This window comes from Sphaerodactylus townsendi, linkage group LG09, assembly GCF_021028975.2.
Source record: "Sphaerodactylus townsendi isolate TG3544 linkage group LG09, MPM_Stown_v2.3, whole genome shotgun sequence".
Classification (NCBI taxonomy): domain Eukaryota; kingdom Metazoa; phylum Chordata; class Lepidosauria; order Squamata; family Sphaerodactylidae; genus Sphaerodactylus; species Sphaerodactylus townsendi.
The window spans coordinates 1,467,398-2,620,830 of NC_059433.1; the positions used below are offsets into that span (position 1 = coordinate 1,467,398).

General features: G+C 46.2%; 1 protein-coding gene and 1 long non-coding RNA gene across 8 annotated transcripts; both read right to left on the reverse strand.

The window, feature by feature from the left end:
- Positions 1-173,405: 173,405 nt before the first annotated feature.
- Positions 173,406-828,598, reverse strand: CTNND2 (catenin delta 2). 7 transcript variants are annotated; one of them, XM_048507354.1, is made up of 23 exons: positions 828,291-828,598; positions 753,153-753,286; positions 673,754-673,866; positions 574,381-574,415; positions 572,689-572,805; positions 547,384-547,556; positions 499,654-500,255; positions 473,879-474,078; positions 431,123-431,441; positions 326,343-326,475; positions 308,929-309,142; positions 297,779-297,962; positions 273,388-273,505; positions 270,094-270,177; positions 267,648-267,833; positions 258,407-258,580; positions 228,923-229,073; positions 222,240-222,450; positions 220,570-220,654; positions 203,698-203,823; positions 184,555-184,681; positions 182,321-182,452; positions 173,406-174,081 (listed from the first exon to the last, which is right to left on the reverse strand). In XM_048507354.1, exons 1-23 carry the CDS (start codon positions 828,340-828,342, stop codon positions 173,966-173,968), a joined length of 3,786 nt encoding a protein of 1,261 aa, XP_048363311.1. In that variant the 5' UTR covers positions 828,343-828,598; the 3' UTR covers positions 173,406-173,965. The 7 variants fall into 7 exon arrangements, with proteins under 7 accessions (XP_048363311.1, XP_048363312.1, XP_048363313.1 ...); XM_048507355.1 differs by lacking the exon at positions 203,698-203,823 and adding an exon at positions 388,984-389,052 and having other exon boundaries at positions 173,709-174,081; positions 828,291-828,597; XM_048507356.1 differs by lacking the exon at positions 270,094-270,177 and having other exon boundaries at positions 173,713-174,081; positions 828,291-828,592.
- LOC125438800 lies at positions 357,380-359,222 on the reverse strand. The gene is made up of 3 exons (XR_007245412.1): positions 358,847-359,222; positions 357,539-358,202; positions 357,380-357,482 (listed from the first exon to the last, which is right to left on the reverse strand). It is a non-coding gene; the product is annotated as an uncharacterized LOC125438800 (long non-coding RNA).
- Positions 828,599-1,153,433: the final 324,835 nt, after the last annotated feature.

The following is a 1,153,433-nucleotide window of genomic DNA, read 5'->3' on the forward strand; positions in this document are numbered from 1 at the left end:
TTATTGTATCATTTGGATATTCCATTTTATATTAATACTCTTCTTCATTCGTTTTCAAACAATACATTTTCCCCTTTCCCTCCCCCCTGTATTTTCTTCATAGTTTTATCAAACAAATAGCAGTAAGTTCATTCTTTGTAATCTCTTCTCCCATATCTCCTCATTGACTCCAGCTTCTTTCATCCAGTCCACCTATATTGTCCATATCTTCAAAATTTCACTCTGTTTATCTTGCCACAGTTTATTTTTTGTTATTATTTTGAAAATGTCCAGTGTTCCCAGATATATTCCAACCATTTCTGGATTGTCCATTTTTTCTTTTCTTTCCAGCCTAAAGCTATTGTTGCATGTGCTATTTGATCATTATTTTATACATGTAGCTATATTTTTTATCTACCCTTCTATCCTCCATTACACCCATGAACATTGAATCATTATTTATCCCAATATTAATCTTCACCAGTTTCTCGATATGTAACATTACAGTTGTCCAAAAAAAATTCACTTCTATACATTCTGTCCACATATGGCTATAATATGCCTCCTGATCTCCACAGTGCCAGCATTTAGGACTAAGTCCTTTAATCATATATGCTAGTTGTTTTGGTGTTCTATACCATTTCAATATCACTTTTCTTTCCAACTCCATATATTTCTCAATCTTCATATTTTTCCAACTGTCTATTAAATTTTCAGTTTTCCCAGTGTCTAGAAAACCTTCCTTCTCCCATTTTTGATTCAATGTTCTTATCATAAAGTCTTTGTCATCAACCATATACTTATATATATGTCCCAAAATTTTCCCTTTACATTTTTCATATACTTCAAAACATTTTGCCATTATACATTCTCCTCTTATTCATGAAACCTTTATCCTTTCCCAAATGCCCCTCAAGACCAACCAGTTCTCATTACCTCCTAACTCTATAAAATTTTGTAATGTCATAATTTTTCCTCCTTCTCTTATCAGATTTGCAACAGTTTGAATTCCTTGTCTTTTCAATATTTTTATCACTTTTTTACATTTTTTCCAGCCACACTTGCCACATCCAGAGTGCCGGGCATCCATTTACCTCTCCATTTTTCCCATATATCTAGTAACACCTTTCTTGGTCCTATTGCAGTTTGGTTCCCTCTCTTCAACTCATTATTAAATATTCCATAGACACCAATCCCTTCATTTATTTCATTTTCAAATTTAACCCATCCTTCGACATTTTCCTCATTTATGTTCATCAGATTTTTAATCTGGAATGCTTCATAGTACTCTTGCATTTTAGGTATCCCCCAGCCTAAATAATTTTTCATCATGTATATTATCTTATTCATAATTCTTGGATTTTTTTGATTGAACACCCAAACTTTCAACTTTGTGTCCCATTCCTCAAATTGCTTCTTCTTAATTTCTAAAGGAAGATTTTGAAATTGATAAAACATTTTCGGCATTATACACATTTTTAGTGTTTTTATTTTTCCTGTAATCGATAAAGTCTTCTTATCCCATTCTTTTAATTGTTGTAATATTTTTTTCCATCTTGCCTCATAATTATATTTAAACATCTTCTCCTTTCTATGTGTTATTATAATACCTAGATATTTAATCTTTTTTTTACTAGTCTTCTATCTAATTGTCTTTTTTCCACATTAACCCCCATTATTTCTGTTTTTTCCATATTGACTTTTAATCCAGAATATTTCTGAAAATCTTCTAGGATAATTTTTAATTTTTTTCATTGTATCAACCGGGTTCACTGTTGTTATTAAAATATCATCTGCAAATAAGTTCAATCTTATTTCTTCATGATTCACTTTATAACCTTTTATCCTTCCATTATTATTAAGCCTTTCTGCCAGAAATTCCATTGCCATTATAAACAGATGTGGCGATAGTGGGCATCCTTGCTTTACTTCTCTTTCAATATTTATTATTCCTGTCCATCCATCATTTATTCTTATCTTTGCCTTTCCTCTTTGATATATCTCTCGTAGAGTATTTATAAATTGTTTTCCAAAACCAAAATTTTCCAAAGTATGAAATAAATAATTGTGACTAACTGTATCAAACGTTTTATCATTGCATATTTTTATTCTATTATGTTTAATACGTTCCTTAGTGGGTTGCTAATATCTCTGCCTCTTATAAACCCATGTTGCTCTTGTCCTATTAATTTCGGAAGAACTTTTTAAATCTATTTGCAAATACTTTCTCAAAGATCTTGTAATCTTGATTTAATAAATTTATTGGTCTATATGACTCCACTTGCTCTGGATTCCATCCTGGTTTCACAATTGTTATTATTTCCATCTCTCTCCATGTCTCTGGCACCTTCTGTCCTTTTAGAATTTGATTAAACAATATTTGCATCTCAGGAATTAATACTTCTGACATTTCCTTGTAGTATTCTGCTGTAAACCCATCTAGACCTGGGGATTTATTATTTTTCAACTCTTTAATTACATTAGCTATTTCTACTTATGAAATAGGCTCTTCCATTTGATCTCTCTGGCTCATTCCGCACATGCAAAATAATGCACTTTCAAACTGCTTTCAGTGCTCTTTGAAGCTGTGCAGAATGGCAAAATCCACTTGCAAACAGTTGTGAAAGTGGTTTGAAAACACATTATTTTGCGTGTGCAGAAGGGGCCTCTGTTCCTGTGTTTTTGGTTGGTCCTTTTTTGGTTTTTCATCAAATTTTTCATTATGGACATGACTGAATAATTCCTTATAAAATTCTTCAAATTTCTTCCTTATTTCTTTATTTTCTATTATAAATTGATTATTTTTATCTTTTATCCCTCTTATTCTCTGTTTCTCCTTTCTCTTTTTCAAATAGTTTGCTAATCTTTTCATTGAGTTCATGTTTGTTCTTTGAAATTCATTTTTAATCCATATTTCCTTTTTTCACATCTCAGCTTTATCTAACTGATCTAACTGTGCTTGTAAAGTAAAAAGTTATTAGTAATAGAGTGAAAAGTTATGACAGACAAAAAACAGCTTTTATTCTAATGAAGAAGTCTTTACTTTCTGGATCCAGATTCTTCTGCTTCTCATCATTATGTTACCACTTCTGCTTCCATGACAATGTATTTTTCTAGAATCACTTTCTTCAGAGGCTGATTTTCTTTCTTTTGTAGAAATGTTGTCACCAGATCAGGCATTGTTGTTTCTTTCGATTGCTTTGTCTCCTTCTTATCTCTTTTATTTTTATATTTTCTTCTGACTGACCTTTCTGTCAACTTGAATTTTAATAATAATAAGCCTTTATTTGGCATAACAATAATCATAACACAATAAAAAACCTGAGATTCAAAGTACACAAATACAAAGGTTTAAGATAGAATATAAATTATTAATTGTGCATCACCTCCAGTAAAAATCGTGCTACCAATTCACAAGTTTCATTGTCAGAATTGTCCAGAAGGAAAGGAAGTCTACCTGATTCTCCCATTTCACTAGGTATCCTAGAAAGAATATTGGAATATTTTGATCTGATATTAGCAAATTTAGGGCAGCAAAGCAGTTGATGTGCCAATGTTTCAATTTGTTATTCACCACAAGAGCATACCCTTCAGCTCATTTCCAAAGTTGTTAAATCTACCATGCAATGAAAGCCCGAGGAGGAGGAAAACATTGCCAGAGCCAGAGCAAGAGTGTACAGGGGCTCTTCTCTCCATTGGATTAGTCAAAAAATACAAATAGGGAGCCATCCTGTTTTGATATAGGGGTATTGAAAGATGTAAGGGTGAACAAGTTTTCATAGCAGCCCTAATTAAATTAATCCATTCGCTTTCCAACAATTTTTGTTTCAACAAGTTGTAGGATTCTGAACTAGATAGTGGGAAAAGCAAGTCAAGAGATATACCAAGTGATTCAATCTTTTTTTCTATCAGGCTCATTCCGCACATGCAGAATAATGCACTTTCAAACTTCTTTCAGCTGACTCTTGCTGAAGCACAATGCGGAATTGTAAAATCCACTTCACAAACCAGTTGTGAAAGTGGTTTGAAAATACATTGTGGCCTATGTGCGGAAGGAATCTCAGAGAGAGGCTCATGGATTAATAAGTAGACAAAAGCAGGTGAATCAGCGAGTGCTCATCATCACGAGAAATGCAAGTGAAGACAAAAGATTTAAAGGCCTCTCAACCAAACCCTATAAACTAATGGAATTTTTGGCCCCAGTTCTAAACAGAGAGGAGGCCACATACGATTACCCACAATTTGGCGAATTATTATAATTTTCTGGAAAAAATTTGGATTGGACAGTATTCAAAGGGAGTAGATCAACTGCTTGGAACCAGATAGGTACTCCATAAAGTAACTGCGCTTCTATCTTAGAGTTAAAGATTTTTAGTGCTGCTGGGACAAGGGAGTGGCCCTTTCCATAAAAGAAGCGTGCAATGGCAGAATAACTGATGGTAGCAGCTGCAATAGCAGCTTTTTTGTGGGGTAACCAGCAGAGGTTATAAGAAAATGTAATTCCAAGATATTTATATTGGTTAACCTGCTCCACTGGCACTTTATTAATCGCCCAGTTATGTTTTTTGTATTGTTTGGCAAAGATCAAAATCTTGGTCTTTTGATAATTGATGACTAGTCCGTTATCTGTACAGTACTGCCCACATCTATTCAGCAGTCGACTAAGTCCAACTTTGAGCGAGATAGAAGGACGGTATCATCATCTTTTGATTGCTTTGTCTCCTTATCTCTTTTATTTTTATATTTTCTTCTGACTGACCTTTCTGTCAGCTTGAATTTTGTTTGGGAGATTTCGAAGGAAACCCAGCTTTTTTTTCTCTACCATGCCTGCAACTTTTCCAGGGGTCTGTGCAAATTTATTCTCTATCTTTTCAAGAACTCCCCAGACCCCTTTCAAGCTCTCCATGATTGCCTTTTCAAAAGCCACAAATGCCTGCTTCAACTTCATAGTGAAATCAGTGACCATTATTGCTTTGTAAATAGCAATGTTTTCTGCGTCACAATCTTCCAGCTTGTTTATATAGCTTTTAATGAGTTATAATTCCAGCTTGTTTATATAGCTTTTAATGAGTTATAATTCACTCACCAACTCTGCTGAGGCTTTGCACTGCTGCCCGGAGTTGACTTTTAATTAGGTTGTAGAGATTTTTCTTTGATCCGGCTATATTTTCATTCTTTTGCTGGTATTTTATTTTCTTTTGCCGGAGGTATCTCGATTTGCGACTAGCCTGTGTCGCACATGCGCAAGAAGCCCAGCTTCAATATTCTTTCTCATAGAATGTCACCAAAACTGTCTCCTCACAAGGTGGAGCATTCTCTCAAAACCAAAGTGACCAGCCAATTTCAAATTGTGTCCCTGCTGGATGATCTGCTTAGGAGCTGGTTTAGCAGGGAAGGTGGCCATTAGATACCCACTATCCCCACAATACAAACATAGCCCCAGCTGTCATTGATGGGCATAAGTTGTTTCTTCTTCAGCAGCCGGTGAGCGACTTGGCGGCTTGTGAGATCCAGAGGGAGCCGGGGGTGCGCGGTGAGGTCCAGTTGGCTTTACTTCAAACGATTTGACTACCATCATCTGGGCATTGGTTTGACCAGCCAGCATGATCCAATCCATCAGGGTGGTCAGGTTTCCACTCATCAGCACCGATTGATGCAATTCCAGGTTCAAGGGCTTTGTGAATACATGCACCAGAACTTGGTCAGGCCAATCTGGAATTCTGCTAGCCAGCACACGGAACTGTTCTGAACATTCCACAAATGGCTTATTTCCCTGATGCACCTTTATGATCTCCCACTCAGCCTGCTCCCCCATAAACAAGCTGGATTTTGCAGTGGACAGTCCTGCAGTGAACAAATATTCACCCTCCGAAATGTCATAAAGCAATGCATTGAATATCGACATCCACTGGCCATCAACTTCACTGACTTCAAGGAAGTTTTTGACAGCATTCACCGAGAGTCCCTCTTGCAGATCCTGTGTTTGTACAGAGTACCAACAGCTATCATCACTATCTTCAAAGACTTGTACCTCTGATCCAGCTGTTGCATCAAGACAGATAATGACTGAACAGACTTCCTTGAAATCACCACTGGAGTCATTCTGTCTCCACTTCACTCCCTTGTTGCCCTTTACCACATCTTGTGGAGAACTGGAACATGCTCTGGCAATGGCATACACTGGCCTGACCAAGACCACCTTGGCTACTTGGATTTTGCTGATGACATCACTCTGCTCGAGGAAGATGAGCCAAAGCTTTACTGTGAAACGACTGACCTGGATAGAGAAGTGGGGAAAATTGGCCTCAGGATAAGCACTGATAAATTGAAGATCATATATGTTAGCTCCACAGCTCAAACACAGGGAACCATCATTGGATCACAGCAGCTAGAGAAAGTGGAAAAGTTCACCTACTTGGGCATTGTGATCTCCCAGAATGGAGATGCAGAGACAGATGTCAGGTGCTGCACTGGGAAAACTGCAACCATTTTTTGGAGAGTGAACAAGATCTGGTGCTCACCAACCATTGCCCTAAAGACCAAGTTCTGCCTATTCACCTCCATTGTGATCCTGACAGCCATTTATGCTAGCGAGACCTGGAAGGCATCAACAAGTATCAACAGCAGGCTCGATGTCTTCCATCAAAAGTATCTTCACAAAATCCTGAAGCTCTGATATTATGACCATGTCACTAATGAAGAGGTGCTCCAAAGGAGTGGCATGTGCAAACTCCATACCATCGTTGCACACAGAAGACTTTGACTGTCTGGCCACATCCTTCACATGGAGAATGGCCAGATCCCAACACCAGCAATGAGGTGGATACCTCCTGATGCCAAACAACAGCAAGGATGCCCCCAAAACACCTGGAGGAGAACATTCGAGCAAGAACTGAAGGTGTTGAATACTTCTTCAGCTGAAACGAGGCTGAAACACTTGCCCAAGACCAGAAATGCCAGAGAGGACTTGTTGCCTAATATGCTACTTAGCATGATGGATTTGATTATGATTATGATTATGATTATGATTATGATTATGATTATGGTCATGGTCATGGTCATGGTCATGGTCATGGTCATGGTCATGGTCATGGTCATGGTCATGGTTACGGTTACGGTTGCGATTATGATTACGATTACGATTGCGATTGTGATTGTGATTGTGATTATGATTATTATTAACGCATATATTAGTATGCATATAAGTATGCATATATATAATATTTGGTAAGTATTAAATAAGTTTAGGAAGAAAACTTGTTAGCTAGAATCAGAGGCGTAGCTAGGCCAGAGTGCGCCCGGTGCGCACTCTGGCTCCCCCCGCAGCGGTGCTCCCCCACTCCCACTCCCACTCCCATTCCCACTTACTTTAGAAAACCGAGCAGGCTGGAGAACAGGCCTTCCTGTTCTGGTGGGAACTCCTGGGAAATGTAGTTCCCACCAGAACAGGAAGGCCTGTTCTGCAGCCTGCTTGGTTTCCTAAAGTAAGTGTGGGGGTGCAGCAGGGGGGCCCACAGCAGGGGGCCGCTGTGGGGGATCATGCCGGGCCCCCCGCAGTGCCCCCCACACACACTTACTTTAGAAAACTGAACAGGCTGGAGAACAGGCCCTGGGAAATGTAGTTCCCACCAGAACAGGAAAGCCTGCTTGGTTTTCTAAAGTAAGTGTGGGGGCACCATGGGGGGAAGGGGGAGGGTTTTTGCACCCCCCATGTGACCCAAATTCGTGCGCCCAGTGCATTGTGCACCCCCTGTCCCCTGGGAGCTCCGCCGCTGGCTAGAATACTAGCTCACATGAAAAAAGTTTCAAGCTCTGTTTCAATCAGATGAAGATTGAAGGTGCTGGGAGTCAGTGGTGGAAGAAGTGATTATGCCAAATCCTCACCTCCTGTCTTGTCCCTGGGCTGTCCAACAATAAGACTTATATATTGATGGTTTCAGGAGAGAACATGTACATGTTCAACAAAGTCCCTTGACACAATTCAGCATATTATTTTGGATTGCCTGTTGCATGCAATACCATAGAATAATTTTATCCTTCTGCTCTAAAAATTTCATGAATAAGGATGGCATTGTCCAAATTTTACTGAATGATCATATCCCAGAAACTATATCACAGTGGCTAAATTTCTTGCAGAAATTGTGGAAATCAGAAAGTAGATTGCGAACTATTATGAAATGATTTTGTTCTTTGCTCTTTGTGTACAATTCTAATGTAACTTGATTTTATTCAGACTTTTGTATATTGTGTACAATCTAAATGTATATTGTGTACAGTCTAATCTATTATTCAATTATCTTGTTCTTTGCTCTTTGTATACAACTCTAATGTAACTTGGTTTTATTCAGACCTTTGTATATTGTGTACAATCTAAATGCCAATAAAGGAAAGTAAGTAAATTGATGAAATATTTTATTAATTGGCAGCAAATCAGGAGTGAAGCACAATCAAAGGGTTTTGGGCAAGACTGTTTTTTGGCACACAAATCCTCAGAAAATGCAGCCCTCAGTTCCCCTCTCCATTGTATCAGGATTGTCCACCCCCCTCCCCTACATTCCATAAGCATGGCAAGGCTCCCAGAGTTCATGTGCTTCAGGTTATCTCTTCTCTAGGTACCTGTTCCTTTGAAGCTTGCAAGCAAATAAAAGCAAAAGAACAGCCAAAGAGAAAGGAAGGGTTGAGAACAAGCGAGAGACAGTGGCACATCATATGGCTACTGGGTCTCAGATCTAGGCCAGGAGACAAGAACTAATCAGGCACTTGACACCTCCCTTGTCTTATCCCCTGATGACCCAATTGTTCTGGTAACAGTAGGGGGAGAAACAGTTCAAATGCTGATAAATACAGGAGCAACCTATTCTGATATTAATAAAAATATAACACAATTAGATACAGGAGAAAGGTCAGGCCAGGTGAAAGGTCCTTTATCTGTTGTAAGGTCAGGTGGAAGACCTTTATATTGGAAATACAGAGACGTGCCATTTTGACATAGAAGGAGAACACTGGGAGCTCTAAGCTGCAGACAGAGAAGGGGGGGAGAGAGAGAGAGAGAGCTCAGCATTTAAGAGCCCCTGAGGGAATATGCTGCCTTTTGCTACTCTTCAATACATTTTCTACTTCTTTGAAACTCACACCTGAATCACAAGTGAAATATAACACTTTTGTAAATGTACAAAAACCAAGATTTGACTTGTGTTCGATCTTTGAAGCCCAAGTTTGCCTGAAAAAATGAATGCTGTTTTTATTACAATCCCCCCACCACACACCCCCCAAATCCATCTAGTACCTTGGCCTGCAACGCAGCTAAGACAGTACCAGGAGACAAGCTCAGAATACGCTAAATATGTAATATTGTCTTAAACCAAGATTTCAGATCCCAGTTTGATGTGCCATAATTATTGGTGTGGAGTTCTGCCCTTGACTCATTCCAATATGAGACGGAAACCGCATTAATTATATTCGACGATGATCTCATAATGGGGATTTGAACAGTTGCATCTTCCAAGTCCATTTCACTAGATTTATCAGCATTTTTTGATACAATTGATCACTCCATTCTGTTACACTGTAAAAGGAAAGGAAGGACTATGAGTTAATGGTGGTTTTTCAGGGACCTATTTTATGACCTGTGCTGTTTAATATCTAAACTGTCCATTAAATGAGATTACCTGGTAGCTTGGGGTTGACTATCAGTGTTACTGTGCTGCCTGGGTAACTTTTATTCTCCCAGATCCGCCAGCTCTCAGCAGCACAGAGGAACAGAGACAGGACCCAACACAGTGAGAACAGTGAAAATAAAAATGAGTTTATTGAGATGCTGACCTATGTGTCAGCACCTCCACACCACGGCAACTGCAACTGCCTAGCAGCTTTACAACAACTTTTATATAGTCTCCCACCCAGGAGTCCGGGGGAGTACAGGACAATCTACAATAATTCATTCACAAATACATAGGAACCAATTAGAATCCAGAGGGCAGTCCCTTCTTGAATTTCGCGGCAGAAGCAGGGCGAGGCAATGACGTAGGCACAGGCGGGAAAAACACAAAAGAGTCCTTTGGGTGCTTGGGGCCAGGAAATGAAACCTAATGACGACGGCACCCTTATCTGCCTGCTGGTGGGATTAAGGCAGATGGAGGTGCTTCTTCCGGGGTCCCTTTTGTCAAATGTCCATTCATGGTTTTTGCAAATGAAAGGGACATGCCCAGGTGGAGCAGGGGTGGATTCCTGCCTTGAGCAAAGGAGGTTCCATACAGATACAAATACAAAATTAAACTGTAATTCCTACATTCTACCTAACACAACTTGTTCCTATCTAACTTATAAAGAAATAAAACATAATTTCACCTTTATTAAACAGCAAGATCAGAAGTGGAATAATTCATTTCTGACTCCGCTATCATCAGTGATAACACTGACTTCCATCTAAAATTTCATTAACTAAGCTCCTCAATGTAGCTTCTCTAAACCAGTGCCTGCATCCTGCAATCAAGTGAACGGGGAGGAAAACCAAAACTGGATCTACATAAGATGCAAAGGATGTTTGTTGCTAGAACTGTAGATAGTCTGCAAGGGACGGATCTATTTTTTTTTTAAGGGAGCGAAAGTACAAAATGCTGTCCCTCATTTATTATTTACATGTTTTTCTTTATATATGTATATATAATGAACTTATTGTTAAATCCCCAGATCTTTGCCCAAAAATTAGACTCTGTTATATTGCTCTGAAGCCTTTATGTGGACCAGGTTCACAGTTTCAAAGCCAGTTCTAACTAACATGGCTTCTTGATACACATTTATCCCCACAGAATCCCCCTTCCCACTTTCTCAGAGCAGAGCATCTGGTAACCTGTACTTTCGGTTGCACCCGGCACCAAGGTCAATGCAGATGACATTGGAGCCATCTGGCTGCTAGCACAAGACAAGATAACAACAATAATTCTTTCCCTTGAGCCCGGCATGTCAGGGGAGGCCTAGTCTACAAAGCCATGCAGAAGCCATAAACTCAGGTCAAGGCGAGAATGCATAGACAGCAATGGTTACATATATATATCAGGTACTGATTGCATATATAGGAACGATCCTGACACTTATATAATAAACAACTGTTTTGAATTATATAATTTATTATGTTGACTTCTGTGAAGAATTCTGTGAAGAACCTCAGGATAAATCACTGATTCAACATTAGCATTAGCAGTGATGTTTTCTAATGGGATTCTGGTGGTGGTAACAGCAAAGTTGCCTCCTTTTGATAAGATGGATATTTCGTCATCAGAAAGTTGCCTCTCAGTCAGATTGATGATGGTCAGTGATGTGTCCAATTCACGTTCCAACTGATGCTTTTGGCATTTGTAGAATTGTTGTTTCTCTCTTGTGGTGTGGTAAGCCATGTCCTCCTCCATTTTTCTGTAGGTGAAGTTGAAATTTTATCCCAGTCTTGGGTGCTCATCTTTTGGCTAGCGTTGATATGGAGGAATAACAACTCTTTGTCTATGTTTGCAAGTTCTTTGTAGGTAGTGTGGATTCTCTCACGTAACAGTGCGTGTTCTAGGTGGTCATAGATATGGTGAGCCGGTGGTGATTTGAAGGTCCTCTTGACTGTGAATAATGATGGAATTTTCTTTTTAATAAATACTTTTTGGATGCTGGAAGCAGTTCTCTGTGCCACATAGGCCACCACCATCTTGGACATGCTGTTTTTTAAAAGGGAGCAGCAGGAGGGGTGAAGGCTGGCTGTTGTCAAGTGGCTATTCTTCCAGGGGCACATTAGGCAGTAAACTGTCCCCATGATGGCCAGAAGTGGGAAAGCAGGAGAGCTCAAGGCATGACCTCTGAATTTGGAAGGGAAGCGGGGGGGGGTCCTGTCCCTCCACGTGGGCAATTCCTACAATGGTGGTGTAGTGGCAGCAGTTTAGAAGAGAGAGAAAAGCCCCTCAAGGAGGAATTGGGATCCCCTGAGAGAGGGTAGGGTGGACTAGGACCTAAAGGCCAGAGCAACCTCTATTAATTACACTTTTGCATTATCATGTTTGGTGTTTGAAAATTTCAGATTTGGGCACATGGTATCACAAGGATAAGCAGAGACCAAACAAAAAACTATTTACAACTCCTTCTGAGCCCTCTGGCAATGCTCTGTAGTACTACAGGAAAACCACAGGGAAAAAATATGGAAGAGAGGGAGTGGTGTCACTGGCCACACTGGATGAGTCCACTAATTTCCTGAAAAATGCATTTCACCTGCCCCTTCCTGTGATATAGTGTTCACATGTTTAACAAGCATATATGTACATAAACCTACATATTAAATGAATATAATCATTTTATAATATCTGATTCATATTTGGGCCTGAATCTGTTCTCCAAAGCCTGAAAAATATTTCAAGGGTTCTTCCAAGGTCAAAAGGTTGTGAAAAGGCTCCTTGAGGTCGATCCTGTATTTAGCTGGGGTTTGGATTAGATGGCCTGTATTGCCCTTTCCAACTCTTTGATTCTGTGAAATCTGGGATTTTATATAGTGCAATACACTACATAGGCATGGAACTCTAATCTGCACCAGCTCCACAACCTGATGGAAAGCTAAGGATTGCCAGAGGTTCAATAGCAGTACAGATTCCTTGTTAAGCTTCCCTCAGGGTATCCTTTCCAGATTTCTGCTTTTTGTAGAACAGTGTTTAATCTCTTCCTGTTTCTCTAATTTGTTATCACAACTCAAAGTCCAGATCATTAAGTACTTAATTGGGCTAGATTCCGTATCAGTCAGTTGTTTGTGGTAGGTATTGGGGGTGTGGGCAGCACCATCTGTTGGGCTGTGCTGTAGTTGCATGGAGGAAACATCAGTATTGAAAACAAACAGTACTGCTCTGCCTCTCCATAATTGGCAGTGAAGGTTATGTCAGGATTTTTTATTGTGGGGACATACAGTAGTGGGAGAATTTTTCCAGATGGCTGCAGCATATTCAGTGCCCAAGATTGCTGCCAAAAAGCCTTTGCTTATGGGGATGATCCATATGTGGGAACAGCACTTGCATTCCTGTGTCTGGTGCGCTGGGCAGAGCATTTTCTTGCCAGTTATCAGCTGCATTCAGAAGGAAGATGGCCATGGTGTTAATGCTGTCCTCAGGTGGGCTGGAGAAGAGGAAAGTTATCTTTGTGTGTGGATTTCCATTACTTGCAAGACCATTCAGCAACAACTGCAAATAAGATCTGCACATTTGAACAGGGCAAAGCAGAGAGCATTTCTGCTGGGTTTTAAATACACACTTGGCTTCTAGTAAACTTGGCTTCTAGTGAATCAAGCTGGAAATAAACTGTGATACTTGAGGGGGGATGAGTTTTATAAGGACTCCTTGTAATTAAGATGTTGCTGCAATCTGGTGCCATTGTGATATAGCTCATGGAGGGCCATATTGAAAAGATTCAAATCCCTGGAACATCTTGCCCTAGGCCAATGGTTCTCAACCTGTGGGTCGGGACCCCTTTGGGGGTCGAACAACCCTTTCACAGGGGTCACCTAAGACTCTCTGCATCAGTGTTCTCCATCTGTAAAATGGATGAATGTTAGGGTTGGGGGTCACCACAACATGAGGAACTGTATTAAAGGGTCACAGCATTAGGAAGGTTGAAAACCACTGCCCTAGGCCTAGTCAAACACTCTCAGTTTAACTTACCTTTTCTAGGTTTATTTAAACTTCTCTTGACTATGCATCATGCACATACAGGTAGTGCACAAACATAACCATGGTTATGAGTCACTAAACCAGCACCAGAAAAGATAATTTACTCTCAAATTTTTGTTTTCAAGGTTTTTGCATTGCATTAGTGTTTTCTCATTTCAAGGAAAAGTCAATATTTTCACAGTAAATAGTCAACAGTGCTATTTTTAGTGACTGCCTTTCCCAACACTATGTTTTCAATGTCAGCACTATCAGTCTATAAGAATAGGAATAATTGCACTTGTACTACTTAATATAGTGCCCTTCTCACCTTATTCCTGCCGCCCCCCCCCCCCCCCCGTGGTGTTCTGCTAATTGTTTGGTTTTCCCTTTTGGAAAACAGATGAGTACAATGTTTCATCTGTAAAGGATCCAAATGGCAAGTGCGTTGTTCTGCATTGCCATTTTTTTGCAACTGTACAGATGCCGTAAATGTGGAAAGGATTTTTCTTCCTGGCCCCTACTGTTGATCCCATGATTATCTGCAGGATTTAGTGCTGATCAGCCTTCAGGCTATTTTCTTAAAGTGCCTGGCAAGTCAGGCTGTTTCTTCTGGGTTTGCACGTTTCCAATGGAACAAGTAAACCTCATTTTGAAGGCTATTGCTCTTGAGGTGGTGTTGAATGGTTTGGTGACACTCAGAGCTGGAAGGTGTGCAAGGAATGTCACTTTTTCCTGTCAGAAGAATTCAGATACAGCTTGTAAAAGTTCCTCTGCCTCTTTTTGCCAGTCATATTGTAGTTGTCTGGAAAAGCTAAAGGTGTTTCTAACTGTAAGTTTGTGATTCAGACTCAGCATTGTGCTGGGTCCTGAATTTAGATCTACACATATATGCAAATTAAGTCTGGTTTTTATGTGTCACAGAATCCTGACCTAGTAAAGTGGACAGCATTAGCACATCTAGGGTAGAGCAAGCCAGGGTGTGTGCCCCTATGCCACTTTCTTGAAGGTGCCCTGGCTGTCCTTTTGCAAAGCAGGAAGCTGCTGTGCCTCCCTCTCAAAGCTGCACCCCACCAGCCTCCGCCTCCTGCTGCCACTTAGAGAGCTGGTCTACCCACCATTATGAAGAACTGGTGATCTGTCCTCCGGTGCCCAGGTCTACCCAATGCTTTCAACTATGGGTGAAGAAGCTCTCCGTGGTTGAAAGCAATGGGTAAAGCTGGCTGCTGGAGAGATTGTCTACCAAGATAGAGAAGACCTGTTGGGTTGGGGGGGTTTTTGGAGGGGTGCAATTTCAGGGCTTGCCCCTCATGGACAATGCCACTTCAGAATGTAGCTAAGTGATGCTAAGTTTTTAAAATATTACTCCATGTTAAAAGGTCCCCAGCAGTAAAGAGGTAGAAAATCAAAGAGAAAAATTCTAGCTCAGCAAACTCTTTATTGTGCTAATTTTTGACACTCGGAAAGATTTTTAGACAGGAGAATATTCAAAATGGGATCCCACCTGCAGTCTGGATTAGTAGTCTGCTCTAGAAACATTGACCTCATTTCCATATATCTGTTGCATGTGTAGATTAGGAGTCAGATTAATAAACTGTGAACTCACAAGGACTTGTTAGAGGCATCTCATTTCCCCCCATATCATCCTCTCCACAATATTTCCTTCCCCTTTCTCTGCTTCTTTCTCTCCCTTAACTTTTATCTCACTTTTATCTTTTATCTTCACCAACTTTTATCTTTTATCTTCACCATTCCTTGCTCCTGATAACCTATCCTCTTTTCTTCTCAGCCTCAAACTTAACTTCCTTTCTCTGCCCCCCCCCCCCCATGTATCCTTCCTTCCCATTTCTCTGCCTTTCATACTTTCCTTTGTTCAGTCCCTTTCTCCCTGTCTTTAACTGTCAGAAACGAAGGCTTGGAAGATTCAACAATATGGTAGTTACTTAGGACTCCTCCAAATGTTCCCTGAGATCTGAGAATGTAGTCACATAAGATTTCAGTGGGCTTTCATCTCCTAATAGTGCAATCTAGACTGTTGGGCAGGCAGGGATGGAGCCCCTCCACCTGCTCCAAAGAGCTTTCCCACATCACAGGAACCCTAAAAAAAAATTTTTTTTTAAAGACTGACCTAAAACTCCCCCATGGGGGAGAATAGATATATGCCACAAAAATCGTGGCATATCTCTGCCGACAATGCTGCTGGTGGCCAGGGGCTGACTGGGCTCTGGAGGCCGACTAACTGTCACCAGATGAGAGCATTCTGCCAGGTAGGCACTTCCCCACCCCTCCCCAACAGGCCCCCACTGGGAACATGAGCCCAGAGCTGCAGGACTGAGCTCTCCGGGCTGTGGCTCAGCTGGTGAGTGGCGCTTGGTGAGTGAGTGAGTGAGTGAGTGAGTGAGTGAGTGAGTGAGTGAGTGAGTGAGTGAGTGAGTGAGTGAGTGAGTGAGTGAGTGAGTGAGTGAGTGAGTGAGGGAGGGAGGGAGGGAGGGAGGGAGGGAGGGAGGGAGGGAGGGAGGGAGGGAGGGAGGGAACAGGGTGAGCGCTCCTGCTCCCCCACATGGCCTCACTTGCCTGGCTCCCAGAAGAGCTTCCTGACCCCTCCCAGGATCCCATTGGGAACGTAAATCTGGAGTGGGACTGTTTCAGAAAAAGTGGGCTGCAACTCAGCAGAAATGAAACTGACATGATGTGAGGTGGGGAGATGAGGCAGGGTGGGAAAAATAATTTGGTTTTGCTCCTGTGCTGTTCCCATGGAAGCGGATTCAATGCTGGATTTTGGAAAAAGATCACAATTTTACCTTTTTTTGGAAAACCCAGGATGAGGGAAATGTAGTGGGAAAAACCCGCTTTAGGACAGGGAACTGTGCGAACATCTTGGCCAAACCAGGATATTTTCCTTGCTCAACCTAGGATATTTGGACTGTGCAGAATCGACCTTAGAGTGTGCGAATGGCCTGAGGTCACCCAGTAGGGTTGCCAGCTCTGGATTGGGAAATACCTGGAGATTAGGGGGCTGGAACCTAGGGAAGGCAGGCTTTGGGATTTCAATAGGATATATCACCATGTGACCCATTCTTCAAAGCAACCATTTTCTTCAGGGGAACTGATCTCGGTCATCTGGAGATCAATCATAATAGCAGAAGATGTCAGGGGCTACCTGGAGATTGGCAACCTTCTCACCCAACCAGTTTCTATGGCGGAATAAGGATCTAAATCTGCTTCTGTGGCAGAGTGAGGATCCAAATCTGTCTCCCACATTTTAATCTGACTTCCTAATTCCTGTACCACACTGACTTAAGGGGCTATGTAGGAAACCAAGAATTTTTATTTGAAGTGCTAAAGTTTCGTCATATTGTCTTCTAGTGGAACTGCCCCAAAATTGAAGAGCAAATGTTATCTAATTTCAGCAGACACTTATATAGCAGTGGATATGTATGATCATGGCAAGGGCAACAAATACTTTAGTCTGTTTCTAGTTTGCTGACATTGAATGGGAAGGATATGGGAATTTCCCCAACCTTTTTTTGTTGGTTGGTAGGTTTTGACCACTGTACTGACATATGGAATGCATAATTACAGATCCCAAGATGACAAACAGTCTAAGATAGCACAAAACTTTATATTTCTGTGTAATTCTCTTGCATGAAGATGTGAAGATGCATCATGTTTGTGATTCTGAGAATCCCGTTCTTTACGTTGAGGTGATTAATCTTGAACTCTGTTGTTTAATTGAGCTGTCCCTGTGAAATGAGAAAATTTCTACTGTAATATCCTGTTCACCTGACAACCTTCTCCTCCTGGACTGTTTTACTGGTGTGAGGAGGAGAAGGAGCATAAAGAAAGCAATTCATTGTGCTTAGAGATTCTGCAAACATTCTTCCAGAAGACAGACTTCCAAATGTCTCTTCCGCCTTATGAATTGCACAAAGGATTGTCATTGCTTGAAGGGGCCATAAATGCCTCTGTGCCCTCTGTGGCTGTCATACTAACCTTCACCCCAGACCTATTTGGATTCTTAGCAAGCGAAGTACAAAAACGGTTACACTTGAGGATCCTGAAAGCAAAGGGTTAAGCATCAATGTGAGCAGACAGTGGTGGGTAAGAATCAACCATTGGCCGCCTGTTCAGATAGAGGCCTTCTGTATAGTAGGATTCCTACCATTTTGAGAGTTTTTCAATAATGCCATTATTTCTTACTGCTTCAAACATAGCTTGCTGTCATAATTCAAAGAGATGTCTGTTGTATTATTCAACAATTTTGTCATAATCTTGATAGACTCCAATCTAAAGATTTTTACCACTTATTTTTCAGCTCACAGTACAACTTGAAAATTAGGATTGAATTACCCATTTATTTTTATGTAAGAAACATTTTCACACTTAACATATCTTTGAGAATGGTCACAAAGATTCATGGTGCATTTAGGGTATACAGCTGGTTTCACTCCATGCTTTTTCCCAGAAATGTCTTAATAGTAAGGTATGTTTTGATATATATGTGGAAAGAAATAGTATTCCCTAATTAGGATAGCCCAGGTTAGCCCAATCTAGTTAGATCTCAGAAGAGTAAGCAGGGTCAGCCCTGGTTAGTGGTTAGATGGGAGGCCACTGAGACTATTGAGTAATATCAGGGTGGCTATGCAGAGGCAGACAATGACAAACTACTTTTGGCTGTCTCTTGCCTTGAAAACTCTAAGGGGTCACCCTAAGTCAACTGTGACTTCATGACAAAAAATTGGTAATACATTCCCAGATAGAGTGTTATCTGCATTTTTAACAGTTTAACAGGTGGAAAAGCAAGAATGACCCTTGTCTAATCATATTGTAAGGCTGCAGTGCTTGTTTCCTGCAATTTCAATATTCATATACTATTTATTGATTTATTTACAGAATTTGTATCTTGCCTTTCTGCCATGAGTGTCAGAATCCCAAAAACACACGCAAACTCTTGTTGAAGAACAGTAGTTTTTATTCGTGTTGGATCTTCCCTGGCTAAAGCCAGTACTGAGATTTGCCCGTGCAAAGCCCAGTAATTAAAACAACTTGCACTCCCCAGCCTGGGAAAGCGCGCCTAAAAGTTACCATCAAAAAGATAACATGAGATGGTCAGGCAGTGACCTTGGGCACCACCTGGTACTACATAACATTCTACAGAAACAGTGAAGAAACAGTTAGAAATGCATTTAACCCATTCCACCACCCCCCTGTGCATTGAGAGAGCCGCATAAGCAAAACCCCTAAATACAGGCCTCCTGACATTCTGCTCCCTCTAAGGCCCTCCCCCCCGGCTTGCTTGGACAGCGTTGATGAAACAATTTGACAAGGCGAGGGGCTTTTACATTTTCAGCAAAAATCCATTGATTCTGTCCAGGTAAACATCCTTTCCAAGAGACCAAATACTGCAAGCAGTTCCAATAGATGCGAGAATCAAGAATGTCAGAAAGTTCATAATGTCTGGTGCCATCAATCAGAACTGGAGGAGGCACCTTCATCTCTGGATGCCAAACATCCAGAGAACATGTCTTCTTCAATAAGCTGTAATGAAAAACAGGGTGAATTTTACTCAAAGCTTTAGGTAAGTCCAGTTCAGCAGTCACCTTATTGATCACCCGAACAATTCTAAAGGGCCCCACATATTTCGCACTCAGTTTCGATGGGCGATGAATATCACGAAGGTTTTTTGTGGAGAGATACACCATGTCCCCCACCACTAAAGGAAAATCACGGCTATGCTTATTGGCCTGGCGCCTGTAAGAGTCCCTTGCCTCCGTGAGAGTTTTCAGAATAGCCAGCCATTGCTTTGCAACAGACTGCACCCAGTCCTGGATCTCCGGTGCAGGATTGTTTTCGAACTGGAGCATAGGCAGAGGGGGGGCTGAACGACTGTGAACCACTTCAAAGGGTGTCTTGCCCATGCTGCTATGGACAGAGTTATTGTAAGCATACTCAGCATAAGGTAACAAATCAGCCCAGTTATCCTGCTGATAATTTGCATAACACCTCAGGTACTGTTCCAACGTCTGATTGGATCGTTCACTCTCGGCATCGGATTGGGGGTGGTACGCTGAGGACACCCCCTGTTCCACCCCCAGCAACTTCATAAAAGCCCTCCAGAAGCGGGAGATAAACTGGGGGCCCCTATCCAATCTTACTTTCCGGGGGGCAGAATGCAACCTATAGATATGCAGCATAAACAGTTCCGCCAGCTTCTGTGCTGTGGGGATGGAGGTACAAGGAATAAAATGATTTGCTTAGAAAACAGATCAACAACAGTCCATATCACTGTTTTGCCATGACTCAAAGGCAGGTCCATAATAAAGTCCATCGAGATCACCTGCCAAGGCTCACTAGGCAATGCAATGTCCTGCAACAATCCTTGGGGCTTGGCTGGAATTGTCTTAGCCATGGCACAAACAGGGCAGCCTTTGATATAAGCCTCAATATCCTTCCGCATAGTTTTCCACCAAAACTGCCTGCGCAGCAAATGCAAGGTTTTTACAAAACCAAAATGACCAGCAACGTTATGTACCACCCCATCTGTGTTCTCAAATTCTCCACGAGGGGCATGATTCCAAGTCTGCTGGTCATTTTGGTTTTGTACGCGGCTGGACCATCGGAGTTCTTCCAACCGATATACCCAGGGTGGCCACTTCACGCATCCGCGCATCGGCAGTACCTGCAAGTACAATCCACTCCATCAGGGTCTGTGGGTTGTCACGGATCAGCGACCAGTTTAACAGGTCAGGGTGCAAGGCTTTTTTAAACGCAAAGACCTTCACGGGGTCATCCCAATCTGGAATCTTGCTGGCCACTGTGTGGAAGTTCTCCACAAACTCGACAAACGGAGCCTTGCCTTGGCGCATGTCCATGAGCTCCTGTTTGGCTTGCTCACCAACAAACGGGCTTTCAAAGTGGCAGCGTAAGGCCATCATGAAGTCCTGGAAGTTACGCAACTCCGCAGCTTGGCGCTGAAACAGTCCCACATACCAATTCGCTGCAGGGCCATCCAGTATCGAGCCCACCTCGCACACACATTCAAAATCATTCAGGTATTGTCGCCCATATTGTAACATGTGGGCATTTACCTGAACCAGGAAAGCCGGAAGCAAGTCCTGAGTCCCATTGAAACAAGAAGTCAGCCAGATCCTAGGCATAAACGGAGGGGGAGACACTCCATAAGGTGCCAAGGGTGGAAGGGCACCTCCTGGCACTCCCCAAACTGGTGGCGCAAACGGCGGCATCATGGGAAAGGCCGGAGCAGGTGCTGCCGGTGGCGGCAGCAGTAGGGCTGTTGCCCGTGCACTGGGGCGGCAGGAGCTTGGAGAGCAGCTGGAGCAGGTAGTTGGACAGGCGCAGGCTGGACCGCCGGCGGCAGGGACGGTTGCCCCTGCACCGGGGCGATGGCAGGAACTTGGACAGCCGCTGGGGCGGGCAGTTGGACTGGAACAGGCTGGGCTGGCTGGGCTGGCGCTGCCACAATGGCGGCAGCCCCCTGAGCAGGCACGGGAACTGTTGCAGGTTGTACCGGTGCTGAACCCGTCCCAGAAGCAGGAGCGGCTTGCTGTGCCTGGACGAGGGCTGCCCGCAGGTGCCCCATGCTTTGCTCGATTTGATGCAACACCCGACAGTACTCCTCTCTCTGAGAATCCCACGCCTCTTCCGAAGCCTGAAGCATCCACCAAGCCTCGGCTTCTGAGGAATCAGCTACTTCAGACGGGCAGCCGGCCACTGATACATTCCCGGCCAGAGGTGCCATCGCCCAACTCGCGCTACCACAACCCAAGGTCTGAGAGTCTCTATAATAATCCGGGCCCCGATGGCGGCGCACAGTAACTCCCTGCAAGCCATTTAACGGAGCAGTCAGGAACAGATTGGTGGAGTCGGAAAGGCCAGTTGGAGTAGGGTCTCCTCCCAAAGCGGTTGCTTCTCCTGATAACATCCGAGGCCCCTCGGCTGGGTCAGAGGCAGAATCCGAAGTCCCAGTTAAGTCTGCAGAAATGGGACGCCCAGCCTCTGCTCTTGCAGGCACTTCGCCCTGCTGGGTTTCAAGTGAAGTCATGCTGATAAAATTAGTTCACTCACACGAGGTAAAAATAAAAAGGTGAAATTTCAGCAAAGCACAGCAGCAGCATGGAATTCAACCTATGGGGAGTACTGGCTTAATGTCAGAATCCCAAAAACACACGCAAACTCTTGTTGAAGAACAGTAGTTTTTATTTGTGTTGGATCTTCCCTGGCTAAAGCCAGTACTGAGATTTGCCCGTGCAAAGCCCAGTAATTAAAACAACTTGCACTCCCCAGCCTGGGAAAGCACGTCTAAAAGTTACCATAAGAAAGATAACATGAGATGGTCAGGCAGTGACCTTGAGCACCACCTGGTACCGCATAACATTCTACAGAAACAGTGAAGAAACAGTTAGAAATGCATTTAACCCATTCCACCTCCCCCCTGTGCATTGAGAGAGCAGCAACAGCAAAACCCCTAAATACAGGTCTCCTGACATTAAGCTTATCTGAAACACAGTGTGCAAAAGAAGAGATCTTTGCTGCCTCTCTCTTCCTTTTGAAATTTTCAGTATGCATACATGCACACAGTTGCACAGTCTTGCTAATTCCCCCAATTAAAGTTGAGACTGCCCACCCTATCTAATGTAACAGATGAGCCTAAGAGATGGGAAAAGGTCTAGAAAGCTAAGGCTCATTCCACAAATGCAGAATAATGCACTTTCAAACTGCTTTCAGTGCTCTTTGAAGCTGTGTGGAATAGCAAAATCCACTTGCAAACAGTTGTGAAAGTGGTTTGAAAACACATTATTTTGCGTGTGCGGAAGGGGCCTTAATTTCTAATAGGCCCTGACCTTTGAAAATTCCTTTTTGGTGTTTGTATTGATAGAAAGGAATGAAGAAAATTACACATGTAATAAACCAAAAATAAATGTTTTCTTTGGGCTTCCATTTAAGTTTTACAACTTTGGAATTGTTCAGTAGTGTAACTTGCTGGATGCCAGGAAATATGGTATATAATGCTATTGCATTATCCTGTTATATATTCTTACAGCATCTAATGAATAAAAAAATAAAACTGAATCCAAAATAGGATTCTGCAGCAAGCGGACCATGGTTTATACTCAACATTGGTTGAATCCCCACTTGAAATTTTCACGCAGATCCAAACCTGTTCATTGTGAAACTGTGTCCTCTTCATCGGAGTTTCTCCCTCCCCACTGCAGCGAGCACACAGCAGACACACCCGGTTGCAGAACTCTTAGCAATCCCCACTACCAGGTGAGCTCACTTCGCTGGTCTCCCTTGATTGGCTGTCGTGCCTTGATGGGGCGGGACCTTTTCCCACTGCAGAAATGTACATTGTAGGGCCATGATAAAAAAACCAGCGTGTAAAAGTTTAACGTTTAACTGTGCAATTAACTGTGCAAACAGTTAATTGTTACCTGTGTAAACCATTAACGATTCAAAGTTACACGTTTGACTGTTTAACATTTGCATCACCTTCTGCTGGCTGATCGCAAAAGCGGAAACAAAGTCAAGGAAAGGCTGCATGCGCATCGCAGTTCTGATTGGTTGCCCGAATTCCACGTCACACTCCAGGGCAGGAAACAAGTCAGGGTTTCAACCCTCATCCCTCCCCTCGGATCAGCTCTGAACCGTGTTAATGGGGTCTATGCCACTTGCAACCAGGTCCTGCTGGAACGCGGATTAACGGGGAGAACAAGCGCCAGAAACGGAATCTACCACACAAGCCATGGGGAGGTCGTCCCTCAAACCTGGTTAGCTTGTGTTCTGAATCCTGGGTAAGAAGGTAGTGGGGATTCGACCATAGCTGGTTTACTTTCTAAAGTGCATGACAGAAAAAGGATATCTAGATTTTTGAAAATAAAATAAAATTAAAATAAGACTGAAGGAAAAATTATAGTGCGATTTTCAAAGGCAGATTTTTTTTCACCTCAGAATTGTGCAGTAATGAGGACCAACTTCTTATGAATCTATTCAGTGCTACTTCTTCAGCAGTGCCAGTTCCTTTAAAGTAGGGATTTACCAATATGTTTTGAGGTTTTTTGGTTACCATCACTTTGGATTTTTGTGCATGATCAGGAAGATTGCTTTCTTCCTTCTCATTTGCCTTGGCAAGTTCCCCATTTTTATGTGTTTCTTTTATTCCATTTTTATACAGTAGATACCAAAGGGCATCATCATCATCATCATCATCATCATCATCATCATCACTTACATAACTGCAAGTGTGTTTGCCCTTTTAGATTTATAGTTGAGATTTTAATCATTTTAAATAATCATGTTCTGCTGGATTTTTAGTGGTTTATAAAAAGTTTTTAGTTTTTATTTGATATAAATTTAATTGGATGTTTATTATGTTAGTCATTTCTTATTTCTGTCTTGACTTTGTCCAGCCAGATGGGGCCCAGGATGCTACTAGCAAGGCCCCTGGGAAAGGGGCCAGACCTAAGAAGGTGGAGAGAACTTTTGACAATTGGCTTTCAGCATTTGGGGAATATTCCATGCTTCGAGCATGGCAACTGCGGGTTCATTATTGTAATGTACTCAGAGCTTGCTCCATAGCTGGAAAGGCTGCTGCTCTTATCTATGATGAGGAGCTTCGGAAAAGCGCATCCCACACTGCTAAAGTTCACTGGGATCTCATTCACAATTGGGCATGGGCCACATTGGTACAACCCTATGCTAAACCACACCAGCTGGGGTTTAGGAAGCGCACTAACTACAGAAGCGAAGGCTGCCTCGTTTGGCAGAATGGCAGAAGGCCATTGCTTTCACATCTTGCATGGGCAAGATGGACTCTGGTCTGATCCAGCAGGCTCGTTCTTATGTTCTTATGTTGGGAATTTAATCTGGGCAAAAGTCAGAGGGGTAGATGCAAATTTGTTCTGATCCTCATGCCCGTTCCGCTTGCCCAAAAGGGAAAGGCTTGCAGCCCTTTCAGGGTGCCTGACCCCCAAGCAACCCTAATAACAGAAAGGATGGGGAGTCGAGGAGCCAAAATACCACAAACTCAGTGTGACATGCTACATACTAGGGACCTCACTACTTTAGCCGCCTCCACCATATGGGTCCCCACCCTCACCTTTCTTTTACGAACATGCCCTGATAAAAGGGCAGCAAACTTTTTAATAGATGGTTTTAGAAAGGGCTTTAGGATTCCTCACACCAGCCCTGGGATTCCCACTGATTGCAACAACTTGAAGTTCACCAGGGACATGCCTCAGATTGTGGCTGCCAAAATCAGCAAGGGGCAGGCAGGATAGCATGCCCTTTCTCGTCTCCCCGCCTCACAAACCTCAGGGTGTCCCCATTCCCCTAAGAAGGCACCCAGGGAGTTTCATTTGATCCATCATTTCTCCTATACAAAAGGTATATCAGTCAATGATTTTATTGATCCTGACATATTAAATATTCTTCTCTCAATCATGCCATCGTGTTAATTCGATCTTGTGACCCGGGTGCTTTGTTTGCTTTTCGCTTATTGCCAGTTCACTCAGCTGACTTCTGCCTGCTGGATTTTAAGTTTAATGGCCAGTGGTTTGTTGACAAGGCTATGCCAATGGGTTGTGCCTTGGCATGTGCAGCATTTGAGACATTCAGCACTTTTTTGGAATGGCTGGCAAAAAGTAGAGCCTCTTCTTCCCATGCCACACATTATTTAGATGATTTTTTGTTCATGAGCATGGCGGGCACCAGCAAATGCGGCGACAGGCTGTAGGCATTTAAAAGACTTGCTGAGGACCTAGGTGTCACTTTAGCAGAGGAACAAACGAAGTGCCCTGCCTCATCCCTGTTTTTTCTGGGTATCACTTTGGATACTATAAAGGGTACTTCCAACCTACCTCCAGAAAAATTATCTAAATTATTGACTTTGATACAGGGGCTGTTGTTTTGCAACAAATGTACTCTGAAAGAGATGCAAGTTGTTTTAGGTCACCTGAATTTTGCCTGCAGGGTAGTTTCTCCCAGCCGCCCCTTTTGTGTGCGCATGGCTCAATCCACCAGGGGCATCTCTGCCCTGCATCATTTCATCAGGTTGTCCAAGGGTATCAAAGCTGAATTAGTTGTTTGGGTGGAATTCTTGATGCATTTTAATGGCACCTCCTTTTGGCAGTGTCAGCTGTCCCCCAATGCTGGCCTCCTGCAGGTCCACTCTGGTGCGTCTGGGAGTTTGGATTTTGGTGTTTATTTCAAGGGGCGTTGGTGTTCTCAGCGCTGGCCTCCTGCTTGGGCAACCACAGGAATTTTGAGGGATTTGACTTTTTTAGAATTTTTTCCCATCTTGGCAGCAGTGTACATATGGAGGCATCATTCCCAGAACCATAGAGGTCTCTTCTGGTGTGACAATGCGGCTGTTGTGCAAGTCCTTAATGATCTTCTCGCTCTGAGCGGGTCATGCATTTGGTTAGGAGGTTTGTCTCATTTTGTCTGCATTTTAACATTTCTTTTTCTGCTAAGGATGTTCCAGGTGCTGATAACAGCATAGTGGACATGCTAACTCGCTTCCAGCTTGAAAGATTCTGGGCTTTAGCCCCCTTGGCAGCTGTTGACCCAGAACCTTTTCCACAGGAGCTGTGGAGCCTTGGGAGAAAGTAGTAGCACAAGGGGTCATGGAGTCACTAGCACCATCAATGTGTCGGGCCTACCAAGGAGCCCTGCAGGCCTTCTTAGAGTTTCACGATACATTTTTGGCAGGGAGACGTTCCCTTCTCCGCTACCTGGCCCATCTGCACCAAGTGGGACACTCAGCTAAAACATTACATTTATTTTTGGCAGCGGTATCATTCCATTGCAAAGCCTCTTACCTTCTCGACCCCTCAAGTGAGGGACTTTCAGACAGCTGGTCCTTCAAATAGAAACAGAACTGTCTGCAGAATAAATTTGGATTCCTTCTCCTTATTTTGGTTTGTGATTAATTAAGGATGGTTAAGTGGATTGGAAAGGGATAAGATTAATTTCTGTAAGGTTGCTTCGGTTTCTTGACGAACCCAAAGTTAACCTTGAGTCTGCATTCCTTCCTCCGGGCATTGTGCCCAGGTCAGTCTTTATCTCTGACTCAACATAGCTGCGTGCTTGCCATCTTTGGCTTCTGTTCTGTGTGAATCCCTATCTTGGTGGGAACGGTGGGATGGGAAAGCTGGATTGTTTTAAATTTGGATTTTCACGGGAAAGGGTTCACCCGTAAAAGCGGCGGCTGGGGGGGAGTATGGTCAGATTTCGCATTGTCTGTAGAAGATCATGATTGCCTACCAATAAATGAACTGTTACGGTTACTATTGGTCTGGACTGTACTGATTCCTTACATTATGTGAAATCTCATCTTCTTCTATTGAATTCCTCCTGATGGAACTCTGGTGTCCTCCAACATGCAGAAGTTGGGATTCAAGGGTCCGATGAATTCGGAATACGAAGAAGAGCCGGTAGCCCCCAAAGAGGGTTCTGGTTCGCTTCGCCCTGAGTCCACTGCCCCTAGGGATTCCTCGGAGTCTATCTCCCTGGTCTCCCTTTCCAGACCTCAGCTTAGTCGCAGCCTGGCTTTCCTGCAACTGCAGGAACAAGTGGACCAAGCTACCCTGGTGGCCCGTCGCACCGTATCATCCGAATGCCTCGAGGCGCGGCGGGAGATAGTGGAACCTGGTGGTGGGATGTGTATGGATCGTGCCCCACCTGAGAGATACATTACCACTCGCCAACATGTGGATTACAAACCGGTAATGCGCAAGGTTACTGAGGAAATTGGATTATCAACGATTCACGGGACGGCTGGTGAATCGTTGGAACATTTCCTGGATTGTTATCTGGAAGACCACCCTCCTGTGGAGTATTGGCAGAGCACCGGAGCGAGACCTAAGACCTATGCCGATCTGTGAATCCTTGGAGTTCGCTGGTTCTCAACCAGGTGACAGAGCTGAGTCGATGGCTACAATGCGAGAGCGTGAGTTGGGAGATCTCGACTCAAACTGACGTTTCCCGATGACCTGGGAACGGAGGAACCTGAGGATCCCTCTGACTCATCCGGAGATGTGGAAGAAGAAGAGCCGCTTGGCCGTGAGGTTCTCGGAGTCCAAAGTGGAAATCAAGCCAAGGATCTTGAAAATATTAGATGGCAGCGGGTCCAGGAGTGGCAGCGAACCCACGACTCTTCCTCGGATGTTCATCTTCAACAGGAGGCTCATCTCCCTGGTGAGTTAGAGAGGGAAAAGGAAACTTTCTACCGTCAACTCCAACAAGATCGAGACAAACAGGAGAAAGAGTTACATCTTCTTGCCGAGCAGTCCAGACTTGAGCTGTCCCAGGAAAAACTGACTCTCCGGGCTCTTTGTGATCAAGGGGAAGTGGACGCTGCGCTGCAAAGGGCTGAACAGCAACGGCTTCTTCGTGATTGCCAAGAAATCGAACAACAACGGGCAGCGTTGGCTGACAGGGAGAGAGAACTCCTGGACTTGGAACCTCATTTCAGACAAAACACAGAACCCCTTCGGGTAATGCAGACCGGAGGTCCTGCTCCGCTACGCAGCCAACCAGCTGCGGCTGCATGGCGGTCGGAACAACGTGCTCAACCGGCTCCGATCCCAGCACCCACAGTGAGGCCGGCGCCTCCTCCAGCTCCAGTACCAGGCCGTGCCTATCCAAGACCATGCATACCAGCTCATTTTGATGGTTCAGCATCCAAGTTGGCCTACTTCATCCTCCAACTGGACACTCACATGCAAGAATTCGATGATCTCTACCGTTCCGAGCGTGAGAAAGTTAGAGACATTGGGTCCGTGTTGGATGGTGATGCTGCCGAATGGTTTGTCGAATTGTTCGAGCAGGACGCTGAAGAACTAAATTCTGTGGCAGCGCTACTTCAAGGACTTCAGTTGTGCTTTGAGGATAGAGATGCAGCTACCAAAGCCAAGAAACTCCTTAAAACCATCAGACAGGGTAACCGTCCCTTCACAGAATATGCCCATCAGTTCCGTGCGGCTGCCAGCAAGATTACAGATTGGCCTGATCGTATGAAATGCGAGTATTTCTTCAAAGGCATTGATCCCAAAATCCTAAATGGGCTGTTTTGCATCAAGAACTCGTATGCGACGGTGGCTGGATGGATTTCGAAGTGGGAGGCCAGGATTGCAACGCCGCCTTCTACTCTACCCGGTAGTGCATCAGCCAAAACTCCAGCCACCAAAGCCAACACTCCAGTGCCCTGCAGCCAAGAAGGTGGTGGCCAGCCAGGAACATCCGCCCTCGGAAACGCGTCTCTGAGCCGGGCCGACGACTTCTGGGTCTCTGTCTCTACTAAGGGGAAGCCCGCCACATGGCTGCCAATTGCCCAAAAGAAATAACCAAGAGCCTCAAGGAGCGGGTTCAACACGCTAGCGCCAGCTGCCAAACTCCTCCATGCAAATCGGGAGATAAAGCCCCCCCCCCAGGAGCATCCTTCTTCAAGCCTTGGGTGGAGGAAGACCCAGATGTGTTGGATGTGGAAGATGAAGCTACAGATGTGGTTGGGTTTTCTTCACCTAAACCTTCCGATGCGAAATCCAACCTGGCTCCAGATGTGGTGGAGGTGAAGGGGGTGCTCCCATTACTGTAATGACTACCCTGGCCAACCCAGTTAAGAACACCCGCATTTTAGCCCATGCCCTTGTGGACTCGGCTGTTGCTCTCATTGTCTCATGCGCCCCAAGTATAGCTGAACAATTGGGTTTTGAACCGGGTGCCTCTAGCTGCAAACCTCATTCCGCTTCACTCAAATGGATGGGAAGCCCCTGAAGTGAGAAGGCTCCAGCCCAGCTTCAGGACTGAACCTGTACTCCTTCGTTGTGCCGAACATTGGGAGAGAGACGTTGCGTTCATTCTAGCTCTGAGAAGGTGGCTCAGCACCGTATTAGTTTTAGGAATGTCATGGCTAGGAGGGGTCCCACGAACTCCACCATCAACCAAGTGGAGCGAACGCATAATCCGTTTCACGGATCCACCCTGTGGAGATCATATGCATGAGGGAGAACCTCCCATTGAACCACTTGCCTCGGGGGTGATGGAGGTGGCACCCCCTCCCGAATTACCTGGGGTTCCGAAAGACTATTGGGATTTGGCCAAGGTTTTTGAGGAAGGGGAGTTAATGATCAATTGCCGTTTCCCCATAGCAGACACTCGATTGTAAGATCACCCCCCTTTGTTCCGGGGGCTGCTTCCCAGCAGGGCAGAATTTATACCGATGATGAGTCCCTCCGAAGAGATAGCTGAACTGGGCGCAGCCTTCTTAGACAAAAACTTGGCTCGAGGCTTCATACGGAGGGCCACCAAAAGTATTTATGCAGCACCAGTGTTGTTTGTGAAGAAAAAAGACGGTTCTCTTCATTTGTGTACAGACTATAGAGGTTTAAACGCCGTTTCAGTTTCCAACAAATATCCTTTGCCCCTCATCAAGGATCTTTTGGATGCACTCGGATCCGGGCGTATCTTCACAAAACTGGACTTGAGAGAAGCTTATTATCGGGTACGCATAGCTGACGGCTATGAACATCTCACTGCTTTCAATACTAAGTTTGGCCAATATGAATACCTTGTAATGCCCTTCGGGTTTAACGGAGCTCCAGGGGCTTTCATGTCACTTATCATTGAGGTGCTGCAAGATCTATTATTTAAAGGAGTCGTAGTATATTTAGATGATGTTCTGATATACTCGCAAACGGAGGAGGACCACGTCAAGGTGGTTAGAACCGTATTGCAACATCTCCTCAACAATTCCTTATTTGCTAAACTTTCCAAATGCACTTTCCATCAGCTAAAAATGGATTATTTAGGATATCGGATCTCTGCTGAGGGTTTGGAAATGGATCCGAATAAAGTGTCGGGTGTTGTCAATTGGCAGGTGCCCACTACATGCCGGGAATTGCAATCCTTTTTAGGCTTTGCCAATTTCTACCGTGACTTTACTCCCCAATTTGCAGAGCTGGCTTTGCCTCTCACTGATCGCCTGCGCACCAAGGGTCGCGGGCTGTTAGCGACGAAACCAGGGGCCCCCTTGCATTGGTCTCCCTCCTGCCAGCTCTCATTTCAACAACTGAAAACGGCTTCACCACTGAGCCTGTCCTGAAGCACCCTGACCCAGCTCTTCCCTTTGTGGTTCATGTGGATGCTTCGGACAAAGCTTTAGGAGCCGCCCTGTTGCAGAAAAATAAAGATAATAAACTCACACCATGTGCTTATTTGTCTAAAAAACTGTCAGGTCCGGAATTGAATTGGACTGTGGGCGATAAAGAAACTGCTGCTATTAAAGAAGCCCTTAGCACTTGGAGACATTGGCTAGAAGGGGCGCTTCACCCTTTCCAAGTTTGGTCGGATCACAAGAACCTCTCAGCATTGTCAACCCCAACCAAAATGTCCGCCAAACAATTACACTGGGCGGATTTGTTCTCCAGGTTCAATTTCACCGTCCATTTTTTCCCAGGGAACAGTAACAAGTTAGCGGACACCCTGTCCCGCCTTCCCAAGGGGGCGGAGCCATCTCTGCGATCTGTGCCCCGAACCGTCTTGTCTCCGTCACAGTTGGGGTTGGCAGTGACTAGATCCCAAGCAAAAGCTGATCCGCCCACTGTGATACCTTCAACCCCCCATTCCGGCCCTGATATCGTCACACCCTTTTTCCTACGCTTGCAAGAGGCGGGACGGCAACCCATCCCCCGGAGGATGCCGACGCATTGCTTTGTCTCAAGGAGGGGGTTTGGCGCAGGGGAGAACGTAAGGAAGTTCTGCTGGCTGGTCATGATGCCAAGCAGGCGGGACATTTCGGTTTCTTAAAAACTCTCCATCTCCTGCGCCGGCAATTTTGGTGGCGCACCATGCGCAAAGACATTGAGGCATATGTTAAAGGCTGTCCCATCTGTGCTGAAGCAAACCCATCGTTGGCAAGCCTCATGGGTTATTGCAACCAATTCAGTTGGCATCTCGACCTTGGCAGGTTATCTCCATGGACTTTATTACAGTCTCTAAGTTTTGGAAACCTTTCTGAACCTGTTAGGGACCACTCCGGCAATCGCCGCCCCTTACCACATTCAAAGTGACGGTCAGTCGGAACGGACCAACAGAATGTTGGAGCAGTACCTACGTTGCTACACCAACTATCATCAGGATAATTGGGTAGATTTGTTGCCCTTTGCCAAATATGCTTATAATAATGCCTTGCACAGTAGTATCAGCAAGTCTCCTTTTGAAGTGGTTACGGGGCAAGTGTTTCCCCCATTCCCCCTTCTCACCGAACAGCCGCTCCACCCTCCGGAGTTCAGTTCCTGGATTCAAACATTGGCGGAGGGCTGGAAATCGGTTACAACTGCTCTCACTCAAGCACAAGAATCTCAGAAACAGCATGCCGATCGGCATCGATCTGACTTCCCCTTATGGGTGGGCAAGTGGGTCTATCTGTCCACAAAGAACCTTAGAGATGTCCATCGCTACTCGAAGCTTGGCAAGAAGTTCATAGGGCCATTTCAGATTACACAAGTAATCAATAACGTTACTGCCCGCCTTGAACTGCCTAATTTGTTAAGCAACATTCATCCTGTTTTTCATTCCAGCTTGCTCCAAGCGGGCTCCAGATTCGATGCTTGGCACGACCCTCTGGAAGAAGCCCCCGCTGGTCACGCATTGATGGACACAAAACACCACTGCAGATTGATGCTGTTTGGATTCTCGCTAAGCTTCAAGAACTTAAGATTGCAGTATTTAGTGTCTTGGGTGGGGTACCCCTCCGGCCACAACCAGTGGGTGTATTCAGAAAATGTGTTGTCCCCCCAACTTGTTGCTGCTTTTCATAAGGCTTTCCCTCACAAACCGGGAGGAGAAGGGGTTTCCATTGGGGAGGCAGAGTGTAAGGTTGCTTCGATTTCTTGATGAGCCCAAAGTTAACCTTGAGTCTGCATTCCTTCCTCCGGGCATTGTGCCCAGGTCAGTTTTTATCTCTGTCTCAACATAGCTGCTTGCTTGCCATCTTCGGCTTCTGTTCTGTGTGAATCCCTATCTTGGTGGGAACGGTGGGATGGGAAAGCTGGATTGTTTTGGACTTGGATTTTCGTGGGAAAGGGTTTGCCCATAAAAGCGGCGACTGGGGGGGAGTCTGGTCAGATTTTGCATTGTCTGTAGAAGATCATGATTGCCTACCAATAAATGAACTGTTACGGTTACTATTGTTCTGGACTGTACTGATTCCTTACATTTTCTCTCATCAGCCTTCTGGATACTATAGCTCATGCCTTAGATAAGATGGGTCTCTTCCAGGCCTACAGTTATATGATTATGCAGATTATTATTACTACTGTTGTTGTTGTTGTTGTTGTTGTTGTTGTTGTTGTTGTTGTTGTTGTTGTTGTTGTTGTTGTTGTTGTTGTTGTTTTATTTGGCTTTATAGACCATGCAACCCCCGAAGGTGGCAGAGGTGGGATCCAAAAATTTTAACAACAGGTTCCGATGGTGGTGGGATTCAAACAGTGGCGCTGCCACACACACGCACCTCCAGTCCCTATTGGGCAGGGAGGTTGCTTTAGTAACCCTTTCTCGGCACTCAGAAAAAATTAGTAACCACTTCTAGAGAAGTGATGAGAACTGCTTAATGGTGATTTACATGCTAGATGGATGTACAGTTTGCTTGCATGGCAATGGAAAAATCAATTGGAATGCAGGGAGTTGCTAGGCACAGCTTGATTGATTGGTATGAAAACAATCTCTCTATAATATTATTAAGAGGCATACGGGCAATTCACAAGTTATATTGAAATACCACCTAGTAGCAAGTCTCAGTCAGTGGATATTTAGCGCAAATAAGAACTTGTAAGTTGTTTTGGTGCTGCTCTTTCCTCATCGATTACAGCTGTGGGCAAATACTGAGGCAAAAAACATGAGGTGAGTTTGAAGCCTTCTTTTCAGGAGGAAGGCAATTCAAGGGAAAACTAAATCTAAAAAACTCTGCTGCAGTGCATGGACCATACATTTTAATGCTCCTATGCCCAAATGTTCACATTTCAGCTTTAAGTTTTCCCTACATTTCATAGAACCACCTGTGGTGAAATACTATTAGGTCAGATTCTGATGTAAAGTGTGCCTAAAGTTTAGTTGCCATCCAGCTGTGGGTAATGCCTGGAAGGAATGCTTTGTGGAGGTTGTTTATATGTCTTATAAGCCAATGTCTTGATCAAAATACATCAATAAATCATAGGAGAAATCCACTAGGAAGGTCTGCTTTCTCCATCACAGAAGGCGTCGAGCTGTAAATAATCTGCTTATATGGTGGTTTCTCCTGAAAGTTCCACTGTGGCATGCTAAATATTTCCTTGGTGTCATTAAGGTGCAATTAGCATCTGTGTTAATGTCTACTGCTGGCTGATGTTGCACAACAGAGTCATGAATATGCAAATATGCATATTCTGTGAAGGTGACTGTGTGATAAAAGCCAATTATTTTTTCGGGTTGGTACCCATGGGCAGGTACCCAGAATAGTATCATTTTGTCATACAGCAAACTCTTGTCTTTCTTTGGTGTTGTTGTGGTTCAGGGTTGAATAGTGTGCTTATATCAGTGATTCCCAACCAGAGTTCTGTGGTACCCTGGGGTGCCGTGAGCATGTCCCAGGGGTACCACGGCAATGCTACCAGCCCCCCTCACTTTTGCGGTGTCTTCTGCCGGTGCCAGCAAGGACATGGAGCTGGACAAGGGGCAGGACCTGCCACAAGGTCAGCAGCCACTTCCTGCCCCACAGTGCTTCCCTTCACCCTAGGAGGAGAAGGTGGTGGGGAGTAGGGGTGGCAAGCAGGGGCACTGGGAGGGGAAGGTGTGGGGGTGGCAGGGGTACCATGAAATAGGAAGAGTGAGGTCAAGGGTACTGTGACATTGAAAATGTTAGGAAACACTGGCTTAGAGTGTCAGATTAATACAGGGGTCCCCTTTTCTGGTACATGTCAAATACTTTTAGAATGTGGGAGGGGCTACGTGGGTGTTTGCCCAGCAAGGAATCTGATTGGCTGTGCAGCTTAAAAGGCATCCTGTTGAACAGAGCTTCTACCTGAAATGGTGATGAGTTACTATTACGGTTTATTTATTTATTGTTTAAATTGCTAACCTATTCTCCTCTGCCACAGCAGACTCAGAGCAGCTAACAATATTCAATTCCAATAAAAACAATAGAATCAGCATACAAGAAAAAGCAGAAATCTACAATAAAATGTGGTACCTTAAATATATTAATCCATAAAAGGGGAATAATTTAATTTCAGTATTCCCACACAGTACCCCTCCCCTCTCTACCCTTCCCCCCAGGGTCAGTGAGCCATGACCAGATGATGATCCCCTTCCCCTTCCTTCCCCTTCTCCTTCCCTCTGCCCTCAGGGTGGGTGGGCCATGATCAGATGATCGCCCTTTCTCCCCTCCTTCCCCTTCCCCCAGGGTTGGTGGGCCTCAACCAGATGATGGGCCCCAAAAGCCAGGAAAACCCAAAACAACCATTTGATTCCAGCTATAAAAACATTCAACAATACAGAAAAACAGGAATCCAAGAAAAGATTACACCACTGCCTCAAACCACCCTATTAGATGATATCAAAAATAATACAGAAAAAAGAGAGGCAAGGCGGAGAAGAGAGGCAAGGTATGGATGAAATCATTCCCACCCTCACCCGTGGGTCTGACAGAACGTCTCCACCTTCTGGGCCTTGTGAAACTGCAATAGGTCTTGCAGGGCCCTGGTTTCATTTGACAGTGTGTTCCATTGACAAGGCTCTGGCTCTGATCAAATACATCTGGATGCTTTTCAGGTTAGGGATCTCCAGCAAGTTGTTATTTGTTATTATTTACAGAGCAGAATGCTTTTGGAGGAATGGACATGGAGAGGTGGTTTTGCAGACATGAAGATTCAGACCATTTAGGGCTAAGAATGTTAATACTGGAACCTTGAATCTCAATTCAGGGGAGGGCGGTTTATAAATACAACAATCAATCAATCAATCAATCAATCAATCAATCAATAAAAATGGTATTTTACATGGAGCAAATGCAACTGAAACAGCACTGGCTGGGTGTGAATTTTCTACAGTGTCCAATAAAGACCCATGCAGTGCATTCTGCCCCAGCTGAAGTTTCCGGGTCAGTCTCAAGAGAAACCCTGCATAGAGTGAGTTACAGTAGTCCAGTCTAGAGGTGACTGTTGCATGGATCACTGTGGCTAGATTGGGGTGAGACAGGTAGGGCACCAGTTACCTAGCCTGGCATAGAGTCTATCTCTTAAATTAATCTGTGTGGAAGTAATTGGCCCAAGGAGCAAGTGAAAAAATAAGTCTGTGTTGATGTTATTGGCCTAAAAGGCAAGTGAAGAAAATAAATCTGTATGGAAGTTGTTGGCCAAAGGGACAAATGAAGAAAATAAGTCTGTATGAACATAGAACTATAGAATCTTAGGCCCTTTCCGCACAGCCAGTGAGTGGGAGTGCATCGGCATAAACCATGCTGATGCACACACCCCAGGATCATTCACATAGACGATCCCAATAGGGGCGCAGCCAATGGCACAGCCTTCGCACAGGCTGCGTTGTCCCCAACTGGCTTACCTGCTCCTGCTGGCTCCCATCACGTTGGGGAGGCCAGGGGACATGTCCCCCTGGCCAAAGTGACGGCTCTAGAGATGGAGGCCAGGAAGCGTGTCCCCTGGCCTCCCCAATGCGACAGGAGCCAGCAGGAGCAGGTAAGCCAGGCAGGGAAGGCAGGAGGGAAACGCTGCTTTACACCCGCTGCCGTTCACATGGCAGCAGCTGGAAGGCGCCCCTTTTGAAAAACCTTCTTTCCAATCTCCTGGCAGGCACGAGCACAGCGCTGCTGTGTTGCAAACCTGATCAGGAGGGCTTTGAACTGAGTTATGTTGGGGAGGGAGACAGTATTCAAGAGGACAGGAGTTCACTCAGTGCTAGAGACAATAGTCTGAAGGTTAAAGAGAGAATTGAGTGAATAGTTTAAAAGCCAGCAGTGAGGGGGATAAAACCTTCAATAAGCACCCATGGGACATGAACCAAAGTCTTAGATGTCTGCACACTAATGCACAAAGCATGAGTACTAAACAGACACTGCCCTTTGGGTGCTGATGTGATGTGATGGGGAGTCAGTGTAGAATATTAAATTGTTTGAAACTTTTTTCTCCCATTAGGATACTTAGTCTTTAAGCTGTATTTTTAGTTAGTGCTAATATCTTAAGTACTAGAAACTGTTGTATTGTTAGCAGTCTGTAGGTAGAGTAGGTAGAGTTAGGTGCGGGGGTAGGGGGAGATGCTGTCTCAGACTAGTTAGCCTTAGGTTATTATTGGCACTGAACTGAGTATGTTTAGTCTTAGGTCTTGCTGAAATGGAATGATAAGTCGCCATCTTTGGTTGTGTTCTTATGTTGTTATTATGTAATGAGGATATTGCACCTATTGGTTTTTTCCTTTTTAGATATAATAATGAGACATATTATGTTGTGGTGTTGTGTCTTGCTGTTATCTCATGCCTGTTGCTATATGATTGCTGATATTTTGTTGTTCTGATGTCAAATTGTTATTATATTATTATGTGTATGATGCAGTCATATTTTATGCTATGTGCTAATACATTTTTGCTATTTGTTATTTCATTAAAATGTTAATATTGTTGATATGCTATGTTTGGTGATGTTTGATAATTGATAAGTGGGACGATGGTTTTGGGGTTGTTGTTGCTGTTCATATTTATTTATTGTTCATATTTGCTGTTTGCTGTTCATATTAATTGGTCTGTTATTCTGTTTTGTTGGTTGTTAGCCGCTTTGAGCCCTACAGGGGAGAGTGCGGTACAAGTCCAATAAATGAAATTAAAAGTCCCATTCTACACTTAACCACCAAAAAACAAGTTAGCCTTGCTTCTTTATAGCCCAGCCCTGTTCACTGAGCTCCAGACAGTGATTGAAGACATTTGCCCCTAGTCACTACCTTATGTTTAGCTATCTCTCCAAAGATGGGTCCTTATTGGTAAGAACTGTGCATGCATTATTGGCCCAAGTTTCAAGTGAAGAAAATAAGTCTGCCTTCACAAGGGTCCTTCTACACATGCAGAATAATGCACTTTCAATGCACTTTGCAGCTGCGTGAAATAGCAAAATCTACTTGCAAACAATTGCAGTAAGCAAAGCCCAATAAGTCTTTATAGAAAACTGCTTTACTATGAATGAGGGAAAAAAGTGGAACAAGTTACAGGGGAAAAACACACTCATAAAAGAACACAGGGCATATAATTTCAAAATAAGAAGCAATATAGTTAACCTAACTCAGCTAAGTGCACTTCCCCTAGACTGAAAGGGCATCTACTGAAAGAGCATCTACTGAGTTCCTTGCAGCAACCAGTTGCTGGATGAGGCCTTAACCCCTACACAAACTCCTGTGGCCCCCAGTTTCTGCTGAAGACTGAAGACAAGGGCAAGTTCCCAACATCCATTTATACTCAGTTTTATTGGACCTAAACCTGTAAGAGTGATGAACAGATTTTGTCAATCTGGAGCAATGTCCTATCTCTGATGTCAGAGGCTACTGTTATCAATCAGAAATACAGTCCCACCCCCATCAAGCATCTGGTAGTGGCTCTGACCTCCATGCAAAATAGGTGGTCTGGTCCAAACCCAACAGTCCTATAAACAGAAAGGATGAAGTCTGGCAGGATGGTTCAGTGTGGAATGGAAATGGTTATTCTGATGTAAACCCCTGTAAGATTTTAGGGATTCTCTTACACATATATACATATTTTTCCACATAAGAAATTGTTGAGAAGTATTTCTTAATATTTTGACAATAAACTTTCCTTTTAATTGATTACAGGCTGCTCAGAAGAATCCACTTTCCAAATGTTATTCTTTCTAGAATTGTCACTGAAAGAATCTGACTTGGAAGCATATGAATATTTATGGTTTTCTGCTCTTTTTTTCCGTAATAATTTCATAAGGTACAATTCCCCCAATTACTTATTTAGCTGTTGTGCTTGATGGACTCCCATGGGAGCGAAACTTTTTACATTGGTGAAATTTTCCTGTATTCGCTATCATCCAGTAACAAAAAGGAACTAAGGACCAAAGTTTAGATTTCATATGTCAGTGTGATCATGAGAACTGAACAGTTGATGAATCATTTCATAAGTGTGTTAGAAAACTGAAGCCAGTCTGCCTTCAATTTCAATTTTCTTTTGGGACAGAGAGCCAGTATGATTCCGGTGGTGGAACAGAAATGGGAAGAGCCGGGTTCAAATGCTGCTTTTACTGGATGATCTTGGGCCAGTCACTTGCTGTCAGTCTCACCTACCTTAGAGGCTTGTTGTGAGGATAAAATGAGAAAAGGGGAGCCATGTGTGCTATCCTGAATACCCTGGAGCAGAGGCGTTCCTCCCATTGGGCAAAGTGGGCGAGATGTGCCACAAGGCGCAGGCCCACTGTGGGGGGCACAAGGATTTGTTTGTGGGATTTTTTGTATTTTCAGTGTATTTTCATTTTTGGCCTGCAGAGGGCGCAGTTTTTAGGCTAGCAGCACCAAAATTTCAGGGATGTTTTAGGAGACTCTCCTGAGGCTATCACCCAGGTTTGGTGAGGTTTGGTTCAGGGAGTCCAAAGTTATGGACTCCCAAAGGGGGTGCCCCATCCCCCATTGTTTCCAATGAGAGCTAACAGGAGATGAGGCTACACCTTTGAGGGTCGATAACTTTGGACCCTGGATCCAAACTTCACTAAACCTGGGAAGAGTATCATCAGGAGAATCTTTTTTACTGATACTCTCACCCAAGGTTTTGTGGGAGAAGTTTGGTCCAGGGGGTCCTGCAAAAGGCTATGGACTCCTCAAAGGGGGTGCACTCCATCATCCATTGTTTCCAATGGGAGCTAACTTTGAAGATGGGGGGCTACACCTTTGAGGGTCCATAACTTTGGACCCCCTGAGACCAAACTTCACCAAACCTGGGTGAGAATATCATTAGAAGTCTCCTAAAGATAACCTGAAAAGAGATTTGGTGCTGATAGCTTAACTAATTGCACCCCTGCCAGCAGAGCACCCCCAAATTTCCCCAAGATTTTCCTTTTTAAATCCCTAGCACTTTGACATGGGATTTAAAGGGAGAATCTGGAGGTCCCCAGTTTAAACATTGAAAGTGATGCTGTTTCAGGGTGGGGGAGAATCAACCCCAGAGGGAAATAGCATCACTTCCAATGTTGTTTAAACTGGGAACCCCAGATTCTCCCCCTTTAGCAGGTAGATTTAAAAGGAGAATCTGGGCTCCCTAGTTTAAAACACCATTATGAAAAATGATGCTGTTTGGGGGTGGATTCCAGCATCACTTGTTTCAAACGAGGGAGCCCAGATTCTCCTTTGAAAGCATTGAAAGTGATTCTGTTTCCCCAATTGGGGGGGACTGGATACAACATGCCATGTAAAATGTTTTCATAGCAGTAATAAAACGGTATTTTGAAAGCATTTTGAAAAATGTTTTCAAAAAAATTATTTCTGCTGTGTGGCATGGCTTATTGCTGTGCTCAGAGTTGTGAGTTGGGGCATGTTCTATAATGTGATGGTGACTTTGAAACAACCTGGCTTAAAAAATCATTTCTTGGTCACAGTGGGGGAGGGTGGCTGCCCATGGGGGGCGCCAAACTCCAGTTTGCCTAGATACGCCACTGGGCATAGCTACAAGGGGGGTGCGCATTGCATTGGGCACGTGCCTGGGGGGGCATCAAACTCAGGTTTTGCCCAGGGCTCCAGTTTGCCTAGCTACGCCACTGAGATAGTGCCTTGCCCGTACTCCCACACCCTCCTGCGAATCCTGCTGCCGGTCTGGAGTGCACATTGAATTGGTACTGTTGGCAACATTGTTGTGGTATTGCACGTATGGTCAGTTGTGATGTTAGTAGTATCAGTGTCTTGGTGCAATGTTTGCTATGCAACTGAATGTCAGTGTGACCTTCTCAAGTAGTTACTTCATTTGGGAAAGGGAATAGACATAGGCTGGCTCGTGCATGTTCATATTTCTTGATGCCCTGAACACACGGCATACTGGTATTCAAGGCCCACGTATATATGTGGGGAGTGGCCCAAGCATGTTGTCCCATCTTCCCTATTATGTACATTCATTGTTCATAGGCACATAGTTTGCACAGATGCTGGGGAGAGCCAGTGTGGTGTAGTAGCTAAGAGTAGTGGACTCTATTCTGTAAAACTGGGTTTGATTCCCCACTCCTCCATATGAAGCCTGCTGGGTGACCTTGAGCTAGTCACAGTCCTCTGAGAACTCTCAGTCCCACTGACCTCACAAAGGTGGGTTCCACGTGGGCCAAAAACTGTTGTGGAAATGGTGTGGAAATGGTGTAAAAGGGTGTAAAAGGGTTTACACTATTTTCACACCATGTTCACACCGCTGTTTTTGGCCCATGCGGAATCCACCAAAGTGTGGGGTGGAGAAGGGACAGTGATTGTTAAGCCACTCTGACATTCCTTATGGCTGTTGAAGGGTGGAGGGGGAATATAAATCCAAACGCTTCTTCTTCCATTTGTGCAACATATGGTTGGGGGAGGGAAATGGGCTGGTGTGCTCCATCAGGATAGTGTGTGTAAAGTATGTCTACATATAGCTTTGGCTATTACAATGTAATTGGTGTGTGGGAGTTGAATGTGCCTACTCTGCTGCTTCTGATATGATGTTGAATTAGCAGGAATGTTCTGGGATATTTAGATTAGAGATGACCCATTCTCATAGGCACACTATGTATCCACTTGTCATAATAAGAATAAAATTTTATAATTAAATAGTGGGAAGGTGAGGGGTTTTGTTTTACAGTTTGCTGGCTGCATGCATGCTAAGTGCTGAAAAATCATTTCCAATTCATAGCTAAATCATAACAAAAAAGGTAATTTACATTTACTATAAAGCAAAGTTGTGTGCAGATTAAATGTATAGTATGTTCATAATATTTCTCTGAGATAGCTTCAGTGGCACAGTCTCACTAAAACAGATTAAATGGCAAGTGAAAAGTGAAAACCTTTTTATTTTTTTCTGAATTATTTCTACTTTTCTTAACTCCTGTTCTTATCAGTCTGTTCTTATCAGCCTGGAGTGATGAGGCATTCAGATAACATGAGTATTGCATAATCTGTAATGAGGGCCCAAAGGCTATGCACGCACCATCATCCCTGTGCATCATCCCTCAAAAGCAAATTCATAGCGGTCCAGAGGGAACAGAACAATAATAAATAAGCTTCTGCTCCAGGCTTTCTACAGAAGCATGACTGACTCTAAATAGCTCTGCACCTTTTGTGTCTATAATATACTCTCCAAAAGGTATGCTGGCATAATTTGAAGTTGCACCTTTCTCTCTCTCCAAAGTTCAAGGATGGTGGAGGTATATAATGGTTAAGAGAAGGTGGACTCTAATCTGGGGGAAAGGGTTTGATTCCCCACTCCTCTACGGTCGTTTCCCCACTTACCTGCTGCTGCGCGCTACTCTCCCCAAGTAGTGCGGGGTCCCCCGGCACTCCCCACTACAGGGGCGGCGATACAGCCGCCCCGACGCTGCCGCTGTCGTGTCCCCTCAGCGCGCGTCATTCCTGGTGCTCCTCGAAATGGCGCCTTTTGATGACCCCGCGCAGAGCGTGGGGTCATGGGGAAGCCCGGGAGCGCACCAGAAATGACGCGCGCTGGGAGTAGCGCACAGCAACTTTCGGTCGAGGTAAGTGAGGAAACATGAACAACAGATTCTAATCTGGTGAGTCGGATTTGATTCCCCACTCCTCCACATGAAGCCTGCTGAGTGACCTTGGGCTAGTCACAATTCTCTCAAACCTCTCTCAGTGTCTGTTGTGGGAAGAGGAAGGGAAGTAGTCCAAACTCTTCTTCTTTCCAATCTCCTGGCAGGCTTTTAGTCTGCTGTGCTGTTTTGCCTGTCCCTCTGTAGTTTCATACATTTATATATTCAGTTGCTGTTGCTGCCTTGGCCACATTCACAGGATCTTCTGCTAAGGTAGGGAGAAATTGGGCCACCCATTATTGCTGATCCACCTGGCAGTCCTCTGCCGAAGCTCCCTCCCCTGCTGTCAGCCAGCAAACCCACAGGGCCGGTGCTGAACTTCACATGCATTTGAACAAGCCATTTGATTGTCACTTCCCTGCAGCTTTGGATGTCCTCTTGTCACCTCTCCTGGCCTAAGCATTGCTGTGTAGCTACGTGGGTCCTGTCAGTTTCGATGATTCCAACTTGACCTTAGCAATGAAAATGAGGGTGAAGAAAATCTCTTCTGGAAGCAGACGGGCTGCCTCAGGAAAGGATATGCTGGGGTTTCAGTGTGCACCAGTGTGGCTGGTGTTAGATTTCGGGGATTTGGGGGGTGGGGTTGGTAGAAAACTGCAGGGGGATCAAAATCTGATTCAAATCTTGTCAATTATTTAACATACTTAATTGAACTAATCTTTAAGATGTTGAATGCACCTAGTCCAACTGAAATAAGGGGGTAATTTTATTTGCCTATAAAATAGGGACTCCTGCTTATCTTGTCTGCATGTACCAAGGAAGAGCTAATGGGTATCATCCCAGAGAATTTCATTTCAGTGGATTGGATGAATGGCAATTCTAGGAAATGTCTTTCTCATTACAGTCAATATTTGTGAGTGAGGGTATGTGTATGGGGGAGGGGAGGGGAGGGGACTGTCTCAATTGCAATTGACATAGGTGAGGACTAAACCCACTGTTCCAGTGTGCCATGACACAAGCCTTTACTTTTTCTTTAAAAGCCACTGAAAAGATCCATTTATGGATCTCCCACAGTCATGTTTAGTTTGGCAGGTATATTTTATTTATTTTTATTTATTTATTATTCGATTTATAAGCCGCCTCATCCCCGAAGGGCTCGAGGCGGCTAACAACATGGCAGTTATTTGAACAGCAATTACATAAAACTTAACCGGTGTAAGGAATTCCATAGAAGCAGAAATAAAAGGCTTTTGGGAGTAAAAGTCCATTTATTAAGACATCTTAGAAAGCTCAAGTACACGCAGTGGCAGGAATGGCACTTCCCGCCAGAAGCACAGGTTATAACACCATTCACCCCATCCCCCCTTCCTGCTTCCCATGGGAACGGAGTCTTCATCTCCCGGCGCAAAGATAAGATAGGTCTCGCCCGATGCATCTGTGCTCCATCAGCCCGCTGGCTGTGGAGATGCACTCAAGGTTACTTCACCATCAACAATTCATTGAATAATCTCTTTACACTCTGCCTCTCCCTAAAGAAGACCCCTTCCCCAGCAGTGTTTATGCGGAAAGGCGCCGTGGAAAGTTAAGAAATAAGGGTGGGGGGCTTCAATATTTTCGGAATAAACCCATTGATTATACCCAGAGGAATATCCCACCCAAGAGACCTTCATATTGCAAAAGCGTTCAGCGATTACAAAGCGAGAGTCCAGGATAAAGCGTCAATTTAAGTAGTGCTTGTGGCCATCCGTAATCAATAGTCGATTAGGGGGCCTCTCCGGCTGGTCGTGCCAAAAGAACATCGGAATGAGGAGCCTCCTCTTGGAGCAAGCTGGAATGGAAGACAGGATATAGGATGTTACTAAGAGAGTTAGGCAAATCTAAGCGGGCAGTGACATCATTAATCACTTCTTGTTTAGTAATCCTGAAAAGGTCCCACAAATCCTCTTGCCAAGTTTGGAGATGATTTATGCACGTCTCTGAGATTTTGTAGATAACATTACACCCAGGAGCCCACACGCCAGAGGAAAATCTGAGCGGTGTTTATCCTCGCTTGCAGTTTTTGGGAGTCCTTTGCTTGTTGTAAAGGCCCGGTCTGGACCGACTTCCATCCCTCTGACTAGGGATGAAATCCATTGTTGAAATTCTGGGGTCCAAAGCTGCTGCGGGTGAGTTGTGGCAACGCGGCGGGAAGGAGCGACCAGCACACAATTTCAAAGGGGGTTTTCTTTGTACTACTATGAACCGCATTGTTTGTAGGCGTACTCTCGCGAACGGAATAAGCCTCTTTCGCACTCAATTCGTCTTGGTGGTAGTTGGTTGTATTTCAAGCGTAAATACTGCTCCTAAAGGGTTCTGTGATGCGTTCTCTCCGTCTGCCGCTTCGTCACTTTTGAACGTGGTAGGGGCGGCGACGGCCGGGGCGGCCCTCAACAACCCCTTAAAAGCGGCTTTCCAGAACTTTGAGATGAATTGGGGGGCACGCGGTGCGGGAGACCACCTTTAACGGGGGCGGAATGGAGGCCGAGGTAAACATGTTGAATAAACAGCCGTTACTAACTTAGGAGCGGAGGGGATGGAAGCACATGGAATAAAATGGGCTTGCTTTAGAGAATAAAGTCTACCACCACCCATAAAACCGTGGTTGCCATGACTTTTTTAGGGCAAATCTGTAATAAAAAATCCATGGAGATGACTTCCCAAGGGCGGGAGGCTACCGGGAGAGGTTTCAATAGTCCATAGAGGGCTTTCCGGGATGGTTTCGGCTTCTGCACAAAACCGAGCAGCCTTTAATGTATGCCTCAGTAATGTCTTTCGCGACATGCCAGCCACCAGAACTGCCCGGCGGGCTAGATGCAGAGAGTTTTCAAAAGCCAAAATGTCCAGCCGAATCGGGCATTGTGGCAAACTTCAAAGAACCTGCTTTGGCGGAGGGGAGGTATCGCATACCAACATTCCCCCCTCCGCCAAACTCCATTCCTCCAAGCGCTGGTGGGGAGTCTCCTTCGGACGCTGGAGGCCGTGCAGCCCCGCCCTCCCTCCAGTTCCGCTTGGGAGAAAGGAGAGACGAGACTGGGAATGGGGGGTGGAGGGAGAAGTGGACGATTTGAGATCGGGTGACAGCCAACCCCCAACTGGGAGGGGGAAAGGACGAAGTCGCGTGGAATGTCTGCCGTAAGGCAGCTCCACCCCCCTCCCGTGGTGAGAAGAAGCGCTGAGAGCTGCCAGCGTCAGCCAGTTGTGTTGGTTTTCCCAGGGAAAAAATGGACTGTAAAAGAGAAACGAGAAAAGAAATCATTGCCCAACGAAGTTGTTTTCGCGGAACATCTTGAGGGGGGGTGGAAAGAGCTGCCAGGTTTTTATGATCCGACCAAACTTGAAAGGGGTGCTTAGCCCCACCTCCAGCCAGTGAAAGCGCCAGAAGTGGAGAGTGCTACTTTGATGGCCGCCCAGTCTCTTTGTCTCCCACAGTCCAGTTGAGGTTCGGCACCAGAGAAATTTTCCTAGAACAAATAAGCCCACGGAACCCGCCTACCATCTTTATTTTGCTGCAACAGGGCTGCCCCAAAATTGGTGCTTTTGTCCGGAGGGCATCCACGTGAACCACAAAGCGGGAGGAGATCTGGGTCCAGGGGTGCTTTATGGATAGGTTGATTGAAGTAAACGCCAGATTTTAATAGTTGAAAGGCTGTTTGACATTCCTCCAGACCAGGAAAGGGGGGCCCCGGGGTTGGCCGGACAGTGGATCTTTACCCTTTAGTTGCGTATTAAGAGGTCTGTGACGAGAGGAGAGTCAGTTCTGGCGAATTGGGGTATAAAGTCCACGCGATAGAAATTAGCAAAACCAAGAAAGCGACTGGAGTTCTGTACTGCGGTTGGTGGGGGCAGGCCATTGGAGGGACTGGGCGTCAATTTTAGCAGGATCCATTTTGGCCCTCGAAGGCGAGATCCGGTAACCCAAGATAGTCAATGGAAGGTCCTGATGAAGAACAGCATTTTGGAGAAAGTTTGGCAAAGAGAGTTGTCAAGAAGCAAAGGCCGTTTCAATACCTCTCGAACCAATATTTCATGCCTCTTCTATGGTTTGTGAGAGGTAAAATTAAAGCGTCATCTAAGTATGCTACAGTAGCTAACTCCCTTCGGTACAGTAAAATCATGGAGAACTTCGTTGATAAAAGGGCCATACAAAGCTCCGGGGGCCCCTAACTTAACCCGAATGGCATTATTAAATATTCAAACTGTCCAAACTTTGTGTTAAAGCGCAGTCAGGTGTTCATAGCCTTCCAGCAATTCTGACTCTGCCTTAGTAAGCTTCTCCTCAAGTCCAATTTAGTAAAAATCGTCCCTTTGCCGGAAAGGTGCATCTAAAAGGTCCTTGATCAAAGGCAAAGGATATTATTTATTGGACAGGGAGACCGCATTAGAGACTCCTCGATAATCTGTACTGCAAAGCCGTAGATAGAACCCATCTTTCTTTTTGACAAACAAAGCGGGGGGCAGCGTGTGTGTGTTTTGGTAGCCCTCCGTGATGTGAACCGAGCTGAAAGGGTTCTTGTCCAAGAAGGCACGAAGTTCCTTCTCCCTCATTGGGACTCATCGCGGTAGATTCTACTGGCCTTTGGGTAGTTGTTGCCCCTGGTTGTATGACAATTTTACAGTCGAGTGTCTCTCTGTGGGGTGGCAACTGATCGCGATTCTCCTGCTCCTGAAAAACTCTGAAGCTAAGATCATGATGATATGCAGGTGGGATGCCAATACAATAGAATCGGGAGCAATCACTGAGGGAAGCCAGGGAGGGGGTGTGTCAGGAAGGCGTTGGGTTTTCTCCCCAATTCATGTGTTCACCGCAGGGAGGGTCCAGTGAAGATCTCCTAGGATCCGTTCTTTCCAAAATAGAACTTTGGTTCATGTAACACCGATAACCAAGGCATGCCCAAAACTGTGGAGTGTTTGGCCACTGGCGCCAAAATAAAACTAATTTTCTCCCAATGGTCGGCGCAACGGAGGAGAACCGGCTGTATTTTGTTACTCGGGCCGGTCCTTGCCGTTCCCGAGGGGACTGCCGCCGTCCATTTGGAAGGTGAATGGTATGGAAGCTTAGCCAAAGGGAATTTGTGGTCCAGACCACAAGCTCCTCTGCCACCTGGGGCCGCAAGATTAAGCGAGTGGGAGCAGCCGGAATCCCACACAAAGGGCCGAGGCTATAATGCGAGTGTTGTTTAAGCGGGGTTGGCCAGAAATGCTTGAACAGTAATGGGAGCGCTGCCTTCACTCACCGCTGGGTCAGAGTCGGGCCCATGGTCCATGTAGGGGCTGAAAGAAAGGCAAACAGCTGCTTCCCCTCCTCTGGAGTAAAAGCCTTCGGTGACCCGCTTTAGGAAACAGAGCCTGTGGGAGGCTGACTGACTGACCCTGCGTGGTGAAGTTTGTAGCAGGATGGAGTCGCTTGGGCGGAGCTGGAAGCCGGTTGGTTTTTGTTTCTTGGGACAGTTGGCGGCTAGATGACCTGGCCCTCCGCATTAAAGACACAATCCCAGTCGGGCGACGGCGTTCCAGAGAGGTTGAGTTTCGGTAGGGGGCGGCTGGAAGCTTGACTTGAAATTGGACACAGTAGTGGTTTTTGGGCGTGGGCGGCCTCGCTTTGACGAAGCGTATTCCAAACGAGGAAAATCATGCCACTCTGGGGACCCCAACTGGATCCAATCTACACAGCCAGTACGAGGAGACCCTAATTAAGAAACACCGTTTCCACGTAGCTTGCCGTCCACAGCATCCGAGAAGTATTAGCGATTTTCATGCGTTCCAAGGCCGCACCTCAGGAGGGAAGTCGAGCAACGCCGGGCCAAGCACGAAATTCCACAGGCAGAATTTCTGCAACTGCGCCAGGCGGTTTGCCTTGCTGGAATGGTTTTGATGGTGCGGATAGCTTCATTCTCGGCGCCTGGATCTTGGAAAGCGCGCTCTTAAAGGCTTGGAGGAATGCGGGCACTGTGCGAGAGTCCTCATCCTGCAAAATCCAAAAGAGTCCGCATGAACCAGTTCGGCTTGCTGCCCCATCCAGGACTGAGCCGATGTCCCACATTATTTTTACAGCGCTCAGACTGGGTATGAAATCATCCATAGTCTTCCAAGTGGCAGCATTTGAAGGTTGCAGGAGATGAAGTAGGGGAAGTTTGGAAGCCGGTCCCATCAAAAGCAGGGCTGGTATCGGGGGCCGATAGTAGCTCCCCGCTCGACAGCTCTTGGCGCCTGCTGGGAGGTGGCTATGCGCGGGTTACCCGAGCAAAACGAGTTGGGCAGGCAGCTGTTGTAACGGGGGGGGCCGGAATCGGGGGCGCTGAAGCGGGTGCCGCTGGCGTTTGGGTGGCTTAGGACCCAGGTCACGCGGCCCCCCTGGCACCCGTACGATGATCAGTAACAGCTTATAGACTCCTGCAGCAGCAGGGCTTCCTGAAAGTCTGCTGCCTCCTCATAGTTCCCTCTCCAATGCAGCGCCAGATCCCTCTCCACCTTGCTTGAGAGTCAATGCATCCTGAGTGCGCATCACCAAAAGCAGCTTTTTCTGCGTCTCCAAATTTAGCCAGTTCGGTCCACCGCTTTTAAGGGCTTCGAAGTGAGCTCACTTTGGCGTGCATGAAAGAGCCTTGGGAACGCTTTCGCTAAGTTGCCGTTCATGCTAAATCCAGTCTGGAATGTTCCAGGAACTTTTATCATGGACTGACAGATTCTGGAGCATATTGTCGAATTCGGAAGCCGCCAGTCTCCTTGGCACGGTCCAACTCGAGCTGGACTTTCTTGGCGTTGCTGTTCCCGGGTCCACCTCACCGCAGGTTTTCGCGCTCTTGCTGCAACTGTATTCGCCGTTCCTCCTCCCATAGCTGGCGTTCACTGGGTTCCATGCCGCTTGGGCATCTCGCATAGTCGCCCCACTTCCCTCATCCCAGATCCTCTCTCGATGGGAGAGGAAACTGATCCGGCTGGGAATGCAGGCTTTCTTCGGACTCTTCGTGCGTCTGGAAGCGAGACATCGGAGACACCCATTAGCCGCTGTAGCCACCGGTGGCTCCCCGAGGCACCTCAGAGTGCGCGTCGCTGGCCGGGATTAGGGGGGTCCGATTGGGAAGCTGATACGGATACCCTCAATTCCAGGTTTAGTCCGGTGTCCTTTGGGCCGGGCCCCAGTGCTGTGCCACGGTGGTTCCTTGGGAGCATCACCAAAATCACGAGGAGTCCAGGAAGCGTTCAATGGATTCCTGGGTTGCCGCATGAAAGGTGGTCAAGCCCGTCTCCTCCATGACAGGTTGCATCTGAGGTTTGTAATCCACACGGCAACGGGTAGAGCTCCGATCCACAGGCGCTCGATCCATAGACAGCGCCCCAAACGACTCATGGAAGTCCCCATGGTCGTCGTCACGTCCCTCGTTCCAACGGAGTAAAGGAAGACTCGTGCTGATACGAGGACGGGAAAGAGCCACCAGCGAGGCCCGTTCTCCTGCCGGTTCCTCCAGATCCAGAAGGGAAAGGTCGGAGCCCTCTTTGGGGGCTACCGCACCTTCCGCAGTAACATTCAACCTCTCCATCGCAAGACAAGAGGTCCACTGCACAGGAATATAGATGAATTAGGATTCCTGCCACAATTTCCTCCCTTCCTGCTTCCCATGGGAACGGAGTCTTCATCTCCCGCGCAAAGATAAAGTCTCCGCCGATGCATCTGGCCCATCGCCCGGGCTGTGGAATGCACTCAAGGTTACTTCACCATCAACACCATTGAATCCTTTACAACCGGTTAACCGATTAAAATTTAAGCAGCAATTACATACCATAGATAAAAATTGAACATCAGAAGTTGTTGAACCGTTAATGAAGATCCTTAATTAAAATTAAAATTAAAATTGGCACCCGATCTATAGACCAAAAAGAAAGGGAGGGAACGGGAGGGCCTGTGATGGTATCAGAGGATCCGGCCCAACCGAGACGGAAAGAAGGTGGACACAGGCAGCCTCAGCTGCAATTGCAGCTTCAGTGGGGGGCAGTAAAACCGTGGCCAGCCCCCCCAAAAGCCCGGTGGAATAGCTCTGTCTTGCAGGCCCTGCGGAACTCAGCAAGGTCCCACAGGGCCCAGGTGGTTGGAGGCAGAGCATTCCACCAGACAGGGGCCAGAGCTGTAAAGGTCCTGGCCCGGGTCAAGGCCAGCTGCATTGTCGCGGGGCCAGGGGTCACCAGCAGTTCTGCCACTGCCGAGCGCAGTGATCTATGGGGGACATAGGGGGGTGATGCGGTCCCGTAGGTATGCGGGCCCCATGCCGCGTAAGGCCTTGAAGACGATCTGGAATTCCACTGGGAGCCGGTGCAGACGGCGTAGCACAGGGGTGATGTGATCTGAATAATCACCACCTGTCAGCAGCCTAGCCGCTGCATTCTGGACCAGCTTCAACTTCCAGATCAGTCGCAAGGGAAGGCCTGTGTAGAGCGAGTTGCAGTAGTCCAACTTCGAGGTGACCATCGCATGGATCACAGTGGCCAGGTCGGGCTAGGAGAGATAGGGAGCTAGCCGCCGTGCCTGGCGAAGATGAAAGAACGCAACCTGGGTAACATGGGCCACCTGGCCCTCCATCGGTAGTGCAGAGTCCAGGCGGACCCCCAGGCTGCGAGCCAGGGAGGTTGGGGCCAACTCGACCCCTTCCAAAGTAGGCGGCTTCCCTCCGTCTCTCCCCCCGGCCCAGCCAAAGGACCTCCATCTTCATTGGATTAAGTTTTAACCTATTCTGCCTCAACCAACCAGCGACCGAGTCCAAACAGTGCTGTAGAGCTGCAGGGGCAGAGGCCACCCCCCTCTCCATCAACAGAATGAGCTGGGTGTCATCCGCATATTGGTGACAGACCAGCCCAAAACTCCGTACCAGCTGAGCAAGGGGTCGCATGTAGATGTTAAATAAAAGAGGGGAAAGCAAGGCCCCCTGGGGGACCCCACAACTTAGTGGGGCCCTATGGGAGGCCTCGTCCCCGCACCATACCTGCTGACCCCGACCCTGGAGAAACGAGGCAATCCATTGAAGGACAGTGCCCTGCATTCCAGAGGCAGCCAGGCGGTGGATCCAGTAATACCAGCAGCACCGATCCGCCTTGATCTAGCTGCATGCGGAGCGTATCTGTGATGGCGATGAGGACGGTCTCCGTCACATGCCCAGCACGGAAGCCGGACTGGAAGGGATCGAGCACCGATGTGTCCTCCAGGAAACCCTGAAGCTGCTCCAACACCACTCTCTCAATTACCTTCCCCAGAAACGGCAAATGCGAAACGGGGCAGTAATTGGCCAGATCACTATGATCTAAAGATGGTCTTTTCAAGAGTGGGCGGACCACTGCCTCCTTCAACCCATCCAGAAACACTCCTTGCTCAAGGGAGCAGTTGACTATGTTCAACAGATGGGGTCATAACTCCTCCCAGCAAGCTTTTATCAGCCAGGAGGGGCACAGATCCAGAGGACAGGTAGTAGGTTTAACAGCATCTAGGACCCTGTCAACATCGGACTCGCAGAGTAGGGAAAACCGGTCCAAGTTTGGACCTGAAGATGGTGAAAGTGCCTCAAGTTCCTTTATTTATTTATTTATTTATTTTATTATTTGGGTTTATAAACCGCCCTCCCCCAAAGGGCTCAGGGCGGTGAACAACATAGATAGAGCACAGCATCGAATTAAATATAATAAATATGGATTAAAACAGCTCTAATAAAAATAAACCCTACCCCATTTAAAATGCAGCATTAATTAACTCAGGATGGTGCCTGCTATCAATTCCCATAAAACCCCAAAAGGGAAGGGGTGGCAGGATCTCCATGATGTCATAAAGGAGGGAGAGGAAAAGGAGGGCCCCTTATCAACGGCTGGTCTCCCCAAAGGCCCGGTGCAACAGCTCAGTCTTGCAGGCCCTGCCGAACTCAGCAAGATCCCTCAGGGCCCGGACAGCTGATGGAAGAGCGTTCCACCAGGCAGGGGCCAGAGCTGTGAAGGCTCTGGCCCAGGTGGAGGCCAGCCGTATCATCGAGGGGCTAGGGATCACCAGTAAATTGGCCTCTGCCGAACGCAGAGACCTATTTGGGACATATGGGGTAAGACGGTCCTGCAGGTACGGAGGTCCCAGGCCGCGCAAGGCCTTAAAGGTTAACACCAACACCTTGAAAATGATTTGGAATTTGATTGGTAACCAGTGCAAGCAGCGGAGCACAGGGGTGATATGTTCTCTTATGGCACCCCCTGTGAGCATACCACACCATTTTCAATCTCCGAATCAGATGCAAGGGAAGGCCCGCGTAGAGCGAGTTGCAATAGTCTAACCTGGAGGTAACCGTTGCATGGACCACAGTGGCCAGGTCAGCTTGGGAAAGGAAGGGGGCCAGCCGTCGGGCCTGACGTAGATGGTAAAACGCGACCCTGGTTATATGGGCCACCTGGGTCTCGATGGAAAGAGACGAATCCAGGTGGACCCCCAGGTCGCGGACAGAGGGGGCTGGTGCCAATAGAGCCCCCTCCCACACAGGCGGCTGGAAATCCCCAATCTCCCCCTCCCGACCCAGCCAGAGGATCTCCGTCTTTGCTGGATTCAGTTTCAGCCTGCTCTGTTTCAACCAACCAGCCACGGCCACCAAACAATGCTGGAGAGCTGCAGGGGCGGCGGCTGCTCCCCCCTCCATTGACAGAATGAGCTGAGTGTCATCAGCATATTGGTGTCACGTCGGCCCAAAGCTCCGCACCAACTGAGCAAGGGGTTGCATATAGATGTTAAATAATAGCGGGGACAACAGCGCTCCCTGAGGCACCCTGCAATGAAGCGAGCACCTCCGGGACGCTTGGTCCCCACACCACACTTGCTGCATCCGGTCCCGGAGAAACAAGGCAATCCATTTAAGGACAGTGCCTCACAACCCGGAAGCGGCCAGGCGGTGGGTCAAAAGGTCATGATCGACCACATCAAACGCTGCGGTTAGATCTAACAAAACCAGCAGCGCCGATCCGCCTTGGTCTAGTTGTAAGCGGAGCAGATCTGTGACGGCGACGAGAACAGTCTCCATCCCATGCCCAGCACGGAAACCGGACTGGAAGGGATCAAAAGCTGATGTGTCCTCCAGGAAACCCCGAAGCTGCTCCAACACCACTCTCTCAATTACCTTCCCCAGAAACAAAAGATTCGAAACGGGGCAGTAATTGGCCAGATCACCAGGATCTAACGATGGTCTTTTCAAGAGTGGGCGGACCACTGCCTCCTTCAACCCACCAGGAAAAACTCCTTGCTCAAGGGAGCTATTGATGATACTCCAGGTGGGGTCGTAACTCCGCCTGGCACGCTTTAACAAGCCAGGAGGGGCACGGATCCAGAGGACAGGTAGTAGGTCTAACAGCAACCAGGGCCCTGTCAACAGCGGCTTCTGAGAGCAGGGAGAACTGGGCCAAACAAGGGCCAGAAGACAGCAAGGAAGCCTCCAGTTCGCTTATTGTCTCTAAGGTGGCAGGTAGATCTTGGCGGAGCGACATGACTTTGAGAAAAAGCTCATAAATGCCTCACAGCTAATAGCCAATTGACAATTTGTAGACCCCTCGGACAATGAGGTCAAGGACCGAATAATACGAAACAATTGTGCCGGGAGGAGAAGAAATCCCTCTTCGCTTCCTTCGTCGCCATCTCATAGGCCTTCATAAACGTCGTATAAGATGTTCGTGCCACCTCGTCACGAGCTTTCCTCCACACTCGCTCTAGTTGTCTAAGTTCCCGCTTCATATGGGCGTAGCTCCCTCCGGTATACCAAAGAGGGGCCAGCCGCGAGCGAAGGCGTAGAAAGGACACCGAGGGGAGCAATCGCCTGCGATGGCATCGGAGACACAGGAGTTCCAGTCCTCCACTAGCTCATCGAGGGGTGCCAGTGGGTTCCAGAGAGTCCTGCAGAGCATTCCAGGGGAAACCAATGGAGGATCTACATAAGAAGTCTCCGCGGGCGGACAAAAAAATACTGCCCGTCGCCCTAGACAGAGGAGGTGTTAGCGGCACGTCCATCCGAATCCCTTCAGAGGGCATAATGAAATTCAGAACATGGCACTCTATCAATAGAGGGATATGACCATATTAACCCCCGACCGAAGACCAAAGTCCAATGTGTGTCCAGCCTTCGCATGAGTGGGGCCAGAATTTACCAAGGAGAGGCCCGAGTGCCGCCATGGATGACACCACCAGGGTCCGCGAGCCACTGTACAGCTGAGGGCAGTGTCGAGCATGGACATTGAAGTCCCCAAGACAATAAGCCTGCAGGGAACCATGGCAACGCCCCAGTCTGCCGTCACCTCCAGCAGCCGTGGTAGAGCTATCTCCGATGCGCTAGGCCGGTACACCACAGGAGAACAGCCAACCTCTCCTGGGCCAGGCCCATGCTCCCAGGCCGACACACACTCTAGAGCCATCGATCTCCGGGACAGGGGCTGCCCTGGGTAAAGGGATGGCATCATAGATGAACATTGCCATGCCACCCCCCTGGCCCCATGTTCGTGACTGGTGCAGATGACACAGCTTGAAAGCCTGGGAGCGAGACCTGCGCATAAAGCTTCTGAGTCTCTCCTTACCGGCGCGCTCCAAGGTCTCGGTGATACCAGCCAGAGTCCATCTGCAGGTCCCCGAGAAAATCCCGGGAGAACTTGTGGTCTTATTATTTATGGACCTGGCATTGATCAGCACCAATGACGGGCGGAGTCTCTCTGGAACTCACCTACCACCGCCCTACGGTCCTCGGGATAGGTCGGAGGTCAGAAGGTGAGCAAGCATATCTACCTCTCCCCCACCTTCTCTCATATGGCCACCCCCTATCATCATATCTACCCCGTCCCATTAATACCGGGATCCCCGGACCCTTAAGTGGGGCCCCCATTACCTACTATCCCCTTCATGCCTATTCCCCAGCGAAAACTCTCCACCAAAGTGGACTCGAATTCACCACTGTCTCCAATAATAACAATGTTTGTATTGGCTAAACAATTTCAGCTAACACCTATCAATCAATCTAGTGCATCAAATGTGGCTGGAAGGTCCCGGCAGAGTGACACGACTTTATCTACAAAAAAAGCTCTGAAATGCCTCACAGCCAATTGGGAATTTGTAGATCTCTCCACCAAAGAGGTGAGGGATCGAACAATCCGAAATAGTTGTGCCGGGTGGGAGCTAGCAGATGCGAGGGAGGACAAGAAATGGGCATTCTTCGCCCTCCATATCGCCAACTCATAGGCCTTCATAAACGTCCTATACGTTGTTCGCACCACTTCATCACGAGACTTCCTCCACACTCGCTCTAGCCGTCTGAGTTCCCGTTTCATTTGGCGTAGCTCCCCGGTATACCAAGGGGCCCACCGTGAATGGGAGCGCAGAGGGCGCTTGGGACCAATCTCCTCGATGGCGTCGAAAAGTCTGGAATTCCAGTCTATCACCTGCTCATCGAGGGTGCCAGGAGGCTCAGGATCCCACAGAGCATTCAGGAATCCCACTGGTTCCATAAGTTTCCGTGGGCGGACATAAATAGGTCCATCGCCTAGACAGGGTTGGCGCGGCGAATCCACCCGGACCTTCAGGGCAAAATGGTCGGACCATGGCACTCTGCTGACAGAGGATACAACCATATTCACTCCTGCCCCAAAAACCAGGTCCAAAGTGTGGCCAGCCTCGTGAGTGGCGCCAGTACTTAAGAGGGAGAGTCCCAGAGTCGCCATGGATGACACCAGGTCCACTGCCACTGAGCATGAGGCAGCATCCACATGGACTTTGAAGTCCCCCAACACAATAAGCCAAGGGAATCGCAACATCCACCCGGCCACCGCCTCCAGCAGCCATGGCAGGCCATCTCCAGGTGTGCTAGGCGACCGGTACACCAGGAGAACGGCCAACCTCTCCCCAGACAGCCACTCCAGTCCGACACATTCGAACCCAGAGATTTGAGGGGCTGGGACTGCCCTGAAGGCGATGGAGTCCCGGATGAACATCGCCACACCTCCCCCCCCCGGCCCTGTGTTCGAGGCTGGTGGACACAAGCGAAACCTGGGGCACCACCTCATTCAAGGCAACCGTCTCGCCTTCTCGCACCCAGGTCTCGGTAATGCAAGCCAGGTCCATCGATTGCACCTCAAGAAAATCTCGGAGCGTCATGGTCTTATTGTTGATGGATCTGGCATTAATCAACACCAGGCTCGAAGCAGGGTATACCTGAGCCCCTCTGCCCGCATCCCTTGGGATAGGATGGAGGCCAGAAAGGGGACGAGCATAAATGTATCTCCTCCCCTTTCTCTCATATGGCCCCCTCCTACCTGCATATCTACCCCGTCCCCATACTACTGGGATTCCCTGGCCCTCCCACACTGCCCCCCCACTGCCATCTGCTCCCATAGTTAAGGCCTAGTATCAACTAACAGTAGCCTCATACAACCCTATTTCACTGACTTAACCTATGCACCTATGTATATACAAATATGTATATGTATATTGTATGTTGGTTGCCTAGAATCATTCAACGCCTCTGCTATCTGACTCTAGGCAACCACTAATTCTAAACAAAAACAACACTACCAGTAGTACCAGTAGTGTTGATGGTACTAAGAATACTAATAAAGTGCTAGTGCTTCAGATGACAACAATAATGATGGAATGGGAGTGGGTTAAGACCAGATCATACACAACCCAACATACGTCGGTCAGGAAGCACTGCCACTCCTTCCTGCCGTTAATGTTCGCGTCTAGGTCCAATGCTGCCAGTCACTTGATTGTTTATAAGCGTTCAGGCCTTGGAATCATCAATGGGGGGAAAATCCAGGTCCATTTCCAAGTCTGTAAAAGTTCCAGTAGATATAACTCCTGCTGCCTGACATCAGCCCCAGATGGCCGGGTGACGTCAGATAGCCAAGAATGGGCAACGAACGTCCGATGGAAAGCCAATAATCCGCCCAATCCGGCGGTCAGTACAGCCAGGGTCCAGATCTACCTAGGCCAGGCAGACAGACACCGGACACACAGACAAGCAGGCCGTAAACTAAAGAAGAACAGAAAGGGGGGGCGCCAATTAAATGACCAATCAAAATATTCCCTAGTGCAGGGATCACCAATGTTGTCTCCATGGTCACCATGGCACCTGCTGACACCTTTTCTGGCACCCCCAAGTGTTTTTAGAAAGTGGGTGGGGGCAAGCAGGGGTTTTACCTAGCAAAGCATCTGATTGACTGTTCCCCTCTATACTTTGGGATCACACCCCAGAAATCTAGCCCTGCTGTATATTTAGAACAGCTTGTTAACTATAAGTGCAGATGGGTCATGACAAGAGCAAGGTGCAACTCATTCCCCTCTGTCTATCTTCAAGGTCGTTTCCTTAATATCCCACGAAGTGAGCGGTACTGTCCCAACACTATGGACTCAATTCCTCATATCCTGCTTTACTGTTCAAGGTATAATGATATTAGAACCGATCTGGAAGCTTTACTACCCGTAGAATTTATGTTTTTCTCAAACTAAAAATGTCTAAGCTAGAACAGCCCTAATGTAGAAATTTCTGAAGCAGTTGCTACATTTTTAATTCGGGTTCTACATGTTGTATAACAATGATCCTGTTATTTTACTTGGAATGTATGGTACTTCTGGTTTTATGCCTAATAAAGGTTTTTGGATTGGATTAGATTGGACTGCTAGAGATTTGATTGGCTGTGCAGATCTTTCTAAACATTGCTTTGGCAGTAGCTGCCACCACAACACAACCATCTGTACCATGTCACTGAAGTTAAGCTGTGGCAAACATTTTATGGCTGGCTCCACTTCCTGCAGCAACCCATTTGCGGCTGCCCCCACCATGCAGTGTCAGAATTCCCTCAGGCTCAAAAAGATTGGGGGTCACTGCCCTAATGCTTCTTCCCTTTTTTTGTTTGCGTCTACTCCTCCCTTGTATTTTCCAGTCCATTATAAAGTCTGATATGGCCATTAGTTTGGATAGTCCAGAAAACTGATTGTGGTGGGTTTTCTGGGCTGTGTGGCCGTGGTCTGGTGGATCTTGTTCCTAACGTTTCGCCTGCATCTGTGGCTGGCATCTTCAGAGGTGTATCACAGAGGGAAGTCTGGTATATACTGTGTCCTGTGAGAAGGGGCTGTTTAGTGGGGTATATATTGTCCATGTTCCAGGATGGGGAACCAATCAGTAAGTGTTTGGGTGGAACTTGTTATGCAAAGATGTGGTTGATAGTATTGTATTGTGGGTGGGATTTATCAGTCCAGTGAGTGATTCACCTTTTCATGCCCTGCAGCAGCAGCAGCAGTATTGGTGAATGCAAATCCTGTGTTTGGGTGGAGTCCATTGTTCATGAATTTAGCATGCTCTTGGGGTTTGCTTTTGGTGTTTTTAAGTACTGGTAGCCAAGCTTTGTTAATTCTCAGAGTCTCTTCTTTCCTGTTGAAGTTGTCTTGGTGTTTGTGAATTTCAATGGCCTCCCTGTGCAGTTTGACATAGTAACCTTCTGAACAGGGACGTAAGTATAGATTTTTTATGAGGGGGTTCGGGGCTGGGGCCACACCCCCACCCGCCACTAGGGCATGGCCACACCTCCCCAAGCCCCACCCCCAGCCTAGCACTTATAAAAGCAGCTCTCCAAGGCTGGGGATGGCAGACTTCCCCACCTTGCCCTCCCCTGCTCCCCACCAGCTGGGCTCCCAGTCGGCAGCTGGCAGTACCTTCTGCCCTGCCCTCAGGGCAGAGGCATAGAGGTAAAATGGAGCCTGGTGCAAAATATGAGTTTTGCGCCCCCACCCCCACCCCCACCCCCACCCCACCGGGCAGCCACTGTGATGCTGGAATCCACCCCCAAACAGCATCACTTTCAATGGTGTTTAGAGAGCCCAAATTCTCCTTTTAAATCCACCTTAAAGGGAGAATCTGGGGTCCCTAGTTAAACAATATTGAAAGTGATGCTGTTTTGGGGTGGATTATCCCCCACCCTGAAGCAGCATCACTTTCAATGTGGCATAGTGGTTAAGAGCAGGTGCATTCTAATCTGGAGGAACCAGGTTTGATTCCCTTGCTCTACCACTTTGAGAGCTGTGGAGGGATAATCTGGGGAATCTCAAGGATTAGCCTGTGCACTCCCACACACATGCCAGCTGTGTGAGCCTTTGAGCTAGTCACAGCTTTTTGGAGCTCTCTTAGCCCCACCCACCTCACAGGGTGTTTGTTGTGAGGGAGGAAGGTCAAGGAGATTGTAAGCTCCTTTGAGTCTCCTACAGGAGAGAAAGGGAGGATATAAATCCCAACTCTTCTTCTTCTAAATTGAGGACCTCAGATTCTCCCTTTAAATCCATGCTGAAGGGGGTGGATTTAAAAGGAGAATCTGGGGAAATTTGGGGAGTTCCTGCTGTCAGGGGTGTAATTGTTAAGCTAGCAGCACCAAACTTTTAGGGTATCTTTAGGAGATTCCCAGGGGGTTGGTTCAGGGGGTCCATAACTCAAACGTGTAGCCCCATCTCCTATTATTTCCCATTGGAAGCCCATAGCTTTTGACCCCCTGCACCAAACTTCACAAAACCTGGGTGGTATCAATAAGAAACTCTCCTGATGGTACCTCCCAGATTTGGTGAAATTTAGTTCAGGGTGTCCAAAGTTATGGACCCTCAAAGGTGTAGCCCCATCTACTATTAGCTCTCATTGGAAACAATGGAGGATGGGGTCACCCCCTTTGGGAGTCCATAGCTTTAGACCCCCTGAACCAAAACTCACCAAACCTGGGTAATATCATCAGAAGATTCCCCCAAACAATCCCTGAAAGTTTGGTGCTGCTAAGCTAAACAATGCTCCCCCTGCAGGCCAAAAACCGAAAAACACTAAAAATGTTTTAAAAACCCACAAACGGGTGGGCGGAGCTTCGGACATGAATGGGAGGAGTTGAACCCAAGAAAAAAACCCCTTGCTTCTGAATTGTCCAGAATTTCAGTTTTTTCAAATAAAATGTTATGTCCAGTTTTGTTTAAGACATTTTCTGCAACTGCAGATTTTTCAGGATGGTTAAGCTGACAGTGTCTTTTGTGCTCCTTAATACGAGTCTGAATGCTGTGTTTTGTGGTTCCTAGGTAGACCTTTCCACGGCTGCAGGATATGCAATAGACTCCTGCAGAAGTGAGGGGGTCTCTCTTGTCCTTTGCTGAACATAGCATCAGCTGTATTTTCCTGGTAGGTTTGAAGATGGTTTGTAGGTTATGTTCCTTCATCAGTTTCCCTATTTGATCAGTGATTCCCTTGATGTACGATAGAAATATTTTTCCTGTGGTGGGCTGTTTCTTCTCAGTCCTCTGGGTTTCTCTTGGTCTTAAAGCTCTTCTGATTTCTGTTGTGGAGTAGCCATTAGCCTGCAGAGCCCAGTCTAGATGATAGATTTCATTAGGGAGGAGGTTCACAAATTCATTTTGCACAATCTGTCAGAATTTTGACTTAGTAACTTCCTCATTCACTAAGGTACAGAAGTGGAATATGTGAGGCCAGTCCTCACTGCTGGGCAACTGGTGTTCAGAGAGATCCAGCTTGTGAAAGTAAACATTCCATTCAACCCCTGATGAGATCTTACATGAATTTGTCCGATACTTTTTTTAACGCCATCAACACCATATGTAGTTCTTACAACAGCCTGTTCTGTAAAGTGCTCTCTTTTGTCCATCTTTAAAGAAGGGAAGGACCTGATGAGAAGTTTCAGCAGCTCTCAATTCCTGGTAGAAATAAATATATGTGACACTTTTCATGAAAGCCCTATGTTTTTTTGGGGGGGGGGGTGGTGGCGGCGGCGGCGGTGGTGGTGGTAGAACTAGCAGAAAATAGGCAAGTGGGTTTCTTTAGACTGTAAAACATGTTAACACAGTTCTAAAATGGTTTTTGTCCTTTGATATATTTGTTTACCCAGCTGGTATTACTCCATGGCACTGTGGTTTTATTGAGATGTAGAATCTGTCAAACTGGTCCATAATCCAAAATGACAGCATTCTGGAGAGTTTTTTTTTTAAAGAGAGATGTTGTGCAGTATCAGAGATCTCCAGAGCAAGGTGATTGACTCTAGCTGACAGGGCAGTTATTTTTAAAACAGCTTTTGATGAGATTTCAAAAAAAGTAGCTTTTGAAATGCAAGATATGCTCCTGGTACCAAGCAGCAAGTTCTTAAAGCAATTATTTCCAAGGCTTGTAGCCAAGAAGCTGCACATTGGACTTACATAAACTAAAATTAAAGATACACAAGGATTGATTACTTAACTGTTGATCAATAATTTCTGAGGTTGCCCCTCTTAACCCTTTCCAGTACCTGACCTGTTTGAGAGAAAAGAAGGGTTGCAGAGAACCCTTTCTTTGTTGATTTGTTTGCTGAAGAGCATTTGTATTCTTCATGGAGCATTGGGTCATATTCTTTGGCACACATTTAAACACAACTCATGCAAGACACTGGTCAGGCTTACTGAACTGGAGTACACACTGCATGAACAGAGAGGGTACATGGAACATGTGGGTTTCAGCGGACGTTGGCATGGAGATCTGGAATGGCCTTTATGGAAAGTCTAGTTGCCATTATCAGTCTTTGTTCTGAACAAAGTTGGGTGGCCTTTGGAAGACTGTCAGAGTTCCCCAGAACAGAGCTTGGAAACCACTGTTCTACATCCATGCCAATCCTTTTCAGAATGCTTCAGCTGCAATGGTTGTCATCCTTAATACTTGGCCAAAAGTGGAAAACCAGAGATGGATCTGTCTGCTCATCTGCCTTTTATGTTCAGTTTGCTGTAAAGATGATTCAATGATTCTGCCACGTTACTCCTGCCCTCTGCTCTCCCCTTTTTCCTTAACCCCCTTCCCCTTTTTTGTGCTGTACACTTTCCTGTACAAAGGATAACACTGCTATCTATGATATTCCCATGGAAACAGCATTTGAGGAGCTAAAGCAACAGAAGAACAATTTTAAAACAATCTGGATCTTATTCAGGATTTTTTTTTTTACCAATGTACGGTTCTTTCTCCTTCATCTTTAAATATTTAGTTTTCGTATACTTACCACACAGTTTATGTTTCCTACATGTTGGGTCAATTAAATATATTGGATAAAAATTAAGAGAGGATGGAAAATGATGGCTTGGAACTTCCTAGAACATTGAAGGGTGCCAGGGAGAGGTTTTTGCTGATTTCCCCCTCCTGCAAGAGACCTCCAATCCTTTCTGCTTTCTCAGGAGTCTCCTGTACCCTCAGCAGCATCATTTCAAAGGGCAATTTGGACTATTGTGGGAGAAGAGAAGTTATGAAAATGACCATGGAAGTTCTAAGCAGGAATAAAGTTGATATGCTTCTGTTAGCATGTCTGTAAGGATCTCTTTCCATTAAATAATTTTTCTATCACTCAGCATGCAAAATTCATTCTCTGGCCTGGTTGGTGGGGAAAAAATATCAGAGGACATGAAGTTTGGGCCTGGATGGAGGGAAGTGCTGTAGTTGGGGCTGCTTCCCTGTCCAGTTATGGCTCAAGCATGACTTTCTGTTTCTGCTTTATTTTCTTATTTCTATTGCATATTTTTATTGGATATTTATAGTTCAGTTTTAATTCCAGTGGGGATCCAAAGTGGTGTTATAGCATTATTCTTCCCCTCCCCATTTTAACCCCACAATAACCTGTAAGGTAAACTAGACATTTATTAGGCATCACAAGAAAATCTATATATATAAAAAGCTATATATATAAAAAGTCTTTAGTTCAGTCTCTGGAACCAGCAGAAAGGAGCAGCAGTGGACAAGGCATCTGGGCCAGGAAGAACAGAGTGACTCTGGTGTTCATTTTGGAGGACTTTTCTCAAAGCCACATCTTTTAAAACAGTGTATTTTTAACAGGGGTTTGCAGGGGTTATCTCTTTTTCTCCTTAAGGCTACTAGGAGCTGAGACTGCTGGAGGTGGGGCTTAACAGGGGTTAAACAGAGGTTACTCTTTTGTCCCTGGGCGGCTAAGCTAAAGGTGCTGGGGCTCCTGAGGTGAGTCCCATTCAGTCTTTTAGTTCAGTCTCTTTCTGGAACCATGCTGAGTACGCCTAGCGGCCTTGGCGCATTGAAATTTTCTTTTCTTTTTTCTTTTTTTAAAATAAATTAATTAATTAATTAATAAGGACTATTTCTTGAGGGATAGTAGGTACAGATAGCTCCAAGGGGCACTTGACTAAAAAGTTTAATATCTAAATAATATCTAAACAAAAGCAGATATATGAAGGCAAGGAAGCCAGCAGGGGATGGGGGGGGCTTGCCAGTGTTTTGCACTGGAAGTGTCACATGTATGACTATCTGCCACTAGGCCCAGAGAGTCGGTGGGTATTGGTGTGCCCTCACTGCAATGAGCTCTCCCTGGCACTCCAAGGAGCGTGTCATGCGTTCTCTTGAAGCCAAGGTGGCAGACCTGGAGGAAGCTGAGAGGAGGCAGCAGAGAGGGCAACAAACAAGGCTTTCAGGGGACCTAGCAGCCGGGTCCCACCTCCCAAGGTGACATCTCTTCCAGATGTGTCATGGAGAATGAGAGTCCTGGGTGACAGAGGAGGTGCCAGTCTGAGGTGGGGGAAGATGCTCCCTTAGATGGGATCCCTTCCTTAACTGGTGATCAGCTATCCTCTCTGCACTGAGGGGACTGATACCCCTCGGGGAGGTGGGGGGAGGCTCACTTGTAGTGGGTGAATTCGATCATCAGGAATACAGAGAGTTGGGTTTGTGACAGTATGCGTGATGACCGCATGGTGACAGTTGCCTGCCTGGTGCGAAAGAGTTTTCATGAGGATGTCACACACTACATCTAGATAGGCTGTTAGATTGCAGTGCTGGGAGTGGAGTCAGCAGTTGTGTGGGGTCCACATTGGTACCAATGACATTGGGAAATGTAGCCGGGAGGTTCTAGGAAGCTAAATTTAGGCTGCTAGGAAAAAGGTTAAAATCCAGGACCCCCAAAAGGTGGCATTCTCTACAGAAATGCTACCTGTTCCACAGCCGCGAGGGCCGAGGAAGACTAGGCAGTGAGGAGATACAGGGTCCTTTCAATGCGTGGATGAGAGGTGAGGTGGTGCAAGGCAAGAGTGGGGTTTCAGATTTGTCAGGAACTGGGGAACCTTTTGGGATAAGGCAGGCCCACTGGTAGCCACAAAAAAGGACCCGGGCTTCATCTTAACCAAAGAGGGAACCAGGCTGCTGGCGCTACTAACATTAAAAAAGGTGGCAGAACAGCTTTTAAAGCTGATTCCATAGGGGAGAAAGCCGACAGGGAGCTGAGGTGACTTCGGTTCGAATACAGGAGAGTCCATGGGGATGCAGACAGAGGAGGGAGGTTTTTTTAAATCCAACCACATACAAGTGAGGGAACATAGCAATGTGATAAGTGATAGTAAGTACTACAAAAAGGCTAGGAGGGCAAAAAAACACATGTAAATCCCAGGTTAGGAGGACAGAGACAGAGTATACAAAAAGTGTCTCTATGCTAATAAGTAGGAAGCATTAGGCCACCTAAAATGGGGGAGCTGAGTACAGAGTTTTGGAAGGAGGGGACATTGATATAGTGGGCAATCACAGGGGAGCATGGTGGAATGAGGAGAACCAGTGGGATGCTGTTATCCCAGGTTACAGGTGCTCTACAGGAAGGATACAGGACAGGGCGTATTGGGGGTGGGGTGGCCCTCTACATCAAAGAGAGCATAGTGTCACACATAAAATAGACAATGCAGGGGAAGCTGAGTTCCTCTACAGAAGCACTGTGGATATATCAAATACCACAGGGGTGAAGCATAGTTTAAAAATTAGGAATATATTATACGTCCCCCTGACCAAAGCACCAAGAGGGATTCTGAGTATGGAAAAAGAAATTAGAGAGGGAGCCATACAAAAGCAAAAAATGTATATGCCATTGAGTATTAGGCGATTTTAACTATCCCCATATGGAAACTGGAAAAGGAAATGCATGTTCAGGTCATGAGTAAGGAGAGAACATTCCCTGGATATGCTAAATGACTGTGGCTTAAGAGCAGATGGTTGTAGGAACCAACCAGGGGAGATGTGATCCTAGATCCTAATTCTATGTGGGGACCCAGGGCCTGAGTGCGGGAGGAGATCCAGTGTTGGTTGTTGAGCCGATAGGGAACAGCGACTCACAATGCTGTCAATAGATTCAAGTATCTCTTGCATGCTTGAACAAAAAAAGAGCTGACAACTACTAATGCTTACGAAAGTTACATTCGCCTTCAGAAAGGGAAATTTCTCTCAAAGTTGAGGGGGGGATAGTGCGCATGGGAAGCTGAAAGGGAAAGAAATCAAAGAGGAGTCAAAAATGTCCAAAGATGCTTGGAGGTTATTTTAAAAAGAAACACACAGTCTTAAAAGCTCCCAACTGGAATGTGTTCCACAGGTTAGAGAAAGGCAAGGCAGCCCAGAAATCCAAAAGAAAGCCAAATTCTCATGGTTAACAAAGGGGCGTTGAGGAAATTATTAGGGGAAAAAAAAGATGTCTTTTAGCAAAAGATGGAATTCCAACTTAACTGGATTAAAAGAATACTCAGAGAGAACACAAAATGGTGGCAAAAAAAAGAGAAGCAAGAGTTGTAGCTGTAAGGGAGGCAAAAAAGGATTATGAGGAACGCATTGCTGTGAAACATCGTAAAATAACCAGCAACAAAACAGTTCTTCAAATTTTGTACATCAAGAGACACGGAAAGCCAGCAAAGGGAAGCGGTAGGGCCCGTTAAGATGACAAAGGAACAAAGGGTGTGCTAAAAGGAAAGTGACAGAGGAGATTGCAGAAAAAAGCTGAATGAATTCTTTGCATCTGTCTTCACTCCAAGGAGGAGGTGAGAAAAATTCCTGCACCTGAACCAGAAGAAGCTTCTTAGGAGGCTAATCCGAGGAACTAACGCAGTTAAGACATAGTGGGAGTGAAGACAAGGAAGAAGTTCTGGCAGCCATTGATAAACTAAATGCTACCAAATCCCCTGGCCCAGATTGCATTCACCCAAGAGTTCTTAAAGAGCCTCAGAAGCATGAAATTGCTGATGTTCTCTACCTTTTAATATGCAACTTATCCCTTGAAATCAGGCTCCATCCCTGAGAGACTGGAAGATGGGCTACAATGTCACACCAATCTTTAAGAAAAGGATCTAGGGGGGGACCAGGGAAATTACAAAGACCAGATCAGTTTTGACATCTGTTCCTGAGTAAATTAGTAGAATCTGTCATTAAAGAGTAAAAATTATAAAATATATATGTACAAAAAAGCAAGACCTGCTGAGAAAAGAGTCAGCATGGCTTTTTTGCAGGAAGGCAAAATCCTGTCTTTACTAAAAACTTACTAGAAGTTCTTTTGAGGGATGTAAATAGGCATGTATGTGGATAAGGGGGGAACCAGTGGACATTGTCTACTTATGGATTTCCAAAAGGCTTTTTGACAAAGAGTCTCCCTCACCAGAGACTATTGAGAAAACTCAGCAATGGAAGAAGGGAATAAGAGGGGAAGTCCCTCCTATGGATTAAAAACTGGTTTGAGAAACAGGAAGCAAAGAGTGGGTGTGTAAATGGGAAATTCTCACAATGGAGAGATGTGGGGGAGTGGTGTCCCCAAAGGATCCCAGTATTATTAGGGACCAGTGCTCTTTAACCTATTCATAAATGACCTGGAAGTAGGGGTGGAGTAAGAAGCGTGGTGTAAGCCAAGTTTTGCAGATGATACCAGAATTATGTAGGAGTGGTGAGGAACCACAAAGGATTAAGCGAGGAGCTCCAAGCGGACCTTGATAAATTAGGTGTTGAGTGGGCACAAAAAAAAAGAAATGGCTTAAAATGCAGAAGTTCAATGTAGCAAAGAATGCAAAGTGATGCACATAGGGGCAAAAAAATCCAAAATTTCACATACACGCTTACAGGGGGGGTCAGTGTGCTATCAGTCATAGACCAGGGAAAGGGATTTGGGCGTCTTAATTCGATAGTTCCATGGGAATGTCAACTCTATGTATGGCAGCTGTGAAAAGGCTAAAACTCTATGCTGGGAGATAACTTCAGGAAGAGGAATTGATAATAAAACTGCACAAGATTGTCGTATGCCTCTTTATATAAAGTTTGAGTAGTGCGACTCACACTTGGAGTACTTGTGTTCAGTTCTGGTCACCACATCCTTCAAAAAAAGCGATAATATTGAAAGAGATAAGAAAAAGTGCAGAGAAGGGCAACGAGGATGATTGAGGGACTGGAGCACCCTTCCTTATGAGGGAAAGGCTGCAGCGTTTGGGACTCTTTAGTTTGGACAGGAGGCGTCTGAGGGGGGATATGATTGAAGTCTATAAAAAATTATGCATGGGAGTATGAAAATGTTGACAGAGAAAAATTTTTTCTCTCTTTCTCCTAATACTTTCAGGAAATCCAGGGGGGCATCCAAATTTAAGAAAATGCTGGGGAAGAATTAGAACTAATAAAAGGAAACACTTCTTCACGCAACGTGTGATTGGTGTTTGGAATATGCTGCCACAGAGGAGGTGGTGATGGGCCACTAACCTGGATAGCTTTAAAAAGGGGCTTGGACAGATTTATGGAGGAGAAGTCAATTTATGGCTACCAATCTTGATCCTCTTTGATCTACAAGGATTGCAAATGCCTTTAACAGTCCAGGTGCTTTCCGGAAGCTTAACACGCCATGAGAAGGCCATTGCTTTCACATCCGCTACATGTATGAACTCCCAAAGGCACCTGGTGGGCCACTGCGACGGTAGCAGAGAGCTGAGGACTGGAGAAAAGGACTCTGAATTAGATCCAGCTGGCTTGTTCTTATGTTCTTATGTTCTTAACAGTGTTTTTGTTGATGATATGGTATAACTCCCAGTAACTGCTAGGCCAATTCCCTCTAGAAAATTCCCAGCGCCACACTAAAGTCCAGCCAGGTGGGAGTGTTTTAGATGTTCACATACCTGGGGAGATTCCGACACCTGGCCCAGGTGAAAATGCCTTTCTGGCGCTCCCACAGTGAAAGGACACTACGGCTGCCAGTGAATTGTAGTAACTGTCACCCTTAGAATATTCCGATTGCTGCTTAAGAATGTTCACTCCAGATGGCCAAAGATGGAATGCAGGTGAAAACAGTAAAACAGGCAGGCTAACTCAGGTGGAAGTGAAACACATACACACACATACACCACAGGGAGGAGGAGGGGAAAGGAGGAGGGTGGCATGCAAAGGGAAAGAGGGAGGGATGAGGAAAGGGATGGAGGGAGGGAGCCATGCAAGGGAAAAGAAGTGAGAGAGGGGGGGGAGAGTGAGGATCACATGCAAGGGAGGGCAAGGGGACCCAACATCTTCGATATGACCCCACCCACCCAGGAGGGAAAAAGCCGGAAGGGAGGGAGGGGGGGGAGGGAGGGGGAGGGAGGGAGGGAGGGAGGGAGGGAGGGAGGGAGGAGGGAGGGAGGGGGAGGGAGGGGAGGGGGAGGGGGGTGGCAGCTAGCATGCAAAGGGAAGAAGAGGTAGAAGAGAGGGGAAAGAGAGTGAGGGAGAGCAACTTAGCCAAAAGGGATGGGAGAGGGAGGGGCCAAGGTACCCTAGAATTCCCTGGAATACTGCAGATTACAATTAAGAAAACCAGGCACTTGCATTACTCAGGAGTAAAGCTTCCAGGGTACAGCAACCGTGACATACTTTGAATTTAGGCTGCATGCCACTGCGCCCCTCAAGAAGAGAGTTTCCCCTCAGAAGCGACACCCATTGCCACCAACCAAACTTACTCCCAGGTAAAGGATCATGACCAGCCAGCCTAGATGTGTGGGAAGGGTGCCTTTCCATTCCCCCCAAGGAATGTGGGCACACACATCAATGACTTCGCACAGTTTCAGGCTGCGTGTTTGCATGAGCACGTACTGCTGGCCTCTGCAATTAATTTGCTGCTACTGTTCCTTTCCCATTTCACCACAATAAGCCACAGCACAATAAGCCACAGGTGGTTCCTGGGAAGAGGTCATGCAAACTCATGTGAGGTTGTCACTCGGGTGCATCAGCCTGAGCAGTTGCATAGCGATTGGGAAGATGAAAGTCTTGATGCCTAGCAACAGCTGCATCTAGGACACCCTGAAGCAAAGGAGTCAGTGCCGACAAGGAGAAATATGCAAACGGGTTCCCGGAGAAATGTTACGGCACCCAATGAATTAAAAAAGGTTGTGAACATTTGTGCTTGTGTTGAACTCTTGGCACCCCATATATTTCCTGGGAGGGGGGCCGAGGCTGTCTTCGTAAAGAGGAGGGATTGGAGTTGGCATGGGCCCCCAGGCCCAGGAGCAATCTTCGGTTACATGAGAGGTTTCCTCAGACTATGTGGAGAAAGCTGAACACCTGGCAGCGTTGAGTCAGAACGAGCTTCAGTGAGCAGGCACTGAAGAAGGTGTTTTGAATGCGAAAAAGAATATTGCTCCATAGCCATTGAGACTGTATGTTTTTTTCTTTCAGTGTCACAGGATGGAGCAGAGATGCAAAGGCACAGGTGCTTCACTTAAATACTACCCTTTGGTCAACATCGGCACAGTGACCTGATGTCACCTGCAAGGGTGGTGGTTCCTAATCATTTGCCTGTATTCCATTATCAAGAAAAGATAAAGCAAAGATCCCCACTACTGAGAGACCCAGGGCTAACACATCTTTTCTGCTCATGATGGATCCAACCTGCATCATCACATTTTTGCTAGAGTTGTTTTAGATTACAGTATCATGCTATGCCATTTCTTTCCACAAAAGATCACAACCTCTCTTGTGCCTCTTCCTTTGTTTAATGTCTGTGAACCTCTATATGAATAAATGTTCTCTTATATGAGAGGGTTCGTGAGTATTCTGTAGCATCACAACATGTCAGCCGTGGCTTTTGGTGGATGGTAGTTGATAGGTGAGTGCTGAATATAGTACTGCCAGCTATGAGTTAAGAAATTCCTGAAGATTTTGGAGGTGGAGCTTGGGGAGGATGGGGGCTGGGAGGGGCATAATGTCACAGATTCCATCCTCCCAAGCAGCCATTTTCTTTAGGGGATCAGATCTCTATGTAATTCCAGTTGTAATTCCAGGAGATCTGATGTTTTGTTTTATTTTTATTTATTTATTTTTGAGGCTTTTAGACCGCCCCATCCCCGGAGGGCTCTGGGCGGTGTACAACAGATAAAAACAACAATACAGAGTTATTAAAACATTAAAAGCAGCAACAGTTAAATAATAGTTATCAAAAAAAATAAGGATATGAGTGGGTCCAGCATCCTAATTTTAAAATTCCCTCCCCTCCCCCCCAGAGGGAGGCATGGTGGCCTCGTTAGCTGACAGATGCCCCAGATGTCGGGGTCAGACGAGGACCAAACCGGGAGGGGGCATCACATCAGCGGCCGGTACCTCCAAAGGCCCGGTGGAATAGCTCCGTCTTACAGGCCCTGCAGAACTCACCAAGGTCCCGCAGGGCCCGGACAGCTGGAGGAAGGGTGTTCCACCAGGCCGGAGCCAGAGCCGTAAAGGCCCTGGCCCATGTGGAGGCCAGCCGCATCATTGAGGGGCTAGCAACCACCAGTAAATTGGCCTCAACTGAACAAAGAGGCCGTGTAGGGACATATGGGGTGATGCGGTCTCGAAGATACAATGGTCCCAGGCCGCGTAAGGCCTTAAAGGTCAACACCAACACCTTGAAAATGATCCGGAACTCTACCGGAAGCCAGTGCAGCTGGCGCAACACAGGCTGGATATGTTCCCAGGTGGCGCTACCCGTCAGCAAGTGCGCCGCTGCATGCTGTACCAGTTTCAATCTCCAGATCAGTCGCAAGGGAAGGCCCGCGTAGAGCGAGTTACAATAGTCTAATCTGGAGATGATCGTTGCGTGGATCACAGTGGCGATGTCCGCTTGGGAGACGAAGGGAGCCAGCCGCCGGGCCTGACGAAGATGGAAAAAGGCAGCCCGGGTTGTATGGGCCACCTGGGTCTCCATTGAGAGAGACAAATCCAGGTGGACCCCCAGGCTGAGAACGGAGGGGGTCGGTGCCAATGTGACCCCCTCCCACACCAGCGGCTGGAAAGTCCCACCCTCCCCCTTGCAGCCAAGCCAGAGGATCTCTGTCTTCAATGGGTTCCAGTTGTAACCTGCTCTGTCGCCAGCCAACCAGCGACCGCCTCCAAACACTGGTGCTGTAGAGCAGCAGGGGTGGCGGCTGCTCCCCCCTCCATCAACAGAATGAGCTGAGTGTCATCTGCGTACTGATGGCAAATCAGCCCAAAACTCCGCACCAGCTGAGCAAGGGGTTGCATATAGATATTAAACAACAGCGGGGATAATAGCGCCCCCTGGGGCACACCGCATTGAAGCGGGCACGTCCAGGAGGCCTGATCCCCTCTCCTCACTTGCTGATTCCGGCCCTGGAGAAACGAGACTATCCACTGAAGGACAGAGCCCCGCACTCCGGAGGCGGCCAGGCGGTGGGTCACAAGGTCATGGTCGACCATATCAAACACTGCGGTAAGGTCTAATAACACCAACAGTGCTGATCCGCCTCGGTCAAGCTGGATTCGGAGTGTATCTGTGATGGCGATGAGAATAGTCTCCGTCCCATGCCCAGCACGGAAGCTGGACTGGAAGGGGTCGAAAGCCGATGCGTCATCCAGAAAACCTTGAAGCTGCTCCAACACACTCTCTCAATTACCTTCCCCAGAAACAAAAGGTTCGAGACAGGGCTGTAATTGGCTGGATCTCTCGGATCTAACGATGGTCTTTTTAAGAGCGGGTGGACCACTGCCTCCTTCAACCCATCCGGGAAAGCTCCTTGCTCAAGGGAGCTATTGATTATACTCAACAGATGGGGTCGTAACTCCGCCCAGCAAGCTTTAACAAGCTTTAACAAGCCAGGACAGGCACGGATCCAGAGGGGAGGTAGTAGGTCTAACAGCAGCTAAGGCTCTGTCGACAGCGGCTTCAGAGAGCAGGGAGAACCGGGCCAAACAAGGGAGTCTCCGGTTCACTAATTGTAGCCAACGTGGGTGGAAGGTCATGGCGGAGCGACGCGACCTTATCCGCAAAGAAGCTCATAAATGCCTCACAGCTAATGTCCAATTGAGAATTTGATGATCCTCTCCAACAGGGGAGGTCAATGACCGAGATTATCACTGAGGAACAATTGAGCTGGAAGCGAGAGCTAAGCTGGACAAAGGAGGAAGAGAAGGAAACCCTCTTCGCTTCTTTCGCCATCATGCATCTCATGGAAGGCTTTCATAAAACGTCCTATAAGATGTTCCACGCCCAGCCATTCGTCGCGAGATTTCCCTCCACACTTGCTCTAGAGCGTCTAAAGACCCCTACGTTTCATCTAGACGCTTAACTCCTCTGTGTACCATGGGTAGCGTCCGGAAACAGGGCAGATAAGAGGAGACGCCGGGGGGGCAACAACATCCCGGATGGCATCGGAGAACTGGGAGCATTTGGAATGTCACTCCACCTGCTCATGCGCAGTGTGCGGCGAGCAGGTTCAGGGTCCCGAAGAGCATTCAGGAAACCAAGTGGATCCATAAGTCTCCGCGGGCGGGCATAAATCAGCCCGTCGCCTAGACGGGGGTGTTGCGGCAAGTCCACCCAGACCTTCAGGGCATAGTGGTCAGACCAAGGCACTCTCTCAATAGAGGATACGACCAAGTTTATCCCCGACCCGAAGACCAAATCCAGCGTGTGCCCGGCCTCATGGGTGGGGCCAGAGTTTATTAAGGAGAGGCCTAGCATCGCCATGGATGACACTAGGTCTGCGGCCGCTGTACATGAGGCGGCGTCGACATGGACGTTGAAGTCACCCAAGACAATAAGTCTGGGGAACCGCAACGCCCAGTCTGACACCACCTCCAGCAGCCGCGACAAGCTGTCTCCCGGTGCGCTAGGCGACCGGTACACCAGGAGAACAGCCAACCTCTCCTGGGCCAGCCACTCCAGGCCGACACACTCCATGCCAGTGACCTCCAGGACGGGGACTGCCCTAAAGGGAATAGACTCACGGATGAACAATGCCACTCCACCACCACCCCCCCAGCCCTGTGTTTGCGATCGGTGGAGGCATGCAAAACCCATTGAAACCAGTGACTTAAGCCAAAGGCTGACAGTCTCCTGCCAGCACACCGGGTTTCGGTGACACCTGCCAGGTCCACCTGCTGGGCAGCGAGAAAGTCTCGGAGTACCGTTTTGATTCATATGAGGCACCTTCACCCGGAGGTAGGCATTGCTAGCTGGACAGCTCTGACAAAGTTGGCAGTACAGTGGGGGAAGGTGCTTTGTTCCCATTCTGGTGTGCTCAGAACGGGCAGGGGTAGAGGAACTGGTTTCACATCACTGCATCTCAATGAGATTGGACAGGACAAATTCCTAGTTGGTTGCTCACATAGCCTTTTGTGGAACTGACGCTACCAATAACTGAACTTGCAGGAATTAAATCATATTGATTTCAGTTATATACACTTCCAAGGAAGCATGATGAACTTTGCAGCCCTTAAGACTCACATTAGGAATTACGGGGAAGGCATATGCAATTGACTGTGTCTCTGCATGTGTGTGTGTGTTGGGGGGAGGGGAATTAACAGTACTGCCTTTGAAAAAATACAACTTAATAATAATGGCTGTGTCAGGACTCCCCTGCATTAGACAATCAACCAGTCAAACTTCAAAAGTTTCTGTGGTTTGCCTGGAATCCCTTTAGCCATAGCACAGACAGGGCACCCCTGAATATACTCTTCAATGTCTTTGCACATGAAACGCCACCAAAACTGCCTTCTGACAAGATGCAGAGTTTTTACAAAACCAAAGTGTCCAGCTGACTTGGAATGATGCCCTTGCTGGATGATCTGCTTGCGGAGGGAAGGCAGTACCTAGAGACAGTCACCCCGCCTCCACAGCCCATCACATAGCAACAGGGAATCACCACCCTCCTCAGCAGCAACAGGGTGCTTCCCCCACCTCCAAAAATTTGGACAGAAGCTGGCAAGGCAGAGCAACCAGAGACTGAGTGGACTTTGAAGGGCGTGACTGTGAGAAAGTGACCACCAATCCCAGTTGGGCAGGCATGAGAACCGTTTGAGAGTCCCACAACTCCGCCTCCCCTCCCAGCTCATCCGGAGGCAGGAAAGAGCATCTGCCAAATGGTTAGATTTGCCCAGGAAAAAATGTACTGTGAACTTGAAACGGGAAAAGAAATCGGCCCAGCGGAGCTGCTTGGCGGACAAGCAGCCAGGAGGACTGAGAGCAGCCAAATTCTTATGGTCAGTCCAGACTTCAAAAGGGTGCTCCACTCCTTCTAACCAGTGCCTCCAGGTAGCAAGAGCCTGTTTGATGGCCCCAGTCTCTTTATCCCCTACAGTCCAATTCAATTCAACACCAGAAAACTTTTTGGACAAGTAGGCACAAGGGAATAATTGACCCTCCTGGTCACGTTGGAGCAGAGCTGCACCGAGAGCTTTATCAGAAGCATCAACATGAACAACAAAAGGCAGGGATGGGTCAGCATGTTTTAGAATTGGCTCAGTAGTAAACACCTGTTTCAAAGAGTCAAATGCCTGTTGACAGGACTCAGACCAAGGTAGTAAAGCCCCGGGGCGGACAGCTGCAGGACCCTTCCCTTTAGTGCGTAACAAATCGGTAAGGGGAAGAGCAATTTTCGCAAAGTCAGGAATAAAGTCTCAGTAGAAATTAGCAAATCCCAGGAAGGATTGCAATTGCTTCCTTGTAGAGGGGGCTGGCCGTTTGCGAACATCCTCAGCTTTAGCTGGGTCCATCTCTATTCCAGCAGTTGATACTCTATAGCAGGGGTCCCCAAACTACGGCCCGGGGGCCAAATGTGGCCCCCTGAAGGCATTTATCTGGCCCACCAGGCATGGTGGCAGTGGCTCCATTCATGTGCAGTGGGGGCTCGAGGGGGAGGAGGAACCGGCCCCAACGGCCGTTGATGTGGGGCGCGGGTCTAGCAGTGCGGGAGGGTTTCCCACTGGGTTGTTGTGCTTGCAGTCGCTTTTCTGCCTTCAGGCCCCCCACAACCCGAGAATGGGGCTACCCAACTCTGCCCCTGCCAACAAGGCCAGCTGAAAGCAAACAGGGCGATCCCCACCCCCCACCCTGCGGGACCGGCTGGTAGGCGGCGAACGGTTCTCCGTGGCTTTGACTGCTGGGTCTGCTGGAGGGAAAACAGAGCTCTGGATATACCTGCGGCCTTCGGGGTCTGCCAGATCGGCTCCCTTGGGCTCCTGGGCTCCTTTCTCCCCAACCAGCCTATGCAACAAGGCAATGTCCACAGGTCTGCTCTTTTTCTGTGACTGGAGTTGCTGCTTTCTAAACATTGCTGATCACAGGCAGGAGATATATTTGTGGATACTACCTCTATGTAAGAGTAGCCAACCTCTAGGGGAGGCCTGGAGATGTCCCAGAATTACAGCGGACCTCCAGGTGACAGAGATAAATTCCTAGAGAAAATGACTACTTTGGATGGTGGGCTCCCCACACCAAACCCTGCCTTTCTCAGATTGCACCCCCAAATCTCCATGAATTTTCTGACCCAGAGTTGGAAACCTTACATGTGGCAACGCCTGCTCCATGTCCTTTTGGCTACTCCGTATGTGTTGCTCCTCAGGCTTTCTGATCCGCCTCACTCCCTGTGGCATCAACCAGCAGGCTGGCCGAATATTTCATTCAGCTGCTAGGAAAGAACCCAGGAAGATACCTGATCCTGGGTTAGATGGAATGCTTCATTGAGAAAGTTCTGCTTTTTTTTACAGGGGAAGGTATTCCACAGCCTCCCCAACAATATTTGGAGCCCACCCTGTACTTGACATATTTTGGTCACTGTTCTAAAAATAGACCATGACAGAAAGGCTGAAAGGTGAAATCAAACATTTTACAATCATTTGTGCATGGGAATTTGTTCATTGTTTTTTTTAGTCCAGCCCTCCAACAGTCTGAGGGACAGTGAACTGGCCCCCTGTTTAAAAAGTTTGGGGACCCCTGCTCTATAGCCTAAGAAATCCTACTTGCTTAGGTGGAATGCACACTTAGACAACTTAACGAATAAAGAATTGTCCAACATCTTTGTAGCATCTTCAGATCCTCTGAAGATGCCAGCCACAGATGCAGGCGAAACGTCAGGAGAGAATGCTGCTAGAACACGGCCATACAGCCCGGAAACCACACAGCACCCAAATCTTTGTAGTACTTTGCGTACTAGTTGTATATGGGATTGTTCATCTTCTGAATAGATAAGGACATCATTCAAGTACACCACAACTCCTTTGAACAATAAATCATGTAAAACATCATTAACGAGTCTCATGAACACACCGGGAGCCCCACTTAACCTGAAAAGCATCACTTGATATTTATATTGGACATAACAGGTATTACAAGCGGTAAGGTGCTCAAAGCCTTCAGCAATGCGAACACAGTAATAAGCCTCCCTGAGATTGCAAGTGACAAGAAAGCAACAGAAGACTGTTCTGAAGCTCTCAGACTATTATACATTGTATGTTTCATTCCCCCCACATGTGAAACACACAAGAGAACAGTTCCCCAGTGACATCTTCAGACATCCAAGGTTACTTGATAAGCCAGCTGCAGAAAAAAGGCAGAGTAGCAAAAGCAGAGCAGAGTTGAAAGGCCCCGTTCCCCTGGCAGCCCCGCCCCCATAGCTGCCAACCTGACAGGCTGGAAGTGTGGAATGGTTACTGATTTTGAAATACATAAAACTTCAAGCTATTCTGAGATCTACATCATGAATGCTTTACCAGGGCAGAGACTAAACAGAGTGCAAGACATGTCTTGCACATTACAGTAGGTCAGTGCTTGAAGCTTCATGATGATTTGTTTATATGGTGCTGAAGGTGTCATTCTGTGCACCTCAAAACACTCAATTAATGACTTGGCTATTCTTTCAACTAAATTTGTTAAAACATTGTCTACATGCCTGGAGCTTTCTTTTTTTACTACCAGTACCATTTTAAGCAGAGTTACACCATTCTAAGCCAATTTGCTTTGAAGAATGTAAAAGGGAGTAATTCTGCTAAGAATTACACTGTTAATTTCCCATAGTGCTCCAGGTCTCATGATCTCATTAGTGTGTTGATAAGAGAGCCTTATGCTGAAAAGTGTGCAAAACTGTCCTTTCTCCTTTTTACCCCAGTGTGTTGTAAGATGCATATGCCACGTTAGAAATGAATATTATTTGCATGATCCCAAACCTGCCTTGTTTTCTCCCAGTCTAGCTTCACAGGTGTCAGGCCCGCGCCATTTTGGGCCTGGCAGTTTGCACATTCACACCCCAGCTGCAGATGGCCCAGCTATTATAATCAGTAAAGGCTACAGAGGCCTTCCCCCTGGTTGCAAAGTAACTAGTTCAATAGAGCTAGCCACTCACCCTTATCTGCCTTCCTGAACTACTGAGCTGTCTGTTCCGAACAATACCACTGTTCCCACTGTCCTTTCACATGCTGATATTATGGGAATGTGAGGGTGGGGGGAATTCATGGGTTGAATTAAACTGTAAGGTATATACCAGGGGTCAGAGAGTGAAACCCATCAGTTTCGGCTATCTGAGCCTGGGATGACACAGTTCCAATAAAGCTCTTGAAACCTTCCTGAGTCTTGTTGATGTCTGGAGTAACAGACCCTTACAACAGGATCACTGAAGTCGCTTGACACATTTAAATTTAGATGCTTACCTGAATTACCTTTTTTTGTCTGAATGTTCCCTTTTCCCCTTACGTGCACTCATGGTGTGTAGGACTATCAAGCAAACCAATATTTTTAATGAACTTTCAGAGGAAGGATTAAAAGAATTTTCAAAAAAGCAAGATGGGATTGGAGGAGTATGGAAAAACTACAAGGTGGTGCCAAGTTCTTCCTCAGCCACACATGGCAGTGTATAGATTTCATTAAAAGGCCAACTGTTTAAAACAAGCAAATGTGCCTGGATTATCAGTTCAGTACAAAGTTAGCACATTAGATGGTCACAAGGCAAGTAGGAATGGGGTCTACCATAAATAGACATCCCAATGAGTGACTGGTCAACTTCTGTTAAGCTCATATAACTTTGGCAGTAGATTTCCAAGACTGTTTCTGATATGAGCCTATTTACGTTGAATTGAATACTGCATGTGGTATTTGTAGTCACCTAACTATCAGGACAAAATCTAAACAGGCTTGCCCAAGATGCATTTTGTTATCAATTAAGCATATCAGTAAACATATACATGGAAAGCAATGCACTGGAATTGTAATCCAACTGCCAAACCAAATTTGTTTCTGTAAACTGCAGCTAAAAAGCTCTATCGGTATTGTTTTGCTCTCAGCCTCTGTTTAGCTCCCATGCACAAATTGTGACCTTTTGTTTCACTCGGTGGGTTTGATACTCAGTGGCGTACCTGCCTAGGGACAGGGGGTACCCTATGTCCCCGGGTGCCCCCCATTAGGTCACGTGGGAGGTGCCACCATTTCAGGCTCGTTTGTGTGTTTTTAATTTTTTAGTGTTTTTTACGTTTCAGCCTGCAGGGGACGCATTTTTAAGGCTAGCAAAACCAAAATTTCAGGGTACCATCCAGAGACTGTCCTGATGATACCACCCAAGTTTGGTGATGTTTGGTTCAGGGGGAGCAAAGTTGGAGCCACCCTGAAAGGCTGGTGCCTCTATCTTCAAAAATGTGCAGCCTGCCTCAGAAATTCCTCATTGGCTACAATGGAGCAAAGTCACTGCAAAACAAAGAATCTTGGGCAAATTTCTTGGGGTGCCTGTAAGGGGTGTATTTTTAAAGCTAGTGACACCAAAATTTCAGGGTATCATCTGGTAACTATTCTTATGATGCCACCCAAGTTTGGTGAAGTTAGGTTCAGGAGGACCAAAATTATGGTCCCTCAAATGGACAGCCCCCATTTCCTGATAGCTCCCATTGAAAACAATGGGGATGGGGGCATTCCATTTGGGTGTTCATAACTTTGCTTCCCCTGAACCAAACATCACCAAACTTGGGTGGTATCATCAGGGTAGTCTCTTGATGATGCCCTGAAATCATGGTGCCGCTAGCTTTAAAAATGCCCTCCCTGCAGGCCTAAAAAACACCAACAATACCCCCCCCCCAAAAAAAAGCCCAAATATCTTGCATTCGCATTTATTCATATTTGGGCAGGACATAATCGGATACTTTTTGTCCAAATTTGTCCAAATTTGCCCAGATTTCGGCTGAATCTGGTATTTGTTTCATCTGAATCTCCAGCTCACAAAAGTGATGCTGTTTCAGGGTGGGGTAGAATCCACCCCCAAACAGCATCACTTTCAATTTTGTTTTAACCAGGGACCTCAGATTCTCCCTTTAAGGTGGATTTAAAAGAAGAATCTGAGCTCCCTAGTTTAAACACCATTGAAAGTGACAGTGTTTGGGGGTGGATTCCAGTGGAGGTGTTTTGTGAGAGATGATGCTGACATTTGTTTGGTAAATGTTTTGCTGGGGTGATTTGTGAGAGATTTACATGCTTAATACCCACTTGCACTGGCTTGGCACTGTTTTTCAGGCTTACAACCTACCTCATAGGGTTGTTGTGATTAGGAAATTAGGAAAAGAGTTGGTGGGGGGAGAGCCGTGTATATTTTGCTGGGAGTGGGAGGTGTTTTGTGAGCTGGTGCAAAAAATCATTGTTTGTTCATGGTGGGGGAGGGTGGCTGCCCATTCACGGGGGGGGGGGGGGCAAACTCAGGTTTTGTCCCCGGGCGCCAGTTTGCCTAGGTACGCCCCTGTTGATATTCTCAGGCTTGTGTATCTGCCTACATTTTAATGAATCCTGTGCCTGCCAGCATTAATCATATTGGCAGATCTGTATATATTTGTCCTCTAGTTGCTGGCTACATGGGAATAAAGACACCCACATTTCATGTCTTCTAAAATACAAATATACTGTATGCTTCCGCAATCTTATTTTAATTCTGCCTGATGGCAAAATCCACATGGCTTGCCTCCCTAATTTTTTTTTCAGTGAGAAACAAAATTTAAGGTGTTTTTCTAATATCTTATGCTTAGAGAACATTCTGCTAGTTTATCATTTTGATATAAAACTGCCACCGAAGAATCTAGACGAGTTTGTGCCCAGATGTGCAGATGCTTTCTGGTGAATAACCATAGGACACGTTCTTGGAATAAATTGGGCCACAGCCCTATTATTATTATTAAATCTTTAAAGCGGAAGCTGGGCGTGCAAGAGGAGCACATCCGTTCACCAACCGGTCAGTGCCCCTGGCTGACCCCAGGACCAACCCCAATCCCTATTGGGGAGGACAGAAAGGTCAGGGCCACCAGGGTGCCCGCCCTTTGTGGCCCCCTAACTGCTGGGGTGTCAGGCTCAAATCTGCAGAGGCCTCCATGGCATGACCATGAGCCTGCCCCACCCCAAGCCTCCTAAGGAGGCCCCCCAATGCAAGGATGTGCTCCTCTGCCCAAACCACCACAGAGCTGAGTATTCAGCTCCTGCCACAGCTTTGAAAGCCTTCCAGCCATTCCAAGAGGGCCCACCGAATGACACATAGCCTAATCTCCAGTCCTTGTTTGGAAAGGTGTACACTGTCCAAATGAAAGAGTGCTCACTCCCAGATGGCTATTGCAGGGTGCAGGATGATTCTTCCGCAGAGTTCCCAGACCACCCGTGCTGCCGCTTTGCATATTTGTGGCGTGCTTCGTTCACTTTTTCCGGAGACCAGGCATTTCTCCACAGCCGCCATGATAGCAGCCGGGACCAAAATATGGTAATGTCCAGCATCATCTTCTGGACATCCCGAAGGTCAGCCGCCATCCGCAAGGATAGTTCGAGGCCTTTCAACCCTGGGAGGTCATTCTTGCCCAAGTGAATGACAAGCCCCTGAGGTGTTCCATGCCTCTGAAGCACCTCCCTGATGGCCGGCAGTAAGGCTTCCCACTGCATGCCCTGTAGGCCGAGCCATACGATGTCCACTCCTGCGCCAAGGTTCAAGTCAACACCCCAAGGAGTCCAGTGTGTGTAAATGCTGGCCCAGTGGATGTTACTATGCCGAATGATCCATATCTGAGTCCTGTTCCTCTGTAGCTCTGTGACTAGTAAAGCAAAGGTGGGGCCCCTTATCCATCGTATAGCCAATCACATGCCACCCATCGGCATCCATGGCAATGCCCAGTTGTGGTTATGACTGGTGAACCCCCAGACCCCTGCCAGAGGCGCGACCACTGCACTGCATCCATGGAGCCCCGGGGTCTGCTGCTCCTACAGGATCTCTGGCCAATCAAACCAGCATTGTGTGGTTGTCACCAGATACCATAAGGGGAAATGAAAACCGCTTTCACAGGAAACTACCAAGGCGGGGAGGGGGCTAGCCACCCCACCCCACTCAAAGCCCCAAACAGGGAAGACCGTGCTGCCCCTCTGGGACTCCACCCCACGTCGCCCAATGCCGAGAAGACTGCCATTTCTAAATGGCAACAGTAATGACCACGCCCCTTTGAGCACGTACCACGTCCCCATCAAGGGGGTGTGGAATGAGGCGTCCGACCCCTTGGCTGGAACCACCTCCTAGGAAAATGCCCATAAATTGAAAATGAGGAAAATGTGTGGGGGCAGCCTATTAAGTAGAATTAACAGTGGCCAAAGGAGCCAGGGACGTAGGTATAGATTTTTATGGGGGGGTTCGAGGGTGGGGCCACACCCCCACCCACCCCTAGGGCATGGCCATGCCTTCCCAAGCCCCTGGCCTAGCACTTATAAAAGCAGCTCTCCAAGGTCGGGGATGGCAGACTCCCCTGCCCTGCCCTCCCCTGCCCCTCCCCTCTGGGAGGGGAGCCTGGTGCAAAATCTGGTGCAAAATGGAGCCTGGTGCAAAATATGAGTTTTGCGTCCCGTCCCGTTCCCCACCCCCCCCACCCCACCCCCACCCCGGGCAGCTGCTGTGATGCTGGAATCCACCCCCAAACAGCATCACTTTCAATGGTGTTTAGAGAGCCCAAAATCTCCTTTTAAATCCACCTTAAAGGGAGAATCTGGGGTCCCTAGTTAAACAACATTGAAAGTGATGCTGTTTTGGGGTGGATTATACCCCACCCTGAAACAGCATCACTTTCAATGTGGCATAGTGGCTAAGAGCAGGTGCATTCTAATCTGGAGGAACCAGGTTTGATTCCCTGCTCCCACTTGAGCTGTGGAGGCTTATCTGGGGAATTCAGATTTCAGCCTGTGCACTCCCACACACGCCAGCTGGGTGACCTTGCAGGATTAGTCACAGCTTTCCGGAGCTCTCTCAGCCCCACCACCCACCTCACAGGGGTTGTTTGTTGTGAGGGAGCAAGGGCAAGGACTTACTGTAAAGCTCCTTTGGAAGGAGTCTCCTACAGGAGAAGTGCAAGGGGGGATATAAATCCAAACTCTTCTTCTTCTTCTTCTAGAAGCTGAGGACCTCAGATTACTCACTTTAAATCCATGCCAAAGGGGGTGGATTTAAAGAAAAAGGGAGGAGTCTGGGGAAGAATTTGGGGGGTGCCTGCTGTCAGGGGTGCAGTTGTTGAGCTATCAGCAGCAAACTTTCAGGGGATCTTTAGGGGGGCCTCCTAATGATACCACCCAGGTTTGGTGAAGTTTGGTTCAGGGGGTCCAAAGTTATGGACCCTCAAAGGTGTAGCCCCCATCTCCTATTAGCTCTCATTGAAAACAATGGGGGATGGGGCACCTCCTTTGGGAGTCCATAGCTTTGGACTCCCTGGACCAAACATCACAAAACCTGGGTGGTATCAATAATAGACTCTCCTGATAGTACATCCCAGGTTTGGTGAAGTTTGGTTCAGGATGTCCAAAGTTATGGACCCTCAAAGATGTAGCCTTCATCTGTTAGCTCCCATTGAAAACAATGGAGGATGGGGCACTCTCTTTGGGAGTCCATAACTTTGGACCCCCTGAACCAAACCTCACCAAACCTGGGTAGTATCATCAGGAGAGTCCCCCAAACAATCCCCGAAAGTTTGGTGCTGCTAGCCCAAACAATGCACCCCCTGCAGGCCAAAAACCAAAAAAGCACTAAAATGTTTTTAAAACCCACAAACGGAGGGGCGGAGCTTCAGACATGAATGGGGGGTTCAAAACCGAGAACCCCCCCTTACCTACATCTATGAAAGGAGCCTGTCTTGCATCGGCCACATCACTCCATTCTCCCACATGAGCTAATGAACCGCTTGTAAGGAGGGGAAAGGGGAGGGGTGAATCCCCTTTTGCCCCCAACCCCTCCAGAAACGGGGTGAACTCCCACTGCAAAGCCCCCCCCCGGACCCACCGGACCCTTCAATTGCCATGGCCTGTCCCCCAGCAACCTCCACAAATGGACCGGGTCTACTGCCCGATGACAATCCCTTGGTATTATGGCCAAACAGCACCCCACCCTGGGTAATGCTCGTAACGATGAGAAGCTTTCCCACAATAGAAACACAGAAGACCTCCGGTATGTGTTCCTGGGGTAGGGACTGCCCGAATGCCAGTGCCCCTTTCGGAAGAGGCCGCCCCTGCATATGGTATGCAGGCCTCTAATCCCAGGGACTGCCAAAATTCCATGACTACTGGTTGCACACAACAGTTTGTCGCTGCCCCAGGAGGGTCCTCAGGCGTCTGCCTGCTGGAGCCCGATCATGGAAGCAATCCACCTGAGCAGATAAAACAGCAACATTAATAGCCATGCTCCCTTAGTCCCGTTGCAAGGGGAAGTGATGTCGACCCCTTTATTTTATTTTTTTATTTATTTATTTATTTATTAGGCTTTTATACCGCCCCATCCCCGAAGGGCTCTGGGCGGTGTTTACAAAGTGATACCCCACTGATGGCCCCATTGACGCCGGGAGACCAAGTAATAATATCACAGCCATGATGAGTAGAAGGTAGAGTCTTGAGCAGATCCCATTGACCTATGATAAGTTAACAGCATCTGCTCAGGAATGCAAAACACCAATTTGGCTGAAATAGTAAGTGCCAGTAAAACCCCAAATGTGTTGATTTTATTTTGTTATATGCCACAGGTTGATTTTGCAGGAGGGTAGAAGATTGTGGGAAGGCATTGCCTGGCTCTGAGTATCTGCATAGCAAAGGTCTGAACCTATGTAGAACCTCTTTCCCTACCCCTCTGCTCTCTGAATTTCTCTGTTGATGAAACACAGAATTTGTTTGAAACAAACTCCAAATGTCTAAAAAGAGGAAAAGATTGTTGGACTTCAGGGAAAAATTAGATAAAGAGGAAATTAAGAGAATTCCTCTTAAAAACACAAAATTTGTTTGAGATTTTGCAGATACAACTGTCTCTGAGTGTCTTTGTCATCTAAGCTGATTTTGATCATGGAAACAGCATGGGAGGAACCGTTAAGTATCTCTTCCCAGAACTGTGGATCCAATACACGTGCTCCTTCTCTGCAGCTTTTTTCTCCTTCTAAATTACGTGTCAGTGGGATCCACTGATGGATCTCTAATGTCATGTGTAGTGCAGTTCCTTGAAACCATAATGGCTGAAAATTGCCAATAAGATTTGAAATGTGTCAGTGAACATTCAACTCTATACTGGCAGTTAATAAATATGTTATAATATTGAATGTTTTGTATTACAATTAGTAATGGTTGCACTTTGATGATTGCTCTTTTTTCATTCAATGTTATTTTACCTGTAACTCTGATGGTTGCATGGGGAAATCCTGAAGGAAAGCACACATTCATCTCTTTCTATAGTGCTGTTCCATATTTAATTTAATTTTACACATGATGAATAAGTCTACAGCCCACACAGTGAGCGAATTTGTTACCAGTGTATATACATCCCCTCTATATGCATGATCTTGTCATACAAGTCTTTTAAAAAATCGTATTATGCCAGTTTCCATAGTAATTCATTATGCCTGTGAAGAATTAAAAGCCTCAGTGACATCCAAGAGGCAGAAATATTATATTGTAAAGAAAAACAATAAGCCAAAATTGCCACTGAATAAACATGGAAATAAACACTGAACATGAAATAGTATTGTATTTTTTTAAAAAAAGATGACTTAATATCTGTACAGCTATTTATGTGGGTTTAATATTTGTACAGTTACCCTGCACACAGCAGATGTATCCTGTGGAGATATTTTGCATTAACAATAGGTGTGTTTTAAATCCTGCTAATTTAGTTGAAAAGAAAGAAAAGAAATGGGAATCACTGTACTTCTAACATCTGAAGGCTGAACACTTCATTAGGCATTTCAAAGCCAGATGTCTGTAGCCTTTTTTTAGTGACACTCTGCAGCAATCCCTCCCCTCTTGGTTCAAAGAGTGCAGATGGATCAGTCCACTTTTATAAACTCACCTGTTGGTGCAAATACCATTACAACAGGAGTGTCAAATACATGGTCCCCGGGGTGGGGCAGATCTGGCCCCTTGAGGGAGTTGAGGCAACTCCCCCTTGGGAGCCCTCTCAAAGCAGCCACCCCCACCCAATGCCCAGTGCTGTTCTGGGGCCAGCTGAGGCCGTCACTCCTCCCACCCAGGACTCAGCCTGACCAAGATATATTTATGTCATATCTGGCCTTAGTAAAGATTTCAACACAGTCTGCATACAAATAATTATTTCTGTATATATATAGAAGTTACTTTTCTCATAATGCTTCTATAGCATTAGCCTTGATTCAGCATCTATGGTCGGGTAATTGGGGCAGTGACCCTAATTTTCTTGCTTACCCAGTCCCATACAAATTATTACAGTGGTGAAAATGATTAAGTAGGACTGCAAGCAATTATCTTCTAGTCAATTTCATTTCTAAAGGTAATCTCAGGGGAAGCTCCCCCAGTATTTCAGGTCATTTGGTGAGGCAGTGCTCTAAGTGCTAGGCTTGTTACTATAAGAGTAGACCTTTTTTATGGGCTGCCCCTATTATATGGAATATTAGATTAGCAGGATGCCCAAGGCACATGGCACTGCAAAATTACCCGGTGTTTGTGTGTGCTGCTATAGAGAATAGTTATGCACAAAGTCTTTTTTATTTTAGCAAGTTACTATGTCCTTTATTGTAAGGAACTCCATTTTGGACAGGATAGAGGAAAGACAGGATTTCAGTCTACTCTAATGGTGGGGGGGGGGGATGGAGATGCAGATAAGCATGTCCTGATCTCATGTCAGCAAGATGGAGACAGCATGACTAGTAGTGTCAATATCAAAGGGATAGAAGAAGAAGAGTTTGGGTTTATATCCCCCTTTCTCTCCTGCAGGAGACTCAAAGGGGCTTACAATCTCCTTGCCCTTCCCCCCTCACAACAAACACCCTGTGAGGTGGGTGGGGCTGAGAGCGCTCCGAAAAGCTGTGACTAGCCCAAGGTCACCCAGCTGGCGTGTGTGGGAGTGCACAGGCTAATCTGAAGTCCCCAGATAAGCCTCCACAGCTCAAGCAGCAGAGCGGGGAATCAAACCCGGTTCCTCCAGATTAGAATGCACCTGCTCTTAACCACTATGCCACTGCTACTCCATAGCACCACTGTATGGAGTGGGAAGGGATGTGTAAGTATGTACCTATCAATCACTTGCTCTCTGCAGTACCCCTCTTCAGCTCCATGCTTATAAAAGCAAAGGAGATGAGGATGGTGCCTCAGTTGCTTCTGCTCTGCCCAGAGGGGAGGGTAGAAGGGACTGCTGGCTGCCAGCTGGGAGCTGGGAGCTGGGAGGGGTGGGGTGGGGTGGGGTGGGGTGAGTTGGGGCAGGGCGGGGCAGGGGGATGGGCAGGGAGGCTGGGGGGCTCAGGAGGCCCACCCCTCCTGAGCATAGTGGGGGCACCTGGAGAACAGCTGTCTCCTGGCACCATTTTCCCACCATACACCTCTGATGTAACAGCTTGCATGTCAGCCCTTTGGTAAGATAAGGGTTTGGGCTGAATACAGCTTCATGTGGGATTCTGGGATCATACTGGTCAAAAATCAAAGAGAAATGATCATGCCGTTAGGGGAATGGCAGGCCAGTGTGTCTGCAGCACTACATCTGAGCACTCCACTGTTTGGATGGTGTTAGGAATTGCAAGCGTCTGTCACAATCCTGACAAGAAAGAGTTAACTGTGTGCATGTTAATTAGCTAGTGAGGTCAATGTCTTGCGACCAGTTCATTGATTAGACCATTGGGCAGTTAATCTGACATCACCTGTGTGAGACAAAGCATGTGGGTCAGAGGTTATAAAGTTAATTGATCTTCTTTGTCTCACTCAGACAGAACACACAGCCAGAGAGCACGTTAGGTTTTTCTTTTGTACCTGTAACATGGATTCACCTTAAAGGTGAATGGCTAGGCCACATGTGAGCTCACATGGGCCTAAGTCCTGTAACTAAGTTTGTGCTAGAAAAGTAATTATTTATTGTTTTAAACTCCATGTATCCCTACCCTGATTTAGTTAAATAAGATTTTATCTTTTTTTTAAATCAAGGCAAAAGTCTCTTGGTCTCTTATTTCATTCTGCTAATTTTTTTTCAAGCAGGGAAGCAATTTCCCCAACAATAGGTTATCGGGCACAGCAGGCTTGCCAAGCTGTGAAGAGACCTTGTTTAAGTGCAAAGAGATTGCTGTGCAGATTTTTATAAGGAGATTTTTTTCTCTTGCTGCCTCAGTCGGAGGTACTTTGGATTTACAGTCGGTGATTTTGGATGGGGAAAAAAACCAAGAAGAAGGAAGAAAAATGTCCACAGCAGACAGCACATCCTCTTCTTCACGCAATGAAAATATAGGTCACGTAAGTCAAGCCCCCAGTTTGCCACCACTACGTAAACTAGAGAAAAATAATTTTCTTATTTGGAGAACCTGCAAGCTTCAAAATTTAAAGGTCCAGCAGATCGCATATGTCTTAACTGACAATCTTCCTGGGTCTGATGCCAGCAAGCAAGCCAAGACCCGTTTTGAATGAGATGATGAAAGAGCCTTGCTTTTCATATCTTCATCATTGGATGAGACTGAAGCTGCCCTTGCAATAAATTCCCACTCTGCTCATGCTCTACAGAAATCTTTAAATGATAGATATGCATTTGAGTTTCCTCAGTTTGTGAGATCACTCAGAAAGCAGCTGTATACATGCAGAATGGCCCCAAGTGGAAATTTAAATGACCATTTGAAAATTATGGAGAATCTGAGACATCAGATACAAGCAACAGGAACTTTGTTGTTAGATGAGGAATTTCTAACTGCTTTGTCAGTTTGCCAGAGCGCTATGATTCTCGCACTGCTGTTTTGGAAGCCCGGATGGGTTAACAGTAGCTTTGAATTATTTGAAAAATGCCACATTTGGTTTTAAAGAAAAATCAGCTTCTCAAGAGAATGGGAATTCCACCTTAAAAGTGCATGGTCGTTTCCAAAAGCTGCCCCAAACCTGTTTTTCGTGTGGAAAAGCGGATCACGTGGCTTCTTCTTGCTGGGCAAAGCAATCTACCCTTGCAGATGCAAATGAGCCTAAACAAAGGGTTCCTCCAAGGAAGGGAGAAAGGAATGCCAGGAATGCTGAGCGGAGAGGAAAGAGAAATGAAAAATCTTCTTCAGATTCTAGAATCTTCTTCAGATTCTAAAAATCTTCTTCAGATTCTAGAAAGCTTTTGCTAGTCAGTGACTCTGAATTTAAAAAGAAAAATGATTGGTTTCTTTTAGACTCTGGTGCAGGAAAGCATATCTTACATGATAAAAAGTATTTTACTGATTTAAAGCCATGTGATGAAATTCTGACGCAAGCAGATGGGACTGGTTTTTGCCTTCAGGCATATGGGACTGCTGAGCTTCATTTTTATGACCAGTAGGGGGAACTTGTGCCTTTTACTTTGAGGAAAGCATATTACATGCCTTCCGCAGAAGACAATCTCCTGGCCGTAATAAATTTTATAAATCCAGATTGTGAAATAATTTTGAAGAAAGATTATTGTGAGATTGTTGATAATGAATTGAATAAGACATTCTGTACCCAGCGCCATGGAAAGTATTACTATCTGAAAAATGTTGACCCATTCTCTGCTACCAATGAGAAATCTCTAAAGGTTTCTAAGGACATTTGCAAACACGTGTTTATTTTCTTGGCACCAGAAATTAGGACATCAGTCCTTTGAGTCGATAAAACAGCTTATTGAGGATTGTAATCTGAAAGTTTTTGATTGTGGTTTGGCTTGGGAAAAATGTGTAATTTGTTTGAAGGCAAAAGCCACAGTGCCTCGAATCAAAAGAAAGCAAAGCCATGATGCTGAGAATGTTACCTTCTTGGAGAGGATCAATTGTGACTTGATAGGCCCTTTGGCGCCATCCTGTGGCGGAGCCAGGTATATGCTTACCATTTGTGAAGCCAAAAGTAAATATGCAAGCATTTTCTTCCTGAAGTCAAAAGACCAGACCTTTGATAAGCTGAAAGGCTATCTTGCATCACTCAAAAATAAGTTTGGCAAATACCCAGAGGTGCTATTTTCTGATAACGGCTTAGAGTTTGTTAATAGCAATCTCCAAGAATATTTAGCCAGCCAAGGAATTGTGCATGCCAGATCAGTTAAATATAGCCAGTTTCAGAATGGTGGAATAGAATGAGTCAACAGGTCTATTCTGGAGGCTACTCGCTGTTTGTTGATGCAAGCAAACCTGCCTGACCCCTACTGGGCAGAGGCAGCAAATACTGCCACCTACTTGTACAATAGAAGCATTAATTCAGCAACAGGAAAGACTCCCTATGAGCTATGCAATGGCAAGTTGCCAGGACTGAAGCATTTAAGGTCTTTCGGATCAAAAGTTTTTAGCTTTGTCCCCAAGGAAAAGAGGGCGAAGTTGGATTCAAAAGTGGAACTTGGTGTTTTGATTGGATATAACCCATTTTCATGGGGTTATAGGATCCTGAATCCTGCAACTAGTGAAGTTGAAGTTTCCAATGCAGTTTATATTGATGAAGGGGATTTCCCAGAGGCTCCTATCCAGGGCAGTGCAGTGCAAAGGCCTACTCCAGAGGCTGGAACCTCACCTTCATGGAGTTGGTCAGTGAAGCAGCTATTGTCCTCAGTGAGAGTTCGGAAACTACCCATTTAGAAGGGGCAACTGGGCAGTCTGACCCACAGGAGAGTGTCACAGAGGAAGAGGAAACTTCACTCACAGAGCAAAGGAAGTCACAGAGACCAAACAAAGGAGTTATGCCAAATAAATATGATGATTATGTGTGTCATGTAAATGTTCAGTCTGAAAGTGAACCCACTAGCTGGAATGAGATGATGCAACTGCCCATCTCTGAGAAGGACAAGTGGATGCAAGCAGTGCAAGATGAATTGGACTCATTGGAACAGAATCAAACCTGGACATTAACTAAGTTGCCCCCTGACAGGAAAGCAGTGGGGTGCAAATGGGTTTTCAAAATAAAGCACAACCCTGATGGAAGTGTTGACAAATACAAAGCCCGCCTGGTCGCAAAAGGCTTTACTCAGAAACCTGGGTTTGATTACTCTGAAACATTTGCACCTGTAGTCTCCCACACACAACTATAAGAACATTGCAGCGAGAAGGAAGATGCACGTAGAACATCTGGACATTAAGACTGCCTTTTGGGGAGGTATCACAGGAAATCTACATGGAATTACCAGAGGGAATTCCAAGGCCCAAAAATGAATGTCTAGTGTGCCGACTCCACAAAAGTTTGTGTGGATTGAAACAGGCGGCTAGGGCTTGGAATGAGAAACTAACAGCTTTGCTGAAAAAATAAGGCTTCAAGCAAGGAGAAGCTGAACCATGTTTGTTTTCAAGGATGAAAAATGGACAGTACCAGTACATCCTAACATTTGTTGATGATCTTTTGCTGCCAAACATGTGAGGATGCAGCAAAAATTGCCAATACAATGAATCACTCTGTTGGAGTAAAGCAACAAGGAGAAGCAAAACAATACTTGGGAATACAAGTGGAAAGAACCCAAGAGCCCCTAGAGGATGGGGCGGTATAAAAGTTTAATAAATAAATAAATAAAGATGGAGAATTTCTTCTCAACCAGAAAGCAAAGATTATGGACTTTATTGAGTCAGTGAACATGAAAGGGGCAAAAGGTGTCAGGACACCAATGCAACCTGAATTCCTTAAGCTTAATGATGATTACTCTTTTCCTGTATATTTATTTTTGTTTCCCTCAATGATGATTACTCTTTTCCTGTATATTTATTTTTGTTTCCCTCTATTTGGTTAAGTGGACTTGTGTATATAATGCTTTGCCAATAAAGGTTCTTTGTTTGTGATTGGAAGACTATAAAGAGAGTGGCTCAATATCTGATCAAGACAATGGATTTAAAATTGAGGATTTCACCCTGCAAGGATCCAAAACTAGTAGGTTACATGGATGCAAACTGGGGTGAAGACAACACTGATTTTGCTTTGACAAGTGGATACAGTTTCTACTATGGAGAGAACTTGATAAGTTGGACTAGTAGAAAACAGACTATTATTGCCCAATCTACTACAGAATCTGAATGCATTGCAGCCAATAGTGCATGCCGAGAAATGGAATGGAGCATTGCTCTACTAAAGGACTTTGCCAATGACCCTGTCTGAAGACAATCAAGCCTGCATCACCCTGATGAAAACTGAAGGGATCAACAATAAAAGTATACACATCGCAATCAAGATTGCGGGAATGAGACGGATGATAAAGGAGGCACTGACCGATAGCCAGTACACACCCTCAGAAGAGATGGCCATTAGGAAGACTGAAGTTTGAGAATCTTTGAGAAAGTTTATGCAAACAATTTTACAGTGATTGAGCTTTCATGTTTGCATTGTTTTAATGAAGTTAAATGTTATGCATTTTTATTATGATTAAGCTTTTATGTTTCATGATTGCAAATGTATTGTGACAATGACACTTCAGAAGGGGTTTGTTAGGAATTGAAACTGTCTGTCACAATCCTGACAAGAAAGGGTTAACCGTGTGCATATTAATTAGCTAGTGAGGTCAATGTCTTGTGATCAGTTCATTGATTAGGCCATTGAGCAGTTAATCAGACATAACCTGTGTCAGACAAAGCATCTAACACATTTGGGTTTTCACAGGTACTTACTATATCAGCCAAATTTGAATTTTGCGTTCAAGCGTTAGAGCAGTTTGACCCATGAGGAAACTTGCTTTTAAATCATTTGGGGTTTTACAGGTACATACTATTTCAACCAAAATCATGTTTTGCAATCCTCAGCAAATATTGTTAACATACCATAGGTCAAAAGGATTTGCTCAAGTACCCACCTAGTGTTTGTCCATGATGCGTAGGAGCAGTTTGAACCATGAGGACGCTTGCATTCAACACATTTAGGGTTTTACAGGTACTTACTATTTCAACCAAATTCCTGCTTTACAATCCTGAGCAAATACTGTTAACATACCATACGTCAATGGGATCTGCTCAAAACTCCACCTAGTGTTTGTCTATGATGCATAGGAGCAGTTTGACCTGTGGGGAAACTTGCATTCAACACATTTGGGGTTTTACAGGTACTTACTATTACAACCAAACTCGTGCTTTGCTATCCTGGGCAAATACTGTTAAAATACCGTAGGACAAAAGGATCTGCTCAAGATTCCACCTAGTGTTTGTCCATGATGCATAGGAGCAGTTTGACCCGTGAGAAAAGCTGCATTCAACACATTTGGGTATTTACACGTATTTACTATTTCAACCAAATTCGTGTTTCGCAATCCTCAGCAAATACTGTTAACATACCATAGGTCAAAAGTATCTGCTCAAGACGACACCTAGTATTTGTCCATGATGCGTAGGATCAGTTTGACCCATGAGGAAACTTGCATTCAAAACATTTGGTGTTTTACACATACTTACAATTTCAACCAAATTGGTGTTACACAATCCGGAGCAAATGCTGTACACTTATCATGGATTAATGGGATCTGCTCAAGCCTCTACCTAGTGTTTGTCCAAGATGAGTAGGAAAAGTTTGACCCGTGAGAAAATTTGCATTCAACACATTTGGGGTTTTACACGTACTTACTATTTCAGCCAAATTGGTGTTTTGCAATCCTGAGCAAATGCTGTTAACTTATCATAAGTTAATAGGATCTGCTCAAGACTCTACCTAGTGTTGGTCCATGATGAGTAGAACAAGTTTGACCTGTGAGGAAACTTGCTTTCAACACATTTGAAGTTTTACTGGCACTTACTATTTCTGCGAAATTGGTGATTTGCAATCCTGAGCAAATGCTGTTAACTTATCATAGATTAATGGGATCTGCACAAGACTCTACCTAGTGTTTGTCCATGATGAGAAGGACAAGTTTGACCCATGGGGAAACTTGCATTCAACACATTTGGGGTTTGACATGTACTTACCATTGCAGCCAAGTTCATGTTTTCAAATCCTAAGCAAATGTTGTTAACTTATAATAGGTCAATGGTATTTGCTCAAGAGGCCACCTAGTGTTTCTCCAAGATGAGTAGAAAAGGTTTAACCTGTGAGGAAACTTGCATTAAACACATTTGGGCATTTACTGGCACTTACTATTTCAGCCAAATTGGTGTTTTGCAATCCTGAGCAAATGCTCTTAACTTATCATAGATTAATGGGATCTGCACAAGACTCTACCTAGTGTTTGTGCATGATGAGTAGAACAAGTTTGACCCGGGAGGAAACTTGCATTCAACAAATTTGAGGTTTTACTAGCACTTACTCATTCCGCAAAATTGGTGTTTTGCAATCCCGAGCAAATGCTGTTAACTTATCACAGGTTATTGGGATCTGCTCAAGACTCTACCTAGTGTTTGTCCATGATGAGTAGAAAAAGTTTGACCCGGGAGGAAACTTGGATTCTAAGCATTTGGGGTTTGACACGTACTTACCATTGCAGCCATGTTCATGTTTTGCAATCCTAAGCAAATGCTGTTAACTTATAATAGGTCAATGGTATCTGCTCAAGACGCCACCTAGTGTTTGTCCATGATGAGTAGAACAAGTTTGACCCGTGAGGAAACTTGCATTGAACACATTTGAGGGTAATACACGTACTTACCATTTCTGCCATGTTTTGCAATCCTAAGCAAATGTTGTTAACGTATAAGAGGTCAACGGTATCTGCTCAAGACACCACCTAGTGTTTGTCCACGATGAGTAGAACAAGTTTGACCCATGAGGAAACTTGCATTCAACACATTTGGGGTTTGACACATACTTACCATAGCAGCCAATTTTATGTTTTGCAATCCTGAGCAAATGCTTTTAACTTATCACAGGTCAATGGTATCTGCTCAAGATGCCACCTAGTATTTGTCCATGATTTGTCCATTTAACATTTCATGTTTTGCAATCCTAAGCAAATGCTGTTAACTTATAATAGGTCAATGATATTTGCTCAAGACACCACCTAGTGTTTGTCCATGACGAGTAGAACAGGTTTAACCTGTGAAGGAACTTGCATTCAACACATTTGGGGTTTTACTGGCACTTACTATTTCAGCCAAATTGGTGTTTTGCAATTCTGAGCAAATGCTTTTAATTTATCATAGATTAATGGAATTTGCACAAGACTCTACCTAGTGTTTGTCCATGATGAGTAGAACAAGTTTGACCCGGGAGGAAACTTGCATTCAACAAATATGGGGTTTTACTAGCACTTACTCTTTCCACCAAATTGGTGTTTTGCAATCCTGAGCAAATTCTGTTAACTTATCACAGGTTATTGGGATCTGCTCAAGACTCTACCTAGTGTTTGTCCATGATGAGTAGAACAAGTTTGACCCGTGAGGAAACTTGCATTCAACACATTTGGGGTTTATACACGAACTTACCATTTCATGTTTTGCAAGCCTAAGCAAATGTTGTTAACTTATATTAGCTCATTGGTATCTGCTCAAGATGCCACGTATTTTTTGTCCATGAGGATTAGAACAAGTTGGACCCGGGAGGAAACTTGCATTCAACACATTTGGGGTTTGACACGAACTTACCATAGCAGCCAATTTCATGTTTTGCAATCCCGAGCAAATGCTTTTAACTTATCATAGGTAAATGGTATCTGCTCAAGATGCCACCTACTGTTTGTCCATGAGTAGAACAAGTTGGACCCGTGAGGAAACTTGAATTCAACACATTTGGGGTTTTCCACGTACTTACTATTTCAGCCAAATTGGTGTTTTGCAATCCTGAGCAAATGCTGTTAACTTATCATAGGTTAATGGGATCTGCTCAAGACGCTACCTATTGTTTGTGCATGATGGGTAGAACAAGTTTGACCTACGAGGAACCTTGCATTCAACACATTTGGGGTTTTACACATACTTACTATTTCAGCCAAATTGGTGTTTTGCAATCCTGAGCAAATTCTGTGAACTTATCATAGGTCAATGGTATCTGCTCAATGCGCTACCTAGTGTTTGTCCATGATGAGTAGGACAAGTTTGACCCGTGAGGAAACTTGCATTCAACACATTTGGGGTTTTACACGTACTTACTATTTCAGCCAAATTCGTGTTTTGCAATCCTGAGCAAATGCTGTTAACTTATCATAGATTAATGGGATCTGCACAAGACACTACCTAGTGTTTGTCCATGATGAGCAGGACAAGTTTGACCCATGGGGGAACTTGCATTCAACACATTTGGGGTTTGACACGTACTTACCATTGCAGCCAAGTTCATGTTTTGCAATCCTAAGCAAATGTTGTTAACTTATAATAGGTCAATGGTATTTGCTCAAGAGGCCACCTAGTGTTTGTCCATGATGAGTAGAACAGGTTTAACCTGTGAGGAAACTTGCATTCAACACATTTGGGGTTTTACTGGAACTTACTATTTCAGCCAAATTGGTGTTTTGCAATCCTGAGCAAATGCTGTTAACTTATAATAGGTTAATGGGATCTGCTCAAGACTCTACCTAGTGTTTGTCCATGATGAGTAGAACAAGTTGGACCCGTGAGGAAACTTGCATTCAACACATTTGGGGTTTTACTGGCACTTACTATTTCAGCCAAATTGGTGTTTTGCAATACTGAGCAAATGCTGTTAACTTATCATAGATTAATTGGATCTGCACACTTCTCTACCTAGTGTTTGTCCATGATGAGTAGAACAAGTTTGACCCATGAGGAAACTTGCATTCAACACATTTGGGGTTTTAAACATACATACTATTTCAGCCAAATTGGTGTTTTGCAATCCTGAGCAAATGCTGTTAACTTATAATAGGTTAATGGGATCTGCTCAAGACTCTACCTAGTGTTTGTCCATGATGAGTAGAACAAGTTGGACCCGTGAGGAAACTTGCATTCAACACATTTGGGGTTTTACACGTACTTACTATTTCAGCCAAATTGGTGTTTTGCAAGTTTCCTCACGGTGGTGGGGGGGGGGGGGGGTGGGGGGGGGGGGGCGAGGGGGGGGGGGGGGAGGGGGTGGCTGGAAGGGGAGGGGGGGGAGGGGGTGGGGGGGGGGGGGGGTAAGTCTCTACCTAGTGTTTGTCCATGATGAGTAGAACAAGTTTCCCCATGGGTGAAACTTGTTCTACTCATCATGGACAAACACTAGGTAGAGACTTGTTCAGATCCAATTAATCTATGATAAGTTAACAGCATTTGCTCAGTATTGCAAAACACCAATTTGGCTGAAATAGTAAGTGCCAGTAAAACCCCAAATGTGTTGAATGCAAGTTTCCTCACGGGTCCAACTTGTTCTACTCATCATGGACAAACACTAGGTAGAGTCTTGAGCAGATCCCATTAACCTATTATAAGTTAACAGCATTTGCTCAGGATTGCAAAACACCAATTTGGCTGAAATAGTATGTATGTTTAAAACCCCAAATGTGTTGAATGCAAGTTTCCTCACGGGTCAGACATGTTCTACTCATCATGGACAAACCCTAGGTAGAGTCTTGAGCAGATCCCATTAACCTATGATAACCAAACACGAATTTGGCTGAAATAGGAAGTGCGTGTAAAACCCCAAATGTGTTGAATGCAAGTTCCCTCATGGGTCAAACTTGTTGTACTCATCATGGACAAACACTAGGTAGAGACTTGTGCAGATCCAATTAATCTATGATAAGTTAACAGCATTTGCTCAGTATTGCAAAACACCAATTTGGCTGAAATGGTAAGTGCCAGTAAAACCCCAAATGTGTTGAATGCAAGTTTCCTCATGGTCAGACATGTTCTAATCATCATGGCCAAACCCTAGGTAGAGTCTTGAGCAGATCCCATTAACCTATTATAAGTTAACAGCATTTGCTCAGGATTGCAAAACACCATTTTGGCTGAAATAGTATGTATGTTTAAAACCCCAAATGTGTTGAATGCAAGTTTCCCCATGGGTGAAACTTGTTCTACTCATCATGGACAAACACTAGGTAGAGACTTGTTCAGATCCAATTAATCTATGATAAGTTAACAGCATTTGCTCAGTATTGCAAAACACCAATTTGGCTGAAATAGTAAGTGCCAGTAAAACCCCAAATGTGTTGAATGCAAGTTTCCTCACGGGTCCAACTTGTTCTACTCATCATGGACAAACACTAGGTAGAGTCTTGAGCAGATCCCATTAACCTATGATAAGTTAACAGCATTTGCTCAGGATTGCAAAACACCAATTTGGCTGAAATAGTATGTATGTTTAAAACCCCAAATGTTTTGAATGCAAGTTTCCTCACGGGTCAGACATGTTCAACTCATCATGGACAAACCCTAGGTAGAGTCTTGAGCAGATCCCATTAACCTATGATAACCAAACACGAATTTGGCTGAAATAGGAAGTGCGTGTAAAACCCCAAATGTGTTGAATGCAAGTTCCCTCATGGGTCAAACTTGTTGTACTCATCATGGACAAACACTAGGTAGAGACTTGTGCAGATCCAATTAATCTATGATAAGTTAACAGCATTTGCTCAGTATTGCAAAACACCAATTTGGCTGAAATAGTAAGTGCCAGTAAAACCCCAAATGTGTTGAATGCAAGTTTCCTCATTGTCGGACATGTTCTAATCATCATGGACAAACCCTAGGTAGAGTCTTGAGCAGATCCCATTAACCTATGATAACCAAACACGAATGTGGCTGAAATAGGAAGTGCATGTAAAACCCCAAATGTGTTGAATGCAAGTTCCCTCATGGGTCAAACTTGTTGGGGGGGGGGAGGGTGACACAAGAGGGACATCTAACACCATCTATACCAGTACAGAAGGGGGGGTAAGGCAAAGATTGCCTTCTAGCACCACATCTATTCAACTTTTATGTCAACTCCTTCATAATAGATTTGCAGGATAAGGGCGGTTCTTGCTCCTACACTTTCTCAGGGGAAAAAACGAGCCAGTCTAAGGTATGCGGAGGATATGGTCGCCCTCTCACGAACCAAAGTAGGGATTAAAAGGGCCCTAAAGGCAAGAGCCCAAAAATGTGCTGAGGAACATCTAATAATGGAGTGATTCTAAAACCAAAATAGTACATTTTAATGCCAGGTTCAAGAAGGAAAGATGGACAATCGAAGGGCATCCAATCGATCCAGGTCAAATGCTTCAGATACTTGGGGGTAATTTTCCAGTATAATGGCATGACCTGCAGCTCATATCCAATCCCTTGTCCAATCTGCTCAAAAGAGCGCCCAAGCAATACTGAGATTCTGGTACCCAGGGGGGAGGATACATTCCAACTGCTGTTAAATTGTTTTACAACAAAATCCATTCCACAGGTAACATATGGAATTTAACTAGGCAACATATCCAACTTTACACCTCTGGAAAAAGTTACAACAACATTCATTAGATCTCTATTCAATACACCCAAAATGCACGTCCAACACTGTATTGAAGGACATGAAGCAGGAATAGCTAAGGTGGAAACTATGAACAGAGAGCCATCAAATATTGGATTAAAGTCCACCACCACCCCGAAAAGGACCTATTACCAACATTTCTGTCAACATCACCATACCCAATCTGGTCGGAGAAGATTATCCTGAAGCTTAAACAGATTGGGCTAGACCCTATGCTGATGCTTGAATGGGACTTGCCCTTAGCTCTTAAGATGGTATATCAGCGACTGAATGACATTGACTACCAAAATGATAATGCCTCATTTCCTGCTCTATATAGACCATTGAAATCTGGTAGTGGTGGTACAGTAATGGCCCCCTACATTCAACATATTACCATAGCCAAATACCGATGGGCCTTTTCTACAGAACGGTTTGACGCATTTCCATCATCTATGCTTATAGGCAGATTTGGGAAAACCCCTTGGCATTTGAAGGGAAATGTGTTTGTAACTCTGGGAACGTTGATTCTATGATACATATCTTGTTACACTGCATATACATAAGACTGAAAGAGAGCTCTTTATTTTACCTCTGCTTGTGCAACACAGCTTGATAATTGCAAAGGATCCTGACCAAGAGATCAGGAAAATGCTGTTGGAAGACAAGGATGCAACCATCTCCCAGCAGGTAGCAAATTTCTGTGCATTGGCGTATAAAAAACGCAAGGGCCTACTTAATCAGGGATGAGCTGAAAGCCAAACATTCATGTAAATGGTTAGCTGTAATAATTGTTGTAATTTGCTGTTGTGAATGTGTGCTGTTGTTTTGTTTTGTCTTTGCTGGCCTTTGGCCGTATTAAACTATCTATCTATCTATCTATCTTGTACCTACTATTTCAGCCAAATTGGTGTTTTGCAATCCTAAACAAATGCTGTTAACTTATTATAGGTTATTGGGATCTGCTCAAGACGCCACCTAGTGTTTGTCCATGATGAGTAGGAGAATTTGACCCGTGAGGAAACTTGAATTCAACACATTTGGGGTTTTACACGTACTTACCATTTCAGCCAAATTCGTGTTTTGCAATCCTGAGCAAATGCTGCTAACTTATCATAGGTCAATATGATCTGCTGAAGACGCCAGCTAGTGTTTGTCCATGATGAGTAGGACACGTTTGACCCATGAGGAAACTTGTATTCAACACATTTTGGGTTTTACAAGTACTTACTATTTCATCCAAATTGGTGTTTTGCAATACTGAGCAAATGGTGTTAACTTATCATAGATTAATTGGATCTGCACAAAACTCCACCTAGTGTTTGTCCATGATGAGTAGGACAAGTTTGACCCGTGAGGAAACTTGCATTCAAGACATTTGGAGTTTTACACGTAGTTAGCATTTCCGCCAAATTCGTGTTTTGCAATCCTGAGCAAATGCTGTTAACTTATCATAGGTTAATGGGATCTGCTCAAGACACCACCTAGTGTTTGTCCATGAAGAGTAGAACATGTTTGACCCATGAGGAAACTTGCATTCAACACATTTGGGGTTTTACACGTACTTACTATTTCAGCCAAATTCGTGTATTGCAATCCTGAGCAAATGCTGTTAACTTATAATAGGTCAAGGATATTTGCTCAAGCCCCCACCTAATGTTTGTCCATGATGAGTAGGGCAAGTTTGACCTGTGAGGAAACTTGCATTCAACACATTTGGGGTTTTACACGTACTTAGCATTTCAGCCTAGTTCATGTTTTGCAATCCGAAGCAAATGCTGTTAACTTATAATCGGTCAATGGTATCTGGTAAAGATGCCACCTAGTGTTTGTCCATGATGAGTAGGAGAATTTGACCCGTGAGGAAACTTGAATTCAACACATTTGGGGTTTTACACGTACTTACCATTTCAGCCAAATTCGTGTTTTGCAATCCTAAGCAAATGCTGTTAACTTATGAAAGGTCAAGGGTGTTTGCTCAAGACCCCACCTAGTGTTTGTCCATGATGAGTACAACAAATTTGAACCATGAGAAAACTTGCATTGAACACATTTTGGGTTTTACACGTACTTACTATTTCAGCTGAATTCGTGTTTTGCAATCCTGAGCAAATGCTGTTAACTTATCACAGGTAAATGGGATGTGCTCAAGATGCCACCTAGTGTTTGTCCATGATGAGTAGAACAAGTTTGACCCGTGAGGAAACTTGCATTCAACACATTTGGGGTTTTACTGGCACTTAGTATTTCAGCCAAATTGGTGTTTTGCGATTCTGAGCAAATGCTGTTACCTTATAATAGGTCAATGGGATCTGCTCAATACGCCACCTACTGTTTGTCCATGATGAGTAGAACAAGTTTGACCCATGAGGAAACTTGGATTCAACACATTTTGGGTTTTACACGTACTTACTATTTCAGCCAATTTGTGTTTTGCAATACTGAGCAAATGGTGTTAACTTATCATAGGTTAATGGGATCTGCTCAAGACACCCCCTAGTGTTTGTCCATGAATAGTAGAACATGTTTGACCCATGAGGAAACTTGCATTCAACACATTTGGGGTTTTACACGTACTTAGCATTTTAGCCCAATTCATGTTTTGCAATCCTGAGCAAATGCTGTTAACTTATAATAGGTCAAAGGTATTTGCTCAAGACCCCACCTAGTGTTTGTCCAAGATGAGTAGAACAAGTTTGAACCATGAGGAAATTTGAATTCAACAGATTTGGGGTTGTACACGTACTTACTCTTTCAGCCAAATTGGTGTTTTGCAATCCTGAGCAAATTCTGTTAACTTAATGTAAGGAATTCCATAGAAGCAGAAATAAAAGGCTTTTTGGTGTAAAAGACCGTTTATTCAGACATCCTAGAAAGCTCACGTACACGACGTGGCAGGAATAAAGTCTCCCGCCAGAAGCACAGGTTATAACTCTGTCCATCCCATCCCCTCAGTTCCCCATGGGAGCGGAGTTCTCATCTCTCTACGCCCAGAGATAAGGTCTCGCCAGGAGTCTCCGCCCGCCATGAATGCTGGCCCATGCAGCCTGGAGTTGTAAAGATTCCAGTCCAAGGCCAGTGACTGTCCCTGAATTTATCCAACACCATTGAATCCTTTACACTTACAATAGGTCAATGGTATCTTCTCAATACTCTACCTAGTGTTTGACAATGATGAGTAGAACAAGTTTGACCCATGGGGAAACTATGCATTAATCACATTTGGGATTTTACTGGCACTTTCAATTTCAGCCAAATTCATGTTTTGCAATCCTAAACAAATGCTGTTAACTTATTATAGGTTATTGGGATCTGCTCAAGACGCCACCTAGTGTTTGTCCATGATGAGTAGAACAAGTTTGACCCGTGAGGAAACTTGCATTCACCTCATTTAAGGTTTTACTGGCACTTAGTATTTCTGCCAAATTGGTGTTTTGCAATCCGAAGCAAATGCTTTTAACTTATAATAGGTCAATGGTATCTGGTAAAGATGCCACCTAGTGTTTGTCCATGATCAGTAGGAGAATTTGACCCGTGAGGAAACATGCATTCAACACATTTGGAGTTTTACACGTACTTACCATTTCAGCCAAATTGGTGTTTTGCAATCCTGAGCAAATGCTGCTAACTTATCATAGGTTAATAGGATCTGCTCAAGGCGCCAGCTAGTGTTTGTCCATGATGAGTAGGACAAGTTTGACCCATGAGGAAAGTTGCATTCAACACATTTTGGGTTTTACTGGCACTTAGTATTTCAGCCAAATTAGTGTTTTGCAATCCTGAGAAAATGATGTTAACTTATCATAGATTAATTGGATCTGCAGAAGACTCTATCTAGTGTTTGTCCATGATGAGTAGGAGAAGTTTGACCTGTGAGGAAACTTGCATTCAGCACATTTGGAGTCTTACACGTACTTACTATTTCAGCCAAATTCGTGTTTTGCAATCCTGAGCAAGTGCTGTTAACTTATCATAGGTTAATGGGATCTGCTCAAGACACCACCTAGTGTTTGTCCATGAAGAGTAGAACATGTTTGATCCATGAGGAAACTTGCATTCAACACATTTGGGGTTTTACACGTACTTACTATTTCAGCCAAATTCGTGTTTTGCAATCCTGAGCAGATGCTGTTAAGTTATAATAGGTCAAGGATATTTGCTCAAGCCCCCACCTAATGTTTGTGCATGATGAGTAGAACAAGTTTGATCCATGAGGAAACTTGCATTCAACACATTTGAGGTTTTACACGTACTTGCCATTTCAGCCAAATTCATGTTTTGCAATCCTAAGCAAATGCTTTTAACTTATAATAGGTCAAAGGTATTTGCTCAAGACCCCACCTAGTGTTTGTCCAAGATGAGTAGAACAAGTTTGAACCATGAGGAAACTTGAATTCAACACATTTGCCGTTTTACACGTACTTACTCTTTCAGCCAAATCGGTGTTTTGCAATCCTGAGCAAATTTTGTTAACTTATCATAGGTCAATGGTATCTGCTCAAGATTCTACCTAGTGCTTGTCCATGATGAGTAGAACAAGTTTGACCTGTGAGGAAACTTGCATTCAACATATTTTGGGTTTTACACATACTTAGCATTTCAGTCAAGTTCATGTTTTGCAATCCGAAGCAAATGCTGTTAACTTAAAATAGGTCAATGGTATCTGGTCTAGAGTCCACCTAGTGTTTGTCCATGATGAGTAGAACAAGTTTGAACCATGAGGAAACTTGCATTCAACACATTTTGGGTTTTACTGGCACTTAGTATTTCAGCCAAATTAGTGTTTTGCAATCCTGAGCAAATTTTGTTAACTTATCATAGGTCAATGGTATCTGCTCAAGATTCTACCTAGTGCTTGTCCATGATGAGTAGAAGAAGTTTGACCCATGAGGAAACTTGCATTCAACACATTTGAGGTTTTACACGTACTTACCATTTCAGCCAAATTCATGTTTTGCAATCATAAGCAAATGCTGTTCACTTGAAATAGGTCAATGGTATCTGGTCAAGACTCCACCTAGTGTTTGTCCATGATGAGTAGAACAAGTTTGACCCGTGAGGAAACTTGCATTCAACACATTTGGGGTTTTACACATACTTACTATTTCAGCCAAATTGGTGTTTTGCACTCCTGAGCAAATGCTGTTAACTTATCATAGGTTAATGGGATCTGCTCAAGACTCTACCTAGTGTTTGTCCAGGATGAGGAAGAGCAGTTTGACACATGAGAAACTTGCATTCAACACATTTGGGGTTTTTCATGTACTTACTATTTCAGCCTAATTTGTATTTTGCAATCCTGAGCAAATGCTGTTAACTTATCTTACGTTGTTAACTTATCATCACCAAGTGTTTGTCCATGATGCCTAGGAGCAGTTTGACCTGTGAGGATCCTTGCATTGCCTCCGGCCCCCGGTGGGGTAATAATCCAACGTTGGCGCGGATTCCTCGGCTGCATCCCGAAGCCCCCTCTCGTCAATGAGCCAGGCGTTGAGTCCTCACTCCTCTCTGTTTAAGCGCTCCGGGTCCGCTGGCTGCAATTCCCCCCTCCGTCCGTCCGTCCCCTCTCCAGACGACCTGCGGACTGTCACACACCGATACTCCGGCCTGACTCTGTTGTTAAAGTTGCCCAGGACCACGTACGTCAGACCCTGCGCTGCCGTTAAATCCTTCAGCGTCGCCCACAGCGCATGCCTGTGGTCGCGGTCCTGAGGGCCGTAGACCGCGCACACCCGCACTGCCAAATTATCTTGTGGCATGTCCCCTTTGATGTTGAGGTTGACGACCCACAGCTGGCCCGGCTCCGCGTCGATCTTCCTACTCACTGTCCAGCAGGACGAATGGTGCAGCAGGACGACCACGCCACCCTGCCTTTCCATTCGGTAGGACAACAGGGATGGCCCCCACGTCCAGAGGCGCTGGCCGGCTGCCCTGTGCTGCTCGGACTGGAAATGAGTCTCTTGGAGCACCACCAGATCCAGATCTCACTTGGCAATGTGCCGGAGGATCTCTGCCCTCCTGACCGGTTGGCGCAGGCCTCCTATGTTCCACGTCGCCAGGCTCAGGTCGAGCCACGCTGGCGCTGTCCTGGCTGGGCTGGCTGCCACTGCCGCTTGGGCCATACTGTGACGGTCGGTTGGTTGGGGTGGAAAAGTCCGTTGTGAGGTGAGCGACAGGCAGATGGCAAAAGTCGACAGGTCAAGAGTTGCATGAGTCCAGTCGGAGCCATTAGGAGCACGTAGGTAGTTCGTCCTTTACAGGGATTCGCTGGAACCGGAGAGGGAGGCGTCGCGACGTGGCCCCTTGTGGGCAGGGAGAGCGTCGTCACTGTCCGCTCTCCTCATCCGCTCTCCCCGCCGCTGCCTTTCTGGACCTCGGCCACCCCAATGGGCAGAGACCATTCTGTACCGCCCCCCACCTGCATCGACGGGGGTGCGGCTACTTCAGAGGGAGGGTGGGCCAGGTGGGGGTCGGTGGCCCCGGAGGGCCCCGGCGACTGCGGCGGTCCACCCCCCTTGTCTGGCAGAGCGGGCTGAGGCCGAGGTTTGGACCCCGCACCTCTCTTGTCGTCCCCCACCGGACCAGTCCCCCTCCCCCGGAGTCCTCCGTTTGGTCTCACGGGTCGTTTGGTCTCGCGGCTACCCGCGCTTTCCTCCGATGTGGCCGGTGTTGTGTGTGGGGTCTGCGAGGGACGTATAGGGGTTCCGCTGCTGGTGTCGGGATCTTCTCCGATAGCTCCCGCTCCGCTCGCCCCATGCTCGCTGGCGGCAGCGCAATGCGGCACATCGGGTTGGGGTGCTTTGGCCGGCCGTGCTACCTGCTCTGCAACCTGCTCTCCCTTCTCGCTGATGCTCGCCTGAGCTGGTGTGGTGTCCATGGCTGCGTCGAAGCCCTCTGGGATGGCCTGGGCTGTGCTCGTGGCTCCGTCCCCTCTCTTATCGGTAGGTTGGTCTCTGCCCTTGCAGTCCTTGCCTTCCGCTCTCCTTGATTTGTACGGATTGCTCGCACGCTTCTCCAGCGGCTGGTAAGTCTGCATCACCGCTGCAGCCCAATCGCCGCTGTGCCCCTCCTGGTCACTTGCGGGCACTTCCTCTACCGATCGGTCTCTGTGGCCTGTTGCGGATGACCGCTGCTTCCTTTTACTGCCTCTGGGATCGCGCTGATCGGCCCGTTTTGCCCCCGAGAGCCACTCCATCTCTTGAACTTCGATCTCTCAGTCACCGTCCCTGCACGCGTTCTGCTCCCCACCTTGCTGCATCTCCTCCTCCTCCGAGCCACTCAGCAACAGCGCGTATCGGTTGGCGCTTGTTTGAAGTGCTGGTGTGGGCCATGCGGCCCGTGCCGCCCGATCCCTCTTTGTGTCCTGCTTGCATCTGCTCACGGTCTCCCATCCCTGCTGGGACTACTGGGACTCTTTCGCTGCCTGGTGTCGGTCCCTGCTTGCTACAACCGCAAGAACCTCTGCTCGGCTCGGAGGTGCCTGGTCCCTCGCTAGGGCTCCTTCAAGTGCCCTCTGCCTCCTGTGCTCTCTTGCTTGCTCCCTTTCCCTTTCGAGCTGCCGGAACTCAGATCGCCGCTCGTCTGCCGCTACCTGGCGGATGGCGTCCTCCTCTCTCTGCTGCCTCCTCTCGGACTCTGCCTCCAAGTCCTGTTGGTATCTGTCAGGATCCCTGGTGTTGCGCCAGCTCTCCTGGCACCACCGATACAGGTGCCCGTCCTCTCCGCACAAGCTGCAGCACACCTCCCGCGTGCAGGTCTCCATGCTGTGGCCCTTCCCTCCGCATCTGGGGCATAAGCGTGATGTGTAGTCCCTCTGCAGGTGGTCGTAGACACCGCAAACAAAGCATGCGGGGGGTTGGCCATTGTATCTAACTGTCGCACGCTCTCCCCCCATGAAGAAGTACCTTGGAAGGTGATGGAGGCGACCCTCGGGGGTCCTGTCGAGCCCCATCACCAACTTGTACTCGCAGGTCCAGACCCCGAATTCGTCACATTTTTCACGCGGCTCCATCAAAACTTGGCCTTTCCTGGCCAGCCGCCGTGAGATGTCTTCCTTGGGGACATCCCCGGACCTCAGGTAGACTGTCACGACCCTGGTTTCTCCCTGAAAGAGAGGCTGCAGCTCCAAAAAATCAAAATCCGAGTCCCTTGTGCGTTGAGCTGCTCGGCAGCTGTCCCAGAACTGCTGATACGCCGCCTCGGAGTGGAACATGACGTCTGCCTCTGGGATTCCCGGGGGAATGCTGACCGCCCTCAGGTCCACGGAGGGAAGCTCCATCTTCCTGATCAGGAAATGTCCCACAAGATATTCCCTGGACATGGAAATGCTGTCTGCCTCCCCCTTGTACCGCAACCGCACCACGAACTTCCTGTCCTTGCAGGCCTCCTCCTCTTGCACTTGCATGGCATTGTAATACGCGGCCAGCATCTGTTCGTCCTCCATGTAATCGTGGGACAGGGGAGCCCGGTAAGTACGTTGAAACCAAGGGCTGCTCCCGCCCGTCGCCTGCGCGTAGGTCCACGAGCCCCTGAGGCATGCCTTGCTGCCTCAGGGGTCTCCGGGGTTCTGAGCCCCCGTCGCTGCCCCATCCGCCACACCTGTGAGCCCTTGGGGCGCCGGCAGAGGTCGGTCCCGCCCACCTAGTTGCGCCAGGGTCTTCCTGAGTTCGAGCACTGGGGCGGGGCCCCCCGACAAAACCGACAGGGCCGTCCCCATAGAAGTGGTCGCCAGCTGCTGTTCCACGTTGCCTTGTGGCCACGCGCCCTAAGGCGACTCGCCCGCCGGCGGTCCCTGGGGCAACCACGGTCCCCGGTCTCCGTCCTTTTCTTGAGAAGCAAGCCTTTATTGGCATAGAGAGCAGTGCAACAATAATAAAAAACAGATTAAAAAGCATATACAATACAGGATATACATGTTAGGACGAAGGAAATCTACTGGCATTTAGTAATTTCCAGGAGAAAGTCTGCCACTATCATACAGAGAGAAGGATCAGGGTTGTCACAAGTAGTGTAATCTAAATAAATTGGGGAGATCTGGTAAATGTAAAGGAGTGAGATTCACATACATGGATCTGATTTCCTTGAATCCGAGACAGTGAAGTAATTGGTGGGCCAGAGATTCAACTGAGCCATCGTTACATGGGCACAATCTTTTAGCCTTTTCTTGCTTATTAAATCTGCCATGTAACAGGGCAGAAGGCATAACATTAAACCTGGTGAGCATTATGGCTCTCCTTTGAACAGGGTTTATTAAGCAATACAGGTAGTGTGCCAAGTGGCCCTGTTCAAATGGAAGAGAAAAATACAGGGGGGAACACGTTTTCTTGGCTGCGGTGATTAGGGTAGAGAACTCTCTATCCAATAGTTGACCTTTTAATTTCCTATAAGCTTCTGAATAGGACAAAGAGCAAAGTGAATCCACTGACAGTCCGATAGAGGCAATTTTTTCTTCAATTATGGAAAACCAGGGGTTGGAATGGGTGTCAGAGAGCAGACGGTAGACCAGGGAATTACAGTCCGAGAGAAAATGAATTTGCACCAGAATCTAAAAGTCCTCAGCCAAGCGGCTGATTCCAAGGAGTTTTGACCTAACTCCAGACAAAGGGTTGCATAGGGCATGCAATTTGGGAGTCCAGTTATCTTGTGAAAAAATTTGGATTGAAGAGAATATTCCTTTTCCTTTTCCCCGCTGCCTAGGTCGCCCTTTGCACTTGAAGGGCTGGCTGCCGCCGCGCCAGTGCCCACGTCCGGCTGCGGGGTCCCTCGTGTTGGCAGCGCCGGGAAGTCCTCGTCTGCCCGCAGGTCGTAACGCCCCGGCGGGCTGCTCCTGATCTCCCTTGAGGCCCTTCTGCCAACTCCCTGGCCCGCGCGACCACCTCGGGTGCCGCGTGGCCCACCGCCTGCTCTTTTTCCTTCTGCCGCCGTGCTTTCTCCCTCCTCTCCTTTTCTCTGTCCCCTTTGCTGGCTCCGAACTGCCCAACGGGGTCTGGGCTTGCTTCGTATCCTTGAGTGCCGCTGCTTCCCCTTGCCCTTGGGTCCCGTCGCCCGTGGCCGTCTGGGGTTCGCTTGCCGCCACCGCTGTCGGTGCCGGCTCCGGGTCCCCCGCGCTCCCTCCTTTTAGTGGCAGAGAAGGTGGCCGTGGTGGTGGCGGCATCGACGACGAAGATGAAGATGTCGATGGCGACGACGATGCAAGTGGGTCACGGATGGCTGGAGATGAAGACACGCCCTCCAATCCTGTCTGCAGCTGCTGCTGTTGCCCGGCGGTCGTCTCAAGTTGCTCGGTCGGGCGTCTGTCCTGTCCTCCCTCAGCTTGAGTGTTGTGTGCTGCTGTGCGTGTTGGCGGTGAGTGTTGTGTATCCTATTGGGGAGCCTCCGAGCAATCAGTAGGTTGGCCCTTCACTCTATGTGTGCCTGCTTGTCCCCCCTCAGACGGCTGTAAACGTCGTCCCGCCCTGGAGGTGCCCGGAGGCGACCCCGGGGGCAGCACGCTCATGGGTGGATGCTCCCCTGGCGATCAATCGCGCCTGGGCCCGAGGGTCCCGGCGGGAGCGTTGCTAGATGTTCTACTTTTCACCATACTAACCCCGCCCTCTTGCGTTGCTCGATCCGGATGTGGACGGTCCCGTCGGCTCCGTGTGGCTTTACCAGAGAAGGCCTCCTCGCTCTCTTTGCTGCCCCGGTGGCCGTGCGCCGACTCCAGGATGCCTGCGCGGCGCTCCATCTGCCTGGAAAAGTCCTTGCGATAAAAAGCTGCAGTGCCGTCCTCCGCCTACGCTCAGCCCCTTCCCACGGTGGTACCTCCCAACAGGCCACTCGCTTCCCCTGGGGAAACCCCGCCTCCCCGCTGACCAGCCCCAGAGTTGTTCCCTGGTTCTCCTCCCTCTCCACCCGTTCTCCCCAAGTGAGACCTTCCTCCGACACCGAGCAGACATCAGCTCCCTCTGGCTCTGAATCCGAACTAAGGCCATGGATGCAACCCGCCTCCCCCCTACCCGTTCCGTGACCCCTGTGGCTCACCCAAAACCTGCCTCCCATTCCCTGCCCACCACCCCCTCCCTTGCCGTGGCCAGACCCCTGGCTGTGTTGAGCGATCTGTTTGCCTGGGTGCATGGACTGGCTGCGGTGCCGCTGACTGGAGACACGGTCCGGCCTCGGCGCTTCCTGCCACAGCCCCGCCGCCTGGAGAGCTTGCCGCCGCCGGCTCGTTCATGCCCTCTGTCCTTCATCTTGCCGCATCTGAGCCACAGCAATGACACCGAGTTGGTCATCCACTCATCCCACTCGTCATGCTCTAGCTCGCTCTCTGGCTCCTCTTTGTACCTGTGGGTGAAACAAACACACGGCTCCCTCCCCTCCTCCTTCGCCCTCTGCATCCCCTGCAAGTCCCGAATCAGCTGCCCCTTCTCCAGCCACCCGGGAACAGGCACTGAGCCCGACCGAGCCTTCCTGGAAACCAGCAACCATTCCACAGCCGCCATGGTCACCGCCTTGGCCGCCCTCGCCTTGGCTCGCTCCTCCTCCCCGGGTCCCAGCTCCCTGCTGCATGCCACCAGGACCACTGGCCTTGCGTCCGTGAGCAATTGCCAAAGCTTCATTTGCCTGTGTGGCCATAGCTTCCTTGTAGGGACCGCCGCCAATCTGAGCCATGACACCAGGAACCCCCAAAACTGGAGCAGGTCCTTCTGCTGGGGCTGGTTGGGCAAGAGAATGGACTCCACCTCCTGGAAATCCCCGTCCAACTGGGCCTGCCACCTGTCCCTGATGAGCGCCTCCCTGGACTGCGGTTCCCCATTCCTTCCATCCGGAGCTTTCTCTGCTCCTCACCCTTTTAACCTTGCGATCTCTGGAGCGATCTCTGGAGCGATCTCTGGAGCGATCTCTGGAGCGGCCCCGATGAACCCCCCAGTCGCCCATCCCATCCTGGTCCGAGTCCTGTCCTGTGCCAGTAGTAGGCGTGGCGCTCCTCACCTACTCCTCCTCCTCCTCCACCCCCAGGTCCTCCATGTCTTGCAGGTTCCCATCTCCTTCCCCGTCCTCCCCCCACTGACACTGCAAGAGCAGGGCAGCCTGCTTCTGGTGCCCCTCCGCCTCACCGATATCGCTCACCTCCTCCTCTTCTGCCGATGCCAGCGCCTGTCCACCATCCGGGCAACCTTCCGCTGCCGCTGCCTGCCATTCCATACCTGCGGGGGACGAGTCTCCGCCTGTTCCCACCTGTTCCCACCCTGTAACGGGGGATTTTCCTCCCTCCCGTGGCCCCTCTCTGGCCTCCTCGCTGGGGTCCTGCCCGGCACCCTCTTCCCTTGACACTCCCTCCCCTCCTCCACCTTGTCCCCCGGTTTGGGCCTCCCGCGAGGTTCCCGGTGCGACGTGCTGCAAAAAGCCCCCCCGAGGCTTGTGTCACCTGTGCCCCCTGGAGCCACTCTCCCCTGGTGGGAGGGTCTGGGCTGAGTCTCCCCTCTCCCCTGCTTCCTCTGTCACTGCCGAAACGGGCCCCGGGGCCCCCTGGGGACCACCCTGCGGTGCCCCCCATTTCCTGCAGGACCTGGGGTTTCCATTGGGCATCCGCTGCTGCAGCCAGTTTCCACCATTGTTCCTCCTCCCCCTGAGGCACCTCCTTCGGTTTAGGCCCCCTGCACCCTCCCTTGTTTAACCAGAGAGCAAAAGGGGCCCCCGAGGCTTTTGCGGCCTGCGCCTCCCTTGAGCCTCCTTCCTCCGGGGAGGGGTTTTGGATGGTGTCTCCTCGCTCTCCCGCAACCTCTGCCACCCTCAGGCTGGACCCTGGGGACTCCCCCTGACCATCCCAGGCCGCCCCCCCTTTCCCCAGAATTTTCAGTTGTCCTACCGGATCCAGGGGTTCCCCATGTGATCCAGTGCTGATGTCAGGTTCTGCCATTGCCCCCTCCCTTCCTCTCCCCCCTGCATCGTTTTGGGGCACCTGCGCGCTTCCTTGCCGGAGCGGGGACTCAACTGGGCCCCCCAAGGCTTGTGTTGCCTGAGCCCCCGGGCCCCCCAGGGGTTGGCCTGAACAACATCTCCCCTTCCCCCCACTTCCCTGCCACCCTTGGGCGTGGTCCTGGGGGTCCCCGCTGCTCGCATGCAAGGGAACCCAATTCTTCCTTTCCCACGGCCAGACCACGGGGTTCCCCTTGAAAACCCCCACTGGGAACATTCTCCCCTTTGAGTCCCTCTCCCCCCCCCAGAATTTCAGCCCCCTGCGCAGTTGCCTGGCCGAGAAAATCTGCAAAAGGGCCCCCAGAGGTTTGCCTTTGCTCCTGTACCATCCCTTCCCTTTGTAGTGTGTGCATTGTGGAGATGGATCAGAATGTCTATAAATTGTATTTGATCAAGGAATATGGAAATTCATATGAACCAAAGATCTGAAGAATCAAAATGGTGCTTCTGTATAAGTGACCAGAAGCCTGCATGTTTGCAGCAGGTCAAAAGGCATGTTAGAAGCTTGCTAGTGATTATGCAGGCAAGCAAAGATAACATCTTTAAGATCTTGGCCAACGTGACAGCAGAAATATGCAATTTATAACTTTGGTTTTTGGGTTAGAAATGAATGTGATTAGTTAAATTAAAAAGTGTTTTTCTATATAGTTAAATGAACACAGAAATGATAATGAGAGGTTCATATGTATTAGTATTTCACTATAATTCTATTGTTTTAGAATCAGTGTATGTATAATCTTTTAAATGTTTTAACATTTCAAACTGGAGAATTGAAGGGAAGTTTTATGATCCTAAGGAATGCTGCATACCCTGAGGGATACATCTCTCTGAGAGCAAACTTAGCAAACTTACAAAAACAGGTTTTTCTTGGAAACAAGAAAGACAGCAAGCTAGTTTTATTGCTGCCCTTTGCATATGGGTAGAGGGGCATGAGCTAAGGAAACTGACACGTAGAATAAAAGGCTGTCTTACTGTGACCAGGAGACAGATTTATCCAATGGGATTTTAAGGTACATGCTCGTAGCACGTGAAAGAGGTGTGGATTATGTATGTGAAACTTAAGGGGATGAACTGCGTGACGTCTGTACTCTTTGCATCTATAAAGACTGGGGTCTTTTGTATGTAGGGTGTGCCTCTCGGTCGAGAGCACCCCGAAGGGGGCGTGTCTCTCACTTGAGAGCACCAAGGCGTGAGGTCACCTTCTGTAACTTATCTAAATTCTGCTGAGTAAAAACTGTCTGTTTCTGATGTCAGATTGTTACCGATGGGAAAATAAACAAAATATTTTCCTGAAGTCAGGTTGCCTGGCTACACTGGCTCCTTGCCTGGACACGGAGACTTGTGTGGTTCAGAAGCCTCCATAAGGTTCACAGAGAACGCATATGTATGTTTGTGCCAATGCTATATGATTTCCCTTGTGTTTGTGTCATTCTAGGATGTTGTAAATGCTCCTCTTAGTTAAGTTTATGCCTGTAGTTCAGGATTTTAGTTTAATAAGGTTCTTCTTTTAGGTTAAGGTTCTATTAGTTTTAAGCGAGCCCTGCCAGTAGGTAGATGTACAGTCCTGCCTATAAGTATAAGTATGTGTGTTTATCCTTTAAGGTTTTCCTAATGTTTAAGTTAGAAATGTTATTTTTGAAATTTGTGTCTGAGAATAGAAGCAATAGCCAGTTAAGGTCTGATATTAAGTAACAAGGAAGTTGACTCTGGAATGCTGCTTAGACCAATGCCCAGCCGACCTTTTGACAAGAACAACGACCCTCTTTGGACTTGCTAATTGAATCTGTTGCCAGCATCCAAGGGAAGATGTCTTGGAAGATGCCTTGGAAGATGTCACCCTGTTTTGCTATTGGACTGTTTGAAGTTTTACTCTCGGGATCCAGAAGCTCACTGGACTGTTCACATCCTTACTTTCAGGATCCAAGAATTCATTGGATCATTTGAACTTGTCTCTGTCTAACACTCCCAAGGAACCACCTCAGGCAAGAAGGTGCTAGCTTTTCTTCTGGGATTTGATTTCATCAGCATGTGCAAAGGGACTGTTTTCTCCCTTTTGTGTTCTAGGATATTAGATGGAAGGAGACCGCCCCCTTCCTGGGTTTTGCACTGTGGGGGCGGGACTGCCCTACACCCCTTTTCTGGGTTACTGGGAAAATGTATAAAGGACTGATGCACAGCCATGTGGGGTTCCTTTCTGCTGAGCTGTGCCAAGAGATCACTTGCAATAAAATCCTTCCTGCTTTGAAGAAACGCTGGCTTCCTGCGCCTCATTAAGTTGCTGAGCTGAAATCACTTATTGTTACCTGGCAATTCGCGGTAACAAGATGTCTTTTGCTTTTATTTGGGAATTTATTTCTAACATATCTTCTGTTTCAAAACTGTTTCTTGGGTGTTTTCTAACTTTAAGTTTTTCTTAAACTAATTCAGCTGTGTAGGACCAGAGACACGGTCCTGGCCCCACAGCATTGTGTGTTCTGGTGTTAAACCCAGCGCAACAGCGCCCTTACCTGGCTGTGCAGCTGGACCCTGCAGCCAGAAGGCTGCTGACTGCCGTTTGGGGGTCCCTCCTGGCTCTCCTGGTCCCTCTGCGGGCTTTCCAATGGCTTCTGTATCTTTTCACTGGGCAGCTCATTAACTTTGGGATTTATGCGTTCCTCGGGTGTCAACCCTCCATGGAGATGTCCCCCCTCCCCTCCTTCCACTCTTCCTTCCCTGGCAACAGCCCCCTCCCTGCTCCAAGGCTTGCTGATTGGCCAGTTTCTCCTCTATTCTCCCCAGCAACATCCCCCCTCCCTGGCTCCCCAGGGTCTAGCTTGTGACTCTGACTCATCTCCTTGTGACTCTGACTCATCCCCCCTCCCTGCTGCACTGCGAGTGCTTGCCATCCCCCTATAAGATCTCCAGGCTTGCCCTGGAGACTTGCAGGAAAGCCTTTTGGATGGGGGAAAATGGTGTTTTCTTGTGGGGGCTCCCCTGAACGCTTTGGAGAGGGGTCTCCTTCACTTTCTTCCGAGCCCATGATGCCACTTTCAACCCCCCCTGGTTTGGGGACCCCAGGAGATATGGAAAAATATGAAGTTCTTGCACCCACAGAGTTTGCTCTCAGGCTGCTTCTGCTGCGCACCCTAAATTTTACGTTGGCTTTTTCTGTGCTGCGTGCTCTGTGGCCATGCACCCCTTTGCCTGATGCCCCCCTTCTTTCAGTGGTCTCCCAGACTCTCCTCTTTCTTCATCGCTGGAGTCTGTATCTGCGCCAGGGGCACCCCGCACCCCCATGTCTTTGTGCCTGTGAGAGCTGTGTCCCCTCTTTTTGGGTGGGAGCAGTTTCTTCTGTTTGGGCTTTTGTCCCCCTTTATCCCCCGCACCCTGAGTCCACCCTCTGCTGGGTGCTCGCCTCCTTTCCTGAGGACCCTCCTGGGGGCCATGGGCACCCCAAACCCCTCTCCTGAAGCCTGACCCCCCTCATTCCTGGCTTTTTCCCTTGCAGCCTCTTTCAAAAATTCTTCTCCAATGGCTTCCTTGGCTACCTGCCTCTCTTCAGGGTTTTCATGGCTCTGATCCAACTGGGGGCCCCCTCCTCCTTCCTTGGGGTGCTGCTGCCCCCCAAATCCAGGGGACCCTCTTCCCCTTCTCCCTTCTCCTCTGTCTCCCCAAAAGCCTCCCCCTGCCCCTGTACCCCACTCACAGTATCTGCTGGGCATTGCTGCAGTCCTGGGGTCTGGTCTACCACCATGGCCGCTCCTCTGGAGGTTTCTTTTCCCTTCTGGGTCACCTTTTTTCCTGGGGCATTTTTGGGGAGCCCCCTTGCTTTTTCCTCTTCTTGGAGCCACCCATGGGTGCCCCACGCCTTCCCCCAAGTGGGGGTGAAGTCAAAACTGCTGTACCCTGGCTGGATACCACCTTCCTGGAGGAAATTCCTGGAGCCCAGGCAGGAGCCTACGTGAAGTGTGACTTTGCTGGTTGTGGGTTAGGGTTAGGGTTAGGGTGGGGTTTAGGGTTAGGGTTAGGGTTAGGGAAAATAATTTTTTAGGGAAAATAAATTTTTATTTGTGTAATTCCATCCTACAAAAGTCTCAATACAATAAGAACAAACATCACAACTGTCAACCAATTTCAAACCCAAAAATTGAACACCAATTCAAATAACTAATTCTTACTCAGAACCACACTTTTACGGTGGCCTGTTGACTAAAACTATTTTTACCCCATTCTAAAACCCAAGTGGGGTAAAACTATCTTACTAAACTGTGAATGTGTATGTAAATGTGTGTAATGTACTACTCTCTATTAATTATACTTAATTATTATTATACTATTATACTTAAACCCTTGTTATCTAACTAACAAGAACCCAAAATTATAATATACATTAAGATATACATTAAAATCCCAAAACCCACCAAGGCCATAGAGGCATGAATTGTCTCAGCTAGAGTTCAAAATTAGTCCAAATGACAATTTGAATGAAGATCCATACGAAAATTCAAACAAAAATTCTGAAATGTATCAATTGTCCTTTAAATCCTTTATAGTCTTGCATTGCACGTAGTCTATTGTTCCAAACATATTCAGTAATGTAAGAATCCACTCAGGAGTCCAAAAGTCCCAAATTGTCCGATACTAAATTCAAATCCAACATTCGAAATTCAAAATTCTAAACATTCAAACATTCTTCAAAAAGTTCTTCTATCCCCTCCAAACCCCCCATAATCCCAAAAACTACAGAATCCCATTTATTCAAAATGTTCATTAGTCAAGTTACTGTCCGAAATCTTCAAATCTTCAAAGTCATTTAAAGTTCTATAATTTAACAAAATGATGAATGTATCTTGTAATCTTCATTTCTTCCCTTCTACCAGCCATTCTTCTTCTATCTCCAAAAGTGGCAAAAATTAAAATTTTGTAATCCTAATTAGATAACAATAACAAACAGTCAAATCTATGAAAGAACCAAAGTTTACTTGTTGCCAGCAACTTTATCTGTATCCGTCCCTCCTGTTTGAAGTGGCAGGAGCACGGCTGTTTCTACATGTAAGGAATCAGGAAACTTGAGGAGTCGGGAGGACCAGGAAGGGGGGTTGTGGAGTAGGGATCTGTTCGGGTAATTGTGCAGCACCAGGAGTTACTTCAGGAACAATAGGCTTCTTCGGTTGCAAAAGGCCTTCTCCTCTGTCTTCTGATTGTGAAGCGACAGTTAAATCCTTTGTACTGTGTCTACTGCCTTTATCTGCACCCTTTTCAACAACAACCTTTTTTGCAGGATTTCCATTCTTTTCCAAACTCCTGTTCTCTATTTCCATCTCCTTGCCTTCAGCACGTGTTTTCCATTTTTGAACAGTAGTATTTCTTTGTTTACCCCTTGTACCTTTTTGTCCCTTCCATTCCATTTCCTCCTCGCTCTCTCTGAACTCACACCCTAATTCCATAGCTTCTCTCTCCTCAACGGTTTCCCTCGAGTCAGCCAAGGTCAACGAGGTTGCCGCCTCCTCGCTTTCATGCTGAAGTACCTGTTGCGTATATGTTGCTGCTTCGGTCTAGCTCCCAAAGCTGCTGTTTTTTTCTTATGACTGACTTTTGTCCAACCAATATTGTCCGTTATTTCCATACCACTACGATCAGCGGAGTTGCGTTCTTCTTCAGCAAGCTCTTGTTCCCACCTCCTGTGCCCCCTATCCAGTCTAGTTGCTATTCTCTGGTGTCTCGCTTCTGTTTCTCTTTGAACCTCTGCTGCCCTTTTGGACCATCTCTCTTGCTCTTTTTCCCATTGAGCTAGAAAACGTTCTGGGTCAAACAAATTTTTCCAGCTTTATCACATAAACTGCAACGGATCAACTTATTGCATTCTACGGCCTTGTGTCCTCTACCTCCACATTTGGAGCACATCTGCGACGTACAGTCCCATCTCAAGTGATTGTACGCACCACAAAGGAAACAGGCTGGAGGCTGTCCATTATACCTGAGGGTCGCCCTCTCTCCTCCCATAAAAAAAATATCTAGGGTGATGTCTCAATTTGCCTTCCATAGTCTGTTCCAATGCCATTACCAACTTAAATTCGCAAGTCCAGATTCCAAAGCCATCTCTTTTTTCAAAGGGACCCGCAAGAATTTTCCCTTCTCTAGACAAACAAAGAGCGATGTCCTCTTTGGGCACTTTTCCCGATCTTAAATAAACCGTCACAACTTTTGTTTCCCCTGTAAAGAGAGGCTGTATGTCCAAGTTTTGGAAAAGCTTGTCTCCCGCTCTCTGAGCTGCTTTACACTTTTCCCAAAATGCATAATATATCGCCTCCGATTTGAAGATCACGTCTGCCTCAGCCATACCAGGTGGCATGCTGACCACCTTTACAGCTCCAGGAGGGACATCCATTTTTTGGATGAGAAAATCTCCGACAAAATAGTCTCTAGACATAAACGGGTCTTCAGGCGAACCTCCATACTTAATACGGATGACTAACTGTTTGTCCTCGTCCGATTGGTCAGAAGCAGATGCTGAGGTAAAGTAATTTCTTAACAGCTCCCCATCCTCAATTTGATCACGTGAACTTGATTTATTTGGAAAAAACAAGAAGGGTTTCTTTGGACCACTCGGTTGTACTCCTCTAGCTGCTTGAGCGTAAGACAACGGTCTCACATCGGCTGCCACTTTGTCTGTAGCATGGGTTGGAATATGTTTCGAAGAGTTGTCACTCCGGCTGGCTGGTAGAAGTTGCGGCAGGCTGTGTTGATCAACTGCAGTTGCCCCTATTGTCCCTCCCTGCTCTAAAAGTACAGTCATGTCAGAAAAACCACGTGTAGGTGTGCATTGAAGAGCTTCCTGTGTGATCAAAACCTGCTCTTTAGATGTGCCTTGGCAACCCTGAGACGTAAGATGTCCCATTCCAGAAGCATCCAAAGATGTCGCCGGGGATGGTTCGAATGTGTTCAGAAGCTCATCGAGCAGCCAGTCCGGCCCAGGTACAGAGACCCCGGTGGGAGTGTCGCCCATAACGTGTCCTGTGTGCATACTATTTACCCCGTCCGTTGTCGAATCCTGAAGTTGGTTTGACTCAACAACACCGATCTCATGGTCCCTTCTAGGCGAAGCAGATACAGCTGTGCCATGAGCAGAATGCTCCATATCTGGTCCACGTCACTGATTGGCCGAAAGAAGCTGAGATTTTCCTTTCCCTTTAGTTACACCCTGACACCTTTGTTCTTTCAACTTTCGTCTTCGTAACTTCAACAACGATATCAGGTTTGTGAGCCATTGATCCCATTCTTCTTTGGAAAGGATTCCTTGATCATCCTGGCTATCTGAAAAAGAGAAGCACACACGAGGCTCCCCCCACCTTCACCTGCCCTTTGCATCTCCTGCAAATCCTTTATCAGTTGAGTTTCCTCTAACCATGCAGGTATCTGAACCGGACCTGATCTAGGTTTCCTAGAAACCAAAAGTCTTTCTATGACTGCCAAAGTAATTCCCTTAGCCTCTTCCACCCTGTGGTCTTTTGGGTTATCTGCAATTATCCTTTGAAATATTTTCAAAATAATATATCTCACCTTATTCAAAAGTTCCCAATATTTTTCTTGTCTGGACCTGATTGTACTTTCCCTACTGTCTGGACCTGATTGTACTTTCAATTTGGAGACCAAAAATCCCCATAACTTCAGCAAGTCCTTCTGCTCAAAATGAGTGGAATTGTAGACTGCACTGCAATTGTAGACTGCACTTCATGCAATCCTCCTGCTAATAGCATTGCCCATTGTTTTAAAATCCCTATTTCTCTTGACTGATACGCCACAGTAACAGCACTCTGCTGCTTTCTCTGTTCTTTACTTCCACCTCCCAAAAGTCCTTGAGAGTCCCATAAAGCATCTTCATCTGATCCTGAACTAAAAAATCCCACTATTTCTGTGCTGTACTGCTTTTCTACATCACTACCCTCTTCATCTGCCCACTACCACATCCAATCTTTTGTTTTGGAATCTTCCAATTTCTCAAAATCAATTCCCAAAGGTTGCACAACTTTACTGACACCTTCACATGAAATTTCAGTATTTTCCACCATTTGATCTCCACCCTTACTGTCCAATTTCTTGTCCACAGTAATATCAGTAGAAAAATTCCATTTTTCCAGCTGTGGGGCAACTCCACCCTCCACTTGTACTGTAGAATCCCTGTCAGTACCAAGCAAAAGAGAATTTCCCCCTGTATTCTTTTTATTTTTATTTTTAGCCTCACACAGTAAAATAATTTCAGAAAAGGGTACAACTGACTTTTGCTGCACACTATCATGCAAAGCTAACAGAAATTTTGCAAGCATTGCCTTTCATGGGCATAACTGGCTGTTGGGAACTCCCCTGCCGGGGCTACTCTGGCTTCAGACTCTCTGGAGCCGGGTCTGAAAGGGTGGGCACTCATTTCCTTTTATGGGCATAGCTGCTTGCTGCTGCAAACTCTCTGTGGAAAGCAACTCAGAAGTTTTGCAATTATTTCCTTTTATGGGCAAAGAGGATTGTGGCTGGCTAGCTATCTGAAACCCTTCAGAAAATGTTCTTTCTATGAGGTGTGGAGATGGATCAGAATGTGTATAAATTTGTGTATTTAATCAAGGAGGATTAATTCAAATGAAACAAGGATTTAAGAATCAAAATGGAGTGTCTCTGTATAGTGACCAGCTGAAGCCTGCATGTTTGCAAAGGTCAAAAGCCATGTTACCTATGCAGGCAGGCTACAGATAACATCTTTGGGATCTTGTCTACGTGACAGCAGAAAGGTGCATTTTATGACATTGTGTTAGAACTAGCTAAATCAATGTGATTAATTAAATAAGAGTTCTTCTATATAGTTAAATGAACATAGAAATAATAAGAGTGATTCATATTCACATGTATTAGTATTTCACTATAATTCTATTGTTGTTAGAATCATTGTATTAGAATTATGTTTTAACATTTCAAACTGGAGGGAGTGTTAGGAATCATTTCAAACTGTTGGGAGAGAAGAGAATTTTTATGACCCTATAAGAATGCTGCGCTAGCCTAACAAAATGGCCTGAGGACGTGAAACTTTCTCTGAAAGCCAACCAAGAATAACAGGTTTTTCTAGGAAGAGCAAGCTTTTATGGTAGTCCTTTGCATATGGGCAAGGATGGCCGCCACAAGCTCTGGCGATGCAGTTTGAATGCAAGAAAGCGTGTGACGTAGGGTAAGGGGTTTGTCATTATTGTGACCAGAGACAGATCTGACCAATTAGATTCTTAGAGGGAATGAACCATATCATACGTAGAGTGAAGGGATGGACTGTGTGTGGCGTGCTTTGCATCTACAAAAACTCAAGATGCTTCCTATGCTGAGCGTGACTCTCACTTGGGAAGCCACCCGAAAGAAGGCGGGGAGCTCTCCGCTTAGAGAGCACCAAGATGCCTCTCCTTAGGGAGAAGGTCACCTCCTGGTTCTAAAGTTTGTGCCTTTTCCTCGGGGTTGGGGAAGGTCACCTTTTGTAACTTATTTGTATTCTGTAACGTTCTGAATTCTGGGTCTATCACTCGAGGGCACTGGGGAGTGTTCACATTCTGTAACTGAGCTAAATTCTGCTAAGTAAACTGTCTGTTTGTTTTCTAATTTCAGATGCCTTTTTGCTTTTATTTCTAACTTAGTTTTTCTTAAAACTAATCTTGCTGTGTAGGACCAGAGAAGCGGCTCTGGCCCCACAGAGGGTTTTCTCTTCAAAACTGGTATTTACCTCATCTTGCCCCTTTCTATCTTCCCCTCCAACCTTTTTATCTCTATTTCCTCCTTCTTTAAAAAGGTTTTCCTCTTGTTTCTGCTCTGGCTGTTCTCCCCCACTGGAAGTAGTACTTACATTTCCTTTCTCAACGCATGTAGAAAATCCTCCTTCTCCATTTCCCTCTGTACTTTCTTCATCAGAACTTAGACAAATGGAAGATTGTTGATCATCTTCATCCTCTTCATCTATATCTGAATGATCCATATCTGTCCCCACACTCTTTTCTTCTGCTTCCTCAACATCAGGTTCCAGCCGGTCATCATGGCTGCCAGAAGAAAATTTTTCTTCCTCTTCAAAGTAGATTTTGCTTTCTTTTTTCCTTTTCCTTGGATCTTTTTTTGGGGGAAAGTCACCCCCCCTCTTCACCCCTGCAGGGGCTACTGAACCTTACACTTTGGAGGAATAGTTGTCCCTTTTTTCTTCCAAAATTAAAGAAAAATGCAGGAGCTCCACCAAAACACGTCTTCCCTCTCCCAAGTCAAGGTTAGGGTTAGAGTTAGGGTTAGGAAAATAATTTTTTTTAGGAAAATAATTTTTTATTTATATAAAACTGATAGGATACATAATGCAAAGAAACTTGCAGAATGTGGTAACGCAGTATCCTCAGTACATCACAACCCTCAGGCCAAAATTAATTGTACAAGCCCTGAGGCCAAAGCAGAACTACCGAACCAAAACTCCCACCACGCTTTTACGGTGGTAGTCATGCACTAAACAATCTTACGCTAACTTACTACAATACTATTTTACAATACTACAATATTACTATATGATCCCCATGTAAAATGAACTCTACACTACACTGAAACCCCTCTCTGTTCATAATTTCTACACTAACAGCAGTCGTCATCTTGCGATGTCTGTGCAATGTTCGTGTGCTGTTCAACAGAGTCTCAGATTCCAAAGTCAAAAGGTTCAATAGTTCAATGTCCCGAATATTCCAAAGGTGGAAACTCGAAAGTTGGAAAGTTGGAAAGTTGGAAAGTTCTCATGTCCCAAAAGTTGAACTTGTTACCAGGATATTCAAATCGCAAAGTTCAAAGTTCAGAGTCTATGTCCCAATGTACAATGCCAAAGTCTAAAGTCTAGTCCAAGTCCAGGGCTCATAAGCTACTTGTCCTCTACGGCACTGGAAAAGAACCACCTTGCCACCAAGCCCACCACGCTGCTTTCATGCGTACCGTACTTGGCTGGTCTTCATTTTGAATTAATCAGTAGCTCGCCAGATTTGGGAGCTGTCACGATGGCATCAGCGTAAGTCCTGACCTGTGCTCTTTTTTCTTTTTTCAGCTGCTGCTTACGAAGACGCTGGATGTTGGAAAGCATGAACATATTCAGGATGCGTTTTGTGGACCATGGGATTTGCGGCTTCCCTCTAGCCCAGGGGTAGGGAACCTGCGGCTCTCCAGATGTTCAGGAACTACAATTCCCATCAGCCTCTGTCAGCATGGCCAATTGGCCATGCTGGTGAGGTAATTCTGAACATCTGACTTCCTGGGATCTATATGGCAGTGAGACGGCACCATCCTTTCCTGACACAATCTGTGAAAAGGTTTGCATAGCCACTGTAGGATCTCCGAGTTGCCTTGCCACTACTCGCCAAAGTTGTTTAGACGTGGGGCAGCCGAGCACCATATGTTCTACTGTTTCCGTGGGCACTGGACCTAAGGTTCTGTCAGCGCATCCCGGTCTCGAACATAGTCTCTCTCCATCCGGGCGCCACTTCTCAGTACCAGCTACCTGCATCACACGATGATACGCCCGCCACCTGACTTCATGGAGGCTTTTTGGGAGCCTCGTGTCAGTAAACCATCTGCTGCGATATTTTGGCTCATCAGGATCCACAAGGTAAGTAGGGGTATCTGGTTTTGCTTGAAGGGCCTGCCGGTATGGCTGCAAGTAATGGTCTTCGAGAATAGCCTTGTACAGACAGCCCGCTGGGGTACCCTTCGTCGGTTGCTGTGCCCCCAGGATGGTCACCGGGGTGATCGCGTAAGTATTGAGCTGACACGTCAGCTCCCTGAGATAATCAGGCAATCCTTGTAATGCCTCCTGAGTCCTTCGTGGCTTGACGCTGGAGCATTCCGACCAGGCCCGCATCCATCGATTTTCCTGCCATGTCGATGAGAAAAGGGCCCATTTCAGTTGATCCCCCGAGGACCGCATCAGGTTACTCGCTACGAAGCGTGACGTGAAAAGCAGAGCGGGATCTGGAACCGACAAGCCGCCTTCTTTCAGGTTCATGTGGAAAACAGCCCTCTTTAGGGGGAAGTTGTTGGTCCCTACCAGAAATTTCATCCATTTAGGCATAACTGACTTGTTGAGGTTGGAAGGCGGTGGGAACACTTGGGCGATGTAGTTCCCAAGCCCCACCAGGTATGAACAGAGATACGCCGCACGCTGTTCTAATCGCAAATGGAAAGTTCTCCAGAGCGCCAAACGATCATCTGTCTTTTCCATCCACCGCTGCCAATTTGCCCTCCAGCTCACATCACTTAGTCCAAAGCAAATCCCAAAGATTTTCACGGATTGGATGAAATCCTCCTCCAGCACCTCGTGCGTTCGCAGGCCCTCTTCCAATGAGGTCTCGATCGCTCCTCGTGAGCCGTGCCGGAGGTCATAAATACGTGACTTGTCGATGTTAATCCGAGCTCCGCTTGCCTGCTCATACACACGAAGGTGGCCTTTCAGGACTTCCAGCTCACCTACGGTTCGCCCGATAAAGTTGAGGTCATCGGCATGAATCACCGACTTCAGCCGTCGTCCTGGGGCCAGGGACATCCCCGTTACCTGACCGTCTAGCTCTACCGCTCTCAACAGGGGATCAATGGCGATCACATATAGAAGCGGGCTCAGTGGACAGCCCTGTCGCAAACCCCCTTGTAATGTGAGGGTTGGACCCCTCCATCCATCCACGTAGGGGGTGGTCGTGGCCCCTCTATACAGGACCCGCAGCCACTCGACAAACTGGTCTGGGATGCCTCTCCCTGCCAACAGCTGCCACAGATATTGGTGGTTGACACGGTCGAATGCCTTGGACTGATCACAACTGACCAGATAACATGGACTCTGCTTCGTTCCTGCCAGATAGAAGACGTCCCGAAGCACGGCGAGGGAATCTGCCAGCCGGCGGCCTGGAACTGCACTGGTTTGCGTGGGATGAATCGTCTGACCGACCACCTTCGCCAGCCTGGCATTCAAAATCTGGGCTAAGATCCGATAGTCAACGTTTGTGACTGTGATAGGTCTCCAATTCGTCGGATTGGTCAAGTCTCCCTTCTTTGGTAAGAAGGTTGTTCGTGCATCGTACTGCGAAGGGGTGAGTCGACCTTCGTGCAACTCCTCATTGTACACCTTGACGAGGATCGGTGCCAGCGTCTCCTTAAAAGTTTTATAAAAAAGGTAGCCAAGGCCGTCAGGGCCAGGACTCGAACCAGTTCTACCCTTCTGGATTGCCCACCGCACCTCTGCCTCCTCTATTGGCCGGATCACCTCTTGCCTCTGGCTTTCCGATGGGGTTCCCTCTTGCATCGAAGACTGTTGTTCCACTCGCTGAAACAGCTGGTCTCTAATGGCTGGGGCCATTTCTCCACCTTTCATCACCGCCGCATAAAACTGACCCATCTCTTCCGCCATGGCTTCTGGGTGGGTAAGTATCGTCCCCGTACTTTGCTGTTTCAGGGCAGTCATCCGCTGACTACTGCAGCCGACTTTATCTCGCTGCCATTCTCCTTTCCGGAGTACCGGTCCCCCTGCCCGATACCTTTCGTCACATATTCGGTGATCTCTCTGTTTCTTCAAATATTCCTGGACGGTCGCTTTATCCCTCCTCAAGCCTTCCATGTTCCACGACCCGCCGTTTGCCAAAACCGGCTCTGCCGCTAATGTCCGGTACAGAGAACGGTGGTATTGATACAGTTCCCAGTATCGTTTTTTCCTCAGAGAAGCTTTACACGTTCGACGAACCACAGCCTTCGTCCTCTCCCACAGGGCAGACCACCCGTCGTTCGCTCTGCTCGCTCCAAAGCACAGGTGGTCACGCAGCAACCGCCCCACCATTCCACTCATCTCTTCATCCTGAAGGAGCTCCGGGGCCATACGCCACATGCTCCGCTTTGGGGGTATGGGCTCAGCATTCTTAAAACGGACTTCCACCAGGCCGTGAGTGGACCATGGGGTTTTGAGGATACGACTATCCACCCTGACCAGTGACGGGCTCGCCCATATTCGATCCAGTCGTGAACGACAGTGAGGATGAAAGTACGTGTAGGGAGTCCGACCAGCCTCGCCCCCGTAATCCTCCATGAACTGGCGCCGACCGATCGTAGGGAAAAAGTCCAAGTGGGGTCGCTCGTTCTCTGTGGTGTCTTGTAACCCCATCTTATCGACTAACCAAGTGTTCAGATCCTTTTCCTCCTTTGTAAGAGGCGGAGATGCCGTGTGCTGTTGCAGGGCTCCGACGTTTGCGGTGCCCCCCACTCGAATGATGGATGTTCGATCCTGAGGTGTCGCTCGCACGTTGAAATCCCCCAGAACTAGGTAATAAAACCCCGGTAGTGCTGTAAAGTCCTTTAATTTTGTCCATAACAGCGCTCGCCGATGAGTGTCCTGTGGCGCATAAAGAGCACAGACTCTGATAGCCACATTGTCTGGCGGCGTCTCTCCGTACACGGTGAGATCCATGATCAAGAAATACCCCGGCATCACATCTATCTTCCGCTCTACCTTCCAACGGGTGGAATAACGCAGCAAGATCCCCACCCCACCCTCTCCTGAGGGTAAAGTGGACCAAAAAGAAGGGCCTGAAGTCCAGATCTGCTGGGCCTCCTTCATCTCTTTGCCATCTTGGAGGTGGGTCTCCTGAATGGCTAGCAAATCCAGCGGCAGTTTCTTCAGCAGCCTTAAAATTTCTTGCCTTCTGGAACGTTGGCGAAATCCCCCTACGTTCCACGTCCCGACTCGGATGTCCAGCCAGGCTGGGGGCGGTGGGGGCTGGAGAGATGTTGTAATGTTTATATCCATATTTATGCGGAGGAAACTTCAACGCCGTCCCGAGTACTGCCCTCACACCTTTCCAGAACTGGCAAAGTAACGACACGATCAGTACTTTCGAGACCGCTTTGCACTGCATTGGTTGTCCCTGTTGTGTCTGCCCCACTTGCTTGGTGAGACAGGGTCACCGGAGCTTCACCCGACTCTCGAGAGAGTGGGTCATCTGGATCCGCCCCCCCTGTCGAGATTGGCAGGGGTGCGGCTGTTTCAATGTTGGGGAGGTGAGGAGTGGAGGATTCAACGGGCACCACTCCTGGGGGGTTTCCCATCCCCCCTGGATCTGTCAACTGATCAGTGCTCGGTGGTGGCATGCCAGCTGACAGGGAAGTATCTGTCGCAGACACTGCCATCCTTTCCACTGGGATGGGCGTTGTGGGAAGGGCCTGCTGGGGTAAAACGACAGGCTCCACCTCGGCACTATTCTTCCTAGGTGGTACGACTGAGGAACCAGGCGCAATTTGTGAAGAAGCCGCTACTGGTTGGTTAGACACATCTGCTGAACTATTCACCCTGCGCTCTGGGTGGACGGGATCTTCTGAAGGATCCTGCAGTGCCTCCTGCGCCTGGGTAGGATTGAATAAACAACTCAGAGACAGATCAGTTAGGGGACCGTCTTCATTTGCACGCTGACGTCGCTCTTTTGGCTGATCAACTCGACGTCGGTGGCTCTCCGGCGATTGTACCATCTGTTTACGCTTGCGATTTCTTGGGTCACGCTGCGGTTGTGGTTTCGGAGTGCCAACTGTTGGACCCTTTTGCTGTTCTGGCTTTGCACCCTGGATCAGCTCTGTCCCCACTACCACTGTATCTGCCTCCTTTCCCGCTGCAAGGAGCTCCATCTGTTCTTCTTCCGAACTGGAGTCTGCATCTTGTCGAAGAATGGCATACCGATTGGTCAGCGTGGAAACCTTGGGTCGTGCTCCCATCTCCACCAGGGTTCTCTTGCGGTGCACCGTCTGCCAAGGAGGACCCTCCAGTTCTGCAGGAAGGGGTTGCAACTCTCCATGTGGTCGTGACTCCCGCCTGGACACCCCAGGTTGGCGGGATCCGGGACCAGATTGGTCTTCAGCTGGCCTCACTGCTGCAGCTCCATTGAGGGCCTCTTGCCTGGAACTCTGCTCTCTCTCTCGCTGCTGCCCGGTATCTCTTTCAGACGCCTTATCCAGCAGCCGATTTTCCCGGCATCTCCCCCTCTCCGCTTTCTGGCGCCTACTCTCCTCTTTCTGGCGCCGAAATTCTTCTTCCCTGCGGATACGACGAGCGCTCTCCGCCTCCCACTCAGCAGCATAGCGGTCTGGATCGCTGGCGTTGCGCTTGCTCTCTGGGCACCATCTATAGGGGTGGCCTTCCTTCCCACAAAGGCTGCAGCACACCGGGAGTGAACAAAATTCCGTATTGTGACCCTTGCCGCCACATCGTGAACACATGCGAGATGTACAATCCCTCCGTAAGTGGCCGTAGTCACCACAGATATAACAGGCGGGAGGCTGGCCGCTATAGCGGACAGTAGCCCTTTCGCCCCCCATGAAAAAATAACGAGGCAGGTGGCGGAGACGGCCTTCAGGTGTCCTATCCAACCCCATTACGAGCCGGAATTCACAAGTCCACACGCCAAACTCATCGCGTTTCTCACAGGGTTCGAGCAGCACACGACCTTCACGCGCTAACCGGCGAGAGATGTCTTCTTTGGGAATGTTGCCGGATCGAAGGTAGACAGTCACCACCCTCGTTTCCCCACGAAACAAGGGCTGCAGTTCGAAGTCCTTAAAGATAGGGTCAGATTGACTCTGGGCCTGTCTACATCTTTCCCAAAACTTATGATATGCCGCTTCTGCATTGAAGATGATGTCTGCTTCCAGCATCCCCGGAGGAATGCTGACCGCTTTCAACTCTGCGGACGAGACGCCCATGTGTTGGATTAGAAATTCCCCCACAAAATAGTCACGTGACAGAAAGAACTCTGGCTGCTTACCCCGATACCGGACCCGGATCACATAGTGCCTTTCCGCCTCCGCCTGTTCCGCCGCCGTCGCTCTTAGGGCATCGTAGTATGCCATTAGCATTTCTTCATCCCCCACTGCATCTTTGGAAGGTTGATAACTTCTAACCGAGCTGCCGTGTCTTGCTCCCCCTGCTGTTCCAGTTTGTGCAACTCGTGCGTATGAACGGGGGACGGTTATTGTACCTGTTGTACCTGTTGTGGATGGTGCAGGTGCTGGACCAGCTGCTGGGTCATCGTGCTGAGGAGAGGAACCCTGTTCTCCACACACCAACTCCCGGGGCACCCGAGGTGGCAACTTGCCAGTTTCTGAGTGCGCTGCAAAAACCGCACGCTGTCCCTGGAGAAACGTTTCTAATGGATCCGCACCCAAAGATCGAAGCCTTTCACTTGCTCTCTGCCCAACTGAAGCTTCTACCAAGGGAGCGGATGACTGTCTACCCGTGATACTACTGGCGGTCACCGCACTGGAGTTCAACAGCTCCCCAGAGGAAGTAGTCGCACCATCCGAACTGGAATTGGGCAAGCCAGGGAAATCCTCCTCATTCCCCAAATTGTAAGTTCCATCAACGTTGGAGATGGCTGTCGTGCCAGAAACAAGACCTGCAGGTGTTTTAGGATGTGCAAAACCAGGCTTCACACGCACTGCACCGGTGGTAGGACTGGCGGCGGTGGTTCTGATGGTATTCTGTCCGATGGTCGTAGGTGCGACGGCACTACTCAGTTCCGTCGACTTGTCCATCTTCGCACAGTTTGTCTGGTCCACGGAGGCTTCAATCGGGCCCTCCCTGCTCCCCGCTACCTGACCTCCCTGCTCTGCTTTCCCCTGCATGGGTGGTGCTGGGAGCGATGAACCTATGACAGTGGTAGAGGTAACCAAGGGAGGAACCTCCAGGTGCTGCCTATATGAACCCTGCTGAGATAATGGTGTCATCTGATATGGTGCCAGCGAGAGCAGGTGATGTCCTGCCCCAGGGGCATCCACCGAACCCACTGGGGGCGGTCTGCCCGGTGATGAAGACTTCCCTGGTCCCCTGGTGTGCCCAGGCCCCAAGAACCTGGTGGGAGCGTTGCCATGTGCGGGCAAGGCAATTACTGGAGCAACCCCACCCAAAGATACCAAGGCCCCCTGCTCAGCACAACCTGTCACCGAGGGCGGTGTCACAACACCCCGCTGGGGCAAGGGACCCTGCCTGCTGCCGCCCAAGGATTCAACCGGTGATGGCGGTTGGGACCTGAGAGATGAGCCGGATATATCAGCTCCCTGCAGTGAAGAGCTTCCCCCCTCCAGCATCCCTGTAGACCTCCCCCGTCCCCCCGGATCCCCCAAGCACGGTGGTGCTAGTACCCCTGTTATCTGTGGCCCCGCCAACTTTTCCTTTAGGATACCCCCCGGTCCAACCAGACTGTCCCCTTCCTCTGCCTGCTCCACCTGATCACCCCACGATAACTGGTCCTCCTCCGAGCCCTCTGAAGGACTCGTGGAACCTCCCTGAGCCCGCCTCAACCTCGGCTCCCTATATGTCCTCCAGTGACACCCTCCCGCGTTTCCCTCTCCCCGGGCTGCCTGGTCACCCCCTGCAACCCGCCAAACTTCCCTTGGGAACTCCTGCTGCACCACTGTTCCCAGGCCCCCTTGTGTAGCACTGCCCCCCTCCCCCATCATATACTCTGGGCTGTCCTCAACATCCCCCTGTCTGGAAGCTGGAGTTGACATGCATTGGTGAGCATGTTGCAGCTGAAACTGAAGAGGGTGCTTCCGTGACCCCTGCCTTGAAGCCAATGATACAGGGCATGACTGACCCCTGTCCGCTTCTGCCACCTGTGGTGCCGTGGCCTTGGCATTTTCCCGAAGTTGTCCTCTCCGTAAACGCAATGACGACACAATGTCTGTCAGCCACTGGTCCCACTCGTCCCGCGATATGCCATCCTGCAGTTCCTCTCCGGCCCTGTAAGAAAACAACAAACGGGGCTCCCTCCCCTCGCCACCTGCTCGCTGTATCTCTTGGATATCCCGGATCAATTGACCCTCATTCAGCCACCCCGGAATGGGGACAGGGCCTGACCGTGGCTTCCGAGAAACCACCAGGCGCTCTATGACAGCCAGCGTCATGGATTTTGCCTCCCGCACTTTTTGAACCTCCGCCTTGGGGACCAGTTCCCCGCGACAAGCCTTTAAAAGCAATGGACGTGCTGTATTGAGAAACTGCCAGTGGGTTGCTTGCCCATATGCTCGCAACTGCCCCACTGGCACAGGAGAGAGTTGGAGCCTGGAGATGAAAAAACCCCAAAACCGGAGCAGGTCCTTTGCACCCCCACTGGATGACCGCAAAATACGGGCGCCTTCCTGCAGGCCACCACATAGAGTAGCATGCCACCTGGCCAAGAGAGCCGCCTCCCGAGAGGTACTATCAGTCCCTCCGTGCGACCCGTGGCCTGCACTTTGGTGGACCTGCCCCTCCCGGGGACTTCCTGAGGTAAGAACACCTAAGGAAGAAACACTCGCATCATTCCCCAGCTCCCCTGGGGCAGCCGTCATCATAAGCGCATCCCTGTGGGCATCGCTCTGCCCATCCTGCCTCCCTACCCCCGACTCAGCCCCCTCCAAAAACCAAGCGGGGACACCTACATTCCCTGGGCTGAGAGCCTGCTGAGAGTCAGGCTGATCTGCACTCTGTGAAGAGGCCAGGTCTACCTCTGGAGCATTGGCATCTGCCCCGGTTGTCAGCTGACATTCCCCACCCGGAACATCAGCCAACTGAAAAGGTTGAGGTGTAGAGGCAAGAGGCCTGTCAGAACACACCACTGGAACATCCGTGGACGTCTCTGATAGAGAGGGCTGGTCTACCTGGCTGGGAAAGTTAGAAGAGGCGAGATCCACCACAGTGGCAGCAGGGGCCAGATCTACTGGTGCCAAAACAGAGGGAGTGGCCAGGTCTACCACCATGGAAGCAGAGGGCAGGTCTACTGGCGCGGAAAGAGAAGAAGAGAGCAAGTCATCCAACGTGGATGCAGAGGGCAGGTCTACCACTGGAATTGCAGCAGAATGGCTTCCTGGACTAGAAACAGAGGACAGATCTACTGCTGCAGTAAAAGCAGGGGAATTTTCTCCTAAGAGGGAAGCAGAGGACAGGTCTACCATGTCACAAACTACAGAGGACTGGTCTACCACCATCAAGGTAGAGGGCAGGGATACCTCAGTCAAAGCAGATGATGACAGCCCAAGGGAAAGTGGAGTAGAGGACAGGTCTACTAAATGAACCTCAGGGGAGGACAGGTCAACCCCACTTACAATAGAAGTGCCACTAACCTGACCAACAGAGGGCAGGGCATCCATCTGTTCCTCTGAAGCCTCGTCCTGCAGCTCAATAACTTCCATAGCCTCCTCTGGGGCTTGGTCCCCCATAGTTAGACTGGAAAAACGTTCTGAGGGTCCCAAAACCCCTCAAAGTCCACCCCCACAGCAAGGAAGGAGTCTGTGGGTGCCCCCAAGGGGCCCCAGCAGCAGCCCACAAGATAAACCGGAAAAAGTCAAGTTTTGCCAAAGTTATGAACAAAAATCCAAAAAACAGTTGGAGAGCAACTGCCAAACACCTCCACCCTGTTTGAAAATTAGGGTTAGGGTTAGGGTTAGGGTTAGGGTTAGGGTTAGGGTTAGGGTTAGGGTTAGGGTTAGGGTTAGGGTTAGGGTTAGGGTTAGGGTTAGGGTTAGGGCTAGGAAAATAAATTTTTTTTAGGAAAATAAATTTTATTTATAATATTCCATCCTACAGAACTGAAAACATTGGAACATTATACAGATGTCATACAAATGTCATACAAAATTATACGACCCATAATCCAGAATCACAACTGGAGCCCCTCGGGGATAGGGCGGTATAAAAATCTAATAAATAAATAAATAAATAAATAAACTACTGTTGGACTGTTAAACTTCCACCACGCTTTTACGGTGGCCTGTATCCTTTTGTAAATTAAATAAAGAGATATACCCTGGTAAGAAACCAGGTAAGTAACCAGGTAAATAACATGTAAATAAGGAAGCAGGTAATAAACCAGGTAATTAACCAGGTAAGTAACCAGGTAGGTAACAGGTAAGTAGCATTAAGCTCGGGCGAGGCTGGTACTTTTAACCATCCCTAACCATGAGAAATACTGTGAAATACTGTAATGTGGTGCCCCTTATCTAAAATTTATATTAATAACAAATTTAACAAATATAACAGATTTAAACCCTGTATATCTAACCATATCCTTTATAAACTCTAACTATATCCAGCATTAAATGCTCCAAATAGAAAAGAGTCCATTAAAAGTCCAATTCCACCTGTAAACTTAATGTCTTTAGCAATGCACATAGTTCACTTGCAGCTATTCTGATCTTCGAAATCCAAATAGTTAGTCCGATTCCAGAATTCTCATAGTCCCAAAATCCCAACATGGGTTATGTAGTTCAACTGTTCAAGAGTTCAAAAGTTCAAAATTGTTTCATAACCTCCCCAATAATAAGGATAATAACTCTAAACCCCCAACCAAACCTAACCCAACCCCCCAAAATTTCAAGAGTTTACATTTTATTTGTCCAACAATTCAAAAGAGTTCCAAAGTTCTCTTGTTGCTCAAAGCTGGTGTTTATGTGACGCCTTCTCCTCTTCCCTTCCACCAGCCCCACCATTTCTTCCACACCTTTGTCCCTGACTTCTGGCGTTTGCACAGTGCGATGTTCTGAAGTGTGGTAATAACGTTATCAGCGTAATGTAGCACTCCCAAACGTTTGTCTCTTCTGATTTGTTGCCATCTCATTTGTTGAATATGAGACACCATCACTACATTAATCAGTCTTTTAGTACTCCATGGAGCAATCAGATTTACCAGTATCGCTCGAACCCACTGTGGGAGCATTCCTTCTTGCCGGACTCCTGAGCAAATCTGTGTGTCATTTTGCATGAGCAATGTTGGGTCCCCAAGTCTTCCGGCAACCAGCTTCCAAAGCTGTCTAGAGGTGGGACACTCTAACAGCATGTGTCTGTGAGTTTTGGTCGGCATGGGTCCTAGGGTGCTATTTTTACACACAGGACGTTGGCACAACCGCTGTAGCGTGGGACGCCATTTCTCAGTTTCAGCCGTTTGTAGCACTCGGTGATAAGCCCGCCACCTGGTTTCATAAAGACTAGAAGGTATCCTCTGATCTCTGAACCAAAATTGCCTTTGTTTGTCTGGTACTCCGTAGCCTCTAAATAGCTGTCCAGTATACTTCTTTTCCTTCTCAATTGACGATAATAAGGTTCCAAATGATGTTCTTGTCTAACTGTGTTGTACAAAGCCAATGCTTGCCCCTTACCCGTCTCAATGGCTGTACGCAGCTTTTCGGCCTTCAATCTGTAATGGGTCACATGTGCTGTTAAATCTTTAATGTGGTCCAGGAGGCCTTGCAATGCTCCCTGAATTCTGCAGGGCAACTTATCTTTGCTTCCTCGGCCCCACTTTGTCATCCAAACATTGCCGTCACATGTCTTGTGGAACAGGCTCCACTTGATACCACCCCCCATATGCCTAATGAGGTTTGAGACGATAAACCTTATTGTGAATTGCAAAGCAGGGTCCGGCACTCCCAAGCCTCCATCGATCATCTCCACATGCACTATAGCTCTTTTAAGCGGGAAGTGATTAGTCCCCAGTAAAAAGCGCATCCACTGAGGCATGGTCTTCCTATACAGATCCTCAGGCGGGGGAAAAACCTGGGCTATATAATTCCCGGCTCCTATCAAATAAGCCTTGATATATGCCGCTCATTGCGGAAGCATCAAATGAAACCCTTTCCACTTCTGAATTCTTTGGTCGGCCTGTTCTGTCCATTTAGTCCAGTTTTCACGCCATTGGCGTGCTCCTGTGCCAAAATAGATTCCAAGGATTTTCACAGACTGCTCAAGCTTTGCAGGTTGACTGTCAAAAGACGACAGGCCAGCATCCAAGCGGTTACGGCTACGCCCTCATCTGCATCACTCCAACCAGGCAAATTTTGGATTTTTCTGTAAGTTGGATTCTTGGCTCCACTGGGCCCTTTCAGATTCGCTGCTTAATGTGTTCCTTTTAAAAGGTCCAGATCTTAAGGCCAAGTTGTCATACAAGGTTGACATCATCTGCATGTGCTACCGCTTTAATAATTTGCACCCCATTCTCAACCGGTACCGTCACTCCTTGTATTCTTTCGTCGTGCTGAAGAAAGAACAATAGTGGGTCTATGGAGAGAGCATAGAGCAGGGGGCTCAGAGGACAACCTTGCCTGAGACCTCCCAGTTGGCTTACTGTTGTTCCGGCCCACCCAGCTACAGTCGGGGTGGCCTTAGCCTTTTTGTAAAGAACACGTAACCAGTCAATAAACTCTTTAGGAATGTCTTTAATTGCTAAGAGGCTCCATAAATAATCGTGATTGACTCTATCAAAAGCTTTTGATTGATCACAACTAATTAAGAAACAAGAGGTCTTTTCCTTCCCAGCTTCCACAAAGAGGTCTCTCAGGACGGCCAGAGAGTCTGCTATTCTTCTCCCCGGTACTCCGCAAGTTTGCGCCGGATGAACCAGGCTGTTGGCCACCTTCGCCAATCTGGTGTTTAGTACCCTTGCCAACAGCATCTAATCAATTACTCGGTGATTGCGGGATGGGTCTCCAACACCCTTCGGGATCTGTCGTGATCACCTTGCCTTTGCAGAAAGGTGGACTTTTACTTGCAGTTGAGCGTATGTGGCGATTCCTCCTTTCCTCCGAGGACTCCCATTATATAATCTCTCTTTTAAGCCAGGGTGGAATCCGGGCTTTCTCGAAAGCTTTATAAAAAGCATAATTCAGTCCGTCCAGCCCTGGAGCAGAACCCGGTTTACCTTTCTTTATGGCTGCTCTTATTTCTTCCTCTGTAATTGGATCTATCAAAGTTTCGTATGCCAAAATACCCTCCTGCCTCCGATGGTCTTTGTTACTGATCTTTTGCCTTAATTTTTCCAAATACTCTTTCGTCTCTTTTTGGTTGACCTGCCCTCCAGTCAGTATAGCTGCATAAAATTTTGACATTTCATTTGCCATGTCTTGAGGTTCAGTAAGCATCTGTCCTGTACTCTGTTCCCTCAAGGCAGTCATAGGTTGACTCATACGTCCTAATTTTTGTTTCTCCCAATCTCCCTTCTGGAGGGCTGGGCCTCTGGACCTACATCTTTCTGCCGCAACCCTTCGTTTACGTTGATCTTGCAGATAGGCGTTTATCATCGCCTTGTCTCGTTGCAGACAGTTGTAGTTCCAATCTCTCCCTGCCGCCAATGCCGTCTCAGCTTTGAGGGTTCTGTACACAGCTCTATGATAGTCCAACAGTTCCTTGTTCTTAACACGTCTAAAACGCTGCTTGCACCATTTCTGAATTTCTTTTTTAATAACTTCCCATCTCCTGACCAAGTCATTGTCCTCCCTATTGATACCGTGGATGAGCCTCTGTTGAAGAAAGAGGTCCAACTCTGTGGCCGGTTGCTCTAGCTGCATATATTCCATATATTCTCACGTCCAGTTTGGTAAACACCTTACCTGTCGAGAGGTGGCCCAACAGATCTTTGATCAGGGGAAGAGGGTATTTGTTGCTCAGGGACACAGGATGTGGCATCCTGGGCAGGAAGCAACAAGGTGTCCTCCCTCTCCGCAGTGGAGGCACAGCCCTAGGCGGTGGCAGTGGGCCCGGTCCTCGGTTTGTCACTGCTCACAGCCTCTGCCGGCCGAAGCAGTTGGCGAAGGGACTGGTACCACCGTTGCTCCGATTGTTCTACTTGTCATATCCGTATTTCGGCGTCACCCATGCGCCTAATCCAGTCCATCAATGTCTCAGAGTCGCCGGGAATCAGGGCCCACTGTAGGATCTTGGGGTGGAATGCATTCCTGAATAGCTGGACGAGGACCATCTCGAGCCACCCGCGCAGGTGGCTCGCCAGTCTCCGAAACTCCACAATGAAACTCCACAGTGAAGATTCCCTTGGCGGAGGTGTTGCAGTTCACCCTGGCCTTCTCCTCTGCCAAAGGGGTCCTCGAATCTCTGACGAAGAGCCAGCAGGAAGCATTCCAGGTTATAGATCTCGGGCCAGTCTTCCTCCATCAACCTCACCAGCCAGTTAGCCACCTCTCCCCAGAGTTGAGTGCCTATCTCAAAGACACATTCTCGGTCCGAGCTGAAAGTGTTGCCCTGGACCTCCATGTACAAGCCCACCTGTATTAGGAAAAGGCGAGCTCATCGGGGCCCCCGTTAAAGTCCACTTTAAAGCTCTTCTGGGGCCTCCACAGGAGTGCTGGGTAGTGCCAGTGGGTCAGAGTGTTCCTCGTGGCAGTATTTGGTCTGTCATCTCGTCAGCGAGGAGTAGTCAGGTTGTCTAGCTGTCTCCATGGGGGGGGGTGTAGGTGAGCTCCCACCGCTCCACTCATGCCGCTCTCTACTTCCACCTCCCCGCTCAAGGAGGTCTCGCGGCTCATTCTGTCCCTCTCCCATTCAGCCATCAGGAGGGCCACTTGCTGTTGCAGATCCATAAGGTTGGTTCTCAGTTGGTCTCGCTCCTGGGTGACCTCTGCTGTCCGAAGTTGCAGCATCTTGTACGCTCATCGCTGCTTGTCTGCTTCGCGGCTTGGCCCCCTTCGCATTGTTTGGGACTCCGTCAGGAAAGTTGCCAGCCAGGCACGTTCCTCGTCCACATATGTTCGAAGGATGCAAAACCCCATCCAGGATGCATGCCAGGGGGGTCTCGCCCACTCGATCGGGTGTGTGTTGTCTCGCTGGGGTTCCCCTCCCCATCGGGAAGACCCCCGCATGGTAGATGCGTTCTCCTGACCCAACCATACTCGAAGAAGATCTGGTAGAACACTAGATGTGAGTTCCAGCACAATGGAAGGCTGAAACCACTCAGACAAAGTCTACTTGAAAGAAAAACTTTATTGAATTGGCTCGCCCTAGCTACAGAGTGTTGGAACTGAGGATTCCTTCCTCTGTTCCAGCATTTATTGTAGGCTTGTAGTGGAGGTGGTCCAATCACATCTCCCTCTTTCTCCCACCCTTGGCTCCCATTGGCGGATGTGTTCCCGCTTTGGGGGCAGTGCGGTGGGAAATGGTGTATGCTGGGAGTTGTAGTCCTGACACCAGCAGGGATTGTGATTGGCCAATGGAGAGACTAAAAAGCATCCTGTTAAATAAAGTTTATGCTTGAAACATGGGCATTGTTATTATAGCTATAGATAATCTTCCTCCCTGACATTTTGTGGTTGAATCAAACCTCTTTCAACCACTTTTGTTACTGCACCTGCTAACTTGTGTCAGAATTCCAAAGGTGTGTCAGAAAGATTGGTGACACCCCCCGCCCCGCTCTAATAGGCGTGCTGCTCTGCCTGGATTAGATAACATAAACTAACAGCAAGGGGAACATGTGTAGACTAAGCAACAACAGGAACACACGAGGCAGTGGCTATTTGATTTCAAACCAATGCAATATAATTCAAGCAAAATTGTTATATCTTAATTTCTGTAACACCTTTTGTGATTTTATCGGCATGATCCGAGCACATATATCCAAAAATATACACAAAATACTTTCTTTCTACAATCTTCTAACTGTGGCTTTCCAATCATAATCCAATAACTAAATACAGTACATTCATGAATTAGTGTCATTCACAAACAACGTAGTCTTACATAACAATATTGTTGTCAAAGTACTCTGTGATATAAGCAAGTTCTTTCAAAAAAAATTTTCAGTAAATATTTCAGAAGAGCAGATAAGCTGAATGTGGTGTCTGTAATATGTACTGGGCGAGAGAAAGAAGGTTGTCCCCTGTTGATGCTAACCAAACAGGAGGTAGCCGTGAAGATGGGGGGAGAAAGTTGAACACAAGTTAGCAAGTATTGACTCCCCAGACTACAGAATAATTGCTAAATATACTGTGAACTGTGATGAGAAATGGAATAGTTGTTTGTGACAGGCACTGTGGAAATAAAGCATGATTTCTGATACGGCTTAATAGAACTTGATTTGGAAACAATGAGCTCAGCCCATGGATCAGATATTTGGCAAGCCTGACACTCTGTGTTGGTGCAGCTTGTGCTGCTGCCCCTGTGTGGATAATGACCTGACCAAGAAAATGAGGGGTCCCCCCCACAAAAAACCTCATTGTGGATCATGAAAAGGAGATTTTATGGGCTACAGGTTAGTGCTATTTCTAAAATGTACCTCCCTCACCCCCAAATATCTCATAGAACATGACACAATTTTGAGTGAACAAATCCTTGAAATATCACCAAAGGGATGACTGGAACTCAACCCCCTAAGTCAGCAGAGTGAGCTCTCACTGAACAATTATGAAGCTCTGTATAGAAAAGTTTTTTAGTGCCTGCAGATTCTGTTTACAAGGTAGACTTTCAGTCTGCTGTCATTCCAAGGTCAATTCAGGCCTTATTATCAACAGTCGTTTCCAAAAGGTCTAAAACAGCAGCCACCCCTTTTTTTCACTTAATCACTTAATTAAAAATTGCCTCCGTTCATTTAAAAAGGAGGCTAAAAAATAAAACATAGGTAAAATAAGGAAACTTATCTAAAAATGAAGGAGCTTAACTGCGGGCGTCTGCTGTACTCGGCAACCGGAACAGGAACCTAACAGAGTGAGCTCAGAAAATTAAATCCAGGCAGAGGGAAAAACTAGGTGAGAGCAGCCACAACCAGGATGCTGCAGGGGACCAGGCTGGCTACAGATATGCATATCTATCTAGTCCCCTGGAGAGAAGTTGGACCAAAATCAAAATCCAAAGACAGAGTAGCCGGGGGGCTCTTGGGAAAGTGTTTTGCCAGAATCAGAATGGGAGCAGTTAGGGGAACTTTGATAAGGGGGATTTAACTCAACGTTTTCCCCCACTGATGTATAATCAGGCTGTTCTCCACCCCAAATCCAGTTCACCCCCTTTCCTACCTGGGTAAAAGAATAACTCAGGAATTGACCTGGGCCTGCATTCGCCATTCAATATTTTTTCCCAGGATGATGACATGTTTTACCACCTGCTTCTCTTCTATCAAGCCAACAGTGATTTCTTGAGGAACGTATGAGTAGTTTCATGTACTATTGAACGATGCTGGGGGCATCACTGTTTGACCATTCTCTGGGCATCCAGATGTCTTGGCCAAGCCGTTCCTGCATGGATACTGTTTTAACCAGTTGTTCCTTTTCAGTTAGCCAAGATAACCTGATTAAGGTTAAACTAAATCCAGATTCAGTGACTTTTACTAACAAGGCCAATGACATGCAAAATGGAGCAGTTACTTTACATAGAGGCTGGGGCAGTAGCAGAGTCTGTCCCAGCCCTGCTTTCTGAAACCCTTTGACCACAGAGACTAGGCATGGGGCAAGAGTTGGAGTGATGTATTGTAACTTGCTCTATGTGGGCCTGCGTTTGAGACTGATCCAGAAGTTAAAATAGGTCCAGAATGCCTCAGTGAGGTTCCTCCCAGGGACAATTGTGAGAGTCCACGTAACACCAGTGCTATGCCAGCTGCAAGGGTTGCCAGTCAAATTCTGAATCCTGTTCAAGGTGCTGGTTTTGACCTTTAAAGCCTTGCGCAGCCTGGGCTCCTCATCTCTTCAGAACTGCATCTCCCCGTGTCACTCGCAGAGGATACTTTGGTCCTCCAGTAGTAACTTCCTGGTGGTCCATGCCAGCAGGGGTGTCAGCAGACAGTGTTCCACCAGGTTGGAGTCAGGGCTGATTTCCAGACTATAGAATCCTTCACTTGGGGAAAATGGCTAAAGGGTGGACTCTATGACATTATACCCTACTGTTCTTGGGCCCCATCCTCAAATCTCCAGGAATTGGTCAGCCTAACACTGGCAACATTATCTACACATCTGCTGAAACCCTGTGGTTTCATAGGAACATCTCTTGCAGAAATTACTGTATGGACCAGTGATGGCGAACCTATGACATGTGTGTCAATAAAGACACGCGTAGCCATTTTTACTGACATGCGGCCGCATGCAGCTGCATACAGAGAAGTATGGGGCCGCATGCTGTCCAGGCTCGGCCCAGCCTGGACTTCTGCCGGCAACTGGACTGCTGCTGGCGGCCCCAGGGGTTCGCTGCTGGAGGGAGTCCCTGCGAACCCAGAAGGCGCGAGGAAAGCCTCAGACAGGCCAAGGAGCTCTCCGGCAGCCCTGCTGATTAGCGCGGCACCGCTCAGCTGGGGCTGCGAAGGCTGGGCGCGCCAGCTGCACTGGGGCTGGGGGAGGATGCAGGGGGAGGGAATAAAAGGGTGGAAGGGGGCAGAGGGCGGGGAGGCTGCAAGAGGGACAAGGCAGGGGGAGTGAGAGGCTGTGGTGTGCGGATGTGTGGGAAGGGGAAAGGCGGGCGGGAGGAGAGTAAGAGGTGGCGGAGCCGGCTGCTAGCCCCGGGCCTGGACAGGTGCAGTGGGGAACAGCCTGGGGGCACCTCAAGGGATGTTTTTTGGTCCCCCCGCAGGTGGCGCCCGGCGAGGCATTGGGAGGGTGGGCAGAGGGGGGAGAGAAGTGAGCTCCCCCAGTAGCACAAGGACGCAGGACCGAGGCAGGATCTTTGACCTCACTTCTGGCCAGCAGAGCAGGGAGCAGCGGAATGCTGCAGGGGACTCATCTCTGTGGGCCCTGTGATCGCCATTACCAGCAACCACATAACCACAGCAACCATCGTCCAAGTTTCTGGCCCCACTTTCCTGAGGGCAATCACTTGCCCTGCGCAGGAAACATTGCCCCAAAGCAAATCACCAAGGCATTGGATGGCTAAGACATTGTTAATGCTGGAGCCAGAAACTTGGAAACCAATAAAATCTCACAGTTGGGTAAATGCACCTCTTTGCCTGGCACTTAAAGGGCCAGCGACTTCAAGTGCCAGGAGATCCTCTGTGGAGAAGGAGTTCCCAAACCTCAGCATCCCTTTCCAAGCCTGGCCCGTCTAGCCTTGGATGATGATGATGAGTGACAGGCAGATTGATACACAAGAAGGAGACCCGTCATGCTCCTTGGCTGCAAGGGGTGTCAGGCTTTGTCGAGAATCTCTCACCTGGCACATCAGCAGCCAGAGGAAATCTTTTGGAACTGTTAAATCATGTCAAGACCAACAAAAGAAACCAACTGACAGATGGTTTGAAGAAGTAACTAAGAAGTAACTAAGCAGGTAAGTTAAATAATTAGTTGGTTTTTTAAATACAGTTATATGTTACAATCATTTGAACTATAAATATCGCAAAATTATGGTTTTTTTCTTGAAGTGACACACCACCTGAGTTATGCCTGGTTTTTTGGCGAATTTTGACACACCAAGGTCAAAAGGTTGCCCATCACTGGTATGGACAATTCTGGGCACATCTGGTAAGCTAGGCTCTGAAAGGCTTCTGTCTAAACCCCATATAGTCCTTCTTAAGCAGCATGAAGCATCATTTCTGGTTGTCTGCACACCCCAAGAAGAGCTATTATGAGTATCTGATTCCTCCACCTTGGAGCTACTCCACACAATCCAGTCATCCATTAAGAGAATTGATTTGGTGATGATGCTGGTTCTTGTGACTTTGCAGTGTGTGTTTACAGATGTATTTTGCAGTGTATGTAAGATTCGGTTGAGGTAATTATGATTTTAAGCCACAGTTACAGAAATGCATTTAACATTATTTCATTTATTATATTTGTCTGGTTGTTGTGGGTTTTCTGGGCTGAGCGGCCATGGTCTGGTAGGCTGTGTTTCTAACGTTTCGCCTGCATCTGTGGCTGGCATCTTCAAAGGTGTATCAGAGAGATACAGTCCGGAAAACCCACAACAATCAGTTGAATCTGGCCATAAAATCTTTCAACAATACATATTATATTTGTATTTTATCTATTGTGTGTATGTGTAGTATTTATAATTATTTATATTATATTTTATTGTGATTAATTGCATTTTAATTTGTAGGTTTCCTTCTGTATTTTGTCTCATGTCCAAAATGCTGCTGATGTTTAATGTTAAATAACATCTGGCAACTTCTGAATGCATGAGGGCTGAGTATTGCATCACCAGGCAAATGATAATGAAAACAATAAATAAATAAATAAATAAATAAATAAATAAATAAATAAATAAATATTAATCCATCATTTCATACTCACCAATGATCTACTAGGAAAGTTTGTGGAGCAGATCATTAAATAGTCTGTTAGCACTTAGATGGGGATATTGTGACCACTAAAACTCAACATGGATTTCTCAAAACAAGTCATGCCAGATTATCTCTTTTTTTGATAGAGTGACAAGGTTGGTAAATGAAGGGAATGCTGTCAACGTAGCATAGCATAAAATACTTGATTTTAGTAAGGCCTTTGACAAGGCACCCTGTGGAGAAATGGCTCCTCCCTTAGAGCCTTTTTTGGAGATAAGCAAATTGAGAGGGATGGATCCTCACAGGTTATCTTTAAGGGCTCTTCCAAATCACCATTTCTCCCACCCATTCAAGACGCTTCTATACAGACCTTTGAACGCATGTTATTGAAGGAAATTGGTAAATATGAAAAATCCTCTAGAACATTTAGATCTTTCAGAAATTTCTCACAGCATGATTGGACTAAATAATTTGGCACAGGATTCATCTATTACTATTAAGGAAGCTGACAAGGGAGGGGCCATTGTAGTCCAAAACACTTCTGACTACATGGCTGAAGCTTTGCGACAACTAAGTGACCCTATTGCATATAAAAAAATAAACCAGGACCTGACTACTCGTGTTCAAAATATTATAAAAATTACCGTCCAGGAAGCCACACAATTGGGATGGATCAATGAAAATATTGGATCCTTTCTTATGAATTTACATCCTCGGGTACCTCTTTTTTATTTGTTGCCTAAGATACATAAACCTATCCGTCCACCTCCAGGGAGACCGATTGTTTCTAGCATCAGCTTCATTATTCTTGAACTCGCTGGCTAAGTATGTGGATTTTTTCTACAACCATTCAAGTTAAGGAGATGCAGTCATTTTGTAAAAGATTCTTCTGACTTCATTCATCTAGATTTGAGAATGTCCTCTTTACCCCCGGGATGCAGTTTAGTCACAGTTGATGTAAACTCGTTATATACTAGTATTCCTCATGAGGAAGTAAGATATATCCTGTTGAACACTCTTGAAAAAAGATCGGAGAAGAAACCACCAACACATTTTCTCATTTCTATTACTGAAATTATTTTGGATTATAGTTATTTTAGATTTGGAAATGATTATTTTTTACAAACCCAAAGCCTTTCCATGGGGTCCAGTTTTTCACCTAGTGCTGCAAATATTTATATGTGGGACTTTGAAATTAAATATATATATAATCAAGTTATTAATCCATTTTTTCATAATTTATTGTATTATAAGAGAAATATAGATGATTTATTTTTTATTTTTAAACCAGATTTTGTGTTACAGGATTTTTTTACTGTGGATCAACTCTCTGCATCCCTCTATACAATTCACGGGGGAAGAGAAAAAGGACCATATTAACTTTCTTGATATGACAATCATTATTAATGAACATCATAAACTGGAGTTCAAACGATTCCACAAGCCTACTGAAAAAAATCGGGCACTTCATTTCTCATCTTTTCACCCACACCGTTTAAGACAGAATCTCCCGTTCAGCCAGCTGATCACAGCAAAAAGAAATTCCACAAGGGAGGAGGATTTCTTAAAGGAATCACAACACATTATGAACAATTACTCAGTGAGAGGATACCCTAAAAAAGTGCTTGAAGTTGCCTGGCAAAAAGTTGCACAACTTAAACGTCAGGATTTGTTGCATCCCAAAATTACAGCACAGAAAAATGAACTTGTGTGGGCACTGGACTTCACTGCAGGATCGTCATTCATTAAAACAGCCATTTATAAATTTTGGCCATTGGTGTCCCACATTCCAGGATGTGAAAGACCTCCTAAAATTGGATACAGACACACCAAATCACTAAAACAAGTCCTGGTCAAGGCTGATATACTTAAAAAACAGGAATTGAAACCAATTCTGATTGGCCACTATAGCTGTGGAAAATGCAAAAATTGTGGACTTGCATTACAATCTAAAGTTATTAACTTACCTTCAATTGGACAGAGGTGGACCTTGAGACAATTTTCAAATTGCAACACAACTCATTGCATATATATCATCATATGCCCATGTGATATGATTTATATTGGAAAAACTTTGCATTGTCTTAAACTGAGAATTGCAGAACATCGCAGCAACATCCGCAATATGAATATGGAAGCACCACTGGTAGCCCATGGCTCTGTACAAAATGGGCTCAATATAGGGACCCTTGGATTTTAAATTCTGGCGGTTTTGCAAAGATTACTATAAGCATAAAAGCTAAAGATGTGATATTGACATTGATAAATTTATTCTAAGAGTTGAAAATAGATTTATTCATAGGTTTAAAAGCAATATTGTTGGTTTAAATCGTGAGATTGATTTTTCTTGTCATTTGTAAAGGAATCACAGCTGTAGCTCAGTTAAGAAATTCACAGCTGATTGTAATCAGGGACAATCCATATACTTTCGCTACCTTCCTTGTTTTCCATTACACATAATAGCCATTGTTGGAGTGCATGACAGCTCTGTGGAGAGATAAGTAAGATAGCTAAAATGGTTATTCATCATCATAATAAAAATGTAATGTGTAGTACTAAAGTTATATAATTTGTTAAAATGATGCAAAATTATTAAAAATGTTTAAAAATGTTAAAAACATTTTAAAATGTTTTAAAATGTTCAAAATTGTTTAAAATTGTTTAAAATTTTTAATAAGTTTATGTTGATAAGAAAGTGTGTATAACAAAAAACTATGATTATTATTATCATTATTTTTTGTAGAAAATCCATATGGCAATTAAGAAATATGAAAAAGAGAATTTATGAATTTCTTCTCCTGAGGAAGATATCCACGAAAACGCTTTTTTTGAATGGCAACATGGGAGGCGTTTTGAGAGAGAGACTCTAAAGGATTTGTAAAGACTGGAGATATTTAGTTTGACACTTTTTGAACCATTATTTTGGGCTTTTGCATATAATATCATACTATATAAATTGTTATAAGATTCTGAATGAGAGACTCTGGATACTTACAGACTTTAGATAATTATTTTGATGAATTTGAATCATGACTCTGGTCAATTTTTTTGTATGTTATACAACACTTTATGAATTATAGTAATAACTTCAGAGATTTATTGGTATTGCATTCATTTAGTTTCCGCCTCAGTGTGTGACGCGATTCTTACACACCTTGCTGTTTTGTTCTCATGAAATCTTTCAACAATACATATTATATTTGTATTTTATCTATTGTGTGTATGTGTAGTATTTATAATTATTTATATTATATTTTATTGTGATTAATCGCATTTTAATTTGTCGGTTTCCTTCTGTATTTTGTCTCATGTCCAAAATGCTGCTGATGTTTAATGTTAAATAACATCTGGCAACTTCTGAATGCATGAGGGCTGAGTATTGCATCACCAGGCAAATGATAATGAAAACAATAAATAAATAACTAAATAACTAAATAAATATTAATCCATCATTTTATACTCACCAATGATCTACTAGGAAAGTTTGTGGAGCAGACTTAGCAGGTCTGTTAGCACTTAGATGGGGATATTGTGACCACTAAAACTCAACATGGATTTCTCAAAACAAGTCATGCCAGATTATCTCTTTTTTTGATAGAGTGACAAGGTTGGTAAATGAAGGGAATGCTGTCAACGTAGCATAGCATAAAATACTTGATTTTAGTAAGGCCTTTGACAAGGCACCCTGTGGAGAAATGGCTCCTCCCTCCCTTTTTTCTTTTGCCTCCTCCCCTTCTCCAACCAGGTACCAGAGATTTGGAGGACTTAGAAATCCCAGAGAAACATCAGGAAATGCTACCTTACGTAGGGGGAAATGATATCTTGACCCAGCCTGACCTGGTCCAAGAGGGTGGGGTCTGGGATCTGATAAATTGGTGGAGTGCAGGGGTGAGGCTCTCTTTTCTCTTTTCTTCTGCTGGAGCACAGACCTCATGCCTGAGCTGTGGAAGGCAGCAGCCATTTTCTGGACCATGTGTTCAGCCAGGTATATGTGAGCTCTTTGCAAACTGCAACATATTAAGCTTTAAGGACCTACCCTGCTTTCTAACATCTACTAGCCAGGATATGTATTAGTGATAGGGGAAGGGGGTTTGCGTTTTATCTCCTTTGTTTTGTAAACCCTTGCTTCATCTGGTGCGGTGCTAAAAGATGCTTTCTGTGACTCATTAATTTTACTTTTAATAAATACTTTTTAAAACCTTAGATGTGGAGGACAGTTCTCTGTACCACGTATGCCCCACTGTCTTGGGCATGCTATTTAAACAGGAGGTAAAGGAAGGCTGAGCAGCTTTTCCTCCAGGACCTCCAATCTACCCTTTGGAACCCAGGAGAGGGGAACCAAGGGGGAAACTGAGGCAGGGGCCTCGCAGTTGGAAAGGAAGCTGGGAAATCCTGATCTTCCCCAGCGGGCAGTCCTCCTGATCAGGTGGTGGCAGCGGAATACCCAGAGAGAAAGCTACCCCTCCCCAGGGAAAGTTGGCAACCCCTGGGAGAGTGCAGAGTGTGAAATAGGGCCTGCCAGCCAAAAGTAAGCCCGTTTCACCACAATTTGGTGGCAGAGGTGGGATGAGAACAAACAGATAACTTTTATTTTGGGAATTGGGCACACGCATGAACAGAGAGAGCAATGGAAGTTTTGTTTTTTTCCAGGTCAACTGGAGTAGGGTTAGAACAGGTTAGCTAGGATAGATCTAGAAGAGCCTGTGAGAATTCTAAAAATGACCAAGCAACAGCTACTGGGGGAATGCCAGAAGCAGAATATACCCTGCGAGAACAAGTCTCTAGATGAGATGAAGGCTCTCCTGCTAAGAAATGGGATGGCAGCAGGTACAGCTTCAGCTCTCATCACCCAAGCGAGCCCCAGCCCAAGGGACGAGGTCCGAATCCAGGAGTTAGAACTGGAAAAGTTGAGGCTGCAGGCAGAGAAGAGCTCCAGAGGCTGAGAATGCAGTAGGAGCAATGTAAAGAGGTGCAAAGACAGGAAGACAGAGAAGCCCGCAGGAGAGAGCTCGAGTGGGAGCAGAGGCTCCAGGAGGAGAAACTAAAGCTGCTGGAGAGAAAGGAGAAGATGCAGCAGGAACAGAGGAAGCCTGATTTCGAGATGTTGCGTCTGCAGGCAGAAAACAGCAGGAAAATAAATGTTACCCCAAAGACTTTGTGCAATACAGGGGGGGAGGACCCCCCATATATCTTGCAAATTTTGAAAAGGTAGCTATGCAGTGGGGAATTGCAGAGGCCCAGTATATGTCCTACTCTCCGTGAGAGCATTCCTAATCTTTAGGAACTAGCAAGCCATCTATCAAGTTAGCAGCACACGCCTAGAGCGGAGAGGGAAGCAACTCTTTAAAAGCATTCTCAAAGCCACTCGTGGCTTAAAAGCAGCTGTCTCAAACTGGGGCTGGACCTACTTTTTGAGAAAGCAATTTCGGGTCTTATCCCCCCAGCAATGCAAAACATATTCAGAATATGTGGTGAAAATGAATGAGATGGGGAAGAGATGGGTGGAAGAAGCCAGAGCAGATGACTTTGAATCATTATTCCAGTTACTGGTGCTAGACCAATTCTATTCCAAACTCCCCAAGGAGCTGAAGACAAGAAGCCCAAAAATGCTACTGAGGCTTCAGAGATTGCGGATGAGTTGGTGCTGAACAGGGAGGGGTTGGACTGGAGGACTTCCCAGTTGGGAAGGGAAGGGAAAGGGTTCCAGAGGGGTATGAAGGCAGATTCTCAACCAAAGCGGGTAGGGGCTGCTGCTCTGGCAGAGGTTAAGAAATCCTCTGATTTGGCTAATTGGAACTGGCCTCAAGTTAGGAACAAGCGACCGTGGGGGCACTGGACTCATTTGTGGGCGATTTCCGTCCACAGCCATGTAAGCAGAGACTTCCAAAACCGGGCTTTCCCAAAGTACAAAACCAACCCAAAGGTAAAGGAGGAGCGGGTGGCTGTGGTGAACCATAAGAGCCTCTTTGCCACCTTGGAGCCTGCAGAGGCCTGGGGTGAGGATGTGGAGCCAGTGCGGCTGAGGGACCGGTTGGTTCTGGGAGATGCTGACACAGGTCCCTCTGTTACTCTGGTGCGAGCTGATCTGGTGTCAGAGTCTGACATTCTGCCCAACACATCATTTAAAATCCAGGGGATTGCTGGGAGGCCCCTGACTGTTCCTGTGGCACGGACGCCTGTGGAATGGAGAGGGTTGGTGGGCCTCACAGAAATGGGGGTTATGAAGGACCAGCCCTACCCTGTGTTGATTGGCCGGGACCTTCTGGGAGGCCAGTATTCACTGAACGAGGTAACCCACAGCCAAACCCTGAGAGGGGGGTGGGAGGAAAAAGGGGTCTCTGAGGAGAACAATACTCCACCTGCCAGGGGGGAGGTTGGGGGCCCAGGTACTACAGGGGAAGGGGGAGCCCAGGTAACCTAGGAAGGGGAGGGCCAACTCATCCCAGAACCTGAGGGAAGGGTATCCCAAACAGTGAGACGGGGCAGTTCCCCCCAAACACAGCAGGATGCTGTGGGTCTTCCTGGCAAGGAAGAGTATCTGTCTCACTCTGGTAAGGTGCAGACTGGGGAGACAGAGGTAGAGGGGGCAGTTCCCCCAGGTGCAGAAGGAAGCTGAGGGTTTTGAGGAGAATCTGTTGTGCCTCAGGGAAGGAAAGACAGAGGTAGAAGACAGTGAGGCTAGTGTTGTCTCAGAAGGGCTGATAGCAGAAGGCTTGGGTAAACCAGAGGGGTTTCTGAGGGAGGTTCAGTGTGACCCTAGCCTGGAACCACTTCACCAAGCAGCTCTGGATCAAAAAGTGGGTTTTTCTAAGACCTGTCTGAGCAAGTGGTCTGGGTGTACAGACTGTGGTTGCCACAGGGTAGATAGGTAACCAAGGATGCCGGCAGGCAGCTGGTAGTGCCAGGGAGGAGACTTATGGAGTTAGCCCAGGACGTAAGGACATATGTTGAGTCTCACCTGCAGGACTGGGAGGAGAAGTTGTCACAGTTGTTTGCCTACAGGGAAGTTCCAGAAGAGTCTAAAGGTTTCTCGCCTACTGTCCTCATGTTTAGGAGGACAGTAAGAGGGCTGCTAGATCTGGTAAAGGAAGGTGGAAGGAGAAGATTCCTAAGGCAGGGAAGTCAGTGGTTGATCATGTCCTGTCATTTAGAGAATGGCTGAAGGATAGGATGAGTGCTGTTCAGGAGAATTTAGCCGAGGCCCAAGCCACACAGAGCAGTTGGAATGATAAGACAGCAAGGTCTCGTACTTTTGAGTTGGGAGACAAGGGGATGGTTTTTCTGCTTCTTCACTCAGACAAGCTGAAGGCGGCATGGGAAGGACTGCATGTGATTGCGGATGGATTAGATGATGTTACTTATGCAGTGGCATTGGAAAGGTCTGGGGGAAAGACCAAGGTTGTACATGTTAATATGCTGAACCCAGACTTTGAGAGAAGGATGATGTTGACTGTGACTAGGAAATCGGAGGGAGAATTAGAAGATGCCTCAGTGGATGTTTTGGCCCACCCCTCTGAACCTGCTCAGTGGGAGGAGCTGGTGTGGCCTGTGAGTGTATCAGTAGTGGACAAGGAAAGCATCCTGTCAGTTTGCACAAATTTGAGGATGTTTTTAGGAAAGAGCCAGGGAGGACAACCTTGGCTCAGCATGGAATAGATGCAGGGACCCATGAGCCTAGCCAGTGCCCCACTTACCAAGTAAATGGGGGGGGGGTGGTGGTGCTGGCAGATGTCCAGTGGGAGGTGGAAGAGCTGTTGAGGCTGGGAGGGATCCAGCCCTCACTTGCCTTCATGTTCTTTGTTGTCTTGGTGGCCAGACCAAGTGGATCAATGAGGTTTTGCAGGGACTGGGTCAGGGCACTCATCCCTTGGGAGAAAAACCTGTCTCCAATGCAAAAGGAAACGTTTGATTACTGCAATGGCCAGTTCTGATGTTACAAGCATGGATAAGATTCCTTGGCTGTTTGACCTTACATGTGGAGGCAAGAATTTACCCGCTTGTCAGACCACTCACCCCACCAATGGCTGCAGACCATGAAGAACTTGAACTTCAAGCTGCAGAGGTGGTCATGGATGACTCAGGAATATACCATGAAGATTGAACATATTGCTGGACGCAACAATGTGGTTGCTGATTTCCTTTCTGGGGAGGACATGAACTCTCGAATCAAACTTCTGTATGTATCCTGATTTGTATCTGACTTCAAATGACTGGTAGGAGTCGCTGCAGAGCACTCGTCTGTAAAAGGGTGCTCCTCCGCTTGGATCTTAGGAGGGGGAGATGTGGAGAAATGGCTCCTCCCTCCCTTTTTTCTTTTGCCTCCTCCCCTTCTCCAACCAGGTACCAGAGATTTGGAGGACTTAGAAATCCCAGAGAAACATCAGGAAATGCTACCTTACGTAGGGGGAAATGATATCTTGACCCAGCCTGACCTGGTCCAAGAGGGTGGGGTCTGGGATCTGATAAATTGCTGGAGTGAAGGGGCAAGGCTCTCTCTTTTCTCTTTCCTTCTGCTAGAGCACAGGCTGAGCTGTGGAAGGCAGCAGCCATTTTCTGGGCCATGTGTTCAGCCAGGTTCAGCCAGGTATATGTGAGCTCTTTGCAAATTGCAACATTTTAAGCTTTCTACCATCTACTAGCCAGGGTATGTATTAGTGATAGGGGAAGGGGATTTGCGTTTATATCGCCTTTGTTTTGTAAACCATTGCTTCATCTGGTGCGGTGCTAAAAGATGCTTGTGACTATTTTACTTTTAATAAATACTTTTTAATATCTTAGAGTCAAATTCTCCAGGGTATTTAGAGGACCTCCCAGTGCAGTCTTGCTCCACTTGCGGCCCCCATGAAGAGATTTCCAGACGCCGGAGATTCTTACTCCGCGGAGAGAGTTTCAGTATATGGAAGCGTGCCGGATCCCCTGATCCTGGCAACTCTGCCGCAGGCTCGCCCCTCGCATCTTTTATTACTAAACTGGGGGCATGTAAAGGGGTCGGGCAGGCGGGAGAGCGGGAGGTCGGGAGAGCGGGAGAACGGGAGATCATCATGTGATGCATGATCCTTACCAGGCTGCCACGCGCGGGAGGGAAGCCATCCGCGTCTGGGCCTAATCTTAACTCACCTGAGGGCAAGAGCCCTTTTGTCCCTTTGTGTGGGATACCACCTGGGTGACTCACGAGTCAGGCGGCAGTTCATGACCTGCGACTCCACGGAGCCAGAGCGCTTGGGGGAGCGTTTGCGCCCAGAAGGCCGTAGCCGGCACCGGCATTCCAAGCGCTCTTTCTATGGTTCTGCTGGGTTCGTGTACCTACCCCTTGGCTACACTCCAGAATGGCAACTTAATTCTCCACTGTAAAGATACAGATTTCACTCCCAAAGAAAAATGGCTGTTCTCGGGGATGAGAACTCAATGGCAATATACCTGGCTTGACAACAGTACACCTGAAAGGGATCTGGGAGTCTTAGTCGACCACAAGCTGAACATGAGTCAGCAGTGTGATGCAGCAGCCAAGAAAGTCAATGCAATTCTGGGCTGCATCAATAAGAGTATGGTGCCTAGATCAAGGGATGTAATAGTATCTCTCTATTCCCATATTGATTTTGATCTCACTCTTGAAGCAACTACAAGCAATATAGACTTGGATTTCCTTTCTAATCTTGGAAATGGTGTTTCTACTTTTGGGTGATTCTGATGGGTGCATTTACTCCCTTTACACTCTCCTGGGAGCTAGCACCATTGATTATTATACTGTTTCTAGGGATGACCATCAACCTTTTGTACGTTTCAGCAATTACCTAAGGTGCCTAACCCTACTTAATCCACCTAATATTCTGGCTAACTCTCAGAGGGTGAGAATTAAATGGTCTTCAGAGTTAAGTAACAAATAGTAAGTAAGTAGACTAAAAACCAAACAAGTCACTACTTCAAGGTCTGAAACTGTGGTGAAGCATTCCTTTTCAGGAATGAAAAGAGCTTATTTATCTTTTACAGATATACTTAACTTTTGAATCTAAGCCCAATTATTCAAAGTTTTCCACCGGCTTAGCTGGCCCACAGTAGTTTATCAATGCCTGCTTAGGAGGATTTGAGAAACTTCTGTTGAACTTACAGAAATCTTGTAGGTGCTCGCCAACTCCCACTCCATCTGTATTGCTGGAAGGCTTTTATGGCTTGATTCCTAACTGGTTCCTGTATTTTCCGGGCTGTGTACGTGGGTTCAGGTGACCTTGGTTCCTACTATTTTGGCCTAAGCGCTCACTCAATTCCTGGGACATGGGATAATATATAATTCCTAAACTTTTCCTTCTCCTCTCTGACACAAGATTCTAACATACTACCGCCACGCACAACCTGGCATTCATGTCTCCCATTATAATTCGTAAACTTTCATCTAAGGGAAAAATAACATTCTAATTTCCGTGTCTGGCACCAAGTATTTTCTGCTCAGAGTCTTCAATGAGAAAGCACCTGGTGCCAGAGTGTCAGGCCTGCGCCATTCTCGGCCTGGCAGCTTGCATTTCTGCACCAAGGCTATATCTACCTCCTGGTTTCAATGAATGAGTCCACCACTCTCATGTGTGTGCCCCTTGTTTAATAAAGGCATTTCACAAAGCTCCCAGGGGGGAGGGGGCCTTAAGGGGAGCAGAATTGTATGCAAAGTTGTCTAAATGCGAATTTCACAAGTTCAAGCTCGACTTCTTAAGAACATAAGAACAAGCCAGCTGGATCAGACCAGAGTCCATCTAGTCCAGCTCTCTGCTACTCGCAGTGGCCCACCAGGTGCCTTTGGGAGCTCACATGCTGGATGTGAAAGCAATGGCCTTCTGCGGCTGTTGGTCCCAAGCACCTGGACTGTTAAGGCATTTGCAATCTCAGATCAAGGAGGATCACGATTGGTAGCCATAAATCAACTTCTCCTCCATAACTTCTCCACTGGTCCAAGCCCCCTTTGGGCTTTTCATCCAGGTTAGTGGCCACTACCACCTCTCCTGTGGTAGCATATTCTAGCCACTCCAACCGCCACGCTATGAAGAAGTGTTTCCTTTTATTAGTCCTAATTCTTCCCCCCCCAGCATTTTCTGCAATGTATGCCCTCAGTGGTTCTAGTGTATTCTCGTGAGAGAGAGAGAAAAATTTCTCTCTGTCAACATTTTCTACTCCTATGCATAATTTTATATAGGACTTAAATCATATCTCTTGTCAGACGTCTGCCTCTCCAAAATCCAGAGAGTCCTAAAATGCTGCAGCCTTTCCTCATATAGAAGGTGCCTCCAGTCCCTTAAATCATCCCCTCGTATCCTCTCTCTCTGCACTTTTTCTATCTCTTCTAATATCCTTTTTTTTTGAGATGTGGCTACCAGAACTGAAACATAGTACTCTTAAGTGCGGTCATACTACCTCCTGCTTTGTAAGGCAAGGGCATGATAATCTTTGCAGTTTCCTTTTATGATCAACTCCTCTCCTAATTATCCTCAGGCATAGAGTTTGCTCTTTTTCACAGCTGTTATGCATTGAGTTGGACATTCCCATGGAACTATCAACTGGAAGATTTAAATCCTCTTCCTGGTCTGTGACTGATAGCACTGACTCCTGTAGCGCATGTGAAGCTCTTGGATTTTTGGTCTCTATGTGCATCAATTTTTACATCTTTGCTACATTTGAAACTGCATTTGCCATTTCTTTAGCCTACTCACTCTAATTCTATTTATTGTCCGCTTTTGGAGCCTCTTCGCACCCCTTTGGGCGTGGTTCTTTGCACCACCTCATATAATTTTGCATCATCTTGCAACCTTAATACTCACGCCACCTACCCCTACTTCCCAGGCTTCATTTATGAATAGGTTAAAGAGCACTGGGTCCTAAAACGGATCCTTGTAGGGGACACTTAAATTCCCTTGCTACATCTCTCCACTGTGAGAATTTCCCATTTACACCTACTCTGCATTCTCCTTCTACCGTGAATTTCCTAATGGCACCCCATTTTACAATTCCCACTCTTTCAAATCCAGTTTTTTAATCTATATAGGAGGACTTCCCCTCTTATTCCTTTTTTTTGATTGCTGAGCTCTCTTTAATAGGCCCTGGTGAGGAACTTTGGTCAAAAGCTTCTTGGAAATCCAAGTAGATAATAGTCCACTGGTTCCCTCTTTATCTGATACATGCCTGCTTACACTTCAAAGAATCCTAGTAAGTTTGTAAGATAGGATTTGCCTCTCTGCAAAAGCTTCAGTGCTGACTCTTTCTCAGCAGGTTTTGCTTTTCTATATAAGCTTTTATAATTTTATCTTTAATGATAGATTCTACTATAATTTACTTTCAGGAAATAGATTTCAAACTGATTGGCCTGTAATTTCAAGGGTCCTCTTAGATCCTTTCTTTCTAAAGATTGGTGTGACATTGGCCATCTTCCAGTCTTCAGGGATGGAGCCCGCATTTCCCAGGGATAAGTTGCATATTAAAGTGAGTAGGTTGATCAAAGCAATTTCATGCTTCTGAGCCCTTTAAGAACTCCTAAAGTGAAATGCAATCTGGGCCAGTGGGATTTGAAAATAATTTAGTTTATTAATGGCCGCCAGAACTTCTTCCCTTTGTCTACCACACTTCATCTTTGCTAGTTCCTCTGATCTGCCTCCTACAGTTTGGTTCAGGTGCAGGAATGTTCCTCACGTCCTCTTGGGTGAAGACAGATGCAAAGAATTCATTCAGCTTCTCTGCAATCTCCCTGTCATCTTTTAGCACATCTTTTGTTCCTTTGTCATCTAGCCGCTTCCCTAGCTGGCTTCCTACTTTTGATGTACTTGAAGAACTGTTTGTTGCTGGTCTTGATGTTCGCAGAAATATGTAGCCTCATAATCCTTTTGGCCTCTTTACATCTTAACTTGTCTCTCTCTTGTTTCCATTTTGTGTTCCTCTCCTCATATTCTTCATCAGTCAAACTGGACTTCCATTTTCTAAAAGACATTTTCTTTTTTAAAAATAATTTCCTCAACCTCTCTTGTTAACCATGGTGGCTTTCTTTTGGACTGGGTCTTTCCTAACCTGCGGAACACATTCCAGCTGAGCTTTTATTCTCTTATTCTAGTCTCTATTTATCCTCTTGTGCACTTTGGTCAGGGGGACGATAATATATTCCTAATATTAAACTGTCCTTCACACCTGGTATTGATATTCACAGTGATTTTGTAGGGGAACCAGCTCCCCTTGCATTGTCTATTTAATGTGACACTATGCTCTCTTTTATGTAAAGGGCAACTACACCCCCAATCCTATCCTTCCTATAGAGCCTGTAGCCTGGTATAACAGCATCCCACTGGTTCTCCTCATTCCACCATGTCTCTGTAATGCCCACTATATCAAAGTCCTCCTTCAAAACTCTGTACTCCAGCTCCCCCATTTTAGGTCACATACTTCTACCATTAAAGTATAGAGACAATTCCAGCATACCTCTTGCCCCCGTCCTTAACCTGGGATTTATGTGCTTTACCCTCATGTCTTTTGTAGGATATTCATCCCTTGTCATACGAATACATTGCTATGTTCCTTGCTTGTATGTGGTTGGATTTAGAAATGGGGGGGGGGGGGGGTGGGGGGGGGGGGGGGCTGGGGGGGGGGGGGGTGGGGGGGGGGGGGGGTGGGGGGGGGGGGGGGTGGGGGGGGGGGGGGGTGGGGGGGGGGGGGGGTGGGGGGGGGGGGGGGTGGGGGGGGGGGGGGGTGGGGGGGGGGGGGGGTGGGGGGGGGGGGGGGTGGGGGGGGGGGGGGGTGGGGGGGGGGGGGGGTGGGGGGGGGGGGGGGTGGGGGGGGGGGGGGGTGGGGGGGGGGGGGGGTGGGGGGGGGGGGGGGTGGGGGGGGGGGGGGGTGGGGGGGGGGGGGGGTGGGGGGGGGGGGGGGTGGGGGGGGGGGGGGGTGGGGGGGGGGGGGGGTGGGGGGGGGGGGGGGTGGGGGGGGGGGGGGGTGGGGGGGGGGGGGGGTGGGGGGGGGGGGGGGTGGGGGGGGGGGGGGGTGGGGGGGGGGGGGGGTGGGGGGGGGGGGGGGTGGGGGGGGGGGGGGGTGGGGGGGGGGGGGGGTGGGGGGGGGGGGGGGTGGGGGGGGGGGGGGGTGGGGGGGGGGGGGGGTGGGGGGGGGGGGGGGTGGGGGGGGGGGGGGGTGGGGGGGGGGGGGGGTGGGGGGGGGGGGGGGTGGGGGGGGGGGGGGGTGGGGGGGGGGGGGGGTGGGGGGGGGGGGGGGTGGGGGGGGGGGGGGGTGGGGGGGGGGGGGGGTGGGGGGGGGGGGGGGTGGGGGGGGGGGGGGGTGGGGGGGGGGGGGGGTGGGGGGGGGGGGGGGTGGGGGGGGGGGGGGGTGGGGGGGGGGGGGGGTGGGGGGGGGGGGGGGTGGGGGGGGGGGGGGGTGGGGGGGGGGGGGGGTGGGGGGGGGGGGGGGTGGGGGGGGGGGGGGGTGGGGGGGGGGGGGGGTGGGGGGGGGGGGGGGTGGGGGGGGGGGGGGGTGGGGGGGGGGGGGGGTGGGGGGGGGGGGGGGTGGGGGGGGGGGGGGGTGGGGGGGGGGGGGGGTGGGGGGGGGGGGGGGTGGGGGGGGGGGGGGGTGGGGGGGGGGGGGGGTGGGGGGGGGGGGGGGTGGGGGGGGGGGGGGGTGGGGGGGGGGGGGGGTGGGGGGGGGGGGGGGTGGGGGGGGGGGGGGGTGGGGGGGGGGGGGGGTGGGGGGGGGGGGGGGTGGGGGGGGGGGGGGGTGGGGGGGGGGGGGGGTGGGGGGGGGGGGGGGTGGGGGGGGGGGGGGGTGGGGGGGGGGGGGGGTGGGGGGGGGGGGGGGTGGGGGGGGGGGGGGGTGGGGGGGGGGGGGGGTGGGGGGGGGGGGGGGTGGGGGGGGGGGGGGGTGGGGGGGGGGGGGGGTGGGGGGGGGGGGGGGTGGGGGGGGGGGGGGGTGGGGGGGGGGGGGGGTGGGGGGGGGGGGGGGTGGGGGGGGGGGGGGGTGGGGGGGGGGGGGGGTGGGGGGGGGGGGGGGTGGGGGGGGGGGGGGGTGGGGGGGGGGGGGGGTGGGGGGGGGGGGGGGTGGGGGGGGGGGGGGGTGGGGGGGGGGGGGGGTGGGGGGGGGGGGGGGTGGGGGGGGGGGGGGGTGGGGGGGGGGGGGGGTGGGGGGGGGGGGGGGTGGGGGGGGGGGGGGGTGGGGGGGGGGGGGGGTGGGGGGGGGGGGGGGTGGGGGGGGGGGGGGGTGGGGGGGGGGGGGGGTGGGGGGGGGGGGGGGTGGGGGGGGGGGGGGGTGGGGGGGGGGGGGGGTGGGGGGGGGGGGGGGTGGGGGGGGGGGGGGGTGGGGGGGGGGGGGGGTGGGGGGGGGGGGGGGTGGGGGGGGGGGGGGGTGGGGGGGGGGGGGGGTGGGGGGGGGGGGGGGTGGGGGGGGGGGGGGGTGGGGGGGGGGGGGGGTGGGGGGGGGGGGGGGTGGGGGGGGGGGGGGGTGGGGGGGGGGGGGGGTGGGGGGGGGGGGGGGTGGGGGGGGGGGGGGGTGGGGGGGGGGGGGGGTGGGGGGGGGGGGGGGTGGGGGGGGGGGGGGGTGGGGGGGGGGGGGGGTGGGGGGGGGGGGGGGTGGGGGGGGGGGGGGGTGGGGGGGGGGGGGGGTGGGGGGGGGGGGGGGTGGGGGGGGGGGGGGGTGGGGGGGGGGGGGGGTGGGGGGGGGGGGGGGTGGGGGGGGGGGGGGGTGGGGGGGGGGGGGGGTGGGGGGGGGGGGGGGTGGGGGGGGGGGGGGGTGGGGGGGGGGGGGGGTGGGGGGGGGGGGGGGTGGGGGGGGGGGGGGGTGGGGGGGGGGGGGGGTGGGGGGGGGGGGGGGTGGGGGGGGGGGGGGGTGGGGGGGGGGGGGGGTGGGGGGGGGGGGGGGTGGGGGGGGGGGGGGGTGGGGGGGGGGGGGGGTGGGGGGGGGGGGGGGTGGGGGGGGGGGGGGGTGGGGGGGGGGGGGGGTGGGGGGGGGGGGGGGTGGGGGGGGGGGGGGGTGGGGGGGGGGGGGGGTGGGGGGGGGGGGGGGTGGGGGGGGGGGGGGGTGGGGGGGGGGGGGGGTGGGGGGGGGGGGGGGTGGGGGGGGGGGGGGGTGGGGGGGGGGGGGGGTGGGGGGGGGGGGGGGTGGGGGGGGGGGGGGGTGGGGGGGGGGGGGGGTGGGGGGGGGGGGGGGTGGGGGGGGGGGGGGGTGGGGGGGGGGGGGGGTGGGGGGGGGGGGGGGTGGGGGGGGGGGGGGGTGGGGGGGGGGGGGGGTGGGGGGGGGGGGGGGTGGGGGGGGGGGGGGGTGGGGGGGGGGGGGGGTGGGGGGGGGGGGGGGTGGGGGGGGGGGGGGGTGGGGGGGGGGGGGGGTGGGGGGGGGGGGGGGTGGGGGGGGGGGGGGGTGGGGGGGGGGGGGGGTGGGGGGGGGGGGGGGTGGGGGGGGGGGGGGGTGGGGGGGGGGGGGGGTGGGGGGGGGGGGGGGTGGGGGGGGGGGGGGGTGGGGGGGGGGGGGGGTGGGGGGGGGGGGGGGTGGGGGGGGGGGGGGGTGGGGGGGGGGGGGGGTGGGGGGGGGGGGGGGTGGGGGGGGGGGGGGGTGGGGGGGGGGGGGGGTGGGGGGGGGGGGGGGTGGGGGGGGGGGGGGGTGGGGGGGGGGGGGGGTGGGGGGGGGGGGGGGTGGGGGGGGGGGGGGGTGGGGGGGGGGGGGGGTGGGGGGGGGGGGGGGTGGGGGGGGGGGGGGGTGGGGGGGGGGGGGGGTGGGGGGGGGGGGGGGTGGGGGGGGGGGGGGGTGGGGGGGGGGGGGGGTGGGGGGGGGGGGGGGTGGGGGGGGGGGGGGGTGGGGGGGGGGGGGGGTGGGGGGGGGGGGGGGTGGGGGGGGGGGGGGGTGGGGGGGGGGGGGGGTGGGGGGGGGGGGGGGTGGGGGGGGGGGGGGGTGGGGGGGGGGGGGGGTGGGGGGGGGGGGGGGTGGGGGGGGGGGGGGGTGGGGGGGGGGGGGGGTGGGGGGGGGGGGGGGTGGGGGGGGGGGGGGGTGGGGGGGGGGGGGGGTGGGGGGGGGGGGGGGTGGGGGGGGGGGGGGGTGGGGGGGGGGGGGGGTGGGGGGGGGGGGGGGTGGGGGGGGGGGGGGGTGGGGGGGGGGGGGGGTGGGGGGGGGGGGGGGTGGGGGGGGGGGGGGGTGGGGGGGGGGGGGGGTGGGGGGGGGGGGGGGTGGGGGGGGGGGGGGGTGGGGGGGGGGGGGGGTGGGGGGGGGGGGGGGTGGGGGGGGGGGGGGGTGGGGGGGGGGGGGGGTGGGGGGGGGGGGGGGTGGGGGGGGGGGGGGGTGGGGGGGGGGGGGGGTGGGGGGGGGGGGGGGTGGGGGGGGGGGGGGGTGGGGGGGGGGGGGGGTGGGGGGGGGGGGGGGTGGGGGGGGGGGGGGGTGGGGGGGGGGGGGGGTGGGGGGGGGGGGGGGTGGGGGGGGGGGGGGGTGGGGGGGGGGGGGGGTGGGGGGGGGGGGGGGTGGGGGGGGGGGGGGGTGGGGGGGGGGGGGGGTGGGGGGGGGGGGGGGTGGGGGGGGGGGGGGGTGGGGGGGGGGGGGGGTGGGGGGGGGGGGGGGTGGGGGGGGGGGGGGGTGGGGGGGGGGGGGGGTGGGGGGGGGGGGGGGTGGGGGGGGGGGGGGGTGGGGGGGGGGGGGGGTGGGGGGGGGGGGGGGTGGGGGGGGGGGGGGGTGGGGGGGGGGGGGGGTGGGGGGGGGGGGGGGTGGGGGGGGGGGGGGGTGGGGGGGGGGGGGGGTGGGGGGGGGGGGGGGTGGGGGGGGGGGGGGGTGGGGGGGGGGGGGGGTGGGGGGGGGGGGGGGTGGGGGGGGGGGGGGGTGGGGGGGGGGGGGGGTGGGGGGGGGGGGGGGTGGGGGGGGGGGGGGGTGGGGGGGGGGGGGGGTGGGGGGGGGGGGGGGTGGGGGGGGGGGGGGGTGGGGGGGGGGGGGGGTGGGGGGGGGGGGGGGTGGGGGGGGGGGGGGGTGGGGGGGGGGGGGGGTGGGGGGGGGGGGGGGTGGGGGGGGGGGGGGGTGGGGGGGGGGGGGGGTGGGGGGGGGGGGGGGTGGGGGGGGGGGGGGGTGGGGGGGGGGGGGGGTGGGGGGGGGGGGGGGTGGGGGGGGGGGGGGGTGGGGGGGGGGGGGGGTGGGGGGGGGGGGGGGTGGGGGGGGGGGGGGGTGGGGGGGGGGGGGGGTGGGGGGGGGGGGGGGTGGGGGGGGGGGGGGGTGGGGGGGGGGGGGGGTGGGGGGGGGGGGGGGTGGGGGGGGGGGGGGGTGGGGGGGGGGGGGGGTGGGGGGGGGGGGGGGTGGGGGGGGGGGGGGGTGGGGGGGGGGGGGGGTGGGGGGGGGGGGGGGTGGGGGGGGGGGGGGGTGGGGGGGGGGGGGGGTGGGGGGGGGGGGGGGTGGGGGGGGGGGGGGGTGGGGGGGGGGGGGGGTGGGGGGGGGGGGGGGTGGGGGGGGGGGGGGGTGGGGGGGGGGGGGGGTGGGGGGGGGGGGGGGTGGGGGGGGGGGGGGGTGGGGGGGGGGGGGGGTGGGGGGGGGGGGGGGTGGGGGGGGGGGGGGGTGGGGGGGGGGGGGGGTGGGGGGGGGGGGGGGTGGGGGGGGGGGGGGGTGGGGGGGGGGGGGGGTGGGGGGGGGGGGGGGTGGGGGGGGGGGGGGGTGGGGGGGGGGGGGGGTGGGGGGGGGGGGGGGTGGGGGGGGGGGGGGGTGGGGGGGGGGGGGGGTGGGGGGGGGGGGGGGTGGGGGGGGGGGGGGGTGGGGGGGGGGGGGGGTGGGGGGGGGGGGGGGTGGGGGGGGGGGGGGGTGGGGGGGGGGGGGGGTGGGGGGGGGGGGGGGTGGGGGGGGGGGGGGGTGGGGGGGGGGGGGGGTGGGGGGGGGGGGGGGTGGGGGGGGGGGGGGGTGGGGGGGGGGGGGGGTGGGGGGGGGGGGGGGTGGGGGGGGGGGGGGGTGGGGGGGGGGGGGGGTGGGGGGGGGGGGGGGTGGGGGGGGGGGGGGGTGGGGGGGGGGGGGGGTGGGGGGGGGGGGGGGTGGGGGGGGGGGGGGGTGGGGGGGGGGGGGGGTGGGGGGGGGGGGGGGTGGGGGGGGGGGGGGGTGGGGGGGGGGGGGGGTGGGGGGGGGGGGGGGTGGGGGGGGGGGGGGGTGGGGGGGGGGGGGGGTGGGGGGGGGGGGGGGTGGGGGGGGGGGGGGGTGGGGGGGGGGGGGGGTGGGGGGGGGGGGGGGTGGGGGGGGGGGGGGGTGGGGGGGGGGGGGGGTGGGGGGGGGGGGGGGTGGGGGGGGGGGGGGGTGGGGGGGGGGGGGGGTGGGGGGGGGGGGGGGTGGGGGGGGGGGGGGGTGGGGGGGGGGGGGGGTGGGGGGGGGGGGGGGTGGGGGGGGGGGGGGGTGGGGGGGGGGGGGGGTGGGGGGGGGGGGGGGTGGGGGGGGGGGGGGGTGGGGGGGGGGGGGGGTGGGGGGGGGGGGGGGTGGGGGGGGGGGGGGGTGGGGGGGGGGGGGGGTGGGGGGGGGGGGGGGTGGGGGGGGGGGGGGGTGGGGGGGGGGGGGGGTGGGGGGGGGGGGGGGTGGGGGGGGGGGGGGGTGGGGGGGGGGGGGGGTGGGGGGGGGGGGGGGTGGGGGGGGGGGGGGGTGGGGGGGGGGGGGGGTGGGGGGGGGGGGGGGTGGGGGGGGGGGGGGGTGGGGGGGGGGGGGGGTGGGGGGGGGGGGGGGTGGGGGGGGGGGGGGGTGGGGGGGGGGGGGGGTGGGGGGGGGGGGGGGTGGGGGGGGGGGGGGGTGGGGGGGGGGGGGGGTGGGGGGGGGGGGGGGTGGGGGGGGGGGGGGGTGGGGGGGGGGGGGGGTGGGGGGGGGGGGGGGTGGGGGGGGGGGGGGGTGGGGGGGGGGGGGGGTGGGGGGGGGGGGGGGTGGGGGGGGGGGGGGGTGGGGGGGGGGGGGGGTGGGGGGGGGGGGGGGTGGGGGGGGGGGGGGGTGGGGGGGGGGGGGGGTGGGGGGGGGGGGGGGTGGGGGGGGGGGGGGGTGGGGGGGGGGGGGGGTGGGGGGGGGGGGGGGTGGGGGGGGGGGGGGGTGGGGGGGGGGGGGGGTGGGGGGGGGGGGGGGTGGGGGGGGGGGGGGGTGGGGGGGGGGGGGGGTGGGGGGGGGGGGGGGTGGGGGGGGGGGGGGGTGGGGGGGGGGGGGGGTGGGGGGGGGGGGGGGTGGGGGGGGGGGGGGGTGGGGGGGGGGGGGGGTGGGGGGGGGGGGGGGTGGGGGGGGGGGGGGGTGGGGGGGGGGGGGGGTGGGGGGGGGGGGGGGTGGGGGGGGGGGGGGGTGGGGGGGGGGGGGGGTGGGGGGGGGGGGGGGTGGGGGGGGGGGGGGGTGGGGGGGGGGGGGGGTGGGGGGGGGGGGGGGTGGGGGGGGGGGGGGGTGGGGGGGGGGGGGGGTGGGGGGGGGGGGGGGTGGGGGGGGGGGGGGGTGGGGGGGGGGGGGGGTGGGGGGGGGGGGGGGTGGGGGGGGGGGGGGGTGGGGGGGGGGGGGGGTGGGGGGGGGGGGGGGTGGGGGGGGGGGGGGGTGGGGGGGGGGGGGGGTGGGGGGGGGGGGGGGTGGGGGGGGGGGGGGGTGGGGGGGGGGGGGGGTGGGGGGGGGGGGGGGTGGGGGGGGGGGGGGGTGGGGGGGGGGGGGGGTGGGGGGGGGGGGGGGTGGGGGGGGGGGGGGGTGGGGGGGGGGGGGGGTGGGGGGGGGGGGGGGTGGGGGGGGGGGGGGGTGGGGGGGGGGGGGGGTGGGGGGGGGGGGGGGTGGGGGGGGGGGGGGGTGGGGGGGGGGGGGGGTGGGGGGGGGGGGGGGTGGGGGGGGGGGGGGGTGGGGGGGGGGGGGGGTGGGGGGGGGGGGGGGTGGGGGGGGGGGGGGGTGGGGGGGGGGGGGGGTGGGGGGGGGGGGGGGTGGGGGGGGGGGGGGGTGGGGGGGGGGGGGGGTGGGGGGGGGGGGGGGTGGGGGGGGGGGGGGGTGGGGGGGGGGGGGGGTGGGGGGGGGGGGGGGTGGGGGGGGGGGGGGGTGGGGGGGGGGGGGGGTGGGGGGGGGGGGGGGTGGGGGGGGGGGGGGGTGGGGGGGGGGGGGGGTGGGGGGGGGGGGGGGTGGGGGGGGGGGGGGGTGGGGGGGGGGGGGGGTGGGGGGGGGGGGGGGTGGGGGGGGGGGGGGGTGGGGGGGGGGGGGGGTGGGGGGGGGGGGGGGTGGGGGGGGGGGGGGGTGGGGGGGGGGGGGGGTGGGGGGGGGGGGGGGTGGGGGGGGGGGGGGGTGGGGGGGGGGGGGGGTGGGGGGGGGGGGGGGTGGGGGGGGGGGGGGGTGGGGGGGGGGGGGGGTGGGGGGGGGGGGGGGTGGGGGGGGGGGGGGGTGGGGGGGGGGGGGGGTGGGGGGGGGGGGGGGTGGGGGGGGGGGGGGGTGGGGGGGGGGGGGGGTGGGGGGGGGGGGGGGTGGGGGGGGGGGGGGGTGGGGGGGGGGGGGGGTGGGGGGGGGGGGGGGTGGGGGGGGGGGGGGGTGGGGGGGGGGGGGGGTGGGGGGGGGGGGGGGTGGGGGGGGGGGGGGGTGGGGGGGGGGGGGGGTGGGGGGGGGGGGGGGTGGGGGGGGGGGGGGGTGGGGGGGGGGGGGGGTGGGGGGGGGGGGGGGTGGGGGGGGGGGGGGGTGGGGGGGGGGGGGGGTGGGGGGGGGGGGGGGTGGGGGGGGGGGGGGGTGGGGGGGGGGGGGGGTGGGGGGGGGGGGGGGTGGGGGGGGGGGGGGGTGGGGGGGGGGGGGGGTGGGGGGGGGGGGGGGTGGGGGGGGGGGGGGGTGGGGGGGGGGGGGGGTGGGGGGGGGGGGGGGTGGGGGGGGGGGGGGGTGGGGGGGGGGGGGGGTGGGGGGGGGGGGGGGTGGGGGGGGGGGGGGGTGGGGGGGGGGGGGGGTGGGGGGGGGGGGGGGTGGGGGGGGGGGGGGGTGGGGGGGGGGGGGGGTGGGGGGGGGGGGGGGTGGGGGGGGGGGGGGGTGGGGGGGGGGGGGGGTGGGGGGGGGGGGGGGTGGGGGGGGGGGGGGGTGGGGGGGGGGGGGGGTGGGGGGGGGGGGGGGTGGGGGGGGGGGGGGGTGGGGGGGGGGGGGGGTGGGGGGGGGGGGGGGTGGGGGGGGGGGGGGGTGGGGGGGGGGGGGGGTGGGGGGGGGGGGGGGTGGGGGGGGGGGGGGGTGGGGGGGGGGGGGGGTGGGGGGGGGGGGGGGTGGGGGGGGGGGGGGGTGGGGGGGGGGGGGGGTGGGGGGGGGGGGGGGTGGGGGGGGGGGGGGGTGGGGGGGGGGGGGGGTGGGGGGGGGGGGGGGTGGGGGGGGGGGGGGGTGGGGGGGGGGGGGGGTGGGGGGGGGGGGGGGTGGGGGGGGGGGGGGGTGGGGGGGGGGGGGGGTGGGGGGGGGGGGGGGTGGGGGGGGGGGGGGGTGGGGGGGGGGGGGGGTGGGGGGGGGGGGGGGTGGGGGGGGGGGGGGGTGGGGGGGGGGGGGGGTGGGGGGGGGGGGGGGTGGGGGGGGGGGGGGGTGGGGGGGGGGGGGGGTGGGGGGGGGGGGGGGTGGGGGGGGGGGGGGGTGGGGGGGGGGGGGGGTGGGGGGGGGGGGGGGTGGGGGGGGGGGGGGGTGGGGGGGGGGGGGGGTGGGGGGGGGGGGGGGTGGGGGGGGGGGGGGGTGGGGGGGGGGGGGGGTGGGGGGGGGGGGGGGTGGGGGGGGGGGGGGGTGGGGGGGGGGGGGGGTGGGGGGGGGGGGGGGTGGGGGGGGGGGGGGGTGGGGGGGGGGGGGGGTGGGGGGGGGGGGGGGTGGGGGGGGGGGGGGGTGGGGGGGGGGGGGGGTGGGGGGGGGGGGGGGTGGGGGGGGGGGGGGGTGGGGGGGGGGGGGGGTGGGGGGGGGGGGGGGTGGGGGGGGGGGGGGGTGGGGGGGGGGGGGGGTGGGGGGGGGGGGGGGTGGGGGGGGGGGGGGGTGGGGGGGGGGGGGGGTGGGGGGGGGGGGGGGTGGGGGGGGGGGGGGGTGGGGGGGGGGGGGGGTGGGGGGGGGGGGGGGTGGGGGGGGGGGGGGGTGGGGGGGGGGGGGGGTGGGGGGGGGGGGGGGTGGGGGGGGGGGGGGGTGGGGGGGGGGGGGGGTGGGGGGGGGGGGGGGTGGGGGGGGGGGGGGGTGGGGGGGGGGGGGGGTGGGGGGGGGGGGGGGTGGGGGGGGGGGGGGGTGGGGGGGGGGGGGGGTGGGGGGGGGGGGGGGTGGGGGGGGGGGGGGGTGGGGGGGGGGGGGGGTGGGGGGGGGGGGGGGTGGGGGGGGGGGGGGGTGGGGGGGGGGGGGGGTGGGGGGGGGGGGGGGTGGGGGGGGGGGGGGGTGGGGGGGGGGGGGGGTGGGGGGGGGGGGGGGTGGGGGGGGGGGGGGGTGGGGGGGGGGGGGGGTGGGGGGGGGGGGGGGTGGGGGGGGGGGGGGGTGGGGGGGGGGGGGGGTGGGGGGGGGGGGGGGTGGGGGGGGGGGGGGGTGGGGGGGGGGGGGGGTGGGGGGGGGGGGGGGTGGGGGGGGGGGGGGGTGGGGGGGGGGGGGGGTGGGGGGGGGGGGGGGTGGGGGGGGGGGGGGGTGGGGGGGGGGGGGGGTGGGGGGGGGGGGGGGTGGGGGGGGGGGGGGGTGGGGGGGGGGGGGGGTGGGGGGGGGGGGGGGTGGGGGGGGGGGGGGGTGGGGGGGGGGGGGGGTGGGGGGGGGGGGGGGTGGGGGGGGGGGGGGGTGGGGGGGGGGGGGGGTGGGGGGGGGGGGGGGTGGGGGGGGGGGGGGGTGGGGGGGGGGGGGGGTGGGGGGGGGGGGGGGTGGGGGGGGGGGGGGGTGGGGGGGGGGGGGGGTGGGGGGGGGGGGGGGTGGGGGGGGGGGGGGGTGGGGGGGGGGGGGGGTGGGGGGGGGGGGGGGTGGGGGGGGGGGGGGGTGGGGGGGGGGGGGGGTGGGGGGGGGGGGGGGTGGGGGGGGGGGGGGGTGGGGGGGGGGGGGGGTGGGGGGGGGGGGGGGTGGGGGGGGGGGGGGGTGGGGGGGGGGGGGGGTGGGGGGGGGGGGGGGTGGGGGGGGGGGGGGGTGGGGGGGGGGGGGGGTGGGGGGGGGGGGGGGTGGGGGGGGGGGGGGGTGGGGGGGGGGGGGGGTGGGGGGGGGGGGGGGTGGGGGGGGGGGGGGGTGGGGGGGGGGGGGGGTGGGGGGGGGGGGGGGTGGGGGGGGGGGGGGGTGGGGGGGGGGGGGGGTGGGGGGGGGGGGGGGTGGGGGGGGGGGGGGGTGGGGGGGGGGGGGGGTGGGGGGGGGGGGGGGTGGGGGGGGGGGGGGGTGGGGGGGGGGGGGGGTGGGGGGGGGGGGGGGTGGGGGGGGGGGGGGGTGGGGGGGGGGGGGGGTGGGGGGGGGGGGGGGTGGGGGGGGGGGGGGGTGGGGGGGGGGGGGGGTGGGGGGGGGGGGGGGTGGGGGGGGGGGGGGGTGGGGGGGGGGGGGGGTGGGGGGGGGGGGGGGTGGGGGGGGGGGGGGGTGGGGGGGGGGGGGGGTGGGGGGGGGGGGGGGTGGGGGGGGGGGGGGGTGGGGGGGGGGGGGGGTGGGGGGGGGGGGGGGTGGGGGGGGGGGGGGGTGGGGGGGGGGGGGGGTGGGGGGGGGGGGGGGTGGGGGGGGGGGGGGGTGGGGGGGGGGGGGGGTGGGGGGGGGGGGGGGTGGGGGGGGGGGGGGGTGGGGGGGGGGGGGGGTGGGGGGGGGGGGGGGTGGGGGGGGGGGGGGGTGGGGGGGGGGGGGGGTGGGGGGGGGGGGGGGTGGGGGGGGGGGGGGGTGGGGGGGGGGGGGGGTGGGGGGGGGGGGGGGTGGGGGGGGGGGGGGGTGGGGGGGGGGGGGGGTGGGGGGGGGGGGGGGTGGGGGGGGGGGGGGGTGGGGGGGGGGGGGGGTGGGGGGGGGGGGGGGTGGGGGGGGGGGGGGGTGGGGGGGGGGGGGGGTGGGGGGGGGGGGGGGTGGGGGGGGGGGGGGGTGGGGGGGGGGGGGGGTGGGGGGGGGGGGGGGTGGGGGGGGGGGGGGGTGGGGGGGGGGGGGGGTGGGGGGGGGGGGGGGTGGGGGGGGGGGGGGGTGGGGGGGGGGGGGGGTGGGGGGGGGGGGGGGTGGGGGGGGGGGGGGGTGGGGGGGGGGGGGGGTGGGGGGGGGGGGGGGTGGGGGGGGGGGGGGGTGGGGGGGGGGGGGGGTGGGGGGGGGGGGGGGTGGGGGGGGGGGGGGGTGGGGGGGGGGGGGGGTGGGGGGGGGGGGGGGTGGGGGGGGGGGGGGGTGGGGGGGGGGGGGGGTGGGGGGGGGGGGGGGTGGGGGGGGGGGGGGGTGGGGGGGGGGGGGGGTGGGGGGGGGGGGGGGTGGGGGGGGGGGGGGGTGGGGGGGGGGGGGGGTGGGGGGGGGGGGGGGTGGGGGGGGGGGGGGGTGGGGGGGGGGGGGGGTGGGGGGGGGGGGGGGTGGGGGGGGGGGGGGGTGGGGGGGGGGGGGGGTGGGGGGGGGGGGGGGTGGGGGGGGGGGGGGGTGGGGGGGGGGGGGGGTGGGGGGGGGGGGGGGTGGGGGGGGGGGGGGGTGGGGGGGGGGGGGGGTGGGGGGGGGGGGGGGTGGGGGGGGGGGGGGGTGGGGGGGGGGGGGGGTGGGGGGGGGGGGGGGTGGGGGGGGGGGGGGGTGGGGGGGGGGGGGGGTGGGGGGGGGGGGGGGTGGGGGGGGGGGGGGGTGGGGGGGGGGGGGGGTGGGGGGGGGGGGGGGTGGGGGGGGGGGGGGGTGGGGGGGGGGGGGGGTGGGGGGGGGGGGGGGTGGGGGGGGGGGGGGGTGGGGGGGGGGGGGGGTGGGGGGGGGGGGGGGTGGGGGGGGGGGGGGGTGGGGGGGGGGGGGGGTGGGGGGGGGGGGGGGTGGGGGGGGGGGGGGGTGGGGGGGGGGGGGGGTGGGGGGGGGGGGGGGTGGGGGGGGGGGGGGGTGGGGGGGGGGGGGGGTGGGGGGGGGGGGGGGTGGGGGGGGGGGGGGGTGGGGGGGGGGGGGGGTGGGGGGGGGGGGGGGTGGGGGGGGGGGGGGGTGGGGGGGGGGGGGGGTGGGGGGGGGGGGGGGTGGGGGGGGGGGGGGGTGGGGGGGGGGGGGGGTGGGGGGGGGGGGGGGTGGGGGGGGGGGGGGGTGGGGGGGGGGGGGGGTGGGGGGGGGGGGGGGTGGGGGGGGGGGGGGGTGGGGGGGGGGGGGGGTGGGGGGGGGGGGGGGTGGGGGGGGGGGGGGGTGGGGGGGGGGGGGGGTGGGGGGGGGGGGGGGTGGGGGGGGGGGGGGGTGGGGGGGGGGGGGGGTGGGGGGGGGGGGGGGTGGGGGGGGGGGGGGGTGGGGGGGGGGGGGGGTGGGGGGGGGGGGGGGTGGGGGGGGGGGGGGGTGGGGGGGGGGGGGGGTGGGGGGGGGGGGGGGTGGGGGGGGGGGGGGGTGGGGGGGGGGGGGGGTGGGGGGGGGGGGGGGTGGGGGGGGGGGGGGGTGGGGGGGGGGGGGGGTGGGGGGGGGGGGGGGTGGGGGGGGGGGGGGGTGGGGGGGGGGGGGGGTGGGGGGGGGGGGGGGTGGGGGGGGGGGGGGGTGGGGGGGGGGGGGGGTGGGGGGGGGGGGGGGTGGGGGGGGGGGGGGGTGGGGGGGGGGGGGGGTGGGGGGGGGGGGGGGTGGGGGGGGGGGGGGGTGGGGGGGGGGGGGGGTGGGGGGGGGGGGGGGTGGGGGGGGGGGGGGGTGGGGGGGGGGGGGGGTGGGGGGGGGGGGGGGTGGGGGGGGGGGGGGGTGGGGGGGGGGGGGGGTGGGGGGGGGGGGGGGTGGGGGGGGGGGGGGGTGGGGGGGGGGGGGGGTGGGGGGGGGGGGGGGTGGGGGGGGGGGGGGGTGGGGGGGGGGGGGGGTGGGGGGGGGGGGGGGTGGGGGGGGGGGGGGGTGGGGGGGGGGGGGGGTGGGGGGGGGGGGGGGTGGGGGGGGGGGGGGGTGGGGGGGGGGGGGGGTGGGGGGGGGGGGGGGTGGGGGGGGGGGGGGGTGGGGGGGGGGGGGGGTGGGGGGGGGGGGGGGTGGGGGGGGGGGGGGGTGGGGGGGGGGGGGGGTGGGGGGGGGGGGGGGTGGGGGGGGGGGGGGGTGGGGGGGGGGGGGGGTGGGGGGGGGGGGGGGTGGGGGGGGGGGGGGGTGGGGGGGGGGGGGGGTGGGGGGGGGGGGGGGTGGGGGGGGGGGGGGGTGGGGGGGGGGGGGGGTGGGGGGGGGGGGGGGTGGGGGGGGGGGGGGGTGGGGGGGGGGGGGGGTGGGGGGGGGGGGGGGTGGGGGGGGGGGGGGGTGGGGGGGGGGGGGGGTGGGGGGGGGGGGGGGTGGGGGGGGGGGGGGGTGGGGGGGGGGGGGGGTGGGGGGGGGGGGGGGTGGGGGGGGGGGGGGGTGGGGGGGGGGGGGGGTGGGGGGGGGGGGGGGTGGGGGGGGGGGGGGGTGGGGGGGGGGGGGGGTGGGGGGGGGGGGGGGTGGGGGGGGGGGGGGGTGGGGGGGGGGGGGGGTGGGGGGGGGGGGGGGTGGGGGGGGGGGGGGGTGGGGGGGGGGGGGGGTGGGGGGGGGGGGGGGTGGGGGGGGGGGGGGGTGGGGGGGGGGGGGGGTGGGGGGGGGGGGGGGTGGGGGGGGGGGGGGGTGGGGGGGGGGGGGGGTGGGGGGGGGGGGGGGTGGGGGGGGGGGGGGGTGGGGGGGGGGGGGGGTGGGGGGGGGGGGGGGTGGGGGGGGGGGGGGGTGGGGGGGGGGGGGGGTGGGGGGGGGGGGGGGTGGGGGGGGGGGGGGGTGGGGGGGGGGGGGGGTGGGGGGGGGGGGGGGTGGGGGGGGGGGGGGGTGGGGGGGGGGGGGGGTGGGGGGGGGGGGGGGTGGGGGGGGGGGGGGGTGGGGGGGGGGGGGGGTGGGGGGGGGGGGGGGTGGGGGGGGGGGGGGGTGGGGGGGGGGGGGGGTGGGGGGGGGGGGGGGTGGGGGGGGGGGGGGGTGGGGGGGGGGGGGGGTGGGGGGGGGGGGGGGTGGGGGGGGGGGGGGGTGGGGGGGGGGGGGGGTGGGGGGGGGGGGGGGTGGGGGGGGGGGGGGGTGGGGGGGGGGGGGGGTGGGGGGGGGGGGGGGTGGGGGGGGGGGGGGGTGGGGGGGGGGGGGGGTGGGGGGGGGGGGGGGTGGGGGGGGGGGGGGGTGGGGGGGGGGGGGGGTGGGGGGGGGGGGGGGTGGGGGGGGGGGGGGGTGGGGGGGGGGGGGGGTGGGGGGGGGGGGGGGTGGGGGGGGGGGGGGGTGGGGGGGGGGGGGGGTGGGGGGGGGGGGGGGTGGGGGGGGGGGGGGGTGGGGGGGGGGGGGGGTGGGGGGGGGGGGGGGTGGGGGGGGGGGGGGGTGGGGGGGGGGGGGGGTGGGGGGGGGGGGGGGTGGGGGGGGGGGGGGGTGGGGGGGGGGGGGGGTGGGGGGGGGGGGGGGTGGGGGGGGGGGGGGGTGGGGGGGGGGGGGGGGGGGGGGGGGGGGGGGTGGGGGGGGGGGGGGGTGGGGGGGGGGGGGGGAGGGGGGGGGGGGGGGGGGGCGCGGGGGGGGAGGGGGGGGGGGGGGGTGGGGGGGGGGGGGGGAGGGGGAGGGGGGGGGGGGGGGGGGGGGGGGGGGGGGGGGGGGGGGGGGGGGGGGGGGGGGGGGGGGGGGGGGGGGGGGGGAGGGGGGGAGGAAGGAAGGAAGGAAGGAAGGAAGGAAGGAAGGAAGGAAGGAAGGAAGGAAGGAAGGAAGGAAGGAAGGAAGGAAGGAAGGAAGGAAGGAAGGAAGGAAGGAAGGAAGAAGCTGGGGATGATGAGAGCTTTCCCCTTCCCTTCCTCCTCAGCAGGGATTTCCTCCCACGCCCCGCATCTTGAAGGAAGAAACTGGGAATGACAAGGGCTTTCCCCTTCCTCTTCCTCCTCTGCTGCCACCACAGGAATGTCCTCCCCCCCCCACAACTTGAAGGAAGGAAGGAAGGAAGGAAGGAAGGAAGGAAGGAAGGAAGGAAGGAAGGAAGGAAGGAAGGAAGGAAGGAAGGAAGGAAGGAAGGAAGGAAGGAGCTGGGGATGATGAGAGCTTTCCTGTTCCTCTTCCTCCTCCGCAGGGATTCTCTCCCCCGCATCTTGAAGGAGGGAAGCAGCTGGGAATGACAAGGGCTTTCCCCTTCCTCTTCCTCCTCTGCCACCACCACAGGGATTTCCTCCCACCTACCCTGCATCTTGAAGGAAGGAAGGAGCTGGGGACGATGAGAGCTTTCCCCTTCCTCTTCCTCCTCCGCAGGGATTTCTTCCCATCCCCCCACATCTTGAAGGAAGGAAGCAGCTAGGAATTACAAGGGCTTTCCCCTTCCTCTTCCTCCTCCGCAGGGATTTCTTCCCATCCCCCCACATCTTGAAGTAGGGAAGCAGCTGGGAATTACAAGGGCTTTCCCCTTCCCTTCCTCCTCCACAGGGATTTCCTCCCACCCCTCCACCCCTGCATCTTGAAGGAAGGAAGCAGCTGGGGATGACAAGGGCTTTCCCCTTCCTCTTCCTCCTCTGCTGCCACCACAGGGAATTCCTCCCCCCCCACAACTTGAAGGAAGGAAGGAAGGAAGGAAGGAAGGAAGGAAGGAAGGAAGGAAGGAAGGAAGGAAGGAAGGAAGGAGCTGGGAATGATGAGAGCTTTTACCTTCCTCTTCCTCCTCCCACGCCACATCTTGAAGGAAGGAAGGAGCTGGGGACGACAAGGGCTTTTCCCTTCCCCCTCCGCTGCACCGCCCCCCCATGGCTGGCTGCCCTGCCTGTTTACCTGAGTTGCCTCTGTTCATCCCTGCAGGCTTTGGGCTCTGGCTGCTGGCCAGGGCCTTGCTGACTGCTCTGCGCAGGTGCAGGCCAGGCTCCCACCAATGAGCCAGCCGGTCTCCTCTTGCTCGGGTGTGCAAGAGTAGGCCAGCAGGGGGGAAGTGCGGGGAGTGTTGTGTCCCGTGTGTGTGTGTGTGTGGGGGGGTGATTTTCTGCCCCCCACGTGACTCACTGCGGGGCGCCTGGGGCAGATGTCCCCCGATGTCCCAATTGTCCCTACGCCACTGTGCTGCAGACTCATTTTGTCTCCCAGCTTTCCTGTCTAACATGCAGTTCCCTAATTAACATTTACTCTTTTAAGCAGTGAGTCTGCTGCTTTTCTGTTCAGTTGCTACCGTTGGTCACAGCATATTCATTCTGACGGCCCCTTCCCCATCCATCAAATAACAACTTTGAAGCCTCACTGAGGAAAATAGCGTGTGTGTGGTGGGAATCCTCCCTGATCTGCAGCTCTGATCATGATGCTAGTTTCTCTGCTTGCCAGTTTCTATCATGAAAAACTTGATTTATTTCCCAACATCTCCATATTATGAGAATTTACGGTACTTCCATCCTCGTCAAAATATGTCACACAGGCTTATGATACTGGCTCATTCTGAATCTGCCCATTGACTGGCAGCGACTCTCTGAGATATCAAGTAGATGTCTTTCATATTTATTTGTTGTTGTTGTTGTTGTTGTTGTTATTATTATTATTATTATTTAGATTTATTCTCTGCCATTCACGATAGTCTCCTGTCACCTTTCCATATCAACTGATCTTTTTTTAGCCTTTTTAGTTAGGAATGGAGCCCGGGGCTTCCTGTCTGCCAAGCAGATTCTCTCCCATGGAGCCACTCCCACATGAAGTCACAAGGATAAGTCACAGAAAACAACTATCTGTCCCTCTTTTCATTCAGAAATGTTAAAACATCAGCCAGTATTTTTGTGGGATGCTAGTAAATATGAGGAAATAGTAACATGAACTGACACCTTGAGAACCACACAGTCCCTCGTACCATTCTTGGCGACGTGCCCACTCTCCCACTCTCCCAGGACCAGCGTTTGAGGGTTGTTATTTTTTTGCTGTAGCAGGGTGGGGGTGGAGGCGAAAATCCCATTTTGTGCAGAAGAAATCGCCTTCATCAGCAGAGATTGACTTCAGGATCTGAATTCTGATGGCTTACCTGGTTGTGTTTAATATCTTCAGCAGGTGCACCATAAGAATTTCTATACAAAGTAGAGATTGCTGCATTTTGAGCTAAAGAATGGAGAAAAGAAAAACCAGGTTAGTCAACATAATAGGTTGGCTTTGTGCACTGTAGAGGGGAGAAAGTACCGTATTACCAGGGAAGAGTTCACCTAAGTAAAATCTGAGCCAATGCCACTTAGATATAAATGTATATAACCTTGGTGACAACTTTGGAGAGGATTTCTCATTCTAGTTGTACTTTTTTCCAGTAGAATGCATTGAGAAGTAATTCAACAACTTTTTCTCATAGGGCATCATCAGTATGTTTTGGATCCTTCCAGCTTTTCCAAGGGTGAAAAGAGAGGAGGGGGTCCTCAGGGACTATCCAAAAGTGCTATGCTGGGGATCCTGCCATCTGCCCAGACTGAAGGACTGAGGCTGCAGTCAGGAGGGGAATCCAACCTCAGGTCCCCATTTGCTTTCTATAAATACAAAAAGCACTCAGGGTGCAAAACAACTCTGGAAATTAATTGGTTTCATCATGGGGGGGGGGGGGCTTTTTCACCACAGTTCATGTAACATATTAGTTCAGGTTTTTGTTTGGTTACGGAAAGTAGTGATCTGGGAAAACATTTTTAAATGCCCTGGAGAGACACCCCCCTTCGTGCTAACCAGACGGCCCCTCCTGAAAAACTGTTAGGACACCATGGAGAAATATGGAGTAGAAATAATGCCAGAACTTATTAATTACAAATTCCTCGTTAACCCTCTAAAGTTCACAGCAGGGTTTTTGTTATTTCAAATGGCAAAAAAACACAAGGGCTTCCGCCACCACAAAAAGGGGGCACATCTAAAAAACAGTAGAAAACAGTAGGTGAAACATTAGGAGCAAAAACTACTAGACCATGGCCACACAGCCCAGAAAACCCACAATTCTGTTTCTGGCCATGAAAGCTTTTGACAATGCAATTTCTGTTTTCCCCCTCCCCCACAGGTTTAAGTAATTATTTTTCACAGATTTTATCCATTGAATGCCTCTGGAAACTGGAAAATTGAGCTGCAATGTGGCCCATGGCACTGTATAATCAGATTTTGCAAGATTTCTTGGGAACTGCACAGTGAGAAGCAGCTGCTTGAAGTCTGCTCTGCATTAACAATCAGTTGGCTATCTAATACTTTCTAGGAGAAATGGAGGTGCAAATGAGGTAAGGAAATGCTTTGTGTAGCAGGAATGATTCTGCCTAATAATATGCGATAGCCTAGATAAATGAAATAATTGGTGGCATCACTATGAAAGTGTTGTTGCAAGGAGATTGCTGCCTTTAGTGAAGCACAGACTGTTGCCTTTCTATGGCACATTCAGGAATTACTTCAACCAGTATGGGTGTCCCTTAGAAACTCCAGGAGACTTCTGGATTCTAGAACTGACCTGCCGACACTGATGGCTGCCTATCTGAAGGCAGCAGTCAATGCATCTAAGGCAGGGGTAGGGAACCTGCGGCTCTCCAGATGTTCAGGAACTACAATTCCCATCAGCCCCTTTCAGCATGGCCAGTATTTCTGTTGGGATAGTCTATTTCACCAGCATTCAAACCATATCTATGAACTATAGAATGGAATGCATACAAAGACTGCATTGTCTATGCTGACCAGCAGCAATTCTCCAGAGTCTCAGACTGATCTTTCACATGGTATGCTATCTGCATGGGAGGCATCAGGAACTATACCTAGAATCTTCTTCAAATGAGACAGATGCTCTTCCTGGGACCCACTTCAAATGAGACAGCAGCTCTTCCAACCTAAGCTACCATCTACCCATGTTATGCACTTTTATGTCTTCTTCTTCACAGTGGAATTCGAAAGGACATTTCATAAATGACCAGGAAGTAGGGGTGGGTAGCGTGGTGGCCAAGTTTGTGGATGATAGCAAATTATGTAGGGTGGTGAGAGCCGCAAAGGATTGCGAAGAGCTCCAAGTGGACCTTGATAAATTAGGTGAGTGGGCTAAGAAATGGCAAATGCAGTTCAATGTAGCAAAATGTAAAGTGATGCACATAGGGGCAAAAAATCCAAACTTCACATACATGCTACAGGGGTCAGTGCTATCAGTTACAGACCAGGAAAGGGATTTGGGCGTCTTAGTTGATAGTTCCATGGGAATGTCATGGCAGCTGTGAAAAAGGCAAACTCTATGCTGGGAATAATTAGGAAAAGAGTTGATAATAAAACTGCAAAGATTGTCAAGCCCTTATATAAAGCAGTGGTGCGACCGCACTTGGAGTACAGTGTTCAGTTCTGGCCACCACATCTTTCAATATTTGTATAAAAGATATGGATGAGGAAATTTCAGATAACAATAAATTGAGAGGAGTAGTGAACACCCCAGAAGACAAAGACGGAATTCAGTGAAATCTGAACGTACTGGAAAAGTGGGCAGATGCACAAAGATGCAATTCAGCAGAACAACTGCAGAGTTCTACTTCTGGGGAACATAAACGAGAAGAATTTATACTGGGAGCGGGGGGGGGGGACAGAGTTCTACTTCTGGTTAACACAGTGTGTGAACAAGATCTGGAGCTATGGGTGAACTAAATACTGTGTGATGTATTGTAGTGGGAAAAAAAGGCTAATGTGATTTTAGGATGTACCAGAGAGATCAGGAGCCAAGCGACTAAGCCCTACAAGGAAAGGTTGAGAGATTTAGAAATGTTTAGGCTCGAAAAGAAGAGATCGAGGGGTTACATGATTGATCCCTTTAAGTATTTGAAGGGCTGCCACTTAGAGGAGGGCATGGAACTGTTTCTGTTGGCACCAGGGGGCAGGACCCACAACAGTGGGTTTAAATTATTGGGGGAAAATACTGACTGGACATTAGAAAAACTTTTTTTACAGTGAGAGTAGTTCAGCAGTGGAATCACCTGCCTAGGGAGGTTGAGAGTAGGGTTGATAAATACCCTAGAAATTCAATAAAATTCAGATTTATTTGGGCATAAAATTATCTGTATGCCTGAATAAGATAAATCGTGCCCCACCCGGCCCGGTGGTGCCATTGCAGCAAGGGAGGAACGAGGTGAAGCCTCCTCCTTGCCGGCCAGCCAGAGATTGTCACGTGGCCGGGTACCAGCACATGACAGGGGCCTGAGCAGCCTATAAAAGGCTGCGTCGGCAGGGTCCGGCCTCTTGTTTGTGGCTACAGCAGGCACTGATAACTGTGCAGCAATGTTGTTGGCATTTCAGGACTTGGCCGCTGAGCTGGGGGTTCCCTTGGCAGCCGACAAGACAGAGGGGCCCGTGTCTTGCTTAACCTATTTAGGAATTCAATTGGACACAGTAGCGGGAACATCTTCCCTGCCACTGGACAAGCTGGCAACTTTACGCAAACGTATTGAAGCCACCTGCGCAAAAAAGAAGTGCAGGTTGCGGGAAATGCAGTCCCTGCTCGGGCACCTTAGCTTTGCCTGCAGGGTGGTCTCCCCAGGAAGGGCTTTCTGTTCCCGTCCTGCCAGGGCCACAGCGGGCTTTTCAGTTCCCCATCGTCACATCAGGGGCACTGCGGGTCTTTGTCAGGACTTGGTTGTTTGGTCACGTTTCCTGGAGCATTACAACGGGGTTTCCTTTTGGCACGTCCCTTGGGAGCTTCAAGATAGTTTCCAGGTACACACTGATGCGGCGGGTTCTCTAGGTCTCAGTATTTATACCAGTGGTGTGCAGGGGAGTGGCCACCAGCATGGTCACAGACCGGAATTTTGCGGGACATGACTTTCCTGGAGTTATTCCTGTTGGTGGCCGCGGTACACATCTGGAAGGATGTGTTTCGGGACCACGCGGTTAAGTTCTGGTGTGACAACCAGGCTGTGGTTAGGGTGGTCAACCGGCAATCTAGCCGGTCCGAGCAAGTGATGCGGTTAGTGAGAGAATTTGTACTGGTATGTCTGATTAACAACATCTCTTTTAAGGCAGTTTTTCTGCCAGGTATTACTAGCAACATAGCTGATGCTTTGTCTCGTCATCAGGTCAACCGCTTTCGATCTCTAGCTCCCGAGGCCAGCCAGTTTCCAGAGAAGTTTCCAGACCATCTGTGGCATCTTGGCGACAGTCAATAGCTGAAGGTGTCTTGCAGTCCCTGGCTCCAGCTACACGTCGCACATATGAAGGGGCTTTGGGCACCTTCTTTGCCTTTGCGGCATCCATCGACAAGCCTATCCAGCAGGGGATCTCCAAGGGCCTGGTGTTCCAGTACCTAGTTGATTTAAGGGACCGCCGAATTGCCGCCCGAACTATGAAGGTCCTCTGAAGATGCCAGCCGCAGATGCAGGCGAAACGTCAGGAGAGAATGCTGCTAGAACACGGCCATACAGCCCGGAAACCACACAGCACCCAAGTGATTCCGGCCGTGAAAGCCTTCGACAATACATTGAACATCTCTACGGGGAGAAATTGTTCCAAGACACGGAAATTGGAAAAACTACGGCTCAGGAAAGCACACTTATTGTGTTCTCTAACCTTTCTTCCAGATCCTCTGAAGATGCCAGCCACAGATGCAGGCGAAACGTCAGGAGAGAATGCTGCTAGAACACGGCCATACAGCCGGAAACCACACAGCACCCATATGAAGGTCCATTTGGCGGTCATATCCTTTTTCAGTCAGGCCCTGGGAATGGCTGACCATTCCCACTCTTTTAAAGGCCGAAGAGCCGTGGCTGGTTGGCAGCGCTCTTCTCCCAGGCCACAAGACAGTAGGCGGCCCATTACAAAGGAGCTCCTGGGAACGCTACTTAACACCACGGAATCAGTTTGTGACTCTCCTTATGAGGCTATGCTATTCCAAGCTTTATTTACTTTGGCCTTTTATGGCGCCTTTCGGTGTAGCGAGCTAGTTGCCCCATCCACCACATCATCGGCTCCTTTGGCTTTACATGGTTGATGGGGAGTTGCTTATATGGTTGGCGGGGTCAAAAACTGACCAGCGATGTCAGGGAACGAGAGTAACATTGTCCCCCGCCTCACCAGGGGCACCTTGTCCAGTGGCTCACATGGCTGCATTTTTGGCTGTCCGCCCTAATGGGCAGGGGCCGCTGTTCATCCATAGCGATGGATTAGCAGTGTCCAGATACCAATTTACAGCTGTTCTGTGGCATTGCTGACAATTTTGGGGCCTCCCCGCTGAACAGTTTAGTTCCCACTCTTTCCGGATCGGGGCGGCAACCACGGCCTCTCAAGAGGGACACTCTGCAGCTGAGATTCAGTCTATAGGCTGCTGGAAGTCTTTAGCATATTGTGCACATGTCCGGCCTCACCTTTTGCTATAACTCTGTTCTCTTTGTAGATCCGGTGGCACGTTGTTACCAAGTTTGGCTGGTTGGCCACAGTGTTGTTTACTGGGCTGGGCGTTACGCGGTGAAATCCGGATGGGGAGATCACCTTGGACTGGACGCTCCCATGGACATTTGTTGGCTGGCAAGGCGAGGCATGAGGTGGCGTTCTCTACTCTCTGGCTGTGGGACTCCATTCTTCAGTTCGGCTTCCCAGATACAGTTGTAATACAACTGGGTAAAAATGATATTCCTGCTTCCAAGGGTGTAGCCTTGCAGAACTCAATGAAGGATGACTTGAACTTGCTCCGTTGTAAGATGCCAAAGACCAAGCTGTTTGGGTCGTGCCTATTACAACAGAGGACTTGGAAGAACGCTATGGTTCCAGCCAGGGTAAATAAAGCCAGGACTAAGGCTTGTCGGTCCGCAGCCCGGGTGGTACAGGACATGGGTGGGGATGTTATTTCCCATAGTGATATATCTCATGCACTGCCAGAATTGTTTTTGCCCGATGGAGTCCACTTATCGGATTGGGGCCAGGACATATGGCTACATGATGTCCGTCATGCTCTGTTGCAGTGGCTTCGCGGCACGCACTGAGCTACGCAAAATCCAATATGCTCAGATGCAGTGACTTTGGGCTGCTGAAGCTGGGGCGGGAGCTGTTGGTTTAACAGCTTGGTGGCGGTTTGGGCATAAGAGCACATCCTATTTTGGGAAGGCAGTAGCTTGCATGCCGGACCTTCCCACCTCGGGGGCCTCCATATGAGGTCCGTGGTGTCGATAGAGCTCTTGAAGGCAAGCCTTGGGGCCGCGTTGGGAGCTCGTTGCCCGGCAGGGAGGGGTGTCACAAATTGGGTTTGCGTCTATGTGGCACCTAGTAACTTCCTGTTCCAGTTCCCTTGGGGGATGTGCCGGACAGGGGTTCTGTCCGAAGGGCCTAAGGGGTCAGCTAGGGCTGCCCTATAACCAGGTTCAGTGGTTTGCTGCCTGGGAGCCAGGATGTGCTCTGTTATGCTTGCCCAGCTTCAAGGTTTCGTTATATTTTAAATAAATGGGCTGCGGCTGATTTCTTTTCCAACAAGTTTGTGTCAATGTCTTTAATTGGACGAGTCTCCACACATCCGCATGCAAATAACATATTCGGATAAACCCGAATATTCGGGTATATCTGAAAAGTTCGAGTCCATTTGAATTTTTTGTATTTTTTGATGTTTTGGTGATGCTAGGTTTAAAAATGCGCCCCCTGCTGGTCAAAATGCGAAAAAACACCAAAAATACCCCCATCCCAAGCCTGAATACCTTGCAGGGCATATTTGGCTGATTTTTGCCAGAGTATGCCTGAATTCACCCAGATTCGGACAGAATCTGGTATTTGTTGCATCCGAATCTCCAAGCCTAGTTGAGAGTTTCCCCCCTCTGTCAGTTTTCAAGCAGAGGATGGACAAACACTTGCCAGGGATGCTTTTGGCTAATTGGCTGTTGGCAGATCCTGCATTGAGTATGGAGTTAGACTAGATGGCCTGTATGGTCTCTCACAACTCTGTGACTGTGACTCTAATCTGGTGTCAGTTCATGAGCTAACACAGTTCTTGTTAGAAAACAATCTAAATTTTCTGTCCTTAAATATCCAGTCCCTGATATTGCTGTGCCCTGACCTGGGTAGTGCAGGCTAGCCTGAACTTGTCAGATGTCAAAAGTTAAAGCAAGGTCAGCCTCAGTTAGCATTTGGATGGGAAACCCCGAGGGAACACCAGGGGTATGATATAGAGGTAGCCAATGGAAAACCACCTCTGAATGTCTCTTGCCTTGAGAATCCCTACAGAGTTGCCATAAGTCAGCTGTGACTTGACAACAAAACAAACAAACAAAACAAAGTTGTGCTAACAAGGGGGGGACACAAAATTCAAGTGGCTGAAGTACTGCTCGGATGTGTTATGATTTAATAGGATGATTATTCCTATTCATGCCAATAGGGATAGGTTAAATTGCTAAGAACAACCCTAAAGATTACTGGACAAGCAAGTCCAGGGAAGGAATATCAAAACTGAAGTTTAGAAAAAATAAGTATTTTTTTCCTTATTTATGGAAATAAACCTATTAGAATTAAAGCATCATTCCTATAGGAAACTTTATCACTGATTTAAACATTGGCACTTTTTACACAAATCACTGAAAATGTTTGCAAAATGTTTTCTCTTCCCTGTTTGACTGCACTCACCCTCTCGAAATGATTCCTGGCTGCCATTTTGTGATCATTCCGGGTTTGTTTGATTCTCTGTGGATTCAATGCTACGTTACTTCAAAGCCTCATGCTATGATTCTCACAGCTTGTGTGCATGAGGCTTCAAAGATTCGATCGCCCCAAATTTAAAAAAAGACAAAAATAAACAGGTGAGCCGATGGAGCAAGATCAGAAAATGCACCGAGGAAGGAGTCCAGGGACTCCAGAGCAGCATGGAGAACATTTTAAAGAGATCTGCACAGCAAGTAAAAATGCTGTGAAAACGTTTCTACAAAAGAACTGCTAAAAAGAGGATTAATTTAAAACATGTTCAGGCTGATAATAAATTTTTTTGGGGGGAAAACCATGCGGAACTCCATGGAGGAAATGTTTTATTATCTCTCTCAAAACATTTTATTTTGGTTGAGAAGAAAGGACCATTGTGCTCCAGGAACTGATATTGTAATTTTCTGCCTATTTCAGCAATGTTTTTTATAGCTCGCAACCCCAACACAGACCAGTTTTAATTATATAGACAAAAAAGCATGGATGACAAGTTGTACAAATGGCACATAGAAGGAATTTCTGTGGCCATGTCAAGGTCAGATCAAATGGCACTGTAACTAATAAACAATACAAATACATGTACATTGGTGAGGAAGATCTTTTATAATTGTCAGAGTCTGTAATATGTATTTTCAGTAGACACTTTGCCACATGTTATTTTGTGTTCTGTCAATCATGTTTTGTGTGAGATATGCACTTGTCTCACCTGCCATTGTGTCTTTCCTAGAAGTGTGTTCTCCTTTATTTCCATTGTAAGTAGCATTGGTTCCAGTTGATTCGTAGTCTGTTTTTCTTTCTTTTAAGCTAATCATTTCTCGAGGTGAGGCTGGGGCACTTGCTACAAAAGAGGAACATGTTCAAGGTTTTTAACTTCCTATCAAATTTGTGTATATAAAATCTGCTTCCAGTGAACACACACATGGAAGGAAATGCTGTTGTTACCAGCTATTTCAAGAATCACATACTAAATAGCACTGTCTTCACAGAAGGACTGTACACATATTAGAGTGGGAGCAACAACAAGTCACTTAGTGGGTGTGGGACTACATCTGCAGGTTAGGTTCAAAAGTCCTGCTCACTGGGAGACTCACCACGGGTGACGTTGGGCATGCCATTCTCTCCCTGCCTAACCTATCACAAAATGCTGTTGATCAGAAGCACTTATGGCACCTGAACTCCCTGGAGGAATGGGAGGATAAAGATTTAGATAAATAAATACACATGCCTGTATCCAATCACTCTTTCCAAAGTCTTTTTGAAGAGAAAGTATTTTCTGCTGATTCTTCCCACTTTGTCCCCATGTTAATATACACATATGAAGCTGCTTCATACATTGACTCAGACCAATAGCACCTCTCCGGGGTCTCAGGTAGAGGTCTCAAGGGGCTGCTCAAGGTTCTTGAAGGTCTGTTGGGTCCCTCCTCTCCTGAACAAATTTCAGGAGGTAATGAGCTGCGATGGAAGAAGTAACTGGCACCTCTGAAAAAACTTTATGGCCTTAAGTCTTTGTAATGTGTGGTTGGATACAGGCCATGAATTTCAATATCCAATTATAAGGGGGTTATTTTAATCGAATCTTGCACATGGTCCTTAGAATTCAAGTTCTTCTAAGTCTTCTGTAGCCCATTGTGAACTTGCCCCTGGCTATCCAGTTTAAGCAGCTCAATTCAAAGGAGGGCGTATCTGCTTGTAAAGACCTAGTTTACATCACAGAAGATCAGCAATGGCATTAAAAATGGCAGGGAAGCAGAAAGGTCAGTCAGACATATAACTGGATGAAACTGCACGAGTGTAGAGGCTGTATATCAATGAGTGGAGTGTTGAATCATCAGAAGGGATTCCAAAGATGCTCAAACAGATGCTCTGTGCAATTTGTCACTGTGTCAGACCTGAGCCTGATGGTTGGGGGGTGGCGGGCACTTGCAAGGGAACTGTACGGCTTTCTTCTCTGCAGGTGTCCAGCTATCGCTCTCCCACTGTCTGCAGCCTTGGAGCCAGAAACAGCAACCCCTTATCAAGTGTGAATGTCCCCAGCTCTTTTATGCTTTGTTCTAAATTTGGTTGCAGAGGGGCAGGGAGCCTTGGGGAATATAGGCAGGTGATCTGCGCAGGTTCTTCAGAATGTTTACCTATTGCTTCAAAAGAAAGACTTTAGAGCAAATCTACAGTTTCTATTATTTTCGGACCCAGGGTCTGACACACTGTGAGTTGGGGCATGATCATCCCAGTCTACTCAGCGAAATTTGGCAACTTTCAACATAAGCAGTTCTTTTGTTGGAAGTTGGAAAAAGGTGCCTTATGCTGGATCAAAAATTCAGACTTTGTTCAACAAGATGCACTTGAGTTATTTCTGTTGGTTGGTTTGGAACAGAATTAAACGAGTCTTATGGGCCATGGCCTGCCACAATTTTTGAAAGTGTAACATAATCCCTTTAAAGGATATAATGTAGTTTAATTCTCGAGGGGCTCATAGTTGCAAAATTAGATGATAACATTTTATGGAATCAGGACTTAAATGATGCACCCAGGACCATCGGCATATACAGGTAGATAGAGGGTTTATAGCAGTTTTCTTCAAAAGAGCAGCCCTTTTTGATCATCATATTTGAACATGTGTGCATAATGAATTCCCAACACATGATGCTCCAGGAATCTGAGACTGAAAATCCCTTTTGAAAAATATAACAATAATGTGTAATGGGATTGCCATGTGTAATGTGTTTGTCTGCTACATGTGCTCACAGCACCATGAATACAATGGCTGAAGGGCTACTGAGAATAGCTTACATGCCCAATAGAGGACCATGCTGCCTTTAATCAATACGCTGTATATGGGGATACACATAGTAGCTATTGAAGGAGTGGGGCTCCAGGTTTAGACCTGGAGCTTTTTCAACACATGCTAGTCTGTGTGGATCAAAACAACTGGATGGGTTTTACCTGAACGATTATTGGGAGACATGCGAACTGGAGATATGGAGGGCGTGCGTGACGAAGAGTATGGTCTTTGCCGATCCCTCTCTATTGTTGAAGATGAGGCTATGAAGTGATATTGTGACCATCCATCCTGCAAGAGACCAACAGAGTGAAAAATGGATGAAAATCAGTGAACAGTGAACAACCTAAGGTGTACTATTCTTCAAGAACATTACTACTTCAAGAATATCCTTATGTATTCCGAATTCATTGTTTTGGATAATACATTTTGGATAATACATTTTGGATAATACATTTAAAATGTTGTCTCTTACAGAGCTGTCTGGTTTTCATTAATAAAAAGGCCACTTTCTTCAGCACTCCCTTGCTGGTGAGATTTTTTATTCTTATGTTTTTAAGAAAACTTCAGCTTTATTATAGGTTGAACAGCTTGCTTAGATGAGCAAAGGTTGATATTGCACATTCTAAACCACCTCACATACAACTGTGTGTTCAAAGGCCTGACACTCACACTAAGAATCCTGGAAAAAGACCATTTCCAGATGTCTAAAAGTATGAGTTACCATCGGAAAGTACTTTATTATTTGTACATAATTAAATTATATTCCTGACTAATTATTCCCCCCTTTGTAGTTTTCTATATGTAATGATTTGTTTATTTACAAATTTACAAATAAGTAACTCTTGCTAAATTAAAATCTGTGCATTCAGTTAAGGCTGAAAAGTTGGGGTGAGTGATTTAAACAAATTTTTTGTCACACCAATTTCAATGGAAGAGATTACTTGTTTACATATCCCCAGCTAAAAATAATGGCACTTAATATTGCTTAAATTGTGCCTTCATTGATCTGTCTTTTGATCTCTTGGTGCACCCCAGCTGGCTGTTGCTGGGAGGGGATGTGTGAGCATCAGTGATATCTTCCTCCTCTCCCTGTTTTTATTGAGCAGGAAATCATATGAGAATTTACTCCCGCAGTCACCCTTCCTAGGACTGCTTGTTTACCAGCGGGATTTCTATGCAGAGGAAAATGGTTTGAAAATCAGCGGTTGAAAATTCAAGAGTAAGTCTCTTTGGGCCATCAATCCTGGGCATGCTGACACAGGAGTAATTGGCATTTCTGCACAATAAACTATGAGCTCAAGATAGTGTGGACAGGATTATATTATTATTATTATTATTATTATTATTATTATTATTATTATTATTATTATTATTATTATTATTATTATTATATTATTATTATATTATATTATATTATTATATTATATTATAATATATTATAATTATATTATAATTATATTATTATTATTATTAATCTGTGGGCGTCTCTCTCACACACATTTTTCTCCAAATTTATTTCCTGTTTTTGTATTTGATCCTCCTGTTCCATTTTGGTCCAATCTCTTTCCCCTTTCAACAGGCAACAACTCCCATTTTAAAAACTAGGACTCTCCTTCTCAGCTGGCAAAGGAAGGGAGCCAGCAATGGTTGTCTCTTTACAAGGTTGATGTAGGATAAAAATAACCTTGATTCTTTTGCACAGTTCCCTGGATCATTTCTACCACTTCCTCCTTCACCTGCAAATGTATGATGACCTTTTGTCAAAGACTCAGGAATGTTTCAAGAGCTTTATTGGAACTGTGTCAGCCCGAGGTTGAGATAGCAGAAACTAAAATTTGGCTCTCTCATCCCTGGTATATACATGTAAGTTACTGAAGTACTAAAACCCGAGACTCTGACACTCTTTGAATATATTCTTTACTGACAGCCTTCTTGATTTGTTTATACTTGACGTTATCTGACTGTAAAATGCCCATATATTTATAGGCTTTATCCTGATGATTCTTGATGGTCTGGCCATTTGGCATTTCATTATGTTACTGTTCTTAATTTTGCCTTGTTTTATTGGCACTGTAGCACAGTTCTCTAAGATAATGATGATGATAATATTGCTGTTTTAATTTTATTATTCAATGCCTGTTTGCAGTCATTTTTGATATATTATACATTCAACTTTTAAATTATTGTTGGAAATATCATGAAATAAGTAAAGTTAACACCTGCTTTCTTGAATTGCCAAAAAAGTCACCATGTCCACTCTGCAAATGACTATAGCTGACTATATAATCAGGATGCTATCTCCTATTTGCTTGAAATATGGCAGGATGATTTCTTAGGTGAGGGGGGAAAATCCCTGTAAATTTTATCCCAGTAGGATGGGAGCAGGGGAAAGCATCTAGGAATGTAATTTCCACTGAAACCAATGAAAATAAAAAGAATAATGAAGAACACAGAGATAATAAAAATAAATCAACAATATGAAAATATTTATAACTAGAAATGAATCAGAATTGGTCTTCTGGGTACATTCATATTAGCAATACAGTGAATGAAGTCTAACAAATAAGGAGTAAATCTAAGGACCTGAGAGCCAGCATGACACAGCTGGTTTGAATCATTTGAACTCATTTCGTGAAAGCTTGCTGGGTGACTTTGTGGCAGTCACAGACTCTCAGCCCTGATTCTGGTTAGTTTTTGGATGGGAGATCTCTAAGGAATATTAGGGATGTGACAACAAGGCAGGCAATGGCTGACCACCTCCAAATGTCTATTGCCTTGAAAAGCCTAAAGCTCAGCTGTGACTTGAAGGCAAAAAGGCAGCCTGCAGGCAGAGGCTGGACAAACACTTGTCACAGATGCTCTAAGCTCATCCTGCACTAAAAAGGGGGTTGGGCTAGATGACCTGCAGGGATCCTTCCAACTGTAAGATTCCATGAAAAAAAATGATTACCTTGGTTTCCAACTGGCAAAGGTGACAGGAATATATTTTGTCTCCCTATCAATTAGACGAAGGCAGAATGAAAATTGGTGGAAGGAATCTTAATATTTTGAGATATGCAGAGGACTCCACATTGCTAGCAGGACTTGAAATTACTTCTGATGAAGGTTAAAGCAGAAAGTGTCAACACTGAACATAAAGAAGACCAAAATATTGACCACTGAGGAATTTTACAACTTAATAATGAAGAAATTGAAATTGGTTCCAAAATCAAGACTGCAACAAAGAAATCATAAGGAGATTGAGGCTGAAGAAGGCAGCCACGAGGGAAACAGAAAAGATAGTTAAGTGGAAGGATTTAAGATCTATGGAATTCTCCATTACCATGTATGCCTGTGAAATGGAAGGACAATGAAGGAAGTGGACTCATTTAAAGGGAAGAGAGCAGAGTGTTGGAGGAGCATCCCTGCAAAGTGCTGTTGCTTGAAGACTGCCAGAGAGCAGGAGCTCGCCATTTTGCTAGGCAACTGATTCCACTACTGAACTACTCTTACCATAAGTTATTTCCTTATTTTTCAGCCAGGTATCTTTCTGCCCATAACTGAAACCCATTATTGTGAGTCCTATCCTCTGCTACAAACAGAAACAGCTCCCTATTCTCCTCTAAGCAACAGCACTTCAAATACTTAAAGAGAGCAATCAAGTCCCTCTTCTGCATTGGTCAGACCTCACCTGGAATGTTGTGCACAGTTCTGGGCACCACAATTTAAGAAGGATATTGACAAGCTGGAATGGATCCAGAGGAGGGCAACCAAAATGGTAAAAGGTCTGGAGTTCATGCCTGATGAGGAGAGACTTAGGGAGCTGAAGATGTTTAGTCTGGAGAAGCGAAGGTTAAGGGGGGATATGATAGATATGTTTAAATATTTGAAGGGATGTCATCTCAAAGAGGGAGCAAGCTTGTTTTCTGCTGCCTCAGAGACTAGGACATGGAGTAATGGATTCAAGATGCAGGAAAAGAGATTCCACCTAAATATCAAGCAAAACTTCCTGACAGTAAGGGCTGTTCGACAGTGGGATTCACTACCTCAAGATTGTGGTGGAGTCTCCTTCTTTGGAGGTTTTTAAAGAGAGGCTGGATGGCCATCTGTCAGAAGTACTTTGATTATTTGTTCCTGCATTGCAGGGGGTTGGACTTGATGGTCCTTGTGGTCTTTTCCAACTCTATGATTCTGTGATTTGCATGGGGAGAACAATAAATTAACCTGAGCAACTCTTCTTTCCCATTAATTTTATATAGTACTAGCGGGCCTGGCCACGCGTTGCTGTGGCAATTGTCCTTCTCATCACAGTCCACAACCCACACAGATGTCCATGCAGGTCCAATGATCCCCAGTATAGCCTTTTGGGAGCAGCAATGGCATAGTGGCTAAGAGCAGGTGCACTCTGATTTGGAGGAACCGGGTTTGATTCCCAGCTCTTGAGTTGTGGAGGCTTATCTGGGGAATTCAGGTTAGCCTGTGCACTCCCACACACACCAGCTGTGTGACCTTGGGATGGTCACAGATTTTCAGAGCTCTCTCAGCCCCACCCACATCACAGGGTGTTTGTTGTGAGGGGTGAAGGGCCAGGAGGTTGCAAGCCCCTTTGAGTCTCCTATAGGAGAGAAAGGGGTGATATAAATCCAAACTCCTCCTCCTCCTCCTCCTCCTCCTCCTCCTTCTTTTGGGGTGGTCAAATGGAATTCCTCTTTCCCTTTTCAATTCACATTATTATATGGTGCTGTCTCGGTTTTTAGTATAAGGTAACCCTTTCCATTCCACAACAGAACTGTCCAGAGTGCGAATCCCGCTGTCCATGAGGCTGGTTGACACGCACAGTCCTGGCTTGGGTAAGGCAGAACTGGGGCAAGGAGGCTACCCCATTCAGGCAGAAGGCAGGGTGGTGAGGTGCTCAGATCGAGGCCAGCTCCCTAGGTTCGTAAAGGGCCACGTGCAAAAGAAGCAGAGCCAGTAGTGTTGGTTCGCCCCCAAGAGACTCTCCTGATGATACCACCCACATTTGATAAAGTTTGGTTCAGGGGGTCCAAAGTTATGGACCCCCAAAGTTATGGACCCCCATTGTTTCCAATGGCAGCTAATAGTAGATGGGGCTACATTTTGAGGGTCCATAACTTTGGATCCCTTGAACCAAACTTCACCAAACCTGGGTGGTATCATCAGGATAATCACTTGCTGATACCAGCCAGGTTTGGTGATGTTTGCTTTAGGAGGTCCAAAGTTATGGATCCCCAAAGTGGGTGCTCCCATCCCCCATTGTTTCCAATGTAAGCGAATAGTAGATGGGGCTACCCTTTTGAGGGTCCATAACTTTGGACCCCCTGAACCAAACTTCACCAAACCTGGCTGGTATCATCAGGAGGGTCTCCTAAAGATACTCTGAAATGTTGGTACAGCTAACATAATTTACTATAATTTCCATTTACTATTGAAAAAGAAAATGAAGGAAAACTGCCATTTCTAGATGTCCTAGTCAGCCGCAAACCAAACCAACAATTGGGCCACACAGTATACAGAAAACCAACGCACACAGATAGATATCTACACAAAAACTCCAATCATCATTCAGGACAAAAAAGGAGCACCATAAAAACTTTGGTAAATAGCGCAAACAGAATCTGTGAACCCCACCTCCTTCAAGATGAACTGAACCATCTAAACTGGGCTCTACAGGCTAATGGTTACTCTTCTACAGACATCAGAAGAGATGCAAGACCAAGAACAAGCCACATGAACAAAGATAAAGAGCCATCTAGAGGGAAAGTGTTCTTACCGTACATCAAGAGAACCACTGACCGCATAGGAAAACTGATGAAGAAAACTGATGATGAAAACTGACCTACAAACAATCTACAGACCCACTAAGAAAATTCAACAAATGCTACGTTCAGCAAAGGATAAGAGGGATCCTCTAGCTACTGCATGAGTCTACCGCATACCATGTAGCTGTGGACAAGTCTACATAGGAACCACCAAACGCAGCGCTCAAACACGAATCAAAGAACACGAAAGGCACTGCAGACTATTTCAGCCAGAAAAAACAGCAATAGCAGAACACATAATAAACAAACTTGGACACAGAGTATTATTTGAAAACACAGAAATTCTGGACCACTGACAACCACTACGTCAGACTACACAGAGAAGCCATTCTCTACAAGCCAAATCTACAAGCACATGGACAATTTCAACAGAAGGGAAGAAACCATGAAAATGAACAGAATTTGGCTGCCAGTTTTGAAAAATATCTAGAAATAGCAGTTTTCCTTCATTTCCTTTTCCATTGTAAATTGGATGTTTGGGTGGATCTTGTTGATATGGTCCAGGAATTTGTTTAGTTCTTCTTCCCTGTGGCTCCAAATGGTGAATGTGTCATCCACATAACGGAACCATAGGGTGGGCTTTTTTGGTGCCGTTTCCAGGGCTTGTTCCTCACTTGGCCATCAAGCACAACAAACTTTGGCTTAACGGCTTAAAGTGCTACACCCACGCTCAAGATTATACCTTTGTTTCTTCTCATGGCTGCAGTGTCATTAACTATCTCCTCATTTCCCCAGAGTTGAGATCATCTGTTTTATCCTTCCAGATTGGAGATCTTCTGCTGGATGATGACCTCCCCCTTAGACTTGTTTTATCACATTAAGAGGCCAGACATGCAGCTTCCTCACCACCAACCGTCCCCCAGACTAGTTTGGACACCCAAACTGGCCTTAGCCACTCAAAACTTACTCATTTCCCCTAGCTTAACCAGCCTTAAATCCTCTGTCCTCACTGCAGATTCCCCCCAGGAGACTATTACCAGCTTAAACAAATTGTGGTTGGTCTTTTGACGTCCAACATGGGGAATCCCAGCAAAAACAGAAAGAGAACACCTTGGTTTGATAGAGAGTGCATGGAGCACAATAGTCAAATTCGCTCCTTATATCGGAACTTTAGGGCTTCAGGAGACCAGGACCTCCTCGTCCTACTAATAAATTGTAGAAACAACTTGCGCCAGCTAATTAGGAAGAACCATATGGAACATGTCAACACTCAATGGGAACATCTCCACTCTGCAGTAACTTCTAACAATTTCAAGATACTCTGGGCTGTCCTGAATAATTTTAACTGAAGCAAGCCTCCTACCCCTACCTGTATTACCCCTGATATTTGGCATGACTATTTTAGCAAACTTTTTAATAATGATATTTTAAGCAATGGATCTCCTTCACCTATCCCTTTAGATTTGCCAAGTTGGCCTCCTGTCTCATCTCAAGAAGTAGTTGAGCTGTTAGAGGACCTCAAAGGAAGGAAAGCCCCTGGCCCTGATTCTATCATTCCAGAGATTCTGAAATTTCATACTGATTGGTGGGCCCCTATCCTGGCCACTCTTTTTACCCAAGTAAACAGCTCAGGTATCCTACCCAAGACTTGGCTGTCTGCGACTGTGTTTCCCATCCATAAAAAAGGAAGACAGAGCCTGCCGACTTCCGCCCCATCAGCCTCCTCTCAGTGATAGGGAAGATTTATGCTAAATTGCTTCTGAAGAACTTCAGCTGTGGCTTTCCCACTCTGGTGCAGTGGGGGCTGAACAAATAGGCTTTCGCAAGGGGAAATCTCCTCTGGACCACACCTTGGTGCTATTACACCTAGCCAGTAAATACTGAATCAATGCAGATAACAAACTCTACGCTGCCTTTATTGATTTAAAGGCTGCCTTTGACTCTGTGCTGAGAGAACTTCTCTGGGCAAAACTGGCTGCCCTCAACATTGATGCCAGACTCTTGTTCTTAATTAGGCAACTGCACACAAATAAAGGTAACAAAGATGTAGGTAACGTCTAAATAAGCATTAACATACAAACCACGTAACCCACTGGCAGTAGAAACTACGTTGCCATTCTGCCATAATAATAAAGGTAACAAAGATGTAGGTAACGTCTAAATAAGCATTAACATACAAACCACGTAACCCACTGGCAGTAGAAACTACGTTGCCATTCTGCCATAATAATAAAGGTAACAAAGATGTAGGTAACGTCTAAATAAGCATTAACATACAAACCACGTGCAACCCACACTGGCAGTAGAGCTTCACGTTGCCATTCTGCCCATAATAATAAAGGTAACAAGATGTAGGTAGCGTCTAAATAAGCATTAACATACAAACCATTTACGTAGCCACTGGCGAGTAGAGGCTACGTTGCCATTCTGCCATAATAATAAAGGTAACAAAGATGTAGGTAACGTCTAAATAAGCATTATAGAAACTACGTTGCCATTCTGCCATAATAATAAAGGTAACAAAGATGTAGGTAACGTCTAAATAAGCATTATAGAAACTACGTTGCCATTCTGCCATAATAATAAAGGTAACAAAGATGTAGGTAACGTCTAAATAAGCATTATATTTAGACGTTACCTACATCTTTGTTACCTTTATTATTATGGCAGAATGGCAACGTAGTTTCTCACTGCCAGTGGGTTACGTGGTTTGTATGTTAACTGCACACAAATGCCAGTTGCCGGATCAAGTGTTCCCACGAAGGCCTTTTGACAGACAGTATTCCAATTTCCAAAGGGGTCAAACAGGGCTGCGTCCTGGCCCCCACTCTTTCAATCTTTTCTTAAGTGACCTCCCCTCTGCTCTCTCAACAGTGAACAGCCATGCCCCAAAACTGGGTACATCCCATGTATCAATTCTGCTCTATGCAGATGACGCTGTCCTTCTCTCTCGATCCAGAGTTGGCCTCAGACACTTAATGAAGCACTGTGTGGATTACTGTAAATCCAACAGACTGACAATTAATTATGAAAAAACCAAGGTTTTGGTCTTCTCTAGGCGCTTTAAGAAGCTCACATGGGCAATGAAAAGCACCCAAATTGAACAGGTTAAGTGCTATAAATACCTTGGCCTCTCATTCTCCTTTAACCTTTCATGGGCAACCCAGAGGAAGGCCGCTCTCCTAGCTACATCTAATGTATGTCAGCATTACTATGTTTCTTTTACAGCAGTGGCCACTCCTTTATCCCTCCTGCCCTCAAATTTTTCAATGCCAAAGTCGCCTCGAGATTGCTCTACGGAGTCCCAATTTGGATTCAAGCTATTAACCACTCCTTGAATTCTCTTCAATCCAATTTTTTTCACAAGATAACTGGACTCCCAAATTGCATGCCCTATGCAGCCCTTTGTCTGGAGTTAGGTCAAAACTCCTTGGAATCAGCCGCTTGGCTGAGGACTTTTAGATTCTGGCTCTTGAATTCATTTTCTCCTCGGACTGTAATTCCCTGGTCCAATCCGTCTCGCTCTCATTGACACCCATTCCAACCCTGGTTTTCCATAATTTGAAGAAAAAAAAATGGCCTCTATTGGACTGTCAGTGGATTCACTTTGCCCTTTGTCCTATTCAGAAGCTTAGTAGGAAATTAAAAGGTCAACTATTGGATAGAGAGTCTCTCTTACCCTAATCACCGCAGCAGAGCCAAGAAAACTATAGTTCCCCTCTGTATTTTTTTCTCTCCCATTTGAACGGGGCCACTTGGCAGCACTATCTGAATTGGCTTTTAATAAACCCTGTTCAAAGGAGAGCCATGATGCTCACCAGGTGTAATGTTATGCCTTCTGCCTTGTTGCATAGCGGGTTGTATGAGCAAGAAAAAGGCTACCAAAGATTGTGACCATGTGAATGGCGGCTCAGTTGAGTCTCTGGCCCACCAATTACTACACTGTGTCAGATTCAAGGAAATCAGATCCAAGTATGTGAATCTTACTCCTTTACATTTACCCCCCATCTCCTGATTTGAATTATTAGGGATTACACTACTTGTTGGACAATCCTGATCCTTCTCTCTGTATGATAGTGGCAGACTTTCTCCTGGAAATTACCGAACGCCAGTAGATTTCCTTCGACCTAACATTTATTTCCTGTATTGTATATGCTTTTTAATCCATTTTTTATTATTGTTGTACTGTTGTCTATGCCAATAAAGGCTTGCTTCTAATGTTTCCCTTTCACATTCTTCTTCTTAATAATTACTAATCTTGCATGAGAACAAATACAAACCAGATTCATTGGCTAAACTTTGTAAATGGTGCACATCTACCACTAAATACATTTACATTTATATGAAGCATTTGATCCCTTTTCTTACTGGCTAGCTTTAATGACACAAAAATGCTTCTTTATGCCTCATCTTTCAAGCTGCCTGAACAAAGCCTTTTTCTTTCACTCAAAACCTGGCTATTTCACCAAGGACACACACCATAAGAAAGAGGCTGTCATTTCCATTTACACATCAACCTCTTGATTTTAATTTTAATTCAAGGCCAGCAGAGCGGGCGGGGGGATAGAAATTTAATAAAATTAATAAATAAAATAAAATAATCAAGGAAGTTTATTCCATACTCGTCACTTGCAAATGCACTCTTAGCCCTGTGGGACTCTGGAAATGTGGTTCAAGTAGTTTTGCAAACTGCATGAAAAGAAATGTGGATGCAAAGGAAGAGGAGGCTTTGCTGTAGCTAATGAGCTGGAAGGTACCAGGAGGAATAAGGATGGGGATTCTTCAGGAAAGCAGAAGAGAGCTCAAGACAGACAGCAGCAATCAAAGCCTCCTTCAGATACATGCAAAATTAAACTGCCTAAAACAAACACTCTGAACATTTTATGAACATTTTTTGTGGCCACTCTTTATACCAACTAATCAGAGACATGGGTACTTCTGGGCAATGATCACATATGGTCTGAAGCACAAGGAGAAATTGACAGTCTCCCATTTCCCTCAATGGTAGCTCCATAAAGGGTTTAACACAACTTGTCTAATTAGACATAAAAGGTATCCACAGTCTTCCTATTAAAAAGTCTTCCTGTAAAAAAAGTCTTCCTGTAAAAAAGGTCTTCCTGTAAAAAAGGCAAACTCTATGCTGGGGATCATTAGAAAAGGAATTGATAATAAAACTGCAAAGATTGTCATGCCCTTATATAAAGCAGTGGTGCAACCGCACTTGGAGTACTGTGTCCAGTTCTGGTTGCTGCATCTCAAAAAGGATATTGAGGAGATAGAAAAAGTGCAGAGAAGGGCAACAAGGATGATTGAGGGACTGGAGCACCTTCCCTATGAGGAGAGGCTGCAGCGTTTGGGACTCTTTAGTTTGGAGAGGAGAGGTCGGGGGGGCGGGTGGGATATGATTGAAGTCTATAAAATTATGCATGGGGTAGAAAATGTTGACAGAGAGAAATTTTTCTCTCTTTCTCACAATACTAGAACCAGGGGGCATACATTGAAAATGCTGGGGGGAAGAATTACGACTAATAAAAGGAAACACTTCTTCACGCAACGTGTGATTGGTGTTTGGAATATGCTGCCACAGGAGGTGGTGATGGCCACTAACCTGGATAGCTTTAAAAGGGGCTTGGACAGATTTGTGGAGGAGAAGTCGATCTATGGCTACCAATCTTTATCCTCTTTGATCTGAGATTGCAAATGCCTTAACAGACCAGGTGCTCGGGAGCAACAGCCGCAGAAGGCCATTGCTTTCACATCCTGCATGTGAGCTCCCAAAGGCACCTGGTGGGCGACTGCGAGTAGCAGAGAGCTGGACTAGATGGACTTTGGTCAGATCCAGCAGGCTAGTTATTATGTTCTTATGTTCTTATGTTCTTATGTTCCTCTCTGCAAGGGCAGAACATCCACACGACACATCCACCCACACAACTCAACCCAGAATTAGCAAGTATAACAGTGCGGCACTGAAGTTAGAGTGTCAGACCAGGATCTGGGAGGTTCAAATCCCCACTCTGGCCTGGAAGCTGGCTGGGTGACCTTGGACCAATCACACTCTCCCAGCTTAAATTACTTCACAGGGTTGTTGTTAGCATAAAATGTAACCTGAGAAAATGACATAAACTGCTTTGATTTCCCAATGGATATAAAGGAAGTGTATAAATGAAGTAACAAAGTAAATAAATCCATCAATTAGAACATTCTAATGGTGTGTTAGCTTTTTACAGTAATAAAGGTTAGGTATTTTTGGACATTCTCAAAGGCAATGGGCCTAGAAAAGGTTGTAAATAAGCTTCATGTAGATCTGAAGGAACAAGAATGAGAAAAGGGAGGATTATCTGTTTCACCAGGATAACATCAATCAACTCAAGGGTTGACAATGACAACCCTCAGTTCACAAAACAACTCACTTGATGGGTTCAAGGATTTTATTCATGACATTAGAGTAACAGCAGAAGACAGTTCTGGCGAGATGGTGCCAAAACTGTTGATAATATAAAGTAGCAATCCCCATTCCCTATGTGAACCAAAGTTCCAGCCTGAGAGTCAGATTCAGCCACAGAACTTCAAGGGCAGGATTCAGATAAGCACCTGCAAAGCAGAGGCAAAGCAAAGACAAAGCACATCCCCAAAGCTCCCCTCCCCCCGTAGGAATGGTATCCTGACATTTCTGCCTCCCCTAGGGCCCTCCCCCCAGTTTGTTTGGACAGGCACGATAGAAAGCTTTAATGAGTCGAGGGGCTCTGATGTCATCTAAGGTAAATAACCCTTCCAGGACACCAGATATTGCAAGCGGTTACGATAGATGCGAGAGTCCAGCACATCCTGCAGTTCAAAATGCTTAGCCCCATCAACCAGAACTGGAAGTGGAGGAGATGGAGTTGGGTGCCAAGCGTTGGGAGAAGCAGCTTTCTTGAGCAGGCTACAATGCAAAACAGGATGAATTTTACGGAAAGCCTTTGGTAATTCAAGCTCAGGAGTTACCTCATTGATCATACAAGTCACTCTGAAGGGCCCAATGTATTTATCTCCCAATTTGGTGTATTTGTGAATATCTCTGAGGTTTGTGGTGGACAGGTAGACCATATCCCCTACCACCAGAGGGGATGATGATGCTTGTCAGCCTGTTTCTTTTGTGAATCCTTAGCTTTCTGAAGCACACGAAGGATAGGATTCTAGCCATCCACTATGTGCTGGATCCACTCCTGCAGTTTTGGAGGTCTGACAGCCAACTGACCCACAAAGGGGAGGGTCTTGGCTGATCTCCCAGAGACCACTTCAAGGAATCTTGCCTGTGCTGCTATGAATAGCATTATTGTAAGCATATACCGCATAGGGCAACAAGTATACCCAGTTGTCCTGATGGTAGTTGCTCTGGCATCTAAGGTATTGTTCTAATGTTTGGTTCGTGCGCTCTGACTGGCCGTCAGATTGGGCATGATAAGTGGAAAATAACACTTGCTCCACTCCCAGGAGCCGTAGGAACACCTTCCAGAACTTTGAGACAAATTAGCTACCTTTATCCAAAATGATCTTATCAGGGGTGGAATGCAAACGGTAAATATGCTGAATAAACATTTTCGCCAACTTAGGAGCACTAGGAATCGATGAACAGGGAATAAAATATGCCTGTTTAGAAAACAAATCAACCACCATCCAAATCACAGTCTTGCCATGGCTAACAGGCAGATCAGTTATAAAATCAATTGAAATAATCTTCCACGGTTCATCTGGGGCAGGGATCAGATGCAGCAGCCCCAAGGTTTGCCAGGGTTGGACTTTACCATAGCACACATCAGACAACCCCTGACATAAGAATCAATATCCTTCTTCATAGAACGCAACCAAAACTGCCTCCAAAGGAGGTGGAGCGTTTTCACAAATCCGAAATGTCCCGCAGTTTTGGAATGATGCCCCTGCTGGATAAGAGCAGGCAGCACAAACAGCAGATCACCCCCGCCTCTACAATCCGTCACAAAGTATCAGTGACTGGCCACCCTCCTCTGGAGGAATGGGTTGCTTCCTGGTTCCAAAAAGGCGGAGAGCAACTTGATGGGAGGAGACACGAGTGGCAATGGTCATACCCAGTTGAGAGGGGGAAAGAATGGCCTCCACCCCCTCTGCCGCCCCTTTGGGAAGGTGGGAAGGTGTGTCTGGCAAACAGTTACATTTGCCTGGGAAGAAGTGAATGGTGAAATTGAAATGGGAGAAAAAATCAGCCCAATGGAACTGTTTAGTGGACAAGTGGCCGGGGGTGTTTAAAGCAGTTTTTTTGATCAGTCCACACTTGGAATGGAGTTTCCATCCCCTCCAACCAGTGTCTCCAAGTGGAAAGAGCTTGCTTGATAGCTCCTGTTTCCTTATCTCCCACAGTCCAATTAACCTCCAAGCTTGTAAATTTCTTAGAGAGGTAGACACAGGGATGCAAAATGCCATCTAAACCCCTTTGGAAAAGACCCGCCCCCAGGTCTTTGAACAATAAAAGGAAGGGCAGGGTCCACATGTTTCAGGATTGGCTCAGAAGTAAACACTAATTTAAGATCATCAAAATCAGATTGACATGCTTTCGTCCACCAACGTAGTTGACGGATCTCAGCCTGATATACCCAACGCTCCCGATCCCATTGATCAAACGGTTTCTTTGAAACAACCGACTCCTCAGTTTCTGAGTCAGAGTCTGTTAGTGAGTAGACCTGCGGCACAGCGGAATGCTGGTGACCGAGAGTAGGAGAAGCAGCCTTGGAACTCAGCTGCAACACTACGATAGTAGACACAACACAAGAAGCAGTTATTCTTCAGTGAAGTGCAGTTTATCAACAGTGGAGTTATATACAAGAAGTATTTACAGAATCACAGCACAAACTGACAGCATGCTTTGCCAACATAGAAATACCCTAGCCAGTGCATACAGTCACATCTGTTCAGAATATTTAGAAGTACTGACCAATCAGCATAAAGGTCACATAGTCCAGGAGAAGATGGTTAGAACTGGTTAGAACCAGCTCACTGCCTCAAGCAGCAGTCAGGTGAACTGTCAGTTAGATCATAGTGATCTGCCTTAACACACAGTATGTATCAGTGAGGTAAAGCTAAACTCTGACAGAGTCCTCAACCATGGCTACATTCCGGGGTGAGCCACACTGCACTTTTATGCCTATCCACCCTCGTCTCAATCCAAGGCCGAGGTCGTGTTCCTCCACCCGTATCACTCCACTGTACCGATTTGTAATCCCATGGGTTTTGACCTGGTGCCATGCAATCCTCTTGCAAAGCTTCCAGAGAGCACCTCTGGCTAGACCAAACGTACTCTTCCTAGGCTCAAGGGCGTGGAAGGTAGTGGGAGTTGCCCAGGCAATATCAGCCTTCAAAGTGTCAGAGTCCAAGTCTTCCTCCACATACTTTGCAACAATTTCCTCAAGAGCAGGGCTCAAATCCCTCGTCTGAGGGGCACCAGCCAACCCTTGAATAAAAGCCATAATTGCTGAAAGAACGTGCACAACTTCAGCTGGTGATGGCAGCATGAAGTGGACCAGGAAACAATACAGAACTATCTTAATGTCAAACTCTCAATTCACAAAACAACTCACTTGATGGGTTCAAGGATTTTATTCATGACAGCAGAGTAACAGCAGAAGACGGTTCCGGTGAGATGGTGCCAAAACTGCTGAGAATATAATGTAGCATTCCCTATGCCCGCGTGAACCAAAAGTAACAGTAAGAGTCCAGCCTGAGAGTCAGATTCAACCACAGAACTTCAAGGGTAGGATTCAGATAAGCACCTGCAAAGCAGAGGCAAAGCAAAAGCAAAACACATCCCCACAGCTCCCCTCCCCCCGTAGGAATGGCGTCCTGACACTATCGTGGACACAGAAAAAGCCTCCAGTTTCCTAACAGCAAAACAGCAACATTAAAACATTGCCTGTTGCATTCAGTGTTGCAATGGAAAATTATGACCTATCATACAACACTGTCCAAGACCTTTACTAAACAGTTCTATACTAATTCCAAAAAGGAAAAAATATATGAACTAACCATCAGAGGCAGCATTTTGAAATGAAGTAAACCATGGGATGCTGAGAAAACAATTGCACTCCAATCCTTTATGGTCAGTTTCATAAGGCATCTTTTTATAGCTATGTAATGGATGAAATTTAACCAGAAAATTATTGTTCTTAATTTGTTGGTGATGCCAGGCAAGCTAGTAGCCCCTCACCTATAGGAATTAAAGGGAACTCTGTTATTCAATAACAAAATTGAGCTTCCACGTGCTGTGTTAGTCTGTAGTAGTAGAAGAAAATTTGAGTCCAGAAAAAAGAAACCAACAAATATTTCCAAGGTATAAGCTTTCATGAGTTAAAGTTCACTTCATCAGATATGAATAGAATGAAGTTTCATCATACTTTATATCCAGTCCAGAAAGTAGGAACAGTGTACTAGTAAGAATCTTTGTTTTCAAGAAAAGTTTCAGGCCCAATTTCAAAGTACAATTCTGGTAATAGTTCTTAAATGTATATTGTTTGCTTGCAGTCTGTGCAACTCCGCCATTGCTGGTCCCAAGCTTGGATGTGAAAGGAGGAGGGTTGAGTGTCAGGTTAACAACTCGTCCCTGTAAAACCCCAATCACTATGGAAACAACAAAAAAACCTTCAAGCATTTTTGGTAAACCAGGTGGGAGTTTGGCCTCACATAATATGACATCTAGTACCTGATGTTAGAAACAATCTTCTCTGCCAAAAACATTACAGGAGTTGGAACATGGAATGTGAGAACTCTATACCAAAGTGGACAACTTGCCCAACTACTACAGGTATTTGATGGCTACTGGCTGGACATTCTAGGTGTCAGTGAGGTCAGCTGGACAACAAGCGGCCAGATCAACTGCAATGGCAAGACCACCTTTTAGGTGGGTCACAAAGATCAGCATGAATGTGGGGTCGGCCTTATCCTGAGCAAATGAACTGAAAAAGCACTCATTGGTTGGCCAGATCATCGAAACCTGTTTTGCTCATGGACATTTGCCAAAGCAGCTGCTCTACAAGTCTATGCACCAACTGACAACGCAAATGATGCAATTAAGAATGAACAGCTCCAAGATTTCTTTGCTAACATCCCAAATCATGACCTAAAGCTCCTGATTGGTGATTTCAATGCCCAATTAGGTGGCAGCTGACAAGGATTTGAGAATGCAATTGGAGCCCACACATCCTCTGCTCAGCTCAGTGACAATGGCAAGTGATTGCTGTTGTTCTGTGAACACAATGGGTTGTGTGTTGGGAACACATATTTCCAGCATCAGAGGATCCACAAGAAGACTTGATGGTCTCCAGATGGGCAAACCTTCAATGAAATCGACTTCATCTTATCAGCCAGAAGTGGAGGTCAGCAATGCATGATGCAAGGGTCTACAGAAAGGCAGATATTGGATCACACCATTATCTAGTCAGAGCAGAAATCAAACTCAAGATACAAAACGTAAGAAAGACCATACCAGAAAAACCATTTGCAATAAACTCAAGGACCCTGCCGCTGCTGCCACATTCACCTTGGAACTGCAAGGTGATGCCTGAATGTGGTTCACAAAGGATATAACGTATGCAATTGGTAACATGTGTTATAAATCCAAAAACACACCACTAATCACCTCTGGAGATGCCAGCCACAGATGCAGGTGAAACGTCAGGAGAAAACGCTACTAGAACACAGCCATACAGTCCAGAAACCACACAACACCCCAGTGATTTAGGCCATGAAAGCCTTCGACAATACATCACTAATTAGTAGGTCTCATTGGAAGAAAGATAATTATTCAATATTTTTAGTTTCCTTTGCATTAGCATTAGATTTAAAAACTGATTGAACTGCAATGTCTCTTGTGAATGGAATACATAACAGGAAAAGTTTTCATGGATTCCTGCTGCTACGTCCCTCTAAAAGCTGACTCACTAATACAACCCAGAGATACACACACATAAATAGTACACTGTCTGCACACATTGTGTCTGAATACAGTTGGATGTTTCTGGTCAACCAATAGGTGGTGGCTACTGCCAACTTTGGTATCACCGAAGACATTTTTGCTGAATCCACCTTAAAACATTAGAGATGACATTTTGAGGCGGGCAGGGGTGGGCTTGTAAAGTTGGAACTATCACTACATACCATTACCTAGCCTGTGGCAGGACTGGTCAAATATGTATATTGAACACAGTTCCCATCAAATGTTCATTTTTATTTCTCAAGCCAATTGTACAGGATGATAGGACTAAAACAGAAAATGCAGGAGTTTCTGCATAGGGCCTTTTGCACTGTGCAGCACTTGAAAAGGAAAGTGGTATGAATCCAAGAAAATGGTAGCTGATATCAAAGTGGTATCGATGGAAGGGAACTGAGGTATGCTGTTTGGACAGACAGTCTCAAGTCTAATACTTAATACCTTCAACCTTCAATACTCAATACCTTCAAGTCTAATAAAAGGTGAATACTTATATTGTACCAAGCATTTATATGGTGCAGTTTCCATGCTCGATGTCCATTTGTTCACATTATTTCAGGTCTGTAAAGTGAGCTGCCATTATTATCCCCATACAGAAGTGGCTGTGGGGAAGAGACTGCAGCTTTTCTAAGATCCCTTAATGAGTTGCAGTTTTAACCTGTTGCTGTCCATCTCACGGATCAAATAGTTTGCAAGTTTATTTTCAGCATTTTTGCTAAAAAGGATATGAAACTATTTCATTTTTTTAATGTTTCACGATACACTGGTTGTGGAAAGTGCCATCAAGCTGAAGACAACGTACAGTGGTTCAGTAGGGTTTTCAAGGAAAAAGTCTGATAGAGATGGTTCACCATTCCCTGTCCTGCAGAGAGCCCCTGCACTTTCTTGGGAGTCTCCCATCCAAATTCATTAACCAGAGCTGTCCCTGCTTAGTTTCTGAGATCTGACAAGAGCAGGCTAGCTTGGGCCATCCTGCCAGGCCTCTTGATGCATTATCTTAAAAACTGGTCTACTCAACTATTTCTCAAAAGAGAAAACTGTCAACGTACCAGCTAGCAAAAGTAAGCAGATGATTAAAGAGTCTGCTTGGTTAGCTAAAATGAAGGTTTTCGTAAATGACTAAATTTCTGATGATAGCACTGAAATAATAAATTGAAATTTGTTTTTAAAATGAGCTGAATAAACTAAGCATAATCAAGTCCCCTTTGTGTTTTATTTCTTCAATGTTAAAATTCTCAGTAAACAGTAGCACAATAGTGGCAAATTCCACCAACACAGATTTGACTGATGTTAAATGAATTACACATGGCTTTTGGCAACTGTCCCTTTGTAATATAAATATTTAAAGAAACTCTTAAATGCTCCTTGCAGATGCAAATTTAACAATGCATTAAATATTAATTCACATTTCAATGTGTTAATACTTAGTTAGCCACTATGAAAGCTATTGCTGGTTAGAAGGTGGCATATGAATTTTAGATATTTTAAATAAGTACGTAAAAGAGAGAAAGAAAAATCACAAAGCAAGATTGGTTATCCGACAGCCAGAATACCTGGGTTGGGGAATAGATTCTGGTTTCTTGGTTCTGGGAGAGGGTTTGCTGAGTGTGCCATGACTCAGAATGATGGGTAGGTGAAAATCCTCTGTCCTCAGCCACTCTGAAGTCTGGGGCTGCCCGCTGCCATAAATCAATCAGTCAGTCAATAAATCATATATTTCAAAGAGGTTTTATTTTTTATTGTACATTGTAGAACTACAACAGTTTTAAAGTACAAGCAGAAATAGATCACATAGATTCATTCCTGTTCCAAAGCAGAGAAAATGTATTACTGTGTTTTGACAACTCTATGACCCCTTCCACACATGCAGAATAATGCATTTTCAATTCACTTCCAATGCACTTTGCAGCTGTGAGGAACAGCAAAATCCACTTGCAAACAATTGTGAAAGTGGATTGAAAGTTCATTATTCTGCATGTGAGGAAGGAGCCTATGAGTTTCCAGAATTATCTGGGATTACATATGTCTTCAGCAATTCTTACTTAGCAAGAGCAGAGCTTTGGGAATAAAATTATTTTACATGTATTTCTAGCCCCACAGTTGCTGGCAGCTCTGGGGCTGCCCTCTGGCCAAATCTTCTCCCCTCATAGTTGCTCATTGGGAATCATTCCCATGGCAGACAAGGTCATATAACAACAGCCAGGTATCTCTGATACAGCACAGTAGTTCTACACATCACTAACAGTGTGGTTGCAACTGTACCACTAGAAGTAAATCTAAAGTAAGGTCGCAGCTAGCCCTCCTTGGTTAGGTTGCTTTTCTTGAAAAACATTTCTATGAGGAGCTTCAAAAGTATCAAAGGCAAATAATTGATCTCTGAATAGCCAATAACTTCTAAACCCTGGCACCAAGCATTTTAGTATCTGTAAACAACATCAAAAGTATGTAAGATGACTCAGAACAGCTGTTTTACACTTATGAAGCTTTTACACATTTGTAATGAACACCTGTCTTACAGAAATTACACCATTCTTGTCCTCTCCCTCGGTTAATAAATAAAAGGATATGTTCAGGATAGTGATCTTGAAAAATCTACCATTATTTTTTCCAGGGACCAAACAACACTGATTTTTTAAAAGCAAATCAGATAATTTCCTATTCTAAAAGCAAAATCATTTTAATATCACAAACTAAAAACTTTTTTTTAAAAAAACAACTGTTTGGTAGTGTGAGGGAGGGCTGGAGCCCCTCCTCTGATATATTGCTGTTCCTAGCCCAACTGGACCTTGCACTCTTGGGAATGGATTTGTGTTTGATGATATCACCGTTGGGAGAACAACTCTCAAAAAACCATCTCATATAGTTTGGCCCTCAGGCTTATATGATTTCTCCCTGTTTCAGTAGATCCTAATTCCCTATTGTATGACTTATGATGTTGCATTGGGGACAATTTTCCTTACAAAGGAAAAATGAGTCTTAAGAATCCAAGACTGACTGCGGCCTTGCTGGAAAAAAAGAATTCACTTCTTCCAGAAGAGGTTATTGAGGATTTGCACGATGTGCTGCCAATAGAAGGCTGCCCCTCAGTTTTATTTCTGCCTGTTAACAGAGATAGGGAAGGTACAGACAATTCTGAGCAAATGCCTGGACCTGGAGGTGCCCGCGGGAAAAGCACATAAACTTGCAGCCAAACCAGAGAAGAATATTTTAATGGAGGGCAGCACAACTGGCCTAGCAGTCAAGAGTCACTCTATTCTGACAGCAGGGCATGGGCGGGAAGCCAGTTAGTTTATGTAGTTTATAGTGTTTATGTAGTTTATAGTGTTTATGTCGTTCAGGCCTTTGTTGCATAAGTAGAATAGGGTGGCTGGATCACCTCCGCCTTTCCCCTCTTAGTCTTCTTGTAGTTATTAAAAAACAGCCGGGGGAGGTCTCTTTCCTCAGAAGGCTGCAATGGAATATGGGATGTATACTGCATAAATTCTTGGGCAACTCTAATTCACAAGTGACATGATTGATGACCTTTGTGACTTTGAAAGGCCCAATATATTTGCTTCCCAGTTTCTTACACCCCTGCAGACCCCTGAGATTTTGCGTAGATAAGTAAGCCCAATCCTGCACCACATAGTCCACTGCTCTCCTTTTTCTGTTTGCTTGCTTTTTGTAAGCCCCCTTTGCCTTTTTCAGCATCTCTTTGATTAACCCCCCCCCCCCCCGGAATCTTGAATAGTGGAAATCCACTCTTTCAAGTCCCATGGGTCGAAGACCTGCTGTCCAAGGGGGGGGGGGAGGGTTTGGCATTCTGCCCATAGACCACTCAAAAGGGGTTCTCTTTGGTGCTGCTGTGTACCACATTGTTTTCCTTTTGCTGGAGGGGATGTCAGTGAAAAAGTCCATGGTTATGACCTTCCAGGGTCCGGCTGGGATTGGCAATGGTTGCAAAAGGCCAGGAGACTTAGCCGGGATCGTTTTAGCCATAGCACAAGTGGGGCATCCTTTTATGTAAGCAATGTGCGCCACCAAAAATGCCTCCATACCAGGTGTACAACTTTTACAAAGCCGAAGTGCCCTGCTGATTTCACATCAATAGATCCTGATAGTTCAGGAGGTACTTGTCTCCCTTCCACCACAGCCCCCCCTTCCAACAAATCATCCCCCTTCTCCTGCGGAAGGGAGGGGCGTGAACTGTATTGCTGAAACTCCTCCTCAGTGACTGTAGAAGGGGCGGTGGTAGGGGCTGCTTTGGGCTGCCTTGGAGTGTTGTTTGGCTCCTGGTGGTGACATCCACCCCAATTGGGAGGGTGAAAAAAATGTTTGGATTGGGTTGTCCCCCCCCCCCCCAATCTGTGGCAGGCATCAAAGAACATCAGCTAAGCAGTTTCATTTCCCTTTGAAGAAATGGAAGGCAGAATTGAATCTAGCAAAGAAATCAGTCCAGCAGAGATGTTTAGCATTGATTCTGCTGGGCATTTTGAGGGCAGCCAAGTTTTTGTGGTCCGTTCACAGCTTGAATGGGTGGCTCGCCTCCTCCAACCAGTGACTCCAAGCTGTTAGAGCCCTTTTGATAGCTCCCATTTCTTTGTCTCCCACCATTCAATTAATTTCAGGGCCTACGAATTTCTTTGACAGATGGGCACAGGCATCACGTTTACTGTTCTCCCCGCCTTGCAGGAGGGCTGCACCCATAGCCACATCAGAGGCATCTACATGTATTATGCTGTTTGTTCAGGTTGGCAGGCCTGAGGACCGGCTCTGAGGTGAATGCTTGCTCGAGCCGATTGAATGCCCACTGACAGCTTTCACTCCATTCCAGTGGCTCCCACCCCCTGGACCCTTTCCTCTGGTGCACAGGAGATCTGTCAACTGAGCAAAATTATCAATGAAGTCTCTGTAAAAGTTGGGAAACCCCAAGAAAGATTGTGGTTGTCTGCGGGTGAGGGGAGGTTCCCATGCCAGTACGTCATGTATTTTGGTCAGATCCATCTCCACCCCCTCCCCTGAGATGCAGTAACTCAGAAAATCCAATTTTCTTTGGTGGAACTCACATTTGGAGAGCTTAACATACAGTTCATTGGCTCTCATTGGCTCTCCGTTTCAACACCTCCTGCAGCAAGGTAACACGTTCATCCATAGTTTCAGTGCAAATTAACACAACATCAAAATATACCACCACCCCTTTGAACGGTCATGCACGATGTTACTGACATCCAGTTCATTGGCTCTCAACAGTTTCAATACCTCCTGCACCAAGATAACACATTCATCCATAGTTTTAGTGTAAATCAACACATCGTCCAAATATACTCTTTGTACAATAGGTCATGCACGATGTCATTGATCAAGTTCATGAACACTCCTGGTGCCCCACTTAGTTCAAAGGGTATCACTAAATACTCAAACTGACCACAAAGCTGTGAACCATTCCTGAAATTTGAACTCTATAGTAAGCCTCCAGCAGGTTCAGTTTGGCGAACACTTTTCCCTGGGCGAGACTGTTAAGCAGGTCTTTGATGAGGGGTAAGGGATATTTATTGCACATTGAGATGGCATTCAGCCCTCGATAATCTGTACACAACCTGGGAGTTTCATCCTTCTTACGAAAGAGGACAGGGGCTGCCAAGGGGGAGGAGGCCGGTCGATTAAATCCCTGGGCCAGGTTTTTATCTAGGAACTTTTTTAGTGCTGTAGCTCCATGGGGACTTGTGGCATACAGTGTGTCCTTGGATAGTTTGGCCCCCAGGACCAAGTCAATTTTGCAGTCTGTTTTCCTGTTGGGTGGCAGCTTGTCGCACCCACTCTCCTTGAAAACCTGTTTCAAGTCCCGATACTGTGTGGGAATAAGCAAAGCCTCTTGCAGGTGGGCACTCAGGACTTGGTCTGCCCATGCAGCTTTTGGCTCCACCTTACTTTTAGGTCATGATTGGATATGCGGGCCGCATGGGGGTCCTTGGAATGGACCACTCAATCCAGCCAATGTCTGGGTTGTGTTTTACAAGCCACAGCATGCCCAGGACTAGGGGGTATTTGCCCACTTTTGCAATTATGAAGCTCAGTCTTTCCCAATGGGATCCACAGCCAACCAGCACCTTTTCTGTTTGTCACATGGCTTATGGGCCCCCCATCACTCTTGCGTCCATCTGCTCAAACTGGACCGGTCATTTTAACTGTTTGAGCCATAGTCCTAGCCCTTTTGCTACTGCAGGGTGCATTAAGCATTGAGAGCACCCTGAGTCAGTTAGCCCCGAGGGTCATCTTTCTCTTTTCTGCTGGGTTTACCAAAGTGAGGGGAAGGACCAGGGGAGTAGAATCATCACTCACCCGATCATTGGTGCCTTGTTGGTTGACCTGGCTGCACCGAGGGTGCTTACATTGGAAAGGCCGGGTTACGCCCGGTGTTTTTCTGCCAGCTTCGTTGCTGCACTTTCGCTGCGGCGGCGTCACCGAGAGGCAGAGTTGTCTACAATTTCAAGGGCTTCCAGAGTGAGGCCACCAGTGTGGTGTAGTGGTTAAGAGCAGGTGCACTCTAATCTGGAGAACTGGGTTTGATTCCCCGCTCTGCCACAAACTATGGAGGCTTATCTGGGGAATTCAGATTAGCCTGTGCACTCCAACACTTGACAGCTGGGTGACCTTGGACTAGTCACAGTTCTTCGAACTCTCTCACCCTCACCTACCTCACAGGATGTTTGTTGTGGAGACAGGTAGCCCCTTTGAGTCTCCTTAAAGGAGAGAAAGGGGGGATATAAATCCAAATTCTTCTTCTTTGGCGGTTTCTTCAAGGTCACCTTGCGAGTAGGAATCCGGCTTGCCAGGGTCGGTGCAGTTTTTTTGTCAGGCTGGGTAGTTTGCAATGAGGTGCCCCCCTTCTCCTCAATTTAAACACAATCCAAGCCTGTTGTCGAAGACTTTCATGGCTGGATTCAACTGGTTGTGGTGGATTTTCCAGACTGTGTGGCTGTTGTCTCATAGATCTGGTTTCTAACATTTCGCCTGCATCTGTGGCTGGCATCTTCAGAGGTGTATCACAGAGAGAAGTCTGCGCTCCGATCGATGGCTGGGGCCTTAGTTTGCTGTTGTTGAGTGGGGGAGCAGCCAACCGATCCGCTCTTCTGCTTCGATCATTGCATGGCCTTCAGGCAGGTTTCCATATCCCCCACTAGGTAGATCCATCCGATCAGGGTATTGGGATCTCCTGACACTGGGGACCACTGTCACACCTCGGGATTAAGTCCCTCTTTAAACATGTGAATCAAAATAGGCTTAGGCCAGTTGCACAGCTCACTGTCGGAACTCAACACCATAATAATCTACCACTGAGCGGCTGCCTTGCTTCAACCCTTGCAATCAGGTCCTGGCCTTCTGCTCCAGGAAGGGGTCCTCGAACCAGCAGCAGAATCGATCAAAGTTGTCCAGCTCCAGCCCGTTTTCCCTGAAGAGCCCTCTGCACCAGGGTGCTGCTTCCTGTTCAAGTAGGGCCACGATCTCGAACGTCTGTGTCTCACTCAATTTCATTGCCCATCATCCTCATGAATGACCCGACTTGAACCATAAAATACAGGAAGTTGTCTGGTTTCCCATCAAAGGTGGTCCTCAATTTCCTCCACCTACCAGGAGGACCTACCAGGAGGACCAGGAGGACCTACCAGGGCCCCTGGTCCTGGGGTCGGCAGGTCTCCAGGACCTACCAGGGCCCCTGGTCCTGGGGTCGGCAGGTCTGCTGGGGCTGGTGGCACCGGTGGCCCCACTTCTACTGCATCTGCCCTTGGTCTCAGCGCCAGCCTTCATCCACCTACCATGGCATTTGCTTGGTCCATCTGCGGGGCAGCCGTTCATAGTCATCTTTGAGGTCCTTGTATTTTCCTCAGACTGTTGGTTGCCAAGCTGTTTGCTTGTAGTCCGACTTGCCCTCCTCATACACTCCCCGGCCAGGAGGTTATGTGAACCATGTTGATACCTGCCGTGGTGTCCAATGTGATGTCGGCCAGGCAGGCGACCAGCTTTGTAATAGGGGGCTCAGGGACCTTGTCTTTCCTGCCACCCCTGACATCATCCCCCAGCAGGTCCAGTGGGCTTTTCGCCGTTCCCCAGTGGGGCAGTAGGGCTCTCACTGCCATTGCCCCTGTCCTCCTTGGATGTTCTGGTTGCCCTGCCTGTTGCTCCATCCACTGACATCGGTATGGAGTTGGTTGCAGGGTTTGGAGGAGAACTGGCTTAATGTCAGGTTCCATGGCTGAAGTCAATAAGAGACTCTTGATCAGAAGTCTTTACTGATAACAACAGCATGTACCTGGCTTTGTGAAAGCCAGTTCTGACCACACTTGTAATGACAACTGCTTTTATCCCGATGCAGCAACCATAAAATTCCCTCTCCCTTTCCCATTGGAATGTGCGAAAGACACAGCGGAAAGAAAGAGCCGTTGGAGATGTGAGCATCCCATGGCCAGTGCAGCGATAGACCAGCCATCTGTTGCCATCACCTTCAGAGTCAGTGCCAGGGTCGTTCCTAGCTATCTATAGTGCAAGCATCAAAGGAAGAAAGGAAGAAAAAGGTCAATTGAAATAGGAGGGGGGAGCGAACGCTACCCCTTCTCTGAAATAGATGTGAATGCGTTTACCTAAAGGCATTCCTTTGATGGACGGAGAAAGCACATCCTGACACTCTTAAAGCAAAGTAATTGACTCCAGATTACTAACTAACTTTAAATCAGACATTGGTTTACAAGTATCACATCATCAAATCAAGGAAAGTAGTTACTGAACAGTAAAGTAGTTACTAAATGTGGTAAATGCTAAACGAGTCTTGCTAAATGACTATCATACTTTGAAAAGTTGGTATCACTGGATCAAGTTCATCAATTCAGCCCTGGCTCCAACATAGTGGCAGTCTCTGTTGAATGAGACCCTAGCATTATGGGTTCTTGCAAAATTCTGCAAGACCTGCAAGGCAGAGATCTTCTACTAGGTGTATAGTTGAGGATAGCAATGGTTCAATATTCCCTGGACTCTCCCTTCCCTTTACCCTCCCCCATTTTTTCTTCTCTGATCTTTGATGGCGCATCCCCCTCACATACTATGTGGTGTTAGGCTAGAGTATCCTCCTCTGGGATTACTTTTGGGATTACCACATCATAGGACATAATTCAATATTAATTAGTAATTTTAAAGTTGAGGTCAAGACTTTTTGTAATATGATGCTTAAGGAAATGAAAAAGTTTTTAAAAATAACAATTTTGAAAAAAAAATTGAGGCCTTTTTGTTGGGAATTATGGAAGAGGAATTTCCTAAGCAATTTAGAACTCTGTTTATGTATAGGATGACTGCGGCAAAGACTCTTTATGCATAAAAATTGAGAGACAAGAAGACACCAAACAAAAGAGGACAACAAAAGAGGACTGAATTCTGAAAACTACAGAATATGCAGAAATGGCAAAATTGATGATATTATTAAGAGGTAACGGCTGTGGGATTTTGTTTTTTTGCTGGAGGATGTGCGTAGCTACACCTCCAGCAAGTGTAAGTTGGTCGCTCTCTTAGAAGAGAAGGTCCAGCAGCTTGAGGCACAAGTATCTACACTTCAAGACATTAGGAAAAAGGAAGATTTCATTGACAGATGGTACTGGGTGAGGAGCACATCAGGGATCTCTCTGAAGAAGATAGCAGCTCTCAAGCACTTGGAAAAATGTGACACAAATAAGTAGAGGGACTAGGGAGTATTCTTTGAGCTTAAACCTACAAAATTGATTTGAAGTTCTTTCCCTTCTCAGCGAGGACAAGGAAGATGCACAGGAGCAACTGAGTCAGATCTCAGTAATAGCAATAGAAGGTTCAGTTCATAGAATGGCCCCTACAAACATCAAAGGAGATGCTGTTCCCCTGTTGAGGGGAACAGATGCAGCGATTTGCAGGCCTGATAAGATGTCACGAGAGGTGTGCTGTCTCCCTGGGGCAAAAATCTGCGATGTCACTGAGAGGCTGACAAGACTTGTTAAGCCCACTGACCCCTTCCTTTTGATCCATGTGGGGACAAATGACACTGCAAGACGTAGCTTTCGGGACATCAGAAGGGATTTTGAGGCTCTGGGAAAGAAGCTGAAGGATCTGGATGTACAAGTTGTCTTCTCATCTCTACTCCTGGTTGAAAGACATGGCCCATGGAGAGAAAGAAGATAGTGGAGGTGAACAATTGGATTCGCCAGTGGTGCCACCAGAAGCTATTTGGGTCCATGAAGAGGGACTGCTGGCAAGGGATAGGTTGCCTATAGGAAGACACATCTTTGCCAGGAGGCTCACATACCTGAGTAGAAGGGCTTTAAACTGAGTTTTGTGGGGGAGGGAGACAGTATTTAAACAGATAGGAGTTCAAAAAATGATAGTGATGGTAGTCCAAAGGTTATAGAGAGAACTGAGTGAATAAGTCAAGAAGGCAACAGCAGGAGGGGAAAAACCTTAAAGAAGCAGCCAGAGGAAGTACACCATGGCCTTCAATGTCTCTACATCAGTGAACAGAGTATGGGAAATAAAAAGATGAACTCGAACTCTTAATACAGCAAAACAAATATGATATTATAGGCATCACTGAAACCTGAGTCTCATGACTGGAACATAAGAATTGAAGGCTATAAGCTATGTCAGAAAAACAGATCAAATAGGAAAGGAGGAGGAGTAGCATTATATGTAAAAGATTATTACAGCTGTGAACAGGTCCATGACTTAAATCCTCCAAGCCAGGTTGAGAGCATTTGGGAAAAAATTAAGGGATAGAGAAACAACATTGATGTAATTGCATGGGTCTATTATAGACCCTCATGCCAGTCTGAAGAGATGGATGAGGCATTCTTGGAACAGATGACCAAACGTGCACAGAGAAGAGAAGTAGTAGCAATGGGAGATTTCAATTATCTGGATATTTGCTGGGAGTCAAGCTCTTCCATAATAATCAGGTCCAAAATTTTTCTCACTTGCCTTGCAGACAGTTTCATGGTCCAGGAGGTGGAAGAAGCAACAAGGGGAACAGCTATTTTAGATCTGCTCCTAACCAATAATGATGACCTGATTAGTGGAGTGAAAGTGGGAGTGGATCCTTAGGTGGGAGTGATCATGTTCTCCTGGAGTTTGTTATACAGTGGAAAGGGGATGCCAAGCATAGTCATACATGCATTCTAGATTTTAAGAAAGCAGATTTCAGTAAGCTTGGGAATCTACTGGGTGCAATCCTGTAGTCAAAAATACTAAAAGAGAAAGGAGTGCATGATGGCTGGGAGTTTCTTAAAAGTTAGATCTTGAGTGCACAATTTAAAACAATTTCTATGAGGAGGAAAAATGGGAGGTGTCTAAGGAAACCAGGATGGCTATCTAAAGAACTTTCAATTGAGCTAAGATTTAAAAAGGACATGTACAAGAAATGGAAAAGGGGGGAAATCGCCGAAGAGGAATTCAAACAAATAAGCAGGATGTGTAGGGAGAAAGTCAGAAAAGCTAAACCTCACAATGAACTGCGGTTTGCCAAAGAGGTTTAAAACAACAAAAAAGTTTTTTTTGTTATGTCCATAGCAAAAGGAACACAAATGATAGACTAGAGTCACTACATGGAGGAGATGGCAAAATACTAACAGGGGGTGGAGAAAAGACACCTTCTTTGCCTCAGTCTTCTCCCAAAAAGGAAACACTGCTCATCCACGAGAAAATGACTCAACACCTTCTTTGCCTCAGTCTTTTCCCAAAAAGGAAACACTGCTCATCCACAAGAAAATGAAACAGAAGATACAGGAGGAGAAATTCAGCACAAAATAAATAAAGAGCTAGTGCAAGAACACCTGGCTACTTTAAATGAATTCAAATCTCTAGGGCCTGATGAACTGCATCTCAGGGTATTAAAAGAACTGGTAGAAGTAATCTCAGAATCACTTGCTATAATCTTTGAGAACTCCTGGAGAACAGGAGAAGTCCCAGTGGACTGGAGGAGGGCTAATGTTATCCCCATCTTCAAAAAGGGGAAAAAGGAGGACCCTAATAATTACTGTCCAGTCAGCCTGAAAACAATACCAGGGAAGATTCTGGAGCAGATCATTAGACAGACGGTCTGCCAGCACTTAGAAGGGAATACTGTGATCACAAAAAGTCAGCATGGGTTTCTGAAAAACAAATCATGCCAGACCAATCATATCTCTTTTTTTTGATAGAGTGACAAGCTTGGTAGACATAGCTTGGTAGACGTAGCTTACTTGGATTTTAGTAAAGTTTTTGACAAGGTGACAAGGTGCATAATATTCTCACAAGTAAGCTAGTGAAATGTGGACTAGATAATGCTAATTTTAGATGGATTTGTAATAGGTTGTCTGATCAAACTCAAATGGTGCTCATTAATGGCTCATCTGCATCCTGGAAAGAAGTGACTAGTGGGGTGCCACAGGGTTCTGTCCTGGGCCCAACGCTATTCAATATTTTTTTATTAACAACTTGGGTAATGGAATAGAGGGCATGCTAATCAAATATGCAGATGACACCAAATTAGGAGGGGTAGCTAATACCCCAGAGGACAGAGACAGAATTCAAAATGATCTAGATAGATTAGAGAGCTGGGCCAAAATAAACAAAATGAATTTCAACAGAGATACTTAGGCAGAAAAAATGTAATGCGCAGATGTAGGATAGGTGACACCTGGCTTGACAACACTACATGCGAAAGGGATCTGGGAGTCTTAGTAGATCATAAACTAAATATGAGTCAGCAGTGTGTTGTGGCAGCCAAGAAAGCCAATGCGATTTTGGATGTAATTGTACCTCTCTAGTCTGCATTGGTTAGACCTCACCTGGAATATTGTGTACAGTTCTGTTTACCACAATTCAAGAAGGATATCGACAAGCTGGAACGGGTCCAGAGGAGGGCAACCAAAATAGTAAAAGATCTGGAGAGAATTAGGGAGCTAGGGATGTTTAGTCTGGAAAAGTGTAGGTTAAAGGCCATGTTTAAATATTTGAAGGGATGTCATGTTGAATGGGGAGAAAGCTTGTTTTCTGCTGCCTCAAAGACTAGGACAAAGAGTAGTGGATTCAAGGTGCAGGAAAAGAGATTCCACCTAAACATTAAAAAGAAGTTCCTGACTGTCAGGGCTGTGTGACAGTGGAATTTACTGCCTTGGAGAGTTGTGGAGTCTCCTTCTTTGGAGGTTTTTAAACAGAGGCTGGATGGCCATCTGTCAGGACTGCTTTGATTGTGTACTCCTGCATTGCAGGGGGTTGAACTTGATGACCCTTGTGGTCTCTTCCAACTCGATGATTTTATGATTCTACGACATAACTGTATTGACAATTTTTAAGAAAACTGGGAATCCTTTACAGAATACCTTTTGAAAAACTATTCAAATAAGCAGAGTCAGGGATTGAAACCTAAATAAAACAGCAGAGTGCAATTACTAGAAGGCATTTTAATTATTATTATTATTTCTCTTCTCTTTCTTCTTCTTTGTCTGGCCTGAATGAACCTATTGTTTATGGAAATGTATTGTTATGCCAATAAAGGTTGTTGATGTTGATGTTGTAGAAGGCATTTAAGAAAAAAAATCAATTGAATTAGTTAATCTAGAGTTAACTATTAATCAAACATGAGATAGCAGGAAGTCACTATTTGCTGTGTACTGAAATGTTTGCTTTTTGCTTCTTTTGTATCTTAGTGTGTTTTGTTGGTTTGTCTTTTTGTGTGAGATGATAAAAATGATTTTTTAAAAAATTAGTAATTTTAATGCTAATTGAAATTTAATTTTGATGAAGCATTGTATTTCCCTATGTTGTACATTACCATGAGCCTGGCTTTTCCAGGGAGGACAGGAAACAAATGAAAGTTGATTTATTATTATTGTTTTTTAATGTCACAGCTGCCAGTTCTTTAGCTGGATGTTGACTTTTCATTACAATTTGAGCCTCACTGAGAGGCCTAGGAAGTTGTAATTCTAAAGTGATGTATCTCTCTCTCTCTCTCTCTGCTTTCTACATTGATCTTTGTGTCGAGGCTTTGATAGAAATGTCTTTGGTCAGATTGAAATTGCTGATTTTGTCTGTACTGGATGTTTCTTGCTTCATATCATTCAATTTTTCTTGCTGTAGTTGTTTCAATTGTCATCAGTGCCTTGTTCACATCCCTCATTATGGGGGTAAGATCTTTTTTGGCCACCATTTTCAATGCTGGCAGCCGCTGTCATTCCTCATTTGATTGCATATACTTTTGCCCTAGTTCTTTTTGTCTTTCAGTCAGTCCATCAGTTGTTTCCATGGGAACATTCTCTGGTGGTTGCACTATTATTCCTCTCCTGTACTGGCGCTTTCACCCGGCAGCTCTACTATTATACCTCCTGATGTTTCTGGAGTAAGTACTGTTCTTTCTTCTGGTGTTGCTTAAGTTGATTTCTTTTCACAATTTTTCTGGATTTCTTCCAGTTATATCTCTGTAAACACTTTATTTCGTATAATGAATCACCTTTGATCTGCCAGTCTTTGCTCAGTGATATTTCACAGTTTGTACATTCACTTCAAGTATGTATTTTTTTTAAAAAAACTGTACTACCAGATTGCTCTGTAATTTAATTGTGCATGTATCAATACAGAAAACACAGTTCAATTTTAGATCTGTTCAGTATCATCAAGTAGGGATTTGAATCTGGTCTATGTCAGAACATGTGTTTAGATGGACAAACTCTAGATGACAGGTGGACCCTCCTTCCAGCAGGTGCCGTGCGCATCATTAGGGCTGTGTGCACAACTGTGTACCGTGTGCAAAGACAGATAAGACATGGGCACCTGATTGGCACCTCAATTGTATATAGTAAGCACAGACAACAGGGTGATGTGTGCCTGGAAACACCTGTGGTCTGGCGGAGCACTTTGACAGTAGTTAGCAATAAACAGAACTGCACTGGTGACTGTGTGTCTTTCGGTTCTTGTTTGCATTGCATCCTGCAAGGTGGTCTACTCACGAGTAAGCCGCAGCTTCAACAGGTTATGGGCCCAGATTCTGCCTTTACTCGTGAGTAACTGTTTGTGTTGCTGTGTGCTAAACAGTTTACGGCTGCACCATGGCTGCGTCTTTTGCTGGTTTGCCTTTCGAGCGGCTAACAGAGCATAACTATGTGACCTGGTGTTTGCGTGAGGATTTGTGGACATTTGTAGCCCTTCCCTCCGCAGCCCACAGCTATACAGATAAGGGCTGAGGAGTGGGCGAGAGCATCCATCATCTTGGCAATGGAGAGCTCCCAACTGCTGTATATCAAGGACGCAGCGTCTGCTTCGGAATGCTGGAACTTACTCAGAGACGTCTACCAGCGTGAGTCTGTTGGCATTAAAGTCTTATTGCATCACCTCAGGCTACGTAAAGGTGACTCTGTCTCTGACCATTTACAGAAAATGAGGACTATTTTCTGAACTAGCTGACCGTGGTCTGCTTTATGAGGATTCGCATAAAGCCTATCTACTGATTTCGTCCCTTGACGAATCATGGGAGTCGTTGGTCAGCAGCCTCCAGATGGTAGCAGATGCCGCCTTAACCCTGGACTATGTCACCTCAAAGCTGCTGGACTGCGAGCGACAGAGGGAATTCCAGAGGAGTGTTGCTGTGCCACAGAAGGAACCGACTCCTGAAAGTTCTTCCATCTTGCCAGCTGCTTGTGCGACCAGGCGTTTCTACAGATGTGGAGCTCCTGGCCACCTGGCAAGAGCATGCGTGAAAGTGTTGGACCGGCGTAAGCCCAAACAGGTACAGAAGAAGGGTCCTGGGAGAAGGGACTCTGCCTCTTCATCGTCTGCCTTTTTGGTCACGTGCAGCGATAGGGACAGAGATGGAACTTGGCTCATTGACTCTGCCTGTTCAATGCATATTGTGAACCGTGAGCATTTGCTAACAGAGGATCTACGTACCCCAGAGATCAAGCACGTGTGTTTGGCAAACGGGACTCCAGCCTCTGTGGAGAAGCAAGGAACTGCTTACGTGCCAGCTTTAAATGGACACATTAAAAACGTTCTCTATGTGCCATTATTTGACTTTGTTTACTTAGCGTTGCAAAAATGACAACGAACGAGTATGTTGTTCAATTTGAAGGTCAAACATGTACCATTTCTAAGCATGGTTGTCATGTGTGCGCAAGGTAAGCTCCTGAACGGATTGTATTATTTAGAAAACTGTGATAAGAGTATTGTCTGTATGTCTGAGAAGGTAGCAAATGTATCTGTGTCAAATGTTCCTCCTCATGATCAATGCATACATTACTATCATCGTGTTTTTGGCCATATGAACTTCAGATCACTAGCCAACCTAGTAAAGGTGTGCAATCTGAAGGTGAAACCCTGCAAGAAGTTTCTGGAGTGCTCTGTGTGTGGCAGAACGAAAGTGAAGGCTTATCCTTCAACTGCCAGAAGCACCAGAGAGTCTGTCTGTCTGAACGTGTACGGGAACTAGTACAAAGCTGGTTCATTAAGCTGCAATATGTGGATTCTAAGGTGAATGTAGCTGACGCCTTAACCAAGCCTACTGCAAAAGAAAAATATAAGCTTTTGTGTAAGCAGCTGAATGTGATGTCTGTATCAAATGTAAATATGTAAAGTCTGTCATACCGATTTTGGAAGGGGTGTCAGAACATGTGTTTAGATGGACAAAATCTAGATGACAGGTGGACCCTCCTTCCAGCAGGTGCCGTGCGCATCATTAGGGCTGTGTGCACAACTGTGTACCGTGTGCAAAGACAGATAAGACATGGGCACCTGATTGGCACCTCAATTGTATATAGTAAGCACAGACAACAGGGTGATGTGTGCCTGGAAACACCTGTGGTCTGGCGGAGCACTTTGACAGTAGTTAGCAATAAACAGAACTGCACTGGGGACTGTGTGTCTTTCGGTTCTTGTTTGCATTGCATCCTGCAAGGTGGTCTACTCACGAGTAAGCCGCTGCTTCAACAAGGACAACATTTTAACTATGGTTAAGTTATGAAACTGACATTCAGTTCACAGACAATTGAGTTTGCTTCAATAGATGAAGGTTTCACTGCCTTCCCTTTAAAGCTAAAGGTTAAACAAGCCAGGATTAAATCAGAATGCTTGAATTGGTCTATCACATGAATCTACTGTTATGTAAGGTCTTAAACCTAGGAGGTAGGTGATTGTGAGAGCCAGTGCGAGCAGGAATGATGCTACTTAAATTCCACCTCTGACTTGGCACCTCTGACCCATGAATTTGCTCTGCTCTGCCTGCTTTTTGGATTGGTTCTTCTATGGACTTCCAGCTTGCCTAGAACTGAGCCTCAGAAGCCATTGTTGTTGTGTTGGACTTGACCTCTGCCCATGCTGCTTGCCTCCGGCATTGCTGTATCAGCTTCTTGCTGAGAGAGGCTGATTTAGTTTGATCCACAATTGGGTAAGATAAACCAACATAATGTTCTGGTTTCATACACAGTAACAAACCAGGACAAGCACACTAAACAGGCCTAGAATTGTTTTAATGTTTCAGAGGGTAGCTTTGTTGGTCAGCAGTAGGACAGTTATATTTGACTTCTGTAGTGCCTTAGAGACCAACATGGTTTCACATGATGTCTGAACTCAGACATTAGATAAAATTTAAGAGTAGAACTGGGCTAAACTGACTAACAATCACAACTAAATCTAAACCATGTTTCTAATCCCAAGAACACAAGCTCTACATGGATGCAAACCACATCTTATTGCCTGTATTTTAAAGAATCCTCAACGTGTACACAAGATAAAGATCTAAGGAGCTTTTATTTCAGAGTGGTCACTTCCAGTGAATTTGCTGTCTACGGTGGGCTGGGGTGGAAAACTCTGGTGTTACACATTATTGAAAACAAATCCTAAATCTGAGACAACCTTCCGATCACATTGATATATTCCTCAGGAGCACCTATCTCCTTGCCGCTACACCCTAGATAATGCTGGTTCCTTCAACAGGCTTTATTTTTAAGATATGCCTGTCAAAGATGCTGAAATCTTTGCTCTTTTTGTTTTAAAGAAAAATTATTCTTTTGTCTTATTAACTCAGCTGAGGGAGTCTAATGAGGCATAAAAAAGTCAATCACAACAAATATATATTTAAAATACACATTTCTGTTGTAATTTATCTCTGAGTGAATTTAAGAGCAAGACTTTGTCATATGTCAATTCTTTTATCCCTCAGTCCTAATGAAATCTGAACAGAAATGTCTGATCTCACAACCCTAATATATGCTGTCCCTGACCTGAATATTTACAAACATTGGGCAAGAGAGTTTCTATTCTATTCTATTCTATTCTATTCTATTCTATTCTATTCTATTCTATTCTATTCTATTTGAAATAGAACATCCATTAGTAATTTTTGCTCTACAGTGCCTCTTTTCTGCTTTGTGAGAAGCTAAATCAACACATTGCAAACACAACTAAACAACTCTTACCTTCTTGTAGAGACTTCTCAGGTCCCTGTACTGCCACATGCTATTTAAGACCTGAGATGCTGCCTTCACTACTTTTGGTGAGTGCCTATTTGAGAAAAGAAAAAGGTGACAGTTATGAGCAACAGAAAACCTCAAGGGAGCAAACTTGAGATTCATCAGATCAGTCAGTATCTTGTGATAGTTGAGCACTGGAATTTTCTTGGCTTACAATCATCTCAATATTTACTACAAGCTGGATCAACAATTTCACAAGGTTCAGATAGGTAAACAAGTGGGAGGACAAGAAGAGTGCTTATTTATAAACAAAGTAGTTAGAAAGTTTGTCCTGTTTTGTATGCCAATAAAGGCTTGTGTTACCCTTTAAAAAAAGTAGTTAGAAAGTTGTTGACAAAGTAGTTAGAAGAAAGTGCAGCATTACTCCTTAAAAGGCTTGATGCTAAACAAAAAGTTTATGCTGCAATAGAATATAATTCACAAAGGATGACTTTCGGGGGTTGGTATAACTTATATATTTCTTAAAATTAAATATTTTACTTCTTTCTTGTCCACTGCCATATAACTCAAGGCAGCTTAGAGCAGTTTAAAAGAGCACAGTAATTTAAAATGCATCCAAAAACTTAATCAAGTTTCTAACACTTTAAAATTCTTCACATGAAAAAAGTCCTTTATATGAAAAAATAGCACCAGACCTAGCATCTCTTTCATTAAAAATGAATTTCTAGCATTTCTTCTCATTAAAAATGCACCATCTTTTGACTAATAAAACAACAGACAGAAATATCTCATAGTCAGAAAAAAACCTTAAGCTTGGCTCTGGGGCAGTGGTGGGATTCAGCAGGTTCACACCGGCAGAACTGGTTGTTAAAATGGTGCTTGTAAGCAACCAGTTGTTAAATTATTTGAATCCCACCACTGCTCTGGGGGTCCTTGCTTGGGAGAGAGCTTCATAATCAGAGCTGGGGAACATCTCACTGTCTTCTTCTTGTAAACAAGTCCAGCATACAAAATGGTTGGATGACTTATATAACATACCTTGTACAAAATTCTTTTCTCACTTGTGCAAAACACATGCTATTGAATTATGTTCAGAAATGAGGCAGTGCAGGGTACTACAGTGGTCCTGTCTGTTAGGTTTAGCCCACCCCAGAAGAAAGAAGAAAGCTGACTCATAGCTGAAGTTCCCAAACACTCTTCTCACGTGCAGCACATGACAACAGTCAACCCTTGAGGCTATGAAGTCATGACTGGCAAGTGCTAGAATTTTTCAAGGCAGAATAGGCTGGCATATTGTCATGGGTGGGAGACCCTCAGCAGCGTCACTCAACAGCATCCCTTGAAAATACCTGAGAAAGCTTTTTAAAATCATACTCCTGGAGAAACATGCCCCTCTATTACCAAGTATAGTTCCTGCAGTGCTGGGCACTGTGAGTGGATGTAGGTTAACCCAAAATACTGTCTTGAAAAATAAATATAAGATTGATGTCATTAGGGACTGGAAGTGTCAGATATGTTGATATGCAAATGTTCAGTTACACCTTCCCCAACCGCTTTTTCATCATCCATCACGCTTACTAATAAATGATAAACTACAATTCTCCAGGAAATAATTAGTGCAGACAAGCACTAATTAAACTATGTCTAACAAGCAAGAGACAGATTGTGACACTTACTTGTCTCCTTTACTCTTGGAAATGCCAACAAGCTTCTCAATTCCTCCTGCATCCCGTAAGGCCTTGGCATTCTCCATGTTTTTTGTGATGACTTCATGCAAGGTGCAACAAACAGCAGTAACAGTGTCATCGGACATGGTCTTGCTTGTTGAACTGTTACTGTTGTTACCTCCGGGAAGTCGGTGAACCAGGTCCCGCATGGCATATTTGCCTTTTGAGAAGAAAAAGAACAAGCAGGGAACAGTCACGAGCACAAGCAAAAAGCAAAATGGAAGGAAGATGCAGGTGAACAACAGCCACTACATAGTCCACCTGTAAAATGAGTATAATAACAGTGATTGGCCTTGAGGAGCTGTTGTAAGATCTACAATAGTATTATGAGTCAGAACCAGCAGTAAATTTCAGCTAACAGAAGTGTCAATTCTCTTCTCCCATTTGAGACCCTGACTGTCTCTTCATGATGTTCCATATGTTTCTGGGTATGGTTGTAATATAAAAAAATTCTAGCCAGTGCAACACCATTATGATTGTCCCCAGTTGAAGCTTGTTCTAGGAAAAAAGTGAATATGAGAGACAAAATGACAAATGGGAACGTAAACTCATGGTGGAGATAACAGATAGTGTAAAAAACTGGTTTCACTATTACCAGTTACTGGAGATGTTTAGAACTGACCAAAAGAATATGGGTTTTGATACACAAATGACAGAATCTGAAAGTAAGGTTTGTACAAAATATGAGAAATTGATTACTAAAATATATAACATGTTGTTGAAATGGTATACAGAGGATGAGGTTGTAAAGCCAGTAATGACTGAGTGATTTGAAGTTTACATCATGTTATAATCTGAAAAAGAATCATTGTATAGATGGTATCTGATACCAAAAAAACCTGGCAAAAATGTATAAAAGTGGGACATGCTAGAAATGCCTATAACATGAGGGATCTCTTTTCATATGTGGTGGCTAAATCGTTTAGGGACATGATACACAAAGAAATTTTTTAAAAATGAAAATGACAATGAAGTTTTTCTACTGGAGTGTCCGGGGGTCGCCGCATCAGCTCGCCTGGGACTCGGCAGGCCTGGGGGCGGAGCCAGTGGCAGGACGCCCACGGGACCCGGCGACAGCCGGCCCCGCCGAGGGATCGCCGACGGGGGCCAGGAGCGGCCAGACGACGGGCGCAAGGAGGCGGAGCGGCCAGGAGGTGGCCGCGAAGAGGCGGAGCGGCCGGGAGACGGCATGAAGCGACTTTGCTGCTGCCGGATCCGCAGCTACAGCCGCTCAAGGGATCAACTGGGCACCGACGAGGCGAGAGCGCGGCACGGCAGACCCATTGAGCCCGGCGAAGGCTTCAAAAGCCCGAGGGAGGCCCGGACGAGTGAGGCTAAGTCAGCGGCGAGGCGTGGAAGGAGGAGTTCACGGGGGGCCAAGGACAGACGGAGAAGGAGTGGTGGGAGAAGAACGGAGGAGCCTGGGCAGGGAGGCGCGGAGCCTAGCGAGGGGGTGGTTGGAAGGAGAACTGGAAGGAAGTGACAGTGAGGTCAGGGAGGAGAGAGGAGAGAGAGAGATGGAGGAGAGAGAGAAAAGAGCAAGAGACGAAGGAGAGAGAGAAAGGAGTGAGGGGAGAAGGAGAGGAGGGAGGCTGACCCAGGAAGGGGCGGCAGACCCCTGTGAGGGGGGGCTGTCAACCCCATTCACGAGTAGGGCAAGCCTGGCTGGGAGGGAGGGGCGCCTTCCCCTCCATCCCCAGGTGGCACCCTGTGGTTCAGGCAGCTGACTGCAGTAAGAGCCCCAAAGACCGGGGCTCCTGACGAGGGGACCAACACCTCGGAAAGGGACGGTGGGACGGATTGTCAGCCCCAACTGCAGAAGGGGGAGGGAGAGCGCCACATGGAACTAATGGAAGATGATATTCCAAATCAATATAGACTGCTTTTCATGTATCTGTCTACTGCTGCAAGGACATCATATGCACAGAAATGGAGCGAGGAAAAAATACCAACAAAGGAAGATTGGATACAGAAGGTCATGGAATATTTAGAAATAGCAAAATTAACAACTTTAGTAAAGGATTTGTAGAAAATTGGAAACCTTTTACGGACTACCTTGTCAGTCAGTCAGTGCCTTTTATTAGCATAAAACAACAGCATAATGTAAAATAATTAAATATATAAAGCAACAGCAATAGTCAAGTAAAACAGTAACTATCGTTTTAAGATGATAGCCAAAAAAGAAGCAACTGTACAAGTAACGTCAAAAGCATGATCCTGTAAAAGAAAACGTACAGCATATGAAGAATTTTGTATTTTCTGGTGAATTAAGGGTGAATTAAGCGTGATCGTACATCAGCATTTAAACCACATTCAAGAAGAATATAGGGCAGGGAATCAAGAGAGCCACAATGACAATACCTTTGATGTTTTGGAATTTTTTGGTATCTATCTGATGTCATAGCTGAAGGAATACTATTAAATTGGGCCAGCATAAAGGCCTGACGCTGTTCAACAGATAGAGTAGAAACAAGATAATTGGCTGGAACTCTATACTTACAGGAAATTCCCAAGGCTCGTGGTGATCAGGCTGCGATCTTGGCTGAATAAAAGAAATGTCTTTCATGATCTCTCAGCCTATCACTAATTTGGGTCAAAATAAACTTTTCATTACTGTTTGGTAATGCAATTAAGTCAATTCCAATATTCCTAATTTTTTGAATAATCACTTAGACCATTGTGAGATATGGGCATCTTTAAGAAGATAAGATAAAATATCGTCTTGTTTTGTTTTAAAATGAATCTTAAGCCAGGACTTTATTGTAGTAATCCAGGCCTTGGTCTAAATTAGGGATAAGCCAGATTCAAGGCATAATGTAGTGAGAGTTACACTATTGGGAACACCCATAACTCTTATCAGAAAACACGCTTGAGCTTGTTCAATTTCTGGAGTAAAGCCTTCAACCCATATGGGAATTCCATAAAGGAGCTTCGGTATTACCTTGGTTTGAAAGATCTTTAGAGCAGCCTCCAGTGATTGACGGCCCTTCCCATAATAGAATTGCACAATACCCGAAGTTAGGCATTTCAAAGTTGTTATAGAGCAGGTTCTTTGTAAAGACCAGCTGGAATTGTAATAGAAATTTAAGCCAAGATATTTAAATGACTTAACCTGCTCTAAATAAATATTATCAATTTTCCATGTCAATTGTTGCCATTGTTTCGAAAATACTACAATTTTTTATTTTGCGTAGTTGACTTTCAATTCATTCAATTTAGAATAACCAAAAAAAGGCTTTTAAGCATCTTTTGAGGCCAATTCTAGTTTGGGATAAAATGGCCGTATTGTCAGCATACAACAAAAGTGGGGTAAAATTATAACCTAATTTATGAGGATGACCTTCAACTGCACTAAGATGATCATATAGGTCATTTATATATGAATTGAATAGGTGTGGGGCCAATACACAGCCCTGCTTGACTCCCCTAGTAGTTGTTATTTTATTAGATAATGAGCTTGAGTGAATCAATTTAATTTGGCAAGAGGTGGCATTATACATTTTCTGAATTAACATAAGCGAGGTTCCATAACCAGGTTATTTATTTTATTTATTTATAATCAAATTTATATACCGCCCCTCCCCCGAAGGGCTCTGGGCGGTAAACAACACAATCATCACAACAATAACATTAAAATCCCAATTAAAACAGCGAATTAAATAAGTTACAGCGGCATCCAACAAAACTTCATAAAACGTAATACACCCACCCTGGAAACAGACCCAAAAAGCTGAGGGCCCAATTAAGGGCCCAGAGCATAAAAAGGAGGGGAGGGGGGGGAGGGCGCACTTCAGCGGTCAGCCCCTCCAAACGCCCGGTGGAACAATTCGGTCTTACAGGCCCTGCGGAACTCTCCAAGATCCCGCAGGGCCCGAATAGCTGGTGGTAAAGTGTTCCACCAGGCAGGGGCCAGGGCTGTAAAGGCCCTGGCCCGGGTAGAGGCCAACCGCATCATCGAGGGGCCAGGGACAGCCAGCAAGTTGGCCTCTGCCGAACGCAGAGGCCGCAAAGGGACATATGGGGTAAGACGGTCCCGAAGGTACGAAGGTCCCAGACCGCGTAAGGCCTTAAAGGTGAGTACCCACACCTTATGAATGATTCGGAACTCAACCGGAAGCCAATGCAAGCGGCGCAACACAGGTTGAATGTGTTCTCTAAAGGCACCACCTGTGAGCACACGTGCCGCTGCATGTTGTACCAGTTTCAACTTCCGGATCAGACGTAAGGGAAGGCCCGCGTAGAGCGAGTTACAATAGTCTAACCTAGAGGTTTGTTAGTTTAATCCAAAGAAGGTTCCTAGAGACTACCTAGTAAAAATATGGTAGAAGAGAAATAATTGCAGGATTTGAGATCTAAAAGAAATTAACAGATTGAAACAGAATATTAGCAATGATAATGTGTAACTGATAAATTGTTCCATTTAAATAGCTGAATGAACCGAGAATGGATTAGACAATGAGATAGCAGGAACTCTCTTTTTTGGTTATTTTTCTTTTTCTTTTTGTATTTGATGGTCTTGTGTGGTGGTGGTGTGGAAGTATGGGCCTCTAAGGGGCTACTGGACTTGAATCCAATTCTTCTACCTGCAGACCAACATTGCAGCCCCTTTAAAACTATCAGTATCTGAAGAGGAGCTCAGTTGACACCAAGTTAATGAAGATCCCAGGTATTAAAGATAGCTGCCAGTGATCCTTTTCAGAAGACCCCTCTACGGATAATGAGGGAAGGGACCCCCTCTGGCACCACACTCCCATGGCACCTGATCTAGAAAGTATCATCAGAGGTAGATGGCTCTTCCCCTCAAATCACTTTCACCACCACATCAGTTCTAGGAGCAGAGATTTCATAAGGCCCTCTGTCAGGATGGGTGCCATGGGGGTTGGGAGGCTGCTGGGGTATTGCTGTGTTCTGCTGTGCTTTGCTGTTCTGTACTGTTGCTTCCCACAGGTGTCTTATCTTGCTCGGTCTGCCTATGTAACCTTGGTAGCAAGTTACAGAAAACGTGCTTTAGAACTTCTCTCATGGGGGGGGGGGGACGGGGGACACTGAAGTATAATAATCTGCTGTTCTAAGAGTGTTCCTCAGAACAGACTTTTGCTTTCTTTCTGCTTGTAGCCGAACACAGCTATTGCACCCATCTTTACACCCTCCAAGGTTGCCGGAAGTCATGCCTCAGAGTATTATCCTTCCAGGGAAGACAGCTGTCACAGCTGCCCAAAAACAGTTCCTGGCAATGAAATGCATAACTCAGATATAATGGCAGATGAATAAAAGCAGCCTTTAGAATTATTTGGTGAAAATTCACAGCCTTCTGTTGACAGACCACTACTGATCAGATGGGGAGAGAATCAAAAGACACTTCCTAAATCAAAATGTCCTCTGGTTCTGCCCCCCACCCCCCCCAGCACAAACTTCTAACAGACTTGAAGGGAAGGGAGAGAATCTACTATTCACAACTGAATTTTGTAAGACAGCACACAACTTTAGATGTCCAGTTCTTACTATAAAATCAGAGCGCTACTAATGCAGGTGGTATTAACATCCAGTCTGCATGCCATTTTTTTCTTGATCTACTTGGTTTCCTCTAAAATGCTTTCATTTGGTAAAATGTCTATATCATTTAGCAGTGCTGACTTGTGCTAATACAATTGTTTTACCCCATCCCAAATAATTTCCCTTATCCTCTGAAGATGCCAGCCACAGATGCAGGCAAAATGTCAGGAGAAAATGCTATTGGAACACGGCCATACAGCCCGGAAACCACACAACACCCAATTTCCCTTATACTTTCCTCAGACTCTTCTTAACTGCTGTGACCAATGGAAGGCGTCAAAGCCAAAGATGTGAGGTCTTTGCATGCCCCAGGTAAAAAAACCCATTCCAAAACTTATAAATATATTGGATCACAGTCAGAGGTAAAATACTGAGGATTATCCTACACTTCCCCTACTACTCCACTGAGCAAAGGGTGAAGCCTTCCTCCAGCCTAAAGACCCTTCTTCCAACTAACATGCCTCTTCAGCCAACCAAAGATCAACTTAAGTTGAAGGCAGGCTCCGAAGAAGATAGTTGGATCCATCCCAGTATCTATATATTTGAAAACAAAGAACAGAAATATAAACACAACTGAAATCAAACTTTTGTGCTCAAAAGATAAATTCATACCATGTACAATCACCAGAACTCAGTGGGAGGTTAGTAAACATGACCATTCTGAGCAAATGGTCAAATGGTCTTATGACCATTCTGAGTAAAATCACGCCAGCCAGGGCTTCTGAAGGGCAGGGACCTCAGCAGGGTAGAACGCCATAAAATCCGAAGCAGCCATTTTCTCTAGAGGATCTTTGTAATCTGACGATCTGCTGTAATTGCAGGAGATCTCCAGGCACCACCTGGAGACTGGAAACCCTAGATCCAATCTTGGGGTATCTTGCTGGGACAATCAACATAACTTTAAAAAAAAATACTGGGATCAGACCATTGATGTTTAGTCTGAACACACACACAAAAAGCATGGAATTCTTCCCAAGATGATTCACTAACTGAAAAACCATGATGGGTGGAAAAGAAGTGAGTTCAGAGCAGCCACAGTTTTGCAAATGCTCATGCAGACTTGTTAGGGAAGCACTTACCTATTAGCTCTTTATTTCGAATATCTAAGGCCATATTCCGTAAAGCTGTTGCAACCGCGCAGACTACCCGGTCATTGTCTATTCGAAGCAGCTCCACCAGGATTGGCAGGCCTTTTTCTTTCCGGACGGCAGCACGAATATATATGGACCACTGTAAAGACACAAGACACGAGGACGAATTAAAAACAAACGTACTGACGTCATTGGCACACTGCCTTTCGACCCAGTGGGGACCCAAGGCAGCATAATCATTCTCCTCTCCTCCATTTTATCCTTACCATAGTTCTGTGAGGTAGATTAGGCTGAAAGCCTATGATTGGCTCAAGGTCACCCTGCGAGCTTCCATGGTAGAGTGGGGATTCAAACCTGGGTCTCCCATGTCTTATTCTGGCACTCTAACCATTATACCAGGCTAGTTCTACTAAAAGAAAAATCAAAGACCTATAGCCCAAAATGAATAGGGTGTTGCTACAAAGAATTCAGGAATATAACTATATTTGCTTGATTGCAGCAGCTAAAAATGGGAAATTCATAGAAATGTTTCTGTCTTCAAGCTCATCTTAATTGGCACATTCCTACGAAACACACACATTTCATAGGCATGCTGCAGTAGGGCAACCCGATCCAAGAGCCAGGTGCTCGCTGCGAAGCTGTAGCCACACAAGCCTCTGCCCCCAAAGAGGTTTCCCAGCGGCATGGGGAGGCTCAAAAAGTGAAAAAGCCTCTGAGCTGCTCAGAAGTTTCTATGGGGTTCAATAGATTGACACCACTCAAAGGGGTGGCATAAGTCTGGATCCTTGCTGAGCTCTCTCCCATTCTCAAACTCCACCCCAGATCTCTCCTACAAATGTTCACTGTGAATCTGAGTCTTAGCACTTATCAAATGCCAAAAACTAACTAGCCTCTAAAGCTTTGAGTTAGACATGTATATATTTTTTAAAAACATCTATAATCACCCTTCTCTCTGCAAACTCAAGGCAGTTAACAAGACAGCAAAAGCTGGAGGATGCAAATACTTTTGGTGTTCAACTACTTAAAACTAATACAAAATTAACACAGAGAGTATAAAGCCAGTTCACAGCATCAATTTCACTAGCAGGGTTTGCACTTACCTGTCATCATTGTTCATCGAGTGCTCTTCTGTGCAAGCACAATTTGGGACTGTGTGTCTGCAGACCAGCTGCACAAAATACTTCCAAAGCTTTCTAGTACACTGGGAGTGCCACTCCTCCTTGTGGTGCTTTCTTGCCAAAGCTGGGACATTGCTACTCCCACAGTTCTCTCCATGCCACTACCAGAGACTCCAAGAAACAAAGGTCCCAAAGTGTTCACAGGGGCAGCAGGGAGGCCTGGTGCCTGCACAGAAGACCACTCAAGGACAATCCCTGTTTCTATCCCTGTGTCTTCTGTGCAGTCCTGCACAGAAGACACAGGAGATTAACACACTCAGGGCATGAAGGAGGTGGGTGCAAAGCTCCCAGTGGAAGAGACTATGGAGGTCATGCCTTTCCAGGAGTTGTTTACGGGAGCATTGTCATTCACCCAGGGCTGCTTCATAAAGGAGCAGGGAGCTCTCCACAAGAGACCCAACTGAAATGTGGTAAAAAACCAAAAAAATCCAGCACTGGAGGCAGCCATCATATGGACAGTGGCATTGAACAGCCATGCACTTGAGGCAGTGTGATAGCTTCCAACAACCCACAAGGACATGTTGTGTGAGTATGTCCTTTTTAGAGCCTGAGAGACCAATACAAAGCAATATTAGGGGCCCAGCAGACCAAAACCTAAATCCTGATCAGGGCATCAGACACCTTAACATTGTGAAACTTCGTGACTGGAGGGGCACAGGCTGGAACACAAGATGTCCTCATTCCACTTAGAGGTGCAAGATACAGCAGCAGGGTGGAGCTTGCCAGAAACATCTGAGGCTACGGCTACAATACAGGAAAGGAACTAAAAGCACCATAATACTGAAAGCACTGAAGCCGGCCTGATGTGGCCAAAGGAAGGATGGGCAGCATAAGCATCATGAGCATCATGCAGAAAAATCTGCACAGCAAAACAGCTAGAAAAGAAAACATTGAAAAAAAACAGATTATCCTTCCAAGGGATTAGAATTCCCTGTCAGGAATGGAACAAAAAAGGAGAGGGTATGAAATGTCCCACTGTGCAGCAAGCCCAAATAGGCCAGGTATCCAATCAGAGTATCTGGAAGGTGGCTCTCATTAATTGAGGAATTGAAATATATTCCATGTCTGTGTGGAGTGCTTGCACTAAAATAATGTGCAGTGCTTGCACTAATTTTTTTAAAAAAGCTTTAGACTATTTTCCAGAAGACCAGAGCCCACAGCAGGGTGCCCACACTGACTGACTGACTGACTGACTGTCTGCCTGTCTGTCTGAAATGGCACTAACTTTCCAGAGGTGCATGGTCCAAATGAGTGCCCTGAGAAAAATGCAGTGTGAGGCCACCAGAGTGATGTGTATCTGTCTCAGAAAGGAAGAAAAACAAACCTGGGCATCCCCTGAAGGGTGGAATATACACCAAGACCAAATTCTGTGAGGATGTCACATGCAGATATGCAAAAATGAAGCAAGTTGCAGCTAACAATCATAGTAAACTAAGGATCATCATCATCATTATTTATTATTTATTGAGCTTAATAGGCCGCCTTTCTCAGCAAGCAGCATCACGGTAGCTTACAATAGTCCCAGCATAATATTAGAACAACAATATACCGACATGATAATCACTAATAATAAATAATCTGAGGGAAATTAATTTCAAAGTATCTGTCAAAGTGAAGTGGACTTCTGAGTTCCAAACAGCTTTTCAATTTGATCAAAAAGAAGCTTGTGCAAACTCCTGTCTCAATTGCTCCAGATTGTTAGCAACCATTTACCTTCCAAATCAATGTGTGGCCTGTGAGCAATGCTCAGAGAATGACTCGCAGTAAGACTGACTAGCTTAACACTTTACTAAATTAATAGTGTGAACAAAGTCTACAAACGGGGCTGTGAAATGGCTAGTGCCCCAGTCTCCACAAACACACGTCAAAGCATACAATCATTCATATTTTCAAATCCATGTAAGCTTCTGTAAGCTAATTAGAAAACCCTCAATAAGCTGCCAGTATCCAGTAATTATCTGGCTTCAGTTAATCTCCAAGGCTCATGGACGTGTAGTATTTTCAACGTACACATGATTTGTCCTGTCGTGATCCTCACTGTTAGCTCAGTTCCTGCCATTTTGTTTGTTAATGAAGCCCTTCTCATGCTTTCGCCCTGAGAAAGAGAGTTATCAAGTCACAAATGTTATCTGCCTTTTGGAATGTGCATGTCTGGGTAAAACTGCCTCTGCCTTCTTTCCTCCCCTTCTCTCTCCCCCCACCCCCCACCCCCAAGCTTTTGCTTCTCTGGGAACTGGGTAGCTTGGATGGAGGGATCTGACGTATCTCTGCTGAGAACATATAATCTGTGACTTGTAAAGATCCGACCAGTTCAGACAATAAAGTTATTAGCTTTCCTATGTTTGCCATCAATAAAACAAGAATTCTACTTCTAAAGTACTGATTCCTGTCTTTGAGTAAGACTGGGGCTGTGACGCCCCTAGAAAGACATTTTTACCATTCAGTGTGGTCTGTGCTATTCTCTGTGCTACTATCTCTTGCTGCAAAATGTAAAAAAAGGTCTACTTCATGTAACGTCCTGCCTGCCAAGAGTAAATGTTTTGCTTGTACTCTCTAATGACAGGTGGTGCTGACAGGAGAGGAAATAGATGTTGTGTCTATGGCCATTTATTTAGTTGATGGCTGCAGTGTTTACCCTGAGGCTGTGTGCTTCGCAGTGGGTTTTTCCTGTGGTTATCTGTTTCAATGGGTTTCTCCTGCTACTAAGTACACACAGCTGCATTGAGTGACCCTGTGCCTGCCCTCCACTTACTTGTTCTATCAGTGTTGTGTGAATGGGGAAAGCCAGGACGCTAATTAAGATCAACATGCTTGGAAGAACCATGGCCACTGCAAGATTCCTAGTCTTATTGTGGCAAGGCAATCCAGAAGAATATCAAGGCGGATGATGCCAAAAACTGTGTCCAGTTCTGGGCACCACAGTTCAAGAAGGATATTGACAGTTGGAATGGGTCCAGAGGAGGGTGACCAAAATGGTAAAAGTTCTGGATTCCATGCCACATGAGGAGTGGCTTAGGGAGCCAGATATATTTCGTCTGGGGAAGAGAAGGTTAAGGGGTGGGACATGATAGTCATGTTTCAATATCTGAATGGATGTCATGTCGAAGGGGGAGCAAGTTTGTTTTCTGCTGCCTCAGTCACTAGGACAGCAAGTAATGGCCAATTGAAAGGGCAGAACACTCAGCATGGCATAGTGGTTAAGAGCAGATGGACTCTAATTTGGAGAACCGGCTTTGATTCCCCACTCCTCCACATGAGCGGTGGACTCTTATCTGATGAACCAGATTTGCTTATGCACTCCTGCATTCCATCTGGGTGACCTAGGGCTAGTCACAGTTCAGCCCCACCTACCTCACAAAATGTCTGTTGTGGGGAGAGGAAGGGAAAGGAGCTTGAGTCTCCTTGCAGGAGAGAAAGGGGGGCTGTAAAAACAAACTCTTCTTCAGAAAGATGATTTTTATGCATGTTTTCTAAGTAAGCAGATTGTTTCCATCTGCAGCTCAGTTGGATCTCTGACCTCCCATCTGAATAAGTGATTGTTTGGTCAAACATGCTGATTTTGGACAAGACAAACAATGTGTGTTTTTAATATATGGATGATTATATGCAAGCACCAGCAGGATATTTTTTGGGTGCTGTGTGGTTTCCGGGCTGTATGGCCGTGTTCTAGCAGCATTCTCTCCTGACGTTTAGCCTGCATCTGTGGCTGGCATCTTCAGAGGAGATGTCAGGAGAGAATGCTGCTAGAACACGGCCATACAGCCCGGAAACCACACAGCACCCAAGTGATTCCGGCCGTGAAAGCCTTCGACAATACCAGCAGGATAGTTTTCCACGCTGTGTGGCCATGGTTTAGTGGATTTTGTTCCTAACGTTTCGCCTGCATCTGTGGCTGGCATCTTCAGAGGTGTATCACAGAGAAAAGTCTGTTTCTCACTGTGTCTAAGTCTTCGACAATTCCAGCAGGATAAATTATATTTCTACTACCTGGTGTGTACTACACTGAATTAGTAACTTCTTTGCTTGAATAAAACATGCTGGCATAATACAGGAAACAAATGCATTAAACCATGTCAGCTTTACACAGCCTTAGCCTGTGTGTCTTGGTTGGGGACTCATGAAGGTCTAGGAAAGGATTTTCAGCAGAATCAATCCTTGGCTGATTCCGCATGGGCCAAAAACAGTGGTGTGAAAACAGTGTGAAAACCATATAAACCCTTTTACACCGTTTTAAACCCTTTTACACCATTTTCACACCGTTTTCACACTGGTGTTTTTGGCCCATGTGGAATCAGCCCTTGTCTCACAGTTAGTCAGTGGATCTGCTCAGGCTGTTCCCTGTCCTGGGCCCCAGCTGAAGGAGTCAATTTTCTTATTTATCCATGGGTCTTCTACTGAATCTGTCAGCAAGGATGTTAATTAGTGCCAACAAGTATACTTGGATGTTCCTCTGTTTAAATCAAACGAGAACTACAAATTTTGATCACTTAAAAAATTAATATAACAGCATGCTTCTATGATCCATTTTAGATCAAGACGTGCTTTCTAATTTTATTTATTTATTGATTTATATGCTTCCCTTCCCCTTATAGACTCAGGGCCGCTTACAGTAGTAGATAATATTAAAGTACAAACACTTTCAATTCCTGGTGTTATAACCCATGACGGCAAAGTCAGACTGACTAAGGGGAAAGGAAAAAGAACAAAGGAATAAGGGAAAACAAGGGATAGTCCTGGTGGAATTCAGATTTTTTTTTCAGAAGAACAGAGATAATTTTTTTTTCAAATAATGGACAGTAAAGTCACAACAAGGTGATTTATGCAGTAATGAATTACACATATCCATATTTAGAAGAGTGCAAGTAGCACAGAGAGCACTAGAACCACAATAATATAAAAAGAATTAACTTTACTTAGGTATATACATTTTGTTATTGGAGAAGAACAGTAGTAGAAAGGGGCAAAGTAGTCTAGGGATGTTCAAACACCCATTGGTATGGTTGTCATCATGTTGTGAGTGGGGAAGGGCAAGGAGATTGTAAGCCCCTTTGAGTCTCTTACAGGAGAGAAAGGGGGGATATAAATCCAAACTCCTCCTCCTCCTCCTCCTCCTCCTCCTATGTAGCTGAATTTTGATGGCTTGTTCCTCAGATCATTCACCTATTTGTGACTGTTCAGCAAGTGGTCTCAGTGTGTTCCTTCCTAATGACAGGACAGTGTAATCAGCTTTTCACACATGTGCATTCTCACACAGCCCAACAGATTCCCACCTTGCACATACTGCATCTGTGTTGTGCTCAGCAGGCAATTCTTTACATAAACAGTTGAAGTAAAAAATCACGACTCAGTCATAAATAAATGCCACGTTGTTTTTTCAAATCATACTACTGCATGTTCATCTAAGTAGTCCTTAGCAATGTTAATGGATGCCAATCTGTTTGGATAAGCAGCATGCTGAATATGAGCAATTAGCGCAGCATCATGAAGTTGAGGTCGCTGAACTTCAGCAAGCACTTCAATGAGAGCGCCAAGAACTCCAATGGGCCGTAGCTGCTCAGGAGGCTGACCGTGATCAGGAATGCAACCGTCAATGGGCTGCCCAGGACGCCCAGCGCACTCAAGTAGCTTGAGACTTCCCGTGCTCTCAAGGAGCTCAGAATTTTCAACGCACTCAAGCAGCCCAGGATGCCCAGCATACTCAAGCAGCTCACCATGCTCAAGGGATAAAAGCATCCCTACCACCAGGATCCACTGCGGAACCGCGATTTCTTGATCAGCGAAGGTGTGAGGCTCCCCCTCAAATCACTTTCCAGTGATTACCAGGCCTAAAATCCCTGCTTGTTTCAATGGAGCACCGCACAAATTGCCTTATTTTCTTATCCAACTGGATATGCGAGACTTTGATGCCTTATATCGTACCGAACAGGAAAAAATTAGAGATGTGGGTTCGGCTCTGGATGGTGCGGCTGCTGAATGGTATGTGGAATTGTACAATCGTGATTCCAGTGAACTGGACTCCCTTCCGAATTTACTTCAGGCACTGAGAACCCACTTTGAAGATCTGCATGTTGGATCTCAAGCAAAAAAGGAAATCAAAATGTTCCAACAGGGAACCAAACTATTTGTAGTATTTGCCAATCATAAGAACATAAGAACAAGCCAGCTGGATCAGACCAAAGTCCATCTAGTCCAGCTCTCTGCTACTCGCAGTGGCCCACCAGGTGCCTTTGGGAGCTCACATGCAGGATGTGAACGCAATGGCCTTCTGCGGCTGTTGCTCCCGATCACCTGGTCTGTTAAGGCATTTGCAATCTCAGATCAAGGAGGCTCAAGATTGGTAGCCATAAATTGACTTCTCCATAAATCTGTCCAAGCCCCTTTTAAAGCTATCCAGGTTAGTGGCCATCACCACCTCCTGTGGCAGCATATTCCAAACACCAATCACACGTTGCGTGAAGAAGTGTTTCCTTTTATTAGTTCTAATTCTTCCCCCCAGCATTTTCAATGTATGCCCCCTGGTTCTAGTATTGTGAGAAAGAGAGAAAAATTTCTCTCTGTCAACATTTTCTACCCCATGCATAATTTTATAGACTTCAATCATATCCCCCCTCAGCCGCCTCCTCTCCAAACTAAAGAGTCCCAAACGCTGCAGCCTCTCCTCATAGGGAAGGTGCTCCAGTCCCTCAATCATCCTTGTTGCCCTTCTCTGCACTTTTTCTATCTCCTCAATATCCTTTTTGAGATGCGGCGACCAGAACTGGACACAGTACTCCAAGTGCGGTCGCACCACTGCTTTATATAAGGGCATGACAATCTTTGCAGTTTTATTCTCGATTCCTTTCCTAATTATCCCCAGCATAGAGTTTGCCTTTTTCACAGCTGCCATGCATTGAGTTGACATTCCCATGGAACTATCAACTAAGACGCCTAAATCCCTTTCCCGGTCTGTGACTGATAGCACTGACCCCTGTAGCGTGTATGTGAAGTTTGGATTTTTTGCCCCTATGTGTATCACTTTGCATTTTGCTACATTGAACTGCATTGGCCATTTCTGAGCCCACTCACCTAATTTATCAAGGTCCACTTGGAGCTCTTCGCAATCCTTTGCGGTTCTCACCACCCTACAAAATTTGCTATCATCTGCAAACTTGGCCACCACGCTACCCACCCCTACTTCCAGGTTAATGAGTAGGTTAATGAATAGGTTAAAGAGCACTGGTCCCAAAACGGATCCTTGGGGGACACCACTCCCGACATCTCTCCATTGTGAGAACTTCCCATTTACACCCATTCTTTATTTCCTGTTTCTCAACCACTTTTTAATCCATAGGAGGACTTCCCCTCTTATTCCTTCATTGCTGAGTTTTCTCAACAGTCTCTGGTGAGGAACTTTGTCAAAAGCCTTTTGGAAATCCAAGTAGACAATGTCCACCAGTTCACCCCTGTCCACATGCCTGTTTACACCCTCAAAGAACTCTAGTAAGTTTATAAGACAGGATTTGCCTCTGCAAAAGCCATGCTGACTTTTTCTCAGCAGGTTCCTTTGTCATCTAACGGCCTACTGCTTCCCTTGCTGGCTTCCTGCTTTTGATGTACTTGAAGAACTGTTTGTTGCTGGTCTTGATGTTCGCAGCCATGCGTTCCTCATAATCCTTTTTTGCCTCCCTTACAGCTAACTTGCTTCTCTTTTGCCACCATTTGTGTTCCCTCTCATATTCTTCATCAGTCAAACTGGACTTCCATTTTCTAAAAGACATTTTCTTTTTTCTGATAATTTCCTCAACCTCTCTTGTTAACCATGGTGGCTTTCTTTTGGACTGGGTGCTGCCTTTTCTAACCTGTGGAACACATTCCAGCTGAGCTTTTATTACTGTGTTTTTAAATAACCTCCAAGCATCCTGGACAGTTTTGACTCTCTTGATTTTCCCTTTCAGCTTCCTGTGCACTATCCCCCTCATCTTTGAGAAATTTCCCTTTCTGAAGGCGAATGTAACTACATTAGTAGTTGCCACTTGTTCGCATGCTGAGATACTGAATCTGACAGCATTGTGGTCGCTGTTCCCTATCAGCTCAACAACACTGACTTCCCGCACCAGGTCCTGGGTCCCACATAGAATTAGATCTAGGATCACCTCTCCCCTGGTTGGTTCCACAACCATCTGCTCTAAGCCACAGTCATTTAGCATATCCAGGAATGCTCTCTCCTTACTATGACCTGAACATGCATTTTTCCAGTTTATATGGGGATAGTTAAAATCACCCATTACCACTACATTTTTGTTTTTGTTGGCCTCTCTAATTTCTTTTTCCATCTCAGAATCCTCTTGTGCACTTTGGTCAGGGGGACGATAATATATTCCTAATATTAAACTGTCCTTCACACCTGGTATTGATATCCACAGTGATTCTGTAGGGGAACCAGCTCCCCTTGCATTGTCTATTTTATGTGATACTATGCTCTCTTTGATGTAAAGGGCAACTCCACCCCCAATGCGCCCTGTCCTATCCTTCCTATAGAGCCTGTAGCCTGGTAGAACAGCATCCCACTGGTTCTCCTCATTCCACCATGTCTCTGTAATGGCCTATCTAGACGAAGCCTATCTAGACGAAGCCTATCTAGACGAAGCGTGACATCTGCAACCTTCGCATCAGGCAGGCAAGTCACCATGCAGTCATCATGCTCTCACAAACCCAACCATGGTCTCACAAACCCAACTCTCTACATTTCTAATGATCGAATCACCCACTACGAGGAGCCCCCCACCTCCCCGAGGGGTATCCTCAGTGCGAGAGGATAGCTGATCACCAGTTAAGGAAGGGGTCCCATCTAAGGGAGCATCTTCCCCCACCTCAGACTGGCACCCTCCGTCCCCAAGACCTTCGTTCTCCATGACATCTGAAGAGATGTCACCTTGGGAGTGGGACCCGGCTGTTAGGTCCCTGAAAGCCTCGTCTGTCACCCTCTCTGCCTCTTTCAGCTTCTCCAGGTCTGCCACCTTGGCTTCAAGAGAACGCACACATTCCTTGAGTGCCAGGAGCTCATTGCAGCAAGGGCATACCCACGACTTCTGTCCTAGTGGCAGATAGTCATACATGTGACACTCAGTGCAAAACACTGGAAAGCCCCCATCCCCCTGCTGGCTTTCTGCCTTCATATCTGATTGGTTTAGATATTTAAATATTAAGCTTTTAGTCAGTGCCCCCCTGGAGCTATCTGCACATACTATCTGTCAAATATATCCTTATTAATTTAAAAAGCAAAATAATTAAATTAAAATTGTGCGCGCCGTTCCAAGTGTTAGCCAGTAAAATAGGTGACTGGCCCAATCAAATGTTCGCTGAATTATTCCATGATGCCGTGCATCCAGAGATCCGTCACTGGGCTGTTATGCATCATGAGCCCCAATCCTTGGCTGAATGGATTGCTGTGGGTAGTGACATAGCAGCTCTCCTCGGTCGGCTAAAGACCACGGAACCAAAACCAGTGCCACCATGTCATCAGTTCCCACTCGTAAACCTCCAATGCAACCTCCCAGCGAATCAGTATCAGATCACAGATGCCATTTAGGTCTTTGCCTGTATTGCGGTGGACCCGGTCATGTGGCCACCAACTGTCCGGTTAAACTCAAGGCAATCTTTACACCAGCGCTAAAACCAGCTTCCAAGCCAGCTGCAGCAAAAACCCCTAAGCCGAAATGGGGTAGTACCAAAACAGTGCTCGTGGACGAGCCCGAATTGGTGGATGCTGAAGATGATGACATTGGAGCAGGACTTACAGTCACTTCACTCCCAGATGCTCCCAAACCTCCCCCAGACAGGGTGAGTGAAGGCAGCCGCCCCATTACCCTTTTTACAACTCTAGCCAACCCTACTCGAAACACCCATATTTTTGCCAGAGTGCTCGTGGATTCAGGTTGTTCCCACTGTTTAATGAGGCCAGCTGTAGCTGAGAAACTGGGTCTCCAGACCATTCCCTTGGTAAAAAGCATTCCATTTACCCAAATGGATGGCAGCCCGTTGGGGGGGGGGGGAACCTGCCCAATACAAAACGGAAAAAGCCCTTCGCTGTGCAGAGCATTGGAAGCACCGTAGCTTTATTTTAGCTCCTACTGCTAAACATCCTATTGTGTTAGGAATGTCCTGTCAGGAGGCCTATGTTTAGGGGTGCTTGTGCCGCTTTACTGTTCACTGGAGGGAGGGGGGGGGGGGGGCGCGGGGGGGGGGGGGGGGGGGGTGGGGGTGGGGGTGGGGGGGGGGGGGGGGGGGGGGGGGGGGGGGGGGGGGGGAGGGGTGGGGTTTAGGGTGGGGGTGGGGGGGGGGAGGGAAGGGTTAGGGTTCCGGCGGGGGGTGGGGCGGGGGGGGGGGGTGGGGGGGGGGGGGGGTGGAGGGGGGGGGGGGTGGCGGGGGGGGGGGGTGGGGGGGGGGGGGGGGGGGGGGGGGGGGGGTTGGGGGGGCGGGGGCGTGGGGGGGGCGGGGGAGGGGGGCGGGGGGGGGAGGGGGGGGGGGGGGGCGGGGGGGGGGGGGCGGGGTGGGGGGGTGGGGGGGTGGGGGGGGGGGGGGGTGGGGGGGGGGGGGGGTGGGGGGGGGGGGGGGTGGGGGGGGGGGGGGGTGGGGGGGGGGGGGGGTGGGGGGGGGGGGGGGTGGGGGGGGGGGGGGGTGGGGGGGGGGGGGGGTGGGGGGGGGGGGGGGTGGGGGGGGGGGGGGGTGGGGGGGGGGGGGGGTGGGGGGGGGGGGGGGTGGGGGGGGGGGGGGGTGGGGGGGGGGGGGGGTGGGGGGGGGGGGGGGTGGGGGGGGGGGGGGGTGGGGGGGGGGGGGGGTGGGGGGGGGGGGGGGTGGGGGGGGGGGGGGGTGGGGGGGGGGGGGGGTGGGGGGGGGGGGGGGTGGGGGGGGGGGGGGGTGGGGGGGGGGGGGGGTGGGGGGGGGGGGGGGTGGGGGGGGGGGGGGGTGGGGGGGGGGGGGGGTGGGGGGGGGGGGGGGTGGGGGGGGGGGGGGGTGGGGGGGGGGGGGGGTGGGGGGGGGGGGGGGTGGGGGGGGGGGGGGGTGGGGGGGGGGGGGGGTGGGGGGGGGGGGGGGTGGGGGGGGGGGGGGGTGGGGGGGGGGGGGGGTGGGGGGGGGGGGGGGTGGGGGGGGGGGGGGGTGGGGGGGGGGGGGGGTGGGGGGGGGGGGGGGTGGGGGGGGGGGGGGGTGGGGGGGGGGGGGGGTGGGGGGGGGGGGGGGTGGGGGGGGGGGGGGGTGGGGGGGGGGGGGGGTGGGGGGGGGGGGGGGTGGGGGGGGGGGGGGGTGGGGGGGGGGGGGGGTGGGGGGGGGGGGGGGTGGGGGGGGGGGGGGGTGGGGGGGGGGGGGGGTGGGGGGGGGGGGGGGTGGGGGGGGGGGGGGGTGGGGGGGGGGGGGGGTGGGGGGGGGGGGGGGTGGGGGGGGGGGGGGGTGGGGGGGGGGGGGGGTGGGGGGGGGGGGGGGTGGGGGGGGGGGGGGGTGGGGGGGGGGGGGGGTGGGGGGGGGGGGGGGTGGGGGGGGGGGGGGGTGGGGGGGGGGGGGGGTGGGGGGGGGGGGGGGTGGGGGGGGGGGGGGGTGGGGGGGGGGGGGGGTGGGGGGGGGGGGGGGTGGGGGGGGGGGGGGGTGGGGGGGGGGGGGGGTGGGGGGGGGGGGGGGTGGGGGGGGGGGGGGGTGGGGGGGGGGGGGGGTGGGGGGGGGGGGGGGTGGGGGGGGGGGGGGGTGGGGGGGGGGGGGGGTGGGGGGGGGGGGGGGTGGGGGGGGGGGGGGGTGGGGGGGGGGGGGGGTGGGGGGGGGGGGGGGTGGGGGGGGGGGGGGGTGGGGGGGGGGGGGGGTGGGGGGGGGGGGGGGTGGGGGGGGGGGGGGGTGGGGGGGGGGGGGGGTGGGGGGGGGGGGGGGTGGGGGGGGGGGGGGGTGGGGGGGGGGGGGGGTGGGGGGGGGGGGGGGTGGGGGGGGGGGGGGGTGGGGGGGGGGGGGGGTGGGGGGGGGGGGGGGTGGGGGGGGGGGGGGGTGGGGGGGGGGGGGGGTGGGGGGGGGGGGGGGTGGGGGGGGGGGGGGGTGGGGGGGGGGGGGGGTGGGGGGGGGGGGGGGTGGGGGGGGGGGGGGGTGGGGGGGGGGGGGGGTGGGGGGGGGGGGGGGTGGGGGGGGGGGGGGGTGGGGGGGGGGGGGGGTGGGGGGGGGGGGGGGTGGGGGGGGGGGGGGGTGGGGGGGGGGGGGGGTGGGGGGGGGGGGGGGTGGGGGGGGGGGGGGGTGGGGGGGGGGGGGGGTGGGGGGGGGGGGGGGTGGGGGGGGGGGGGGGTGGGGGGGGGGGGGGGTGGGGGGGGGGGGGGGTGGGGGGGGGGGGGGGTGGGGGGGGGGGGGGGTGGGGGGGGGGGGGGGTGGGGGGGGGGGGGGGTGGGGGGGGGGGGGGGTGGGGGGGGGGGGGGGTGGGGGGGGGGGGGGGTGGGGGGGGGGGGGGGTGGGGGGGGGGGGGGGTGGGGGGGGGGGGGGGTGGGGGGGGGGGGGGGTGGGGGGGGGGGGGGGTGGGGGGGGGGGGGGGTGGGGGGGGGGGGGGGTGGGGGGGGGGGGGGGTGGGGGGGGGGGGGGGTGGGGGGGGGGGGGGGTGGGGGGGGGGGGGGGTGGGGGGGGGGGGGGGTGGGGGGGGGGGGGGGTGGGGGGGGGGGGGGGTGGGGGGGGGGGGGGGTGGGGGGGGGGGGGGGTGGGGGGGGGGGGGGGTGGGGGGGGGGGGGGGTGGGGGGGGGGGGGGGTGGGGGGGGGGGGGGGTGGGGGGGGGGGGGGGTGGGGGGGGGGGGGGGTGGGGGGGGGGGGGGGTGGGGGGGGGGGGGGGTGGGGGGGGGGGGGGGTGGGGGGGGGGGGGGGTGGGGGGGGGGGGGGGTGGGGGGGGGGGGGGGTGGGGGGGGGGGGGGGTGGGGGGGGGGGGGGGTGGGGGGGGGGGGGGGTGGGGGGGGGGGGGGGTGGGGGGGGGGGGGGGTGGGGGGGGGGGGGGGTGGGGGGGGGGGGGGGTGGGGGGGGGGGGGGGTGGGGGGGGGGGGGGGTGGGGGGGGGGGGGGGTGGGGGGGGGGGGGGGTGGGGGGGGGGGGGGGTGGGGGGGGGGGGGGGTGGGGGGGGGGGGGGGTGGGGGGGGGGGGGGGTGGGGGGGGGGGGGGGTGGGGGGGGGGGGGGGTGGGGGGGGGGGGGGGTGGGGGGGGGGGGGGGTGGGGGGGGGGGGGGGTGGGGGGGGGGGGGGGTGGGGGGGGGGGGGGGTGGGGGGGGGGGGGGGTGGGGGGGGGGGGGGGTGGGGGGGGGGGGGGGTGGGGGGGGGGGGGGGTGGGGGGGGGGGGGGGTGGGGGGGGGGGGGGGTGGGGGGGGGGGGGGGTGGGGGGGGGGGGGGGTGGGGGGGGGGGGGGGTGGGGGGGGGGGGGGGTGGGGGGGGGGGGGGGTGGGGGGGGGGGGGGGTGGGGGGGGGGGGGGGTGGGGGGGGGGGGGGGTGGGGGGGGGGGGGGGTGGGGGGGGGGGGGGGTGGGGGGGGGGGGGGGTGGGGGGGGGGGGGGGTGGGGGGGGGGGGGGGTGGGGGGGGGGGGGGGTGGGGGGGGGGGGGGGTGGGGGGGGGGGGGGGTGGGGGGGGGGGGGGGTGGGGGGGGGGGGGGGTGGGGGGGGGGGGGGGTGGGGGGGGGGGGGGGTGGGGGGGGGGGGGGGTGGGGGGGGGGGGGGGTGGGGGGGGGGGGGGGTGGGGGGGGGGGGGGGTGGGGGGGGGGGGGGGTGGGGGGGGGGGGGGGTGGGGGGGGGGGGGGGTGGGGGGGGGGGGGGGTGGGGGGGGGGGGGGGTGGGGGGGGGGGGGGGTGGGGGGGGGGGGGGGTGGGGGGGGGGGGGGGTGGGGGGGGGGGGGGGTGGGGGGGGGGGGGGGTGGGGGGGGGGGGGGGTGGGGGGGGGGGGGGGTGGGGGGGGGGGGGGGTGGGGGGGGGGGGGGGTGGGGGGGGGGGGGGGTGGGGGGGGGGGGGGGTGGGGGGGGGGGGGGGTGGGGGGGGGGGGGGGTGGGGGGGGGGGGGGGTGGGGGGGGGGGGGGGTGGGGGGGGGGGGGGGTGGGGGGGGGGGGGGGTGGGGGGGGGGGGGGGTGGGGGGGGGGGGGGGTGGGGGGGGGGGGGGGTGGGGGGGGGGGGGGGTGGGGGGGGGGGGGGGTGGGGGGGGGGGGGGGTGGGGGGGGGGGGGGGTGGGGGGGGGGGGGGGTGGGGGGGGGGGGGGGTGGGGGGGGGGGGGGGTGGGGGGGGGGGGGGGTGGGGGGGGGGGGGGGTGGGGGGGGGGGGGGGTGGGGGGGGGGGGGGGTGGGGGGGGGGGGGGGTGGGGGGGGGGGGGGGTGGGGGGGGGGGGGGGTGGGGGGGGGGGGGGGTGGGGGGGGGGGGGGGTGGGGGGGGGGGGGGGTGGGGGGGGGGGGGGGTGGGGGGGGGGGGGGGTGGGGGGGGGGGGGGGTGGGGGGGGGGGGGGGTGGGGGGGGGGGGGGGTGGGGGGGGGGGGGGGTGGGGGGGGGGGGGGGTGGGGGGGGGGGGGGGTGGGGGGGGGGGGGGGTGGGGGGGGGGGGGGGTGGGGGGGGGGGGGGGTGGGGGGGGGGGGGGGTGGGGGGGGGGGGGGGTGGGGGGGGGGGGGGGTGGGGGGGGGGGGGGGTGGGGGGGGGGGGGGGTGGGGGGGGGGGGGGGTGGGGGGGGGGGGGGGTGGGGGGGGGGGGGGGTGGGGGGGGGGGGGGGTGGGGGGGGGGGGGGGTGGGGGGGGGGGGGGGTGGGGGGGGGGGGGGGTGGGGGGGGGGGGGGGTGGGGGGGGGGGGGGGTGGGGGGGGGGGGGGGTGGGGGGGGGGGGGGGTGGGGGGGGGGGGGGGTGGGGGGGGGGGGGGGTGGGGGGGGGGGGGGGTGGGGGGGGGGGGGGGTGGGGGGGGGGGGGGGTGGGGGGGGGGGGGGGTGGGGGGGGGGGGGGGTGGGGGGGGGGGGGGGTGGGGGGGGGGGGGGGTGGGGGGGGGGGGGGGTGGGGGGGGGGGGGGGTGGGGGGGGGGGGGGGTGGGGGGGGGGGGGGGTGGGGGGGGGGGGGGGTGGGGGGGGGGGGGGGTGGGGGGGGGGGGGGGTGGGGGGGGGGGGGGGTGGGGGGGGGGGGGGGTGGGGGGGGGGGGGGGTGGGGGGGGGGGGGGGTGGGGGGGGGGGGGGGTGGGGGGGGGGGGGGGTGGGGGGGGGGGGGGGTGGGGGGGGGGGGGGGTGGGGGGGGGGGGGGGTGGGGGGGGGGGGGGGTGGGGGGGGGGGGGGGTGGGGGGGGGGGGGGGTGGGGGGGGGGGGGGGTGGGGGGGGGGGGGGGTGGGGGGGGGGGGGGGTGGGGGGGGGGGGGGGTGGGGGGGGGGGGGGGTGGGGGGGGGGGGGGGTGGGGGGGGGGGGGGGTGGGGGGGGGGGGGGGTGGGGGGGGGGGGGGGTGGGGGGGGGGGGGGGTGGGGGGGGGGGGGGGTGGGGGGGGGGGGGGGTGGGGGGGGGGGGGGGTGGGGGGGGGGGGGGGTGGGGGGGGGGGGGGGTGGGGGGGGGGGGGGGTGGGGGGGGGGGGGGGTGGGGGGGGGGGGGGGTGGGGGGGGGGGGGGGTGGGGGGGGGGGGGGGTGGGGGGGGGGGGGGGTGGGGGGGGGGGGGGGTGGGGGGGGGGGGGGGTGGGGGGGGGGGGGGGTGGGGGGGGGGGGGGGTGGGGGGGGGGGGGGGTGGGGGGGGGGGGGGGTGGGGGGGGGGGGGGGTGGGGGGGGGGGGGGGTGGGGGGGGGGGGGGGTGGGGGGGGGGGGGGGTGGGGGGGGGGGGGGGTGGGGGGGGGGGGGGGTGGGGGGGGGGGGGGGTGGGGGGGGGGGGGGGTGGGGGGGGGGGGGGGTGGGGGGGGGGGGGGGTGGGGGGGGGGGGGGGTGGGGGGGGGGGGGGGTGGGGGGGGGGGGGGGTGGGGGGGGGGGGGGGTGGGGGGGGGGGGGGGTGGGGGGGGGGGGGGGTGGGGGGGGGGGGGGGTGGGGGGGGGGGGGGGTGGGGGGGGGGGGGGGTGGGGGGGGGGGGGGGTGGGGGGGGGGGGGGGTGGGGGGGGGGGGGGGTGGGGGGGGGGGGGGGTGGGGGGGGGGGGGGGTGGGGGGGGGGGGGGGTGGGGGGGGGGGGGGGTGGGGGGGGGGGGGGGTGGGGGGGGGGGGGGGTGGGGGGGGGGGGGGGTGGGGGGGGGGGGGGGTGGGGGGGGGGGGGGGTGGGGGGGGGGGGGGGTGGGGGGGGGGGGGGGTGGGGGGGGGGGGGGGTGGGGGGGGGGGGGGGTGGGGGGGGGGGGGGGTGGGGGGGGGGGGGGGTGGGGGGGGGGGGGGGTGGGGGGGGGGGGGGGTGGGGGGGGGGGGGGGTGGGGGGGGGGGGGGGTGGGGGGGGGGGGGGGTGGGGGGGGGGGGGGGTGGGGGGGGGGGGGGGTGGGGGGGGGGGGGGGTGGGGGGGGGGGGGGGTGGGGGGGGGGGGGGGTGGGGGGGGGGGGGGGTGGGGGGGGGGGGGGGTGGGGGGGGGGGGGGGTGGGGGGGGGGGGGGGTGGGGGGGGGGGGGGGTGGGGGGGGGGGGGGGTGGGGGGGGGGGGGGGTGGGGGGGGGGGGGGGTGGGGGGGGGGGGGGGTGGGGGGGGGGGGGGGTGGGGGGGGGGGGGGGTGGGGGGGGGGGGGGGTGGGGGGGGGGGGGGGTGGGGGGGGGGGGGGGTGGGGGGGGGGGGGGGTGGGGGGGGGGGGGGGTGGGGGGGGGGGGGGGTGGGGGGGGGGGGGGGTGGGGGGGGGGGGGGGTGGGGGGGGGGGGGGGTGGGGGGGGGGGGGGGTGGGGGGGGGGGGGGGTGGGGGGGGGGGGGGGTGGGGGGGGGGGGGGGTGGGGGGGGGGGGGGGTGGGGGGGGGGGGGGGTGGGGGGGGGGGGGGGTGGGGGGGGGGGGGGGTGGGGGGGGGGGGGGGTGGGGGGGGGGGGGGGTGGGGGGGGGGGGGGGTGGGGGGGGGGGGGGGTGGGGGGGGGGGGGGGTGGGGGGGGGGGGGGGTGGGGGGGGGGGGGGGTGGGGGGGGGGGGGGGTGGGGGGGGGGGGGGGTGGGGGGGGGGGGGGGTGGGGGGGGGGGGGGGTGGGGGGGGGGGGGGGTGGGGGGGGGGGGGGGTGGGGGGGGGGGGGGGTGGGGGGGGGGGGGGGTGGGGGGGGGGGGGGGTGGGGGGGGGGGGGGGTGGGGGGGGGGGGGGGTGGGGGGGGGGGGGGGTGGGGGGGGGGGGGGGTGGGGGGGGGGGGGGGTGGGGGGGGGGGGGGGTGGGGGGGGGGGGGGGTGGGGGGGGGGGGGGGTGGGGGGGGGGGGGGGTGGGGGGGGGGGGGGGTGGGGGGGGGGGGGGGTGGGGGGGGGGGGGGGTGGGGGGGGGGGGGGGTGGGGGGGGGGGGGGGTGGGGGGGGGGGGGGGTGGGGGGGGGGGGGGGTGGGGGGGGGGGGGGGTGGGGGGGGGGGGGGGTGGGGGGGGGGGGGGGTGGGGGGGGGGGGGGGTGGGGGGGGGGGGGGGTGGGGGGGGGGGGGGGTGGGGGGGGGGGGGGGTGGGGGGGGGGGGGGGTGGGGGGGGGGGGGGGTGGGGGGGGGGGGGGGTGGGGGGGGGGGGGGGTGGGGGGGGGGGGGGGTGGGGGGGGGGGGGGGTGGGGGGGGGGGGGGGTGGGGGGGGGGGGGGGTGGGGGGGGGGGGGGGTGGGGGGGGGGGGGGGTGGGGGGGGGGGGGGGTGGGGGGGGGGGGGGGTGGGGGGGGGGGGGGGTGGGGGGGGGGGGGGGTGGGGGGGGGGGGGGGTGGGGGGGGGGGGGGGTGGGGGGGGGGGGGGGTGGGGGGGGGGGGGGGTGGGGGGGGGGGGGGGTGGGGGGGGGGGGGGGTGGGGGGGGGGGGGGGTGGGGGGGGGGGGGGGTGGGGGGGGGGGGGGGTGGGGGGGGGGGGGGGTGGGGGGGGGGGGGGGTGGGGGGGGGGGGGGGTGGGGGGGGGGGGGGGTGGGGGGGGGGGGGGGTGGGGGGGGGGGGGGGTGGGGGGGGGGGGGGGTGGGGGGGGGGGGGGGTGGGGGGGGGGGGGGGTGGGGGGGGGGGGGGGTGGGGGGGGGGGGGGGTGGGGGGGGGGGGGGGTGGGGGGGGGGGGGGGTGGGGGGGGGGGGGGGTGGGGGGGGGGGGGGGTGGGGGGGGGGGGGGGTGGGGGGGGGGGGGGGTGGGGGGGGGGGGGGGTGGGGGGGGGGGGGGGTGGGGGGGGGGGGGGGTGGGGGGGGGGGGGGGTGGGGGGGGGGGGGGGTGGGGGGGGGGGGGGGTGGGGGGGGGGGGGGGTGGGGGGGGGGGGGGGTGGGGGGGGGGGGGGGTGGGGGGGGGGGGGGGTGGGGGGGGGGGGGGGTGGGGGGGGGGGGGGGTGGGGGGGGGGGGGGGTGGGGGGGGGGGGGGGTGGGGGGGGGGGGGGGTGGGGGGGGGGGGGGGTGGGGGGGGGGGGGGGTGGGGGGGGGGGGGGGTGGGGGGGGGGGGGGGTGGGGGGGGGGGGGGGTGGGGGGGGGGGGGGGTGGGGGGGGGGGGGGGTGGGGGGGGGGGGGGGTGGGGGGGGGGGGGGGTGGGGGGGGGGGGGGGTGGGGGGGGGGGGGGGTGGGGGGGGGGGGGGGTGGGGGGGGGGGGGGGTGGGGGGGGGGGGGGGTGGGGGGGGGGGGGGGTGGGGGGGGGGGGGGGTGGGGGGGGGGGGGGGTGGGGGGGGGGGGGGGTGGGGGGGGGGGGGGGTGGGGGGGGGGGGGGGTGGGGGGGGGGGGGGGTGGGGGGGGGGGGGGGTGGGGGGGGGGGGGGGTGGGGGGGGGGGGGGGTGGGGGGGGGGGGGGGTGGGGGGGGGGGGGGGTGGGGGGGGGGGGGGGTGGGGGGGGGGGGGGGTGGGGGGGGGGGGGGGTGGGGGGGGGGGGGGGTGGGGGGGGGGGGGGGTGGGGGGGGGGGGGGGTGGGGGGGGGGGGGGGTGGGGGGGGGGGGGGGTGGGGGGGGGGGGGGGTGGGGGGGGGGGGGGGTGGGGGGGGGGGGGGGTGGGGGGGGGGGGGGGTGGGGGGGGGGGGGGGTGGGGGGGGGGGGGGGTGGGGGGGGGGGGGGGTGGGGGGGGGGGGGGGTGGGGGGGGGGGGGGGTGGGGGGGGGGGGGGGTGGGGGGGGGGGGGGGTGGGGGGGGGGGGGGGTGGGGGGGGGGGGGGGTGGGGGGGGGGGGGGGTGGGGGGGGGGGGGGGTGGGGGGGGGGGGGGGTGGGGGGGGGGGGGGGTGGGGGGGGGGGGGGGTGGGGGGGGGGGGGGGTGGGGGGGGGGGGGGGTGGGGGGGGGGGGGGGTGGGGGGGGGGGGGGGTGGGGGGGGGGGGGGGTGGGGGGGGGGGGGGGTGGGGGGGGGGGGGGGTGGGGGGGGGGGGGGGTGGGGGGGGGGGGGGGTGGGGGGGGGGGGGGGTGGGGGGGGGGGGGGGTGGGGGGGGGGGGGGGTGGGGGGGGGGGGGGGTGGGGGGGGGGGGGGGTGGGGGGGGGGGGGGGTGGGGGGGGGGGGGGGTGGGGGGGGGGGGGGGTGGGGGGGGGGGGGGGTGGGGGGGGGGGGGGGTGGGGGGGGGGGGGGGTGGGGGGGGGGGGGGGTGGGGGGGGGGGGGGGTGGGGGGGGGGGGGGGTGGGGGGGGGGGGGGGTGGGGGGGGGGGGGGGTGGGGGGGGGGGGGGGTGGGGGGGGGGGGGGGTGGGGGGGGGGGGGGGTGGGGGGGGGGGGGGGTGGGGGGGGGGGGGGGTGGGGGGGGGGGGGGGTGGGGGGGGGGGGGGGTGGGGGGGGGGGGGGGTGGGGGGGGGGGGGGGTGGGGGGGGGGGGGGGTGGGGGGGGGGGGGGGTGGGGGGGGGGGGGGGTGGGGGGGGGGGGGGGTGGGGGGGGGGGGGGGTGGGGGGGGGGGGGGGTGGGGGGGGGGGGGGGTGGGGGGGGGGGGGGGTGGGGGGGGGGGGGGGTGGGGGGGGGGGGGGGTGGGGGGGGGGGGGGGTGGGGGGGGGGGGGGGTGGGGGGGGGGGGGGGTGGGGGGGGGGGGGGGTGGGGGGGGGGGGGGGTGGGGGGGGGGGGGGGTGGGGGGGGGGGGGGGTGGGGGGGGGGGGGGGTGGGGGGGGGGGGGGGTGGGGGGGGGGGGGGGTGGGGGGGGGGGGGGGTGGGGGGGGGGGGGGGTGGGGGGGGGGGGGGGTGGGGGGGGGGGGGGGTGGGGGGGGGGGGGGGTGGGGGGGGGGGGGGGTGGGGGGGGGGGGGGGTGGGGGGGGGGGGGGATCTACTAATAGCTCCCATTGAAAACAATGGGGAATGGGGGCACCTCTTTGGGGGTCCATAACTTTGGACCCCCTGAACAAAACTTTACCAAACTTGGCTGGTATCATCAGGAGAGTCTTCTGAAGGTAACCTGCAATTTTGGTGCCGCTAGCATAAAAACTGTGCCCCCTGCTGGCCGGCAAAGTAAAAAAACCCAAAAATTTTTAATGACCAGCATATAAGTCGAGGGGAGCTTTTTCAGCATTTAAAATGTGATGAAAAATTCGACTTATACATGAGTATATATGGTAATTTCAATTGATTTTATTACTGATCTACCTGAAAGTCATGGAAAGACTGTTATTTGGATGGTGGTTGATTTATTCTCCAAACAAGCTCATTTTATACCCTGTCCCACCATTCCATCTGCCCCTAAATTGGCTAAAATGTTTATTTTATTTAGATCATGAACAATGGACTCCACCCAAACACAGGTTTTGCATTCACCAATACTGCTGCTGCTGCAGGGCATGAAAAAGTGAATCACTCACTGGACTGATAACCCCACCCACAAAACAATGCACTCAACCACACTTTTCATAGCATGTTCCACCCAAACACTTACTGATTGGTTCCCCACCCTGGGACATAGACAATAAATACCCCAAACATTCCCTTCTCTCTGGACACAGTGTGTAACAGACTTCCCTCTGAAGATGCCAGCCACAGATGCAGGTGAAACATTAGGAACAAGATCCACCAGACCACAGCCACATAGCCCGGAAAACCCACCACAACCAGTTGAATCTGGTCATGAAAGCTTTATATATATATAGTTTGGGTAGAACATATATATAAACTCTAACACACTGGATCTTAAAATTACAACAGTAATATGATTCAGAGAGAACATTACATAGTTTTAAAATTGAGTATGGCCAGACCTTCTAACATTTAATTCCAAAACAGCAGTCAGTATCTAGTAAGCAGTAACTTATATCTTAGTCAATAACAAATTAATATTCTTACTATTGGTATTATTTTTATTGTTATTATTCTGAAATAAGAAATACAGTTCCCATTTCTCATCAAACTCTTGTCTGGACCATCTGTTCACAATATTTGTTAATTTGGCATTATAGCATATTCTCTATCTTTCTAGACTTCTCTGTTAAGCTCTCTTTCAGTTTTCCAACAAGATGCCACTATTACCCTTGCAGCTGGTTCATTAAGCTTCTTTGGAAGATTTATAGGCAAAATGCCTAATAACATAGTTTTTGCAGTAAAAGGAAATTTCAAGTTGGTTTTTTGCATTTTCATATGTACTTCTATCCAATACTTCTTGATTTTTTTTTACCACATATGAAAGAAAGATCCAACCTCTTCAGGACACATCCAACAAAGACCATCACTATGTTTACTCATTTTCTTAGTAACTTCGGGAGTTACATACTATCTATAAAATGATTTATTCCAATTCTCTTATAACATTTGGCATGCAGCAAGTTTAATCTTTTTGTACCACAATGTTTCCTATTGTTGAAAAATTATCTCTTCTTTGAAGGTTTGCATTCATTTCACCATGCAGACCTTTACCCTGTTATTTCTGCGAAGTAATCCATTTTTCAAAGTTTTACATTTTACGTAATATTCCTCTTGGTAGTTTTAGTTCTCTTCTGAGACTAGATGCCAATTCTCTAGCCCTCCTCCTTTATCTCTTACCATGATTGGATTTTCCCTTGCTTGTTGATCATTTTCTTACAGAGTATATCATCATCTTCTGTTTTTATCATAATAAGATTCTATGGGAGATTTTAAAGGTAGAGTTGGAGGACTGAGTTGTAAGTAACTTTTTTTCCAGATTTCAAAGAGTCTTTTCTAATCAACTCTGACTTTTGATCAGCTTTTCCTCTCCATAAATAACTCCATAAATAAGTATCCCCATTGTTAAATCTGATGTTTCTAATTTTGTCTCTGAAATGGGTTTTGTATCCAATCAGAAATCCATTCAAGTCCTGCTGCTTGATGATATCATTTGATATTGAGTATGGCCAGACCTCATTTTTTTTCATCTTGTAAAACTTGGAATCTTATTCTTGGTCTTTTGCTGCTCCAAATAAATGTATTGATATGCATTTGCCTTGCATTTTCTTTCTTTAATATGTTCAGGCAACATTTGAAACAAAAAAAAAAACCCAATTTGGGCAAGAATTCATTTTAATACTGGCAATTTTTCCTAACTAGGATAATTTGACTTTGGACCATCTTTGTAGTCTTTCCTGTATTTTTTCCAGGTTGTTCCATAATTATCTTTAAACAAATGATTGTTTAGTCCATTCATATTGATCCCTAAATGTTTAATTTTATGGGCAAGAACATCCCAGCCATTTATCATTCCAACATCCATTATTTCTTGTTTTGTTAGGACTCTTGTAAAAAAATTGTTTTTGTTTTCTGATGGTTAACCTTACATCCTGCAAAATATCCAAATTCTATTTGATCTATCAGGTATTTCATTGAAAATTGAGGATTACTGATTGTCAATACTTAATCTGCGTAACTCATCTTGTATTCTTCTATTTTTAAACCTGTAATTCTTTGATCTTATCTGATCTTTGTTGCCAAAAGTCCCAAACCAAGATAAATAAAAATGGCGATAATGGCCTCGTTCCCATTTCATCATTTATATTTTTGCTCTTTTGTATATTCTCTATATCCAGTCTAAAAATCTAGGCCCGCATTTCAAATATCAATGCCAGAATCTATATACCTCCTTCAATAACCAGACTCTTGGGTACAGAAATAGGTTCATTGAAAAGATACTGTGAAGAGGATACAAGCATATTCCTGCTGGAACTGAGTTATAGTATGCACCAACAATTTCATTTGTTCCAGACTAACGGAATTTCCTATGACTGAGGCACTACAGGATTTTGCCATAGCAGAATTGGGCATGGTTGGAACATTCCATCATACTCTTTAAGAGGACATGACTTGGGTGTCAATTTTTAAAAACTCTCTAACCATTGCTCTCAGTCATAAAAAATGTTGTAACTGTAATTTCTAGTCTGGAAGCTAAACATTGTATTATTGTATTGTTTTTGACCACTGAGGAAGGCCAGTTGGCCAAAACACATCTGCTTTTAAGAGTCAAAAAGAGTTCTTTAGGACCCCTCTGTGAATTGTTATTGTGATATTGGGTGACTAAGGCAGGCTATTATGGGTCTTTTATAAATATAGATTATTTTAATTTGTAATAAATACATATGTGTTTTTGAGACTTAGCAGTTTTATATTTAGTGGTCCCTTTACCCATTTCTTTACCTTTTATATACTTAACTGAGTTCCACTACATAGCTTTAATTAATGTCCCTTTCCTATATACCTCTTCAGCACCCTCCCTTGATACCCCAGTGAGGTGAAATCAGTGGAGGCATTCTTAGGCTATGCAGAGCTTCCAAAGCAAAGATAAAAACCAGGCGCAGTCTGCCTTCAAGAGTTGCTGAATGCCTAAAAAGGAAAATACACAGGCACAGGCTGGACTTTCATGGTACCACCTTCTCCCAGCCCATCCCAGTTTCATGGCAAGAGCCAATTGGCCGTGATGGCAGGGGCTGATGGGAATTGTAGTCCATGAACATCTGGAGAGCTGCAGGTTGAAGACCTTTGATCTAGACACTATACTCCTATTGATACAGTCCAAAATCACATTGGCTTTCTTGGCCACCACATCACACTGCTGACTCATGTTTAGTTTGTGGTCTACTAAGACTCCCATATCCCTTTCACATGTAGTGTTGTCAAGTCAGGTGTTCCCCATACTATATCTGTGCATTTCTTACTTTGATCTCTGTTGAAATTCATTTTGTTTGTTTTGGCCCAGGACAGAACCCTGTGGCACCCCACTAGTTTCTTCTTTCCAGGATGAAGATGAGCTATTGATGAGCACTCTTTAAGTTCAATCAGTTAACCAATTAGAAATCCATCTAATAGTGGAATTTTCTAGTCCACAATTCACTAGTTTACTTGCAAGAATTTCATTTCTTCAATGAAATGTTTATTGTTTTTCCAGAAAAAAAATTACACAAAAAGAAAGAAAAAGAAGAAGAAACAATATTTGGATCTACATTCATGACTTGTTATACTAAAAAAAATTCATAACACATTGCAATTCAAAGTATGATAATAAAAGAAAAAGAAGTCGTAATAACTTTGACAGCTTCTTCATATTATCATGCTCATATAATTGATTCATGCAGAAAAAGGTAATTTGAGCCTGTGTTTTTACTCCAGTTTTCTTGATATCTTCTACATGATAGATCTTTAAAGTTTTACTAGTTATACTCGAAAAGTACCAATCATAGCTCATATATAAAAAAAGAAAGAACTTAGTAGATAGGTTTGATGGCACTTTTACATTATCAAACTCATATATTTGATTGGCTTAAAATTTATCATTATCTATATATGTTAGAAAAATACACATTAATTGGTGCCCTTATACTGGAAATCATATTAAAAGCAAACTTAACAGTGCTATTACATGTGAACATGAAAATGACTCTTATTATTTTGAGAGATTTTTCCCTTAAAAGAAAAAGAAAGGCCCTTTTTGCACGGGCGGAATATGGCGGCCTGGGGACGGCAAAAACGCACAGGGGCCGCCCCAGGCCGCCATTCGCACAGGGGGCGCAGCTGCAGCGCAGCCGTGCCGCCCTCGCACCGCCTGACCAGCGCCAAGCCGGCGTTTCCAGAGTGCGCTGGGAAGCGCACTTTCTTGAAAACGCCGGCTGGAAGCCGCTGCCGTGCGAACGGCAGCGGCTTCCAGGCGCTTCCCCCCACTCCCTCCCTCCACTCACCTGCTCTCCGGCCCTCCGGTGCATTGCCGAGGCCTGGGGACACGCCCCCCTGCTCTGCGATGCTGAAGCAGGCGCGCAGGGCAGGGGAGGCGTGTCCCCAGGCCACGGCGACGCGCCGGAGGGCCTGGGAGCAGGTGAGTCCACCGGGCGACGGCGCCCAGCGGCGCCATCTTCCCGGTTCTTTCTGGGACCGTCCATGCGGATGGTCCCGGCGTCATTGGGTCGGCGTCAGTAAAGCCGACCCAAGGCCTTCCGCCTCCGTGCGGAAAGGGCCAAAGAAAAAGGAAAACAACCCCTGACAGTGTGATTTTACCATGGCAATAATTTTTAAACCCAATTAGAGTTACTCTGAGTTTTTTTTAACATTTCAGTGTGAGTTAATATCCAGAATTGTCATACCCTTTTACAAATCCAATACATATAAAAAAATAAACCAGGTCTTTCTGAACCTTTCCAGCATATATTCCAATATTTTTAACAATTTTCTTGATGTGTTCTGAGTGATTGATCTTTATGATTTACTGGTGAATTTTCTCTGGAATCTGGTTTTAAATCTTCAAAGGAGTCTTCGCTTGTTAGATGCATTGTCAATTGTTTATCTTGGTTTGCTTTTTTTATAATTATTTTCCCTGAAGATAGAAGCACTTCTAATGCAAAAGGAATACTTCAATGGCTTTTTATTTCATTTTTCAGAAGAATTTGTCTTAGAAAATTGAGTTCATCCCCCCCTTTTAAATAAGTGTTCAGCAAATCTTGGAAGATTGCTATCTCAGACTTTTCTACAACTAGTGGTTCAGACCATTGCTTTCTGATGATAGAATCCCTGGTTTTCTTGTGAGTGAATTTCATGATTGTATCTCTTAGTTATTTCTGGTGAGAAATCTTGAATAAATTCTGTAAATTTGTTAAACATCAAAAACATTCTTACCATCTAGAATATATTTTTGTAGAATCTCACCAATTTTTTTGCTAGATCTTTTTTGCATATTATCTCTGGAATGTCTTTAAAGTGTAGATTTTTCATTCTTTCTTGTACTTCTAAGTACTGTCTCCTCAGCAATTAGAATTCTTTTCTCCTGGCTGTCTATTTGGTAAATAGGTTCTCATTGAGTTTGTATTACTATTACTATACCTTGTGCATTCTTCTGAACTTGCTTTTTAATTATAGTCAAACTCGTTGCTACATCCTGTTGGAAGTTCTGTCTTTAACTGTTTTCTTATATTTAGTTCTGTTTGTTTGAGCTCCCATTTGAGACTTTTAAGATCTTTCATATTGTCTGTTTGACTGATTTGCACAGAAATGTACTGGAGCTATTTGATCATCTCTGGTTATACTAAAGTTCATAGACATTGTTCAGTGTTGTGAGGTCTAATTATTTCACTTTTAATTAAAAAATTCTCAAAAAGTAAGATCACAAAGAAAAATAGTAGTACATTAATCCCAATAGTGAAGGCAGAACATTTAATAATTCTCAAATCTTTGAAGTTTCAGTTTGTGTTCAGATACCCTTTCTAGTGCTCTAGATTTCCACAAGGTGGCAGCAGCACATCAGAGTATGTCAGAATGTATGGAGGATTTCATTCCCACAGTCCATAGAAGATGTATTTTTTTAAAAAAATAGCTGACTCTGGCTAAATACTTAGATTCTCAGTGCTTCACCCACAGATATTCCTGCAGTCAAATACTTTTACAAAGGGGTCCTGCAGTTGCCCATAAATCATACTACAATCCTCTTAACACCACAGCTCAAAGTCAGAAAGAGTTCCACATACCTTACTCTGCCATATGAATAAATCAACTTGTTTATTGTTGACCTTCTAATTAAATTCTTGTCTGTCCTAAGTATTTATAAATTCAAGAAAAAAGTGTTGTAATCCGTTTACCAAACCGAGTCTCATAATTAACTTCACATTGTGCAAATCCAATTAAAAACAGAGTTCATATAAAAAGCTGTTTTAATAATCCTTCAGTATTTTAGAAATCTTATTGGTTCCATTAAGACATACAAACCCCCCTGAAAGTAATTTTCTAAAGGAAGAGGGGAGTAAGAGAAGTGGAAAGGCTGCTTCTTTTGCCAAATGCAAGCTTTAACTTTCTGATCCTCGATGTTACTGATTAAAAATAAATCCAAACTAGTCCACCTGTTGAATTTAAGGTTTCCAGAACTTCTGAAGAGACAAGTGCTAGACTCTGCACTAAAGCCAGCTGACCACACCTTTCACTAAAGTGCAGTTGGGAACTACTGGAAACTCAAACTGGTTGAACTGCCCTATTTTCCGAAAGTCACCCAATGCTCTTGATCCTCTCTGCCTCAGATTGGGCTTCTCCATGTCAAAGTCATAGGAATCTCAGGACCTTGCATACCGTCAGCATCTTGTCTCCCACTGGGATAGTATCTCATTGGGTCCTGGCTCCAACCGCTCCGCTGCTCTCAAGTGTTCCGATGGCCCATTCACTGATTACACCTCTGATCAGGGTGGTGCTTCTCCCTATGCCTCACCCGAGCAGTTTGCCCCACCTGCTTCTGGCCTACTCCATAATGGCTCCCCCATCAGACATGGTTGAAACTGAATAGTAGGCGCCCTATATTTGTGCAGTTCTAACAAGGATCTGTTGACATCCCCCAATAACCAAACTCTTGGGTGCAGAAATCAATCCTTGACCACCTCCAATTACCAGACTTTTGGGTGCTGAAACTGGTTTATTGAAAGGACACTGTGAAGAGGATTCCAACAAGTTCCTTCTGGAACTGAGTTCCGCTACACAGTTACTCATTAATATCCCTGTCACAAACACCTCTCCAGTCTCCTCCCTCGGCATCCCAGAGGGGTGAAGTCACTATAAGCATTCTCAGGCTGTGCAAAGCCTCCGAGGCCAAAGCAAAGATAAAGACCAGGTACAGCCTGCCTTGAAGAATGTGAAGAGTTGGTATGGACCTAAAAGCACTGGGATAACAGCATAACAAGCTAGATTCTCATGATGCCTCCTTCTCCTTGCCCACCCCACATTTTATGACAAGAGCCAGGAAACAGAGAAAATCTTGACAGGGTCTTAATAAACCATTATGTTCCTGCTTAAATATTGGATTGTCCCACACTGAACAGTGAGAAACATTTTTAAGATCAGGTGTTATTGAAAGAGAATTATTCCTATTGGACTTTGGGTCCCACCCCCATAATCTAGTGACAGGCTGCTTAGAGTTGCCTTAAGTGCGGAGACAGACAGCATACCTTCCAGCTACCTGCAGCTAGATTCTGCAGAGCACCTGCTGCCCCTTCCAAGGTATCAGGATTTGAGCACTCGGAAAGAAGTGTGAGGTAGGGTTTGACAATGGATGGGTGCCACAGCATCTGGATTCCTTTGGGTGGTTCTGCACAGTCCGGGAGAGGCCCTGCTCCATCCCACTAGAAAGAGGCAGAAAAGGAGAGGGTTACAAACTGAGGCAGCATGAAAACATTAGAAGAAATATTATGACTTGAAACAACCATCACCACTGACACACATTCCACAGTTGCATTTAGGCAGCACTTCATAATCTCCAATTTTTTCCCATGAGTATACAAACGGCTAAAGTAGGGCAGCTCAAAGGAACCCTGAGTGCCCTTCTGTAAAGGCAAAGTACAGCAGGTTGCAGTTGGGAGAAGCAACCCGTGTTGCCATTGGGGCATTCACATGCCTCCATGCAGGCAGCGGACGGAGCCGTCGCGCCTTTGCATTGAGACGCAGCTTTTTTTTTTACCTCCCTCCTTCCTCACAACCATGCTGATGTTCCTGTGACCCTGTGTGGCTGCACAGCTGCGAGGTGGGGACTGCACAAAACTGGAAAGTGTGGCCGAGTAAAACACTCTACTGAGGAAACAAAAAAATCCCATGCCCCAGACTGATACACTGGAATTCTTCCCTCACTTGAAGAAATTCCTCACTGGTTTATATCTATGGCTTTCAGCTTGACCTCTCAATAAACACTCCACCAGTTCTCTCAATCTGTGTATAACTGCTTTCACCACATCTCACAAGCTGTCACTAGTAGAGCAAGCCAGATTTCAACACACTGATTGCCACTACTCTCCTCAGAGATGTTATGTTTTTAAAACTCAGTTCAGACGTGGTATCTCTTAACACCAGGAACTCTAAACACCAAAAACATTTTCAAATGTTTAGCCAGGGAATCAACCTCCTTCCTCTCTGCTTCATCTAGCAATTAGGCCAATCAGACTGCAGGGTCCCAATCAGAAGGCTTAACTTGTTTATGCCTCACTGTAAGGTAAACAATGCTTTGATGCTTTCAAAATTCACTTTTCTCTGGATCACAATTGTGTAGGCCTGGGAATGGGGGCAGTAGGGAAGCCCCAAACATGGACATGGGAGTGGGGTAGAGAAGATCCCCTGCTGGGTGACCTTGGGCCAGTCACACACTATTAACCTAACCCCTTGCCGTCCCCCCACCTGCCCACTTACCTTAGTTCAGCCAGCTGCAAAGAGCAGTCAGCTGAAAAGCTTCTGCCAGGCCTGGTGGGGCAGGGCAAGGGTGAAAGTGTGTGTGGGGGTATTTTCTGCCCTCCACAAGGCTCATTGCGGGTGCATGCCGGGGCGTTTGTCCCCAGATGTCCCCATTATATCTCTAAGAACATAAGAACAAGCCAGCTGGATCAGACCAAAGTCCATCTAGTCCAGCTCTCTGCTACTCGCAGTGGCCCACCATCTCTGCCACTGGTTACAATGTTTCTCTCTCCTTTTTTGTTCCTTTTTGTAGAGTAGGGAGTCAGACCACTCTGGACGCCTTTGGCTCCAACCCTCAGCCTTTTAGTTACAGAATAAATAATTAGGAATATTTCTTAATTGTATGGATTCCCCCTTTTCACATAATTTTTGGTACCTTTGAAGATCCCTTCTAGTTTCAGGTTTAACAAATAAAATGTTGAAGAAATGATTATTTGGACTTCTTTAGTTAGGATACCTTTATGGCTGAGCACTGCACTTTTGCTTTACTCTGATGTCACTTTTCCTAGTTCAAACTGGAGGGTGGAGATGTCTGCAGAGCTATTATCTATCAAACTGAAAAGTTTAATATCCTTTCCTTAATATGTGTGCATAGAACTGTGCTTGTAATTTCAAATGCATGCCCATTGGACTGTTGTACAGCATGAAGAAAAATGGCACCATCTGCAGACCTTAGATTAGAGTTGTTATAGAAATTCAAATTCCTTAGAGTGATATTTAATATTTGTAATAATTCAACTTGAGTTTTCTCAGCATTTTTAAATTGTGGTAATATTTTTCAATTTTGTATTCATTCTTGTACTCAACATTTCTTGTATAACTATAATTCACAAGGAAGCCTGGGATTAGGGAGCATTAGGGGGCAGAAGCTGTGACCACGGTGCCTATAACTGTCTTGATTCCAGTTGATTGTATCTGTCTTTACTGTGTTATTGGTTTCATTATGCTGTTTTCATTAATAATATATATTAAGGGACTTTTTGAAGCACAGTTGTTGTCTAACTATGCTGAATGAATAGATGCTGAAAAAAACTTAATACAGATTCAAAAGTGTGCACATAAAATTCCACACACATTATTTGGGAATCGTTTCCTCAACAGGAATCAACACAGCATCCCATAAAGTTCCTCCAGGTACTACTGCAGACAGATGTGTCAGTGACTCATGAATCACAAGTCAAGCAGAAAATTTCTGAACGATTTATTTCAATGTGGGTCATGCTAGGCGCTCCCTGAAGCCTTTTCCCAGGATTCCCCAAGAACATCGTGTGTTTTCCAAGCCTGGGACAAGAAGAAGGCCAGAGCCCTGCAGCAGCAGGCAGGGAGAGATGGGAAAGGAATACGCTGTTCCTTAAAGCAACAACAAAGCTCACCAAAACTAAAATGTGATAAAAGGACAATTTATGTCACTATAAATCAACAGTCTTATTAGCCTAAAAATGAAACAGTGTATTGCAGAACTCCCATACTCCATTCATAAAGGTCTCATGGAAATGAATGGCGCAAGCTCCACGTATACAATTGGTTTCCCTGAGAATAAATGGATTCTCTGAACTTCAGCTTCATACCATAGGAAATAAGAAGTCAGACTTGGAAAAATCAGCTATCTTTGACTTTATTATTATGGGAAGTAATCATGGAAACAATAGCAAGGTTCAGACCCATATTAGCTTCAGAGGCTTTCTGCTATGCAGCAAACTGCTTTCTCAAATAGCCTGTAATTCTACCACACCAATTCTGCAGCTGCACCTGAAAGGTCTTACTCTTCTAGCTGACAATTTGTTGGGTTCTGTCCTGGTTCCTGGGGGTGGAGCTGTCATGTTGGGGTTGCTTTGAGCTGTTATGCTTTCTTTTTCCAAACCATTGCCAATTTCATGCTCCCATCGCCAGCTAAAGTTGCACATGTTTTATCAGCGATTTTAGCATTTCTTCAAGGACTGACAGGATGCCTTTCACCGGAGGGTTCTAACCCTGTCATGGACCAAATGCTTTCTACATTCCTCAAAGTGGAGGAGGATGAAGCTCTGAAGAGTGATGCTTCTTCAGCAGCTCCCCTGGTGCAGTGTGTGGTGGTGCCTCGACGGAGCACCTTTGGCTTGGCTAGAGGGGCTAGCTTAGGTTTACTACCCTCCAGCAATTGTCCTCCCGGTTGGGAGCTTTTGGATTACAAATCATCTCCTTGGACTGGCTCAAGAGTGGGTATGCAATCCTTTTGGCTTTTGGATTATGAGTGCCATCCTGTGGATTACAAAGCATCACAAACTGCGGACCCTGGTGGGGGTACCCATCCTTGACGTAATAGGGACACATTGGTCCACAGCACCAGGGCCTGGCCTCGGACAGTGGAATCCAGAGCAGAGCAGCACCAAAGCCATGCGTGGACTGGCCCACCTGTGAGCGGTGTAGAGGAGGTAGGTATAGCCTTGGACACTGGCAGTGAGGCTGACCCCTGGGCCCAGGAACGAAGTGAGTATGAGGCTAGGTTCTGCGAGATGCAACGGGAGTTTTATTGTGGCCATTACCTCCAAATATCCTGTGGTGCTGGAGATGCCTTGGTTGGTAAAACATAATCCAACTATTCAGGAAGCTGAATGCATTATTCATTTCACTGATCCCCCCTGCGGCAGACATGTTCAGGAGATTCCTCCGGTTCCCACCGAGCCTGGCGTTGCGCACTGCTTGCGTAATACGAACCTCTTGGGGATCCCAGAACCCTATCGGGACTTAAGCAGTGTGTTTGAAGAAAAGGAATGTGACTCCTTACCCCTACATTGGTCCATGGACTGTAAAGTTAAATTAATTCCGGGGGCCAAAATACCAAAGGGTCGCCTATATCCAATGAGCCCAGTGGAGGATGCTGCCCTGTGTGAGTTTTTGGAAAAGAACCTGGCTAGACAATTTATTCGAAAAGTCACCAGCAGCTTTGCAGCCCTGGTGCTCTTCGTTAAGAAAAAAGGTGGTTCACTTAGTTTATGTATGGATTATTGAAGTCTCAATGCAATCTCCAATTCCAACAAATATCCCCTGCCTTTGATCAAGGATTTGTTGGCGAGCTTGGGAACGGGGTGTATATTCACCAAACTGGATTTACGTGAAGCTTATTATTGAGTTCGCATTGCTGAAGGCTTTGAACGTTTGACAGCTTTTAATACCAGGTATGGACAGTTTGAATACCAGGTAATGCCCTTCAGGTTAAGTGGAGCCCTGGGGTCTTCGTGAGCTTAATTAATAATGTTTTACAGGATTTACTGTTCAAAGGAGTGGTTGTATATTTGGATGATGCGTTGATATACTCAGACAATGAGCAATCCCACATCCAACTGGTGAGGGAAGTGCTCCAGAAACTGTTGGACAATTCCTTATTTGTGAAACTGTCCAAATGTGCTTTCCATCAAGACAAGTTGGACTTTTTGGGCTATAGGGTGTCTGCAGCTGGGCTGGAAATGGATCTAAGGTGGAGGATGTAATGCGCTGGCCACCCCCCACTACCCATAAAGAACTGCAGTCTTTCCTGGGGTTTGATAACTTTTACTGTGATGTTATTCCCAATTTTGCTGAACTGGCATTACCCCTGATGGACCTATTGTGGATTAAGGGCAAGGGCCCTGCAGCTGCTCGCCCTGGTGCATCCTTACCATGGTTGGCTGCTTGTCAGCAAGTGTTTAACTCTTTGAAACAAGTATTCACCACTGAGACCATTCTTTGGCATGCGGATCCCTCTCTCCTATTTGTTGTGCATGTGAATGCCTCTGATAAAGCCCTGGGGGCGGCCTTGCTTCAGAGAGGAACAGATGGCAGGCTGGACCTCTGTGCATATTTGTCGAAGAAGTTTTTGGACTCTGAGTTGAATTGGACTGCACGTGATAAAGAAACGGGGGCCATTAAGCAAGCCTTAGCAACATGGAGGCATTGGTTGGAGGGGGCGGAACATCCGTTTGAGGTCTGGACAGACCAAAAGAACTTGGCTGCGCTTAGCACGCCTGGGCAATTGTCTGCAAAACAATAGCGCTGGGACAATTTTTTTTCCCGTTTTAAGTTCACAGTTCACTTTTTCCCAGGCAAATCTAACTGCCTTGCTGACACACTTTCCCGTCTTCTGGTCGGTTCGGTGGGGGAAGTGAAGTTACGGGCATCATGAACAGCTCTTACTCCCTCCCAACTGGGTTTGGCTGTGACCCGTTCTCAGACCCTCCTTCAGTGTGGTGTGGTTGTGCCTATTTTCCATCCTGTTCCTGGTGTGTCTTCTCCCAGTCAGTTACTGGTGGAATTTTTTGAGGAGGGCAAGCACCCGGTTTCCCAGGATAAGGGTGGCCCCTCCCTTGTTCTCCGTGATGGTTTGTGGAGGCGGGGTAGCTTGTTGTTTGTCCTGCCTGCGCTTCGTAAATGGATTATCCAGCAGATGCACGATTCCAAGTTGGCTGGTCATTTTGGTTTTGTGAAAATGCTCCACCTCCTGATACGGCAGTTTTGGTTGCACTCTATGAGAAAGGACATTGAAGCCTATATAAAGGGTTGCCCTACCTGTGCAGTGGCAAAGAATAATCTGGGTAAACCGCTGGGTCTGCTGCAATCCATGGCAGCCCCGGATGGTCCCTGGAAAGTCGTTTCAAGAAGACGCTGCTTCCCCTGTCGCCTTCACTCACCGTCATGTCCAGCGTCACGCCGGAGGGCTGACCGAGAGGCGGCTCCATGCGGAGTGAGGGGAGTGGGAGGAGTGGGGGCTGCTCACACGCTAGCTTGCGAACGCCCCCCGAGCCTCTACCGGCATAAATTATGCCGGTGGAGGCTCGTTTCCGCCCATGTGTGGAAAGGGCGTCAGAGGCAGTAAACCTCTGAATATCAGTGCCAAGAGGCAACATCGGACTTTGGCCTTGATGCCTTTTTGTTTGCCCTCTAGAGTAACTAGCTGGCCACTGCATGTAACAAGATGCTAGACTAGATGGACTATTGGTTTAATCCTGCAAGGCTTTCTTATGTTTTTCACTCATTTCTCTTTTTAAATAAAAAAGTCGGCTGAAATATTTTGTAAAAGTGACTCACTGTCACTTTCTTTTCCATGAGGGATCCATTATCTTCCCCCAACCCTATACTACTGTTCCTAAGAGGCAATTCAAAAATGCGTGTGCACACATAGAAAAGAGCCAGTTTAGAATTCATGATGAAATGCAATTGCGTGCAGACATGAAGAGTTAATTTGCTGGCAATAACAACACAACACCATAAATTAGGCCGCAGCCCTTTATTGTTAATAAGAAGCTGGGCGAGCAAGAGGAACACATCCTGAATCGGGGCAGCACCCTTGCTGAGCCCGGAACAGTCCCCAATCCGTATTGGGGAACGGGACAGGAAGTTACTGGATGCCACCTGGGTGCAAACCATTTGTGACAACCCTTCCTGCTGGGGTAGCGGGCTCGTTTGCAAGGCACCGCAGCCTGCGCCATGAGCCCGCACCACCCCAAGCCTCTTAAAGAGGCCCCCAACCGTGGAAAAGTCCGACTCGCAGGCTCCGCTTTTCCATAAAGGATGTGATCCTCTGCCCAAACCTGCCACTGAGCTGAATCCTCAGCTCCCGCCCCAGCTTCTCAAGCCTGAAGCCAGCCCAAAATTGCATGCCTTATGGCATGTAGCCATAAGTCCAACCCCCAATTGGACAAATGAACACCATCCAAATGAAACAGGGTTAGTTGCTGGTGTGTTATGTCTGGGTGCGAAATGATCTCCCCACACAGCTGCCACACCATCCGAGCTGCGAATTTGTCAACCTTCTTCCTTGCTTGATCAACCTTGCCCGGTTGATCTGCATCCTTCCAAAGTAACCTCTGAAGGACCAAAATAGCTTTGTCCTTGGCAAATGGCGCTGCAGCTCATGCAAGTCAGCGGCCATCCGCAAGGACCACTCCACTCCTTTGATCGCAGGGAGATCATTTTTGCCCAATTGCAAAACAATGCCAAGAGGATAACTGAAGAACAGTGAATTGAACTGCGGGTAGTAACGCTTCCCACTTCATGCCATGACAGCCGAACCAACGAACTTGTACAGCATCTTCTAAACCAAGGTCCAGACCCCAACCTGAGCTTGCTGCATACTAGCCAGCCCAGTGGACAATGCTGTGGCCAACAATCCATACAGATGTCCGGCACGATGGTGAAATTGAGAAAATCAAACAAGAAGGTGAGGTCGAACATAAGACCTGAATGCCAATGACCCATTGCATGGATCTGGCTTGGGGAGAGGCCATTCCAGGCTGCTGACATGGCTGCCCCAATGCAGAATGAATGCAGGCCAAATTCTCTGGCAGGCAGGCCCAGGGAACACAAGCAGAGGCAGAGCACTGCTGCAAGCTGGAAACGGACCAGAGGGCTCCCATCCTGGTGGACCAAAAACAGACCATGTACCACTGGCTGCTCAGCCATGTAAGCCAAGGCATTGACTAATGGGCAAATCGGGTCATCAGGTGTGGCTTGCAGAAAAACCTGGGACCCCCGGCCAAGTTGATCTGTCTTGGAAAATGCCAACCAGACATGCAGGCCCCCATTCCCCACAGTGACATGATGAAACTGAATAGCCCTGGAACCACTGGAAAATTTGGAAGAGGCGATCAGCTCGCTGGAATGAAATGCCCCCCAAAAGGCCAATGTAAAAACGGTGCGAAATAGCAACCCCTCATAGGGGGATGAGCAAACGGAAGCTGACACTCCCAGCAGGGAACACAGCAACTCCCTGGTGATGGGTAGCCTCGGTTTTGCCAGCTGTGGATCTTCTCGACACCATCCATCAATAGCCCTGCATGCCAGGAAAAACGTGGTAGGGTCAAGAATCCCCACAGCTCTACAAAAGAAGGCAATGGCCGCCAAATGCACCCGGGTGGTTTGTGAGGGGAAGCAGGATGTCAGGATGCCCATGGGATGCTGGGGCCGCTTGCATCTTTGGGGCTTGGGGGGAAGAGATTTCAGTTGGATATTATGTAGTGTGTTTCTGCTCTTTTCCTCCAGCAGGTCAAGGCCAACTCTAACGAACTTGCATTTTATCTTTCACTGTCTGCATATTTGTGCTTTTGGTTTCCATGGGGGCGGGGGGTGCACCCTCAATGACATTACTGACAGTTTGCACAAGGAAAAGTCAGTTCTGGCTTTTTCATGCTGTTCGCAAGATGCTGAATAAAGGACTGTTTTAAAAGACTTTGTTTCCATCATTGGGAATCTGACAGATTCTCCTCCAGCCCATAGGAATTAGGGCAGGGACTACTGAGTCAATACAAGTTATGGCTGCCTGTCTGGAGGATTTAGCAAGCTGATGAGACGTCAGGAGCTGGGAGAGTGATTCCAAAAGGTTGTCAAGTTTGGTACTCATTGTATCTAGCTTTCTCATTACAAACTGACCTTGTATTGAAATGCCCCACCTCCCAGCTGCATCCTGTTTGCCGTGGTTTTATTCTGTGCCACAGACCTTACAAGGAGCCACTGAGAAAGAAGCTGGCTGTTTTAGCTCCTGTTTTTTGTTTCATTTGGGCTCCTTCAGCAATCCCACCTTCTTGCCTGACCTTTTAATTGTTTTTATATTTTGATACATGTGTTTTAGCTGCCGTGGTGACCCTGGTGAGGGCAAAAAGGCAGGATACAAACTGGGTAAATGAACAAACCAACTCTTTCTGGCCAGGTAACTGAAAGTGCCTGCAAAATCCAACTTCCTTCTATGTACAGTCAATGAGTACACAGCCCTTTAATTATTCTAGAAATTCTTACAAAAATGTCTGAGCAGTGATGCCCAATCCTGTCATTTAATTTCCAGTAAGGGAATTTTGAATTATATATTCACAAAACATATGAAAGAACAAAGTTGTAGTAATGTTTAAAAATGATCAAATGTTTGATCAAAACATCCCCTCTTGCGCAGCACAATTTCTTTCTCCATAGGTTGTGTGCATCGGTACCAACACTAACCATTGGCCACTCCAAGTCAAACCTGCGTACCTGATCTTGAGATTTCTTCTTCTTTTTCTTCTTGCCCCAGCATCCAGAACTTTCCATGTCTTTTCCATTGGCATCACCACAAAGTAAACCATCAAGCTCATCAGTCCCCGTTTGCTGTCCCTGAGATGTTTCTGCAGCGAGTCGGTATGAGAGATTCCTTAAAATGCACACACAGTTTTCAACGGTCTAAATGGGAAGACAACAATCAAATGGACAGAATAAGTTAAAGGAGTTAATAAGTTACATACAAGAAAAGTTGCATGCTTGATAAATAGAAGGACATACTTTTGAAACTGTTTTCAGACCTACCAGCTACATTTATAGAAATCAAAACAATCTGCCAGCTAAACATCAATTACATCCTTTCTGTTGATGGTATAGTCCTTTCATGAAAGCAAATTCAAAAGCTCACCTGCTTTCAACATGGTAGGTTTTTTAGGTGCAAAGTGTGTTCAAGTAACTGGCTTCACATGCCAAAACTAAAGCACCTTGTTGAACCTGAATGTGAGAATGAGTGAAGTCATGTTTTATTGAGAGAACTAAGTCTTACATTCAGCTTGATTCCATTTGGAAGAAAGCTGCACTCAATTCAAAGGGAAGTACTCCCAATTAAGAGCACATAGGACTGCAGTTTTAGAGTTTATATTTTAATGGGACACTTTAGATTTTCAGATATTGTGGAAAATCCAAAGTGAAAGCATATAGAAAAGTGAACCTACTGTGAACAGGAGAAAATTTAGCAAACTCTGGATCTTGCCAATTACAAACTCAGATAACAATTAATACTTATAATATGGTCTTTTGCTTCTTGCTTACTTGCATGAACTCCACAGATACTAGATAGACACCAGAATTGTCCCAGGACAGATTCTGCTCTATTGCCTGGAATCTGGGCAAATCTAATAAAATGACGACGAGGAACTTTGGGTTGAGGCTCTTTTGACTAGTGGTGACTAGCCTTCCCCCACCAAGAAACCTCTTCCACTGATGAAATGCACCCTTGGCACCCAAGGACAGCTCTGCAACTAGCAGAATGTCAGGATCTTCTTTGGAATGGTGCTAAAAGCAACTCCTGACTATGAAACGGTAGGTTCCTGAAACAAATGTCACCAATTTTGGGCCTGTGGCTGGTGCTTTCTAGGCCTTGTGGTAATGTGCTTCCTCACTCACTCCCTTTACTAAAAGGGAAATTAACCAATGTTCATCTGCCAATTGCATATTGGTTTGGATCCAGCCAGGAATTTAATTCTATCTCACTTATTTACCCTGTTTACTTTTTTCCATGCAGGTCTCATGAGCCATAGAACAGCTTTTTTGGCCTCCTCCCTTTTTTAACAGGGGAAGAGCTGATTTGATCCAATGCATCCATTCTGTGTCCTAGCATTACACACCAGCAGCAAACTCAGGTCATCACTCTGTCACTTGACATTGGAAGGCAAGACCAGAGTCAGTAAAAGGGCAGGAGCCCCCATTATGATGACCCACTCATGCATTTTCTGGTGCCTGTCAAGTGCGTTCAGAAAGGGGGGGGAGGCAGGTGGGGCTCCCACCCAACAGGGCTTCTGACTGGTTGTGCAGATTGAAATAACAGTGTTTTGGTGGTAGCTGCCCTCTCTCATTCTCATTCCCTCTCTCACTTCCCTCTCATGTATGTATAATTGTATTGATTTATCATACTGATTTTACCATATTTATTTAATCAAATTATACTTCACACACTCTACCTGAGAGGTTAAGCAAAATAGGTTCTGAACTAACTGTACTGATTCCATTTGCTTCTTTGTAAGAAGAGAAGCCGAATTATCCCCCTCTTTGATCCTCTTTGGTGCCACGTAATAATACAAAGGTCATCAGGCAAAACAGTGGTCCAGCTGCCCAGCATCCCAGCGTCTGATCCTGACAAACTGGTTCAAAAAATCTTCAAAAACAACCACTAATTCAGCTTTTCTTCCATGAATGAAGACATGCCGGTTTCTTTATGACTGGAGACAGCAGGAAGGTTCTTTGGCGTACACAGAAACAACTCAGATTTGTATGAAGTTTATGACTGCCTACAATGATGACTTGGCAAATCAGATTGCTTTACTACCTTGCTAATTGATTCTAGGCTATTACATGACATATTGTAAACTGCAAACATCAATTATGGATCCATGTGCATTAAATTACACAGGACAAAGATTACTGTACACAGAATGTGCTACTTTTCTCCATCAAGTATATACAAAAAAAAAGACAATTCCATTTTCCCCAGCAGTCTGAAAAGTTCAAAAGGCACAGAGAAGCAGCTTTATACACAGGTATGAACTGTAAAAATGTTGAAAAAGAATGCAAGACACAACTGGCATTTTGTTTGTAGCCAGGACATCTCAAATGTGCTGCTTTGGTTTGAAAAAGAAAAGCATAACAGACTTTTAAGTCACAACCAGACTTTTAAGTCACTTACAGCACAATCCTGTGCAGAATTACCGCCTTCTAGGTCCACTGACTTCAACAGGCTTAGAAAGGTGTAGCTCAGCTTAGGATGGGACTGTCAATAAAGACAGAATAAGATCTTCATATCTGCAAAATAAAGTCCTGCCCTTCTCTTCATTCAACAATGATCCAACCCGCACAAAACTATTAATATAGAAGTCTTTGCAAGTCATACTTGTAAGATCTGCAGGATTTTGCTCATGCCTTCTGGACATCAGCATGCAGAAGGTAAGGTGGGCCTTGTGATGTAGTCATAAACTGAGTGATACTCTTCTAAATCTATTGACTCCCATGCTTGCAATTGCCTTATTTGTGTTGCAATTCCCCCTCTGCCCCCATCCTCACACGTTTGACATAATGTCCGAAGGAATGACTGACATCCAGAGCAACTTGTGTCTGTCTGATAGTATACAATCTGTGGGGTGGAGCTGAGGATTCTGATTCTAGAATGAACACGTGAAGCTGCCTTATACTGAAACAGTCCTTTGCCCATCAAAGTCAGTCTTGTCTCCTCAGAATGGCAGCCATTCCCCATGGCCTCAGGCTGAGAGCTTTCATATCACTTACTGCCAGTTCTTTTAATCAGAGATGGCAGGGATTGAACCTGGAAACTTCTGTGTGCCAAGCAAATGCTCTGCCACTGAGAAACAACCTCTCCCCCAGAAATGAATATCATAGACTCATAGAGTTGGAAGGGGCCATACAGGCCTCTAGTCCAACTCCCTGCTCAATGCAAAATCAGCAGCTGCTTCTCAAAGACTGTCAGAGAGGGGGAGCTCTTGACCCCCCCCCCCAGGCAGCCTTTGTTGATACACCCCAAGGTCACAATAGCCTTTTTTTTGATGCTGCCTCACACTGACTGCTCATATTTAACTTACTGTCCACTTGTGCCCCAAGATCTTATTCACACACATTGCTACTCAATAGTAAAAGTCTCTGTAGTAATATCCCAGCAGCATGTTTTTGTGCCAAGTGGTGCAACGGCAGGGAATACCCAGCAGTAGGTAATCAGTCATCATCTTCTTTAAAGAGTACCTTTACTTTTTTGTTATTCTCTCCCCCAAACCCACCTTAGAAGACACATGATCTTATTTAGGATAGTGCTAAGAGAGTTTTTAGCCTAACAGATCCACAGAGTAAATAATAACAGCTTTGATTTCACCTAGATTTCCATTGGCACAAGAGCAGCAAATGATTCCCGATTCCTCCCGTCCCTGCCTTGCAGCAGCCCAAAACACACCCCGTATAATCCTGGAAGACCCAGGAGACCCAGGAACAGTTGAGAGTCTCTAGTTTTTGTGTTGGGGGAGGGGGAGGGGGGCAGAATCAGCAAAAAGGATCCTCTCTTCTCATGTCTAGGTGGGATTCAAGGTGACAAAGCCACCAATTTGAATCAATAAAATTCAAACAAAAAATCAAGTCGCAATGCAAATGAAACCAGAAGGTCTAAGCAAAACTGAATAAAAGTGTGTGTGTGTGTGTGTAACCACAATCCTTCAACAGCACTAGTTATATATATATATATATATATATATATATATATATATATATATATATATATATATATATATATATATATATATATATATATATATATATATATATATATATATATATATATATATATATATATATATATATATATATGATTAAAATTAATAAAGGCATTTGTTATATTCTGATGGTTTTTAATATATATATTTAATTTATTAATTAATTTTAATCATAATTCTTTTAACAGCCACTGAGTCTGTTGGGGTGGGCAACCCAGTCGGTTGGGGTGGGCACACGTCAAGGTGGGCTGGCCAAGAAGGGCAGGTTCTGGTGCTGTTCCCAGAGGGTGCTCAGTGAGCACAGAGAGCATCCTCACCTCCCTCGTGCTTTGGAAGGCAACAGCACCAGCAAGACCCCCCCCCTCCCCTTGTGCCTTCTGATGCATTTTGCACGCAGCCTTCATTTCCCCATCTCTTATGCCAGTGGCTGTTTTATATGGGCTTTAATTTTTTATTCTAGGGTACAGTGAAGTGTAACGGTCCTCCGGGCAAAGATCGCTATGTGTATTTTTTTCCTCCATTGTATGTAAATTATCCTATACTTAGGCCTTAAGCCTTTATTTAAGGAAACCCCTATTCCCACTGGATAATCTGTTCCTTAAAAATTATAAATAATATCTATAGTGCTATCTATAGAAAAGATTCTCCAAACAATGCATGCTATGGGCTAAGTATAATCTGGCACTGCAGCACGCGCCAAGTGAGGTAGTTCTTCTTTGAGACTCATGGAGTTTTATCTCTTGACCACTAAGAAGCTGACAGATGCCAATTACATGTCTGGATTAAAATCACTCCTCTGCCGCTCTGGAATGTAACAGTTGCTGTCATTTTGTGCACAACAGACCTGTATTTCTATCCCACAACCCCACAGGCCGTATACACAAACAACTGCATCAGATATCTTGCCTGGATCTATACAGTAAATATATAACGTGAAGCTAAAACTTTTTTAAAAAAAAAAGCTCGAAACATATGCTTTGAAAAAAGGGAGATAAGATTATAATCTTTGTACAAATGAACTACTAGTGGAAGTATTTTCCTCTGGTAAAAGGAGCCTTTTGCAAGAGTCAAGGGGAGGCTCCATCTGCTCCAGAAAAACATCTCTGCCAGCAGGTCTGTGGGATCCAATCCACTCTGCTTAACTTAGAATTGAGGCCAGGCACTGCCTAAAGGAAAGCTAGTTCTGAAGCCTCTTCCTCAGTCCACAGTACAGAGAGCCAGCATGGTGTGTAAGCTAAGAGCTGCGGACTTTAATCTGGAGAACCGGGTTTGTTTCCCCACGCCTCCGCATGAGCAGTGGACTCTTATCCTGTAAACTGGATGTGTTTCTCTGCTACTCCACATGGCGCCTGCTGGATGACCTTGGCCCAGCAATAGTTCCCTCTGAACTCTCTCAACCCCACCTACCTCACAAGGAGTCTATTGTGGGGAAAGGAGTTTGTAAGCCACCTTGAGATTCTTTACAGAAAAGAAAAGTGGGGTATAAATCCAAACTCTTCTTCTTCTGTTCTGGTTGAAAGTTTTGTGTTGGGAATTCATTACAGTCTCCATGACTGAACAGATTTCTGCCCACAGACAATGAATTTTAGGGGATACCAGACACAGACAGCAAAACAAACACACGGCGCAGGCTTCCAATCAAGGCCAAATATCCTGATCTGTTTCCCCACAGGGCCTGGCCATTCCGTCCTTCCAAGGCCAAGATAACCAACCTTGCTGTCAATTTCACTGCTTCCTAGAGCAGACTGGATCACGTAGAGCAAAGCATCAGTGAGCCCATCACACTCTCGCATTCTTCTGCGGGCTTCTTCTCCAGCAGAGCTAACATTTCTGTAAGAGAACAAGAGCAGCTGTCACCATCTGCCCAGCACAGTTCTCCAGTTTGGATGACAGGGAGCTGTTTTTGCCTGTAAAGGTATTTACCACCCTTCATAATTCATTTAATTTTATCAGGACAATGCTAAGCAGAGTTACTCCATTTTAAATCTATTAGAAGGATGCAACTCTGTTTCGGGTTGTACTGTGCATTGCGTAACCTTCTGGAATAGAAAATGGCCACAACTCCCAGTTCACATCAGATGATCTTGATCTCAGAAAAAAAAATAGGCTAACCTGTGAGGAAGCTGTAGGAAGGAAAAACGTTTCTGCCACTCCCAGGTCACAATCTCCCTCCAACCTGAAGTGCAGCACAACATACGTGGCCTGAGCACCTAAACAGTTAATAGTGATGATGCAGCTTTTTGCCTTGTTCCTTTCCTTAAAAGGAAATCCCAGGCAAAGGAAAGTCAGCATCACATAATTTTACTCCAAAGCAAACTTTAATCGGGTATCAATCAGACGTTATGTTCAAATATCACAATTAATGAAATATCACAATGACTCATGAAAATTTAGTCGATACTACCATGTTTCCCCGAATATAAGACAGTGTCTTATATTAATTTTTGCTCCCAAAGATGCGCTATGTCTTATTTTCCGGGGATGTCTTATTTTTCTGTGTTCTGTTCGTCAGGCATACTTCCAAACAAAAACTTTGCTATGTCTTACTTTCGGGGGATGCCTTATGTTTTGCACTTCAGCAAAACCTCTACTATGCCTTATTTTTTGGGGATGTCTTATATTCGGGGAAACAGGGTATTTCGAAATTGGTAAGCAGAACTCCGATGTTCTCAAACTTTCCCTACATGACAACAGAGGAATGAATTTTCAATACTGACAGCAACACATTGCTTCAAGCTCCTCGCATCTATTGCTGAAGGAAAAGCAAGATTAAGTGGATCTTGTAGAACTGCTGCAGTTTTCAGTGGCACTAAACAGTGGGCTATTTCAGTTAAAAGTTGAGTTGTATAAATTTTAATAAATATAGACCACAGAAATCAAAACTATCTTTATCACAAAAGTGCTTATGATGAATACCAAAGGCAAGGCACAAGTAACTTCTCTGCTCTGCAAAACATATGCGCGTGACTAATTATCACCAGTTGTAAAGATCTCAACATAAAGTACAATTTGTTACTACTTAAAGGTGCACGTCTAAAGCATTCAGTAAGGTCCCTTCCACATAGCAATGTATAACAGATTGCTGTCAGGATAAAGGAACCTGTTTTCATGTTTTCGCGTTCACATGTTCTGTGCCGGCAGCAAGTGGAGGCATGGAAACTATCTGGGCTGCTGTCTCACCTTTGCATGGAGAAGCGTCTTTTAAAAAACTACTTCCCACCCATGCGTAGCTATGCAGGCATGCACGAATGAACCCCCACAGCCATGCCAATGCCCCACAATATGACTATCTGCACCTGCACAGATACGCAGAAGCTGCCAAATTAAAACAACCAGGAAAACAGAGGCGAATAAAGCGCTTCCTGCCCAGCCGTTCGCTTGCAAGCGGCTGCAACCCGGGATTTTTTAAAGGATTGCTTGTTTACTAAATTTTCAAAAAACCTGTTTTGGGGAAAATAACATGAGGCAGACTCATTTTTGGGGCGGGATCTGTGTGAAGCTCCCCTGCCATGCCTGAGTCCCGCTCACGAGCCACGCTTTTGAGCGCGGGGGGGGGGGGTGGTGGCCTGGAGAAGGAGTTGTCTCCAGGCGCCATTTTCCCCCCATACACCTCTGGTCTAGACAGATGTTGGAATAGCAGAACAAAACCCTGGACTTACCATTAAAGTTTCTTGCATCCTCAGCAGTGAAGAGAAGAGGCAGCAAAATACATGACAACAAAACAACAACTTTCTGGAAATGAAAATGGCCGCAACTCTATTAGTACAGCAACTTTATTGGCACAGCATGGGGAAACAGTTCTCTGCATTGGCTGACCTATCTGCTGGCCAATGTCCTCCACCCTTTCCCAGCCCACATGCTGGGTAGGGGAAAATCCTGTGTGATTGCAGATTGCAGTATTCCCCAAGGGCCATTTGCCACAGTGTGGTTTCCACTGCCCTTGAAGCATGAGCACCTTGGATGCCCGAAAGGTGGGCCTTCACCAAAAATCCCTTATGGGGATCCCCCAAAAGGAAGGACATGAGCATGCAAGTTGCTTTCTCCCCAACTGAATCCAGCCCCATGCTGTTACTGCCACAAAAGGGAACCCGCCTGGCTCCCTTCAAGGCTTCTACAGCTGCAGTCTTACTGTCAGGTCATGCTGAATAAATATGCAACCAGATATCTTGACCCTACACCTCCCTTGACTCTATAACACGCCTCAAAATCAAATGCCCCAGAGGAGGTGACACAGATTCCTGAAAAGTCACATGTTCTACATGTGGTGCAGAGCCTTAGTAAATTTCAAATCAGATTAGAAGAAGTGAGTAAAAGAAAAGAGGCGAATTCAATAATATTACGAGGTGGATGTAAGGAATTCCATAGAAGCAGAAATAAAAGGCTTTTTGGGATTAAAAGTCCATTTATTAAGACATCTTAGAAAGCTCTCAAGTACACGCAGTGGCAGGAATGACACTTCCCGCCAGAAGCACAGGTTATAACACCATTCACCCCATCCCCCCTTCCTGCTTCCCATGGGAACGGAGTCCTCATCTCCCGCGCAGAGATAAGGTCTCCGCCGAAGAAGCTGGCCCATCGCCCGGGCTGTGGAATGCACTCAAGGTTACTTCACCATCAACACCATTGAATCCTTTACACTCTGCCTCCATCTTTAAAGAAGACCCCCTCCCCCAGGTTTATCTTGGAAAAGTAGCGCCAGTGGAAAGCTTAGAAAATAAGGGTGGGGGCTTCAATATTTCTGGAATAAAAACCCATTGATTATACCTTAGAGGAATATCCCAACGCAAGCAGACTGGGCCATTGCAAGCCGCTTATGCGATTAAAAGCGAGAGTCCAGTGAATAAGCGTCACTCTCAGTGAGTGCTTGTGCGACCATCAATAATAGTCGATTGGGGCCCCTACCAGCTGGTCGTAGTGCCAGGCATCGGAAGCGGGAGCCTCCTTGGAGCAAGCTGGAAATGGAAGACAGGATGAATGTTACTAAGAGAGTTAGGTGCAAATCTAAGCGAGCAGTGACATCATTTAATCACTTTAGTAATCACTGAAATGGTCCCACAAATCTTTGCCAAGTTTGGAGTATTTATGCACGCCTCTGAGATTTTTTTTGTAGATAACATACACCTAGGAGCCTACACACGCGAGAGGAAAAACTGAAGGTGTTTATCCGGGCTTGCAGTTTTAGAGGAGTCCTTGTGCTTGTTGTAAAAGCCGTGTTTGGACTGCTTTTCCATCCCTCGGCTAGGGATGAAATCCACTGTTAGAGAACTCTGGGGGGGTCCAAAGCTGCTGCTGGTAGTTGTGGCAACGGATTGGAAAGCGGAGCGACCAGACAATAATTTCAAAGGGGTTTCTTTGTACTACTATGAACTGCAATTAAGTTGTAGGCGCGATTCTGCAAACGGAATAAGCCTTTCGCACCAATTGTCTTGGTGGTAGTTGGTGTAACAACGTAAATACTCGCCCTGCAGGGTTCTGTTCGCTGTTCTCTCCGCCTCACCGCCACTTTGAACGGGTAATGGCGGTAAGGATAGCCGGGCGGCCCCCAACAACCCTAAAAAACGCTTCCAGAACTTTGAGATGAATTGTGGGCCGCGGGTCGGAGACCACCTGTTAATGGGGCGGAAATGGAGACGCGTAAATATGTTGGAATGAACAGTCAGTTAGCCAACTTAGGGAGCGAGGGGATGGACGCACTTTTATGGAATAAAATGGGCTTGTTTAGAAAATAAGTCTACCACCACCCATAAACCGCGTGTTGCCAAAGGACTTTCTGGGCAAATCTGTAATAAAATCCATGGGAGATGACTTCCAAGGAGGGCGGGAGGCCACCGGGAGAGGTTGCAACAGCCCATGGGGCTTTCCAGCGGGATGGTTTTGGCTTCTGCACAAACTGAGCAAGCCCTTAATGTGGCTGCCTCATCGTCTTTGGCGCATTGGCGCTACCACCAGAAACTGCCGGGCGGGCTAAAATGCAGAGTTTTTAAAAAAGCCAAAATGTCCAGTCAATCGGGCATCGCGGGCAAGCTTCAAGAACCTGCTTGGCGGAGGGGAGAGGCATCGCACTAACAGTCCCCCCTCCGCCAAACCTAATTCTCCAAACCGCAATTGGGAGTCACTTTCTTCCGCTGAAGGTTTCGGTTGGCAGCCCCGCTTCTTCGAAAGGTTCCCGCAGGAAAGGAGAGACGAAGGCTAGGAATGGGGGGTGGAGGAGGCCCGAGCGTTTGAACCAGCTTGAGATCGGGTGACAGCCAACCCCAACTGGGAGGGGAAAGAACAGTGCTTGTGGAATGTCTCGTAGTATGGGCAGCTCCACCCCCCCCCCCCCCCGGTGTTAGGTGCGCGGTAGAGCCGCTGCCAGCTAGCGTTTCTATTGGTTTTTCCAGGGAAAAAATGGACTGTAAAGAAGCGAGAAACGAGAAAGAAATCGCGCCCAAACGTGGGTTGTTTTGCAGACATCTTGAGGGGTGGAAAAAGAGCTGCCAAAGTTTTTATGATCCGTCGACCAAACCTGAAAGGGGTGTTTGGCTCCCTCTCCAGCCAGTGGCTGCCAAGTGGAGTGCCACTTTGATGGCACGCGAGTCTCGCATCTCCCACACAGTCCAGTTGAGTTTCAGCACCAGAGAATTCTTAGACAAATAAGCACACGGAACCGAGCCTACCATCTTCATTTTATTTTTTCTGCAACAGGGCTGCCCCCCCAAGTGCTTTGGTCCCAGGCATCCAATGGAACCACAAAAGCGGGAGATCTAACAGGTGCTTTAGGATAGGTTCGGGTGGTGTAAAGCAGACTTTAAGAGCTGAAAGGCTGTTTGACACTCTTCAGACCAGGAAAGGGGGGGCCCCGGCTTAGTGGACAGTGGATCTTTTTTACCCTTAGTGCGTGAAGAGGTCTGTGAGAGGGGAGAGTCAGTTCAGCGAATTGGGGTATGCTCCAGGGAAGTCACTTTATAGAAATTAGCAAAACCAAGCAGAAAGGGGTTGAGTTCTTTGCGGTTTGGTGGGGGGCATGGCCATTTGGAGGACTGGCGGCCAATTTTAGTAACGGGATCCATTTTCAAGCTTTCCTCGGCTTGCTGAGATCCGTAACCCAAAGAAGTCCAATGGAAGTCTGGTGAAAACTGCATTTGGAGAAGTTTGGCAAGAGAGAGTTAATGCCGAGCAAGTTGTTTCAATACCTCCCGAACCAATGTCTCATGCTCTTTCCATGGTTTGTGAGTAAATTAAAACGCCAATCTAAGTATGCTACCTACAACTCCCTTTGTACAATAAATCATAGAAGAACTTCGTTGATATAGGGCTATAAAGCCCCGGGGGACCCTAAATTTACTCATACCCGAATGGTACGTTATTAAGTATCCGCTAAACTGTCCAAACTTCTGTGTTAAACGCATGATCAAGTGTCATAAGTAGCCTTTCAGCAATTCTTCTGACTCTGTAGTAAGCTTCTCTTCAAGTCCAATTTAGGTAAAAAATCGCCCTCTTTGCCGAAAGTGCATCTAAAAGGTCCTTGATCAAAGGCAAAGGATATTTATTGGACAGGGGAGACCGCGTTGAAGACCTTCGACGATAATCTATTGCAAAGCCCGTGAAGGGACCTGAATCTTTCTTTTTGCCAAACAAAGCGAAGGCAAGCGTGCGGTGTGTGTTTGGAAATTAGCTCACTGCATGAACCCGCTGAAAGCAAGGTTCTTGTCCAAGAAGGCATCGGAGTTCCTTCTCCTCATTGGGACTCCATGCGATAGATTCTACCTTTGGGTAGGTTAAGCGCCTGGTTGTATATAACAATTTTGCAGTCAGTGTCTCTGTAAGGTGGCAATCTGGATCGCATTCTTGCTCCTGAAAAACTCTTGGCTAGACTCATGATATGCAGGTGGGATGCCAAGCCAAGATCGAGCAATCGCTGAAGAAGCCAGGGAGGGGTGTGTCAGGAGAAGTTGGCTTTTCCCACCCCAGTTCATGTGTTCACCGCAGGGAGGGCTGGGGTAAATTCTGGGTAAGACTCCGTTCTTTCCAAATGAACTTTGGTTCATGTAATAGTAAATCCAAGGCATGCCCAAAACTATGTGGAGTAGTTTGGGCCACTGGTGCCAAGATAAAATCCAATTCTCTCCCCCAATGGTCGGCGCAACGGAGGAGAACCGCTGTGTTTTGTACTGGCCGGTCCTTCGCTCCTAAGGGGCTGCCGCCCATTTGGGTGAATGGTATTAAGGCTTGGCTAGGAATTTGGTCCAGACTCTTAGCTCCTCTGCCACCTGGGGCCGCATTAAGCAGTGGGAGCATGCCAGAATCCACAAGGGGCCGAGGCTAAGATGCGCGAGAGTGTGTTTAGCGGGTTGGCCAGGAAATGCTTGGACAGTAATGGGATGCGCTGCCTTCACTCGCACCGCTGGCCAGAGAGTCGGGCCCGCGTCCATTGGGGGGGCGGAAGAAAGTTGGCAAACAGTCTGCTTCCCCTCCTCTGGGTCGCACTTCGATGACCCAGCTTTAGATCTAACCCGCATGGGCGCGGCCCTGAAACCTCGCGTGGTGGTTTGGCAGACGGGGTGCTGTGAGGAACTGAGCGGATGCTGGTTTTTCCTGTTTCTTGGGGCAGTTGGCGGCTAGATGACCTGGCCCTCCGCAGCAGTAAAGACCACAATCCCAGTCGGCGCTTAACGGCGTTCGGAGGTGGTTTCGGTAGGGGCAGCTTCGGGCTTTGACTTGAGAGTGGACACAGTAGTGGGTTTTGGGCGGGCATGACCCACCCGACACGAAGCGTATTCCAAACGAGATGCCACCTGGGGATCCCAACTGGATCCAATCTGGTAATAAACTGAGGGACCCGAATTAAAGAAACACAGTTTCACGCGAGCTTGCCGCCCACAGCATCCGGAGAAGTATTCGTGATTTCATCGCGCTCAGGCCACCTCAGGGAGGAAGTCGAAAGCAGCCGCCGCGACCAAATTCACGGGCAAAGTTCTTGCAAACGGGCGGTTGCCTTGCTGGATAGTTTTGATGGTGCGGATAGCTTCATTCTCACCGTTTTGATCTTTGGAAGCTAGCCTTAAGGTTTGGAGGAATCGCGGTCAGTGTCGCTGCGTCACGAGCGAGAGTCTTCATCCTGCAAATCTAGAAAGAGTCACGAACCAGTCGGCTGCTGCTCCCCATCCAGGACGGGAGCCGATGTCCCGTGATTTTTTTCGAAAAACAGACCGGCATATAAATCATCCCATAGTCTCTCCAAAGTGGGCATTGAGTTGCCACCAAAATGAAGTAGGGAAGTTCTGGAAGCGGTCCCATCAAAAAAAAAAGCGGGCTGGTATCAAGAGGGCGATAGTAGTCTCCGCTCAACGGCTCTCTTGGTGCCTGCTGAAGGGTGGTGGCTGCGCCAAGGCAGGTGGTGGCAGGTTGGGCGGAAGGCAGCTGTTATGCACGAAATGCCGGAATCGAGGGGTGCTGGCGATGCCGCCATGGCGTTTGGTGGCAAGGACCCATTACGGTGGCCCCCTGGCAATCCGGCGTGATCAGTAACACAGCATAGACTCCAACTTGGGGTTCCTGGTAACTGCTGCCCTCCTTAGCTCCCTCTCCCAACGCCCAGCCAGCTCCCTCTCCTTGCGTGGGTCAATGCATCCTGAAGCGCGCGATGCAAAAGCAGCTTTCTCTCGCTCCAATTTAGCCGAAGTTACGGGTCCTGGGCTTTTAAGGGCTTCAGTGAGCCTCACTTTATCGCATGCAGGGCCTGAACGCTGCTTTGGCTGTCAAGCAGTTATGAAATCCAGTCTGGAGTGTTCCAGGACCTTTATCATGGACTGACAGATTCTGGGCATATTGTCGTTGAGCGCGATCTTTGGCACGGTCCAACCTCGAGTTGGACTTCTTTGCGCTAAGCTGCCGTTCGGTCGTCCTCTGCAGGTTTCAGCAAGCGCTTTTGTTGCAACTGTGCCTCGCTCCCTCCCTCCCATAGCTGACGCTCACTGGGTCCATGCTTCTTGGGTATCTCAAAAGAGTCAGCCTACTTCCTCATCCCAGGTCTCCTTCGAAGGAGAGGGAACAGATCCGCCGGGAGTGCAGAGCTTTCTTCTCTGGACTCCTTCTCTCTTTCATCTGGAAGCTATGACATCTTCGGAGACACCAGTAGTCAGCCAGAGAGCCACCGTGGCTCCCCTCGAAAGGCACTCCTCAGGTCGCGGTGCAGCTGTCCCGGGACTGTGGATCAGGGGGTCCGGTTTGGGACAGCGTAATGCAGGGGATACCCCTCCCAATTCCAGGTTTAGTCCCGGTAAGTCCTTGGATGGGCCGGGCCCAGTGCTGTGCCACGTGGTTCTTTTTGGGAGCATCACCAAAATGCGAGTCCAGGAACCGCTCAATGGATTCCTGGGTTGCCGCATGAAAGGCGGTGGTCAGGTCTGCCTCTTCCATGACAGGTTGCATCTGAGGGTTTGTAATCCACATCAGAGCTGGTAGAGATCCGATCCACAGGCTGTATGGCTGAATTCATAGATACACAGCCCCAAAGCGTTTCCATGGAAGTCCCTAGGAGTCGTTAAGCCACGGGCCCCTCGCTCTAACGGGAGTAAAGAAGACTTCGTGCAAAGCTGATAACCCCGAGGGGGCGCAGAAAGAGCCACCTGCGAAAGCGAGTAGCCTGCTCCTCCTGCCGGGTGCCTCCAGATCCAGAAGAAGGGAAAGGTCGGAGCTCCTCTTTTGGGGGCTACGCTCGCACTCCTTCCGGTGAGAACATTCAACCTCTCCATGTCAAGACACCAGAGGTCCACTGCACTAGGAATATAGATGTATTAGGATTCCTGCCACAATGTAAGGAATTCCATAGAAGCAGAAATAAAAGGCTTTTTGGGATTAAAAGTCCATTTATTAAGACATCTTAGAAAGCTCAAGTACACGCAGTGGCAGGAATGACACTTCCCGCCAGAAGCACAGGTTATAACACCATTCACCCCATCCCCCCTTCCTGCTTCCCATGGGAACGGAGTCCTCATCTCCCGCGCAGAGATAAGGTCTCCGCCGAAGAAGCTGGCCCATCGCCCGGGCTGTGGAATGCACTCAAGGTTACTTCACCATCAACACCATTGAATCCTTTACAGTGAATAAGGATACAAACAAAATTGAAGCTATTGATTTAGTAAGTAAGTAATAAGTAATTAGAGGAGGAATTTAAGGGTAAGAAGAACAAGTGAAATTGTTGACCAAAAGGGTACGGAGAAAAATTGTGTTGACCAAAAGGTAGTACACCTTGAGGAAGAAAATGAGAAACTTTAATATCAGCTTGCTATGTTGGAGTATCAACAAAGAGAGGATTCCTTGCATTTTAGAGTAATTCCTTTTTTTTAATAGAAATTTTATTAAGTTTGTTAAAAACAAAACAAAGACAAGATTAACAACTTATCATAGATATCTAACATTGATATCTTATGTCCATTACATACATCACGTTGGCATATACATCAATCTTAAATCTAACTTATAAAATACTACATCGATGATTCTGCCATAGTTTCTGGCCTTAAGGACCCCTTAAGGTCTCTATTAGGCTCTACCTATTTCTAAGGTGGGCTCTTCTACCTCATCAATTAGCTCCGTGTATGTAGTACTCTAGTTCCAGGTCTACTTCCTTTTCTATATTTATTACCCTGCCATGTACATATTTGCTGGAAAATAATAATACTTCTGATACTGAACTTATCTCTATATTTACATTTTCTTTAATAGTTTCCTCTTTCCAACATTCCATCTTATATATCCATTATTTATTACTAAACATCATTGTCATCTATCAAATTATAGTATTCAGTAAGCCATTTAAACATGATAATAGCATATTAATCAATGTTGTTCGTCATTATCTTCTTCTTGATCTTAAGTTCAGATCTCCTTTTTTTTTTTAAAATGTTCTTCCTGCGGTCTATCTTCTTCCATGTCTGTCTTCCTTGAAAATCAAAATGTAAGTTTATGAAAAGAGAGATTCGTTGAATGAAAGAGAACAGATCTGTTATTCACTTACATTACCACTCTCTCTCTATATATAATTTTTTTCCTATTGTTTTCTATATTATACTGTTTTATCTAGGTATTCAATGTATGGTTTCCAGGTTCTTTTAAATTTATCGGATTCGTCTTTTATCATACAAGTTAATTTGTCCGCTTCCATTACTTGGTATTTTCCATTCTTCTATATTTGGGGCTATAGGTTCTCTCCAGTATTTAGCAATTTCTATTCTTGCTGTCATAATTAGGTAAAAAAACAATTTATTATTATTTTTTATATCTTTATTATTGTCATTGTATAGACCGAGAAGGAAAATCTCAGCTCTTCTTTGAATTTTGAATTTTAGGATTTCTTCCATGGTTTTGATTATCTCTTCCCAGTATTTCTTTATTACACTGCACTCCCACCACATGTGTTTAAACGTCCCAGGCCTTTTTTTGCACTTCCAACATTTATCATTATTCACGCTTTTCATTTTATATAACTTCGTTGGGGTATAATACCATCGATGATACATTTTAAAATTTTTTTCTTTTAGATCCATTGCCAAAGTAAATTTTAAGTTATTCCTCCATAGCTTCTCCCATTCTTTTATTAATATATTCCTCCCGATATCTTGAGCCCATTTAATCATGTTCTCGCTTACGTTCTCTGGCTCTGTCTTGTAACTCAACAGCAGATTATAAACTTTTTGAATTGTTTTTTTGGTGTCTTCCAACACTGCCTTTTCGAATTCATTCTTTTTTGTTTGGAAACCCCCTTTTTCTTTGTCTTTATTAAATGTTTCTCATAATTGTATATAATGGAACCATTGGCACATTTTGCCCTGAATTTTAATATCTTCTCTTTCTTTCAATTTTACTTCTCTGTCTTCTATCTTTAACAATTCTTTGTAATCTTCCCATCTTTCGTTTTCTCTGAATTCTTTTAATTTTAAAGACTCTACTCTAGAGATCCATAGGGGGATCTTATCATAGAACCAATTTTTATATTTTAGCCATACTCTGGCTAATGATTTTCTAATTAATTGTGAGTTAAAATTACTATAATTTTTTCTTTTCTTTCTATATAGTGTGAAGAGGGAAATCATGCCATCCCCTGTACAGGTTATAGCCCTCTAAGGTAAGTATATTAATATTTGACAGTTCTATCCATTCTTTTATCCACGCTATCGCACATGCTTCGTAATACAGTTTTAAATCTGGTAGTGCAAAGCCCCCATCTAATTTTTTTCTTAATCATTTGTAAATATTTAATTCTATTTCGTTTGCCATATTCCATATGAACTTGTTGATAATCAACTTCCATTTTGTGGTAAATATTTTGTCTGATAATACATTACTGGCAGGTTTTGGTAATAATACATTAATTTCAGTAAAACATTGTTCTTAATCACCGCTTATTCTCCCAGATAATGATAGAAACAATCCTCCACTGCTCTAAATCTTGTTTAATTTTTTATGCCAGATTTTCCCATAATTATCTTCAAACAGATTATTATTTCTCGCTCCTTAACTCTATATACCCTAAATATTTCACTTTTGTTCAAGCTATTTCAAATTCACATGTTTTTTAAGTTAAAAATCTCTTTCCATCTCTTTCTGTTTTAGGTTAAAGCAACAAGCGCTCTTCGCTTTTTTTTATCGGTTGTTAATTTTTAATCCTGCTAGTTTCCCAAATTTTTTTCTAAAATATTGTTTTACTCTGGGAACGTTCTCTATAGGGTCTCTTCTATAATCAATACTAAACTCATCTCGCATGTATGCTTCTCTTTATACTTCTATATCGCTTGATTCTTTTTTTTACTTTTAGTCCCTTTCCATATTTTTTTTTTTTCCTTTCTCGGAATTTCCTCTTTTTTGGTCGAATATATCTATATATAATATAAATAAAGAAGTGGGGAAAGTGGACAACCTTGTCTAGTTCCTTTAGTTATATTAATTTTTTTGGATAGTTGGTTATTTATTCTAATTTTTGCTGTTTGTGTATGGTAAATGGCTTTAATTGCATTTTTAAGGAATGGACTCTATTATTCCTCTTTTTTTCTAATCCCTTTTTAGCATAAAACTCCAATTTACACTCTGTCAAATGCTTCTTAAAATGTCATCTAGGAATACTCAGAGCTAGCTCTTTGTCAAGTTGAGTTTTTTTCTCTGCATATTCAATGATGTCTAGTTACTGTTCTTTGATAATTGTTTTTTTGCTTGTCTTCCCGGGATAAATCCTCTAATTCTTGGTTCTCTTTGCATTTTTTACATATTTCCCCCTAATGATATTTTTTTTTTAATCTTTCAAATTAAAATTTTTTTGTAAATAATTTTATAATCCTGGAATTGAGCAAAGAACTGCGGCCTAAACTTACTTGGTTCTAATATTCTCAGTTTTTTTCTTTGGAATCAAAGTTATCTCCGCTTTCCAGCCATGATTTGGGCGAGTTTTTTTCCGCTTCCATTATATTGTTAGAAAACCTTTTCTTGCATTTAGAGTAATAACAGGACTGTTTGCTTAATTGTTTATAATATTTTTTCTGTAAAGTCCATCTGGCCCTGCAGTGACTTATCTTTCTTTAGTTGTTTTATATTATCTTGTATTTCTAAGCTACTGTTATTGGTTTGTTTTAATTCATTTATTACTTCTCTCTCAGCTATTGGAATACTTCAATATCTTCTAAAAAATGTTCTCTATTTCCTCTCTTTTTTCATCACGGTCTTTTATTTGCCTCCTGTATATAATTTTTATATAAACTTAGTGTTAAGCACCTTTCTATATCTTCTCCTTTCATCTTTTCTAACATATTTTATCCTTTTCTCAATTAAGCTGCGATTATCCCTCCTGTCTCTCTCCCTCTCTTTCTCAATTTATACGTTAGCCATTTTCCGGTTTATTTAAGCCTCCATTCAAATTCTCTCTTTGTCTGAGGTATCTCATTTTTTTAATATCATGTCTCTTTCTACCAACAATCCTTTAATTTTCGCTTTTTGTTCTTTCTATCTCACTTCATCGATTTTTTTTTATTTCCTGGTCTTCTTTTAAATTCCTTTCTCCAAGTTCCCTAATTCCTCATTTAGACATATTTAATTTTTTTGTATCTCTTTTGTTGTTTTGTTTGAGCGATTATCCTGTTGTCTTATTGTGACCCTCTCTTGCATATGCCTTACTTGTGTCCTATATTACAGCATCTTCTATATCTGGGGTATCATTTATAATGAAGAACTCTTTTCTATATCTTTTTTGCATTTTAAGTGTAGAAATCCTTATTGTTCAATACATTATTATTAATCCAATATCTAATATTTTTTTTTTTTTTTTAAAGCAATATCGCCATAATATTAAGTTGTGGGATCTCCTAGGACCTTTGGTAAGTATTTTTATATTTTTTTATGTTTCTATGATTAGTTCCTCTTTTGTAAAAGCCCAGATCAAGTGTCGAATTCTTGTGAAGGAGTTATGTCTCTCTTTGAATAAAAATGAATAATCTTTCTGCCTGTCCCTGTGTCTCTCTCCATACATCTTTTTTTAATTTTTCAGATTCCTTACTTAATTGGAAAAAAAGATCTTGGTAATTTGTTAAAATTCTTTCCTTCCTCCCTCCTTTTGTCTAGTTTGGGATCTCAGTTAGTCCATTAAAATCTCCTAATAGTTATTACATCTCGTGATACATATATTGTGCTAGTTCATTTTGCTAAGTTCTTTATAGAAATTTGATTTCTTTCTGCTTAAAAGTGCGTAGGATCCTGACTACTAAAAACTCTTTCTTTCTGTTAATTGTCACTTCAATACCCAATAACTCTTCCTCTCCCATCATTTTAGTATTATCTCTCTTTAGGGTTGAGGAATCTTTTTATAAAAAATGCTACCTCTTTTTCTTTTTGTGCTGTAATGAGTTACAGAACAGAACCCCAATATTGTCTTGCTGCAGGTACTTTTTATCCTTCTCTTTTAAATGAGTCTCTTGAATACATATTATACCCGCTTTTTGTTTTTTTAAGTAACAGAAGCATTGTTTCCTTTTACCTGGATTGTTTAACCCATTAATATTTAACGATATTATATCCAGTATCGACATTTTTTTTAAAGAGAGGAAAAAGAGTAAAAAAAAAACAACCAAAAATCTATAGTCTAATACCTAATGTTATGGGGTTTTTTGTACATGAAGGATACAGCCTAGAAGAGGTAATTTTGGAAAACAAAGGAGAAAAAGGGAAACCATTGATTAATTCTTCCCTTCTCTCTATATGTATATTTATACCCTCCCCCCTTTCCATTTACTTAACTTAAATCCATTCCCCTTAATAATCTATAGTTTGTTTCTTATCCCCTTTTTTTCTCTCTTTTTTCTTCCCTCTTTCTCTATTTCATATGGCCATCATATTCATTTCTCTGATTACATAGTCTTAATATCATTTTACTATTTCATTCATAGCAAAACCCTAGTATTTAATAACTTCTATATTCCTTTAGCCAACCCATTAATTACAAATCAATTCTTATACATTAATAAATTATTCAAAGAAAGCAAAAAAATTTTTTTTAAGGATATTTAAAAGTATACTTCTCCTCCTTCCTTCCTTCCTCCTTTTATTTACTCCTTCGTTATCTTCTTCTTATATTGTTCCAGAAAAATTGTCCATTCCCTTTCCAAAAGCCCGAATCCACTGTAATTAGGAGTTTAAAGTTCTATGGAGTAAAGGTAAGAATCCTTCCAGTTGTAACCATCTGAAGGTAATCTTGTTCTCATTCAGCCAGGACACTATTGGTTGAGTAGCCCTTCCTTTTTCTACGTATATGTGCTGGTATCTCTCTTTGAGGACGATCACTCGTTTTTGTCCTACTGTAAGCTTCTTTTTCTCGCATGGGCTTGAAGGATCTCATCTCTGTAGAATTTTCTTTGTAAATGTTACATTTATGTCTCTGGGTAATTTTCTAGTTCTTGCAACTCTAGAGTTTATTCTATAGATCTTATCAATGGCATCCCAAATTTCTTCTTTTCCTACTGATAACAGTTCTGCAATTGCTTCCACAATTATAACCTTCAAGTCCTCGTCCTCTGTCTCTTCACAGCCTCTCAGCCGTAGTACATTTTCTTTCATCTTTAATTCTAATAGGGCATCTGGTTTTTGACTTCTTCTATTCCATTCTTTACTATTCCTGTTCTGACATCCAAGGTAGCAATATTGTTGTTTGCTATCTTAATTTCATGTTTCATCTCTATAATACTCTCTTCCATTTTCTTCAGTTGGTTAAGTTCTTTTTTTACTCCAGTCAGCTCTGATTCCATCTTATCCAGCCGATTTTCTAGTTTGGTAAATCCATCTTTAATTTCATCCCGGAATGTAACAATTGTCTCTTTCGTGTCTTCATGCATTAGAGCCATCATCTCAGTCATTTTTTCCAGTTTGCTATTCATATCATCACCGTTTTTATCCGGAGTTTTCAAGTCTTTTAAGTCTTGAACCCCCTTCTTGGCATTATTCCTTGTTGCCATTGTGCCTTTCTATTTTTTTTCTGCCAAAGGGAGCTCTTTCTTAAAGAAGGAATGAAAAGAAGGGGGGGAGGTTTTGCCTCTTCTAAACTGCCTCCGTTTTTTACTTAGCCTTCCATCCTTTCCCCGCAGTTCATTGCTTATTCGTCTTCCTCTTTCTGCGCAAGCTCTGTGCTCTTCCTTTCTCTATTGTTTCTCTATGGTTTTTAAACATCCTCTTTTCTCTTCCGGGATCAACCGTGTTCTCCGCACTTCCCTGCTTCCGCTTGTTTATTCTGGCAAACTGCCAAGTGCCTCTTATAAACAATTCTTTTTAAGCTACACAGGGAATGAGCTGGCCGAACACTCCTCTCCCGTTTCGCTCTTCTCCCGTTCCACCCTCCTCTTTAGCCACCGTAAGTTCGCTGTTTACTCACTCTGGGTGGTCAGTACGGGATTTCCCCAGCGTCTTCTCTTTTGTTGTTTCTACAGAGCTCTTTTCTTTCTCCTGGTTTTTTTCTCACCGGTGCCAATAATGAGGTTCCTCTGGCAGTCAATTTATCAGCCAAACCTTTTCTCTGTTTTCTGTTCTGCCAGAGGCAATTAGGTCGCTCTGCTAATGGCTTTATTGCCCTCCTCCGTCCTGCCCGTTCGTTGGTGTGCTTCTTCCCTTCCTTCACGGCGTCTCAGTTTCTTTAACCTGAGACCCTTAGGATTTTTGGAAGCTTGAACTTGCGCCAAGTCTCCCCCTTTTTTCCAGGGGAGCTGAAAACCACTTTCAGGGTGTTTTTTTTAAAAAAGAAAACAGGCTCGGAGTGCACACTCCCCCGGGAGCGGCTAGTTTCGTCGCGACCCAACCGGAAGCCCGACCCATTTTAGAGTAATTCCTGAGTGTGAAGGTCAAGATATTAAACAGTGCTTATAACAGAGTTAGCCCAATCAACAGGAATAAAGGAAGAAATAATGGAGGAATAGACAAGACTTTCCATATAAATTCTACGTGACAAACAGAAAAAACTACTCAAACTGGCCATAGCGAATATTAAAAGCTGTCAAATGTTCAAAGCCTTCTGCTATTCTAACCTAGTAATAGTAATAGGCTTCCCATAAGTCCAGTTTAGTAAACAAGCACCCCTTTCCCAAACTGGCCAACAAGTCTTTGATTAGTGGATGGCGTTGAGACCTCGATAATCCAAACTTAACCGAAGAGATCCGTCCTTCTTAACAAATAGCACCAGAGTGTCATAGCTGCTAGTGGCCTTCCGAATAAAATTCCGAGCTAAGTTTTTATTCAAAAATTCCCGAAGTGCAGCATCCTCCACCGGACTCATGGGATAGAGGAGCCCCTTGGGCATATTTGCACCAGGAACCAATTCTATTTTACAGTCAGCTTTATGGTGTGGGGCCAACGAATCACATTCCTTTTCTTTGAACACCCAACTCAAATCCCAGTAAGGTGGCGGGATACTGGTAGCTGTTCCGGACAGACCCTCCAAAGAAGCGGCCACCCCCTCTTTCTCACTTAAGCTTATGGGGGGGCTAGAACATACATGACTGCTGCAAGGAGGATTAGTGAACCTCGCTATGCGATCCGCCCATTTAATGCGATCCACCCATGTTCCTCCACCCAGGGCATCCCCAGGATCACATGGTATTTAGCTACGTTGCCAATGATAAAACCGGAATGTTCCCAATGTTGGGCGCACTTTTTGGTTTTGAAAGTCACCGCCAGCCCTTCCATTGGGCGGTTGTCCATCTGGGTAAATTGGATGGGTCTGCGAAGGAGGGTTGGGGTAAGACCTAACCCCTCAACTATACTGGGATGCATGAGACAATGTGAACATCCCAAGTCCACCAGTGCCTGAACCATCATCCTGGTTCCTTTTGGGGAGCTGGTGAAAATCATGGACAGTATCGGGGTCCCCTGTCGGCACTCACCCCCCTCCCCGGTAGCGTCAGGAGGTGGATCCAGGTTGACCACTTCAGCAACAAATCCAACTCCCATCACCTTGTCATTGGAATCGGGGGTGGGGGGGTGGGAGATGGATATGACCTTTGAAATCCCATTCTTAGGTTGGCTTGGTTTAGAAGTTGTAGGCTTGGATGATCGCATTTGGGGCGGGCCTTTAGCTGCTGGTTTGGCCAGACAAGTGGAGGCTAAATGACCACTTTATCCACAGGAAAGGCAGAAATCCAGCTGGCGACTAAGGGCATATGGGGTCTCTTCAGGCTAGGAAGGTTGGTGACTGACAACTCTACAAGGTCCCGCTGGGACCACCTGCCCTGGATGGTGGCCAAGAGAGGACTTGGTATCCTAACTCTGAGCATCCGTCATTCTCATCTCTGCTTCACCGGCCATCACTATCCACTCCATAAGGGTATCTGGGTTACTTCTCATCAATGACCAGCAATGAAGTTCAGGATGTAAAGCCTCCTTGAAGGCATGCACCAATACCTGTTCCAGCCAATTGGGTATTTTGCTAGCTAAAGCCCGAAAGCTCTTGGAAAATTCCACAAACATTTTTTCCCCTGGCACATACATAAAAATGTCTCGCTCAGCTTGCTCTCCCAAGAAAGGGCTTTCAAAGCACTGACGTGAGGCCATCACAAACTGCTGGAGTGAGCAGAGGTCAGGAGCCTGTCAATGAAACAATCCCACATACCAGTCCGCTGCAGTCTCCTTCAGTAAAGCTCCCACATCATGAACCCGTTCAACCTCACTGGCATATTGCCTACCATTGTCTTGCATATGGGCATCCACTTGCACCAGGAAGTAAGGCAGATGGTTAGGGGTGCCATCGAATTGCACATTCAGTTGTCTACTAAGCACATGGGCCTGTGCTGGCAGTACAGGGGTGGATGGTGCGGCTGTCCTGGTTGGAATAAGGGGTGCTGCCCCAAGGGTGGAGGAGGCACTATCCCTCCTGTCTGGGTACCGGCCTGACCTTCTGTCTGGGTGCTGGCATGGGTACCAGTGGTGACGGTAGCGGGTCCAACCTGAATACCACCTGTGTTCGGAGCGCAAGCTGCTTCTGCCAGCTGCGCTGGGATCTGGAGCAGCTCTATTTCATGGCCCAATTTGCGAATCTTGGCCTCGTACTCTCTTCTCTCTTGGTTCCACCACCCAGATTGTCTCATGGTGTCACTTGAGGGTTTGGAGTCTGAACCAGAGTCATAAGCAGTTTCTACCGGTTGGGTAAGCCACGACACGCTTTTCTGGTGCTCAGAGCATGTCTCTACGAACTGTAGGGCTGCGTTCCCCTGCCAGGATCAGTCCACTTCATGGCGGTATCATCTAATCCTCCCCGATCAGGAGTGCAAGATTCATTCAGCCGTGAGGTCAGAGTCACCCCCCTTCCAATGCTGGGTGTTTTCCATCGCACATTGAGAGATCGTCGTTCAGTGGGGGCTGCTGTAGCAATTTCAGACTTCAAGGCCTCTAAGTCCAGGTCTTCCTCTACAAATTTTTCAACATAGTCCTCAAAAGTAGGGCTGTCAGTCCTCTGTTGAGGAATGCCTGAGATTCCCTAGAAAAAAGCCATAATCGCCGATAAAATGTGCGCAACTTCAGCCGGTGATGGGTGCATGAAGTTGGCAACATTAACAATGCAGAACTGTCTTAATGTCAATCCTCTGCTCAGGCAATAAAATGCTTGTGAGGCTCAAAGGATTTTATTGAAGGCAGGTCAGGAACAGAAGAAAGACAGTTCTGGCGAAAGCGTGCCAGAACAGTTGATAATATGGATAGCATGTTCCTCACCTCCACATAGGAACAACAGAGTTCGTAGTGTCCAGCCTGGAGGCTCTTCCCAGCTGCAAATCTCAAGGACAGCACCAGATGACAATCAGGCTCCTGCAGAAGCAAAAGTGCTCCCAGAGAATTCCCCCCTCCCAAATGTGACAGCTTGAGAAGTGACAAGCTTGGTAGATGAAGGGAATGCTGTGGACGTAGCGTAACTTGATTTTAGTAAAGCTTTTGACAAGGTACCCCATAATATTCTCACAAGTAAGTTCCGTCCCTCCTTCCCTGCCCTGGGTGTCTTCTAACTCAGACCCTGGCATTTCCACTTGGCCCAGAGGGCCAAAAAGTAGTTGTGCCCACAGGACGGCTGAGCAAGGCATCCGCCCTCAGCCTCCCCCTTTTCTGGCCTCCCTGAGCCTCCTACCCCCGTGGTAGCAACCTAAACGAATAACCCCCCCAAAAAAACAAAGGGGGGATTCCCTCATCCGTTCCCCGCCCCTTTCTACCCCCTCAGGGTCCTAATGTGGGTTTGGGGGGTGGCTGGTTCCCTGCCCGCAGCCCCTCCATCGGCGTAGCTCCAGTCCCGAACTCCCTCCTCCCACCTTTCTCTCCCTCCCCCTTTTCCCCATCCCAAACAACAAGACCCCCCCCCCCCCCGGCTTCCTCTGTCTCCTCCTTAAATGCCCTCCTCCTGCTTGCCTCTTCATCCCTCCCACCTGTCTTCCCAGCCCTGCTGGCTCCTTTCTCTCTGCCCCCACTCTCGCCTGGCTGGGTGCCGCCTCCTGGCTGTAAGGTTGGGGGTTAGTTTCTGCTCCGCTTTTCTGACCTTGGCGAATTCCACGTTCTGGGCTGCGTGCCCGGGATGGTTGCTGTCTTTAACCTTGCTGCACTTATCTTATGCGTTTGAAGCTTGTTTTTCGCTCTGCCGTGGGAACTGCGCTTGGGAGTTCGGGGAGGGGCTGGATTGTCCGTATAAGCAACACCTCAAGCCCGGGAAAGTCAGAATCCGCATTGCGTGTATTGTGATCGTTGAAGTTTATGAAATAAAAGAACTGAAACCAGTTGCTATATTTCGAGTCCTTTGAGGTTCCTTACATTGAGGTTCCTTACACTGGCCTTCCAGAGGCTGTGTTAAAGGGGCCGTCTGTGGGGTGCACTGCGGCCCCGCTCTGCCCCCATCGTGCGTGGCCCAGGTGCCGTCTCTCGGTCTTCCTGAGGCCGCTGCAGCGGGGTGGTCCCTGGTGCCTGTGCCGTGCCACCCCAGGCCGCCTCGGGCCCCATTTGGGGCATTGGAACTGCGTCGGCCGCCCCCCCAGTCTGCCTCAGGACGTCCGGGTGGGAGGGCCGAGTCCCTGGAGCCTGCACATATAGTGTAGCTCTATTGTTAGTGTACTGTTATAGTCTTAGTATCAAGTGCTATGTGTATCTGACCTTGGTTCCCAACCGATCACACGCCTAATCTTCTTTTGGTGATTGCACGGAGTTCGAGCCGGGCCGAGATATGCCTGTATATGTGCTATATTCAAGCATGATTCATTCTGTGTGAACTCTATTTGTTTACGGTATCTCTGCACAGGTGGGGTAATGGTCTGGTTTTTTACTACTGATTGAACTCTGGGAGCCCAGAGTTCTCCTGTCTTGCCTATGGATCTGTCTAAGCCAGTGAATAAAGAACTGTTTGTAGTTACTTTGCCCTGGACTCAGTCTGTTTGTTACACTTAATGTATTGGTACATAATGCTAATATGATGTTACCTCTCTATTCAGCATTGGTTAGACCTCACCTGGAATATTGTGTACAGTTCTGGGCTGCAATTTAAGAAGGATATTGACAAGCTGGAATGGGTCCAGAGGAGGGCAACCAAAATGGTAAAAGGTCTGGAGTCCACGCCCTACGAAGAGAGGCTTAGGGAGCTGGGGATGTTTAGTCTGGAGAAGCGTAGGTTAAGGGGGGACATGATAGCCATTTTTAAATATTTGAAGGGATGTCATGTCGAAGAGGGAGCAAGCTTGTTTTCTGCTGCCTCAGAGACTAGGACACGGAGTAATGGATTCAAGGTGCAAGAAAACAGATTCAACCTAAACATTAGGAAGAACTTCCAGACTGTCAGGGCTGTTTGACAGTGGAATTCACTGCCTTGGAGAGTTGTGGAGTCTCCTCCTTTGGAGGTTTTTAAACAGAGGCTGAATGAACATGTCAGAAGTGCTCTGTGTTCCTGCACTGCAGGGGGTTGGACTTGATTACCCTTGTGGTCTCTTCCAACTCTATGATTCTATGATTATTAATTATGTTCTGCAGATGTCACTTCCTGGTTTGTCTGTGCCATCGTTGCTGGGTGGGATGTGACATCCAGCCCCTCTTTCTGTACTGGATTGTTTATCTAACAGTTTCTTCCTTCTTTGCCCAGCACTGCTCTGTAATTGCTTTGGTTGCTGTGAAGGCCAGTTTAGCCTTGCCCGTGTGCTCCAAATGAACTCAGGGACTCAGCCTGGGAGACAACCATGCTTGGTAACCAATGCAGTGCTTGCAAACTGTGAGAGACCAATGGGGGTAGGGAGCTGATTGCATTGCAGCAGGTGGGGTTGAGAGGGATAAGTGTACCTGGTTTAGTGCTGATTGCTAATTCTGCCAACGAATCTCGGTTTCCATTCTGATACTTGTCATTCAATAAAGATTTATTTCAAACCAAGACTCTTTACTGGGCAAGATAAGGACCATGACAGTTTTACAGAACTCTCTTTCTTCCCTACCTGGTGGTCATGCATGATGAATCATGGCTGACAACGATACACAGTGGGGATATGCCACTACCATGCAGCCTCCCCCTGCGCACCATAGACACAGCTCCAAGTGACTCCGCTCTCCATTTTGGCCTCAAGTTTTCACCTTTGGACTCTGGTATACTGTCTTGGCCATTCGCCACCACCTGACTGCTAGCACCTTGCCACTCCTTGGGTCTCATCCCTGCCTACAGTCAGCCCTCCCCCACTCCTTTCAGTCATATCCAACTCGTGATTGTGTCCAGGTTGCAACACTTTGGTCTCCAGTCCATCTTTGAGGAAGTTCACCATGGTGGCCTTGGGCCAGACCTGCACTCACCTAGCTAGGTGCCAGAACTCCGTGGCAGATGCAGGTATGGAGCAGGACCCCTGCCATAAGCTTTGGAGCTGTGTCTTTCTCTTTTCTTCCTGGAAGAGATTTTTGAAGTGCCCCCGCAGGGCCAGAACGAATTGGTCTCTGTTGCTTTGATTCAGATATGCCTTTTGTGGTCCTAGTAGGTGGCAGTGATGTGGCAACGGGGAGGGACTCCCCCAGAAAGGGGAGGAGGGACCTCTGTGCTTACCTTTCCTGGATGTTTTCAGAGACTGAATGGAAATGGGCAGCGTGGGAGAAGGAAGCAGGAGCCACATGGCTGGCGCTGGTTACTTGCAGACATTGACTGGAGAGTGCCCCTGGCTCTTTTGAAGTCTGGACAGATCACAGAAACCTGGAAGCCTGGCAAACCCTTCATAAAATGACTGTCGAACAATTGCAATGGGCAGAGTTCCAGATTAAATATCTCCTGGGGAAAAAGAACTTTTTCATAGATGCCTTGTTCCACCTCCTAAAGCATGACAGCAAATGTGTGAAGGTAGCGGACATGGTGTTTACTCTGATACAGTTGACTCTCGAGGTGGCCACCTGCAGACAAGCCACCCAGAGACACTCATTCCCTGTAGAGGGCAAATGATCACACTCAATCCCTGAGAGCTAAGCCATGTGTGTGTGTGTGTGTGTGTGTGTGTGTGTGTGTGTGTGTGTGTGTGTGTGTGTGTGTGTGTGTGTGTGTGTGTGTGTGTGTGTGTGTGTGTGTGTGTGTGTGTGTAATTCCTCGCACCAATGAATATTGGAAGCATCGCAAGGGGACAAGGAAGCAGAACTTTTGAGAGACACACTGCTGGGAAAAGACTGGGTTCTGTGGAATGGGCCAAAAGTATTTTTGCCAGAGAAATGAAGACTCGGGGTCTGATGACGTGAGCTAAAGGTGACTGGGCACTTTGGCTTTGTGAAAACTTTGAATCTGACACGCAGATCTGGAGCTGCCCGGTGTGTCCCATGGCAAAGTGGGTGCTGGGGAAGGCTCAAGGCTTGCTCAAAACCCTGGAGATCCCCCCCCTTGCCGCATGCACCTGGGGCAGTGAGTGCAATAGACTTTACTACTGATCTTCCTCCCAGACATGGAAATGCTGCCATCTGAGTAGTAGTAGATATGTTTTCAAATCAAACACAAACAACTGCCCACAGCCCAGAAGTTGCCAACCATGTTTACCTATTGCATTCGATCCCAGGCAAGATAATTTCAGACAGGGGAGCCCAGTTCATATTTAAGTTTTGGAAGTGTTTCCTGGACCTATTGGGGATAGAACAGGGGTTGAGCTGCTCCCAGCATCTGCGACCATAGCAGCCTGACCTGGCCCAGTGGCCAAAACAGCTAGGCCCAGCTCTCTGCAGTGGTGGCCACAGTCATTTTAAGAGTAAAGAGTATTGTCTGAGCAACTGTAGAAAACATTTCTATAAAAAAATTGGAGAAATTGCCCCCCTATTTAAAAAATCAGATTTTTCTGTGACCTTGAGGTCCCCTAAGTCTACATACACATCTGCTGGGGGTCACCATGCTCCCTGTCTGAAGATTTAGGTATCCACAGATAGGAGGTACAGGTGGGAATTAGATATATAGATGATGATATAAACATTTGTTGAGTACTTTTAAAAGTTTGAGAAACTCAGGTTCCAACATATAGAAACTTTTCACACATCTGTGGTGTTTAAGATGCTCTGCAAAGAACTGTTCATTTCAACATCTTGGAAACTTAGACACAGAAAGCAAAGTTGAACAAGAGTTGAACCCCTTGAGCAGTGGATGTATGACCTCACCTTAGGCACCCAGTGGCGTTGCGCAGCACCTGTGACGAATGAAGCTGAATTTTGTGGTCATCCTGGAGAGGGGAGTTCTCCCATCCTGAATGAGGAATGATCACTGCATTGGTCAACACTGCAAGAGCATCTTGGATAATTGGCATCTTTAATGCATCGCAAGAGGACAGATTCCAGAGAACACCTGAAAAGAAGTTAACAAAGAATCAACGGATGAGTGCAGGGATTTATTTATTTGTTATAAGGGCTGGATATGACCTGAATGTGAGCTGGTCATGACAGACTGGGGGGAGGCTGCTTCAACTGGCAATCCCCCAGCAGGCTTGCCAGCCCAGAAAGCCGGTGGGGGAGGTTGTCAACACTGGTGGTAGGAGGGAACGATGGCAGCCACAGCTGGCAAACCTGCAGCAAGCTTGCCAGCCCAGATTGGCATGGATGTGTGTTTGTGTGTGTGTGTGTGTGTGGACAGACTAGTAGTGGGGTGTGTGTGTGGGGGGGTGTGTGTGCCTGGACTAGTGAGCCAGCAGCAGACTTACCAAGTCAACTTGGAAGTGGGGAGGGATTGCCTCAACTTGGCAGCAGGACTGGCAAGACCTCTCAAGGGGTTGGATCAGGCCTCTATGCTGCATTTTGACATCCGTCAAAGAATGGATGGGGCACAGCTGCAAAGTTATCATAGTCCAGAAGGGGGCGGGGGGAAGCCCTGCTAAAGCAGATCAAACATTGATGCCTTTTTGTGTTTCTGGAGGTGGCTGCCCAGACACTTCTTGTTATCCAAACAGGGTCAGTCCTGTTTTAGGTGGAGGAATCAGTGAGAGACAGACTTTGCACTGTGAGAGGACAGGCTACATGATCTTCTTCTGATTCATATCAGGATTTTTCTCTTTAGAAACCCACAGGGAAACAGAGTTTGGGGAAGATCTGACAATGTTATTGAAGAACAAAATTACACACGTAGTCTGGTAAAAACACACATGCATACAGAGATTCAAGAAGCCTAGAATTTAGATAGAGGTGAATGATGGGTTTGGAATAGGAGAGGTCATTATGGGAAGGATGATAATTACCTGATCTAGAAGAGGAAGGTCCAAGGATGCAGAATCCAGCACCTGCGCTGGATGCAGAGAAAGAGGCACACAGTGCAACTGAACTGAAGGCAGTCCAGAAAACACTGGGCAGGGGGCCTTTGTTTGGGCAGCTAGGGAATTTCAGCAAAACTGAACCCTCTAGCAATGCGATGTTCCTGAACAAGGTGGAGCTTCTGTTTTGGGGAGAGAACAATACAGGGGACAATGGCTCAGATGAGTCAGAGCTGAAGATAGTCCAGATTTTGATTGGATTTTAGGTAGAGCTTATGAATTTACAACTCAGGGTATTCCAATTCAGAGTAAGGTTTGATGTGCCCTGGACAGGAAGGGAGTGCCCGGATCAGCTAGAGAACAAAGGATTCAGGAGAGCTGACCAAGTTAAGGTTGGGTGGCATTTCCATAATCTTTGTAGACAGAAAACAGGAGTGGCTTTTCCAAGGCTGAGCTTTTGTTATCCGGCTGGCAACGGTCAAAACTCATTTTATTCATTTATTTGTTCTACTTAATATACCATCCAACCCCCGGAGGGCCCTGGGCAGTGTACAACAGCACCATAAATCCAAAAAATACAATAAAACTATCAGTTACTCAGATGATAAAAAAATACACAGATGGCAGACAACATGTTGTTCCATGAGGTGGTCCAGATGGTATAACCACAGAATAAAATATAGGGTGAGATGGAACAGATTTTGGGGATGGCACACTGCATGAACTTCAGGAAAGCTGCAGGAAAGGTGTTGCTAGCTGATACATATTGATTGGAAGTGGGAAAAGCATGTTCAGGTGAAGCCCCTCTCTTGGTATCAAAGACCAGAATTAAGATTCAACATCCAACTTAGTATGAACTGTCTATGACACCAGCAGCGGTGATTGGTTGGGCGCTGTCCAGAAGCAGTTCCCCCTGTCTTGCTATGGGCTTGCCTGGGACAACAACCCTTCCTTGCAAGGGCCCCCGGGCCTATTAAGAGTGGCCCAGCCTCTCAGTACAGAGCAGTGTACTTATGCTGCAAGTTATGGAGAACACTTTCAAATCTACTTATGACCATGCAGTAATCTGGGCTCAAAACAATGTTCAGGCAACATTGCATGTCACTTTTTTAGATTTTAAAAAAGCGTTTGATTCACTTTCAAGAGATTTACTATGGAAGAAGATGAATAAAAAATTATGCTATTTGCCAAAACATGGAAGAAACAATCCTGGAAAGTAGCGGCAAAAGAAACCGAACAAGTGAAAAAAATATAAATATGTAGGGATCTCGTTTACTCACAATCTTTCATGGTCAGCACATTTTAAATCATCATCAGTAAAAGCTACATCAACTGCAAATGCTTTAGTAAAATTCTTTTATGCTAGAGGGCTGCAGTAATTACGGCATTCAATGCAAAAGTAGTTCCTCGGCGACTCTATGGTTCCCCAGTCCTCTTCTTAGCTCAGAACACCAGTCTAAATACTGTACATTCCAAATTCTTACACAAGATTATGGGTTTTCCAAACTGTGTGTCCTACGGAGCCTTAAGCATTGAATTTGGCCTATGTGCTCTATCTACTTTGGTCTGGATTACTGGCTAAAAATCTACCATTATTCCATGCCAGGGAGCTTTACATGTTTGTTGTTGTCTTAACTTAACTGTTGATAAAATCACAGAAATTGGCATATCTATGGATGAAATATTAATGCTATCTTACCTAGAGGCTAAAAAACTGACAGCAAATTCTTAGAATGGGATTATCAAAGATCTTTAATAGCAGCAAACTCAACTTGCTTACCTGAAAATCAATTTCCAGTTGGAGAAAAGGGTTGTATGTTTCATTATTTGTTTTATATGACTAATCCTAAACTAAGGTGTGCTCCAGAAAGCCCTGGCTACACAGAGTCATACTGGCTCCATGTATTAATATAGCTGGGTTGCTATCAGACAGGTCCTGCCTTTGGGCTATCTTTAAAGTTATGGTGAGTATTTTTAAAATTATAATTTTTACCTGTAATGTAGGTTTAACATGTTGTTGTTGCCCTGAGCCCTTTTGGGATGGACAAGGTATAAAACTAAAATTAAAAATGAATTTTACCCATGAGCCTTTGCTGAATATGCAAATTATTAATCCTCTGTGGGATTATCCTGTCCCCCTAGCCCTGCCTCCTTTTGCAAATCCTAGGCACTCCTGCCCAAGGTGACAGTCGGAGCCTCTCCGTGGGCACGCGAGTTGTCATCTCCCCCTCCCCTGAAAGAGAGAGAGTGATGGAACTTTAGTGTGTGGGAGCCCAGGGCGTGAGGAGAGATGTTGCAAGGTCCCTAGGCTTGATGCGCTCAGCAAAATCCGCAAATTCAGTTTTGCAGGGAGACCTCCTGCCCTGAAAAAAATCCAGATCTTGCCCGGAGGAGCCCTCCCTGCAAAAGCAAGTCGTCTGTTGGGTTTGCTCCACTGGCTTCCTCTGATCCTTGCTGGTGGAAAGGTGAGGAGGCAGCCATCCAAGCTGGCAGAGGGAAAGGGATGCCCTGGGAAAAGTGCATCCCCCCTGCGTGAACGCGCGCGCACACACACACACACACACCTCTCGCACTTCTGGGCTGAGGTGATGCTGTTAGGAAATGGGAAGCGTGGGGCACCCATGCCTGGAGCTCCAGAGGCAGCCTCTTCCCTTGCTCCTTCCCTTTCCTGCAAGTAGGCAGACAGTCTCCTTGAAGGGAAGGTGTAGTGAGTTTGCATAATGAGACAGAGTCAGTTGCTTACTGTAAATGCTGACAGAAGGGAAGCGGGGTACCGCACACCTCTCCCCGCACCAGGCCCCCAGTATGATAATAATGTCATTGTTTCAGGGAGATTATTAGCATTAAACCTAAAGCCTAGTTTAGGGGAAGCAGTGTAGGTAGCCCTGTTAAGAGCTTGTTAAATCCCACTGATTTTCATGGGAAGAACTAAAAGGCTATTCTTTACTTGGTAGTAAGCTCAATTGCTGGCAATGGGGCTTGCTTCTGAGTAAACCCTCCTAGGGTCAAGATTCACCAGTTTGACACGTTGCGTGGTTGCTTCAAAGCAAAGTCACCAACTACCATTAAGCTTACTCCTGAGTAATGTGCACCTTGGAGCCAGCGGTTTTTTCCAAATTAAAACCTTAGCATTCAGGTTAAATTGCCGTGTTGGTGTAGTCCCTATGTTCAGAATGGGTTGACCCAGAAAGGGGTATAGACTCAAAGCAGCAGGAGGAAGTTGGCTTCCTCCAACTTCATGGAGGAAGCAAGGCTACCAGGTGGGACCTTGATTTATTTCTTTATAAGCTCTTAACACCTTGTTTAAGGTAACTGCAAAGTTGTTGGGAACTAGTGGGAAGGGAGTTGTTTATTTTTGCTGTATTGTAAATGTTAGAATGTATTGTTTCAGGGCTTTCTGTGTATGTAGTTGATGGGAGTTCTTTTGGGGACCTTCATCCCGATCTAGTCAGATGATAACAGCCTCCCGTGGCAATCACAACGCACCCAATCCACCCCTCTGTCCGGTCAGCCCACCCCTCCTTCCCACCCAGTTCAATGCGGACTGCAGCTGCTAGAAAGAGCAAAGAAGAGACGTGCCTTTCATTCAAGAATAGGAAGCAGCCAGCTATCTGCTTTTTGTACCGCCCTCACTTCGCAGAACTATTATCCAGCAGGGGCATGATTCCAAAGCTTCAGGACACTTTGGTTTTGTTAAAACTTTACATCTCCTCAGATACCAAAGTTGGTGGCACACCATGTGCAAGGATATACACACTTATGTTAGGGGCTGTCCTTTTCGTGCCATGGCAAAAGGCAATCCTGGGAAGCCCCAAAGGCTTCTGCAACCTATACCAGCCCCCCACTGACCTTGGAAAGTTATATTGATGGATTTTATCACTGACTTGCCTGCCAGTCATGGTAAAACTGTAATTAGGATGGTAGTTGATTTATTCTCTAAACAAGCCCCTTTATTCCTTGTGCTTCCATCCCCAATGCTCCGAACTGGGCCAAGATGTTTATCCAACATATCTATCATTTGCATTCAGCCCCAGACAAAATTATTTCTGATTGGGGTAACCAATTGGTTTCGAAATTCTGGAAGGAATTCTTACAACTCCTGAGGGTGGAGCAAGTTTTATCTTCAGCTTACCATGCAGAGATAGATGGCCAGTCTGAACGGACCAATCAGACACTAGAACAATATCTCAAATGCTACAATAACTATCATCAGGATAATTGGGTAGAGCTTTTGCCATATGCTGAATATGCTTACAATAATGCAGTTCACAGCAGCACTGGGGAAACCCCCCTTGAAGCAGTCTTGGGACAGTTGGGGAAGGCCCTACCTTTTCTGGGTCAATCTACTGATGATCCTCCAGAATTACAGGAATGGATCCGGCAGATTGTAGATGGCTGGGATTCCATTCTCAGCGCAATGCAGAAAGCTAAGGATGCTCACAAGAAACAGGCTGACAAGCACTGCTGTCCCCTCTCCTTGGATGTGGGAGATATGGTTTTCCTCTTTACTAAGAATCTTAGTAACATTCATAAGTACCAGAAACTCAGACACAAATACATTGGTCCTTTTCCTGTTTTTCGCAAAATCAATGCGGTGACTGTACAACTGAGACTGCCCAAAGCTCTACATAAAATACACCCTGTTTTCATTGCAGCCTCCTGAAAAGCGCCCAAGCGCCCAAGGAGTTGGACACAATCATGGGTAGGACTATAGGTCCTTTATCTTCACTCACCCATTCTGTAGCTTTCGCTCATGGGTCTGGACCTCAAACCACAGCAAGATACCCAGATCCCTGTGCTTCTCCATCAGAATCAGAGGAGGATGGGATTGGTCTCAAAACTGCTTTTGAAGATCCCTTCTTAGGCTTGGGGACACTAGGTTTACTCATGATGTAGTTGGTCCTTTGACTGGGAGTTCTGCAGGGCAGGTAACAGCCATGTGTCCACTCTCCCTGCAGTAAAGACAGAGACCCAAGTGGCGCTGGCGAGCATAAAGGGTCTCCTCAGGTGCACTAGTTGTTTTCCCAGCCGGTTTACAGGGTCCCCTCGGGGTCACATTCCCCTGACGGCAGCCGTAGCTCATCTTGTTCTCAAAGTTACGGGACTCCATCATCCAAATTTCAGCTTCTTCAGCTAGAATAATCCAATCCATTAGGGTGTCTGGATTGCAGTACATCAAAACCCACTGGTGTAATTCGGGGTTAAACACATCCTTGTATGCATGGACGAATATCTGTTCTGGACAATCAGAAATTTTACTTGCCACTGCTTGAAACTCCTCCAAAAACTCAGCCAAGGATTTGCCTTGGCGCAATTGCCTTGGCGCATTTGCAAAATGTCTCTTTTTGCTTTCTCCCCCAGAAATGGGTTTTTGAAACATCCCCGCAAAGCCATCAGTAAGTGAGGGAGTGATTGGAGTTCAGGAGGATGCTGGTGAAACAACAGTACATACCAGTTGGCCACCAGCCCGTCTAACAGAGCACCCAGTTTGTGAACCCTCTCTGCTTCACTAGCATAGTTACTCCCAAGGTCCTGCATATAAGCGTCAATTTGGACCAGGAAATAGGGCAAATGGTCAGGGGTGCCATCAAATTGAACCTTCAGGTGCTGCCGAGGCATTGGAGCCAGAACCACTACTGGATGTGCCAGAATAGGCAGGTTCGATGAGGTAGATGGCACCCCACCAGGGGCACCCCTAAGCCTGGAACCCACTGTCTGGGATGGGGGAGCTTGCATTACAGGTGGAGGAGCCGTTGTTCTTCTAGTCTGAGTTCCAAGCTGGAACCAAGTAGGGGCAAATGGGGTTGCTCTCTGCAACCCTACTTCTAACCAATTCAGTGGCTCCAGTCCGGGCCTGCAGTTACTCCACTTCTTGATGGAGCTGATGAATCACAGCCTGGTATTCACTCTTCTCCTAGTTCCACCGGTCAGCCTCCTGCCTCAAGATACCCGTGGCTCTTGAGGGGTTCAAATCGGAGTCTGAGCAGTAATCGTCAGTCAGTTCCAATTTTTCTCTCCCCCCCCCCCATGCTTTTCCCACACTCAGAGTGTGGTTCCAAAGGCTCCCTCTCAGGGTAATACAATTCCTCAGAAGTTAGTCCCAAAGAGAATCCACGGATCTGGGTCACCTCCATGCTCTGCTTAAACTCCACTAGTGGCGGATCAGACTTGGAGATGAACCCCAGCTCAGACCCTCAATAAATCCAGTTGTCAGCCAGACCCTGAATGCTGCTGATATGCAAATGTCCAAATCCAATCACTGCCTCTTCCACATCAGGGGGCTGGTACGAAGAACTTGTTACTAGCTCTGCAAGAGGATTAGTTTGCCCCAGCCCTAGCAACGAGAAGGTGCGGTGCCCCTTGTCCATGAAACATAATCAGTGGCATACCTAGGCAAACTGGAGCCCTGGGCAAAACCTGAGTTTGATGCCCCCCATGGGTGGCCACCCTCCCCCACCACGACCAAACAATGATTTTTTGCACCAGGTCATTTCTAAATCATCATCACGTTATAGAAAATGCCCCAACTCACAAATCAGAAAACAGCAATAGTACATGCCACTCAGCAGAAATCAAAAATTTTGACCAACATTCTCAAAATGCTTTTAAAACGTTTTTTACTGCTGTGAAAACGTTTATGGTGTTATATCCAGCACCCCCAATTGCCCCCCAGCATCTTATCATACTCCACTAAACATAGATTAATTGACTGCTGTCAGTAATGCCTGTAAGGATTTATCAAGGTGGTCAGACTTCTGGTATTCCACAAACACCTTATCTAAGTGCTCAGTCCATTTAACTCGGCATATATTCCCCTCTCCTTTGAGGATATAATGATGTATCCTTTCAGTGTGTGGGGATAGGGCTGAAAACTCAGTCTTCAATGTAAGTGGAAGATGGTTACTATCAGTTTATATTGAGATCTCAAATAATTGAATAAATTGGAAAAGATTCCCGGAGGGGTAGCTAGGGAAAATGGAGCCGGGGGCAAAATCTGAGTTTTGCACCCTCCCCTCCCAGTATGGTGATATAGATCAACATTCCCATATGTAACAGGAACAAAATTACATTGGTGACATATCATTGCACTGTGCATCCTATAATTCTATCCTATTTCAACTGCTGCTGGCACTGCTAATTGCCAAGATACTTCCTGTGCTAAGCTGTGTTCTTTTTAAATTTTCCCCAGTTGTGTTAAGGTGGCTGTACACTGCACAGCACTCAGGAAATGTGATTGCTGCATGCATACTGACAACTATGGTGATCCGCTTTTCTGCAGCAAACCAACATATCTTTATAGTAGATTGGGTCAGATTTCCTAGATGTACACATGTGTTTAGAATAGGTTGAGATAGGTTATTGGGGCTGCCAATGAGATCCACAGTGTTGTAGTGGTAAAGAGTGGTGGACTTTGGTGAACTGGATTTGTTTCCCCACTCCTGCATATGAAGCCTGCTGGGTGACCTTGGGCTAGTCACAGTTCTTTGGAACTCTCTCAGTCCCACTAACCTTAGGTATCTCTGTTGTGCAGAGAGAAAGGAAAAGCAATTATAAACTGCTTTGAGACTTTGTATAGAGAAAACTGGGGTATAAAACCCAACTATTCTATCTATATCTTCTGTATTTCCTTTATTGTGCAAAGCTGTGCAACTAAATAAGAGTCAGTCTTGTTAGGAAGACATGTACATTGCAGCCTTTTACTTATTATTGAGTTCTCTTGCCATAACGTTGTAACATTTTTCCTTCCTGATTTCTAAATACATTTTATCTTGCTAAAGATCATTTTATGGCTTGTGCCCACTGAAAAGTCTTGAGTGGTGGTTGCAGCATCTGCAGGCCTGGAATGATCAGACTCATTTTGTGGCAAGGGCTGATTTAGCTCTTGCTGGGCCTGGTGGGTGAGGGTGTGTGTGTGTTATTTTTAAACATTCTTGAGAGACAGAAATGCACACAACCCAGACTTTCTAGTGGATTCTACACCTCATATTATAAATGAACTCGTTTTCCCTAAAGGGAAATTCTCCCAGGTTAATTTGGGGAACCAAACAGCAAGCCCAGCTTTGCATCTCTCTCTCGCTCTCTCCCTTTCCCTTTCCTCCAGAGAGCACTAAAAGCAAACCAGTTATAATAACTATCATTGTGTGCTGTCATTTTGTGCTTCTCCTCCTCCTCCTCCTCCTCTTCTTCTTGGGCAAGTGGGGATCAAAGGGAAACATCTGCTTTTTGCTGCCTCCCTAGCTGCCTCAGCCCTATAGATTGGACTGTCCTGCTTCACACTAGCTGCTGTATATTCTGCCTTGTAAATAGAAGTCAATGGGAGTACCACTGCAATGTAAAGATAACCTAGTTAAAGCCACATTGGAATACTGGCAGGCAAGAGTACAACATATAGTGGGGAAAAGCAGGGGATAATATGCAACTGTTTCTGAAATACAAAAAGCCAGAGAGTCTTCATTTGTCTTACATCTTTCTCTCTCCCTTGAATAATCCATACCAACAGATGATGTGGATGTCTTTCACTGTAAACACTGACTGTAATTGATTATGGGGATTAGTAGCTTGCTCTTAATTTGTTCAACAGAAGCTTGCTGGCTGGCTCCCTGGAACCAGAACACACATGCTGCAGCCAAGCACCAGAACTATGTGTGGAAATGAAAATTGCACCAGGAGGAAACTCCTGAGCATGGCATAGCACAGCATCCTTGTGACAAGAAAAATCCAATCTAACAGGTAAGAGCTGACAAGCAGGATGATGAAGACACAGAATTAAACACACACATATAAAACTCTACATTTGGAAGTCACCCCTGAAGCAAAGTCACATAGCCTGAGTGAGAAAAACATGAAGCCACACATGATTATCTTCTTGGAAAGTGAGTCTTAAATAAGAGAATGATCCACCGTTTAGTTTGTTTTAAGTGAGTGCTCCAGTGGCATAGCTGCTACAGGAACATGTGCTCTGGGCACACGCCAATTACACACTTGGGGGGTTGTAAAATGGCCCCACACACAAGCAGCCTGGGAGTAGGAACCAATGTGGCCACGCCACGGCCGCCTCTGAGCAGGCTCGGGCTCCAGGAAGCTCAGCTGCGGCTGCACCACTTCCCTCTCCGAGCAGGCTGCTCATTCTCCAGCTGGCGCCTTCTCAGAGCACGGTGCTTGGAGTAGGTGCCAGCCGGAGGCCAAGCACAGCAGCAGGTAAGAGGGATGCTGCTGGCCTGGGACTTTGGCAGGGGGCCTGGAAAATAGGGTGGGGGGAGAGAAGAAGGTGGGAGCCCTTCTGGCTTGGGCCACTCTTTAAAGGGGCCTGGGACAGGGAAGAAGAACAAGAAGAGTTTGGATTTATATCCCCCCTTTCTCTCCTGTAGGAGACTCAAAGGGGCTGACAATCTCCTTTCTCCCCCCCCCAACAAACAACCCGTGAGGTGGGTGGGGCTGAGAGAGTTCCAGAGAACTGTGACTAGCCCAAGGTCACCCAGCTGGCGTGTGTTGGAGTGCACCGGCTAATCTAGTTCCCCAGATAAGCCTCCACAGCTCAAGTGGCAGAGCGGGGAATTAAACCCAGTTTTCCAGATTAGAGTGCACCTGCTCTTAACCACTACACCACAAGGAGGGAGGGGGCAGGAGGGAGAGGGACTGATTTGACGTTGTGTGGCTGCAGAGGATTGTGCTCTTAGGCTGGGAGTGGAGTCTTCTGCCGCCGCCCTCCCCTCCCCTTGTTTTTGTGACACCCCCACCCTCCAATAGAGGGGGGACGACAAAAACAAGGCCTTGTCCCTGGGTGCATTTTTATGTCGCTTTGCCTCTGGAGAGCTCTGAAAATTATTATTTCTTTTTTCTTTTAAAAATCATTTTTGCATATTTTGGGGAATTATTTCAAAGAAAGTGCCTCAGTTCTAAAATAAATTGGGAATAAAAGCAGTACTTGAATCCACAAGACATCACAGCCAAATCAACTACCTAGGGAGAACCTGTGGCATTTTCAACTCTACTACCCAAGCACTGAATGATATTAAATTCTGAACATTTTCCAAACTACACTTGGGCATAGAAGAACAAATATCTTCAAACCTGTGACTAGTTCTCTGATTTCCAAATCTGTAGTCTTGCGGAGTAACCGTACTAGTGCTGGAATCCCCCCACAGTTTTTCAAAGCAATTTTGTTGTCATCATTTGCTTTCCCATAGACCAAGTTTCTCAAAGCTCCACAGGCACTACGGTGGACTTCTGTCATTCGATGGTCCAAGAGGTCCACCAATAATTGTATTCCTCCTTGTCTTCTTATCTGCAACAGCAAAACATTGAAAAAAGGAAGAAGCATCAGTGACTGATGAGTTATTCTCAGCTCTATACCAACAGTTTTTACATAGTAATTACAGGAAGGAAAGACCATGAGTATCCACTAACAAGACAAAGGGCAGGGACAACTTTAATTGGGTTAGATTCTACACATCCATTCCATTCGTGGTGCCTTCCTGATGAAAGGAAATTTCACCAGGGGAAGGTGCTGCCATTCGTGGAATGGATTTGTGGGGTCCATCACATTTCTTTCAAGGGTGCTGTGGAAGTGACAGCTCTGCTGAACTATCATTACAGCTGGACAAGTGATGACAGAGTTGATCAGAGAGATTATCTTCCTTCGTGAAGGACTAAAACAAATAACAGAGAGAGAAGATGGCCCATGGTCTCAGCACTGGATTGGTAAAAGCTGCTATCAGATTTATTTTCAGTAAAAGTGAATGGGATATACATTCCGGTTTACAATAATGACATATCAGCACAGCATTTTCTGCTACATTATTGATGACTATGCAAAAGAAGAAAGCGCAACTTTTATTTGATGTATATGTATTTTATTAGAATCAAACAACTAATTAAAAAAAATAATTCAACTCAGTGATAGAGATTTTCTTTTTGATCAGCTTCTAGATTTTCTGGCCAGAAATGTACCAAATGGTGCAGCACAGACATTACACAGAGGTTGAAAGACTATAACTAGTATATGATGTTGTATCAGAGATCTCTACATATATGAAACACAGAAGTCAGAAATGAACATCATACAGCAGTAGCTCAGCGAAGGCATCATGCCAGGCCACAGTGGAAAAGCAGAAGGGCACATATATCACAGCGGACCAACTGAGACCTGTTACTGGGTGGTAGACCAGAATTCAAAAACACAGCATTGGATCACAGAATACAACATGTAGTTGGAAGGAAGGCTGTGAACTATACTTCATCTGATCTATGATGTGATGTGACATTTGAGTTGACAAGCCACAAGTGCAAACAATGCTCACCCTCTGGAGGCCACGGTAGCTGAATTCAGGACAGCTAAACAAAAGGCCCTGAAAAAGCTCTGAACTATTATCAGCCATAGTTTGGTATGCATGAACTGAGCCACCAAATAATATTTGAATTGTAATATATAGACAATCATGAAACTAAGCTTTTTAAGCCTTCTGTCAAAGTAAACCACAGGAATTAGTAAAAATGGAGATACAGAATCCATTTTGAACTTAAGTATAAGAACATAAGAACAAGCCAGCTGGATCAGACCAGAGTCCATCTAGTCCAGCTCTCTGCTACTCGCAGTGGCCCACCAGGTGCCTTTGGGAGCTCACGTGCAGGATGTGAAAGCAATGGCCTTCTGCGGCTGTTGCTCCCGAGCACCTGGACTGTTAAGGCATTTGAAATCTCAGATCAAAGAGGATCAAGATTGGTAGCCATAAATCGACTTCTCCTCCATAAATCTGTCCAAGCCCTTTTTAAAAGAAACATATATATCCAGGTTAGTGGCCCATCACTGCACCTCCTGAGGCAGTTATATATTCCAAACACCAATCACACATTCGCGTGAAGAAGTGTTCCACTTTTATTAGTCCTAATTCTTCCCCCCAGCATTTTCAAATGTATGCCCCCCCTGGTTCTAGTATTGTGAGAAACAGAGAAAAATGTCTCTCTGTCGACATTTTCTACCCCAGGCACAATTTTATAGACTTCAATCATATCCCCCCTCAGACGTCTCCTCTCCAAACTAAAGAGTCCCAAATGCTGCAGCCTCTCCTCATAAGGAAGGTGCTCCAGTCCCTCAATCATCCCTCGTATCCCTTCTCTGCACTTTTTTCTATCCTGCTTCAATATCCTTTTTTTGAGATGTGGCGACCAGAACTGAACACAGCTTTACTCTCAAGTGTGGTCGCACCACTGCTTTATATAAGGGCATGACAATCCTTGCAGTTTTATTATTAATTCCTTTCCTAACGATCCCCAGCATAGAGTTTGCCTTTTTCACAGCTGCCATGCATTGAGTTGACATTCCCATGGAACTATCAACTAAGACGCCCAAATCCCTTTCCTGGTCTGTGACTGATAGCACTTCGGAGCCCTTCGCTGTAGCGTGCAGTGATGTATGAAGTTTGGAGTTTTTTTTGCCCCATGTTGCATCACTTTGCATTTTGCTACATTGAACTGCATTTGCCATTTCTTAGCCCACTCACCTAATTTATCAAGGTCCGCTTGGAGCTCTTCGCAATCCTTTGCGGTTCTCACCACCCTACATAATTTGGTATCATCTGCAAACTTGGCCACCACGCTACCCACCCCTACTTCCACTTCTTCATATTGAGGGGCAGTGTTAGATAAGAAAGAGAGACACCTTGTCTAAAAACACTTGCCCAAATGGATTTTTGCAACAGAACACTTCTCTGACCAGAGGACCTCAACTATGTGATATGATGGGATGAAAAGAGGCATGGATTGCTGGACATCTGGTCCCCTTTTGTGGAATAGTGCCAGTGGCCTTGGGAAAATCTCTGGATTCAATCCAAGGAGCTGAGATAAGGAAAGCAGCTGCTGAGAAGCCACGAGAAACAGAAAGCCCAGGACCGTTTGCCTGCACAATCATGTTATTCAAAAGTGCTTTTCCTTGAAACCCAACCTGAAACTCGTCCCTAAAAAGCCTCAGGAGTGGTGGTGGGATTCAGCCGGTTCACACCACTTCGGCAGAACCGGTAGTCAAAATGGTGCTTGTAAAAAACCAGTTGTTAAATTATTTGAATCCCACCACTGCTAATGACAGAAGATCAAGCATGGACAGACACACACTTGATGAACCCCCACAGACCAGTTTCATGACCAATAAGAAGAGCTTGGACTAAAACGTTGTTTTGTGATGCTGGGAAGATATTAGGGATATGGGGTTTTGCAATCTTCTGGGAGCCAAAGTAAACAACGAATCAGGGAGCAATTAGGCCTCCACATTTTAGAAGTGATGTGTCACCACGGAGCCACCCCACACGAGGGAAACGTCAAAAGGTCCAGGAAGAAGACAGGTTTGGGAAAAATTTCACTTTTGGAACATCTTTTCTTTCCCGGCCAGGAACAGCCTTTCTGTGGAAGGCCCTCTTGCTCTGGGGATGTTTTGAGGCCTTCACCCTGCCCTGCCCTCCTCCCCTGTCCAAGGACTCTGAAGGTTGAAAGGCCCACAAGTCCTGTCTCTCCAACCTTCCTGGATCCTTGGATAGAAAACTACGAAACTGGATCAGCTTGCTTGCTAGGAAACAGAGCAAAAAACAGAAAGATAGCAAAGTAGCAATTAATGGGTGAATAGTTACTTTTAGATTGGCTAATACAAACTAAATTTGCTCTCATACTTGCAGCTTTTTGTTCCAAGTTCATTTGCAAAGTTTAGTGGTTTATCATAGAATCATCGAGTTGGTAGAGACTCCAAGGGCCATCAAGTCCAACCCCCTGCAATGTAGGAACACACAATCAAAGCACTCTTGACAGATGGCCATCCAGCCTCTGTTAAAAACGGCCAAAGGAGGAGACTCCACCACACTCCAAGGAGGTGTACTCCACACTCAAATAGCCCTTACTGTCAGGAAGTTTTTCCTGATGTTTAGGTGGAATAACTTTTCCTTCAACCTGAACTCATTACTCCTGGTCCTAGTCTCTGGAGCAACAGAAAACAAGCTTGCTCGCTCACTAACATGACATCCCTTCAAATATGTAAACATGGCTATCATGTCACCTCTTAACCTTCTCTTCACCAAACTAAGCATACCCTAAACATACTAAACAAACTGAACATAACCTAAATCTCTCCTCATAGGGCATGGATTCAAGACCTTTTACCATTTTGGACCTGTTCTGGATTCAAGACCTTTTACCATTCTGGACCTGTTCCAGCTTGTCAATATCCTTCTTGAATTGCAGTGCCCAGAACTGTACAAAATATTCCAGGTGAGGTCTAACCAATGCAGAATAGAGAGGTACAATTACATCACTCGATCTTGACAGTATACTCCTATTGATACAGCCCAAATTTGCATTGGCTTTCTTGGTTGCCGCATTACACTGCTGACTCATGTTTAGTGTATGGTCTACACTAGCAGCAGTGGCGTAGTTGGTTAAGAGCAGGTACATTCTAATCTGGAAGAACTGGGTTTGATTCCCCGCTCTGCTGCCTGAGCTGTGGAGGCTTATCTGAGGAATTCAGATTATCCTGTGCACTCATACACATGCCAGCTGAATGACCTTGGGTTAGTCACAGCTTTTCGGAGCTCTCTCAGCCCCACCTACCTCACAGGGTGTTTGTTGTGAGGGGGGAAGGGCAAGGAGATTGTAAGCCCCTTTGAGTCTCCTACAGGAGAGAAAGGGGGGGATATAAATCCAAACTCCTCTTCCTCCTCCTCTTCCTCTTCCTCTACTACTACTACTACTACTACTACTACTACTAAGACTCCCAGATCCCTTTCGCATGTAGTGTTGACAAGCCAGGTGTCACTCATCCTATATCTGTGCATTTCAGTTTTTCTGCCTATGCATAGTATCCTACATTTATCTCTTTTGAAATTCATTTTGTTTGCCCAGCTCTCTAATCTGTCCAGCTCATTCTGAATCCTGACTCTGTCCTCTGGAGTATTAGCTACCCCTCCTAATTTGGTGTCATCTGCAAATTTTATTTGCATGCCCTCTATTCCATTATCCAAATTGTTGATAAAAAATATTGAATAGCGTTGGGCCCAGGACAGAACCCTGTGGCACCCCACTAGTCACTTCTTTCCAGGATGAAGATGAGCCATTAATGAGCACCATTTGTGTTTCATCCGTCAACCAATTACAAATCCATCTAATATTAGCATTATCTAGTCCACATTTCACTAGCTTACTTGCAAGAATATTATGGGGCACCTTGTCAAAAGCTTTACTAAAATCAAGATATGTTACGTACACAGCATTCCCTTCATCACAAAAAAAAAGAGATAAGATTGGTCTGGCATGATTTGTTTTTCAGAAACCCATGCTGACTTTTTGTGAACACAGTATTCTAAGTGCGGGCAGATCATATGTCTAATGATCTGCTCCAGAATCTTCCCTGGTGTTGATGACAGGTTGACTGGATGGTAATTATTAGGGTCCTCCTTTTTCCCCTTTTTGAAGATGGGGATAACATGAAGAAGAAGAAGAAGAAGAAGAAGAAGAAGAAGAAGAAGAAGAAGAAGAAGAAGAAGAAGAAGAAGAAGAAGAAGAAGAAGAAGAAGAAGAAGAAGAAGAAGAAGAAGGAGGAGTTTGGATTTATATCCCCCCTTTCTCTCCTGCAGGAGACTCAAAGGGGCTTACAATCTCCTTGCCCTTCCCCCCTCACAACAAACACCCTGTGAGGTAAGTGGGGCTCAGAGAGCTCTGAGAAGCTGTGACTAGCCCAAGGTCACCCAGCTGGCGTGTGTGGGAGTGCACAGGCTAATCTGAATTCCCCAGATAAGCCTCCACAGCTCAGGCGGCAGAGCTGGGAATCAAACCCTGTTCCTCCAGATTAGATACACGAGCTCTTAACCTCCTACGCCACTGCTGCTCCAACCCTCCTCCAGTCCACTGGGACTTCTCCTGTTCTCCAGTTCTCAAAGATTACAGCAAGTGATTCTGAGATTACTTCTACCAGTTCTTTTAATACCCTGAGATGCAGTTCATCAGGCCCTGGAGATTTGAATTCATTTAAAGTAGCCAGGTGTTCCTGCACTACCTCTTTATTTATTTTGGGCTGAATTTCTCCTCCTGTATCTTCTGTTTTATTTTCTCCTGGATGAGAAAAAGACTGAGGCAAAGAAGGTGTTGAGTACCGGTAGTTCTGTCTTTCTCCATCCCGTTAGTATTTTGCCATCTTCTCCATGCAGTGACTCTATCCTGTCTTTTTTCTTCCTTTTTCTATGGACATAAAAAAAACCCTTTTTTGTTGTTTTTAACCTCTCTGGCAAGCCTCAGCTCTTTGTGAGCTTTAGCTTTTCTGACTTTCTCCCTACACATCCTGCTTATTTGTTTGAATTCCTCTTTGGTGATTTCCCCCCTTTTCCATTTCTTGTACATGTCCTTTTTAAATCTTAGCTCAGTTGAAAGTTCTTTAGACAGCCATCCTGGTTTCCTTAGACACCTCCCATTTTACCTCCTCATTGGAACTGTTTGAAATTGTGCACTCAAGATCTCACTTCTAAGAAATTCCCAGCTCCCATGCATTCCCTTCCCTTTTAGTATTTTTGGATAACCTCTCCACTATCTGGTGTGTCCTATCCTGGTTTAGAACTGTATTTTATTTATTTGTGCTTTAGTTTCTGTTATTTTCTGTAATCATCTACATCTTACTAATGCCTTTCTATCCATGCTTTCTCATATGTATTCCTGTATAATGCATCTGCTTCAGTTTGCAATTCTCCTTTAAAATACTGTATTGTGTAGTAATGCCCTCCGATAACCATTTAATTTGCATCTGCAACACTTTGAAGTCTGCCTCTTCCTACAGTTAATTGCATACTCATTGGGGTGAAAACCTACAGGAAAAAAAGGGACAACGTAAACATGCTTGTACACATTTCTGCTGCAGTATGTCATGACAGTGAAAAGGACACTTGCGTATCTGTTTCATCATTCATCCTCGCTGGTCCCAAAAGCCCTTGAAGAGCACTGGGGGCACAGGAGAACAAGCCACTCTCAGCTACTGGATGCACCAAATCAGGTTCATCCTCCCAGTTTGATGATGAATCCACCTTGGAGAGCAAAAATTATGCATGAATCTGCATCTGCAGCTGAGCACATGAATTCACTCATGGCCACCCTGCACTGGATATTGGCCATCTTCAACATGCAGCTAAAAACCCATTTAAGAAGACAACCTGGAATCCTCATCTCAGGCTGGGATCCTGAGTGAGCCAGGTCTGAACACGCACTTCTACGACAGAGGCTCTCTGGGTGACCTTTGGGCACTCAGTCACTCTGGCCCACCTCATAGGGTGGTGGTTGTGAGAAAATGCTGTTCTAATCCACTTTTAGTCCAAATTTGGGAGGAAAGTTGGATTAAAATAGATATACATGTAGTGCAGGAGGAACAATACTTCCAGTGTAAGTTCATTCCCTTTTTAATTATCATCACTGTTCTAAAAGAATGACTAAAGATGCAGAGAGTTGATTGAGGAAAAGAGAACTCCAACCAGGAGAATTTTTTTGTTAAGGCAGGCAGAGAACTAGGCTGGAGAGTCCACTATGCCCCTGTCCCTTCTCCCACACAATCTAATGCCATGAAAAAGTACTGCAGCTTTTGTAGACGAAATTAGTTTCCTGACACATAGGAAAAAGCCACCAGTGCCAGAACCTTGTGTGACCTGTTGTGTCACTGCAGTTGAGGGCCAGCTGTCATTTTCTATCAGAACAAAATGATGCTGGCAAGCAATACTGAACAATTCAATTCCTTTAGCATAGCGACCTTGAACAAAGCAGTCTTTACAAGCACAGGGGATTGCTGTGAGAAGAAGGACCTTTTTATTTAACAAGAGTCACTTTTCCTCAAAATTCTCTGTTAAATTCTCCAAAATGCTTAGCTTCCCCCTTACCTTTGATGTGTTTTCTTTGATTGTAGGGTAGGACAAGCTCAAGCAATCTCAACCTTGTTAGTTTCAGAGGCTTTCTGCTATGCAGCAAACAGCCTTCTCAAAGAGCCTGTGATTCTACTACACCAATTCTGCCAGCTGCAGCTGAAAGGTCTCACTCTTCTTGCTCACAATTTATCTCTTCTCTTTTCAGAGTCAGTGTCATCAACAGACTTAGCAGGCATTAGCATGAGCTGCCTAGCCCTGAGGACTGAAAGGATCTTAACCGTTTCCATTTCAGACTTCTCTGATACCACAACTAGTATCCTCAAAAAGAGCGGTGTGTGTGTGAGGAAATACATGATACCAGGGAAAGAAGAGGAGGAATTTAGATTTATACCCCTACTTTTCTCAACTGTAAGAAGTCTCAAAGTGGCTTACAAACTCCTTCTCTTCCTCTCCCCACAACAGATGCCTTGTGAGATAGGTGGGGTTAAGAGAGTTCTGAGAGAACTGTGACTGGCCCAAGGTCACCAAGCTGGTATGGAGAAGCTGGCTTGACAGGTCAAAATAAATGCAGGGAAAAGGCTTCTAATTCCTCTCTCTGTGTGAGAGAAATTTAAAATATTGCATTTTATTTTTTTAAAAACCCACCTTATATCTTTTACTAACACCAACCAAAGTAACTTGCCACAGTAAGCAAACTGCCAAGTTCTTCAGAATTCTTCAGCAGGCTGGATGTGAAAAGACAAACAGAGAAGGGGGGGGCGGGGGCAAGGGCAGAGGGGCGAGCAGCGCAGCCTGAAGAATGTTGCTGATTCTCAGCAGGGCTTACACGCCAGTCAGCGTGCTCACAATGGCATACTGGCAGCATCACATCTGGAGGAACAATAATTATATAGTGGGGGACATAGAACCATAGACTTGGAAGGGGTCACACAAGCCATCTAGTCCACTCCCTGCTTAGATCATCCCTGACAAGCTGCTGCTTGAAAACTGCTGGGGGGGGGGGGGGCACGAGGTGGACCAGATGGACACCAGGAAAAATCTTTTCGTAGTAAGAGTTGTGCAACAGTGGAATCGGCTGCCTGGGGAGGCGGGGAGGTCCCCCTCTCTGGCAGCCTTTAAGCAGCAGCTTGACCAACATTTGCCTGGGATGGACCGCCCCTGGGTGGCCCCTTTCAACTCTGTGAATCTGTGCTTGGGGACTGGGATGATCAGGATTGCTTGGTCGAGACAGTCTCTCTCACTCTCAGTCTCATCCATCTCACATGGTTGGTGGATCAACAAAATGGTATCAAAGTAGATCAAGTAAATAAAATATATTCTTTCTAAACTCAATTCTTAAACATGTCCAGGTGACCTAAAGATCAGGTGGCCTTGTTTCTCAAAATATATTTTTTCAAGCTGGGGAAAGGCATAACACTTCCTTCAGTCCAGAGTCAAGATGGGGTTTCAACAGCTAGGGTCACAAAGGACAAAAAAAGAGACACATCTGCTCCCTGTTCTTCTTCTTCTTCTTAGCTGGAGATGCAGCGGGATTAAATCTGGGGCCTTTTGAATGCCAAGCAGATGCTCTCAGTGCCAGTGGCAAATCTCTCCCTATCAGATCACTAAAACACAATGGAGGCTTCCTTTGGGATCTTTGTTGGGGCTTTTTAAATCCCTCCAACAACCATGCCAGTAAATGGGCCCAGGCTTCCTCGGGTCAGCAGAAATGCTGTTGTCATTATGTTGTTTTATTGTTGTTTGTATGTTGTATTCCTTTTATGGACGTGTATGACATTGATGCTGGTAGCTCTGAGTCTGTCATGACGGGGAAGAGTGGCATGGAAGTCTAATGAACACAAACAAAAGCAGCAAGAAAACACACAATCCAGTCTGTAGAGCCCAACTGATTCTCTAAAAATGTACTTAACACTTAAAGAAAGCCAAGGGGAAAACCACACAATTGGGATTCTCCCTATTCAACCTATGCTGACTGTAATCGTTTAGTTTGCTTGATTTATTCCGACGTCACTAGAAAAGCTGGAGAGATCAACTCAACACGAGGGGTGTTTTGCGAACATGCACGCGGTTTCCTGGACGCCTCAGCAACCAGCTTCAGGCTCCTGCCCCGAAAACAATAATTCTCTCTGCCAAATGTTCTTTTAGTGTGTTGGCATCCTGGAACAGAAGCTGACAAAAAAGAAGCACCAAAAACAGGAATGACTTCAAAACTACAGACTTCTCCCTCGTTTGGGGGGGAGGGGGAGGAACACATTCTACTGAAGAGACCAACTGAGTCCAAAGGACAATGACTGTAACAGCATTTTGCGGAGCTCATGGGAAAGATATTAGTTAGTTAGGAATTGAAATGCCTTTAAATATTTCCAGGGAACACCTCCAAGCCTTTTTTTCCTCCCAAGTCACAATTTTGGAAGGAAATGAGACAAATGCAAAGGTGCTTTAGTGCTGCCTCAATCATATTCTTCACTGAATGATCCAACTTCTCAGGTGCTTCTTTGTAAAACACAAATGATAAAGATTAAAGTGAAGTAGTAATAACTTTGGCCGTTTCCGCACGGCCTCCCTGTCGCCTCCACGCCGGCGAGAATTCCGCCGGCGTGGAGGCAAAGGCCGTTCGCATGCACGCATGCGGACGGCCTCAGCAGAGGCCGGCAAACGGCAGGCGGCTCCGCATGGAGCCGCCTCTTCCCCCTGCCCCGTCCCACTCACCTTGTCCCCGTCGTCGCCTGCTGGCCGTCGAAGCCCCGCCCACGCTGCCCTCCGACCTCCAGGGGTCGGAGGACAGCATGGGCTTCGAAGCGGCCAGCAGCAACGGGACAAGGTGAATGAAGACGGGGCTGTTCTCGGTGGCCCGGTTCGCTGGCGCCGCCAGGAAGGCGCTTTCCCCAACAACAACCCTCTCAGGGTTGTTGTTTAGAAGCGACCTGGCAGCCCTGGGGAGGAGCAGTCGAATTGAGCGCTGCTGCGTTGCAGCAGCACCGCCTGTGCAAATGGCGGCCTGGGGGCAGCGTTTTTACCCCCCCCCCAGGCCGTCGTTTTTGGCCCTTGCGGAAAGGGCCTTTGACTTTTAAAAATCTTATACAGTTACTGTTTGAGTCAGTGATATAGTTTATAGCAAAATTTTAGGAAAGCCTTTCCGGTAACTGGTGATAGAAAAAGGTTCACACCCAGGAGTTATGCTAATCTGTGACAAATCAAGGGAATTCTCCTGCAGAAAGACCATGCCCAGGTGTCAGGCCTGGCTCTGCAGGGGGAGGTGGTTGGAGTTGCTTTCGCTCTTGAACGTGCACAGCTATCTAACTGTCAGTCTGGCCTGGAGAGTCTACTGCTGGGATGGGCCTTGTGTCTGGATTTCTCTGTGCTGTTCTGTTCTCAAGTGGGGCTGGGGGAGTGTGGGTCATGTTATCAATCGCTTGGTTCCTTTTCGCCAGAATTGTCTTTTCCTTGTTCTCTGAATTCTGCCAATAAAATCATTGAACGAAACGAGTGTTCATTGGGTCCTGATCCAGGGGACTGACACCAGGCTTGTCTTGAGGAAAAAGAATGTACAAGTCAGAAGAATTTCTTGTCCCATTCAAGTTTTCACTCTGAAACAGAATGCAATCATACATCCAAATGTATTATAATTCTCTCTTTTAAGATATGGTTGACAGTTAATGCTTCTGAAAATTTGAAATGTGGAGTCAGAAGAAAGCATTATACTGTGGGTGGTCCCCAAGGACGTAGGTAAGGGGGGGTTCTCGGGTTCAACCCCCCATTACATGTTTGGGGTGTAAGGCGTCCTTGAAGAGCTGGACTAGGACCATCTCTGGCCACCTGCGCAAGTGGCTGGCTAGCCTGCGGAAATCAGCGGCAAATTTGCTGACCTTGTTGAAGGTGTTATAGTTCGCCCTGAGCCTTCTCTTCTGCCAGGGGGTCCTCAAATTGCTTTTGTAGGGTTAGCAGGAACCTCTCCAGGTTGTAGATCTCTGGTACATCTTCCTCTACCAGACCCACCAACCAATTGGCATCCTCCCCCCAGAACAGGGTCCCGATCTCGAACACTCTCTCCCAGTCCAAGTAGAAGCCGTTGCCATGGACCTCCATGTACGAGCCCACTTGTATAAAAAAAGGCCAGCTCGTCAGGGTTCCCGTTAAAGTCCACCTTGAAACTTTTCTGAGGCCCTCCCTGGGATGCAGGGCCTTGTTGGAAGGTTGAATCGCCCCTTTCTGAGGTGACCAGCCTGCTGGTCTGGTGGGGGGGGGCTGCGGTCCAGTGTGTGGTCGCCCAGTCGTCGCCACGAAGAGCACGGCTCAGATCTCAGTCCACCCCCTCACTTGCAGAGGCCTTGAGCGTCGCGTTCTCCCTCTGTTGTTCGCCCAGTAGGAGTGCCTCTTGCTGCTGAAGGTCTGAAATTTCAGATCGCAGCTGGACTCTCTACTGAATGACCTCTGCTGTTTGGAGTTGTAGTGCTTCGTAAGCACACCGCTGCTCATCCAGGAGTTTTTAGGCTAGCAGCACCAAAATTTCAGATATTTGTTGAGGGACTCTCCTGATGATACCACCCAAGTTTGGTGAGGTTTGGTTCGGGGAGTCCAAAGTTGTGGACTCTCAAAGGGGGTGCCCCCATTGTTTCCAATGGGAGCTAATAGAAGATGGGGGCTACACCTTTGAGGCTCCATAACTTTGGACCCCCGAACCAAACTTCACTAAACCTGAGTGGTATCATCAGGAGAGTCTCCTAAAGATACCCTGAAAGTTTGGTGCTGCTAGCTTAACAATTGCAGGCACCCCCCCTGACAGTAGGCACCCTCCACATTTCCCCAGATTCTCCTTTTAAATCCATCCCCTTCGGCATGGATTTAAAGGGAGAAGGAATCTGAAGATCCCCGGACTAAACGACATTGAAAGTGATGCTGTTTCGGGATGGGGACGCTGTGATGCCTGGAATCCACAAATTTTATGAATGGATGAACGCAAGGCAAAATGTCAAAGAAGCGTGTCGGAAAAACGACTGGGGCGGAAAAAATTAGCGTACAAGACACACGTTATGCTGCTAAAAGTGGTATTCAATGTATTACTCCTCTTATATTTCTAATCATACATAAAACGCCAAGTGTACAAATGCTTATTTGTATTTCTATTCCAAGTGGACTTCCCTTGAAGGAGCTACAGGGAATTTTCTCACGCAGCGATGCTTCTGAAACAGTTCACTCTCAGTTTAGTGCACACTCAAAAGAACAGTCCAACGACATTAATCCTGCTCTTCATATATTTGTATCCAAAACCACAGTCATAGGACATTATCCCTGACATTTTACAAAGTTCTTATTACTTCAAAGAGTATGTTGTTTATTCTGGATACGTGGTAACAAGAAATCTACTTGTTGAGCTCCCTGCTGGAGGTCCATTTAAAGGAGCCTTTGTTGTCACGCGGAGAAAAATTCAACCAAACCAGTAAGCAAAAGTTCTAAGCAAAGCAGAAGCATGTCCAGCGTAATGTCAGCGTAGCTTCAGCTTTTCGATGCACCTTCTTCAGTTGCTCTGCCTTCAATGTGAATGGCAATACAATAGATTAAAAAATTCTATAAATATATATACATTCTCGCCTTAAATCTATATGTGTCTATTTTAAACCGATTTTAATAAATACTTGTTAAATAAATATTTACCCAAACGGTGAGTATGTTAAAATACTTAATATAATAATGTGTACGTATCTATTCTATATTCTATTCTATAATAAATAATTAAATACTAATAAATACCATGCACTTTTACATTTGCCATTATCCTTGTCATTCCAAATCTTGTTTACTCTCTTCCTAATGTGATGCTGGGTCTAATGTTCATTGCATGTGAGGGGTTCTATATATCTTATTTCCTATGTGATTCTCAAGGTGCATTGCAGCTTGCTTTTTCTATCTTAGATGTTTTAAAGAGACCACATCCAGCTAGCATGTCATCAAAGTCCATTATAGGTAAATAAGAAAAATCTTAATTATTCTCTATTTAGGAGCCCTGTTATTTTGATTATGATTTTTAGAGATATAAGACCATTTTTTGTTTCTTGTTGGAGGAGCACTCTCCTTTTGTATCTATACTGCTCTCAGATCGCTTGATGATGGGTTACAAAACTACAAATTGGAAATCCTGAACTATGTATGTTAAAGTAAAAGAATGCTCCACTAGTGGCTCATGTGCTTCTTTTTGTTGTTCTTATATTACTTGCGTGTTCTTAATTCCTAACTCTCAAGACACGCGGTTGTCATTCCGACGACACTAAGTCACAAGGGCAAATAATCATATAGACACATTCTTTTGTTCCACATGTTGAGAAATGATTTATTTGCCATGTTCTGTTTGTCGCGAGGATCCTTAATTTCTTTCGTGTTTAGTGATTGTGGACACATGACACAGTGTCCGCAGCGATGGTGTCCTTTAATTCTAGGTCTGGTGTACTGTCTATTTTAATATCTGCTCTTATTAGTTGTTTGTCTTTAAGCTAGTTGCATGTCTAAACCCAATTAAGGGAGGCAGTGAGCATCCTGGAATTTCGCCAGTATGTGCCAATGCTTCTTCCACTATGCTTTTTTATACTGGTGGCTTTAAAGTCATAATTTAATGCCCATGTTATTCCTAGACTGTGTATTCTTACTTTTATATTGGAGCAATTGTTGGCGTGGGACTCCTTTGATCCTATTAAGGGCTCTACTTAGAACAGATTTTGGATAACCCCTCGAAGAGTATTTTTTGCATTATTCTTTTTGTTTCTTCCCTAAATGTTATTTCACTGGTTGAGTTCCGTTTTGCCCTAACTAATTGGCTGTATGGCAAGTTATTTTTGAGGTGTATTGGATGGCAAGAAGAGTATTTTGATATCTTATTTCTTTCAATGGACTTATGAAATGGAGCAAAGGTGATTTTTTGACTGTCATCTATAGTTATCCAGGTGTCCAAAAAACTAATAGTCCGAGAATTTTGTTCTCCTGTAAACTTAATTGAAGGATGTAGGTCATTGAGCCAGTGCAATAATTCCCTCACATCACAATTGGGCTGCATGATAAATAGCAAGTCATCTATATATCTGCAGTAATATAGAATTTTAGAAAAAAATGGATTAGATTCTTGCATAATATATTGGTTCTCAAAATTTAGTTACGCGACTAGCTTCTGCTTGCTGAACTTTTTGCTTGCTGAATTTTTCTCCGCATTGCAACAAGGCTCCTTTAAATGGACTCCAGCAGGAGCTCACGTAAGATTTCAGCCACGTATCCAGAATAACAACATACTCTTGAAGAATAAGAACTTTGTAAATGTCAGGATAATATCCTATGACTATGGTTTTGGATACAAATATATGAAGAGCAGGATTAATACGTTGGACTGTTTTGAGTGTGCACTAAACTGAGAGTGAACTGTTTCAGCACGCGTGAGAAAATCCCTGCGCTCCTTCCAAGGAAGTCCACTTGGAATAGAAATACAAATAAGCATTGTTGCACTTGTATTTTATGTATGATTAGAAATATAAGAGGGTAATACATTGAATGCCACTTTAGCAGCATACGTGTGTCTTGTATAATTTTTCCGGTCCGTTTTTTGACATGCTGGAATCCACCCCAAAACAGCATCACTTTCAATGTTGTTTTAACTGGGGACCCCAGATTGTCAAAGGAGCCCATATTCTCCTTTTAAATCCACCTTAGATTTAAAAGGGGAATCTGGGCTCCTTAGTTTAAACACCATTGAAAGTGATGCTGTTTGGGGGTGGATTCCAGCATCACAGCGTCCGCCCATGGACTCCATTTTCCCTAGCTATGCCTCTGTCCGGAGGGGAAGGCAGAAGGGACTGCCGGCTGTCAGCCCAGCCAGTGGGGGGTGGGGGGTAGGGCAGGGGAGTCTGCCATCCCTGGCCTTGGAGAACTGCTTTTATAAGCACTGACGCTGGCGGCGGGGCCGAGGGAGGTGTGGCCATGCTCCCAGGGCCGTGGGGGGGTGTGGTCCTGCCAAAAATCTATACCTATGTCACTGGTGGTCCCTCCCCCCAAAAAGATTCTAGAGCAAATTAATCCTGAACTGTCCCTAGAAGGCTGTCATACTTTGGTCACATAATGAGAAGAAAGTCACTGGAAAAGATAATGGTGGTCAGAAAACTTGAAGGCAGCAGGAAAAGAGGAAGAGCCAATCTGAGATAGAATCATAGAGTTGGAAGAGACCACAAGGACCATCAAATCCACGTGGCGTAGGAGTTTAAGAGCTCATGTATCTAATCTTGAGGAACCGGGTTTGATTCTCCGCTCTGCCGCCTGAGCTATGGAGGCTTATCTAGGGAATTCAGATTAGCCTGTACACTCCCACACACGCCAGCTGGGTGACCTTGGGCTAGTCACAGCTTCTCGGAGCTCTCTCAACCCCACCTACCTCACAGGGTGTTTGTTGTGAGGGGGGAAGGGCAAGGAGATTGTCAGCCCCTTTGAGTCTCCTACAGGAGAGAAAGGGGGATATAAATTCAAACTCTTCTTCTTCTTCTTCTTCTTCTTCTTCTTCTTCTTCTTCTTCTTCTTCTTCTTCTTCTTCTTCTTCTTCTTCTTCTTCTTCTTCTTCTTCTTGTCATGCAAGAACACACAATCAAGGCACTCCTGACAGATGGTCGTCCAGCCTTTATTTAAAAACCTCCGAAGAAGGAGACTCCACCACACTCCAAGGCAGCATATTCCACTGTCTGACAGCCCTTACTGGTTCCTCTTTTTTTTTCTTTTTGAAGATGGGGACAACATTAGCAGCCCTCCTCCAGGCTGCTGAGACTTCTCAGGTTCTCCAGGAATTCTCAAAGATTATAGCAAGTGCTTCTGAGTTTGCTTCTGCCAGTTCTTTTAATACCCTGGCATGTAGTTCATCAGGCCCCGAAAATTCAAATTTTATTGTTTCTAACCTTTCTAGCAAGCCTGATCTCATTCTACAGTTTAGCTTTTTTGAACATGGGTTGACTATATAAAGGAAGCCACAGTCCTCAGTTTACAAGATATGAGCAAGGCTGGTAAGGATAGGATGTTTTGGAGGGCATCAGTTCATGGTGAATCAGAAGTGACTTGATGGCACTTCACGCCCATATCTACACCTGCTTATTGGTAGCTTTATCAAGAAGTCTGAGCATGGGAGGTGAAATCAAAAGGGCTAAGAAAGCTGAAATATGGGACTCCATCGTAACTGTGAAAAAGAATGAAACTATCACGAGCCCCCTTAACTCCTCTAGCTCCCATCCTGAGGAAAGAAGGCCAGGCTTCTTGGGCCCACGCATCTTTTCCACTCTCACTCCGCTTTCCATCTTATTACAGACCTTGTTCCATTCTGCATAACTTTTGTTCCTGCAGGTCCCCCATTTGGCATGCTGGTAGTCAACAGGGATTCCCTCTTCCTTTGTTCACCAATGCAAAAATCGGATCTAGTTGTTTGCTGAAATATTAGACTTAGTGCCTTTGAAACAACCTTAACCTAGACAGCATGAGAATTCCAAGAAGGAAGTTGGCACAACTATGGGAAGCTATGAACAACACACACACACACACACACACACACACACACACACACACACACACAAGCAACAGCTATTGTTAATGTTGTGGTTATGGTTATCTTACCTCAGCTTTTATTTTATTGTCTCCAAAACAAAGATGCTGTAAGTAGGCAGCAGCATTGGACTGCACTGAGGGGAACTGATGCTGTAACATCTGTATGACCTCTGGAAGTTCTGGATCTCTCCATCCAAACTCTCTGTACATAAACAAAAAAGAGGTTCAGTAATTATTCTGAAAAAATGACAGTTGCACCTAGTACTGTTCAAGTGCCATTGAACACTGTTCAAGTGCCATTATCTACTAAGACAACAGGAAATATCTGCGGGGGACGGGGGGGGGGGGACTTTTTACTACTGTCAGTACTAAAATCAACATATACAAACAACACCAACCAGAATGTTAAATATGTTTACTCACTACAGATTTTGTCTGAATTTGTTTTTTGTGTGTGTTTTCCTTCAAAAATAATAGAAATCAAATGCACTATAGGAAGCCCTGATCATGATTAAAAAGAAAGAAATACATGAATACAGCCAAGATGCACAGGCATGCCTTCTCACAGAGTCTGAATAGATCCCCTTTCAACTAGTGAGCCAGTTTGGGGGCAGGGGGTGGGATTGTATTTTGACCTAAGCAGCCTCAGAAGAAATGAAGCAAAACTGGACATTCTCCCAGACTGCTGCAATGCAAAGACATAACTGGGGGATGCCAGAGTCCAAAGTCTGCTACTAGGTCTATTAGTGTGCAGAACACTTTAGTTTAATATGAAAGCAATTATAGTACAGCAGCCTCTACTGGGTCATTTAAAAAAGAGTATACTTTTGAACTACCTATTTCCCAAATTATAGATACCTGAATGGGCCATGAACATGACTTCTCCTGTTTTCAGTTCTGAGCTCCACTTCAGGGTTTTCCTGTGGGAGTGTCAGGACTGTGCCTGTCAGTGGATGGGTGGTGGGCATGGCAAAGGGAGAATGGTTTATTACTGCTTGTTACTTTGCGGATGTCTGGTGCTCTCTCCCCACTTCCCAGGACAGCCTTGCCACAGATCTTATCCGGAGGGGAGTGTGAACTGTTCTCAGGCTTGTAGTGCTTTGAAGTGGGGAATGTAGTGGCCGTTTGGCTCTGGGGGAGGGGGGAGGGGGCAGTAGAGAATATAGGCAGTGGGTTTGAGTGGGAATCTTCAGATTCCTCTTCGCTGATGTTTGCCCTTCGCTGTGAAATAAAGACTTTAGAACAAATCTACAGTTTCTATTATTTTCAGACTCAAGGTCTGACAAAGAGATAGTAGTACCACATTAAAACATTAAAATGTTTCAACTTCATGCTCCATTTCTTCCCTGGGAAGTCCAATTGTTTGGCTGACACCCTGTCTCACTTGCCCCACCCCTCCCAGGCGGCCTCAGTGACTTTCGGGACTGTGTACTCCCCATCCCAACTAGGATTGGGCGTAAATACCCACAGTCACACGCAGCTACGCACCACTCACCCCACCTTGCCCGCTTCTTTGGAGGCCACCTTAAGGGAGGCAGGAGCCCTCTTGGTGCCTCCCAGGGAGGACAGTGATCAGCTAGAAAAATTGGGTGAGTTATGGTGGAAGGATGATAAACTTTACATGCTCCCACAAGCACGCCTACTCGCATTATGGGGGGCCCATGATGTTAAATCTGCGGGGCACTTTGGTTTTGTGAAAATGTTGCATTTGGCTCGCAGGCAGTTTTGGTGGTGAACCTAGCAGGGGAATGTGGAGGCATATGTAAAAGAGTGCCCCACATGTGCGACTGCCAAGCGGGCACAAGGGAAGGTGCAAGGACTCCTCCAACCCCTTCTGGTATCTGTAGCCCCCTAGAAAGTGATTTCCATGGATTTTATCACCAACCCCTTGTCCAGCAAAAAGAAATCTGTGATTTGGATGGTTGTTGATTTACTTTCAAAGCAGGCTCATTTCATTCTGTGCTCCTCGCTGCCATCCGTGAGCAAATTGGCTCAAGTGTTCACGATTCACATTTATAAGCTCCATGCTGCCCCCGACAAAATAATATCAGCTAGTTCGTATCGCGGTTTTGGCACCATTTTCTCAAGCTGTTAGGCATGGAACAAGCCCTTTCTTCCACCTATCATGTGGCAATGGACGGCCAGAGCAAGCACACCAACACTACTCTGGAACAATATCTGCGTTGTTACATCAGTTATTACCAGGAAAATTGGGTGGACTTGCTCCCTTTCGCAGAATTCGCTTACAACAATGCAGTGCATAGTACCACTGGTAAAACCCCATTTGAGGTTGTTTCTGGACAGTTGGCTAAGCCTTTTCTGTTTTTGGGGATGTGCAGCAAGGACCAGTAGAGCTTCAGGAGTGGGTGCAGTCTATCCAGCAAGTGTGGGGACCCATGCAAAAAGTGCTGGAGAAGGCTAAGCAAGGATATAAACAACAAGCTGATAAGAAACAGCACCCTCTCACCCTCGCAGTGGGGGATTGGATGTATTTGTCTACCAGAAACTTGAAATGCTTGCAGGGGTGTAGGAAGCTGGGACAGAAATATATTGGGCCATTTCCAGTGGTCAAGTTGATTAACAATGTAACTGCCGAATTACAACTGCCAAAAAATTTGAGGTCTATACACCCTGTCTTTCATTGCAGCCTTCTCAAGAAAGTCCCCCCCCCCTCCCGGATGCCTGGCATCCCCGGGCGGAGGTGCCCACTCCGGTCCATGTGCACGGCGAGTCTCATCATCAAGTGGATGCTGTCCTGGACTCTAGAGTGCATCGCAACCGTCTGCAGTATCTAGTCGCTTGACCCCATTTCCTGGTTGGGCACAATGAATGGGTGGACTCAAAACATGTGCAAGCCCCTTGCCTAGTGAAAGCTTTGCATCATGCTTACCCTGACCGGTCTCAATGAGAGGGGGGGAAGTCTTAAAGGAGGCGGAATGTCAGGACTGTGCCCGTCAGTGGATGGGTGGTGGGCATGGCAAGGGGAGAATGGTTTATTACTGCTTGTTACTTTGCAGATGTCCAGTGCTCTCTCCCCACTTCCCAGGACAGCCTTGCCACAGATCTTATCCGGAGGGGAGTGTGAACTGTTCTCAGGCTTGTAGTGCTTTGAAGTGGGGAATGTAGTGGCCGTTTGGCTCTGGGGGAGGGGGGAGGGGGCAGTAGAGAATATAGGCAGTGGGTTTGAGTGGGAATCTTCAGATTCCTCTTTGCTGATGTTTGCATTTCGCTGTGAAATAAAGACTTTAGAACAAATCTACAATATCTATTATTTTCAGACTCAAGGTCTGACAAAGAGCTAGTAGTACCACATTAAAATAGCCTTTACTCTTAAGTTTATGCTTCTTTAGGTAGACATTTTGCAATGTCTCTTCATTGTCATTAAGGAATGGATGCACATGACCACCAGATATCTGATTTCTTTTTGCTTGCTGGTTTTTACATTATATTATCCCAGTTATTTCCAAATACAGAGGTCCCTCCCCCCAAGTTTTTGTGAAGTTAAAGTGTATTGCTTCATGTAAAATAACCATCTATCTTCGGGCATATTCAATGCCATTTAAAGGGGAAAGAACTGAGGCAAGAAACAGCTCACAAGGAAATACATATGGCCATCTCAGAAGGATAGAGAATTGGGCAATCAAGACTCAATCAGGACTGAACCAACACCAAAAAACAACATTAAACCAAAGAAAACGATCAACTGCAGAAAGATGGCCACAGGGATAAAGTCATCTCTGAATATGGGACTTCTTGTGCAGTGTATGTCAAGCAGTTCCCACAAATAAAGTCATACATGTTTACTACCAAAATGCAACTGAATGCAAAATGATTTAAGAAAAGATAAATGGGTAAAGCTGTAGGTTGATACATGTATTTTTACAGCTTCCCAGAGATGAAATTTAAGGCAGGTTTATATGTTCCAAATAATCAGCTTTGTTTCAGCTGCCAACTGAAGTTTCATGTCTCTCTACTAAACTGCAATGCCAACAGCTGACAGCTTTTGAGTTTCAATTAGTTTAGCCTAAATTACCAGACAACTTGCACTTCCCACTGCATGAGAAACATCTACATCTTTCAGATAGAATAAATTCAGTATCATCATGTTAACAGAGAGTTTCTGCTATGAACATGAGCTAGATTACACTACGCCACACTCAGACAGCTAGCTTTGCTTGCCCTTCCATTCTTAAAGCTTCACCTATATTTTATATTTTATCTTGCCTTGCCTTGCAGTCTTAAAATAACTCAAAAGGCAGATTAGTTATGGAGACTTCACATTCAAAAGCTGAAGAGGAGATGTGATATTACCACAAGTTGATGATGAAAGGTTTACCCACAATCCCCTCCACATTCAACCCTAACCTCTTCTCTGCTGTTGCTCTACCGAAAATAGGTATGTTGCTATGAATTACCCAGGAAATACAAATGTGGGACCAGGTTGCAATCAAAGCAAAATTTGATCAGCTCAAAGTGACTTTTCTATGATGAAGTGGAACGAAGGATGCAATTTTGGGCAAAGAAGCGGGGGTGGGGGGGAATGCAAATGAATGAAATGAACAAATGGTTAAATCAGCATACTTTAGGAGGTTTAAACATGCAAGGATTCTTATTTTAGTTGGAAAAAAATACACATGAATGCATTTCTAACCTGATTCTATGGGGAGATGAATTTACTAACCAGTGATAGTTTTATATTAATCTTCATATGCAATGGCTTTTTCAAAAACAGAAGTTCTATAATAACTATTTTTTGTGAGTTCTAAATTCATTATTAAATAGCTTTTTAAATTTGTTGAACATATTAGCCCTGCTGATTGCCCCATTCCCTCAGAAGGGAAAATTCTTACTAACAGCTTTAAATATCAAGGATGGTGATGTGTGTTAAAGATTTAAATTTAAGGACGTTTTTCTAAGGAGAAAGAGGCATCAATTACTATTTCAACAACTGAGATATTGTTTGCAGTCAGTTTATTTCTTTAATATTGCCCTTCTTCAGAACTCACCTATTTTTCTCACTAAAGATTTCTTGAAACTCAGATCTTATTCTTCGCTCTGTCAACAAAGCACAGACAAGCTCCTTTCAGATGTCACACTGGATCTGAGATCAGTAAAAATGTATGTGAACTTGAGTGTGGCTGGATTTGCATGCATACTTTGCTTCTGCCATATCCCTTATAACATGGAGAATCACAGCTAAAAATAAACTCTGACTACCTGTGATGTATGAATGCAGGCATGTTAGTTAATCACAGTTTGCTTTCTTCCCACCAATGAGGATGCAAACTGGAGTTTTCACCAGACACTGAATTCTGACTAGTGGAGGAAGAACAACTGATTAGCCCTTGTGCCGACATTCATAGAACTCAGTTGACCAGAATAAGTTTTCAGGAAAGTGGAGGAGGAGGAGCCAGGAGTGCACGAGTCACACAACAAACCAGATTTGCATACATTTTTACTTTTTGGCAGTCCAGAATGGTTTCTGAATGCAGCCTTCATGTCACATTTCTTGTGTAAATCCAGGTTTTCAGTGAATAAAGAACATGTGCCGTCTCAACAAAAGACAGTTGCAGAAACAACTACTAATGTTCCCACAGCATAATTTCAGGAGAGATTTCTTTGTGTGACCCCATTAAGCTAATCCTGCAATGGATATTCATGGGGCAGTTTCTGTTCATTTTTTGTTTGTTTTTCATTAGCAGCATTAGCATTTTCCAAACAATGGCCAAGTAGGATGAACCTAGACTCGTCAACCTCCAGGTGAGGCCTGGAGATCTTCTAGATTACACAGATCTGTTTCCCTGGAGGGTGGACTCCATGGCATGGAGGGGATGAAACCTCACTGGGGTGCAGCGCAACAGAGTCCGTTCTCTAAAGCAGCTGTTTTCTCCAGGGAAACTGATCTCCTAGGCCTCACCTGGCTCCCCAGGTTCCACCCCAAATTTCCAGGCTTTTCACAGCCCAGAGCCAGCAACCCTACAGAGGCCAAGATTTTTTTTTGGAAGCCAGTGTCCCCTCCCCACACTGGCAATTTGCTGCTCAGAATCTTCTGTCTGGACTTGCCTCACTGCTGCACATCACTGGAGCGCAGCAGCAGCAGCAGCAGCAGCAGCAGCAGCAGCAGCAGCAGCACTCAGTTTTGTACAGCTATATCTAATTCACAACTATCCTCCCTGGCTGTTGATACTTAAATCAAAGAAACACCCCAACAAGAAACACCCCAAACTGGTGTTTCTTTAAACATGGGCCACCACCCCCAAGGTTGTAGAAAAATGTAAAACGTTTTTAAAATTATTTTTTAAAAAAACAGTGTTGTCTGCACACGCACAGTAACTATTGTGATGAAGAGGACAGCAGCAGCCACTCCTGGTCCAGGCATTCCAGAAGAGGATGCTGGCAGCTGCTCCAGGCCCTGACTGTAAAGGTCTGTTACTCCAGTCATTAATGAAGGTATCAAGAGCTTTATTGAACTGTGTCAGGACCCCAGTGATGAGTAGCCAAAGCTGGGGGCTCTGGCTCCTGTCCCTGGCATATATCAGAGAACATTTTCCCCATAACATTCTCCACTCCCACCTTTCTCAAAACAATTTGCAACAGATAAGGAAGAGCAGGAGAGAGTATTGTTATGGTAACAGAGCCTGCAAAAGACTCCCCTTTGGTCCCAGGAAATGGGAGATAAGGGGAATGTATGCCTGAATCTAATTTTTTCTGAGTGCCAAGAAGGGGTTACTAAAGCAACCTCCCTGCCCAATAGGGACTGGAGGTGCGTGTGTGTGATGGCACCACTGTTTGAATCCCACCACCATCGGAACCTGTTATTAAAATTTTTGGATCCCACCACTGGTCCTGAGCCAAAAACCTTTGAGGCTTGGTTCGACTTGCAGCTAGTCATCAGAGCTCCCCCAGTAGATTTCTTAGTCTGTCCCCCTGACTTTATTTTATTTTTGTAGAGAGATATTTATTCCCACCACAAAAGCCCTGTGAGTCTTCTGTGGTTCTTAAGAATGTGGATAATGCTATATCACAGCTGAAAATAGAAAGTGCCCCCCCCCCCCCGATCTTCCTAGGCTCTTTGATCTGGGATCAGAACTCTGCTCCAGGTACCAAGGCCAAAAGGGATTTAAATTCCATGTTCCGGGGACTCCGTATTTTTGGACCTCCTTCCAGGACAGGTCCATCAAGCTTTCATCTCTTTTGTATTTTCACCAAAGGGCTTTGAAAACAAAAAAAGCAAACATAGCCTAACGTCATTATTTTAAAGCTGACATTATTTTAAAAGTTTTACTGCTGCTGCAATTACGGTCCTTTGTGTTCTTTCCAATTAATGTTCTGGTTAAATTTTAAAAATAGCTGATTTTTATGACTGACTGTCATTTTTTGCTTTTTAGTAAATGTGACATGTGTCATGAATAAACAAAATAAGCAGTCGATTGACATCCTGCTGGTCCTACAATAAATTAAATGCTGAATAAATTAGGGAACTACTACAGAATTAAACTATCTGTTGGTAATAGAACATACTGGGATAAAATATGTCACTTCTGTATCTCTTTTTGTAATGGTCTGTGGAATGCACTGAAAAAATATACTATGAGGGAACGTTTTTCCTGAACAATGTGAACCATTTGAAACTGCATAAGCATCACATTCAGAATGGTCTCCTTCAAACGTATATGTTTATGAAGGTTAAAAAAAGATTAGTCTTAATTGCCTCCTGTTATCTTGTTTTTTGGTGCTCAGAGCTGCAGTGACTTTATTAGCACATAAGTCATTTTTACATGGAACACTTTGAGAAACAAGCCCTGGAAACAGCACCAAAAAAACCCACTGTATGGTTTCATTATGTGGATGACATGTTCACCATTTGGAGCCATGGAGAAGAAGAACTCAACAAGTTTCTGGACCATATTAACAATATCACCCGAACATCCAATTTACTATGGAAAAAGAAAACAAGGAAAAACTACCATTTCTAGATGTCTTAGTCATCCACAAACCAAACCAACAATTAGGCCACACAGTATACAGAAAACCTACACACACTGATAGATATCTACATAAAAACTCCAATCATCACCCAGGCAGAAAAGGAGCACAATAAAAACTTTGGTAGATCGTGCAAATAGAATCTGTGAACCCCACCTCTTTCAAGACGAACCGAATCACCTAAACTGGGCTCTACAGGCTAATGGTTACTCTACTACACAAATCAAAAGAACTGCAAGACCAAGAACAAACTACAGGAAAGAAGATCAACAGCCACCCAGAGGGAAAGTGTTCTTACCATACATCAAGGGAACCACTGATCGTATAGGGAAACTGATGAAGAAACATAACCTCCAAACAATCTACAGACCCCCTAAGAAAATTCAACAAATGCTAAGAAAATTCAGCAAAGGATAAAAGGGATCCTCTAACTTCTGCAGGAGTCTACTGTGTACCATGCAGCTGTGGACAAGTCTACGTAGGGACCACCAAACGCAGCACTCAGACACAAATCAAAGAACATGGAAGGCACTGCAGACTAATTGTAAAGGATTCAATGGTGTTGATGGTGAAGTAACCTTGAGTGCATTCCACAGCCCGGGCGATGGGCCAGATGCATCGGCGGAGACTTTATCTTTGCGCGGGAGATGAAGTCTCCGTTCCCATGGGAATCAGGAAGGGGGGATGGGGTGAATGGTATTATAACCTGTGCTTCTGGCCGGAAGTGTCATTCCTGCCACTTTCAAGTGTACTTGAGCTTTCTAAGATGTCTTAATAAATGGACTTTCATTACCAAAGCCTTTTTTATTTCTGCGTCTATGGAATTCCTTACATTGTGTAGCAGGAATCTTAATTACATCTATATTTCTTGTGCAGTGGACCTCTTGTCTTGCGATGGAGAGGTTGAATGTTACCCTGCGGAAGGTGCGGTAGCCCCAAAGAAGGGGCTCCGACCTTTCCCTTCTCTGGATCCTAGAACTGCCCGGCGGAGAAGCGGCAGCTGCCAGCTGGTGGCTCTTTCCCGTCCTCGTATCAACACGAGTCTTCCTTTACTCCCGTTGGAGCGAGGGGCGTGGCGGCGAGCTTGATAGGGGACTTCCATGTGGAGATGCGTTTGGAAACCTTCCATGGATGGCGCGCCTGTGGACCGGGATCTTTACCCGTTCTCGGTGTGGATTACAAACCTCCAGATGCAACCTGTCATGGAGGAGGCGGGCTTGAAGCCACCTTTCATGCGGCAACCCAGGAATCCATTGAGCGATTCCCTGGACTTTCGTTATTTTGGTGATGCTCCCCAAGGGAACCACCGTGGCACAGCACTGGGGGCCGATCCAAGGACACCCGGGACTCAACCTGGAATTGGGAGGGAGTATCCGTTGCAGCTTCCCCAATCGGACCCCCCATCCCGGTCCGGCTGACCGCACCTGAGGAGTGCCTCGAGGAGCCACCCGGTAGCTAACTGGCCAGCGGCTACGGTGTCTCCGAGGGCTCAAGCTTCCCTGATGACGAAGAAGTCTGAAGAAAGCCTGCATTCCCAGCGGACCGGTTTCCTCTCCCATCGAGAGAAGACTGGGATGAGGAAGTAGAGGCGACCCGAGATGCCCAAAGCGCGCATGGAACCGTGAAACGCGCCAGCTATAGGAGGGAGGAGCGGGCACAGTTTTTGCAGCAAGAGCCTTGAGAAACCGCTGCAGAGGGACCGGGAACAGCAAGCGCAAAGGGTCCAGCTTCGAGTGCCGGACCCGTGCCAAAGGCGCAGCTCCAAGCGGCAATGCGCCCAGAATCTGTCAGTCACTTGCCCAGTAAAGAGTCCTGGAACAGTCCAGACTGGATTTACAACGGCAGCAGCAGCGTTCAGGCTCCTGCGCACGCAAAGTGAACTCACTGAAGCCCTTAAGCGGCAGGACGAACTGCTTAAATTAGGTTTGAGAAAAGCTGCTTTGCATGTCTTTCGGGTGCATTGGCCATGGGAGAGAGGCTGGCTGCTTTGGAGGAACTAAGGAGGCAGCAGACCAGAGGGGCCATAAGTTGGAACCTATGCTGTTACTGATCATGCCGCGGTGCCAGGGGGGCCGCGTGCCTGGGTCCTGCCACCCAAATCTCAGCGGCACCGCCAGCCGCCGATTCCAGCCCCTGTACAACAGCCGCCTGCCCAACCTGCTCAGCCAGCGAAACCACCTCCCCAGCAGGAAGCCAAGAGCGATCGAGCGGGGGGCTGCGCCGACCCCGATACCAGCCGATTTTGATGGGACCCGCTTCCAAACTTCCCTGCGCCATCGCACAGCTCAATGCCCACTTGGAAGACTATGATGATCTCTACCCGGTCTGAACGCGAAAAAATACGGGACGCCGACTCAGTCCTAGATGGGGCGGCAACCGACTGGTTCGTGACTGTTTTGGATTTGCGGGATGAGGACTCTCGCGCTGGTGCCAGCATTCCTCCAAGCTTTGAGGCGCTTTCAAGATCAAGCCGAGAATGAAATGTCATACCATCAAAAACCATCCAGCAAGGCAACCGCCCGTTTGCAGAATTTGTCCAGTGAATTTCGTTCTGCGGCGGCTGCTGGAACTTCCTCCTGAGTGGCCTGAACGCATGAGATCACGAATGCTTCACCGGATGCTGTGGATAGCAAGCTACGTGAAAACTGTGTTTTTAATCCGGGTTCCTCGTTACCATTGCGGGTTGGATCCAGTTGGGGTCTCAAGTGGCGTCCTCGTTTGGAATAAGCTTCGTCAAGGAGGCCGCCCACGCCCGAAAACCACTACCGTGCCCGCCAAGTCAAACCCGGCAGCTGCGAAACCAACCACTCTGAGCGCCGTGCGCCCGAGCAGGTTGTGTCTTTACCTGCAAGTGGAGGGCCAGGTCATCTAGCCAGCCAACTGTCCTAAGCAGAAGCAAAAAACTAAATCAGCCTCCAGCTCCGCGTACTCCGTCTGCCAAACCACCACGCAGGTCAGGGCCAGCCTCCCACTGGCTCGTCTAAAGCGGTGACGAAGAAGGCGCACTCCAGAGGAGGGGAAGCAGCGGTCTGTCTTTCTTCAGCCCCCATGGACATGTGGGCCCGACTCCTGACCAGCGCTGTGTGGGAGTGAAGGCAGCGCTCCCCATTACTGTTCAAGCATTTCATTTGGCCAACCCTGGCATTAAACACACTCGCGATTATAGCCTCGGCCCTTGTGGGATTCCGGCTGCTCCCACTGCTTAATGCGGCCCCAGGTGGCAGAGGAGCTAAGGTCTGGACCGAATTCCCCCTGGCTAAGCTTCCATACCATTCACCCAAATGGGCCCGGCAGCCCCTCGGAAACGAAGGGACTGCCCAGCCCAATTCAAAAACACAGCCGGTTCTCCTCCGTTGCGCCCGACCATTGGGGAGAAAAATTGGTTTCATTTTAGCGCCAGTGGCTAAACACTCCATAGTTTTTTGGGTGCATGCCTTGTTGTTGTTGTTACATGAACCAAAAAAATTCATTTGGAAAGAAAGGGATCCTAGAATTCACTGGACCCTCCCTGCGTGTGAACACATGAATTGGGAAGAAAATCCAACGTCTCCTGACACTCCCCCCACTCTGGCACTTCCCTCAGTGATTACTTCCCCGATTCTCTATTGACATCCCACCTGCATATCAGGATCTAGCCAGAGTTTTTCAGGGAGCAGGAATGCGATCAATTGCCACCCCACAGAGACACTGACTGTAAAATTGTCCGCTTACCAAACCAGGGGCGCAACTGCCCAAGGGGTTTAGAATTCTACCGCATGAGTCCCAAATGAGGAGAAGGCTGGAACTTACGTGGCTTTCTTAGATGCAAGAACCCTTTGCTCGCATGCGGTTTCATACGGGCCGGGGCTACTCAAACATACACACGTATTGCTCCCGGCTTTTGTTTTGTCAAAAAGAAAGATGGGTCTTTACGGCTTTGCACACCCCATCGCGGTCTCAACGCGGCCTCCCTGCCCAATAAATATCCTTTGCCTTTGCTCAAGGCCCTTTTAGATGCACTCCGCAACGGACGCCTCTTTCCTAAATTAGCCTTGACAGAAGCGTACTACAGAGTCAGAATTGCTGATAAGGATATGAACACCTGACTCGCGTTTAATACAAAGTTTGGACAGTTTGAATATTTAATAATGCCATTCGGGTTAAGTGGGGGCCCCTGGAGCTTTCATGGCCCCTTATATCAACGAGGTTCTCCATGATTTACTGTACAAGGGAGTTGTTGTATATTTAGATGACGCTTTTAATTTTACTCAAGAAACTATAGAAGAGCATGAAATGTTGGTCCCGAGAGGTATTAGAAACGCTTTGCTTGACAACTCTCTCTTTGCCAAACTCTCCAAATGCTGTTTTTCATCAGACCTCCATTGACTATTTGGGTTACTGGATCTAGCACGAGGGCTTAAAATGGATCCTACTTTAGAAATTGATGCAGTCCCTCCAATGGTCTGCCCGCTTACCAACCGCAAAGAACTCCCGGAAGTCGTTTCTTGGTTTTGCACTAATTTCTCATCGTGGATTTTATACCCCAATTTGCTGAACTGACTCTCCCTCTCTTACAGACCTCTTACTGCACTAAAGGGGTAAGATTCTACCACTGTCCGCCAAGCCTGGGGCCCCTTCTCTGGTCTGGAGGAATGTCAAACAGCCTTTCAACTATTAAAATCATGCATTTACCACCGAGACTCTATCCTAAAGCACCCCCGACCCAGATCTCCCGTTTGTGGTTCACGTGGACGCTTCTCGGACAAAGCACTCAGGGGGCAGCCCTGTTGCAGAAAAAAAATAAAGATGGTAGACTGGTTCCGATGTGCTTATTTGTCTAAAAAAAATTCCTCTGGTGCCGAACTCAACTGGACTGTGGGAGACAAGGAGACTGCGGCCATCAAAGCAGCACTCTCCACTTGGCGCCACTGGCTGGAGGGGGCTAAGCATCCTTTTCTAAGTAAGTTTGGTCGGGATCATAAAAAACCTGGCGGCTCTTTTCCACCCCCACTCAAGATGTCCGCAAAACAACTTCGTTGGGCCGATTTCTTTTCTCGTTTCTCATTTTACAGTCCATTTTTTTCCTGGGAAAACCAACCAAAACATGGCTGTGCTCACCGGCGCCTACCTGGGGAGGGGGGTGGAGCTGCCTTGCGAGACATTCCACGCACCGTTCTTTTCACCCTCCCAGTTGGGGTTGGCTGTCACCCGATCTCTTCAAACGTCCGCCTCCCCTCCACCCCCCCCGTTCCCAGTCTCGTCTCTCCTTTCCTGCGTGGAATTGGTGGAGGCGGGGCTGCATGAGCCCTAGCGGCTGAAGGGACTCCCCAATTGGCAGTTTGGAGAATGGAGTTCTTGGGCCGGAGGGGGGAATGTTGAGTACGTGGCCTGCCCCCCTCCGCAAGCAAGTTCTTGAAGCTTGCCACGATGCCCGTTCGGCTGGACATTTTGGCTTTTTGAAAACTCTGCACTTAGCCCGCCGGCAGTTCTGGTGGCGCGCAATGCAAAGACATTGAGGCTTACATTAAAGGCTGCTCGGTTTGTGCAGAAGCCAAGACCATCCCGGGAAAGCCCCATGGACTGTTGAAACCTCTCCCGGTAGCTTCCCCGCCCTTGGGAAGTCATCTCCATGGATTTCATTACAGATTTGCCCGAAGGTCATGGCAACACGGTTTTATGGGTGGTGGTAGACTTATTCTCTAAGCAAGCCCATTTTTTTCCATGTGCTTCCATCCCCTCTGCTCCTAAGTTGGCACGGCTGTTTATTCAACATGTTTACCGCCTCCATTCCGCCCCGTTAAGGTGGAGTTACTCCGACAATCGCGGCCCCCCAATTCATCTCAAAGTTCTGGAAAGCGTTTTTGGGATTGTTGGGAGCCGCTCGCCGTCGCCCAGCCCCCCTACCACGCCTTCAAAGTGACGGCGTAGACGGAGAGAACGAACAGAACCCTAGAGCAGTATTTACGTTGTTACACCAACTACCACCAAGACAATTGGTGCGAGCTTATTCCGCATGTAGAGTACGCCTACAAAAATGCAGCTCATAGTAGTACAAAGAAAACCCCCTTTGAAATTGTGTCTGGTCGCTCCTTCCCCCCGCTACCACAACTACCCGCAGCAGCGTTGGACCCCCAGAATTCCAACAATGGATTTCATCCCTAGCCGAGGGATGGAAGTCGGTCCAGACCGCCTTACAGCAAGCAAAGGACTCCCAAAAACTGCAAGCGGATAAACGCCGCTCAGATTTCCCTCTGCGTGTGGGCTCCTGGGTGTATTTATCTACAAAAAATCTCAGAGACGTGCATAAATTTTCCAAACTTGGCAAGAGATTTGTGGGACCTTTTCAAATTACTAAAGTGATTAATGATGTCACTGCCCGCTTAGGATTTGCCTAACTCTCTTAGTAACATCCATCCTGTCTTCCATTCCAGCTTGCTCAAGGAGGCTCCTGCTTCCGATGCCTGGCACCGACTCAATGGAGAGGCCCCTCCGACTATTATTGATGGCCACAAGCACTACGAAATTGACGCTATCCTGGACTCTACCGCTTTAATCGCAACCGCTTGCAATATTTAGTTTCTTGGGTGGGATATTCCTCTGGGTATAATCAATGGGTTTATTCCGAAAACATTGAAGCCCCCACCCTTATTTCTGCTTTCCACCGCGCCTTTCCGCATAAACCTGGGGAAGGGGTCTTCTTTAGGGGAGGCAGAGTGTAAAGGATTCAATGGTGTTGATGGTGAAGTAACCTTGAGTGCATTCCACAGCCCGGGCGATCGGCGGAGACTTTATCTTTGCGCGGGAGATGAAGTCTCCGTTCCCATGGGAATCAGGAAGGGGGGGATGGGGTGAATTGTATTGTAACCTGTGCTTCTGGCGGGAAGTGTCATTCCTGCCACTGCGTGTACTTGAGCTTTCTAAGATGTCTTAATAAATGGACTTTCATTACCAAAGCCTTTTTATTTCTGCGTCTATGGAATTCCTTACACTAATTCAGCCAGAAAAATCATCAATAGCAGAACATGTGATAAACCAATTTGGGCACAGAATATTGAAAAACACTAGAATTAAGACAGTGACTAATGAACACCACCCAGACAAAGGATGTCTCCAGGCAGTAAGCAAAGTGATCAAAAGGCCTGGCTACTACAATGCAGATGCCCTCGCTAATTGAGTATGCTATCTTCATGGTTACTCACATGCTAAATGGGTGGACCCTACCCAACACATGCAAATCAAGCTTGCTAATTGCATCCTTTACACTTGTTAACAGGCAAATTGTTCTTTCTCCCACCCTGGACATTCCACGGGTATATATATATATTACCATCATCAGATCCTCTGAAGATGCCAGCCACAGACGCAGGTCAAACGTCAGGAGAAAATGCTACTAGAACACAGCCATTCAACCCAGAAACCACACAACACCCCATGTAAGTCATCCTTCTCTGCAAACAGAATAAAACAGAAGAAAGAACAAGAAACAAAAATGGGAAAAACAAAATTTTGACAGAATAGGTTATAATGATCAATGAAGGACTGGTTACTGTTTAAAGCAATCTCTCTCAGTAAAAAAAAAATCAATAAAGCAACCTCTATCAATCTCAATCTATTAAAAACATAATGTAAGTATACTTCAGTTGCTTACTTTCTTCCGAATAGTTCTATACAAGGGAGAATCCCCACCCTACTGGAAATTAGGATGTGCTCCACTCCAACAACCTGAATCACCAGATGGTGAGGATATGGCAACTGAGGTGGCAGCATTTGCAGGAGCAGAAGCCATCTTGCACGGATCCTTTCCACACCCGAAAGGCTTTGACTGCCATGAGAATGATGCACAAACATCATCAGCAATTTGCAACAGAGAGGTGTCTTACTGAGGCAATGTATTGAAAATGTTCCTATACAGGCCTTCCCTCCTTCGCTCAGACAGCTCAGGCTGTTCAAATTCACTGGGAGAATCTCTCTCTAGTCCTTGTTAATGTTTATGTTCCTCCTGGCCTTCAGAAAGCTACCTTGTGTGAAATTTGGGTTAACCTATCCATTTATATTGAGGAGCTTGAATGTAGTCATCCCTTCTCTGAGATTTAGCTTCCCTTCTTGAGCAGGAAGGTTTTGATGATGAACCCGATCACTCACTCTTACTTCCTGTCCTCCGTGACTCCAAGGATACTCACTCCAACGCTGCTGGTAGGAAACTCATTCACTTGGCCATCAAGCACAACAAACTTTGGCTTAACGGCTTAAGGTGCTATGCCCACGCTCAAGATTATACCTTTGTTTCTCCTCATGGCTGCAGTGTCATTGACTATCTCCTCACTTCCCCAAAGTTGAGATCATCTGTTTCATCCTTCCAGATTGGAGATCTTCTGCTGGGTCTTAGACTTGTTTTATCACATTAAGAGGCCGGACATGCAGCTTCCTCACCACCTAATGAACTGCCCCCCAGACTAGTTTGGACACCCAAACTGGCCTTAGCCACTCAAAACTTACTCGTTTCCCCTAGCTTTGGCTCATTCCGCACATGCAGAATAATGCACTTTCAAACTGCTTTCAGTGCTCTTTGAAGCTGTGCGAAATGGCAAAATCCACTTGCAAACAGTTGTGAAAGTGGTTTGAAAACGCATTATTTTGCACGTGTGGAAGGAGCCTTAGCCAGCCTTAAATCTTTTACTCTGTCCTCACTGCAGATTCCCCCTCAGGAGACTATTACCAGGTTCAAAGATCTTCTTAAACAAATTGTGGCTGGCCTTTCTACTGTGGGGAAACCCAGCAAAAACAGAAAGAGAACACCTTGATTTAATAGAGAGGGCATGGAGCACAATAGTCAAATTCGCTCCTTATATTGGAACTTTAGGGCTTCAGGAGACCAGGATCTCCTCGTCCTACTAATAAATTGTAGGAACAACTTTCGCCAGTTAATTAGGAAGAACCAAATGGAACATGTCATCACTCAGTGGGAACATCTCCACTCTGCAGTAACTTCTAACAATTCCAAGCTACTCTGGGCTGTCCTGAATAATTATAACCAAAGCACGCCTCCTACCCCTACCTGTATTACCCCTGATATTTGGCATAACTATTTTAGCAAACTTTTTAATGATGATATTTTAAGCAATGGATCTCCTTCACCTATCCCTTTAGATTTGCCTAGTTGGCTTCCTGTCTCATCTCAAGAAGTAGTTGAGCTGTTAGAGGACCTCAAAGGAAGGAAAGCCCCTGGCCCTGATTCTATAATCCCAGAGATTCTGAAATTTCATACTGATTGGTGGGCCCCTATCCTGGCCACTTTTTTTACCTGAGTAAACAGCTCAGGCATGCTCCCCAAGACTTGGCTGTCTGTGACTGTGTTTCCCATTCATAAAAAAGCAAGTCATTCAAAGCCTGCCAACTTCTGCCCCATCAGCCTTCTCTCAGTGATAGGGAAGATTTATGTTAAATTGTTACTGAAGGAATTTCTGGTGCAGTGGGGGCTGAACAAATAGGCTTTCATAAGGGGAAATCTCCTATGGACCACACCTAGCCAGCAAATACTCAATCAATGCAGATAACAAACTCTATGCCGACTTTATTGATTTCAAGGCTGCCTTTGACTCTATGCCGAGACTACTTCTCTGGGCAAAACTGGCTGCCCTCAACATTGATGCCAGACTCCTGTTTTTAATTAGGCAACTGCACACAAATACCAGTTGCTGGATCAAGTGATTCCACGAAGGCCTTTTGACAGACAGTATTCCAATTACCAAAGGGGTCAAACAGGGCTGTGTCTGGCCCCCACTCTTTTCAATCTTTTTAAAAGTGGCCTCCCATCTGCTCTCTCAGCAGTGAACAGCCATGCCCCAAAACTGGGTACATCCCATGTATCAATTCTGCTCTGTGCAGATGACGCTGTCCTTCTCTCTCGATCCAAAGTTGGCCTCAGACACTTAATGAAGCACTGTGTGGATTACTGTAAATCCAACAGACTGACAATTAATTATGAAAAAACCAAGGTTTTGGTCTTCTCTAGGCGCTTTAAGAAGCTCACATGGGCAATGAAAAGCACCCAAATTGAACAGGTTAAGTGCTATAAATACCTTGGCCTTTGAACAGGTTAAGTGCTATAAATACCTTGGCCATTCTCCTATAACCTTTCATGGGCAACCCATAGGAAGGTCGCTCTCCTAGCTACATCTAACAGTATGTCAGCATTACTATGTTTCTTCTACAACTGTGGCCATTCCTTTATCCCTCCTGCCCTCAAATTTTTCAATGTCAAAGTCGTCTCGAGATTGCTTCACAGAGTCCCAATTTGGATTCAAGCTATTAACCACTCCTTGAATTCCCTTCAATCCAAATTTTTTCATAAGATAACTGGACTCCCAAATCACGTGCCCTATGCAGCCCTTTGTCTGGAGTTAGGTCAAAACTCCTTGGACTCAGCCGCTTGGCTGAGGGCTTTTAGATTCTGGCTGCAAATTCATTTTCTCTCAGGCTGTAATTTTCTGGTCCACCGTCTGCTCTCTGACACCCATTCCAACCCCTGGTTTTCCATAATTGAAGAAAAAATGGATTCACTTTGCCCTTTGTCCTATTCAGAAGCTTATAGAAAATTAAAAGGTTAACTATTGGATAGAGAGTTCTCTACCCTAATCACTGCAGCCAAAAAAAGTGCTCCCCCTGTATTTTTCTCTCCCATTTGAACAGGGCCACTTGGCACACTACCTGTATTGCTTAATAAACCCTGTTCAAAGGAGAGCCATAATGCTCACCAGGTTTAATGTTATGCCTTCTGCCTTGTTACATGGCAGATTTGACAAGCAAGAAAAGGCTAAAAGATTGTGTCCGTGTAACGATGGCTCAGTTGAATCTCTGGCCCACCAATTACTACACTGTTTCAGATTCAAGGAAATCAGATCCAAGTATGTGAATCTTACTCCTTTACATTTACCCGATCTCCCTGATTTATTTAGATTACACTACTCGTTGGACAATCCTCATCCTTCTCTTTGTATGATAGTGGCAGACTTTCTCCTGGAAATTACTAAATGCCAGTAGTTTTCCTTCCACTTAACATTTATTTCCTGTATTGTATATGTTTTAAATCAGTTTTTTACTATTGTTGTACTGTTGTCTATGCCAGTAAAGGTTTGCTGCTGCTGCTGCTGCTGCTGCTATTCCTTTGGCCTAATTGAGGTCTCTGCCATAATTCAGTGAAGCAGAAGATCTGTGCACCAAATAGAATGTCTCCCTAGCTGGCCTCACTGGATTGCCCAGGAAATTTTAATGCCTACTATGGTCTGACTGAACCAAATCAGTGACTCAGAGTGTCACACCACGAACATACACTTATATACACAAATACACAAAATACCCCAATTTCTCTACACAGGGCATTACATAGCAATACAGGGCAGAGTCAAAGCAAATCTTTCTTCTCAATGACTATGTGACATCAGTAATGTACAGTGATGAAACACTTGGGATCCATTTAAGTGACACACTAGCACATTTTATTTCATTGTCTGATATACAAACCCGTGGCTGAGAACCTGCATTGATTATACTGATTTATCAATTAGGATAACTCTATTAGACAATGAATCTGCAGAAGTACTGGAAGCACTGGCTAACTTTTTGTGCTCTGTTATTAGCAAATGGTCTTAACTGCATTGGTAATTGTATTTATAACACTTTATTTTTCTTAATTATGCCATTTAAGGTCATTATTATTATTATTATTATTATTGTTGTTGTTGTTGTTGTTGTTGTTGTTGTTGTTGTTGTTGTTGTTGTAGATTTCACAGCTGCCAGATCTTTAGCAGGTTGTTGGCCTTCATTACAATTCGAGCCTCACGCAGAGGCCTAGGAAGTTGTAATGTATCGGCATAGTATTTGTGCGGATCCCAGCAGGGCTGCCTTCTGAATGTGACAGATGTTAATTTTGTCAATTCGAAGATGTTTAAAGCGCTGCCCTAGTGTTTTCGGGATGGCGCCCAGAGTGCCAATTACCACTGGGACGACCTCAGCGGGTTTGTGCCATAGATGCTGAAGCTCGAATTTCAAATCGCGGTATCTAGTGACCTTCTTGTGTTCTTTTTCAATGACCCTGCTGTCACCGGGGACTGCTATGTCGATGATGCTCACTTTCTTGTCCTCGATCACGGTGATGTCTGGTGTATTGTGTTTCAACACTTTGTCCATTTGGATTCGAAAGTCCCACAGGATCTTGACCTTCTCATTTTCCATTACTTTCTTTGGACAATGTTCCCACCAGTTCTTAGCTGTTCTTATGTTGTAGTTCTTGTATAAATTCTAGTGGATCATCTTGGCCACTGAGTTGTGTCTCTGTATATTCCAGTCTGGGCGAAATATCTTTTTTGCAGCGAAGCTGAGGGATCATGATCTACAGTTTCATCAGCTTCTTTGCACAGTCCTGCATTTTGCATCATCTGAGGATTTTTTTCTATTTTGGCCTTAATCGAATTTGTTCTGATGGCTTGCTCTTGGGTGGCTAAAATCAGGGATTCAGTTTCCTTTTTCAGAGTTCCAGTTGTTAACCACAGCCAGGTCTTTTCGTTATCCACCTTGTCTTTGATTTTCTCCAGAAATTGGCCGTGCAGTGCTTTGTTGTGCCAGCTTTCAGTCCTCATTTTAATCACATTTTTTTTGCATTCTTGTTTGGTTTTCTGGGTTTACAGCAAATGTCTGTTCTTCACTTCAATCAATGCCTGTTCTTGACTTTCCTTCACACAATCGGCCAGTGAATGCTTCTCTTCTTCCACTGTTTGCTGTACTTGAAGTAAGCTCCTGCCTCCAGATCTCCGGGGAAGATATAATCTATCAGTATCACTGTGTGGGTGTAAGGCATGGTGCATTGTCATAAGCAGCTTCCCAGTTTTTCTATCCAATGCTTCCATCTTTTTATTATTATTATTATTATTATTATTATTATTATTATTATTATTATTATTATTATTATTATTATTATTATTATTATTATTATTATTATTATACACATCATAACAACACCAGCACGCAAGTGTCTGGAATTCATCTCTCTCTGAATATCGAAGTCCTTCCCTAAAGGACCTAGGATGATTAGAGAGGTATTTAGTAAGAATGTGTGCAGTTCCTAGAAGTGCTGCTTTCTGCAGCATGTGGACTGATGTTCTGTCCAAGTTTAGGCTTTATTATTATTATTATTATTATTATTATTATTATTATTATTATTATTATTATTATTATTATTATTATTATTATTATATTGATACAAAAACAGTTATACACAGCAAACAAGATCAATATGCTGGATTTTGTATTACATCACACGTCGGACACTTCCCAAGCATCTAGGACTGTGTGATGTATCGACAAATAATGTGCAGAGCCGAGTAGGGTGGCTTTTTGCAGCTGACATATGGTGATTTTGTCAGCGCCAATTGTTTTTAAGTGCCGTCCAAGGTCTTTAGGCACTGCACCCAGTGTGCCGATCACCACTGGGACCACCTTTACTGGTTTGTGCCAGAGTCTTTGTAGTTCAATCCTTAAATCCTCATATCGTGTAAGTTGTTGTTGTTGTTGTTGTTGTTAAATTTCAGAACAAACTTTTCTTCGGCTCCATTTGTTCAGGTGCAATGCATTAAAGGCTAAATTCTTCTTATCTACATCAACAGTAATTGTAAAAATTATATCCAAGACACAGCTATTCACATGTTACCAGAAAGCAAAACTACACAGGTTGCATGGCTGGCCAATGTTGATTGATTACTTTCCCTTTTCAGGCTCCTCCCTTTCCCTTGTTTCATGACACTCTTTTCCCCTTCCAGACAGCAGGTGTAGCAGTCTTGCACTCAGCAACAATATACAGTGGAACCTCGGTTTTCATTGGTAATCTGTCCAAAAAGAATCAATGAAAACTCAAACCGATGAAAACCGAGGCAAACTTTTCCATAGGAATCAATGTAAATCCAATTAATCCATTCTAGGCACTCCAAAAAAACATACTGTCTGGGCGCGAGCCCCAGCGTGGCGCGCAGACTTGCAACGGAACCGTGGGAGGTCGCAGCAACGCCCGCTCTCATAGAAGAGATAGTGCTGCGCCGGCTGGCCAAGGCGGGCGGCCTCGTCGATCTGCCGCCTCTCCATCCCAGCGAGACGCCACATCCCTACCACAACGACTCACCGACCCGAGAACTGGACAAGATGTCGATCCATTGGCCTGTCGATCCTTTGACCTGTCAATCGACCGGCTCACCGGCGTGGACGCGCCATGCCGGGGGAGTGAAGGGGCAGGGCTCTGAGCCCAGCCGGGCTCACCCAGCCCCAGCTGAGAGTGATAGAGGAGATCTGAAGGGACGACAGCTGGGACGTGGCAGGGAAGTGAGAGGAGAAAAGGGATATAAGGCGGTGGGAAAGGAAGCTCAGGGGTGTTGGCTGAGGGAAGAGGGTGGAAGGGAGAGCTGTTAGGAGGCACGGAAAGAAGACTGCTTAGCCCAGGAGGACAGGGAGGGGAGAGTCCTGCAGACCAGCTGTGCAGGAGAACAAGCTGGGGGACCTGTGTTGAGCCCCATCCCTGTGAGGGTACAACAGGGAAGGGGGAGTGGTGGGAAACCTAGTAGGCGGACCAATCCTCGCTCAGTGAAGTAACAGAGAGAGGGGAAGGGTGCAGGAAGGGTGTCAGGGTACGCCCAAAGCTGAGGCACCCTGTGGGTGAGACTATTTAAGTCATCGGCTGGGGAGGACAACCCCCAGGTAAAGGGAGGTGGGACGGCACACTTGCCCCAGGGGGACGGGCGGTCAGGGGAGGCGCCACACATACCAAAAACACATTTTTGGTGAATAAACATAGTGTTTAATGCTGAAAACACTAACAAACAATAACACTAGGACCAGCTTCAGAGCCAGTGGACCAATGTTGCACCAGAAAGCTGTCCAAAGAGGTCTTTTTCTGACGCCACTTAAAGATTTGCCTGAAATGGGGCAAGTCATTGTCATTAAACAAGTTGCAGACATGGCCTGCAACAGCTTTGTCCTGGTGATTTTTCTCCACAAACCCCTGCACCTTACTGCAAATCGATGAAAACCGAGGCAAGTCGATGGAAACCGAGACAAATTTTTCACAGAAAAAAACGATGAAAACCGAAACCGATGAAAACCGAAGGCAATGAAAACCGAGGTTCCACTGTAGTGTTTTCCTGATCATCTGTCTTCCCAAAGGGAAATGAAATAGCTATGAAATGTTGCCTACCTGTAATTGCTAGCCCATTACTTTGAACTGAGCAAAGCACCATAACCTCACATCTCTTGCCTATTGATTTTATGACTAGATGAGAAAAGAAACCATGCCTAAGTTCAAAGAGGAGACAGACAAAGTCATCCAATGTGGGGAGAAGGGTGGAAAGCTGATGAAGTAGTGACATTCAGAGAAGGTTAACACCAAGTTGAGAGTCATGGTACAAATTCTTACATTTCCACTTCAGCTTACCCTTCTTCCCGAGACCTTGATTGAAACTGTTTTGTAAATCCACGTATCTGTGAACAAATGACACTGCAAGACTTGGCTTTCCGGACATCACAAGGGATTTTGAGGATCTGGGAAGGAAGCTGAAGGATCTGGATGCACAGGTTGTCATTTCATCTCTACTCCTGGGTGAAGGACACAGCTCAGGGAGGGATAGTGGAGGTGAACAACTGGCTTAGCAGGGGTGCTGCCAGGAATGTTTTGGCTTCCTGGACCATGGTCTGCAGTTGCATGAAAATGGACTGTGGCCATGGGATTGGTTGCACCTCATGTTTGAAGATAGGAACATTTTTGATAAAAGGCTCACAAACCTGATCAGGAAAGCTTTAAACTGAGTTATGTGGGGGAGTATTCAAGCAGGCAGGAGTTCATCAAATAGTCTGAAGGTTATGGAGAGAACTGAGCAAATAGGTCACGAGCCCGAAGTGGGAAAGAAAAAACCTTAAATAAGCAGCCATTAGGAATGAACTACGGCCTTAGATGTCTCTACACTAATGCACAGAACATGGGAAATAAACAAGACAAACTCGAACTCTTCACACAGGAAAGCCAGGGTGCGCTTGCTCCCACCTCAGGCAACCCAGGGGACCAATAAATAGAAGACAACCCCTGTAAAAGGACCCAGAGTCTGAGGTCAAGGAGGAAGTTGCTGGACTTTTCCTTTATGACCAGGGAATGTTCCAGGCAGGCAGAAAGATCTGCTTCTACCACTTCTTTTTTTTCTTGATTTCAATTTTATTGATGTACAATTTAAAAGAAATACAATGTCAAAATTTTAAGTTTTTACTCTAACAAATATCTCATCCAAAATGCAAAGACTTCCCACTTCTTCACAAAGACAAGTCTAATCTCTTTTTCTATGACAAAAACTTGCCGTTATTGTACTTATATGCTTATAATAATGTCTTACTCCTACTACAATTGAATCTACTCACTACTTTCTAATGTACAAAGCCTATGGTTAATGTCTTTTTTATATTTCACCAGGTTTCCAGGTGTGAAGGTGCCCATCTGGGTCCTGTCCTCTTATTCTGTTAATTTGTCCATTTCTGCTAAATCTAATAATTTCTTAACCTATTATTTTTTCGCTAGTAACTTTGATACCTTCTTTTTTTTAACAACAACCTTTATTTGGCATTTAAAAATAGGTTCTAGAGCATTGCCAGACATTTTTGAAATACAAATCAAGAGTACATTCAAAGCGGAGACAGGAAGACTGTAAATAGCAGTATACATTACTTAGAAAGTTCTGTCACTTGTAAAAGACATTTTGCTACTTTTTCCAAGAGCATGACATCTGTGTTGTTTAACAGAAGCTCCACAACAGAACAGTCAGAGTCACTTTCAAATTTGTCTAGGGCCAGCCTGGGAGAGAAATTCCTAATGCCCACATATCTTGGACAGTCAAGAATAATGTGAGCAAGAGTCTCCACTTGATTTTTACAGTGTGGACAATCCCGATCCTGGAGAGGTATGGATAAGTAACGACCCTTTGTAATGGCCGATGGGAAGGTATTGCATCTGGCCCCTTTGTGATGAAAAATCCATCTCTGTTGGGGTTCAGTTAATAATTCAAGATATTCGGCTATGTGCCCCTGTTCCGGTATTATTCCGACAGAGAGGGGTGAGCATGATTTATCTGCTTGCCCCAACAAGATATGATATTCCTGTTCTAGAAGTCTACTTTTCAAGGTTTGGAAAATCTCTCTGGGTGTCAGCATACAAAGATCTTCCAGTAATAAACCTATTGAGTAAATTTTTGATTTGAGAAGTTGATACCATTCGGAGGCAAATAGGTCTGGGAGCGCACTGTATATTAAACTGCGCACATCAGAGTTAAAACATAATTTGATCCAATACTTGAATGCATTCAGCCATGCTCTTGTTTCAAGTAGGTTCTGACCAGTTTCTAAGCATAGTACAGCATATGGTACAGAGTGTGGTAATCCAAGTATTTTATAGAGGAAGCCAATTTTATAGAGGATCCCTTACATTTCTGAGCAATAACCAGGTTTGCTGCTATAACCATGTACATCATAAATACTTCATTTTTCACACTTATTCACTGTCATGTTCAGCAGAAATAATTCTGTTTTAATGCTGTTAAGTTTAAATATCTTCTTTATTTCTTCTCCAATCTCTACCCAAAATTTATGCATCTTTTTACACACCACCATAAATGATAAAATGAACCAACTGACTGGAAACATTTCTAACATTTAGCAGAGATTGCTTTACAAATTTTGCTGATTTGTGTGGTGTAATATGTCTATAAAATATTTTATAAAAATTTCTCTTAGATTTTATTAGTTTTAAAGCCTGACACTTTCCCATATTCTATAATATTGTCCCAGATAGTTTCTAATGCATTTTGTGGTTGGAGTGTTGTGTGGTTTCCGGCCTGTATGGCAGTGTTCCAGTAGCATTTTCTCCTGACTTTTCACCTTCATCTATGGCTGGCATGTTCAGAGAATCTGGTGGTAGTAAAGCAAGTGGAGTATATGTACTTGTGGGATGTCCAGGGTGGGAGAAAGAACCATTTGCATTGGTTAAAGGGTGCAAACTACTGTTTTATATTTTATTGTATGTTTTAATTATGATGTACACCGCCCTGAGCTTACTGGGGATGGCGGTCTAAAAATATAATAAATAAACAAACAAACAAACAAACAAATAAATAAATAAGCAAGTGTGATTTGCATGTGTTGAATGGAATCCACCCATTTTAGCATATCTAAGTAACAGTGAAGTTGCACAATCAGCTAGTGAGGGCATCTGCACAGCAGCTGCTCGGCATTTTAATCCTGTTGATTGCTTCCTGCCTAGAGACACTCTGGGTGGGGTTCACTAACCATTGTCTTAATTCTAGTGTTTTTCAGTACCGGTAGCTAAATTTTGTTCATTTTAATAGTTTCTTCCTTTCTATTGAAATTGTCCATGTGCTTTGTGGATGTGTTTCTACACTCCTACATTCCTGCTGGGTGACCTTGGGCTAGTCACAGTTCTTTGGACCTCCCTGCACTATGGGAACACCCTTTGGAGAGGATGGGGCAGCACTGGAATGGCACCATCCTTACCCATCAGCCCATTCTGGATTGGGCTGTTAAATGTGATTCACTTTGATTCACAGAAAGATTATAGTTCAGTCAGTTGAGGTGCTGCAGTTGAGAAAGTTGTAAACTTCCACATTGGAATATAGTCCCAAACAAATATGAGAATTATCATTCATTTTTACACACTGTCTTTGTCAAAATCATTATTTTGTACATCACTGAACATGGTACTTTGATACAAGAGGATTTATGCTAAAATGTAGGCACTAGTGCCTGGCAGGGCTGGGAAGGCACTAGAACCCAGGCAAAGCATGCTACAAAAAAGAAAGTCTGGTATGCTTTGTTCTGTGGCAAAGGAATATACAATCTACTATCATCTTTCTGTGGAACAGAGTATAGAGCATTTAATTTGTTTAACTTTAACTATTTGGATTTATCCAAAAAGTCCTTTACATACAACCTTCTTATTTTTGAACAACTTTCAATAAAATTCCAAAAATTCATTCACAATAGTTTTTCATCTATGATTTTGTCATTAATTTTAATTTGATTAATGTATTTATTCTCTTTTTCTTGTCTAATCTTATTTATTGTCTAATCTGATTTATTCACAAATTTGAAATGTTTTTGTGTAGCAAATTTCATTTCTAATTCATCTATATCAAATTCTAATTCATCTATATCAAATTTTAATTCATCCATATACAACATAGATAGTTGCTTCTATAAATTTTTTATTTCTGATTGTAGTATCCTATCATTCATATTAATTTTCAATTCTCTATCTTTTTTCCTAAGTGCTTCCAACATTTTCTTCTGCTTTTCTCCTATCTTTTTTCAGAACATTATTTTCTTTTAGGAAAAAGCCCCTCATAAATGCTTTAGATGCATCTAATACTATTGTAGCATCCAACTCATTATTTAAATTCATTTCAAAGAAAAAATCATTTTTTTTCTTTTTTTCATAGAAAAGCATTTAATTTCCAATTTGGAACTTTATCTATTTTTTTAAAATATTCATTGCAACTGGAAGGGTTTGAGGTTCAGTTATAGCATTATATACATCGGTACACCATATCAAATCAATTCTTGATCATGAGTTATGTCTAATGGGGAGAAATTGTTTTTTTGGATTTTTAATTCTCTATACATCATGTAATCTTAAATCCTCAACTAAATCAAAGATTGTTTGAGGTAGTCTCCCATAGTGTGTGTGTGTGTGTGTGTGTGTGTGCATGTGTGTATCAACAGATTTCTAATCAATTGCTGTTATCAGGACTCTGTTAAAGTTTCCTAAGAATACAAAACTTTGTCTATTCCACTTCCAAAATTTTCCTTTTAGCTCACTAAATTTTTTCTGTTTATTTTCATTTGGTATGTATTTACCTACAACCAAAGTTTTTCCTTGATAACCTAGTCCGTTTTTCTTTGTCTGGTTAGGCATAAAAATATTCTTTTCCTAGATGCTGATCAGTCAATCATTTTAGTCTTTTGTACATATATGTGTCTCTTGAAGACAAATTATATCCTTTTTAAACTAAGTGGAATATTTTTCTTCTTTTCATGGGGAGCTTGATTACATTAATATTCCAAGACCCCAGAGAATAAAAATAAACTTGTGCTAAAATAAAACTTACTTTTACTTGTTCCTCCCTTCTTTTCTTCAGTTAAATACTTTTTATTTCTCTTTAAAATTCTTTGACTGATGTTAATCAATTTTCTTTGCTATCCATATCAACAAAATTCCTTCTAAATCCTCCCATTTAAATGAAATATCTTTTTTCTTTAAACATCCAACCAAAAATTATAATCCCTTCTTTTCCTAAGTAGTCTGAGTGGTATTTCTTTCAAAATTGGTAACCCTCCCTTCTACTTTCAATCTTTCTGCTGAATTTTTAAAAAAGATGATATCATGCAATTTAATCCTGGCCAAAAAAACAAGTATATCTTGGGGAAGTCTTTTCTCTCTATTTAAGTTCAGACAGAATGGTCCATTGGTACTTACCGTGAAGGGCCTTTCTCCTGGCAGGCGTAGGGCATCTCTATGGGTTGTTCCTTTCCCTGCTTAGGAGGCAGGGCTTTACTGGTTTTTTCTTCCACTTCCTTTTCACTCGCTCACTCCCCCCCTTCAACTGCCAGTAATGGATTGACCGCGCAAAACATGAGCACGCATTCAGAAAACAAACTAGGAACTTGGATACAAACACATCCACCTAAACCTCTCTCTCTCTTTTTTTAACCTCAACGGTATAACCAACTCTGACTCATCCTTCCAGTAGACAATCTCAGGGAGGGCCGAGATGCCCTACGCCTGCCAGGAGAAGGGCCCTACATGGCAAGTACCAATGGGCCGCTATCCTGGAGGCGTAGGGCATCTCTATGGGACATACCAAAGCAGTGTCCCGCTCCCCGGGTGGGAAATTAGTCTCCGGAAACATGACTCAACACCCTGGTGCCGAAGGCAGTACATTGCTCAGCCCAGGATTGAATCTTATAGTGCCGTACAAAAGAGAACTTAGCACGTAGCAGGTCCGATCTGCATGGGAGATGCAGTGGTTCCTGCTGAGACATCTGAGCGATCGTGGAAAACCACGGTCTCCTGGGCCAATAGGGTGCTACCAAAATCAGATCGTTCCGCTCCAACCTCAGCCTGCGTAACAATTTTGGAATGGGTGGGAACGCAAAGAGAACTCCTTCCGGCCACGGAGCCACTAGGGCATCTGTTGCTATCGCTGATTGATGGTAATACCGGGTGAAGAATCTCAGCAACTGGGCATTCTCGGGTGAGGCGAACAAGTCCACCTGTGGCCTGGGAAACCATGTGGCTATGCTTTTGAATACTGCCGGATGAAGTTGCCAACTCGGCATTCGAGATCGTCTTTCGACTTAACCAGTCTGCCTTGGTATTCAGGATGCCACTGATGTGCTCTGCCCGAATGGACGCTAAATGATTCTCCGACCACGTCAACAGTTTGGCCGCTTCTACTTGGAGAACTGATGATCTGCTTCCTCCTTGATTGTTTAAGTACGCCTTTGCAGCTACATTGTCCATCCTTATTAGTACGTGACAACCCCGGATGCTCGGACTGAAATGACGCAGAGACAGGTGGATTGCACGCAGCTCCAACAGGTTGATGGGTAGTTTTGAGTCCGGCCTGAACCACTGACCCTGGACGAACCGGTGACCCATGGTCGCCCCCTATCCGGAGAGACTTGCATCTGTGAAAACTTGAACTGTAGACCTTACTAAGTATTGTTTCCCTTTAGACAGGTTGCTGCTGTCTGTCCACCAGACAAGGCTCCTTTTGACTGATGAAGGCACCACTAACCAACTGTCCTTCTGCATTATATCTAGTTGGTACTGGCGAATGTGTTTAATCCAAACCAACAACGCCCTGGAAACAGTGGCTGTAGGTATTAGAACCTTAATTAACACGGCCAACCAGTCATGAGCCTTCTTCATCGCTACCTCAGACTTCCTGTCTAGGAGATCTCTAATATATCTCCCCATCCTTAGAAACTAAATTGCCTGATTGCAAATTTGCCACTGGTGCATCAACAATCGGAGTCTGTAACAGGTCATGAACATAAGCGGACATGAGAAAAATCGCTTGCTAGACGGAGGAACTGTCTTCCTAGAAGTGGGATTAATACACTCCTTTTTAATCCGCTTCTCAAAGGATTCAGCAGCGGAAATTTTTTAAATGGATTTTCCTCCTCTGGGAAATAGCTCTGGTTTCCCTTCGGGCATCCCTTAATTGGCTTCCCCTGAGCCTGTCCTGTAGGGTCCTCAGCATCAGCCGGATCAGTAAGATCCAAAGCAGAAATGATTTTTGTAATAAGTGACAAATCCTCTGCTTTGAAAAAAAATCCTGAGGCCCTTGCTCTGGCTCCCTCTGGACTCCATCGTCCTCTGCAGGTCAGGAGAGAACTTGTGCCTCATCCTCCAGGCACTCTCCTTTCATCTTAAATATTCCTCTTGAAAAGGAGCAGAATTTGTTAGGTGGTCTCCATCCCTAGTCATGTGCCTAACGCCCCTGCAATCTGCCTGGCAGAGACTGCCTTGGGCTTGTTGCCTAACCTGTCCTCCCTCTGGGACAGCAAAGAGCCTAGTTTGAGGAGGTCTTGAAAATTCCTGCCTAAAGGACTGGGTCAGAAATTGCGCGAACTGAAAAGGGGAGATGCTGCTCCAAGCAGAAGTATCCTCAGAAAGCAGAAAGGGGTTGAGTGCAGAGGGCTGGTAAACCCGCTCACTCCCTCCCCTCAGCACTAGAGCTCCCTCGGTGGTTCGTGGAGCTGTTGCCTGTGAGCTGTGACCCTGATTTAAAGCCGCTTGTTGACTAATGCCCCCTATTTGTAGCGCACTTTCCTCTTTATGAGGCTCTTTCCGCACTTGAGAAGGAGGGGGGACTTCTTGTGCTTAGCGCCTGACTGTCTTTTTCTGCTTTTGCGCGGCAACGCTCTCTGAACCTGTGCGGGTCTGGCTGTTGCTTCCTCCTTCTCCCGGTCTTCCAAGGAAACCCCTGATTGGGGAGTGGAAGCCCTGGCCGTGTTTGCCCTAGTCGCCTCTCCCTTTGGGGAGAAAACTCTCTGGTGGCCATTCCGCGGATCGCGCCAAACGCCCCTTTCTCCTGGCAGCACCTTAACGTTAAAATGGCGCCCACAACTCTTTCTCCTCACAATCGCCTCAGCAACTCTTTCTCCTCACAATCGCCTCAGCAACTCTTTCTCCTCACAATCACCTCAGCGCGCTGCCCAGCGAGAAGCAACGCCCCTTTCTACATCGACACACACACGGGGGAAGCAAAACCACACGAGGAGTGGGCAACACACAAACAACCAGTCACTCACACACCATTCACACAGGGAGCAAAGAAGAAGTTGTGCTCTCCTATCAAGAGGCAGGAACGTTACTGGCAGTTGAAGGGGGGGAGTGAGCGAGTGAAGAGGAAGTGGAAGAAAAAACCAGTAAAGCCCTGCCTCCTAAGCAAGGGAAAGGAACAACCCATAGAGATGCCTTACGCCTCCAGGAGAATGCTCTGTCCACCTCTAAATTCAATATATCTTCATCCAATTCCATGTACTCTGCTAGAATTGCCACCATCTTTTCTCTGGTGTTATTGCCTTCCCCTTTACTCCACAAAAATAAAATATATGTTCTTTCTGACACAATTCTAAAATTGCCAGTTGATCTGCCATCTTCTCAGTGTCCTTTTCTAGCATTTCTAGTTTGTTTATCACCTCTGCTTTATTATTTGTAATTTTCTTTATGTCTGATGCCATTTCTGCTATATTTCTTACATCTTCTTCATTTGTATTATTTCTTTTTTCATACCTGAAATAACATTTTCCATTTTATTCAACCAGTCATCCAATTTAGTTAACTTGCCATCTAGATTTTTAAAGCTTAGGCCATTTCCGCACGGCCAGGATGCGCCCCCACGCCGCCAAGAGTTCTGGCGGTGTGGGGAAATTTTAGCTTCAATGTCGCATGAACGGCGGCGAAGCGGAGGCCGGCAGTGAGGCCGCCCTCTTCCCGATCCGCCCACTCACGGTGTTCGCTGCGTGCGCCATGCGCCTGCTGGGCGTCGCGGCCCCGGCCACGCTGCCCTCCACGGCCCCTGGAGGTCAGAGGACGAGTGATGTGGGCAGAACTACGACGCCCAACGAGTGACGACGGGACACCCGTGAGTGTGGGCAGTAAAGAACTCTGGCAGCCAACGGCGGCAGCGAGGACACCGTTAATTAGGCGAGGGGCGGGGCCTGCGGCATCCAACGAAGCGACGGCAGGGACACCGTGAGTGGGGCGGACGAGGAGGAACAGCGTCTTCCGGCGGCGATTCTGCGCAGCCACCAGGAAAGAGCGCTTCCTCCCCAACAACAACCCTTTAAAGGGTTGTTGTTTAGGAGTAACCCTTGGCGCCGCCCTGGGGGGAGGAAGCGCCAGTCAGGTAAGCGCACATACCAATGTGACTTGAAGCATTTGTGGCGGCCCGAAGTGATGTTTTTACCGCCCCCAGGCCGTTGTTAATGGGCCGTGCGGAAACGACCTTAGAGTCTTTCTGAAGTCATTGTCAACTGTTATTGTCTCTTGTTGCTTTGCCCATCCTATTTATCAATGTAATTGTGTAACTTCTCAATTCTACACACTATATAATCAATCTGTGTTGCTACAACCTTTAATTACAAGTTTCTGGTTTCTCTGTCCCCCTCCCCTGTTAATTTGGTTATATAATTTAAAGTAGTCACTAATTCTTTAATTTATAAACATTTTAGGGAAAATTATCTCCAGCCATTGCAGTATTTATGAATTTCATTAATTATCTCTGTCAAACCAAGGTCTGTCCTTGAAGCTGCTAGAACAAAGTATTTGTTTTATCAGCTCAAAGCACTTCCACCTCCCACTCAACTCTCCATGCTTCAGCTTTCTCGTTTATTTATTTATTATTTCGGCTTTTATACCACCCGATCCCCAGAGGATCCCCGATTTGCACTCAACAAACCACAACAGCCTATTTTCTAAGTGTTACAGTTTTCCTGCTTTTGTTAGAAGTCTTAGAAAATGCTTTGCTTAAATTTTAGTGTACCTAGTTCTCCTCGGATGCAAATAAAGCTGCCCAATCGTGCACAAAGGCTGCCATTTGGATCATAAAATATGGCCATTTCTTGGTGGTTCCACCAAAGGATGCCTTCAACTCTCTGTCCACTGCTCTGTGAATGGTGAAGGGACAGGCAACACAGGAGCAACGACTCCCGGAAGAGTGCCAGGAGGTTTCTGCAAGGTCAGTCTCATTCCAGTTCACCCCTGCTTGACAGCAGTGTCTCAATGGAGGCTACAACCATGAAGGTTGCTGATGGTCCAATGGTAATGTCAGGGTCTTGAGCAATGGAAAACGGTCCAGGTCAACCATGTCCATTCATGCAGGGGTTGGATTTGGTACAGCTCCATTCCCATCCTCCAGCTTGGAAGGTTTGTTCCCCCATCCAAGTCCTGGGGGCTTCTTGTCTCCCACATCAGTAGGTTGCAGGGTGGTCCCCCCATCTGCACTGGGGTCACTGGCCATGGCTGCAATGCAGACCATATATCCCCCACAGGATGGATGCATAGTTAGTTCTGTCAAACTGTCGTGCCCCTGGCCCGTTCAATAATAAGACTTCAGGTTCAAATGAGTTATTTTATTGAAAACAGCATCAGAATTAAGAATTCAGACTTCTATTGACAGAACTAAAAGTGCCAAAGAAGCTCCCATTATATTCCTTCCACTCTATTCCCCACCTCCTCCAACAGCCTTTCAATGCCAGTTCCCAAGAGGGGAAAATGACACCTCTTGATTCCCATTAGAAGGTTAATACACAGCCTTCACTGAAGCAAAACAACCAATACTTCCCAGGACTTTGAAGTGTAGCAACTACCAGGTGTCTAATGAGCAGATTAGGCCATGTCTGAAAGTAAAACTGAGACGTAAACAATAGAAAGCACTCCTAGAGAGAGAATCCCACATCCCGACTGGGAGATATTTCAGGATTGGGCTGAACAGGGCCAGACCATGACAATTGCTCTCATAGGTTTTAATGAATACGTTTCAAGCTGATCATGTATTGAAGTAAACTGAACTGGCTAGCTAATGAATGATTTGTGATCACACAGAAAACTAGGGCTTGTTGTTACCTTCAAACTATGGTTTGCACTTCTTAAGCAAATCAGAAATTCAAACCAATATCAAACCAATGTTTGGAATCTTGATTTACAGGAAAAGCAGAAACAGTTTGAATATACAAACAGCAGAAATATACAAACAGCAAAAACCATAGATTCCTCTCAACCACAGGTGTGCCACCAAGGTGATCAGCACCATCATGAAGACCCTGGGAACTAAGGAGATGTATTGGAAATATTGTCCTTAGATGTAGAAGTGCAGGAAACATCAGTGTGATGGATAAATAAGGATAGGTAAATATGCCAAAGTAAAAAAAAAAACTGAGCCACTGCAATGCTATTTTTCCAAGTGATTTTGTTGCTTCAGATTGAAAATGTCTCTCCACATTTTGGACTTTTCTGGGGATTTTGGATCTGGAGATCTTTGGTTCTCTGATCCTTTTGTTTGAATGAAGGGCGAAAGGAGCGAAAGGACCCATAGCTTTTTCCTTTGTGATCCTTGTCCTTTGAAGTCAGGTGTGAAGAAGGCATCACCTTTCCCGCCTTTTTTCCTACTAGTATTTCTTCCAGAGTTGATTCTCTGAACAGCAGTCTGCCTACAATTTGTTCTGTTGAAAGGCTGACCTTATTTAAACTATCTATTTTCAGTTTTCCAGCCATGAAAAGTTTCTTTTTCCTAGTAGTTTCTCTTTCAATTTTTCTCTTGCAGCAGAGCTCAAAAGAAGCAAGCTGTCTGAACTGCAGGGCTATCAGAACTGGAATGGCCAGCCCCCTATAGTCAAAGAGAGTAGCAAAAAAACTGCATAGCCCTGCATGAACAACTGGAGGAGTGACCTAACTAGCCTAGATGATGGAATCCCACTGAACAACAAAAGAGAGAGACATCTGGCGACACTGTAAATTTCAGCTATTTGCCTGAAATAATACCTTTATTTATATCAAATTGGGAATATAATTGCAAACATATCCTGTTTCTGGAGCACATTTAACTCACTTGTACAAGAAATGTCATAAATGGAAATAAAGTAAAATGGGTTAATTAGTCACCATTGATCATTGTAATTACAGGATAGGAAAAAAGTGGAGACAGATGTCAGAAAAAGACTCAGTACTATGACACTGGTAGAATACACTTTCAATCAGAGCAAATAGAAAACCTAGCTATCTGCACACTATTAAGTATTAGTACACGTATCCACAACAATTAAAATCTGACTGCAAAATTATCTTTCTAGTCCAGGGGTCTGCAACCTGCGGCTCTCCAGATGTCCATGGACTACAATTCCCATCAGCCCCTGCCAGCATGGCCAATTGGGAATTGTGGTCCATGAACATCTGGAGACCCGCAGGTTGCAGACCCCTGTTCTAGTCTATAATGACACTCAGTTTATCGAGTGAAAATTTACTTGTGGTCTCTGACCCAGGGAAGTCTGGTTTTCTCAGTCCTGGTCTCAGCCTGTGTTTGCATTGCAGGCAGTGTGCTGCTTCTGTATTTCTGCAGAGGAAGGATGTATGTCACCATAAGCTAGCAAGATTGGTTTTCATCCAGCTTCATCCAACTGATGTATAATGGTTGGTGCATACTGCTGCCAACTTTGAGGACAGCAGCCAACACAGCAGGGCAAATGGAAGAAAATCTTTGTTTCCTGTGTTCTCAGTGCCTGCGACACTCAGTGCCCTCAGTTTCTTTTTGGTACGCTATCTTTTAGAATAAGCCCTGAAGGATTAAGATACTAAATTCTCAAAATCAGTAGCTCTGTACTATTTAATGCAAGAAGAGTTCTGCTATGAAGGACACATGATCTTCCTTCCCTTCAGCACAACAAGGTAAACAGAAGAGATGGCAGGTGATTTATTCTACACCTGATAAAAAACCTGATGTGTCTGAATTTAAATTCCATGTACTTTTGTATTACTTTACTCTTGGTAACAGAATTACATTACTGCTTGTTACAGATACCAGACCTTAGAGAAGCATATTTTCTCTCCTGGAACGCAACTGAGCAGACAGGTGAATGACTATTTTTAGGGTTAGCTGAAACTGCTGAAATTTCATAGGATTAAAAAGTTGGAAGGGACCTGAAGACTATCCAGTTCAATTCCCTGCATCTGCAAAATGACCTAAACATCCCTGACAAATAATCATCCAATCTCCACTTAAACACACGTAAGGAGGGAGAACCCACAACATCCCCGGACCACAGATAGCCTCCACTGAGCTAACTTTATTGTTAAAAAGCATCCCCCCCCCAATATCCTGCCAACATCTTCCCACTGACTTGTCTCCTAGACACTATGAACCTTAAGATCAAATCTGGCTTCTTTGCTGCTGAATCACACTGTCTACTCATACTCAATTACAGTCCACAAAAACCCCAAGAACCTGTTTACTCAGAGGACCATTGTCCATCCTGTACGTGTGCATAATATTGTTACTAAATGTGAAATCCTACTTTTATCTCTATTAAATCACATCTCAAGGGTGTGATTAATTAAACGCAGATTGATAGACAATGAATGTCAAGAACTTAGCTGTCAAGCCAGGAATAGTTTCTGTGTGAGCCTGGAGCTAGACCAATGTGGACAATCACTGGAGACTTATCTCTCTCCCCTGACTAACCCACAACAATGCAGGGTGTTCATGTTAGTGAGACTCAATGTGCTACCCTTGGCAATACTACATGGGAGATTCCAGAACATACCTCATGCAGCTAGATTTTACCTCTGTGGCGAGAGCTACGTAGAATCAGTCATATGTGTCCTTCTCCACTGCCCTTTTTATCAGATAATTTAAGTTTATTAATCTGCTGTAAGTAGGGAGTGGCAATCAGATAAGAGAAAGGTGATGACTGCTCAGGAAAGGGGTATAATAGATCTAGTTACTAAGTTTCTATAGCAAGCAATGAGGATTAATGAAGGTAAAATAACACCAATTTAACTATTAAATATGGGTGAGAAAGTGAGATTTTATATCTATGTATTCTTTTGGAAACCTTTTTATATGCCAATAAAAAGTTTTTGAATTTGAAATCACACCATGTTCACATCTGCCCATTTCTTCAATGTATCCAAGTCTAACTGTATTTTATTTTTATCTTTTGGAGCGTTTGTTACCCCACCCATCTGCAAATTTAATGAGTAATTCCTTCACACCCTCATCTAGATCATTGATACACATATTAAAAAATACTGGGCCCGAAACTGAGCCATGCAGCACCCCACTAGACAGTACTCTCCAATCAGACAAGGAACCATTACGTACTACTCTTTGAGCGCAATTATCCAACCAATTCCTTATCAAGTTACCCATCCTAAAATCAAATCCATAGTCTTTCAATTTGCCAATCAAAAACATCATGGGGAATCTTATCAGATGCCTTACTAAAGTCCAAATGTACAATATCCACAGCATCACCAGCGTGGTATAGTGGTTAAGAGGTGTGGGGTCTAATCTGGGAAACTGGGTTTGATTGTCCACTTCACGTGAGCAGCAGTTTCTGGTGAACTGGATTTATTTTCCTGCTCCTACACATAAAATCTGCTGGGTGACCTTGGGCTAGTCACAGTTCTCTCAGAACTCTCTCAGCCCAACCTCACCAAGTGTCTATTCTGGGGAGAGGAAGGGAATGAGTTTGTAAGCTGCTTTGAGACTCTTACAGCAGAGAAAAGCAAGGTATAAATTGAAATTCTTCTTCTAAACCTGTCACCCAAACAAAAAAGTAAATGATTAGAGACAAACCCATGCCACTTCTAATGAGCAAATTATCCTATAGATGTTTGCATATCAGCCCTTTTAAAATATGCTCCAAGATTTTTCCTGAAACAGAAATTAAATTAACCAGCTCATAGTACCCTATCTTATTCTTCTTCCTCTTTCTCCACATTAGGACACTTGCCTTTCTCCAGTCATCCGACACATCATCTGTCCCCAAGAGTATTTCAAGATAACGGATAATGGCTCCACCAACTCTCCAGCTAGCTCATTAAGTACTCTCAGATGGGCACCATCCAACCCAGGGGACTTATATCCATCAAAACCATTCAGATATGTCTGAACAACCACTGTACTTATTCCCACATGCAAAACCTAAGTACTGCATATCACCATATTTAAAGGGGCCTCTGTTCTCTTTCAGAGAGAAGACTGAGGCAAAATAGGCATTTCGACTCTGTGCCTTTGTTTTATCCAGTAAGCTTCTTCATTTTCACTAGGCTTGTATTTGGTCCATTTGGCTTGTATTTGAGCATAATCCAAGCCACCCAAATGCAAGCCAAAAACGAATCTATTTGAATACCTGAATCCGAATCACAATTTGGGCATTCAAATGGATCTGGGGGAATTTAAAGGGAGCCTCAAGGGAGCTCACATTTAAAAGGAACCCACCCTTTCTGCGATGTCTTTCCCTTCCAACACTCTTCCCCATAGAAGTCTTCCCATCATCTCTTCAAATTTGCTAAAAATGGCCCTACAGGACTTCAAGTGGATGGAGCTCAGCTGCTGCAGCCTCTGAGTCTGCAGGGAGAACTAGGTGAATTGAATGTATGACTGGTGGTTATAAATCACCAGTCGAACTCTTTCCCTTGCCAGTGTCAGGACCAAGCCTCTCAGTGCCCAGATGTCTTGCTGTGTAAGAATTGCAAATGTTTTCCTGTAGCTGCTTTTCTGTTTCCCTCTTCCCTTCCTGGAAACTCCCTGGTGCCAGCTCTCCTGCAAGAAGGTGCGAACGGTTCCCAAGTTCTTTGAAGCTCTGTAGTGCAAATGTTGTAGAATTTGTAAGGCACCACATTTGGTGTGGGACAAATGGGGGGAGGGGTTTGAAGGATATAATTTCTGGATCTAAGCTGGAAAGCTTAGATTCAGCTTTCTATTGTTACTCTACACGTTGTTAGAAATAAACTGCTTTAGGACTTTCCTACAGTCTCTGTTATTTCCACTTTTGAGAGCCTGACATTAAGCTGAATCTCACAGTTTGACCCGTACTCGGATCCATGGCCGGAAAGGATGGAACGACAAGCGGGTCCCTTACGGGCGAACCTGATGGAGGGAAGGGACTGGTCCTGGACAAGGACGAGGAGCCCTGCGACCTGGACTCAGGAGATGGGGAGACTGACATGATCCTTCCTTGGGTGCCGCGCACAGCACCAGTGGTGGGGAGAGCGTGGGATTGCCCTACGCGTGGGTTCCCTCTCGGCAGTCAGGCCAGGGGGCCAAGGCGACTGGGCGGCATGCGTCCACTTGGCTCACGCAACCCATAGATCAGGACATTTATTCAGAGTGGGACCCAGCGGCGCAAAGTGAGTGGTCGTGGGCCCAGGTCCGAGCAGGGGCATGGGCCCTTGAGCGAGGTGTGGTTGCTTGGCGGCAGGAGCGAGATGAAATGTGGCAGGAGATAGACTTCCTACGGCGCAACATGGAACTCCTCTTGGCCTGCGCAGAGGCGGCAGAGCGTGATCGTCAGGATCCACCGCAGTTGCAGCTGCTGCAGCCTCCGAAGGAGGAGCGGCTGGTGCCCGCGCTCCCCAACGACGAGCTGCCCGGGCAGCCGGGGCCACTGGGCCCATCCAGATCGCAACAACCGCAGACACCAAAGCGGCTGTGGCGTGTGAAGGCCCGTTTTGATGGGACGATGGAGAAGCTGGCCTACTTCCTCGTACAGGTTGAGGTGCACATGGAGAAGCACAGCGGTGACTATGAGGATGAGGTTGAGCAGGTACATGAGGTGGGGGCTCTCCTGGAGGGAGCAGCGGCTAGTTGGTACGTGGGACTTTACAAGAGCCGGGCGCCCGAACTGCGTTCCTTCCCCCACTTCATGTTGGCCCTGCGGCGGCAGTTCAAGGATCCGTTTGAGGAGGAGAAGGCCCAGGTCAGGCTACAGCAGATCCGGCAAGGGTCCCAATCCGTGAGTGAGTACGTCTCAGAGTTCCGCCAGCTGGCTGGGGTGGTCCAGGACTGGCCGGAGCAGGTGAAGATCTACTTCTTCTGAGAGGGACTTCACCCAGAGGTGGCACAATGGGCCATGGTGACGGCGGAGCGGGCGAAGCGGAGATTCACCTACAGAGGGTGCAGCTACTGAAACAATGGGACAAACTCCCACCGGCATCTTCCCGTCCCTCGTTGGAGGATACCTCCACAGCTCGCGGTGGCAAGGAGGCAAGGGAGTCGCTTTATGCTTGACGGCGACGGCTGGGACTGTGCCTGAGTTGCGGCGGTGAGGGACACAAGGTGGCGGTGTGTCCGAGTAAGAAATCCGACTCCCTGATGGTTCCCGCCAGCATCGCGGTGACGACCAGGATGATTCCAGGTCCAGGAAAGAAATCCCCGTTCAAGAAAGGAGCAGGACTACAAGTGGCATCGCACGAGGCGAGCTCGGCCTCCGAGGAGGCAGGTGGCCCCGAGTCCAGTGAGGAGTCAGCGGGAAACGACAGCGACCTGGCCTGATGCGCGCCCGACACCAGGTCCCTTCAAAGGGTGCGAAATTGACAGTGAGTGGAACCAATGGCCCATTCCTTCTCCCAGTGACTGTGTCGAATCAAGTTGAAATAATTAATTTATTATTACAGTCAAAGGCCAGCAAATTACAGTCAGGGACCGACAAATTCTATACAGCAAATTACGGTCAAGGATCAACAAATTCTATACACACTCTCAACCTTGTAATTCCCCGTGTAATTGTAATATATGAAATACCCTAAAATCAACACTGAGGCCTAATTTGTTTCACTTGTCCCATACATACGGTAACTTAGCGTTAAAATACATCCAGTCCATAACTTAGCATTAAAAAATCCAATCCATAACTTAGCGTTAAAAAATCCAATCCATAACTTAGCGTTAAAATAAATCTGATCTATAACTTAGCGTTAAAATGATTCCAATCCATAACTTAGAGTTAAAATGAGTCACTCAAGTTAAAATTATTCATATATGCGTGTGTTCGCCTACTTATTATCTTTCGGCCTGTCTGCACTCCCATTTGTTCAATCCTAGATTAAAATAATAATAGTAATAATATTAATAATTAATAATGATTGTGAGCCATATATTCATATATCTGTATCTCTAATACAATATCAGTTGCCTGCTCACTGGTCTGCGTTTCTTTATAACAAATGTACAAAATTTGGCAACCAGTCTAAACCAGTTTGGATTTTTGTTTTCCAGGAGCTTCCTTATACATACATTTTCTGGATAGCCCCTGAAGTTATTTAATATTGGGTCTAGTATTTTGGCTCTTATTTCTCTGAAGTGAGGGCAGCAGAGGAGGATGTGGCCTGTAGTGTCCATTTCTTCTAAATTACAGGAGCAGATCCTCTTTTCTTTGGGTATCTTCTTATATCTCCCTTCTAGGATCTCAGAAGGGAGTGATGCACATCTCACCAGGGTAAACGCCCTTCTAAGTGTATGTATTTCAATGTTAGATATATATGGGGCTGGTGACTGTATGTATCTACAGGATGCTTCTAGCGTAAAATCTGGATACTTGTGCAAATCTTGTTGTCTGGCAATATCTTGTACCCTTTGCTTGAGAGTGCTTTTTGCTGTAAATATGGGTTGAGATTTTAAGTCAAGAAGTGATAAACCCATCCTTGTGGCCTTCTCATTGATTTCCCAGAGCCATCTGGGTTGAAAAGAGTCACTGACAATAAGTGGCCATAATCCTTTTTGGTTACTATGTGCCTTCAACCATAGATAGGCTGTTTGCAAGAAGATTCTGTCTTCTATCCTCATTAATCCAGCTTCTAGCCTTAAAAAGGCGTTGGCCACTCCTGGAGGTACTTGCAGGATAGCTCTTAAGAATTTCGTTTGAGTTCTCTCCAAGATCTTTATATTTGTCATGTACTGATTTGAGTATACTCCATATATGAGTTGTGGAATAATTTTAGCCTCATACAGTTTTAGCGCTGCAGGGACATAAAAAGCCCCCTTTGAGCAAAAGAATTTTCGCACAGCATGCATGGTTCTTTCAGCCCTTTCTGTTACTAATTTTAAATGCTCAACTGTGTCGAATCAGACTTCTGGGACTAGTGTGAAGACGCAGGCCCTTGTTGACTCAGGTTGCACCTGCTGCCTAATGCAGCCGGCCCTTGTAACTCACATCTACCGGCTCCACGCTGCTCCTGATAAGATAGCATCAGACCGTGGAGGGCAGTTCATTTCGCAGTTCTGGCGGCACTTTCTGAAGCTGCTGGGCATGGAACTTGCTCTTTCCTCGACGTCTCACGCGGCTACAGACGGTCAGAGTGAACGCACGAACGTGACTCCTGCGGTGTTACATTAATTTCCAGCAAGACAATTGGGTTGACCTGCTGCATTTTGCTGAATTCGCCTATAATAACGCGGTGCATAGCAGTACGGGGAAAACCCTCTTTGAGGTTGTCTCAGGGCAATCGGCAAAGCTGTTTCCATTCCTGGAGGAGGTTCAGCAGGGGTCCGTAGAGCTTCAGGAATGGGTGCAGTCCATCCAGCAAGCGCGGGGGCCGATGCAGCAGGCCCTGGAGAAGGCAAAGCAGGGGTATAAGCGGCAGGCCAACAAGAAGCGGCAGCCGGTGACTCTTACGGTGGGGGATTGGATGTACTTATTCACCAAGAACTTGTGGGGGCTGCAAGGGTGTAGGAAACTGGGGGGAAAGTACATAGGCCCTTTCCAGATACTCAGAGTGATAAATGATGTGACAGCTGAATTACAGTTGCCAAAAAACTTGAAGTCTGTGCATCCTGTTTTTCATTGCAGCCTCCTCAAGAAGGCACCCCCTCCGGATGACTGGTACCCTCGGCCTGCCCGCCCGGCCCCAATAACAGTGTGGGGAGAGCCGCACCATGAGGTGGAGGAAGTTTTGGACTCTCGGGTGCACCGTGGCCAGCTACAGTACTTGATCGCATGGACTCATTTCCCGGTTGGGGACAACGAATGGGTCGACTCTGAACAGGTTCAGGCCCCTTGCTTGGTGAAGGCATTTCACCGGGCCTACCCCGATCGCCCAGGAGGGGGGGAGGTCTTAAGGGGGGCAGAATGTCAGGACCAGGCCTGTCAGTGCCCAGATGTCTTGCTGTGTAAGAATTGCAAATGTTTTCCTGTAACTGCTTTTCTGTTTCCCTCTTCCCTTCCTGGAAACTCCCTGACGCCAGCTCTCCTGCAAGAAGGTGCGAATGGTTCCCAGGTTCTTTGAAGCTCTGTAGTGCAAATGTTGTAGAATTTGTAAGGCACATTTGGTGCGGGACAAATGGGGGGCGGGTTGAAGGATATAATCTCTGGATCTAAACTGGAGAACTTAGATTCAGCTTTCTATTGTTACTCTATGCGTTGTTGGAAATAAACTGCTTTAGGACTTTCCTACGGTCTCTGTTATTTCCACATTCGATAGCCTGACAGCCAGGAGTAGAGCAAGAGATAATTCTTAGGTCAGAGATGGCTCTCCTTGTGAATAAAGACACAGACAACGGTTTATGTGCCTTGCCAGGGAGTTGAAAGTTCCTGGCTGGCTGGAGATTTTTGCTCACAATCACGTAGAAATAACTGGATTCAAGAATGTTCACTCCACCATGCTTTTATCAAGACAAAACCATCAGTCATGCTGATTAAGAGCAGTTTTTTCCTGCAACTGAAGAGACAACGCTTGGCCTATAGCAGTGATGGCGAACCTTTTCAAGACCAAGTGCCCAAACTGCAACCCAAAACCCACATTTATCACAAAATGCCAACACGGCAATTAAACCTGAATACTGAGGTTTTAGTTTAGAAAAAACGGTTGGCTCCAAGGCACGCATTACTCGGGAGTAAGATTGGTGGTAGTTGGTGGCTTTGCTTTGAAGCAACCGTGCAACTCTTCCAACGGATGACTTACGACTCTAGGAGGGTTTACTCAGAAGCAAGCCCCATTGCCAGCAACTGAGCTTACTCCCAGGTAAAAGATAGTGCTTTAGTTCTTCGCATGAAAATCAGTGGGGTTTAACAGCGCCTGACAGTGTTACCTACACTGCTTCCCCAAAACTAGGTCTTAGGTTTAATGCTAATAATTGAGCCCAGTGGCCCAGGCCAGCCTAGATGTGTGTGTGGGGGGGGGGAGGTGGGGGCGACTCTGTTTGCGCATGCCCACAGAGAGGACTCTGAGTGCCACCTCTGGCACCCATGCCATAGGTTCGCCACCACTGGCCTATAGTTTAAAACAAAGGAAAGGCTCTTTACTTAATTAACTGTGGATAGTATTGCATGCTTAAGGGTTTTTGTGGACAATCTAGTGATCTTTAATTTTTACTTGGCACATGGGAAATGGATTTCTACTGAGGAAGGCTCAACTGGATATAAGGTAACTGTGGCTTTGGATTTTTTGCTTGGCACAATGACAATGGGCGATCATGGACTTTGAATTTTGTTATGGAAATTTTTCAGCTTTGTACTGTGACTGCAAGTTGAACTGCAAAACCAAAAATTATTTGCTGACACTGTTATCAATACAGATATTAAATAGTGACATCTAGTGGTTTAATTAAAATTATAGAACATATTTTTTGTTTTAAAGTAATTTTTTTAAAAAATTGCCTCTGAAAGTTCTCTCGCATAACTTGCTATACATTAGAGAAATACATATGAGAAATATGTCTACAAGAAAAAACTCAGCCTAAGATGATGCTACTGAAAAAATGGCTGTACCATCTGACAGAGAAACAGGAAAGAAGTGAACGTAAGATTCAACAAAAACTAAATATTCTCAATCAAGAAATGGTTAAGATAAAAACAGAGTTAACGGATCAAACCAATACTTGGAAACCTTCCTAGACCAAGGAGTGGGTGGCATCACATTGACTACTGACAGGGTTGATCAGACTGAGGAGAAAAATTACACTCTGAAACAGGATGTGGAAAAATATTTGAACAATATTGCTTCATTGGAATTAAAGGGAAAAAAGTTCTTTCTTAGACACAGAGTTGTCCTTGATATCCCTGAGGAACATATTAACCATAGCATTATACTGCCTCTTGCAGATTTTCGAAGAGTGGCAGAAAAGGATATGAAAACAGATAGGATTTATAAACACCAGATACATGGAAAAGAAAAAAAAATCCAAGTGATTGGTTTGGTTTATGAGAAGAAGATGGAGGGACTATGTATTGCAACAGCATTTTGATACAAAGCTGAAAATAGATGGAGTTGACATAATTTTTGAAAGAAATACAAGGATATTGCACAAGAGAAAGGATTATGCATTTTTAATACAGAACTTGAAGCAGAGGAAGATCAGATCCTGATAGAAAAGCTTATTAATTCAACTTCAAACAACAAAAAGTAATACTGAACATGGTTCAAAAGGCAAAGGAATTCCTAGAGAGACATGGACAGAAGTTAGAGGTAGAAGATTTTGTAGGCACAGAACAGGGAAATTATTTTATATTAAGCCAGTCAATGCCTTTTACATCTCTGTGCTGACAACCATAAGCTGCGAAGCAGGAGATCATGTAGGCCTTTTGCACTTTGTTCTCCTTGACAATTTTGTTAGCACAGCTCTAAGGATTTATAATAAGCAATAAAATTGTTTAAGGTTTTCTGAGGCAAAATCATGTAGCCTTAATCAAGCTCTCAGAAAACCATTCTGGTAAAAATACAGCTTAAAGTCATTGCACAGAATCATAAAAAGTGTCTTTGTTAAGAGAAAGCATTCAGTGTTCCTGCATTCCAGAAAAAGATACTTGTTGCACTAGCTGAAATACTCAGCTAACTTATGCTTGTATGCAAGTCAAATCTCATGAAAATAATATCTTCAACTAAAGCATATCTAAAAGCACAGACCTAGAAATTAGAAAATAGAAATAAAGCATTTAAACATTTCAACTAAAGTATACTTATATGTAACTTAAGCAAGTCTTTTTGAAAACATTTTAGTATTAAAAATTCTTGTTTAAAAATATAGCAAAGGCACTTTGCTTTCTAAACAGCCCTTATTGTTTTTTCCCACATTCCAAAGAAGAGATACTTTCACTTAGCAACTAGCAAAAAAAGTGTGTGTAAGAAAAAGAACGGTTCAGCAGAATTAAAGCAAAGTGTGAGTCAAGCCATGTGAGAAGCCATGTTCTTAAGAATGCTATTTAACAATGTATCGCCATGATTAACAATGATGAGAATATTGAAACGTCATGAATTGACAGGATTTGGCTTTGTAACATTTATGATGCATCAGCTGTTTTTATCCTATAAGGACTGTGACATTTGTATAATCAGTGCGACTCCTCTGATTCTAAACAGACCCTCTGTTGGTTTGGAATAAAAATTATTTCTTTAATTGTTCCTTGTCGGCTCAAGCTTATTAGCTAACTCTTATTAAACACGTTACCTCGTGGTAACAATTCAGACAACTTAGATCAAAGAGAATGGAAACACAATATCCTGGAGAAATAGAGCATTATGAGCCAGCCCCTGGGCAGTGACATGGGCTCTAAGGCACTGGGCACTGGGTACTGACTAAGGCACTGGGCGCTGACATGGGCTCTGATGTAGCGCCTGAAGAAACCATGCATTCAGATCTGACTCCTCATGAGGAAATGCAGGTGGCAGAGCCAGCACCAATCCCTTCCTTGCAAGTTAAGGCAGAGCCTGATTCTAATAAAAAAAGTAAATTCTGGGGTGCTGTGTGGTTTCCAGATGTATGGCCGTGTTCTAGCAGCATTCTCTCCTGACGTTTCGCCTGCATCTGTGGCTGGCATCTTCAGAGGATCTGATTTCAGAGGATTTCCAGACAGGAGTTTTTACAAGAAAAACCTCTTCCCTCGAGAGAAGAGACTAGTTTATGCTCTAGATTATACACCAAACTCTCAGGCTATCCGTGGGATTATTAACCAACATTGGCATATTGTCAAATCGCTCCCAGGATGTGGCCTACCTCCTAGGGTGGGTTTTAGGAGAACCAAAAATCTGAAGCAGTTTAGTTAGAACCGACATTGAGCCCTTTGAGAGAAAGGCTTCTGTTATGAAAGGTCATTTCGCATGTGGCAAATGCAGGGCATGTGATTTAGCCATTCCTACCAAAGAGTTTATTCACCCATTTATTAAGTTTAGATATACTTTCAATCACTACACTAATTGTAACACCAAGGATTGTGTCTATCTGATTTCTTGTTCCTGTCCAGCCCTTTATGTAGGTTGCACACTTAGACCCGTTAAACAAAGAATTTTGGAGCACTCTTCAAATATCAGACTGAAAAAAATTGAGAAACCAATTGTCCAACATTATTTACAAAAAACTCATACAGATAGAGATCTAAGATTCTTGGTTTTATATAAGCATCAATCCAAATATCCTTTTACAAATGTACAACAGATTCTCCTTAGAGAAGAGGCTACATGGATATTCAGACTCCAAACTTTTCATACCAATTGGGGCTTGAATCAAAATTTAGATTTGAGGTTTTTCTTTGTGAAATATTCCCTTTCAAATTACATCCTGTCTCTTTAAATTTCACTCAGTACTATCTATGCTGCATTGGCCTCACACCCTGTCACAGATACGAACCTTCTAAGCTTATTTTCAAACATGTAACTAACTTTCAGTGACTGTCTTTCTGACATGCATTAGGTGATGTCTGGCCTTGCAGCTAGATAATTTTTTTGTATGTGTGAGCCAGATTATTCTCATTCCTCAGTGTACAAATATATTTGTATATTTAACATCTGTAAGTATACTCAGTCTCTATATATGTATCAGCGTATTATAATTATTGTGTCTATGTGGTGGGATTATTTCTTTGTTCATCTTTTCTACCATTATTATTATGATAGAACAATTGTGCCTGAAGTAGCTGAAGAAGACATATTTGTCGAAAGTATTGTTGTTTCCCCAGGTCAATACTCCCACTTTTCATTGACCATCAGCCAAGGATTTTATCAACATCCTGTTCATCTTTATATACTTGAAAGCTAACAACGGAAGACATCAGACATTGGTATCCTTCTGTGTCATTAGTGGATCTCTTACTCCATTACAGAGACTTAATATTATATTATTATATTTGGGATCCTCTATGTGTATATTGTTCATTGTTTTGCTGCTGTTGTTGTTGTGTATAATATGTTGTTGATTAAGGGTTGTTCTGGTATGTAGATGTTTGAATTATTTTCATTAAAATAGATTTGTACAGGTTGCACTAGACAGGTTCTTTTCCTTTCTTTTAAAAGGCCATCAGGAGCCTCAGAGGAGCCAAGTAATGAGCCAGTTACTCCAAGGTGGCAAAGGCAGAGGCGACAGCTGCAGAGTCAAAGGAGAAGTCCTCGCATGGCTGCTTGGCGTGACAGAAGGCTCTGCCAGACGGTGGCATCTGCACCTGAGGAGGACTGAGCTCTTGCAGGATCCCAGCCTCAGTAGCCAGGATTCCTATACAAACCCTGCCTTGGGGTTGGCTTTGCTTAGGTGCAATGAGCGTACTTCCTGGTCTGCCTCTGAACTCTGGCTCCCAGCCTGCCTGCCTGATCGCCTACCCGTGCCTTCATTTGGACTGCCTTGACCACGCCTTTGCCTGCTGCCTGCCCTGACTCCAGATTGGTTGACTATGCTTTATGTCCTTCCTGCCTTGATTCAAGCTTGCCTGGCCACACCCTAGATCCTGCCTGCCTGCAGTACACTCTGAGCCCCATTCAAAAGGGGGGAATCCACTAGTTTGAATGGCGGGGCAGTCACACCAATGGATTCACCCTTTCTGGGGCCCTTACCCTGGTGGAGGGGCGAAACTGCTGTCATGCCTGTTATTACTGCTTGGTAGGTAACATCTTTTCAGCAAGTTACATTCCAGGTACCAGAACTGGCATTATGGATGCAGTATCTCACTTCCAGGAGGAGAGATTCTGGCCCCTGGCCCCCAACATGAACTTACAAAAGGCCTTCTGGAATCTTGGCAGCAGCTAATCATACAGGGGGCCGGGGTCCTGGCATCCTCTGCTCCTCAGGCGGTTTCTGCCTTTCTCTACTTCATGGTGTCTGTGTTACTAACCCTCTTTTGATTCCTGAGGCTTTGTTCCTTCAGCAACTGGCATTCATGAGGAAGCATGGGCTCACTCCCAAAACCATGGGCATGCACTTGTCAGTTATTTCCTTCTATTGCCAGGGTTTACTAACCTCTATTCACTCCTTTTGGGAATGGTGGGCTTTGAAGGGCTGGAAACCTCTTTCCCTGAGTATGCCAGATGGGCACAGATCAGTTGCCTTGCAGATGCTAAAGGAATTCATGTGCAACTTCTTAAGGTTGTGTTTTTCGTCCTCTGAGTATGCCCTCTTCAGGGCTACTTTTTTCTTGGTGTTCCTGGGCATCTTCCATAGCAGTGAGCTGCTGGCTGCATCGTGCAACAACACCAGTGGCCTCATTCTGGTCCTCCAAGATGTCTTCATCAATGGATTGGAGCTGTGCATTCAGTTGCACAGAACCAAGGCAGACCAGCTTCCCCAAGAGGCTTGGATTTTGCTTCAGCCTGCCTGCAAGGGGCAGCTTTGTCTGGTGCACTTCACAGCTGAGTACTTATCGATTTGCTTCACAGTGTCTGGCACCTTGCTCATACTGCCAGTGGGACCTGCCTTTCTCACTTTCAGTTTGTGAGTATCTTGTGGGCTTGCATTTCTAAATTGGTGCTTTCCCATGAGGAGTTCGGTGTTCATTCCTTTAGGATCCGAGCCATCACACTAGCCCCCAAGCAGGGCTGCTCCTCTGGCCAGATAATGGCTGATGCTGCTCACCTGTCTATAAGTTGTACATTCATCCTGACCTATCACACCAACAGGCCCATTTTTAAAAACTCTCCTAGGTTCTCAGAGGACAGTCCTGATAATTGGGCACAGCATAATTTTCTGGGCAAGCAAGTTCACAGCTTCTTCTGGATGGGACCACAAACTGGGTCTAGGAGGCGGGGCATGAATTTCATGGTCAGGTCCCTCACAGATGAAGAGGGTTATCCAGGTGGAGGAGAACGATCTATCAGTACAAAAAGACATTCTGCTGGCTTGTTGTATAGTCAATGATCTTCAGATTTTATATGAGAGGCTCCCAGGTACTGTGCTATTTTGATCCTCCTTATTGGAATGTTGAAAATGTAAGGGGGGCCCTTGCCCCAGGAAAGGTGGACTTGACCAGATGGAAAGTATCCAAGACTGTCTCACAGTTTGTGAGTTGATACCACACACTAACATTTCATTTAGGAAACCAAACCTCTTGTGGAAAAATGGCAAGCATCTCTCTGAGTGGGGCACTGACATCTGGTTGCATCGCATTTGGCACACCCTGATTGGTTGATTGTAGGCTTAGAAACTTTGGTGGGAGCAATGATTGGTGGTTGCTGCTCTTGGTAGTTTGGCCATTGTGATGGATCATTTTGGGGAGAGGCTGTGACTGTGACATCTGGCAGTTAGAAGACTTAGCTCCAAGTTACTTGCCATTCTTCATATTTATTTATTTATTTATTTATTTATTTATTTATTTATTTATTTATTCATTCATTCATTTATTCATTCATTCATTCATTCATTCATTCATTCATTCATTCATTCATTCATTGGATTTAATACACCGCCTCATCCCCAAAGGGCTCTGGGCAGTGTACAACCAACAAAACCATCAACCTCCATCTTAAAATCAGATGATAACATAAACAATGACAAACTCATTGGGCAGTCATAATATGTCCATAATATGGACAAGCCCCCAAGGTGGAATAGGGAGCGCAGGGGACGGCACTATAAACAACCAACCTCCCCAAAGGTCCAGCAGAACAACTCCGTCTTGCAGGCCCTGCGGAACTGTTCTAGGTCCCACAGGACCCAGATGGATAGGGGGAGATTGTTCCACCAGGTTGGGGCCAGGGCACTAAAGGCCCTGGCCCAGGTAGAGGCCAGCCGTATCATGGAGAGGCCCGGGACCACCAGCAAATTGGCCTCCGCCGAACACAGAGGTCGAACAGAGACATATGGGGACAGACGGTCCTTAAGATATGAAGGCCCCAGGCTGCAGAGTGCCTTAAAGGTTAAAACCAACACCTTGTACATGATTCAGAATTCTAGCAGAAGCCAGTGCAGGTGGCACAGCATGGGCAAGATGTGATCTCGAGATTAACTACCCGTAAGAAGTTGTGCTGCTGCATTCTGGACCAACTTCAACTTCCGGATCAACCTCAAGGGAAGGCCCGCATAGAGCGAGTTGCAATAGTCTAACCTGGAGGTGACTGTTGCATGGATCACTGTGGCCAAGTCAGCTCGGGAGAGATAAGAGGCCAGCTGACGTGCTTTGATGCAGATGGAAAAATGCCACCTGAGCCATCTGGGCAACCTGGGTCTCCATGGAGAGAACCGAATCCAGGTAAACCCCAGGCTCCAGACTGAGGGAGCTAATGATAGAGAAGCCCCCTCCAACAATGGCAGCTGAAACCCCCCTTCCCCCATTTTGTGACCCACTCACAGGACCTCTGTCTTCGATGGATTGAGTTTTATTCTGCTTTGCCTCAACCAACCAGCGACCGCCTCGAAGCAATGCTGGAGAGCTGCAGGGGCGGAAGTTGGTTTCCCCTCCATCAACAGAATGAGCTGAGTATCATCAGCATACTGATGACAGATCAGCCCAAAACTCCACACCAGCTGAGCAAGGGGGGCATGTAGATGTTAAATAACAGAGGGGATAACAGGGCCCACTGTGGTACCCCACAATGAAGTGGGCACCATTGAGAAGCCCCATTCCCTAACCTCACTTGCTGGGTCCAATTCTGGAGGAATGAGATGAGTCATTGCAGGACAATGCCCCGGACCCCAGAAGCGGCCAGGCAGTGGTTGAAAAGGTCGTGGCTGACCATATCGAACGCTGTGGTCAGATCCAGTAAAATCAGCAGTGCCGATCCACCTTGATCAAGCTGTATGTGGAGTGTATCTGTGACGGTGGTGAGAACCGCCTCTGTCCCATGCCCAGCACAGAAACCGGATTAAAAGGGATCGAGTGCTGCCGTATCCTCCAGAAAGCCCTGAAGCTGCTCCCCTGCAGGTGGACTGGAGGAAGATGCCTGGGTTTGTCCCCATGCTGCACCTCTGCTCCTTTGCCTGGATTTAATAAACATGCTGTTGCTGGCAAATTTTACCAAGGGAAGGTGTTTGTGCTCCATGCCTCCCCTCCCTCCCCCACCTTAAACGGGCAACACTTTTTAAGAACCATTTTTGGAGAAAGTGTCCAGTCTCTCATATGAAAGCTGGTGTGTCATGGGGGATTGGGATGGGGTGGAGAGATCCTCAGGAAAAAAAGTATGAAAAATACCTATTTGCCCTATAGGGTAAACAAAGTAGAGATTTTACCAAAGACTTTTTCAGATCACAATCCAGTAAGTCTGGAGTGTAATGTTTTATTTAATCGCTATATGTTTAGATGGAGATTAAAGGAGACATTCTTACAAACAGACATGGTGGTTCAGGACTGTAAGAAAATATTTAAAAATTTTTTTTGAACTTAATATGAATAAGGGGGCTGATATTAGGATGTGGAGTACACATGAAGACTTTATGATGGGCTACTTGATTCAATATAATTTGGTACTCAAAAAAGAAAGGCAAGAGAAAATGTAAATAGTACTAGAGATTTTTTTTAAACATTTTTTAAAAGTTAAAATCAAATCTAAAATAGCTCCCCACCAGTCTTCTTTTCTATCTTTTGAAAGAAGAAAGTATCTTGCAAACAAATGAAGGAATTGTTTAACCCTGGACTCTTGGCAGAAGGACATCCGCTCACAAGGTGGATGCTCAGCTGTGGTGCCATGGCCGCACCTGGCCGCCACCCCCAAAGAGCCTTCCCAGCAGTGTGGGGAGGTCTGATTCTATGGGTCTTTTCAGAGTTAAGCTAGTGTTTTCGCTGGCTCAACTCTGAATTGATTGCCACTGGGGTAAGTGGCAAATGGCCAGGAGAGATAGAATTCCAATGGGATAATGAATTCTAAGAACAGAGAGATGGGCAGTGGCATATTTGTCTAGGAAACAATGGGCACCCCATGTCCCTGGGCACCCCCTTGCGGGGAGTGCTAAAATTTCAGGTTCGTTTGTGTGCTTTCTGTATTTTTTAGTGTTTTTTGGTTTTTGGCCTGCAGGGAGCGCTGTGTTTAGGCTAGGAGCACCAACATTTCAGGGTTTTGTTAGGAGACTCTCCTGATGATACCACCAAGGTTTCGTGAAGGGGGACCAAAGTTATGGGCTCCCGAAGGGGCACCCCATCCCCCATTGTTTCCAATGGGAGCTAATAGGAGACGGGGGCTACACATTTGAGGGTCCATAACTTTGGACCCTGTGAATCTAACTTCACCAAACCTGGGTGGTATCATCAGGAGAGTCTCCTAAAAATACACTGAAATTTTGGTGCTGCTAGCTTTACACTTTCACCCCTGACAGCAGGCACCCTCCAAATTTCCCCAGATTCTCCTTTTAAATCCACCCCCTTCAGAATGGACTTAAAGGGAGTATCTGAGGTCCTGAGTTTAAACATTAAAAGTGATGCTGTTTCAGGGTGGGGGAGAATCCACCCCAAAACAGCATCACTTTCAATGTTGTTTTAACTGGGGACCCCAGATTCTCCCTTTAAGGTGGATTTAAAAGAAGAATCTGGGCTCCCTAGTTTAAACACAATTGAAAGTGATGCTGTTTGGGGGTAGATTCCACAGGGAAAAAAGTTGGTGGGGAGAGAGCCATGTATGTTTTTCTGGGGGTGGGAGGTGTTTTGTGAGCTGGTGCAAAAAAATTGTTTGGTCGTGGTGGGGGAGGGCGGCTGCCCATACCAAGGGGGGCACCAAACCTAGGTTTTGTCCCCAGGCTCCAGTTTGTCTAGATACGCCTCTGGAGATGGGGTAGCCATGGGTGGCCCTCTTAGCCCTGTAATAGCACATTTTTACATGGAACACTTTGAGAAACAAGCCCTGGAAACAGCACCAAAAAAAAAGCTCACTGTATGGTTCCATTATATGGATGACACGTTCACAATTTGAAGCCACAGAGAAGAAGAACTCAGCAAGTTTCTGGACCATATTAACAATATCCACCGGACCATCCAATTTACTATGGAAAAAGAAAACGAGGAAAAACTACAATTTCTAGATGACTTAGTCATCCACAAACCAAACCAACAATTGGGTCACACAGCATACAGAAAACATACACACGCTGATAGATATCTACATAAAAACTCCAATCATCATCCAGGAAAGAAAAGGAGCACTTTGATAAATAAATCATCACCCAGGAAAGAAAAGGAGCACTTTGGTAAATAAAAACTTTGGTAGATCGTGCAAAAAGAATCTGTGAACCCCACTTCTTTCAAGACGAACCGAATCACCTAAACTGGCCTCTACAGGCTAATGGTTACTCTACTACAGACATCAGAAGAGCTGCAAGACCAAGAACAAACCACAGGAAAGAAGATAAACAGCCACCCAGAGGGAAAGTGTTCTCACCATACATTAAGGGAACCACTGATCGTATAGGGAAACTGATGAAGAAACATAACCTCCAACAATCTACAGACCCCCTGAGAAAATTCAACAAATGCTACGTTCAGCAAAGGATAAGAAGGATCCTCTAACTTCTGCAGGAGTCTACTGCGTACCGTGCAGCTGTGGACAAGTCTACGTAGGGACCACCAAATGCAGCGCCCAGATATGACTCAAAGAACATGAAAGGCAGACTAATTCAGCCGGAAAAATCAGCAATAGCAGAACACGTGATAAACCAAGATGGGCACAGAATATTATCTGGAAACCAGAAATTCTGCACCACTCTGACAATCACTATGTCAGACTACACAGAGAAGCCATTGAAATCCACAAGCATATAGACAATTTCAACAGAAAGGAAGAAACCTTGAAAATGAACAAAATTTGGCTACCAGTACTGAAAAACACTAGAATTAAGACAGTGACTAATGAACACCACCCAGACAAAGTATGTCTCCAGGCAGTAAGAAGTCAAAGGGCTAGTGAACACCACCCACCACTCTAGGCAGTAAGTAATCAGATCAAAATGCCAGGCTACTACAATGCAGATGCCCTCACTAATTGATTATGCTGTCTTCATGGTTACTCACATGCTGAATGAGTGGATCCCACCCAACACATGCAAATCAAGCTTGCTAACTGCACCCTTTACACTTTAAATAGGCAAATGGTTCTTTCTCCCACCCTGGAAAATATATACTCTGCTTGCTTTACTACCATCAGATCATCTGAAGATGCCAGCCACAGATGCAGGAGAAACATCACGATAAAATGTTACTAGAATACGGCCATACAGCCTGAAAACCAAACAACACCCCAATGATTCCAGCCATGAAAGCCTTCGACAATACATTGGCCAGGAGATAGTTTATTACAGTCAGCCCCCCCCCCCCCACATCTTCGGACTGCCCCCACTGTGCTGACGGAGGCGGTGGTGGTCCAGGGATGCTACTATGGTATCCCATGTCACATTCCTGTACTGGGAGAGGTGGTGGCGAGATGTTGGTGGGAGCACCCCTTTAGCAGGATGAATGCTCTGGAGAGGGTGAATCCACCAGTGTAGCCACTCCCAAAGCGGATTTGCCCCCACCTCTGGATTGTAAGTCTGGCTGTAAGTCTCCCAACACACATCAGTGAAATTAAAAACACTCATAGCAACTAGACCATATTGTTTGAACATACTGGCCAGTAGTCCCAAGAGGAGAGCATCCTCATCTTCTCCCTGATCAGACATTCTGTAACAAACTGCAACCACAGTAACTTTGGTATATTTGTTCCTTACTCTCTCCCAGATACTTTCCACAGGACCATCATGATCAATATCCAGTAGTTTCTGACACTCATATCCTTTCCTACTGTACAAAGCTACATCTCTTTCTCTTTGATCCTTGCACTTCATTTTAAATAATTCATATCTCACCACTGACACACTCCAATTATGAGAATCATCCTACCAGGCCTCTGTCATACCTATTAATCATCCAGCCTCCTCCCACTTTCCCCCCATACTTTGGGTATCAATGTACAAATGTCACACACCATGTGTCCCTAAGCCTTACATCCTCTGTATCTCAACTGTCTGGGCTTTCCATCCATTTCCCAAATGCCTCCCTATTATAAAATCCAAATCTAAGCGCCTCCTGGTGTGAACCACAGTCCATGACAGAGGCCCCTTCCGCACACGCAAAATAATGCGTTTTCAAACCACTTTCACAACTGTTTGCAAGTGGATTTTGCCATTCCACACAGCTTCAAAGAGCACTGAAAGCAGTTTGAAAGTGCATTATTCTGCATGTGCGGAATGAGCCAGAGGCTCCCCTTGAGAGGTCTCCAATTAATTATCCTTCTGATCAGTCTCTTCATCTCTTTGTAGAGCCTCCTGGGTCTTATGAAGAAAATCTTCCCCATTCCTAATGTTGGAGGATGGCAATATGCTCCTTCCAGTCTACCTATCTTCTCCTCCAACACATCAACCTTAAATTTCTGGGAAATTTAATTTCTGTTATCCTCTGGGAGGAAAACAAAGTGTAAAGTTGCCGCTTACCCTGTTTCCCCGAATATAAGACATCCCCGAAAAATAAGACATAGTCGAGGTTTTGCTGAAGGGCGAAATATAAGGCATCCCCCGAGAGTAAGACGTAGCAAAGTTTTTGTTTGGAAGCATGCCCGACGAACAGAACACAGGAAAAAGAAGACATCCCCTGAAAATAAGACATAGCGCATCTTTGGGAGCAAAAATTAATATAAGACACTGTCTTATTTTCGGGGAAACACGGTAGCCTTGGAAGGTTTTCGTCTGACAAGGTTGGCGGGACGCCCAGATTGGGGAGTGTTTCTAGTATCTGTAGTTTCTAGTATCTGTATCTCCTGTTTCTTTTGCCTGTCTGTGTGAAACTGTTTCAAAGTGGTTTTCGGATGGGAACTACAGGTGTTTATCTAACTTTGGCAGGAACTGGTGGGGAGCCCGTAAAAGAGGCTGTTCGAATGTTGGGAGGTCAGTTCCCGCATTGCTTGTGATCGACTTAGAATGCCAGCTCAATAAAGAACTTGAAAAGTTACTTTTGGCCTGGACTTTACTGGTTCCTTACACAAGCACAGAGCATACCTTAAAGGTACTTGGAACTGATCCTCTCTATCCATCAACAATATTAAATGTTAACAGAATAGCCTAGGCTAGTCTGATCTTGTCAGATCTCAGAAGCTATGCAAGGACAACACTGGCGAGAATTTGGATGGGAGACCTCCAAGGAATACCAAGATCATGATGCAGAACCATGCAATGGCAATTCACCTCTGAACATCTCTTGCCTTGAAAACCCTGTGGGGTTGCCATAAGTCAGATGTGACTTGAAAGCAAAACAAACAAACAACTATCTCACCCACTCATTTTCACTATCCAACTGGGGGGGGGGGAGGGGGGAGAGAACAGCATTCAAAAGAACTTCTATAATGCAAATGCGACTACAAATGTAAATGGACTGATAACCCCACCCGCAATACAATGCACCCAATCACATCTTTGCAAAGCAAGTTCCACCCAAACACTTACTGACTGGTTCCCCACCCTGGGTCTTGGACAAAATATACCCCACTAAACATTCCCTTTTCACTAGACACAGTGTGTAACAGACTTCTCTCTGTGATACATCTCTAAAGATGCCAGCCACAGATGCAGACAAAACATGAGGGACAAGAGCTACTAGACCACGGCCACACAGCCCGGAAAACCCACCACAACCAGTCTTCTGATTCTGTTACACAGCATGAGCACATGAAGTCCTTAATAAATCTCCTTTAAGACAACTAATGGAAACTTAGTTTCTAACACTTTCTTTGACAATAACACTCTCAGCAATTCTAACAGAGATTCAAAAATAGTATTTTTAATTGATTTCAGACAACTTTAGATCAAACCAATACTGCCCTTTCTTGTGGACTACAGAGTATTTAACTAAACCTCTACTCAAAGCTGAATACTATTTGAAACAGTTCAAAAATTGTTTTCTTTTTAAAATATCAAAAGCAATGACCCACAAGAGTTAAAAGGATATAAACTTCCCCATCAGACGAATCTCCACATTCCCAGAATGCCATAATGAAGATAAAGGTAGAACATCTCATTGTTTTTTGCTCATCTGATGTTATTTTCCCAGGAAAATAATTCGGCTAATAAAAAATGATACAGACTACTGCTGTGTGTCATGCCAAATACCACAGTCTGATGAATTATTTTATGGAAAAGCTATGGGAAAGATCAGTCTCATTTAAAAAGTGTGCTTTGGGATTTAGTGTATGTCTTGAAGAATGAAATTTCAGAAAAATAATTCTTGGCACTCAGTTACAATTATTAAGGATTATTTAGGAAATCAAATGTGCAGAAACAAATCACCTGTGCCATGAAGGCAATGGGAAGATCTATAGAAACTGGATTGCCAATAATACCTGTGAAAATAATTCCAAAATTGCATACTTGCTCCCAAAAGTAAACCTCACAAAATGACAGAATGCAAATGTCCCAGTAAGCAATGGATAAACCAAATGAAGGGACATCAGAGAGGCGGTATATCATTGGAGTAATTATTTGAAGCAGCTTGGACTGCAGGAGATTTCTAAATTTAAGTCAGCATTTGGAGCAGTTGCTTGAAGTAGAGGATTGGGAGACTCCTACACTCTGCTTATGGCAGCGCAAACCTGCTGAAGACAGCATTGTGGGAATCTTGACCACAGACTTGCAGCTCACCATGTGAATACTTGGATCATGGGGAATACTTGTACTTTTGCAAAGGTGTGGACTACAAACTTATAATTAAATTGATACACGGTTGCCATCTAAACCAGATGTGGGGACAGGAAACCTGCCTACTCAAAATAATTGGCATTACAAAGCCCCAAAATGTTCGTAAAATGTTAACCATGGCCAAGCTTCCGCGACGGGCTAAAGTGAAGTACACTGCATGACGCCGCAAAATTGGCGACGCATCCCAAAAAAAAGCTGCTCACACAGACAGGCGGAGCGCGGGCGCCCCAAGAGCTCCGGGCAGAAATGCGTGACGGTTCGCACGGAAGCGCCATGAAGCGGGCGCTCCTCGCGATAAGCCGTTTCAAGCACTTGCGAAGCCGTGCAGGCCCGACGCCATTTTGGACGACAGCTCCGCATGCTGCTCGCGACGAGCGCCGATGCCGCTACGGGAAAAAGAGGGTTTTACGCTGCTTTTCTGAATACACCGCCTTCGCTACCGGGTTTAGCTGCCACGCGCCATCAAGCGCGACTGCCGCGCTGCGGCGTAACGCCTCGCCTGACGCTTTTCCGCGTATCTATCGCCATATTTCCACCCGTATGAAACGCCCGTGAAGCTATCTAGCTCTATAAACATTATACTATCAGACTGCACTATTCAAGTAGAATAATTTAACTTGCCCCTTGATGTTAGAGAAAGACAACTGACAAAGCCATTCTGCTGGAATCAGTCTGTATTTCTTGGAGGACTGTAACGAACTGTAATTTATTTAGGACTATTGAGAACTGTAAACTTTTCAACCTTGTGGTGAATACAACTCAGAAGAATTCCTTGTCTTGGACAAAAACAAAGATGCTGAGACAGTTTTTCAGGAGTTTAAAATGCCCTGGAAAACAGATACTGGCAAAATAACTACTGTAGCTCCCCCGCTAGTGGAGGCTTTCCTCAGACCTCCTGTTTTGGGACTGGTTTCAGTTTCTCTCTAGCTGAATGGACCTCAGAAGTGGAGGAAGAGAAGGAACAGCTCCAGGAACATCTGCCTTGTTTCCTCCTTGGCTGTCTCAGGCTTGCTCATTTTATGGGGAACCACCCCACTCTCTTCCTCCCCATGCCCATCCAGGGTCCCGGGATGCCCTTGTGCTTGAATTGCACAAACCTATTTGGCTGCCTGGCCTGTCAGTCCGTTCTTCTCCCGCCCTCGTCCCTACCTCCCCTATTCCCCACCCCCTCTGCTGCTTACCTCCTCCTGCTCTCAGCTCCAACCAATGTAGCTGATCTTCCCTGGGTGCCTGCCTCTCCAGGCCTCACACTCCACTGGTGTCATGCCGGGCATTTGCCCCTTGGCCTGGGGCCCTCTGCTGTAGCTGCCAGCTCTTCCTGGTTGCCTCCTCCCTCCTTTCACTGTGCTCAGGCCTTCCTCCCTCATAAGAAGGGAAAAACTATTTGGGACTGGTCTCATGAATGGAAGGTGAAGCACTGACCCATAAATTAAGCAAGTTTTAGGATGTAAGACTGGGCTGTGGGATGAAGCACACATTTCCCTTGAGCCCAGAATGCAGGGCATTTGGTGAATGGACCTGCTAAGTTTCTTTTAAAAAAACCACTACACAAAGGCCCTACTTGGATGAAGGCCACAGATATATATAGACGCTGTTTCTCTTTTCCAATTCACGGTGCTTCACTGTGATCCTACTGACTATAAATGGAAGATCTCTCTTTCTCCCTTTCCAACACTATAGTGTGGGAATACCTGGAATTAGCTGTGACTGGCAAAACTCTGCAGGAAGGAGAATCCCTTTCGTACCTGCTCTGAAACATTAATTTTCTACAGTGATATATTTTTAAAATTGCTGGTTTGACCTTAAAGTGGTGAACCTGGGTATTAATTCTATGCTATTAGTTTGCAGGATGGACCCTCCTTATTTAACAAGAAAATCATCATACACAGGAAGCCAACTCATGAAGAACTCCTCTGCTTAGCATCTGTTTTCTAATGGTGGAATCCTATGCAGAGTTACTTCAGCCCAAACCCATTGGATTGCACAGTGAATACAGGGTTTATTGCATGGAGTCATGCTCCGCAAACTGAAGTGATACAGCCCAGATACAACTTCATGATCTCACTGAAAATAATGCCTTTTCTGGGTTCAAAATTAAATGCAACACATAAATTAAGGACCTGGCTTTACTGAGTATGATTAAAAGTATGTTAGGAGCATTTCTAGGGTGCATTTTAATTGGGATTGGTGACATTTGCACATGACACCAGACCTCATCAGTGGGCCAAAAGAGTCTGCAGGAGAGTGGGGAGGCACATGCAAGACCATAACCTGCTTGCACTCCCATACTACATGTATGTATCAAGCCAAACTTTGGGCTCTAGAAACAAAGATGGAACTTATACTGTTGGTAAGCTGGTGTCCTGGAAGCGCATCTCCGGGTTTGTCGTAGCCAAATGTCAAACTCAGTATTGAATTTCTGCAGAATGAGCTTCCTGCTCCACCAATTCTCTGCAGTTGCAGGCAATCATACGTTTTTCAATCTGATAGGCCTCAGCAATCAGTGACTTGTTCTCTTTGAATGAAAGAGAATGTTTCTATCACTGTCTTAGGAAACTTTTGGAAAACTTACAAAAATTAACATTTTAATATCTCTTAAAGGGCAAATTACAAGCAAGATGACAGCTTTCGAAGGGAAACATGATAGGAAAAACCTCAGATGGTTCTTTAAATTTTTTTTAAAACTCTTGATTTAAAATCTTAAGCAACTGCATTTGTGAATGAAGTTGAGGGTTTGTTTCCTAATCAGAAATACTTTTCTGGATTTGGGATTACTTTAGAATATCCATCAAGCAACATTCCAATGTACAAATAACAGAAACACATATTAGAAAGGTATATGCTGAAATGCATGACTCAATTTTCTTCCCACCCTAACCTCAGATGTTCTTCTGCCATGTCCAAGTTCATGCTCACTGAAAGTGCTGCATTAACAAATTATGCAGTTAAGAAGTATTTTTCCCTGCCGACCTTTTCATATTACATATATTTAAATTTCATAATGGATGATATTGATCTCTGAAGTACAAGATACACAGATATGAAAAACACAAAGGGAATTATAATAGTTCACAAGCATAGACATAAATAATTTCTGTTTAAAAAAATCAGTGCTCCATATAGTGCCAAATTTTATTCCCCCGATCTTATTCCTCAAGAATTTATAAATCATAATTTAAAATAAAACCATAATTTTTGTTAACATTCTGCCAGTCATACAAAAAAGAAAGGGAACTGATCTTCATTAAGCTCCCGTATGCAAGGAAACACACTAGTCCTTATGAGAGCATCTCCTCTGAGACGGCCACGGCTGGGTGAAATAACGGAGGTTTCTCTTTTCTTTTTTGTTTTTCACTGGCTTCATCAGTTTTATTGGCTGGTTTACAGAGAATGGTATATGCATGTGGAGGCATGACCTTGAGAGTCCTTTGGATTACAGGACAGCTGGGGGCGGGGGGGCAGGGAGGCATAAATACAGGGGATCCCAAAAGCTCTAATGCATATTAGCCTTCCAAATTTTACTCAAATTGAGTGGGTCTTGGGGGAGGGGGTGAGAAATCCTTATGGCACAATATTTTGAACTTTTTTGGGAAAGGGAAATCAACATCAACATGATAAACCAATTATTACATAGCAAGAAAATGTGCCTAAATGCATATGCCAGCTAAAATACTTAATGCATCGCAGAGGTTGGAGTGCATTCCCAACTTTGCCCTCTTTTAAATATGTGCTAGAAATGAGTCAGTCATTTAAGTACATACACATTTGAATGCGTATTTGAAATCTTATTGGAGGCAACCATCATCCAGGAAAAAGGGTTCATGAAAGATCTGGAGAGGAACAGAATTGTGGAAGTTAGCAGAAAAACAGACACACAAGGTTCAGTCAGTTATTAGGAGAAGACTGCGTACTTTCTATCACAAGAGTTTCAATCAAAATTAGATAAAGCAAGTTTAAAATACAACAAACAAAGTAGTACCCTTATTACCTATAACCTGATTCTTTTAAAAATTAAACTGAATATAGTATTCCTAAAAAATATTATTTAAATCAAATTAATTATTGCAAAATTAGATATGTAATTGGTTTTTAGTGATTCCCGTGAATCAGTTGAGAACCAAATTAACTTTGTTCCCCATGGTGGTTATATTAACTGTACAGGCAAAAAGTGTGTTTCAGTCATCAATGGAGATAAGTTTTGTTGGGTGGAGCCATTCACAGGCAAATGGTGCCGGGGGCTGGGAGAGCCTTGGGTGCAAAAATCCAGCTGTCCCAAGGGCGGGAAACTGGGCAAAATTGCCTCCCTACTTTTTCCCAGAGCTGCTTGGACAGTCTGGACAACACCTTTGGGGGAGTTATTGGAAGCTGCGGAGGGAAAGTGGGAGAATGCTCTTCTTCATTCAGAGGCTCCCTGGTGGTTTTATGGAGGCTATTTGTTCAGTATCAGAGCACAATCTTAACCATACTGTTGTCAGAAGGAAGCCTTTCAAAGTACAGCCTGCCTTCCCATGAAGTCTTTGCTTCCCACCAATTCTTACATAACTGCAACAGAATCAGAAGCTGTTCCTGCTTGGTGAAGTGACTGTAATCAAATAGATTAGTCTTTCAGTGATGGTGGCAGGACTTGTTTTAGTCAAGCTTCTTAAATGAGTGGAAAGGAACAGAATGAGCTCAGAAGTCTGAACGCTACTTCTTAGAAGGAGTGTTGCAAGGTGCATCCAGCAAGCAAATGCTGATCCATTCTGTGTAACGCTGTGGGCAAACCTCCCGCCCAACCCCAACATGGACATTGCAGCTCAGGCAATTTCGGAGGGGATTATAGATCACTCTGCTGGGTTCTCTGGGATTATTTATTTTTATTTTACTTTCTATCCCGCCCTCTCTGGTCTAAGCCACCAGGCTCATTGACCAATTCTCTTAGGTGGAGTCTGCACAGGGCAAATATAGTGGGTGTAAGGCACAATGCAAACCCTTTGGGGGGCAGGCTTTGCATACTGACAAGCTGGCACGGGTCCAGAGGAGGGCAGCCAAAATGGTGAAGGGTCTGGAGTCCATGAGCTACGATGAGAGGCTTAGGAAGCTGGGGATGTTTAGTCTGGAGAAGCAAAGGTTAAGGGGGGACCTGGTAGCTATGTTTAAATATTTGAAGGGATGCCAGGTCGAAGAGGGAGCAAACTTGTTTTCTGCTGCCTCATAGACTAGGACACGGAGTCGTGGGTTCAAGGTGAAGGAAAAGAGATTCCACCTAAACATCAGGAAGAACTTCCTGACCGTCAGGGCTGTTCGACAGGGGAATGCACTGCCTGGGAGAGTGGTGGAGTCTCCTTCTTTGGAGGTTTTTAAACAGAGGCTGGATGAACATATGTGGGGAGTGCTTTGACTGTGTGTTCCTGCATGGCAGGGGGGCTGGACTTGATGGCCCTTGGGGGTCTCTTCCAACTCTTTGATCCTAGGTCCCATGCCCAAAACAAGGTTGCTCCGCTTTATTCCCCTCAACCCAGGATTTTCGAAAATCGCTAAACCAGCAATCCTTTTGCAAAATTCCAGGCGGGAGCTGCTCCCACACAAATGGCCAATCAGGAGACCTTTCATTTCCCTCCCTCCCAGCCGTTCACCATCCAGGAGAATCCACCCACCTGCCATTCTGTGAGGGTCCCCCAGCAGGCTAAGGGCAGATCCTCCGAGGGTGCAAAGTATGACCAATCTACAGCAACATGTTCATTATTGCTCTCCCATTGCAGGGAGGTCCCTTTTTCTTCTTTTGTGTGTTGCACCTGCACGTGCAGCAGATCATATTGTGGGACAATCGGCATGGCTGTGGCGGTTCATTTCTGTGTGTCTGCGCAGCTACACATGGGTTGCAAGAAATTAGAAAAGAAAAAAAGAGAAGCCTCTCCATGTGAAGGTACAAAAGCAACATGGATTGTTTCCATGGGCTCCAACCTCTGCGTGAACAGCATGAATGTGAACGGGAAAAAGGAAAACAACTGCAACCTTTTATACATTTGCTGTACAGAATCCACCACAGTGACACAAAAACATAACCATTCAATCTCAAACAAGAGGTAACATGAGAAAAAAACTCTATTAATAGATAAATAAGGATAGATAAAATCTAAACTAAGGCCCCTTCCACGCATGCAGAATAATGCACTTTCAATTCACTTTGAAGCTGGATTTTACTGTGCGGAATAGCAAAATCCACTTTCAAACAATTGTGAATGTGCATTATTCTGCATGTGCAGAAGGGGCCTAAGTCAACAATAAAATCCCACATAACATACCCTGTTTCCCCGAAAATAAGACATCCCCAGAGAATAAGACATAGTAGAGGTTTTGCTGACGTGCTAAATATAAAGTAAGACGTAGCAAAGTTTTTGTTTGGAAGCATGCCCGTTGAACAGAACACCAGAGCATGCAGCTGTGGAGCGGAAAAATAAGACATCCCCTGAAAATAAGACATAGCGCATCTTTGGGAGCAAAAATTAATATAAGACACTGTCTTATTTTCGGGTAGCGGGTAACATACAATTGCAAAATGCCTGAAGCCATTAGCCTACTGCATGCCAGAATCGAGACATTTGATATCTAGCATAACAAACCCAATTATGGTGGAGACTTTTTTTTCAGTCCACAGTCAAGTGGCTAATTTGACCTGGAAAGCATTTTTATAAATTAGATAGTTATGGATAGTTCTTTCATGTTTGTCATTTAACCTCATCCCCTGCCTTTGTCAGTGGGGGTGAAGGGAAGCTTGATTCAGGATAATCTTCTCTTGTCCTGAAACTGGGCAAACGGGCCTGTAAATACGACGTGTCTGGCGTAAAACGCCGCCCCAGGTCAGCTGTTTCTGAGGCCGCTTTTGCTGCAACGCGAGCAGCGCGCATCTGAATGCGCTTTTCCTCGGGCAGGGCTGCCTCAGGTTTCTAAACAACAACCCTTTAAAGGGTTGTTGTTGGGGAGGTGATGTTTCCCGCGGCTGCGCAACCGCCAAGCAGGAAGATCGTTGTTCTCTTCCTCTTCGACTATCGCACGCTGCCGTTCGCTGGCGCAGAGTCAGCTTCACACCGTCCTCCCACTCCAGGGGTCGGAGGGCAGCCGGGCGGGCTGCACACCCCGCAGGCACAGAAGACACGGCGGGAGGGGAACAGGCGGCCCGCGAGTCAGCTTGCCTTCTGCCGCTCTTCCTTTCGCCTGCTCCTCGGGTGACGCCTGCGGCGAAGAGCCTGCTCTACGCCGGGCTAAACTCTCGCCGGGGGCGACTGGAGGCCGTGCATAAACGGCCCAAGATATTCAGCCACACTAAGCAGTAACCTGTCAGGTGGGAGCCTGGCATCAGGGAGGCCTCTTTGCAACTGGGAGGGGGAGCGAGGCATTTGAATGGAAAGTCACTTTCTTTTCTGCCTAGCTGAAACAAATAGGGGTGCCCAGGCCAGACGGCTGCTTATCTCATCCTCTGGCCTCGGAGTTCTTTCTCACCATCTCACAGCTTTGCTTTGTAGTTGAGCAGTGCGGGAAAAGGTGGGAGGAGGGATGAGCACTGGGGGTTGGGAAAAGACCATTCAGAATTGGCTTTTCTTCTGCTGGCTACTGTTGCTTTCCAAATAAAGATTTTTGAACCATTGATTTCGAAGTCTTGTTTGGTCTCAGATCCAGGGCTTGACATGACCCAAGATGATAAGGCAGGAAAATATAACCACACTGGGAGTGTGGGGGGGGGGGGGTTCTCTCCTAAAGATGATTGCATTAACTAGCTTGGAATGCAAAACAAAATACTGCTGCAAAAAACCCTAAAGGCCATGTCAACTTGACTTATTATGAATATGTCTACGAATATTGCATTGGGGGGATTTTGTGATGGGACTATGGGCAAAGATCACTGGGATGGATCCTGCCAAACCCTGCAGGATTCCATCTGCATGGGATGAACTATTAAGTACCATGGGACAAGTTCTCCACAGGAGAAATCTGCATGGGCAACCAATTATTTAAACAAGAGAAAATATAAATGGGACCACCACTGCAGTGATGACAAAATCTCTTTCCAGCTACTGGTTTCTCAGGCTGCATTCTCCCTCCACAATGCAGCTGTGAATGCAGGGAACTTTCAGAGGGAACAAATCATATGCACAACCTGCTGAGAAGTGACTGCTTGCCCTGCTCCGTCTTGCCACTTCCCTTCCCCATTTCTTTCTAGACAATTTAGACACAGTGCGTACCCAGGAGCATAGCTGAGTAAAACAGAAACCAGGGCTCACTGCCCCAGCCCACAGCTGCGCCCTGTTACCTTGTAACTGAACTGCACCCCCAAGTGGAGTTCAGGGCACCCTATGGAGTTTGGGGCAGGGCTACAGTTGAACACCAGCCATGGGGCTGGTCCAACCTCCAAATTCCATTTGGAGCTCCAGTTATATCTGTTGGATGGCCAGATGGATGCTGCCCAGCTATATCTGTTGGGTGGCCAGTTGTTTAGAGACTATGGTGAAATGGTTGAAGCAGAGCTGACTGAAATTAAATCCAGATGGAGATCTTGTGGTTGGGCCAAGAAAACTCAGGAAGATCCCAGTTCCCAAATGTCAGGCCTGCGCCATACTTGGCCTGGCATCTCACACATTGGCAGCAAGGCCCCGAGGCTGGGAAGGTTTTCTTTTGCTTGCTATATTTCTATTCTATTCTATTCAATATTTAATTTATATACCGCCCTCCCCCGGAAGGCTCAGGGCAGTGCACAACATAGTAGACAATCAATAACATGACAATACAAGGCAATAAAACTAAGCAAATCATGGTACAGTACAATATATAATTAGTGAATACAGCTTGCCACTTCTCCTTATCTGCAGTTTCCCAAAGGAGGGAAGCGCCTGTCTCACAACAGTGTCTCTGTTCTCACCATCTTTATTATGCTGATGTTTTGGGAATGTGAGGGAGGGGGGATCATGGAATGAGCATTGTTGCAACTTACAGGTATATACTGCGGTTCAGGGGGCAAAGCGCCAGCTTTAGCTTTCTGAACCTTGGGCTGACACGGTTCCAATAAAGGTCTTGAAACTTTCCTGAGTCTTGTTTGTTGACTGGAGTAACAGGCCCTTACATTAAGCCAAAGCTTCTGGATCCCCTATTCTATGCTCTCAGTATGGCTGGGTTGAAGGGGAACCACACTACCTCTGACAGTGGGTGGGATATCAACGATGGGGCTGGGCAAGGTACCGGTAGCCGTCCGCCCCCTTTACCAGGGGACATATTCACCCCAGCCCCAGATCATGGCCTAGGAACCCTGGCTGGGGCCCTGGCCTGGGGGTGACTCGCCCAGTGCCTGGGAGCCCGGGATTCATGGTTGGGAGCAGCGGCCCCTTCCAGGCGATGGGATTGAGAGCGCGAGGGAACCCTCGCTGCCTGCGACCAGTGGGAGCCCCACCAGTTCATGTGTGGCCTGGAATGAGAGGCTGGATGATGGCACCGTGAAGCCAAGGCCTTTCAGAGGGAAAAGGAGGACTTCCAGTGGGAGTGCAGTCAAATGCGGTTTGAGAGGTGGGCCATGAAACGCCAAATGACCAACCTGATAGAACCTCTTCCAGGCCAGGCATGTGAGTGCAGACTCCACCCAGCCAAGCTCTTGCCCAAGCAGGCACTGCCATCGGCAGGTGTGGTGCCCAGTGGAGGGGGAGTGGCCCCTGTGGAACCAGTACCTCCAGCCCCGAGACTGAGGAGAAGGGAGCTGAAAGCCACATTCGACGGGGACCCCAAGAACCTGCCCTACTTCCTTGTGCAAGTCGGGGCCAACATGAGCATGATGGATGATGAGTACACCAACAATGCCGAGCGGGTTAACAATATTGGAGCCCTCCTTGAGGGAAAGGCAATGGCCTGGTTGGTGGGCCTCTTTGAGGAGGATGCCCCCAAGCGCCACGATTTTGACTGCTTCATGATTTCACTTTGCTGCTGCTTTGAAGACCCCTTCCTGAAAGAGAAGGCGAGGGCTAAGTTGCAGCGCCTCCATCAGGGATCCCGAATGGTGGCCAACTGTTGGGCCGAATCTACGCCCGCAGACACCACCTCAGGCTCTTTTTGCATTGAGGAGAAGCGGGGCACCTGATCGCCAACTGCCCCGAGAAGCACACCCCAACAGCCACCATGCCATCAACGGTGGCCCCCAAACTTTCCTGAGTCTTGTTTGCTGACTGGAGTAACAGACCTTACACCAACTGTTGACAATGTACAATTATCACTGATGTCAACCATCAAGAGTCAGGTCATGAATGTAGCCAGGTTGATCTTCTTTCACCTTCACCAGGGCAGGCAGCTGGCTTGTCCTAACTGGTCATGGTGATCCATGCAATGGTCACCTCCAGACTACTTTAATTCGTTCTATGCAGACTGCTCTGGAAGCTCCAGCTGGTTCAAAATGCATCCACTGTCAGACTCTCAAACGTGGAAATAACAGAAACCATAGGAAAGTCCAAAAGCAGTTTATTCCAGGTAATACGAAGAGTAACAATGTAAAGCAGGATCTGAGCTAGAGAGCTCAGATCCAGGACCTATATCCTTTAACCCCCCGTTTCGCCCCACACCAAGTGTCTACTACAGTTTCTACTACAATTACACTACAGAACTTCAAAGGACCTGGGAACCTTTCATACCTCTTTGAGGTGGGCTGGCGCCAGGAGATTGCCAGGAAGGGAAGAGGGAAACAAGGAAACATTTACAATTCACACACAGCAAGACATCAAGGCACTGACAGGCATGGTCCTGAAATCCACATGGGTTCTTATGGAGATGTTACCAGACTGACCCATGGCGGGTTGGGGGAACCCTACTTTCAAGACAGCAGTGTCTCTATTCATCCTGCCAACCCTTGGGGTGCCTAGCAGTGCCAAAATGGGGATGCCATTTTCTGCATCGCTAGTGAACCCACAAGGACACAGTCCAATCCTGTCTGGTCTTGACCTCCCCACATCTGCCTTGCAAATAGATGCCACACCCTTCCTAGAGGGATTAAGAAAACACAATGACTCTGCCTTGGAAGCTGCCGCTTCCCATCTCCAGCCACAGACTATCCACTCCACAAAGGACTTGCTAATGTATTTTCCCCAAGCGTTTCTGCCAGTGTTGTATTAACCCAATACTACTTCCACTGACTAATCCCTCTCTGACAACTACCTCATTTACATTGTCATTATTATAGAAACTGAAATTTCATCAGTTTCCTCCCACCTTCAGGCATTCCCAAGCTTGGCCCATCAAGCTAATGTGTCAACTTTTAGATTAATGGCACTGCCCATTACGGTTGATGTCTGTCTCTTTGTCTTTCCCCAGAAAGGCAGGACTCCTCTTTGTCCTGGGAGATTAAGGGTTAACGCTGAGGGCCTCTTTTTCCCTATAAGAAGCCTCCTCTCCCAGTAGCCATTGTTCAATATCACAATATACCAGGACATCTCTTTGTCTGTTGATACTGTCCCCAACACATTGTGCTTTCTTCTACCAGAGCTAAGCGCAGGCTGCTCAGCTGTTCATCAGGCCATTCTGCTCCAAAATCAGGTGAACATCATCCTCACAACCCAATTCCTTCATCTACTCCAAACTATCCACTCAACACTGATTATATCTTAGGACTGTGTGTGTTCTGCTGCTTTGATCATTGAGTGCTTACGTACCCAATCATCTCTAAATAAGTGTGTTAAACTTCATTTGCTCTGCTGTAGATTTTCTTGCAAAAGCTGACTTCCGCATACATAGACAACAAAGACCTTGAGCTTGCCTGACTTTTTGCTAAGCCAAGAGTCTGGTCTCGCTAATTTTTCACCCTAAAAGGGACAGACTCTCACCATTTTGGATAACAGAGGCACACATCGGACCATTGCTGCACCAGCTGCATTATCTCCAGCTGGAATATCAGCTCAGGTTAAGGTTCTCAGAGTAAACTTCAAAGTCTGGGACTTACTGGTTGTTCCTTACCCGAAGACTATGTGACTGTCCTCAATCAGGGTCAGAGCTTTCTCGGTCTTGGCCCCCACCTGGTGGGATGTTCTCTCAAGTGAGACCCTGGCCCTGTGGAATGTAATACAGTTTCACAGAGCATGCAAGATGGAGCTGTTTCTCCAGGTCTATGGTTGAGAACTGCAACGGTATTCCAGCTGGCTGGCTTTTCTTCCCCTGTCCCCTTTTGTTTTTTGATTTTGTATTGTGTGATCTGCAATTACAGCTAATTTATTCCCCCTCTAACTGTGTAGAAATTAAGGCACCAGGATTCTAATGGGAAATTGGATTTTAAGATGTGTTTTAAGTTGACATAACCTGCCCTGAGTCTGTCCAATAGGGAAAGAAAGCTTATAGACCAAAAAAGCCTTTAAAAATAGTGCGCAGAATCATAAGCAGAGTTTCATCAATCTAAATCCACTAAGGTCAACGAGTTTAGCAGGGTATAGTTCTGTATAGGATTGAACTGCTAGTCTACTAATCTCAGTGTCCTTAGCATGGAGTTACTGCTTAGAACTGGAGGACTTGTTACTTGAGGTTAAATGAGAAATGATGCTGGGGTGCAGATTTATAAACCTACAAAATCAGCTATGGGTGCTCGTGGTGATGTGGTCTGGGGCCACAGCACTACAGAGGAGCAATCTCCTCACCAGTCAGAACTGCCCTCAGCTGGGCTCCATTTAATCCCAGTGGAGAAAAAGATACAATGGTGTGAAACTTGTGTATCTCCTCTGTCCTCTGGTAGCAAGGGTAAACTTGGCAGTTGAAATGACCCATGAGAAATCCAAGCCAAATGGCCTCTGTGGCACTACACACCAGTACTGTGAGCCAGCTGGCTAAGCCCTGACCAACACCACCAACAATGGGTATCAACTCATCCAGGGCCTCCTTCCACAAACTGGTTGCTGTGTGGGAGGAGGCAATTATTTAGATGACCCCAATGACTGTTCCTGCTGCAGAGCCCAAGCCACATAGCTCCCAAGGTGCTGGTGGTAGACAGAAAATTTCCCTGTAAACCAAAAGGCCATTTCATCTCTGTCTGGTGGAAGGAGCTTTCCCGGAGACAAGTCCTGCTGGAAGGAAGCCCCTCCTTTCACAAAAAGTCCCTCCACTCCTAAAATCTAACACAATAAAGTGTGCGGCAAGATTACCTCCCTTTCCTGATGCTTGTCAAGCACCCAACTCCATTATGGAGGCTAAACTATAGGACAAGAGACCTTGACATAATGTGCTGTTGGTCCCTCCCAAGATAAACTCCTAAATATATTTCCTGCATTTCCAGGAATATGACATACATTTTTTTTAAAAAAAAATCCTTCCACTCAACTGCATTCTGCTAGCTGTTGTTTGCTCCCTGTTGTCTCATTGTAGCCTGAGCCTGACTGCCAAATAGGGATGGCCACAATTCTACAAGAAGGAAGCTGTGAGTAAGCAAATGGAAATTTTACTCTTGTATCCATTGTGCGTAGGCAGCTGGAAATGTCAGCTTTCATTCATCACCCCACATGTTAAATTCTGGTGAAAATGTTGAGGCAGGGGGCTGAACAACTTAAGAGAGGCATGGATTTTAAAACTGACTTGCCTCCCAGTGTGGGAAAAATTTGTCTGGGTAGTTACTGATGTCTTTTCTAAACAGTCCCACTTTTTGCCCTGTAAAGAGTTGCCTATTGCACAAAAACTGACCAAACTATTTATACAATAGGTGTCAAGTCCTACAATAGGTTCCATCCCCACCAAGATAATTTCGGATCAGGGCCCACAGCTTGTGTTCAAGTTTTGGAAAGAATTTTTTTCAAATATTGGGAATTGAACAAACCATCCAGATGGAGAGGATGAACCATGTTTTAGAGCAAAATTTGAAGTAAAATATAAGCTATCAACAAGATGACTGGTAGATTTATTGCTGTTTGTGGAATTTGCTTACAAAAATGCTGTACATGAAAGTACGGGGCTGCCCCCCCTCCTCAAGTTGGTTTATGAGCAAAAGTGGAAGCCAATGGTAACCACGAACCCACTGGGGACAACCCCACCAGACTTACAAAACTGGATACAAAATATTAAAGAGGTATAGCCTGAGTTGATTAAGACCCTCAATACTTACAAAAATATGCTGATCACAAAAGGGGGCCCAACCAGAATGTACAAGTGGGGAACCTGGTGCTCATCTCTACTAAACACCTGTGGTGCCTGCAGCCAAGCCAGAAGCTGGGGCACAAATAGGTGGGGTTCTTTAAAATAAAGAGACTAACAATAGAGACAGAGCTTCCAAGCGCTTACACATTTGTACTTTCCACTTTTCTCATTGCAGCTTGCTGAAAAAAAGTGCCTCCCCCAGACAGGTGGCACCCCCCCCCTCTGGCAAGACCCCCACCCCGAACATCATGATTGACTAGAATGCTCACTATGTGGTGTTCCGGTTCCTGGATTCAAGACATTACTGAGGGAGGATGCAGTATTTTATGAGATAGAAGCACTTTCCTCTTGGAGAGAAAAAGTGAATTCACAGCTGTCATGTGTCCGCCCCATCTCTGGTTCAGGAGTTCCACTGGCGTTACCCCACTGAACCTGGACTTGAGGGGAGGGGACAAACATCTTAGGGGGGCAGAATGTGAAGATCTCATGAAAATCTTTTGGGATGTCAGTTTTTACCCTTGCTCTTGCCATGGATCTTTGAGGAGGGTCAGGAGAATGTGGTTTGTCTTGTTTCCCTTTCTGCTCTGGCCATGAAAATGCTTTTTCACTCTCTAGCTGGACATCACCTGTCTTATCTATAGGTTGACCTGAAGATCCTGGTTTGCTAAAACCATAGTTAGTTACTTCACTCCACTGGGATTCCAAGGGAGGAGGTTTGAGGGAAAGATATTTTAATCCCTGAATTGCTGTTCTGAACTTTAATTCCAACAATGAATTGCTGGTGGCTATACATTCTTGATTCTGGACAATAAACTGATTTCTGCATTTAAGAGTCTGGTTATTGCAGGGGGGAGGACAGAGCCTGATACCACCAAAAGTTTTCATTTTTGCAAGGGGGTGGGGGTGTGTGTGTGTGAAAAGCATTTGGCTCTGAGACAACTGAGAGGCTTCAGTCACTGGAATGCTCAGCCAGCTCACTGGTGTGTTGCATCTAGCTTGTGTTGCTCAAGTGGTGACATGACCTTTCTCATAAAATAATATTTTAATGCTGACATTTATGTTTGACAAGCGGAAGATCCGATTCAGTTTATGTTTAGAAAGCCTTGCAGATTTCTCATAAATCCCTTCTCCCCAACATAAAGTGCTCGCAGAAGGAGAAGAGATCAGTTCTTCTTTTTTCAAAGAAAAGCAGCTAAGAGAAAACAGTCCAGCTTCTTTTGTTTCCCAAGGAGCTACGGGAATGAATACAGTGATCCAGAAGTTCTCCATTAGCTTTATTTCTATCTGGTGATAGGAGTGTGCAAACAAAAATATATTTTTTTCCAAGTGGAGGTATAGTAGATCAGTATTACCAATATTCTTGAATTCCAATACTGATATAGTATTCGGATTCAGGTTTTTTTGTGAGGAAGCCACATTTTTAGGGTCTATTATTTCCTCTGGGAAAACTCTGGTGGTGGGAGTGTGTGTAGTTTTTGAAGGTACCCAAAATGCAGTGAAACTGCTGCTGCCTGTCCTTTGAATAACCCACAATTTTCAAGTACATTGGATCAAGGGATCAAATTCTATGGGCCCCTGAACAGGGTGTCCCAGTGATCTTCAATTATTTCCTATGAAGGAAAAAGAAAAAAAGAAAGAAACCATCTACGAACATAAAGCAACTCTTGCAAAGGGGGAAAATATCTCTTTAAACTGAAATGAAATGGAAGCAACTAGCAAGCCCACAAAACTCCTCTGGGACACATAAACAAATGGAAGAAAAGGGGGGAAGTCCTTGGGAGACTACAAATGCTGTATCCTGATCTTCCTGATATATCCTGAATATTTCTGGATTTTTTTTGTTACTTGTTTTTCAGTCTCCTCAAAAATCCCAGAAATATTTGAGAGACCTGAATGCACACTCATATCCTGTACATGTACACTGGAACTGTACAGCTGAAATGTGGAGTTACTTTTCCCCTTTGGACAGCGGATTTAATTGCACTTAATCTTGACTCGTGGACTAGGAAAAAAAGAACTGGGTGATCACTTCATCTTCCAGATCTATTTCTTGACCCTGTACAATGATCTATCTTCTTTACAATTCTGTGACAGTCGGAAAGGAGATTGTCCCACCCACATTCTTCTTGTTCAGTACTGTCCAATGGAATGAAATCCTTTACTTTGTGTGCACTGCCGGCGACTGCAGTACTGATCTCATTCTTGGGCAATGTCAGGCCTGTGCCTGACATCTGAGGGGTGGTGGGCCTTTGCAACGGGAACCGTGTGTCTTACCCTCGACAGCCCGGAAAGGCCGATCTTATCATGCGGGAAGTGTGAATTGTTCCCAGGCTGGTAGTACTTTGCAGTGGAGATCGAGAGAGCCGTGGGGAGGGTGGGGTTCGAATGGAAATAAAGACTTTAGAGCAAATCTATAGTTTCTATTATTTCTGGATCCGAGGTCTCTCTCTGTCCAGTAAATCTGATGGTTTTTCAACTTGTCCTTTCTCCAGAGTGCAGTCGGGCCAGGATTCTGGCTCCCGGCCTTTACTCTGATAGGCAGAATCATGGAATTAACGGAGCTGATGATTTGCTTAACTGAAACAAGCAAATCAGAAAGAAAGGCCTGGAGGGGACCTTCTAGAGCAGCTCTCCATTAGTAGTGGGTTGGCACCCGCCCAAGGAAGCAGAACTTCTCTTGCAAGGATTCCTTTCTTTTCCTGCAAATGCAAACTTTTGAATTAAAAAAAAATCAGTTTTCATTAGTAGAAATTATCAAATTTTCTTCTATGGCGCTCCTCTGCAATAACTGATCAAAGGATTTCAGACAAACGATGTGCTCTGCAGACAACTGCCCAGGAAACCCCAGACATAGAGAAGAGCCACCTAGCCTGGGGGTCAGGTCTGCCATGGCAAGAAGCAGCCTAGGAGGCAACCCCCTCCGACCTGCCCCAGAGAGTGGCTGGGGAGAGCCTGCTGTTTTCCTCCCTGCAGTCACTAAGGGGTACGTGAGCTGGTCCACGAGGGTCTCCTCCCTGCAGACCCTAAGGGCAAGGGGCTGGGGGTATGTGAGCCAGGCACCGGAGAAGGGCAGGCAAGCAGAAGCTTGGCATTTGAGGAACAGGCTGTGGGTTCAGACTGAGAACAACCAATGCTGCTAAGCAATGCAGAATGTGGTAACACCTGAAGGGAAGGTCAGTGTTAAACCAATTTTGTTATATATTATCTATCTGAAGCAAAATAATACCCAGTAGCCTTGTATGCTTCTTGGGGTGAAATCAACACAAATCTGCAGTGAGTAACAGCTGCTCTTGAGATCACAGGTACAGAGCTAACCATAGAGAATACCAGGATGAATGTGTGTGGTTCCAGCTGCAAAGCACCTTGCAAAAGAGCCACATATCTGGTAGGGAACCTAATACCCAATAAAGAAAACAGAATCTGTGTGGACCTTGTGCTGAGACTGTACTGAACTGACATCAGCTAAACAACCAGTAGGCCTGCCACAACTTCCTGTCAGATCTCTGACACACAGCAGATCATCCCTTTCATTCAGGATTAAATTTAGGGCTGAATTCAGTTTTATTTGGAACTAAACTGGGAGCGTTATGACTACAGGTAAGCTTGTGAGCTGGCATTAACAAGGAATGGGCATAAAAATACTACAGGATGCAGACTGATATGGGTTGTAAGCACTCAGTCCTGGCTGCAGCAATGAGGGGAAACGTTGTGAAGAAATCATGAATTAAAGCACCAAAGGCTGTTTCACAAATTCTGATTTCAAGTGTTTTGCCAATCATGCAACACCTATTGGTGTTTCCCCCTAGAAATGAAAAATACTACGGCCAGACAATCTTTTCTGCAAAACAACATTAGCCATTAGGGAATAGTCGAGGCTTATTAAACACTAGCAGAGCACCCGTGCTTCGCAACGCATACTTCATCACAGGCTCTCTATGAATTTCGGGTGACATTCAACATACTTTCTTACAGCCTGTTTGTGCACTTTGGGGTGACATGCAGCATATTTCCTCACAGCCTGTCTGTGGACTGATGGGTTTCACATATTTTGCAGCAGCTTCCTGTAGTTGTCTTTTTATAATGCAATGTGTTATTGCTCTCTTTCACCTGGTGGGCTCCAAAAGACGTCATGTGGAAGCAGCCGTTGTATTTTTGGGATGCAGAAAGGATGCTGCAATTGGATGCTGATAAGTGAGAAGGCTGTGAAGAAGTTCAGGGTAGGGTTGAAGGGCAGGGAGTTGGACTGTACCACCACTGCAGCACATTCCTGGGGACTCATCCCGCCACTTCAGAGCACGACACCAAGCACAGGGTGATCGGAGGCCGAGAGCAATAAACTTGTCTCCACAGTAATAAATCTGATGTCCGTATGCAAAACCCGACAAATGTTTAGTAGTCCAAGGTGATAGTGTGGTTTGTAATCTATTTTGATAGTATTTGGCAGTAGCGGTGTTCTTAATGTCAGGGTGGGTGGAGGAGTGCTTTTTCACAGCCTGTCTGTTAACTTCGGGGTGACATTCAGCATACTTTTTTGCAGCCTGTTTGTGAACTTTGGGGTGACATGCAGCATATTTCCTCACAGCCTGTCTGTGGACTGATGAGTTTGTATTCAAATAGGTTCACGTGCTTTGTGGAGGGCGGTGGTAGAGTGCAGTTGGTGAAGGACATGAAGCTGGTGGTGTTGAACTGTCACCCTTAGAATGTTCATGCAGCATGTCTGTGGACTGAGCGGTTGGTTTGCCCTTAGAATGTTCGAGCAGATGGCCAGATATGAGCAGTGAAAACAGTAAATAGGTAATAAATTGAGTGAAAGTGAATATTTTGGGAAATCCTTTCTTTGTGAGCACCTGGAGTACGTAAGGAACAGGTGTGCCAAATTTCATGTGTGTTGCTTCGGTGGCTTTTGAGTTCTGTTGATGAGTCAGTCAGTGAGTCAGAGAGTGGTATTTCGTATTTATATATATAGATTTATTATTTGATCGTACAAGGGAATTCATACCAGTTCAATGCACATGTTTTTCTAGTAAAAATTAACTGAACATTTCACTTTATTTCTAATGACAAACTGCTAGATGAGCAAGTATACCTGCTTCAGTTGGACTGACTATTCCTTGTGAAAAAGTAGATTTGTTCAGGGGTATGTTACAAGTGTTATTGTTATTCCCTCTCCAAAACAGCTTTTCTTCAAAAAATAATAATGGAAGGGCATATTAAATTACATGGATTTTCACAAAACAAATAGTGGAATTGTAATCTTGTATATCTAAGCTAAAAGTTATATACACACATGTGAAACATTACCCCGTGATCTTGGCTAAACCAGGATAAAAAAGCTGATTCCAAAAAGGGGTTTGGCTCAGAGATGTAGCAGGAAGATGGAGTGCTTGACTTTTCTCCTCCCGAGTTTCTTTTTAATGCTTTGTTTTTTCAAATGCAAACATGCATGCTGTCTGAGATACACATTCAGAAAACTGAGGGGTAAAACACAGATACCCACTCACAGCCTTTCACTTTCCAAAACCTGATCCCCCCTGCAACATGGCTTCTACAGTTGTTTTTTTTAATTAATGGGTATCTATTGTCTGCTTTGAGTGTCAGAAAGAAAGGTGATCTACAAAGGAGATTTTACCCAGCAAACAATAGTGCATGTAACACATAATCTGCTTGCAGATTTTTACTGTGTTTCAGTGCCCAGCTAGTTCACTCTCATAGGAGACAAGATTGAGTTGCATGGAAGGAAAGCATTTCTGAAAAGACAATTTTGTCCCCCATGGCAGCAGCAGGGGGTGGTCTACAGGATATGTTCTAAATGAAACATCAGAAAATCGGGAATAATAAGCAGAAAAAAAGAGGAATAATCCAGCCACATTGACCCTCACTGATTTCTCTGGGAAAGTCAAGCCTATGCCTATTGTTAGGCTATTATTTTTTAACAAAAAGCAGCTAATACCACTGAGACAGAAGTCAGAGATTTCAGAGTGATTAAAATGTGGAATTTGCTGCCAAAGAATGTAGCAATGCCCACAGGCAGCTTTCAAGAGGATGCGGACTCATGGAGGAGAAGTCCATCCATGGCTACTAGCCATGGTGTTCAGAGGTAGGAAACCTCAGGGGAAGGCTTCAGCCTCTATGCCCTGTTGTTAGCCTTCCTTAGCAAATGGTTGGCTACTGTGTGAGTCAGGATGTTGAACTAGATGAACCCTCATTGGTTTAGTGCATCAGGGATGTTCTGATGTTATGTCCTTAAGATCTAACCCCTGGAACCACATTTCTACCCAGTATTTCCAGAAGAAAGCAAATGTGGCATTGGAGATGTACCGGCAGAAAATAGCACCCAGGGCAAGACCAGAGTTTTCCGCCCACCACCCAATGGCACCTAGGGCAAGACCTGATTTTTCCATCCCCGCTGCCCCCTGCCCCTCCCATGTCCCCCGCTGCCCAGCCCTACTTACGGCCTACTCTGGGGAGCCTACACCACTGCTGCCATCCACCTGCTCGCTTGGCCTCCTGCTGGGGTGGGGGGCTGACTGGCGGAAGGCCCTTGGGCCAGCCTTGCCAGCCAGCCCACCAGGTGTTGCCGGGTGCCAGCCGGGTTCTTGTGCCCAGCCTGTCCTGTGGTGTGGCATTGGGCAGCTCCCTCCGTGCCTGGGCTGCGCTTGCCGGCTTCAGGCCCACCAGATACTGGACCTGCAGTAGAGTGACTAGATGGTGTGTGCCCGGGGACATGTGACACTACATGTTCCTCTGCCAGGTATGCATCTGTGTGGCACCCCACCTTTAGGAACAACATTACATTAAGTGATACAATTTACACATCAAAAGAACATTAGCTCAGTTAAGTGGGGAAATCATTGAAAGGTTCCCCACAATATTGCTTCCCAGCTGTTGCATGTTTTCATCTACAATATTAATTAGTTATGATTTCATTACTGCATCTGGAGAATGGTGAGACTCACTAACCAAGAATTAATGGATATGTTACGGGAAAATGACAACATCTTGGTTGGCCACAGCTGGTAAAGAGTATGCAGCAATCATGGTTTTGGGAATTGCTTAACCTGTTATATGAAAGACTAGCCGTGGAGGTGATGATTCACGTCTAGCCAGTCGCCATGTACAACTCTCTTCCAGCCAATCACCATGGATACATGGGTTGGGGGGGGGAGGGAACTTACACAGAAAAACAAAACAAAACAAGCAAAACAGCAGAATGCAGCAGTTACTCGTACTCATGCGTGCCCACCTGTACACTGCTGAATCCTTACAGTCACTGCACCGACTGCAACTGTTTGAAGAGGAGCAGGTGCAGGCACTGACTGCTCCTCATGGGAACGTCCTGAGTGCTGGTGGTCACAACTGCACCATCAACTGTTTCATGGTGATACAGGCATCTGGGAACAGGGGCAGGTGCGCGGGAAGGGGAAGAGGAGGAGGAGGGAGTTTGGTGATACAGGGCTGAGGGGCGAGGAAAAGCTGGAAGGGTTGCCCCCCTTGGTAGCTGCCATCAACTCGGTATGCAGGTATCCAAGAAGAGGATGAGGAGGGAGTTGGTGATGCGGGCCTAGGGGAGAGGAAAAGCAGGAAGGGTTGTGAGTGCCCCCCCCCCACCAGTGTGTGCCATTAACCCATCAACAGATGGGTTTTCTACAGCCTGTTGTATTTGTTTCCACAAAGTACTTCACTGCTAGTTTTATGTAAGAGAAGCCATGTTTAGAAACCTGTATATGTACAAGTTGCAATTCTGCAAATGATGTATGATAGGATGCATATCTTAGAGCTTCACCATTACCACCACCACCCTTCTTGTAGCAGGAAGCACCAAAAAGTGGTTAGGGTTACCAGCTCTGGTTTGGGAAATTCCTGGAGAAATGGGGATGGTGTCTGAGGAGAGTGCTCAGTGTAGCCTCCTTTTCCTCCAGAGCAGGGGTCTGCAACCCATGGCTCCGGAGCCGCATGTGGCTCTTTAATCCTTGCACTGTGGCTCCACATGGCTTGGGTCCTCTCAGCCTCCTTTAGAGAGTCACCCTAAGGGTTAATGGGAAAGAGTCCCCATTCCTAGAGAGGCACAGCCCGAGATGGCTATCCCAAGCCACTTCCGGCCTCCCTGTCCCAGCTGCCTGGTTGGCTGATGCCGGTGATGATGGCACGGGGCAGGGGCACAGCACCGCTGGTGGATCTTCTTGAACAGGTGAGCAGTGAAGGGCGGGAAATAGGAGGGAGTTGCAGGAGCACAGATTTTCAGTGCAATCCTAACCTCAGTCTGCCCCCCTTGAATGGGGGGGGTCAGGGGTCGACCCTGCTTTGGGTGGCCTCATTTCCCCCTCCCCCGGGTTCTTCTTGGGGGGTGGGACCACATGGGGGACCCCAGCAGTGCCACCTTGGGTTGAAGACCCCCCAGCAGCCCCACTGAGCTCCAGGGGCTTTTCTGGCAGATGGCAGCCTGGCTGAGTCCAGGTAAGAAATACAATGTCAGGTTTTTAAGGAGTTATTACCTGCAGCCCTGCACAGTTGTACTCGTCGGGGCTGTTTGATGGGGAGGCCGGGGTCGGTGGGATTTGTTTGCTTCTTCACTGCCAAGGAGGGCAGAAGGGCATGGGGAAAGCCTTGCATGTGGATCTTGGAAGCTTTACTTCAAAGAAAGCCAGTGGAGGGTAAGATTGTAGATCATGGAAGGGAGGAATGCCGGGATCATCCTCAGCCATGGTTGTCAGAGGTTGCCAACTCCCGGCGGGCAAATCCCAGGACATTTGGGGGTAGATTCTCAGAAGCTGTGGCTTTTGGGATCAGTGAGGAATATGGCTGTTGAGTCCACCCGCCCTGGCAGACATTTTCTCGGGGGGAGGAGGGGAGAAGTTCAGCCTCCCTGGAAGTTGACAACCCCATTAAAGGCACCAATTTTGACCCTCCATCCAAGTGGAATTTGAGGGGATTCTTTTGGGGGGGGGGGCATAATCAGTGTCTTTCAACACAAGAAAAGAGAAATGTGTGAAACGGGGGTTCTATTGCTGGTCATTTGAATCATATACAAAACAACCCCCCTTTTTGTTTTGATGGGTTTTACCCCCCTTTTTTTGCTTTGATGGGTAAAAATGGGCCCTAAAGAAGAGAACTTCTCCCTGCATGAGAATATATACAGTGTTATCTTCATTTTAGATGTCAAAAAATATTTGCGGCTCCTAGTGTTTTCTTTTCCGTGGAAAATGGGTCCAAATGGCTCTTTGGGTGTTAAAGGTTGCAGACCCCTGCTCCAGAGGAATGGATTCTAGAGTTCTAGAGACCTCCACACCCTACCTGGGCGCTGCTAAGCCTAGAACTGGTAGACTAAAAGAGTGATTTCTGTTTATGCCCGTTTACATCAAAAGTAGCCTGGAGCAAGACTGCACTGTAAGAAACCTAATCTTCCAAACAAGGTTTCAAAATCATTGTGATGAAAGGAAACAGAGAAACACAGCCATGTTGGCCAAAGTTTAAATGGCAGAAAAACTGTTTTTTCCTTTAAAACAAATATTGTGCCATATGTATTATTACATTTATTCATCTTTCATCACCCCACACTCAAACTTTTAGATCACTGATATGCCTTACTGCCGATGTTGTTTCTACTGTTGCTACTACAGGAATCACCAATCAGCTGAGGATCTAATGCAACTGTTGCATGAAAAGAAGTTGAGTCTGGTGGTCTGGGCACATCTGAATGAAAATCAAGGTGCAGGAAAAAAACAGGAGTGGGATCACTATTCTTCTCCTTGGGTCACCTCTCTACCCACCAACCCATATCCCAAGGAAACAGCTCTACTCAAAACACAGAAAAGCAGACTTTACTAAACAGAAGGCTTTGTTTAGTGTCCAGATGGATGGCATTGAGAAGTCAAGCAACGTGGCTGGATGGTATAAGCAACACAGAGTGAATTCCAAGTTCACACGCACAGCTATATTAGAAGACTATATTAGAAGTTCCTGCAGCTATATTAGAAGTTCCTGCAGGATGTATATACAAGAACACTTAATGCAGAGTGGGAGGGTCAATTCCCCACCCAAGGGGCCCAAGACAGTCGTGCGGGGTTGGGGGGAGAGGTCAACTTGGTGAGCGGGTGAAGGGTCCCATGAGGGAAGAGGTTCAGATCTTTCAAATGAGAAGAATCTGAAACCCCCTAATGTGAAAGTTTTAAAAAGTGTCTTGCGCCCTTATTTTCTCAACCTTGAATTAAGTTTTACTACATTTGTTTTAAAGATGTCTGCATGTGTGTATGTGTGTGGGGGGAGTGGTAAAAATTAGCAGGAAACGTACTTCTTTTTTTGATCCTATGTACATCTGACAACCTAAGTTATGAAGCTTCAAAGAGATATATATGGAAAAATACTGTCCAGTTTTTAGACGACCAAAAATGAAGATCAAAAATGCATTCTTGGTCAGTATGCTCAAATTAAGCTTATTTGGTTAAGAGATAAAGGTAGAAACAGCTCTTTCTTTTATATGGTGATTTTTAAAGAAAAATATCCTGTGCCACATTTTATCACACTCATCTTAACACTGTTCTTCACAATGCTGATAACAGTAAACCAGGAAGGCGCTACTATAGTGCTGTTTGTAAAGAATGTTCAACTAGTCAAAAATAATTGGTCTTCAATGTCAAGCTCTGTGCTCTGTGATTACAATGAGAAGTCTTTTATTGTCAGACAGTGGGGTAGCCCTATCAAAGCAGCTTTCACAACAGAATTAAAATAACTGTGCCATTCCACCTAATTCATCTAGCCAGCAATCCCAAAGGTCAGATGAAGAAGGAAGATTCAAAAGTGAAAGAAAAGAGAAACGTTCTCTCAGTTCCTCTAATAGCCTCATGGCCATCTGTGTAAAGATCCAGGTTCTAGGGACAGACTGAGTATTGTGTTGGTGACTGACCTCATCAAGTGTCTAAAAGAGGTTCACAATGGAATGTAATAAAAAGAATAACATCATGTAAAGATATCATCACACAGAACTATTAAGTGAAAAATCCCAAATCACAGACATCTTCATGATAAAATATATTATGAACTAGAATAAATCTCGAAAGCCTCTGCTGCAGAAGGGCTTGCATCATCAGACACTACAGACTGGGTCTAAAATGAGTATCCTTGCATGCTAGTTACACTACATGCCAGCGACTGTAGTTGCCGTCTCTTCTTAGACAACTCCACTCCCCACCATTCCCATCTCTATTGGGTCTGCCATGCAAAAAACAGGGATAAATCTTGCTGTCCATTATAGATGCTAAGGCAGCCAGCTCTGGCACAAGGAGTCTTACAAGATCTTCTAACCTCACGAGTTTGGTTGCTAGTCTGCTGATCAAAGCAAGTGTGCTGGAAAGTGACGAGTCCACACTGACCCTCACTGGGTCACAGGGCTAGGCTGGGAAGGGAGGGGCAGGTTGCCCAAAGACTATGGACAATTTGCATGGACAAATTGCTGTTTCCTGCATTCCTAGGGGTTGATCAGTAGAATCCTGTGCAACCTTCAGGCCTGGCGCTGCTGCACAGCTTCTGCTATCTGTCCAGGGACCAGAATTTTGCTGTTCAATAGATAATTGAGGATGTTTCTCAAGGATGTTGGAGACATTAAACATTTTTATATCAATCAAGAGCTGCACTTATTTATTTATTGCATTTTTACTCCACCAATCTCCCAAAGACAAGCTGCCTCCCCACCGGAAAACTGACTATAAGATCAAGCATTTGCCTGGGGCTAGACTTCTCAAGAGTCGTTTATACCTCATGAGTCCATCGGAAGCCAAGGCGCTTCAGGAATTTTTAGACAAAAACTTGAAGCGGGGTTTCATAAAACAGGTGACCAGTGACTTTGCCGCCTCAATGCTTTTTGTGAGAAAGAAGGATGGCACACTGAGGCTGTGCACTGATTTCTGGGGGCTGAACACAGTCTCCACGAGTAACAAATACCCCCTCCCGTTGATCAAGGATTTGTTGAGTTGTCTGGGGCAGGCCAGGGCAGGATATTCACCAAATTGGACTTGAGGGAAGCTTACTATCGGGTCCGGATTGCCAAGGGCTATAAACATCTGATGGCTTTTAACACAAGGATGGGCCAGTTTGCTTACCGTGTGCTCCCGTTTGGGTTAAGCGGCGCACCTGGGACTTTCATGTGCTTAATTAACTAGGTGATTCAGGAGTTCCTCTTCAAAGGGGTGCTCGTATACTTGGACGATGTGCTGATTTACTCTCAAACGGAGGAGCATGGTAAAACTGTTTGGGCTGTCCTGCAGCGGCTGCTGGACAATGACTTGTTTGTGAAGCTGTCCAAGTGCGATTTTCACAAAGAAAAGCTTGACTTTTTGGGGTACCACATCTCCAGCCAGGGTTGGAGATGGACCCGAGCAAAATACAGGATGTGTTGCAGTGGCAGGAACCCCACACAAGAAGGCAATTGCAGTCGTTCCTTGGCTTTGCCAACTTCTATCGTGATTTTATCCCTGACTTTGCCCACTTGGCCCTCCCTCTCACCAACCTGTTATGCACCAAAGACAAAGGGAAGGTGGCAGCAAAGCCAGCGGCCCCACTCCTGTGGACTCCTGAGTGCGGGAGGCCTCTCAGGCACTCAAACTTGCCTTTACCTCTGAACCCATTCTGCACCACAGCGACCCCTCCAAGCCCATTCTGCACATTGGTGCCTCAGACAAGGGTATGGGCGCAGCTCTGCTGCAACGGGGGGAGGATGGGAAGTTGCATCCCTGCGCCTACTTCTGCAAATTCTTGGGGGCGGAGCGGCATTGGACTGTTGGGGACAAGGAAACTGGGGCTATTAAACATGCTTTAACAGACTGGCGCCACTGGTTGGAGGGCGCTGCCCTTCCCTTTGAGGTGTGGACTGATCATAGGAATCTGGCAGGGCTCAGGACGCCGGGGAAGCTCTCCTCCAAGCAGCTCCGGTGGGCTGATTTCTTTTCTCATTTCAACTTCTTGCAGCATTTCTTCCCGAGGAATCCAACAGTTTGGCTGACGCTCTGTCTCGCTTGCCTGACCCCTCCCCGGCAGCTCCTGCTCTGTTCGGGACTGTGTTCTCCCCTTCCCAACTGGGCCTGGCGGTTACCACCCACAGCGGGGCGGCTCTATGCACCGTCCCCCCTGCTTTGCCTGCTTCCCTGGAAGGGGCCTTAAGGGAGGTGGGAGCCCTCCAGGTGCCCCCCAGGGAGGGCAGCGACCAGCTGGAAGGGGGATTAGCTCTATGTGCCCCTGCATGAATGCATCCTTGCATTGCAGGGGTCCTATGATGTTAAACCATTGGGGCACTTTGGGTTTGTGAAAACGTTGCACCTGGCCCACAGGCAATTCTGGTGGCGAACTTTGAGGGGGGACGTGGAGGCGTATGTCATGGGGTGCCCCACGTGTGCGGCTGCCAAGCGGGCACTGGGGAAGGTGCCTGGGCTCCTCCAGCCCCTCCCGGTGCCTTCCGCCCCCTGGAAAGTGATCTCCATGGATTCATCACTGACCTCCCATCCAGCAAAGGGAAGTCTGTGATTTGGATAGTTGTGGACTTGTTTTCGAAACAGGCTCATTTCATCCCGTGCACTTCGCTGCCGACAGCAAGCAAACTGGCCCAAATGTTTGTGACACACATTTATAGGCTCCACGTTGCCCCCGAAAAAATAATTTCAGACCTAGGTAGTCAGTTCATCTCGCAGTTCTGGTGCCATTTCCTCAAGCTGCTAGGCACAGAGCAAGCCCTTTCCTCAGCGTACCACGTGGCAACAGATGGAGAAAGTGAAGGCATGAGCGCTACCCTGGAACAATATCTGCGGTGTTACATTAACTACCACCAAGACAATTGGGCGGACTTGCTCCCCTTCGCTGAGTTTGCATACAACAATGCAGTGCATAGTAGCACAGGAAAAACCCCCTTCGAGGTCGTTTCGGGCCAGCCGGCTAAGCCCTTTCCATTTCTGGGGGAGGTGCAACAGGGGCCGGTGGAGCTCCAGGAATGGGTGCAGTCTATCTGGCAAGCATGGCGTCCCATACAAAGGGTGCTGGAGAAGGCTAAACAGGGGTACAAGCAGCAAGCTGATAAGAAACGGTGCCCCATCACATTCGCAGTGGGGGATTAGATGTATTTGTCCACCAGGAACTTGAGGGGGTTGCAGGGGTGTAGGAAGCTGGGGCAGAAATATATTGGCCCTTTTCCTGTCCTTAGAGTGATTAACCATGTGATTGATGAGCTCCAGTTGCCTAAGAAACTGAGATCCATACACTCTGTTTTTCATTGCAGCCTCCTTAAGAAGGCCCTCCCCCCGGACAACTGGCATCCTCGGGCGGAGGCGCCTGCATCCAGGGGGAGCTTCACCATGAAGTCGAGGCGATCCTGGACTCTAGAGTGCATCGCAACCGCCTGCAGTACCTGTTTGCCTGGACCCATTTCCCTGCTGGACACAACGAATGGGTGGACTCTGAACATGTGCAAGCCCCCTGTTTAGTGAAAGCTTTCCACCGGTCTTACCCTGACTGACCAGGTGGGGGGGAGGTCTTAAAGGAGGCGGAATGTCAGAACTGAGTCTGTCAGGATCAAATGGCCGGCAGGCAGGGGGAGGTGGATTACCATCCTTTGATGTGGGGCAAAAGTCCAGCACCTTCCCCTTCCTCCCTGGAGCATCCGATGCATGGATCCTATCAAAGGAAGGTGCGAACTGTTCCCAGACTTTCAACGCTTTTGTAGTAATTGCTTTGTAGTTTGTAGAACAGAGTAGAGGGTTTGACTCTGTGGGAGGGGCTACAGAATATAGGGAAGGGGTGTGCGCGTGAATCGTCAGATTCCTCTTTCTAAGGTGCTACCTACTTGCTGCTGAAATAAAGGACTTTAGAACCAAATCTACAGTTCCATTGTTTCCAGGTCTGAGGTTTGACACCCTACAGAGAACATGCAAATTCTGGCACAAAAATGGAAGCATTTCATAGAATCATAGATTAATAAGTGTAAAGGATTCAATGGTGTTGATGTTCAGGACAGCCGCCTGGCCTTGACTGAATTCCATAACCCGGGCGATGGGCCAGCATCTGCGGCGGAGACTCTGGCGGAGACCTTATCTCTGCGAGAGAGATGAGACCTCCGTTCCCATGGGAATCCGGGAGGGGGGATGGGATGGACAGAGTTATAACCTGTGCTTCTGGCGGGAGACTTTATTCCTGCCATCGCCGTGGTATCGTGAGCAGCGATGTTCGAATAAACGGCCTTTACACCAAAAAGCCTTTCTTTTTTTTTTTTTTTTTTTTTATTTCTGCTTCTATGGAATTCCTACATTGTGGCAGGAAACCTAGTTCATCTATCTTCCCAGTGCAGCGGACCTCTGGTGTCTCGGCATGGAGAGGTTGAATATTCCTGAATCTGTGGAATTGCGCGGCGCCCCAAAGAGGGTTTCGAAGCTTTCCCCTTTTATGGATTTGGAGGAACCGGGCGGGAGAACGGGTCTCGCTGGTAACTCTTTTCCCCGCCCTCAGATCAACACGAAGTCTTCCCTTTACCCTCGCTGGGACGAGGGATCGCAGGAGACGCATCATGTGGACTTTGTGCATGAGTCGTTTGGGGCGCTGTCTATGGATCGAAGCCTGTGGATCGGATATCTGCCCGCCTGCAGTGGATTACAAAACCTCAGATGCAACCTTGTCACGGAGGAGACGGGCTCTGACCACCTTTCATGCGGCAACACAGGGAGTCCATTGAACGACTTCTTTGACCTCTCGATTTTGGTGATGCTCCCAAGAATCCACCGCAGGGGCATAAAGCACTCGGGGGTTCGCCCCGCCCTAAGACCACAATCGTTGAAACCGACTATATCGGGGATTGGGAGGGGTATCCGTATCAAGCCCGATCGGACCCCCCAGATCCCGGATCAGCAGTTGCACCTGAGGCGCCTGCGGTGGAGCCGCCGGGTGGACACGAGGTGCTGCATTTCTCCTGATGTAGAAGAGGTGAATCTCGAAGAAAGCCTGCTCTTCCCATTCCTGATCACCTATTCTCCGCCGGCCAAAAGAGAGCTGGGATGAGGAAGTGGGTCGATCATGCGAGATGCCCAGGGAAGCATGGGCCCGTGGAACGCCAGCTATGGAAGAGAGGAACGGGAGCAGCTGCAGCAAGATGCTGCGAAAACTCGCAAAAGACCGGAACAGCAGCGCAAAGAAACTGAACCCGGAATCCTCAATTGGACCGCGGCTAAAGACGCGCTGCAACGGTAATATATGCAGAATCTATCAGTCCATGATAAGGTCCTGGAACACTCCAAACTGGATTCTTAGAGCTGCCAACGCCAAAGCGCGCATGGGCCATGCGCATCGCGAAAGTGAATCTAACTGCAGCTATTCAACGAGACGAACTGGCCAAACTGGAACGAGAGAAAGCAGCTTTGCATGCGCGACCAGGATGCCTTGACTCGCGAAGGAAAGAGACTCTTTTAGCCGCCTTTGAAAAGGAGCTGGAAGAAGCAGCAGGACAAGATGCCCCAGGTTGGAGTCTACGCTTCGTCACTGGTACAGCCAACGCCAGAGGGGCGACGCTTTGCTTTCGGGACCTGCTACCGCCAAGTATTCGCCACCTTCCAAAGACCTGTTCCCACCAGAACACCAGCGGGCGCCGGGCGCTGGTGCCCCCACCTTCCACCGGAAATTCGCCCTCCCGCGCCAGCTGGCGTCAACTCATGCTAACCGCCGCCTTCAGCGGGCGCCAAGGGTCGTCGGAGAGAGGATATTACAGACCTCCAATACTCTGCTCGCTTTCTGATGTAGGGACCGGCTTCCAAACTCCTCTACTTCATCCTACAACTCGATGCGCTCCACATGGAGGACTATGACGCATTTAGTAAATCGGTCTTGAACGCCGAAAAAATACGGGACACATCGGTTCCGCCTTTGATGAGAGCCGCAGCCGACTGGTTTGTGACTCTTTTTGATCTGCAAGGGGAGGATACTCGCGACGGGTGCCTGGCGTTCCTCCAAGCCTTTGGCGGTCAGCTTCCAAGATCCGGGTGTTGAAAATGAAGCCATCCGCATCTTCATCAAATCTATTCAGCAAGGCAACCGCTCCTTTGCCGAATTTGCCTGTTCGAATTGCGTGCGGGCGTTGCTCGACTCCCTCCTGAGTGGCCTGAGCGCATGAAATGTGAATACTTCTCGGATGCCGCCGACGGTAAACTGCGCGATAAACGGTGTTCCTTATTCGGATCCCCCGCACTATTGCTGATTGGATCGAATTAGGATCTCAAGTGGCGTCTCGCTTGGATTACGCTTCGCGTCAGTCGCCCACGCCCAAAACCCGCCAAGCATTTACCACCGCTAAGTACTCGCAAGTTGCCCAGCAGCCTTCTACCGAAACCACCTCCGAGCCACGCTGCCGTATAGGATTGTGTTCCTTACTCAGCGGAGGACCGGGTCAATATCTGGTCGCCAACTGCCCTCGAAAACAGAAGCTAACCGCTCCGGCCGCGCGCCATTCCATCTGCCAAGCCACCACGCAAATCAACGTTTCCTTCGGGTTCGTCCATAAGGCGGTTACCGGTTGCCACCCAGAAGAGGTAGCCAGCCAGTTTGCCTCTCTTCGTTCTTCATGGATATGGGTTCGACTCCAGATGCGGTGAGTGAAGGCAGCGCTCTCACCACGATTCAAGCGACTTTACCAACCCTGCTAAGCATACTCGTATTATAGCCTCAGCCCTTGTAGACTCTGCGTTCTTAATTGTTTAATGCAACCCCAGGTGCATGGAGGAACTTGGACTAGACCGAAGTCCCCCTGGCTTCCATACCATTCACTAAATGGACGGCAGCCCTCTCAGTCCGAAGGACCGGCCCAGTACAAAACGCAACCGGTTCTCCTCCGCTCCGCTGACCATTGGGAGAAAATTAGTTTTATTCCATACTGTGGCCAAACACTCCATAGTCCTGGGCATACCTTATTAAGTTGTTGCATGAACCAAAATTCATTTGGAAAGAACGGATCTTAGAATTCACTGACCCTCCCCTGTATAGAACACATGAATTGGGGGGAAAACTCACCTCCTAATGACATACCCCCCCTGGTTTCCTCACAGCTGCGTAATAATCTAATTGTTCCCGAATCTTTCACCAAAAGTATCCCAAATCGGCTTACTGTAAGGATTTAGCCAGGGTATTTTGTGAGCAAGAATGCCATCAATTGCCAATTTCATAGAGACAATTGACTGTGGAAAATCGTATTACAGCCAGGGGCTCAACTGCCCAAGGGTAGAATCTACCACATGAGTCCCTAATGAGGAGAAGGAACTTCCCTCGTGCCTTCCTAGACAAGCAACCTTGCTCGCGGTTCATACGACGAAGCTACCAAACACAATAATATGCTGCTCCTGTATTATTTGTTAAAAAAAAGGACGGGTCTTTAAGGCTCTGCACGGATAATGTAGGACTCACGCGGTTTCCCTGTCCTCAATAAATACCCTTTGCCATTAATCAAGGACCTTGTGGATGCATTGGGCAAGGGACGCATTCTTACTTCAAGTTGGACTCTAAGAGAAGCTTGCAATACAGGGTCAGGATCAGTGAAGGCCATGAACATTTGACTGCATTTACCACCTAAATTTGGACAGTATGAATACTTAATAATGCCATTCGGGTTAAGTGGGGCACTCGGAGCTTTTATGGCCCTTATCAACCTTAAGCCCTACATGAATTATTATACAAGGGAGTAGTGGTATACTTTTAGATGATGCTCTTTAATTCTATTCACAAACCATGGAGGAGCATGAAGCTCCTTGGTTCGGGAAGTACAAAACGCTTGCTCAACAACTCCCTCTTTGCCAAACTTTCTAAATGTTGTTTCCACCAAACCTCTATCGACTATTATTTGGGTTACCGGATCTCTTCCGAGGGGCTAAAAATGGATCCTGCTAAGAATTGAAACAGTCCTCCAATGGCCTGCCCCCTACCTCAACCGGAAGGAACTCCAATCTTTCCTAGGGTTTGCTAATTTCTATCGTGACTTTATACCCCAATTCGCTGAACTGACTTCTCCCCACTCACAGACCTTCTTCTACAGCACTAAGGGTAAAAGACTCACAGGCTTCTACCAAGCCCGGGGCCCCCCTTTCCTGGTCTAAAGAATGTCAGACAGCCTTTCAACATTTAAAATCGTAGCTTTTACTACCCGAACCTATCCTAAAACACCCTGACCCAGATCTTCCCTTTTGTGGTTCACGATGGATGCCTCGGACAAGCTTGGTGCAGCCACTGTTGCAAGAGAAATAAAGATGATAGGCTGGTTCCGTGTGCTTATTTATCAAAGAAATTCTCCGGTGCTGAGGACTCAACTTCCCCTGACTGTAGGGGATAAAGAGACTCGCGACCATCAAAGTAGCACTTTCCACTCTTGGCGCCACTGGCTGGAGGGGCTAAACACCTCTTTCAAGTTTGGTCGGATCACAAGAACTTGGCCGCCCTTTCCACCCCCCCTCAAGATGTCCAAGAAAAAACAACTCCGTTGGGCCGATTTCTTTTTTTCTCGTTTCTCTCTTTCACTGTCCATTTTTTCCCTCGGAAGGAAACCAATAAACTGGCTGATCGCGCTTTCGCGCCTCGCCCGGGGAGGGGTGGAGCTACCTCACGGATACAATATCCCGCGACTGTTCTCTCCCCTCCCAATTGGGGCTGGCTGTCACTCGCATTCTCAGACGATCCACTCCTCCTTCTCCACCCACTCCCAGCAGCCTGGTCTCTCCTTTCCTAATGCAGAACTCGAGGAGGGCGGGCCTTGCGCCGCAGCCACCCTGTGCGGAGGAAGGTGACTCCCAATTGCGCTCTGGAGAATGAATTGTTTGGCGGCGGGGGGATTGTTGGTAACGTGCCTCTCCTCCTCCGTAAGCAGGTTCTTTCCGAGGCCTGTCATGATGCCCGCTCGGCTGGACATTTTGGCTTTCTAAAAACTCTGCATTTGGCCCGCCGTCAATTTTGGTGGCGCGCGATGCGCAAAGACATTGAGACATATATCAAAGGTTGCTCTGTTTGTGCAGAAGCCAAGAACGTTCCGGGAAAACCCCATGGTCTGTTGAAACCTCTCCCGGTTGCCTCCTGCCCCTGGGAAGTCATCTCCATGGATTTTATTACGGATTTGCCAGAAAGTCAAGGCAACACAGTCTTGTGGGTGGTGGTGGACTTATTTTCTAAACAAGCCCATTTCATCCCATGTGCTTCCATCCCCTCCACTCCTAAGTTAGCGCGTCTGTTCATTCAGCATATTTATCGTCTACACTCCGCCCCTGTTAAGGTGGTCTCCGACCGCGGGCCCCAATTCATTTCAAAGTTCTGGAAAGCTTTCCCGGGCTTGTTGGGGGCCAGCCTCGGCAATTGCCGCGCCCTACCACGTTCAAAGTGAGCCCGGTGAGTCAGAGAGAACGAACAGAACCCTGGAGCAGTATTTACGCTTGTTACACCAACTATCACACCAAGACAATTGAGTGCGGAAGTTAATTCCGCTTTGCAGAATATCACGCCTATAATAATGCGGTTCATGGCAGTACAAAAAAAACCCCCTTCGAAATTGTAAGCGTCTGCAGTGCGATCCTTCCCTCCTCGTTGTCGCAAGCTACCTGGCGCGAAGCGTTGAATCCTCCGGAGTTCCAACAGTGGATTTCATCTCTGGCCGAGGGTGGAAAAAAACGGTCCAGACTTGCGCTTCTTTACAGCAGGCTAAAGACTCCCAAAAAAAACTTCAAAGCGGATAAGCACCGCTCGGATTTCCCTTTACGTGTGGGCGCCTGGGTGTATTTGTCTACCAAAAATCTCAGAAGGCGTTACATACAATTTTTTCAACCAACTGGGCAAAAGATTCGTGGGACCTTTTAAGATTACTAAAGTGATTAATGATGTCACTGCCCGATTGGACTTGCCTAATTCGCTAAGTAATATCCATCCTGTCTTTTCATTCCAGTTTGCTCAAAGGAGGCTCCCGTTTCAAGCTCGATGCCTGGCACGACCCGCCGGAGAGACCCTACCGCTCGACTATAATTGATGGCCCACAAGCATTACTGTGAAATTGACGCCTTTACTCCTGGACTCTCGCTTTTAATTCCAAAGCGCTTTGCAATATTTAGTCTCTTAGGAACGCGGATATTCCTCTGGGTATAATCCAATGGGTCTATTCCGAAATATTGATCGCCCTGCCCTCATTTCTGCTTTCCATCGCGACCTTCTTCCGCGCACAAACCTGGGGAGAAGTTTTTCTTAAAGGGAGGCAGAGTGTAAAGCGATTCTAATGGTGTTGATGTTCAGGACAGCCGCCTGGCCTTGACTGAATTCCATAACCCGGGCGATGGGCCAGCATCTGCGGCGGAGACTCTGGCGGAGACCTTATCTCTGCGAGAGAGATGAGAACTCCGTTCCCATGGGAATCCGGGAGGGGGGATGGGATGGACAGAGTTATAACCTGTGCTTCTGGCGGGAGACTTTATTCCTGCCACGTCGTGTACGTGAGCTTTCTAGGATGTCTGAATAAACGGTCTTTTACACCAAAAAGCCTTTTATTTCTGCTTCTATGGAATTCCTTACAATAAGAGTTGGAAAAGACCCCAAGGACCATCAGGTCCAACCCCCTGTAATGCAGGAATTTGACTCAGTTCAACTCAAAAACCAATACAACAATTTTCTACCCCCTTCTCCCACATATTGTAAGGTTGCAGTTCAACCTTGGAAAAGTTCCCGCTGGAGGTTCTGGTGGAACGCCCGGGAAGGGGAATTTCACTGTCTTGGTTATCTTGCTTTGGCTCGTTTGCCTGTGTGAAACTGTCTGTGTGAGATTCTGTGAGAGAATCTGACTTGTTTATCTTCTTTCGGTGGGAGCCTGTCTGATGCCCTGTATAAGCGGCTGTTTGAGATTTGGGTCAGTTCTCGCATTGCCTGTGTCTGACTAAGAATGCCAGCTCAATAAAGAACTTAACACAGTTGCTTTTGACTGGACTTTACTGGTTCGTTACATTATGCAAGAACTCTCTTTTCAGTGTAACTTTTGAATGCTACAAAAAGTTACCTGATGTCTCGCCGTGGGTTATTACCTACGGATCCGGATAAGTTGGAGTTCAGGGGTCCATTCAATTCTGAATATGAGATCAGGACAGAGGCCCCCAAAGAGGGCCCTGTCACGTCTCCCCCTGACTCCACCACCCCAGAGGATTCTGACGTGGGAACAGAACCTCTGTCCTTGGTGGCCCTCTCTCGACCTCGCCTCAGCCAGAGCATGGCGTTTCTCCAATTGCAGGAGCAGGTCGAACAGGCTACCTTGAGGGCTACTCGTCGAACCATGTCGACGGGTTGTCTCGCCTTGCATCGGGAACACGTTGACGCCAGTGGCGGCGCAGCCATGGATCGTGCCCCTGTGGAGACGCATATTACAACGCGTCACCGCGTGGATTACAAACTGGTCATGAAAGTCGTGACTGAAGAGATCGGATTGTCTACCATCCACGGCACTACACGGGAATTGATGGAAAGATTCCTGGATCGCTATTTTGACGATCCAGCTACTACTGGTTATTGGCAAAGTAGAGGGGCCCGACCTAAAACCACTCAGCGGGAGCTCCCTCGCAGGGGCTCCTCAGACTCGGATTCCTCCTCCCGAGGTGCCCAAACCTGCCTGCCTGCAGCAGAAGAAGATAAATAGGTTCTCACACAGAATCTCACACAGACAGTTTCACACAGGCAAGCGAGCCAAAGCAAGATAACCAAGACAGTGAAATTTCCCTTCCCAGGCGTTCCACCAGAACCTCCAGCGGGAACTTTTCCACTGTTGAACTGCAACCTTACACATATGGGTTAACTTTGCAACTACAGTTTGAGAGATGTACATTGCAGGGGTGATCTCTGTTGACATACTTGTCACTGGGACTATCTGAACTCCTCAGCAATACTTCATGCATCAATTCTTAAATGCCTGTTTTATCAAGTTATTTTCCAGACATACCTATTGTATTGAAACATAGTGGGGATATGTCTTCATGTTTAGATAATGCATATATCACACTGCCTTTACTGCATTGCCTTCTAATTTTTTACTGCATTGTTTATTACATGGAATACAAAGTTTTAGTAGACTGTTCTACAGTCTTGTAATTCCTGATTTATCATTTGTATTATGCCATTATTAGTGCAATATTCTTTAATTTTGTGGATCATATATATTATATTTCATATATTATTACTGCATTGGGATTTTTTTTGGTTGTAATGCATCTTGGGACTCAGTGAGAAAGAAGGACTATAAAACGTAGAAAGTAAGCAAATATATATGCCAGTTTCAACACATGCTAAGTTTTCATTATTAAATTCAGCAGAACAAAGACAGGTTGCCAAGAAAGACCGAAGTTACAAAATGCAAGCTGGAAAAAACACCTTACAATTGTCTGATTTCAAACAAGGCATATACGTTTTAGATCAGCTATTTCTGATCTCTTGGAATCTCCTTGCTTTTGGATCCCAAGAAAAAATTTAAAAGCACATTTTCTACTTTCAAGTATCATTTCCAAAAAGACATTACAGCTGCTCTAAATAAAGCAAGTTGCTACCCACCCGTCCGCCCCCTGCAAGAAGAAATAAAATCTAAGTACTGTGGAAAGGAACTAATGTAGGTAGTCCAGTCAATCCAAAGGTTGGGAGTAGATCCATGGCAGTCAGGAACTGCACTTCTGCAGCACAGCTGTGGCACCTTGTAGGGCAGTGATGGCGAACCTTTTCGAGACCGAGTGCCCAAATTGCAACCCAAAACCCACTTATTTATTGCAAAGTGCCAACACGGCAATTTAACCTGAATACTGAGGTTTTTGTTTAGAAAAAATGGTTGGCTCTGAGGCGCATATTACTCGAGAGTAAGCTTGGTGAAGCAACCATGCAAAGCTTCAAACGGGTGAATCGTGACCCTAGGAAGGTTTACTCAGAAGCAAGCCCTATTGCCAGCAACCAAGCTTACTCCCAGATAAAAGATCACACTTTCGTTCTTTCAATGAAAATCAGTGGTGTTTAACAGCACTTAACAGGGTTGCCTTCACTGCTTCCCCAAAACTAGGTCTTAGGTTTAATGTGAATAATCCCCCTGAAGTAATTACACTATTCTCACACTGGTGCCTGGTGGGAAAAGGGGAAGGTGTGTGGGGGGAGAGGAAAGTGAAACTTTCGCTTTCTGAAACCCTAACGCGCTCCTGCACATGAAGCCTGCTGGAGTGAGTGAAACACGCAAACCAGCATTCTTAAAGCTAGTGACACCAACATTTCAGGGTATCATCAGGAGACTGTCTTGATGATACTCCCAAAGTTTGGTGCAGTTTGGTTCAGGGGAGCCAAAATTATGGACTCTCAAAAGTGTAGCCCCCATCCCCTATCAGCTCCCATTGGAAACAATGGGGGATAGTTGCACCCCTTTTGAGGGTCCATACCTGAACCAAACTGCACCAAACTTGGTGGGTATCATCAGGACAGTCACCTGATGATACCCTGATAATTTGGTACCAATACATCTAAAAACGCATTCCCTGCAGGCACTCCCAGAAATTTGCCCAAGATTTTTTGTTCTGCTGTATTGCTGTAAATAAAAACGCAATTCGGCTGGTGATCCGAATCCCATGGATTCGGATTTGATGGGATTCGGACAGCTCAGATTCGGACCCTGCTTGTCCGAATCTGTCTGAATCAGTGCAGATTCGGTCAAAATCCAGATTCGGACTGTCTGAATCTCCAACCCTAGTCTTAGGTTTAATGCTAATAATCTCCCTGAAATAATTACACTATTCTCACACTGGGGGCCTTGTGGGAAAAGGGGGAGGTGTGTGTGGGGAGAGGGAAGTAAAACATTCGCTTTCTGAAATCCTAATCCCTCACCACAACCCTAACCCCCACCACAAAATAGAAGTAAAAAGGCAGTCAAGGAAGGCAATCCTAAGCAAGAATGCTGTGTGAGGGGTGGGATAACTTCAGGAAAGCTAAATTGGAGGAGCAGCCATCTGATCTGCGGTTTTTCCTTCATATGTCATCTTTCCTTCACAGCACTTGACTTCTCACAAAAATGCAACAGGAACAGAAAAATAAAAGCAATTCTAGCAAAGACCTTGGTGTGCTTTTTAAAAAATCCTAAATGCATCTTGGTTCCTCCTCCCTAGGTTGATCTGCCCAGGCGATTGGCAAAAAACTTGGGTCTCAGCGTTTCCTTGGTGGCCGCATGGGGCCGGATAGAACGGATCTGCCTTTTACCTTTAGAGCAGCTTGTAACAGTAGCCTGCTCCAGGTTCCAACAGGTCCTGTGTGCACCCGCTGCTCTGCCCTGCACTCCGCCAGCTGAGTCCTCCCTGTTCGTCGTGGTGTGCTCACATCAGGCCCAGCAGCCCAGGCCAGCCTAGGAAGTGATCCCCCCACATGACCAACTCGGTGTGCGCGTGCCCACAGAGAGGGCTCTGAGTGCCACCACTGGCACCCGTGCCATAGGTTTGCCTTCACTGTTGTAAGGGGTTTCAGGTAGCATGGGAATCTTGAAAAACTAAAACTCCCTGACTGACCGACTTCCTAGTATAGAAGGACCTAAAGTCTTGTGAAGGACATCTTATGGCTATATGTCCAGAATAAATTCCAAAACAAATGGAAGAAAGTTTGTAACAATTATTCTTTGTAATGCTTAGACAATAGAAATTAGCTGATTTAATACAGTAATGTAAGACTCACGTCATTATACATATAACAACCACACCTAAAATCCCCAAATATCAAATCTGGGCTGAAATGATACTATTACTATCATTTCTGAAAAGGCTTCACAAGAATTTTAGAAGCCACTTTTTGTCTTTAAATACAACTAAGTATGAGAAGGAATAACATTTTTTTAAAAAAAATATAATCTCATTTATCTATGCTTAATGTTTTCTGCATAACTGTGATTCTGGTTTATTCAAGAGGAATTTTAAATAATGTTAATAAAAATACCACTGAGCGATCCAGAGGGCCTGAAATAAACCTCTGACCTCTTCCATTGAAGAGACAGACAATTCTTCACACAGCCTCATGGCTGTGTTCCATACTCCTGCTTTCAGTAGTGCCCCCCACCACAGTACTGGTCCAGATCCTAAAATACCGATGAGTTGGTGAAGATTGCAAATTGACTTTCCTGCCTCTCCTTTCTGCTACAGACCACAGTCCTGGATGTCAGGAGACCACAGTGAATGAAGAGGGTATCTGCAGTCCAAAGAAAATCTGCCTTCAATGACAAGAAGACCCGTTTGTTAGTAGAAATGCACCACAAAGGTCACTTGGGGTTAATTCACACATATTTGCCTACCTGAACAACAACAACATTTTGCAATGTGTGAAGCAGCAGATAATAGAAAGAATTCCTTGGGATCACTGTAAAGGGCTGGCCTCTATCCAACCGTGTTCCAAAGACTTTAAGCCTTTTTTCTAAAGATGATGGGACAATTTCTAATGACTCCCCCTCCTACTGCAGTTCCCTTTATGTTGTACCTCAGGAACAAAATCTGGTAGGGATGCAAACTGGCAGAATTGCAAACCCCCTCTTAAGAAAACACGGACTGCGTTTTGCTCGGACCCAGAAATACAACATGGCTGAAGCCATGAAAACAACTTGATAACAGACTATTCATGACTCATGTAGTGAGCCAATTAAGTGCTGCAACTTTTGTGCACACTAAAAGACGATTATTATCTGTACACTGCTTATACTCCTTTTTAGGAATCACCATCTCTAAAAGTTGGGAGACGTCCCGTTTGTTGACTAAATTATATCTCTTTCTGGTAGGCACAAGGCCACCATGCTCTTGTAATGTTTGTGTAATATTTTTGATATGTAACACATTTTTATATCAGAGCAACTGTCTCTATTAAAATTGCACTGCACTTTATCTACTTTGTAATACCATTGTTGCCAGTGGGAATAGTGTCCCAAACATAATATGACTAACAGCCAGTGGCGTACCACTAATGGGAACATGGGATTTTCCATGTCCCCAGGCACACGCTGATATGTGAGGGGGCGCCAGGCGCCAGCCAGGTCCCCGCACCCAGCCTCTCCTGTGGCATGGCAACCCAGTCAGTGCCTGGCAGCACCCCCGTGTCAAGGCACTGCTTAATGGCTGAGCGGCTCGCCGCGGCCACAGGTCGGCTCTTGCTGCCCCTGGCCTCCCTGCAGGCCAGCTCCTGCTGTCCCCAGGGCCTGGGGAGGGGCAAAAGCCAGCCTGCAGTGAGGTCAGGGGGTCAGGGCTTGGCAGCAGGCAGCCCAGGAGCCAGCCTGCCAGCCCGGCACCCATCCAAGCCACACACACCCAATCCCCCCTCCTCCGGCCTCCCTACTGACTCCCTGGGTCCCGTCAGTGGGGTGCAGGGGGCAGGTGCAGGGAGCCGGGCAGGGATGGCACGGTGAGGCAGTCATGCCCCCAGGTGCAATTTAGCCCCGGTATGCCACTGCTATCAACTGCTGCACCAATAACAATGTGCTGAGTCAATGCAGTGGCACAAAATAGAATGCAGAGATGTTGCCTTGGCCAAAGATCACAGTGCCAAAGTCTTTAAGCATTCAGTGACTGGATGCCTGTGAGCCTTTGCAGCCTCTCCAGCCTACTTTTTCCACATCAACCAATCTCTCAAGGATACAGTGGGCACAAGAGCACAGAAGTGGCAAAAGAAAGATGAGGGAAGCCACTGAGGATGACGATCTTACACAATGCCTTCTCTTGGTTTCATTTCTGTTCAATGCAACAGAACTTTAAAAAATTAACAAGAAAAGGGTGTTTACGTGCATTAAGGCTTACACTTAGAATGGCCTCAATGTTTTCTAATACTGTTTCGCAACAAATCTCAGTAAACACAAAACAGGTATCTTACAAGGTCTTCTCAGAAACCTTCAGATTTATCTTTTAAAAAGATCCATGCTGTGCACTTTGTACTTTAATCTCAGAGTGCTTTCATGTAACCAGTGGGAACCATCAAGGACTTGGCAGGGAGCATCTCATTTCCCGCCTTTCAACTATTTCCATCCACCAGTCAGCCTACCTTCGATTTCCTCCGCATTTTTCAGTTTTTCGCCCTTCTGCCCCAGCACCCTCTGTCCTCCCCCCTCCCAAAAGGCCAAGATCGACCTGAAGGGGGTAAGTTGGCAGGGCAGGGCCAGTGGCGCACTGGGGACTATTTTCCTATCTCTCCTTCCTCATGCTATTTCCTCTCTCTGTTCACCTGGCATCTCCCATATCCTCACCTGACTTGGCATCCTTCTCTCCTTCTCATGCACCCACCAACCTAACTTTTACTCCCCCCCATCCCAGCTATGACCCATTTTGCACGGGCCAAGAAACATGGGTGTAGGACGTTATATAAACCGTTTTTTGGGGGGGACTTTGCACAGGTCCTGCCCCCAAAACAAGTCTGCCCCATTTTATTTCCCCCAACCTGAAGTTTTTGAAAATCGCTAAAACAAGCGATCCTTTTGAAAAAATCCTGGGTTGGAGCTGCACTTGAGTGAACGGCCAGGCAGGAGGTGCTTTATTTCTCTCCCTTACCTCCCATCCTCCATGGTCAGGGAGAAGCCACCTGACATTGCACAGCCGTTTCAGGAAGGCCCCTTGTCATTTAAAAAAATGGTGCGGGTTGCATCTGTGTAGCTACGCAGGTGCAGCCAGTCAAATCGTGGGATGATTAGCATGGCTGTGGGGGTTCATTGCAGCATGCCTGCATAGTTACACATGTGTTGCGGGACAATTTTTAAAAAGAGACGCGTCTCTGTGTGAAGGCACAACAGCAACCCAGATTGTTTCTGCGGCCGCAAACTGCTGCCTGCATGGGATGACCGTGAACAGGAAAACCAGTTCCTTTATTACGACTGCAACCTGGTATACATCTGCTGTGCAGAAGGGGCCTGTTTTTTTAATTTCTTTCTAGCCAACCTTCCTCTACAGTAGGGACCCAGAGCAGTTTAGTTCATTCTTTTCTCCTTCACTTTATCTTCAGTACAACCCTGCAAGCAGGGGTAGAGTAGGAGTGAAAAACCCTGGGAAAAACCCATCCTGCCCCTGCCCCCCAAAGGAGGGAAATGATAAACCAACTGGCCAGGTGCCCCTTTCCTTGCCTTGGTCAGGCCCTGGCTCCCTATTCTCATTGCACACCTTGTCCAGGCCACCTGGGCACCTCCCTCAAGGCTGGGCTGGGCACCTCCTTTACCTTCTGTGGGACTTAGCAGAACCAGTTGCTGCCATCTGCCTCACCTTGCATGATGCTCAATTGGGTTGAGCCGGGGCTGCCATCCGTCACGCTTTGTGCAGGGCTCAGCTGGGCAAAACCAAGCACCATCCACCTCATCTTGCATAGAGCTCAGCCAGGCCAGGAGCGGCCACCAGGTTTGCCTTGCATGGGGCCAGGCTGAGTGCCACCACTTGGCACATGGTCTTGCAAGTAAGGCCAGACACTGCCATTTCCTTATTCCATAACCCTTGCCCAGTCCAAGCACCACTGGTTGACTACCCCCCTCCCCTCTGTTTACAGAAATCCCCTGTGGGATCCAATTAAACATTGCCAGTTACATGGATCTGTAATCCATCTGGGCATGGAGGAAATTTAAAGACTGGGTAGAAACCCAACAAATATCTTACATATGCGGTGATCCCCCCCCCCCCCCCATCTTTAAATTTCCTCCAGTTGGCTGGTGGTGGTTACCCAAAGAACAATTGAAGCAGCCTTGAGCCACAAGGGAAAGATGGTGTGTGTGTATATATATATATATTCTCTCTCTCTCTCTCTCTCTCCCTCCCCCCCCTTTCTTATAGTAAAAACCAAGGCATGCATCTCAGCCTCCTTTCCACATGTGCTTGAAGAAGACAAGGAAGGTAATTGTGGCTGATTCTCCCCCTATAGCTCCCTGCTTTGACCCCACACAGTATTCCCAGGGATTCCCATGAGAGCGCAACTCTAGGGATAATAGAAGACTTGAGGAGAATTGTTGTTTATGAAGAAAACTCTGGAAACTAAATTTTAGCTCATTTGGTTAATCAGTTAGATAAAAATCTTTACTTCCTAGGATTAATTCAACCATGCTCAGGAAGACTTTGAACATGCCCCAAAGATGGTGTAGCCCAGTGTTAGGAAACTACAAGATCCTGAAGCTTCAGGCAGGCCTCCCTCCGTGAGCCCTCCTCTGAGAGGATTTCTTAACTGGAAGGGCTTACTTTTGAATACGCCCCCCCCAACTGTGTTCTGAACATTTTTCTCCATTCTTGTATTTAACTAATCAGCCATTAATGCTTTGAGCTGGGAGGCCCAGGGCTGTGCAGAGAAGGGAAGACACTTCAAGATGGGCTGGAAAGCAGGTGGGAAGAGGCACATGGTGCAGACACTCTGGAGCCCCACACAATTCTCATAAATTTGATCCTGCAACTTTTTACTGAAATTGCTATACAAGGAAATTATTATCCACACAACCGACTCAGGGAAACTTACCTAAGGAAATATGAAAAGACCAAGGGAAAATTCCAAAATAAGCTTCTTAAATATATTGTCAAGAAATCTGCATCTGGAACTCACTAAATGGACACCTGTGTATTCTTTTGCAGGACAACATTTCACCTTTACAAACACAGAAGGAGCAGGGAGCCACACAGCCTCTCATTATTTCCCACATTAAACATGAAAGACAGTGAAAGCACGAACCCTCAAAGAACAAGTCTCTTGCTTACTGAATTTGCTATGTGTGTTTAAGCTCTTAAGCACATAATAGAGAATTAACTTTATTTCCATTAACCAAATAATAATGAAAATCTTGAATGAAAAGCTTTTTGAATCAGTCTTACTGCATCTTTTTTAGTAAATCCAGTTTCAGAAGTAGGGGCCAACCACAAGAGACACTGTGAGGTCCATGAATGAATCTCTGGCTCTTTAAATATACATCACAGCCATGGTGTGTGTGTGTGTGTGTGTGCGTGCGTGCGTGCGTGCGTGCGTGCGTGCGTGTGTGGGGCACAGTGGTGGGATTCAGCAGGTTCACACCACTTCGGCAGAACCGGTGTGGTGATTGTAGACAACCAGTTATTAAATTATTTGAATCCCACCACTGGGGGGGTGGTCTGAGTTGGCTCAGGGTCATAACTAAGTGGATGTGTGGTTAATCCTTCCCTCACTCATCAACTCTTTCCAGTGCTGCTATTTGCCTGGCAGGCGAAATATGCAAAAACACATGTGGCATTTGAACAGCTCCCCTACATAGGGGAAGGAGCCAGATGCAAAGAGATACACAAAGTTAAGACCATGCCGTGGAAAGATATGGTTAAACATCTTACCCTGCAACTCCTGATAGAGTTCAGGAGCTCCCATGGCTCTCAAAAACGCATAGGAAATGTCCTAAGGTTACAACTAGTTTGCCCTTTACATACTAAATTAACTCAATGCTTTAGTAAAGCCCATTACGATGAGAGACCCGGTCACATTTCTCTCTCTTGATCTGCAGCTCTGAGCTATCAGAATCAGTGACAGTTTACAAACAGTTACTCATCTTCCCAGACACACAATTATTTTTGTCCCTTGTTGGCGGGAAACTTGTCCCAAACAATTCAAACACTCTAGCAGAGGCTTCATATGTTTTTATGGTACTTTCTCATTTTAAAAAGACAATCGTATGGGTAAAATAGTAAAGAAAGAACACTCAAATTAAACCTGCCTGTCCAACTGGTTTGGCTTATTAAACAACATACCATAGCTGTAAAATATGAAGCTGGCTTCAACTGTAAATCTCTCTTATGAGCTTGTAACCATAGATAGAAGTAACGTTTCACCCACCTTGGATCTTTCTGAATGCTATCAATGGAAGGTGACCTAGCCAAGGTTCCCTCAGGTGGGATGGCTGGCCCAGATTTGCTGTATGGTGATTCAACAGAAGGACAATACTGCAGCTGTCGGTAGGGGTCTGCGTAATTGGAGGCTGGGCCTGCTGCATAGCTGGCCCTCTGGAAGGTCGCAGTTGCGTTCTGTGTGCCGTGCTGACTGCCTGTGCGCTGTAAGGGTACGGAGTCGACACCAGGGGAAGATGGGGCTACGACAGGAAAGTAGGGACAAAGTAAAAAATTGAGGACCTGTTCACAGAAATGGTTCACCAGGTCTAGGCAGAGGAAAAAAAATACAACACATATAAACAGGGGTTTGAAAAGAATGAGGGGGGAAAAAGAACATTGTCATACCTGAAACCACAATGAAATACACAGATGAAAATTTAAAATATATTATCATATTTTCTTCTGGAGTACTCTTCTAATTGATTATACTATATTCAAAATATTTGCCACAGATAAATGTGATATAAGCAACACTCAAACAAAATCCCCCATAACTGCGGCACTATTTTTGAAGGGCACCATAAGAGAAAAAACTTTTTTTTGGATGAAATTATGTGTATATATATGCTGCAGTAGCTCCTTTCTAGAGCATCCTAAAGAAAAAATTATTTCAACAGATACACATTGCATAAAATTCCCTTTTGTCCATGTATCAAGTCTTCAAATGCTCATTATCACACTTAGAATGATGTATGCAGAAGAAATAAAAAGCCATCCAAGCTGGGGTATTAACAACAGCAATATCATTCGGTCCGCAGCCTGGGGGTCCACCTGGATTTGTCTCTTTCAATGGAGACCCAGGTGGCCCATATAACCCGGGTTGCATTTTTCCATCTTCGACAGGCCCGGCGGCTGGTTCCCTTCCTCTCCCACACGGACCTGGCCACGGTGATCCATGCAACGGTCACCTCCAGGTTGGACTATTGTAACTCGCTCTACGCGGGCCTACCCTTGCGGCTGATCCAGAGATTACAACTGGTCCAAAATGCGGCGGCCCGCTTGCTCACGGGGGGCGCCTCCGGTACCATATTCAACCAATATTGCGTCGCCTGCATTGGCTCCCGGTTGAATTCCGGATCATCTTCAAGGTATGGGTACTTACCTTTAAGGCCTTACGCGGCCTGGGACCCTCATACCTTCGGGACCGCATTACCCCATATGTCCCTACTAGGCCTCTGCGTTCAGCAGAGGCCAATCTGCTGGTAGTCCCTGGCCCCTCAATGACGCGGCTGGCCTCCACACGGGCCAGGACTTTTACAGCCCTGGCCCCTGCCTGGTGGAACACTCTTCCTCCAGCTGTCCGGGCCCTGCGGGATCTTGGTGAGTTCCGCAGGGCCTGCAAGACGGAGTTGTTCCGCCGGGCTTTTGGAGTGTCCAGCCGCTGATGAGTGCCCCCTCCACCCTCCTGCTTTTCGGGCCATTACCACCTATGGGCCCCACTTTTTTCCTCCCCTTCTGGGAGCATTTAATTGGTACTATTGCGGGCATTGTTGTTATTATCTGCTGCTTTTAACTGCTGCTTTTTAAAACCTATATGTAATTTACTGTTGTTCACCGCCCAGAGCCCTTCGGGGGTTGGGCGGTATATAAGATTAATAAATAAATAAATAAATAAATAAATCATTCCAGATTTCTAAAGCCTTCTTTTGTAAATTATGGGTAAGGTTCTTCATAATGCTCAGGCTTTTAAATTAACTTCCAAGCAAAACTGCTTGAGGAGATCAATATCAAGTTAACCCCCTCTTCCCCCCCCCCCAAAAAAAGCAGGGACAAATCCACACAATGATTTGTGGTTCATAAGGTGATCAGACTACCTCAATATGGATGTCACCCCTGGGATAGCATTTGGCTTGAAGCATCTGTGGTGGCATTTGGAATATTTGATCATGGAGACTGTCCATAATGCAGTAGGGGGAAAAGCCAGCATAAACTGGAAAAGCTCAAAAAGTGAACTGATCCTCAATGAGTTTTAAAATATAATCTCAGGAAACAACATATAAGCATTCAACTGTGCTTTGGTGTAGTTTTATTTAAATCATTTTTGAAATAGTAACTGAAAGAGATGATAATCATGCAATTGCATACGCGTGTGTGTGTGTGGGTGTACACAGTGCCATCAAATCACAGCTGACTTTGGCAACCCCAGCAAGAGGTTTTCAAAACAAATGATTAAGCAGAGGTGGTTTGCCATCCCCTTCCTTGGCAGAGTCTTCCTTGGTAGACTCCCATTCAATACAGCTTAGATCCTGAGGAAGAACTTTAACATGCTGCCATCCATTCCACAGGAATACTCACTTGGGAGTAAATCCTGTTGAACTAAATGGCACTTACTTTTATTTATTTATTATTGCATTTATACCCTACCAATTCTCCCAGAGGACTCAGGGCAGCTGACACTAAAAGCAATAAAACAATTCAATACAATAAATAAGTAGAAAAATATAGCATTATAAACTTTAAAAACAGATTACAAACATTGTCGAAGGCTTTCACGGCCGGAATCACTTGGGCGCTGTATGGCCGTGTTCCAGCAGCATTCTCTCCTGATGTTTCACCTGCATCTGTGGCTGGCATCTTCTATCAGATCCTCTGAAGATGCCAGCCACAGATGCAGGCGAAACGTCAGGAGAGAATGCTGCTAGAACACGCCCATACAGCACAGAAACCACACAGCACCCAAGATTACAAACAGATGGCATAAAATCTATCTGGGGACATAAAAACAGATGTGTAGCCAGATGGAACCGGACATGATTTAGAAGAAGAGACTCCCAGCTGGCCCGGCAGAAAAGACCTGGCTGAACAACTGTTTTGCAGGCCCTGCGGAACTGAGACAGACTCCACAGGGCCTGGATATCACCAGGGAGTGTGTTCCACCAAGCCAAGGCCAGGGCCGTAAAAGCCCGAGCCCGTGTTGTTGCCAGCTGAACATCTCTGGGGCCTGGGACCACCAACAGATTCCCCTCCGCTTGAGGGCAATAGGGAGAGAGGCGGTCCCACAGATATGCAGGTCCAAGACCGCTAATGGCCTTAAAGGTTAATACCAAGACTTTGAAGATGATCTGGGAGTTGACAGGCAGCCAATGCAGGTCTTTCAGGACAGGAGTTATATGGTCCCGGCTAGAAGCCTAGCGGCTGCAAGCTATACAAGCATCAACTTCCGGAACAACTTCAAAGGTAGGCCAGCAGACAGCGAATTGCAATAGTCTAGCCTAGTTCTGAGTAAAAATGAATGAAATCTAGCCAAAAAAGTAGACTGGCTACTCTTCCTTCCTTTGTTATCCATCCCATTTATGTATTATCCCATTCTTTTCTGATTGGGTCAACTACATGAAAAACCAAAAAAGGAAAGGGACAGATCTCGCTTAAGCTTTCATGTGAATAGTCAGATAAATAGTTCTTGATTTCTTTTTTCTTTTCTGAACTCACTGGAATTCATTTTTTTCAGCATTAAATGAGACCGTTGGCAACACAGGACTGGAACTGGGTCATTGTTAATTGTCTAAAATGCAGTGGAAAGGTAGCAAAATGATTGGAGGGGAGACAAGGTGGCTTGGGACGAGGCCCATCTTCTTTGCACCCTCCTTCCTCTGCTGCTTTTCACTAGCAGAGGATCCCCACATTTGTGTTTCCCGCGGTTGGGAGAAAAATGATGGGAGATCTGAATGTGAGAAGGAGCAGATGTGGGAAGCTGCAAGAATTCCTTCCCCAAGCCAGCAATTTCCTTTCTCCAGATAGTGCCCTCCCCACACCGCTTTTTCAGTTTTGGAAAGAGACCAAAGTTCTCTTCAACTTCCTTTTTTCCTCTTACTAAATTTATTTCACTTTATGCCATGCAATATGGATAATGGGACTCTTTTTTAAAGTTACAGGGAGAATCCCTCTACAACTTGATGACTATGAGTGTGGCACACATTGCGGAACTATTTCCCTTTACATTGCACAAGTGAATAATTAAGCAATAATGAAACATGTGCCCTAACTGTACAATCTGTACAACTGAAGCTGCATTGGAAGCAATTGAACGGTTGAGCCAACATCTATACCATCAGCACCATGCAAACTGGCACAGATGCCAGCACCAAGGGCAGCTGGCCACTGCAGGACACAAATCTGGAAGCTGGCCCCTGCAGCATTTGCACACTGCAACAAATGCCTGCATCCATAAGGAGAAGGGCATTCCCAGGGGCAGAGTCAACTTCAGTTGGCTCACAGAGGACCTTTGACCCTAGAACGCCCCCCACTCCAGTGGCACAGACCTATGCCAACAAAAAAGGTGGTGTAAATCATTCTTCACTATGGGCTTTCCCCGGGGAGGAGGGGGTCCATGTCGCTAGTTGCCTCTTTGGAGGCAGTGTAGTGGCTCTGTCCCTGGCCACCACGCTACTGCTTGCCCTCTTTGGATTGGGCTGTAAGGAACTTAGTTCACATCGCTAAGAACACTTTCTTGGGAACAAGTCCTGTTAAATAAATTGAAGTGATTTCTGAGTAGACCTGTTCTGAGTTACTGCTTATATTCAATGCTCAGCATCTGTGTACTCATCAAGGCATTTTATAATGGTGCATAGATTCCTCTCTGAAACATAAAATTGAGAGATTTACCCATTCATCCATCTGGACTGGATTACTGTTATACTGTTGTAATTATTTGAAGTGCTTGGTGAAAACCAATTAGTCAAATGAATCACGTGTTCTCTAAATATCCCCTGTGACCTTTAAAACAACATGCCAATTTGAATATAAGCACATGTGCAGTATTCTTCACAATGCAAGGTAAGAAAATTATTTTACTCTTTCCAGGTTGGGTTCAATGTTCATTTTCTTCATGCAATTGCCATTTTCATGTATATGGAACAGCAGAACTGAACTACAGAATGTACTTGTTATTTATGGCAATGGACATGACGGTGCAGTACTGAAATCCTATTGGTCAGTAGACATTCAAAATAGAATGCAATGATATCAAGTTAGTAGCCGCATGCATGAAAGTACAAAGCAGGTATGCAGTCTTCGTTCACAGTGTATATTTCATAATAACCAGTCTCTCCATCTAAAAGATTAAATAATACATACACTAAGATGTATACTTTATAAATTAACTTAACTTATATAACTTTATAAATTCAATATATTCAAAAAATGACCAACATTTCTGGAAGAAAAGGGCTATAAAAAAAAAAAAAGTCACAAACATCCTGGAGTCCACAGTATGTTTTTGCTATTAATGTATGTGAAAAGTGGAGATCCTAAAAATAAACAAAGTTGCTGCAGCATCACATGTTGAACAGTTAACCAGATTGACTTGAATGAGATTTATGGATTGCATAAACATGAATAACCAGGAAATACAGTTGGGCACCATGAAAGAAAAATTACCCCCAACATCAGCAAATTTCACAAACATTAATGAAAAAGAGATATCAAGATCTCCACTGAGACATTTTGAGACACTTTGGGGATGAGGGGAAGTTCCCCCCGCCTGTCCTCAGATCTTCCAAAATCAGCAGTGTGATGTGGCAGCCAAGAAAGCCAACGCAATGCAAGACAGCCAGTTCTGGGCTGCATCAATAGGAGTATACTGTCTAGATCGAGGGAGGTCATAGTACCACTCTGTTCTGCATTGGTTAGACCTCACCTGCAATACTGTGACCAGTTCTGGGTACCACAATTCAAGAAGGATATTGACAAGCTGGAATGGGTCCGGAGGAGGGAAATCAAAATGATAAAAGGTCTGGAATCCATGCCCTACAAGACATAGGGAGCTAGGTACGTTTAGTCTGGAGAAGAAAAGGTTAAGACATGACAACATAGTCATGTTTCAATATTTGAAGGGATGTCATGTTGGTGAGGGAGCAAGCTTGTTTTCTGCTGCTCCAGAGATTGGGACAAGGAGTCAGGGATTCAAGGTGAAGGAAAAGAGATTCCACCTAAATTTCAGAAAAAACTTTCTAACAGTAAGCTTTCAAATAGTAGAATTCACTGCCTTGGAGAGTGGTGGAGTCTGCTTCTTTGGAGGTTTTTAAACAGAGGCTGGATGGCCATCGGTCAGGAGTGCTTTGATTGTGTATTCCTGCATGGCAGGGGGTTGGACTTGATGGGCCTTGTGGTCTCTTCCAACTCTAAGATTCTAGGATTCTATGAACATTTGCAACAAACCTGAAAGTATGGAAAAAACATATAAAAATGGAAATCCGTGTATTTTCAAAGACATGCAGGAAAATCCTCAGAATAGGCCCACCTGGATTCATTCCTTCTTTGAAACACCCTCGCTGTGACTTGCCCACACAAGAACTATACGAAACTGTAGCATGGGCATCAGCTTAGAACTCCATCGTGTCCATGGGTCTGGTGAGTGGGAAGTTGCTTTTCAACAACAACAACCTTTATCAGGCATTTAAAATAGGCTCTAGAGCGTTACCAGACATTTATAAGTTGCTTTTCTTTCAGAGGCACATGAAAAATATTCTCTGCTGGTTATCAGCCACCTGAGAAAAGGGTGATTCCTCCAGGGGCACCATGCATCTGCCACACATTTAGTTCTGCCTACTTTCCTGCCACAATTCTTCATCACTGCCCATAAAGAAAAAAATCCTTAATGATTTAGCCTAAAATTTAAGTACACTTTTTATTCATATGTGCGGAAGATTTTCCTTTAGTTAGAGTAGGGCATTTGAATGGAATATGATTTGATATCTTCCAGTTGTGTGATTTTCATTATTTAAGGCTTTTGAATGAATATTGTTTACCAGTTCTTCCCTCACTGAGTCCAATTAAATGAGGCATGCTTAGTTCCATTACCAAGTTTTTAATCAAATCTGCCTCAGTGTTTCCTACAGCAGTCTTTTCTCCCCTTTACATCCAACTTATCTAAGTTAGTATATGCAGCTCTCTTACAGCTTAGTTCTTGAATGTTTTGTTCCTTAAAGTGCTACTAACTCCATTGGTGCTGTAGCTGTTGAGAGAAGAGGGAGACTGAGACAACCATCAGTTTGGACAAGGGATTATGTTATGGGTTAAGGAAGGCGGAAATTGGTATAATGTGACTATTCCCTTAAGAGAACTGTATATAAGGATATGTGCTTACTGTATGAGCAGAAACAACTGTGGCAGAGATGTAGGTATAGATTTTTTATGGGGTGGGTTCGGTGACTGAGGGCTTTCCGGCTATTCCATTCCATGCATTGTTTCAAGCAAGCCGGACATGTAATGGGAGGGGTTTGAACCCGAGGACCCCCCCCCATTACCTACGTCCCTGGTGTGGGACAAACAGGCTTTTCCATGGGACTTTGGAGGTGTTTTGGATTTGGTCTGTGAACAATTCAGGCACGTAGTTGGCAAAGCATTGGCAGGAAGCAAAAAACTTCTGGGGGAAGACCAGTGAGACGTTAGTGTCATGATAAAAAAAGAGTAACGTTCACAAAAGGGTCGTCTTCAAGTTAGCAGAAGTTTACAGAAAAGGCCAGAGACAGTCAGTGTAGGGTGAAGCGACAATTGACCTTTAACATGATTGGTGAATTCAACTGTGACTCTAGACCAATGAGAGGCTGTTGCCTGGGCGGGGAAAAGTATCCTGTTGGATGTATGTATTGTATATGCTATGCTAAGTTGAGATAGTGATAGACTCTGAGTTAAGTTCAGTGTGTGTTCAACTTTGTTCTTGCTGAAGAGTTCTGTATAGTCTTATAGTCTTGTATAGCATAGACTTGTGTAACTTTGCAACTGCTAAAGTAAAAACCTTCCTATGGAAAGAACATCTTGTGTGGAGAGTATTCTTTTCCAGAATGGTAGGAGGCTGTAGTGAGTGGAAGGAGACTAGACCTTTTCATCTTACCAGAGTAGATCCACTTTAAACTCTGCTGATAATTAGGTGTTGAGAGGAGGGAATATAGTATCTGCGATAAGTGTCATGCACAGCATGGAAAAGAAACTCAGCAGGTAGGAGGCTGAATTTGGTTGCATTTCTGGGTGGGTGGAACACTGACATTAACAGAGCTTGTTGTAGAGACTGCCTTGCCCTTCTGTCTCCATCCACAAACAGAAAGCGTGCTGAGGATGCAACCAGGCATGGTCATCAACTGGGCACTGCAAGGCTGCCTCGGGTAGCAACTGGGTCTAGGGCAGGGAGGAAGGCAAGAATTGGCCAAGCTGAGCCAGGATTCAGTACTGGGTTTACCAACTAATCACAGCTACAATAAGCCAGGCTTCATATTATGTTTGGAATAAATATGTAAAATTTCTGGACATTATGAAGCCACAGGGAGGGAAAAAAAGTTTGTGTCTCCCTCACAATTTTTTTCCAGTATCCTGACCCTTCTATCATAAGGCAACACCGAACATCAGGCAACACCGAACAAATTTGTCTTTGCCCTAGGCAAATATGTCTAGAAGTGCCAGCTATAGTTAAGTTCATTTTATAAAACTAACATACTCCAGTTCAATGCAGTGAAAAGATCAGCAATTTCATGCTTGAGCTCTTTAAGAACTCTTGGATGAATGCAATCTGGGCCAGGGGATTTGGCAGCATTTAGTTTATCAATGGCTGCCAGAGCTTCTTCCTTGTCTACCACTATCTTCACTAGTTCCTTGGATTCGCCTCCTAAGAAGCTTGGTTCAGGTGCAGGAATTTTCCTCACATCCTCTTGAATTCATTCAGCGTCTCTGCAATCTCCCTGTCATCCTTTAGCACACCTTTTGTTCCTTCGTCATCTATCCGGCCTACCACTTCCCTAGCTGGCTTCCTACTTTTGATGTACTTTGATGTACTTCTCTGCAATCTCCCTGTCATCCTTTAGCACACCTTTTGTTTCTCTGTCATCTAACAGGCCTACCGCTTCCCTAGCTGACTTCCTACTTTTGATGTACTTGAAGAACTGTTTGTTGCTGGTCTTGATGTTTGCAGACATGTGTTACTCATAATCCTTTTTTGCCTGCCTTATAGCTAACTTGTTTCTCTTTTGCCACCATTTGTGTTTCTTCTCGTATTCTTCATCAGTTGAGCTGGACTTCCATTTTCTAAAAGACATCTTTTTTCTGATAATTTCCTCAACCTCCCTTGTTAACTGTAACGGACTTGCCCCACACTAAAGGGCTGGCGTGTGTAAAAGGCCTAATAAAAAGCCCTTAGTAACAGCCAGAGTTAAGGCAGCAGGCTCCACTATATTAAGGACACCATTTGATTGGTCGAGCAAAGGCACAGTTGCCTATAGCCAAGGATAGGGGGAGCCAAAGTGCGAGAAGTATATATAGATAGTGCAGTGCCTGTCAGGGTTTAGTCAAGATACACTCTTTCTGAAGAGATTCTGATACAGAGATCAGAAGAAGTCAAGATTGGGAGAGAGATTCAGGAAGAGCCAGAGTTTGGCAGAGAGCGGTCTGTCAGGTCTGAAGCTGAAGGATTCTGTCTCAGCCGAGTTAGCTGACAGAAGTCCAGTCACTCTACAAGCTGAGGAGGCTTGTCAGACAAAGGAGGCCCTGAGTTTGGTGCAAAGTGATGTGTCAGTCAGTGGCTTGACGGTGAATACTGTCCAGACCTAGCATCTGCCTTACCCCCATGTAACACCAGTCTTGGGAAAGCCCGTTCCAGGGGCAGTGAGGCCAGTTTGGGATTAGTGTGAGAGAGGGAGGTTTGTATGCCAGAATCTCACTGGGCATAGACTGTGTGGGTGTGTGTATTCAGTGGGTTGTGGATCAGAAAGGACTAGTGTCTGTCTGTGAAGAAAGTTAGTAGATCTAAAGCAAAATCATTCCTGAAGAGACACCTGCGTGTGTTCCTCTGTGTGTGAAATCTAAGTAACATCTGAAGCTCTGCAATTTTAAGTGAAAAGAAACTCTCTGAAACCATCAAGCGTTACTACCTCTCTGAGCCAGTTCAAGAAGCTTTTCTTTTGTTTTTAAAATAAATTTAATTTGTTGTGTTCAAGTTACCCTCGTGCCAGTCTGCGTTTGTGTGTGAGCGCTTGAAGAGTGCCTGTTTGTGTGGCTAGAATCCCAACCATTTTGAGTTCCCTCCATTTTTGGTATATGGGACTCTGAAGGACATTCCCCTCAGACCAAGAACAAATGTGAGGTGGGATCCTTTATTATATTTGGCAGCTAGCAGCAGTTCTGGGATTCCTAGTTCCTTCTCTTTAATCGTGTCAGCAGAGTAAAAAGAAGATCCCTGAACACTAGCCTGGAATATTTTGGGAGGCAAAGGAGACCCCACTGGTCAGTTTAGTGGGAACCTTGATTGTAGGCCACCCGTCCCATTACAATTGGTGGCTGGTGGTGGGATAATATCTCTCCCTCGCCAGGAACATAAGCACCTCTGTTACATTAACCATGGCGTATTTCTTTTGGACTGGATGCTGCCTTTCCTAACCCACAGAACACATTCCAGCTGAGCTTTTATTACTGTGTTTTTAAATAACCTCCAAGCATCTTGGACAGTTTTGACTCTCTTGATTTTCCCTTTCAGTTTCCTGCACACTATCCCCCCCCCCATCTTTGAGAAATGTCCCCTTCTGAAGGCAAATGTAACTACATTAGTAGTTGTCACTTGCTCGCATGCAGAGATACTGAATCTGACAGCACTGTGGTCACTGTTCCCTATCGGCTCAACAACACTAACTTCCTGTACCAGATCCTGGGTCCCACATAGAATTAGATCTAGGATCGCCTCTCCCCTGGTTGGTTCCACAACCGCCTGCTCTAAGCCACAGTCATTTAGCATATTCAGGAATGCTCTCCGCTCACTATGAACATGAATTTTTCCAGTTTATGTGGGGATAGTTGAAATCTCCCATTACCACTACGTTTTTGTTTTTGTTGGCCTCTCTAATTTCTTTTTCCATCTCAGAATCCTCTTGTGCACTTTGGTCAGGGGGACGATAATATATTCCTAATATTAGACTATCCTTCACACCTGGTATTGATATCCACAGTGCTTCTGTGGGGAAATCAGCTCCCCTTTCATTGTCTATTTAATGTGACACTATGCTCTCTTTGACGTAGAGGGCAACATCACCCCCAATACACCCTGTCCTATCCTTCATATAGAGCTTGTAGCCTGGATAACAGCATCCCACTGGTTCTCCTCATTCCACCATGTCTCTGTGATGCCCACTATATCAATGTCTTCCTCAAAAGTCTGTACTCCAGCTCCCCCAATTTTGGTCGAAGGCTTCTACTATTAGCATACAGACATCTGTATACCATGTCTCTGTTCCTAACCTGGGATTTATGTGCTTTGCCCTCTAGCTCTTTGTAGACACTATCACTTATCACATGCACATTGCTATGTTTCATTCAGGGCCTTGAAGTGCAGGTGGGCTAGTTAGAGACCAAGCAGCAAGCAGATTCCCCTCCCCCAGGGCAATATTAGTGTTGGGAAAAAACTGGCTTATAAAGCTTCGTTGAGCATGCTGAAATATCAGCCAGTGTGTTGTAGTGGTTAGGGAGCCAGCATAGTGTAGTGGTTAAGAACAGGTGCACTCTAATCTGATTCTCCACTCTGCAACTTGAGCTGTGGAGGCTTATCTGGGGAACTAGATTAGCTTGTGCACTCCAACTCAGCTGGGTGACCTTGGACTAGTCACAGTTCTTCAGAGCTCTCTCAGACCCACCTACCTCACATGGTGTTTGTTGTGAGGGGGGAAGGGAAAGGAGATTGTAAGCCCCTTTGAGTCTCCTTGCAGGCAAGAAAGAGGGATATAAATCCAAACTCTTCTTCATCAGTTGAAGGATAAAAGACCTGAGACCTGAAAGTTGGTGCCTTCATGATGGGATAGATACCCTTTGAAGGGTTTCACTCTCTTTGATCGAAAGACATCACAGCTAGGGAGAAATGACATGGCACAGCTGCTCAACCACCACAAGATGCTTGACAAGGAGGAGTGTTGGAGTATTCAGCTTGCCAGCTCAGGGTGTGGAGACAAAGTGGCCTCACCTGGAATACAAGGATACACGGAGAGGGGAGGCTTGGCTCTTCTGCATTCCATCTGTGGCACATACTGTGATGACCTACTGAGGGAATTTTGCCCTTTGACACTGCAGATCCTTATTTTGGCCCTTGATTATCCCAGCCACTGGTGCTGGCTCTCCTCATTCCACAAACAGCGGGTGGAATCATGGACTGTGAATTCATTCCACACAAAAACAGAGAATCCAGACATGTATACTGTTCTGTTCACCAAATTCAAGCAGGCTTATGTCTGCAGGAACGTACATGGATTCAAAACCACACCTGTGTTTTAAGTCACATTTTAATAAAAGGACAACATTACATTTTAATTAAATGGACTAAAAAGAACAGCTGCAGCAGAGATCACACCTGTGAAATTTCCACTGCCCTTTGTGGGAATTAGAGAATTGTATTTAAAATTTGGGGGGGGGGGAATTATGGTAGTAACTTGTTTGTATAATCATCTTCCATGTCAGCCTAATGTACATATTCATAAACATCTTTAATAAAAACAACAGCCTATCATAAATGCTGAATGAATACCTGAATGAACTGTCCTTAATACTTCATTCTGATATACTTTATCCCTGCACACTTTATAGTGTACGTACACTATATGCTGTCCATGTGCATGCAATCAGGTATATATACACTGTTTTTGTATGTGCAGTGAGTAATTCTTACCTTACACTCAACAGCGGTACATGAAATTTAAAGCCCACATATATCCAGGAAACTGGTTCTCATTTCAATTTTTCAAGTGAATGTGTGTTGACTCTTTCTTATAAACAAACACATGCATATGCATGCAAAATATATGTTCACTGTAACACGTGTATAGATGTTTCATACTGAACTATCGCAATTTTTGTCTCAAAAAGGACCATAAGCGCCAATCTTAACCTTTTTTAGAGTTTGCCTTATCCATTTCACTCCTCTTTTTGACGCATTGTTTTGACTTTGCCCTCAATGAGCTGAATGTTCCTCAATATTTTTCAAGTTGTGGAATTTTCCATTTTGGGAAACCTAAAACAAACAAAAACTAGACAGAGGTGTTCTGTCTATAACTGTTTCTCCTGTAAGGTTTCAGTTACAAAACATCACCTTATATCCAGTGGTGGGATTCCCCGGGCGCATGCCATCTGGTCATGTGGGGGCGCAAAATCAGCACCCCACGTGACCAGGGCTGCCACCGCCTCCCGGCTCCCAGGCAGCGGAGAGGGGCCACTGCCGACTCCCTACCTAGCAGCCGGTGGGTGAGGGAAACTCGTGTGTTCTTCATAAGCCCCCGCACGATTTGAAAATCACGTATTCTTCCTAAGCCCATGCATGCGCACGACCACTTCATCACAAAACATACCTCCCTTCCCCTGTTTGTGCACGCACAGACCCACTCGCCCTGCTCCTGTTCTGCTGTCTGCCCCTCCCCCATTTCCAAAGACACTCTGTTGCAAAGTAGCCTAAAGCCACAAACAGCCAACGATTCAAAGAAGAAAATGTGCCAATCTTGTTTAAGTTGAGTGCAAGAGGTGGGATTAACAAAGGGTTCCCCAAACTAAGGACAGAACCCTCTAGAACCTCCTGAATCCCATCTCTGCTTTATATCTCTCTCCCTTGATGAGATTTTTGCTTGGCCTTTAAAGCTATTTGTGTAATTTCAGTCTACCTCTTAAATTATCTCAGACCCACAGCTGAGGAGAACAAGATGGCTAAGAAGATGGGGTGATGCTCATATTGTCTATACCCGTCAAAGGAGTATGAGAGAGATTTATTAGCTTTAATTAACTTAATGGACATTTAATATTTTTAAGCAGATATATTTCTGCTACATGATGACTTAAGGGTTGTGCCCTTGAACTGTTTAATAATGCAACTTTGTTTTGAAACAATTTCCTTTATTGAAAACGGCATCAAGATTAAGCATTTAGGCTTCTATTGAAGAACTAAAGAGTAAACATCAAAACAGCTTCCAATATACCCTCACTCCATCTCCCCGCTCCTTCTACAGCGCTTGACATCATCTTTTAGCACCAGTTCCCAAGGGGTATAGCACCCCTCCATTCTCATGGAAAGATGAAGGCACAGCCTTCACTAAAGAGTAATAACACCTACTCCCCAACGCTTTTGGAAGCATAAAGCCAGCAGGTTCTCAAAATCCTGCAGACACTCGGGTGTCCAATCCAGTTGCCCCCCCCCCCCCGTGCTTTGGCACTTTCCCTTTGGTTTTGAGTAAATCAGTCACAAGGAGACCAATCTGTACACACGGGGAAATGAAATCTTGATAAAAATTGCTAACTCCTAAGAAAGCCAGGGGCTGTCTCCATCTGCTCTTCAGGAGCCTCCAAGCCTAGCACGCCTCATGCCTTGCCTTGGCTCATTTCAATAACAGCTGCCAATATTTGGTAGCCCAAGAAGTCCAGCTTGTCCTTGTGGAACTCTCACTTGATGAGCTTCACATACAGGGAGTTGTCTCTCAACTTGATTAATACCGACTGCACCAACTGCATGGGCTCTTCTAGGTCTCCATGCAAATCAACTCATTATTTAAGTAAACCACAACTCCTTTATACAAATGCTTGTTCCACACCTCTTTGATCAGATTCATAAATACTCCTGGAGCACCACTCAGCCTGAAGTGCATAACAAGATATTCATACTGTCCTAATTGAGAATTAAAACCTGTTCATGCATTCGTCTGCCCAAGGATCTAAACCCTGCAATAAGCCTTACTCAAATCCAATTTGAGTAAGTTTTCCTTTTGCCAAGGTGCTGAAAAGGCGTACTCAATGACAGATCAGGTCCATTGCTTTAGGCGCTTGCAGTTGTGTGAGGACTTTCTCTTCTTGTATTGGATCTTCAAATCCATGGTGCAAGGCAAGCATAAACTGGTCAAAGTTCCCCAGTTCGAGTGCACCCACTTTGAACAGACCCAGAAGCCAAGCAGCTGCCTCCCCTTCCAGCAGTGCACCCATATAGTGCACAACAGGTCTCCTCAGATACAAACGAAGTTGGCCAACTGCACATGTAAGCCCCACTTGGATCATAAAGAATGATCCTCAGTGGATCCATTGAAGGATGCCTTCAACTCTGCCCACCACCAAGGGGCCTGTCTTTGGGTGTGGAACCCCCAGTGGCTTCACTGGCCCCATGGAGGGTGCAGGGTCAGGCAACACAGGAGCACTCCCAGGAGAGATCCAGGAACCTGCAGTACTGGCAGTTGCCCTCCCACTCTGTCGGGGCCTGGTACTGAAGGGGGGGTTTGAAGAGCCTCTTAGTTGCCTTGTCGTCTCTCTAAGGCCTCCCTGCATCTTGCCCATTTCCCTCCTTGGGGCCTCACTTTTGGCCTCCAATACCAGACCCCGGTTCTGCCAAACGGTTGTGCCCCTGGACTGTTTAGTAATGGGACCATGTTCAAATGAGTTCTTTTATTGAAAACAGAATCAGAAGTAAGCATTCAAATTTCCAATGACAGAATTAAACATTAAGCACCAAAACAGCCTCCTTTATATCCCCACTTCATCCTCCCCGCGCCAATTCAATGTCACTTAACATCACCATTTGGCACCAGGTCCCAAGGGGGAAACAGCACCCCTCCAATCTCATTGGAAGGTAAATGAACAACCTTCAGCAAAGCAAAAGAACCCAGACTTCCCAATGCTTTGAAGCACAAAAGCCAGCAGGTGCCTAGCGGACTGATTACCCAGTGCCTAAAAATGAAACTAAAAAGCAAGCAAGAGACAGTGGCCCCAGTCAGAGGAGCCTCCCTTCTACACCCACATCCTGGCAGGGCTGGAACAGGGCCAGATCGTTATAATAAGCATAACAAAGTATATTTTCTTCTTATTTGATGACAATGACAACAGTATTTTAAAAAAGACACTTGACTGAAACTAAGGTTACATTTTCAGTCAATTTAGTTAGGTTGATTGAAAATTCTTTTCGCTGACTAAAAAGGAAGGTCCCAGCTAATCAGGCAACAAAGTTGTTGTTGGGGTTTTTTTTTTAAATTTAATCAAGATTTTCCAAAATCCCTGGACGGCAGGTGTCACCTTTGGAAGAGGCATTCCATCTTCTCCCACACAGGGCGAAACCAAGGTTTAAAATAAAACAGGACCTTTTCATCATAATAATTATATATGAATAATCAAAAATGGGTACAATTCTATGCTTATTTGACAGTAAGCCCCAATGAATTCTGCACAAGGTACTTCTCACGAAGTATTCTTAGGACCACTCAGCTGGTATTTGTATATATTACGGTTTTAGTATTCAGATAAATGAGATTTGAAACTGAAGTTTTTCTGCTAATGACTTATCACCATATATTGGAGTCTTAATAGTTAAATATTCTGGCTCAGACTGTGTGTAAAGTCCCTGGAATTCTTGATGATTATTTTTAATGATTTGTTTCTCAGTTTCCTTGTCCTAATGTGCAACTATTCTAGGTTGCAAAACACAGTCCTTTCAAAGCTGAAATTTTATGTGTATTTACAGTTTAACAGTTGGTTTTACTTGTGCTTTTTCAAACCAAGAAAATATACTTTTCAAATCATCAGACATAACAAAGAATTTCAAATATAAAGTGGCAAGCAGCAAACAAAAATGTACAGTTGAAAATGAAGAAACCTTACTTGACTCCCTATAAGATGCATAAACCGATCCAAAAACTGAACTCTCATGTTCCTAAATGCTAATTACAATCCAATAGTGAATAGAGTGGGAAAGGTGCCCATACACTACAGAATACCCAGGTTGGGTATCGGCTCTCAACCCACATGTATATTTGTGGATGTCTCCACTGGGCCAATGGTACCACCTGGAGACCATTTGAGACAAGAGAAACCCTTCCCCACACACTGCCATCAACCTCCGAACTACCCACAGTGCATGCAGGAATTGAGAACGAACAATAAGACGCATGATGGACTCAACCTGTGACTTCCTGAACAATTTGACTTCTTTTTTTTTTTTTACCAATCTTTTTTTTTTTTTTTATTGTACAAGAGTTAGAGGATAACAAAAATCAAAGCATGAATATTGAAAGAATTAACTCAAATGTTCCATAAATTCCATATAATCCATGCAAAATTATCCTAATATTTCGTCTATTTAATAATATCCTCCTCTAATACATTGCATTGCTATTCTTGTCCTATGTAGACCCTCCACCCACCCCTCTGTATCCCCACCCCACCCCCACCCCGGACTTCCACTCTACATTCCTTATATATAACATTTCTATAGTTAAAACAAAAAGTTAACTTTTTATTAAATCTCCTATCTTAAATCATTAATATCAAGCTGGATATATTGTCATATCGTAAGTTTCTAAAATATAGTCTGACCATGGTTGCCATATCAGTTTATACTGTTCTAAATTACCATTTTTTTAATTGAAATGATATTTGGTCCATATAATGTACAATTGTTTGCATCTTATGTATCCATTGGTCCATTTAATGAGTTTTTTAGGTTCTCCACATCTGTGCCATTGCAGTCAGGCTGCAGAGATCATGTGAAACCAATAGGTGTTTACAGTGATTTGGAAGTTTTATTTCCAACATGTCGAGACCTAATAGGTAAGTAATATCAATTTTTTTATATTTTATTTTTTATTATTTTAATTATTAAGTTATGTATCTCCTCCCAGTATTTTTTTTTGACTTTGAACACGTCCACCATAAATGATAGAGCGTCACCCTGTTTTGTTCCCCACATTTCCAGCATTTTGGTGGAATGCTTTGGTTTATTTTATTATTCAATATTGGGGTGAGATCGTCCTATCAACTCTTTATCTTGATACTATTTTAAAGTGCGAGCTAGGTGTGAATTTGTATATATATTTGTAGTGTCCGTGTCCATTGTTCAAGAGAGATTACTTTCCATTTTCCCTTACTGTACCATGTTATGTTTTATCTCTTCCTGTTTCTGTATTCTGTGGTAGAAATTATTTTGTATATGGTACTCACATTTTTTTTATTTCCGTTCTTGTTAATCGTTATCAATTCTATTTTCCGTGAGTCTTTAATTAGATTTATCTGTCTTAAAGTTGCACTTTCTATTTGGCGATGCATTATTACCAGTGGCATGTTTGTCCATTCCATATTATTTGTTCTCTATTTTTTAATATAGGTACTTCCTGGTTCCATAAAAGTACATCTAAATATCGAGACCATTGATGTACTGCTGATCTTTTCGCCATGCTTAGCAGGGCTTCCAGTCTTGAGATCCACAAGAGTTCCGTTATAAAATATATTTCTATACTTATTCCATATTTTTAATAGTGCCTGCGTAATAAAATGATTTTAAAAATCTTGCCTGGTGTTTGTTGTTTGTCTTTATTTGGCCATAGGTATAGGTGCCATCCTTTAGGAAGATTATATCCTTCAAGATCTAATGGCTATAATTTTTAACAATACCATTCTTTGTAACCCAGCCTAATGCTGCAGAATCATGGTAAAGGCGATAGGTCTGGTACCCCCAGACCCTCCTTGTTTTGGGTTGGATAGATATTTTTTATATCGAACTTCGTGGCTTTTTTTGCCTTCCATATAAATTTACTTAATTCTCCGCCAGCTTTCAAAATTGTTTTTTTCGATGTTATTAGGGGTATATTCATGAAAAGGAATATGAATTTAGGGAGAATACACATTTTAACAATACTTATTCGTCCTAATAATGATGTTTGTTTCCCTGTCCATTCCGTTAGTTTATTTTTAATTTTTAGCCAATTTTGGTCATAATTATTTTTAATTAAGTTTTTATTATTTTCTTCTAGTGTGATGCCTAAATAATTGATTTTTTTCGATTTTAATATTTATCGTTTCCTGGATCTTCTGTTTTTCGGTCTTTGTTAAATTAAATGCCAGCATTTTGGTTTTTTGTAAATTTAATTTAAACCCTGACCGAATTTTCCAAAATCTTTTATTATATCAAATACTTTTTTGAGCTTTGTATATCGGGTCATCTATAAATAATACAATATCATCTCTTTGAGGCTAATTATTTTATATGAATGATTTTGATTTTTTATTCCTTCGTAGAATTGTTGATGTAATACGTTCTTTATAGAAATTTCAAGTGTATTTATAAATAATACAAAAGATATGGGACAATTGTCTCGTTCCCTTCTCAATTTGGATTTTATTTGAGTATTCTCCATTAAGATTGATAACTGCTTCTTGTTCGCTGTAAATTGTTTTAATCGCATTATAAAACTCATTTTTAATTCCCATTTGTAACATCACTTTGAACATAAACTCCCAGTTAATCCGGTCAAAGGCCTTTTCAGCGTCTAAAAAGATCATTACTGTAGGCAAATCCGGTCTGTCATTCAAGTATTCTATTATATTTATTACTTTCCTTACATTATGACTGATCTGACGTCCCGGTAGGAAACCAGTTTGTTCCTCTTGTATATATGTGTTTAAGGTCTTTTTTAGTCTTTTAGCCAATATACTCGTGAAGATCTTGTAGTCTACATTTAACAAGGAGATTGGGCGGTAATCTTTTACATCCAAAGTGGTTTGTTCTTTTTTCGGGATTAATGTTATGAGAGCTTGTTTCCACGAGGGGGGTATTCCCTCCCCTTTCAATATGCCATTGTATATTCTCTCTAGATGTTGTATTAATTCTTGCTTAAAGGTCTTATAGTAGCAAACTGTCATTCCATCTATCCCTGGGGATTTATTTTTCAGATTTGTAATAGTTATCTCTATCTCCTCTTTGGTTATTGGTCTGTTTAGCTCTGATAGTTGTTCTTGTTTTAGAGCTTGTATGTTTTGTTTTTCTATATAGTCGGTTATCCTTATTTTATCTATTTCATCACATTTATATAGCCTTGAGTAATAGTTTTCAAAGGCTGTCCTAATTTCATTTTGATCTGTAAGTAATTTATTGCCTTCCTGGATTTGGTGTATCATACGTTTTGCTCTTTGTTTTCTCAGTTTATTTGCCAACCAACTACCGACTTTATTATCTAGAGCGTAATATTTTTGTTTCAGATACACCATATTTTTGACTATTTGGTGGGTTGCTAAGGCTTCTATTTGATCTTTTATTATTTTGATTTGTTGCAGGATTTTTTTATTGCCATTTCGTTTAAGTAATTCGAGTTCTAATGCTTTTAATTTTTGTTCTAAACTTTGTTGTTTTTCCCTTCTAAGTTTTTTAAGTCTAATTTCTTGACTCCTAATATGGCCCCTCATTACCGCCTTGTGTGCGTCCCAAAGTATTTTTTCTTCTCTAATTGTGCCCGAATTAATTTCCCAATAGTCCATGAGATTTTTTTTTAAAATGGGTATACTTTGTGTATGTCTCAAAACCCAGTCTTTCATCTTCCAGTGATAGTTTGTTTCCCCTATTGTTAATATCCAGAAAATAGGGTTGTGATCTGAAACCACTCTGGGTTTGATTATTATTTTGTTTGTGTAGGCACCTAAATTTTTTGAAGCCCACACCATATCTATTCTGGTGTGGGAATGAAATCTGTTTGAGTAGAAGGTAAATTCTTTTGCTCTTCCTTCTTTCAATCTCCAAATGTCATGTATTCTTAAATCATTCATCAATGCGAAGAAGGATTTCGGTAGCCTCCCATTTTTAATTCCCTTTTTCTGTAGTTTCTGTTTGCTTTTGTTTAAATTATGCTTATCTAAATCAGTGTCGACTACCCCATTAAAATCACCCATTACTATCCAATTTGTGGCCTGGAATGCTGTTAAGTTCTTTCTCACTTCTTGATAGAAATTTGCTTTATCTTTATTGGGCGCATATATTCCTACCACCATGGTACGTACTTTCCCTATATTTATTTCCACTCCCAAGAATCTTCCTGCTTTATCTTTTATTTTTTCTATGGGGTTCCATTTTGAATGGATATAAAGGGCCACCCCCCTCTTTTTTTATGGTAGTTAGTATGGAAACATTCCCCCAATTTTTTATTTTCTAGCAGGCGTTCGTCTCCTGATCTTATATGTGTTTCCTGCAAGCAAAGAATATGTGGGGCTTCCTTCATAAAGTGGGCGAAAACCTTTTTCCTCTTGCCCGGATGGTTAAGGCCATTAACATTACACATTAATGGCACGCGACGGCATTTCCCTTCTCCTCCCTACCCACCTGTTTCCCCTTCTTAACCCTTCCCTCTTCTTGCACTGCTTTCAATGGCGAGGCTTCCTTCCTTGGTTAGAAATTCTTGGGCTTGTTGTGCATCGAATATTGGCCCTCTTGTCCTTCCAAAGGAAGGATAGTCCTTCAGGGATTATCCACATCTGTATTTTATCTTCATTTCCTGCAGAAAGATAGTTAGTTTACGATAGTCCTTGCGTCGTTGTTGTATTGAGACCGGTAGTTCCTTCATTATAATAATTTTGTTGCCGTCCAGATGGTAATTTTTCTTTGAATTTGCCCGCAACAGTTCTTCTCTCAGGTCTCTCCTTACACAACTGAACACAATATCCCTGGGGTGGCTTTTGTTTCTTGAGGATCTGGTGTTTACTCTGTAGATTTGATCTACTTCTTTCAGTATTTCCTCTCTGTCCAACCCCCAGACTTCTTGCAGTAGTGGCATTATTCTGCTTAATGTGACTTCCTTATCTATTTCTGGCACTCCTCTTATTCTTAGCATTTTCTCTTTCAGTGTGTATTCTAAGACTGCAAGTACATCGTCTTGTCTTAAGTTGTGTTCTCTAAGGTTCTCTATAGCATCTTCTGCCTCAGTCAATCTGGTTTCTTTCCCTTTAAGGTCTTCCTTAATTAATTCCAGGGAGTCTTCAATTTTTTTAATCCGTGTCAGTTCTTTTTTCATACTCTGGATTTCACCCTCCATCCTCATTAATCTCCCAGTTGTTTCTTGCTGAAAAATTGCAGATTCTTTTTGAGAGTTGGAAGTTATCTCTAACAGCTTTTCTAGCTTGGCATTTAAGTCTGACATTTTTTCTGGGGTTTTAGGGTCAGTTAAGCCGTTTTTAAGTCCTTTCAATTCACCTAATTGGGTTTGCCGCGTTTTCACTTGTGTTGTCATTACCTCTGCTGTTATATCCAAAGGATGTTTCACCTGAGTGATCCTTTTTCCGTTCCGTTCCTGCCAACTTCTTCCCTTTCTTATGTAATTGTTGTCAGACTATTGTCGCTTTCAGCACAATCCACATTCTGGGGGAAGAAGGATCTAATCAGTCCCTTGCGTTTGTTATTGTTTCCCCCCCCCCCTTTCCGTTTATAAAGTGTCTGTAATCTCACGGTACTCAGAGTCTCATTGACCTCTGCACCGGACTTTCTCTTCCACTGTTCTCAGGCTTCTTAAAGGGGAAGTTTCACCTTTCCAACCTTTATTATTTGTAAGTATTAAATGCTGTATGCTATTCTCCCACTGTCAATATTGGCTCCAACTCGCCCGTCTGCCACCAAGCCTCCTCCAAATGATCTTACTCACGGGATTCAAGTCGGGGCGAACTGCGCGCCTCCTTCTCTCCTTCTCCGGTAACTCCTCACCCGGAGTTCTTCTTTTGCTTACTTCCCAGCTTTCCTGTTTTTCAGTTTCTTACAAAAAGGTTAATTGTTGATTACTTCTTAGTATTGTAGAGTGCTTTACTTTCTTAGAGTTCTCAAATCAATAGTTTTGCTGCTGGGTATGGCTCCTTCTAATAGGAAAACCTTCAGTGTAATTCCGTCGTTGTTAGAACGATGGGCTTCTCAGTCAACCCTTCACGGTCAGCCAAGAAATTCACCTCCGTTTTTTCTCTCGACTCTTCCCTTCCTTGCAAGGGAGGATATTCACCCCCTGCTAAGGGGGGAATGCTGGAATTCACAGATGCTTCACGGACCGAAGCTAGAAGCGTCCGAAGGTAGCCATATCCCAACCGGAAGTGAACAATTTGACTTCTTGAACAATTTGATTTTTTAAAGATCTCTCAGTTTTTGGAATAGTGTAGCCAGGCAACACATTTCAAATAAAAATCTTGCATTGCAATCTATATGAACATAAACATGGATGTGACCCATAAGCCACATTCACATTCTGAAACCTTCAAACTTTGAAGAAACTCCACAGTACACCAATGATTACACTGCAAAACCATGTATGAAAAATTATCCTCAACACTTAATACATTTACCTGTTCTATTCGTTTCTTTATTATGAATAAACTACGTGCAGCAAAAATCGAAGCATCATGGGGATTCTTAAAGGAGGTTCTGCAGGCTCAAGTAGTCAGCTTGACGTCCTCTGCATAGGAGTAAATCTCTGTTTATGCATGAATTGGTAAAATATGAGAAATGTAACATTTGAAAATATGTTCTAAATTGTTTTACATTGACTCATGACCAGTAAAAAATCAGAGCTGACCATTATTTCCCTGTAGACCACAGCTCCCAATAGCTAAGGCATGTTCAATCATGCTATAATTTCAGCTACAGAATCAGCGTGGCCAACAACAGACTAAACTGAAGAGATTAAACAGCTATAGATTCTATGGATTTAATGAAGGACCAAAGGGTCATCTAGACCTAATAGACCTACTAACTCTCACACAGAAAAAAAATGTTCTGGAAGACCAATTCTAAAACAAAATCTAAGCATGCTGTAAGAGAGAGAGAGAGAGAGAGAGAGAGAGAGAGTGCATGCGGTTCCTCTGACACTCCCACTGTCACTCACTCTTCCTGAGGGCAACCTCTGCCCAGCACAGTGCATATCTTGAGTGAGGGTGCGGAAGTCTACTTCATGACGGGCTGGGACCTGTTTTCTGCCTCAGGCTTTAATCCTTGTCTGGGTTCATGACTCCAATTTACTGCCTTAATCCTATTCCCTTGGCCCATGGTTCCCTTAGTCCATGGTTCTCACCAACATGTTCAATTTGAATGTCCTGGGAAAATTTTTTAGAAAGCGGGCAGGGTCAGGTGGGACTTCTGCCCAGTACAGCTTCTGATTGGATCTTTAAGAAGTTGCTGCCACCACAGCATAATAATTCTCATTACTGCATGCTGTCATATTAAAAAGTCAGATTGATAAACAGAGATTCTACCTGAAATTTTGAAGAGTTACTATTAAAGTTATGCACAACCTTACTCCCTGATCTATAGTTGGTTCAGTTTCCTTTGGTTGTCAGCTTCAAGTCCTAAAATGGACTTGAAAAGATTGGGGACCGCTGAATTAGACTAACAATTCAGATTCTTTCCTTTCTGCTTAGGTCACATAAAACACTATCCTATGGATCACATTAACCCAGTAAGTAGCTCTTTCTCCTGAAATCTACCTTTTGTATCAGTATCCCTAATGAGTGGTGGGACACATGAGATTGAGAGGGTTTTTTTTTTTACTGTTCTAGCAGAAACAACAATGAACTACCTTCTACAAGCTTCCTTCCTTCCTTCCTTCCTTCCTTCCTTCCTTCCTTCCTTCCTTCCTTCCTTCCTTCCTTCCTTCCTTCCTTCCTTCCTTCCTTCCTTCCTTCCTTCCTTCCTATCCTCTGCCTGCTTTCTTTCTTTCTTTCTTTCTTTCTTTCTTTCTTTCTTTCTTTCTTTCTTTCTTTCTTTCTTTCTTTCTTTCTTTCTTTCTTTCTTTCTTTCTTCCTTCTATTGCTAACACCTTCCTTCCTTCCTTCCTTCCTTCCTTCCTTCCTTCCTTCCTTCCTTCCTTCCTTCTTTCCTTCCTTCCTTCCTTCCTTCCTTCCTTCCTTCCTTCCTTCCTTCCTTCCTTCCTTCCTTCCTTCCTTCCTTCCTTCCTTCCTTCCTTCCTTCCTTCCTTCCTTCCTTCCTTCCTTCCTTCCTTCCTTCCTTCCTTCCTTCCTTCCTTCCTTCGGACTTGAGTAGTCTCAGTCAATCCCAACTAAGAATAAAAGGAAGAAAGGAAGAAATCAAGCCAGAGAAGATAGGCTGTACCATATTAGAGAAGATATCTTGTCACAAGTTGCCCAAACTCTCATGGCCTGAACAAGGAATTTAGCTGAGAAAATAATATTTTCTGGCCTAGAATCGATTAAAATGTTCGTAATTAAAATATCTAGGAGAAGCTGGTTTCACGGGTACATCAGTGGTCTGATCCATTTATCTCTAGCCTCCTTATACCATGGACATTCAAATTGAACATGCTTTACAATTAACTGCCCACCTATATCTTGAAACTGAAAGGTTAAACAAGCATTTTGGGATTGCAAAGAGTGGTGGGATTCCCATATGAAGAGTAGAACAAACATGCCGAGCCTAGCAGATCATAATATTGATATCAATTCATAATCAATTGCTTGAAACTCTCAAAGGCTAGGGGCCACCCTAATGCAGAAACTACTTTCTTTAGGCATTGTACAATAGTCATTTTTTCTGTTTATAGCCTGATTCTATCAACTGTATAAATTATCTTGTTTCATATAGTATAATAAAATATAATCCTCAGTCAACATTACTCTAAGTTTCAGATTCAATGCCAGTATCCCAGCCCTAGATTGGACAGAATGCTGGCCAAGTTCCAGTTTAAGGGCAGAGTCAGCTACATATTTAGGAATCTCTCGGATTTGATGCAATAGTTGTATTAGCAGCCAATCTATATTATGTATCCAGATTTCTGCTAATATAGTAGTTGAAGCAATACCTTAGTGCTGAAAGACGTAATCGCTGCCAGACGTTACTGTCTATCTTATCGTACAAAAAAGCTGATGTCATCACAGTCTTACACTGAGGTGTCCAAGTTAAATTTGCTCCCAAAAATTATTCCCAGATATTTAAAAGACCTAACCTGCTCTAGTTCATTATCCTTTAAAATTCATTTATATTTTAGATTGTCTCACTTTTTGTAAAAAAAACAACCCAGTATCTTTGACTTTACAGAGTTAATTATCAGACCTTGATCCCAACAGTACTTGGAGAAGGATCATACTGTTACAGCAACCTTTAAGGCAAGAAGATACTGACTAATTACTATACAGCAAGCAAATGACTTTTGAGGAAGATCAAGAAAGACTTACTGGAAGAAGGAGAATTTATGTAAGGATCAGGTTATGTTATAAATTAGGAAAAATTATATATTGTGAAAAATGGAGTTGAAAGTGTTAATGTGGAATATTAATGGTTCAAAAAAGAAAAAAAACTTTTCAATATCTTAAGAAAAATAATTACAATTTGATTTGTCTTCCAAAAACATATTAGGAAAAGAAGATGAAGATTACTTAATTAATAAGAAACTAGGTCAGCAATTTGTTTCTGTATATGAAAAAAGAAAAAGTATAAGAGGCAATACAATCCCAAAATGGTTATTCAAGATATACAAGAGAGAGATATAGAAGAGGAAGGGCCTTTCCCCACTTACCTTAAGCCCCGTGCTACTTGAGGAGAGTAGCGCGGGGTCCCCTGGCATTTCCCACGAGAGGGGTGGTGACAGTGCAGCCGCCCCGACGCTGCCGCTGTTGCGCCCCCTCAGCGCGCGGCATCCCTGGCGTTCTTGCAAATGGCGCCTTTTGCAACAGTGACCCGCGCACAGGCGGCGGGGTCGTGGGTAAGAAACGCTTCCGAGCATGAGCTGTGCCAGGGATGCTGCAAGCACTGAGGAGCTTGGCAGCCTTGGCGACAGCATAGGGGGGGGGGATCGGCGAGGAAAGTGGGGAAACTCCCGAAGTAAACTGGTTATTCTAAGCTGGAATAAAGTGAGCTTGCTTAGAAAACAAATCCACTACCATCCAAAGCACAGTTTCTCCATGGCTTTTAGGCAAATTGGTAATAAAGTCCATGGAAATAACACGCCATAGGTGCAGGGATGGGTTACAACAGTCCATGTGGTTTACCAGGAGCTGATTTCATGGCAGCACCAACTGGGCAGCCCCGAACGTAAGCTTCAATATCATTACGCATGGTCCGCCACCAGAACTGCAGGCGAAATAGATAAAGGGTTTTCAAAAAGCCGAAATGACCAGCAGATTTAGAATCATGACCCTGCTGCATTATTGTTTTGTGTAAAGGGGGGCACAAACAAACAATCGCCTTTATGCTACAAGCCATCTTTCAACTGCAGAGAAGCCCTACTCTCTTCCGGTGCAACAGTAAATTTGCCAGCGTCAAGAAAGGAAGAGAGGAGGGGGGTGCGGGTAGTGATGAACTGGAGGGGCCGTGCTGGAGGCATGTCTGTGAGGAAGTTACAGCCACACCCAGTTGGGACAGCCTAAGTACCGTCCAAGTCTCCTCCCGTAAATCCACACCTCCATCAACTGCAGGAAGGCAAGATAATGCATCAGCAAGCTTGTTGGACGCTCCTGGGAAAAAGTGAACAGTGAGAAAAATCCACCCACCGCAGCTGTTTGGCTCGGTGTACAGAGGGCCGCTAGATTTTTAGTCCAGACCTCAAAGGGATAGGCAGCCCCTTCAAGCCAATGCTCCCAGGTAGCTAAAGCCAATTTAATCACCCCAGTTTCTTTATCACCAACAGTCCAGTTGAGTTCTGCACCCGATAATTTTTTAGACAAATAGGCGCATGGGTGTACACAGCCCTGGTCATCCCTTTGGAGCAATGCAGCGCCAAGAGCAGAATTGGAGGCATCGACATGTACAATAAAAGGTCGGGAGGGGTCAGCATGCTGCAAGACAGGTTCAGTGGTAAATGCTCATTTGAGTGCATCAAATGCCTTTTGGCAGGTGGGGAACCATTGTAAGTAAGCATTTGGTAGAGTTGCATCAGGATCCTTCCCCTTCATTTTTAAGAGTTCAGTAAGGGGTAGGGCTAACAATGCAAAGTCAGAAATAAAGTCCTGGTAAAAGTTGGCAAAAGACAAGAAAGGATTGAAGTTGCTTATGGGTGGTTGGGGGCGGCCAATCAACTACAGTCGCCACCTTGGTAGAATCCATTTCTAAGCCCCCTGCCGAAATGCGGTAGCCCAAAAAGTCTAATTTTTCTTTGTGGAAGTCACATTTAGATAGCTTCACATAGAGAGAATTGTCCAGCAATTTCTGTAAGACATTGCAGACAAGTGCAATATGATCTTGCTCATTGGCAAAATAAATGAGGACATTATCCAAATACACCACGGCACCTTTGAGCAAAAACTCCTGCAAGACCTCATTTAGGAGGCTCATGTACACTCTGGGGACTCCGGATAAACCGATGGGCATTACTTGGTACTCAAAGTAGCCAAAAAGGGTGTTAAAAGCAGTCAAATATTCAAAGCCTTCAGCAATATGAACTCTATAATAGGCTTCTCTTAAACCCAACTTCGTAAAAATCTTGCCCTCCCCCAGAGAAGCCAGGAGATCCTTGATGAGTGGTAGAGGGTATTTGTTGGAGGCAGAACCAGTATTTAAACCCCAATAATCCGTGCATAAATGAAGGGAGCCATCCTGTTTCTTGACAAATAAAACCGGAGCCGCAAAAGTACTTTTGGTTGCTTTCCGGATGAATTGGCCGCCAAATTCTTATCTAAGAACTTCCGCAAGGCAACATCCTCCAAACAACTAATTGGATACAATCTGCCTTTGGGGAGTTTGGTCCCAGGCATCAGTTCAATTTTACAGTCAGTTGATCTATACGGGGGCAACAAGTTACATTCGGTCTCCTCAAATATACCACGCAAGTCTTGGTACAGCTCAGGAATGCCAGATCCAACAATCCCCTGGGCATTGGAGACAGGTGAAGGGAGCACAGGCTCTGCAGGTTTAGACAGTATATGGTCACTGCAGGGGGGTACTGTAAACCACATGATGCGATCCACCCATTTGATGGTGGGATTGTGGTCTTGCAGCCAGGACATGCCCAACACTACAGGGTGTTTAGCTATGGGAACCACGATAAAACTGCGTTGCTCCCAGTGTTGAGGACTTTGGAGTAAAACTTTTTCCATCTTGAACATGGCCACTGCCCTCCCCCGCCCCCAAAAACGGGCTCCCATCCATTTGGGAGAAGTGAATGGGTTGTTGGAGGGGAATAATATTTAAAACTAAACCTTCCATGAAATCTAATCCCAAAACATTCTTCTTTAAAACAAAAAGAGACCATATCCCAGTTCAATATTTTAATGTTGCAATATGGGCGGAAGTACCTGAACGATTTTGAGCGTGTGTGAGAAGTAGGATCTAAGCTAGATGGTCCTGCAGCCAATTGGTACATGAACCTGTTTCAACGTCAAGCGGCTGAGCTATGCAACTTCCAAGACTTCACGATGGCCCTTTGATGCCGCTTCGAGAGTCCATTTGTGGGCGAGCAAGCTAAACAGGAACTCATGGCGATGCGACAGGGCAAAACCCCTTTCGCTGAGTTTGTGGAAAACTTTCGTACCGTGGCCAGTAAGATCCAGGATTGGGATGACCCTGTGAAAGTGTTTGCCTTCAAGAAAGCCCTACACCCGGACTTGTTAAACTGGTCTCTTGTTTGTGAGAGCCCGCAGACCCTGATGGAGTGGTTCGTGCTCGCAGGTACTGCGGCGGCCAGAATGCATGAAGTGGCCACGTTGGGAGTTCCAGCCGGACGATCCCCACTTGCCCAGCCGCGTTGGGGGGGGGGGGTGCCCCGAGTTCCAAGCCTACACGTCCTGCTTCTTCTAAACGCCAGATCTCACTGGAAGAAAATGCCCGCCGCTGCCTGAATCTTTGCCTGTATTGCGGCGGGGAGGGCCATATTGCTGCGTATTGTCCTGCTAAGCACACCCCTGCTCCAGCCACTTCCACCCCAGTAGCCAAGTCGGCCCAGCCGACCAAAACAACGCCGAAAGGAGGTGCCCGTGCAGCAGCTCCCCATGCCGATGGAGAACAGCTGATTCCTTGGGAGCCTCCCAAGCCGGAATGGGTGAGTGAAGCTATCATTCTACCCCTTGTTCTGACCAACGGGCCTGGATGCTAGTTAGTGGTCCAAGCCCTAGTAGATACTGGCTGCTCTCACTATTTAATACATCCCTGTTTGATGGAAGTACCCCATGATATTGGGACTGTCTTGGCTTGTGGATCATGACCCGTCAGTGAAATGGTCTCAACGTGTTTTGACTTTTACCAATCCTCCTTGTGGAGACCACATGAGCCCTGATCCCCCCAAACACTTGCTGCATCCGCCTGAGGGACTCACTCACGCTCTGTCCCAACCTTCTGTTAACCCTGACATTCCCTCACTGTACCGGGACTTATGGGAAGTGTTCGAAGAGACTGATTCCTTGCCACCCCATCGTGATACTGACTGTAAAATTAAACTGGTCCCAGGAGCTAAACTGCCCAAGGGGCAGCTTTATCCCATGAGTCCTGCTGAGGATACCGAGTTGTGGGCGTTCCTGGATAAGAATTTGGCGTGCGGGTTCATTTGGAGGGCGCGCAGCGGTTTTGAAGCCCCAGTTCTGTTTGTAAAAAAGGAGGACGGTTCCTTGCGGCTTTGTACTGACTACAGGGGTTTGAACGCTGTTTTGGCCTCTAACAAATACCCGTTGCCCCTGATCAAGGATTTATTGGCGAATCTTGGCTCGAGACGTATTTTTATCAAGTTGGACTTACGTGAAGCCTATTACCAGGTGCGTATGGCTGAGGGCCATGAACATTTAACTGCCTTTAATTCTCGCTATGGACAATATGAATACTTAATTATGCCTTTTGGGCTCTCCAGAGCCCCCACCGTGTTTCAGAGTCTGATCAATGGGATTTGGGATGACTTGTTATTTAAGGGAGTTGTTGTGTATTTGGATTATGTTCTAATTTACTCCCGTGACGAAGAATCGCATATTGCTTTGGTCCACAAAGTGTTATCCCAGTTACTGGCGAATTCCCTGTTTGTCAAACTCTCTAAGTGTGAATTTCACAAGCCTCAGTTGGATTTTTTGGGCTACCGTATTTCTGCCACTGGTTTGGAAATGGACCCTGCTAAGATGGCTGATGTACAGGCATGGCCCCCACCTCGTACCCATAAGCAGCTCCAATCTTTCCTGGGCTTTGCTAATTTTTACCGTGACTGTATCTCTCACTTTTCCTCCTTGGCTCTCCCATTGACTGATCTTTTATGTACCAAGGAGAAAGGCCCTGCAGCTTCTCGTCCTGGTGCTCCATTGATTTGGAGCTCTGCTTGCCAGTCTGCTTTTGATTCTCTGAAAGCTGCCCTCACTTCTGAACCTGTTCTTGCCTACCCTGACCCTTTCTTGCCATTTGTGGTTCATGTTGATGCTTCGGACAAGGCTTTGGGAGCTGCCCTGCTTCAGCGTGGTTCGGATGGTCGCCTCCACCCCTGTGCACATCTTTCGTGCAAGTTTTCGGGTGCTGAACTTAATTGGACTGTTGGTGATAAGGAAACCAGACGATGAGACCTTTGGGTCATCCATTCAGAAACATGTAGCCCCCCTCTCCATAGGATGACACTTGTCTTGAAAACTTCCATCTTTTTATGACTGCCCTGCCTCATAGCAGCTATTTAGTAACTATTCAGTCCCACCATTTTGTGGTGATACTCACTAGAAGAAGCAGCTGGTTTTTATACCCCACTTTTTCTTTAAAAAGTATCGAAGTTACAGTTACCTTCTCTTCTCCAAAACAGACACCTTGTGAGGTCAGTAAGAAAGTCCTGAAAGAGCTGAGAATTTCTCAGCTGTCTTTGGTAGACGGGCTGGTTTATAAAGCATTGTTTGGGATATTTTAAAAACTAAGTATGTTGTGTATATAGTGTAGCCAACTAAGGCCTGTAGCAGTGCGGAAGGTGAGAGGATGGTCTTTCTCCCGGAATGCTGCCCTGTAAGACCTGGCATAGCAGTGCCCTGAAACGCAAGAGTCTGTTTCAGAAACTTCATATTGGGACTGCGTCTAGCAAGAATGACTCAAGGAATCCCCCCCCCCCCACACCCAAAATTTTATGCCTGGCCCATACTCAGGAAATAACATTTGAATATGGAAAATACCACACCTGGGCAAGACCAGTTCTTTTTGTCTACCTTCCTTAATCTACTCAAGAGTCTCCATCTGACTCATCCCCTTGTGATTACATATGTTGCAAGACCCATTAAGGGTTGTTACCTTATTGTCCCACAGCCGGAGAAACCCATCAAGATAATGGGTCGGCAATCAGCTGAATGGTCTGATACTCAAGACCATCAACTCACCTGGAACAGTAGGAAGAATCCTTTGTTCAAGGATTTCCTTGGCCCCAAGATATGCTTCTCCCTATGAAAAGCATGTCTCAGACCGCAGTCAGTTGTTCAATATTATCATGCCACCATGGTGGTCTGTAATTTTTGTTCCATCTGTGCAGATCATCCAGAGCCTAGCCATTAGGTCAGTGATGGCGAACCTTTGGCACTCCAGATGTTATGGACTACAATTCCCATCAGCCCCCTCCAGCATGGCCAATTGAACATGCTGGCAGGGGTTGATGGGAATTGTAGTCCATAACATCTGGAGTGCCAAAGGTTCGCCACCACTGCATTAGGTCTCTGTTTCCTGGACATCACCTACAAGACTGGTAATATAATCTTATTTATTTATTTGTTCAATTTATGTACCACCCTCCCCCAAGGGGCTCAGGGCGGTTTTTGATATCTCATCCCTTCACTCTCTATATCCAAAACCTACCGTATTTGCCGGCATACAAGATGACTGGGAGTATGAGACGACTCCCAACTTTTCCAGTTAAAATATAGAGTTTGGGATATACTCGCTGTATAAAACTACCCCTCTTCCAATGCACACCAAATAAAAATTAAAATATTATTTCCTATAAATAATTAGGAGATACATTTTAAAATCCTTTCACTACATGTATTTCACTCTGGATACTGGAAAGTTTTTCTCCTAATCCTTTTAATATTGATATAAACTGCTGACGTCCCCTCCCTTTAGTGCAGCTGTCAGAAATATTTGAATAAAAATTAAATACCACATTTTCAGCTAAAAGAATATACATATTGTTTTTTTCTGGCATAAAAATGATAGAATAACATAATAAATTATACAATTTATTTAAAGACATTTTTAGAAGAGGGAGGAGTTTTGGTCAATAATGCATTAACCATTACACTAACAAGTGTGAATGTAGATCCCACCTTCTCTATCTAAAAAGCTATAAAACGCCGATTGTTGCGGGGGTGGGACAGAGCAGCGGCCGCGGCACCCCGGGTGGCCTTGGCCCAGAGGCGTACCTAGGCAAACCTGAGCCCTGGGCAAAAGCTGAGTTTGGTGCCCTCCCATGGGCGGCCACCCTCCCCCACCATGACCAAGACATTAAACTACTTCAGAGGGTTGGGAGTAATAGAACCAGAGAACGCCAACAAAACACCCTCTTGAAGACAGTTTTAAGGCATGGAATAAAAACCACCTATACTGCAGGGCAGCTAGCAACAAGTCAAGCTTGCTTATCACTGTAACAGCTGCAGAGGTTGCAAATGTCTGTTGAAAGACACTTTGGGGAACTTTTGCGACCGGAGGCTGAAAAAGATCAAACCCTGTCCTTTCAATGAAACTGTCGCAAATTGCAACACTGTGCGAATGCAGACTACCCAGCGTGCATTGCCATCGCGCCGCTGCACGAAACAAAACTTTCCAAAGCCCTTCCTTGTACTTCATTGGGGGCTTACTCCCGAGTAAGCCCGCTCCGGGGAGAGCCTTAGCGCGGAGTTCCTTTCTGCGCCCGGTGAAGACAGAGCCCCACCCCCGGGAGCCGAGCTGCCCGGTGGCCGCTCTCCTCCAGCTGGGACTCCGTCCAGAGTTGGAGGTGCAAAATGCAAGCAGGGTGGAGGGAGAAGCATGGGAGGCGGGCCCGGAGTGGCCATTTGAAGTTCAGGTTATGTCTGAATGGAACGTGACTGGAATGCCAGCACCCCGCTCCCATGCTTCTCCCCCCACCTCCACCCCGCTTGCATTATGCACCTCTGGACGGAGTCCCTGCTGGAGGAGAGAAGCCACCGGGCGGCGGTCCGTCTGCAGTGAACGCAGAAAGGAACTCTGTGCCGGGGCTCTCCCACAAGTTGCAGCCCCGCGGCCATGGGGACTGCACCAGCGGCACGTGCAGCCTGGGCTCCAGGGCCGCCGCTCCTCTGTCCGGCCGATGTGCCATAGGGTGGCCATTGCCGTTGGCCTTGCTCGCTCGCTCACCGCACGCTTGGGGGAGAGGGAGAGTGGTAGTCCATTCTGTTCCTTGCGCTTGCACGTGGCAGGCGGGGAAGAGTGACTCTGACCTGCAAGCTGCTCAGCTTGTGCCGGTCACCGGCCAGAGTGGGCGGGATGACACAGGGAGGGAGGAGGCTGCAAACGGTCGCCGTATATGGCGGGGATGCGGCCACGACCGTTTTTGAGCTCCCCCCACCATATGCGGCTCGGTTTCACAGCAACGCATTTCAGCACCCGGCTTATAAGACGACCGCTGACTTTCGATAAGATTTTCCTGGGTTAAAAAGTTGTCTTATACACCAGAAAATACAGTATCTTTCACCTCTAAATTATATCCTAGGAACCCTTGTATGTGTGTTTTTTTACCCCAGTAACTGAGTGATTGAGAAAGAGATTTTGTTTTATTCCATTTGTTATTTTCCCAATAAAAACCATGGAAGGAAGGAAGGAAGGAAGGAAGGAAGGAAGGAAGGAAGGAAGGAAGGAAGGAAGGAAGGAAGGAAGGAAGGAAGGAAGGAAGGAAGGAAGGAAGGAAGGAAGGAAGGAAGGAAGGAAGGAAGGAAGGGAGGGAGGGAGGGAGGGAGGGAGGGAGGGAGGGAGGGAGGGAGAAAGGAAATCTTATTTTCTCTGCTGGTTTCTTACGGTGAGTTGAAGCCTGTATACATAGTCTGTCTGTCTGTCTGTCTGTCTGTCTGTCTGTCTGTCTGTCTGTCTGTCACGATCAAGTTACCCAACGCTCCTCAAGCAACCTTGTGCTCTGTGTAAGGAATTCCATAGAAGCAGAAATAAAAGGCTTTTTGGGTGTAAAAGACTGTTTATTCAGACATCCTAGAAAGCTCACGTACACGCAGTGGCAGGAATAAGATCTCCCGCCAGAAGCACAGGTTATAACTCTGTCCATCCCATCCCCCCTCCCGGATTCCCATGGGAACGGAGGTCTCATCTCCCTCCATAAGCGAGATAGGGTCTCACGCCGGGCTTGACTATTGCTCGCCAGGGCTGTGGAATGTAGTCAAAGGCCAGGCCCGGCTGACCCAGCTCATCAACACCATTGAATCCTTTACACTCTGCCTCCCGCCGGGGCCTCCTCCCCAGGTTTTGTCGCGGAAAGGCGGCGATTGGAAGCGGAAATGAGGTAGGCGTCAATATTTTACCGGAATAAACCCATTGATTATGCCCAGAGAATACCCCCACCCAAGAGACTAAATATTGTTAAAGCGTTTGCGATTAAAAGCGAGAGTCCAGGATGAAAGCGTCAATTTCCATTAATGCTTGTGGCCCATCAATAATAGTCGGTGGGGTCTCTCAATGAGTGGAGTACCGAAACATCCCGAGAGCAGGGAGCCTCCTTAGGTAAACTGGAATGGAAGACAGGATGGATATTACCTAAAAAAAAAAAAAAAAAAAAAAAAAAAAAAAAAAAATTAGAGCAAATCAATCGGGCAATTGACATCATTAATCACTTTAGTAATCACAAGAAAAAAAAGGTCCCACGAATCTTTTGCCTAGTTTTGAAAATTTATGCGATCTCTGAGATTTTTGGTGAACAAATACCCCGAAGCCCACTGCAGCGGAAATCGGCCGGTGCTTATCCATACCACAGCTTTTGAAGGTCTTTAGCTTGTTGTAAGGCAGTCCTGGACCATTTCCACCCCTCGGCCAGAGATCCGAAGAATCCCACTGCTGGAAACTCCGGGGGGATCCAATGCTTCCTTGAATTGGATTTAGCATTTGCTTGTGGAAGGAAGGCGACCCGGACGCTTACAATTTGAAGGGTCTTTTGTACTACTATGAACCGCATTATTATAGAAGTATTCTGCAAGCGGAGTTAGCTTCGCACCAATTGTGCTGGTGGTAGTTGGTGTAACAAGCGTAAATACTGCTCTAGGGTTCTGTTACGTTCTCTCTGACTCACCGTCACTTTGAAGGCGTGGTGAAGTGGCAACCCATGGCTGACCCCTAACAACCCTAGAAAAACTTTCCAGAACTTTGAAAATGAATTGCGGGCATGGATGAGGAGACCATATATGGTAGTGTAGAGCGGTAAACATACTGAATGAACAGGCCCAGCTAATTTAGGAGGCCCGGAGGGATGATGGAAGCACATGGGATGAAATGGGCTTGTTTAGAAAATAAGTCCACCACCACCCACAAGACCCGTGTTGCCATGACTTTCACAACGGCAAATCTGTAATAAAATCCATGGGGAGATGACTTCCAGAGCGTAGGAGGCCACGGGAGAAGGTTTCAACAGACCATGGGGTTTTTTTCCTGGAGCAGCGTTCTTAGCTTCTGCACAAATGGAGCAACCTTTTAATATCGCATCAATGTCGCTGGCATGTGCGCCACAGAACGGTGGACGGGCCAAGATGCAGAGTTTTAGAAAGCCAAAGATGTCCAGCCCGATGGGCATCACTATGACGAGGCCTGGGAGAGCCTGCTTCTGCGAGGACGGTGGCAGCGGTACCAGCTTACTCCCCAGCGTAAGCAGCCATTCTCCAAAGCATGGTGGGAGTCACGCTTCCTCCCGGGCTTCGCGCAGCCCGCCTCCTCGAGTTCCACATTAGGAAAGGAGAGGAACCAGCGAGCTGAAGATAGGCGGAGGAGAGTGGATGTCTGAGATCGGGTGACAGCCAGCCCCAATTGGGAGGAAGACAGTCATGGAATGTCCCGGTAAGGCAGCTCCACCCCTCCGAGGAGTGAGAGCGCATCAGCCAGTTTATTGGTTTTTTCGGGGAAAAAATGGACCCGTGAAGAAGCGAGAAAATGCGATTGCCGAAGTTGCCCGGACATCTTGAAGTGGAGAGAGTGAAAGTTCTTGTGATCCGACCAAACTTGAAGGGGTGTTTAGCCCCCTCTCAGCCGAAGATGGCGTAAAGTGGAAGTGCTACTTTGATGGCCGCCCAGTCTCTTTATCCCCTACTGAGTCCAGTTGAGCTCAGCACGGAGAATTTTCTTTGATAAATAAGCACAGCGGAACCAGCCTATCATCTTTATTTCTCTGCAACAGGGCTGCACCCCAAAGCACTTTGTCGAGGCATCCATTAGACCACAAGCGGGGAGATCTGGGTCAGGGTGTTCAGGATAGGTCCATTGGTAGTAAAAGCAGATTTTAAAAGCTGAAAGGCTGTCTGACATTCTTCCAGACCAGGAAAGGGGCCGGGCAGCAGTCCAGTGGATCTTTACCCATAGTGCGTAGAGGTCTGTGAGTGGGAGGAGTCCCAGTTCAGCGAATTGGGGTATATAAAGTCACGATAGAAATTAGCAAAACCTAAGAAAGATTGGAGTTCTTTTTTAGGCTGGTAGGGAGCAGGCCATTGGAGGACTGCATCAATCTTAACAGGATCCATTTTTGAGCCCTGAGTGAGATCGGTAGCTTAAATAGTCAATAGAGGTTTGGTGGAAACAGCATTTGGAAAGTTTGGCAGAGAGGAGTTGGTGAGCAAACGTTTTAGTACTTCCACGAACCAAGGGCTTCATGCTCCTCCATGGTTTGTGAATAAAATTCGTCATCCTAAGTACTGCCGCCTCCCTTGTACAATCAAAATCATGAAGTAATTTCGTTGATAAAATACGCAATATCAACATGTAATATCGAATGGCGTTATTAAGAATCAAACTGTCAAAACTTTGTATTAAAATGCAGTCAAGTGTTCATAGCCTTCAGCAGATTCCTGACTCTGTAGTAGCTTCTCTCCAAGTCCAACCCAGTAAAGATCGTCCCTTGCCCAATCGTCCTAAAGATCACTGATTAATGGCAAAGGGGTATTTATTGGACAAGGGGAGACTGCGTTGAGTCCTCAGTAATCTGTGCAGAGCCGTAGAGACCCATCTTTTCTTTTTTACAAAACAATACAGGAGCAGCATGTGTGTGTTTGGTAGCCCGCGCCCATGATATGAACCAGCGGCGAGGTTCTTGTCTAAGACACGAAGTTCCCTTCTCCCTCATTAGGACTCATGCGGTGAATTCTACCTTTAGGCAGTTAGCCCTAACAATATTCACGATTTTGCAGTCGGTGTAATGTCTCTATGGGGTGTGCAACTGATCGCATTCTTGCTCTGAAATGTCTCTGGCTAAATCTTGGTAAGCCGATTGGAATGCCCGGTAGAATCGGAGCATTGTCGCTGATGAAAGCCAGGGGGGGGTGTGTCAGGAGGAAGCGAGTTTTCCCCAATTCATGTGTTCACGCAGGGAGGGTCAGTGAATTCTAAGATCCTTTCTTTCAAATGAATTTTTGGTTCAATGCAACAACAACCATGGCATGCCCAGAACTATGGAGTGTTTGGCCACTGGCGCCAGAATAAAACTAATTTTTCTCCCAATGGTGCGGTAGTGAGAACCGGTTGCGTTTTGAACTGGGCGGTCCTTGGCTCGAGGGACTACCCGTCCATTTGGGTGAATGGTATGGAAGGCTTAGCCAGGGGACTTGGTCTAGACCTAGCTCCTCCGCCACCTGAAGTCGCATTAAGCAATGGGAGCAGCCAGAATCCCACAAGGGCTAAGGCTATAATACAGGTATGTATGAGGGTTGGCCAAGCGGCTTGGATTGTAATGGGGCTGCCTTCACTCACCCGGCGTCTGGAGTGAACCCATGTCCATGGGGGGGGGCTGAAGAAAGGCAAACAGCTGCTTCCCCTCCTCTGGGTGTAGCCATTAACTGCCTTAGGCGAGCCTGTTGAGGCCGGTTCGCGTGGTGGCAGCAGATGGGGTGCGGCGGGTGGTTGGCTTCTGCTTTTCGGGCAGTTGGCGTAGATGATGACCTGGTCCTCCGCGGTAAAGACACAATCCCAGTCGGCGGCCTTTCGGAGAGTGGTCTGGTAGAAGGCTGGAGAAGCAGCAGTGGTCACTTGATGCGGGTTTGGTGGGCTGACCTCCGGCGCAGCGTACTCAAGCGAGGAGGCGCCACCTGGGATCTAATTCGATCCAATCAGCAATAGTCGCGGGGGATCGAATTAAAAACACCGTTCCGCGCAGCTTGCGTCAACAGCATCCGAAGTATTCACATTTCATGCGCTCAGGCCACTCAGGAGAGTTGGGCAGCCGCCCGCTGAAGTCCGCGGGCAAATTCTGCAAGCGGCGGTTGCCTTGCTGGAATAGATTTGATAGTGCGGATAGCTTCATTTTCAGCACCGGATCTTGGAAAGCGAGCCCTTAAGGCTTGGAGGAGCGGGCACCGTCGCGAGTATCTTCATCTTACCCGGAGTTCAAAGAGTCACAAACCAGTTCGGCTGCTGCCTTGCATCCAGGACTGAGCGATGTCCCGGTATTTTACCCCGGCTCAGACCCGGTACTCGTCGTCATAGTCCTCCATGTGGGCATCGAGGTTGCAAGATGAAGTAGAGGAAGTTTAGGCGGTCCCATCGAAGCAGGCAGGTATTGGAGGTCTGTAATATCCCCTCTCCTGACGGCCCTTGAAAGCCGCTTGGCCCGGTTCTGCGCCAGGATTGAGCAGGTTGAGGCAGCGGTGATCGCGCCCAGGGGCCGGGAATGCGGTGGAAATGTTGGAGGTACCAAGCGCCCGGTGCGGCTGGCGTTCTGGTGGGAACCCGGTCCTTGGAAAGGTGGCAGGACCAACAGCAGTAAGCCCCTCTGGCGCCCGGCTGTACCCGTGAGCAAGCGTGAACTCCAACTTGGGTTGTCCTGTTCTGCTGCTTTCTTCAGTTTCCCTCTCCAAGGCAGCCAGCTCTCTCCTTAGCGAGTCCAATGCGTCCTGAATGCTTATGCCAAAAGCTGCTTTCTCGTTCCAATTTAGCCAGTTCGTCTCGTTGAACAGCTGCAATGCAGAAGTTCACTTTAGCGATACGCGCCAAGGCCTGAAGCAGGCTTTCGGCGTTGGCAGCTGTAAGTCCAGTTTGGAGTGGTCCAGGACTTTATCATGGACCGGATAGATTCTCGCATATTGCCGTTGCGAAGCGCATCTTTGGCGGTCCAATTGAGTTGGACTTCTTTGCGCTGCTTGTTCCCGGTCTCTTTGCAGGTTTTCAAGCTCTTGCTGCAGCTGTTCTCGTTCCTCTTCCCATAGCTGGCGTTCCGCACGGGCCCACATGCTTCTTGGAAGGCATCTGCGCAGTCAGCCCACTTCCTCATCCCAGCTCTCTTTTCGATGGGAGAGGGAATAGATCGAGCTGAGGAGTGCCAGAGAACTTTCTCCGGACTCCTCTCTTCATCTGAGCATGGGGCCGTCGTGGTGCCCACCCGGTGGCTCAGCGGGGCATCTCAGGTGCAGCAGCTGGTCGGGATCTGGGGAGTCGATCCGGAAGGCCGAGTACGGATACCCCTCCCAATCCCTGAGCCATAGTCCCAGTTTCACTTTCTGGTGGTCTTGAGGGCGGGCCCCAGTGCTATGCCGCGATGGATCTTTGGGAGCATCACCAAAATGCGAGTCCAGGAATGCGTTCAATGGACTCCTGTGTTACGCTATGAAAGAGTGGTCAAATTTACGGCCCGTCCTCCGTTGACAGAGTTGCATCTGAGGTTTGCTTAATCCATGCAGCGGGTAGAAACCTACCCGATCCACAGGCGCTTCGATCCATAGACCCAAGCGCCCCCAAAGCGACCTCATGTAAAGAGTCCCCATGCTAGTGCGTCTTCACCGTCCCTCGTTCCAGCGGGTAAGGAAGACTTCGTGCTGATGCGAGGGCGAGGAAAAGAGTCCTGTGAGACCCAGCTCTCGCGGTTCCTCTAAATCCCAGAGGGAGGCACAAGACCCTCTTTGGGGGGGCTACGAGACCTTCCCACAGGAACATTCAACCTCTCCATGCCGAGACACCAGAGGTCCACTGCACTAGGAAGATAGATGAACGATAGATTCCTGCCACAATGTAGGAATTCCATAGAAGCAGAAATAAAAGGCTTTTTGGGTGTAAAGGGCCGTTTTGTTATTCCAGACATCCTAGAAAGCTCCGCATTTTGCGCAGTGGCAGGGATAAGATCTCCTGCCAGAAGCACAGGTTGCCTCCTGTCCATCCCATCCCCCCTCAGTTCCCCATGGGAGCAGGAGTCTCATCTCCCTCGCCCAGAGAATACAGGTCTCCATGGGCCCCGGCCCATCGCCCGGGCTGTGGAATGTAGTCAAGGCCAGGCGGCTGACCCGCTCATCAACACCATTGAATCCTTTACACTCTGTAGCTAATTTCCCCGACCAAAAAGGGTCCTTGCGTCCCACCATTTTGGGTAACAATAGTGATAATTATTGAATGACTGTTGCATTTCTTCATTCCTTCCTCTACAAAATTCTGCATATTTGCAGTGAGGTTAGGGCTGCTGCTTAAATTGCTGTTCCTAAGGCATACATTGCAGTTCATTTGCACAGAATCAGCCAATGGGGTTGAGAAGAACACCTATTGATTGGGGTGATTCACTGGATCGTCAGAACAACGTTATGAGGCAGTTTCGGTCTAGAGAGAATGACAGGCTCAAGCTCATTCTGTGAGGTTCATGTTCTCAGGAGGGACACAAACCCAAGTCTCCACAAGGAAAGTTCAACTCTCTGAACCTTACACCACACTAGTAGTAAACGGAACATACTCATTTTGGGTTTCCCAGACTTGGTGTCTCCCCACCTTTTGTGTATCCTGACACATTATATAAATTTGGTCTCAGTCAATCAAGTTTGCTGCTGAAAACACAAAATCATCCTCATTCCTCTTGCTATGTCCTCATCCATTTTACAGTGTTAATTACTATTGTTACATTTGTTTGCCATGGATATAAGCACGACTCCTTTCCAACCAGCCTGCTGCCTTTTATGTCTGACAGAGACAGGCTCCTCAGTGATTTTTTGTTGACTGTCAATGAAGGATTTGGTATTTTTGAGTCAAATTAAATGGTAAGATTCTTCTTTGGATGGCTCTGACTTCTGAATCCACAGAAAACAATTATTCATCAAAATGTTAAAAACAAGAAATCTTATGACTAAAACTGCATGTACAATTTTTTTATTCTGGAGCAGAACAAAACCAATTTTCAGGAAATACAAATGATCACTTTTGCATTTGATAAAAATCCACAATGCTCTCTATACAAGATCAACACTGCAAGGGAAAACATTTCATAGGCACGAATGATACACAATAAATGTAATAATGCCTAGTTTTCATATTCTATGTCTATTCAGAATCTATTTGGGCTTTGAGCTTAGTGAATGCAGACTCCTTCATGTATAAGTGCCACAACTGATTTCATTGCTGTATGCAGGGTAACAAATACAGAGCGCCACAACTAAGACTTGCACAACAACACAGCTGATGGGTGAAGTCATGCATTGTTATATTATGGATGGATCAATGGTACAGACAGCTTGGCTGAAATGCTACCATTTAACAATATTGTTTTACATGGAGTGACAAAAGAGAATTCATGAATGAATGAACATGTGTATACATATATGAGGGACAGAAAGAGCTCATGTTGGATATCCTTTTGGCTCAGCATAAACCATCCTATGGTAAATGACAGTGAAACCCATCAGAAAATATCGCCCTTTAGTAAAAATACCTCTTCAGAGAACCATTGTACATTTTGTTCAAGCAAAAAAAAATTAAAAGTAAAATTAACTGAAGTAAAATAAATGAAAATGCACAAACTCTTTTGGAACATTTGCTGCACACAGTAGTTTGCACAATCAACTAACTATGAATTCAATGAAGTAACAGATCCAACAAAATACAGAAATGCGGGACTTAAAACAAAGTACCTGCCCTGGCAATGAAAAGAACTTGGAGGTTATTTCCACCAACCTGTGCTAGTACGGTAGGTGCCTGTATGTGCTGGTTGAAGAGGATCCCCCTGACTCTGGCTGAGACTCCTCATAGGGGGCTTCTGATAGACTCTGTCTTCATAAATAGGATCGATGTGGTGCTCAGGGGACTGCAGCGCCCTCAGCTCAGAGCCCAGGTGGCTGTGCTGGCTGGTGTAAGAAGCCCGGGATCCAGCTGCAACACAAGGGCAGACATTTTAGGTGGGGTGGGGGGCGGGGGGCGGGACATTGACACAACAAAAACAGCAAAGTTGTCCTTAGAAAACCAGGTCCCCAAAAGGCATCTGGGAAGAGTTACAAGCAAAGGGTAGATAAAATATAAGTAGAAATGCTCCACAAGAAGGCAGCCATGGCTTAAAGATACACATGCTGTGGACATTACCCCAGGGATAGAGGGAGAGCGAACTGTGCCAGGGGCACAACCTGCCTGTGTGTCAGGCCTAGCTCCCACTGGGCCTGGCATACCAGAGACCGGCCTGGCTCTACTGGGTCTGGCATTTTCTGCTCTCTGCCCAAGGCCACACCTCGCTCATTATCAACACTTGGGGTTTGGATGGCTCTTCTATTGTGTCGCTTTGTAACTAGTAATTGAGGCACACATTCCCCTTATCTCCCATTTCCTGGGACCAAGGGGGAGTCTTTCGCGGGCTCTGATTCCATAACAATGCTCTCTCTGACTCTACCTTGTGTGTTGCAAATTGTTTTGGGAAAGGGGGGAGGGGAGGTGCTGAACGATCAAACGTTTTCTGATATATACCAGGGACAGGAGACAGAGCCCCCAGATCTGGCTTCTTAGACCTGAGGTACTGACACGATTCAATAAAAGCTCTTGATACCTCCATGAGTCTCAATCATTGACTGGAGTAACAGACCCTTACACCGCGCATGCCCGCCACCCAGATTCGCCTGTCCCCCACCCCGCCCCTGGGAGGCGATTTTCCACCCCCATGTGATGCCAATGGTGCACGCTCGAAGTGCGGTGCCCCCACCCTGTTGCAGCTTTGCCACTGCATTACCCTGATATGCACAATCTGATAAATTCAGATCTAAGAATAATATTTCAGTGAAGCCAGATTTTTAACACAAACACCCACACCTCCCTCTTTCTGAGAAATGACTAGAAGGACCTTGGAGGTTGGTCTGTGCAGTAAAGCAGGCTTAATGATTTGATAGCTGTAACCTTCAATTTACCAATTTTATTGTTCCCCTGTGCCTATTCCCCTTTTATAGTTCTTTTATGATGTGGAGAAATGGCTCCTCCCCCTTTTCTTTTTCCTCCTCCCCTTCTCCAACCAGGTATCATAGACTTGGAGGACTTAGAAATTCCAGATAGACATCAGGAAGTGCTACCTGACCTAGGGGGGAAGATATCTTGCAAGCAACCAGGACATGGGCCTGCAGGGCAACTGGAAGCAAAACAACCACAAATGCAGCATACATTTTCAATGTCAGAGAATCGAACTGTCATGAACTGCTACCATAAATAGGAACACCAAAAATATGGCTTCTAAAAACAGATGTATCAGCTGTGGAAACTCGAATATCCTGATTCAACTGTAACTGTAACTGAACTGAGACTTGCTGACCAGAGGCGATTCATAACCAGGAATATAATGTTCAGTGAAGTCAAACTTGAAGAAATAAGGAAAAATAATGAAACAGAAAAACAGGCAACTGTGGAGATAGTTGTAGAAGCTCTAACAACATCTGAGTCCGCTGAACATTTTGAGCCAGAGGAAAATGCAGGAATTCTGCATGAAGAACCTGTGGCTATTGTTCATACACCTGGCACATTGACCACAAGGCAACAAGAACTTAAAGAGAAAATTTTGACCTATGCTGTATCAAAGGAAGAAAGACAAAGATTGCCAACATTGAAAACAGTGCCAAGAAAACATCTGGCACCCCAATGGAAGATGTGAATGCTGCACTTGCAACTGACCAGATATCAATGGAAGAAACTAATCAGCTTGCCTACAGTACAGCAGTGATTGTAACACAAGAATTGGGGATAAAACAACTGAAGCCCGCAAGAAAAATGACTGGAAAACGAAAATGGAAAATCAGGTTGGAGTTAAAAATCAAGAGCCTACGATCAGATGCAAGCTATCTGAAGAACATCAAGGAACAAAAACTGAAGAATGTCAAAATAAGAATAACCTGATTAAAAAATACTAGCTAAACACAAGAAAAATTGAAGAAGCACTTGAAATTGTGAAACAACAAATCACAGCCACATCCAGGAAAACTGAGTGATATGAAGCTAGAGTCATACAGCACAAACAAAATCAACTTTTCAAATCTCATCAAAGGCGGTTCTACCAGAGTCTGAATCAGAAGGTGGCTGTGAAGAATGAAAAACCAGGAAAAACAGCTACAAATACATTCTGGAAAGATTTGTGGGAAACAGAAAAAGACTACAACAAAAATGCTGGGTGGATAAAAGACTTCAAAAAGAAATTTTCAAACAACACGAGAAACTTGGAAATAACAACAGAAATCATCAGTAAAAGAGTGAAGAAAGTCAAGAACTGGACATCAGCTGGCAATGATCAGTTGCATGGATTTTGGCTCAAATATCTGACCAGCCTGAACTCAAAAATGGCCGAACAATTCAATGAAATGCTGCAAACTGGAAACATCAGTGAATGTATAGTAACTGGGAAAACATATTTGATACAGAAAGATTCAGCAAAAGGGACAATACCAGGAAACTAGAGGCCAATAACGTGTTTGCCTACTTCTGACAGGCATAATAGCTGATCAAATTTAAGATTGCTTGGAGTCAAATAATATCTTGCCAGTAGAACAAAAAGGCAATAAAAGAAGAAGTAGGGGCACCAAAGATCAGCTTCTGATTGACAAAATGATACTGGAGAACTGCAAAAGCCACAAAACAAACCTATATACAACTTGGATTGATTACAAAAAAGCATTCGATTCACTGCCATCCAGTTGGATCATCAAATGTCTGGATGTCATCGGGGTTTGTGAAAATATTAGCAAGTTTACGGAAAATGCAATGAAACACTGGAAAACTGAGTTGTTTGTGGGCAAACAAAGCTACAGAACTGTCAACATCAAGAGAGGAATTTTCCCGGGTTACTCACTGTCACCACTGTTGTTCATCATTGCAATGATCCCACTGTCAGCAATACCACAAAAAACAAACCTGGGCTATCAAACTGCAAGAAATTCACCAAAAATTTCCCACTTGCTGTACATGGATGATCTAAAGCTTTATGGAAAATCAGAAACTGAAATCCAGTCACTGACCAACACAGTCAAAATCTTCAGCAATGACATCAGTATGGAGTTCGGCTTGGACAAATGTGCCACAGTGGCATTGAAGAAACGGAAAATTACTGACAATAAGGGTATAGAGATGCTGAATGGGCAAACCATAAAGTGAAATCAACCTGAAGCCTATAAATACCTGGGCATACTGCAGCTGGAAAATATCAAGAATGACATGTGAAAAATGTGGTCAGCAGAAAATATGCCCAAAGAGTCAGGAAAATTTTGAAGAGCAAATTAAATGGCAAGAATACGATCAAGGCTATCAACACCTGGGCCATATCTATCATCAGATACACTGCTGGAATTGTGAACTGGACGCAAGCAGAGCTGGACGATCTGGACAGAAAAACAAGAAAACTGATGAAGAAAACCCGCGTAGTGATGTTGACAGACTTTACCTACCCAGAAAATCAGGCGGTAGAGGGCTTCTGCAAGTGAAGCAAATGGTGGAAGAAGAGAAACATGCACTGGCAGATCATGTGAAAGACAGTAAAGAACCAACATTGATGGAAGTCAACAGCAGGAAACTGTTCAAAGTGCAAACGACAAAGAGTGAGTACCGTAAAAATACAGTGCAAAGCAGAAGAAAAAACTGGCAAAAGAAGGCACTGCATGGAAAAAATTGAGGGCAAAATTGACAAGGAAAAAATCTGGTTCTGGCTCACAAATGGAACTTTGAAAAAGGAGACTGAGAGCTTGATTCTTGCAGCCCAAGAACAAGCAATTTGAACAAATGCCATCAAAGCCAGAATTGAAAAGTCGACTACAGATCCCAAGTGCAGACTCTGCAAGGAAGCAAATGAAACAATAGATCACATACTTAGCTGCTGCAAGAAGATCGTGCAGACAGACTTTTAAAAGCAGAGGCATAATACTGTTGCTCAGATGACTCACTGGAATTTGTGCCACAACTACCATCTGTCTTTGACAAAGAACTGGTAGAATTACAAACCTGAAAAGGTCACTGAAAATGAACTCGTAAAACTACTCTGGAACTTCCAAATTCAGACTGACAGTTTTGGAACACAATTCTCCTGACCTCATGGTTGTGAGAAAAAAAAGGAAGTGTGGACAGTCGATGTTCCAATACGTGGTGACAGTAGAATTGATGAGAAGCAACTGGAAAAACTTACACGATACGAGGACTTGAGGATTGAACAACAAAGACTCCGGCACAAACCAGTAAAGGTGGTTCCAGTGGTGATTGGGACACTGGGTGAAGTGCCTAAAGACCTTGTTCTGCACTTAAAAACAATCAGCGCTGACAAAATCACTATATGTCAGTTGCAAAAGGTCACCCTACTCGGGTCTGTATGCATTATTCATCGATTCATCACACAATCCTAGATCCTTGGGAAGTGTCCGACGTGTGATTTAACACAAAATCCAGCATAGTGATCTTGTTTGCTGTGTATTACTGTTTTTGTATTATTATTATTATTATTATTATTATTATTGTTGTTGTTGTTGTTGTTGTTGTTGTTGTTGTTGTTGTTGTTATTATTATTATTATTATTATTAATCCCCCAAAGGGTTGGATGTAGTGGTGGGGCTTGTGGGCTCCGATGAGTCAGAGGGCTGAGCTGGAGGGCCACTCAAACCAGAGAGGCCTCTGATGAGGAGCCAGACTAAATGTGCCCAAAACCCAAAACCATGGTGAAGATGAGAAAAAGAAACTTTATACCGGATCAGTCGTCGCCCGGGTCAACAAGGACCGCGTCTAGTGCTGGAGTACCTGGGCACTTGGCGGACAATGGGCTACAGGACTCAGGATCTTCAGATGAGCAACCAGGGCTGGAGACTGCAGGGCTACTGGAAGTACTGAACAAACGTCGAAAATACTCATGTGCAGAGAACAGAGAAATTACGGCTTCCTACTACAAATCAAGCCCATCAAAAAAGGATACCTCAAACGAATGTACCAAGTTTGGAAAGAAATTCACCCAAACACAGAAATTACTGAGCAAAGACTTGCTGATCAAAGAAGATATATTGAAAGTAACAAGGTTTTTAGTGCACTAGAACTAGCAAAAATCCAGCAGAAAGCACAAGACAATGGTATTAAAAACATACCAAGCAACACTCAAAGAAATTCAACAAAATTGGCAACAATTCAAGGACTGCAAGAGACAGAAGATGTACAAATGTAATGGAAAATGTAGAGGAAAAACAACAACAATAATCACGCCTCCAAAGGAGCCCACCCAAATAACTCAAAAGTTCCCAACTGACAGAAAAGCAAGAAGAACTGTTGCAGAAGATCCTGGAGCACATGAACAATGCAAATGAACGTGCAAGATTGCCGCCATTGAAGATTGTTCCAAGGAAGGATCTGCTCCATTCACTGAAGGATGTGAACAAGGTCTTTTCTGGAATCCAGGCAACATCACTGAATGAAACAAACCAGCTTATGTACAGAACAGCAGTAGTGATTACTAAAGAGCTAAGGGTAAAGATTCATCACCCAGAAAGAAGGCCGAAAATGGGTACTCCAAAGTAGAAAATCAGACTGGAAAGAAAATCAGCAAACAATGATCGGATGCCAGCAAACTGAAAAGCATGAAGAACAAGCTGAAAAATGACAAAATCAAGGCAGACCTACCGGTAGTTAAGAGGTACCACCTGAACAAATGAGGCAATGGAGGTAGTCAAACAACGACTAGTGGCAGTTTCAAAGAAGATTGCAAGATTCGAAGCAAGGGTTGCTCAATTCAAGCAGAATCAACTTTTCTACTCCAACCAGAAACTATTCTACCAGAGTGTAAGTGGAGATGTGATACAAAACACAGAAGAGCCAGACAGAGAACAAATGATCTGGAGAAACATTTGGGACACTCAAAGAACTACAACCAAAATGCAAATTGGGCCAAAGATGTGGAGGCTGAACTGAGCAGCAACAACATGGACAACCTGGTAATAACAACTAAAATGGTTGGAAAACAAGCAAAAAAGATGAAGAACTGGACTGCCCCAGGCAGTGATGAACTACATGGATTTTGGCTGAAGAAACTGACCAACTTGCATGAAAAAAACCACCCAACAGTTGAATCAAGTGCTACAAACAGGCCAAAAGAATGGATGACAAGAGGGAAAACATTTCTGATAATGAAAGACCAAGAAAAGGAAGCAATCCCTAGCAATTACAGGCCACTCACTTGCCTACCAACAACTTTTAAGCTGCTTACTGGCATATTAGCTGATGCAATACAAGACCACCTGGAAGGAAAGAACTTGCATGTAGCTTTGACTGATTACAAAAAAATTCGACTCACTGCCACACAGCTGGATTCTACATTGCCTGGAGATGATTGGAGTCAGTGAAAACATCAAGAAATGGGTCAAGAATGCAATGCACACTAGGAAAACAGAATTAATAGTCAATGGAGCAGGAATAGGGGAAGTCAACATCCAAAGAGGAATATTCCAAGGAGACTCCCTGTCCCCACTACTCTTCATCATTGCAATGATTCCGCTCTCTGTAATTCTGAAGAAAACAGGTCAAGGATATCAGATAGGAAGGAACTCACCAAAAATTCCACACCTTCTATACATGGATGACCTAAAGCTTTATGGAAAATCTAAAGCAGAGATTGAGTTACTACTGAACACAGTGAGAGTCTTTAGCACTGACATTGCAATGGATTTTGGACTCGACAAGTGTGCAACTTTGGAACTCAATTAAGGTAAACTCGCAATATGCAAAGGCGTGAATATGCCAAATGCCATAGGGAAAAAAAGAGCTTACCAGTGAATGAAAGCTACAAATACTTGGGGATACTGCAAGCAGAGAACATCAAGCATGCAGAAGTCAAAGGCACAATTAGGAAGGACTATCTTAGAAGGGTAAGAAAAAAAATTGAAATCAAAGCTAAATGGAGGAAATACAATAAAGGCAATTAATACTTGGACGGTGCCTGTAGTACGCTACACTGCTGGCATAATTAACTGGACACAAGCCGAATTGGACACCCTGGACAGAAAAACAAGGAAAATTATGACAATAAATCGAGCACTGCACCAAAGAAGTGATGTAGACAGATTCTACCTAGCAAGGTCAGAAGGAGGAAGAGGGCTGCTTCAAGTCAAGCATTCAGTAGAGGAAGAAAGGTCTGAAAGAATACATCCAAGAAAGTCAAAAGCCAGCATTGAAAGAAGTCCACAAGGCTGAGATGCTGAAAGCCAAATAATCAAAAGAAGAGTATAGAGTCTAACTCTGTAAACTCTAACAGTTTACAACACGAAAGGAGCAGTGGCTAAACAAGCCACTCCATGGGCAGTACTTTAAGAACATTGAAGGGAAGGTCGACAGAAAGAAAACATGGGAGTGGCTCAGAAGGGAAACTCTACAGAAGTAAACTGAAGGCCTGATTTTTGCTGCCCAGGAGCAAGCATTATTTATTATAATTTTATTTATTTTTATTATTTATTATGTATTTATTGATCTTGTAGACTACCCTCCCCCAGAGGGCTAAGTCAAACAATTGATTACAAACAAACGCAATAAAGACACATGAATTGAAAAGTCCTACAATGACCCAAAGTGCTGTCTCTGCAAAGAGAGTGATGAAACTGTGGAGCACATAATCTGCTGTTACAAGAAAATAGCCCAAACTGACTATCTCGAATGTCACAATGGGCTAGCAGCAATGGTGCACTGGAACCTTTGCAAAAAGTACGGCCTGCCCTGTAGCAAGACCTGGTACGAGCACAAGCCAGAGAAGACCACAGAAAATGAAGAAGCAAAAATACTCTGGGACATTAGAATACAGATAAACACCTGGCACATAACACCCCAGACATAACAGTGGTAGAGAAAAAACATGTTTGGATCATAGATGTTGCAGTGCCGGTTGACAGCAGTGTAGAGGACAAAGAGCTGGAAAAGATCACGAAACACATAGACCTACAAATTGAAGTTGAATGATTGTGGCAAAAAAGAACAACAGTAATCCCAATAGTAGTTGGTGCTCTAGGAGGAATCCCAAGAAACCTTGAAAAGCACCTGAAAAGCTTGAACTTGGACAGAACATCAGTCCACATGCTGCAGAAAGCAGCACTTTTAGGAACTGCACACATTCTACGCAAATACCTTTAATACCCTAGGTCCTAGGGTGCAGCGCCTGATGCAACAGCAGTTGTCTTTTCAATAGTGTTGCTAGCAGATTATTACCAAAAAAACTACAAAGGAAATGGCCCAATCAATGTTCTCATATCCACTATCTGATGTGCCCATCAATCTCCTTCCAATAACCAGACTCACAGGATCAAAGAATCATAGAGTTGGAAAAGACCCAAGGGCCATCAAGGAACACAATCAAGACACCCCTGACAGTTGGCCATCCAGCCTCTGCTTACAAACCTCCAAAGGAGGAGACTCCACCACACTCCAAGGCAGTATATTATGCTGCCCAACAGCCCTGACCATCAGAAAGTTCTTCCTAATGTTTAGGTGGAATTTCTTTTCCTGCACCTTGAATCCATTACTCCTTGTCCCAGTTTCTGGAGAAGCAGAATACAAGCTTGCTCCCTCTTCAACATGATATATATGTATATTGATAATATTGTATATAGAGCAGGGGTCGGGAACCTTTTCCCCTCCAAGAGCCATTTGGCTCACCCTCCCCCGCTCCCCCGCCCACTTGCTCGCTCGCGCCCCCACCGCCCGCTCACCCCCCCCCACCTGCAGGGCGGGCGAAGAGGGTCCCAGCGGCTCGGCCTGGCCAGCCTCCGGGCGGGCGAAGAGGGTCCTGGCGGCTCGGCCTGGCGAGTGAAGCAGTTGCCTCCATCTGCTGACACTTATTCTTGTGTCCCTCTGTGGTTTCTCTGACCTTGGCAGACAGCCTCCACAGGTTACAAAATGTGAAACATTATCTTATCTCCTAGGTCCTGGGAGTAGTTAGCCTGGAGCCTTATCTATTATGATTTTATACATAAACATTCTCTATTGTCAAAAATATTGCCACGTAGGACAACTTGTTTATAATATAAGCAAAGAAGTTCATTTTCCCCTGAGGGGCGAATTTCCCTAAGGTCACTCTCTCAACTTCTAGGAGGAATTTTATGATTGAGTTGAAGCTGATATTTATGCAGTTCTCCCAAAAATTTGTTTGTAGTTCATACTGCAACCCCCCCCCCCCCCCTTGATACAGTAGTCTGTCAGCACTCGATGCCTTCTTCCTTTGCTTGGTATAAATTCTGATAATGGAGGAGACGGGGGAATCCTCCTCTTATTCATTTTTAAAAAATTTATAAAGCACCCTCCCCCGCAGGGCTCAGGGCAGTGAACAACAATAATAAAATAATACAACAACAATAATAAAAACATAACATAAAATCGCACAAAACTTTAAAAATGCAAATGTTGACAATAGATGGCGACACCCAACTCCATTATAAGTCCCAGGGAGGCCACAATTAATTATTCAATTATTTGCTAGTGAAAAAAAACGCCTTCTGCACCTGCTCCGCGACTAGGGCGCGCCAGTGAAATGAACAAAAAGGCGGGTCAAGGAAATGTTAGCACTCAGCGCAGCGGGCAACGCAGCCAATGAGAGCCCTCCACTGGCATCTTCAAGTGGCTGAAGGGCCCTCCACTTCAACCTCGTGGACAGGATTCCTTCTCCAGAGGCGACGAGAAGAAAGAGCAGAGCGCAATCTGTGCGGGTGGGGAAGTAAATGTAATGTACTTCCGGGTAGCATTCATCGGGGCTGCAGAGACATTTTTAGGTTTGTTTCCGTAGTTGTTCACACCGCCAAAGAATTTCGACCTAGTGCATTCGTCCTCCTCCTCTGCACTGTGTGCTGAAAGCGACGGTTTCTAATCCTAAATCAGCCCAGTGGCTTTAGCCCAGGGGTCGGGAACCTTTTCCCCTCAAAGAGCCATTTGGCTCACCCTCCCCCGCTCCCCCGCCCACTTGCTCGCTCGCGCCCCCACCGCCCGCTCACCCCCCCCCGCCTGCAGGGCAGGCGTAGATGGGCCCGGCGGCTCGGCCTGGTCGGCCGCCGGGCAAGTTAAGCGCCTGCCCTGCTCCTTGCAGGGCGGGCGAAGAGGGTCCCGGCGTTCTGGAAGCGCTGGCCGGCCGCCCGGGTGAGTGAAGCTGCCCGCCCTGCTCCTTGCAGGGGCGGGCGAATCCCGGCGGCTCCGGGCTTCTGGCCGGCCGCCGGGCGAGGAAGCGCCCGGCCATGCAAGGAGCAGGGCGAGGCGAAGAGGGTCCCGGCGGCTCGGCCTGGCCGGCCGTCACCGGGCAAGTCGCGCTCAGCCCTGCGCTTCTTGCAGGGCGGGCAAAGAGGGTCCGGCTGCTCGGCCTGGCTCGCCTGCCGAGGCGTAAGTGAAGCGCCCGCCCTGCTCTTCTTGCAGAGTGCGCGAAGGCCCGAAGAGGGTCCCGGCGGCTCGCCTGGCTGGCCGCCGGGCGAGTGAAGCGCCACGCCTGCAAGGAGCAGGGCGGGCGAAGAGGGTTGGCGGGCGGCTCGGGCTCCTGGCCCTCCCGCCCGAGGCCCGAGTAGGAAGCGCCCGCCCTGCTCCTTGCAGGGCGGGTGAAGAGGGGTCCCGCGGCTCGGCTCATGGAGCCTAGCAGGAACAGCTGGCCGGAAGATTTGCCAGCATGCGGCTCGCGAGCCGCGGGTTCCCGACCCCTGATATAGAGAATCTTAGCATTGCGAAATATCGTATTGTAGAACTTAGCAGTCAAATAAGTCTAATCTCACAGAATAACAAATACTTAGTCACACTACGTGATAATTGGTCTTTATTGGGTGCGCAACAGGTTTTCCCCTCATTTTAACCTTCTCTTCTCCAGACTAAAACCTAGGTCTCTTCTCATAGGGCATGGTTTATAGAACTCAGGTTTACAGAAATCATTTCATTGCTCGTACCATATCAATTCATTAATCAAGTTCATAAAGACCCCCAGGGCCCCACTGAGCCCAAAGGGCATTACAAGGTAATCAAATTGCCATAAGACAGTGTTGGCGAACCTATGGCACGGGTGCCAGAGGTGGCACTCGGAGCCCTCTCTGTGGGCACGCGCACACAGAGTTCATCATGTGGGGGGCAGAAAATCACATACACACACACACCCATCTAGGCTGGCCTGGGCCACTGAGCATGACGTGCAATGCACCGCGGAGTGAGCAGGGGAGGGACTTCGGGCTGGAGTAAGACCTGGTGCCTGTGAGCTCCAGGTGGCTGCCTCCCTGAGGGGGGGGGCAACAGAGGGAGGCAGAGATGCTAGAGGAGGGCACAGAGTGGTGCACGTGGAAGGACTTGCTGGGAAGGCTAGGAGCAGGCTGGCCCTGCTCGAGCCGGGTGGGGCGGAGGAAGGAGGGAGCCAACCTGGTTTTTTCTCAAACTAAAACCTCACCATTCAGGTTAAATTTGCCGGGTTGGCCCTTTGCGATAAATAAGTGGGGTTTGGGCTGCAATTTGGGCACTCGGTCTCGAAAAGGTTCGCCATCACTGCCATAAGACCATGTTAAAAGCGGTGAGGTGTTCCTGGCCATCTGCAATTCGTACTCAGAAGTGGTGCACTGATAATGCAAAGATTGTTATGCCAGGTGCTCGGGAACAGCAGCAGCAGAAGGCCATTGCTTTCACATCCTGCATATGAACTCCCAAAGGCACCTAGTGGGCCACTGCGAGTTGCAGAGTGCTGGACTAGATGGACTCTGGTTTGATCCATCAGGCTTGTTCTTATGTTTTTATGTTCTTAATGAAACAGTCAAAATCACGAAGATCAGGGGAGTCTTCCTCAAAGAGGCCCACCAGCCAGGCGGCTGCTTTTCCCTCAAGGATAGCTCTGATTTCATACACACGTTCAGCACAATTGGCATATTCATCGTTCATCAAGCACATGTAGGCTCCCACTTACATGAGGAAGTAGGGCAGGTTCTTGGGGTGCCTGTCGAACGTAGCTTTCAGTTCCCTTCTCCTCCTCAGTCTCTTGGGGCTGGAAGTGCTGGTCCCACCGGGGCCGTTCCCCCTCCAGAGGGCACTGCACCTGCAGTGCCTGTACCTACGGCACCTGCTTGAGCAAGGACTTGGCCAGGCAGTGATGCTTGGCCTGGCAGAGGAGCCATTAGGTCAGTCACCTGGCATTGCATAGCCTGCATCTCCAGCCACATCTGGTCACACTTCTGCTGGAGGTCTTCCTTTTCCTTTTAAAGAGCCTCAGCTTCACGGCACCATCGTCCATCCTCTAGTTCTGGGCCACGCTCGAATGGACGGGCCTCTCAATGGTCACAGGCAGCAAGGGTCCCCTTGCACTCTTGGTCCCACTGTCAAGGGGCTGCTGCTCCCAGCCACAAATCCCAAGCCCCCAGAGATCGGGCAAGCCGGCCCCAGCCAAGGCCCCCAGCTGGGGTTCCTAGACCACAATCCGGGGCCAGGGTGAATATGTCCCCTAGCAAAGGGGGTAGATGGCCACCTGTACCTTGATCGCCCCCATCGTTGGAGGTAGTGCAGTTCCCCTTCAACCCAGCCATCCTATGAGTAGGTCTGGGCATAGAATTGGGGATCCAGAAGCTTTGGCTTAATGTAAGGGTCTGCTACTCCAGTCAGCAAACAAGACTCAGGAAAGTTTCAAGAGCTTTATTGGAACAGTCAGCCTGAAGTTCAGAAAGCCACAGCTGGCACTTTGCCCCCTGTATATACCTGTAAGTTGCAACAATGCTCATTCCATGATCCCCCCTCCCTCACATTCCCAAAACATCAGAATAATAAAGATGGTGAGAACAGAGACACTGTTGTGAGACAGGCGCTTCCCTCCTTTGGGAAACTGCAGATAAGGAGGAGCGCTATTCACTAGTTACATTGCAGGCAAAAGAAAATCTTCCCAGGCTTGGGCAATGATAATGGCAAGCCCACCTGTGGCCTTGATGTGGATTTGCGAGATGCCTGACCAAGTATGGCGCAAGCCTGACAACAACTACAATGCGAGCAGCCCATCCAAACATCTGATAGAAATCATATACTAAATGGACTACCATCACAGAGCATGAGTACTCCTACATAGAGACTAATTTCCCCAAATGTGAGAACATATAATTGGAAACTAGAATTGCTTCAAGACCAGATTGTTTTAAATCAGCGGTGGAAACCCTTTTCGAGACCGAGTGCCCAAATTGCAACCCAAACCCCACTTATTTATCACAAAGTGCCAACCCGGCAATTTAACCTGAATGCTGAGGTTTTAGTTTATCAAAAACCAGTTGGCTCCCTCTTCCTCCGCCCCACCCGCTCGAGCAGGGACCAGCCTGCTCTAGCCTCCAGCAAGTCCCGCATGCACTGCTCTGTGCCTCTCTAGCATCTCTGCCTCCTCTGCCCCCCCCCCCACCTCGGGCAGCAGCCACCCGGAGCACAGACACCAGTCCCGCCAGCCAAGTGCTTCCTGCTCACTGCGGTGCACGCACATCATGCTCAGTGGCCCAGGCAAGCCTAGATGTGTGTGTGTGTGATTTTCTGCCCCCACATGACGAACGCTGTGTGCGTGTGCCCACAGAAAGGGCTCCGAGTGCCACTTCTGGCACCTGTGCCATAGGTTCGCCATCACTGCTTTATATATATCACCTTTTCATGGGAGAATATTTCATTGGTATTCTAGATATAGAACAAAATTATATTTAAAGCAGAACCTTAAAAATAATGTAAAATTTTCTCTGTTGAACAGCTCCATAAATCCCACTGTTCCTCTAGAACAGGGGTAGGGAACCTGCGGCTCTCCAGATGTTCAGGAACTACAATTCCCATCAGCCCCTACCAGGATGGCCAATTGGCCATGCTGGTAGGGGCTGATGGGAATTGTAGTTCCTGAACATCTGGAGAGCCGCAGGTTCCCTACCCCTGCTCTAGAATCAGGTTGAGATTTACAAATACCTTTATACTGGAACACAAGGCATACCTCATAGACAATGGTGTATATCCACGTAGATGTTTTAAGAACTCTTGTAAACACTCTTATTAAACTCAATGTCAGAAAGACCTCATCTAGGGAGAACTCCCGTGTAATGCTACCAGTCTCCAAATCTACTTCTTCAACTCAGCTAGCCCAGTGGATATTCAGGAGTGCAAAGAAGTTGACTACTGTTATAAACATGCAACTATAAGGGTGCAGAGGTATCTGAGAAAGAACCTCTCCTATTTAGTAACAGGATATCACAGAATATCTATGCACCAATTACATAGAAGGCTGCTCGACTGTATGACAAGTTGCACGACGATGCAGGTTTAACCCATCTGCAAAAAGCTGTTGAAGCAGCGGCTTACTCGTGAGTAGACCACCTTGCAGGATGCAATGCAAACAAGAACCGAAAGACACACAGTCACCAGTGCAGTTCTGTTTATTGCTAACTACTGTCAAAGTGCTCCGCCAGACCACAGGTGTTTCCAGGCACACATCACTCTGTTGTCTGTGCTTACTATATACAATTGAGGTGCCAATCAGGTGCCCATGTCTTATCTGTCTTTGCACACGGTACACAGTTGTGCACACAGCCCTAATTATGCACACGGCACCTGCTGGAAGGAGGGTCCACCTGTCATCTAGATTTTGTCCATCTAAACACATGTTCTGACAAAAGCTTCAATATGAACTGAGGACATGTCTGCTGAGGAACCTCAAATTATGAACTTGCTTGAAGACTTAACAGAAACTAATTTATTACAGAGCCCTTTAACTAATTCACATGTGTGGAACAATGAAAAATCTCAGGAACAAGAATTAAGTGAATATTCCCAAATTTACCATCCTCATCCAGCTTCACAATGTATTTTATGTTATCCTAATCAGCAATCACAAACGGCTCCTGATGGTAATCCCAGACAAACTCCAAACTCTCAGATACCTATAGTTACTGTAGGAAACCCATTTTAACAGCTAATCCAACCTCAAAATAAATGGAAGTATTTTTAATGACAGCCTGGGAACTCTCGATCAGATTAATAGTATAGATTGAATAGCTTTTGATAATTTTAAAATCCAACTAATTTGGATGGTATAATAAATCAGGAGACCTAGATTTTATGAAATTCTTGACTAAATTTGACTGCATAGCCATTCAAGAAACGTAGACTCCACTTAATATTACCGTGCCAGGATATATTTCCTTTTGTGAACTAGCAACTAGATCAGTGATGGAGAACCTTTTCGAGACCGAATGCCCAAACTGCAACCCAAAACCCACTTATTTATCGCAAAGTGCCAACACGGCAATTTAACCTGAATACTGAGGTTATTGTTTAGAAAAAATGGTTGGCTCTGAGGCGCACGTTACTCGGGAGTAAGCTTGGTGAAGCAACCATACAAAGCTTTGAACGGGTGAATCATGACCCTAGGAGGGTTTACTCAGAAGCAAGCCCTATTGCCAGCAACCAAGCTTACTCCCAGATAAAGGATCACACTTTCGTTCTTTCCATGAAAATCAGTGGTGTTTAACAGCACTTAACAGGGTTTCCTACACTGCTTCCCCAAAACTAGGTCTTAGGTTTAATGCTAATAATCTCCCTGAAATAATCACACTATTCTCACACTGGGGGCCTGGTGGGAAAAGGGGGAGGCGTGTGGGGGGAGAGGGAAGTAAAACATTCGCTTTCTGAAACCCTAACCCCCCACCACAACCCTAACCCCCCCCCCCAAAACAAAATAGAAGTAAAAAGGCAGTCAAGGAAAGCAATCGTAAGCAAGAATGCTGTGTGAGGGGTGGGATAACTTCAGGAAAGCTAAATTGGAGGAGCAGCCATCTGATCTGTGGTTTTTCCTTCACATGTCATCTTTCCTTCACAGCACTTGACTTCCCACAAAAATGCAACAGGAACAAAAAAAAGCAATTCTAGCAAAGACCTTGGTGTGCTTTTTAAAAAAATCCTAAATGCATCTTGGCTCCTCCTCCCTAGGTTGATCTGCCCAGGCGATTGGCAAAAAACTTGGGTCTCAGCGTTTCCCCAGTGTACATGGGATGGATCCATTCGGATCTGCCTTTTACCTTTTTCGAGTAGCAGCAGCAGCAGCCAGCCTGCTCCAGCTTCCAACAGGTCCTGTGTGCACCCGCTGCTCTGCCCTGCACTCCGCCAGCCGAGTACTCCCTGTTGCCGTGGTGCGCTCACATCAGGCCCAGCAGCCCAGGCCAGCCTAGATGTGTGTGTGTGGGGGGGTGTAAGGAATTCCATAGACGCAGAAATAAAAGGCTTTGGTAATGAAAGTCCATTTATTAAGACATCTTAGAAAGCTCAAGTACACGCAGTGGCAGGAATGACACTTCCCGCCAGAAGCACAGGTTATAATACCATTCACCCTGTCCCCACCAGATTCCTCTTATGGGAGCCGGAGACTTCATCTCCAGCGCAAGATAAAGTCCTCCGCCCGATGCACATCCTAATACATCGCCGAGACGCTGTGGAATGCACTCAAGGTTACTTCACCATCAACACCATTGGATCCTTTACACTCCTGCCTCCCCTTAAAGAAGACCCTTCCCCCCCCAGGTTTTATGCGAGGAAGCGATTGGAAAGCAGAAATAAGAATTAGGGGCTTCAATGTTTCGGAATAAGCCCATTGATTATACCCAGAGGAATATCCCACCCAAGAAACTAACATATTGCAGTTCGCGATTAAAGCGAGAGTCCAGGATAAGCGTCAATTTAAGAGTAGTGCTTGTGGCCATCAACCAATAGCGTCGGAGGGAGCCTCTCCGGTAGTCGTTACCAGGCATCGGAAGCGGGGAGCCTCCTTGAAACGAAACTGGAATGGAAGACAGGATGGATGTTACTAAGAGAGTTAGGCAAATCTGGCGGGCAGTGACATCGGTAATCACTGATATTAATTTGAAAAGGTCCCTGAAATCTTCTTGCCAAGTTTGGAAAAATTTATAACGCGTCTCTGAGATTTTTTGTAGATAAATACACCCAGGAGCCTGCACGCGAGAGGGAAGTCCTGGCGGTGTTTATCCGCTTGCAGTTTTAAGGAGTCCTTTGCTTGCTGTAAGTACGGTCTGGACCCGACTTCCATCCCTAAACTAGGGATAATCCATTGTTAAATTCTGGGGTCCAATTGCTTGCTACTTGAATAGTTGTAGTACTTGTGGCGGGAAGGGGCTGACCAGACACAATTTCAAGGGGTTTTCTTTGTACTACTATGAACCCGCATTATTGTAGAAATTACTCATAAGCGGAATCTTCGCACCAATAGTGTCTTGAGTGGTAGTTGGTGTAACAAGTAAATGCTCTAGGGTTCTGATACGTTCTCCGATCTACGCCGTCACTTTGAAGAGCGTGGTAGAGGCGGCGATGTAGTGCGTCTCAACAATCCCAAAAGCGCTTTCCAGAACTTTGAGATGAATTGGGGTCAGCGGGTCGAACTCCTGCTTAACGGGGCGGAATGGAGGCCGGTAAACATGTTGAATAAACAGCGTGCCAACTTAGGAGCAGAGGGGATGGAAGCACATGGAATCAAAATGGGCTTGCTTTAGAGAATAAGTCTACCACCACTTATAAAACCGTGTTACCATGACTTTTCGGGCAAATCTGTAATGTAAAATCCATGGAGATGACTTCCCAAGAGCGAGAGCTACCGGAGAGGTTTCAACAGTCCATGCAGGGCTTTCCAGGATGGTCTTGACTTCTGCACAAACCGAGCAGCCTTTAATGTAAAGCCTCGGATAATGCTGCGTGCAGATGCCACCAGAACTGCCGGCGGGCTAAGTGCAGAGTTTTCAAAAAGCCAAAGATGTCCAGCCGAGCGGGCATCGCATTGGCAAACTTCAAGAACTTGCTACTGCGGAGGGGGGGGAGACGCGTGACCAACATTCCCCCCTCCGCCAAACTCCATTCTCAAAGCGCCAATTGGGAGTCCCCTTCGGCGTACGGGGGCTTCATGCAGCCCTCTCGGCCTCCTCCAATTCCATCGCGAGGAAGGCGAGAGACGAGACTGAGCACGGGGTGAGGGAGGCGGACGCTTGAGATCGGTGACAGCCAGCCCCAACTGGGAGGGGAAAGAGCGGTAGCGTGGAATGCACCTCGCAAGGCAGCTCCACCCCCCCCCCTCCCGGTGTAGGCTGGTGAGGCCCAGCGTCCAGCCAGTTTGTTGGTTTTCCCAGGAAAAATGGATAACAAATGAGAAAGTTCGCGAAAGAAATGCGGCCCAACGAAGTTGTTTTACTTGAGACATCTTGGGGGGGGGGGGTGGAAAGAGCAGCCAGGCTTTTATGATCGACCAAACTTGAAAGGATGCTTAGCCCCTCAGCCAGTGGCCAAGTGGGAGAGTGCTGCTTTGATAGTCAGCCTTGTCTCCTTGTCTCCCACAGTCCAGTTGAGTTGGCACCAGAGAATTTTTAGACATCAAATAAGCACCGCGGAACCAGTCTACCATCTTTATTTTTTTCTGCAACAGGGCTCCCCTCGAGTGCTTTTGTCCGAGGCGTCCACGTGGAACTACACAAGCGGGAGATCTGGGTTTGAGGGTGCTTTAGAGATAGGAAGTTCCGGTGGTAGCAGCTGGGCTCAAAGTCGGCCGACGGCGTTCAGAGGGTGGTTTCGGTGAAGCGCTGGAGCTTGACTTGGTGAAAGCGCGGTGAGTGGTTTTCGAGGCGTCGTGACCTTCCTTGTGAAGCGTATTCCAGCGAGGCGCCCGCGGGACCCCAACTGGATCCAATCTGCAATGAATGCGAGGGAACCGGATTAAAAGCACAGTTTCCGCGTGGCTTGCTATCCACAGCATCCGAGGAAGTGTTCTCGCGATCTCATGCGTTCAGGCCACTCAGGAGGAAAGTTTCGAGCAACCGCCGCCGCGAAATTCCGCGGACAAATTCTGCAAAGCAGGCGGTTGCTCCTTGCTGGATGGTTTTGATGGATGCCGGATAGCTTCATTCTCGGCGCCTGGATCTTGAAGCGCTCTCAAAGCTTGGAGGAATCACGGGCACTGTCACGAGAGTCCTCATCCTGCAAAATCCAAAACGATCCTGTGAACCAGTCGGCTGCACGCTTCCATCTAGGACTGAGCCGATGTCCCATTATTTTTAGCGTTCAGACCGGGTAGAGATCATCACTTAGTCTTCCAAGTGGGCATTGAGTTGCAAGAGATGAAGTAGGGAAGTTTGGAAGCGGTCCCATCAAAACGGGCTGGTATCGAGAGGGCAGTACCCGTTCGGCGGCTCTTGGCGCCTGCTGGGAAGTGGTTTAAGCTAGCTGAGCAGGTTGGGCAGGCGGCTGTTAATACAGGCCAGGCTGCAGGTCGGGCGCTGGCCGGTGCAGCTATTTTGGTGGCAGGACCAGGTGCATTGGCCCCCCCTGGCACCGCAGCATGATCAGTAACAGCATGGGGTTCCAACTTGCGGCCCCTTCTGGTCTGCTGCCTCCTTAGTTCCTCTCCAAAGCAGCCAGCTCCTCTCTCCTTGCGTTACCAATGCATCTTGGTGCGCGATACCAAGCAGCTTTTCTAAGCCCTAATTTAAGCGGATTCGTCCCGTTTAAGGGCTTCAGTGAGTTCACTTTGGCGTCGCGAGAGCCACAGGCAGCTTCAAGCGTTACCGTTGTAAAATCCAGTCCTGGACTGTTCCAGGACTTTATCATGGACTGACAGATTCTGGAAGTATTACCCGTTGGAAGTAGCGTCTTTGCTTATGATCCCAGCTTTCGAAGCTGAACTTCTTTGGCGTTGCTGTTCCCGGTCCCTCTGCGGGGTTTGGCGCTCTTGCTGCAACTGTGCCGTTCCTCCTCTCCCATAGCTGGCGTTCGGTTCCATGCAGCAGGCATCTCGAAGTAAACCCTACTTCCCTCATCCCAGTCTTCTCGATGGGAGAGAAGCCGGTCCGGCTGGGAATGCAGGCTTTCTTCAGACTCTTCGTCATCAGAGCGAGCCCTCCCGGAGACACCGGCCAACGCCCGTAGCCACCGGTGGCTCCCGAGGCACCTCAGGTGCGGTCGCCCGGACCCCGGGATGAGGGGAGTCCGATTGGGGGAAGCGATGCGGATACCTCCCAATTCCAGGTTGAGTCCGGTGTCCTTTGGGCCGGGCCCCAGTGCTGTACCACGGTGGTTCCTTGGGAGCATCGCAAAATACCGAGGTCAGGAATGTCGTTCAATGGATTCCTGGGTTGCCGCTATGAAAGGTGGTCAGCCCGTCTCCTCCATGACAGGTTGCATCTGAGGTTTGTAATCCACCGCGAGAACGGGTGAGATCCGTTCCACAGGCGCTCGATCCATGGACAGCCCCAAGCGACTCATGGAAGTCCCATGGAATTAGGTGATCCGTCCCTCGTTCCAACGGAGTAAAGGGAAGACTGGGTGCTGTCACGAGGGGCGGGGAAAGAACCACCAGCGAGGCCCGTTCTCCTGCCGGTTTCTCTAGATCCAGAAGGGAAGGTCGGGCCCTCTTTGCAGGAGCTACGCGCAGCCTCCTTATTAACATTCAACCTCTCCATGCAGAATAAGAGGTCCACTGCACAGAATATAGATGAATTATGATTCCTGCCACAATGTAAGAATTCCATAGGCATGAAATAAAAGGCTTTGGTAATGAAAGTCCATTTATTAAGACATCTTAGAAAGCTCAAGTACACGCAGTGGCAGGAATGACACTTCCCGCCAGAAGCACAGGTTATAATACCATTCACCCCATCCCCCCTTCCTGATTCCCATGGGAACGGAGACTTCATCTCCCGCGCAAAGATAAAGTCTCCGCCGATGCATCTGGCCCATCGCCCGGGCTGTGGAATGCACTCAAGGTTACTTCACCATCAACACCATTGAATCCTTTACACGGGGGAAGTGAGTCCCCCCACATGACCAACTCGGTGTGCGCGTGCCCACAGAGAGGGCTCTGAGTGCCACCTCTGGCACCCGTGCCATAGGTTCGCCATCAATGAACTAGATCTAGAAAATATGGCAGACATCAAGATGGTCTATGCTTTTTAATAAAATCAGATCTAGCTAAATTTATCTCTCAACTGGAGTCTTGTCCACCTTTAGTCCAAACATTCTTATTTCACACTACATCCTGTGAATTACTCTTATTGAATAATTACCTCCCCCATAAATCAAATTCAGATTTAATGCAACATTGGTTCTGTCTCACCCAACATCTATTATACCTGGCAGAGGAGTACCCAAATGCTATTCTAATTATATTAGGAGATTTTAATGCAAGAATTGGAGAAAACGATCAGAGATTGGTAACAGAACTGGGATTTGACAATGATATTTCGTTACCATTTCTCTTATCTGACACAAGGATTTTATTAGATAATTTCATCAATAAAACTGTAATAGCTTTAACTGAACTTTGTGTTTCATTTAATCTAAGAATCCTTAATTGACCTATATACCTATAGAAATTCCCTAATAATTACACTTTTCATTTGCATTGTAGAAGTAGTGTGATTGATTATGAATTTGTTCAACTTCTTTCATTAATCATATTATCTCCTTCCGAATCAGGGACCAAACCGAAAGTGACCATCTACCTGTCAATTTATCTATAGACAACTTCCCAAACAGCCATGTTAACCAACATGCCAGTGCTAATACCCTATTAAAAAGAATTTTCTGATCTGATCATACAGCACATGATTTGAAATATCTTCTAGCAACAGAAGAAATTATTCTTCTAAATACCATGATTTCTAAAGCTGATTCCATATGTAATGCACTTCAAATATATTTAAGTAAATCTGACCACACGATGAAGCCTTCCACACACAAACCCTTTGGGCATAAAACATAGTTTGACAAAGAGTGTAATTCTGCTAAAAATAATTTAAGGAAATTATTTCATCATATGCTCATTAACCCAGAACATTCCACCAAGACTGCCTATTACAATGCAAAAAAAAGATTACACAGAATTAACTGTATCTAAAAGAAAGTACTGTGACAAAAGATGGAATATTCTATACAAGGTCTCCCAAAACAAGAACTCTAAACAATTATGGACAATTGTTTCCAACTACTCCAAACAAGAAAATTATAACAATTCTTTCATTATTCCAGAAACGGTATGGATCAACTACTATCAGACATTATTCAACAACCCAATATTTAAATAATTGGATACTCTGCAGACTGCTGAGGAATCTTACTAACTGGCCAGATATTGAAATACAAGAAATTTCTAAATTAATAAATTGATTAAAACCCGGCAAAGCTTCAGGACTTGATAATATACCAGGTGAGTTCTTAAGAAATCATCCTGAATGGTGGGAACATCCTCTGGCTACACTTTTCACTCTAATTGACTGCTTTGGTGTTCTCCCCGATTCTTGGATCACCTCAATAATTATACCAGTATTCAAGAAAGGAGATCCCACTTTACCTGAGAATTACCAACCAATTAGTCTCCTGTCAATTATTGGTAAACTATATGCTCACCATTTGGAGGCCAAACTATTAGATTGGATTTCTACATATTCTTGGCCCTGAACAGGCTGGCTTCAGAAAAGGTCAATCTACAATTGAGCGCTGCACAATATTGGAGTTTTTAGCCAAAAAATGCACACCGGGTGGTAGGAGATAACTCTTTATGGCCATCCTGGATCTCAAAGGCACCTTTGATGGCATATCAAGATTCTTGCTAAGGGGGAAATTGAACCATCTGGAAATTGATCCCAAAAATTGTATTCTAAAACGTCTTACCAGATAAAACTCAATACATATGGTAATCTATCAGCAAAAATCCCCACCACAAAAGGTGTCAAACAAGGCTGTGTACTGGCACCTCATCTATTTAATTTGTTTCTAAGTGATCCAACCAATACAATTGCCACAGTCAATGGCCATCCACCAATTCTTGGGAATCACCCAACTTCTCCTATACGCTGATGATACTGCCATCCTCTCTTGCGCAAGGATTGTTGTTATCTGATATCTACAATTTTTTCATCATTATTGTCAGCAAAATACTCTTTCAATCCATTTTTTAAAAAATCCAAAATCATGAGATGCTCCAAAAATAGATTATCTTATACATGAAAACTCAGCATAACTTACTTAGAACAGGTGAGATCCTTTAAATATTTAGGACCCAACTTTCAATCTAACCTCAAATGGACATCTCACCAGAAAAAAGATATTATACAAGAAAATTGTACAGCCGCTAAGGTTGTTTCACAATTACTTTATGGCATCCCAATTTGGGTAAACGCCTTTCATAAGGATGTTGAACGGTTGTAAGCCAATTTTCTAAGACAAATTTTAGGCACCCCTAAATGTGTAAGCTATATGACCCTTTGTGATGAAATAGGCCAACAATTACTAGAGTCCAAAGGATGGCTATCCGCGATCCAATACTGGTTGAAAATATACCGTAATTCAAATGAAGATAATCTTATTTCATTCCTTCTTAAGGATGCAAAATTTACAAATCAAGTGGAATAGAATTTGACCCAAGCCTCCTACCCCCTCTATCAGAAGGGAAAGAGTGTAAAGATTGTCATGCCCTTATATAAAGCAGTGGTGCGACCACACTTGGAGTACTGTGTCCAGTTCTGGTCGCCGCATCTCAAAAAGGATATTGAGGAGATAGAAAAAGTGCAGAGAAGGGCAACGAGGATGATTGAGGGACTGGAGCACCTTCCCTATGAGGAGAGGCTGCAGCGTTTGGGACTCTTTAGTTTGGAGAGGAGGCGGCTGAGGGGGGATATGATTGAAGTCTACAAAATTATGCATGGGGTAGAAAATGTTGACAGAGAGAAATTTTTCTCTCTTTCTCACAATACTGGAACCAGGGGGCATACATTGAAAATGCTGGGGGGAAGAATTAGGACTAATAAAAGGAAACACTTCTTCACGCAACGTGTGATTGGTGTTTGGAATATGCTGCCACAGGAGGTGGTGATGGCCACTAACCTGGATAGCTTTAAAAGGGGCTTGGACAGATTTATGGAGGAGAAGTCGATTTATGGCTACCAATCTTGATCCTCTTTGATCTGAGATTGCAAATGCCTTAACAGTCCAGGTGCTCGGGAGCAACAGCCGCAGAAGGCCATTGCGTTCACATCCTACATGTGAGCTCCCAAAGGCACCTGGTGGGCCACTGCGAGTAGGAGAGAGCTGGACTAGATGGACTTTGGTCTGATCCAGCTGGCTTGTTCTTATGTTCTTAGTGTAGTCTGTACAATAATGCAAGGGCAGCGCCTCAATGATAAAAGAATTTGCAGCAGGGTGATGATATAGGAATTCAGTAGAAGCATTGGGGTCTGAATGACCCATATCAAAATACAGCACAATCCATTTGCAAACATTTACTGGTTCATGTAATTTGAACAAAATGGGAAGGAGGATTTTCCAGCCACTGAAAGTGCTAAATGAAACTTATGTGGCTACTTTTATGCAATATGGTTCTATCACAGCACCTTATTGGAGAAAACATCACATCTGTGAGGTTATGCACTGAGGGAACTTCTCTCACCAGTGATGCTTCTGGAATCAAATGGTTGAAAAGGAATGATACCACAGATGTAAAATGTCAGGCCTGTGAAGTTTAAATGGTTCACAGTAACATGTGATCATCACAAGCTGGCAGACAACATCCTCCCAGTGGTTCTCAACCTGGGGGCCGGGACCCCTTCGGGGGTCGAATGACCCTTTCACGGGGGTCGCCTAAGACTCTCTGCATCAGTGTTCTCCATCTGTAAAATGGATAAATGTTAGGGCTGGGGGTCACCACAACATGAGGAACTGTATTAAAGGGTCGCGGCATTAGGAAGGTTGAGAACCGCTGCTCAGAGCAAATTAATCACTGAGAAACTCTTCAGGAGACCAAAGACAAAACAGAACACTCCAAGTGTTTAAAAGCAACCATTGCATGTGATTATTTTTTCCCTGAAAAGATCCACTTTTTGAAGGAAGAACAGATATTTCTGATGAAGCTGAATTGCAGGTGGCTGTCAAGGTCCACATGCCACACTGCTCCAAGGCACCCGGCTGCTGTGGGGCCTGTGCCCTGCTGCCTGCTCCCCCCTACAAAACAAAGAAGCGGTGGGGAACCAACTGGCCGTCCTTGGCGGCCTCCGACCCCCAAGGCCCGAGCAGGCCGCAGCCACCCCTTTTCTTCTGGCCACAGCAACAGGCGTGCAGCCACCGCCAAGCCCCAGCCCAGCCTCGCCTGCTCTGGACTTCTTGTCCCCACACAGGCCCGAAGAGGACCGGCCACCAGGCGGAGACCCCAGAGCCGCTTCTCCCCCCCCGCCCCCCCCCCCCCGCGGGACTCCCCGGCCCCTCCCGCGCCGCCTCAGCAAGGCTGCTGCCTTCAGCCGGCCCACCAGGAGACCCCAACTGGCCACCAGCAGCCGCCGCGCGCGGGCTCCTCTCCTGACAGCGACTCCCTCCCTCCCTCCCTCCCTCCCTCGCGGCCACAAAAGGTCCTGGGCGGCGGGGGGGGGGGGATCCCGCCCGCCCGCCTCCCTCCCCCCGCCCCCCGCCCCCCGGCAGCCCCGCTTCCCCGCCGGCCGGGAGGGGCCCGGGCGCTCTCACCTGCGGCGAGGCTGGCGGGGCGCTGCAGGGTGGCGCTGGCGTAGAGCTCGTGGGCGGCGTGGTGGGGGTGCTTGGCCAGGCGCTTGGCGGGCGAGAGGGTGGCGTAGGCGGCGGCGGCGGCGCTGAGCTGCTGGTGGAGGGGCGAGGCGGCGGCGGGCGGCGGCGGCGAGGCCAGGCGGAGGGGCGAGGAGGCGGCGGCGGGCGCCAGGCCGGCGGAAGAGGCCGACACCACGATGTTGATGGGCGAGCTGGTGCTGTAGGACTTGGCCAGGCGCGCCCCCGACGGCGACTGCGGCTGCTGTTTGGGCGACGACGAGGACCCGCGCGCGGCCCCGTAGGCGGCCTCGCAGGCGGCGCGCTGGAGCTGGGTGGGCGAGCCGGTCTGCGGCGGCGGCGGCGGCGGCGGCTGCACGGAGAGGGGCGAGCCCCCCCGGGGCGCCGGCAGCGTGGCGCTCGCGTAGTAGACGGCCTGCGAGGGCGGCGAGGCGTCCGGCAGGTGGAAGGCGCTGCCATGGCTGGGCGCGAACGGCTCCCGCCCCGCGGCCGCGGCAGCCTCCGACGACGACGACGACGAGGACACGGCGGCCCCCCGAGCGGCGCTGCCCTGCGCGGGAGAAGAGAGAGAGGCGAGGGTCAGAGGGTCGCCCGAGCTTCCCCGGCCGGCCGGCCTGCCGGCGCCCCGCCCCCCGCCCCCCGCCCCCCGCAGGCATCTCAGGTGACCGCGCCCACCGCCGCCGCCCCCTCCCGCTTCGCTTCCCACCCCTGCAGCCCTGCTCGACTCCGCTGAGGCCGCCGCATCACCTGCCCTGCAGGGAGGACCGACCAGCCCCGACCCCCGAAACTCCCCCTCCCAGAACACTGCCCGGGGCTCTTTTGGGGGGGGCGGGCGCGGGGGAGGGCTAAACTGGCCCGAACAGAGGTGCCCGGTTGGGGGGGGGGGCTTCTTCCGCCTCTGGCGTGGCGCTCGCCGGCCCCGGTGTGCGCAATCCCCCCCCCCCCCGAAATGGTGGAGAATGGAACTTTTAGGCTTTTTTGGGAGAGCGTTTATCCTGTCTTAAATGAAGGGATGAATCTTCGTTGCTGTGCAGCTGAAGTAGATCCTTGGAATAGTTACATGACTGCCTCTGGTTTTGCATTTTTTACACTAAGGATAAAACAGTTCCTTGTAATTCAGACTTAGCCCAGTGGGAGCTGCCAGGTTCTTCGTTTTTAAGGATGAGATCTAAAGTAATTCATACCACTGTACAAAAGATTTAGCTTCTGCTTGAAAGAAACAGTCCCGAGAAACTGGAAGATATAAAGGGGGGAGATAGACTCTTCTGAAAAGGGTCACTTTTCCTCCTGCCTGATCACCCAGTCCTTCTTCTCTTGTTCTTATGACCATCCACAGGCCACACACAGGCCCTTATTCTCACAGGCAGTTGTGGCTCCCTTATTTGCAAAACATACAAGGCTGCAGTGGGACTCCTTTTCTGGATCCACTCCAGACTGAAATTTGCACTTGTGTGAAAAGGGTGCATTGCCAGGCACTTCTGCCCAGGAGAGCTGAGGTTTCCCTGAGTGTGACATGACCCTGTGCAAAGTTTCCCCTAAATCTTGACATTAAAAAATACAAAGAGAGCAAGAGAGAAAGGAGGAGGAAAGGGGGGGGGGAACCCTCAGCAGATGGTCCCTATTAAAAATTACAATTAAGTGCGTGAGTCCCTCTTGGAACAGCAACAAATAGAATGTCTCCCAGCATAGACTGCATTCCCGTTTTTATCAGGAATCTCAGGCTCAATAGATCATTTGTGGCTGTCAATCTGGTAACATTTTTTAAAGTCTCTAATAACAGCACAGGGACACAGTGAGGGGCCCCCTCTGCAGATCCTTTTCTCCTCCCTCCATCTCTTGCCACTCTGTCTTGACCAGGGGATATTTTTCAAACATTAAAAGAATGCCCCTAAATGCTTAAAGACTTTAGGAATATTTTGTACTGTTAATTGTCCAAACCAATTACTTCTTTTTAAAAGGTTGTTTGTTGCGCTTCTGCCATATAACGCAAGGAAAAGAGAAATGACCTAGAGCAGAAAGAAGGTTTTATGGAGAACAGCAAAGATCTGGATGTCCCAAAATCAGCAGTCCTTCATCAGATGAGCATTCATTCAAAGAGGCTCTATTACTTTCTGCTGCTGCTAAGGTCAAAAGCCTGCTACTCAAGGACGTAGGTAAGGGGGGATTCTCGGGTTCAATCCCCCTATTACATGTCTAAAGCTCCGCCCCCCATTTGTGGGTTATGGGGTATTTGTTAGTGTTTTTCGGTTTTTGACCTGCAGGGGGAGCAGTTTTTAGGCTAGAAACACCAAAACTGTAGGGTATCTTCAGAAGACGCTCCTGATGATATCACCCAGGTTTTGTGAAATTTGGTCCAGGGGGTCCAAAGTTATGGACTTGCAAGGGGGGGGCATCCCCCATTGTTTCTAAAGGGAGCTAATAGGAGAGGGGGGCTACACTTTTGAGGGTCCCTAACTTTGGACTCCCTGAACCAAACTTCTCCAAACCTGGGTGGTATCATTAGGAGACTCTCCTAAAGATACCCTGAAAGTTTGGTGCTGCTAGCTTAACAATTGCATCCCTGACAGCAGGCACCCCCCAAATTTCCCCAGATTCTCCTTTCCACCCCCTTCGGCATGGATTTAAAAAGAGAATCTGAGGTCCCCAGTTTAAACATTGAAAGTGATGCTGTTTCAGGGTGGGGGATAATCCACCCCAAAACAGCATCACTTTCAATGTTGTTTTAACTGGAGACCCTAGATTCTCCCTTTAAGGTGGATTGAAAAGGAGAATTTGGGCTCCCTAGTTTAAACACTATTGAAAGTGATGCTGTTTGGGGGTGGATTTCAGCATCACCGCAGTCGCCCATGTGGGGGGAGCAAAACTACGATTTTGCACCGGGCTCCATTTTCCCTAGCTATGCCTCTGCCTAGAGGGGAGGGCAGAAGGGGCTGCCGGCTGCCAGCTGGGAGCCCAGTTGGTGGGGGGCAGGGGAGGGCAGGGCAGAGGATTCTGCCGTCCCCAGCCTTGGAGAGCTGCTTTTATAAGCACTGAGGCCAGGGGCGGGGCTTGGGGAGGCCTTGCCATGCCCCCCCTCGAACCCCCCATTAAAAATCTATACCTACGTACCTGCTGCTTCCTACAATGGGTTTCAGCCATCTTAAATGATTGGGATGTCTTATTACTTGTTCAGCCAACAGATCTACATGTCTGGGAGAATTTAAAATCAGCTCAAACGTTAAATAGCAAGGATATGCTTTCTGTGTCCCAACAGATGGCTCTATGGGCCTCACAGTGAGGCAGTGATGTTCTAGGGCAGGCTGGGGTGGGGGCTCCTTTTATGCAACTTAACTACAATTCCCTGCAGACTTCCAGCATGTTCCCTTAGACTGGAAAATTACTAGTTAAATGCCTATCACAAAGTCAAAAAACAGCTGGCCACTGACAAGGACAGGATTTCGGCATACCTGGGAGAGACATTCTAGATATGCCAAAAATAGTTTATAATTTTTAAAGCCCCCCCAGTGTTCTGGTTGCAGAGGCTGCCTGATTAATTGATTGATGGATGGATGGATGGCTGGATGGATGGGTGGGTGGGTGGGTGGATGGGATTTCTATCCTGCCCAATCCCCAAAGGGCTCTGGGCGGTGTACAACATGGATAGACAGATTTTCCTTTTTCACACAATATAACCCAAGGTATGTGACGGAAGTTAATTTGTAGACTAACCACAGATAAAAGTTCTTCACTCAGCAATCATTAACTTGCAAGTTTATTATCACAAGAAGTATTGATGGCTATTATTATTGCAATTAGAGAGATTTTTAAAATATTGACTCTAGTCCAAAAAGCTCAGAGAGGTGTACATTTATTTTATTTAGAACATTTTGATGCAGCTGCTCCACCCAATCAGGCTACACAAGGGGAGAACATAAAAAAACATTAGAACACAAAGGCCTTGATACTCGTGGGGGGAGGGAAATCCCGCTCGTCTTAATTAGGAGAAACTCACCCTCAGAGGCACCACAGCTCCCCCCCCCCCCCCCCGCTAACAGCTCCAGCAGGCCCCCACCTCTGCTTCTCCCGCCATTGCCTCTCCAAGCTACAAACCTTTTCCTTTAGGGAGAGAGCAACCTCCTCCAGAATACAGGACAACCTGTCACCTTGTTTAGACTTCCCCTCTGCCAGCAGTACCTCAGTTTTGTCAGGATTTATTTTCCTTTTGTTGGCCTTCATCCATTCATTTCATAATTGACTCCAGGCACCACCTATTCATGCTTTCCGCAGCTTCTCTTGGATCTGCTGCTAGTGTGAGAGTATTTGTTTGTATATACTTGGCTTACACACCGGCCTCCCCACAAATGGGCTCAGAGTAGTGAACAACCATAAATATACAATTAAAACTATTGTCTAAAACTATTTCTAAAATGGCAGCCTTCTAAATACATTTCAACAAGGGTTGGGAGAACAGCACTGCTTCCAAAACCACCAAGAATCAACAACCAAACAAAACAGTGCAAAACAACAACCACCACCAAACAAGAAGCAACACAGGCAAAGCAAGCTTAAATTCTTTAAATTCTCTGTGAAGTGACTGAAGGGGAACTTGAACCTTGATTGCCCCAGTTCTAATCTGATGCCACACTGATTCAAATAGGATTTAAAACCAACTAAGCAAACACATATAGAACATGTCTATCAGTCTGTATCTTCTATACTCTGTCTCACCAAAAGGAAGAACAAAAACAAAACTAATTTAATTCAACAAATGCTGGACTGTCTTTGTTTTAGAATGTTCCATTGGGTCCTAGTGCGTACCCAACAGAACTAAGAGAGTCCAGCATGCAGCGAATAAAGTTACAATTTTGGCTTTTTGGGGGGAAATAAGGAGCAAGTGTGGTGTGGTTAGAGAATGTTGGATTAGGATCTGAGAGACCCAGGTTTGAATCCTCACTGCCACAGAAACACACTAGGTGACAACTCACAGGGTTGTTGTGAAGGTAAAATGGAGGAGAGCACAATGTATGTGTCATGGTCTGGTGCTGTTCTGGCCTGATTCTGACATGTCTCCTGGCTGGGATGTTTGATGTGGGATCCTCTGTCTGGGACTATCTCTTGCTTGCTTCTTAGTCTCGCTTCCAGGCATGGGCTGATCTGCTTGTTAGCACCTGTTGGCTTCTACACTTCAAAGTGTTGTCTGGCTTTCCCATGAGAATGGAGGAGTGCTGTTCCCCACTTGGGAACAGGTGATGCCAAAAGGTGATGTCAAGAGACATTGGGGGGGGGGGAAGAGGAATGGAGTAAATGTACAGTGGAAGCTGTTTGGGTTCTTAATCTTTAGTTCTATCAACTCTGAATGGAAATAATTTGAACACAAAATCTACTTATCAAACAGTCCAGAGGCATGACAGAATGGTGCTTCGGTTCCCCACTGAGGAGAAAGGTGGGATAGAAATGAAATAAAATAAATAAAATAAAGTTCTCCTTTAAACACACAAAGGCCCATTCTGCACGGGCCAAGAAACACAGGTGTAGGATGCTATGTGACCTGTTTTTTGGGGGGAGACTTTGCTTTGTATCTGTCCTGTTTTACTTCCCCCAACCCAGGGTTTTTGAAAATCACTTAACCAACAATTCTTTTGAAAAATCCCAGGTTGGATCCACTCCTGAGCGAATGGCCAGGCAGAAGGAATCTTATTTCCCTCTCTCCTGCCATTGCCCGGCTGTTGCAGGGAGGCCCCTTTTCCTTTTTTAAAAAAAATTTGCAGCTTCCAGCTGCATAACTACACAGGTACAGCTGGTCATATCATGGGGCATTGGTATGGCTGTAGGGATGCATGTGAACAAGAAAACAGGAATGGGGTCATTTATCATGAATGCAACCCTTTATATGTTTGCTGTGCAGATGGGGATAAAGCTTGGGACGAGCAATGGGATGAGCCTCCCCATCACATTTCTAGAGCTGGCTGTTGTGCTAAACAACTGCTGGACTTGATGGTTTTTCAGTTTGGCTGAGTGCGGAGGATTGTGCTCACATTTCCCCAGGTTTTACGTATGTATGAAGAATATGGTTCAGGTGGGTCTGAGAAATGGAAAATGAATTTCCAAAAACTGTTTTTTAAAAAAACAAAAACAAACCAAAAATAATTTGGTAAAATGGAAAGTATTCAGTTAAATATTAACTGGAGATGTTGGCCAACTGCTAGGCTGCTAATACAATCTCCAGGCAGTACAGTGTTCATATCTTTTCTACATGGCCTCATGTAGAAAATGAGATAAGTCTACCAGTGATAAAATGTGCCAGTCAGGAGCAAAATGAATATGTGATTTCAGATGCATGCTGTGGATGTACAATTACTTTTCCTGTTACCAGTGTATCTACAATAAACTGCATTATGCCGTAAGAATTAATGTGACCCTGCATAGTACCTGCTAACAGTATGAAGTAGATAAGCTGAAAGCATGTTTAAAATATATCTATTGTACTTTTCTCATGGCATTACACTATGAAGAAAGATTCACTCTATAAATCATGTTATATACGTATGTGCACACATTCTATGAAAAGACCAGTCTTGTTTCAGTTTGGGTTAGAAGCAGAAAATTATAATGATCTTTAGCAGAAACAGGAAAGGACACTGACAACAAACACTGTTCTCTGTTTGAAGTCTTCCTTGATGTGCAGGAGGGGTGTGGCCATAAGAATGTTTCTTACCAGTGACATAGGTATAGATTTTTTATGGGGGGCACTTGGGGGTGGGGCCATGCCTCCCTAGTCCCGCCCCCAGCCTCAGTGTTTATAAACGCATCTTTCCAAGGCCAGGGATGGCAGACTCCCCTGCCCTGCCTGCCCCGTTCCCCCACTGGCTGGGCTACCAGCCGGTAGCTAACAGTCCCTTCTGCCCTCCCCTCTAGGCAGAGGCATAGCTAGGGAAAATGGAGCCTGGTGCAAAATCTGAGTTTTGCGTGCCCCCACCCCCATGGGCGGCTGCTGTGATGCTGGAATCCATTCCCAAACAGCATCACTTTCAATGGTGATTAAACTAGGAAGCCCAGATGCTCCTTTTCAATCCACCTTAAAGGGAGAATCTGGGGTCCCCAGTTAAAACAACATTGAAAGTGATGCTGTTTTGGGGTGGATTATCCCCCACCCTGAAACAGCATCACTTTCAATCTTTAAACTGGGGACCTCAGATTCTCTCTTTAAATCCATGCCGAAGGGGGTGGATTTAAAAGGAGAATCTGGGGAAATTTGGGGGGTGCCTGCTGTCAGGGATGCAATTGTTAAGCTAGCAGCACCAAACTTTCAGGGTATCTTTAGGAGAGTCTCCTAATGATACCACCCAGGTTTGGTGAAGTTTGGTTCAGGGGGTCCAAAGTTATGGACCCTCAAAAGTGTAGCCCCCCTCTCCTATTAGCTCCCTTTGGAAACAATGGGGGATGCCCCCCCTTGCGAGTCCATAACTTTGGACCCCCTGGACCAAATTTCACAAAACCTGGGTGGTATCAGTAAGAGACTCTCCTGATGATATCTCCCAGGTTAGGTGAAGTTTGGTTCAGGGGGTCCAAAGTTATGGACCCTCAAATGTGTAGCCCCCATCTTCTATTATCTCCCATTGGAAACAATGGGGGTTGGGGGCACCACTTTTGGGAGTCCATAACATTGGACCCCCTGAACCAAACCTCACTAAACCTGGGTGATATCATCAGGAGCGTCTTCTGAAGATACCCTAATGTTTTGGTGTTTCTAGCCTAAAAACTGCTCCCCCTGCAGGTCAAAAACCAAAAAACCCATTAAAAAATACCCCAAAACCCACAAACGGGGGGCAGAGCTTCAGACATGTATTGGGGGGGGGGTTGAACCCGAGAATCCCCCCTTACCTACGTCCTTGAGTAGCAGCGTGTTGCCCTTAGGAGCAGAAAGTAATAGAGCCTCTTTGAATGAATGCTTATCTAATGAAGGACTGCTGATTTTGGGAAAGTCCAGATCTTTGCTGTTCTCCATAAAACCTTCTTTCTGCTTTAGGTCATTTCTCTTGAGTATATATGGGCCCATCAAGCCCAACCCCCTGCAATGCAGGAACACATAATCAAAGCACTCCTGACAGATGGCCATCCAGCCTCTCTTTAAAAACCTTCAAAGAAGGAGACTGTACCACACTCTGAGGTAGTACATTCCACTGTCGAACAGCCCTTACTGTCAGGAAGCATTTCCTGGTGTTTAGGTGGAATCTCTTTTATTTCATCTTGAACCCATTACTCCTGGTCCTAGTCTCTGGAGCCGCAGAAAACAAGCTTGCTCTATCATCAATATGATATCCCTTCAAATATCTAAACATGGCTGTCATGTCCCCTCTTAACCTTCTATTCACCAAACTAAACATACACAGCTCCCTAAGTCTCTCCTCGTAGGGCATGGATTCCAGACCTTTGGCCATTTTGGTTGCCCTCCTCTGGACCCATTCCAGCTTGTCAATGTCCTTCTTGAATTGTGGTGCCCAGAACTTCACACAATATTCCAGATGAGGTAAGAGTTGAATAAAGTTATATATATGACAAAGAAACTTCTAGGCTGGAGCATTCCGAAGATGCAAGAAAACTATGAAGCATTTCAGATTAAGAGTCTGATGGAAATTAAGGAAAATAAAATAGATAAATGGATTAAATTTGAAAATGAAATAAATGAAGGGATGGAATATTCACAAATGAGATATGTATAAAGAAAAACAAAGAGTAATTGGGCCAAGAAAGGTGATGTTGGAAATATGGGAGAAATGGAGGAAAAAATGGATGCCTGGCATCCTGGATTCGACACCACTGGCAAGCATGGGAGGAAAAGAAGATGTAAAGGTGATAAGGAAATTGACAGAACAGGGAATACGCACAGTAGCAAATTTAATAGGGGAAGGAGGTGAATTGATGACGTTACAGAATTTCATAGAAACAGGAGGCGCAGAGAATTGGTTAGTGCTAAGAGGGATTTGGGAAAGAATAAAGGTTTCAAGAATAAAAGGAGAATGTATAATGGCACAATGCCTGAAAAGCTATGAGAAAGATAAAACAAAGATCCCAGGTTTCATATACAATTGTATGATAGAGGATAAAGAATTCATGAATGGGTGAGGCTGGCCGCAGATTGGCTGCCCCCTTGTGAGGCCCTGCCATGGTTTTGTCATCTCTGGCAGTGCCCCCGCTGGTTTCATCTTGGGCGCTGCCAGACCCTCCCAGCCTTAAGGCCAGCCTTAAGACCAGGTGCCACCGATACAATGCTGCATACTGAACTTCAAATGTTTTTAGATGTTTTAATTAATGTACTGGGTTGTATTGCATTGTGAACCGCCTAGAGCCCTTTGTGGATCAGGCGGTCTATAAAATCTAAATAATAATAATAATGATGATGAAAAGAGTTTTAAAACAAAAATGGGAGAAGGAAGAAGTGTTAGACGATGAAAAAATAGAATGCATATTGGAAGGTATAAATAATATAAAAATAGAAAAGTTTGCAGAGATGGAAAGAAAAATAATACTTAAATGGTGCAGAATTCAATACAACTAGCTCATATGATTAGAGGACTTAATCCAAAATGTTGGCACTGTGGAGATCTGGGGGCATATTACACTCATATGTGGATTGAATGTAAAGAGGTAAAAAAATTGGGAAAAATATTATTGTATATAGAGGAACTTGTGAAGATTAAAATAGCTTTAAACAAAGGTTTGCTGTTTACGGGAATAATTGAGGAGAATAAAATAGATTAAAATATGGTTTAATGTATAAAAGGATGATAAGAGCTGCACATGCAGTAATAGCATTGGGATGGAAAGATAAGAAATGGACTATTTTGAAATGGCTTGAGTATATATGGGAACAAATACAACTGGACATTTTTGAAATAACGGCAAGAAATAATTTTTGGCAAGAGAAACAGAGAGACATTTTGAAGATCTGGACACAATTTATGGACTGGATGAAAGACATTGGAGTCAAAGAAGAAATATGGGAGAAGAGAGTACAAAGAATAAACTTATTGCTGCTTATTTAAATAAATGAGAAAGAAACTGAGCGGGGAGGGGGAAAAGGGGGAAAAGTATGGTTTGGAATATGTCAACAAGAATGCATATATTGTATAAATGTACTGAAATTTCAAACTATACAATAAAAATTAAAAAAAAAACAATATTCCAGATGAGGTCTAACCACTGCAGGGGTTACAATTACAACCCTCCATCTTGACACAATACTCCTATTGATACAGCCCAGAATACAGCCTGTCTTGGATACAGGCTTTCTTGGCTCCCACATCACACCGCTGACTCATCACTAGACAGTTTTTCAAAGATATGAACAGTTTGTATTTTGAAAATACTTGGCAATGGATATGGTAAGTAAGCTAAATCCCCCACCTTTTGCAATGCTCACTAGCTCAGCTTTGTTATAGTTGATGTCTGTGGCTGAGATAAAAAAGTGATTGAGCAGGAATTTGAGGTCACTTTTCACAGTGAAGCAAGAGATTAAAAATGAAATGATAAATAAGAATGCAGTTTATTTATTTAGAAAAAAAATATGTTACCATTCCCGGAAACCTGCCTGAAGTTACTGTATTTTGGGTACTGAGCAAATATGATCTGACCAGAGAAAACAACTGTTTAATACTAACATCACTAGCCGAAACATATACAAAAATTGAAAGAAAAAAACTGTACGAGGCATTTCTAGATTTTAAAGCGCCATTTGATTCTGAAAGACGCCCTATAGAATAAACACACTTGGAATAGATCCTTGTCTTCTTATGCTATACTCTATCATGACTTGTCAAATTAAGTATATCATCAATGGTGACCTAACGTTAAAGATTCAAATAAAAAAGGCATGAGACAAGTCTGCGTCCTTACCCCACCCCCTTATTTAACTTGTATGTCAACAATCTTGCTCCCTATATTGAAATTATTGATGACCATCCACCTAAATTGAGATGCCACCCAATTCCTCTACTCATATATCTTGACGACACTGTGATTTTAGCCCAGACACCATTTGGCCAAAAAAATATCTACAAGCCCTGATTGGTTCCACCCTAGAGCCTTATGGTTTAAATTAAAATGTGGACTTTGCCTGTTTTTGCAACTCTTTGTCATAACAGGTTGTGTAGTGTTTACCATATTTTTTTCCAACTCTTTCTCACCTCTATAATTGTTTACAATTAATTCTTATATATAGCAGCTTGTCCTTTCAATTGAGCTGTACTGAACTGAACTGAAACCTTTAATGGCATTCAGATAACAACAATAATACTTTAAAAATACCAATTTATAAAAGAGCATATAACAAAATAGGGATCTATATTTTAAAAAATCATTTGAAATTATCCTTGAGACAGCAATCAACAGAGGTGCCAGGAACTTCCCCCTGGCTGCATTATATGAAGGACAATGGTGTAGGACCGTGGTGGCGAACCTTTGGCACTCCAGATGTTATGGACTAAAATTCTCATCAGCCCCTGCCAGCATGGGAACTGTAGTCCATAACATCTGGAGGGCCACAAGTTTGACACCTGTGCCTTAAATCCATTAACAAACAAGATCAGCTGAAATGTATAAGGCTACATAGCACATTAACATGGTAAAACTTGTTCCTGTATTACAGCTCATCTTTGTATCTTGGCAATATATTTACTTCCTGAACACAAACTCTGATGTGCAATCTCCTTGGTGAGATGTAACATCATGCCATCTTCCCTGAGATCTGGTAGGGAGATGAAAATACTATGCCCGTGGTGGCGAACCTTTGGCACTCCAGATGTTATGGACTACAATTCCCATCAGCCCCTGCTAGCATGGCCAATTGGCCATTCTGGCAGGGGCTGATGGGAATTGTAGTCCATAACAGCTGGAGTGCCAAAGGTTCACCACCACTGGTGTAGGATATGATGAACTGACTCTTCAAAATTCATGTTACAAATGCAAAGCCTTTAATGGCATAGCACAGTGGTGACGAACCTTTGGCACTCCAGCTGTTATGGACTACAATTCCCATCATCCCCTGCCAGAATGGCCAATTGGCCATGCTAGCAGGGGCTGATGGGAATTGTAGTCCATAACAGCTGGAGTGCCAAAGGTTCGCCACCACGGGCATAGTATTTTCATAGTATGGGGGGGGAGCGCAAAACTCAGATTTTGCACCAGGCTCCATTTTCCCTCTAAGCCTCTGCCCAGAGGGGAGGGTAGAAGGAACTGTCGGTTGGGAGCCCAGCTGGTGGGGGGGCAGGGGAGGGCAGGGCAGGGGAGTCTGCCATCCCGGTCTCGGAGAGCTGCTTTTATAAGCCCTAGGCTGGGGGCAGGGCTTGGAGAGGCATGGCCATGCCCTAAGGGTGGGTGGGGGTGTGGGCCTGCCCCCGAACCTCCCCCCATAAAAAAATGATACCTACGTCCCTGGTATGATAGATTTATTTTGCACTTGTTACAAAATGAGCCAGTGTAAGCTTTTTCATGGAAATGATGTTTGATTCCTAATATACATAATCATTTAGAGGTCAACAAATTTCTATTCCATACCAAGTAATTATGGCCCTTGCATTTTATTTTATTCATGGCCCCTTTTATGTGTTTCAAGATGGAGATATATGTCAGGATGTAGTGAGTGTGTGTTCTGTCCTTGAGAGGTAGCTGCCGGCTGCTTCTGGCTTTCTGCCTCGGATGGGGATTTTTGCTTGTAGATTATCTGTGTGAAACTATGCTTTGTTTATTCTGTATTGCTTTGAGTATTGGATTTGTTTATTCTGGTTTGGCGGGAATGTGATGTGCCACTGTGTAAAATCTAAAATCAAAGGTCTGAGGCTCTCAGACCTCGCATTGCGTGTATTCGACTATGATTGCCAGCACAATAAAGAACTGAGAACAGTTACTTTGGCCTGGACTTTGCCGGTTCGTTACATTATGCGAGGTCTCACTTTTTCAGTGTAACTTTTGACTGCTGTACAAGGTTACCTGATGTCTCGCCGTGGACTCCCCTCCACGGATCCTGAGAAGCTGGGGTTCAGGGGTCCATTCAACTCTGAATATGAGATTAGGACGGAGGCGCCCAAAGAGGGTCCCGTCTATTCTCCCACCGACCCAGCTGTTCCAGAGGAGTCTGAATGGGACTTGGACCCATTGGTTGCCTTATCCCGACCTTGTCTCAGCCAGAGTGTTGCTTTCCTCGGGTTGCAGGAGCAGGTCGAACAGGCTACCTTGAGGGCGACCCACTGAACCGTATCAACAGGTTGCATTCCATTGCAACGTGAATCCTATGATGTTGGTGGTGGGGCTGCCATGGATCGTGTTCCGGTGGAAATGCATTTCACCACCCGCCGCCACCACATGGATTACAAACCGGTCATGAGAGTGGTGACCGAGGAAATTGGCTTATCTACCATTCACGGGACGACTTGTGGCTCGATGGAGAGGTTCTTGGATCGTTATTTTGAAGACCCCGTGGCGACCAGCCAGTGGCAGAGCACAGGGCCCTGACCCAAAACCACCCGGATGATGTTTCCCCAATGAGAATCCTCTGACTCCGAATCTCCCAAAAGGGGCGCGCAAGCCCGTTGGGCGGATGAGGATGCTGAAAGGGAACCATTGGTGAACTTGGATGTTTCACACCCAGACTCACTTCCTCCAGGTACCTATGGTGAGGATGAGCCGGTGGAGCCTCTGAACCCTCCAGCAGCCGGTTCGTCGCACCATGGAGATGCAGTTGACCCAGGATGGCCGGGACCCCGTGATGATCCAGATCCGTTCATCCTTCATGCGCAACACACAGCACTGGAGCGGGCCAAGTGTGAATGGCAGGAAGCCCATGAAGCCTTGATTGATGATTGTGTTCATCAGTGGTTTCACCTGAGAGAAGAATTTGACAGAGAAAGGGAAGTCCTGTACCGTCAACTTCAAATGGATCGGGAGCAACAGGAACGTGAACTTTTGCAGGCAGCAGAGCAGTCCAAACAAGACCTGCTCCGGGAAGTGCAACAATTACGGGCCTTGAAGCCGCTCAAAACGCTGAACACGTCCAAATCCAACGTGAACGTGAGGCCCTAGAGAAGCAATGGGCTGAACTAATCCAGAAGGAGAGAGACCTGATCAACATGGAAGCACGGGAACGAGTAGCTGCTGCTGACCTCCAATAGGAACTCACCATTCAGGCTACCATGAGGTTGGACCGCCGGCGCGACGCGGCGAGTCAGGTTCGTCCATGAACCAAGGACGACCAACCCACCAGACCACAGCCTCGGAGCTACGCTCAACCCGTACCATTGCAGCAAGCTACCTCAATTCCCCCGGTACCCCCAGGTCACAGCTTTCCCCAGCCTTGCATTCCAGCTTGTTTCAATGGGACGGTGTCCAAACTACCCTATTTTATCCTTCAACTAGATGCCCACATGCAAGAATATGATGATATGTATCGCTCCGAACGAGAAAAGGTTCGAGACATTGGTTCAGTATTGGATGGAGAAGCGGCTGAGTGGAATGTGGAATTGTTTGAACTAGACGCAGAGGAGCTGAACTCAGTGGCTGAATTACTGTAAGGACTGCGTCTCCGTTTCAAGGATAGATACGTTGTTGACAAGGCTAAGAAAACCTTAAAGACGATCCGGCTGGGCAACAGACCATTTGCCGACTTCGCCCGACAATTTTGAGCTGCGGCCAGTAAAATACCTGACTGTCCAGATTGCATGAAATGTGAATACTTCTATGAAACTGTTGACCCCGAGATTTGTCGTTGGGCTGTCATGAACAATGAACCCCGCACCATAGCCGAAAGAATCGAAGTCGGAAGCATCATCGCCGGCCAGCTCAATCGCTCTAAAGGGACAGTGACCAAACCCCAACCAACTAAGCAAACATCGGTATCAGCCAAAAAAGCACCTAACTCCACGGCTCCATCTACTACTGCTTCAGAAACCACCTCTAGGAGATGCTGCCGATTGGGTCTGTGCCTGTACTGTGGCAAACCTGGACACATGGCTGCCAACTGCCCAAAGAAAGCCAAACCTGGGGCCCCACCTAAAAAAGAAACTGCCAAACCACCATGTCGTTCAACTACTCCGAAGGCATCCCAAGGCACGTCCAAAGCGCTAACTGCAAAGGAATTAGATTTCCCTGAGGAGGGGGAAGACCCAGTCGAAGTTGGACTCTCTACGGCAGTTCCTGAAACCTCTGAGCCTCCAAAAGATGCGGTGAGTGATGGTGGTGCCCCCATTACTTTAATGAATACCTTGTCCAATCCAGCAAAAAACACCCGTACTCTAGCATGAGCCCTCAAGGTGGGCTTCGGAGTTTGTTTCCCACTCGCCTATATCGCCCGCAAATCAGCAGAGAGGAACTTGGACTGGGACTGGTCCCTTTAGCTAAACCCATTCCGTTCACTCAAATGGATGGTAGTCCATTGGGGGGAGGGCCAGCTCGTTTTCACAACTGAACCATTGCTTCTTCACGGTTAGTGCAGAGCATTAGGAACGCTGCAGCTTTATCTTGGCCCCAGTGGCAAGGTACCCAATAGTCCTTGGTATGTCTTGGTTGGAAACGCATGACCCTACCATCCGCTGGGTACCCCGAATTGTCCGTTTTACTGATCCGCCTTGCAGGGACTACATGCATGAGGGGAACCACCTGAAATGTCGGGAGGCCTGTTTATTATGGGGCTTGCTTTTGCTGCTTTCTGGCTGTTGAGGGTGGTGGAATGGGTTAATTGCATTTCTAACTGACTTTTCTCTGTCTTCTGTGTGATGTTATACGGTACCAGGTGCTGTCCAAGGTCAGTGCCTGGCTGTCTTCACTGTTATCTCAATCGCAGTTCTTTTGGCGGGCATTCCCACCATGGGGTGGGGGGTGCACCCTGCTTTAACTATAGCGGTTTGCGTGGGCAAATCCCAGTTCTGGCTTTAGCCAAGGAGATCCTCATTACCAATAAACTACTGTTCTTCTACATGAGTTTGTTGCAGTTTTTTGGGATTATGACATTAAGCCAGAACTCCTCTTAGGTTGAATCCCTGGGATTACATCTTTTATTTTACAATTTTTTTCAGAAACTGTTTTGTTTTGCCCGTCGGAAGGGGCTGACTCTTCGGAAGCAGATGCCTGGAGGCTTTTACAAGTGTCCGAAGAAGCATGGGACTCGGAGCGAGAGGAATACCGCCGAGCCTTGCGCCAGAGGAGCGCAAGATATCGAAAGCGATTTACTAAGAGCTGCCCTCCCTCCAAAGCTCTCAATCAGAGTGGCTGCCGCCGCACCGGCACCAGCACCTGTTCCGCCAGCTCTGCCGGCCCCAGTTCTCGTTCCGCCACCGGCACCCACCCAGCCTGCACCCGCTCAACTGGCACCCACTCCACCAGCGCAACTGGCCCCGATTCCCACACCCGCCTAGCTGCCACTAGCTCAGCCGAGGCTTCCCCCGGTGCCGGGTCAGCCGCCTTTCCAGCCGGGTCCCGAAGGGGTCCCGCCGATGTTGCTGCCATTCATGCCGCCCAGGTGGGGAGTCCTGGGTGGAGGGCACCGAACTTTCCTCTCTATGGAGTGGCTCCCCCTCCATTCATGCCCAGGATCCAGCTGTCCACTCGTTTTGATGGAACTCAGGACTTGGTCCCGGCTTTCCTGGTTCAGGTCAATACCCATATGTATTGGGCGATAGTACCTGAACGATTTCGAGGTTGTGTGTGAGGTGGGGTCAAAACTGGATGGCCCCGTTGCCAATTGGTACGTGAAGCTGTTCCAACGCCAAGGACCTGAACTGCGCAATTTCCAGGAATTCATGATGGCCCTTCGTTGCCGCTTCAAGAGCCCATTTGTGGGTGAGCAAGCCAAACAGGAACTTATGGAGATGTGCCAAGGAAGACCCCTTTTGCAGAGTTCGTGAAAAACTTTCGCACCGTAGCCAGCAAGATCCCGGATTGGGATGACCCGGTGAAAGTGTTTGCCTTTAAGAAAGCTCTACATCCGGATTTGTTAAATTGGGCTCTCGTTCGGGAAAGTCCACAGACCCTGATGGAGAGGTTCGTACTCGTGGGCACTGCAGAAGCCAGGATGCGCGAAGCGGCCACATTGGGAGCTTCAGTCGGCCGGTCCCCTCTGGCTCAGCCACATCGGGGAAGGCCCCCGAGTTCCAAGCCTGCATGCCCTGCTTCTTTCAAGCGCCGGATCTCGCCAGAGGAAAACGTCTGCCGCCGCCATCTGAATCTTTGCCTGTATTGCAGCGGGGAGGGCCACATTGCTGTGTCCTGCCCAGTCAAAAGCACTGCAGCTCCAACTACTTCCACCCCAGTGGCTAAACAAGCCAAGCTGTCAAAGCCACAACCAAAAGGGGGTGCCCGTACAGCGCTTCCCACGCTGTTGGAAGGGAGCAGCCTATCCCTTGGGAGCCTCTTCAACCAGAACAGGTGAGTGATGCCATCATTCTGCCCCTTGTTCCTACTAATGGACCTGGATGCCCAAAATTGATGGCTCAAGCCCTAGTCGATACCGATTGCTCTCATTGTTTAATACATCCCCGTTTGGTGGAAGCACTTGGTTTGCAGCCGGTTTTATTAACGGAAACTGTTCGGTTTGACCAAATGGATGGCAGTCCCCTAGGCAGCGCACCCATTACTTACCGCACCCCAAAGATCCTGGCCAGCTGTGAGGGGCATTGAGAACACCGCAGTTTTATAACTGCCCCCATTTCTCAGTACCCCATGATATTAGGACTGTCTTGGCTCATAGATCATGACCCATCCGTGAAATGGTCTCAACATGTTTTGACTTTTACCGATCCTCCTTGTGGAGATGATATGAGCCTTAATCCACCTGAGCACTTGCTCCATCCATCAGACGGGATTGCTTATGCCGTGTCTCAACCTTCTATTGATCCTGACATTCCCTTGCTGTATCGAGATTTGTGGCAGGTTTTTGAGGAGACTGAGTGTAATACCTTGCCACCCCATCATGAAACTGACTGTAAAATTGAACTAGTTCCTGGGGCTAAGCTGCCAAAGGGACGCCTTTATCCCATGAGTCCTGCTGAGGATGCTGAACTCCGGGTGTTTTTGGATAAGAATTTGGCACGTGGGTTCATCTGGAGAGCGCAGAGCAGTTTTGCTGCTCTGGTGCTGTTTGTAAAGAAGACGGTTCTTTACGACTTTGCACCAATTACTGAGGTCTCAACGGAGTTTCTGCCTCAAACAAGTACCCCCTCCCCCTTTTAAAGGATTTACTTGCCAATCTTGGTTCCGGTCGCATTTTTACTAAATTGAACTTACGCGAGGCTTACTACCGGGTGCGGATGGCTGAGGGCCATGAACATTTGACTTCCTTTAATACCTGTTATGGACAGTATGAATATTTGATCATGCCGTTTGGATTAGCTGGGGCTCCATCTGTGTTTCAAAGCCTAATCAATGGAATTTTGGATGATTTGTTGTTTAATGACATTGTTGTTTATTTGGACGACGTTCTGATTTATTCCAAAGATGAACAGTCTCACATTGCCCTTGTGCATGAGGTCTTGTCCCGACTATTGGCGAATTCCCTGTATGTAAAACTCTCTAAATGTGCCTTTCATAAGCCTCAGTTAGATTTTCTGGGCTACCGCATTTCCGCCACTGGGTTGGAAATGGACCCTGCCAAGGTCGCTGATGTTGTGGCTTGGGCTCCCCCCGGACTCGCAAACAACTCCAGTCTTTTCTTGGTTTTGCTAATTTCTACAGGGATTTCATTCCTCACTAAAGGAGGGGGGAGCGGCTGCTTCTTGCCCGGGAGCTCCTTTTGCCTGGAGTCCCGCTTGTCAAGCCGCTTTTGTCTCCCTGAAAGCCGCTTTCACTTCTGAACCCGTCATTGCTCACCCCAACCCCTCTCTGCCTTTTGTTGTTCATGTTGATGCTTCTGACAAAGCTCTTGGGCCTGCCTTACTTCAGCGGGGGTCCAACGGGCGCCTTCACCCCTGCGCTTACCTCTCCCGCAAGTTCTTGGGTGCGGAACTAAATTGGACTGTTGTTGATAAAGAAACCTGTGCTATCAAAATGAAATGAAACCTTTAATGGCATATCTGTTATACACTGGGAATTAAAACCTGTGCTATCAAAGTCGCTCTTACTGTGTGGAGGCACTTCTTAGAGGGAGTGGAGCATCCCTTTGAGGTTTGGACTGATCATAAAAATCTAGCTGCTCTCTGCTCCTCTGGCAGGCTTTCTGCCAAACAACTACGTTGGGCTGACTTTTTTGCACGCTTCCGTTTTACAGTGCATTTTTCCCAGGCACAACCAACTGTCTGGCTGATGCCCTTCCCCTCTTGCCAGAGGGGGAGGAGTGCAAGATGGATCCTTCGTTCTCCCACGCTATCCTCTCCCCCTCCCACTTGGGCTTGGCTGTTACTCGATCGCAGGCGAAGGCGGACTCCCCGCCATTTGTTGCTCCTCCCGGCCACCTCCTCTCTGCTTTCTTGGAGGCTGGAAAGTCCCCGGTTCCAAAAGAGAAGGGCGGTGAGGGGTTGGACTTGCGTGATGGGATTTGGTGCCGTGGTTCCTTGTTGTATGTGCTGCCCCAGTTGCGTTCTCAAAACCTCCACTAGGGGCATGATTCCAAGTCAACCGGTCATTTTGGGTTTGTGAAAACGCTGCATTTGCTTCGCAGTCAGTTTGGGTGGAAGACTATGCGTAAGGACATTGAGGCTTATATAAAAGGATGCTCGGTCTGTGCTATATGGCGAAAACAATTCCAGGCAAGCCTCATGGACTGTTGCAGGAAGTTGCTCTTGCCTACTGAGCCCCCGGCAGGTGATTTCTTTGCGGATTTTATCAGCGACTCGCCCCGGAGCCATGGCAAAACAGCAATATGTGGATCGTGGTTGACCTGTTCTCTCGAGGCGAGCCTAGCCTTTATTCCGCAGCTTCTATTCCCACTGTGCAGAAGCTGGCTGAACTCTTTGTGCTGCATATTTACAGGTTGCATTCTTCTCCCAGGAAGATAATTATGGACAGGAGGTCACAATTTGTCTCCCACTTTTGGAGGGCATTCATGAAATTGTTGGGCATTGAACATGGGGTCTCCTCTGCATTTCACCCCCAAACCAATGGCGAGAGTGAGAGATCCCAACAGACTTTGGAACAGTATCTAAGGTGTTATGTGAACTATCAACAGGATAACTTGGTTGACCTTTTGCCCTATGCAGAATATGCCTACAATAACTCTGTTCATAGTAGCATGGGCAAGACTCCTTTTGAGGTGGTTCATGGTCGTTCAGTACCCCCTTTGCCTATGCTTCAGTTGGGGGATGCTCCTGGACCTGAAATTACTGATTGGATGCAGTCTGTTGCCGATCAATGGCCCCAGATTGTGCGGACACTTCAGGATGCTAGAGACTCTTACAAACGACAGGCTGATAAACACAGACGTGACTTTCCTCTAGTGGTGGGAGATATGGTGTATCTGTCCACAAAAAACCTTTGGGGCATACATAGACCCTCAACATTAAATGCCAAGTATATAGGGTCCTTTAAGATCATCAGGGTGATCAACAAGGTGACTGCTGAACTGGAACTGCCGAATGCTTTTCATAAAATACACCCTGTGTTTCATTGCAGCTTATTGAAGAAGACGTGATCCCCGGACGTTTGGCATCCCGAGAAGACGGTTCCTCCTCCGGTTCTGATTAATGGGCTAAACATTATGAACTTTCTGACATTCTTGATTCTCGCATCTATTGGAACTGCTTACAGTATTTGGTCTCCTGGAAAGGTTGTTTACCTGGGCAGAATCAATGGATCTTTGCTGAAAATGTTAAGGCCCCCCACCTTGTTAGAGCCTTTCATCAATGCTGCCCAAGCAAGCTGGGGGGAGGGTCTTAGAGGGAGCAGAATGTCGGGAGACCTGTTTATTATGGGGTTTGCTTTTGCTGCTTTCTGGCTGCTGAGGGTGGTGGAATGAGTTAGTTGCATTTCTAACTGACTTTTCTCTGTCTTCTGTGTGATGCTGTACAGTACCAGGTGCTGTCCAAGGTTAGTGCCTGGCTGTCTTCACTGTTATCCCATTTGCAGTTCTTTTGGCAGGCATTCCCACGATAGGGGTGGTGCACCCTGCTTTAACTATAGAAGTTTGCACGGGCAAATCCCTGTTCTGGCTCTAGCCAGGGAGATCCTCATTACCAATAAACTACTGTTCTTCTACATGAGTTTGTTGCAGTTTTTTGGGATTCTGACACGAAATGACTATCTCTGCCGTAGCTTCTGAAGTTGCCTCCCATCCGGAGTTGCCCGGGGTGCCAAAGCATTATTGGGATCTTTCCAAGGTATTTGAAGAACAGGAGTGCGATCAGTTGCCGCCCCACCGGGATACTGACTGTAAAATTGAATTAATTCCAGGAGTCAAACTTCCAAAAGGGCGGATTTATCGCATGAGTCCTACTGAAGAGGCTGAATTGCGGGCGTCTTTGGATAAAAACTTGGCACGAGGTTTTATCCGGAAAGCAACCAGAAGTATTTAACGCGGCACCGGTGTTATTTGTCAAGAAAAACGATGGCTCCCTAAGACTTTGCACTGATTATAGGGGTTTAAATGCTGTATCAATCTCCAATAAATACCCCTTGCCATTGATTAAGGACTTATTAGATGCCTTAGGTACTGGTCAGATTTTTACCAAGTTGGACTTGTGAGAAGCTTATTATAGGATCTGGATTGCTGAATATCTTACTGCCTTTAATACTAAGTTTGGACAGTTTGAATATCTCGTAATGCCATTTGGATTAAATGGGGCACCCGGGGTTTTCATGTCTCTGATCAATGGGGTGTGGCAGGATTTGTTGTTTAAAGGTGTGGTGGTGTACTTGGACGATGTGTTGATTTAATCTGAAAATGAGGAGAAGCACATTAAATTAGTCCGAACTGTACTGCGAAGGCTCCTCGATAACTCCTTATTGGTAAAATTATCCAAATGTGCCTTCCACCAGGAGAAATTGGACTTTCTTGGATACAGAGTCTTGGCTATGGGGTTGGAGATGGACCCCACCAAGGTAGAAGTGGTAGTCAATTGGGCCACTCCATCATCCCGCTGGGAACTGCAGTTGTTCCTGGGATTTGCAAATTTCTATCATGATTTTATCCCACAATTTACTCAAATTGCACTGCCTTTGACTGATTTGTTATGCACAAAGGGTAAGGGGCCACAAGCTGCAAAACCGTGTACCCCCCATGCATGGTCTGACAAGTGCCAGGATGCATTCCAGCAACTCAAAATCACATTTATGTAAGGTTGTGGTTTGATGTGTGTTTCTGTTCAGCCAGCCTGACCTTGGAACATTCCACGGTCTGGGCTGTATGCCCAGGGTGGCTGCTGGAGTTAACCTTGCTGTCTGCGCTTATCAAATATGTTTGAAGCTTGTCTTTTTCTATTGTGGGAATTGTAGTGGGGAGTTCGGGGAGGAGCCGTTTTGCCCATAAAAGAGGCGACCTGATTTGGGGAAGGTCAGAATCTGCATTCCGTGTATTGTGACTCCTGAAGTTTATGAAATAAAGAACTATTCAAAGTTACTTAATTTCGGGTCCTTCGAGGTTCCTTACATTATGCAGATTCTCCCAACTTTCTTTTCGGATTGAACGTGGCTAAGCGCCACCTCCATCCGTTCCTGTGAATCTCTGATGTCGTCCAACATGCAGAGATTGGCTTTCAAGGGTGCACTGGACGCAGAATATGAGGAGGTTGTAGTAACCCCCAAAGAGGGTTCCCTCTCTTCCCTCCAGGCAACCATTTCTGTGGAGGAGCCAGCGGAATCAATCTCCCTGGTGACCCTCTCCAAGCCTCGGCTCAGCCGGAGCTTAGCCTTCCTCCAACTGCACGAGCAAGTGGAAGAAGCCCCCCTGATGGCTTGGCGCACGGTCTCGGCCGAAAGCCTAGAGGTGCGTCAGGAGTTCTACGACCCAGGTGGCGGGGTGTCGATGGATCGTGCCCCCTAAGAGCGGCACTTCACCACCCGCCAACATGTGGATTACAAACCGATGATGCGAACGGTCACGGAGGAAGTCGGAGTATTGACCATCCATGGAGACACCCAGGAATCTCTGGGGAAATTTCTGGATCAATACCTCGAGGAGCCTCCTTGATAGCAGCCGTTTCTTTGTCACCCACCGTCCAGTTGAGTTCAGGACCGGAGAATTTTTTCGATAAGTAAGCACACGGAACAAGTTTATTATCTTTATTTCTCTGCAAAAGGGCTGCTCCTAATGCCTTGTCCAAAGCGTCTACATGCACGACGAAGGGCAAGGAGGGGTCCGGGTGTTTCAATACTGGTTCTGTAGTGAAAGCTGATTTAAGCAATTGGAAAGAATCCTGGCACTCTGGGGACCAGGGGAGGGAAGCCCCAGGTTTGGATGCTTGGGGACCCTTCCCTTTTGTGCGAAGCAAGTCAGTGAGGGGCAGGGCAATTTTGGCGAATTGAGGGAAAAAGTCCCGGTAGAAATTGGCGAAACCTAAAAAGGATTGAAGCTCCTTGCGGGTTGTTGGAACAGGCCAACTAACTACAGCGGCTACTTTGGCTGGATCCATTTCCAGGCCCTCTGGTGAGATCCGATAACCCAAATAATCCATGGAAGTCTGATGAAAGGCACATTTAGACAATTTCATGAATAGAGAGTGATCAAGGAGACGTTGTAACTCAGCTCTGACCAGACGAACATGCTCCTCTTCCGATTGGGAATATATAAGGACATCGTCTAAATACACAACCACTCCTTTAAACAAAAATTCTTGCAGTACATCATTGATAAGTGACATGAAAGCCCCTGGGGCCCCAGATAATCCGAAAGGCATTACTGTAAAGATCTCAGCGGTGCTGATTCTCTTCACAGTCGTTTGGCCTTGACTGAATTCCTTGGCACGGGCGGCGGGCCAGAATCCGCTGCAACCACACTGTTAGAGGGCTTATCTTATGGTGCAAGATGAGCATTCCATTCCGTTCCCATGAGACTGGGACTGGAGACACCCGGGAGGGGGATGGGACAGAGGATGTTATAACCTGTAGTTTAGGCGGGGAGGTCCCATTTCCTGTCATGTCGTGCGTGTGTGCTTTCCGGGATGTCAGACCAAAGCGGTCTTATAATCAAAAGCCTTTTTATTTCTGATAGTTGGAATTCCTTACATTATGACAGGAATCAATCTTTATTACTCTTTTTAAAACCAGTGGATCTCAGGTGTTTTAACATGCAGAGATTGAACCGCGGTGATCAACTGGCGCCGAGATGGTCAGACCCCATAGAGGGTTCCGAGCCTTCCCTTCCAGAATCTGAGGAACCAGTGGGGGAACGGGTCTCACTGGTAACTCTCTACCGTCCTCGGCCCAGCACGAGTCTTCCCCTACTTCGTTGGGATGAGCGATGCGGATGCGATCATGTGGAGTTGCATGAATCGTTTGGGGCGCTGGCTATGGATCGAGCGCCTGTTGATCGGATCTCTGCCCGTTTCCGTGTGGATTATAAACCCCAAATGCAACCAGTCTCTGAGGAAATGGGTCTGACTACGCTTCATGCTGATACCCGGGAGTCAATGAACGATTCCTTGACTCGTACTTCGATGATGCTCCCAAGGATCAACAGTGGCATAGCACTGGGGCCCGTCCCAAATCCACAGCTGAAACCAGGACTATGACGAGATTGGGATCGATTATCGGAAGGGGTTTCCGTGCCAGTTCCCGATCCGGATTCCTAGCCCCCGGACAGGGAGCGGATGAAAGGCAGGAGACGCTCCGTGGAGCCAAAGCCGAGGGACAGGAGGAGTTGCCATCCGGAGAGGAGGAATCCGAGGAAGATCTGACTCCCCATCCGGGTGATTTCCCCTCCCGTCCAAAGAAGTTTGGGGCGACAAAGTGGCGAGACTGTGCGATGCCAAAGAAGCATGGGACCCGTTGGCGCAGGAAACACTGGGAAGAGGAGCGCGAGGGTCTGCAAAAGGACCGTGAACAACAGCGCAAGGACGTGCTCCTCGAGATGAGCCGGGCAAAGGAAGCGTTGCAGCGGCGGTATCAGCAGGAATTTAGCGATCCGCTGACGAAGTGCTGGATCGCTCACAAGATGGATTTGGAACGCGGCGCGAAAGCATCAGGGCCATACAAACGCAGAGAGTGAGCTGACTGCTGACCATACAGCGGGATGAAGCGAGCTAAATTTGGATCATGAAAGAACTTTGCCCTACATGCGCATCAGGATGCATTAACACGCAAAGGGAGCGAAACTGCCTTGGAGCAGAAGGTTGAAAAGAGGCAGCGGGATACAATGTAAGCGCGAGCCCAGGTCCGGTGCCCACACCTTTGTATGCGCACCTACTGCCGCTCCCCCTGCCGCGGGGCCAGCACTGCAAGGTCCTACTTCAATCCCTCCTCGCGCACCTGCTGCTTGCCTCCTTTCTCGCTGGAGGAGACTGACGGTGCGAGGCCCCACTCCACCGCCTCAACCTGGGGCACTGCCTCAGCCGGTCCCTGCTCCCCCAGCCCCGCTTAGCCCTACCCGTTGCAACCTCAGCCTTAGCGGGTTCAAAGCCCGGTTGAGAGAGGATATTACAGACCCCCCATTTCAGCTCGTTTTGTGGGACCGCCTCTGCAAGCTCCCCTACCGCTACATCCTGCAACTTGATATTGCATATGCCAGAGTTCGATGATTTATATATGTTCTGAGCGTGAAAAAATATGGGACATAGGGTCAGTCTTGGATGGGAGTGGCTGCTGAATGGTTTGCTTAACTCTCTACGAATTACAAGCTGGCGACACTTTCGCCTGGTGGCAGGATTTCGCCAAGCTTTGCGTGTCCGCTTCCAGGATCCGGATGCTGGCGAGGCCATTAATTACAATAAAGGCTCATTCAGCAGGGCAACCGCTCTTTTGCCGAATTTGCCCGTGAATTTCGTGCGGCGGCTAGTAAACTCCCTCCCGACTGGCCTGAACGCATGAAATGTGAATACTTCTTCGAGGCTATGGATGTCAAACTTCGTGAAACAGTGATCCTCATCCGCATCCCGCGCACCGTCGCTGAATGGATCGAACTCGGATCGCATGAAGTGGCGACAGCCTTGACTAAGCTCATGCCGGGGGACGTCCACGTCCAAAACCCACTACTGCGGCCACTGGCTACTGCCAAATCAAGCCCGGCCGTCTCCACCGAAACCACATCCCGAGATGCAGCGCCCGTTTAGGATTATGCCTTTATTGCTGCGGTCCTGGCGTGGCTGCCAATTGCCCGAAAAAACAGAAGCCCACTGCTCCGGCCAGCGCACCCCCTCTGCCAAGCCTCCACGCGAGAATCCGGTCCTCCTCCATCAGGTTTGTCCAAAGCTGCTGTCGAAGGGGACTTCGAGGAGGGAGAAGTGGCAGTTTGTCTCTCTTCAGCGCCCATGGACGTAGGTCCTGCTCCAGATTGGGTGAGTGAAGACGGCGCGCCCATTACTATTCAAGCCTCTTTAGTAGCCCTGCTAAGCATACGCGTATCCACAACCTCCGCCCTCGTTGACTCCGGCTGCTCCCACTGTTTAATGCGCGCCGCAGGTGGCTGAGGCGCCGGCTTAGGCCGAGTCCCCCTAGTGAAGCCCATCCCGTTCACTCAAATGGATGGCAGCCCACTCACCAGACTGAAGGCCCGGCCCGATTTAAAACGTAACCCGTGCTTCTCCGTTAAGCTGATCATTGGGAGAAGCTTAGTTTTATACTCGCTCCAGTAGCCAAACACTCCATTGTCTTGGGCATGCCATGGTTGTTATTACATGAGCCAAACATCATTTGGAAAGGCCGAATTCTAGAATTCACTGACCCCCCCTGCGGAATTTTATGAAGTGGGGGGAAAACCCACCTCCAAATGACATTGAACCACTAGTTTCCACAGCGCTGCACACCTCGAGTGAATTCCAATTCCACAAATATTCCCACAAGCTTATCAAGACTTGGCCAGGGTGTTTCACGAACAGGAGTCGCGATCAATTACCCCCCCATAGGGATAACGATTGCAAAATCCTACTACCGCCCGCAGCTAAGATGCCCAAGAGTAGAATCTATCGCATGAGCCCAACCGAAGAGAAGGAGCTCCGGTGCCTTCTTAGATAAGAACCTGGCTCAGCAGATTCATACGACGAGCCATAAGCACACCTGCGCCAGCCCCTGTTCTGTTTGTAAAAAAGAAAGGCGGCTCCTTGAGACTATGTACTGATTACACGTGGATTAAATGCTGTTTCCATGTCCAATAAATACCCTTTGCCCTTAATCAAAGATCTTTTACGGATGCACTAGGCAAGGGGCCAGTTTTTTTACCAAGTTAGATTTGAGAGGAAACTTATTACAGGGTCCGGATTGCGGAGGGCTACGAACATTTAACAGCATTTAATACTAAATTCGGACAATATGAATGCCAATAATGCCATTCCGGATTAGCTGGAGCACCCGGAGCTTTCATGGCCCTTATCAACGAAGTTTTGCAAGATTTATTGTATGGGGGGTGGTGGTATACTTGGATGATGTGTTGATTTATTTGCAGCGATGGAGGAGCATGGAAACCCTGGTTAGGGAGGTATTGCAACGCTTGCTTGACAACTCCCTCTTTGCAAAATTATCAAAATGCTGTTTTCATCAGTCCTCCATAGACTATCTAGGCCTTCTCGGATCTCACCCGATGGCTTGGAGATGGATCCAGCAAAAATAGACGCAGTCCTTCAATAGCCTGCCCCCACCAATAGAAAAAGAATTACAATCCTTCCTTGGTTTTGCTAATTTCTATCGTGATTTTATACCCCAATTTGCTGAACTGGCCCGCTTCCACTCACAGACCTCTGCAGCACCAAAGGCAAGGATTTACAGAAGCTACCAAACCCGGAGCTCCCCTCCCTTGGTCTCAGGAATGCTATTCCAGTTCCAGCGTTTGAAATCAGCTTTCACTACTGAACCCATTCTGAAACACCCAGACCCCGACCTCCCTTTAGTTGTTCCCGCGTGGATGCGTCGGACAAAGGCGCTTCCGCGTAGCCCTCTTACAGAGAAAAATAAAGAGATGGTCGACTTGTTCCGTATTAACTTACTTATCCAAAGTTTTTTCTGGCCCTGAGCTCAACTGGACCCGTGGGGGATAAAGGGACTACTGCTATCAAGGTGGCTCTATGCACCTGGCGCCACTGGCTTGAGGGGGCCAAACACCCCTTCCAGGTTTGGTGCCGGATCCCTACAGGGCTTGGCAGCCCTCTCCACCCCCCTCAAAGTAATCCGCCGACAACTGCTACGTTGGGCTGATTTTTTCTCCTGCTTCTCCTTCACAGTTCATTTTTTCCCTGGTAAAACCAATAAACTGGCTGATGCGGCTGTCACCGCCTTCCCGGGGAGGGGGATGTTTCTTCGTTCACGGGATATCAGCGCACCGTGCTCTCTCCCCCCCTCACAGCTGGGTCTGGCTGTCACTTTCGGTCTCAGACCTCCGCATCTCCTCCCCTTTCGCCCGTTCCGAGTATCGTCTCCCCCTTCTTACGGGGAACTCGGGGAAGACTTATGAACTACCAGCGGAGGAAGGAGATCTAAGCTACGCTTGGAGGGTGGCGTTTGGAAACATGGGGGGTGTTGGTACGTGCCTTACCCCCTTCGCAGGCAGGTTGTCGAAGCTTGCCATGATGCCCGGTGCGGCGGAGCCGCTTTGACTTCTCCTCAAGAAGCTGCATCTGGCCCGTCATGCCAGATTCTGGGTGGCGCATCCATGTAAAGATATTGAGGCTTATATCAAGGGAGTGTTCCGTCTGCGCAGAGGCTGAAGCCCATTCAGGAAAACCCATGGACTTTTTAAAGAGCCTCTACCAGTTCGTCCCGGCCCTGAGGAGGTTATTTCGATGGATTTTATTACAGACTTGCGGGAAAGTCAGGGGAACACACCAGTTTTATGGGTGGTGGTGGACCCTGTTCTCCAAACAAGCACATCTTTTTATTCCCTGCACCACCATTTCCATCGGCTCCTGGGAATTAGTACGAATGTTTATCCAACATATCTATCACCTACACTCCTCCCCGACAAGATGTGGTGACATCCGACCGCTTGGGCCCCAATTCATCTCAAAGGAATTTTTGGAAGGCTTTCCTGGACTTGTTGGGAACCACCCACGGCCCGGTTGCATCCCCTACCACGTTCAAAGTGATGAGTGAATCAGAGGACCCGAACAAGAACTACTAGAGCAGTACCTACGTTGTTACACTAATTACCATCAAGACAATTGAGTGCGAATTAATCCCATTTGCGAATGCAGCTTACAACAATGCCGTTCATAGTAGCACACAGAAGAGCCCCTTTGAAATTGTTTCTGGCCGTTCCTTCCCACCACTGCCCCAACTGCCCACAGAGGCGCTACATCCTCCAGAATTCAAGCAGTGGATTTCATCCCTGGCTGAGAGGGGTGGAAGGCGGTCCAGACTGCCTTAAAAAACAAGCCAAAGGACTCACAAAGGTTTCAGGGGCCCGGATAAACATCGTTCTGATTTCCCTTTCACGTGTGGGAGGCAGGTTTATTTATTTCTACTAAAAACCTTAGAGGCCGATACACAAATATTCAAGGACTATGGGCAAGAAATTGCGTGGGTCCTTTTAGGATTACAAAAGTGATCAATGATGTTACGCCCGTTTAGAACTCACCCTAACTCCTTAAGTAATATTCATCCCGTCTTTCATTTCCAGTTTGCTCAAAGAGGCTCCCGTTTCCGATGCCCTGGCCACGACCCTCGGAGATACCCCCACCGACTATAATTGATATGGCCACAAAGCGCTATAGAATAAGGCAGGCTATTCTGGACTCTCGCTTTAATGTAATCGTTTGCCAATATTTGGTTTCTTGGGTGGGATATTTCCTCCGGTATATTAATCAATGGAGTGTATTCAGAAAACATCAGATGCCCCCTCCCTTATTTCCTGCGTTTCGCGGTAAAATTGCCTTTCCACTGAAACCAGGGAAAGGATTTTTCTGTTAGGAGAAGCAGAATGTAAAGATCTCAGCGGTGCTGATTCTCTTCACCAGTCGTTTGGCCTTGACTGAATTCCTTGGCACGAGCGGCGAACCCAGAATCCGCTGCAACCACACTGTTAGAGGGCTTATCTTATGGTGCAAGATGAGCATTCCATTCCGTTCCCATGAAGAATGAGACTGGGACTGGGAGACACCGGGAGGGGGATGGGACAGGGGATGTTATAACCTGTATGGATTTTAGGCGGGAGGTCCCATTCCTGTCATGTCGATGTGTGTGTGCTTTCCAGGATGTCTGAATAAAGCGGACTTATAATCAAAAGCCTTTTTTATTTCTTGCTCTTTGGAATTCCTTTACAATTCACGTAGGGTATTCATATTGACCAAATTTAGTATTAAAGGCTGTTGGGGAAATGTTCAAAACCTTCAGCGATCCGCGCACTTTCGATAGTAGGCTCCGCGCCAAATCAAGTTTCGTAAAAATCGCCCTTCCCTTAACGCAGACTCGGTAGGGAGATCCTTGATCAGTGGCAAGGGGTACTTATTTGAGATAGAGACGGCATTTAATCCCTGGTAGTCGGTGCAGAGCCGTAAAGTTCCATCTTTCTTTTTTACAAAAAGAACCGGGGCTGTGTAAGGCGTGCTCTTTTGGTGGCCCGACAGGTCCGAATACAATCTGAGCTAGGTTCTTGTCCAGGGAGAGCTGCACGAAGCTCCCCTCTCTTCGGTGGGGCTCACTTCATTCGATATATTCTACCCTTGGGAGAGTTAGCGTTCCTGGGGAGCAATAGGGATTTTACAATCTGTGTCCCGATGGGGTAACTGAATCACACCATGCTGTTCTTCAAAACTTTGGATAAGTCCCAGTAGACTTTGGGGATCTCAGCTTTAAGTCCGAACTATGAGTGACATTGGAAGAGCCAGGGGTTGGGGGCCATCGGGGAGTTCAGTAGAGTCTTCCAATGGTTCCCCCTCATGCATGTGATCCCCTTAGAAGGCTCTGGTGAAAGCGAGGACGATGCGCTGCCCCAGAAGATGGTGCAGGTTGCGTGGGAGATAAACCAGGGGCATGCCCAACCACGATGGGATGTTTGGCGACTGGGGCCAGGATGAAGCGCTCACGTCTCTCCCAGTGCTCTAGCATAGCGGTCTAGGAGCCACTGGCTGGAGAATTCCTGAAACGGGCTGGACCCTCGGTGCCTAACGGACTGCCATCCATCTGAGTGAATGGGATGGGTTTGGCCAATGCAATACGCTTGAGCCCCAGTTGATCAGCAACCTGGGGCCTTATGAGGCAGTGGGAGCAACCAGAATCAACTAGAGTAGCGTTGCGGGTTACAGGATGCTGGCGTGTGTTTAGAGACTTGATATTGGCTAAAGCAAGGAGTGCCTGCATAATAGTTATGGGGTCACCCCGTCACTCACCGCATCTGGAGCTGGGTTCTCCTCCGCAGGAGCCGATGAAAGGCTCACCCCTTCTGGCTCGGTGTCATTACCTGGAGGACCCAAGATCCAGTGGAGGGAGTGTGGTGAGTGCTGGTGGAGGCATGTTAGGTGTGGCAGGGGGTGTGACAGGAAGGGTCAGGCATTGTAAGGTTGTGGTTTGATGTGTGTTTCTGTTCAGCCAGCCTGGCCTTGGAACATTCCACGGTCTGGGCTGTATGCCCAGGGTGGCTGCTGGAGTTAACCTTGCTGTCTGCACTTATCATATATGTTTGAAGCTTGTCTGTTTCTATCGTGGGAATTGTATAGGGGAGTTCGGGGAGGAGCCGTTTTGCCCGTAAAAGAGGCGACCTGATTTGGGGAAGGTCAGAATCTGCAGTCCGTGTATTGTGACTCCTGAAGTTTATGAAATAAAGAACTATTCAAAATTACTTAATTTCGGGTCCTTCGAGGTTCCTTACATTATGCAGATTCTCCCAACTTTCTTTTCAGATTGAACATGGCTAAGCGCCATCTCCATCCGTTCCTGTGGATCTCTGATGTCGTCCAACATGCAGAGATTGGCTTTCAAGGGTCCACTGGACGTGGAATATGAAGAGGTTGCGGTAACCCCCAAAGACCCAGGTGGCGGGGTGGCGGTGGATCGTGCCCCCCAAGAGCGGCACTTCACCACCCGCCAACATGTGGATTACAAACCGATGATGCAAACGGTCACGGAGGAAGTCGGAGTATCGACCATCCATGGAGACACCCAGGAATCTCTGGGGAAATTTCTGGATCAATACCTCGAGGAGCCTCCTCCTGAACACCACTGGCAAAGCATGGGAGCCCACCCAAAAGGGTCGCGTCCATCAGCACCCCGAGATTCCATGGAAGGTGTTATGGAATTACAAAAAGGGTCCGGAGTTGACTTCGCCGCCGCCAGAGTGATGTACCCAGCAGCCCGAGATCCCTCAGGACTTTACAGGAGACTTCTGAGGGGGCGACTGCCATGCCTGCAGTGGACCTGGATCGCCCTCCAGACTCAGAACCGGTCCATTGGGCTGAGCAGCTTGAGGCTCTCAAAGTGGCCAAACGTGATTGGGAACAAGAGCGTGAGGCCCTTGAGAGGGAGCGCGAAGCCCTCCCGAGACTGGAACGATAATCACCAAGAATTCGAATGGTGGAGCTGAGTACGGGAGGAAAGATATCCTCAGACAACAATACCTTCAAGATGTACAGTCTGCATGATCGTGCTTGTGATGGAGACAATCCAGGCTTGAACTCCAAGCGATCCAGAGGGAGTGCTTTTAAAAAAGCTCTTTGAGGAAACCAAGGGGAGGCCGAATCCACTTAATCCGTCAAAAAAAAGGCTGAGCGAAAGAAAGACTCCGCAGCCCAGCGAGCAAGGATGCCTTGGATTTCAGACGGGAAGCCCTCACATGCAGAGAGAGAGAACTGGCCGCTAGAGAAGCATTGCTCCAGAGAGACGGTAGAGTGCCCCAGGCCGCCCCAACCTGAGCCGACGGCGCGACAAGACTGTGCTCTCCCGCCGCCCCAGTCCATGCAGCAGAAGCCCCCCGGATAGCAGCCCCTCGGTTGCACAGGGTGATCCCCCCAGCACAACCGCCGCCGCCGCCAGTTCGTGCTCCTGTCCCCATTCCTGCACCCCATGTGGCACCGGCGGCTGGTAGAGGCTACCCGCGACCCCACATTCCGGCACGTTTTGACGGAACCGCTTCCAAGTTACCGTATTTCATCCTACAGTTGGATGCCCACATGCTAGAATTCGATGATCTATATTGCTCGGAAGCGGAGAAAGTTCAGGGTATCGGATCTGTGCTGGATGGGGAAGCGGCGGAATGGTTTTTAGAATTGCATGAAATGGGGGGGGGCCCGAGCTCCAAACCGTGGCAGCTTTGCTTCAGGGACTTAGACTCCGATTCCAGGATCCAGACGAGGTGAACAAGGCTATTAAGACTATCTAAAACCATTAAGCAGGAGTAATGCAAGATCCTTTGCAGATTTTTGCTCGAGAATTCCACGTTGTGGCAGGAAGTAAACTACCCTGACCTGGCCTGAGCGCATGAGAATCGCGAGGAATATTTCCACGATGCTTTTGAGTACACACTCCCTGACATTTTGCACCTGGGCAGTGCGGTGCATCGTGAACCACGCATTACCATTGGCGCGGAGTGGATCCGAGGGTGCAGGCAACACCATCACGACCCGCCTCACCCGTTCCAAAGCGGGAAAACCCGCAGCGACCAAGACCACTGCCGGTTAAAACTGCATAGCCGCCGCACCCGGAGAAAGCGGGGGGGGGCCGCCGGCTGCCAAGTCCACACCGGGTCGTCGCCGTAGCCTAGGCTTATGCCTGTATTGCGGAGGTCCGCGCCATATGGCAGCGTTCAATTGCCCAAAAGAAACAGAAAGCCCCCACTCCAGCTCCTTTACCACAAAGTCAACAGCCACGAACCGCATGCTAAAGCCAGGACCACAAAGGGCCCCAGGGCTTCTTCATATGTCATTTTGTTTAAAAGGAGGTGGTTGTGTATTTAGACCCAATGTCCTTATATATTCTGGCAATCGGAAGAGGAGAATGTTCGTCTGGTCAGAGCTTTCGAAAGAGTTACAGCGTCTCCTCGATCACTCTCTATTTGTGAAATTGTCTAAATGTGCCTTTCATCAGAACTTCCATGGATTACTTGCAGGTTATCGGATCTCACCAGAGGGCCTGGAAATGGATCCAGCCAAAGTAGCCGCTGTAGTTAATTGGCCACGTTCCAACAACCCGCATAAGGGAGCTTCTCTAATCCTTTCTAGAGTTTAGCCAATTTCTACCGGGACTTTTCCCTCAATCTAGCCAAAAAATTGCCCTGCTCCCTCTACTGACTCTGCTTCGCTAACAAAAGGGAAGGGTCCCAAGCTATCCAAACCTGGGGCTTCCCTCCCCTGGTCCCCAGAGTGCCAGGATTCTTTCGGCAATTGCTATAAATCAGCTTTCACTACAGAACCAGTATTATTGAAACACTCGGACCCTCCTGCGCCTTACGCCCGTGGTGCAATGTAGACATCACTTGCGCCGGGACAAAAGGCGTTAGGAGCAGCCCTTTTGCGACAGAGAAATAAAGATAATGGGAACTTGTTCCGCGGTGTGCTTACTAATATCGAAAAAATTCTCGGGTCTACTGGAACTCCAACTGGACCGATGTGTAAGGTGACAAAGAAACGGCTTATTGCTATCAAGGAGGCTCTTAGTTACTTGGCGGCATTGGTTGGAAGGAGCTTCCCGCCCCTTCCAAGTCTGGTCAGATCATAAAAACCTGGCGGCCCTGTCTACACCACTCAAGAAAATGTCAGCGCTACAACAGTTCAAGATGGGCTGGATTTCTTCCCCAGATTTGCTTTCCACAGTCCATTTCTTCCCAGGCAGGAAGCAACAAATTAAGCGGACGACATTGTCCACGCTTCTACCTGCTAAGGAGGCGGACACGTCCTTCACGATGCTATTCCACGTACCATTCATTCTCGCCCTCACAATTGGGATTGGTGGTCACCTGATCCCAAACATCCGCGCCCACACCTCCACCCCCACCGAGCATTCCAGAAGTCGTCGTCTCGCCTTTCCTACGCCAGTTGGAGGAGGCGGGGCAGCAAGACGTTCCAACGGGGGAATCCGACCCCCTCCTGCAACTTTAAGGGGGAGTTTGGAGGAGAGGAGACTGTTGGTACGTCCCGCCGATGCTACGTAAGCAGGTCCTGATGGCGGGCCACGATGCCAGGCAAGCGGGACATTTCAGATTTTAAAAAACGCTCCACTTGCTCCGGTGTCAATTTTGGTGGTGCACCATGTGCAAAGACATTGAAGTGTATATTAGAGGTTGCCCAACGTGTGCTGAAGCCAAGTCTATCCCGGGCAAACTCCATGGGTTATTGCATCCCATCCCTTCAGCTTCCAAGCTCTGGCAAGTGATCTCCAGGGATTTTATCACGGATCTCCCTGAAAGCCATGGAAATACCGTTCTGTGGGTGGTGGTGTATCTCTTTTCGAAACAGGCACATTTTATTCCATGCTCCACCATTCCTTCGGCCCCCAAGTTAGCGAAATTGTTCATTCAACATATCTACTGTTTGCACTCCTCTCCTGAGAAGGTGATCTCCGACCGCGGCCCCCAGTTCATATCCAAGTTTTAGGAGGCATTCCTGGAGATTCTGGGAACCACTTCAGCTGTCGCTGCCCCGTACCACGTGCAAAGTGACGGCCAGATGGAACGGACCAACAGAACCCTGGAACAGTACCTACGTTGCTACACCAATTATCATCAAGATAAGTGGTCCGAGTTACTGCCCTTTGCCGAATACGCCTACAATAATGCGGTTCATAGTAGTACCAACAAAACCCCCTTTGAAGTGGTATCAGGTCATTCTTACCCTCCCCTGCCTCAACTCCCAGACCAGGCGTTGCAGCCCCTGGAGTTTGGCGACTGGATCCTGTCTTTAGCTGAGGGCTGGAAGACCATGTCCTCTTCACTCGCACAAGTGCAGGAGGCGCAAAAAACTCAAGCAGACAAACATCGCTCCGACTTTCCTTTGCAGATTGGGACATGGGTTTATTTATCCACAAAAAACCTTAGGGACGTGCACAAATATTCCAAGCTGGGCAAGAAATTCATAGGTCCCTTCCGGATCACCCAAGTGATCAATGATGTGACTGCTCGGTTAGAATTGCCAAATTCGTTGAGTAACATTCACCCTGTTTTTCATTCTAGCTTACTCAAGCGGGCTCCAGATTCCGATGCCTGGCACAACCAAACGGAGGCACCCCCACCAGTGATTATTGACGGCCACAAGCACTATGAGATTGATGCTGTTCTGGACTCCCGTTATTCCCGCAAGCGCTTGCAATACTTAGTTTCATGGGTGGGATATCCTTCAGGCCATAACCAGTGGATTTATGTTGAAAATATTGATGCCCCCTCACTGATTTCTGCTTTTCATAAATCTTTTCCCCACAAGCCAGGTGGGGAGGGAGCTTTCGTAAGGGAGGTGGAGTGTAAGGTTGTGGTTTGATGTGTGTTTCTGTTCAGCCAGCCTGGCCTTGGAACATTCCACGTTCTGGGCTGTATGCCCAGGGTGGCTGCTGGAGTTAACCTTGCTGTCTGCGCTTATCAAATATGTTTGAAGCTTGTCTTTTTCTATCGTGGGAATTGTATTGGGGAGTTCGGGGAGGAGCCGTTTTGCCCGTAAAAGAGGCGACCTGATTTGGGGAAGGTCAGAATCTGCATTCCGTGTATTGTGACTCCTGAAGTTTATGAAATAAAGAACTATTCAAAGTTACTTAATTTCGGGTCCTTCGAGGTTCCTTACATTTTACCATGGAACCTATCCTCACACATCCTGACCCTTCCATTCCCTTTGTGGTTCATGTGGATGCTTCTGATAAAGCACTAGGTGCAGCCCTTTTGCAAAGAAATAAGGACAGTAAGCTCACCCCTTGTGCTTATTTGTCCAAGAAATTTTCTGGACCTGAACTGAACTGGACAGTAGGGGATAAGGAGACCTTCATACTTGGCGCCATTGGTTGGAGGGGACTACACACCCTTTCCAGGTTTGGTCTGATCACAAGAACCTGGCGGCTCTTTCGACTCCTAGCAAGATGTCCGCTAAACAACTACAATGGGCGGATTTATTTTCCAGTTTACGGTGCATTTTCCCCCAGGAAAACCAACCGTTTGGCGGACGCTTTTTCCCGCCTTCCAAAGGAGGCGGAAACTTCCTCATGTGCCATTCCATGGACTGTGTTATCTCTGACACAATTGGACCTGGCTGTTACCAGAGCCCAAACTCGCGCGCATCCCAGTCCGGCTCCACCTTCGGTCCCACAGCTCATCACGCCTCCCTTACACAATGACATTGTTACACCTTTCTTACGAGACCTCCTTCTAGCAGGGAGGAGCCCCATCCCGGAAAATGAAAACGATCCTTCGCTGGTTTTAAAGGATGGGGTATGGCGAAGGGGGGACTGTTGATATGTTCCGCCTTCTCTACGTAAGCAGGTACTCCTTGACAGGCATGATGCTAAACAGGCAGGGCTTTTGGGATTTTTGAAAATGCTTCATTTACTGTGCTGGCAATTTTGGTGGCGTTCTTTGCGCAAGGATATTGAAACGTACGTTAAAGGGTGTCCCGCATGTGCAGAGGCCAAGTCCATTCCTGGCAAATCCCATGGTTTATTACAACCCATTCCTCCTGCCTCCTATCCGTGGCAAGTTATTTTCATGGATTTTATAACGGATCTACCCGAGAGTCATGGCAATACTGTTTTATGAGTTGTGGTGGATTTGTTTTCCAAACAAGCTCATTTTATATCTTGTTCCACCATCCCGTCAGCCCCCAACTTGGCAAGTATGTTCATTCAACATATCTACCGTTTGCACTCTGCCCCCGCTAAGATAATTTTGGACAGAGGTCCTCAGTTTATCTCCAAATTTTGGAAAGCTTTCTTAATGTTTTTGGGGGTTGAACCCGCATTGTCTTCTCCGTATCACGTGCAATCTGATGGCCAGTCGGAACAGACCAATCAGACATTGGAACAATACCTGCGTTGCTACACCAACTACCATCAGGATAATTGGGCTGACTTACTGCCTTTTGCGGAATATGTGTACAATAATGCGGTGCACAGTAGCACCAAGAAAACTCCCTTTGAAGTTGTTTCTGGACACTCTGCCCCACCATTTCCTCTGTTGGGCTTCGATCCCTTGCAACCCCCTGAACTAAATGACTGGATTGAAACCATAGTCAGAGGGGAAGTCCTCCTATGGATTAAAAACTGGTTGAGAAACAGGAAACAAAGAGTGGGTGTAAATGGGAAGTTCTCACGATGGAGAGATGTCGGGAGTGGTGTCCCCCAAGGATCCGTTTTGGGACCAGTGCTCTTTAACGTATTCATAAATGACCTGGAAGTAGGGGTGGGTAGCGTGGTGGCCAAGTTTGCAGATGATACCAAATTATGTAGGGTGGTGAGAACCACAAAGGATTGCGAAGAGCTCCAAGCGGGCCTTGATAAATTAGGTGAGTGGGCTCAGAAATGGCAAATGCAGTTCAATGTAGCAAAATGTAAAGTGATGCACATAGGGGCAAAAAATCCAAACTTCACATACACGCTACAGGGGTCAGTGCTATCAGTCACAGACCAGGAAAGGGATTTAGGAGTCTTAGTTGATAGTTCCATGGGAATGTCAACTCAATGCATGGCAGCTGTGAAAAAGGCAAACTCTATGCTGGGGATCATTAGGAAAGGAATTGATAATAAAACTGCAAAGATTGTCATGCCCTTATATAAAGCAGTGGTGCGACCGCACTTGGAGTACTGTGTCCAGTTCTGGTCGCCGCATCTCAAAAAAGGATATTGAGGAGATAGAAAAGTGCAGAGAAGGGCAACAAGGATGATTGAGGGACTGGAGCACCTTCCCTATGAGGAGAGGCTGCAGCGTTTGGGACTCTTTAGTTTGGAGAGGAGGCGGCTGAGGGGGGATATGATTGAAGTCTATAAAATTATGCATGGGGTAGAAAATGTCGACAGAGAGACATTTTTCTCTCTTTCTCACAATACTAGAACCAGGGGGCATTCATTGAAAATGCTGGGAGGAAGAATTAGGACTAATAAAAGGAAACACTTCTTCACGCAACGTGTGATTGGTGTTTGGAATATGCTGCCACAGGAGGTGGTGATGGCCTCTAACCTGGATAGCTTTAAAAAGGGCTTGGACAGATTTATGGAGGAGAAGTCGATTTATGGCTACCAATCTTGATCCTCTTTGGTCTGAGATTGCAAATGCCTTAACAGACTCTATAGGTGCTTTCGGGGAGCAACAGCAGCCATGAAGGCCATTGGCGTTCCACATCCTTACATGCTTGAGAGGCTCCCTAAAAGGCAGCACCTGGTGTTAGAGCCCACTGCGAGTAGCAGAGAGCTGGACTAGATGGACTTTGGTCTGATCCAGCTGGCTTGTTCTTATGTTCTTATGAGGGTGGGACTCGATTGGTATAGCTCTCCACCAGGCTCAGGAAGCCCAAAAGACTCAGGCAGACAAACACCAGAGTGATTTCCCTTTGCATGTTGATGACTGGGTGTATTTGTCTACAAAAAAATCTCCGTGATGTACAAAATATTCCAAACTGGGGGAAAAGTGTATTGGTCTTTCTAGAATTGTACAAGTTATTAATAATGTAACTGCTAAACTTGAGTTACCTAAGTCTCTTAGCAATATTCACCCTGTTTTCCATTCCAGTTTGCTCAAGTGGGCTCCAGATTTCAATGCCTGGCACAGCCCTCCGGAATGCCCTCCGCCAGTTTTGATCGATGGCCACAAGCATTACAAAATCGACACTATCCTGAATTCCCACATGCGCCGCCAGCGCGTACAATATCTTGTTTCATGGGTGATATTTCCCACAGGTCATAATCAATGGGTCAGTGCTTCGGATGTTCACGCCCCAACCTTAGTTATTGCATTTCATAAAGCTTTCCCTCACAAGCCGGGGGGAGGGGGATCTTAAGAGGGGCGGAATGTCAGGATGTGGAGAGTGTGTGGTCTGTCCTTGGGAGGTGGCTGCCAGCTGCTTCTGGCTTTCTGCCTGGGATGGGGATTTTTGCTTGTAGGTTATCTCTACTTGCCTGTGGGAAACTATGCTTTGTTTATTCTGTATTGCTTTGAGTATTGGCTTTGCTTATTCTGGATTGGCGGGAATGTGATGTGCCACTGTGTAAAATAAAAATCAAAGGTCTGAGGGTCTCAGACCTCAAATGCGTGTATTCAACTATGATTGCCAGCACAATAAAGAACTGAGAACGGTTACTTTGGCCTGGACTTTGCTAGTTTGTTATATTATGTCTACTAAAATTGTCATTGTGTTCAAAATATGAGAAGAAGCTCACCATCCTTGAGAAATATTCCTTCATTAGCATGAACATAATCCTGATAATATATTTACATATTTGGTATATGTTTATGATTGGAGAAATCTGTAATTAAATATATACATAAATGTAGCATTTGTTTATTTTAACTACTTCTTTGCTATTATTACCAAGTAAACCATGTGAGGGAAATGTACATATTACACAAATGTATCTTCTGCTCTTGGAAAATACAGTCTCCACAATGGAGTTCAGAGCCTTTCACAACTCCCAAATGGCAAAAGTTTTGATGCTTCATCTTAATCATCCTCCAAAGCAATAATAGGCACAGCACCCATTTTCTTATTGGAATTCAATTAAACAATGGAAAGAAAAAGAGGCTACACAAATGGTCATAGGACATTTATACCTACACTACTTATCCTGCGACTGTTTGTCCTGCAGTGGGTTTTTCCTCCACAGTTTTTTGTATACACAGGAATTCTCCTCCTGTGAAGTACCCCTAACCAAACCAATCTACTATTTTGCCAGCCCACTGCTTCCTTGTTCTTTCCATGCAGCCTCCATTTGGAGAAGTTGCCCGACACCTTTGGGTGTGTGGGTGTGAGCGTGCGTGTGTGTGCGGCACTACTTTGGTGTAGTGTTACTTTGCTAGACCTGGTCAATTTCATGGCAATTTAACTTTGTGTTAAAAAAGCCTTGATCATTTTGAAATGGTGGCCCAAACAGTGGGTGGGGTAAGGGATGGAGGAGTGAGGAAATCTGAGGAAAACACATTGATCTCCTTTGCTCTCCCTGTGAAGGGAGAGAAAAAAAATCTCACTTGAACAGGTTTTGGAAAACACAGGAATTCTCTGATCTGAGGGGGAGGGTGACTGGTGAAGAGAAGAAATGTCTGCATAACTGAGAATCAAACCCAAAGGGAATGTATGCTCAATGTGAAGGAGACCAAATGTGCATAAAAGCCCATAGTGGTCAGCTATCTGTAAATTAAATGCACAACAAAGATTCATACCTACATCATTCTATCATCCATGTTATATACAATGTAGAATATTATTATTTTTATTTGATTTGATGCCCTGCCCACCCTAGTCATAGCTGGGCTCAGGGCAACTCACACACATAATTTCAATCATAAAACTGTTTGACAATTAAATAATGTAAACATTAAAAACAATGCAACACTTAAAACTGCAGAATTAAGACAACTGTAGATCAGTATACCCGTGATAGAGAGCACTATGAAAGGAACCTATCTGCTTTTACAGGTAAGCAATGGTCAGTGGATATATACACAGTAAGAAATGGAGAGATTATCCCCACTTTTAAAAAATCCTGCACTGATTTTATTAGTTAAATTGTGCTCCGTCATAAGTGCAGCTATTTCAATGACCATCAGGAAAATGAAGTGTTTCTTAGTGGTCATTAGAACTGTACTTCATGGCTTTTCTGTGCATGTCCGACAAGGATTAGACGCTTTTCGACACCCTCCCGGCAAGCAACAAAGATTTAATGGCATAAAAGAGAAGATAAAGACTAATAATCAACTTAAAACAGAGAACTCAAAAGAGAGAACACCGGACAGCTTTGAAGAGACGAAAAACAAACCAGTGAGTCCAATTAAAATACTAAAAAGATAAAGGGCGAAGCAAAAACATGGCGCCCAAGGAAAATTATGTAACCAAAACAGATTTGTTAGAGCTAACAAATCAGATAAAGGCTTCCTTTGATGACTTTACTAAGACAACACAGACTAACCTGATTGCAATTGATAAAGACATACAAGACATGTCAAAGAAACTTTCTAATACTGCGGAGAGAGTGATTCAAAAAGAGGAAACAAATAAAGAAAAACACTGATGATATTGACTTCCTCTCTGAAATCGTAAAAAATAGCCTCTCTCTCAAAAGATAGGACCAAAAGGCAGCTGCAAACCTTTGTTTTAGGCTTGGAGTCCACGCCGAATGGAGAGGATGAAACAGATGCATAAAACCAATTAATAGCCACAGTGGCTCAATTCCTATAAACATTCCAAACTTTGAATAATGGAATCGATAGATGAGAGCCCACAGAAGGGGATTTTTCTCAGGGAAACAGAGACTCAGACATTATTTTCAAATCGCACTACAGAAGAGATCAAAGCAAACACTATACAAGAAGCTGAGAAATGCACTCAGCCTCTGATGTATATAAAGGCAAAGAAAAATTTTTGTGAGGGGCATAGAGTCTTTCACCAGAAAGCAGCTGCAACATCAAAGAAAGTGCCACTAATGCCTTATGCAAAACCTTACTCTATATAAGAGCAAATAAAAAATTCTCATGGATTTTAAATTTCAATGGTAGCAGATCCCTACACTTTGAAAGCAATCAGAAATATACTTGCAAGAACCCCAAAGGGAGGCACAACAACTTCTGGATAAACTGGGTCTTTTCCTTGGGAAGCTGCAGAACCTCGTAGACAGACAGTGATTCTAGAAGAAGAGCTGACATGCAGGACCAGGCTGCAACTTCTACAAGATACCAGGCGTTCAAAGCGCCAAAGAAGAGATAACATAAGTCAGAGACTTCCTTCAAAAAATTAACTTTTAAATGGCTATATAACATTTCACTCTAAGTACTAATTAGGAATTGCTAACTGAATAACAATAACTAACTAAAATAACTCTTGTATGCATAGTTTTTAGAAGATATTAAAACAGTGAAATCATCATCTAACATTGTTTACTTTAACAACCTGGGAAAATTTCCCAGAAATTTGTTTTGAATAGTATTATCTAGCTTCAACACTGTTTCCAAGTAAACATCAAAATGGCTGGGAATGCCCGGGTTTCAGAAAACTCTCTTCTGATTACAGGAAAAATAGGTTGTAAGATGCAATCTAGTTGATATATGTATGTATTTAGAAGTATCTTTTTATTTGAATGTTGTAAGAATTTTTAAAACTGATTGATTGCCATTAACAGAGAATTGACTAAGAATGCATATGCTGGGAGGGAGGAGAGACCGCATGAGGCCGAAAATCCAAGATGTGTGGGAGAGAGGAATCTACTCCTCAGAATTTTATCTGGAAAGGGGGAGAAAGGGGGGAAAACGAGGGAAAAAAAAGAATGAATATGAAACTTAGCAGCAGGCCGAAAATAGCAGACAAAAATTATTACTTATGGCAGGAGATTTAAAACTTGTATCATGTAGAAATGTTAATGGATTAAATTCCAATTTCAAAAAAGATTTAAAGCTAATGCCAAACTAGTTAAGAAAAGAAAACTGGGATTTGGTTTGCATCAGAAAAGCCTTTATAAAAAGAAAGAGAGATATTGCTCCTTTAATAAAATGCTACCGGGCTGGAGAACCTTATGTGAATCAAGAGCAGAGGGAAAGAGAGAATGGTGTTGCTATTCTTTGTGAAAAATAATATAAACATACAAGTGCAAAAAATATTGAAGAGATCAAAATGGGAGATGGATTTTTTGTTACAAGGTTTTCCTCAATGAGATACAAATAACACTAATGAACTTATATGCACCTAACAAAAGAAAAAGCAAAAGAGTTTCCTACAAAAACAATTTAACAGAGTACAAAGGGAATATAAAGGAGGAAACATTAATGAGTGGGGAGACTGTAATATGGATTTGAGAACTTATAAGGGCTTTGAAACAATGGAATATAACTAATATGTATGAGGAGGCGGGAGAAATCACAACAGCCAACTTTCTATTCTAACAGACATAAAAAAATTTACATACATAGACTATATTCTGACAAAGAACATGGAGTCTATACAATGCTGTAGAGATCCAGACCCCACATAAAGAGTGGATTTCAGACCATTGCTCCAGTGGTAGCTACATTCAGACTGGCAAAAGAGGGATAAACAAAGTATAGGTGGAGATATGATAATATGTATAATGAAAGGAATGAAAAGAAATAAGAAGATTTTACAGGAAGGAATGAAAAGATTATTTTCTAGAAAATAGAAACACCGTCTCTGGCGGGATGTTGTGGGATGCCTCAGAGAAAGGCAGTAATGAGATAGTTATTGTATAGGAAATACAAAAGAGACAGAAAAAGGTATTAAAATAAGGAAAGACATCAATTGGGTGGAAAAAGGTAAAGACTGCAGAGGACAGAACTACAGAACAGAAATAATATAACAGACTATAATGAATTAAAACTACTAAAATAAAACAACTGGAGGGTGGATCTGAGTCAAAAGAGTTATGGAAAAAAAAAGACACATGGGTCAAAAAGTCAATTTCCAAAAGAACCAATATAAAGGTCAATGAAACAACTAGCCAATTATTTAAAGAAAAAGAGAAGAAAAACAAAGAGTTAAATCAATAATAAGAGTGAAAAGCCAATGGAAAAGAATAACAGGAAACATAGAAAGGAAATTAGACAAAGGAGTTTGCACAGTTTGTAGTCAAAAATTATTTAAAAAGGATGAGACACAGAAAAGGATAGAAGAGAGCCCACATAAAAAGATCTAACACACAGGGAGAAAGAAACAAAGTTTGGAGAAAAGATATAACACAAGAAGAAATAGGAAGCTTGGTAATGGCAAAAGAATTCTAAAAAAAAAAAGAACAAAAGCAAGTCTCCTGGTTTTAGATGGATTTACATGCAAGAAGTATTACAAAGAAATGGCACAAAATATTGACACATGAATTACAAAGGTTATATAATAAGATATTAAAGGGACAGAAAATACCAGAAACATGGAGAGAAACAGAAATAATCACTATATTAAAACCAGGACACTTGATCCAGGAGACAGGTTGAGATCATATAGACCTATAAGTTTATTAAACCAGGATTATAAAATATTTACTAAAATATTGTCGAGACAGAATAAAAGGCAATATTACCAAAAATAATTGAGGTCCAAGATCAATATGGAGTTTGTGAAGGATAGAGAGATATTAGCTATCCCATAAGAAATGTATTGAATGTGATGGAACATGGAAAGGATAAAAAATATGCCATGATAAAAATTAGATGTCTATAAAAGCATTTTGACACAGTTAGCCATGCATATTTATTCCAAATAATGGAACAGAGCAGAGTTGGAAAGGGATTAATAACGATATTAAAAAAGAATTATATAAAAACAACAAAGCAAAGATTACTGATAAATAATGGGTAGGTCGGAGAGAAATTAGGATAGAAAGGAGGTGCAGGAAACAAGGATGTCCACTTTCTCCATCATTATTAAGTAGTAGCAATGGAATATCTAGCCGGATAGAATTAGAAATAGCAGTGAGGATCAAAGAGGCTATAAAAATCAATAAAAAGAAAAGAAATAAGATTAAATTTATTTGCAAGATGATTTATTACTAGTAACAAACTAACCCTGTAGAAACTTTTTAAAAGGAATTAAAAATAATATGCTAGAGACTTTCAAAAGCATTCTGGTTTGGTGGATTTAATATAGGGAGAAAACTGAAATCACTGGGAATAAATATAGAAAAAAAACTACTAGGGAAGGAAATGAATTGAAGAGAAGAAGATTAAATATTTAGGTATAACAGTAACAAATAAGAAGGAAAAGAAGATGTTTTAAAATATATAATTACTGAGAAGTAATATGGAAAAAAAAAATAGCGAAGCAATTCTAAAGGTGTGGCAAGGGAAGAGATCTATCTATTTCTAAGAGAATGAAGTAGCATTAAAAATGCCAAAACTCTTCTATCTATTTCAGAGTACTTTGCGTTAGAGATTAAGAAGAAACAATTTTGAGAAAGAGATGGGACAAAGAAGGAGAATTTAAACTATGGGCATTTAAATCAAAAGAAACCAAGAGTGATGAATAAAATAGTCTATATGTCTAAAAAAACCTAATGGGCTTAGGGGGCTCCCAAAATTCTACAAAGGGAATCATTACAGAGGCATTTCAGAATAAAGAAGTTTGATGGGAATTCAAATAGATAAAAAAGAGAGACAGATGGATGAAGTTAGAAAATGAAATAAATTTGAACCACCGGGTAGCTTTGGAATATATTCAAGTTGTTCAAAAATAGAAAGACAAAAATTAAAAGGCTACCTAGAAAGGTGTCAATGGAAATCTGGGAGAAATGGAAGGGAGAAAATGGATGCAGAGGTTACTGGATGCAGAGAAAGCACCACTCATCCTTGCAGCATGGTTGAGACAGGAGAGGAGCACAAGCAATAAGATCTCTACCATAGACAAAAGGAATATACAAAGGTAGCACAACTGTACAATGAGAAGAGGGAGAATTAATACCGTTTCCAAATTTTATAGAAAGGAGGTAAAGAAAACTGGATTTACTATTAAAGAGGAATCTGGGGAAAAGATAAAAGCCTCCAGGAGGGAGGAAGAGTGTATAATGAAAAGTTGTATACAAAAATATATGAGGAAAAGAAAAGGACAAAAGGTTAGAGGAGTTTTATATACAAAAACATGATAGAAGATCAGGAATTTATGATAAGAATCATAATGGAAAAAATGGCAACAGTAGATGGAGTGAAAGACAACATAGATCTTATTAAAAGGACTATAGACAATATAAAATAAAATAATAAAAAGAAATAGAATAAATATGCAGAACTAGAAGAAATTAATATTAAAATGGTACATAGAACACCGAAACAGATTTGGCATATATGATAAGTGGACTCAGTCCGAAATGTTGGCATTGTGTGGAGATAAAAATGCAATATATACCCATATGTGGCTAGAATGTATAGAAGTAAAAGTATGTGGGAAAATGTGATAAAATATATAGAAAAAAAAAATGCTAAAGAATTAAAAATAAAGATAAAGTATAGATTTACTATTATATAGGTATATTGGATTATACTATAAATAGAGACAAAGAAAAAGAAAACTTTTCAAATTCATGAGTCAAGGAAGTGACCCTAATGCAGTAATAGCATTGGGGAAAGGAAGGACAAAAAAAAATCTGGACAATGCAGAAATGGTTTGGAATATATATGGCAGCAAATACAATTAGAAATTTTTCGACACAATGTCAAAGAAATCCAAATATGTGCAAAGGAAAGAAACAAAGAAGGATATGAAGAGGGATTTGGATGGAATTCAAAGAGACTGAAGCTAAGCATGAGAGTGGAATTACACAGAAGAAAAAAATAAGGTGCAAGAAGATTGAAAAAAGAATGGACTACTGCTGCTAGCATCTAAAGAGAAGAGAGAGAAGAGAAAGGAAAGGAGGGGAAAAAAGGGGGGAAAAGATATGGAGGATGTATATAAAGTATACAATATAAATCTGTAATAACTCCGAAATATCAATAAAAATATATATAAAAAAATAGAACTGTACTTCATCAGCAAAGCCCCATGTGTTCACATATTCTCATTTTCCCATTAGAACACTCCTCAAAATAGCAATTTTTATCAAGGTTCCTTCCCAGCACATACCTGACTATAGTTCTGTATAGCTGATCTGGATTGATTGCTTCGGGATGGGAGCTGTGATGTTGATGTTTCACCAAGAGCAAGAGTCTGGTTGCTATGGTAGCTAGATGAGTACTGGAAAGACCCTTCTGGTTTGGAATTGAGCTGAAGAGCACTCTGAGAGAGAAGGCTAGGCCCTGTGTGGAAAGTAATTGACAGCAGTCAGTGAGTGCCACAATTAAGGAGGAAAAACATGCATTATTTATTGTAAACAACCAGGAAAGGATGACTTTCTGCTTTGGGTGACTTAGCATTTTGGCACCAAAAATCAGGTCACATAATTTGAGGCAGCACTTCGTTACTGGAAACACCACTATTTTGTAGTTCTCAAGAAGGAAACAGAATATTTCATAACTGAAAATGCTGCTCTACTGAACTTAACAAACAATAAATCAAACCCAAACTAGCAAATGAAAGGCTGCAGGAAAGAGGTAAATATTAGATCTAGGGGTGCATATGCCATGGGGACATGGGGAGTCAAATGTCTCAGGCACCCCCATTTGGTCACGGGGTGCAAAAAATTCAGCCTCTTTTGTGTGTTTTTTGTTTCTTTTTGTGTTTTTTCAGTTTTGGGTCTGCAAGGGGCGCAGTTTTTAGGCTAGCAGCAACAAAATTTCAGGGATTTTTCAGGAGACTCTTCTAATGATACCAGGGTTTGGTGAGGTTTGGTTCAGGGGATCCAAAGTTATGGACTCCCATTCCCCATTGTTTCCAAAGGGAGCTAATAAGAGATGGGGGCTACACATTTGAGCATCCATAACTTTGGACCCCCTGAACCAAACTTCACCAAACCTGGGTGGTATCATCAGGAGAGTTTCCTAAAGATACCCTGAAAGTTTGGTGCTGCTAGCTTAACAATTGCACCCACTAACAGCAGGCACTGCCCAAATTTCCCCAGATTCTCCTTTTAAATCCATCCCCTATGGCATGGATTTAAAGGGAGAATCTGAGGTCCCCAGTTTAAACACTGAAAATGATGCTGTTTCAGGGTGGGGGAGAATCCACCCCAAAACAGCATCACTTTCAATGTTGTTTTAACTGGGGACCCCAGATTCTCCCTTTAAGGTGGATTTAAAAGAAGAATCTGGGCTCCCTAGTTTAAACACCATTGAAAGTGATGTTGTTTGGGGGTGGATTGTACTGGAGGTGTTTTGTGAGAGATGATGCTGACATTTGTTTGGTAAATGTTTTGCTGGGGTGATGTGTGAGAGAGTTACATGCTTAATACCCACTTGCACTGGCTTGGAGCTGTTTCTCAGGCTATCTCATAGGGACAAAATTAGAAAAGGACAAAAGAGAGTTGTTGGGGAAAGAGCCATGTATGTTTTGCTGGGGGTGGAGGGTGATTTGTGAGAGATGAAGCCGACATTTGTTTGGTAAATGTTTTGTTGGGATTCTTTCAACATTGTGTACTGCCCTGCACAGGTGAACAAGAAAAAGAGGGTTTTAAAAAAATCGATATAAGCTACCTTAAGACAAAATACTCCAGTGTCATTTTCACTGATATTTTATTTTGTAAATCCAGTAGCTGAGCAGAGAAATGTTGAAAGTGCTTTCCACAAACCCATTCCAGTATATGTCGGCTAGAATCCCCTCTCAAGTCCTTCTATACATTTATTGGGCCTTCTGAAATTTCTTCTTCCCATTGCAGCTATTTGATGCAGATCTAGAGTTCATCTAGTGACTGAAACAGAAAGAGAACCTCAGAAGGTAGCAATCAGTGAGAGAGTACTGAATTGCCCCTCAAGGGGCAATTATTTCACTGATATAATTCAGCATCTATATGTACCCTATTGCAGGGTTGATCTGGATGTTTGGATGCTGATGACACCCAGTTGTATCTGCTGATGGATGGTCATTTGGATGCTCCGCCAGTGGCTTGGAGGCTGCAGTGGAGTGGTTAGAAGAGAACTGGTTGAAGCTAAATCCAGCTAAGATGGAGGTCCCGTGGCTGGGTTGAAGAGGGACAAGGGAGTGGCAATTGCTGACTCTTGACAGAATACAACAGTCTTGCACCAACCATCAAGAGTCTGTGTGTTCTCCTGGATACCTTCTTGACAATGGAGGCTCAGGGCACACACATCCTTGCCTGACTTTTTACCATCTCTGTTAGGTGAAACAATTGGCTCCCTACCAGTCCCAGGCTGACCTAACCACAGTGATCCATGTAACGATCACCTCTACATTGGATTACTGCAACTCATGCTATGCAGGGCTTCCTAGGGTCTGCTCCAGAAACTCAAGCTGGGACATTTCTTGGCATAAGCCATAATGTGATTGCATATTCACTTACTGGGACCTCGTGCTGGACACAAATTCAACCAGTGCTCTGCCACCTAGGTTGGCTCCGAATGAAGTACTGGACGTCAAGGTTTTGGTACTCATGTTCAAAGCCCTAAATGGTCTAGGACCAGTGTACCTATGATTCTCTCTCTTCCAGTATGTCCCCTGAAGATCACTGCACTCAGTGAATGACAACTGTCCCCCCTGGGAACTGTTATGCCGTTATGTGACGTGAGGGGCATGGAGAGAGGAGTATAATTGTGGGTGATTTGGTGCTTAATCTTTAGTTCTGGCAATAGAAGTCTAAATTCCTTTTTCTGATGCTGTTTTCAATAAAAGAAATTGTATGAATACAAAATATTGTTATTGAACAGTCCAGGGGCAAGACAACAGGGCAATGGATAAACTCAGGGCTGTCCAGCAACCACAGACTCCTTTAAAAGGCAGGTACCAAGGCAGCCAAGGGGGACAGGGCAGACCTGTACCTTTTTGGAGGGGGAAGAGATGTGGGGGAGAGATGGGCCTCCTTCCCCAGCAACTGAGACATCTTCTGTGGTCCACCTTGAAAGATCTCTGGACAGTGGGGCAGCCCCATATCCTGACCCTGCAGTGCTGAAACCTGACATCTTTGTGGACTGTCAAATACAATCTTAAGGCCCTGCCTGATGGCCTGGGCACTCACCTCTCCCTGGTAGTCTTTTTGCCTGCAGAACCTTCAGATCAAGAATGGTGGCTGAAAGAGGATTAAGGCATCCCCTGTCCCAACAGAGGAGAAAGTCTGCGGAGGAAGATGCAACTACATTTCTTGGCATAAGCCATAATGTGATTGCATATTCACTTTGAACAGAAATCCCTCAGCACCACCAGACAAGACTTGAGCTACCACAGAATAGTGCTTCCTAATCCCACTCCAAATAGGCAGTCCAGAGGGATGCTATGATTGATGGTATCGAAAGCCACTGAGAGGCCCTGAAGAATCAACAGAATTGCACTGCCTCTTTCCATGTCAAAGTGCCAGCCAGCCACCAGACAGACCAAGGCTATTTCAATCCTTTAACCAGGCCAAAGACTGGAAGGGATCTAAACAATTGTCCAGCCCTGTTCAGTCACCTTGCTCAGGAATGGAACATGGGAGATTTTTTTATGATGATTAAGATCTCCTGGGACATGGACAGGCTTCTTTAGAAGTGGGTGCAGCACCACCTGTGCCACTCCCCCCACCTTCTTTAAGAGGAAGCCACCTCTTAAACCCAGTCAGCCAGCCCTCCCCCCCGCCAAGATTAAAGTGGTAGCTCTCAAACATTAAGGATCACATCCACATCCTCTGACTGAATAAACTGAAAAATATCCCAAACTGGACAAGTTGGCACCTTGGCACCATCTGACCCTGTTTCTACTAATACACAGTCCAAATTGTAACAGATGCAAGAGATTTTATCTTCAAAGTGCTGAGCAAAATGGTCACCATGGGTCGCTGAGCCAGCCTGATTCCCACAAGCTTCTGACCACCCAGAGAAGCTCTGCTGGCCTACCCTGTCCAGTCGGATCCAGTGTGAGTCTCTCTCCGTTGTGGCTCTGGCAGCCTGTCTTGTCCTTTCATTGCCCACAGCCCCTCAGTACACCAAGGGGCAACCTGGGCGGTAAACCTTGAGCACCTGGGAGGGCACCTGGGAGCAATTATGTCAATGGCCAGGGTCATGAATATATTTTATTTCTTCATAAACACAGATATTGGTTTACTACCAATAGAATGTGGTGCTGGAATTAATATCACCTGATGAATATATGTCTGATTAGGTCAGTTAAAAACAATACCTTCCGTATCAACGGACACCCTATTTGCTTCAATTGTATTTATGGATTGAGTCATGCAGTTTCTCATGAGATCAGGGTGTCAGGGGAAAGCCTAGTTATCTACAAAGCATGTGAAGTCATAAAGATCAAGGAAAGAATGCCCCAGATGGCACTGGTAACATATAGCAGGCTGGTTTCATATATCTTTTGGCAGCATTTGATTTGTAGCTTTAAGCAGCTACAATGAGGTAAGAATGCCTCTCAATCACCTAGATACAATCCCCCCTGACACAAGGCCTATATTTCAAGAAAAGGAATGATTTGGCATACCAGGAAGTGATGTAGAGGAGCGGGAGGGAGCCATGGTGCAATTGTGAGTCCTTTCTGCATACAGGTTTCAGCTGCTGTTTTTGGTGCATGATCTTCCCCTGGCAGGGCACCCAGCCACAGAGAAAATATGAAAACATGAGTCTGGTGAACACAGCAGTTCTATTGGCCAGGGACCCAAGGCCAAGAATCCAGCCTGGTGAGGAAAGTGTATAAATAGTTGTGTAAAATGCAGATGATATAAGATGGAGGGAGTGCATAGTCTGGTGGTGGAACATTCCTATTTGAAGGAGACCCTCAGGGAAAGGTGAGTTCCCTTTGGCTGGTGAGAACAGGGTGGTGAACCATGGTCCCCTGCTCCAGAAAGGGGCTATCAGGATACAGCCCACTTTGTCTCCCTTATCTTTGTGATAATCCTGTCCAGTAGTGGGAATGGAGGGAACAGACAGAAGCAGCCTTGGTTCCAACTGAACTGGAAGGCATCACCTCTGTGGAACCGTGGCTAACCCCTGCTCTACAATAATAGGCAAGCAATTTTGCATTGTACTAGGAGTGATATGAATAAAATGATATTAGTTGTGAGAGGTTCATAAATGATAGCAAAAGGGGGGGATTTTATAGTGCTAAGCATAAAAGAGAAATTTGCAATAGCTGTGCTGCTTGGAACAGTTGTTTAGACCGGATGTTAAGCGCTTAACCGCAGAAAAGCAGAAGTAACAGGCTTCAGGGAAATGAAGGGAACTATTACTGTAAAGGAATATGTTTGCTTCAAACTGTGCTCATATAATTATGATAACCAAAATTCAGAAGCTGTTTGCAGTAAATGACTGCAAAAACAAGCAAGGGGATTTTCAGAGTGAGATCAGAACCCATACGTATTATGCATGATGTGCTCGTGATATGTGCGTGATATGTGCGTAGGAAGAATGTGAGCCTCTGAGCCAATCTCCTGATTGGACAGAGAGACAGAGAGGATGCTTTAAAAGTGAGCTGAGCTGCGACTCAGTCTTTAGAATGACTTCACCCAAGGGTGTGGTTATTCTCCACCTCTATAGAAGTGAATAAAGAAAGCTGTTTTATTGCCAACTGTCTGTTTCGTGAGTATTGATTGGGGATATTTGAAATTATTTCCATAACAGGAGGGAAGGTGGTCTATCTCTGGCCAACCCCACTGAGCAGATTCCCTTCCCCAGTGAGGGTAAGGAGCATAAGAAGATCTAAAGGGGGTCTGCTGGTCATACCTAGGAGGGGGTGTATGATCTGAATTGACTCTGAGCCTGTCGCCCATGTCTGGGAACGTACCTTTGTTTGAATGCTGGGGCTGGTTGATGTGTAATACCAATATCTGCTGTATATATCTGCATCTGCATACAGCATCAATCTCTTCACTAAATAAGTAGTTCCCTGCAAAGGGCAAGTCTTCTATCCTTGAACAAGTGTCTGGCAGTGGCAATGCCAGTGCTCTCGACCACAAGTGCCAATGAAGCACTACTGAGGAGGCGATAGATTTTATACATGTGTCAACCACATGTTGTACCACATTAAGTTGCTGCCTGTCTAGTTTCATCCCTTCAGCATGTATGTTTTTAGCTAGGCTTTATATTCCTCTGGTGACATATCAATATATTGGGCCATTCTATTCCAAAGGAATACTTGGTATCTGCACATCACTGCTAGTGCATTTGAAATCCTAAAGCCAAACCACTAGAGGAATACAACTTCCTCACCAGCATGTCAAGCTTACGTCCCATGGGGCAGTAATGTACCATGAGAAAATGGCACCTAAGGCAAACCCTGAAAATGCATCCCCAAAAAATGTGCCTTTCCCTCAAAACAGCACCCCTGGGCAAGGCAGCAGGCCATGTGAGGCATTGAGGGGCAGGCCATGTGAGGTGGCAGGCTGTGTGAGGTGAATCGTGTGAGGCAGCGGCACATGTGAGGTGGTAAACCAAACAAGGTGGAGGGCTGGGTGAGGCAGTGGGCAGGGCAAGGTGGTGGGTGGCTGTGGCAGCGATGCTGTGGGCTGGGTGAGGCGGCAAGGCAGCAGACCAGGTTAGGTGACGAGGGAGTAGGGTGGGTGAGGTGGCAAGCTCGGCAAGGCAGCACTAGGTGAGGTGGTCAGCATCGGGCTGGGTGAGGTGACAGGCCATATGAGGTGGCAGGTGGGGAGCTGTGCAGTGCTGCGAGGTGGCAGGCCAGACGAGGCCACGAGGCAGTGGGTGAGTGGAGTCTGATGGGTGGGGGGGGGTATGAACCCAGGCACCCTATTCTGGTGTTCCTGCAATCTTGCAAGCCAGACGACATGCGGCTCACGAGCTTCTCCAGAAGGTTCTTCTCTCACCTCCCCCAAAGCAACCTTCTCCGTGAAATGCTTTCAGTTTTGAGAATGTGGAGTTAAGTAAGCAAGGCTGACTGCCGACAACACCAAAGTCCAAAACCTTTTATTTACAGCAGTTAAAAAACAGAAAAGAAAACAATCTTTCAAATGGCTCCGCAACTGATTAGAAAAACCCTTTTCTGTATACTGCAGAACAAGGGCTGTCTGCCCCACCTTAGTTACTAAGCGACCAAAAAAGAGCTACCCTTCCTTCTTCCCTTTCTGCTCATCCAACCTTCATTATATCAGCACCAGGTGTTTTCACTCTAAGGAGATGGTAATTATCTCCTGCAGGCAGCATTCCGACTGGTGATGCCACTTTGAGCTACAATGCAACCCTTGCATACAGGGGGAAGGGGGAAGAATGCTTCCCCATGTGACTGAGATGAGTGGCACCTGAGTTGCAAGACCCTTCCCCCCAAGATATGCCTCTGCCAGAGGGGAAGAGTGTGAGCTAGTTCTGTGTTTTCATGGTGAGGTCTCAGTTATCATGGAACTGGCTGCAGGGAGGTGAAAAAGGCACTCACACACCCCAAGCCTCATTTTGTATAGACTATCCACTTTTTTAGTGCAAGAATAGCCAGAGACAAGATGAGTTCAGTCAGCAGGAATGTTAACAGATAACTTGACAACAGGTAGTGTCACTGACCCACTGTCAGGTGCATAAAGGATGCCCATGAGTGGGTCACTTGAAGATGAGCCTTTGCCATCTGGATGACCTGTTCCCCATAGAGGCTAATGTCATCTGAAGGAGAAATAGGTGATGGATCCCCTAAAATGTCACCTGGTGACAGCATAAAGGTTGTATCTGATTCTACCTCAGAATCACGCTATTCAGACTGTGCTGGTCCTGGAGACAGATAAAAGAGTTAAGGAGCTGTCAACATTGATCATCCATGTCCAACCTCCTTTCGTGAACTTGATAGAGCAGTAGCTTGCAGATTCTTCTCAGGATGTGATCCCTGGCTCCAAGTAGATAAGTAATGGTGATGACACAAGCATTGTCCCTACCCTCACCAGGGCACATCTTACCAAGGTTCAGTCAGTAGTAGCTATTACAGAACTGCCAAAGTTGAAGGATGAACTTCAACTACATCATCATCCAAGAAGAATGAAACACCTTCCCCTAATGAAAGTATAGGGGTATGAGGCCTATCAGTCAGTGTTGGAGATTTGGAGTGATATTGATGTGCAGGACAGGATGGTTTAACTAGGTTTGGTCTGCATTGAAGTGGCAAGTGCCGTTGGTGCTGAGAAGAGGATGAACTTTGTGGTGGTGAAGGAGAGTTTCGCTGATCTGTAGATCGAGCTTGGCATTGAGGCTGAGGTGGACTCCACTCCTTTGATGATTCTTCTAATTGTGCAGCAGGTGTTTGGTGTCAAGGCAATCTAGACTTCAAATGCATCTGGAATTGAATGACCTTGATCCTATAGCAGCAGGGAGCATTGAAGAAGAGCAGATTTATGGCCCTGAGGGGGCTTTTTTGGCCTCTGATTCCTTTTGTTTCAGCTTCCTTTTTGCCTTTTTGGCTGGAGGCTATGAAGTGCATTGTTCCAATTCTAAGGAATGAATGGTTACTAATGACAAAGCAGTTGGAACCAAGGCTATGGAAGGCTTATAGGCTATATTGCCCATTCCCTCAGATCCTTTGGTAGCCACCAAAGATTTCTCCCACAAGGCAGCTTTCAGTCTCAAAGCTCTTTCTTGCCTCACGTTTGGGGTTAAGAGGGAACTTGATTGACAGGGTGATGGAATATGTCCCTCTCCCAAACATATCAAACATTCAGTATGGTTGTCCTTTTTGGCCATCTTGGTTCCACACTTTTGGCACTTTTTGAAGAGCACCAATTTTTAGCCCTCCATAATGGCTCAGAGGTGAAGCCCTCAAAGGATGAAGAAATCTATACTGACAGGACTTCACATGAGTGAACAGATCCCTTTGCCTGTGTGACTTCTGTCCTTCTTGTGAAGGAAGGACAGAAGTCACACAGAAAAAGCAAAAATCCTGTCAGAAAATGTTGAAGCTCAGAAAACATGCTCTTTTTCCATGGTGGAAGAAAGAGAACTGAAGGAAGAATTGCTCCCTTTCCCCCATCACGTGGCTGTTTGAGAAGGAAAATACTCTGGCTCTCTTCTGGAGGGGAGGGTGAACACTCCAGTTTGTAAATAATTCTAGAAGCCTGGAATCAAACCTCCATGGTGGCCTGCATCTATACAGTCTATGTGGGACTGTACAGAGACCAAGATGAAGATGAACAGTGGCTACATAAGGCACGATGAATGTGAGGCATTTCAGTGGACAGAATACAAGAAGTTGTAGATACATTTTCTTTACAGTGGACCAGCAATGTGGTTTTACTAATTATCCATTTTGCATTCTGATCTCTATGGTCTGCATTAACTAGATGGTGAATTTTGCCACTGTGCTGCCTCCAGAGGACCTCCAGATGGCGCCAGAAGCTCCTGGGCTGCCTGGAAGTCATGGGTGGGCATGTGTCAGGGACATTCCTGGCTCCAAACCCTGGGAATGCCTCTGGCTCCCCCCCTAGCCCCACAACCCTGTCTGTGTATAGTTTTAGGCCAGCACCTCTCTGTGGGGCACAGGCTCTGCTGTGCCACTTATGCTGGTGGGGTGGGTGAAGTTGAACACACTGGCATGTCCCCCACACCAGCTCCAAGAGCCAATTTACCTCCCCCCCCCTCAGATTCGACCGTTAATGTTATACTGTCCCAGCATCCTAAAAGTGGTTATTTAAAAGGGGGAGGGGGACTATATGGACGGAACTGACTTTTTAACATATCTGATAATGCAGATGATGACCTGTTACTATAAATATAAATTTACAAGCAGATTTGAGTGTAGTCATATCACAGCCAACTTACAGTGACCCCAGCAAGGGGCTTTCAAGGCAAGTGAGAAGCAGATGCCTTTTCCCATTTCTTTCCTCTGCCCCAGTCGTGTAGCTACCATGGGGAAGGGGGCATCATGCGCACAATTGGCATCATGCCTCCATACCCCTCCCCCTTCCCCCCAGGCCAGACAGAAGCCATTTGCCCCCTCTACGCCACTGCTCTGCACATCCTGCCTTAGTTTCCGAGATCTGACAAGATCAGGCTATACCATGCTACCTCCTCCCAAATACAGATGTAACATTTTCCCCTGGTTCCAACATTTATTTAAGCCACAGTTTGAAGGTGTTGGACCCCAGAGCTACTGGGGTCCAACTATTATACTTTTATTATACTTTTATTCCCCACTATTATACTTTTATTGGAACAGTTCTTCACACCTGCACTACTTTCAAGGGAAGCCAAGTTCCATTTCCACAAGTCTCCCCAGACTTTCTGTGGGATTCACTACAGGAAAATAAACATATTTAAATGGCCACTTCACATATATGTATATGCCCTCAGACACCTGCATTAAAAATGTAATGAACACAATCCGTAATACATCAAGAAGTTGGGAGCAATAATGATTCCCCAAATGTGGCTTCGTCTCCATGTAATATATGGTTTTACTACAATAGTTTTACTATGACAGCATGTTACAAAAGAATTGTACTGAAAAAAATGAACCTCAAACATATGAATTACTTTTGGGGGAAATGAAAAAACACACTCACCCACTTATTGAAATAAGGTAAATTACAATATAAACATAACTGAATCACATCACACTAGTTCCAAGTTTATTAGACCTTAATATCACTGAAATACAATAAAATAAAATGCAGTTGCAATTAAAAAGAAAAAAAAACAGATGAATGACAACATCTTAAAGCAAATAAAACTGACACACCTAATCAGGGATGTTGGAAAACCTGTACCTCCTCCCTCATTCAATCAATAAAAGTGACAGTGCAACAGAGGGGGTGTTCTTCAACAGATCTAAAAGTCCATGGGCTAACCTGGTCCAGCCAAGAGTGGACATGGACAATGTTCTAAATTGGACGGTGAAATAGATAATGGGTTAATCTTGGATGGGCCCTCATAACAATAGAGGCCAGGCCCACCACCATTCTTAAGTGTGCTGCTGGTATACCCAGGTGAAGCCCTAAGATCTTTCTGATGAAGATACCTGAATAGTATCTAATTCAGGGGTCTGCAAGCTGCGGCTCTCCAGATGTTCCTGAACTACAATTCCCATCAGCCCCTGCCAATTGGCCATGCTGGCAGGGCTGATGGGAATTGTAGTCCGTGAACATCTGGAGAGCCGCAGCTTGCAGACCCCTGATCTAATTGATTCAAGATCTTCTGGTTCCATATTCAGAATTCAGCTTCTTACAGTAACTGTGGTACTACCTTACCTTAGAAAAGCCTTTAGTGCCCAGGCAACAAGATGCCCTCCCACCTTGGAGTGAAAAATGTTTTTAAAATAATGCCTGATGAGTTGCCAAAAAGATAACATTTAGGTATATTTGCCTTGATAGGGAAGCCTGAAAAATAATACCGAAATGTTTTTAAAAGGCACACTGGTGAATTTTATAATCACCTATGGTCCAACCAAACTTAGTTTTAGCATGGAAAACACAAGTCAGAACACCTCAACCTGTTTCTGATAACAGTGAACATAAAATGATTGTAGACATGAAATGCCATATTCAATTATGCAAGTGGTATACAATTTATCTAAATCATAAACATTAGGCCCAAGAAGATGAGTTAAAAGAATTTTGCAATGATGTGGAAAATAAGAGGGATGGAAATTTTTAGGAAAACCAGGATAGTCCACTGGTTTATGTGGAGATTTGGATTTGCATCTAAATAATCTGGGCTCACTGCCCACCTGTGACTTGTAGTCACTGTGTAGCCAAGCCAAGGCACTGCCACTTAGCCTCAGTTTTCCACCTGGCTTCATTGTGAAGGCAACCATTGTGAAGCAACCATTGTGAAGACTATGGCTCATTCCGCACACGCAAAATAATGCACTTTCAAGCTGCTTTCACAACTGTTTTCGCCATTCCGCACAGCTTCAAAGAGCCCTGAAAGCAGCTTGAAAGTGCATTATTTTGCGTGTGCGGAATGAGCCTATGTGAATTAGGAGGCAACAAGTGGGGACAGCAAGAAAATTGCAGGAGCAGCTACCTCATCCCCCCTTGCTTCCTCTTCACTTTCTCTCATTTTTTCTTCCTCCTGCTTGCCCTTTTTCTTACTCTCTCCTTCATGCCTATCGCTTTCTCTCTTTCTGCCCCCACCCCCACGCTATCATTCTTTCACTTCCTGCCCCCATGGCCCTCCTGGCCACCCACCTGCTTTCTCCCCACCTCCACACACAGCAGCAGTGATGGAATCACAATAGATCTTCCAGCTACAGAGATCAGTCCCTTCGGGTTGCCAGCTCCAAGCTGGGTAATTCCTGGAGACCTGGGTGTGGAGCCTTGGGAGGGTCAGATTCAGGGAAGGAGGCTGCCTCAGCTAGTCTTTATTGGTGTCTCAGGACAGGAGAAAAATGCACAAGCATCCACATATTTTGAAAAGCTCCAAATATTTGATGTTGATCCCTGAATTTTTTCCCTTCGCCACATTCCTTATGATGGCTACAAACTCATAGAATTAGCTCATATTGCATTTTTGACTTATTGTGGAAAGGCTCTAAAACTGCTTGAGAGTTATCTTTGTATGTGCAGAGGCAACAACTCTATTATTATTATTATTATTATTATTATTATTATTATTATTATTATTATTATTATTATTATTATTGACAAAAACAACAAACACATTGTAACACAACCGCCAGATCACTGGTTGGTGTTGGCTTTCTATTCACTTCGAGTTCCGCCCTGGAACTTAGGAGAATGTGATGTATCAGTGTAAAATGTTTGCAGAGCCGAGTAGAGCAGCTTTCTGCATTTGGCAAACAGTGGTTTTATTGATGTTAAGTTGTTGCCAAGTACTGTCCCAGGGATTTTTGTATGCTGATCACCACTGGGATCACTGCTGCTGGTTTGTGCCATAGATGCTGCAGTTCAATTTTTAAATCTTCATATTTTGTAATTTTTTCTAGTTGTTTTTCTTCGACCCAGATGTCATTGGGTATTGCAACATCAATAATCCACACTTTATTGTTCTCGACGATGGTACTGTCTGGTGAGTCACTTTATTAGAAAAAAGAGATAAGATTGGTCTGGCATGACTTGTTTTTCAGAAACCCATGCTGACTTTTTGTGATCACAGTATTCCCTTCTAAGTGCTGGCAGACCCCCTCACAACAAACACCCTGTGAGGTGGGTGGGGCTGAGAGAGCTCCAAGAAGCTGTGACTAGCCCAAGGTCACCCAGCTGGCATGTGTGGGAGTGTACAGGCTAATCTGAATTCCCCAGATAAGCCTCCACAGCTCAGGCAGCAGAGCTGGGAATCAAACCCGGTTCCTCCAGATTAGATACACGAGCTCTTAACCTCCTACGCCACTGCTGCTTTCTGCATTGGGCAGACAGTGATTTTATTGATGTTAAGTTGTTGCAAGTACTGATTTTGGGACAGCACCCAGTGCGCCGATCACCACTGGGATCACTGCTGCTGGTTTGTGCCATAGATGCTGCAGTTCAATTTTTAAATCTTGATATTTTGTAATTTTTTCTAGTTGTTTTTCTTTGACCCGGATGTCATTGGGTACTGCAATGTCAATAGCCCACACTTTATTGTTCTCGGCGATGGTAATGTCTGGTGTGTTGTGCGCCAGTACTTTATCTGTTTGAATTCTTAAGTCCCATATTTTGGCTTGCTGATTTTCGATCACTTTTTCAGTGTTATGTTCCCACCAGTTCTTGGGTGTGGGAAAACCATAATTTTTACATAAATTCCAATGAATCATTTTGGCAACTGAATTATGCCGCAATTTATAATCAGTCTGCGTGATCTTCTTGCATGAGCTGAGTATTTGATCCACAGTTTCATCCAATTCAGTACACAATCTGCATTGGGCATTGTTAGATGTTTTATTGATTTTTGTTTTTTATTGCATTTGTTCTAATCGCTTGTTCTTGAGCAGCGAGAATTAATCCTTCTGTTTCTTTTTTTAGTGTTCCAGATGTTAACCGTTGCCATGTTTTGGCAACATCCACTTTCCCACTGATTTTAGCTACATATTGACCATGTAATGCTTTATTATGCCAGTTTTCTGTTCTTTCTTTTAAAATTCTACTTCGGTATTCTTTTTTTGTAGCTGATACCTTTAAAGAGTTCAGATTTTTGACTTCTTTCCGGTTCCGGCTGCCGTTCCGTGCGGTCGCTCCCTGACGAGCTCCTCTGCATTTTTAAGATAAGTTTTTTAAAAGTTATTTTACCTCACTCACTTTTTATCTACTAGCTCTCCTTTTAATCTAAAATTGTTTTATCATTCAAGCTTAATGCGGGCAACGTGCCAGTTGAACTCATTTGACTGGGCCCCGTGTTATTTGAGTTTGTTTTTAAACTTTTAAACCTATTATCTTCCAGCCATTGTTGGCTTTTAATTTAGTTTAGCTTTAGTATTTTTTAACTTTTAACAATTTTATTGCTGGACTTGAAACCAGTCTCCCTTATTAGGGTAATTAGAGTCCATTTAACTTTTTTTTTTAAGGTTTAAAAAAAATTTTTTTTTTAGTAACTGCTAGTTCCTATTTAATTGTTTTACTGTTTTATTGTTTTATTGGGGTTCCTTGTCGTTTTGGTTTTAGAATCTTTAGCCTTAAGGTTTTAGAATCCCCAAAACTTTAAGGGGAAGTTTTAACTAATCAATTAGAGAGGAAGATGGTGTCCGCCTGGAGGGGGCTGTAGGAGCCGCTGCCAGTAAACATTTTCTTGTAATTACTATTATCTCCTTCCGAAGGCCCAAGTTATTCTAAGTCACCCCCCTAAAGCCTAGAAGAAGCTGGTGCAAAAGCTGTGTGGAAGAATCTGACTCTAGTAGGTAGAGGTTGGAAAACAATTCATAAATTACCTCAACCTCTCACTATCAGCAGAGCTGCCTACGCTTTGCTGTGGAGAGATAATTTACTCAAGGCAAACTACAGCCACGGTCTCTGGGTTAGTTAAAACATCATAAATTATCAAACTATCAAACTATCAAAGCTAGCAGGAGCTGACAAGCTGCTACTATACAAACCTTTAGTAGCACAGCAAGTTAAACCTATTGTGAGATGGGTAAGAAACGTTGTCGTGATAGGGAAGATAGTAGCCCCAATCCATGCTCCAAACAATTAAAAATTGGCAACTTCTTTTGCTCACAAGTGCCAGTGGAGCAAAGCCAGGCTCTCCAGGAATCCTGCCTTAGTTTCTGAGCTCTGACAAGATCAGGCTATACCATGCTACCTCCTCCCAAATACAGATGTAACATTTTCCCCTGGTTCCAACATTTATTTAAGCCACAGTTTGAAGGTGTTGGACCCCAGAGCTACTGGGGTCCAACTATTATACTTTTATTATACTTTTATTCCCCACTATTATACTTTTATTGGAACAGTTCTTCACACCTGCACTACTTCCAAGGGAAGCCAAGTTCCATTTCCACAAGTCTCCCCAGACTTTCTGTGGGATTCACTACAGGAAAATAAACATATTTAAATGGCCACTTCACATATATGTATATGCCCTCAGACACCTGCATTAAAAATGTAATGAACACAATCCGTAATACATCAAGAAGTTGGGAGCAATAATGATTCCCCAAATGTGGCTTCGTCTCCATGTAATATATGGTTTACTACAATAGTTTTACTATGACAGCATGTTACAAAAGAATTGTACTGAAAAAAATGAACCTCAAACATATGAATTACTTTTGGGGGAAATGAAAAAACACACTCACCCACTTATTGAAATAAGGTAAATTACAATATAAACATAACTGAATCACATCATCACTAGTTCCAAAGTTTATTAGGACCTTAATATCACTGAAATACAATAAACAAAATGCAGTTGTACTAAAGAAAAAAAACAGGATGAACATGTAACATCTTGAAGGCAAATAAAACTGACACACCTAATCAGGGATGTTGGAAAACCTGTACCTCCTCCCTCATTCAATCAATAAAAGTGACAGTGCAACAGAGGGGGGTACGTCTTTCAATATTCTAAAAGTCCATATTAACCTGGTCCACAGCCAAGAGGACATGTGGACAATGTTCTAAAATTGACGGCAGAAATAGATAATGGGTTAATCTTGGATGGGCCCTCATAACAATAGAGGCCAGGCCAACCACCATTCTTAAGTGTGCTGCTGGTATACCCAGGTGAAGCCCTAAGATCTTTCTGATGAAGATACCTGAATAGTATTCTGATGAATAAAGGTGTTTCTCTCAGATGGGCCTTGATTCATATTCCCATCAGCTCCCTGCCAATTGGCCAAGTGCTGGCAGGGGCTGATGTGGAATTGTAGTCCGCGGAACATCTGAGAGCCGCAGAGCTTGCAGACCCCTGGATCTAATTGATTCAAGATCTTCTCTGCACCTATTATTCAGAATTCAGCTTTACAGTAACTGTGGCAACACCTTACCTTAGAAAAGCCTTTTAGTGCCCAGGCAACAAGATGCTCTCCCACCTTGGAGTGAAAAAATGTTTTTAAAATAATGCCTGATGAGTTGCCATTAAAAAGATAACATTTAGGGCATATATTTGCCCTTGATAGGGAAGCCTGAAAAAATAATACCGGGAATAAGCTCTTTTAAGTATATAAGGCACATTGGTGAATTTTATAATCACCCATGGTCCAACCAAACTCTAGTTTTAGCATTGAAAACACAAGTCAGAACACTTCAACCTGTTTCTGATAACAGTGAAATTATAAAATGATTGTAGACATGAAATGCCATATTCAATGTATGCAAGTGGTATACAATTCTATCTAAATCATAAACATTAGGCCCAAGAAGATGAGTTAAAAAGAATTTTGCAATGAATGTGGAAAATAAGAGGGATGGAAAATTTTTAGGAAAACCAGGATAGTCCACTGGGTTTATGTGGGAGATTTGGATTTGCATCTAAAATAATCTGGGCTCACTGCCCACCTGTGACTTGTAGTCACTGTGTGCTACCGCAGCCAAGCCAAGGCACTGCTACTCTTAGCCTCAGTTTTCCACCTGGCTTCATTAGTATGCAAAACTATTGTGAAGCAACCATTGTGAAGCCCGCGACATTCCGCTAAAATAATGCATCCTTTCAAGCTGCTATTCGCCAACTGTTTCACGATTCAAGACATTGTGCTTCAAAGAGCCCTGAAAGCAGCTTTGAAAGTGCATTATTTTTTCATGGGTGCGGAATGAGCCTATGTGGGAATTAGGAGGCAACAAGTGGGGGACAGCAAGAAAATTCGCAGGAGCAGCCACCTCATCCCCCCCCCTTGCTTCCTCTCTTCACTTTCTCTCTTTATTTTTTTCTTCCTCCCGCTTGCCCTTTTTTCTTACTCTCTCCTTCATGCCTATCGCTTCTTTCTGCCCCCACACCCCACGCTATCATCTCCTTCTCTACTCCTGCCCCTCATGGCCCTCCTGGCCACTATTCCGCTTTTGCTTTCTCTCCCCACCTCCACACACAGCAGCAGTGATGGAATCATTACCATGACCTTCCTCCCAGCTACAGAGATCAGTCCTTTCGGGCTGCCAGCTCCAAGCTGGGTAATTCCTGGAGACCTGGGTGTGGAGCCCTGGGAGGGTCAGATCCAGGGAAGGAGGCTGCCCCTCAGCTAGGTCTCTTATTGGTGTCTCAGGACAGGAGAAAATGCACAAGCATCCACATATTTTGAAAAGCTCCAAATATTTGATGTTGATCCCTGAATTTTTTTCCCTTCGCCACACTCCTTATGATGGCTACAGCAACTCATAGAATTAGCTCATATTGCATTTTTTTGACTTATTGTGGAAAGGCTCTAAAACTGCTTTGAGAGTTATCTTTGTATGTGTGCAGAGTGCAACAACTCTATTATTATTATTATTATTATTATTATTATTATTATTATTATTTATTATTGGCTATTACATATTATTATTATTATTATTATTGACAAAAAACAACAAACACATTTTCGTAACACAACCGCCAAGATCACTGGTTGGTGTTGGCTTTCTTATTCACTTCGAAGTCCGCCTCTGGAACTTAGGAGAATGTGATGTATCAGGTGTAAAAATGTTTGCAAGAGCCGAGTAGAGCCAGTCTTTCTGCATTTGGCAAACAGTGGTTTTATTGATGTTAAGTTGTTGCCAAGTACTGTCCCAGGTGACTCTCTTTTGCATGCTGATCACTTCACTGGGATCACTGCTGCTGGTTTGTGGTATAGATGTTGCCGTTCAACTTTTAAATCTTGATCTTTTGTCATTTCTTTTAGTTGTTTTTCTTCGACCCAGATATCACTGGGTATTGCAACATCAATAATCCACTTTTATTGTTGCCTCGTACGATGGTACTGTCTGGTGAGTCACTTTATTAAAGAAAAAAAGAGAGTAAGATTGGTCTGGCATGGACTCTGTTTCGTGAGGAAGAGCCCATGCTGACTTTTTTTTGTGATCACAGTATTCCCTTCTTTGCGTTGGCAGACCCCCTCACAACAAACACCCTGTGAGGTGTGGGTGGGGCTGAGAGAGCTCCAAGAAGCTGTGACTAGCCCAAGGTCACCCAGAAGCTGGCATGTGTGGGAGTGTACAGGCTAATCTGAATTCTGTGATAAGCTCTCCACAGCTCAGGCAGCAGGAGCTGGGAATCAAACCCGGTTCCTCCAGATTAGATAATACTGATGCAGCTCTTAACCTCCTAATGCCACTGCTAAGCTTTCTGCATTGGGCAGACAGTGATTTTATTGATGTTAAGTTGTTGCAAGTACTGATTTTTGGGACAGCACCCAGTCGCTACCGGACAATCACCACTTCTGGGATCACTACTAAGCGTTGGTTTCCAGCCATAGATGCTGCAGTTCAATTTTTAAAATCTTGATATTCTTTTGTAATTTTTTTTCTAGTTGTTTTTCTTTTGACCCGGATGTCATTGGGTACTGCAAATGTCAATAGCTCCACACTTCTATTGTTCTCGGGCGCATGGTAATGTCTGGTGTGTTGTAGCGCCAGTACTTTTATCTGTTTGAATTCTTAAGTCCCATATTTTGGCTTGTTAGATTTTTTTGAATCCACTTTTTCGGAGTGTTATGTTCCCACCCAGTTCTTGGTGTGTGGAAAACCATACCTTTTACATAAATTCCAATGAATCATTTTGGCAACTGAATTATGCCGCTAATTTATAATCATCAGTTCATGCGTGATCTTCTCTTGCATGAGCTGAGTATTTGATCCACAGTTTCATCCATAATTCAGTACACAATCTGCATTGGGCATTGTTAAGATGTTTTATTGATTTTGCTGTTTTATTGCATTTTGTTCTCGAATGGCGCTTTGTTCTTATACAGCTTAGAATTAATCTCTTCTGTTTCTTCTTTTTAAAGTGTTCCAGATGTTAACCGTTGCCATGTTTTGGCAACATCCACTTTCCCACTGATTTTAGCTACATATTGACCAAGTGCGTAATGCTTTATTATGCCAGTTTTCTGTTCTTTCTTTTAAAAATTCTACTTCGCCATTGCTTTTTTTTTTGTAGCTGATACCTTTAAAGAGTTCAGATTTTTGACTTCTTCTTCTCGTTCCTGCTGTCGTTCGATGTATGATTTCGCCTCCCTTGACGAAGCTCTCCTCCCAAGATTTTAAAGATGCTAAGTTTTTTAAAAGTTATTTTACCTCACTCCACTTTTATCTCTACTAGCTCTCCTTTTAATCTAAAAATTGTTTTATCATTCAAGCTTAATGCGGGCAACGTGCCAGTTGAACTCATTTGACTGGGCCCTCGTGTTATTTGGAGTTTGTTTTTTAAACTTTTAAACCTATTATCTTCCAGCCATTGTTGGCTTTTAATTTAGGCTTTAGCTTTAGTATTTTAATCCTTAACTTTTAACAATTTTATTGCTGGACTTGAAAACCAGCTTTCTCCCTTTTATTAGGGTAATTAGAGTCCATTTAACTTTTTTTTTTTTTAAGGTTTAAAAAAAAAATTTTTTTTTTTTTAGTAACTGCTAGTTCCTATTTAATTGTTTTACTGTTTTATTGTTTTTATTGGGGTTCCTTTGTCGCTCTTTGGTTTTAGAATCTTTAGCCTATAAGGTTTTTAGGAATCCCCAAAACTTTAAGGGAAGTTTTAACTTAATCAATTAGAGAGGAAGATGAATTGTCCGCTTCTGGAGGGGCTGTGGTGGACGCTGCCAGTAAACATTTTCTTGTAATTACTACGATCTCTCCCGAAGAGCCCAGAAGTTATTCTCCTAAGTCACCCCCCCCCTAAAGCCTAGAAGAAGCTAAAAAAAAGCTGTGTGGAAGAATTCTGACTCCTAGTAGGTAGAGGTTGGAAAACAATTCATAAATTACCTCCAACTCTCATCACTATCAGCAGAGCTGCCTACGCTTTGCTGTGGAGAGATAATTTACTCAAGGCAAACTACAGCCACGGTCTCTGGGTTAGTTAAAACATCATAAATTATCAAACTATCAAACTATCAAAGCTAGCAGGAGCTGACAAGCTGCTACTATACAAACCTTTAGTAGCACAGCAAGTTAAACCTATTGTGAGATGGGTAAGAAACGTTGTCGTGATAGGGAAGATAGTAGCCCCAATCCATGCTCCAAACAATTAAAAATTGGCAACTTCTTTTGCTCACAAGTGCCAGTGGAGCAAAGCCAGGCTCTCCAGGAGGAGTTCACAATCCCCACAGAAAATCGGTTCCAGCCCCTGGGATGTGGAGAGGCTCCAAGCTGTATGCTGAAGAGCTCAATCTCGGATAGCAGTTCCCTGACTATTGGAGAGGGCCTTAATGCAGAGAGTTCAAAAGGAGCCGCCGAAGCGGTGACAGCCCATAGAGAGTATGGCAATGATACTACACCTCCACCGTCTCCCTCCATGCCTAATGGCCTGACTCATTATGATGCGGCCACCCTACCAATGGAACTGGGGATTCTCTCTGACTTCTGTACCTTTATGGCAGATACTGTGGCAGCTATATTCAAGGAGCTAAGGACAATTAATGCTGGGCTGAACTCTACCAAAACATTACAATGTAGGGAAATCCATGGCTCCAGTAGCTTTAATTCAAACCTGGAAGTGCCTTCCCTTGGGAATAACATATGTGACCAACGGCTAGTACTAGAGACCAAGAAGGTTTGTCTGAGAGTGTTTGCATATCAGGGGTTCCTCCCTAGTTGGCACTCCACAGAACTCGCCAGGCATCATCTAAGCATCTTACTGAGGAAGAAGCCAAAGTTTATTGACCTAGTGTCAGTATTCGAATCTCCACAGAACTTTGGGGACTACCGGAGCCATTAAGAATTATTTTAACCTTCAACTTTCGCGTGAAATACCTAACAGGCTGCTGCGCCAACATCGGAACTTTGCAGCCAAGGGGGTAATGCCAACCCGGTATTTACAATCTTAAATATAGCCCCCTTACTCCGAAAACCCCACTCTGCAACATAAAATGCAAGGAGTTAAAGCGAACTTGGAACTGACACAGTGTATTACACAGATCACCCCTGCTTACAGTGGCGTAAAGGCCCCTCGTGGAAAAGTACAGCTGGCCAAGTTCTACCAAGTGCAGCACCATGGAGGACAAGATAACATCGGATAGCTTGCAGGAGCCCAACAGTATACCACCTGATCGACTGGTCCTACTTAAAGAGCTGCCTGGCTAAATGTAAAGCTACATCCCAAGGGGAAAGGACCCAATGGGGAAGCAGACTGAGACGTTATCAATAAAGGAAAAAAGGATTCCTGCAAGTGCAGGCAAAACAGACAATACACCAAGTAGATCTGGAGAAGCATGGGAAGTTGCCAATGCAACGGTGACCAAAGTGCAAGTAGCCCCAGGAGAGGAGCTGCAGATGAGACCGGAGCAGCCCTTGACCCGTTTTTTTTCCTCAAAACAAACCCTAGCCAGTTGGAACCATGTAACTTAATTGACCTGGACCTTGAGGAGATTCAAAGCAAGACACAAAGTTGTAAACGGTCCCTGGCAAAAACATGCATCAATAATTATACAGCTTCCAATTCTAACGCGTCAAGTACAACCATTCAAATAGAAGATTATGAGATTGACTTCTTTCAGGGCTGGTTGTTGACTGCCCTTGATGCAATCTGCCAAAGCATGCTTTTCTTCTTCTACAGTTTGTTTTACTTGCAGTAATCCTCTGCCGCCAATTTTGCGGGGCAGATATAATCAATCAGTGTCACTACGAGGAAGTAAAGCGTAGTGGATTGTCATCAATTTTCTGATTTTTCTGTCCAAAATGTCTAAATCAGCTTGAGTCCAGTAAATGATGCCAGCAGTGTAACAAATTACAGGTATAGCCCATTATTGTTGTTGTTGTTGTTGTTGTTGGGATTTTTTGTTTTTGGGATGCGAAGAACCAACATTGATGGAAGTCAATAGCAGAAAACTGCCCAGCGTGCCGATTACCACTGGGACGACCTCAGCTGGTTTGTGCCACAGACGCTGAAGCTCGATTTTCAAATCGCGGTATCTAGTGACCTTCTCGTGTTCTTTTTCAATGACCCTGCTTTCACTGGGGACTGCTATGTCGATGATGCTCACTTTCTTGTCCTCGATTATGGTGATGTCTGGTGTATTGTGTTTCAACACTTTGTCCGTTGGGATTCGAAAGTCCCACAGGATGTTGACCTTCTCATTTTCCATTACTTTCTCTGGACAATGTTCCCACCAGTTCTTAGCTGTTCTTATGTTGTAGTTCTTGCATAAATTCCAGTGGATCATCTTGGCCACTGAGTTGTGTCTCTGTTTGTACTCAGTCTGGGAAATCTTTTTGCAGCAGCTGAGGACATGATCTACAGTTTCATCAGCTTCTTTATTATTATACACATAACAACACAGCACAAGTGTCTGGAATTCATCTCTGAATATCGAGTCCAAGGACCTAGGATATTAGAGGTATTTGCATAGAATATGTGCAGTTCCTAGAAGTGCTGCTTTCTGCAGCATGTGGACTGATGTTCTATCCAAATTTAGGCTTTCCAGATGTTTTTCAAGATTTCTTGGGATTCCTCCTACAGCACCGACTACTAGTGGGATTACTGTTGTTCTTTTTTGCCACAATCGTTCAACTTCAATTTGTAGGTCCTTGTATTTTGTGATCTTTTCCAGCTCTTTGTCAACTATTATTATTATTATTATTATTATATTATTATTATTATTATTATTATTATTATTATTATTATTATTATTATTATTATTGTAGATTTCACAGCTGGCAGATCTTTAGCTGGTTGTTGGCCTTCATTACAATTCAAGCCTCACCCAGAGGCCTAGGAAGTTGTAATGTATCAGCGTAGTATTCGTGTGGATCCCAGCAGGGCTGCCTTCTGAATTTGACAGATGTTAATTTGGTCAATTTGAAGATATTTTGAGTGCTGCCCTAGTGTTTTCGGGATGACACCCAGCGTGCCGATTACCACTGGGATGACCTCAGCTGGTTTGTGCCATAGACGCTGAAGCTCAATTTTCAAACTGCGGTATCTAGTTCTTTTTTGCCACAATAGTTTGAGTTCAATTTGTAGGTCCTTGTATTTCGTGATCTTTTCCAGCTCTTTGTCCTCTACCCTGCTGTCAACTGGCACAGCAACATCTATGATCCTAACATGTTTTTTCTCTACCATCGTTATATCTGGGGTGTTATATGCCAGGTGTTTATCTGTCTGTATTCTAAAGTCCCAGAATATTTTTGCTTCTTCATTTTCTGTGGTCTTCTCTGGCTTGTGCTCGTACCAAGTCTTGCTACAGGGCAGGCCGTACTTTTTGCAAAGGTTCCAGTGCACCATTGCTGCTAGCCCATTGTGACATTCGAGATAGTCAGTTTGGGCTATTTTCTTGTAACAGCAGATTATGGACTCCACAGTTTCACCACTCTCTTTGCAGAGACAGCACTTTGGGTCATTGTAGGACTTTTCAATTCATGTTTTTATTGCGTTCATTCGTAATACTTGCTCCTGGGCAGCAAAAATCAGGCCTTCAGTTTCCTTCTTTAGAGTTTCCCTTCTGAGCCACTCCCATGTTTTCTTTCTACCTTCCCTTCAATGTTCTACCTTCCCTTCAATGTTCTTAAAGTACTGCCCATGGAGTGGCTTGTTTAGCCACTGCTCCTTTCGTGTTGTAAACTGTTAGACTCTATACTCTTCTTTTGATTATTTGGCTTTCAGCATCTCAGCGTTCTTTCAATGCTGGCTCTTGACTTTCTTGGATGTATTCTTTCAGGCCTCTTTTCTTTTCCTCAACTGATTGCTTGACTTGGAGCCGCCCTCTTCCTCCTTCTGACCTTGCTAGGTAGAGTCTGTCTACATCACTTCTTGGGTGCAGTGCTCGATTTATTGTCATAATTTTCCTTGTTTTTCTGTCCAGGGTGTCCTATTCGGCTTGTGTCCAGTTAATTATGCCAGCAGTGTAGCGTACTACAGGCACCGTCCAAGTATTAATTGCCTTTATTGTATTTCCTCCATTTAGCTTTGATTTCAATTTTTTTTCTTACCCTTCTAAGATAGTCCTTCCTAATTGCGCCTTTGACTTCTGCATGCTTGATGTTCTCTGCTTGCAGTATCCCCAAGTATTTGTAGCTTTCATTCACTGGTAAGCTCTTTATTTATATGGCATTTTGCAAATTCACGCCTTTGCATATTGCGAGTTTACCTTAATTGAGTTCCAAAGTTGCACACTTGTCGAGTCCAAAATCCATTGCAATGTCAGTGCTAAAGACTCTCACTATGTTCAGTAGTGACTCAATCTCTGCTTTTAATTATCCATAGAGCTTTAGGTCATCCATGTATAGAAGGTGTGAAATTTTTGGTGAATTTCTTGCTGTCCGATATCTTTGACCTGTTTTCTTCAGAATTACAGAGAGCGGAATCATTGCAATGATGAAGAGTAGTGGGGACAGGGAGTCTCCTTGGAATATTCCTGATCCATTGACTATTAATTCTGTTTTCCAAGTGTGCATTGCATTCTTGACCCATTTCTTGATGTTTTCACTGACTCAAATCATCTCCAGGCAATGTAGTATATCCAGCTGCGTGGCAGTGAGTCGAATGCTTTTTTGTAATCAATCCAAGCTACATCCAAGTTGGTTTTTCTTCTTTTGCAATTCTCAAGGATCATTTTATCTATGAGCAATTGGTCTTTTGTTCCCCTACTGTTTTGTTTGTTTCCTTTTTGTTCAGGGGGCAGCAAATTCTTTCCTTCCAGGTGGACTTGTATTGCATCAGCTAATATGCCAGTCAAAACATTAGGAGAAAAAGCTACTGGAACACTGTCATACAGCTCAGAAACCCCACAACACCCCATTAATTAACACTTCCAGTCATTAAAGTTGAAAGATGAAAGGCAATCATGAATTCCAGATAATGCTTCACATTAAATATATGAAGTATTCTCAATAGGCTGGGCAGGACAGAAAGAAAGATAAAAAGTTCAGAAACTTACTTTCGCTAGTTGAATAGTCCTGTGGATCAAGTATGCCTGACTCTTGCAGGGATCTAATACAAGAATCCACCAGTTCAAGACCCGTCGTAAGCTCATCTTCTATGTCCTTCTGGCCATCTGTAAACACAGATAATGAAATGCTTTTAGCAATCTAAAACAAATTCCGGAAGATAAGAGAACTAAGGCAAGATCTTTTTTTAAAAAAAAACTTTCTTTAAAACAGAATTAGCTAAATTGTTGAGACAAGAAGAATGAGAAGAAGAGTTTGGATTTATACCACCCCTTTGTCTCCTGTAAGTGGACTCAAAGGGGCTTACAAACCCTCCCTCACCACAACAAACACCCTGTGAGGTGGGTGGGGCTGAGAGAGCTCCAAAGGACTGTGACTCACTAAAGGTCACCCAGCTGATATGTGCTGGAGTGCACAGGCTAATCTAGTTCCCCAGACAAGCCTCCACAGCTCAAGTGGCAGAGTGGGGAATCAAATCTGGTTCTCCAGATTAGAGTGCACCTGCTCTTTACCACTATGCCACAAGCTTATATACTCAGTGCTTTACACACCGTTGGTCACATGCCAACAGATAAACTTGCTTAAAATCATTAATCTCAGTTATGCCCAGGATGTCTTTTGCTCTTAATTAGATTTCACTTGCAATAAATAAAATAAAATAACCACTTTTTTGTGTGTGAATTAAATGAAAAAAGGTGAATTAAATGGGAAAAAAGCATGTTTGTTTATTTTACCCAAACTGCTCTTCTGCGATGGGAGATAATGCATATTCTGAGCTGTGCAAATACATGCTATCTAGGGAAGTGTTGCACCAACCTCCCATTTTCCCTTTAATCGTAATATTGCATGCAAAGTGCAGGCTACTTTAGTGGTTGTGCAACTACTTTAGAAACATGACAGGTATGCATGCTATAACTGGTTGGTATAGAGCTGGGGTAGGGAACCTGCGGCTCTCCAGATGTTCAGGAACTACAATTCCCATCAGCCCCTTTCAGCATGGCCAATTGGCCATGCTGAAAGGGGCTGATGGGAATTGTAGTTCCTGAACATCTGGAGAGCCGCAGGTTCCCTACCCCTGGTATAGAGGATGCTGCGGGTCTAGGTTTAGAACATCCTCCTTTAACCCAGAATAGCAGTTGCTCCTGTCCTGGCAGATCAATACATCCTCTCCCTTTTCCTGCTTATTCGTTCTCTAGTGGCTCAAACATTTATTTTGTTTTATTTATTTTATTGGACTTAATATCCCACCACATCATTTTGCAAATGTATTAGCAAGTGCGTATTAGCAAGTATTAGCAAGAGCCCTTTGGGGGTGAGCGGTATAAAAGTCTAAATAATAATAATAATAATAATAATAATAATAATAATAATAATAATAATAATAATAATAATAATAATAATAATAATAATAATAATTTGTAAATATTCTTTCATTTTAAGATTTATTTATGTGTTTGCAGGTTGATTTTGCTGCTCATTGCATAGCTCTGATTTTGTGGAACCTGTTTGTTTCACTATGGTATGTGAAAGAGATACCAGGCAAAAGTGTACTCAGACCATTTTGAAGCAATCCTGAATATTTTAATGGATGGTACTGCATCCATCATGATAACCCATTACTGAAAACTGAGCAGATTATAGTCCTTACTAAGAAAAAACTTTCAACACAGAATTCTCCATACCTTGTGTTTGCCAGTGAAACTGCTCTTCAGTTGAACTACAAAAACAAACATATAAAATATATATTAATATAAAGAGCTGAACCTTGGATGAACAATTAAAGTTTTATTCATATTCCAGCTTCCACATCTGATACTATAGTCAGTGATGAAAACCATTCAACACACTACATAATAGAGACCACATTAAGGTAATGGGAAATTTGTCCATCATAAAAATTAGGAAAAATAGCATCCTCCCTCTTTTTCTTACTGTCTCAGAACACACACTTGAATACCATGTTTGTCTTCATTTTATAACTGAACACAATGAAGGAATAGTTTTTAAAACTCCTGAAACATTGTTTTAAAAGCTGAAACATTCTACAATGTTGTTCATGTTCTCAATCAAGCTTAATTGAGGATGTCCTACTTCCAGCATGAGCCTTTTGATATCTGCAGGGGAGACACAGCCTTTGTGTAATCTAGACTACAACCACATTTGGAATCATGTGTACAGTTCTGGTCACCCTGACTGGGTGGGTATGATAGAGATTTATAAACATATGCAAAGCCAAGTACAAGTTGTATTCCCCTCCCTCATAACCTCTAGGAATATAAGTTTGCAAATGAATTTAATCAACAATAAATCCAGAATGGACAAAAGAAAACATTTCTTCATTTAATACATCATTCACTGATGTAGTGATGGCTTCCAGTTTTCAATAGCTTTAAGATAGAGTAGATAAGGTTGCCAGGTCCCTCTTGTCAACTGGTGGGGGATGGGAAACTTACCAGTTGTGGAGGAAGGCCTGTGCTGACACAACAAAAGTGATATCATCACACTGGTGATATCGAGGTAGATACTTTGGTGTTTGGGTAAAAACTCTCTGGTAGAAGCTGATTTTTTATCATAGAGTTTTGCCCAAATAGCATAGCATCTCCCTCCATGTTGCCTACCTGATGGCATCACTTCCAGAAGTGACATCATTGCTCTGCCAACACTGGCCAGCGAGACAATGACAGGGGAGTGGATGATCCTCCATCCCTGGCAGGGGTCTGGCAACCCAAGGAGTAGAATAGTTCTACCAGCAGCTGTTAGTTATCACATTATTTATTTGTTTACTGTATTTATAGTCCACCCTTTTCACTAAGGCTGTTTCTGCACGGCCACGCTCAGGGGGTGCGTCGGCATATACGACGCTGCCGCACCCCCCTGGGATTGTTCGTATGATTGTTCGCATGATTGTTCGCAGTAGGGGCGGGGAAGACGGTGCAGCGCTGTGCTGTCACCCGAACGCCTTATCTTCCCTCTGACCTTCCGGCACGTTGTCCAGGCCAGGGGACATGCCCCTCTGCCCTGTGCGACGGCTCTGGAGTTGCAGGGCAGGGGAGCATGTCCCCAGGCCTGGACGACAAGCCAGAAGATTGGAAAAAAGGTACGGTGTTTGGGAAAGGGGGGATGGCACCTTCCAGTTGCTGTTTCCAAAAAACCTGGAGCGAGGTTGGGAAACAGCGGCTTCGCACAGCTGCGGGAGAGCGAGGGTGGTGCTACTGCAATGCAGCAGTGCCTCCCATGTGAACAGCTCCCTAGGGATGGTGTTTTTGCTGTCCCTAGGGGGCTGTTTTTGGCCCATGCGGAAAGGGCCTAAGACTCAAGGTGAATTACAGAGTATAAATAGTGCAATCAAACAGCATAAAACAATCAATGATCAATGCAATAGGAGTAGGCTTACAGAATTAGGGAACCTTGTGAAAAAACAAATTAAGGCAGTTTCAAACAAGTTTACACAGAATCCAGTCCAAGTCTATTGAGTGAGGCCAGTTCCCAGCAGAGTGCTCTTAGGATCGAATCACCACAGTTTAAGGCACCAGAAAATCATGTGCTCAACTATTTGTAATAATAAAGGGAATAGCTAAGGTAGACAAGAAGCACCCATACACACAAAATAGTCTGTCAGAGCTCAGGTCCGAAAATAACAGAAACAGTGGATTTGCTTTAAAGTCTTTATTTCGAGTCAAAAGGCAAACATTAGCAAAGGCGAATCTGAAGATTCCGCAAAAAACTACTTGCCTATTTTTCCCAAGGATCCCCGCCCCCCTCAGTCAAATGGTGCACTCCACTCCCATTTCAAAGCACTTCAAGACTGGGAACATTCCACACAGGATAAGATCAGCTCTTCGGGGCTTGCCAAGGCCGCTGGCAGAGGAGAGTTTGCGAGCTGGACATCTGCGGGGAAGAAAGCAACACAGTTCCCTCTGCAAATAACCGCCACCTCCCGGCCTGACGTTCTGCCTCCTCTGAAGCCTTCCCCCCAGGTGAGGCCGATCAGGGAAGGCACGATGGAAATCTCTCACCAGCTGTGGAGTCCACCGACTCATTGTGCCCAGCAGGGAAATGGGTCCAAGCAACTAAATACTGCAGACAGTTGCAATCCACATGAAAATCAAGAATGGCTTCCACTTCATGGTGCAGTTCTCCTCGTACCCCTCACACCCCACCTGACCAAAAGGCGTGCGCCCCAGCCCCATGCCACTGAGCTCTGCCCCATCTCCCTGCAGGCCAGCTCAGGAGCCAGCCTGCAGGGAGCCAGGGGGTGGGGCTTGGCAGTGGGTGGCCGTGGCACCTGCCTGGGCCACCTGCCACTGCTGAGCCCTGCCCCCAGCCTCCGTGCAGGCCGGTTTTTGCCCTCCCCAGGGCCTGCTGGCCTGCACAGAGGCTGGGATGGGGCTCCGTGCAGCCTGGCGGGGTGGGGCTCGGTGCCACCAAGCCATGCCCCCCAAGTGCAGGGGGCATGGAGGGACACCCAGAGAAGGGGTTGTCTCTGGGCGCCATTTCCCCTCGATACACCTCTGCCCATTGCCTATTGCACTGTCCAAAATTGTTGGTTTCTCCCTTTTTTGGTTTCTCCCTTTTTGAAACTGGTTAGCTTTCCAGGGCATTGTAAATTCCAGACTACTTTGGCTGGAAACCACTCTGGCAGTTAACCTGTTTCTTTCCCCCTTATGTAATCAAATTTAATAGTTAGTTTGATCAGGCCAACCTGATGCCTAGCTGTTATAGGTGTAATTGTTTTTATTATTAAGCTCTTTTTAATTGTTGTTTTGTTGTTAGAATTGTTAGTGCTCAAGAGCAGACAATGAATGAAAGAAAAGGAACTATTGAGGTTCACTCTAAATTAAGTTTATTACTTCTAAAGCTTGGCATGTAGGGTCAAATGTTGAGATAAGTCATAGTGACCTACTGCAATGGAAAAGGACAGAGGAGAGTAAGTAGGATGGGGACATGACCTTGTTTTAGGACAGGGGTCCCCAACCTTTTTAAGCCCATAGGAACCTTTGGAATTTTGACACACAGTGAAGGGCACAACCACAAAATGGTTGCCAAGTTGAAGATTGAGCAAGCTTGTTTTCTGGTGCTCCAGGGACCAGGACCAGGAGTAATGGATTCAAGGTACATTAAATGTCAGGCCTGGCTGGCATCGGCTGTCTGGAACCAAGGACACACCTGCACTTGCTGTTATCTATGTTAATGAGTCTTTCTGTTTTAATTGCTGCGCTTTGCAACATAGTGAAGTCGGCTTCCTCACCCCAGCCTCCCTTCTGGGACTGGAGCGAAGTCTGTCCTTGAGATACTTGGGACACATAACAAAGCTTTTCTCATTTTGTTATTCTGTTCTATTAAACTGTGGGAAGATGAGCGGGAGGAGGATGAGCGGGAGAATGTTTGGGGATAAATGTGTCTGCAGAAACCACGATCTCAGCAAGGGCTTTCTGCAGCAAGGGCTACTGAATCCTTCTAGAGTCTGAATTATTGACTATTGCACCAGAACCTTACAGGAAAAGAGATTCCACCTAAACATTAGGAAGAACTTCCTGACAGTAGGCTGTTCAACAGTGAAATACACTGCCTTGGAGAGTGGTGGAGTTTCCTTTGGAGGTTTTAAGCAGAGTCTGAATGGCTCTCTGTTAATGATGCTTTGATTGTGTGTTCCTGCATGGCAGGGGGTTGGACTAGATGGCCCTTGTGGTTTCTTCCAACTCTATGATGAGAGGTACAGCCATACACACACCCAAAGAAAGTCCAAGTGCAGGGAAGAAGAGGGGTAAATTGTGTTGGAATGAGTGACTTCTGCATGCCTGGACACTGCTGTGTGTCTCTCTCTAAGTATGTTGTTGCCTCTCTCTTTCCTGCCTGCCTTGTCTGGGCCAGGAGACCACCCACTAGCTTCCTTTCTTCTCTGTGCTGCAGTCACATTTCTCCTGTCTTTTGTCCTGAGCGCATGGACAGTGGCTCTCTGCCTCTGTGGCCCTTTTCCACAGAAGCAACTCTTACTTCCACATACGTGATGGCACATTAGTGTGCCCACTTGTCCTAGGGAAAGTAATTCCTCAGATTAGCGTTTCTTTCTATCTACTTCTTACCTGAAACAAAGCTGTGAACTAAAGATACTTGAATAAATGTAAGTTTTTTCCTTTTACATTTATTTCTTGGGAAGTTTCTATAATTGCACTCACGCACAGGGCTGGGCTGAACCATAATTAACTAAATCCAACAAGTTGAACAATACACTGGAAAGAGGAGAGAGAGACAGAAAGAAATCAGCACCAAGCAGGCGGCTGCCACGGATGCAGTGTTGTTTTAATGTGTACAAGCTAATCAGCTCTTCAAAGGCCAATCAAAAGTTGTTCTGGCTCCACGCTCTTTTGGAAAACACTTGGTGGACACCCACAGGCCTCTGTTGTGGGCGGGCTCTGATTTAGACATTCTCAGTGCACACCCAAGTGGAATCAGTATGAATGAAGAAATTTTCAGTTGAGTGGGAAAAAGGACAAGGCAGAACGGACTCAAAATGTTCATAAACTTTAGGTAGCAAAAAGTATTCTGAAAATGTCTCTTGCATTTTTAAAAATTGAAGGCTAATTAAAAACAATTATGCTGGATCCCTTGAGTATAATAACTTCCTGTGTGAACATTAACACTACAATAATATATGGATAAAGATGTAATAAAATTTTCCAGATACCAACCATTTCAGCAACAACAGGAAATGCTCTTGAAATGTAACATTCCTATTTCTAAATCATTGGATCAAGTGTTGGATAAAAAAATTAATGAAGTTTTTGGAAACTGTTACCGCTGACTGGGCTAGGCTAAACAAGAGCCATAGCAGAATATGATAAAAAGGAAATCTTTATTTTGAAAGACAGAGATTCGTTCAGCCAAGAGGGGAAGGCACTCCAAATAAAATAAAACCAGCCCTGTTATAGGGTTTCAAAAAACATATCAAAGGCAAAAATATATGTAATAAAAACATATTCATTTCCATCAAAGTTCTTCTCTGGAGACATTCTGGCTCCTCATTTACTTTCCCGTTCTAGAGACAGTTCCTCATCTTCCATTCCGGAATGTAACTCTATGGCAGCCACTCAACAATAACAATAAATGAACATAGGAACATAAGAACTAGCCTGCTGGATCAGACCAGAGTCCATCTAGTCCAGCTCTCTGCTACTCGCAGTGGCCCACCAGGTGCCTTTGGAAGCTCACATGCAGGATGTGAAAGCAATGGCCTTCTGCTTCTGCTGCTCCTGAGCACCTGGTCTGCTCAGGCATTTGCAATCTCAGATCAAGGAGGATCAAGATTGGTAGCCATAGATCGACTTCTCCTCCATCAATCTGTCCAATCCCTTTTTAAAGCTATCCAGGTTAGAGGCCATCACCACCTCCTGAGGCAGCATATTCCAAACACCAATCACACGTTGCATGAAGAAGTGTTTCCTTTTATTAATCCTTATTCTTCCTCCCAGCATTTTCAATGGATGCCCCCTGGTTCTAGTATTGTGAGAGATAAAATTTTCTCTCTCAACATTTTCTACCCCATGCATAATTTTATAGACTTCAATCATATCCCCCCTCAGACGTCTCCTCTCCAAACTAAAGTCCCAAATGTTGCAGCCTCTCCTCTTAAGGAAGGTCCTCCAATCCCTCAATCATCCTTGTTTCCCTTCTCTGCACTTTTTCTATTTCTTCAATATCCTTTTTGAGATGTGGCAACCAGAACTGAACACAGTACTCCAAGTGCGGTCATACCACTGCTTTATATAAGGGCATGACAATCTTTGCAGTTTCATTATCAATTCCTTATTTAATTATCCCCAGCATCGAGTTTGCCTTTTTCACAGCTGCCATGCATTGAGTTGACATTCCCATGGAACTATCAACTAAGATGCCCAAATCCCTTTCCTGGTCTGTGACTGATAGCACTGACCCATGTAGTGTGTATGTGAAGTTTGGATTTTTTTGCCCCTATGTCAGTGGTGGCGAACCTATGGCATGGGTGCCAGAGGTGGCACTCAGAGCCCTCTCTGTGGGCACGTGTGCACAGAGTTCGTCATGTGATAATAGTGTAATTATGTCAGGGAGATTATTAGAATCAAACCTAAGACCTAGTTTTGGGGAAGCAGTGTAGGTAGCCCTGTTAAGCACTGTTAAACCCTACTGATTTTTATGGGAAGAACGAAAGTGTGATCCTTTACCTGGGAGTAAGCTCGGTTGCTGGCAATGGGGTTTGCTTCTGAGTAAACCCTCCTAAGGTCGTGATTCACCCATTCGAAGCATTGCACAGTTGATTCAAAGCAAAGCCACCGACTACCACCAAGCTTACTCCCAAGTAACCTGTGCCTTGGAGCCAACCGTTTTTTCTATACTAAAACCTCAGTATTCAGGTTAAATTGCCATGTTGGCACTTTGCGATAAATAAGTGGGTTTTGGGTTGCAGTTTGGGCACTCGGCCTCGAAAAGGTTCGCCATCACTGCCCTATGTGCATCACTTTACGTTTTGCTACACTGAACTGCATTTGCCATTTCTTAGCCCAATCACCTAATTTATCAAGGTCCGCTTGGAGCTCTTCGCAATCCTTTGCGGTTCTCACCATCCTACATAATTTGGTATCAACAGCAAACATTTGCCACCACGCTACCCACCCCTACTTCCAAGTCATTTATGAATAAGTTAAAGAGCACTGGTCCCAAAACGGATCCTTGGGGGACACCACTCCTTACATCTCTCCATTGTGAGAACTTCCCATTTACACCCACTCTTTGCTTCCTGTTCCTCAACCAGTTTTTAATCCATAGGAGGACTTCCCCTCTTATTCCTTCATTGCTGAGTTTTCTCAATAGTCTCTGGTGAGGAACTTTGTCAAAAGCCTTTTGGAAATCCAAGTAGACAATGTCCACTGGCTCCCCCTTATCCACATGCCTGTTTACACCCTCAAAGAACTCTAGTAAGTTTGTAGGACAGGACTCACCTCTGCAAAAGCCATGCTGACTCTTCCTCAGCAGGTCTTGCTTTTCTACATGTTTTATAATGATAGATTCTACTAATTTATAATTATAATTTATAATTTATAATGATAGATTCTACTTTAATGATAGATTCTACTAATTTACCAGGAACAGATGTCAAACTGACTGGCCTGTAATTTCTCGGGTCCCCCCTAGATTCTTTCTTAAGGAATGGGCATCTTCCAGTCTTTAGGGATGGAGGCTGGTTTCAGGGATAAGTTGCATATTAAAGTGAGAAGATCAGCAATTTAATGCTTGAGCTCTCTAAGAACTCTTGGGTGAATGCAATCTGGGCCAGGGGATTTGGTAGCATTTAGTTTATCAATGGCTGCCAGAACTTCTTCCTTGTCTACCACTATCTTCGCTAGTTCCTCAGATTCGCCTCCTAAGAAGCTTGGTTCAGGTGCAGGAATTTTCCTCGCCTCCTCTTGGGTGAAGACAGATGCAAAGAATTCATTCAGCTTCAATCTCCCTGTCATCTTTTAGCACACCTTTTGTTCCTTTGTCATCTAACGGGCCTACCGCTTCCCTTGCTGGCTTCCTACTTTTGATGTTCTTGAAGAACTGCTTGTTGCTGGTCTTGATGTTCGCAGCCATGCGTTCCTCATAATCCTTTTTTGCCCCCCTTACAGCTAACTTGCTTCTCTTTTGCCACCATTTGTGTTCCCTCTCATATTCTTCATCAGTCAAACTGGACTTCCAAAAGACATTTTCTTTTTTCTGATAATTTCCTCAACCTCTCTTGTTAACCATGGTGGCTTTCTTTTGGTCTGGGTGCTGCCTTTCCTAACCTGCGGAACACATTCCAGCTGAGCTTTTATTACTGTGTTTTTAAACGGCTGTCTTACAGAGCATACAATACCCATCTGGTCATCCTGACCTCATAGCAGTCTGGTAAAGGGGAACTTGAAACTGCTACTGGACATTTTAAAACTGCTCTCTCTCTCCTATTTTCCAGTATTGATAAGCTTTTCAGCACATGTCTCACTTTCAGGTCCTTGGCCTTCCGTAGTGTTTGATTAGCATTGTTCATGCTGGGGAACAGAGAAGCCAGGCTCACTGGCCAAATACCTTTATTCTGTTATTTTTCATGCCCCTTTCACCCATAAACCTGTCTTGCTAATTTATCAAAAAAATTCTTGAAACCCACGTATTCCTTATTTATTACTTAATAAAATATACTTTTCTCATGCCCTGGCTACAAAAGCAACATCTGATTGACTCAGAAAGTCAACCAAGTTTGAAGCTTTCTGAATCCACCTGTGAACTTTCAGGTGAGTATCCTCAGACATCCAAATAACTTCACTGTAGGGGTTTAAACTGCTGTAGCAGAATTTTTATTCTGAAGTCCAATACCCCATTCTAATCCACTCCTGACATTTTGTTCTTGAGAGATCACCTACTCATGGTGGAAATGATGACTACTGAAGTCACCATTAGCCAATAGAACTCTATTTGCTTATGCATCACTGAATACATAACCTTTTTACCACCACGGTATAGAGGTTAAAAGTGTTGCACAAGGATCTGGGAGACTCCAGGTTTGAGTTCCCATTCTGCCATGGAAATTTGCTGGGTGACCTTGGGCCAGCCACATACTCTCAGGCTAACCTGCCTCACAGGATTGTTGTGAGATAAAATGGAGGAGAGGAGAATGGAGGAGAGGAGAACGATGCAAGTTGTTTTAGATTCCCACTGGAGAGAAGGCAGGATATAAATAAAGTAAATAAAATTTAACAATATTTTTAATGTTATTCATCTATTAAAACGTTTATATCCAGTCTTTCCCTCACAAGTCCAGTTACACCACAACAGCTGTTCATTTCCATTACAACTTTTATGTAGATCCCCTCTTTCTCTCTCCCTTTCTGTGTATGCATGCATATGCATATATATTTAATAATCACCCAGAATAGGTTTTCTGGCAGATCTACCAAAGGGTTCATGCAGCTTTATTTTTGTTCTGATATAAAACAAAACAACATACGAGATGCGCCCTATATGCAATATTTCAGTAGGGATGAAATATATATTGTAGCAAGAATTAGGGTTTTTTTAAAAAAAAAATGCTTCACAGATCAATTCAAGCCAAAAAATCAATTCCAATCACCAATATGCAAAGTTCCTTCAGGATTCAAATAAGTCTGAAAGGAATCCCCAAAATTTTCCACTTTTTTTTGCATGCAAAATACAAGAAGGTTCTGAACTGTTGGACATTAGGAAGAACTGCTCCCCCCACCCCACTAAGAGTAGTTCAACAGTGGAATTGATTGCATAGGGATGTGGTATGGTCCTCCTGTCTTCAAGCAGTGACTGGATGGTTGAATGAACATTTTGTGTGGGATGCTCTAGGCTGATCCTGCATTGCGCAGGGGGCTGAACTAGGGGGCCTGTAGGGCAGCCACTACCTCTATGATTCTATGAGATCACCTACAGCAGGTTGATCACAGCTGGGCCCAGAGGCGTAGCTGGGCCAAACTGCGCCTGGTGTGCAGTCTATATTTTCTGCCCCCCATGGCCCCCCACAGCACCCCCCACAGCGCCCCCCACGTGCCCCCCTTCCCACACTTCCCTTAGTTCCTTTCCTTTTCCTATAACTTTTTCAGGCTGAAAAAAAGGTCTATTCAAAGTTCAGGCTTAAAAATGGCCTGATGGGAACTATACTTCCCAGAAGACCTTGTGAGCCCCAAGGGCTCCTGGGAACTGTAGTTCCTCAGGCTGTTTTCAGCCTGTACTGTGAACAGGCCTTTTTTTTCAGCCTGAAAAAGTTATAGGAAAAAGAAAGGAACTAAGGGAAGTGTGGGAAGGGGGTGGGGGTGATGCGGAGGGGTGGGGGAAGGGGGAGGGGGGATTTTGCATCCCCCACATGACCCAAAACTATGCGCCCAGTGCATGGCTCGCCCACGCCCCCTGGTAGCTCTGCCTTTGCTGTGGCCTCTGATGAGGAGGCTCTGATGAAAGATGATGGAAGTGGATCTATTTATTTGCTATAGGCTGTTGTGAGCTCACATTGTCCCCAGAAACCATTAGCAACAGAAAAGTGAGGACTATCACAAAGGATAAAACTGCAGATAATCTCCAAGGGTGTGCTTAAACAACAATAATTCTCTTTGCTTCTGAGCACAGTTCTTCAACATGCCAACACCAGACGTATCTTCTTGGTTAGGATGTACAACTCAAAGACCACCTTTCAGGGAGTGTCCCAGATGTGCTTCTGAATTCAGACATATACATTTGGATGCACATCTACATAAACATCAACATTCTGGTATGGAGGTAGGGAGCATCAGCCCAGTTGTTGATAAAGTGGAAACATTCCCAACCTCTGACAAAATCTTTGAGCCCTCTTGCTCGAAACATCAGTAAAAAAGATACTGTTCAGTGTTCAACAATGGCTTTTGAAAACTCATCTTTCCCTCTTTCAGCTCAGGGCATTTACAACCAGACATTGATCTTTATGTTCCTCCAGCTGTGATTCTGGTACAAGAAACATCATCTGTGAAACACTATTTGTAAATAGGGCTCCAGAAAGTCTCTACAAGTCCCAGGATGCAGATGCCACTGGGGTCCTGCCCCATATGATTATGATCCAATCCAATGTTGTAACAAACAGTTCGCTTGGCTGGCTGTTAACATGCATCTATAGTAATAAAAGAATCACCTATCTGTCCACCTCGCAGCTGTAACTCCTGCGAGAATAAAGTCAGGAGACTCAAAACTCAGGATGTGTGAGAGAATTCCAGGGCGAATATTGAAAGACACGATAATCCACTGGGTGAGGTGAAAGGCCCCCTATGCTATTGGCAGTGGAAGCAAAGAGACTCTGCCTGTGGCAGGTGCCATTTGTCTGAAAATAATGCTACACGTCTGGAAACTGGTCACAAACCCTGAATGATGATAGAAGTTGCAGGGCCACATGGAGACTAATGATTCACTGCCACACTTCTGAAAGGAAGAGGAGTTGTTGGATCGTGGGGAAATATTAGCCCCCTCCTGCATTCTGTTTATAATGAAGATTTGCTTCTGTGCTACTATTAAATATATTCTGTTGCCAAGCAGGATAGTGATGAGTAATTGAGTCCAAGACATAAAAATAAATGGGAGGAACACAGAGAAATTGGGTGGAGAGAGAGACAATTGAATGAGAAAATAGTGGGAAAGAGGGAAATAAATGAAGGAAAAGGGAGGGAAAACTTGTTTATCTTGCTGTTACACATCAAGTACTGTTTTGCTTCAGTTTTGCAGAAAGGCAGGTGTAGCCAATAGTCAGAGGGCCTTTCACCCTGCTCATACTTCCCTGCTGCAGTATGAAAAGGCGTCAAAAGGAAAAATCACAGGGCAGGCATTCCACAGCATTCAACTTGAAGGACATTTTGCAGCAGCCACAGCTTTCAGAGCCGACTGTAGCCCCTGATGGTTTCCAATTATTGCCGTTCAAGCAAACTCTGGTACATTTTGGAACCACAGACATATGGAATTCATGTTCCATATGAAGCCTGGATGAGACCGGTACACATCTGGGTCCCAGTTAGCTTAGTGGACTTCTATTGTATCACACAGGGTCTTTGCTTTGTATGACACATGATTTTTATCACTGTTTTTGTGGTACTGTTGTATTGTTTGTAGTCTTAGACATGTATTATAAATAGTATTTGGTTCTCTCTTGCTTCCCCCACTCAGTGTGTCTTGAAATGTCACTTAAGGGTTCAGAGTCTGAACCAGGGTCATAAGCCATCAGCCTTAAGCCAGAGTCATAATTGCCCACCGGTTGGGCAAGCCATGCCACACTTTTCTGGTGCTCAGAGAATGTCTCCACGAACCGTCAGAGTTGCGTTCCCCGCCAGGGTCAGTCAAATTCATGGCTGCATAATCCAAAACTTCACAACCAGGATTGTGAGATTCATCCAAGTGTGAGATCAAAGTTACCCCCTTCCAGTGCCAACTGTCCTCCGTCGCACATCGAGTGATCGTTGTTCAGCGGGGGCTGCCTTAGCAATTTCAGACTTCTGGACCTCTATGTCCAAGTCTTCCAGTACAAAGTTTGCAACATAGTCTGCAATAGTAGGAATCTCAGCACCCAGCGAAGGAGTGCCTAAGATTCCCTGGAAAAAAGTCATAATCGCCAATAAAATGTGCGCAACTTCAGCTGGTGATGGGAACATGGTTGGCAACATTAACATACAGAACTGTCTTAATGTAAATTCCCCGCTCAGGCAATAAAACACTTGTAAGGATCAATGGATTTTATTGAAGGCAGGTCAGGAACAGTTGAAAGACAGTTCTGGTGAAAGCATGCCAGAACAGTTGATAATATGGATAGCACGATCCCCACCCCCACATGGGAACAACAGAGTTAGCAGTGTCCAGCCTGGAGGCTCTTCCCAGCCACAAACCTTAAGGACAGAACTAGGAAATAATTAGGCACCTGCATAAGCGAAAGCGCTCCCAGAGAATTCCCCCCTCCCAAACATGGCAACTTGACACCTACCCAGAGGCGTACCAGGGGTAAATGGTGCCCAGAGACAAATTGTCTCCAAGATGCCCCCCAAACTCTGCCTCCCCACCCCAGCTCCACCCCTGATGCCCCCAGGCTTCACCCCCACTGCCCTCGACCCTGCCCATGTCACCATGGACATGGGCAAGGTCTAGGCTGCCCACCTCCCCCCCGACTCCCCCTGCCAGCTGGGCTCCCAGCCAGGAGCCTGCAGTCTCTTCTAATCTCCCCTCTGGGCAGGCCAGAAGAGACTGCAGTCTCAGCCTCGGAGACCTGCTTTTATAAGCACTGAGGCCAGGGGTAGGGCTTGGGGAGTAGGAAGGGACCTGTGGAATGTTATCTCTACCCCTCCAGCAGCCCCTACTGTTGCCAAGTGACATGCAGATGAAAAAGCACATGTATCTATTGTGCTAGCAGTGGGAAACTCATAGTTGGTTTATCTGCAAGAAGCTGAGACTGCAGCCAAGGCGTGGGCAACTTTGAAAGGTATCTATCAATGTGAGTCGGCAGGGGCAAAGGTCCTCCTCACAAGACAACTGTACAATCTCAAAATGAGGCTAGGAGGATCTGTGTTTGAGCATCTGAAGCAGATGCGTGAACTGTTTGCACAGCTCGCTGATCGAGGTTTACAGTTTGAAGACTCCCACAAAGTTTATCTGTTGCTGTCGTCATTGGATAGCAGCTGGGACCAGTTGGTATGCAGTTTCCAGAGACAAGGACCAGGTGGAAGTTGACTAGTGTTGGCTCCTGCCCTGGCCATGCCTCCAGACTGCCCTTGCAATGCCAGCAGCAGTGGCACAGCAATTCTGGTGCAGTGGTTTGCGCTGCATTTGTCCGCTGTGGAAGGCTGCAGTGGCTGCCTACCAGCAGATCTGCCTCTCTACTGGGGGCCAGGGTCCCGGGGGGGGGGGGAGAATATCTGCTGGTACAATCCTTTGCCACCTCCAGTAGCAGATTCGCTCCCCCCCACCTTTGGATGGGGTTGTAAGTCTTTTAAACAGAAAATAAAAAACAGGATCCTTTTGGGCAACAGTTCAATTTTTTAAAGCAAACAAAAACAGATAAATGATGACACTTTCTTCACTTGTTTCTCCTTTGTCATTAACTTATCAACAATATTTGTAAAAATTCCAAAGATATTTATAAAGCCCAATAATGAGTGAATTTTAAACATATCAACAGTATATATGAATAGAAAAGAGTCCAAAGTCAATTTTTATTTGCTTATTCTATTTTGAAAAGTCTGTGATTCTTAGTAATGGAACTAGGGAAGCAAAAGATCCCAACAAGATAGCTCTGTTGTTGTTTTTAACTGCAATGGTAAACAGCTATTTTAGAGTTTCCATTTTTAAATATTAAAAATATAGTTCTTTGGAAGTAATTTCATCTTATCCATTTTTTATACTCTATGTTTTAGTATTAAAAGAAGAAAACCAAACTACTGTTTCTTATAAATAAAAGCTATATTCACGAATGCCAGATGGCTCTTCTCCAGAATTAATAATTCAGTGTTGTGAAAAATACTGATTATCATAATTGCTCATTGTGGAGAATTCATGGAACTGTATTATTTTATTTTTAAAGCAGTGTTTATATTGGAATAAATACAACATTTGCCAGGTTACACATTGTATGCTTAGGAATGTCTAGAAATAATTAATGGCAAACTAGACTCTCTTTTTTTAATGAAGAAAGGCAGGCCTCATCCCCGTTTACTGAAGCATTCCTCAGATGCATGACGGCAAACTTTAAAGTGTGGCATAATCCAGTATAGCATATACTCCAGTTCATAACAAATCTGCACATGAGTGTGAGCCCCTCCCTCCACAACTGACTCCCTCACAAGATAAGCTCATCACGCCTCTAACCTTCTCTTCACACTTGTATAACAAATTATTTATTGTACCACTTCTGCAAAAGATGTTTCATCATTTCCCCCCCCCACCATATATTAGTTACAATTCATTCAGCTCCAATGCATCTATATTCTAGAGATGAGGATGAAAATGAAAGAGATACTGAATAGAGATACTCTTGACCTACTTACTGAAAACATCTGCAACCCAATAATATAATTCTTGTCATAAAAATAAACACATCTCGCTGTGACATACCTCTAAAGACACCAGCCATAGATGCAGGCGAAACATTAGGAGCAAAGACTACCGGACCGCGGCCATGCAGCCCAGAAACCCACCACAGCCAGTCTTCTCGGTATCATGATGTAAAAGGGAGGACATATATCAGGGGTGTCAGCCTCCTGGTGGAGCCTGGAGATCTCCCAGAATCATAACTGATCCCTAGACTACAGAGATCAATTCCCCTGGAAAGCATAACTGTTTTGGAATGCTATATGGATGCATTAAATTTTGCAGAAGTTCCTGCCTCCCCAAAGCCTGAACTTTCCAGAATCCATCATCAAATCTCCATGAATTTCTCAACATGCAATTGGCAGTCCCAGCATATATTGTGTTGTGAGAACAGCAAACCATCTGCAATATCACTGCAGTGTAAAGTAGCTATTTATTTTTAAAAACTTTCTGGAAAATGCAATAAGACACAGCAGAATATATTCAAGAGAAACCAGTATATCCTGGCTGCTTTGAAAGTTTTTAATGTCAAAATTGAATCTCAACTGCTATATGGGGCCCCTATTTGGATTAAATTATTCTTTAAATTCATTCCAAACGTCTCCATAAAATCATGGGGTTGCCAAATTGTGTGCCCTGTGCGACGCTGTGTTTAGAAACCGGACAATCAACTTTAGGAACAAAAGCTTAGCTGAGAACGTTTAAGTTCTGGTTGCACATCCATTTTCAACGGGATCTTTCAAGCTTTTTATATCTAAAGATAACCGAATCCAAATTTTCCAACTGGCTCCCATTAATTACAAACAAAATTGAGGAAATTGGCATTTCTATTGAATCTCCGAGTATGTTATCCCATGCTGAAGCCCACAATAGTCTGAAAAAACAAGTCACTAGAAACAGAATCTCAAAACCTAATTACAGTGGCATCCAAAGCATGTCCATACCTTAGCTTTTCGATACGATTCAAACAGGGGTGCATAGCAGATTGTATTTGTATAATGCTGAACCCTAGTTTTAGGAGAAGCATATCAATGGCTAGGTTTAATGTTCTGCCTTCAGCGCTGCTGTATGGTAGATTTTTAAAAATAGAGGGTGCGAAGACATTCTGCTCCTGTAACTCAAATCAACTGGAAACTTTAGCACATCCCCTCTTCTATTGTACTGAATACAAGGGAATCAGGGGGAAAGAGGGAAATATACAAATGCTCCTCTTTTGAACTGTGATAGGATATCAGATACCCAAAAGATCTTATACTTGTTAAATAATTCTGATCTTATAGTTTGTGAATTGGTGGCCAAGGTTTTACTAGTAGTCATACACTTTAAAGCAGGGGTCTTCAAACTACAGCCCTCCAGATGTTCATAGACTACAATTCCCATGAGCCCTACCACTTGGCCATGCTGGCAGGGGCTGATGGGAATTGTAGTCCATGAATATCTGGAGGGCCATAGTTTGAAGACCCCTGCTTTAAAGGATAGCTCTGTTGTTTCTAATTTTGTTGTGTTGCTCTGTTATTAAGAGATTAGTTTTTATTGTTTTCTTTTGGGAGGATGCATTATAACAATGCCAATCAAGGCTCTTGTACTGTTGTATTGTACATTCACAAAAGACATGGAATCTTAGGAAAACTGACAGATTTTGAACACTCTGTAGCAGTGAAAACCCAGGCTGTTGTCAATAGAACTTCTGATTGGTGAGAAAATGACAGAAGAAAAAGAATCCTTTTCTGAATCAACCTTGGTCAAAATGTGCTGGATGTCAACTAGAAAGCACATGGAATCTCAGGAAAACTGACAGGTTTTTCACATTCTGTAGTGTAAAAAAAACCCCTGCTGCTGCCAATAACGTTACCAAGCAGTAAACTCACACCATGTCAGGATGCCATTCCTAAGGGGGGAGGGAAGTTTGGGGGATGTGCTTTGCTTATGCTTTGCCTTTGCCTTACAGGTGTTTATATCATTGCGTGAGCTTGAGCTTCTGTGGTTGATTGTGTGTCTCAGTACTGTATATGAAACTTCTATACGAAACCAAGCTTTGGGGATGGAATAATAACCTGACTCAAAACTTAGTATAGAATCAATTTTTCCATAGAATTCTGGCTTTACCTAATGAGGGCAGAAGTTATGCCATCTATTAGAGCATGCATACACCTTGCCCTATTGAGATACTGGCATAAACAAAACTCTGCCTCCAAAAACCTGCTCAGTAAATAAAGCTTCAAGGAGTAGAGTGTAGGACAGCAGATTAGGCCTGAAAATTGTATTTGATATTAAAGGATATAAGGGGTCTATATAACCAATATGACCAAAAATTCAAAATGGTTCTCTCTCTCTCTTGGCCAACTGGTCAGCAGTTAGATGCAGGCAAAAAACCCCCAGATGTGATACAGCATTGTACAGGGTCAAGGTGGTGACAAATATTTCTTAGGAGCAAGGAGGGAGCCAGGATTAAGAAATGGATCTTGTACCTTCTAAGAAATTAAAACTTTTAGCTAAAGATGCATTATTAATCAACTAGAGTATATCTAAAAGGCTTTTAAAGGCATAGCCAGTTAGATAAGATGGGCTACGTGAATAAACACAGAAATGGAAGAGGTCAGAAATCAAAGGAAACATGAAATTTGTAATAATAGTGAAATCATGTTTTTGACAATACAGTGGAATCATGTTTTTCAATATTTTAATGATCACTGAAATGATAGTGAGATATATGAAAAGTATGTGTGAAATGTAGTCTAGTATAATCACTTATCAGATGTAGTCTAGTATAATAACTTATCAATTATTATAATCATTTTTAACTTTTAAGTGAATAAGTATGTATGTGAAATCTTTTTTTACACTGGAGATGTCCCTCTCTTGGTACACCCCTCCCTCAGGAATTCAGGTGACTGCCTATCTTGACATAAGCCAGATACCTGTTTGGCTCACTTTGAAGAGAGGGGCACTATACTGTCTTTGTTCAGAGAGGCAGAAGGGTCATTTTGATTTTAGCTTACATCATGAGGGTTGGCTCTTGGAGAAATATGATCATAAGGGGTATGTATGCTTGTAAGGGGATGCGTTTGAATTGTGACATATGTACTTCTTCCAAGAGGGGCTTCACCCTGAGGTGGCACAGTGGGCCATGGTGACTGCAGAGCCGACCACCCTGGCAGGATGGTACATGCGGGCGGGCAAGGCAGAGGTCCGTCTGTGTAGAGTGCAGCTACTGAAACAGCAGGGCAACCCCCGCCAGTTTCTCCGTGTCTCCCGTTGGGGGGCACTTCTCTGGCTCATGGTGGCAAGGAGGCAGGGAGATCTCTTTATGCCCAGCAGTGATGGCTGGGACTTTGCCTGAGTTGCAGCAGAGAGGGGCACAAGGCGGCCGTGTGTCCTAGCAAGAAACCCAACCCTCCGGTAGTCCCTGCCAGCAGCACAGCGAAGGCTGGGATGGCTAAGGGTCCAGAGAAAAAGTCCCCATTCAAGAAGGGTTCGGGACTTCATGTAGAGCCGCACGAGGCAAGTTTGGCCTCCAAGGAGGCGGGTGGCCCCGAGTCCAGCGAGGAGTCGGCGAGAAACGACAGCGGCCTGGCCTGAAGCGTGCCAGATGCCAGGTCCCTTCTAAGGGCATGGAACTGAGGGTGAGTGGAACCAACGGCCCGTTCCTTCTTTCTGTGACTGTGTCAAATCAGATTTGTGGGGCTAGTGTGCAGACGCAGGCACATGTTGACTCGGGGTGCACCCGCTGCCTAATGCAGCCGTCCCTAGTGGCCCAGTTGGGGCTGCAGGGGGTCCCCCTGCGCTGCCCCATCCTGTTCGAGCCAATGGATGGGGGCACATTGGGGTGCACCAGCCAAGCATCGGAGGGAACCTGTCCTTATCCAATGCGGGGGGCACTAGGAAGAGCAGCGGTTCATCATTGCTGAGGTGGCCAAATATTCCCTGGTGCTAGGAGCGCCTTAGCTACGGGACCACGACCCCGATATCTCTGGGTCCTCCAACTCTATACAATTTTTGTCCCCTGCTTGCGGCATCCATCTGTCCGGTCCTCTGCCGCTGCGGGTGGGGAATCCCACAAGGTGGTTGGGAGCGCGCTGGACATCTCAGCCATCCCTCAACCAGAGGACCAGGACCTCTGGAGGGTGTTCAAGGAAACAGAGTGTGACAATCTGCCGCCCCACCGTAAGACTGACTGCAATATTGAATTACTGCCCGGTCCTAAGTTCCTGAAAAGCCGTCTTTACCCCTTGAATCCATTGGAAGCTCAGGCGCTTCAGGAGTTTTTGGACAAAAACTTGAAACGGGGCTTCATAAAAGGGGTAACCAGTGATTTTGCCACACCTGTACTGTTTGTGTGGAAGAAGGACGGCTCCCTTCAACTGTGTACTGACTATCAGGGACTGAACGCAGTCTCCGCGTGTAACAAATATCCGCTGCCCCTGATCAAAGACTTACTGAGTTGTTTGGGGAAGGGCAACATTTTCACTAAGTTGGATTTGCGGGAAGCCTACTATCGAGTGCAGATCGCCAAGGGCTAAGAGTACCTGATAGCTTTCAACACGAGGATGGGCCAGTTTGCCTACCACATCCTCCCATTCGGGTTATCTGGGGCTCCCAGGACTTTCATGTGTTTGATAAATGAGGTTCTCCAAGATTTTCTGTTCAAGGGGGGGGGGTGTATTTGGATGATCTCCTCATTTACTCCAGACAGATGAGGAGCACGTTAAGAATGTGCAGGCTGTGCTACAGCGGCTCCTCGACAATGACTTGTTGGTTACACTTTCCAAATGTGACTTTCATAAGGAGCGGCTGGACTTTCTGGGTTACCGGATCTCCAGCCAGGGGTTAGAGATGGAACCGGGTAAGGTGCAGGATGTGTTGCAGTGGCAGGAGCCTTGCACCAGTCGTCACTTGCAGTCATTCTTGGGGTTTGCCAATTTCTATTGTGACTTTATTCCTAGCTTTGCCCGGCTGGTTCTCTCCCTCACTGATTTGCTGCGCATGAAGGAGAAGGGGCCAGTGGCAACCAAGCCTTCGGCTCTGCTGCCATGGTCCCCGGAGTGTGGGGCGGCCTTCTAGGCGCTTAAGCGTGCCTTCAGGTTGGAACCTATCCTACGCCATGGCAACCCTTCCAAGCCCTTTATTGTACATGCTGATGCTTCGGACAAGGCTATGGGTGCTGCCCTACTACAGAAGGGGGGATGGGAGATTGTATCCCTGTGCCTATCTCTCCCACAAGTTTTTGGGGGCAGAGCATCACTGGACGGTTGGGGACAAGGAGACAGGGCGATCAAGTGCGCTTTGACTGCCTGGCACCACTGACTGGAGGGCACAGCCCTCCCTTTCGAGGTGTGGAGTGACCATAGGAACTTGGAAGTGCTTCGTACTCTGGGGAAATTGTCCACCAAGCATCTTCGTTGGGCTGACTTTTTCTCCTGTTTCAACTTCACGCTGCATTTTTTCCCTGGAAAGTCGAATTGATTGGCTGACACCCTGTCTCGGTTGCCTGATCCTTCCCTGGGGGACCCCGGGACAGTGTTCTCCCCATCTCAACTGGGCTTGGCGGTCGTCACCCGCAGTCAGGCGGCATTTCACCCTAGTCCCCCTGCTGTGCCCGCATCGCTGGAGAGGGCCCTCAGGGGGGCGGGGGCCCTTGAAGTGCTGCAGGTGGTGACCAACTGGAGAAACAGGGGGAGTTCTGGTGGAAGGGGGATTGACTCTATGTGCCCCTGGCGATGCGATTCTGTCAGGAGGCCTGTCATTTAAGGGATTTGCTTTTGCTGCTTTCTGGGTGCTGAGGGTGGAGGAATGGGTTAATTGCATTTCTAACTGACTTCTCTGTTTTCTGTGTGATGCTATACGTACCAGGTGCTGGCCAAGGTCAGTGCCTGGCTGTCTTACTGTTATCTCATATGCAGCTCTTTTGGGCACACATTCCCACAATGGGGGGTGCACTCTGCTTTAACTATAGGGGTTTGTGCGGGCAAATCTCAGTTCTGCCATTTAGCAGAGAAGATCTCAATACTCAATAAACTGCTGTTCTTTAACATGAGTTTGTTTCAGTTTTTGGGATTTTGACAGCCTCCTAGCTTTGCAGGGATCTCATGATGTAAAATTGGCAGGTCACTTTGGGTTTATGAAAACATTGCATTTGGCCCATCAACAGTTTGGGTGGAGGACGTTGAGGGGGGATGTGGAGGCTTATGTTAAAGGTTGCCCATGTGTGTGATGGCCAAGAGGGTGTAAGGGAAGGTGCCTGGCCTCCTCCACCCCCTACCAGCACCCTCTGCACCCTGGAAAGTGATCTCCATGGATTTCATTACAGACCTCCCATCCAGCAAATGGAAGTCGGTGATCTGGATTGTCATGGACTTGTTTTCAAAGCAGGCGCACTTCGTCCCTTGTGCATCGCTGCCGACAGCAAGCAAGTTGGCCCGCATGTTTGTAACCCACGTCTACCAGCTCCATGCTGCCCCTGATAAGATCATATTGGACTGCGGCGGACAGTTTATTTCGCAGTTCTGGTGGCATTTTCTGAAGCTGCTGGGCATGGAACAGGCTCTTTCGTCAGCGTTTCACGTGGCGACCGATGGTTAGAGCGAACGTACAAATGCAACTCTTGAACAATATCTACGGTGCTACATTAATTTCCATCAGGATGATTGGGTTGACCTGCTGCCTACAGCAACGCAGTGCATAGCAGTACAGGAAAAAACCCTTTGAGGTTGTTTCGGGACAGTAGGCTAAGCCATTTCCTTTCCTGGGGGAGGTCCAGCAGGGGCCTGTGGAACTGGAGGAATGGGTGCAGACCATCCGGCAAGTGTGGGGACCGATGCAGCAAGCCCTGGAGAAGGCTAAGCAGGGGGTACAAGCAGCAGGCTGATAAGAAACAGCAGCCGTTCACCCTTGCGGTAGGGGATTGGATGCATTTGTCCACCAAGAACTTGCGGGGACTACAAGGGTGTAGAAAACTGGGGGGAAAGTATATTGGACCTTTACCAGTGCTCAGAGTGATTAATAATGTGATGGCCAAATTACAGTTGCCTAAAAACTGGAAGTCTGTACATCCTGTTTTTCATTGCAGCCTCCTCAATAAGGCCCCTGTAAGGAATCAGTCCAGTCCAGACCAATAGTAACCGTAACAGTTCATTTATTGGTAGGCAATCATGATCTTCTACAGACAATGCAAAATCTGACCAAACTCCCCTCCAGTCGCAGCTTTTATGGGCGAAACCTTTCCCGCGAAAATCCCAATCCAAAACAACCCAGTTTTCCCATCCCACCGTTACCGCCAAGATAGAGATTCACACAGAATAGAAGCCAAAGATGGCAAGCACGCAGCAATGTTGAGACTGAGATAAAGACTGCAATAAAGACAATGCCCGGAAGAAGGAATGTAAACTCAAGGTTAACTTCAGGCTTGTCAAGAAATCGAAGCAACCTTACACTCTGCCTCCCCAATGGAAACCCCTTCTCCTCCCGGTTTGTGAGGGAAAGCCTTATGAAAAGCAGCAACAAGTTGGGGGGACAACACGTTTTCTGAATACACCCACTGGTTATGGCCGGAGGGGTACCCAACCCAAGACACTAAATATTGCAATCTTTTGCGAAGCAAGCGAGAATCCAAAACAGCATCAATCTCGTAATGCTTGTGTCCATCAATCGTGACCAGTGGGGGCTTCTCCGGAGGGCCGTGCCAAGCATCGGAATCTGGAGCCCGCTTGAGCAAGCTGGAATGAAAAACAGGATGAATGTTGCTTAACGAATTAGGCAGTTCAAGGCGGGCAGTAACGTTATTGATTACTTGTGTAATCTGAAACGGCCCTATGAATTTCTTGCCAAGCTTTGAGTAGCGATGGACATACCTAAGGTTCTTTGTGGACAGATAGACCCACTCGCCCACCCGTAAGGGGAAGTCAGATCGATGCTGATTGGCATGCTGTTTCTGAGATTCTTATGCTTGAGTGAGAGCAGTTGTAACCGATTTCCAGCCCTCCGCCAATGTTTGAATCCAGGAACTGAACTCCGGAGGGTGGAGCGGCTGTTCGATGAGAAGGGGGAATGGGGGAAACACTTGCCCCATAACCACTTCAAAAGGAGACTTGCCGGTACTACTGTGCAAGGCGTTATTATAAGCATATTCGGCAAAGGGCAACAAATCTACCCAATTATCCTGATGATAGCTGGTGTAGCAACGTAGATACTGCTCCAACATTCTGTTGGTCTGTTCCGACTGACCGTCACTTTGAACGTGGTAAGGGGCGGCGATTGCCGGAGTGGTCCCTAACAAGTTCAAAAAGGCCTTCCAGAACTGGGGCCCGCGGTCTGAAATTACTTTAAGCGGAGTGGAGTGCAAACGGTAGATGTGCTGCAGGAACAGTTTGGCTAGCTTCGGAGCAGACGGAATAGTGGAGCAAGGAATAAAATGCGCCTGTTTAGAAAACAAGTCCACCACTACCCAAAGTACAGTGCTGCCATGGCTTTCAGGGAGATCTGTAATAAAGTCCATGGAAATAACCTTCCAAGGTTGAGATGCCAACTGAATTGGTTGCAATAACCCATGAGGCTTGCCCACGATGGGTTTTGCTTCAGCACAGACAGGACAGCCTTTAACATACGCCTCAATGTCTTTGCGCATGGTGCGCCACCAAAATTGCCGGCGCAGGAGATGGAGCGTTTTTAAGAAACCGAAATGTCCCGCCTGCTTGGCATCATGACCAGCCAGCAGAACTTCCTTACGGAGCGAGGGAGGGATGAACCAACATTCTCCCCTGCGCCAAACCCCCTCCTTGAGATGAAGCAATGCGTCAGCATCCTCCAGAGGAACGGGTTGCCGTCCCACCTCTTGCAAGCGTAGCAAAAAGGGTGTGACGATATCGGGGCCAGAAAGGGGGGTGGAAGGTATCACAGTGGGCGGATCAGCTTTTGCTTGAGATCTAGTCACGGCCAACCCAAACTGTGACGGAGACAAGACGGTACGTGGCACAGATCGCAGAGACGGCTCCGCCCCCTTGGGGAGGCGGGATAGGGCATCCGCTAACTTGTTACTGTTCCCTGGGAAAAAATGGACGGTGAAATTGAACCTAGAGAAGAAGTCTGCCCAGCACAATTGTTTGGCGGACATTTTGGTCCGAGTCGACAACGCTGAGAGGTTCTTATGATCCGACCAAACTTGGAAAGGGTGAAGCACCCCTTCTAGCCAATGTCTCCAAGTGCTAAGGGCTTTTTAAATAGCAGCAGTTTCTTTATCGCCCACCGTCCAATTCAATTCCGGACCTGACAGTTTTTTAGACAAATAAGCACACGGTGTGAGTTTATTATCTTTATTTTTCTGCAACAGGGCTGCTCCTAAAACCTTGTCTGAAGCATCCACATGAACCACAAAGGGAAGAGCTGGGTCAGGGTGCTTCAGGACAGGCTCGGTGGTGAAAGCCATTTTCAGTTGTTGAAACGAGAGCTGGCAGGAGGGAGACCAATGCAAGGGGGCCCCCGGTTTTGTAGCTAATGGCCCGCAACCCTTGGTGCGCAGGAGATCAGTGAGAGGCAAAGCTAGCTCTGAAATTGGGGAATAAAGTCACGGTAGAAATTGGCAAATCCTAAAAATGATTGCAGTTCCCGGTGTGTAGTGGGCACCTGCCAATTGACAACAGCTGAAACTTTATTCGGGTCCATTTCCAAACCCTCAGCAGAGGTCCGATATCCTAAATAATCCATTTTTAGCTGATGGAAAGCGCATTTGGAAAGTTTAACAAATAAGGAATTGTCGAGGAGACGTTGTAACACGGTTCTAAATCCATCTTGACGCAGTTCCTCCTCCATTTGCGAGTATATGAGAACATCATCTAAATATACTACGACTCCTTTAAATAATAGATCTTGCAGCACCTCATTGATAAGTGACATGAAAGCCCCTGGAGCTCCGTTTAACCCGAAGGGCATTACAAGATATTCATATTGGCCAAACTTAGTGTTGAAAGCAGTGAGATGTTCATAGCCATCAGCTATGCGTACCCGATAATAGGCTTCCCTCAAATCCAGTTTTGTAAAGATATGCCCAGATCCGAGCGCATCCAAAAGATCCTTGATGAGGGGCAAGGGATATTTGTTGGAAACTGAAACGGCGTTTAAACCTCTATAGTCCGTACACAAACGAAGAGAACCGTCCTTTTTCTTCACAAACAATACCGGTGCTGCATAAGTACTTTTGGTGGCCCTCCGAATGAAGCCTCAAGCCAGGTTTTTGTCTAAGAAGGATCGTAGTTCTTCTCTTCGGAGGGACTCATTCGGTAAATTCTGCCCTTGGGCAGCTTGGCCCCCGGAACAAGGGTGATCTTACAATCAGTGTCTCTATGGGGCGGTAATTGATCACACTCCCCTTCCTCAAAAACCTTGGCCAAATCCCAATAGTCTTTCGGAACCCCAGGTAATTCGGGAGGGGGTGCCACCTCCATCACCGCAGAGGTGAGTGGTTCAATGGGAGGTTCACAGGGTGGATCGGTGAAATGGATTATGCGTTTGCTCCACTTGATGGTGGGTTTGTGGGTCTCTAGCCATGACATTCCTAAAACTATGGGGTGCCGAGCCACCGGCGCTAGAATGAAGCAACGTCTCTCCCAATGTTCAGCACAACGAAGGAGTACAGGTTCAGTCCTAAAGCGGGCTGGGCCTTCCCCCCCCCAAGGGGGCTCCCGTCCATTTGAGTGAATGGGATAGGCTTGGCTAGAGGCACCCGATTCAAACCCAATTGTTCAGCTACTTGGGGACGCATGAGACAATGAAAGCAACCCGAGTCCACAAGGGCATGGGCTAAAATGCGGGTGTTCTTAACTGGGTGGGCCAGGGTAGTCATTACAGTAATGGGAGCACCCCCTTCACTCACCACATCTGGAGCCGGGTTGAGTTCGTCGGAAGGCGCAGAAGAAAACCCAACAGCGTCTGTAGCCTCATCTTCCACATCCAACACATCTGGGTCTTCCTCCATCAAGGCTTGAGATGCTCCCTGGGGGGCTTTACCTCCCGATTTGCATGGAGGTTTGGCAGCTGGCTTGCGTGTCGAACCCGCTCCTGGTGGCTTGGTTTTCTTCGGGCAATTGGCAGCCATGTGGCCGGCTTCCCCGCAGTAGAGACAGAGACCCAGGCATCGACGACGCTCAGAGACGGTTTCAGGGATGGATGTTCCACTGGCCAACTTCTTGGCTGGGGCACTGGGTGGCTTTGGTGGCTGGGTTTTGGCTGATGCACTGCGGGAGCGTAGAAGGCGCGTTGTGATCTGGCCTCCCACTTCAATCCATCCAGCCACCGTTCGCGGTTCTTGATGCAAAACAGCCCATTCACGGATTTTGGGATCTACGCCTTTGAAGAAATATTCGCATTTCATACGATCAGGCCAATCCGTAATCTTGCTGGCAGCAGCACGGAACTGACGAGCATATTCTGCGAAAGGACGGTTACCCTGTCTGATGGTTTTAAGGAGTTTCTTGGCTTTGGTAGCTGCATCTCTATCCTCGAAGCGCAGCCAAAGTCCTTGAAGTAGCGCCGCCACAGAATTTAGTTCTTCAGCATCCTGCTCGAACAATTCGACAAACCATTCGGCAGCATCACCATTCAACATGGACCCAATGTCTCTAACTTTCTCACGCTCGGAATGGTAGAGATCATCGAATTGTTGCAGAGCAGGACCTCTGGTCTGCATTACCCGACGGGGTTCTGCGTTCTGTCTGACACGAGCTTCCAAGTCCAGGAGTTCTCTCTCCCTGCGAGCCAACGCTGCTCGTTGTTGTTTGATTTCTTGGCGATCACGAAGAAGCCGTTGCTGTTCGGCCCTTTGCAGCGCAGCATCCACTTCCCCTTGATCAGGAAGAGCCCGGAGAGTCAGTTTTTCTCGGGACAGCTCAAGTCTGGACTGCTCGGCCAGAAGACGTAACTCTCTCTCCTGTTTGTCTCGATCTTGTTGGAGTTGACGGTAGAAAGTTTCCTTTTCCCTCTCTAACTCACCAGGGAGACGAGCCTCCTGTGGAAGACGAACATCGGGGGAGAGTCATGGGTTTGCTGCCACTCCTGGACCCGCTGCCATCTAATATTTTCCAGATCCTCGGCTTGATTTGCACTTCTCTCGACCTCCGGAGAACCTCACGCTAAGCTGCTCTCTCCCTCTGCAACCTCTCCGGATGAGCTTGTGGATGGGATCCTTCAGGTTCCTCCGCTTCCCAGGTCGTCGGAAACATCAGTTTGAGTCGAGATCCACTGCCAAGAGCTCTCCCAACTCACGCTCTTGCATTGTAGCCATTGACTCAGCTCTGTCACCTGGTTGGGGACCAGCAAACTCCAAGGATTCACGGATAGGCATAGCGCGATCAGCAATTTTAGGCCTCGCTCCAGTGCTCTGCCAATACTCCACAGGAGGGTGGTCTTCCAGATAACGATCCAGGAAATGTTCCAACGATTCACCAGCCGTCCCCCGAATCGTTGATAATCCAATTTCCTCAGTAACCTTGTGCATTACCTGTTTGTAATCCACATGTGGGCGGGTGGTGATATATCTCTCAGGTGGGGCACGATCCATACACATCCCACCACCAGGATCCACTATCTCCTGCCACGCCCCGAGGCATTTGGATGATACGGTGCGACGGGCCACCAGGGTAGCTTGGTCCTGCAGTTGCAGGAAAGCCATGCTGCGACTAAGCTGAGGTCTGGAAAGGGAGACCAAGGAGATAGACTCCAAGGAATCCCTAGGGGCAGTGGACTCAGGGCAAAGCGAACCAGAACCCTCTTTGGGGGCTACCGGCTCATCCTCGTATTCCGAATTCATTGGACCCTTGAATCCCAACTTCTGCATGTCGGAGGACACCAGAGTTCAATCAGGAGAAAATTAATAGAAGAAGATGAGATTTCGCATAATGTAAGGAATCAGTCCAGTCCAGACCAATAGTAACCGTAACAGTTCATTTATTGGTAGGCAATCATGATCTTCTACAGACAATGCGAAATCTGACCAAACTCCCCTCCAGCCGCCGCTTTTACAGGCGAAACCTTTCCTGCGAAAATCCCAATCCAAAACAACCCAGTTTTCCCATCCCACCGTTCCCGTCAAGATAGAGATTCACACAGAATAGAAGCCAAAGATGGCAAGCACACAGCAATGTTGAGACTGAGATAAAGACTGACCTGGGCACAACGCCCAGAAGAAGGAATGTAGACTCAAGGTTAACTTCAGGCTTGTCAAGAAACCGAAGCAACCTTACAGCCCCTCCCCCAGATGACTGGCACCGTTGGTCAGCGGCGCCAGCCCCTGTTACGGTGAGGGGTGAGTCTCACCATGAAGTTGAAGAAGTCTTAGACTCTCAGGTGCATCGTGGCCGGCTACAGTATTTGATCGCATGGACCCCTTTCCCGATTGGGAACAACGAATGGGTCGATTCCGAACATGTCCGAGCCCCTCGCTTAGTGAAGGTGTTTCATCGGGCTTACCCCGATCAGCCGAAATGGGGGGAGGTCTTAAGGGGGGCGGAATGTCAGGACTATGCCTGTCAGTATCTTGATGTCTTGCTGTGTGTGATTTGCAATTGTTTCCCTGTTTCCCTCATTCCTTTCCTAGCAATCTCCTGGCACCAGCCCATCTTCAAAGTGGTGTGAAAGGTTCCCAGGTTCTTTGTAGTGTTGTAGTAGAAACTGTGTAGTAGAGATAACCCCTGGGAGGGGGTTTTATTGATAGTTTTAATACTGGACGCCAAGTGGAACGCTGTAATTTTATGTTTTAATGATGCTATATATTTATATTGATTATTTATTGTCATTATTGTTTATGTAACATTATTTTGTTGTTCACCGCTCAGAGCCCTCAGGGGATGGGGTGGTATATAAATGTGATAATAAATAAATAAAATAAATAAATAAACTGTAGTGGACATTTGGTGTGGGGCGAAACGGAGGGGGGGGGAATTAAAGGATATAAGTCCTGGATCTGAGCTCTCTAGCTCAGAGCCTGCTTTACATTGTTACTCTTCGTATCACCTGGAATAAACTGCTTTTGGACTTTCCTACGGTCTCTGTTATTTCCACGTTCTCAAAACATTTGCAACCCACAAGGAAAAGTCAGAGAGAGAGAGAGAGAGAGAGAGAGAGAGAGAGAGAGAGAGAGAGAGAGAGAGAGAGAGAGAGAGAGCATATTGTTATGGAATCTTGAGCCTGCAAAAGATTCTCCCTTAGTCCCAGGAAATGGGTGATAATGGGTGGATTTATGCCTGAATCACTAGTTACAAAGCAAAGCAATAGAAAAACCATTCACACCCCAAGCAATGATAACAAGCCAGCTGTGGCCTTGGGCAACAGCAGGTCCCACCAGACTCCATGGAGCCAGGCTGGTCCCTGGGATGCCAGACCCAGCGGGAGCTGGGCCTCACATTAATGAACCATTGTTACATGAACATTGGCATTCAAAATACGGAGTGGCTTTATATTTCCCCTGGACAATTGCTGTAGGAAATGAGTCATACCTTGATAAGGTAAAAGCTATTCTGTAATCTGATATATTTAGAGAGAGAAAACTGATTGAATCGAAGGAACCACTAGGCTAAGCTGACCCTGATATATCTAGATCCGTGGTGTAGTCCATAACATCTGGAGTGCCAAAGGTTCGCCACCACGGATCATCATATTACATATGATGCCAAGGGCCAGGATCAAATAAAAATCTCTTAATTGTACTCCTATCATTTTGACTTTTGACATCAAAGATTGTCTGCTTGATTATATCTCGTACATGTGTGTATTCTGTTAATACTAGAATCTCATTAGAAAACCCATAATAATTCAATTTAACCTCTACAAGCTTTTGCCATGGGGAAATATATGAATCAGATAAAATAAGATGTGCAAATCCCTTGGTATTCTTAAATTTTCTCAATCAAAATAATATCACCAACCAGATTCTTGCCTTTATTGATGTCATGGCATGAACATGATAGACTTTCATCAGCTACATTTCTGCAAGCCAGGCAACTATTAACTGGCAAGGTTTCCCTCTCCCACCACCACAGGAAAAAAAACCACCTTGATCTTCTATGAGAGGTTTTGGAGGATACTGCTGACAGAGATAGCCAAGTTTCTAACCGTGAATTTTATTTCTACTTCCTCAAAATCGAAAGACATCTGAAATAATTGTTTTGATGCATGATCTCATTCTGCATTAAAAGTATTTTTCTCAGCCAACATCTGCACTTAAGAAAAACTTCCCTGCATCTATGATTATTTTTGCATCAAAAAGCCCTCACAGTCATAATGAAAATTAATTTCCTGTAATTATTTGCACATATTCAAATTAACTTTCTCATATGCCTATGATGAAAAATTATGAGTAAAGATGTCATGGCTCTATGAATTTGTATGGCAAATATTAATGATTGGTAGGCAATATTAGCAATTTTGCTGATGTTGCCTTCTAGCGACATGTGGAGGAGGAGGACTGCAGAACTTAGGGAATGAATTAAAATATGTTTACTGCAGAAAGACTTCAGTACAATAGTGAGCACTTTCCTGGTATCAGAAAGAAACAGTATCTTATTCTTATAGCACTTCCTAATAAATAAGCAATTGGAGAATAGGGGAGGCTGGTTTCTGGGGAAATAGTATTAAAAAGTAAAAAAACAGAGTGAGCAATAAATACTGGAATCGTTCAGTCATACTGATCAAAACTAAATGTTGTGCCTTTTCAGTATGAAGAAACCTGTTTATATATAGGATGTATTCATCCTGGTGAAGAAATGTCTCATTATGCAGATTTATGACAGTGAAAGATAACCTTTATTAGCAGCAGCTATAACAGCATGTTATTAATACCCTCTCCTTGTAAACAGGATATAGCATCTAAAACATTTGAGGGGGAGGTGGAAATCATAAACTGTTGCTGACAAAGGGAAGTGCAAAAGATTACACAACTGTAATATAAGTCTGGGTTGAAGCAGTGTTGCTGTCAGGATGGCTTTGTTGGGAGGGGGAGCTTTCTGGAGTGGCTTTCGCTTTTGCAAATGCAACACTGTCTACCTGGGTCTGGCCTTGGAGTTCTGCTGCTGGGATGGGCCTCCAGGCTGGGCTTCTCTTTGACTCTCTGTTCCCATGTGGGGGTGGGGAACAGTCCTTGATTAAGGGCAACGGGTACTTATTCGAAGCGGAAACAGCATTGAGACCCCTGTAATCCGTACACAGTCTCACAGAGAGGGGATTACTAATTGGTGATTTTGCCATGTGATTTTTGCCTTAGTTATGCCCCTCCTCTCAGCAGTAGCGTGCAGAACTTGAAGCAGTCTAGCAGGAGGTGCACCTGCGTGCGTGGCAGCCTGCACCTGCATGCATTCGTTTCCCGCCCAAGGACTGGCGCAGCGGCTGTGTCCTTGCCACAGCCCCGCCTAGGGAAATGCCTCTGCCCCCCCTGAATGCCCGGGTCATGTTTCCGTCATGGCCCATCCAGCCCCATTGGCGCTATGCCACAGTTTGAATCCCACCACCATGGGAACCTGTTACTAAAATTTTTGGATCCCACCACTGGTCTAAGTGTCAGACTCTCGAACATGGAAATAACAGAGATCGTAGGAAAGTCCAAAAACAGTTTATTCCAGGTGATGCAAAGAGTAACAATGTATAGCTAGAAAGCTCAGATCCAGGACTTATATTTTTAAACCCCCCTGGTTCGCCCCACACCAAATGTCTATTACAGTTTCTACTACAAAGCTACAAAGGACTGGGAACCTCTCACACCTCTTTGAGGATGGGCTGGCGCCAGGAGATCGCTAACAGGAGATTGCTAGGAAGGGAAGAGGGAAACAGGAAAACAATAGCAAATCACACACAGCAAGACATCAAGATACTGACAAACATGGTCCTGACATTCCGCCCCCCTTAAGACCTCCCCCCCGTTTCGGCTGATCGGGGTAAGCCCGATGAAATGCCTACACTACGTTTGGCTACTGGGGGCCGGGGAGCTTTGAGGGATATAGGCAAGTGATTTGTGCGGGATCTTCAGAATCATCTTTGCTGATGTTTACCCTTCGCTTCAAAATAAAGACTTTAGAGCAAATCTACAGTTTCTATTATTTTTGGACCCAGGGTCTGATACATGGAAATGCTAAAAAGCCCATTCGTGGCTGATCCAAATCTTTAGGAAGATCATACCTGACAGTGTTATGCTCCTATACCAGTCCTAACTATGGTATTCATAAAGCTTGCTTAGAATAATTTTGATACTCTCCATTTTCATTACTAGGTCTTGCTAGCAGAATGCCTGAATTCATGAAAAGAACAGTGATAACAGAGTGAAAACATTGCAGGTAACTGAACTAACTATATGATGTGTAAGGAGAATATACCTATACGTATAGTTATTATTTATAATTATTGTTTCATGTTCCACATATTTCCCTCTTCTCTTGTTCCAATATTAATTGTATTCTGATTTTATTCATTACTTGGTACTAAAGGACATCCATTACATTTTTGCAGAAAAATCTGAGGGCATGTGAGAGTATAAGTGCTCTCTCTGTGTTATATAGTTTTCCTATTTGTCTCCCAACAGCCAGAAATGCCTTTGGCTTGGAACGTAGGATAGAAATTGTTTAAATAAATAATCTAAACAACTTTTACCCTGTATTGTCCAAGGCTTTCACGGCCGGAATCACTTGGGTGCTGTGTGGTTTCCGGGCTGTATGGACGTTTTCTAGCAGCATTCTCTCCTGACGTTTCGCCTGCATCTGTGGCTGGCATCTTCAGAGGATCTGATGTTGGGAAAGCAAGTGGAGTATATATATCTGTTGGAGTGTCCAGGGTGGGTGAAGAAGGAAGAAACTATGAAAATGAACAAAACTTGGCTGCCAGTGTTAAAAAATACTAGAGTCAAGACACTGGTGGAACCGCACCCAACGCCAGCCACTTTGGACACCAGAGAAGGCCGTGGACAATCTCAGTCAAAGTCACAAGCCTTTATTGGCATAAAATAAACATACAAAATCAGCATACAAAATTTGCCCATTATTGCTCACAATTATAGACACTGGTACTAAAATACTAAATACTAAAATATATACATGGTCCTTCTGTAACTATAGGACATTCCTTCAGCTAAGTTAACTCACTTAAACGTCATCGGATACTGACAGAAGCTAGAAAAATTACTGCTGGCTATATGTGGTCATAATACATAGACATTGGTTGGTACATTTCCATCTTAGACTTACGTCTCATTATTGTTTAGCAGAAATTTTATTACATTCTCACACACACTGTGGGATCCATGTTGTTCAAAAAAGCATAGGTATCTTAAGAGCATCAGTTAGGGATTGTTATACAGAAATGTGGGATAAGTGCAGATTGGTGACATCTCTTGATTTTTGCAAACCTTACACAAATGAAAGAGGGTATGATCGGGGAAAGTGTCTCCAACTCCTTGGACCCATATTGCAATTTGGACATAGCCTCCTGTTTATCATCAATTTGGTTGATATCTGCCATAGAGCAGCATAGAAGGCAGTTGATTGAATCTGGCCAGTGTTAAAGCTCTTCTTAAATTAGGGGTTGTATGTGATCCACTGTAAATAATTGGCCATGTGTCCTTGTTCAATTGGAATAAGCAGGGTCAGGGGGAACACGCCTCTTAGCTGTTATCATGATCCCGATACTCTTGTTCTAATAGCTTAGCTTTTCAAAGCAGCTATATGCTTCTGATAGGGAAAGAGGGACTAACGCCTCTAATGAAAAGCCAAGAGTGTTGATTTTTCCCTCAACTAGTTTCAGCCACCTAGAATCTTGCATAGTCGGAAAGCATGAGGTGTAACAAACTGGAGTGATCCTGCAAATAGTGGATACGTAGCCAGTATCTGACAGTTCTCAGCCAGGCCATCGTGGCATATGATATTTGGCCCGAAGTTCTAAAACATAGGGCTGCATATGAAGCACAATTTGGTAAGCCCATAATTTTGGTGGAAGAAACGTGGACTGGGCTGTGTTTATATTTTTGTTTATAGTCTCCGATCCAAATAGGTGCTCCATAGAGGAGCTTGAGAGTCGATTTAGCAAGCATTGAACACCTTCAATGCGGATGGTATATACTGGTGGCCCACAGTGAAAAGAAGAAACGCTTGAATTGCTAGGGCACTGTTGTTAGCTGCAGCGAGTGCTAATTTCCTATGGTACCCTGCCCACCAATTAAGGTTGCTAGTAAGAGTTATGCCCAAATATTTGAACTGGTTAACTTGTTCTATGTGGGTCTGTTATTGATGGTCCATGTATGACTAGGGTCTTCTAGCCAAGACCAATATTTTGGTTTTTTTCTATAAGGTTAATTACCAGGGTTCGTTCCTCTTACAATATTCAGCACAGCAATTCTAAGAGACGAAAGGAGACCAACTTTAGTGTGGGGAAAGAAGAACAGTGTCACAAAGCATACAGTGCAACGCCGGGCACGGTTTAGGGGTGCTTAGTTTGGGAACATGCCCATTGGCCTTCTGGAGGGTTGGCACTAGATCACCAAGGAATATATTGAACAAAGTGGGGGCCAATGTACAGCCTTGTTTGGACCCCTCTATTGTGATGATATTTTCTGTGAGCTGGGTCCTTTTGTTAAGGCTCTTCCATTCTGCAGCTAGTGCAAGTGTGTAGCTGTTTTATAAGAAACAGTAGTCTGGGGTCCATGTGTAACGGCCACTAATTTTCCACAGTAGGGCTCTAGATATGGAGTCAAATGCCCCTTTTAAATCCAGGAAGGCTGCAAACAGCTTTTACATGGTTATTATGAGTTATAATTTCTTTGTTAGCTAAGTGTGCTAAAACTGTTACATGATCCAGTGTTGATTTATTTTTAGTGAATCCAATTTGCTCCGGGTCCCATTACTTCTGCTTCTGTTTGACCCAATCTTCCACTCTCCTAAGGAGTAGTTTTGCATATAGTTTGCCAATTACAGATAATAGGCTTTATAGGGCTGCATAGTTTGAAGGATTAGTAAAATCACCCTTTGTGTAGATTGGGACAACTATAGACGCCAGCCACATCTTTGGATAAAAAAAATGCGTAAGCCCAAGCTATTTAAGCATGGGTAAATAAGGAAGCCAGGAGTTGTAGCCCACCACACTGGGTGTGAGGGGATTTAAGTATTTCTTGGTATTATTGCATCAGGACCTGGGGCCTTTACCAAGCTTTCAAACCACTAATTTCGATTAGTTTACTTCCACTTCTTGGAGGATTAACCTCAGGCCAATCTGGTAGCTCCTCTGGTATTGAAGTGGAATCAGGGTATTCAGTTAGCTAGCATTGAACAGATTAGAAAAATAACTGAAACCATCGGTCTAGTGAAATATAAGCAAACTGGATACCTCGCACGCTTGGGCCCTTCTATTTATGATCTGCCAGAATTGCTTAATGTTATTTTGTTAAAGTGGCTTTGATATAGTTGTTCCCACTTGCTGTTCGAATTGATTTTTTCTGTTTCCATTGTACCATAATTTGAAAATCCTTTTTCAGTTGGTTATATTGCTGAGTAGCTTTTCCCTCACCTGTGCTGCGGTAACTTCTATATAGTGATCGTGAGTTGTTGTTAAATTCAATACAGTAGCTTATCAAACCATTCTCTATGACCGTTTACAGCCTTTAGATTTTGGTCGAGGAGACGGCTTGAAGTTCCCTGCTAGAATTTGGAAACTAGTTGTTCAAAGTGATGTATTCCACGTTCTGGTGTGTCAGCCTGTAATATATTCTCTTTAATTTATTAAATGTAAAAGAGCTTTAAGTAGTGTTTCTGTAGCAGCCAAGCCACCTGAGGTGACCAAGTATTTCTTTCTTGATGCCTAAAGTTGGTGGGGTCCTCTGTATTAGTCTTTACCCTCAAAATGAAAAGCTACATTGAGTGGAAGATGATCACTTTCAGCTAATAAGTCCCCTAACGCTTAAAAAAGATGTGACACACTGGTGTAGATAGGGATATTAAGATGTAATTCGATCGACGCTTAGCACTAACGGAAGCGAAGTTCTACCAAGGTAAAGCTATCTCGTGATTCCTATAGCATCTTGGAGGCCGCTTTAACCATAATTCTGTTAAATTTGATGGCAAATTTGGATTAACTGAATTCCTGCCGCGATTCACGTATGAGAGTCCCTTTGAGGGAGCCAAGAGCTGGGGTTAGAAGAAGCTGTACGAGATCGTCCTCCTGATTCAAATGGGCCAAAGTGGTAGAAAGGTCCGGTGACTCCTACTTCCATGCATAGTAAAATCAGCTTCACTCAGGATCACCTCCGTAGATGGTTGTTTCTTATTTTCTAAATTTTCTACAAAATGATGATATCCTACTCCATGTGTTGATTAAGGAGTCTCAGTGTCAATCCAGCAGGTATATACAAGTTCACTATAATCATGTGAAGAGCTTCCCCCTCTACCAAAAAAAAAACAGCCTGTGCAAGAGGGGACATTGAGTCGCGAAAGAGGAGTTGCTTTGATGCTGTTGGCTACAAATAGTAGAAAGTCCCTCCATGGTGAATAACGAATTTCAAACTTGGATACTCTTTGTAGCAGGAAGAGAGTATTGTTGGTAGCCATTTACAAGGCAAGCTCTGAATTGGACTCAAGTTTCTTTGTAAGGCTATAAACGTAAATTTTTGTAGATAAGTGAGGAAATCGAATGATTATCGTGATTTCTTGATCCATCCGGCTATATTCCACGAGATGAGGGAAATCACATCTCTTGGACTTGGATTTGGAGATACTTCCCCCCATGCTGTGTTGGTCCCAGATTGGCTAAGAGATTTTGATATAGGGTTACACACTGAGATTGGTCTATGGTTGTAATTTCGTTGGTCATTTTGGACCACACAACCATTACCTTGTAGCCTAATCGGGTCTGGCATGGAGGTATGTGTGCATTCAGTCGTGGAAGAATAGTCAATTATAATCTCTTTGGTGGGGCTTGGTTGAGTTGTATTATCCAAGAAGCTCTTTAAATGCATGTATTTCAATCGGTAATTTGAAATGGAAATCCCAGATGATCTGTTATTATCTATAACCTGATCTGTCTTCTGAGATCTAGTAACCTCCTTTGACAGAGTGGGATGCTGATGTTTGGGTGGGCTTCTGTTGGATTGAAGTGGGCTCATCCTCAGCCTTTTCAGTTCCTCGAACCAAGATTTCTTTGGAGTTTTTAGGAGAGTATCTTTATCCAGTACATTTGTGGACCTGAGGTCAACCTCCCAAATGTAAGGGGGAGGTTTGATGACATACATTCTCAAGTGCTGGGGAGAGGTAGCCGCCTGGATAGGTGTTGGAGTAAGACTGGGGCATTTGTTGGGGAACAGTGTGTTTCACCGTGAGCTGCTGTGGGTGGCTTTGACACAGGCTCTGGCATTGTAATAGGGTGGTTTGTGATCTTGGCGAGGTGCAGCCTCAAGGCCTTTGTAGTAGGGCTGGTTGAATAAGGGTTGCCTTTAGCCTGACTGGCAGTCCCCCCTTTACTTATGGGCACACAATTTGCTTCATTAGGAGAGTTATCTGGAGAACAGTATCTTTGAATTGCAGGATTATAGGCAAGTAAGGTTGGGCAAGAAGGGGAATTTCCAGAGCATAATACATCCCCCAAGGCCTCTGGAACAGAATTGGGAGCAGAATTGAGGCGCAAAACATCCTCCACTTCCTCAAGGATATGTTGGTGGGAAGAGTGGATTTCATTCAGGGAAGGCCGTGGACAATGAGTAAGAGACAAGAGGGGCCCTCTGTATCCGCTCGGGGCCCGCCATTGCCGCTTGGGCCTATGCCTGCACTGTGGAGAAGGCAGCCACCTCATCGTGTCTTTCCCTGGTCGTCATACCCCAGCAGCTGCTTCCGGACCCAAGGGTCCGCAGCGCCCAGGAACCCCCACAAAAGGTTCCCAATGTCCCGCCCCATCACAGCCGGAGCCACCCTTACTCTGGCTGCCCAAGCTGGGGACTGGAGTGAGTCTGAGGCGTCGGGTGCCCGAGACTACAGTGTACCAGTGGGAAACGATGACAACCTGGCTTAAGGAGCACCAGTGGCCAGGTTGTCCATGCAGGCGCCAAGGAGTGAGTGAGTGCTTTCTCCACCGAGCCCATAGTCATATTGACACTCTCTCCCTCCCAGGGCCTCAGACCCAGACCCGTGCTGAGGGCCTCATTGACTCGGGTTGCTTGAGGTGCCTGATCCACCCTGATTTGGTGGCGGCATTAGGACTGGGACTTGTTAAACTCAAACAGCCGATCTGGTTCGAGCAGATGGACGGTACTGGACTGGGGGGACCTTTCCACTCACAAGTCGGAGCCTGTGGTCATATCATTTGCGGGGCACAGTGAGCAATGGCAGTTCATAGTGGCCAAGTTTGGCAGCTATCCCCTAGTGCTAGGCATGCCCTGGTTAGCTCACCATGACCCAGACATCAGGTGGTCAGAATATGTCTTTCGCCTCCCTGCCCCTCCCAGTGGGGCCCTGCCAGAGCCCATGGCTCCTCCCCCTGCCCATTCCAGTGACAGAGGTCAGCTGTTGGTGGGTTTCTTGATGGTGCCACAGTCTCGCAGCTCCGCCCTCCCGGAGCCCTACTGTGATCTCGCTAAGGCCTTTGATGAGGTAGAGTGTGATCCCCTGCCACCCCACTGCAGCAACGACTGCTCAATCGAACTGGTCCCAGGGGCCCAACTTCCCAAGGGGAAACTGTATCAGATGAGCCCTCTGTATCACTCTGTATCACTCTCTCCCTCCCAGGGTCTCAGACCCAGACCCGTGCTGAGGGCCTCATTGACTCGGGTTGCTTGAGGTGCCTGATCCACCCTGATTTGGTGGCGGCATTAGGACTGGGACTTGTTAAACTCAAACAGCCGATCTGGTTCGAGCAGATGGACAGTACTGTACTGGGGGGACTTGGGTCTGCATGCACCAACACTGTGAGCTGGCGGCGCTGCAGGAGTTTGTCGACAAGAACTTGGCAAGAGGTTTCATTAGAACTTCCAAGTCTCACTTGGGGCCCACGTCCTTTTCTGCAAGAAGAAGGATGGCTCCCTCTGCCTCTGTACGGACTACAGAGGCCTGAATGCAGTGTCCTTGATTAAAGACTTGTTGGGACACCTCTCCAATGGCTAGGTGTTCACCAAATTGGATTTGTGGGAGGCGTATTTTCGGGTCCACATTGCTGAGGGACAGGAACACCTCACTGCTTTCAATACCCCCCTAGGCCAGTTTGAGTACCTTGTGATGCCACTTGGCCTCAGCCGGGCCCCTGGGGGTATTCATGAACATCATCAACGAGGTCCTCCATGACCTGCTCTTTAAGGGAGTTGTTGTTTATTTAGACAATGTGTTGATCTATTCTGAGAACGTCCAGGCGCACATCAAGCTGGTTCGGGAAGCTGTGCTGCTTCATACGACATGAACTCTATGCCAAGCTTTCTAAATTTGAGTTCCACCAGGTGGACTTTTTGGGCTACTGCATCTCAGGGCGGGGGGTTGAGATGCGCCCAAGCAAAGTTCAGGCTGTTGTAGACTGGCCACCCCCCCCCCACCCCACACAAGCAACTACAGTCCTTTTTGGGGTTTGCAAACTTCTACAGGGACTTCATTCCTGACTTTGTCAGGGAAGTCCTTCCCTTCACTGACCTCCGCACCAAAGGTACCGGGCCTGGTGGGGCCAGGCCGGGATCGCTTCTTGCCTGGTGCATTCCAGGCACTCAACTGGATCTTCACCTTGGAACCGGTGTTGGTGCATGCAGACCCAAGCAAACCGTTTATTCTACATTCTACTCTTCAGACGTTGCTTTGGGGGCTGCTTTGCTTCAACGGGGGGAGGACAGGAAGCTGTATGCTTGTGCGTACTTGTCCCATAAGTATTCTGGCCCAGAACTAAATTGGACAGTGGGTGACAAGGAAACCTGCGCCATCCGCAGGGCATTGGCAACCTGGAGACATTGGTTGGAGGGGGCCCAGCGCCCCTTCGAGGTGTGGAATGACCATAAGAAACTTGGCCTACCTCAAAACTCCCAGCAAGCTCACTGCCAAACAACTCCAGTGGGATGACTTTTTTGCTAGGTTTAATTTCACCCTTAATTTCTTCCTGGGGAGGAGCAACTGTCTGGTGGATGCCCTATCCCGTCTCCCCGACTTCACTCTGGCCAAGCCATTTCCCGTCAGCATGGTCTTCTCACCTGCTCAACTCTGCCTCCAGGCTGTTTCTCGTAGCCAAATGCAGAAGCCAGGCACTGCCTCCAATCCCCCACCCGCTCTACTACTTCTGGAAGCAGAACTTCGCAGCCTCGAGTCTTTGGTACCTGAAGGGGAATGGGTAGCGGTTGACCTCTTGGAGTGGGGTACCTCTGGTGTCTATGGTCTATGGTCTACGTTCCAGCTGGCCTGTGTGAAAAGCTGCTGGTGGGTTGCCACGATGCCAAGTCGGCAGGCCACTGCAGCTTCATCAAGACCTTACACTTGGTCAGGTGGCAGTTTTGGTGACCCTCCCTTCACAAGGATGTGGCGAGTTATGTCGCTGGCTGCCCTGTGTGTGCCTCACCCAAGCATGTCTCGGGTCACCAGCCTGGGCTGTTACAACCTCTACCTAGCCCCGAGGCCCCTTGGCAGACCATCTCAATTGACTTTCTTACAAACTTGCCCACAAGTAATGGGGAAACAGTTGTTTGGGTGTTAGTGGACTTGTTCTTCAAGCAGGCCCACTTTGTTCCCTGTGGGGGGGTCCCCACTGCTCAGAAATTGGCCCGGCTCTTCCTCACGCATGTGTATAGACTCAATGGGGTGCCCCGGAAGGTCATCTCAGATTGGGCCTCCCAATTTATCTCCAGGTTCTGGCGGGAGTTTATTAAGCTACTGGGGGGTTTAGCTGGGGTTGTCTTCCACCTACCATGCGGCCACAGACGGGCAAACGGAGAGGGTAAGTGGGATTCTGGTACAGTACCTGTGGTGCTATGTTAACCAGCACAATGATAATTGGGCTGACCTACTCCTCTTTGCTGAATTTGCATACAACAATGCTGTTCATACTAGTACCGGGCAGAGTCGCTTCAGGGTGGTGTATTGCTAGGACAATAACCCGTTTCCCCTAGAGGGCGCTATTCTGGATGTGCCAGCTGACCTACAGGAGTGGATTGCATCTCTACGCGCCACCTGGCGGATTGTACAGAACTCATTGGCTAAAGCCAAGGAAGATTACAAACGTTTTGCAGACCGCAAACGCTGACCAATCGTTTATGTGGTGGGCAATCGGTTGTATCTTTCCACCAAAAACTTATGGGGGCTCCCGGGGACCAGGAAACTGAGTGCCAAGTTTATCAGGCCCTTTTGTGTCTCCTGTGTGGCCAATCCGGTAGCTGTAGAGCTTGACCTTCCAAAGAACTTTAAGTTTATTCACCCTGTCTTTCACATTAGCCTGTTAAAGAAAGCTGCCTCTCCAGGCACTTGACACCCTGACCTCCCACCAGCTGAGCTGTACAAGGTGAATGGCGAATTGCACCGGGAAATTAGCGGCATTGTTGATTCCCGGTTGCACAGGGGTCAGTTACAGTATTTGGTCCAGTGGAAGGACCTTCCCTCTAGGTTTCATTGAGTGGGTGGCCAGCCTTTATGTGTCAGCTCCACGCCTTGTTCGGGCATTTCACCATGCCCATCTGGACAAGTCAGGTGGAGGGGGCCTTAGAAGGAGCAGGATGTCAGGACTGCAACTCCCAACATGCACTGGTTCCCGCCTTTTCCCAAAGATTGCTGGAAAACAAACATACATACATTCCACCAGAGCTTCAGAGCCAATGGGAGACCAGGAGCTGGGAGGAGGGGAAGAGTTGATTGGTTGCTGTCTGTTTAAATACTGGAACTGAGGACAAGAATCCTCAGTTCCAGCACCATGTAGTTAGGGCACATATATCAATAAAGTTCCTTTTCTAAAGTTAGCTTTGTCTGAGTGTGTTCAGCCTTACACCATCCAGGTTTCTTTAGACACCTCCCAATGCAGGGAGACATAATCAAAGCACTCCTGACAGCTTCTCTTTAAAAACCTCCAAAGAAGGAGACTCCACCACAATCCAAAAGGTGCCCCCCCTGAGCAGACGAGCCGCCGCCAGCTGTAACTTCTGGATCAAGTGCAAGGGTAGGCCCGTGTAGAGTGAGTTACAATAGTCCAACCTGGAGGTGACCGTTGCATGGATCACTGTGTCTAGGTCTGTGTGGGAGAGGAAGGGAGCCAGCCGCCGAGCCTGACGAAGGTGGAACAATGCAGCCTGGGTTGTATGAGCCACCTGGGTCTCCATTGAAAGGGACGAATCCAGGTGGACCCCCAGGCTGCAAACGGAGGAGGTCAGCGCCAATGATACCCCCTCCCACAATGGCAGCTGGAAATTCCCAACCTCAAGCCAAGCCAAAGGATCGCCATCTTCCATGGATTGAGTTTTAACCTGCTCTGCTGCAACCAACCAGCGACCGCCTCCAAACAATGCTGTAGAGCTGCAGGGGCAGCGACCGTTCCCCCCTCCATCAACAGAATGAGCTGAGTGTCATCAGCATATTGATGGCAGATCAGCCCAAAGCTCCATACCAGCTGAGCAAGGGGTCGCATATAGATGTTGAATAATAGTGGGGACAGTAGCGCCCCCTGAGGCACACCGCAACAAAGCAGGTACTTCCAGGAGGCCTGAGCCCCGTACCACACTTGCTGACTCTGGTCCCAGAGAAACGAGACAATCCATTGAAGGACAGTGCCCCGCACCCCGGAAACGGCCAGGTGGTGGGTCAAAAGATTGTGGTCGACCACATCAAACGCTGCAGTCAGATCTAACAATACCAACAGCACTGATCCCCCTCTGTCAAGCTGCATACGGAGAGTATCTGTGATGGCGACGAGAACAGTATCCGTCCCATGCCCAGCATGGAAGCCGGACTGGAAGGGATCAAAGGATTATGTGTCATCCAGGAACCCCTGAAGCTGCTCCAACACCACTCTCTCAATTACCTTCCCCAGGAACGAAAGTGTCAAAACAGGGTGGTAATTGGCCAGATCTCCAGGATCTAACAATGGTCTTTTCAAGAGTGGGCGGACCACTGCCTCCTTCAACCCACCCGGAAAGACTCCTTGCTCAAGAGAGCCATTGATGATGTTCAACAGGTGGGGTTGTAACTCCTCCCGGAAAGTTTTAATGAGCCAGGAGAGCAACGGATCCAGAGGACAAGTAGTAGGTCTAACAGCAGCCAAGGCCCTGTCAACAGCGGCTTCAGAGAGCAGGGAAAACCGGGCCAAACAAGGGCCTGAAGACGGCAAGGGAGCCTCCAGTTCACTGATTGTACACAAAGTGGAGGGAAGGTCCTGGCGGAGCGACGTGATTTTGTCTGCAAAAAAGCTCATGAATGCCTCACAGCTAATAACCAATTGAGAATTTACTGAACCCTCCGATAAGGAGGTTAAGGATCGAATCACTCGGAACAATTGTCCTGGGCGAGAGCTAGCAGACACGAGAGAAGAGGAGAAGAAAGCCCTCTTCACCTCCTTCGTCGCCATCTCATAGGCTTTCATAAACGTCCTATAAGATGTTCGCACAGCTTCGTCACGAGATTTCCTCCACACTCGCTCTAGACGTCTGAGTCCCCATTTCATATGGCGGAGCTCCACAGTATACTACGGGGCCCGCCGGGAGCGGGGATGCAGAGGACGCAGGGGGGCAACAACCTCAATGGTATCAGAGAGCTGGGAATTCCAATCCTCCACCTGCTCATCGAGTGTGCCGGCAGGTTCAGGATCCCGCAGAGCATTCAGGAAACCAATTGGATCCATGAGTCTCCGCGGGCGGGCATAAATCAGCCCGTCGCCTAAACTGGGTTGGTGTGGCAAGTCCATCCGAACCTTCAGGGCATAATGGTTGGACCATGGCACTCTGTCAACAGAGGATATGACCAAATCAACCCCCGACCCAAAGACCAAATCCAGCATGTGGCTGGCCTCATGAGTGGGGCCAGAATTTACTAAGGAGAGGCCTCGCGTTGCCATGGATGACACTAGGTCCACAGTCACTGTACAAGAGGCGGTATCGACATGGACGTTGAAGTCACCCAAGACTATAAGTCTGGGGAACCGCAACGCCCAGTCAGCCACCACCTCCAGCAGCCGTGGCAGGCTGTCCCCAGGTGTGCTAGGCGACCGGTACACTAACAGGACCGCCAACCTCTCCAAGGCCAACCACTCTAGGCCGACACATTCTATGCCAGTGACGGGTCATGATCCACAAGCCAAGATAGTCCTAATATCACAGAGTATTGAGAGATGGGGCAATAATGAAGCTATGACGTTCCCAATGACCCTCACAATTGGCCAGAATCTTTGGGGTGCGAGAGGTAATGGGACCGTCACCCGTTGGACTGCCATCCATTTGGTCAAACCGGATAGTCTCTTTCAACAGAACAGGCTGCAACCCAAGCGCTTCTACCAAGCGGGGATGTATCAAACAGTGAGAGCAACCGGTATCTACAAGGGACTGGACCACTAGCTTCGGGCAGCCGGGCCCATTAGTGAGAACAAGGGGTAGAAATATTGCTTCACTCACCTGCTGTGGCTTGAGAGGTTCCCAAGGAATTGGCTGTTCCCCCCCCCCATCAGTGTGGGGAGCCGCTGCACGGGCGCCCCTTTTGGCGGCGGTTTGGACATCTCGGTCGGCTTGGCAACTGGAGTAGAAGTGACTGGAGTGGAGGTGTGCTTGGCAGGACAAATCGCAGCAATATGGCCCTCCCCACCGCAATACGGCCCTCCCCACCGAGATTCAGGCAGCGGCGGTGGGCATTTTCTTCCGCTGAGATCCGGTGCTTCGGAGGAGCAGGGCAGGTTGGTTTAGGACTTGAGGAACCCCCCAGTGTGGCTGGGCAATTGGGGACTGCCCAACTTGAACTCCCAATGTGGCTGCTTCACACATCCGGGCGTCCGCAGTACCCGCGAGTACAACCCACTCCATCAGGGTCTGAGGGCTGTCCCGAACAAGAGCCCAGTTTAACAAGTCCGGGTGTAGGGCTTTCTTGAAAGTGAAGACCTTCATGGGGTCATCCCAATCTGGAATTTTACTGGCCATGGTGTGGAAGTTTTCCACAAACTCTGCAAATGGTGTCTTGCCTTGCATTTCCATGAGCTCCTGTTAAGCCTGCTCACCCACAAACAGGCTCTCGAAGTGGCAACATAGGGCCATCATAAAATCCTGGAAGTTGTGCAGCTCTGCAGCTTGACGTTGAAACAGTCTCACGTACCAATTGGCTGCAGAGCCATCTAGCATTGACCCTATCTCACAAACACGTTCCGGTTCTTCAGGAGTGGCCGCTCGAAAATCTTCTCCGATAAGTCTTGCTTATTTTCTTCTAATTACTTCTTTATAGCCTTAAATAACTTCTCCTTTCTTTTAAGAAGAAGAATACAACTTGGTATGGGAGTAACTCTCTGGCTTTAAATTTAACATGGGGAGTAAAAAATGGACTAGAGAGCTGGAAGAAAACTCTCCTCCCCCCACGGCTAAACAACCAAAAATCCGGGACTTCTTCCAAATTCCAGTAACAAACCGGTACACAGTCTTAGCTGATAATGAACCAGTGCCGAGAGATGAAAATCCCATTAGAAGCTTGTCAGAAAAAATAGAAATAGGAATCTCTTCTAGCAAAACAGTAAACAAGCCGAACGAACTGATTAGCACAACTGAGAGTGCTGACAGTAACCATAAGCATAAGCATAAGCATAAGCATAAGCATTTTATTGTCATTGTGCACGCACAACGAAATTTACAGCAGCATTCCTCGATGCACACAATTTCAGACTCATACATCATCATCCTCCACCCATCCCTACACAGCCCCAAATACATCAATATGAAGCATACTGAACCATACTGAACCATACTGAAACAGAAGAGCAGCATGAGCTATTTAGTTTATTGTCTCTCTTAGTGGGGACAGTAGTATATATATACAATGAGCTCAAGTTGCTAAACGGTAAAATGAACGAAGTAATGGACCTTTAAAAAGCAGGAATGTACCAAACCACAATTAACTGCACAAAGAGAGATACAGCAAAGTGCTATAAAGTCCACTCCTGTTAAAGGCACAAGTACCAAATTTCCACAAAAAAGCAGAACAATTAAGAACCCATGCAGCTTAATACTCTCATCTAACAAAATCTGCTTATCCATCGGCAAATACAGAGGTGTAGTCCCTGACTGGAGTAAACCTTCTCTGGCCAAGCACCATCTCGGTATATTATTAAAGGAAGATTACCACCGAGTCAATTTATGCTCAGTTGAAATGATGAACTTTAAAAACCACCAATTAAGAGCTTTGTTAACTTTTAACTCATCCAGAATTCCTACACAACTGTTGCGCAGAAGAGCCTGGCTGGCATCTAAAGGCTTGACTTTATCACGGGTTTTTCAAGACATCACCGTACACCCATTAATCTACAAGTGTCCACTCACCCAAATAAGATCTGAAAATGACATCAATAAGGAACAAAATATGGCCCAAGCTACACACAAAGATCTATATGAAGCCCCTTAGCTTCGGGAAAGCAAAGGAAAAGCAAGCCAATGTGATTTGCACACAAAACTCTCATGAGATTGGGCAGGAGTCGGGACAGGAGCAAAATGGCATTGTAAATAGATGTGTTTTGACATGCCTGAGCCCATCAAGAAATAGATTGATTGCATCAAAGAATTACCATCTCCAAAGGGACCCAGTCAATGGATCAGACCACTGCCTTTTACTAGACGAATTATTGCCTGCAGATAAAAACAACAAACCTTCAAGCCCAAACTTGGATAGTCAAAACACACGCCCAACACACCTTATTGAGCTGGAACTTGACAGATGGACAAGTCGAGTCTTAAACAATGCCCAGGCTGATGAGAAAGCAGGGAAATCGTGGGCTCAAGAACTTGCCGAGCTCCAACAAAGTACTTCAAGTGAAGAATTGCATGGGGCAAAGCCCAAAAGACAATAAAATCCACAAATTAGACCCTCTTCTCCTCAAATCAATACAGTATTTACATTAGATCAGATCCCTAACCAAATAAACATTCCAACAGGAACAACTCAAACCCTGCAAACTACAGCGTGCATTGAAATTAATCCTCCTACAAATGTCCAAAATGATCTGGAAATCTTTTCTACAACAAATAACAACATCTTACATTTATCCGAAAGTCACAGGATTTCCAGCAAAAAAAGAACAAACGGATGTATATTCCAGGATAGGGGTGATAGCTTGAATAGACTGGAACAGTTAGACTGACTAGGCTCCCAATCTACATCCTCGAATTTAAGTATCGAAATATTGGCATGGAATATTGCTGGATGGAATTCAAAAAAAGGAGACAATGACCTAATAGACTAGCTAAATTCGACTGCATTCTACTTCAAGAAACATGGGCAGCTGAAGCCCCAAAACTAAAAGGCTATCTCTGTTTCCATTTACCAGGCTTTAAAAACAAGAGAAAAGGCAGATATCCGGCGGGCCTTTGTTTCCTGATCAAGGAAACATTAAATGCCTCTTTGCAATATCTAGAACCCTGCAACCCAATTGCACAGGCTATCCTGATGACCCTGAACAGTAAATCACTATTACTAATAAACACCTATCTACCTCCAACAGAATCGGACATTGACCTTAATATGCAATGGAATCAGCTCACAGACTACATCAACACTATGGAGCTGAAAATTCCAAATAATCTTTTCCTTATAATGGGCGATCTAAATGCTAGAATAGGCCTTGATGCTGCCTCACATTCAGCTCATGAAGAGGAAAGTAATAACTCAATGTTGTACAACCAAGGAAACATCAGAGACATCAAGACTAATAAAGAAGAAGAAGAAGAAGAAGAAGAAGAAGAAGAAGAAGAAGAAGAAGAAGAAGAAGAAGAAGAAAAAGAGGAGGAGGAGGAGGAGGAGGAGTTTGGTTTTATATCCCCCCTTTCTCTCCTGCAGGAGACTCAAAGGGGCTTACAATCTCCTTGCCCTTCCCCCTCACAACAAACACCCTGTGAGGTAGGTGGGGCTGAGAGAGCTCCGAGAAGCTGTGACTAGCCCAAGGTCACCCAGCTGGCATGTGTGGGAGTGTACAGGCTAATCTGAATTCCCCAGCTCAGGCGGCAGAGCTGGGAATCAAACCCAGTTCCTCCAGATTAGATACATGAGCTCTTAACCTCCTACCCCACTGCTACTAATTGACTTTTGCCAATCTCAAAATAAAATAATTCTTAATGGTTCAAATAAATTCCCCAATTCAGGAGGCTATACGTACATCTCCACCAGGGGATGCAGCACCATCGATTTTGGCCTTTGCTCCTCTGAAACCATGGATTATATTCATACCTTTGACACAGATAACCGAACAGAGAGTGATCACCTGCCACTAGTTATAGAATTCCAGAAGTTGAGACCAAATATTTTTTCCAACACTGAAACAACCAACAAAACAGAGGATCTACTGGACTACCAATACAGCTAATTCCCTGGCAATGCTTTTAAAATCAACGGCCTTCTCAGATATGAAAGAAGCAATAGTTAATAATGACAATTCCCTTGTGATGGATTATTTTACCAAAATTTCTACCGAATTATTCACCTTGGCCCGACCCGCTCTTGTAAAGACGGGAGCTGGTTGGTTCGACGATGAATGTATTCAATCCAAAAGGTGTCTTCAAAAAGACTTTAAGAATTTTCTTAACCCTAATCATCATTTTACCCTGGCTTCTTATAAGGAATTAAAACAACTTCACCAACAAATCATTAAGGAAAAGAAAAAACTTTATCAAACCAAACAATGGCATATACTCCATGAAGCCCTGAATTCCAACAATAGTAAGAAATTCTGGTCAATTGTAAATGGCACTAGTAATCAAAATCACACAACAACTATCACTGAACAGCAATGGATATAGCGTTACTCAACCCTTTTAACCGAACCCAGTAATTTTATTGAAGTGCAAAGTGAACCACAATTAACGGATCTCCCAATGTGGACCCCTCCAGAGGCAAATGTACTATCGACCATTGTAAGAAGTCTTAAGAAAAATAAGACGCCTGGACTGGATGGGATCCCCAGTGAAGTCCTGTCTGAACACACTGAATTGTGAATCCCAATTCTGGTTAAATTGTTCACTTACATCGACCAATATGGTTCAATTCCGGAGACGTGGTTATCATCAATAATAATAATACCAATCCACAAAAAAGGACCCACCAACGATCCTGGAAACTTTCGACCAATCAGCCTCCTGTCCATAATTGGGAAGGTTTATACTAAATACCTTGAAAGTTAAAAACATGGATGTCTGAAAATAACATCACAGGCTCTGAACAAGCTGGGTTTAAACCTGGAAAATCTACCATGGATCATTGCCTAACCCTCTACACTCTGGCAAACAAATATCAATCCAAGGGTCAAGGGAAATTATATGCAGCCTTTTTAGATTTGAGTAGCACATTTGATACAATTTCCAGAAGTATCCTATGGTCAAAATTAACTCATCTCCAAATGGAGCCACGACTACTTATGCTTATTCATAAATTATATAGCAATGCCACTTGTCAAGTCAAATTAGATCAAACTGGTACATTATCCGAAAAAATTCCAATCACCAGAGGGGTCAGACAGGGATGCGTATTGGCAGCTCATCTTTTTAACATCTACATAAACGATCTTCAAAATCACCTTAGTAAAGTTAATGGCCATCCTCCTCAAATTGGAGAATGTTCCGTTCCACACCTTCTCTACGCTGACGACGCTGTTATTTTATCCCGAACATCCATTGGACTCAAAAGACATCTAAGAGCTTTTTTTTTTTACTACTGTGATCTCAACAAATTAAAACTAAACAGTGAGAAGTCAAAAATAATCGTATTTTCCAAAAACTAGCATCTTCTTTCCTGGAAAATCAACAATATTGAGATCAAGCAGGTACAATCCTTTAAATATTTAGGGATCATTTTTCAATACGATCTAAAATGGTCCCTTCATAGATCCTGCTTAATCTCATCAACCAGACGTACCATGTCTGGTATAATCCAATTTTACTACGGAAAAGGAAACAAATCAGTAAAAGCTGTATTAAAAATTTTTCAAGCAAAGTTGTTGCCTAAAATCCTCTACGGCATCCCAATTTGGATAAGCGACTTCCAACTTTATGTTGAACAAATCCAAGCATATTTTCTGAGAAGGATTTTGGAAGTCCCGATCAGTGTCACCTATCCAACTTTATGTCTCTAAGTTGGTCTCTCATATGTGGAAACAGAAGCTTGGATTGCCACCATAAAGTATTGGCTCAAAATACATTTTAGATCACTTGCAGGTGATATAAACTTAAACCTTTTTAAAGATAACTTTCAATTCTATTGGTTTAAAGTCATCGAGGACAAAATCAGAACCATAGGATTTGATTTCGACAATGTTGGGACTGATAGTGAACTGCATATTTTCAATCAGATCTGTGAAAGACTGAGGGATCTGGAACATCATCGTTTCTATCCAACAAAGGCGGCTGTATGCTCTCCTCGCTCCCTCAGAATACAACCAAGCTACAGAGCTAGAGCCAAATATCTCTCATCTCTGCTATCCATTAACCAACGTCGTGCATTCATGCTAGCACACCTCAATATTTTCCCATCAGCGGAAACCTCAGGGAGATACCTCCAGATCCCTAAACACCAGAGACTATGCCGTTGCGGATGTGGATCTATAGAGACCATAACTCATATTCTTCTGGAATGCTGTCTTCACAGTAACCTGCACATGATTTTAATTTACCCTTTGTTGCTTCCAAGACTTGAGTACTCCAAGTTCCAGACCACTTGCTTTTTGCTAAGTGACTGTAATCCATTGATCACCTTGGCAATGGCTAAATTCCTGGAAAGCATTTTAAACACCCGTATTTAAATGTTTTAAATGTTTTCTTCTTTTTAAATGGAAACATACTAATAATTTATATGCCATTAAAGGTTAAAACTGAAATTGAAATTAAACAAACACGTTCGAAGTTGTTCAGGTACTGCCGTCCATACTGCAACATGTGGGCATTGACCGGAACCAGGAAAGCTGTGAGCAAGTCCTGAGTCCCATCAAAACGAGTAGCCAGCCAGACCCTAGGCATGAATGGAGGGGGAGCTACACCATAAGGTGCAAAGTTCGGCAAAATACTGGAGCTGCCCATCCTAGTGGCATGAATGGCAGAAATTAGGGGTGGGACTGGTAATGGAGCAGGGGCAGCTGGCAGCAGGGGGACCCCTCTGGGGGCCGGCTGGAGAGGCGGCTGGCCTGGTACTGGAATTGGGGCCAGAGTGGGGCCGGGGTGAACAGGCTGAGCTGGTGCTGGAGCAGGAACTGGAGCTGGGGCCGGGACTGGTGCCGGTTGAGCAGGTTGAGCTGGTACTGGCACTGGGGCAGGTCCCGGTTGGATAGGCTGGGCTGGCACCGGCGCTGGAGCAGGAACTGGAGCTGGTGCTGGCACTGGAGCAGGTCCCGGAGCAGGCGCCAGGGCCGGTGCAGGCTGAATTGGTGCTGGGGTAGCTGGCGCCATGGCTACTCCAGCTTTGGGAGAAAGGGCTACTTGGCGTGCCTGGACAAGGGTCACTCGCAGGTGTTCCATTTCTCGTTCCATATGGCGCACAGCCCGGCGGTACTCCTCACGTTCTGAATCCCAGGCCTCCTCCAACACGTGGAGCATCCGCCAAGCATCAGTTTCCGATAAATCAGCCCCTTCTGATGGGCGGCCGGGCAACGACACATTTCCAGCCAAAGGTGCAGTAGCCCAAGTTGCACTGCCAAAACCCAAAGGTTGTGACTCTCGATAGTCCAGACCTGACGACGACGCACCGTAACTCCCTGTGAGTCATCTAACGGAACAGTCAGAAATGGGTTGACAGAGTCCAAAAATCCACCTGGGGTAGGCACTCCTCCGCCTGTTGCACCTTCAAGTGGCATCCGGGGCCCCTCTGCTGGTTCAGAGGCTGAATCCAAAGTTCCTGTTAAGTCCTCAGGAATGGGGCGACCATTGTCTGCAGCCACAGATGCACCCCCCAGCTGGGTCTCCAAAGAGATCATACTGGCAAGAAAAGTCCTTGATAAAAGTTGCAAAAGTAGAAGGTGAAATTCCAGCAATGCACAGCAGCATGGAATTCAACCTAAGAGCAGTTCTGGCATAATGTCAGAATCCCCAAAACAGAAACAAACTCATGTATAAGAACAGTAATTTAATAAGTATTGAGGATCTTCTCTGGTCATGCCAGAACTGAGATTTGCCCGCACAAAACCCAGTAGTTAAAACAGACTGCACCCCGCATCCTGGGAAAGTGTGCCCAAAAGGAACTGTGAAAGAGATAACGGTAAAGACGGTCAGGCACTGACCTTGAGCAGCACCTGGTACAGTATAACATCACACAGAAGACAGTTGAAAGTCAGTTAGAAATGCAATTAACCCATTCTACCTCCCACAGCATACAGACAACAGCAATAGCAAAATCCCCATAATAACAGGCCTCCTGACATGATGATACCACTGGGCCTCCTGACCACTGCTTCAATGGAGGTTCCCAAGGCTGCCCTTCTCCTAATGCTGATCCACCCATCATCTTCCTGCTCTCCTCAGATACTGGCTTCAGCATGTGAGTCACTACTGATACACATCCCATCTGGGGAGGGGGTGGTTAGAAGCCTCCTGACTCCTGGCTGGGCAGTCTGGGTGTGGGTTTGGCACCAGCTCCAGAGAGCTCATAAGGGCGCAGGTGTCAGTCATTAAGGTATGCTGTTTGCAAGCCATGCAGGACTTTAAAAGTCAATGCCAGCACCTTGAATTGGACCTGGATCAAGCAGGAAGCCAATGCAGATGAAGTAAAAATTGGAATTATTTCCATGACCAACTCTGGACAGCATTTACACTGCAGCACTCTGTAACCACTGTAGTTTATGGACACACTTCAAGGTCAGCCAAACATACAATGCATTACAGTAATGTAATCTTTATGGCATGTACCACAGTGGCAGGAGTTTTTGTACACAGGGATGGCTGTGTGAAACTTCACCAGCTGCAATTTGAAGCCTTCCTCTAGCCTAAAGAGACTTCTTTCAACTTAAATGGCTCCTCTGATAGATGAAAAGCCACAAGTTAGAGGATGGCTCCTTGGAGGATGTTTGGATCCACCCCACTGAGATTCCTTGGGTAAGTCTGTCTCTTTATTGCAAAACTACCTATTTCATGGGGTTGATAGAAGGATAAAATGGGGTAAACTTTATGCGTACTGCCCTGAGCTCCCTGCTGAAACCTCATAATATCAACATGTCAAAAATTGCTTGGAAATCAAATACATACTGTAGTGAATTTAGGCTTTACATCTGCAAGGAATACCCAAAATACTTTTAGTTTTAATGTCATGGCTGAAAATGAAACTCTAAAATGATACTCCATAGAGAAAGGATTGATTTTGACTGAGATGGAAGCCTTTGGGAAGAAGCTTGTCTAATCCACAGAAGATGCAATGAATGACGATGCTTTGAGGTGAGGAACATTCCCTAACCATTGTGATATCTCTGAGAGACTTGGGTATCTAAGTTCCCAACTGCATGTGGAACTTGGGGAAGACGGGATATTCTTCTTTAAAATAAGGAAGTTCCCTATTGGCTGGGATACAAATAATAGAGCCACTAAAGCATCATTTCACTATGCTCCCTATGATCATCTCAGCAGAAGTGATCTAAGACTCTTCCATGGATCATTAGACACCACTATCAAGCAAACTATATGGGAGCAGGAGAACCCTTGAAGTATTTTAGCTAGCCTGATAAGACTCTTCCATGGATCATTAGACACCACTGTCAAGCAAACTATATGGGAGCAGGAGAACCCTTGAAGTATTTTAGCTAGCCTGATAACCAGATCCACAATATTCATTACTTCTGAAAGGCCATAACACCATTCAACTTCATGATACAACTGAATCAGATGACTGTGATAATCCAAGAGCACCAAATAAAGATTAGGACAAGGAACATTCAATAAATCATACCCAGATAAACCAGAACAGCAAGTTGTGCCACAGGCATCTTCATCCTGGAAAGAAGAGACTAGTGGGGTGGCACAGGGTTCTTTCCTGGACCCAGTGCTATTCAATATTTTTATCAATGACTTGGATGATGGAATAGAGGGTATACTAATCAGATTTGCAGATGACACCAGATTAGTGTGAGACCTCAGTCCCAGAACAAAGCGACCTGTAGTTTTCTTTAAAAACGATAGACTTTATTGAGGAATGAAGCATGCTAGAGATAGACGAATTCTGAGAGAATATAGCAAGGACCAGAACTTAAATCCCTGCTGCCCTTGGCCCACCCCTTGCCGGGCCCAAGGAGCCACAGTTACAGTAATATAACAAAGGGAAGAATACCACCATTCAAATACAAAGTTACCATTACAAAAGACAGGGACCTGCCACACCTCGGAGAGCTGTGGTGGCATTTTAACTTTTGTTTCCTGGAAGGAAGGAAGGAAGGAAGGAAGGAAGGAAGGAAGGAAGGAAGGAAGGAAGGAAGGAAGGAAGGAAGGAAGGAAGGAAGGAAGGAAGGAAGGAAGGAAGGAAGGAAGGAAGGAAGGAAGGAAGGAAGGAAGGAAGGAAGGAAGGAAGGAAGGAAGGAAGGAAGGAAGGGGGGAGATAACGAGCTGCTGCCCAGCCAAGGCTGCTGGCCTTCTGGGCGGGGAGGGGGAAGTGAGCCCTGCCAGGAAGCCATCCTGACAATTAGGAGGGGTAGTTAATACCCCAGAAACAGAGTCAGAATTCAAAATGACCTGGACAGATTAGAGAGCTGGGCCAAAACAAACAAAATGAATTTCAACAGAAACAAATGTAAGATACTACACTTAGAAAAAAATGAAATGCACAGAGATAGGATGGGTGACACCTGGCTTGACAACACTACATGCGAAAGGGATCTGGGAGTCTTAGTAGACCACAAACTGAACATGAGTCAGCAATGTGATGCAGCAGCCAAGAAAACCAATGCAATTCTGGGCTATATCAATAGAAGTATAGTGTCAAGATCGATGGATGCAATTGTACCACTCCATTCTGCATTGGTTAGACTTCACCTTGAATATTGTGTACAGTTCTGGGCACCGCAATTCAAGAAGGATATTGACAAGCTGGAACGGGTCCAAAGGAGGGCATCCAAAATGGTAAAAGGTCTGGAATCCATGTCCTATGAGGAGAGACTTAGGGAGCTGGGTATATTTAGTTTGGTGAAGAGAAGGTTAAGAGGTGACATGATAGCCATGTTTAGATATTTGAAGGGATGTCATGTTGGTGAGGGGGCAAGCTTGTTTTCTGCTGCTCCAGAGACTAGGACCAGGAGTTATGGGTTCAAGGTGCAGGAAAAGAGATTCCACCTAAACATTAGGAAGAACTTTCTGACTGTCAGGGCTGTGTAACAGTGGAATTCACTGCCCCAGATTGTGGTGGAGTCTCCTTCTTTGGAGATTTTTAAAGAGAGACTGTCAGGAGTGCTTTGATTATGTCTTCCTGCATTGCAAGGGGTTGGACTTGATGGCCCTTAGGGTCATTTCCAACTCTATGATTCTATGCAACCACGTCTAGCCAAATCCTTCATCCACTCTTCTTACACACTCCAGGATATGATTATTTTACTTCAAAGTTCCAGAGCCTTTGACTGATGGTAGCATCTCAGAAATTGCCCAATAGAGCACAAGAGAAGCTCTGTTGCCACCAATGTTAACGGCTGTCTTCTGTAGATCTACGGAGGAAGCTTCACCAAGTGTTACTTGCACGAGGTTTGAATCTTCTCCTAAGTATAAAGGTGAGCATAGCCCTCTTTGTGGTTCTGATAAAGTCACAGCAGAGCAGACTGCTGATTTTCCCAATATCTCCAAATGACTGCTACTAAAACCCAGCAGTTGAAGTCTTGTCTCCATTAATTTCCTCCATAGGAGTGAGATTTTGACAGATAAAATCATAGAGTTATAAGGAGCCATACAGGCCATCTACTCCAGCTCTCTGCTCAACACAGGATCAGCTTAGATAAAGGTACCAATTTGTTTCTGTGGCAAATAAAACTTTCAACCAAAGTTCAAAGTCCCTGACCATGCTTCCAGAGACAGCAACCTTAAAGAAACATTAGCCACACAACTTGGCACCTATGAGATCTTCCAACAAATTAGTGCCAAAAGGAAATCTAGTATTTCTCCAAAGGTCTCAATGCAGCCTGGAGAACTGTAGAGAAGCTGACTTTTGCATTAAAAACTGAAATAGCAGCAGGAACCAATTGGCCACCTTTTCTGTAACCCCACCTCCCCATACTATGGGCTCTGTTGTGACTAAGGCCCTGTTATGAACATTCTTGAGGTGGACCTTCCAGGTCAAATTAGCTTGGAAAAGAATTCCCAAATAACAAAATTTGGTTTCCTGCTCTACAGGCTCCCCATTGATTTACCCATTATACTTCCTTGGGTGATCATATTTAGAAAACACAACCACCTTAGATTTCCCTTTGTTAATTGTCAGACTTCTGCACGACAATTTTTCAAGAAGACTTTCAGCAGGCCTTGGAACCCCCCAGGAGCTCTAGCTAACAAAAGTGCACCATCTGCATACAATAACACTGAAAAACAACAACCCAAAAAGTAGGGAACTGAATGAAGTGAGGGTGAATGTTCAGAAGGAAAGAAAAAGCAGAGCAAAAAAGGGGCTTTAAAAAGCATGTCGAATGGCAACTTCCCACATCAAAAATTACCACTATCTCCAGCCAAAAGCTATTTTTCTTCCCATGGGGAAAACATGCAATCTGTATCTTTCCAGATATAAGTGAGAAAATAGCCAACCGGGATTTAGACCAGAAAACTCTTAAAAGGGAATCAGATTCTCCATCACACTGCTCAAAAAAAGTTTAAGGGAGGATACAGGTGACTGCTTGGGCATCTCTAATTTGGACCAGTGTACAAGTTGCATTGCATAGGAAATGTTGCTATTTTATATCATCTCAAGTGTGAAGGATGGCCTTTTTGCCATCCCAAGAAATCTTGGTGCTGGACTTCCAGTTGCACAGCGAAGAGGATGGAGACAAGTTTCTTTGCTCCGTTTAACCCCACCCGTTAGCTGGATAGCGTGACCCCCAAGAAAAAGGGGGTCTCACTGGAATCACCAGCACTCTCTTCTAGATTAAAAGGAGAGACAAAGAAATACAGCCTGCCAGCAACAATAACAACAAGCCCCAGAAGCAACCCCGTGGCACCAGAACGCTGAGCCAGCTTTAAACTGAGGACGAGATAAGCAGCAGCTTCGTTGTAAGCAACCTTCCATTTAACAACTGGAGCATTAAAAACTTCTAAAAGGGGTAAAAGGTGTGTAAGAGTTTGTTACAAGCGGGCGCAGACTGCAATTGCTGGAGGGGCGGAAGAAAAACAAAGCAGGGGTGGCAGATTAAAAACCCTGCTTTGTATTGAATGGAACTTAAATTACTTTTCAGAGTGAAAGGGGAAGATTATAAGACTGTGTTGACAGTAGACCTAACAAGACGACATAGAATTAATAGTTAGCAAAGAAATGAATAAAACCAGGAAAGCAAGTATTATTGAGAAATCAGAAAAGACGGAAATGGAAGTGAAACTTGATTATGTGATTGAAATGATGAGTGGAATGCAGAAGGACAATACAATGAGGTTTAATGAACTAGAGGACAAACTAAGTGCAATGGACAAGAAATTTAGTACGGTTTGCACAGAAATTAATGATATGAAATCAGAGATTAAAATAATTAAAGGTATGAGTAAAAATGATGGATTTGGAACAAAAGTGTAATCAACTACAGGATCAACAAAATGAGAATGACAAGAAAATGCCTGACTGGGAAATGGAGTTTAAAAAATTGGAGAACCAGGTACTATTAACAGAACTACATCAAAAACAAAATATACTGAGACTGAGAGGAGTACCTGAGAATGAAGGAGAAAAGACAAGAAAATTAATTATAACAAATCTAGCTAAATAGTTAGATACTGAGGATGATGTGTTAGATGAAGATATTGAAAGAGTTTGTAGATTGAATCAGAAACCATCTGGAGATGGTAGAGAGAGAGACATTTTGGTCTTCTTTGCTAGACTAAAAACAAAAGAAGAAATTTTGGGGAAAAACTCCAAATCCAAGTTGAAAGTAAATTCTAAAGAAGTGTTGATTTTGAAAGAGACACCTTATAAAATTCTGAAGAAAAGACGTGAATATGAGTTCCTCACAAGTGCATTGAGAAAGATAAACATAAGATATAAATGGGAAGATATCGACGGACTCTCTTCAACTTACAAAGAAAGAAGAATGAAGATCACCTCAATACAACAAGCTAAAGAATTCTTGGGAAAAATAGAAAGTGAACTTAAAGAGTTAAGTAAAAAGAATATATTATAATTATTAATTTTGTGTTATAAGAAATTAATCATGAAAATGAATTTAATTGTAAAATATTTATTGTGGGTTTTGTTAATAGTGATTCAGTTTGGAGTTAAAATTGATATCTTGGAATATTAATGGCTTAAATGTGCCACAAAAAAGGAGAAAAATCTTTCATATATTGGAAAATATAAGTATGACTTAATCTGTCTACAAGAAACACATATGCTTAAAAAAGATGAGAGACTATTGGTTAACAAAAGACTAGGGTTGAATTTTCATTCGTCAAGGGAAGAAAAAAAAGGCAGGGGTGGCAATTTATGCAAAGGAAGAACTTAGCCCAAAAGAGATTGTTAAAGATGCTGAAGGAAGATTTATAGGTATAGAGGTAAATTGGGATAATAGAAGAACCCTGATCATGGGGGTTTAAGATATAACTTAAAGATATAACTTAAAGATAAAACTTAAAGATATAATAGCGGAACTAGATTATATGCATGTGATTTTAATGGGAGATTGGAATGGGGTAATTTCAACGCTCCATGATAAAAAAATCTGAATTAAATAGAGGTAGACAAAATGGCAAACTCCCTAGTACTTTTTTCTCAATGATGGATGAGATGAAATTGGTGGACATATGGAGAATACATAATGGCTTTATAAAAGAATATACATACAGATCGGACTATTACAAGACAAATACAAGAATTGACATGATATTCTGCACACAAGATCTGAGTGTAAAAACAAGGGAGGTTATGATATTACCAAAAATGATAACGGATCATAGAGTAGTATTGTGGAAAGTGGCATCTGACAAGAAAAGAAGGAGCTGGAGATTAAATGAATATCTATTAAAAAAGGAAATAATAGTTGAAAGGAATAGGAAAGAATTTATAGATTTTCTCAAGATCAATTGGACTACAGAAATTAATGTTAATACAGTGTGGGGTACATTCAAAGCTTATGTCAGAGGCTTATTCATTAAGGAAAATAGTTTGTGGAGAAAACAAAGAGCAAAATATGAAAAGGAGCTATAAGGTAAGATTCAAGAAGTTGAAAACAAACTGGTGAAAGAACCACAGAATGAAAAACTAAAGACTGAGATGAAAAACTTGCAGAATCAATTTGATTTGTTATTGACTAATGAAATGGATAAGAAAATTAAATACTCAAGAATGTATTACTTCGAAAATGCTAATAAACAGGGAAAGTGGCTTTCGTATAGATTTAAAAAAATTATCAGAAAAGTAGAATTGTTGAAATGAAAGGAGATAAGAAAAGTTATACTAAGCAGGAGGACATACTAAGGAAATTTATAGAATATTATTCAGAATTGTATAAAGGTTTGGAAAGTAAGGATGAAGGATTACAAGAATATATTCAGAATAATATGCTAGCCCAATTCACTGATGAGAATAAAAATCAATTGAATGCAGAAATAACAAAGAATGAAATTGGAGAAACTATTCATAAACTAAAATTGAACAAATCCCCAGGAATGGACAGCTTGCTGAATATTTTCTATAAAAAATTTCAGGATCAAGTAATTGAAATATTATATACAATTATGAATAATATTAAGGAAACTAAACAGATCCCTGATTCATGGAAAGAATCAATAATTACCCTAATACCAAAAGAAAGACAAGACAATACATCGGTGAAAAATTATCGCCCCATATCCCTGTTAAACTCGGATTATAAAATATCTGCGGCAATACTTGCTAATAGAATAAAAGAACCTTTAAGTTGTACAATTGGTAAAGAACAAAATGGGTTTCTTCCGAAAAGATATCTAAGGAATAATGTGAGAACAGTAGTAGTGTAAAGGATTCAATGGTGTTGATGGTGAAGTAACCTTGAGTGCATGGGGTGGGGGTTCACTACCAAAGCCTTTTATTTCTGCGTCTATGGAATTCCTTACAAGTAGATATGATTGAATATCTTAACAAGAAAATAGATAAACAAGCGATTCTCATATTTATAGACTTAGAGAAAGCCTTTGACAATCTTGATTGGGGTTTCCTAAGAAAAATTATAGAAAGGGTAAATAGTGGAGGAAACTTCATAAACTAGATTGAAGCAATTTATGAGGAACAAAGAGCGAAAATAAAAATTAACAATGAGTGGGGCTTCCTAAGAAAAATTATAGAAAGGGTAAATAGTGGAGGAAACTTCATAAACTGGATTGAAGCAATTTATGAGGAACAAAGAGCGAAAATAAAAATTAACAATGAGTTAACAGAGTGGATAAATATCAGTAAGGGTACTAGACAGAGATGTCACCTATCACCCCTTCTATTTATATTAGCATTGGAAGTATTGGCAAAAAGGTTGATTAATGACAAACAATTGAAAGGGATTAAAGTAAATAATTACAAATATAAAATCAGATCATTTGCCGATGATATTGTTATAATGCTAGAGGAACCAAAAAATTCAGTAAAAGCACTAAAAATTTTTTAGATGAATTTAGTGAATGGTCAAAGTTGAAGGTGAATAGAAATAAAACAAAAGTTATGATGTTTAATATGATGAAAGACCAACAGATATTGCATATAACTGAATATAGAACAGAAAAGATTATAAAATATTTGGGAATAAATTTGACGAACCACAATTCACTATTGTTTCAAAACAATTATGAAAAGTGTTGGAATAAAATCAGGAAAGATCTGAATAATTGGAAGAAATTAGAGCTGACAATGTTGGGCAGGATAGCCACAGTAAAAATGAATATTCTCCCCAGAATGATTTTTTTGTTCCAAACGATACCAATCGTTATAACAAACAAATGGTTTGAAACATGGAAAAAAGATATTGTAAAATTTGTTTGGGCAGGGAAGAAGCCAAGTATCAGCTATGTAAACATGTGTGATAAGAGTGAGAGAGGGGGGCTTGGACTGCCTGATTTACAAATCTACTTTGAAGTGGCCAGTTTGATGTGGTTTAAAGATTGGATGACATTAAAGGACACTGAATTGTTAAATTTGGAAGGCCACGATTTAATCTATGGCTGGCATGCCTACATTTGGTATAACAAACGTATAGTTAATAAACAATTTGATACCCACTTTGTAAGAAAAGCTATTAGAAAATCATGGGAAAAGTATAAATTGACAACTCTGATAAAGATTCCAGGTTGGATATCTCCTCAAGAAGCAAGCATTCTGAGACGTAATGTAAGCAATATGAAATATAAATGATATTCAGAGATCTTGAAGAAAGATCAAGAGGGGATAAAATTGAAAGAAAGATCTGAAATAATGGTAAAAGATGTACAATGTCATTGGTACCTTTACTATCAACTGAAAGAGAAATTTAAAAGGACCATGGGATTGGCTTTAACCTGTAACAAGGCGAATTGTGGGACAATTTATGTAAAAATGAAAAAGGGATGGTTAGGAGAGTATATGATTTATTATTGACCCAAAAAACTGAAGAGGAAAGTGTTAAAAAATATGATCATCTGGGCTGAAGTGGTGGGGAGAAATATATATTTGGAAGAATGGGACCAAATTTGGAAGAAAAACATAAAATTTACAAAAAATATAAACTTGAGAGAGAGTATAATTAAAATGTTCTATAGATGGCATTTATGCCCAACAAAGCAAAAATGTATTCAAATGTATCTGATTTATGCTGGCGCTGTCATAAGGACAAAGGAAATTATGACCACATTTGGTGGGAATGTGGTAAAATAATAGAATTTTGGGAAAACTTACATAAAAAAATTCAAGAAATCTTAGGATATACCTTTAAGAGGAAAAAAGAGATGTATGTATTAAACCTGATAGGTATGGAAATTAAAATAGAACATAGAAAAATTGTTCTTTATATGATTTCTGCAGCTAGAATATTGGTTGTGAGAAATTGGAAAAGTGAAGAACTTCCAAGAATAACAGATTGGACTAACAAGATGATAGAATAGATGGGATACGATAAGCTGTCAATGATAGTTAAAAATGGAATGATAGACAATTTTGTCAAAGATTGGAAACCGTTATTGGAATATATGGATAAGATGGAAAGACAATCCGAAATTCTAAGTTTATGCAAACGTTAAAGGGAAAATAGAAGATGAATGATATACCCCCCAGTTTATGTTATAAGAAAGTAATGTATATACATGGTTTAAAAGTTTGGTATTGAAAGATGAGTAGTGAGTATAGTTAAACATGGGAAGTGATTATATTTTTGTTATGAAATGTAGTTGTAAGAGAAGTAATATAATATTAAATGTACGAAAGTAGAAAATTTTATTTAGAACATAGAAACTTTTTAGGCTTAGAGATTTGTGATAATGTGTTTAATTGATGGATTTTTGTATGTGATGTCATAAATGTTTTGTTAAGTGTCAAACAATTTTTAAGAAACCTAATAAAGATTAATTAATAAAAAAACAAGTGTGAAGAGTTTCGGGACATAGCAGACACATGAGGGACTGTACCATCAGGACAATTGGGTAGAGCTATTGCCATATGCAGAGTATGCTTGCAATAATGCCATGCATAGTAGTACAGGAAAAACCCCTTTAGACATCAGGGGGAGTCACTGCCCAAATAAGGAGCCCCTCTGCCTCCCGGCTTCCCACCCTCGGCTTATATGCGCGTCAATAAGTTTTCCCAGGTTTTGGTAGTAAAATTAGGTGCCTCGGCTTATGCACAGGTTGCCTTATACACGAGTAATCAGGCACCTGCAAAAGTGAAAGTGCTCCCAGAGAATTCCCCCCTCCCAAACATGGCAACTTGACAGGTTGCCAGCTCCAGGTCAGGCAAACCCTGGAGATCTGGGGTAGGATTAGCGTTCACCTTCTGCAGGAGTTGTTTTCTCCAGGGAAACGGGTGTCTGTAGCCAGCAGATCATTTGTAATTCCAGGAGAGCTCCAGGATCATCACATGGAGGATGGCAACCCTAAGTGTGGGGCAAAACCAGCAACTAGAAAGCTATTACGTTTCCCTTTTTTCTCCATTACCAATTCCATGATGAAACAGGTAATAAGATACTTTGTTTACATTACGACAATTTAAGTTCAATTTCTACAATTTTAGTTTTAGGAGGTTTTTTTCTTTACGATTTCAGTACAAAAAGAACCTGCAAGCAAGCAACATAGAAGCAAAACAAAAAATAATAGAACCACACCTTCTGAACTAACCTTCTGAACCACCTTCTGAACTAGCCTGAAGCAGCACATTTTAACTTTGAAGGTGTTTCTAGTGGTGATTTTGTTTCCAAATTGCACTACATTGCCATCTGTGTATTTACTGCATACTAGTGGGCCCGGCCACGCTTTGCTGTGGCTTTGTGTGGTGAGCTCGGAGGGGAAGGGAGGAGGAAGGGGATAGGCATTACGGCTGTTTCTCACTGGGTGCCTGGGAACACTCCTTCCTCTTCCTGTGCGGGCAAGTCCGGCAGCCTTCAGTTTAGGCTGGCGTGCACGCGCACTCCGCAGCTAAGGCAGGCAAGCCACGCCCCTGGCATGGCAGCCCCTGATTGGTCCGCCATGGGTTTTGCAGAAACATGCAGTTTACCAGGTTCAGGTATAGATTTTCGGCGATTTGAAGGTCCGATAACCTGCCCGCAACGGGGAGGGACGTCGTGGGAAAATTTGGTAGCATTCGCTCCAGGTGTTTCCGTGTTAGGGCATGAGGAACAAATGCACAGTTAGCTTTAGATAGATAGATAGATAGATAGATAGATAGATAGATAGATAGATAGATAGATAGATAGATAGATAGATAGATAGATAGATAGATAGATAGATAGATAGATAGATTGATTGATTGATTGATTGATTGATTGATTGATTGATTGATTGATTGATTGATTGATTGATTGGAGGGGTTTAACCTATTAGTTGATTAATACATAATGCTATTTGGTTTTTAATATGCATGTTAGCATCCCTGAGCCTGGCCTTGGCAGGGAGGGCGGAATATCCAGTCAATTAAAGAATAATGAAAAATAAGTACATGAAGCTGCTTAGAACCTCTGAGTAGTGGTCTCATAGAATCATACAATCATGAATTTTAAAGAGAAATCACACAACTGTTGCCATGGGCACAGGTATTTCCATCAATGGAGTGCACTTTTCCTGTCTTTCCATTCTTGCAGCCTTCTGACTGCCCCCATTTCATTCTTGGAGGACAGCAGACACCCAGAAACAGAATTCTGAGACATTTTTGCCTGCCATGGGAGGGGAGGAATTACACTCGCTGGGCAGAAATCCTTGCATCTGTGAAAATGGCTGGCCAGGGGCCAAGATTACAGGACCAAAACCTAGTTTGGATCCAAATCTGGATCTAAGCCCTTCCATTAAATTTAATAGAAAATTACAGGGCCTAAAGCCCTACAAGTAAAGAAGCAATGAAATTCCACTGAGCGCGGGGAATCCAGTCAGCCTTAGTGTCAACGTATTATATGTATGAAGAAGCAAATGTTTCAGAGTAAAGTTCTGCAGCTTAAAATATGCAACCCCAAGAGCATTTTTATTACCTTCACAATATTATGGGATTGCCACTTCCCTCGTGGAGCTTCCTATGCCGCTCGAACCAGGTAGGGGATGGGGAGAGGGGCAAATGATCTGACAGTGCCGAGAGGGGTGATGCTGCCTTGGCGGAGAAATCTGCCTTCTACCCCTTTCGTATAGATGAAATGCATTGTAGAGACAACACGGTATTGCTGTTGAAGTATTGGGCTAGGATCTGGAAGACCCAGGTCCAAATTCCCACTTTACCATGGAAGTGTGCTGAGTGATCTTGGGCCAGCTACATATTTGCAACCCCACCTCACAGGATTGTTGTGAGGATAAAATGCAGAAGTTGTAAGTCACTTTATGTCCTCATTGGGAAGAAGAGTGGGGCACAAATGAAGTAACTTAATAAATGACAGGAGAGAGCTGCACAAGATAAGTAATGTGAAAGCAAGTTCTCTTTCTTAATGCCTAATAAAGGTGTATGTATGCGTGCATGTATGTTCTTTTTCTCTTCTTTTCCTAGGAAGAACTGATATCTCATTGAGTTTGGTTCCTTTGTAGCTTAAAAGAATCAACAGCAATGGTTGTACTTTGCATCCCATGATTTGTTGATTGCACATCAAGTTGAAAGGTCACTAGCAAGAAAGCTAAACGTTGCATGAAGCTTGCAGAGTGGTGGTTCCCAGACTTCCATAAACTCACCTCCAGTGCCCCCTGTCCTATCCAATAAAAGGCATTCAGAAGAGCGATTTGCAGGTTCCACTAGGAAAGATAACAGAATTCAAAACCGGCACAATCAGTTGCACATTTATTCGAAATCCAATTGAATGGTTAGAAAGTGCACATAAGTGAGAAGCAGATTCATTGTCTGGCAAAGTTGACTCATACAGCTGTAATGCATATTGTGTTGTCCTTAGTATGCTGCACAATGTAATCTTCCACATTTTCAATCATTTCATCTATATATCTTTGCACTATTGCTGAGAAGAATTGTCTTAATTATATTGTGTAGTGACATACACAAAATATTTCTCAGAACTTCACTGCTGGTAGGATGAGTTTTTCAGCCATCGTATGAGGCTTTTCCAGACTTCACAATTAATAATGAAATGTTCTTATGATGCACAAACCATTGCAAAACATGCTGAACAGTGTTGGCTGCTTTATAAATTTGCAGGCTGTGACAAAAATAACATAACTAAAAACTGTTCTTCATGATCAACAGGTTTAGTAACTGAGAACACAGGAAAATAAATGCCACACTCAGTTCTATTATGCTTAGGGTGTTCCACCCAAAAATGACCAAGAGACAAAAACATGCGCATGGTCATCACAGTTTCTTGAAAAATGGTATGTTGATCTGAGGAGAGCTCTGATGGCGTACTAACAATTCCAATAGTTTCCACCAGATTTTAGCACTGGGCAGAGGCACAAATGTGGAGTGCCTTTTGCCAGCATCAAGGCTTTAATGTGGTCAAAGGTAAATAAGGGAGGGATGTTGTTGAAAAAGGCTGCCTCCAGCGCCCCCTGCTGCCCCCTTGCCTCTTAGCAGAGTGCCCCACTGATTAACAGCAGTTTTGCAGCGTGTGTAAAGAATCCAAGCTCCACTTTAGCTGACTGCTGACAAATGTTTAGTGGCATGAATGTGCCCCGTTGGCAGCTGAAAAAGTGTCATCACAGGTGACCTAAATTGCTTTCCAAGAGGTAATGAAACGGAAATGACATTAGAAGTCATTAACATCCTCCTCTTGAACACAACCTTGCTGCCTCAGCTACACATTTGTGAAACAAGGCAAAACTAAAAAGCAGCTTTTCAACTACTGTCACCTTTAACAACCACACTTCAAGCCCTGTCATCCTATGCAGGAGTCACAGTGAATGAATACACCATTGCTCTGGCTCCAGCAATAGTCACTAAGTAACACCATCATTCATCATGGAGGCAAGGGAAGCTTCATTCCGGTAAAACCTTCAAAGAACCCTTTTAAAGGATTCTTAATTGATTTTCAAAAGACCAAAGTCTTGGTTGCATGTGCTATTGGCCCGATTTGTTTGACATCACTCTTGCACTGCAAACTTGTTCTTCACAGCCCGACCATTTATATGTAGTGGTTGCTGTTAAAACATTATAATTGACAGGCAACAATCATTTCCACCACAACCACAAACCCATTACCTCTCCCCACTTGCAAGATTGTCACACAGCTCTAAGTAAGCCTCTCCTTCCATGGGAGATATTTATGAGGTTGTCATTGGAAAAAACCCCATGATATTGGGGTCACTGATCTCTGAGGGACTGGAAGGTTCAACCTTCACCTCAATGATGTTCTTAATTGTAACTCTGCTGTTTTCTCCTACAGAAGGTTAATGGAAGCCATGGAAAAAGTGCCCACAACAAATCATGCTGGCAAACACTTTGGTAGTCTAATACTAATGATTCAGAGCATTGTCAACCCCTCTATGCTCCCCCTTCCCTTGAGGACACAGAATGCGATGATAGGCTGGCAAGAAGAAATAAAGCCTGATTTTTTGTGTGAAGTTTAGGAGATGGAAGTGGAGGCTCCAGTATTATGATGCAAGGACCTGGTGACAGAAGAAATAAGAAGGTAAATGAAACTGTCTGAAGCTGTGGTCATCCTTAGACACTGGAGACACAAGTGGAATTTCCTTTCCACTTGCTTTAGCTTCTAAAAATGGGGTGGGGGGCTCGTTCAAGACAAGAAAAGCACAACTTAAATTTTTGAAAGAGTCTGAAAGATTTGCTGTTGAAGAAAGGATGGCAAAAATGCATGTTTCTTTGAAGCATTTCAAGGAAAAAAGAAATGTAATACAGAGTAAGAAAAAATACACGCAAGAAATTGGTGGATAGGGTAAAACCATGTGATCCTCTTATCTTCCATATTTCATTGCAGGTTTCCAGCACAAAGGGACAATTCCACCCCACTGTACAGTCCTGCTCCTGACCTGGATAACCCCCTCGTAAGCCTGATCTTGCTGGATTCCAGAAGCTAAGCAGGGCCAGCCCTGATTAGAAGTTAGATGGGAGAGATCCAAGGAACAGGAGGGTCATAATATGGAGGCAGTCACTGGCAAACCACCTTGATGGCAAAACAAACAAGCAAAGTCCTCATCTGTACAGCCCAAGCTAGCCTGATTTCATCAGCTCTGTAAAGATAAGCAGGTACATCCCTGTGGATGGGAGACCATCAAGGAAGTCTGGGATTGCTCTGCGAGGCAGGCAATGGCAAACCATCTCAGGCTCTGAACGTGACTGAAGTTCCTGTGACATGAGCAACTTATGCTGCCTGGGACCCTCGTACCTTCGGGACCGCATTACCCCATATGTCCCTACTAGGCCTCTGCGTTCAGCAGAGGCCAATTTGCTGGTGGTTCCTGGCCCCTCAATGATGCAGCTGGCCTCCACTCAGGCCAGGACCTTCACGGCCCAGCCTGATGGAACACTCTTCCTCCAGCTGTCCAGGCCCTACGGGATCTTGGCAAGTTCCGCAGGGCTATAAGATGGAGCTGTTCCACCAGGCTTTTGGAGTGTCCAGTCGCTGATAAGTGCCCCCATTGTACTCTCCTGTGTTTGGGGTCCCTCTCTGGGAGGGTTTTTTAATAAGGGTTTTATTGCTGACGCCGTTTTAATATATTGATTGCTGTGTTTATTTTAAATGGGTTTTTAATTGTATATGTTATATATTTATGTTGTTCATCGCCCAGAGACCTTCGGGGGTAGGGCGGTATATAAAACTCAATAATAAATAAAATAAATAAATAAACTGTTTGCTGCCCTGCCTAGAACCAATATGTATGCAAAGGTTCCCGTTTGTGATCCCAACTGCTCTTGCAAGACGTGGCAATAGCTGGATTTTTAATTAACTGTTGGAACAAATATGAAAAAGCAAAAGACAAAAGGGTGAGAAGAGGCAGAGGAATAAGGATCATGCCTGTCTGCATAAACGACATGCCAGGCTGCTCAGCAATTTGTTGGGAACAGGAGGTGTCCAGGCAGACATCTGCAGGGCCAGGAGTGGCAGCCGGCATTGGCGTACTTGAGCAGTCAGAGGTTCATAGCCTGAGCTGGGGCAAATTTATATCACAGATCCAAGCAGAAACTGGGAACATTGCTAAAATTGAGACTGAGAAACTTTGCTCAGCTTGTGGGTGGCGGAGTAACCAACTAGGTAATCTTTAATCCTATATCTGTGAAGGTATGGGGTAAATCCCCAGGTAGCAGAGTTGCACGACACACTGGAACACAGCAGGAACTCAGACGCACACAGCAGCTCAGCTTCACAGAAGCGGTCCTACTTTTATTCATTCACAAAATGTTGTTCTCACAAAGTGCTCCGCCAGGCAGTGCGAAGACCAGTGTCTCATAAAGCTCTGTACAGTTCAGACTTATATATGGTTTACTGTCCAATCAGTTCTGTACCAATTAAGCCCAAAATGAGGCTGTGTCATGTGACAACTGTCAACTAGATTTTGATGATCAGACACCAATATGACAGTGCTCTGACACCCCTTCCAAAATCTATTACAGATGTCTCCCTTTACAGCAGTTTACATCTACATTGCATACATTAAGCATTTGCATTAAATTCAGGAACTTTTTTCCCCCAAAGTCATTTATTTTATTGATTAAAATACAAAAAACACATGTCAAACAACACACGTACAAATTATCAAAAGGAAAAGACTTACGATATAGGCACTCCTAGCCAAATATATGCCCTGAACACATTGGTACAGTAATTTCAGTAATTCTTATAATCCATAGAATGACTTCTATTCACAAATTGTTGTTATCTTAGAAAGTAATATTTTATCAATATCAATCTTTTCAATTAATAATCAATTGGAGAGAAATCTGCATCCATATTTCCTTTTAAGTAAGTAATCCATGGCTGCCAGTTTTCTATATACACTTCTGTCGGTAGTAATCTTGTTTGGTGTACTCCTTTATCTAGAAAGAAAAACTGCTGGACTTTAGCTTTCCAGCCTTCAAGGGAAGGCGTTATATCTGTCCTCCACAGCTTTGCCAGGTTCAGCCGTGCTGCTATGATTAAGTGAAACAATAAGTGCGCGTGTGGGTTTTTTGAGACTCTTCTTTGCCATGCATGGACCTAGAAGGTAAGAAGAGTGATTTACTGAATTTTAAATTCATTATTTTCTCTATTTCTTGATGTATTAAGGACCAGTATTTTTGTATTTTTGGACAAGTCCACCACAGGTGGATAAAAGATCCCATTTCAAGACCACATTTCCAACACCACGGTAAGTATGATTTATTGATTTTTGATAAGGTTAATGGTGTGAAGTAGTTCCTATAGAAGAGTTTCAGGCAGTGTTCCCAATGATCTGTATTCGGGGAATATTTATAGATTTCAGCCCAGTAGTGTTGCCATTGGCTTAGTAATATGGGTTTGTTGATATTCTCAGCCCATTTAATCATGTTTGGTTTAATTATTTCCATATCCAACTTCTGTTGGAGTAGGTTGGTATAATTTGCTGATCATTTTACGGTTTTCTCCCATAAGTATTTTGTCTAATTCATTATAATTCGAATCAATGCCCCAATTTCCCTCATCATAGGTCCAGCTGTTTTGTAATTGCAGATAAGTGAACCACTGACACTTATGTCCTTGAATAAAACTTCTGGGTTTTATTGCTAATCTATCTCCTGTTTTGTATGTCAATTTCTCTTATAATTCCTATCTCTGATCTGGAGGCCCTCCATCCTCGACAACCAATTTGGGATTTTTGTGTAGAAAATTTTTCTATATCTAGTCCAGAACTTAAGGAGAGCATTCTTCACTGTGTGCACTTGAAGGGTCTATCCCCTGGTTCTTCCTCTTTGTGTATCGGCCATAGATAATTATGCCAGCCCATTCTATTATTGAAACTTTCAATATTTAATAGATTATAATCCTGTAAACTAATCCAGCATCTTACCCAGGATAGCGCAGCTGCGTTGTGATAAAGAGAGAGGTCTGGCAGACCGTATCCCCCTCTATTTTTATGCTCTATCACAGTGGTGGCACTCCAGATGTTCATGGACTACAATTCCCATCAGCCCCTGCCAGCATGGCCAATTGTAGTCCATGAACACCTGGATTGCCATAGGTTCGCCACCTATCAGGTAGTCCATGAACATCTGGATTGCCATAGGTTCGCCACTTATCAGGTATTTGAATTTTACTCTGGGTTTCTTCCCTCCCCCTCCCCCTCCCCCCAGACATTTCCTGATTTCTTTCTCCCTTTCTTGGAACACTGCTTTTTTTTTAATCAAAGGAAGATTTTGAAACAAGAAAATCAATTTTGGAAGGATAGACATTTTGATAATATATGTTTTATCATAGTTTTTATTAATTATTACTGTTCTCAAGCTCTATACCTAAATACTTTAGTTTTTTTACTACCTTAAATTTAGTACTAGTTCTTCTAGTTGTTTTTATCTTCTCTTTGTTCATATTACTCGTTACTATTTTAGTTTTTGCGTTATTTATTTTTAAACCGGCTTTCTGTCCGTAGTCAGTAATTAGTTCCATTAAATGATTTATTTTTTGTATTGGGTCTTCCAGAAAGCAGGCAATATCAAGTACAAATACCTTTATTAGGCATATTTATGCTACATAAAATTACAACAAGAAAAGGTATAACATTTGCTATTAATTTCCCCTTAGCGACATGACCTGCAACAAGTAGTGAGCTGTTTTCCCTAAAATCAGAGGATCATTACTAATAAATAGTTTTACCATGCAAACTTTGGGAGACACTTAACCCATGATTGCTGATAATAGAGCTTTCCTCTGTGAATTATATTTTGGACAATAACATACAATATGCTCCAGTGTTTCCACTGCAGCAGGACAATGTGGGCATACTCTGTCCATTAGGGAGAGCTTCTCAATCTGACCTTGTAAAAAGGCAGGGGAGAAGACATCGCATCTGGCTCTAGTCAGAACCCAGCGTTGTTTGGGATAGATTTGTGATAGATAATTGGCCATCTTGCCATGTCGGGATTGATACCTAGATGTAATGGGGAGCATAATGTTGTTGCATGGCTGATTAAATATTGTTGCTCCTGATCAATTAGTCTAGTTTTAATTAGACTGTATATTTCTTGGGGGTCCCTCATTGCTAACTCCTCCAGGGAAAAACCTAATAAGGCGAGTTTACCATAATTGTGTTCCACCATTCTGAATCTTGGAGGTCAGCTAAGGTACTGTGTAACATGCTGCCAGAATCTAAATGAAAGCATAGCCTTATTCAAAATTTAAAAGTAAGTAGCCATGCTCTAGTGATCAGCTGGTGCATGCCTGCTTCTAAACGTAGCACCACATATGGAACACAATGCAGGACTCCAAAATATTCTATAAAGAAACACTGATTGTACCTTTTCTACCGGGCAGCAATCCATATTGGGGCCCCATAGAGGAGTTGCTGCAGGACTTCGGCTCAGAAGACTTTTAAGGCAGAAGGAATATGTCTCTGGCCTTTGGAATAGAAAAAGTTAATGACTGCATTTATAGCAGCAGTGCAGCCCTTCACCGCCGCATATCTATGGTGAACCCACTTAGTGTTTGATTGAACATGGATCCCTAGGTATTTAAAGAATTTGATCTGTTCAATGTCTACTCTGTCTACAGACATCTATGTAATTTGAATTTGTTAGAAAAAAACATAATTTTGGTTTTTGTGGTGTTTATAGTTAAACTGTTATTTGTGCAATAGTCCGCACACTTTAATATAAAGCGATTTAGACCTGCTCTTGTTCTTGAGAGCAGAATCGCATCATCAGCGTACAACAAGATGGGAATTGAGGTGTTACCTACTGTGGGACAACATGAATTTATTGCATTTAGGGATGGAGCCAAATCATTTAGAAACAGATTAATAATGTAGGGGCCAGGATACAACCTTGTTTTACACCATTTGTGATTGTAATTTTGGGTGTAAGCTTTCCCTCCTGTGTGTATCTCACTTGACAATGAGTTTTATGATACAATAATCTGATCAGGGTGAGTAATCTTTTTTCAACACCCAGGGTTTCCAGTTTTTGCCAGAGCCTATTCCTGTTGACTGAGTCAAATGCCCCTTCAGATCAAGAAAAGCAATATACAGTTTTGAATTACCTTTCCTTATATATTTATGAAAAATTAGATCAAGGAATAAACAATGATGTAATGTAGCATATCCTTTTCTGAAACCAATTTGCTCCTTCCCAACTTCCGGGAGAACTTCCGCCCAGGGTCTGCTTTGGTCGGAGCATCTGGCTGCTGGAGAAACGGAGGATTTAGAAGTTTTTCTAATCCCGCTCCATTCAAGGTTTTTCTGCCTTCTGTAGTGGGAGGGCAGTCGGGGAACTTTGGCATCGTGAGGAACACGGAGGACATAGTGGGCATTTGGGGAGAGTGTCGGGAGCTGCGGTGGCAAGGCAGCAGCGGCGTAAGGCGGAAGTGAGAAGTTGGTGAGAGCCATCTGTTCTGCCGTTTGTTTACTTGTGGCACGAGCCTTCGGTGTCCCTTCTCTGCACTGGGCGAGGCCACCTGCTACCCCCTGTAACTCTTCAGTTCAAAGCCTAAATAGCCCCTCTAGCAGTTCAAAACCGCAGGGCAATTCAGTGGAATTTTCCTCCTCCCCCTTGGCTGTATAAGAACATTTGAACAACATATGCTGACTGGGGGCAATACCTCTATTAGCAAGGCACAAGTTTCCTTCTTTTGGTGCTTGTATATAAAGTAACTACTCTGCGTCTTTACATTCTCTCTATCGTAAGTCCTGCATCATTGCATTATCATTAGCAGCATTAGCATTAGCTCCAGCCACTGCGTTTTTCTTTCTTGGCGTCATGATGCAAAAGCCCACCCAATTGGAACGGGGGCGAGAGAATGTAAAGATGCAGAGTAGTTACTTTATATACAAGCACCAAAAGAAGGAAACTGGATGCAATGACTTTGACTATGTTGGATACGAATACTAAAGTATTGGATACTAACTCTAAAACTCCTTTTAAAAGGAGTTTTAAATAGCTGGATGCCATCTATTTTAAATATTTAAACCTACTTGGATTTGGAAATTGTATGCTGCATTTTAAATTTTTTAAACTTCTTGTTTTATTTGTCTGTTGATGTTGTGCACTGCCCTGAGCCCTCTGGGGGAGGGCGGTATAAAAATGAAATAATAAATAAATAAATAAATAAATAAATAAATAAATAAATAAATAAAGTGGGTAAGATAGATCAAGAACTTACAGACATTAAAAAGAAGATGGAAGTGATACCAGCTTTGGAAGATGGAATGAATGCCATTCTGGAGGAATTGAATTCAACTACTAAAAGGCTGGATGTATTGGAAGATAAAATGGCTGTGGTAGGAAGAGAACAAGAGACCTATAAACAAGACATTATAGGTTACCAAATGAAAATGCTAGAAAAGACCCTGAGATTCAGGGAAATTAAGGAGAAGTAAAATGAAAAAAATATGACAGAATGTTGGAAATTCTTGTTGACTTTTTGGGGAAGCCTATTGAGATAATAAAAAATGAAATTGATGAAATATATAGAGCTAATTCTAAGGTAGCCAGAGAGCGAAATCTTCCTAGGGATGTGGTAGTGACTTTTTAAAGGAAATCCACCAGAAATGAAATTTTGCATGTTCATTATGGTAATGCTATGAACATTGATGGTAAGGACATTCTGATATTGAAAGAGGTATCAAATAGAATCTTGCAGGTTAGGAAAGAATACAAAGAATTAGTACAACTTTTGAGGGAAAATGAAATATATTATAGATGGGAGATTCCAGAGGGGATCTCATTTTCATTTAATGGTGTTAGAAGAGTGATCCTAACAATTGGGGAACTTAAAGAATTTATGGGATTAAGGGATTTAAATAAACTTATCTTATGGATCATGCTGATTTTTTCGGGTTTCCCCCCTCTTCTTTGTATCTTTGTATTTTTTATAATTAATAATGGTTAATGAGTTAAAATGCATTTCATGGAATGTGAACAGGATGAATTTTCCGATTAAAAGAAAAAGGTTTTTTCTTATCTATTACAGAAAAAAGCTCAGATTCATTGTATACAGGAAACACATATTATTTATAAGGATATTAAATTACTAAAGAACATAAAATTAGGAGAGGAATTTGTTGCTGCAAGGCAAATGAAGAAGAAAGCTGGAATTGCATTCTATATTAAAGAGTGGCTACAACCAAAATTTATTTGGACAGATGATGAGGGAAGAACTTTATTTGTTGAAATAAGTAGGGAATCGGAGAAAATTCTTTTGGTGGGAGTATACGCATCCAATGATGCAAAAACTGTTGTTTTAATTCGTTATTTAATAAACTTATTGAAATGAATTACATTAAAATCATGATTATGGGTGACTTTAATGGGGTAATAGAATTGGAATTAGATAGGTTAAAAGAATCAAATATTAATATAATTTCAGATGGTAGAAAATTACCTACATTGTTTGTGGATTATCTGGCTAAGTTTGGGTTGGTTGACTTATGGAGACATCTAAATGTAAACCAAAAAGACTTTACTTTCTACTCGGCCAGTCACAGAACTATATCAAGAATAGACATGGTATGGGCCTCATCTATAATGCTGAAAGAGCTGGTTAAAATGGAATTGCCATCTGATTCAATAACAGATCATAAACCAGTAATTGTTTACTTTAGGAGGACAAAAACTAAAACAGAATTTAGATGGTCCCTTACAAATTATTTATTACAAGACCAAAATATTATACACCAATGTAAAAAAGAGATAGATGAAGTCAATATGAATAAAGATCAGAAATTTGCCATTATATGGGATACATTTAAAGCATACATAAAGGGGATTCTTTATATTACAAAATTCTATTAAGAAAAATTAAAACAAGCTAATAAGACTAAATTAATTGAGCAAATACAATATGTTGAGCAAGAATTGATTAAAACCAAAAAATAAGAAAAAAGTACAATTAAAATTTTTGAAATCCCAATTAGATTTAATAGTGACAGATGAAATTAGTCAACAGATTTTAAGATCAAAGCAACTAAATTTTCAAGAAGGAAATAAGATTTCTAAATGGTTGGCTTGGAAGTTGAGACAAAAGAATCATAACAAATACATCACTCAAATTAAAAGAGGTACCAAAATGGTTTATGAACAGAATGAAATAAAACAGTCCGTAGAATTTTTTCAAGAATTATATAAGAAAGATGATATAAATGAAGAATTTAGAAGTACATATATTAATGAGTGTAATCTCAAAGTTATAGATATAGAAGATAAGGAAAATTTGAATCATGGTATCACAAAGGAAGAAATTTTAGATGCAATTCAGAATATAAAATATTTGTTTCTATTCTGGCAGAAAGATTAAAAAAGGTCCTCTCAAAAATTATTCATAGTGACCAATCGGGATTTTTACAGGGTAGACTCTTAAAAGATAATGTCAGAGTATTAATTAATATTATAGAAGTCTTTGAACAGAAACCGGATAGACATTTGCTATCCGGTTTCTGATATACATATATATAGTATAAGATACTAATAGAACTTAAGGGAAAGGGTGGATTAGCTCTCCCACATCTTAAATTATATTTTGAGGCGGTGTGTCTGTCCTGGTTAAAAGATTGGTTTTTTTTTCAAACAAGAGGATATTAAATTTAGAAGCAGATGGCTTAAAATTTGGATATCATGCTTATTTACATTACAACAAAATTATAACCAACAAACAATTTTTAAATCATATTATTAGATCATCTTTATTTAGAGTGTGGAATAAGTATAAGTACAGGTTGTATTCATATCTTCCATTATGGACCTCCCCCCAGGAAGCTTTTTTCAATAGATTTTATAAAGTGGAAAAATGGATAATATATGCAGACATTATCAATGTTACAGATTTAGAAGGTAGGCTTAGCTACCAAATGAAACCCTTACAGCAACTTCTTGAAAGTAATTATAAACCTGATTGGTGGCTATATTTACAGCTGCAAAGCTGTTTTTGTAAAGATAAATTAAGATTCAGATTGACATCATATCCAGATAAATTAATGCAAATCCTTCAGAACTCCCCCCAAAATTTAACTGGAATTAGACTTCGAAACTGAATACATTAAAGAATACATGATAAAATGGGCCAAGGATTGTGGACATAATATATTACTAGATGCCTGGGAGAAACTATGGAAAAAATCTTTGAGCTTTACAAAAAGCAACTATATGAAAGAAAATTTTTATAAAATGTGGATGCGTTGGTATATTACCCCAGAGAGGTTAGCGAAAATTCACCAGGGCTCAGAGAAATGTTGGAAATGTCTAAAATATATAGGTACATTTATCCATCAATGGTGGTTGTGTGTTGAAGCAAAAAAAATTCTGGAAAATGATAGGTTTTGAGATTATTAACAGTTTGAAAACCAAAATAGCATTAAAACTGGAAAGATTTGTATTGGGTATGATCGATTTCAAGTTATCCAAATTTCAAATAATGTTATTCCAATATATGGTGGTTGATGCGAGAATTATCTGGGCCAAATATTGGAAATCCAAACAGAACCCATCTAAATTTGAATGGTATATGAAAGTTTTAGAATTGGCTAAATATGCAAAAATTTCAAATGATGTCAAATTTAAATTGGATCAAGATTATCAACAACAATGGGAAAAGTGGTTTCAGTTTGTTCCGGATAAATTTCTGTAATATTGGTGAACATTAATTCATAATAATAGAGGTTTTGGGAAGTCTCATTTATGCACTTGTTATGTTTGTATACGTTTTCTTTTAATGTGTGTTTTTCGCGTTTGTTTACGTGTTATTGATGGAGAATAAGTAACAAATGTTAAAATGTATAAAGACTATGGCTGTTTCTGCACGGCCGTTGAGGCGCCTTTACGCCGGCAAGAATTCCGCCGGCGTGGAGGCGGAGGCCGTTCGCATGCAAGTATGCGGGCGGCCTCCAGAGAGGCCGGCAGATGGCAGGCGGCTCCGCATGGAGTTTTTTTTTTTTTTTTTTTTTTCCTTTCACCGTTTCACGGTCGTCGGCCTGCTGGAGTCGCAGCTCCGCCGACGCTGCCCCTCCCACCTCCAGGGGTCGGAGGACAGTGGGCGTATTTGACGCACAGCAGCCGTAATTTTAATGGGACACGGTGAGTGGAACGGAAAACAGCGTGTGAGCCCCGGCGGGTGCTGTTCGCGACCGCGCCAGCTGGAGTATCGCCAGTCGGGGGAAAAACAACCCTTTAAAGGGTTGTTTTTCAGGGCGGCCTGACGCCGCCCTGGGGGAGGGGGAGCAACGCCAGGTCAGCGCTGCTGCTTAGCAGCAGCACCGCCTGTGCGAATGGCTCCCTGGGAACGGCGTTTTTACCGTTCCCAGGGTGCCATTAATAGGCCGTGCGGAAACGGCCCATCTGTTTTTTAATTACAAATATAATAAAAAAATTATGTTATAAAAACAATTTGCTCTTTCTCTAGTATCTTATTCTGATCTGACCATTTATGTAATCGATTAAGGAGCAATTTTGCTTACAATTTTCCTGCTACCGATATCAGGGGAACTTAGGGTTGATGCTGATAGTGAGTAGCATGCTTCACTGAAGCTCCTGATTCTTTCCTTTTTAAAAAAAATAAGAAAAGCCTCTAGCCAAGAACAATTACCTCAATTTTAATTCAACTTGATTACAGCTATGAGCTGATATATTAAACATTTTTAAAATGATCTAAAACTTTTAAACACCAAAGCAATATCCTTATTCATTTTAAAGGAGGACTCCTCCTAGCAACAACAAGCTGAAGATATTGCTTTTAATGCTGCTAGGCTTCTGAATAACCTTGAAGAAACAAAACAAAATAAACAAGAATGGGAGCTAAGAAGCGTAGACACTCCTCTAACTACCTTCTTCTGCCAAACCAGAAAGCAAGCAAACAAAGATAGATAAATACTGGTTTGACAAATCTCCCAAGGAGAGACTCCTTGAAAATATTCCATTAAATAATAGGTACGAATCTCTGGAATTATCAAGGCAGACTAGAGATGAAAATGTGCCAGAGGTGAATGCAATCAGCAATGACAACAATCCAAACTCAGCCACATGCAGCTATTCCAAAGTACCCTCAGCACAGGAAAGTAATCAGGCAAATAGAGAAACATTCCTAACTCAAATGACCCAGGACAGAGAAGAACACAATTGTAATATGTTATCTTCCTTGTTGAAACTCACGGCAGAAGAGACATTGCTCTTTTCAAAATCAACGAATTTTATTTTTAAAAAGGTAACAAATTTATCTCAAGTGATGACTGATCTGAAACACAATCTGATTAATTAAGCATTCCTTAAAGGAGAACTATGTCCAGGAAAACAAAACTTCTTTAATTTTGCAGAAAACTCAAGTGGCACTTCTGATAGGAAGAAATAGATATAATTATAACAAATGGACTAATTTATCTTCAATTAAGAAGTCAATCAGCAGACTTCTAAACATTACAAGCTGGGAGACCCAAATACAGGATTGTGAATTTCTTCCAGTTCACAACCACTATCAGAGTGAAACTGGAATTTAAAACCCCCAAAATTCCTGCACTATTGCAAAAGAAAAAAAATATTTATTCAGAAATATGATCTGATATTCACCCAAGTTTTCAATGATAAAAACAGACATAGAATCACGATAAACAGCGTCAATAGACAGTTAAATCCATCCTTGCCAAAAAAATTAGACCTTTGTGCTAAAGAAACAGAAAAAATAACATCGGGAACAACTTGAAGCAGAGGTACATCAATTCATAGCCTCAATGGAAGAGCCTTTTAGGAGAGACACAGGAAAAGACCCATTTAACGACATGGTCTGCCCATCGGATACAAACAATGCTCAGTCAAGATACAAGAGCCAGGGAGAGACATCAAACAAAGACACAGACACATCACAGAGGGTTGAGATGCAGGCAATATAATCAGCATAAGCCTTTAATTTGTACTTGACTCCTTTATATTTTATTCCTTCTATTGATGTATCTTTTAATATATTCTGTAATAGGGATTCCAGTGATATGATGAATAGTAGAGGGGAGATGGGAAAGAGGGATCTGCCTGGTCCCTCTTTCAATGGTGAAGCTCTCCATTGAGTTCGCTGTTTATTTTTAACTGGGCCTCCTGGTGGGAGTATACATTTATGATTCCATTAAGGAAGTTTCCTGAGATCCCAGATTTTTCCATACCGGTAATTAGGAAGCTCCAGTCCATCCTATCGAATGCTTTTTTGGCGTCGAGACAAATAATTGCCGCTGGGGGATGAGGTTTTAAATTTATCATTTCGATAATGTTTAGGACTATCCTGACATTGTTAATTATTGATCTTCCTGGGAGGAATCCAGACTGATCTTCAGTAATGTATGTATTCAAGATTGTTTTCAATCTGTTAGCCATTATTGTGGCATAGATTTTATAGTCTACATTGAGCAATTAAATTGGGCAGTAATCTTTAGCCTCAGGGATCCCCTCTTTTATTTTGGGAATTAGAGAAATCATAGCTCTAATCCATGATTCAGGGATTAATTTATCATTTATCAAGTTTGTAAGTGGTTCCAACAGGTTTTTAATAAATGTCTTATAATATAGGGCTGTTATCCCATCTGGGCCTGGTGCCTTATGCTTCAGCCCCCTAATGGCTGTGTCTACCTCTTCTTTAATTATTTTCCTATTTAAACTGTCTAAATCTTCCCAGGTGATAGTAAAGGGAGGTTGATTAGTATATACTTTCTGAAGTATATAATGTCCTATAATATGTTCTTATAATTTCTTTAATTTGACGTGAATCAGTTATAATTTGAGAATTACTTGAGATTTGGGATATATTATGTTCTTGCCTGTTTTTTAATTTTGCGGCTAGCCATTTTCCAGGTTTATTTCCCTTGAGGTGGTATTTCTGTCTCATATATATCTCAATTTTAGTTCTTTCATTTGTGATTAATGAAGTAATTTGATCTTGGCACAATTGGACCTTCTTTTGTAATTTTTTACTATCTCATTTACTCTCTAATTCCTTTTCTAATTTGTACAGTTCTCTTTTTAAAGTTATCTTCCTCTCTTTCTGCTACTTTTTCAGCTTAATTCCTTCATTGAGAATATACCCCCTCATCACAGCCTTATAGGCATCCCAAATTATTCCATTATTTTAAATATAATTTAAATTTATTTCCCAATAATGCTTTAACTCTTTTTCTATATTTACTGCAGCTTTCGTATTCCTCAGGACCCAGTCTTCAACATTCCAATTAGTTTTCCGTCTTTGATGGCCCAATTCCCAATAGATTGAGTTATGGTAGGACATGGTTTTGCTCTGTATTACAATTCTAGTAGTTTGAAAGCTCAAAGATTTAGGTGTGGTTTGGTTAGCATATCTGCAACATTACTTTCAGTTGGCACATACAACAATTTGATATTGTCATTTTGCACAGGTTGCCGTATATTGTCATATTTGACTCCAATATATTTACTTCTCACCTTTAAATTTTCAGTTTCTACCAGCTGTATGGCAGTTTGAGAATCTGTAAATACATTTATAGGTACTTGTACTGATTCACCCAGTCCAGTTAGCAATGACTGCAACCATATTAATTCATTTGCTATTTCTGACATAGCAGTTATTTCTGCTTCACTTGTTGACAGACATACATTGTTTTGTTTTGGCAAATTTGCATACTTTACAATGAACCCAGTGCATGACTTTCGGTCTTCACTATCTGCAAACAAACTATCAACAATAGTGAGCAGTTGATTGCTGTTTTTATCTGGTAATATACACAGACCATCGTTTACTGTAGTTTTCAAATACTTAATGACTCTCATTAATGCATTCGAATCATTTATGGTTGGATTATGGACTTGACGACTGAGAGCACTGGTGGCAAAAGCCAGGTCAGGTCATATTCAATTAGCAATATAGAGTACAGATCCTACAAGATTTCTATATAGCTCAGGATTTTCACACAGGTCTGAGTAGTAATTTCAGAAAATCTGGTACCATTTGTATTTGTGTGGGTTTTGCATTTTGCATTTTTGCACTTTTCACTAAATTTGCAATTCTCTTTTTCTGGGTCAGGATGAAACCTTTCTCAGCAATGCTTTGTATTTCAATACCCAGACCCTTAATCACCTAGACCCTTAATCACAAACATAGTACCCAGTTGTTCTTTGATAACATTGATTTGTTTTTTTGTGTTAGCACAAATACAGACATCATCAACATAAATCAAAATGATCTCAGACTTATTGCTTATTGTATAGAAACAAGCATCAGCAATTGTTCTTTTGAAATTCATGGCCTTGAGTTTCGCATCTAGACATGTATACTAATTTTTACCCGATTGTTTAAGGCCATATAAAGAACACTTTAAGTGATATACCTGAACAGGTGCATTGGCATCTTCAAAACATGGTGCTACTCTCATGTACACATATTGTTTTAATGGGGCATTAAGATAAGCACACTCAAAATGGGGCATTATATTTCTCTTACTGGCAATTGTTAAGACAGTCCTTGATGATTCAGAATGGGCAGTTGGCGAATATGTTTGATCATTTGACAGATCCTTCTGATTATAGCCTTGTGCCACAATCCTTGCCTTATATAGAAGAGATCCATTAGGCATGATTTTCTGTCTATATACCCATTTAGACCCAACAACAGATTGGTCTTTTGGCAGTGACACTTTTTCAAAAACATTGTTTCACAAGTACATCATGCTCTTTTTTCATAACATCTTGCCATTTTATGACCTCTGACTCAGGCAATTGTAACATCTGATTATATGAAGAAGGTTCTGGCGCAGCTACATTACATGCATGCACATTGTTATCAAACCCATATCTTTCAGGAGGAATGCCTTTTGTGGCTCTATGAGGAACACGTCTAGTTTCTGTCTGTCCCTGCTCCTCCCCTTCTAAGTTTTCATCTAAGGATGACTCAGCTTTTAGCTGTTTATCTGCTCTGAGCAGCTCACTCTGTCCTTGACTAGAACTGGGTAATGCAGACTGCACATTAACCCCTTGATGCTCGGTTAAGGGCAGAAACACATCTGAATTAGCATGTATCTTTTCCCAATGCAGATTGTTTTCAAAGTTTGCTGAACGGGAAATCATAACCCTGCCAAAGGTTGGAGCAAAACAATACAATTTGGAAGAAGCATCGTAGTCTACAAATCTCAATCTTCTCAATTTCTGCTCTCCAGCAGTTCTTTGAGAAGGAGGTATCAACACATTTGAATATGATTCAAAGATTCTCATATGAGACAGTTTGGGGTTTTTGCCATATAACAGGAAATATGGGGACTGCTTTAAACTTTCTGACCACGACCTGTTTAACACATAGGTGGCAGTTTGTACAGCCTCCCCCAAAAATGCTCTGGCATCTCAGCATCAGTAAGTATGTTTGTTTTTAACTGTTTTATCAAACCTATTTGTCTCTCCATGACATAATTCTCCCAAGGAGAAAATGGGGTGGTAAATCTGTGCTGAATACCTTTGTTCTCAAACCAAAGATGGAACTGATTACTGGACCATTCTCCACCCCTGTCAGATTGAAAGGATGCAACTTTATAATCAAATTCTCTTTTGATTTGCTCAACCCATGCTTTAATTTTGGGGAATGCCTCTCCTTTGGCCTTTAGCAGAAATGTATATGTATAATGGGAATAGTCATCACACAGAACTAACATATACTTGGCTCCTGACTGACTCTGAGGGAACAGTCCTGCAATATCCATATGCACAATTTTGAAAGGTTTTTCTGATACTCTTTCACTTTTAGTTGTGGAAGGGAATGCTTTTACTTTTGCTTTAGCACACACAACGCAGTCTAAATAGCATCCACAACTTTTCACATCCAAATTACACATTTTTCTCATGTTAGCAAGAACATGGAAATTTGCATGGGAAAACACATGGTGTTGGAAATGAATGCAGTTTTTGTGTAATGGTTTGTTAGTTACAGTAGCCACACTTTTCTGCAATCTCTCCCCCTTCTCACTGTGCTGCAAATTTCCCCTTTTCTCACTGTGCACAGCATTACATACAACATTTTCAAGGTAATACAGGTCATTAAACAATTTACTTCTAGCACATACAGAGCCATCTTTCTTTATTATACAGCCCTGTCCATCAAATAGGACTTTATAGCCATCTTCTTTATAGCCATCTTTGGGATGCTCATTAGGCAGAATTCAAATGCAGGGACATACAACACATTTTTGAGTGTCCCATTCAAGGCTCGAACAAATACAGTACCTTGAACCTTTACTGTGGCTGGAGTTCCATTTGCCATAGTAACATGATCAAGTGCTGGGGTATGAAGATCCTCTGTAATGAGACTTTCAGCATTTACTACAGGTACAGCACAAGCTGAATCAATAAGCCAAATGGATGCTGAATTATTATCTCTGCAAGTAACTAAGAAAGCAGATGCATCAGAATTATTCTTTGTTTTCTCCGTGCTGACTCTGGTTTCCGGAGTTGCAGGTTACTCCTACAGTTTTTGGCAAAATGCCCGGAAATTCGACATTTGTAACATTTCCTTGTTGAACAGATAGCAGGAAAAACTGGTTCTGCAGCAGCCACTGTAGAATCCTTTTGCAGCTTTGATGAACTTGCCAGAAAATCCCTCTGTCTTTCTGTGTCGAGCAGCTTGGAAATAACAAAATCCAGAGTGAATGTAGCATCTGGTAGAGTCTATAGACTGATCACAAAGTTCTCCCATGACTCACCCAAAGAGGAAAGAAGAATGAATGCTTTATGGGTATCCTCAAAAGTCAGTCCATGGTCTTCTAGCTCAGCAAAAATCACACACAGAGACTGGATATGTGCTGATAAGGACTCACCCAGTTTCAGAATAGTTCTGTAGAGTCTGCTTGTCAGCATAATTTTCACTCCCATGGTCTCACACTGATATAGAGCCTTCAGAGCTTGCCAGCAACATTCAGCAAATGGCAAATCTTTTAGGTGCAGGAGTTGAGACATCTCCACAGCCAGCAGAATGGACCCACGAGTCTTTTCCTCTGCCCAGACTTCCTCAATAGGAGGGTTGTTTACAGGTGTCCATAAATCTTCATTCAAAAGATAAGCTTGCATCTGCACACTCCAGGTAGCATAATTCCTCTCATTCAGCCTTGTCACAAGCATGTAGGCTGAGGTGAAGCCATCTGGAACACCAGCTTGCCTTCAGGACATTCATACACAGAACCACACATTACTTACTCACAAGTAAGCATACGTTCTGGCCCCATAACTTGTGAAGGTATGGGGTAAATCCCCAGGTAGCAGAGTTGCACGACACACTGGAACACAGTAGGAACTCAGATGCACACAGCAGATCAGCTTCACAGAAGCAGTCCTACTTTTATTCATTCACAAAAATGTTGTTCTCACAGACAAAGTGCTCCGCCAGGCAGTGCGAAGACCAGTGTCTCATAAAGCTATGTACAGTTCAGACTTATATATGGTTTACTGTCCAATCAGTTCTGTACCAATTAAGCCCAGAATGAGGCTGTGCCATGTGACAACTGTCATCTAGATTTTGATGATCAGACACAAATATGACAGTGCTCCCAAAGGGGTTCCCCCATCCTTCATTGTTTCCAATGGGAGCTAATAGGAGATGGGGCTACACATTTGAGGGTCCATAACTTTGGATCCCCTAAACCAAACTTCACCAAACCTGGGTGGTATCATCAGGAGAGTGCTGCTAGCCTAAAACTGTGCCCCCTTCAGGCCCCAAACTGAAAAAACACTAAAAAATACAAAAAACACAAACGAAAATGGGGGGCGCAAAACTCAGATTTTGCAGTGGCTCCATTTTCCCTAGCAATGCCTCTGGTGAAGGAAAATATCCTTGTTCAAGCAAGAACCTTGCATGGGTCCCTTCCTCAAAGTGGGATTGACTTGCAATATTTCCCTCAACCCAAATGCCAAAAATGCAATCTTTAAAAAAATTCCTGGGTTGAACGCGCTTCCGTTGTAACTGCACAGGTGCCCTACCACTTTATTTTTCCCACCCTGCCACCCGTTCTCCTGCCTTACGTCATGTCAGTTTCATTTCTGCTGAGCTGCTGACAAGTGAGATAGACTGCCATTTCAGAAATGTCCCCCAAGCACGTTTTCTCCCCTTGGCATGTGAGCGCCATTTCACCCAAATGTGGACAGCAATGGATTCACAACAAATTCTCTTTTTATCTTTTGAGTGCTCAGAGAACGTAGCTAGGCAGATGCACACTTTGGATACGGTGGGACATATTGCTTTGCTCCCTTTTTGGATAGATTTTATTATTTTGCATATCACAATGTTAAAGGGTGTGTGTGTTGCATGCTTCATGTTTTCATGTGGTTTCAGAGCCCTAAACTTTTTTTCCAAACTGGAGAAATGGGAGGGGGAGATCCTGCTTGGGTCCCAGGGTTGCTGTAGATTCTCCACCAATCAAAAGTGTTCCCTTAACACAGGGCAGGAGTGGGTAGAAGGGAGACTGTGATGGTGGAACAGCCAATCAGAATGCACGAAAAACAGGATGTTTGTGCCTGCGCGTTTGCATTGAAAAAAATAGCGGGTTTGTGTGAAGGGGCAGAAAGAGAATGGATTATCTCCTTCATGGAAAATGGGCAACCATGCAAAGGACAAAAATGGAATAAAATAAACTTGGATTTAAAAAATAATGGTTGTAACCTGTTATTATTATGCTGTGTGGAAACAACCATTGATTACTACAACATTTCTTTAGTATCTGGACACCATAGCTTACTGTCCATACTGGCATGTGTGGTTTATATACCTTTTAAAACACACTCACTTCACTTCAGTTATCGCTCAAAACCATGTTTAATTAATCTAACAAAGCACAGCTTGTCTGAATGTGAACCACAACTAGGACTGCCAATCTCCAGGGGATGACTAGAGGTCTTTTGCAATATTTATCTAAAATTTCACTTGCTAGGGCCCGAGTGAAAGAATTGAGCACCCACAAGAGAATCACATAAAGACAAGTACACTTTCATTGTGGTAAAAACCATATTGGCCATAGCCTTTCATTGAAGCACATTGACTCAAGGAAAGCAGAAGCATAAGGCGCAGCATGGGGGTCTGATCTGTGTGCTGGGCGGCATATTTGCTGTCCCCCCCCAGCCCACAAAATTTCCCTCAAGCCCGCCTGCTGAGGAAAATGCACCACACGCTGGAGCAGCGATGGGAGGACCAGCTGGGTGGTTGCCACTGCCTGGAGATTCCCTTTTTGCTGCTGGGGTGCAAGCCATAGTAGCTCACATCTGGACACCACCACAATTGGCTTGCTCCACCCCAAACCTCTTATGGAGGTTCCGCCAAAAGTGGGTATATAACCCGCTCACCACACTTACAGATCAGTCCCCCATAAGCAACCTGCCAAAAGAGCAGGGTGAAACCCAGCTCCCGCCAAACGATTCTAAAACCCTGAGCCAAGCACACAGATCAATACACAGGCTATGTGGCCATAAGTTTATGCCAGAAAGACAGATGCACCCCATCTGCCCTGTAAAAAGGGGGGAGGTTCCAACCTGTGAGAAATGCCCCGATGTGTGATGCACCTCCCCCCGTGCTCCAACACAAACGTAATATGGCCCTGCAAGTTCTGCTTCTTGCCTAGTCCACCTTCTGAGGGGCCAATGCCCCCCATCAAGTGCACCGTTCTGATAACTGAGACCAAAATACGGCAGTCCCCGGAAACAAGTGGAAAATGGCTTCCAGATCTGACCATGTGTCCTGGCTAAAACAATCCTCTTGCAGGCTGGCAGGTCATTCCCCACAAGGGCGTGAGGATGTCCAAACCTTTGCATCCTGCTCTTCACCAAAGGCAGAAAAGTGCCCCACCACATTCCCCTGGTGCCAGAACACGAGATGTGAACTCCTGCTGGCAAGCCCAGATTCCAGACCCAACCACGTGAAGCGGCGTCACATGAGACCCACTGGATAGTGCTGTGTCCCATGATCCATGTATGGCGCCTGGGGGCTGTAAAAATTGAGACAACAAGACAAAACGAGGTTAGAGGCTAGCTGCTTGCCAGCGATCCGATGTAGGTTTCATAAGCCCCACATTGCATGTCCGAAGCCCCGACCGCCATTTGTGGGTTTTTGGGAATTTTGGTTTTTGGCCTGCAGGGGGCAGTTTTTAAGTTAGCAGCACCAAAATGTCATGAATTTTTCAAAAGACTCTCCTGCTGATTCCACCCAGGTTTGGTGAGGTTTGGTTCATAGGGTCCAAAGTTATGGACTCCAAAAGGGGATGCCCCCTTCCCCCATAGTTTCCAATAGGAGCTAATAGAAGATGGGGGCTACCATTTTGAGGGTCCATAACTTTGGACCCCCTTAACTAAACTTCACCAAACCTGGGTGGTATCATCAAGAGAGTCTCTTACTGATACCACCCAGGTTTTGTGAAGTTTGGTCCCGGGGGGTTCAAAGCTATGGACTCCCAAATGGGGTGCCCCATCCCCCATTGTTTCCAATGGGAGCTAATAGAAGATGGGGCTGCACCTTTGAGGGTCCATAACTTTGGACCCCCTGAACCAAACTTCACCAAACCTGGGAGGTATCATAAGGAGAGTCTCTTACTGATATCACCCAGGTTTTGTGAAGTTTGGTTCAGGGTGCCCCATCCCCATTGTTTCCAATGGGAGCAAGTAGAAGATGGGGGCTACACCTTTGAGGGTCCATAACTTTGGCCCCCTTAACCAAACTTCACCAAACCCGGATGGTATCATTAGGAGAGTCTCCTAAAGATACCCTGAAAGTTTGGTGCCACTAGCTTAATAATTTCACCCCTGACTGCAGGCACCCCCCCCCAAATTCCCCCAGATTTCCCTTTTAAATCTCCCTCCTCTTTGGCATGGATTTAAAGGGAGAATCTGAGGTCCCCAGTTTAAACATTGAAAGTGATTCTGTTTCAGGGTGGGGGCGAATCCACCCCAAAACAGCATCACTTTCAATGTTGTTTTAACTGGGGACCCCAGATTCTCCCTTTAAGGTGGATTTAAAAGGAGAATTTGGGCTCCCTAGTTTAAACATAATTGAAAGTGATGCTGTTTGTGGTGGATTCCAGCATCACAGCGTCTGCCCATGGAAGGGTGTGTGTGTGCAAAACTCAGATTTTGCACCAGGCTCCATTATCCCTAGCTACACCTCTGCCCAGGGGGGAGGGCAGAAGAGGCTGCCGGCTACTGGCTGGGAGCCCAGTTGGTGGGGGCGGGGGAGGGCGTGGCAGGGGAGTCTACCATCCCTGGCCTTGGAGAGCTGCTTTTATAAGCACTGAGGCCAGGGTGGGGCTTTGGGAGGCATGGCCACACCCCCAGGGGCGGGTGAGGGTGTGACTCTGCTCCCCAAACCTCTCCATAACAAATCTATACCTACGTCCCTGAAAGCAGCATTTGGCAGCCAGAGCCTGGGAAATATTTCACACAACAAGAGGACAGGCTGTGTTGTAGAACTGGTTCTTGGCAGCCCAAAAGACAGAGAAACTCTCTTAACTGTAACTCAACTCCCATTTCAGTAGTAATTGTAATAGCAAAGCAAGTTATGGAAGAACTGGAAAGTACCCAAGTTGTTAAAGTACCCAACAGTAGGAGATCTCATATTTATAGAAGAACTAGAAACAAAGGCCTGCCAGAAACCTATCACTGCAGCGATGCCTTTTCTGGGTACATGCTTGGCTGGCTGGCCAATTTGCCTGTTTGTCATTGACATTCTGTGCTATTTCCCTCACGTTTCCACTGCCAATATTGAACTGAAACAAAAACAGTCAGAATTCAAAGAAGTTAATTAATGGCAGCCACTTGGATGCAGCTACAGAAAATATCAGACAAATGGTCTTCAGAAAGTAATATGAATTCCACTTTTTACAAAGAAGAGATGAAATCAGAAAATGAAGTTTTGCAATCATTAATTTTCAGTTCTATATCACTTCTTATGCAACAGATCATATTTCCCTGCAACAGATTCTATGGGAAGCATCTGAAGTATTTGCAAAATTTTAAAGAAAATTGCACTAAATAAACTATGCATGATAAATTACCAAAAATAACAGACAACAATAATGAACTACTACTACAACAACAAAGGTGGTTAATTATATTTTTCACTTCGAATTGAATGGCTGAAGTGATCCATTGTGAGTGAAGCTAGATGGCTCCCTCTAAGCTCAGGAGAGTAGCCCATTAGCCAAGATGTCTAAGAGCATGAATCACAATTCCCTAATTCTCCAGTTCACACTTCACGGTGGCCTTAGATGTCACCACTCTTTAAAATCTTACAAGAAATATGGGGACACATCACAAGTCCAGTGTTAGCCATGTTGTTCTACTGTAGCAAATAAAATAGAATCCCAGAGGCTCCTGGAAAACTAACAACAATTATTCCAGCAGGAACTTTCATCTTTTTGTCTGTCTTATGAAAGCTCATACTGAAATAAACATTCTTAGTCTTTAAGGCTCCACATGACATCTGCATCACAAGACTATGGGGAAAGTTACATGGACTGTAACTGCAATATGTAAATATTAAGAATTACTGTTAGCCAGAAACTGCAACCCCAAATTTATTGATGTAACCAAGTTTACAGCAATGAATGAGAATATTAAAAAAGACACCTTAGCCTTTGGTGACCCGACGCAACCTGCCTAAATTTCTATCACATTTCTTTCACCCTTTTTATCATTCTAGCAACAAAATACACAAATAAGTAGTGATGTCACAGATTTTAAGAAGCTATCAGGTCTGAAATTACTTGCCTGTGTCCCACTGCATTGTAAGTCAAGCTCCCTTGAGCTGAGATTCTAACTTGGTTCATAATTATAACTGAGATATGTTGTTAGCCTATTTGCAGTTTGCCATGTTGTTCAGATTCAGAACCCTGAGGTGGAAGCCACTATATGGACATCTGGACAGAAGACTGTTTTTAAAGACTGCATTGGTCGATTCCCCACTTCAAAAATGGAGGTCGATACGCACCAGTTTGGTTTGCTTCGGGACCGTTGGAGCACAGTTTCATGGTCCCCACCACAGCTTCTGCTCCCTTGGTCCAATGGCAGCCACGCAGCAGCCATGCAGGACTCCCCACTGATCCGCTCAGGGGTTGTCCTGATTGGCTGCTGTGTTGTGCTGGGGCTTTTTTTATTTTTAAAAGGACGAATCAACGGCACCATGAGCATGCACAGATTCGCCATTGTAATGTATAGCTTTGTCCGATGAATCCATGTCTATTTGAGCAGATGCTGATTTTTGGTGTTAAAAATGGGGAAAAAAGGCTGCGCGCGCATTGCGCACACCCCGCCGTGGCCTGATTGGACGGAAGGCTCCATGTCACTATCAGTGGTGGGAAGCCAAACCCGAACTCACCCCCCGGACTTCCCCACTGCCCCACACTCAGTGCGTGGTTTTGAAAAAGGTGCACTTCCGACCAGGATTCGAAATGATGTGCACTGAGGGGTGGGAGGAGCAGCAGAATTGGGATGGCTGCATTGTCGCTGCTGGTGTAGTGGGGAGTGTTGAAGGCCCTGGGATATTTTCCACAAGGGGTGCGCATCTAATGGTGAGTGGGGAATTGACCATTGTTATTGCAACACGTAGGAACAAGGAGTAAAGTTGACATCTATAGATAAAACTTATTATCTCAACAAACTAAAACTAAACAGTGAGAAGTCAAAAATAATCGTATTTTCCAAAAACTGGCGTCCTCTTTCCTGGAAAATCAACAATATTGAGATCAAGCAGGTACAATCCTTTAAATATTTAGGGATCACTTTTCAATACAATCTAAAATGGTCCCTTCATAGATCCTGCTTAATCTCATCAACCAGACGTACCATGTCTGGCATAATCCAATTTTACTACGGAAAAGGAAACCAATCAGTAAAAGCCGTATTAAAAATTTTCCAAGCCAAAGTTGTTTGCCTAAAAATCCTCTAATGCATCCCAGATGTTGGATAAGCGATTTCCAACGTGATGTTGAACAAATCCAAGCATATTTTCTGAGAAGGGGATTTTGGGAGGTCCCGAATAGTGTCACCTATCCAACTCTTTATGTCCTCGAAGTTGGCCTCTCATATCAATGGAAACAGAAGCTTGGATTAAGCCAAATTCATAAAGTATTGGCACAAAATACATTTTAGATCACTTGCAGGTGATATAAACTCAAACCTTTTTAAAGACAACTTTCAATTCTACTGGTTCAAAGTCATTGAGAACAAAATCAGAACCATAGGATTTGATTTCGACAATGTTGGGACTGATAGTGAACCGCATATTTTCAATCAGATCCGCGAAAGACTGAGGGATATGGAACATCATTGTTTCTATCCAACAAAGGCATGCTTGTATGCTCTCCCCGCTCCCTCGAGGAATACAACCAAGTTACAGGAGCAAAGAGCTAAATATCTCTCATCTCTGTTATCCATCAACCAACGTGGAGTGGCATTCATGCTATGCACGCCTCAATATTTATTTTCCCATCAGCGGAAACCTCAGGGAGATACCTCCAGATCCCTAAACATCAGAGACTATGCCGTTGCGGATGTGGATCTATAGAAACCATAACTCATATTCTTCTGGAATGCTGTCTTCACAGTAACCTGCGCATGATTTTAATTCACCCTCTGCTGCTTCCAAGACTTGAGCACTCCAAGTTCCAGGCCACTCGCTTTCTGCTAAGTGACTGTAATCCATCAATCACCTTGGCAGTGGCTAAATTCTTGGAAAGCATTTTAAACACCCGTATTTAAATGTTTTAAAAGTTTTCTCTTTTAAATGGAAATAATTTATATGCCATTAAAGGTTAAAATGAAATGAAAATGATAAAACTTATTACATAAACTTATAGAGATTTGTTTCTATACTAGGTCCACTTCCAGCTGAGGCATGGTTGGGTGCTTTGTTCTGGGGTTTGCCCTGCAGCTCCCCATTCTTAAAGAAGTCTCCAACAGTGAAGCTCCCCCCCCCCCCACACACACACTTTTTACCCCTGGTCACTTCCATCTTGCATCTAAGTGTGACCTCCTTTGGGGAAGGTCACCTGAAGCTTTTTTTGAGAGCGGGGGTTTGGTCCATCAAAAATACAATAGAGCAGCAGCACGAGAAACTAAAGGTCAGTGTGGTCAGCAGAGCTCTCAGGTGACCACGAGAAGGTAGAGGAGAAGCAACGTAACCTAGAGAAAGTTTCTGTTTAGCAGTTTAGTTTCCAGAGAAAAGTGAAGCAGTCAGGAGTGTACTGTCAAGCCCTCCTCCTCCACACAGCAGGCAGCCACCATCAGCAGCAGAAAAAGGGGCAAGGGGAAGGATGCTGCTGTGGGTACCCAGGAGCCAGATGCAACGTGCCTTGCTTTGCCACTGCTGCAAGTGCCCAAGTGGCAGCTCAGTGTCAGGACTGAGCCTGTCAGTGCCAAATGGCAGGTAGGGCTGGGGGAGGCGGTGTGTCATTCTCTGATGTGGGGTGAAAGCCTGGTGTCTTTCCTTCGGCGCCCCAGGGCATCCTGGACATAGATCTTATCAAAGGAAGGTGTGAACTGTTCCCAGGTCTGTAATGCTTTGTAGTGAATGCTTTGTAGTTTGTAGAGGGGAGTAGGAGACATTTGGCTCAGTGGGAGGGGGAAACAGGATATAGGTAAGGGGCTTGCGTGGGAATCACCAGATTCCTCTTTTACGATGTTACCTATGCTCTGAATTAAAGGCTTTAGAACAAATCTACAGTTTCCATGATTTCTAGATCCAAGGTCTGACACTCAGGGAGTTGGCTCAGAGCCCCCTGGCCAGCAGACTTTGACCTGGCTCTCCTTCTTGCTGGCGGCTGGCTCGCCCACCCACCTGCCCTCCACCTGCAGGCTTGCGCCTTTAAAAGGAGTGCAGCCACTCTCGCACTTGACCACAGAAGGCAGGAAGACAGCCTAGGGCAGGGAAGGAAGGAGTTGCCAACCCTGGCCTGGCTTTCAGTGAGGCAGGTTTGGGGGTTCCTTCTGGGGCTACCTCCCACTGCCTTTGGAAGACTCTGCAGCCAGCCAGGGGAGGTGAGGGTGGCTCTGCAGCCTCAGAGCACTTGGAGGCCCTACCAGTATGTGGCCAGGGCGAGGGGCAAGTGGTGGTTGGTGGGAAGGACAGGAGAGTGCAGTGCCAAAGCGATGCTGGTCATGGATCTTCTCCTGCTCAGCTCTGGTGCCGCTGGTCAGGTGAGGCAGGAAGACTGACTGCACTTGGCTTGGCTTGGCTTCACCCCAGCAAAAGAGGGCAGGGGGCTGTCTTGGAAGTGCCACCAAGCCTGCTTTGCCTTGTCTTGCGCAGCTGGGGCTAGGGGCAAAAGTGGCAGGCAAGGCAGCAGCTGGTGGGTGGGGGTGCATGAGCCTCTTGGGGAAGGTGGGAGGGACTGACCAATGTGTCCCCCACATGACCAAAGCAAGTCACAGACCTCGACACACTCACACACTCACACCAGATAAACCTATGGAAGCAGCAGGAAACACTGCATTTTGCCAGCATTCAGATATCACATTGCTACTCAGATCTAAGCTGTGGTGGCTTTGGGAAGAGCAAAAACCATGCACAAATGAAAGTCTACAGCAAAGGGAAGGCACAATTGCTGCAAGGCAAAATGTAGCAGCACAAAAAGCCTAGATTTCATAACCACCACATGTGATAGAAAGATGCATCCATATTTTGGCATTTCCAACAATTCCCACTGTATTTACTATTGGTCTGCGCTGTATAATTGGGCAAAACAGACAATTTATAAAACATTTTATGCCAATTCTCTATTTTGACATTCTGTAAACTTGATTTCTTTAGTCCATAAATTCTCACATTGCTTCATATACATGTTTTCTCCAAAGTTTTGCTTTTATTTCAACAATCTTTCAGTATCACATTGCAATAAAATTTTATAATATTTTTCCAAACAAATGTCCTGTATTTTTCTCTATTAAATCAAATCCAATTTTCCTTCTTAATTGGCTTCCCTCTGCAGCTATATGTTCTTTTAAACTTGTCACCATTTGACCAATATAAGAGCCATTAGATATTATTTCCTTCTTTAATTTTTTGCCAAGTTTATTTTTTTTCTTTGATAATGATCATATTCTCATAGGTTATGAGGTCAGCTATACTTACGTTTCTTTCACAGTAAGCATCAAAACTGAAAATATCAATGCCGATATCAGAGGATTTATTTCATTTCTGCACTGACACCATATTCTTAGTAATCCATCTCTCATAACATGTTTCCCATCTTGGATTTGAATTATCCATGATTTGTTAATTCATAATTAATTGTGCATACCTTTACAGGACATTTACAGGACATTGACTGGAGATATATGATAAGTGTAGACAGCAAGGTTAACTCCAGCAGCCATCCTGGGCATACAGCCCAGAACGTGGAATGTTCCAAGGCCAGGCTGGCTGAACAGAAACACACATCACCCCACAACCTTACAGTTTCCGGGGAGGCTAATCAAATGCCTGGGTGAAGAGGGAGGTCTTTGCCATGTGCCTAAATCCATAAAAGGAGAGAATCCTTCCCTAGAACTTCTAATACTGGAAGGCAATTGCATGATATGCTCAATTATAATTGCCAAGAATTTCCTAGTTAGGAAAAGCACTCTTACTATTTAGATGCATGAGACAGATACAAGAATGTTTCGAATGCAGTTCTGCACAGCAGCTAATATGGAGCGCAGGTGAAGCAGAGCACAGTAAACAGCAATATCTGCTCAAAGTGTCTTTCTGAAGTATATCCTACTAGGAGGCGAACTCATGCATGTTCTGCTAACCAAGCCCATGCTCAAGCAAGGGACAACCAGCCAGCACAGCTCCGGGCTGGTAGGATCATGACCAGGTTGCAGCCTCCTCACAAGGTTGCTGCTTCCAGCTGTCAAGACCTTGATCTTGCCATGTCTCCAGGAAAGGACTGGACATCCTGGCTGTTGCTGCTTGTAGAGTTATGCTATGTAAGAAAGCCCAGGCTTCATTGAAACGGCTGTCCAAGGGAGGGAGTGCACGTGGGTTGTTATGAGCTTGGAACTGGTGTGGGAAGATGAAAGAAGGGGGCTGCTTAGCAACAGTACAAAGTGTCATGACCTTAAGGCCCTTTACGGCCTGGGGCCTTCATACCTTCGAGACTGCCTTACCCCATATGTCCTGACTCGACCTCTCTGGCAGAGGTGAATTTGCTGGTGGTTCCCCGCCCATCTATGATGCGGCTGACCTCTACCCAGGCCAGGGCATTTATGACCCTGGCCCCGGCCTGGTGGAACGCTCTTCCTCCAGCAGTTAGAGCCCTGCGGGACCTTGGTGAGTTCCGCAGGGCCTGCAAAACTGAGCTGTTCCACTGGGTTTTTGGGGAGCCTGGCCACTGAGTTCCGTCCCTCTCTGATGCCCATGTACCACCTGTTTATCTTTGGCAATTTGCCAGCCCCCTCCTGGGGTTGGGACCAGATGCCATCTAACAATTTGAGGATAGGATGTATTGTTGCTACTGTTTTTAACTGGATTTTAATGATGTTATTTGGGGATAGAGCGGTATAATAATAATAATAATAATAATAATAATAATAATAATAATAATAATAATAATAATACTAATAATAATAATAATACGAACAACTCAAAATGCAATGAAACACTGGAAAACTGAGTTGTTCATGGGCAACCAAAGCTACGGAACTGTCAACATCAAGAGAGGAATTTTCCAGGGTGACTCACTGTCACCATTGTTTTTCATCATTGCAATGATCCCACTGTCAACAATTCTACAAAAAACAAACCTGGGCTATCAAACTGCAAGAAATTCACCAAAAATTTCCCACTTGCTGTACATGGATGATCTAAAGCTTTATGGAAAATCAGAAACTGAAATTCAGTCACTGACCAACACAGTCAGAATCTTCAGCAATGACATTAGTATGGAGTTCGGCTTGGACAAATGCGCCACAGTGGCATTGAAGAAAGGGAAAATTACTGACAGTAAGGGCATAGAGATGCCTAATGGAAAAATCATAAAGTGCAATCAACCTGAATCCTATAAATACCTGGGAATACTACAGCTGGACAACATCAAGCATGGACATGTGAAAAATGTGGTCAGCAGAGAATATGTCCAAAGGGTCAGAAAAATTTTGAAGAGCAAATTAAACGGCAGGAATAGGATCAAGGCTATCAACACCTGGGCCATACCCGTCATCAGATACACTGCTGGAATTGTGAACTGGACACAAGCAGAGCTGGATGATCTGGACAGAAAAACAAGAAAACTGATGACAATCCACTACTCATTACACCTGCGTAGTGATGTTGACAGACTTTACCTACCCAGAAAATCAGGAGGTAGAGGGCTTCTGCAAGTGAAACAAACGGTGGAAGAAGAGAAACATGCACTGGCAGATTATGTGAAAAACAGTGAAGAACCAACATTGATGGAAGTCAACAGCAGAAAACTGCTCAAAGTGCAAAAGACAAAGAGTGAATACCGTAAAAATACACTGCAAAGCAGAAGCGAAAACTGGCAAAAGAAGGCTCTCCATGGACAGTTCCTAGAAAAAATTGAGGACAAAATTGACAAGGAAAAAACCTGGTTGTGGCTCACAAATGGAACTTTAAAAAAAGAGACTGAGAGCTTGATTCTTGCAGCCCAAGAACAAGCAATTCGAACAAATGCCATCAAAGCCAGAATTGAAAAGTCAACTACAGATCCCAAGTGCAGACTCTGCAAGGAAGCAGACGAAACAATAGATCACATACTTAGCTGCTGCAAGAAGATCACAAGAGACGGACTACAAGCAGAGGCATAATACTGTTGCTCAGATGATTCACTGGAACTTGTGCCACAACTACCATCTGCCTGTGACAAAGAACTGGTGGAATCACAAACCTGAAAAGGTCACTGAAAATGAACTCGTAAAACTACTCTGGGACTTCCGAATTCAGACTGACAAAGTTTTGGAACACAATACTCCTGACCTCACGATTGTGGAAAAAAAGAAAGTGTGGATAGTTGATGTTGCAATTCCTGGTGATAGCAGGATTGATGAGAAGCAACTGGAAAAACTTACACTCCATTAATGAGGGATTTAAGGATTGAACTACAAAGACTCTGGCACAAACCAGTAAAGGTGGTCCCAGTGGTGATCGGCACACTGGGTGCAGTGCCTAAAGATCTTGAAAGGCACTTAAAAACAATTGGCGCTGACAAAATCACCATATGTCAGCTGCAAAAAGCCACCCTACTTGGCTCTGCACGCATTATTCGTCGATACATCACACAGTCCTAGATGCTTGGGAAGTGTCCGACGTGTGATGTAATACAAAATCCAGCATATTGATCTTGTTTGCTGTGTATAACTGTTTTATTATAATAATAATAATAATAATAATAATAATAATAATAATAATAATAATAATAATAATAATAATAATAATAGTAATAGTAATAGTAATAGTAATAGTAATAGTAATAGTAATAATAATAATCAGTCAGAACTGAATGCTTGGGAAAATATGTATTCATACATTTTGCCAGTAAATTAACAACCACAACATTTCAAGATAAAGAATAAAATCTGCAGTACTTTCAAAGCACCTTCTGGAATGTTTTTCCAGCATTTATACCCCAGGTTCTGAGGAATATTGCTTTTTAAACACTTGACAATTAATATTTTACTGTATCATTTTGCATTTTCCAGGTTTCTCAGATTTCCAGCACTTTAACCCAGTTTAACTTGCATAGTTGATTGGCTTTCAGAATGATTGACAAGTTAACTCTACAGAGCACCTGTCTCACCAGCCAATACATTGGTCAACTGCTACTTACACTGCATTATTTTAGTACTGAAAAAAGATCACCTGCAGCAGCTGTTTATCTTATTACCAGAGTGCCCATCTACTTCAAATTCTGTTTACAAGCCAGATCAACTTCAGCCAAACAACCTAAGAAACCAACCTGAATTTAGTATTCTATACATGCTGTCAATTAGTCTGAACTTTCTAAAAGGGGAACCTAATAGCAACATGTTATCTTTGGAAACACAGTACTTCTTTTACAAACCTGTAAGTACAGCAACTGGCAAACACAGACTTCAGAATATTTCTATTAAAACCACCACATTTTAAAGGAAATAAATTCTCTAATAAAATGATCCAACTGGAATAAAGGTTCAAAGATTACCCAGTAATCTGTTTTCACATGTTTATGTTTGTGTGATAATAAAGACCTCAACTGCTCTGCTCTTCTGTAGTCTACAGAACAGCATTTATTTTACTCTGCTTTCTTACCCCAGTCCTTCAGAAAAAGGACCCAATGCTAATCAGAGTCATAAGAGATGCCATTTCATCTCCATCAGAGTTTCCACAATGCCTATTTTGTCAACAATTCATTATCAGATAACGCATGTGAAACAATGCTAGGTTATTTAAAAATATAAGACCTTCTCTGCTGTTCATCAAAGGAAGATAATCAGTACAACATGGACCATAATAAACATCAAACAATCATAACAGCAGAGAAACAAAACAACTCTCATATAGTACCTAATGCTGTTCATGCTTCCAGTCTCTGATCCAAGTTTACATCTCTCCAGCTGGCTGGCTACGATTTGGCGTTCAGCCTCAAGTTCTCGGGTAAGCCTTTCAAACTGTAACTCCTGAAATACAAAACATAGGCAATCATGCTATAAATAATATTATCCCATGATTTCTGGCATATGGTCTGCATAGAACTAGGCATATCATTTACAGTGCAATCCCAATCAGTAAACTGCGGGGGATAGCAACCAAGTCCCATACCCTCATAATTTGGAGATATGTCTTTGGACTGATGACACTTCATTGCCGTCAGCTTCACTGGCAAGGCTTTGCTGGTGTAGGAGCCAGAAGTAGATGGTACTAGGGGTGTTCTAAGAAATGTTTGGGGCTGCTGAGCTGAGTGGAGGCCAACTCTCTTGCTCTAGGCTGGTTCTTGCAGCTTTATAACAGTTGGTTGACTACCACAGTTGTACCTATTGTAGGCCTGAAATGATAGGATGGCTCTATGGGTGATTCTGCACCTGTCAATGTGTCTCTCAAAAGCACAGAGACCTGTGTTGGCCCAATAGAAGGCAATCCCATCTACGAGTCAGGCAATCCCACCTGGTCTTGCCTGCTTTGTAAAACCACTTGGTAGGTGGGGACCCCTGGACATTACCTACCAAAGGCATTCTGCGTGAGATATCAAAAAGGGTGTTCATCACAGCACTAAATAATCTCAGTCAAATTTGCAATTTTGCAGATCTATTAGATTCCTTTATTAAAGATAAAAGTTTAACTAGGAAATTGGAAACGGAAAAACAAGAAAAAAGCTTTCTTACGAATACAAGGTTTCTGCAATGTCAGAAATCATGAAAATATAGCAAAGCATGCACTGCGCTGGGCCAGTGTAGAACAAATAAGAAAACAGAACAAAAGGGCACACATGGACAGCAATGTGACATGCAAAAAGATGGGAGAAACTCATATGCCTAGCATGTGGAAAGACCTGCCACCAGTGCAACAGATGCAATAATTTTGTCTCAGCAACTATTAATGCCCCAAATAAAAAGAAACAAAAAAGCAGCAAAAATGCTACAGTAACACTGGACCACCAGACAATGAGCAATAAAAAGTCAAAGTAATACACTGACTAACATATAAATAATGATTAGAAACATAACAAAGAGAAACTCAACAGACTGGAGTGCATAATTGTTACTGAAATTATTTTTTATAAGTTAAAATTCATGCTTTCTTCTCCTCTCTCTAGAAAATTAAAATGTAAAGTTTATTTCTTTATTTTTTTATTTAGTTTTTGTCAAATCGTTTCAGCACAGGGCTCAGGGCAGGTCACAATATAAAACTAACTTTCAATAAAACTGTATAAATACAACATTCCCATAAAACAGTTAAAACCAATCTAATGCAATACTAAGTTCCCACATTTATGAGTTAAAAACTGATGGTATAAATAAACCTTTCCACCTCCCCCATCTCCCCTGGAGGCCGAAAGAGATATTATATAATATTCAATCCGGCTGGCTAGTTGGAAAAGGCCTGGTGGAACAGCCACGTATTGCCGGCCCAGCAGAATTGCAACTCCCACAGGGCCCTAACATCTCTTGGGCACTTGTTCCTCCAGGCTGGAGCTAGGGCCGTAAATTCTCTGGCTCTTGTCAAAGCCAGCTGGATGTCTCTTGGGACAGGGATAGACAGGAGGTTTTCCCCAAAAACCTTAGGGCAATATGGGGAAATGAGGTCCCAAAGATATGCATTAAACAGATGCGAGAGCAGTTAGAATGGACAGAGATGTAGACATACAAGTCTCTCGTATAGATGCATATTACATTGTGTTTACATCAATGTATATGTGTGCACAAAAAAAGTTTTGATAAATAGCCTGTCTTGAAGATAACACAGCAGCTCCACATCTCGCTTCTGACCAGCCACAGTTGTCTCCAGAAAGAGACTCCCTCTAGGAGGCACAGAAAAGATGCCCCGGTGTCTGCAAGGGAAAGAGGCAGAGTCCTCCAGATTCACATTGTGTGGTAATCCACACAGCCAGCCCAGTCAGGGAGCCTCAAAGTTCAGCCTGCAAACTATAAAATCTATAACAAAATCATTACATTTATTATATGATATACAAATAAGTTTGTTAAAGATATAGGGCCTGAAATACCTCTTTTAAAATTACCAATGTTTCTGCATATGTGCAACATCAACCAGTGACAAAATATATTGGCACTGACACCTAACTACATCAGGTATTATATGAAACAAAAGGACGATGCAATACCCTCCATGCGCAAGCACGTAGGTAAAGGGGGGTTTCTCGGGTTCAACCCCCCCATTACATGTCCGAAGCTCCGCCCCCCATCCCACCCCCGGCTGAAAGCACGAGGAGAGCCAGGGAGCACCTGTGGGTAAGGGGGGGTTTCTTGGGTTCAACCCCCCCATTACATGTCCGAAGCTCCTCCCCCACCCCACCCCACCCATGTCTGAAAGCGTGAGGAGAGCCAGGTCTCTTGTTTTGAAATATTCTCATTAATGATATATTTCTGGTAGTTAGCTGCTGTATTTGCTGTTAATTCAAGTGTCGTTTAATATTTTTCGCTGGTATTTTGTCTTTTTTATATAAGTTTTTATAGTAGAGCTGCATTGTTTCCTTTATTAGTTTACTGTCAGTTATCATTGTGGATTCCTTTCTGAGTTTATTAATCAGCCTCAGTTCGTGCTGCCTCCTTACTTTATTGGCTAGCCACCTACTAGGTTTGTTGTTATGAGCGAAGTTTTTTTGCCTTAAGTATGTAAGGTTTCTTGTGATTTCTTCCATCATGAGTGTTCCCAGTTGTGATTTAATAATCCTTATTTTAGATAGTATTTCTGCACTGCCCTGGTTGATTATCAATTCCATTTCTAATTGTTTCAATTCCTTTTCTAGATCTTTTTGTGCTTTCCTTTTCTTCTTTTTCAGTGTGGCTTCTTCTTTTATCAAATATCCTCTAATTACCACTTTGTGTGCATCCCATATAATACCTTTATCCTGTATGCTATTTAGGTTAATATCCCAGAATTCTTTTAGTTCGCTCCTGTTGTTTTCTATACATTCTTTATTCCACAATACCCAACCTTTCATTCTCCAATACAATTTACTTCTCATCTTTCCATAGTCCCAGGTGATTGCGTTACGATCCAAGAGTGTTCTAGGCTTGATATTTATGTTATTCATGTAAGTTAAAAGGATTTTTGAAGCTCAGATTATAACAAGTCTCGAACTAGATCATTATGTTGCTGAATAGTATGTGTATTTTCTTGCATTGCTCCCCTCAATTTCTCTTCATATGTCTCTTATTTCCAATCCTTCAGTTATGGTGAAAAAGGATAAGGGCAATTTGTTTGTTTGAATTTTTTTGAGTTGTCACTTTTGTCTATCCTAGTGTCGACTACACCATTGAGGTCTCCCATTAGTATCCAGTTTTCCGCCATGTGAAAAAGTAACTTCTTATATAATTTCTCATAAAATCATTTTTTATATTCATTTGGTGCATAGAATTCAACTAATAATATATTAAGTTCTTTCCAGCTTATCTCTACCATTAAAAATCGTCCTTTAGGATCATTATAAATTTCCTTGGGATTTAAACTTTGCTTAACATATAACACCAAACCTCTTTTTTTCTTTGGTTTTTAAAAATTATTTTTAATTGTATTGTGTAATTTTATCATTAATGGGCCTTTTGTTCTAAATCGGTGTGCTTAACAATGTAACTAAATATGCAGCCTCTGTCTGGAATCTCTGGAAGGAGGGAGGGGGACGAGGAGGCGATAGCTTGGCCTTGAGACATTCAGTACTCCATAACAAAACATTTCACACCCTGTTGCTCTGTTAATCTGTGGGAAGATGGGAGGGGGCGTTTGAATGGGAAAAAAGGGATAAATGTGTTGCAGAAGCCATGATCCCCAGATCTGGCTTTCTGTAAATTGAGTCCTTGTTGCCAACTCAATAAAGTCTTCTCATTCAAATCCAGAGTCAATTTATTGATTGTTGTGCCAAGACCTAACACTAGTCTGTGGTTCTTCAGCTTACCTATCAGAACATCATGGAGGATGCTTTCAACAGCTTTACTGAATTCAAGGTAAACAATATCTACTGATGTATTGTCACAGCTGGATTCAACTGGTTGTGGTGGGGTTTCCGGGCTGTGTGACCGTGGTCTGGTGGATCTTGTTCCTAATGTTTCGCCTGCATCTGTGGCTGGCATCTTCAGAGGTGCATCACAGAGGGAAGAGGTGCATCAAAGAGGGAAGTTACACACTGTGTCCAGTGAGAAGGGGATGTTTTAGTGGGATATAAATTGTCATGTCCCCAGATAGGGAACCAATCAGTAAGTGTTTGTGTGGAACTTGCTGTGCAAAGGTGTGGTTGATAGTACAGTATTGCAGGTGGGGGTTTTCAGTCCAGGGAGTGATTCACATTTGCATTCCTTGCAGGAAGTGATTCACATTTGGGGCGTGATTCACATTTGCATTCTCTGCAGATGCTTCAATCCCACACGGGAAGCCTCTGTCTGAGCCAATTCTTGAGTAAGTCAGCAGGGAGCCTAGTGTCAGCAGCTAGGACTGAACCGGCTATTCCACTCCAGGGTGTTTGGGGAGAGGGGGAAGGCCTTGCCACACTTAGAATGACCCTGGCTGAGGTGGTGAGAGAAGGGCTGTGGGGGCAGAGGTTTCACCATGACTACCCAGAACATTGCAGGAAAGATACCAAGAATTTGGCTGGGTGGCAGGGAGAGAAAGAGAGAGTTGAAGTAGGGACAGAAAGCTGGGAGAGGAAGAAAGAGGTGGCCAGAAAGAGAGAACAAAAGCTGAGGTAAGGTAGCAGAAACATAGGCCCTTTCCGCACATGCAAAATAATTCATTTTCAAACCACTTTCACAACTGTTTGCAAGTGGATTTTGCCATTCCGCACAGCTTCAAAGGGCACTGAAAGCAGTTTGAAAATGCATTATTCTGCATGTGTGGAATGAGCCATAGTGAATAGAGAGTTGGGGTAGGAAGGGAGAAAGAGAAAGCTGGAATAAGTGGGCAGAGAGAACTGGGGTCGGGCATGCAGGAAGAGAGTTGGAGTAGCAAGGTAGACAGAGAAAGAGAGCTGGAGTAGCCATGAAGAAAGTTAAAAGCTGAGCTGGGGGAGTGGGGTAGAAAAAGAGAGCTGGGTAGGTTAGAAAGACAGTTGGGGTAGCAGGACAAAAATAGAGAAGATTAAGAGAAGGGGTGGCAGGATAGAGAGTGAGAGGTAGAAAAGAAGGGGGAGAACAGAAGAAAAAAGGTGGGCAAACTGTCCGCTTGAGTCCCTGCCTGCAGATCGATCATCCTTCTGTTTTGGCTGGTGACATGAGAAAACACTTTCTCTCTATACAGCAAAACATACAAATAGTTTCTCATCTGAAAGCGCTCCACTCACGATATATTTGCTTGCTCAGAAGCCAAAGGAGAAAATGCCTGCAGCCTTCCCTTGTTCAAATGCTGGCAGCTCATCAACAACTCTTTTACACACACACACACACACACACACACAAACACAATGAAGATTCAGTATCATAGAATCAAATTTTATTTCTGTTGTAGCTTATTTTTTGCATCTACAGATGTGTGTCATCTTATATATAAAATATAAGAGAACCATATCTGTAGAGTACTTTAATTGATCATCAAAGCAACCACCTAGGAAGCTCAACTTAAAAAGTACTCAAACAAAATGGCAGTTTTTGTCAGTTTTAAAGAATAATCTCAGATGAACACCTGGACACCTTCCTCAATAATGCCTCCAAATCAAGCAAAGATAAATCCCAAGTTGTACAACCATCACTACTTAGTCTCTGTCGTGTCTTTTTCAAAGCAAATAGCAGAACCAAAATTTCATGAAATGCTGTTGGGACTGAATAGCCAAGAACACTGACTTATATTTTCAAACAGGTCAGACTTTTGGACAGTCACCTCATGATAGAAATACGTGTGGGCCCCAATCTACTAATTAGTCCCACCAAAAGACAAGCTGCTCTGCTCTTCTATAGCTGTCAGAGCTTAAAAGTCCTGTCGTTAAGGGAGAATGTATGCAACAAAAGCCCTGCTGAAATGCAACGCAGTAAAATTAGGCATCAGCCTTTTTAAAAAATCACAAGATAAAAGAAGTTCATCTTCAAAGAATATAGAAATTCTTTGTTCATATGTTTGTTGCAGGGGATAAATTTCCAGCCTAAACGTGTAAATATTCAGTTTGTAGCTGTTAGCTACTGACATGCTCCCAACTTTGTCTTTTACTTTAAGTAACTCTACTCCTTCTGTTATGTTATCTTGTCAGACAGGTGTATCCTATTCTTTTCTACTTAGCTGAACCAGCCAAGCTTCCATACTCTCTGTTCATCCTCCATTCCTGGAAAGAATGGAAATCTAGCAAACTTAGAAATATTGTCTTGGAAAAAATAAATCCAAGTTTGTTTGAAAATGTTAGTAGGGTTGCTAATCTCCAGAAGGTGGTTTGAGATCTCCGGGGGTCTCAACTGATTTCCAGGCAATGAAAATCATTTTCTGTGGAGAAAATGGCTTCTTTCGAAAGTGAACTCTATGATAATATATCCAGCTGAAGTCATTCTCTTACCCAAACACCGTCCTTCCCAGACTCCATTCCCAAATTCTTCAGGAATTTCCCCACCTGAATCTGGCAACTCAATTAGAAGGCTGCATCACAGAATGTATAGAATTAACCATATAAAATGAAGTAAATAATGCCTCTTATAATAAAACACCAATTACTATAAATGTATTTAAATAAAATATTAAGAGTTAACCTCCAAAACAGAAAGATGGGTCCTTAATTGCTTACCTTTGTGACACTGTGGTTTCAGTTCACTCTTTTTGAACAATTTTGGATGATCAGAACTGCACATTGGTCAATTATGCACAATGTGCATGCTGCATGATGGAGGAGAATGTCTGTCGCAGCAAGATTTCTTGTACGGGCCTATTACCTGGAGCTCCACTTTCACTTTCCATTCTCTCCATGGCAAGTGAGACCACTTTAGCATGTCTTTTAATTTGCTTCACCACCAGAGCAGGGAGGTCAGGCCATTGGATACTCACTGTGAATGGTCAGGAGGACATCTTGACTTGGTGATTGCCATCCTTCTTTCAGGAGGCAGGAAATAGATTCTTGAACTGTCAAGGGAGGAGGAGATTAGTTTTTCCCACTGTCCTGAAAGAAGTGCTTGTAAAAGAAGGTCAGGAGTGCATTTCCTTGATAGCAAGCCTTTCAGTCCACTAGAGGTACCCACAAACAATTAAAATTGATTAGACTATAAACTCCAGTTCCCCCATGAGGCTCCAGATTTCTTAGCCCTGCAAACTAAGTCAGCCTGAACAGGTGTGCAGGAAGTGGTGGATTGAATGCACAGAAAGATACAAGAAGAACACACGTCTCCCTGAAAATTCCTTCCATGTATGTCACACTGCTGGTAAAAAGAAAAACAATTTTTACCACTGAACATTATCTTAATTGAGAGAAGTAAAATTCAGCCATAAATACATAATAATGCTGTCCCTGAAAGCAGTGTGTTAAGTAGAACAGCTCAATCAGAAGTAAAGATAGCCCCGGCTCTGAAGGGGTGTGTACTATCAGGGACATCTCTCTGTCTGTCTCTTGATCATCGCCTTCTGTGAGGGCATTTAGACTTACCTATTTTGCTTGACACTCCTCCACTGACCCCCTTCCCCTTTTTCCTTTTTTTGTTTATAAACTATGTTTAATTGATGCTTCTAATTGGTTTCATAATATGTATAATTTATTTATATTTATTTGCTTTATTTATAGCCCACCTTTCTCACTGGGAGACTCTAGATGGATTACAGAATATAAGCAGCGTAACCAGACACCATAAAATAACCAGTGAACAAAGATATAGGACTAGGATTACAGAATTAGGGAATCTTCTGAAAAACTAGGCTTGGTGATTCAGCAAATCCAAATCACAGGAAAGAAATTGGCTTTTTTCAGGTTTTTCTCTACCCATAAAAACCAGCAGGTGTGTTCAAAAAGCCAAACATACCTCGGGCTGAAAAAGCCAAATAACATTCTGCCTTTTCAGATTTTTAAATCTTCCTCCCCTCCACCACCATTTCCCAAGCCCAAGTTGGCTTGGAAGACAGCGGGGTGAGAGAGCACCATCTTGCATGCAGGAACATTTTCCCGCCCTTTCTAGCCAAGTGTGGGGTGAGGAAGAGGGCTTGATCCTGCATGTGGAGCTGAGCTAGCTCACTTCTGCACACAAAATCCCTTCCCTCCCTTGCTTGCAAAGCTCAGGAAGACTTGACAAGCAAGAGGAAAGGAAGAGGGCCCAATCTTGTGTGCACACAGGATCACTTCCTCTTCCTTGCTTGCCAAGTTTTCCTGGGCTTGGCAAGCAATGGGGAGGAGGGAGAGAACTCTATCCTAGCTCAGCTCTGCACGCAGGATCACTCCCCCCGGCTTTTCGAGCCTTCCTGGCCTTGGAAATCACCCGGGGGGGGGAGCTCTCTCTCTCTCCTGCCATTTTCCACGCTTTGTAGGGGAGAGGACTGAAAAATTTGGCGTTCAGGTATTTTTAATCTGAATATTTTTGGTAATAGCTGATAAAGCTGGTTCTTCTTTTTACATTGACTTTGGGTGATTCCGCACAGCACATTACCAGCAGAGCTCGACTTGTGTTCGGGTAGTCCACACAGCCATCGATCTCGACGAAAGTCCGACTCTCCTTCGACCCGCCTCAGCCTGATTTTCTCGATCCTGCTCCCGAGCTAGTACTTTCTGGTGAAGTTGCGTTGAGCTCATGCTTGTGCGGACCATCTGTTGAGCTCGACTCACCCCGCCAGCCAATCACGTCGCTCCTGTCTCTTCCCAATCAGGGCTTCATTTCCCTTTAACCAATCACAGTGCGTTTTCGGCCAGCCAATCATAATCGACCATTCAGAGCATGTGTAGAGCTGGAGTTTGTAAGCCACTTTGAGTCTCCTTACAGGAGAGAAAGGGTGTGTGTGTATAAATCCAAACTCTTCTTCTTCCTTTCATCCAAATGTTCTGCAGCAGCCCACCTTGATGGAGACTTTGTGCTTGGTGAAAGATCGGCTCCTGAGAAGCTGGTAGATGCAGTGGATGGGCAGGAATCCCCTCCCTCCTTTCCTTGGTCCCTTTCCAGCTGCATTTCTGTCCTTTATGTGTTGCCTTGCCGGAAAAGATATGCCAGGGCTCTGTCATGTCTTTCCTGTTTGTGACCGCACCACATATGCTATTTTTGCATCTTCAGCCCACCCCACAGAGCCACTATGCATGAAAAAAAAAGGAATTTCACGTTTCCAGACATGGAAAAGGGAACCAATCGGGGCAGAGAGATGGATGACGCACAGAGTCGACCCCACCCACTGAGCTCGGGTAAGGAGAGCTGAGCTCGGCAATGTGCAGATTAACGTCGAATCGAGCTCAGGTGCCAACTTTTCGTGGCAGCCAATAGAATGTGAAACAGGAAGAGGCGTGCACAGCTCATCCTGCCCTCTGAGCTCGGCTAAGGAAGAACAAGCTCGGCCACTGTGCAGAACGACAGTGAGTCGACCTCATGAAGAAAAATTCCGGCTGACCCGAGTCGAGCTCTACTGAATGTTCTGTGGGGAATCACCCTTTAAGTGGTGTTTAGCCTGACACCGTAGCCTCCTTCTCCATCAGCCCCACAGCTTCTCTCAAGACTCTCTTTAGGGGTGTGTGTGTGTGTGTGTGTGCGTGTGTGTGCATTTTAAATAGCATTCCAGTGTGATCGGGTGATGGCTGCCCTTCCTTCAGAACTGCTGCTTCACTTTTGGCCTTCCTAAGACTTGGGGTGAGCCTGCTGAGGAGCTGCCACCCGGTTGTTCCCTGATATGTTTTAAAGAAAAAAAAATACTCCCAGGACAAAGAATGTTATAATGGAACTGTTTTATAGGAGATACTACTGTACAATTATAGGATATATTACTGTTCATTGCTTACAAAGGTGAATGAAAAATGGTACACAGGGGAAAGAGGAAAGAAAATTCTGCAGCCCATTGAGCTCTGAAAGATAAAGGTTGCTATCAGGTTAATTAGATGGCACTGTAAAAACACAGGGGACTATTGGTAAGAAATCATTTCCATATTTTACTTTTTCAACCTATCTCCTTCAAAAGGCCCAGGAAATATTAGATTGTTCAGATTGTTTCACTAACTACAACAGATGTGAAGGACTGAGAAAAACAAATCAATGGAATGAGGAGCGGGTAATCTTTTCCCCCCCTCTGAAGAATAAAACAAAAAGCTTGGAGTATTTGGAGGAAACTGAACCACCTTATGTAAAGTATTTCACTGACCTGTGGTGAAATGCTTCTTTTAAATGCAAGAGCTCCAGATCTGCCTGGGCCACTGTTTTGATGGGAAGGAAGGTGAGGTGGCCGTGGTCTGGCTGCCTGGGGCTGGGGCTGAAGAACACCCGTGGAGGCCTCTGGGGCCACATAGCCATCCTATGGCCCCTTCTCCCAGCCGGGCCAATGAGGTGTGATCTGACATGTCCGGGGCTCAGGCTGGGCAGTTTTCCCTCTGGGTGAAAACAGTGTTGGTACCTGGGAGGGGCTGAATCCAACTTGTAGCCTGTGTGGTCCTAGCTCCTCTGCATACAGCTCTTCTGATCTGACAGTGCCAACTGACCAGACAAGGCAGCTGTGGCCAGGAGGAAGGTCTCTCTCACAGCAGGCAAGAAGACAAAAGGGCTGATCTGTTCTCTGGACATCTCTTTCAGACAAAGAGGGGGGTTTCATCCACACAGTGTTCACCTCTAAGAATAGGGACTGGACATCTGGGTGTGCAGGATTTGTCATAGAGCTTTGGCAGGAGCTTGGCAGGTTCCTCGCTCACCTCTTGTTTCAGCAGAGGGTCTAATCTTTTCTTGGGGGATGTGACAAGAGTTTGAGTTAAGTCCCAGGACAAGAGTATTAAATGTATTATTTATTTTGATAATATCATACCTATCCTTTGATAATATCATACCTACCCACCGCCCAGAGCCCTTTGGGGATGGGGTGGTATAAAAGTCCAAATAATAAATAAATAAATAAATAATAAATCCTTGTGGACTTCAATTCATTTTATCAGCATTGTCAGTGCTCCCTAAAATCTCTCTGTGTTTGCCCTTGCTCATGCCTTCGATTTATGTTTGCCACACGAGAAAATCCAAAGATTCCCAAACAACATAAACATGTATAACCATCTCTGTATGAAAACCCATCACTTCTCTTTCCTATCCAGTTTGTTAGTTCCATAAACAAAGCCTTTAAAACTCTTAACCAGTAATAGGCCTGGGCACTCTGTTTACAAAAACACATGAAAGGCTCTAAGCATACCATTAGCACTGAGGAGATGGTAATGTCAGGCCTGGCTTTGCAGGGGGAAGGAAAGATGTATGGAGTTGCTTTCTCTTTCGCAGGTGCAGAGCTATCTAATGGTCTGGCCTGGAGAGTCTACTGCTGGGATGGGCCTCGTGTCTGGATTTCTCTGTGCTGTTCTGCTCTCATGTGGGGGTGGGGGAGTGGGGGTCATATTATCAATTGCTTGGTGCCTTTTCACCAGGATCATCTTTTCCCTGAAGTCTGCCAATAAAATCCTTGAACAAACCGAGTGTTTATTGGATCCTGATCCAGGGGATTAACAGGTACATACATATTTGCTGTTCTGACTTTTTATTACAGTTTTCTCTTCTTTTATGGGAGGTCTTCTCCATTTGGAAGGGGTAAATGTGATAATATTAAACTATGAACAGGCAAGTGTTTCTGTATGGCTTGTAGTTATAAAATCACTATGTTATCCCAAAGGTTGCATCTATACATTAGTTTAGTAAGTTACATTTCAATTGCCCTTTTCTTTCATGCAAGAAGTCTGCAAGGCCACAAACCTTGTGGCCACTGCCCTCAGTCATTTATCCGGGTAACTTTGAGAAAGCCTTAGCCATCTTTGGATCCTATATTGCTCTGCTTCAGCCAGCTCTCCCCAGATGATGTTGACAGAGTCCTGAGAGCTGTAAACCCCACCACATGTCTCTTGGATCAATGCCCACCCCAGCTGGTGAAAGCTTGGAGGGGTTGTGGTATGGACTCCCTTGGGAAACACCGTCAACCTGTCTCTAAGTTCAGGGAATTTTCCTGAGGGACTGAAAGAGACTGTGGTGAAACCACTCTTAAAGAAACCATCTTTGAATCCCTCTAATTCTGCCAACTACTGCCCAGTGTCCCGTCTTCATTTTTTGGGCAAGACATTGGTAAGACAGCCCCAGGCCATTCTAGAACAGGGGTAGGGAACCTGCGGCTCTCCAGATGTTCAGGAACTACAATTCCCATCAGCCCCTACCAGCATGGCCAATTGGCCATGCTGATAGAGGCTGATGGGAATTGTAGTTCCTGAACATCTGGAGAGCCGCAGGTTCCCTACCCCTGTTCTAGAACAACCACTTATTAACTAGTGTAACTAGTCATTAGACATTTAAAAGAGTCCAGAAGTGATAATGGCAGTCTTTATTGAAGCTTTATGCAAGGCAAGTAACCATAGTTCTCCATAACCAGATCTGGAGAGGGTGGGTGAAAGTGGAGGAGAAGCCTTACGTTGTTTATGATAGTTAGCTCTGCCATTCACACAGGAAAGCATTGTTATCTCTAACTATCCAGTGCTGCCAGTCTGGAATGTAGGGACTTGGGTGGTGGGGGTGGAAAAGGGGGGTGGAAATTGAGAACCAGGCAAGTCTGATAGCAGGCCAGGCAATGGCCTGAGGACAGTATCACATCACCACACCATCGAGTGCCAGGCTCCCAGCAGGAGGGCAGCAGCAGGGGGGAAGAATCCATCAGGAGTGGCGTAGAAGCCTCAAGGACATGACAAGTGGCTTGTAGTGTAAAACTACAATGACCAAACTCCACTCAATGCCAACTGCTTAACTTCCAATGATGAATCCTTGCTGCGCAAACCCTGCTTAACCTGCAATGGAAACTCAGTGTATTATTTCAAAATCAGCTTATGGATTGACTACATTGCAAGCTCTGCTCTAGCTGTACTGCCACATCTGCCTGACAAAATTTCCCAGTCAACAAAAGGGCAGCATCAACAACTTAGATTAATCAGCAGCCGTCTCTTTAACTCATACAGTTCTAATAGGACAATCAGTTACAATATAGACCTTTCACTGCAACCTGTTATTAAAAATGAAGTTTCTAAAGACAGAACATTTCAATGTCAAATCCAAACGAAAGGGAGCCTCCTCTAGCAGGAAAAGAATGCTGAAGAAAATTGTAGGGAACTGGGGAGGGGGTAAAAAATGGGGGGGAATTCCTCACACACCAATGCACAGCAAAATCCATTTCAATGAAGTCACTACAACTTTCAACTTGAACGTACACAAAGATATCCTAATCCCAAAGTGCACCCAAAAATGCCCTTCAGGTACAAAACACTTCACAATCCTACTTATCACACCACCAGTTTTGAAAACGGTATGAGGCAAAGCAAGAACTCTCCTCAGTTAGGGGTGCCAGATGGTTTCAACAAAAATGCCAGACAATCACTCCCCCCACCCCTCAGTCACACACACACACACACACGCACGCACGCACACACACACGATACGGGAAGTTCAATGATGACCTTCTACATTACATCTTATTTTTTCTTCACTAATGAATTAAAGATCACAACCAACCATTTAAATATAAATACATAAAACAACTCCATTAAGTCATTACAAATAAACAAATACAAACATATTTAGAACTGTTACTTACTTTTACAAATAGAACTGTTCCTAAATTTTACCATACTTGGATTGTTTTTACTAGACCAGAATATAACACATTAGTTCAGCAAGATGTTGAATGCCACCAAGTCACAGCTGGTTTTTCAAGGCAAGAGATGTTGGGAGGTGGTTTGCCATGACCTGCCTCTGCATCATGACCCTTGTATTCCTTGGAGGAGAAAAGCTTCCGTGGCAACTGGATTTTCCAAGGTCTTAGTCTGACACCATAACCTCCGTGCCCCACCAGCTCTCTCTTATGCACAGGCACATATCCTTCAAGAGTTGGTGAAACAAGCAGACTAAGAATCTGCTTAGCACCCACCCAGATTTTTATCTGTTTGCCATGCCTCTAACCATGTCTTTTTACTAGATTTTTGGTCGAGATTGGGTCACCATTTGGGAGAAAGGTGGGGTATAAATAAAAGTAGATTAACTTGCTGTGTGGCCTCTCCTACTCAATGGGAAGTGGGGCTTTGCTTTCACATCTGTAGCATGGAAGCTGCACCATAAAGGTGCCAGGCCACTTGGCAAATGGGGAAAAAAACCCTGCTATAGGTGAGATAACAAACATGAGACAGGCAGAAAGGGGAGTGGAAAGAATGAGGAAATGTGTTGGGTTGGCCTGGATGTTGGGGGAAGGGAGATCTGGTCTGTGTGAATTTGCTATGTGAAAGTACTATTCTGCTGCTTCCTTAGAATTCTTTATCTTCTCTGCTAGCTGGTGAAGGCCACATACCTCAGTCTGCAGCACAGCTGTGAATTTGTACGGTGGGAAGGGGGAAGGGTTTGCTGGTTGCTTTATAGTATCAAAGTCTGTGCTGGACTGGCAGAGACTTCTTTGAACTGTATGGGACTTATCTTGCTTGTCTAGAGTGTCGTGCACATTGCAGCTCTGGGACAGCAGCGCCTGCTTGCCTCCCTCCCTCCCATCTCCTCCTCCTCCTGACCCTGGTGGCTGAGCACCTGGGCGCAGGTGCATCTCCATGGGCAGCGGTTGAGTGCGCCCCCACCCCTGCAGCCACTCCTCAGGAGTAAGCCCTGGCACTTGCTCCCCAGTGCACCCCCCTGTGTGGCTGCAAAGTCCTGGAGCCTGATTCTTAATAGCTTTCCTTAGGAGCAAGCCCCGTCAAGTGCAAAAGGTGTGCACAGGATTGCAGCCACGAGGGGAGTTGTACCTTATAGCCCTTAGGCATGCTTACTCAGAAGAAAGCCGCTCTGCATCCAGCAGGGCTTCGGTGTCTCCTCTCCCACAGTGAATTGCACCAGCTGCACTGGAAGGATGTTCCAGGAACAGATGCAGCCTCGGGTGGGGTTTCTTTGGCAGTAAACGGCCATTGGGACGTCCGTCCCAGTACAGGACTCGGGGGATTGTTTAAAAAAGAGGAATCCTATTATGAAAAAGGTTGAAAAGGAGGCATGGCTTGCAGTTTTTTGTTTTTGAATTAACAGGTCTGTTTGTACTGAGGATCAAGTGGTGAAGAAGGCAAGATGACTTTGGAGGCGGTCAAAGTGGAAAATCACCCCCCCCCCCTTGTCCCACTGAACTAAGCATTGACACATCTGACTGGCAGCAACTCTCCAGGATATCAGACGGAGGTCTTTCACATCGCATATGTCTTTATCCTTTTTTAAACTAGAGATACGAAAACTGAACCTGAGGCCAGAGCCCCGGATCTGGTGCAAAAAAAGTTGTTTGGTTGTGGTGGGGGAAGGCAGCCGCCCATACAGGGGGCAGGGCGGAAAACTCAGATTTTGCACCGGGTTACATTTTCCCTAGATTCACCTCTGCATGGTGGTGGCACAGCTAAAATGCTGATGCCACCTGCCTACAGCATCTTCAACCAAAAAGACTTGTTTGTAAAGGCACAGACCATGCTCTTCTGTTTGGGGGGATTTATACCCCCTCCATTTCCCCCAGGGTTATTCTTCCTGCAGGCCTATGGGGCAGGGGTTCCTCAAGTTTGGAGAAAAATCTCACTTCTGTCAATGTGACCACACTTGACTATCAGAAATAAGGTTCCAGAATCCACACCTACCGATCATCATTTTAAAATCATTTCTATCGTAATGACATGATGATGCTCATGTTAGGAATGAAGTTGTTTTTGCCATTCTAAGAAACTGATTCAGAAGTATAAATTTAGTCACACGCGCACAGCAAACACATCAATATATGTCAAACACGTGTTAAATAGTAAGAGCAGATTTTAACAAAGCTGGGACTGACTGAAAGAAAAAAAAACACTTGTAAAACAGCACTTAATTTAAATTACATTCTCCACAGATAAGATGTTCTAATCACAACTTGGTTGATGCTGCATTATTGTATTTTTAAGAACTAGGGAAAAAATCTAAGGTTACTTTCATGTAGACTGTTCACATGCAAATAAAACATTTAGTATAGAATTAAGTAGCTAAGCTTTATTGATATAGGTGCAGAAACTTATTTCTGAGTTTAGGCAAATATCACACAGAAACATATCAAATATATTATTTCCTTTAATTTCAATTAGTACCATCTTATTCACAGTTATTTTCTGGCATTGATTTTTGTTTAAAATTAGTATTATCCACACAGTTCTTTGTGTGGGATTAAACCATATGATATAATGAGCACAGAAATTTCAAAGTAGCAATCTATTATTAAGTTAATTAAACATTATTTTCTTATAAGTGCAATATGTCTCTAATATTTTATAATAATGCCAATATACCTGAATGCTTGATAAGAACAAATTGGACAGAAGATATGGGCAAACTCGATTGTACTCTCTGCTACATGACCAAAAACATCAAGTAATTAGATAAGAATTTTGTATTGAAATCCAGGCACTGATAAGAGGTACCAGTAAATTAAACCCTTTGTTTAAAAAGGGTATTGGTTAAAATTTAAAGAAAAAGTTTATAAAAATACAGATCACACTAATTTATTTTATTAAATTTGCTAAGCAGCCACACAAGGCATTCTTTGGTTTTAGCACTGCATAACAATTCATCTTTGAGGCTATAAACACCTGTCACTGTCAAGAACCTTCCATAACATACTTTATAATTACTACATTATCTGAATGCAAACTGCCCAAGATACTAGTAGTTTAGGGACTTTCTGAAAAATGCATTACTACTGGACATTAATTGAAAATGAGTGTCATGCTAAGTGTGGAAACACTAAACAGCAGATATGCATCTCAAAACAGAAATAGGATGAGCTACTAACATACAGATTGAAATGTATTTTGAACATGATTAGGCAGACTATCAAGGCATATATGATTTACTTATTTATTTGTAGATATCAAGTCTATTATTATTATTATGTTTGAGATCACAGTTGCCAGTTCTTTAGCTGGTTGTTGGCCTTTCATTACAATTTGACCCTCACCCATAGGAAATTGTAATGTATCGGTGTAGTAGCTGCGTGAATCCCAGCAGGGCTGCCTTCTAAATCTGCCTGCTGCCTGCCTTGGGTAATTGAACTGTCTTCAATGTTGCCTGCCAGATATGGCCCTGCAAGGCTGGACCTGATCACGCCCTGCTTACATAATGTATGATAGAGGTGTCCAGTTTACCTCTTGTTTCTGGTGAAGTTTACATACATCCTTGGGAACTGACGTATACCTGTCCTCTGCACATCATCCGCAGATGGATGGTCGAACTGAGTGGGTTAATGGGATCCTGAAACAATATTTGTGTTGCTACATATCCTACCAATAGGAACAAGTTCCTCCCAATAGCAGAATTCACCTATAACAGCACATACACAACTCCACCTGTCAGACTCCATTCCAGGTAACCTATGGGTACCATCCACGGGTCTTCCCAGATGTTGTTCCAACCAGCCCAGTTCCAGATGCAGATGCCTTCATTCAGGAATTGAAGGCACAACATACCCAACTTCAGGAGATGTTGCAATGAGCCAAATAACGTTACAAACTGCACACCGATGCCAAACACCAGGAATTCAGGTGGGTGATAAGGTCTGGTTATCCACCCGACACCTCCGATTGGCATGTCGTTCCAGGAATCTGGACTACCACTTCATTGGCCCGCTTCATCCAGGTATTGCAACAGATTAACTGTAACGAACCAGTAAAGTCCAGTCAAAAGCAACTGTGGTAAGTTCTTTATTGAGCTGGCATTCTTAGTCAGGAACAGGAAATGCGAGAACTAACCCCCAGATCTCAAGCAGCCGCTTATACAGGGCTTCAGACAGGCTCCCACCAAAAGAATATAAACAAGGACGATTTTCACACAGTGTTTCACACAGGCAAGCAAGCAAGTAAAAGATAACCAAAACAGTAAAATTCCCCTTTCTGGGCGTTCAGCCAAAACCTCCGGCGAGAACCTCTACAAGGTCGAACTGCAACCTTGCATTTTTTACTTGACTCACTCAACACCCTGAAGATACATCCTGTTTTCCACCAATCTTTGCTGGTCCTGGCACCCCTGACTTACTCAACACCCTGAAGATACATCCTGTTTTCCACCAATCTTTGCTGGTCCTGGCACCCCTGACAGATCCCAATCGTCCACAAGGACCACCACTACCTCCAATCCAGGTAGGTGATTCTGATGAATTCTAAGTAGCCCGCATCCTGGAATGGTATTGGGGATGACTGCAGTACCTCATTGACTGGCTTGGGTTCGGCCCTGAAGACTGGTCCTGGGAGCCCGCCTTGCATGTATATGCCCTGCAGCTGGTTCAGGCCTTTCACTGGCTTACCCCCACAAGCCAGGCCCCACCCTGGGGGAGGGGATTGGGAGGGGGAATGGTGTCATGAACCAGCCCCTGGGTACTTACCTGGTCATAGAGGACTCTAATGCAGAACCGGACAATATGGCTGCTCCTGAGGAAGACCAGGCAGCAGAGCCAACTCCCAGCCTTTCCCTGCCTGCCATGGAAGTGGAGGAGCCTGCAGATCTCCCTAGGGAACCCAGTGATGAGTCAACTGTGCTCAAATTGCAGCAAGATATGGGAAGACAGAAGTGTTTGCATCTGATGAAGATTATGAACACACTTATGTTCTTTTTCAATGACCCTGCTGTCACCACGAACCCAATGATGATCACTGGAACCAGCAGAGAGAGTCTCTGGAACCAGCAGAGAAGAGTAGCTGTGGAGAAGAGGAGTGGGTCAGAAAGGGCTGAGTGAGCTCTGCTTTTTCTTTTCAGAGGGCTTTTCTCAAAGCCACATCTTTTAAACAGTGTATTTTTAACAGGGGTTTTCTCTTTTTTTCTCCTTCTCCTGGGGCTGCTGATTGGTGGGGGCTGCTGAGGCTGCTGATTGGTGGGGGCTGCTGAGGCTGCTGATTGGTGGGGCTGCTGAGAGGTGGGGATTTTCAAATTTTTAAATCTTTTCAGTTAGTCTCTGGAACCAGCGATGCACACCTAATGGCCCGCACAGGTGTTTTTCTAAATAAGAACGTATTTTAAGGGATAGTAGAAGGTATAGAAACCTTAAGAGGGAGGCACTAATTAAAATCAGTATTTGAATATCTAAACAAAATTAGATATGAAGGCAGGAAGCCAGCAGGGGGAGGGGACTTTCCAGTGTTTTGCACTGAGTGTCACATGTATGACTATCTGCCACTAGGACAGAAGTCGTGGGTGTGCCCTCGCTGCAATGAGGTCCTGGCACTCAGGAAATGTGTCTATTCTCTTGAAGCCAAGGTGGCAGACCTGGAGAAGCTGAGAGAGGCAGAGAGAGCGACAGACGAGGCTTTCAGGGACCTAACAGCCAGGTCCCACTCCCAAGGTGACATTTCTTCAGATGTCATGGAGAATGAGAGTCTGGGGGACAGAGAGTGCCAGTCTGAGGTTGTGGAAGATGCTCCCTTAGATGGGACCCCTTCCTTAGCTGGTGATCAGATATCCTCTCGCACTGAGGATACCCCTCGGGGAGGTGGGGGGCTCCTTGTAGTGGGTGATTCGATCATTAGGAATATAGAGAGTTGGGTTTGTGAGAGGTGTGATGACCACATGGTGAATTGCCTGCCTGGTCCGAAGGCTGGGGATGTCACGCTTCGTCTAGATAGGCTGTTAGACAATGCTGGGGTGGAATCAGCAGTTGTGGTCCATATTGGTACCAATGACATTGGGAAATGTAGCCGGGAGGTTCTGGAAGCTAAATTTAGGCTGCTAGGTAACAGGTTAAAGTCCAGGAACCCCAAGGTGGCATTCTCTGAAATGCTACCTGTTCCACGCGCAGGGCGAGCTAGGCAAGCGGAGATACAGGGTCTCAATGCATGGATGAGAAAGTGGTTTCAGATTTGTCAGGAACTGGGGAACCTTTTGGGTCAAGGCAGGCCTGTACAAAAGGGACGGGCTTCATCTTAACCAAAGAGGAACCAGGCTGCTGGCGCTAAACATTAAAAAGGTGGCAGAACAGCTTTTAAACTGATCCTTGGGGGAAAGCCGACAGGAGCTGAGGTGACTTTGGTTCGGAATACAGAGTCCATGGGGATGCTGACAGGGGGAGGTGTTTCTGAATCAACCACATACAAGTGAGGAGCATAGCAATGTGATAAGTGATAGTGTCTACAAAAGGCTAGAGGGCAAAACACATAAATCCCAGGTTAGGGACAGAGACTGAGTACACAAGTGTCTCTATGCTAATAGTAGAAGCATTCGACCTAAAATGGGGGAGCTGGAGTACAGAGTTTTGAAGGAGGACTTTGATATAGTGGGCATCACAGAGACATGGTGGAATGAAAAGAACCAGTGGGATGCTGTTATCCCAGGTTACAGGCTCTACAGGAAGGATAGGACAGGGCATATTGGGAGTGGGGTGGCCCTCTACATCAAAGAGAGCATAGTGTCACATAAAATAGACAATGCAGGGGGAGCTGATTCCTCTACAGAACCACTGTGGATATCAATACCAGGGGTGAAGCATACTTTAACATTAGGCATATATTATCATCCCACTGACCAAAGCACAAAAGAGGATTCTGAGATGGAAAAAGGAATTAGAGAGGCCAACAAAAGCAAAAATGTAGTGGTAATGGGCGATTTTAACTATCCCCATATAAACTGGAAAAATGCATGTTCAGGTCATAGTGAGGAGAGAACATTCCTGGATATACTAAATGACTGTGGCTTAGAGCAGATGGTTGTAGAACCAACCAGGGGAGAGGTGATCCTAGATCTAATTCTATTTGGGACCCAGGACCTGGTGTGGGAAGTCAGTGTTGTTGAGCCGATAGGGAACAGCGACCACAATGCTGTCAGATCTCTGCATGCGAACAATCTCTGCATGCGAACAAGTGACAACTACTAATGTAGTTACATTTGCCTTCAGAAAGGGAAATTTCTCAAAGATGAGGGGGATAGTGTGCAGGAAGCTGAAAGGGAAAATCAAGAGAGTCAAAACTGTCCAAGATGCTTGTAGATTATTTAAAAACACAGTCTTAAAAGCTCAGCTGGAATGTGTTCTGCAGGTTAGGAAAGGCAGCGCCCAATCCAAAAGAAAGCCACCATGGTTAACAAGGGAGGTTGAGGAAATTATTAGGAAAAAAATATGTCTTTTATAAAATGGAAGTCCAACTTAACTGATGAAGAATACCAGAGAGAACACAAATGGTGGCAAAAGAGAAGCAAGTTAGCTGTAAGGGAGACAAAAAAGGATTATGAGGAATGCATGTGTAAGGAATTCCATAGAAGCAGAAATAAAAGGCTTTTTTGGTGTAAAAGACCGTTTATTCAGACATCCTAGAAAGCTCACGTACACGACGTGGCAGGAATAAAGTCTCCCGCCAGAAGCACAGGTTATAACTCTGTCCATCCCATCCCCCCTCCCGGATTCCCATGGGAACGGAGGTCTCATCTCCCTCGCAGAGATAAGGTCTCCGCTGCAGAAGCTGGCCCATCGCCCGGGTTGTGGAATGTAGTCAAGGCCAGGCGGCTGACCCGCTCATCAACACCATTGAATCCTTTACACTCTGCCTCCCTTAAAAAAGACTTCTCCCCCCAGGTTTGTGCGGAAAGGTGCGATGGAAAGCAGAAATGAGGGCGGGGGCGTCAATATTTTCGGAATAAACCCATTGATTATACCCAGAGGAATACCCCACCCAAGAGACTAAATATTGCAAGCGTTTGCTGTAAGGCAGTCTGGACCGTTTTCCACCCCTCGGCCAGAGATGAAATCCACTGCTGAAACTCCGGAGGATTCAACGCTTCCGCAGGTAGTTGCGGCAACGGAGGGAAGGACCGACCAGACACAATTTCGAAGGGGTTTTTTGTACTGCTATGAACCGCTTTATTATAGGCGTATTCTGCAAACGGTATTAGCCCGCACCAATTGTCTTGGTGGTAGTTGGTGTAACAACGTAAATACTGCTCCAGGGTTCTGTTATGTTCTCTCTGACTCACCGTCACTTTGAACGTGGTAGGGGGCGGCAACCGCCGGGGCGGCCCCCAACAAACCCAGAAAAGCCTTCCAGAACTTTGAAATGAATTGGGGCCCGCGGTCGGAGACCACCTTAACGGGGGCGGAGTGTAGACGATAAATATGCTGAATGAACAGACGCGCTAACTTAGGAGCAGAGGGGATGGAAGCACATGGGATGAAATGGGCTTGTTTAGAAAATAAGTCCACCACCACCCACAAGACCGTGTTGCCCTGCCTTTCTGGCAAATCCATAATAAAATCCATGGAGATGACTTCCCAGGGGCGGGAGGCCACCGGGAGAGGTTTCAACAGACCATGGGGTTTTCCCGGAACGTTCTTGGCTTCCGCACAAACAGAGCAACCTTTGATATATGTCTCAATGTCCTTGCGCATCGCGCGCCACCAAAATTGACGGCGGGCCAAATGCAGAGTTTTTAGGAAGCCAAAATGTCCAGCCGAGCGGGCATCATGACAGGCCTCGAGAACCTGCTTACGGAGGGGGGGAGGAACGTACCAACAATCCCCCCGCCACCAAACACCATTCTCCAGGCGCCGCTGGGAGCCTCCTTCCGCCGCTGGTGGCTCGCGCCAGCCCCGCCTTCTTCGAGTTCCCGTGAGGAAAGGAGAGACCAGGCTGGGAATGGGTAGAGAAGGAGGAGTGGACGTCTGAGATCGGGTGACCGCCAGCCCCAATTGGGAGGAGGGAGAGAACAGTGCGGCGGAATATCCCGTGAAGGCAGCTCCACCCCTCCTCGGTAGGCCAGCGAGAGCGCATCAGCCAGTTTATTGGTTTTTCTGGGGAAAAAATGGACAGTGAAAGAGAAACGAGAAAAGAAATCGGCCCAACGGAGTTGCTTCATGCGGACATCTTGAGGGGTGGAGAGGGCGGCCAAGTTCTTGTGATCCGACCAAACTTGAAAGGGGTGTTTAGCCCCCTCCAGCCAGTGGCGCCAAGTGGAAAGTGCTACTTTGATGGCCGCAGTCTCTTTATCCCCTACAGTCCAGTTGAGTTCAGCACCGGAGAATTTCTTTGATAAATAAGCACACGGAACCAGCCTATCATCTTTATTTCTCTGCAACAGGGCTGCCCCAAGCGCTTTGTCCGAGGCATCCACGTGAACCACAAACGGGAGATCTGGGTCAGGGTGTTTCAGGATAGGTTCGGTAGTAAAAGCTGATTTTAAAAGCTGAAAGGCTGTCTGACATTCTTTAGACCAGGAAAGGGGGGTCCCGGGCTTGGCAGCCTGTGGATCTTTACCCTTAGTGCGTAAGAGGTCTGTGAGCGGGAGAGTCAGTTCAGCGAATTGGGGTATAAAGTCACGATAGAAATTAGCAAACCCTAGGAAAGATTGGAGTTCCTTTCGATTGGTAGGGGCAGGCCATTGGAGGACTGCATCAACCTTAGCAGGATCCATTTTTAGCCCCTCGGGAGAGATCCGGTAACCCAAATAGTCGATAGAGGTTTGGTGGAAACAGCATTTAGAAAGTTTGGCAAAGAGGGAGTTGTTGAGCAAGCGTTTCAATACTTCCCGAACCAATGCTTCATGCTCTCCCATGGTTTGTGAATAAATTAAAACGTCATCTAAGTACACCACTACTCCCTTGTATAATAAATCATGGAGAACTTAGTTGATAAGGGCCATAAAAGCTCCGGGGGCCCCACTTAACCCGAATGGCATTATTAAGTATTCAAACTGTCCAAATTTCGTGTTAAATGCAGTCAAATGTTCATAGCCTTCCGCAATTCTGACTCTGTAGTAAGCTTCTCTCAAGTCCAACTTAGTAAAAATGCGTCCCTTGCCCAATGCATCTAAAAGGTCCTTGATTAATGGCAAAGGGTATTTATTGGACAGGGAGACCGCATTGAGTCCTCGGTAATCTGTGCAGAGCCGTAAAGACCCATCCTTTTTTTTTTACAAACAATACAGGAGCAGCATGTGTGTGTTTGGTAGCCATACGTATGAACTCAGCGAAAGCGAGGTTCTTGTCTAAGAAGGCACGAAGTTCCTTCTCCTCATTGGGACTCATGCGGTAGATTCTACCTTTGGGCAGTTGTTCTGGCTGTATCACGATTTTGCAGTCAGTGTCTCTATGGGGTGGCAATTGATCGCATTCTTGCTCCTGAAATACTCTGGCTAAATCCTGGTAAGCCGGTGGAATGCCGGTAGAATCGGGAGCAATTAGAGCGTGCATCGCTGATGAAGCGGGGGGGGGGGGTATGTCAGGAGAAGCCGAGTTTTCCCCCCAATTCATGTGTTCTCCGCAGGGAGGGTCAGTGAATTCTAAGATCCTTTCTTTCCAAATGAATTTTGGTTCATGCAACAACAACCATGGCATGCCCAGAACTATGGAGTGTTTGGCCACTGGCTTTCCAGAATAAAACTAATTTTCTCCCAATGGTCAGCGCAGCCGAGGAGAACCGCTATGCGTTTTGAACTGGGCCGGTCCTTCGATCCCGAGAGGACTGCCGTCCATTTGGGTGAATGGTATGGGCTTAGCCAGGGGGACTCGGTCTAGACCTAGTTCCTCCGCCACCTGGGGCCGCATTAAACAATGGGAGCACCCAGAATCTACAAGGGCTGAGGCTATAATGCGAGTATGTTTAGCGGGGTTGGCCAGAAACGCTTGAATCGTGAATGGGGGCGCTGCCTTCACTCACCGCGATCTGGAGTCGAACCCATATCCATGGGGGCTGAAGAGAGGCAACAGCTGCTTCCCCCTCCTCTGGGTCGCCCGGTAACTCCCTTAGACGAGCCCGTTAGGGGCGGCCCGGATTTGCGTGGTGGCTTGGCAGATGGGGTGCGCGCGTGGAGCGGTTGGCTTCTGTTTTTTCGGGCAGTTGGCGGCTAGATGACCCGGTCCTCCGCAGTAAAGACACAATCCCAGACGGCGACGGCAGCTCGGAGGTGGTCTCGGTAGAGGCTGCTGGGCTTGGCTTGGGAGTCGCAGCGGTGGTCGTAGCGGCGGGTTTTGGGCGTGGGCGGCCGGCACGAGCGTACTCCAAACGAGACGCCACCTGGGACCCCAACTCGATCCAATCAGCAATAGTCGCGGGGAATCCAATTAGAAACACCGTTTCACGCCAGTTTGCCGTCGACAGCATCCGGAAGTATTCACATTTCATGCGCTCAGGCCACTCAGGAGGGAGTCGAGCAGCCGCCGCACGAAATTCACGGGCAAATTCTGCAAACGAGCGGTTGCCTTGCTGGAATGGATTTGATGGTGCGGATGGCTTCATTTTCAGCACCGGATCTTGGAAGCCGAGCCCTTAAGGCTTGGAGGAACGCCCGGCACCGCATCGCGAGTATCCTCACCTTGCAGATTCAAAAGAGTCACAAACCAGTCGGCTGCCGCCCCATCCAAGACGGAACCGATGTCCCGTATTTTTTCGCGTTCAGACCGGGTACAAATCGTCATAGTCCTCCATGTGGGGGTGGAGGTGTAGGATGAAGTAGGGAAGTTTGGAAGCGGTCCCATCGATACGGGCAGGTATTGGAGGTCTGTAATATCCTCTCTCCACGGCCCTTATGGCGCCCGCTGGGGCGTGATATGCGCAGGTTGAGGCAGCGGCGCAGGGGGGGCCGGAATCGGTGGAGGTGGGGGTACCAACGCTGGCGCCGCTGGTGTTCCGGTGGGGAGCCGGTCCTTTGGAAAGGTGGTAGCAGGACCCAGCAGGCAGCCGCCCCTCACCGGCGTTGGCTGTACCAGTGACAGCGTAGAGCTCGAGGCATCCTTGTTCTGCTGCTTCTTCAGTTCCCTCTCCAAGGCTGCTAGCTCTCTCTCCTTGCGCAGATCAATGCATCCTGGTGCGACATGCAAAGCTGCTTTCTCTCGTTCCAGGTTTGTGGCCAGTTCGTCTCGCTGGAACAGCTGCAGTTAGATTCACTTTCGGCGACGCGAAGCGGCCTGGAACAGCTTTCAGGCGTTGGACGCTGTTAAAGTCCAGATTTGGGAGTGTTCCAGGACTTTATCATGGACTGATAGGTTCTGCACATATTGTCGCTGCAGCTGCGTCTTTGGCAGCGGGTCCACCCGAAGGTTGGGATTTCTTTTGGCGCCTTGCTGTCTCCCGGTCCCTTTGCAGGTTTTTCACGCTTCTTAAGCGTGCAGCTGCTCTCGCTCTTCCTCCTCACCCATAGTTGGCGCTCACGGGCCCATGCTTCTTGGGCATCTCGCAGTCGGCCCACTTTCCTCATCCCGAGCTCTCTCTTTGACGTGGGAGGGGGAATAGATCCGGATGGGAATGCCAGGCTTTCCTCGGATTCCTCTCTTCATCTGAACGTCAGGACATCGCTCCACCAGTGGCTTCCACAGGGTGCACCTCCGGTGCAGCTTCTGCTGATCCGGATCTGGGGGGTCCGATCGGAAGCTGGTGAATGCCGGATAATTCCCTCCCAATCCCCGATATAGTCCCGGGTTTCAACGGTGGTGCTTCGGATCGAGGCCCCAGTGCTATGCCACGGTGGGATTCTTGGGAGCATCACCAAAATACGAGTACAGGAATCGTTCAATGGACTCCTGTGTTGCCGCAGATGAAAGGTGGTCAGGCCCGCCTCCTCCGTTGACAGGTTGCACTCCTGAGGTTTGGTAATCCATACGGAAACGGGCAGATATCTCGAATCCACAGGCGCCGACATCCATAGACAGCAGCCCCAAATCGACTCATGTAAGTCCCCATGGTCGTCTCCTCGTCCCTCGTCCCCAACGAAGTAAGGGAAGACTCGTGTTGATACGAGGACGGGAAAGAGTTACCAGCGAGACCCGTTCTCCCGCCGGTTCCTCCAAATCCAGAAGGGAAAGCTCGAGCCCTCTTTGGGGGCTACCGCACCTTCCGGAGAAATATTCAACCTCTCCATGCCGAGACACCAGAGGTCCACTGCACTAGGAAGATAGATGAACTAAGATTCCTGCCACAATGTAAGGAATTCCATAGAAGCAGAAATAAAAGGCTTTTTTGGTGTAAAAGACCGTTTATTCAGACATCCTAGAAAGCTCACGTACACGACGTGGCAGGAATAAAGTCTCCCGCCAGAAGCACAGGTTATAACTCTGTCCATCCCATCCCCCCTCCCGGATTCCCATGGGAACGGAGGTCTCATCTCCCTCGCAGAGATAAGGTCTCCGCTGCAGAAGCTGGCCCATCGCCCGGGTTGTGGAATGTAGTCAAGGCCAGGCGGCTGACCCGCTCATCAACACCATTGAATCCTTTACAGCATGGCTGCGAACATCAAGACCAGCAACAAACAGTTCTTCAAGTACATCAAAAGCAGGAAGCCAACAAGAGCTCAAGCATGAAATTGCTGATGTTCTCACTTTAATATGTAACTTATCCCTGAAATCTGCCTCCATCCCTGAAGACTGGAAGATGGCCAATGTCACACCAATCTTTAAGAAAGGGTCTAGGGGGGATCCAGGAAATTACAGGCCAGTCAGTTTGACATCTGTTCCTGGTAAATTAGTAGAATCTATCATTAAAGATAAAATTATTAAACATGTAGAAAAACAAGACCTGCTGAGGAAGAGTCAGCATGGCTTTTGCAGAGGCAAGTCCTGTCTTACAAACTTACTAGAGGTCTTTGAGGGTGTTAAACAGGCATGTGGATAAGGGGGAACCAGTGTACATTGCCTACTTGGATTTCCAAAAGGCTTTTGACAAAGTTCCTCATCAGAGACTGTTGAGAAAACTCAGCAATGAAGGAATAAGAGGGGAAGTCCTCCTATGGATTAAAAACTGGTTGAGGAACAGGAAACAAAGGGTGGGTATAAATGGGAAGTTCTTACAATGGAGAGACGTAGGGAGTGCTGTCCCCCAAGGATCCGTTTTGGGACCAGTGCTCTTTAACTAATTCATAAATGACCTGGAAGTAGGGGTGGGTAGCGTGGTGGCCAAGTTTGCAGATGATATCAAATTATGTAGGGTGGTGAGAACCACAAAGGATTGCGAAGAGCTCCAAGCGGACCTTAATAAATTAGGTGAGTGGGCTAAGAAATGGCAAATGCAGTTCAATGTAGCAAAATGCAAAGTGATGCACATAGGAGCAAAAAATCCAAACTTCACATACACACTACAAGGGTCAGTGCTATCAGTCACAGACCAGGAAAGAGATTTGGGCGTCTTAGTTGATAGTTCCATGGGAATGTCAACTCAATGCATGGCAGCTATGAAAAAGGCAAACTCTATGCGGGGGATAATTAGGAAAGGAGTTGAAAATAAAACTGCAAGGATTGTCATGCCCTTATATAAAGCCGTGGTGTGACCACACTTGGAGTACTGTGTTCAGTTCTGGTCGCCACATCTCAAAAAGGATATAGATGAGAGAGAAAAAGTGCAGAGAAGGGCAACGAGGATGATTGAAGGATTGGAGCACCTTCCTTATGAGGAGAGGCTGCAGCATTTGGGACTCTTTAGTTTGGAGAGGAGACATCTGAGGGGGGATATGATTGAAGTCTATAAAATTATGCATGGGGTAGAAAATGTTGACTGAGAGAAATTTTTCTCTCTTTCTCACAATACTAGAGCCAGGGGGCATTCATTGAAAATGCTGGGGGGAAGAATTAGGACTAATAAAAGGAAACACTTCTTCACGCAACGTGTGATTGGTGTTTGGAATATGCTGCCACAGGAGGTGGTGATGGCCACTAACCTGGATAGCTTTAAAAAGGGCTTGGACAGATTTATGGAGGAGAAGTCGATCTCTGGCTCCCAATCTTGATCCTCCTTGATCTGAGATTGCAAATGCCTTAGCAGACCAGGTGCTCAGGAGCAGCAGAAGCAGAAGGCCATTGCTTTCACATCCCGCATGTGAGCTCCCAAAGGCACCTGGTGGGCCACTGTGAGTAGCAGAGTGCTTGACTAGATGGACTCTGGTCTGATCCAGCAGGCTAGTTCTTATGTTCTTATGTCACTTTGTCGTCCTCAATCACTGTGATTACTAATTGAATTTATAAGATGCCCTTCCCCATATGGGCTTGGGGCGTTGTGCAACATAAAAACATAATAAATACATTAAAATCATAAAAATTCATACATATATGTTACAAAATTCTAAGGGGAGTGATGATGAAACCAGACCCCAAACTCTGTTCATACTGGCTGGGGGGAGAGCGGGGGGCGGGGGGGGGGGGCGGGGAAGGAAACAAGATAGGAAGAAAAGGGGAAAGGGAGGGGAAAATAAGAGTAGAGGGAGTATAAAGGGGAGACCAAACAGATGTAATGCCATTGCTGTCCTCAACCATAGGCCTGGTGGAATAGCTCTTTCTGACAGACCTTGTGGAACTGTGACAAGTCCTGCAGGGCCCTGCTCTCATTCAACAGAGTTTTTGAGCCAGAAAACTCCAGTAGGTTGTCATTTACTGAACGATTGGCTCTTGGGGGGGCATATCTGGAGAGGTGATCCCACAGGTATGAAGAGTCTGAAGGCTTTAAAGGTGAGAACCAAAACCTTGAATTTGATTCAGCACTCCACCTGGAACCAGTGAGGCTGGTGGAGCATTGGTTGGATATGCCTCAGCCAGGGTGTCCCAGTCAGCACCATGCTGCCAGATACTGCACATCTAGAGCTTTTGAAGCAGCCTCAGGCATAGCCCTGTATGGAGCAAATTGTAGTAGTCTAGCTTGGAGGTGACCATTGAGTGGATCACAGTGGCTGGTACAGAAAGGGGGCCAGAAGCCTTACCTGCCACAGGTGGTAAAATGCCAGGAGGGCTACATTTGTAATCTTGGCCTCCATCTGACTCATGGTGATGTCAGTGATGTTTTCAAGTCAAGAGGAATTCAGAGGTGGTTTGCCAATGCCTGCCTCTACATCACGGTCCTTGCACTCCTGGAACGTTTCCTATCCAAATTATTTGCCAGGACTGACCTTGCTTTGCTTCTAAGATCTGAGAAGATCAGGCTAGCCTTAGTTTTCTTTAAATGCTTGAAACAAACAAAAAGTAAAACTCCTCAAGCATAACTGGTGATCAGGGACTAGAACAGATATGTGCAGCCTCTCTTATGTCAATCGTCTGTAATAAAAATGTTCTTACACATAAAAAAGGAAAGCCACTTAAAAGTATTAAATGTTGGTGAGTTTAATTGGACAAATATGCAGTCCTTGTTTAACAAATACTCTTTATTTACTCAGTATTACTATTGTTACCTTCTAAAACCTCACCTTAACAAAAAGATAATTTACCACCTATCAATAAGCAAAGAAAGTTGATTCACTGGTAGTATATAATAGAGTATAAGTTTCAGAATGCTGATTTGTTAAACTTAAAATTAAATTTTATAAGCTATTAAATGCTAGACTTTATAAGCTTGTTATTATATAGAAGAAATACATGCATCCATTTAACTTCAGACATTTATTTAATCTTTGCTACACACTTTGTAAATTTATTGCTTCTTTAAATGAACGTATCCCGATCAGTTCCAAAAAATCCACAGCAGTCGAGGCAAATAAATCCTGTCAACAAAGCTATAGGGTGAGTTTTGCCTCTTTCCAAAGCAGCAAGTCAAAAGGTACAGTCATTTCCTACCTTTCATCATATAGAAAAAGAAAAACATACCAATTTAGATTCCAAGGATCAGCAACCACCCTGACCATCCAAATAACACAGGTCAGAAATCGTCTTCAGTTTTAAAGTATGCAAAAGCATTTGCAGAGAATTAAAAAAAAACCCCACTGAGCTACTCCAAGATCCAGGGGCTTCAGGCATGAAGTAGAAAAGAACAGAATTCAGTCAGCCGCAAATGTCTCCATGGCAACAGTGAACGTGCCCCCCCCTCTGCTATTACTTACGCAACATTTCATCACAAAAGGACTCTCCTACCAGCCTAGCCAGAACCTTCCAGCTCCTTCCCGCTGCAGTTGTGGTCTTTCTGTTTATTTTAGATACACCCAAACAAAAAACAAGATATTTGGGTTAAAGCAAAATACATTCTGACTGCCACGCACCACGCTACCTCCCGGGCAAAAAGGGGCACTTTGGACCTTCCACAACGTTTCTGCTTAATACCAGTTCTGCTTTGAAATCCATGTCATGCCTTCCTTAATGCAATTCTTTCTGCTGCAAGTCATGTGGCTAGAAAATGTGTTGATAGTTTTGATGAAGAAAGAGGGGAAAACCTAAAATAGGTACAGATATTTTATGTATGTATACTGACAGTAAACTTCATGTTCATTTATTTTTACCTGATATTTGGCATATAAAACAAAGGCATTGTTTGGAGGGCAATCTGTTTGTAACTTCATTTACTGAAAAAATCTCTATCTGCAATTAAAACTATGTACACAATCACAAATAATGGTGTGGCAAATCAGCTGCAGTTGTTTACCATAGCTAGGTATCAAAGTGAGGTGTTTGGAAGTCCAAAGGGGCAGTCGGGCGGGAGGGGGGGGGGGCGGTCAGCCACTTTGAACTCTTTTGTGGAATTTGCTGACTATTCTACTTCTATTATACTTAAAATAGATCATTTTCACAAGCAGGCCAGTCTCCCCACTTCATCCAGATATGGGGAGGATCCGCCACTGAAGTGTGTATGTGCAACTTGATTACATTTTTCCTACACTGTCTATACAGTGGGAAAGATGTATGAAATCCTTATCTGTTAACTATAATTGTACATGCCTCAGTAAATATTTTAAGGCAAGAACAACTCCTAGGAGGAAAACTAGCCAAGCAATGTGTATGCATTCACTGACAGTACAAATGCCCAATATATTCAGACACATCATGACTGCAAAATCTGAAAGAACAAAACTCAGGGTAAAACTCAGGAGGGCAACCAAAATAATAAAAGGTCTGGAATACAATGCAAGCCCATGTTACAAAACATTGGCAAGCTATCATACAAAGGAAGCAAAGAAAGAAGTCAAAATTGTACTAAAGTCCTTTGAAATAAACTTATCTTATGTGGTTTCTTGTCAGGGGGATGCAATCTAAGTGATTGAAATACATTCCAAGAACCATGCAACTGCTTGAAATAACAAATAGCTGCTCCTAGAAAGATGTATGTAACCAGCCTGATATATGTATCCACTGCCATCTGTGCACACTTTCCTTGATCTTTATGGCTTCATACGCTTTGTAGACAGCTAGGCTTCCCCTGGTACTCCTGTCCCATGGGAACTGTGTTACATCTGTTATTTCATAGGGCACAAAGCCAGATGGCTCTCTCTCTTGTTATCTGCCACCAACCTTGGGGTGCCTTAGTTCCAAAGACCGTTTTTCACACATTCTTGGGGAAATGGGAGGGGGGTTCCGTAAAGGGGACTTTGAATGCTGGCTTCATCAGAACTGGCTTTGCCAAGTGTGGTGCTCTGATGCCTATTCAATAAATGCTACTCTCTACTCTGCATTGGTCAGACCTCACCTGGAATTCTGTGTTCAGTTCTAGGTACCGCAATTTAGGAAGGATATTGACAAGCTGGAATGTATCCAAAGGAGGGCAACCAAAATGGTAAAAGGTCTGGAATCCATGACCTACGAAGAGAGACTTAGGGAGCTGTGGATGTTTAGTCTGGAGAAGTGAAGGATAAGGGGGGACATGATAGCTGTCGGTTCAGCCTGGTTGTTGGGGGAAGGGAGCTCTGGTCCGTGTGAATCTGTTTTGTGAAAGTATTATTCTGCTGCTTCTTGGCTTCTTATCTCCTCTGAGCTAGTGAAGGCCACAAACCTCGGCCTGTAGTTGCAGCTGTGGAATGAATGGTGGGTGGGGGAAGGGTTTTGCTGGTTACTTTTTATTATCAGAGTCTCCGCTGGAGCAACAGAGATTTCTTGGCACTGTACAGGACTTATCTTGCCTGCAGTAAAGAAATCTTTGCTCATCAACAAGTGTTTCAATTGTCTGGTCAAAGGAGGTTCTGACAATAGCTATGTTTAAATATCTGAAGGCATGCCATGTCGAAGAGGGAGCAAGCTTGTTTTCTGCTGCCTCAGAGCCTAGGACACGGAGTAATGCATTCAAGGTGAAGGAAAAGAGATTCCACCTAAACATCAGGAAGAACTTTCTGACTATCAGGTCTGTTCAACAGTGGAATTCACTGCCTCAGAGAGTGGTGGAGTCTCCTTCTTTGGAACTTTTTAAACAGAGGCTGGATGAACATATGTTGAAAGTTCTTTGATTGTGTGTTCCTGCATTGCAGGGGGTTGCACTTGACAGCCTCTGTGGTCTCTTCCAACTCTATGATTCTATGATTGATACTTGAGTCTATTGGCTTCAAGTTACAAGACCTAACATTAAGCCAGTTCTCCCAGACTACTATGGATGGAGCTACAGGCAGGAACACTATTGACAATGCAGCCAATGGCAACCATGGAGCCTGAGGTGCAAACTGCAGGTGCCAAGCTGTCAAGAATGTCCTGAAAGACCTTGGAGAGGGGCCCCTACAGCTCTGACCAGAGTGGAAGAGACACCTCTGAGATCTTTCTGCTGGGAGCAGATTGGACACATTCCTTCCCACTGGGCCTTGTGGCTAAGGGTTATACCAAACCTCTGTGTGAAGATCAAGGAGGGTGGGAAGAGATGCTGGAAATTGAATGGTGAGAACCCCTTATGTGGGAAGGGACAGGTGAGAGAGACAGCTTTCCTATGATGGAGTCATGAAGAACTGAGATGGGATCTCCATCTTTTGCAACAGCAAAAGCCTAGCTTCTGCCAACAGCCTAGCTTCTGGCCAACCATCTGTGATGGATGTCCAACAACCTGTGATGTCGAGGGCCAGGCCAGGGCTGAAGCCCAGGCACCGGAAGCACCCCAAGCTCCCTCGGTCCAGGTGGGACGACAACAGAAGGAGCTGAAAGCAACTTTCAATGGGGACCCCGAGAAACTACCCTATTTTCTCATGCAGGTGGGCTCCTACATGAGAATGATGAGAGATGAATTTGTGACTGATATAGAGTGGATGTGTAAGGTCAGGGAACTGCTGGAAGGTGGAGGGCTGTTTGAGGACAACGCCCTAGAGTTACAATTCTTTGACTGATTCATGCTGTCCCCGAGGCAGCAGTTCGAGGACCCATTCCTGGAAGATGAGGCCCAGGCGCAACTCCAACACCTTCGCCAGGACTCATGATCTGTGGCTGACTATGCAGGAGAATTCCTGCATAGGGATGGCCTAGACCCATCATGCTACAGTGGGCACCCCCTTCGGGGGAGGGCGGTATAAAAGTGGAATAAATAAATAAATAAATAAATAAATAAATAAATAAATAAATAAATAAATAAATAAATAAATAAAATATACTGATGGATGGATCTGCCTGGCCAGGGATGCGGAAGGATGACTGAAAGAGGTGCAGTGCTCCCAACAATGAGCGACGGGACCCCCACAAGGTGCAGCTCTGAAGCCCAGGGAGTAAAAATGAAGATAGCAAGGTCAATAGGTGGGAGCATCTGAATAGAAGTATCCTGGCCTTTGTTTCCTTTGTCTATAGTCCATAGACTTCATTGTTACTCATACTTCTATTCAGATGCCCACACCTATTGACCTGGTTGTCTTCTTTGTTACTCACAGACAATGTTTCTTCACCCACCCTGGACACTCCAACAGGTATATATACTCCACTTGCTTTCCCAACATCAGATCCTCTGAAGATGCCAGCCACAGATGCAGGCGAAACGTCAGGAGAGAATGCTGCTAGAACATGGCCATACAGCCCGGAAACCACACAGCACCCAAGTGATTCCGGCTGTGAAAGCCTTCGACAATACACTGTTTATAATTGTTTCCTCTGGAACTTGTTTGTGGGAAGTGTTAAGTCAGCCACAGGTAAATACAAGAATCAGAAAAAAGTTACGTTTCTGGAAGGGGCATGGAATAATGTACAAACTACATGGTACTCACACAGCCTCATAAATGACATGACTTGAAGTACAAAAACAATTTGAAGAAACCCATTATAAAAAAAACCCATAAAAGCCACAATTTAAAAACTCCAATTAAGACTGCCAATATATTAAAAACTAATTTAAATGTAGTCCTACATATCAACTGCCTTCAAGCCCTTCCTGAGAATTGACTTTAAGTGGGCCAGGCATACCTCTCTGGGGAGCTTGTTTCATAAGGAGGTATATAATATGTATATACACATTTCATACATTAAAATATGTTTATTTTATTTTATTTTAAAAAATAATGATTTAACATATTTGTATGCCCTCGTCTCTCTGGCCATGAGTTTGCAGGCTGTAGTGGAGTGGTTAAAGCACAATTGCCTAAAATGAAACCCATCAAAGATGAAGGTCCAGTGCTTTCTGAGTCACTGAGGCCCAGGAATGCCCCCATCTGCTGGTGCATGAAGCACTTCCACAGGGGTCAGGGGAGCAACTCTGTGTGCTTGCTGGCAACAGAACAGCAAGACTCTTTGCAGGTGGAGTGGGTGTGCCAGCCCTGGGGCACAGCTACTCCCTTAGGACAGTACTGCCCAGCTTCCTTCCTAATGAAGATGAATAATTATGATTTAACAAATCAAATGCTTGGAAAAGAGTCCAGGCAAGCATCTGTGGAGAAATGGCTCTTCCTCTTTTTTCTGTTATTCCTCCCCTCCTCCCATCCGGTATCACAGATTTGGAGGACTTAGAAATTCCAAAGAAATATCAGGTAGTGCTACCTGACCTAGGGGGAAAAGATATCTTGATCCAGTCTGACAAGGTCAAAGGAGGGTGGGGTCTGGGATCTGACACATTGCTGGGTGGGAGAGGGGAGAGGGCTCTTTTGCAGGTTTTTCTGCTGGGACACAGAAGGAAGAAGACCTCTTGCCAGGGGTGTAAAGGGAGCAGCCATTTTTGAGCCATGTGCTCTTCCAGGGAGCACACCCAGCCTGCCAGGTAATGAGAACGCTTTGAGAATTGCAATCTTCTAAGCTTTAAGGACCTATCCTATTTTCAACAACTGCTAGCTAGGGTATGTAAAGAGACGGGGCAGGGAATTTGCGTTTCTATCTTTGGAAACCCTTTGCTTTGGAAACCCTTGCTCAATCTGGTGCTGTGGTAAAAGATACTTGTGACTTTTATTTTTAATAAATCCTTTCAAAACCTTAGATGTGTTTTCTGTGCCATGAATGCCCCACTGTCTTGGCGTTATCTAAGTAGGAGGAGAGAGGAAGGCTGAGCAGCTTTTCCTCCAGGATCTCCAATCTACCCTGTGGAACCCAGGAGAGGGGAACCAAGGGGAAACTGAGGCAGAGCCTGGAAAGGAAGCTGGGGAATCCTGATCTTCCACAGCGAGCAGTCCTCAAATGATCAGGTGGTGGCAGCGGTTTACCCAGAGAGAAAGCTAGCCCTCCCCAGGAAAAGTTGGCAACCCCTGGGAGAGTGCAGAGAGTGGCATAGGGCCTGCCAGGCAAAGGAAGCCCATTCCACTACAGCAGTGGTGGCAAACCTTTGGCACTCCAGATGCTCATGGACTACAATTCCCATCAGCCCCTGCCAGCATGGCCAATTGGCCATACTGGCAGGGGCTGATGGGAATTGTAGTCCATAACATCTGGAGTGCCAAAGGTTCGCCACCATGGCACTACAGTATCTATGTGGAATCTAGTTTGTAATGTGGGAGCAGATTAGCAATGCAACATAATAATACAGGACAATATTTCCCTTTTGAAGGCACCCATTCTCAAGAGGAAAACAAATGGCTTAATGCAATTAAATTTAGTTCTGACTAATCCTGTCAATGGTTACTTACATGTAAATCCTACTGAATTTAATGGTATTTAGTCCCTGGTGATTGGACACAGGATTGTAATACTGAATGAAATGGAATGGGCTTCAGACTTGAATATCTCTTGTTAGATTGTGTGCAAAGTCTCCAATCCTCACACAAAAACATTTTTTGAACTGTGTTTGCTGTGTTTACTAAAGTATCATAATTTCACGTGCACACACAATCCCCTGCCTCTCCCACACTGGCATTATTTCTTGTCAATGTTCAAAATGCTGCTTAATCTCAAACAGCTTCTTGGGGCAGTGCAAAAAGAGCCAGGAACAAACAGGAGATTTGAGATGCAGATTAAATACCTGTAATGCATACACCTACTAGCAAAAGTAATATTATCCCTGGGCCCCAACAGCCTTAACACTGGTTTACTGAGATGTGGAAATCAACCTCTAATTTCATTCAAGCAGAAATTATCTTTGATATCTTTAAAACAAATTTTAAGAGATATTGAAATTTTTACTTCTTTCTGTTTCTCAACAACCCTCTAAACATGTTGCAATAAAGATGGAAATTGCCCCTCCATGAGTCAATCAGCATAGGAAAGCACTGAATATATGCAGTGCATAAAAGCATGACAAAAAGTCTTCAAGACATTATTTAAGGGAAGAAATGACAGTTCCTTGCAAAAAAAATTTAAAAGAAGGGATGCAACACGTAAGAAAACCTGCACGTGACACATTATTGCTCATAACAGGTAAATCTGAATGGGGACGGCCTAGAAAAGTTGAAGATGATTTGGTGAAGGACAAGATGTCATTCTTTAGGCTGCCAAAGCCAGTGCTAAGACTGAATAAAAAATGCAGAAGGCAATAGTAATAAGGTGAAATTAATGAATTAATGAATTAATTGATTTGATTTGTATGCCATCCTCCCCACAAGGGCTCAGAGTGGCTTGTAGCAGTAAGCGGGTAACCCATATCCATGAGCACCACCTATCTGGTCACATGGGGGGGTGCAAAATGGCCCCCCACAGACCAAAGTCTTCTGCGGGCCTGCTGGGTGTCCCTAGCCCGGCCCTGAAAGAGGCTGAAGATGAGGCAGCAGGGCCGGCACTAATGGAGGTTGAGCAGGGAGGGGCGGTAGCAGCCAGCGGGTTGCAGCAAGCCATGGGCCCACTGGCTGCCGCCACACACCTCCAGGTCAACCTCCACCGGCACCAGCCCTGTTGCCTCCAAAGATGAGGCAACCGCCAATGGAGGTTGAGTGGGGACGGGTGGCAGCAGCCAGCTACTCATGGCAACCTGTGGGCCCGCCAGCTGCTGCCATCCTTCCTGGCTCAAGTGGTGCAGGGGGAACTCCCGGAGGTGTTGCCCCCGGGTGCCGTTTCCCCCCGATATGCATCTGGCATTAAGTAATATATAAAATTGATAAACAAACAGTCAACAATTAAAACAGTTAAAACAATTAAAACAGTTATAATAATTAAAATCCAACCTAGTCTAATTAAAATATGTTTGAATTAAAATCGACTAAAAGCTTACTTTCAAATCAGAGTTAAAATAACACTGGCAACAGATGCCAGTTAAAGCAGATAGGGAATTAGGATTCGGGCAGGCAACAAGTTTAATTGAAAGTAGATTATTATATTTTCAATTTCAGTTTGCAGTTTTTGGGGCCTCAACCAAAAGCCTAGCGGAACAGTGCTGCTGTCAGGTTCTGTTTCATGGGAGTTGCGTTGTTGCTGGGCTTTCTGCTGTTGTGTTTTGTTCCTGCAGGTGCCTTATCTCGGTAGGGCCTGGCCTTGAGGGCCGAGAGAAATAGTCAAGTGAATACTTTCCAAATCCAAATCCAAAACCTTTATTAGGCATAAAACCAGTGCCAAGGTGAATACTTTACTGTCTTGGTTCACATGGGGGTGGGGTGGGGGGGGGTAAAATTTTGCAACATATTATCCAGACTTCTGCTTTCTACCTGTCTTAAGCAATAAAACCTTAGAACTTTCAAGTGTTTCATTGTCTATCAGGGGAGTTCTGACATTAAGTCTGATCTCCAAAAAGTTGCCAACTTCATGCTTCCATCGCCAGCTGAAGTTGTGCATGTTTTATCGGTGATTTTAGTGCTTCTTCAAGGACTGGTGGGGGCCCCTCCACCGGAGGTTCCTACCCCGCCATGCATCAAATGATTTCTACGTTCCTCGAAGTGGAGGAGGATGAAGCTCTGAAGTCTGATACCACTTCAGCAGATCACTGGTACAGCATGTGGTGGGGTCTCAATGAAGAACATTTGACTTGGCTAGGGGTACTAGTTTAAGTGTGCTGCCCTCCAGTAGTTGCCCTCTCGGCTGGGAGCCTTTGGATTACAAATTGTTACATTGGGCTGACCCAGGAGTGGGTTTGCAGCCCTCTTGTCATTTGGATTGTGAATGCCTTCCTGTGGATTACAAAGCAGCGCAGACTGCGGACTCCGTTGGGGGTGCCCATTCACGACGTACGTGAGAGGCATTGGTCCCAAGTGCTAGGGCTCGATCCCAGCTAGTGGAATCCAGAGTTGAGCGGTCAAAGCCACGCATGGTTCATCCCACCTGTAAGAGCAGTGGCAAAAGAGGGCTCAGCCTCAGACACTGGCAGTGAGGCCGATCCCTGAGCTCAATAACGAAGCGAATATGAGGCAAGATTCTGGGAGATACAACGTGCAGTGGAGCTTTTGCACGCCAGGGCACAGAATGCTGAAGTGCAGCTGACCACAATGATGTGGGGGCGCTCCGGGAGGGGGTTGTGGCTGACTGGAATGTGGACCTGTTTCATCGTCAGGCAGCTGAATTGCATACCCTTCCTATGGCTTGAAAATCCATTTCTCGAAGAGCAGGCGAAAAGGGACATTATGAAAATGCATCAGGGGAGTAATTTGTGGAAATTTCTGAGCTATTTCATGCTATAGCTAGCAAAATCCCTGACTGGCCTGACCAAGTCTTAGTGCATGCTTTCACAGAAGCCTTGAACCCAGAGCTGCATAAATAGGTGTTGATTGGTGAAAACCCTACGACAGTGGTAGCGAACCTATGGCAAGGGTGCCAGAAGTGGCACTCAGAACCCTCTCTGTGGGCACGCGCAAACAGAGTTCATCATGTGGGGGGAAATCGCCCCCTTCACATCTAGGCTGGCTTGGGTTGCTGGGCTCGATTATTAGCATTAAACCTAAGACCTAGTTTTGGGGAAGCAGTGTAGGTAACCCTGTTAAGTGCTGTTAAACCCCACTGATTTTCATGCGAAGAACTACAGTGCATTCCTTTACCTGGGAGTAAGCTCAGTTGCTGGCAATGGGGCTTGCTTCTGAGTAAAACCTCCTAGGGTCGTGATTCACCCGTTCGAAGAGTTGCATGGTTGCTTCAAAGCAAAGCCACCAACTACCACCCAGCTTACTCCCGAGTAACACAGCCCACCCTCAGGAGTTTTTTTTCAAATCCATTTTTCTAAACTAAAACCTCAGTATTCAAGTTAAATTGCCATGTTGGCACTTTGTGATAAATAAGTGGGTTTTGGGTTGCAATTTGAGCACTCGGTCCCGAAAAGGTTCACCATCACTGCTCTATGACTCTCATGGAGTGGATTACAATGGCGGGTGAAGCTGACAGTGGTCAAGTCCTTTGAAGCTTGACAGTGGTCAAGTCCTTTGAAATGAAATCAACTGGGGCTCACCGAACTGTGCAACCTGCCCCCTCAGGACCGCGCAAGACGCCAAGCTGTCTACCAGCTAAAGAAGAGGAAATGACCTACACTTGTTGGCGAAGATTGGAACTTTGTATTGTGGAGAGAGTGGGCACCTAGCAGCTACCTGCAAGGCTGAACACCACTCAGACAAAGTCAACTTAAAAGAAGAACTTGATTGATTTGGGTCGCCCTAGCTACAGGGTGCTGGAACTGAGGATTCTTGTCCTCAGATTTATTTATTCTATTTACAAAACCAGAAAGCAACCAATCAGCTTTCCTCTTCCCCCACAGTTCCTGGTCTCTCATTGGTGCTGACGGAGCTACATAGTTTCGCTTGGCTGTAGCTCCCCAGCCCTGTTTCCCGCTCCAATGCAAGAAGGCAGGAACTGGTGGTTGCTGGGAATTGTAGTCCTGACATCCTGCTCCCTCTAAGGCCCCTTCACCTGGCCTGTCTGAGTTGGCACATTGAAATGCCCACACCAGCCGTGGGGCCAATACATGGACTGGACACCCACTTGTTAAACTCGGAGGGGAGGTCCTTTCATGCAACCAGGTACTGCAGTCATCCTCTGTGGAGGTGGGAGTCAATGATAGTGCTTATCTCTTGGTGAAGCTCACAATTAACCTTGTACAAAGGAGCTGGAGGGAGAGCTGGGTGCCAGGTGTCCAAAGGAGCAGCCTTTTTCAGTGAACTATAATGGAGAACCAGATGGACATGTTTAAAGGTTTTTGGGAGTTCGAGTTCAACAGCTACTGGATTAATCATCCAGGAGACTCGCAAGGGACCAATAAATTTGGTGCCCAGTTTCCTAGTCCCCGGAAGTCCCTGTAAGTTTTTGGTAGAAAGGTACGCCCAATCCCCCACAGTATAAACAACTTGTTGCCTTTTTCGGTCTGTGAACCTTTTGGAATCCGCTTTAGCCTTGGCCAAAGAGTCCTGTACCACATGCCAAGTGGTGCGCAGAGATGTAGATCCGCTGGACCATCCGAGACAGTACCCTCCAGTGGAAATGGATTACTGTCCTGCCCATATGCCACTTGGAAAGTGCTAGTATGCACAGCATTATTATATACGAACTCGGCGAAGGGGCCCAAAGAGGCTCATATGTACTGCCACCATGGCCAGGCCTGGAGATGCTCCCACACACTAACAGTGATGCTGTGTTTTGGCCCAGAGAGACTCCCAAATGCTGATGCCACAACTAAGCTCAGAGAGCACTGTACTGTTGATTGTACATGGGAATACATCTCACTCAATTGTACATGGGAATACATCTCACTGAATTAAACTGATTTCAGTGCACAATTATTGAACAACGAGCAATAAAGCCCATTGTGCAAAAAAAAAGGAATGGGCTCTAGAAAACTGTTGATTTGGTCAATTCCCATGAACCCGGTAGTAAGCCTCTCTGAGGTCCAGTTTAGTGAAAATGCACCTTTTCCCTAAGCTGGCCAACAAATCCTTGATTAGTGGAAGGGGACATTTGTTGGAATTTGATACAGCATTCAACTCCCTATAGTCAGTGCAAAGGCGCAGGGAACCATCTTTCCTTTTGACAAAAAGAACCGGAGCTGCAAAGCTACTGGTAGTTTTTATAATAAGTTTCTAGCCAAATTTTTCACCAGAAATTAACATAGTGCAGCGTCCTCATTGGGGCTCACCGGGTACAACCTTCCCCTAGGTAACTTTGCCCCAGGAATAATTACAATTTTACAGTCCAAGATACGATGTAGAGGTAGCGCATCATATTCCCTTTCTTCAAAAACAGTTGTCAAGTCCTGATACGGATTTTGAATGTCGGGGTGATTCGTTTCCTGAAGACCATTAGCCTGCCCTGACACTGGAGTCTCAGGGGGACATTCCTGGACATGGTCCTCGCAGGGAGCATCAGTGAAATGAAATTAGGGGTTAGCCTATAAATTCATTGGGTTATGATCCACCAACCATTGCATGCCCAACACCAAAGGATATTTGGAAGGTGTTCCCAAAGTTGGGCATACTGTATCAGGTCTTTAGCCATTTTAAAGTGAAAGGGTATCCCAACCATGGGACTACCGTCCATCTGGGTGAACTGGATGGGGTGCCATAACGGAATTAAATCTCATCCAAGTCCTTCGATTACACTAGGATGTACAAAATAGTGGGTGCAACCAGAATGCACTAGGGCTTGAACTAACATCCTGGTATTCTTTGGCTGATTGGTAAGAGTTAGTGAAAGTACAATGGGTTTACCCCCAGCACTCACCCCATCCCCTTTGGCTGTCGCCTTCATTGCTGACCAAGAAGTTGACAGGCAGCCACCTTCTCCCTCCGAATCCGCAAAGGAGGGGTCAACCTCCATGGTGTATCTCCCAGTCTTTGGTTTACTTGATTTGGCACTGGGGCACTTGGCTGATGAGAGGGCCACCAATATAGGAACTGGCTTGGCTGGGCAGGTAGCTGCAAGATGCCCACTGTCGCCACAATACAAACATAACCCCAACCTTCTCCTACGGGCATTGGGGTTACTGTACAAGTCAGTGGTTTGCGGGCACCAGAAGCCCCTGCAGTTGAGCGTCGAGGCAGCATGGCCTTGGTTTCAAACAATTTCACCACAGTCATTCGGGCATAGTATCTCCAGCCAACAAGATCCACTTTTCAAGATTGTTTGGCTTGCCCCCATTAGGGCCCATTTGTGGCGCTCCGGGTTCAGTGCCTCGGTAAATGCATAGACCAACATCTGGTTGGACCAGTCCGAGATTCTACTGGCCACCGCTTGGAACTGGTCTGAAAACTCTACAAATAACTGGTTGCCTTGGCACATCTTCATCAGCTCCTGTTTAGCTTGTGTGCCTATAAATGGGTTTTCAACATGGCTGCGCAGGGCTCTCAGAAATCGGGGCAAAGTGCATAGTTAATCCGCTTGCCGATTGAAGAGCTCAACGTACCAATGGGCTGCCGGTCCCTCCAGGAGGGCCCCAACATCATGAACTCATTCTCTCTCGCTCTGGTACTGCTGTCCGTAATCTTGCATATGGAAATCTTGCACCAGGAAATATGGTCGCCGTTTGGGTGATCCATCAAAGCGTACTGACATCCATCTTCTTGCTGGGGTAGGCGCGGACATGGACAGGATCCTGATTTCTGGAACCACCACCTGTGGCACACTTTGCATTCCTGTTCCCCCAGCAGCCCCAGTGGTTGTCAGCACTGAGGTGGCCCCACTTCCCTGGCTCCCCTCCCAATGGGTTGTTGATGAGCTGGGTTAGTTGGCCTTTGGCCATCAGGGCTCTTGTTCGAAGATGTTCTGACATTGTTGTGACATTGATGAGAAAAGCATTTAGAAATGAAATTTTGCACAGGCATTATGATGGGAGATTGAAAGTGGATGGTAAAGAAATCATTATTCTGAAGGGAATACCCAGTAAAATCCTGAATGCTAGAAAAGATTATGCGGAGTTAACAGCCACTCTGCAGAAAAAGAGTATTTATTACAAGTGGGAATTTCCAGAAGGATTGTCATTTCAGTTTAAGGGGGGTAGAAAAGTTGTGGCTAGTAAAGTAGAAGCAGTTGATTTTTTGAAGAAATTTTAAAAAGAACTAAAGTAGATAAGATCTTATTCTATTTTTATACTTGAGATAATTCCTGTTAAGGAACTAGCGCTTTCTTTATCCTATCTCCCCTTTACAGATATTTAGGAGTAGAGCTCCAGAAAGGCTTGTGTTTGTGTTGATTTTTAAATTATACTTAGGTTGTATTTCATTTATATAATAAAGTATGAACATTGTTGTGTGGTATGTTAATGGACTAAATAGTCCAATGAAAAGGAAAAAAGTATTTAACTATTTGTTAAAACAGGATGCGCAAATTGTATGCATTCAAGAGACACATATACTGGGTAAGGATATTCGGTTTATTAAAAATCCAAAACTAGGAATTGATTTTGTTGCGGCAAGAAATAAGGGGAAGAGGGCAGGAGTAGTGATGTATATTAAGGAAAAGTACAAGCCCAATTTAGTTTATAAAGATTTAGAAGGATGCTTTTTGTTAGTGAGTACTGCTATTAATGGTTTAAATATATTGACTGTAGGAATATATGCTCCCAACACAGGGAAAAATGAATTTTTTGGTGAAATATTTTTTAAAATTTCAGAATATCTGTTACAATATGATGGATTTTTGTTAATGGGTGATATGAATGGAGTGATGAATGTGGATGCAGATAAATATTATGGGGGTACACCTGCAGCTTCCAATGAGCAGGGGAAATTGCCCAAAAAAAATTTTTAGGGAGTAGAAATGTTGGAGCTTATTGATGTATGGCATTATAAACATCCCAAAGAGAAAGACTTCACCTTTTTTTTCATCTAGGTTTAATATGGGTTCTAGAATTGATATGATTTTGACATCACCTGTAATGATGAAGTGGATATATAAAGCAGAAATTCATGCAAGTATTATTTCTGATCATAAACCAATTTCGATAAAGATGAATCAAAACAATAGGAAACAAGAATTTAGGTGGTCATTAGATAGTAATTTACTTTTGGATGAGTGTACATTAGTTGATTGTAAAGACAAGATTGGAGAATTTTTTGTACTTAACTCTGATAAGGAATACACGAGAAATTTGATTTGGGATTCCTTTAAGGCATACATAAGAGGGATCCTAGTTAGTCACAGATTTAGGATAAGAAAAGAAAAAAATGCTGACCTATTAAACATAGAAAGGCAAATAAAAAAAGAACAAGAATTGATCAAAACTCAAAACAAAAATAAAGTACAAGAGACTATCACTTTATTGAAACATCAATTTGAAATTCTACTTACTACTGATGTATATAGAAAAGAATACTCTAGAAAAAGACAAATCTTTGAACAAGCAGATAAGTCTAATAGATGGTTTGCATGGAGATTAAGAGAGAAAAGAGCGGAAAAGTGGATTCCGAAAATTAAAGTAAAGGATCAGATTGTTACAGATAATGAATTGATTAAAGATGAATTTCTAAAATATTATTCTTTACTATATCAAAAGAAGGATCAGTCTGTAAATAATGAAGAATATAATAAGATATTAGATCTATTTGCCATGGACCCAATAGATGAAAAATTTAGGGAATTATTGAATAAGAAAATTAGTAAAGAGGAGATATATGGAGTAATTAAAAAATTAAAGCTAAATACAACCCGGGTCCTGATGGTATATCTAACCTGTTCTATAAGAAGTTCTGTGATGAATTAATAGAATTTTTGGTTAAAATGTTTAATGATATACATATTCAGGGAATCCCAGATATGTGGAAGGGGGCTAATATTTCGCTTATTCCAAAAGAGGACAAAGATAGAACCGATGTTGCTAATTATAGACCTATATCTCTTACCAACTCAGACTATAAAATTTTTGTTACAATAATAGCAAATAGATTAAAAGAAGTTCTTTCGGAGGTCATACCACAAGATCAATCTGGTTTTCTTCCTAAGCGCCACATGAAAGAAAATACCAGAGTTATTATTAGCATACTTGAATATTTTGAAAATCATCCAGACAAGCAACTAGTGCTTTTATTTTTGGATATGCAAAAAGCATTTGATAGTTTAGATTGGCAGCTAATTAAGATAGTTTTACAGAAAAGACAATTTGGTCTGAAATTTATAAATTGCATAGAAAAAATTTACTTGGAACAACACGCAAGGATAATTGTGAATGGGGAGAGGACAAGTGAGTGCCAGATACAGTGTGGCACACATCAAGGATGTCCTCTTTCCCTATTATTGTTTATTTTAGTTTTTGAATTACTCATTGATAGAATCAGAAAGACCCCAAATAAAAGGGGTTAAAATTAAAAAAGAATGTTACAAAATTAGGGCCTTTGCGGATGATCTTGTTTTGATTTTGGAAGATCCACTTAAAAGCTTGGGTTATGTAAAATTAACTTTGGATCAATTTAATATAATATCTGGTTTGAAAGTTAACAAACAGAAGACCCAGATATTGGTTAAAAATATGGATGCTCGAGATAAGAAAAGTTTAGAAGAAAAATGGGGAGGAAAAATCTCTTTTAAAATAAAATATTTGGGAATAAATTTAACATCGACGAATCTAAATCTTTTTGAAAACAATTATGAAGTAGTATGGAAGAAGATTAAGAAAGACTTAGATAGGTGGTCCAAGCTCCAATTAACTCTATTAGGGAAAATAACAGCACTTAAAATGAATGTAGTTCCAAGGCTATTATGTCTTTTTCAGCATCTACCCATAATAAAAACGGATAAACCATTCAAGATCTGGCAAAAGGATCTGCTTAAATTTTTGTGGGGTGGAAAAAAACCGAGGGTCCGCTACAAAACACTCTCTGATTCCAAGAGTCGAGGGGGCATTGCAGCCCCAAATGTAAAAATATATTACGATGCAAGTTGCATTGTCTGGTTAAAGGAATGGTTCACATTGAACAATAATAACTTATTAACGGTAGAGGGAGCAGATCTGAGATTTGGTATACATGCTTACCTATGGTATCAAAAAGAAAAAGTTAACAAGCAATTTTTACATCATCCATTTAGATATGCTACTTATAGAATTTGGCAGAAGTATAGGAAACTTCTATTTAGATATACACCAATGTGGCTCTCCCCTCATGAAGCCTTATTAAATAAAAATATACTAGATAAAGGATGGATTAAATATTCTGATTTATTGAAAAAAGATCAGAGGAATAATGAAATTAAATATAAATTTAAAACTATTGAAGAACTGAAAGAGGAGGGTTGGAATCTAGGTTGGTGGTTATACCATCAACTTTATGATATCTTCTCAAAAGAACTTAAGCCGTTCTGGACACATGGAGAGGTAGATAAATTAGAAATGAATTTAATTAAAAAAGATGAGCAGTTAATTAAAAAATGTATAGTATGTGTTTAGAGTTAGAGCTGGAAGAGGAGGTTGTAAAATACTATATGGTCAAATGGGCTCAGGATTTGGGCCACCCAATATTACTAGAAGATTGGGAGAGAACCTGGAACACAGGTTTAAAATTTAAGCATATTAATTATATAAAAGAGAATTTCTATAAAATTAGATTTAGAAGGTACATTACGCCGACCCAAATAGCTAAAATTATGAAGGAACCCGCGCTTTGTTGGAAATGTAACCTAGAAAATGGCTCATTCTTTCATCAATGGTGGGCCTGCAAAAAAAATTAAGAAGTTTTGGACGCAAATTCATGTAGAGGTACAGAATATGCTTAAAATAAAAATAAAATGCTCCCCGGAATTATACCTGCTGGGGATGTGTAATAGCATTACGGATATGAGTAAAAGAAAAATATTTCAGTACTTAGCAACAGCAGCTAGAATAGTTCTGGCGAAAAACTGGAAAAGTCCAATTATCCCATCTATATTTGACTAGAACAGGGGTAGGGAACCTGCGGCTCTCCAGATGTTCAGGAACTACAATTCCCATCAGCCCCTACCAGCATGGCCAATTGGCCATGCTGGTAGGGGCTGATGGGAATTGTAGTTCCTGAACATCTGGAGAGCCGCAGGTTCCCTACCCCTGGACTAGAACATGAAGATGTTAGAAGTGATTAAGATATCGCAATTGACTGGACTGGAGGTATTAGAAGAGAATTATAATACTAAAAGTCAATGGGAACAATGGAAAATGTATTTAAATAAGAAATACCATATCCAAAGCAAAGTATTTAGTTAAAGTTATTAAATTAAAAGTAGAGTACGCACAGAAGGAAGTACAATTAAAGAATAATGGATAGAATTGTTGAATTATTGTTAAAATATTTTTTTTCTTTTCTTGGACATTTGACTAATTGTTATTATTTACCAACTTGTCTGATATGAAGATGTATTCGTTTTGTATATATAACTATAATTTTGTGGGGGGTTTTTGTTTGAATTATTCTTAATTTCTCCTTCTATACTAAAGCATTTTTAACAAAAGATGTTCTATCTCTTGCTGCATCTTGTCAAACCGTTGTTTGTATTCCCGAAGCTCCTCTTCCCAGGCTTCAGCTGCCGCTGTTTTCTCATCAGACCCTTGATCTCCGCTGTCACCTCTGGTTGCCCCAGTTGCTGCAGTGCCAGACTCCTTATCTTCCATTGCTGTACACACTGCTGTGGTAGGCCACTGCGCCCGCCGGCATTCACAGTGGGCTCGATCCTCACCCAGATGAATCCAATCAGCCCAATGATACTGGAAAAGTTTTCCCAGCCTTTCAGGATTTCATGGACAAGGAGGCCATCCACCCCCATCAGGGTCCGATGGATACTGCAATTTGTAATCCACAATTTTTTTGTAATCCACAGGTTGGTTTCTTGGATAGGAGTACCAGTTGGCTGGGATGTCCCTGTCCCCAACTGCCCACTGTATTGGTTTGTAATCCTCCAGCTGGCACCTGAGACTGGTATTCTCCCAATGCCCAAAAGGAGGCAAATGGGCAGAGGGCAAATGGGCAGAGGGCCGAATCCAAAAGCACTACGGTGAGGTGCAGTCTGCTCTATCAGAGGAGCTGCCGAAGCTGTATTTGACTTCAAAGCTTCATCCTCCTCCACATCCAACAGCACAGACAGTCTTTATTCCATTACAGAGTTAAGAACCACTGGCAAGGGTCCCCCCGTTAGTCCTTGGATAGAGGCTAAAATCGCTGATAAAACATGCACAACTTCAGCCGGTGATGGGAGCATGAAGTTGGACACTGATGGAGAACAGGCTTAATGTCAAAACTCCCCTGCATTGACAATGAAACAGACAAACCTAAAAAGTTCAAAGCTTTATTGCAACTGATAGGAAAGAAACAAAAGCCTGTTCTGAGGCCCAGGCTCTCAGAACAGAGGTAATATAGAACAGTGTGCCCCCCCCCACATGTGAAACAAAACATTGAAACTTTCTCTGAAGTAGTTCTCCAGACAACCAAGGTTACAGTTGGCTGATAAGACAGCTGTTAACAGACTAGATAAGCAAAAGCAGCACAGAGCCAAAAGTTACAGTCCCCATAGCAACCCAGCCCCCATAATCACCATCCTGACACCTAGAATGCCACGGAGGGTTCAGATTTGTTAACGCTTTAGGGACTCTTTTTTTCATTTTGGATTTTTGACCCAAATGCATGGGTCTTGTTGTTTTAGTTTCAGATTTTTCTGCAAAATTGGGGCATTTGCTTTGGGAGATAATTTGGGGGTTTGTAGAAACCTCTGTCTTGTCCATTCATGGCTCCAATAATCAGATTTAAATATTCTCAAATGTACCTGATTTGTCTATTAGACCCACAAAAATCTTATGGGGAAGAGTCTTCCCCTTCTTGTTTCCTTGCTTCTCCTGCCTTCTCTAACACTCTTTCCTCCGATTCCCTTCTGCCAATATTCTCCATGTCTTTCTTCCACTCACTTTCTCTATCTTCTCTTCTCTATTTCTTCCCCTTCTCTATTTCTTCAGTCCCTTCCCCTTTTGAAAACATTCTGCCCTTTTCTAATTCTCTTCCACATCTCACCTTACCTTTCTGACCACAGAGGATGTGATGGCTGAAAGCTGCTCCAGAACTGGAGCAGCTCTCCTGTCTCCAAACCTGGCATGGTCTCAGGCCTCTAGGTCCATGACAACTGTGTCTGAGAGCTGATCTGGGCCTGGAGAGCTTTCCTGATAATGCTGCCACCATGGCCAGAGAGGTTCACATAGGCCAACATCAATACTGCGCCTGAGAGGCTCCTGGATGCTGTGGCTGGGTCCAGAGAGGCTCCCAGATGCTACCAACATGGCCAGGCCTGGACAGGTTTCCAGAGCTCAATGCCAATGCTGCACTTAAGCCTGGAGAGACTCCCAAATTCTGTGGCTGGGCCCAGAGAGGCTCACAGATACTGCCACAATGGCCAGGCCTGGAGATGCTCCCACACACTAACAGCGATGCTGTGTTTTGGCCCAGAGAGACTCCCAAATGCTGATGCCACAACTAAGCTCAGAGAGGCTAGAGCACGGTACTGCTGATTGTACATGGGAATACATTTCACTGAACTCAATTAAACTGATTTCTGTGTATACATGCTTAGGATTGGACTGTGTCTCTGACTGCCAGGAACAAAGAAATCAGTGCTGTCTGAAAATTCAGTGCGCAATTATTGAACAACTAGCAATAAAGCCCATTGTGCAAAAAAAAATGCAATGGGCTCTAGAAAACTGTTGATTCGGTTAATTCCCATGTCAACACAAAAATAAAAATAAATGTCCTGCTGGAAAGGGCAACATTCCAGTTTTTCAAGGCATGAGAAAGAAAGATTCAGGGCTATGCAAACGGGGATGATCTTAAGATCATTTTTCTCCTCTTCATAGATACCTGACCATAGACACTGGAGGAGGCAGGGGTGCATCGCATTCCCCTGCTATTATCAGGAAGGATGGCATAGGACGAGCTCCAGCTGGGGTACAGGAATGAGTAAAAAGGGAGCATCTTGGCTTGGAAAGCAGGTCCAAATATTTGGTGCACCCTGAAGCTAACTTTGGGTGCAAGAATTGTTTTAATTTACCTAATGTATTTTATGGTGTGTAATATAATGTCCTACTGTATGTAATATTGTTTTGGCCTTCTGTACACCGCCCAGAGCCTTTCGGGGGTGGGTGGTTTAAAGTCCAATAAATAAATAAATAAATAAATAGATAGATGGATAGATGGATAGATGGATAGATGGATAGATGGATAGATGGATAGATGGATAGATGGATAGATGGATAGATGGATAGATGGATAGATAGATAGATAGATAGATAGATAGATAGATAGATAGATAGATAGATAGATAGATAGATAGATAGATAGATAGATAGATAGATAGATAGATAGATAGATAGATAGGTGGGTGGGTGGGTGGGTGGGTGGGTGGGTGGGTAGGTAGGTAAATGAATGAATGAATGAATGAATGAATGAATGAATAAATAAATAAATAAATAAATAAATAAGGACACAGCAGTGGTGAATGGCTCTGCAGGGGACAATGTCCTCTCCTACAATCGAGAGGGAAGGAAGGGATCCCCGCTCGGTTTGCCTCTTTCCCCTGTGAACCCATGATTATGCCGCCCAACTGGCTCTGACAGCTTCTCCAGGGCACGTCTCCAGTTGCCACCAGGGTGGGAGCACCCCTGATCAGCTTGTGGAAAAGGATAGTGCTTCAAATTCTCCCTGCATACAAGCATGGGAGTGGCTGCCACCCCCATTGTGGCAGATGCTGCCAAAGCCTAGCTGGTATTGCTGTCTTTCGGCCATATTACACTTCCTCTCATTTTTGCCTGGCCATGCATTTCTTAGCAAGCCCTCTCTCTTCTGTTCGTGTATGTGCAGTCATTTAAAAAGTTTGTCATTGCCAATATATGGTACCTTATATATGTATCGTTCTGTTCCTACAGGACCAAGCAAATATGTTTATTTTTATCTTCCAGGTTATTTGCCCTGACCTAAATAGTCTCAGCTAACCCAATCTCATTGATCTTAAAAGCTATGCAGGGTCGTCCTTGGTTACTATTTGGATGGGAGACCACCAAGCAATGGCAAACCACCTCTGCCAAACTGTCTCTTGCCTTGCAAACCCACAGAGTTGACTTAAGTCAACTGTGACTTAAGGTCAAAAAAGAAAGAAAAAGTTATTTGCTTCCCAGTAAATTAATGAACTCACTGTCTGAAGGACTTTTTGTTCATTTTGGATGTTCTGTTCCAGAGTAGGAAAGTTTCATTAATAGCTGGATCAACACAGAGATCGATTATTTAAAATGTGAAAACAACCTAGCTAATGGGATTCAAAAAGGTGTCAAGCTAGATGGAATAGGGCATGAATATAAAAATACCACCACTGGAATTCACTATTTTTCAGATTTACATAGTCCATTTAAGCCAAATCCATAAATGGCACTAGCAGAATTTTGTTCAGTGTGGTTAGGTGATCTGAACACTACAGAAGAGCATCCACCAATCCCAGCTGATGTCATGACATTTTAATTGCAAAAGTAATTGAAAATGCACATCCAATTTGAAGAGGTGACAGTACTGATACCATCATGTATAAAATGTAAAAAGTTAATTGAGAGTTGGCATAATACCTATTTGTTACTTGTATATTAAATTTGGAACACAGAAATAAAGGTTGCAAAAATAATTACATGTAATCAGATATAATTATGGAATAGAGATTTCATTTCCTTTGTTTACAATAAGTTCCTTCAACTGGAGGTCTTGTTGAGCCATACATTAAAATCACAGTACAAAAATAGTCTTTTATTAGTATAAGCTGTAACAGAGTATGGGCTGGAAAAGCTACCTATTCACATTGTTCTCAGATAGCATGATGGTTTATATACATGGATTTTGCTATCTGCGCACACTACTATTTCCATGCAGTGTCTGGAAACAAGACAATTTCAATAAGTAGGAAGAGACTCTGAGAATTAACAAAACTTGGGTACCAGTACTTAAAAACACCAGAATCAAAGGCTAAGGGAATGCTCGGTTCATGGACAATGGACTCCACCCAAACACAGGGTTTACATTCACTAGTACTGTTGCTGCTGAAGGGAATGCAAATGTGAATCACTCCCTGGACTGAAAAACCCCACTCGCAATACAATGCAGTCAACCACACCTTTGCATAGCAAGTTCTACCCAAACCCTTACTGATTGGTTCCCCACCCTGGGACATGAACAATATATACCCCAATAAACATTTCCTTCTCACTGGACACAGTGTGTAACAGACTTCTCTCTGTGATACACCTCTGAGGATGCCAGCCACAGATGCAGGAGAAACATTAGGAACAAGATCCACCAGTGTCAAGGTGGCTTGAGTCCTGGGGTCTTTTGGTCTGTGTGAATATGCTGTGTGAAACTATTCTTCTGCTGTTTCCTGACTGCTTATCTCTCCTCTGCTCAGCTAGTGAAGGTCAAATAGTTTGGTCTGTAGTGCAGCTGTGTGATTGTGTGGTGGGCAGGGGAATTGGGCTTGTTAGTTACTTTAAAATAGATATGTTCTGGCTGGGGCAGCCAGAAAGATCTTTGTACAGTTCTGGACTATTCTGACCTGCAATAAAGGAACCATTGTTCACCAACAACTGTTTCAATTGACTGGTTTATGGATGTTCTGACATTAAGACGTCTCTGGTTGCCCCAGCCAGAACATATCTATTTTAAAGTAACTAACAAGCCTAATTCCCCTGCCCACCACACAATCACACAGCTGCACTACAGACCAAACTATCTGGCCTTCACTAGCTGAGCAGAGGAGAGATAAGCAGTCAGGAAACAGCATAGACTAAAGTTCCCATCCCCCAGTACTCAAGCCACCTCGATAACCAGACCACGGCCACACAGCCCGGAAAATTCACAACAACCAGTTAACATTTTGTATTTACTGTTTTAAATTTGTTTTTACATAGGTTGTTAGCCACTCTGAGCCCACCTGGTGGGAAGAGCGGGATATTGGGATATCATATTGAATAAATAATAATAATAGTAATAGTTATTATTTACAAATGTAAAGCAACCATAATTTGCATTCATTTACTTGTACCTTTACACTGAAAGTCACATCCTAGCAGATGTGTCTTTCAATGTATCACTTCTCCACATAATGACTAATGGAATTCACCACCACAAGTGATAGCTGCTAGGTTTGACAAGGGGGTCTTTAGATGAAGGGTGCCTCTGTTCCAGCTGGGGAAGGGGGCTTTTGTTTTTGCATCCTTACAGCATATTTTCTGAGGACATCTGGAGGCCATTGTCTGAAAAGGAAAGTTGAATTTGATGGACTTTTGCTTTGATCTTTGAGTTCTTATGTCCATCTCTGGAGGAAACAACTACTACAGTGGAGATGCTGCTCTGCATACAGTGGGGATGCTGCTCTGCTCTCCTTCCTCCTTCTCTGTGGTTTTCATAAATTAAAACACATAACAGGAAAACATCTTCTGGTCTCCTGTGTTCTGATGCTGGAAAAAGTTTTTTTGCCTCATGGAAGGGGAATGAGGTATGATGATGGGTGATCATATTTATTATTAAAAAGGCATGAGGCCTTTTAAAACATGTTATGATGGAAGGGCTGCCTTAATATGCCTTAATGGAAGAGCTGCCTTAATATGTTGCAGTATTCTCAATAGACCTTGTAAAGGAAACATAACATCAATGTTTTCTTAGAGCTGGCTAGTCCAGTTAATGTTTTATTGCCTTTTCCTCTAACAAAGCAATTTTATTTTGGTTAAAATTACACTTCTTTATTACACATTATTACACATTAAAATAATCTGGGGTTAAGAAAATATTATTAACAATACAATGACTTTTTAAGATTAGACTTTAATTTATGACTCAGCTAATGCACTTTGAAAAATTCAAATCATTAAACCCTAACAAGATAGCTTTAATTTTTTTGCTAGAATCAAAACAGCCAGAACTTCCACCCACTATTTAGCTACTGTTTTCATTTGTGCACAATATTATGCTAGAAAACCTTTTCCTGCCTTCCTGCGTGTTCACAGCTATAGATGATTGAGCTAAATAAAACTCAAGAGTTTTATAGCTCTAGCAAATTCGGAATCCCATGAAATGCTTTAGTACTAAAGCAAAAATGTCTTAACAGGCATTCACAGCAGTCAGGCTGCAGATCAGTTTGCCCCGCCCCTATGCAAATGAAGGGAAAAACTGGATAGCTGGAAGGAATCAGCCAGGGGAAAGCACAAGTCAAGGAACATTTTACGAAGCTCCTTTTCAGCAGCTTTTCCCCCTTTGTCGTTGAACAGGATTGCCAGTGGCATATTTACCTAGGGGACATAAGGGACATGTCCTCAGGCGCCCGCCAGTGGAGGGCACCAAAATTTCAGGTTCGTTTTTGTGTTTTTGTATTTTTAGTGTTTTTTCAGTTTGTGGCCTGTAGGGGGTGCAGTTTTTTAGGCTAGCAGCACCAAAATTTCAGAGATCTTTTAGGAGACACTCCTGATTATACTACCCAGGTTTGGTGAGGTGTTCCGGGGGTCCAAAGTTATGGACTCCCAAAAGGGGTATCCCATCCCGCATTGTTTCCAATGGGAGCTAATAGGAGATGGGGGCTACACCTTTGAGGGTCCATAACTTTGGACCCCCTGAACTCCCACGCATATACGAATAATTTTAACTTGAGTGACTCATTTTAATGCTAAGTTATGGATTGGATTTTTTTAACACAAAGTTATGGATTGGATTTTTTAATGCTAAGTTATGGACTGGATGTATTTTAATGCTAAGTTACCGTATGTATGGGATAAGTGAAACAAATTAGGCCTCAGTGTTGATTTTAGGGTATTTTATATATTACAATTACACTGGGAATTACAAGGTTGAGAGTGTGTATAGAATTTGTCAGTCCCTGACTGTAATTTGCTGGTCTTTGACTGTAATAAATTGAATTGAAATTGAATTGACCCCCTGAACCAAACTTCACCAAACCTGGGTGGTATCATCAGGAGAGTCTCCTAAAGATACACTGAGATTTTGGTGCTGCTAGCTTAACCATTGCACCCCTGACAGCAGGCACCCCCCAAATTTCCCCAGATTCTCCTTTTAAATCCACCCCCTTCAGAATGAACTGAAAGGGAGAATGTGAGGTCTCCAGTTTAAACATTGAAAGTGATACTGTTTCAGGATGGGGGAGAATCCACCCCAAAACAGCATCACTTTCAATATTGTTTTAACTGGGGACCCCAGATTCTCCCTTTAAGATGGATTTAAAAGAAGAATCTGGGCTCCCTAGTACAAACACCATTGAAAGTAATGGTGTTTGGGGGTGGATTCCACTGGAGGTGTTTTTTGGGAGATGATGCTGACATTTGTTTGGTAAATGTTTTGCTGGGGGTGATTTGTGAAAGATTTACATGCTTAATACCCACTTGCACTGGCTTGGAGATGTTTCTCAGGCTAACAACCTACCTCATAGGGTTGGTGTGAAGACAAAATTAGGAAAGAGAGTTGGTGGGGAGAGAGCCATGTATGTTTTGCTGGGGGTGGGAGGTGTTTTGTGAGCTGGTGCAAAAATAATTGTTTGGGAGTGGTGGGGGAGGGTTTGTGTGTTTGGCCCATGGGTGGGGGGCGCCAAACTCAGGTTTTGTACCCGGGCTCCAGTTTGCCTAGATACGCCGCTTTTGATGGGGAAAGGGTGCATGCCTGGAAGATGGAGTGCCTTCCCTTCTTTTCACTTCCTTCTTTTTGCTGATTTACCTGGTTTGGTTGGAGTTGTCCTGGTCAGCTGGGGTGGTAGATTCCTGTTTATACCTCCTTTACCTGTCTGCCATGCTTTCAACATGTTCACAGGATAGCCCCAACAGTGGTTGCAAACTCCTGGATTGTGCTCTGGTGAGTTGGGGTGGAGTGATGGTTAAGAGTGGTGGACTCTAATATGAAGTACTTGGTTTGATTTCTCACTCCTCCACACTTGCCTACTATCAGCTCTAGATGAGCCAGTACTCTTTTTCAGCGGAAAAAAACCTGGGGCAAAGTAGGTCTTTTTTGCTTTCTCCCTGTCCTCTGTCAGAATTTCTCCATTTTTCACCCAACAGTGGGTCCATTGCCTCCTTTCTCTTGCATTTGCTCCTTACAAATTTAGAGAAGCTTTTCTTGTTGCAGTGAGCCTTCCTGGCCAGCATCAGCTCACTCTGAGCTTTGGCCTCTCTGATGGCTGACCTACAGCACCCAGCAATCCAGGGATACTCTTCTTTAGAGGTATGTCCTTGCCTTCATTTCTTGAACATTCTTGAAAGCTGGCTTTTTTTTACCATTTACCTAACCCCTAACCTAACCCCTACCAACAGCATTTATAATGGTCCATTGACCTGACTTATTAAAATACACAAGAATACACGGGAAACTATAAGTTACAAGTTATGTGTTAAAATAATAAATAGTAAGTAATAACAATAAAAGCAGATTAATTGATATAACAGATAGCTATAAAGTTGGTATATAGTGATCAGCCTAATCTTAAAACTGTCTGATGGTGCTTATGTCTTATAACTACTGTGAGAAATTCGGCCACTGACAGAGTGACCTTGGTGGTTTTGTCCTCTGAGAGAGTCCTGGCCATGTGGCTGGGGAACTGAAGGTTTGAAGTGTTTAGAAATGGCCCAATTCAGATTTCTCATTCCCTCTTACACAGTCTGCTTGAAAGGATATATTTGATTGTCTGTCGGTTTTGTTACAGGAGCAGAGCCTTAAATGATAAGGAGCACCTGAAAGCTTCCTTTTAGGGATTTGGAGGGAAAAGAATTTAATCTGGCTCTTGTAAATGCTCAGCAATACTGATGGTTTGTTAAGTTATTTAAGTAATTCTCTGGGCAAAAGGGAATAGAATTTCTGATGCCAAACACGGCTGGGGAGCATGAAGAAGAGTTTGAGACAGACCATCGGTTTGCCAGAGAGAAATCCTTAAGACTTCGGAACACAGAATAGGATGTCATATCTGGATCCATTTGGTAGACCTTATCTCTGGGGGGTCCCGTAGGGGCTACTTTATGGGCTAGCATTTTAACCCAACTTGGAACATGGCTGCCTTGTACCAGATACAGAATCAGGCCCAGCATCTTTCAAAAGACATAGATTTTAAGCCATAGTTTTATTGCTGCTTTCCAGGCTCTTAATGCTAGAGGGATTTCACCAGTCTCCATTTGGAACACAAGAAAAAACTTGTAATAAGGATCTCAGATATTTTGCCTGGCAGTTATCTATTTCTTAGGTGGATCTGGGGTACCAATACCAGCAGCATATAATAATTTGTGTAGCAATTTTTGCAATGTAAACTTTCAATGCAGAAGAGCTATGATGACTACTTTCATTAAAGAAAAAAATTAATAATAGAAAAACAGATAATTTAAACTTTTTCTTTGGCCATTTTCCAGTGATGGGACCATGTTAGGGAGTAGTTAAATGTAAACCCAAATATGATAAACTTTCCATCTGCTCTATTATTTGTCCCCCACCCCATCTTCCAATTGCGAGCTATGTATCATTTCTCAAAAACCATTATTTGAATTTTTTATAGTTGGTCGTCAGCCAATTCTGGTGGAAATATTCAGAGATTAGTTTTAAATGATAGTCCAGCCATTAGTGAGTGGGGAACAAAATTGCTGGATTGTCCGCATATAAGAGACTAGTTATCCTTCTCATTCCTAACTTGGGTGAGTGGCCATTTGGGACTGACAGGGTTTTCTCCAAATAATTTATATAGATATTAAACAGGTTTGGAGCTAATATACAGCCCTGTCTTATGCCTTTAGTCACCAGAATTGGCTTAGAGAGTGACTATTTGTTGTCTGTTCTTACTTGCAGTTGTCTCCTACCACATTCCCATCGTGGAAGCTTGGAGCTTCCAAGAGCTCTTCTATTAGAAGAGCCCATCCTTTACTTGCTCTTTTCCCTTCCCACAGTCTTGCCCATGAAATAACTCTCATCATGCCTTTGATTTTATTAACATCTGCCCTACTAAAATCTAACAGGCAAGTGTGGCTTTGAACTGCCTTGGTTCTCCACAGCAAAAGGAATTCTAAGAAGACATGGTCAATTCCCCTAAGGTCTCCATCACTATGGGCCTCATTTTTTAGCCTCTGATATAATTCTTAAAGGCTACACCCCATCTACAGTCTCTTGCCCAAGTTGGTCCAGTATGAGAAGTCAAGTATGGCATATTGAGCTCTTGCAGAATCCTTCATCCACTTGGCTATTTGATGGAATGCAGGTGTCACTCTAAGCAGGCTTCAGGAAGCACTGCATGACTGCAGACACTTTTCAATGTTTATCTCGCAATACACATCAGGGAAGCTGAAGTCACCCATAACTACCGGATTATGCTGTTTGCCTACCCTGTCAAGGGGTCCAAGGAGAGCAACGTTCACCTCCAAACCCTGGTCAGGAGGTTCTAAGAGAGCTTGTGCCTCCAAGGGTTTCCACTCCTCCACTAGTCCTGGACAAAGGTCAGGGGGTGCTCATCAGGAATCTTTTTCCTTCAGGACAACCCCCACCCCAAGATACTCAGTACTAACAATGTTGCCCTTGTGTGGGATGCTGGGGACAGCGTGGGTATCTTGCACCTGTTGCCCTGAGAGCCTGGTAGAGGTGGTGTCAAATTGGGTACTGAAGTTCCCTCAGCTTCTATCTATCTATCTATCTATCTATCTATCTATCTATCTATCTATCTATCTATCTATCTATCTATCTATCTATCTATCTATCTATCTATCTATCTATCTATCTATCTATCTATCTATCTATCTATCTATCTATCTATCTATCTATCTATCTATCTATCTATCTATCTATCTATCTACCTATCTACCTATCTACCTATCTACCTATCTATCTAATTTTAAACCGCCCACCCCCGAAGGGTTTTGGGCAGTGTACAGAAGGCCAAAACAATATTACATACAGTAGGCCATTATATTACACACCATAAAATACATTAGGTAAATTAAAACAATTTACAAATTTCTTAAAACATAGCAGCATCATACAACATTATAAAAGTTCATTATAAAAATGTTGCGCCCGATCCTAAGGCCAGGCGGGCCAGCAGTGCAATTTAGAAGTTATATTGGGCATGCCAAGTGTGGAACAGCACGCAACACAGGGGCATCCTGGAGGGGGAATCCGTGGCCGGCCTCACCAAAAGCCCGGTGGAACAAAACCGTTTTACAGGCCCTGCAGAATTCACCAAGGGCCCGCAGGGCCCGTACATCTGATGGACGGGCGTTCCACCAGGCAGGGGCCAGTACCGTAAATGCCCTAGCCCGGGTAGAAGCCAGTCGCATCATGGAGGGGCCAGGGACCACCTTCATTTTCAATTTTAAGTCTGTATTAACCGCTGTTTTTAAAAGGGGGGATTTATTATCTTATTTGTGCTGGAATTTAATTGCTTAGTCTTGACTGTGTTTAGCTGTACCATGATTTAATTTTGCTGTACACCGCCCAGAGCCCTGCGGGGATAGGGCGGTATATAAAACTAAACAATAAAATAAATAAATAAATAAATAAATTGGCCTCAGCTGATCAGAGAGGCCTACCTGGGACATATGGGGTGAGACGGTCGAGAAGATATGAGGGTCCCAAGCCACGAAGAGCCTTAAAGGTTAACACCAACACCTTGAAAGTGATCCAGAATTCCACTGGAAGCCAGTGTAGGCGACACAACACGGGGGTGATATGCTCTCGAGAGGAGCCACTCACAAAGAGCTGTGCCGCTGCATTCTGGACCAGTTTCAGTTTCCAGATCAGCCTTAAGGGAAGGTCCACGTAGAGCGAGTTACAATAGTCCAGCCTGGAGGTGACCGTTGCATGGATCACAGTGGCTGGTCGGCCTGGGAGAAATAGAGGGCCAGCCGTCGGGCCTGGCGGAGATGGTAAAAGGCAACCTGGGTAACATGGGCCACCTGGCTCTCCATAGAGAGGGAAGAGCCCAGGTGGACCCCCAGGCTGCAGGCCAGGAAAGTAGGGGTGAGAGAGACACCTTCCAATACCGGCGGCTGAAAACCCCCATGTCCCCCACCACGGCCCAGCCAGAGGACTTCCTTCTTCGATGGATTTAATTTTAACCTGCTCTGCTTCAACCATCCAGCAACCGCCTCCAAGCAATGCTGTAGAGCCGCAGGGGCCGAGGCCGCCCCCCCTCCATCATCAGAACGAGCTGGGTGTCATCAGCACATTGATGGCAGACCAGCCCAAAGCTCTGCACCAACTGAGCAAGGGGTCGCATGTAGATGTTAAATAAAAGTGGGGACAACAAGGCCCTCTGGGGCACACCGCAATCCAGTGGGCACCTTCAGGAAGCCTGGTCCCCAAGCCACACTTGCTGACCCCTATCCCGGAGGAACGAGGCAATCCATTGAAGGACAGTGCCCCGGACCCCGGAAATGGCCAGGCGGTGGACCAAAAGGTCATGATCAACCACATCAAATGCTGCAAGATCTGATAATACCAACAGCGCCAATCCGCCATGGTCAAATTGCATGCGGAGCATATCTGTGACGGTGACGAGGACGGTCTCCATCCCATGCCCAGCAGTCCTTGAATGTAAGATAATTTTTAATGATTTTATTGTAGAACCAAACACACACACACACACACAGTTTCAAGGAGCCAAAGCTTTAGAGAGAAGTGAAAGATAGATGGGAATAGAAGAGGGCAGGGTAATATTTATTGATTAAGGAGGAGGAGGAGGAGGTGGTGGTTCAGGGAAGCAAAAACCAGTGCTGTTTTCCAAGGGAACAATAACGTCGGGCACAGTGGAACTAGAAAAAAGATGGCACCAGATTCAAGGGTGAAGGGCCTTGTTTGCAAGGTCTAGTTATAGGACAAGTTAGCCCTCTGGCGATTGATGAAATTAGCGCCAGGGGCATTCCAAGCCAGGGTGATGTGCACTGACATACCAAAGGGACTCTGGAAGGTTGGATTGTTCTCTGATAGTTGGATACAAGGTTTAAGATTAGTGTTAGAAAGAGAATTGGGTGAGCTGATTGAGTCAAGGTATGGAGCGTTTGCATGTCCTTTGTGGAATTGAGGACAGGTGTGACTGCTCAAGGCTGCATTGTTGTTATCCAGATATGGGCTGCTGAGCCTTCAGGGAAGGCACTGTTCACTGCTATGCATACTTGATTGGGAGATGAAATGCATGTTCAGGCAAAACCCTTCCTTAGTACCAAAGTCCAAGATTTAAGATGGTATCCATCTTAGTCTGAACTGTCTATGATACCAAGATATGACTGGCAGGGCATTTAAAAGTAACCCCCTCCCCCCAGCTAGTCAGGCTATGGGTTTTCATGCCAACAGAGCAGACATTTCAGCAGAATGTCCTTCAATGGAGGCCTCTGAATCCAGGGGTTCTGGCTCTGGAGTTGTCTGGTAGCGTCAGGTGTTCCCAAAGCCTGCTGATCTTCCTCCAGGATGGTTCCTAGCTTGTTCTGGCCACCCTCAGATGAGGAGTCCATTCCTGGGTCCAAGTCTGGCCCAAGGGGGAGTAGAGGTTCTAACAAAGAGCGGACTGGTTCAACCTCAGCTTTAGAATGATAAGGAAGCAGCGACAGAACTCCAGGAATATGGTTTTCATCATCTCTTCCTTTGCGAGGGAAAGGAACATACAAAAACACACTGTTATGCATGCAGATCTTTTAGATAGGATCCAACTCTAGAAGAGGTATATTAGTGAATGAGGTGTTCATTATTTGCTGAAATGAAAACCCAAAGCTACATAATTGATGTTAATATTGAAAATGTGTTGATATTTGTTTTATGAGGTATATCCTACAGGTGAAGCACAAGTAAGACCTGCATCTAACATGCTTCACCCCAAGGTCAGAGCCATTCAAATAATTGGTGTAGCCCCCAATTCTGTAGGGGACACTCAACGGCACACACTGTCACTCAGAAAGCCCCTCCTTTCTTGGTCACAAATTACTTCATGTGTTCTACAAATTCAAATTTTGTGTGTGAACATATATCACAGCTTTCAAATGTTTATCTTCCATCCAAGAAATTCACAGCTTTCTTATATTCATTTAGTAATAGCCCAAACTATCAAAGAAAGCATTTAATTGCTGAAGGTAAAATGATCTCTGAACATCATCTTGTAGAAACTAATATTACTTAATATATTGTGTTCATCCTATAAGCAAATTGCATGCCTTCACTCACTTCAATGGAACTAACTTCTGGCTAGGATAATTTAAAAAAGCATTTGATGCCTTTCTTAATTCCATTTTCTATCTTATTCTAATATCCCCCAAGCTATCTCAAAAAAGACGTCTAGGCTGCTTGAAATATACAGAGAATATGCTTACTTAGAAAAGCTTGTTCTTCCTTAGCTTTTATTTGGAAGAGATGCACTAATTTTTCTTATATTTTATTGATTTTTATTCACACTATTTTTATTAGATATAGTACCAAGGTCTAACTGATCTGCTTTAATAACCAGAGGTAGCTTGAGTTTGCGTGCGTTATTTTCCTTTTTCATGTCTACGGTAAATCTCTCCAAACAAAATGTAACTGTTTTGATTATATGAGGCAATATCCCTGGCACATTTGTTAGAATCTTAAGGCAGTGGTTGTCTGTGTCTCACGGGGAGATGGAGTGCCTAGGAAAGAGGAGAGAAAAGCCAGGAGAGCAGGCTCTGAGCCTGCCTCCTCTCAATGGCAAGAAAGGGGAGGGGGAGGGCCAGCCCGTTTCCTTCCCTCTCCCCTCCTCAGCCCTATAACTCGGTTCCAGCCCACAGGGAGGGAGATGCAGGCCCTACATGCCAGCGCCCAATGAACCAGACCAAGTTCTGTGACCATATTGTACCTTGGAGGCATGGGCAGCAACAGCAATTGCCTGTGCCTGTGACTTGCTAAACCCATCCCCCGGGAGACATAGTCCAAGATAAGGCCAGTGGTGCTGTTGTCAGTGTTGCCATAGGTTCAGTCCACTCCTAACTTTGGCAGGTGTCGTGGAGAGGGCAAAGGGAAGGGAGAACTATGTGTGCTGTGAAATGTGGTTTGCATCCACACCTTTGTAACTGCAAGCACCTGGCAACATCTTATTGTTACCGCCAGGAAAATAGCCAAAATATTTTCCTGAATCGAGTTACCTGACTACACTGGCTCCAGGTAAGGACGAAGAGACCAGTGTGGTCCAGAAGCCTCCATAAGGCTTGAAAAGGACATATATATGTGATTGTGCCAATATTTTACATGGTTTCCTTCTTGACTTTATCCCTTTTAAGGTCTAATGTAAGCCCCCTCAATGTTGAATTATTTAGCTGCCCAATGTTTAGGATTATATTTTAATTAAATTAAGGTTTTGTTATTGTTTATTTAGGGCACTCTTGCCTATAGGTATATATGCTTGTACTATATTGAAGGTTCTTGAAGGTTTCAGAAATGTTATTTTAAATATTTGTATCTATGGGTAAAAGCAATAGCTTGTAATAGCTGATATTAAGAGTCAAGGAAGCTAGCCTTGGAATTTAGTTTGGGCCAACACCCAGCCGACTCCTCAGCAAAGACAAAGACCCCTTTGGTTTTGCAAATCGAATCTGATGACAGCACCCCAGATGTCTCAGTCGTTGGAAAACGTGTTGGAACCACCATTGGACAGTCTGAACTTTCTTTTGTTGTGGGACTGAGGCGCGGGAGCCTCAGGATATAACTCAAGGAAACAGCCCGTCTGATAACAGAGATAACTGGGTGCGGTAGCAGGCCCACCAATTCTATGAATGGACCTTCTCCGCTCTCCATTTCAGCACCATCGTAAAATCTCGCAGGAAGACGCTTGACAGCGAGATTTCATGATCCCATTCACAAAGTTGTAATTGTATCTTTCTTTTGTATTGATGTTTCTGTATTGGTGTAAGGTAAGGGACCTGTCCCCTTACCTGCCCCCTTACCCCTTTTGATGTGTGTGTATAAAAGTTCTAGCGCTTGGTTACGAAGGCGCAATTCCCCTGCCTGAGCTGCAGCAACCACTTCCGAATAAAATACTTTGCTTTTGAAGAACACCGGCTTTCTGCACCTCACTACGTTGCCTGAGCTGAAATCACTTAATTTTACCCAAGCAGCAGCGGTAACATTATCAGGAAGGTGTGACTGGTTGAAGCACATGTTGAGGATATATTCAACACCAAACTGGGAAGGGGGCTTGTTTATACACAGTGAGTGAAATGGTGATCTTGATACAGGCTATTATTGCTCAATATCACTCACATATTTCTACAACTCACCATGAGGGTTTTTTAAATCAGGGCTATGGTAAAACTTACTGCAAACCCTGGGGAACTCCCAGGTGGTCAGAATGAAAACCTTAACATTTAAAGGTGTATTAAATAAAATACTTCATAATTTAGACACGTAAGTAAAATATTGATTTAAAATCAGCAAGATCTCTCAAGACAATGTTAAGAAATCTCTGCCTCCATTTTGAGTTGCCTTGGCAACTGCCCATCAACACCAATATTTTAAGAGTGAGTCCCATGAGATATTGGAATGTTTTTTAAAAAAATTTTTTGTTTTATCTAAGCTCTTTTGAAAGTGAGGGGAAGATGAAAGTAAAAATCAGGGGATTTGAGAGGTGAAAAAGATGTTATGGCCACTGCAAGATAGGAAGGCAAAGTAGCAAAGTAGCATACAGGAAGAATGGCGGGAAATATAATATAAACTTGTTCAGAATTGTCTGATGTGAGACTCATGTATTTTATGTTCAGTAGGGAAAAATTGAATGAATACATGAATGAAAATGAATGAATTAAAGCTGAATGATTCTGAAGTGCTTTCAACAGTAAGTTTATAAGTGGATCTTACTTCAAAAACGTAAGTTTCTATGTCTCATGGTAGCTGGGGCAACTCTGAGGGTCCAGCATGTTTGCGGAACAGTGTTTCCTAAATTCAGAAACCGTGGGAATTCCATCAATAAATGCTGACAACTCCTCCCTCAGAGAGGCCTTTCCCTTAAACCATCATTTATGATTTCAGGAGGGAAACACCCTCTCACTGGAGATGGATGACCTCCCTAAATCTCTCATAATTAGCTTGATTTTTCCAAGTTTTGTCAAATATTTCTCAGGAAAAAATGATGTTTTTTTCCCCATCCTGAGAATGTTTTGAGGCAGCTCAAAAAAGCTGAAACCTGTCAGTACTTTGGCTCCCACCTCCCTTACTTTGATGATCCTCAAGTGATGCCTCCATGTTAGCTATTTCTGCCACGCGCACCTCCTCCAACAGCAAAAACATTAGGAAATGGTGGGGGGGGGGATCATATTTAGGGAGAGTTTGTAGCCGTGGAGACTTAGAGGTGGAATGAGTTGCTTTAAGTTTTAAGCTTACAATGGCTGGTTGTCCTCTACAGTGGAAAGTTTGTCCAAATGTACAGAGCAGAGGTACAGATACTTCAGAAGTCTGACCATACATTATCTGAAATGCTGACAGGAAGCCAATAGCAACCAAAATTAATGTGTCTCTAAATCTCATTTTAAAAATATTCTAGAATTTGAGAGACTAATCCAATAGGCAACCTCGCTATTTTCCTTATTTAAGCCTCAGTTGTTCCCTTAATTAGAATGGGTTTAGTTGCCTTTTGTACAGTTTTCTATGGGAGGGAACCTGAGTTAGACCCTTTCCCTTTAAGAAGCCCTCTAGAGGCAAAGCACTACAGCTTACTTAGTGGTTGACAATTCCTGCTTTACAGTCAGTTTGTTTAGTTCAGGTGTCTGGGTAAAGCTGGAGACAGCAATACCGCAGAGGTTTAAGATGTATAAGATCCAAGACGTATAAAGTGTTACGTTTAAGGTGTTAGAGATCCACAGAACTCCGTTCCAACGGATTTGCAAGGAAACAGAGTCCAAATGGAGGACACCGGGAGAACTCAGAAGAAGAAGCCAGCAGCACAGACTTCCTTAGAAGCAGTTTGGGAGATATTTGATGACTGCAAATTCTTCAAACCATCTCCAGAGTTTCCAGCATTGCAAGTATTCTTTACTTAGTCTCCATGGGAGGAGTCAGAGCCCTAAACTTTCAATATTATTAAATCTTTTTGAACGGTTACTTATTAGTCTGTGGGTCTTACACTCTGTTCTGGCCAACTGCAAGATGCCTGAATTTTAGTTAGCTTGGGGAACAGAACAGTAACCGAGGGTAGTTCAATTTGCTGGGAAAGAGTGGGTGAAAGCTAGTTTTCCCCATTTTTTTCCATCAGCAGTTCTGCAATAATACACATAGTACAATTGTGAAAATTTTATTTTTGATTTTTTCCCCACAAATATACGTTTACCTTAAGTCCTGAAATCTACTTGCTCAAGACTTTCTACTGAAGTCATTTTATGCAATTCTGTCTTTCAGAAGGGTAGTGAAGCCTGAAGAGTTGAACAGCTTTTCTATGTCTGGCAGGTACACATTTAGCCACTGAACATCCACTGCATACCTCTCTGACTTAGCAAGCATTTCTGCAGCTTGTGTACATTGGCCACTAAGACAGTGGCATTCCAGCTGAAGATGTGGGTTGCAACTCTCTTGTAAGTGGGTCAAGAGGGAGGAGGAAAACAGGGTAACCTGGTAGACATAATTCTGGGAAGTTCAATGGCAAATAAGGCTTGTCTTTGATGACTGCGCAAAATGGCCATGCAGTACAGTTAGTCAGTCAGTGATAACGTTAAACTTGAAGACAGAATATAAATGTGATGCGAGATCCTTGCATTATATGCTGAGGGAAGGGGGAACAGAGTTGGTCCCAACAGAAAGTGGGTCTCAAGAAGAACAATAAATTCAGTAGTGACTCTCTTTTCAGAAAATTAAAGAGCTATCATATTAAGTCATCACACAGGAAAGAATTCCTTCACAAAGCACTAATATACATAGTGTCCTCTAACTTGAATACACAAATTGTATGTTAATTCTTTCACTCTATGGCCTCACTTTATATAGCATCATGAAGAAGTGCTTGAGGGTACTGAATCTTGAGATACATGATTCATAACCATTTCATAGCTTCCAAAATTTCTGCCTATATGATGCAGTGTTTGTTCCATATACCATCTTTCTACCCAGCCCTTTCATTTCCCTCTAATACTAGAGGTTCTTTACCTAAGGCATTTGTCTTTGATGTGGAACCTTGTCAAATTCTTTTTGAAAATATAACAATACTACACCCACTAAATTTTCCTTATCTTTTCTTGCAGCAATATCTTGAAAGAACTCCAGCAGATTAGTTCAGCACGACCTTCTCCACCTGAATCCATGCTGCCTATCCATCATCAAAAACTCTGTTCTTCCAGGTGTTATTACCGGGGGTGGGGGTGAGGGGTGGGACACATACTTTAAGTTAGCCTTTGCTACACTCTTTTCTAACCAATGCTAAACACAATTTCCCTGTGGACAGCCCCGCTGCTCATGGGACCGCCAGCAGGTGCTTCTGCCGCTTACGTGACGCTCCCTTGCAAAATGCAAATCCCCTCCTGCCCCCTTCCAGATGGGAAAAGGTCACCTGGGTGGCCACTTTGACATCACCCCACGAGGACAAGTGCAGAGTGGATAGCTGAAATGAGAAGCCCACATGCAGGATAGAGAATCCACTTTAAACAGGGTGTGGACACAACGGAGCGGCTGCATCCTGGTTGCACCTGTCCCCTCTGGGGTTGAACCTCTAGCCAGGTGATTATTTTGGAATACTGCCCAAGTTGCTTCCAGCTGCTCCTTTGTTGTGTTTGAATCTTGGTAGTGTGTTTTGGGAATGAAAGAAAATGTTCCCTAGAAAGCCAGGACAGTGTAATGGTTAACAGCAGGTAGATTCTAATATGAAGAACCAGGTTTGATTCCCCACTCCTCTAGCTGAGTGGCAGGGGCTTTATCTGGTGAACCAGATGAGTTTCTGCACCCCTACATTCCTGGGTGACCTTGAGCTAGCCACAGTTCTTCGGACTTTTCTAAGCCCCACCCTCCTCACAAGGTTCTGTTGTGGGGAGAGGAAGGAAAGGAGCTTGCAAGCCACCTTGAGTCTCCTTGCAGGAGAGAAAAGTGGGATATAAATCCAAACTCTCCTTCTTCTTCTGTCTGATCACCTCACATTTTTGGGAATGGCCTTGGACTTGTCACTTGACTCTACTAAAATCCTGTTGACAGTTTTGCAAAACCTTTTATCTCCCTGAAAGAGGTCTGCTGACAGGATTGTCTGGGTGTGGCAGTCAGCTTGCCAAGCCCTGAGCCAAAGCATATGTCAAATTCAGGACTTTGCTGTGTATAATTTTACTCATCTGAAGATTTATCATTCTTTTCAAATTACAAGAGTTCTCAAACCAGAGAACAAAATCAAAACTAAAAATGCATTATGAACTGTGCAAATAAATAATCTAAACTAAGATGGCGCCCAGAGTGGATCTGCTAGTTAGGAGCTCTGGTAATTAGTTAGGTTTAGGACCTAGGAGGAGTTAGAACCATTTTTTTCCTGCTATCTGGGAACTTTATTAGCACTTTTGTAAGTACTGTTAGCCAGTTGGTTAGAATGGTGGAAGAAAGGGAGGTGGGGAGAAGAGGACTAGAACAATGTGCCTCCCCACTCACTCCTTGTACTGTTTGTACGTTCCGCCCCCTTTGCGTAGTGAGGTCATTCGAATGACCTCACTACGCAAAAGGGGCGGAATGTGCAAACAGTCTCCGTTTTTCCAAAGTCCGTCCAACTTGGAGAGGGGCAGCCTGCCCTCCTCCAAAGGCACCTCCTCAACACCAGCCTTATGAAAGTTATCGAGAAGGGAAACAGGCAGCCCCAGGTGGGGAATGGCAGGCGGGGCTGAGGACACCGGAAGGATGGTTGAGTAACATCGGGCGGAGAGGCTGGCAGAAGGCGAGTCTGCACACGAGTCACCACCAGCCGGGGCACCCAGAGGACCTTCTCCGCAGTGGCCTCTACATGGTGGAATGACTTTCCTTCAGAGGTTTTCTAGGCATCTACTCTCGTGGAGTCCCAGCACCTGCCAAAGGCTGTCCTCTTCACCCAGGCATTTGTCTGAACCCCACCACCACCACTGGGAGGACCCCCTGGGATGTCCAAACACCCCTCCTTTTTGTGGGTGGGTGGAGAGGGTGGGTATGGGAGATTGTAGAGGGTGTTGTGGTTTTTAGAATGGGATTTTATTGTGTTTATAGAAGGGGTTTTTATTGTGTGTTTTAATGGGTTTTATTGTGTTTTTATGGGGTTTTTAGAATAGGTTTCGTTGAGTTTTTACTGTCATGATTTTAATGATGTATGTTTTATTATAACCCACACTGAGACTGGGGTAGATAGTGGGTAATAAATATAAACAAATCGGATAGGATGGATAGATGTTCAACCTAGCACAAACAGTGTTAGAAAAAATATAGATTTGATACTCACGGGCATATATTTCATGTTACATTCCAAATATGCAATCAATCCCTTCAACAGGCACTTACATTGCATGTTAGCATGCTTTAAATAAATGTTGCTTTAAATAAAAGGGTCCATTGAATACTTACTGTGAAGGGCCTTTCTACTGGACGGCTAGGGGGATATCTTGATTGGGTGTCTTCTTCACCACTTGCAAGGAGGCAGGAACCACTTAATTGATTAACGATCCCTTCCTGTCACGTGTCCTAGGCTTTCCTCCTCAGTATTCACTCTGACACAGCAGTCATCACACACATACCGGACACAGAAGGGATATCCTGAACCAGGAACTATAACATGTAACTACAACTTGAACTACTGCTCCCCGGAATTCTAACTTAACTATACACACTGTGGAGCTCTAGCATTGGGGGTTAATATCAACTAGGGAGGGCCAAGATATCCCCCTAGCCGTCCAGTAGAAAGGCCCTTCACAGTAAGTATTCAATGGAACCTTCTACTGGAGGTGGGGGATATCTGTAAGGAACCTGAAAGGACTAGAAACAAAGTAACTTCAAGAGTTCTTTATTCTTAAACTTCCATGATGCACAATACACGGAATGCAGACTCTGACCTTTCCCCAGCAGACCGCTGCTTTTACAAGCGATTCTACTCCCGCCCATAGCCCCCAAGCAGGTTCTCACGCAACAGAAAGTAAAGCTTCACACACATATGATAAACAGCAAGGTTAACGATAACAGCCATCCCGGGCATACAGCCCAGTTTGTGGAATGTTACCAAGGCCAGGCCGGCCGAACAGAAAACAGAAATTAAACCACAACCTTACAATATCTTGATTGGGGCCTCCCCGAGCGGTGTCCCCTCTATGGGGTGGGTTGAATTAGTCCCCAATGATGTTCTCCAACACCCTCCTTCTGAAGGCTGCCTCGGAAGTGGCAATGGAGTTCAGTCTGTAGTGCCTAACGAACGATGATGCGGATGCCCACATAGCCGCTTTACAGATATCTTCCACTGATACACAGTTTCAGAAGGCTGCGTTAGCTGCTGCGCTTCTTATGGAGTGGGCTGTCACTCCGGATGGTATCGTCAGGGATTGAGCCTTGTAGGCTTCGATGATGGTCGCCTTTAGTGTTGTGCTGATCGCCGCTCTGGACATGGGTAGTCCCAGATTGGGCGGGCAGATGTTCACGAAAATCTATTCTGATTTTCTGATAGATTCTGTTCTGATTAAGAATGCCTTGAGTGCACGTCGCACATCAAGGTTGTGCCAGAGCCTCTCTTTAGGGTGAGTAGGGTTTGGCATGAAGTTAGGGACCACTATTTCTTGTTTCAGATGGAATACGGAATGGATTTTGGGGCTGAATGTTGGATCCAGACGAAGGATTACCCTATCTGGTAGAAAGCTGCAGAATTTTTTGTCCGCTGACAGTGCCTGCAGCTCCGATACTCTTCGCGCTGAAGTAATGGCAACAAGGAATAAAGTCTTCATGCGTAGCCACCTTAATGGTATCGACTGAATGGGTTCAAACGGCGGTTGTGTCATGGCCGTCAACACAGCGTGGAGTCGCCATGACGGGAACCTATGCACGCGTAAGGGCTGAGACAGTCTGACCCCTCGGAGAAATCCCATCACGTCAGGGTGTTTCGTGAGCGATATGCCCTTGATGGCAGGGCATACAGTGGCTTGATAGCAGAATTCGAGCAGTGCTACTCAGAGTAGAACTAGTGGTCTTGTACAGCACACTGCTACCTTCATGAAGTAAACTCCACACAGCTTTGTCATTCATAAGAAGGCATTTATCATTCAGTTGCTCTATGTACAAGTAGCTATATACAACGTAGAATATTCAGCAGACAATCAAAGTGCTTCGCCTAACACCTGTTTCCCAAAGGAACACTGATCCAGTATAATACAAGTGCTTTTATACATTGCTCAACCAATCATGGTAAAGGTCACTTGGAACAGGTTAGAACCGGTTTGTCAGCCCAGTCTCATGCTGACTCATGCTGGATAGGATATGGACACTTTAACTATCATGACATGGCTAGTGCTGAGAGTTGTCTTCTCAGCGTTGAACAGCGCAAGCCGAGTTCAAAACCCCTTTGAAGGAATTCCAGACTGTCTCTGATTTGGGGGTTTTCTGGGTCAATACCTTTGGCTTGAGCCCAGTGCACAAACGTTCTCCAGGATGCATTGTAGATGTTAACTGTAGATTTCTTTCGTGCCGCCAAGATGGTGCTGGTCACCTTGTCTGAATAGCCCTTGGCCGCTAGTCTCCTCCTTTCACAAGCCACGCGGTCAAGTTTAGCCGGGTGGCATAAGGGGCCCTGTATTAGTAAGTCTGGGGCCACTGTCAGGAGTAGGGGCTGCCGCGTGGACATCTCTTGGATGGTTGAAAACCACGGCCTCCTTGGCCATCTGGGGGCCACCGGGATGACCTCCACTCTCTCCGCTTGGATCTTCCTCAGGAGTCGTGGAATCAGTGGAAACGGCAGGAACGCGTAGAGAAGTACTTGTGGCCATTTGACTGCAAGTGCATCCGTCTCCAACGTCCTCTGATGGAAGTGTCTTGTCATGAACGTAGGCAATTGCGCGTTGTTTGGTGCTGCAAAGAGGTCTATCTGGGGCATGCCAAATACTCTGCAGATCCTCCAGAACTCCCGAGGGTTGAGCTGCCATTCGCTTTCCAACACCTGCTTTCTGCTTAGCCAGTCATGGCAGCGGTTCAGTTTTACCCTTGATGTGTTGAGCCCGGCGAGACCAGTAGGTGTTTTTCCGCCCAGTTTAGAACTTTTGTCACCTCTCGATGCAGTGCTGGGGACCTGGATCCCCCTTGGTTGTTGATATATATTTTTGTTGCCACGTTGTCTGTTCTTACCATAATGTGTTGGTGTTCCAGTTGTGGGCGGAAATGTTTTAGGGCCAGGAGGACTGCTCTGGTCTCTAGCAGATTGATTGGGAGTTTGGACTCCTCCTCTGACCATGTTCCTTGAGTGAACTGTTGGTTGAGGGTCGCTCCCCAACCCATGAGGCTTGAATTCGTAAAGAGTTGCGGACGGGCTATGTGGAGGTACCGTTTGCCCTGAATGAGATTGCGCTTGTTCAGCCACCATCTCAGGCTGATGCGGACCTCTGTCGGGATGGTAATTTTTCTGTCTCTCTTCTGGATGATGTCCCACTGGAACCTTCGAAGTATCTGCTGCAGTGGTCTTGCGTGGAAGCGTGCCCACTGATTTAAGTCCATGATGGAGATGAAGAGGCCCAGGAGGCTGGCCGCCTTGAGCAGAGAGGGACATGGTGACGCGAGCAGCGCTGCCGTTGTTACCTGAATTTTGTGGATTTTTTCTGGAGGGATGAAGAACGCGTCCCTGGTCGTATCCAAGATTGCTCCCAGGTGTTCCAGTCTTTGGCTGGGAGTCAGCAAGCTTTTTTCTTCGTTGATTAGGAATCTGTGAGATTGTAGCACTTCCTGAACTTTGGCCACGTCTTCCCGTGCTTGCTGCTTGGACTTTGATCTGATCAGCAGGTCATCCAAGTATGGATGTATATGTATCCCCTGTTCTCTCAGCTGGATGATGGGACATAGGAGAATTTTCGAGAATGTTCTCGGGGCCGTGGCCAGTCCAAATGGTAACGCCCTGTATTGGAAGTGCTGCGCTCCCACTGAAAACCTTAGGAATTTTCTGTGGGCTGGGTGGATCAGGATGTGCAGGTAGGCTTCTTTCAAGTCTAAGGAGGTGAGGAATTCGTTGTGTTTTAGGGCTAGAGATATCGTTCGCAGAGTTTCCATACGGAATTTCAGCAGCCTGAGCGATTTGTTGACCATTCTGAGGTTCAGGACAGCTCTGCAATTCCCATTCCGCTTGGGCACCGTAAAAAAGTGAGAATATGTGCCGGAGAACCTCTCCTGCATAGGGATCTGTTCTATTGCTTGAATTGCCAGGAGGTGAGACACTGCCTGAAGTGTCCTTTCGGTTTTGGGGGAATTTCCCGAGGTTGGAGAAGGGATGAATTGCTGCTTTGGGAACTGTAGGAACTCTATCGTGTAGCCCTCTGAAATCACCTCCCTGCACCATCTGTTCACGTGGGAGCCCAGCCAGGCCGTCGTGAAGCTGGTTAATCTTCCTCCCACCGGAACCTCCATGTAGTCATTGTTTCTTGAACTCGGGTTTGAAGGGCTTGCCCTGTCTGTTGTTTGTTCTAGGGAAGGGTTTGTTCTGAAAGGAACTCTGCTGTTGCCATCCCTGCTTGTTCCCTTCCCTGGGGAACCCAGGTAGGACCCTGTTCGATCTAAAGGTGGTGCGGTTGGTGGGGGAACTGCTTTTTTCTTGTCTGACTGCCTTGGGCATAGCTTTCTTTTTATCCTTGGTTTCAATAAGGACCCTGTCTAATTCGCTGCCGAATAAGGCTGTTCCGCGGTAAGAGTACGCCGCTACCACGTTCTTGGAGCGTGCGCCTCGTAAAAGCTATAGGCTGCTATAGCCAGGCATTAGATGCCTGGCTTAATCATGTTAATTGCCAGGGCTCTGGCCACTAGGGCGATGGCATCTAGGGTGGCCGCCTTCTGCAATGAAGGCTTTGCCAGCGGAGAACGCTGTCCACCCCCTCTCTGGTGGCGGTGTCTAGTTCTGGAATCCTTTCCAGGACCCTCTTGAGCCAAACCATGCTGGCCCTGGCAACGGTTGATGGGTCTTAGTTGCTGCTGCCAGCCATTCGTGCGTCTTTCTTAGTGCCGCCTCTGACCTTCTATCCAGGGGATCTCTGATGTTCCCCTCCCCCTCCTTGACTACTAAGTCTGCTGAGTCAAGCGCTGCCACCGGGGCTTGCAGTATCGTGTGGAATTGTGGGGGCATCAAGTAGGTCTTCTTGAAGGAGGGGGGAAGAGTTTTGTGAGCTGCCGATTTCAGCCACTCTTTCCTGATTCTGCTTACAAAATAATCGGAGACTGGGAAGAATTTTTCCCCCTCCTGGTCCTGGGGGAAGTAGTCTACATTGCCTTTAGGGAACCCTTTGAGAGGCTTGGCTGATGTGGAGGGAAGGTCTGGGTCAGGGGGAGGGTCTTCTGCCCCATCCTGGTCCTGTAGGTCCAGGGCTGAGATGGCTTTGGTGATAAGTAGCTGTAGGTTTTCCAGCTTAAAGAACTTAGGGGCCTGTTCAGTTGTCTCTATTGGACTTTCCTCTGTATCTGAAAATCTATTCTCCTGCATTCTCTCTTCCTTCGCTATGAGCGGAGTTCTCCTCCTCATCTGGAAACTCAAAGGGGTTTCTTTGTAGGCTGGTCTACCCTCTCCCCGGATGGTTCTTCAGTGGAAGCCGCGCATTTGGCCTGGACTGCCGATTTGGCGTTCCCTGGCATTGAAAGCTTTCTCTATCTGTTCGCTCAGAAAGCGCGCGAAAGCTGCTGGCGGGGCGGATTGCCAGGCCGCGACAGCTGCCGCCGCGGGGTTTGGAGCTGCTGACTGGCGCCGGGCAGCACCTCTTGCCCTACCCCCTGGGTCACCGATAATGGCCTTAGCTCTACGCCGGCCTTTGAGACTTACTCTGTTTGGGGCGAAACCGGAGACTTCGAATCCTGCATGAGGTAGGAGGAACCGGGAATGGAGCCACCTGGATCGCTATTGCTGCGCCCTCGGAAGGCGAGAGATAGCTCCTGCAGCAAAGCTTCGGTTTCGCTTCGCGCAAGAAGCGGGCGCTCTGTCCTTCTTGCTACCCGCGTAATTGGCCGTTTTCTTCTTTGGCGGGTGGCTGCTGCGCTTCTGCAAGTGCGCCGCTTTGTTTCTCGTATTCGGGTCCTCCTCACGCCTTTGCTCTTGCGGTAATCATCCCGGCATGAGCCGGTCACCATGTTAAGGCGGGAACCGCTGGGAATGGCGTGGGTTTCGCTTTCCCCAGCACACGGCTACACCTTGCTTTTAGCCACTTCTGCTTCTAACCTCAATCCTTCCCTCCCAGTTTACTCACGTTTGGTGGAGTGGGAAACAGGAGGGAGACAGAATTGCACACGCACACACTATACTGGATGGAAGAGCTAGAGCCCTGGGGAGCTAGTGAAAAAACCATGCACTCCCTGCAGGCAGGAAAAAATACTGAGGAGGAAAGCCTAGGACACGTGACAGGAAGGGATCGTTAATCAATTAAGTGGTTCCTGCCTCCTTGCAAGTGGTGAAGAAGACACCCAATCAAGATATCCCCCGCCTCCAGTAGAATGACATGTCACTTGAGTTAACATTTACACTACACAATCTGACATCCTAAATTTAATTATTAGTAATTGCTGCAACTTCCTCCCATGCAGAGATGTGAAGGTGCAGGAAACACGGGAAGGTGGGTTTCTTTCAAAACATTTTCCCCACTTTTTGGGAAAAAGATAGAAAAAAGTTAGGAATATTGGAAAGCTCTCCAATTAAATATTTTCTCTTTTTGACAGGACAAGGTATTAAAATGTGCAGTATGAACATGTTTACATACAACAATCTATGCCATAAGACAAGTCATATGTATATTCTTGAATCCAAGATCCCTTTCCACACCTAAAGGGTGATGCTGTCTTCATACCAGGAGTGTATGAACTTGTCAACAGCTGCTTGCATTCCTCTGGTGACTATTAAAATTAAGATATGAGCCCTTAGGTAGTGCTGAATTTAGGACTATGCCATTTACTCTAGACCTCTAGAGTTAGTTTTTCAGGACACTCTGTCTTGCACATCTTCTCCACATTTATACAATGACAAGAATTCAAATATTTTTAGGGCAGATAATCAATACTCACAGCAATATTTGCTGCATAATGCAGATTGCATCTATGGTTGTAACCTGAATAATTACAAATTAATCTAATTGGCAGCATGGCACATAATGCTCCTGCAAGGTACTGTAACTAGATGCCTTTCAGTGTGAGCAATTCATCATAAATGGGACACTCTATGGCCTCAGAAGATGTGACGCAACCATGGATAACACAAATTTACTAGATTCTGCATTAAATTTTACAACACAGAGATAATATTGAGTGATGGATTAATTTACTTTTAATAAAATATTTAAAAATAAACTGTAGATGATGACAAAAGGAACATGTTTCAAGCTCAATAGAGGGAATATGTAGAAATTTGCATTTTAGAAGTTGCAATATCAATAACTGGTATTACATTCAATAAGGGACAGGAAACATGTATTTTTGCTACCTATTTCTTGCTCAACTCCACAGAGTGCAACCGGATGAGTAGTTACTTGTTTATTTTGAATAATGAGTCAGGGGAGAGGCGGAAGTGCACACACACTTCAAATTATCTATTTCATGCTATGCAAAAATATGCATTTTGGTATTTTTACAACAACAAAAAACCTGAAATGTAATGTGGCAAGACCTGGTAGGCTCAACGAGGAAAGACACTAGTGGTATACAGATGTTCATGTGGATTGAGGGCCTAGAATGGTATTTACTGAATTTTTAAAGGAAAATCCAAGAGATTGATGCTGAGAAGATGACATGAGCTTGCTGTGTTGGAACTTGGCTCATATAAGCATTGGTTTTTCTGGCTCAAAAATGCAGGCTTTAAATTCTTGGCTCCTGTAGAAAGGCTCTCACATACTATTGTAAAAGATGCCAGCTATCTGGAGTGACAGATAAAGTACTTTGCAGAAGGATTCTTGAACTTGAAAGACAGGGAAACAAAGAGAGGGGAACAGCCTTTTCGGAAGCAGCAGTGCAAGATAGCAACAAACGTACAACACACACAAAATGTGCATTTGCCGCATGGTTGTGACATATGTGCAAGTAACAAGTTCTGAACACATGTCCACTTTAGTTACTGGCAATGTATTCCCAAAGCTGTTTCTCTAAATCTTGGTCTGACTAATTGCTCTAAGTCTAAGTTCTTCAATTTGATTTTTGGAGGAAGTGAGTCAAGCATGGAATGTCCAAAGCAGGAAGGTGGAAACATGTGATCAACATTCTCAATTTGACCATGATATAAGCTGCTTTTTGGCAAAAAGCTCATTGGATCACCTGAAGATTTTGCTTAAACTTCTAACTGGATGCTTTGTTGTGCAACTGTCAAGTAGCTGCTTCCACAGTTTAGTGTATTTGTTTTGTATGCTACATAATCACAGTGAGGACATTCCTTGCCAACTTAAGCTACATTTGTATTTCTCCAGATCCATGCAATCTGACTGCCTTTGGCAGGAAGCTGAAATGGCCAAAGGAGACACTTCAGATTTGTAAATCACAAACAGAGAAATGTAAATGAGCAGGTCCTGAAGAGTTTGATGAAAAGCTGATGATGAGGGAAAGTGAGTATAAATGTACGTGTGCAAATGGGATTTTTTGCATAAACATATGCAAACTCTTTGAGGATACACAATGAATTTGTCAAATGTTCACCTGTGCTGACTTGCAAAGGCAATATGAACTGAATTGGTGAGCAATCAAACATCCCTGAAAGCCATAGTAAAAAATCTAGTACACAACACCTCCTCAAACAAAACACGATGTCCTCAAACAAAACACTAATCCTGACCACAATCATCAAGACAAACAAGTACATTAATTATCAATCCAGCAAAAAAACCCAACAAATCCTTTCTCATTTTAAAAAAAGTCCTGACTCAAGACTTCAGAAAAGTTAAATGTGTTTCCTATCTCTCCCTCTCTCACACACATAAAGCTCCTGTTCCTAAAATCTGCAGAAGGAGGGAAATTACCAATGGACAATGCTGTTCTGTTCACAAACTTGATTTAAATCATTATAAAGTAAAGAAGGAAAGTGAATTATTTAAACCAATGTTTCACTCACAAAAAAGTATTTGCAAATTACGAGGAATGTAAAAGAGAAATATTTCCAAAATTTCATCTTTAGCTCTTTAATGGAATCTAGCAAGTAATAGGATGAGCTCACATGGACACTGTAAAATACAACTGAAATCACTATGTTACTGTAATTTATTTATTTATTTATTTATTGCAGTTACCTGTTCTTTGACTGATGCCAGAATGGCAGATGTGGTCTCTGTTTCAGATCCATCTCCACTGGATGTGTTCAACATGGGGCTAAGAGAACTTGTCTTGTCCAAAGACGATGGCTGGTCTGGAACAGGCATAACTCCTGGACCAAGAAAACAATGAACAATTATGCACATGGTTTTTATCAAGAATTCAAAGTACATAAAAATAGCTTACCTAGTTTTTTTCTTTTCAAATCCAAAACCTCCAAGAATAAATTGTAACTTCAGTCATACCAAATTGGGGGGTGGATGGAAGAGGACATTGGAAGTAGCAGAAGGGTCACACTGGTGTCATTGTCCATAACATCAGTACAAAGGGGCAGAGCAGGCACCAGCAACTTTATGAAGGTTGTGAGAGGAGTTGGTGGTGGGGATGGGACTCAAGGGAGGTGGGTGGGAAGGAGCAGAGGGGAGTGGCCAGGGAGGTGTGGTGGGACATAGCAGCATGCAGGATCCTGAGACCTCCAGGGCTGTTGGGAAGGGTCAGGGCCCAGGGAGTAGGCTGGGAGGGAGCTGCCACTAGGGATCACCTTATGCTCTATGGCCAAACCTGGGCTCATGAGCAACTGTCCAGCAACAACCCACCTAATTTTCACAGTGACTGACCCATGATGGGAGGTCCAAGGGTATGCATGGTGATGTCCTCCACATGTTCACACCCCAGAATTGCCAACCGTACATCAATTCCTTTAGCACTGGCCCAACATCTCCCATGAATAGAGGGTAGCTGGCGGTCGGCATTCCCACAGTCTACAACCACGCTTTCCAGCAACACCTTCTCTGCCATAGCAGAAGCTTAGTATGTGGTGGGGGTGGGGGTGGGGGTAGCAGGCTGGGTCCCCAAGGACTCTAAGCAGGCATCTTTGTTCCTCTGAAGTAGCACAGAATCTCTGAAGTTAGCCGTCTACGCTCAGGTCGCCCACTGAGGGGCCCCACTGTCAGGTCCTGGACTGAAGTCAATAAATTGGCTCTGGATATTTGATCAGAAGTCTTTATTGAACACAGCTTGGTACCTGGCTTGACAAAACCAGTTCTGGCAGGCTGTGGTAAAATGGTTACATTTATCCCCATGGGTTTCCCACCAGAATCCCCCCACCTTGGTTCTCATGGAATGTGGGAACGTTACAGCGGAAAAGGAGATGTCAAGCATCTCAAGGTCAGTGCAGTGATAGTGTCCAGCCACCTGCCACTTCCCCTACTGGGTCAGCGCCAGGGTTGCATCTACTTTGGCTCAAGTTGCAAGCATCAAAGAAAAAGAAAGAGCAGGAAAGGTCCCACAGGCAGGTGTGAATTCTTGCACTTCAGTCCCCTGTATTGATGTCAGGCCCATCCTGACACCCACCCAATACAGGAACAAAAGAGAGCACAAACATGGGTGGGAGGGGAATGTCACTGCCCAGCATGGGGGCATGATGGTCAAGCCTGGCCATGCTGTCAATCAATCAGCTGCACCAAGCCCATATCAGAGAGCTCCCTGAATCCCATAAACCCCAGTAGAATTTGCACAGTGTAACTGCATTGCCACGAAAGGGTGAGGTGGCACAGCGAGGCCTGCACAGACAGGAGAAATGGACGACCATCATGGCGCCATGAGGTGGGAGTGATGCTTCTCCCTGGGGGTTGGAACCCAGCGGCCATTGGAACAGCAGCACGATCAGACACGTGGTTTAGTTTTAACGCCCAGTCCCTGCAGCTAATCCTTTGAAATGGGCAGACCCCTTGCAATACCCACATGGGCCAAGAGAGCCCATTCCCTTCCCCCTCGGGCAGCAGTGTTACTTCCAAGCCTGGAAGATGGTGACGCCCCTCCCCCCTCTTATTCGGGTGGGATCCTTCTATGGTCAAAAGCAGAGATGCTCATAGGGAAAGGGATGGATTAGTCCGGGGCATGGGGTCATCCTTTTGCTCTGCCTGTCCCCTACTCTACTTGTCCATGCCCCACTGCTCTGGGCAGGAGACGACTTGCCCCCTCCCTTTGTGCAGATGCTCCTGTGCTGGCGAACCTTCCAATCCAGCTCTGCCTTTTGCCTCCACTTCCAAATGCGCCGTACAGCACCCTGTTCTCCTCTGGAGGTGGCGCCACCATGTCACAGAGGCACTATGCCCAGGCACCACACAACTATCCCCTTCTGGATTGGGCTGATAGTAACCTCCAAGTTGTACTACTGAGGCTAACACACTCTAAATGGGACCGCCTCTGAAAAGTGTCTGGCATCTAAAACAGTGCAAGTCCTAAAAGGGAGCCACGGAGAGAAATATGCAACCACGTACTGCATCAGTCCATTTGTTCCCAAGGAAAGTACTAGTGAAGAGCTCTGGTTTACTGAGGTTCCCTAGTACCGAGATGTTCTTCAGCACTCCGACCAGTCGCCTGGGTCTCTAGCCTACATTCTGGGAGGAGAACCTCCTGGGGCAGCAGTCGCCCTCAGTAGCTCCTGAGTCGTGCCTGAGTGCACCCTAGAACACGAGGGCTGAGAGAAGAGACCAATAGTACAGGCAACAATACTAGAGTTCTGAGCATAGAGTTAGCTAGGTATGGGATGAGGCAGGTGGATTAATCTAGTTCCACGTCAGCACAGATGTCCACACTGGAGAAAGACATTCAGTGTAAGAGTTAAAGTCTGCTGAGGGAGTAATTGTTCCTGAATAAAACTCCAGTCCTGTATTGACCCAAGAACACATTTGGATGTCTTCCTTTAAGTCTGGGCATAATGAGTTTTAAGTACAGTCTTCCAAATAATTATTTGCTTTCTGGTGGGGTTTTTTTTTTTTTGGTGACCTTCTAAAAATGCAGCTGCTCCTCTATTCTCTTCCAACACATCTCCATTTTGACATAAGCTGAATAGCCATTATCTCTCTCTCCGCTCTCTCCACATATGCCTAAAAGCCTTTAAGGCCATGATGAATTAAGAATCAACTCACTGCATTGTCACAGGTTTTCACAGTCAAAATGTACAGGCTGTTGCGGGTTTTCTGGCCTGTGTGGCTGTGGTCTGGTAATTTTGGCTCCTCACATTTCACCCACATCTATGGCTGGCATCTTCAAAAGTATGTCATGGTAAGATGTGCTTCTCTCTGTGACTCCATGCTGTGCACAGAGAGAAACACATCTTACCTTGAAATGCCTCTGAAGATGTCAGCCATAGATGCGGGTGAAATGTTAGGAGCCAAAATTACCAGACCATGGCCATGCAGCCCAGAAAACTCAACCAAAGTCAATTCAAGTCACATTTTCAACAATCTAAACACAGTATTCTGTATAAAATCTTAATAATCATCAGCAAGTGAAAGTACAACTCAGACTATTCCTTTTTAAAAATCCAGTAAGCCATAGGTAACTAGGAGAAGAGATGCTCTTCTTTCACACATTCACACATACTATAATTATGTGCAGCACACAGTTACAAACAGCAGGAAGCAGTAATCACAACAACAATCAGTAGCCTCCAGATATTCATTTAAAATATAGAATGCATGTACTTAAGGTTAGGAAAACTCACTTCTTTTGGTTTAAAAATCTTCGATTGAATGGAAGTACTACTGGTTAATTTTATTAAATAGCCCGGCAAATTAGTATCAAGTAATACTCTCTCGATCCAGAGTTGACCTCAGACGCTTAATGAAGCACTGTGTGGACTACTGTGAATCCAATAGATTGACAATTAATTATGAAAAAACAAGGTTTGGGTCTTCTCTAGGTGCTTTAAGAAGCTCACATGGGCAATGAATAGCATCCAAATTGAACAGGTTAAGTCCTATAAGTACCTCAGCCTTTCATTCTCCTATAACCTTTCATGGGCAGCCCATAGGAAGGCCGCCCTTCTAGCCACATCCAACTGTATTTCAGCATTACTACACTTCTTCTACAGCTAAGCCATTCCTTTGTTCCTCCTGCCCTCAAATTTTTCAATGCCAAAGTCACCTCAAGATTGCGTTACGAAGTCCCAATTTGGATACAAGCTGCTTATCACCCTTTGAATTCCCTTCAATCCAAATTTTTTCATAAGATAACTGGACTCCCGAAATGGTGTGCCCTATGCAGTCCTTTGTCTGGAGTTAGGTCAAAACTCCTTGGAATCAGCCGCTTGATTGAGGGCTATTAGATTCTGGCTGCGAATTCATTTTCTCCTCGACTGAAATTCCCTGGTCCACCATCTGCTCTCTGACACCCATTCCAACCCCTGGTTTTCCATAATCAAAGAAAAAATGGACTGTCAGTGGATTTACTCTGCCTTTTGTCCTATTCAGAAACTTATACAAAATTAAAAGGCCAACTATTGGATAGAGAGTTTTCTACCCTAATCACTGCAGCCAAGAAAACTTGCTCCTGCCTGTAATTTTCTATCCCATTTGAGCAGGGCCCCTTGGCACACTACCTGTACTGCTTAATAAACCCCATTCAAAGAGGAGCCATAATCCTCATCAGGTTTAATGTCATGCCTTCCGCCTTGTTATATGGCAGATTTAACAAGCAAGAAAAGTCTAAAAGATTGTGCCTGTGTAATGCTAGCTCAGTTGAATCTCTGGGCCACCAATTATTACACTGTTTCAGATTTAAGGAAATCAGATCCAAGTATGTGAATCTTACTCCTTTACACTTACCCAATCTCCCCAATTTATCTAGATTACACTACTTGCTGGACAATCCTGAGCCTTCTTTCTGTATGATAGTGGCAGACTTTCTCCTGGAAATTACTAAATGCCAGTAGATTTCTTTTCATTTAACATTTATTTCCTGTTTTGTATATTTATGTTTTGCTTAAATCAGTTCTTTACTATTGTTGTCTATGCCAATAAAGGCTTGCTGAAGAAAAAAAATGTCAAGTAATATCACCACTTTATGTGCTAAGAAAGTTAGAAGTCCATTGCTCTGTCCATCCAATGAATTAAGCGTTATATTCTCACCATCACCTGACAGAGGTTATGACTAGAATGGACCATTGGATACTTACTGGGAAGGGTCCTTCTCCTGGGGGATAGAAGGACATCTTGGTGGTGATTTTATACCCCATTCTCCAGGAGGCAGGAACTTCAATTTTTTCAACTTCCTGTCTTTGCCATGGACTCCATTTTGAGCCAGTATTTGACTGACATAGCTGCTAAGAAAGGAACCATTAACATACAATATCAAAACGCAACCAGACAACAGTCTTAACTTATGAATTGTGTAATGAAAACTATTTGGTTTGGACATAAAGATACTTGGTTTGGTCATGAAGAAAGTTGTTGCACTACTGGACAACATGTCAACCAGGGAGGGCCAAGATGTCCTCCTATCCCCCAGGAGAAGGACCCTTCCCAGTAAGAATCCAATGGTCTGTTCTCCTGGAGGTGGAGGGCATCTTGGTGGGACTTCCTAGAGCAGTGTCCCCCAACAAGGGGGGTCCTCCAGTATGTGCTCCAGTACTCTCCTATCAAAAGCAGTCTGGGCAGCAGCCCATGACTGCAGTTAGTAATGTCTTACGAATGAAGACGGGGAAGACCATATTGCAGCTTTACAAATGTCTTCCACTGAAGCTCAGTTCCAGAGGTCTATGTTATAGAGGCGCACCTGACTGAGTGTGCCATGATCCCTGCCAGGATTGGTAATCTGATGGCTTTATGGGCCTCGATTATACATGCCTTGAGAGTGGAGCTAATTGCTGCCACTGACATTTGGTGACCAATATTTGGAGGCAAGACATTTATGAAGCTGTCTGATTGGCAAATCTCTTCTGCCAAATGATGAATATCTTAAGGTCCCTGCGGACATCGAGGTTGTGCCAAAGACATTCTTTAGGATGGTTAGGCTGGGGGCAGAAGTTGGGTAGAACAATTTATTGACTCAGATAAAAATCAGAGCTGGCTTTAGGTTTAAATGTGGGATCGGTTCTTAATACCACCCTGTCCTTGTGAAAGGTGCAAAAATTGGAATTTGCTGACAGTGGTTAAAGCTCAGAAGCCTGGCTGAAATAATGGCACTTTCATTATCAGCCATTTCAAATGGATTGATTATACAGGCACCAAAGGAGATCTTGTAAGAGCCGACAAAATGGAACGTAGCCTCCAAGGCGGGAATCTATGCACTGGAGGTGGTTGTGTCTGCTGCACCCCCTTAAGGAATCAAACCATATCAGCATGTCTCGAAGCTGGTACCCCTTGAAAATCTGGCCATACCATAGAAATGGCTGCTGTTCACCTTCACAAGGTTGAGCTGTGAAGGGTTGATTCAAATCTATCTTGGAGGAATTCCAACACCAAGGACAGCTTCGGTGAAGTAGGGTCTACCTGTTTTTTCTTGCTCCCCTTTTCAAAGGTCCTCCATGACGAGTTGTAAATTCTCAATGTGGTCTATCATCTAGAGGCAACAATGTTGTGGTCACCTTATCAGAGTAGCCCTTCTTCCTTATGTTCTCCCTCTCAATAACCACGTGGTCAGTTGAAACCAGTCGGGGTTAGGATGAACTACTGGTCCCTGTAGGAATCTGTGGTAGATGGAGAGGGGGCAGGGCGGCCAATTCCTGTATTATCGAGAACCACGGGCGTCTCGGCCAGAAGGAGGCTATTAGGATTACCTGTGCTTGTTCTGCGATGATCCTCCATAGAAGTTTGGAAAGCACTGGAACTGGTGGAAAAGCATATAGCAGCCACTGTGGCCAGAGGACCAGCAGTGCATCCATGTTGTAAGCCCTTGGGTCGTATAATCTGGTCATGAACGACAGGACCTGGTTGTTCTCTGAGGTCACAAAGAGATCCAGGTATTCCGTGAGTCTGACTGGAATACTTGATGATTGATCATCCATTCTGCATCCGCAATCACTTTCCAGCTCAGTCAGTCTGCTTCAACATTCAGTTTTCCTTGAATGTGCTCTGTGTGGAGAGAAAGGAGAAGTTCCGGCCAAGGTAAGATTTTGCAAACTTCACAATGTAGTTGGGAAGACTGCGACCCTCCTTGGTGACTGATATAGGTCTTGGCAGCCACATTGTCGGTCTGGACTAGGACATGTTGCTGCCTGATGAAGCTCTGAAATTTTTGGAGGGCTAGGAAAATGGTCCAAACCTACAGAATATTGATGGGAAGCTGAGATTCTGCAGTTGACCAACATCCCTGCACTAAGTTGTCATCTAGGGTGGCTCCCCACCCTTTTAAACTCTTGTCAGTGAAAACTTGAGGCCGGTTTGAGAACAAATGCACCTTTGCTTGACTCAGGTTTCGGTTGAACATCCACCACCGAAGATGGTCCTTCAGAGAGGTGGAAATAGGCTATGTGTGATCCCTTTTGTGGCATAGGAGGCTAAGAACTCATGTATCTAATCTGGAGGAACCGGGTTTGATTCCCAGCTCTGCCGCCTGAGCAGTGGAGGCTTATCTGGGGAACTCAGATTAGCCTGTACACTCCCACACACACCAGCTGGGTGACCTTGGGCTAGTCACAGCTTCTCAGAGCTCTCTCAGCCCCACCAACCTCACGGGGTGTTTGTTGTGAGGGGGGAAGGGCAAGGAGATTGTAAGCCCCTTTGAGTCTCCTGCAGGAGAGAAAAGGGGGATATAAATCCAAACTTTTCTTCTCTATGTCAAACTGGTAGGGTTTGAGAAATTGCTAAAGGGGTCTAGCATGTAGCCTCCCCGATTGAATCAGGTTGATGGTTGAGATGAATAGACCTAGTAGACTGGTCGGTTGCAGAAGGGATTGTTGTTTGCTGCATAGCCACCACCATGCGTTATATCCTGGTCACTTATTTATTTATTTATTTATTTATTTATTTATTTATTTATTTATTTATTTATTTATTTATTCTTCCACTTATATACCGCCCTCCCCTGGAGGGCTCAGGGCAGTTCACAACAACAGACAAGTGGATTTGATAGAATACATTACAGAGTATATGATTATATCGATTTAGAAATAAGGCACTCGATTTCCATCAACTATTTTTAAATACCGGAGTAGTCCGAGGCTGCTAAAACTCCTCTAAGAAGGGATGAGTGGGCCTGGGTTGTGTAATGGGCACGTATATCATAAGCTCGGTACTTCCCCAAAGGCCCGGCGGAATAAAACAGTCTTGCCGCGAATTTCGGGCTTGTTAAAAGGTCCCGCAAGTCCCGGACAACTTGGAGGGAGAACATTCCACACCAGGCAGGAGCCAGGGCCATTAAAAGCCCTGGCCCTAGTCGGAAAACCAACCGCATCCATGGAGAGGGCAAGGATCCACCAACAGATTAGCCTCCTACTTCAAGCGCCAAGAGACCGGCCGATAGGACATATAGGGCCAGATAGTCTCATATAAATGCGGGGTCCCAGACCACGTAAGGCCTTAAAGGTTAACACCAGTACCTTGAAGATGATTCGGAACTCAATTGGGATCCAGTGCAAGCGATGCAGCATGGGCATGATGTGATCTCTAATGATGTGATCTCTAATGGGATCTCCCGTGAGCAGACTTTGTCCTTGGGCAAGAAAAAGACATTCTCCATCAAGGGTATCAATGCTCCTAGATGTTGCATCCTGTATTTCAGTTCCAGGGAACTTTTATCCTGATTTATGTGGAAGCCATGACTTTCCAACACCTTGATGACTTGAGTGATGTCATGGCATGCCTTCTCCTTCCAGTTGGATCAAATGAGAATGCTGTCTAGATATGGGTGTATGTGCACCCCGCGCTGATGTAGAAGGATGACTGGAGCCAGTAACACCTTTGAAAAGACACTGGGAGCTGTGGCAAGTCCAAAGGGAAGTGCTCGGTACTGAAAATGATGTTGTTGAATGGAAAAGCTAAAAAATTTCCTGTGCGCCGGATGAATCGGTATGTGCAGGTATGCCTTGGTTAGATCCAGTGATTCTAGAACAGGGGTAGGGAACCTGCGGCTCTCCAGATGTTCAGGAACTACAATTTCCATCAGCCCCTACCAGCATGGCCAATTGGCCATGCTGACAGAGGCTGATGGGAATTGTAGTTCCTGAACATCTGGAGAGCCGCAGGTTCCCTACCCCTGTTCTAGAAGGTCTCTCTGTCTCAAGGCTTCTGATATTGTTCTCAGAGTCTCCATCCTGAACTTGCGTACCTTTGATATGCTTGTTTCCGTATTGCAGGTACAGGATGGCTCTTCAGTCTCCATTCTTCTTGGGGATGGTAAAAAAGTGCAAATAGATCCCCAAGGTCCTTTCATTCTTCAGAACCCGTTCAATCGCTTTGATCTACAAAAGATGTTGAATTGCAGCAAATGCAGTACAGTATGACCTTTATTAGACATATTATATAAAACAGTACATACAATATAATCATAACAACAAATACAAAGTAATGGAATATCCAGTATCCAAATTATATTAAAACTATATATACAAGTCATCAAATAGACAGCAATATATTTAGATAGATTAGCTGATTAAGATCAGATTTGTTTAAAATATCATCTTTTGTTAGTCACTCTTGACTAAAAACTTCGTATTTCTGACAAAATATTTAAACGCTTAAATCAACTAATTAGGATCAAATTTGTTAAAATATTGTCTTTTATCACTTCAGCTAAAAAGGTGGCAACCTTGAGAGTTATCTTAGGGGAGAGTTAATTTAATAGAAATAGCATCATATGTGATGTAATCAGATTATTTTTTACTTTGAGAAGCAGAGTTATATATGTATTTCGCAAGTTGGAATGAAACTGACAATCTAAGAGAATATGCTGAATTGAATCCACAGAGTTAGCAGGCCACAAGCAGCATCCCTCTGAGATTGGAATGCCTTGATATTTTCTGGCCATAACTTTAGATGGAAAGACATTAACCCTAGCAAGCATAAATGCTCTGTACAAAGATGGGTTATCAAGATTAAAGAAATACGGGGCCATTTTTCTGTGGAAGGTGGTTAATTTCAAAGTCTCAGGTGAGCATATGGCCAGCAGTAGTGGATGAACTTTTTGATGTTCCATATCAAGAATCCTTTGTCTAAGCAATCTGTGTATATAATCATCATTTAGGGGTTCAAAAAAATCCATAGAGAAACCTAAAGACAGGGGCGTAACAAGGAAACCTGGAGCCCTGGGCAAAACCTGAGTTTGATGCCCTCCATGGGTGGCAGAAGGAGGCAGAGCTCCCCCGTCCTCCTCCACTGGTGGCTTGTGACTTCCCCCCTCCCTGCAGGCTGAACTTAGGCGCCCTCCCTTACCAGCGAAAGGGCATGAGATGCACGCACAAGAGGAGGAGGGGAGAGGAAACAACAACTACACACGAGATTTAAGACAACAAAAAAAGGTTCCACAACTAATTTTAGCAAGGAGCAGCTGGAGGTCCATGCACTCTCGATTGAGGCAGGAAAAATACTGTCTCAAAATGGAGTCCACAGCCAAGACAGGAAGTTGAAAAAATTGAAGTTCCTGCCTCCCAGAGTATGGGGTATGAAATCACTCACCAAGATGCCCTCCCCCTCCAGGAGAACTTCAGGCTTTTGAGAGACCATGAACTAAGAAAACCAGGCAAAACAATATGAAATAACAGCTTTTTTCCGTAAGATCCATCATGCTTCAACAGCAGCTCGTTCTTCATGCAAAGGTTATGCAAGTCCTCAGCAGATTTTTTGCAAGAGCTGATACATTATACTTACCTGTAACTGTTGTTCACTGACTGGTCACCTGTGCAGATTCATGTGGGTCCTGTCCTGTGTGGATGTCTACTGCAGAGAGGTTTTTTGAAACTCAAAATGCCTGAGGGTGACTCATACTGTTCCCCCCCCCCTGCCCCCTGCACTGCTTTCCTGCCTTTTTGTAGCAGGATAAAGAGTGGGTGGAACACCCATCCCTCAGTTCCTTCCTATACCACCAGAAAAAAATTAAAACTGACCCATATCTTTCAGAGAGAGCTTACAGGGGGGAAGGATGTGTGACTGCATCGGTGACTGCTTGGTTAACAACAGTTTCAGGTCAGTGCCAAGCTGTACCTGGAGCAGCAAGCTGGCTTATTAATTAATACCCTGCCTTTCTTCCCTTGCAAGGGCTACCAGGGCTGCTAACAATTTGAAACATAGATGATAATATTAAATGATAAAAACATTAAATCATTCCCACTCCCACACATACATCATTAAAACAATTTAGAAAAGTCCTTAAAAACAGTGTTACAGATACACTACCAGTTAAGATACAGACAAATTAAAACATTGGTTAGGAAGGAGGGATCGTTGAGGAAATGACTAGCGAAACAAAAGCCTTCTCCTGCTGGTGGAAGGCAGCAGCAGAAGAGATCTCCTAGGGGAGATGGTCCCAGGGCTTTGGTGCCAGGACTGAGAAGGCCCCCTCTTGCCAGTGCAACCAAACCAGGGCCTCCAAAGATGACTGTAGCGGTTTGACATTTTCAGAAGGGTCCATTGAATACTTACTGTGAAGGGTCTTTCTACTGTAGGTAAGGGGGACATCTCAGATGGGTGTCTTCTCCACCAATAGCAAGGAGGCAGGAAATCGTCATCAAATTAGCCGTGTCACTTCCTGTCTTCCAAGGCCATATTTGTTCAGTATCCTTATGACCTAGCGATCCGTGTAACCATTTCGACGTCACCTGACTATGACATCACTAAACAATCCAAAAAGTTGACTGGATAAATGAAATAGAGTATCAAGAGGCTCCCCGTGTGCTAATCAACAAAATCAAACTATATACAAGGCATCAGGGTTTAATAAGGACCAGGGGGGGTCGAGATGTCCCCCTTACCTACAGTAGAAAGACCCTTCACACAGTAAGTATTCAATGGACCCAGCTTCTACTGTAGGTGGGGGGACATCTCAGATAAGGACCTCCCAAGCAGTGTCCCCTATTAGGGTGGGTCCATCAATCCCGATGATATGTTCTAGCACTCTGCGGCCCAAAGGCCATCTCAGTTGCTGCTAGAGAATTCATTTTATAATGTCTGATAAAGGATGAGCTGGATGACCATGTGGCAGTCTTGCAGATCTGCTCCACTGATGCTTTATTAGCGGAAGGCCGCATTGTTAGTTGTCACGGCGCTGCATATGGAGTCGCAGTCACGCTTAAGAAGGTATTAGTAACGAGGCGATTTAAATGCTTCGATGATAAGTAGCTTTCAGAGTTGTGCTAAAGGCCGCTGTTGACATTGGAAGCCCACATTGGGGGGGCTAACATTAATGGATAGCCCTTCCCTTTTGCGGATATATCCTGTCCTCATTATGAAGGCTTTTAGCGCTCTCTGGGCGTCCAAGAGTATGCCAGGCCAGCTCTTGGGGTGAGAGGGATTAGGCATGAATTTTGGCACTATAATTTCTTGTTGAAGATGGAATTTGGAATATACTTTATAGGGATGATGAATGGCGGGTCCAAGAGTAATCCGACTCTGTCTTTAAAGACTGTATTGGATAACTTGGCATTGACTGATAGCAGCCTTTTAATACGAGAGACCCTGCGTGCGATGTGATGATAGCAAGTAGGAATAGAGTTTTTCATGTTGCACCCATCGCAATGGGATGGTTTGGATCAGGATTCAAATGGTGATTTGGTTAGTGATGTTAATCACGCCCGTGCAGCATGCATGTGGGGAACCCGATTGTATTACTGGCGGTTAAGGAGAGTTTACTCCTCTCAAAGAAATTTGTCTTTTTAAGGTAGCACATTGAAGTCCCCTATCAAAACCCTTTTGGAGAAAATCTAGGATGTTACCTATAGAGGGAGCTTCCGGGCCCATTCCCTCGTGCTTGAGCACCATCTAACTAATGTCCTCCAGGATGCATTATAGGTATTGACCGTGGAGCATCTTTTGTGCTGCCATAATGGTCCTAAATAATATACTCATTGGGTAGCCTCTTTGTCTCAGTTTTCTCCGTTCCCACTCCACGCGGTCCAGCCTGAGCCATCCTGGAGGTCTGGATGGGCTAAGGGGGCCCTGTGTTAATAGGTCTGGAACTATCGGCGTGAGTCATGTGGGTTGTGGTGGACATTTCTGAGTACCATGGAGTACCACGGACAGGAGCTACTGTGGCGCGATAAGAATGACCCTGAGCTTTCTCCACTCCGATTTTTTTGCAAGAGGCGCGGAATCAAGGGGATTGGAGGGAAAGCGTAAAAGCAGTTAGCGGGGAGCCAAAGCGCTGTGATAGCAACCCCCTGTGTTACTTTGTGAATTTTGGGTAGCTGAGTGTTGTCCACTGAAGTGAACAGATCCCTTTTGGGCTAGCTGGATTGTGGGCAGATGTCCTGGAAAATCATTGGATTGAGTCTCCATTCCACCCTAGTTGTATTTGCTGTCTGCTCAACCAGTCCATGTAATGGATTGTTTATTCCCCGAATGTACTGGGCTTGGGACGACAATAGGTGTATTTTCGACCAGTTGAGGAAACTTTTAGGGCTTCTTTGTGTAATCTTGGGGATCTTGAACCCCCCCTGATTGTTTATATACATCTTGGTCGAGATGTTGTCTGTCCTGATTATCAGGTGTTGATGTTTGACTTCTGTGTGGAAGTGTTGTAAGGCCAGGAACACTGCCCGCGTTTCCAGCACATTGACGGGAAGTAAGGTTTCTTTCTTTCTTTCTTTCTTTTTTTTTTTTTTTTGTCCAGGTGCCTTGGACGAATTTTTGCTTTAACGTCGCCCCCCACCCTGAGAGACTTGAGTCTGTGAAGATCTGAGGTCTGTTGTCGTGGGGGTAGCATTTTCCCTTCTTTAGGTTGTTTATGTTAGTCCACCATTTGAGGCTTTTCTCTCTGACCCTCTGAGGGGGTTAGGTAAAAGTTTTTGTCTTTTTCAGAATGATATCTAGCTGGAGCGGTCTTAAGAACAGCCTGTAGCGAGTGGTCTGGCATGTAGCCGTGCCCATTGGTTGAGGTCTATGACTGAGATGAGCAGGCCTGGTAGGCTCACCAACTGTAATAGAGTTGGTCGAAGTGTGACTAGATTTTGTTTGACAGTTTTTGTATTTTGAGAATTTTTACCAGTGGAATGGATAGGGCATTTTATGTGGTATCTATAATGCAGCTCCTAGATGTTCTAGTCTCTGAGTTGGAGGCTGAGGGAGCTTTTCTCCCAATGTGTGTTGTTAAGAGCCCCAGTAGTCTTGAAGTACTTGTTGTACTCCTGACTTAACGTCTTGGGAGATCCTTGGTTCTGCTGTCCTGAGACCTGATTAGCAAGAGTCATCTAGAGTAAGGATGTATCTGGGTCCCTTCCTCCCTGAGTTGGATAATGGGGCCCAGGAGTACCTTTGAGATTGTTCTGGGGGCCAGTGGCTAGTCCGAACAACAGCAAGGCCCTGCACTGGTAGTGGGCATTCCCTACCTGTGAACCTGAGGGAATTTTTTGTGTGCAGGATTGATGGGGGATGTGCAAATATGAGCTTCCCTCAGAGAATCCAACAGAGTGAGGAACCCCACTGTGTCTCAGGGCTATCGTGATGGACTGGAGGGAGTCCGGCAATTTTGAATTGCTTTGAGTAGCCGGATAAACTTGTTGACAAACCCGGAGGTTTAACACTGCTCTGGATTCCCCATTTTAGCTTTGGGACAGTAAAAGAGAAAAAAGTGAGAATAGGTCCCTAAGGATTTCTCCTGGGGAGGAACCCGGCTCTACCGCCCTGGATCTCAGAAGATGTGAAACTGCTTCTAATGAGTTTTTGGCTTTTAAAGAAGGGTTTTGAGGATAGCGGTGAGGGAACAAACAGAGTGGGGCCAGGAGAATTCTGAAGGAATTCTATCACGTAACCCAACTCTATCAACTCTCTTGTCCACTGATCTATGTGGACCTCCTTGCCAGAGCTGCTGAAAATTTTGTAGGTTTCCCCCACCGAAGGAGTTGCCGGTAGTCATTGTTTACAGTTTTTGTCTGGCTTAGGGCCCTTCCCTTGTTTTTTGAAAGGTCTTGGAATGAGTTTTTTGGTCATGTTGAAAGAGGAAGACGGGTTCTGCCATATGACTTGCAGCTGTTATCCCTAAATGTAAAATCCTGAGGGCGTGTTATTGTGTGTTCTGAATGTGCTGCGTTGAGCCCACCTTGCTGGTTGTGTCACGATCTTGCCTAACTGATTTTGGCATTGCTTTTCTTCACCATGTACTCTCTGGTTTGGATGAGTACCTGTTCCTAAATCTTTGCAGGAGGAGTTTTGGTCTCCATAATAAGAATAGGCTGCTGCTGCATTCTTGCAGCTTGGGTATCTGCCTGCCATGAAGTGAGACCAGAGTGTTGCGCCTAGCTAGCATATTGGACGCCATGGTTCCTAGCTGTCATGGCAATTGCATCAGGTGTGCGTCCGCAATGAAGAAGCGTTAGCAATGAGCACCAGCTTAATGGCAGCTTCTCTAATAGCAGTGTTCTCTGCTGGGATCATGTACTAAATTCTCTTAGTCCAGGCTATAGTGGCCCTGGCCACTGTAGATGCTGGGTAAAGAGCATGCCTTAATCGCTCTTGGCTTGACCGTAATGTCGTGGGACCTGTGAAGAGCCGCCTCAGATCTCCTGTCTAGCGGGTGCTTTAATATTACTCCCCTTCTTTTTTGCTACCAATGCTCCAGGAGTGCAGAACTGCAATAGGGGCTTCCACTGCTGGGACTTTCAACATAGTATGGAATGGCTGTGGCAAAGGTAAGCTTTTTTTGTAAGCTGTGGGAAGTCCCCTTCCTACCGTGTGCCATTAGCGTTGAATAAGAAAACTTGACAAAGTATTTTGGAACTGGAAAAAACAGTTTTAGTGTTCCAGCATCTTGGGAGAAAAATAATCTGACTTGCCCTGAGGAAGACCTGTAAGAATGGGTTTGGCAGGATTGGTAATGTCCTCCTGTTAGAAGAACCGTGGGGATAATTCTGGCTTTTCAACGTTCGGTTCTTCGGTGTCACGAGGAGACCTGGCCCTCATCCCCTTCCCCCTCTATCTCCTCTTTCTCGTCCTCTTGTAAGGCAAGGGGGTTTCTATAGTGAGCCGCGGCAGCGGTTCCCTTGAAACGAGTTATGGCTCTGGTAGGGAAGGAAGAGGTTTTATTTAAAAAACAGCTCGTTGCTCTCTATCGTCCAGCGCTTTGTCAGATGTTCTCTGAGCATTTAGCGTGAATGCAGAGGGGGGGGGGCGTTGCCAGAATGAAATAATAGATGGATTAGCGACCACCTGAGATTGCGCAAGCACATCCGGCTGCTCCGGATGGCTCTCCTCCCCACTGTTTGCCGGGAGCCCCGGTACCTGTTGTTGGCGAAGAGTCACCCAGCGCCCTCCAGCCGCCTCAGCGGGGTGGTGGGGTGTTCCGTGGGATGACACAGCACTCAGGATCCCGAACGGGGTAGGAGGAACTGGTCTAAGGAACCGCCGTCAATGGCCAGCGCCACGGGAAGGCGTCAAAGCTCCCCGGCAGCAGCTTCTTCTGCTTTTTTGAAGCGTGAGGAGGGCCCTCCGCGCGTCCTGCCTGCCTTTTCGGTTTTCTTTGGGGCTGTGTCGTCCCTCAGGTCCAGTGAAGACCCGGCCGTGTGGGGAAAGAACGCGGGTGGGGCGGCGCCGGTGAGGCCGTCGAGGCGCGCCAGCGGTGGAGCCTCGGCCTCCCAGCGAGAAGGGGGCCGTCAGCGGAGTGGCGTGTTTGCGCCCTCCCTTGGCGTAGCGGGTTCCTTCAGCCGTCGATCTGGCCGAAGTCCTGGCGCGGAGGAGTAGAAGAGCCCTGGCGCCATCTTGGTTTTGGCGGTAGCGTCAAAAAGGCCGGGGAAAACGAGCGTTGCGCACCTAGCGGCTCTCGGCGGTTCGCTGTGCTAGCACTGTCCAGGCTTTGGTGAAGGCTGTTGTTATTTCCTTCCTTTAGAATGTATTGCTGCGTCAAACACACCGCATACACACACACACACGTTATCTACCAAGGAGCCTCTCCTAAACACTAGCACTCCCTGCTAGGCAGGAAAAAATACTGAACAAATATGGCCTTGGAAGACAGGAAGTGACACGGCTAATTTGATGACGATTTCCTGCCTCCTTGCTATTGGTGGAGAAGACACCCATCTGAGATGTCCCCCACCTACAGTAGAAAGGATTAGGTCTTCTTTAAGTAATAAACCAGTTTACAATGGTTACCTGGTATGAAGAACATTTACAAACAGAAAAACATTGCTATTTCACAGTTTCTTTAAACTCAGTAAACTTTAAGTGATATCCTTACTAGAAGAGCAACACGAAGCAAATCTACTTGGAATCCATGTCAGGTCTGCTCAATGGGGTTTACTCTTCGAAAAGTGTACTTAGAGCCACATTTTTCATGTGATGTTGCCCCCCGGCTTGCTGGGTGGCTGTTTCTTCAGTTCTCGGCATACTATCTTTCAGACACGTCCAACGACCGGCCATCATTAGAAATGCCCAATGTCTCCTTGCCAAAGCCCTCCAGGGAAGCTCCCCTGAATGGGGAATGCTTCCTCCTATGCCTGGGGTCCAGCGTGACGACACTAAAACCTCAATAGCTTGCTGTGATTTATTTGTGAAGCGCTTGTTCACAATGAGTCCACCTTTTCATACCATTATCCTTCTGGGTTACACACCTGAGATGAATGGGGGAGGCACCATGCTTTCATACACTCAACCATTAAGGAGGAGGAGGAGGAGGAGGAGGAGGAGGAGGAGGAGGAGGAGGAGGAGTTTTGGATTTATATCCCCCCTTTCTCTCCTGCAGGAGACTCAAAGGGGCTTACAAATCTCCTTGCCCTTCCCCCCTCACAACAAACACCCTGTGAGGTGGGTGGGGCTGAGAGAGCTCCGAGAAGCTGTGACTAGCCCAAGGTCACCCAGCTGGCATGTGTGGGAGTGCACAGGCTAACCTGAATTCCCCAGAGAAGCCTCCACAGCTCAGGCGGCAGAGCGGGGAATCAAACCCAGTTCCTCCAGATTAGATACACGAGCTCTTAACCTCCTACGCCACTGCTCAGAGGCTTACAAACACCTCTCGTCCCAACAGTCACCTTGTGTGTCAAACCCCAGATCTGCAGACCAATATGAGACTCTGGATTTCAAATCAGTAGCCTTTATTGATACACACTGACATGGCTAAAGAAGCCAGTTCTGAAGAACTGTCTTTGGGTACAATCTTTTATCCCTGAGTTCTCCCCCCTCCCTCTTCTCACCCCATATCAAAAGCAGAGTAAAACAAGACAGGAATGTTACAGCCACTTGGTTCTCAAGGCTGGTGTGAAGAGATAAAGTCAGGGACCAGCACTTGGGTACTCCTAGGTCGCTACATATTGCAAATCAAGGGATGGCAGGAAACGGAAAGTAAAGTGAAGGCCCATTAACATAACAGAGTACAGAGCTCCCTTTGATGTCCAGAAGGCTCTTCCTGACAGTGAGGTAGGTGGGGCTGAGAGAGTTCAGAGAGAACTGTGATTGGCCCAAGGTCACCCAGCAGGCTTCGTGTGGAAGAGTGGGGAATCGGATCTGGTTCACCAGATGAGACTCTGCCACTCATGTAGAGGAATAGGGAATCAAGTCTGGTTTCCCAGATTAGGGCCTCTTAACTTTTAACCACTACACCACCCTAAACTCCATTTCCTTACTTTTTCGTTTTTTCAGTGCACAGATGGCTAATTTTAGAAGGGGTTTCTATTTTAGCTTTGTTTTACTGTTCTGAAGAACACAACTATGTTCTTTAGGAACTTTATACCAAAAAGGAAACTGTTTGAAAGCTACTTTGTGTATATGTGTTTGTGTCTGTGTGGAGGAGAGCGAGAGACAGAGAGCTAAAAATATTTTAGATACATGTTTCTGGCAAACAAAGGCTTAGTTTTGAAGGGGTTTCTATATTTGGGTGGTTTTTTTGTTTTTGTGGTCCACATGAAGACAAAAAATGAAAAACATCAAGATTATTCCTTGCTTTTCAGCACAGAAGAAAAGCATTGAAGTGTTTTCCTTTGATGCTGCACAGTAGTGCAATTCTGTTGAATGTCTGTGGAAAGAGCAACACAGTGATATTTTCTGCCTTTTGGCAGGGATCCAGTCAGCTGGGCCTACAGTTTAAAGCTTGATCCAGCCAGGCTGAACCCACCATCAAACTGAGCACTGACCAGCTCCAGCTTTATCCTGCTGACTTTGCCCTAACCCCCAAGCTCCAACTCTGAAGGCCAGGAGCAGCTGAGGGGGGCAGAAGTAAAAAGCGGGAGACAGACAAACCCGGTGGTCAGTTTGACACTGGGCTTATCCTGGCTGGGTAGAGTTTTAAAGCTTGTTGTAAGGTTGTTTCGGTTAGTTAGAAGCTTGCTTCAACCTTGGCACTACATTCCTGGCTCTGAGCGTCTTGCCCGGAGCTATCGTTATCTCTTGCTTAGCCTTGCCGCTTACTTGCTTGCTACTGTCCTGTGTGAACTTGCTCCTGGGAATAGTAAGGTGGGAAAGAAGGTTTGTTGATGTTGGGGTTTTCGCGGGAAAACTCAGCCCGTAAAAAGCGGCTGCTTGGGAGAGGCTGGTTAGAATTTGCATTGTCTGTAGAAGATCATGATTGCCAGATCAATAAACAACTATTAAGGTTACTGGTGGCCTGGACTTTGCTGATTCCTTACACTTGTCCCAGTTGATCCTGGCATTGAACATCCGCCCCCAACCCTGAACTCCACCTGGAGTTTTGGGGAAAGCCATAGTGCTTGTCCTGGGTACCGTTTTTGATAGAGTTGCTCCTGCTTCCAGCCAAGATGGCTGTGAGTGGTTAGAATTTGGGCCTACTGCCCAGTGACCGTTGGATCAAAATAAAGCTCAGGCAAAATGTTCTGTTAACCAGAAGGCACAAGACACAGAGAGTCAGTAGGATTTGATGAAGTCACCTGGCTTTACAAGAAGATGTGTTATGGTTTCTGGTCCCTATCTTATGTATTTGGATGTTCATCCCCTTAGGTGAGCCTTTCCTCTGGCCAGGTGTGCAACTCTGCTGTCTGCCACTCTGGAAGGCAGATATATGAAGATCCCTTGTTCAGAAAGATTGTGCTCTTATGCTATAGGAGAAGTTAAAACTGTAGGTCATGTATTTTTTCAATGCCTTTTTAATAAGGAATTATGGACAAAGATTGTCCTCCCCTCAAGAGGTGTAGGGTGAGAAACCCGCCCAATGGTCCTGGCCCCTCCCCTCGGCCCCTCCCCCTACCTTTGTATGGTGAAGAAGCAGTCTGGCTGGGGCAGGGTGGGACAAGAGGAGAAGAGGGAGGGGTCAAGGTGACCCCCCTTCCACTAATCTTTTTCTGCAGGCAAAGCACCCAGCTGGAAAAAAGCCTCTTCAGCCCGCTGCTTTGCTGGCTGAAGAAGCAGTCTGGGTGGGGTGGGGCCAGGGGGAAGGGGGGGGGGTTTATCACAATGTAAGAAATATTTTTGGATTTAAATAATTTTGCCTTTATTTTTTCTATTTTTATTGTAAATTGTGAATAATTTTATGGTTTCCTTGGAATGACCATCATTTTGTTATTCTGGAACATATATTGTTTTATTCCATGCTCTATGGCCATAAATAAATAAATCTGAATCACTAAAAAGTGCTGCATGGTTCTCGTTTGTCCCTCATACTATCCAACATCTATGTGCAATAATTAAGAAGGCTGCTCGGAGATTGGGGATATTATGAACATGCTGATGCTATTCAATGCTATTTCTCTCTTTCATATTCGCCAGGTATGCAGTGGATGCAATGGGTTACTCAGATTTTTCTTTGGCAAAGGAGGCCTACTGATCCCTCCAATTATTAAAGCATATCAGAGTAAAGTGCTGGCGCAAGTATTGTACGGAGCAGAAATTTTGGAATGGGACATTGCCACTGTAGGAAAATTGGAAATGGTCCAAAATATCTTTCTGAGAAAGATTTTGGCCCTGCCACCCTCCACCCTTACCCCGTTGCTCCGAATGGAAGTAGGGCTACCCTCCATCAGGACAAGAATCCATGTAAGAATACTTTTGTATCATAAAACCTTGGCAACTCTAAAGTCCAACCAATTAGTAAATCTGAGCTATAGACACATGACGAGAACAAACGGGGGGAGGATCAAATTTCTCCCACATTAGCTCTTTACGAAATTCCTGATCTGAAAACTATTCATAGATGGGATGCTAGCAAAATTCGTGACTGGCTCTATACCCTGTTTCCCCTAATATAAGACATCCCCGAAAAATAAGACATAGTAGAGGTTTTGCTGAAGTGCGAAATATAAGGCATCCCCCGAAAGTAAGACATAGCAAAGTTTTTGTTTGGAAGCATGCCCGACGAACAGAACACAGGAAAAATAAGACATCTCCTGAAAATAAGGCATAGGCATAGCGCATCTTTGGGAGCAAAAATTAATATAAGACACTGTCTTATATTCGGGGAAACACGGTAGTAGAGATGCTCTACAAGACAAACAACTTGCTTCCACTCAGAAATACTCCCCATGGTTCTCCTGCGTCAAAAAGAACAAATGTTATGCACATTATCTCACAAATCTCAAGGAAGCACACCTAAGGAAATCATTCACTTCCCTGAGATATCAGACGTTTAAATCAGAATAATTACTGGGGAGATATGCTAAAACACCAAAAGAGCTACATGTATGCAGATATAGTTTAAATCAGAGTGACGACATAATACACTACACACTTCAGTGCCCTTTTTACTCTGCTATCCGCAACAAATATATCAATGATATCCTGTCAGGCCTGACAGGTAGTCAGGAAGAGAAAGTTTGCTTTCTGATGGCGGACGTGTATCCTGAGGTTACATTCAAAGTAGCGATATTCATGTTTTTAGCAGAGAAAATCAGAGAACGTTTAACTGATGTTCAAAACATACAAGCTAAGTTGTAATAAAGGTGGTTAGAAAACCTTTATAATTACAATCAGATCCTGCTATGAGTAAATATATGATACTTGCTTCAATAACTTAACACTATTAGAACTGTGATGCTTCTACACTCTAAAGCTTGAAAAAATCCTCACAATGTGTTTTATATTTTTGTAAACTGTGGGGAGTAGGGCTTTGGTTGAAGTATCTGTTTATGTGTGTATGGCCTATGGCTAATAAACACTAAATTGAATTGAACTGAATTGATGTCTGAAATTCAGTTTATTTATTTAGGAACTTTTCATGATACCTCCCCAAAGACCTGATTGACGTGGCTTACGATTAATATAACAGATGATCAATATAAAAATAAGCAAGCCAGATTCAGGGACATAAAAACAGCATGAAACAACACATGAACAGAACAGAAGCAAATCATTAAAGAGCTGGAAAGCTAACAGGTTAATGAAAAACCTAGGCAAAAAGAAAAATTGCGTTCTGACACCTAAAAGATAGTATGGTAGGTGCCAGTCTAACCTCAAGGGAAGGGCTTTCCAGAGGCAAAATGCTGCTGCTCTGTCTCTTGTTGCTACCTAGATCATTTCTGAAAGTGGGGAGAGAAAGAAAAAACCCTCTCAGAGTGCTCCTTTGCCTCTCACTCAGGGACAAAATGCCCTTTGCTCCCCAATTTGAAGGGACAAATCCACAGGGTTACACTGATATAACCTAGAAGTATTAACATTGGACAGGTTGTGACAAAAATAATACTTATATGGCTAAAAAGTGATTGTCATATTCAACTGGTTCACTAACTGAGAACACTGGAAAACAAATACCACAGATTACAATAATGTTAAGGATTTACCAGCAAAAACTTGAAAAATGACAATGAGACAAAAGCACTCAAAACATGGTATATGGGTTTGACTAGAGCTCTTAGGGAAAGATTTACTAACAATTCTAAAAGTTTCCAGCAGATTTCAGCACTAGGCAAGGTGGAAAATATATATCTATAAATGCAAAATACCACTGACTGACTCACTAACTCATCAACAGAACTCAAAAACCACCAAAAACCACAAACATGAAATTTGGCACACCTGTTCCTTACGTACTTCAGGTGCTCACTAAGAAAGGATTCCCCAAAATATTAAATTTCACTCGATTTATTACCTATTTGCTGTTTTCACTGCTCATATCTGGCCATCTGCGCGAACATTCTAAGGGAAAACCAACCGCTCAGTCCACAGACATGCTGCATGAACATTCTAAGGGTGACAGTTCAACACCACCAACTTCATGTCCTTCACCAACTGCACTCTGCCACCACCCTCCACAACGCACATGAACCTATTTGAAAACAAACTCATCAGTCCACAGACAGGCTGTGAGGAAATATGCTGCATGTCACCCCAAAGTTCACAAACAGGCTGCAAAAAAGTATGCTGAATGTCACCCTGAAGTTAACAGACAGGCTGTGAAAAAGCACTCCTCCACCCACCCTTAACAACACTGCTACTGCCAAATACTATCAAAACAGATTACAAACCACACTATCACCTTGGACTACTAAACATTTGTCAGGTTTTGCATATGGACATCAGATTTATTACTGTGGAGACAAGTTTATTGCTCTCGGCCTCCGATCACCCTGTGCTTGGTGTCGTGCTCTGAAGTGGCGGGATGAGTCCCCAGGAATTTGCTGCAGTGGCGGTACAGTCCAACTCCCTGCCCTTCAACCCTACCCTGAACCTCTTCACAGCCTTCTCACTCATCAGCATACAATTGCAGAACACTTCCTTTCTGCATCCCGAAAATACAACGGCTGCTTCCACATGACATCTTTTGGAGCCCACCAGGTGAAAGAGAGCAATAACACATTGCATTATAAAAAGACAACTACAGGGAGCTGCTGTAAAATATGCGAAACCCATCAGTCCACAGACAGGCTGTGACAAAATATGCTGCATGTCACCCCAAAGTACACAAACAGGCTGTAAGGAAGTATGTTGAATGTCACACTGAAATTCATAGAGAGCCTGTGATGAAGTATGTGTAGCGAAGAATGGGTGCCCTGCTAGTCTCTCTCTCTCTCTCTCTCTCTCTCTCTCTGTATATATATACACACACACATATACACACACACATATATATACACACACACACGTATATGTATGTATGTGTGCGTGCATGTATGTATGTGTGTGTATGTGTATATATGTGTGTGTGTGTGTGTGTGCGTGTGCGTGTGCGTATGTATATATATAAAGCTGTGTGTGTTTGTGTGTGTGTGTGTGTGTGTGTGTGTGTGTGTGTGTATGTATGTATGTATGTAAAGCTAACCATTCGTTTGTTGGTAATGCCCTAACGCCGAAACGGCTGGACGGATCGCCCCCAAATTTTCACATGACGTCCCTCCCTGTTGCTGGCAGGTAATCGACCTTCAAATCGCCAAAAGTCCATATCTGAGCCAGGTAAAACATCTTTTTTTGGCGCACCAGGCCATGAAGCTGGCTCTGTTCAACTGTCACCCTTAGAATGTCCGTGCAGCCTGTCTGTCTGGCCTGAGGGCTTGGGATGAGGGCTTACAATGTTCGTGCAGATGGGCAGAGAGGAGCAGTGAAAACAGCGAATAGGTAATACTGGTAGGTAATATGAGTGGAAGTGAAACACATACACGCTTTGCCGTGTGAGACGTCAGGTGGGGTTCCCCCCTACACACACATGCAGGTAACTTTCACTCTCTGTGCCTCACTCACTACTACCACACAACACACATACTCTCATTCACATCCAGCTCATCCTCACACACCTCACTCTGCCCTCCCTCACATCCAACCACCACTTACCCACTTCCTCACCCATACTCGCCACAGCTCTTTTACTAAAAGCAAGCTCGAGTTTGCCTTTTTCTTCTAAGAAAATCTGCGGGGTGGGGGCAAACCAACACTACCGGCTCTGCTTCTTTTGCACGTGGCCCTTTAAGAACCCAGGGATCTGGCCTCGCTCTGAGCGCCTCACCACCCTGCCTCTGCTGCCTGACTGGGATAGCCTCCTTGCCCCAATTCTGCCTTACCCAAGCCAGGACTGTGCATGTCAACCAGCCTCATGGACAGCGGGATTCGCACTCTGGACCGTTCCATTGTGGAATGGAAAGGGTTGTGGGAGTGCACAGGCTAATCTGAATTCCCCAGATAAGCCTCCACAACTCAAGCTGCAGAGCTGGGAATCAAACCCGGTTCCTCCAGATCAGAGTGCACCTGCTCTTAGCCACTGCACCACTGCTGCTCCCAAAAGGCTATGCTGGGGATCACTGGACCTGCATGGACATCTGTGTAGGTTGCGGACTGTGATGAGAAGGACAATTGCCACAGCAACGCGTGGCCAGGTCCCGTGTGTGTGTGTGTGTGTGTGTGTGTGTGTACGTATGCATGTATATGTATATATATAGAGAGAGAGGTGCCATCAAGTCACAGCTGACTTATGATTTGATTGATTTGTGAGACTTTTCTGCCACCCATAATGGAGAATCAGTAGAAATACTAGTTATGAAAGGGTAAGAGAAACTTCAGTTGCTTGAGATAGTTCCAGAGGGGAGCTGTATGACAGAGCAGGCGGTTTATCAGCGGATAGGTGTGTTACCAGAGAAAGATAAGTGCAGTTGAAGACAGCTTGGCACAGCAGACAAATAACTCCACCACACAGTAGCTTCACTTCAAAGAAGGAATTTTACTTTCAGGTGCAAGCTATATACAGTGAATATCAAGGAACAAACCGGCAGCATGCCTCGCAGTAAACAAGAATCCCTAACAGAAAATGTGCACTGATAGTGCTCCACTAATATACAAACACTGCCCAATCACTGAGAAGGTCACAGCACCGGATCAGACTGGTTTGGTTCAGTTGCATCAGGCTTTTGCCAACTGACCCTGGATGACAGGTGCTGTCATTTAGATCTCCATGATCTGTGCACAAGATGCACACCTCTTTATTTTGATTCCCTGACACTCCTTCTCATCTTGGGTACAGATTATTTATTTACAATACATTTTACATGGGATTTAAGACGGCCCATTACCCACATCCATGCAACACATTGGGTACAGTTACAATACCAAGTTCAGGTAACAGTTTTTCTATACTTTGTGCACCAGAAGTACCTGCTTTAGGTTAAGATAAATCTGCACAGTTACGTTCAGTTGGTACATATTCCAATCTGATGTCACCTTTTCTGAACTAACTTTCTCTCACGTTTTGGTATTTAACTGCAATGTAATATTGGTCCTATGCTTTCATGCTTTCCATGTTAGCCATATGAATGCATGTTTGGGAATCTTCTAAGATTTTCACAGGCTTTTTTCTCATACACTGCATTCAGATCAGATAACAATTGTTGAGTCCACGAAAGCTCTGGAACAAGTTTTCAGAGAGCTTCTAGAACAGAACTTCTGCTTCTGAAGTTGACAACGCTTACTTTGTGTTCTGTTTTTCTAGCTTTCCAGCTAATGACAGAGTTTGCATGCCATTTAATTAAGAACCCTGGAACACGACTTCCTGTCACTTTCTTCCCGCAGAAAGAGGAGCTATCAGCTACTGCTGATAAGATGTTTACTGTCATCAGGACAAATCAACAACCCTTTGTTACTTGTTCCTTTTAAAATATCTGACAACCAATCTTTTTGACACCTTGCCAGTCAATGCGTAGCGTTGGTTTTGACACTTCTTCTGTCTTAACACACTTAGGGCCGCTTCAAGACGTGGGCAAAATATGACGCCGCCGCAACGGAAAAAAGAAGCTAGAGCGACGCTCGCGACGCCATGGGCGGTGCAGTCGCTACCGTCAGCGAAAACGCTAAACCGGGCGCTAAGACGGTATTCAGAAAACGCCAAAACCACTCTTTTCCCATAGACGACGACGCCGCAGACTTCGTATAACAGCCGCCACGGAGCTTCGTCAGCCACAAATGAGCGCCGGGCCTGCACGGCTTCGTTTGCGCGCAGGGCTTAACGTCACAGACGCCGCTCCGCGAAAGGCTCGCTAACCGTCATATTTCTGCGCGGGCTGCGATCGCCCGCATTCGCCTGTCTGTTTGTGTGAACGCTTTTTTTTGACAAGGCCGTTAATTCTGCGACGCCATTATCACATGTTTCTTTGGTCAGTATGGAAACGGCCCAACTGCATAAGCAATATCTAATCTTGTCCAGTTAGCTTAAAAAACAAAAGACTTCCAATTACAGAGCGAAAGAGGTCAGGGTTTATCAAAAAAAAAAATGTCACATTCGGTTTTGAGAAAATCTACAGACATAGGAGTATCAAATGTTTTAGCATCAGTTAGACCACACTGTTTTTACCTAGCAGGCTCCTATATTTTCTTAGATTGCTAGCAAAACAAGATCCACCTTTAGGATTGTGAGAGCTATTTCAATACCTAAATCACGATTTCAGATATCCTAGGTCTTTCACCCTTGCGAAATGCTTACAGCTTAGCTCATGGTAGACAGAATCAATTGCCTCATCAGTTTTAGTCATTGCAACAGCATAAATCATCAACATACACCAATAAGATGATTTTGGTTGTCATTTGAGCCTTTGTGTAAACACATGTGGATCAGCAACACTTTTCTGGAAACCAAGGTTTGTAACAAACAATCATTTAAGCATTGATTCCAATTTCTTAGCGGATTATTGACGAAGCCCATACAAAGACTTCTTCAGAAGAAGCACCTGGTTCTTTTGCTTAGTTTTGAGAAAGCCAGGTATTGGTTGCCAAAATAAAATCTCCTGAGTTAAAGGAGCATTACAAAGGTAAGCAGTTGAAAAAATCATAATGGCGTATCTTCAGAAGCCTTTTCTTAACTGCTAAGGTAAGATACAGTCTTTAAAGACTCTAAACTTTTTTAGCTGTAGGAGAAAAGGTTTCTTCAAAAATCTTGTGCATGTAGGTTTTGACTATAGCCCTTGTGCTTTCACTTAACTACGTGCGTTTTAAAAAAAATAACACTGTCATCCAGGTAAGGCCTTTCTTGGCTATAAAACCCACCTAGAGACCCACAATACAACTTTTTACAACCTTGAGGCTTTTTCTACTTCCTCAAAAAAACATTTTTGCTCAACCAAGGAATCATATTCCTTTTGCATTGCTTCTTGCCATTTTTGCTGCTCCTCAGGATCTCTGGTTTAACATTTCATTGTATGACTTTGGTTTCTAACCCAGGTTTGACACACACTCTGTCTGTGTGAACCCATATCTATCAGTGAGTGAACACCTTTATTGTGTCTTTCTAGACCTTCTTGGAACAACTGGGCTTTGCATGTCCACAGGTACCTATTCTGCCTCTGACTCCAGGTCTCGTTCTCCTCTTTCACTACAGTTTCTGTTTTCAAGCAGGAGGTGAGCAGAGCATGGACCTTTGTAGCTAGGCGAAGGAGGAACCGGTGGTTGACTGGTTGCGCTGCTAAGAAAGGCAGCATGTTGATCAGACTTAACAGGGGCAAAAAAACACTTCGAGAATATTAGCATGGATTTGCTCCCAGCCTGCATGGTTCTCAAAATTAGCGGCTTCTAGATATCACCAATTACTACGACCAAAAGACAGAAAAAATCTATAAGCTTTTCGTCTCTGGCTTTCGGTGTAGCCAATGAACCCTCAAAGCGAAGCTACAGTATTTGGGTTGTCCCTTCTTTGTTCCTTTGGAATGAGAACATTTGCAAAACTTGCCAAAAAAATCCTCAAATGCTTTAAGGAGGGTGCTTTTCCAAAAAAAGCAAGTAATGGGGTGTTTGATTGATTGTCACACTCCACAACCTATTGTAGCATGAGAGATAGGTAGCTGTGCTAACAGCTTCACCCCAAAAGATGAAAAGGCAGAGTTTGCATCCATCAACAAACAATCACGCATGGTTTGCAGATAAGAAATCTTAAGCTCAGAAACCCCGTTCTCAAACGGAGAAAAGGGGTTAGTTTTCCTGTGAACTATGCCTTTTGGGGCCAACCAATGTTGAAAATCATTGCCCAGGAACTCGCCGCCCCGGTCAGATTGTAATCTGGCTATTTTATAGGGAAAATTGCGTTCAACCATTGCCACCCACTGTTTAAACTTCTCAAAAGCTTCAGCTTTTGTCTTCAACAACACAGTATAAGTATACCTGCTGAAATCATCCACCAGCACCATATGAAATATTTGGCGCCACGCTTGTGTTGGAGAAAACGGGCCAGGATTAGGGTGGAGCACTGGACAAGAGAAAACGGTTTCTCTGTTTTCTTTTGACTGACTGCAGTGGAGGGGTGAGAACTTTCACTTTAGCTTTACTCGCACACTGCACAGTCAAGGTACAATTTGTGGCATGGCTTTTTTACATTCACGTCACAAACTTTTAGCAAGTTGCCTTAAAAGAGTAGAAAAACTTCTGAAATGCCCTAGTACTTTCTGTGTAAAGCATAGACACAATTGTCATGCATAGGGCGGGTTAGATAGACAAGAAACATGTTCTTCCCTGCCTGCCATTCTTGGGAATCATTTTATACCTTAACTTATTCTCAAAGCTTTCCCTTTGCACAGAACCAAAATGCCATTCCAGTTTCACATAGCACATGTCATCAAGCAAAATCAACTTTATAACCATCATGTGTTAGGGCTAGCTACAGATAACAAAAGCAGAAATCCAGATTTTTGCACTCAACAATACATTTTTTTTCAGAGACTTGCCTAAAAGAAGGCACAAACGCCAGTTCCTTGTGAGAGCTAACTTCCACTGTGGACTGCCAGTCAGCAAGGCTTACACGTGAGCAACAGTTGACTCCTTCGTCCCTCCAGCAGGGACCTGGAATTTCACGATGTGCTCAGTACAAGCAGAGTCAATAAGCCAGGAAACCGTCTTAGAATCTTCAGCACATGTAACCAGCAAAGCAGATTCAGGCTCTTGTCTTTGCTTCTCAAAAGAAAGGCTTCTTTTTGTATTTCCCCTTCTGTTGCCTCAAATTGGCTAAAATCCAAGAACTTGCACAATTACGGGCTAGATGTTTTGTCTGACCCAAGCAATAGCGTATGCAACGACGCACAGCAAAAGGATTTCACGGAAGACGTAGCCTCTGACCACGGCTTCTTTTCCTCTCCAGACTACCGACAGGTCGAGCAACTGCTTTCTTTCCAGCACGCATTCTTCCAAAGCTGCATTGACGTTGGCGCTGATAATCTTTCTGTTTTCATACCACTCCAGCAGACTGGTAGTAAATAAAAATCTCGAGAAAAGTAAGCTTCGTCTTCTTTCTACATTCTGTAAGCTCAAAACAAACTTTGCTCCCCAAAGAACTGTCCAAGGACGAAAGGAGGAGATAAAGATTTATGAGCTTCTTGGAGATGCTGAAAGGCCTCTGCTCTCTAGCTCAGCGAAAAGAGTCTGCATAGCCTGCAAAGTGAGTTGAAGACACACTCACCAGCCTTCAGCTTCAGGTTATACAGCGTCGCTGGGCGCTGAGTAGAGAACCTTGGAACCCGCTGTGTCTCGCTGGTACAGCTTCTTTAACACCTCCCAGACGTCATGGGCACTTTACGGCGTTCTGCACATACACCAGCTAGAGAATCAGCCACTGCCAGGATGATTAGTAGCTCTTGCTCTTTCATCAAGCCCTCCGTTCTGCGACTCCGGCGGCCGGGGGGTACCTCAACAATGCCCCACAGGTCATCTCTGATAAAGATAACTCTTCATTTTACAGCTCCACGGCATGTGGTTCGGGTTCCCGATCCAGCCTCTCAAAAGGCAAACTGGTAGCTGTAAACGCCATGACTGCCTCTGTTCACACACAGCACAGCTTCGTGCGCTTCACGCCAACAACTTTTACTACACCTCAGCACTACCTTGCTTCCATGCGGTAACAGCAAACTCTGAATTTACATGGGCCCATAACCTGACAGAGTAGGCGGTTTTATCCAGCCCGGATAGGTGTGTTACCAGAAGAAAGATAAAGATTGCAGTTGAAGACGGCTTGGCACAGCAGACAAATAACTCCACCACACAGTAGCTTCACTTCAAAGAAGGAATTTTACTTTCAGGTGCAAGCTATATACAGGTTCGAGATATCAAAGGAACAAACTACGTGCAGCATGCCTGCTGCGGTAAACAAAGAATCCCTAACAGAAAATGTGCACTGATAGTGCTCCACTAATATACAAACACTGCCCAATCACTGAGAAGGTCACAGCACCGGATCAGACTGGTTTGGTTCAGTTGCATCAGGCTTTTGCCAACTGACCCTGGATGACAGGTGCTGTCATTTAGATCTCCATGATCTGTGCACAAGATGCACACCTCTTTATTTTGATTCCCTGCAGCAGAACAGTTAGATTTGAGTTCAGTAGCGCCTTACTGACCAACAAGAGTTTCAGGGGGTCTGAGTTTTCAAGACTCAAAGATGCCTTCATCAGACACAGCAGATTTCTACTTCTATTCTACTTCTCTGCAGGTGTGACTCAAAACTGTGGACTCCTTCCCCCACCCCCAATGTAGCCCCAAATGTCCCTCAATGTTGCTTCCGGAGAAGAAGAGGACATCCCAGAACAGTGGAAGTGAATAATCCGAGAGCTGCCACGAGGACGAGGGAAATGTGGAAATGATTAGCAGGATCCAACCTTCTGAGTGTAGACTTCTAAGAACTGTGATAAAATTCAAGTTAATTGCTTAAGGCACAAATCTTATTTGCTAGCAATATGATGATTATTGCATTGCAAGGCTGTTAATATATGTAAAAACCCAATTATCCAAAAGGCCGTAATAATAAATATCTATCTATATCCCAATTATCCAAGAAGCTTCTGTATTAAATTAACAGCATCAAAAAATTCAAATATAGAAAATTAATTCAACTACTGTAACATCACACAGCATAATGTAAGTCTCTCAGTATCTCCCCTCTATAATGGAGAATTATTCAGTGAAATACTCATGGAAGGGCAAGAGAAATTAATGTTTACTGCATAGCAGCTGTTTATATCAATTCCAACTGAATGAGGTTGTTCAGTGATCAAAATTCTGAAATATATCTGGAATTGTTTTAAGTGAATAAAATTAACAGTCATAGAACCTAAGTCCTGAACTGTCTATTCCATCCCTGCACCTATTTCCTTCTTCCAGTTCTTCCCTGTCGGCTTCCCTCGATTTAAATACCTGCTTTCTTATATTTTGCAACATTTATACCCCAACTTTCTGCCGTCACACTGCACTGCAGCTTTTCCAGTTGTTACTATTGCAGAAACTGATGGAAAAGAAAAGATGCCTGGACTTCCAGAATAGAGCTCCATAAGAACAGTTTTTATTTACTGGGCACTGTACACCCAAGTTTTGTTTTTTATTTTTCTAAAAATTATGACCAGCTTTAAATGAGCAAGTAACAGAAATGCAAAGCACTCCCTGGCCAATACACCTTTAAAAAATAATCCTAATAGTATTGTTTCTTATCAATCTTTATATTTTTTCTTAAATGGCTATAAGCTCTTACCAACTATTACAAATAATTTCATCACAATATCAACATGCCTTATATACACCTTAATACATATGTACAAGCAGATAACTGCACAACCAACTCATAAATCACTGGTGTGGTCTGAGGTTCACCTCCCTTTTCTTTCGAACAGGAGCCAACACTCATAAATCTCCCTTCAAACCGGGAGTCCTCTTGGTAGCAACTTGTAATCCTCTTTAGAAGTCCTTTAACGCACATCCATTCAGCAAACTTGAAATAATAAGATGCAAAACAAGTAGCTAAAGCTCGAGTCCAGATTCCCAACGCCTATCATAGTTGGAATGCTGTTAGTAGGCACTGCTCCAGTGGGACTTCTGTCTGCTGGTTCATCAAAGAAATATTAGAACGCTCTGCGCATTGTTATAAGCGTTTTCATCATAATTTCTTCAGTAGTTTCTAAATATTTGTAATGGTCTAACATATATGGGATTCTATTAAATAATAAACATATATATAATATAATACAGAATAATATCTCATAACAGCAGATGATTTCTTCTACTCTAAGTCTATATACACCTTACATCTCTCTCCATAGAGCTGTCCCTTCCCACGTTGGCTCATCTTCTGTTTGCTGATCCATCTTCCAACTAGATTTTTAATATCCTTTTAATCAGCCATATCTGTAGTATCACCCAGCTGGTAAAAGCTTAAGGAGATAGGTCCTGATAGGTTCCCTTTAGTTTTTTATCTCATAGATGACATGAGAAATCTATTTCCTTATTCAATCCTATTTTATAACTTTGAAATTTACAAATAAACCAATTCTCTATCTGCAATAAGCGTTTCTTTATATCCATCTGTCCTACGCTTTGCATTTGTTTCAAAATTGCAAATTTAATATCTTTATCTGAATGTCCAAACTGTTGAAAATGCTGGACTAGGGGTGCTTCCTCTTTTTTTATTCTAATATTTGATCTGTGCTCTGAAATTCAAATTTTCAAAGCTCTAGTAGTGGACCCTATATAATACTGGCGGCAAGGGCAAAAGATAATATAAATACAGTTTTTAGTATTACAATTAGTAAATTGTTGCAACCTCCACTTCAAATTTATAATTGGGATATCTAGCACCTTGGTGTTAAGGGAATATGGCCATTGTGCACAGCTTCCACATTTAAAGTGGCCAGTCCAGTCCGGTGTAATTTTCTTCTTAGGAAAGATGTCTGCTCTAACAACTTTTTGTTTATTATTTTGAGTGCTACGATAGCCTATTTTTGGTGTTTTAGTACATCCCGGGAGATCAGCAACAATGTGCCAATGTTTATAAACAATTTTCTTAATGTCCTCAGCCTCATTATTGAAGTCTAAAGCCCATTTAATACTCCAATCCACTTGTTTGGGCTTGTATGTTAGCAAGTCTTTCCTGTCTAGTTCAGAAATTCTCTCCCATGCCTGTTGTAATATTGGCAAAGGATAACCTCTAGATTGGTAATTGTTCCACACTAGTTGTGCTTCTTTATGAAAATCTTCTTCCTTAGAACAATTTCTTTTTGCAAGTAGAAATTGGCTGTATGGTAAATTTCTTCTAAGGTGATAGGGATGGAATGATTTATAGTGGAGAACTTTGTTCTGGTCAGTTTTTTTGTGGTACTGTTTGAAAGCAACCCTGTGTGTTGCTGTAAAATATACAGTTGCATCCAAATAATTGATTTCCACCTTATTATATTGGCCTGTGAATTTAATATGAGAATGAAGACTATTTGCCCAGGGCTTTAAATGAGGCCAGAATACACATACTGTATATACTGGCGTATAAGACTACTTTCGAACCCTGGGAAATCATCTGTAAAGTCTGGGGTCATCTTATACGCCAGGTACTGAGCGGGTGGTACTGAGCAGGTGGTACTCTATATTTTAACTGGAAAAGTGGGGGGGTTGTCTTATACGCCCAGTCGTCTTATACGCCGGTATATACGGTAGAACTGCTGCTTGACTAATGCCTAACAAAAGGAGGTTATCCTCAGATAACAGGTTCATAGTGATCCAAACCACCTTGCATTCTAGCTGTGAAATGTTTCCCTGTTGTGATGCCCCCTCCTGGAAACGCTGCGCTTCCATCCCCTTGATCCAGGGCAGGTGTCAGAAGGGCCTCCTGACATCAAAAGGGGTTCTGTTCTCTGTTCTGGTGATGGGTCTCACTTTACTTTTTGTTTCCCGCTGTCTTGGTGCTTTGTAACATGTTGTGATTTAGAATGTGCCCAAGTGTCAGTCCTGCACCATCCTTGGCCTGGCAAATTGCACGTACACAGCTCTGCTGCAGATGGTCCAGCCATTTCCACCATTTAAGGCCATGAGGCCTCTTTCCTTTGTTTGCATGTTACTAGTTCAATAGCCCTTGACGGTTTCTCCTTATCTGTTTTTCAAAGGGAGTAACCTGCTGGTCCCAAAACAATGTCTCTTTCTCACTGTCCTTTCACATGCTGATATTATGGGAATGCAAGGGTGGGGGGGGGGATTATGAGTTGAAGCAAACTGTAGCCTTCAGGTATATACTAGGGCCAGACAGCCAAACCCCCAGTTTCAGCTATCTGGCTGTTAGGCTGACACGGTCCTGAATAAAGCTCTTGAATCTACCTTGAGTCTTATTACTGATTGGAATATTGTCTGGACTGCATTTTCCAGCAGCCCCCGGTACCCTCGGACCTGTGACCCTACGCAGCGGCGGGAGGGTTCAATGAATGAAAACCAAAGGTTGGGAATCGAACGGTAGTGATTGGCCAGCACCGCCGCTGGGCTACTTCAAAAGCTGGAACTGAGGAACGCCCCCAATGACATGACCAGAGGTTCCTGGGCTGAAGCACCCTTGGCCAGAGTGAGACGGGGTCTTTGCAACTCTGGCTTCGGGGTCCCCAACCTTTGTGGGTCTCTTGACTCTTGGGTGTTGCGGCGGCTGGGGCAGGAAGCAACCAGATGCCCCTGTTCCCCACAGACACAGGCACAGACATCGGCGATATGCTCGAGTTGATTCAGGGGCAGGGGCTCCCCGAGGCTTCACGGCATTCGGTCCTTTCTCCGGCAGTTTCGTTGTCAGGCACTGGGCCCAGTTCCACCGCTGCTCCGCTTGCTCAACTTGCCGCAGACGGAGCTCGGCGTCACCGGCCAGCCTAATCCAATCTAGAAATGTCTCTGGGTCTCCCTGGAATAATGCCCACTGTAGTAGTTTGGGGTGCAGCGCGTCCTTGAAAAGTTGGACGATGACCATTTCGGGTCACCCCCGCAGCTGGCTCGCTAACCTGTGGAACTCTCTGGCAAAGTCACTCAGCGAGCAGCTGCCCTGGCGTAGCTGTTGCAGCTCCCCCCATGCCTTTTCCTCTGCCAGCAGGTCCTGCATCAGACAACGAAGTGGCGGGAAACGACTTTGACCTGGCTTAGAGAGCGCCGGAGGCCAGGTCGCCAATATTGGCACCCGTGAATGGGTGAGTGCCCCAATCCTGAAGCCGGTGGTGATCTCCATTACCCTATCCCCCCTGGGATCCCAGATCCAAACACAGGCCAAGGCCCTCATAGACTTTGGGTGTTCAAAGTGCCTCATACACCCCGACCAAGCTGGGGCACTCGAACTCAGCTGAAAAAACTCAAGAGGTCCATTAGTTTCGAGCAAATGGATGGCTCTTGTCTAGAGGGAGGCCCATCTACCTACAAAACCAAACCGGTGTTGCTGTCGATTGCAGGGGTCTCGGGACAACGCTCCTTCATCATAGCCAAACTGGGTAGTTCCCCCCTGGTACTGGGACCACCCTGGCTAGCTTGCCACGATCCCGAGATCAAGATGTTGCAGCAAACCATCACCATCTCCCACGGAGTGACCGATCGCCCCTCCCCAGTGCCCGAGCAAGGAAACACGGCCTGAGCCGCGCTCCCAACCCCAGTGTCTAAGGTGGTTTCCCCAGTGGTGGTGGAACCTGCCCTCCCCCAAAACCTACAGAAGGTGCACCTGGTGTTCCATGTGTGTCTTCTAAAAAAGGCCGGACGCCTGGCAACCAGCTCCCCTGCCGGTGACACTGTATGAGGTGGACAGGGAGTGGCAACAGGAGGTCAGCGCCATCATAGACTCCTGACTTCACCGGGGCCGCCTGCAATATCTGATCGCTTGGGCAGAACTTCCAGCTGGGTTCAACAAATGGGTGGATGCACGACATGTGGCAGCCCCATGCCTGGTTTGCACATTCCACCGGGCTCACCCAGATCGCCCAAAGGGTGGGTGGGGGCCTTAAGGGGAGTGGGATGTCTGGAATGCATTTTCCAGCAGCCCCTGGTACCCTCAGGCTTTTTGCTACATTTAGATGAAATTTTCTGAGACTACTTCACAAACCTGGAACCTTACCGAATAAATTTCAAGTAGGTTACAAAAGCAGAAGAATACAAAATCTTCTTTTTGTAGACTATTAATATTCTTGCTCACAGAGTGAGCATAGTTAGGTGGCAGCTAGAGTGGCAGAGAAGAGATGCAACATATTAAGGAATTTTGGAGGGAGGATTTCTGCTCTTTACCATCTCCAGTTACAGCCCACTGAGCCTGTTGAAATTTTGTTCCTAGGGGCCACAGAACCTTTGTAACAGCACAGTGAGAGTGGAAGGAGGGAATTGGCAGAGATTGTTGTCCCCTCTTAATAAGTCTTAAGGAACAGTTAATGTGGTTGGATACAAGACAGTCAAAACATCAATACAACCTCAGCATCAAATACAAGAAAATGCAACCATGAAGGTGTCATATTTTCCACAAATACCATGACACATTTAAAGGAAAGTGCACAAGCAAAAGATGCAGTTTTCCAAAGGGACGAACTTTACATTTTTCAATTATCTTATTTAGTTTAGTAACTATATCACATGAACTGAACGAAATGTACCACATCAACTGCCTTTACAAGCGCCATCTGCAGTATCAGTGACGTTACAGGACAGTGATCTTAAAGACAACAAAGTTGTTTTATGAAAGAGTAATTGTAGAGTATCACCAATAAAGAACATACTAAATATTAATGGGTGACCTTGGGCTAGTCACAGCTTCTCAGAGCTCTCTCAGCCCCACCTACCTCACAGGGTGTTTGTTGTGAGGGGGGGAAGGGCAAGGAGATTGTAAGCCCCTTTGAGTCTCCTGCAGGACAGAAAGGGGGGATATAAACCCAAACTCCTCCTCCTCCTCCTCCTCCTCCTCCTCCTCTTCTTCTTCTTCTTCTTCTTCTTCTTCTTCTTCTTCTTCTTCTTCTTCTTCTTCTTCTTCTTCTTCTTCTTCTTCTTCATATTGTTTGCACACTCTGCACCAGTTGTGGCCTTCTGTCACTCCACAAAACTTGTTCTTCAACACATTTAATAATGTTTTGCATCGGTTTATGTGAAACAGCTGTTAAGTTAACATCCCTGTAAGGTGCTAGCTCCCTTTTTCAAAATGAGCATTATGCAGGTTAGCTGTCAGTCTTCTAGTGAGAAAGCTTATTTTAGTAACAAGTTGCATTTTTTAGTTCTGCTATTTCACATTTGATTTTTTAAAAAAAGAACTGCCAACTGAATGCCATCTGGACTTGATGACGTTAAAATTAATTTGTCAATTAGTTCTGCAATACCGTCTCTTGGCACCTCTATTTGATTTGTTTCCTCAGACATCGAAGAAGCGTAGGTGGGGCCAACGCTTCTGACACTAATACTTTGTTGAGCTTTTCTGTAGTCTCCTCTATCCAGCAGTCCAATTAGCTCTCTCCTTGTTTCCCACTTTTGATGTATTGTATTTAAATAACTTTTCTTGCAGCTTTCTGCTCCCCAAGTCTCTCTCTCTTTTTTACGGCCAGTTCCATTTCATTCTCCTCATTTAAGCAAGGACAAGACTTCCGTGTGGTGTAGTGGTTAAGAACAGTGGATTCTTATCTGGAGAACCAGGTTTGAGTCCTTACTCCTCCCCATGAGTGGCACACCCTTATCTGGTGAACTGGATTTGCTTCCTTGCTCCTTCACAACAGCCAGCTTTGTGAGCTTGGGCCAGTCACAGCCCTCTCTGGATGCTCTCTTCCCCACCTACCTCACAAGGGGTTTGTTGTGGGGACAAAAAGGGAAGTCAGTTATATGCTGCTTAAAGAAAAGTGGGGTGTAAATCCAAACTCTTCTCTTCTGAGCTGTTTTGAGAGTCCTTAAAGGTACAGAAAAAGTGAGGGATAAAATCTACCTTGCTGCCTTTTATAGAGTTTTCTTGGTTCTGATTGTTAACTATAACAACAGCCTTATGTATATATTTCTAATTTATAGTTAACTGAAGTTGTCTTTTTGTGTTTTTAAATAATCTTTTACTGGCATGAAAAAAATTTGGCTTTACTAAATGTGAACATACAACACCCTCTGGGAAACTTCCCATAAAAGTATATATTGAATTTGATTTTAAAAAGTGGTAACTTTCCAAATTGGATCAACAGGTAAATTATTAAAATCCAAGTTACAACCTACGTGATAATTTGGAAAGTATACAGGTCTCCCCTTCCACAATAAGCTATTATATGCCTCCTCTTCAGGAACAAAATACATACATTTCACCATAAAAATAAATGCTACACAGAAGACTCATTTGGGCTTTTTCTTATTAAACATATACTGATGAAAGGGAGCACACTACTGCAACATAATCCACACAGATGGAATGGAATTAATTATTCAAGATATGAATTAAACTGAATTTTCTCTTTATTCTAAAACAAGAAAATAATGGAACTGGTTTCTGTTTACACCAATTATTTAATCACAACTTGTGTGTATTACAAGGCATAACTTATCAAGATCAATATAAAACACTAAAACCAAGGTAAAAGAACGCATTGTTTCAAAATACATAATTTAGGAGCACTTTCGTCTGGTTGGAGAGCTCTGCATCCAGCCATGGTTTCACTTTTGGGAGGCAAGGGGCGGGGGGGGGGGAGGGGGGAGCTCACCCAGGCATATAATCTGTGCTATGCTTACTGAATATCAGTTCTGGCAATGGCCCATTGTGTGATCCCTAGAATCTAAAATTACTGAGGCTATCATTCGTTGGCCACATTATAGAAAGAGGACAAAATAATCCCATTTAGCAGCATCAAAATGGTTTGAACTATACAATTCCTAAACTAGCACACATGATCTCCCGAGACACTTGTAGTTTTCTTTGTGCTTCCATCATCACATTATGATTCACTCCAGAACATTTTTCAGAATCACCTTGCTAGAAACATAGCCAGTACCTCAAAGCATGTGCAGAAGAAGAAAAAGAGTTTGGATTTATATCCTGCCTTTCTCTCCTGTAAGGTGTCGCAAGGGGGAATACAAGCTCATTTCCCTTCTTCTCCCCACAACAGGCACCTAGTGAAATAGGTGGGGCTGAGAGAGTTCTGAGAGAACTGTGACTAGCCCAAGGTCCCCCCAGCAGGAATGTAGGAGTGCGGAAACTCATCTGGTTCACCAGATAATAGTCATGTAGAGGAGTGGGGAGTCAAATCTGGATCTCTAGAGTAGAGTCCACCTGCTCTTAACTACTACATCCTTGCAGGCTCTCAGATTCACATCCCTACAGACTGTGTCCCAAATAACTACCAGAATAACTGTCACCTACTTGTTCTGTACTACCCATGAGTCTTGGGACCTTTGTATGAACAGCTTAAGGTTTATCATATTCCCTGTATGAGAAAATCTATATTGGCAGCAAAAATGAGTCTTTATGTAGGAAACCATGATTTAAATCAAGTCTTGCTAACTAGTGATTTAAATTGTGATTTAAATCAATCTGGTTTAAATTAAATCCAGCCTGAAAAAGACACAAATTTGAACACCCAGGTCCATGGGTTTATTTTCCTTTTAGAAAAGTATGCCAAGTTTCACTATTGGTTCTAAATGATATGGGGCACATAATCTGCCTTTAAAAATCCAGTGGGACTAAATGATAAGAAAGATGTCCAGCTCAGTATAAGGAAGACATTTCAAGAGTGATTTATTTAAAAAAACATTTGCCTCAAATTATTTCCATGAAAAGTTTGTGCCTTTTTTCTCTAATTTTATACTGCTCACCTGAGTAGATCACTTATCAGAGCAGTTTGTCACAGATATGGCCAGACATAGAAACGTAACGCTGAAGGGACATTCAGTATTGTCTAGTCTAACCCTCTGCATAAAACAGGAAATTCACAACCACCTCTCCCACACATCCCAAGTAACCCCTGAGATATGCTCAGCGGAAGGCAAAACACCTCCACTATTCCTGGCCAATCCAGCCTGAAGGAAAACGATAATGGGCATGTAAGGACCATGATAGCTGAGCACTGACTCATCTCTTCCTGCCCTCCTTCAGTCTAAATCGGGGGTCCCCAAACTACGGCCCGGGGGCCAAATGTGGCCCCCTGAAGGCATTTATCCGGCCCGCCAGGCATGGCGGCAATGGCTCCATTCATGTGCAGTGGGGGCTCGAGGGAGAGGAGGAACCAGCCCCAATGGCTGTTGATGTGGGGTGCGGGTCTGGTGGCGCAGGAGGGTTTCCCACTGGGTTGTTGTGCTTACAGTTGCTTGTCTGCCTTCAGGTCCCCCACAACCCGAGAATGGGGCTACCCACCTCTGCCCCTGCCAACAAGGCCAGCTGAATGCAAACAGGGTGATCCCCACCCCCCACCCTGTGGGACCAGCTGGTAGGCGGCGAACGGGTCTCCGTGGCCTTGACTGTTGGGTCTGCTGGAGGGAAAACAGAGCCCTGGAGATACCCACGGCCTTCGGGGTCTGCCAGATCGGCTCCCTTGGGCTCCTGGGCTCCTTTCTCCCCAACCAGCCTATGCAACAAGGCAATGCCCACAGGTCTGCTCTTTTTCTGTGACTGGAGTTGCTGCTTTCTAAACATTGCTGTTCACAGGCAGGAGACATATTTGTGGATATTACCTCTATGTAAGAGTTGCCAACCTCTAGGGGAGGCCTGGAGATGTCCCAGAATTACAGCTGGCCTCCAGGTGACAGAGATCAATTCCTAGAGAAAATGACTACTTTGGACAGTGGGCTCCCCACCCCAAACCCTGCCTTTCTCAGATTGCACCCCCAAATCTCCATGAATTTTCTGACCCAGAGTTGGAAACCTTACATGTGACAACACCTGCTCCACCCTTCCCTCTCGGCTACTCCATGTGTTGCTCTCAGGCTTTCTGTTCCACCCCACTCCCATTGGCATCAGCCAGGCTGGTGAATCGCTTGCTGGCTGCTAGGGAGGAAAGAACCCAGGAAGATACCTGATCCTGGGTTAGATGTAATGCTTCATTGGGAAAGTTCTGCTTTTTTTACAGGGGAAGGTATTCCACAGCCTCCCCTACAATATTTGGAGCCCACCCTGTACTTGACATACTTTGGTCACTGTTCTAAAAATAGACCATGACAGAAAGGCTGAAATGTGAAATCAAGCATTTTACAATCATTTGTGCATAGGAATTTGTTCATAGTTTTTTTTAGTCCGGCCCTCCAACAGTCTGAGGGACAGTGAACTGGCCCCCTGTTTTAAAAGTTTGGGGACCCCTGGTCTAAATTGTGTCTAAATCTATCTAAATTCACAGAATTAGCACTGCTGTCAGATGGCTATCTAGCTTCTGCTTAAAAACCTCCAAAGATGGAGAGCCCAGCACCTCCCACGGAGGACTGCGCCATCAGTGGCATAATGTCCATTGGGCAAAGTGGGCAGCTGCCCAGGGCTCAGGAATTTTGCAGGGAATCTTGCATTTTTATTTTTGTGGTGTTTTTTCACGTTTCGGCCTGCAGGGGCGCATTATTTTGAGGTATCGGCACCAAAATTTCAGGGTATCATCAGGAGACTGTCCTGATGATACCCCCCATGTTTGGTGCAGTTTGGTTCAGGGGATCCAAAGTTATGGACCACCAAAAGGGTAGTCCCTATCCCCCATGGTTTCCAATGGGAGCTAAGGAGATTGGGCTACCCCTTTGAGGGTCCATAATTTTGGTCCCCCCTGAATCAAACTTCACCAAACTTGTGGAGTGTCATCAGGACAGTCTTCTGATGATACCCTGAAATTGTGGTGTCACTAGCTTAACAATTGCACCCCTGACAGGCACTCCCAGAAATTTGGCCAAGAATCTTACTTCTGCATTGATTTTTTTCCATTGATGTCCATGGGGAATTTCTGGTGCAGCCTCTAGGGTGCCCATTTCTGAAGGCACAGGCACAAAATTTTCAGGATATCTCCAGGAGACTGTCCTGATGACACCCCCAAGTTTGGTGAAGTTTTGTTCAGGGGGGCCAAAGTTAGTGGGCCCTCAAAGGTGCAGCCCCCATCTCCTTAGCTCCCATTGGAAACAATGGGGGATAGGGGCTACCCCTTTGGGGGTCCATAACTTTGGACCCCTACCAAACTGCACCAAACTTGGGGGCATCATCAGGACAGTCTCCTGAAGATACCCTAACATTTTGGTGCTAATACCTCTAAAGTGCGCCCCCTGCAGGCCGAAATGCAAAAAACCCAAAAAATAAAAACGCATCAGAGAATCTCGGATGTTACTGCAAGTTCGGATCGCGCAGAGTTCAGAGGGGGCGGGCTCAGGCCCTTGGTCCTCCTAGCGCCAAACCACCAAGCCTTGCTGCCTGTGCTCCGCCTCTTGCCAGCCCTGCTGCATCCTCAGATGGATCTTTGTGGGTGGCAGGACTAGCAGTCAGGGGCGCACATGCACCTGGCCGACCCACCTACCGTGCTGCTCTGCCCTGGATGCTGCTGCTGCTGCCCCCTGCCGCTTGCCAGCCCGCCGCATCTCGCGCCATTTAGCCTAAGTTCAGCCGGCAGGGAGGGGGGAAGCCACAAGCCACCGGGGGAGGAGGACGGGGGAGCTCCACCTCCTGCCCAGGGGGGAGCATCCAACTCAGGTTCTGCCCAGGGCTCCAGCTTGCCTTGTTATGCCCCTGTGCTCCACCAAGGAACGGCTCTAACTGTTAGGAAGTTCTTCCTAATGTTAAGTCAAAAATTCATTTGATTCAATGTCAATCCATTAGTTATAGTCTAACCTTCAAGGCAACAGAAAACAATTCCATATGATCCTCGACATGACTGCCCTTCAAACATCTTATCACATGTCAGTAATCTCTCTAGGCTAAACATATCCAGCTCCTCCAGCCTTTTCTCATACAACTTGGACTCCAGACCCACCATCATTATTGTTGCCCTCTTCTAAACATGTTATAGCTTGTCAACTTCCCTCTTAAACCACAGTGCCTAAAACCGAACACGATACTTCAAGTGAAGTCCAACTGGAGCAGAGAAACAGTTATAGAGAATAACAGTTGCTGAACTTGACCAAAAAGATCATAGAAGATTTTTCTGCACACAAAAACAATACACCAGGCCTCAACGGGAATCATACCAAGAAAGAAGTTCAGATAGTCTTGAGGATCAGAAAGGAGACACAGTAGCAACAGAATTCTATAGCCTTGTGTAGATTAGATGGCATTTAATCAGTAGATATAATTTGTTTAGCCTCCTGTTCAATAGCATCTGAGAATTTTAAGATTGTCCAACTTCACAGAAGTGAAGATATGGTTTAAAGAAGGAAGTGCTGGTTGAGGGTCAACAGGTGGTTCTATGTATGGCAAACCTCTAATAGTTATTTTTAAATAGACTTTAGTCCTTTCTTCATAGTACAAATTAAACATCTGGCAAACATGATAAAAATAACAGTTTTTGCTTTTTTTAAAAGCCCACAAAAGGAAAGCGGCTCTTTCTCTTACCTACCCTTCCCCACTAGCTCTCATGCCACAGCTTGGCCTGCCATTTTCTTCCACTTGTGCTTCAAGCTACCCACCATTTGATGAAGGTTTCCCTTGGAGGTTTCCTCTGCTTGCAGCATATCTGCCCGTCACTTAGAATCATAGAATCATAGAGACCACAAAGGTCATCAAGTCCAACCCCCTGCAATGCAGGAACATACAATCCAAGCACTCCCAACATATGTTCATCCAGCCTCTGTTTAAAAACCTCCAAAGAAGGAGACTCCACAACTTTCTTAGGCAGTGAATTCCACTGTCAAATACCCTTACAGTCAGGAAATTCTTCCTAATGTTTAGATGGAATCTCTTCCCCTGCACCTTGAATCTATTACTCCGTGTCCTAGTCTCTGAGGCAGCAGAAAACAAGCTTACTCCTTCTTTGACATGGCATCCCTTAAAATATTTAAACATAGCTATCATGTCCCCCTATAACCTTCACTTCTCTGGACAAAACATTCCCAGCTCCCTAAGTCTCTCTTCGTAGGGCATGGACCCCAGACCCTTTACCATTTTGATTGCCCTTCTCTGGACCCATTCCAGCTTGTCAATATCCTTCTCAAGTTGCGGTGCCCAGAACTGTACACAATTTTTCAGGTGAGGTCTAACCAATGCAAAATAGATACAATTACATCCCTTGATCTAGACACTATGCCCCTATTGATACAGGCCAAAATCACATTGGCTTTTGTAGCCGCCACATCACACTGCTGACTCCCAGATCACTTTCACATGTAATGTTGTCAAGCCAGGTGTCACCCATCTCATATCTGTGCATTTATCTCTGTTGAAATTAATTTTGTTTGTTTTGGCCCAGCTCTCTAATGTGTCCAGGTCATTTTTAATTCTGATTCTGTCCTCTGGAGTATTAGCTATCCCTCCTATTTTGGTGTTATCTGCAAATTTGATTAGCATGTTCTCTATTCCATCATCCAAGTCATTGATAAAAATATTGAATAGCACTGGCCCCAGGACAGAAACCTGTGGCACTCCACTAGTCACTTCTTTCCAGGATGAAGATGAGCCATTAATGAGCACCCTTTGAGTCCGATCAGTCAACCAATTACAATTACAACTGCCTTTTTTAGATTTCTTGGTCTTTCGCAAACCCAACCATCAATTGAGCCACACAGTATACAGAAAACCAACACACACAGACTGGTATCTACATAAAAACTCCAATCATCACCACCAACAAAAAGGGGGTATACCGCATATACTCGTGTATAAGTCAAGTTTTTCAGCACATTTTTTGTGCTGAAAAAGCTTCCCTCGACTTATACACAAGTCAGGTGTATTTTAAAAAATATTTTAGGGTTTTTATTTTGTTGGCCACCAGGGGCACAGTTTTTAGGCTAGTGGCACCAAAATTTCAGGATATGATCAGGTGACACTCCTGATGATACCAGCCAGGTTTGGTGAAGTTTGGTCCAGGGGGTCCAAAGTTATGGACCCCCAAAGAGGGTGCCCCATCCCCCATTGTTTCCAATGGGAGCTAATAGTAGATGGGGCTACATTGTGAGGGTCCATAACTTTGGACCCCTTGAACCAAACTTCGCCAAACCTGGGTGGTATCATCAGGAGGGTCTCCTTAAGATACTCTGAAATGTTGGTACTGCTAACATAAACATTCCTCCCCACCGGCCAGATTAGTGTGCCAGATGTCTCCTTCTAAAATGACACCCTGCCATGTGCAATTTTAAATATCTGTACACTAAAAATAATCAACTATTCTTTTAGAAAGCAGGGTTAGTTTTGACTCACAGTGAACAGGCATGTTCATTCCAGTTTTTATTGTAAGATCCATTGCTTAAAACCCTTCCTTACAAAAAAGCTAAGGTTTTTGTATTTTTAAAGTTACTGTTCATACCATATTGTTCTTGTTGACCTTCTTTTCCAATTATAGAGCTTGTTTACTGTTTTTCTTTGAAACAAATATTCAAAAACATTTAACCTACTGATGCCTCAATTAATATAATTTTATTGATATCTATTGTTATTTTTGAAATTTACCAGTAGCTGCTGCATTTCCCACCCTCGACTTATACACGAGTCAATAAGTTTTCCCAGTTTTTTGTGGTAAAATTAGGTGCCTCAACTTATATGCGGGTCAACTTATACATGAGTATATACGGTAATCAAAACTTTGACAGATTGTGCAAAACAAATCTGGGAACCTCACCTCCTCCCTGATGAACTCAGTCATCTAGACTGGGCTCTGCAGGCTAATGGCTACTCCACAACAGAAATCAGAAGAGCTTTAAAACCAAGACAAACCCAGAGGACTGAGGAGAAACAGCCCCCCACAACCAAAAATATTTCTACCATACATCAAGGGAAATCACAGATCAAATAGGGCATGGGTCAGCAACCTTCAACAGGCAAAGAGCCATTTGGACCTGTTTTCCATGGAAAAGAAAACACACGGAGCAGCAAATACTTTTGGACATTTAAAATGAAGATAACACTGTCTATATTGGGTTTTTTAACCAATTATAGTGTGTTGCTTATGAAATCCATCCTCCCCATCCATCCTCCCCATTTTGCACGCACTCAGTGCGCAAAATAAATATATTTTATAAATATGAAATAAATATGCGACTACAGCCACAGGTTGCTGGTGACTTCCTCCCACTATCAGCCCGCAGCTCTCTCCTGTCTTCGCCCTCTCCTGCCTTCTGCTCTGCCTTCCCCCTCTCAGCCACTTTCTCCACTTCCTTCCCTGCTTGGCTCTCCTGTCTTTTGCTCTGTCACTGCCTTCCACCCTTCAGCCGCTTTCTCAGCTCCCTTCACTGCGCGGCTCTCCTCTGTCTTCCCCTCTGCATTCCCTCTGCCCCTTTCAGCTGCTTTCTCTATCTCTTGCACGGCTTCCTTCCCCTCTCTCTTCTCCTTTTCTGCCTCCCTTCCCGTTCCTCGCAACCTCCACAGGTCCCGGCTCCTTCCCTCTCCCCGGACCCCCGCCCGCCCGCCCACCTGCCCCACCCTACCTTAAATAGCCTCCCAAAGGCCTCTGGGGCTCCTTTGTCCCCACCCCCCCAGCCTTGTGCTGGTGCCACGGCCAGCCAGCTGCAATGCAACCACCACTTGCCCCGCCCCTGGTCCAGCTGGTCTGCTCCCACTGTGGCCGTGGCTGGGGAGCATGCACTTTAGTCAGTCTGTAACCCTCGCCGGAAGGCCATGGGGCTGGAGCCGCTTCGAGAATCCCGGCCCGGGAGCCTCCCTGGCCGCTAACCACCCGGGACAAGCGTTCTTCCGGCACAGAGGAGAGAAGGGGAGGGGAGGAGCCCAGTAGGGAGACCTGATCAGCGCCGAGACGAGCCTCGAGAGCCAACGGCAATTCGCGAGGCCCCAGGAAGGGGCAGCCATGCTGGGAGCCACACTACAAGCAGGAAGGAGCCGCTTGTGGCATGGGTTGCCGACCGCTGAAATAGGGAAACTGATGAAAAAACATAACCTACAAACAATCTTCAAATCTACCAGAAAAATAAAGCAGATGCTATGCTCAGCAAAGGACAAGAGAGACCCCCTCACTTTTGCAGGAATCCATCACATACCCTGAAGCTGTGGAAAGGCCTACATGGGAATCACAAAATGCACTATTCAGATGCATATTAAAGAGCACGAAAGACACTGTCGGCTTAACCATCCCAAAAAATCTTTAGTAGCAGAACATGCTCTAAACAAAACTGGACATAACATTTTATTTGAAAACACTGAAATTCTGGCAAACTCGGATGGTTACTATGTCAGACTACACAGGGAGGCCATTGAAATCCACAAACACCAAGACAGGAAGGAAGAGACCATCAGAATCAACAAAACTTTGCTACTGTCAGGCCTGTGCCATACTTGGCCTGGCAGCTCGCATGTACACAGCCAGGGAGCAGATGGCCCAACTATTATCATTGCCCAAAGCCATGGGGTCTCTTTCATTTGCTTGCAATGAAACTAGCAATAGTGCTTAATGGCTACTCTTATCTGCCTTCCTGAAGGAGTAGCCTGCCTGACCCAAAACAATGTTTCCTTCTCATTGTCCTTTCTCATGCTGATATTACGGGAATGCGAGGGAGGGGGGATTCCGGGATGAGTCAAACTGTAACTTCAATCAATCAATATGCCTTTTATTAGCATAGTATAACAACAAATATATAAACATTTAAATAACTAATTAGATATAGATCAGCAGCAATAAGCAAATAAAAACAATAGCTATCGTTTTAAAATAGTGGCCAGAAAGGAAGCAACTGCACAAGTAACATCAAAAGAATGGTCCTGTAAAAGAAAATGTACAGCATAAGTAGAGTTTTGTATTTTCTTTGCCAATAATAGAGGGTGAATCAAACTTGATTGTACATCAGCTTTTAGGACACATTCAAGCAGAATATGAGTCAGGGAGTCAAGTGAGCCACATCGACAGAACCTTTGATGTTTCGGGATTTTTTGGTATCTGCCGGATGTCACAGTTGAAGGAAAGCTATTAAATCAGGCCAACATAAAGGCCCGTTGCTGTTCAACAGATAAGGTAGAAACTAAGTATCTAGCTGGGACTCCATACTTAGGAGAAATTCCCACAAAGCGCACCTCGACCACCCAGGGGGGAGGGGGCCTTAAGGGGAGCAGAATGTCAGGCCTGCGTCATACTTGGCCTGGCAGCTCGCATGTACACAGCCAGGGAGCAGATGGCCCAACTATTATCATCGCCCAAGACCACGGGGCCTCTTTCATTTGCTTGCAATGAAACTAGCAATAGTGCTTAATGGCTACTCTTATCTGCCTTCCTGAAGGAGTAGCCTGCCTGTCCCAAAACAATGTCTCTTTCTCACTGTCCTTTCTCATGCTGATATTATGGGAATGTGAGGGAAGGGGGATTCTGTGATGAGTCAAACTGTAACTTACAAGAATATACTGGGGGCCAGAGAGCCAAACCCCAGTTTCGGCTATCTGGCTGTTGAGGTGACACAGTTCTGAATAAAGCTCTTGAATCTACCTTGAGTCTTATTACTGACTGAAGTACCAGACCCTTACAGCTATCAGTACTTAGAACAAGTACCAGTACTTAGTACCAGTACTTAGTACAGCTACCAGTACAAGAATCAATGGCCAAGGGCATGCTAGGTTCATGGACAATGGACTACGCTCAGACCCAGGATTTGCATTCACTAATACTGTTGCTGGTGCAGGGAATGCAAATACGAATACGAATGTAAATGGACTGAAAACCCCACCCGCAATACAATGCAGTTAACCACACCTTTGCATAGCAAGTTCCATTCAAACACTTACTGATTGGGTTCCCCACCCTGGGACATAGACAATATATACCCCACTAAACATTCCCTTCTCACTGGACACAGTGTGTAACAGACTTCTCTCTGTTATACATCTCTGAAGATGCCAGCCACACATGCAGGCGAAACATTAGGAACAAGATCTACCAGACCACATAGCCCAGAAAACCCACAACACTCAACTGAATCCAGCCAAGAAAGCCTTCAACAGTGTGTAAGGACTTAGAAAAGAATACTGTGATCACAAAAAATCAACATTAGTTTCTCAAAAACAAGTCATGCCAGACCAATCTTATCTCTTTTTTTGACAGAGTGACAAGCTTGGTAGATGAAGAGAATGCTGTGGACGTAACATACCTTGATTTTAGTAAAGCTTTTGACAAGGTGCCCCATAATATTCTCTCAAGTAAGCTAGTGAAACGTGGACTAGACAATGCTACTATTAGATGAATTTGTAATTGGTTGACTGTCTGTACTCATAGGGCGCTCATCAATGGCTCATCTGGAGAGAAGTGATTAGTGGAGTGCCACAGGGTTCTGTCCTGGGCCCAGTGCTATTCAATATTTTTATCAACAACTTGGATGATGAAATAGAGGGCATGCTAATCAAATTTGCAGATGACACCAAATTAGGAGGGGTAGCTAATACCCCAGAGGACAGGGGCAGAATTCAAAATGACTCAAAAACTCAAAAGATCAGTTTCAACAGAGATAAATGTAAGATACTACACTTAGGCAAAAAAAATGAAATGCACAGATATAGTATGGGGACATCTGGCTTGACAACAGTCCATTCAAAAGGGATCTGAGAGGCTTAGTAGACTTCAAACTGGACATGAAGCAGTAGTGAGAAGAGGAGAACAGTGTCTAGATCAAGGGAAGTAATAGTATCTGTCTATTGTGTGTTGGAATACTGTGTTCAGTTCTGGACACCACAATTCAATGAAAAGCTGGAATGGATTCTGGGTGTGAAGGTGGGGTGACGAAAATAGTAAAAGGACCAGATTCCATGCCTTATGAGGAACGGCTTAAGGGAAAAGGAAGTTAAGGGATGACATTACAGCCATGTTTAAATATTTAAAGGGATGTCATGTTGAAGAGGGAGCAAGCTTGTTTTCTGCTGCTCCAAAGACTAGGACAAGGGGTAATGGATTCAAGGTGCAGAAAAAGAGGTTCCACCTAAACATTAGGAAGAACTTCCTGAAAGTAAGGGCTGAGAAGTCATCGAGACTTAGGGGGAGATGAAGAGGGGGAGTATGCCTGCCACCATCCCAGCTTGTGGCACTGGGGTGGAGTGCAGGCTGCTCCTGCTGCCAGACTGCTGTTGGGGCCTGAGGCTCAGTGGTCAGGTGGGGGATGGGGGCATGCCCGTCTCACACTGGCTTCCTCCCAGCACCCACCTCTGTTGCTACCACCACCAGCTGCCTGCTCTCCACTTGGGCTTCTGCCACTCAAGAAGGGGGCGGGGGCAAGAAGGCAAGCAAGCAGTGGAGGCCCCTTTGTCTAAGGTTACTGTCTTCTAATGTCACTGATACAGCAAATGCCCCCCTGCCAACCTGTCACATGAGCCCCTGACACCAGCACAGTTGTCCCAGGAGCTGCTGGGACTTTGGGGATCCCTGCCCCCCCTCAATTTGTGGTGCTAAGGTGGAGTTCAGGGAAAAATACACAAACAGACAATGCACCCCTCACTCATGTTCCCACGCATATACACACTGTGCACATACAATACATCCTCCAAGATATCCCAACACATCCCCAGACATACATTCCAGAGAGACCACCTCACATGAACACCGCAATACGCAAACAAACCGACACTCCCTACTCATACCAACAAAGCATGCACAGATCACAAATACACATTGTCTCTATCTGCACACCACCCTCCCCGCAAACTCCGTCAGGTTCGGCACAAACACACTGGAACAAGGGTTGCCAACCTCCAGTCGGAGTTCTACAAGATCACAATTAATCTCCAGTCTACAGAGATCATTTATTTGGAGGGGGGACATGATGACATCAAATTCTGCCATCCGAGGCTTGGCCCCCAAACCCCCTGGGAGTTTCCCACCAAAGAACGGATAATCCTGCCAAACACAACACCCTCCTCTACAGACTGTGTTGCCCACACCATACAAAAGCACACATCAACAGACATCCCGCACAGACACATCAACTGGTTGACTGTCTGAACTCACATGCCCTACTGAGATCAAAAGAGGCAGGTCACTGCTGGGACAAAATGCTAATCAACACCTATTCTGGGGTGCTGTGTGGTTTCCGGGCTGTATGGCCGTGTTCTAGCAGCATTCTCTCCTGACGTTTCGCCTGCATCTGTGGCTGGCATCTTCAGAGGATCTGATAGATGGATAGAGGATCTGAAGATGCCAGCCACAGATGCAGGCGAAACGTCAGGAGAGAATGATGCTAGAACACGGCCATACAGCCCGGAAACCCCACAGCACCCCAGTGATTTCGGCCATGAAAGCCTTCGACAATACATTGAACACCTCTTCTGCCTTGTCCTGGACAGCATCAGGACACTGCTGTGAGGAACCACCAAAGCTGCAAGAAAATACAGACTGGAGCTGATGGTTCCTAAGGGTCAGAACACCAGCATGATGGAAGTTCATGGCAGATGGTTGGGGTTTCCTGAGATGTGGGCAGGCATGGCCAGCAATGGACTAGGAGACGTAGAAGGCAAAGGGCTGCTTCTTGCATGTAAGTGCCCTGCTCAGAACTTCCTCACTGATAGCCAGCGTATTGTAGTAGTTAAGAGTGTAGGAAATTAGGATACGGAAGGCCTGGATTTGAATTCCCCACACTGCCACGAAAGATCACTGGGATATTTACAATCATAAAATCATGGAGTTGGAAGAGACCCCAAGGGCCATCAAGTCCAACCCCCTGCAATGCAGGAACACACAATCAAAGCACTCCTGACAGATGGCCGTCCAGCCTCTCTTTAAAAACCTCCAAAGAAGGAGACTCCGCTATTCTCCGAGGTAGTGCATTCCACTGTTTAACAGCCCTTACTATCAGGAAGTTTTTCCTGATGTTTAGCTGGAATTTCTTTCCATCACCTTGAACCAATTATTCCTGGTCTTGTCTTTGGAGCAGCAGAAAACAAGATTGCTCCCTCAACCAACATGACATCCCTTCAAATATCTAAGCAGGGTTATCATTTCACCTCTTAACCTTCTCTTCACCAAACTAAACATTCCCAGCCCCTCAAGTCTCTCTTCATTCCAAACCTTTTGTCAGGACTGCAACTCCCAACATGCACCAGTTCCCGCCTTTTCCCAAAAAGTGCAGGAAAGCAAACTGAGAAGCTACATTCCACCGGAGCTTCAGAACCAATGGGAGACCAGGAGCTGGGAGGAAGGGGGAAGCCGGTTGGTTGCTGTTTGTTTTTGTAAATAGTTTAATACTGGAACTGAGGACAAGAATCCTCAGTTCCAGCACCCTGTACCTAGGGCAACATATATCAATAAAGTTCTTCTTTTTTAAGCTGCTTTGTTTGATTGTGTTCAGCCTTACACCTTTTACCATTTCGGTTGCCCTCCTATGGAACCGTTCCAGCTTGTCAATATCCAATCATGCCAATCATCCCAGTTAAACCAACTTCACAGAGTTGTTGTTAGTATAAAATGGGCACAGAAGAGCCATGTTAAGCTTCTCTTAGGCCCCTTCTGCACACGCAAAATAATGCGTTTTCAAACCACTTTCACAACTGTTTGCAAATGGATTTTGCCGTTCCGCACAGCTTCAAAGAGCACTGAAAGCAGTTTGAAAGTGCATTTTTCTGCATGTGCGGAATGAGCCGTAGCTTCATGGAGAGATGGCAGGGTAAAAAAATACTGGAAGAAACTTTCATTGACTTTAATTCTTTCCGCCTCTCAGATTGGATTGAAAATAACTATAAAAGCTTATATACTGGAATACTCAAGATCTGCATCCTCTTAAAATATATTCTTGGTGTAGTTGCGAGTGCCCCCCCCCCCCACCTGCACACAAAGAAACCTTCAAGTTCCAGAACCTGTAAGGACACAGCAAAGTTTGGTTTAGAACCTCACCCACTGCTGTACTGGCCGTTTGCTTACAGGAGAAGGAGCAAGTCCAAGTGACATTCCCTGCTGGCAGTTTGAAATGGGGCAGACCACCAAGATCCCGTCACATCACTCTGAGCAGATCTGCACTTGTGTTGCCCCTCCTCCACTGTTGCCAATGGAGATTATTAGCATCATCCTTAGCAAGTCTACTCAGGTCTATTTAATGGGTCTGCCTCCCAGAAAATATCTTTTTTGGAATTGCACTGCAAGATTCTTGGTGCCTCCTAGACTCTTGCTGCTCCTAGAACCCACTGGGATTGCTTGTGAAGCCAGGCCAGCATGGGGATAGGCCCTGTTCAGAGAATGATGATCCGCGTGCAGGGACTCATATGTAGCAGTGGAATATGTGACCAGACACTGGCTAATATTGAAAGCTCTACCTCTGGTGTGACATTCATGCCCACAGTTATCATTCACAAATACAGCCATCAAGGAATGGGAATAAATATACAAATGAATCAGCTGGGAAATACTGGCATGACTCAATTCCAGACACAACAGAAACTACAAAATGGAAGATGACATAGAGGTGGGGTATTGTTAGGTCTTGGACCCTTAAACCAACAAATGGACTCTGAAGTATTGATCAGTAGTGTTTATTGAGCAGGAATCGAAGTACCACATGAGTAAAACCAGTTTTGCTGAAGCTGGCATTCACATTCCCCTTTATCCCCTGAGGGAGCCCCTCTCCCAATTTCCCAAGAATTTGTGAAAAACAGCCTTTGGAGCTAAGGCACCCCAAGCTCGCAAGCAGACAGCAAGAGAAAGCCACCTGGCTTCCTGCCCCATGAGATAATGAAAGCAACACTGTTCCCATGGGACAAGAGTGTCAGAGGAAGCCCAGAGGAAGCCTACAAGCATGTGAAGCCATAAAGCAAAGCTCAAGGAAAAAATGCCCAGAGGGCAGTGGTTACATATATCTCAACAGCAGCAGCAATGTGTTATTTTAAGCAGGTACATGACAGCTATATATACCCGTTTGTGGCATACTGACTTACCTTGGTTACATACTCAGTTCGTGACTAGGATAAGCCATTTTCTGTCAGTCTCAAACACTCCGCATGCAAAGCAAGGCTAATAAAATTAGGTCCATTGTAACTAAAATAATATTTGCGAAGGACTTCAAAAATGCCATATGTGATCTTGAGACAAGAAAGGCTTAATGTTTTCAGTTCAACATAGATTTTTTTTTTACCATCAACAATTTTATTGGCTATTTAAAGAAATAATTTAAAAATACACAGGGGAAAAATCATAAAGTAATTATACAGATTGACCTCCCACAAACTTGGTAGTGGTAGGAAGGGCCATCAAGTCACATCCAACCTCTGGTGATTCCTGCATGGTTTTCAAGGCAAGAGACTTACAGAGGTGGTTTGCCATTGCCTGCCTCTGCATATAGACCAGTGGTGGTGAACCTTTGGCACTCCAGATGTTATGGACTACAATTCCCATCAGCCCCTGCCAGTATAGCCAATTGGCCATGCTGGTAGGGGCTGATGGGAATTGTAGTCCATAACATATGGAGTGCCAAAAGTTCGCCACCATGGATATAGACCCTAGATTTCCTTAGTGAATCTGCTTTGATACAATTATCTCAACTATGGGTGTCTAATGTGGGGGACACACAATTTTAGTTCTTGCCCCAGGCACCGTTTTCTGTAGCTATGCCCCTAAACATCTAAAGATGTTCCCAAAGCAGCTGTGTTAACAGGCAAGGGAGGGAAAAGGCTGTGAAAAAAACACACACATTCTAATAGGGATTCTTGCCCCAGGGGGCATCTTTGAATATTTTTTAAAAAGGAAGTGAAATCCTTAAATAATAGTATTCATGAGCCACTCCGTATTATGCCATCACCATGGAGATTGAGCATGCCGACAATATTCCTAATGAAATGAGAATACAGTAAATGCGGAGTAATCTCAAGGGATGAACAGATGCAAAGCCGAATGATTTCTATCACAAACACCTCAAGCTACTAACGCTACGGGAAGAATACGTTCTCTTTGTCTTGCAGCACAAGGTTAGCAGATAAGATGACTTTGGAACACCTGAGGCAGATCGCACTGCCCTAGAAACCAATGTGAAAAGCAATGCAATCAAAAGCAATGCACATCTAAGTATAACACACATATGTCATCACACTAAATTTTTACTTCATACTGCAGATATACAAAAATAAAATATAATAAATAACAAAGCCTTCGACACAGAGGATGCCAGGCATTACTGGAGTCAACAGGATAAGTTATGATTAATTCAAGTCCCATTAATTTCAAGGAGACCTAAAGATAGTATTATCTAGGCTGGAGACTTAGGAGTGAAAAATGCATGATGAGTGGAATTATGAGCATGTCTGGGAGTGGGGACCACCCCCTCCCTGGACTTGCTGGCCGAGCCCCACCAAGACGGGGCCGTCCCTACGAGGGGGTGTGGGGGGATGTGGCTGGGAGCCTGTCCTCCCCTTTCCCCAGATGGGAGAGGGACGCGGAGGCACTCGATGACTGCGGAGCCTGGGCCCAGCCGGACGGCTGGCTGGGGTTGGGTGCGGTGGGAGGACGGTGGGCTTGAGATGGCAGCATGGAGTGCTTTGGCCAAGGAAGGCCTGGTATCAGCAGAGGTGCCGCGCAGGGGTACACCCCTACCAGGTCGGGGCTACTTCAGCTGGCTGTTGGGTGCATGAGCGGTTGCCCGGCCAGGTGAGGAGGATGGGAGGGGGGCAGGGCAGAGCCGGTGGGAAGGGGTCTTTATTGAAGGAGTTGAGACATAAGGGGATAAGAGGAGAGGAGAAAGGAAGGGCAAGGTCGTCTGTTGGGAGAAGGGAGGGAGGTGGACGGCTGAACGTGTGGAGGGTGGACGGAAGAGAAGGAGAGAGGGAGAAGGGGAGCAGTACAGTAGTCAGAGGTAGAGACGAAGAGGCAAGATGGGATAGAGAGCAGGAGAAGGATCTGACAGGGAACCAGAGGAGAGAGAGACATGGGAAGACCGAAGGCTCAAAAGCATAGAGTCAGCAACGTCAGGCTGCCCAAGCTTACGGGCTCTGAGGTTGAGAGTTCTTCCTAATCATTCAGACAAGTTGTGGCTTCAAAGATTGACCCAGCTAGTCCACCCCCCAGAGAATGGGGGTGAGGCTGGGGATTCTAACACCCAGGCAGGGGCAGGAGGGTTGGTACCAGGGGCCCCATTAGGCTGGTTTATCAAGTGTTCTGTTATTGCTGATTTTTCTGGCTGAAATAGTCTGCAGTGCCTTTCGTGTTCTTTAATTCGTGTCTGAGCGCTGCGTTTGGTAGTTCCTATGTAGACTATGTAGAAAAATCAGCAATAGCAGAACACTTGATAAACCAACCTGGACACAGAATATTATTTGAAAACACAGAAATTCTGGACCACTCTGACAACCACTACGTCAGACTACACAGAGAAGCCACTGAAATTCACAAGCAGATGGACAACTTCAACAGGAAGAAACCATGAAAATGAACAGAATTTGGCTGCCAGTGTTGAAAAACTCTAGAATCAAGACAGTGACTAATCAGCTCCACACAAACACAGGACAACTATAGACTATAGCAATCAAAGGAAACAAAGACCAGGATACTTCTATTCAGATGCATTCACCTATTGACCTGGCTATCTTCATTGTTACTCCCAGGCTACTCTATTCAGGCTACTCTATTCAGAGGGCCTCACCTTTTGACCTCACAGTATATATACTCCACTTGCTTTCCATTCCTACTATCAGATCCTCTGAAGATGCCAGCCACAGATGCAAGCAAAACGTCAGGAGAGAATGCTGCTAGAACACGGCCATACAGCCCGGAAACCACACAGCACCCCACTTGCTTGGGTTGCTTCTCTGGGCAGTTGGCGATCAGGTGGCTGGCCTCTCCGCAGTATAGGCAGAGCCCGAGCCAGTGGCGACAAGCGTAGAGGGTTTCTGCAGGACCCTGGGAGCCCCGGTTTGCCGACCCGGTTCCCTTTGCAGCCGGGCGGTGGGGGCTCGACCCCCTGCAGTGCTTGGCATGCTGAACCTCCTTCAGGTGGGCCTCTACATTTCCCACCAGACAGATCCAGCCCATGAGGGTGTCAGGATCCCCAGGCACCAGGGCCCATTGGAGGATATCGGGGTTCAGGCCATCCTTGAACATGTGTATGAAGATCCTTTCAGGCCAGTTCCGCAAGCGACTTGCCAGCTGGAGGAACTCAGCCTCTTAGTCAGTCACCGAGAGGTTCCCCTGCCATCAGCATGAGAAGAGACAGAAACAGTTACATCGTTTTGGGAATAGGCGAGTTACTCCCTGAGAAAGAAAGATTAGAAGCACTTGGCAAGATCTATTGAACTAGGTACATGTGAAACAAAAGGCAGAGGCCCCGTGGCCTTGGGGCAAGGAGATAGCGAGCCCAGTTGGACCTGGTGCTCACTGGCAGGCCAAGTATGGTACGGCCTGATACCCTGTAGGGGGAGCAGGACAGATCAAAATAAAATCTTTATTACTGATGGCTTTATCAATATATCTAAGCAGGGGCATATCTGCCATGGGGCCACAGGGAGTCAAATGTCCCAGGACGCCCCCCATTTGGTCACGTGAGGGGGGAGTGCCAAAATGCAGGTTTGTTTGCGCTTTCTGTATTTTTTGGTGTTTTTTCAGTTTTTGGCCTGCATGGGGTGCAGTTTTTAGGCTAGCAGCACCAAAAATGTCAGGGAATTTTTGGGAGATTCTCCTGATGATACCACCCAGGTTTGGTGAGGTTTGGTTCAGAAGGTCCAACATTATGGACTCCCAAAAGGGGGTTGGCCCTCTCCCTAATAGGAGAGGAGGGCTACACCTTTGAGGGTCCATAACTTTGGACCCCCTGAGTCAAACTTCACCAGACCTGGGTAGTATCATCAGGGGTATCTCCAAAAGATACCCTGGTGCTGCTAGCTTAATAATTGCACCCATGACAGCAAGCACCCCCCAAATTTCCCCAGATTCTCCTTTTAAATCCACCTCCTTTGGCATGGATTAAAAGGAGAATCTGAGGTCCCCAGGTTAAACAATGAAAGTGATGCTGTTTCAGGGTGCGGGAGAATCCACCCCACTACAGCATCACTTTCAATGTTGTTTAGACTGGGGACCCCAGATTTTCCCTTTAAGGTGGGCACCACAGGTCAAGGGAGGGTGCTGACCCTCCAGAGCCAGAGCCTGTGCCAGCACGCCATTGAAAGTGATGCTGTTTGGGGGTGGACTCCAGAATCACTTTCATTGTGATGCCCCAGATTCTCCCTTCAAATCCACCTTAAAGGGAGAATCTGGGGTCCCTGGTTTAAACAACATTGAAAGTGATGCTGGGTTTTTTTTGGGGGGGGGGTGCCCCATCCCCCATTGTTTCCAATGTGAGATAATATGGGGGCTACACCTTTGGGAATCCATAACTTTGGACCCTTTGAACCAAACTTCACCAAACCTGGTGGTATCATCAAGAGGGTCTCCTGAAGGTACTATGAGATGTTGCTGCTGCTATGTTAATAACTGAACCCCTGACAGCAGGCACCCCCCAAATTCTCCCAGATTCTCCTTTTAAATCCACCCTGTTAAAGGGAGAATCTGAGGTCCCCAGTTTAAACATTTAAAGTGATGCTGTTTCAAAGTGGGGGAGAACCCACAGCAAAACAGCATCACTTTCAATGTTGTTTTAACTGGGGACCCCAGATTCTCCCTTTAAGGTGGATTTCCCTAGTTTAAACACCATGGATCTCCCTAGTTTAAACACCATTGAAAATGATGCTGTTTGGGGGTGGATTCCAGCATTACTTGTTTAAACTAGGGTTGTTTAATTGCAGCCAGATGCGTGACATCCTACGTCTCCTCCTCCTCTAATGGTTGATGGCGAACAGCATTAGGATGTTCAGGAGATTCTGGACTCTCGCTTGCACTGCAAACGCTTGCAGTACCTAATTTCTTGGAAAGGAGTTGAATCTGGACATGAGGAGTGGGTGTATGCTGCAAATGTGAAAGCCCCCAAATTGGCGGCATCATTCCACCAATCATGTCCAGGCAAACCAGGGGAGGATCTTAAGGGAGGGGGATGTCAGGATTGCAGCTATGGGGATTGGGCTGCCTGGGGAACTGTGGCTTACAGCTATGCAATGCTTTTGCTACTCTGTCTTTTTGCACAGCTGGCTTATCAAGTAATCTTGACGGTCTGGAGATGTTGTAGGGGAATGTTCTGCTGAGGGTTTCACATGTGGAGGGGGGGGAATGAAAAGTACAATCCATAATAGCACTGGTCTGAGAGCCTGAGCTTCAGATCAGGCTTCTGTTTCTTTCCTGTCGCTTGCAATAAAGCTTTGAACTTTTCAAGCTTGATTGTTTCATTGTCAATGCAGGGGAGTTCTGACAGAAGGGGGTGGATTTATAAGGGGAATCTGGGAAAATTTGGGTGATGCCTGTTGTCAGGGGTGCAATTGTTAAGCTAGCAGTGCCAAAATTTCAGGGTATCTTTAGGAGACTCTCCTGATGATACCACCCAGGTTTGGTGAAGTTTGGTTCAGGGGGTCCAAAGTTATGGACCCTCAAAAGTGTAGCCCCCATCTCCTATTAGCTCCCATTTGAAACAGTGGGGGATGGGGTCACCTCCTTTGGGAGTCCATAACTTTGGACCCCCTGAACCAAACCTCACCAAACATGGGTGGTATCATCAGAAGTCTCCCAAAAAAACCCTGAAATTTTGGTGCCGCTAGCCTGAAAACTGCACCCCCTGTAGGCCAAAAACTGAAAAACACTAAAAATAAACAAGCCTAATTTTTTGTGCCCCCCCCCCAGGCGTGCATTTGGTGCAATGCGCGCACCCCAGCCCCCTGGAAGTTACACCTCTGCCCATGCCCACTAATCATTTATCTGTAAGTTTCTAATTCTACAGTTTACTTACTCTAAATTTATGTAATTTAGTAATATATTCCAGTTATTCTGAAATTCTATAATTGGTCTATTATGCACTAAAGATGCTAATTCGACCATCATTGCACATTCTGCTAGATTACTTATCCATTAATTTAAGCCAGGGATTTTTTTTTGTTTCCAGTTGTGGCATATACTATTCTGGCAGCAGTCCCCTGCCAAACTTCTCAGAGCTTATAGTATCTTAGACAACCACCAGAGAAAATCACCAACCTTTTAGGGTCCTCCAGGATTCTGAAATACAGACTTCTCTGGAAATCTCATCAAGAGAGCCAAAGCCATCTCTCAGTCTCTGTCAACCAACATTAGACATACCTATTACTCAGGTAAATTAATCTTCTCACCTATATTGACCAATAGAAGCAGGAATTCTGATTTTCCCCCTAATAAGAACAAGGATTCTAATATGTTTCCAATCAAAGAGACTTATAAATATAGTTTCAACCCAACTCATCCAGTAGCATATCAAATGAAGTTCAGTGTAAATAATTTCAAGAAAATGCACAACAAAAACAATAAATCTGAAGAGAAACCAGAGTATGCTATATTTTGGATAGCCTTTGCAGTAACTAGAAATTTACCATGATCGGGTTAAGAAGCTGAGTTTAAGTACTGTATACTTGATATCTCAATGGCATTCTTTGGAAGAACAGAACATTATCCATACTCTAGTGTGTGTATAGAAATATGGTTGAAATCAATGTGTGTAAATGGAAATGATAAATCCTTACATCCAGCCCTGCTCCAAAGGACTAAGACTTCTACTCTGAAATGTGCTTGTTTTTTGTTTAAAATATTAAATCAAATTGAACTTATTTACTATCATGAATTATAAAATGCCCTGTATTTTATTTATTTATTTATTTATACTTTGGGCTTCTAGACCGCCCCATCCCCGAGGGGCTCTGGGCGGTGTACAGCAGATAAATTTTGTACTTTAGAACAATTTATCGGAGGATTGGAAATTCTAGATCATGTACTCAGCTGCCCATTGTTGCTAAGTCTGGTTGGAGGGGCCAAACTACTCTATTTGTCATTCTCTTTCCCCCAGGAATAGTATCACTTTGTGCTTCCAAAGCTCATTAAACTGCACAATGGATTTTTTCAGTTAAAAAAAGAAAACTCTCTCTCTCTCTCTCTCTCTCTCTCTCTCTCTCTCTCTCTCTCCACATGCAGCTCCATGTCTAAGACAATCTTGATCAATGCAATTTCAAGTAAAGAGTTTCTTCTTAAGACATTTCAAAGCCTCAGTAGGTGTTGCAACCTATGTAAAATAGCTATGTTATAGTTAGCACACTAGCATAATGTCTTCAGGGCTTCAGAGTTCTAGTGTTTAAGCTAAGAAGGTCATAACTTTTTTTCTTGAGTAATAAAGAAGAAATGAGACCCACTCCCCCAAGCCTGTGCAGTCAATCATGGAAGCCCTGTGACTTGCAAAGATGTATACAGTCACCCCATCCCTTTGCAAACAGACCCACTAATATTATTAACTTACAAAGATATATATTTTTATAAACAGTCCAGCATCTCTTATATCTGTATGCATCAATGATAATAAATCAATCACTCTGTCACAGAGTCAATTATTGTCAAATTTACAAAAAATCTCCATGTTGTAACCTGGAGTTTATTCTTAGTTTTCACAACTAATCAGACCACAACTGGTGATTTACAAGGCTAAGCCAAATAGTGATCATTAACTGAAGTCAATATCATCCAGTATTAAAACCTTTCAGGCAAGATGAAACTTCCTACACAAAACTATAGGAAACTATACAAATTGCATGATGTGTGGACAAAAACGTCCATTTAAATCACTTCAGGAAGAAAATAACTGTCAACCATAGTTTCCTGCCCATAGCTACAAATGACAAATCAGATATGATATGCAATGCACGATTTCCAACAACAGAAAAACTGCAGAATGCTCTTGTTACACAAAGCAGTTTCCTACATTTTTTGTATGAAAAGGAGCCAGCTAGCACCATGGACAGCAGTTAGTTCCCATGGGGGCATCCTACAGAGAACTTCAGTGTTCCAATCATAATTTCTTTCATTAAGAATTAATAGCAACAATGCTTCTTATGCCTTCCTGTTTCCTACTGAGAGGTGTGATGGCTCATGGGAGGTTAAGAGGCCTGCTTTGGCCCAGGGATTTCCAGATAGTGTCCCTACAAATAGTAATTCTCACCTGCATTAGCAAACATAATTTTAGTGGAACAGTAGCAAATGTTTAGGAATTTTCCACAAATATGAATCTATAGGAAATACTGAACAACACACTATTCCCCCACCAAAAAATGTTTGAAATAAACAATGTTAACCACCTTTGTGCACACCTCAACACAAAACTCTGAAATTACTAACACAGGCCATACAACCATGTCAAGACCATTTCTAATATGTGCAAATGATATTTTGTGGTAATGCATTGTGTTTTTCTCTTTTTAAAAAATTATGTTTGCCAATAGATCAAAGCTGATCAGTTGTGACAAGTCATTTCATCAGAGAGATAGAGAGAGAGGAAAATTACATTTGTTACCCCTAAATAAAATGCAGTGTACTTGGAATACTACATCACCAGGTCATTAGTAAGCAGTAAAACTGTCAATCTATAAACATTTCATTAAATTCAGAGAACAGACAAAACATCCCAAACAAAAAGTCAATGACAGCTAACTGGCTGTGCTGCATCTCATACACTGAAGTCACTTCCCTTTAATCTTTATGGAAGCTACTTCATACTACAGTGTGGAGATCTTTTTGCTATTTGCACGACATAGCCGAATCTTCAGATCCACTTGTGTTAACAAAGATATCAGAACAAAAGGAGGGGTGCTTAAAACGGCAGCCCTTACAGAATATACTCTGCTCAGCTACCTACCCACCACCACTGTGGCCTTTGAAGACACCAGTTAATTAATACAAAATTTTGGCCTCCATTTTTTCTGACCACACTATCAGATGCAGGGCCTTCAACATACTGGCAGAGTGGCCAGATGTCACAGACATCTGGTGCCCAGTTACACTGTTAATGCTCCGACCAAAGAACAGATTATCAAATCAAATATCCCATGATCCCCAGAATTTAACTATATATAAAATGATCAGGACAGACTGACGGGTACAATCAACATTGTTAGACTATTTTCTCACATGCTAGCAAGGTAAAAAATCAGCACAAATGCAGTACAAGTTACTGTTATAACTTAAACCTCGGACATTCAAGACCAAAAAAGACATTCCAGTCTTTTGTACAGTCAGGACCGAAATGCCATTTTCTAACAAAATAAATTCCATTTAGTGTATTGAGTTGAGGAATCCAAAATAAATATGCAAAGCTGTATTGAATCTTGGGGAGTGGGGGAGAAGCTTACCAAATCCTAATACACCAAATGCTCAGAACAGATACTTTTGATGAAATTATGTGCGCAAATCGCTAACTAGAAGTATAATAAAGATCATAAAGTGGTCTACAGCTCTTCCAGCCTTCTCAAATGGGCAGAGGGCTGTTTGAACTACAGTTTTGTCTTATAAAATGAATATTTGCTACTACTATAGACCCATCCAAAACAGGAGCTTGACCTTCCATTAAAAGGGCAATAGATTTTTACCAGGGATGAATAAGTAGACTTCCAGAGCTCCCTCATGATCACCACATTTAAGGAACATGAGAAGCATATCAGTTCACTTGGATTTTTGTCTTGTCTCCTTCCCTTTGCCCACTAATGTTTGTTCAGTTCAATGGTACTTAAAGTACTTGATTTACACAACAAGATGCTTGAGGCATATAAGAAGTTATAGCAGTAATGAAGAGGAGGGAAATCTCATTTGCGTCAGAAAAGTTTCATTAGATTTTTCTATCAATGCAACATCCAGCCATTATAAAAACCATCAAAATATTTTCCTGTATTTCCTATGAAACCTGATTAGAGTTCGTGCATTAACCTTAAGCACCTTAGCAATTTGCTCCCTCATTGGCCCAAAAGGTTAATGATAGGCAGGTCTCATTTATTTCAAAAACGAGAACATCCACTCAAGTGGATGTTGGGAGTTTTCTGGGCTGTGTGGTCATGGTCTGGTAGTTTTTGCTCCTTGTGTTTCATCCAAATCTATGGCCTTTGACAGTACATCCACACACATGTTCCACAAGATCTCCGAGGCATCCCTATATAATCTAGAATTCATGTTAAACAGTCAACTAGTTCAGCCAATCTCAAATTAAAATGAAGGCCTCAATGGGAAAGCAAAGACACCATCCTGCAACAATGCCACCTTATTTCAGGGACAAAGGCAACATCCTATTGTCTTTCCCTGTTGAAACCAACATTCTCTTTCAGAGTAGTGGTCTCAGGGAGGCAAAGATACCATTTTTCACCATTATTCTTTGCAGTGCCAACTAGTACATACCATATTTTCCCATTCATATTGTTAAATATACAGTACCTTCGTCCAATTTTAAAACATCTTTAATTTCTTCAAAGTTTGGTCAGAGAAGGATGTTTTAACATGCTAACTGTAGAATCTTTAAATGTCTTTTTTAAAATGTTCCAATTTGCTTCAGTTTAAGTTAAAAGGATTGATAAGCTGTGTTAAACTGTCATTTGTAATCCTACTTTTGCCATTTTAAATTGTAAATGTTGTACACACCTAATGCAACTAGGGTGAAAGGAGGGCAGCCTGCAACTGCTCCCCAGTCCAAAAGGCTGGCATCCGAGAACATTTGTGGTAATTCTGCCAAGTGGTAGATCTTGCCCATGTTCAAACTTGACAGGCACATCCACAATGTGAGGCTGGACTTGACTGCATATGGGACCTGGAGGGCTCTGTCCCTTGACTGAAATGGCTGAAGGAATCACTGAAGTGGTCTGGTGCAAAGTCTCCCCCAATGGATGGAGTCTAATGTCGAGATGGGATCTTGGTCAGAAGCATCAGAGGCAAACCCTGGGATCTTGGCCAGAAGCATCAGAGGCAAAGATTGACTGGGTTGCAAGGTCCTTGATTTCTGAGTTTTGGGCTCGGTGGGAGAAAGAGCTCATTGCAAGATAAATTTATGATCACCCCCAAGTCAAGAGAGCCCTCTTCTAGACATTTATCAGGAAACCATGCTGTTGTGGGGTTGAGATAGTAATCTGGTTATCACAAAGTGATTGTTCTCTGGAGGAAGATTGTATCAGCAGATGCATGTGTATTCTCTGACCCCTCAGATTGATTATGGGGGTGAGAAGGACCTTGGAGAAGACCCATGTAGCTATGGAAAGGCTGAAGGGTACAGAATGGAACTGGTAATGCTGCAGCTGAAATGAGAGCAATTATGGTGCTCTCTGATTGGAATGTGTAGGTATGCCTCAGTGACATCCAACAAGGTCATGAAGTCTCCTGGCCTCATGGCTTCTGTGATAGGTTTCCATCCTGAAATGCCTCAACTTGATGCACTGATTCAGCAACCTGAGATTTAGGATGGCCCTTCAGATAAGAAACTTAAGTGCAGGCCTGTCTGAGTCTCCGTAGCAAGTACACTTTCTATGATGTGAATATCCAGAAGACATTGGATGGCTGATAAGGGTGCAAAGGTTCTTTGCTTTTGCACTTGAGAAAGAAAATGAAATGCTGAGAAAGAATTCTCATTCTGCTAGTAATGTTGACCCAGAGCCACCGGATGCAGAGACCTTTGGGCCTGGACTCTCATCTCAAAGAACAGACTTTCGCCTCCAGCCAAACCCAAGTTTTAAATAACTTACTAAAAGGGAGAGGGAAACGCTCAGCCCCTGACTTCTTCAGCTGGCACAGATGGCCCCCAGCCCCACCCTGTGTACTTCATGCTCCCAAACAAGTGTTTGATAGGACTGCAAGCAAAGGCCTGGACTCTACCACAATCCTCCACTGCTTTTTTTCTTTGCATTCACAAGCATTATAGAATATTCTGTTACTTAAAACAAGGCATCCTGTGGTGAATCTCCAGTGCCAGAAGGGATGTCCATCAATTGAACAGGACTTCCTCCTCTCTCTCTTCCTGCCGAATTCTAAAAAAAAAAATTCCCCCTGATCCTGCTACTGGGGGAGGGAGGACACCTAGAACCCCCCGAGAAGAAGCTCGAGGCCTGTAGAAGGAGGGGGAAAGGAGCAAAAAAAATCCCATTAGTAGAAAAATTCTAGCAGATCAAAGCCATAGGCTGAAGGTATCTGAAATTCAGCACACTGCTGGGTTTTGACATTTTTCACATAAAGTCACAACAGCACTCCATCGCTTTAGACCAGAGGTTTTTAATTGGAGGAGAACAAGAAAATGATGGCCCTTCTGGAATGTAAAGTCATATTGCACAGTAAATACATATATGTCACAAAATAGCCAATATTGAACCCCACTTCCATGCTTGAATGGATGGGCATGAAAACTGACAATATTCAGCATTCCTGATTTATTTGCATTCACAATGGGGACATCAACTTAAACCCAAGTGGCTATGGCTCAATGGGGGGAGGAAATCAAGTGATCACTCTGGCACATCAGCAGCTATTACAGGAAGATACTGCCATTTAATTCAGTAAATAAGGTAGTCCAAACAGTACTTGGCTGTACCCAGTTATACCCGGGAAAGACTCAGAGGTCTCTACATTCATAAGAAATGTTACTCAGGAAACTTGTCTTTTCGATATCCACCATTAAGAACCACAATAACTGACCAAAATAGCCAAGATATACTTTTTTAAAATTAACAAGTAAAGAATCCTCTCCTTAAGAGAAGGTCTCATTTTCCATGTAGTCTGGAAATATTCAGCCATCACAATCCTAAATGTATTTATCTGGAAGAGAATTTTATTGGTTTCAGTAAAAGCTTGCTTCTAAATAAAATAATTAATACTTTTTAAAACAAGTTGCAGTGCTGAGATTTGAAACTGTTACTGGAAGTCTACAATATCTTACATTCTAAAGTGAGGCATTTTATTCTACAGTATTGCATTGCTGTAGCAGATCTGCATGATTTTACTACTCATCACAGGCTTTTCAAGAACCCAGGAGGAAAATTCTGAGATGCTTCCATCTGAAGGAGCTAGTAAATTGTTCTCAGGGGATGCAAAGAGAGATTGCTTGCATCTGTCTTCCTTTCATGCCAATACCAAAGATAATACAGGATTAAGATCATGAAAATCACATGAGTCAGGAAGAAAAGAACTATGAAAGACAGATGAAGAGATATACTGCATTTGTTGATACAATATAAAAAGAAGAGATTTCTATTAAATTGGGAGGATGTATAATTTTTTTTTAAAAATCAAGTCAATTGGAATTCAAAGAGCACAGAAAGGTATTGTTACAAACACTCTTACAATCTCACATGTGTTGCCCAACCTTGGTTATCATGGCTGTGGCTTCCTTTGGTACATGTACTTCTTTCCTCCCCAACTATCTGGTCTGAAAATCACAGCTTGTCCATCTAAATGCAACCCCCAATAATAGATTGTTGTTGTTGTTTCCCTCCAAACCACAATTGGAAACTCCCTTGAAAGGAGGAGGAGGGAGCACCATCCCAGCTTTGCTACAAGGGAATGAGTTTTTCAAGTGATGACCCAACCAGCAGCAGAGTATGAAAGGTTAGAATTGGCTTGGCTGTAAATTAAATACTGAGCACTGCTACAACCACCTCCATGGACAAATAACTATTAGGAACAGTTCAGCAAATATCATTTTTCAACTAATTATTTCAGAAAATGGAGTCTAATGTATTTATATAATGATGGAACTTTCTTGAAAACTAGAAAACTGAGGGCTCAAATTTCAGGTGCCTGTAGAGGTTCCAGCTAACTGCAGTACTTGCCTGACCGGGGGGGGGGGGGGGGGGAGCTAGTGAGGGTTTCCCCATTACAATGCTAGAGCTTTGGGAGAACCCGCGTAAAGCTGCCTTGAACAAAATCAGGCCACCAGTCGGTCAAGGCCACTGCTGTCTATTCAGGCAGGCAGGCAGGCAGCAGCTCTCCAGAGTCTCAGGCTAAGGTAAGTCCAATCACCTACACTACCTGGTCTTCTTTAAAAACATATATAATGGAGACTGAGCCTGGGATCTTCGGCATGACAAACAAATGCTCTGCCACTGAGCCACCACGGCCCCTCCTCTTTACTCTTAATACAATTAATCTTTATTGAAAAGTATCATACAGAAAAATCAAAATGCTACATACCCCAAAATTTGAAGTCTGCAATATAAGCTTTACTTCCCATCTAGAAAAGTTGATAATAAATGCTGAGTGGAGTTAATGAACCACAAGAACTGCAGTTACCTCCATTATTAAGTCACTGTGTACACTCATAGTATTAACCTAAACAGTGAGCTACAAGTATTGTCGAAGGCTCCATTATATATGATCCTCTGAAGATGCCAGCCACAGATGCAGGCGAAACGTCAGGAGAGAATGCTGCTAGAACACGGCCATACAGCCCGGAAACCACACAGCACCCAAGTGAGCTACAAGGTTTGCTTTTACCTACAAGACCACAAAGAGTGCTCATCAATGGCTCATCTTCATCCTGGAGAGAAGTGAGCAGTGGGTGCCACAGGGTTCTGTCCTGGGCCCAGGGCTATTCAATATTTTTATGAACTACTTGGATGATGGAATAGAGGGCGTATGTGACGGACTGCTGATTAACGGTTAATTTTAAAGTGTAGTTCTGTCAGAGAAAAGGAATTTAAAAAGTTAGCTCAGAGCTCCACTTGATTGGCTACTGCAGCTGTATAAGGTCAGTGGGTGGGTGTTCCAGAGGAGAGAAAGGAAGAAGAGGGCGAAGAGGAGAAGCGCTCAGAATGGAGAGAAGGGGGAGAGCTCTGGTTCTCAAGAGGCTGGATAGCCGGTTTTTGGTGGAGGACCAGGAAGGCCAGGCTGAATATGAAACCTGGGCCAAGGTCCCAGGAAAACATCACCACAAGGGCAATACTTAAATCACACAGGGGGCTTGTTTGTAGGTCTCTGTGGAGAAAGCACCTAGATACGAAACAGTGGGGTCTCGGGGGGGGGGGGGTTGCAGAGTCAGGAGTGGGTTTCCAGGTGGAATACCCCAGAGCCTGCTCTGGGAAGCCCAGTGGGCCTCTCTTTTGGTGAAAGGAGTTGGATGTTTAAGTATTTGTCAAGTTGTATGAAGGAAAGATTTTCCCTGAGAAGGAAGTTTAGCAAGATTGTTAAAACTAAGCCAGAGAACTGTTTGGAAACTATAATAGGATATCTGAAACAACTGAAGTGCTTAGTAAAATATTCCTGCCAGAGAAAAGGAAAAGATTATTTTTTTCTGTAACTTATTTTCTAGTAATTCTATAAATAAACATTTCATCTTTGTTTCCTGTTAATAAGCCTAAGAGTCATTCAAGGGTGCCCCAATCCAGCCTGGTAAGAGCAGTCAGTTTTGGAGAGGAAAGTGAAAATCCCCTCACAGAGCTGTCAGTATATTCAGGGGGTGGCAGTTAGAGTAAGGCTGACAGGATCGCCTGAGGATCCTTAGGTGTGTGCCCGCTCGGTCAGCATGTTGATCAAATTTGCAGATGATGCCAAATTAGGAGGGGTAATTAATACCCTGGGGGACAGGGCAGGATTCAAAATGATCTGGAAAGATTAGAGAGCTGAGCCAAAACAAACAAAATGAATTTCAACAGAGATAAATGTAAGATTCTACACTTAGGCAGAAAAAATGAAATGCACAGATATAGGATGGGTGACACCTGCCTTGATAAGCTGGAACAATCCAGAGGAGGGCAACAAAAAAACGTAAAAGGTCTGGAATCCATGCCTTATGAAGAGAGGCTCAGGGAGCTGGGGATGTTTAGTCTGAAGAAGCGAAGTTTAAGCGACATGATAGCTATGTTTAAATATTTTAAGGGATGTCGTTTCGAAAAAAGAGCAAGCTTGTTTTCTGCTACTCCAGAGAGTAGAACATTGATTCAAGGTGCAGGAAAAGAGATTCCACCTGAATATTAGGAAGAACTTTCTGACTGTCAGGGCTGTTCAACAGTGGAACGCGCTACCTCGGAGTAGTGGTTCTCCTTCTTTGGAGGTTTTTAAACAGAGGCTGGATGCATATATGTTGGGAGAGCTTTGATTGTGTGTTCCTGCATGGCAGGGGGTTGGACTTGATGGCTGTTGTGGTCTCCTCCAATTCTATGATTCTAAGAGCAATCCCAACCTGACTCAAGCTACATGCAGAAAACGCAGAATTATTGATGGTAGCTGAGTCACTTGATCAGGAAGTAGAACAACAAGCTGCTCTGGATGGAGGTGAACATTGCCAGATATCCCCTAAGTGTAGGCCTCCATTAGCTGCTGGTAAGTCCCAGATGGTAAGGCCAGCTGATCAGCCCTGAGTAGAGGGGCCCTCAGACTGGTGGAGGTCTGGGAACCCATTGTAAAGCAGCAGGTCAACAGCTGGGGAGCTTCTAGATCTGGCTTTGCTGCCTAAGTCACAGACTGTGGATAGACTGCCACTTAATCGAGAGTAGTCACATCTGCTGCACCCCAAAGCTCTGCCTTCATTATTCCTCCCTCAATAATCTCTCTAGATCAGGGGTCCCCAAACTTTTAAAACAGGGGGGCAGTTCACGCATGGCCAGAGCCCAGCCGGGGGCAGGACCAAGTGCCGCCCACGGGGGGGGGGCACCATCCATCCGCCCTCGACCCGCCCCTGGCCGAGCCCCCCACCCCCACAGTCCCCTTCCAATCCGGCCCTGAAGCTCCGCAGCCTTTCTCTCCCCCCCCCTTTGCCTCATTGGTACAGTCCCCTCCGGCCGCTTGGAATGAGCAGCGAGTCGCCCGCGCTTGAGGCTGTTTGTAAACCTGGGGAAAAGGAGATAGAGAAGGGGGAGATCCGCTTCTGCCCAGCGGGCCGGATAAATGTCTTCCGGGGGCCTGATTTGGCCCCCGGGCCATAGTTTGGGGACCCCTGCTCTAGATTAAACTACTGCAGTATGGTGTGCATTTAGAGCTGGAGGGCCCACAGGTCCTTCGCATTATCTGGCAAACATCAATACTTACATAAACCAAGTAAAATCTGAATGAGGAAGAGATGTCACCTCAGAACACTGGGCCCCCTGTATTCAGCTGAAGCCAAATTTTTAAGATTGGGGCTCCTTCACTCACTTTGTCCCAAGAACGTTTTCTAGGCCTGGCTTTCCCCAAGTCTTATATTTGCCCGCAAACACAGTTGCTACCGTTTCTTCTTGTTCTTCAGTAGATAGGAACGAAGTCTTCTGGCTTTACCAACACAAAAAGTGCTGCTTATCTCATAACTACCAGGACAACCATGGGTAGGAACCCCATCACAATGCAGAATTACTCTTGAAGACAGCCTGGACACTGAGACTAGCCCAGAATGCAGATTCCAAAACAGAATTAAAATCCACTGTTTTATGTCATTCCTTTAAACAGGTTATCACCAGGCCTTGCCTCTCCAATGTAACTAATTTGGAATGTAGGAGAGCGTTTATATTATTTCGGCATACAATGTGCATGTACTTGTCTGCACAGGAATATAGAGAGGACCTAACATTTTTGATTTTTAAAATAGTACTATATGTAATCAATCTGCCAAGAATTGTTACTACCTTATTGTTAGAATTTACAGACTTTCAAAGAGCTGACAATTGTATGAACATTATTTTGGATAGGAGCAATGAGCTATTTTATAAAGTTGCTAAAACTTGGTTGAACTAATAAACTAGTTTTATTGTGACAGAGGTTATTTAATTGTCAACAGAATATTATTATGAAAAAATTTAGCTTAAGTTTAGTTTGTTAAACGTTGTAAATTTTATACAGATCAATGTCTGTAATAATTATTACTGAATGCAGTTTCCAACTTTAGATTTTGTTGGTCAATGGGACAGCACATCAACTCTTAAACAACAAAAATTAGCTTAGTTAGATTACTAGTTGGTTTGGGGGTACAGCTCAAGAATCTGCTTTTTATCTTGACAACGCTACACCCCCCCCCCCCCGCCTATTGTATACTCAACCAAACTCTGCTTCCAGGTGCCTCAAGGACTTTGAAGCAGGCCCTCCTGCCCATGGAATGGCCACAAGAGCTGAGGATCATCATGCCTGAGCTATTAACTTTGGGAATCTGCTGATGTCTTTCTGCTTTTTCAGGAGTGAACTCACTGTGGTAGAATGTTAAGCCTTGTTTCAACAGATGTTAACTCATTTGTTTCTATTGAACTGTTGTGTCATCTTCTTACCTTTTTTCTTACTGCCATTTTGAATAGAACTTCCTGCTGCAAACTGATATAAGCGTATAAAAGTTAAATAAAATACTACATTTAAATATAGCAATACAGAATGGCGGTCTCCTTAGCACAAGCATATAGATACACACACACAAGATCTGTGGTTGCGTTGCTATGAATGAAATATTGCAAACAAAAAACTCCACACAAATGAAATGCAGAAAGAATATCTGAAATGTAAAGTGACATTTAACCCTGTTAATCTGTCTGCTTCAATAAACAAGTCAGTTCAGACTGACAGTTTCAAGAACACATGAAAGACAGCTTAAAAATGCACTGCCCCCACAATCTTACACCAATCTTACACCTTTAAGGCCTTACGCGGCCTGGGACCCTCGTACCTTCGGGACCGCATTACCCCATATGTCCCGGGTCGACCTCTGCGTTCAGCAGAAGCCAATTTACTGGAGATCCCTGGCCCCTCAATGACGTGGCTGGCCTCCACTTGGGCCAGGGCCTTTATGGCCTGGTGGAACACTCTACCACCAGCTGTCAGGGCCCTGCAGGACCTTGGAGAGTTCCGCAGGGCTTGTAAGACCGAGTTGTTCCACCGGGCCTTTGGAGAGACCAGCCGCTGAGGGTGCCCTGCCCCCCCTGCTCTACTGGGGTCCCTAACATCATCAGGTCCCATTATTCTTTTCTGGGAGGGTTGTATACGGGTTTCGTGGGACATTGTTTTAGAACGTAATTGTTTTAAATTGTATGTATGTTTTTATATATGATATTATATTGTCCACCGCCCTGAGTCCTTCGGGGATAGGGCGGTATATTAAATCAAATAAATAAATAAATAAATAAATAAATAAATAATAATAATAATATTGATAAACTAGTTTATAAAAACTTCCTTTAGCACAAACAAGTTACCTTGATTCAAATCACCAGCAGAAGTAACTACCATGACTCACAAACATTTGTTCAAATAAAAATTATGCAGCTGTCTATATTCACTACCTCATTTTCTGCAATTTTAAACTGATGAAGCGTAAGATAGCCTTATGAATAAAAAATAAAAATACATTCATTTAAAAATTATGTGATTTAATGTAATTTCTAAAAAACTGCAAATTTCTCTGGAATCTTAATTTATGTTAAATTATTCTGCGTTGCTTAGCAATATCACTCAAGAACGTCTAAGACCCAAAATTCAGTTACCACCATCTGAACACATTCCTTTAGATCCAACCACTGAAAACCTCACATGGCAAACAGACCAGCAGATTTTCTCTTCCGCCCTTTCTGCTGACGACCCGCGCCCGCCCTGCTTCCAGGAACATGCCCTCCGGTAAACGCAGAGGCCGCACATCAGCCGGCATCTTCATTTCCCGAAGCCGGCTCACTTATATAACCGACTGCAGAAACGCCCCCGCCGCCCCCCGCCCGGAAGAGGCGCTGGAGGTGGCATCTCCTGGGGTTCCCGCACCGCGGCCGCTCAAGACGCCCCTTCAAGCCCCTCCTCCCTGGAAATGCGGTCAAGCCCGGGACGGGGCTCCCCTCGCAAAAGAATCTGGCAAGAGGCCTCCGAGAATCCATTCGTCTCCCTCCCCCCTTCTTCCCCCTTCCGGTGTTTCACCGGCAAACCGCCCCCCAACACCCCCCACGCAGCTCACAGGAGGCGGCGCAAACCTCTTCCGTTCTGATGTCAAAGCAGAGAAGAATGGGGCCGAGCCCCCCCCCCGCGCCTATCAGCCCGCCCAGCCCCCAGATGCTCTGCCCCTCCCTCCGGCCATCCGTCGCCTCAAGCCCCTCTCCCGGGGGTGGGGGGAGGGGGAGCGCCCGAGGGAGACCCCCCAGACCCCCTTCCGCGGCGGCTTGGCCCCGGCACCTGGAGCCTGGCGCGAGGCATCGCCGCTCCTCGCCCAGCCCCAGAGGAGAAGCAGCAGCAGCCCCCCCCCCAGAAGCCGCGGCCAAGCGCCCCCACCGCCCCCGACCCAGCCTCTCGGTAACGCCCCCCCGCCTGCGTCCGGTGGGGCTCCACTAACCGCTGGCGGGGGAGGGGGCGGAGGCCTGGGGGGGGAGAGGGGGGAGGGAGGAATGGGCGCGCCTGAGGAAAAGCGGGGGGGGGGGGCGCATGGAGGCCGAGGCGCCTTCTGTTGGTGGCCCGGCGGAGGGGCAGAGGCGACGGCCGCGCGCCTCCTCCCCAGCCCCCTCCCTCTGGCCTCGGGCAGGTGCGCCACGACGGGCGCGCGCCCCCGGAGCCCTTGACTAAGGAGAGCAGCCCCCCCCCCGCTCCCGCGCCGCCCGAGGGGGCCCTGCCCCCCCCCCGTGGCGCCCCGGCTGCTGCCCCCCATCACAGCGCGCGCGTCCGGGCCTCGACGGAAGAGGGCGGCGGGGGGGAGGCGTTCTGGGGCTTTCTTCCCTGCCGGGGGGCCAAGACCCGACCTCCACGCTCGGCTAACCGGCCCGCAGCGCCATCAGTGCCCCCCCGCCCGCCCAAATGTCGCCTCGGCCGAAGCCGACCCCCCCCCCCCCGTCGGTCCCTGCGAGCCCAGGCCGATCGGGCGACGATGGAGAGCTGGACTCACCCGAGGGCGGCGGCGGCGGCGGCGGCGCTCGGGCGGGCGCCTTCCCCAGCATGGACCGGGCGGCCCTGGCAGATCTCCCCGGCGGGCGGCTTCCGCGCTCCCCTGCTCCCCGCCGCGGATCCTGGGCGCAAGGTCCTGACCTTGGCCGCTCACAGCATCCTCGGGGCCGCCGCAGCCGCCTCCCTGCTTCCTCCCCGGCGCGGCTCCGGCCGCCTCCTGCTGCTGCTGCTGCTGCCCGGCCGCTCTCCGCGGTGCCCCCTCCGCCTGCCGCCGCCGGAGAAGGAGCAACCCAGACTGCTGCTGCTGCTGCTGCTGCTGCTGGCGGCGGCTCCGTCCGTCCGTCCTTCCTTCCTTCCGCCCGCGCGGCGCTGCCTCCTCCTGCCCCCTCCGCCGCTGCCGCCGCCGCAGGAGCGCGCGCGCCTGGCGCTGGTGCGGCTCCGCTCTCGCTTCGGCCCTCCCCTCAGCCCGCCGCCTCCGTGGCTGCCACCTGCGCTGCGCCGAGGAGACCAGAGGAGAGGAGAGGAGAGGGGAAGGCGGCGGCGGCGGCGGGGGCGCGCGCAGGGTCTTGGCGGCGGCGGCGGCGGCGGCGGCAGGGAAGCGCCCTCGGGCTAGAACGGGGGGGGGGGGGCACCGTGGCGGCCCGTCGCCAACGTCCTTCAGGCCCCGGCAGGGCTCAGGGTGGTGGGTCACCTCGCCTCTCCGGGCTGCCCCTTCGGGCCAGGCGGAGGGGGGGCTTGACCTAGCCAGGCGGCCGGCCGGGCTCGGGGTCACACGGCAGAGGGGGGCGAAAAGTGCCCGTTTCTTGGCGGAGGGCGGGAGCGACCTGCCTCCCCTTCGGTGGCCTCCTCCGCCTTACGCGGGGGGGGGGGCGGGGTCGAGCGCGCCCCTGCAGCAGGTGCCCCTTTGGCCCTCCGGAGAGAGGCCAGGCACACCGAGAGGGGAGGGTGGGCGCAGACTCAGCTCGGCCTCTGTTCTTCAACTGCCAGCAACAAAACTGAATTGGGTTTTCTCTTGTTGGGTAAGAACCACAAAAAGATGCCCAAAATGGTGGCTGGATTTTTTGCAGTGGTGGGTAAACACAGGAACAGCTGGGAGGTCCTTGTTACTGTGAAAGTGAAGATTTTTTTTTGAAAAGTACTTTGCTAACCTTTTGGTACACTTTCAAAAAATTGTCAAAGTGTTAATCAGCACAGTAGAAATAAATTTGTTTAGCTTGTTACAGGTCTTGCTCAGCTCAGGCAGGTATTTTTTGCCAAACATCTTTTGCACCCACATTTTGCTGATATGTTGTTTTAAACTTGTTTAACTGTTCTGTTCTGGGTAATGACCATAACAATACATTTGACTTGAGTTGATACTGTCTACAGGATGGGATAGTCAGTAAACAATGAAATAGGGTTAGAGTTGTCAAATCTAAAAGCAGAACTGAAGCAGAGTGGAAGTAGTAATTACCTGGTAGGACACCAGTTTCAGCAAAGCAAAGTGTGGACCACAGCCCCTAGCAATTCATCTGAGTATCTTTGTGAGTTATACACTACGATGCAATGCTGGCCTGCATAGAAAAACCTTGAATAATGCAGCTTTGCACAGTTTGCAGGAGCCTTCCAGACCCCTCCAACAGGCCGTTGCACAAGGCGGGGGCCACAACAGAGAAGGCACCTTGGACAGGACGTTATTGATTGATTTCCCCCATTTGCAGGTTGGCATCTGTAGAAGACCTTGCTCAGACCAGCAGAGCTATCGTGACTGTACTTAGGGAAAGAGACGGACTGACAGGTGTGACCGTTCAAGGCCCTGAAAGACTTTGCATGTGATAGTCGATACCATAACTTGGTCCTCATAACTGGATGCACAGCTGGTGAAATGACTGTAGGATGGGAATAGTCTAAGCTCTCCATCTATCACCTGATAATAGCTGAGCTGTGGCATTATGAACCAACTGGAGTTTCCAAATTGATTTTGAGGGGAGACCAATATACGAGGATTACAGTAGTCTAGTCTCTATGTGACCAGTGCAAGGGTTCAGGGGGCTAGATCAGGCTTCTCAAAATAACAGACCATCTTTTAGACTAGGCTGATCTGAGAGAAAGCCTTTTTTCCCACTGCATTAATTTGTTTCTCCAAAAATAACAGTGAGCCTAGTATAACCCCAAAGCTTTTGATTGAGCCACCAAGAGTCAGCTGAATGCCATCAAAACCAGGGAGCATCGTGTCCTTTGAAATCTCCACCTTCCCAAGCAGCATTACCTTTCTCTTTTCAAGGTTTAGTTTCAATTTGTTCATGTTTAGCCATTTAACCATAGCAGCCCGGCAGTGATTTAGGACCACTAACACATCACCAGAATATTTCAATAAGGATATACCCTGTTTCCCCAAATATAAGACATCCCCTGAAAATAAGACGTAGTAGAGGTTTTGCTGAAGTGTGAAATATAAGGCATCCCCCGAAAGTAAGACCCGACGAACAGAACACAGAAAAAATAAGACATCCCCTGAAAATAAGACGTAGCACATCTTTGGGAGCAAAAATTAATATAAGACACTGTCTTATATTTGGGTATATGTAAAAGCTAAGAATTATTTGCCTGAAGGGCTTTACATAGAGATAGAAAAACATGGAGGGTACAGTAGTGTTCTGTGCAGTATCACAGGTTAGGTCCTGCATAGATGATGATTGGTTTCCACCAGCAACTCTTTGAATCCAGTCTGCATAGAAAGATTTGATCCAGGTCTGCATACATACCCTAATACTTGCTTCTGCCTAAACAAGATGGTATGATCTACTGTGGAGGTCCCCAAACTTATTGAGCCAGTGGAATTCTGACAAGGCACGACGAATGCATCAACAAGATGGCTTCCTCGGGGGCAGAGCCAGCCAGTGAATGATCGCCACAGCTTAACTTTAATAATGCAATGGGATGAGACAGGCTGCGGCCTCCTCTCCTGCCCATTCTGCGGCTGACCAGTTGAAGCACACAGCCCAGGGAGGGAGAGGAGAATAGTGGGGGTGAGCAGCTGGCTTCGTGGGTTGAGAACATTTAGCATCTTGGACCATGAAGATGGACTTCAGGTAGCTGATGGGTTGCACCTCAAACATTTTTGCTAAGAGGCTAACAAACCTGAAGGGGAGGGCTTTAAACTGAGTTAAGCAGGGGAGGGGGAAGTACTCTCGAGGGCAGGTGTTCATCAAGTGCCAGAGATAATAGTCTGAAGGTTATAGAGACAGCTCAGCAAATAGTTCAAGAACCCAACAGTAGAAGGGATGAAATCTTTTTTAAAAGCAGCTGGGGATTCTTACACATCTCTACGTTAATTCAGAGAGCATGGGAAATAAACAAGGTCCGGCTGATTTTGCACACCGAAATAGCCTCTCTGGGGAATGCCCCGATGCAGTTGGGAGTTTTGCACTGCCCCGGTGCTGCAGCGTGGCTTCCACGTTTCTGCCCCGAAGCAGCCCTGCGGCCATTGTTTTTCTCTGAGAATTTCCTGAACCGCAAAGGTTGAAATGCCCCTTTGTTGCTCCAGAGGCTTTCACTGCCATGCAAAACTCCTCTGGAGCAGAAATGGGGCCAGTTTTCCTGCTTCACCAGTCTGGCCTGCCCCATCAATGGACAGATGCTCAGAAACGGCGCCCTCCCCATCTTGCAGTGAAAAAAAACCTGAGGGAGAAAACTTGGTTTTTAGAAAGGAAGGAGAAACCTTGGGCAGAAAAGTGGCATGGGCAGGCACCTGAGCAGGAGGGCGGCAATTCTCTTGCACACTCAAGGATTTTAGATTTACATTTTAGACGGGGTGGTGAAGGATGGCAATCCCGTCGCACACGCAAGACTTTGGATGGGGGGGGGGGGCTGAAGACACCGATTCTCAGCACCTAATTTGTGTTCAGAATCATGTAAAACTGAAATAGTGAAACTGAGTGGGGGGAAATAGGGCAAGATTCAGCCAATCCAAATGCAGGAAATGGAGGCTGCCTTCGCATGCTTGAAAGAGACTACAGAAGAGCTCACAGTGCTTAAGCAGTGTTTATGGGAAACCCCGGGCTTGTGGGGAACCCTTTGGGGTTTCCCACATTGGCCCTGACTCAAGCAAAGGAAAGAGCCGGGCAGCAGTGTGGAACAGCAAGCAGGGTGAGAAGCCCCACAGCAGGTATGCTTCCCGGCTAAGCCACGGAGCATTTAAAAAGTGCAAAATCAGCCAAGATGAACTTGAACTCTTAACACAGCAAAGTAAATATGATATAATAAAGACCACTAAAGCCTGGTGGGATAAGTCTTATGATTGGAATGTCATAATCATGGGGTATAATCTTTTTCAGGGAGTATGTTCCATTGGGCAAAGTAGGACTGACTTTCAAATAAGTGTGCATAGTAAACAACCAGGTTTGGGCTTTGACTCTTGCAGGATGTTTGGCTGTTTTGTGTGTGCATGTGTGTGTGTACAGAACCTGGGAGAAAATCCTATTCCATTAGACTTGCTTCAGCGCCATCATGCACAACTTTTTTGTGCTTCTGTCCAGTGCCGTTTCTTTAACTTCTTCCATGTGGCCTATTTACTACATAGTAGTGCCAGTGTGTTACGCAAAGTAGGCTGTCTCCACCTTAAGTTGGGGGAGTTAGCTTTTGGAGACAGAGCTTAGTGAGAGAGGGCAACTTGAGATCTGTAAACTGTGTTTACCAGGATGGTCCTGGTGGAATCTCAAGCTTTGTAAAATTAACGACTGCGTTTTATTCATAAAAAAAAAAAACAAGGAATATGCTTTCAAGCACCGAACATACACATACAAGGCATACAAGAGCTAACTGTCTTGCCTTCAAAACACTGCAGGGTCACTGTTAGTCAGCTGTTACTGTCAGGACCAAGTTTCGTTTCTCCAAGCGTCCAAGTTCCTGCCACAGCAAAGAACCGCCCGCTCACACACCTTACTGGGAGTGAGGCAAGAACCCTCAGTTCCAGCACCCTGTAGTTAGGGCAACATAATTCAATAAAGTTCATTTCTTTGTAAGTCAACTTTCTTTGAGTCTTACGTTTCGACAATCTGGCATACAGTTCGTGATCGATGAGGCGGCGGAGGACCGTGCGTATGAGGGCAATATGCAATTGTACATTGTCAGAGTAGATCAAAATATTGTCCAAGTATACTACCACCCCTTTGAACAAGAAGTCATGAAGGGCTTCATTGATAATGTTCATGAACACCCCGGGGGCCCCACTGAGCCCGAATGGCATTACAAGATATTCAGATTGTCCCAGGGGTGTGTTGCAGGCCGTAAGGGGCTCCTGTCCCTCCCCAAACCCGGAAGTAAGCCTCTCGGAAGTCCAGTTTTGTGAACACCCGGCCTTTCGCCAAATGGCCCAACAAATCCTTGATAAGGGGGAGGGGGTATTTATTAGACAGGGACATAGTATTCAGGCCCCAGTAGTCCATGCAGAGGTGTAAGGAGCCATTCTTTTTCTTTTGGAACAGCACTGAGGCCCCCATGTGCAATTTAGCCAGCTTGATGAAGCCCCTTGCTAAGTTCTTGTCCACAAAGTCATGCAGAGCGTCTAATTCATGGGGGCTCATTTGGTAAATCTTGCCCTGGGGGAGCTGGGCACCCGGGACCAGCTCAATCGGGCAATCGGTACTCCGTTGGGGCAGGAGGCAGTCACATTCTCCCTCGTCAAATGCCTTCGCGAGGTCCTGATAGGGACCGGGCAAGCCCTTCACTGGAGTTTGTGGGGACACCAGGGAACCTGCCAACAGGTGAGGCAGGGCTTGACTCTGTTTGGGGAGACATACAGAGGGGTCGGACCATGTGATGTCCGGGTTGTGACGTGCCAACCACGGCTTGTCCAGAACCAGGGGGTAGCTCCCTACCTGCGCCACCACAAACTGTCATTGTTCGGTGAAGCTCTCAAAGGAAACTGTGATTGATTCTGACATGTGCATTGAAGGCCCCCCTTGCATTACAGTCCCGTCCATCTGTTTGAACCGGAGTGGCCACTTAAGTTTGGCGAGTTTGAGGCCTAGCGCCATCACCAGGTCGAGGTGGATCAGGCACCTCGAGCAGCCTGAGTCTATGAGGCCTTGGTGCAAGTAGGGGGGCATGCCCCTGGGACGGAGAGGGTTTGGTGGGTCAGGCACTCACCCAAGGATTGGCACCTGTACAGGGGACCTGACTAGTGGCATGCTTTAGGCCAGGCCATTGTCGTTTCCCTCCAACTTACTGCTCTTCTGGGGGAGTCCAAGTCACTGGATCCCTCATCCAGACCAACTAGGTCAAAGGCCCCCCGCGCAGTGACAGCTCTGGGGCAGTGAGGGTCTTTTGTAGATTTTGTAGGAGGTTCCAGGCGTTGTCGCTCCCCACCCCTGGATGTGGCAGTGGGGGTGCGGTGAACTGGGCACGAGGCGACGAAGTGGCCACCCTCTCCGCAATACAGACAGAGCCCTAGGCGCTTACGGTCGGCATGGGTAGAGCCCTCGTGACACTCCGCTGTCTGAGGCTCTTGTTGGCATCATGTCGAGTGTTGTTGGGTACGATTCCATCGCCATTCCAACTGCTTGACCTGTCAAATCCGTAGTTCTGCGTCGCCCGCTCTCCGGATCCAGTCCATAAGGGTCTCGGGATCCCCGTGGATCAGGCTCCACTGGAGCACTTTCAGGTGGAGGGCGTCTTTAAAAAGTTGCACCAACACCATCCCGGGCCACCCTTGCAGTCAGCTGGCCAGTCTGTAAAACTTCGCTGCGAAATCACTAACCGATTGATCCCCCTGCCGCAAGCGTTGTAGGGCAGTGTGGGCAGTGGCGTAACTAGGCAAACTGGAGCCCTGGGCAAAACCTGAGTTTGATGCCCCCCCAGGCGCGTGCCCGGTGCAACACGCACCCCCCAGCCCTCTTGAAGCTATGCCCAGTGGCATATCTAGGCAAACTGGAGTTTGGCGCCCCCCTCAGGGGCAGCCACCCTCCCCCACCGTGACCAAACAATGATTTTTACACCAGGTTGTTTCAAAGTCACCATCACATGATAGAACATGTCCCAACTCACAAATCTGAACACAGCAATAGGCCATGCCACACAGCAGAAATAATTTTTTGAAAACATTTTCAAAATGCTTTCAAAATGTTTTATTACTGCTATGAAAACATTTTATGGTGTTGTATCCAGTCCCCCCAATTGGGGGAAACAGAATCACTTTCAATGTTATTTAAACTGGGAACCCCAGATTCTCCCTATAAGGTGGATTTAAAAGGAGAATCTGGGCTCCCTAGTTTAAACAAGTGATGCTGGAATCCACCCCCAAACAGCATCATTTTCAATGGTATTTAAACTATCTGGGGAATTCAGATTAGCCTGTACACTCCCACACATGCCAGCTGGGTGACCTTGGGCTAGACAGAGCTTCTCGGAGCTCTCTCAGCCCCACCTACCTCACAGGGTGTTTGTTGTGAGGGGGGAAGGGCAAGGAGATTGTAAGCCTCTTTGAGTCTCCCTCAGGAGAGAAAGGGGATATAAATTCAAACTCTTCTTCTTCTTCTTCTTCTTCTTCTTCTTCTTCTTCTTCTTCTTCTTCTTCTTCTTCTTCTTCTTCTTCTTCTTCTTCTTCTTCTTCTTCTTCTTCTTCTTCTTCTATTTCTATTAGCTCCCATTGGAAACTATGGGTGATGAGGCACCCTTTGGGAGTCCATAGCTAAATGAGTATAGTGAATTTTTGAGATAATTTCTTTGGCAGCAGTTCAGGGAAGAGTCTGCAACATAAGGACTTTGTATCACGTGCAATAGGAGTTTTATGCCTGGAGGTGCACACCCCCTTGGGTGAGTCACAGCTCTTTGAAGTTCTCTCAGCCCACCCATATAGCTAAATGAGTATAGTGAATTTTTGAGATAATTTCTTTGGCAGCAGTTCAGGGAAGAGTCTGCAACATAAGGACTTTGTATCACGTGCAATAGGAGTTTTATGCCTGGAGGTGCACACCCCCTTGGGTGAGTCACAGCTCTTTGAAGTTCTCTCAGCCCCACCCCCATCGCAGGGTGGCCAAGCTGTGGGGAAGGGAAAGGAGATTGCAAAGACCAGCCCTTGAGTCTCTTTGATCTCTTTACGAGAAGAGTTATAAATTCAAACTTCTTTTACACGAGAGAAGGCATAATCAAAACTTCTTGTCAAGCCAGCCATGTTACTTGATAGCGAAAAAAAAAGATCAAGAGTCCCCAGATTTTTGAGCCTGTGGACACCTTTGGAATTCTGACACAGGGTGACAACCACATGGGTAGTGGAGCCACGCATGCAAGGAAGGAAGGCCAGGTGAAGGAGGGAAGAAGGCTAATTTTTTAAAAATACAGTGGAAGTGGAGCTACCACTGAAATATTGTTTTTAAACTGTGCACAGCTCAAGCAGGTCTACAGTGGTTAATTAGTTGCCCTGCTGTGGTTAATTAGTTGCCCCTTTACGCAGAAAACTGTGTAAAAACTTGTATAATTAATATTCATTTTCAAATTTGGTATGGTATGTTTCATTTTTACACCATATTCCCCTGAAAGGCTCAACCATGCACAATTTCTTAGTAACTTGGTCTGGTTGCAATGAATTTTTTGCATGAAGTAATAAAGAATGTACCCTCCCTCACCCTTATATGTATCTTCCTTTTCACATCTATATGTTCTTATTCACCTCTGAGCTAAGGAATTTAATAAATTAATTTTCTCAGAAATTGCCATTTCTTTCAGCTTTTAATATTAAAAATGAAAACTTTAATGTTCACCTCCTCCTGTTCCCTATTCTATTTACAAAATCTTGTTAGATTAAAGTGAAGGACATTCTCCTTTAATAATCAAAGGCAAACAACTCCTATGAAAGTAGGTGACTCAAAAGAAAATAATTTGAACAAGGCTGAATTCCAAAGACAAGAGAAAATGATACTCATAGAACATCCATTACGAATCACCTTACAAAACTGAATGTTGTCCATTGTTTGTGGTAGTAATCAAATGTGTATCCTTCCAACTAGGGAAAGGGGTGTTTTATTTTACCTCCTAACTCTTATTCCAATGTGGTGCAGTGTTTCAAAGCAGGTGGACCCTAATCTGGAAAACAGAGTTTGATTCCCCACTCCTCCGAGTGGCAGACTCTTACCTGGCGAACTGGCTTCATTTCCCCACTTCTATCCATTCCTGCTGGGTGACCTTCAGCTAGTCACAGTTCTTCAGAGCTCTCTCAGCCCTACCTGCTTCACAAGATGTCTGCTGTGGGAAGAGGAAGGGAAAGGAGTTTGTAAGCCCCTTTGAGTCTCCTTACAAGAGAGAAAGGGGGGTATAAATCCAAAACTCTTCACTCTGCCCCACCAATCTCCAATCCCTTCCCCAATTTATTATACCAGAATAATAATGACTTGGCTAAACTATGGTTAGTTTCTAGGATCAAGGAAACTATCCCAAAGACCTATTCCTAAGTAGAGCTATACCCTTCAAGGCCTGTTACCCAAATTAGTCTGGTCTTGTTACAGTGCAATAGACAAATCAAGATCTTTTTTACCTGTGTCTACAGAGGTTTTCCTCCTTAGAAATCACAAGAAACAAAAATTTAGGAAAAGTTTTAACAATTATATATATATAAAGAACCAAAAACAATTTTAAAAGACACAATTCAGCAAAACAGACACACACAGAGAGTTTCAAGGAGCCTAGGATTTAGAGAGGTGAAAGACAGATGGAAATAGAAGAGGGCATTGAAGGAAGGGCATTGAAGGAAGGTGGTATTTATTAATCTAGAAGAAGGTCCAAGGAAGCGAAATCCAGCGCCGCACTATTTTCCAGGGGAAGGACAACATCAGGCATAATGGAACTAGAACCAAAGATGGCACCAAATCCAAACGGCAAGGAACCCTCATTTGCAAAGTCTAGTTACCATGATTTGAAAGTAGAGTTACAGCGACTATGGCACAGATCAGCTGAGATTGTTCCAGTGGTAATTGGCACCCTGGGCACCATTCCGAAAACAATGGGGCAGCACTTGAAACATCTTCAAATTGACAAAATTAACACCTATCAGATTCAGAAGGCAGCCCTTCTGGGATTGGCACGAATGCTACGCCAATACATTACAACATTGTAGGCCTTTGGGTGGGGCTCAAATTGTAATGAAAGGTCAACAAGCAGCTAAAGAACTGGCAGCTGTACTATCAAATAAAATCATAATCATAATACGGAGGGTGTCATTTTGTACTTCTGCCCTCTTCAAAAATGTAGACCTACCCCTGCATCTGCTCACATCCATTTAATAAATCTAGACAATGTGCATGTCATTTCTCCTGACACCTGTTTGAGGAGGCTCACATGGCAGTTAAGATGATGACTTTTTTAGCTGAAATTTCATATAATGTTAATATTTGAAATTCGTATATGATTGAAGGGTAATCATTAACAAAATTAAACTCTTCTAAATCAATTGAAATCAGTGGTATTAGAAGGGTGTAATTTAATTTAGAATTATGCCTATATACTGCAAAATCAGTTTGTTAAAGAGGATGGAGTATGGTCTTTGTAAAAACCTTTGATCAGCTCCTTACTGAAGAGGAAACTCCATGGGTAAACTTTGGCTAGGCTTTGTTTCTAAGCCTAACCTAAATCAGGATTATTTCTCCCATCCAGATCTGGATTTACATACAAGCTAAGTAAACTTCGACAATACATTAAGTAAACTAGAGTTTAGAGACTCAGACTACAAGAAGCCTCTAATGTATATATTTAAAAAAATACTCAGATTCACTGTGCAATTCAAACAGATTTTGGTGTGTTGCTTTGGGGCCTCTTGAACTTGACAACAGCATGTCTCAATCTGGCCCTGCTTTCATGTGTGCCAGCCTGAGATGTCTGGGGCAAGGCTGGTATCCAAATGTAATTTTGAATGCAGTTCTGATGCATGATTTCCCTGAACTTCAATTAATTTATTGGATGTGTTGGGCCGAAGTTACCATACCTTGTTATTTGTTGCTATTTGGCTTTATAACAGAACTATTATCCTGAAATAGAATCAATGCATTGATTTCTGTAGTGCAGTGACTTTAAATTATCTTATTTTTATTAGCTTCTTCCAGAAAAATCCAGAACCACAAATTGGTTGAAATGTTCACTCCCATAGATTACTTGGGATCCATCCAAATATGAATGATTGGAAGTGCAGCTCTTATTTTGCGTGAGCTTGGTCCTGCATCCCTTACCTACATGAATCCGCTGTGAAAGAAAATTATCTGTGCAAGGACTGTATTGTCAGGCTACTTCTTACCCTTACTTAAATAAATAAAATTTAATATTTATATATAATAGAAAGATGTTTTGCCTGTCAAAAAACAATTTCAACAAATGTGCTGAGTATCTTTGGGACTGTATAACATTGAAATGCATATTCAGTTCTAACACTGTACATCCACATCACTCTCTGCAGCTCCCAGACTCCAAAAATCAATAGTCTTGTCTGGAGGCATTCCCAATGATGTCTAGAGCATTTCCCTGATCCAGCTCTCTGAAAAAAGGACTTGTGGTTAGTCTGATGTGACATGTTTTTGAGGAAGCTATCCTGGCTTTTAGTAATGACAGTCATCTTTTCTACATAGTCAAGAGCTGACTGATGTTTTCTTCTAAAACCTTACCAGATATTCATGTCAAGCTAATGGACTGGTAGTTACTTGGATCCTGTCAGAGGGATGCTATTTGGATTATCAAAGTGCATTCCTGAAATCCTATGTAACCCATTGAAATAACAAACCAATGCTGCTTTGAGATATATATAACCAGCCTGCTATATGTAATTACTGCTATCTGTGCATTCTTTCCTTGATCTTTTCTTTATGGCTTCACACACTTTGTAGTAAATTAGGCTTCCCTTGGCACCTCTGTCCCATGAGAAAAAGTTACATCTGGTATCTCATTGGGCCAGGAAGCCAGGCGTCTCCTCCATTATCTGCTGCTGACCTTGGGCCAGTCCTGGCTCTGAAGACTGTATTCAGGAATTATTGGGAAATTGGGAGGGAGGCTTTCTGTGGGAGACAAAAGGGACCAAAAATGCCAGCTTTGCTGGCATAGCATGTTCTACATGATATGTAACAATGATCCTGTTTTTGTATTTGGTACTTCTGGTTTATGCCTAATAAAGGTTTTTGGATTGGATTGGATTGGCCAGTTGATACATGCTGCTGCTTGACACTTCAGAGTCCATTTATTCCCTTAAGGTTCCAAGACCTAACATTAAGCCAGTTCTCCCAAATCCCCACACCTCTCTCCATTCCTACAATGATGGATGGAGCTAAGGGTGGGATGACAGCTGACAGCAGCACCAATGGCAACCATGGGGACCATGGTGTGGCCGAAAGTGCTGCTGGGGATGCCCCAATGGGCCCTGGAAAGGGGCCCCAGAAGATACCTGCAGCGACGTGGGCCCAACCTGGGTGGAGGAGCTCCTACTCCTACAACCCTTGAGTTCCTACTGTTGGGAGCCAGTGAGCTGCACCCCCTCTCATCAGGCTCATGGTTAGGGGCTATACCAAAGCTTTGAGCAGAGGATATTGAGAAGCAAGAGATGTTGGAGATCAAGTGGAAGGACTCACTGCATGTGGGGGAGAGGGCAGGCAAGAGAAACGGTCCTACTCTGAGTCATGCAGAGCTGAGATGGTACCTCCTGCAGCAGCAGTTATTGGACTTACGTTAAGGCCTGTGCCAGTGGGACCAGGGGCCAGAGGTTTGGGCCAGGCACCCAGCAGCTGGGAGCATTTAGGGCTGGGGCCAGGGTTCCAACACCCCAAGCACCTGGGCGCCACAACAGGTGAAAAAGAAAGAGCTGAAGGTGATGTTTAATGGAGACCCCCAAGAAGCTTCCCTACTTCCTCGTGTAGGTGGGCTCCTACATGCAGAGGTGGGGCTACCAGGGGATGGGGGGTACGCCACGCACTGGGTGCACGGTTTTGGGTCATGTGGGGGGCGCAAAATTCCCCCCACCCCTCCCCCTTCCCCAGGCCCCTCCCCACCCCAGCACAGTTTGGCCCAGCTTGTGAATGATGAGGAGAGAGTTCAAAACCAATGCGGAGCAAGTGTATGAAGTCAGGACCCTACTGCGTAAAGGGAGTGGGGCTGGTGGGGCTGTTTGAGGAAGATGCCCCCGAACTACAGGATTTTGACTGGTTCATGTTGTCCCTGAGGTGTTGGTTTGAAGACCCATTTCTAGAGGATAAGATCCAAACCCAGCTATGACAACTCCGCCAGGGGACCAGGTCAGTAGCCAACTACATGAACAAATTTCTGGTCAGTCGCATCCAGAATTGGCCTGAAAGAATCTTTATACACATGTTCAAAGATGGCCTAGACCCTGAGATTTTGAAGTGGGCACTGGTGGTCAAGGACCCAGACACCCTGATGAGATGGATCTGCCTGACTGGAGATGTGGAAGGGCACTTGAAGGAGGTGTAATGGTCCAAAGAATGTGCCACAAGACTGCCATGGGGAGCAGGTCAGAAGAGTGGGGCCAAGAAGATCAACCCTAGTCTCTTGAAGGAGTGGGAGGGGGGTTGATGATCCAACACAAGAGGCAAGTGGGGCTATGTCTGCACTGTGGGGAAAGTGGGCACCTGATCACTATATGCCTGAAAAAAGGAGTAGACCAGCCAGGGGCCCTGGTGATGGAGTGAGGCCCTGCACAGAAGGTTCACCCTGGGAAAGAAACCTCCTAAATGCAAGCCAGCCCTTGGAGAAGGGATGATGATGGGACCCTCAAAGCAACCAGCGAGGCCTCAGTGGAGGAAACGTCCAAGGGGGCGGCCAACCCTGAGCTGGTGGGAAAGGATAGGAACCTGGCCTAGACAGAACTGATGACTAGGTTAGGAAACCAGATGCTAATGACCAGAGGAGTGTAGTCTCTAACCCATTAATACTACCCCTGCCACCTGTGCATTCTTTTCTTGATCTTTGCTTTATGGCTTATGGCACCTCTGTCCCATGGGAAAAGAATTAAATCAGGTATCTCATTGGGGCAGGAAGCCAGGTTGCTCCTTTGTTATCTGCTGCTGACTTTGGGACCATCTTAGGTCCGAAGACTGTATTAGGGAATTCTTGGGAAATCGTGAAGGGGGCTTTCTGTGGGGAATAGAAGGGACAAAAAATGCCAGCTTCATCAGAACTGGCTTTCGCCAAGTATGGGGCTTGTGTGCCTCATCAATATACGTTACTGATTGATACAGAATCCATTTATTGACTTAAGGTTCCAAGATCTAACAGATGCTCCTCTTCCCCCTCCTTGAAAATGGGGACATTTGCCTGGCACCAGTCTTTTGGTACCTTACTTGTTCTCCAGGAATTCTCAGAAATAATGGATAAAGGCTCTGAAATTACACCAGCAAGTCCTTTGTTCCCTTTTCTGGCCCTGGTTTCATTTAAAGGAGCGAGGTGTTTACATACCACCCCATGCCTATCCTAGGATACCACACTCTTTCTTCATCTGTCCAGTTGAGCACCATTTCCCTTGCAAAGGAAGACTGAAGGAAAGTGGGAATTGAGCAGTTCTGCCCTCTCTTCATCACCTATTAAAATCCCACTTTCCTCTCCTACCACTTCCTTGTTCTTTTACTTTCTTTTAAAATAACCCAAGAACCCTTTTTTGTTGTGTTTAGTATGTTTCACTAGTCTAAGCTCAAACTGAGTGTTAGTTTTTCTAACATTCTCCTTACAAGCACTGGCTATTTGTTTATATTCATCCCTCGTTATATGGCTCAACTGCCATTTCCCAAATGTGTGTTTTGTAATTATCAGATCTTTAGGGAGTTATTTATGAAGCCACCCTGGTTTCTTTAGGTTCCTCCCATTTTAACTTCTCATTGGAATAATTTGTGATTTTCCCTTCGGTATCTTGCTTTTAAGAAACTCATGCTCCTCTTGAGCTCCCTTTTGTTGACTATTTCTAATCTAGGATTCTGCCCAGCAGAAGTGTGAATTTGTTAAAATTAGCCATTCTAAAGTCCAACCTATATGATGGATTATGTACAGCTTTTCCCACTCCCAAGAACTTAAATTCCTAAATTACATGGTCACTACTACCAAGGGTGCTTACTACTTTTTCCTTACCAGTTCATCCCTCTTGGTAAGAATCAAGTTCAAGACAAATGACCTCCTCATTTCCTTCTCCACCTTCTGGAAAATGAAGTTGTCAGTAAGACATTTTTAGCAGAGTTTGACTTCCCACAAGTATCACACATATTCCAACAATGAGCCTCATCCCACCATGTTTCACTGATGCCTATATTAAGACATCAGGTTCTCCCTGTTTGTTTCCCATAGTCTATGCACTACTGTAAAGATATCGGAACCCACGGTTTCTGTATCGCGATGTTTTCTTTTTGCTCTTCACTTCACCTGAATATGTGCCCATCCCCCCCACAATTGTAGTGTGTTTTCCCCCTTCGCTGACGGGCATCACACTCACTGTGTGATAGTTCACATGTGTGCCCCTTTCTGATATTTAAATCTGGGCCAGGTAACCCTTGTGTCAAAAGACAGTTCTTTTCGCCCAAGCCCCTTTGAAAGCTCTCCAGGTGAGTGGCCATCACCACCTCCTGTGGCAGCATATTCCAAACACCCATCACACGTTGCGTGAAGATGTGTTCCCTTTTATTAGTCCTAATTCTTCCCCCCAGCATTTTCAATGGATGCCCCCTGCTTCCAGTATTGTGAGAAAGAGAGAAAAATTTCTCTCTGTCAACATTTTCTACCCCATGCATAATTTTATAGACTTCAATCATATCCCCCCTCAGGCGTCTCCTCTCCAAACTAAAGAGCCCCAAACTCTGCAGCCTCTCCTCATAGGGAAGGTGCTCCAGTCCCTCAATCATCCTTGTTGCCCTTCTCTGCACTTTTTCTATCTCCTCAATATCCTTTTTGAGATGCGGCGACCAGAACTGAACACAGTACTCCAAGTGCGGTCGCACCACTGCTTTATATAAGGGCATGACAATCTTTGCAGTTTTATTATCAACTCCTTTCCCAATCATCCCCAGCATAGAGTTTGCCTTTTTCACAGCTGCCATGCATTGAGTTGACATTCCATGGAACTATCACCAACTAAGACATTTAAATCCCTTTCCTGGTCTGTGACTGATAGCTTTTGACCCCTGAAGCGATGTGCAGTATGTGAAGTTTGGATTTTTTGCCCCTATGTGCATCACTTTACATTTTGCTACATTGAACTGCATTTGCCATTTCTTAGCCCACTCACCTAATTTATCAAGGTCCGCTGGGAGCTCTTCGCAATCCTTTGCAGTTCTCACCACCCTACATGATTTGGTATCACCTGCAAACTTGGCCACCTACTTCCAGGTCATTTATGAATAGGTTAAAAAGCACTGGTCCCAAAATGGATCCTTGGGGGACACCACTCCCTACATCTCTTCATTGTGAGAATTCCCCATTTATACCCACTCTTTGCTTCCTGTTCCTCAACCAGTTTTTAATCCATAGGAGGACTTCCCCTCTTATTCCTTCATTGCTGAGTTTTCTCAAAGATTGGTGTGACATTGGCCATCTTCCAGTCTTCGGGGATGGAGCCTGATTTCAGGGATAAGTTGCATATTAAAGTGAGAAGATCAGCAATTTCATGCTTGAGCTCTTTAAGAACTCTTGGGTGAATGCAATCTGGGCCAGGGGATTTGGTAGCATTTAGTTTATCAATGGCTGCCAGAACATCTTCCTTGTCTACCACTATCTTCGCTAGTTCCTCGGATTCGCCTCCTAAGAAGCATGGTTCAGGTGCAGGAGTGAAGACAGATGCAAATAATTCATTCAGCTTCTCTGCAATCTCCCTGTCATCTTTTAGCACACCCTTTGTTCCTTTGTCATCCAACGGGCCTACCGCTTCCCTAGCTGGCTTCCTACTTTTGATATACTTGAAGAACTGTTTGTTGCTGGTCTTGATGTTCGCAGCCATGTGTTTCTCATAATCCTTTTTTGCCTCCCTTAGAGCTAACTTGCTTCTCTTTTGCCACCATTTGTGTTCCCTCTCATATTCTTCATCAGTCAAACTGGACTTCCATTTTGTAAAAGACATTTTCTTTTTTCTGATAATTCCTCAATCTCTCTTGTTAACCATGGTGGCTTTCTTTTGGACTGGGTGCTGCCTTTCCTAAGCTGCGGAACACATTCCAGCTGAGCTTTTATTACTGTGTTTTTAAATAACCTCCAAGCATACCAAATCTCCAAGCACCGCCCAGAGCCCTTTGGGGATCGGGCGGTATAGAAATTGAATTAATCATCATCATCATCATCATCATCATCATCATCATCATCATCATCATCATCATCATCATCATCTTGGACATTTTTGACTCTCTTGATTTTCCCTTTCAGCTTCCTGTGCACTATCCCCCTCATCTTTGAGAAATTTCCCTTTCTGAAGGTGAATGTAACTACATTAGTAGTTGTCACTTGTTCGCATGCAGAGATACTGAATCTGACAGAATTGTGGTCGCTGTTCCCCAAAAATTGTTCTGCAACTCAGTCTTAAACCATGGATGTTGTGGAAACACATGAGACAAACCATGTGGTCAAATGTTCCTCAGTCAATCAGCTAGTCCAGAGAGGGGTTGATGCGGGGTCTCAGAGGCTGGGTAGAATAGGGGGAATTAGGCTTTTTAGTCCTGTGTCCCATCTACAATAATAGGTAGTGCTACAGATGGGATCCCCTGTGTATCAGTATAATTTTGCACCTAATCCACTGAGCTGAAGACCAAGCAGAAACTGAGACCTGTGTTCCCAGGCCATGGGAACATTTCTGTGTTTAACCACAAATGTCTCAGACTCATACTGTGGCAAACTAGGTATCCATGTCTTAGGGCCAAACTAGACATGACATCAGCCATGAGCTGGGTTCCTCATCCTGACTTACAGGCAGACATAACACCAGGGAAATCATGGCACACTGGGGTTTAACTTGGTTCAGGAGCAAGGGACTGGGAACATCTTTTTGGTCATGGCACCTGTCTGTAAGTCATGTTTGGCTCATGGCATGTTTGGCTCATGGCAGCCCAACCTGACTCATGGCAGATGTCTCATTTGACTCTTCAAATGATGATTAGGGGAAATGGAAGTAGGTTTGCCAATTCTGATTTGATACATTCCTGGAGATTTGAGGTGAAGTCTGGGGAGGGCAGGGTTTGAGGAGAGGTAAGCACCACAGCAATGTATAAAACCATAAAATCCACCCTCTGTCAGGACTAAAGCCTGAATGGTACTCTGTATTCAAATGTATTCTGTTTCATGCTGATTGATATGTAAAAGGGGCTCTTCCTTTCCTCCCTGTATCTTTCTTCTTGATGTTTACAGCTTCACACTAATCGTAGATAACTAGGCATGACCCTGGAAAGCCTCTCGGCCTCAGACAACAGGATGTCCAGGGAATCACAAGTGGGAGGCTAGGCAGGTGGCATACCTCAAACTCATCATACATCACCCGGTTGTAGGACCCCACTTGAACTAAGAAATAAGGGAGGGCTTTGGGGTCGCTGTTGAAAGTGGGTGTCAGCTCCCTCCTCCTCCATCTCGGCTCCGGAGGTGTTGGTGCTACCACTGCAACTGCACCAGCGCCTACCACATCAGCTCTGGCAACAGCTCTGGCCATTGGTTTGCCATCCCATCCCATCGAGACTGGGAGTGTTGGTGGGACCTGGGCCAGCAGAGCCACTGGCAGGGCTGCCTGTCCTGCACCTGGTGCTGGTGGGGCTGCCAACAAGCCGGCCACCTGCTGCTGGAGGAAGCAGAGCTCTTGTCAAAATTCATCCTGGCTGTGCTGCAGTTTGGCCATCTCTCACCTCGAGACTCGGGTCAGGTAGAAGGGGTTTCGCCACTCAGTTTCAAAGAGCTCCCACTCATTGGGTTCCAGGGCCCTCTGCTGCGGGCGCCTCACCAGCCAGGAAGCTCAGAGTTCAGGGGGGCAGCCCCACTGTTCCCATTGGTATAATTTCATGGTGTTATCCCATGCCGACCGGGGTGTGTAGGCAGGGGTGCTTCACCTGGGGTTCTCTCTCCAGAACCATCTCACCCAGTCACCCCAGCTGTAAATCCATTGTTGGTGTCCCCACCATGGTGATATTCTGCATGTCGCTACTTCTATAGCTGTAGAAGTGGCAATACGTGTGAGGATCCAGAAGAGAATGTGGGGGATCCAGGGAGAACTGGCTTAATGTTAGGTCTCGGATATTAGACCAGTAAATGGACTCTGGATGCTTGATCAAATGTGGTTATTGAAGGCAGCAAGTCCCTAGCTTGAGAAAGTCAGTTCTGGGGGTCCGTCACTTTCCTAGGCTGTTATATCTCTACTCAACCCCTCCTGCTTTTCCAGCAAAAGTTTGACAAGATGTGTTTTAGTAAACATAGGTGCCTCAAGATTGCAAGAGAGAAAGATATGTCACCTGCTAAGCCTCCCCCTTGCAGTTCAATGGACATCCTGTTGTCCGAGGCCGAGAGGCTTCCCAGAGTCATGACTTGTTATCTACAATCAGTGTGAAGCTGTAAACATCAAGAAGAAAGATACAGAGAGGAAAGGAAGAGCCCCTTCTACATATCAATCAGTGTGCATATCAATCAGCCAGCATCAAACAGATTTGAAGACAGAGTACCATTCAGGCTTTGATCCTGACACTCTCCTAAGTAGCCATTTTCTCCAGGTGGACTTCTCTGTGTAGTCTGGAGAGCAGTTGCAATTCTGGAAGAGATCTAGATCCCACCTGGCAAACCCAAGTAGTAGACCCAGGGTGAGACAGAAGCTCTGAGCAGAGAAGCAAAAATTGAGAAGAGTGATGGATATGGGCAATCCCACTTCCTCAGAGGCCTGATAAGGTTGCTTGGAGTCCATTTGGCTGTCCTTAGGCAGCAGGGAGAGCATTTCTCTTCACTCCGTTCTTTTAACTGAAGAGTTCCACCTTTTAAAGAGTTTTTAAAAACTTCTATCCTGAAGGCTGTTTTGTGAAAATTATTTTAATCTAATATTGGTTCTATAGCTTATTTTATTATTATCATTTTATGGTGGTTGTTTTTATTTTATATATTACCCTGCCTTGTCCTCACCTGGACAGGCTGGACTCAGGGCAGATTCCAATAATAATTTACAATATATAACAGTATAAATTTTAGATCTAAACATAATTTAAAATCATCATAAGATGGCATCCTATCTATGTGTCATAAAATAAGAGAATTTCCTCTAAACAATGGTGAGGATGGTCTTAGATTGATCCAGAGATCAGTGATGACCCAAAAACTCCTGGGTCCCCCAGAGGGTAGAGACAGGAGGAACAAAAGAAACAAAATGAAGTGGGGGAAAGGGACACAGGAGGGAAGGAAGTGGAACACAAGGAAGGGATTTTAGACATTATGCCATTGTAAGATGCCCTGAGCCCTTTGGGGGTCGGGGTGGTGTATAAATATAAAAATTATTAAACTGCACTGTAGTTGAGGTCAGCCAGATGGTTTAGGGGCCAGGGACCATAAAGAGGTTTCTATTGTATTATGTTGATCTTGTATTATTTGAGTCACCTTGAGCAAGTCTCTCAAGAAGCAATGCATAAATATTCCCATAGATAGTACTAGCGGGGCCCAGCCACGCGTTGCTGTGGCTTATTGTGGTGAAATGGAAAAGGAACAGTAGCAGCAAATCAATTGCAGAGGCCAGCAGTACGTGCTCATGCAAACATGCAGCCTGATACTGTGCGATGTCATTGATGTGTGTGCCCACATTCCCTGGGGGGTGGGGGAATGGAAAGGCACCCCTCCCACACATCTAGGCTGGCTGGTCATGATCCTTTACCTGGGAGTAAGTTTGGTTGGTGGCAATGGGTGTCGCTTCTGAGGAAACCCTCTGAGGGGCGCGACGCAGCCATTCAAAGTATGTCACGGTTGCTGTACCGAGTAAGCGTGCCTGATTTTCTTAAATGTAACTGCAGTATTCAGGGAATCTAGGGTGCCTGGCCCCTCCCTCCTGTACTTGCATGTCGCCCCTCACTCTTTCTCTCCCTCCCTCACTTCTCTTCCCTTGCATGCCACCCCTCCCCCTCCTTCCCTTCCCTTTCCCTCTGCTAGGGTGGGTGGGTCATATCAAGATGCTGGGCCCCCTGCCTCCCCTCCCTTGCATGCCACCCCTCGCTGTCTCCCCTCTCTCACTTCTCTTCCCTTGCATGCCTCCCACTCTGTCCCTTTCCTCTCCCTCCCTCTCTTCCCTTGCATGCCACCCCTCCCTCTCCCTCCCTTCCCTCTCCCTCGTGTGTATGTGTGTGTATGTGTTTCACTTCCACTCGAGTTACTGCCTATGTACTGTTTTCACTGCTCGTATGTGGCCATCTGAGCGAACATTCTAAGCAGCATGAACATTCTAAGGGTGACAGTTACACACAGGCAGCTGCATGACCTTCACCAGGGAGCACCAGGAAAAAGGCATTTTACCTGGGCCAGGTGTGAAATTTCAGGCATGTGACCATCTAAGAACATTCTTGCCTGGCTGACTATAGTGGCTGGGAATTTTCAGAGGAATTGGCCCAGCAGTTACTGAGGTATACTATCATCAACAAAAACACTGTTAGCTTTTTATATATATAGATTGATATCACCCTTGTATAGCTTGGTAGCTCAACACCCTAAGCACCATTGTCCCAGCTGAACCAATGCACCTCCCCAGAGAGTCACATTTCCTGCCCTTGTCTAAAGGGGCCACAACTACCCAACTTTGGACTTCGCGAGGATGTCCTATGGGATGCATAGAGCAATGCAAAAATATTTGTTTTTTTTTTTGTTTATTCGATAGACTGCTCTACCCCCAAAGGGCTCAGTAAATATTCTAAGTCAGTAAATATAGGAAGGGTGAGTAACACAAACTGCTATTTGTCTCTCATTTCATCATCATACCCAAGCCACTGGACTGGGCATTGGACTTTAAGGGAAACCTGTCAGGCCTGAGCCTGATGGTTGAGGGGTGGCGGGCATTGGCAAGGGAACTATAAGGCTTTCTTCTCTGCAGGTGTCTGGTTATCAGGCTCCTGCTGTTTATGTCCTTGGAGCCAGGAGGAGCCATTGCTTATCAAGTGTGAAATGTTCCCAGCTCTCTTATGCTTTCATGTAGGGGTAGAGTGAACCGTTTGGGCTATAGCGGGGAGGACTGCTGTGGGGAATAGAGGCAAGGGGTTTTCACGAGATTCTTCAGAATAATCTTTGCTGATGTTTACTTTATAACTCGAAATAAAGACTTTCAAGCAAATCTACAGTTTCTATACTTTTCAGACCTGGGTTCTGACAAAACATCACTATACAATTTTGTCCTTATATTTACTGACACTTAACCATCAGTCCAAACATTGTACAGAGTTCCAAATGTTGTAAAGTTTTACAGTAATTTTAGATTCTTTTATTTATTTAAAACATTTATTCATCACAATTCATGACTGCAAGTAAACTTAACTGAATGTAGTCTTAGTGACATCACTGTCTAAATCTCCTGGTGATCTCCCTTAAGGGCTCACATAGATATTAAATAGCATGTACGTGTTTGGGAGGTTAGAACCTCACAGCCCATGGGGCAGAGCAGGAATCCCCCCACCTTTTGAAACTGACCCCTCTAGGTAGAACTGAAACCACCCTAACACAGAGCCCCCCTATCATTGCTAGAGTACAGCTATACATGTTTAAACATTATCCGTCAAGTATGCAGTCCTAGCACAGTCTGCTTTACAAGACCTGCTGCCCCACATGGTAAAACACTAGTATTGTTGTATCTTCAATGATAAGGCTGTACTACCATGGAAATGGAACTAAAGCCATCACTTTTTCAAGAATTGGATGATTCATACTAGAGTCTGACTAGAACTGTCTACTCTTATGTATTTATTTTAAATTAAGCAAATGATGTATAATTAATAATTGATGTGCTATGTACATCTTTGCAGTAAGAATAGCCCGCTTGTGATGATTTATTTATGCTGATAGCAAAAAGCTAAACATGTCTAAATAATAGTTCTTTGGAACATGTTCAGAATTTTATGAGATGAATGATGGAGAATTTGAAAATGTTCATAGAGGCAAAATTACTCTTGCATGAGTTGTTTAGTTGCCAACACATCAATGAAGATGAACAATAACTGTAATGGATCCTGGCCAAAATGACATTGCTATCATTGAGTAGTGAAACTCTAATATTATTCAGCATATTTACACTATAAACTTATTGTATTCCTCCCTGTCTCTGCAGAGGGAAGCATAAAGCCCAGACCTGCAGATGGAGCCCCGTTCAAGTCAAACCTGGCAACACGGGCAGTGCCGTTTCTCCCACTGTCTGGCTGAGCCTGTTCAGGATGGCTGTTGGTTAACATTCATTGTTTTCATATCCTGGGACTAAGTTGTGGCATGTTCAATAGTAATACTGTGATATATTTCCACTGAGCAAGACATTTGTTGAGAATGAAGATTGTAGCTGCAGAAGCCTGTTTTGGACTACAGTGGCTTTGTGGATTTGGATGACTTTGCATCTTGATGGCTGATTTGTGCTTGATTACGTTCTTTCATCCTATTGGATAATCACTAAAAAGTTCCATACGGGATTATATGCACACGTATTCATTGTTACTTTTTCTGCATGTGTTGGGACTTTTCCAGTTGGATTAAAGGCTGGCAGCAGTTGGTTTATGTTTCATTCATCTACCTTCTGTATGCATTTGCACAGTTGTCTATTTGCATGCTGTCATATGTGCATTTATATAGTAACATAGGAACAACCAGCCAATTTTGTGTATAGATATGGCACATTGCATTTTCATATATTTTTGCACTTTTATACATACTTGCCCAATCTGTGTTTTAGCATGACCTTTCAGCACCCCGAGGTAGGGTGGTTTGGTTTTTCTTGTATTTCATACACTGACTCGCAATGTTTTTCTTTTGCATAGTTAATCTGTCATTTGCTCTGGTAGAAGCACTCCATACCACTCTCAGGGTTGCTTCTTGAGTTCTGATTCTGTGCAACAAGGCTTGATGTTTCCTTTCAAAATGCATCCAAGCAATAATCAGGAATGAACCCTCCGATGTATTTGAAAAGGGAAGTAGGAATGCACTTAGGTAATATTGCTTTCTACAGATAATGGTCTTATGAAGTCTTCAGATGGTTATTATATTTCAGACATGAAGCACAAAATGTGTGTGCAACAGACTTGGGTCTCATCCTACCCCATCATCTCCACAGACAAACATATAAAATCTAATCTGTATCTGTATATTTAAAACACGCTGTACTTAATAAGATTTGCTAGCTACAGCCCGCAACTTAGTTCAATCAGAAAGTGGCCTCCAACAAACTGCAAAGGGCTGCAAGTCCAAAAAATGGACCCCTGCCCACAGGATTCTCTGGGCCCCTGCCCACGTACATAGTTAACTGTCTTCTGCTTTTGTCTGACAGAACTTAGAAAGTACATTTTTTGTAACCATTTTTAACCTGCTGTATGATTCTGAAATAAGTAAATATAGGAAACATAAAGTTGTAAGGAATGTTTAGAACAAAAGAACAGCCATGCTGCATCAGAGGGATGGACCCTTGACTCTCACGTCCCTGGCAGTGGCCAGTTGAATTCCAAAGAGAAACACACAACCAGGAGCCCCCTGGCAACAGCCTTCCCTTACTGACTGCTCCTCAGCACCTGACTATTTGTTTGATCCCAGAGACTGCCATTCATTTGCTGTATGGCCAATAGCCAACAATAGATCTATTCCCCATAAATCTGTCCAGCCCCCTTTCATATCTATCCAAGCCAGTGGTCAGTAGCAGTGCCTTCCACAAGTCTGTAGTCCGTAGTGCGAAGTAGGAATCCTTTTCTCATACTAGGATCTACTGCCAATCAGTTTGATAAGATGGTTCTGAATTCTAATATGTGATGTGGAAAAGTTTTTTCTCTATCCCCTTTTTCTGTAATATACATCCTTTTGTGGACTTCTATCATGTCACTCTTGGGTCACCTGGATACCCTGATCTGGATAGCCTGATCTTGTCAGATCTCAACTGCTAAGCAGCGTCATCCTGATTAGTATTTGGATAGGAAACCACCAAGGAATACCAGGGTCATAATGTAGAGAAAGGCAATGGCAAACACTTCTGTTAGTCTCCTGCCTTGAAAACTCTACAGTGTTGCCATAGGACAGGTTGACTGCAATTTGACAGCACTTCACACATACAAAAGGGTTAGATACTTTAGTCTTTTCTTGCAGTGCAGACCAACATTCTTTCCATACTTGGAAAGAATGGAGCAGCAGTGGCGTAGGAAATTAAGAGCTTGTGTATCTAATCTGGAGGAACCGGGTTTGATTCCCAGTGTAGTAATGCACTGCCGACCCAGCAGCACCGTGGTAGAACGTTGGGACGCCAACGGACCTACGGCCTTGCCGGTCGCACCGCACCCCCACTCCTCATCCCCCCATGAGTCATGGGTCATGAACTGTCTGGCTCAATCACCGGGCGCAGGGACAATGGTCTTGCCCCCAGGTGAGGATTAGGCTCAGACGCTTACGCTCCTTTCCGCACGTAGCCAGGTGAGATCATGCATCACATGATGATCTCCACCTCCTCAGCCTCCCGCCTCCTCGGAACTCCCCCCGGTCCTCCCTCCTACACGCCCCCGATAGAATAACAATAAAAGGTGCCAGGAACCGGCATGCGGGAGACTCGCTAGGAACACGGACCTCCGGTCTCCCGCTGCTGGCGATCTCCACCAGATGTTATCTCCGCGTCTCGTCTCGTTCTTGCGCTGACCACGTGGGTCGACTACATCCCAGCTCTGCCGCCTGAGCTGTGAAGGCTTATCTTGGGAATTCAGATTAGCCTGTGCACTCCCACACACGCCAGCTGGGTGACCTTGGGCTAGTCACAGCTTTTCGGAGCTCTTTCAGCCCCATCTACCTCACAGGGTGTTTGTTTTGAGGGGGGAAGGGCAAGGAGATTGTAAGCCCCTTTGAGTCTCCTGCAGGAGAGAAAGGGGGGATATAAATCCAAACTCTTCTTCTTCTTCTTCTTCTTCTACTTTCCCCAGCAATATCCTTTTTCTGAGATGCCATGGCTGCACTATACCCAGTATCCTCACTGTGTCTGTACTAATGACTTGTATAGGCATAATTGCAAGGGCAGTTTTTTTCTTAGTTCCTTCCAAATGATCCATAACATTGGATTTTCCTTTTTAAATTGCTACTGCAAACTGAATTCATGATTTCCTTGAGAAATTCCCTACAATCCAAGATCATTTTTAAAAATCTGTCTCTGGTGCAGATTTGGTTAGGAATCAAAAAAGTTGAGCTGTCACACACCAATAAAATAATAAATTCTTTATGGTTTGCACAAATTCATAAAAAGTTTTTTTTAAAAAACCTGGTGTCATTGTCTTTATAAACAGCTATCCCAGAGCGTCACATAAATGTCCATTGAAAATACTGTTCCTGTACTCTGGAGCCATGTGGATTTAAATCTGGAACCAGTGATGTCCTTTTTGAGAAAAAGGAATCATGGCAAAAATTATAACTTATTGTTCTCAGTACCAACTCTTAGCATAAAAAACAAACTGATTAGCCTAAAATGATGTGGATACAACAATCCTTGATCTAGAAGCAGACTATAAAACATGTAAGATCTAAAACCTCAACATTAAAAGCTTGCGTAAAAATAGTATTTTAGTCTGGCCCCTAAAGTAAATTAAAGTAGCAAATAGGTAGTGGTGTGTGCCATTTAGGGCATATATCTGATTAGGGCAGAGGCAGAGCAAGGGGAATCTGTGCCCAGGGCGCACACATGCTCCGGGCGCCGGTCTACCTCTTCAAAAGAGGTGCAAAAGGTTCCCAGGTCCTTTGATGTTTTGTAGTATAGTTGCAGTGACCATTTGGTGTGGGGTGCAACGGGGGGGAGGCTAGCGAAATAAAGTATCGAGATCTGAGCCTCCAGCTCAGATCCAACTTCCATATGTTACTCTTCGCATCTAGAATAAACGCTGTAGAACCTTTCCACAGTCTCCATTATTTCTACGCTCGAGAGTCTGACACAGCCATGCCTCTGTCACTGCTCTGCCCGGGATGTCGCACTGCCCACCCCAGAGCCCTTTGAGGGAAGGGCAGTATACAAAGGGCAATGGTTATTTTAGATTTGCTCCTAACTAATAATGATGACCTGGGACAGAAGTTTTTGGGGCCATACCGGGTGATTAAAGTGATTAATTCAGTAATGGCCGAGTTGGAATTGCCCAAGAGGTTTCGGGGGGTGCACCGGTATTTCATAGCAGCCTGCTGAAGGCAGCGCCTCCTTCGGACCAATGGCACACACAAGACGAGGCTCCTCCGCCAGAACAGGTGGGAATGGAACTACACCAGGAGGTGTGCAGCATCTTAGACTCCCGAGTCTACCAGAAGAGGCTGCAGTACTTGGTGGCATGGACCCATTCCCCGGAGGGGATGAACGAGTGGGTGGACGCCAGACATGTTAGCACACCACACTTAGTACCGGCATTCCATAAATCATACCCAGAATGCCCGCATCTGTGAGGGAGGCCTTTGGGGGGCGGAATATCAGGATGGGCCCCCTGGCTCATCCCCCCTCCTTCTTCCAACCTTCCAGGAAACAAAAGCTAAAATGCAGCCACAGCTCTCCAAGGTGTGGCCAAGCCCCTGTCTTTTGTAATGTTAACTCTGTATTTGAATGTTGTATTCTTCCCTTTGTTATCTTACTGTAACTGCAGCTCTTAGGCCCGGCAAGGGGGCGGGCCAAGGGCAGCAGGGATTTAAGGTTTGGTTCTTTCTATATTCCTCAAAATTCATCTATCCCTCACATGCATCAGTCCTCAATAAAGTCCTACATTTTTAAAAGAAAAACTATAGGTCACTTTATTCTGGGACTGCGGTCTCACAGCTGAAACCTATATACATAGACTATATTCAACCCACCATTTTGGGTAACAGTCCCTCACCCCAGCAAGCCCTCCCTGCCTTCCCCCACCCCCTGCAAGTCTTCCCCATCCCCACCCCCACTACCAGAAAGTGCTACCTGCCCTCACCCCCCATCTAGGCCCGCTTTATTACACTACAGCGGGCTTTACTGCTAGTCTGAAATAATTGCTGTTTGAATAAGCCTTATACAGCACCTTGAGAGCTCATCTGGGGGTCCAATGAAGTATATTTTAGCAGCTCCATGTTTGGTGCTTCCCATGGCATTTAAAACATAATTGTCAAGCATCTGGGGTCCAGTTTGGCAAATGAGGGACTCATTATTCTACTGAGACTGATGCTGAGCCTCTACTAGCATTACTAATTGTGTGTTGGCTCAGGCAAATCCCAGGTGTCAGGTATCAGCATGTGGAACTGAGCCTAGGAAACACTCGCATGTAGCGAGGCACTGTATGCAGAAAGTTCATAGTCAAGAAACCAGCAATCTGTCACACAATCATCATACAGTCAGGGGAAAGCCAAGGGGGTGAGGTCACACAATTCTAGTCCAAACACTAGAAGCAGAGTAGTGTTAGATCTCAAACCTTGAAGCAATAAATTGACTCTGTATTGTTGATCAGTAGCATTTATTGAATCATCCAGCTTGACAAAGCCAGTTCTGGTGAACCTGCCTTTTGCTATCCCCTTTATTTCGATGTTTGTTCCCTCTCCCATTTTCCCAAGAAATGTGAAAAAAGTTAGTTTGGAGTTGAGGTGCCCCCACGGTTGGCGACAGATAAAGATAGAGAGCCACCTGGCATCCTGCTCACAAAATGGAAATAATTCCAGTTCTCATGAGACCAAAGTTATCTACTCAGTGTGCGAAGCCATAAAGTAAAGATCAAGGAAAGAATGCCCCAGAATGGCAGTGGTAACATATAGCAGGCTGGTTACATGTATCTTGTAGCACATACATTGAGTGAAGAATACATCTCAATCACTTAGTAGTCAATACCCTGACACAGGGTCAACATTGTCAGACTCTCAAACATGGAAATAACAGAGACCATAGGAAAGTCCAAAAGCAGTTTATTCCAGGTGATACAAAGAGTAACAATGTAAAGCAGGATCTGAGTTAGAGAGCTCAGATTCAGGACTTATATCCTTTAATCCCCCCCATTTTGCCCCACACCAAATGTCCACTACAGTTTCTGCTACAAAGCTACAAAGAACCTGGGAACCTTTCACACCTCTTTGAAGATGGGCTGGCGCCAGGAGATTGCTAACAGGAGATTGCTGGGAAGGGAAGAGGGAAACAGGAAAACAATTGCAAATCACACACAGCAAGACATCAAGATACTGACAGGCATGGTCCTGACAAACATGACCACGGGGAAATCGCATGATTGTATCCACAGTTGCTTGCTGACCCAGCTTCATTTTGTAGTTAGCTGGGCAGATCTCACCTTTCATCCTGACTTGCTGTTTCCACGTAATAACTGGTGCTGCATCTTTTAAACTGCAGGTCAGTCCTCAAATTCCGCCTGCATTGCTCTGCAGGTGAGTCTGGGCCCTTCAGCTGGAGCCTGGCTGGGAGCTGGGAACGGCCTGCAAGGCTGGAGAGCTCCTGTCAAAATCTCCTCATCTTTTTTGCTGAGTTTCTGGCAGAGTTGGTTTCTCACCAAACAGCTCCTCTTCAGAGGCTTCTCCACTGTCCTGGGACTGACCCATGACAAAATGGGATTTTTAAGTGGGAGTTCAAGACAACTGTGTCTGAGAATACAGACACAGACACTCACAGACACACAATAACTGGAAGCCAGGATTCAGATCTTCACTTGCAGTGCAGTCCATTATAGTACAGTTGAAAACACAAACTCGGGACTTGGTACCTTAGAGAAGTAGTATGAAGGTCCTGCGGGACTCAACACTTCCTAAAAATTGCTGCGGATGAACTCTGGGTGGGGAACATTGAGAAGCACAACATCTCCCCGCACAGTGATTTTGTGCATTTGGTTTTGAACAAGCCTACAGAAAACTGAGATAAATATATTACATAAACAGTTCCCAGTGACCTTGACTTTCCTTCCTTGTTGTGCTGCATTCCTTGGGATATCCTACAGTCCCTATCAAGCATCTGCCTAAAATCTTGTTTAAGTGGCAGATGTAGTCGAATCGGCCAATATATTGGCTGATTTGTTTTTCTGTAAATGCCTCCTGTTGGTATTTTAAAACCAATTTAACATTATTAGAGCCACTAGCTGATTCAATCAGTCCGCTGACATTTCAAATAATAATGTACTGTGTCTAATAAAAGGAACCCTATTGGTTTTGCAGCATTTAAAACTTTCTAGCCTGGCAAAAGTACTAGAAATAATGAAAAAGTTCCCCTGATTTATTCTGATTGGCATACACTTGTTTACCTATTGTGTATTTTTTCATGACACACATTAACTGCAAGTGTAACATCATTGTCTGTGTACAGTCTGCCATGCAATCTCTGTGGTACCCTGCTACGAGTTAGCAAGACAAACGAGAGAGGGGAGATCTAAACTTCCTAAAATGCATTCCATGTAATAGACCAGACAGGAGGGTGTTGCATTTTTGCCCCTACCTTTGCCTAAAAAATCTCCTACCTTCCAAATTAGCAAGTCTGAGAACAGACCAAGAACAGGCTTGTGAATGTCTCTGTTAACTGATAAAGGACCAGCTCCTCTCGCATTATCCATCCTGCCAGTTTAGGTTCTCCTCTCAGGCCCTGTTTCCAGTGTCCCAGCCTTCAGTGGGTGGCAGGTGGTGACTAGAGGCAGGACATTTTCTGTGGTAGCCCCTCTCCTTTGGAACAGCCTCCCCCTTGAAACTTGCCTGGTGCCTTACTGTTGTACCCCTGGACTGTTCAATAGAGAGACTCTGTCTTCAGATGATTTCTTTATTATGAAACAGCATCAGGAATAAGCATTTAGACTTCTACGGCTAGAACTGAAGATAACCAGCAAAGCACCCTCCATTCTACCTCACATTGCATAATACCACCCCTGACTACTGGTTCCCAAGGGGGGGAAGGGGGGGTTGCACCCTTCAGTTCCACTGGCCAGAGAAAATGCAGCCTCCCCCACACTACTGACAGAACTACAGCAGCAAGTATCTAATGAGCTGATGTCAGGAAGTCAAGTACAAAGGGTGAGAAAGTACAACCATAGCAAGTAAGAGGGAGAGAGAATGAGGAAAGAAAGGATCCCCCATCCTGGGCAGGAGACAGAAGACACGGCAAAATCAAACAGAGGCTGACCATGACACTTATTTTACTTTCTCTTAGGGCCAAAATGCATCTTTTAAAACCCAGTCTTTAACTAAGTGTTTTATCTTATCAGCTTTTTAGGGATCTGCTTCAGTTTTAGTGATAGTCTTTACGCTGCTTATGTCAAAAGGTGTGTTTTTAATGGCTTGTGTTTTAATATTGTGGTTTTTCAGCCACTTCAAGGGGAACTTAGAAGAGAAAGCCTGAAAATACTCTAAATCCTACGTGTGAGCTCCCAAAGGCACCTGGTGGGCCACTGTGAGTAGCAGAGAGCTGGACTAGATGGACTTTGGTCTGATCCAGCAGGCTTGTTCTTATGTTCTTATTTATTTATGTGCAAGTCCCGCAACCCAACTTGGAAGCACCGCCCTGCACTGTCAGCCCTGTGGTTCTCCAGCGCTCCGGTGCACTCTCAGAACCCACCTCCCATACGCTGAGCAAGCAATTCCTCCAGCCCACCTTCCCCCTGGCAGCAACACTACCAGAGACTGCGCTTGTAGCCGAGTGCTGAAGGTTGACTAGATCATCTGTGCAGGATCAGCTCCATGATCCTGTGCTCTCCCACAGTGAATAACAGGGAGAGCACAGCCAGCAAACTCTCTGCAGAAGGCAACGTGTCGCCTCAGCCTGCTGCTGCTTTGTTCAGACCTGAGTGCTACATCTGGAAGCCTGCTTCTCGATGCGACCTGTGGACTTTGACTGCTCCTGGACTTGCTCTCTGGACTTGCACCCTGGACTTTTACTACTCAGTTGACTGGTGAGCTCGCTCTTGACTAGGACTATGCTGTGACCATTGCTTTGCCTGGTTTTTTGGGACTGTGTTAGCCTCGTGAATAAAGACTGTGGATGGTTGCTAACCTCAGCTCACCTCCTTGGCTTCCCTGACAGCTAGCCCATGACAGTTTGCCTTCTGCCCGGCTGCCTATAGAGGGCAATCCTCCCTCCCCAGTTGAGCTAGTTGGCCAGCACCAATTGCTGCAGACACAGGTGCATCAGCTGACACCCACCCTTGTTCTCCTCCAGCAGCATGTCAGAACCTCCTTTGACCAGACAATTGAAACACTTGTTGATGAATAAAGATTTCTTTATTGCAGGCAAGATAAGTCCCGTACAGTACAAAGAAGTCTCTGCCAGTCTAGCAGAGACTTTGATACTATAAAGCAACCAGCAAACCCTTCCCCCCACCCACTGTACACATTCACAGCTGCGCTACAGATGGAGGTATGTGGCCTTCACTAGCTAGCTAGTGGAAAAGATAAGGAGCCAAGAAGCAACAGAACAATACGTTTACATAGCAGATTCACACAGACCAGAGCTCCCTTCCCCCAACAGCCATGCCAACCTGACACAGCAGCCACCCGCCAGGTGCCACACGGGAGAAATTCAGAGGTGCGCAGGAGGAGTTGTCTGGCTTCCTGAGTGCCAACTGTTCACTGAATTATGTGAATTGGACCTTTCCACAGAAAAAAGCTAGGGTGGGCTTCCTCATGAGACTCTTAAAGGGGCGTGCAGCCAAATGGGTGACTCTGTTGTTACTTGCAAATTCGCCCCTCCTGTCCAATGATGCAGGCTTTGTGGCGTACATGCAAGATACTTTTGGGGATATTCAGAAGGCTGAATGAGCCAACCGACTCCTGCAGTGCCCCCACTGGGAAAGGCTTAGTGAGTGACTATACCTCAGCTTTCCAACTTTACACCCAAGACCAAGACCAGGAGTGTCTGTCTGAGGAAATCCTGAATGAGGTGGCATGAGTGGATCGGCCCACCTCCCTGACAGATTAAGTTATGTTTCTGCATCAATGGCAGCCCCCAAGGACCAAAGATGCACAAGAGCAGAAGCTCATGCCTGACCCTTCCTGCCACACCCCCTGCCACACCTAACATGCCTCCACCAGCACTCACCACACTCCCTCCACTGGATCTTGGGTGCTCCAGGTAAGCCTGATGGAATGCCCATACAAGGCAGGGGGCCCAAACATGACAGGCCTCCACCCATTTGTTCTTGCCCTCAGTAAAGTCAATCCTGGGAATGAGGTACTGCAAACATTTGCGATGAACACGAGAGTCCAAGATGCTTCACACTTCATGGTGTAGTTCCCCCTTCACCCGTTCAGGTGGAGGAGGCTTCCACATGTGGGTGCGAAAGGTCCGCGGGAGGTATTTTCTTAAGCAAGCTGCAATGAAAGACAGGATGCACACCTTCAGATTTTTTGGCAATTCCAACTTGGCAGTCACATTGTTGATCGCTCTAACGACCTGAAACGGCCCTAGAAATTTTTGCCCCAACTTATGTCAGGCCTGCACCCTGTAACAAACAAACTGATTCCAGGAGAAAGTAACTACAAACAGTTCTTTATTCACTGGCTTAGACAGATCCGTAGACAAGACAGGAGAACTCTGGGCCCCAGGAGTTCAATCAGTAGTATAAAACCAGACCAATTCTCCCCCCCCACAAAGATACTGAAAAATGAGAGTTCACACAGAAAGAATCCCACTTTTAGGTAGCACACAGACAGGAATATCTTGCCTCAGCCCGACCTCCACACAATGCGCCAAAAGAAGAGTTGGAATATAGTCAGGTGGGAACCAAGGTCAGTTACACACAGCTCTTGACACTCCGCCTTCCCTAAGATCCCCCTCCCCCCGGTTTGCTAGGGAATGCCTTGTGAAACGCCATCACCAACTGGGGGGCGTGCACATTAGAAGCATACACTCACTGATCATGTCTCACGGGGAATCCCACCCATGAAACAAGATATTGCAAGTGTTTGTGTTGCATCCGGGAATTGAGAATGGCATCGATCTCGTAGTGTTTCTCACCATCAATCAGAACTGGAGGAGGGCAATCCGGGGTGCCATGTCAAGCATCGAAAGCAGGAGCCTGTTTGAGCAAACTAGAATGAAAAACAGGGTGAATTTTGCTGAGTGATTTAGGCAAGTCTAACCAAGCAGTCACATTATTAATAACCTGCACAATCTTGAACAGCCCAATGAATTTATGCCCCAGCTTGGAGTATTTGTGAACGTCCCACAAGTTCTTGGTAAACCAATAGACCAATTCATCAACTTTTTAAGGAAAAGGCTGGTGATGCTTATTAGCCTGTTTCTTCTGGTAATCTTTGGCTTTTTGTAGGGCAATAAGGATGGGATCCCAACCATCCACAATGGCCTGAAACCAGGATTGCAGTTCAGGAGGCTGCACAGGACCTTGCCCCCCAAAACAGGAGGGGTTTAGTGGAATAACCAGAGACCACATCAAATGGGGTTTTATTAGTACTGCTGTGTACTGCATTATTATAAGCATATTCTGCATAGGGTAGCAATTCCGCTCAATTATCTTGATGATAGTTAGTGTAACATCTCAGATATTGTTCCAATGTCTGGTTTGTGCATTCCGATTGGCCATCAGATTGGGCATGATAAGGAGAAGATAAGGCTGACTCCACCCCCAGCAATGCTAGGAATGATTTCCAGAACTTGGACACAAATTGAGGGCCCCGATCTGAAATTATCTTGTCAGCAGCGGAATGCAAGCGGTAGATATGCTGAATGAACAATTTGGCCAATTTTGGGGCAGTGGGAATGGTGGGACATGGAATGAAATGAGCCTGCTTGGAAAACAAATCCACCACCATCCAAATCACCATGTTCCCCTGACTCTCAGGGACATCCATAATTAAATCCATAGAAACAATCTGCCAAGGGCGGTCGGGCACTGAAACAGGTTGGAGGGTTAGCCTCAGCACAGATGGGGCAGCCCCTGATGTACGCCTCAATGTCTTTACGCATAGTGCACCACCAAAACTGCTACCGAAGCAAATGGAGGGTTTTGAGAAAACTAAAATGACCAGCCAATTTGGAATCATGGCTACAGCAGATGACAGCACTGCGCAAAGAGGCCAGAACATATAAACAGTCCCCTCTCTTCCAAAGTCCATTCACCAGAGTGAGGGATGGCCCATCTTCCCCTAAAGGAACCTCCTCCAAACCAGCTTTATGAAAGCCATCGAGAAGAAAAACAGGCATCTCTGGGTGGGCAGAGGAAGGAGGGGTCGATGACACCGGAGGAGGAATGGTCGGAGTAACATTGGTCGGAGAGGTGGGGATAAGGCGGGCCTGAACACGAGTCACAGCAAGCCCCAGCTGGGACAGCCATTGGTTGTGCCCAGGAAATAGTGGACAGTGAAATGGAAACTGGAGAAAAAAATCAGCCCAATGAAGCTGTTTAGCAGACATTTCACTTGGGCTAGACAGAGAGGTTTTTATGATCGGTCCAAACCTGAGAGGGGTGAGCTGCACCCTCCAACCAATGACGCCAAGTGACCAGCACTGGTTTTATGGCTCTGGTTTCCTTGTCTCCCACAGTCCAGTTCAATTCAGGGCCAGAAAATTTCTTAGACAGGTATACACAAGAGTACAGTTTGTTATCTGGCCCCCTTTGAAGCAAAACTTCTCCAAGAGCTTTGTCGGAAGCATCTACATGTAATACGAAGGGGCGTGTTGGATTAGAATGGGTTCAGATGTGAGGGCAGATTTTAAGGCATGAAAGGCATCCTGGCAAGCAGGGGACCAAAGGAGAGGTGCACCCGGTTTGGAAGTGTAACAAACTTGGAAAGGGTTCCAGGACCCATGTAATTTTAAAAGAACCTTGCCAGGGTCCCCATGCTTGGGAGTCAACACCTGGTGATTTACCAGTAAATCATCACTGGCAGACATTTTTTTCCATTAAACTACTGCTATTTTTGCAGACTTTGGCCTGCCTGAGGCGCCTAGTGGCTTCTTCTATGACATGGCAAAATCTGACTTGCAACTGCTGTGTATATTCTGGTAGTGCTTGCCCCTGCTTGTTTTCCCTGTGGTTCCATTGGTCCTCTGCCCATGCTCTGCAAACACACAGGCAACATGCAGTCATCAAGTTGAGTTCCAAGGTCAGTGCAAAAAGTTCCCACTCACAGACGTCAAATCCAAGGGGTGGTTCAGGAGACATAAATCCAAACGAATGAGCCAAGGTCAGGATGGAGAGGTCGATATGACACCGAGCAAGGTCAGTGTTGCTTCCACACAGCCTCCCCTTTCCCAGCCTCTCCTAAACAGGACCATTCAATCAGCTGGTGATGTTACGCACCACGACCTTGATGTGACCAGATTTTACCCAACATTGAGTAAAGAAACATTTCCTTTTGTCTGTCTTAAACCAATTGTAAGGAATTCCAACGAGGCAGAAATAAAAGGCTTTTGGTTGAAAGACCGTTTATTCAGACATCTTAGAAAGCTCACACACACGGCATGCCAGGAATGGGGCTTCCCGCTAGAACTACAGGTTATAACATCCCCTGTCCCATCCCCCTCCCGGTGCCTCCAGCCCCATTCTCATGGGAACGGAATTCTCATCTTGCTCTATGAGATAAGCCCTCTGACAGTGTGGTTGCCGCAGAATCTGGCCCGCCGCCCGAGTCAAGGAATGCAGTCAAGGCCAAACGACTGTGAAGAGAATCAGCATTGCTGAGATCTTTACACCAATTGCCCATCAACTTCATTTGCTGCCTTGAGAAACAGTATTTTGGGAGAGAGAAAGCTCTCTCTATCCACTTTCTCAGTCCCATACCTAATGTACATATACACCTGTGGTCATAATTCGGTCACTAGCAGTGCAATCTTATGCAAAGTTACTCCAGTCTAAGCCCACCAACTTGATGATTTGTTTTGTTTTGTTTTCATTCATATGCAGCCAAACCAGCTGGAGAATCTTATTTTAAGTGATTTTATATTTCTTACTTTTTCATCTAATGTCCCTCCAAAAAGTTAATTGGCCCCAAATTTAAAAATTAGACAAGAAACAAATCCTGGTTCCTTTTCTGAAAATGCTCAGTGCTCTTATAAATAAGGGCTCAACATTCATCTGATGTGTCTCATGAAACTGCTCTTTAATATCAGGATCTGGGCAGTAGAACAAAAAAATGTCCTTGTCTTTTGCTCTCTCCTCTTTTTCTGCAATGTTTCTGTAAGGTCTGCATAATGGAAATGAGAAAGGAAACATTTGGAAAGAGAAGTCTGCCTTCCTATGCATATGCTTGCACCTTTCTTTGCTAAATCAGATGTAAAGGAGGGGAAGGCTTTGCACTCTGATTAATCATGTGGAAATTTCTATGGGCAGAATATGTCTCACCCCTGCATGACAAATTTATTTCCTGAACTTCCCCCTTTTATTTTATATGTGTTGTCTCCTTCTCACATATCAATAAGCTATGTTGAGTAGGTAACATTACAACAAACCTGGAGTAACAAAGAACCCCAAGTTTTAAACTAACTCTTAATGCATACAACGTTTCATTGCCAGAGGCTGTTTCTGCACAGCCAAGGGAGAGAGCCTGCATCGGCATTAATCATGCCGATGCAGGCTCTGGGGCCATTCGCACAAACAGCCCCATGGGATGCGCAGCTGTTGGAGCAAGCTCTGCACAGCCACGTATTCCCCTCCCCGGCCCGAAACACCTCCATACCTTCTGTTGGCAGCCATCGCTCTGTCGTCGCTCTGAGGAGGGAAGGGGACACGCCCCCTAGCCTCCGGTGCTTCAGCCATCACTCTGGTCAAGGGGGTGTGTCCCTCCTCAGAGCAACGACAGAGCGATGGCTGCCAGCAGAAGGTATGGAGGTGTTTTGGGCCGAGGAGGGGAGGGGAAAACGCCGGCTTCCACCCGCTGCCATTCGTATGGCAGTGGATGGAAGCCGGCATTTGCAGGAAAACTCGCTCCCCAAGCGAGTTTTGAATACACCGTTTTGGCGGGCACAGAGTGCTGCTGCATCAATTTGGCAGCGGCGCCTGTGTGAAGGGTCCCCGCCAAAACAGTGTTTTACCGGGCTGAAGCCGCTGCTTTCAGCTCTTGCAGAAACTGCCTAAGAGTTTGCTCAAGAACTGTAGGTGTGGCTGCAGCCCTAATGTTCATCACAGCTTGTTGGCTTCAAATATCCCAGCATTTCTCTGCTTCAGGAATTTCTCAGCCTCAGTGATGGTTTGGCATCTCCTTTTCTTGTTGCTGAAGGATTTTGTTATGGATAAGCTCAACTCTGATTTTAAATAAAGGTGTTCGTATTCTGTTGGCTTCATACTTCAAACCCCTGTGCACTGAAAATATATATCTTTGCCACTACACAGAAAGCACAAGACAGTAAAAGCATCTTAACTTAATGGCTCCAAAATAACTAACTGTTTTCTAGTGTATTAGGACAACCTGTAAAAAGAAAATGAACTGGGTTCTTCTATATAATCACCACTGGGAGATTTGATGTATTTATCTTGAGGACTACAGGAATTTTTATATTATCAGTAAGTTCTGACCTATCGATCTGCTTTCAGTCTGCTGACACCATTTACTACTATGGAAAGAAAAATCAATAAAATAAAAAGCATATTTTTTTCTCTTTACTAAACAGTAGTTTTAAAACAACTCTAGATATGAAACTGAATTTTTTAAAATAACCTAGTATGTTGTTGTTTTTCAATTATAATCCCATTGTTATGGTATGGAATTGCATACAGAGATTTTTTTTAAAAAACTGTCTCTTTACCACAGAGTAAAATCCTTTGACTATGCAATTAACTTGGTTTGGTCTTGTGGCCCCAGGGCCCTGCTGGCCAAGTGCTACATCCAGTCTGCTTCCCATCCACCCTGATGATTTTTGCCTGTTGGGTATCAAGTTCAAGGGCCAGTGGTTTGTGGACAAGTCTATGTCCATGGGTTACTCAATAGCTTCCACAGCCTTTGAAACTTTGAGCACCTTTTTCGAATGGGTGGCCAAGGGCTGGGCAGTCAGCCCAAACATTACCCATAACCTGGATGACTTTTTTGTGGGGCAAGCAGGCATACAGCAATGCAATACCAGGGTTAACACTTTTCAGGCCCTGGCGGCTGAACTCAGGGTTCCCCTAGCCAAGTGTGAAGACAGAGGGGCCTTCTCACACCTTAGTTTTCCTGGGTATCACCCTAGACACAGTGGAGGGCACATCCAGCCTCCCTCCTGACAAAATTGCAAAGATCCAGGATTTGCTAGGGGCCAACTGGGGTGTAAATCCAAGTGTGTCCTGAAAAACATTCAGGTGTTACTGGGCCATTTAAACTTTGCTTGGCGAGTCGTGTCCCCTGGCAGGGCTTTTTGCATGAGGCTGGCCCATGCCACTCAGGGGGTGTCCACCCCTCACCACTACATATGGCTAACGTGGGGTATTAAGGCAGACCTGGCAGTTTGGCAAGAGTTCCTTGATCACTTCAATGGGATTTCATTATGGCAAACCCGCCTAACCCCCGAGTCCACCTTACGTGGACTCAGATGCATCAGGGAGCCACCAGGAGGGCCTTGACTTTTATATGGGGAGCCATTTCATATACATCTTCTTTATCAATGCTACTTCATCACAGATACCACAGCAACCATGATACTAGTGGAATTGTGACCCACACATTGCAGGGTCTTAACCATTTAGAGATACTTTAGCAAGAAGATATACAAAATTATTTGCATTGTTTTGTGTCGTTGCCCCCCTAAACACACACCAAATAATAATACTGCTGGGATCCACAGTATACTATGAATACTATGTGGATACATTACTACTGGTTAGGGATCTGGATGAGGCTTGAATTGTAATGAAAAGCCAACAACCAGCTAAAGAACTGGCAGCTGTAATATCAAACATAACTGAAATTTGGATTATAGGAAATTGTTAATGAAATATGGGAATATTTTAGGTCACATGAGGAAGTTAACGTTTTTACTTGCCACGATATCCCAAATAAAAATCTGCATCTGCGTGGGCTCCACCAACTGCCCGGACTGCCCCCTCTCACTGTGCTGCGCCTAACGAGGCTCTAACCCATGGCCCTGCTAGCTCCCTCTCGCTTGGGCCAAGAGAGGGGGTGGCCAGGAGGGCCAGGGCATGGTGGGTCACAAGTGTGGGGGTGATTTTCTGCCCCACATAATTCACCAGGGGGTGCCCAGGGCGTTTTCCCCAGATGTCCCCATTGTAGCTTTGCCATTGTTCCAGAGCACCATACTTCAGTTTCCTTCAAATTCCTCATTATTTTATATCTCAGCATGAATTTTGAAGTAGTATCCGGAAGGTTGGCCAAGCCCTTCCCCTTCCTGGGTCAGCCGACTGTCAGTCCTTCTGAACTGCAGGAGTGGATCCAGCACGTAGTGGATGGCTGGGACCCTATACTTCATGCACTTCAGAAAGCTAAGGATTCACAAAAGAAACAGGCTGACAGGCATCAGCACTCCTCGACTCATGCCTGTCCAAGCAAACCGGGGGGAAGGGCCCTAGGGAAGGTGGAAATGTCAGGATGCCATTCCTACAGGGGGAGGGCAGTTGTGGGGATGAGCTTTGCTTTTGCTTTGCCTCTGCTTTGCAGGTGCTTATCTGAATCCTGCCCTTGAAGTTCTGTGGTTGAATCTGACTCTCAGGCTGGACTCTTACTGTAACTTTTGGTTCACGTGGGGGTGGGGGGTGGGGATTGCTACATTATATTATCAACAGTTTTGGCGCCCAGAACTGTCTTCTGCTGTTACTCTGCTGTCATCAATAAAGTCCTTGAACCCATCAAGTGAGTTGTTCTATGAACTGAGTTTGACATATACACAGAAATTACCATGTTTAATACTGCAGAATTCTTACATCAAACTTCATACATGTTTTGAGTGAATAATACTATATCTTATACAGTATCTTAGAAAGCATTCCACTCACTCCAAAAAAAGAAATATTTGATAAGATTTTCCCCCCAGTGTGTTCCAAAAGATCAATTCTCCCCCCCTCCTGGAAATTTTTTAAAAGGTATCGTTGAAGGCTTTCATGGCCAGAATCTTTGCCACAGAGAGAAACACATATTACTGAGACATGTCTCTGAAGATGCCAGCCATCTAAAACAAATACTTCAAAAATGCTGTTTCCACTCCCATTCCCAGTATTCTTTCTCCTTGCCAAGCTGTCTTGTCTCTAATATAAACATGATTGTGTAGAACTGAACCTGAGTAACATATATGTTGGAATTATAGAGATATTTCAGAAAACCTGTTGGAAGCAGCACTAACTCACTGCCTCTCGCTCAGCTCTGCGACTCACACTGTCTATTGCTAACTGGCCTTCTTTCCTTCTTTCTGCTTTCCTGGTCCTTTTCCCAGCACTGCAGTTGTTCCTGAGCAGCAGAAGGATGTGAGCTAAAACAGGAGTGGAAATGAAAATTGCTTCTCTCTTGCTTCAGCTGCATCCCACAAAGCATTGCTCCATCTACGACTTGAGGCTGGAGCTGTTCTTAGTACTGAATCTTCTTTTACAAGGAAAAATCTGTTAGTGAATGAAAAACAGTTTCCTACACACAGGAGAAAGCTTGTGTCACACACCAACAGAAATCTGAAACTTGCTTACAAGTCAAGAATTGCAGTGAGAGTCACCCTTGGCAAGTCACTCCTACATAGCAAATGTTTCCTCTTGAGATTGTAAAACTTAGCAGTTCGTTTCCTTACCATTCTGATCTTGGAACAATTATGTCAAGTGCCTGATGTGTAATTGTGTGCTTTGTGTTCTTGACCTTGGTTCCCACTCCTGTGCGCACCTAAAACTACTGTTGGCCGGCTGCCTGTAGTTCTGGCTGAGGCATATAATCCATGTCTGTGTGCTATCTGCTTTTGAATTCCTTCTGTGAGAATATTCTTTGTTTATGTTATCTGAGGAGGAGTGGAATGCAGGTCTGATTTTATACTCATGCTGTAACTCTGAAGCTTCAGAGTTCTTCTACCTTGGTTTTGAATCTATCTTAGTCAGTGATTAAATAACTGTCTGAATTTACTTTGCCTGGACTCAGTCTGTTCGATACATTAGGAGAACTCTCCGTTCTTCAGAGCATCCTTTGATAGGTCACTGTACAAGGGTGCCTGATGTCTGCCTTGAATTGACAGTTGTTGGAATCTGTTGGACCCTGGATCCCCTCAGATATGGACTCTGAGGTGTCCCCCAAAAAGGGACCCACAGACGTTCCCCAGGTGGTTCTGCTCCCCTCTGGTGGCGCCTTCTCTGGTGGCTTCCTCACGGCCTCAAACCACCAGGAGCCTAAATTTTACAGCCCTGTGGGACCCTGGACCTGTTTTCAGTGACAGCCGCAGAGCCATGTCGGTTTGCAGTTTGCCAGCTGGTAGGCAAGCTGAAACCCCCAGTGGTGGTGCAGTTGCGGAGTAGGGCCCTTCCATCACTCACCAAGTCACGACCCGGCATTGTGTGGGTTACAAACCAACTGGCCTCCGTTTGTTCAAGAGATTGGTCTTTCAACCATCCATGGCTCTACTAGAGAATCTCTCGAATGTTCCTGGCCTGGCAGTTTGAGGACTCGATGGCCCGGATTCAGCTCATCAGTACACGGGCTCGATCCAGGGTGCCGCATCCCTTGCCGGATGTCAAAGACTCCCAAGTTCACATTCGTACTCTTGAAGAACGCCTGCATCTGATGGAGGTGCGAGTGATCCATGCCGAACATCACCTCCAACTCCAGAAGGAACGTGAACAGGAGGAGGAGGAGGATTCCTACAACAAAGAGTGGGATCTGCAGGAACTGCTGGGAGATGAGGCATCCCACCAACTTCTGCCACCAGATTTTGATGCCCTGCTGGCAGCGGCCCAAAATCATGGCAGTTAAGAATACCGTGATTCGCAAGGGGCCGCCTTAGACCAAGCCAAACTCGAACTGCAACAGGCGTGAGATCGCTTGCTGGAAGAACAAGCATGTCAACACTGTGAGATGGCTCTGGCTGCTGACCAGGAGCACCAAGCGCTGTTTCAAGAACTGCAGCAGGATCGTGCCCGTTTGCAGGAAGAACATGAACACCAACAGAAGGTCCTTGAACTGGCAACTGAACTGAACCACCAGGAACTGAATCATCAGGAACAACAGCGTCTTTTTCAACTCAGAGAACAACATGACATGGAGGCTGTTGCCGGTTGACAAGCAGACGCTACTCATGCTACCCAACTGGACCAAATTCACCAGGAATGGGAGGTGCTTCAACGCGAGCATGAGGATCTTCTAAAAAGGCAGCAGACTCTTCAAGATATCGAGACCCGTGAGCGAGCTACAGCAGCCCAACTGCAACGGGATCTGGTGGCTCAAGCTGCTGATTTATGTTTTGAACGTCAAAGGATTGAGACCAAACGTGCTCACCTTTGTGAAGCGGCATTATGCGTCGATCAGGCCCAAGCTGCGCCTCCTGGGTTGGCCCAACCTGCCCCGGTCCCACAATGGGGCCCACGCGTCCCAGCGGCCCAACCCTTGGGACAATGTATTCAAGCAGCCCAGCACCAGGGCCTTCCACCGCATGTGGCTGGGAGAGGCTACCCATGACCATCATTTTGATGGCCGGGAGAGGCTACCCATTACCCATCATTTTGATGGTAATCCTGCCAAACTTCCCTATTTCCTTCTTCAACTAGAAGCCCATATGGTTGAATATGATGACATGTATCATATCAAAAATGAGAAAATCCAAGATGTTGGATCGGCTCTTGATGGGGAGGTGGCTGAATGGTATGTGGAACTATTCAATCGAGACTCTGACCTAACTCCAGACAAAGGGCTGCATAGGGCACGTAATTTGGGAGTCCAGTTATCTTATGAAAAAATTTGGATTGAAGAAAATTCAAGGAGTGGTTAATAGCTTGAATCCAAATTGGGACTCCGTAAAGCAATCTCAAGGCGACTTTGGCATTGAAAAATGTGAGGGCAGGAGGTATAAAGGAGTGGCCACTGCTGTAAAAGAAATGTAGTAATGCTGACATACTGTTAGATGTAGCTAGGAGAGCAGCCTTCCTATGGGTTGCCCATGAAAGGTTAAAGGAAAATGAAAGGCCGAGGTAGTTAGAGCACTTAACCTATTCAATTTGGGTGCTATTCATTGCCCATGTGAGCTTCTTCAAGCGCCTAGAGAAGACCTTGGTTTTTTCATAATTAATTGTCAGTCTGTTGGATTCACAGTAATCCACACAGCGCTTCATTAAGCGTCTGAGGCCAACTCTGGATCGAGAGAGAAGGACAGCGTCATCTGCATAGAGCAGAATTGATACATGGGATGTACCCAGTTTTGGGGCATGGCTGTTCACTGCTGAGAGAGCAGAGGGGAGGTCACTTAAGAAAAGATTGAAAGAGTGGGGGTGTCAGAACCCCCAGTAAATCCACAAAACTCGTGTTGTAGAACAGTAGTTTATTGAAACGATGGGTCTGCAAGGCAAAGCCAAGAATGGCGGTTTTCGTTTCACACAGCAGTTAAAAGCAAAGAGGCTTTCCCCCCCAAGCCTGGGAAAGAGCTCCCCACACAGAATGCCTATAGATAACAGTGTAAGGAAAGCAGTCCATGACCTTGGAGACACCTGCGCTTCGCAGACATTCTTCAGTAGCTAGAAAAGACAGTTAGGAACAGCATTAACCCTTACCAACCTCCCCCCAGTAAAACACAGTGCAGCATAAGCAACCCCTAAACACAGGCCTCCTGACATACAGCTCCCTCTAAGGCCTCCCTCCCGGCTTGCTTGGGCAGCATTGATGAAACAACTTGACAAGGCGAGGGGCTTTCACATTCTCTGCAAAGATCCATTGATTCTGCCCAGGTAAGCACCCTTTCCAGGAGACTAAATACTGCAAGCGGTTACGATAGATGCGAGAGTCAAGGATGTCAGACAGTTCATAGTGCTTGGAACCGTCAATCAGAATTGGTGGAGGCACTTTCATCTCTGGATGCCAGACATCCGGGAACTTGTTTTCTTCAGCAAGCTGCAATGGAAAACAGGATGAATTTTACTCAAAGCTTTAGGCAAGTCCAGTTCAGCAGTCACTTTATTGATGACCCTGATAATCTTAAAAGGGCCCACATATCTCGCACTCAGCTTGGAGGGTCGGTGCAAACTGCGCAGATTCTTGGTGGACAAATAAACCATGTCCCCCACCACCAAAGGGAAATCACGCCTGTGCTTGTTGGCTTGGCGCTTGTAAGTCTCCCGAACCTTTGTAAGGGAACATAAGATTTCAGGCCATTGTTTAGCCACAGATTGCACCCAATTATGACTTTCCGGCACTGGCGCTGTATCTGACAGCTGCAGGAGAGGAAGAGGAGGCGCCGACTGACCATGAACCACCTCAAATGGAGTCTTGCCCATACTGCTATGCACTGAGTTATTGTAGGCATACTCCGCATAGGGTAACAGGTCAACCCAATTATCCTGTTGATAATTTGCATAGCATCGTAGATATTGTTCCAATGTCTGATTGGACCTTTCACTCTTGCCATCGGTCTGGGGGTGAAAGGCCGAGGAGACCCCCTGTTCCACCCCCAATAACTTGAGGAAGGCCCTCCAGAAACGAGAAACAAACATCGAGCCGCGATCTGAAATTATCTTTCTCGGAGACGAATGCAAACGATAGATATGTAACATGAATAGCTCAGCCAGTTTCTGAGCAGTGGGAATAGAGGTACAAGGAACAAAATGGGCATGCTTAGAGAACAAATCCACCACAGTCCAAATCACCGTTTTGCCATGACTCAGAGGCAGATCCGTAATGAAATCCATGGAAATCATCTGCCAGGGAGCACTAGGCAAAGCAATGTCCTGTAACAGGCACTGAGTACTAGCAGGAATAGTCTTAGCCAGTGAACAGTAAACCTGAACCTAGCAAAGAAATCAGCCCAACGCAGCTGCTTAGCAGACAGACGGCCAAGGGTACACAAAGCAGCCAGGTTTTTATGGTCCGTCCAGACTTCAAAGGGTTGCTCAGTTCCCTCTAAAAATGCCTCCAAACAGAAAGAGCAGTTTTAATAGCACAAGTCTCTTCATCACCAACAGTCCAATTGAGCTCAGCACCCGAAAACTTGCGAGAAAGATAAGCACACGGGTGAAGGCGACCGACAGAGTCCCTCTGGAGCAGGGCAGCGCCCAGAGCCTTATCCGAGGCATCAACGTGCAAAACAAAAGGCCTGGAAGGGTCAGGGTGAGCCAGGACAGGCTCCTAGACGTAAAAGCAGCTTTAAGACCATCAAAGGCAGTTTGACAAGCAAAACTCCAAGGCAAACTAGCGCCCGGGCGGGCGGCAGCGGGCCCCCGTTCTTTTGTTTGCAAGAGATCAGTCAGAGGCAGGGCCAGAGAGGAAAAATTTGGAATAAAATCACGGTAGAAATTAGCAAAACCTAAAAAGGACTGGAGCTGTTTACGAGAGCGGGGGGGTTGCCAAGCCAGCACATCAGCTACTTTAGCAGGGTCCATTTGTAATCCAGCTGCAGAAATGCGGTAACCCAAAAAATCCAACTGAGATTTATGAAACTCACACTTGGAAAGCTTCACAAACAAGGAATTAGAGAGCAGCCTAGATAAAATGTCCCGGACCAACGCAATGTGAGACTGTTTGTCCTGAGAATAGATCAAAACATCATCCAAATAGACCACCACTCCTTTGAACAACAAGTCATTCAGAATGCCATTTATCAGACTTTGAAAGACAGCAGGTGCCCCCTTGAGGCCAAAGGGCATAACGCAATATTCAAACTGACCATAACAAGTATTAAAAGCGGTTAGATGCTCGTACCCACTTGCCATGCGTACACGATAATATGCTTCTCTCAAGTCCAACTTAGTGAAAATCCGACCGGAGCCCAGGTTGGCCAACAAATCCTTGATCAAAGGGAGTGGGTACTTATTAGAGGCAGAAATAGCATTTAAACCTCTATAGTCCGTACAAAGACAAAGAGAGCCATCTTTCTTCTTTACAAACAACACAGGAGCAGCATAAGGACTGCTAGCTTTCTGAATAAATCCACGAGCAATATTCTTGTCCAAAAAGGACCGCAATTCAGTATCCTCAATAGGGCTCATGGGATAAATCCTGCCTTTGGGGAGTTTAGAGCCAAGAATCACCTCAATCTTACAGTCGGTCTCTCAGTGGGGAGTTAGCATGTTGCATTCAGTTTCTTCAAAAACACGATGTAAATCCGGGTAAGGGGCAGGAATAGCAGGATCAATTGGAGCCGCCTTAAGACCGCACGCCAGGCCCTCTGGAGTACGCAATAGGTGGTCGGGGGGTGTGTGTGTCAGGCTGCATGTGGTCTCCACAAGGGGGGTCAGTAAAAGTCAGAGTTCTGCGAGACCACCTAATGGCAGGGTCATGATCAGTGAGCCAGGAGAGCCCCAGAATAACAGGATACTGGGAAATGGGAGCAATAATGAAACTGCGGCGTTCCCAATGTTCTTTACAGCCAGCCAGGATTTTGGGAGTGCGGGAGGTGATGGGACCCCCCCCCCCATAGGGCTGCCATCCATCTGATCAAACCTAATAGTCTCAGTCAAGGGAACTGACTGGATATGTAAGGCCTCCACCAAACGCGGGTGGATTAAACAGTGGGAGCAACCCGTGTCCACAAGGGCTTGCACCAGCAACTTCGGGCAGCCAGGACCCATAGTCAAAACAAGGGGCAGGATGATAGGATCACTCACCCGTTCAGCTTGCAGGGGCTCCCAAGGGATCGGCTGTTCCAGACCCTCAGGCAAGACAGCGGCAACACGGGCTCCACCCTTTTGAGATGGTTTCCCAGACTTAGGCAGTTTAGCCACGGGGGTAGATGTGGCTGAAGGGGGGCCTTTCTTGGCAGGACAGGCAGAAGCGAAGTGGCCCCCCTCTCCACAGTAGAGACAGAGGTTCAAGCGACGACGGCGGGCATTCTCTTCCGGGGTGAGCTGGCGACGGGACTGAGTGGAGCTCACCGACTTAGGGCTGGGGGCTCCTTTTCGTGATGGCAGCGTTGGAGTTCTCCCCACCGACACCCCCAGGGTGGCTGCTTCACACATTCTACCATCTGCTGTGCCAGCCAGAATGATCCATTCCATCAGGGTTTGAGGGTTATCTCGGATGAGCGACCAGTTGAGAAGGTCAGGGTGCAAAGCTTTCTTGAAGGCGAACACTTTGACAGGGTTGTCCCAATCAGGAATCCGGCTGGCTACTGTGCGAAAAGTCTCAACAAATTCAACAAAGGGAGTCTTGCCCTGACACATATCCACGAGTTCTTGTTTGGCTTGCTCTCCCACAAAAGGGCTTTCAAAGCGGCGACGTAAAGCCATAATGAACTCTTGAAAGTTGTACAGCTCCGGAGCTTGGCGCTGGAAAAGGCCCACGTACCATTTCACAGCTGGCCCATCCAAATTCGAGCCAACTTCACATACACGTTCAAAGTCATTCAGATACTGCCTCCCATATTGTAACATGTGAGTGTTTACCTGAACCAGGAAGGCAGGCAACAGGTCTTGAGTTCCATTAAACCGATAGGAAAACTGGACTCTGGCCATGAACGGCGGGAGAGGCAAGGCACCCCCCAACTGCCAGAATGGTGGAGCTCCCATCAATCCTGGTACTGGTGCAGCCAGAAGCGGAGCTCGGGGAGGCTGAGGCAGTTGAGGGGCCGGTGGAGCCGGTGGTTGAACAGGTGGAACAGGCAAAACTGGTGGAGGCGGGGGGGGGGGCAGGATCGGACCAGGTTGTGTGGGAATTGCCCCTGCTCCATCTGCAGGTGCGGGAAGTGCCCCAGCCCCATCTGCAGGTGCAGGACCAGGCGCAGGTACAGGACCAGGCGCAGGAGCAATAGGTTGCACTTGGAGCAGGGCAGCCTGCAAATGCCCCACAGTGAGTTGCATCTGTTGCACAGTCTGACGATACTCTTCCCTCTCCAAGTCCCAAGCTTCCTCCGAAGCCTGCAGCATCCTCCAGGCTGCCGCCTCAGAGGCATCGGCACTTTCAGAAGGACGTTCGGACACTGATATATTTCCTGCCAAGGGGGCAGTTGCCCAGGTAGCGCTGGAAATCCCCCAAGCTTGGGAATCCCGAAGAAATTCAGCGGGTCTGCGACGTCTCACAGTGACCCCCTGCGAGACATCTAACGGAGCAGTCAGGAAACGGGTAGGAGCCTCCAGATAGCTGGTAGCAGACAGCTCTCCTCCAGACACGACTGTATTTCCAACTGGAATGCGAGGCCCCTCAGCAAGATCAGGCAAGGAATCAGACGTCCCGGTCAGGTCAGAGCCCAGTGGGAGACCTGGTTCGGCTCTTACAGTCCCTTCTCCCATGGGAACACCCGAAGAAGACATGCTGACAAAATGCAGTCTTCACTTGGAAAATAGAAAAAAGGTGAAATTCCAGCAAAGCACGGCCGCATGGAATTCAGCCTAAGGGGATTCTTGGCTTAATGTCAGAACCCCCAGTAAATCCACAAAACTCGTGTTGTAGAACAGTAGTTTATTGAAACGATGGGTCTGCAAGGCAAAGCCAAGAATGGCGGTTTTCGTTTCACACAGCAGTTAAAAGCAAAGAGGCTTCCCCCCCCAAGCCTGGGAAAGAGCTCCCCACACAGAATGCCTGTAGATAACAGTGTAAGGAAAGCAGTCCATGACCTTGGAGACACCTGCGCTTCGCAGACATTCTTCAGTAGCTAGAAAAGACAGTTAGGAACAGCATTAACCCTTACCAACCTCCCCCCAGTAAAACACAGTGCAGCATAAGCAACCCCTAAACACAGGCCTCCTGACAGGGGGCCAGGACGCAGCCCTGTTTGACCCCTTTGGAAATTGGAATACTGTCTGTCAAAAGGCCTTCATGGGAACACTTGATCTGGCAGCTGGTATTTGTGTGCAGTTGCCTAATTAAGAACAGGAGTCTGGCATCAATGTTGAGGGCAGCCAGTTTTGCCCAGAGAAGTACTCTCGGCACAGAGTCAAAGGCAGCCTTTAAATCAATAAAGTCAGCGTAGAGTTTGATACGTGCATTGATTATTTACAGGCTAGATGTAATAGCACCAAGGCGTGGTCCAGAGGAGATTTCCCCTTACGAAAGCCTATTTGTTTAGCCCCCACTGCACCAGAGTGGGAAAGCCACAGCTGAAGTTTCTTCAGTAACAATTTAGCATAAATCTTCCCTATCACTGAGAGGAAGCTGATGGGGCGGAAGTTGGCGGGTTCTGAATGACTTCCTTGTTTATGAATGGGAAACACAGTCGCAGACAGCCAAGTCTTGGGTAGGATACCTGAGCTGTTTACTTGGGTAAAAAGAATGGCCAGGATAGGGGCCCACCAATCAATATGAAATTTCAGAATCTCTGGAATGATAGAATCAGCGACAGGGGCCCTCCTTCCTTTGGGGTCCTCTAACAGCTCCACTACTGCATGAGATGAGACCGGCGGCCAACTTGGCAAATCTAAAGGGATAGGTAGAAGGAGATCCATTGCTTAAAATATCATCATCATTAAAAAAAAGTTTGCTAAAATAGTCATGCCAAATATCAGGGAGTAATACAGGTAGGGAGTAGGAGGCATGCTTTGGTTAGAATTATTCAGGACAGCCCAGAGTAGCTTGGAATTGTTAGAAGTTACTGCAGAGTGGAGATGTTCCCATTGAGTGTTGACATGTTCCATATGGTTCTTCCTAATTAACTGGCGAAAGTTGTTTCTACAATTTATTAGTAGGACGAGGAGATCCTGGTCTCCTGAAGCCCTAAAGTTCCGATATAAGGAACGAATTTGACTATTGTGCTCCATGCACTCTCCATCAAACCAAGGTGTTCTCTTTCTGTTTTTGCTGGGTTTCCCCACATTGGACGTCAAAGGACCAGCCACAATTTGTTTAAGAAGATCTTTGAACCTGGTAATAGTCTCCTGGGGGGGAATCTGCAGTGAGGACAGAGGATTTAAGGCTGGCTAAGCTAGGGGAAATGAGTAAGAGTTCTCTACCCTAATGACTGCAGCCAAGAAAATGTGCTCCTCCCTGTATTTTTATCTCTCATTTGAACGGGGCTACTTGGCACACTACCTGTATTGCATAATAAACCCTGCTCAAAGGAGAGCCATAATGCTCTCCAGGCTTAATGTTATGCCTTCTGCCTTGTTACATGGCAGATTTAACAAGCAAGAAAAGGCTAAAAGATTGTGCCCGTGTAATGCTAGCTCAGTTGAATCTCTGGCCCACCAATTACTACACTGTCTCAGATTCAAGGAACCAGATCCAAGTATGTGAATCTTACTCCTTTACATTTACTCGATCTCCCCGATTTATTTAGATTACACTACTTGCTGGACAATCCTGATCCTTCTCTCTGTATGATAGTGGCAGACTTTCTCCTGGAAATTACTAAATGCCAGTAGATTTCCTTCGACTTAACATTTATTTCCTGTACTGTATATGTTTTTAATCCATTTTTATTATTGTTGTACTGTTGTCTATGCCAATAAAGGCTTGCTATTGAATCGAGACTCTGGAGAGCTGGCGTCCTTGCCTAATCTTCTGCAAGGCTTATGTCTATGTTTTGAAGATCTCCATGCCAGTACCCAGGCCAAAAAGGATCTCAAAGCCCTGCACCAGGGAAACAAACCATTTGCTGTGTTCGCCCGCCAATTCAGAGCTATAGCGGAAAAAATTAATGATTGGCCCAATTGCATGTTGGCTGAACTGTTTTATGATGCTGTGCATCCTGAAATCCGCAGGTGGGCTGTGATGAATCAAGAACCACAAACCATGGGTGAATGGCTTGAGGTGGGAAGTAAAATCGCCACCCATCTGGGGCAGTCGAAAGTTGCGGACACTAAGGCTCATTCCACACATGCAGAATAATGCACTTTCAAACTGCTTTCAGTGCTCTTTGAAGCTGTGCGGAATGGCAAAATCCACTTGCAAACAATTGTGAAAGTGGTTTGAAAATGCATTATTTTGCGTGTGTGGAAGGGGCCTATGGCTCCCCCACCTGGACAGCTTTCCATCCCTGCCTGCCATCCGCCGTCCACCCAGGCTACGGGCGAATCGGTCTCGGAATGCAGACGGTGTTTGGGTCTCTGCCTCTACTGCGGGGAAGCCGGCCATATGGCCGTGACCTGCCCTAAGAAGCCCAAGACTGCACCTATGTCTACCAAGCCTGCTTCCAGCACTCCAGCAGCTAAAGCCCCAAAGTGCCCCCAATTGGCTGTGGAAGATTCCAATTTTGATGATGCTGAAGACACTGACCTGGGTGTCAGTCTGGTGGCTTTGGCTTCTAAGGATGCTACTGACACAACCAAAGACAGGGTGAGTGAAGGTGGTCGCCCCATTACTCTTATTACTATTCTCTATAACCCGACCAAGAATACCCATATAATTGCCCAAGCCTTGTTTGATTCTGGATGTTCCCAGTGCCTCATGCACCTGGAAGTAGCTGAAGAAATGGGATTACAAATTATACCCTTGCTCAAGCCGATTCCTTTCACCCAAATGGATGGCAGTCCTCTCAGAGGGGCACAGGCACATTTTAAAACTGAGCCGGTGCTCCTACACTGTGCTGAGCATTGGGAAAGACATAGTTTTGTACTGGCCCCTGTAGCACGACATCCCATCGTCCTGGGCATGGCATGGCTCGAGGACCACAATCCTTCCATCCATTGGTCCTCCCGCATTGTGGGGTTTACTGATCCACCTTGTGGGGACCATATGCATAATGAATCTAATATCCAGACCCCAGAAATCCAGGCAAGCGCTTCCTATACCTTGAATTCCACTGCAGTACCTGGAGTCCTGGAACAGTATTGGGATCTCTCTAAGGTTTCCGAGGAGACTGAATGTGACCAGCTTCCCCCCCCACCGGGACACTGACTGTAAAATCAAATTATTACCTGGTGCCAAATTTCCCAAAGGACGCTTGTATCACATGAGCCCACCTGAGGAGGCGGAATTGAGGGCTTTCCTGGACAAAAACTTAGCCAAGGTGTTCATTCGGAAGGCAACCCGCAATATGTATGCAGCCCCAGTTTTGTTTGTTAAGAAAAAGATGGAACCTTGAGATTGTGCATGGACTATCAGGGCCTTAATGCGGTTTCCGCCTCCAACAAGTATCCGCTTCCCCTGATCAAAGACTTACTTTGCTGCTTTGGGGTCCGGTAAGGTGTTCACCAAGTTGGATTTGCATGAAGCTTATTACCGGGTGTGGATTGCTGAAGGCCATAAACATTTGACTGCGTTTAATATGAAATTTGGACAATATGAGTACCTTGTCATGCCTTTCAGGTTAAGTGGAGCCCCTGGGGCTTTTATGTCATTGATAAATGAAGTCCTCCAAGATTTGTTGTTTCAAGGAGTAGTGGTTTACCTAGATGGTGTGCTTATCCACTCCAAAAACGAAGTTGAACATGTCCAACTAGTACGTAAAATCCTTCATCACTTGCTTGACCACTCATTATATGTCAAACTTTCCAAATGTGCCTTCCATCAAACTAAGTTGGACTTTCTTGGGTACCGAGTGTCAGCAGCTGGAATTGAAATGGACCCTGTGTAAGGAATTCCAAAGAGCAGAAATAAAAAGGCTTTTGATTATAAGTCCGTTTATTCAGACATCCTGGAAAGCACACACACACGACATGGCAGGAATGAGCAACCCTGCTCAAACAACAGGTTATAATGCTGACTAACCCATCCCCCCGGCTCCGTTCTCATGAGAACGGAATTCTACTATGCGAAAGCGAGATAAGCATTCTCACAAGGTTGGTACAGGTCCTGGCCGGATGCCCGGCCAAAAGAATCTCCGTCAAGGCCAGGTTTGGCTGTAAGGGAAACAAGAACGACTGAGATCCTTACACTCTGCCTCTCCTAAAAGAAACCTTCCCCATTTCTTTCTCCCCCGTTTGTCCGGAAAAGCTTGGTGAAATGCAGCCAATTAACAGAGGGGGCGCCGAGCATTCTCCTTGGATACACCCATTGATTATGGCTAGAAGAATAGTTTCCAACCCATGACTACTAGATATTGTAGACGTTTACGCGTAAAGAAGCTGAGAGTCCAGGATAGCATCTATTTCATAATGCTTAGCGAGTCCATCAACACTATAACTGGCGGGTAAAGTCTCCGAGGGTCGCAAGCTAGGCATCTGGAAGCGGGAGCCTCTTTGAGCAAGCTGGAAATGAAAGACGGGATGAATTACCGTCGCTACTTAGTGAATTAGGTGATCTAAGTGAGCAGTAACATCATTGATCACTTTTTGTAATCCTAAAGGGACCTCCACAAATTTCTTTGCCAAGTTTGAATATTTGTGCACTGGAAGGTTTTTTAGTGGACAAATAAACCCAAGCCCTCAACAGGTAAGGGAAATCTTCTGTTTGCGGTAAGCTTTATCTGCCTGGAACTTTTGGGCTTCTTGAGCCTGTTTTAAGGTAGACTGAACTGTTTCCCAGCCTTCAGCCAGGGACGAAATCCATCGATTGAATTCTGGTGGCTGCAATACCTCCGCCGGCAGCTGGGGCAACGGCGGAAAGGATCGACCAGAGACTACTTCAAATGGGGTTTTCTGCGTACTGGGTTATGAATTGCATTACGGCTGTAAGCATACTCTGCGAAGCGGAAGCAATTCACACCTACAGTTGTCCTGATGGTAGTTTATGTATAACAACGGTAAATATTGCTCTCTAGTGTTCTGTTCGGGTCACCGCTCACTTCTGCCCGGCCACTTTGGAAACGTGGCGGTAGGGGCGGCGACTGCTGGTGGTGTGGTTCCCAATAACTCCAGGAAAGCCTTCCAAAACCGAGAAATGAATTGGGGGCCACGATCCGGACATACTCACCCTCTTCAGGAGAATGGAATGCAGGCGGTACAGATGTGCTTGAATGAACAACCGTACGGCTAGTTTGGGGAGCTAGAAGGTGCTGGTGGTGCAAGGAATGAAATGCGCTTGTTTGAAAAAAAAAAAGCAGATCCACCACCACCCACAAAACAGTGCGTTCTGGATGACTGTCCCGCAAGTCAGTGATGCTAAAATCCATTGAAATAACCTGCCAGGGTCGGAGGCAACGGAGAGGTTTCAGTAATCCATGAGGCTTCCGGTATTGATCGGCCCTCCTCGCATTACACGGAACACCCTTTAATGTAAGACTCCAACGTCCTTTAGTAAGATAGAGCTTTCGACCAAAACTGGGCGGCGGGCTAGATGAAGGGTTTTCACAACCGAAGTGCTCCAGCCTGACGAAGCATCATGGCATGCTTCGAAGAACTTAAGGTTTCTAAGGAGGAGGAATCGGCATCAACACCCCTTTCCAGACACCATCCCTCTGCCGAAGTTGTGCATCTTTTTTTTCCTCCGCTGGTAGCTCAAGGTAATCCCGCCTTCCTTAAATTCCTGGAGTGGAAGGGGAGGTGATGGCTGGGATGGGTGAGGTGGGGGAGACATAGAGTGATTGTGAGCGGGTGACATGCCAATCCCAGCTGGGAGGGGAGAGAACGGTGCGTGAATATCTCTTAGGGATGCGCCTCCTCCCCGGGGAGGCGGACAACGCATCAGCCAGCTTATTGCTTTTACCAGGGAAAAAATGGACCGTGAAGGAAAAGCTTAGAGAAAAATCAGCCCAAATGTAATTGTTTAGCTGACATTTTGAGGGGTGTGGAAAGCGCAGCCAAATTTTTTATGATCTGATCCAGGACTTGAAAGGGGTAAAAAGCTTCGGCTCCTTCCAACCAATGGCTGGCGTCAACATGCTCGACACAAGTTTGATGGCAGCGGTTTCTTTATCTCCGACTAGTCCAGTTTAGTTCGGGACCAGAAATTTTTTGGGATAAATAAGCACACGGGTACCAATTCTATTGTCTCTATTTTTCTGCAAGAGTGGCAGCGTTCAACGCCATTAGTCCGGGTTAAGCATCCACTTTTGAACGCATGAAAGCCGAAGCTCAGGGTACGGGATGTCAGAATTGGTTCAACGGTAGTGAAAGCTTCAGCTGCTGGAACGCTTAATTGGCATTCCTGCGACTAGTGGGAGGGGGGTTCCGGTCATCGCCGCTTTGGGCGCCCTTTCTCCTTGAAGTGCGAAAAGACGCAGTGAGCGGTAAGGCAAGTTTGGCAAAATGAGGAATGTGTAAGGAATTCCATAGACGCAGAAATAAAAGGCTTTGGGAGTAAAAGTCCATTTATTAAGACATCTTAGAAAGCTCAAGTACACGCAGTGGCAGGAATGACGCTTCCCGCCAGAAGCACAGGTTATAATGCCATTCACCCCATCCCCCCTTCCTGCTTCCCATGGGAACGGAGACTTCATCTCCCGCGCAAAGATAAAGTCTCCGCCGATGCATCTGGCCCATCGCCCGGGCTGTGGAATGCACTCAAGGTTACTTCACCATCAACACCATTGAATCCTTTACACTCTGCTTCCCCTAAAGAAGACCCCTTCCCCCCAGGTTTATGCGGAAAGGCGCGGTGGAAAGCAGAAATAAGGGTGGGGGCTTCAATGTTTTCGGAATAAACCCATTGATTATACCCAGAGGAATATCCCACCCAAGAGACTAAATATTGCAAGCGGTTGCGGTTAAAGCGAGAGTCCAGGATAGCGTCAATTTCGTAGTGCTTGTGGCCATCAATAATAGTCGGAGGGGGCCTCTCCGGCGGGTCGTGCCAGGCATCGGAAGCGGGAGCCTCCTTGAGCAAGCTGGAATGGAAGACAGGATGGATGTTACTAAGAGAGTTAGGCAAATCTAAGCGGGCAGTGACATCATTAATCACTTTAGTAATCTGAAAAGGTCCCACAAATCTCTTGCCAAGTTTGGAAAATTTATGCACGTCTCTGAGATTTTTTGTAGATAAATACACCCAGGAGCCCACACGCAGAGGGAAATCTGAGCGGTGTTTATCCGCTTGCAGTTTTTGGGAGTCCTTTGCTTGCTTTAAGGCGGTCTGGACCGACTTCCATCCCTCGGCTAGGGATGAAATCCATTGTTGAAATTCTGGGGGGTCCAAAGCTGCTGCGGGTAGTTGTGGCAACGGCGGGAAGGAGCGACCAGACACAATTTCAAAGGGGGTTTTCTTTGTACTACTATGAACCGCATTGTTGTAGGCGTACTCCGCAAACGGAATAAGCTCGCACCAATTGTCTTGGTGGTAGTTGGTGTAACAACGTAAATACTGCTCTAGGGTTCTGTTCGTTCTCTCCGTCTCGCCGTCACTTTGAACGTGGTAGGGGGCGGCGACGGCCGGGGCGGCTCCCAACAACCCCAAAAACGCTTTCCAGAACTTTGAGATGAATTGGGGGCCGCGGTCGGAGACCACCTTAACGGGGGCGGAATGGAGACGGTAAACATGTTGAATAAACAGCCGTGCCAACTTAGGAGCGGAGGGGATGGAAGCACATGGAATAAAATGGGCTTGCTTAGAGAATAAGTCTACCACCACCCATAAAACCGTGTTGCCATGACTTTCGGGCAAATCTGTAATGAAATCCATGGAGATGACTTCCCAAGGGCGGGAAGCTACCGGGAGAGGTTTCAACAGTCCATGGGGCTTTCCCGGGATGGTTTTGGCTTCTGCACAAACCGAGCAGCCTTTAATGTAAGCCTCAATGTCTTTGCGCATTGCGCACCACCAGAACTGCCGGCGGGCTAAGTGCAGAGTTTTCAAAAAGCCAAAATGTCCAGCCGAACGGGCATCGTGGCAAGCTTCAAGAACTTGCTTGCGGAGGGGGGGAGGCACGTACCAACATTCCCCCCTCCGCCAAACTCCATTCTCCAAACGCAATTGGGAGTCCCCTTCGGCCGCTGGAGGCTCATGCAGCCCCGCCTCCTCCAATTCCCGCAGGAAAGGAGAGACGAGACTGGGAACGGGGGGTGGAGGGGAGGTGGACGTTTGAGATCGGGTGACAGCCAACCCCAACTGGGAGGGGGAAAGAACAGTGCGTGGAATGTCTCGCAAGGCAGCTCCACCCCCCTCCCCAGGTAGGCGCGAGAGCGCGTCAGCCAGTTTGTTGGTTTTCCCAGGGAAAAAATGGACTGTAAAAGAGAAACGAGAAAAGAAATCGGCCCAACGAAGTTGTTTTGCGGACATCTTGAGGGGGGTGGAAAGAGCTGCCAGGTTTTTATGATCCGACCAAACTTGAAAAGGGTGCTTAGCCCCCTCCAGCCAGTGGCGCCAAGTGGAGAGTGCTGCTTTGATGGCCGCAGTCTCCTTGTCTCCCACAGTCCAGTTGAGTTCGGCACCAGAGAATTTTTTAGACAAATAAGCACACGGAACCAGTTTGCCATCTTTATTTTTCTGCAACAGGGCTGCCCCAAGTGCTTTGTCCGAGGCGTCCACGTGAACCACAAACGGAAGATCTGGGTCAGGGTGCTTTAGGATAGGTTCGGTGGTAAACGCAGATTTTAATAGTTGAAAGGCTGTTTGACATTCCTCAGACCAGAGAAGGGGGGCCCCGGGCTTGGCGGACAGTGAATCTTTACCCTTAGTGCGTAAGAGGTCTGTGAGAGGGAGAGTCAGTTCAGCAAATTGGGGTATAAAATCACGATAGAAATTAGCAAAACCAAGAAACGACTGGAGTTCTTTGCGGTTGGTGGGGGCAGGCCATTGGAGGACTGCGTCAATTTTAGCAGGATCCATTTTTAAGCCCTCGGGCGAGATCCGGTAACCCAAATAGTCAATGGAGGTCTGATGAAAACAGCATTTGGAGAGTTTGGCAAAGAGAGAGTTGTCAAGCAAGCGTTTCAATACCTCTCGGACCAATATTTCATGCTCTTCTATAGTTTGCGAGTAAATTAAAACGTCATCTAAATATACAACAACTCCCTTGTACAGTAAATCATGGAGAACTTCGTTGATAAGGGCCATGAAAGCTCCGGGGGCCCCACTTAACCCGAATGGCATTATTAAATATTCAAACTGTCCAAACTTTGTATTAAACGCAGTCAGGTGTTCATATCCTTCAGCAATTCTGACTCTGTAGTAAGCTTCTCTCAAGTCTAATTTAGTAAAAATGCGTCCTTTGCCGAGTGCATCTAAAAGGTCCTTGATCAAAGGCAAAGGATATTTATTGGACAGGGAGACCGCATTGAGACCTCGATAATCTGTGCAAAGCCGTAAAGACCCATCTTTCTTTTTGACAAACAAAACGGGAGCAGCGTGTGTGTGTTTGGTAGCCCGCCGTATGAAACCGCGAGCAAGGTTCTTGTCTAAGAAAGCACGAAGTTCCTTCTCCTCATTGGGACTCATGCGGTAGATTCTACCCTTGGGCAGTTGCGCCCCTGGTTGTATGACAATTTTACAGTCAGTGTCTCTGTGGGGGGGCAACTGATCGCATTCCTGCTCCTGAAAAACTCTGGCTAGATCCTGATATGCAGGTGGGATGCCAATAGAATCGGGAGCAATCACTGAGGAAGCCAGAGAGGGGGGTGTGTCAGGAGACGTTGGGTTTTCTTCCCAGTTCATGTGTTCACCACAGGGAGGGTCAGTGAATTCTAGGATCCTCTCCTTCCAAATGAATTTTGGTTCATGTAACAATAACCAAGGCATGCCCAAAACTATGGAGTGTTTGGCCACTGGCGCCAAAATGAAACTAATTTTCTCCCAATGGTCGGCGCAACGGAGGAGAACCGGCTGTGTTTTGAATTGGGCCGGACCTTCGTTTCCGAGGGGGCTGCCGTCCATTTGGGTGAATGGTATGGGCTTAGCCAGGGGAATTCGGTCCAGACCTAGCTCCTCTGCCACCTGGGGCCGCATTAAGCAGTGGGAGCATCCGGAATCCACAAGGGCCGAGGCTATAATGCGAGTGTGTTTAGCGGGGTTGGCCAGAAATGCTTGAACAGTAATGGGAGCGCTGCCTTCACTCACCGCGTCAGGAGTCGGGCCCATGTCCATGGGGGCTGAAGAAAGACAGACAGCTGCTTCCCCCTCCTCTGGGTCGCCTTCGGTCACCGCTTTAGACGAGCCAGTGGGAGGCGGCCCTGACCTGCGTGGTGGTTTGGCAGACGGAGTACGCGGAGCTGGAGCGGTTGGTTTTTGCTTCTTGGGACAGTTGGCGGCTAGATGACCTGGCCCTCCGCAATAAAGACACAACCCAAGTCGGCGACGGCGTTCAGAGGTGGTTTCGGTAGGAGCGGCTGGGCTTGACTTGGTGGACACAGTAGAGGTTTTCGGGCGTGGGCGGCCTCCTTGACGAGCGTATTCCAAACGAGACGCCACTTGAGACCCCAACTGGATCCAATCTGCAATGGTACGAGGAACCCGAATTAAAAACACCGTTTCACGTAGCTTGCTATCCACAGCATCCGAGAAGTATTCGCATTTCATGCGTTCAGGCCACTCAGGAGGAAGTCGAGCAGCCGCCGCACGAAATTCACGGACAAATTCTGCAAACGGGCGGTTGCCTTGCTGGATGGTTTTGATGGTGCGGATAGCTTCATTCTCGGCGCCTGGATCTTGAAAGCGCGCTCTCAAAGCTTGGAGGAATGCGGGCACTGTGCGAGAGTCCTCATCCTGCAAATCCAAAACAGTCACGAACCAGTCGGCTGCCGCCCCATCTAGGACTGAGCCGATGTCCCGTATTTTTTCGCGTTCAGACCGGTATAGATCATCATAGTCTTCCAAGTGGGCATTGAGTTGCAAGATGAAGTAGGGAAGTTTGGAAGCGGTCCCATCAAAACGGGCTGGTATCGGGGGCCGAAAGTAGCCCCGTTCGACGGCTCTTGGCGCCTGCTGGGGAGGCGGTTGCGCTGGCTGAGCAGGTTGGGCAGGCAGCTGTTGTACGGGGGGGGGCCGGAATCAGGGGCGCTGGCGGTGCCGCTGGCGTTTGGGTGGCAGGACCCAGGTACGTGGCCCCCCTGGCACCGGCATGATCAGTAACAGCATAGGTTCCAACTTGCGGCCCCCTGGTCTGCTGCCTCCTTAGTTCCCTCTCCAAAGCAGCCAGCTCCCGCTCCTTGCGAGTCAATGCATCTTGGTGCGCATGCAAAGCAGCTTTTTCTCGCCCTAATTTAAGCAGTTCGTCCCGTTTAAGGGCTTCAGTGAGTTCACTTTGCGTGCGCAGAGCCTGAACGCTTTCGCGTTGCCGTTGTAAATCCAGTCTGGACTGTTCCAGGACTTTATCATGGACTGACAGATTCTGGGCATATTGCCGTTGGAGCGCGTCTTTGGCACGGTCCAACTCAAGCTGGACTTCTTTGCGTTGCTGTTCCCGGTCCCTCTGCAGGGTTTCGCGCTCTTGCTGCAACTGTGCCCGTTCCTCCTCCCATAGCTGGCGTTCACGGTTCCATGCCGCTTGGGCATCTCGAAGTCGCCCTACTTCCTCATCCCAGTCTTCTCTCGATGGGAGAGGAAACCGGTCCGGCTGGGAATGCAGGCTTTCTTCAGACTCTTCGTCATCAGGAAGCGAGCCCTCGGAGACACCGTAGCCGCCGTAGCCACCGGTGGCTCCCCGAGGCACCTCAGGTGCGGTCGCCGGACCGGGATGGGGGGGGGTCCGATTGGGAAGCGGTACGGATACCCCTCCCAATTCCAGGTTGAGTCCCGGTGTCCTTTGGACGGGCCCCAGTGCTGTGCCACGGTGGTTCCTTGGGAGCATCACCAAAATACGAGTCCAGGAATCGTTCAATGGACTCCTGGGTTGCCGCATGAAAGGTGGTCAAGCCCATCTCCTCCATGACAGGTTGCATCTGAGGTTTGTAATCCACACGAGAACGGGTAGAAATCCGATCCACAGGCGCTCGATCCATGGACAGCGCCCCAAACGACTCATGGTAGTCCCCATCGTCGTCATCACGTCCCTCGTTCCAACGGAGTAAAGGAAGACTCGTGCTGATACGAGGACGGGAAAGAGCCACCAGCGAGGCCCGTTCTCCTGCCGGTCTCTCCAGATCCAGAAGGGAAAGGTCGGAGCCCTCTTTGGGGGCTACCGCACCTTCCGCAGTAACATTCAACCTCTCCATCGCAAGACGAGAGGTCCACTGCACAAGAGTATAGATGAATTAAGATTCCTGCCACAATGTAAGGAATTCCATAGACGCAGAAATAAAAGGCTTTGGGAGTAAAAGTCCATTTATTAAGACATCTTAGAAAGCTCAAGTACACGCAGTGGCAGGAATGACGCTTCCCGCCAGAAGCACAGGTTATAATGCCATTCACCCCATCCCCCCTTCCTGCTTCCCATGGGAACGGAGACTTCATCTCCCGCGCAAAGATAAAGTCTCCGCCGATGCATCTGGCCCATCGCCCGGGCTGTGGAATGCACTCAAGGTTACTTCACCATCAACACCATTGAATCCTTTACAGAATGAAGTCACAATAGAAGTTAGCAAAGCCTAAAAAAGATTGCAATTCCCTTCTATTGAGGTAGGGTGAGCGAAGCCAATTGCGTCCACTTCAGCCGGGTCCATTTTTAGACCGGCTGAGGATACTTGCTACTTCAGGTAATCTATGGCGAGTATCATGGAAACAGCACTTCTGACAACTTCGGCAAAGAGGGGAGCATTTGCAAGTAAATGCCAGTAAAACTTCCCGGACTAAAGCCTCATATGCTCTTCCCAGGGTCTCAGAGTGTGTCAAAACATCAACCAAATGGACGAATACCCCCTTGTACAACAAATCATGTAATACTCTGTTTATGAGGGCCATGCTAGCGCCCCTGGGGCCCCAGCCAATCCGAAGGGTACATTAAATATTCCATATTGTCTAATTCTGGTATTAAATGCTGTTGAAATAATAAATTCTTCGCTGGCCGCAATTGGACACGATACTAAGTTTCCCCAGCAAATCCAATTTGGTAAAAATCCGGCCTCGCCTAGTAATCTGGAGAGGTCTTTGTCACGCAAAGGATATTTGCCGGAGATTTAAAACAGCATTTAATCCATATAATCAGTAATAAAGTCTTAAATGAACCGCCTTTTTTCTTAATCAACAAAATAGGGGCGGCAAGGGTGTGTTTTGTGGCTCGGGCCAGAGTGAAATCAATACAATTTTTATCTAAGAAGGCGTTAGCTTCTTCTCCTCGGTGGGGACTCATGCGCTAGATCCCACCCTTCAGTACTTGGCCCGTCCGGGTTGTAGCAGGATCTTGCAATCGGTATCTCTATGGGGGGAAGCTGATCGCACTCCTGTTCCTGGAAAACTCTGGATAGGTCTTGATACGCCTTTGGGATTTCAACAGTAAGTGATTTCAGCATTACTTTGAAAGTTGTAGCGATGGTTGCTGTCAGTTTCCTCCCCAATTTATTGATCTTCCCCCCCATCCAGGCGATCTCCAAAGAGGGGATCAAGAATTGGTATGATTCGCTCCTTCCAAACGTAAGGCGAACGCGGCAAAGTAGCCATGGTACACCCAATTATTACCGGAGAGTGCTTTACAACTCGGGAGCAAAGAAATAAAACCCAATCGGTTCCCAATGACCTGGGTAACGGAGCAGCAATTCGCTTGGCCTTTCGAACCAACCGGATCCCCACCACCCAGTGGGCAACCGCCCATTTGGCGGTGAATTGGGTTTCACTAAGGGAAATCAACGAAAACCGAGTTCCTCTCACACTTGTGGTCTCATAAGACAGTGGTATAACCTGAGTCCACAAGCGCAGAGGCCAAACACGCGGTACCGCCACTGGGGTTGGACAAGGAAAGTCGTAATAGTAATACGCCGCCTTCACCCAATCGGATCAGGGGAAGGATTTGAAGATCCGCCATTATAAGTGCAGCTTGAAAGATTCATTAGCATGAAGCCATCCTTTCTCTCGACATCTTCACCGCTGGTAACTTCAGATCGATCCTTGATTTGCTATATTGGGATTTGCATGGAGGCCGGTGAGCAGAAGTGATGGCCCCCGGGAGGGGAGGCTTCTGCTTCTTCGGGCAGTTAGCAGCCAGGTATTGTGAACTCCGCAGTAGCGGTATCAATCCCAGTAAAAGGCTACGGCGCCCTGACGTATTCCCGGCCGCCACGTTGCCGGGCTTCAATTTTCTAGCTACCGGGGTTCGGTTTTGTCGGCTGAGTTTCGGGATACAGCGCGGGCATAGGCAAGACACTTAGCCACCTGCTGAAATGTGAGTTTCGATCCAACCAGCAAGCCAAGGGATCCGACTATGGATCACCTGCTTCACGAAGTTGAATGGTCCGCCAGCTGGTAAAAATACTCACATTTCATGCGCTCGGGCCAGTCCGGGTGGTGCCACTATCCGCCATGCAGGAATTCATCGGCAAAATCAGCAATGGAGCGGTTGCCGCCCGCCGGATGGGTTTTACTGGTACCGATGGTAACGTTTTCAGCATTGGGATCTTGGAATCAAATGCTAACGCTTGGAGCAAGCTTTCTCCTATCATGCGGGTACCGCCCCCCCCAATTCATAAAGAGCAACAAACCACTCAGCGGCCACCCCATCCAACACCGTAATCTAACAATGTCTCGTATTTTTTCGCTGCTCAGAACGACAGGATCATGGAAATCTTGCAAAGGCGGGCATCGAGTTTGCAGGATAAAGTAAGGAAGCTTAGACGCGGTGCCATCAAAGGAGCTGGGATGTAGGGTCTGTAGAACCCTCTTTCAATCGCTTCCAGGAAAAGGCGTGTTGGGGTTGTCGCCGCATGTAACCTGGCTGTTGTAAATTGACAACGTAGGTATGCCGGAGTGAGAAGGGGGTTATGGGGGTGCCCTAAGTTTGAAAAGCGGGAACCGGGCCGCCAGGTGCCTACCGGGTGAGTGGCGGACCGCCGGTGCGGGGGTGAAGGTGCAGGGCACCCCAACTGAAGCTCTAACCAACCTTCCCCATCGCTGTCGGCCTGCAGAGCCTGCTCCCGCCTGCAGCCCATTCCCTCTTCCTTTATGTTAAGGCATCTTAGTGCGCGTGCAGGCGCTTTCTGCCCTCTCCTCGATCCACATATACCTTGGCTCTTTCTGCCTCGCTGAACGGCTAAAGTCAGCTCTATTCTTCGGTTTCGATGGTTTTCGATGTTTTCGCGCCGGCTTTTCGTAGTCCAATTTGGATCTCATCCAAAATTTGGTCATGAATCGCCAGATTCCGTTGATACTGTTGACTAAACGTTTCTCTTTCACGGTCCAACTCCATTTCGGACTTCTTTATGCTGCTCTTCACGGTCCCGCCAGACTTTCAAGCGCTCCTCTTCTCTCAGTTGGTGTTCGTACGCCCAGGGTAAAGTTTACAGCCCCAAGAAAGGCCCAACCAGATCGTCCCAATTTTCTTTCGAGGGCATAGGTAATTGATCCTGGATCGGGATCCAGTTCCTCCCCTGATGGTTTTTCCTCCACGCTTCCAATCGCTCCACGGATTTCACCCATTTGCTCGTTTCACTCCCGGGTTTGGAACTTAGTTTTAGGCGGCGTGAAACCCTCTTCCGGACATCGCCATCCAACCCTCGCCATCGTCCCTGTTTCCGCTATAACTTTGGGACAAGTTCCGGTATAGTGCCACCGTTGATCTTTGGGAATATCATCGGGTGGTTTAGTCCGTGGAACCTTTTCACCGGACTCCTGGGTGTCTGCATGAATGGTAGATAATCCAAACTCCTCAGGGCATCGGCTGTATCTGGGGTTTGTAATCCACACGCTATCGGGTGGAAACGAACTGGTCTACAGGCGCTCGATCCATAGATAGTTTCCCAAAAGTCCTCCATGGGGATCTCCACACGATCTGACCTTTGTCGATCGCCCCATAGCAGGCAGACTGGAACTGGACTGGAGGTTAGGAGAGAGTCACCAGCTTGAATTCGGATCCTCTGATCCTCGGAGTCTGGTGGCGGTTTAACTCTCGATGGAGAATACCGTGCCTTCCACATGGTCGGTTTACCTCAATCTCTGCATACAGTTAGAACACCGGCGATCCGAAACACAACCGGCGAGAAAATGAGTTAGACTCCTGCCATAATGTAAGCACCCAAAGAGCAGAAATGCGCGCCTTTTGATTATAAGTCCGCTTATTCGCATATCCCAAGCGCCACACACATCACATGGTATAGTTCAGCAAACCCCGCTCAAACAACAGGCAGCCGCTGACTAACCCATCTCTCGCCCGGGTCCGTTCTCGCGAGGTACCGGAATTTCACGCAAGCGAAAGCGAGATAAGCATTCTCACAAGGTTGGTACAGGTCCTGGCCGGACGCCCGGCCAAAAGAATCTCCGTCAAGGCCAGGTTTGGCTGTAAGGGAAACAAGAACGACTGAGATCCTTACACCCTGCTAAGGTCGAGGTGGTTGTAAACTGGCTGGCACCTACCACCCACAAACAATTACAATCTTTTCTGGGCTTTGCTAATTTCTATCAAGACTTTAATCCCGAATTTGCTCAGTTGGCATTGCCCTTGACTGACTTATTATGAACCAAAGGTAAAGATCCAGTGGCTTCCAGACCCGGAGCGCCTCTCCTTTGGTCATCTGCTTGCCAGACTGCTTTTCGAGCACTGAAAACTGCTTTCACTTCTGAACCTATCCTGGTCCATCCAGATCCTACCCGCCCTTTTATATTGCATGTTGATGCATCCAGTAAAGCTCTGGAGGTGGCTTTACTTCAACGGGGACCAGATAATAAACTGTACCCTTGTGCTTACCGGTCCAAAAAGTTTTCTGGTCCCAAATTCAACTGGACAGTGGGGGATAAGGAGACCGGGGCTATCTAGCAAGCTTTGGTTACTTGGCATCATTGGTTGGAAGGGGTAATGCACCCTTTTCAGGTGTGGACCAACCACAAAAACTTCTCTGCCTTATCCACCCCTGGTAAAATGTCTGCAAAACATGTCTGGTGGGCTGATTTTTTCTCTCGTTTCAACTTTACTGTCCATTACTTCCTGGGCAAAACTAATTGATTTAATTGACACACTAATTGACTAAAACTAATTCACACACACACACACACACACACACACACACACACACACACACACACACACACACACACACACATATGGATGTATTTGCCATCTAAATCACTTTTGCTGTTTTATTATGATGCTGTTTTATTGTTGTTTTATTGTGGCAACTTGTTTGCTACCCTGAGCCCTTATGGGGAGGGGAAAATAAAAAAAATAATTTAAAAAAATCCCAATGAATCTGCTTAATCACTGCTGACTCAGCCAGGCTCCAGGGTTGTTGAGGTGTGGCTTGCCTTTCCAGAACAGTCTTCTCAAGTTGGGTGGCCACCCCTTCTCCTCCAACAGTGCCTCATGAGGTGCACCTCCTGGCCTCAGGTAAGTGGGTTCCCTTAGTGGCCTGCCCCTGTCACAAGGGAGTTTGCAGGGGAAACAGGGGAGAAACTCTCTCAGGTTCAATCTTGGCCCTTTATTGAGGAAAAAAGTTGAAACTTTCCCCCAAGAATTCTCCATGGAGGAGGGAAAAATGGAAGCTTAACTGGAAGGCAGGGCAGGGGAGCACTCTGACCAAGAGCCAAGGAAGGCAAATTAAGAACTGAAAAGGGACTTTCCAAGGGCAGCTCTCAACCATTCTGTCTATTCTTTGTCCCCTTGAAATTGTTGGGCTCATTTCATGTTGTTTTTTCCTTCCTGGGATAATGGGAAATTCCATGTGTTTCCCTGTGATTTCCCTCCACCTGTATGTTATACAAAAAGTGCCCATCTTCCAGGATACAAAAAAATTTAAGGACATTTTAAAAATCAAAGATTTTGTGGAAAAATATTGGCTGTTGCAAGGCTGGTTAGACATTAATAAATTTAGTGAAGTTTCATGACCAGTAAGTGAACATTTGTTACTAATCACTGGAAGAAACACATTGCTTATTAAAAGTTGTGGGTTGCAGTTCTCCATGATGACCTTTTCTTTCAAGTCAGGATTTCTTCCTCTAGTCATTACTTTATGGAATTCCAACAGTTGGATGTCTTGTTCAGAGCTTTCTAATTCTGAACAGGACATCTAATACTAGTAAAACACAGATAATACCAGTAATACAGCTTTAATAAACTGCATGAATGTTTTTAGCGAGTGCCAAGTAGAGTTGTTTGAACCCTTCCCAGTTTTACCAAAATGCTTTTGTTTCCCTTAATATTCTTAAGATATTTTCCATATGCAAAAACCTTCAGATTTGTTTCAACACAAGCTGGGGGGGGGGGGGGGGCTTGAGCAGGTTATTGACCCTCTTTTCCTTTTCTCATTTGCAACATCCTTTTTAGATCCCATCCCCTTCCCATCATGCTGTTTTTGGGAGGGGGCATTTTCTTTGGGTCAGTTTACAAAGTCATGCTTTTCTACATCTCTATGGAGTATTGTGAACATGTAGAGAGCCCTGACTTGTCTGTCTGTCGGAAACCTGCTGCTGAAGCTTGAAATGATTCGTGGGGTCAGCCACCGTACTATCAAATCTAGTGATTTTGCTTTGGACGAAATGGAAGAATAAAAAAGTAAATTATTTTCCTGGGATTATACTGTGTTTGAATATCCCTTATGGACATTCCCTTATCCCTTATGGATATTCCATGGAACATTTGTATGTCTGGCTTCATAACAGAATGCAGCCTCCAGGTGCAGAAAATAATCAAGCTAACTAAATGCATGAATAGAAAAGGAATTCAGATCATCTCAGCTTAACAAACAATAGAGAGATGAAAAACCGAAACTTCTAAGCAGTGTTGTGAACATGATTAATAATGCATTTTAATACACTGAGAAATGGGTAGAGCACACAGAATCACTCCTCAGGCTATTAAAAACAAATCTTGGTGTCTTTTTTATCATACATACTGTAAGATTATGGAATGTGCATAATTAAAGCTGGCTTCACATTTACAGTTTTATCACCTAAAAGCCAAATAAACAGCAGGCATATGCATTACTATCAAGTTAACTGAAGAGTAAATGTTAAATTCCATTTGAGCATTTGTGATAAGAGATATTTTCATAACCTGCATTTAAGTAGGCATGCAGTTGAGTTTTTATAGACAATGTTTAAAGTTTAATACACAAAACATACAGTTCCTCACTTCAGCAATAATTTAGACTTTAGAAAAAGATCTCAGGGTTGTCAGCATTGCTTGAGTAATTTTATGTTTGTAGAATTGTTTTGGAAATATCAGTGAGGAAAATGGGAGCCTGGCATTATGTATCCAAAATGCATTTTTAACAAATCTGTGCAAGGATGTGAAAAATTAGATTACAAGACCACCTTTACGTCTAATAAAGTGTTTTGTATACCACATCAATATTTGGACATGTGGTATGTGTGAATTTGTCATTCTAAGTCTTCAAAACTATAAAACCTTACTAAATTCTGTACAACTGCAGGAGTTTATGCATTGATGTGGAACAGTCTAACTGCAGACCTGTCCCACACTTCTCCTGAGGCACTGTTATCTGAGGCACAGTCTCAGCCTATTACTTCAAATGATTGTTAGGGCCCATTACACCCTCCAATAAATCACACAGTACAGAGTTTCTGGGACCATAGATTTTCAAAGTGAAGGTGGGAAATGTATACTGAAATATCCTCCAATATAAATCTTGATGCCCTTGAAAGTTTTCATAAGTAGTAACATTATCCCACTAGCAGTCTGAAATAGGACAATCCCACAAACTTTGTACTATGTGAGTGTAAAACACCCTGTTCAGACAATGATGGGTTCAAGGATTTTATTGATGACATGAGAGTAACAGTGAAAGACAGTTCTGGTGAGAAGGCGCCAAAACTGTTGATAATGTGTTGCAGTAATTTCCCACCCCCCATGTGAACCAAAGCAATTGTAAGAGTCCAGCCTGAGAGTTTGTTTCACACACAGAGCTTCAAGGATAAGGAATAGATAAGCACCTGCAAAGGAAAAGCAAAGCTCTTCCTCATAGCTTCCCCCCCCCAGTAATGGCATCCTGACATTTCTGCCTCCCCTAAGGCCCTCCTCCCAGTTTGCTTGGACAGGCATGGTGGAAAGCTTTAATGAGTCGAGGGGCTCTGATGTCATCTGTCCAGGTAAATAGCCCTTCCAGGATACCTAATGTTGCAAGCAGTTTTGATAGATGCAAGAATCCAGCACATCCTGTAGTTCAAAATGCTGAGCCCCATCAACCACAACTGGAGGTGGAAGAGATGGGGGTGGGTGCCAGGCATTGGGAGAAGCAGCTTTCTTGAGCAGGCTGCAATGGAAAACAGGGTGAATTTTATGCAAAGCCTTAGGCAGTTCAGGTTGAGCTGTCACCTCATTGATCATACAAGTTACTCTGAAAGGTCCAATATATTTATTTTCCAACTTGGTGTACCTATGAATGTCCCTAAGGTTTCTGGTGGACAAGCAAACCATATCTCCCACCGCCAGGGCAAGGGGGTGGTGATGCTTGTCAGCCTGCTTCTTTTGTGAATCCTTAGCTTTCTGAAGCGCGTGAAGAATGGGGTCCCAGTCATCCACTATGTGCTGGATCCATTCCTGTAGTTCAGGAGAGTTGACAGCTGGCTGACCCCGGAAGGGGAGGGGTTTGGTGGATCTCCCGGAAACCATTTCAAAAGGGGTCTTGCTTGTGCAGCTATGCAAGGCCTTATTGTAAGCATATTCCACATATGGCAACAAGTCTACCCAATTGTCCTGATGGTAGTTGCTGTAGCATCTAAGATATTGTTCTAATGTTTGATTCGTGCACTCCAACTGGCCATCAGATTGGGTGTGATAAGTGGAAGATAACGCTTGCTGCACCCCAGGAGCCATAGTAATTCCTTCCAGAACATTGAGACAAACTGACTGCCCCTATCTGAAACGATCTTATCAGGAGCAGAATGCAAATGATAAATGTCCTGGATAAACATTTTCGCCAATTTGGGGGCACTAGGAATCAATGAACAGCAAATAAAATGTGCTTGTTTGGAAAACAAATCTACCACCATTCAAATCACAGTCTAGACATGACTAACAGGCAGCTCAGTTATAAAATCCATCAAAATAACCTTCCAAGGTGTCAGGACTGCAACTCCCAACATGCACTGGTTCCCACCTTTTCCCCAAAAATGCGGGAAAACAAATTGAGAAGTTACATTCCACCAGAGCTTCAGGGACAATGGGAGACCAGGCGGTGGGAGGAGGGAAAGAGTTGATTGGTTGCTGTCTGTCTTTGTAAATAGTTTAAATACTGGAACTGAGGACAAGAATCCTCAGTTCCAGCACCCTGTAGTTAGAGTGACATAAATCAATAACGTTCCTTTTCTAAAGTTATCCTTGTCTGAGTGTGTTCAGTCTTACATTGTTCTACCACGTATCACGTACCCAGACCCCTATAGGCATGCCTGGGTCAGGAGAACAAACCTATGCCCACTATCCCGGACTCTCCCCAGCAGGACAAGGGACCCCGGTTGTCAGGATGTGGTGAGTGTATAGATTGTCCTTGAGAGGTGGCTGTTGGCTGCTTCTGGCTTTCTGCCTGGGTTGGGGATTTTTGCTTGTAGGTTTATCTTTACTTGCCTATGGGAAACTATGCTTTGTTTATTCTGTATTGCTTTGAGTATTGGCTTTGTTTATTCTGGATTGGCGGGAATGTGATGTGCCACTGTGTAAAATCTACAACCAAAGGTCTGAGGCTCTCAGACCTTGCATCGCGTGTATCTGACAATGATTGCCAGCACAGTAAAGAACTGAGAACAGTTACTTTGGTCTGGACTTTGCTAGTTTGTTACATTATGCGAGGTCTGAGAGCCTCTTAGCGGGGACAGAGTGCAAATGGTAGATATGTTGAATGAACATTTTTGCCAACTTAGGTGCTGAAGGGATGGTGGAGCAAGGTATAAAATGAGCTTGTTTGGAAAACAAATCCACCACAACCCACAATATAGTATTGCCACAACTCTCAGGTAGATCCATTATAAAATCCATGGAAATAACTTGCCACAGATAGGAGGCAGGAGATTGCGAGCCTCTTTGAGACTCCCAATAGGGGCGCGCAAGCCTGTTGGCCAGACGAGGACGTTGAACAGGACCCATTGGTGAACTTGGATGTTTCACGCCCAGGCTCACTTCCTCCAGGTGCCTATGGTGAGGATGAGTGGGTGGAGCCTCTGAACCCTCCAGGAGCCGGTTCATCGCACGATGGAGATACAGATGACCCAGGATGGCAAGGACCCCGTGATGTTCCAGACCTGTTCACTCTTCATGCGCAACACTGGAGCAGGCCAAGCATGAATGGCAGGAAGCCCATGAAGCCTTGATTGATGATTGTGTTCATCAGCAGTTTCAACTGCGAGAAGAATTTGACATAGAAAGGGAAGTGCTGTATCGTCAACTTCAAATGGATCGGGAGCAACAGGAACTTTTGCAGGCAGCAGAGCAGTCTAAACAAGAACTGCTCCGGGAAGTGCAGTAGTTGCGGGCCTTGAAGCTGCAGCAAACTGAAAGTTCCACCGCTCAAAACGCTGAATGCGTCCAAATCCAACGTGAACGTGAGGCCCTAGAGAGGCAATGGGCTGAACTAATCTGGAAAGAGAGGGACCTAATTGACATGGAAGAACGGGAATGAGTAGCCGCTGCCGACCTCCAATGGGAACTCACAATTCAGGCTACCATGAGGTCGGACCGCAGGCGTGACGCAGCAAGTCAGGCTCGCCCGCGAACCAAGGACGACCGACCCACCAGACCACAGCCTCGGAGCTACGCTCAACCCGTACCGCTGCAGCAAGCTGCCCCAATCCCTCCTGCACCCCCAGGTCAAGGTTTTCCCTGGCCTCACATTCCGGCCTTGCAAACCTGGAGCCCTGCCTAAAAAAGCAACTGCCAAACCACCACATTGTTCAACTGCTCCCAAGGCATCCCAGGGTGCTTCCAAAGCACTGACTGCAGAGGAATTAGATTCCCCTGTGGAGGGGGAAGACCCAGCCAAAGTTGGACTCTCTACAGCGGTTCCTGAAACCTCTGAGTCTCCAAAAGATGCGGTGAGTGATGGTGACGCCCCAATTACTTGTCAGAATCCCAGAAACAAACTCATGTAAAAGAACAGTAGTTTATTTAGTTGATAGTTCCATGGGAATGTCAACTCAATGCATGGCAACTGTAAAAAAGGCAAACTCTATGCTGGGAATCATTAGAAAAGGAATTGATAATAAAACTGCAAAGATTGTCATGCCCTTATATAAAGCAGTGGTGCGACCGCACTTGGAGTACTGTGTCCAGTTCTGGTCGCCGCATCTCAAAAAGGATATTGAAGAGATAGAAAAAGTGCAGAGAAGGGCAACAAGGATGATTGAGGGACTGGAGCACCTTCCCTATGAGGAGAGGCTGCAGCGTTTGGGACTCTTTAGTTTGGAGAGGAGGCGGCTGAGGGGGGATATGATTGAAGTCTACAAAATTATGCATGGGGTAAAAAATGTTGACAGAGAGAAATTTTTCTCTCTTTCTCACAATACTAGAACCAGGGGGCATTCATTGAAAATGCTGGGGGGAAGAATTAGAACTAATAAAAGGAAACACTTCTTCACGCGACGTGTGATTGGTGTTTGGAATATGCTGCCACAGGAGGTGGTGATGGCCACTAACCTGGATAGCTTTAAAAGGGGCTTGGACAGATTTATGGAGGAGAAGTCGATTTATGGCTACCAATCTTGATCCTCTTTGATCTGAGATTGTAAATGCCTTAACAGACCAGGTGATCGGGAGCAACAGCTGCAGAAGGCCGTTGCATTCACATCCTACATGTGAGCTCCCAAAGGCACCTGGTGGGCCACTGCGAGTAGCAGAGAGCTGGACTAGATGGACTTTGGTCTGATCCAGCTGGCTTGTTCTTATGTTCTTATGTTCTTATTGAGGATCTTCTCTTGAGGATCTTCTCTGGTCTTGAGGATCTTCTCTGGTCATGCCAGAACTGAAGTTTGTTTAGCGGATAGCCAGCCCGGAGAGCATAGGGCAGCCAGGTTTTTATGATCAGTCCAGACCTCAAAGGGGTGCTCCGCTCCCTCTAAGAAATGCTTCCACACAGTAAGAGCGACCTTGATAGCACAGGTTTCCTTATCACCAACAGTCCAATGAAATTCAGCACCCGAAAACTTGCAGGAGAGATACGCACAGAGGTGAAGGTGACCATCCGAATCCTGCTGAAGTAGGGCAGCACCCAAAGCTTTGTCCGAAGCATCAACATGAACCACGAATGGCAAGGAAGGGTCAGGGTGGGCGAGAACAGGTTCAGAAGTGAAGGCAGCTTTCAGGGAATCAAAAGCAGACTGGCAAGCAGAGCTCCACACCAAAGGAGCACCAGGACAGGAAGCTGCAGGACCTTTCTCCTTGGTACGCAAGAGATCAGTCAAAGGGAGAGCCAAGGAGGAAAAGTGAGGGATAAAGTCACGGTAAAAATTGGCAAAGCCCAGAAAGGACTGGAGTTGCTTACGAGTACGAGGAGGGGGCCATGCCTGCACATCAGCAACCTTAGCGGGGTCCATTTCCAAACCAGCGGCAGAAATGTGGTCACCCAAAAAATCCAACTGAGGCTTGTGAAATTCACACTTAGAGAGTTTTGCAAACAGGGAGTTCGTCAATAGCCAGAATAACACCTCGTGGACCAAAGCAATATGAGATTCTTCATCATGGGAGTAAATCAAAACATCATCCAGATATACGACAACTCCTTTGAACAAGTCATCGAAAATACCATTGATCAAACTCTGAAACACGGCGGGGGCTCCGGAGAGCCCAAGAGGCATGATTAAGTATTCATACTGTCCATAGTGAGTATTAAAAGCAGTCAAATGTTCATGGCCCTCAGCCATACACACTCAGTAATAGGCTTCACGTAAGTCCAACTTGGTAAAAATGCGTCCTGAGCCAAGATTTGCAAGTAAATCCTTGATCAGGGGTAACGGGTATTTGTTAGAGGCCGAAACAGCGTTCAAACCCCTGTAGTCAGTACAGAGTCGCAGGGAACCATCTTTCTTTTTCACAAACAGAACTGGGGCAGCAAAACCGCTGCGTGCCCTCCGAATGAACCCGCGTGCCAAATTCTTATCCAGAAACGCCCGCAATTCGGTATCCTCAGCAGGACTCATGGGATATAACTGTCCATTAGGCAGTTTAGCTCCAGGGACCAGTTCAATTTTACAGTCAGTATCACGATGGGGCTGCAAGGAATCACACTCAGTCTCTTCAAACACTTGCCACAAGTCCCGGTACGGTAAGGGAATGTCAGGGTTAACAGCAGGTTGAGTCAGAGCACAAGCGAGCCCCTCAGGCGGATGTAGCAAGTGTTCAGGGGGATCAGGGCTCATGTGGTCTCCACAAGGAGGATCAGTAAAGGTCAAAACATGTTGAGACCATTTCACTGATGGGTCATGATCCACCAGGCAAGATAGTCCCAATATCACGGGGTACTGTGAAATGGGGGCAATTATGAAGCTACGGCATTCCCAATGCCCCTCACAATTGGCCAGGATCTTTGGGGTGTGAGACATGATGGGACCACAATTGGCCAGGATCTTTGGGGTGTGAGACATGATGGGACCACCACCCATTGGGCTGCCATCCATTTGGTCAAACCAAATAGTCTCCTTCAATGAAACAGGCTGCAGAATGGTCCAAGCGCTTCTACCAAACAGGGATATATTAAACAATGAGAGCAGCCGGTATCTACAAGGGCTTGGACCATTAGCTTTGGGCATCCGGGCCTGTTGGTTAGAACAAGGGGTAGGATTATAGCTTCACTCACCCATTGCAGCTTGAGAGGCTCCCAAGGGATCGGCTGTTCTCCACCATCAGCATGGGGAGCCGCTGCACGGGCACCCTCTTTCGGCGGTGGTTTTGTCATCTTGGTCGTCTTGGCCACTGCGGTGGAAGTGGCTAGAGCGGTTGTGCTCTTGGTGGGGCAAACTGCAGCAATATGGCCCTCCCTGCTGCAATACAGGCAAAGATTCAGGCGGCGGCGGGCATTTTCTTCCGGTGAAATCTGGCATTTTGAAAAAGCAGGGCGTGTAGGCTTGGAACTTGGGGCACCCCCCCCCCCGACGCGGCTGGGCAAGTGGTGATCATCCGGCTGGAACTCCCAACGTGGCCGCTTCATGTATTCTAGTCTCCGTAGTTCCCGCGAGTATGATCCACTCCATCAGGGTGTGCAGGCTGTCCCGAACAAAAGCCTATACACATACTTCTTGTAGAACACCTAGAAGCTGAGGGAAAGATTTATATTTTAAGAACATAAGAAAAAGCCTGCTGGATCAGACCAGAGTCCATCTAATCCAGCACTCTGCTACTCGCAGTGGCCCACCAGATGCCTTTGGGAGCTCACATGCAGGAGGAGAAAGCAATGGCCTTCTGTTGCTGCTGCTCCTGAGCACCTGGTCTACTAAGGCATTTGCAATCTGAGATCAAGGAGGATCAAGATTGGTAGCCATAGATCGACTTCTCCATAAATCTGTCCAAGTCCTTTTTAAAGCTATCCAAGTTAGTGGCCATCACCACCTCCTGTGGCTGTAATGAATGAGCAAAGTCCAGTCAAAAGCAACCATGTTAAGTTTACTGACCTGGCATTCTTAGTCAGATACAGGCAATGCGAGAACTAACCCCCAAATCTCAAACAGCCGCTTATACGGGCTTCAGACAAGCTCCCGCCAAAAGAAGATAAACAATTCAGGTTCTCACACAGAATCTCACACAGACAGTTTCACACAGGCAAGCGAGCGAAAGCAAGATAACCACAACAATGAAATTCCTCTTCCCGGGCGTTCCGCCAGAAACTCCAGCGGGAACTTTTCCAAGGTTGAACTACAACCTTACATTCTGCCTCTCCTAAGAAACCTCCCCCCCCGGCTTGAAAGGAAATGCTTTATGAAATGCAGTAGCTAAGATGGGTGCCTGGACATCTGTAGCATTAACCCATTGATTATGGCCCGAAGGATACCCCACCCATGACACAAGATATTGTAAGTGATGTCGAAGCATGTGGGAGTCCAGGATAGCATCAATTTCGTAATGTTTGTGCCCATCAATCAGAACTGGTTCTAGAGGGCCGTACCAAGTATTGAAATCTAGAGCCCGCTTGAGTAAGCTGGAATGGAAAACAGGATGAATATTTCTGAGTGATTTAGGCAATTCAAGTCTAGCAGTTACATTATTAATAATCTGTACAATATGAAGGGCCCAATAAACTTCTTCTCAAGCTTGGAATATTTATGCACATTCCGGAGATTCTTAGTGGATAAGTACACCCAATCGTCAACATGTAAAGGAAAGTCACTGCGGTGTTTGTCTGCCTGAGTCTTTTGGGAGTCCTGTGCTTGGCGGAGGGCTGCACCGATGGCATCCCAACCCTCCACCAAGGTTTGGACCCAGTCATTAAATTCCGAGGGTTGGAGCGGATCAGGACCCAGCAAGGGAAACGGTGGGGCAGAGCGTCCTGTAACCACTTCGAAAGTGGTCTTCTTGGTGCTGCTATGCACAGCATTGTTGTAAGCATATTCCGCAAAAGGTAATAAATCAGTCCAGTTGTTCTGATGATAATTAGTATAACAACGCAGGTACTGCTCCAAGGTTCGGTTCGTGCATTCCGACTGGCCGTCGGTCTGCACGTGGTATGGAGCGGCTACTGCAGGTTCGACCCCCAACAAGTCCAAAAATGCATTCCAGATCTTGGAGTTGAACTGGGGGCTACGGTCCGAAATTATCTTGGTGGGAGCGGAACCACAACAGTGAAATTCCCCTTCCCGAGCGTTCCGCCAGAAACTCCAGCGGGAACTTTTCCAAGGTTGAACTGCAACCTTACAGTGGCAGCATATTCCAAACACCAATCACGTGTTGCATGAAGAAATGTTTCCTTTTATTAGTCCTAATTCTTCCCCCCAGCATTTTCAATGGATGCCCCCTGGTTCTAGTATTGTGAGAAAGAGAGAAAAATTTCTCTCTGTCAACATTTTCTACCCCATGCATAATTTTATAGACTTCAATCATATCCCCCCTCAGACGTCTCCTCTCCAAATTAAAGAGTCCCAAATGCTGCAGCCTCTCCTCATAAGGAAGGTGCTCCAGTCCCTCAATCATCCTTGTTGCCCTTCTCTGCATTTTTTCTATCTCTTCAATATCCTTTTTGAGATGTGGCGACCAGAACTGGACACAGTACTCCAAGTGCGGTCGCACCACTGCTTTATATAAGGGCATGACAATCTTTGCAGTTTTATTCTCAATTCCTTTCCTAATCATCCCCAGCATAGAGTTTGCCTTTTTCACAGCTGCCATGCATTGAGTTGACATTCCCATGGAACTATCAACTAAGATGCCCAAATCCCTTTCCTGGTCTGTGACTGATAGCACTGACCCCTGTAGCATGTATGTGAAGTTTGGATTTTTTGCCTCTATGTGCATCAGTTTGCATTTTGCTACATTGAACTGCATTTGCCATTTCTTAGACCAAACACCTAATTTATTAAGGTCCGCTTGGAGCTCTTCGCAATTCTTTGCTGTTCTCACCACTCTACATAATTTGGTATCATCTGCAAACTTGGCCATCATTAGGGCCCTGTGGGACTTAAAACAGTTCTGCAGGGCCTGCAAAGCATGGCTGTTCCACCAGGCTTTCTCCGTTTAGCCAACTGGATCGAGCGGAGTAAGTTGCCACCTTTGCTTTCGGGGGGGGATGAGGGAGGTGAGGGGGAATAATAAGAACTTACTCGGATTACTTTGCCATCTGTTTTTATCTTGTCATCTGTTTTTATCCTGTTTTATGTACAGTATTATATTGTGTTTTAAAGGTCAAGATTTTGCATCGTTTTTAGCGTTTAATCCACCCTGAGCCCTTTGGGGATAGGGCAGGATATAAATGTGATAAAAATAAATAAATACCCAACAGTGACTGGACAGCACTTAATACAGACACACATTTTTCTCCCACTGCACACCATGACTGTGCATTGCTTTTGGGAAAAAAGCCTTAAGAAACGCCACAGACCAAATCCTTCACCCTGAATTTAATGTAAAACTGATGTTTTTATGTCTGCCGCATAATTTTTTGCTACACGCTGGTTATTTCAATTATATGTCAAATTACACTTTCCTTCAACTATACTTTTGTTACCCACAATAAAATAAAAGATGCATAATTTTATTTTATATTATTATCTGTTCGTTTAGTCATAAGTGTTTAGACAGTTTTTTTAAGGTCTCCATCATGTACGTGAGAGTTAAGGGCATCCAGGCCTGACTCAGGAAGCTACATCCTCATAAGAACATAAGAACAAGCCAGTTGGATCAGACCAGAGTCCATCTAGTCCAGCTCTCTGCTACTCGCAGTGGCCCACCAGGTGCCTTTGGGAGCTCACAGGCAGGAGGTGAAAGCAATGGCCTCCTCCTGCTGCTGCTCCCAAGCACCTGGTCTGTTAAGGCATTTGCAATCTCAGATCAAAGAGGATCAAGATTGGTAGCCATAAATCGACTTCTCCATAAATCTGTCCAAGCCCCTTTTAAAACTATCCAGGTTAGTGGCCATCACCACCTCCTGTGGCAGCATATTCCAAACACCAATCATACGTTGCGTGAAGAAGTGTTTCCTTTTATTAGTCCTAATTCTTCCCCTGCTTCAATGTTCCTATTCAAAACATAAAGAGACTCATGAACCATCACAAAGGGTGCAGGTCTTGTGACTGTCTTTACCAGCCACACCCAGGAAGAACACCTTTAGCCATGGCTACCACCTTTTGTCTCCTGAAGGGATTAAGTCGATAAGGCCCAAGGCAGGAGCCTTGGGCCACTGATGAGATCAACCACAGCAGGGAAGACCCCTGGATTTGCCTTCCACCCCTGGATTTGCCTTCCACCAAGCTTTTATTATTTACCCTCCTCCTGTATGTTTTGAATTGGTCCCCTATAAATTGTGTTGCATGTGCCTTGTTTGGCGCATTCGTTTTAGTAAAGTGCTCCTGCATTCAAGATTCTTGTGTCTGTCCTCATTTCCATTGGGAATCCCTCTCTTCTTGCCGGTCCGGGTTTCGCTGCCGCCCGGTTGATACTGTTTCAGTTCAGCAGCATTAATTGTTACTCTGGCAGTGGGTAACATTTTCCTTCTAAATTTACAGCATTACCTAAAAAATTATTTTAGTGTAAATATTAAAATGGCAAAATGAATGATTGTTTTCATCCATAGGGTTTAATCCACCATGGTCTAAAACAGAAAATTGTTTGAAATGAGTATCAAACTTTATGTCTTCTCAAAGGCTTTCATGGCTGGAATCACTAGGATGTTGTGGGTTTTCCAGGTTGTATGGTCATGTTCAAGCAGTAAGATGCCAGCCATAGATGCAGGTAAAATATCAGGAGAAAATACTTCTGGAACATGGCCATACAAACCAGAAAATCCACAACATGCTAAACTTTATGTCCTTTGAGCATTAGCTGGGGAAATAAAGAGGAAGCCTATATAATGGGATCCATGAAAACAATTTGGGGGGGGGCAGAAAGATGGACAGCTGTGGAAAACCTGCTCACAGACTTCACCTGGGCCATGCAAAAAAAACACCTATGAGGAATTCAGCCACCACTTCCTGGTCTAATGAGATTTTCCCAGAGGGTCAACTCTGAATTAAATAAAATACTTCAAAAACCCAAGCAATGGAATCAAGCACCTGCTGCTCCTGGGGGGCCGGCTGGGCACAATTAAAACCACATTTGGACACAGTTGCCTTATCTCTGCCTCAGCCCTTCTGCTTAAAGGAACTAATAAATAAAACAAGTGCATTTAATTGGCTGACAAGGAGCTTAGGCTAAGCTGGAACTGATCTTGTTTCCGTACTAACAGAAAGGAGACTTAGGGGTTACTGAGAAGCTCTAAGCACACATGTTACTGGCTCATATAAAGGAGAAAACATCTCACTAATCTACACTTAAGTTAAAGGGATTTGTGCTACAGAGTGTATAGCAGCATTCCCCTGGCAAGAGAAACAACAGCAAAGGAAACAAGCTCACTGCAACAGCCTTTCCAGTGGCACGTCCGAACACAAATTAATCAAAATACTCTCCTATCACTGATGTTCATGTGCTGTGGGAGCTGAGGTGTTTCTTGGCCTTTTTGAGGCTGGGTTGCTTGTTTCTTTGGTTTATTAAACATACTTTGGATGTTCAGTCATGACCTGAATGACCCAGGCTAAGGCAGTCTCATCATATTTCAGAAGCTAAGAAAGGTCAGCCCTGGTTGGCACTTGAATAAGAGACTACCCAGGAAGTCCAGCGCTGCTACCAGAGGCAAGCAATTCAAACCATCTCTGAATGACTCTTGCCTTGAAACCCCTATGAGACTTTCCATCATCATTGACACTCAAGAGCTGATCATCTGCCAGAACCGCAGAAACCATTTTCATAACTTTCAGTTACATGAGAGGAAAATGTTGGTTTTATGCTAAATTCATGTAGAGTTTAATTCTTGGCCACCATCCTTTAACAAATCCCCAGCCTGTTGGCTGGTTATGGTGAAGGACCTGCTATTACTATGCATGCATGCAGGGCGGCTTCTAAGGAATTAGGGAATCCCCATTCTCACGTTCAGTCCCTGTTGGGAAAAAAAAGGCAGAGTACAAATGGAGGAAAGAAACTAATACCTCAAAAGAACCCTGAGAGGTAGACAGAAAAAGCTATAGTGACTTGGTTACACAGTGAGCCTAGGTGAAGGCAGAGTGATGATTTAAAAAAACAACACCTCGCTTTGAAGATCCATGTTTCACACTAGCATCAGGTAGTTCTCAGTGATCACTTTTCAATTCTGATAGAAGCAGATGCTGTTGGGAAACCACTGCAAAGGAAGGTAATTATTGGACAGTGTTTTGTTATGACACGGGAAAGAATGTGATGGCATGGTGTTTTGGTTAGAATATTAAAAAATAGACCTCATAGGCCATGTTAGGTCATTAAAAATAATTAAACAGAAGCAACAAAAATGCCTTACAGTTAGAGTGTGACTTTCATCTTAAAAATTATTTTCCTCAGGATTTTATAATAGATCTACAATTTAAAATTACCTCCGAATGCAATCTCAGGTTTGTCTTTTTTAATCTGTCTTTTTTATAGACAAATCTGTCTTTTTTATGGAAAAACTTTGGAACTCCATGAAGTAATAGAGCCATCTCAGCTGCATCAGCTTTTCATTATGACAGAGGAAGAGGTACCTGAATTCCTGATCTGGAACAACAGACTCCAGAGTGGAATGATGGCCCCTGAGAGGATCTGAAGTATGCTGGGCCTGGAATAAGGTTGCCAGCTCCACATTGGAAAATACCTGGACATTTTAGGAGGGGATGGACTTCAATATAGTGAGCCACTATAGGGGCCACTTTCCAAAGCACCCATTTTCTCCAGGTGATCTGATCCCAGTTGCCTGGAGATCAGTTGTAATACTGACAGATTTCCAGCCACCACCTGGAGTGTACTCACCAAAAATCTGCACCTAGTGGTTTAACCAGCTGAATTTCACACAAAGTACACAAGGAAATCCCCCCCCCCCGGATGTTTTATCATTTCTGGGATAGGATCTATTTTGAGCCTTTATTTAAAATACATAGATTTCTTCCTTCAGGAGCTTATTCCAAACACAGCATTCTACATTAAAGACAGCATGGATTTTATTTTGAACATAGTGTTTACCTGCGCCACCTAAAACTTGTCTTGTAACCATGGAAATCTTTGCCTTGTATACTCACATCCCCCATGATGAGGCCCACAACACAGCCCAACAATATTTGGATTAGGGAAGCAACAAAACTCTCCCAACACATTTTCTTTTGGACCTCTTAGATATTATTTTGGAACATTTTTTCTTTTTGACAATTCTTTATTCAAACAAACTAGAGATATTAGCATGGGTTACATATGGGTCCCTCATTAGCCAATTAATTTATGGAATTATTTGAGGTAACCCATATCACTAATTTTCATAATAATCTGTTTTTGTTTACTTCTTTTTTCAGGAGATTCAACAATATTTTTTTTATTTAGAGATATACAAAATGTAGATGCCCTCACTACCTGGCTAAACACTGGGCATGATACTATTAGATTCACTAATTATAAGACTTCTGAGGCTTTACTTTTTTTGGATTTGTTGGTAAAATTCACCACTTTGGCAGTAGCATTGTACAGGAAATGTACTGATATAAATAATTATCTACAGTATGATTCATTTCATCCCTATTACACCAAATCTAACTTACCTTTTGGAAAAAGAAGTTCCATTTTAGTTAAGGATGATAAGAGGGCAGTGAGAAGAATGGAGGTAAATTTACTGAATAGAGGTTATCTGTGGGCGATAGTTAAGAAGACTAGGGTTAAGGCAGGTGCTCTTTACTGATACCCAAGCAGAGGAGTCTGATGGAGAGGATCACAGGGTCATCTGTATACTCCATACTCAGTGAGGGCATCAAGAAGATCATTTTGAGATATTGGCCTATCATCCAAGAATTGCTGGATTGTGAATCACCACTTTTTGGGGGATTGAGAAAAAACAAGACTTTGGGCAATTCTCTGGTGAAAGCAGATGTTAGAGAACATACACAGGTGCAGAGTATTGTTTCTGGGAATTTTAAATGTGGCAATTTTTTCAATGTGTAAATTATGTGAGGAATGTGAAGAGATTGAGGTAGCAGAGAGAGGGTTTAAAAGGAAATCATTCTAATTTTCTACCTGTAATTCCTCCAATGTTATTCATGCAGTCCTTTGTCCATGCAATTTATGGTACATGGGGCAAACCGCAAGAAAATTGAAGACTCACATTTTGAAGCACTTCTCACACATCAGGAATGGCATGGTAGAGGCTCCTTTGGAGTCACACTTTCTGGAAGAGAAGCATCCTCTGGAATCCTTGAAAGTTCTGGTGTTGCCAACTCAGTTGCCAACTCAGGAAATCTGATATCAATGAAACAAAGATTGCTACAAAGAGAAGCCTTCTACATTTTTACGTTGGACCGTGTCGCACCCAGAGGATTAAATCAGACTTTGGACTTTTCATCTATTATTTGATTCACAGCTGTTGGTCATTAAGGAGAGCCTGAGTCATTTAAATGTAAGTGACGGCTATGTCAGTTCCCTCCTTACCCAGCTCTGCCTGCTATCCATCACTGACAGGCTCAATCCTGACATTCCGCCCCCTGTGTAACAGACTTCCCTCTGTGATACACCTCTGAAGATGCCAGCCACAGATGCAGGTGAAACGTTAGGAACAAGATCCACCAGACAATGGCCACACAGCCCAGAAAACCCTCCAGAATCCCTTTAATCAATTTGTGTGAGGGGGCATCTCATCTGCCCCAGGAACCAGAAGGGCAATCCTTTAGTCCATCTCTTTCCATTCAGGCAGGGGAACAGCCTGACAGTGGGGAAGCAGGAGGCACCATAGGGTCTTCCATCTGCCTTGTTGCCAGATGTGACAGTGCAGGTATCATGGCTCCCATCATATATCTGAGATTAGGAGACCTGATTTCCAACACAGAGAGTATGACTCTCAAGCTGACAGCCTCTCTGGTGAGAGAAATGAAATGTCTTGGCCATTTTATCTTCCCAATGCTCTTTCATGGGAGGAACCATTGGGGCTTTGGCTGTTCTGCTTTTCATTTTTAATAGTGAGGAGACTTCTATTATCTTCACCCTTCAAATCCTGTTGCTCCCTTTCAATTCATAACATTTGTCAAGGTTTCTTTCTAGATTAGCTTGCAAATTAATAAAACTGCCATTTGGATGTTTTCTGCACAAGGTTGAAAATAGCCCTGGATAACCATTTTCTTTTGATGCTTACTGTGGTGAGTCTTGTCATACAGATCTAACAAAAATATATTGTGCCAATTAAATATTGAGAGAGTCACTTTGGATATTATCTCCCACAATCTCATTCAAGTAAATATGGCGAATACTTCCAAAACAGTGACATTTAAACAGTCTTCTTGAATCAACCAATTGATCTCAGCAGTTCTATCACACAGGAAAATCTTAAAATGAATATCTGTTTGTGCTTGGAACCAAGGAGGGATTGTCCACACACAGGCAAAATGTAGGAGATATATTTGAAACTACTTTGAGCTCTAGAAGCTCAATTGTCATTTTAAAATGTTTAATTTTTTTGTTTCTGACATTCCAATGTTATATAAATATGTTTTTGCTAGGATCAATTTTTTTCTTGTCGCCAGGTGCTATGATCTCCTGCTTTTTATTGCTGCAACCATGTAACCTGGTTAATTCCCTGGAAGCAGAAATACCCTGTACCAATAACTGCATAAGTACCAGAATTTTAGATTGGCATCAGGTATACAAACAAAGAGACTAATAGTATGTTTAGAACAAAAGTTACAGTTTTGGTGTTGTAGGTTTTGTGGGCTGTGTGGCCATGGACTGGTAGGTTTTGCTTTGCATATTGTCAGGCCTGTGCCATACTCAACCTGGCATCTCGCATGTCTGCTCCAAGGCCACAGCTGGCCCTGCCCTTATCTCTGCCCGAGGCTGAGAACGTTTCCATTCTTCTGCAGGTAACTAGTGAATAGTGCTTAAACGTTCCCCCTTACCTGCAACTTCCTGTAGGGGGAATCGACTGGCTCACAACAATGACTCTGTTCTCACCATCTATTCTTATGCAATGTTTTAGGAATGCGAGGGAGGGGGATTATGAGTTGATCAATGTTGCAACTTACACTTATAAACTGGGATTCAGAGAGCAAAGCGGTAGCTTTACCTTTCTGAACTTCAGGCTGACAGTTCCAATAAAGCTCTTGAAACTTTCCTGAGTCTTGTTTGTTGACTGAAGTAACAGGCCCTTACATTAAGCTAAAGCTTCTGGATCCCTAATTTTATGCCCAGACGTAGGTAGCCAATCGGAAGTATGCCTGGGTTGAAGGGGAACCGCACTACATCCAACAGTGGGTCGGATACCAACAATGGGGGTGATTGAGGTGGCTGTCTGGCCCCCGCGCTACGGGGCATATTCACCCCGGCCCCGGACCATGGCCTAGAAACCCCATCTTGGACCCTTGGTTGAGGCAAGCTCACCCAGGGCGATTCCACACATGAGTAAAATAGGTTCAACCCAGTTCCCTGAGAAGGGTACTAACCTAGGTCGAAGCCATTGTTGTTCCCCACTGCAACCAGCTTGATCCCAGCTCAGAGGGTGGAATCATCCTGTGCCTCTTCGCCGCTCCATTCCGATTGGCTACTTTTCTACAGCCATGTTCTGTCTATCCCCACACATGTTATAAAAAAACTGCCACAGGAATGGAGGGATGAAGGTGGTGTTTTTTGATTGGCCGCTTACATTGGTACGTGGAAATTGTGCGCCGTTTGTGCAACCAGCCATCGCTTCGAACGCAAGAAAGATCAGCGGAAAAAATTAGGTGCGATTTTCGCCATGGTGGTTCTTTGGCTGTACGCATGCCCAAAACACTCAGCTGTGATTGACTGAATGGGGGACTCCTGGCACCAGAGATTCCGCACTTTACTGGAATCGAGCTGAGTTTGAGCATGGTTCCCTGAAAAAGTAGTCGTTCCCAACTGGAGTCGGAAATTTGACCGTTACACGGGGCGAAGCTGGTACAAAACCACGTCGATCCCAGTGGTTGTGCGGAGCACTTAGGTCGAATGCAGCTTGAACTTAGGTCGATAACACAAGTGCGGTATCGACCCCAGTCTCCAGTTGTGTGGGACATGTGGCTGGGAGCACGAGGGGACCCTTGCTGCCTGTTACCAGTGGGAGCCCCATCCATTTGAGTGAGGCCAGGATCGAGAGACTGGATGATGGCTCCATGAGGCCAAGACACTTCAAAGGGAAATGGAAAACCTCCAGCGGGAGCATGACCAGATGTGGCTCGAGATGCAGACCATGCAATGCTAGATGACTGACCTGATGGCCCCCCTCTCCAGGGCCAAACTCAGCCACCCAGTCAAACACTGGCCCAAGCAGGCACCACAGGCAGAGGCACAGCAGGTGCAGTGCTTGCTGGAGGATGAGCAGCCCCAGTAGGACCAGTGCCTCCAGCCCTGAGACCGAGGAGGAGAAGTGAACTGAAAGCCATGTTCAACAGGCACTCCAAGAAACTGCCCTACTTCCTGGTGCAGGTGGGAGTCTACACACACATGATGGATGATGAATATGCCAACGATGCCAAAAGGGTGTACAACGTTAAAGCCCTCCTCGAAGGAGAGGAAGTGGCCTGACTGGTAGGCCTCTTTGAGGAGGACTCTCCCAAGCTTTGTGACTTCTACCACTTTATGATCTCACTCCGCCGCTGTTTCGAGGACACCTTCCTGGAAGAGAAGGCTAGGGTCAGGCTGCAACCCCTCTGACAGGGATCTCGTTTGGTGGCTGACTACGGGGCAAAGTTCCACCAGCTGGCAAGGTGCCTACGGAATTGGCCCAAGTGAAACTTTATCCATATGTTCAAAGATGGGTTAGATCCTGAGGTTTTGCAGTAGGCCCTGGTGTCTAGAGACCCAGACACCCTGATGGGATGGATCTGCCTGACTGGAGATGCAGAGGCCCACCTGAAAGAGGTTCAGCATGCCAGATAGCATTGGGGCCATACCCTGCACCAACAGACCCAGCGAAGTACTGGGACAGGAGCTCGTGAATGCCAAGGAGCCATGGTGTCTTTCTTTGCCTGCCTGACAGGATGTGTCTTGGGGGTTGGGCTGTTGCTAAGAGATTATACTATGCCAAGTTCTGCTATGCTGTTCTGTGTCTCTCCTGCAGGTGCTTTATCTGTAACCTTGAGGGTTTGAAGAAGTGTTTCAGTGAATGATAGTCTGTTTTCTTTCACACTTGGGGGGGGGAACACTGTTGCATATTATCAACTGTTCTGAGGGATTAGCCTTCTACCTGTCATCAGCAATAAAATCTTTGGACTTTCAAGTGTTTCATTGCCTATGCAGGGGAGTTCTGACACTGACAATTCCACCTTGGGCTGTTCCTGCACTGTGGAGAAGCGGGGCACCTGATTGCCAACTGCCCTGAAAAGCACCCCCAGCAAGCCCCAGCAACCATCAAGGCAATGACTGCAGGTTCAAAGCATAAAGGAGTGAAGAAGGGACCCAAGCGCCAGTCTTTACTAAAAGTTACAATGGCACTGGAAGAAGTGCCCTCCACCGATGAGCAGAGCACACTGGAAACCTTGGATGCCGAGGAAAGCAGCGAGCCATTGGGAAACAACGATGACCTGACCTAAAGCATGCCAATGGCCAGGTTGACCCACAAGGCACCAATCGTCGGGTGAGTGAACCTCTGCCACCCTCCAAGCCCTCACCAATGCAAAACAGACAATCCTAGTAACGTCAATCCATTTCTACTGTTATCTCACAGTTCCTTTTGGGCGTGCTTTCCCAGGATGGGGGGTGCAGTCTGCTTTAACTACTGGGTTTTGCATGGGCAAACGCAACCTTATATTCCACCTCCCCTAAGAAACATTCCCCCCCGGTTTCAAAGGAAAAGCTTTATGAAGCACAGCAACTAAACGAGGAGCTTGAACTGCAGTGACATTGATCCACTGATTGTGGCCTGAAGGGTACCTTACCCATGAAACCAGATATTGCAAGCAATTTCGAGATATGTGAGAGTCCAGAATAGCATCTATTTCGTAATGTTTATGCCCATCAATGGTAATCGGTGGGGGCCGTTCCGGAGGGCCGTGCCAGGCATCGAAATCTGGAGCCTACTTGAGTAAGCTGGAATGAAAAACAGGATGAATATTGCTCAATGAATTAGGCAAATCAAGTCTAGCAGTTACATTGTTAGTAACTTGCACAATCCAAAAGGGCCCGACGAATTTTTTCCCAAGTTTGGAATATTTATGCACATTTCTAAGATTCTTGGTGGATAGGTACACCCATTCACCCACATTTATAGGAAAGTCAGTGCGATGTTTGCTTGTATTTTTTGAGAGTCCTGTGCTTGGTGGAGGGTTGCATCAATTGTATCCCATCCCTCCACTAAGGTTTGAATCCAGTCATTGAATTCGGGGGGTTGGAGTGGCTCAGATCCCAGTAGGGGAAACGGTGGAAAAGAGCACCCTGTCACTACTTCAAAAGGAGCCTTTTTGGTGCTGCTGTGCACCGCATTGTTGCAAGCGTATTCTGCAAATGGTAGTTACTCAGTCCAGTTGTCATGGTGATAATTAGTGTAGCAACGTAGGTACTGCTCCAATGTTCAGTTTGTGCATTCCGACTGGCCGTCCGTTTGCACGTGGTATGGGGCGGCCACCGCAGGTTCAATTCCCAGAAGGTCCAAAAATGCCCTTCAAAACTTGGAGATGAACTGGGGGCCACAATCCAAAATTATCTTAGCAGGAGCGGAGTGCAAATGATAAATATGCTGGACGAATAATTTGGCCAGTTTGGGAGCCGAAGGAATGATGGAACAAGGGATAAAACAGATCCACCACCACCCACAGTACAGTGTTGCCATGACTTTCAGGAAGATCCGTGATAAAGTCCATGGAGATGACTTGCCACAGACAGGAAGCAGAGGGAATTGGTTGTAATACCCCATGAGATCTTCCAACTAGGGGTTTGGCTTCTGCACTTTTACATAAGCTTCAATGTCTTTGCGCATGGATCGCCACCAAAACTGCTGGCGTAAAAGGTGTAGAGTTCTTAAAAATCCAAAGTGACCCGCTTGCTTGGCGTCATGGCCCACCACCAACACATCTCTGCATAGGGGGGGTGGAATGTACCAACATTGCCCCCTCTGCCATACCCCCTCCCTCAGAACCAGCGAAGGGTCAGTGTCACTCTCTGGAATGTTCTTGCTCCCTGCCTCCCTGAGAAGTTGTAAAAATGGTGTGACCATATTAGGAAGGACGGATGGCGTAACGAAAGGTTTGACTGAAGGCGGAGTCAGGTCAGGTTTCGTTTGGGACCTGGTAACCGCCAAACCCAGGTGGGACGGTGTCAGAATGGTGCATGGAGTGGCATGTAGAGAGGCCAGGCACTGACCTTGAGCAGCACCTGGTACAGTATAACATCATACAGAAGACAGTTGAAAGTCAGTTAGAAATGCAATTAACCCATTCCTCCACCCCAGCATACAGAAAGCAGCAATAGCAAAATCCCAATAACAGGCCTCCTGACACCCCCACAACATAAGACACAAGGTGGTGTTTACAGTCGGCCTGCTTCTTATAGTCCTCCTTGGCCTTCCGCACCACCTCTTCTACTGATTTCCAGGAGGCCTGGATGTTTGCCACCCATTCCTCGGGTGGGAGGTCTCTCGCCAGAAGGTTTGCTCTACTGACCATAGAATACATGAAAAGGGCTCTTGCCCATGCTGGAGTGCATGGCATTGTTGTAGGCGAACTCGGCAAACAGGAGGAGATCCACCCAGTCATCATTATAGTGGTTCATGTAGCAGCATAAGTACTGCTCTAGAAACCCATTGGTTTTTTTTGGTCTGTCCATCTGTGGCAGCATGATACGCCGACAAGAGGCCTTGCTTGATGCCCAAGAACTGCCTCCAGAACCTAGACAGGAATTGGCTACCCTGGTCGGAAATTATCTTGAGTGGGGCAGCATGGAGACAGTAGATATGCTGTATAAACAATTTCACCAGTTTTTGCGCTGATGGGATCCCCCCCACAAAGTGAACTTGTTTGGAAAAGAGGTCCACCACCACCCAAATGACAGTCTTCCCTTTGCTGGAGGGGGGATCTGTGATAAATTCCATTGAGATCACCTTCCATGGAGGAGTGTGATAGATTACATTATTGTTTCTCCTAATCCCTTAAAGTCTATTTCTTCTTTTCAAATAATAAACAGAATAGAAAGCGGTCATCTACAGTTGGCACTTGTCATGACTTACTTCTTCAATCTCATGCCAATACTCATTAGAAGTCAAAGGCTCCCACTTCTGTTCCTTGCACTAAATGGTCCCCCAGGTGTGAACTTGCCTTGGCCAATGCTGGTTTAGATGGTCTACTGTCTGAGTATCTCTGAAACATGCCCAGCATTTCCTCTCCTGAAGGGCCTCTTTTGGTCTACGAATCCTTGTCATCTCGGATAAAATCCATACTTCCCTATAAAGTGTCTAACTCATCCACCACTTGGAAAACCTCAATGTGGTTTGATGCCAACTGCTTTCAAATGAACGCATACCTCGGAACCCTTCATTGAACCCTTTTGGATAACCCCTCTGCACATTCTTATGGCAAATTCTTACAGATCAAGATCCAGTCCCAACAACTACTGATAACTAAAAAACAGCAACTTGCACAAAAAATTGGGCTGAACTGATCGCCACAATTAAAGACAAGAACTCTAAACAATTCTGGCATCTCATTTCCAAAGGTTGCCCTTGCAACTCAGCCTCCTTCTACCCGCCCTCTTTCATTTCTATTCCAACCAGGTGGGATCACTATAACAAATTATTTTTTGATCCAAAAATCGGTCCCTCAGAACTCGAGCCATCTGTATTGCAGGGATTGCCTAAATGGCCGTGCATCATTACTGACAAACTATTGCGGCTCATCTGAAGCCTCAAATGTGGAAAGGCCCTGGGCCCAGATGGACTATTTCCTGAAATAGTTGCCAACTATTTTATGATCGGCCATAATGGTCAACTCCCTCAAGCCTGTTAGAAAGTTAAGAATACTGGGCTATACATTGCATTCCTCGACCTAAAGAGCGCCTTCGATTCTATCCCCAGGTAACTTCTTTGGAACAAGCTGAGAAACCTGGGCATAGAGAACCACATTCTTTATCTCATCCAAAAACTTTATACTTCAACTACATGCAGCATCCGCTGCAACTCTTCTGGCTTTTGCTCCCCTTAAATAATTTCTAACAAAGGGGTCAACAAGGTTGTATCCTTGCCCCTTTCCTTTTTAAAATTATTTTATTAAATTTAAAAATCAAAACACTACAAAATCAAAACACTACAAAATTGAAAACAAACATAGAGTACTTGAAACATGAGTATGGCTATACTCGTTTCGATACTGGCTGCGCCTACATCATCAATCTAAACAGGATAGTCTAACCAAGTGCATGCTTTCTGATTCATTCCTTTCCTCCTAGAGTGTCCAGATAATGACTAAAGGGCTTCTTCTTTGAAAAGGTCCACCAGTCATGCTGCTGCCTCCCTTTCAAGGAATTCCATAGAAGGAATTCCATAGAAGCAGAAATAAAAGGCTTTTTGGGTGTAAAAGACCGTTTATTCAGACATCCTAGAAAGCTCACGTACACGCAGTGGCAGGAATAAGATCTCCCGCCAGAAGCACAGGTTATAACTCTGTCCATCCCATCCCCCCTCCCGGATTCCCATGGGAACGGAGGTCTCATCTCCCTCGCAGAGATAAGGTCTCCGCCGGAGAAGCTGGCCCATCGCCCGGGCTGTGGAATGTAGTCAAGGCCAGGCGGCTGACCCGCTCATCAACACCATTGAATCCTTTACACTCTGCCTCCCTTAAAAAAGACCTCTCCCCCCCAGGTTCCAGCGGAAAGGCTGTGGAAAGCAGAAATGAGGGCGGGGGCGTCAATATTTTCGGAATAAACCCATTGATTATACCCAGAGGAATACCCCACCCAAGAGACTAAATATTGTAAGCGTTTGCGATTAAAGCGAGAGTCCAGGATGGCGTCAATTTTGTAATGCTTGTGGCCATCAATAATAGTCGGTGGGGGTCTCTCCGGTCGTACAGGCATCGGAAACGGGAGCCTCCTTGAGTAAACTGGAATGGAAGACAGGATGGATATTACTAAGAGAGTTAGGCAAATCCAATCGGGCAGTGACATCATTAATCACTTTAGTAATCTGAAAAGGTCCCACGGATCTTTTGCCTAGTTTTGAAAATTTATGCACGTCTCTGAGATTTTTGGTAGACAAATACACCCAGGCTTCACACGCAGAGGGAAATCCGAAGCGGTGCTTATCCGCTTGCAGCTTTTGGGAGTCTTTAGCTTGTTTTAAGGCAGTCTGGACTCATTTTCCACCCTCGCCAGAGATGAAATCCACTGCTGAAACTCCGGGATCCAATGCTTCCGCAGGTAGCTGCGCAACGGCGGGAAGGAGCGACCGACACAATTTCGAAGGGGGTCTTTTGTACTGCTATGAACCGCATTATTATAGGCGTATTCTGCAAACGGAATTAGCGCGCACCAATTGTCTTGGTGGTAGTTGGTGTAACAACGTAAATACTGCTCTAGGGTTCTGTTCAGTTCTCTCTGACTCACCGCCACTTTGAACGCGGTAGGGGCGGCAACCGCTGGCGCTGCCCCTAACAACCCTAGAAAAGCTTTCCAGAACTTTGAAATGAATTGGGGGCCGCGGTCGGAGACCACCTTAACGGGGGCGGAGTGTAGACGGTAAACATGCTGAATGAACAGACGCTGCTAATTTAGGAGCGAGGGGATGGAAGCACATGGGATGAAATGGGCTTGTTTAGAAAATAAGTCCACCACCACCCACAAGACCGTGTTGCTGACTTTCTGGCAAATCTGTAATAAAATCCATGGAGATGACTTCCCAGGGGCGGGAGGCCACCGGGAGAGGTTTCAACAGACCATGGGGTTTTCCTGGAACGTTCTTGGCTTCTGCACAAATGGAGCAACCTTTTAATATACGCCTCAATGTCCTTGCGCATCGCGCGCCACCAGAACTGACGGGCGGGCCAAATGCAGAGTTTTTAGAAAGCCAAAATGTCCAGCCGAGCGGGCATCATGACAAGCCTCGAGAACCTGCTTACGGAGGGAGGCACGCATCAACAATCCCGCCAAACGCCATTCTCCAAACGCCTGAATTGGGAGTCACCTTCCTCCGCCGAGGTCAAGGCAGCCCCGCCTCCTCGAAGTTCCCCGTGAGGGAAAGGAGAGACCAGGCTGGGAATGGGCGGAGAAGGAGGAGTGGATGTCTGAGATCGGGTGACAGCCAGCCCCAATTGGGAGGGGGAGAGAACAGTGCGCTGAATGTCCCGTAAGGCAGCTCCACCCTCCCGGTAGGGCGCGAGAGCGCATCAGCCAGTTTATTGGTTTGTCCGGGGAAAAAATGGACCGCGATGAAAGAGAAAACGAGAAAAGAAATCGCCCAACGAGTTGCTTTCAGCGGACATCTTGAGGGGGGGGGTGGAGAGGGCGCCAAGTTCTTGTGGATCCGACCAAATCTTGAAAGGGGTGTTTAGCCCCTCCAGCCGAGTGGCTTCAAGTGGTGGAGAGGATGCTAGCATTTTGATGGGCTTCGCCAGTCTCTTTATCCCCGCTACAGTCCAGTTGAGTTCAGCACCGGAGAATTTCTTTGATAAATAAGCACACGGAACCAGCCTATCATCTTTATTTCTTCTGCAAAACAGGGCTGCCCCAAGCTTTCGTCCGAGGCATCCATGTGAACCACAAACGGAGATCTGGGTCAGGAGTGCTTCAGGATAGGTTCGGGTAGTAAAGCAGATTTTAAAAGCTGAAAGGCTGTCTGAGCATTCTTCAGACCAGGAAAGGGGGGCCCCGGCTTATGGCAGTCAGTGGATCTTTACCCTTAGTGCGTAAGAGGTCTTCGTGAGTGGGAGAGTCAGTTCAGCGAATTGGGGGGTATAAAGTCACGATAGAAATTTTAGCAAAACCTAGAAAAGATTGGAGTTCTTTCGGCTGGTAGGGGCAGGCCATTTGGAGGACTGCATCAATCTTAGCAGGATCCATTTTTAGGCCCTCGGGCGAAGATCCGTAACCCAAATAGTCAATAGAGGTTTACGGTGGAAACAGCATTTTGGAAAGCTTCTGGCAAAGAGGGGAGTTGTTGAGCAAACGCTTTTTTAATACTTCCCGAACCAATGCTTCATGCTCCTCCGTATGGTTTTGTGAATAAATTAAAAGCGATCAATCTAAGTACATACCACTACTCCAGCTTTGTACCAATAAATCATGGAGAACTTCGCTGATAAGGGCCATAAAAGTCTCGAGGGGCCACCACTTAACCCGAATGGCATTATTAAGTATTCAAACTGTCCAAACTTTGTGTTAAATGCAGTCAAGTGTTCATAGCCTTCAGCAATTCTGACTCTGTAGTAAGCTTCTCTCAAGTCCAACTTAGTAAAGATGCGCCCTTTGCCCAATGCGCCTAAAAGATCCTTGATTAATGGCAAAGGGTATTTATTGGACAGGAGACTGCATTTTCAAGAGTCCTCGGTAATCTGTGCAGAGCCGTAGAAGCACCCATCTTTCTTTTTTTTTACAAAACAATACAGGAGCAGCATGTGTGTGTTTGGTAGCTCCGCACGTGATGAACCCCATGCCGAAAGGAGGTTCTTGTCTAAGAAGGCACTCTAAGTTCCGTTCTCCTCATTGGGACTTCATGCGGTAGATTCTACCTTCTTAGGTGCAGTTACCCTGGCTGCGGTCATTACGCATTTCCTGCAGTCGGTGTCTCTGGCTTGGGGTGGCAACTGGATCGTGATTCTTGCTCCTGGAAATACTCTTGGCTACAAATCTTGGTAAGCCGTGGAAATGCCGTAGGAATCGGGAGCAAATCAGCTGGGATGAAGCCAGGGGGTGTGTGTGTCAGGAGAAGCCGAGTTTTTCCCCCAATTCATGGTGGTTCTACCGCAGGGAGGGTCAGTGAATTCTAAGATCCTTTCTTTCCAAAATGAATTTTGGTTCATGCAACAACAACCATGGCATGCCCAGAACTATGGAGTGTTTGATAATTACCGGCGCCATTGAATGTGAACAAACTAATTTTCTCCCCAAAATGGTCGGGCGAGCGGAGGAGAACCGCTATGCGTTTTGAACTGGGCCGGTCCTTTCGCCCTTCGAAAGTAGGACTGGCTGGTCACCATTTGGGTGAACGGTACATGGGCTAGCCAGGGGGATTCTGGTCTAGACCTAGCTTTTTTCCGCCACCTGGGGTCGCATTAAGCTGTAAATGGGAGCAAGCTTCAGAATCCACAAGGGCTGAGGCTATACACACGCAGTATGCTTTAGCGGGGTTGGCCAGAAACGCTTTGATTGTAATGGGGAGCGCTTGCCTTCACTCACCGCATCTGGAGTCGAACCCATGTCCATGGGGGGCTGAAGAAAGGCAAACAGCTGCTTCCTCCTCTGGGTCGCCTTCCGGAGTAACTGCCTTAGACGAGCTCTGTTGGGGCGGCTCCGGATTTGCGTGGTGGCTTGGCAGATGGGATAAGCGCCAGCGCTCAGAGCTGTTGGCTTCTTTGCTTTTTTTCGGCAGTTGGCGCCAGATGACCTGGTCCTCCACAGTAAAGACACAATCCCAGTCGGCGCACGGCGCTCGGAGGTGGTCTCGGTAGGGGCGGCTGGGCTTAATGCAGTGGTCGAGGGCGGAAGTTTTAGCGCATATGCGGCCTCCCCGCATCGAAAAGCTGCACGCAAACGAGACGCCACCTGGGATCCCACCATCCAATCAGCATAAATAGTGCGGGGGATCCGAATTAAAACACCGCTTTCACGCAGCTTGCCGTCAACAGCATCCGAGAAGTATCTACAGCATTTCATGCGCTCAGGCCACCCAGGAGGGAGCTCGGCAGCCACTGCGACGAAATTCACACGGGCAAATTCTGCAAACGAGCGGTTGCCTTGCTGAATAGGTTTGATGGAAGGGATAGCTTCAGTTTCAGCACCTGGATCTTGGAAGCGAAGCCCTTAAGGCTTGGAGGAACGCGGGCACCGTATGAAAGTATCTTCATCTTGCAGGTTCAAAAGAGTCACAAACCAGTCGGCTGCTGCCCCATCCAGGACTGAGAGCCGATGTCCCGCATTTTTTCGGGCCAGACCGGGCAGGTATATAACTCGTCATAGGTCCCTCCCATGTGGGCATCGAAAGTTGCAAGATGAAGTGCAGGGAAGTTTGGAAGCGGTCCCATCAAACGGGCAGGTATTGGAGGGTCTGTAATATCCCTCTCCACGGCCCTTGAGCAACATCTCCTCGGCGAGGGTTGCTACAGGTGCTGGGCGCAGGCTGCGCAGTGGTTGAGTGCAGCGGTTGCACAGGGGCCGGAATCGGTGGAGGTGGGAGGTACTCCAACGCCGGTACCGCTTTGGCGCTCTGGTGGGAGCCGGTCCTTGGAAGGTGGCAGTGACTCCAGCATGCGTCAGCTTCCTCTGGCCGCCAAAATTCGCTGATACCCGTGACAGCTTAGACTCCAACTTGGGTTGTCCTGTTCTGCTACTTCTTCAGTTCCCTCTCCAAGGCAGCCAGCTCTCTCTCCTGGCGAAGTCAATGCGCCCTGGTGCGATGCAAAGCTGCTTTCTCTCGTTCCACTTAGCCAGTTCGTCTCCTGCTGAACAGCTGCAGTTAGTTCACTTTGGCGACGCGAAGGCCTGAACGCTTTCGCTGCTGACGCTTGTAAAGTCCAGTTTGGAGTGTTCCCAGGACTTTATCATGGGCGGACGGATAGATTCTGCGCGATATTGCCGCTGCAGCGCATCTCTTGGCACGGTCCACCCGGAAGTTGGACTTCTTGGCGCTTCTGGCTAGTTCCCGGTCTCTTTGCAGGTTTTCACGCCTTGCTGCAGCTGTTCTCGCTGCCTCCTTCCTGGCATAGCTGGCGCTCACGGCCCATGCTTCTGGGCATCTCGCGAGTCGGCCCACTTCCTCATCCCCAGCTCTCTTCGAGCGGGAGAGGGAATAGATCCGCTGGGAGTGCAGGCTTTCTCCTGACTCCTCTTCATCTGAACGCAGGGACGCCGTGTGCTCCACCGTGGGGGTGGCTCCATCGGGCATCTCTGCGGTGCAGCCGCTGGGTCCGGGATCAGGGGTCCCGATCGAAGATCGGCACGGATACCCTCCTCCCAATCCCTCGGTATAGTCCCAGTTTCACCGGGTGGTCTTCGGATCGGGCCCCAGTGCTATGCCACGGTGGGATCTTGGGAGCATCACCAAAAATACGGTGTCCAGGAATCGCTCAATGGACTCCTGTGTTGCCGCATGAAAGGTGGCTCAGGCCCGCCTCCTCCGCAGTGGACAGGTTGCATCTGAGGTTTGTATTCCATACGAAAACGGGTAGATACCCCAATCCACAGGTAGCCAATCCATAGACAGCCAGCCCCCAAACGCACTCATGTAAGTCCCCATAGTTCATCTTCTCTCTCGGCCCTCGCTCCTAACGTGGAGTAAGGGAAGACTCGTGGCTGATCACGAGGACGGGAAAGAGTCACCTTCAGCCGCAGACCCTCCGCTCTCCGGCCGGTTCCTCTAAATCCAGAAGGGAGAGCTCTGAGCCCTCTTAGGGCTACCGAACCTCCACAGGGAACATCTAACCTCTCCATGCCGAAGTATCAACCAGAGGTCCACTGCACTAGGAAGATAGATGAACGAGCAGATTCCTGCCACAATGTAAGGAATTCCGTAGAAGCAGAAATAAAAGGCTTTTTGGGTGTAATTGAGCGTTTATTCAGACATCCTAGAAAGCTCACGTACACGCAGTGGCAGGAATAAGATCTCCCGCCAGAAGCACAGGTTATAACTCTGTCCATCCCATCCCCCCTCCCGGATTCCCATGGGAACGGAGGTCTCATCTCCCTCGCAGAGATAAGGTCTCCGCCGGAGAAGCTGGCCCATCGCCCGGGCTGTGGAATGTAGTCAAGGCCAGGCGGCTGACCCGCTCATCAACACCATTGAATCCTTTACAGGAGGGCTCCAATGTCATACAGAAGTTCAGCATCGTTGGAATACTCATTGTCATTCTCATATATGCTCCCACTTGAACTAGGAAGTTGTGCAGGTTCTCAGGGTCCCTGTTGAAGGTCGCCTTCAGCTCCCCTCTCTTCCTCAGTCTTGGGACTGGAAGATGCATTCCTGTCAATGTAACTGCTACAAGATACATGCACTCAGCCTGCTGTATGTTACCACTCCTGTAAGGGGACATTCTTCCCTTAATCTTTCCTTTATGGTTTCACATGCTTTGTAGATAACTAGGTTTATCCCTGACTGTTAGGATCTGTTACTCTGGTCATCAAACAAGACTCAATAAGGTTTTCAAGAGCTTTACTGGAATTGTGTCAGCCCAAGGCTCAAATAGCCAAAATTGAACTTTGGCTCTCTGGTCTGGTATATACCTGTAAGTTACAGTATGGTTCAACCCATAATCCCCCACCCTCACATTCCCATAATATCAGCATTATAAAGGATGGTGGGAACAGAAGCATTGTTTATGGACAGGTGGTTCACTTTGGAGGAAGGCAGATAAGAGTGAATGTTTAAGCTCTATTAGCTAGTTACATGCAAGCAAGGGGAAGCCTTCTTTGCCTCGGGTGACGATAATGACAAAGTCAGTGCAGGAAAACTGAGGACCTAGACATTAGTAGGAAATGAGAGCTGTTTAAGCAAGGACGGGTCATTAAAGGAGCAAAAAGAGTATAATAAAGCATCAAATCAGCAAGTCGAAAGTATGGAAATTCATGACTTACATGGCTTGAAGGAAATTGATGAGAATCTAGTTATTGAAATTTTTTAAAAAGAATCTTATATGACTCTACCTGAAGAACAGGAAAAAATCATAAAAAGACTAAAAGTGCTCACCGAGGACTGGGTAAGCAGCAAAGAACAAAAGGGAACTCAACAATTTACTAGACTCAACGCTTCCTGAATAGGTTAATAACGCAGTGCAAATGTCAGAATATGTTTCTCATGTGGAGAATATAGTCATATGGGTGGATTTGGAGATTGACAGATGGTTCAGTCGAGTCCTTTCTATGCAACAATTAATAACAAAAGAAGACATGGGCACAGGAAATAAAAGACCTAGCTATCTCAAAACCCACTTTGGACAACAGCAAACTCCAGGCAACCAAAAAGGACATTCCATCTAATTGCACAGTGACTACTACACTCAGGCACTAAACATGGAGAATATACAGTTAAATGGTTGCATTTTTCAGGACTCCAAGGGTCTATTGAACAATAAGTACAGAATATTGACAGATAAAGCTCCTATCCTGGAATACCGGAGGTTGGGAGAATGCGCGTTATGATCCAGATTTTGTTAATATGATCTCCAATATAGATGTTGTATTTTTACAAGAGACATGGGCTCAGAATCCCTCTGTACCTGTTATAGAAGGCTTCAAAACGTTCAATTTTCCAGCCATAAGGCTACATAATAGGGGCTGTGCTAGGGGTGGGCTTGCAATGGGGGTTAAGGTCAATCTGATAGTGGAAAGCCAAGTAATACAACATAAATATATGAATCAGGTCATGGTTGTATTAATGAGGGAAAGATACCTGGGAACACTATTGTGCATCAATGCATATGTTCCTCCAAAGTTAGCCAGGTTGAAAGGGAACCAATGTTTTTGGAATAACTTTTTTAAATATCTGAGGGACTGCATCTCCCCTTATATCCCCGTCAGGTCCCTTTGCTCCTTGGAGGAGAACCTGATCAGGATCCCCATCCCAAGAGAAATCCAGCTGGCCTCTACAAGGGCCAGGGCGTTTATAGCCCTGGCCCCCACCTGGTGAAACAGGCTCCCTAAGGAGACCAGGGCCCTGCAGGAATTGCAAAGCTTCTGCAGGGCCTGCAAGATGGACCTGTTCCGTCAGGCATTTGGCCAGCTGGGTTGAGGAGAACAACGAAGTCCAATTCCATCTAGGCCTCCTGTGGGCACGGGGTTGTGGTGGGAGAAGGGTGTGTCATCATTTGTTAAGTTATGGTTCCTGAATCTCAGAAATTGTATTAGAATTAGATCCATTTTAGTGGATAATGCAAATGGTTTGAGATTTTAGATACACCATTTAGTGACCATAATCCCCTACAAGCAGAAATTAGTGTTCCAAAAACCCTAGCATTGCTGTGCAATTCTAAAGCCCAAAATGCCTCTGTGCACCAAAACATAAGATGGCTCCCTCAGATACAAGACCTAATTGGTCAAGTACTAGGTCAAAAAATGCAAACAAGGGAGAGAACATCAGACACAAATTTTGATTGGATTAATTGGCATGAAGAAAAAACAGCTGCACCTAGTGAAGCACTAGAGAAACAAAGTAGTAAAAATGTAAGATCTCAAAAGGGGGAAATGTGGTTCGATGGCGAATGCAAGATAAAAAAGAAAATAATTAAAGGGTTACAAAAAGAGTTTAGAAAAGACAAAAGCAATTTATGCCCAAAGCAACTTCAAAGAGCCAAATCCCAATATAAGAACTAAATCAAGAGGAAGAAGCAAAACCACCCCAAACAGTTTGGGGAGAGACTTCAAATGGCACCACAGTGTTAGGTGCTGGGTGTTTTGGCCTTGGTTCCCACCCAATTCTGTGTGCCAACTCTTCTGTTGGCGGTTTGCTCAGAGTGCGAACCGGGCCGAGATATGCCTGTCTGTGAGATATCTTCTAGTGTGCTTCTTTCTGTGTGAATTCCCTTTGTTTATGCTATCTATGCATGGGTGGGAGAAGTTGTCTGGTTTTATACTACTGATTGAACTCTGGCAGCCCTGAGTTCTTGCCTACAGATCTGTCTAAGCCAGTGAATAAAGAATTGTTTGAAGTTACTTTGCCTGGACTCAGTCTGTTCGTTACACACAGTAACAATCAAAAATTATTTTGGGATCTCATATCTTTAGGGAACAAAAAAGAGGACCAGTGCAATGAAGCACCCATCCAAGCTAAAACATGGATGGACCACTATTCAGCCATCCTAGGTATATCAGATAATGAAATGCAGGATGTTAACTATCAGGAAACAATGGCCATATGGCTGGATGTAACAGAATGAGAGATAAGATATCTGGTCCATTCATTACCACTAGGTAAGTTCCCAGGAGGCAATTCAATACCAACTGAATGCTATAAAATCTTTTTGGATTGGTGGGCCCTGGCATTAGCAAAAGTCTTTACGCAAATAAATTGCTCAGGTAGAATTCCACAGGGATGAGCCTCAAGTATGGTTGTCCCTATTTATATAAAAAAGTGGGACAAATCAGGCCCAAAAAATTATAGACCAATAAGCTTGCTGCCAATTGCATCTAAACTTCATGCTAAATATTTGAAATCTAAATTGGAAGAGTGGATTGAGGATAAAGACATATTACATCCCTATCAATTGGGTTTTAAAAGGGGACACTCTACGCTAAAACATTGTCAAATATCATACCTGCAATGAGAGGCCGGACTAAAGCATTCTATGACTTGGCTGCGGCATTTGACTCCTTGAACGGGGCAGACTGTGGCAAAAACTAAACAACCTCAAGTTGGATTCACAGCTGCTTTATCTAATCCAGCAATTACACAATGATACCAAAGTAAAAATAAAAATCGGGAAGTCAGGAACACTGACAGAGACAATCCCAGTGAACAAAGGCATCAAGCAAGGGTGTGTTCTCGCCCCTGTGTTATTCAATATTTATATTAATGATATAGTTGGCAAAATGGAAGGCACCAGGTTTATGACACCATCAATCGGAAAAACAAAGCTATCAATCCTTCTGTGCACTGATAACATAGCTCTGGTCTCTCTAACTAGGATAGGACTGAAAAGATTGCTGGATACTCTGGGCCAATACTGTAAAGATGAATAGCTAACTATAAATCATTCAAAAACTAAGGTGATAGTGTTTTTTTAAAAAAACAACCCTAAAAACACCTTTGGAGTATTCCAGGCACCCCAATGAGGTTAAAGGCAGATAACTGTAATTAATGGTGATGATCTTAATTCAGAATAGCAATAATGCAAAATATCGTATCGATTGATTATCTGGAATTTATGGCTTAAGGATGATAAGTGGTATTTTTTTGGTATGTCTTTTCTTACAGTCACCGTTAAGGTGTTTATTTCCATGTTTTAGTATCCAAACTAAGGAGGAATTATTCCCAGATGAAATTTTTAACGTAATTGTAATGAGTGATTTTATGGTTGTATTGTCAAACTGCCATCACTACCACTACCACTACTACTACTACCATCATCATCATCACTACTACTACTATCATCATCACTACTACCACTACTATCATCACTACTAGCTATTCTTTAATGAACTTATGGCTTTTAGGATGTATTTTATGAATTGTGATGCCCAATGGCCAACAATAAACTATTGCTACTACTACTATCATTATGAGGGCTGGTTCATCACCCAAGTAAATGGTGGGGGCATGGAATCTGCAGGGGATGGCATGTGGAAGGCAGTGCTGGCCATGGCTTTGCCATTTGAGGGAAGTAACTAATAGCCCTCCCAGATTCTATACCTTAAATTAAAACTACTACAACAGCATTTTGATTGGGGGAAAAAGGTTGGCCATAGCCTTTCATTAAAATATTGGTTCAAGGTAAACTAAGCACAAGGCGCAGAATGGGGGTCTGATCTGGGCGCTGGGCACATGGGCTGTCCCCCAGTCACCTAAATTTTCCTCCTACCCGCTTGCTGAGGAAAATTGACACACACGTTGAAGCAGCTTCTGAGATTCCAGTTGGGTGGTTGCCACTTCCTGAAGACTCCTTGCTGCCAGGGGCACAAGCCATAGAAGCCCATGTCTGGGCATGTCCTGGCTTGTTCTACCCCAAACCTCTTAAGGGGGTTCCATCTAAGCGGGTCTCTCACCTGCTGTCCCCAAGCTAAAGATCAGTCCCCCATATGCAATCCACCAATGGCTATGACAAAACAAAGCATGCCTTAACACATAAAAAATTAGGGAGAGGTGGGTGGGAAATGAGTCCGGTTCTGCAGATTGGGGAGGTGGTGGGGCCGGGCCTGGACTTATATAGGCTGCCCGGCCCGGCCTCCCTTGATTACATCAGTGATCCTGACATCATCACTCAGAGCCCCGGTGCCGGCTGCCTCATGAGCCCTCGTGAGCTCTCATGAGCCTCATGAGCCTCATGAGCCCTCGTGAGCTTGCGAGGCTTGAGAAAGAGGCAGCCGGGCCTAGAGGCTGTCCCTTCAACCCCCAGCAATGGCGGCCACGTTAAGTCGCAGCCACTCCTTTTCCTTGTCATTGACCATGGGTCCAAGAGAGATGCCGTCAACCCTCTCCAGCTTACCTTGAAGCCAACAGCCATTGACTGAGAGGAAGGAGTTTGGTGTAGCTCCATGTTCTGATCTTCCTCTGATCACTTAACTCCTAAGCAGTTGTATCACAGACATCGATAGCCTTTGAAGAATATGACTTTGCTTAGCTGATACAGGAACCAACTACAGAAAGTTTCATATGGGGAAATCTACTCCCCGGAAACATGTATGCAGTTCCCATTCCCTTGTCTGTAGTGGGCAGGATTGTGTAGTGGTTCGAGACCCAGGTTCAAATATCTGTTCTGCCATGGATGACACACAGTCTCAGCAGAACCTACATCACAGGGTTGTTGGGAGAATGAAATAAAGGAAAGGAGAATGATACAAGTTGGTTTGGGTCTCCACTGGAGAGAAATATAGGGAATAAATCCACTGAATAAATTGTTTCCACTCACAGATTTTTCAGTGGATCAAAAGAAGTTCAGCGTGCCAAATAACCTAATGAGTGATCACATGGTAAAGAGGATGCCTGACTTGTCCATGGAACAAACAAATAGTTTTCAGCCTGTGGGGAGTATGTGAACAATGTCCCTGCAGGCAGACAAACCAACCAGGCTGTGTGGTAAAACCATCCCAGGGGTTCATACACAACTATGGTAAGGGGCAGTTTTGCATCCAGTCTAAATTGGGCTCTGCTGGGATACAAATGGTTGTCAGTGTTTCCCTTGGAGTCTGAGGATCCCTTCTTCTGCCTGTGCAGGAGCAATCTGTGTTGGCTGAAGTGTAGGTCATACTAAATGCAAAGTGTCACTTCAAGCCAGAAAAATGTTTCAGTGACTTTTTTAATGCTGAACACTAACTGTCCAATAATAATAATATTTTCTACTATGTCAGTGAAACCTGAATTTGCAATCCTCTTACCTCTTCCCTGCAAGTATTATGAGATCAGACAACCAGTTGCCAACCATTGTCACCTTAAATTTGCCTTAAAATAAACTTCAAAGTGAAGATGATTGATTCTGCTGAAACACAAGTTTGCATGATTCATAGTGAAAATCCTCCTGTGACTACACCCGATTCAGCATAGTAATGAAACAGGTAATTCTGCTATTGTCTTGTTCTGCTAACTTGGCTGACATAAAGTTTCTGGACAAACATTAAAACTGCCTTGAAATGGGACATTATAGTTTGCTTGGATTTGACAAGCTCAGTTTATCAATGCCAATCAAAGCAGCCAGAAAATTCCTGTCCTTTCAAACCAAACTTCATCAGCATATTAGTCTTCCCCCCCCTTCTAGTACATATGAAAATATTTTAAAATGAGGGTTCTTTTTCCTTTAGACACAAAACTCAATAATAAATTAAGAAGAAGAAGAGGAGGAGGGGGAGGAGGAGGAGGAGGAGTTTGGATTTATATCCCCTCTTTCTCTCCTGTAGGAGACTCAAAGGGGCTTACAATCTCCTTGCTCTTCCCCCCTCACAACAAACACCCCGTGAGTTAGGTGGGACAGAGAGAGCTCCGATAAGCTGTGACTAGCCCAAGATCACCCAGCTGGCATGTGTGGGAGTGCACAGGCTAATCTGAATTCCCCAGATAAGCCTCCACAGCTCAGGTGGCAGGGTGGGGAATCAAACCCAGTTCCTCCAGATTAGAATGCACCTGCTCTTAACCACTACGCCATTGCTGTTTCTAATGAGCCAAGGCTCATCTTGGGCCTCTTCCGCACATGCAGAATAATGCACTTTCAATCACAACTGTTTGCATGTGGATTTTGTTATTCCACAATGCTGTGGCATCAGGTTCACCTTCAACTGGGTGCCCACAGCATTTTCCTCTCCCACACAAACTTTAGCAAATTTGGCTGGTTCCTTTCAAGAGACTCACACCAGCAGCCCTACAGGAAATGCCCCCACCCAGAGCAAGACCCCCACCAGAGTGTCAGACTCTCGAACATGGAAATGAGACCATAGGAAAGTCCAAAAGCAGTTTATTCCAAGTGATGCGAAGAGTAACAATGTATAGCAGGATCTGAGCTAGAGAGCTCGGATCCAGAACTTATATCTTTTAACCCCCCCCCCATTTCGCCCCACACCAAATGTCCATTACAGTTTCTACTACAAAGCTACAAAGAACCTGGGAACCTTTCACACCTCTTTGAAGATGCTAACAGGAGATTGCTAGGAAGGGAAGAGGGAAATAGGAAAACAGTTGCAAATCACACACAGCAAGACATCAGGATACTGAGAGGCATGGTCCTGACACAGAGTTCCTCCTGTTGAAACCTCTACCACAGAGCCAGCTGGGCATAACAGAAAGCCCCATTGAAGTCTATGGTGGGAAAAGTAATTTCCCTGGTGAGACCCTGAAATTTTGGTGCCTCTAGCTTTAAAAACGTGCCTCATGCAGACCAAAATGTGAGAAACACCCCCAAAATACAAAAAATGCAAACAGACCCGAATTTTTTGGATGTAGCCGAATTTTCGGGTATATCCAAATCTGTTATTTGACATATTCAGGTGTACAGATAATTTTATGCCCAAATAAATCCGAATCCAAATTTTACTGAATGTTTAAGGTATTCGCCAAGCCCAGCAGCCATATTTTTCAGAGCAGACTGCAGTCCCTGATGATGGTTTCACATCATTGCTGTTCTGTTTGTGTATTTTGGAAGCACATACATATAGTGGAATTTAAGTTCCACTAGCCTTGAAGCTTGTTTGAGACTGGTGCACAGGAAGCTTGCAGAGTGACCTTGGGGCTCTCACACACTCTCAGCCTAAGCTACATCACAGGGTTGTTGTGAGAATAACTACAAGAGAGGAGAATGAGTTAAAAATCTCGATCCCCAGTTGGAGAATTTGGGATATAAATGAAGAAATAAATAAGTTTGTCAGAAGATCGACTTATACCTTAAGCTTTTAAATGCTCATCATTCCACAATGGACCCCACTAATAATTATTATTACCGAGCACATCTGCTTATTGCCTCCAGGAATATCTGAGCAGCTGAGTGTTGCTCAGCTGCTCAGTGTTGTCTGAGTTATTATTACCATAAGCTTGGAAGACACAGAAATCACAGCTGCCCATGGTCCTCTGGTGAATTTAATTGCTGAATAAGGCATTCGAACTCAGTCTTCCCTCATCCAAGTCCCACTCCCTTTTTCTGGCTCTCATGAAATTCAGAAATACTAATGCTTTTGTACTGTCATCTGTACAAGTATGTAATTATTTTCAGAAATCCTAAATCTGTAGTTTGGCATGCCATGAAATGCTGGTCTCTTCCAAAGGAAGAGCAGAAATCCAAGAATTATCACAGTATATAATATGCTCCTTTCTGTAATGATTTCAACAAATATGGATTTAGGAATGGATATGCTTTAGCTACTTGTCTCCTTATATTTAATATGCAATTGATCAGAGAAAGGAATGGAGAAAATGTACTATGAAAGTCAATCAAACCTAATCAAACAGCCTTTAAACAGATCTATTCAATTTCTTCTTTCAAAACTTCATAGCTGCCAGTGCCAAGTAAACAGACAGAGCCAACACATCATAAATGGGGCATTATTCACATCCATCTTGTTCAAGCTGTTGTTAACTGCCTTCCCAATCAGTAGCTGAATGGCTGTAATGCGATGGGGTGTGACTGCCAGCTCTGAATTATTTCACAATCTGAGGCCTGCTTAATGTTACAAGGCACTTCCATATCAGAAAATGTGTCTGAAAAAGCTGATCCCAGATACCACCAAACCAGGCCTAGATATGGGCAATTTGCCAGCAGGTTTTCAAACAATTATTGGGCAAAAACCAAAGCAAACTAAAATGTCAGGCCTTGCTTGCAGAAATTCAGCTGAAAGCAAGAAATGCTACTCAGCCTTGGGAGCAGAACAGGTGCAACTCCTGGGAAGGCCTGGTTCCACTTTATCTGCTCTAACTGCATGAAATAGGGAAAAGAAGACCAGGGCATGTACACAGGATTTTAATGTGTGGAGATGCATTTATAAGAGAAAAAGTGCTTGATGGTGATGACATTTTCTGCAGGTGTTTACAAGAGGTGAAGTGGTCATGGAGTGAGTGGTGGGAAAGTTGATCATGTGGAAAATGCCCAGACAGTTGGTCCACCAACACTGCATTAGTATTCTCATGCTCATTGTAGTAAAGGGGTATATCCTAAATATTAATCAGGAAATTTGCATATTATGCCATGCCCTACCTGCATCATCAGAATTTCTGTGAGTTGGCCACACCTCTGCCACATCACCAGCCATGATGTATGTGGGACACACCCCTTTCCACACAACTGGAAATGACATGACCAGGCAGGGACGTAGGTATAGATTTTTTATGGGGGGTTGGGGGTGGGGCCACACTCCCACCTCAGCCTCCTAGTGGGCATGGCCATCAGCCTCCCCAAGCCCCAAGGGGCTCCCCTTGGCCTCCAGCTTTATAAAAGCAGCTCTCCGAGGTCGGGGATGGCAGACTCCCCTGCCCTGCTCTGCCCTCCCCTGCCCCTCCCCTCTGAGTAGACGCATAGAGGGAAAATGGAGCCTGGTGCAAAATCTGAGTTTTGTGCCCCCCCCCGGGCAGCTGCTGTGATGCTGGAATCCACCCCCAAACAGCATCACTTTCAGTGGTGTTTAAACTAGAGAGCCCAAATTCTCCTTTTAAATCCACCTTAAAGGGAGAATCTGGGGTCCCTAGTTAAACAACATTGAAAGTGATGCTGTTTTGGGGTGGATTATCCCCCACCCTGAAACAACATCACTTTCAATGTGGCATAGTGGTTAAGAGCAGGTCCATTCTAATCTGGAGGAACCGGGTTTGATTCCCTGCTCTGCCACTTGAGCTGTGGAGGAGGCTTATCTGGGGAATTCAGATTAGTCTATGCATTTCCACACACGCCAGCTGGGTGACCTAGGGCTAGTCACAGCTTTTTGGAGCTCTCTCAGCCCCACCCATCTCACAGGGTGTTTGTTGTGAGGGAGCAAGGGCAAGGAGATTGTAAGCCCCTTTGAGTCTCCTACAGGAGAGAAAGGGGGGATATAAATCCAAACTCTTCTTCTTCTTCTAAACTGAGGACCTCCCGGGTTGGTATATGATCAAAGACTTGTTGAGGTGTTTGGGGCAAGGCAAAATCTTCACAAAGTTGGATTTGAGGGAGGTGTACTATTGGATTCGAATAGCCAGAGACATGGAAAGAAGAATGGACCAATTTGCATACCACGTAATGCCTTTTGCTTTAGCTGGAGCCCCAGGCATTTTCAGGAGTTTAATTAATGAGGTGCCTCGGTGTTAGAACTCCCCTGCATAGACAATGAAACTCTTGAAAAGTTCAAAGATTTTATTGCTGATGACAGGTTAAAAGCAAAAGACTGTTCTGAGCTCATCCCTCAGAACAGTTGATAATAAGTAACAGTATTCAACCCCCCCCCCCGCAACGTGTGAAACAAAACAGACCAGCATTCACTGAAACAGTTCTTCAAAACCTCAAGGTTACAGATAAGGCACATGCAGGAGGAAAATAACACAGCAGCAAACAGAGCATAGCAAAGCATAGCATCATTACCAGTAGCAACCCATCCCCCATGACACACAACATGACATTCCACCTCCCTTAAGGCCCTCCCCCCCAGTTTGCTTGCAGATACGTGATGGAAGGTCTTGACGAGTTTTGGGGCTCTGACATTCTCTGTGTAAACCCATTCATCATGCCCAGGTAGAAATCCTTTCCAAGACACCAAATATTGTAAGTGTTTGCTAAAAAAGTGAGAGTCCGGTACTTTTTGGATTTCATAGTGTTGGTTACCATCAACCATCAGAGGAGGAGGAGGAGGAGATGTAAGATGCCATACATCTGGAGTTGGGGTCTTTTTGAGGAGGCTGCAATGAAACACAGGTTGTATTTTACGCAATGCCTTAAGTAGTTCAAGCTGAACAGTAACATCATTAATCACTTGTTTATTTTAAACAGTTCAATGTGGTTGTGGCCCAATTTAGTGTACTTATGAATGTCTCTTAAATTCTTAGTTGAAAGATACACTGAATCACCCACAGCCAGGGAAATGTGCTTGCGGTGCTTGTCAGCCTGCTTTTTTTTTTTTTGCAAATCTTTGGCCTTCAGGTTAAGTGGAGCCCCTGGGGTGTTCATGAGTTTAATTAATGATGTTTTACAAGATTTACTGTTGAAAGTAGTGGTGTATTTGGATGACTTTTTGATTTACTCCAAGAATGAGCAATCCCACATTCAGTTGGTGAGGGAGGTGCTCCAGAAACTGTTGGACAATTCCTTATTTCTAAAATTACCCAATGTGCCTTCCATCAAGACAAGTTGGATTTTTTGGGCTATAGGGTATTTGCTGCCAGTTTGGAAATGAACCCAGGGAAGATGGAAGATGCGGTTCATTGGCTGCCGCCCATCACTCATAAGCAATTGCAGTCCTTTTTAGGGTATGCCAATTTTTACTCAGATTTTATTCCCGACTTTGCTGAACTGGCTCTGCCTTTGACTGACTTGTTGAGAACCAAGGGCAAGGGACCCGAGGCTACCCACTCCAGAGCCTCTTTGCTGTGGTCAGAGACCTGTCAACAGGCTTTTGATTCTTTAAAAATGGTGTTCACCACTGAGCCAGTTCCATGGCCTGCAAACCCTTCCCTCCCATTTGTTGTTCATGTTGACGCTTCTGATAAAGCTTTGGGAGCAGCTCTCCTTCAAAAGGGCCGACTGCACCCTTGTGCATATCTCTCTAAAAAGTTTTCTGGATCTGAGCTGAACTGGACTGTGGGTGACAAAGAAACTGGAGCCATTAAACAAGCTTTTGCTACTTGGAGACATTGGTGGAGGGGGCCAGAACATCTCTTTGAGGTCTGGACAAATCACGAAAACCTGGCGGCCCTTAGTCAGGTCGTCTGTCTGAGAAACAGTTGCGCTGGGCTGATTTTTTCTCTTGGTTCAAGTTTACACTTTCTCCCGGGCAAGTCTAACTGCCTGGAGGATGCACTCTCCTGCCTCCCAGACAGGGTGGCTGAGAATGTGGAGCTATGGGCTCCCTGGACTGTGCTCATGCCCTCCCAGCTGGGTTTGGCAGTCACTCATTCTCAGACTCACCTTCAGGGCAGTGTGGCCATTCCTGTTGCACAACTGGTCCTTGGAGCACCTCCTCCAACTCAACTGTGGTCACAGTTTTTGGAGGTGGGGAAACACCCTGGGCCTCCTGAGGAGGGTGGCCCATCACTAATATCCTGTGATGGTCTGTGGAGGTGGGATGAATTGTTGTTTGGGCTGCCTGGACTTCGCAAACAAATCATTTAGCAAGGGCATGATTCCAAGTCAGCTGGTCACTTTGGTTTTGTAAAAACGCTCCACCTCCTGAGAGGCAGTTTTGGTGGCATTTTATGAGAAAGGATATTGAGACCTATAGCAAGGGCATAAAAAGGATATTGAGACCTATATCTTATGGCAAAAAATAATCGGGGTAAACCACAAGGTGTCAGGGTGATGTTAGTGTGTGCATCGTCCTTGGCTCTTTCCTGCCTATTGGCTCTGGCTGTGTGCCTAGGCTGGGGGATTCCGGCTGAGTATTGTCTCTGATTGCTTGTGTGAAACTATTCTTTGTTTACCTTTCTGTGGCGGGAAAGAGGTTTGCTACTGTATTAAACTGCTATCAGAGTTCTGAAGCCTTCAGAACTCGCATTGCTTGTTTTTGACTATGATTGCCAGTACAATAAAGAACTGTTGAATAAGTTACTTTTGCCTGAACTTTCCAAGTTCGTTACATTATGCGAGTTCTCCTGTCTCAGTGTAACTTTTGACAATTTGAAGAACAAGGTTACCTAATGTCTCGACGTGGTCTCCTGACAACTGATCCTGATAAGTTAGGATTCAGGGGTCCATTTAGTTCGGAATATGAGGTTGGAGTGGAGACCCCCATAGAGGGTCACACTTATTCTCCCCCTGACCTAACCCAGCCAAAGGAGCTCGACTTACATCTGGATCCGGAGCCTCTATCCCTGGTTGTGCTGTCTCGCCCCTGCCTCAGCTGGAGTGTTACTTTCCTGGGCTTGCAAGAGCAGGTGGAACAGGCAATTCTGATGGCAACTCGTAGAACCTTGGCTTCCCATGTGGTCATTTAGAATCCTACAGATGGTGCTGTTTAGTGTGTATGGGGTTTTTAAAACTGATTTTTAAAATTTTATATTTCTCAGTACAACAGTTTACAGTTCTTTGTAAATAATTTCTATTATATGTTTTTGTTCATTGGGGGATCCCTTTGTTTTTTCTCCTCACTGATTGCGAAAACACATATGGGGAAAACAAAAAAAAGAAGGAATATTGTAAAAAATAAATAATATTATAATTATCACATAAATAGCATTCATCAGGTACAGAAAGTAGGAGATTCAAAATCCCTAAAATGAACCTTTTACTTAAGGGTATGGGGGTGGAAGAGAAGTCAGCTTGCAGTTGGGTATTATTTAATGTTTTTAAAATCCATTTAAACATTGCATCTGACTATAATATTGTGAACTCATATTCTTTTTCACCAAGCTCATAGTGTCATGGAAGGACGCTGATTTTCAACAAAATAACCACCTGCAGCACAAACCTCAGAAATGCCAATTGAAATTACAGGGCTTTTTTAATGTCATCTTTATTCCTGGTGACAAGCACTTCTTACTGAGTGAACTTTAAGAAAGTTGGATCTCATGTATCAGGAGTGGTTTCCCTCTAAGCTACATATAAGTGGCATTTAACTCCTCTTTCTGCACCCTGGATAGCTGATCGGTGAAGGCAAAAATGACACCTGGCTCTGAATTTCAATTCAGCTATCATATTTGACAAATGAACGAAGTGCCAAATGTCAGGGTGGCAGCATGGCTGAGAGAAGCTCTCTGTGTGGAAATTCTTCCCCAGAGTAACAGAATATCAGACACAAGGCTGCTGCTGCTGCTGCATACAGTTAATAGTAAGGAGATGAGATGACAATCTCACAGAGTTTCATCTTTCTAAGTCCATGGGAGCTAGTGAACTTAAATGGGGATAACTACTTAGAATGGTCTCATCAGTGAACTACTTCAGAATGATCCTTGATCCCGGAAGACAAATCTGCACACAAAGACACTAGGGGTGTTCATATCATTTCTATGGATGTTCATATCATTTTCTCCTTTAGAAGATTTTCTGAAATTGATTTATGATGTGTTATTCTCAAAGCTTATCTCAGTAGAAAACTTTTCAGAAAGCAAACAGTTTTATTCTGTTTGTTCAGAACCCAAAAGTCTCTCTGCCAAAAGCTGCATATGGAAAGAGAAGGCTGAACACTGGCTTGCTTGTTATCTTGGGTTGCATGCCCCTAGTAAGGACCAAGCACCCGATGCACCATGGCAGGCGCAGACCTTTGGCAGAAGGAATGAGCCATTGGGCTTTCTAGGCAAAGCCACTGCACAAGCCTGGATTAGCATGACCACCTGAACACAAGTTCCTTTACACCTGGATCTACAACCACCTTTGGGCTTAAACTGTGGTTTCACATGATATATGAATGCAGGCTTTCTGGTTTGAACACACTGAGCTGCCTTACAGTGAGTCAAACCACTAATCAGTGTTGTCTGCTCTCCAGGGACTCTGGCAGAGGAAGGTCATTTACATCATCTGTAAGCCAGTTCTTCCAACAAAAGCTTTGGGGGTTTTAATCTCTGCTGCTGAGCAGCATCCCCTTAATGCTGGCTTGTTTGCAGTACCTCTCTTGGATACATGTGTGTTACATAACCAGTATTTGTTGTGGCAGTATTTGTTGTGGCAAACCAGGATCTGAGTGACATCTGAAAGCAGATTCTTGGTTTCACAAACTGACAATAGTTTAAATGATACCATAGTGTGAGATGACTGAAATGAGCATTGCCCTTATTGTCATTGTGTTAGGTCTTGGACCTTAAGCCAATAAACACACTCTGGATTTTTGATCAGTAGTGTTTATTGAAAGGCGGCAAGTACCTAGCTTTAGGAAGTCAGTTCTGCTCAATCAGGCTCTCCTGGGTCCCTTTATCCTGGCCCAGTCCCCCTACTGCTTTCCCAGAGAAAATGTGAAAAGAGTTGTTTGGAGGCTTAGGTGCCTCAAGGTCACGATAGGGATAGATGCAGCCACCTGCCTCACCTCCCCCCCCCCTCAGCTCCAACAAGCACATCCTGTTTCTCTGATGTAGAGAGGTTTCTCAGAATCACTTAGCCTAGTTGTCAACAATTGGTGTCAAAGCTATAAACATCGAGGAAAGGAAGGAACGAGAGAAAGACCCTTTACATACCAATTAGGTTACACTGGAGTACCTTTTTCCCCCCTCAGTTCCGGTTCCGGTCACTGAGTGGGGCAGCCGCACTTCTGAGCTCCTCCACATTTTAAGATAAGTATAGATAACTTTTAACCTTAGGCTAAATTGTACTGGGCTTGAAGAGATCACTATAATGAACAGCTTAAATTGTGATTTATGCCACAGCTGAGCAGTTGGAATACTCCGAGCAAAGGGAGTGGTTGTTTCTATAACTACTCCAGCTGATAAGCCCACTAGCCTACATATTTTCCTTCGGAAATGTTTTTAACTACCTAAGACCATTAATTATAGTGCCTTGTGGAGGAAATAAAATGCCTAACAAGAAGCGGAGCCGGCCTTCGCCAGGCACCCATGAGCAAAAACCCAGTAAACAAGCTAAAATAGACTTGTACTTACAAAGCCAGCCGGAGACAGAAACTCTGTTTAATAACCTTGAATTGTCCAATAGGTTTGGACCCTTGGGGAATATAAGCTTTGAACCCTCAGGAGAGGAAATTACAGTGCCCGAGCAAGAAACATCTTTGAAGAAGGATGAGGGGATACTGACCTCAGTAACCCTAGAACCCTCTAAACCAAATGGGTTTTTGTTAGATCTCCTTGCTAGGCAAGCTGCCCTGACTGCACAGACACTAGAATTGGTCTTGGTTAACTGCAAGAACATCACTCAGAATTTGGGGAAACTATCTGCAATGTGTATAGCCCACATAGACCAAATAGGTGTTATCAACTCTACTGGAAGAATATATTTACCACAAACTGATTCAACAATTTCTGCAGTATCTGCAAGGGCTGTGCCTGACCTGACCAATCTAATCTTGCAAAAGAACCAGCTGGCAATTTCCATAGGAAATAACAGATTGAACTATGGTAGATGGAGGAACCTCAGAGAGATTAAGATTTCCCTGGGCCAATTGACCAAAAGACCAAGCTTGGAAATTCCCCTAAAGGGGTATGAAATTCTCCCTAGCATTGGCAATTACAAGAGATTAGTACTCAGTTTTGCCCAGCCAGAAGCTGTAAACCGGTTAATGAAGATTAAGCATCGTTTGAACACTGAGTATGATATACAGTTAACAAGAGTTTTTAAAAATTCAAACATTGCTAACTTAATCCCCTCCAATGCCACAGGAAAAGGGGAGACAAATGGAAGTCATTTGCCACATTTTGAACAAATAAAACAAAGTTTAAATGACCTGGCAGGAGATTGGAGATTTTTTGAGTCTTCTCTGGCGCAGATTAAACAACTACAGATGCCGACAGAAGAACTCCTTCTGCAAACTAGAAGGACTAATAAAGATCGAGTGCATCTCGCAGAGGGACATACAAATGAGGTTGTAAAGGACATTAATACAAATACTGAAGATAGCTGCCCGGTGCCAGCTGAAACAATTAGACACAACTATGACCTAATCGACCTAGAGGAAATGGTAGAATCCCCACCCCACACGCCGGAATGGCAGACCTATGACCTTGATGTGGACTATAGAATAACCAATGTTATTCAAAAGGACCAGGTGCTATGTGACAATAAGAAGTCATGGGCCGTAGAACTAAGGGAACTCAAGGGTTCAAGCCCAAGGGCTGCATGTAAAGGGTCCACACTCCAGCCTGCCACCCATATTTTTGAGTTGGAGATGGAGGGATTGAATGAACCAGCTTTACAATCTTCCAGTGCTCTAACTACTATACAACCCAGCCTTAATTACGAATTGTATGCCGAGAGAAATCCTGAACTCCATGCTGGCTTAAGTGCACAGCAAACTACCCTTCCAGGCCTAGACTTGAGGGGGTTAGATGCTGGGTTGAAGTCTCCAGATTATTCAACCAATATAAGACAGAACAGCACGGAAGCCAACTCGCTTGCCGCGGAAAGAGCAAGCGGAAAGAAGACCTGTGTGCCAAGCGACTCTCGACATAACAAGGACCCACCATTTAATGGATGTGTCTTTAGGGACACAGACGGCTTATTCAATCAAGTACATGAAATCGATTGACATCAGGCCCCCTCTTCTACATCTAGCCCCACCATAAAATTTTTGTCCTGGAATGTGGCGGGATGGAGCAAAAAGAGACATACCGGTATATCTGATTTTTGTAACTACTTGGCCTTGTTTGATATCGTGCTGTTACAGGAAACATGGTCCCCTTCCCCCATTGCCCTTCCTGGGTTCAGTGTTTATACCTTACCAGCTTTTAAAACCCACATAAAGGGAAGACCCAGGGCGGGTTTAGCCTTCTAGGATTCGGGCGTAAGAACCTTGGAGTCTCTGTTAAAAGCTACTTCTACACCTCCTGTGCACCCTCAGACGTGGCCCTAAGCACTCCTTTTAAAATGGGATTCATATAATGTGCTAGTTAGTTAATGTTTACTTTCCATCTAACCTTTCTCCTGCTCTAAAATGCAGAGATTTGTTCAAAAGTTCCATAATTATTTCCTCTAAGCTCCTTCAACTTTACTCAACCCTGACAAATGGTTTGTGGCTGGAGACTTCCAATGCCAGAATTGGCAAAAGCATGATTCCTAAAGTTATCAATCACTACTAACTAGCTTGGATCCAGATATGCTAACCCGATCATTTCTTCTTCACCAAGATGCTCAAGAGACCATCACAACCAATGTGACTGGAAAAAAATTTCAGTTGTCTTGAGATGTGCTTGTAATTTAATCCTATAGTGCCCTTGGAACGGTCCTAAATTTGCTGGGACAACAAAGGGGATTATAATTCCTTTGTTTCCCCTTGGGTAATAGTGTATATTGATTATGTTTTAATACCGTATCCTAAACTTAGAGATGTTAAATTTTTTCGGTAGAATGCCAACCATGGAGTGGGATCATAAGTGCCCTTAGTATTGGTGTAAGTCTGGAACTGGGATTCTCATGTACATAAGGGTAACTTCCACCAATTCCTGACTCCAATTCTAAAATCGTATGGAAAAATCACTCCTTTGAAGATACCCGGAAGTCTGTTGTTTAGCAGACAGTTTCAGGATTTTTAGATCCGGGATTTTTTTAAATGCATTTCCTACAGAAAATCTTATTACATTATTTGAAGTGACTAACATGCAGAACATGTGTTTATAATGCTCTTTCAAAGCAAACTTTGCATTGTTGAGTATTGGAAGCCCAAAACTTGACAGTAGTTACAGACTACAAGAACTTTAGTGCTTTAAAAAAATACAACTTAGACAGTTGCTTAGTAAATTTCAAAGAGAGGTTAAATTCGATTTTCTCCCCAATATTTACTTCTTGATTGTAAAGGAACCTTTACCCAGCTTCTTACAGGGGAAAAGTCTTTAGAGGCTACTGCTAAGGCTAGCACTGGGGACAAACTTTTTTCATTGTCTATCCAAATGTGAAGGATAATAAAGGATTCTGGAGCCATGAGTTGCTAGCCACACACATGCAACTACTCCAGCTGTAATGGTAGATCCCCGATGCTGGTATAGTAGTACTTCCAAGACCTTTATACCGTAGAGATGCAGGTTCCAGGTAGACTTAGCCCGGTCCGAAAACTCTCGCAACGCCAATACCTTGCAGGGACCCCGTCTCAGCAAACTAGATCACATAACCTCTAATTGAACAGCTCAAATCCAGGAAGGCTCCTGGTCCGGATGCCCTCACCACCTAGAGGTTTACAAATGCTTCGGGCTGAATGGTGTGCCCATCAGTTAGCTTTGCTATTTTCACTACTGTGAATAACATAGTTAAAATACCTTGATGCTTGGACTAATGCCATCCTTGTCCCTATTTATAAAAAGGGCGACCCAACCATTCCCTCTAATTATAGGCCCATTAGTTTGTTATCTATTGCAGGTAAATTGTATGCTAAATATTTATCGAACAAACTGACCTTATGGGCCAACGAGAATAAGATCAATGGATTGGAACAAATTGGGTTTATCAAAGGGAAATCTACACTAGATCATGCCATTCTTCTGACTACAATGATAGCCAAGTATGTTACAAGGGGTAAATCCCCTTTGTATGTTGCCTTCTTGGATCTCAAAGGGGCATTCGATTCAGTGAACAGAGAACTCTTATGGGAAAAACTTACGGAAATGGGTATCGACGGTAGGCTGCTTGCTCTTATCAAGGCTTTATATACAAATACCACCCTCCAAGTGAGATGTGACCCCTTGGGAAGACTAACGCCAAAAATCCAATCCTATAAAGGTGTTAAACAAGGCTGCGTTTTGGCCCCCTTGTTATTCAATCTGTTCATTAATGATCTGTCCCCTGATCTAAAATCAGTCAACTCACCTTGCCCCAGCTTTGGTAATGTGACCCTACCACTACTTCTATTTGCAGACGATGCATTATTACTCTCTAGAACGAAGAGGGGCCTAAATTCCTTGTTATCCAAATGCAGTGATTATTGTACACGGAATTCTTTATCCATCAACCCTGCTAAATCTAAGGTGGTTGTATTTGCTAACACTTATAAACCCAGTAGATGGATGTTAGATGGTGCATTGGTTGAACAAGTCAAGTTCTGCAAATATTTAGGAATCGTTTTCCATCATAAAGCCTGTTGGTATAAACACAGAGACCTAGCCATGACAGCTTGTAGGGCTACTGTGGCGGGTGTGGGGAACTTTTTCTTTACAAAAGGCAATAGGTTTATCCCTGCCGCAGTTAGAGTCTTTAACATGAAAGTGATTCCTCAATTGCTCTATGGAATCCCCTTGTGGATTAATGCTTGGAGCCAAAAAGTTCTTATACAAAATATTCGGAGTGCCACATTGCATTCCTTATGCTGCACTCTGTTTGGAAGCGGGACAACATCTTCTGGTTACGAAAGCTTGGCTGGCCACCCTTAAGTTCTGGGTTCGCCTGTGCTTTAATTCGGACACTGGTAGCCTTATCAATCATATCCTCCCCCAACTCCATGGATCTAAGTTGTGGCGGGCAGTTGAAATTAAAATACTTTCCCTGGGATTCTCCTGGGACTCTTTACAAATGCTACCTCCTTCCAAACTCTTTTTTCAACTAAAAAGGCGACTCCTTGACCAGGAGCTACAAGTTCTACAAGACCAAGCGCGAAGCAACTGTTCCCCCTTCTTTTTCAACATCTAATTCAAAACCAATCTGATGGCAGACTGAGTATACTCCAAGAGCCCAAGCTTAGATGGATATACACAAGGGCTCGTTGTAATTCCTTCCCTTGTTCTGTACTCCAAGGGAGGTTTCTTAAAATTGACTCGCAAGAGTGGAAATGCCCCCACTGTTCAATAGTGGTGCAATCTATGGAACATATAATGCTTAATTGCCCCAAATATGAAGAAGCTAGGACCAGGCTTTTGACTCTTCTTCCTGCTAAGTTTAAGGAATACTCTGTTGCTGGGAAGGTTGCATTCCTACTAAACAACTCTTCTTCTGTGATTTTAAATTCTGTAGCTAGGTTCCTTTTAGGAACTCTGGAATAATACCTGTGATGGTTTTATGTATGGAACATTTGCCTGGATAATGCTGGTTGTTATATTGGTATTATGCCTAATAAAGGTTTTATGTATGTATAATTAATTTGCCAAGAAGGCTCATATGTCTCCTTTATTTTCCTCTTATTGAAAGGTGAAAATATTTTGGGATATCTTTTTAGATCAGCGTTTATATTTGGTGGCTGAAAATTCCATCAGGCCACAGCCAACGTCTGGCAACCCCGGAGCATTTTCAAATCAATAGATGAATAGTAGAGCAACTGTAGAGCAACTGTGGACTGCCTCAATGATTGACCACACAAGCAAAGTACCAACCAGGGTCAATCCTGCTTCGTTTCCACCGTCTGATGACACTGGGCTAGCCTGGGCCATTCTGGTCAGAGCAATTTGTACTTAGATGTTTCTAATTAGGATTTGACTAAGTTTTACTGAGTATTTACTGGGTTTGATTTTAATTTTTAACCTGTCTTGCAATTCTTCTGACTGGAAGTATAATATTGTTAATAAATATAATAATAGAGAGTGGATTTCATAGAAACCTTTTTACCCACCAGGCTCTGTTCCTGACATTCTGGCCCTCTTAGGCCCCCCCGCCACACACACCTGGTTGATTCAGGCATGCTTTGTGGAATGCTTTCACAATCTTCAGGGCTTGAACCTGCATAATATCCACCCATTCATTATACCTTGGGAGGTAGTGCATGTCATCAGGAATTGTAACTGGCCCCTAAACAAGCAAGAGTCCACTACGGCATCCATTTCTTGGTGTCAGTCTTCTCCACTCCGCACGGGAGGGGGTGTTGCTTGTTTGGGGTGCCAACCTTAGGCTGGGGGTGCCCTTTTCAGTAAGCTGCGATGGAACACAATGCTGGCCATGGGGGCTCAAGGGACCCCAGCACTCCAGTGTCACCGGTCAGGGTTGGCCAACCGATACAGGCAGGTGGAGATCGAGCAGGTGTGCAACCCGATGGTGCCAGTTCACAGGGGGTGCCAGCACCTCTGAGACAGAGGAGGAGGACGGAGCTGAAGGCCACCTTCAACAGTGACCTCGAAACTCTTCCTTGTTTCCTGGTGCAAGTGACTATGCATGATGCAGAAGGAATCTGATAATGATGCGGAGCAAGCCTATGAAGTCAGGGTGCTCTTGGAAGGGGAGGCAGAAGCCTGGCTGGTGGGGCTCTTTAAAGAAGACACCCCAAAGCTGCTTGACATTAACCACTTCATGTTGATGCTGTGCCACCATTTCAAAGACCCTTTTCTGGAATATAAGGCCAAGGCCTGACTGCAAAGGCTAAGGCAAGAGAAGTGATCCGTGGCTGACTATGGTGCAGAGTTCCGACAACTGGCTAGCTGCATGCACTACTGGCCTGAGCAGATCTTCATTCATATGTTCAAAGATGGCCTAGATTTGGAGGTGCTGCAGTGGGCCTTCATGTCAGGGGACCCTGATGGGAACTGCCTGGCTGGCAATGCAGAAGGGCAGCTGAAAGAGGTGCTATGCAAGCCCCCTGAACTGCCCAGAAATTGAAAGCTTAACTCTGGTCATGGGCCAAAAGAAGCGGAGGAGACCATCTATGTGAGGAAATGCTGCCTAGAGATGTCCCTGCACTGCGGGGAGGGGAAACTAATGCAACTTTCTTCATTGTTTAATGCCTCATGTCTAATATTCTATGCCTTGTTTGAAATATTGGCAACCTTGGTCCAACTGCATTGCTGATTAGATGTTTCATCCTGTTTATTACCTTGACTTACAATTTGTACTGTCTAATCTGCCTTGAGTCTCAGTGAGAATGGCAGACTATAAATAAAGTAAATAAATAGTGAGAGCTTGCAGAAAGGAACTGTAAGTGTTCCAAATGAACTGCCCCCCTGAGCAGGGTAACATTTGATCCAGTCCTTGGTCGGTATGTCTACTAAGAGATATGCAACACCTCACCTCACCTTTGTGGGCAAATTTGCTGGGGCCAGAGGTGTATACGTCTGAGTTTGCATAGGGCCAAAGATCCAGTCCAACCAGAATGTTGGCTTCATGGCATGGCAGCTGGAAAGAGGCATTTTCATTCTGAGCAGACCTGATATTACAGTGAAAGTCACAGAGGAACAAATGCTAGCTCCAGATGGCAGCTCCAGATCAGTGGCTAAGTAGAGCAATCACTGAAGCAACTCTTTGCAATGAGGAATTGTTTTCTGATGAGAAAGTCACAGATGTTCTGAGAAAGTCGTCATTACCTTGATTTCACGTGAGTCTGGTGTGAAATCCTACTCACCAATCAAACCAGAAAGGGAGAGTGGGAGCTTCAGAAAGAGCAGGCCTATCATGTGACCAGGCATGACACAATGGTCTGCCATCTTTGCATTTTACCTAATGTAGAATTCTCTGTGGTTCAAAAGCTTCTATACTGAAACAAAAAACATGGATACATTTGAACCAAAATCTTCTTATTGCTCTCACAGAACTGACCTTTGCATACCTGTTGAGGGACCAGTAGTAGGGCTGTCAGATCTCCTGCTATGGTGAAAATGTCTGTTGCTTTGCTGTAGCACTTCCAGGAAAAACCCAGTACAGAAGAATACAGTGAAGCCAACGAGACCCTCCAGATACAATAAACATTCACTCAAAAACAGAAAATCAATATAGCGCAACAGAAATCAACAGAACACCATAAAATCAATACATTATCCCAGTAATGCTGTTCCCCTGGTTATCCCATTTCAAAGGCCTCCAGAAAGGCAGGTCTAAGTGCATCAATAAGCTTTCAGGGAAGCAGATGTGGTCACCACTAGGTTCTTATAGATGACAAATAGTCCACATGAATTACTCACAGTGATGTTGTGCTCCCTTCCCATTAGTAGTTTCACATCAGGATCCCCAGAAAGAGACATTGCTGGCACAAGCAATTCTCTTTGTTATGATTAGTCTTTTTTTAACCTTACCTTTCCTCTAAGAAGCTTACAGGAGAATGGAGGTTTCCTCCATAAATCCCCCCGAATGGTGGATTAAACTGAGACAGAATGACTAATAGTCAGCCTCATGGCTGAACACAGAGTTGAATCGGTCTCTCCCTTGTTAAAGTCATACACTGCAGCCACTACATAATCTGCTGGATTTCCATTGGCAGGACCGACTTCTTTCGTCTTGCCAAACCCATACACTAATAAAACCCATACACTAATCATTTAGTTCCCACCTAGGGGTGGGGGAAAGGTCCAGGAGGGCTGTGAAAGAAAAGGGAACAGCAGGGGCCATCACAACCAACTGGGAAAAATCTACGTGAAAAAACCTTAATTTGATTTGATTTGATTTAATATCCCATTCTTTCATGATCTAAATCCCAAGCTTAGAGTGGCTAACAAGAATCTAAGTGACAACATTAAGTAACATTTGTGTTATACAAAGAATGATATTAACATAGGCCATTTCTGCACAGCACAAAGAACTGTTTTGTCTTGTTTTGTCTGCATAGTACAGAAGAAAACATTTGTTGCCAAGGAAAGCAGGCCTCCTTCCTGTTCCCCTCCTCCACTAGCTCTCACTTCCATTTTTACCACAGTTCGTGCCCACCATTTCCTCCCACTTGTGATTCTCCATGCCACTTGCCATTTGGTGAAGGTTTCCCTCTGAGGTTTCCCTTGGTTGCAGCTTATCAGCCCACCATTTCCATGTAAAAAGCACATGAATATAGTTGACTTCTGATCTGGCATATGTCATTTTTCCTTTTTTGTTTTGTTTCATTTTGAGAGAGGTGCCTTTGAAGCTATGACAACACAGTATGAAAATCTACAATATGCACATATTTTAAGTTGTTGTAGCTTCAAAGACACCTTCCTCAAAATGAAAAAAAGTAAAATGACACTTGAGCCAAATCTGGCAGGTGGATGAACTGCAAGCAGAGAAAACCTCCAAGGGTAACCTCCACCCAATGACGGGCTACACAGAGAATCACGAGCAGGAGAAAATGGCAGGCATGAGCTGCGGCAACAATGAAATTAAGAGTTTTACAACTGGGCAGGAAAAATGAGACATTTCCTGCTCTCTGCACAGCAAGCAGGAAATGTCTTCACCTGTCTTGGAAATAAAAGATCGTCAGTATAGCATCTTCAAAAAACCCTGGGTGGAACAAAATAAAATGTCCTAAGACATTTTGGGGGGAAAGCTGTGCAAACTTCCTCCCCAAAATGCTTCTTTTGATGTCATCAATAAGTTTTATTTGTGTTTGCAGAAATGGCCATAGAATTATACATGAAAACATGGTTTTAATTTTATTTTATGATTCAAAGTCAGAGTGTAAGGAACCTGAAAGGACTAGAATCAAAGTAACTTGAAAAGTTCTTTATTCTTAAACTTCCATGATGCACAATACACGGAATGCGGACTCTGACCTTTTCCCGCCAAACCGCTGCTTTTACGAGCGTTTCTGCCCCCTCCCACAGCCTCCCACAGCTCCCACAAATTTCAATTTGTTTCATAAAGATCAAGTCGACAGAAGAAACATATGCCGGAAAGAACAAAAATAACCTTCTGGCCTTCCCCAAACTCCAAACCCGGTTCTCACACAAACAGAAAGTAAGACTTCACACGCATATGATAAGCATAGACATCAAGGTTACTGATATCAGTCCTCCCGGGCACGTAGCCCAGACCATGGAATGTTACCAAGGCCGTGACTGAGGAGCAGAAAACAGATATCACCCCACAACCTTACACTCCGCCTCCCCAACGAAACCTCCCTCCCCTCCAGGTTTGTGAGGGAAGGATTTGTGAAAAGCAGAAATTAAAGAGGGGGCATCAATATTCTCAACGTAAATCCATTGATTGTGATCAGAAGGGTATCCCACCCAAGAAACTAGATATTGCAAGCGTTTGCGGGAATAGCAGGAGTCCAGGACGGCATCAATCTCGTAGTGCTTGTGACCGTCAATAATCACGGGTGGGGGTGCCTCCGATGGGTCGCGCCAAGCATCGGTATCTGGAGCCCGCTTGAGTAAGCTAGAATGAAACACAGGATGAATGTTACTTAATGAGTTGGGTAAATCCAATCGAGCAGTTACATTATTGATTACTTGAGTGATCTGAAAAGGCCCTATGAATTTCTTGCCAAGCTTGGAATATTTATGCACATCTCTGAGGTTTTTTGTGGACAAGTAAACCCAAGCCCCGACTTGCAAAGGGAATTTGGAGCGATGTTTGTCTGCTTGCATCTTCTGCGCCTCTTGTGGTCGAGCAAGCGATGATGAAACCGACTTCCATCCCTCCGCGAGCGAATGTATCCACTCACCAAACTCAAGAGGCTGTAGAGCCTGATCTGGGAGAAGAGGCAGGGGAGGGAAGGAACGTCCCGACACCACCTCGAACAGAGTTTTGTTAGTGCTACTGTGAACCACATTATTATAAGCATATTCAGCAAATGGTAGTAATTCGAACCAATTGTCCTGGTGATAGTTTGTGTAACAACGTAGATACTGTTCTAGTGTTCTGTTGGTCCGTTCCGACTGGCCGTTGCTTTGCACGTGGTACGGGGCAGCGACCGCTGAGGTGGTTCCCAACAGCTCCAGGAATGCTTTCCAAAACTTTGACACAAATTGGGGGCCGCGGTCGGAAATTACTTTCTCCGGGGAAGAGTGCAAACGGTAGATATGCTGAATAAACAACCTGGCTAACTTGGGGGCCGAAGGAATGGTGGGACACGGGATGAAATGCGCCTGCTTAGAGAAAAGATCCACGACCACCCACAAAACCGTGTTCCCATGGCTTTCCAGGAGATCCATAATGAAATCCATGGAGATTATTTGCCAGGGCTTAGAAGCTGCTGGAATGGGCTGCAACAACCCATGAGGTTTGCCAGGGATGGGTTTAGCCTCAGCACAAGTAGGACACCCCTTGATGTATGTTTCAATGTCTTTGCGCATAGTGCACCACCAGAATTGATGTCGGAGCAGGTGCAATGTTTTTAAAAAGCCAAAGTGTCCCTCTTGCCTGGCATCATGGCCTTGTTTATGTAGCTTTGGCGGGACGTACCAACATTCACCCCTTCTCCAAAACCCTCCCTTAAGTTCAAGGAGGGGATCCGAATCACCCATCGGGACTTTGCGGCGTCCCGCCTCCTCCAATTGATGCAAAAAGGGTGAGACGACGTCAGGAATGAGCAGAGCAGGGGGGCCTGTGGGAATGGATGTCTGTGATCTGGTAACCGTCAATCCCAATTGTGCAGGGGAAAGGATGGTGCGGGGAATAGCCCGTAGGGAAGTGTCCGCCCCCTTGGGTAGGCGGGAGAGTGCGTCCGCCAGTCTGTTAGTTCTGCCTGGGAAGAAATGCACTGAGAAGGAGAATCTGGAAAAGAAGTCAGCCCATCGTAACTGTTTGGCAGACATTTTAAGGGGAGTGGAGAGGGCCGCCAAATTCTTATGGTCTGACCAAACCTGGAAGGGATGAGTTCACCTTCCAGCCAATGTCGCCAGGTACTGAGTGCCTCCTTGATAGCAGCCGTTTCCTTGTCACCTACGGTCCAGTTTAGCTCAGGACCGGAGAATTTCTTGGATAAGTAAGCACACGGAACCAGTTTATCATTTTTATTTTTCTGCAGAAGGGCTGCTCCCAGCGCTTTGTCCGAAGCGTCCACATGCACAATGAATGGCAGGGAGGGATCTGAGTGTTTCAACATGGGTTCTGTAGTGAAAGCCGCTTTGAGCTGCTGGAAGGAGTCCTGACAGGCAGGAGACCAAAGGAGGGATGCTCCTGGTTTGGAGGCTAGCGGTCCCTTGCCTTTTGTACGGAGTAAGTCTGTGAGGGGCAAAGCAAGCTTAGCAAACTGAGGGATAAAGTCCCGGTAGAAATTAGCGAATCCCAGGAAGGATTGCAGTTCTTTACTGGTGGTTGGGATGGGCCAATCCACTACGGCAGCCACTTTGGCTGGATCCATTTCCAACCCCTCAGGTGAGATTCGATAACCAAGATAATCCATGGAGGTCTGATGAAAGGCACATTTAGACAACTTCACGTAGAGGGAGTTGTCGAGGAGATGTTGCAACACGGCTCGGACTAAGCGAACGTGCTCCTCTTCTGTTTGCGAATAAATCAGAACATCGTCTACATAAATGACTACGCCCTTAAACAAGAACTCCTGTAGTACTTCATTGATGAGAGACATGAAAGCCCCGGGGGCCCCAGATAACCCGAAAGGCATTACTAGATATTCATATTGTCCAAACTTAGTATTGAAAGCAGTTAAATGTTCAAAGCCTTCTGCAATGCGTACTCTATAGTAGGCTTCGCGCAAATCAAGTTTGGTAAAAATCCGGCCCTTTCCCAAAGCATCCAGGAGGTCCTTAATCAGGGGTAAGGGATATTTATTGGAAAGAGAGACGGCATTTAATCCTCTATAGTCCGTGCATAACCGAAGGGTATCATCCTTCTTTTTGACGAAAAGCACGGGGGCGGCGTAGGTACTTTTTGTAGCCCGCTGAATAAATCCTCGAGCCTCGTTTTTATCCAGAAAAGCCCGAAGCTCCTTTTCCTCGGCTGGGCTCATTCGATATATCCTACCCTTGGGGAGCTGGGCTCCTGGTACTAATAGGATTTTACAGTCCGTTTCCCGATGGGGGGGGGGGGTAGTTGATTACATTCTTGTTCTTCAAATACTTTAGATAAATCCCAATAGACTCTGGGGATACCCTCTAATTCAGCGCTGGGGGAGACGTCGAGAGCCACAGGGTGGGGGTCACTGGGGGAATCTTGAGAATCCTCTGGTGGCTCCCCTTCATGCATATGATCTCTGCAAGGAGGGTCCGTGAAGTGGACGATACGTTGGCCCCATTGTATGGTTGGTTCATGAGCTAATAACCATGGCATTCCCAGAACTATGGGATGTTTGGCGACTGGCGCTAAGATGAAGCTCCGTCTTTCCCAGTGTTCTGCACAACGTAGGAGTACTGGTTGGCTTCTAAAGCATGCGGGACCTTCGCTGCCTAATGGACTGCCATCCATCTGGGTGAATGGAATGGGTTTAGCCAAAGCAATCCGCTCGAGACCTAATTGCTCGGCCACCTGGGGTATCATTAGACAGTGAGAGCACCCAGAGTCCACTAGAGCGCGCGCCAAGATGCGCGTGTGTTTAGTAGGGTTGGCTAAGGTGGTCATAATGGTTATGGGGGCCCCGCCGTCACTCACCGCATCCGGTGTGGCATTCTCCTCCGAAGGGGCCGACGAAAGGCTGACAGCGCTGCCTGGTTCCTCTTCAACCTCATAATCCTCCAAGTTGTCCTCTATCACTGCCTTGGACACCCCTTGAGGGCCCTTTGGCCTTGATTTGCGGGCAGTTTTGGCAGTTGCTTTACGTGGAGCCGGGGTGGGGGTTTCCGGCTTCTTTGGGCAGTTGACTGCTATATACCCCGGGCCTCCGCAATAGAGACATAATCCAAGACGGCGGCGGCGATCCGACGTGGATTCGGTAGCTGGTGCTCCAGCGCCTATTTTCTTGGTTGGGGTGACGCTTGTCTTGGCTGCTGGTTTCTTTCCCGCTGGCGCATTGGAACGTGTAAGGCGAGTAGCGATGGCATTGCCCACCTCTATCCATTCTGCTATAGTGCGTGGTTCTCGGTGCATTACGGCCCATTTACAAATTTCCGGATCCACAGCTTCATAGAAGTACTCGCATTTCATGCGTTCCGGCCAATCAGGAAGTTTACTGGCTGCCATCCGGAATTCTCGCGCGAAATCAGCGAAAGAGCGGTTGCCCTGTTTGATGGTCTTAAGAGTCTTACTGGCCTTATTGACCACATCTTTATCTTCGAAGCGAAGCCGGAGACCTTGGAGCAGTTCGGCTACAGTTTGCTGTTCGTTGGCTCCCAATTCATATAACTCCACGAACCATTCAGCAGCCTCTCCATCCAAGACGGATCCGATGTCTCGAATTTTTTCCGCCTCTGAGTGATAAAGGTAATCGAATTCTTGCTTGTGGGCATCCAATTGTAGGATAAAGTAGGGTAACCTGGAAGCGGTTCCATCGAAGCGCGCAGGAATGTGAGGTCTAGGGTAGCCTCTACCCGGAGCCGGCGCGATCTGCGGCGCGGGGCCTGGTGCTGGGGCTGGCGGCGGCTGGACTGGTGGCGGTGGCTGGAGTGGGCCCGGAGGTTGAATAACCCTGGGTTGCGGTTGGGGGGCTGCTGTGCGAGGTGGAGCTACCACGTTGATTTGAGAAGTCGTGGCGACGGGGGGAAGAGTCCTCGTTGTAACGTCTGCTTGGGTTGGGGCCGTCCGGGTTGCCGGTAGGGCTGGCAACCTATCCATCCAAAGCACTCATTCCATTTCGGCAAGTTCCCTCTCCTTGCGTGCGAGTGTATCTCGTTGGTGATCCAGAGCGTCTTTTTTGCGTTGCAATCTGAGGCGTTCAGCTTTATGCATCGCAGAATCGACCTCTCCTTGGGTGTGAAGGGCTTTTAAACTTTCCCTCTGGCATTGGAGGTCGATCCTGGATTGTTCCATTACCTTATCCTGGGCTGTAAGGTCGCGGAGGAACTGTTGGTGGAGGACATCCTTCTCTCTTTCCAGTTCATCTTCAAATTTCTGGCGTTGCTGCTGGCACTCCTTTTCAAGGGCTTCACGCTCCGTCTCAAGGGCTTCACGTTCTATCTCGAGGGCTTCACGTTCTTGTTCCCAATCGTGCTTGGCCGCCTCGAGAGCCTCAAGTTGTTTGGACCAACGGAATGGATCCGGGTTGGGGGGCTGCTCCAAATCCCCTTCAGGAAAGGCGGTAGCCCCTCGGGGTTCATCTGAGTCCGGCAGGTCCCGGTCGCGGGTATCCTCAGCAAACGAAAGTCGGATTTGGGATCCTTGTGTGAGATCCACGATGCCTTTTGATGCATCTCCAGTTGCAGGCAGGGCAAAATCCATAGAATCTTGGGGAGCAGATGAGCGAGTCCCTTTTGGGAGTGCCCCGGTGCTCTGCCATTGGTGTTCAAGAGGAGGTTCATCGAGGTAACGATCCAGAAATTTCTCCAGAGATCCCTGGGTGTCACCATGAATGGTCGATAATCCAATTTCTTCGGTGACCGTCCGCATCAACGGTTTGTAATCCACATGTTGGCGGGTGGTGATGTGCCGCTCTCGAGGGGCACGATCCATCGACACCCCGCCGCCTGGTTCATAAAACTCCTGACGAACCTCTAGTCGTTTGGCAGACACCGTTCGTCTGGCCATCAGGGGGGCCTCGTCCACTTGCTCTTGCAGTTGGAGGAAGGCCATGCTTCGGCTGAGCTGAGGCTTGGAGAGGGTCACCAGGGAGACGGACTCCGCTGGCATTGCCTCAGCGGACGCCGGGAGAGAGGAGACGAAGCCCTCTTTGGGGACTATCGTACCCTCCTCACATTCCGCATTCAGCGGACCCCGAAATCCCAATCTCTGCATGCTGGCAGACACCAGAGATTAACAGGAACGGATGGTGTGGTGAACTAGATGTCACGTTCAATCCGAAAATATAAGAGAGTCTGCATAATGTAAGGAACCTGAAAGGACTAGAATCAAAGTAACTTGAAAAGTTCTTTATTCTTAAACTTCCATGATGCACAATACATGGAATGCGGACTCTGACCTTTTCCCACCAAACCGCTGCTTTTACGAGCATTTCTGCCCCCTCCCACAGCCCATAAGACAACCTTCCCCAAACTCCAAACCCGGTTCTCACACAAACAAAAAGTAAGACTTCACACGCATATGATAAGCATAGACATCAAGGTTACTGATAACAGTCCTCCCGGGCACGTAGCGCAGTCCATGGAATGTTACCAAGGCCGTGACTGAGGAGCAGAAAACAGATATCACCCCACAACCTTACACAGAGTTAAGGCCTGAATGCTTGTGTTTTGGTAATGTGGTCTGGACGGGTAACACCGTATGCACCAGCCAGACCAGATTGCAGATTCAAAGGGGAGGGGTCATTGTGTACTTTTCACACCTGGAAGTGGAACCTGTGTAATTTTCACATTTACATTTTATTTTAGTAAAAGGTTTAGAATGTAGGGCTGTTTCCGCATGACCCAAAAAAGCCGATAAAAGGACTGTAAAGCATCGTCATAGGGGGAGCGTTCGCATGACCGTCGCTGCAGCACTGATGCTGTGGTGACGAAGAAACATTCAAGCAGCTCCAAAACGGCATAATTAAAGTAGCTCAACTAGCGAGATTTTCCAACAACGGTGTTTCAAGGGCTCAGTCGTGCGAAGTGCCCACCAGGAGTTGGTGCCACAAACCCTGCCCTCTCAACGGTGGCCCACACTGGCGGCGACCATGATGGGGAGGGAGAACCATCATGGCAGCCATGCCGGTGAGGTCAGCTGCTGCACATAACAGGGCTGCTTCTGAAAGCGGCCAGGTGCTCCGTGCTGTTGTGGGTGGGTGGTGAAGTTGCCATGCAGGTGTCCACACCTGAGGCAGCAGGGAGAAGTGGGTCTACAGCACATGTGGAACGGGGACACTGTGTAGTCACAGGAGGTGTACTGGTCCAGAAAGGTGGCTCCACTGGCAATCCCAGGGACTGGTCATCTGTCAACCCCACCCCCAGCTACCGAGAAGGCCCCTGCAAGTGGGAAGTGGGTAGGACAAAGGGTCAAGGTGCACTCATACAAAACCACAAGAGTTCCATGGGGGTGGCAAAACAGGTGTGCAATGACAGTGTCAGGTCTGTCTCCAGGGGGGCCTTCTGACCCTGCAGGGGTTTCCTCCCCACCAATGTCTACAGAAAGGGCAGCTGCAGGATGCCCACCAGGGCAAGGGGAGATCCGGGACCTACTGGACATCTGCGGGGGAGGCAGAGATACAGCAGGTGCTGGGCAGAAGCTGGTGCAACATATACATGTTTGACAGGGTGGCCCAGCGGATGAGGGCTCGGGGCCACCAGTGGACAGCGATCGAATGCTGCACCAAAACAAAAGCCATGAGGTACGACCTCAAGTGTGTGCGGCAGCACAATAGATGGAAAGATAATGAGAGAACCACCTGTCCCTACTACAAGGAACTTGTCAGGAGGCCTGTATCTAGGGGGTTTGCTTATGCTGCACTGTGTTTCACTGGAGGGAGTTTGGTGGGGGTTAATTCTGTTTCTAACTGTCTTTTCTAACTACTGAAGAATGTGAGCTGAGGCCAGGTGGCTTCAAGGTCATTGGAGGCTCTCCTTAAACTGTTATCTATGTGCACTTTCTGTTGGGCGCTCTTTCCCAGGCTTGGGGGGTGGCGGCGTCTGTGTTCTTATGTGCTGTGTGCGCGGGAAAATCTCAGTTCTGGCTTTCGCCATGGCAGACCCGTATTTTCAATAAAGCTACTGTTCTTCAACACGAGTTTTGTGGATTTACTGGGGTTCTGACATTAAGCCAGAACTGTCCTTAGGCTGAATTCCATGCGGCCGTGCTTTGCTGGAATTTCACCTTTTTTCTATTTTTCAAGTGAAGACTGCATTTTGTCAGTATGTCTTCTTCGGATGTTCCTGTGGGAGAAGGGACTGCAAGAGTCGAGTTGAGACTCCCTCTTGGAACTGACCTTACCGGGACGTCAGATTCTTCGCCTGACCCTTTGGAGGGGCCTTGCATTCCAGTGGGGAATACAGTCGTGTCTGGAGGAGAGCTGCCTGCTACCAGCTATATGGAGGCTCCTAATCGTTTCCTGACTACTCCGTTAGATGTCTCGCAGGGGGTCACTGTGAGGCGTCGCAGAAACGCTGAGTTCTATCGGGATTCTCAAAATTGGGGAATTACCAGTGGCTCCTGGGCAACTGCCCCTTTAGCCGGAAATGTGTCGGTGTCTGGTCGTCCCTCTGAAGGTGCTGATGCCTCTGAAGACACAGCCTGGAGGATGCTGCAGGCGTCAGAGGAAGCTTGGGACTCGGAGAGGGAAGAGTATAGTCGGGCACTGCAGCAGATGCAGCTCACGGTGGGGCATTTGCAGGCTGCCCTTATCCAAGCACAACCTGCTGCTCCTGCACCGGTGGATATGCCTGGTCCTGCACCTGCAGATGGGGCAGGGGCACTCCCTGCACAACCTGTTTCGATCCAACAGGTCCCAATCCAGCCCGCCCCGATCCAGCCCACTCCGGCCCAGCCTCCGCCAATATTGCCTGCACCTGCCCAACCTCCTGCTCAGCTGGCCCCCCAGATGCCTCAGCCTCCCCGAGCTCCGCTTCTGGCTGCGCAAGTACCAGGATTGATGGGAGCTCAGCCATTCTGGCAGTTGGGGGGTGCTTTGCCTCGCCCACCGTTCATGGCCAGAGTCCAGTTTTCCTACCGTTTTAATGGGACTCAAGACCTGTTGCCTGCTTTCCTGGTTCAGGTGAATACTCACATGCTGCAATATGGGAGGCAATATCTGAATGACTTTGAACGTGTATGTGAAGTGGGCTCGAATTTGGATGGGCCTGCTGTGAAATGGTATATGGGCCTTTTCCAACGCCAAGCCACAGAGTTGTACAACTTTCAAGAGTTTATGATGGCCCTACATCGCCGTTTTGAAAGCCCTTTTGTGGGGGAGCAAGCTAAACAAGAACTCATGGATATGTGTCAGGGCAAGACTCCCTTTGTTGAATTTGTTGAGACTTTCCGCACGGTGGCCAGCAGGATTCCTGATTGGGACGCCCCTGTGAAAGTGTTCGCCTTCAAGAAAGCATTGCACCCTGATCTTCTCAACTGGTCGCTCATCCGAGATAACCCTCAAACTCTGATGGAATGGATCATCCTGGCCGGCACTGCGGATGCTAGAATGCGTGAAGCAGCCACCCTGGGGTGTCAGGGGGGAGAGCTCCTACTCTGCTGTCAAAAAAGGGAGCCCCCAACCCTAAGCCGGTGAGTTCCACTCAGTCACGACGTCAACTTACCCCGGAGGAGAATGCCCGCCGTCTTCGCTTGAATCTCTGTCTCTACTGTGGAGAGGGGGGCCACTTCGCTTCTGCCTGTCCAGCCAAGAAAGGCCCCCCTTCAGCCACATCTACCCCCGTGGCTAAACCTCCTAGGTCTGGGAAACCGTCTCAAAAGGGTGGAGCCCGTGTTGCCGCTGCCTTGCCTGAGGGTCTGGAACAGCCGATCCCTTGGGAACCCCCACAAGCTGAACGGGTAAGTGATCCTATCATCCTGCCCCTTGTTTTGACTATGGGTCCTGGCTGCCCGAAGTTGTTGGTGCAAGCCCTCGTGGACATGGGTTGCTCTTATTGCTTAATCCACCCGTGTTTGGTGGAAGCCTTGAATATCCAGCCAGTGCCTTTGACTGAGACTATTAGGTTCGATCAAATGGATGGCAGCCCTATGGGGGGGGATCCCATTACCTCCCGTACACCAAAAATTCTGGCTGGGTGTAACGAACATTGGGAACGCCGCAGTTTCATTATTGCACCCATTTCCCAGTATCCTGTTATTTTGGGACTCTCATGGCTCACTGATCATGACCCTGAAGTTAGGTGGTCTCACAGAACTCTGACTTTTACTGACCCCCCTTGTGGAGACCACATGCAGCCTGATCCTCCCAGCCACTTGTTGCGTACGTCCGAGGGACTGGCGTGCGGTCTTAAGGCGGCTTCTATTGATCCTGCTATTCCGACACCCTACCGGGATTTATATCGTGTTTTTGAAGAAGCTGAATGCAACGTGCTGCCTCCCCACCGGGATACCGACTGTAAGATTGAGGTAATTCCTGGTTCTAAACTCCCAAAGAGGAGAATTTATCCCATGAGTCCTGTTGAAGATGCTGAATTGCAGTCCTTTTTGAACAAGAACATTGCCCGTGGATTTATTCAGAAAGCTAGCAGCGCTTATGCGGCTCCGGTTCTGTTTGTAAAGAAAAAAGATGGCTCTCTTCGTCTTTGTACTGACTATCGGGGTTTAAATGCTATTTCTGCCTCGAATAAATACCCGCTTCCATTAATCAAGGATTTGCTGGCCAATCTGGGCTCCGGTCGTATTTTCACTAAGTTGGACTTGAGAGAAGCCTATTACCGCGTGCGCATGGCAAACGGTTACGAGCATTTGACTGCTTTTAATACTCGATATGGTCAGTTTGAATATCGTGTTATGCCCTTTGGCCTCAAGGGGGCGCCCTCGGTGTTCCAAAGTCTGATAAACGGTGTTCTGAATGACTTGTTGTTCAAAGGAGTGGTTGTCTATTTGGATGATGTTTTGATTTATTCTCAGGACGAACAGTCTCGCATTACTTTGGTCCGGGACGTTTTATCTCGCCTGCTCTCTAATTCTTTGTTTGTTAAGCTTTCCAAGTGTGACTTTCATAAATCTCAATTGGATTTTTTGGGTTACCGCATTTCTGCGGCTGGATTACAAATGGACCCGGCTAAAGTAGCTGATGTGCTTGCTTGGCAACCCCCCCGCTCTCGCAAGCAGCTCCAGTCTTTTTTGGGTTTTGCTAATTTCTACCGTGATTTTATTCCAAATTTTTCCTCTTTGGCCCTGCCTTTGACTGATCTGTTGCATACTAAAGAGCGAGGGCCCACTGCTGCCCGTCCTGGTGCTGGTTTACCTTGGGATTCTGCTTGTCAATCTGCCTTTGAGGATCTTAAAGCGGCTTTTACGTCTGAGCCTGTCCTGGCTCACCCTGACCCCTCCAAACCATTTGTTTTGCATGTCGATGCCTCTGATAAAGCTCTCGGCGCTGCCCTTTTGCAGAGGGATACTGTAGGCCGCCTTCATCCTTGTGCTTATCTGTCTCGCAAGTTTTCTGGTGCTGAGCTCAATTGGACTGTCGGGGATAAGGATACTTGTGCTATTAAAACTGCTCTTTCTGTTTGGAGGCACTTTTTAGAGGGAGCTGAGCAACTCTTTGAAGTCTGGACTGACCATAAAAACCTGGCTGCTTTATGTACCCCTGATTGCCTGTCAGCTAAGCAGCTGCAATGGGCTGATTTCTTTGCTAGGTTCAGATTTACCGTGCACTTTTTTCCTGGCAAAACTAACCGTTTGGCTGATGCTTTCTCTCGTTTGCTGGAGGAGGGGGGGCATAAGCCGGTGTCTGCTCCTCCCCGCACAGTCCTTTCCCCCTCCCACCTGGGATTGGTCGTCACCCGCTCTCGGGTGAGTTCTGACTTCGCGCCAGGGCCCGCCCCGCCGGATCACCTCCTCTCTGTGTTCTTGGAGGCTGGCAGATCTCCGGTTTCCCAGGAGGAGGGGGTGATGGGCTGACGTTGCATAATGGGCTTTGGTATCATGGCTCTCTGCTCTTCGTCCCACCCCGGCTGCGTTCTCAAATCCTCCACCAGGGACATGATTCAAAGTCTGCTGGTCATTTTGGCTTTGTGAAAACCCTGCACTTGCTAAGGAGGCAGTTTTGGTGGAGAACTATGCGTAAGGACATCGAGGCTTACATCAAAGGTTGCCCTGTTTGTGCTATGGCCAAGACTATTCCTGCTAAGTCTCAGTGTCTGTTACAGGACATTGCTTTACCTAGCGCTCCCTGGCAGGTGATTTCCATGGATTTTATTACGTATCTGCCTCTGAGTCATGGCAAAATGGTGATTTGGACGGTGGTGGATTTGTTCTCTAAGCAAGCCCATTTTATTCCTTGTACCTCTATTCCCACTGCTCAGAAACTGGCTGAACTGTTCATGTTACATATCTACCGTTTGCACTAGTCTCCAAAAAAGATAATTTCTGACAGAGGCTCGATGTTTGTTTCTCGTTTCTGGAGGGCCTTTCTCAAGCTATTGGGGGTGGAACAGGGGGTCTCCTCGGCCTTTCACCCCCAGACCGATGGCGAGAGTGAAAGGTCCAATCAGACATTGGAACAATATTTAAGATGCTATGCAAACTACCAGCAGGACAATTGGGTTGATCTGTTGCCCTATGCGGAGTATGCCTATAATAACTCTGTGCATAGCAGTACCGGGAAGACTCCATTTGAGGTGGTTCATGGTCAGTCAGCGTCTCCTCTTCCTCTCCTGCCACTATCAGATGCGGCGCCGGTGCCCCAACTTCAAGATTGGGTGCAGTCTGTAGCCAAACAGTGGCCTGAAATCCTGCGCACCCTTACTACAGCCCGAGAGGCTTATAAGCGCCAAGCTAACAAGCACAGACGCGATTTCCCTTTGGTGGTGGGAGACATGGTTTATTTGTCCACCAAAAATCTGCAGAGTATGCACCGACCCTCCAAGCTGTGTGCGAAATATGTGGGCCCTTTTAAGATCATCCGGGTTATCAATAAAGTGACTGCTGAACTTGACTTGCCTAAAGCTTTGAGTAAAATACATCCTGTTTTCCATTGCAGCTTGCTGAAGAAAACAAGTTCCCCGGATGTCTGGCATCCAGAGATGAAAGTGCCTCCACCGATTCTGATTGATGGTTCCAAGCATTATGAACTGTCTGATATTCTTGACTCTCGCATCTATCGTAACCGCTTGCAGTATTTGGTCTCCTGGAAAGGATGTTTACCTGGGCAGAATCAATGGATCTTTGCAGATAATGTGAAAGCCCCTCGCCTTGTCAAATTGTTTCATCAACGCTGTCCAAGCAAGCTGGGAGGGAGGCCTTAGAGGGAGCTGTATGTCAGGAGGCCTGTATCTAGGGGGTTTGCTTATGCTGCACTGTGTTTCACTGGAGGGAGGTTGGTGGGGGTTAATTCTGTTTCTAACTGTCTTTTCTAACTACTGAAGAATGTGAGCTGAGGCCAGGTGGCTTCAAGGTCATTGGAGGCTCTCCTTAAACTGTTATCTATGTGCACTTTCTGTTGGGCGCTCTTTCCCAGGCTTGGGGGGATGGCGTCTGTGTTCTTGTGTGCTGTGTGCGCGGGAAAATCTCAGTTCTGGCTTTCGCCATGGCAGACCCGTATTTTCAATAAAGCTACTGTTCTTCAACACGAGTTTTGTGGATTTACTGGGGTTCTGGCAGGACTAGAGCACATACTCGCAATGGATGAGAGCATCCAACCAGGCCATGTGGCCAGATGCTACATGATCCCAGTGGTGCGAGGTGCCAGAAACATAACTGGGCAGTGGCCCAGCCCCTTGGTGCAGCAGGACAGTTTCCAGGAGGCATACATCGACTGCAGGAAGGCAGGATAGGGCATCAGCAAGTTTGTTGGGTGCTCCTGGGAAAAAGTGAACGGGGGATCGGAAGCAGGAGAAAAAATACATCCACCAAAGCTGTTTAGCTGACAAGCACCCTGGCATTGAGAGGGCTGCCAGATTCTTATGATCAGTCCAGAGCACAAAGGGATGGATAGCTCCTTCAAGCCAATGCCTCCAAGTAGCTAAAGCCAATTTAATTGCCCCAGTCTTTTTATCACCAAAAGTCCAATTGAATTCAGCACCCAACAGTTTTTTGGACAAATAGGCACACAGGTGCAAACAGCCCTGGTCATCCCTTTGGAGCAATACAGCACCAAGAGCAGAATTTGAAGCATCAATATGCACAATAAAGGGCTGGAAGGGGTCGGCAGGCCACAATATAAGTTCAGTGGTAAAGGCCCGTTTGAGTGCATCAAATGCTGTTTGGCAGGTGGGGGACTGTTGCAAACGAGCATTAGGTCAGGTTGCGTCACGCCCCTTCCCTTTTGTTTTTAAGAGTGTCACATGAAGGGAATTGTCCAACAATCATTGCAAGACTTTGCGGATGAGTGCAATGTGATCCTGTTCATTGTCAGAGTAGATGAGGACATCATCCAAATAAACTACCACACCTTTGAACAAAAACTCCTGCAAGACCTCATTAATGAGGCTCATGTATACTCCAGGGGCTCCGGATAAACTGAAAGGCATTACTTGGTACTCAAACTGGCCATAATGGGTATTAAAAGCAGTCAAATGTTCAAAGCCTTCAGTAATACAAACTCTATAATAGGCTTCCCTTAAATCCAACTTCGTGAAAATCTTGCCCTCCCCCAGAGAAGCCAGGAGGTCCTTGATCAGTGGTTGTGGGTATTTGTTGGAGGCCTAAAAACTAGAAAGGCCCCGTGCCCAGATATTATTACTGCAGAAATTCTCAAAGTAAACCCAGATTGGTGTGCTCAACTCCTTGCTGCTGTGTTCACCCAAATAAATAGTACAGGCATTGTTCCAGAAATGTGGTGGAAAGCCATTGTGGTCCCTACATATAAAAAGGGCACCCACAATAACCCAGCCATCTTCCACCCCATTAGCTTGCTCTCAATAATTGGCAAGCTGTATGCTAAATTTCTATATGCCAAAGTTGAAAAGTGGGCCTGTGAAGTTAAGATCTTAGGCAGGTGGGTTTCGGCAAAGGCAAATCTACTTTGGATCAAGGCCTAGTTTTGTCTCATTTAGTGAATAGATATGCAAGTCATGGCTTCAACAAACTTTTTGTTGCTTTCATTGATTTGAAAGGGGACTTTGATTCAATCTCGAGAGATCTACTATGGGAAAAGATTACTTCTTGGAATATTGACCCTAGATTGTTGTTCTTAATCAGTCAATATTCCAATACAACATGCCAAGTAAAATGTTCACCAGAGGGCCTACTCAAAAGTTACATCCCCGTTAAACGAGGTGTTAAACAGGGCTATATTTTAGCCCCCATCTTGTCCAACATATTTTTATATGATCTATCATTGGCACTCTCAGAAATTAATGCTCATAGTCCCAGACTAGGTCCCTCCCACATTCCCATACTATTATATGCAGATGATGCGGTTTTATTGTCCCGCTCTAGAATTGGAGTATCCTGCCTATTGATGCTTGTGCCATCTACTGTGAAGCTAATCAATTAAAGATCAATTTTGAGAAATTTAAAGTCCTAGTATTTGCCAAAAAATTAAAAGTCTTCAAGTGGAAAATACAAGATAATCCAATTGACCAGGTAAAACAATTTACATATCTCAGGATAACATTCAGCCATAATCTATCATGGTCTACCCAATTGAAAGTAGCCCTCGATATGGCCTTAGTCAACTCAAATGCAATACTGCACTTCTTCTACAGTAGGGGAAACCAGTATATTCCAGCTGCTTTGAAAGTTTTTAATGCCAAAATAGAATCTCAACTGCTGTATAGGGCCCCCATTTGGATTAAATCAGTAAATTACTCTTTAAATTCAGTCCACTCTAAATTTCTACACAAAATCACGGGGCTGCCAAATTGTGTGCCCTATGCGGCATTGTGTTTAGAAACTGGACAATCAACCTTAGAAACAAAAGCCTGTTTGAGAACTTTTAGGTTCTGGTTGCACATCCATTTTCAACAGGACCCTTCAAGCTATTTATATCTAATGATAACAGAATCCAAATTTTCCAATTGGCTCCCATTAATTACAAACAAAATTGAGGAAATTGGCATTTTTACTGAATCCTTGGGAATGTTTTTTTAATAATATTTTATTATATAGTCTGAATCTTCAATACATTTAATTATAATTGTTTACACTTTTTCAAACCATACACACACACCGCTTTCCCCCCTCTCCCATAATTATGTCTTCTCGGTTTCTCAACCAAACATCAGTAAGTTCATTTTTTGTTGCCTCTTCTCCCATATTTCTTCATTGACTCCGGCTTCTCTCATCTGATCCACAAACATTGTTCATATCTTCAGAATTTCTCTCTGTTTATCTTGCCACAATTTATTCCTTGACATTATTTCGAAAATGTCTAGTTGCACTTGTTCCCAAATATATTCTAACCATTTCTGGATTGTCCATTTTTTTCTTATCTTTCCAGCCCAATGCTATTACTGCATGTACCACTCTTATCATTATTTTATACATTTGTCTCTATCTTTTGTCCACCCTTCCTTCATCAATTACTCCCGTAAACAATGTCATTGTTTAAATCTATTTTAACTTTCACCGATTTCTCAATATACAACAGTACCATTTGCCAAAATCTTTTCATAGCTTTACATTCAATCCACTTATGGATATAATATGCCTCCTGGTCACCACAGTGCCAACATTTTGGGCTAAGCCCCCTAATCATATATGCTAATTGTTTTGGAGTTCTATACCATTTTAATATCACTTTTCTTGCCATCTCTGCATATTTTTCAATTTTATGGTATTCAAACTTTCCAATAGTTTTTCTATTTTTTCACCATCTAGAGAACCCTCCTTCTCCCATTTTTGATTCAGCACTCTTATTATGAATTCCTTATCCTCTGTCATATATTTATATAACAACCCTAAAATTTTCTCTTTCCCTTTTTCATATCTTTCCAGGCACTTCACCATTATACATTCCCCTTTTATTCTTTCCCATATACCTCTCAATACCAACCAGTTCTCATTACCTCCTATCTCTATAAAATTTTGTAATGGCATAAGTTCTCCTCTTTCATTTACCAAATTTGCCACAATTTGAATTCCGTGTTTTTTCAAATTTTTTTATCACGTTTGTCCCTTCTTTTCCAGCCACGCTTGCCAATGGTGCTGCATCTAGAATACTAGGCATCCATTTTCCCCTCCATTTCTCCCATATTTCCAGTACCTTCCTTGGTCCGATTGCTATTTGATTTCCTCTCTTCTTTTCATTAGTAAAAATTCCATATCTACCAACTCCTCCATTTATTTCGTTTTCAATCTTAACCCATTTCTCAGTATTATCTTCTTTTATTCCCACCAGACTCTTTATTTGGAATGCATCATAATATTTTTGCATTTTTGGAATGCCCCATCCTAGATATTTCTTTGTCATACAGGGTTAAACATAATGACTATGATATTGTCTGCAAATAAGTTTAACCTTATTTCTTCCTGGTTCACTCTATATCCTTGTATTCTAACATTATTCCTTATACTTTCTGCCAAAAATTCCATTGCCATTACAAATAGGGGCGACGATAATGGACAGCCTTGCTTCACTCCCCTTCTAATATTCACTTCTCCTGACCACCCATCATTTATCCTAATCTTTGCCTTTCCTCCTTTATATAGCTCCCTTAATATCCCTCTAATACCCTTTTCCAAACCCAAAATTGTTTAATGTTTGAAATAAAAATTCATGGCCTACAGTATCAAATGCTTTATACACATCTAGTTTTATCATCGCATATTTCTTATTCTTCCCATGTTCTATTACATTCAAAACATTCTTTAAGGGATAGCTGATATCTCTACCTCTAACAAATCCATGTTGGTCTTGTTCTATTAACTTTGGGAGGATATTTTTTATTCCATTTGAAAATATTTTGCAAATATTTTGTAATCCTGATTTAATAAACTAATTGGCCTATATGGCTCAACCTGGTCTGATTTTTGTCCTGGTTTTAAAGTTGTTTTCTGCCTCTCTCCATAACTCTGGGATTTTCTGTCATTTTAATATGTTGTTAAATAATATCTGCAGCTCCGGTATCAATACCTCTGCCATTTCCTTGTAATATACTGCAGTAAACCCCATTCCTGGGGATTTATTATTTTTCAATTCTTTAATTACTGATGTTATTTCTTCCTGTGTTGTTTCTTCCTGAGAAATAGTTTTGTTCAGTTTTTCATCTTAATTTACATTCTCTACGTGGCTAAATAATCCTTGGTAAAACTCTTCAAACTTCTGTCTAATTTATTGTCTGATATACTCTGGTTTCTATCATGTTTAATCCTTTTAATTCTCTGTTTCTCCTTTCTCTTTTTTAAATAATTAGCCAAACATTTCAATGAATTTATACTTGCCCTTTGGAATTGATATTTCACTCAGATCTCCTTCCACATCTCAGCTTTGTCTAACTCCTCTAACTATGTCTGTAATTTATTTATATCATTTTACTGTAATATCATATTTAGTCTGGATAAGTCAACTCAGCCTAATTCCTTCTACTAGATCTTTCTACTAAATCTTTCCTTTCCTTATTGATTACTTTGTTCCATCTAGCTTCTCTAGCCAAACAATAACCTCTGACTACTGCTTTAGATGCATCCCAAAGAATCTCATCTGTTACTGTTCCTTTATTTTTTAGAAAGTAGTATCTTATCTTATCGTGTAAATCTTTTCTTTCTTTTTCATCCTTCCATATCATATTGTTAAACCTCCATCTATATTGTTTTTCTTCTCCTTCCATTCTGAACGTGGCCATTAATGGAGCATGGTCAGAAATCCACTCTTTATAAGTTTCTATTTCACCATTATTTAAGTTACTCACATTTTTAATAAATATAAAATCAATATATGTAATTTTTTATGTCTATTAGAGAAATAAGTTGGCTGTTGAGGTATATTCAAATCCTTATACATATTGGTAATATTGCATTTCTTTAATTGCTCATCCTCTCTTAAATCCATTTTACAATCACCCATAATCAAGGTTTCACATGAAAATATTCCCTGGAGTCTCCTGAACTTTTTCTCCAGAAATCTTCTCGAATCTTTGGGTATGTTGTCCCATTCTGAGGCCTATAATAGTGTGAAAAAGGTTACTAGAAACAGAATCTCAAAACCTATTTGCAGTAGCTTCTAAAACATGTTCACCCCTTAGCTCCTCAATACCATTTAAATGGGGATGCATAGCAGATTACATATGCATAATGCTGAGCCCTAGCCTTAGGAGAGCTATATCATTGACTAGGTTCAATGTTCTGCCTTCAGCACTGCTATATGGTAGATTTAAAAAATAGAGGGTGGGAAGAGATTCTGCTCCTCTAATTAACTGGAAACTTTAACCCATTCCCTCATTAATTGCACTAAATATTTTTATTTTATTTATTTATTTTTCAGATTTTTAGACCGCCCCATCCCCTAGGGGCTCTGGGCGGTGTACAACACGATAACCATTGTATACAGATAAAAACAGTTAAAACCTTTAAAAGCAGCAGTAGATAAAGGACTAAAAAGAATAATTAAATTAATTTGTAAGATGGCGTCCGACAATCTAATTTCACCCTCTTTCAGAGAGGGAAGGGCAGCAAATCCCGAGATGGCAAAGGCACAGATGTAAAGGCCACGGGAGGGGGAGGCACCATCAACGGCTGGTACCTCCAAAGGCCCGGCGGAACAGCTCCGTCTTACAGGCCCTGCGGAATTCTGTAAGGTCCTGCAGGGCCTGGACAGCTGGTGGAAGAGCGTTCCACCAGGCTGGGGCCAGGGCTGTAAAGGCCCTGGCCCGCGTGGAGGCCAGCCGTATCATCGAGGGGCCAGGGACCACCAGTAAATTGGCCTCTGCTGAACGAAGAGGCCGTATTGGGACATGTGGGGTGATGCGGTCCCGAAGATACGAAGGTCCCAGGCAGTGTAAGGCCTTAAAGGTCAACACCAGCACCTTGAAGATGATTCAGAACTCCACTGGGAGCCAATGCAGCTGGCGTAGCACAGGTTGGATATGATCCCAGGTGGCATTACCTGTGAGCAAATGCGCAGCTGCATTTTGGACCAGCTTTAACTTCCGAATCAAACGCAAGGGAAGGCCTGCGTAAAGCGAGTTACAATAGTCTAATCTGGAGATGACCGTTGCATGGATCACTGTGGCCAGGTCGGTCTGGGAGAGGAAGGGGGCCAACCGCCGGGCCTGGCGAAGGTGGAAAAAAGCAACCTGGGTAATATGGGCCACCTGGGTCTCCATTGATAGAGACGAATCCAGGTGGACCCCCAGGTTGCGTACGGAGGGGGTCGGTGCCAATGTGACCCCCTCCCACACCGGCGGCTGAAACATCCCCCTCTCCCCCTCGCGGCCCAGCCAGAGGATCTCCGTCTTTGATGGGTTCAGTTTTAACCTGCTCTGTCGCAACCAACCAGCAACCGCCTCCAAACAATGCTGTAGAGCTGCAGGGGCAGCGGCTGTTCCCCCCTCCATCAACAGAATGAGCTGAGTGTCATCCGCATACTGACAGGACAGCCCAAAACTCCGTACCAGCTGAGCAAGGGGTCGCATGTAGATGTTAAATAACAGCTGGGACAATAATGCCCCCTGGGGTACGCCGCAATAAAGATGGCACTTCCAGGAGGCCTCATCCCTGCACCTCACTTGCTGATTCCGCCCCCGGAGAAACGAGACAATCCATTGAAGGACAGTGCCCCGCACTCTAGAGGCAGCCAGGCAGTGGGCCAAAAGGTCATGGTCGACCACATCAAACGCTGCGGTAAGATCTAGCAATACCAGCAGCGCCGATCCGCCCTGGTCAAGCTGCATACGGAGTGTGTCTGTGACGGCGACGAGGACAGCCTTGAAGCTGCTCCAGCACCACTCTCTCAATTACCTTCCCCAGAAACGAAAGATTCGAGATGGGGCGGTAATTGGCCAGATCTCCAGGATCTAATGATGGTCTTTTTAAGAGTGGGTGGACCACTGCCTCCTTCAGCCCATCCTGGAAAACTCCTTGCTCAAGGGAGTTATTGATGATGCTCAACAGATGGGGCCGTAGCTCCATTCGGCAGGCTTTCACAAGCCAAGACGGGCACGGATCCAGAGGACAGGTAGTAGGTCTAACAGCAGCTAAGGTCCTGTCGACAGCGGCTTCACGGAGCAGGGAAAACTGGGCCAAAAAGGGCCTGAAGACGGCAAGGGAGTCTCCAGTTCACTAATTGTATCCAACATAGGTGGAAGGTCGTGGCGGAGCGAAGCAACCTTATCCGCAAAAAAGCTCATAAAAGCCTCACAGCTAATATCCAATTGAGGATTTGCAGACCTCTCTGACAGGGAGGTCAGTGACCGAATTATACGGAACAGTTGAGCCGGGCGGGAGCTAGCGGACTCGAGGGAGGAGGAGAAGAAAACCCTCTTCGCTTCCTTCGTCGCCATCTCATAGGCTTTCATAAGCGTCCTATAAGATGTTCGCGCAGCTTCGTCGCGAGATTTCCTCCATGCTCGCTCTAGTCGTCTAAGACCCCGTTTCATCTGACGCAACTCCTCCGTGTACCACGGAGCGCGTCGAGAGCGGGGGCGTAGAGGACGCCGGGGAGCAACAACATCGATGGCATCGGAGAGCCGGGCATTCCAGTCCTCCACCTGCTCATCGAGTGTGCCAGCGGGTTCAGGGTCCCGAAGAGCATTCAGGAAACCAAGTGGATCCATGAGTCTCCGCGGGCGGGCGTAAATCAGCCCGTCGCCTAGACGGGGGTGTTGTGGCAGGTCCATCCGGACCTTCAAGGCATAATGGTCGGACCATGGCACTCTATCAGTAGAGGATACGACCAAGTTTATCCCCGACCCGAAGACCAAGTCCAGCATGTGCCCGGCCTCATGAGTGGGGCCAAAGTTTATTAAGGAGAGGCCTAGCGTCGCCATGGATGACACTAGGTCCGCGGCCGCTATACATGAGGCGGCGTCGACATGGACGTTGAAGTCCCCCAAGACAATAAGTCTGGGGAACCGCAATGCCCAGTCCGACACCACCTCCAGCAGCCGCGACAGGCTGTCCCTCGGTGCGCTAGGCGACCGGTACACCAGAAGAACAGCCACCCTCTCCAAGGTCAACCACTCTAGGCCGACACACTCTATGCCAGTGATCTCCGGAACGGGGACTGCCCTAAAGGGAATAGACTCACGGACGAGCAATGCCACCCCACCCCCCCAGCCCTGTGTTCGCGATTGGTGAAGGCACGCGAAACCCGGGGGCGCGACTTCGCCCAAGGCGACGGTCTCACCTTCGCGCACCCAGGTCTCGGTAATGCCTGCCAGGTCCACCTGCTGGGCACCGAGAAAATCTCGGAGCACCATGGTCTTATTATTGATGGACCTGGCATTGATTATCACCAAGGACGAAGCAGAGTGTCCCTGATCCCAACCACCATCGTTTCTTGGGATAGGTCGGAGGTCAGAAGGCGTGCGAGCATAGCTATATCTCGTACGTCTTCTATCATATGGCCGCCGCCTACCGCAGTATCTACCCCATCCCATTAACACAGGGATCCCCAGCCCCAAAGTTGGTGCCCCCATAGTTATGCCACTTCCCTCTATCTACAGCCTATCGGGCCCTAGCCTATCTGGCCCTGGTGTATACCAGGCTAACAAACTAACTACTTACAACTAATGCTTAAAATACTACAATAGTAATTATAATATCAAATGATAATTACAAATACATTCCAATTATAACAACAATCCTTTAAGCAAGAGAAATGCAATAGAAAAGAGGGGGGGGATTTGGGAAATAGAAGTTGAAGGCACACTAGATAACCGCAAAAGGGGGTTGCTGCCACCAAATCCCCCTGCTGTTGAGGTTTCCAATAGACTCTGTGGAAGTGATGATGAATACAAGAGATGGAAAATTGCTACAACGTAGGAGGAGGGCGAGGGGCTCACACCACCCAAGCCACTCACTCCTACGTGAGCCAGCGGAGTTAAAGAGAAACCCACAGAGTCGGCAATCTGAGACTGCAATCCAAATGATAGTCACCCTAGTCACCCTAATTGATCTCAAAGCGAGGGGTCCCAGGTCCAGGGGCTGCTTCTTGGAGCGCAGCCTGCTCGGCCCTCTCACGACCGGCTGGCGCGTCAGGGAAGGGGTGACGATGTCTTCAAATGTTGATGCCTTAACGGCTTCCCACTGTGTAGATGGCCCTTCGGGCAAGTTCCACTGGCTGCCCTGTTGGGGGCGCCAGGCTTCCTGGCCCTCCGCTGAAGCTCCCCTTCGTTGGTGACGTAAAAGATGTAAACGATGTGGGGGTGTAGAAACGAAGCGTCGCAAAGTGGTGCGTCGTGTTGTGGGCGTGGTCTCCGCCGGGTTGATTGCCCCTCGAGCTCCTCTGGCGGGCTTCTGAGCCGTCACAACCGAGACCAGAGTTATCTGTCCACGGAGCCTCTCGGCTAGCATCCACGTGAAAAGGGGGGAGGGGTTTCTGCCACTGACCCCTGATCTTGTAACTCCTGGCCGCACGGCCCCTGTGCTACTCCCACTCCAAACGTTGCATCCAGACACTCCCGCTGGTATACAGCCACTGACTCCTGGCTGTATAGTCGCCCAACAGCTTCGCCCCTCCGTCCCTCAGGCACACGGCACACGCCTGACTCCCCAGGGGGCCTTCTAGTCGGCGCTGGGGCGAAGGTCTGCGCTAGGGCGGGGGGAGGAGTCACTGCCACCGGCTCCTGATGATATAGCCACCCAATAGCACTGTCCCCAAGCACCAGCCCAGCGACGCTGGAAAAACAGCCACGGCAAGGACGAAAACTCCCACTAAAGTGGGGGAAAGGGATGTAAAGAAGGTAAAAAGTCAAGTACCTCATCCCATCGGTTCACTCCGTTCCACTCTGTTTTGTGTTGTTATTTTGCTTCGCCTCACCCCGGTTTGTTTAGCTTCGTTTTGTCTCGCTTCGCTTCAAAGCGCTCACCGAACGTTCGTCAAGCAGTCAGACAGTTTTATGGCTTTATGGCTTCTAATCCCAGGTTCCCCGGGGGTACAAGGCAATAGAGCAAGCAAAAGGTTCAACTGCTAGCTAGACTGAGAGAATTGTGAGTTAAAAATCCAGTTTATGCGGAGCTCCGCTGCTTAGCTCCGTCGCGGGCGCCATCTATATGAGGGAATTAGGAGGAAAATATGCAAATACTCTTCCCTTGAACTGTGACAGGATTCCAGAAACTCAAAAGATCTTATATTTGCTAAATAATCCTGATCTTGTACTTTGTGAATTGGTGGCCAAGTTATTACTACAAAACTTTACTACACCCTAAAGGATAGTTCTGTTTTTTTAACTTTGTTGTGTCACTCTGTTATTAAGAGATTCTTTGTTATCATTCTCTTTGTGGATTGTTTTAAATCTTGGTTTTTTTGTTTGTTTTTTTCTGGTATTTTACCTGTATCATCTTATATGCCAATAAAGGCTTGAGGCTGTCTAAATATCTTATCTGGATTGTGGATGGGGTGTGTTTTATTCTGTTTACATTTCCATCAAATCAACCAAATACAAAAGGGCTGGCTGAAGAACTCATGCAGTTACTCATAAGAACATAAGAACAAGCTTGCTGGATCAGACCAGAGTCCATCTAGTCCAGCACACTGCTACACACAGTGGCCCACCAGGTACCTTTGGGAGCTCACACGCAGGATGTGAAAGCAATGGCCTTCTGCTGCCGCTGCTCCTGAGCACCTGGTCTGCGAAGGCATTTGCAATCTCAGATCAAGGAGGCTCAAGATTGGTAGCCATAGATCGACTTCTCCTCCATAAATCTGTCCAAGCCCTTTTTAAAGCTATCCAGGTTAGAGGCCATCACCAGCTCCTGTGGCAACATATTCCAAGCGCCAATTACATGTTACATGAAAAATGTTTCCTTTTATTAGTCCTAATTCTTCCCCCTGGTTTTAGTATTGTGAGAAAGAGAAAAATTTCTCTGTCAACATTTTCTACCCCATGCATAATTTTATAGACTTCAATCATATCCCCCCTCAGACGTCTCCTCTCCAAACTAAAGAGTCCCAAACGCTGCAGCCTCTGTTCATAAGGAAGGTGCTCCAATCCCTCAATCATCCTCGTTGCCCTTCTCTGCACTTTTTCTATCTCTTCAATATCCTTTTGGAGATGTGGCGACCAGAACTGAACACAGTACTCCAAGTGCGGTCGCACCACTGCTTTATATAAGGGCATGACAATCTTTGCAGTTTTATTATCAACTCCTTTCCTAATTATCCCCAGCATAGAGTTTGCCTTTTTCATAGCTGCCATGCATTGAGTTGACATTCCCATGGAACTATCAACTAAGACGCCCAAATCCCTTTCCTGGTCTGTGACTGATAGCACTGACCCCTGTAGTGTGTATGTGAAGTTTGGATTTTTTGCCCCTATGTGCATCACTTTACATTTTGCTACATTGAACTGCATTTGCCATTTCTTAGCCCACTCACCTAATTTATCAAGGTCTGCTTGGAGCTCTTCTCAATCTTTTATTTATTTTATTTATTATTTGACTTATAGGCTGCCTCATCCCCGAAGGTTCTCACTGATAGCAGAATTCGAGCTGTGCTACTCAGAGTAGAACTAGTGGTTTTGTACAGCACACTGCTACCTTCATGAAGTAAACTCCACACAGCTTTGTCATTCACAAGAAGGCTTTTATCATTCAGTTGCTCTATGTACAAGTAGCTATATACAACGTAGAATATTCAGCAGACAATCAAAGTGCTTCGCCAAACACCTGTTTCCCAAAGGAACACTGATCCAGTATAATACAAGTGCTTTTATACAAGACTCAACCAATCATGGTAAAGGTCACTTGGAACAGGTTAGTACCGGTTTGTCAGCTCAGTCTCATGCTGACTCATGCTGGATAGGATATGGACACTTTAACTATCATGACACCCCTTCTCATATCCTAGGAAGCAGGTATTACATACAATTTCATATATTTACAAAGAAAAGATTACATAAGTACATTGACAATACCTAACAAAGGCAACATACGTTCAAACTTCAGTTCTGGTACTGCTTTAGTAAACAAGTCAGCTTGATTGTTTTCACTTTCAATATAAGACAAAGCAATTGTTTTATTTTGCACCATTTGCTTTATATTTTGGTACCTAACACCAATGTATTTTGTTCTTGTTCTCATGCTTTCTGTTTCAGCTAAACTTATACAAGTTTGTGAATCATCTTGAATGACTACAGGTTCTACACATTGCACCTTTAAGTCAGATAGTAATTGCTTCATCCATTGCAACTCTGTGCATGTCTCAGATAACGCACAATACTCTGCCTCAGATGTTGACAAGGCAGTTGTTGTCTGTTTTCTCGATCTCCATACTACAAGAACATCAGCATATTTAATAAGATAACCTGTGCAGGACTTACTTTCAGAATCATCTGCAAAAGAACTATCTGCTGCAGCAGTTAACACTTGGGTTTTGTTTGGAGCTATCACCAAGCAAAAATGCTGTGTACCTTTTAAATAACGAATGACAGGTTTCACACCTTGCCAAGCACGTAGTGTGGGTTTAGATACAAGTCTGCTTAAGTAGCTAACAGCAAACATTATATCTGGTCTTGTCCAGTTTGCCAAATGGGCCAAACTTCCAATGACAGAACGATATAATTCAGGATTATCAAAAGAAACATCAGAATCTTTCTTTCCTTTAGTGAACTCAGTAGACATAGGTGTCTTTGCTACTTTGGCTTTCTCTAAGCCAGTACTCACTATGAGCTCTTCTATTTTGTCTTTCTGACTTAGCAGCAAGGTTCCTTCTGCTGTTTTAGTTATGCTAATACCTAGATAGGTTTTTAGGTAGCCTAGGTCTTTCACCTGAAATGTCTTCTTCAAACTGTCATAGACATCAGTGATTTGAGCATCAGTTAAGGCAGTAACACACATGTCATCTACGTAAACAATTATGATGACTTGCTCTTGGCCTTCACCTTTAGTATAAACACAAGGATCCGCAACACTTCGTTGGAAACCTAGTTTACACAAACCATCATGCAAACACTGATTCCAATTTCTAGCTGCCTGGCGTAGGCCATACAGCGATTTACATAATTTGTACACTTTGCCCTTTTCAACTGCATATCCAGGTGTTGGTTTTATGTACACATCCTCTGTCAGAGGAGCGTGTAAATATGCACACTGGAAGTCAAAGTGACGCATTTTCCATTCCCTTTGCATTGCTACAGCTAGCACCAGTCTCATAGACTCAGCCTTGGCAGTAGGTGAATATGTTTGCTCATAATTTTCTAGATAGGTTTGCCCGTAGCCCTGGGCAACCAAACGAGCTTTGTACAAGCTATCCCCATTGGGCAATGATTTCTTCTTGTACACCCAACGTGATCCAACCACCTTCTGGTTTTATGGCAACTCTACAATTTCAAAAACATTTTGCTTCACTAAGGATTCAAATTCATCATCCATAGCAGCATTCCACAATTCTTGTTCCTCAGGAGGTCTAGTTACCATCTCCTGGAAACTTTGAGGCTCTACCCATGTTTGACAGATCCTAACAACCTGAGTAACACCAAATCTTTGTGGCGGCACTCCTTTATTTTCTCTGTTGGACCTGCGGGGAAAATCAACACACTTGCGTTTTTCCTCTTCTTTCTCAGAGTCTGAACTACTGCTGTCCTCTCTCTCTCTCTCTTCACTCTAGGAATGTGACCTTGAGCAGAGGAGGTTGGTGCGCTCTGGCTACTGATTGCTGCACCTGCAGGCTGTTCAGTTAAGGCAGGCAGAAAAACTTCTGAATTAGAATGAACATGCTCCCAACCTGTGTGTCTCTCAAAGTTGGCACTTCTAGAGACCACAATTCTGCCAAAATTCAGACTAAATCTATAACCTTTAGTGTTTTCTGAATAGCCTGTAAATCTTAATCTCTGATACCTCGGTTTTCCTTTAGTTCTCTGTGCACCTGGTATCAAGACACTGGCAAAGCTCCCAAACCTTCTCAGGTGTTTCAAAGAGGGTTTCTTGCCAAACAACATGTAATGGGGTGTTTCTTGAATACTGGAACTCCAGAGACGATTAATTACGTGAGTGGCAGCACAGACAGCCTCTCCCCAATAGTGAAAGGGTAGTTTTGCATCCTCAAGCATGCAGTCACGCATCACCTGCAACACCCCAGATGTCTCTCTGATACCCCGTTCTCCTGAGGCGTAAAAGGATTAGTTGTCCTGTGCACAATCCCCTTCTTTGCCAACCAGGATTGAAAGGCTTTACTCATGTACTCGCTCCCGCGATCCGTTTGTAACCGTGCTACCTTGTAGGGGTGGTTTCTTTCAACCATGGCAACCCAATCCTGGAACCTTTCACAGGCTTCTGGTTTGGATTTCAACAGTAGACAATAAGAGTACCTACTATAATCATCCACAATCAACATGATGTAACGTGCACCCCCTTGGCTGGCTGGGAAAGGACCAGCAAGGTCAGAATGGACCAAAGCCAAAGGTCTGTCTGTTTGTCTGTTGCTGGCTTTAGCAACAGGAAAGGCTTTAACCTTGCAGCCACTACAAACAGAACACTCCAGGTAATGTTTACAGGGTTTTACTTGTATGTCACACACCTTAGCTAACTGCTTTATAGTAGACCACCCTGCATGACCCAGTACACGGTGTAACTCGTGCACACAATTGTTGTGTAAAGGCTTATTAGACAGACTGGATAGTTGTTTTACACTCCCACTAGTACCTTTGGGAATCATGTGGTACAACATATCCCTTAGTTGTCCCTTTGCACACAACACATTATTTTTGTTCACATAGCACATGTCATTATTAAATGTGACTTTATACCCCTCCTGAACAAGGCATGCTACACTTAACAAATTAAAGTCTAGGTGGGGGACTAGTAACACATTTTGAATATTAAGTCCAAAAGCAGGTACATACACAGTTCCTTGTAAAGTCACCTCTGATGATGAACCATCAGCAAGGCTTACGTGGGAAATGGTAGCAGCAGTTTCATCACGAAGCAAACTTCTGTAGAGAACCAGAAAGGACCAGAATAGAGTAACCATTGAAGGATCTTTATTCTTAAGCTTCCATGATACACACACACGAGATGCTGAATCTGACTTTTCCCAAACAAACAGACTGCTTTTACGAGTCTGAATCCCCCCTCCCTCGAAACCCCAGACAGGTTCCCATGAAAGACTCAAAACTAGCTTCACACACATAGATAAGGAGTAGCAAGGTTAGCTTGCCTCACCGGGCACACAGCCCAGCTCGAGGAATGCTGCCAAGGTCGCAAGAGCTGGGAAAGGAAAAAGCAACATCTTTACACTCCGCCTCCCTTAAGACGTCTCCCCCCCACTTCCCCCAGGCTTGTCGGGAAAGGACTTATGAAAAGCAGAAATTAATGGGGGTGCATTAATATCCTCCACATACACCCATTGGTTATGCCCGGAAGGATAGCCCACCCAAGAAACTAAATACTGCAAGCGTTTGCGTAAGAAACGGGAGTCTAGAATGGCGTCAATTTCATAATGCTTGTGCCCATCAATAATCACTGGTGGGGGTGCCTCCGGAGGGTCGTGCCAGGCATCGGAATCTGGAGCCCGTTTGAGTAAGCTGGAATGAAAGACAGGATGAATGTTACTGAGGGAATTAGGGAGTTCCAAACGAGCAGTCACATCATTAATCACTTTTGTAATCCGAAATGGCCCTATGAATTTCTTGCCCAGCTTGGAGTATTTGTGCACATCCCTGAGGTTTTTTGTAGATAAGTAAACCCACGATCCAACTGGTAACGGAAACTCTGAGCGATGCTTGTCAGCCTGGGTTTTCTGCGACTCCTGGGCCTGCTGGAGGGAAGTTGAGACCGACTTCCATCCCTCTGCCAAGGATTGAATCCATTGATCAAACTCAGGGGGTTGCAACGCCTGGGATGGGAGTTGAGGCAGAGGAGGGAAAGAGCGTCCTGACACCACTTCAAAAGGGGTTTTGGAGGTACTGCTATGAACGGCATTATTGTAAGCATATTCTGCAAATGGTAGTAGGTCACACCAATTATCCTGGTGATAATTAGTGTAGCAACGTAGGTACTGCTCCAATGTTCTGTTGGTCCGTTCCGACTGACCGTCGCTTTTGCATCGGTAGGGGGCGGCGACAGCCGAGGTGGTCCCCAGCAACCCCAAAAACGCCTTCCAAAATTTGGAAATGAATTGGGGCCCACGGTCTGAAATCACCTTATCAGGAGAGGAATGTAAACGGTAGACATGTTGTATAAACAATTTGGCCAGTTTGGGAGTGGAAGGAATAGTGGAACATGGTATAAAATGCGCCTGCTTGGAAAAAAGGTCGACCACCACCCACAACACCGTGTTTCCGTGACTTTCCGGGAGATCCGTAATAAAATCCATGGATATAACCTGCCAGGGTCGGGCAGCCGCCGGGATAGGGTGCAATAACCCGTGGGGTTTGCCTGGGATGGATTTGGCTTCTGCACATACTGGGCACCCCTTAATGTAAGATTCAATGTCTTTACGCATGGAGCGCCACCAAAACTGACGGCGAAGCAGGTGCAATGTTTTTAAAAATCCGAAATGTCCCGCTTGCTTGGCATCGTGGCCAGCTAGGAGGACCGACTTACGTAGAGAAGGCGGGACGTACCAACACTCGCCTCTCCTCCATACACCCCCTTCCAAACGTAAGAGAGGGTCGGATTCTGCCGTGGGAATGTCTCCCCGTCCCGCCTCCATCAGTTGATGAAGAAAAGGGGAAACGAAGTCCGGAATGTCCGGAGAGGGAGGGGTTTGTTGACTGGAAACCTGAGAACGTGTAACCGCCAACCCAAGCTGATCAGGGGAAAGAATGGTGTGAGGGATGGCTCGTAGTGAAGAGTCCGTCCCCTTGGGTAGGCGGGACAAGGCATCGGCCAATTTGTTGTTTTCCCCCGGAAAAAAGTGAACTGTAAACCGGAACCTGGAGAAGAAATCTGCCCACCGCAATTGCTTGGCAGACATTTTAAGGGGGGTGGAAAGGGCTGCCAAGTTCTTGTGATCAGACCAGACTTGGCAGGGCGCTTTCGACCCTTCCAACCAGTGGCGCCAGGTGCTGAGCGCCTCCTTAATGGCCGCTGTCTCTTTGTCACCTACAGTCCAATTGAGTTCAGGACCTGAAAATTTTTTTGATAAGTAAGCACACGGCACAAGTTTGTCATCTTTATTTTTCTGCAAGAGGGCAGCTCCTAAAGCTTTGTCCGAGGCATCTACATGCACCACAAACGGTATATTCGGATCAGGGTGTTTCAGCACAGGCTCAGTGGTGAACGCAGACTTAAGCAGGTGAAATGACTCCTGACAGGCAGAGGACCATTGAAGGGGTGCCCCCGGTTTTGCAGCCGAAGGCTCTTTACCCTTGGTGCGTAATAAATCAGTCAGAGGTAGGGCAAGCTTAGCAAACTGGGGAATAAAGTCACGATAGAAATTAGCGAACCCTAGAAACGACTGAAGTTCCTTGCGGGTCGCTAGCGGGCCAATCCACCACGGCCGCAACTTTAGCCGGATCCATTTCCAGACCCTCGGGTGAAATTCGATAACCCAAATAATCAATGGATGACTGATGGAAGCAACATTTGGATAATTTTGCATAGAGGGAGTGATCGAGGAGCCGTTGCAACACTGAACGGACCAACTGTTCGTGTTCCTCTAGGTTTTGCGAGTATATCAGAACGTCGTCTAAATACACCACCACCCCTTTATACAAAATCCTGTAGCACTTCGTTAATGAGAGACATGAAGGCTCCGGCTCCAGATAACCCGAAGGGCATTATGAGATATTCATATTCGCCAAATTTAGTATTAAAAGCTGTCAAATGTTCATAGCCTTCGGCGATGCGTACTCGATAATATGCTTCACGTAGATCGAGTTTAGTAAAAATGCGTCCTTTACCGAGGGCATCAAGGAGATCCTTGATCAGGGGCAATGGATATTTATTTGACATTGAAACTGCATTGAGCCCTCTATAATCGGTGCACAACCTAAGTGTGCCATCCTTCTTCTTAACAAAAAGAACTGGCGCGGCGTGGGTGCTTTTAGTGGCCCGCCGGATGAATCCACGTTTTAAATTTTTATCCAAGAAGGCTCGTAGCTCCCGTTCCTCTACTGGGCTCATTCTATAAATCCTACCCTTGGGAAGCTGCGCACCGGGTACCAGGAGAATCTTGCAATCAGTGTCTCTATGGGGGGGTAGCTGGTCACACTCCTGTTCCTCAAAGACTTTGGAAAGATCCCAATAAACCTGGGGAACTCCAGCTAAATCGGAACCGGGTGACACTTCGTTTACGATGGGGTCAGAATTGGTAGGATTTTCTGAGGGGTTCTCAGGTGGTTCTCCTTCATGCATGTGATCCCCGCACGGGGGTTCGGTAAACCGGACAATGCGCTGCTTCCATAGTATCGTGGGTTCATGAGATAACAACCAAGGCATTCCCAAAACTATGGGCTGTTTGGCGACTGGCGCCAAAATGAAACTGCGTCGCTCCCAATGTTCTGCACATCGTAGAAGCACCGGTTGGGTTCTAAAACGAGCGGGCCCTTCAGTCCCTAAAGGACTGCCGTCCATTTGGGTGAAGGTAATGGGCTTGACCAATGCTATGCGCTCCAGACCAAGTTGCTCTGCCACCTGAGGTCTCATCAAGCAATGAGAGCAACCAGAGTCAACTAGGGCGCGAGCCAAAATACGCGTATTTTTTGCGGGGTTGGCAAGAGAAGTCATTAAAGTGATGGGGGCACCACCGTCACTCACCGCATCTGGTGCAGGGTCTCCATCCGTCGGGGCCGACGACAGGCTCACCCCCCCCATCCGGATCAACAAAATCATCATCTTCCTCGTTTTCAAGCGCTGTTTTTGCAGTGCCCTGCTGTGTTTTCGGTCCGGACCTGCGTGGAGCCTTTGCAGTTTGGGTGCGAGGAGCTGGAGTAGGAGCTTTTTGTTTCTTTGGGCAGTTGGCAGCCAGGTGACCCGGACCTCCGCAATAAAGACACAGACCCAACCGGCGACGGCGTTCCGATGTAGTCTCAGCAGGAGTCGTGCCGCCGGACTTTTTGGCAAGCGCAGAGGCCGGTTGTTTCGCTGGTGGTTTTTGGAGGGGTTGTTTTCCTGATCTGGCACGGGTGAGACGGGTGGAAATCAACGTTCCGACTGTAATCCATTCTGCGATCGTTTGAGGCTCACGATATAACACCGCCTTCTCTCGAATATCATCGTTTACGGCTCCAAAGAAATACTCGCATTTCATACGTTCCGGCCAATCAGGGAGTTTACTGGCTGCTGCTCGGAATTCGCGGGCAAATTCAGCAAAGGGTCGGTTACCCTGTTTGATGGTTTTGACAGTATGAATCACTTTATTTTCCGCATCTGGATCCTGGAAGCGAAGACGGAGACCCTGCAGCAGCTCAGCTACCGAGTGGGTTTCATCTGCCCCAATTTCATATAGCTCTACAAACCATTGGGCTGCTTCACCATCTAGGACTGATCCAATATCACGTACTTTTTCGGCCTCGGATCTATACATGTCATCAAATTCCAGCATATGAGCATCAAGTTGCAAAATGAAGTAAGGCAGTTTTGACGCGGTTCCGTCGAAACGGGCCGGAATAGGCAGGCGAAGGTAACCTCTGGCTGGAGCCTGCGCCGCTCTCGGTGCGGGCAGAGGAGCTTGAATTATCGGCACGGGTTGCTGAGGAGCTTGCATCGGGGCCTGTGCAGGCAGCGGTGGCGGCAACTGTTGAATTCTCCTTGGTGGTGGTTGAGCGATCGGAATACGATCCCTAGCCGCGGGAACTACTGGCACTGGTGCGGCTGGGGGCTGGGCAAGCGCGGCCCTATCCGCCTCACGGTGTAGTTGGAGGGCTCGTTCTCGTTCAAGGAGTTCTTGCTCACGATGCGCCATGGTAACCCTTCTCAGCTCTAGGGCATCTCGTTCCCTTTGGAGGTGCTCCCGCTCGGCCCGTTGTGCTGCTGCCGTTGCTTCGCTCTGTGTTTGTAACGCCTTCACACATTCACGTTGATGTTGAAGGTCGATCCGGGATTGTTCCATAACCTTATCATGGACTGTGAGATCTTGTAAGTACTGCCGACGAAGCGTCTCTCGTTCCTTGTCCATCTCCGCCTGGAACAACCGGCGTTGTTGGTCGCACTCTTCCTGGAAGGCTTCCCGTTCCTTCTCCAATTCCTCGCGCTCCAATTCCCAATCACGTTGGGTTCTCTTCAGACCTTCCATCTGGGCTACCCATTGTTGTGCCTTCTGGGAAATCCAAGGAAATCCAAGTAGACAATGTCCACTGGTTCCCCCTTATCTACATGCCTGTTTACACCCTCAAAGAGCTCTAGTAAGTTTGTAAGACAGGACTTGCCTCTGCAAAAGCCATGCTGACTCTTCCTCAGTACATCTTGCTTTTCTACATGTTTTATAATTTTATCTTTAATGATAGATTCTACTAATTTATCAGGAACAGATGTCAAACTGACTGGCCTGTGATTTCCTGGGTCTCCCCAGATCCATTCTTAAAGATTGGTGTGACATTGGCCATCTTCCTGTCTTTAGGGATGGAGGCTAATTTCAGGAATAAGTTGCATATAAAAGTAAGAAAATCAGCAATTTCATGCTTGAGCTCTTTAAGTACTCTTGGGTGAATGCAATCTGCACCAGGGGATTTGGTAGCATTTAGTTTATCAATGGCTGCCTGAACTTCTTCCTTGTCTACCACTATCTTCGCTAGTTCCTCAGATTCACCTCCTAAGAAGCTTGGTTCAGGTGCAGGAATTTTCCTCACCTCCTCTTGGGTGAAGACAGATGCAAAGAATTCATTCAGCTTCTCTGCAATCTCCCTGTCATCTTTCAGCACACCTTTTGTTCCTTTGTCATCTAACGGGCCTACTGTTTCCCTAGCTGGCTTCCTACTTTTGATGTACTTGTAAGGTTGTGGTTTGATTTCTGTTTTCTGCTCAGCCGGCCTGGCCTTGGTAACATTCCACAAACTGGGCTGCATGCCCGGGATGGCTGTTATCGTTAACCTTGCTGTCTGCGCTTATCATATGCGTGTGAAGCTTGACTTTCTGTTGCATGAGAACCTGCTTGGGGGGCTATGGGTGGGAGTAGAATCGCTCGTAAAAGCAGCGGTCTGCTGGGGAAAGGTCAGAGTCTGCATTCCGTGTATTGTGCATCATGGAAGTTTAAGAATAAAGAACTCTTGAAGTTACTTTGTTTCTAGTCCTTTCAGGTTCCTTACAGTACTTGAAGAACTGTTTGTTGCTGGTCTTGATGTTCACAGTCATGCGTTCCTCATAATCCTTTTTTGCCTCCCTTACAGCTAACTTGTTTTTCTTTTGCCATCATTTGTGTTCCCTCTGGTAATCTTCATCAGTCAAGTTGCACTTCCATTTACTAAAAGAGATCTTTTTTTCCTAATAATTTCCTCAACCTCCCTTGTTAACCATGGTGGTTTTCTTTTGGACAGCACCCTGCCTTTCTTAACCTGCGGAACACATTCCAGCTGAACTTTTATTACTGTGTTTTTAAACAACCTCCAAGCATCTTGGACAGTTTTGACTCTCTTGATTTTCCTTTTCAGCCTCCTGCGCACTATCCCCCTCATCTTTGAGAAATTTCTCTTTTTGAAGGCGAATATAACTGCATTAGTAGTTGTTACTTCCTCGCATGCAGAGATACTGAATCTGACAGCAAAATGACTTGGAGTGGGTGTATGAGGTGGGCTCTGCCCTGGATGATAAATTGGATAATGGATGATATAGTGGATGATATAGCGGATGATATAGCAAAACCAGAGCTCATTAGGCCCTTTCTGACCCACTCCTCTTTCCCACTCCTACTCTTCTCTGCTTGTTCCAGAGACTCCAAGACTAAATGCTGAAAAAACAGTTTCCACAAAAGGCAGCAAAAGTGGAAATTTGTTGTTGTGAAGACTGAAATGCTTAAGCAGGATGCTCTATCACCTGCTAGTCCAGAACACGGTTTGCTCACCAGTTGCAACCCAATGTGCATTTCAGAGTGTTCCCCTAATTATTCACTTGTGCTTCAGTTGGTGGTGAATATTTCCAATCAACAATTTAAGTTGTAATTTTCTTAGAAGCATAACCACATCAGGCTTTATGTCATCTGTGATAAGCTCAGACACTTAAGGTTAGATCCAACAAACCAACTGCAGGGAAAAGCTGATATGATAGGTAGGACCTCTCTGACTTCCCCTCCCTCCACATCCTTTAAGCCAGATGCGTACTGGGAGAAAATGGTGCCTGGGGCAATACCTGCCGCTGCTGCCGTCCACCACCAGCTGAAGGAGCAGCTGGACTGGGAACCTGCTGTGGGCTCCTTCAGCCAGTGGAGTGGTGGTCCTGGGCAGCAGAACGGGAGCTCTGGGTGGGGGCACCTCTCTATGGGAGGGGGTTGGGTGATTTTCCACCTCCCACATGGGCACCTGTGGGTAATTGACCCCCACAATCCTCTTGCAGACATGCACCTGCTCTAAGCTCCCCAATTCTGTTCCTGGGGTCAAAGAAACTGTAAGGAATTCCATAGAAGCAGAAATAAAAGGCTCTTTGGTGAAAAAAGACCGTTTATTCAGACATCTTAGAAAGCTCAAGTACACGCAGTGGCAGGAATGACACTTCCCGCCAGAAGCACAGGTTATAACTCTATCCATCCCATCCCCCTCCTGGCTTCCCATGGGAACGGAGACCTCATCTCCCGCGCAGAGATAAAGTCTCCGCAGTTGAAGCTGGCCCATCGCCCGGGCTGTGGAATGCACTCAAGGTTACTTTACCATCAACACCATTGAAACCTTTACACTCTGCCTCCCTTAAAGAAGACCCCTCCCCCCCAGGTTTATGCGGAAAGGCTGTGGAAAGCAGAAACAAGGGTGGGGGCGTCAATATTTTCGGAATAAACTCCATTGATTATAAATTCCAGAGGAATATACCACCCACGAGACCACATATTGCCAGCGCTTGCGATTAAAGCGAGAGTCCAGGATGGCGTCAATTTCGTAGTGCTTGTGGCCATCAATAATAGTCGGTGGGGGTCTCTCCGGCGGGTCGTGCCAGGCATCGGAAGCGGGAGCCTCCTTGAGCAAACTGGAATGGAAGACAGGATGAATGTTACTAAGAGAGTTAGGCAAATCCAATCGGGCAGTGACATCATTAATCACTTTAGTAATCTGAAAAGGTCCCACGAATCTTTTGCCAAGTTTGGAAAATTTATGCACGTCTCTGAGATTTTTGGTAGACAAATACACCCAAGCGCCCACACGCAGAGGGAAACTGAGCGGTGCTTATCCATTGCAGCTTTTGGGGAGTCCTTAGCCTGTTGTAAGGCGGTCTGGACCGATTTCCACCCCTCGGCTAGGGATGAAATCCATTGTTGAAACTCTGGAGGATCCAAATCTGCCGCGGAAGTTCGCGGCAACGGCGGGAAGGAGCGACCAGACACAATTTCAAAGGGGTTTTCTTTGTACTGCTATGAACCGCATTGTTATAGGCGTACTCTCGCGAAACGGAATGAGCTCGCACCAATTGTCTTGGTGGTAGTTGGTGTAACAACGTAAATACTGCTCTAGGGTTCTGTTCGTTCTCTCCGACTCACCGGCACTTTGAACGTGGTAGGGGGCGGCGACCGCCGGGGCGGCCCCCAACAACCCCAAAAACGCCTTCCAGAACTTTGGAAATGAATTGGGGGCCGCGGTCGGAGACCACCTTAACGGGGCGGAATGTAGACGGTAAACATGTTGAATGAACAGCCGTGCCAACTTAGGAGCGGAGGGGATGGAAGCACATGGAATAAAATGGGCTTGTTTAGAAAATAAGTCCACCACCACCCACAACACCGTGTTGCCATGACTTTCGGGCAAATCTGTAATAAAATCCATGGAGATGACTTCCCAAGGGCGGGAGGCCACCGGGAGAGGTTTCAACAGCCCATGGGGCTTTCCCGGAATGGTTTTGGCTTCTGCACAAACCGAGCAACCTTTAATATACGCTTCAATGTCCTTAGCATTGCGCGCCACCAGAACTTCGACGGCGGGCCAAATGCAGAGTTTTCAGAAAGCCAAAATGTCCAGCCGAGCGGGCATCGTGGCAGGCTTCAAGAACCTGCTTGCGGAGGGGGGGAGGAACGTACCAACACCCCCCCCTCCGCCAAACCCCATTCTCCAAACGCAATTGGGAGTCACTTTCCTCCGCTGGAGGCTCTTGCAGCCCCGCCTCCTCGAGTTCCCGTAGGAAAGGAGAGACGAGACTAGGGATGGGCGGTGAAGGAGGAGTGGACGTTTGAGATCGGGTGACAGCCAGCCCCAACTGGGAGGGGGAGAGAACAGTGCGTGGAATGTCTCGTAAGGCAGCTCCACCCTCCCCTCCCGGGCAGGCGCGAGAGCGCGTCAGCCAGTTTATTGGTTTTCCCGGGGAAAAAATGGACTGTAAAAGAGAAACGAGAAAAGAAATCGGCCCAACGGAGTTGTTTTGCGGACATCTTGAGGGGGGTGGAAAGAGCGCCAGGTTTTTGTGATCCGACCAAACCTGAAAGGGGTGTTTAGCCCTCCAGCCAGTGGCCAAGTGGAGAGTGCTACTTTGATGGCTGCAGTCTCTTTATCCCCTACAGTCCAAGTTGAGTTCAGCACCAGAGAATTTCTTCGATAAATAAGCACACGGAACCAGCCTACCATCTTTATTTTTCTGCAACAGGGCTGCCCCAAGTGCTTTGTCCGAGGCATCCACGTGAACCACAAATGGGAGATCTGGGTCAGGGTGCTTTAGGATAGGTTCGGTGGTAAAAGCAGACTTTAAGAGTTGAAAGGCTGTTTGACACTCTTCAGACCAGGAAAGGGGGGCCCCGGGCTTGGCGGACAGTGGATCTTTACCCTTAGTGCGTAAGAGGTCTGTGAGAGGGAGAGTCAGTTCAGCGAATTGGGGTATAAAGTCACGATAGAAATTAGCAAAACCAAGAAAAGATTGGAGTTCTTTGCGGTTGGTGGGGGCAGGCCATTGGAGGACGGCGTCAATTTTAGCAGGATCCATTTTCAAGCCCTCGGGCGAGATCCGGTAACCCAAATAGTCAATGGAGGTCTGGTGAAAACAGCATTTGGAGAGTTTGGCAAAGAGAGAGTTGTCGAGCAAGCGTTTCAATACCTCCCGAACCAATGTTTCATGCTCTTCTATGGTTTGTAGAATAAATTAAAACGTCATCTAAGTTTACCACAACTCCCTTGCACAATAAATCATGGAGAGCTTCGGTGATAAGGGCCATAAAAGCCCGGGGGTCCCTACTTAACCCGAATGGCATTATCAAGTATTCAAACTGTCCAAACTTTGTGTTAAATGCATGATCAAGTGTTCATAGCCTTCAGCAATTCTGACCCTGTAGTAAGCTTCTCTCAAGTCCAATTTAGTAAAAATGCTCTTGCCCAGTGCATCCTAAAAGGTCCTTGATCAAAGGCAAAGCGATATTTATTGGACAGGGAGACCGCATTGAGACCTCGATAATCTGTGCAAAGCCAGAAGACCCATCTTTCTTTTACAAACAAAACGTGGAGCAGCGTGTGTGTGTTTGGTAGCCCGCCGTATGAACCAGCGGCGAGGTTCTTGTCCAAGAAGGCACGAAGTTCCTTCTCCTCATTGGGACTCATACGGTAGATTCTACCTTTGGGCAGTTGCTCTGGTTGTATAACAATTTTGAAATCAGTGTGTTTATGCGGTGTCAACTGATGGCATTCTTGCTCCTGAAAAACTCTGGCTAGATCTTGGTGCACCGGTGGGATGCCAATAGAATCGGAGCAATCGCTGATGAAGCCAGGGAGGGTGTGTCGAGAAGTTGGGTTTTCCCCAATTCATGTGTTCACCGCAGGGAGGGTCAGTGAATTCTAAGATCCGTTCTTTCCAAATGAACTTTGGTTCATGTAACAATAACCATGGCATGCCCAAAACTATGGAGTGTTTGGCCACTGGCGCCAAAATAAAACTAATTTTCTCCCAATGGTCGGCGCAACGGAGGAGAACCGGCTGTGTTTTGAACTGGGCCGGTCCTTCGTTCCCGAGGGGGCTGCCGTCCATTTGGGTGAATGGTATGGGCTTAGCCAGGGGAATTTGGTCCAGACCTAGCTCCTCTGCCACCTGGGGCCGCATTAAGCAATGGGAGCAGCCAGAATCCACAAGGGCCGAGGCTATAATGCGAGTATGTATAGCGGGGTTGGCCAGAAACGCTTGGACAGTAATGGGAGCGCTGCCTTCACTCACCGCGTCAGGAGTCGGACCCATATCCATGGGGGCTGAAGAAAGGCAACAGCTGCTTCCCCTCCTCTGGTCGCCTTCGATGACGCTTTAGAGGAGCCCGTCGGGGCGGCCCCGACTTGCGTGGTGGCTTGGCAGGCGGGTGCGCGTGGCTGGAGTGGTTGGTTTTGTTTCTTCGGACAGTTGGCAGCTAGATGACCTGGTCCTCGTGAGTATTGCAGACACAATCCCAGTCGGCGACGGCGCCAGAGGTGGACTTCGTGGGGTGGCTGGGCTTGTCTTGGTGGGCGCAGTGGCAGGCTTGGCGTGGGCGGCCTCCGGCACGAGCGGATTCCACGCTAGACGCCACCTGGGATCCCAACTGGGTCCAATCAGCAATAGTGCGCGGAACCCGAATTAAAAACACCGCTTTCACGCAGCTTGCCGTCAACAGCATCCGAGAAGTATTCGCATTTCATGCGTTCAGGCCACTCAGGAGGGAGTCGAGCAGCTGCTGCACGAAATTCACGGGCAAATTCTGTAAACGGTCGGTTGCCCTGCTGGATAGTTTTGATGGTGCGGATAGCCTCATTTCGGCGCCCGGATCTTGGAAGCGCGCTCTTAAGGCTTGGAGGAATGCGGGCACCGTGCGAGAGTCTTCATCTTGCAAATCCAAAGGGTCACAAACCAGTCGGCTGCTGCCCCATCCAGGACTGAGCCGATGTCCCGTATGCGCTCAGACCGGTATAAATCATCGTAGTCCTCCATGTGGGCATCGAGTTGCAAAATGAAGTAGGGAAGTTTGGAAGCGGTCCCATCAAACCGAGCAGGTATCGGGGGCCTATAGTAACCCCTTTCCACGGCTCTTGGCGCCGGCAGGGGCGGCGGTTGCACGGGTTGAGCAGGTTGGGCGGGCAGCGGTTGCACAGGGGCCGGAATCGGGGGCGGTATCAATGCCGGTGCCGCTGGCGTTTGGGTGGCAGGACCCAGCAACGTTGCTCCTCTGGCGCCGGCAGTATTAGTTACAGCATAGACTCCAACTTGGTGCTTCCTGGTCTGCTGCTTCCTCAGTTCCCTCCCCAATTCAGCCACCCCTCTCTCCTTACGGTTCCATGCATCCTGGTGCGCATGCAGAGCTGCTTTTCTCGTTCCAATTTAGCCAGTTCGTCCCGTTTAATAGCTGCAGTAGCTCACTTTGCGTCGCCAAGGCCTGAACGCTTTTCGCGTTGCCGCTGTAAATCCAGTCTGGAGTGTTCCAGGACCTTATCATGGACTGACAGATTCTGGCGATATTGCCGTTGGAGCCGCCATCTTTGGCACGGTCCAACTCGAAGTTGGACTTCTTTCGCGTTGTTGTTCCCGGTCCCTCTGCAGGTTTTCGCGCTCTTGCTGTAACTGTGCCCGTTCCTCCTCCCATAGCTGGCGTTCACGGGTCCATGCTTCTTGGGCATCTCGCAGTCGCCCCACTTCCTCATCCCAGTTCTCTCTCGATGGGAGAGGGAACAGGTCCGGCTGGGAGTGCAGGCTTTCTTCGGACTCTTCGTCGCCTCGAAGAGACCCATCATCGGCACCGTAGCCACCGGTGGCTCCCACCTCAGGTGCGGCCGCTGGCCGGATCAGGGGTCCGATTGGAAGACGGCACGGATACCCCTCCCAATCCAGGTTTAGTCCCAGTGTCCTTCGGCCGGGCCCCAGTGCTGTGCCACGGTGGTTCTTTGGGAGCATCACCAAAATACGAGTCCAGGAATCGTTCAATGGACTCCTGGGTTGCCCGCGCATGAAAGGTGGTCAGGCCCGTCTCCTCCATGACAGGTTGCATCTGAGGTTTGTAATCCACACGAAAACGGGTAGAGATCCGATCCACAGGCTCGATCCATAGACAAGCCCCAAACGACTCATGTAAGTCCCCATGGTCGTCGTCACGTCCCTCGTTCCAACGGAGTAAAGGAAGACTCGTGCTGATACGAGGACGGGAAAGAGTCACCAGCGAGACTTCCGCTTCACCCGCCGGCTCCTCAGATCCAGAAGGGAAAGGTCGGAGCCCTCTTTGGGGGCTACCGCACCTTCCGCAGCAACATTCAACCTCTCCATGCCGAGACACCAGAGGTCCACTGCACTAGGAATATAGATGAATTAGGATTCCTGCCACAATGTAAGGAATTCCATAGAAGCAGAAATAAAAGGCTCTTTGGTGAAAAAAGACCGTTTATTCAGACATCTTAGAAAGCTCAAGTACACGCAGTGGCAGGAATGACACTTCCCGCCAGAAGCACAGGTTATAACTCTATCCATCCCATCCCCCTCCCGGCTTCCCATGGGAACGGAGACCTCATCTCCCGCGCAGAGATAAAGTCTCCGCAGTTGAAGCTGGCCCATCGCCCGGGCTGTGGAATGCACTCAAGGTTACTTTACCATCAACACCATTGAAACCTTTACAGAAACCTCATGGAGAATGTGAGGAGGCTTTGGGGAGAAAGTGCAGAGGAAGGAAAATCAGCAATGGAAATGCCATTTGGCTGGCACTGGCTGCCAATGGGTCCTTTAGGGCAGCAGATGAGCCCTTTTAGATCCAGCTTTGTAATTTCCCATTCAAGTGTGAACTATGACAATGTTGAGAAAGGATGTAGCATGCTTCTCTGTGGAGAACTGGCACATAGCAGTGTCCTTTCTTGGAGTATTTATCATCATCACCCTTCCTTTAGAACTGTGATGAAAGACATTGAAGACAAGGAGCTTTGAAGTATCTAGTTCACATTTCATCATGCCTCCTCCTAATTCTGAATAGAGAGGTCACCATTTGTATAGCTCTGCTAAGGCTTACAGCTGTGAGCTCATCAAGCATTATCAAATAAACAAGTAAATGGATCAGAGAAAATGTCAGAAAACTATTCCCATTAACAAGTTGCATAATTTGCACAGCCTTTGTAAATGATGGCATTCGTTTCGTCATAATTGTTGAATGAGATTCATCTCACTTTGCATTGTGAAAATATACATAGGCAATGCAGGCCTGTAAGGGCTCAGAACAGGCAGTATGACAATTATTGTGGGAGCCACAGAGGCTGTCATGATTAGTGTGTGTCAGTGAGTTGCCCACATGGAAATCACAGAGACAATGTGAGCAGTCCATTTGTGCAGCCACCACTAGTTCTCACAGGGGTTCTTCCCATGATTATTATCACATCTCATGCCTAGCAATGGCTCGCTGATGCACACAAAGCACTTGTACCAGATTGCTGCAAGTCTGAACTGAGACTGAGTGAACAAAATTAAAAAAATTCATGTCTAAATAGCCTGATTTTACCAACTATTGGGTCATCACATTAATTTCTCATGCAAGTAAAGTGATGTTCAAAATCTCACAACAAAGACTGTTACTATATCTCAAATGAGAAATTTCTGATGTTCAAGCTGGATTCAAAAAAAGGAAGATGTACTAGAGATTAAAATTTGTTTGTTACTGAAGCATGCAAGAGAATTTCAGAAGAAAATCAGCTTGTGTTTCATGGACAGTGCCCAAGCAGGACCACAGCTGAATATCAATAAGACAGAAGTAAGGCCTAGTAGAGAATGTCTCAGAATTAGGGTGGAAAATGAGGACATTGAAATGGTTGAAGGCTGTCTGTGGTGTTGGAAGAGAGTGTTATGGATACTGTGAACTACCACTGAATAAAATAACAAATAAATCAATGAGTTTTAGATCAAATCAAGCCTGAACTGTCCCTAGAAGCTAGACCAACTAAACAAAGGCCATTGTACTTTGGTCACTTAATAAGAAGACAAGAATCAAAAGCACAGAGAGTAATGCTAAGAAAGGTTGAGTATAGTAGGCATTGAGAGGAAGACCCAACATGCAGTGATGTAGGTATAAATTTTTAATGGGGTGGGTTGGTGTAAGGAATTCCAACGAGGCAGAAATAAAAGGCTTTTGGTTGAAAGATCATTTATTCAGACATCTTAGAAAGCTCATACACACGGCATGACTGGAATGGGGCCTCCCACTTAAACTACAGAATATAACCCCCTTGTCCCATCCCCCTCCTGGTGTCTCCAGTCCCATTCTCATGGGAACGGAATTCTCATCTCACTCTATGAGATAAGCCCTCTAACAGTGTGGTTGCTGTGGATTCTGGCCCATCGCCCGTTAGCCGAGGGGCAGTCAAAGGCCAAACGGGCTGTGAAGAGATTCCAGCACCACTGAGGATCTTTTTTAAGCACTCTGCCTCTCCTATAGAGAAAGCAAACAACCTTCTCCTCCCGGTTTCCAGTGGAAAAGCACGATGAAAGGTGCAGAAATAAAGGGAGGGGGCATTGATATTTTCCGAATAAGACCCATTGATTATGGCCGGAGGAATATCCCACCCAGGAAACCGTAAGTATTACAAGCCGCATTCGCGATTAAAGCGAGAGTCTTCAGAATAATAGCGTCAATTTCATAGTGCTTGTGGCCATCAATTATGGTCAGCGTGGGGTCTCTCAGAGGAGTGCGTATAGCCAGGCATCGAGGCGCGGAGCCTCTTGGAGCAAACTGGAATGAAAGAGCGGGATGGATATTACTTAAGGAATTAGGCAAAGGTTACTCTGAAATGAGCAGTAACATCATTGATCACTTTTGTGAAATTCCTAAACTGACCGACCTAATTTCTTGCCCAGTTTTGAATATTTGTGAAAAGTCTCTAAGATTCTTAGTAGACAAATAAAACCCAAGCTTCCCCACATCATCTGCGTAAAGGGAAGTCAGAGCGAATGTTTATCCGCCCTCTGAGAGCTTTTTGTGAGTCCTTGAAGCTTTGCTTTGCAGGGCAGATCTGGACTGCTCTCTCCACCCCTCAGCCAGAGATGTAAATCCATTGGTTGAACTCTGGAGGATACGGTAGCTTATCCGTGGGCCAGTTGGGGCAGTGGTGGGGAAAAGAAGCGCTTCCAGACACAACCCTCTTTCCTAAAGGGGTTTTCTGTGTGCTACTATGAATGGCGATTGTTGTAAGCTGTACTCTGCAAATGGGATTAACTGCATTATTGCCAATTGTCTTGATGGTAGTTAGTGTAACAAGCGTAAATACTGCTCTAGAGTTCTGTTCGTCCTCTCCTGATTCACCGTCACTTTGAAAAACGTGGTAGAGTACGTGACAACGCCCGAGGTGGTTCTAGCAACAAGCCCAGGAAAGCCTTCCAAAATTTGGAAGAGCGAATTGCAGGGCCAGCGATCCCGAGGACACCACCTTGGAGAGTAGTGTAGCGATAAATATGTTGAATAAACAATGCAGCGCCAATTTAGGGGCAGAGGGAATGGTGGTGCACGGGGATAAAATGTGCTTGTTGTTGGAGAACAAGGTCCACCACTACCCATAAAACAGTGTTCCACAACCATTTCCGGCAAATCCCGTAATAAAATCCATTGAAATAACACTCCCAGGGACGGGAGGGCAACAGGGAGAGTTTTTAAAAGGCATTTAAGGGAGGTTTTCCCGGAATGGACTTGGCCTCAGCGCCAGACCGAACATCCCTTGATATAAGAATCTCAATGTTCTTTGCGCATGGTAGCGCCACCAGAACTGGCGGCCGGGCCAGATGTAGCGTTTTGAGGAAGCCGGGGAAATGTCCAGCCGACCTGGCATGCGTAAATTGGCGAGCTTCGAGCCGAACCTGCTAGCGGAGGGGGGGAGGCACGTACCAACTATCCCCGTTTCCAAGCGCATGCATCCTCCAAAGCGTATTTGGGAGTCTCCTTCCTCCGCTGGAAGTTCAGCCCGAGCCCACGCCTCCTCGAGTTCCGCGGGAAGGGGGAGATGATACTCGGAATGTTGAAGGGGAGGAGGAAGCGAGAGGAGTCTGTGACCTGGTGACAGCCATACCCAGTTGGGAGGGGGAGAGCTTGCGGTTAGCGGCGGGATATCCATCATTAACGAAGAACCGCCCCCCCCTCCCGGGGAAAGCCCGAGACGACAAGCGCATCAGCCAACATTGGTTTTCAGGGGAAAAAAATGGGCCGGTGAAGGAGAAGCCCGAGGAGAAAAAAATCATCAATAGCGTAGCTGCTTAGCGCGCGGACATTTTGAGGAGGGGGGAGTAGAGAGGGCGGCCAAATTTTTATGATCCGACCAAACTTAGGAAGGGTTGTTTGGCCCCTCAAGCCGAGAATGGCTATGCCAAGGTGCATAAAAGCGCCACCTTGATAGCAGCGAGATCTCTTTATCCCCTCTGATCCGAAGTTGACCGGCTCAGAGCCAGAAACTTTTGGATAAAGTAAGCACCGCGGCACGAAGTTTACCATCTTTATTTCACTGCAAGAGGGCTGAAGCGCTTTGTCCAATGCATCCACGTGAACTGAAAGGAAGGTCGGGTGCAGAGTGTTTCAAAATGCGGTTAGGTAGTGGCTGATTTCGGAATGCTTTGGAATTGCGGGCCGAGTTGGGCTGGAACCAAGGGAGGGGAGCCCCGAACTGGCTGAGAGCCATGGCCTGTGAATCCTCGCCCACCTTATGGTCGCGTAAGAGATCTGTGAGCGGAAGGGCCCGTTTCCGGGGTGGGGTATAAAATCACGATAGAAATTGGCAAAACCAAGGAAGGATTGCAATTCTTTTCTGCATTGGTGAGGGCAGGGCCATTGAAGTACAGCGTCTACTTTTGCAGGATCCATTTTGCCGTCGGGTGAGATCCGAATGAAAGCTCAAGAAATAAATGTATGGGAATGGGACTGATGGCTTGGCACTGTTATTTACGAAGAGAGAGTTGTCAAGTGGCGTTCTCGTACCTCTGGAACCAGAGCTTCATGCTCTTCCATAGTTTGTGAATAAATCAGGACATCATCTAAGTACACGACCACCCCTTTATGCACAATAAATCTTGCTAAAACCTCCATTGGATTAGGGACCGCCAAAGCTCCGGGGGCTCCATGCCAAGCCGAATGGCGTGGCATTATTAAGTATTCATGCCATTGTCCAAATTTGAGTATTAAGCGGCTGTTAAGTGTTCCGCCAGCACTTCACGCAAATTCTGACCCTGTAATGGAAGCCGAGCTTTTTTTCTCTTAAATCCAACTTAGTAACAGAAATCCGGCCCTTGCCCAGTGCATCTAAGAGGTGCTTTGATTAAGGAGCAAAGGATATTTATTGTGACATGGAAACAGCCATTTAATCCCACTGGTAATCAGTACAAAGTCTCAAGGGGCTACATCTTTTTTCTTTACAAACAGAACAGGGGCGACATGCGAATTTGTGTTTGGTAACTCGTCCTTATGAATCAAAACTAGGAATTCTTATCGAACGCATCGGGCAGCTCCTTTTCTTCTGTGGGAGCTGCATGTACGATGGAATTCTACACCCTTTCAGGCAGGTTGAGCTCCGGGCTGCAAAATGATTTTGCAATCGTGGTAGTATCTCTATGGGGGGGGTAACTGATGGCATTCTTGCTCACTGAAACTTACCCTGGCCAGATCTTTATAAAGCTTGTAGGACAATACTCCGGTGGGATTTAGAAGTCACCGACGTGTTGGTAAAGGCGGTTGGAAGCCAGCCGGTTCAATGTCATTTGGTAGGCGGAGTTTTCCCCCCACTTCATGTGTTCCCCGCAGAAAGGGTCAGTGGAATTCTAGAATTCGCTCTTTCCAAATCAATATTTGGCTCATGTAAATATATGTAACCATGGCATGCCCAAGACAATGGAGTGTTTGGCCACTGGAGCAAGGAAAGCGAAACTAATTTTTCCCAATGGTCGAAGGCATAGCGACGGAACAAGAAAAACAGGTTCGCGTTTTGAATCGGGCGGACCTTCACGCTCCAAGTGGGCTGAAACCATCCATTTGAGTAGCGGAATGGGCTTCACTAAGAGGTCGGTCTAAGCCAAGTTCTATACCTCCAGCTACCTGCTTGGCCGCGTTAAACAGTGGGAGCAGCCAGAATCCCACGGCGGCGGAGGCTATAATACGTGTATGCTAGCAGCAGGGTTGGCTAAAGAGGCTTGAATAGTAGTGGAAGTGGCGCTGCCTTCACTCACCCGAATCTGGAGTAGGTCCATGTCCATGGGCGCCGAAGATAGGCAAACCGCCACTTCCCCTCCTCCCGAAGTCCTCCTCGATGAAAGGCGGCTTTTGGGCCGAGCCTGGGGGGAGGAGGCCCAGATTTCCGTGGAGGCTTGGCAGAGGGTGCGTGTAAAGACGGAACAGCCGGGCTTCTGTTTTTTTTGGGGCAGTTGGCAGCCAGATGGCCAGGACCACATAATAGAAGGCATAATCCCAAACGGCGAAGCGGCGTTCGAGATGTGGTCTCCGTGGAGAGCGGCGCAGGAGCTTGGTTCTCGCGAGTTGTTGGGGCAACCGTGGTTAGGTTTTTTTGGGACGATGAAGAGCGTCCCCGGCACGAGCGTACTCTAGGCATGGGCTGCTACTTACGTGATCCCAGATGCGATCCACTCAGCGACGGTGCGCCCGAGGATCGCGGATGAAGAACTGTCTCCGAAGTTTGGTATTCATAGCCCACCGAAGAAGTATTCACATTTCATCGCGTTCAGGCCAGTCAGGAGGAAGTTTGAAAGTAGCCGCCGTACCCGAAATTCACCGGCAGGCAAATTAAACGAAAAGAGCGGTTGCCCTGCTGAATGGACTTTATGAATGCGAATGGCTTCGTTTCAGCATCCGGATCTTGGAAGCGAAGACGCTGCGTAAGGCTTGGAGAAATCCGGCCACTGTCGCGAGTATCCATCAGCTTGCAATTCATAAAAAAGAAGTCACAAACCAGTCAGCAGCCACCCCATCCAAACGGACCGATGTCCACGTATCTTTTCCGCGTTCAGAAGCGATACAAATCATCAAATTCCTCCATATGTGCGTCCAGTTGCAGGATGAAGTAGAGGGGAGGTTTTAGAAGCCGGTCCCGTCGAAGCTGGGCAGAGATGGGGAGGCCTATAATATCCTCTTTTCAACAGCTCTTAGGGCCCGCTGGGGCTGTGGTTTACAACGGCTTCAGGGGCCCGGATGGGGCTGGGGAGGAGAAACAGGGGCGGCTGAGTTACCGCCCGGTTGAGGAGGTAGGCCGGGACCTTTACCGTCGTTCCTCGGCGAAGAAAGGAGGCAGCCGGGATTGAAGTAGGACCTTGCAGCACGTTGACCCCATGGCAGGGGAGGCGGTGGTAGGAGCTCTGGTAAAAGGTGTAAGCACCGGCCCGGGTTCTTGCCATCGTATCCCGCTGCCTCTTCAGCATCTTGCTCCAAGAGTAGCCAATTCTCTTTCTTTCGCGAGTTAAAAGGCATCTTGATGCGCATGTAACAAGAGCCATTTTTTCACGATCCAGTTTTGCTTGTTCATCACGTTGAATGGCCGCGATCAACTGGCTCTCGCGTTTGGATAGCCCTAATGCTTTCGGCGCTGGCGTTCCAGATCCAGCAGGAGTGATCCAAGACCTTGTCATGAACCCGATAAGTTCTGCTGATACTGCCGTTGCAACGCTGCTTTGGCCCGGTTCGGCTTTCGAGTTGGGCGTCCTTGCGTTGTTGTTCACCGGTCCCTTTGCAGGCATTCCCGATCTTTTTTGCAGCTGTTGGCGTTCCTCCTCCCAGAGTCCTGCGTTCCCGGTCCCATACCTCTTTAGCATCGCGCAGTCTGGCCACTTCATGCGTCCCAACTTTCTTTTGGGCGGGAGGGGAAATAAATCTGGATAGGGAGTCAGGTCTTCGCCAGATTCCTCCTCTCCGGATGGTATCTCCTCCAGTCCTCGGACAGCTCCGGCGGCTGCATGAAGCGCCTCTGGCACCTCAACTGCTACAGGCCCGGGGGCTGGAAATCCGGATTAGGAACCGGCACGGAAGCCCCTCCCGATCACCCGATCCTGATCACCGTCAAGCGTCCGGTTTTCGACTGTGGACTTGGGGCGGGCCCCTGTGCTATGCCGCAAGAGGATCCTTGGGAACATCATCGAATTATAGGTCAAGGAATCGTTCAATTGACTCCTGGGTGGCTGCATGAGATGTAGTCAGACCCATTTCTTCCGAAACAGGTTGCATCTGGGGTTTGTAATCCACACAAAAGCAGGTAGAGATCCGATCCACAGAAATTTCGATCCATAGACTGCGCGCTAACTGACTCATGCAAATCCACGTAGTCACATCCGCATCCCTCATCCCAACGAAGTAGGGGAAGACTCATGCTGGAGCGAGGACGGGAGAGAGTCACCAGCGAGACCCATTCCCCCACTGGTTCCTCCAGAATCAGGAAGAGAAGGCTCGGAACCCTCTATGGGGGCTACCGCGCCTTCCACAGTTTCAGGAATATTCAATCGCTGCATGTTAAAACACCAGAGATCCACTGAGTGTTAAAAAGAAAAATAAAGACAGATTCCAGTCATAATGTAAGGAATTCCAACGAGGCAGAAATAAAAGGCTTTTGGTTGAAAGACCATTTATTCAGACATCTTAGAAAGCTCATACACACGGCATGACTGGAATGGGGCCTCCCGCTTAAACTACAGAATATAACCCCCTTGTCCCATCCCCCTCCCGGTGTCTCCAGTCCCATTCTCATGGGAACGGAATTCTCATCTCACTCTATGAGATAAGCCCTCTAACAGTGTGGTTGCTGCGGATTCTGGCCCGTCGCCCGTGCCAGGGAACCCAGTCAAGGCCAAACGGCTGTGAAGAGATTCAGCACCACTGAGATCTTTACAGTTGGGGGGTTCAGGGGGTGGGGCCACACCACCCCAAGGCCTGTCCCCTCAGCTCTGCCCCCTACCCCACCCCCACCACTGCTCCCCACCCCCCCACTGGCTGGGTTCCCCGCCAGCAGTCCCTTCTGCCCTCCCCTCTGGGGAGGCCACAAGAGAATGCCATCCCTGGCCTTAGAGCAGAGGTGTATCTAGGCAAACTGGAGCCCAGGGAGAAAACCTGAGTTTGGCATCCCCCAGTATGGGCAGCCACCATGACCAAACAATGATTTTTGTACCAGCTAACAAAACACCTCCCACTCCCAGCAAAACATACAGGGCTCTCTCCCCAACAACTCTCTTTCCTAATTGTGTCCTTACACCAACCCTATCTGGTAGGTTGTTAGCCTGAGAAACAGCTCCAAACCAGTGCAAGTGGGTATTAGGCATGTAAATCTCTCACAAATCACCCTCTGCAAAACATTTACCAAACAAAAGTCAGCATTATCTCTCACAAAACACTTTCAGTGGAATCCACTGCCAAACAGCATAACTTTCAATGGTGTTTAATCTAGGGAGCCCAGATTCTTCTTTTAAATCCACATTAATCTGGGGTCCCCAGTTAAAACAACATTGAAAGTGATATTGTTTGGGGGTGGATTTCCCCCCACCCTTAAACAGCATCACTTGCAATGTTTAAACTGGGGATCTCAGATTCTCCCTTTAAATCCATGCCGAGGGGGGGTGGATTTAAAAGGAGAATCTGGGGAAATTTGAGGGGTGCCTGCTGTTAGGAGTGCAATTGTTTTTGTATATAAATGCTTTATTAAATTCAATCAGCAGTTACAGAAAAAGAAAGACAAGTAGAGTGATTAAAATAAGTAATTTGGTTACAGTTCTATGAATTGACATAACTACAGATTTTTATCACAATTATACAGAATTACCAAAATAAAGATAGAGGGGGAGAGGGGGGGGGGTTGTTGTAAAATTGTCAAGATGAGATGAGAGTTAAAAAAAGAGTAGAAACAATGAATAGAGGGAAAGAAATAGCGAGAAGCACGTTTATCATGCTTCTTGTCCTTTTTATCTAACATTATTGCCTATAGGACTTCATCTTCAACTTTGATTTCTATTTGCTAATACATTATTAACTAACCGTTTGTATTTCACTAAAGACAGTTTCAAGGTTATATTTACTGTACATACTTTGTTGTTAGTTACCATTCAGCTTTATATAATTCAATCATGTTATTGTCTTCATAACATATATAACCTCTTATTGTTAACTTAAAAAAAATAATATAAGAAATTATGTAATCTTCTTTAGTAGTCAACTGGAAGAATAATGACATCATTCTCTTTAGCAATGAAGTTTGTCCATAGTTGCCAGTTTTTTCTATATGTTTCAGCCGGCAATTGTTTCACTTGATGTGCTTGCTTGTCCATTACATAGAGCTGTTGTACTTTTAGCTTCCATTCATCAATAGTTGGGATGTTGTTTGATTTCCATTGTTTAGCAAAGACAAGGCGAGCTGCTATATTCAAATGGTACATCAGATGTAATTGTGATTTACCCATCTCTGTGTCTATCATCACTGGGCTCAGGAGATAGATTAATGGATGTTTTTTAAATTGTTTACCTATGATTTTTTTGGTATGTTTGTGAATTAATGTCCAAATTTTTTTTGTTTCTCTGCAGGTCCACCAAATATGGTAGAAAGTTCCCACTTCTTGATGGCATTTCCAACAATTGGGTGAGTTTTTCTTATTTATTAATAAGATTGTTAGGGGGGTCAAGTAGGTTCTATAATACATTTTTAGACTCTGTTCCCATAAATCTGTATTCGGGGTGAACCTGTATATGTATTTATACAGGTTCTCCCATTGTTCTAGTGTAATTGTTGTGTTAATATTTTGGGCCCATTTTATCATATTCTGTTTTACTTCTTCTGTTTCAGTTTTCTGTTGCAGGAGACAATCATATAATCTGCTTATTAGTTTTTTGTTTTTCCCTGTTAAGATTTTATCGAGGTTTGTAAAGCTGATGTTAATTCCCCAGTATTTCATGTCACTTTTCCAACTATCTGTTAGTTGTATATACGTGAACCAAGTGGCAGGGTTGGTCTCTTATCATTATTAGGTTTCTTGGTTTTAATTGGATTTTTCCTTGATTTACTATTGTGATATTTTTATATGTTAACCATTCTTTATTTTCATTTCTATCTTTTATTTGCAGACTTTCCATCCTTGAGACCCATTGAGGAAGTTTGATATAGAATGTCTTCCTATAATTTGTCCATATTTTCAATAAAGTGTTTCTAATAAAATGAGCCTTGAAATTTTTGGTTCCTATCTGATTATTTGGTGTTTTTGGCCATAAGTAATTGTGCCAACCTGAGTTATTGTTATAACTTTCCAGATTTAACATCTCCATGTCATGTTTTGACCCACGAAAGGGCAGCTGCGTCATGGTATAGGTGGAAGTCGGGTAATGCATATCCTCCTCTGTTTTCTGCATCTATTAGATGTTTGTATTTAATTCGGGGTTTCCTACCTCCCCATAGGAATTTCCCAATGTCGGTTTGCCATTGTTTGAATAATTTATTGGAGTTTATTAATGGAAAGTTCTGAAATAGGAACATTAGTTTGGGCAATACAGACATTTTGATTAATGAGATTTTTCCATAAAAAGATAGGTTCATGTTTCCCCATTTTTGCAGTTTCTGCTTAATTTTTGGCCACAATGCTAGGTAGTTGTTTTTAATCAGATTGTTATTACTATTTTCTATCATTATTCCTAAGTACCTTACTGTTTTCTCCATTTTATATTGGGATCGTTGTTCTAATTGTCTAGTATCTTTGGGGTTCATATTATTTATTAACATTTTTGTTTTATGTTTATTAATTTTAAAGCCAGATACTTGTCCAAATTTTGCAATAGTCTCTGTGAAATAGTCAATGGTATTCAGTGGATCTTCCATAAAGCATGCTATATCATCTGCGTAAGCGTTCAATTTATAATTCATACCTTTGTATTTTATTCCTTTTATGTTTTTATTATCTATTATATCTCTTAGTAATGGTTCCAGTACTAAAATAAACAATAGCGGCGATAGGGGACATCCCTGTCTTGTTCCTCTTGTAATGGGGAACATTTCTGTCTGTTCGTTATTAATTTTAATGGTAGCTTCTTGGGTTTTGTATATGTTCACTAGCGTGGCCCGGCCACGCGTTGCTGTGGCTTATTGTGGTGAAATGGGAAAGGAACAGTAGCAGCAAATCAATTGCAGAGGCCAGCAGTACATGCTCATGCAAACATGCAGCCTGATACTGTGCGATGTCAGTGATGTGTGTGCCCGCATTCCTTGGGGGGGAATGGAAAGGCACCCCTCCCACACATCTAGGCTGGCTGGTCATGATCCTTTACCTGGGAGTAAGTTTGGTTGGTGGCAATGGGTGTCACTTCTGAGGAAACCCCCTCCTGGCCGGGTCTTGTGACGCAGCCATTCAAAGTATGTCATGGTTGCTGTACTGAGCTTACTCCTGAGTAATGCGTGCCTGGTTTTCTTAACTGTAACTGCAGTATTCAGGGAATCTAGGGTGCCTGGCCCCTCCCTCCCGTCCCTTGCAAGTTGCCCCTCACTCTCTTCCCTCCCTCACTTCTCTTCCTTTGCATGCCACCCCTCCCCCTCCCTCCCTTCCCTTTCCCTCTGCTAGGGTGGGTGGGTCATATCAAGATGCTGGGCCCCCTGCCTCCCCTCCCTTGCATGCCACCCCTCACTCTCTTCCCTCCCTCACTTCTCTTCCCTTGCATGCCACCCCTCCCCCTCCCTCCCTTCCCTTTCCCTCCACTAGGGTGGGTGGGTCATATCAAGATGTAGGGCCCCCTGCCTCCCCTCCCTTGCATGCCACAGCTCACTGTCTCCCCTCTCTCACTTCTCTTCCCTTGCATGCCTCCCCCACCGTCCCTTTCCTCTCCCTCCCTCTCTTCCCTTGCATGCCACCCAGTGGTGGGATCCAAAAATTTTAGTAACAGGTTCCCATGGTGGCGGGATTCAAACTGTGGCGTAGCGCCAATGGGGCCGGGCGGGGCACGACGGGGGCGTGGCCGGCCATTCCAGGGGTGGGGCATTACTGGGTGGGGCTGTGGCAAGGACGCAGCCGCTGTGCCAGTCCTTGGGTGGGAAACGAATGCATGCAGGCGCAGGCTGCCACGCACGCTGGTGCACCTCCTGCTAGACTGCTTCAAGTTCTGCGCGCTACTTCTGAGAGAAGGGGCGTAACTAAGGCAAAAATCACGTGACAAAATCACCAATTAGTAACCCCCTCGGCACACACAAATAATTAGTAACCTACTCTCGGGAACCTGTGAGAAACTGCTGGATCCCATCTCTGATGCCACCCCTCCCTGTCAGTGGCAGTGGAGGTTAAGAGCTCATGTATCTAATCTGAAGGAACCGGGTTTGATTCTCCGTTCTGCCGCCTGAGCTGTGGAGGCTTATCTGGGGAATTCAGAGTAGCCTGTACACTCCCACACATGCCAGCTGGGTGACCTTGGGCTAGTCACAGCTTCTCGGAGCTCTCTCAGTCCCACCTACCTCACATGGTGTTTGTTGTGAGGGGGGAAGGGCAAGGAGATTGTCAGTCCCTTTGAGTCTCCTACAGGAGAGAAAGGGGGGATATAAATCCAAACTCCTCCTCCTCCTCCTCCTCCTCCTCTTCTCCTCCTTCTCCTCCTCCTCCTCCTCCCCTCTCCATCGTGTGTATGTGTATGTGTGTGTTTCACTTCCACTCGAGTTACTGCCTATGTGCTGTTTCCACTGCTCATCTTTGGCCATCTGAGTGAACATTCTAAGGGCACGAACATTCTAAGGGTGACAGTTACACACAGGCCCCTCCCTGTCCTTCACCAGGGAGCGCCAGGAAAAAGGCGTTTTTACCTGGGCCAGGTATGAAATTTCAGGTATGTGAACATCTGAAAACACTCTCACCTGACTGACTATAGTGGCTGGGAATTTTCAGAGGAATTGGCCCAGCAGTTACTGAGGTACCCTGTCATCAACACATACACGGTTAGCTTTTTATATATATACATTACTCCTTTTAGGAAATTGCCCGTTATTCTGCATTTTTTCATTATAGCTTCCATAAATTTCCAATCTACACGATCAAACGCTTTTTCTGCGTCCAAACATATTATTGCCAATTGTTTTTTTGGGGGGGGGGGTTGGTTATTTCAATTATGTTTAAGATTGTTCTTATGTTTTGAGACAATTGTCTCCCTGGTAAGAATCCTGTTTGTTCTTTCGTGATGTCGGTGTTTAATACTTTCTTTAATCTGTTTGCTAGAATTGCTGAATATATTTTGTAGTCGACATTTAGTAATGAGATTGGTCTATAATCTTTTGGTTCTGGAATATCATCAGTTTTGGGGATTAAGGAAATCTGTGCTTGTGTCCATGATTTGGGAATGGTTGTTCCTATGAAGACTTCATTTATTATTTCTGTAAGAGGTTGAAGAATAGTATCTTTAAAGGTTTTATAGTATATAGCTGAAATACCGTCTAAGCCTGGTGTATTATTTTTTAATTTTGCTATTGCATCACTTCTTGTTTAGATATTCTCTTATTTAAATCTTCATTTCGTTCTTGTGATACTGTGAACATAGTCTTGTCTTTCAAATAGTTTTCTATTTCCATTATTTGTATGTTTTCTTTTTTATATAGGGAACTGTAGTATTGTTGAATCAAAATTTGAATTTGTGTTTGGTTTGTTACTATTTGGGTACCATCTTTGATTTTAGTTATAATTTTCTTTTGTTGTTTGTTCCTAATCTTATTGGCTAACCATTTACCTGGTTTGTTGCTGTATGTTTAGTATTTCTGTTTCATATAAATTGCCTGTTTGGTGGCTTCCTCTGTGATTAATGTATTTAATTGATCTTTTATTATTCTAATTTTATTTTGTATTTTTTTGTTGCCATTTCTGGTTGCCAAAAGTTTTTCTTGTTTTTCTAATTCTATTTCTAATTGTTTTTTCTTTTCTTTCCTTTGTCTTTTCATTTTTATTTCTTTGTTTAATAGTATGCCTCTTACAACTTCTTTATGGGCATCCCAGATTATGCTATTATCTGTTATTGATGTGGTATTTATTTCCCAATACTGTTGCAGTTCGTTTTGGATTTCAGTGCAGCTTATTTTGTTTTTAAGTACCCAATCTTTAGTTTTCCAGGTGTTATTTTTACTTTTTTGTCCTATTTCCCAATAAACCGGATTATGGTCTGAGATTGTTCTGCATTTTATTTCAATTGTGTTTGTTGAGATGTATAATGACTTAGGGGCCCAGATCATGTCTATCCTAGAGTGGGATTTATGTCTTGCTGAGTAAAATGTGTATTCCAAAGAATTACCAGCTTGTCCTCTCCAAACATCCATTAATCCCAGTTCTTTCACCATCCTGAAAAATACTTTGGGTAATTTATTTTCTTTCATCAGCTTAGTATTCTTATTTTTCCGTTTCCCTGCTTTTTTATCTTTATTCGGGTCTACTATTCCATTTAAATCTCCTAGTAATATCCAATTACAGGGGTGCAATGTAATCAAATGTTTATATAATTTTTGGTAGAATTGGGATTTTTTTTAGTATTTGAAGCATATATTCCCACAATCAGTACTTTCTCGCTGTTCCACTCTATTTCTACAATTATAAATCTTGCTTCTTTGTCTGCATATATTAAGTTTGGTTTTAAATATTCTTGAATATATAGTGCCACCCCCCCCCTTTTTGTTGCTTCCAGCATGTAATAATTTTCCTAATTTGGGGTTTATCAGGTATTTTTCATCAGATTTTTTTATGTGCGTCTCTTGGAGACAAATAATCCCATATTTCCCATGTCTAAGCTGATGAAAGAGGTTTTTTCTTTTGTTAGGGTTATTTAGTCCATTTATGTTCCATGTTAGAATTTTGCACGTCATCTTATATCAACAATTCCAAAAAAACAGACAGAAGATTAGTTATTTGAGTAGGGTATACAAAACAGTAGGATTAGTATGTTAAAGAAATGATAAATACAAGACAATTAAGTTGTTGTTCTTACCACTAGACTAGTTTCAAGCTTTTCTTATTCTTTGATAGAAATTCCTGGGCTTTGGATACGTTGTTTATATTGTAGTTCTTTTCTTCAAAGGAGAAGGAAAGTCCCTCTGGTAGATTCCACCTGAATCGAATGTTGTTCATATGTAGGGTGTCTACCAATCCCATATAATCTTTCCTCTTCCTCCGAATCGCTGTGGGGATCTCCTTTAAGATTATTAATGCATTTCCGTCTATGTATAATTTAGATTTTGAGTGGTAGTAAAGTATTTGTTCACATAAGTTTTTTCTTACAAATTTAACCACAATGTCTCTTGGGAGTTTTTTGTCCCTAGCTATTTTGGAGTTTACCCGGTACAGTCTGTCAATTTCTCTTGTAGCTATTTCCTCTTCTATGTTCCAAATCTGGCTTAACATTGGTATCAGACGTTCCATTAAATTTTCTTTATCTTCTTCTGGTAAGCCTCTTATCCGTAGAAAGGTCTCTTTCTGTCTTAGTTCCAGCATTGCCATGCCATCTATTTGGTTTGTAAATTGGTCCTTCAGTGTTTCCAGTTTGTCTTCTACTTCATTAATATGTTCTGCATTGTCATTTAGGGCTGTTTTAATCTGTTTCAAGGTATCGTCTATTTTTTAAAATTGAGTCATATCTTTTTTTATTTCAATTACCTCTTGTCTCAGTATGCCCAAATGTTCTTTAATTTCATTTTGTGAGTTCATCATCATTTCCATCATCTGTTCTAGTTTAGGGTCATGTTCTATTGAGCCCTTCGGGGGTGAGGCGGCTTATAAATCACATAATAAATAAATAAATAAATATTGGTTTTTCAGGCATTGCTGTACCTTGGTTTAGCATTACCTTAATGCTTTTGTTGTCTGCTGCTGCAGCTTTCCAGGTCGTCATTATTTCCTACTTGAAGATGTTCTGTTTAAGTCTGTAGCTTTTATAGGTATAGCGTTGTTTATTTCTTTTTATATCCACCGTCTATCTTTGTTGTTTTCCTTTGTTACTATGGTTGCTTTCTCCGTTGTTGACTTTACTTCCAGTTTTGCTTGCTGTTAAAGCTGCGGTCGCTTATTAGTTATGTGATCTTTCCGTTTGTTTTTCTTCTGTTTAGTTGCCTTGGCTGAGTAATTAGCTTAGGGATGCTTCCGGGGCATTAGCTTAGGGATGCTTCCTCGTACCTTCAGGACCGCATTACCCCATATGTCCCGGCTCATCCTCTGCGATCAGCAGAGGCGAATCTACTGGAGATCCCTGGCCCCTTGATGACGCGGCTGGCCTCCACATGGGCCAGGGCCTTCACAGCCCTGGCACCGGCCTGGTGGAACACATTACCACCAGCTATTCGGGCCCTGCGGGACCTTGGAGAGTTCCGCAGGGCCTGTAAAACTGAATTATTCCACCGGGCCTTTGGAGAGTCCAGCCGCCGATAATGCCCCGCCCCCCTGCTAGTAGGGTCCCCTAACATCATTGGGACCCCTCCTCATTTTTGGAAGAGGGTGGTATATGGGTCTCGCGGGCCCTATTGTAGAATGTACCTGTTTTAAGATTTTTATGTTTTTTGTATGATTTTATGTTGTTCACCGCCCTGAGCCCTCCGGGGATAGGGCGGTATAGCAAGTTTAATAAATAATAATAATAATAATAATATAATTGTAGTGGATTTTGGGAGATCAGTCTTAAGGGGTCCACTTAAAGGGGCCGTTTATTTACGCCTCCCTCCGTCTTTCTTCTCTCCACCTTTTTTTAAGTCCCGTAATAAATGTCTGCGTTCACTCACCGGTTGTCTCTTGTGAGTATAGTCTCTAACCGGCAGTTCGGGTGTCTCTCTATGGGACGCGGCACTGGTGGTGAGACTGCAGCGATCGAGTGCTGCCTTTCGCTCTTCCTCTCTCAGCTACACACCAAGCCTTGCTCAGAGTCCAGTTGAAGGCGTTTTAGTTATTTCTTCTTTCCGGTTAGCCTTGTATATGGTTCGAAGATTCTCTTAACCACTTTACAGGTTTTTTCTTTCTTTCTTGTTGTCTATGAGTGGTTAGAGCGGTCTGCCATGGCGCTGCTTATTCCGATTTATGGTCCATCCTTTCTTGGTGTAATGACCGTCGAAGGGGCAATTTTCTTTTAAAAAGTTACCCTCCCGTCAGGAGCAAGATCTCCTCTTTCTTGAGGGGTAGATTGCACTTCCCTACGTGCAGGGGATGCAGAGATTAGACGAGGATTCACCAGAGCTCTCTCTGGGCACAGCTAGCAGTCGCCATGGTCATACCAGAAGTCCAGGAGTGCAATTGTTAAGCTAGCAGCACCAAAGTTTCAGGGTTTCTTTAGGAGACTCTCTTGATAATACCACCCAGGTTTGGTGAAGTTTGATTCAGGGGGCCCAAAGTAATGGACCCTCAAAGGTGTAGACCATAGATGTCAAACTCACGGCGCTCCAGATGTTATGGACTACAATTCCCATCTATGAGACCCCAGTCCCAAAATAAAGTGAACTTTAAAAAACGTAAGACTTTATTGAGAACTGAAGCATGCGAGAGATAGACAATTTCTGAGGAATATAGAAAGAACCAAATGTTAAATCCCAGCTGCCCTTGGCCCGCCCCTTGCCGGCCCCAAGAGCTGCAGTTACAGTAAGATAACAAAGGGAAGAATACCAACATTCAAATACAGAGTTAACATTACAAAAGACAGGGGCCTGGCCACACCTTGGAGAGCTGTGGCTGCATTTTAGCTTTCGTTTCCTGGAAGGCTGGAAGGGGGAGGGGGGATGAGCCAGGGGGCCCATCCTGACACCATCATGGGAACTGTAATCCATAACATGTGGAGAGCCTCGAGTTTGACACCTGTGTTGTAGATCCTCAAAGATATTAGCTCCCATTGGAAACAATGGGGGATGGTGTCACCCATCTGGGAGTCCATAACTTTGGACCCCTAAACCAAACTTCACCAAACCTGAGTCTCCCAAAAAATCCCTGAAAGAGTGGTGCTGCTAAAGACTGCGCCACCTTCAGTCCAAAAACTGAAAAAACACTAAAAATACAAAAAATCACAAATGAGTTTAGGAGCTTCAGACATGCAATGGGGGGGGGGGAGGTTGAATCCGGGAACCCCCCTTACCCATGTCCTTGCACAACATGAGATGGACTCTGTAAGAGAAGCCATTCATAGAGTTGCCATGAGTTGAAGGTGACTTGACGGCATTTCACACACATATATGCACACAGCCTGAAGGAAAAAATATGGAGTCATACAAATATGCATTCTTTGAACTGTACATTGTTAATGTATGTTGCAGTTTTATGGTTTCTCCATTCAACATATATTGGGCAACAACATTCCACTTTTAAATATTTGCTTTTGTTTTGAATCAGGAAGAATGAAAACAAATTGAACAGAGCTCAGAATAGCCACACTTAATAATGCAAAGTAATGATTAAGGACTGTGATGTATTCCCAGGAACTATAAGGTCATGATAGGTTATTCAGCTGCTTTACATCCTTCCGTAGGATGTTAACGATCAATTAATCCTGTGAAATAACATAGTACTACCTTACACTTAATTTTTACCAAGTCAGTTTTCATGGAAGTCACTTTAACAAGAGTAATTAAAAACAGTACAATGCCCCAGAGACTAAGCTATACCAGGGATAATGTATAAAAGTTTTTCACCCAAAAAATCTCCAGGATTTTGGAGCCCAACTTGGAGCTGGCAGGCCTATGATGGGCACCTTGCTAAGGTAAACCAAACTTGTCTCTGTGGTTCCATTATTCCTTAACAAATAAAATTACAAATACAAAAATGAAGTTTGCAGTGCAAGAAGAAGGTGAATGTAGATATCCCAGCTGAAATGGCCACTGTGTATTGCACCATTCTCCAAATATAATCAAATTCCTCCTCTTAACTCTCAGCAGGAGGGATATACTTCAGAGCTGTCAGAAAAAGCTAAGAGTCATAGATAGTGCCGGGGAAGACTTTTGACTCTTTCTGCTGCTGCCTGCTTCTGGAGCCAGATGATTAATGATGCCATGAAAAGATTAAATAATGGAATCAGAGGGAAAAGATGAAAAGGCTGGGGCTGTGCAGGAAACACACAAATTGAATGAAAGAAGCTATTTAGGAAAGAGATGGTTCAGTGTGCTCCATCAGTCGGTGCAGAGCTTCATTCTGCTTGTTTATAACCACCTTTATAAACTCTCCATCATTCTTCCATCTCTTTATGTACTAAACAGATTGAACTGCAAACAGGAAGAGAATTGGCATGCCAGAGCCCCAGGCCCTCCAAGGAAGGTTCCCAGTGGATCCTGCCCCCCACACTTTGTGCTGCTCAGATGCAACCAAACATAATCTGACCACCCCCACCCCTGCCCCAATATTATTTCACAACTGCCCTCCTTTTTGCAATCCCATTTGAGGCCTCTTTGAGAACCAAGTCCACATATCCTCAGAAGACAGAGGAAATCTTGTCTCCTGTGCGTAAATCCTTCTCATGCTCAAATAGCTTTTTCAGGTCAATCTTCCTTGATGCAACTGCCTACAAGTCACAGACTGAACTAAGATTCTGAAGCCAAATCAGGTTCCTGGAAATTGTCGCTGAGCCTTGCAAACCTGTTTGAAAGTTGCTTCCCATATTGTCCCTTGTCTTTTACATGCACTTTCACTTTCCATTTTCAAAACTATCTTTTGGTTTCTCTTGACTTCTAATCCCCCCCTGAATTCTATCTCTTCACACAGGGTCGATCCCAAAAGGCCTCTTGTAGAACCCCCCTCCCCCCACTTGAAGTCACAAGCATTCAGTCTGCCAAAATCAGGGCAACTGTAAACTTTAAAGAAAGGCCCTTCACCAATGGTAGGCACCAGTGTTTACTGACATTTTGTCAGGAATGTTATCTTGACTCAGCCAGATGAAATCTACAGACAAGGTGGGAAGAGACACTATAAATAAAGGAAGAAACAATAGGTGAGCAACATCTAACTGTCACAATAGCTCATGTAGTCTATGGAGGTAAGAAAAATGCTGTCAAGAATTGTTCAAGCTAAAAGGTCTCTTTAGAATTTCAAAAGCTTCACTTGTCTCCCTTTTGCCTGGCCTGTTAACAGGAGATAAATACTGGCACCCCTCCTAATCAGTGACACAGGAGTACATTAATAGGGTGACTGTCAGGACTGCAACTCCCAACATGCACTGCTTCCTGCCTTTTCCCAAACAGTGCAGGAAAACAAACTGAGAAGCTACATTCCACCAGAGCTTCAGAGCCAATGGGAGACCAGGAGCTGGTAGGAGGGGAAGAGTTGATTGGTTGCTGTCTGTCTTTGTAAATAGTTTAAATACTGGAACTGATGACAAGAATCCTCAGTTCCATTACTGTGTAGTTAGGGCAACATAAATCAATAAAGTTCCTCTTCTAAAGTTAGCTTTGTCTGAGTGTGTTCAGCCTTACATTGTGCTGGAACTCACTCTTATTGTTCCACCATGTACCCAGACCCCTATAGGCATGGCTGGGTCAGGAGAACAAACCTATGCTCACTATCCCTGACTCTCCCCAGCAGGACAAGGGACCCTGGTGAAGCGGCCTACACTCGAATGAGCGGGTGAGACACCCCCCTGCCATTCATCCTAACCAAATCCCAAGGACTGGGGAGTGGATCGAACTGCGAGGCGGACAAGCAGCGATGCGCTTATGAGGCACTGCGACTTCAGTCAGAGGAGGTTACTCGGGAGAGGGACCGGCTACAATCTGACTTTTCAGACCTTCAGCAGCAAGTGGCATTCCTATTGGCTGAATGAGAAAGGGAGAAAACGAGAGGGGCCCTCCGAATCCACTCGCACCCACCGTCACCACTTGGACCTGTGCCTGCACTATGGAGAAGGCAGCCACCTCATCGCGCCTTGCCCTGGTAGTCACATCCCAGCAGCTGCTTCTGGACCCAAGGGTCCGCAGCACCCAGGAACCCCCACAAAAGTTTCCCAACAGTCCCGCCCCACCACAGCCAGAGCCACCCTTAACCTGGCTGCCCAAGCTGGGACTGGACTACAATTTACCGGCGGGAAATGACAACGACCTGGCTTAAGGAGCGCCAATAACCAGGTCGTCCCTGCAGGCGCCAAGGGTGAGTGCTTCTCCACCATGCCCATAGTCATAGTGGTTACACCCTCCTGGGGTCTCAGACCCAGACCCATGCCAAGGCCCTCATTGACTTGGGTTGCTTGAGGTGCCTGATCCATCCTGATTTGCTGGCGGCATTAGGACTTGGATTGTTAAACTGAAACGGCCACTCTGGTTCGAGCAGATGGATGGTACTGTACTGGGGGGGGGCCTTTCCACCCACAAGTCAGAGCCTGTGGTCGTATCATTTGCAGGGCACAGTGAGCAACAGTAGTTTGTAGTGGCCAAGTTGGGCAGCTACCCCCTATTGCTACGCATGCCCTAGTGCTACGCATGCCCTGAGACAACACTTCTTGAACCAAGGCTATATGAAATTGCTCATCCTTAGAATAGATCAGCACATCATCCAAATAAACATCATCCAAATAAACACCCACTCCTTTAAATAATAAATCATCCAGGATGCCATTTATTAAACTTTGAAAAACGGATGGGGCTCCTTGTAATCCAAAGGGCATGACAAGATATTCAAACTGCCCATAGCGAGTATTAAAAGCAGTCAAATGTTCATGACCCTCAGCCATTCGCACCCTATAGTAAGCCTCACGTAAATCCAACTTTGTGAAGATGCGACCAGAGCCGAGGTTTGCAAGTAAGTCCTTGATTAAGGGGATGGGGTATTTGTTTGAGGCAGAAAGTGCGTTCAAACCTCTGAAATCGGTGCAGAGGCGTAAAGAGCCATCTTTCTTCTTTACAAACAGAACTGGAGCTGCAAAACCACTGCGCGCTTTCCGGTTAAATCCACGCGCCAAATTCTTATCCAAAAAAGCTCTAACTCAGCATCCTCAGCCGGGCTCATGGGATAAAGCCGTCCCTTTGGTAACTTAGCTCCTGGAACCAGTTCAATTTCAGTCAGTGGCCCAGTGGGGTGGCAAGGTATTACACTCAGTTTCCTCAAACACTCACCACAAGCCCCTATATGGCACAGGAATAGCAGGGTCGATGGGAGGCGGGGACAATGCGCAGGCAAGTCCGTTGGATGGGCGCAGCAAATGGCTCGGGAGGTAAGGGCTCATATGATCCCCGCAATGTGGATCAGTAAAAGTCAAAACATGCTGGGACCACTTTACAGATGGAACATGTTCCATAAGCCAAGAGAGTCCTAGAATCACAGGATATTGAGAAATAGGGGCAATAATGAAGCTGTGACGTTCCCAATGACCCTCACAGCTAACCAGAATCCTGGGCATGCGAGAAGTGATGGGACCACCTCCCATGGGACTACTGTCCATTTGGTCAAACCGAATAGTCTCCTTCAGACCAACCAGCTGCAGCGGTAGTGCCTCAACCAACCGAGGATGAATTAAACAATGAGAACAGCTGGTATCCACCAGGGCCTGAACCAGCAACTTCGGGCAGCCGGGACCATTAGTAAGCACAAGGGGTAGAATTCCGAAGCCTGGAGCATCCGCCAAGCCTCAGCTTCTGAGGAATCAGCTACTTCGGACGGGCGGACGGCCACTGATACATTCCCAGCCAGAGGTGCAGTCACCCAACTTGCGCTGCCAAAATCCAAGGGCTGAGAGTCTCAATAATCCAGGCCCCAAAGGCGGTGCACAGTAACAGAGCCATCTAACGGGGCAGTCAGGAACAGATTGGTGGAGTCCGAAAGGCCAGTTGGAGTAGGGTCTCCTCCAGAAGCGGTTGCTTCCCCTGATAACATCCGAGGCCCCTCGGCTTGGTCAGAGGCAAAATCCAAAGTCCCAGTTAATTCTGCAGGAATGGGGCGCCCAGCCTCTGCTCTTGCAGACACTTCTCCTTGCGGGGTTTCAAGCGAAGTCATGCTGATAGATTTAGTTCATTAAAAACGATGTAAAAATAAAGGGTGAAATTCCAGCAATGCACAGCAGCATGGAATTCGACCTATGGGGAGTACTGGCTTAATGTCAGAATCCCAAAAACACACGCAAACTCTTGTTGAAGAACAGTAGTTTTTAATGGTGTTGGATCTTCCCTGGTCAAAGCCAGTACTGAGAATTGCCCGCGCAAAACCCTACAGTTAAAACAACTTGCACTTCCCAGGCTGGGAAAGCGCGCCTAAAAGTTACCATAAGAATGATAACATGAGATGGTCAGGCAGTGACCTTGGGCACCACCTGGTACTGCATAACATCCTACAGAAACAGTGGAAAGACAGTTAGAAATGCATTTAACCCATTCCTCCACCCCCTGTGCATTTAGAAAGTAGCAAAAGCAAAACCCATAATAACAGGTCTCCTGACACGCCTCCCCACCCCTCCCAGTGGGGCCCTGCCAGATCCCGTGGCTTCTCCCCCTGCCCATTCCAGTGACAGTGGTCGACTTTAGGCGGGTTCCTTGATGATGCCACAGTCTCCCGCCTCTGCCCTCCCGGGGCCCTACCGTGATCTCGCCAAGGCTTTTGACGAAGCAGAGTGTGACTGCCTGCCTGCCACCCCACCACAGCACCAACTACTCAATCGAACTGGTCCCGGGGGCCCAACTTCCCAAGGGGAAACTGTATCAGATGAACCCCTGCAAGCTGGCGGCACTGCGGGAGTTTGTCGACAAGAATTTGGCATGAGGCTTCATTAGAACTTCCAAGTCTCACTTGGGGCCCCCGTTCTTTTCCGCAAGAAGGACGGCTCCCTCTGCCTCTGTACAGACTACAGAGGCCTGAATGCAGTGTCCCTGAACAATAAATAGCCCCTTCCCTTGATCAAAGACTTGTTGGGACACCTCTCCAATGGCAAGGTGTTCAACAAACTGGATTTGCGGGAGGCGTATTTTCAGGTCTGCATTGCTGAGGGACAGGAACACCTCACTGTTTTCAATACGTCCCAAGGCCAGTTCAAGTACCTCATCATGCCATTTGGCCTCAGTGGGGTCTCCAGGGTATTCATGAATGTCATCAACGAGGTCCTACATGACCCGCTGTTTAAGGGCGTTGTTTATTTAGAGGATGTGTTGATCTAGTTTGAGAACATCCAGGTGCACATCAAGCTTTGTTCGGGAGGCGCTGCGCTGCCTCATGCGGCACAAACTCTATGCCAAGCTTTCGAAATGTGAGTTCTACCAGGAACGGGTGGACTTTTTGGGCTACCGCATCTCAGGGCAGGGGTTGAGATGGGCCCAGGCAAGGTTCAGGCTGTTATAGACTGGCTACCCCATGCACATGCAGGCAACTACAGTCCTTTGGGGGGGGGTCTGCGAACTTCTACAGGGACTTCATCCCTGACTTTGCCAGGGTAGCCCTTCCCCTCACTGACCTTCTCTGCACCAAAAGTACTGGGCCTGGGTGGCCAGGGCGGGATCACCCCTTGCCTGGACAGCAGAGTTCCAGGGGGCATTCCAGGCACTCAAGGGGATCCATGGCACCGGTGTTGGTGCACGCGAACCCCAGCAAACCGTTTATTCTACATGTTGATGCTTCGGACTGCCATCCATTTGTGTGAATGGAATCAGCTTAACTAGGGGAAGTAATTGTAATCCAAGTTCCTCCGCTACCTGTGGACGCATAAGGCAATGGGAAGACCCAGAGTCAATGAGAGCCCGAGCCCAAATGCAGGTGTTCTTAGCAGGGTTGGATAGCATAGTCATAAGGGTAATGGGGGCGCCTCCATCACTCACCGCATCTTTCGGTGGACCCGTGGTCTCAGGAACAGCCATGGAGAGGCTAATTCCAGTGGTCTCCACCTCATCCTCAGGGAAGTCAATTTCTTCAGCTGCAAGTCCCTTGGATGTCCCCTGAGGAGCTTTGGTTCCAGAAACACGTTTAGTTGGTTTGGCCGTCGCTTTACATGGAGCAGTTCCTCTTACGGGTTTAGGTTTCTTGGGACACATAGCAGCCATATGATCCACCTCCCCACAGTATAAGGTTCCAACTGGCGACGGTGCTTGGAGATGGTTTCGGTACCAGAAGCAAATGTGCCAGTGGTGACAGGTGTCTTCTTGGTGGGAGGAGATGGGCGTCTGGTGGGTTGAGGTTTAATTCCAGACCCTTTAGAGCGATTGAGCCTCGTGGCAATAACACTACCCTCTTCAATCCATTCTGCCACTGTTCGGGGTTCATTGTTCATGACCGCCCAGCTCCAGATCTCCGGATTGACAGCTTCATAAAACATTTCAGCCTTCATCCGAACAGGCCATTCTGGGATCTTGCTTGCAAGGGTTGTTTGACTTGTTGCCCTGTTGAAGTTTCTTGAGAGCTGTTTTGGCGTTATCACTGGCATCATGATCCTCAAAACGTAAACGCAACCCCTGTAAAAACTCTGCTACGGAGTTAAGTTCCTCTGCATCCATATCAAATAGCTTGGCAAACCACTCTGCTGCCACACCATCCAATACCGATCCGATGTCTCGTACTTTCTCCCTCTCTGATTGATACATGTCATCGTATTCCTGCATATGCGAATCAAGCTGCAGTATGACATAGGGCAATTTTGAAGTGGTTCCATCAAAAGAGGCTGGAATACATGGGCAAGTAAAACCGCATCCTGGGGGACCTGGTGGGAAGGGTCTCGGGCTGGCGGAATACGGCAATGCACCACCTGTTCCTTCCATGGCGGCTGGGAAGCCTAGGCTGGTGCCTTCTGGGGACGCAGCGTGTCCTTTTGCCCTTGTAGGCGATCAATGGGCGACCGTTGGCGTCCCGAACGTAACTCTGCTGCTCGGGCCGATAATTCACGTTGGAGATCCGTGACAGTGGCATGTTCATGAGCTTCAGTAGCCAACAGGTCCCATTCTTTTTGGCATAACTCAGCTAGTTCCTTCTCTAGAGCTGTCTGTTCCTGCTGGATTCGGACCAGTTCAGTGTTCTGCACAGCCGAGTGTCTGGTCTGTTAGAGATTCAGGAAGCGCAGATGTTGAAGTTCTCGCAGGAGTTCCTGCTTGGATTGCTCTGCACTTTGCAAAACTTCCCATTCTTGTTGCTCCCATTCTCACAGGAGTTGTTGGTATAATTCCTCACATTCCTTATTATACTCCTCACAAAGTTGAAGCTGCTGGTGAACTCCTTCGTCAATCAAGGCTTCTTGAGCCGTTTGCCATTCACATCTAGCTGATTCCAAAGCTGCCTGTTGAGCCTGGTATAATTGCTGAGAATCAGGCTCGTAGCAAGGTTCTGGCCATTCTGGGAGCTCACTCTCATGGGACGCTGTCGCACCAGGGGGATCTGGAGGATCAGCAGATTCCACAGCACCAGATGCCCCAGGGGGAAGTAATGCTGGTTGCAATGCCTCATTCGCTAGTAAACGTTCCCTCTCTTCCTCCTCATCTGGCCACGGTGATGGTTCACCCCCGACAGGCAGCTCCTCTTCGATTGAGTCTTTCTGGAGGTAACCAGTGGAAATCTGGGTCAGGCCCTGGTACTCTGTAATCATTCTCTTGCCATAGTCTCCTTGAAATGCAGATTGAGAAATCGCTCCAGTGATTCACAGGTGGTGCCATGTATGGTGGACAGTCCAATTTCCTTGGTCACCATATGGATCACTGGTTTGTAATCCATCCGGCAGCGGGTACTAATGTGTAACCCCACCAGTTGACGATCCATCACTGCCCCTCCGACTGGATCAGATGGTTCAGCAGCCAGTGGAAGACAGCATGCTGACAAGGTTTTATGGGTTGCCATCAGGGTTGCCTGTTCCACCTGCTCTTGCAAGCCTAGGAATGTAACTCTCCGGCTGAGATGGGGATGAGACAGCGCAACCAGGGATGGAGGCTCCAGATCCGGATCTAAGTCAGGCTCTTTCAGCTGGGTTAGGTCAGGGGGAGAGTAAGTGTGACCTATGGGGGCCTCCGCTCCAATCTCATATTCCGAATTGAACGGACCCCTGAATCCTAACTTATCAGGATCAGTTGGCATGAGACCACAGTGAGACATCAGGTAACCTTGTACATAAAATTGTCAAAAGTTACACTGAGACGGGAGAACTCACATAATGTAATGAACTTGGAAAGTCCAGGCAAAAGTAACCTTTTAACAGTTCTTTATTGTGCTGGCAGTCAGTTAAAAACAAGCAATGCGAGTTCTGAAGGTTTCAGAACATTGATAGCAGTTTAATACAGTAGCAATTCCCCTTCCTGCCACAGAAAGTTAAACAAGGAATAGTTTCACACAGGCAAAGAGAGATAATACTCGACCGGGATCCCCCAGTCTAGGCATACAGCCAGAGAAGGGGAGGCAAAAGAAAAAAGAGAGGGGGGAGCCATTTCTCCACAGACTTAATAAACCGCTCTCCACTGAAAGGCTCAGAGCAGTGTACAGGCAACAAATAACAGAATACAAAAAAGATCAAATACATCATTAAATTACATAAAACCAATAAAATCTGTTGCAGCAATACAACCCAGCCACAATTTGGTGGATGGCGTCTAGTCCTATCCCTGGGAGGGAACCAGCAGATTGTCACTCACTCACTCACTCACTCACTCACACACACACACACACACACACAGAGAGAGAGAGAGAGAGAGAGAGAGAGAGAGAGAGAGAGAGAGAGAGAGAGAGAGGACCCTAACAGCTAGAGAAAGAGCGTTCCACCAGGCGGGGGCCAGGGCCATAAAACCCTGGCCCTGGTGGAGGCTAGCTGCATCAGAGAGGGGCGGGGACCACAACAAATTAGTGTCCACTGAATGGAGGGATCTAGTTGAGACATATGGGGTATGGCAGTCTTGAAGGTATGAGTGCCCCAGGCCATGAAGGGCCAACACCTTGAAGGCGATCCAGAATTCCACTGGGAGTCAGTGCAGGTGGCGAAGCACAGGGGTGATATGATCCCTGGCTAAAACACCCACAAGAAGGCGGGCTGCTCCATTCTGGATCAGCTTCAATTTCTGTATCCACCACAAGAGCAGGCCTGCGTAGAGCAAGTTATAATAGTCTAATCTGGAGGTGACCGTTACATGGATCACTGTGGCCAGGTCGGCCTGGGAGAGATAGGGGGCCAGCCAGTTCCCACAATTGTGAGGCTCATATTTTTTACCATGTGGGTTAGGAGACTGCATTGGGGAGTGGAAAGAGAGGGAAGCTGTTTCTCTTGTGAGCAGTGTTTGACGGATGGAAGAGGATCAAGGGAGCTATTTCACCCCCTTGCCACTGCCACCTCCGGATCCACATTACTCCACACAAGTCCCATGATTCCATAGATGTTAGCGCTGAATCCAGCCCAATATTTCTGTAGGATCTTCAACTTTGTACTGTCAGTTGCATTGAGAACATATTTTAGTAGAATATCCATGGAGCATTAACTCACATTGGGCTTATTGTAGGGTATACTAATTCACATGGTAATCAGTGGAGTTCTCTGTGGGTTAAAAATCATTCTGACAGTCTTTCAAGCTGTGGAATGGATTGCAGAATCTGGAATAGAGCCTATGTGTGCTATGGTTGCTTTGCCTGGCCTAGCAGCCAGTAAGAGATGGGCAGGAGGACAACCCCACTGAGGAGGGCAAGGCTGAGATATTAACCCTCCACATGACTTCTTCCAACAGCTGATGGCATTATTGCCAATTGTTTGAAAAGGCTGTTTGCATGCAACCCCTGCAGCTTGATTGATGATTGGGCCTTGTACATAGTGCTCATTTGCAGACACAGTTCTTTATCTAGCCAGTGCCCACATTAACTTACTGATCTATAATCCCCATTTCTCATTGTGAATCAAGAAGGGCTGCAAGAATTTTAAAAAATGTAATCAAAAGAGTAGAACACATATAGAAAAATGTGCAGTAAAATATAATACATAAAATAGCGTGAGAAAAAAGAACTCCCTAAAATTTTCACAGACATTAAAGTTAGAACTATATTCTCCTTATTAAAAATACCCTCCTCAACAGCTCCATTTAACAACAATCTTATTCGATTAATAAAGATCTGCGCTTACTTTTGTGAATGACAGTGGTGATAGATATATTTGTTGTAATTCTCTTCAGACAAAAATGCATGTATGTGAAACCGATCTTTGAATAAGAAACATGCTAATATATAAATCAGTCTTTAAATATGAATAGTTATAAGATAAATGTGTCTTGTAAAAAGATTGTCTCATAATACGGTGTATATATGAAATGACTGAAAATGTGTACAAGGAACCCAAAATGATAAATGAGGTATACAGTTTTTGGCAATAACAATTTTAATTGAATAGAGGCATAGCATTGCTGAGCACTGGCAACCAGCAAAATATATATCCTGCTCAAATCCTCTGATTTGTCGAAATAGTAAAACTATTTTTTGAAAACGCTTGAAGAACTAATTAGAGTTTAATCACAATCAAGAGGATCTCTGAGAAAGCAGAGAGAAAAGACAATACACCAAGCGACATCAAACCTGCACATTGGGTTGATAAATGGCTGCACAGAAAAAAAATAAAGATTGATTGAAGCAAAGCAGAGAATATATTGGATTTTGGGGTTGTTTGATTGCCTGCCTTGCTGTAGGCAACAACCAGGCATGTCTGAAGTTGTTTATACTAGGCTGAGAACCATAAAAAATCCCAAGAAACAGTGCTGGAAGAAAAAGAAAGTAACCACATGTCCATATTGCCAGGGACTCTGGGGCTTTAACAGAAGACTCATGGCTTGAGGCTGAGGCCTAGCTAGTGAGCTATCTGGCCTGTGTGTGTGTGTGTGTGTGTGTGTGTGTGTGTGTGTACGTGTGTGTATATGAAGTCCTCAGAGAACTATTCAGACACAGCCAAGTGTGTGAAATATCCATCATTATGACCAGAAGGCAGTAGAACTCTCCACATAGGTTAGGCTGAGGCAGTGGGTAAATGTTGATCTTTTGTCTGCTGCATTTAAAGAATTCCCTGCACTCAGAATATGAGGTTCAGCAGTTCAAAATAATTGTCTTCAACACAAAGGAAAACATTAAACTGCCAAACACTTATTTGACTTAAATTGTATATTTGAGAAGTTGCCTACACCAAATGTGTTACAGAGATTGGATTGGGGTTTCCCTGACCAGCTTCACAGTCACACATATGATTGGAAGACTCACCTTAGCAAGTGTTGCACAAGGGCTTCTGTCTTCCCTTTCATGGTTTTTTTCAGAGTGCAAATGGCTCCGGGAGGTTTGCTTGTCCCATGCACCATCAGTCACATGGTCCCACATAGTTCGTTTTACTGACCCACCCTGTGGGGACCACATGCATGAAGGTGACCCACCTGAACCAAACACTCCTGCTTTGGCTTCCAGCTTAACCTCGCTGCCCGAACTGCCTGGAGTGCCTAAGCACTACTGGGACCTCTCCAGAGTTTTTGAGGAGTGGGAATGCGACCAGCTGGTCCCCATAGGGATACAGATTGTAAGACTGAGTTGATTCTGGGACTAAGCTTCCGAAGGGCCATGTTTATCGGATGAGCCCCACTGAAGAGACTGAGTTAAGGGCATTCTGGACAAGAACCTGGCTTGCGGGTTTATTCGGAAGGCAACTATAAACACTTACGCTGCGCCAGTGTTGTTTGTCAAGAAAAAGGATGGCTCTTTGAGATTGTGCACTGACTATTTTTTAAAAAATATATTTTATTGAAATTTTAATTATAACAACAATAGTTGCGTCAAATATCCGACTCAATTCAGCTTTAAAAAAACAGTTACATACTATAAGCATAACAAATACATTATATGACAGCTCCTTTGCAGTCGCATCTAATTATTAAAATTAAAATTGTCATTCCTATAAGCAAAAAAACCTTGCTATTTTTCTTTATTATGTTTGATTTTACCCCCCATTTCATAATCAGTATGTAATTTCCTAATAGCTTATTAAATTATCTTATATATAAGCTATTATTGTTTTAATTAGGTATTTTCCAACTCATGGTTTTTGCTTCAAATTGATCATCATTCCTTAGGTTCTTAAAATACATTTATCTATTAAGGTAATCTAGGTACGGTTTCCAGACAGTTTCATATTTTTGGGGAATTTCTCTTAATTTCCACGTCAGTCGATCCAGTTCCATGGTTTCCAATAATTTGTTCTCCCATTGTTGTAGAGTCGGTGCTTCTTTATCTTTCCAATGTTTCACTATTTGAATTCTTGCTATTGTTGTCATATAAAGAAAAAGGTTTTCATTCTGTTTAATTATTTTATCTTCGGTCAATCCCAACAAGAGAATTTCTGATTTGTTTTCAATATTTTATTCATTTCCGCTACAATTTTCACCCAATATAATTTTATCTTTTCGCAAGTCCACCGCATGTGGATAAATGTTCCTCTGTCTTTTCTACATCTCCAGCATTTGTCATCCTTTTTTGTCAATTTTAGCTAGCTGGCTTAGTGTTAAGTATGATCTGTTAAATAGTTTGACAGAACTATTTATTGACAGAGTAAATTTATTATTCTTTTTCCAAATTTTACCCCAATCCGATAATGAGATGTTTTTTCCTACGTCTTTGGCCCAACTGATCATCTCCTTCTTAACCACTTCCTGTTCTGTTTTTATTTCTAGAAGTAACTTATATATCTACTTATCCTTTTTTTACTATTTGTTGTTATTATAATGTCAAGTTCATTAAGGTTTATTTTGAAAGCTTAGTTTTTTTCAAATCTTTTAAAAATACTTCTGTTAATTGCTGATACGTAAACCAATGGCATGGTTTACCATTGTTCAAGATCTCTTCTCTATTTTTAATACATATCCTACTGCCATTTTTTATAGAATTTCTGTATAAGTGGGCCAATTCCAATCTTCATTAAATTCATGTATTCTTAAAGCTTCTGCTCTTGATAGCCACCCAGGAATATGATTAGATATTAATCTTCTATATTTTGTCCAAACTTTGTATATGGCAGATCTAATTTTATGATTCTGAAATATTTTTCCTTTTATTCTATTCTCATCATTGGCCCATATATAATCGTGCCAACCTTTTGGTAAGTCATGTCCTTCCAATTGAAGCAACTTACGATTTTTTAGAGTAATCCACTCTATTGCCCAAACCAAAATGTTCGTTTCATAGTAGAGTTGTATATCTGGGACCCTTAATCCTCCCCTCTCTCTTTCATCTATCATAGTAGTATAGTTTATTCTCGCTCTTTTACCTTGCCAGATAAATTTAGTAATTGTTTGTTTCCATTTCTCTAATGTTTTTGATGTGATCGTAACTGGAATATTTTGAAATAGATACATCAGTTTGGGGAGAATGTTCTGTTTTATAACTGAAATCCTTCCCAGAAAAGATAGTTTTAATCTCTTCCACCTTTCCAGGTCTTTATTGATATTTTCCCATATTTTGTTGTAATTATTTTCAAATGATGTGTAATTTTTCTCTCCTATCATGATCCCTAAATATTTGACCTTCTTTTCTACTTGGAACCCTGAATTTTTTTGTAATTCTTCTTTTTCCTTCTGTGTTAAGTTTTTTGCTATTATTTTAGTTTTTTCTTCATTGATTTTTAATCCTGAAATTTTCCCAAATTCCTTTAATTTATTTATTATTCCATTAATATTATTTAGTGGGTCCTCAATAAACAAAACTATATCATCAGCAAAGGATTTGTATTTATAATTATATTTTTAAATTTTTATACCCTTCCAATCATTGTCTTGATTAATTTTCTTCCCTAAAATTTCCAAATAGGTTATAAATAAGAGAAGTGATAGGGGACACCCTTGTCTGGTTCCTTTATTGATCTGAAACTTTGATGTTATGTTTCCATTAATTATGATAGATGCCTCTTGCTTTTTATATATAGCTTTTATTGCTTCTTTTGTTTTCCCCTTAAATCCAATTGTTTCTAATGTTTGATTCAAAAATTCCCAATTCACATTATTGAAAGCTTTGGTAGCATCTAAGAAAACCAAGGCTGCTTTTCTCCCTGGTTTGTTATCTAGATATTCAATCATATCTAACACCGTTCTAATATTGTCCTTCTCATTTCTACCTGTCACAAATCCTACTTGGTCTTCACCTATGAATTTCTCTATGAAGTTTTCTTTTAATCTATTAGCCAATATTTTTGTAAAGATTTTATAATCGTTGTTGAGGAGTGATATGGGTCTATAATCTTTGGCTTCCAATATATTTTGTTGTTTTTTTGGGATAAGGGATATGTAAGTCTCTTCCCATGAATCTGGTATATCTTTACCTTCAAGAACCCCGTTAAATATTTTAACCAGATTCGGAAGTAAGATATTTTTCATTACTTTGTAGTATTTAACGGGAATCCTGTCTGGCCCAGGGGCTTTATTTATATCCAATGAATGTATAACCCTTTCTATTTCTTCTATCGTTATATCTCTATTTAGTTGTTCTAGTATATCTTTGCTAATTTCATCATTTCTATAATCAAACAGGTACTTCTTTATTTCTTCTTTCTCTATCTTATCCTCCTTATATAAATTGGAATAGTAATCTCTAAGGGTCTTTTCTATTCTTTCCTGTTCCGTAATGATCTTATCATCTTTTAAAATTCCTAATATAATTCTCTTTTCCTTTTCTTTCCTTAATTTCAACGCCAACCATTTACCTGGTTTGTTTACTCCCTCAAAATCTTTTTGTTTTAAAAACTTCAATTTTCTTTCCATATCAATTTGATTCTTATTATCCAATTCCTGTTTAATGATCGTAATAGTTCTCAAAAGTTTTTTACTGTTTGGCTTCTTAATTAATTTTTGTTCCAGATTTCTAACTCTTTTGTTAATTCTCTCTTTTGCTTTGCTTTGTTTTTTAATTATCAATTCTTGTTCAAAGAAGAGTCCTCTTACATAAGCTTTACTTGTGTCCCATATAGTATTCTCGTTTTGAATTGAGCCTCCATTTAATTGAAAGAACTCCTTAATTTTAACTTCCATTTTATCTGTTAAATCCTTTTTTGTAACATCCAGTTTTTTATTATATAGTTTCTCCTTTTATTGATTTTTCCTTGTATGTTCCAACATATGGGGTTGTGATCTGATAAACATCTTGGTAGGGTAATTATTTTTTTGTGTTAGTGTTGTAAGTCGACTAGAGGCCCATACCATGTCTATTCTTGTGTGGCTGAAATATCTATTTGAGTAATAAGTGTAGTCTTGAGAGTTTTGATATTTTTCTCTCCAAATATCTTTTACTTTTAGGGTTTTTACCATTTCAAAAAAGTTTTGGGCAACATTCTACTGGTTATTGTGGCTTTACCTTTTCTATCTAATTTGTTATTAACAATTCCATTAAAGTTTCCCATGATTGTTTTCATTCATATATTGAGATGTTACATTTAGCAATTCCTTCTAGAACTTAGATTTCCTTTCATTGGGTGCGTATATTCCAATTACTAATGTTCTTACTTCATTTAATGTTATTTCCACTGCTATGTATCTACCTCCTTTATCTTCACCAATTCGTTGGGGGTTTAATTTTCCTTTTAACGTATAACGCTACTTCTCTCTTTTTCTTCTTTTCTAGAGATGAGTGGAAGAACTCTCCTAATTTTCTCCTTTGTAAAAATCTTGTATCTTTTACCCTAATATGGGTTTCCTGGCTACATATCAGATCTAAGTTTAACTTTTCCAAATATTTAAACATTTTTTCTCTTGTTGGGGCTGTTCCAGCCATTTACATTCATTGTTAACAATTTATAATCCATCATATATTACTTTCAAAATTAACAATAGAGAGAGAGGCCATAAATCAGACTATTTGCTTTCTTTAGGCTTAAAATTCCAATTCTATGGAACAAAAATCCATATAATCTAATTTCATATTTCATAAGAGGTTATATATCTTACATATCTCATTTCATGTATTATTTACAATATATGATTATTACGTATATTTGATTATTTTCTAAAAAAAATTAAGTAAAGGCGTATCAGTGAGAGAATGAAATTCATTACTCATTGTTATTATTATTTATAATATTACAAAAAAAGAACTAACTTGTGAAAAAATGCAGCTATAAAATAAAAAAAATTATCACCATTGTTAGTTTCGCTACTAAAACATACTCACACTATAGAGTCATTTTGGTTACCACATTTACCCCTTTCCTTGTTACTTCATAATGCTGGCATTGTCTTGGAGAAAATCTTGAGCTTGTGTAACCAATTCTATTGTTATTCTTTTGTCCCTCCAAGTAAAACTGATTCCTTCTAGTATGCCCCACCTGAAATTTATTCTGTTTGATCTTAACCAATGAATCAGTGGGGAATAATCTTTTCTTTTCCTGAGAATATAAGGGATCATTTTTAACACTATCACCTCTTGTTCGTGAATCTTGAGTCTTTCTTTAGAGTGCTTCATTAATATATCCTCTCTTGTTTTTTTCCTGGTGAAAGTTATTATTATGTCTCTTGGTGTTCCTTTGTCATTTGCATATCTCATATTTGGTCTTTGTATCCTTTCAATATCGCTATTTATTTGATCTCTGCTTTTCCCCAGATATTCTGCTAGAGCTGTTTTTATTTTCTCTTTGTAATCTTCTCTTCCTTCCTCCTTATATCCTCTTATTCATAAAATATTTTCTTTTTGTCTTAACTCTAACAGAGCCATCTGGTCTGCCATTTGTTCCATTTGATTTTTCATTATTTCCACTTTACTATCTGTTACTGTTGTACAGTTAATAATTCTAGTCAATTCTTGTTTAACTTCTTTTATGGAACCTTCATTTTTTTTAACGTGGCTTAAGTCTTTTTTAATTTCTTGTATTTCTCTTTCCTCCTCTGGAACAGCTCCAGCTGGTCAATATCCCTCACCCGCAGTCTCCAGGCATTTTCTGATTATTGTAAATGCAATGCTCTGGAGATAAACTATACCAAATTCAAGATTATGGTGTTTGCCAAATCTTGGTGACCTTTGTCATGAAAAATCAATGGGAACACATTAGAACAGAATCTTTCTGCTACCTGGGGGTGATGTCACCTCAACTCAGCCACATTACCACCCTTGCAAAATGCAATATTGCCACTATTAAATGCTTCTTGTTCACCAAAGGAGGTAAATATATGCCTTCTACATTTAAAGTCTTCAAATCCAAATTAATTCCAAAGATACTACATGGGGCCCCAATATGGGTAGGCGGCCCAATTAAAGACCTAAAAAAATCCAGTCTTTTCACAACCTTCTTGGACTACCCAACTGTGTTGCAAATGTCAGCCTAGGCCTAGAAATGGGTTTAAATCTTATGACTATGAGAGTCTGGATATCAGCCTTGAAATTTGGGGTGCACCTCCATCACAATGCAAGGTCAGGCAAGTTAACATGGCACATGCTTGCAGATTCATACTGCTCCTAATGGAACCAACAAATTACAAATTATATCACAACCTTAGGTTTCTCTGTGGAATTTTTTTCCAACTCAGATGAGATCAGTACCTTTTGCACCTTAAAACAAAGAGTACTTGGTTTGGAAAGACAAAAACTGCTATCTGAAACTAACAGGCCCTGCTCATTGTTGAGCTACGGACTTCTTCCAACTGATGGATCCCTTCCGGCCTACTTCAAAAATCTCTCATCCCCATTACTGAGACGCTTCTTTATGCAAGCTGGTCAAAATGTCGAAATGTCCTCCCCTCTGCCAGTTCTCCATGGCAGATTCCTTCAGGTTCCGTTACAAGCAAGAACTTGTCAATGTTTGCCCAACCAAGTGGAAACAACTGCTCATATACGCCTGCATTGTTCTCACCACACAGAACTCAGGAACCTCATATTAATTCAGGTCTTGCCACTTCTGACCAAGACAAGCTACATCTGCTTTTGAATGACTGCTGCACTAAAAGAACTGCAGACATAGCAAAGTTTTTGGCAACAACTTTATCACAACTGCACACTCCTGCTGATCATCCAATAACCTTTTCTATCGTTAGTGTCAGTCTGATTGTTGTTTTATCCTATGCCTAATAAATGTAATGAAAAAATGAAAAAAAATTGGTTAAGGATGCTTTACTTTGCCAAAGGGTTAGTCCAGCTCATTTTGAAGGATTCATTTGTCTCTACATGGCAAAGGCAGGTTGAGGTCAAATGGAATTACTGTGGTCTCTCATCACAACTTCTCATAACCAGGCAAAGGAGATGGTGAAACAGAGAATTCTGGATGTAGAAAGACAGCATGATTTGAACAAATTTAAGAGTTTCCTTTACAACCCAAGTAGTCTAAATAAGGTTGTTCTGATACCTTATGTTAAGTACTTAGATAATCCTGATTATAGAAGAATGTTTAGTGCAGGGGTAGGGAACCTGCGGCTCTCCAGATGTTCAGGAACTACAATTCCCATCAGCCCCTACCAGCATGGCCAATTGGCCATGCTGGTAGGGGCTGATGGGAATTGTAGTTCCTGAACATCTGGAGAGCCGCAGGTTCCCTATCCCTGGTTTAGTGCATTAAAATATAATGTATTACCCCCTGCCATCCTCTATGGTAAATACAAAGGGATACCTCCAGTAGAATTTTTATGTTTGTGTGGAGAAGGGATCATTGAGTCATTGGAGCACGTTTTATTTGAGTGTAAGATTTATAATCATATCAGAGAAGGTCCCGTTACTCCTATAGTTTCTCAATTTCCAGGAAGTGACAGAAAGACTTACCTTACGATTATGCTAACAGTTAGCAACCAGGAGATCACCTCTGCTGTAGCCAAACCTGGTCAGATAGCAAGTAAGATTAGGAAAAATTTGGGTTAGTTGTTTAAAATTTTATCAGGAAGTTTATAGTTTTAAGATTGTAAATGCTCTTGTAAAGTTTGCATAATTTTTAGCATTATTTTGTATTATTCCTGTAGTATGTACTATGATACTTTAATTTTCTGGTCTTGAACTGTATAAATGAATAAATAAAAAAATTAGGTGCTGACAGTAGTGTAGAAAGATAGAAATATGAAAACAATGAAAAGGGCAGCAACCTGTAGCACACTCTGGTCTAATTCAAGAATTCTGATTAAATTGGAATTCAAGATGACTATGATACAGGGCACAATGAACACAATGAAGAGGAATATTCCGGAATCATGGAGCTGGAAGGGGCCATACAGGCCATCTAGTTCAACTCCCTGCTCATTGCTGGATCAGCCTAAAGCAGGGTGTCAAACTCATTGGTTATGAGAACCAGGTATTTAAAGTTGATTTGGTTGGGCTGAGCCCTGGTGATGGAAGGGGGGGTTGATGTCTCAGGTGGCCCTAGAATGGCATTGGGTGGGTGTCTGGACTAGCAAGCCTGCAGTGGGGTTGAGTGGCTGCCTTGAGAGGGCTTATCAGACCTGAGAGTCAGCGTGGTGTAGAGCAGGTGCACTCTAATCTGTAGAACGAGGTTTGATTCCCCACTCTGCCACCTGAGCTGTGGAGGCTTATCTGGGGAACTAGATTAGTTGTGCACTCCAACACATGCCAGCTGGGTAACCTTAGCCTAGTCCAGGGGTAGGGAACCTGCGGCTCTCCAGATGTTCAGGAACTACAATTCCCATCAGCCTCTGTCAGCATGGCCAATTGGCCATGCTGGTAGGGGCTGATGGGAATTGTAGTTCCTGAACATCTGGAGAGCCGCAGGTTCCCTACCCCTGGCCTAGTCACACTTCTTTGGAGTTCTCTCAGCCCCACCCTACCTCACAGGGTGTTTGTTGTCAGGGGGAAGGGGATGGAGTTTGTAAACCCTTTGAGTCTCCTTACAGGAGAGAAAGGAGGGCTATAAATCCAACTCTTATTCTTATAAATCCAACTCCTCACACCCAATCTGGCCTGATGAGGAAGAAGTGGGGTGGGTGGGAGTGGGCTTGCCTCAGCTGGCTTGCAGGCCTGATAAGCCCCCCAAGAGGCTGGATCCAGCATCCAGGCCACATGTTTGATACCCCTGGCCTAGACCAGGCATCTGCAACCTGCAGCTTTCCAGATGTTCATGGACTACAAATCCCATCAGCCCCTGCCAGCATGGCCAATTGGCTGATGGGATTTGTAGTCCATGAACATCTGGACAGCCACAGGTTGCAGACCCTGGGCCTAGACAGACACCCAGACAAGTTTGATCCAGTCGCTGCTTAAAGACTGCCAGTGAGGAGGAGCTCCCGACCTCTGTAGGCAGCTGGTTCCACTGTTGCTCAACTCTTACAGTAATATTTTCCTAATATCAGTATGGAACCTTTCTGCCCATAATTTATATCTGTTACTGTGAGACCCATCCTCTGCTGCCAGGCGACAAGCTGATTTATGCTTGCCCACAGAGACTTATGGATCCTATTGGATTCCTGAATGCTCTGTAGGATCCTGAACCCACTGGCACCATCAATGAGCCGGTGAGATGGTGACGAAGCTGATGAAGAGAGAGTATTTCTCAGCCTCTCTCACATCCACAAGCTCTTGCCCAGCCCAACTGTTTTGCATCATTCAGTCTCGCTAAATGAGGGTTCTAAAAATTCTTGGCTGTGAGGCTTTTATGAGCTTTTTTGCAGATAAAGTCACGTCGCTCCACCATGACCTCCTTGCCACTCTTGATACAATCAGCGAATTGGAGGCTCTGTGGCCATCTTCAGGTCCTTGTCTGGACCAGTTTTTCCTGCTCGCTGAGGCCGATGTTGACAGGGCCCTGGCTGCTGTTAGACCTGCTACCTGTCCTCTGGATCTGTGCCCCTCTTGGCTAATTAAAGCTTACTGGGAGGAACTATGACACCACCTGTTGAATATCATCAACTGTTCCCTTAAGCAAGGAGTGTTTCCTGGTGGGTTGAAGGAGGCAGTGATCTGCCCACTCTTCAAAAGACCATTGTTAGATCCTGCTGATCTGGCCAATTATTGCCCCATCTCAAATCTTTCGTTACTGGGGAAGGTAATTGAGAGAGTGGTGTTGGAGCAGCTTCAGGGCTTCCTGGAGGACACATTGGCACTCGATTCCTTCCAGTCTGGCTTCTGTGCTGGGCACGGGATGGAGACTGTCCTCGTCACCATCACAGATACACTCTGCATGCAGCTCGACTGAGGCAGCTGCGGCAGATCAGTATTATTGGACCTTACTGCAGCATTTGATATGGTCGGCCATGACCTTTTGACCCACTGCCTGGCCGCTGCTGGGGTGCGGGGCACTGTTCTTCAGTGGCTTGCCTCATTCCACTGGGAATGGAGTCAACAAGTGTGGTGCGGGAACCAGTCTTCCCAGCAGTGCCCGCTTTCTTGTGGTGTGCCTCAGGGAGTGCTGCTGTTCCCATTGTTATTTAACATCTACATGCGACCCCTTGCTCAGCTGGTGTGGAGTTTTGGGCTGATCTATTATCAATATCCTGATGACACTCAGCTCATTCTGTTGGTGGAGGGGGGTGTCCACTGTCCCTGTGGCTCTACAGCATTGTTTGGAGGTGGTCGCTTGGTGGTTGAAGCAGAGCAGGTTGAAACTTAATCCAACAAAGATGGAGGTCCTCTGGCTAGGCTGCAAAGGGAGAACTGGAGACTTTCTGCCACTGGAGTTGGAAGGGGTCACTTTGGTTTTAACCCCTTTCTGGGGAACAGGATTGCTAGGCCTGTGGAGCGACAGCTCGAAAACCTACTCCGATAAGGTTAGTTGTTTTCCTCTTTTTATCAGCTTCCTGTAGCCTCTTAAACTCCCACTCCTCTTATGAAGAACAGTTTACCAACATGGGGAGTAAAAAACGGACTAGAGAGCTGGAAGAAAATCCCCCCCCCCATTGCTAAACAGCCAAAAATACAGGACTTTTTCCAAATTCCAGTAACAAATCGCTATGGGGCCTTAGCTGATAATGAGTCAGTGCCGGGGGATGAAAACTCCCTTAGAAGCTTATCAAAAGGAATTGAAACAAGAATGTCTCCCAGCAGAACAACAAATTAATCGAATGCACAAATCAGTGCAGCTGTGAGTGCAGACAGTAACCCCATAGTATCAGAAGACCGGCAAGAACTAATTAGCCTTGTGTCTCTCTTAGTGGGAACAGTTGAATACATATATAACGAGCTTAAGCTGCTAAATGGCAAAATGAATGCAGTAATGGATTCCAAAAAGCAGGAACGCAATGAGATCCAATCAACAGCACAAAGAGAGCTACAGCTCAGTGTCACAAAGGTTACTCCTGTTAAAGGCACAAACTTCAAGTTTCAGTAAAAAAACAGAGAAGTTATGAACCCCTGCAACTTAATACTCTCTCCTGATAAAATCTGCCGAACCATCGGTAAACACAGAGGCATAGTCCCTGATTGGAGTAAACCTTCTCTGGCTAAGCACCATCTTAGCATACTATTAAAAGAAGATTTACATCACATCAATTGTGCGCTCAGTTGAAATGATGGATTACGAAACCACCAATTGAGAGCCTTGCTAACCTTTAATTCATCTAGAATCCCTGCAAAGCTGATGCAAGGAAGAGCTCGGTTGGCCACTAAAGGCTTGATTTTATCTCGGGTTTTTAAAAACACCACCATTCACCCCTTAATCTGCAAGAGACTACCCACTCAACAAAGACAGGAGAACAAACCTATTATGCAATTTGACAAGGCCCCAGATACTTACAAGACTGAAATGAAAATCTCCAGCTCCAGGGAAAGGAAACGCAAGAAAATGTGACCTGTTTGCAAGACCATCATAGGATTGGGCTGGAGCAGGAACAAAATGGCACCCCCAATAGACTTGTTCTGCCACGCTCGAGTCCAGCGTGTCATCTCCAAAGAGACTCAGCTAACAGATCAGATTCTCCCCTCCTATTACTGTATATACTGGCGTATAAGACTACTTTTGAACCCTGGGAAATAATCTGTAAAGTCTGGGGTCGTCTTATACGCCAGGTACTGAGTGGGTGGTACTGAGCAGGTGGTACTCTATATTTTAACTGGAAAAGTGGGGGGGTCGTCTTATACCCCTAGTCATCTTATACACCGGTATATACGGTAGTTACTTTATCACCATCAGACAAAAACAATAAATCCTTAAGCCCAAAGCCGGCTGGGCAAGATGCCTGTGCAGTACCTTCTCTTGAGCTGGAAATTGACAGATTGTCAAGTTGGGTTTTAAACAACGACCAAGATGACAAAAAAGCTGGGAAATCGTGGGCACAAGAACTTGCCGAATTCCAGTGTATACTTCCCCATCTACACAAGCAGCCCCCATGGAGCATCAATCATCAACAGCGTGGCCCTGTTCTGACCCTCTCACCGATGAAAATGGCTGTATCTTCCATGACATCGGAGATAATTTACAGAAAATCACACCCCTGGATTGACTACCTATTACTATAGAACCCCAGTCCTTTCATTGCCTTTCATGGAATATTGCTGGTTGGCAAAAGCATTACAGGGACGAGGACCTCAAAGACTTTCTAACTTCCTTTGATGTCATCTTTTTGCAGGAAACATGGTCCTCTGATACGATTTTTTATAATGGCTTCAAATCACACATATTACCGGCAACACGCTCTTCAAAAAAGGGCCATTTGAAAGCCGGACTCTGTTGCCTTTATTCAAATCATCCAGAGCCCTTTAATAACATGCCCACCCCTAGTCCAAGCTGTTCTGCTCACAATGGCGCAACTTAAGCTAATAGCAGTTAATATTTATCTGCCGCCTAATGTTGATCATGAAACCCTCCCAGCGCAATGGGAAAGAGTTTCACTCTATCTGGAGGAATTAGAGCACCAATATCCGGAGCTGGATTTACTTATAGTTGGTGACTTAAATGCCAGAATTGGCCAAATGGATCCTGCTTCCCAATTGCCTTTGCTACTGTCGGCTAAAACAACATCCATTTTACCGAGGGCATCCCAAGATTCCGTAACAAATAGAAGTGGCCGTGAACTCATCAACTTCTGTTCCACAACAAATAAAATAATCCTCAACGGGAAACTTCAGCAGGACCACCCAGACAGTTATACGCATATCTCGTGTAAAGGAAGGAGTGTGATTGACTACATGATCGCCTCACCTAATCTTCTCGACTCCATATCCTCTTTTCAGGTTATAAATAGAACTGAAAGTGATCATTTACCATTGGCGCTTACAATGACTCTTACTTCACAAACTACAACCCATGCAAATCTTCAATCAAAGCCAATGACTCCCACCCTGGCCCCTAGCACCAAATGGTGTCCCAGGTGCAAAATTGCCCTTGACAATGCAGGGTTCGAAGAAGTACTGCTAGAGTCCTTTAAAAGTACTGCTAGAGTCCTTTATGTTGGGCCTCCGGAAGGGCCTCTGCTGGAGTATGAACTCCTATAATCTTGGATAAAGCTCTCCCTTACTAACAAAGTGCCATACTCAGCTGTAGGACAGAAAACATTTACATGGTTTGATGAAGAGTGCTTTCAAATGAAAGCACACCTTAAAGCCCTCCACCGTATTTTTCTAGAAAATGCGACTGCCATATCATACCATGAATATCTACAATTTAAAACTCAATTCCAGAAAACCTTGTCTATAAAGAAGAGGCAACTGGTACAGAAAAAATGGGCCGAGCTGATAGCTACAATTAGTGCCAAGAAGACCAAACAATTCTGGCACCTCGTTACGAAGGGCAGCTCTCGAAACTCCGCAGCTCCCAGCTCGGCCTCTTCTATCATTCCCTCAATGTGGTGGGAGCATTATAACAATATCTTTTTTGACCCAAAAGGCAGCCAACGCAAGGTTGAATTATCTGCTCTTGAAGACTTGCCCAGCTGGCCTCGAGTTACCACTATCGATATATTCTGGCTTATTAGAAAATTTAAACAAGGAAAGGCCCGAAATTTTTACCAATTACGCTGGAAATTGGGCTCCTATATTGGCTGAACTCTTTTCATCAATTGATAATAGTGGCAAATTACCCCAATCTTGGACCAAGGCAACTATAGTACCAATTTTCAAACAAGGAAATCATGAAACACCTTCTAATTACAGGCCAATCAGCCTGCTTTCTGTCCCGGGGTAACTGTACGCTGACCATCTCCGCGAGAAACTTTTGGAATGGGCCACTCCTCTATTAGGCCCAGAACAAATAGGTTTCATCAAGGGCCACTCCATGTATGACCACTGTGCAGTATTGAGACACTTCGCTGAGAAGTATGGAAAAACCAAGAACACCAGGCTGTATGTTGCGTTCCTCGACTTGAAGAGTGCCTTTGATTCAATCTCCAGGCAGCTCCTCTGGAATAAGTTAAGTGCTCTGGGAATAGAGAAACGCCTACTTCTTCTCATTCAAAATCTTTATACTGCTACCACCTGCAGCATTCGCTGCAATTTCGCTGGCATATGCACTCCTGAAATTATTTCCAACGAAGGCGTGAAGCAAGGCTGTATCCTTGCCCCTTTACTGTTTAACCTGTTCCTACAGGATCTCCCAAATTCTCTCCCAATCGACCAAGATCACCCTCCCATCTTTGGCAATGCACCGTTGACCACTCTTTTATATGCCGATGATACGGCTCTACTTTCACGTACCAAGATAGGCCTGAAACGTCTACTCCATGCCTTTGCAGATTACTGTGAACAAAATCAACTCTCAATAAATTATGAAAAGACCAAAATCGTGACATTCTCAAAATCATGGAAGCCATCTGCTTGGTCTATTAATGGGAATCGAATTGACCAAGTCAAAAGTTTCAACTACTTGGGAATCCGTTTTCAATATAATCTGAATTGGACTGAGCAGTACAAGCATATCTTTCTCTCTACTAACCAGTGTGCAGCAGCAATTAGGCACTTCTATTTTCAAGGGGGACCATGTGTCCCAGCAGCGGTGAGGGCCTACGAAGGCAGACTGATCCCAAAAGCCTTGTATGGTGCTCCAATTTGGTTAAACCAAAAATTAAAGTCTCTTGAGTCCATACAATCCAACCTCTTCCACAAACTACTTGGAATCTCGAACAGTGTGTCATACCTCTCTCTCTGCTCAGAAATAGGCTTAAATCGCCTTGAAACCCGCATATGGCTTGCCGTAATTTGTTATTGGCTACACCTCAATTTCTGATCAGAACAAGACATCCTAACCAGATGAATGCTTGCAGATTCTTATCTTTCTACTTGGAGCCTTTTGATCAAGTCCAAAATCAACTCGTTAGGCTTCGTGCTAGATTTTTTCCTAAACATGGACGAAGCGCAAATAGTTAAACTTCTGTCGCTAAAGTTACTAGACGCAGAAATACAACTGTTTTCTTCACAATACATGAAGGGAATCCTACCTGAGGGTTTTTACTTTTCCTTTCCTAGCAAAGGACTACCGATGTATTTTTTCAACATATCTTCGTCATACCTCAGACATACCCTCATGCTAGCCCAATTGAATGCACTACCTTCAGCAGTCTTAAGTGGCAGATTTCTTCGGATACCAGCAAAGAACGTGTCCCTGTGCACAAAAAGCCATTGAGACAATCAAGCACGTTCTCCTGGACTGCGATCTATTTGCTTCATTTAGAAGACAATATATAGATCACCACATTGAGAACTAAACTTTTTCACCGGACAAAGTTAAATCTTTTTACCTGCTTTGTGACCAACATCCTCAGAGATCTCTAGATGTTGCCAAATTTCTGACGTTGGCACAGCAGACTCGTTGCAGACTTTAGCATATTTATTGATTTATTTATTTATGTTTTCATTGTTGATAACGTCTAAACTTACTTATTTAAACCCTGATCTGATTCTCCTCAACCTCAGTTGTATTCCTAAATTCATGCCAATAAAGGTTGAAATGAATGAATGACCCCTTTCGGCTTGCAACCTGGGTGTCCACCTGGATTCATCTCTTTCAATGGAGACCAAGGTGGCACGTAACCCAGGTTGCTTTTTTCCATCTTTGCCAGGCCCAGTGGCTGGCCCGCTATCTCTACTAGGCTGATCTGGCCACGGTGATTCATGCAATGGTCACCTCCAGGTTAGACTATTGTAAGTCGCTCTACGCTACCAATCTTGATCCTCCTTGATCTCAGATTGCAAATGCCTTACCAGACCAGGTGCTCGGGAGCAGCAGCAGCAGCAGCAGCAGCAGCAGCAGCAGTAGGCCACTGCTTTCACATTCTGCATGTGAGCTCCCAAAGGCACCTGGTGGGCCACTGTGAGTAGCAAAGTGCTGGACTAGATGGACTCTGGTCTGATCCAGCAGGCTAGTTCTTATGTTCTTATGTTCTTACGCGGGCCTTCCCTTGCAGCTAATCCAGAAATTGAAGCTGATACAAAATGCAGCAACCTGCCTTCTTACGGGCAGTTCAGCCAGGGATCATATCACCCCCATGCTTTGCTGCCTGCACTGGCTCCCAGTGGAATTCCAGATTGTCTTCAAGGCAGAGGCATATCTAGGGAAAATGGAGCCTGGGGGCAGAATCTGAGTTTTGTGCCCCTCCCATGGGTGGCTGCCCTCCCGCACTGTGACCAAACAATGATTTTTATACCAGGTATATACCAGGACCTCAGATTTTCCCTTTAAACCCATGCCAAAGGGGATGGATTTCATCATCATCATCATCATCATCATCATCATCATCATCATCATCATCATCATCATCATCATCATCATCATCATCATCATCATCATCATCATCATCATCATCATCATAACCTTTATTAGCCTTGAGAGAATAAAAGAAAGAAAGAAAACAAGCATTGGCAGGAAGAGGGTGGATTTAAAGGGAGAATCTGGGGAAATTTCGGGGGTGCCTGCTGTCAGGGGTGCAATTATTAAGATAGCAGCACCAAAATTTCAGAGTATCTTTAGGCAACTCTCCTGATAATACCACCCAGGTTTGGTACAGGGGGTCCAAAATTATGGACCCTCAAAAGTGTATCTCCTATTAGCTCCCATTGGAAGCAATGGGGAATGGGGGCACTCCCTTTGGGAGTCCATAACTTTGGATTCCCTGAACCAAACCTCATCAGACCTGGATGATATCATCAGGAGAGCCTCCCAAAAATCTCTGAAAGTTTGGTGCTGCTAGCCTAAAAACCACACCCCCTGCAGGCCAAAAATGGGAAAAAACCCTGAAAATACCAAAAAACCACAAACGAACCTGCATTTTTGGTGCCTGCCACAAGGGGGTGCCTGGGGGCAAGTGCCCTCCCTTGTCCATAGGCAGATATGCCACTGCTTCAAGGTGTTGGTACTGACCTTTAAGGCCCTTCATGGCCTGGGGCCCTCAAACCGTTGAAACCACCTTATCACATATGTCCCGACTCAATCAGGTGAGGCAAATCTGTTGGTGGTTCCTCGCCCCTCTATGATGCAGCTGGCCTCTACCAGGGCCAGGGCTTTTATGGCCCTGGTCCCTGCCTGGTGTAATGCTCTTTCTCCAGCAGTTAGGGCCCTGCAGGACCTTGGGGAGTTTCACAGGGCCTGTAAAACTGAGCTGTTCCACTGGGCTTTGGGGGGGGCTGACTACTGACTTACTGTCCCTTCCTGATGCCCTTACTACCATCTTATTTCTTTGGCAACTTGCCAGTCCCCCCCCCCAGGGTTAGGACCAGACCCCATCCACCAAATTGTGGGTGGGCTATATCGCTGCTACTAGTGTTATTGGTTTTATGTAATTTAATTATGCTATCCAATGTTTTGTTTTCCGTTATTTATTGACTCGTACACCACTCTGAGCTCTTTGGGGTAGCTCTCATTTATTTTATTAAATCAAATATATAAATAAAAATAAATAAAATCTCCTTGTTCTCCAGAATGAATATTTCCAGTCCCTCAACCTTTCTTAATAGGGATTGGTCTCCAGATCTCTGATCATCTTTGTTGCTCTCCTCTGCACCTGCTCTATCCTGTCCACATCCTTGATGTGAGGCCTCCAGAACTGCACACAATACTCCAGGTGAGGCCTGACCAATGCAGTGGTACAGTGGGGTATGACATCTTGCAGTTTGAATGTTATGCCTCTGTTGATACACTCCAAGATTGCATTAGCCTTTTCTTTGTTGCTGCATCACACTGACTGCTCATATTTAACTTACTGTCCACCCATAACACAAGATCTTTGTTCATATACCCTGCTGCTCAGTACCAACCCAGTGTGTGCATTCTCATTTTTGTTACCCAGATGTAGAACATGACACTTATCCTTGTGGAATTGCATCTTGTTTGCTTCTGCCCAGTTTCCCAGTGTGTTCAGAATTCTACCTCTATCTTTTGGAGTATTCGCTGCTCCTCCCAGTTTGATATCATCTGCAAATGTAATGAGCAGTCCTCCACACCCTCATCCAGATCATTCATAAAAAATACTGAAAAGTACTAGGCTCAGAACCCAGCCCTGTGGTCCTCTGCTGATTCCTCCCTCCATTCTGATGAAATGCCACTGACAACTACTCTTTGAATGTGGCTCTCCAACCAGTTCCCCACCCACTTCACTATCCTAGAGCTCAGTCTATAATCCTCAAATTACCCATCAGTACCTCATGGGTAACTCTGTCAAAAGCTTCACTGAAATTCAGATAAACAGCATCCACAGCATTCCCTTGATTCAGTCTGCTCGTCACTCGATCTAAGAAGGAAACGAGGTTGGTCTGACAGAAATGGGACAGGAATGGAATATCTAGGAGACATATCAGAACAGGCCAAGATAAAAAAAACTGTTTCTCTTCTTGTAAAAAAACCGACATATCACAAATTTTAGTCCAAGTAATTTTTCTGATGCGTGCAGCATGTTCTGAGTCACAGCATTGGAGAGAAACACACATTGTTCAGTTTTTAGTGGCAATCAGTATGACAGAGCTGTAAGGGCACAGAGATGGCTTGCAGAAGCAAAAATGAAGTTGTAGCTCCTGGTGAATAACAGGTACCATCAAAATAGACATTGTTTTTCAGTCTGTTTACAAATCTCATTTTCGTCTATGTCAGAGATTTCATGGAAAAGAATAAACTATTTTGCAAATGAGCATGGACTTTATTCTGCGGGTATTTGACATAATAAATAGTGTGTCAAACTCTGGCCCTTTTAGCCAGTTCTTGCCATGTCTTCAGGACTGGATATGTTGCCTGGACCTCTTATGATGCAGACTGTGATTTGGTTTGTTCCCTCCCCCTTTCCCTTTTTTGTCTTTTGCTTTAGAGAATGTTTTGCTCTGCTTTTAGGCTTTCAACAGAAGAAGGCCCCAGGGGGTGAGATACACCTACCTCACAGGGTATTTGTTGTGAGGGGGAAGGGAAAGGAGATTGTAAGCCCCTTTGAGTCTCCTGCAGGAGAGAAAGGGGGGGATATAAATCCAAACTCCTCCTCCTCCTCCTCCTCCTCCTCCTCCTCCTCCTCCTCCTCCTCCTCCTCCTCCTCCTCTTCTTCTTCTTCTTCTTCTTCTTCTTCTTCTTCTTCTTCTTCTTCTTCTTCTTCTTCTGCAGTGCATCACTAAGGGAGCATAAAACACACCTTGCTCTCCTTTATTATTATTGTATTGCAATGCATAATTCCACTAAATATGCTGCATGGCACCTTTCTCAACTCCCAGGGTCTTGTTACCATTCCCTGCAAGCTGATCTTGTACCCAGGACCCTCTGCGCAGAGTGGGCAATCTGTGTCAGATTCCTGAATAGATAAGTCAAGGGTAGAAAGCACGGGGGAGGGGGCTTGAATTACTACTGAGTAAGTTCTTTTTCCTAATTCAAACGACAAATCTCACCTTCTCCTTACATCTGTTTCTGTCTTTTTATTCCCACTGGACTCGGAGGGATACAGATGCCGACTTTTGCCACTGCTAAAGGAGCAGAGATCTGGGTTGCAGCCAGTTGGCGCTCCGGCTCCAGTCGAGAAATGGGGGCTTGAAAGAGCCTGCTGTAGCCTGGCACACACGCTTTTCCTTCCTCAACTCTGTACTCAGCCACAACCCTGAGTTAGGGCATCTCCTGCCCTCCTGAACGGGCTCTCAGCTCCTCGGGAAGGATTTCATTCATCCTTTGGGGCTCAAGAAAGGCGAGAAAAGCTTGCAGAGAGAAATGGTGTGTTACGGAAGTGACATCTAAGCTGCAGCTTCGGACCCTCCGGCACAGAGGGAGAGAAAGCAGTGTTTCTTGCACGTTTCGAATGAATTGGGCTTGTTATGAAATCGTGCCCATGTCGCCCGCCCCACACACTGACTGCTTTCCAAACTGAGAGGCTTTGGAACTTCTGTCTCAAGTATATCTAGCAATTCCCCACCCCCAAAACCCAAACCGCTCTCGCCACCTGAAAACGTTCTCCCCAGCCTAGGACCTCTTCCCACCCGCCGCGCTGCTGCAGGGACGACTTGGTGGGAAGGGCAGCCAGGAGATCCATGAGCAACAGCTGAAGCCACGCGAGCAGAGCAGGGCAGCAGTGGGGGGCGGTGGCAGCGGCAGCAGGGGGAGGCAGCGGCGGTGACGGAGCCACAGTGCACAGATGAAAGAGCCTCATGCGGCTCAGGAGCCGCGGGTTGCCGACCCCTGCTCAAGACCATTACCTCACATGGACAGCAGGCAAAATCAAGGATTTCCCCTGCCCAAGATATATTTTGCCTTATAAAAGCCCACCCCAGACCCCAGTCAGGTGTTCAATATTATCATACACCACCATGGTGCTCTGTAATATTGTTCCATCAGTGCTGATCATCACCAGCCTTGTGCTGGTCAATAGGTCTCTGCCTCCTGGACATCAACTGCATGACTGGTCAATACAATGTTTGATGCCCCATCCCTGCTTTCTACATATATCTAAAACCTGTCTTTCATCTCTAAATTACATACTAGGAAACCTTGTATGTGTGTGTTTTTACCCCAGCAATTGATTGATTGTGAGTGAGATTTTATTTCATTCCATTTGTTATTTTCCCAATAAAACCCTTGGAAATAAATTTCTTTTCTCTGCTGGTTTCTTTTCTCTGCTGGTGTGTATATATACCCTATACATACATAGGCTATGTATGTATGTATGTATGTATGTATGTATGTATGTATGTATGTATGTATGTATGTATGTATGTATCTATCTATCTATCTATCTATCTATCTATCTATCTATCTATCTATCTATCTATCTATCTATCTATCTATCTATCTATCTATCTATCTATCTATCTATCTATCTATCTATCTATCTATCTATCTATCTAGCCTATGTGTGTGTGTATAGCCTATACGTGTGTGTATATATATAGCCCATGTGTACACACACACACACACACACACACACACACACACACACACACACACACACACACACAGAGAGAGAGAGAGAGAGAGAGAGAGAGAGAGAGAGAGAGGCTATAAACAGACACACACACAGCCTGTGTGTGTGTGTGTATGTATGTGTGTGTGTGTGTGTGTGTATATATATATATATCTCGATCAAGTTATCCAATGCTCCTCAGAGACGCTAAGTGACCTTGTAATTTTCCCAACCAAATAGAGTTGTTGCATCCCGCCATTTTGGGTAAGAATAGCTATCATGCCCCCCATTTAACCTTTGCTTCTCCAGACTAAACATCCCCAGCTCCCTAAGCCTCTCTTCATAGGGCATAAACTCCAGACCTTTTACCATTTTGGTTGCCCTCCTCTGGACCCGTCCCAGCTTGTCAATATCCTTCTTGAATTGGTGCCCAGAACTGTACACAATGTTCCAGGTGAAAACATCAATTTTTTTTGTTAACGTTTGTACTGAGAATTGACATTTTCCATTGCTCAGGGGTTGCTTTCGTTCACAATTTGGGGAGATTCCCTTATTTCCTATGCTATTGTATCTACTTTCTGGCCATGCTTCCCACAGCCATGAGCTTGTATTCGCTCAGCTGATCTTTCTCAGCATCAGTCTTATTATTTGCCATCTGCCTAAAGTTAGCTCAGTAAATACCACCAGACTCAGATTCGACACAGTATCTTCTCAAGATGAAAGTGTACACACAGTTCATTGTTTCCTAAGCCTCTTGTGGACTGATGCAGGGCGCTTGTGGCAGAATCCATATTTGCATTTGCATGCTGACATTACAGTAGCCCAAGAATAGCAAAAGCAATAAAGAAGAGGGTGGTTTTTAAAGTACTGAAGTATTAGGAATTGTTTTCCTTAAAAGGGCAGCCAACTGTTTAGAGGGTAGCACAAGCTCACTGTTCCCAATAATGTTTTATGCCTCAATTTTGTTTGTATTTCATGTCCTTATACACAATTCGCTAAGGGATAGTATGTTGCAATGACAAATCCCCAACAAATGGGTGTGCAGGACTCACAGTGTGCCCATTGGTGGGTGACATTCCATCCACTCCCCACCCACCCACCCACCTTCCCCGACCCAAACCCAAAGGAGTCTCCCCACACCCCAAACAACAAGCTGGCCTACTGCTCTGCTGGCGTGGTCCAAGCCTCCCCACTCCCCTGTTCTCCCTCTCCCACCTCCCCACTCCTCTGTGAAGCCAGAGGCCCCCATTTCCCTCCACCATCTACCCCCCAAGACAAGCCTGGATGATGAGGTGGTTGCACTTTGCCAACAAGGCAGAGGCATCTTTCAGCCCACTGCCCTGCCAAGGAAACTACCGGCCTTCCCATTCCCCCCACACTCTCCCACCCCCTACAGACCAAGACAGCCTCGTTCCCTGCTCGCCATCATCCCCCAAGGTGAAGCTGGGCCCCAGCTGCCCCACTGCACCCTCCCCCTGCCCCAAGAAGCAAGCTGGGTCAGTGCAGGAGCAGCAGTTTGCCACCTGTTTCCTCACCAACCAGCCCGTGCCACCCCATTCCACTCTCCCCCTGCCCCAAGCTCCCCACTGCACCCTCTCCCTATTCCAAGACTCCCCATTGCACCCTCCCCTGCCACAACAGGAAACTGGACCAGGAGGGAGGGTGACAGAAAGCTGCGATCTCCACTAGGCCCACCACCACCCTCCCCCTTGAGCCCCCACCCCAAACAAAGAGCAGGATCTACTTGGTAAGGATGAGGAGTAGAGGCCTCAGGTAAGTCCAGCTAGGGTTGGGGCAGAGGCTGGTGTGGGGGTGGTCTCCTGAGGGGGAGAGGGAAGGGGTCCCCCCTCTCTCCTCCATCTAAAGCCATTTTTATTTCACTTTAAAATGTGCTTTACTGCTAGTAGTTAATTTTTTGGGGTGGGGGGAATATGAACATTAGTGGGAGGCAATAGTTACAAAAACAGACTCCACACCCTTTCAAGACAGGGTCTCGTGTATATTTATTTTAACAAAAATGTTAACTTTTTAAAGGATTTTTTAATGCACATGTGAACTAGTTTGATGGATGGGCAGGGAAAGAGAACTACAATTGCTTCTAGGTAATTATTTTAAATGTTTAACTGAAATGAAGACATTTGTTTTAATTCAACCATTATTCTAAGTTATACCTTCAGAACGAACTAATTCAAGTTCACAAAAAAAACTTGTTCCAAATGTTAGATATGTACTAATATTGGGTATGTGAATAAAACAACAGTCAAATCACTCTGATTCCAAAAAGTCAGTTTCAAAGATCAGGCAGTAAGTCTAGCCAAAATGCAACACAATTGAATCTCTGACTTCAGTGGGCCAAAGTTAGGTGTATGTTGAATTTTTTGACTAAAATCAGTGGGACTTTAGAATACATACATCATTTGGTTAGGTTGCATTCTTGAGATTAGGACTTTTTAAAGACAAAAGGCGCTGGTGAGTAGTGTTATTTCCTCTCAGTTTCCTTTTAAAAAAGTGTATGCCATTGAACCGAAGCATTCCATCCCCAGCAAAGAACAAACAGCTCTTTTATGCACCATCATGGAGAATCTTTGAGCACACAAACATCCTTAGACTGTATTGGACTTCTAATCTATGCAGCTCAGTGACATTTTGTCCAACTGGCAGCGGTTATTGCCAGATTTCCACAGGCTCATGGTCGGAACCTGATCGTTCAGTAAGCAGTTCAGATGAATTCACATGGAGAAAATCCAATTTGCATACTTATGTGGATTTTTTCATACAGCCAGGGTGGCTTTTTTGCCATCCACAACTTCTGATTGCAACTGCTATTCCCTCTAATCTGAAAGGGCACATATCTCTGTCCTTCAGTATCTACCCATGAATCCGGCAAATGGTACAGTCTAATACTCCAGAAAACAGAGCCCAGTTTCTCTAGCAGCAAAAGGCACTTCGAATGGCAGACTTTGCAGTGTCACATGAGCTTGTTCTCCTCCCCAAGGCCCACTCCCAAATCTCCAAGAACGTCCCAAGTTGGAGATGTAAGTCTATGCACAACTTTAGCTTGAGCATACTGTTGGAATAGGTGACTATTGCATGCTTGAACCATGGGGGGAGGGCATTATATGTCTCTGCACTGTCCTGTTGTGTTATTCGCTCTCTGTGTTTGACTCCGCCTACCAACTTCCTCCTTCGATATGGACATCTTCTCTCTCCTTCTGACTTGGTACTGAGCACATGGCGTAGCTGTCTGTTCCTGAGCAAACTGTCAAACCTCGGATCTGGAAATCACGGAAACTGTAGATTTGTTCTAAAGCCTTTAATTCAGAATGTAGGTAACATGGTAAAAGAGGAATCTAGCGATTCCCACACAAACCCCTTATATCCCATTGCCCCCTCCCACCAAGCCAAACAGCTCCTACTCTCTTCTACAATCTATAAAGCATTCACTACAAAGCATTGCAAGCCTGGGAACAGTTCACACCTTCCTTTGGTAAGATCTGTGTCCAGGATACCCTGGGGTGCCAAGGGGAAGATGCTGGGCTTTCGCCCCACATCAGAGAGTGGTACACTGCCTCCCCCGCCCTACCTGCCATTTGGCACTGGCAAACTCAGTCCTGACATTCTGCCCCCTTTAAGACCTTTCCCCCCCTCTCCAGATGGTCAGAGTAAGCCCAGTGGAAAGCTTTCACTAAGCAAAAGTTGTATGCAAACTTGGCGAAGGGGAGCAAGTCCACCCAATTGTCTTGGTAGTAATTGATGTAACACCGCAGATATTGTTCCAGGGTAGCGTTCAGGCATTCACTTTGCCCATCGGTTGCCGCATGGTACGCCAAGGAAAGAGCTTACTCCATGCCTAATAGCTTGAGGAAATGGCGCCAGAACTGTGAGACAAACTGGCTGCCTCGGTCTGAAATTATTTTTTCGGGGGCAGCGTGGAGCCTATATGTTCGGGAACAGGGAACCCCCCCTCCCCGGACTTACGGCCTCCACTGCCGCCGCCACGTCTGCTGCCTCCACCATCACCCCGGGACGCCGGGGGCTCCCCAACGAGCTGGGCGGGCAGAGCGGGGACTCCCTCCACCGATGCGCCGGCGGGGTCTTCCAGGCTTGCAGCCGGGGAAGGCGGTGAGCGGGGATGGCTGGCCGGGCCCTCCTCAGGGCCGAGGAGACGACGCAGTCCGGAACTTCCAGGCCACCAACGGGGGACTCGGCGGCGGTCCGCCCTCCGAGGGAGAGTCCAGGGCCGCGTTGGGGGCTGGTCCAGCTGGTGGCGCTTGGGACGCCACCGATCCAGGCCACAGGGTGCGGCCAGGCCGGGCAAGGCAGTCAGGTGGGAGACGGGGCTGGAAAAGGGAGGGGATTTTATGGCAGGAGGACAGCTGCCCCTGCCCTGGCTTAAAAGGGGAGAAACGGAGGCACCTGGGGGCTTGGCTGGGTGGAAAGCAGGAGGCAGGGGGTAGCAGAACAGAGGGATTCAAAGGGCCATTGCACTGGGCAACCCTCAGGAACTTTTGGGAGGGCACAGACTTGTAAGACATCACTTCCTGTTTTGTGAGGGAAAGGAGCTGGAAAGCTTTAAGAAAGCAGTGAGGGGAAGTAAACAGGGCTGAGCCACAAAGGAATTAGAAATGTTGAAACAGAAATTGGACAGTGATGACAGAGGAAGCAGAGGAATGATAGGTTTGGGGGGGGGGTGCTGTCAGCTGCCTTATGGCCACCCCTAGTAAGCATTTCAATGCAAGATATAGCAGAGATGGTTTGCTGTTTCCTCTGTGTCACATCCCTGGAGGCCTCCCATACAAATACTTGCTAGGGTCAAGTCTGAGAATGTATGACTGGTCCAAGGTCACACAGCAAGCTTCCATGGCAGAGAGGGGATTCTCAGATCCTAGTCTGACCTTCTAACCACTTCACCATGCCGACTCTCACTCCAGGGAGATGGGAAACAGGAAATAAAAGCCTGTCAGATGGCTGCATCGCCTTGGTACGACTTCAAGGGAAACTGGTCCAACAGATATCTCTGGAAAAGAGACCATTTAGAATCTGGCTTTCATGTGGCAAATGCAACATGTGGCTAAATTCTACAGCCTGAACTTGCTATGACCTTGGAAGTAACATTCCTCAAATCCCCAACACAAGATCCACTGAGATCAGCAATATAGGGAAAAGTGAGACTTTTGATTAATAATAATGACACTAAAGATTTAACTTCATAATGGCTCCTTCCACACATGCAGAATAATGCACATTCAATCCACTTTCACAATTGTTTGCAAGTGGATTTTGCTATTCCGCACAGTAAAATCCAGCTGCAAAGTGCATTGAAAATGGATTGAAAATGCATTATTCTACACGTGCGGAAGGGGCCTTTGATGCTTAATCGCCAAGTGCTGAAGTTTAGGGTTTAAGTGTTAATTTCTGATGCAGAAGAAACTGGAAGTCTTTATGAAATCAGTACTTTATAATTTGGTGAATTTTTGTTTTTGTGCATGTTTTGGATTTTTATTTTGAAGTACAAATATAAAAGATGTTATTAACAAAAACTTGTCCTAGGGCACTCCTGCCATGGGCAGCTTTGGGCACTGGTTATGTCTGTGCCATTAAATTGCAGGTGATTTATGGCAAACCCAGCAAAGGCTTTCAAAGCAAGTGAGAAGCAGAGCCTTCCTCTACAGAGTCTTCCTCAGGTGTCCACCCTGCTTAGCTTCCAAGATCTGATGTGATCAGGCTACACCTACTGCCATTCCCTATCCCTAGCACTGATTACATTAGAAATTTATGTTTGTACATTTAAATGATTGTTTCATGAGGTCCCAGGAGGCTTGTATGCTAATTTTCCATACCAGATACTTCCATTAGCAGCAGAAGGGGAGGGCATCTTTTGCTGATTTTTCCCACAAACTCCATCCCTCTATGGCTTTCCTGCGGGGGGAGGGCATACTCCCCCACAGGGGCCAAATCTAGCTGGAGGGGGAAGGTGGGAAAGTTGTTGGTTATGAAGCACAGTATCAATTCCACTGTGTTGGATCCTGGCCATATTTTCTTTGGAAAAGCTGAGATAAAATTCAACCAATGTACTAAACAGTTGGTGGAAAGGTTAAAGGTAACATCTAGACAGACAGTAAGATGTTTTTGATGAGTCTCTCCACCAGTTAATGTTTGCATTTTGCCATTTTTCATTCTTTTCTAGCAGGCTGTAAGGCATTTAGAGGTATCTGCCCTCACCCCCCGCCCCCATCCCCAATACACCACAGAGGAAAGGACCGTTCCCTGATCTGCTGCCCAAGATATTCTCACTGGAATAAACAGTAGCTCATTCTTTCATTGGTTTTAGACACAGTGCCCAAGATTCAAGACAGAGATTAAAGTTAATTGAGCAACTCGGATTAAAGGATTTAAATATGATTAAAATGTGACAGGAATTTGACACAAACTGAATATCAGGCTAAACCATATGTAAAAATTAAAAGGCCATTAAAATGCTCAGTTTGCTTCCCTGACACTAACAAATGAAAATATTGGGAAAAGAGAACTGCAACCTGTCAGAGAGGAAAGGAAGGGAAAAATTGCAAGCGCTGTCATAGTAATGGCATTTCTCTGTGATATTTCAATATATCTGCAAAGTCTAAACCCTGGATTTCTGCCAACTGACCTCATCATTCTAACTTATCTTGACAGAATATGGAAACAGTCTGAGGGAGAAGTTGAACTTCTGATGCACTTGGCACTTCCCGGACTGAATGCACAGCCTCGATCCCTTAACCTTTGTCTTTATTCCCACCTCTGTCCTTTTAATACTAATTAAGATTACTATGCCTTCATTTATGACCTTTCTCTACTCCAACAAGGAGCTCAGAACTGCAGAAGAAAAAATGTGAACGCACCCAGCAGAAACAAAGGCATGACCCACTGAAAGCTGGGCACATTTAATATCTCCACTGATCTTGCTGGGCAGGTTCAGAAACACTCCTATTAAAATGAATGGGGCTTCAGGCTGAAATATCACTAATACTTGGGTGCCCTACCGCATCCCAACAAATCTTCATTAAATCAGGATGCTAGCATGCTTAAATGATGGGAGAGTATTTTTATTCTCCAAGATGCTCAGGAGGGCTCTGATCTCCCCACTTTATCCTCACACCAAGTCTGAGGAAGCCTAACTCGGTGGAAGTCACCCAGTGAGTATGATTTGCTTCTCAAGGCATTTGAGATTAACCAAGCATACTTGGGGTGCAGTATATAATAGAGTGCTAGATGCACTTTATAATTAAATTGATATAAAGAAAACCAAAGGAAAAAGGCTTCCCTAATTCTAACCATGGTGTGGTATAGTGGTTAAGGTGTTGGACTAGGATCTGGGAAACCCCAGTTCAAATCCCCACTGGGGGACCTTGGCCCTGAGTAGTGGATTGAGTGGAGACCTCCAAGGAATACCAGGAGCATGACACAGAGGCAGGCCATGGTAAAATGCCTCAGAATCTCTCTTGCCTTTGAAAAACCCTACGTGGCTGCCGTTAAGTCAGCTGTAACTTGATGGCAACCCCCCCATAAAACTAACTTCTGATTCCTTTGTGTCTCAGCCCTGTTCACTTTCCCTCACTGCCTTTCTAGTGAGGCCTTGCCAGGTTCTTTCCCTCACATTCCCTGTCTTTTCTGCACTTCCATTTCCCAACCGACTCTCCAAGTGTCAGAATAACATTTCCAGTTTTTTGAGTTTCTACCAGCTCCAGTTGACCAACCTGACCTATCACAGAATAACCAACCAATAACCCTTTGAGTTCTGACCTCTTCTCATTATCTCCCCTGATGTTTCCCCTATTTCTTTAAAAACAAGCATATTTCACCAACTATCACAAGCTCCATGTCAGAAGGGGGATATGAAACTCCTCCTTCTATTCCATAGTCCAACGTGCTGGCTGGCTGCAGTTTCCCCACATGTGGCTGGTCCTGTCCTCAGCAACAAACGCCATAATGAGCAACTACTGCCTGGTCTGGCCTCCTGATCTTGTCAGGTCTCCACAGTTGGCCAGGGCAGCAGTGGGCTGATTGCTTGTCTTGAAAGGCCCTTACTCTGGTCTCTCTAAAACTTAGCTGCTGAGGCAATAGTCACAAGCCTTTATTGGCATAAAATAAACATACAAAATCAGCATACAAAATTTGCCCATTATTGCTCACAATTATAGACACTGGTACTAAAATACTAAATACTAAAATATATACATGGTCCTTCTGTAACTATAGGACATTCCTTCAGCTAAGTTAACTCACTTAAACGTCATCGGATACTGACAGAAGCTAGCAAATTTACTGCTGGCTATATGTGGTCATAATACATAGACATTGGTTGGTATTCATCTAGACTTACGTCTATTATTGTTAGCAGAAATTTTGCTACATTCTCACCCACTGTGGGATCCATGTTGTTCAAAAGCATAGGTATCTTAAGAGCATCAGTTAGATTGTTATACAGAAATGGGATAAGTGCAGATTGTGACATTCTGATTTTTGCAAACCTTACACAATGAAAGAGGGTATGATCGAGTGTCTCCACCTGACCCATATTGCATGGACATAGCCTCCTCTGTTTATCAATTTGTTGATATTTATTTATTTATTTATGCTTCAAATTTCTATCCCGCCCCGTCCCCGAAGGGCAGCATAGAGCAGCATAGAAGGCATTAGATTGAATCTGGCCAGTGTTAAAGCTCTTCTTAATTTAGGGTTGGTGATCCACTGTAAATAATTGGCCATGTGTCCTTGTTCAATTGGAATAAGCAGGGTCAGGGGGGAACACCGTTTTTCCTGCGCTAGCTGTTATCATATCCCGATACTCTTGTTCCTAATAGCTTAGATTTTTTCGAAGCTTACAGCTATATATGCTTCTGATAGGGGAAAAGAGGGACTAACGACTCTAATAGAAAAGCCAAGAGTGTTACGATTTTTTCCCTCAACTAGTTTCAGCCACCTAGAATTTTTTGCATAGTCCGGATTGGAAAGCATGAGGTGTAACAAACTGGAGTGATCCTGCAAATAGATGGATCACATTAGCCAGTATCTGACAGTTCTCAACCAGGCCGTAAATCGTGGCATATGATATTTGCCCGAGTTCTAAACATAAGGGCTGCATATGAAGCACAAATTTGAGTAGAAGCCCATAATTTTGTGGAAGAAAGCGCGGGACTGGAGCTGCAATGTTTATATTTTTTGTTTATAGCTCCCGATCCAAATAGGTGCTCCATAGAGGAGCTGAGAGCAGCATTTAGCATTTGAACACGCTGTCAATGCGGATTGGGTATATACTGGTGGCCCACAGTGAATTGAAAAGCGCTGAATTAGCGCTAGGGCACTGTTGTTAGCTGCAGCGAGGTGCTAATTTCCTATGTACTGCCCAATTAAGGTTGCTAGTAAGAGTTATGCCCAGAAATATTTGAACTGGTTAACTTGTTCTATGGGTCTGTTATTGATGAGTCCATGTATGACTAGGGGGTCTTCTAGCGAAGACCAATATTTACTGGTTTTTTCATAGTTAATTACCAGTTCGTTCACTCTTACAATATTCCAGCACAGCAATTTAAGAGAGCAGAGTGAGACCAACTGTAGTAGTGTGGGAAGAAAGAAGCGATTGTCGTCAGCATACAATGTATACAATGCTTGGGAATTGCGATGTTTGAGTGCTTGGATTTGGGAACATGCCCATTGGCCTTCTGGAGGGTTGGCACTAGATCACTAAGGAATATATTGAACAAAGTGGGGGCCAATGTACAGCCTTGTTTGACCCCTCTGGTTGTGATGATATTTTCTGTGAGCGGTCCTTTTGTTGCGGCTCTTATTCTGCAGCTAGTGCAAGTGTGTAGCTGTTTTATAAGAAACAGTAGTCTGGGGTCCATGTGTAACGCTGTCAATTTTCTCCACAGTAGGGCTCTAGATATGGAGTCAAATGCCCCTTTTAAATCCAGGAAGGCTGCAAACAGTTTACGGTTATTATGAGTTATACTTTTGTTAGCTAAGTGTGCTAAAACTGTTACATGATCCAGTGTTGATTTATTTTTAGTGAATCCAATTTGCTCCGGTCCTATTACTTCTGCTTGCTTGACCCAATCTTCCACTCTCCTAAGGAGTAGTTTTGCATATAGTTTGCCAATTACAGATAATAGGCTTATAGGAAACTTAGCTGCTATTTGATGACACTTATGAAGTTAAAGCAATGAGGAAAAGAATAACAGCAGCAGCTGAGATTTCAAGGCCAATGATCAGAAATCAGGAAAAGCACTTGGGAGCAGGAAGGTGATCCAACAGTGATGAATGAAAAGAGAGAATGCCCAGCTCCTTTTTGTAACTGTTCCCCCTTCATTATGAGTCACATTCTCACCTTCTCATCTGAGGGATGACATACATAAGCCTTTATTGGCATAGTCAGAAACAAATACATAAATCAGGAGCAAATGCATGAATACATGATAGATAAAAAGGCCCCACGGGGAGCACAACAAGTACATTCTACTGAGAACTCTCAACTATCTCCACAATGAAACTGGCGACCTCTTCACAAAGACCAGGGTCCGAGTTGTTTAACAATAGAGATAACCTAGTCAGATCAGGCAGCCCAGATTGGAAGAAAAAATGTAAGTTGGTATAATTAAATCTGATGTTATCAAATCTGGTGCAGTGCAAGAGTTGAAGGTGAGTCGAGGGTTTTCAACCATACTAAGTTTGCAACTGCATGAAGCCTTGCAGATTTTTTCTAAATTCGCTTGGGAGACCTACCCTTTAATAGGGCAGAGGGCATAACATTAAATTGCACAATGGTAAGGGCTCTCCTTGCACATGGGTTCATTAAAGGCTATATGGAGGTAGTAGGCCATACGTCTCTGCTCAAATGGAATTAAGAGTTGTGTTGGAGAGCAGGTTCGTTTGGCTGCTAGATGTAAATTTGCAAATTCTAGATCTAAAAGCCGATCTCTGAGCCTACTGTACGCTTCTGAACTGGACATTAGGTAGAGTGATTCAATAGGCAGGCCGATGGAAATAATCTTTCTCTTGATTAGAGAAAACCAGGGATTAGCCTGCGTATCCTGTAGTGTCAATGAGACAAGGGAGCGTTCGGATGGCAGGTAGTGAAGGCGGAGCCAAAATCTGAAGGCTCTAAGCCAAGCTTTATGTTCCAGCGTGTTTTGCCCCAGTTCTAGACACAGGGCTGCGTAAGGGACGCTGTTTGGAACTCCCATTACTTGGTGGAAAAACCTGGATTGGGGGACATTCAGAGCTTGGTTCACTACTTGGATCCAGATGGGGACCCCATAGAGTAGTTGGGATTCAACCTTTGAATTGAAGATCTTTAATGCAGCCAGAATGAATGAGTGCCCTCTACTATAAAAGAATCGAAGGATTCCAGAGATACTGGGAGAAGACAGGGTGAATGCTGCCTTTTGGTGCAAGGACCAGGAAAGATTGTGTGAAAAGGTGATGCCAAGGTATTTAAAACAATGAACTTGCTGAAGAAGAACATTGTTTAGTTTCCATAAATATGTTTTGCGGGATCTAGCAAAAACCATGATTTGGGTTTTCTGATAGTTAATTGTTAATTTGTTGGTGCTGCAGTACTCAGAAAATTGTTTCATGAGCCGCCTTAGACCCACCCTGGAATGTGATAGCAGGATAAAGTCAGCCGCGTAGAGCAGGGTTGATAAAAAATGTGAGGAGAGCTTGGGAGCGTGGAAGTTGGGACCTGTCAGAAGTGAGGGGAGGTCACCCAAATAAAGATTAAAAAGAGTGGGGGCCAACATGCATCCCTGCTTAACTCCTTTGTTAGCCTCTATGGGGTCAGTAAGAAGGCCTTCCTGAGAGCACTTAATACGACAGCTGGTGCTCGAATAGATTTACCTTATGAGGAAGAGAAGTCTATCCTCAATACCAAGAGCAGCAAGCTTGGCCCAGAGAAGTTCTCTGGCTGAGGGATGAAGAGTTCTTTGTAATTTAAGGCAGGCAAAGAGGCAACTCCCAGCAGAATCCTTAACACTTTAGGTTTTATTCTTCTGCCCCTTACGTGCCCTTGCCCTACCTTCTCCTCCATCTCTGTTCCTCTTCTGCTCTAATTTCTCCCTTCAGCCTAGAGACTCTGATTGGCTCAGTGACCAAAGGTGTATCTAGGGTGGTGCAAACCAGGACTGGTGCCCAAGGTGCTGCTTGAGGGGGACACCAGGCAGCCCACAGCCCCCCACTCCAGAAACCCTGCTTCACACCAAACTGTGCCCCACTCCCAAACATGGAGTTCGAGGTGGGGTGCTCAGTTCAAGGCTGGGCCCAAGTCCAGTGTTCAACTGTGTACCCTGCCCTGAACTCCACATGGAGTAGCAGGTGGGTGCAGTTCAAGGCTGGATTCAGACAGATCTAGCTTTAAACTGTAGGTTGTGCCTCAAAGCCTGCAGTTTATAGCTGGACCCAGCCATGTGGAGGCAAGCTTTGAGCACCAGGTTCTGCCCTGGATGGGTCCAGCTTTACACAGCAGGCTCCACCTTTGAAGTCCATGTGGTGCCAACATTTGGAGGTGGTGCCAACATTTAGAGGTGGAACTGGCCCACCCCAGCCTTGAACTGTGCTGGCAGAACAATGTCAGGCAGTGCTTCCCCTAGGCACCACCTTTAGCAGGTACACCTCTGTCAGAGACAGGCTATGGGCTTCCTACTTGGAGCAAACTTCTAAACTTTGACAATGAAATAACCTGTGTAACAGCTGTTAAAACACAACAGAGGTCTACATGGGCAGGTGTCCCCCAGAACTACTTACAGAGACCTCTTGTGGTGGTTCTTTGTGTGATTACCAGTGCAGGGATCTGACCACATTTGATTACCAGTGCAGGGATCTGACCACATTTACATAAAAATAGAAACAAAAATGGTGCATGGAAAATCTGTTTATTGCACCTTTCAGACAACATGACAAGGGGAAGGGGGGTTATCATGAAAACCATGGCTAGCATGCACTGTTGACATCATGGCTGATGTACTCCCAATTGTGTCTGAAAAAGCTGTTCTCCTCAGAAGATACTTCAAAAATGCAAAGGATGACATGAGCTATGGAGGAACTGGCTACATCACATCTGTAAAATGTACAGCATTTAGTGTTTCACAGACTGACTTGCAAAGGGTCCAATTATCTTTGGGTTAAATATATAGGACTGTTCATGTTTGGGGGGGGGTATTTTATGCTGACCATTTTAACTCTGTTTGATTTATTGTGCGCTAAACAAAAATCATTCTAAAAGTTTCAGCACCTTGTCTTGACTTTTCAGTGTGTTTACTGACTTGTGTGATTGAGTGTTCCAGAAAGTGATGATCCAGACGCAGCATGTGACCATATGCTTTGCACATTTTATAAAAAACACAGTATTGAGTGCTCCTGCCTCTTGTCATGAAATGCAAACCTTACAAATAAAATATTGAGCATGAAACACAGCATACACCTTTTCTGTACCTCTGGTTGACTAAAAAAAGGGGGACGAATCCCAAATTGTAGGACATTGCAGGAATTCTCTGATTTTTTTCCTTATATTGTTCAGTATTCATGATTACTGTGGCATTTCCCTTGTCCGCTGGAAGTACGATGATTTCTGGATCTGAGCTGAGATTCTAAATGGCATTTCTCCTGTATCCCACAACATACCAAAAACTGAAACAAGGCCTAACCAAGGAAATCACTCACCAAACCATCACATTGATTAAGAACTCCTCCATTCAACCACACACACCGACTCTGCAAGTCAGAAGCTCTTTCACCCCGTTTATATGGACTCCCAAAAATTCACAAGGACTCCATCCCACTCAGACCTATTGTTAGTGCGATTGGGTCCCCCACATATGAACTAGCAAAATTCTTGACTTCACAGTTACAAAGCCACATTGGACACACAACACACTATGTTAAAGACACAGCCCACTTCATTGAAAAAAATAGCAATCTCCATTTCAACCCTAGTGACAGACTTATCAGCTTCGATGTTGTCTCAATGTTTACAAAAGTTCCAGTGAAAGACACACTCGCGCTCATCGGCCAGATTTTTCCAGACAACATCACAGCTTTGCTTCAACACTGCCTAACAACCAGCTACTTCCAATGGGACAATGATTACTATGAGCAGACAGATGGGGTAGCCATGGGAAGCCCCCTCAGCCTGGTGATAGCCAATTTTTACATGAAACATTTTGAGAAACAAGCCCTCAAAACAGCACCCAGGAAATCCGCAACTTAGTTCTGATTGGTGGATGACACTTTTACAATCTGGAGCCATGGCAGGGAGGAACGGCTGAATTTTCTGGACCGCCTTAACAGCATCCACCTCAACATCCAATTTACCATGGAAATTGAAAAAGAAGGGAAATTGCCTTTTTTTAGATGTCTTGGTCTTTCACAGGCCCCAACCATTAACTGGGCCACCCAGTATACAGAAAACCACCACCACCACCCCGACCGGTATCGACATAAAAACTCCAATCATCATCCACAACAGAAAAGAGGCATAATCAAAACTCTGACAGATTATGCAAAATGAATTTGTGAACCTCACCTCCTCCCTGATGAAATCAATCATCCAGACACGGCTCTGCAGGCTAATGGCTACTGCACAACAGAAATCAGAAGAGCTTTAAGACCAAGAGAAACCCAGAGGAGAAACAGCCCACCACAGGAAAAATATTTCAACTTTGTCCAAAAAGTTTACAGGCTTAGAATTAAATTGGACTGTTGGGGATAAAGAAACTTGCACTATCAAAACCGCCCTCACAGTCTGGCACCATTTCTTGGAGGGGGCGGAGCACCCTTTTCAAGTCTGGACTGATCATAAAAATCTGGCTTCACTCTGCACACCGGGTGGGCTCACAGCCAAGCAGATCCATTGGGCAGATTTTTTTCAATCGTTTCCATTTTACAGTGCACTTTTCCCCGGGAAAATCAAATAAATAATAATAATAAAAACACGAGAAGGTCACTAGATACCATGATTTGAAAATCAAGCTTCAGCTTCTATGGCACAAACCAGCTGAGGTCGTCCCAGTGGTCATTGGCCTAATGGGCACCATCCAAAAACACTAGGGCAGCACTAGAAACATCTTCAAATTGACAAAATTAGAATCTGTCAAATTCAGAAGGCAGCCCTGCTGGGATCTGCACAAGTACTGCGCTGATAAATTACAACTTCCTAGGCCTCTGGGTGAGGTTCCAATTGTAATGAAGGCAAACAACCAGCTAAAGATCTAGCAGCTGTGAAATCTACCATAATAATAATAATAATCCATGATGGCACAATTTTCTTGCACACTATACTTCTTTCTTTTGCATGGTTGGTCCTCTTGTAGCCCACTTGTCAACACATGCCCAGGGACCCCAGCATGCGACGTGGCTCTTGTTAACTGTGCGACGACTGATGTGGTATGGAATAATTTTTCATTTGCATCACCATGTTGTATGGGTTGGTGGACACTCTTAGTCTGGTTTCTCAGTTGAGACCTGTCTGGCATGGGAGCCCCTTCTAGTAGAATACACTACCTCCAGCATAGCTCTCAATGTCATCAAAGCAGATCTGGCAGCTGTGAAATCTACCATAATAATAATAATAATAATAATAATAATAATAATAATAATAATAATAATAATAATAATAATAATAATAATAATAATAATAATAATAATAATAATAATAATAATAATAATAATAAAGAACTGGCTGCTGTGAAACCAATCCATAATAATAAAGTCCCATCTAGCTGCATCCACTGTGGTGTGGCGGTTAAGAACAGGAGATTCCAGTCTGGTGAACAAAATTTGATTCCCCACTTGTGCACATTCTACTATTACACTACTCTACCCTACTGCTACAATTTAAGGGTGCCAAAAGACCTGACCTGGAAAGCCCAGACTGGCCTGATGTCATCAGATCTTGGAAGCAAATTAGGGCTAGCCCTGGTAACTATTTGGATAAGAGACCATCAAAGAAGTCTAGGATCGCTATGCTCAGACAGACAATGGCAAACCATCTCCGAACATCTCTTGCCTTGAAAACCTCATTCATTATGATGTTGGCTGCAACTTGATAGCACTTTCCATTAGGCAGCGATGCAAAATAGAAGAAAACCACAACCATATCTATTTTAATTTTTTCAGCGTTCATTTTGAACATCATATATAGGTTAAAGTTCACTATTAATTTTTCTGTATATTGAACGGAAAGTATCAAAGTCGTGGGTTGTCCCTTTGCTGGTCTGCCAAAGAACATCATCTGTGTTACATTTTGAGGAAAGTTTCATAGTGATGTGCAGTACCAGAATTGTTTTTGAGCCTGGAGCATTCCAATCTAATATGCATCAAATGGCCTCAGTCCACAAACATTGCTTTGAAACCTGCAGAGGCACGGCTGTATTTGGTAGCAAAATGACAGCATTTTTATGCTCTCTTTCAGACTTGCATCTAGAAATGCTGCTTGTCTCCATAGTGACACCTTGACAGGATCCAGAGAAAACATTTCTGCTTCAGCAACTAATAGTTTTATCTCTTGAACAAAGCCACTCAATGAGAAATACACCAGAAATAGAAAAGCCATTCATTATGGTGCACAGCTCCTAGTGATATTCATTGAGTTGGGCTGTAATAAATGAGATTTAGCAGATAATTTAGAAATGTCAGATTAAAAACAAACCATTTCCACCCCCTCCCCAGACACCCACATTTGTTTAGGATGCTACATCCAGGGCTCATTTATGTTCTGATCTCAGATGAAATGCCTCAGGGAACAGCTTATTTCTCCTTCAGCGCGATTGAAAATTGCAGAGGGGGGCGGGGGCTTGATGTAGGAATTAAGCCTTAATTTGGTGGTGATACTTGCTTAGAAAGAGCTGACATTTCTATTGTTACTCAAATGAGCATAAACCAAAGGGATTGCATGAATCAGAGAAATGACAGATGCCAAGTGTCCAAATGACAGACTCTTTCGGAGTCAAGCACCCACCAACCTTTTATTTTGTTTATATCTCATCTTTCCCAACAGTAGAGCCCCAAAGCAACTTACATCATTCTCCTCTTCTGCATTTTATCCTCAGAAAAACCCTGGGAGACAGGTTAGGCTGAGAGTGTTTGACTGTTCGCACCAGGCCCCACTGTCACCCGTACCCCTGGCACAATAGCTGGTGGGCCCAGCGCCACCAGCAAGGCCCACTGAGGGGTGCCACACCAGCCAGGACCTGAGGAGGGGGCCAGTCCAACCCCTGCCCCAGCTGTTCTGGGACTGCCAGGAGGAGTTCTGCTGCCCTTTGGGGTGTCCCGGGAGGGAACCAGCTGATAGTTGAAGGGGTCATTCAATGGGACTGAAGAGCAGCTCCACTACTTCATGATCCAGGCAGCAGGGTTCATGGAAGATTGGGGCCCTGTTTTCCTTTGGAGGTGAGCCATGTGCAATACATGGGGAAACTTCTAAAGGGAGAGGTGGCTATATGGTTTGTTGGACTTTTTGAAGGGGAGGCCCTTGAACTTCAGAAACTGGACGGGTTGATGTTGCTCCTGTAGCATCAGTTTGAAGACCCTGTGCAAGAAAAAACTTTGGTAGCCCAGTTACGAGTACACCTAAGGAAACAAAAAAAGTCCCTAATTACAGTGGTGGATTATGCTGTGGAATTCAGACATTTGGCCAGCCAAGAGAAGGGTTAGGCTGTGCCAGAAATGGTGCTTGTGAATGTTTTTAAAGATGGACAGGGAAGTTTTGCAGTGGACCATGATCCAGAATGATCCAGATATTCTGACTGACTGGATGTGAGACCAGGACCGTTGGATTGTCCCCAGCTAAACCTGTAGATCCTTGGTGCTCCTGTAGTTTCTGGTTGGCGGGAGAGGCTGATGGGTGACTTCATGCCGTGAGGTGCTTGAAGCACAGGTCCCAATTTGAACCAGGTAGCTTGAGACTCGTCACAAGAGGGTCTCAGTTTGCATCTAAGTTTTGGCATTATTTTCTCAAGTTGGGAGTGGAACAGGCCCTAGGCTCTTCCTACCTTGTGGAAAGTGACAGTCAATCAGAGAGAGTAAAACAGATGCTAGAGCAATACTTACATTGCTATGTTAATTAGTATCAGAATAGCTGGACTGTCTTGATCCCATTTGCTGAGTATTCCTATAATGATGCTGTTCATCAAATGCTGTTCATCAAAACACCAGATAATCCCCTTTTAAAGTGGGCTGTGGAAAAGAGGGGAATCCAATACAGTTTGTGGGGAGGGGGGTAGGCAGTGGGGCCCCCCAAAGATCTACAGGTTTAACTGAGGACAATCCAACAGTCCTGGCCTCACATCCATGAGACTTTGTGTAAAGCTAAAGAGACATGTAAGTGCCTGGTCAACAGAAAGCAAAAAGACATCCATTTTGTAGTGGAAGATTTCATCTGTATCTTCACCAAGAATCTATGTTGTGCTCAACCCAGCCACAAAGTTGTGCGTATGATCAATGAATTGACTGGAGGTGAACTTGCCTAAAACTTTTCAGAGTGCTCATCCTGTTTAATTCCAGCCTCCTGAAACGGGTGCCACCTGCCGAACAGTGGCACCCTGAAGTAAAAGCTTCCCCTCCTTTTCTTGTGGATCAGAAACAGCACCATGAAGCTAATTGGGTGTTGGACTCTCACCTGCACAAAGGCCGCCTACAGTATTTAGTGGCTTGGAAATATTTTTCTGTGGGTGAAAATGAGTGGGTTGATGCATCTCATGTTATGGCCTCCCCATTTGATGTCAGAGTTCCACTGTAAATATCCTCACTGTCTAGGTCAGTGGTGGCGAACCTTTGGCACTCCAGATGTTATGGACTACAATTCCCATCAGCCCCTGCCAGCATGGCCAATTGGCCGTGTTGGTAGGGGAGGCTGATAGAGAGAGTGTATCCACTGGAGATGCCGCCCTGTTCCTAAGTAGTCCCCCTACGTTGTCTTTAGGGGGCAGTATGTCATAATTTGATTCTGCTATGTTTCACCTCCCGCCTGAGACCTGGGAACCTGTTCTGTTCAGACCCCCCTCCTCCACTCAGTTAAACTGCTTTCCTTTTTTTTTAGATGTGTTATCAGCTCATAGGCCATGTGCTATTGCAGCTCTCTCAACAGTGTGGAATGTAGGTTCTGACCTAGTGGGGAAGGCTGTTTCTCCTTCCAGCAGAGTGTGGGACTAGAGAGGTGCCATCCCCCTTTGGGAATTGGGTGGCCAGGGTGGAGTGACCGGACGTAGTTTTGCCACGGGGTATAATGGTGATTGCAATATTAGCTATGCTTAGTTCTGACAATAGAAGTCTAAATGCTCATTTCCTGATCCTGTTTTATAATATAGAAATCAACTGAAACCAGAGCCTTGTTATTGATCAGACTGAGGTATGACAATTAACCCCACTCAAAAGATTTTACTGCAAAACTGGGGCATTTTCATGCTTATAGGAAGCAGTGTGTTTAAACAAGAACTTGGGATATGGGTGGACAATCAGGGTAATGCAGCAACAAAAAAAGGCTAATGTGATCTTAGGGTGTATCAACAGAGGCATAAAATCCAAATCCCAAGATGCCATAGTCTTGCTATACACTGCTTTGGTCAGAGCACAGTTCAGGAGACCCCACTTCAAAGAGGATATAGCACAGGGGTCTGCAACCTGCGGCTCTCCAGATGTTCATGGACAACAATTCCCATCAGCCGCTGCCACCATGGCCAATTGGCCATGGTGGCGAAGGCTGATAAGTAGGTCCCACATCTGGAAAACTCTAACTAGGGAGACCTGAACCCTCTGATTCTACTTTAACACAGAAATGGAGGAGGTGTAGAGTAGAGTGATGAGGATGATCAGGGTCTTGGAGACCAAGCCCTATGACCATGGTGGCGAACCTTTGGCACTCCAGATGTTATGGACTACAATTCCCAATTGGCCATGCTGGCAGGAGCTGATGGGAATTGTAGTCCATAACATCTGGAGTGCCAAAGGTTTACCACCACTGCCCTATGAGGACTTGGAAATGTTTAGTCTAGAGAGGAGAAGATTGAGGAGGGGGGACATGACCGCTCTCTTTAGGTATTTGAAGAGCTGTCACTTAGAAGGAAGCTGTTCCTGTTGGCAGCAGAGGGAAGGACTCACGATTATGGGTATAAATTATGGACCAAAAGGTACTGGCTGGATGTTAGGTTTTTTTATGGTAAGAGTAGAAAAGTTGAATCAGCCGCCTTGGGAGGTCATGGCCACTCCTGCTGTAGCTGACAGCTCATCTGAGAAAGAGTGAACTGAGCCTCGCAGAGAGACACCAGCTAAATCAGTAGAGCCTGAACCAGCACAGGCTTCTGGCTCAGAGCTAATTAGCAGGACCAAGGAAGATTCTAGCAGCTCTGGGTGTGCAGGTGTAAGTCGGCATTGCAGAAAGAGATTGAGAGTGATCTTAAAGGATAGGTACTGCTCAGCAAGACTGCAGGCAAGACATTACCCAGAGTCTTTCCAGGAGCAGTCCCTGTCAAGTAGCTTTGGGGAATAAAAGGCCTTTGGCAGGAACTACAGTTGTGGTTGCAAAGTGAATTCTATCTGAGGTTGTCTGCACATAACTGTTGTCTCCAGACCTGACTGACAACAAATGGGCTTCTGACCTTGATTTCTGGATTCTCCTGGTTGCTTTTTGTATTCCTGGCAATTGACTCCTGGCCTGATTAACTTCTCTTTGGATTCTCCCATGAACTTGGTTTCCTAGGACTTTGTTGAACTGCCAGTAGGCCAGCCCAGAACCTCCTCAGTACTGCATGTTGTTGTGGCAGAACACCAGCCCCACCCAGCCAGCACACACCAGCTGGTTCTACACAGGTAACTGGTTTATGGAACCCATGTCAGTTGCCTGTGCCGCTGTTTGCACAGCAGCTGCAGAGACCAGCCAGGATTGCTGGGATCTCGGCAGCAGGAGAACGGAGTGTTTTTATGCAAACTGCACAGCTGAGAATCCCCCACCAGAGAATCCTCCACCCCAAAATCCACCCCTTTGAGAATCTCCCCACCTACCTGCATGGTATGGTGGCTGTTTATTAGAGAATCTACTGTAATGGTAGCTGCCTGGGAGTCCACCATACTGGTGGATGAAAAGGGGTGGGAATTGAATGCTTCCTGTTTGCTGCAGTTCACAGAGACAAACAGGAAGTATTTGAAACCTGGGTTAAAGGAAAAAAGTTGCTAATTTAGTGGCTTTCATTTAACCCGGGTTCTGGCAAATAGTACACATTAGAAGTGTTTGGGGGGTGAGCTCTGTGGGAATGCCGACCTCCCAGTGTTTTTGAAAAGGGCCTCAACCCATTCTGTTGGCCTGTGCAGAATCAGCCGCCAATCCCTTTTTTAAAAAATGCACAATCTACTGTAGTTGCTCAAAAGATGATGAAATGTTATACAAAAAACAAATAACTACTACTGGACATAGCAGTAATTTATAAGTGGATGTAATTGTCAGGACCATGCCTGTCAGTATCTTGATGTCTTGCTGTGTGTGATTTGCAATTGTTTTCTTGTTTCCCTCTTCCCTTCCCAGCAATCTCCTGTTAGCAATCTCCTGGTGCCAGCCCATCTTCAAAGAGGTGTGAAAGGTTCCCAGGTTCTTTGTAGTAGAAACTGAAATGGACATTTGGTGTGGGGCGAAACAGGGGGGGGGATTAAAAGATATAAGTCCTGGATCTGAGCACTCTAGCTCAGATCCTGCTTTACATTGTTACTCTTCACATCACCTGGAATAAACTGCTTTTGGACTTTCCTACGGTCTCTGTTATTTCCACGTTCAAGAGTCTGACATTAAGCAGGATCTCCCAGTTTGGCTCGCACTCAAATCCATGGCTGGCAAGGATGGAGCAACAGGCGGGTCCCCGGCTGGCGAACCTGATGAGGGAACGGGGTGAGTTCCAGACAAGGACAAGATGCCTCGCAACCCAGACTTAGGAGATGAGGAGAAGGATGCTCCCGTCCCCGACTGACACGATCCTCACTTGGGTGCTGCACGAAGCGCCAGCAGTGAGGAGAGCATGGGAGCATGGGATCACCCTATTCTTGGGACCCCTCTTGGGACCCAAGGTGGCTGGGCAGCGTGAGTCCACTTGGCTCATGCAACCCATGGACCAGGACATTTACTCGGAGTGGGACCCAGCGGCACAAAGCGAGTGGTCATGGGTCCAGGCAGGGGCGTGGGCCCCTGAGCGAGGCGTGGTGTCCTGGTGGTGGGAGCAAGATGAGATGCGGCAGGAGATACACTTCCTACGGTGCAACATGGAACTCCTCTTAGCCTGCCCCGAGGCAGCAGAGTGGGATCGCCAGGATCCGTAAAGTAATCTGTACCTGTCCCATACTTTTATTAATGGTTTTCTTACATAATGTTGGTTAAATGTTCTGTATTTTTTATTCTCATCTAATAACCAAAGTCTTTCGTGCCAGCCATAATTAAGATAGTAATTTTCAAGATTTAGAATATTAGTGTTGGTCAGATCAATCCAGTCCTTTATCCAGGTTAATGACTTTGCTACATAATACAAATATATATCGGGCAAAGACAAACCTCTCCTTTCCTGGAAATCATTATTTTATATTTAACTCGGGGTTTCCTACCACACCAGATAAATTTGTTGATGTCTCTTTTCCATTCTTTAAAAGGTTTTAGGTTATCTATGAATGGGATAGATTGTAATAAATACATCAGTTTAGGTAAGATTGCCATTTTAACCAATGCAACTTTTCCTAAGATGGATATGTTAAGTTTAGCCCATTTACTCAAATCTTGTTTCAGTTTTTTCCATAGTCGATCATAGTTATTCCTATAAATATCACGATTATTTTTTGATAAGATGATCCCCAAATATTTAGTTTCCTAAACTATTTTGCAACCTGAAATCTCTGCCAGTTGGGTTTCTTCTTTTTTATTCAAATTAAATGCTAGGATTTTTGTTTTTGTTTTGTTAATAGTAAAACCTGCCAGGTTACCTAATTCTTCTATCACCTGCCAGAGATATTGGATTTTATTTACTGGGTCATCAAGTATGATCAAAGTATCACTGGCGAATGCCTGTATTTTATCGTTTACTCCCCCAATTTTTAGTCCTTCCAATTTTTTGTCTTGTCTAATATTTTGTAATAACAATTCTAAGACCCAAATAAATAATTGGGGGGAAAGTGGGCAGCCTTGTCTTGTGCCTCTCTATATATTAAATTCATTTTCTGCATCACCATTTATTTTTAATGTGGCCTTTTGAACTCTATATATTGATTTGATCATATTCAAAAAATTACCATTTACACCTATTTTTTCTAATAATTTAAACATGAATAACCAGTTAATTTTATCGAAGGCCTTTTCGGCATCTAGAAAAATAAGGGCATGTTTATTTGATTTAGAATTTAAGAACTCAATAATGTCGATAACTGTTCTGAGATTATTTTTACTGTGTCTATTTGGAAGAAAGCCTCTCTCCTTTTATCCATTTTATAGATAGCTTTTTTAATCTCTCTGACATTATTGATGTTAGTATCTTGTAGTCAATATTTAGTAAACTAATAGCCCTAAATTTATCTACTTCTGGTATTTCATCTGAAGTTTTAGGAATTAATATATGATTTCTTTTCCAGGTCTCTGGTATTTTTTAAGATGAGATTATGTTGTTAAATAATTCAGTAAGTATGGTCAAATTCTCTTCCTTATACGTTTTGTTAAAAAGTGAAGTAAAGCCATCTGGCCCTGGTGATTTATTCAATTTTAATTTGTCAATTGTTTGTTCAATTTCTATTTTTTTAAATGGGCAATTCAACCCGTCAAGATCTTCTTGGGGTATATTTATAGGTTTATGGCAATCTAGATATTTATCTATCTTCTGTTCTGATATGTCAATTCTTTGGTATAGCTTGGAATAGTATTCATTTCGTTCCTTTGCTATTTCCCCCGGGTCTGTTATGTTTATTCCATCTTTTTTATTATATTAATATTCCTATTTTCATTTATTTCTCTTATTTTTGATGAAAGCCATTTCCCCGATTTGTTAGCCTGGGTGTAGTTGCGTTGTTTAATCCGTCTTAAATTTTGCATTAAAGTTCTTCTATTTTCTCTTCTAATTGTTCTCTTATTAATTTTATATTCTTTCCCAATTTTTTATTTAGGGGATTCTTTTGAAATTCTAATTCTAAATTTTTAAGGTCTGTCCATAATTTTTGTTCTGTTGATTTCCAGATTTTTTTCTGTTTTATTTCTTGGCTTATATATAAGCCTCTCATAGTAGCTTTGAATGCATCCCAAGATATATTTAAATTATCTATGGAATTTTTATTTAAATCCCAAAAGTCATAGATTGCTGTTTTAGCTTTTTTATAATGTTCTTCCATTTTTACTAACCAATTTTTTAATTTCCATAATCTGGATTTCTTCCTCATTCCAATAACTATTTCAATTGCATTATGGTCTGACAAAAACTTTGGCAAGGTCTTTATATCTGTAATTTGTTGGGATAACCTTCCTGTTGCTCATACCATATCCAATCTTGTATGGATTTTATGTCTGTAAGAATAAAAAGTAAAGTCCCTAGAGTTTCCATTTTTAAGTCTCCATACATCCTTCACTTTGACTTTCAACACTAAACGGAAAAAAGACTTTGGAAGGACATTGTGTCTCTTTTTAAATCTGTTTTTACTTTGTTTTGTTTCTTTCCTGTCTAGTTCAGGGATTATCAGACCATTGAAGTCACCTATTATTAATAAGTTGTCATCTGTAAATTCTAGTAGCTTGTTGAGTAGATTGGAATAGTAATTATTTTTCTTATTTGATTCTGTTGGGGCATATATTCCCACCAATATAGTTTTTTCACCCCCTAGTAGGATTTCAATTATGAGGGTTCTTCCATCACTATCTGTGAAAAGTAATTTGGGGTTCAGGTTTTCCTTAACATAAAATAAAACTCCCCCCCTTTTTTCTTACTAGATGGATGAAAGACTTTCCCCAGAGTATCTTTCTTTAACAACCCCACATCTTTTTCCTTGATATGTGTTTCTTGAAGACAAATTATGTCATAGTTTCTTTTTTCAAATATTGGAACACCTCTCTCCTTTTCCTAGGGTTGTTAAGACCATTCACATTGTTGGAGTATATTTTACAATTCATATTTACCTCTAACTATAAAGAGTGATGAAATAATAATAGTATACAATCGACAATACCCCACAAAAATTAATTAATCTTTCTCTGGTACATTCCGCCTTTATAGTAAATTCTCAAATAATAAATTAATTAATAAGGCTTACCCGGACCTGTGACCTTATATTCATAATAAATTTTGTGAGTTTCCAGAAAGTTTTGCGCTTTCTCTACCGAGTTAATGAGAACTCTTGTCTCCTGAAAAGTAAATGATAGGCCATCTAACAATTCCCATCTAAATACAATTTGGTTTCTTCTCAAAACATCAACCAGAAACTGGTAGTCTTTCCTTTTCCTTAAAATATTTCAACCAGTATATGTGCTAATTTGAGGGCAGGTCTTCTCCCTTTTCTTCTTTAAGTCCTCTTATATGCAACATTTTTTTCTTTTTGTTTTAAGTCCATCAATGCAATGGTGTTTTGGTATCCTTCCACCTGTTTCTGTAAGATCTCATATTTGTTGTTTACCTCTAGTTGATCTTGGTTGTTTTTTAGAATCTCTTCAATTTGGCCTATAGAGCTCTCCATTTGTTTGATCTGGTTAATTTCCATTTTCATGTCTTGGAGTTCCATATCTATTTTGTTGAATCTGTCCTTAGCATCTTTGTCTAATTTATTGAATCTTTTTTCCGCATCAGTATCAAGCTTGTCCAGTTTTTCTTTAGTATCTTTCTGAAAAGTTGTTATTAGATCTATAAGATGTTCCATTTTAGGATCTGTGGTTGTCTTTTCTGATGTTCTTGTTTCTGTGGCTACAATTCCATTGCCATTAGTTTTTGTCTTTCTTGTGGCCATTAAGAATTAAGTCTCTTATAAATTCCTAAATGTCTTTCCACAGCTCACTAATAATAAATTTCAAGAAAACAGTCCGTTTAAAAAAAGAAAACCTACTAGACAAAGCCTTTGTCAACAACAAAACAATAGGAAACTCTACTCTTAACTTTAAAAAATATTTTTGTTTTGTGGATTCCCTGGCTCACCACTCAAAACTTTCCGCACAGGTCCGTTGCATTATTGTAATCACACTCTCATCTTGCACTTCCTGACTGTCTAGGAGTTACCCTTTCTGTCATTTGTCTTCCTCTCCCCAGCTGGAAGTGATTGTATACTATGCTACTGTTACCACTGTGGCTCGGGTAACAATAAGTGATTTCAGCTCAGCAACGTTATGAGGCGCAGGAAGCCGATGATCTTCTAAGCACAAAGATTTTATTCAGAGATGGTGGTCACAGCTCGGGCAGGAGAATCGCATGCTTGCAACCAAGTACAAGGACTTTTATTCTCAAACTTCAAAGGGGCAAAGGGGCAGGTAGAAAGCGGGAGGTGAGGGGGCAAGCCCCTCACCAAACACCAATAAGAAAACAACAATACAAAAGCAAGATACAATTACAACTTTGAATGGGATCATGAAATCCCTCTGTCAAAAGTAGTCCTGTGAGATCTTGCAGTGGTGCTGAAAGGAAAGCCAATAAGGTCCATTCAGGAAATCTAGGTGAGCTCGCTACAGCACCCAGCTATCTTCTTTATTAGATGGCTGTTTCCTTCAGTAATGCCCTAAGGCTCCCGCTCCTCATCTTTACAACAAAGAAAAGTTCAAACTGTCCAATGGTAGTCCCTGCACGTCTTCCAATGGCTGGGGACCTCTGGGTGCTGCCAGCAGATTTGATTTGCAAGTCCAAAGGGGTCTTTGTCTTTGCTAAGGAGTCGGCTGGGTGTTGGTCTAAGCAGCATTCCAGAGACAAGGAAGTTGCTAAGGAGTTGGCTGGGTGTTGGTCTAAGCAGCATTCCAGAGTCAACTTCCTTGTCTCTTAATATCAGCCTCTACAAGCTACTGCTTTTGCTGACAAACACAAATCTTAAAAATAACATTTTAAACTTAAACATTAGAGAACATAGTACAATACAGACACATAAGACTCTCCTAGATTAACAGTCACCAAACCTTAAGCTAACTGGGGAACCTAGTCAAACTAAAATCCTAAACAGCGGGCAAATCATAAATCCAACTCTAAAGGAGCTTTTATTACATCTTAGGAGGGCATAAACAAGAGGGAGACCATATAGCATTGGCATAATCACACGTTCATGACCTTTGCAAGCCTTATGGAGGCTTCTGAGCCACACAAGTCTCTGCGTCCTGGCATGGAGCCAGTGTAGTCATATAACTTGACTCAGAAAAATATTCTGTTTATTTTCCTGGGTGGTAACACTACTAGAAACACGTCCATACAGCCCAGAAACCACACAACCCCCCCCCCATTTGGGGGATAATTGTCATGTTTTTCAAAGAGATGCCAGCTCACCTTTCTAAGACCTGTGTGCATTTCAGCTGAACTCTGGGCAGACAGGTACAGAGTGGCTGCAAAAACATTTGACAGGGAGGGAGGCTGGAGATTAGTAAGTGTTTCCTGATGGACAGCATCCTCCTCTTTAGACACAAACAGGTTGATTTTATGCAACCTGGTGCCCTAGCTATGCAGCATTAAACAGCGAATGCATTTCTTAACGTAGCTGGCAGAAGAGGGGAGGGGTCTGTCAGGGACCTTGCAAAATTAGCATGGAAACAAATCACTGGGACATAACACTGACATCCTTCATGAGAAAAATATGTGCAAATTGTCAACCACTGCCCAGTGTGCTTGACTGGTATGGTGTCATTTGGGATTCTTTTTTAACAAAGAATGGGGGTGGGGGGTAGCAGAGGGATGTTTCCATCTTGGCTTCCCCTGCAGATGAATTAAGCAGCAGAAGGTCATACCCAAGCTCAGAATAAGCAAATGGTGCAGGAAAGTCATTAAGTGCACTGATTCTCCAAGGCTGTAATTCCAAGGCTGTAATTACTTGCAATGACTAATTGGTCAGTCAATATTTTGATGATGATCAACTTTACGCCATTCAGAAAAAGGACTGGAACATGTCAGTAGATGTCAACTTGATGGATTTTGCAATTCCAGAAGCAGGCAGAGAACATTCCAACAATACCATTTGCTCTTTTATTGACTCCTGGAAATTGTTAGCAGGGCACCTGGATGGTTTTTTGCATGTCCTGGTGTTGGAAGGCGCTTGGCTCTTCTGCTAATTCATTTGTAAAGAAGCCAGTGGGAAGTAGAGAAATCCATCAAAGAAAAGTAGAATGGAAAGACACTGAGGCAACTCCAGTAATCTATAACCATTTCCACGAGGTAACCTGCTTCTCAGGATTATTCCATTTCTATTGAGACATACCAGTAAGAAAAGTGCCCTTTCTCATTAAGCACTATGAAACTCTTATTAGGACCTAATTCACTTAAATGATAAGAGAAGGGGGAAACCCATGAATATCTTCTGGGAGGGTTTGGTGGATGGGGGCTGTTAGAGAACAAGGACATTCCCTAGTCCATCTTGGTTTCTAATGGTAATTATGCAGGTTATTTATTTATTTATTAAATTTATGTTCCATCCTCCCGAACCAAAGACAAGCTCAGGGCAGTGTGCAAGTGTGTTTAAAAACAATTTAACTCATACATGAGCCCTTCGGGTGAGGGCAGTATACAAATCCAATTAATCAAGCAAGCAAGCAAGCAAGCAATCAATCAAAGAAAACAGACAGATGTTAAAAAATAATCCAAGAAGGCAATCACAAGGTAGCCTGTAAAAGCAGCCAAACTCAGGCATAAGTCCTCATTTAAGCACTGTCCAAGTATGGGCAGAGTTAAGGCTGGGCAGCGTTGAATGGCAATGTGTTGACAATATGGTCATAGTTGCAGTTGTATTTGTAGGAAGGCTGGCAGATGACAGATGACATTGCAATGCATGGGTGGCCCCAACCAAAGGCCTGGTGGAACATCTCTGTCTTATAGGCCTTGCAAACTGTTTAAAATCCCGCAGGGCCCTGGTCTCAGCTGTCGGAGAGTTCCAGCAGGCTGGAGCCAGGGCAGAAAAGGTCCTGACTGTGGTCAGGGCCAATTATACTTCCCTGGGCCAGGGACCACCAGATTTTTATCAGAGGATCTAAGCATCCTCTGGGAGCAATATGGGGTGAGGCAATTCCACAGATATGAGGATCCCAAACCGGTCAGAATCTTGAAGGTTATAACCAAAACCTTGAATCTGATTTGGAATTCCACTGGCAACCAGTGCAGCTGCCGAAACACAGACGTTATGTGCTTTCTCACTGATATATCAGTCAGAAGTCTAGTATCTGCATTCTGGACCAGTGTTAGTTTCTGAGTCAGTCTCAAAGGCAGACCCACACAAAGCAAGTTACAGTAGCCTAGCCTACTGTCTCATGGATCACTGTGGCTAAGTCAGAGTCAGGGGCCAACTGCCTAGCCCTGTGGTGGCAAATCTATGGCACTCCAGATGTTCATGGACTACAATTCCCATCAGCCCCTGCCAGCATGGCCAATTGGTTCGCCACCATGTCAAAGATGGTAAAAGGCAATCTTTGCCATGTTGGTAACTTGGGCCTCCATAGAGAGGGAGAGCTCCAAAGTCACACTCAGGCTTTTTCCAGATGCAGCTGAATGTAATGCTGCATTGCCAAAACTTGGCAGGTGGAAGCCCTCCACTGGAAGCCCTCCCGCCCGAACCCAACCACAAGACCGACATCTATGATGGGTTTTGTTTCAGTCTACTCTTTTCCAAGCAACCAGTAATGGCCTCCAGACACTGTGTGAAAACATCTGAGCGGTGGCCAGCAAACCCTCTGGCAACAGAACAAGCTAAGTGTCATTCTCACATTGGTGACAACTCAGTTCAAAGCTCCAAAGAAGCTGTGCCAGGGGCAGCATGTAGGTGTGAAACAACATGGGGGACAGGATAGCCCCTTGTGGAACACCAGTGGATGCCTCTGAGACATCCCCCACTGCCCACGCATCACCTGCCGTCCCCCGTCCTGGAGAAATGAAGACAACCACTTCAAGGCTGAACCTTGAATTCCAGCATCAGCAAGGCAGTCAATCAAGGAAAAAAGCAGATTCTGAATCCCATGTCGATGGGCTGTGAGCCACAGCCTGAGAGCCAAAAGGCAGGAGCCCTTTGGATTGTGCCCAGATGTCTATATCTGATGGGGGAAAGGAGACAGAGACTCAGCTATCCCTTGTGCAGCTGGCAACAGGTTTCCCAGACTTCCTCCCTCTGTTCTCATGGTGACTGTTTTTCCATTCATTTATATGGGCAACTCTTTACAGGTAGGCTTTGATTTTTTGTTTGTTTCCCATCTAACTGGGATGAAACTTTCAGCATTTCCACTATGTCAGGGGTCTTCAAACTATGGCCCTCCAGATGTTCATGGACTACAATTCTCATCAGCCCCTGCCAGCATGGCCAAGTGGCAGGGCTGATGGGAATTGTAGTTCATGAACATCTGGGGGGCCATAGTTTGAAGACCCCTGCACTATGTCCTCAAGGAATCCTCCCTACCAAATTTCAGGGAGACAGAAAATGTAATGAGCAATTAAAATGCTCATTTGCAGAGTTGATGTTTCACACACTAAGAAATCAGGCAGAGATACAGAAGGGAAGGGGAGGATTTTTGACACCAGAACAAAAGCTGCCAGTGCAGCCTGAAGGCTTGACTGGGCAATCCAGAAAGGTTGGCCATATTACACACCGAGCATAAAAGGGCCACATGGCGGAGCACAGAAGGCTCCATTCCCTCAGAGCTCTGGGAAGGGTGCTCTGATTCACTGAGTGCTGTTAATTGGATTACCACCCTTTTCTGATCAAAATGCTTGATTGTGTTAGAGCAGAACAAGATGGAGAATGCTGTCACAGCAGAGAGAGAGAGAGAAAATTCCTGCTTACTGAGTGAGTTTGGGCCAGTCTCTCTCTCTCTCTCCCTCCCTCCCTCCCCCCCTCCCTCCCTCCCTCTCTACCTTACCTGCCTCACAAGGTGGCTGTAGGGATAAAGTGGAGAGCCAGTTGGATGTAGTGGTTAAGAGCTGGTGGAATCTAATCTGGGTTTGATCCCCCACTCCTCCACATGAAGGACAGAGGCTTATCTGGTGAACTGGATTTGTTTCCTTGTTCCTTAACATAAAGCCTGCTGGGTGATCTTGGACTAGTCACAGTTCTCTCAGAACTCTCTCTGCCCCACCTACCTCACAAGGTGTCTGTTGTGGGGAGAGGAAGGAAAAGAGCTTGTAAGCCACTTTGAGTCTCCTGAAAAAAGGGGGAAGAGGGTCCAACATTTTGCAGATAATTTATGTAAGCAGCCAGGCAGACATTGCACCCCAACCTCGACCCCCCACACCTGAAGGTAGGCCCTGTGGCCCTGTGGCTTAGAGGGCAACCTTCAATCTGGATGCTGCTGCTGCTGCTGCTGCTGCTGCTGCTGCTGCTGCTGCTGCTGCTGAACCTCACTTGTTCCCACAGGTCACTTGTTCCTCTGCCCCTGAAGCCTGTGTGCTTAGACTTGAAGGGTGGCTGCTAACATGGAAGTCTGCAAAGCTGACTCTTCAGTTGCCACGCCTTCTCCCTCTTCGCCCGATCTTCACGGGAAACAGACACTGGAAGAATAGTGCTTGATAGAAATCACTTTAAATGTGTCCACACTACAATGAACGACACACACTCAGATACACCCTATTGATTGCTGACATGCGCTCATAGCATGTGTGAACATTGCCCATAGTGGTTAGTGGTTCTTCAACTACCCTGGTCTCAAGCTTTGTAGATGCATGATAGCCTTTATTGGCATTCCAAAATACAATAAATACAATAAAACAATAAATACAATAAAACAATAAAATAGTTGTCCATAAAAGACAGATAGTTACAGCAGCCATTCAGAGTCTCATCAATAGTTTAGTCCAAATGGACTCATCAAAAGTGCCATTCCTATACACCTCTCCACAGACCTGACTAAAAACCCACCAACAGAGCCCAGGCATCACACAGCATACAGTATCAACACTCCACTATAAAACACAGAGTTTGTTAGAGTGGCACCTAACACAGAACAAGGGATAGGGGGCAAGGAAATGGGTGAACAATTGATTTGACTCCCATAGGTTGCCACAACCTTCATCTAGCAATTAATAACTCCATCTAGCAATCAATAACTCCATCTAGCAATCAATAACAAAACTACGACATCCCTCAATGAATCACCCACATTTGACTTTGGGTGACCGTGACCGTGAACCCAAAGGTTACTGGCAGAGGTAGGCACTGTGTGCCAGTAGCAAATAGTTAATGTAAGCAGCATTGTGCTTAGTATCCATCTAGCGTTGCGTCTATAATCTTTAAAAGATATTTTGCTACGCTTTCGCAGAAGTAAGGATCAAGATTATCTAAGATTAGCGGAATCCTAAAAGCATCAGTTAAATGATTGTATAGAAGTGAAGCAATGATGGGTTGGGTCATTCTGATCTTGGCAATCTTGCACAATGAAACAGAGTGTGCTCCAGTGTCTCTACTTGGCCTGGAGTTGCATGGGCATAGCCTCTTTTGTTTATCAATGGCGTTGAGGTATCTGCCTTTAAGGAGCATAGAGGGCATTAAATGCGTGAAACGGGGCCAAGGATATTGCTTTTCTGTGCCTTGGATTGGTAAGCCAGAAAGGTAGTTGGCTGTATGTCCTTGTTCAAGGGATAAGCAAATTTAAGGAGGAGAGCATGTTTTCCTCACTTCAGCTATCATGTTGCAGTGCATTCTCATGTTCCAGCAGCCTGACAATTTTTTCCAGGCAATTATCGGCCTCTGATAGAGTGGAAGATAAAAGTGACTCTAAGGTGCGGGGGGGAGGCCCGATAGAGACTATTTTTTCTTTCCACCAACATCGTCCATCTGGGGAACTACCGTAATCGGAGAGCATCGAAAGTGGATTAAGCTAGAATGATCTTGTGAAAAAAATGGAAGTGCAGCCAATATTTGATGGTTCTCAGCCAAGCCATTGTGACATGGGATATTTGCCCAAGTTCTAAGCATAGGGCTGCGTATGGGGCACAGTTGGGTAGTCCCATGATTTTATAAAAAAAACGGGATTGAGATCTATTTAAGATTTTTGTTAGCACGCTTCAATCCAGATAGAGTGCTCCATAAAGGAGCTTGGTTCCACATTTGGCATTGAAAACTTTCAACGCTGATGGTATATATTGATAGCCCGATTTGTGAAAAAAGCGCAGGATTGCTGAAGCGCTGTTATTGGCTGCATCAAGTGCTAGTGTCCTGTGTACTGCCCAATTAAGATTGCTCGTAAGAGTAATGCCCAGATATTTGAACTGTTTGACTTGCTCTATAGGTTTCTTGTTGATAGTCCATACCTGTCTAGAGAATCGTCTGGTGAATACCAATATTTTGGATTTCTCATAGTTGATTTCTAGTTCATTTGGTCTCAAGCTTTAAAATACCTTATGGGTTAAAATGAGCACCTGCAATGAGGACAGAAATGAATTTGCAACATTGGTGAAAAATTATTTGTTCTAGCTCATAAACTTGCTGCTGCATTTTGTACGAACTGTTTCCAAACTATCTTGAATGTCCCACAAAGCAACAATCTTATCTGGATTTACGTAAGAATAATAGGAAGCCACATAATTGACTCCACTTAATGATGGCACATCCAACTTGGAAGACTGCCATGTGTGATCCCTCTCCCATCCAAAATGCATGAAAAGATTGTGCATCTTGTACTGGACAGGTCACATGTAAAAATGTATCTGGGATTGATTAGCTCAGCACATATTTAAAATCCCAGCCTTGCTCACATGGATGGTTTGGCCAAGGAACCAAAGGTCTGAATCGTGCCATCCACTTTCTTTTAGTGAAGGATCTGACAACAGCATCATAGACTATAAATTTAATTGAGTCATGTACTACAATCAAGCAAAAGTCCACTTCTGGTCAATTTTCAACCAGGCCTGTTGGCAAGAGCAACTCAAGAAAAATCAATCCTGGATTCCATTTTCAACTGCATTTATTTAAATTATTTATGCAATTGCTTATCAAACAGCATCAAGGCTGCAGGTGGCAATATTGTTTTCCAAAGAGGAAACTTACGTACAATTTTTATGAGAAACAAAAAACATGAACTGGTTCTGGTGGGTTTTCCGGGCTGTGTGGCCGTGGTCTGGTGGATTTTGTTCCTAATGTTTCACCTGCATCGGTGGCTGGCATCTTCAGAGGTGTATCACAGAGAAAAGTCTGTTTCACACTGTGTCTAAGTGAGAAGGGAAAGTTTAGTGGGGTATATTGTCCATGTCCCAGGGTGGGGAACCAATCATTAAGTGCTTGGGTGGAACTTCCTATGCAAAGGTGTGGTTGAGTGCATTGTATTATAAACATGTAAATATTGTAAATATGTAAACATGAAAACATTTTATTTCAGATTTATCTACTAACCAATAAGTGGACTCTGTCTTTTAGATTTCTAATATACCATGTTGAAAATTTGTTTATAGAAAAACCCAGGGAGCTAAATTAACAGTCAGATATACAATTAGATGGATAATCAGTTCTTGCCTTTGTTAAAAAAGTCAAAAATTGAAAAGAGGAGATGAACTGCCTTGTATCATTAAATGTTTTGCTTGTACAATTGAGCTTTGAGATCACCTGGCGGTGAGCCAAACAACCACAAGCGATGAACCATATATAAAGCGGCCCTCTCTTTAACTCTGGAGATGTATCTGCCATTTGCTGTGACCCTACAGGAGACTTCTAGAAACAGGTGAGTTTTCAAGGCTGCTGGGAAAGCCGTGCTGGGTGCTCCAGCTCAGGGGTGGGGGGTGGGGGCACTGGACCTTTGATGCTCATGGACAAACCTTAATGTGCATACAGTTGGTTGAGACACAAAAAACAATTGTAAATATCTAGTGAGGAACAGTGACATTCTTAAAGTGCTTATAGTATCTTTCAGATGGCAGGGGGTTGGGGGGTTGGTAAGGTGAGAGACTTAACCTGAAAACAGAATGGTATACCGGAGAATCAAAGTCTTGCCCTTCCTATGATTCATAAAACTATAGTTGGTTATTTTTTTAATCCTTCAGAACTTCCTTGAAATTTTTGTAAGACTCTTCCAGTGCGGGGTGGGGGTGGGGGGCTTTTTCTTACATCATGGTAGCCCTGTCTCAAAAGCATTGTGTGTAGCCAGCTTGTCCGTGAAACATGTAGAATCATTTGTTTGGAGCTCAGTTCTAGTAATTAAAACATCAAGCCCTAGAAACCATATTAGAAAAATAGTTATTCAAAAGGTTCAACAAAACTCCTGTCAAGGTAATGAATAGTGAAAAAGCACCATGTAGTCACTAAGAGAATCAACAAGACAAAATTCCTCCAAGGACATAACAGAATGAAAATGCAGCAGAGACCCAAGATCTTCAAGGCCAGAGACAGAAAATTGGATTTGCTGTTTTGCTCATTTGGAGTTAAAAATATAAAATTACAACATAATGTTACTATATCAACAAGATTTCTGGTGAAATGATTAAGCTTTCATCTGGTGCCCAAAATTGAACAGGTCCCAGTGCTTTGTGAAATGTGGATGGGAGGACGTTCCACTGCTAAGGCCCCACCACAGTAAAGGAACTGAACTATGGCTTCTTGTAACAAAGTAAACTACAAAGCACCTCTTATTTTATCTAAGGCAAGTGTTAAACTAGCATTGTGGGTTTTGAATTTCTCTGACTACAGTTTTACTTAACATGTAAGATGATAAACTAGATCCTTAGTTGGGAAGAAGCCATGTTTCAATAGAGGGAATTTTGAATTAATTAATTATGGCTACGTCTTTGTGTCAGAGGGATTGTATCTATGTGACTGAGAATGCATTCCTACCTCAGTGAAACTGCTTCAAGCACAGCAGCAGCACAGCAAAACCTTTATTAGGCACAAGTTAAAATCTCTACAAACAATAATTCTGTACATAAGTACAAAAATAACCTAATATTCAGGTTGTATTATATATACAAAACATCGAATATATGATATATTGTTTGGCGTCAGACAGTTAAAATCCATTTACATTAGGGAACGGCTCACGATTGTCATTTTATTAAATCACATGTAAGCCCGTGCATTTGTAACTTATATAACTACCTAAGCTCAGGTTTTTGGTAACATTTGTTGTTTATTACTTCTGCTAAGAAAGTTGCAACCTTCAGAGTTATTTCAGGGGGCCGATCATTTAGTAAATAAGATACTAGGGACAAAAACTTTGGCCGCTTTTCAGGAGGCTTACTTACCCTGATCTCCCAATCTGTTAAATCTAAAGCTCTTAATAGCTGTCCCCCATTAGCTCAGGCAACTTGGGTTAAATTGGGCCTCCATCCTTATGTGATAGTGAATATATATCTACCTTCCTACCAACAAAAAACAACCTTGGACAAAAACTGGGGTAGATTGATTGACTATTTACAGAATCTTGAAAGAAACTTCCCAGATACCTAATACCTAATTGTTGCAGGGATGCAAATGCTAAGAGTGCAAGCATCAATTTTCCCCAACAGTTATTAATGGAAAAGGATTCGATCAAGAACTTAATATCCAAATGTTACTTACTCCCCATCTGAGAAAACCTGAGGAATGAGATTACAAACCTAAGCCCAGGGTCTCCATCCTAGCAAAAAATGGCCCCTTGTAACAAATAAAAATATGGTTAAATGGACTAAACAAATTTAAAATACTTGCGGACTTTACATTTGTCCTCTAAACAAAGGGTGCAGTGTAATTGATTATTTTTTTGATTGGGTTTACTTCCAGCATATTGAGGATTTTTGAAGTTGGGAATTATTTCTTAAGTGACCATCTCCCTATTATCCCTTACTCTTAACTATTCTCCCTTTTTTGCCGGAGATAAATTTGAATACAAGTCCAAGGATTGCATAGGAAAATAACTTGGTCAAAGTATTATTAATCATGAAATGACAATTTTTCTGCACTCCCCTACAATACAAGCAGAAATAAACAGATGATTATGAAGATGCTAAATCACCCTCTGGCGGGAGTATTAAACTTATATAACCAAATGCACAACAGGAAATTACTAATCATTTTGCACATTTATCAGTAGTAGTAACATCTCCTCAAAACAGACCAAGAACCTTGGTTTGATAAAAGAATCTATAGAAATAAGTAAACAAATAAAAGGCTACTTTTATAACCTATTCCGTCAGAATAGGGACTCCCAAGGTTATACCAATCATTTAACATCCTTGAGAAAAAAACATTCTAAATAACTTGATAAAGATAAAAATCACAACAAAAATCTAGAGTATGAATGGAATGCGTCTATTTTAGGACGCTTGAATTCCAAAGACCCTAAAACAATTTTGGAGATGTGTTAATAAATCCCCTCTTGTTGAAACAGGCCCCTCAATATTGTATCTCTCCGGAAACAACATGGTTTTGCCTACTTTAACCAAGTATTTAATGATAGCAGCATACCACCAGAGTGCAAGTACATCAATCTAGAAAACATCCCACACACTGGCAGCATATATCTCCCTCAAGAGATAAATTTTTCTAATAAAAGATCTGAAATATGGCAAATCTCCAGGCCCTGATTTAATTACTTCCTCGAACTGATTAAATCCAACATAAGCTTGAGGTGTGGTCACAACTCCTGTCTTCTTGCTTTTACTACCCAGGTAAATTCAACAGGAAAAAATACCAAAAACATGGCCTCGAAGCGATAATAGTTCCAATCTATAGAAGCAAGGTGACTATCAGGACCCTTGTTAACTATCATTAGCCCCCATCAGCCTGCTTGCTGTCTCTGTAGTGTGGGCAAATTATATGCTAAGGCTTTCTCCACCTTAAACTAAACAGGTGGGATTCAAAGAGCAAGAGGTCATAGGACACGAGAACAAATAGGTTTTTCCAAAGGAAAATCTACTTCTATGACCAGCGCAATAGTCTGGCACCACCTTGCTCCAAAAAAAAACAAAGTTAAAAACAACGATCAGGGCAAGCCATCTATGCTTGCTTTTTTAGACTTTAAAAAAGCCTTTGATTCACTCATCTAGAGACTCTGTTATGGAAGAAAATGGAGAGATTTGAACATCTGACCCCAGACTGCCTTTTTTAATCAGGCAATTACACACTACCACACCTCTTGCCGGGTAAAAAATGCACTCCAGGGAGGGGCATTGACCTCAATAATATCTTAAGCAACAAGAGGGGTGAAACAGGGGGTGTATAATTGCTCCGACCTTGTTTAACATATACTTAAGGGACTTTACCACTGGAACTTGGGGGATATTGGATGGACACAGCCCCAAACTGGGAAATACACATTTCACGGCTGGCTTCTTTATGCAGATGATACTATTATAATGTCATACACTGAGGTGTAGGCCTGTTAATACGTTCAATGAACAGATGCTACAGTTACTGTAAATTAAACAAGCTGGAACTTAACTTTTTGATAAATCAAAAGATTATGGTGTTTGCTAAAGATCATGGAAAAAACAACCCTGGAAAGTAGCGACAAAGAAATTGAGAACAAGATCCAAAGAAATACAAATACTTAGGTATTTTGTTCACTTATAATCTTTCTTGGACAGCCCATGTCAAAGCGGCATCAGTGTAGAAGCTACTCCAACTGTAAGCGCTTTAGTGAATTTCTTTTACACCAAAGGACACCAATACATTCCAGCAGTAATCAAGGCATTCAATGCAAAGAGTAATGGTCTCGCCAGCTACTCTATGGCTTTCCAGTCCTTTTCTTAGCCCCAAAACACCGTAGCCCAAACACTCTAAACACTCTACACTCTAAATTTCCCTGCATAGGATTATGGGTTTCCCCAATTATGCGTTTGTCTTATGCAGCCTTAAAGATTGAATCCATTAGGCCTATGTTCCTAGCAACTACCTTGGCTTGGATTAGAGCAACTATATACTGGTTAAAAAATCCACCAATCATTCCAAGCCAGGCAGTTTCACATGCTTATTGCTCTCTGAACTTTAACACTTCAAACTGGCATGATAAAATAGTTGATAAGATTACAGAAATTGGCATATCTATGGATGAAATATCAATGTTATCTTATTTAGGTAAAAAAAATTGTTAAAAAGAAAATTCCTTGAATGGGATTATCAAAGATCTCTTTTAATGAAGCAGCAAATTCAACTTGCTCACCTCTAAATCAATCACTAGTTGGAAGCCAAAAGGGGTTGTACATGTCTCATTATTTACTTTATATGATTAATTTTAGATTGAGACGTGCATTCTCTTTAGCAAGATTCAATATTTTGCCATCTGCTCTACTTTCGAGGGTCGCATTCCAAAAAAAAATACCAAAGACCGAGAAAGATTATGCCCTTTGCAACAGCATTACAAGTACAGAAACACTAGAGCATATCATGTTTCACTGTCCAAATAGGGGAATGCTTAAGGTATAAGTATAATTCCACCATTGTTTACATCTTTTAATGTAGATATGACAGATGATCAAAAGCGATAAAAAAGTATTTCCTGGATGGATCAAATCAGGATTTTTCTGAATTAGTTGCCCAAGTTTCTTGTTGGATATAATTGGCACATCTGCTAAGGGAGATTTTATATTAAATGATGATTTATTTGAGTTGTAACTTATGGCCGTTTCATACGGGCAAAATATGGCGTCGTCGCCCAGCGGAAAAAAAAAAAGCGTCAGGCGAGATTACTTACTTGGCATAGCGAATAGCGCCAGTCGGCGCCGTCAGCAGCAGCTAAACGGCTGAGCGGTCGGCAGCAAAACCACTCTTTTCCCCATGTGGCCATCGGCGCCCCTTTTCGTCGCGAACAGCATACCGAGGCTGTAAAATTAAAATGGCGTCCAGACGCACCATGACTTCGCCAAAGTGCGCGAAGCAACGCTGAACGCCGCTTCCGCCAGCGCTTCACGTCGCGAACCGTCATTTCTCGCGGGGCTGCGGGCCGCAGCCTCGCCTGTCTGTGTGGCTTTTTTTTTGGGATGTCGTCGCAATTTGCGGCGTCATCGGCGTCGCTGCTGGCGTCGCGGAAAGCGGCCTTAGCAGATTGTCTGGTTGTAAAACGGTTTCTGATTTCACAAATCTGTTCTTTTGCAATTCTCGTATATGGATGCCAATAAAGGCTTTGTGTGTGTGTGTGATACTATGTATGTTGCAGGTAGGCTAGGTTTTGTTTTAAGAAGCGGAGTAATATAAACACTACGTAGAGAAGAGTAGAACTGACAGTTTAAAAGAATATGCTGGATTGAATCCACTTCATTTAATGGGCATGGACACCTTCTCTCTGAGATTGGTATGCCTTGATATCGTCCTTCCATTGCTTTAGAGGGGAAGGAGTTAAGCCAAAGCCAGCATAAATGCTCTGCATTGGGATGGGTTGTCGAGACTGAAAAAATATGGAGCCATCTTGCCATGCAAAAAGGTTAATTTTAACGATTCAGGAGAGCAAACGGCTGGTTGTGAGGGTTGAAGCTTTTGCTGTTCCACATCAAAGATTCTTTGTCTGAGGAGCCTAAATATGTACTCATCGTTTAAAGATTCTAAAAATTCCAATGAGAAGCCCAAGGTTTTTATTTTAATTTCTAGGTTAGTTAGCCAGGTTGTACTCAGTGGGTCAGATTTAAAGTAGGATAGGAGCGAACTTTCTTTTGCCTTAAAGAATATTTTCAGCCAGAATCTAAAAAAAGTAATCCACGCTTTTGTTTCCACACAATGCAAACCCAGTTCCACGTATATTACTGAGTTTGGAACGCATTTTGGAACTCCCAGAATTTTTCTGTAGAAAACAGACTGAATTTTTTCTATAGTGGGTGCTCCATAAGAGTGCTCCATACAATAGAGGAGATATTATTTTTGCTTCAAAGATTTTGGACGCAGCTGGAATAATTTGATTTCCTTTCCATAAAAAAATTGTGTAATTGGAATGGAGGATCAATTGGCGGTTCTGATTAGTTTTGCTTTGTGTTTAGTCCATCGTAGGTTATATTGGAATATTATGCCCAGGTAATTGAACTCCTTTACTTGGGATAGGGAGTTACTTCCAATTTTCCAGTTTTGTAGCTTCCAGTTTTTGAAAAAACTATAATGTTTGATTTGAGGTAATTTATAACCAATCTGTTTGTTTGATTGGGCTTGGACAGATTTATGGAGGTGAAGTCGATTTATGGCTACCAATCTTGATCCTCCTTGATCTGAGATTGCAAATGCCTCAACAGACCAGGTGCTCGGGAGCAGCAACAGCCGCAGAAGGCCATTGCGTTCACATCCTACATGTGGGCCACTGCGAGTAGCAGAGAGCTGGACTAGATGGACTTTGGTCTGATCCAGCTGGCTTGTTCTTATGTTCTTATGTTCTTAATGTAACTAACAGACTGAGTCCCGGCAAAGTAACTACAAACAGTTCTTTATTCACTGGCTTAGACAGATCTGTAGGAAAGACAGAAGAACTCTGGGAGCACTTAAACAGTAGTATAAAACCAGACCATCACCCCACCCATGCAGAGATACCATAAACAAAGAGAGTTCACACAGAAAGAATCACACTTGAAGATAGCACACTGACAGCCTATCTCGGCCCAGCTCGCACTCCGGGCAAACTGGCAAAAGTAGAGTTGGTGCGCAGTCAAGTGGGAACCAAGGTTGAAAACACATAGCACTTGACAGCAGCACAGATTGGACAGCCTTGGACATAGGCTTTAATGTCTTTACACATTGTGCACCACCAAATTGTTGGCAAAGCAGGTGGAGTGTTTTTAAAAATCCAAAACGTCCAGCAGATTTAGAGTCATGGCCCTGTTGTATCATTGCTTTGTGCAGTGAGGGGGATACAAATAAAGAGTTGCCCTTATGCCACAACCCATCCTACAATTGCAGAGAGGCCCCACCCTCCTTTGGCATGACTGTGAGTTTGCTTGCTTCCAGAAAGGAGGAGAGGAGGGACGAGGGAGGCATGGGTAGTGATGGAATGGTTGGGCCATGTTGGAGGCGTGTTTGTGAGCGAGTTACAGCCAAGCCCAGTTGGGATGATGTAAGCACTGTCCAAGGCTCCTCCCTTAAATTCATGCCTCCATCAACCGTGGGAAGGTGAGATAGGGCATCAGCAAGTTTGTTGGAGTCGCCTGGGAAAAAGTGGATGGTGAATTGAAATCGGCAGAAAAAATCCACCCACCAAAGCTATTTGGCTGACAAATGCCCTGGTGTAGTGAGAGCTGCAAGATTTTTATGATCCGTCCAAACTTCAAATGGATGGACAGCTCCCTCCAGCCAATGCCTCCAAGTAGCTAAGTGTAATTTAATTGCTCCAGTCTCCAGTCTCCTTATCATCAATGGTCCAATTTAGCTCAGCGCCTGACAGTTTTTTGGATAAGTAGGTGCAAGGGTGTAACTTGCCCTGATTGTCTCTGAAATAACATGGCGCTGAGGACAGAATTTGAGGCATCAACATGCCCAATAAAGGGTTGAGAGGGATTGGCATGCCACACAATAGGCTCAGTGGTGAATGCATGTTTTTGCGCCTCAAATGACCATTGCAAATGAGTGTTAGGACAAGTTGCATCAGTGCCCTTTCCTTTGGTTTTCAAAAGTTAAATAAGGGGTAGAGCCAGCAACGCAAAATCAGAGATACAGTCTCAGTAGAAATTGGCAAAACCCAGAAAGGATTGGAGCTGCTTTCAAGTGGATGGGGGTGGCCAGTCAACTACAGCCACCACCTTATTGGGATCTATTTCTAAGCCACCCTCTGAAATACGGTAGCCCAAAAAATCCAATTTTTCTTTGTGGAAATCACATTTAGAGAGTTTCACATAAAGGGAATTGTGCAGCAATCGCTGCAACACTTTATGTACTAATGTGATCTTTTTGATTATCAGAGTAAATAAGGACATCATCCAAATACACTACCACACATTTGAACAACAAATCTTGTAAAACTTTGTTTATGAGGCCCATGTACATTCCGGGGCCTCCAGATAAGCCGAAGGGCATTACTCAAACTGGCCATAATGGGTGTTAAATGCTGTCAAATGTTCAAATCCCTCTGCGATAAGAACCCGATAATAGGCCTCTCGTAGGTCCAATTTAGTAAAAATCTTGCCCTCCCCAAGAGACACCAGAAGATCCTTGATGAGCGGTAACGGATATTTATTGGAGGCAGAAACAGCATTTAAACCCCAATAATCCATGCATAACCATAGGGAGCCATCTTTTTTTCTTGGCAAACAAAACTGGAGCTGCGAAAGTGCTTTTGGATGCTTTCCGAATAAAGTGGCATGCCAAATTTTTATCCAGGAACTTCCACAATGCAACATCCACCAAGCAACTCATCGGGTACAATCTACCTTTGGGGAGTTTGGCTCCCAGTAGCAGTTCAATTTTGCAGTCAGTGGGTCTATGCAGGGGTAACAGGTCACATTCGGCCTCCTTAAATACACGATGTAAATCTTGGTACAGGCCAGGGATACCCGACCCAGCAACACTTTGGGCAGTGGAGGCAGGCAAGATTACTACAGGTTCCGTAGATTTAAGCAGTATATGTTCCCCACAAGGAGGTATGGTGAAGCACACTATGTGGTCCACCCATTTGATGGTAGGGTCATGATCTTGAAGCCAGGACATGCCCAACACTACAGGGTGTTTGGCTATAGGAACTACAATGAAACTGCACTGTTCCCAGTGTTGAGCGCTCTGTAGCAAAACCTTTTCCATCTTGAAAACGGCTGCTGCCCCCTCCCCCATCCATCTGGGAAAAGTGGATGGGCTGTCTTAAGGAAATGGTGGTTAAATCCAAACCTTCTACAACCAATGGATGCATGAGGCAATGAGAACTGCCCAAGTCAATAAGAGCTTGCACTAGCATCCAGATGTTTTGGGGGGATTGGTAAGAGTCATTGCAATTTCTAAAGGCTTGCCATGATCACTCACCTGAATGTTGGACGGTGGCCCTGTAGGCTGTGAGGCTGGTACTGCACCCAAACTTGTACCAGAGTCGTCACCATTGTAGTCAGCTGATTTGATGTCAGGCAGGACAGCCGCTTTGGAAGTACCTTTCTTGGTGATTGGGGGCTTGGTTTAGGCAGGTTAGTAGATTGTGAGGGTTTTGGTAACAGTTTAACTGCACACGGTTTGGCTGGGCATGCTGCTGCCATATGCCCAGGTTCTCCACAGTATAAACACAGTCCCAATCGCCACCTACGAGCGGAGAGGGTCTCGGAGGGTTGCTGAGTTGCAGGGGCTGTAGGTTTGCGAGGTGGAGGTGCCACATGGCAAGGGCCCACTGGTTGGGATTCTAAGACTTTGAAACGCCAGAGCCGAGCACCAGCATCCGCTGCCATAGTGATCCCCTCAGCTAAGCATGTTGGTTTGCCCCTCATAAAGACCCATTCCTGAAGCCTCGGATTGAGACCTTCCAAAAAGGCAATAGTGAATATTTGATCAGGCCTGTCCGATATTCAGCTAGTCAGGGCCCGGAACTTGCTAGAGCTGTGGGACGAACCTTTGGCACTCCAGATGTTATGGAGTACCAAAGGTTCACCACCACTGTGCTAGAGTATTCTGCATACGACATTGCCCCTTGCTTTACGTTTCTAATGTCCCGGTTTGCCTGGTCATCCATATGGGACTGTTCAAACTATTCACAGAGAGCCATAAGAAAGAGAGGTAAAGAGGTGAGTTCCACATGGCTTGTAACTGCAGTTTCAGCTCCCTACAACTGGTTCTGTCAGACTCCTCCAAGTCTGACCAAGACGGCGGTCATAATGGGACGTCCAAGTGAGAGACTTCTTAATGTCAGAACCTCTTTTGACCAGACAATTGAAATACTTGTTGATGAACAAAGATTCCTTTATTGCAGGCAAGATAAGTCCTGTACAGTGCCAAGAAGTCTCTGCCGGCCCAGCAGAGACTTTGATAATATAAAGCAACCAGCAAAACCCTTCCCCCCCCCCCCCGCACCATTCAATTCCACAGCTGCAACTAAAGACCGAGGTATGTGGCCTTCATTAGCTGGCAGAGAAGATAAGATGCCAAGGAGCAGCAGAATAACAATTTCACATAACAGATTCACACAGACCAGAGCTCCCTTCCCCCAACATCCAGACCAACCCGACAATGAGATACCCCATGTTTCCAAGGGTGGTATGCAGAGGTGGGATTCAGCCAGTTTGGACCGGTTCGGTAGAACCAGTAGCTAATTTTTCAGCTAGTTGACAAAACCAATAATCCCACCACTGCCTTTCTTCCGACGGAGGCCGTCTGACTGGCTGGCTGAGGGCCAAGGCGAGGTGTAGCACAGGAGTCCTCACCTTGTCCCCGAGCCAGTCATGTGGCCTTCACATGGGGCAGAAGCCCCAGCCAGCCCCTAGATGGGGCTGGTGGCTTGGCTCCCTTCCTTTCGACAGAAGCTACCTGGCAGGCTGGGGGATGAGGTAAATGTCCTCGCCTCATCCCCCAGCCAGACAGGCGGCCCCTGTGTGGGAAGAACCCCCAGCCAGCCCCCAGACAAGGACTACTGACTTGGGCTCCCTCCCTTTGCACAGAGGCTAGCCCGGCTGGCTGGGAATTAGGCAAAGATCCTTTCCTTGTCCCCCACCCAGCCAAGTAGGAAGAACCCCAGCCTGCCCCTAGCCAAGGACCTTGGCCTTTGGGCTGGTGGGTTACTGAGTGCAAGCCTCCAGGTCGGGTATGGGGCTTCCTCCCCCCCCCATGGAGGCTGCCCAGGTGTCTCAGCCACTGCCGTAGCCTGAGAATGCCACCACGGCGTGGCCTGGAGGCCTGGGCCACCTCCAGTAGGGTCATGCACCTGGGCTGGAGGCTGGAGCCCTGCTGGAGGTGGCCCAGGCCTTCTAGCAGCACCGCGGTGGTCTTCTCAGACTAGGGCAGCAGCTGGGAGGCTTGGGCAACCTCCAACAGGGCTCTAGCCCAGGCGCGCAGACCCTTCGGACCAAGCTATAGCCACTTCCTTCCCTCAACTCCCCCCCTGCCCAACTTGCAAAAGGGGGTGCAGCAGCCAGGTAAGTGGGCGGTGGCAGCAGGGGTGTGTGGCTGGGGGGTGAACAAATGGTTAAAAAATTACAATCCCATCACTGGCGGTTTGCCCCGGAAGCCATAAAGTAAAGATCAAGGAAAAATGCCCCAGATAGCAGGCGTAACATACAGCAGCTGATTGCATATATCTTTTCACAGCATTGATTTGTAGCTTTAAGCAGTTGAAAGGGTCATTGAGACCAGCTCTGGGTCCGGATCCAAGATGGCGTCGCAGCTGCAGGTTGGTTGAAAAACTTCTTATTCAGCTTAAATATACCAAACCTCAGGGCTTCACCGTGACTGCTTTTACCTCCTTTTGCTACGTCTGCTTCTTGTTAGCAGACAACTGAAGGCTTTGAAGCTCTGACTGCTGATACCAAGCTATAATAAACAGCTAGAAAGCCTAGATAAGCCAAAAACGGAGGAGTGCATAAGCCAATGCCTCTCTTTAATTTTAACGCCAGCTAATTTTAACGCCAGCTAATACAGCCAGTGCAACTACCTTTACAAAGCACAAAGCCTGCTAATTGTTGTTTATAACGTACTAATGCAGACCTATTTAGTCTCTATCATACTCTGAAGATTTTGAATTATATGCCCTAATCTTCCCTGCTAATAAACCTGATGGAGAAATGCCTCGGGAAAAAAAGGCAGAGAGTCTTGGAAGAGACAGAGCTAATCTCCACTCCAATGTGTAAACAACTCAAAATAGGAGATTTTCTTGTTACAAATGATCTAACCTCGGCACAGAAAACGACTATTTTGACTCCAACTTCAAACAGTTTTTCTCTACTAGAACTAGAGCAGAGATTGGGTGAACGTGATTGTGAATGGGAGGACATGGAAAAACCCACTCAGTGTAACCCTATCCCCTTAATCAGCAGAGAGAACTTGGAAGACTGTTCATTTGATCTTACTGCAGGAAACCTGATGGCTAACCCCAATAATATCGAAGACAACTTCCCAATAACAATATCAGATGTACCCAGCACCCATGAACTATGCCATCTTGTGGCAAGAACTCTTAAAAACATCTTTAGTGAACTTAATAGCATCAATGACCAGCTATCTACTGTTAAAAAATCTCTGCTAACCACGAACAGGGTAATCCAACCTGTACCCAGAATGTTTTATAAAAGCACTATTGATACCCAGTGCTTAATTTTAGAAAAGAACAAAGTATGCTGTTATGTGGCTCCTTTAAACCTGGCAAAAAGACATCTCAGCATCTTACTTAAAAAAAAGACTAGTTCTATTGACTTATTAGAAACTAAAGTGCTTGACCAAATTCATAATCTATATGAGCATGACCCGCAAAGAGTCATTCTTACTTTTGGCTCTGAAACCATACCAAGGCTATTATTAGACCAATTGCCGGCACTTGCCCAGAAAAGGATCCGTCCTACACATGTGTTTACCAATCCGAACATCACACCATTAATCTACAAAACTAAAGTCGACAGAGTTGTCAAGGACAACAGATTGCCTGACAGAGGATCTCATGTGAAGTTGGGCCCCAAGCCACAGAGCCTTAATCCTGAATCTTGGGTGGCCCAAGCTTTAAGTGCTGCAACTACTAAAGAGCCTGCCACTGCTCTACAGACTGAGATCAGGACTATTGAACCAAATGACAAGGTGGACCTAAATATGCTACCAAACCCAACCGAACGTTACCTTGCAAATTACTCTGAGACGTCTAAATTAAATCTACTATGCTCCGAGATAGATGAACAACTACTTCTCAATGCTGAAAGTCCTTCCAACCTATTACAGAAGTGTGATGAACTGCTGATCCATGCTCATTCTAATCCATCTCAGCCCCCCACGGCATTCAGTTTAAACTCTACCAAAAAATACATGAATGAACAAATTGACTATGAAGTGGATTTACACGTCAATAGAATATTAGATGTGGACTTTAACATGCCCCCCAAAAGTAAAACATGGGCACAGGACCTGTTGGAAACTAAGCCCCCAAAACAGGTACAAAATGACCAACATACAGAAAGGATGGAGTGTACCTCAACAACAATAACAACCCGACAGAAAGGTGCTAAATTAGAACTATCAAGCCCCATCCAAAAGGCTTCAAGTATTCCTACTCCTCAACAAGCAAAAGGATGTGTGTTCTTTGACACCTGTAACCTTTTAGGTCAAATTACAAATGAAGATTGACTACCTACTTCCACATCAGTCGCCCCACTCCCTAAGCTTCAAATACTTTCTTGGAATATTGCAGGATGGGAAAATAAGCAAACGGACCCAGATTTTATGAATTATGTGAAATCATTCAACTGTCTACTGCTGCAAGAAACTTGGGCAACAAGAGATATAAAACTTGATGGCTACATTTCTCAGAACCTATTTGCCCAGAAAAATGCAGACAGAGGACGCCCCAGAGGGGGATTAGCCATCCTATATAAACATTCTATACAAATGTTTTCAATTCCTCCATTAAACCCTTTAGCTCAAGCAATTTCAATTCAACTGCAAGATTATAACTTGATTATTATAAATGTATATATGTCGTGCCTCTGTAATTCTCATATGTTGTATCAATGGGAAAAACTAACTATTTGATTGAATTAAGGTAAAAATACTATCTCGAATTTTTCTTTTAGGTGACTTTAATGCCAGAATAGGCACCAGTAATCTGTTGCTGATCACCCAGCTGAACCTCGATAAAAATGACCAGTTACCCGCTGTTTTATCTTACCCAAGGAACTCAAATGATTGTAAAATAAATAAGGCAGGAATTAGGTTAATTGAATTCTGTATGGCCAATAATTTAGTAATTTTAAATGGCTTAGACAAATTTCCTTCTTCTAAAGAATATACATTTGTTTCCCACAAGGTTGTAGCGTAATTGACTATGGCCTGTGTACCTGTGAGACTCTTAAAATAATTGACATGTTCTCTACAGGAAATAGAACTGAAAGCGATCACATACCAATCGAAGTTTCTCTTCTGTATAAATATAATATCCGAGAACCAATCACTCAAGATCAGTCTTGTCCGGAATCTAGTACCCTAAAAAGGATCATTTGGAATGAGGAAACTGGGGGAAAACTGTCAACATTACTTGATTCAGATGAAGTGGGTAAAATCAGATCTGAGTTAGTCTCCTCTAAGTCCAATGAAAGTATAATTAAGCATTATTCCAGCCTGATAGACTTACTAAAATCTTTGGCAAAACCTCCAGCATCTAACAACCAGGTTTCCCGTTCATGGTTTGATGCAGAGTGTAACACAGATAAATCTTGTAAATTTAATGATCATGAGTCTCTCAAAAATTTCTTAAATTAAAAAATAATATTCCGAAGGAAAATTATCCAAAAAGAAATGCTTTCTACCAACAAAATTGGAAACAACTAGCTACTTCCCTAAATTCAAAGAATGGGAAAACTTTCTGGCAAATTGTCGCAAGACATCTAAATCTGAAAGAACAAATACCTACCACAAGTAACCCCCCCCCCCATATCTGGAATAATCATTACTGTTCAATCTTTAATGTTTCTAGTGAACCCCTGAAACTGATTGACAACAATACTTTAAACCAGCTTCCTGTATGGACTCCTGTCAATGCAGAAGAAGTAGAAGAACTAATACAAGAATTAAAACCTGGGAAAGCGCCTGGTCCAGACAGCATTCCTGCTGAGCTTCTAAAACAATATTCTCACTGGTGGTCTCCACCATTAGCAAACCTTTTTTCACTAATAGATAAGATTCCGAGATTATTCTAGGAGGCTTGGCAAAATCCAACTCCATCATTGTTCCTATATATTTAAAAGGCAACCCAAAATTTCCTGCAGAAAATTATAGGCCTATTAGCCTAGTCCATCATAGGCAAACTCTACACAAAACATCTAGAGCGTATTCTTAAGGCCTGGATCCTTGGGAATTCAGTTATAGGACCAGAACAAATTGGGTTTACAGATGGCAAATCTACCATAGACCACTGTTTTCTTCTGGCATTTTTAGCAAATAAATATATGAGACAGGGCACAAAGAAATTATAAGTGGCATTTATTGATTTTAAAAGTGCCTTTGACTCTCTCCAAAGGAATATACTTTGGGGAAAACGTAGGAAGTTGCAGATGGAGCCTCGCTTATTATTTCTTATTAAAAAAATTCATTCTGATAATTATAGCCAGGTTAAATATACAAACAAAGGTGAATTATCTCCAAAATTCCCGATCAACATAAGAACATAAGAACATAAGAACATAAGATTGGTAGCCATAAATTGACTTCTCCTCCATAAATCTGTCCAAGCCCCTTTTAAAGCTATCCAGGTTAGTGGCCATCACCACCTCCTGTGGCAGCATATTCCAAACACCAATCACACGTTGCGTGAAGAAGGGTTTCCTTTTATTAGTTCTAATTCTTCCCCCCAGCATTTTCAATGTATGCCTCCTGGTCCTAGTATTGTGAGAAAGAGAGAAAAATTTCTCTCTGTCAACATTTTCTACCCCATGCATAATTTTGTAGACTTCAATCATATCCCCCCTCAACCGCCTCCTCTCCAAACTAAAGAGTCCCAAACGCTGCAGCCTCTCCTCATAGGGAAGGTGCTCCAGTCCCTCAATCATCCTTGTTGCCCTTCTCTGCCCTTTTTTTTTCTTATCTCCTCAATATCCTTTTTTTTGAGATGTAGCCACCAGAACTGGACACAGTACTCCAAGTGCGCGTCGCACTCATCGCTTGGCTATAAGGGCATGACAATCTTTGCAGTTTTATTATCAATTCCTTTTCTAATGATCCCCAGCATAGAGTTTGCCTTTTTTACAGCTGCCATGCATTGAGTTGACATTCCCTTGGAACTATCAACTAAGACGCCCAAATCCCTTTCCTAAGCCCTGCACTGACGCACCTGACCCCTGTAGCATGTATGTGAAGCTCGGACGCAACCTATGTGCATGCACTTTACATTTTGCCACATTGAACTGTGACGGCCATTTCTGAGCCCACTCCACCCAATTTATCAAGGTCCGCTTTGGAGCTTCTTTAATCCTTTGAAAATTCCTGCCCACCCCCTACATAATTTGGTATCATCTGCAAACTTGGTCACCACACTACCCACCCCTACTTCCAGGTAATTTATGAATAGGTAGAACTCTCTCTTCTTCAGAGCACCTTTGATAGTTTATTGTACAAGGTTGCTTGATGTCTTAAACCGACAAGTGTTGGAATCTGTTAGACCTTGGGTTCCCTCCAATCCAGAGTCTGAGGAGGAGGTGTCCCCCAAAGAGGGACCCTCCAACATCCCTCAGGTGGTTCTGTTTCATGTGGCACCCTCCTTGGTGGCTGCTTCTCGGCCTCATTCAGCCCAGAGTCTGACTTTCACGAGTTTACGAGAACCAGGAACTGTCCTCGTGTCCAGCCACAGATCCATATCTGCTTGCTGTCTGCCGGCGGATGGGTGCCTTGAAGACCCTGGTGGGGATGCTGCCATCGATTGGGCCATGTCAGTGACCCATCAAATCATGACCTGGCATCATGTGGATTACAAACCTTCAGGTCTCCATTTGGTCACACAAGAAATTGGTCTATCAACCATTCATGGATCTACCTGGGAATCCCTTGAACGTTTCCTGGATCAGCAATTTGAGGACTCGATGGCTCAAGCCCAGTTTCACAGTACTAGGGCTCAGCCCAAGGTGCCACGTCCCTTGCCGGACAGGACCGTTGAGGACAAATGGGATTTATAAGAGCTACTCGTGGAAGGAGGGCTCGAGGCTGCCTGCTGTCCTACCCCACTGGATTTTGGCATCCTGCTGCAGGAGGCCCGGGATCAGGGCCAACAAGAGTTTCGTGAAACACAGGGGGCCGCCCTGGAACAAGCCAGACTTGAATTTCAAGAAGTGCATGACTGCTTGCTGGAGGACGAGGAACGATAGCGCCAGGCCCTGGCGGTAGCTGCTAATTAGGAGTGCCAAGCACTTTTCCAAGAGCTGCAACAGGATCGTGCCTGTCTGCAGGAGGAACACGACCGCCAACAAAGGGGCTGAAAAGAACCGAAAGGAACTTCTTCAAGAATGTAAACATCTCCTAGAACTTAGGGAGCAGCATGACACGGACTCTGCTGCCATTCGCCAGGTGGATGCTGCTTGGCTGGCCAACTTGACCAGCTCCAAAGGGGACGTGAAGTGCTCCATCGAGACCACAAGGACCTCCAGCTACGGGAACAGGCCATACAGGATATCTAGGGTCATGAACTTGCTGCTGCAGTGCAATTGCAATGAGACCTGGTGGCCCAGACCTACGTTTTGAACATCAATGAATCGAGGCTGAGTGCACTCGCCTCAGAGAGGCAGTGTTGCATTCTGACTGGGCCCAGGCTGCACATCCCGGGTTGGACCAATGTACCCAAGCTCCACAGATGGATCAACGCACTTAAGCAGCTCACCGAATGGATCAGCTACTCAAGCAACCCAATGCCCCATTCCTCCACCCCCAGCACCCGTTTCCGGGAGAGGCTTTCCTCAACCCAAGATTCCAGCTCATTTTGATGGTAACCCTACTAAGCTCCCTTATTTCCTTCTTCAATTGGATGCCCATATGACCTAATTTGATGACATGTATCACACCGAAAATGAAAAAATCCGAGATGTTGGTTCGGCTCTAGATGGTGAAGCGGCAGAGTGGTATGTGGAAATTTTTAACAGAGACTCTGGTGAATTGGCATCTCTGCCCAACCTTCTCCAGCGGCCACACTTGTGGTTTCAAGATCTATATGCAGGCATTCAGGCAAAGAAAGATCTCAAGGCCCAAGAACCAAATCGTTTGCTGAGTTTGCTTGTCAATTCAGAGCATTGGTGGGGAAGATTAATGATTGGCCTGATCACATGTTTGTGGAACTGTTTTATGACACCATGAATCCTGAAATCCGCAGATGGGCTGTGATGAATACTGAACCACAATCTAAGGCAGAGTGGATTGAGTTGGGCAGTGAAATTGGGGTGGTTGAAGGCAGCGGATTCGAAGATTCCCCCTCCTAGATGGCCTCCGGTTAGTCAACCCGCTGGTGAATTGGTTTCAGATTAAAGACGCAGCTTGGGCCTCTGCCTCTATTGTGGGGAAGCAGTCCATATGGTTGTGTCTTGTCCCCCCAAAATAAAAGCCCACGACCCTGTCAGCCAAGCCTGTGTCTCGGGTTCCAACTGCCAAGGCCCCCAAGGGCTCCCAAACCATATGCGGCAGTTCCAAAGCCCTAGCAGTTGAGGATTCTGATTTTGCTGATGCAGAAGACACAGATCTGGGTGTTCGCTTGACAGCCACTGCTTCTAAGGATGCTGCTGACATGCCCAATCACCCTTATTACTAACCTGTCTAACCCTGCCAAGAACACTTGTATAATTGCTCGAGCTCTGCTCGATTCTGGGTGTTCCCACTGTCTTATGCATCCAGAAGTAGCTGAGGAACTGGGATTACACTTTATACCTTCTGAATTCAAAGAATGGATTCGGGCTTTGGCAGCCGGTTGGCCGTCCATTCAAAAAGCATTGCAGAAAGCTCAAATTGTGTACAAGCGGCAGGCTGATAAACGTAGACGTGAGCTCCCCCTAGCAGTTGGTGACATGGTATATCTCTCTACAAAAAAACTGTGTGATATTTATAAGCCTACCAAACTAGGATTTAGATACATTGATCCTTATAAAGTGATTAACGTAATTAATGGAGTTACTGCTGAACTTGATTTGCCTAAAGCTTTGCATAAGATTCATCCTGTGTTTCATTGCAGCTTGCTGAAGAAGGCACCCTTGCCGGACCAATGGCATCCAGAGTTTATTATAACTCCTCCTGTTCTGATTGATGGGGAGGAGCATCATGAGATCTCTGCTATTTGCAACTCTTGCATCTGTCGTAACCGCTTGCAATATTTGGTATCCTGAAAAGGCTGGCTACCTGGACATGACGAGTGGGTCAATGTTGAAAATATCAAGACTCCCCGGCTCATTTGAGACTTTCATCAATCCTGTCCAAGCAAACCGGGAGGAGAGCCCCAGAGGGAGCGGAAATGTCAGGATGCTTTGTGAGTGCTGGGGCTGCTTAGCACTTTGGGCTTTTGGTGGGATGGGAATGTTGTTCTGTGTTTCATTTCTTACAGCTCTTACCACCAGGTGTACGAGCCAAGCCCTCTATCCTGGTGTTCGTGCAGTCTTGCAAACTGGATGGTGAACAGCCCACAAGCTTCTCTAGAAGGCTTTCTCTCTCTCTCTCCTCTCCCAAAGCAGCCTTCTCTGTGAACACACTTTCACTTTCAGGGACAAGGAAGAAAGCAAAACAAATCCAACTGCTGGCAACACCACAGTCCGACCACTTTTATTCACAGCAGTTAAAAACAGGAACAGAAAAAACAATCTTGCAGGTAGTTGCTCTACCGGTTAAAAACCATTTCAGTACTGAATAAAACAAAGGGTATATGCCCTAACTTAACTACCACCCTCCTTGCGCAAAGGACGAAAGAGTTTTTCTGCCTTCCCCCTTCCTCCCCTGTGCTTATCTTATGTGCTTATGGCTACCAATCTTGATCCTCTTTGATCTGAGATTGCAAATGCCTGAGCAGACCAGGTGCTCGGGAGCAACAGCCGCAGAAGGCCATTGCTTTCACATCCTGCACGTGAGCTCCCAAAGGCACCTGGTGGGCCACTGCGAGTAGCAGAGAGCTGGACTAGATGGACTCTGGTCTGATCCAGCTGGCTTGTTCTTATGTTCTTATCTACCCTTTCCTTTATCAGCACCAGCTGTTCCCTTTTAGGATGATAATGATTATGTCTTGCTGGCAGTAATCCAACTGGTGGTGCTGTTCTAACTTACAATGCAACCCTTGCATACACCCCCCCCCCACGCAGAGGGCAGATGAAAAAATCTGTCGTATGCATCCAGTCAAGCCCCTTCAATCTGACAGACTATTTACGACACCATTATAACATCTTGACAAGGAATCTTCCAAAACATTATCCTTTTCCTTTACGTGAGCTACCTCAAATGGCAGATCCTGTAATGATAAAGCCCATCTTAGTATCCTGGAATTTGTTTCTTTCATTTTCTGAATGAATACTAATGGACTATGATCTGTTTCTAGATAGAAATGTGTGCCCCTTAGATAGGTTTTTAACTTATTAAGTCCCCAAACTACACCTAATGCTTCCTGCTCTATAACACTGTATTTCTGCTCTCTAGGAAGCAATTTATGGCTCAAATATATCACAGGGTGAAAACAATCATTGTCATCTTTCTGTAATAAAATCTCTTCTATGCCATTCCGACTATCATCCGTTCTAACAAAGAATGGGCTGGTGTAATCTGGTGGCCTAAGAATTGGAGCCTGGGCTAATTTTTCCTTTAACAATTCGAAGGCTTTTTGACACTCCTTTGTCCATATCACTTTTTATAGGAGCGCTCTTTCTGCACAGATTTGTTAAACTTGCTGCCAAATGACTGAAATTTTCAATGAATCTCCCATAAAATGCACAGGCCCCCAAGAAACTCTGACCTTGTCTCTTTGTGGTGGGTCAAGGCCATTTGACGGCTGCTTCTATTCTGACCTCCTGTGGGGCAATTTTCCCTCCTCCAATCTGATGACCTAAGTATACCATGGATGACTTGGCAATTGGGTCTGATGGTTAAACCGGCATTCTGGATTCTCTGCAGCGTTAATTTTAAAAGTTGCAGATGTTCCTGCCAACTTGGACTGATCACTGCAATATCCTCCTGATAGGCCACTGCAAACTCTAACCCCTGGGACACCTTATCCATTAATGTTTGGAATATTTTGCTCGCTGATCTGATGCCAAATGGGAGTACATTAAAGCGATACTGTCCCATAAAACAAAAAAAGGATGTTTTTTCCTTTGCCCTTTCTGCGAGTGGAATCTGCCAGAATCCTGAAGTCAGATCCAAAGAGGTGATTTATTTTGCCTCTGCCAGTCTTTCTACTACCTCTTCAATATGAGGTGAAGGATATTGATCTAGTGTAATTAGCTTGTTCAATTTCCTAAAATCTATACATAAACGGTATTGACTAGGATCATTCTCTTGTAATTTCTTTTTTGGCACCATGACAATATTACTGGACCACTCAGAAGTGCATGGCTCTATAACCCCCATTCGTAGCATTTTTTCAATCTCCTCTTTTATTATTGCTCTCATAGGGCCATGTACTGGATATAAAGCAGACTTTACTGGTACGTGGTTCCCTGTATCTATATCACACGCTACCAAGTTGGTTTTCCCGGGGTTATTGGTAAATACTCCTTCAAAATAATGCAAAACCTCCATCAATTGCTTATACTGGTGATCAGATAATGATCAATATTGACATCACCTATACTGGCCAACTCGCCAGCCTCTCTGAGTAAATCAGAAACCTCAAAGTCTTCCTCAGGCCACACCGCAATTGACATTTGGTTTATGGCACGCTAAACAATTTTTTTTAACTGGTTAATGTGTATCAGCAATAGCCCTCTTTCTGGATCTTTAATCATGTAATTTCCATTCCCACAGTCTCTTGTTAGCTCAAAAGGCCCAGTCCAGTGCACTTCAAGTTTTCCCACGGTTTCTGGCTTTAACACCAGAGCCCAGTCTCCTATCTGTAGGGATCTATGTTTTGTGTTTTTATCAAACTTTACCTTTTGCATATTTCTAACTTCTGAAAGGGCTTGATGAGCAAATCTACATATGTTAACTAAAGATTGTTGGAGATTGTGGAAATATTCAGCAGTAGTATGGGACATTCCAGTAGTCCAAACTCCTTCCCAATTTGCTTTTAATAATTCCAACAAGCCTGGCAAATTCTTTCTAAGGACTAATTCATTAGATGAAAAAAACCTTAAAAATGGATGTACTGAATTTTGATAGGCACTTACTAGGAGTAGGATTGCTTCATCCCAATTGCCTTGTTGTTCTAAACAGAAAGTCTTTAGCATTCGTGTCAGCATCCCTCTACCTGGCCATGGGATTGTGCATGATATGCTATACTAAGTTGTTGTATAACACCTGCTAGCTCATATAATTTTTGCATGAGGTTGTTTACAAATGCTGATGACCTATCACTAACCACAACCTGAGGAAACCCGAATTTGCCCAAAAATTCCATCATTGTTTTAGCAACGCTGCTTGCCATTACAGATCTTAACGGAATAGCTGCTGGAAAGCATGTTGCCCTGTCTATAACTGCAAGAATGAACCTTTTCTCAGATTTAGTGGGAGGGAAGGGGCCTTGTACATCTATCTGTATTTCTGGAAAGGGTGTTTTTATTATTGGGACTTTCCCTAGAGGCACCTTGGGATGATCAGTAGGGTATCCCACTTTCTGGCAAGCCATACATGAATTAACATAATCTTTTACATCTTTGGCTACCCCAGGCCAGTAGAATACCGATGTAATTTTAGTCAGAGTTCTTTTGTATCCGAAGTGTCCAGACAACATAAAGTCATGGGAAAATCTTAAAACCTCCTTTCTAAAAGGTTCAGGGATCACTAGCTGCCTCACTGACTCTGACTCAGTCCTCTTTTTTGGAATGAATTCCCGATATAAAAGATTATTTGTCCAATAGATTGTGCTATCTCCTAGCTGAAGTGGAGCAATTCTAGTATTGCTTGCAGCCTCTCGGCATCCTTGCAAGTCTGAGGATGTTTTCAATAAATTCCTAAAGACTTCCGAGTCTATTACAGATCTCTCTATTTGATTTATTTCTTTGCCAAGCTGATCTATAGCTGGCAACTGCAGACACGCCTCTTCTACTCCCCTTCCCTGTTCTTTATGATGGAATTGTGGGGGCAGTTCTTTCCCCTCGGGAACCAGCTGTTGTTCTCCTATCTCTCTGCTTTTACTCCTGGTAACAACCAGGAGCTGACAAGCATAACCTGGTATCTCTTTTGTTTTAAAACAAATATCCATTCCCACTAAAAATTCTGGATCATTCCCTTGATGTATCAACAAGGGTTTGGTTGCAGTTCAATCCCCTACAGTGACTTCCACGTGAGTAACTAACTGTTCTTTTGATTGCATATCATACACTTTAATTTCTATCTTCCCATCTGGCTCCAAGCCCAGTACATAGAAAGCTTCCTCACATATAGAGGACATATCAGCCCCGTATCTAAAAGTGTTTTGAGCCTCATTGATTTTTGTATCATTACATGAATTATTTTATTTTGTGAACACCAATTTGCCTGTTCTTGACTGATGTAACGTGAGATTGATTTTTTGAATAGTAGTTAAATCAATTTGGTTCATCTCTATCACATCTGCCCTGTTTACCTCCTGAGTAGACTGAACTGTTGTTCCCAGCCCACCCACATAGCCCAGATTGGTTTCATGTTCGTATAATATTTTGTTACATTCATCTTCCCCAGCCCATTCATCCCCCATACTGATTACATTCTCTGTCCTCATTTGAATCTGAGACTGAGTAGGTACAGTTTGACTTACAGGTAAACAAATGCTTTGTTGATTTATAATTTTTCTTTTTGCTAACATGGGACATTGGGAGTGAATATGCCCTTCCTGATGACAAAAATAGCATAACACTGGTACCACTTCAAGGTCTTTTCATCACTTCTGATCTTGTATTACAGGAATTTTTCTGGGTGCTGGGATGGGTGAATGCTGGTATTTCATTGTATGAGTAGAATATGGACTTTGCTGAGTTCTTGTGTGATGATGTTTAGTAAGGTTTTCTGCTGCAATTTCATCCAATATTTTTGCCAGATCATAACTAGTCTCTGGCCTTTGTGCCAGAGCTAAAGCAGTATGATGCGAGGGCACAATTTGAAGAATTTGCTCCCTTACCATCAGGTCTATTAGATCTGGGAAAGTATTTACTTGGGCACTTTCAGCCCATCTTAGGCAAAATCTACGCGCCCTGCACACTAGTGAGCCGTATGACTCCCCAGGTCTGTGTTCAATCTCCCTGAAACTTCTGCGCAGCTATTCAGTTGAGAGTCCAAATTGACTGATGGCAAGATTTTTAAAGAAACAATAGTTTCTCATTTGCTCTGATGGTAATTGAGACAACATCTCAGAAACTTCTCCATATATACAACGTCTAAGAATGGTCATATATTCCTCCTCTGGTACATTATAGTCTAATGCCGTTGTTTCAAATAATGAGAAAAATGTGGATATATTCTGGGAACTTCAATCGGAGCCATCTATCTTCCCGCCCTTGAAGTATCTATCTTCCCGCCCTTGAAAGATGTTCATCTGTTGTTGATTCTGTCCCAGAACATCTTTCAACAGGGAGCATAACTGATCCAATGAGCTCTCCTTGGGCATTGTGGAAACATTGTGATGTGGAGGTGGTGTCGATAATGCTGTTTCTGGAAGATGGTTCCCAGTGTCAGGCCCTGCCTCTACATCACCACTGTGAGTTATGTGTGATGGCTGAAAGGGATTTCCGCCACCTCCTCTTTCTGCTATGTTTTGTCTGTTAACTTCCCACGCAGCTGGAGTTAAATTAGCCAATGGTGTTTGTCTCCAAAGAGATTTTGGCAAAAGCTTATATGGTAACTCCATCATTTCATAATTGTACCTTTCATCCTGCTCTCTATCGCTGGCGGCTGATTAGCCAGACTGCCAAGTAGTTCCTGTTGATTCCTTACAAGTGAAAGTCTTTGAAACAACTCCCCCTGCCTTTTTGCCGAATGGCTGAGGGTTCTAAAGTCACTGCTACCATGTATGAGCCAAGCCCTCTATCCTGATGTTCGTGCAGTCTTGCAAACCGGACGGCAAAAAGGCTTCTCTAGAAGGCTTTCTCTCTCTCTCTCTCTCCTCTCCCAAAGCAGCCTTCTCCGCAAACACACTTTCAGGGACGAGGAAGAAAGCAAAACAAATTGAACTGCTGGCAACACCACAGTCCAACCACTTTTATTCACAGCAGTTAAAACAGGAACAGGAAAAACAAATCTTGCAGGTAGTTGCTCTACCGGTTAAAAACCATTTCAGTCCTGAATAAAACAAAGGCTATATGCCCTAACTACCACCCTCCTTGCGCAAAGGACGAAAGAGTTTTTTTGCCTTTCCCCTTCCTCCCCTGTGCTTATCTACCTTTTCCTTTATCAGCACCAGCTGTTCCCTTTTAGGGTGATAATGAGTGTGTCTTGCCGGCAGTAATCCAACTGGTGGTGCTGTTCTAACTTACAATGCAACCCTTGCATACACCAGGTGCTGGCCAAGGTCAGCTCCAATGGACTTTTGCTCTTATCAAACTGCCTACATATTTCACTGTCTGTTCACATGGGGAGTGGTGGTTCCTCCTTATTACAGCTGTTTGAACGTGGGAAAGTCCATTCTGGCTTTCCCAAGCTGTTATCTGGATGTATGAATAAACCTCTGTTCTCTACAGGGTATTTTCAATCATTGAGGATCTGACATGTTGCTTCCTTGACCCAACCTCCACTGACATGCCAGGATTCCAGAACACTCTTGGGATCTCTCTCGAGTGCTTGAGGAGACTGAATGCGGTCAGCTCCTCCCCCATCAGGACACTGACTGTAAAATAGAATTGTTGTTCAACACTAAATTGCCCAAAGGTCGCCTATTTCATATGAGCCCGCCAGAGGAGGCGGAATTGCTGGCTTTCCTGGACAAGAATATTGCCCAGGGGTTTATTTGCAGAGTGAACCAAAGCACTTACACAGCCCCAGTGTTATTTGTCAAAAAGAAAGATGGGACTTTAAGGTTGTGTACTCACTGTCAGGGTCTCAGTGTGGTTTCTGCCTCCAACAAATACCCACTACCCTCATCAAAGACTTGCTCGATGCTTTGGGTTCCAGCAAGGTATTCATGAAATTGGACTTGCGTGAAGTCTATTACAGAGTCCGTATAGGGGAGGGGTATGATAATCTAACTGCTTTTAATACAAAATTTAGTCAATATGAGTATCTTGACATGCCCTTTGGGTTAAGCGGAGCCCCCAGAGCTTTCATGTCTTTGATTAATGAGGTTCTCCAGGACTTGTTAATTCAAGGGGTTGTGCTCTATTTGGATGATACGCTTATCTATTCCAAGAATGAGGTTGAACATGTCCAACTTGTACGTAAAGTCCTGCAACGCCTGCTTGACCACTCACTTTATGTCAAACTGTCTAAATATGCCTTTCATCAAACCAAACTTGACTTCCGTAGTTATCGAGTGTCAGCCGCAGGCATTGAAATGGATCCCGCTAAAGTTGAAGCGGTTGTGAATTGGCCAGTCCCCACCACCCACAAGCAATTGCAATTGTTTCTGGGCTTTGCCAATTTCTATCATGATTTTATTCCCCAATTTGCTCAGTTGGCACTGCCCTTGACTGATTTATTACGTACCAAAGACAAAGACCCTGCCGCTTCCAAACCAGGGGCGCCTCTCCTTGGGTCTCCTGCTTGTCAGACTGCCTTCCATGCTTTGAAATCTGCCTTTGCTTCTGAACTCATTCTGACCCACCCCGATCCGACATGCCCATTTGTGTTGCATGTTGATGCTTCCGACAAAGCCCTTGGAGCAGCTTTACTTCAAACGGGTCCAGACAACAAATTGTACCCTTGTGTGTACCTATCCAAAAAGTTTTCTGGCCCCAAATTGAGTTGACTGTGAGTGACAAAGAAACCGGAGCTATCAAACAAGCCCTGGATACTTGGCGGCATAGGTTGAAGGGTGCAGCTCACCCCTTCCAGGTTTGGACTGATCATAAGAACCTCGCCGCCTTGTCCACCCTCAGTAAAATGTCTCCTAAACAGCTTCGATGGGCTGATTTCTTCTCCCATTTCAACTTCACTGTCCATTACTTCCCCAGTAAAACCAATCGGATGGCTAATGCACTTTCCTGCTTGCCCGATGGATTGGCTGGCGACTCCTCCCTCCAATCCACCCCTCGCATGGTGTTAACTCCATCCTAGTTGGGGCTGGCTGTGACTTATGCTCAGACCCGCCTTCACCCCACCTCTTCACCTGATGTTACTCCAACCGTCCCTGCCCAGGTATCCTCCACCCTGCCTGCCTCTCCATACCCAGAGCTGCCTGTGTCCTTTCTTGATAACTTTCCTAAAGCTGGTTTGGAGGAGGTCCCTGCAGAGGAGGGTGGGCCGTCCCTCACCCAATTGGACAGACTTTGGAGGAAAAGAGACTGTTTGTATGTTCCGCCCCCTTTGCGCAGTGAGATAATTCGCTATGGTCATGATTCTAAGTCCTCTGGTCATTTCGGCATTCTCAAAACTTTACATTTGCTTCAGCGGCAGTTTTGGTGGCGCACTATGCATAAAGACATAAAGGCATCCGTCATGGGTTGCCCCACCTATGCTGAAGCTAAGTCATCGCCTGGCAAGCCCCATGGACTCCTTCAACCTATTCCGGTAGCCGACCATCCGTTGTGGATTATTTCCAAGGATTTTAATATGGATCTTCCCAAGAGTCAGGGGAATATGGTGGTTTGGATGGTGGTGGATTTGTTTTACAAACTGGCTCATTTTATTCCATGTTCCACCATTCCCTCCACCCCGAAATTGGAAATTTTTGTCATTGCTGGGGGTGGAGGAGTCAGCCTTATCTTCTCCTATCATGCTCAATCTGATGGCCAATCTGAATGTACGAACCAGACTCTGGAACAATACTTACGATGCTATTCTAACTACCATCAAGATAACTGGGCGGGATTGTCGCCTTATGCTGAATATGCTTATAATTGTGTCATCCACAGTAGTACCAATAAAACCCCTTTTGAGTGGTCTTTGGTTACTCTGCTAAAACCCTCCCCTTTTTGGGACAGGGTCCAATGCAAGCACCTGTACTTCAGTCCTGGATTCAGGCAATCGTGGATGGTTGGGATCCTATCCTCATTGCCCTGCAAAAAGCTAAAGACACCCAGAAGAAAGAAGCTGATAAGCATTATCAACCTTTTCCATTGAAAGTTGATGACTGGGTTTATTTGTCTACTAAGAACTTACAAGATGTTCATAAATACTCCAAGTTGGGGCGTAAATTCATTGGGTCTTTCAAAATTGTGCAGGTTATTAATAATGTGACTGCTAGATTAGATTTGCCTAAATTACTCAGCAAAATTCACCCTGTTTTTCATTCCAGTTTGCTCAATCGGGCTCCCGCTTTCGATGCTTGGCACGGCCCCCAGGATTGCTCTCCTCTGGTTCTGATTGATGTCATGAAGCTCTACGAAATCAATGCTATTCTTGATTCCAGAATGCACCACAACTGCTTGCAATATCGTGTTTCATGGATGGGGTTTTCCAGCAGGGCATGGCCAAAGGGTGTATGCTTCTAATGTTCACGCCCCTGGTTGGTGACAGCATTTCACAAGGCATTTCCTGACAAACTGGGGAAAGGGGGGTCTTAAGGGAGGTGGAGTGTCAAGTACTATTTGTTTTCGACCTTGGTTCTTACCCGATTGCACGCCAGTGGTTTGCTCGGAGTGTGAGCTGGGCCAAGATAGGCCTGTCTGTGTGCTATCTTCAAATGTGATTCTTTCTGTGTGAACTGTCTTTGTTTATGGTAGCTCTGCATGGGTGGGGTGAGGGTCTGGTTTTGTACTACTGTTTGAACTCTGGAAGCCCAGAGTTCTCCTGTCTTGCCTACGGATCTGTCTAAGCCAGTGAATAAAGAACTGTTTGTAGTTACTTTGTCCTGGACTCAATCTGTTCGTTACAGTTGCTGTTAAATCGGCCTCTAGCAAACCACATGGGCTCCTACAACCCATCCCAGCTCCTGAAGAACTATGGTGGATTATTGCCATGGATTTTATTACTGATTTACCTGAAAGCCATGGAAAAACTGTGATCTTTGTTCATCAACAAGGTTTCAATTGTCTGGTCAAAGGAGGTTCTGACACTCATGTCCTTGGGGACATGCCATTTGGTCACATGGGGGGCACCAGGTGCTGACTAGGTACTTGCACCTGGTCTCTACTGCAGCGTGGGGACTCAGCTGGGTCCCAGTGGCTCCCTCCCTGCTGAGGCACTGCTCACCAGCTGAGCTGCCTGCTGCATCTGCAGGCTGGCTCCTGCCCTCCCCAGGGAGGCCAAGGAGGGCAGGAGCTGGCCTGCTGCTGTGGCACCCACCTGAGCTCCCTGCTGCTGAGCCCTGCCCTCCCTGCCCTCCCTGCAGGCTGGCTCCTGCCCTCTTCAGGGAGTTTGGGGAGAGCAAGGCTCAGCAGCGGGTGGCTCAGACAGGTAGCTCAGGCCACCATGGTGCCCAGCTGAGCCACCCACCACTGATCCCTGCCCTTCTTGGTCTCCCTGCTGCCTGCCATAAGTGGGGTGCAGGGGGTGTGGGGAGCCAGGCAGGGAGAAGTGAACTGGAGGCATGAGGAGCTGGTCATGCCCCAGGCACCATTTTTTGGCCAGTATACCTCCAATGACTTCACATGCTTTGTAGATAACTAGACTTCTCCTGACATCTTGGTCCAATGGGAAACAGAGTTGCATCCATTATCTCATGGGGCAGGAAGCCAGCTGGCTCTCTCTTAAAATCTGTCACCAACCTTGGGGTGCATCAGCTCTGTGGGGTCTACTTTTCACAGCTTCTGGGGAAAGTGGGAGGGGGGACTTGCCGGGGAATAAAGGGGGTGGCAAAGGCCAGGTTTGGCAGAACTGGCTTTGCCAAGCTTGGGGGCTTCAATGCCCCATCTGATCAACACTACAGAGTCCATTTATTGACTTAAGGTTTGAGACCGAACACTTTGTCCTTTTGATCAAGTTACTAGAAAGTACAATGATCCCTTTTGAGAACTGGAACCCAGGGGGTTTGCCCATACCGAGGGGCATTTGGAGCGTTTTAAAAATAAAAAAACCTCTAGCTAACCATTGTCAAGTTAGAAGTGTTTTAAAAATGCTTCTCAGTTTGAAATCAGTTTGTCATATGGCATGAATGGCTGCCAGTTTGAGAAACAATTTCATTAGAAAGATCCTAAACCACGTATGAGTTCATGGAGCTAATTCCGTAATCCTGACTAATTCTTTGGATCCTGACTATAGGGTTTGGATCACTTATTTTAAAAAATCCACTTCATGAGGTAATTTGGGATTATCTTGTTTTTGTGTAAATGCTAGTATATCTTGTTTTTGAGGAATGATCACACTGTGCTCAAAAATTGCTCTATTTTGACAATTTTGTAGTTAATTGCACTTGCTGCTGGCGAACTGCAACCTTTCGCTGACAGATTAATCCTCTCAGTAATCAGCTAAAGGTTACATCTTACTTGGAGCTAATGTTCCTTGCCTTGCCATGGATTCAGAACACCAGAAAACCACCTCGTGCACCAATTAGAGGTGTTAATGTGGTAGCCAAAGATCACCAGCACTTCTCAGGAAAAGCCAGTTCAGTGGTTTGATTCTTGTGTTAGGAATAAGTAGGACATTGAAAATTCAATCCTTGAACAGTGTGAGCGTCCCCTTGCCAGCCACATCTGCAGGGTTGGCTATCTTGGCCTTGCAGGAATGCAGCAACTCTTCTGTTGTATTCTCCCTGGTCTGCTCAATAATGAGATTTTGATGAACAGGAAACCTTTTATTGAATAACAGCGATCAGAGTAAGAGGCATGTTCAGTGATCGATTGGCAAGTCTAAAGGTTGGTGTGCAAAAGCTCTGCATATAAATTGGTCTATTCTTCCCCAGCCATCAGTCCTAAGCAGTCTCTGCATTCCCATAAGTGTTGCCAGGCCCCCAGGACCATTGACCTTTCTACTACCTGCCTAGCAAAGCAAAACAGTCACTACAGCACAAAGCAGGAAATGGAAAGAGAGAAATGACAAGCGGGGAGGGAACAAAGTCTGTATCACAGGAAACCTAGATGCCAGATCCAGTCCTGGCAAAAACTAGTCAGAAGGGCCCAACACATGAATGCATGAGTCCAATACTTGAGATACTTTGTGATGCTCTTGTTCATTCACCACCAGAGGTGGAGGGATCTCCAACCCCATGGGCCAATGGTCCGCAGGGAGCACTTTCTTCAGTAGGCTGCAATGAAACACAGGGTGAACAGAACAAGATTTAGGCAGGTCAATCTCACTGATCAGTTGTTTGATCTTAAAAAGTCCCACAAACTGATGCCCCAGTTTCCAAGAGGGTTGCACACACCACAAGTTCTTAGTCAAGATGTAAACCATGTTCCCCACAGCATACTCTGCCTTCATCTTTTTTTTTGGTCTACATATGTCTTATAGGCTTCTTTTATCTTTGTTAGACCTTGCAGAATGGTGGGCCTGTATTTTCCCTATCCAGTCTTTCAGGCCCACTGGCCCAGACTCCTCCACCATAGTTACAGGGAATGACTTCCCCTTCTAGACATATACCACCATGAAAGGAGGTCCCCCTGTACTCTGATGTACAGAGTTATTGTAGGCATGCTCCGCAAAAGGCAACAAGTCTATTCAGTCACCCTGGTGGTAATTGATGTAACACCTGAGGTACTGCTCCAGCACCTAGTTCATCCTCTCCAACTTCCCATCAGTTTCAGAATGGTGGGAGGAGCTTAAACCATGCTGCACCCCCAGTGCAAAAAATATTTCCACGAACTGAGACCCCTGTCCGAAATTATTTTGGTAGGGAATGAATGCAATCTGTAAATATGTTCCACAAAGATCTTTGCAAACTTCTGCACTGTGGGAATATGTTTACAAGGCACAAAAATGAGCTGGCTTAGGAAACCTATCCATAAGCATATGCGGCAAGTCAGTAATAAAATCCAGGGCAATCACCGCTAGATTTGGTAATACCCTAAAAATTCTGTAAAATTCAGATTCGGATTTATTTGGGCATAAAATTATTTGTATGCCTGAATAAGACAAATAACATATTCGGATATACCTGAAAATTTGGGTATATCTGAAAAATTCGGGTCCGTTTGAATTTTATTGTGTTTGGGGGGTGTTTTTTCTTGTTTCAGCCTTCAGGGGGCACATTTTTAAAGCTGGAAGCACTAAAATTTCAAGATATCACCTGGAGACTGTCATCTCCAGGTTTGAGACTATCACCCAGGTTTCGTGAGGTTTGGTTCAGGGGGGCCAAAGTTATGGACCCCCAAAAGAGGTGCCCCATTCCCCTACTGTTTCAAATGGGAACTAACATGAGATGGGGCTACCCATTTGACGGTCCATAAAGTTGGCCCCTGTCAGGTTGCCTAGTGGGTGATGGAGCTGCTTGGTACATTGGGCTTTTGGGGGATGGGAATTATACTCTGTGTACTGTTTCTAGCTGCTTTCATCACCAGGTGCTGGCCAAGGTCAGCTCCAACAGACTCTTGCTGTTATCAAACTGCCTACATATTTCATTGTCTGTTCATGGGGTGGGGGGGTCCTCTCATGATATCACTGCTGTTTGCATGCAGAAAAGTCAATTCTGGCTGTATGAATAAACCTCTGTTCTCTACAAGGTGTTGTTTCAATCATTGAGGATCTGACATTAAGCCAGAATTGCCATCATGTTGAACTTCATGCTCAAATCTGGTGCTGAAGTTTCACATGTTAGATATTTTGTTGCTTTTCTTCAAGGACTGTCTGGGGTCCCTTTTGATCCTCATGCTATGGAGGCTGTGGCTGGCCTTCATGAGGAGGGGTAGTCCAGGATGACTTTGGACTCTTCCAGGACTGCTTCTGCTGAGTCGACTACCCTTCAGATGGATAAGTCAGGACTCGACTCCTGCAACCCCTACCTAGGGCCGGTTGGGACTGGATGGGCCACTTCTTCCCCTTTACAGGCTGCTGAAGGTCCTTCTGCAGGAGCTACTCACTTCCTATCTGCTCCACTTGAATCGGGAGTTACAGTTCGTCAGAAAGAAACTTCTACAGTGCCAACTGATAATTTGCTGGAGTTAGATGAGGTTCAAGGGTGGGTTACAGCTTCCCTTATGAGGGGGTCTGTGGTACCCAATAAGCTGGCAGATCCTGTTAAGTCTAACGAAGCAGAGATGTGGCATCTGTTCCATGCCCAAGAAGCTGCTTGAGAAGAAGGACGTATGGAGTACCAACATGCCTTGAACATGGAGGGGATGCGTATGACTGTGGGTCAGACCCACGCAGAACTACAGAGAGTTCAGGAAGAGGCCTGGCTGGCTCAGATGCAACAAGGTCCACCTGGGCAGCCCCCGATTCCGGCCAATGGGGTGTTAGGTGGGGGTGGTGTGCCAGCGGGGGTGCCAGGGCAAGCGGGGATGGTCAGCAAGGGGCTGGAGCAGGTCAACCAGTGGATGGTCAGCAAGGAGCTGGAGTGGGTCAACCAGCCCCACCTGGGCTTCCAACTTCACCTGTGCAGCCAGTGCCAGCACCACCTTTGATCCCTGCTCTGCCAGTACTTTCTGCTCCACTTGGACAGCCAGTGCCAGCACCACCTCTGATTTTTCAGCCACCCCTGGCTGCTGACATGTGGTACTTGAAGAAGTCTAACATCCTTATGAAATTCACATCTGGAGAGTTTCACAAACAGCTGGTTTGCCTTTAGTTTGGAAAGCACAGTCTGCCCCATCTGCACTTCCAACTTCTCTTTGCACATCAACAGATCATCCAGATAGATTACTACTTGCTTGTACAGGTGCTGGTGTAACACTTCCTTGATCAGGTTCATAAATACCCTGTGGGTGCCCCTCTCAGTCTGAAGGGCATAATGAAACATTCATACTGGCCAAGTTGTGAATTGAACACAGTTTTCTACTCATCACCTGGCCATATCCAGACCCTGTAATAAAGGTAAAAGGTAAAGTTTCCCCTTTAGTCGTATCCAACCCCACCCATTTGCAAGCAGTGATTTTATAGGCAAGCCGCTTTTGTGGTGTAGTTTGCCATTGCTTTCCCCAGCTATTCTTTACCTCCTAACTATGAGCTAGGTACTCATTTACTGACCAAGAAATAGATAGATGGCTGAGTTGACCATGAGCCAGCTGCCAGGATATCTGACTCACAGGGGGCTTGAACTCCTGACCATATGAGTGGCAGTGCAAGCATTTAATCACTACGCCACACGGCCCTGTAATAGGCCTCCCACAAATCCAACTTAGTGAATACCTTCCCCTTCATCAAGCAAGCTAATAGGTCCTTAATGAGCGGCAAGGGTCGAATGATGCCTTCAGTGCATGGGATAGTCCTCTGATAATGAGTCCTGGGGGAGGAAGAACCACAACTGGTCTGGGCCCCAGAAGCTGCAGACCAGGGAGGGGTCCAGGGATTGGCAGTGCCAGTGAGGCTGGTTGCCTGTCTGCTGGGTGAGGGGGGAGCTGTCTTCCATCTCCTCGATCAGGCACTGGTCCTGGGGTTCTCAACCACAATGCTTCCAGGGCCCTCATCAGTCCCTAAAACCCTGCTTCATCCCCTCTACTTCCAACTTCAGGGCTTTGTCTTCAGCTTCCAGGCACTGTAACTTGCTGTTGGTTAACACCAACCATTGTGCCCTTTTCAGCACCTCAATTTCAACCTGCCACCCACCTTTGTGCTGGTGCTTTGGAATCAAACCCAATCACAATGGCCTGCCAAAGTGGGATGGGGTTGTGAGGGCTTGCACCCTTGGATAAGACCCCTGTTCTGATGGGACACCTGTGCTTGTCCCACCTCCCTTGGGGGATTATGGGTATTTGCCCTCTTTGCCCAGCTTGGCAGGAACATTCCCCATTTAGTCCTTCTCAGTTGGCATGGTACCTCTAGCTGCTTGATTCTTATCAGCACCAAGAACGGCAAACAGGATAGGTACTAGAAACAGATTTGCCAAATGGTCCTGTTTTCCCTGGTCTGCCCAATAATAAGATTTTGATGAACAGGAAATCTTTAATTGAATGATGGCAATCAAACTAAGAAGGACAGTCAATGATCTACAAGCAAGTCTAAACATTGGCATGCAAAAAACCCTGCATATAAACTTTGTCAATTCTTCAACCTCCCATCCATGCTAAGCAGTCCCTTTGTTCCCATAAGAGTTGCCAGGCTTCCAGGACCTTGGTACTGTCTCCCTAGCAAAGCAAAACTGCCTACAGCACAAAGTGGGAAATGGAAAGCAGGGAGGGAATGCAGCCTACATCACAGGTAACCCAGATGCCACATCCAGTGCCTGCAGACATGGCAGGAGTTGGCCAGAAGGGTCAGACCTTGACATTTTGAAACAGGACATGACTCAGACTTCTATTCATAACCTCTTTACTTCTGTCAGGTAGTTAATAACTCTCCTGCAAGCTTGATCCCCTGCACCACGCCAGCCTCCAGCCTCTTGCCCTGACTCCCTTTTAGCCCTCTCAGAAGGTTCCCTCCCATCTGGAGGCTCCATGATCCAGCATCCTACCAACTGGCAAGCTTTCTGTTTTGCCCTACTGGGCTGAGACTGGCTCTTCAGGCTTCCTGGCCCTCCTCCTTGATTGCAACCAGGCTAGGGCTTGCCAGCCTTATCCCACTTTCCAAGGCTGCTGTGGACTGTTGATTGCAGCTTGGACAGGGCTGAGCTGTCTCCACCCTGTTTCCTGGAACTGCTGAGGCTTTTTCTTCTTGTCCAGGCTCTCCTGCCATTTCTCTGCTGCTCCATCTTGCTGCTGGATTTCTGGAGATCCCAATTCCTTGAAATAAGTCCAGAGATGAGGCTATCAGTTTTGGAGTGCTCCAGGGTCCCTGGGTGGGCATTTGTAACAAGAAGGGGGTGGAAGAGGCTGCTGGGTGCTTGGAGGCAGCCCCATCCCTGAACACACAGCCTGCCCCAATTCAGTAATAGGGAATGTTGGCTCACCTAAATTATTACCCAACTGGCCTTGGTTTTAATAGGATTTTGCTAACGTCAAGGCAAATTTCCTGGAAGCATTTCCTCCTGAACAGGAGAACTGTCAACTAATTCAATTTTTTTAAAAAAACATTCAGCATTGGCTTAGAACAGTTAAACTCTAATGCATTTGAATCTTGGCTTAAATTCACACCAGGACCAAGCCAGACAATATAAATCAATTATTGACACTGAAAGATAAGTCACTAATTCACAAAACCCACTAATTTGTAAGATTTTTTTTAATTCAGTTGTACACCAGAACCAAACTCCAATTAGAAAAAACATGCCCTTTTTGCTTGCAAGTCTAACAACTGTAATTAGACATCACTAATAAAGCAATTAAAACTTCAGTTGATTACCCTGCTGATTAAATTGACTGAAGCTTGAGGTCATAATGAGCTGCCCAAACCAAGTTAAGGATGCTGTCCTGAAACAGCTCATGCACACAGTGAAGTGTTTATGAATGAAGAATCTGATTCTAGATTTTTAACAAATTTTAACACATTTAACAAAAGTTGGATTAAGTATTTAACGAATGGGGAACCTACAGGACGAAATCCCATCTCTCTTTCCCCTCTGCTGGCCAAGCCACCGCTCTCCAAGGCCACCCCCTGCCTGTAGAGCTTCCACCTTGGCTTGCCTGGCTCATACAGTGGAGGGATAATGGCAGCCCCCCAAAACAGACAGACAGACAGACAGACAGACAGACAGACAGACAGACAGACAGACAGACAGACAGACACACACACACACACACACACACACACACACACACTCAGCAGCAGCTTCCCCTTTTTCCACCCACCCCGTTGACTTTCTCATAGGACAGGGGTAGCCTGCAGTGCTACCAATTTGACTCAAATGGGTGCTTCCAATGTCCTTGGCTTCCTCAATGTCAGCCAAGATCTCACCAAGTAGCATCATGAGATTTCAGTTTTTCCATCCATAGTTTGTTTCCTTCCTTCCTTCCTTCCTTCCCTTCCTTCCTTCCCTTCCTTCCTTCCTCCCTTCCTTCCTTTTCCTTCCTTGCTTCCTTCCTTCCTTGCTTCCTTCCTTCCTTTTCCTTCCTTCCTTCCTTCCTTCCCTTCCTTCCTTCCCTTCCTTCCTTCCTTTCCTTCCTTTCCTTCCTCCTGCAGGTCACTGACCCACCTCCCCAAGTGGTTCCTGTTAAGCAGAGAATCCTCATGAACAGCACCGGAGCAAAGCCGGGAGTCTCATTTGACAGAGAAATGGGTGGGAATTTTTTCTTGCCTTCTCTGTCAGATGTGGTCTTCTGTCATCAGAAACAGAAAGTTAAAGCAGATAAGCTTCAGAAACAGAAAGTTAAAGCAGATAAGCTTTAACAGCTGAAATTACTGTTGTTAAAATAATTATTTCAATCCTTCTTTACCCAATTTCCTGAATTTCAACAATCCATTTCTTTTCCAGTTTTTAGGATTTTGGAGTCTATTTTTAATCAGTTCTGTTTGACCAAAGAGAAATTTGAAGAAAGGAAGGGCAGAAACGGAGGGTCTGCAAAATTTCGGAATTTGGGGCCAAATGGCTTTGCAGCTGATCAGTAGCTGTGATGATTCTGTTAACTTCCTTTCTGCCTCATGACTACTTATGCATATTTAGAGTAGATGAAATTAATTATCTGCAGGAGTCATGGATGGTTGGGTCAAATAATTAAATGGAATGGGGGAGGGGGGGAGGGACTATGAGAACAATCCTAGGAAGGTATATTTAGAATCCTATACTCTGCCTGCATTCAAGGGAGCATACTCACAGAGAGGTGTTCTTGGAGTCAGGGGCCAACTGCCTAGCCCTGTGGTGGCGAATCTATGGCACTCCAGATGTTCATGGACTACACTTCCCATCAGCCCCTGCCAGCATGGCCAATTGGCCATGCTGGCAGGGGCTGATGGGAATTGTAGTCCATGAACATCTGGAGTGCCAAAAGTTTGCCACCACAGGTCTAGTCCATAGGCCTCTTATTTATTCATCAAGACATCATGGGGAACCCTGTCAAAGGCTCTACTGAATTCCATGTAAACAAGATCAACAGCATTCTCTCAATCTGGTAAGTTCATCATTTAATCAAAGGAGGAAGAAGGTTGGTCTGGCAGGACCTGTTGGAGACAAATCCATGCTGACTTCTCTGGATCATCAAGTTGTGCTTCAGAAGCTTGCCAATTGATCCCTTTAAAACCTGCTCCAGTATCCTTCCTGAGACAGAGGTCAGACTGAGTGGCCTTTAATTTCCTAGGTCATCCCTCCTCCCTTTTTTGAAATGGGGATAATGTTTGCCCTCCTCCAGTCTTGTGATACATCTCTTGTCTGCCAAGAGGTCTGGAAGATGTTGGACAAAGTCTCAGCAAGCTCTCTAGATGGTTCTTTCAGCACTTTGGGGTGCATACCATCTGACCTGGATGATGCAGACTCATCCAGTGCAGCCAAGTGCTTCTCAACTACCTCTCTGTCCATGCCAATCAGCAGCCTGGATACCATGCCTTGCCTACTTCCATCTCTACATGAGCTTGTTTTCTTCTTCAGGGGAAAAAACTGTGGCAAAATAGGCATTGAGATTTTCTGCTTTCTCTCCATTCTCTCGAATGGACAGGGGGGTCCTCTATCTTACATTTGCTTTTCAGGTATCTGAAGAAACTTTTCTTGTTGTAGCGAGGCTTCCAGGCCAGCATCAGCTCACTGTGAGTGTTGGCCTTGCTGATGGCTGACCTACAGTGCCCAGCAACCTGCAGATACTCATCTTTAGAGATATGTCCACTCTGCCAATTCTTGATCATTTCCTTTTTTTTTCGTCTTTAGCTCATCATGGGCTGCACTATTCATTTACAATGACTTCTTGGATCCCTTACCCTGTTTCCATCTTTTGCAGAGACTGATGCTCTATACCTGGCTTCAAATTCCCACACAACCATGAAACCAACCTCAGTTGGATCACTCTTTCAGTCTCTCAAACACCTCACTGTTCTGCTGAAATTAAAAAGTGTCTACAGCCCAGGAGAAGAGCAGTAGACAAATAGAAAAGATAAACAGTAAACTCCATCAGAATGCAAAATATATATAAGCTGCACATTTCTAGTCTTTCCTCTTCTGTACATAAATATAATTCTGAAACACATATGCAAATGCTGTACAATCTAGAGAACCTATTATTTAACTATAAAAAGACAGGGCCATTTGAAGGGAAAGAGATTTGTTGTTTTTGCTAATGGGAATTTCATACAACCTCTATTTCCAGCATTAAGAGAGTTCTGTTATTGGTCTACAGCCTGAAGAATGAGATCTCAAAAAACTGTTTTCATTAATACCATTTGCAAGAATTGGGTATTTAATAATGCAACTCTGCAGTCTTTGGGAAGTTTGGGAAGTGGTACACACTAGGGTTGGAGATTCGGCCAGTCCAAATCCGAATTTTTACCGAATCTGCACTGATTCGGACGGATTCGGACGAGGAGGGGCCGAATCTGAACTGTCCGAATCCTAACAGATCCAAATCCATGGGATTCGGATCACCAGCCAGTGCGTTTTTTTTTTATTTTTTTGGGGTTTTCGTTTCTAGAAGGCCTGCAGGGGGCGCATTTTAAACATATCGGCACCAAAATTTCAAGGAGTATCATCAGGAGACTGTCCTTATGATACCCTCAAGAGTTAATGAGTTTGGTTAGGGGCCAAAGTTATGGACCCCAAAGAGTCATCCCTATACCAGTAGAACTAAGGAGATAGAGGGCTACCCTTTTGAGGGTCCATGGCAAAATTAAACATAACAGGAGGGTATCATCAGGACAGTATCTGATAACAAATACATCTTTAAATGCACCTGCAGAGCCTGAAATTTGCACAAGATTCTTTGTTCTGCAGTGACTTAGCTGCATTTTACTTTGTCAATAGGAAATTCTGATAGAACGTAGGTGCACATTTTTTCCTTGGTAAACCCACAAAACTTTCAGAATTATCTTCAGGAGAGTCTCCTGGATGACACCATCAGGTTTGGGAACTTTACTTCGGGGGCAGTGGGAGATGGACCCTACCCTTTTTTTGGGTCCCATAGAATTAAAACCTGAGCAAAATTCCCCAAACCTGGATGGTATCAGAAAGATCTCCTGAGCTACCCTGAGATTTGTGACCATACCAACCTAATGTGCACCTCGGCCTCTGCAATTCCCCAGGCAATAATACAGCTAAATCACTGCAGGCCTAGAATCTGGTAATCTGAGGGGAATTACTGAAGAGGAGCGCATTTTGAGATAATATCCCGGCACCAAATTATCAGGGGAGTATCATCAGGTGACTGTCGATGTTGCCCACCAAGTTTGGTGCAGTTTAGTTCAGGTATGAAGGACCCTCAAAGGGGGGTGCAACCTCCCCATTGTTTCCTGTGGTGGCTGATAGGGGATGGGGGCTGCAGCACGAGTCAAGGCTCCCTGAACCAAACTGCGCAAAGCAGGGAACCATCATCAGGACAGTCACCTGAAATATTCCCTAGTTGAATGTCACTAACAAAATGCTGGTTTGGAAATTGTTCACCGTCTCTGCACTCAGCAGGCTTCATGTGCAGGAAGCGATTGAAACATGAAAACCCGAATTTTAAAGCCAAGTGGCACCAAATTTCAGGGTATCATCAGGGAGACTGTCTGATGTACTAAGTTCAGTGCAGTTTGGTTCAGGGGGGCAAAGTTATGGACCCTCAAGGGGGCCTCTATCCCCATTGTTTCCCAGTAGAGGCTAAGGAGATTGGCTACCGATGAGGGTCCACTAACTGGCCCCTAAACCAAACTGCACCAAGCTTGGGGGGTCATCAGGACAGTCTCCTGTTAATTACCCTGATATCTATTTAGTGCTGATAATAATCTAAAAATGCACCCTGCAGGCACCCCCAAAATTTGCCCAAAGATTCTTTTTTTTCTGCAGTGACTTCTGCATTGCTGTCAATGGGGAATTTGAATTGGAGGGCTGTAGAGATTGCACGACTATCAAGAATACAGTCACAAAATGTTCAGGGTATCTTCAAGGGGAGAGTCTTTGGGATGGCTTTCGCCAGGTTTAGGAACTTTGCTTATAGGGCATTAGGAGATGGACCTACCCATAACATTGAACCCCATGGTAACGTTATGAAGCCTGGATAGTGTCATCCAGAGACTCTCCTGAAGACCTAAAAGTTTTGTCAGTTTATATGAAAATAATGCACTCCACAACCACCTCCCATTGCATTCTAATGGGCAGCACAGAATCTGGGAAATTGTTTGGTGATGACTATGAAAGTGCAGTTTTAAAACTACTATCACCAAAATTTCAGGGTATCATACAAGTACTGCAGCCTATTCCTCCACAAGTTTGAGTGAGGGTTTGGTTCGGGGTTCAAAGTTATGGACCCAGCAAAGGTGGCCCATTTCCTGTTAGCTTCCATTGGAAACAATAATGGGATGGGGCACACCCTTTTGAGGATTAAATGGCACTGAACAAACTACATAAACAGGAGAATCATCAGGACAATCTCAGATGATATCACGAGGAGTTTAGTGCTGCTAGCTTTAAAGAGTGCACCCCTGCAGGCCAAGGCGTGTAAAACACTTAAGAAGTCCAAAATAATAAAACTGGTTGAATTTTTCGGATTTGCAGATTTTTCCGGGCATATCAGTGGCTATGATTCGGATTCGGGCATACAAATTATTTTATGCCCCAAAATACCCAAATCCGAATTTTACCGAATTTTTTTTGTATTGACCAACCCTAGTACACACATTAAATTAATCAGGGGTTTAAGAGCCTGTAAAGTTTGCTATAAATTCTTACAGAGATAATGGTAAAAGGCAATTCTGTACAGTAATAAATTACTTGAAATATATGATGATTAAGCAATTTTAGACTGAATAACTACACTTTGTACTTCACTTTAACTTTATCCACACACATTTTCACTTTGTAATGTTTTAATCTGAATTTTATGGCAATATATAGACAAGCATAATTTTTTTAATGGCAATATATAGACAAGCATAAAAAATCAAGCAGCATGAAACACATTAATATAGATTAATATACAGCATTAATATACATTGTGTACCCTTTTTAATGCAAGTTAAAAATACAAATTAAATAGCTTCCAAGAAAATCTACCCCACATTTCTGTCCCATTAGGAGACTCAAGGTGGCTTATAAACGTCTTTCCCTTCCTCTCCCCACAAAAGACACCTTGCGAGGTAGGTGGGGCTGAGAGGGTTCCAAAGAACTGTGACTAGTCCAAAGTCACCCAGCAAGAATGTAGGAGTGCAGAAACACACCTGGTTCACCAGATAAGCCTCTGCCACTCAGGTGGAGGAGTGGGGAATCAAACCTAGTTCTCCAGATTAGAATCCACCTGCTCTTAACCACTACCCCATGAAACAGCAGTTTAGCAAGCTCTATAAGTTGGGATGCCAAGAAACCATTTAGGTGTACTGGGTGCACTTGTAGCTGTTTCACTGAGCAATCCCCAGGGCCACACACACCTACGTGGCAATGAAAGTGAACTGCAGAGGTAGCAGTTGTGGTTAGCTGCCAGAATCCTCTTGTCTATCTGTGTAACATCTGGGTCAGGCTGTGCTTCACCAGACATTCCTAAATCAGAGAATAAATTCCCTCCGTCCGTGGTTTGCAACATGGGAAGCAAAAAAATCCACCTTTGCAGCACTGAATGACTGCATGTAAACCCCAGAGAATCCACCCAAAAGTAACTCAGGTCCTCCCTTTGGGCCCCTCAGGTCCTCCAGAGCCACACTTGTGGACCAGTGACCATGATGGGACACAAGGAGGGCAGTGGGCCACCATCCCAGCACCAGGCCTGTGGCATGCAAATGTCAGAGAATCCACCCCAAAGCAGCTCCCCCCTTTGGGACCACCAGGTCTTTCAGAACCACCCTTGTGCACAAGGTGGGACACATGGGGGACAGCAGGCCGCTCCCCAGCACCAGGCCTGCTGCATGCAAACCCCAGAGAATCCACCTGAAAGTGGCTTCCCCCCACCTTTGGGCCTCTCAGGTCTTCCAGAGCCCCCTTGTGCACTGGTGACCACGGTGGGACCTGTGGAGGGGCCCTTTCCAGCAACGGCTGGCTGGAGGTGTGCTACAGATGCAAGGACAGGGTTAAAGACAGAGGAAATTCCTTATTCAAGTCTTGGGAGCTTGGAGAAGGACCAAATCATCTGTAGTTTGTTGATTGTCTGTAGTTTGAGGGTGAAGAGCTCTTCTGATCCCAGATGGGGCAGTTGTGTTTCTGGCTCATCCTCCAGCAAAATCTGGAAGCCAAAATGGTGGGACGCAATGACCCTCTTTGGTTGGGGAAATTAGCAATAGAGCACAAGGTCTATGGATCTGCACTATCTGTCTGTCTGTCTATATACATATACATACATATGTGTGTGTGTATACGTATGTGTATGTGTGTATGTATGTGTGTATATGTATATGTATGTATGTATGTATTATATATATGTATATGTGTATGTGTGTATATATAGGTATATATGTATGTGTGTATATATGTATGTATATATGTATGTGTGCATACATGTGTATATATGTATTTTGCTTTTGCAGGTGCCTTGCTATCTACTGGCTCTGGCCTTGGAGTTCTGCAGATGGGAAGGGCCACCAGGCTGGACACTTCTGACTCTTTCTGTTCCATGTGGGGGTGGGGATTAGGCTATCCATATTATCAACCGCTTGGTGCCTTTTGCACCAGAACTGTCTTCTGTTCCTTATATGTCTTCAATAAAATCCTTGAAAACTCACAAGCGGTTTATTGTCTGATAGGGGGACTGACAACCCTGTTGCCTGGGCCCCATTGAAATGAGGTGAGGGCCCCTGCCCTCTCCCTCCCATCCATAGCCCTGCTTCCCCCAGGGTTACTCCAAAGTGCCCCAGGAGCTTGGCGCAAGTGCCCTGCCCCACTTCTGCTTTGCGGCACCATCCATGCTCCTCCTTACCTGGCCGCCCATCCAATTTTTGATCCTTGAGCTCCAGGTCAGTGTTGGGTGAGGCCACGGCTCTGGCTTTGCAGTGTGCCTCAGGCTCTTCTTTGGGATTGTCCAGAAAGGCAGGAGAATGAGGAAATTTAATAAGAACTTAAACAGTGGAACAACTATTGGACTGCTGTTATTAATCAGTTGGCCTCTGCTATTTAATCTATAATTGTTATTTGGTAAATTCAGTTGGAATTATTTTAAAAAACATGAATTAAATCTAAAATCATACAAAGGTCTTGTTAAGACGAGGGTTTCACAACTCCCTGTACCCCCCAAAAATGCTATTATGCTCCAATCTATGATTAGTTTAAGAAGGATGAGGTCAGATTGTCAGGACTACAACTCCCAGCAGCCACCAGTCCCCACCATTTCAGCTAGAGAAGCAGGAAACTGAGTGGGGGGCTGCAGCCAATAGAAACCACACAGCTCCAAAGGAACCAATGGGGGAGTGGGGACAGGGGGACACAGGGGAGTTGATTGTTTACTGTTCTTTTTAGAAATAGAAATAAATACTGGAACTGAGGACAAGAATCCTCAGTTCCAGCACCCTGTAGCTAGGGCGACATAGTTCAATAAAGTTTGTTCCTTTTTTGTTAAGCCAACTTTGTTTGTGATGGAAACAAAGTTTTGTTAAAACAGTCCTTTATTCAGCTTCTTGCGAACAGCATGAAAAAGCCAGAACTGACTTTTCCCCGTGTAAACTGTCAGTAATATCATTGAGGGTGCACGCTCCATGTGAACCAAAGGCACAACTATGCAGACAGTGAGAGATAAAATGCAAGTCCGTTAAAGTTGGCCTTGACCAACACCTGCTGGAGGAAAAGAGCAGAAATACACTACATAATATCCAAATAAAATCCCTTCCCCCAAGCCCCAAAGATGCAAGTGGCTCAAGCATCCCATAGGCAAGTCACCCCCCATCATCCATCCTGGATGGGGGTTGGCACCCTCCATCAAAGAGCACAGACGGGGAGCGAGCGCACCTGGCGTCATTCATAGATGGACCTAAAGTGCTGGGGAGTGGATCCCACTGCGAAATGGACAAGCAGTGGTCTATTTACGAAGCACTACAACTCCAAATGGCCAAGTTCATCCTGGAGAGAGACCAACTCCGATCCAACATTACGGACCTTCAGCAGCAAATAGAGTTCCTGATGGGTGAATGAGAGAGCAGAACGTGACTCTCGAGGCCTCTGCAACTGAGGGGGGTGGACTGAGATCTGAGCTGTGCTCCCCGCAGGGGCAACTGGATGACCATACACCAATCCCCACTACCAGACTGGCAGGCTGGTCACTACAGAGAGGGGTGATGCGACCTTCTGACGAGGCCCTGCATCCCAGGGAAGACCTTGGAAAAGTTTCAAGTTGGACTTTAATGGGAACCCTGACAAGCTTGCCTTTTTTCCATACAAGTGGGCTAGTACATGGAGGTCCATGGCCACAGATTCTACTCAGACCAGGAGAGGGTGTTCGAGATCGGGACCCGGCTCCAGGGGGAGGTGGCCAATTGGTTAGTGGGGCTGATAGTGGAAGATGTACCAGAGATCTACAAACTGGAGAGGTTCCTCCTAGCCCTACAAAAGCAATTTGATGACCCCTTGGCAGAAGAGAAGGCTCAGGACGAATTACAACACCTCCAACAAGGGAACCACTTGGTCAGCGAATTTGCCGCCGACTTTTGCAGGCTAGCCAGCTGCTTGCGTGGGTGGCCGGAGATGGTCCTAGTCCAGCTCTTCAAGGATGCCCTACACCCCAAAATACTGCAATGGGCCCTAATCCACGGCAACCCTGAGACGTTAATGGAATTGATCAGGTGGCAGTTTTGGTGGGCCCCTGTCAGAAGGCCTGTCGGGAGGCCCTCCGCAGAGACGTGGCCAATTATGTCACTGGGTGCCCTGTCTGTGTTTCGGCCAAGCATGTCACGAGTGGCCAGCCTGGCTTCCTGCAGCTGCTGCCGAGTCCTGCTGCCCCCTGGAAGTCCATCTCCATGGACTTTATCATGGACTTGCCATCGAGCAAAGGGAGAAATATGGTGTGGGTGGTGGTGGACCTGATCTCAAAGCAGGCACACTTCATACCCTGTGGAGGGATCCCCATGGCTCAAAAGTTGTCTCTTCCTCTTCCAAGTGTACCAGCTCCATGAAACGCCTCGCAGGGTCATTTAAAATTGGGGGCCCCAGTTCGTTTCCAGGTTCTCGCGAGAATTCATGGGGCTATTGGGAGTGGAGCTGGGGTTGTCCTCTGCCTATCACACAGCCACTGATGGCCAGATGGAGAGGGTGAATGGAATCTTAGAACAGTACTTGTGCTGTTATGTCAACCAGCATAACGATGATTGGGCTGAACTCCTCCCTTTTGCTGAATTTGTCTATAACAATGCAGTGCAGTCTAGCACTGGGCAGAGCCCTTTCAGGATAGTGTATGGACAAGACCATGACCCATACCCCCCAGATGGCACTCTCATGGACGGGCCAACAGACCTGCAAGAGTGGATTACTTATCTATGTGCCCCTGGGCGGGTTGTACAGGACTCTCTCGCTAAGGCAAAGGTGGACTATAAATGATCCACGGACCTCAAATGGAGGCCGGTCGATTATGCGGTGGACAACTGTGCATACCTCTCCACTAAGAATTTACGGGGGCTCGTGGGGACTCGGAAATTGGGTGCTAAGTTTCTCGGCCCCTTACGCAACACCCGGGTGATCAACCCGGTGGCAGTGGAACTTGACCTCCCTCTTCAAACACGTCCATCCGGTTTTTCATATCAGCTTACTGACGAAGGCTGCCCCTTGAGACGCTTGGCACCCGGTCCTCCCCTTGCCTGAGCTGTATGAAGTTGATGGGGAACTGCACCAGGAAATAAGTGCCATTGTGGACTCTCGTTTGCACAGAAGGCAGCTACAATACCTAGTTGAGTGCAAGGCTCTTCCCTCTGGTTTCAATGAATGGGTGGCCCCCCACCATGTCTCAGCCACGCAGCTGGTCTGGGCATTTCACCATGCCCACCCGGACAGACTGGGGGGCATTAGGGGAAGCGGGATGTCAGGACTACAACTCCCAGCAGCCACCAGTCCCTGCCATTTCGGCTAGAGAAGCAGAAAACTGAGTGGGAGGCTGCAGTCAATAGAAACCATGCAACTCCGAAGGGACCAATGCGGGAGCAGGGGCAGGGGGAAATAAATACTGGAACTGAGGACAAGAATCCTCAGTTCCAGCACCCTGTACGACAGTGGCTCTCAACCTTCCTAATGTCGTGAGCCTTTAATACATTTTCTCATGTTGTGGTGACCCCCAACCCTAACATTTATCCATTTTACAGATGGAGAACACTGATGCAGAGAGTCTTAGGTGACCCCTGTGAAAGGGTCATTCAACCTCCAAAGGGGTTCCAAACCACAGGTTGAGAACCACTGCTGCATGACATAGTTCAATAAAGTTTGTTCCTTTTTTGTTAAGCTGACTTTGTTTGAATGTGTTCAGCCTTACACAGATAAGTTTGGGGAAATTAACAATTAGGAATTAACACATCACTATGAATATGGACATGGAAAGAGAGAAAAAATGAGATGGTCATAAAATAATATTTAGAAAGCTCTGATGCCAGACTTGGAAAAAGGCAGGAAATATTTTTAACAAAAGAATGCTGTTTGCAAGCTGATTCTGTTTAGGAGGGAATTTTGCACAGCTTTTGATCATGGTGTGTTTGATGATTGGCCTGACCTAAGTTCATTTAATAAGAGTATTTGACTTTGTTGAGGAAGAAAATCTTGACCTATAGTGAGGTGAGAGAGAAGTTAGCAGACATCTATTTCTCAGAATTTCAATACTTGATAATCAGAGGTTCTTATTATCTCAAGGCAACAGAAAAAAAGATTTATGTTGGCCTCTAGAAGATTTTGAAAAGATAATTTATGATCCAGAAAAACAATCTAAATTAGTGGCCACTAAATATAGATTAGTCATATATTTGGGGAAAAAATCCCTTCTCTTACAAGGCGAGATAGGAAAAAGAATTTCAAATCAATTGCATGAAGAATGGCTTTCTTTGCATAAGGAAAGGAAGAAATACTTACTGAACATAAATGTAAGAGAAAACACAGAGAGGATACTGTATAGATTGCAGTTGACTCCGGATAGAATAGCAAAGAAAGCCAGTCTAGTGTAGAGGGTAAGGGTAAGCAAGCCAACCTCTTTTGACTCCCTGGTTGATCTTGTTCTGATTTTTGCTTTCTGGCCTCGTTGACTTACAATGCAATCCAGATGAGGTAGGAGTGCCCAGGCAGCTGGGGACGATGCAGGGAAGGCAGCACAGCCCCACCTCCAAAAAGGCTTTGGGTGGTATGGAAATGAGGGTAATTCAAAACCCCTCCTTCTGTCCAAATTGCCCCATAGCCCAAACAGGCCTATGCTGTGCTTTTGTGTGGCGTAAGTCTGAGGGCTCTGAGGATGGCATTCCTGGGCTGGACTATGGTTGGCTCCACCTGCAGGAATGCCCCACCCCATCCCTTCTGCATCAGTGTCCAATGTGTTACTTCCTTCTTCTGGTGTGAGTGCCCCTTATGCTGGCAGAGAGGACAAACACATCGGTGCCGCCCTCTGCTGCTCCAAAAGTCTTTCAGCTCCTCTTCCATCTGGATTGGGCTGTAAGATTTCACTTATTTCTTTCTCCTGTCTTTTGCTTCAGGGTTCAGGAATGACCTGGAAATGGGATCAAGCTGGAAGTAAGAAGCAAGTGAAATCTAGTCAACCAGAGCAGTAAAGGTAAATTAAACCAAGAGCCACCAGAGGCTGGCTTAATTAATCCAACTTTCAAATCACCTTCCCTCCATGATGTCTAAATCCAATTCATAATAATCAAATGCAAAAAGAGAAACATCATATTTCAAATCATTAAGATGTGCCACAATCATATGCTTCTTATCTGTGACCAAATAGAGCTGTTACAGTCAATCAATATGAACCTTACAAAGCAAAAGATTTTCAATTTGAAAAGCCTTATGTAGCAGAAGTATAAAAGAGATAATGGATGCCTCTGGGTTAGGATTATAGCCTCAAACAGAGCAAGAAAGCTGAAAATTTGTTGCTGAGGAACATACTTAGAAAAAAAGGATATCTAATGGCTATTGGAACATCCGGATCTCTTTCAAGGAGCCAAAGGAATGCCTGACTTCAGAGGGGCGGTTGTGCTAGCAAAATTCCAGAACTGTCTAGTTGTCCCTGAAGACTAACAGTTGCTTCATGTCAATAGAACAGTTCTGTGGACAGGAGCCCACTCAGCCAGATGCAGCACAGTGGTTCTCACTAGGCGGATGTTGATAGATAAGGTCCTGAAAAGGATAAGTAATAAGGATCAACCCACAACCATGAAGGGCAGGAAGGACCGACTGAAATAGAATTATGTAACATTCGAACAAATTTAGGATTTTCTGAATTTTGTGCTCCTTTCCCTGCTCTTTATTATCCTATATATGTCTGCCTAGTGGGGACCTGTCAGGGGGATGCAATACAACAACCTTTATTAGGCATATTAAAATAGGCTCCAGAGCGTTACAGACATTTCTAAAGTACAAATCAAAAGTACATTCAAAACACAGACAGATAAACTGTATCTAGCATTGGACATTACTTAGAAAGTTCTGTCACTTGTAAAAGAAATTTTGCTACTTTTTCCAAGAGCATGGCATCTGTATTATTTAACAAAAGCTCCACAACAGAGTTGTCAGAGTCTCTTTCAGATCTGTCTAAGACCAGCCCAGGAGAGAAATTCCCAATACCCACATATCTTGGACAGTCAAGTATAATGTGAGCAGGAGTCTCCACTTGGTTTTTACAGTGTGGACAGACCCGACCCTGGAGAGGGATAGATAGATAGCGACCCTTTGTAATGGCTGATGGAAAAGTAGTGCATCTGAGAGAGGCCAGAGAGGCCAAAAGGGTGGTCCACCAGTCCGAAAATGCTTTATAAAAATCTGGGAGCATTAGACCTGGCCAGGTGATTTGTGCAATTTCAGCTGAGCAATTAATAGTCTGATTTCTGAGACTGAGACTGCGGGCCAATGTGCTACTTGATTGAGTACTGTCAGGTCATTCTGTAAGGCCAATTCATTGTCTCCTTCAAATAGACTTTGAAAATATTCAGACCAGTTCTGGGGACTGATATTAGACATTAAGAAGGTTGAAGTTCGCATGGCTCCTGCAACTAATGATCAGAACTCTCTTGTATTGTTACTCCTTGTAGCTTGTATTAGAGCGCTCCATAGGGATTCAGTGGTCTTTAGTTTGTTTTCACAAAGCAGTTGCATTAGCCAGGATCATCGCATGTATTAGAAAGTTGTAAGGTTTCTAGATATTCTGTGATTTTACGCCACTGCAATTCCCTGTGATGGAGCTAGGGGGAAGGTAGACGTTAAGCATTATGAGACTGCGGCTTTCCCTTGTTACCTTTACTGCGTGTGCCAAGTGTTCACAAACTGGGAGAGTCAAAACCTCAGTAAATAAAGAAGTTTTGATTAGTACTGCAAGTCCAGCTCTATGGCGCCCTCTGGGATTCTCCTTGTGCGCTGGGATGTAGTGTATGTCAGGACCAAGCCTGTCAGTGCCCAGATGTCTTGCTGTGTAAGAATTCCAAATGTGTTCCTGTAACTGCTTTCCTGTTTCCCTCTTCCCCTCCTGGCAACCCCCTGGTGCCAGCTCTTCTGCAAGAAAGTGCGAACGGTTCCCAGGTTCTTTGAAGTGCAAATGTTGTAGAAACAGTAAGGAACATTTGGTGTGGGGCAAACGGGGGGGGGGGGGGTTGAAGGACATAATCTCTGGATCTAAGCTGGAGAGCTTAGATCCAGCTTTCTATTGTTACTCTACACGTTGTTAGAAATAAACTGCTTTAGGACTTTCCTACGGTCTCTGTTATTTCCACGTTCGAGAGTCTGACAGTGTACAGAATAGCCTTGGAGATGGATTGGAGTAGGCAACCTAGTCTCTTGTAGAAGTATGATGTCATGTCTCGAATTATATTGTAAAAAATCCTGATTCATTTTTTTTTTGTTCCAGCCAGCAATATTCCAGGACAGAATCCTCAGAGGTTGCTGGCTGGTGGGGCGTCAATCCAACTTAATTAATTGCTCCAGGGAATTGTTGGTGTCATAAAATATACATCTGTTTCCACCACTTTGTACTTTGGTAAGTGGGACATCTGATGCATCTGGAGAGGGGACAGTGTTATTGGTGTTATTGGAGCCAGTCCTGATGTTGGATACAGATTGTGCCATTTGATTCAAGGGAAATGCTTGAGATAGCTCTGGATGACACTGTTCCTGATATTCTTCCACCATTAGTGTGATCGGGGTCAGTGATTCTATATGTCCCTCATGGGCCTCAGTAAACACATTGTTTTCAAGGATGCCATTCTCTTTGAGTTCCTGGGCCCACGATTTGCCCTCAGTAGCCATTCCTACAGCTGTATGGAGCACTCTGTGTGATCTCAAATCTATATCAAGGTCCATCCCTGCTTCCTCTAGTGGGTGGTCATGTGTTAAAGACGGTGAGTGTTCTGCACATTGCTGAGGGTTTGAAGGTTGGGACTCAGGTGATTCTTGAAAAGTAATTAGACAACAAGAATCAGTTGGGGAGGTTGTTAGATCTTCAAACAGTTCTGTTGTTTCCCTGTTATTTGTGTCTGCATCCTGTGGTTGCAGACATTGGGTATGCTCTTTGATTACAGTAAGATTTTCTAGGAGGTTTTTGAGTCTCTTTATAGTTACCTCCTGTTCTTCCAAGGGTAGGAGCTCAAAGGTTTGGTACTGTTTTCTAGCAAATCACAATCAGCCCATGATAGTTCAGAATTATTATAGCAAGGATTATCATGTCTAACGCTCGATGGTTGCTTGTTTTGTTCCCTTGGGTGAATGGAGACTGTCCTCATTGATCTAATATTTACAGGCAAGGAGGCTTTGGACTTAGGTGTTGAGGCTTGTGGTACAAGTGGATTCACTAACTGATTAGCAAAATCTCTGCTTAAAAACACTCCCTTGTGAGCAACGTTTTACTCTTTAGCATCAGGGAGGGAATGGAAGCAGATTTAAATGTTAGGACAAACCTCTGTGGTTAGTGCATTGAATGTGGATAGATTCTGTCAAGAGCCTCAACAGATTGCAAATCCATAGTCTTTAACCTGTTTTCCAATAACATTTTAAAATTATATCTGGCATCTCTCAGGGAGTCCCATTCAGGGAGGCTTCCTTTATAGTTAAATGCAATCACACAGATTTTGTTAGGCATCACTTTAAGCTGCTGCTGGGAACTTTTATTATAACTGACTTTACACTTTCCCCTAGGACTTTGGCTGTCAGCATTACTATTTGACACTTCTGTGGCAGGGTCAGAGCTACTGGTTGCTTGTACTGATGTGGAATTTCCTGTCTTTTTTGCTTTGGGAGGAGAGTCGTTGGCATGGCGCATGCGTGGTTCTTGTTGTCTAAGCAGCCTGTCTATTTTTCCATCAAGGGATCTTAAATGCTCATAATTTTTTCCCCAAGGTTACTGCTGTCAAGTTACAGAGAATCATTGCATCGTTCTTAACTTCTTTGCATTTACTAGTCCCACTGTGGTTAAGTTGAGATAAGGGAGTTTCAGGGCTTAGTTGGTCATCAGTAGGGGCGCTGTTTTCAGTAGATTCAAAGTGCTCATTTGCTTTGGATGACTTTGCGTTCTGCTCTTCAGTCTCTGGATGACTCAGCAGGGCAAACCGATTGGCAGTCGGAACTCCAATATGATGAAAGCAATCCTCAGCAGAGTCTCTCGTGGCAAAGTAGGTGTTTATTTTTAGTTGTTTTTGGACAGGCCAGGTGCTTGCATCCTCTGTGTCACGCTGACGCTTTCAAGCACCCATATTCTGTCAATGGATTAAGAACAGATTAAGACAAACTGTTGCTACAGTTTGAGATTGGGCTCCTTGAATTGATCGATTAGTTAAAACTTTCCCTCCATACAACCCTAAGGCTCAGAAGATTCAAAAGCCAGAAGGGCAATAAAATGCAATAAAACAATAAAACAGTTAGCTAAACTAGAGTTGCTAAGGCCGTTTCCGCACGGGCAGAATAGGGCGGCATGGGGACGGTAAAAACACCGTCCCCTGGCCATTATTCGCATTAGGGCGAGTTAGCTGCATTTCGTATTAGCTTTACCGCTCGCTTCGCTTGCCGGGCGCTTCCCCAGTGCACTTAGAAGCTGCACTTGTTGGGGAAACGCCGCCTTGAAGTCACAAGCCGAAAGTTTTAACGGCACTTCCCTCCCGGGTATAATCTTTACCTTGTCCCCGGGCCTCCGGCGCGTCGCTGAGGCCAGGGGACACGCCCCCTGCCCTGTGCCACTGGAGCAGGCGCGCAGGGGCCGGCGGGGCGTGTCCCCAGGCCTTGGCGATGTGCCGGAGGCCTGGGGACACGCCGGGTCGGCCGGGCGCCAGTGCTCCGCGGCGCCAGCGTCCCGGCTCTTTCCAGGACCGTCCATGCGGACGGTCCCAGCATCGTCAGGTCGGCGTGAAATGCGCCGACCTAGCCGCTTCCGCCTCCGTGCGGAAATGGCCTAAGAAAAAACATTTTAGAAACACAGTTTAAAAATATAAAAAGGACTCAGATCACCGAAATCCCTAACAATGGGACCCTGGTGTCATGCCCAGCAATAAAATTATTAAAAATTAAGATGAAAACTAAAACCAGTAATAGTTAAAGGATAACAGGTTTAAAGGTTTTAAAGGAGACTCAGATAACACAAAGCCCAATCAAGTGAATGCAGCTGGCATGTAGCTAGCATTAACAGACTCTGTGCTTGTATAGTAAAACAATTCAAGTTAGTAAAACAATTTTGGATTAAAAGGAAGTGCTGGAAGATAAAAAGTGCTGGAAGATAAAAAGAGTGAATAGGGTGAAAGAAGTTTTTTAAACTTATCTGAAATGCACGTAGGAGCTCATCAGGGAGCGACCGCATGGGACAGCAGCCAGAAGTCAACTGACCTTTTGTTCTTCCATCAGGGGGATGCTATCTAGGTGATTGAGATACATTCCTGGAACCATGTAACTGCTTAAAATAATAAATTGCTGCTAGTAAAATATATGTAACCAGCCTGCTATATGTATCCACTGCCATCTGTGCATCTGTGCATTCTTTCCTTGATCTTTACTTTATGGCTTCAAATGCTTTATAGACTCCTGTCCCATGGGAACTGTGTTACATCTGTTATCTCATGGGGCTGAAAGCAGGTGGCATTCTCTTGCTATTTGCTGCTGATCTTGGAGCACCTTAGCTCCAATGACTGTTTTTCACAAACTCTTGGAAAATGGAATTGGGGTTCTCTATGGGGGATAAAGGGGAACGTGAATGCCAGTTTCACCAGAACTGGCTTTGCCAAATGTGGCAATTTGATGCTTTGCCAAATGTGGCAATTTGATGCCAATAAATGCTACTGATCAATACTTCACAGTCTGTTTATTGGCTTTAGGTTGCAAGACCTAACATTAAGCCAGCTCTCCTGGACCCCTGCACCTACTTCCATTATTACCACTATGGATGCAGCTACAGGCAGGGAGACTATCGACAATGGAAGCAGCAGCGACCATGCAGCCCAAGGTGCGGATGGCAGAGCTGTTGGGGAGGTCCGTGAGTACCTTGGAGAGGAGCCCCAGAAGGTATCCTAGGCAATATAGCCCTGACCAGAGTGGAAGAGACACCCTCGAGATCTTTCCTCTGGAACTAGATTGGATGCAACCCTTCCCACTGGGCCTTATGGCTAGGGGCTATACTGAAACTTTGCTTGAAGTTCGAGGGGGAGATGCTGGAAATTGAACAGCAAGACCCCCTGTATATAGGTAGGGGGCAGGTGAGAGAGACAGCTTTCCTACGATGGAGTCATGAAGAATTGAGATGGAACCTCCATGTTTTGCAACAGCACCTGAGGGATCTACGCCTACCTCCTAGCCAACCACCAGTGGGTGCCCCAATGGTGCCCTAACAACCTGTAGTGGGTGCCCAACAACCTTGGGGCTGGAACTCAAGCCCTGAAAGCACTCCAGGCTCCTATGGGCCAAGGCGGTGCGATTACAGAAGGAGCTGAAAGTGACTTTCAACAGGGATCTCAAGAAACTCCCCTATTTTCTCATGCAGGTGGGCTCCTACAGAATGAGAATGAGAGAGATGAGAATGATGAGAAATGAATTCAAGACTGTACAAGGTTGGATCACTGCTGGAAAGGGAAGCTACTTCCTGGCTAGTGGAGCTGTTCAAGGACAATGCTGTAGAGTTACAAGACTTTGACCGATTCATGCTGTCCCTGAGGTGGCAGTTCAAGGACCCATTCCTGGAAAATAAAACCCTTGCACAACTCCAAAGCCTACACCAGGTCTTGTGATCCATGGCTGACTAAGCGGAAGAATTCCACAGGCTGACCAGCAGAATCCACAACTGGCCTGAGAACTCTTCATCCACATGTTCAAGGATGACCTGGATCCCAATGTGCTACAGTGGGAATTGGTAGGAGGGGATCCCAATACCCTGTTGGGATGGATCTGCTTGGCCAGGGATACAGAAGGGCAACTGAAAGAGGTGCAGTGTTCCCAACAACGAGTGATGGGACCCCTGCAAGACGTGGCTCTGAAGTCTGGACCCAAAAAAAGTAACCCCAGCTGAGCCCCAGGAGAACTGGAAGAGATGGTGTTCAAGTGGCAATGCTGCCTGGGATTGTGTCTCCACTGTGGAGAGCATGATTGCAGCATGCTCAAAGAAGCCAATGGGGCCAGGATTGACCCTGCCATCATGTGCCTCTATGTGCTAGTGTAACCCCTGTGTAAGAATGGGATGACCCAGAAAGGGGTGGAGTCTGAAAAGAAGCAGAATGCTGCAGAACTCATGAGGATGGAAGAAGCTAGGTGCTAGGCTCCAGCCTGACAATAATGTTAAAAGGCGGGCATGGGTGACATTGAAAATGTTAAAAGGGGGGAGAACAACATGCTGCCATAATTGGCAGGCAAAACTATGTTGACTCGTGTACCTCAATCATTGAAACATTGCCCAACTGCACTGAAAGAAAAGACTATATACCCTACTTAACATTCCCCACACTGGACACAGTGTGTAACACACTTTTCTCTGTGATACACCTCTGAAGATGCCAGCCACAGATGCAGGCAAAATATTAGGAACAAGATCTACCAGACCATGGCCACACAGCCCAGAAAACCCACAACAACCAACTAAAAAAATAGTTGGTGGCATGGAAAATCAAACTGAAGAGGCAGAATGGTGGGTGTGAGCAGTGAAAACAAAAGTGAGAGCTCTTTACAGTCAGGCAGGAAAAATAAAAAATGTTTTCCCCTGAAACACTTTATTTTCCTATGCTACGAGGACAAAAAAAGCCCAAACAGTTATTTTTAAAATGTTTCCAAAACATTCTAAATGGTCTGTGTAGAAAGGGCCCATCGCTGGCCAGACTGCCAAACCAGTCCCTATCTAGCACAGAGGAATGACTTCTGCAGCCACTGTGGCCTGGCGAGTCATTAGACATATTGTGCTCTGATTGTACCAAAGCCCTCGTTCCTGATTGGATTGCTGCATAGAGACAAGACGACCACAGAGTGACCGGAGCACAGGAGCCAGCGATGCCTTCTGACAGTAGCAAGTGCTTGTCTTGTGAGATAAAGAAGGCAGATTTTTTTCCTCAGGTGGTAAATGTAAATGGTCAACAGATTATTGGAAACAAGTGTTGCATATTATATGTCCAGTTGAAGAGATTAATTCCATGTAAGCTAGAGTTCTTTCTGTTAAATTGTTGAGCTGATATGCCAAAACACAAATAGCGTTACATAGGATTGATGCAGCCAGATTGATCTTTGCTGGGAACTGGAAACAAAATTGGGAAAATGTTGTACTCTGCCAATTTATTCTCATTTATTAGACAACAACTGTATTTATCCAGTTACTTTTGAAAGCTGACAGCATAACACTCCTGTGGACTGCTTCCATTTGTAAAAACAGGACTGTCAGTAGCTAAAAGATCTGAGCAAGGAACTGGGCATTAAAGAAGAATGAGACCTGATGGAAAGAGGAAACCAGAATTAGAATGAGGGTGGAACAGGAAAAGATGAAAGAAGAATGAAAAAGAGAAGGATGAGTGCATGAACAGTGCAAAGGGAGTGCTGAAGACAACAGGAAATTCAGAAGTGTGTCACAGTAGGAGATAAACAATTAAAAATAAAAGAGGGGGGAAAGCAAACTTCTGGAAAAGCCTCCTTAGAATGCTCACGGGAGTCTAAAATTTCAGTGGATTTAATGGAGATACTTTATTGCACAGAGTTCTAGTTGGGATCCATTGATGTCAGGAAAACTCCCTGGCCCCTCAGAAAAACTTGGTTCATCTCCCTTTCTTTGGGTGATCGCTGGCTGTCAAAAGAGGGGACAGGAGTTTAGGTGCACCAAACCAACAGGAAAATCTTCTGGTGCAGGGAGGGGTGGGTCTTCAATGTCCCTGTTTGACGGTCATGCTTAGCATGAATTTTCCCCTTATCCATGACTGAGCATTAGGAAGACTGATGCTGACTGAGACATCCTGACGAGAGAGGCAGAACCAGAGCCCTGAGGCTGGGGCAGACACCCCCTTCCCCGCTTCTGCCACTCGCTAGTGCCTGGGAGATCTCTGGAGGAATCTTCATAGATAATCTGAAATGATTCACTGGGCAAGATCTGCCTGTCTGGATTAGCTAATGTGTGGGGTGGACGATGCGTGGCTAAAATGAAGTTATCAAAAAGCCCTTTTTAGTATATTCCTAGCAGAGAGATACTTTCCACACCCAATTTTTCACACCCAATGGACTTGGAAAGACACAACTCTGCTCAGGTTTCCATTATGAATTTTACATTTTTGAGCTCCATTTTCACAAAAACTGACATGACTTACCCAGTCATTTTATTACCATTCATGCTGAAGATTTCAAACACGGCAATATATGGATGGATTCAAGCCACTTCGCAGTAATAATAGCACCGGGCTTGGAATTTATATAAGCGTAATTCAAATGTTCAAAGCAATTCATATAAATTATCTAACTAGATAGATAACCTTTACTGGCACGAGTTACAGGGTTTAAAATAAAATACAGAAATTAAAGAATAAAATACAGAGCAAAAATTAAGATTGTTTATGATCGTACATAAAAGAGAAACTTCATTCTGTCCTTGTTATGAAGGGGGCAGTAATACAGAACATGAGGTACAGTTTCTGCAGTTTTCAACGTGCAGATGCAGAAACGTGCATTATGGGGTGTATTGGAACCTCTTCCATCCCTCAAAGTGGAAGGAAGCGCAGTGCATCTGGCCAAAGTGATGGCACGTTGGTGCTCCGGATCGGAAAGAGCAAACATAACTAGCCACATCTAATTGGCCATAAGGGATGCCAATGGAGAGAGGAAAGCAGAACTTTTTTGCATGGGCCATCAATTCCTGATGTTCTAATTCAAAAAGTCTAGAATGTATTGTGAAGAACATCTCATTGGGAGGGAGCATGGCTATATTGTCTGGAGGTAGGCCCAAGCCATGGAGCATTGCTTCTTCAAGTCCTTGTGCCTGAAGCAATGCTGACTCCAGTACTTGAACGTTGTACCCCAAGCCCTGGTCTCCAGAAGGTGTTATCCAGCTTCTAGGCATAAGGTAGTTTAGGGAACAGAGTGTGTCACTTCAAATATTTTGTACAGAAAGGTGGATTGGATCCACTCAATATTTCTATTCCAGGATGTGATCCTTAAGGAAACACAATATAAAAGCTGCAGGCAGACTTTTGCATTAAATGCTTTAAGGGTTGCAGGGAGAAACTGGTGATTCTTTCTGTAAAAGAAACGCAAGATGGCATTGTATGTATTTTTACTGGTGGCAACTATTCTGTTCCTATGTGAGGACCAGCCTGCTCTATAGTGGAAATTTAAGCCCAGGTAATTAAAGATCTTAGCTTGCTCGAGTACTTCCCCATTCAATGACCAATTAGAAGGACACCATGAGCTTGCAAAAACCATGGTTTTAGATTTGGAATAGTTAATTTCAAGGTGGTTGTTTTTACATTATTCAGCACACCTGGCTAGTAGTAGCTTTAATCCCACTTTGACCTGTGATTACAAAATGACATCATCTACATAAAGCTAAAGAGATGTCCTTGAATTGCCAAGATAAGGGCTGTGTGCGTTGTACCCACTCAGAAAGGGCACTGAGTCATTTGAAGATGTTAAACAGAGCTGGTGCAAGAACACAGTCCTGCATGACCCCCTTATTGGATGTGATTCTGGGGGGCAGAGTACCTTCCGTGTTGCACTTCACTTGGCACATTGTATTGGAGTGAAGTGCAAGGATTCAAGAGAGAATGCAGGCATTCAGGCCACATCCAGAAAAGGTTTCTTGGTACAGAATCAAAACAGCACCAAGGTCAAGGAAAACTGCATGCAGCTTGGACTTATCTATCCTGGTATACGTGGAAATCAAAGTACTAAGACAAGCAAAGTACAAACAGTGGTCAAGGGTGGATTTACCCCTCTGAAAACCAACTTGCTCTGGTCCAAGTATTTCGTTCTTGGTTACCCAGCAGGACAGTTTATCTAATAAGTACTTGGCATATAACTTCCCCGGGATAGATAATAAGCTAATTGGATGGTAGTTTGTGGGCAGTTTGTGGTCTCCATTGTTGAAAATTGGGACAATAATTGCCTCTGTCCAAAGCACTGGTACTTCACCTGTTTTGTTAATGTAAGTAAATACAGAGGCGAGGACTGGGGCCCACCAATCCATAAAGGTCATAAACAGTCCAGGAGGGAGGGAATCAGGGCCTGGAGATTTATGGCTTATGAGTTGAGTTATCAGCTCCTTAACCTCTTGGTCAGTAACTGGGGGCCATTCGGGATGCATTCCTATTTGAGGGGGGCTGTAAAGATTTGGAGCACGGGACGTGTCATTAAAAAGTTCAGAGAAGTATTGGAACCAGGTGTGGCTGTGAATAAGTGCAGGGCTTGTGTGGGATGGACGGAAATCACTAGATGTTGAACTCCAAAATTTTGCAGAGATTGCTAAGATGAGAGCCTTCCAATGCATCTTGATGGCCTTTGTCCTATTTTCTTTCATTTGGACCTGCAGCTGTTCTCGAACAGGTAATTGCAGGCTGTTTTCCTAAGCCTGTCAGATGTACTATGAAGGGTCCATTTAAGTTGATGGCAAACAGCATCAAATTCTGGACCATTTTTTTTACACGTCTAGTTGATTTTGAGACAGATGAAGGAAAGCAGTTTTGGGTAATTTTTTTGTTAGATTTTCATATAATTCTAAACTTTGTATAAACATTCAGACTGTAAGATTTCATTTTTCAGGTCCGTGAGGTTCTGGGAGTTCAGGAGGTCCTGGATCTTATGTGCAATTAAATCTGACCACCCCAGTTTAATTAGGAAATTATTAGGGCCATGGGATGTTGAAAGAGAACTACTGACATCGCAGTTAAGTGTGATGACCAGGGGCAGATGATCATTGAAGGAGCTGTGTTCTATATGAAAGTCTAACATCCTGTCAATGTGCCCAGCTGACACCATAATGGTCAGGAACACTTCACCCTCTCTGTGACATAAATGCAAATTCTCCTGAGTGCACAAATCTTTGCCATCCATTAAGCAGAACCAGGTTAATATCAAGACAGAGGTTAAAAAGAGTGACTCCTGCCTTGTTAATCACCCTGTCTTTAGAGATTCTTGGAAAGGGAAAAATACCAGGGAAGAAGGTGAAGAGCAACTCCAGCAGCCTGGCTGGTCTCTCATTCATTCATTCCCATTCTGGCATTAAAATCACCTGCCAAAATTATGTCAGCATGACAAAAAAACATATGCTTAATTTTTAAAAAATGAAAGGGGGGTTACAGAAAGAAATACAGGGTGAATAAACTCATCAACATTACACTATCACATTTCTAAAATATATTTCCTCTATATAGGAAAGAAAAGAGAGGAAATAAAGGGTGAGAGAAAGAAAAAAGGAAAAAGTGAAAATCAAATTCCATTATATTTCTAATATTTTTTCCAAAGTCATGCTAGTGAGTAGAACTTCTCCTTCAATCTCCAGTTTATGCTAAACTTATAACTTACATACATTGAGAGTTTCCCTAACTGATCTTAATCAACTGAGCCTTTCAGTTTAGTCTCAATTCATTTCTAAACATTTAAATTGCATGCTAGTGATTATAGTGTAAACATAATATATAATACCTAATCTCTATTTATTATAAAGAAATAAATTTGTTCAATAATTGATTGGAAGAAAGGCAGCGTCTCTATCCTTTTTTTAGAATGAAATCCAGTCGCCAGTTTTCTGGGTACGTTTCCATTGGGGAGTAGTTTGATTTGATGTGTTTTTTTGTCCATAATAAATAGTTGTTGGAACTTGTTTATCCAGTCTTCCTTTGTTGGGAGGGTGTTAGTTTTCCATAGTTTTGGCAGAGTAAGATGAGCTGCTATAATTAAATGGAATAACAAATACAATTGTGGTTTTTCAAAAGCATAATCTGTCATATTTGGTCCCAAAAGGTAAGTTAATGGTTCTTTTTAAAACAGCTTTTTTATTATTTTTTCTATTTCAGCATGTATTAGAGACCAATAATATTTGATTTTTGGACAGGTCCACCAAGAGTGAAAAAATGTTCCTGCCGGGATACGACAGCAGCATCGTGATAGAGTTGTAGATCTGGTAATCTGTAGCAGTCTCATTTTTTATGATCTATAAGGTATTTATATTTCACTATGGGTTTCTTTCCTCCCCAAATAAATTTGTTTATTTCTAATTCCCAGTTTTTGAAAGTTTTTCTAGTAGTGATTAAAGGAATATTATGAAATAAAAATATCATCTTGGGAAGGACTGACATTTTAATAATTGATATTTTTCCATATAAGGATAGATTCTTTCTCCCCCAGTCAGCAATTTCTTTCCTTATTCCTTGCCAAATTGTATCATAATTATTTTTAATTATATTTTTGTTATTATTCTCTAGCATGATCCCTTAATACTTTAATTTTTGACTACTGAGAAATTTGTCAGTTTTTCTAATTTTGCTATTTCCAAATTGTTTAAGTTACTTGTAAGCATTTTTGTCCTGGAGCTGTTTATTTTAAAACCTGCAATTTTCCCATATAGGGTTATTATTTCCATTTGATGGGTTACCTTATGGGGTGGATTTTCTATGAAACAGGCTATGTCATCTATATATTGTTTTTTTTTCTATTGAACCAGCCTGCTGGATCAGACCAGAGTCCATCTAGTCCAGCTCTCTGCTACTCGCAGTGGCCCACCAGGTGCCTTTGGGAGCTCACGTGCAGGATGTGAAAGCAATGGCCTTCTGCTGCTGCTCCTGAGGATCAAGATTGGTAGCCATAAATCGACTTATCCTCCATAAATCTGTCCAAGCCCTTTTTAAAGCTATCCAGGTTAGTGGCCATCACCACCTCCTGTGGCAGCATATTTCAAACACCAATCACACGTTGCGTGAAGAAGTGTTTCCTTTTATTAGTCCTAATTCTTCCCCCCAGCATTTTCAATGAATGCCCCCTGGTTCTAGTATTGTGAGAAAGAGAGAAAAAATTATCTCTGTCAACATTTTCTACCCCATGCATAATTTTATAGACTTCAATCATATCCCCCCTCAGACGCCTTCTCTCCAAACTAAAGAGTCCCAAACGCTGCAGCCTCTCCTCATAGGGAAGGTGCTCCAATCCTTCAATCATCCTTGTTGCCCTTCTCTACACTTTTTCTATCTCTTCAATATCCTTTTTGAGATGTGGCAACCAGAACTGAACACAGTACTCCAAGTGCGGTTGCACCACGGCTTTATATAAGGGCATGACAATCCTTGCAGTTTTATTATCAACTCCTTCCCTAATTATCCACAGCATAGAGTTTGCCTTTTTCACAGCTGCCATGCATCCTTTTTCACAGACGCCCAAATTCCTTTCCTGGTCTGTGACTAATAGGACTGACCCTTGTAGCGTGTATGTGAAGTTTGGATTTTTTGCCCATATGTGCATCACTTTGCATTTTGCTACATTGAACTGCATTTGCCATTTCTTAGCCCACTCACCTAATTTATCAAGGTCCTCTTGGAGCTCTTCACAACCCTTTGTGGTTCTCACCACCCTACATAATTTGGTATCATCTGCAAACTTGGCCACCAGGCTACCCACCCCTACTTCCAGGTCATTTATGAATAGGTTAAAGAGCACTGGTCCCAAAACGGATCCTTGGGGGACAAACTACAGCATTGTTTTTAATGTGCCATGCCTGGGTTCCCTCAACTAGACTGCCTCACTCAGGTAGTCACATGCCAAGTGTGTAGTAGGATTGCCAGCTCTGAGTGGGGAAATTCCTAGAGATTTTGGGATGATGCCTAGGGAAGGGGGGGATTTGGAGAGGGGAGGGATCTCAGCAGGGGTCGAATGCTACACGTCCACCCTCCAAAGCAGCCATTTTTTTTCCAGGGGAGCTGATCTCTTTAATCTGGAGATCAGTTGTAATTCCATCAGATCTCCAGTTTCCACCCTGAGCATGTGGGTTCCATTGGGGCTGGGAGGGCATTTTTCCCAATATTATTTTCCTGGCTCAAAACAGCTCTTGGAGGAGGTGGGGTTGCCCAATTGGGGGAGGGGTTGCACATTCAGTTGCTCCGTGCTTGTACATACAGGAACTTAGTGTGAATAAAATGCCCCCAGAGCTGTTTTTGATTGGGAAGCCCCCTTTCCCTCTATGCCATGGTCTCAATCCAAAGTGGGGGCCCCACTGGAGTTCAAACATTAATTCCCTCACACCAGACATGTGGCAGCCTGAGTCAAAGCCGGTTGGGGGGCAGAACCCACACATTCAGATCATATCATGTAGTTTGGCCATTTCTTTTCCAGTGGCAAGTATCTTTTTTGAGCTCCAATTTACATGATGTCTGTAAACTACCTGCAGTCCCATTAAATTAACAACAGGAGTGTTACAGGCTTAGAAATGGCTGGATGCTTGGTACCCCTTCAATGTCTCTGCAGGCCCACTAGTCTTTCAAACCCACATTCATTTGCAAAATCAGAACCAGGAGACAGTAATTATTCTCAGTTAATTACAACAGTACATACCTTGGCCTTTAATGTATGAGGCACAAAATGGTCATTTGATCTGTTTCTTTTCCTGGGTGTTCAATATGCCACCTTCATTCCTCCTTGTTTGTATCCCTTGGTGTTATTTTGGCTTGTAGATATTTAAAGATCTTGTTTCCTTTCTGCTCAAAATAGGTCACCAAAATTACAGTCATTTGAACAATTACTCCCCTTTTATAGTTTGTTGTCATACACATTTTCAATCACCTGGCTGCAATCAATCTGCTCCGCATGTCAGATAGATTTTTTTTAAAAAAACAATGAATTGCATTAGCAGCAATCAGCTTTCTCACTGTAGAAGAGAGTGCACACAAATGGGGAAGGGGATCTGTCTCAGAAACTGCCCAACCAAGGTATTTTAGACAGTTTATGTTTACTACAAAATTGCATTACTTCATTACCACTATGATTGTCACAGACTCCATATGCAAAATTCTGAAAACTGTAGCTTGTTAGTGCTAAGAATTATCTCTTGAATATCTGAACTAAGGTTCACAGGATGGAAGAATCATAATTCAAACAGCTGAGGGCCAGTGTGCTTGGTGGGTCAGAGTGCCTTATTAGAAGCTGGGAGTTCTGGGTACAAATTCCAATTCACTATGAAGCAGATGGGTCACTTTGGTCCAGTAGCCAACACTCAGTCTAATCTCCCCCACTGCTTTGTAATTGAGATAAAAGGGGGAAGTGAGAGGTGTGCAGGAGCCCACTATACACTAAAGTGAAACCAGGAAGGGGAGTGCAGAAATCAGGACACCAGGCAAGCAGCATATCTATCCAGGGGCATGACTGTCAGACTCTCGAATGTGGAAATAACAGAGACCGTAGGAAAGTCCAAAAGCAGTTTATTCCAGGTGATACGAAGAGTAACAATGTAAGGCAGGATCTGAGCTAGAGAGCACTGATCCAGGACTTATATCCTTTAGTCCCCCCCGTTTCGCCCCACACCAAATGTCCACTACAGTTTCTATGACAAAGTTACAAAGAACCTGGGAACCTTTCACACCTCTTTGAAGATGGGCTGGTGCCAGGAGATTGCTAGAAGGGAAGAGGGAAACAGGAAAACAATTGCAAATCACACACAGCAAGACATCAAGATACTGACAGGCATGTTCCTGACATGACATACCACAAACTATGTTGGGAGTAGATCAAACAGTTTGAGGCATTGCAGTAAAAGTTCTTAGAAATGAAGGAATTTGCACAGTCTCTTAACCTCAGGCTGCAGTGGGGAGGTTAACTAGAGAGTCAGAGAGTCAAAGCACTGTGCATCCATTCTCTACTGCTCTGACACTGGAAAAGATAATATTAAAACTTAGACAGTGTGGTCTTGATCCAATGCAAATTTTGGAGTTAGATAACCACGGAGCAATGACCATAGTTTACCAATGCCTTAATGACATTGAGATGCAAATAGATTCCCCCCTGTTGTCCATCTTATATAGACCATTAAAATCATGGATAGGTATCTCAGCTGCACCTTATCTATCAGCAGGAAGCAGATGGGCTTTTTCAAGAGCTCACTTTGACACCTTCCCATCAGCTAATCTGATGGGACAATTTCAAAATATTCCATGGCACAGGAGAACCTGTGTGTGTGGCTCAGGGGAAGTGGACTCGGTGTCACACATCTTATTGCACTGTAAGTTACATAAAGGTGAAAGGGAGCTTTTAATTCAACCATTGTTACCTCACCATGTACACTCAATTATAGATAATCCAGACACAAACTTGTGAGAAATTAGATGCACCCGAATAACTGGGGGCAGCCATTGCTGCCGGGGTGAGCAACGTAGCAAAATAAAGGGGCATGCATGGCTTGGCGGCATGCTGCAGAACCGGGTGCAATGATTGGCTCCCAGCCGTAAAGGCGGGAGGAGCCGGGATATATAAGGACGCCTCTCCCGGTCCGCGCCCTTCCCGGCGGCGAGACCCAGCAAGGCGTGGTAGTGCTGGTTGGTGTCTCGTGTAAGGCCCGGAAGGAGACTGGTTGCAGCCTTTTCTCACTCTCCTTCTCTCTTGCTTCCATTTCTACTCACCTTCCTTCGTTTCCTCTCCATTCTCTTTGCTTTCCTCTGGTCGTTGGCCGGTCTCGCAGTTTGGAATGGGACCAAAGCGGGCCAAGAGCAAGGAGCTCCCCGCGGGGGGGGGGCAGCACCTTCGGGCAGAGCCTGAGCCCTCCTCAACAGGGTCCGGGCTCAGACCGGCCCAGGGACTTTGGACGAGGGCCCCATGGTGGATCGCATTGGAGCGGCCGCGCGGGCGGCCACCGCCACGGCCATGGGCCTGTCCCTGACCGGGAGGGGCAGGCCGGTGGGACTGGGGGAGCAGTCCTCCCCGGCTGGGGAGGCTCTCCCTGCGACTTCTGGTGGCACCGGATCGGTCCCCCGGCCCGGGCCTGCCAGCAAGCCGGGCCCCGATTCCACCCTGGTCCGGAACCTGGTGGACACGCAGCTGCACCTTTCCCAGGCCCTCGGCGGAGTGCCCGGGGAATCTGGAACCCCCTGCGGCGCAGGGGAATCCGAGCCCCCCGCGCCGCCGGCGGCTGGCGCGGTGGGGGCGGACACCGCAAGTGGAACGGCGGAGGACCTCCAGCTCTCCCCACCTGTCAGCGCGTCCACGTCGGTGGACGCGTCTGTCGGTCCCTCCGAGCTAGAGGGCCGGAGGAAGAAGCGGTCGTCGAGGCGTTCCCGCTCCTCCAGATGGTCTCCCAGCTCTTCATCGTCGGGTGAGTCTACTGAGGACGATGACTTGCAGGCTAGCGGGGAGTTTTGGTTCCAGGGGGAAAAGGTGCCCGCTCTCCCCCCTTGGCTCGCAAAGCGGAGACGCTTGGGGGGGATGGAGGCGCCGTCTCCTGGCCCGGCCCCTGACGACAGCGGCAACCCTCCCGGGTCCCATCTCCCCAGGAAGCTCCGGGAGCGGGCGCTCGACGGGTACTACATGGATATTTTCAGGTTTCCTCGGCGGGAGGGGGAACATGGCTTGTCTGGTGGGAAGGCTGACAAAAAACGGAGGGACCCAGTGGTGGCCGAGCGGAATTTCAACCACTGGCTGCAGGGTTTCACCGAATACCTAGCCCTCATTGGGGCCGCATACCCCCTGCGGGCTTGGCACTTGGCGGCCCACATGGCCCATGTGCTGCGGGCCCAGGCCCGGGCGCTGGCCGGCGAACCCGCGGCCATAGCCTACGATGAGGCGATACGCAAGAACGCTTCCCATAAGAGCCGTTTCCGCTGAGATCTCATCCACGACCAAACATGGATGGTTGTGGTCCAGCCTGCCATGAAAGGGGCCGTGGAACCCTCCTTTCCGGACAAGTCCACCAGGGCTTACCCAGGGCGGGCGGGGGCCAAGGGGCTCTGTTGGGAATTCAATAGAGGTGCTTGCCAGTGGCCCAAGTGCAGGTATGAGCACGTTTGCTCCAACTGTTCTGGAAATCACAGCAGGGTGGCCTGCCCTAAGCCAGCCGGCCGCCTCCCCTTTCGGCAAGCCCGGTCCCCTGGCGCCGGGCCCTCCCAAAAAGAAGCCGGTGGCCAGGGCAGCGCTACCGCCGCCCAGAAGCACTGAACTCCTCGCCCAGCTGCAGTCTTTGGCCCCCACACCCGTCCGGGTGGAGGTGCTGCTGGACTGGCTGCAGCATTACCCCGACAGGCGCACGGCGTGCATGCTGGGTGATGGTTTTTCGACAGGTTTCAGGATTCCCTATTGCGGCCTCAGGAAGGCCTACCAGGCGAACAACTTAAAATCTATTCGCGATCACCCTGGCGTGGCGGCCGATAAGCTTTATAAAGAAATCAGGGCCGGTCACATCGCTGGCCCCTACAGCCACCCGCCTCTCCCCTACCTCTGGGTCTCCCCCATCGGCGTAGTGCCCAAGAAGGCCCCGGGGGAGTTTCGTTTAATTCAGCACCTCTCCTACCCCCAGGGCAACTCAGTAAACGATTACATCAGCCCTGAGCTTTGCACAGTCCGGTACGCCACCCTGGTCGAGGCCATCAGTCTCATCAGGCAGGCCGGCACAGGTGCCTCCTTGGCAAAATGTGACATCCAGTCGGCCTTCCGGCTCCTGCCCATTTCACCGCTGGATTTCGAGCTTCAGGGCATCCACTTCCAGGGCATGTGGCACGTGGACAAGGCCATGCCCATGGGCTGCTCCTTTGCCTGTGCCGCTTTCGAGGCTTTTAGCACCTTCCTCGAATGGGCCTTCAGGCAGCGGGTGCCCTCCGGGCTGGTGACCCATTACCTAGATGATTTCCTGTTTATTGGCAAGCAGGGCACCAGGGAGTGCGAGGTCGCCCTGCAGGCTTTCCAGACAATGGCTGCCGAACTGGGGGTCCCCCTGGCCCCCAACAAGATGGAGGGCCCCACCCCCGCCCTCAGCTACCTGGGCATCCACCTGGATACTGTCCTAGGCACGTCATCACTCCCTCGTGACAAACTCCTGGCCTTAACCAACCTGCTTCAGTCCGTTCTCCCCCTGTGCAAATGCAGGGTGCACCTGGTGCAGTCCTTACTGGGCCACCTCAATTTCGCCTACAGGGTGGTGGCACCAGGCAGGGCTTTCTGCTCCCGGCTGGCGAGGTCATTGTCTGGCTGCAAGTCCCCTGACCACCACATCAGGGTCTCCCGGGGCCTAAAAGACAATCTGCAGGTCTGGCTGTCCTTCCTCCGAGGCTTCAACAGTATCTCCTTGTGGCAGACACCTCTGGAGCCTGGCCTGGAGTTGCAGGTGCACTCTGATGCCTCCGGGGCTCACGGTTTTGGTGTGTATTTCCAGGGTCAGTGGGCACAGGGCCTCTGGCCTCCAGCTTGGCACACACAGGGCATCACCAGGGACCTCACTTTTCTAGAACTGTTCCCCATCTTGGTGGCAGTGCACATTTGGCACGATCTCTGGCTCAATAAAAGGGTGCTTTTCTGGTGCAATAACCAGGCGGTGGTGCGTGTGGTGAACAGGCAGTCGAGCAAATCTGCACGGGTCATGCGTTTGGTTCGCAATCTTGTTCTCACCTGCCTCACCTATAACATTTCTTTTAAAGCTGCTTTCGTTCCAGGTTTGCAAAATGAGATCGCTGATGCTTTATCTCGCCAGCAGGTGGATCGATTCCGGCGCCTGGCCCCCGGGGCGGAGCTGTTCCCAGCGACAGTGCCGGCATCCCTGTGGAACCTTGGCAGCGAACCGTCATCACAGGTGTTTTGAACTCGTTGGCACCGGCCACGCGCAGGCAGTACGACAGAGCCATGCGCGACCTCCGGAGCTACGCAGCGTCCAAGGGGCGCCCCGTCTGTGGCGGGGTGGACACAGGCCTCCTACTGGAGTATTTGGTACAACTCCATGGGCAGGGGATGCACCCACGCTCCATGGGGGTGCAATTGGCGGGCATCGCCTTTTACTGCAGGGTTTCGGGCTTCCCAGATGTGACCAAGGCATTTGTAGTTCGCTGGCTGGTGGCGGGCTGGTGGCGGGTGGGCCCCAGACTGAGGGACCTCCGGCGCCCAGTCACCAGGGAGGTGTTAAGGGCGGTCACCGGAGAGCTGCGGCAGGTGTGCGCTTCACGCTATGAGCGCTTACTTTTCACAGCCGCCTTTCACCTGGCGCATCATGGGGCTTTCAGGCCTGGGGAACTAATTGCCCCCACTAGGGACCGGCCGTCCAGCACCACGCTGCAAAGGGAGCACCTCGTCCTGTCGGGGGACATGGTCTATGCGTGGCTTGCCCATTCCAAAAACGACCAGGAAGGCCGCGGTGCCTGGGTCACCATGCCGGTCCTGCCGGGCGACGTCACCTGCCCCCTCGCCTCCCTCATCTCTTGGCTTCGGCACAGGCCTCGGATGGGCGGCATGCTCCCGGTACACAAGGACGGTTCCCCCCTCACCAGGTTCCAGATGCTGGCGGTGTTTCGGGCATGCTTGGCCCGGGCCGGGCTGCCAGCCGCCGAATTCGGCTTGCACTCCTTCCGAATAGGGGCCGCCACAACCGCGGCGCAGGAGGGCAGGGCCCAGGAGGACATCCGCACCTTGGGGAGGTGGCGGTCGGGGGCCTTTCGGGCTTACATTCGCCCCCATCTGACTTGTTGATTCTCTTCACAGTGCCTCCAGGGACGCCGCAGACTGTTTTTTGACAGGTGTGGGTCATGGGGCACAGCCTTGTCAACAGAGCCGGGGACTACGCCTGCTCATCCGACTGGGGCCAGCATCTCGGACTCGGGGCTCACGTAAGGATTACCTGGATGGGGCAAGGGCACATGCTCTGGCATGAACTTGAGCCCAAGCTCATCGAGTACATTTTCCAGTTGGCCACACCGGATCTCCTAGTTATCCACCTGGGGGAGGAGGATCTCCCAGCCAGGTCGGGTCTGGAACTCCGTTGTGCGGTGGCCACCACGCTGCGGAGCCTCTCCAGGCATCGGCCCGGCATGACCTTGGTCTGGTCCGAGCTGCTGCAGCGGGTCCACTGGAGGGGAGCTGTGGACCCCACTGCCGTGGACAGGGCTTGCAGAAAAGTCAACAAGGCGGCAGCCAAGGTGGTGCTCTCCCTCGGGTGAGCGGTGGTGGACCATGCTGAGATCACCCGGGACAACAAAGAACTTTTTGAGCCGGATGGCGTCCGCCTGTCCCGCTGGGGCATGGACTTGTGGCTTCAATCGGTCCGGTACACCCTCCTCCGCTGGGTCCGGTCAAGACAGGCTCAGGCTTGAGGAGCTTGGGCAGGGAGCTGCAAGGGGGGCAGCTCGTGGCGGGTTTGCAACGGGTGTCGCACATCTGGGGAGAAAACGAGCCTTCCGGCTGGGTCTCCCAGGCTTGTGCCCTGTGGAAGGGCCGGGGGGTGGGGCGGGCAGGCTGGCAGGCCGGTAGGCCAGGCCGCTGCCTGACACCCCAGGGAGTGGGGTTGGGTAGGGCCGATAGGCGGCCAAGGGCTTAGCCGGTGCCCGACACCCCAGCAAGCAAGGAGAGGAGGGCGGGCCAATAGGCGGCCATGGGCTTAGCCGGTGCCCGTCTCCTCAGCAGGGGCGGGAAGGGTGAAGCCGGAGTGTTATCTCTGGGGCTTCCCTTCCCGTCAGTTTCCCAATGGAGATTGGGATCTGATGTGCGACCCGTTTGCCGCCCAGCTCTTTTGTACATAGTTCATTTTGATTATGTTATTGAATATTAATAAACTGGGCTGCAGCCCATTCCTTTCCAGCCTGTCGTTGTTGTGTGATTATTGAGCGAAGTAAAGTCTCACCATCTGCAGCAATGCTATTAGAAGATCATGTTCTCTCTACATCACAGAAGGTAGCCAAATTTTGTATACTGGTATACAACAAGTGTAGATTACTATTCAGAAAGCCACATTGTGTGATGAAGATTGTATTAATATCTGAAGTCATTGTTATTAATTAATAGATTTTATATTGGATTTTATACTTTTAATTTTTGTACAAATTGAATGCTATATATTTATATGTATTCTGACTTTAAATTATTGACTAACCTAAAGGCCGTAATAATAAACTACTACTACTACTACTACTACTACTACTACTACTACTACTACTACTACTACTACTACTATTACTACTACTACTACTACTACTACTACTACTACTACTGGGGCTTTTCCAAGAGGATGCCCCCAACTTGGATCACTTTATGGTCTCCCTGCGTTGCTGCTTCGAAGACACCTTCCTGGAGGAAAAGGGAAAACCTGCAACACCTCTGCCAAGGATCCAGGTCAGTGGCCAACTACGGGGCAGAGTTCCTGTGAAACTGGCCTGAGCAGATCTTTATCCATATGTTCAAAGATGGTCTGAACCCAGAGATCCTACAGTGGGCCCTGGGGTCGGTGGATCCTGACACCCTCATGGGGTAGGTCTGCCTGATTGGAGATGCAGAAGCTCGCCTGCAAGAAATTCAGTGAGCTAAGCAGCAAAGGGGACCGAGCCCCCGTCACCCCACTGCCCAGGGCACCATGGTCCATGATCATCCAGGGGGTGGCAAGACTGTCAACACTCACCGCCTGTCGCACTCAGCTTGGAGGGTCGGTGCATACTCCGCAGATTTTTGGTGGACAAATAAACCATGTCTCCCACCACCAAAGGGAAATCGCATCTGTGCTTGTTAGCTTGGCGCTTATAAGCCTCCCGGGCTGTAGTAAGGGCGCGCAGGATTTCAGGCCACTGTTTAGCTACAGACTGCACCCAATCTTGAAGTTCGGGCACCGGCACCGCATCCGATAGTGGCAGGATTGGGTGCAATAATTGCCTTGGCCTGTGTCTCCACTGTGGAGAAGCCAGACACCTGATTGCTTCCTGCCCAGAGAAGCAGCCTACTCAAACTGCACCCAAGACTGCACCAGCTG

Bases quoted from the DNA above. Each gene is read 5' to 3' on its own strand.
- CTNND2 (XM_048507354.1), bottom strand. From the start codon at position 828,342: ATGCTGGGGAAGGCGCCCGCCCGAGCGCCGCCGCCGCCGCCGCCGCCC. The intron at 326,476-431,122 runs GTGGGTGAAACG...GTTTATGTACAG, and splicing joins AGCATTCAGAAAGATCCAAG to AGAGTTTGGATGGAGAGATC. The intron at 270,178-273,387 runs GTTGGTTATCTT...CTTTATTGACAG, and splicing joins GCAGTGAAATTGACAGCAAG to TCCCATCCTAAGCTGAGCTA.